This window comes from Homo sapiens, chromosome 6 (assembly GCF_000001405.40).
Source record: "Homo sapiens chromosome 6, GRCh38.p14 Primary Assembly".
Taxonomy (NCBI): domain Eukaryota; kingdom Metazoa; phylum Chordata; class Mammalia; order Primates; family Hominidae; genus Homo; species Homo sapiens.
In genome coordinates this window covers 42,477,926-43,390,292 of record NC_000006.12, presented here as the reverse complement: position 1 = coordinate 43,390,292, position 912,367 = coordinate 42,477,926, and the positions used below count along the sequence as shown (strand labels likewise).

At 46.3% G+C, this 912,367-nt stretch overlaps 27 protein-coding genes, 7 long non-coding RNA genes, 1 other non-coding gene and 9 pseudogenes across 174 annotated transcripts, besides 131 other annotated features; 16 read left to right on the top strand and 28 right to left on the bottom strand.

Moving 5' to 3' along the window:
* Positions 6,615-6,794: an enhancer, noted in NCBI's record as "active region_24599". NCBI's record gives its function as "activates an Ori minimal core promoter by ATAC-STARR-seq in GM12878 lymphoblastoid cells {active_cell/tissue: GM12878}" and the evidence as "EXISTENCE:reporter gene assay evidence [ECO:0000049][PMID:35858748]".
* Positions 13,393-13,612: an enhancer, noted in NCBI's record as "active region_24598". NCBI's record gives its function as "activates an Ori minimal core promoter by ATAC-STARR-seq in GM12878 lymphoblastoid cells {active_cell/tissue: GM12878}" and the evidence as "EXISTENCE:reporter gene assay evidence [ECO:0000049][PMID:35858748]".
* LOC124901227 (atherin-like) lies at positions 18,952-20,929 on the bottom strand. The gene is made up of 2 exons (XM_047419609.1): positions 20,906-20,929; positions 18,952-20,870 (listed from the first exon to the last, which is right to left on the bottom strand). The coding sequence occupies exons 1-2, from the start codon at positions 20,927-20,929 to the stop codon at positions 20,172-20,174; spliced, it is 723 nt and encodes a 240-aa protein (XP_047275565.1). The 3' UTR covers positions 18,952-20,171.
* Positions 20,393-20,492: a silencer, noted in NCBI's record as "silent region_17228". NCBI's record gives its function as "represses an Ori minimal core promoter by ATAC-STARR-seq in GM12878 lymphoblastoid cells {active_cell/tissue: GM12878}" and the evidence as "EXISTENCE:reporter gene assay evidence [ECO:0000049][PMID:35858748]".
* ZNF318 (zinc finger protein 318) lies at positions 20,646-54,223 on the top strand. The gene is made up of 10 exons (NM_014345.3): positions 20,646-21,326; positions 24,853-25,001; positions 32,528-33,167; positions 34,148-35,629; positions 37,817-37,916; positions 41,668-41,969; positions 47,414-47,617; positions 48,082-48,181; positions 49,385-49,503; positions 49,791-54,223. Exons 1-10 carry the CDS (start codon positions 20,928-20,930, stop codon positions 53,133-53,135), a joined length of 6,840 nt encoding a protein of 2,279 aa, NP_055160.2. The 5' UTR covers positions 20,646-20,927; the 3' UTR covers positions 53,136-54,223.
* Positions 20,683-20,882: a silencer, noted in NCBI's record as "silent region_17227". NCBI's record gives its function as "represses an Ori minimal core promoter by ATAC-STARR-seq in GM12878 lymphoblastoid cells {active_cell/tissue: GM12878}" and the evidence as "EXISTENCE:reporter gene assay evidence [ECO:0000049][PMID:35858748]".
* Positions 20,973-21,162: a silencer, noted in NCBI's record as "silent region_17226". NCBI's record gives its function as "represses an Ori minimal core promoter by ATAC-STARR-seq in GM12878 lymphoblastoid cells {active_cell/tissue: GM12878}" and the evidence as "EXISTENCE:reporter gene assay evidence [ECO:0000049][PMID:35858748]".
* Positions 21,173-21,242: a silencer, noted in NCBI's record as "silent region_17225". NCBI's record gives its function as "represses an Ori minimal core promoter by ATAC-STARR-seq in GM12878 lymphoblastoid cells {active_cell/tissue: GM12878}" and the evidence as "EXISTENCE:reporter gene assay evidence [ECO:0000049][PMID:35858748]".
* Positions 26,074-26,878, bottom strand: RPS2P28 (ribosomal protein S2 pseudogene 28; annotated as a pseudogene).
* Positions 40,556-40,756: a silencer, noted in NCBI's record as "peak5813 fragment used in MPRA reporter construct". NCBI's record gives its function as "represses an SCP1 promoter by STARR-seq MPRAs in K562 erythroleukemia cells {active_cell/tissue: K562}" and the evidence as "EXISTENCE:reporter gene assay evidence [ECO:0000049][PMID:32103011]".
* Positions 51,202-51,251: an enhancer, noted in NCBI's record as "active region_24597". NCBI's record gives its function as "activates an Ori minimal core promoter by ATAC-STARR-seq in GM12878 lymphoblastoid cells {active_cell/tissue: GM12878}" and the evidence as "EXISTENCE:reporter gene assay evidence [ECO:0000049][PMID:35858748]".
* Positions 61,488-61,782: a silencer, noted in NCBI's record as "tiled region #12728; K562 Repressive DNase matched - State 7:EnhWF". NCBI's record gives its function as "represses a minimal TATA promoter and a strong SV40 promoter by Sharpr-MPRA in K562 cells {active_cell/tissue: K562}" and the evidence as "EXISTENCE:reporter gene assay evidence [ECO:0000049][PMID:27701403]".
* RPL34P14 (ribosomal protein L34 pseudogene 14) lies at positions 61,784-62,287 on the bottom strand (annotated as a pseudogene).
* On the bottom strand, positions 79,889-80,062 carry RPL12P47 (ribosomal protein L12 pseudogene 47; annotated as a pseudogene).
* CRIP3 (cysteine rich protein 3) lies at positions 81,467-84,821 on the top strand. 2 transcript variants are annotated; one of them, NM_206922.3, is made up of 8 exons: positions 81,467-81,543; positions 81,884-81,978; positions 82,397-82,454; positions 82,550-82,681; positions 83,776-83,847; positions 83,980-84,074; positions 84,169-84,226; positions 84,418-84,821. In NM_206922.3, the coding sequence occupies exons 1-8, from the start codon at positions 81,501-81,503 to the stop codon at positions 84,477-84,479; spliced, it is 615 nt and encodes a 204-aa protein (NP_996805.2). In that variant the 5' UTR covers positions 81,467-81,500; the 3' UTR covers positions 84,480-84,821. The 2 variants fall into 2 exon arrangements, with proteins under 2 accessions (NP_996805.2, NP_001352997.1); NM_001366068.1 differs by lacking the exon at positions 82,550-82,681.
* Positions 81,950-82,807: an enhancer, noted in NCBI's record as "H3K27ac-H3K4me1 hESC enhancer chr6:43275224-43276081 (GRCh37/hg19 assembly coordinates)". NCBI's record gives its function as "activates a minimal SCP1, AML or CMV promoter by ChIP-STARR-seq in primed H9 embryonic stem cells {active_cell/tissue: H9 hESC(primed)}" and the evidence as "EXISTENCE:reporter gene assay evidence [ECO:0000049][PMID:30033119]".
* On the bottom strand, positions 84,755-94,579 carry SLC22A7 (solute carrier family 22 member 7). Of its 12 annotated transcripts, XM_047418104.1 has the most exons (12): positions 94,465-94,579; positions 91,542-91,673; positions 91,019-91,201; positions 90,800-90,903; positions 90,512-90,666; positions 90,227-90,395; positions 89,035-89,158; positions 88,601-88,710; positions 87,879-88,093; positions 87,530-87,638; positions 86,049-86,255; positions 84,755-85,622 (listed from the first exon to the last, which is right to left on the bottom strand). In XM_047418104.1, the coding sequence occupies exons 3-12, from the start codon at positions 91,022-91,024 to the stop codon at positions 85,568-85,570; spliced, it is 1,254 nt and encodes a 417-aa protein (XP_047274060.1). In that variant the 5' UTR covers positions 91,025-91,201; positions 91,542-91,673; positions 94,465-94,579; the 3' UTR covers positions 84,755-85,567. The 12 variants fall into 12 exon arrangements, with proteins under 12 accessions (XP_047274060.1, XP_011512558.1, XP_016865687.1 ...); XM_011514256.4 differs by lacking the exon at positions 94,465-94,579 and having other exon boundaries at positions 90,503-90,666; positions 91,542-92,033; XM_017010198.3 differs by lacking the exon at positions 94,465-94,579 and having other exon boundaries at positions 84,755-85,070; positions 90,503-90,666; positions 91,542-92,033.
* LOC124901319 (uncharacterized) lies at positions 88,707-91,351 on the top strand. The gene is made up of 2 exons (XR_007059582.1): positions 88,707-88,886; positions 90,477-91,351. It is a non-coding gene; the product is annotated as an uncharacterized LOC124901319 (long non-coding RNA).
* Positions 99,088-99,382: an enhancer, noted in NCBI's record as "tiled region #10500; HepG2 Activating DNase matched - State 5:Enh". NCBI's record gives its function as "activates a minimal TATA promoter and a strong SV40 promoter by Sharpr-MPRA in HepG2 cells {active_cell/tissue: HepG2}" and the evidence as "EXISTENCE:reporter gene assay evidence [ECO:0000049][PMID:27701403]".
* Positions 102,035-146,812, bottom strand: TTBK1 (tau tubulin kinase 1). Of its 8 annotated transcripts, none has more exons than XM_011514947.3 (15): positions 146,585-146,812; positions 143,525-143,686; positions 137,407-137,554; positions 136,929-137,002; positions 136,585-136,725; positions 135,642-135,746; positions 135,179-135,244; positions 134,649-134,741; positions 134,437-134,562; positions 132,327-132,481; positions 131,000-131,255; positions 130,587-130,762; positions 126,943-127,504; positions 105,981-107,566; positions 102,035-105,313 (listed from the first exon to the last, which is right to left on the bottom strand). In XM_011514947.3, the coding sequence occupies exons 2-15, from the start codon at positions 143,630-143,632 to the stop codon at positions 104,917-104,919; spliced, it is 3,993 nt and encodes a 1,330-aa protein (XP_011513249.1). In that variant the 5' UTR covers positions 143,633-143,686; positions 146,585-146,812; the 3' UTR covers positions 102,035-104,916. The 8 variants fall into 8 exon arrangements, with proteins under 8 accessions (XP_011513249.1, XP_016866855.1, NP_115927.1 ...); XM_017011366.2 differs by having other exon boundaries at positions 131,024-131,255; NM_032538.3 differs by having other exon boundaries at positions 102,035-105,310; positions 131,024-131,255.
* Positions 102,765-103,617: an enhancer, noted in NCBI's record as "H3K4me1 hESC enhancer chr6:43254414-43255266 (GRCh37/hg19 assembly coordinates)". NCBI's record gives its function as "activates a minimal SCP1, AML or CMV promoter by ChIP-STARR-seq in naive H9 embryonic stem cells {active_cell/tissue: H9 hESC(naive)}" and the evidence as "EXISTENCE:reporter gene assay evidence [ECO:0000049][PMID:30033119]".
* Positions 111,706-112,360: an enhancer, noted in NCBI's record as "H3K4me1 hESC enhancer chr6:43245671-43246325 (GRCh37/hg19 assembly coordinates)". NCBI's record gives its function as "activates a minimal SCP1, AML or CMV promoter by ChIP-STARR-seq in primed H9 embryonic stem cells {active_cell/tissue: H9 hESC(primed)}" and the evidence as "EXISTENCE:reporter gene assay evidence [ECO:0000049][PMID:30033119]".
* Positions 112,361-113,016: an enhancer, noted in NCBI's record as "H3K4me1 hESC enhancer chr6:43245015-43245670 (GRCh37/hg19 assembly coordinates)". NCBI's record gives its function as "activates a minimal SCP1, AML or CMV promoter by ChIP-STARR-seq in primed H9 embryonic stem cells {active_cell/tissue: H9 hESC(primed)}" and the evidence as "EXISTENCE:reporter gene assay evidence [ECO:0000049][PMID:30033119]".
* Positions 114,756-115,055: a silencer, noted in NCBI's record as "silent region_17224". NCBI's record gives its function as "represses an Ori minimal core promoter by ATAC-STARR-seq in GM12878 lymphoblastoid cells {active_cell/tissue: GM12878}" and the evidence as "EXISTENCE:reporter gene assay evidence [ECO:0000049][PMID:35858748]".
* Positions 117,963-118,212: a silencer, noted in NCBI's record as "fragment chr6:43239819-43240068 (GRCh37/hg19 assembly coordinates)". NCBI's record gives its function as "represses an EF-1alpha promoter that drives an FKBP-Casp9 reporter gene in an ReSE screen in phorbol 12-myristate 13-acetate-treated (for megakaryocytic differentiation) K562 erythroleukemia cells {active_cell/tissue: K562(+PMA)}" and the evidence as "EXISTENCE:reporter gene assay evidence [ECO:0000049][PMID:32094911]".
* Positions 160,514-160,953: a silencer, noted in NCBI's record as "silent region_17223". NCBI's record gives its function as "represses an Ori minimal core promoter by ATAC-STARR-seq in GM12878 lymphoblastoid cells {active_cell/tissue: GM12878}" and the evidence as "EXISTENCE:reporter gene assay evidence [ECO:0000049][PMID:35858748]".
* Positions 160,514-161,030: a biological region, named in NCBI's record as "H3K27ac hESC enhancer GRCh37_chr6:43197001-43197500".
* Positions 160,531-161,030: an enhancer, noted in NCBI's record as "H3K27ac hESC enhancer chr6:43197001-43197500 (GRCh37/hg19 assembly coordinates)". NCBI's record gives its function as "activates a minimal SCP1, AML or CMV promoter by ChIP-STARR-seq in naive H9 embryonic stem cells {active_cell/tissue: H9 hESC(naive)}" and the evidence as "EXISTENCE:reporter gene assay evidence [ECO:0000049][PMID:30033119]".
* Positions 160,812-164,664, top strand: DNPH1 (2'-deoxynucleoside 5'-phosphate N-hydrolase 1). 2 transcript variants are annotated; one of them, NM_006443.3, is made up of 4 exons: positions 160,812-161,032; positions 163,898-163,966; positions 164,150-164,260; positions 164,412-164,664. In NM_006443.3, exons 1-4 carry the CDS (start codon positions 160,837-160,839, stop codon positions 164,558-164,560), a joined length of 525 nt encoding a protein of 174 aa, NP_006434.1. In that variant the 5' UTR covers positions 160,812-160,836; the 3' UTR covers positions 164,561-164,664. The 2 variants fall into 2 exon arrangements, with proteins under 2 accessions (NP_006434.1, NP_954653.1); NM_199184.2 differs by having other exon boundaries at positions 164,150-164,664.
* Positions 161,014-161,203: a silencer, noted in NCBI's record as "silent region_17222". NCBI's record gives its function as "represses an Ori minimal core promoter by ATAC-STARR-seq in GM12878 lymphoblastoid cells {active_cell/tissue: GM12878}" and the evidence as "EXISTENCE:reporter gene assay evidence [ECO:0000049][PMID:35858748]".
* Positions 165,519-166,098: an enhancer, noted in NCBI's record as "active region_24596". NCBI's record gives its function as "activates an Ori minimal core promoter by ATAC-STARR-seq in GM12878 lymphoblastoid cells {active_cell/tissue: GM12878}" and the evidence as "EXISTENCE:reporter gene assay evidence [ECO:0000049][PMID:35858748]".
* CUL9 (cullin 9) lies at positions 165,706-208,097 on the bottom strand. 20 transcript variants are annotated; one of them, XM_047418475.1, is made up of 42 exons: positions 208,044-208,097; positions 207,205-207,301; positions 205,388-205,991; positions 204,683-204,837; positions 203,838-204,338; positions 203,198-203,333; positions 202,854-203,047; positions 202,175-202,580; positions 201,578-201,770; positions 197,085-197,292; positions 194,028-194,224; positions 193,431-193,648; positions 191,438-191,684; positions 190,922-191,027; positions 190,137-190,364; positions 189,767-189,857; positions 189,459-189,630; positions 187,472-187,577; positions 187,089-187,184; positions 186,701-186,876; positions 186,306-186,439; positions 185,754-185,933; positions 185,436-185,545; positions 185,178-185,360; positions 184,870-185,030; positions 184,058-184,286; positions 183,783-183,972; positions 176,999-177,144; positions 176,726-176,855; positions 176,381-176,580; positions 174,967-175,214; positions 173,790-174,135; positions 169,694-169,834; positions 169,382-169,546; positions 168,972-169,135; positions 168,515-168,608; positions 167,903-167,977; positions 167,652-167,762; positions 167,397-167,514; positions 166,896-167,029; positions 166,125-166,198; positions 165,706-166,043 (listed from the first exon to the last, which is right to left on the bottom strand). In XM_047418475.1, exons 3-42 carry the CDS (start codon positions 205,980-205,982, stop codon positions 165,848-165,850), a joined length of 7,554 nt encoding a protein of 2,517 aa, XP_047274431.1. In that variant the 5' UTR covers positions 205,983-205,991; positions 207,205-207,301; positions 208,044-208,097; the 3' UTR covers positions 165,706-165,847. The 20 variants fall into 20 exon arrangements, with proteins under 20 accessions (XP_047274431.1, XP_011512725.1, XP_047274434.1 ...); XM_011514423.3 differs by having other exon boundaries at positions 184,870-185,360; XM_047418478.1 differs by having other exon boundaries at positions 184,870-185,360; positions 204,683-204,802.
* Positions 166,934-167,471: an enhancer, noted in NCBI's record as "H3K4me1 hESC enhancer chr6:43190560-43191097 (GRCh37/hg19 assembly coordinates)". NCBI's record gives its function as "activates a minimal SCP1, AML or CMV promoter by ChIP-STARR-seq in naive H9 embryonic stem cells {active_cell/tissue: H9 hESC(naive)}" and the evidence as "EXISTENCE:reporter gene assay evidence [ECO:0000049][PMID:30033119]".
* Positions 189,096-189,296: a silencer, noted in NCBI's record as "peak5812 fragment used in MPRA reporter construct". NCBI's record gives its function as "represses an SCP1 promoter by STARR-seq MPRAs in K562 erythroleukemia cells {active_cell/tissue: K562}" and the evidence as "EXISTENCE:reporter gene assay evidence [ECO:0000049][PMID:32103011]".
* Positions 202,714-203,913: an enhancer, noted in NCBI's record as "MED14-independent group 3 enhancer chr6:43154118-43155317 (GRCh37/hg19 assembly coordinates)". NCBI's record gives its function as "activates an origin of replication core promoter dependent on BRD2, BRD4, P300/CBP and CDK7 cofactors, and independent of MED14, by STARR-seq in HCT116 cells {active_cell/tissue: HCT116}" and the evidence as "EXISTENCE:reporter gene assay evidence [ECO:0000049][PMID:35650434]".
* Positions 207,897-207,946: a silencer, noted in NCBI's record as "silent region_17221". NCBI's record gives its function as "represses an Ori minimal core promoter by ATAC-STARR-seq in GM12878 lymphoblastoid cells {active_cell/tissue: GM12878}" and the evidence as "EXISTENCE:reporter gene assay evidence [ECO:0000049][PMID:35858748]".
* Positions 207,967-208,106: a silencer, noted in NCBI's record as "silent region_17220". NCBI's record gives its function as "represses an Ori minimal core promoter by ATAC-STARR-seq in GM12878 lymphoblastoid cells {active_cell/tissue: GM12878}" and the evidence as "EXISTENCE:reporter gene assay evidence [ECO:0000049][PMID:35858748]".
* Positions 208,357-208,426: an enhancer, noted in NCBI's record as "active region_24595". NCBI's record gives its function as "activates an Ori minimal core promoter by ATAC-STARR-seq in GM12878 lymphoblastoid cells {active_cell/tissue: GM12878}" and the evidence as "EXISTENCE:reporter gene assay evidence [ECO:0000049][PMID:35858748]".
* SRF (serum response factor) lies at positions 208,787-219,024 on the bottom strand. 3 transcript variants are annotated; one of them, NM_003131.4, is made up of 7 exons: positions 218,124-219,024; positions 216,180-216,446; positions 214,326-214,587; positions 213,626-213,745; positions 211,808-211,999; positions 211,411-211,487; positions 208,787-211,198 (listed from the first exon to the last, which is right to left on the bottom strand). In NM_003131.4, exons 1-7 carry the CDS (start codon positions 218,634-218,636, stop codon positions 211,103-211,105), a joined length of 1,527 nt encoding a protein of 508 aa, NP_003122.1. In that variant the 5' UTR covers positions 218,637-219,024; the 3' UTR covers positions 208,787-211,102. The 3 variants fall into 3 exon arrangements, with proteins under 3 accessions (NP_003122.1, XP_047275224.1, NP_001278930.1); XM_047419268.1 differs by lacking the exon at positions 218,124-219,024 and adding an exon at positions 217,715-217,897; NM_001292001.2 differs by lacking the exon at positions 218,124-219,024 and adding an exon at positions 217,842-217,897.
* Positions 211,429-211,928: an enhancer, noted in NCBI's record as "H3K4me1 hESC enhancer chr6:43146103-43146602 (GRCh37/hg19 assembly coordinates)". NCBI's record gives its function as "activates a minimal SCP1, AML or CMV promoter by ChIP-STARR-seq in primed H9 embryonic stem cells {active_cell/tissue: H9 hESC(primed)}" and the evidence as "EXISTENCE:reporter gene assay evidence [ECO:0000049][PMID:30033119]".
* Positions 211,929-212,430: an enhancer, noted in NCBI's record as "H3K4me1 hESC enhancer chr6:43145601-43146102 (GRCh37/hg19 assembly coordinates)". NCBI's record gives its function as "activates a minimal SCP1, AML or CMV promoter by ChIP-STARR-seq in primed H9 embryonic stem cells {active_cell/tissue: H9 hESC(primed)}" and the evidence as "EXISTENCE:reporter gene assay evidence [ECO:0000049][PMID:30033119]".
* Positions 215,218-215,447: an enhancer, noted in NCBI's record as "active region_24594". NCBI's record gives its function as "activates an Ori minimal core promoter by ATAC-STARR-seq in GM12878 lymphoblastoid cells {active_cell/tissue: GM12878}" and the evidence as "EXISTENCE:reporter gene assay evidence [ECO:0000049][PMID:35858748]".
* Positions 217,096-218,064: an enhancer, noted in NCBI's record as "NANOG-H3K27ac-H3K4me1 hESC enhancer chr6:43139967-43140935 (GRCh37/hg19 assembly coordinates)". NCBI's record gives its function as "activates a minimal SCP1, AML or CMV promoter by ChIP-STARR-seq in primed H9 embryonic stem cells {active_cell/tissue: H9 hESC(primed)}" and the evidence as "EXISTENCE:reporter gene assay evidence [ECO:0000049][PMID:30033119]".
* Positions 217,596-217,805: an enhancer, noted in NCBI's record as "active region_24593". NCBI's record gives its function as "activates an Ori minimal core promoter by ATAC-STARR-seq in GM12878 lymphoblastoid cells {active_cell/tissue: GM12878}" and the evidence as "EXISTENCE:reporter gene assay evidence [ECO:0000049][PMID:35858748]".
* Positions 218,536-219,115: a silencer, noted in NCBI's record as "silent region_17219". NCBI's record gives its function as "represses an Ori minimal core promoter by ATAC-STARR-seq in GM12878 lymphoblastoid cells {active_cell/tissue: GM12878}" and the evidence as "EXISTENCE:reporter gene assay evidence [ECO:0000049][PMID:35858748]".
* Positions 219,091-219,820: an enhancer, noted in NCBI's record as "NANOG-H3K27ac-H3K4me1 hESC enhancer chr6:43138211-43138940 (GRCh37/hg19 assembly coordinates)". NCBI's record gives its function as "activates a minimal SCP1, AML or CMV promoter by ChIP-STARR-seq in naive H9 embryonic stem cells {active_cell/tissue: H9 hESC(naive)}" and the evidence as "EXISTENCE:reporter gene assay evidence [ECO:0000049][PMID:30033119]".
* PTK7 (protein tyrosine kinase 7 (inactive)) lies at positions 228,578-313,979 on the bottom strand. 10 transcript variants are annotated; one of them, NM_002821.5, is made up of 20 exons: positions 313,726-313,979; positions 261,029-261,316; positions 260,464-260,566; positions 259,873-260,063; positions 259,632-259,782; positions 258,129-258,277; positions 257,606-257,872; positions 251,311-251,444; positions 251,022-251,157; positions 250,768-250,887; positions 248,476-248,625; positions 248,212-248,362; positions 247,994-248,121; positions 246,673-246,876; positions 245,687-245,842; positions 244,861-245,093; positions 243,595-243,675; positions 231,325-231,476; positions 230,327-230,505; positions 228,578-229,572 (listed from the first exon to the last, which is right to left on the bottom strand). In NM_002821.5, exons 1-20 carry the CDS (start codon positions 313,802-313,804, stop codon positions 229,412-229,414), a joined length of 3,213 nt encoding a protein of 1,070 aa, NP_002812.2. In that variant the 5' UTR covers positions 313,805-313,979; the 3' UTR covers positions 228,578-229,411. The 10 variants fall into 10 exon arrangements, 8 of the variants coding, with proteins under 8 accessions (NP_002812.2, NP_001257327.1, NP_690621.1 ...); NM_001270398.2 differs by lacking the exon at positions 313,726-313,979 and adding an exon at positions 313,307-313,479; NR_072998.2 differs by lacking the exon at positions 244,861-245,093.
* Positions 246,778-246,867: an enhancer, noted in NCBI's record as "active region_24592". NCBI's record gives its function as "activates an Ori minimal core promoter by ATAC-STARR-seq in GM12878 lymphoblastoid cells {active_cell/tissue: GM12878}" and the evidence as "EXISTENCE:reporter gene assay evidence [ECO:0000049][PMID:35858748]".
* Positions 257,227-257,726: an enhancer, noted in NCBI's record as "H3K4me1 hESC enhancer chr6:43100305-43100804 (GRCh37/hg19 assembly coordinates)". NCBI's record gives its function as "activates a minimal SCP1, AML or CMV promoter by ChIP-STARR-seq in primed H9 embryonic stem cells {active_cell/tissue: H9 hESC(primed)}" and the evidence as "EXISTENCE:reporter gene assay evidence [ECO:0000049][PMID:30033119]".
* Positions 257,727-258,228: an enhancer, noted in NCBI's record as "H3K4me1 hESC enhancer chr6:43099803-43100304 (GRCh37/hg19 assembly coordinates)". NCBI's record gives its function as "activates a minimal SCP1, AML or CMV promoter by ChIP-STARR-seq in primed H9 embryonic stem cells {active_cell/tissue: H9 hESC(primed)}" and the evidence as "EXISTENCE:reporter gene assay evidence [ECO:0000049][PMID:30033119]".
* Positions 269,271-270,190: an enhancer, noted in NCBI's record as "H3K27ac-H3K4me1 hESC enhancer chr6:43087841-43088760 (GRCh37/hg19 assembly coordinates)". NCBI's record gives its function as "activates a minimal SCP1, AML or CMV promoter by ChIP-STARR-seq in primed H9 embryonic stem cells {active_cell/tissue: H9 hESC(primed)}" and the evidence as "EXISTENCE:reporter gene assay evidence [ECO:0000049][PMID:30033119]".
* Positions 270,191-271,110: an enhancer, noted in NCBI's record as "H3K27ac-H3K4me1 hESC enhancer chr6:43086921-43087840 (GRCh37/hg19 assembly coordinates)". NCBI's record gives its function as "activates a minimal SCP1, AML or CMV promoter by ChIP-STARR-seq in naive H9 embryonic stem cells {active_cell/tissue: H9 hESC(naive)}" and the evidence as "EXISTENCE:reporter gene assay evidence [ECO:0000049][PMID:30033119]".
* Positions 293,565-293,654: an enhancer, noted in NCBI's record as "active region_24591". NCBI's record gives its function as "activates an Ori minimal core promoter by ATAC-STARR-seq in GM12878 lymphoblastoid cells {active_cell/tissue: GM12878}" and the evidence as "EXISTENCE:reporter gene assay evidence [ECO:0000049][PMID:35858748]".
* Positions 293,695-293,764: an enhancer, noted in NCBI's record as "active region_24590". NCBI's record gives its function as "activates an Ori minimal core promoter by ATAC-STARR-seq in GM12878 lymphoblastoid cells {active_cell/tissue: GM12878}" and the evidence as "EXISTENCE:reporter gene assay evidence [ECO:0000049][PMID:35858748]".
* Positions 294,235-294,334: an enhancer, noted in NCBI's record as "active region_24589". NCBI's record gives its function as "activates an Ori minimal core promoter by ATAC-STARR-seq in GM12878 lymphoblastoid cells {active_cell/tissue: GM12878}" and the evidence as "EXISTENCE:reporter gene assay evidence [ECO:0000049][PMID:35858748]".
* Positions 298,884-299,477: an enhancer, noted in NCBI's record as "NANOG-H3K27ac-H3K4me1 hESC enhancer chr6:43058554-43059147 (GRCh37/hg19 assembly coordinates)". NCBI's record gives its function as "activates a minimal SCP1, AML or CMV promoter by ChIP-STARR-seq in primed H9 embryonic stem cells {active_cell/tissue: H9 hESC(primed)}" and the evidence as "EXISTENCE:reporter gene assay evidence [ECO:0000049][PMID:30033119]".
* Positions 299,478-300,072: an enhancer, noted in NCBI's record as "NANOG-H3K27ac hESC enhancer chr6:43057959-43058553 (GRCh37/hg19 assembly coordinates)". NCBI's record gives its function as "activates a minimal SCP1, AML or CMV promoter by ChIP-STARR-seq in naive H9 embryonic stem cells {active_cell/tissue: H9 hESC(naive)}" and the evidence as "EXISTENCE:reporter gene assay evidence [ECO:0000049][PMID:30033119]".
* Positions 300,073-300,666: an enhancer, noted in NCBI's record as "NANOG-H3K27ac-H3K4me1 hESC enhancer chr6:43057365-43057958 (GRCh37/hg19 assembly coordinates)". NCBI's record gives its function as "activates a minimal SCP1, AML or CMV promoter by ChIP-STARR-seq in naive H9 embryonic stem cells {active_cell/tissue: H9 hESC(naive)}" and the evidence as "EXISTENCE:reporter gene assay evidence [ECO:0000049][PMID:30033119]".
* Positions 306,418-306,983: an enhancer, noted in NCBI's record as "H3K4me1 hESC enhancer chr6:43051048-43051613 (GRCh37/hg19 assembly coordinates)". NCBI's record gives its function as "activates a minimal SCP1, AML or CMV promoter by ChIP-STARR-seq in naive H9 embryonic stem cells {active_cell/tissue: H9 hESC(naive)}" and the evidence as "EXISTENCE:reporter gene assay evidence [ECO:0000049][PMID:30033119]".
* Positions 306,984-307,550: an enhancer, noted in NCBI's record as "H3K4me1 hESC enhancer chr6:43050481-43051047 (GRCh37/hg19 assembly coordinates)". NCBI's record gives its function as "activates a minimal SCP1, AML or CMV promoter by ChIP-STARR-seq in naive H9 embryonic stem cells {active_cell/tissue: H9 hESC(naive)}" and the evidence as "EXISTENCE:reporter gene assay evidence [ECO:0000049][PMID:30033119]".
* Positions 308,585-308,788: a silencer, noted in NCBI's record as "fragment chr6:43049243-43049446 (GRCh37/hg19 assembly coordinates)". NCBI's record gives its function as "represses an EF-1alpha promoter that drives an FKBP-Casp9 reporter gene in an ReSE screen in HepG2 liver carcinoma cells and K562 erythroleukemia cells {active_cell/tissue: HepG2 | K562}" and the evidence as "EXISTENCE:reporter gene assay evidence [ECO:0000049][PMID:32094911]".
* Positions 313,892-313,991: a silencer, noted in NCBI's record as "silent region_17218". NCBI's record gives its function as "represses an Ori minimal core promoter by ATAC-STARR-seq in GM12878 lymphoblastoid cells {active_cell/tissue: GM12878}" and the evidence as "EXISTENCE:reporter gene assay evidence [ECO:0000049][PMID:35858748]".
* KLC4-AS1 (KLC4 antisense RNA 1) lies at positions 314,063-315,960 on the top strand. Its single transcript, XR_002956347.1, has 2 exons — positions 314,063-314,598; positions 315,026-315,960. It is a non-coding gene; the product is annotated as a KLC4 antisense RNA 1 (long non-coding RNA).
* Positions 314,321-314,844: an enhancer, noted in NCBI's record as "H3K4me1 hESC enhancer chr6:43043187-43043710 (GRCh37/hg19 assembly coordinates)". NCBI's record gives its function as "activates a minimal SCP1, AML or CMV promoter by ChIP-STARR-seq in naive H9 embryonic stem cells {active_cell/tissue: H9 hESC(naive)}" and the evidence as "EXISTENCE:reporter gene assay evidence [ECO:0000049][PMID:30033119]".
* On the bottom strand, positions 315,200-330,662 carry KLC4 (kinesin light chain 4). 6 transcript variants are annotated; one of them, NM_201522.3, is made up of 17 exons: positions 330,017-330,380; positions 329,688-329,775; positions 328,700-328,982; positions 327,146-327,376; positions 324,592-324,673; positions 323,768-323,987; positions 323,210-323,297; positions 319,838-319,939; positions 319,428-319,601; positions 318,919-319,018; positions 318,674-318,726; positions 318,371-318,441; positions 318,038-318,146; positions 317,329-317,469; positions 316,955-317,070; positions 316,328-316,391; positions 315,200-315,671 (listed from the first exon to the last, which is right to left on the bottom strand). In NM_201522.3, exons 3-17 carry the CDS (start codon positions 328,955-328,957, stop codon positions 315,621-315,623), a joined length of 1,860 nt encoding a protein of 619 aa, NP_958930.1. In that variant the 5' UTR covers positions 328,958-328,982; positions 329,688-329,775; positions 330,017-330,380; the 3' UTR covers positions 315,200-315,620. The 6 variants fall into 6 exon arrangements, with proteins under 6 accessions (NP_958930.1, NP_958929.1, NP_958931.1 ...); NM_201521.3 differs by lacking the exons at positions 329,688-329,775; positions 330,017-330,380 and adding an exon at positions 330,608-330,662; NM_201523.3 differs by lacking the exon at positions 329,688-329,775 and having other exon boundaries at positions 330,055-330,380.
* Positions 318,611-319,111: an enhancer, noted in NCBI's record as "H3K4me1 hESC enhancer chr6:43038920-43039420 (GRCh37/hg19 assembly coordinates)". NCBI's record gives its function as "activates a minimal SCP1, AML or CMV promoter by ChIP-STARR-seq in naive H9 embryonic stem cells {active_cell/tissue: H9 hESC(naive)}" and the evidence as "EXISTENCE:reporter gene assay evidence [ECO:0000049][PMID:30033119]".
* Positions 319,948-320,242: an enhancer, noted in NCBI's record as "tiled region #10128; HepG2 Activating DNase matched - State 5:Enh". NCBI's record gives its function as "activates a minimal TATA promoter and a strong SV40 promoter by Sharpr-MPRA in HepG2 cells {active_cell/tissue: HepG2}" and the evidence as "EXISTENCE:reporter gene assay evidence [ECO:0000049][PMID:27701403]".
* Positions 319,948-320,242: a silencer, noted in NCBI's record as "tiled region #10128; K562 Repressive DNase unmatched - State 12:CtcfO". NCBI's record gives its function as "represses a minimal TATA promoter and a strong SV40 promoter by Sharpr-MPRA in K562 cells {active_cell/tissue: K562}" and the evidence as "EXISTENCE:reporter gene assay evidence [ECO:0000049][PMID:27701403]".
* Positions 329,695-330,646: an enhancer, noted in NCBI's record as "H3K27ac hESC enhancer chr6:43027385-43028336 (GRCh37/hg19 assembly coordinates)". NCBI's record gives its function as "activates a minimal SCP1, AML or CMV promoter by ChIP-STARR-seq in naive and primed H9 embryonic stem cells {active_cell/tissue: H9 hESC(naive and primed)}" and the evidence as "EXISTENCE:reporter gene assay evidence [ECO:0000049][PMID:30033119]".
* Positions 330,430-336,264, top strand: MRPL2 (mitochondrial ribosomal protein L2). 4 transcript variants are annotated; one of them, XM_005249161.6, is made up of 7 exons: positions 330,430-330,510; positions 332,060-332,228; positions 333,848-333,986; positions 334,097-334,212; positions 334,286-334,396; positions 334,675-334,748; positions 335,807-336,264. In XM_005249161.6, the coding sequence occupies exons 2-7, from the start codon at positions 332,060-332,062 to the stop codon at positions 336,017-336,019; spliced, it is 822 nt and encodes a 273-aa protein (XP_005249218.1). In that variant the 5' UTR covers positions 330,430-330,510; the 3' UTR covers positions 336,020-336,264. The 4 variants fall into 4 exon arrangements, with proteins under 4 accessions (XP_005249218.1, NP_057034.2, XP_047274807.1 ...); NM_015950.5 differs by lacking the exon at positions 330,430-330,510 and adding an exon at positions 330,859-331,007; XM_047418851.1 differs by lacking the exon at positions 330,430-330,510 and adding an exon at positions 330,859-331,113.
* Positions 330,575-330,624: an enhancer, noted in NCBI's record as "active region_24588". NCBI's record gives its function as "activates an Ori minimal core promoter by ATAC-STARR-seq in GM12878 lymphoblastoid cells {active_cell/tissue: GM12878}" and the evidence as "EXISTENCE:reporter gene assay evidence [ECO:0000049][PMID:35858748]".
* Positions 330,735-330,964: an enhancer, noted in NCBI's record as "active region_24587". NCBI's record gives its function as "activates an Ori minimal core promoter by ATAC-STARR-seq in GM12878 lymphoblastoid cells {active_cell/tissue: GM12878}" and the evidence as "EXISTENCE:reporter gene assay evidence [ECO:0000049][PMID:35858748]".
* Positions 336,334-336,703: a silencer, noted in NCBI's record as "silent region_17217". NCBI's record gives its function as "represses an Ori minimal core promoter by ATAC-STARR-seq in GM12878 lymphoblastoid cells {active_cell/tissue: GM12878}" and the evidence as "EXISTENCE:reporter gene assay evidence [ECO:0000049][PMID:35858748]".
* CUL7 (cullin 7) lies at positions 336,442-352,676 on the top strand. 14 transcript variants are annotated; one of them, XM_005249503.4, is made up of 26 exons: positions 336,442-336,582; positions 337,497-338,084; positions 338,530-338,681; positions 338,825-339,325; positions 339,895-340,033; positions 340,134-340,330; positions 340,631-340,886; positions 341,724-341,961; positions 342,040-342,145; positions 343,186-343,413; positions 343,692-343,782; positions 343,886-344,057; positions 344,202-344,307; positions 344,611-344,706; positions 344,891-345,066; positions 345,408-345,541; positions 346,663-346,845; positions 347,113-347,219; positions 347,309-347,491; positions 349,218-349,378; positions 349,547-349,763; positions 349,867-350,137; positions 351,306-351,451; positions 351,601-351,727; positions 351,821-352,026; positions 352,282-352,676. In XM_005249503.4, the coding sequence occupies exons 2-26, from the start codon at positions 337,505-337,507 to the stop codon at positions 352,603-352,605; spliced, it is 5,097 nt and encodes a 1,698-aa protein (XP_005249560.2). In that variant the 5' UTR covers positions 336,442-336,582; positions 337,497-337,504; the 3' UTR covers positions 352,606-352,676. The 14 variants fall into 14 exon arrangements, with proteins under 14 accessions (XP_005249560.2, XP_011513322.2, XP_047275556.1 ...); XM_011515020.3 differs by having other exon boundaries at positions 351,809-352,026; XM_047419600.1 differs by having other exon boundaries at positions 340,134-340,357.
* Positions 337,263-338,098: an enhancer, noted in NCBI's record as "H3K27ac-H3K4me1 hESC enhancer chr6:43019933-43020768 (GRCh37/hg19 assembly coordinates)". NCBI's record gives its function as "activates a minimal SCP1, AML or CMV promoter by ChIP-STARR-seq in primed H9 embryonic stem cells {active_cell/tissue: H9 hESC(primed)}" and the evidence as "EXISTENCE:reporter gene assay evidence [ECO:0000049][PMID:30033119]".
* Positions 338,648-339,148: an enhancer, noted in NCBI's record as "H3K4me1 hESC enhancer chr6:43018883-43019383 (GRCh37/hg19 assembly coordinates)". NCBI's record gives its function as "activates a minimal SCP1, AML or CMV promoter by ChIP-STARR-seq in naive H9 embryonic stem cells {active_cell/tissue: H9 hESC(naive)}" and the evidence as "EXISTENCE:reporter gene assay evidence [ECO:0000049][PMID:30033119]".
* Positions 339,149-339,649: an enhancer, noted in NCBI's record as "H3K4me1 hESC enhancer chr6:43018382-43018882 (GRCh37/hg19 assembly coordinates)". NCBI's record gives its function as "activates a minimal SCP1, AML or CMV promoter by ChIP-STARR-seq in naive H9 embryonic stem cells {active_cell/tissue: H9 hESC(naive)}" and the evidence as "EXISTENCE:reporter gene assay evidence [ECO:0000049][PMID:30033119]".
* Positions 344,281-344,472: a silencer, noted in NCBI's record as "fragment chr6:43013559-43013750 (GRCh37/hg19 assembly coordinates)". NCBI's record gives its function as "represses an EF-1alpha promoter that drives an FKBP-Casp9 reporter gene in an ReSE screen in K562 erythroleukemia cells {active_cell/tissue: K562}" and the evidence as "EXISTENCE:reporter gene assay evidence [ECO:0000049][PMID:32094911]".
* LOC124901318 (uncharacterized) lies at positions 345,147-349,257 on the bottom strand. Its single transcript, XR_007059581.1, has 2 exons — positions 349,169-349,257; positions 345,147-347,235 (listed from the first exon to the last, which is right to left on the bottom strand). It is a non-coding gene; the product is annotated as an uncharacterized LOC124901318 (long non-coding RNA).
* RN7SL403P (RNA, 7SL, cytoplasmic 403, pseudogene) lies at positions 353,793-354,097 on the top strand (annotated as a pseudogene).
* RRP36 (ribosomal RNA processing 36) lies at positions 360,694-368,670 on the bottom strand. 3 transcript variants are annotated; one of them, NR_138081.2, is made up of 7 exons: positions 368,509-368,670; positions 365,161-365,308; positions 364,964-365,030; positions 364,152-364,256; positions 363,041-363,163; positions 362,816-362,933; positions 360,694-361,201 (listed from the first exon to the last, which is right to left on the bottom strand). NR_138081.2 is itself a non-coding variant. In NM_033112.4 (7 exons), the coding sequence occupies exons 1-7, from the start codon at positions 368,636-368,638 to the stop codon at positions 361,065-361,067; spliced, it is 780 nt and encodes a 259-aa protein (NP_149103.1). In that variant the 5' UTR covers positions 368,639-368,670; the 3' UTR covers positions 360,694-361,064. The 3 variants fall into 3 exon arrangements, 2 of the variants coding, with proteins under 2 accessions (NP_149103.1, NP_001316633.1); NM_033112.4 differs by having other exon boundaries at positions 363,041-363,115; NM_001329704.2 differs by having other exon boundaries at positions 363,041-363,100.
* Positions 367,655-368,386: an enhancer, noted in NCBI's record as "H3K27ac-H3K4me1 hESC enhancer chr6:42989645-42990376 (GRCh37/hg19 assembly coordinates)". NCBI's record gives its function as "activates a minimal SCP1, AML or CMV promoter by ChIP-STARR-seq in primed H9 embryonic stem cells {active_cell/tissue: H9 hESC(primed)}" and the evidence as "EXISTENCE:reporter gene assay evidence [ECO:0000049][PMID:30033119]".
* Positions 368,387-369,118: an enhancer, noted in NCBI's record as "H3K27ac-H3K4me1 hESC enhancer chr6:42988913-42989644 (GRCh37/hg19 assembly coordinates)". NCBI's record gives its function as "activates a minimal SCP1, AML or CMV promoter by ChIP-STARR-seq in primed H9 embryonic stem cells {active_cell/tissue: H9 hESC(primed)}" and the evidence as "EXISTENCE:reporter gene assay evidence [ECO:0000049][PMID:30033119]".
* Positions 368,469-368,538: a silencer, noted in NCBI's record as "silent region_17216". NCBI's record gives its function as "represses an Ori minimal core promoter by ATAC-STARR-seq in GM12878 lymphoblastoid cells {active_cell/tissue: GM12878}" and the evidence as "EXISTENCE:reporter gene assay evidence [ECO:0000049][PMID:35858748]".
* Positions 368,549-368,598: a silencer, noted in NCBI's record as "silent region_17215". NCBI's record gives its function as "represses an Ori minimal core promoter by ATAC-STARR-seq in GM12878 lymphoblastoid cells {active_cell/tissue: GM12878}" and the evidence as "EXISTENCE:reporter gene assay evidence [ECO:0000049][PMID:35858748]".
* Positions 368,609-368,678: a silencer, noted in NCBI's record as "silent region_17214". NCBI's record gives its function as "represses an Ori minimal core promoter by ATAC-STARR-seq in GM12878 lymphoblastoid cells {active_cell/tissue: GM12878}" and the evidence as "EXISTENCE:reporter gene assay evidence [ECO:0000049][PMID:35858748]".
* Positions 368,769-368,818: an enhancer, noted in NCBI's record as "active region_24586". NCBI's record gives its function as "activates an Ori minimal core promoter by ATAC-STARR-seq in GM12878 lymphoblastoid cells {active_cell/tissue: GM12878}" and the evidence as "EXISTENCE:reporter gene assay evidence [ECO:0000049][PMID:35858748]".
* Positions 368,879-368,988: an enhancer, noted in NCBI's record as "active region_24585". NCBI's record gives its function as "activates an Ori minimal core promoter by ATAC-STARR-seq in GM12878 lymphoblastoid cells {active_cell/tissue: GM12878}" and the evidence as "EXISTENCE:reporter gene assay evidence [ECO:0000049][PMID:35858748]".
* On the bottom strand, positions 368,999-376,044 carry KLHDC3 (kelch domain containing 3). Of its 4 annotated transcripts, none has more exons than NM_057161.4 (11): positions 375,945-376,044; positions 372,947-373,159; positions 372,598-372,774; positions 372,325-372,440; positions 372,077-372,148; positions 371,737-371,950; positions 371,574-371,660; positions 371,322-371,430; positions 371,128-371,201; positions 370,927-371,005; positions 368,999-369,626 (listed from the first exon to the last, which is right to left on the bottom strand). In NM_057161.4, exons 2-11 carry the CDS (start codon positions 373,098-373,100, stop codon positions 369,560-369,562), a joined length of 1,149 nt encoding a protein of 382 aa, NP_476502.1. In that variant the 5' UTR covers positions 373,101-373,159; positions 375,945-376,044; the 3' UTR covers positions 368,999-369,559. The 4 variants fall into 4 exon arrangements, 3 of the variants coding, with proteins under 3 accessions (NP_476502.1, XP_047274119.1, XP_047274120.1); XM_047418163.1 differs by lacking the exon at positions 375,945-376,044 and adding an exon at positions 375,079-375,795; XM_047418164.1 differs by lacking the exon at positions 375,945-376,044 and adding an exon at positions 373,440-373,528.
* On the top strand, positions 373,407-379,150 carry MEA1 (male-enhanced antigen 1). 6 transcript variants are annotated; one of them, NM_001318943.1, is made up of 4 exons: positions 373,407-373,873; positions 376,904-377,178; positions 377,265-377,367; positions 377,672-378,280. In NM_001318943.1, the coding sequence occupies exons 2-4, from the start codon at positions 376,915-376,917 to the stop codon at positions 377,821-377,823; spliced, it is 519 nt and encodes a 172-aa protein (NP_001305872.1). In that variant the 5' UTR covers positions 373,407-373,873; positions 376,904-376,914; the 3' UTR covers positions 377,824-378,280. The 6 variants fall into 6 exon arrangements, with proteins under 6 accessions (NP_001305872.1, XP_024302213.1, NP_001350507.1 ...); XM_024446445.2 differs by having other exon boundaries at positions 373,425-373,498; positions 377,672-379,150; NM_001363578.1 differs by lacking the exon at positions 373,407-373,873 and adding an exon at positions 376,014-376,231.
* Positions 376,096-376,215: an enhancer, noted in NCBI's record as "active region_24584". NCBI's record gives its function as "activates an Ori minimal core promoter by ATAC-STARR-seq in GM12878 lymphoblastoid cells {active_cell/tissue: GM12878}" and the evidence as "EXISTENCE:reporter gene assay evidence [ECO:0000049][PMID:35858748]".
* Positions 376,426-376,475: a silencer, noted in NCBI's record as "silent region_17213". NCBI's record gives its function as "represses an Ori minimal core promoter by ATAC-STARR-seq in GM12878 lymphoblastoid cells {active_cell/tissue: GM12878}" and the evidence as "EXISTENCE:reporter gene assay evidence [ECO:0000049][PMID:35858748]".
* PPP2R5D (protein phosphatase 2 regulatory subunit B'delta) lies at positions 377,951-405,723 on the bottom strand. 4 transcript variants are annotated; one of them, NM_001270476.2, is made up of 16 exons: positions 405,589-405,723; positions 400,605-400,682; positions 383,614-383,847; positions 383,183-383,382; positions 382,987-383,097; positions 382,787-382,879; positions 382,228-382,358; positions 382,033-382,092; positions 381,818-381,926; positions 381,547-381,600; positions 381,066-381,236; positions 380,844-380,971; positions 379,724-379,825; positions 379,557-379,629; positions 379,296-379,412; positions 377,951-379,144 (listed from the first exon to the last, which is right to left on the bottom strand). In NM_001270476.2, exons 4-16 carry the CDS (start codon positions 383,249-383,251, stop codon positions 379,007-379,009), a joined length of 1,356 nt encoding a protein of 451 aa, NP_001257405.1. In that variant the 5' UTR covers positions 383,252-383,382; positions 383,614-383,847; positions 400,605-400,682; positions 405,589-405,723; the 3' UTR covers positions 377,951-379,006. The 4 variants fall into 4 exon arrangements, with proteins under 4 accessions (NP_001257405.1, NP_006236.1, NP_851307.1 ...); NM_006245.4 differs by having other exon boundaries at positions 383,614-383,830; NM_180976.3 differs by having other exon boundaries at positions 383,183-383,359; positions 383,687-383,830.
* Positions 378,179-378,679: an enhancer, noted in NCBI's record as "H3K4me1 hESC enhancer chr6:42979352-42979852 (GRCh37/hg19 assembly coordinates)". NCBI's record gives its function as "activates a minimal SCP1, AML or CMV promoter by ChIP-STARR-seq in naive H9 embryonic stem cells {active_cell/tissue: H9 hESC(naive)}" and the evidence as "EXISTENCE:reporter gene assay evidence [ECO:0000049][PMID:30033119]".
* Positions 401,428-401,722: a silencer, noted in NCBI's record as "tiled region #14905; HepG2 Repressive non-DNase unmatched - State 15:Elon, and K562 Repressive non-DNase unmatched - State 15:Elon". NCBI's record gives its function as "represses a minimal TATA promoter and a strong SV40 promoter by Sharpr-MPRA in HepG2 and K562 cells {active_cell/tissue: HepG2 | K562}" and the evidence as "EXISTENCE:reporter gene assay evidence [ECO:0000049][PMID:27701403]".
* Positions 405,365-405,514: a silencer, noted in NCBI's record as "silent region_17212". NCBI's record gives its function as "represses an Ori minimal core promoter by ATAC-STARR-seq in GM12878 lymphoblastoid cells {active_cell/tissue: GM12878}" and the evidence as "EXISTENCE:reporter gene assay evidence [ECO:0000049][PMID:35858748]".
* Positions 405,605-405,674: a silencer, noted in NCBI's record as "silent region_17211". NCBI's record gives its function as "represses an Ori minimal core promoter by ATAC-STARR-seq in GM12878 lymphoblastoid cells {active_cell/tissue: GM12878}" and the evidence as "EXISTENCE:reporter gene assay evidence [ECO:0000049][PMID:35858748]".
* Positions 405,825-405,944: an enhancer, noted in NCBI's record as "active region_24583". NCBI's record gives its function as "activates an Ori minimal core promoter by ATAC-STARR-seq in GM12878 lymphoblastoid cells {active_cell/tissue: GM12878}" and the evidence as "EXISTENCE:reporter gene assay evidence [ECO:0000049][PMID:35858748]".
* LOC124900215 (uncharacterized) lies at positions 405,979-409,751 on the top strand. Of its 2 annotated transcripts, none has more exons than XR_007059579.1 (2): positions 405,979-406,139; positions 409,450-409,751. It is a non-coding gene; the product is annotated as an uncharacterized LOC124900215 (long non-coding RNA). The 2 variants fall into 2 exon arrangements; XR_007059580.1 differs by having other exon boundaries at positions 405,979-406,461.
* Positions 408,853-409,071: a silencer, noted in NCBI's record as "fragment chr6:42948960-42949178 (GRCh37/hg19 assembly coordinates)". NCBI's record gives its function as "represses an EF-1alpha promoter that drives an FKBP-Casp9 reporter gene in an ReSE screen in K562 erythroleukemia cells {active_cell/tissue: K562}" and the evidence as "EXISTENCE:reporter gene assay evidence [ECO:0000049][PMID:32094911]".
* Positions 410,310-410,506: a silencer, noted in NCBI's record as "fragment chr6:42947525-42947721 (GRCh37/hg19 assembly coordinates)". NCBI's record gives its function as "represses an EF-1alpha promoter that drives an FKBP-Casp9 reporter gene in an ReSE screen in phorbol 12-myristate 13-acetate-treated (for megakaryocytic differentiation) K562 erythroleukemia cells {active_cell/tissue: K562(+PMA)}" and the evidence as "EXISTENCE:reporter gene assay evidence [ECO:0000049][PMID:32094911]".
* Positions 410,701-410,750: an enhancer, noted in NCBI's record as "active region_24582". NCBI's record gives its function as "activates an Ori minimal core promoter by ATAC-STARR-seq in GM12878 lymphoblastoid cells {active_cell/tissue: GM12878}" and the evidence as "EXISTENCE:reporter gene assay evidence [ECO:0000049][PMID:35858748]".
* Positions 410,911-411,852: an enhancer, noted in NCBI's record as "H3K27ac-H3K4me1 hESC enhancer chr6:42946179-42947120 (GRCh37/hg19 assembly coordinates)". NCBI's record gives its function as "activates a minimal SCP1, AML or CMV promoter by ChIP-STARR-seq in naive H9 embryonic stem cells {active_cell/tissue: H9 hESC(naive)}" and the evidence as "EXISTENCE:reporter gene assay evidence [ECO:0000049][PMID:30033119]".
* PEX6 (peroxisomal biogenesis factor 6) lies at positions 411,112-426,428 on the top strand. 6 transcript variants are annotated; one of them, NM_001316313.2, is made up of 17 exons: positions 411,112-411,760; positions 415,255-415,418; positions 416,207-416,290; positions 420,306-420,408; positions 420,492-420,625; positions 421,308-421,419; positions 421,795-422,003; positions 422,730-422,925; positions 423,435-423,511; positions 423,636-423,768; positions 423,846-424,051; positions 424,188-424,249; positions 424,504-424,612; positions 424,925-425,041; positions 425,141-425,218; positions 425,364-425,503; positions 425,822-426,428. In NM_001316313.2, exons 1-17 carry the CDS (start codon positions 411,143-411,145, stop codon positions 425,956-425,958), a joined length of 2,679 nt encoding a protein of 892 aa, NP_001303242.1. In that variant the 5' UTR covers positions 411,112-411,142; the 3' UTR covers positions 425,959-426,428. The 6 variants fall into 6 exon arrangements, 5 of the variants coding, with proteins under 5 accessions (NP_001303242.1, NP_000278.3, XP_011512963.1 ...); NM_000287.4 differs by having other exon boundaries at positions 411,112-412,024; XM_011514661.3 differs by lacking the exon at positions 416,207-416,290 and having other exon boundaries at positions 411,112-412,024.
* Positions 411,161-411,540: a silencer, noted in NCBI's record as "silent region_17210". NCBI's record gives its function as "represses an Ori minimal core promoter by ATAC-STARR-seq in GM12878 lymphoblastoid cells {active_cell/tissue: GM12878}" and the evidence as "EXISTENCE:reporter gene assay evidence [ECO:0000049][PMID:35858748]".
* Positions 418,032-418,900: an enhancer, noted in NCBI's record as "H3K27ac hESC enhancer chr6:42939131-42939999 (GRCh37/hg19 assembly coordinates)". NCBI's record gives its function as "activates a minimal SCP1, AML or CMV promoter by ChIP-STARR-seq in naive H9 embryonic stem cells {active_cell/tissue: H9 hESC(naive)}" and the evidence as "EXISTENCE:reporter gene assay evidence [ECO:0000049][PMID:30033119]".
* Positions 418,901-419,771: an enhancer, noted in NCBI's record as "H3K27ac hESC enhancer chr6:42938260-42939130 (GRCh37/hg19 assembly coordinates)". NCBI's record gives its function as "activates a minimal SCP1, AML or CMV promoter by ChIP-STARR-seq in primed H9 embryonic stem cells {active_cell/tissue: H9 hESC(primed)}" and the evidence as "EXISTENCE:reporter gene assay evidence [ECO:0000049][PMID:30033119]".
* Positions 422,156-422,352: a silencer, noted in NCBI's record as "fragment chr6:42935679-42935875 (GRCh37/hg19 assembly coordinates)". NCBI's record gives its function as "represses an EF-1alpha promoter that drives an FKBP-Casp9 reporter gene in an ReSE screen in K562 erythroleukemia cells {active_cell/tissue: K562}" and the evidence as "EXISTENCE:reporter gene assay evidence [ECO:0000049][PMID:32094911]".
* GNMT (glycine N-methyltransferase) lies at positions 426,413-429,539 on the bottom strand. Of its 3 annotated transcripts, none has more exons than NM_018960.6 (6): positions 429,320-429,539; positions 427,954-428,081; positions 427,415-427,531; positions 427,079-427,221; positions 426,844-426,965; positions 426,413-426,758 (listed from the first exon to the last, which is right to left on the bottom strand). In NM_018960.6, exons 1-6 carry the CDS (start codon positions 429,523-429,525, stop codon positions 426,587-426,589), a joined length of 888 nt encoding a protein of 295 aa, NP_061833.1. In that variant the 5' UTR covers positions 429,526-429,539; the 3' UTR covers positions 426,413-426,586. The 3 variants fall into 3 exon arrangements, 2 of the variants coding, with proteins under 2 accessions (NP_061833.1, NP_001305794.1); NM_001318865.2 differs by having other exon boundaries at positions 427,079-427,164; NR_134899.2 differs by lacking the exon at positions 427,079-427,221.
* On the bottom strand, positions 426,413-460,813 carry CNPY3-GNMT (CNPY3-GNMT readthrough). 6 transcript variants are annotated; one of them, NM_001318856.2, is made up of 6 exons: positions 460,572-460,813; positions 427,954-428,081; positions 427,415-427,531; positions 427,079-427,221; positions 426,844-426,965; positions 426,413-426,758 (listed from the first exon to the last, which is right to left on the bottom strand). In NM_001318856.2, exons 1-6 carry the CDS (start codon positions 460,577-460,579, stop codon positions 426,587-426,589), a joined length of 690 nt encoding a protein of 229 aa, NP_001305785.1. In that variant the 5' UTR covers positions 460,580-460,813; the 3' UTR covers positions 426,413-426,586. The 6 variants fall into 6 exon arrangements, 3 of the variants coding, with proteins under 3 accessions (NP_001305785.1, NP_001305786.1, NP_001305787.1); NR_134890.2 differs by lacking the exons at positions 427,079-427,221; positions 427,954-428,081 and adding an exon at positions 454,623-454,719; NR_134892.2 differs by lacking the exon at positions 427,079-427,221.
* Positions 429,091-429,140: an enhancer, noted in NCBI's record as "active region_24581". NCBI's record gives its function as "activates an Ori minimal core promoter by ATAC-STARR-seq in GM12878 lymphoblastoid cells {active_cell/tissue: GM12878}" and the evidence as "EXISTENCE:reporter gene assay evidence [ECO:0000049][PMID:35858748]".
* Positions 429,319-429,820: an enhancer, noted in NCBI's record as "H3K4me1 hESC enhancer chr6:42928211-42928712 (GRCh37/hg19 assembly coordinates)". NCBI's record gives its function as "activates a minimal SCP1, AML or CMV promoter by ChIP-STARR-seq in naive H9 embryonic stem cells {active_cell/tissue: H9 hESC(naive)}" and the evidence as "EXISTENCE:reporter gene assay evidence [ECO:0000049][PMID:30033119]".
* Positions 433,527-433,959, top strand: RPL24P4 (RPL24 pseudogene 4; annotated as a pseudogene).
* Positions 441,933-449,800, bottom strand: LINC02976 (long intergenic non-protein coding RNA 2976). Its single transcript, NR_186646.1, has 5 exons — positions 449,687-449,800; positions 449,364-449,520; positions 448,678-448,783; positions 446,323-446,495; positions 441,933-442,685 (listed from the first exon to the last, which is right to left on the bottom strand). It is a non-coding gene; the product is annotated as a long intergenic non-protein coding RNA 2976 (long non-coding RNA).
* On the bottom strand, positions 450,999-462,291 carry CNPY3 (canopy FGF signaling regulator 3). 11 transcript variants are annotated; one of them, NR_134881.1, is made up of 8 exons: positions 460,572-462,291; positions 460,382-460,446; positions 455,695-455,818; positions 454,820-454,881; positions 454,623-454,719; positions 452,454-452,576; positions 452,086-452,203; positions 451,006-451,725 (listed from the first exon to the last, which is right to left on the bottom strand). NR_134881.1 is itself a non-coding variant. In NM_001318842.1 (7 exons), the coding sequence occupies exons 1-7, from the start codon at positions 460,720-460,722 to the stop codon at positions 451,502-451,504; spliced, it is 936 nt and encodes a 311-aa protein (NP_001305771.1). In that variant the 5' UTR covers positions 460,723-461,163; the 3' UTR covers positions 451,006-451,501. The 11 variants fall into 11 exon arrangements, 5 of the variants coding, with proteins under 5 accessions (NP_006577.2, NP_001305771.1, NP_001305774.1 ...); NR_134880.1 differs by lacking the exon at positions 460,382-460,446 and having other exon boundaries at positions 460,572-461,163; NM_001318842.1 differs by lacking the exon at positions 460,382-460,446 and having other exon boundaries at positions 454,623-454,756; positions 460,572-461,163.
* Positions 451,187-451,689: an enhancer, noted in NCBI's record as "H3K4me1 hESC enhancer chr6:42906342-42906844 (GRCh37/hg19 assembly coordinates)". NCBI's record gives its function as "activates a minimal SCP1, AML or CMV promoter by ChIP-STARR-seq in primed H9 embryonic stem cells {active_cell/tissue: H9 hESC(primed)}" and the evidence as "EXISTENCE:reporter gene assay evidence [ECO:0000049][PMID:30033119]".
* Positions 460,095-460,204: an enhancer, noted in NCBI's record as "active region_24580". NCBI's record gives its function as "activates an Ori minimal core promoter by ATAC-STARR-seq in GM12878 lymphoblastoid cells {active_cell/tissue: GM12878}" and the evidence as "EXISTENCE:reporter gene assay evidence [ECO:0000049][PMID:35858748]".
* Positions 460,417-460,918: an enhancer, noted in NCBI's record as "NANOG-H3K27ac hESC enhancer chr6:42897113-42897614 (GRCh37/hg19 assembly coordinates)". NCBI's record gives its function as "activates a minimal SCP1, AML or CMV promoter by ChIP-STARR-seq in naive H9 embryonic stem cells {active_cell/tissue: H9 hESC(naive)}" and the evidence as "EXISTENCE:reporter gene assay evidence [ECO:0000049][PMID:30033119]".
* Positions 460,515-460,774: an enhancer, noted in NCBI's record as "active region_24579". NCBI's record gives its function as "activates an Ori minimal core promoter by ATAC-STARR-seq in GM12878 lymphoblastoid cells {active_cell/tissue: GM12878}" and the evidence as "EXISTENCE:reporter gene assay evidence [ECO:0000049][PMID:35858748]".
* Positions 460,919-461,420: an enhancer, noted in NCBI's record as "NANOG-H3K27ac hESC enhancer chr6:42896611-42897112 (GRCh37/hg19 assembly coordinates)". NCBI's record gives its function as "activates a minimal SCP1, AML or CMV promoter by ChIP-STARR-seq in naive H9 embryonic stem cells {active_cell/tissue: H9 hESC(naive)}" and the evidence as "EXISTENCE:reporter gene assay evidence [ECO:0000049][PMID:30033119]".
* Positions 461,225-461,274: an enhancer, noted in NCBI's record as "active region_24578". NCBI's record gives its function as "activates an Ori minimal core promoter by ATAC-STARR-seq in GM12878 lymphoblastoid cells {active_cell/tissue: GM12878}" and the evidence as "EXISTENCE:reporter gene assay evidence [ECO:0000049][PMID:35858748]".
* Positions 461,285-461,334: an enhancer, noted in NCBI's record as "active region_24577". NCBI's record gives its function as "activates an Ori minimal core promoter by ATAC-STARR-seq in GM12878 lymphoblastoid cells {active_cell/tissue: GM12878}" and the evidence as "EXISTENCE:reporter gene assay evidence [ECO:0000049][PMID:35858748]".
* On the bottom strand, positions 464,455-474,240 carry PTCRA (pre T cell antigen receptor alpha). 8 transcript variants are annotated; one of them, XM_024446344.2, is made up of 5 exons: positions 474,166-474,240; positions 468,033-468,075; positions 466,946-467,266; positions 466,020-466,064; positions 464,455-464,947 (listed from the first exon to the last, which is right to left on the bottom strand). In XM_024446344.2, exons 1-5 carry the CDS (start codon positions 474,210-474,212, stop codon positions 464,792-464,794), a joined length of 612 nt encoding a protein of 203 aa, XP_024302112.1. In that variant the 5' UTR covers positions 474,213-474,240; the 3' UTR covers positions 464,455-464,791. The 8 variants fall into 8 exon arrangements, with proteins under 8 accessions (XP_024302112.1, NP_001230098.1, NP_001230097.1 ...); NM_001243169.2 differs by having other exon boundaries at positions 464,455-465,032; positions 466,946-467,148; NM_001243168.2 differs by lacking the exon at positions 468,033-468,075 and having other exon boundaries at positions 464,455-465,077.
* Positions 488,535-488,764: a silencer, noted in NCBI's record as "silent region_17209". NCBI's record gives its function as "represses an Ori minimal core promoter by ATAC-STARR-seq in GM12878 lymphoblastoid cells {active_cell/tissue: GM12878}" and the evidence as "EXISTENCE:reporter gene assay evidence [ECO:0000049][PMID:35858748]".
* Positions 499,021-499,070: an enhancer, noted in NCBI's record as "active region_24576". NCBI's record gives its function as "activates an Ori minimal core promoter by ATAC-STARR-seq in GM12878 lymphoblastoid cells {active_cell/tissue: GM12878}" and the evidence as "EXISTENCE:reporter gene assay evidence [ECO:0000049][PMID:35858748]".
* Positions 499,131-499,980: an enhancer, noted in NCBI's record as "active region_24575". NCBI's record gives its function as "activates an Ori minimal core promoter by ATAC-STARR-seq in GM12878 lymphoblastoid cells {active_cell/tissue: GM12878}" and the evidence as "EXISTENCE:reporter gene assay evidence [ECO:0000049][PMID:35858748]".
* Positions 499,472-500,028, top strand: PEX39 (peroxisomal biogenesis factor 39). Its single transcript, NM_001008739.2, has one exon. It carries the CDS (start codon positions 499,505-499,507, stop codon positions 499,808-499,810), a length of 306 nt encoding a protein of 101 aa, NP_001008739.1. The 5' UTR covers positions 499,472-499,504; the 3' UTR covers positions 499,811-500,028.
* On the bottom strand, positions 500,393-510,677 carry RPL7L1 (ribosomal protein L7 like 1). Of its 4 annotated transcripts, none has more exons than NR_134562.3 (7): positions 510,342-510,677; positions 509,211-509,432; positions 506,679-506,842; positions 505,543-505,680; positions 504,210-504,319; positions 503,823-504,037; positions 500,393-503,133 (listed from the first exon to the last, which is right to left on the bottom strand). NR_134562.3 is itself a non-coding variant. In NM_198486.5 (7 exons), the coding sequence occupies exons 1-6, from the start codon at positions 510,380-510,382 to the stop codon at positions 503,829-503,831; spliced, it is 768 nt and encodes a 255-aa protein (NP_940888.3). In that variant the 5' UTR covers positions 510,383-510,677; the 3' UTR covers positions 500,393-503,133; positions 503,823-503,828. The 4 variants fall into 4 exon arrangements, 2 of the variants coding, with proteins under 2 accessions (NP_940888.3, NP_001353410.1); NM_198486.5 differs by having other exon boundaries at positions 509,327-509,432; NR_134563.3 differs by lacking the exon at positions 509,211-509,432.
* Positions 509,751-510,707: an enhancer, noted in NCBI's record as "NANOG-H3K27ac-H3K4me1 hESC enhancer chr6:42847324-42848280 (GRCh37/hg19 assembly coordinates)". NCBI's record gives its function as "activates a minimal SCP1, AML or CMV promoter by ChIP-STARR-seq in naive H9 embryonic stem cells {active_cell/tissue: H9 hESC(naive)}" and the evidence as "EXISTENCE:reporter gene assay evidence [ECO:0000049][PMID:30033119]".
* Positions 509,751-511,665: a biological region, named in NCBI's record as "NANOG-H3K27ac-H3K4me1 hESC enhancers GRCh37_chr6:42846366-42847323 and GRCh37_chr6:42847324-42848280".
* Positions 510,416-510,475: an enhancer, noted in NCBI's record as "active region_24574". NCBI's record gives its function as "activates an Ori minimal core promoter by ATAC-STARR-seq in GM12878 lymphoblastoid cells {active_cell/tissue: GM12878}" and the evidence as "EXISTENCE:reporter gene assay evidence [ECO:0000049][PMID:35858748]".
* Positions 510,496-510,965: an enhancer, noted in NCBI's record as "active region_24573". NCBI's record gives its function as "activates an Ori minimal core promoter by ATAC-STARR-seq in GM12878 lymphoblastoid cells {active_cell/tissue: GM12878}" and the evidence as "EXISTENCE:reporter gene assay evidence [ECO:0000049][PMID:35858748]".
* Positions 510,708-511,665: an enhancer, noted in NCBI's record as "NANOG-H3K27ac-H3K4me1 hESC enhancer chr6:42846366-42847323 (GRCh37/hg19 assembly coordinates)". NCBI's record gives its function as "activates a minimal SCP1, AML or CMV promoter by ChIP-STARR-seq in naive H9 embryonic stem cells {active_cell/tissue: H9 hESC(naive)}" and the evidence as "EXISTENCE:reporter gene assay evidence [ECO:0000049][PMID:30033119]".
* BICRAL (BICRA like chromatin remodeling complex associated protein) lies at positions 521,737-643,954 on the bottom strand. Of its 10 annotated transcripts, none has more exons than XM_047418542.1 (15): positions 643,201-643,306; positions 641,371-641,779; positions 630,359-630,452; positions 608,192-608,454; positions 568,230-568,275; positions 567,449-567,497; positions 567,290-567,358; positions 560,121-561,800; positions 538,096-538,201; positions 536,555-536,655; positions 534,376-534,437; positions 533,057-533,202; positions 529,937-530,031; positions 527,681-527,783; positions 521,737-525,634 (listed from the first exon to the last, which is right to left on the bottom strand). In XM_047418542.1, exons 3-15 carry the CDS (start codon positions 630,400-630,402, stop codon positions 524,847-524,849), a joined length of 3,552 nt encoding a protein of 1,183 aa, XP_047274498.1. In that variant the 5' UTR covers positions 630,403-630,452; positions 641,371-641,779; positions 643,201-643,306; the 3' UTR covers positions 521,737-524,846. The 10 variants fall into 10 exon arrangements, 9 of the variants coding, with proteins under 9 accessions (XP_047274498.1, XP_047274499.1, XP_047274500.1 ...); XM_047418543.1 differs by having other exon boundaries at positions 643,270-643,306; XM_047418544.1 differs by lacking the exons at positions 641,371-641,779; positions 643,201-643,306 and adding an exon at positions 643,880-643,954.
* Positions 548,195-548,395: a silencer, noted in NCBI's record as "peak5810 fragment used in MPRA reporter construct". NCBI's record gives its function as "represses an SCP1 promoter by STARR-seq MPRAs in K562 erythroleukemia cells {active_cell/tissue: K562}" and the evidence as "EXISTENCE:reporter gene assay evidence [ECO:0000049][PMID:32103011]".
* On the bottom strand, positions 598,970-606,797 carry LOC401261 (uncharacterized). The gene is made up of 2 exons (NR_134654.1): positions 604,962-606,797; positions 598,970-599,877 (listed from the first exon to the last, which is right to left on the bottom strand). It is a non-coding gene; the product is annotated as an uncharacterized LOC401261 (long non-coding RNA).
* Positions 606,053-606,742: an enhancer, noted in NCBI's record as "NANOG-H3K27ac-H3K4me1 hESC enhancer chr6:42751289-42751978 (GRCh37/hg19 assembly coordinates)". NCBI's record gives its function as "activates a minimal SCP1, AML or CMV promoter by ChIP-STARR-seq in primed H9 embryonic stem cells {active_cell/tissue: H9 hESC(primed)}" and the evidence as "EXISTENCE:reporter gene assay evidence [ECO:0000049][PMID:30033119]".
* Positions 606,607-606,676: an enhancer, noted in NCBI's record as "active region_24572". NCBI's record gives its function as "activates an Ori minimal core promoter by ATAC-STARR-seq in GM12878 lymphoblastoid cells {active_cell/tissue: GM12878}" and the evidence as "EXISTENCE:reporter gene assay evidence [ECO:0000049][PMID:35858748]".
* Positions 606,697-606,886: an enhancer, noted in NCBI's record as "active region_24571". NCBI's record gives its function as "activates an Ori minimal core promoter by ATAC-STARR-seq in GM12878 lymphoblastoid cells {active_cell/tissue: GM12878}" and the evidence as "EXISTENCE:reporter gene assay evidence [ECO:0000049][PMID:35858748]".
* Positions 606,697-607,432: a biological region, named in NCBI's record as "NANOG-H3K27ac-H3K4me1 hESC enhancer GRCh37_chr6:42750599-42751288".
* Positions 606,743-607,432: an enhancer, noted in NCBI's record as "NANOG-H3K27ac-H3K4me1 hESC enhancer chr6:42750599-42751288 (GRCh37/hg19 assembly coordinates)". NCBI's record gives its function as "activates a minimal SCP1, AML or CMV promoter by ChIP-STARR-seq in primed H9 embryonic stem cells {active_cell/tissue: H9 hESC(primed)}" and the evidence as "EXISTENCE:reporter gene assay evidence [ECO:0000049][PMID:30033119]".
* Positions 606,967-607,306: a silencer, noted in NCBI's record as "silent region_17208". NCBI's record gives its function as "represses an Ori minimal core promoter by ATAC-STARR-seq in GM12878 lymphoblastoid cells {active_cell/tissue: GM12878}" and the evidence as "EXISTENCE:reporter gene assay evidence [ECO:0000049][PMID:35858748]".
* Positions 618,795-618,994: an enhancer, noted in NCBI's record as "active region_24570". NCBI's record gives its function as "activates an Ori minimal core promoter by ATAC-STARR-seq in GM12878 lymphoblastoid cells {active_cell/tissue: GM12878}" and the evidence as "EXISTENCE:reporter gene assay evidence [ECO:0000049][PMID:35858748]".
* Positions 619,465-619,514: a silencer, noted in NCBI's record as "silent region_17207". NCBI's record gives its function as "represses an Ori minimal core promoter by ATAC-STARR-seq in GM12878 lymphoblastoid cells {active_cell/tissue: GM12878}" and the evidence as "EXISTENCE:reporter gene assay evidence [ECO:0000049][PMID:35858748]".
* On the bottom strand, positions 633,371-637,338 carry LOC124901226 (putative uncharacterized protein encoded by LINC00269; annotated as a pseudogene).
* Positions 642,698-642,747: an enhancer, noted in NCBI's record as "active region_24569". NCBI's record gives its function as "activates an Ori minimal core promoter by ATAC-STARR-seq in GM12878 lymphoblastoid cells {active_cell/tissue: GM12878}" and the evidence as "EXISTENCE:reporter gene assay evidence [ECO:0000049][PMID:35858748]".
* Positions 643,132-643,191: a silencer, noted in NCBI's record as "silent region_17206". NCBI's record gives its function as "represses an Ori minimal core promoter by ATAC-STARR-seq in GM12878 lymphoblastoid cells {active_cell/tissue: GM12878}" and the evidence as "EXISTENCE:reporter gene assay evidence [ECO:0000049][PMID:35858748]".
* Positions 643,132-644,097: a biological region, named in NCBI's record as "H3K27ac hESC enhancer GRCh37_chr6:42713934-42714897".
* Positions 643,134-644,097: an enhancer, noted in NCBI's record as "H3K27ac hESC enhancer chr6:42713934-42714897 (GRCh37/hg19 assembly coordinates)". NCBI's record gives its function as "activates a minimal SCP1, AML or CMV promoter by ChIP-STARR-seq in primed H9 embryonic stem cells {active_cell/tissue: H9 hESC(primed)}" and the evidence as "EXISTENCE:reporter gene assay evidence [ECO:0000049][PMID:30033119]".
* Positions 644,162-644,371: an enhancer, noted in NCBI's record as "active region_24568". NCBI's record gives its function as "activates an Ori minimal core promoter by ATAC-STARR-seq in GM12878 lymphoblastoid cells {active_cell/tissue: GM12878}" and the evidence as "EXISTENCE:reporter gene assay evidence [ECO:0000049][PMID:35858748]".
* On the top strand, positions 644,190-645,795 carry TBCC (tubulin folding cofactor C). The gene has a single exon (NM_003192.3). The coding sequence runs from the start codon at positions 644,220-644,222 to the stop codon at positions 645,258-645,260; it is 1,041 nt and encodes a 346-aa protein (NP_003183.2). The 5' UTR covers positions 644,190-644,219; the 3' UTR covers positions 645,261-645,795.
* Positions 644,402-644,481: an enhancer, noted in NCBI's record as "active region_24567". NCBI's record gives its function as "activates an Ori minimal core promoter by ATAC-STARR-seq in GM12878 lymphoblastoid cells {active_cell/tissue: GM12878}" and the evidence as "EXISTENCE:reporter gene assay evidence [ECO:0000049][PMID:35858748]".
* Positions 644,542-644,701: an enhancer, noted in NCBI's record as "active region_24566". NCBI's record gives its function as "activates an Ori minimal core promoter by ATAC-STARR-seq in GM12878 lymphoblastoid cells {active_cell/tissue: GM12878}" and the evidence as "EXISTENCE:reporter gene assay evidence [ECO:0000049][PMID:35858748]".
* On the bottom strand, positions 662,099-662,717 carry ATP6V0CP3 (ATPase H+ transporting V0 subunit c pseudogene 3; annotated as a pseudogene). The gene has a single exon (NR_037141.1). The product of NR_037141.1 is annotated as an ATPase H+ transporting V0 subunit c pseudogene 3 (transcript).
* Positions 662,762-662,811: an enhancer, noted in NCBI's record as "active region_24565". NCBI's record gives its function as "activates an Ori minimal core promoter by ATAC-STARR-seq in GM12878 lymphoblastoid cells {active_cell/tissue: GM12878}" and the evidence as "EXISTENCE:reporter gene assay evidence [ECO:0000049][PMID:35858748]".
* Positions 663,312-663,451: an enhancer, noted in NCBI's record as "active region_24564". NCBI's record gives its function as "activates an Ori minimal core promoter by ATAC-STARR-seq in GM12878 lymphoblastoid cells {active_cell/tissue: GM12878}" and the evidence as "EXISTENCE:reporter gene assay evidence [ECO:0000049][PMID:35858748]".
* Positions 663,692-663,761: an enhancer, noted in NCBI's record as "active region_24563". NCBI's record gives its function as "activates an Ori minimal core promoter by ATAC-STARR-seq in GM12878 lymphoblastoid cells {active_cell/tissue: GM12878}" and the evidence as "EXISTENCE:reporter gene assay evidence [ECO:0000049][PMID:35858748]".
* Positions 667,696-693,695, top strand: PRPH2 (peripherin 2). 2 transcript variants are annotated; one of them, XR_007059288.1, is made up of 3 exons: positions 667,696-668,539; positions 678,354-678,535; positions 685,682-685,767. XR_007059288.1 is itself a non-coding variant. In NM_000322.5 (3 exons), exons 1-3 carry the CDS (start codon positions 667,959-667,961, stop codon positions 691,996-691,998), a joined length of 1,041 nt encoding a protein of 346 aa, NP_000313.2. In that variant the 5' UTR covers positions 667,696-667,958; the 3' UTR covers positions 691,999-693,695. The 2 variants fall into 2 exon arrangements, 1 of the variants encoding a protein (NP_000313.2); NM_000322.5 differs by lacking the exon at positions 678,354-678,535 and adding an exon at positions 691,786-693,695 and having other exon boundaries at positions 685,682-685,928.
* Positions 679,513-680,098: an enhancer, noted in NCBI's record as "NANOG-H3K27ac-H3K4me1 hESC enhancer chr6:42677933-42678518 (GRCh37/hg19 assembly coordinates)". NCBI's record gives its function as "activates a minimal SCP1, AML or CMV promoter by ChIP-STARR-seq in naive H9 embryonic stem cells {active_cell/tissue: H9 hESC(naive)}" and the evidence as "EXISTENCE:reporter gene assay evidence [ECO:0000049][PMID:30033119]".
* Positions 686,835-687,035: a silencer, noted in NCBI's record as "peak5809 fragment used in MPRA reporter construct". NCBI's record gives its function as "represses an SCP1 promoter by STARR-seq MPRAs in K562 erythroleukemia cells {active_cell/tissue: K562}" and the evidence as "EXISTENCE:reporter gene assay evidence [ECO:0000049][PMID:32103011]".
* On the bottom strand, positions 696,788-826,264 carry UBR2 (ubiquitin protein ligase E3 component n-recognin 2). Of its 12 annotated transcripts, none has more exons than XM_017010594.2 (47): positions 825,762-826,264; positions 816,300-816,559; positions 798,064-798,142; positions 795,989-796,102; positions 786,575-786,705; positions 784,434-784,572; positions 783,642-783,704; positions 778,002-778,122; positions 775,115-775,222; positions 774,203-774,291; positions 772,955-773,053; positions 757,578-757,741; positions 757,389-757,488; positions 754,747-754,875; positions 753,099-753,282; positions 750,023-750,084; positions 748,601-748,711; positions 747,812-747,877; positions 745,957-746,079; positions 745,757-745,820; positions 744,703-744,827; positions 742,123-742,175; positions 739,907-740,009; positions 738,222-738,270; positions 737,648-737,802; positions 734,570-734,672; positions 732,160-732,269; positions 731,973-732,053; positions 731,469-731,647; positions 730,438-730,637; positions 728,016-728,109; positions 726,874-727,035; positions 724,781-724,884; positions 724,048-724,126; positions 720,053-720,201; positions 719,578-719,633; positions 716,406-716,502; positions 716,100-716,167; positions 714,102-714,237; positions 713,420-713,510; positions 711,624-711,754; positions 710,461-710,569; positions 707,182-707,238; positions 705,422-705,499; positions 701,907-702,077; positions 700,623-700,724; positions 696,788-699,261 (listed from the first exon to the last, which is right to left on the bottom strand). In XM_017010594.2, the coding sequence occupies exons 1-47, from the start codon at positions 825,918-825,920 to the stop codon at positions 699,120-699,122; spliced, it is 5,349 nt and encodes a 1,782-aa protein (XP_016866083.1). In that variant the 5' UTR covers positions 825,921-826,264; the 3' UTR covers positions 696,788-699,119. The 12 variants fall into 12 exon arrangements, with proteins under 12 accessions (XP_016866083.1, XP_011512740.2, NP_056070.1 ...); XM_011514438.3 differs by lacking the exon at positions 772,955-773,053 and adding an exon at positions 772,786-772,884; NM_015255.3 differs by having other exon boundaries at positions 825,896-826,264.
* On the bottom strand, positions 726,026-726,131 carry RNU6-890P (RNA, U6 small nuclear 890, pseudogene; annotated as a pseudogene).
* Positions 760,349-760,438: an enhancer, noted in NCBI's record as "active region_24562". NCBI's record gives its function as "activates an Ori minimal core promoter by ATAC-STARR-seq in GM12878 lymphoblastoid cells {active_cell/tissue: GM12878}" and the evidence as "EXISTENCE:reporter gene assay evidence [ECO:0000049][PMID:35858748]".
* Positions 786,023-786,209: a silencer, noted in NCBI's record as "fragment chr6:42571822-42572008 (GRCh37/hg19 assembly coordinates)". NCBI's record gives its function as "represses an EF-1alpha promoter that drives an FKBP-Casp9 reporter gene in an ReSE screen in K562 erythroleukemia cells {active_cell/tissue: K562}" and the evidence as "EXISTENCE:reporter gene assay evidence [ECO:0000049][PMID:32094911]".
* Positions 817,334-817,383: an enhancer, noted in NCBI's record as "active region_24561". NCBI's record gives its function as "activates an Ori minimal core promoter by ATAC-STARR-seq in GM12878 lymphoblastoid cells {active_cell/tissue: GM12878}" and the evidence as "EXISTENCE:reporter gene assay evidence [ECO:0000049][PMID:35858748]".
* Positions 817,474-817,533: an enhancer, noted in NCBI's record as "active region_24560". NCBI's record gives its function as "activates an Ori minimal core promoter by ATAC-STARR-seq in GM12878 lymphoblastoid cells {active_cell/tissue: GM12878}" and the evidence as "EXISTENCE:reporter gene assay evidence [ECO:0000049][PMID:35858748]".
* Positions 824,871-825,000: a silencer, noted in NCBI's record as "silent region_17205". NCBI's record gives its function as "represses an Ori minimal core promoter by ATAC-STARR-seq in GM12878 lymphoblastoid cells {active_cell/tissue: GM12878}" and the evidence as "EXISTENCE:reporter gene assay evidence [ECO:0000049][PMID:35858748]".
* Positions 826,033-826,552: an enhancer, noted in NCBI's record as "active region_24559". NCBI's record gives its function as "activates an Ori minimal core promoter by ATAC-STARR-seq in GM12878 lymphoblastoid cells {active_cell/tissue: GM12878}" and the evidence as "EXISTENCE:reporter gene assay evidence [ECO:0000049][PMID:35858748]".
* Positions 826,623-826,702: an enhancer, noted in NCBI's record as "active region_24558". NCBI's record gives its function as "activates an Ori minimal core promoter by ATAC-STARR-seq in GM12878 lymphoblastoid cells {active_cell/tissue: GM12878}" and the evidence as "EXISTENCE:reporter gene assay evidence [ECO:0000049][PMID:35858748]".
* On the bottom strand, positions 841,121-843,268 carry LOC124901317 (uncharacterized). Its single transcript, XR_007059578.1, has 2 exons — positions 841,954-843,268; positions 841,121-841,349 (listed from the first exon to the last, which is right to left on the bottom strand). It is a non-coding gene; the product is annotated as an uncharacterized LOC124901317 (long non-coding RNA).
* Positions 842,221-842,400: an enhancer, noted in NCBI's record as "active region_24557". NCBI's record gives its function as "activates an Ori minimal core promoter by ATAC-STARR-seq in GM12878 lymphoblastoid cells {active_cell/tissue: GM12878}" and the evidence as "EXISTENCE:reporter gene assay evidence [ECO:0000049][PMID:35858748]".
* Positions 882,930-883,049: an enhancer, noted in NCBI's record as "active region_24556". NCBI's record gives its function as "activates an Ori minimal core promoter by ATAC-STARR-seq in GM12878 lymphoblastoid cells {active_cell/tissue: GM12878}" and the evidence as "EXISTENCE:reporter gene assay evidence [ECO:0000049][PMID:35858748]".
* On the top strand, positions 884,687-884,793 carry LOC124901534 (small nucleolar RNA U13). Its single transcript, XR_007059965.1, has one exon. It is a non-coding gene; the product is annotated as a small nucleolar RNA U13 (small nucleolar RNA).
* Positions 887,692-887,831: an enhancer, noted in NCBI's record as "active region_24555". NCBI's record gives its function as "activates an Ori minimal core promoter by ATAC-STARR-seq in GM12878 lymphoblastoid cells {active_cell/tissue: GM12878}" and the evidence as "EXISTENCE:reporter gene assay evidence [ECO:0000049][PMID:35858748]".
* Positions 890,214-890,615, bottom strand: RPL36AP5 (ribosomal protein L36a pseudogene 5; annotated as a pseudogene).

The window sequence follows — 912,367 nt, the reverse complement described above, 5'->3', positions numbered from 1 at the left end:
CAGGCGTACCCACGACCCCTGGCCCTTAGGTTTGATAATTCGCTAGAAGACTCACAGAACTCAGGAAAGCACTTTACTTCCTATTGATGGTTTAGTATAAGTGATACTCAGGAACAGCCAAATGGAAGAGATGCATAGAGCAAGATGGTGGGGGAGGGGTGAGTAATGCTTTTATGTCCTCTCTGGGGACATCAGCCTCCCAGAATCTAAATGTGTTCACCAACCCAGAAGCTCATATCAAATGTCATTGTTCAAGATTTTTTATAGAGCTCAATCTCCGGTCCCTCTGCCCACCTCCCCCATGTCAGTGTGTGGGGCTGAAAGTTCCAACTGTCTAATCACATGTTTGGTCTCTCTGGTAGTAACTCTGTATTTAACATTTAACCTGTAACTGCCAAACTATTTACTAAAGTGGCTGCACCATTTTACGCTCCCACCAGCAATGTATGAAGGCTCTCATTTTGCTACATCCTGACCAACACTTGTTTGTGTCTTTTTAATTTTAGCCATCCTAGTGGGGTGAAGAGCTTATGGCTTTTATTTGCATCCCTTAATGACTAACGATGTTGAGCATCTTTCATGTGTTTATTGGCCATTCGTAGGTCTTCTTTGGAGAAAAGACTCTTCAAATCGTTAGGATAGGTTTGTTTCTAATTAACATGTATACAATGGGTGTAGTCCTTTAGGGTCTTAGCTTTATTAGGGGTGTCTTATTTTAGAATCCCTACTTTGGGAAGACCCTGACTTTGATCCAGGGGTCTCAAAATCCAGTGCTCCAGTTCACCTGGTCTGGCAATCCTCTAGAAGTGAAAGCTGCTTCAGTGGTCTGTCTCTCTGGTTTTCTGCCTTTATGCAGCTTCTTGTCTGAACATTCTTCACTTTCTTCCTAACTCATACATGCATTCAAGGAGATATTTTCCTCTATTATATCCAGCATTTTAGTTGTTTTGAGTGGGAAGGTTCAAACCTGAAACCTACTTCACCATGTTACCAGAAATAGAAGTTGAATTTCTTAGAATTTTAAAAATCTCTTCTATTCCTTTTAGTTTTAAATAAATTTATTGAGGTATAATTTACATATAAAAATTCACCAATTAAATATATAGTTCAATGTATAGACCCATGTAACTAACCACCACAAGCAATCTATAAAACTTTTCTATCATCCCCAAAGGTCTCCTTATGCCCCTTTGTAGTCAATCCCCTACTTCACCTCCAGTTCCAGGAAACTATTATCTACTATTATTATATATGACTTCTGCCTTTTCTGAAATGTCTTCCTTTCTTTTGGTCTCACTCTGTCGTCCAGGTTGGAGTGCAGTGGCATGATCTCAGCTCACTGCAACCTCTGCCTCCCAGGCTCAGGTGATCCTCCCACCTCAGCCTCCCAAATAGCTGGGACCACAGGCATGCACCACCACACTCGGCTAATTTTTTTGTCTTTTTTTGTAGAGATGGAGATTCACCACGTTGCCCAGGCTGGTCTTGAACTCCTGGACTCAAGTGATCTGTCCACCTTGGCTTCTCAAAGTGCTGGGATTGCAGGTGTGAGCCACTGCGCCAGGTCTGGAATTTCTTATTTATTTTTATTTTATTATTTATTTATTTATTTGAGACGGAGTTTTGCTCTTGTTGCCCAGGCTGGAGTGCAATGGCATGATCTTGGCTCACCGCAATCTCCACCTCCTGGGTTCAAGTGATTCTCCTGCCTCAGCCTCCCGAGTAGCTGGGATTACAGGCATGCGCCACCACGCCCAGCTAATTTTGTATTTTTAGTAGAGTTTCTCTACTAAAAATACAAAATTTGTATATTTTGGGGTTTCTCCATGTTCGTCAGGCTGGTCTTGAACTCTCGACCTCAGGTGATCTGCCCACCTCAGCCTCCCAAAGTGCTGGGATTACAGGCATGAGCCACTGCGCCTGGCCTATTTTATTTTATTGTAGAGAAGGTATCTCACTATGTTGCCCAGGCTGATCTCAAACTCCTGGCCTCAAGCAGTTCTCCAGGTTGGCCTCCCCAAATGCTGGGATTACAGGCAGGAGCCACTGCACGCAGCCTGGAGTTTCATATAAATGGAATCATACAGGATAGATCTTTGTGCCTAACATCTTTCCCTCAGCACAGTGTTTTAGAAATTCATCTGCACTGTTGCATGTTTCAGTGGTTCATTCCTTTTCGTTGCTGAGCAGTAGTCCATGGCATAGATATATCACACTCAGGTAATTTTTGAGATAAGATTTCTGCATATCTCAAGGAAATCAATAAAAAGATGAAGAAGAGATTTACTAGTGTGGAAGATTAATATGGAAGATTCCTGCTATATGTTCTTTTTTTTTTTTTTGAGACAGGGTATCTCTATGTCACCCAGGTTGGAGTGCCTGGGTGCAATCATAGCTCACTGGCTCACTGCAGCCTCTACCTCCTGGGCTCAAGTGATCCCCACTGCCTCAGCCTCTCAAGTATCTGGGACCATAGGCATGTGCCACCATGCCAGGCTAATTTTTAAATTTTTCTGTAAAGATAGAATCTTGCCATGTTGCCCAGGCTGGTCCTGAACTTTTGGGCTCAAGCAATCCTCCTACCTCAGCCTCCAAAAGTGCTAGAATTACAGGCATGAGCCATCATGCCTGGCCATGTTCTCTATTTAATAAAAGCCTTCCATTTCTTTCTTCATTTCAGCCAGTTAAATTGAGATCTAAAGGCTTGAATTTACTATTTAATGCTACCTAATGACATTTCAGAGACTGGCTATAAAAAAGCAAGTGTCAAAAATTAACAAAAACGTGTCTACAAAGGAAATGAAAATGTTCCCTCTTCCTTGAAGCAACAGAGAGAGAAATATCCTTTCACTTTATAAAATGAATTCCAAGACTCTGATATGATGCAGCGTTAAATTGAAAACATTTAGGAAAATATCAATCTTGTTTTCTCCATTTCCATTTGTGCAAAATGGAGACTTGCTGACGATTCATAATTATCAACTTACTCTGTACTGTTTTCTATTAATGTGAATTCATTGGAAGTATACTTTGAAAAGGAGGTCATGTAAAACTCTTGTCCTGGGAAAATTACTTTCAAAATAAACCTACTGTGTTTTTTTGTTTGTTTGTTTCTTTGTTTGTTTGTTGTGAGACGGGGTCTCACTCTGTCGCCCAGGCTGGAGTGCAGTGGCGCAATCTCAGCTCACTGCAACCTCTGCCTCTCAGGTTCAAGTGATTCTCGGGCCTCAGCCACCTGAGTAGCTGGGATTACAGGCAGGCACCACCATGCACGGCTAATTTTTGTATTTTTAGTAAAGATAAGGTTTCACCATATTGGTCAAGCTGGTCTCGAACTCCTGACCTCAGGTGATCCACCCACCTTGGCCTCCCAAAGTGCTGGGATTACAAGTGTGAGCCACTGCACCTGGCCCAGTATTTCTATGTTTGTGAATACTTATAGTATTCATACTGTCTCTTCAAATGAGAAGAGAGTGATTGGCATGATGGAAAACCTAAAGACCCCTAACTCTGCTAGGTTTATTTTCAAAAAGAGATTGAGTCTGGCCTCATTTAAACTGCTGCCAAAGAACAAGAATAACTGTGAAAGAAGCTCCCTCTAGAGGTGAGAAAGTATGAGAATTATTTACATTTATAATAGTAATGAGGTTACAAAACTATACGATCACATCTGCTAAGAAAACACAGTTTTCTATGTCAGGATTTGTTGGAGGATTTTTGTGTGCTTGTGAAAGCTGGATCCAGGGGACATGTAAACAACTTTGGCTGGCAGTTTGGCCCTATGATTAATGGATACCAAATACACAAATACAGAATTGAATCTAAGAAAACACAGAACAGTACTACATCTACTAGAAAGGCTTACATTAAAAAGAAAACCTGACAATACCAATATTTGGCAAGAATCTGGAGCAGGTATAGTGCTTATACACTGCCAGTGTATGAAGTTCAAGAATCAGAAAAACTGATCAAGGATATTAGAAGTCAGAAGAATGGTTACATCTATTTTGAGAGAGTGTTAGTGAAAAGAAAGGGATGCCACACATGGTGGCTCACAGTCATAATCCCAGCATTTCGGGAGGCTGAGGTGGGAGGATCACTTGAGCCCAGGAGTTTGAGACCAGCCTGGGCAACACAGAATACCCCATCTCTCTCTCTCTCTCTCTCTCTCTTTTTTCTGAGATAGAGTCTTGCTCTGTCACCCAGGCTGGAGTGCAGTGGTTTGATCTCAGTTCACTGCAACCTCCACCTCTTGGGTTCAAGCAATTTTCCTGCCTCAGCCTCCCAAAATGCTGGGATTACAGGTGCCTGCCACCACACCCAGCTAATTTTTGTATTTTCAGTACAGACGGGGTTTCACCATATTGGCCAGGCTGGTCTTGAACTCCTGACCTCAGGTGATCCACCTGCCTCGGCCTCCCAAAGTGCTGGGATTACAGGTATGAGCAACTGCACCCGGCCCCTATCTCTTAAAAAATGAAAAGAAAGAGAAAGAGAGAGAGAGAGAGAAAAGTACGAAATACAAACAAGACATTGATGAAGGCAAGAAGGTAAAATAAATAAATAAACAAATAAATGCAATTGAAAAGGAAGACATTAATCCAGTGAAGTATTTTTCTTTGGCTTAATAGCAGAAAACAACAGATATAACACACATCAATCTACACTGTCTCATGGTTACATGAACTTTCTGACTCTGCTACAAGTTAGCACATAGGGATCCTGACCCATCTTACCATCTCACAAGATATGCTGGCCCACTGAACTCATGACATCAAACTAATAGGGCATATGGAGTAAAAAATAGCAAGTATCTTACACGCTTTAGGAAATATATGTATACCGGAAGGTAGGGAGGTTCAAGTACAAAGGCTTTTCACTTCACTGATATTTCTTGATGTTTAGTGATCTTGCATACAGGTGCTCCCTTCAAAATGAAGGACAAGTTGCTTTACTTGTGCTACCTACCCCTAAACCAAAAGAGTCACATCACTTAGGTGAATTTAGAGACAACATTGATCATATTTGGGTTACTGCTCTGACCTCCTTATCTGGTCACTTGAAATGAAGCCATACTTGAGTGAGATTCAGAGGAAGAAAAGGTTCTCCAGCTGGTCCAGTCTGCAGTGCAACTTAGTCCTTGCGATCCTTATAATGTTCAAAGTGTTTGTGGCAGACTGAGGTACTTTATCATCTATGGCATGTCCTGATAGAATAATCATAGCAGAGGCCCTCTGAGCATGCCTTTTGGCAGGTAAATATTCTCTCTTTGAGAATCAGCTCTCAGCTTGCTGCTGGGCCACGGACACAGCATGATCATGGAACCCAGCATGATCACAGCATAATCATGAACTGGCTATCATCTGGTCTTCCTAGGTATAAAGCTGGTTCATACCTAGGACATGGATCCATTATCAAGTAGAAATGACATACACAAAATGAGGCCACAGCAGATCCTGAAAACACAAATGGCTCCTAGCACCCACACCACTACTTCTGCTGCATTGCTATTTCATCTACCACTATAACCAATGAAATGGGCCTTGTTACCAGACTGCAGTGGAATAAAGTCATGATTAGTTTGTAGCTGTCTTCACCTAATGTGCTGGCATTAGAAAGAAATGGGCTGCTGTGATACTGTGGCCCCCAATCAAGGGTGACCCTGAAGGACACTGAGGATAGTCAGGACTTCAAGAAATACAACTACCTGACCAGTTTTCCCAGAAGGAGAAACAGGTTAAGAGTCTACACTGATTTGGCCGGGCCCGGTGGCTCATGCCTGTAATCCCAGCACTTTGGGAGGCCGAGGCAGGTGGATCACGAGGTCAGGAGATCGAGATCATCCTGCCTAGCATGGTGAAACCCCGTCTCTACTAAAAAATACAAAAAAAACCCCAAAAAAATTAGCCAGGCATGGCGGCACGCACCTGTAGTTCCAGCTGCGTGAACCTGGGAGGCAGAGCTTGCAGGGAGCTGAGATCGCGCCACTGCACTCCGGCCTGGGTGACAGAGCGAGACTCCATCTCAAAAAAAAAAAAAAAAAAAAAGAGTCTGAGGTTAATGGTTTGGCTAGATGATTAGGGAGTTAGAAGTGATATTAAAATGAAGTTGGAGAAGTATAATGTGGAAGAACTTCTTAAAATGGTTCCCAAATGTGACAGTATCTGTCATGATTCAGTTGCAGACCACAGATACCACTCTACTTAATTTAAGGGAGAAGGGCGTTATTACCAGGGATCACGTGTGGCTTACACAATATTTGTAAGGGGTAGGGGAAGAAGCTTTAGGTGGAGCTTGTAAGAGCACTCCCCACACCCAGAATCTCACTGATTCTGCTATGCTTGGGTAAGCTATGGCTTCCACTGCAGGAAACCAGCAAATCAGCACGTCGGTAACCACAGAACCACACTTCCTCTGTCATGATTCACAGCAGCAAAGTGAATACTTCATATCCTGCCTCTTTCTCCACATCACTCAGTTAACTGGGTTTCACATTCAAGTCTCATGGGAATATACCTGATTGGCAAAAATCTCAATTACACCTGAAACCATAACTGTAATAGGATCTGAGAAATACAGCTTTTATCTTTCTAGACTCTCAGTATAGAAAGGTACGAAGGAGTTTAGAATGTATGTTGAGAAAACCAGTCTAAGGAGTTTAGAACGTATGTTGAGAAAACCAATCTACTATAATGAGAACATTTGTGCCTCGTGAGTAGAAGAGGGTTATCAACAATCAGGTAGAGAAGATGAACTGCTCTATGGATGGTATCCACCCTTTCCCCTAGTTACACCAGAGTGTGCTGTATGAGCTTGTGAACAAAGTGACCATGGGACCACTGATGGAGGCAATGCATGTTGAGTGTAAAGGCTCAATCACGTGGACGTTCTCACACTAAGATTGACCTGCTACTGCCAGTTTGGACCTCTTCCTTCATGGACAGGGCAGTAATTTATCTTCATTGTAGAAGAAACTTACTTTAAATTTCTATATATTTTTCCTACTCACTGTATTTTTGCCAGCACCATCCAGAAACTTACTGAATGACTCATAAGGCATTCAACATGACATCCCACACAATGATGCTTTTGGCCAAGGGAGTACTTTTACGGTGGAAGAAGTAAGACAGCTGGGATACACAATTCAACTCTTCTGGGATTCCTTATTTAGTTTTATTGTATATTCCAGCTAGTCTTATAGAATAGGCTTACTGAGGTCTTAGTTTTTATTTTGCCAACTGGAGACAACATCTCATAAGATCATAGCGGTATCAGCCGGGTACGGTGGCTCACGCCTGTAATCCCAGCACTTTGGGAGGCCAAGGCGGGTGGATCACTTGAGGTCAGGAGTTCGAGACCAGCCTGACCAACATGGTGAAACCCCATCTCTACTAAAAACACAAAATTAGCCAAGCGTGTTTGGCACATGCCCGTAATCCCAGCCACTCGGGAGGCTGAGGCAGAAGAATAGCTTGAACCCAGGAGCTGGAGGTTGCAGTGAGCCGCAATCGCACCATTGTACTCCAGCCTGGGTGACAAGAGCAAAACTCTGTCTCAAAGAAAGAAAGAAAAAAAAAGATTAGAGTGGTATCCTACAGAATGTGACATAAGCTCTGAAATAGTGACCAACGATGTGGAGCATTTCTCTCATAACCAAAAATATACAAGGGTGGGGATGAGATATATAGGTGAGGTGGTACCTATTACAGTTACACTTGTGGCTGGGCGTGGTAGCTCACACCTGTAACCCCGGCACTTTGGGAGGCTGAGGCAAGGGAATCTCTTGGGCCCAGGAGTTCAAGACCAGCCTGGGGAACATGGCAAAATCCAGTCCCAACAAAAAGTACAAAAAATTAGCAGGGTGTGGTGGCATATACCTATAGTCTCAGCTACTTGGGAGGCTGAGGGGTGGGAGGATTGCTTGAGCCCAGGAGGTTGAGGCTGCAGTGAGCCATGATCATGCCAGCCCGGCCAACAGAGTGGGACAGTTTCTCAAAAAAAAAAAAAAATACACTTGTATCCTTAACAAATTACTACAAACTTGGAAAGTAAAAAACAACACATATTTATTATCTTACAGCTCTGGAGTGCAGAAATCCAAAATGGGTCTCACTGGGCTAAAATTAAGGTGTGGACAGGGCTGTGTTACTTTTGGAGGCCCTAGGTGACAAATCTTGCCTGTTCCCTTGGCTTTTTTAACTTCTGGAGGTTACCCACATTTCTTGGCTCATGGCCCCCCTTTCAAAGCCAGCAATGGCTGGTCGAATCTTTCCCATGATGGAGTGCTCTAATACTGACTCTCCTGCCTCCCTCTTGCTTTTAGAAGGTAACCACTGGTGATTACATTGGGCCCACTTAGATAATAGAGGATCATTTTCCCATCTTCAGGCCAGCTAATTAGCAACCTTAATTCCATCTGCAACCTTAATTCCCTCTTATCATGTAACATATTCATAGGTTTTGAGGATTAAGATGTGGATATCTTTGGGAACTATTATTCTCCCCACTACATCAACTCTGAGCTCTGCTGGTGAGAAATATTCCACCAGTAGGAACAACAGTTTAGGGTGAGATGGCCACTGGCCACTTTGGGTTCCTCACTGCAGTAGATCAACGGGGAAAAAAGAAGTTATGGTAAGTTATGGTATTGAGTCATTAATCCTGATTTTTGTGAAGAAATAAGATTGTAGTTACACACTGGGGTCAAGAGGCATATTGATGGTACAGAGGGGATCCCCTGGGGTGCATCCTCATGAAACCATGATCAGAACTAAAAGTTAATGAAAGACATCTTTAACCCCTTGAACAGGCAGGACCACCAAAAGCTTGGATCTCTCAGAAATGAGATTTGGGTCATATACTGACCAGCTGAGGTTCTGCCTAAAGGCAAAGAGACCACAGAACTAGTAGAGAGGACAGAAGTCATAAATACCCACAGCCTTCTGATTAGTTGTGGAAATGAGAATGGTAGCCTCTTTCCATATTTCTTTCCTTGATTTTTCCTAAATATATTCATATATCTTAACTGATTTCTCTTTTTTCTCTCTCTCTCTTTTTTTTTTTAGTAAATGATGTGTTGGCCGGGCACGGTGGCTCATGCCTGTAATCCCAGAACTTTGGGAGGCCGAGGCGGGCAGATCACTTGAGGTCAGGCGCTCGAGACCAGCCCAGCCAACATGGTGAAACCCCGTTTCTACTAAAAAAAAAAAATACAAAAATTAGCCAAGCGTGGTGGTGCGTGCCTGTGGTCCCAGCCACTCATGAGGCTGAGGCATAAGAATTGCTTCCACCTGGGAGGTAGAGGTTGCAGTGAGCTGAGATTGAGCCACTACACTCCAGCCTGGGTGACAGAGCAAAATTCCATCTCAAAAAAAAAAAAAAAAATATGTGTTGGTGATTGATAACATTACAAGCTAATCTACAAAGATATCAAGACAAGACTGGGCAGAACTAGGAATAGGCATCAACAAGACTCCCTGGGCTTGGAACTGGATGTAGTGACTGCTAAAATCTGAGGCTATTTTGAGGGAGGCAGTAAGTGATTTTCATTTGTATAAGGGATGTCCAAAGCGTGCTGGACAGGAAAATTTTTTTTTGGAAGAGTTAAGTATGGGAAGAAGGATATATGTGGATAACAGGCAGTAGGAGGGATTTTCTGAGCCTTGTTCTTTATAGATTTCCCATCAATACTGTGAACTGCACAGTTTAATTTCAACCACTTTATTTTCTGCTTTTGTTAGCAAGAATTCATTTTTCTTTCTTGCAGCTGGAAACCCTGACTGATACAGGGTCCCAGCCCGTCTTACCCTTTCCTCTCTCTCTTAGCACCTGTCATTTTCTTCTTCCTAAAACACAGAAAGGGTAGATCACTTTATTCTGTCATCCTATGCAAAAATCTCCAATGACAGGGTAAAATCTGGACACCTTACTCTGAAATCCATGTTTCTTACCAGATTAATGCCAAGTTACCTTTCCAAATGCATCTTTGCCTATTCCCTTCTAAAAACCAGCATTCAAGCCAAATTGGCTCCTTACTGCCTTGAGAATCACCAAGAACATCAAAATGTAACTTTTACACAAAGGAGGGTAGCCTTTTTTGGCCACCCAGTCCTCAAAGAAGTCTCCATATACAGAACTCCTGTCTATGACATTGTACAGAGGGATGCAATGCCTCATGATATGCTTTTGTTTTTATTGGTATCTTGAAAGCTACGTTTAAAAAAACCTGTGAGTTTCTCAAAGATAAGGACCATGTTTTATTCATCTTTATGGACTAGAACCTAACAGAGTGCCTGACAGCTACAATTATTAGGGTTTTAAACAATTCAGATACATTTCAGTGCCTTTTTTTCTTTTGGCGAGTGATAGTACTGATATAGTACTAAACATGAAATCTGTTCTTCCACCAAGGGAGGGAAGGGGCAGTCATCTGCTTCATGGGCTAGATGAAGAGACTGAAGAATCCAACTGCTCCTCGTACCAACTTTCAACCCAATTCTACATTTCAGCACCACACCCAAACCCACCTTCAAAAGTCTCTGGGGTGTCTAAGAGGGTCAGAGTTCTGTGTATGAACCATTTTGGTTCCTTCTGGGTTACCCACCTGCATGCCTAAGTTTCAGCTTTTTCTGCTTTGTTGTTAGTTACCTAACACCATCTGTTTTCTGGCTTCCAAAATGTTGTCATCATCCCATTTACATTCTCTTCTCATCTTTTCTCCCATTCCTTTATTTATTTATTTTTATTTTTTAGAGACAGAGTTTTGCTCTGTTGGCCAAGCTGAAGTGCAGTGGCACAATCATAGCTAACTGCAGCCTCAAATTCCTGGGCTCAAGCAATCCTCCCCAGTAGCTGGGACTGCAGGACTGAGCAACTATGACTGGCTAATTTTTTTTATTTTTACTTTTGTAGACACAGGGTTTCACTATGTTGCCCAGGCCTCTGGCCTCTAGCAATCCTTTTGCCTTGGCCTCTCATAGCCCTAGGATTATAGGTGTGAGTTACCACACCTGGCCCAAACACCTTAATTCTAAGTAAAGTTATACTCTAGGCCTAAGTTTATTTCAAAGCAAGAGAAACTAATCACTCATAATTTTAGAACCTCCCCAAAGTAATTAATTTGATTTACACACATACAAGCCACCACACCTGGCTAATTTTTGCATTTTTTGTAGAGATGGAGTCTTGCTATGTTGCCCAGACTGGTCTCAAACTCCTGGACTCAAGTGATCCTCACATCTTGGCCTCCCAAAGTGCTGGAATTATAGGCGTGACCCACTTTGCCCATTATCTACAAACAATGGACCACAATTCTAGACGAGAACTCTTGAGTGAGTTGAGCATCACATCTGTCTTTCTGGAGGGCTCACTGTCCCTCTTCTGGCCAAATGTTTCCTACATGAAGCTGGAGTTTGTTTGGATAGGTACCAGCAATCACATCATCTGAGCCAGTTACACCTCATTAATCTTGGACTTAAAGGATAACCAGCCTGGGCCAGGCTCGGTGGCCCACACCTGCAATCCTAGCACTTTGTGAAGCTGAAGCAGGCAGATAGCTGGAGCCCAGGAGTTTGACACCAGCCTGGGCAATATAGGGATACCCTGTCTGTACAAAAAAAATTTTAAATTAGCCAGGCATGGTGGCATATGCCTGTAGTCCCAGCTACTTGGGAGTCTGAGGGTGGGAGGATTGCTTGAACCCAGGAGGTAGAGGCTGCAGTGAGCTGAGATCGCACTACTGCACTCCAGCCTGGGCAACAGAGTGAGATCCTGTCTCAAAAATAGATAAATAAAAATTTAAAAATAACCAGCCTGGACCACAAGGCAAAACTCTGTCTCTACAAAAAATAAAAAAATTAGCTGGGTGTGGTGATGCATGCCTGTAGTCCCAGCTACTCAGGAAGCTGAGGTGGGAGGATTGCTTGAGTCCAGGAGTTCAAGGCTGCAGTGAGCTACAACCTATTAAAACAAAAAAAATTCCAACAGGGCTAAACAGTTTGGTCAAGTATAGTGTGCACACAGGCATGCACGCAGATTAATGTTTATAATGTTTAATATGCTGGACGTGGTCAACCTCTGCATACCTCTTCAGCTTCATTTCTCACTATTCTCCTTTCTTTCTGCCCTCTGGTCACACTGGCCTTCTGTCTGGTCAATCAGATCACCAGGGTTTCTCCTGCCACAGGGCTTTGTGTACAGCTCAGCTTTCTAAACCTTACACCAGTAATGTTTACAGGTATGTCAAGAAGTGATTCCTGTCTACCCTGGGATGAGAACAGGTGGGGACTGGGTAAGTGGCTGGTGTAAACAGAGGACAAGGACAGTGAAAAGGGTAACTGTTAGGAAGTACTAGATTAGGTGTCCCTCTGCCTACCAGGCTTTATGCTCTACTACCTCCTACTTATTTTCAGATCTCAGCTCAAATACCGCTTCTCAGGGAAGTCCTGCCTAATCTCTCTGACCATGGCAGATCTTAATACATGTCTCAGATCACCCAGGACCTTTCCTTCAAAACCTTGAACATTTCCATAATATTGCTGTTAGATTTATTTTTATTTCATTTTATTTATTTTTATTTTGTTATTTTTTTTTTTGAGACAGGGTCTCACTCTTGCCCAGGCTGTAGTGTAGTGGTGCTATCATAGCTTGCTGCAGCCTTGAACTCCTGGGCTCAAGTGATCCTCCTGCCTCAGCCTCCCAAGTAGCTATGACTACAGGCATGCACCACCACACCTGGCTATTTTGTTGTTGTTGTTGTTTAGTACAGATGGAGTTTTGTTATATTGCCCAGGCTGGTCTCGAACTCCTGAGCTGAAGCGATCCCCCTACTTCGGCCTCCCAAAGTGTTGGGATTAAAGGCATGAGCCATTGTGCCTGGCCAGTATTTATTTGTTTTTTAATAAGCTGGTAAGATGTACATTCGTGTTTTGTGTGATTACGGTATTATGATTATAATACCATATTATTATAGTAATATAATACTATATATTAGTATATAGTATGTACTAGTTATAAAATAGAAACCATGGTGATCTGGGGGACCAGACAAAAAGCATTTGGATGTGAAACATCCACATATGAATTAACTGCCTGCATTCAGGGTTTCTCCAAATTCAAGGTTAAAAAGGGTTATTAGTGCCTCATAGAATAAAGGTAGGGGCTATACCAAAAGCAATTTTTATTCTCTAGGGTTGTGTATTAGCTATCTGCATAGCAAATTACTCCCAGGTTGGCAGCCTAAAACAAGCACTTTTATCTCACAGTTTCTGAGGATGAGGACTATGGAAGTGATTTGCTAGATGGTCCTGGCTCAGGGTCTCTCAAGAAGATGCACTCAAGATATTGGCTTGGGCCGCAGTCATCTGAAGGCTTGATATACTTGAGTATCTGCTTGTGAGATGACTCACCCACATGGCTGTTGCCTGGAGGCCTCAATTCCTTGCTTCTGTTGTCAGGAGACCTCAGTTTCTCACTACATGGGGTTTTCCATAGGGTTGCTCAACATGGCAGGTGTTTTCCCCCAAAATCATATGATCCCAGAGAGAGAAAGTGTGCTCAAAATGGAAGCCACAATGGCTTTAATAACCTAATCTTGGACATGATACATATCACCTCTGTCATATTCTATTGGTCACACAGACCAACCTTTGTACAATATGGGAGGAGCCCATACCAGGGAGTGAATACCAAGAGACAGGGATCATTAGGGGCCATTTTGGTGGCTGACTAGCATATCTGAGAAACAAATTGCTTGTTAGCACACAGATAGTGCTATTCAAGCTTCACATTTCTTAGGATACAGGTTTGTCTTCTGTCTCTAGCTCTTTTAATTGTGAAAAATTACATGTATACATAAAAGTATATAAAAATAAATGTACAGAATGGGTGTGGTGGCTCACGCCTGCAATCCTAGCACTTTGGGAGGCCGAGGTGGGCGGATGACCTGAGGTCAGGAGTTCAAGACCAGCCTGGCCAACATGGTGAAACCCTGTCTCTACTAAAACTACAAAAATTAGCCAGGTGTGGTGGCACATGCCTGTAATCCCAGCTACTCAGGAGGGTGAGGCAGGAGAAGCACTTGAACCCAGGAGGCAGAGGCTGCAGTGAGCCGAGATCGTACCATTGCACTCCAGCCTGAGCTACAGAGCAAGACTCCATCTCTAAATAAATAAATAAATAAATAAATAAATAAATAAATAAATGTACAGCTAACTGAATTATTAAAAAGCTAGTATCTGTGGAAAAACAACCACCCAGATTAATATATGGAACGAGCTCAATACCCCAGAAGCTCCTCCCATTGTTCTGTCTAATTACAATGCCCTCTCTTCCATCCTCAGGGTGACCACCATGCTGATTTTTATGGTTTTTAGCTTCATTTTCTTTATAGTGGTTTACCACTAAGAATGCACTCCTATCCACTGTAGTTTAGTTTTGACAATTTAGCCGGGTATGGTGGTAATCCCAGCACTTTGGGAGGCTGAGGCAGGAGGACTGCTTGAGGCCAGGAGTTCAACACCAGTCTAGGCAACATAGTTAACCCTGTCTTGAAAAAAAAAAAGAAAAAAGAAAAAAAATTATCCGAGTACGATAACACATGCCTGTAGTCCTACCTACTTGGAGGTTGAGGCAGGAGGATCCCTTGAGTCAAAGAGTTTGGGACTGCAGTGAACCATGATTGGGACACATCACTCTAGACTGGGTGACAGAGAGAGACCCTGTCTCAAAACAAAACCAAAACAAAACAAAAAAGCTATATAAATGGAATTATGCAATGTATTGTTTTGCATCTATTTTCTTTAACTCAACATTATGTTTTTCAGATTCATTTATGTTGTTGAGTGAAGCAGTCTGTTAATTTTCAATGCTGAATAGTATGCCATTGTATAAACATCCCCAAATTTATTCATTTTACTGTTGTAGAATATGTGGACTTTTTTTAGTATTTGGCAATTACAGAGAAAGCTGCTGTGAACGTTCTTGTACGTAACTGCTGGTATACCTTGTATGCATTTCTGTAGGATATATACTTAGGAACAAAATTGTGTAGTCATTTTCAACTTTAGTAGAAATGCCAACCTGTTTTCCAGAGTGGTGGCACTGATTTACACAGTGTAGAAGAATGTCCCTTGTTCTACACCCTCACCAATATCTGCAATGTTAACTATGTTGGTGTGAAGTGCTATTTTGTTATGGTTTTAATTTACATTTTCACGATTGAGGTTTCATATATTTAGTAATCATTTGAATATCCTCTTTTGAGCACTTTTTTTTTTTTTTTTTTTTGAGATGGAATCTTGTTCTGTCACTGAGGCTGGAGTGCAGTGGCACGATCTCGGCTCACTGCAATCTCCACCTCCCGGGTTCAAGTGATTCTCCTGCCTTAGCCTCCTAAGTAGCTGGGATTACAGGCACCCACCACCACCCCTGGCCAATTTTTTGGTATTTTTTAGTAGAGATGGGGTTTCACCATGTTGGTCAGGCTGGTCTCGAACTCCTGACCTCAAGTGATCCACCTGTCTCAGCCTCTCATAGTGCTGGGATTACAGACGTGAGCCACTGCGCCTGGCCAGAGCTTTTTTTTTTTTGTTTTTTGAGACAGAGGTTATGGATGTAATAGTGATACATGCATGATTGAATCCACCATGTTTAACAGAAAATCATATTTTCTCTCTTCTTCCTTTTCCAGAGACAGGGTCTTGCTTTGTTGTCCAGGCTAACCTCGGGCTCCTGGGCTCAGGTGAAAACTCCTGCCTTAGTCTCCTGAGTAGCTGGGATTATAGGTACCTGCCACTGTGTCCAGCAGAAAAATCATATTTTCTTTTCTTTTTTTGAGGTGGAGTCTCACTGTGTCACCCAGGCTGGAATGCAGTGGCAAGATCTCGACTCACTGCAACCTCCGCCTCCCAGATTCAAGCGATTCTCCTGCCTCAGCCTCCTGAGTAGCTGGGACTACAAGCGTGCTAAGGTAGCCAGACTACCATGCCCAGCTAATTTTTGTATTTTTAGTAGAGACAGAGTTTCACTATGTTGGCCAGGCTAGTCTTGAACTCCTGACCTCAAGTGATCCGCCTGCCTCGGCCTCCCACAGTGTTGGGATTACAGGTGTGAACCACTGCGCCTGGCCAGACTCATATTTTCTTTCTTTCCTTTTTTTTTTGAGATAGAGTCTCCTTTGTCACCCAGGCTGGAGTGTAGTGGTGTGATCTCGGCTCACTGAAAACTCTGCCTCCCGGGTTCAAGCTATTCTCCTGCCTTAGCCTCCTGAGTAGCTGGGATTACAGGCACCCGCCACCATGCCTGGCTAATTTTTTTATTTTTAGTAGAGATGGGGTTTCGCCATGTTGACCAGGCTGGTCTCGAACTCCCGACCTCAGGTGATCTGCCTGCCTCAGCCTCCCAGAGTGCTGGCATTAACAGGCATGAGCCACCACAGCTGGCCTCAGAATCGTATTTTCTAATTAGTTATTACTGGTGTATAGGTAATATTGGTAATATTAGGATATTACCATTCCAGTCACTGAGCAGGGAGTGTCTAGGCTCAGTTCTTGTTTAAAGGCTGTCAATATTTTTATCTTCCCACCCACATGGCACATTCCCATGAAACTTAGCCCCAAGCAGAAGGCTGGCAGTAATTTGTTCAGCTCGCATGTAGGGACAGGCATGTCCTTGGCTTTAAGCTAAAAATCTGTCCCAGGTCCTCCACCTCCTGAGGAGCACTTACATTTCCATTATCTCACAGGAGCCAAATCTCTAACTGCTACCCTTGATTCTAGACTCATTTCAAAGCCCATGAGGTCCATGGGGAGGTGGTTATCTCGTTTCAGAGTGTATTAGCTGTTTTGAGCTGCTGTAACAAAATACCGTAAGGCTGGGTGGCTTCAACAACACGTGCTTATTTCTTACAGTTCTAGAGGCTGGAATGTCCAAGACCAAGGTGCTAGCCAATTTAGTTCCTGGTGAGTGCTCTCTTCCTGGTTTGTAGACACTGCCTTCTCACTGTGTGCTTGCATAGCAGAGAGAGGGCATGGGTGTCTCTTCCTCTCTTTATAAAGACACTATCATCATGGGGGCCCTACCCTCATGACCTCATCTGACCCTAATTACCTCCCAAAGGACTCTTCTCCAAATAGCATCACATTGGGGGTTAGGGCTTTAACAAATGAATTTGGAGTAGTGGTGGGGGAAACACAATTCAGTCCATAGCATACATCCTAGTCTCCTTACTTTTCTCTTTTAAGGTTTTATATGTCATTGCGGTATGTCTACTATGGGGTGGTATGTGTGTATGTGTGAAAGCCTTTACACATTTCACCATCTTCATCAGAAGTCTCATAAAAATTTCTTGAATTGATGACAGACAACAGGGACGGTACGTTAACTGGGTTCTTCCTATTGTCTCTGGAGTTTCAGCAAAGGCCTCAAAAATAGAAGGCAATACAACAGATGCCAGGTACTCCCATTCCCCCATCTTAAAGGGTGATGATAGAATATGAACTAGTCTGCCAGCATTACTAATCATCCACCCTCAGTCTATATAAGAGAATGAAGATTGTGTCGGACAGTTACCTGTGGGCTCTGTATTTCCTCTCCTGCCACTCTGGGGCGGGAGAGGGGAGCCAAGTGAGATAAAGCCTTCTACTAGAACCTCTTAGAATGTTTGGCTTGTGTCTCCTGGAGTTTGGAGATCCACAGGGATAGTGTCTTAACCCCTACCTGGGGGAAGTCCAAAAGCAAGATGCTGGCTAACTGTGCTGGGATGGTGAATAAGGTGGGAGCCATGGGGAGTGAGCTGCACTGCCTTCGCCACTGGGGCAAAGATGCATGAGTTATCCTGTGAGCCAAGTGGACACACAAGCTAACGAACTTGGAGTCATTTAAAAGAGATCCTTCCCAGGCCGCGTGCGGTGGCTCATGCCACCTTCCCAGCACTTTGGGAGGCCGAGGCGGGCGGATCACGAGGTCAGCAGATCGCGACCATCCTGGCTTACACGGTGAAACCTCGTCTCCACTAAAAAAAATACAAAAAAATTAGCTGGGCATGGTGGCGGGTGCCTATAGTCCCAGCTACTCGGGAGGCTGAGGCAGGAGAATGGCGTGAGCCCAGGAAGCGAAGCTTGCAGTGAGCGGAGATCGAGCCACTGCACTCCAGCCTGGGCGACTGAGCGAGACTCTGTCTCAAAAAAAAAAAAAAAAAAAAAAAAAAAAACAAAACAAAATAAAAGGGATCCGTCCCATGAGAGATAACCAGAGAGGAAAGGGACTCCTGCCACGGGAGTGAGTTTTACATGGGGTAAACCTCCTCCAGAAGGCCAAAGACTTGGGGGAGGGGAGTCATAGACAGTGAACCAGAGGAGGACCACTGCCAGCAAGAGAGTTCTAAAAAAGCCCACAAAGGTGCATAAGAGAGAAAAGCCAACATTTGTGATTCCTCCTTGTCCATAGGGAACCGATTTTGGAAGGTAACAGCATCCTGCACTAACCAGGAAAGTCTGTGTTCTTTCCCTTCAATCCCTTCTCCTCCTGGGAGGAGGGGGTCAGAAATAGCAGCTAGCCAGTGGGAGAGGAGGAGCAAACTTTGAGGAGCAAAGGCAGGGATGTGGAGAAACCTACCATACCACTTTTAATATAGCAAGCTTCAAGTCTGAAGCAGGTAAAAGCAGGGGTAGGGGAGAACCTTTAGCCTGAATAAAGTTTAAAGTTTTGTTCTGTACTATATATTTTCTACTGCAATATGACTACTGTCATGACTGAAAAATACTTGAAAAGTGAAAGGATCTGCAAGAGATTTCATGCAGGATACAGAACTATGCATAGAGCAAGTGTGAAGGGGAAGCAGAAGAGTTTTCTGATTATACACCGTGTCTCCCCCTGTCTTGAAACACCCCAGCTCCTTTGATAAAAATATTCAGTATTAGAAATGGGTTGAGGAGTAAAAGTTGATACAGAATATAACAAACATGATTTAAAATTTATTGACTCCAAGTATCTATACACACTGATTTACATTTTTTTCACATTTATTAAGTCCCACCAAAAGTATGGGTAACCAAAATCCATATATACTCTAATAAAGACAGGGCATACACCTCTGGCATATTTTTATTATTTTTTTCATTAAAATGTTATTGGTTTCTTATTTTATATAAATTATATAAAATGTGAAGCTGGGTAAAAGTAGTCAACTAGTAAAAATTTTATACATTTTTACTGAGTATATGCCATTATAAGAACGTATGGAAATGGATATATATATATATGGATGTATTTTTTGAGAGAGGGTCTCACTCTGTCACCCAGGCTGGAGTGCAGTGGCATGATCACAGCTCACCGCAGCCTCAACCTCCCGAGTAGCTGGGGTACAGGAACGTGCCACCACACTCGGCAAATTTTTTTTTTTTTTTTTTAGAAATGGAGGTCCTTCTACGTTGCCCAGGCTGGTCTCGAACTCTCAGGCTCAAGCAATCCTCCTGCCCCGGCCTCCCAAAATGGTGGGATTATAGGCGTGACCCTTTGCGCCTGGCCCACTTTTGTATTTAGGATGCAGGGCCCTGAGATTGGCATCTAGGAAAATTCTGGACTTAGGCCAGGGGAGGGGGCATGCCTGGATCTCTTACAAAAACTTGCCACGCCTCCAGTTGGTCATGATGTGGGCCCCTGGTAATGAAGGACCTCCACCATGACCACAAGTACTTTAGTCAGAAAACAGCTCGAAAACGTGTGAAGAGAGTCCACCAAACAGGCTTCGTGTGAGCAACAAGGCTGTTTATCTTACCTGGGTGCAGGCGGGTTGAGTCCGAAAAAGGAGTCAGCAGAGGGTGGTGGAATTATCATTAGTTCTTATAGGTTTGGGATAGGTGTACAAAGTACATTCTTAAGGGCGGGGGAGAATATTACAAAGCACCTACTTAAGGGCAAGGGGGAGAATATATCCTGTCAGTTAGGGTGGGGCAGGAACAAATCACAATGGTGGAATGTCATCAGTTAAGGCTATTTTCACTTCTTTTGTGGCTCTTCAGTTGCCTCAGGCCATCTGGATGTATACGTGCAGGTCATAGGGGATATGATGGCTTAGCTTGGGCTCAGAGGCCTGACAACGTCTATTTTGGGTTTGATTCTGGCCCACCACCTCCACCTCGTACTTTCCTATCCTCAATTTCAACCTCTAGAAATTAGGCAAACTGGAAAGTAAACTGATGCGGGTCGTGTTGCTTCAGCTGGGGACAGGATTTCGGTGGGCGCTCCTGCCGGGGTCCGTAACCTCCCACACAGCTAACGTTTACAGGCCCGTTTATATTATCACGAATGGTTTTCAACCATTTCGTGTCCATCCCTAAATTAAGAGGCTTGAGGGGCGGCACGAAAGAGCGAAGACACCTCCGCACGGTCTCCAAACCCCTAAGTCCAGAGGCCTGGAGCATCCCCGGAAAACCAGATCCCTCTCCAGAGAAGCCCTTCCTTCCGCTCCGCCCACCCCGCGCGGAGGCCACAGGGGTCACGTGGCGGCCGCGGGAGGGGGAAGTGGGCGGCTCTGCGGCCGCCATCTTGAGGATTCGGAGGCGGGGCGTGCAGAGCTCAGGGCGCGCGCTTCGCTTCCCCTCCCCTCGCCCAGCCTCGCGCCGGCGTCTGTGCTCCTCCCCACTTTTCTTGGTTCCTGCGGCCGCTCCCTGAGTGGAGGAGCGGGGAACCCCGGAGGCGGGGGGGGGTGTGTCGGACGCGTGCTCGCGCCCTCCAACCGCCAGCCGCGGGGGCGCGCTCGGCCGGGCCCCCGGGGCGACGCGGGGCCGAGGGGAGGGGGCTGCTCCCGCGGCTGAGGCGGCGCGCAGCGGCCGAGGTGGCGGCGGCTGCAGCTGCGGCGGCGCGCTCCGAGCCTGCGTCTAGGGCGCCCCCGGGTCAGAGCTGTCGCCGTGGCCGCCGCTGCAAGAACCATGTACCGCAGCAGCGCTCGCTCCTCCGTCTCTTCCCACCGGCCTAAAGACGACGGCGGGGGCGGCCCGCGCAGCGGCCGCAGCTCTGGCTCCTCCTCAGGCCCGGCTCGCCGCAGCTCACCGCCGCCTCCGCCCTCCGGCTCCTCGTCGCGGACCCCGGCTCGCCGACCCCGCTCGCCCTCAGGGCACCGCGGCCGCCGGGCCTCGCCGTCCCCGCCACGGGGTCGTCGCGTCTCCCCGTCCCCGCCTCGGGCCCGTCGCGGCTCCCCGTCGCCACCGCGGGGCCGACGACTCTTCCCGCCGGGCCCGGCCGGCTTCAGAGGCAGCAGCCGGGGGGAGTCCCGCGCCGACTATGCCCGGGACGGCCGCGGAGACCATCCAGGCGACAGCGGCAGCCGGGTAATCCCACCCCTCGTCCAGGACTCCCTCCATCCCCCAGTCCCCTCCCCCGGAATTCCCGTTTCCAGAAACGCCCGGGGCCTCCAGACCAGGGTCCTAAGCGCGAAGCCTCCGGCCAACTCCCTCGGGGATGCCGAGCCTGGAGGCTTCTGTCAGACCCGGGAGCGTTGACACAATAACGGACTCGGGAGCGCACGGGCGTCTCGTCGGGAGTGCGCGCTCCGTTCCTTAGGAATAGGCTGTTTCTCTCATGCCGGGTGAGGTGTGGAAAGTTTGCCAAGGCGAGGGGCATTTCGTCCAAACCGTGTGTCTTGGTACTTTTTGTAGAGTTGATGTGTCCTCGGGGTTCCGTACTTTTCATCCCCTTACACCTGAGCTGCCTTCCTGGATCTTAGGGGAAAAAGCCGAAATGTCCGTTTTTGTGGCGAGTTAGGGACGCTTGAACCCTACCAGGCTTTACGTCTAGAGTGTAAACTGTTAGCTTAAATGAATTGGAGCTGCTGCTTCGGAATGAAGTGTGCAGGACCACAGTCACTGCCATAGCCACTACCTCTTATCGAGTTCTATGTCAGGAATTATGCCTAGCCTTTCACTTTGCACATTATTTTAACCCTCACAAGTCTTTGAAGTGAGGCAGTTAATACTATTCCTTGTTGTACAGCCGAGGAACCAACCCAGAGAGGTTCAAGTAACTCGACTGAGGTGACACGGCTAAGTGGTGGAGCTGTGCTTCAACTCAGATCCGCCTGGTTCCCCAAATCCATGATTTGAACCTCTATGTTTCACTGCTAGAGGAACGGAGCATGAGTTTAAGTTTAGTTTTAGAAATAATGTTGACCTTTAACCATAACCACCACCCCAAGAGATCCTCTAGGTAGAGTCTGGTTTTTGGGAATTTGTTTTATTTTTAGTTCATCAATCTTTTTATTATTATTATTATTTGAGAAAGAGTCTCACTCTGTTCCCCAGGCTGGAGTGCAATGGCATGATCTCAGCTCACTGTAACCTCCGCCTCCGGGGTTCAATCAATCCTCCCGCCTCAGCCTCCCAAGTAGCTGGGATTATAGGCGCCTGCCATCATGCCCGGCCTCTTTTTTTAAACTTAGTAACAAAGTTCTGCTTTTTTGAGTGGCTCTCTAACATGTATGTAAGTACTGTGAGTACTTTGGTCATGGTTAAATTGATTTGTCACTATGTTAAGATTTCCAGTTGAGCAGTGCCAGTGTGGGTGGCAGTCACTACAGAGGAAGGAAGAACAGAATGCTTGTTTACACAACCTCCTTTTCTTCTCCAGTGCGCAATGTATTTGCTCCAGTCTTTTCTGTCTGAGTAAATAGCATCATCCGTTGCTTACATCAGAAACAGCCATTATCTCCCTTCTTCCCACATCTAATTTGTCAGATTACCTCATCTGTCTAACCCGTTAGCTTTACCTCTAGAATACATCCCCAAAACTGCCATCCTCCTGCCATCACTCTGGTCTAAGCCCTATTACCTCTTGCATGGATTGTTGCATTTGGCTCCTTTACACTCCGCCCTTGCTACCCTCCAGTTTGTTCTGGAGGTTACACAGAAATCAAATTGATTTTTAAGCCCTCATTTTATACATTTGACATGTATTTATTGAGCATCTACTTTGCATTAGGACTGTTCTGGACTACCCTGGGGATACAACAAAGTACAAACCAGAAAAAAACTCCTATCCTTATAGAGTTAATATTCTAGCAGGGAGAGTTGGATAATAAGTTGAAGTTAGAAATGCGATGGTATGTTAAATGTAATTAAGTACTAAGAAGGACTAAGAAGTACTAAAATAGGGCCGGGCGCGGTGGCTCACGCCTGTAATCCCAGCACTTTGGGAGGCCGAGGCAGGCGGATCACGAGGTCAGGAGATCGAGACCATGTTGGCTAACACGGTGAAACACCGTCTCTACTAAAAATACAATAATTAGTCGGGCTTGGTGGCGGGCACCTGTAGTCCCAGCTACTTGGGAGGCTGAGGCAGGAGAATGGCATGAACCTGGGAGGCGGAGCTTGCAGTGAGCCGAGATCGTGCCACTGCACTCCAGGCTGGGGACGACAGAGCAAGTCTCAAACAAAACAAAAAAAAAAGGACTAAGAGCAGAGAAGGGAGTTACAGTTTGTGTGCGTGTGTGTGTATGTAATATAGTGTTGCTCTGTCACCCGGGCTTGAGTGTAGTGGTGTGATCATAGCTCACTGCAGTCTCAAACTCCCACGCTCAAGCGATCCTCTCACCTCAGCATCCTGAGTAGCTGGGACTACAGGTGCGTACCAACATCCCAGCTGATTTTATTTTAAAAAAATGTTTTGGTGTGGGGAGGGATTTCACTATGTTGCCCAGGCTGGTCTCAAACTCCTGGCCTCAAGTGATTCTCCTGCCTCAGCCTCCCAAAATGCTGGGCTTACAGGCATAAGCTACCATGCCTGGCCCGGGGAGTTAAAATTTTTGAGAGTAGTCAGGGAAGGCCTCCTGGGAAGGTGATTTTTGAATAAAGATCTGAAGGAGGTGAGGGTGTGCTGTGCAAGCATCTGGAGGAAAAATGTAGTCAGATGATGTCACTATCCTGTGTAAAACCCTCCTATAACTGTTAATTGCACTAAGAATAAAATCCAAATTTCCCAACTGTGCTTTCTGCCTATCTTTTCCTCTTCTGTCACTTTGCTGCAGCCACACCGGCCGCTTTTCTGTTACTTAAAGTATACCAAGCTCTATACTGAGGTGGTTCTTTTCTTTGCCTGAAACATCTTTCTACCTGTTCTTTGCAAAGCTGACACCTCATTCTTCAGGCCTCAGGTTATCACCTGAGAAAAACCTTTTCTAACCATCCTATCTGAAGTAACTCCTTTTATGGTACCATGTTTTAATGACTATAGCACTTACCAGAAGAATTTTTTTTTTCTTTAAACTTGTTTTTGGCTTACCTCCTTCACTAGAAGTATGTACACTAGAAGTAGGGTTCTGAGAGCAGGGACTTTATTCACTTCTCTTTTCCCATGCCCAGTAAGAATGAGAGGTCACCGTTTAGGAGAGTTAGAGGTATGGGCTTATATCTCTAAGAAAATGATAATTTTTAAAAAGTGCTTTATTTTTGGTATAGTGTCTTACCATAACCATTTCTCACCTTGTTGAACCCCAACTTTGCAGGGTTGTCTTTTGTTTTTGAGACAAGGTCCTGCTCATTGCCCAGGCTGAAGTGCTGTGGTGCAGTCATGGCTCACTGCAGCCCTGACCTCCCAAGCTTAAGCTATCCTCCCACCTCAGCCACCTGAGTAGTTGGGACCACACCTGGCTAATTTTAAACTTTTTTTTATAGAGATGGAGTCTGTGTTGCCCAGACTGGTCTCACATTCTTGCCTGGGCCTATACACCTCAGCCTCCCAAAGTGTTGGGTATACAGGCATGAGCCACCATGCCTGGCTAACTTTGTAACTAGGGAGGAGAGTTTTTGGATGTAGGGATGTCTTGACCCTATTGACTAACCATATTATCCTTTACTTTTGTAGAGACGCTCTCCTGGTCTGTGTTCTGACTCTTTGGAAAAGAGCTTAAGGATCACTGTTGGCAATGACCACTTCTGTGTTAGCACACCAGAACGGCGACGGCTTAGTGATCGGCTGGGGTCACCAGTGGATAATCTGGAAGACATGGACAGGTAGGCATCACCTAAGGCAGGGCCTACTATACTAGTACTTGAAGGCAGAAATGTTGCTGTTTTCCGAATGATATATTTGAAAGGATGGTGCCAGCTCTAAAGTTATTTCCTATGCCACATGTCCAGTACAAAATAAAACGCTGGGATAGAATTTCTAAGTGGGAGGAGTATAATGATGTGTAGACTCTGTTGTTGAATAAATTGTATAGAAAAAAAGACTTTAAAAAGGTCATCTGAGTCTGACTAGAAAGAAGAGGCTGAGGGGACATAATCAGAGTCCCCCAAATGAAGAACAGTTGAGATGGTATAGATTCTAAAACAGTGAAACTATGAGCAGTCCCTTCTCCAAAGAAAAGTTCTGGACAAAATGGGAAGTCTTTTTAAAATGGTGTTATTTTTTAGTTTATCCAGGCTGAAACAGATTCAGAAAGGGTTAGGTAAGTTCATGTCTAATATATGTGTGTATGTGAAGTAGATAAAGTATTAATAGAAAGCTAGAGACCTTCAAAAATGTTTAAGTTCAGTTATTATTTTACAACTATTGAGTGCTGAGGAAGGGTAGATACACTCAAGAGAGTTGGATATAGACCTCAGGTACTAGGAACTTAACCATATATAGATTGTAAATAATCACATTAGGTGTTTTTCACCTCACAAAAGTCAAAGTATGGATGGGAGTTCAGGAAAGCACTCTTTCTCAGAGCTGAGACCATGACTGTTATGGTCTCTGCCCAGCACATTGGGAGTTTTGACAAATGATTAGCAGTAGCAATAAATCAATGTAATGTAATTTCAAACTGAGACTGTCGCTTGCCGTGTTGCACAGAGCATAGCTAGGCGGGTGGGGGAGAGCTGGGCAGGAAGTCTGAGGACCAGTTTTGCCGTTGGTAATACCTAAAAGTTCCATTGGCTGTGGATGCAGTGAAGCAAGGCAGAACAGTCTTTTTTTTTTTTTTTTTTCAGGCTTAATTCACTTTATATTTCTTGTATAAAAACCCTATGTTGTAGCCACAGCTGGAGCCTACGTCCTCTGCACAGAGACTCTGGTGTGTGTCTTGATGAGGTGGTCAGTGAATTCCTGATAGGGAGACTTGGTGAATCCTGTCTCCTTCCAGAGGTCGGGGGTCAGGTAGCTGTAGGTCTTAGAGATGGCATCAAAGGTGGCCTTGGCGAAGTTGCCCAGGGTGGCAGTGCAGCCCCTGGCTGAGGTGTAGCAGTCATCAATACCAGCCATCATGAGCAGCTTCTTGGGCACGGGCTGAGACGATGCCAGTGCCCTTGGGCGCAGGGATGAGGTGCACCAGCACAGAGCCGCAGTAGCCTGTCACCTTGCAAGGAACGGTGTGGGGCTTGTGGATCTTGTTCCCCCAGTAGCCTCTGTGCACAGGGAGAATGGAGAGCTTGGCCAGGATGATGGCCCCGCAGGTGGCAGTGGCCACCTCCTTGGAGCACTTAACACCCAGACCGACGTGGCCATTGTAGTCCCCGATGGCAACAAACGCCTTGAACCTTTTCAACTGGCCAGTGTGGGTCTGCTTCTGCACTGGCATAATCTTCAACACCTCATCCTTGAGAGAGGCCCCCAGGAAAAAGTCAGTGATCTCAGATTCCTTGATGGGCAGGAAGAAGAGGTAGTTCTCCAGGGACTTGATCTTTATGTCCTTAACCAAGCAGCCCAGCTTGGTGACAGGCATCCACTCCTTATCCTTGGCCTTGCCTCCACGAGCTCCGTGGCCTCAGCCCTGTCCACAGCTGCAACCCCAGCCCCTCCATGGAAGCCACCACGGTTTCCCATCCCAGGGCCCCCGGGGCCTCTGCCCCCGCCCCACCCCCTCCACCGACATCATCTGCCATTTGGTGTTTTCTCAGAGAAGAAGCAAGGCAAAATAGTCTTATGTCATATAACATTGAAGCTTCTAAAGGGCTTCAAGATATGTGACTGTATCACTTAATTGAGGCAATAGCCCTTGCTCTTCTGGCTGCTTCTGTTTGGGGAAATTATTGAGTAGGTAGTCTGGGTAGGTGGTACATAGTGTGATTGTCTTCATTCTTTGCTGAGGTTTTGAGTTAGCTTCAGCAGTTCTTCTTAGGCCTAGGATGTCACTTCCCCTTTGCATAAACTTTGTTATGCACATGTGCTTCAGATAGAACTAATTATATTTTTAAATTACAAAAATTAAAATTTTTCCTCTTAAGGAGTTTGGGGCAGCAGTCTTCTTTGTAGAATCATGTGTTTCAGAGGCACAGGTCTACTTTAGAGAAAGTGAGATTAAGGTTCTAAACAAAGATACAAGGCCATTTAAAAAATACTGTTGCCCCCTACACATTTCTCTTCTTTCCCTTTTGTTCAGTATGGTTTGTGTGGATAATTACTGTCCACTAAAACCAGGCCACAGGACCATTGGCATACTCAGGTTGTCTCCTGACAGTGAGTCTAGTCTTCAACCAATGATACAGGCCATTTATATCCTTTGTATGTAGATGTTTGGGCCTGGCGCAGTGGCTCATACCTGTAATCCCAGCACTTTGGGAGGCTGAGGTGGGCCAATCACTTGAGGTCAGGAGTTCGAGACCATCCTGGCCAACATGATGAGATCCTGTCTCTACCAAAAATACAAAAATTACCCAGTGGTGGCGCATGCCTGTAGTCTTAGCTACTCCAGAGGCTGAGGCAGGAGAAGCTTGAACCTGGGAGGCAGAGTTTGCAGTGAGCCCAGATTGTGCCACTGCACAGAACAAGACTCTGTCTCAAAAAAAAAAAAAAAAAAAAAAAGACGTGTATGTAGATGTTTATTTTTTAAAAATTCATTTATTTTTTTATTTTTATTTATTTATTTTTTGAGACAGAGTCTTGCACTGTTGCCTGGCTGGAGTGCAATGCTGCAATCTCGGCTCACTGCAACCTCCGCCTCCCAGGTTCTAGCAATTCTCCTGCCTCAGCCTCCTGAGTAGCTGGGATTACAGGTGCGGACTACCATGCCAGGCTAATTTTTTGTATTTTTAGTAGAGATGCGGTTTCTTTGGCCAGGCTGGTCTCGAACTGACCTCGTGATCCGTCCACCTTGGCCTCCCAAAGTGCTGGGATTACAGGTGTGAGCCACCGCGCCTGGCCCCTTTTAAATTTATTTTTAAGAGACAGGGTCTCACTCTTGTCACCCAGGCTGGAGTGCAGTGGCACGATCATAGCTTAGTGTAGCCTCTAACTCCTGGGTTCAAGTGATTCTCCTGCCTCAGCCTCCCAAGTAGCTAGGAATACAGGCACACACCACCCGACGCCCAGCTAATTTTTCAAATTTTTGTAGAGATGGGGTTCTCACTGTGTTGCCTAGGCTGGTTTCAAACTCCTGAGCTCAAGTGACCCTCCTGCCTCAGCCTCCCAAAGTGATGGGATTGCAGGCATGAGCCACCATGCCTGGCCAGATGTTTGTTTATTTTTTTTCTGAGACTCTAGTAGTCTTTCTCTTCCTTTATTGAATCTGTTAAGTTTTATATCAGGTTTGGATGATAGCCAAGTTGGGTTTTAGTGTCTTCACCTTAGCAGCCCTGTATGTAGGACTGTAATTCTACTCAAAAGGGAACATGAAAGGTAATGTGAAAAATTCTAAAACACTTGGCTTCTAAAGACTTGTGGATGTTAGGTTGATTTCTCCTGTTCATCAAAGTAATTTGCACATTTAATGTTCCATTCATGGAGCTATTTATTTAAAAAAAATTATTAACTTTTTAAAAGACAATGTCTTGCTCTGTTGCCCAGCCTGGAGTGCAGTGGCGTGATCATAGTTCACTGTAACCTCAAACTCCTGGGCTCAAGTGGTCCTCCCAGCTCAGTCTAAAGAGTAGCTAGGACTATGGGCTGCACTGCCACACCTGGTGAATTAAAAAATAAATTTTTAGAAATTGGGTTTCTATCTATCTGTGTTGTCCAGGCTAGTCTCCTGACCCCAAGCAATCCTTCTGCCCTGGCCTCTCCAAGTGCTAAGATTACAGGTGTGAGCCATTGTGCCCAGCTTATCGCCTAATTTCTTCTCCTTATTCTGACAGATTGAAGGAGTGGGATTTTTTTCCCTCTGATTTTCTTTAGGGAATAGAAGCAAACAGCTTTCTTGGGGCATTTTTGGGACTCATCAACAGAAAAGAATGGAGAGTTTAGGCTCTGAAGGACCTTTTAAAATATGTATACATTTTTAACAGCTTTATCGAGATGTAATTTGTATACTATATAATTCACCCATTTGAAGTGTACAGTTCAGTGATTTTTCGCATATTCAGAGTTGTGCATCCCTCACTACAATCAATTTTAGAACATTTTTATTACACCAGAAAGAAGCTCTGTTCCTTTAGCCATTACTCCCTCCACCCTACCCCCAGCCATAGGCAATCACTAATCTACTTTCTGTCTCTATAGATTTGCCCGTTCTGGACATTTCATATAAATAGAATCATATAATATGTGGTCTTTTGTGACTGGCTTCTTTCACTTAGCATATTTTTTTTTAAGGTTCATCCGTGTTTGTAGCATTCCTTTTTATTGCTGATAATATTTTATTGTATGGATATACCATGTTTTGTTTATCCATTCATCAGTGGTGAATGAATGGATAACATTTTGATTCTTTTCACTTTTTGGCAATTATGATTAATGCTGCTCTGAACATTGGTATAAAAGTTTTTATATGGACATACATACATTTTTTAAAAACTTGTTTAACAGAGATTTGTAAACACAAAAATGTAGAATAGTACAGTGAAACCCCATGTCCTTATTACCTAACTCCAACAATCAGTTTTTTTAAATAGATAGACTTTATTTTAGAAAACAGTTGAACTTAACCAAGGCTTTCCGGGAGTATCCATCGCTGGACTCTTTCAGGGTATAGGAGATTGTACCCTTTTTAGGGTTCTTACTACAGCCAGTTCTCTTCTCATATCCTTTTGGAGTCCTGGGGAAGGAGGACATGAGCTTCTAATAAGCAACCTGATTTCTGCCTATATGTATGTGATAGCTTTTTTAAGAAAACTGTTTTTATGCCTTTTTTCTGTCTCTACTGGAGATTCCAAGTCTGGACTACAGCTTTTTGAGAGCCATCTCATTTGTAGCTTCTTGATAGTTAGTACTGGTTTAGACCTTGGGCTAGTATGCCGTTTCATGGTGACATGTAATAGTTCTGGTGGGGAGCTGAATGTGGGAGTGTGAATGAACTTGCCACTCCTCATGGAGCCTATGTTTTTTCTCCCTATACTAATATGGTCAGAGACTTTTTGTATGGTAGATGGTGTTTTGGCAATGGAGTGACTCAACTCATGAACATTCCTCTCTGGAAATAGGTGTGTTTATGGCTGACAGACCTATAGAGAAAAATTTTTACCTCAGTTTGATTTCAGAAATCATCCTTGGTTTATTCCCATTTATTCCTATTTCATACTGCATTGAAACCTCAAAATTTCCCAAATTCTTAGGAAGAAGGTGGGTAACAGAAACCTGGATTCCCACAGGTGGCATTCTTGTTAGAGAAGGTAAATAAAGTTTGTCCTTGATAACCTTTCATAAATTTATTCCTAGGTCTACAACTTTGATCAAAGGCAGGCTGGTGAATAAGAAAAGGCAATGTTTTGAGATTCTGCTGGCATAGTCTCAGAGATAGGAAAGCAACTACTAAAAAAACTAAGGAAAAGTCATTTCTAGAAACTCACAACAAAAGTAGCTACTAGAAACTGTAGAAGACACTAATAGTTACCATCCTCTAGATGATAATTCACTCTGGAATGTGAGTGACATGTAAGAACTTTTATTTTTTATTCAGAGTACTTAGAAGTTTTCATACATAAAGTGCTAGAGGATCTTTATTTCTATCTGTGATTTAAATCAGAAACTTTAGTTTTGTGTCATAGCCATAGCCCCTGAGAAGGTTAGCATTATTGGGTGTGGTATAGAATTCTCAGCTAAAAGAATAGCTGTCCCATCCTGGATTTTTACCTCATGCCACAAAGGTCTGAGACCTTTGTATTTAATGAAATAAAAATATATGGTGAACCAAACCATCACTTTCTCTTTTCTAAGCCCAAGATTAGCAGAGTGCTTGTAGATATCCAGAGAAGGCAAAGAGGGTGACAAAACAGGCTGTGAGAGAGCTTTATGGGTTTTAATATGTGAACCATCAAGGCAAAGCATTGGAGAACCTTCTAAATCTTATGAGAAAATCATGCTAATTAGATAAATCAGTAGTTTTTTTAAAAGTTACCATATAGTGATACTTTTTTTTCCCAATTGAATTATTAGAACCTTAATATACAGACTTAAAGTTGGAATTAGTGTGATTTAACTGGGATAGAAGGTCAAGAGCCCTGCTGGTTCTGCTTTTCTAGTACCTCCTTTCTTTTGGTAGCTCCTGAGCACTCTTTACAACCTCTGGAACACAGCTTTAAAACCATTTATCTGAGCCACGTGTGGAGGCTCACGCCTGTAATCCCAGCAGTTTGGGAGGCTGAGGCGGGCAGATCACCTGAGATCAGGAGTTCGAGACCAGCCTGGCCAACATGTGAAACCCCATCTCTACTAAAAAAATGCAAAAAGTCAGCCAGCATGGTGGTGCACACCTGTAATCCCAGCTACTTAAGGAGGTTGAGGCACAAGAATCACTTGAACCAGGGAGGTAGAGGTTGCAGTCAGCCGAGATCATGCCACTGCACTCCAGCCTGGGTGACAGAGCAAGACTCTGTCTTAAACAAAACAGGCTGGGCGCGGTGGCTCATGCCTGTAATCCCAGCACTTTGGGAGGCCAAGGCGGGCTGATCACTAGGTCAGGAGATCAAGACCATCCTGGCTAACATGGTGAAACCCTGTCTCTACTAAAAAATCAGAAAAAAAAAAAAAAAAAAATTAGCCGGGTGTGATGGCTGGTGCCTATAGGCCCAGTTACTCGGGAGACTGAGGCAGGAGAATGGCGTGAACCTGAGAGGCGGAGCTTGCAGTGAGCCGAGATTGCATCACTGCATTCCAGCCTGGGTGACAGAGCGAGACTCCATCTCAAAACAAAACAAAAAAATCCCATTGATCTGGACTGGTGTTTCTCAAACTTTAAAGTACAGACAAATCACCTGGAGATCTTGTTAAAATGCAGATTCTAGTTCAGATCTGCTTGGGGTGGAGCTTTGAGAAGCTATATTTCTAAAAAGTTCCCAGGTAATGCTAATGCTGTTTCGTCCGCACTACACTTTCAGTAGCAAAGAGCTAGAATTTAGCTTGTGTGGAGTTGTGTAACTTCCATGATATTCTGCATGCCCTAAGTCTAGTCGGAGAAATTACCCAAGAGATCTATCTAGATATGTTGGTAATATTACCTCTTGGTTAGAGGCTAAAGCTGCTTGTTCCCCTGGGGAAAGGGAGAGGAAATGTTCTTGGACTTCATGATTATAGTCTTTTGCCCTAAGCATTTTATAGCCCCCTTGACAAACACCAGTCTCTTAGCCTTGTCTGCTCTTATTCTTTCCAAGTCCATTTGTTCAATGATGCTTCTCTTTTTCCTCAGGGATGACCTGACTGATGATTCTGTCTTCACTCGAAGCTCCCAGTGCTCTCGGGGTCTTGAGCGATATATTTCCCAGGAGGAAGGGCCTCTCAGTCCCTTCTTGGGACAACTTGATGAGGACTACCGAACAAAAGAAACTTTCCTGCATCGATCTGATTATAGTCCCCATATCAGTTGTCATGATGAGCTGTTGCGGGGAACAGAACGGAATCGAGAAAAACTCAAAGGCTACTCCATACGATCTGAAGAAAGGAGCCGGGAGGCCAAAAGACCCCGTTATGATGACACAGTGAAGATAAACAGCATGGGAGGGGATCACCCAAGTTTTACATCAGGAACTCGCAACTATCGACAGCGTAGAAGAAGCCCAAGTCCTAGGTTTCTCGACCCTGAGTTTCGAGAACTGGATCTTGCCAGACGAAAGCGAGAGGAAGAGGAGGAGCGAAGTAGGAGCTTGAGTCAGGAGCTGGTTGGAGTTGATGGTGGTGGTACTGGCTGTTCCATCCCTGGATTGTCAGGTGTCCTAACAGCATCGGAGCCAGGATATTCTTTGCATCGGCCTGAGGAAGTATCTGTGATGCCCAAGAAATCCATTTTGAAGAAGCGGATTGAGGTGGACATAATGGAGCCCTCCATGCAGGTCTCTGCTGCATTTCTTGTAGGGCCTCTTGCTAGTCTCCCTAATATCTTAAAGCCTGCTTACTTTCCTGTGGGCTATGTTCCTAATGGTATCTTTGTAATATGTGCTGGACCGACATTGTGAGCTACACCTTCTAGGACTCTCCAAACGAAACTGTAGGCCTTTTAATGCATCAGTAGAGGGTTCTATTGCTGTATATTAGGCTTTATATTAATAAATAGATATTTTGGAGAGTACTGTAAGTTTTTTTACTTAAATTGGATTATCCTTTGGCAATCTTTGAGTATGGGTTTGTTGGAAATGAACCTTGAAGGGCAAGGGGAGGAGGTGATCTCAATTTTCTCATCTCTCTTTAGAGAGAAGACAAGATGTATGAGTTGTAGGACACTGGACTAGAAATCAGATGATTCTGATTTTGGACCCACTTCTGCCACCAACTTACTGTGATTTTTAGACAAGTCACCTCACCATTCTGAGCCTTGATATTTTTCCCTGACCTGTGAAAGGATGGTCAGACCACTAGTGGAAAGACCACTAGTTTTTAGCTGTCCTCTTAGGAGATAAAGGCTTCTGAAGAGGTTCCCAAGCAAAGGAATGCTGATGAGTTAGCGTTCCAGAGTTTCCTCTCCCCACTTCAGCCAAAGCAGCTTTTTTTTTCCTTTTCTTTTGGGGATCCATAGAAAAGAAAACAAGCTAGGGGATCTCTAAAATTCTTTTGAATTCAAATTCCTTTTAACAAATAGATAAAGGTGAGGATTCCATCCAGTTTGCCTCACTTCCTGTTTCTCCTCAACAGTAGAAACATCTGGAGATAAGGGGATTCACATTTTGAATCTGGCTAAGGATACTTTTCCTCCCTTTTATCCATACTTGTATCTCACCTGTTAATTCAGGAAGACCAAAGTATTTAAGTATTTATCTCAATTACTAATGTTCTGAGATTCTGCATAAGACTAAATCAGTTGTGTTTGTCTTTGCAGCTTGAGAGTTTTTCCAGCAGTACCAGCTCCAGCCAGGATCACCCTCTCTACTCTGGGCACCCATCCCTTCCACTAAGTGGTGCTATTGCTGCTTTTGCCTCAGAGATTGAAAACAAGGGGACTATGGTAGAGACTGCCTTGAAGGAACCTCAGGGCAACCTCTACCAATGGGGTCCCCTTCCTGGGATTCCCAAAGACAACAGTCCTCTCAGAGAAAAATTTGGAAGTTTTCTATGCCACAAGGATAATTTGGATTTGAAGGCTGAGGGACCTGAGCGACACACAGACTTCCTGCTGCCCCATGAGAGAGCTAGCCAGGATGGCAGTGGTTTTTCCCGCATTCTGAGCATGTTGGCTGATTCTACCAGTACACAGGAAAAAAGGCGACGTAGCTTTCCCGACATTGAAGATGAGGAGAAATTTCTCTATGGGGATGAAGAAGAGGATTTAAAGGCAGAATCCGTACCAAAGCCCCTTGGGAGCTCTGAGAGTGAAGTTATGAGGCAGAAGGCAAGCTCCCTGCCGTCTTCAGCTCCAGCTGTAAAGCTAGAATCACTAGAAGAGACCAATCCAGAATATGCGAAGATCCATGACTTGCTCAAGACAATAGGGCTGGATATTGGAGTAGCAGAGATTAGTCAATTGGCTGCACGCACCCAGGAACGACTTCATGGCAAGAAGCCATCATTACGCTCCTCAGCTGACCGCCGTTCCTCAGTTGACCGATACTTTTCAGCTGACCACTGTTCCTCAGTTGACCACCGCTTCTCAGCTGACCGCTGTTCCTCAGTTGACCACTGCTTCTCAGCTGATCGACGTTCCTCAGATCCCCACAGACTAGAGAGCAGGGAGGCACATCATAGCAATACCCACTCTCCAGAGGTGTCCCATCCACACCCACCTTCTCCTGTGGATCCTTACCTGCTCACAAAAAACAGCCCTCCATTCCTAAAGTCTGACCATCCAGTGGGTCATATTTCAGGACCAGAGGTGGTTGGTAGTGGGTTTCAGTCATCTGTTGCAGTCAGGTGCATGTTGCCATCAGCCCCATCTGCCCCAATTAGACTTCCACACACTGCTGCTTTATCTCAGTTTCACATGCCAAGGGCCTCTCAGTTTGCTGCAGCTCGGATACCTCCGAACTACCAGGGACCTGCCATTCCCCCTGCCTCTTTTGATGCCTATAGGCACTACATGGCATATGCAGCCTCCAGATGGCCCATGTATCCCACCTCTCAACCGTCAAACCACCCTGTACCTGAACCACACAGGATAATGCCAATAACCAAACAAGCTACTCGTAGCCGTCCCAATCTTCGTGTGATCCCCACTGTGACTCCTGATAAGCCTAAGCAGAAAGAGTCTCTGCGAGGCTCAATTCCTGCGGCCCAAGTGCCTGTCCAGGTGTCCATTCCATCACTCATAAGATATAATCCAGAGAAGATCTCTGATGAGAAGAACCGTGCTTCCCAGAAGCAAAAGGTGAATATTAGCTTTGGGTATCCTGTGCCTGAGTTTTCTGTTTTGCCATAAATTTGTATATGTTTTTTAGAAGGGGCTGAAAATTTGTAAGGCTCTTTCACTTGAAGTCGTCTGGAGGCTGCTGTCATCATCCTAAGAAGTGTATATTGTTCCTCTGTTTTTCACACATGTTTTATCATTAGGACTAAACAAAAGTCTGGCCTTGGGTCCTATTGTGATTGTCAGCCTTTTTTAAGTTTAATTCTATCCAAGTTAATGGTCTTCAAACACTGTAGATAGGAACTGGGAGCCTTGAAGTCTTCAATATGATTTCGTAGTGGAGTAGGGAACCAAAATTGGGTGTGGTGAAGGAGAATCAGTAAACCTGTTTGATCCCAGTGAATTCTGTATTCTTACCCTGTAATGATTATGAGTTAAAGTTAATAACTAGTTGTTGCTTGATAATTGAAGCAAACCAAGAAATAAACTTTGCTTGTTCTGGTTTATCTTAGAGTCCAGGAGTAACAGTAACATTTTTGACATGTTATTTATTTAAAAAATTACGTGTGTGTGTGTGTGTATGTGTGTGTATGTATACGTATATTTTATATAGAGATGGAGTCTTCTCACTGTTGCCCAGGCTGATCTTGAACTCTTGGGCTCAAGTGATCCTCCCCTGCCAGCCTCTCCCAGAGTGCTGGGATCACAGGCATGAGCCACTGTGCCTGGCCTCTAAAGTCATTTTTTATATTATCCAGGTTCATTGGGTCCCCAGCCTGTGGGAAGAAAGCAGTGACTGGGGTAAAGATATAATAATTCTAATAATTCTGATAATTTAGAGCAGTAGGTGAAAACTACATCAAGATAGGGAATACATAATAGAAGAATTTTGAGTGGAAGAGTTAATACATACTATTAATTGTAAAGGTGCTTATACCTAGCAACTCACTTTGTTTAGAAACATAAAAATGTAATGTGTCTAATTTGGTTTGCTCATAAAAGTTAAGACCTGGCTGGGCGTGGTGGCTCATGCCTGTAATCCCAGCACTTTGGGAGGCTGAGGCGGGTGGATCACGAGGTCAGAAGATCAAGACCATCCTGGCTAACACGGTGAAACCCTGTCTCTACTAAAAATACAAAAAATTAGCCGGGTGTGGTGGCACGCGCCTGTAGTCCCAGCTACTCAGGAGGCTGTGGCAGGAGAATTGCTTGAACCTAGGAGATGGAGGTTGCAGTGAGCTGAGATCATGCCACTGCACACCAGCCTGGGCAACAGAGCAAGATTCCATCTCAAAAAAAAAAAAAAAAGTTCTGAAGAAAAAAATTAGAGGGCCAGTCTCATTTTTTTCCGGTTAAAAAGTTTTAGCCAATTATTGGGAAGACAAAAAACACTTCTCTTAAGTTTCTATTGGACTTAAATACCCTGAACTTCAATCTTTAGTTTTACTGAAGTCTTTTGGGAAAGGGAATAGGTTCAATGTAGACAAAACTTTAGAGACAGTGTTTGGAGGTCATACACTTCCTCTTTATTTTCCTTTTATAAATCTAGTCCTTAAGTCAGGGCGCTGATAATACATAGGTCTATTATAGACACATACAGGCCTATTATATGCTGGTATAGTATAGACAAGCCATATTTGCTTTTTTTCATTAGGTAGTAGTATAGTTGAAAGATCATGAGCTTTAGGGCAGATATACCTGGATTGTAAATCTACTCTTAATGTGTGACTTTGAGTATTCTACTTAATCTTGTACAACTTCAGTTTTCTGACTATAAAATAGTGAAAATGTGAGGATTAAACAACATGCTACTCTGGGCATACTGCCTATGGGTTATCCCTGGTTTGCAAGGAGCAGTGAAAATAAACAACATGAAATATGTCCCTTACCTATAACACATATGGTTCCTTTATCTATGGTTCCCTTTGGAACTTAGAACCACTATCTAATAGTTGCTATCAGTGCCCTAGATCCTTCCTGCAAAAAACAAACAAACAACCTTTCTGGACAGTATAGTTTTTGAAAAGATGGACAGTTCTATTCTGGAACTTAGAACGAAATATTACTTTGACAGTAAGGTCAGAGCCTGTGTGCAGGCATTTGGATCCTTACATTCAGATAATGTCTAGGAAGAAGGCTTCTGGAAGAGAGAAATAGAAAAGAGAATGTTGGAGGAGATGGACTCTCTTACCACTTTGTATTTTGCAGGTTATTGAAGAGAGGGAAAAACTAAAGAATGACCGGGAAGCCCGCCAGAAGAAGATGTACTATCTTAGGACCGAGTTAGAGCGGCTTCATAAACAACAAGGTATCAGCTGCTTTGCATGACTGCCTTTTTGTAATAACTTGCGTAGGAGACCCAAATTTGGTACTCTCACACAGGTTCAGTAACCTGAAACTTCATTAAAAATTTTTTTTTGACGTAATTAAACTTACAAAAAAGTTGCAATAATAGTGCAAAGAATTCTCAGGTACTCTTCTCCCAGATGATGGTGGTGGTGATGATGATGATGATGATGATGATGATGATGATGATGATTTGAGACGAAGTTTTGCTCTTTCACCCAGGCTGGAGTGAAGTGGTGTGATTTTGGCTCACTACAACCTCTGTCCCCCGGGTTCAAGTGATTCTCCTGCCTCAGCCTCCCAAGTAGCTGAGATTACAGGCACCTGCCACCATGCCCAGCTAATTTTTTTCGTATTTGTAGTAGAGATGGGGTTTCACCATGTTGACCAGTTTGGTCTCGAACTCCTCACCTCAGGTGATCCACCCGCCTTAGCCTCCCAAAGTGCTAGGATTACAGGCGTGAGCTCCCACACCCTGCCAGATTATTAACATTTTAATACGCTTGCTCTATCTTTTTCTCTCTCTCAATTTGTGTGTATGTGTGTGTGTAATTTTTCCTGAACTTTTTTTTTTTTTTGAGATGGAGCCTCGCTCTGTTGCCCAGGCTGGAGTGCAGTGGTGCAGTCTTGGCTCACTGCAACCTCTGCCTTCTGGATTCAAGTGATTCTCAAGCCTCAGCCTCCCAAGTAGCTGGGATTACAGGTGTGTGCCACCACACCTGGCTAATTTTTGTAATTTTAGTAGCAATGGGGTTTCATCATTTTGTCCAGGCTGGTCTCAAACTCCTGGCCTCAAGCAATCCTCCTTCCTCGGCCTCCCAGAGTGCTGAGATTACAGGCATGAGTCACTGCACTGGCCTTTTCTGAACTTTTTAAAGTAACTTGTAGATGTGATGTTCCTTTACTCCTAAATACTTAAGTATTTCCTAACAACAAAGAAGGTACATAACTTTAATACACTTATCAAAATTAGGATATTAGCAGTGATACAGTACTATTATCCAGTCTACCATTCTTACTCATATTTCACATTGTCCCGTTAATGCCCTTTATAGCAAAACAAAGTGCAAGATTATTTATCACATTCAGTTTTCACGTTCCTGTACTCTTCTTTAATCTGAGTGTTTGTATTTCATAACATTAACATTCTGGAAGATAAGAGGTCACATATTTTGTAGAATATCCCTTAATTTTGATTTGTCTGTTTCCTTATGATTAAATTCAGGTTATTCATTTTTGGCGAGACTATCACAGAAATGATGCTGAGTTTGTATCAGGTGTTGATTTGTCCCATTGCTGGTGATGTTAACTTTAATTATTTGGTTAAGGTGGTGTCTGCCAGATTTCTCCACTATAAAGTTACTGTTTTATCCTTTTTAATTAATATGAATCTTATAGAGGAGATACTTTGAGACTATGTAAATATTCAGTTACTCCTCAGACTTTCACCCACTGGTTTTAGCATCCATTGATGAGTCTTGCCTGAGCCAGTTATTATGATAATAGTTATTTAAAAATTTTTTTTGAGACAGGGTCTCGCTGTGTCACCCAGGCTGAAGTGCAGTGGCAGTGGCATGATCTCAGCTCACTGCAGCCTCGCTTCCTGGCTCAGGTGATCCTCCTGAGTAGCTGAGACCATAGGCATGAGCCACCACGCCTGGCTAATTTTTTTTTTTGGCTAGAGACAAGGTTTTGCCATGTTGCCAAGGCTGGTCTCAAAACTCCTGAGCTCTGCAGCCTCCCAAAGTGCTAGGATTACAGGCATGAGCCACTGTGCCTGGCCTGTGATGGTTATCAAATAGTGATTTTTCAAGGTTCCTCATTCCTTCTAGCTTTATTAGTTGGCTTTCCACTGTAAGAGGGAACTTCCTAACCCTCACTCCCATTTGTTTATTCATTTATATGAGTATGAATTCATGGATTCTTCATTTGATAAGTTATAATCTTTTATTATCATTATTTATTTTCATGCTCAAATTGTTCCAAATTTGGCCAATGGGACCCCCTGTGAGTTAGCTCCTGTGTCCTTTCAATATGTCTCCATCGTTTTTGAGTACTTTCTTTTTTTCTTCTTTTTCTTTCTTTCTTTGAGATGGAGCCTCGCTCTGTTGCCCAGGCTAGAGTGCAGTGATGCAATCTCAGCTCACTGCAACCTCCACCTTCCAGGTGCAAGTAATTCTCCTGCCTCAACCTCCCAAGTAGCTGGGATTACAGGCGTGTGCCACCATGCCCAGCTAATTTTTGTATTTTTAGTAGAGACGGGGTTTCACCCTGTTGGCCAGGTTGGTCTCTAACTCCTGACCTCAGGTGATCCGCCTGCCTCGACCTCCCAAAGTGCTGGGATTATAGGTGTGAGCCACCCCACCCGGCCTTTTTTTCTTTTTTTTTAAGAGACAGGGTCTCATTCTGTTGTTCAGGCTGGAGGGCAGTGGTGCTGTCATAGCTCACTGTAGCTTTGAATTTCTGGACTCAAATGATCCTCCCATCTCAGCCTCCCAAAGCACTGGGATTACAGGCATGAACCACAGTGTCTGGTCTTTCCTTAAATTTGGCACACACACACAAAAATGTTCCCTGATGCCTTCCTTTTTATTCCATTTCTTTATGCTTTTAGGAATTCACATACACAGTGAGGAAAAGAACATAACAAGGCTCCTAAATACTGATAGTATGAAAGAACAGAGAGTGGGAGAAGATATAATTGCTTCTGTCTGGGTTTGGACTGTTTAGGGATGAGAAATTGAGTTATTTATCCTGTGAGGATTAACACCAGAGGATCTGCAGTTTGGAACAGGAGATAACATTAAAAAAGCCAGCTGGGTGTGGTGGCTCACACCTGTATCCCAGCACTTTCAGAGGCTGAAGCAGGCAGATCACTTTGAGCTCAGGAGTTCAAGACCAGCCTGGTGACATGGCAAAACCCCATCTCTACCAAAAAAAAAAAAAAAAAAAGATAAACCAGAGGCAAAACCTAAAACTCATTGAAGAAGTTGTTAAAGTGTCCTTAGATCAGATAAAGTCAAATATATTACCCTCTAAATAATTCTTCAGCCCTCTGAAGAGAGGACAACTGCTAAATTCATAGTTACAACACTTATTAATGTTTTTGAGAGACACACACAAAATTATATATACTGTTATGGGAGTTCATGGAGCCCCTGAAGCCTGTCCATAAATCCTTAGCTAATAACCTTTACACAAAAGATAATGTCATAACCCATTCTTTACCTTCATAGAAGCTTCACTTACACCAACCCATGTGGAAGGAGAGTCTCACTTGCTCTTAGAAAAAAAAATTGTTTTTTGAGACGGAGTCTCTCACTATCACCCAGGCTTGAGTGCAATGGCATGATCTTGGCTCACTGCAAGCTCCGCCCCCTGAGTTCAAGCAATTCTCCTGCCTCAGCCTCCCGGGTAAATAGAATTACAGGCGCCCACCCCCATGCCCGGCTAATTTTTTGTATTTTTAGTAGAGACGGGGTTTCACCATGTTAGTGAGGCTGGTCTCGAGCACCTGAACTCAAGTAGTCACCCGCCTTGGTCTCCCAAAGTGCTGGAATTACAGGCATGAGCCACCACGCCTAGCCACTCTTAGAAACGTTTGTGGGCAAAGACTTTGTAACCATAAAGCCCTGACAAATTATTGCTTGTAAATGAGAAATGACTCGTCTTATTTTCCCTGTGCTTCTTTTTGTTGACATTTGATTGCTCAGGAGAAATGCTGCGCAAGAAACGAAGGGAGAAGGATGGCCACAAAGATCCTCTCTTGGTGGAGGTGAGTCGGCTTCAGGATAACATTATGAAGGACATTGCAGAGCTACGGCAAGAGGCAGAAGAGGCAGAAAAGAAGCAATCTGAACTGGACAAAGTGGCTCAGATCTTGGGAATTAACATCTTCGATAAATCCCAGAAGTCTTTAAGTGACAGTAGAGAGCCTACAGAGAAGCCTGGGAAAGCAGAAAAATCTAAGAGCCCAGAAAAAGTGTCATCGTTCTCAAACTCCTCCTCCAACAAGGTAACAACTCAATTTTTCCATTTCTATCATCTTTTTTTTCCCTTAGACTCCTATGGTTTTCTAACCATTTTCTTAACTTAGGTTTTCAAACTGTTCTTACTCTTGTTAATTATTTTCTTACAGTATAGATCAGAGTGTGGTACTCCTCTTCAGAATTTCAGCATAGTTCCTTGTTGCCCACAAAGAATCCTAAATCCTCAGTATTCAGAACCTTCTATGTTCTTGTTCCAGCATTTACTCCCTAACCCACTCCTATCTGGCTTCTGATCTTCTCAGAACTTGTATATACCCTTTTGGGGGGTTCATATTTAGCAACTATGTTCATGTCTAGGTCACTACTGTGTTGCTAAAGTCAGTAAATACATTTTACTTCTCAAATGAGCAGCATTTGAGGCCAAGAATCACTTTCTCCTACAAATACTCTTTTCCCTTGGCTTCTGTCACACTTCTTTTCCTCGTAGTACATTGGATGCTCCTGCTTAGTATCCTTTGCTGTCTCTCTTGCATAATCTTTAAATTTTTGAGTTTCTCGGGGCTCAGTCCTTGCCAGAATTTGCTCTTTCTTCCTAGGCCATTTCATCCAGTCCTATGCTAAAATGCCATGTGACAATTGCCAGTTTTATGTTCTAGTCAAATGAGTCTTCTGAGTGTCTAACAACGTAACTCACCATTTCCACTTCATTATCTCATAGGCACTTGAAATTGAGCATGTCCTAAACTAAATTAATGGTTGTGCTCAACCTCCTTCCAACTTTTTCTTTCTCCATTGTTATGCATTCTCAATGAATGGCATACTGTCCGACAGTTTTCATGCCAACAACTTAAAAGTCACTCTCAGTGCTCTGCTTTCCCTAACTGCTCCATATGCAATCAATTACAAATTCTGTCAGGTCCCTCTCCAAAGTAAATCTCGATTCCATGCACCTTATCATCTCCATTGACATTCAAGTCCAAGCCACATCAGTTTTTGCTTATGTTGCTGTGTTAATTAACTCTTTTTGCACATATAGCCAGTGATCATGATACTTAATCCCTTGCCTACCTCCTCAACCTCATTTCATGCCTCTTTCCTTCTTGCTGACTGTAGTTTCATTACTAACCTTTTCATTCCTCAAATGTATCATCTCCTCTCGTGACCTCACATTTTCTGTTCCCTTTCTTTACCATGCAAATCGAACTCTTTCCTTATCTACTCTTCTAACTCCAATTCATCCTTTAGATTGGATCTTAAATTACTTCCCTGACATCCTTCTCTGATTCCCTAGACTGTTAAATTTGCCTGATATACACTCCCATAATATCTTGTAATTTTCCTTCTTAACATTTATGACAGATCTGATTTTATAATTAAATGTGTTCCCCTAATTTGATTTTAAGGTTCAAAAGTTACAGGGACTTTATATGTGTCATTGTTCAATATGATTCCCAATATATAGCCCAGGGCCCAGCACATAGTAATGAATACTGCTGAAGAAACATTATATTACATCTTACGCTGCGTCACCTCAAAATGCAATTTTCCGGATGTGCAATATCTGGTATTACACCTCTCTGGTTTTGCATAAATAATCCTATTAGCCTGGAATAATCTTTCTCCCAACCCCACTCACCCATTAAAGCCCAATTTGGATACCACCTCTTCCATGAAGAATTTCCAGAATTCCACCCAGATCTAGTCAGCCTTCTTTAGCACTCTGTAATTTGTTTCTTTGTAAAATTTATTTCGTTGTCTTATTTAAAGACTCTTCTTACGTCTGTCTCCACTAAATGAGAGCTGCTTTTTTTTTTTTTTTTTTTTTGGTTAAAGATGGGGTCTTGCTATATTGCCCAGGCTGGTCTTTTGAGACAGAGTTCTTGCTCTGTCACCCAGACTGGAGTGCAGTGGCGCAATCTCGGCTCATTGCAACCTCCGCCTCCCAGGTTCAAGCAATTCTTCTGCCTCAGCCTGCCGAGTAGCTGAGATTACAGGCACGTGCCACCACGCCCGGCTAATTTTTATATTTTTAGTAGAGACATGGTTTCACCATATTGGCCAGGCTGGTCTCAAACTCCTGACCTCGTGATCCGGCCTCCCAAAGGGCTAGGATTACAGGCGTGAACCACCCTGCCCAGCATTTTTTTTTTTTTTTTTTTTTTTTTTTTGAAACAGAGTCTTATTCTGTGGCGTGTGGCGTGATCTTCGCTCACTGCAACCTCTGTCTTCTGGGCAATTCTCCTACCTCAGCCTCCTGAGTAGCTGGAGTTACAGGCGTGTGCCACCACACCCAGCTAATTTTTGTATTTTTAGTAGAGACGGTTTCACCATGTTGGCCAGGCTGGTCTCGAACTCCTGACCTCAGGTAATCCACCTGCCCCCGCCTCCCAAAGTGCTGGGATTACAGGCATGAGCCACTGCGCCCGTCCCCAGGCTGGTGTTGAACTCCTAGGCTCAAGTGATGATCCTCCCGCCTCAGCCTCCCAAAGTGCTAGTATTACAGATGTGAGCCACCCCACCTGGCCCGAGAGGATAAAAGAGGAATCTTTTTTATCTTTGTGTTTCCCATTGCATACAATATGTCTAGCACATAGTACATCCTCAGTTAATATTGAGAGGTAGGAAAGAGAATATATTCTGTGTTATCACCCAAGCTCTATTTTTTTCCATGTCTTCCTAGGAGAGTTTTCTTTCTCAACCAGGTAGGCCTAGTCTTTTATACCTGGGTCTTCAGTCTAGGTAGGGCCTTTGATGGGAGAAGAATTTAAAAGCTCTGGTCCTTTGTAATTGACTTATACATTGGATTTCTATTCATGTACGAACCCAATGATAATCTGTCATCTTGATTTGGGTGCGTCTTCATGGTCTCTGAAACTAACGGATATGTTACAATTCAGTTTTCATCTCAGCAGTAAGGAATATTATGTCCACAGCCTTTCTTTCCTACCTGTCCTTGGTATTTCTTCTTTCTTTACCTCTCTTTAAAATGTATAGTTGGTTTGAGATTTTCTTTCCCTTTCTGTTCATTTCAGAAAAGCACATACAAACTTGTAATTTCATCTACCTAGAGACAACTGTTATTATTACTTTTTTTTTTTTTTTTTGAGACAGGGTCTCACTCTGTCACCTAAGTTGAGTGCAGTGACACAGTCATGGCTCACTGCAGCCTCCAACTCTCAGGTCCAAGCATTCCTCCCACTTCAGGCTCCCCAGTAGCTGGGACTACAGGTGCTCACCACCACCACACTTGGCTAATTTTTGTATTTTTGTAGAGTTGAGGTTTCGCCATGTTTCCAAGGCTGGTCCCGAACTCCTAAGCTCAAGTAATCTGCCCACCTCAGCCTCCCAAAGTGCTGGCATTACAGGCATGAGCCACTGGGCCCAGCCGAGACCACTGTTATTAATACCTTGGTGTATAATATTATTAATACCTTGGTGTATGTTATTCCAAATACATACACCAAGGTATTATTATATATTCCAAATACATTAATTTATTATTAATACCTTGGTGTATGTTATTCCAAATACATACACCAAAGTATTAATTCTGTCCATCAATTCACTTAACAAATATGTATTGGTCACCAATAAAGTGTCAGGAACTGGTCTAGATATGGGAAGTATCACACTGAACAGTATAGACAAGGTTCATATTCTCATTAAATAGCAGAAGATGATAAATAAATAAGTCCATGTTAGGTAATGAGAAGTGCCTAAAAAAAGAAAACAGGATAAGGAGTATAGAGTGGTTAGAGAAAGTATTTTGGATAAAGTGATATTCAACGCTGTATGCCGATTTACATATCTTTGTTGATTATTCAAGTGTATTTTATTAGTTTTCTCAGTATATCATGAACATCTTTCCATGTCAGTAAATACACTTCTATAATACCATTTTTAACAACCTTATTTTTTGTTGTTTTGGTTGCATGGTTAAGCAAAATTTATTTAACCAATCAAATCACCTGTTGTTTGACATGATAATTTCCATAGGATAAATGTCAAGGAGTGAATTGCTGGGTTAAAGGGTATACAGTATTTTGAGGTATGTAATGTATTCCTAGATTATCTTCTAGAAGATGGTGCCAGTTAATACTCCCACCAGGAGTGTATGAACTCTCCCATCCCCTGCCTGTCTGGTGTGATTTCTTTAGTGATTCTTGAATAGGACTCAGGTAGGGAAAGAGTATCTTTGAAGCCCCAATTGTTTCCCTTTCTGTATCCTACCTTTTTCCCTGCGTGAGCCAATATTCCAGGTACCCAGCTCTTCATCTTGTGTACTATAGAACCCCATTCATAGTGAGCCTCTGAGTTGCAAAAATTATCTTTTTTTCCTGTGCCTTACTCCTGAACATTAACCAAAATTCTCATTTCCTGAGTGCCTTGTTCCAGCTTGGTAATAAATTAATTCATATTAAAGTATTTGCTGTTGATAACTTTAATATTAAGAAGTTGATATATTTTTAAAAAGGATACATGTTAACGGTGTTAAAATTTTTTTTTTTTTTTTTTTTTTTTTGAGACAGGGTCTCACTTGTTGCTGAGGCTGGAGTGCAGTGGCACAATCTTATCTTACTGCAACCTCCGCCTCCTGGGTTCAAGTGATTCTCGTGCCTCAACCTCCCGAGTAGCTGGGAATACAGGTGCACACCACCATGCCCGGGTAATTTTTGTATTTTTAGTAGAGATGGGGTTTCACCATGTTGGCCAGGCCTGTCTCGAACTCCTGGCCTCAAGTGATCTGCCCACCTCGACCTCCCAAAGTGATGGGATTACAGGTGTGAGCCACTGCACCTGGCCTCTAAAGTTGTTAAATTCTAAAAGTGATATTTTAGGCAGTTAGGAATGTTTTTCCTAGATTCCTTTAAATCATTCTACATAGATGACTTTATCTATGTGTAGTTGTATAGTCTACTTTATCTATGTACACCAACCCTTCTCTCCAGTTTTTCATACCAGGATGCATGTGATGAGTTCACTATCACCTATTTTCTGCATTTGCTTTGCTTAGCCTGTCAATTACCTTTTCCATATTGGTTTTTCTTCCCTCCCTAGCTGTCATGATTTTCAAATTTAACTGTTTAGTTGCATAGGTAACATATTCAACATTTACTAAAGGGTATACAGTGAAGAGACTCCTACCCATCCTTGTTCTCCACTTCCCTTCCCCAGAGGCAGCCAATGTTTCCACAACCTTGGCTGTTCTTCTAGAGATATTTTAGGATATGTAAGTAAATATATTGCCATTATGATTTACTTTTTATGCTGTGATAGCACTATGAAGTCAAATAGTTCTATGTCTTAGAGACATGTTTCTGTTAGGGTTCCCCCCAACTTGTGCAGCTTTAAACATTGGAAATATGGTCATATGGCCCTATTTCTATTATTATGGCCACTTACTATTTCTAACAGAAGACAAGTCTAGATTGCCTTGAATTCCTTGTAAGTACAGATTTTTCCCCTCTAGGAATCAAAAGTAAACAATGAGAAGTTTCGTACTAAGAGCCCCAAGCCTGCCGAAAGCCCCCAGTCAGCCACTAAGCAGTTGGATCAGCCCACTGCTGCTTATGAGTATTATGATGCTGGCAATCACTGGTGCAAAGACTGCAACACCATCTGTGGGACCATGTTTGATTTCTTCACTCATATGCACAATAAGAAGCACACACAGGTTGGTATCCTACTCTCTGTTATTTTCACTCCCACCCTCACTCTCTTCAAACTTCTATACCCCTATCTGCATTGCAAAGCTGGAAAAGGAAACATTCTCATATGGGCAGGAGCCCCAGTCTGAAGAGCCAAGAGACACCAACAAAGGAGACACCATCCCCAGGGCTCAGTCCAGGGGACTTGGCTGTAACTAAACACCATGACAAGTGTAAGTGAGGTTTCTGCCTCTTTTGATTCCTTGAGTACCTGATTTTTTTGTTTCATTTTACCTTTTTCTGGTACTTGCTCTAACATGTGTTTACCTTTTCCACAGGTGATTTCCATTAAAACAGTTGGCAGAGGGGGTGGGGGTGGGTAGCTGGGGGCTTCTGGTCCCCTGGTCTTATTATGGGGGAAAAAAAAGAGAAAAGTGGGTCATTGAGCTTTTAGTGCTGTTGTGTGAGCACCTCTGCCTCTTACAAATAGACACTGGATCCCTACAACAGACCTTGGGCTTCAAAGACCCAGAGTGAGGCCAAGCAAGATGCCATAAAGCGCACTGACAAGATAACTGTTCCTGCAAAAGGTATGTTTCCTTTTTGCCACCTTTGTGGTTTCCTTACATTCAGTTGAGGAAGAGGTGTCCCTGAACTAACATTGTAGGAAGCAGCATAGCATGAGACAGCCATTCCTTTTAACAAAGCCGTAGGAATGCCTTCTGTGTACAAAACAGTGTACTAGGTCCTGAAGCTATAAAGAGATCTATAAGACCATGATCTCTACCCATATGGCCAAAAATCTATTCACAGATGTTAAACATAGACATGTCACTTAAAACAGAATTGTCTTTGTCATTGGCTTATGGGCCCAAAATCTTACTTGTTTGGAATCCAGGTTAAAAAGGACAGGAGATGCAGTAATTTAACTGCCTTTTCAACTAAGAACTATACAATATTTTGAGTCATTGTTATTAAGGGGTAAGTGGAGAAGCAGAAACTTCCTTTGTCTTTAAACTTCTCAATTTCTTTTTTTTTTTTTTTTTTCCTCTGAGATGGGGTCTCTCTCTGTTGCCCAGGCTGGAGTGCAGTGGTGCTATCTCTGCTCACTGCAAGCCCCGCCTCCCGGGTTCACCCCATTCTCCTGCCTCAGCCTCCCAAGTAGCTGGGACTACAGGCGCCTGCCACCATGCCTTGTATTTTTTGTATTTTTAGTAGAGACGGGGTTTCACTGTGTTAGCCAGGATGGTCTCGATCTCCTGACCTCGTGATCTGCCCACCTCTGCCTCCCAAAGTGCTGGGATTACAGGCATGAGCCACTGTGCTCAGCCCATAAACTTTTCAATTTCTTACCTTCACAAGTAGCTAGTGCTGCTACTATACCCTTGAGATTTACAGAAGATAGTTTCCTCAGTAATTAATACCAACATGAGAGATCATCATAAAATGGTAATGGGCTATTTGGGAGTATAGTTTTTATATTTCCTGAGATGCTTGGTGCTAGTTAGGGTTTGAGGAGACTCAGCAACAGGAATTAATCTGGCACAGGAAACTCCTAAATTAACCAGTATAATGTTCCCAAGAGGTAGAAGAAATAGAGGACTGTAGTTCAAGCCTTAGGTTGGAAAGACTGTGCCATTGGGATTCATCTAAATACTGCTTCTGACTTCAAAGTGGGTAAGGCCCTCTATACTGTAACCATTTTACTGCAAAGGGGTGGTGGGATTTCCATTGGTTGCTGTCATTCTGGGTGGAATCGACTTATTTCCTTGACTTTTTTCTACTTCTTCCAGGCTCTGAGTTTCTGGTTCCCATCAGTGGATTTTATTGCCAGCTCTGTGAGGAATTTTTGGGGGATCCAATTTCTGGGGAGCAACATGTGAAGGGTCACCAACACAATGAGAAATACAAGGTTGGTCTTTGTAGTAGGCTGTGGAGTTTCCAACTTTTCTGAAGTAATTATTTTGACTTTGTCAAATGGCGTCCGAGCCAGAAAAAGCCATTGACACTTCAAATTCCATATAACCTCTAAGTTCTCCTCAATCCTAGTGGGAGATGCTCAGCAGATAGCATCCCGTATGTCCTTGAGGAAGATAATTCTGGGGATTTCTACTAAATGAATTCTAACAGTAGCGGGGCCAAGATTTTTTTCTCTTGTATTTTCACCAGTTTTTGAGTCTTTATCTTTTTTCTTCCCAGAAATATGTGGATGAAAACCCATTATATGAGGAGCGGCGGAATCTGGACCGCCAAGCTGGCTTGGCTGTGGTCCTAGAGACAGAACGGCGACGGCAGAGTGAGCTAAAGCGCAAACTTAGTGAGAAACCAAAGGAGGAGAAGAAAGAAAAAAAGGCAAAGGCTGTGAAAGAAGTAAAGGAGGATGACAAGGTCTCTGAGAAATTAGAAGACCAACTCTCTGAGGGTAGGAACTCCCCTGAAAAAGCTGAAAATAAAAGGAACACTGGCATCAAACTCCAGTTAAAAGAAGAGGTAAAGAAGGAATCACCAACATCATCTTCTTTTGGGAAATTCAGCTGGAAGAAGCCAGAAAAAGAAGAGGAGAAAAGTTCATTGGTGACCCCAAGTATCTCTAAAGAAGAGATTCTAGAAAGTAGTAAGGACAAAGAGGATGGCAAAACTGAAGCTGGGAAGGCAAAGCCTATCAAAATCAAGCTCTCTGGGAAAACTGTTGTTGCACATACCAGCCCTTGGATGCCTGTTGTGACAACTTCCACACAGACTAAGATCCGACCCAACCTGCCTATTCCATCCACAGTACTCCGCAAGTCATGTTCAGCCACAATGAGCAAGCCAGCTCCTCTTAACACCTTTCTGTCTATTAAGTCCTCTGGAACCACTGCTAAACCTCTGCCAGTGGTTAAAGAGTCTTCAGCTGATCTCCTCTTACCTCCAGACATCATCTCCAAAGCATTTGGAGGGGAAGAGGTGATTCTAAAAGGGTCTCCAGAGGAAAAAGTGGTGTTGGCTGAAAAGAGTGAGCCATCTCATTTACCTGAACAAATACTACCACCTCCTCCACCACCCCCACCTCCACCACCTCCACCACCCCCCGTTATACCTCATCCAGCTGCCCCGTCTGCTGCTCAAGCAAATGCTATCTTGGCTCCAGTAAAATCAAACCCAGTTGTATCTCAGACTCTCAGCCCTGGCTTCGTGGGTCCTAACATTTTGAACCCAGTGTTGCCTGTAGCCATCATGGCCTCAGCACAGCCAGCTGCCATTCCTTCTGATGAGACAGCTCCTGGGGTGAGTGAGAGTGACCGAGACCAGACCCTGTTCTCTGTGTTAGTACGTCCTCCACCACCCCTCTCAAGTGTGTTCAGTGAACAAGCCAAAAAATTAGAGAAGCGAAATTCATGCTTAGCCACAGCCAATGCTAAGGACCTGTATGACATATTCTATAGTAGTGGTGGAAAGGGGGCCCCTGAGACTAAGGGGGCCCCTGAGACTAAGCTAAGTGGTGGTCCATTGGCCAATGGGGAAAATAGCAACCTCTCTAGAACCAAAAGTTCAGACACCTCTTCTACTTCTCCTTTGAACAGCAGTGCATCCCAAGAGGAGTTGCATCAAGATGAGGGTTTGGTCGCTGCTCCTATAGTTAGCAACTCTGAAAAGCCCATTGCAAAAACTCTGGTGGCCCTAGGGAAATGGTCAGTTGTAGAACATGTAGGCCCAAAAAGCACAGGCAGCACCTATGGCTTCCTACAGCCTCTGACAAGGTTGTGCCAAAGCAGGCCTTATGAAACAATTACCCCAAAGACAGACACTTTGGCCATATGGACCTCTAGTTCCTTCCAGAGTGACACTAGTAGGGATATATCTCCAGAGAAGAGTGAGCTTGACCTGGGAGAGCCAGGACCACCTGGTGTAGAACCACCTCCTCAACTGTTAGATATACAGTGCAAAGAATCTCAGAAGTTGGTAGAAATCCACCTCAGAGAATCTGTTAACCAGGATAAGGAAAGCCAAGAGCTCCGTAAATCTGAGGATTGTAGAGAAAGTGAGATAGAGACAAACACTGAACTAAAAGAAAGGGTAAAGGAGCTGTCTGAGGGGATAGTTGATGAGGGAGTAAGTACCAGCATTGGACCCCACAGCATAGATGATTCTAATTTGAACCATGGAAACAGATACATGTGGGAGGGAGAAGTAAAACAGCCCAACTTGCTAATGATTGACAAAGAGGCTGAACAGTCCAATAAATTGATGACAGGAAGTGAAACTCCAAGTAAAGTAGTGATCAAATTGAGTCCACAGGCTTGCTCTTTCACAAAGGCAAAATTAGACTCATTTTTATCAGAAGCTAGGTCTTTACTCAACCCACAAGATACACCTGTGAAAATTTCTGCCCCAGAGTTGCTGCTTCATTCCCCAGCCAGATCAGCTATGTGTTTAACAGGTAGTCCACAAGAGCAAGGAGTTTCAGTTGTTAGTGAGGAGGGGCTAGAGAATTCAGCTCCAGAATCAGCTTCTAGAACTTCTAGGTACAGAAGTCTCAAACTCAAGAGAGAAAGATCAAAAGACTTTCAAGTTAAAAAGATCTATGAGTTGGCTGTTTGGGATGAAAACAAGAAGAGGCCAGAGACCTGGGAGAGCCCAGAGAAACCAAAAACAGAAGCACTGGAGCTACAAGATGTCCATCCAGAGTTAACAGTGACAATAGAAAGCAAGGCCCTAGAAGACTTTGAAGCTACAGACTTAAAGGTAGAGGAGCTTACTGCCCTGGGGAATCTGGGGGATATGCCTGTTGATTTCTGCACTACTCGGGTAAGCCCAGCACATAGATCCCCAACTGTCTTGTGTCAGAAAGTGTGTGAAGAAAATTCTGTATCACCTATAGGGTGTAATTCCTCCGATCCCGCTGACTTCGAACCAATCCCATCTTTTTCTGGGTTTCCGTTAGATTCTCCCAAAACCTTGGTGCTTGACTTTGAGACAGAGGGTGAACGAAACTCACCTAATCCCAGGAGTGTTAGGATCCCTTCTCCTAACATTTTGAAAACTGGACTTACAGAAAATGTTGACCGTGGCTTGGGGGGCCTAGAGGGAACACACCAGGCCCTTGACCTGTTAGCAGGAGGAATGATGCCTGAGGAAGTAAAAGAATCTTCCCAATTAGACAAACAAGAGTCACTCGGATTGGAATTAAAAACAATTAATTCTGCAGGCCTTGGGCCATCTCCTTGCCTTCCAGACCTTGTTGACTTTGTCACACGGACCTCTGGAGTTCAAAAAGATAAACTGTGTTCTCCACTCTCTGAGCCAGGTGACCCTTCTAAATGTAGTTCCCTGGAGTTGGGGCCATTACAGCTAGAAATATCGAATGCATCCACCACAGAGGTGGCAATTCTGCAAGTAGATGATGACAGTGGCGACCCTCTGAATTTGGTTAAAGCTCCAGTGTCAAGGTCCCCTCCAAGGGAGCAGGTAATTGAAGACAATATGGTCCCTCAGGGAATGCCTGAACAGGAAACTACAGTTGGTGCCATCCAGGACCACACAGAATCCAGTGTTCACAACTAAGAATAAATACCTAGAGCTACTTGTGAGTGAATCATTGGCTTCTAGAAATCAGATGCCCAGATGATCCAAGACTAGTTTGTTATCTCATCTGGAACCTACACCAAGAGATGCAGTCAGCATCTTAAAGTAAATGTTCATGGAAGCTAAAAAATTTACCTCCTTTCCTTTTCCCTTTCCCCTTAAAACACCAGACAAATCGATAACAACTTATATATATATATATATATCTGTAAAAATGTATTTTGTTAATTTTTTTGGCCAATTTATTTTCTCCCACTTTGTCATTAAAATCACATGTCTAACTGGCTCACCACATAGTGTGCTTTGATTGTATTTTGGCTTTGACTCTGCCATTTCTGAAATGTGGGGGAGGATGGAGGCAGCTGACCTCTCCAGTTGCTGTGTTGTATTCCTACCCAATTTCCTGGGCAGTTGATGCATCTCTGGGAAAAACACCAGAAAGCTTGCTGAAATGGAAAACTTGGAAGAATTGTTCATCTCTTAGGCTTCCATTTGGATGGGCCTGCCTTAACATTGTTTGAAATGCAGCGTGAGTAGCTCTTTTGTTTACTGTTTACACCCCTTATTGGCATGTCAACTCCTGTACTTCCCTTACTCTGTTGCCTTTCTTGAGATGCATTGTCCTGCTAACCCACAAACCTGTTTGGAAATAAACATGGAAGAATATCTGGCAGGCTTACTTTTAGAAGACGACAAATCGGTAAGGCTTATTCATGGTTCATTGCCAGGAGCAGATATGCTTTTGAGATCACTTTTATTTTTGAAATGGCCTTTGTTCATTGTATTGTGATCCAATAACACTTTGTATTAAATTGTTTAGCAGCCATTTGTGTTGTGAAGGGGTAGAAGATCTCTGAAACTTGTCTTGAGATTGAACTCATTCCCTGTTCCACAAACCCATATGTATCCTTTCCTCTACCTCCTCCTTTCCCAATTAATTTCAACCATAGTACGATGTTTGGGGTTGTATATTTTGTTAAAAAGATTAAAGAATTTATGAGTTGGCTTGGACAAGTTTAACTTTATTTTTAATGTGTTAATTACTTGGAATAAATGCATTAATCTCATGTTTCCTTCTGGATTTTTGTTTTGAAATCACACACATTTGAACTCCAAAGGAAAACTAGAACAGTGAATCCCTGCTGCCCTATTGTCTATCCGCACCCGCAACCATGCTTTCCTCACTTGTCAGAACTACTTCATGCCAGAATGTTAGGATATATAGTCTGCCCCAGCGCAGCCTGGGTGGGTAGTGAGTAGGCAACAGTTGTCTGGTATTGGTATCTTCCTGTTGTGAAGCTTTTTATATACCTTTGTGTTGACTCTCCGTAGGATTTTCTGGGAACTGAGCTCCCCTAGGACAATCAGGTTCTTGCTCTTGGGAATTAGGGAGCTCAGTCCTCAGATTTTCTCTGTCCCAGTTTCCTCTTGTATCCCTGTTGTCAGCAGTTTATAACCTGACTCAACAGGGCCTTCGGAGTCTTATTTACCCACCTGTTCCTCAAAGATAATACAAAATTGCTGATCTGGATTAACCTCCCCGCTCCCCCAATTTTTTTTTTCCTGTTTCCTTATGTACAGAGCTATAAAATCCCTAGGTCAACATTGGGAAGGATTTTTAATTTTTTTGACTAATGTCAATTTAGAAGTCATTCTGGCCTCTCTTATGTTATGGAAAGGACACAGATTTGGGAGAGCTAGATCCTTGACTGTGCCTCAGTCATTTACCTTGCTGTGATTTTAGACAAGTTAGTTTACCTTACTGTGTCACAGAGTTGTTTTGTGTTGTTTCCTTTGAGATAAGAATCGTTATCTTTATCCTAGCACCAATATGTACAGGGTCAGGGTATCCTGCCCATGTCACCTTTCTAGCCCTGGTTTTTAGGACAAAGCCTGAGTTCAATGCAGTTTTCTTGCTTGGAAACCATAGACTAACTCAAAAGGTGCCATTTAGAAGAGTTTAAACCCAAGTAAGCTTCAGAGAGATTTGTTTTCCCAGAGAACTACTCCCTCCCTGTTATAGCAGGTTATCTATAGGAATTCAGGGAACATAATTTTTAATGCCAGTTTGTGCTGATTTTCAGTCCTGTTCACTTAGTTCCACTTCCCTTTAGGGGGAGACTGATGGTTTTAGAGAAAGAGTTGGGAGGAGGTAACCATATCAAGATCCCAATCCTAACCTTACTTCCTCAGAGGGCATTGAAATCTTACCCTGTAGGTTAGGAGGGGGCTACTTGAGTGAGAAGAGAAAAAGAGGCAAAATTTATTGTAGGAAGGGCAGAACTAGTTCAGGTAGCTAGGGCTGGAGTACTTTGAGCCTAAGCTTTGGTAGTAACTCCTCTTGTATTCTCTGGATAACTTCAGGATTTACACCAAAGGCATCTACCAATCCGGCTTTTTCAAAAATAATGCTCACTTAAGAGTTACGGGAGTGACATTCTTTATATCTTCCTTGAACCAGCAGAGGGAGAACTTTGAGGATTCTGTATTCTGGGCAGGAAGTGTTGCTGCCTCCTTCCTTTTGGTTAGTGGGATCTAGCTTTGGAACCTATCCAGAGAAGACAGGTGAAAGGAAGGACAGAATTCTAACCCAGTAGCTGGAGATAGAGCATATTTTTTTGTTGTTCTCTACTATCACAGTACTGAATAAACTTTCAACTTAGGAGACTTAGGCACATGGAAGAAATGGGCCCTGAATTTTAAATGCAGCTTATGGTGTAATATAACTATGTTTTAAATTTTACAAACATCAGGAACAACTTTTATCAGATATCCTCAATTGTGAGAAGCAGATGATCAGCAATTATGTTTAAATTTGGGCAAATACCTAATTTTACCTAAGGTGTATAACCCGCTAAAAATTCCCCCTGGCCTTGCAAATGGGGGGCTTCCTGCTTTACAAGCCATATTATATTCACAGGGCACATAATATTCTGCTAATATTGCTGAATAATATAGTTAAGTATTACTTCGCCCATGACACTTCATCTTTCTAAAAAGTCAGAAAGTTAGTATTTTGGTAGCAGAGCATGCCAGCACATAGTCAATTTATCAGTCTGCCAGATTCCAGGACTGAGGAAGAATGGGGTGGGGAGGTGGACATACAGGACACATGCATCCAATAGGAACATAAAGTGTAATTTTAAAAATTGGAGGAGGGTTCAGAGAGGATGTAGCCTGTAACAGAAATAAGTGAGGTAGTTTCTTTTACATATATATATATGTATATATGTATATAGTTTTATATATACTATATATAGTATAGTTTCTTTTATATATATAATATAGATAATATATATATAAACATATATAGGCAAGCTTTGTTGATATATTAATATATATCCCTAAACCTTGGTTCTCACCTTAACAAAGCTTACATACTAAATCTAGGATAAGAACCTAAACAAAGTCTTCATTTATTAACGATTTATGTGAGAACATGGACAAATAGTTTTGTGAGCACATCTCTTTAGAGTTTAAAATTGCAGTAATTTTTATGTAATTTTTAACTAAGTTGTGTATACAATATTCATCGATAAGCCACGAAGTTGAATTTATAATGAAAATCTTCTACTCTTAAAATCACAACTCTCCTGATTTGCCCTCAACCCATATACACTTCCAGAAGAATACATATAAAACATGTATGTTTATGTTGTAGCATTTAATGTGGTTGTAATTTTACATTTATGTTTCTTTGATTAATATATGCTCCCCTTAAGTACATGATAAACTCCCCAAAGCAAGAAGTCTGTCTTTGCTTACTATTTTTTTAATCATTGTATTCACAGTGCACAGTTGTCTGGCATATAGCAGGTACTCAATAAAAATTCATTGAAAGAATCAATGTGGTAATAGTAGCTGTTTTTATTAACAAATTGTGAATACTTAGCAAATTATAAGTCAGTAAAAACTGTAAATTGCCTATTGTATTTTCTGGGTGTTTAGCACTCTAGAAGCCAGCTGTCCTCTTGCTTCTGTCCTGGGTCTTTGTATACAAAGCACTGTATCATTGAGGCATGTCAAGGTTGCCATTGGTTCCCTCACTTCAACAGCATTCTGGAATAATGGCACCAGGCCATGATGGGAACACTGCTTCTGCAGCTCCTAGAAGAGAAACTGAGGATGAGAAGGAGTTAAACTGACCTTACAGTTAGCAAAAACAAAAGGTTTTGGGGATCCAGTTTTCAAATGGCCTCCTTTTTCCTTCCAGCCAGACTTCATAAGCATGCTGAAGTCAGTCAAACCCCAAACCCCTCTGATTTGGTTGAAGAAGTAATTCAACAGTTTATGGTCTCCAGCATCCTCTTGTCATCTCATCAAAACTAAATCGTAACCAAAAAAGGTTGCCTTTGGGAGAGGGAAAAGGAATGCTATCACTTTTTATTTTGTATCTTCTGTTTTGTTTCAACATTGTGACCATGAAAATGCATTTTCTATAAAATATAAATGTTTTATAAACTATACACATGCACACACATACATGTATAAAATGATAACATGTAGTAAGGGTTATCCAGTGCTGTGGAATTATAGGCCAGTTTTTTTTTTACCCCTCTGTATACTTTTCTGTATTAAAATTATTTTTTTTAAGTTGTGTCTCTCCTACTCAGTGCATCCCTGTTTTCCTTCACACCTCTTGTCTGTTTTCCATCATTACAAATAGGTCCTGCTGCTTTTCCCTCAAGACTTCCTAAATTCTTCTATTCCCATCGATGCTGGGCAACATACCTTCTTCAGGAATGTCTTACCATTCTTTCCTTCTTCCTCTCTTCCTCTTCCCATTCTTTCCCCAACCTCTGTTGAACTGGTTGTTCATATTCATTAATGTTGTACAAGCACTTGGACATTAAATGATATAAATCAAGATACCTGTTTCACAAAGTAATACAGGTACACAAAAGATAAAAAAAGTCTGTCGCATGCAAAAGGACAGAAGATAACATCTAGATGTAATGATTTAAAGATTTACAGGCTTTGGTTCCATTTGTGGAGGATTAGGCAAGAAAGAAGTTTTGTAGAAAATAAGGGAAATGAGTATGTTTAAGGGAAGTGAACGAACAGGGTGAAAACAGAGGCAGAGTTACATAACGGGAGAACAAAAGGTAGAGGATGTGGAGAAAGCAGAGATAAAATCAGCCATATTAAGATATTATTTTATTTCGTCTCTCTGACACTCTGTCCCTGCTAAGTTTCCACCCAGCCTTCCTGTAACCACCTTCCTAAGGATGACTATGGTCACATTGTTACAGACTCTCACCCACTTATCTTCCTTTCTTTTCAGGGGCAATTCCAAAAGTCTTCAGATTTCCAAAAGGAAGGACTGCAGCAGACATTTCTGCCCCCAGAAAGGCAGGGATAGAAACCACAGAGGCCACGGAAATGATGGGTGCCCTTGTGGCCAGTAGGCAATCACCTGAAGGATCTGACTTCCAGAAGGTGGGTATGACTGATGGGGGTGGGGATAAGTTGTAGAGAAGATCCTGTCATTTTAGCTGCCAGGAAATGGTGAGTTGGGTGAGTGAATGTGTATATTGTTGTACCTGTAGAGGATGAACAAGATTAGAATGTACATAGAGGGTATGTATTTTAGACTTGCCACTCCTCACCTTATTTAGCATTGAATAAATTATTCCTGAAGTCCCATATCTCATTTTGTGCCATGATACTTACATTAAAGCTGTAGAGTTCAGGTCTTCATATTCTTCCTGGGCCCTAGTCTCCAATGTGCCCCTAAGTAGAACATCTCTTATCTCAGTTCTAGCCTCTTTTATTGGTCCATACAAAGACAAAGTAAAATTGGGTATGTCCTTAGAAGATTGGGGTATGAGTAAGCAAAGGAGACTCAGTGAAGCGGGGACAATCACAAAGGAGATGTTTGATCCTTCAATATCAGACTTCAGGGCAGCTGTCCACCAGTTTTCACTCTGTCTTGTACTTGTCCCACACACATTGAAACCTCTGGTACACAGTAGCAGGCAAGCATCATTTCAAAACACCAAGGAAACCCCTTACTCTCTGCTCATTTAAAATGCCAGTAGAGGACCAGGCATGGTGGCTCATGCCTATAATCCCAGCACTTTCGGAGGCTGAGGTGGGTGGAATGCTTTGAGGCCAGGAGTTTGAGACCAGCCTGGCCAACATGGTGAAACCCCATCTCTACTAAAAATACAAAAATTAGCCAGGTGTGGTGGCGCACACCTGTAATCCCAACTACTCAGGAGGCTGAGGCAGGAGAACTGCTTGAAACTGGGAGGCAGAGGTTGCAGTGAGCCAAGACCATGCCACTGCACTCTAGCCTGGGCAACAGAGCAAGACTCCGTCTTGAAAAAAATAAAATAAAATCCAAGTAAGGGCTGGGCATGGTAGCTCACACCTATAATCCCAGCACTTTGAGAGGCCGAGGTCAGCAGATCAGTTGAGCCCAGGAGTTCAAGACCAGCCAGGCAACATAGTGAGACCCTGTCTCTACAAAAAATAAATTAGTCCGGCATGGTGGTCCATGCCTGTAGTCCCAGCTACTCGGGAGGCTGAGGTGGGAGGATCGCTTTGAACCCTGGAGGTTGAAACTGCACTGAACTCTGATTGCACTATTGCACTCCAGCCTGAGCAACAGAACAAGACCCTGTCTCAAAAATAAATTTAAAAAAAACTAAAAATGGGCCAGGCGCGGTGGCTCATGCCTGTAATCCCAGCACTTTGGGAGGCTAAGGTGGGTGGATCACCTGAGGTCAGGAGTTCGAGACCAGCCTGGCCAACATGGTGAAACCCTGTCTCTACTAAAAATACAAAAATTAGCTGGGCATGGTGGCATATGCCTGTAATCCCAGCTACTTGGGAGGCTGAGGCAGGTGAATTGCTTGAACCCGGGAGGCAGAGGTTGCAGTGAGCCTTGATTGGGCTACTGCGCCTCAGCCTGGAGGACAGAGACACCAACTCAAAAAAAAAAAAAGGGCTGGGTGTGGTGGCTCATGCCTGTAATCTCAGTACTTTGCGGGGCCAAGGCTGGCAGATCACTTGAGGTCAGGAGTTCGAGACCAGCCTGGCCAACATGGTGAAACCCCATCTCTACTAAAAATACAAAAAATTAGCCAGGGGTGTTGGCAGTCATCTATAATCCCAGCTACTTGGGAGGCTGGGAGGCTGAGGCAGGAGAATCGCTTGAACCTGGGAGGCAGAGGTCACAGTGAGCCAAGATTGCGCCATTCCACTCCAGCCTGGGTGACAAGAGCGAAACTCTGTCTCAAAAAAAAAAAAAAAAGAAAGAAAGAAAAAGAAAAAAGGAAAAAATGCTAGTGGGTACCTTTTTTTTTGGAGGGGGGACAGAGTCTTACTCTTTCGGCCAGGCTGGAGTGGAATGGCGCGATCTCAGCTCACTATAACCTCCACCTTCCGGGTACAAACAATTCTCGTGCCTCAGCCTCCCGAGTAGCTGGAATTACAGGCGTGTGCCACCATGCCTGGCTAATTTTTTTATTTTTAGTAGAGATGGGGTTTCACCATGTTAGCCAGGCTGGTCTCAAACTCCTGACTTCAAGTGATCCACCCGCCTTAGCCTCACTAGGTGCTGAGGTTACAGGCGTGAGCCACTGCGCCTGGCCAAAAAATGCTAATAGGTACTTTTATTCCTCTTTGTACTTTGGGGCTATGGGCTCAGAAACACAGTGGGAATGAGAACCAGAACCTAGTAAAATTTAGCTGACCTTTAAATCCTGTAAACTCTGAGATTTATTTAAATCTAAGCTGTGTCAATTCCAGATTTATCCTGAAAACTATTAGGCTGGTTTTGTTTTTTTGTTTTGTTTTGCTTTTGGGTTTTTTTTTGAGACAGAGTTTCACTCTGTTGCCCAGGCTGGAGTGCAGTGGCGCGATCTCAGCTCACTGCAACCTCTGCCTCCTGGGTTCAAACGATTCTCCTGCCTCAGCCTCCCAAGTAGCTGGGATTACAGGCGTGTGCCACCATGCCTGGCTAATTTTTGTATTTTTAGTAGAGACAGGGTTTCACCACGCTGGCCAAGCTGGTCATGAACTCCTGACCTCAAGCGATCCGCCCCCCTCGGCCTCCCAAAGTGCTTGGATTACAGGCGTGAGCACCACGCCAGGCTGGTTTTGTTTTTGATTTGTAAGTCCAGGCATTTTTAGAGTCCTGGAGGTCTAGTTTACTGCCCAAATACATCTATGGTTTTAGTAACTTTCGGGAATATTCATGATATTAAGCAAAGCCATCAGTGGAATAAGAAGTCAATCAAGGGCAAAAAGTACCTCAGGGCCTCATGCTGCTGATATATTAGTTAAGGATTACTTATTCCTGAGGCATGACCTGGTGGATGAAGCAATGGAAAGCAACCTGGTGCCAGGGCTGCCAACACGTTGGTCACCACCACTTTCTCTCCTTTGTTCCAGCCCAAGATCTGTTTCTTATCAACTGTCACATTCCTCTGTTCAGGGACAGTCAAAGATGTTGGTCACAAGCTTTCATACAAACTATGACTCACAGCCCTACCTCCATCACCTGCTTTGCTGCTTAGACCTCAGTTCTCCAATGGTGTCTGAGCTGTACTGATCTGGGGGATAGGTGAGGGAAAGGGAACATTTTTTAGAATACTGTTTTTCCTTTCGGACTTCTTTTTTCTGTTATTATTATTCAAAAAGCTTCATTTTTATTTAGCTTTCTGACTCTTCAATACTTTTACAACAATTTTCTGCTCTTCAATAAGGAAAGCACGCTTGATCTTGTCATGAACACATTTAACACACATGGAACCACCATAGGCCCTGCTGACATGTTTTTTTTGTTTTCCACAATCTCATAAGAACTTTAGGTCTCACAGTACAAACCCCTTGAAGTCTGCCTGGGCACACACCACATGCAGAATTTGGTGCTTTCCCAACCTTCTTGGTATAAAGGTAAACAATTATATTACCAGGGGTTTGGGACAGCCTGGTTTTGTTAGAGGCTATATTGTAGGAAAGCCTATGATGGTATGTCAAATGCTGGACCATTCTGAGTGCCCCTACACAAGCTCAAAGGACTGCTCCTGAGAGCTCTAGGCTTCCTCAACTTTTCGATGGTGGCCGATTGTAAAGGAAATATAGACAGGGGAAAGAGAACGTCTGCCATACCTCTAGACCCCTTTGGACTTCTTTTATTTTATATGAATTCACATGTATTATGAATGATGAAATATGTAAGATCTTTTTTATTGAATTACAGTTAATATGTTGAATTTCACAAAACATAAAATTCACCTTTATTTTTTTGAGACAGGGTTTCACTCTGTCGTCCAGGCTGGAGTAGTACAGTCCTGCAATCATGGCACACAGCAACCTCCACTTCCTGGGCTCAAGTGATCCTTCCACCTTAGCCTCCCAAAGTGATATGATTAGAGGCGTGAGCCACTGTGCCTGGCCAAATTCACCATTTTTAAGTGTATAGTCCTGTGATTTTTCGTATCTTCAGTGTTGTACAACTATCACCACTATCTAATTCCAGAACATTTCCATCATCCTCTAAAAAAAAACATATACCCATTAGCAGATACTCCCAGTCACCCCTACTCCCAAGCCACTGGCAATCACCAGTCTCCTTTCTGTCTCTATGGATTTGCCTATTTTGAGCATTTAATATAAATGGAATCATACAATAAATTTCTTTTGTGTCTGGCTTCTTTCACTTAGCATAATGTTGTCAAAGTTCATCCATGTTATACCATGTATCATTGTATTTTATGGCTAGTTATTCCACTGTATGGATATACCATGTTTTGTCTACTAATTGTTGGACATTTGGGCTATTTTCATATTTTGCCTATTATGAATAATCTGTGAACATTCATGTACAAGTTTTTGTGTAAATATACGTTTTTAGTTCCCTAGGGTGCACAACTAGGAATATATAGTCATATGGTAACCGTTTAACTTTTTTCTTTTTTTTTTTTTTTTGAGATGGAGTCTAGCTGTTGTTGCCCAGGCTGGAGTGCAATGGCACGATCTCAGCTCACTGCAACTTCTGCTTCCTGGGTTCCAGCAATTCTCCTGCCTCAGCCTCCCGAGTAGCTGAGATTTCAGGCGCCCGCCACCATGCCCAGCTAATTTTCGTATTTTTAGTAGTGATGGGGTTTCACCATGTTGGCCAGGCTGGTGTCGAACTCCTGACATCAGGTGATCCATGCGCCTCGGCCTCCCAAAGTGCTGGGATTACAGGGTGAGCTACCATGCCCGGCCCCATTTAACTTTTTTCTTTTTTTTTTCTTTGAGACGGAGTCTCGCTCTGTCCCTCTGTTGCCCAGGCTGGAGTGCAGTGGCGCAATCTCGGCTCACTGCAAGCTCCACCTCCCAGGTTCAGGCCATTCTCCTGCCTCAGCCTCCTGAGTAGCTGGGACCACAGGCGCCCGCCAGCACTCATGGCTAATTTTTTGTATTTTTAGTAGAGATGGGGTTTCACCGTGTTAGCCAGGATGGTCTTGATTTCCTGACCTTGTGATCTGCCCACCTCAGCCTCCCAAAGTGCTGGGATTACAGGCGTGAGCCACCGCACCCGGCCTTAACTTTTTTCTAAGTAAACTTTTATATTAAAGTACAATGTTCATATTTTAAAAACAGGCTGGGCACAGTGGCTCATGCCTGTAATCCTAGCACTTTAGGAGGCCAACATGGATGAATCTCCTATCCATGTTGGATAGGATCAACATGCGGGAGGATCACTTGTGTCCAGGAGTTCAAGACCAGCCTGGGTGAAATAACAAGACCCTGTCTCTACAAAAAATAGAAAAATTAGCTGGGCATGGGAGCGGGTGCTTTTAGTCCCAGCTGCTCAGGAGGCTGAGGTGGGAGGATCGCTTGAGGCCACGAGGTAGAGGCTACAGTGAGCCATGATTGCACCACTGCACTCTGGCCTGGATGATAGTAAAACCCTATCTCAAAAACAAAAAACAAAACACATTACAAGTGTTAAGCTTAACAATTTCACAAAGTGAACAGACCTAGGTAACCAACACCCAAATCAAAAAATAAAATATGACCAACACCCTGGAAGCTCCTCTCATGTTATCTTCCAGTTACCACTTCCCCAAAATGTAACCAGTAATCTGACTGTTATAACAATCTCTGGTACTTTTTAAAAAAAAATCGAGGTGAAATTTACATTATAAAATATGTGAAATTTTCATCACCCAAAATAAAACACTATTTCCCTTAAGCAGTTAGTCCCCATTCCCACCTACCTGCAGCCCCTGGCAATCACCAATCTGTTTTCTTTCTATATTGATTTATCTATTCTGGACATTTCATATAAATAAAATCATACAATGTGTGACCTTTCATCTGTATTTTTGTGTTACTATTTTTTCACTTAGCATAATGTTTTTGAGATTCATCCATGTTGTAGTATGTATCAGTGTTTTATTCCTTTTCATAGCTGAATAATACTCCATTATATGTATATATCACAATCTGTTTATCCATTCATTTGCTGATGGACATTTGAGTTGTTTCCACCTTTGGCTATTTCGAATAATGCTGCTATGAACATTTCCTGCATAAGTATTTGAGTACCTGTTTTTTTATTCTTTCAGGTATTTACTAGAAGTAAAATTGCTGGGTCATACGGCTATTCTATGTTTAATTTTTTGAGGAACTGCCAGTTTTCCATAGCACTTGAATCATTTTACATCCCTACAGCATTGTACAATTTCTCCATAACACTTGTTATTCCCCTTTTTTAAAATATAACCATCCTAGTATCTCATCGTGGTTTCAATTTACATTTTCCTTATGACAGCGATACTGAGCATCTCTTTTGTTGTTGTTTTTGAGACAGGGTCTTGCTTTGTTGCCCTGGCTGGCATGCAGTGGTGGGAACACGGTTCACTGCAGCATCAACCTTCTGGGCTCCAGTGATCCTCCCACCTTAGCCTCCTGCGTAGTTGGGGCCAAAGGCACACACTACCACACTCAGCTAATTTTTTATTTTTTGTAGAGAACGGGGTCTTGCTATGTTGCCTAGGCTGGTCTTAAACTCCTGGGCTCAAGCAATCCTTCTATTTGGCCTCCCAAAGTACTGTGATTACAGGTGTGAGCCACTGCTCCCAGCAGTGAGCATCTTTTCATGTACTTACTGGCCATTTTTTTTTTAATTGAGACAGAATCTCACTCTCTAACCCAGACTGGAGTGCAGTGACACAGTGTCAGCTCACTGCAGCCTTCGCCTCCTGGGTTCAAGTGATTCTCCTGCCTCAGCCTCTGTAGTAGCTGGGATTACAGGCGTGGGCCACCATGCCCAGCTAATACTTGTATTTTTAGTAGAGATGGGGTTTTGCCATTTTGGCCAGACTGGTCTTGAACTCCTGACCTCAAGTGATCCGGCCGCCTTGGCCTCCCAAAGTGCTGGGATTACAGGGGTGAGCCACTGTGCCCGGCCTTATTGGCCGTTTTTATATCTTCTTTGCAGAAATATTTATTCAAGTCCTTTACCTATTTTAAAATTGGAATGTTTGTCTTTCTGTTGTAGAATTGTAAGGATTCTTTATATATTCTGCATACTGGTTTTTATCAGATATATGACTTACAACTATTCTCTAGGTTGTCTTTTCAGTTTCATGATATCCTTTGATTGCCAAATCGAAGGTCTTAAAGATTTACCCTTTTGTATTCTTCTAAGAGTTTTACAGTTTTAGCTCTTATGTTTAGGTTGTTGTTCCATTTTGAGTAATTTTTATGTATGGTGTGAGGGATCCAACTCCATTTGTTGCACGTGAATATCTGGTTGTCCCAGCACCGTTTATGAAAAGACTGTTTATTCGCCCATTAAGAATCATGGCACCCTTAGTGAAAATCAGTTGGCCATAGATGTATGGGTTTATTTCTGAACTCATCATTCTACTCCATTGATTTATATGTGTTTCCTTATGCCAGTCCCACACTGTTTTGCTTACTGTAGCTTTGTAGTATGTTTTGAAATTGAGAAGAAGGAGTCCACCAACCTTGTTCTTTTTCAAGATTGTTTTAGCTCTTTGGGCCCTGTTGCAATTTCATGTGAATTTGAGGATCAGCTTTTCCATTTCTGCAAAAAAATCTTGAAATTGTGATAGGGAATGCATTGAATCTGTAGATTGCTTTGAATATTATCATCTTGATATCAAGTATTCTGATCCCTACACATGGGATACTTTTTCATTTATTTAGGTCGTCTTTAATCACTTTCAGCAGTATTTTGTAGTTTTTGTGTATGTCTTTCACCTCCATGGCTAAATCTAATACTAAGTATTTTATTATTTTATATGCTATTGTAATTGGTTTCTTAATTTCCTCTCAAAGTATTCATTGCAGGTGTATAGAAACCCAACTGATTTTCATGTGTTGATCTTGTACCCTGAAACTTTGCTGAATTCATTTACTTGTTCTAGTAGATTTTGTGTGTGTATAGATTCTTTGGAAATTTTTATTTTTTATTATATTTTACTTATTTATCTATTTACTTATTTGAGACAGAGTCTTGTTCTGTCACCCAGAATGGAGTACAGTGGTGTGATCATGGCTCACTACACCCTCAGCCTAGGCTCAAGCAATCTTCCCACCTCAGTCCCCCAAGCAGCTGGGACCACAGATGTACACCACCATACCTGGCTAATTTTTAAAATTTATACTGCTCAGGCTGGTCTCAAACTCCTGGGCTAGAGCAGTTCTCCTGCCTCAGCCTCCCCAAGTGCTGGGATTACAGGAGTGAGCCACCACACCCACCCTGGGATTTTTATATGCATAAAATCATGTCATCTTACAATAGAGATAGTTTTTCTTTTTCTTGCCTAATTGCTCCAGCTAGAACTTCAATACAATGTTAAGTAGCAGTGGTGAAAGTAGCATCCTTGTCTTACTGCTGATCATAAGGGGAAAACTTTAGTCTGAGTATGAAGTTAGCTGTAGGTTTTTCATAGATGCCCTTTATCATGTTGAAGGAGTTCCCTTCTATTCCTAGTGTCTTGAGAATTTTTATTATGAAAGGGTGTTGGATTTTATCAAATATTTTTTCTGTGTCAATTGAGATGATCATATGTGGAGTTTTTTCTTTTATTAATGTGGTATATTACATTGATTGATTTTCTTTTCCTTTTTTTTTTTTTTTTTTTTTTGAGAGATAGTCTTGCCCTGTTGCCCAGGCTGGAGTGCAGTGGCGTGATCTCAGCTCACGACAACCTCTGCCTCCCAGGTTCAAGCAATTCTCCTGCCTCAGCCTCCTGAATAGCTGGGATTACAGGTGCAGGCCACCACACCTGGCTTCTTTTTTATATTTTAGTAGAGACAGGGTTTCACCATTTTGGCCAGGCTGGTCTTGAACTTCTGACCTCAGGTGATCTGCCCGTCTCAGCCTCCCAAAGTGTTGGGATTACAGGCGTGAGCCACTGCGCCTGGCCTCTATTGTTTTTCTATTCTTTATTTCCTTTATCTCTGCTCTAATTGTTTCTGTGTCCTTCCTCCTGCTAGCTTCTCATTTAATTTACATTTCTCTTTTCAGTTCCTCAAGGTGTAATATTTGGTTGTTGATTGGAGATCTTTTTTTTTTTTTTTTTTTTTTTTTTTTTTGAGACAGAGTCTTACTCTGTCACCCTGGCTGAAGTGCAGAGGCATGATCTCAGTTCACTGCAACTTCCACCTCCTGGGTTCAAGTGATTCTCATGCCTCAGCCTCCCAAGTAGCTGGGATTACAGGCATGTGCCACCACGCCTGGCTAATTTTTGTATTTTTAGTAGAGATGGGGTTTTACCATGTTGACCAGGCTGGTCTCGAACTCCTGCCCTCAGGTGGATCCGCCCGCCTTGGCCTCCCAAAGTGCTGGGATTACAGGCGTGAGTCACTGCACCTGGTCAGATTGGAAATCTTTTAATAAAGTAAGTGTTTACAGCTATAATTTCTCTTGGCACATTTTTAACAGCGTCCCATAAGTTTTGAAGTGTTGTGGTTTTGTTTTTATTCATCTCAAAGTGTTTTATACCTTCTTTTATGAGTTCTTTGACTCATTGATTGTTTTAGGAACGTATTGTTTATCCAGGTGTAGTGGCTCATGCTTGTAATGGTTTACAGTGTAATCCCAGCATTTTGGGAGGCTGCGGTGGGAGGATTGCTTGAGGTCAGGAGTTTGAGATCATTTCAGGCAACAAAGCAAAACTTCACCTCTACCAAAAAATAAAAATAAAAAGTTAGCTGGCTGTGGTGGCTTGAGCCTGTAGTCCTAGCTACTCAGGAGGCTGAGGTGGGAGGATCACTTGATCCCAGGAGTTCAGGGTGCAGTGAGCTATGGTTATGCTACCACACTCCAGCCTGGGTGACAGAGCAAGACACTGTTCAAAAAAAAAAAAAAAAGAACGTGTTGTTTAATTTCTATATGCTTATGAACTTATCAGTTTTCCTTGTTACTGATTTCTAGCTTCATTGCATTGTGGTTGGTGAAGATACTTGTATGATTTAGGTATTTTTCTAATGTATTATTTTGTAGCCACACTTGCTTTATGACCTAACACATGATCTGTCCTGGAGAATGTTTCATACACTTGAAAAGAATGCACATTCTGCTATTGTTGGGTAAAGTGTTTTATATGTCTGTTAGGTCTACTTGGTTTAGTGTTGTTAAAGTCTTCTGTTTTCTTATCAAACTTCTGTCTAGATGTTCTATTTACTATTGAAGTGTCGTACTGGAGTCTCCAACTATTATTGTAGAACTGTCTATGATCAGCTCTCCATAACCATGGATTCCACATCCACAGATTCAACCAATCATGAATCAAAAATATTTGAAAAAGTTAAAATAAAAAATAATAATACAACAATTAAAAAATACAAATAAAAACAATTGTAGTATACCAACTGTTTACATAGCATTTATATTTTATTAGGTATTATAAGTAATCTAGAGATTATTTAAAGTATATAGGAGGATGTACATAGGTTATATGCAAATAGTACACCACTTCATATAAGGGATTTGAGTACTTGCAGAGTTTGTTATCCAACAGGGGTCCTGGAACCAATCCCCTGCATATACAGAAGGACAACCATATTTCTCTCCCTTCAGTTTTGTCAGTACTTGCTACATATATGTTGGGCTTCTGTTGTCTGATGCATGTATGTTTATAGCTGCTATATTTCTTCTTGATCATTTGACCCTTTTATCAATATATAATGACTTTCTTTGTCTCTTGTAACAACTTTTTTTATTTTATTTTATTTATTTATTTATTTTTTTAAGAAACAGGGTCTTGCTCTGTTGCTTGGGTAGGCATGAGTGCAATGGCAGGATCATAGCTCACTGCATCCTTGAGCTCCTGGACTCAAGCAATCCTCCCACTTCAGCCTCCAAGTAACTGGGACTGTAGGCTCATGCCATGGCGCCCAGCTAATTATTTTAAAATTATTTTGTAGAAATGGGGGTCTCACTGTGTTGCCTAGGCTGGTCTTGAACTCCTGGCGTCAAGTGATCCTCCTTCCTCAGCTTCCCAAAGTGCTGGGATTACAGGCATGAGCCACTACATTCAGCCTCTTTTAACAATTTTTTTTACTGAAAGTCTGTTTTATCTGGTGTTAGTATATCTATCTCAGCTCTCTTTTGATTACTATTTCCACGGAATATCTTTTTTCATTCTTTTCAACCTATGTTTATCTTTGGATCTAAAATGAGTCTCCTTCAGGTAAGAAAGGAGCTGTAAACAAAATTTTAAGAAGAATAAAGTAAAATAAAATGAATCTCTTATATACAGCATATAGTTGGATCATGTTTTTTCTTATCCATTCTGCCAATTTCTGTCATTTAATTGATGTTTTAATCCATTCAGCTTACTCTGACAAAATAGCTTAGATTGGGTAATTTAAAAACAACAGAAATTTACTGCTCACAGTTCCAAAGGCTGGGAAGTCCAAGATCAAGGTGCTTACAGATTTGGTGTCTGGTGAGAACCTTCTTCCTCATAGATGAAAGTCTTTTCACAGTAACCTCACATGGCAGAAAGGGCAAACAGGTTCCCTGGCCTCTTTTATAAAGGCACTAATCACATTCATGAGGCCTCTGCCCTCATAGTCTAACCACCTCCTAAAGGCCCTATCTCTAAATATTATTGCATTGGGGATTAAGTTTTAACATAATTATGAACTAGTTCATAATTGAACTTGTTCATAATTATGTTCATAATTGAACTTGCTTTTTCCTCAATTTTCCAGTACATTTTTTTCCAGCCTTTATTTTCCAGCCCTTTTTTTTCCCACCATGTTATCTTTTAAATCATGCATTAAGCAAATACGTATGTAAAACTACCTACAATATCATAACTTTACACAAGATGATATAATTCTTGTTTTGTTTTGAGGCAGGGTCTTGTTCTGTTGCCCAAGCTGGAGTGCAGTGGCATGATCACAGCTCACTGCAGCCTCAATCTCCTGGGCTCAAGCAATCCTCCTACCTCAGCTCCTAAGTAGCTGGGACTACAGGTGTGTGCCACCACACCTGGCTAATTTTTGTTTTTTGTGGAGACAGGGTTTCACCATGTTGCCTAGACTGGTCTTGAACTCCTGGGCTCAAGCAATCCACCCACCTTGGCTTTCCAAAATCTGGGATTATAGGCATGAGCCACAGCACTTGCCAGATATAATTCTTTTTTTTTTTTTTTTTTTTTTTTTTTGTGATGGAGTCTTGCTCTGTCGCCCAGGCTAGAGTGCAATGGTGCGATCTTGGCTCACTGCAACTTCCACCTCCCAGGTTCAAGTGATTCTCCTGCCTCGACCTCCCAAGTAGCTGGGATTACAGGTGCCTGCCATCATGCCCGTTTATTTATTTTTTTTTAGTAGAGACAGGGTTTCGCCATGTTGGCTAGGCTGGTCTCAAACTCCTGACCTCAGGTGATCCACCCGCTTTGGCCTCCCAAAGTGCTGAGATTACAGGTGTGAGCCACCACACCCAGCCTCAATATATTCTTATGTGCAAGAAACATTTATATTGTATAAAGATACGTGTTTTGTTAATTAGGACCCTTGGGGTTGTGTCAGAAACCTAATACTTTCTATATTGTCTAGTGGTTAAGAAGAAGAAAAAAAGAAACCTAATGCAAATAAACTTAAGAAAGACGATCGGAGTGGTGACTTATGGGTTGGTAACCAGGAAACTGAGAGCCACATCCAGAAGGTCAGAGATGTCATCTGGATTCTCTCTTCCCCAGTCCTTCTGCTCTGCTTGGCCTTATTTTCAGAAGTCTCTCTACTCAGAGGCAAGATACCCCCTTCAGTTTCAAGCTGTCTGGTCCTTATAGGCTTCTATCTAGAAATTGAGAGTATATCCTTTCTTATAATACCAGTCTTAGGGAGGATGATGATTAGTCTGATTTGAGCCACATTTCTATACCTGAACAATTACTATGGTCAGATGGGTGAAGTACTCGGACCAGGTCCAGGTTACAAGCTCATCATAAGAAGGCAGGGTCTGCCTTATTAAACCACATAGACAAATTTGAATTAACATGGAATAGGGAGAGATGAGGTTCTTCAAAGGAAATGCTTCAAAGTAGAAAATAAAAATATAAAGCTACAAAGGTTCAGTGCCTTCTTTGTAGACTTTCTCTTTATGGCTTTTATCAAAAGATCAGTGTTCAGTTTCTTGTCTCCACTAAGATGCTGCCTTCTTTTTTGGTAATAGGAGGGTAGAAATTACAAATAAGCGCTTTATAGCTCTGCCTGTTCCAAAAGCCCAGGAGAAGAAGAGGAAAAGCCCAATCATTTTGGATTTGGGAAGAGGGTGGAATTTGACTCCTGATTCTGTGACCTTGAGCTTCATAGAGGAAATGAAAGACTCCTCTATGGAAAGGTAAGCATTTGCATTTGTATGAATCACAAGATTAAACTGTTTTAGCCTCATTAACATAGCATTAACATAGTCTCATGACCTGTAAGGACTATTTTTGTATATTATTTAAAAATTACCCTCCAGACCTTAGCATGAAGATGAGGAAGTTACTAGGACTTTACGCCAACTCCACGGAGCATTGCCACCATCTATCAGATTTATAAGCAAGCTGACTACCAAGTTTCACTTCTTTCTATTCCTCCTCAGTTTCCAGCATATGGATACATTTTTCATGCTGCAAATTATTTGTAGGTAGTTATTTTTATATATTTTCAGATGAAATACACATTTCTAAGTGAATACTTGAAAAGCCAAATCCATCTTTGCATGAAAAACCATCGTTTAAAGATGTTATTGATTTCTTCGCAAACATAGGTTGAAGGCACTCATGGCAAAGGTTTAGGGTGTCCTTTCCTGCAGTCTTGATTCTGAATTAGTCTAGTTGATGCCACTGAATCACAAAATGTAGCCTACTCAATATCCCTAAGCAGCTAACCACTATTAGCTTTATACAGAGTACTCTCAACAGGTTCATGTAATGGCAAGATGATGCTGGAAAATGAGGGGGAAAAAAATTAAACAGACTCTTGCTAGAGCCATAAATGATGTTTATAACTATACAGCAGCAGTTCTCTGTGGGTGGGGTGATTAGTATGTTTTAAGAAAGCAAATTCAGTCTTTTTTTGTTTTGTGTGTGTTTCCCTTTTTAAAAAGTAATATAAACTACAGAAAGTAAAGCTTTGTAGTTGGAGCAGACATGCAGAAGATGCAATGAGAAAGCAAAAGGTTTATGGGTAGTAAGGATTAAGAAACACAACTATAAAGAAATAAGACTGATTTTTCATTAACTTACCAGAACTGAGTGATTTCCCTTTCAAAAGAGTTATCTAAGAACAAAGTTCTGGGTAATGCCTTAAAAGTCACAGGCATGGCCGGGCACAGTGGCTCACGCCTGTAATCCCAGCACTTTGGGAGGTCAAGGTGGGCAGATCACAAGGTCAGGAGTTCAAGACCAGCCTGGCCAACAAAGTGAAACCCCATCTGTACTAAAGATACAAAAAATTAGCCAGGCATGGTGGTGCATGCCTGTAATCCCAGCTACTTGGGAGGCTGAGGCAGGAGAATTGCTTGAACCCGGGAGGCAGAGGTTGCAGCCAGCCAAGATCACGCCATTGCACTCCAGCCTGGGTTACAGGGTGTGTCTCTGTCTCAAAAAAAAAAAAAAGTCACAGGCATATGACCATGTACTTGAACAAGCCTACAAAGACATAAATGGGTGGAGTTTGTTGTTGTAATCAAATTCACTGCAAAGCTAACCTGACACATAATAGCAGCCTTATTTATAAGGTTGCTTTATAGTTTACATAACACTTCCCCACATTCTCTTATTTGCCACATAATTAATGATAGACATAATTGTGCCACATGCTAATTAAGCTTAATTAGTAAGTTCTTATGAATGACTACAATTGGTGGGACTTGTTTGCTACCAAAAGCAAATTTTCAGTTCTCTATTTACTTAATTAGTTACCTACTATTTATAATCAGGATCAGTTAAGTTATATTTTCTGTTTTGTATCATACATGTTGATCCTCATGTATATTGAGAAACAAAACTCCTGGCGGGGCACAGTGACTCACAGCGCTTTGGGAAGCCAAGGCAGGAGGATCTTTTCAGGCCAGGAGTTCAAGACTAGCCTGGGCAACGTAGTGGAACCCCATCTCTACAAAAAATAAAAAATTAGCGAGGTACAGTGGCACATGGCTGTAGTCCTAGCTACTTAGGAGACTGATGGGGGGATTGCTTGAGCCCAGGAGTTCCAGGTTACAGTGAGCTGTGACCTGTACTCCAGCCTGGGTGACAGAGCAAGATCCTGTCTCTTGAAGGAAAAAAGGAAACAAATTCCTGAGACCTTATTCCTAGGCAGCTGAACTTCCTTCACTCCAGGACACTCGTTGTTACCAACTCTCAACCTCTACCAGTCCCCTCTTATTCCCACATCTCTCACTAGCACTCATCTATCACACTCAGGGGGACTTGTATATAACATGTAACATTCATTCACCAGCAAGTATTTGTTGAGCACTATGTGCCAGAGATTTGAGCAAGGCACTGGAAATATATGCAATGGTTGGCAAAGCAGCCTGGTCCCTGCTCTCATGGATCTCACAGACTAAGGGGGCAGACAAAGCCCAGATTGGAGTGGAGGAGGTAGGCAGGAAGTTACCATATTTATTTCACTTTCTAAACTACAACCTGTCCTTTATCAATAATAAAGATGATGGGCTGGGTGGTGGCTCATGTCTGTAATCCCAGCACTTTGAGAGGCCAAGGTGAGTGGATCACTTGAAGTCAAAAGTCCAAGACCAGCCTGGCCAACATGGTGAAACCTTGTCTCTACTAAAAATACAAAAATTAGCCGGGCATGGTGGCACACTCCTGTAATCCCAGCTACTAGGGAGGCTGGGGCAGGAGAATTACTTGAACCTGGGAGGCAGAGATTGCAGTGAGCTGAGATCATGCCACTGCACTCCAGCCTGGGCAACAGAATGAGACTGTCTCAAAATAGTAATAATAATAATAATAAAGGATCTCTGTTTGTCTTTTATTTCTTATTTGGTTCAGCACTCAGGGAAAACACAGCTGTCATAGTTTGGGCCCCCTCTACCCTCCAGGAGAGGATGGTGGTATAGAAACAGTGCTTGGGGTCAATAACCTGGTGTGGAGTAGTTGAGGGGGAGCTGAGGTTAGGTAGGAATTGATGAGGTGAAGATACTGGGGAAGTGAATTCTCAGAAAAGATGGCCTTTGCAAAAGCCCTGAGGCAGAATAGAACTTAACAGATTCAAGAAGCTCATTTGATGTGGATGGAGGGGTCGATGCAACAGGAGAAATGGCTAGAAGACTGGAAAAGTGGAGGGTCCTGTCTTGAGGATACTGAGAAATCATGGAAAGGTTTTAATGACATTTCCCTGCCCCTTGCATCTCAACCCATTATTTTCCTGGATAGGCCCTCTTATCTTCAGGTATGGAGGTGCTGTGCAGACAAGTGTAGTGTCTTTTCAGGTTGAAACACATGGGCAAAAACCATGCTTAGGGGGGTATAGAGTGGAAAGAGTATGGGCTCAAGAGTCAGAATGCTTGGGTCTGTATGATGTTTTACACATTTCTTTTTTTCTTTTTCTTTGAGACTGAGTCTTGCTCTGTCGTCCAGGCTGGACTGCAGTGGTGCGATCTCGGCTCACTGCAACCTCCACCTCCCAGGTTCAAGCAATTCTCATGCCTCAGCCTCCTGAGTAGCTGGGATTACAGGCACCTGCCACCACGCCCAGCTAAGTTTTTTGTATTTTAAGTAGAGACGGGGTTTCACCATGGTGGACAGTCTGGTCTCGAACTCCTAACCTCAGGTGATCCTCCCACTTCGGCCTCCCAAAGTGCTGGGATTACAGGCATGAGCCACCGCACCTGGCCAAATGTTTTACTAATTTCGTAACCTTACCAAGCCACTTTCTTTTTTATACAATTGGGAATGTAACATTTCTACCCTTCATCAGCTCTAGTAATGCCCTCTTTCTAACACAAGTTTCAAGCTCCTTTTTGGGAAAGGAATCACAGAATCATAATTGTTAAATCATGAAGAGGCTTTAAAGTTCTATCTGCATATGATATTTGGATACCTTCTGCAACACTGAGGATCAGTTGGTTTATTGTCCAGTATTGTGTCCAGAAACAGGAAGCTCACCACTGTCTGAAGCAGCCACTCTATATTGGGGCTCTATTAAAAGGGTTTTGGAGGGGACCTAATCCAAATCTGCTTCCCTGTGTTCTCTCTCCAGGGGTCTTGGTAGTACCCCTAATGCCTTTTCCATGTGACAGCCCTCCAGGGACTAGAAGTCACTATCTCTACGGGACCACTTACTCACCTAGAATGGAAAAGCTTGTTTCTTCAGCTTTTCTAACAACACTAATCAAACGGTTAATTCCTCGAGCAAACACAATCCTGAAACATTTATGTACCTAATAATAGAGCTTAAAAACATGAAGTAAAGTTAGTGGGAGAGTTTAATAATAATAGCTATCATTTACTGATTACCTATACTGCACTCACTGTTAAAGATACACAGATAATTCTCCATCAGTTCTGTCAAAGTCAAACAAGTAAACAAGTGTCATACAATGTTACAGATACTGTAACAGAGGTCTGTGCAGGAAAAAGGCAGGGCGGGCACTAAGGGAACAGTGGTCTTTGTGAGAAAGAGGCCTGCCTCTAATGGGAGATGACACAAACTGCACCTTAACAATTGAGTAATACCTTCTTTGAGGTGGACTTACCCATCTGTAGTATTTATTAAAATATCATTTTAGAGACTTTAGTCACACCAACTGTTCTTCAAAACATCCACTGTCAGTAACTCAAATGCATTCCTACAAGAAATGTGTTTTCCCAGTTATTCTTTACATAGCTTCTGTTCGAGTCAATAATGGAAACCAGGCAAAGAAGAAAAGTGGACTACTGTAATTTGCTGTACCTGCAAATGCATAGTGCAAGTGTTTGGAAGGGTGGAGCCTCAACTAGTCTTTCCTAAGCACTGAAATAGAAGAGCCGAAGCATATTGTGAGATTAGGCCATACAATAAAGGCCCTACAAGATGTGGGGAGCAGTAAAGCATTTGCGCCACTGACTGATTGCAAGCTATGTGAAAGCAACATGGGACTCACACCGCAAGGTTTGTTCCTTTGTGTTGGGCCCTGTGCTAGATGCTGGGGTAAAGATGACCTGCCCAGGCAGATGAGGCAAGCACACAAGGTAATCCAAGACAGAAAGTGCTAGAGAACCTTGGAAAAGGATTATTTGATGTGTCCTGGAAGTTCTGAGAACCTGGGAAGATGAAATTAGCCTTCCTTGAGGAGGCAGCATATCTAAGAATAAACATACCAATGCAGTCCTCCCAACCTCCTGAAGTGGGTACTTCTCTCTGAGAGCCATAGGGAGCAAAAGTCAGTAAACCTGTAGCTTCTTCCTCCAAGAAGAAACTAATGACTCGAAGATGTACAAGTGGCAAACAGGTATATGAAAAGATCATCAACATAATTGATCATACAAATACAAATCAAAACAGATAACATCTCACCCAAGTTAAAATGGCTTTTATCCAAAAGAGAGGCAATAAGAAATGCTGGCAAGGATGTAGAGAAAAGGGAACACTCATACACTGTTGATGGGAATGTAAATTAGTACAGCCACTGTGGAGAAGAGTTTAGAGGTTCCTCAAAATCTAAAAATAGAGCATAGCAATATACGATGTAGCAATCTCACTACTAGGTAACCACAAAAACTAAAAATTATTATTTTTTGAGACTGAGTCTCACTCTGTTGCCCAGGCTGGAGTGCAATGGTGTGATCTCAGCTCACTGCAACTTCCGCCCAGGTTCAAGCAATTCTTGTGCCTCAGCCTCCCGAGTAGCTGGGATTACAAGCGTGCACCACCATGCCTGGCTAATTTTTGTATTTTTAGTAGAGACAGGATTTCACCATGTTGGCCAGGCTGGTCTCGAACTCCTGACCTCAAGCGATCCACCCACCTCAGCTTCCCAAAGTGCTGGGATTACAGGCGTGAACCATCGCGTCCGGCTTCATTTCTTTTTTAAATAATTTTTAGGCCAGGCACGGTGGCTCACACATGTAATCTCAGCACTTTGGGAGGCCGAGGCACATGGATCACTTGAGGTCAGGAGGAGTTCGAGACCAGCCTGGCCAACATGGTGAAACCCCGTCTCTACTAAAAATACAAAAATTAGCTGGGCGTGGTGGCGCGCACCTGTAGTCCCAGCTACTCAGGAGGCTGAGACAGGAGAATTACCTGAACCCAGGAGGCAGAGGTTGCAGTGAGTCGAGAACGCACCACTGCACTCCAGCCTGGGCAACAGAGCGAGACTCTGTCTCAAAAAAAAAAAAAAAAAAGAAAAGAAAAAAAAAAAACAAGAAATGAGAGGCAGAAACAAGACAGGAAAATTCAGTGGAAGCTAAAACTAATATTTTTCAAATTTGTTAAAGAAGAAGCCTTTCAAGAAACAGTTATAAAACTAAGCATCTTGAAATATTCCCTGAAACAAGAAACAAATAATGAGAAAGTGTAGAAAAATTACAGTGTGGAAGGCTTCTACCCTTAGAACTTAAGAATGATAAAACAAGTGTTATAAGTAAAAAGGATTGATGGAGACAATTCAGGAACAGGAATATCCAGTGGAAGTTCATAGACCCCAGTCCCTACCCCATTACCCAGATGAAGGAACTGATGTCCCAAGAGGAGACACTTAAGACAGTGCGCCTTTCACCTAGCAGAGCACAGCACTGCAGTCCATTGATGAATTTGGTGCAAGCCCTTCCTCAACGGATTTGATGTAACAAAGGAACTTACTCAAGAAAACTCGGTTTCACTTCCATCCTTCATAGAGGGATTGATTATTGTCTCCTCTGCTGGGACACTGGCACAAGTTTATCAGCTCTTCCCTCCAGCTCTTCATTGGCTACCTTTCCCCCCAGTCCCCCTGCCTTTTTTTTTTTTTTTTTTTGAGACAGTCTCACTCTGTTGCCCAGGCTGGAGTGCAGTGGCGTGATCTCAGCTCACTACAGCCTCAACTTCCCGGGCTCAGGTGATTCTCTCACCTCAGCCTCGCAGGCACATGCCACCAAGCCCAGCTGATTTTTTGTAGAGATGAGGTTCGCCATGTTGCCCAGGCTGGTCTCTAACTCCTAGGCTCAAGTGGTCCACCTGCCTCAGCTTCCCAAAGTGCTGGGACCAGGCGTAAGCCACCACTTCTGGCCGCCTTTTTTCTTTAGTTTTCTTCAGGTTCTATTGTTGTTGTTGTTGTTGTTGTTAAGACATTACGCATATACCATAAAATTCGCCTTTTTAAAGTCTACAGTTCATGCTTTTTAGTATATTTCCAAGGTTGTACAAACATTACTGCTATCTAATTCCAGAACATTTTTATCTTCCCATAGAGAAGCTTCGAACCCATTAGTGGACATTTCCAATTCCATCTCCTTGACTGGCCAACCACTAATCTACTGTCTGTCTCTGTGGATTTACCTATTCTAAATATTTCATATGAATTGATTCATATGATATGTGGCCTCTTGTGTCTTGCTTTTCTTACTTAATGTTTTTATGGTTTACCTGTGTTGTAACATGCATCAGTATTACATTCTTTTTTACAGTTGAGCAATATTCTATCATACAGATATACTACATATTGTTTATCCATTATCAGTTAATGAACTTTTGGGCTGTTTCTACCTTTTGACTATTGTAAATAGTCCTGCTATGAACATTCATGTACAAGTTTTTGTATAGACATATGTTTTCATTTCTCTTATATACCTGGGTATAAACCTGGAAGTGGAATTGCTGAGTCATATGGTAACTCTATGTTTAACTTTTTGAGGAACTGCCAGACTGTTGTCCAATGTGGCCACACCATTTTATGTTGCCACCAACAATGTATGAGGGATCCAATTTTGCCACATTCTTGCCAATATTTGTCTCTTTAATTATAACCATCCTAGTCAGTATAAAATGGTATCTCATTGTGGTCCTAATTTGCATTTCCCTAATGACTATTGATATTCAGCATCTCTTCATGTGCTTATTGGCCATTTGTGTATCTCTAGAAAAACATCTATTCAAATACTTTGCTCACTTTTAATTGGGTTGTCTTTTTGTTATTGCATTATAAGTTATTTATATAATCTGGTTACTAGATCCTTATCAGATTTGCAAATATTTCTTCCATTCTCTGGATTTAAATTTCTTGAAATATCCTTTGAAGCACTATTGAACTACTTTTTTTTTTTTCCACCAGTTGTCAAATGATCCTTTATTGAAATATTTTCCTTTGTGCTTAACTGGCTGGGCATTCCACAGAACCACTGTTGATATCATCTATGATGTCATGAGGGTGGCGGCCATCAACATTACAGCCCACAGACTGGGCAGTCCCCAGGATCTCTTTAATGGTGCCAGAGAGTCTATTGAACTACTTTTAACAAATATTTATCTGGGCATGGGGGCATATACCTGTAATCCCAGCACTTAGGGAGGCCCAGGCAGGTGGATCGCTTGAGCCCAGAAATTCGAGACCAGCCTGGGCAACATGGCAAAACCCCATCTCTACAAAAAATACAAAAATTAGCCAGGTGTGGTGGCATGTGTCTGTAGTCCCAGCTACTCCAGAGGCTAAAGTGAGAGGATCGCTTGAGCCGGGCAGGTGGAGACTGCAGTGAGCTACGATGCACCACTACATTCCAGCCTGGGCAACAGAGACCCTGCCTCAAATAAATACATTCATTAAAAACACAAATATTTAAAAATTTTAAAGCAAACCAGATTAGAAATGTGTAGTTGGTTTTCATTTTTATTTATTTATTTATTTTGAGATGGAGTCTCGCTCTTGTCCCCCAGGCTGGAGTACAGTGGTGCGATCTCGGCTCACTGCAACCTCCACACCTCCCGGTTCATGCGATTCTCCTGCCTCAGCCTCCCGAGTAGCTGAGATTACAGGCATGCGCCACCACGCCCAGCTAATTTTTGTATTTTTAGTAGAGACGCAGTTTCGCCTCGATGGCCAGGCTGGTCTTGGACTCCTGACCTCAGGCGATCCGCCCACCTTGGCCTCCCAAAGTGCTGGGATTACAGGTGTCAGCCACTGTGTCCAGCCACCCTACAGCTTTAGGAGTAAACGATTGTATACAGACCATGTTCTGAGGCTTCCAAACCGAGTCTTGAGTTCATTAAGGGATCCATCATAGTGATAGCTATAGCTGTTACAGCGTTTACATGCCAGGCGCTGTTTGGGCACTCTACATGTATTAACCTATTTAACTCTCATAACAATCCTATGAGGCAGAGACTGTTATCATACTCATTGCACAGATGAGAAAATGGAGGCAGAGAGGGAGGTTCAGTAATTTGCCTGAAGTCAAAGAGTAGGGTACCAGAGACGGGCTCCAGATTTTGTTGCTTTCAACCACTTGCTATACTGCCAAGGTGGAATTTTGCATTTCAAAGAATGCCTACTCCCTCGCTTTGGAGAGAGTAGTGTTTTAATGATGTCTGCACTGTGGACATTTTTCCTGTCCTTACCGCTCCAGAAACTAGTAGAGCTCCCTGTCCAGGTGTCTTCGTTACACATGTGCCTTCCTAGTCTGGAGTCCACGGCTTCAAGATCCTCTCTCCTCCCCGTGGGTCTGACCGAGGCTTTAATGCTCTTTGAAGTAACAGCGAAATAGCCCTTTGTCTCCCAAGTGGAGTGGTTCTAAATTTCTGATAACCAATGAGCGCCGAGGAACCGCGGATTCCGCCCAGGGAGGCTCAAAGCTGAGCCGTGGGTGGAGCCTGCGGAGGGGGCGGAACTGAGCCGCAGCGGCGTACCTACTGTGTGCCGCGTGCGCTGCCTGGAGCGGAGCTATGAGCTGGACCTGTCCGCGTTGCCAGCAACCTGTTTTCTTCGGTGAGGCCCGGGCTGCGGAGGGGGAGAAGATGGGGCGAATGGGAGCCGCTGGATTCCCTGAGGACGCGGAGGGCTAGCCACAGTGTAGTCCCAGACACCCTTTTCACCTGCAGCGGCTGGTAGTCTCCGCACCACCCGCTCCCACTCGGGTCTTCTCCCTTCCTCTGAGAGCTCTGTGGGGAGTGTGAAACCGGAGCGGGATGGAGCTGGCCTCCTGGAGACACTCATCTCCAGGAAGCAGGGCAGGCCAACCTAATTCCCTAGAGGGCCGAAGAGGGAAAGGAGGGGCCCTATGCTTGGACAGGCTCCTCGCAGCTCGGTTCCACTTTGTCCTCCACAGCTGAGAAGGTGAGCTCCCTGGGCAAGAACTGGCACCGCTTCTGCCTGAAATGTGAGCGCTGCCACAGCATCCTGTCCCCTGGCGGGCATGCAGAGGTAAGACCTGGCCAGGGAGCACTGCCCTGTTTACATCACTGCCTCCCACCCCCCAGGCACCAGCCCCCAACTTCAGCACTGGAGGCCTGCCAAAGGGAACCTCAGTAGCCAACCCCAAGGCCGCCCACCTGGTGGACCCCACACCAGCCAGGAATTTGGGAACCTGGGTCGTGACTGTGGATCCCATGGTTTTGGGGATCAGGGTGAGTGGGAAGCAGCGTCACCTTCTGAGCTGCTCTTGCTCTTCCTCCCTTGACCACAGTGGAAATGCTGGCATGCCAGCCCATCCCCCACCCCTCCCAGGCCCACCAGACTCAGCCAGTGGACAGACACACCTGGCAGCCTGTCTGGGGTGAAGGCCTGTGGGGCATGGCTCCCGCTGGCCTTGAGTAACCCACTTCCCTCTGCTTGTGCCCAGCACAATGGGAGGCCATACTGCCACAAGCCATGCTATGGGGCTCTCTTTGGACCCAGGGGTAAGTACCAGCCTTAAGGGGCCATGGGTCAGCAGAACCCTCCTTGTGGCTGGGAGCTGGGGGCTCAAGCCTGACCTCCCCTATTCTCTCTTCAGGGGTGAACATTGGTGGTGTAGGCTCCTACTTGTACAATCCCCCCACTCCCAGCCCTGGCTGCACCACTCCTCTCAGCCCCAGCAGCTTCAGCCCTCCCAGGCCAAGGACTGGCCTCCCCCAAGGCAAGAAAAGTAAGGCTGGGCTCAGCTCCTCCCAGTCCTCCTCCCGACCCTTCCCCAAGCTGGAGCGGAGGTTGGGCCAGGTGGCAGTCTCCTATCCAGCCCTCTGCTTCACATTCTCACAACTTCATTCTTGGCAAAGTCTTCTCTATCTACTCCCCGCTTTTTTTTTCTTTCTTTCTTTCTATTCCCTCATGTGAGCTGCTGAGTTAAGAGGTAAATTGTTGGGAGGCCGAGGCAGGTGGATCATGAGGTCAGGAGTTCGAGACCAGCCTGGCCAGCATGGTGAAATCCCATCTCTACTAAAAATACAAAAATTAGCCAGGTGTGGTGGCTCATGCCTGTAATCCCAGCTACTTGGGAGGCTGAGGCAGGAGAATCATTTGAACCCAGGAGGCGGAGGTTGCAGTGAGTCAAGGTCATGCCATTGCACTCCAGCCTGGGCAACAGAGCGAGACTCCATCTCAAAAAAAAAAAAAAAAAAAAAAAAAGAGGTTAATTGGGCAGATGGCATTATCCCCTCTCCTCGTGTGTTACAGGTGAGGAAAGTGAGATCCAGACAGGGCAAATGACTGTCCATCCACAAAGCTAGTCAGAGGCAAAGCTGGCCAGGAACTTAGGTCTGTCCCAGGCCAGGGCCATGGAAGGAATGATCTAAAGGAGAGGAGTCATTGGGATAAGGCCAGCCTCTCATATTCTTCAACTTTTCTCCTCTGGTCCCTGTTCTTTCCCTCCATTCCCTGAAGTAGGCAATGACACTGTGCTCCCCAACACCTGACACCCGTGCTGTGGCCAGCTCCTATATCAGCTCAAGTTTCCTGAGGATTGAGTTGCTAACAGGGTTGGGATGGTGGGTACGTGAGCCCCTGGGAGGATGAAAAGGAAGCAGGAGAAGGAAGCAGATAGTCCCTAATACACATAGGGATGGGGCAGGAGGTGGAGTCAGAGGGGGCTCAGCTCTGGGCCTGTAGAAGGCAGACTCTTGGGCGCCTGGGTGGGGCACTCTGGAATGAGCATGGCTTTTGAAAGAGGACAGCACCATATGCAGGCAGGTGCTGGTGGGCATCTCCACCTCAGACATAGCCAGGGCCTCTTCCCCTTTAAAGGCCCTCCCCATATGAAGACATTCACTGGGGAGACCTCGCTGTGCCCTGGCTGTGGGGAGCCCGTCTATTTTGGTAAGTAACAGTGGAAAACTTGGGGAGGGGGATACAGGGTGGGCAGCAAGGGGGAGGGAGGTGATCCAAGGCAGGTAGGTCTCCCTACTCTACCCCTAGAATGGAAGCATTACCACTTCTTTCCACCACCAGCTGAGAAGGTGATGTCATTAGGCAGAAATTGGCACCGACCGTGTCTGAGGTGCCAGCGTTGCCACAAGACCCTGACTGCTGGGAGTCATGCTGAGGTGAGCAGGGCAGGAATGAGTGGTTATGTTGGGAGGAGGCTGGAGATGGGAAGAGAACCAGGCTGAGACAGCTCTCTTTCTCTCTGTGTCTCAGCATGATGGAGTCCCCTACTGCCACGTCCCCTGCTACGGCTACCTGTTTGGCCCCAAAGGTGGGCAGCCCCATCCCAGACACTGGGATGGCATGTACATGCCTGAAGTATGGCATGTACATGGTCTGTGGGTATGTGTGGACAACTTCCCCTGTGGTTAAGCATACCCTGGCCCCCCCACCAAGTTCCCTCTAGGCCTGAACCCTGCACCACAGACCCAGGGCCTTTGGTGATAGGGCTCTCTCTCTCAGGTGTGAACATTGGCGATGTGGGCTGCTACATCTATGACCCAGTGAAGATAAAATTCAAATGAGACGCTCACAAAAAAGGTCACCCTAACTCAGGCCTCCCATCATGCCCCTCATGGTCCAATGGAAGCTACAAAAATCTCCAGTCCCATGGGGGTTGGGGAAGGTGGGATCTTGGGGGCCTGGGCCTAGGCTCCATGGTAGGCCAGAGAGTCTAGACTTTCTCTGCCAATTTTTTCCCTTTCCCATTTCTATCTGGTTAGGGAACAGCCCGTTTTGAAGGGTATCCTCCTCCTGGCCATCACAACCCCTTTCCCCAGCACATTCTGGAGCTTCAAGGTACTCATAAAACTTGTGTTTATTGAATTTCAGCCTCTGTGGCTTCTTCAATAAAATGTTGGCTCCCATGCCTTCAACTCTTCTTTGGGCATGAGACCAGTGGGTTGGAGGATGGGGAGTGTGGGGGTTGGGATGACATGCATTGCCCTGCAGGGTGCCTCGGAGGTAGCAGGGCCAGCCATGAGAACAAAAAGCTCTGTTCTTTTTGTCCCTTGGGCCTGGCATTGGCAGTCCTAGCACCACACAGTGGACAGCATGCCCACCAGCCCCATTGGTACCAGAAGTCTCATATGCTAGTCCTTTCTTTAGCACCATCTCTAGAAGAAGCAGAAGCACCTTATTCAGTAACTCATTTGAGCATGGCAACAGATCCTATGGTAGGGCCTCCCAAGAGGCTTCATTATCCATTTGGGAGATGAACAGACTGAGGCCCAGAGAGGGAAAGCCACATGCCCAAGGTCACACAGCAAGTTAATGGTGAAGGTTTTATCAGAGCCCAGGGCAGACTCAGTGGCTTCCTATCCAGGGCTCTTCCCACAGCTCGTCACCACTGCCCCAACCCAAGGGGCACCTTTATTTACAGAATCCTCCCCAACCGTGAGAGGGGTGCCCAGCAGCCCACTGCATTCTGGGAAGTCAACTGTTCCTAGAAGCCAAATAATCAAGGATGGATGAGCAGAGGGAGCGGGTACTGGCAGCAACTCCGGCCCTAGGCAGAGGGTTCGATACTCCCAGCCTGAGTTGCAGGGCCTGCCCTTCTGCTCTCCCAGCCCCTGCTGCAGAGCTTCTGTGGAGGGCCTGCCTCCACTCCCACTTAGTTCTGGACCTGCTTCATGGGCATCTCTTCCTCCTGAAGACTGGTTGGGGCACTAGGGAGGAAGGAGTTGTGAGCAATGGTGGGGTTTAATCCCCGAGCCTACCACCCCAGCCTGCCCCATCAGGGCTGTCCCAGGGCTCACCCCAGTTCCTGGTATACAAACGCCTGTACAAGTGACTCACACACATGCTTGTACACACCCCTGATGTGTAGGCATACTTGAGTGTGCACACATACACATCTTCCTGAACAACCTTATGTATTTGTGTTCATACACTCATGTACACATTTATGCTTGCAGTTTACATGCCCCCAATCATGCACCCTGAAACACTCACCTGTGCACGCACACATACATGCACCAAGTACACATGTGCAGATATAGTTTCCTGTCTGAATCCTAAGGTGTCAGGTATCTGAGCACCTGCATCCATATGCATGTTATCACACGTACACAGACACAGTCCTGTGCACACACCTCTTTCTCTCCACGTCCTGGATGGTCTCTGGCAGCTGTGCCTGCCTCGTCTCTGGCAGCAGGAGGGCGGTGCCGGCAGCCAGCAGGGCGATCCCCCCATAAGTAAGCTTGGGCAGTGACAGCCACACTCCATCCAGCAAGGCCGCCAGTGGGGCCAAAGAGCCCCCCAGCCGGCCCACCAGTGCAGTCAGCCCCATCCCTGTCTGTCTGTTCAGAGAAAGAGGATGAGGGAGGCAGATGGTGTTCACACCTACCTGGAGTCATGCCCCACAGGGCTTCCCTCCAGGGCTGGCAGGCCCTGATACTCCCTTCTCCCCATATAGCTAAGAAAACTAGGACTTCTTTCAGTTGGTCTTCCCACCCACCTTCAGGCCAGGAGACCTCAAGCCAGCACCCACCAGAGGACAGGGCCCCCATTCTGACAGAGTACCAATTAGGTATCACTAAAGGAGAAGACAAGTCACCAGACTGGGAGATAAGGAAAGGGTGATGTGGAAGGAAGAAGGTCAGTAGTTTGTACAGGCCCTGCCATGTTGTTCGAGGAGGCAAACCTCTTTCTAAACATGACCAGATGCCTAGAATTTTCCTCTTCCCACCTCTCAGTAGCTAGCTGAAAGACCCCCCCAACCCCGGGCCTTTCAAGGGGTTGCTCTTGGGACAGTCCTCAAGGGCATCTCTGCCTTCCAGGGGTGAATGGGATGGGGGTGGGCAGGATGGGGCTTCTTGGGGCTGTTTTCTTCTTCTTATTATTATTATTATTTAATTTTTTTCTTTTATTTATGTATTTATTTGAGACAGAGTTTCTCGCCCAGGCTGGAGTGCAATGGCATGATCTCAGCTCACTGCAACCTCCATCTCCCAGGTTCGAGCGATTCTCCTGCCTCAGCCTCCCAAATAGCTAGGATTACAGGCATTCGCCACCACACCCAGCTAATTTTGTATGTTTAGCAGAGACAGGGTTTCACCATGTTGGTCAGGCTGGTCTCGAATTCCTGACCTTCAGTGATCCGCCCGCCTTGGCCTTCCAAAATGCTGGGATTACAGGCGTGAGCCACAGTGCCCGGCCTTGGGGTTGTTTTCTTAAGGAGGCCCAGAGAGGATGTCTGACGTGGCTCAGGGTCACATAGTACAGAAGATAAGATGCTCTGCCTTCTCCAAGACTAGGGCAAACACAGAGGGCCCTGATTAGCTCTGTATTCTGGGTGTAGTGTGGAGAACGAGTGAGAGGCTGGGTGCGGTGGCTCATGCCTGTAATAGTGCCTGTAATACGAGCACTTTTGGAGGCTGAGGCGGGAGGATCGCTTGAGACCAGGAGTTTGAGACCAGTCTGGGTAATATAGCAAGACCCCGTCTCTACCAAAAATTAAAATTAAAAAAAAAATGAGTGAGAGACCAGGTTGTGGTGCGTGTATGTAGAAGTGTTGGTTAAGACACGTGACTAACAAGCCCCATACCCCCAGATCAGTTGCAGGCTTCCTCACCTGAGCACCGTAGGGTACAACTCTGAAGTGAACAGGTAGGCAGTGGTGAAGGCAGCTTCAGAAAAAGCTTTCCCCATCACTGCCAGGACAGTGCTCCAGGACTTCATATCTGGAGGGAAGCGGGTTCAGGTAGTGAGAGGGCCTTGGAGGAGAGCCAGGGGTGTTCTGGATAGGGTGCGGAGTCTCCAGAGTGGGCCAAACTTAAGTGGTGGAGAGTCTGAGCTCACTGGGTAAGAGCAGGGATCTGGGGGAGGAGTGGGTTCTTGGCCAGGAGGTGGGGTCTCCGGGGAGTGGGCAGGGTTCCTGGCCCGGCTTCTGGGGTGGGCAGAACCTATGGGACTGGGCTCACCGGAGGACACTAGCAGTCTAGTGCCGAACGCCAGGGCCGTGCCCAGCAGTGTCCCGGCTTGCGTGAGGCGGCGTCCTGCGTAGCGCACCGACAAGTAGACCAGCAGCTTGGAGGGCAGTTCCACAGCCCCGAACAACAGCTGTGTCTGGTACACGTTCAGCCCCAGCCCCGACACATCCAGACTCAGGCCGTAATAGGAGAAGTTCACTCCGAACCTGAAAGGAGTCTCAGTGCCACTTGGCGGACCCTCCTTCCCATCCCTCTTTGGCCTCTCTTCTCAGGAAGACTTGGCATTTTACAAGGGCAATCTCCTTCTGTCTCTGCAACCCCCGGTCCCCCCGCCAGGACCTTCCCTGACATCCATAATGCCCTCTGTGCAGCATGCGCCAGTAGTCAAAGCGCCTTTACCCTAATTTTCACAGCAACCCTGACATGGAACTGACAACAGTCCGTTTTACAGAAGGGACACTGGGGCTCTGAGTGGCTAAGTCATCTGTCCCTTTCCAAGTAAGGAAGTGGGAGTCTGAGCTTGAACCCATGTGTCTCTGCTACCTGCTTCATTTTCTGACTTCCCCAGGCAGATCGCCCATGGAGGTTTATCCTCCTGCCCTCCACAGTGACACTCTACTTGTCCCTCAGAGCCCTTCTCACACTCAGCACCAGCCTGGAGTTTGCTCCTCCCTCCCACCACACCCATGCCAGACCCAAGCCAGCCTCCTCACCACACCACCACGCAGCACAGTGAGATGTGTCGGAGCCGTGGTGTGCGGAACAGGTCTAGGTATGAAGGTCTTCGGACCACCCGTTCCCCGGCGGCCACTTTGCTCACAGCCTGGTAGGGAAGGAGGTGAGGTTGTAACATCAGAGTTGGCTATGTGATCTCAATGGGACACAGTACTCTCCCCCCACCCCTCTCTATTCCTCCCATCTGCAGTGGTGGGGATGGAGATGCTCATGGCAGCTGAGACGAGTGGGTCTCGAATGATGGATGTGGCCCACTGGAGCCAGGTAGGACATCCTAAAGAGTTCGGAACTCTCTGTGGGGGCCCAGGGGCTTTTCCTGCCATATATGGTGGGCTCTGGGAGGGAGGCACTTGACACAGCCCACTCCCCACCACACACATATATGCATGCTCACACACACGTTCACCCTCACCTCCTGGCTGAAGCTGTCCTCACACACTGGCCGCCCATTGAGCCTGGCACAGTGGAGCAAGTACCTGTGGGCCTCTTTCACATGGCCTTGGGTCAGAAGCCAGCGTGCAGACTCAGGCACCCACCTAGGAATAGGCAGAAGGTCCATCAGCCAGAAAGTCATGACCCTAAGCCACATGTTCCTGGACATACTACAGGCTCTCAACTTCCAGGCTCTTGCTCATGTAGTCCCCTTAGCCTGGAACATCATCTCCTCCCCAAGCCCTCCACACTTGATGAGCTCTTATTCATCTTTTAATGCCCAGTTTAAAAGCCACCTCTGGGCTGGGTGCAATGGCCCATGCCTGTAATCCAAACACTTTTGGAGGTCAAGGCGGGAGGGTGGGTTTGAGCCCAGGAGTTCAAGATCAGCCTGGGCATCATGGCAAGACCCTGTCTCTACAAAAAATCAAAAAATAAATATTAGCTGGGTGTGGTGGCACACGCCTGTAGTCCCAGCTACTCAGGAGGCTAATGCAGGAGAACCACTTGAGCCTGGGAGGTTGAGGCTTCAGTGAGCTGTGATTGTGCCACTGTACTCCAGCGACAGAGCAAGACCTTATCTCAAAAATAATAAAAATAAAAATAAAACACCTCTTCCCACACTTCCTTGCCCAGGCCCAGGTCCTCCATAGCCTGGGAGTCCCTTATTCAACTGAATTGTCCTTACCCTCAAGACCAGCTCCCAGCACCAGCCACTCACTTCTCCCATGGGTGGCAGGAGGGAATGAGATGAAGGAGGGACAGACATGTAGACATATCCAGAAGGGTCATCCAAGGCCAAGTCATCTTTAGGAGGCAATGTAGTGCCCACCCTGCCTGTCCTCCCACTCTCCGGCCTGAGCTCCCCACCCCCATGCTGGCCCTGCCCCTATCCCCAACTCTCCAAGGGGCCAGCCTCAATTTATGTTTGGCTCTGTCTTTATCTCTGACTCTCTGTATCTTGTTCTCTGTTTCTCACTTTTCCTTGCCATCTTCTTTCTGTTGATCTCTGTCTCTCTGTCTCTTTTTCTCTGTGTCTCTTTCTGTCTCTTGGTCACTTCGTTTCTCTTTCCCTTCATCTCTCAATCTCTCTATCCTCAAATCTCAGGCTCTGATTAATCTCATCTTTCACTTCCTGTATCTCCCGCTCCCCAGCTGCCTGCAGTCCTCACCAGAGGCTGAGGATGCCTGGGGCACAAGGCAGGGTGACAGCTAGCAGAAGCCATCGCCAGTCCCGTATCAGGTACCCAACCAGTGCCAGCAGCATCACGCCCCCTGTCCAGAAGGTGCTGCTCAGGACTCCAGCCACGGTGCGGTGCTCCACATCCAGCCACTCCAGCTCTGGGCCAGGACAGGAGACAGGAAGATGGTTAGTGAGGACCAGATGGGCTCAGCCTCACTCTGACAACTGCCTTCTTCCAGCCCTCTAGGTCCTGCCTGTTTCTTGCCTGCCTCACCCAGTGGCATCACGATGATGGTAAAACCAGCCAGGGCTGAGCCAGTAAGGGTGCGGGTGATGGCAAACATTACATAGCTGACGGAGGCTGCAGATGCCAGGCCCAGCACCAGGGTACTCACGTAGGCTACCAGCAGCAGACGCCGCCGCCCAAACCTGCAAAGGGGTCATGCAGGGTCAGTTCCCTGTGGAAGGAGGTTCTAAGGCATAGGTAGACTAGGCTCATACCCCAGCTAGTGGGAGAAAGTTCCCCCAGCCAGTTTCTTATTGGCCCAGTGCCTCACCCCACCTGTCGGACAGATATCCAAAGGCCACAGCCCCCACCAGCACACCGGCGAAGAAGAAAGTGGACGCAGCTCTGTTCAGACCTTTCTGCTCACACACCAGATCCCACTGCAAGGACAGGCAGAAAGGGACCTCCTATGAACATCAGCCCCTCTCCAGCAGGCACCAGCTCCTCCTCTCCAGACCCTGGAGCCTTCTGAGGCGAACTCTGCCATTCTGGTACCTCCATGCCAGATAATAAACCTCCCAACGATTCACGCCAGCTTGGGGAATAGGAAACTTTGTCCCTCCCCAGTCCTGCAGCCTCAGCTTCTTCCCAAGGAAGGCCTCGACCTGCTGCCTCCCAGGGAGACTGCCTCCACCGACATTCCACCTCCAGATGGATTATGTAAATACCGACCTGGGACTGGAAAAGAGGAAGGGAGAAAAGAAGGCCTCTATTGTTTCTCCACCTCTTGCTGCAGAAATTGCCTTCTCAGCTCTTTGTCTCAACTCCCTGAAGCCACTTTAGCCCTTCCCTGCCTTAATCACCTCCCAATTAATGATGATGATAACAGTTCTTGTGTAGGATCCTGTTACTACAAGCCATGAACTAAAAGTGCCTTATATTCATAGCCCCCATCTACAGATTGGTAAACTGAGACTTTAAGAGGTAAAGTAATACATCTAATGCCTACACAGTAACCACCCAAGGCAATGGCAGGCCCATCCCTCTCACATGTCTCTCAACTTCTGGGCTTAAGTACCTCAGTTGCAATGGTAGAGGAGAATTCTGAGTGGTCGTACTCCCAGCCCTGAGAGCAGGGCACTGTGGCAGGTTCATCCTCCAGCTCCCCACGGCTCTGCCTTTCTTCCCCCAACGTGGTGTTGGGGAGAGCCTGGGGATAGGCAAAGCGGAGGCAGGAGCTGAGCGTGCCATCAGGCTCCCGGGGAAGATGGGCCTCCAGCCACACATCCTGATGGCTGAAGTTGGCAGGGGCACCCGGCAGGGCACATCGGTGGGCAGGCACGGCAGCCAGGAAGATGGGCAGGAGGAAGTGCAGTGGTAGCAGCACTCGGGGCAGGGCCAGCAGTGCCACATTCCGCAGTTGGAAGGGCCCAAAGCCGCCCACCTGCTCCAGCAGCTCCTCAAAGCCCATGCTGCTCACCCACCAAATGCTTCAGGTGCAGCCTCCCTCTAGTATCCAGCCAGCTCAAACTGCCCACCACATAGACCCTTGGACTCTGGAGGTGGGAGTGGATGGACTGGAGAGCCTGCAGCCAGAATCCAGCCCTCAGGGGCTGGCCCAGGACTGGGCCCTCCCCAGCCATCAGGTCTCCAGGGACCTCTACCTGTCTTGCCTGGTGCCTGGGGGAAGGGGAAGCCATCCATTCAGAGGTCACTGGCTCGTGGCTCTGGGGCTTACCCATTAGTGTTCAGGGACCAAGGCTACCATGATGAGGTAGCTGGGTGATGGCATAGGAGGTGAGCCCCTAGCCCCTTGGTCAGCAGAGCTCCCAGGATCCCTAAGAAGAGGAGGCCCCTGGGGCCTGGGGCCAGCTCTCCCAGGGTGCCCTTTGTCCTGTGAGACCTTAGGTCAGCCTTGCCTATTTGCAGCTACAGCCATGGCCTGGCCGACAGCCCAGGATTCAGGACTGAAAGCTGGATCCTAACCAGGTTTCTTTCTGCTGAGCCATGAGGCCTCCTCGCATCCCTCTCCCCTGCTGGGAGCTGATGCCCTGGCCTAAGACACACCTGTGATCACACCGGGCAACTTGATGTCTCTGAGGATCCCAGGCTCATCCCATTCCCACTTCACTCAGGGACTCTCCCCATACATATGGTTCCAACTGCCTGTCCCATTCCCCTATTTCCAGCAGCTTCCTAAATTACCTTTTGGAGGGATAGGGAATGGCGGGGGACATGTTGCCAAGGTACCTGCAATGCCTAAGATTACCTTTTGGAGGGGTAGGGAATGGGGGAGGGGGAGTTACCAAGGTCTTGTCAAAGGTACATGCAATACCTAAGACTCAAATGTTCAATCTGACCCTCCCACTCAATTCTCAATCATGGTCCCTGCAGCAAAAGTACAGCAGAAACCAGCAATGTCTGGTTTATTCTCATCTGATTCTCCAAACACTTAGCTGGCAGACCCACTGGTTTAATCCAGCTCCTACTTTGAACAGGTCAGAAAACTAAAGACAGGGAGGGGACCTGCTGGGGTCACACAATGACTCAGCAGCAGAGCTGAAGAAAAGACCAGGTCCCCTGACTCCAGACCAGGAATCTCACTTTTGACCTAAGCTGCTGAGCTGGTGATGTCCCAGTCTGCTCCAGGCTGGGATCCCTGAGAAAGCGCTGGGAAAGGAGCTAAATCGATGGCATGGCGTGTGTTAATGGGGGTGCTGACAGCCATGGAGTGAAGCAAGAGGCAGCTAATGGTGGTGGCAGTGACAGGGGGTGACAATGAGAAGAAATGTTTGAGTCTCTAGTGCATCCTCGCCATTCTAGAGGGTACATAGATGCCTCAGACACGGTCCCTACCCTTAGGGAGCTTACAGGAGGGTTAAAATAAGCTAACCCTCCCTGTCTCCAGTCTCACCCCTTTCAACCCATTCTCCATACACTGGCCACAGTGAACATTTAAACACAAATCTAAGAGGGTCACATCCCTGTTTAAAACCCTTCACCAGCTTCTGCTGCCTGAGGGGGAAAGTCTAGCTCCTTAGCTTGGCCCTTATGACTTCCCTAGGACTAGATCCTCTCCCCCAGTCCACCCCTGACCCCTCTCCAACATGCTCCCTTCCCTCTAGTTCTCTGCACACACCAGCTCATTGGCATGTCACACCCTAGTGTGGTCCCTTGGACAATGTGGCTTCCTCCTCATTCACCAAGTGGATGCCCAAACCTCCCTGAAGACCAGCTCAAGGGGAGACACCTCCACCCTTCTCATCCTCACTCACGTGTGACCTCACACTGTTGGTTCCTCCCTCATTTAATACTATGTAATGATATTATTAATATAAAATGTATAAAATACCATAACACTTTGCAGCTCCTGAGAGGTAAGTTTTGTGGTCACCCCATCTCCATGTCCCATCCAGTGGCTCCACAGGGTAATACTCTGAAGTTTTTTCACAGCCAGAGAAGACAGCTAACGAGGCCAACCTCAGCCATTGGCTGTGACGACTTAGTTTTCACAATGGGAATTTCTCTCCTGCTTTAATATCAGAAATAGCTGATAATCATGCAGTGGTTACCTCTCCCTCCTGACATTGGCTCCTAGGAAACTCAAATCTAAATCTGCAGCCCTGGCCAGGCACAGTGGCTCATGCCTGTAATCCCAGCACTTTGGGAGGCCAAGGCGGGTGGGTCACCTGAGGTCAGGAGTTTGAGACCAGCCTGGCCAACATGGCAAAACTGTCTCTACCAAAAATACAAAAAATTAGCTGGACATGGGGGCAAGCGCCTGTAATCTCAGCTACTCAGGAGGCTGAGGCAGGAGAATTGCTTGAATCTGGGAGGTGGAGGTTGTAGTGAGCCGAGATCGTGCGACTGCACTCCAGCCTGGGCAACAGGAGTGGAACTCTGTCTCAAAAATAAAAAATAAATAAATCTGCAGCCCCTTTCTCCAGAGAGTAATTTGGCATTAATTTTACCTCTGGCTCCATCTTATTCCCTGGCCCTACCTCATAGGGAAGCTCTCTTCTCTGATGTCATTGAAGAATGATGGTGACAGTGACCATGATGGCTGATGATGGAGCTGGACAGGCAGGTATGAAATGCTGAGTCTAACCAGAGGATGGATAGATCAACTCTGAATCACCAGTTAAGAGCTGGTTTTGATTATATTTTAACCATCCTCCCACCCCTCCAACCTGGGAATTCTAACCTGAGCTCAGAGGCCAAGGTAGAGACCTTCATTTATACCAAACTGGATGGAGAGGAGCCTTGTGCAATGGAAAATAACTCCTGGCCAGGCATGGTGGCTCACGCCTGTAATCCCAGCACTTTGTGAGGCAAAGGCGGGTGGATCACTGGAGGTCAAGAGTTCGAGACCAGCCTGGCCAACATGGTGAAACCCCGTCTCTACTAAAAATACAAAAATTAGCTGGGCGTAGTGGTTCGTGCCTATAATCCCAGCTACTCGGGAGGCTGAGGCAGGAGAATTGCTTAAACCCAGGAGGTGGAGGTTGCAGTGAGCTGAGATTGCACCACTGTACTCCAGCCTGAGTACAGTGTAAGAGTAAGACTCTGACTCAAAAAAAAAAAAAAGAAAAAAGAAAAAAACTCCTTAATTGGAATTATTACTAGAATTATTGGAGGGTTCAGGAAAAATACATTCTTGGAATAAACAATTTGAGATTGCTTGCAATAGGGAATTCTTACACTTTAGGCCTTTTACTCTTTTGCCCCCGCCCCACTGAGTGACCTCAGATGACCTACCCATCTTAATTGGGGCTTCAGTGACCATTAACCATTGCTGCAACCCATGTAGTCATTTCCTACACTGTTGATGGTGGCAATGACAAAATCAATTGCAGTGGTAAGTAGGGTGGTGGATGGTATAATAGTAAGGGAGGTGGGATCCTGGTGATGGAAGTGATGGTGACAGGGGTGATTGGAGTAGAGATGAGAGGATGGGGCTAGGGCCGCTGGTAGTAATGATGTGGTCATGAGGGTAGCAGTGGTGATGAGGATTATGTGATAGATGTGGTAATGATGGTGACAGTGATCTGGTGATGGTAGTGATGATGTGATGGTAATGATGGTAGTGGTGATGTGATGGTGGTAATGTTGCTGGTGGTGATGTGATGCTGACGATGGTGATGTGATGGTGGCAATGATGGTGATGTGATGGTGGTAATGGTGGTGGTGGTGATGTGATGGTCGTGGTGATGTGATGGTCATAATGATGGTGGTGGTGATGTGATGGTGGTAATGATGCTGGTAGTGGTGTGGTGATGGTGGTAATGATGGTGGTGGTGATGTGATGGTAGTAATGATGGTGGTGGTGATGTGGTGATGGTAGTAATGATGGTGGTGGTGATGTGGTGATGTTGGTAATGATGATGGTGATGTGATGGTAGTAATGATGGTGGTGGTGATGTGATGGTGGTAATGATGCTGGTGGTGATGTGATGGTAGTAATGGTGGTGGTGATGTGATGGTAGTAATGATGGTGGTGGTGATGTGGTGATGGTAGTAATGATGGTGGTGGTGATGTGGTGATGGTGGTAATGATGCTGGTGGTGATGTGGTGATGGTAATAATGATGGTGGTGGTGATGTGATAGTAGTAATGATGGTGGTGGTGATGTGATGTTGATAATGATGATGGTGGTGATGTGATGGTAGTAGTGATGGTGGTGGTGATGTGGTGATGTGATGGTAGTAATGATGGTGGTGGTGATGTGATGGTAGTAATGATGGTGGTGGTGATGTGATGGTAGTAATGATGGTGGTGGTGATGTGATGTTGGTAATGATCGTGGTGATGTGATGGTAGTGATGGTGGTGGTGATGTGATGGTGGTAATGATGCTGGTGGTGATGTGGTGATGGTGGTAATGTTGGTGATGTGGTGATGGTGGTGATAATGGTAATGATGATGTTGCTGATGTGATGGTGATGGTGAAGGAGGTGATGACAGTGTGTAAGCTCCCTGATGGCAAGGACCTTGTCTTTTGTTAATCATTATGTCTTCAAAGCCTAGTGGAGGTGATGGTGATAGTTTGGGAGAAAAATGTCTGTGATCTGAGTGAAGACGAAGCTAGTAATGGTGGATAATGAAGACAGAGGTGCGGATTGTGGTAAAATTGGTGGTAGTGGTAATGGATGGTGTTACACCACTGCCGGTTTAAAGGTGAGGAGAAATGCAGAAGATGCCACCTGGAGCTGCTGAAAATGGGCTTACGTCATATGACCTCTAACCCATGGCCAGAAAGACTCTCCTTCCATATCACCTCATCACCTTAGGCAATGAGCAGGCTCCTGAAACTCCTGAGAACTTAGAAAGATGGTTCTAAGTCCTTTAGCCTTGCATTGGCCTCATCTATTGTCCTGGCCTTGACTCATCAGTAGGCCATGGGAAAATCTCAGCAGGCCCCAGCGTCTGATGATTAGAGACACAAGACTCTCCACATTCCCACCCCTGTCTCTTTTCTGAGGGGCCCCTCTCTATCAAAAAAAGGCTCATCTAAATGTCCCTGGTCTGTGGCTCCCATCTAGCCCCTGACAGAGCAACCTTGCTCAAGCCATTTATTTCTCTGTGCCCCTGCCCTCACACCTCTCTTTGACCACAGGACAAAGAAATGTCTTTCTGTGAGGGAACAGGGAGAAGGTCTGCCAGGGACCAGAGAGGCCCTCGCATGCAGAGCATCAGATAGTCCTTGACAGCCAAGCTGGGCCTCGGGAAGTGAATGTGCCTGACAAGTCTCAGGCTCCTGGGGGCAGGAGGTAGGCAGAGGGTCTCTGCAATGCCTTAAAGCCCTGTTCCTTGGCACAGCCTGTCCTGGCTCCAAGCCTGGCCCTACTCCCTCCTCACTCTTCTCTTCCACTCCACGATTTATGCCTGTGACTCCCCACACTGAACTCCATGCAGTCTCGCCCCCCACTCTTTGCCCGTGCTGCTCCCCCATCCCCTGGGAATGTCCTCTCCTCTATCTGGCCAGCTCCTGTTTGTCCTTCAAAATTCAGTCCAAGAGGCACATCTCTCTCTAGGGGTTTTCCTTGAAGCTCTCAGTCTGGGCTGGGAGTTCCTCCCTATGCCTTGAGTATCAAGGCACATGCCACATATAAAATGAAAGTTAATTTCCAATCACTTTTTTTTTTTTTTTTAGAGACAGGGTCTTGCTCTGTCGCCCAGGCTAGAGTACAGTGGCATGATCATAGCTCAGTACAGCATCGAACTCCTGGGCTCGGGTGATCCTCCTGCCTCAGCCTCCTAAGTAGCTAGGACTGCAGGCACATACCATCACACCCAGCCCCAGCCACCTCCTTCAGGTCATGCTGTGCTTTGTCTTAGCGCCTGGTCGGTGCCCGACATCTGGCATAGCCTCTAGCACATGTTGGGCTCAGCAATAGTCTGCAGAATTAGTTAAATTAATGGGTTGGATGAATGAAAGATGGATTAAATAAATAATGAATGAATAACCCATGACATTCATTCATTCAATCTCAATAATCGAGAAAATTAAAAAATACAATAAGGTACCATTTTTATCTATTTAATTATTTGGGGGGGTTTTCTCCTAGAATTAGACTGGAAGAAGTAAGATAGGTTGGAGCCAAGAGTTCTAGTGCCAAGTTTAGCACTATTTGAAATAGTGAAAATAGTGAAAAGTCGGAAAGAGTAATGAAAAACCAATATGGAGCTGGTTAAATAGATTATGGAACATTCATGCCATGGAATATGATGTAGCTATTAAAAAGAACACAAGGATTCTCATGATTGCTGGTGGAAGTGTAAAATGATGTAGCAATTTTAGAAAAGTTTGGTAATTATTCAAAATGTTAAACATATCATTACCATATGATCGAGCAGCAATTCCACTCCTAGGTATATACCCAAGAGAAGTGAATGCATACATCCAAACAAAACTTGTACACAAATGTTCATAGCAGCATTACTCATCAAAACCTAAAGCAGAAACAACCCAAAGTCCATCAACTGACAAATGGATAAACAAAATGTGGTGTGTCCATATAATAAAATATTATTTGGCAATAAAAAGGAATGAAGTACTGATAAATGCTACAATATGGCAGTACCTTGAAAACACGCTAAGTGAAAGAAGATAGTTACCAAAACATCATATATATATACACATATATATGATGGGAGGACCACCTGAACCCAGGGCTGGGGAGGGGCGTCGAGGCTGCAGTGAGCCATGATTGTGCTGCTGCACTCCAGCCCGGGTGACAGAGTGAGACCCTGTCTCAAAAAAAAAAACACATTTCAGAATAGTAGGTATAATATGCTCTCCTTTTTATTTATAATAAATATGTATATATAGACAGAGAGAGAGCTATTAATTACAAACAGGAAAAAGAAGGTCTGAAATGGTACACACCAAGCCATTTGTAAGAGTTACCTTTATGTGGTCAGCTTCATGGATAGGGAGGGGGCTTTTATTTTATATGCCTTTAGCATTTGCCTTTTTACCATAAGTATGTCCTGCTTTTGACAGTTTAAACAAGAAGGAAAGCGAAATCACATGGAGATTCCACTGAAGGCTGATGAATCAGGGCCTAGAGCACGCTGGCATCCATGCCAACAGAAAGAGTGTCCCAGGAGCCAGGATGTTTCTGGAATGCCAGAGAGTGGCCTTCTTGGAGGGACAGCAGGACTTTGCGAGCCTGGGCCTTTTTACCTTGGATCTCAGGCAAAGCCAGGAGCCTGGCCTGGAACCAAAGTTGTTTATACATTGACGAGGTGAAAGATTTACACCGAGTGAACCTAGGGTTCAAAATTCACAAGCTCCTACAGTATGTACACTAGAACAAAGCCTCCTTTCTGCCCAGCTCTCCTGCCCCATGGCGGCCAGACACCTCTCACTCATCTCACCTGCCTTTCCAGACACAAAATTGTACATTATATGTATGCTTCTTTTTCTTATTCTTGGTCTTGGAGACTGGTCCATAAGTGTATACTATACAAACAGACAACTCCTTCATTAATTTTTTTAGAGAAAAAGGTCTCACTATGTTCCCCAGGCTGGAGTCAATCTCCTGGGCTTAAGCAATCCTCCTACCTCAGCCTCCCAAGTGGCTAGACTACAGACACACCGCAGCACTCAGCTAGCCTCCTTCATTTTAGAGTCTCACAGTACCCCATGGTTGGGACCCCATTTTATGGGTGGGCCATGCTCTACTGAGCAGCCCCAATTGGGCATTTAGATTTCTTCTGAACTTTTATAGGTCCATAGTCTCTTATCCAAACTGTTGGGATCAGAAGTACATACATGGTTGTACATGTATGGTTGACCTTTGAACAACACGGGTTTGAACTGCACTAGTCTGCTCATAAACTGATTTTTCTCAATAAAAGTCACAAGTTTTGTGCCTGTCTCTCCTGCTCCCCCTCCATCTCCTCCACCCCTGCCGCCTCTGCCACCCCTGAGACAGCAAGACCAACCCCTCATCTTCCTCCTCCTCCTCAGCCTTCTCAATATGAAGACAGTGAGGATGAACACCTTTATGATGATCCACTTCCACTTAATATTTTCTCTTCCTCATGGTTTTTTAAATAACATTTTCTTTTCTGTAGCTTACCTTATTGTAAGAATACAGTATATAATATATATAAAACATATAAAATATGTGTTAATCGACTGTTTATTATTGGTAAGGCTTCTGGTCGACAGTAGGCTATTAATGAAGTCTTGGGGGAATCAAAAATTATAGGCAGATTTTCAACAGCAAGGGGTTTGGTGCCCCTAACCCCTGTGTTGTTCAAGGGTCAGCTATATATGTGTGTGTGTGTATATATATACACACACATATATATGTATATATGTATACATATGTGTGTATATATATATACACACATATATATACTATATATATGTGTGTGTGTATATATATACACACACACACACACACACACACATATTCAGAAAGGTAATTTAGCATATATTCCATATATTGTAAAATACCCTAATGGTGGGCCGGGTGCAGTGGCTCCCATCTGTAATCCCAGCACTTTGGGAGGCCGAGGCAGGCAGATCACCTGAGGTAAGGAGTTCAAGACCAGCCTGGCCAAAATGGTGAAACCCCGTCTCTACTAAAAATACAAAAATTAGCTGGGCGTGGTGGCAGGCACCTATAACCCTAGCTACTGGGGAGGCTGAGGCAGGAGAATCGCTTGAACCTAGGAGGCAAAGGTTGTAGTGAGCTGAGCCCGTGCCACTGCACTCCAGCCTGGGCAACAAGAACAAAACTCCGTCTCAAAAAAATAAAAAATAATAAAATACCCTAATGGGACTTATCCCATCATCAAACATGTTAATGTTTCCACGGCAAATATGGATGATAAGTGGAATTAATAAAGATTATAAATGGTCTTGTCAGGTTTTTTTTTTATAACAAGTGAGTGTGTGCCAATCTAATGCGAGAAATCCCAGTTTTCAGAACTTTCTGGGTCTCAAAAGTGCAGATGAGGCTTTCTGGAGCCATACAAAGAATACTGCACTGAATAATTTTGGACACATGTAATTTTGCAAGTGTACAAATACATCCACAGGATACAGTTCTAAAGTAGAGAAGCAGGGACACAAGCTATGCTCATTTGTGATTTTGATAGATTTTTTCATAATAATAACTTTGCCTGTGAGCTGATACACTGCATGGTTTTCCAGACACTCTCACTTTTGTCTGTTAACTTTGGGGTAATGAAAATTCTTCCTCGAGAGTGGGAAGGAGGAAGAGAAGCAAATTAAAGGGTACAGGCGGGGTGCAGTGACTCACCCCTGTAATCCCAACACTTTGGGAGGTCGAGGCAGGTCAATCACATGAGGTCAGGAGTTCGAGACCAGCCTGGCCAGCATATCAAAACCCTGTCTCTAGTAAAAACACAAAAATTAGCCGGGCATGGTGGCGCACATGTGTAATCCCAGCTACTCGGGAGGCTGAAGCACAAGAATCACTTGAACCTGGGAGGCGGAGGTTACAGTGAGCTGAAATCACACCACTGAACCCCGGCCTGGGCAACAGAGCGAGACTCCCTCTAAAAAAAAAATAAAAATAAAAATAAATAAATGGTATAAACATACAGTGAGATAGAAGGAATAAATTCAATGTTCGAAAGCTGAGTAAGGTGACGATATTTAACCAAAATGTATTGTACTTGGGTAATGGATGCTGTAAACACCCTGGCTTGGTCACTACACATTATATACATGTCACAAAATTTCTCATGTACTCCATCAATTTGTACAAATAATTTAAAAAACTCTTCCTCCTGGCCTGTCTGCACAAAGCCAGACTCAGGGTCTCTGGCCCTCAGGAGAAGCGTCCAGAGGGCTGTGAGAGTGTACGATTTGCAGTCAGAAGGACAGCAGGACAGTCCCCTTCCTCCTCTGTGACCCTGAGCAAGTTACCTGTGTCTGTCCTGAGCTTTCATTTCCTCCCCTGCCTCCAGGACAGTCCCTCTGCACTTGCCCACCAACCTGTGCTCCACTCTCCTGGCCAGCCCCAGCCCCAGGAACTGGGTTTTGCCTGCCCTCCCTCAGGGAAGAAGAGTCCAAGCCAACAGAAAAAGGTCCACAGGCTTTTTAATGGTGTGATGGCTACTTCCCTTCCGAGACCCGATCTAATCATTGACAGTGGCTTCCAGGGTGTTGGGGTGGGGTGGACAGGTGCAGGATGGGCAGAGGCCATGCAGTGACTGGGAAGGGCTTGGGGAGGGGTGTTACATTCTGTTTGGCATGTAAACATTCTTAGGTGGCTTCCCGAGGGAGGGGAAGGGCAACTCCCTGCTCCCCACCCCATGCCCACCAGGGCTGGTCCCTGGAGTTCAGAAGACTGAGCAAACCAGGCCTCTGTGAGGAGCTGGGAAATGGGGAGCCTGGGGCACAGCCCCTCTCCTCTCCTGTGCCCCCTTCGTGCACGGTGTGGCTGGGGAGGGAAGGCATGTGTTGGGGTGAGCAGACCCTGCATCTGAGTCAGTGACATAGGTTGTTGTGATGGGGAAGTGCTGAGGGAGGTGGTGTGACACTTTTACAGAGGAAGGGCTCAGGACCTGGAGGCCTGGTGGAGAGAATGAATGCTCAGGGGGAGGAGGCTGCAGCTGGGGTTGGGGGCACCGGGAGATGTGGCTTCCTCTGCCCTGGATGCTTCCTGGGGAGAGGCACAGAGGCAGTCCCCTAGGTGACCCCCTCCCCACTGGCCCACTTTCCCTCCCCCACCTCTCCTGGTGACATTCAGTGACTCAGAGGCCTGAGGTCAGTTGGGAGCCCTAGGGAGGTTTGGAATCCCAAGGGCAGACTGGGTTTTGCGTCTCTGCCAGCTCCAGTGCTGAGTGAAGCTGGGGGTAGAATGGACCTGGGGCTCTCTCAGGCCCCCTTCTTCCTCCCAGCTCCAAACCAGGGTGTTGTTGGTCCTGGGGCAGAGGTGAGGCTGGGGGCCCTACATTCACGGTTCGGTTGGTGGCAAGGAGCAGGCCCAGGGCCTGGGCACCAGGAGTCATATCCTGGTCCCCACCTGGCACGAGCTGATTGTCATTCGGAGAAGCTCTAGGTGGGAGGCAGTGGCCCTTCCTCCACTCCCTCTGCTGGACCCAGAGGGCAGTAGAGGGCCTTGGGAGGGCCTCAAGTTGACAAGGAGGGCTCTGTCCGGAGAAGTTTCCTGAGTGTTCTGGGAGCTTCTGCATCAGCGTGGGGTGGACGTCAAAGGCTGTCCACCCAGGAGTCCTCCCCTCAGCTGGTCTGCAGAGAAGCCACCACCCTGGCCTGGAAGTGGCTGCCCAAGCTGCTGACTCTCCATGAGGGGGAGGCTGCTTTCAGGGTCAGCTGCCTTGTGGGCATCCTTCCGGGTGATGGTGGCTGGACGCAGCCAGACTGCTGGGGCACACTAAGGCCTTTCTTCCTCTTTCCCTGGATGTCTTGGCTTGCTCTCTGTGACTCAGGGAAGGACAGAGAGGCTAGGCCAGGGGACAGAGGCTGCAGGGGCCTGTCCAGATAGGCAGGGCTGGCTGTCCCATCTGCAGCCGGTGTGCTGCTTGCCCCAGATGTAGGCAGTTGAGGCTCATGATGAGGTGGGGTGAGCTATGCAGGAGCCAGAACCCAGGAAGAGTCCCCACATCCATTCCTGGAGTAGAGCAGCTGCACGGGCTGGGGTCAGGGCAAGAAGGAACAGGCTGAAGGGTGAGCTGAGGGAAGAGTGGGCTTGGGCTGGGGACCCATCACTCAAGCATACAATCTGGAAGTTAGAAGGGCCTTTCTGCCTCCAGGGGCCAGCTGTCTGTTGGTCCACCTGTCTCTGCTCTCTCTGCCCATTGCGGGAGACGATGCCTGAGCCAGCCCTCCCTCCCTCCCACAGGCGGGAGGACAGGGAGGGTGACCCCACCAGAACTGAGTCCCCGAATCTCCGAAGGGCCAGTGCAAAGATGGTAACCAGCCAGTCTCCACCTGCTTTGAACTCAGGAAAGAGCAGGTTGGCTGGAACTGCAGTAGGCAGGACTGAGGTTAGATGACAGGAAGGAATTCCTGATGGTGAAGGGTCCTGAGCACTAGATCAGGGGAACAGGGGAGGGAGTAAAACTTTGTTAAAGCCCCCTCCAACTTCCCACTGGGAAATACTTGCCCAGGAAGGCAGCCCACACACTTCCTATGGTTCCCACAGAGGCTCCACCCAAATCTGGAGGCAAGAGGTTTCTGCACCCCAGAGGTGCAGGGGAGCACATCCCCTGCCCACAGAATCACCTGCCCACCCATCTCCAAGATCACTTGCCCACTGCCTCTCACCGAGTTGTCCAGGATGGAGCCAACTTTGGGGCAGGTCAGACCTGCCCCCTCACACCTGAGTAGACCGATGTTCCCTGGGTCCCCAACCCAGCCTGGCAGTCCAGAGGCCGTCCCTGGCCACAATGGCTCCCAGAAGACTGTGGGGCTGGACCCTCGCGGGGAGGCTGGAGCCTCCACTTCTGGAATTTGAGGCTGCTTCTCTGAAGGGGTGGGGGGACTTTGGCTGGAAAGGGGTCGGAGGAGGGCAAGGCGCCGCAGGAGGTGTAGGCAGAGATTGCTGGGGGAGCATGGAGCGTAGCCTAGGCCTGGTGGGCGAACGAACCAGGCGTCCCCAGAAGTGGAGTCCTCGATGAAAAGTGGCTGAGCCTTCCCCGGGGCGGAGAGACTGATGTGAGGCTGGCCGGCCTGACGGGCGGCGGGAGGATGAGAGGACACAGGGCGAGGAAGGGGAGGCAGACCCTCCCCGCGGCGCGGGGCCGCGTCCCCCACGGGCCCTAAGGCCTGGCGGGGCGCCGCGTGTGCTCGCGCGCGTCCTCGCGGGTGCAGGCGGAAAGCTGGGGCCGCGGGTGGCGCGCGTCGGGCGCGTAAGGCTGTGCTGGGAGCTGCTCCAGTGTGGCCGGCTGCGGGTGGGGGGCCGGGGTGAGGGTGGGGGACCGCGGAGAGCAGCGGGCGTCATTATCTGGCCCCAGCCCGGCCCTCCGCGCCTCCTGCCCGGCCTTTGGTTGTTGCGCGCTGAGCCTGGAGTTTCCCTCTGGGTCCTTTCTTGGAGCCCCCGGGGGAGGGGGTGCCATCAGGCTGGGCCCGGGCCGGCGGGACGCCCCGGGGCGGGGGGACCCCGGGCCGGGCCTGGTGCGAGGGGGAGGGGCTCTCTCTGCGGGACAGGGACTGGCTCCGGGGGGACGCGCTGGCATTGCGCGCGGCGGATGTGGACGCGGGGAGGCGCGGGCTGCGCGGCGCTGGGGGCCTGGCTCCGGCTTGGGCTCGCCCTGGGCCCAGGCCGCGGCCAGGAGGTTGTTTGGGGCGGAGGTCAGCAGCAGTGGCCGACCCTGGGGGCGTCTGCAGCTGGAGCCTGCTTGAGAGCAGAAGGCAGGAGAAAAGAAGAGGGCAAAGAAACAAAACAAGGAGAAATATTTCAGAATCCTCCTGGGCACTGAGCACTGGAGTCCGGCATCCTCAGAGCTGAGACTGAGACCATGGCACAGATGGGTAAACTGAGGCCTGGCTCTCTGTCCTCCAGGGCAGGACCTCGAGGGGCCACACGCTTCCAGGCTGCTGCTGGAAGAGCCTGCTGCTGGCTTTCTTTGGGGTCCTCATTTCATCTTTAAAATTCTCATGGATTTTGCATTCTAACCTAGAATATACCTATGTTTATATTAATATGAAATAATGTTTTCTCCCAAGGAGTCAAAGCACTGGGCTTTATCCTTTGGCTTCCAATGCCCCATGGCATACCAGAGGCTGTGTGTGGACCCACTGGCCCCCATCAGCTTTTCCTAAGCCTGGCCTCTCCGGCACCCCCTCCACACATGCTTACTGAAGCCACTTCACTGAGCCCAGTGACAGGGCTGGAACCCGAATCAGAGTGAGGCAGAGCACAGTTGGGAGGTGCTGGACAGGAGGTGTCACTGAGGGTCCCTCCTGATCTTCCATAGCCCCTGACCTTGGTTCTGGAGAAGCCCCTCCTGGTGGAGGCCTGTGGCCACCCTCTGCCCACCCTGGGGCTGGCAGCGGTTTCTCACCTGCTGGTGATGGCTGTGTCCAATGCTGGGGCCGCGCCATGGGATCTGCTGGCGGGCTGCTGGGCTGCAACAGGCATGGGCATGCGGAGGCCAATGGGGCGGGGAATCCGGCTCCTGGTGGCGGCTGCCCTCCCGCTCTTCCTGGGCAAGGCCGCTGCCGGCTCAGAGGCGGGCGTGTCCTCCTCAGAGCCCGTGCCTGAGAGGGTCTCAGAGGCACGGCGCTGCTCCTCACTGGAGGAGGACGAGGCCCCTGAGGCCAGCCGCAACAGCAGGCGGCCCTGCCTCTTCTCCATCACCAGCCGCGCCAGGTCCTGCTGCGGCCGAGCCCGCTTGCTCCACCGCTCTTTGGCCGACAGTGAGCCTGAGGGCTCCGAGCCCGTGTCCTCCTCAGAGAGCAGGACAGGGATACGGCTCCTGGGGCGAGAGCCTGGCATAGCATGGCGTCTGGGGGAGATGGTGGCCACTTTCTCAGGGCTTGGCTCCAGCGGGGACACCGGGGCTGGCCCGTCTGCAAGGGCCGGGCCATTGGGCAGTGAGTTTGTGGCCATCTCTGAGGGGGTTTCCCGGGGGGCCCCAGACAGGGCAGAGCCCTCTATCTCAGCCCCATTCAGCCCTGACAGGGCGAGGCCGTTCTCCAGGGGCGCTCGGGCCCCCTCCTCCACAGCGCCCCCATCAGAGGCCAGCTCCAGACCCAGCTCGCCCCCAGCGCTGAACTCCTCAGACCGCAAGGCTTGTCCACCGGAAGACATGACGTTGAGGTGGGTTTTCTCCGCAATGTGCACAAAGGTCCTCTCAACTTTGGTGAAGGGTGAGGAGGTGACTGCCACGCCCCCGACCCCTGTGGTCACTGTCCCGGCCCCCAGCCCTGCCCCAGGCCCCGGGGGCTTGGGCTCAGACTTGAGGACAGAGGACAGGGTGCCTGGCTCAGATACGTCCAGCTGGCTGCCCGTGGGCTGGGGCCGCTCATGCTGAGGAGTGAGGGCAGCCAGGGTGCCCAGGTCGGGGTCGGGGGCCAGTTCGGCAGTGACGGGCGACTTCTTCATGTCGCCAGGAGAGACAAGCACCAGCGTTTTGGAGCCCTCCTCAGGCTCCAGGTCCCCATCGGCCATGGAGGCCCGGCCCCTGGACTCCTTCTGATCGTCTGCCAGCAGCGTGGACGGGGCACCCTCCTGGCTCCGGTCAGTGCTCCTCTCACTCCCCTCACTGCTGGAGCCACTACGAGGCCCCAGCACCTCCCCCAAGGCAACTGCCGCTGCAGCCTCCTCCTCCTCTTCCTCCTCCTCCTCTTCTTCCTCCTCCTCTTCCTCTTCCTCCTCTTCTTCTTCCTCATCCTCTTCTTCCTCTTCCTCATCTTCCTCCTCCTCCTCCTCTTCCTCCTTCCCATTAGCCTGAGGCTGAACAGGAGCCAGTGGGACCTGGGGGGTGGTGAGCAGCATGTGCGAGAAGCCCACCCTCCGGACCCTGTTGAGCAACCGCGCCCGTTCTCGGTAATCGGAGAGGTCTCTTTTGAAGTCCTGGTAGGGCAGACTCAGAGGCACAGCTCGTGGGAGGCCATTCACCTCAAATGGGGGCGCCACGGAGAACACCTGCAAGGGGCATACACAGGGACCCTCTGAGGTCACCCACCCTCCTGGGCCCAGGAAGACTTCAGCTGCACCCACAACCTAGGAGACTCACAGGCCCAGGTCGTCTACCAGAGTGTGAGCTCCATAAAGTTAAGCACAGGCACTGGGTCTGTCTTGTTCACTGCTCTGTCCCCAGGGCCTAGAATGGTCTCTGGCGCCTAGTGAGTGCTCAGGAAACCTCTGATGAATGACTGTCCATGCTCTAGGTCCCCTGAAGTCCCAGGCCCTGATCCTGGTGGCCTTTCTGCCTCCCAGCCTCTCTATGTCCCCAGCCCCTCTCATCGCCATGTGCATCCTGCACCCGAGTCAGCAACAATAACAGAAAATGAAAACTGGAAGGAACCACGACCACCACGCAGATCAGCCCTTCCTTTTACAGATGAGAAAGCCAGGTCCAGAGACGGCGGCAAGTATCTGTGCCACTTCCTGGATGGGCTGTGCCGGGCTGGCTCCTAGATGCCCTCAGTACCACCTCAGGGTGTGCAGTTTCTCTGTGGCCAGAGAGCTGGCTGCCCAGGGCCACCAGATCCTGTGCTGGACAAGGGCAAAGGCGGGGCTGTCCTCTACCCTTAAAAGTGCAGGCTGGGCCCCTCGACCTCCAATCCATCCTCTCAGCCAGGAATTTGTCCAGCCCTCGACAGGTATACTTGAGCTCCATTCCATTTTCCTCTTCAAAGTTTTGTGCAGAGCCCTTGGCAATGTGATGGACAAAGCAGTCCTTGGTTTTCTAGACTCTTGCCATGTCCCCCTTAGCCTCCTTCCTTCCAGACTAGAAAGGTCTGACCACCTGGTCAGGACCTTGGCTGCTGTGTCTCCTTCACTCTAGCTCCACCCTGTTCAATACACAGACATCCCCAGGCACCCGCAATGCCCTGGGCGCATCAGGGCTGACACAGCTTTGTTCCATGGTGGGACGGTGCTGACGATGTCCAGCACTTTGCTAGCATTTTCGAACACGCTGGGCTTCTGTCTTCCTAAGCTAGCCGAACACAGCCCATCCAGACCAGAAGCCCCGGGGATATCCTGCCTCCCCACTTTCCTGCCCATCTACGCTGCCAAGGAGTCCTGCCAAGCATCCTTCTTAAACTTCTCTGTGTCTGCTACCCCAGGCCCACGAGCACAGCCTTGCCTTTCCTGGTGGTTCCCCAGCCACCGGCCTGTTCTCTCCATTCTGCACTGCCGTCCATCCTTTTTACATCTGCCTGAGTGATCTTCCTGAAACTTAATCTGATTCCATCTCTCTCTGCTTCAAATCTGCTATGGCTGCCACAGTCCTTAGGAGACAGTTCAGATCTTTTTTTTTTTTTTTTTTGATATGGAGCCCTGCTCTGTCGCCCAGGCTGGAGTGCAGTGGCACGATCTCGGCTCACTGCAACCTCTGCCTCCCGGGTTCAAGTGATTCTCCCATCTCAGCCTCCCTAGTAGCTGGGATTACAGGTGCCCGCCACCACGCCCGGCTAATTTTTTTTTATTCTTAGTAGAGACGGGGTTTCGCCGTGTTGGCCAGGCTGGTCTCAAACTCCTGACCTCAGGTGATCCACCCGCTTCGGCCTCCCAGAGTGCTGGGATTACAGGCGTGAGCCACCACGCCTGGCCTAAGACAGTTCAGATCTTTGACTTGGCCCATGAATCCCCCACCCAGCCCTGTGACCTGGCTACTACTGGCTGCTCTGGTCTCACTTATTGCAACACCCTCCGTCCCCTGCCCCTGCCTACACTCCACGCATTCCGATGCTTCCAGAAGTTCCTAAGTGCATCTTCCAGCTCACACTTAGCCCAGGCAGTTTCCTCCACCTGGGGGCTCCTCTCACCTCCTCTCTGCACATGATAACTTGCTACCCTTCCTTCAAGACCAGCTCAAACAGCTCCTGGTCTTAGCAAAGAGGAGACAAAGCCTTCCTGTCAACTTTCCTGTCCACCCACCAAGCAGATTTACTTATTCTCCCTTTTCTACTTGTTTTCCACATCCTTCTGTGAGAGAATCTCCCACCTATTGTCCTACATGCGTGTATTTATAGGGTTCCCTCTCCTGATACACAGAGATCCCTGAGGGTTTCTTCATTTACTCCCTCAAGAAGTGGTCTTTGAATGTCTCTTGTCCTGGTCACCATGTTATAGTCTAAGAATCTGTGGATCAAGTATGAACAAGATAGAGATGGTCCTTATTTTCTCTATATCAGGAAACTAAGTGGGGATATGCACATTCCACAAAGGTTGTGATCATAAATGAGGTCATATAAGCAAAGGCATATAGCAGTTGCTCAATAAATGTTAGCTCTCTCCCACCCCTACCTCCCACCTCCTGCTCTGCTCACCTTGGTTTGGAGGTCATTGGCCCCCTCCCCAACCCCAGAAAAGCCTGGATGCCACACCTATGGGGAATAGCGTGTGGGGAAAGGAGGGGGCTCTGCCAGCCGAAGCCTCCATGCAAATAGCACAAAGCCTGGTGGAGAGGAAGGCAGAGACCTCCAAGGCTGAGGATCTGTCCAGGGCTGTGGCTGCTCCCCTTCCCAACTGCCATGATCTTCCCTGTAATCAGACCATCAGTGAGGATTTGGTGGGGGTGATGCAAGAAGATAGCTTCAGATTCCAGCAGGACCCCAGCAACCCTGTTTGGGCCAGGTAGGGAACTTTCTTAGAAAACTTTTCTTAGTTAGAAAGTTTTCTTAGAAAGCTTTCTCAGAAAGCTCCCTACCTGGCTCAAACAGGGTTGCTAGGGTCCCCTCAGCCTGGGGAACATGGCAAAACCCTGTTTTCACTAAAAATACAAAAATTAGCTGGGCGTGGTTGTGCACGCCTGTGGTCCCAGCTACTCGAGAGGCTGAGGAGATCAAGGCTGCAGTGAGCTGTGATCGCACCACTGCACTCCAGCCTGGGCAACAGAACGACACTGTCTCAAAAAACACAACAACAACAACAACAACAACAAAAAACTTTGTCCCCTCCACATATAGGCTGGAAGTGTCCAGAAGAATTTACTTTTTCTGCACAATATTCGTTCTTATTAATCCATTCATTCATTTAGCAAACACTAAGCACCAACTGTGTGCCAGGCCTTGTGCTGGGACACTTTGCCAGTCACCAATGTTATGGCTAGAGAAAATGGCTGGATAGAGGTGGAGGGGCTGCTGTAAGCTCCCGGATGAGTGGGGACCATGGGGTGGGTGGGTGCTGGCACTGAGAGTCAGGGACAGGTAGACAGACAGAGAGCTCTGAGCATGTCTCTCTCCCAACCACCTCTGAACTCACCCAACTGGCACCAGCACATCCTGCCCAGTAGGGATGGCCTTTAACTCCACCAGGCCACCCATTCTCCTCAGAACCTTTACCTATTGTCCCTCTCTAATCCCTGGCACCTTGGTTAGAGACACCCTTTCCTTTGCTCTCTGGCCAGGCCCTGGATCTCTCTGAAAAGGCCCCATGTAGAGGATGGGATCCCCCGCAACACACACACACAGTGCTCACATTGGATGGTTGTAGGTGGAACCCTTTCTCCTGCCTCCAAGCCCTCCCCTCCTATTACCTGGGAGAGAGGAGGAATGAGAACTGGAAATCAATGATCAGTCATAAAATCAGACTGGGAAACTGAGGCACAGAGAGGGGCATGGATTTGGGCATTGGTCCAGGTTATGAAGCACATCCACCAGGGTGGCCCAGGACCCAAAACTCTTTCCAGTGTCTCCCACTCAGTCCCACATGGGGACACCTGGAACCCTCTGCCTTTTGGGAGGAAGAGCCCTGAATCTCAGGGTGAGGACAACTTTGCCCTAAGGATCACTGCCACCCCCACACCAACCTAGGCATGCTGGCTTTTCGGTTTCAAAGTCCCTCTGCCCTTCCCCCATCTGGCTCTGTGCTGGGGAGGGGCAGAGGCTGGGCTCAAATTCCTCCCTCCTCAGAGAGTAGCCTAACCGTCTCCCTGCCTCTCCTGAATGCCCAGTGAATTATTCATCCATTTGCCCATTTGATCTTGAGTTCATTCACTCAGCCAGTGATCCACAGACACCGTCAGTGTGCGTGGCTCTTTAGCTGTCTGACAAAATTCACACCTTCTTGCTTCCTTCTCAGGGCAGCAACCTTTATGATTCTAATCTGCTTATTGTGGTTCCCAGGCCTGGCTTGGCACAACATTGTCCAGAGTTGCTTTTTAAAAATACACAATCCTGGATCCTACCCCCAGATTCTGTAGGTCAGAGAAGAGGCCCAGAAATCTGGCTGTTTTAAAGCTCCTTAGTGATTCAGAGTTCAGCCAAAGGCATATATGGTAAGGGTTCGGCTGTGGGGAGAGGAGGAGGACAGGCCAATCAAACTGATACCCTCAGAGAGAATGAAAGCCCCAGCCCCTCCCCTCCATGCACTGTGCCTCATCTAGAGGGCTAGGCCTCACCAGCTCAAGAGCCCAGCCCAAGTCCATGTTTACTCCAGTTAGGAGGAAAAGTGAAGGGAGAGGATGGACCAGACTCTGATCTTCAATTGCCACCAACAAAACTGGGCTCTCATGCCCTTGGGGAAACTTCTCTGACACCGACACTGGAGACGGGGCTCCACATAGCCCCACCCTTAACCCCCACACAGGGTGCATGGAGCCACTCCTGCCTGGACCCCAGCCAGCCCCAGACTTCAGGCACTGCACCCCGGCCCACAGTCCCAAAGTCCAAGATGTGGGGCTGGGAGGCGATGTGTGATGAAAGCAGGAGGGTGAGCCCTGGCTCCCCACTCCTCCTATGCTGAGGTCGGAGGCTTGTGCCTCTCACAGCAGTTCCTCCTCCTCTCTCAGAAACTGCCTCGTGCATGCCTCCCACCTCCTCTCCTCCAGTAGGGAAGAAGCACCCCCAACACCCCTGCTCCACCTGCGAGGAGATGAGATGTGCCTGCATCACCTCTGTCAGCTCCGCACTCAGCACCGCCTCTCCCAGACCCTTCACTTGCATTTGTCTGTCTGTGCCACCACTCTCCAAACGTCTCTGCCAAGCCAAGAGCCCTCCCTCCACTCCACCCCACACCCAGGAATGCCGGGGAAGGGGAAGGTGGCGGAAGGGGTAAGATGACCCGGGAACGTGGCCACCTACCCTGGGTCTATGCAGAACCACACCCACTTGACCCCACATCTCTGTGTCCAAAACCCACCCTTGCCTGCCCCAGGGCGAGGAGCTGACAGCCTGTGGGGGGCGTCTTCTAAATGCCCCGGGGCTTTGGGAATGCAGCTGGAGCTTGCCCCTTTGCCTTTCTGGTTGGCAGTGTGCGGGGATGGGGTGGAGGTATGGGGGGGCCTTCCTCTTTTACATTGTCCTCCTCACCTTTCCCCTCTCTCTCCAGTCTCAGAAGTCTGCCATTATTTCCTTCTTAGTGGCCCACCCCTCCCACTGACTGAGTTCTCCTTCAACCCATGTTCCATCCCTGCACCCCCAACCCCAGGTTCTCACAGTCCATGCTCCAGTGTCCCTCCTTGGCGGGCCACCCCCACCCTGGCACCCCCAAGGCCAGGGCTGCATCTCCCATATCTCTCAGATTGCCCATCGTAGCAGAGGGCCAGTGGGAGGCTCCTCAGTACAGTGTCCTCTCACAGGCCTCTGGCATCCTAGCTTTCTAGTCCCACCAGACACTTGGTCTCAAAAGCCTGATCCCATACAGAACTGATCACTGGGCCTGGTGGGCCCAGCCCCCTACTTCTACACACCCTCCATCCCCACCCGGAAGTTGGCAATTTGGAGCTGAGTCCCAGAGACCAGAGTCCACTCACCCCTTCCCTCCCCACCCGTTCAGTGAAAGGAGACTGCCAGCAGGGCAAGGGTGACTCAAGTCCAACTAGGCCCAAACCTCTGGGGTGCCCTCCTCACCCAGCTGCCTGGCTAAGGTGTGGACGAAGCTCATCCACTGACCCAGAACTTGCCCACCCCTCAGTCCCAGAGTCAGCAACAGACTAACCCCTGCCCTCTGCCCAGCCCGGCGACCTCAGAGCCAGGGTCTACACTGAGAGCTGGGAAAGGAAGGGGGAGGGTGAAAGAAAGCAGGCGGAGGCGCAGGTTCCTGGAAGGCGTCTTTAATCAGGATTTGGTAGTACACAAGCTCTCCGGATTGTCTGCATTAACATACAGGGACTTAAAAAGGCACAAAATCCCTCGCACAGCGACGCGTGACGGCGGGGCGCCCCCTCCCCGCCCGTGCGCGGCCGTGTGCGCGTGGGTGCGTGTCCGTGTCCCACCCCCGTGGCGGCGCCGCGCGTGTGCGTGTCGGTTTCAAGTGTTGGATTTGTACAGTACTCGCAGTCTAGGGGCAGGGGGCTCAGTGCATGCTTTTCTACCCGGGCCTGGGGCCACCCCCCGACGCCGCTATGTACACTAAGGAGGACGCACCCCGGAGAGAGAGAGGAAGAAAAAAAGCGTCCCATCTTCGTGTGCGTGTGTGTGCGTGTGAGCGTGTGTGTGGTTTTGAGTTTTTCGTGCATGCTTCCGCTGGCCAGGGTCGGGAAATAGTGCAAGCGTATAATACAGTATTATTGCAGTACAAAATGGGGGGTCGAGGGAAGGACTTACGATGGGAGGGGAAGGCTCAGGAATAAACCGACTGGGACTCAGGACCTCCGCGAGGGTCCTCTCGCTAATCCCCTTCCTATCCCTCCCCTACTCCGCCCCCACCCCGCAATTAGAAGGCGTCTCCTTACGCAGGAAGGGGCTCAGCTGGGCCCCGGTGCTGAGTTTCTCTCTCCTACCAGTCCCGCTTCTCCGGGGGCAGGGGCCAGCCCCTCTCCTCGCTCGACACTGAGAACTCTGAGGGCCCGGAGCCCCGCCCCCTCCCCCACGGAAGCCCCTCCGAGCGGGGAGCGGGGTCGACGGAGCAAGTGCAAAGGAAGCAGATGTTGGTCCCTGAGTTTTATTTTCGGGGGTGGGGGTGTGGGAAGAGCTGGAAATGGGGGGGCATGTTTGGTGACCCCCAGGGCCCTCAGTGGTGGGGTGGGGCAGGGGACGCGGATTGGGGCGTGGGCAAAAAGGGGGCTGTTGGGTTGCTCTGAGAGACCTGGGCTCAAAGCTCTGCTCCCCCTCAACTCTGGGCTCTTTGGCATCCAATTGCAAGGCCAATTATTGGGGCGGGGTGGGGGGCAGCCCGACGGGCAGTGAGGTAACGGGAGTCAGGGGTGGGGCGACAGGGCCCTCCGAGCCTGGAGGCTTAGCCGAACGCCTCCGCCTGTCCCCATCCGCACCCCAGCCTGGCAGCACTGAGGGGAGCCCCACTCCAGCCCGCCCCCGCCCCGGGGCCAGGGACCCAAAGGCCGCCAGCCAGCAGCAGGGAAAAGCAAACGAAAACGGGCGCGAAGGCGGGGCGACGGGGGCGGCGGGGGACGCGAACCCAGGGGAAGCCTCGGCGGCGGGGTGGGGCGGGAGCGCGGCGGGGCCGAAGTCCGGCGGGGGGTGCAGGGCGCCGCGGGGCGCTGTGTGGGGCGGGCCGTACATTCGTGGCGCTGGCCGCGGGGGCGGGCGGATGGACGGGACCCCTGGCTTGGGGACCTGCGGGGGTCCGGCTGCGCAGTCCTCGTGCCCTCCCGGCCGGGGCCGCTAGTGCAGGGTCCGGAGAGTGGGCGAAGTGCGCGCAGCTACGGAGGGAGAGTGTGTGAGTGTGGGTGTGAGTGTGAGTGCGTGAGGGCCGGTTAGTGAGTGGCCAAGTGGACCCCACTGCCCGCACCCCCACAGCCTGTGCAGGGAGGGAGGGTGAGTGGTGGGACTGACGGCGGAGCCAAGCGGAGGAGAGTCTAGGAAGGTTGTAGGAAGGAGTCCTGTGGGCTCCATTTCCCCCTCCTCTCCACCCCTTCCCCACCCCTCATTTGGAGGAAGCGGGCACTCAGGCTTGGGGCCTCCTGGGCTGGGACGCCCACTGGATGGTGTGTGGGGAACCAGAGGGATATGGGAGGGTTGTGGCCCTCAGACCTGGAGCCCTTCCCTTAGGGAGAAGGATGCTTGACATTTTCAGGGGCTGACTGTATGGAGGGTGGGCTGGTTCCTGCCCCTTGAGTTGAGTGTGTCCCAGGTCTAAGTGGAGTTTGGGGTAGGGTGGGATGGGGTTCAGGCCCTCCGGAGAGATCTACACTTCCATCCCCAAGTACCACATCAACCCAAGGACAGCAGAGGATACAGCATTTTCCAGGCTCCCCACACACAGCTGGAGTTGCCCCCATCCCCGGTCAGAGCCACACCCTCCCCAAGTATGGTTCCCTCCACTGCCCACTCCATATAAATACATTTACACAGCTCCTTCTGCCTACCCAGGGGCCCAAGGCTCCCCCGACCACTGCCTGAGCAAGACAGCACCACCCCTCCCCAGAAAAAGGGATCTAGGCAGGACAGAAGAGAGAGCGAGTCCGGGTGTCCTGGGACCAGCATGGCTCAGAGGTGCCACCATCCCCCACCCACTAGGCAGGGCTGTGTCTGTTTTCCCCAAAACTGGAAATGCAAAGGGATATCGTTGGGTTCAGGATGTTAGCGGTTGGGATGAGTGTTCAGTGGTTATTGCTGTGACCCAAGCTGCCTTGAGTGTGTGGGGGATGTATATTGAGTTATCGAAAATTTACTAGCGCATTTGTCACGGACCCAGGGTCCTCAGAACATACCCTCTCCCATGGAGAAAATACTAGTCCCACCAGGAGGCCCCCACTCACCACAAAAAGGTCCACTGGCCCCCACACTCATTCAGGCACTTATGCACACCACATGTATAAACACAGCACACACCACACATCCCCACTGGCCAGGTTCGAGTTCCTGGGCAAGAACACTGTCGCCTTTGAGTGCTGCAGCCCTGGACAGAGGGTGGTGCAGGAAGTCCTCAGGCTCACAGTGGTTGCAAAATGAGTTTAGGCCACCTCTGCCTGTAAACCATTTTGGTTTGGTTCATACAGTGATTTTTCTTTTTAAAATTAGATGCCAACAATTAAAAATTGGGAGATTTCAAATAAAAATTAGAAGATAGTGGCAACAATTGGTTGAGCTGAGGATGGTATGGGCATGGGAGTTCCCCTGTTTACCACAGTCCCTGAACCTGCCACTTCCCTGACACTGTTTGGATCTTGTTGATGTACGAGTTGGTGACACCCATTCGGTGTTCACAGATGCCAGTGTCTTCCCCGTCTGTGAGTCTGACCCCTAGGACCTCACCAATCCCACTGAGGTCAGGCTTTGGAGCCCCTGCTTTCTCATGCTAACTCCTCCTCTGCCCACCTGATCCCCAGAGCTGCTGTGGGATGCTTGGGGCCATGTGGGATTGAGGGGTTGGAGGTCTCTGGAGAGACAGGGTCCAGCCATTTTAACCAACCCCAGTACTCTGGAGTGACTCCCATCTGGATGCCACCCCATGGCAAGGTGGGAATGGGAAAGGAAGGAAAATATGGCTTGCTGACAACTCCCCTCTTTTCTATAGACTGAGGAGGGGGCCCACCGCAAAGGACAATCAATCAACCAATACATAGACCAAGATGTTTCACAAACTCTGTCAAACAAGACCTCAGATTATTCGGCATGGGTGGGTTTTTTATATGTTCTGGTAAATAAAATGTTCTGATTAATTTGTTGAATGCAGATAATACTGGGATCTACCTCATAAGCTATCATGAGGTTTAAATGAGTTAATTTTGTAAAGTGCTTAGATCGCTGCCTGGCACATAATAAGCACTGTGTGCCAGTGGCTATTAAATAAAATCACAAATAATTGTAAGCCACCACTAAATGCAGAGTGAGACTATGAAGTGCGAAAACACCACTTTCAAAATACAACAAAGACAGCTGTCTCTTTTCAAAGCTGACCCCGAGGAGGCTACACGCTTTCCCCAAGCAGGGTATCAATCTTGAAACATTCTGGCCTTCTCTTGGGAAATGCTTCAGAAAACAAGAGTGACAATATTGCAGGCTCACAGCATCCCCACCTAGCCTGGGAACCGGAGACCAGCAACTCGACCCAAACCATGTGAAGCTCTGCCGAGCTTCACATGAACTTAATCCAACACAAGTGGCTTAGATGACCTTAACAATCTCCAAGAGTCAAAGCCACCCCGAAAAGATAATATTATTAAGATCACCTGTTAGCTCAGAGCTTTATGGCTTACAAAACACTCTCCCCTCCACCATGGAGGATATACAAAAGGATGTCCCCCTAAAGGACAACATGCTTTGAACCATGGCCTTGCTTTAAAGGACACACCCTCTCCCACAGGTGTCAGTTCTGAGGTGGGGGGTGTGTGTTTGAAAACTCAGCCGCCTTCTCAATGCTGGATCTCCCACTTCCAAAGGCGTTGGAAACAGTAATATGTATGTAATGCTGAAATGAGGCTGAAGCCAGTGCCATCATCTTCAATATTTCACAAGGCACTTTGGGATCTTAGAGTACCTCAGGGTTCTGGTCACTGAGATGGAGCTGTGCTCAGGGTTGAGTAGTGGAACCCTCTAGAAGGGAATGCTGGATCACAGAGTGCTTGGTTTCATCCAACCCCAGATTGGGTGGGGGGGCCCTTGCCCACACTGCTGCTGACTTATGGAGCAGATGGTGGGCAGGTTCCCTTCACTTCACCTCCTGCCACTACCTGGGGTGGATGGGAAGAGGGCAAGAGGAGGTGGCTGGGGGAGGCAGTGCCAGCAGGAGGGGAGTGGGGCCACTGTTCAGCCTCACCCCCTCACCTTTGTGCTTTTTGTTTTCTGTCCCTTCTCAAAGGGTCCACCTTGACCCTCTCCTGCCTACTGCCTGAGCAGGGTGCAAAGCCATCCAAAACAGCCCAGAGGGCAACAGAGGCTTGGGTTTGGGGAGATTCAAAAGTGAGCAGCTGAGATGGGGGTGGGGGTGGGGCACAAGTATTAGAACCCAAATCTGGCTTTTGTTGCCAGATGGAGAAGGTGCTCTTGGCCCAGACATCCTCAAAAATAAATAAATAAATAAATAAATAAATAAATAGACTTACAAAGAAAGATTTTGGGGAAAGGAGTGTGTGACTATGGAGTGGCTTATGTGAATGGTGTGGATGAGCCATACCACAATGGTGGCCCTCTGTGTGGACAGTTTGGCTCCAGGGCACTGCCCACCACACTTATGGCACCCCCAGGCAGGGGCCAGGGCCCTGAGGCCTCTACTCTAACCAGAGACATCTGGGGAATTGATGGGCCAAGCAGAGGTTACAGGGAGAGAGGGGTAGAAGAGTGAAGCTGGGATGAGAGTAGCTACATAGGAAACTACCAATGACTGCATAGACATCTTTCTGGCTCCCTAACACACATGTGCATACACACACTCATACAGCACTGTGCAACTTGCGCACGTGCCAGTCACATTGAGGTCTATGTAAATGGCACTTCCTGGAATTACACAGTGCACAGCCTGAGCATTCATCCATGGCAGCCCTTCCACATGCACAAACGCTCATTCGTAAGCACACTCTTATGCACAAGTGTACGCGCATGCACACAAGCAAACATACAGACACAGTCTCACTGAAATAAACATTTTGCAAATCTTTGGGCCTCCTCCCCTCCCCATACAGGCACGGCCCTTTCTAGTACCCACTTCACTACTACCGCATTCCCCAGGGGAACAGAGGTGCTGGCTGACATGGGCAGGATGAATAAAGGGAAACTTGGGCTCCCTGCAGTGAAGGTTGGGGGCTGAGAAATGGGCAGAAGAGGCAGGCGCAAGCTGGCATCCTGACACTTCCCCACTCCCAAGTGTCCAGATCCCTATCCAACCTGCCTCTCTTCTGCTGTGTCTTCACCACCGCCCTTGGGGCTGACCGAGCACCTACAGGAAGGAGTCACCTTCTGAGAAGGGCAGAGGTGGGGCTGCTCCCGCCTGGGATTTGTCCTGAGACACTGGTTTTGCTGACAAGCACATGGTTTCTCACGTCATCCTTAACAACCACCTTAGCTGCCACTGCTTCTAAGCTGGGTCTCCTCGTTGCTCAGTTCCAGCCTGCCTTGGGAGGTGGATCCCAGGCCCCTCTCATCCATCCTCAGTTCCTGAGGAGCCGAGGACAGACACCCAATCCTACCAGGGAGTGATGGCACAGGTGTCTTGGGGGAGGGGCAGCCTACCATGGACTGAGCCTTCCTGGGGTAAGATGTGTGAGGAGAGAACTCTGTCCTCAATGATGATGGCCTGAGAAAGTCTCGCTAGGTCACAGGGCTCCTCCCCCGATCACTGAGCATTGAAACACTCCCCACCACATTCCAAACCTGGCTGTCCTGGCCTCCATCCATACACAGGGACACACACACACACACACACACACACACACACACACACACACACCATGCAAGGAGGGTCTTGGCCTCCCGCCAGCCCCTCGGGGTGGATCAGACCCAGCCATGCCAAGAGATCACAAATTAAACAGAACAAAGCCCATACCAGAGTGCCTCTGGCCCTGCAGGCCTCATCTCCCTGACACCTCTCTTTCCACTGGACTCTGGACCCATCAGTGGCTCCAGCTGAGCGCCCCTGCCCTGTCCTGGAAACTGTACCACCAGCCCCACCCCTCCCTGCACCATTTGGCTGGCACCTACAAAGGGAGCTGATGGGGAGGTGGGACGGAGACTCTGCTTGGGGTGGGAGTATTACAGTACCTTGGGCCAACGTTCTAGGGGGGCTGTATTGCATGATGGGGTGGGATGGGATGTGTGAGTGTGTGATTATTGCGTCCTGGGAAGGAACCATGGTCCTCTGCCTGCTCCCCACCCCCCCCCACCTGCCCCCTCCAGGAGGGGGGGGGCCCAGCCTAGGTCTTGTGGGTGAACCGGGCCCACACCTGCTGCAGCTGGGACCGCGAGATGCGGAGCACCGAGGGCATGAGTCTGTGGTTGCCAGCAGCGAGGGGCGCGTGGCGCCGGTGGGGCGCCCGCACAGGGCTGCTCTCAGCCGAGCGGCTGCGCTGAATGAGGGAACCGGAGGAGCCCGAGGAGCCGCCGCCGCCGGGGTGAGGGTAATGCTCCGTCTCCAGCGTGGAGGAGGAGAACACGGAGGACGCCAGTCGTCGCAGGGGGCTGTACCGCGGGAGGGAGTGCCCCGAGAGTCTGTCCTCCTCCAACTGAAAGAGACCAAGAAAGTGGAGGGAAAAGAGGTGTCAGGCACAGACTCGACAGCTCCGTCTCCGGGGCCACCCACCGCTCACAGCCCCTGCGGCGCCGGCGTCCCGGGCAAGTGGGCGGGGTCAGGCAGGGTGGAGGAGGGTGCAAACCACCCGCCCCAAGGTCCTGCCTCAGAATCTAGGCTCTGGCCTCCAACGCCCTTCCCCCTCCTCCTTCTCTCTGGAACTTCTCACACTATGGTCTCTGCAAGGAGACCATGGTCACTCACCTCCTCCGAGAAGCCTTCCTGGCTTAGTCCTACCTAGCTCAGGGTTGTTCTGGACTGGGGAACCCTTTCTCTCAGGAACGTGGCTGTGTGCTCTGAGAGAGTTCCTTGCCATGTGTTGACAGCTGTGTGTGGCATGTCTCCCCAGCTAGATTCCGTGCTACTCATTAGGGCTCAGAAACTTTCCCTGTACACCCTCCGCCTTGGCACCCCCGCCCCATCACAGGGAGGTGTTGGGATCGGGGTGACCATGCGGCATAAGGTGGTACTCTAGAGCCCAATTACTCGTGTTTGAATCCCAACTCCACCACTTAAAATCTGAGTGACCTTGAGCAAGTTACTGCACCTCTCTGAGCCTCAGCTTCCTCCTCTGTAAAATGGGGGTCATAATGGTGCCCACCTCAAAGGGTGGTCGTGAGGATTCGATGTTATAAGATGTGCAGTACTTGGAACAGCACCCGCCATGGAGTAAATGCTGTGCTCTTCACTGAGCTATTTTAGTATCTAATTTTAAATCACTCTTCCAAATGAGGGAAGGGATGGACTCGTAGGAGGAGGGGCAAACTGAAGTCATTTCTTGAAAGTGGCTTTTTCCCTGCCCCCTCAAAGTCTGAGCCACCAGGCAGCTTGTGTACAGGGCTGGGCAGAACTGCTGCCTCATCGCCTTCTGGAAGAATCCTGCTCTGTGCCCCCATGCCCTCCGAGTGAAGTGGAAGTGTCCCAGATATGTGGGGGTAGAAATGGCGCCCAGGGTGTTACCAGACCTCTCCCAGCCTGACCCTCTCTCTTCCTGAGACAGAGGCCAGTTGAAATAGCTTTTACAGCAGCAGCAAGGACTGCCTGGGCCAGCTCCTCCAGGAAGGAGGGGGCCTGGGACACTCAGCCCCAGCATCCCTTGCTGCTGTCACATGGGGGCACAAGGGACTTGGCATGGAGCCTCCAGCAGAGTAGGGAAGAGGGAGAACATTCTAATAGGACTGGCTTTGCTCCCACCTTGCTTTCCGTTTCAGCTTCTTTTTGGCCAAGTCTAGGATCCTTCTGAGCTAGTCCCATCTGCACCAAGGGTTAGGGGTCTAAGGCCCACCCAGAGAGGCCAAGGGACAGAGGCACCACCATTGCCCAAAGCCCCCTCTCACAGCACATGTGGGTGGCTTGAGTTAACATTCCAGCCAGAGTTTGCTCAGCTGCCAGGCAGAAGGATTTTCATAGGATGGCATTGAATCCCAGAGGGCTCTTGCCCTTCAGATTGGGCACCACTTGTGGCCACCTACTTGTCTTCAACACCAGTTGAAATATCACCTCTGTGAGACCGCTCCAGCTCCCTCCCCTGCAAGCTCCCAGCTTCTAGCAGATAAGAGTGCTCTGTTATCTCCCTGATGGACCTGGATTGTTAACATCTTTCTAGACCTTTGCATCTCCACCCCACTGCTTGTGACCTTGAGCTCCAAAAGGGCAGGACTGGGCAGCTTTATTCATCTTTGTCCCCCAGCCCCTAGCACACTGTCCAGCACGTGGCAGGGAAATGCTTTGGTGGCTGCCGGGCAGTGTCTGTGTACTCAGCGCATGCTGACCTGCTGTGCTATCGGTCAGAGACAACCGGTAAAGGCAGGCAAACAGCCCTCCCCCAGATCACACACTTGCTAGCCTGCTTCACCCTTGCCCTAGCTTTTCCCGCAACTCCTAATTTGCACCTTAAATTTCCTTGAGAACAAAGCCAGGTGTGAAAAAAGAAAAAAAACAAAAACAAAAAAACCCACCATCACCAAAGAACAATAGATACTTTAAAATTGTGCCTGCTTTCACACTGTTTCCCTCCCGGTTCCCCACATGTGCAGGTGACAGAGTTGTAGGTGCTCATAGTTTAAATGATTGGTGTTATGAGGAAGTTCACACATCAGGCACTGAGAAAATTGAGGTAGGTCTAGAGAGGGCGCCTCCAAAAAGGTGGTGGGAAAGAGGGAATTCAGCAGAGACTTCCTGCCTGCCCTGAGCCGCATAATCTCCGCCTGTGGGTGGAGAGTCCCAAAAACTGTGATTCTAGGAAGCAGCCAGATTTGGGAGGTCCTGCCATAGGCCCAGGCTGGGCTCACCACTTCCTTCAGGCCAGCCCAAAGACAGAAGAAAAAAATAGGCCAGTCCATTTCTCCCTGCTCCTCTACCCTTGATGAAGGAAGATCTCTGCTTCACCCCGCTGTCCTGAAGTACTTGGCGAAACATGTTGTACCCCATATGTTCATCCAGAGACACACACAGAGGCTGCCCTGCACACTGACATGGCCACAGGCACACCTGCTGACATGGCCCAGACAGTGGGTATGCACAGAACACACACACACACACACACACACACACACACACACACACACACACACACACACGCATGCTCCAGGCTCTCTCTGATCCTGCACAAACCATCTGCTCTCTCTGGCCTGTATGTTTTCTGTTAAACTCACAGACCTCAGGCTGGGCGCGATGGCTCACGCCTGTAATCCCAGCAATTTGGGAGGCCGAGGCAGGCAGATCACCTGAGGTCAGGAGCTCAAGACCAGCCTCAACATGGAGAAACCCCGTCTCTACTAAAAATACAAAATTAGCCGGGTGTGGTGGTGGTGCATGCCTGTAATCCCAGCTTCTCGGGAGGCTGAGGCAGGAGAATTGCTTGAACCTGGGAGGTGGAGGTTGCAGTGAGCCGAGATCACGCCATTGCACTCCAGCCTGGGGAACAAGAGCAAAACTCCGTCTCAAAAAAAGAAAAAAAAAAAATTCACAGACCTCAGACGGAATGGCTCAGAGCTCAGCTCTCGGAACGAGTTGCCTGGGTTCAAGTCCCGTTGCTAACACTTACCAGCTGGTGGTCACCAGCTGAGCTAAAAACTTTGCTTCTCTGAGTCTTAGTTTTCTTACTTTTAAAATCAGGATTCCCTGTTCACAGTGTTGTTGTGAAGAATATACATGTAAACATGAAAGTGCTTAGGACAGTGCTAACTATTGTTGTCATTATTAGAATTATTACTCCAATTGTTACCATCAATAGAAATGCTTTGACATTCTAGGCATCTGTGGTTCTGTACACACTTGCAGACCTGCTGCATATTCTACACAAATGCAATAATGTGTGCACCCACATGCAGGCACATACATGTGGACACATCCATCCACCAGTGCACAGCTCGAGCTCCGCTGACACAAACGCACATGCACAGGGGCAGAGTGCTAACCAACCTCGATTCTATACACTGTGGGGAACCCGAGGCCCACAAACACCTCACCCCCAAAGACACACACAACTCATCTCTTGCTGACATAGGTAGTGCCAGTCCCTGTCACAAGCAGGACCCGAGCCCGAGACTGATTACAGAATCGGCCTGTGCTTCCCCACCCCACCAAATCTCTCTCTCCCCACCCGCTTGGCCAGAATTCCCCAAAGTGAGGATGAGTCCCAGGACACAGGTAGGAATCTGCAGGTAAGAAAAACTTTAGAGATGAACCTCGGAAGAACCTCAGCTCCCTCACCTGGAGACCCAGAAAGGGACACTGACTGGCCCTCAGTCACTGGGAAGGGAACGGCAGAGCCAGGTCCAGACCTCAGTCTCCTGACTTTAATTCTCGGCTCTCTCTTGACACTGTCTGTCACCCTCCCTAGACTCTGCACTTCCTACGGGTACAACCTATTGTGCAAGTCACCTCTGATGCCTGTGGTACATGGCACACAGTAAATACTCAGTGAGTGTGGATGAATAAACGGGAGCGGAGCAAGGACCCCAAACACATTTTGCTCCCTCTCCTGCTGCCTGGTGCTGGGTGTGGTGGGAGCAATGGCTAGTTACAACGCAATGGTGCCAGCCCACTTGACTGCCAGGTCTGCCAGGGCTGCTCCTCCAACTCAGGCCAGCTAGGGCCTCTCTGGGTGAGGACTCACGGGCCCCACTTTTTGAGCCCCCAGTTTCCAGTGTCCAGGCAAGGCCTGGATGCATACTCCCCAGGATCACAGCTCAGAGGTCCTCTCTTCTAGAAGGGACCTCTAGATAGGGATGGGGTCTGCATACACTCCTGCCCACAGCTGCTTTTCCCAGGGCACCCATGTGATCCCAGGCAAGGCCTCCCAATCTGAGCAAGTGGTAGAACTGGCCCCTGGCCCAACACCTGGGCACCTCCCAGAGCCACCTAGAGTGTACGCCCCCAATGTGGGACCACTATGTGGAACGCGGCACAGCCCCTGAGCCCCTTCCGGCATCCCCTCCATGACTCTCCCCAGCCCCTCTGTGGGTTCATGGACCCCATTTGGAGTTTTCCTCCATTTCCCAGGTCAGAGTTCAGCCTCTGTCCCACACAGCAAAGCCTGGTCAGGCCAGTGGCTCTCTGCCTATTCTGACACCCTGTCCTTGTCAGAATAACCTAAATATCATGAGACATTTTGCAATTTGGCCACCATCTGGCCCCTCCCTGCCCTTCCAGCCTTGTTCCTCAGTCCTCCCACACAAGGAGTTGCCATTGCAGCCAGACTGGGCTCTCCCAGGGCACCCAACACACCTGTCCCTGTGCTCAACTATAGTCTCTCTCGCCTTGGCTCCACTCCTCCCCACGGCCATCCACCTGGCTCTCAGAGCTCACCTCCTCCATGAAGCCCGCCCTGATCATGGGAACCACTTCCCACTCCTCCCTGCTGCCCTCCAGACCTCTCCTGCCCTGATTTCGAGGACCTTCTCCCCTGTGCTCCTCCCATGCTCCGACCTCTCCCTCTCACTCATCATGCAGAGCTCCTTCTCCTCTCATTCCCCCTAGATGTGAGCACCTCTCAGCTTCTGCCCTCACTTTTGGGTTCCACACCCTGCACAGTCCTTTTGGGTAACATCACCCATTCCCATGGTTTCCCAAACCCCGAAATCTGTATTTCCAGGCGAGATCCCTCTCCTGAGCCTCAGGTGCCTACACGTGGACATCCCTTAGATTCCATGAAGTTATTATATTTATTTTATTTTATTTTATTTTATTTTGAGTCAGAGTCTCGCTCTGTCACCCAGGCTGGAGTGCAATGGCACAGTCTTGGCTCACTGCAACCTCTGCCTCTTGGGTTCAATCAATTCTCATGCCTCAGCCTCCCAAGTAGCTGGGATTACAGGCAGGCACCACCACACCCGGCTAATTTTTTGTATTTTTAGTAAAGATGGGGTTTCACCATGTTGGCCAGGCTGGTCTTGAACTCCTGACCTCAGGTGATCTGCCCACCTTGGCCTCCCAAATTGCTGGGATTACAGGCCTGAGCCACCGCACTGGTCAGATCATTGTATTTAAATCTGAATTCTCATTCCCTTCAAAACCACTCAGGGCATCAGCCGAGACACGAGACGCCCTGGCCCCCACTCCATCACAGCCTGCTTGACCTATCCCCAACACCCTTGGCACTATCCACCTTGCCCCACATCCACAGCCCCACCTCAGCCCAAGCCACTGGGACACTCTCTTGCCACTGCCTGCCACGTGGCCTGCTTGCATCTCATTTCAGGCCATTTCAATCCATTTTCCACACAGCAGCCTAAGGATCATTCAACAGTACCAATGTAATCATATTGCACTCCTGTTTAAAAGCCTTCAGTGGCTCACCAAACCTGCAGCATCAAGTCCTGGCCCCTTAGTATAGCCCCAAGTCCCTCCGTGGCAGGGCCCAGGGCTGACCTCACAGCCTTGTCTGCTGCAGTGTGCCATCAGCTCAGTGTTCTCAGATCGCCCCCTCCCGGCCTGTGCAAAACACTGTGCCCGTGGCCTGCGAGGCCCTTCTCCTGCCTTGTCACTTGGCTTCACTGCTCATAGTGCCAGACTCAACTCAGAACTGAGAGGGCACTTCCTCTGGGAAGCCTTGCCTGCCCCTCAAACATGGTTTCAGACCCTTAAGCCTGTCTACCTCCATCACAGCCCTGTGACTGCTGGCTTACTGGTCAGTAGTGCCAGCACACATGGAGCACCCCAGGCCTACACACCAGGACTCTGGGCATCTGGAGATGGGGAGTGGGGTGCAAGCCCAACCTTACCTGTCTCTGTGGGCCTGTGGGGTCCGACTCTCTCCGTCGAGGGCGGGGTCCCGAGTGCAGGGGTGAGTGGGAAGGGCTGCCAGGCGTGGGGGGCTGTGACGTCTCGGAACGGCCATCGCCCTGGCTCAGCTGGGGTGGCAGGGGCTGGGGCGGCAAATGCTGCAGGTCCTCCTCCGCCAGCGCCTGCATGCTGCGTCCCCGGGGCCGGACGGTGGGCTCTGCCCCCAGCCGCCGCCGCTCTTCGCCCTCCTCGGGCAGTGGCCGCAGCTCCTCGGGCTCCTCATCCGTGGTGCCCGATGTGCTGGGCTCAGCCCCTGGAGGGAAGTCCTTGAGCTCCGTCTCCTTGTCGATGATGACCCACTCTTTGCTGTCGAAATCCTCCTCCTCAGCCAGCGGCACCGAGCGGAAGGCGTTGCTCAGGGCCTCCTGCTCCACAGAGGCTGACACGTCCATGCGGCCACTGGCCTGTCGGTCAGCGTGGCCTGTGTCCACTGACAGCATCTGGGCTGGCTGAGAGGAGCAGGCCTGGCGCGAGGGCGAGCCAGGCAGATCCATCCGTGACCTGCAAAGCCACCCCTCACGGGGCTCAATACCTGGCCCCACTGGACCCCCAAGGACCCCACGCCAGCGGCAGGGTGGGGCGTGACTCCCAAAACCTCCTGACCGCAGTACCCCTCCCACCCTGAGCCAGGCCAGTTACCTCTAGGTTGTCACCCTCCAACCTCACTTCCTATCAAGGCTTTGTTAGTTCGTTTGTTAGTTCGTTCGTTCATTCATTCATTCATTCATTCAACAAATGTTTTTGAATGCTTACCGTGCTCCAGGAATACAAACAAGCAGAAAATAAACTCGGGTTTCTGTGCAAGGAACGCTCTCTCCTGGGCCACCCTAGGGAAGCTAATCTTCCTCAGGCAAGCTTTGTTCTTGCCTCTCCAGTGCTCACACCCGCCAGTGGCTGCTTCCTGCTGCTTCCAGGCAAACACACCCAACTGGCCCTTGAGTTTACAGAGGGCTTTCCAGCCTCCTCTGCCATCACCCTCCAGGCCTGCCTGGCTGGTTTCATCACCCCCAAGATGGCCTTGCTAGTCCCAGCTCAACAAACTCCAGTGACTCCCCGGCCCCAACAACAAAGTCCACATTCCTTGGTTTACACTCAAGGCCTCTCACAGCCTGAATACAGCTGTCTCCCCATTTCCCTCACCAGCCCCATCTCAGATTCCACCCTTACGGCCCACCCCCAATGTAGCCTCTCCCCACAGGACCTCTCCCCACACACAGCCTGTCCTTCTACCCTTTGCTGTCTGATACAGGTTGGCTGTCACCTTGGGCAGGTAGCCTGCCTTTCCCATCCTACAAGGATTAGTGCGTTCTATCTCTCTCTCATCACAGGGTGAACCTCATGTCTGTCACATAATCTGTCTCCCCAAGAGACTGTGAGCTCTGCTGCGCAGGGCCTGGGTCCCATCTGACTTTACCCCAAGGGCATTGATCCTGCCTTGGGACATCTCTTCTGTCGTTATCTTTTTTTTTTTTTTTTTTTTTGAGACAGAATCTGTCACCCAGACTGGAATGCAGTAGCATGATCTTGGCTCACTGTAACCTCCACCCCCCAGGTTCAAGCTATTCTCCTGCCTCAGCCTCCTGAGTAGCTGCGCTTACAGGTGCACACCACCACGCCTCCCTAATTTTTGTATTTTTAGTAGAGATGGGGTTTCACCATGTTGGCCAGGCTGGTCTCAAACTCCTGACCTCAGGTGATCCACCCACCTTGGCCTCCCAAAGTGCTGGGATTACAGACGCGAGCCACTGTTCCCAGCCTCATTATATTGAACTGTGCTGTGAATCTCACATTACTTTCAGAGCTTCTCAACTTGGGGTCATGCCAGCCCCAAGAGGAGGATATTTCTGATTGTACAGTAGTGTGTGTGTGGGGAGGTGCTACACAAGAAAGAATCGCCCTCTCTCAAATGCCAGGGTACCCCACTGAGAGCCAGCACGGAGGCCTAACCTATCTGGGGTTTGTGCCACTCCCTCACATTCAGGCTGTGGGCAGGGGGCTGACTTTCATTCTCCCCCAGCATCGAGCCTGTGGTTCAATGGCTCTTCAGCTGCAGAGGCAGGGGTGCAGATCAGAACTGCCTGTGGGGCTTCCTTAAAATACCACCACCCCAGCCTACGTGGGACCTGCCCAGTCTGACTGTGCACAATATTTTCATTGACTTGTTAATAAAGACTTAAATAAAACATCCTTGAGAGAGGCCACCTAGGGTCTTATATTTATGCTCCCATGTCAATGGCTGATATCATTTCCTTTCTGAGGCACAGTTTGTTTTGATGGATGTAAAGGGGAGAAAGGGTGCCAAAGAAGGCTCAGGGCTAGTGGTGCTTGTGCGTGTGTGTGTGTGTGTTTGCATGTGTGTGTGTAATGGGAGCTCAGACGGAGGGTTGGAGACAGGAGACAGTGGGGTGGGAAATCCAAATCTCAACTGCTTTTGTACTGTCTCCTGCTCCCGAGTGCCCCAGAGCCCATCCAGACCCTCTGCTGTCTATGATATCCTGTTCAGCCCTCAACTTTCTCTACCATCCCTGCAACTGGGGTTCACTGTGAGCCAAACCAGTTTGCTTCTTGTTTTCTAAAAGCAGGCAGCCCTTCAGGACTGTCTCATTCAAGGCATTTCCCACCTCTCTTCTCCACTCATATCCCTTCCCAAACTGCCTTTCCTCATTTCTCCGTCTCCAGGGAGAGGGACTCCAGGCTACCACAGACAAAAATGGTGGTCTTCAGTCCTACGTAAGCCAACCTGTGTGAGTGTGTAAGGACTGAGGTTGCTCACAAGGAGACACACAGAGTGGATGCCAGAAAGGATACCCCTCCTATCCCCAGGACTGGGTCTTTGGAAGAGACCCCTTTTCTGGTGCAGAGAAGGCCCCAGTCCTACTGTGGAGTGAAGTCCCACTCAGAGGCCAAGGGAAGATGGAAACATCTCTCAGGGGCCTCCCCACCTGATGTTGTCCCACCCACCACCAGCACAGATGGGGACCGGGCCCTGGCCCTTGTTGTCCACCCACCATCCGAGGTCAACAGACCATTCTCCCACCCTCCCATCTTCACCTCCTAAAGGCTCACCTAGCTTCTCAATGCTCCTTTTCCCCAACTAGGTTCCCGCTGGTCCCCTCCCCTCTGTGACTTCAGATCCTTCAGCCCTAACCCCCAAAACTTGCCCTGCTCTCTCTTCCAGCAATTCCCAGGCCCCCTCCCCCAAAGCTGAAGAGAGCCTACCTCAGCTGCACTTGAAGTGTCTATAATTAGTCTCTAGGAGAAGAGATTCTGGAAGCACACACACCCACCAACCAACTCGCCCCTCACCCTTCCTGGGCCCAGGCGCCCCACCTGTCCCTCCTGCAGCCTGCACTCACCCAATTACGTTTCCTGGCATGAGCCGGGACCTCTCTGGATCCCCCACTGGTTCTCCCAGGCCCTGTCTCTGGCCCCAACTGAGTCTGACCCCAGGCCCAAGTATAACCCTCTCAGCACTTCCCAGGGTCTGCCCACCTCCGCCACACATCTAACTTTTCCTCCAGACCAGCCACGTGAAGGCGGAGAGGGCCTTGGGCCCCAACCATGCCCCTGGCCCCAGACCCACCTCCTCTCAGGTAGCTCCACTCGCCCGTCCGCCGTGGACAGCCTTTCTGACTCAGGGCTGTTCACCCTCCGGTAGCGCAGAGAACGGACTGGGGTTGTGGGGGAGTCTGGGGGGGCACGCACTGGGGAGCTGGGGACCCCCATGCCTCGGCTCTGTTCCTCCTCCACACAGGGGCTCTGCAGGAGAGGGGAGTGCCATGAGCTGGGGCTGATGAGGCGGCTGTGGGCGGATGGTCTCCTCAGGGTGAAGGAGACAGAGGATGATGATGATGGAAGACACAGCGAGGCTAGTGCGGGGAGGGACCGGGAAACAGAGGCAGGGCAAGCAGGCAGATGGCCGGGGACAGGGTGCTTAGGAGGAACAGGGCAGGGGCACAAGGCTGGGAATCGGGGGTGAGAGAAAAGGCCACCCACGCCCTTCGCCCTGGCGGCAGTTACTTTGCCGATGTTGATCCGGAGTTTGTTCCGGTTGACATCTGTCTCCTCCCAGACTTCAGCCTCAGGACCCCCGGGGTGGGGGACAAGGTGGGGACTGGGGCCCAGCCCCTCAGAGGGCCTCCCGGGCAGAATTGGGGGTGCATTCTCCTGGTCACTCAGGTGCTCTCCCTGTAGCACATCCTCGGTGTTCTCCCGGAGCAGGTCCCCAGGCACTGGCGTCACATTGACCACCCTGGAGAGGGCAGGAGGGAGCCATGGGCAAGGCTGGCAGGGGTGCCCTCTCCTTCCATGGCCCTCTCCTACCAGCACAGACCTGGAGACCACCCCCAGGAGCGGGCACAGAGGCAGTCCCGTCAGGGGTGAGAGTGTCCCTAGGCCCATCACCATTGCTGGCCCACAAAGCCTCTGAGACCAGACGACCCTCAAGTTGGCAGGGGCCACAAGGAGATGTAGCCATCTAGCTCTGTTGACTTAGTGGATCCTGCTGTCGTTCAAGGACCTGCCAGATTTCCATTGGCGTTCACTGTCTGGCTTCCTTTAGACCCAGGAATGGGTCTAAAAAGGAGAATCACTTTGGAGATCCTTTTAAATTTAGTTTTCTTTTATTATTATTTTGCAGTCTGGGAGCATAGATTGAAGTTGCCCTGAATATACACTTAAATTTTTTTTTTATTTAATCTTCTTTGATGATTAAACTTTCGAGTTCTTTAAGCAATGTCTGTATGGAACTGGGCACTGTAATGTGCTACCAACTCCTGTTAAGTCTCCTTCCTAAATGTGTCCCCTGAAGCCCCTGCCCACCTCTCTCCTTGGCTTGCTCCTGGGGCTGGGTGGAGAGCCCCTTCTAACTCCAGCTCCTCCCTCGACCACCTCTGTCTTTGTGCCTGTCACATGGTTCTGAAATTGCTGACCCATCGATTTCAAACATCCCAGACTCAGCTGAGAGTGCTTTGGGGGCAGGAGCTGTAACTTTCAGGTGTATGGCCTCAGGACATGGCTGTTAAATTCATGCATATGAATGATAAGAAACAGATAAACTGTGGGGCTCAGGTAATTTCGCTTAGGGTTCCCTGCTCCCCCAGGGACCCACTAAGGTTAAAAACTCCAAATGAGGAAGATGCCCACTCTATGCTCAGATTGAGGGTGGAGATGTGGCAGAGTTTCCCAAAGTCCCAGAACTCCACTAAGGATAGGAAAGATAGCCAAGTGTGTCCAGATAGGAAGAGAGGAGAGGAGAGGACCGCCTGCCCTCTTAGGTAACAGCTCCAGGCAGGGGCTGGTGGCTCGCCTTCCTGAGACTCACCCAAACATGGCTGCCGTCTGCCGGGTGTTCTGCTGGGGCGGGGTAGAGGTGCTCGTGGACAGGAGGGCATCGGTGCCTGCCTTCTCCCAGTCAAAGGCCTCATTCTCGGCAATGCCCCTCTCCTTCATGCTGTTCTCAAACACTGACATGATCAACTGCAGGGGGTGAGGGTGATGGGAGGACAGAGAGGTGATCCGGGGGCTAGCCAGGAGGAAGGGGCAGTTGCTGGGATCATAGGAGGAAGACAGGGACTTTCCAGGACAGGAATGGGCCTGGAGGGGGCATTGGAAGGAGAACGGCACATTGATTTTAAATGAAAACATGCACATGATATGCAAATCAACATGCAAATTATCATCTTGGATTAAGCCCCACTGACTGGACATGAACCCTCTGAGATCTGTCCCCTGGTTACCATCTTCAAACCTCCTCTGCCATTTCCACCATGTCAGCAACCCTAAACCACTGGGAGTTTCCAAACCCATGCATGGGGTGCTGCCTCTGCACAGACTGCCCCTCTGCTGGGGCGCCCCTCCCACTCATCCTCTCCTCTCTGCAGCTTCCCTTCTCTTCACCGTAAATTCTCTCCACCATACAGCTGCCCTACAGGGCACAGTGCATCAGTTTGAATTGTCCACATGCCTATCTGTCAACTCTGCATCCCTAGCAGCCAGCACAGGGCCCCAGCCTGGGGGGTGCTCGCAGCTGTGTGGCTTTGGGGATCCCATGAGGCTAAGCCAAGATCAGGGGGCGTCTCTGCCAGGCCCTGGGTTCAGGAGGTGGCAGACAGCTATAGACCCTCTGAGGTCCCCAGAACACTCCACTTCTGGCTTGGCTGTCTCCAGAGCACAGGGCAGTTTCTCTCTGCTGAGAGGACCGGCTTAATTGAGTGCATCCTGTGTGCCTCAGGCTGTCTCTACTCCTACAGTATGCAGCATCGTGCCTGGCGTGTAGTGGATCCCAGGCAGAACACTGCTGATGTTTCCCCCATTCTCTGATCAGGGTCAGTGGGTCCCATGGGGTGTGGTGATGGACGCTTGGAAAGAGCCCTGGACTCGGAGTCAGAAGATGTGCCTGAGCCCAGCCCTGCTCCTAACCACTATATTGGGCCTCAGTTCCCTCATCTATGAAATGGGCATGATCATCCCACTTGCCTCCCGCAGAGTTTTCATGTAAAGTACTTAAAAGCATTTGGCTTCATTAATTGTTTTTGTTTATTTGTTTGTTTGAGATGGAGTCTTGCTCTGTCACCCAGGCGGGAGTGCTGTGGTTTAATCTTAGCTCACTGCAACCTCCACCTCCCAAGTTCAAGCGATTCTTACACTTTAGCCTACTGAGTAGCTGGGATTACAGGTACCCACCACCACACCCGGCTAATTTTTGTATTTTTAGTAGAAACAGGGTTTCACCATGCTGGCCAGGCTGGTCTTGAACTCCTGACCTCAAGTGATCTGCCCACCTCGGCCTCCCAAAGTGCTGGGATTACAGGTGTGAGCCACCGCACCGGCCAGCTTCATTAATTGTTAAGAGCTGGGGCTGGGCACAGTGGCTCACACCTGTAATCCCGGCACCTTGGGAGGCCGAGGCAGGTGGATCAAAAGGTCAGGAGCTTGAGTTCACCTGGCCAACATGGTGAAACCCCATCTCAAATAAAAATACACAAATTAGCCGGGCATGGTGGCACGTGCCTGTAGTCCCAGCTACTCGGGAGGCTGAGGCAGAAGAATTGCTTGAACCCAGGAGGCAGAGGTTGCAGTGAACAGAGATCACGCCACTGCACTCCAGCCTGGGTGACAGAGCAAGATTATGTCTAAAAAAAAAAAAAGAGCTGGAATAATAATATAAGGAGCATTCATCATCATCAAAGGCTTGCTTGGAAGCTTAAATGAGTGAATGCATGAAAAGCACTGAGAACAGGGTAAGCTCTTGATAAATCTTGGCTGTGACTAGTTTACAAGAGCATACATGCCTTTAGTGCAGTTAGAAGACCAAGGGGAGAGGCTTGGGGACAAGGCAGGGCTGTGGAGCCTCAGCAGGAGCGAGGTCTGCTGGGGGACAGTCACTCACAGAGTGGTGTCGAGGGAGCGGGGGCAGGGTAGCAGGCTCCCACCTGGTAGTCGGGCTTGGTGAAGTAGTCGAGGCTGGCAATGTGGTCCAGGAAGAGGTGGAACTCTGACGGCATGTGCTTCAGCAGCATCCGGTGCTCATACTTCTCCTTGATCATCCCTACCTGTTCCTGGAGGCAAGAGGCCACAGGGAGATGGAGTCCCAGCTGCCCTGACACTCCTTCTGCCACCTCAGACCCAGCTGCCTGGGGCTCACCTTGTCCTTGATCTTCCTCCAGGGCAGCTGGCCCACTGCAAACTCCACCAGCATGTAGAAGAGGGACCACAGGTCGTCGTGGCGGCCCATCTCCTGGAGGTGGGGGGAGGGAGTCACCTGCAGCTCTCAGGTCCTTCCCTGGGAATGGGCGGCTGACCCTTCTCTGAGGGGCATCTGTCAGGGAGGCCTGACACCCAGGCCCCTAAGGACAGAACTGGGGTCTCCCTGAGGCCACAGCTCCATCCCCAACCCTCCAACACCCACAGAGTCCCACAGCCAAAACTACCGTGTGTGCTTCCTCACCGGACAGGGGTCTGTAGTGAGAACAGAGAGGATGGGGTTTCCGAAACAAATGAGGAAGGGGACACTGAGTCTGCCACAGAGGGGCCTTCCTCCAGCCCAGGGTCTCTGGGGTGGCAGATTGCAGCCCCTGCCCCACTCTCCTCTCCCCACCCCTCCCCAGCAGCACACTGCACCCCGACCTTGCCCCTCCCACCTCCACATCCTGCATCCCGGGCTTTGCCACTCACCCGGTTCTTGTGGGCATTGACTGAGGCATAGCGAACCGTTCCTCGAAACCCGGCCACATTCCGAGGCTGCAGAAGGGAGACCACCAAGAACGTCACCCACCATGCCCTCACCTCAGCCACCTCTCAACCCTGCCACCAAGTCTAACTCTTCACCCTGACCACCTCCCCTGGCTGGGGAGGTGGGCCTGCTCTCTGACCTTCCAGTCCTAAACCCGCCTGCTGACCCTGCTCCCTGCCCAGAGTGGGGAGGAAAATCGCAAGGTATGGATGTGGCATCCCCCAAGAGTACAGGCTAACGGCGAGAGGGGACAGGCCGAGTGTGGACACCCAGAGCTGGGTGGCGCTGATACTGAACACAAGGCCAGGCCAGCTTAGGCAGCTGTAAGAAAAGTGGGTGAAGGGTCCCCAGATCTGGGAGTAGGGGGGAGTCCTCCACTGTCCTCCCCGCCCCGACGGTACTCACGGGCCGCACATCCCCCGTGGTGTTGGTGTACTGCCGGGCCAGCCCGAAGTCCAGCATATAGCACTTCCTGTAGGTGGAGGGCAGCCTGCCCATGGCAAAGTTTGACTGGGGGAGACAGCAGCTGTGAGCTCTGGGGGCCCCAACCCCAGCTGGGCCACCTCAAGGGGCACCAAGAAACAGCTCTGCAGCTGGTGAAGGGCTTTCAGCCCCACATTCACTCGCCCGCAAGGAAACGTCAGTATTCACATGTGTGCATCAGGTCACAGCCTCTCATCTGAGGGGTGGGTGTGATCATCCCCATTTTAGAGATGAGGAAACTAAAGGTCAAAGAGCTTAGGAAGCATCTCTGAGATTACACAGCAAGTGGTGACTCAGCCACGTCTGTACAGCTCCACATTTTTGGGACTCCCCAGCAAGGCAATGTGATTTGGTGTAACTGGTGTGGCTGCCTAAGGCAGCAGGCCTGCTGGGTGGCCTTGAACCTTTCAACTAACCTTTCTGGGCCTCAGTTTTCATCTCTTTAAGTTGGAGATTTTTTTCCTAGCACAAATATTCAAGATGCCACAAAATCAGCTACTTGGAACTCCTTGCCAAGCCCCAGCCCCTCAGTCCCCTTCCCTCGATCCCTCCATCCTTTCCCAGCCCCTTCACCTTCCTAGGTTCCAGAACTGTCAGGTCAGGGGCAAGGGATAAGGAACAGAAGGGAAGAACAGAGGAGAGGCCTGGCCATGGCCGAGGGGCAGGCAGGGGTGCATGCTCCTGGGGAGCACGGGAGAGGAAGAGATGGGGCCTGGGAAGGAGAGCAGGAGGGGCTTGGGGAGAAGAGGCTGTCCCATCACAAGTCCCAACCATGGTTGCAGAGGAGAAACCAGGAGACCCAGGGAAAGAATTAGGGGTGTGTTCTGGAGGAGGGAACAGAGAGGCGTGTGGGGGCAGTACTCACAGGCTTGATGTCACGGTGCAGGAAGCCCACAGAGTGGATGGCCTCGATGGACTCCAAGATCTGCTTGCCCAGCCGCAATGTGGTGCTCAGCGTGAAGGTGCCTCGCGGCTGGCTACGGCGCAGGTCGGCCAGGTTCCGGCCCTGCATGGGGGTGGAGGTGGGGGGTAGACTCACCCTCAGCCATCATCCCAGACACCATCATTGTGATACTCTTCCCAGCCTCACCCCAAAGGGTTGTGCCCACTGCCCTTTCCCAGGGCCACAGTCTACCTTCCCTTCCCCTACCCTGGAGTCACAGCCCAAGCTCTTAGAGAGGGGAGCGAGGATGGGCCACGGGGACTCACCTGGAGCTGCATCACTACATAGTTAAACTTCTCGTTCCTGCCACAGCCAATGAACCTGCACACATGGTCCTTCCCTGAGGGGCACAGACATAGGTCTTCCAGCTCTTACTCTTTCTTCCTCATTTCCAACCCTAAGATGGGTTCCTAGTGCACTCTTGATTCCTGGTCCCTCCAGTGCTGGCCCTGTGAGCACCTGTCTTGCCACCTCCCTGGCCCTAGCCTCATCATGTCTCCTAGACTCCAGCTCGATTACTTCCTTGATCACCAACCCGGCCTCCTGCCCCATCACTGTCTTAGACCCCGGTCCCATCTCTCCTAGACTCTGGCTCCGTCACCTCCCCCTTAGCTCCTGGCTCCATCCCCTTTTCCCTCTACCACACGACATCTCCTCCCTCACCCCAGCTTCTGATCTTATCACCTCTCTTAGCCCCTGGCTTCATCATCTCTTCCTTCCCATCCCCCTGCCCGAGGCCCGAACCTTGCAACTTCTTGAGCACGGCCACCTCCATCTTGAGGACCTGCTTGGGCTGCTGGGCTGACTCCACCTTGAGGGCCACATTCTCCCTGGTCAGCAGGTCCATGGCCTCGTAGATCTCACCAAAGCCCCCGCCCCCGATCTTTTTCAGCTATGAAGATGAGGGGATAGGGGGTGCTCAGGGATCAGGCTGAACAGCTCCTCATCCCACCTGCTGCTTGGTTGCATCCTTCATTGGTGGGGAAGGGGGGTATCTTTTTTTTTTTTTGAGATGGAGTCTCACTTTGTCGCCCAGGCTGGAGTGCAGTGGTGCAATCTCGGCTCACTGCAACCTCCGCCTTCCGTGTTCAAACAAACGTCTCACTCTCCTGAGTAGCTGGGACTACAGGTGCACACCACCATGCCCTCCTAATTTTTTGTATTTTTAGTAGAGACAGGGTTTCACCATGTTGGCCAGGCTGGTCTCAAACTCCTGACCTCAGGTGATCCAGCTGCCTCGGCCTCCCAAAGTGCTGGGATTACAGGCATGAGCCACTGTGCCCGGCCAGAAGGGGGTATCTTTGAAGGGGCGAACCTCATGTCTCTCTTCTTTGCCCCACCCCATCAGCACCCCACCTCCTCTCCTAGTGCCCTGGGACAGACAGCTCAGCTCCTGAGCAACCATACACACACACACACACACACACACACACACACACACACACACAGAGCCAGATGTCAGGAAAGGGTAAAAGACCTGTGACCCCGTATAGACATGGAGAAAGCCTAATGTAGGATTCTGAGGAGACACTGGGCCGCCCTTGACCTTTTCTTCTCTAGAAGGACAACAAATATCATGTTCCCCCATCCCCTGTGTAGACTGAGCGACCCCTATCCAGAAGGAAAACCAATTGCCAGACCTCCCAGTCTCAGGGCGGATTGATCCCCTGGGGAAGCCGGCACTTCCTGGGATTGGCAACCACCCAAGAGTCACAAGAAGGAGAGAGTATGTGGGCAAAAGGGGATTCAGCAAAGGATGTTCGCGGCCCATGCTCACTGCCGAAGTTCACGTCACATCACTCCCTAGGTCCCTGTTCAGATGCCCACAACCAGGATGAGCCTCCTCTCCAGGGCAGGGGGCACTGTGAGAGCGTGGTGGGACCGGCGCCTGGAGGGAATGGAGCAGCGGTCTGACCCTCTCGTCTCCCCCCTCCAGCCTCCCAAAGCAGGCGTGAGAAAGGCGGGGAGGAGAACCGCAATAAAGTGAAGGAAGAGCTGGCAGGGAGCCAAGCAAAGCTGAGTTCTGGGGAGGGGCTCAAAATCATTTCAGCTCAGAGGCCCGGGGGTCCTGGAGGGTGAGGGCTTTGCTGGCAGGCATGGGGAGCAGGGAGACGGTGCCGAGTTCCAAGCTGAGACTGGTTTGGTTTTAGAAAGATGTACATGATCTCAGAGGAGGTCCACTGAAAAAAGAAAAAGAAAGAAGGATGGAGAGCTTGATGCTCACCCCCTCGGGGAGCTGCCTCACTGGGGGCCTGTCCGCTCTGTGCACCTTCCCAAACCCTCATTCTGTCCTGCTGGCTTGCGACTCTGATCAACCAGCAGACTCTGGCCGCTCAGCCTCCTGCATCTCTGAACCCGCCCCGAACGTCTGTTCAGTACCCAGATGACTTGTGATTGTTTAGTGGTGATTGACACTGCGGGATGGAGGGAGGAAGACCAGGCGGAGCTGGAGGGCTGGGAGTTCCCAGGTTACCATTGAACTCACTCCAGAAAGAGACAGGAGCAGGAAGGGAAGATATGGAAAAGAAGCAGAATGCTGGGTGGGAACTTCAAGGTGCTTGTGTCTGGGAAGGAGACAGGGAAAGAGGAAGGAGGAAGAACAGTGAGAAACCAGAATTCCTTTCTCTTAGAGATGAAATTTAAAGGCAGGATCTCAGAGCCAGGAGGGGACAGACTCAGACTAACTGGAAACAACGGCATGTCTGCCTCTGGGGTACTTTAAACTCTGGGGAGATGCGAATATCTTCTAGATTCCTTTAAGGTTTGCTTGTGCGAGAACAGAGGAAAGGGCAAAGGGGAGGGGAAAACCGCATCTTGGTCTCACAAATGTCATCTCAGTTAATCCCCAAAGGCTCCTGGCAACACAGGTGAGGAAGGTCATGTGATTCCCCATTTTGCACAGAAGGAGAACTGAGGCATGGGAAATGCAATACCTTGCCCCACATCACACTGCTAGTTAATAGCAAAGCCAGGTCCAGGCGCGGTGGCTCCCGCCTGTAATCTCAGCACTTTGGGAGGCTGAAGTGGGTGGATCACCTGAGGCCAGGAGTTTGAGCCCAGCTTGGCCAACATGGCGAAACCCTGTCTCTATTTAAAACTACAAAACATTAGTGGGGCGTGGTGGCGGGCACCTGTAATCCCAGCTACCTGGGATGCTGAGGCAGGAGAATCACTTGAACCCGGGAGGCGGAGGCTGCAGTGAGCTGAGATCACGCCATTGCACTCCAGCCTGGGCAACAAGAGAGAAACTCCGTCTTAAAAAAAAAAAAAAAAAAAAAAAAAGCAAAGCCAGGCAGTTTTCATTTAAACCCAGGCAATCAAATGCAGAATCCATAATGTTACAGAAACTGTGGACCCATCAACATTAAAAGTGTGAGTGCTGAGATTCAAGCCCAGATCTGCCAGGCTCCGAAATCATTGCTAGAGATAAGTCAGGAAGGCTCGGGACAGCCAAGACATTTATGACACCTACTTCCCAATTTCCCAGGGTGCCCTAGGGTATTTCTCTACCACCTTCATTTCCCAGCAGAACCTATTTCTCCTTCTTTACACCCCTTCTTCCCCACCCACCCCCCACCCATTATGGAACCTCCATAAGACAGGGAACTGGGTATCTTCACCACCCACTCCACCAACAACCCTTCTCCCTTGCACCACAGCTAGGGCTGACTTATCCATGAGACACAGTGACTAGGCCCCGATACCTTTAGGGGGTCCATGAAAATGTTTTAATTTCTTTTAAAATCATAAGGGAGGCCAGGCATGGTGCCTCACGCCTGTAATCCCAGTACTTTGGGAGGCTGAGGTGGGTGGATGACTTGAGGTCGGGAGTTTGAGATCAGCCTGGCCAACATGGTGAAACCCCATCTCTACTAAAAATACAAAAATTAGCCAGGTGTGGTGGCGGGTGCCTGTAATCCCAACTACTCAAGAGGCTGAGGCATAAGAATTGCTTGAATCTGGGAGGCAGAGGTTGCAGTGAGCCGAGATCTCATCACTGCACTCGAGCCTGGGCGACAGAGTGAGACCCTGTCTCAAAAAAATAAAATTAAAAAAAAAATCATCAGGGGAAAAAAATGAACCTTTAGGTCAAAGAGAACAATCTAGTATATAATATTAATATATTCCTCTTTATACCAATGCAGTCATAAAATACAATTTTAAGTACTTTCTTATGGAGGAAGGGGCCCATGAAAGTCACAATGTGGCCCTGCCCATAGTCCAGTAATAGGAATATTCTCTCAGTCTCCCTTTTCTCCACTCCTGCTAAATTTTACATGATCTCAGCCCCTGCTGAAGGACCTCCCTAAACTAGAGGAGAAATATGACACAATAGGATCGGCACTGGTCCTTGGGAGGAAGGAGACCTGGTTTCTTGGCCAGCTCTGGGTGACCTGGGGTGAGTTTCTTAAACTCTCTGAGCCTCCACTCTTCCTCCTCTGTGAAATGAATAGAGTTGGACTAGAATTGGTCACAAAGGTTTCTTCAGCTCAGTGGTCCTGATTCTTGGATGGGCTGATTCTTGTCAGACAGACCTGACAAGAATCAGCCCATGACACCTACTAGTCATGGAAATTTGGCAAATTAGCTAAGCAATTTCCTCAGTTTCCACACCTGTGAAATGGGATTAATAAATGGGAATACAAATCTACTTGGTAAGTTCTTGAGATAATGCACATGAGGCATTTTGCACAATGCCTGGCAACAGTGAATGCTCAAAACAAATACTAAGTCATTATTACTATTATTGTTTGCTATTCTGATTCTGAGAAGCACCCCTCAAGATGAATAAGATGTTATTATTTTATGTTTTTAGAGACAGGTTGACCAAGCTGGATTTGAACTCCTGGGCTCAAGCGATCCTCCTGCCTCAGCCTGCCAAGTATTGAGGATTTATTTATTTATTTAGAGGAGGAGTCTTGCTCTGTCGCCCAGGCTGGGGTGCAATGGCATGATCTCAGTTCACTGCAACCTCTGCCTTCCAGGTTCAAGTGATTCTCCTGCCTCAGCCTCCCAGGTAGCTGGGATTACAGGCGCCCACTGCCACACCCGGCTAATTTTTGTATTTTTAGTAGAGATGAGGTTTCACCGTGTTGGCCAGCCTGGTCTCGAACTCGTGACCCCAAGTGATCCTCCCACCTCAACCTCCCAAAGTGCTGGGATTACAGGTATGGGCCACCATGCCTGGTCCACGTATTTATTTTTAAATGCCACATCTAGTGCCACTGACCCCCTTTTTCTTCTGGCCACCAAGATCTATGGGCAGTTTGCCTTGGTTCTTGAGCTCTGCCTCCCACCTCAGTGCCATCCTCACTTGGAACAGGCTGAAGGGAAGCATGTGGCCCCTCACCCTCTCTAACACTCCAGGGGTGGGGGTCGGAGGTGAGGAGAGGTTGCCATGCTTGCCCTCCCCCCAGCTCCCTGCTCCATTTCGCTCCCCACTCATCTTCTACTCCTTCCCTCAGAAATCACAAAAAAGTTCCAGCCTAAACTCAACATGTGTGTAAAAACTGTCTTTTCCTCACCACTTCAGTGCAAATGTCATTCTGCCTCCAATCCGCCAGAAACTAAGCTCCGGTGCCAGGGGCCCCGAGGTTTCAGAGGAACACTCCTGTCTTCGCCAGACCCTCGTTCCTTTTATTACTGCCCTGGCTCTTCCTCCCCCGATTTCTGTACTCTCCCTCTCAGGAAGTCCCCCTCTGGGACATAAACAGCCCCTTTCCTCATCCCTTGGGGACCCCTAGAAGTCTCCTCCTCTTCATCCCTTCCACTCCCAACCCCCAGTCCCAGAGACATCTCTGAAAACGTCGCCACCGTTGCCTCTTTCTAGGTTTCTAGGGGACTTGCACGGCCGGTGGCTGTTGCCGTGGAGACCCGCCTGCACCCGGGCCTCACCCTCCTCTCCAACCCCGCACTCCCGTGAACTGAGCCTCCCCACTAAAGCACGCGGGTGCGCACACGCGCCAAGCACACACGCACACACACACGACTCAGAGGTCAGGAGTGTACCTGACCTCTGTTGTTCTCCCTCCCCTCCCCCTGGCTCCCCACTCCGGTGCAGTCCCACAGGCTCACACACGGGTTTCCCCACACTGCCGCCCACAGTCTGCCCCACATTATCCTGCCCCCACAATAATAAGAGGACACCAGAGCGCTATTAAGTGACGGAAAAAGGGAGGTGATTTACAGTAGGTCTCGCTCCCCAAATACTATCATTCCCCCAGCCCTCACGCCCCCGCTCCGAGGCAGGCCCGGCTCCCGAGGAGGCTGAGACTACAACTCCCAGCAGGCCGAGCAGCCCGAAGCCCCGGGCTGGAGGAGCAGGGCACGCCGGGAGATGGAGTCTCGCCGTGCTGCACCTGCCGCAGGACCCGGCGAGGGGAGGAGGCTGGATGGAGAAGATGGAGTGCGGGTGCGGCGGGAGCAGCCTGCAGGGCCTCTTTCCCCAAACCCAAGCCTTTCCGTCCTCTGCGGAAGCGGAGGGACACATGCTCGTCCACTGCCCTTCTCCAAGGTCCGTCAGAGAAAAAGCTCCCTCCCCCACCCCTCTTCCTCCTCCGCCACACTGGCCTCTGCAGCTCCTGCCCAGACATCCAACCAGGAGTTGTTCCGGGCTTGGCCTGACCAACGTGACCTAGCGGGAAGAGGGGTGAGAGAGGGCGGGGCTCGAGAGAGGGCACTGGGAGAAAGCTATTGTCCACACGTGTTGGCAAAAATAATGACATGCAAGCAGTATGCAAATGAGCTTAGAGGCACCTCCCTCTTAGGGTAGGGGAGCGGAGGGCACCGGTTTTAACAAGTCTCCAGGTCCTCGCCTCCCTCCCCGCTACCCTCCCTCTGTCCCGCCGGGTCACTCACTCACCACCTTCCAGCGATCCTTGACCACGTAGTTGGCCGGCAGGATGTCGGCCTGCTCCCCTCCCCCACTCATGTTGGTTTCGTCCTTAAGGGCGGCCGCTAGGCACTGCATCCGCCAGCCAGAGGGAGGGGTGTCCGCCGGGCCTGCCCTGAGGGGGCCATCTACCTAGGGGAGTGAGGAGGGCCTGTGAGGGCGGGCTGCGGACCCAGGACCACCTGGCAGATATGGAGGAGAGGAGCTCCACTCCTGCTCTGCATTCTTCCTGGCCCCACTGGACAGATGCTCCAGGAGTTACCAGGGGAAAGATTGTATAAAGGCCAGTGCAAGGGAGATACAGACTACAAACTAGAGATGTTTAAAATCAGCAACAGGACACACATGTTGACCAATGAAGAAGAGGAAAATGACAGTGAACAGGCCGAGGGGAGAGAGACATACTCTAACTGATGCCAGGAAGACTTGCTGACCAAGGGGGCATACCAGACTGGGACCCTTTCCCTTGTAGGGGAGGCCTGGGCTTTGGCTCCCCCTTAGGGGAGTCCCTGTGCCACAAAATGTCCATGGAGCTGTGCAACAGAGGCTTAGTGAAAAGGGAAGACCTGCTACCCAAGGGGTGACCCATGGGACACCCACACCAAAGTGACCTGCTAATCAGCCCTGGGAGATGTGGTAATCAAGAAAATGAGGGGAGGCACTAAAGCCCCTTGAGGGTGGTGTTAACTGAGGGGGATGGATGTGCTGAGAGTCATACACCTTTCTCAGGGTGAGCTGAACCCACTGACACAGCCATGGGGTTGGGAGGTCAGGATATAAGAGATGGGGTGAACACAGGTGATGGACTCAAGACATGGATTTCAGATAGACAGCAACCTTGTGGCCACTCCAGAGGGACAGAAGTGGGCTGAACTGGGGAGGACAGGAAAATGGAAGGGGCCTAGCAGGAGGCAGGAGAAGTGAAAGAGAACAGCAGGTCTGGGTGGGCATGGGGTGAGAAAGCCTCTGACCACACCTTTCTGTGTCTGCTTAGGAATCGACAAGAAAGAACACATCTCTCCTCGAATTAGGACAGGTAGAATTTAGATATCAGGGAGAGTTTCCCAACGGCGGGGGTTGGGAAAGACAGGCACATGTTACCGGAGAAATGCCCATGTGTGCGTGTGTGTATGTCTGTGTGTGTATCTGTGCATGTATCCTTCTGTGTGTGTATGTTTCTTTGTGTGTCTTTCTTTGTCTATCTTTTCTGTGTGTCTGTGTGCTTTTCTACATGTATCTCTGTATCTGTGTGTTCTTGTGTGTGTTTTGTGTCTGTGTGTGATATGCATGTGTGTAGGCAAGGGGCCAGAAGACATGACTTTCTGAGATTTCTGCCAACCCAGGACAGGATTTGGAACCAGGATATTTTCCTCTTCTCTTTCCCTCACACTTTTTAGAAGCACACTACCGTGCCCTCACAACGACCCTGGAGAGTCACAAATAGAGAAAGAGGGAAGTTACTTAGGCTGGGGTTTGGGGGTTGCGGGTCGGGGGAGGAAGGTGGCTAAAGAGATGTATAGATGGGGTAGAAACTACATAAACCCACCTTTCCTTGGGATGAAATAACTTCCCAGGGCTCTTGCATCTAGACATCCTGCCATAGGGGACAGGGTGGGACGTGGAGGTGTGGAAACCACCTTCTAATTCATGATGGGCCATGGTGGACATATGGAGAAGGGATCTTCATGGGGAGGGACGCTGCCACTCCTTTTCTCTTTCTTCAAGTGACTAAGCTGAGCTGTTTCCTCCAATCCTTACAACTTCAGAGCATCAGGACTTCCCTCTTTCTGCCAAAGTGGGATATGGGGCATCAGGAATTTGAAGGGCAGTGAGGGCAGTGGCAGGATGAAGGGAGAGGTAGGGATGGGGGTTCTAGAATAAAGGTGGAGGAGACAGGTTGAGGACAAGACTGAAGAAGCAATTGAACTGGTGGGAGGGGGCCTTCAGAAGCTAAACTGGGTGAACTCTGGTGGGCTTTCCAGTCCTGGGACAGTGGATCTGTTAGGTTGATAAGGAAAATTTGTGTCCTGCTCTCATTTTATAGATGAGCAAACCAAAAAGAAACAGATGAGGCAAGAGAAGGAAGAGTGGAGCCAGGAAGATAAATGAGGGTTACCTGCTTCTCCCTCTCCACCCTCCTTCTCTCTGTGTCTGAGGACTATGCTCAGCTGAGACTGGGTTGGATGATACAAACATGGGACACTTGGCTGCCCCGTTACTGCCGCCTCAGACCCCTATGTGCACATGGGCGCATGGTGAAGGCGAGGGCTTATGCAGGAGTTTGTATGAATATCTGTCAGAGAGTGCAGATAGGAGCATGTGGGGCCAGTGATGGTACACAGGGGTACGTGGAACTGGTGGGAGCTCATCATGGCCTGTGAATACAAGTGTTGATGTGTAACTCTGCAAGGTGTCAGCAGGTGTGTGTGAGAATCTGGGAGCCCAGGTAAGGAGAGGTGATGGAGACTAGCGAGGGGTGATGGGAACAGGTGAAAGAGGTGTGGAGGGAGGCAGAGGGGAATGGCAGGGATGAGGAGCGACAGGATCAGAGGAGAGGGGTGGGTAGGATAGAGACCCGTGAGAGATAATGATGACAGGCAAGGAAGAGATAGGACCATGGGAGGGATCTCTGGGCACAGTTGAGGGGGTGAGGAAGTAGGTAAGAAGGCAGGTGGGAGGCATGGAGGGACTGAGGACAGGGAGGGAGGTTACGGAGACAGCCGAATGATTCGTCAGGGATGACAGGAGAGCCAGGGGTGAAGCCATGGGGACAGGGGACGGAGGTGAGTGGGGAGGAGCAAAGTGCCCGGAGGACGGGTTGGGGAGGGAGGTCTGTGTGCTGGGGACAGGGAGCGGCTCCAGGCCTCGGCGCGGCCCAGGCGGTGTAGGCCAGCGTCCCAGCCCAGCGGGCGGCGACAGCAGCGCGGAGGGGAGCCCAAGAAGGCTGCGCTGGGAGGCGAGCCAGGCGGAGCCCCCTGAGCCCACGAAGGAGCCCCCGCCCCGACCCCGGCCCGCCCCGCCCCGCCTCACCTGCTCTGTGCCCGCTGCGGCTGCGGCTGCGGCGGCGGCGGAGGCAGCAGCTCGGGGCGGCGCATCCCCCGGGGCCGGGGCGGGGCGGGGGCGGCTCAGTGCGGCGTTGGGTGACCCGCTCCCTCCGGCGGCGGCGGCCTTCCGACCCGGATCATCCCGGCCCGGCCCGGCCCCGATCCTCCTTGGGCGACGGCGGCGGCAGCGGCAGAGCGGGGAGCTGCCCACAATGCACCGCGCCGCCAGCATCAGCACCAGCCCTGACATCACCGCCCGCCGCCCGCTCTGACATCACGGCTCCTCCTCTGACATCACGTTCCGACGGCCCCGCTCCGCTCTCCTCCAGCCCTGGGACTCTCTGGCTGTCCCGCTCCAGCTCTCAGGTTCTCCTTACAGCTCTCTGCCACCCGCTTGACTCCATCTCCCAGCACAGCCCCATCACTCCTTACCTGTTCCCATAAAACTCACCTGTCTCCATCACCCTTTATCTTCCCCACTCCTAGCATGTCTAAAATTCCTCATCTGACCCATCAGTCTCGCCTGATTCCCCACTCCATCCTCTACATGTTTATATCGCCTTCCTCTCAACTCATCCCCCTCTCCTGTACCCATCCTCCCATACGTCCCCATCACCCACCACTTCTGGGACCATCCCACACTCGCACCCACCACCCGTCATGTGCAATTCTCACCTCACCACCTATATGCTTTATCTTTTGGCTCAATCTGTGTCTCTCTTTCTTTGGCCCTTTCTTTCATTTGTGGACAAACTCTGCCATTGGTTTTTACTGCTTACCAAATAAGATGGACACTCTTTACTGTAACATCAAAACATCTTCCCAACATGGACCCATTAGGCCATTACTCCCCTTCTGACATGTTGGGTTACTCAACAACTCAACATTCCAACATTCCTTGAACAACACATTCTGCATGCCGCCTGTCTCTTTCAGTTTCTTCCTTCTTTTTTTTTTTTTTTTTTTTTGAAACAGGGTCTCACTCTGCTGCCCAGGCTGGAGTGCAGTGGCACAGTCTCAGTTTATTGCAACCTCTGCTTCCTGGACTTAAGCGAGTCTCCAGCCTCAGCCTCCCAAATATTTGAGACTACAGGCATGAGCCACTATCCCCGGCTAATTTTTGTATTTTTTGTAGAGACGGGGTTTCACCATGTTCCCCACGCTGGTCTTGAATTCCTGAGCTCAAAGCCATCTGCCCACCTTGGCCTCCCAAATTTCTGGGATTACAGGCATGAGCCATTGTGCCCAGCCAGTTCTTTCCTTCCTTAATGCCTTCAACAAATGCATCAGAGCAACTTGAATAATAATAACAACAACAATGGGCCAAGTGCAATGGCTCATGCCTATAATCCCAACACTTTGGGGGACCAAGGCAGCAGGATCGCTTGAGCCCGGGAGTTCAAGACCGGCCTGGGCAACATAGTGAGACCTCATCTGTACAAAAAATTTAAAAATTAGTTGGGTGTGGTGGTGTGCACCTGCAGTCCCAGCTACTCGGGAGGCTGAGGGGGGAGGATTTCTTGAGCCCAGGAGGTCAACACTGCAGTGAGCCGTGATTATGCTACTGCATGCCAGCCTGGATGACAGAGCGAGACTCTGTCTCAATAATAACAACAACAACAACAACAATTGCAGCAGTTATTTACTTCTGCCAGATACTACTCTAACTTTACATATGTTAATTGCTTTAATCCTGATGACAACCCTATGAAGTAAGAGTACTATTGTTATCCCTTGTTTTATAGATGAGGAAACTAAGATACAGACAGGTTAAGTAATATGCATTGGGTTACACAGCTAGAAAGTGGCAGAGCTGGAATTCAGTCCCTGGCTCTGGAGTCCATGGTTCTAATCACCACATTGGGAGGAAGGATCATTGAGCCTGCAAGAGTAGTCAGGGAAGGCTTCTTGGAGGAGGTACATTCAACTGTAATTTGAGGAATTAGTAGAATTAGTAGAAGTTTGCCAACAGACAAGTGGGGCCAGGGCAGAGCATGAAAGAGACTTCCAGGCTGAGAAGACAGCATGAGATGAGGCTGGGGCGGGCGTGTGCAAGATCATGAAGGACCTTGTGTGCAGTGCTAAGAAGATTAGATTTTATCCATTTGGTTTTTGGAACTGTAGTGGATACTGTGGAGAGCCATTCAGATCTCCCTCCAGAATGTAGGTGCTTATTCTCCCAGATATGAGATGTTGAAGGCTGACTGCTTTCAGCTGACCTGTTCTCTGGGAATTGCCCTTGGCCAAGGGAGCTGCCTCATCCAAGATCATACCCCCTTCCTGGGACATCCCACATCCAGTTGATGAGTATAAAGGCCTGACCCCCTTGCTTCAACTGGGGACAGCTCTGAAGGGATATCCTATTTTCAAAATTAATAGGGACAGCTGAGGCTTCTATTGAGACTATATCAGAGCTCAACTTCCCCTTCCATGCAACCTTGCCTTCTTCAGTCCTCCACAGAGGTTGATCACCAGAGCACTTCCCAATAAACTTACTGTGCGATCATCTCTGTCTCAGAGGCAGTGTCCTGGAGAGCCTGATTTTCAGATAGGAAACCACTGAGGAGTTTTGTGCAAAGATGAGACATGGTCTGATGTGAGTGTTGGGTTAGAATTCTAGTTTCTTTTTTGCTTTTGTTTTCAGTACTTTAAAAATGTTGCTCTATTGTCTTCTAACTTGCATTGTTTCTGATCAGAAATTTGCAATTATCCTATCTCTGTTCCTTTGTATGAAATACATGTCTTTTATGCATCTGTTTTTTGCTTTGTTTTGTTTTGTTTTGTCTTTTGAGACAGAGTCTGTCTCTGTCACCCAGACTGCTGGAGTGCAGTGACACTATCTAGGTTCACTGCAACCTCCACCTCCCGGGTTCAAGTGATTCTCCTGTCTCAGCCTCCCGAGTAGCTGAGATTACAGGCATGCACTACCATACCCAGCAATTTTTTGTATTTTTAGTAAAGACAGCGTTTCACCATGTTGGTCAAGCTGGTCTCAAACTCCTGACCTCAAATGATCTGTGCGCCTCAGCCTCCCAAAGTGCTAGGATTATAGGCATGAGCCACCGCGCCCAGCCCAATGCCTCTGGTTTCTTTTAAGATTTTCTCTTTGTCACTGGATTTAGCTATGTAAGCTATTTTATGATGTGTCTTTTTTACATAGTTCATGTTTTGTAGGGAAAAGAGAGATCAGACTGTTACTGTGTCTATATAGAAAGGGAAGACATAAGAGACTCCATTTTGAAAAAGACCTGTACTTTAAACAATTGCTTTGCTGAGATGTTGTTAATTTGTAGCTTTGCCCCAGCCACTTTGCCCCAGCCACTTTGACCCAGCCACTTTGACTCAGCCTGGAGCTTACAAAACATGTGTTGTATAAAATAAAGGTTTAAGGGCTGTGCAGGACATGCCTTGTTAACAAAATGTTTACAAGCAGTATACTTGGTAAAGGTTGTCACCATTCTCTAGTCTCAATAAACCAGGGGCACAATGTACTGCGGAAAGCCACAGGGACCTCTGCCCTTGAAAGCGGGGTATTTTCCAAGGTTTCTCCCCATGTGATAGTCTGAAATATGGCCTCGTGGGATGAGAAAGACCTGACCGTCCCCCAGCCCGACACTCGTAAAGGGTCTGTGCTGAGGTGGATTAGTAAAAGAGGAAAGCCTCTTGCAGTTGAGATAGATAGTGGAAGGCGACTGTCTCCTGCCTGCCCCTGGGAACTGAATGTCTCGATATAAAACCCGATTGTACATTTGTTCAATTCTGAGATAGGAGAAAAACTGCCCTATGGTGGGAGGCGAGATATGTTTACAGTAATGCTGCCTTATTATTCTTTACTCTGCTGAGATGTTTGGGTGGAGAGAAACATAAATCTGGCCTATGTGCACATCCAGGCATAGTACCTTCCCTTGAACTTAATTATGACATAGATTCTTTTGCTCACATGTTTTTTGCTGACCTTCTCCTTATTATCACCCTGGTCTCCTACTACATTCCTTTTTGCTGAAATAATGAAAATAATAATCAATAAAAACTGAGGGAACTCAGAGGCCGGTGCCAGTGCAGGTCCTTGGTGTGCTGAGTGCCAGTCTCCTGGGCCCACTGTTGTTTCTCTATACTTTGTCTCTGTGTCTTATTTCTTTTTTCAGTCTCTCGTCCCACCTGACTAGAAATACCCACAGGTGTGGAGGGGCAGGCCACCCCTTCATGTTTCTTGTGCTTGGGTTTGAGATTCTTGTATCTGTGCATTTATAGTTTTCATCAAGTTGAGAAATTTTTCAGCCATTATTTTCTTAAATATTTTTTCTGCCCTCCCCTTTCCTTCAAGGACTCCAATTACCTTGTGTATTAGGCCACTTGAAGTTGTCCCACAACTCAGTGATGCTTCACTTTTTCCCAGCCGTTTTTCTCACTGTGTTTCATTTTGGATAGTTTCTATTGCTGTGTATTCAAGTTCACTAATCTTTTCTCTTACAGCATCTAATCTAATATTAATTCCATCCAATGTATTATTTTTCATTGTTGTTTACAATTCTGGAAGTTCGATCTGGGTCTTTTAAAATCTTCCATATCTCAGTTTTTTCTTCTAACTTCTTAAACATATGGAATAATTATAATGACTACTTTAATATATTTTCTACTAATTTTATCTAAACAATTTCTGGATTAGTTTCAACAGATTTTTATTCTTACTATGGGTCATATTTTCTGCTTCTTTCCATATCTACTAATTTTTTACTGGATGCCAAATACTGTGAATTTTACCTTGCTGAGCCCTGTATATTTTTATATTTCAGTGAATATTATTCAGCTTTCTTCTGGACTGCAGTTAATTTTTAAGAAGCAAAAACAGGCCGGGCATGGTGGCTTATGCCTGTAAATCTCAACATTTTGGGAGGCAGATGCAAGAGGATTGCTTCAGCCCAGGAGCTCAAGACCAGCATGGGCAACATGGAGAGACCCTGTCTCAAAAAAAAAAAAAAAAAATCAAAAATCACCCAGGCATGGTAGCATGCATCTGTGGTCCCAGCTACTTGGGAGGCTGAGGTGGGAGGATCGCTTGAGTCCAGGATGTCAAGGCTGCAGTGAGCCATCATCATACCACTATACTCCAGCCTGGGTGAAAGAGCAAAATGCTGTCTCAGAAAAAGAAAAGAGAGAGACAGAGACAGACAGACAAAGAGAGAGAGAGAGAGAGAGAGAGAGAGAGAGAGAGAGAGAGAAAAGCCAGTTTGATCCTTTCAAAGTTTACTTTAAAGTTTTATTAGCTTAGACCAGAGCAGCGTCCAGTCTAGGGTTAATATTTCTCTGCCACTAAGGCAAAACCTATTTTTTTTTTTGCCACCAAGGCAAAGCCCTATGAATTTTCCGTATGAGCCAGTAGGAACAGGCACTAGTTCCATCCCTGTATGAGCTCAAAAATTGTTAACTCTGTGGCTTTCAGATGTTTTTCCCTACCACGGATAGTTCCCTCATACACATGTGTTGATCAGTCCTCAGCTATCTATTCATGGAACCCTCTGAACCTCTCCAGAGCTCTCTCTCCTGTCCTGTACGCTCTCCTGCAAACTAGTGGCCTTGGCCTCCCTGGACTCCCAGCTCTATCTCCTCGATCAAAGAGACAGCCAGGCTCAGCCTGGGTTCCTCCATCCTGCAGCCTGGTAACCTTGTAGGCAATAAGCTGGGGCAAATATAAAGCTCGTCTACTTTTTTTCAGTCTTTCAGGGATTACAGTACTGTTCTGTGCTGCCTGATGGCCAGTGTTCAAACATTATTGCTCTATATTCATATATTCTGTCCAGTTTTTTAGTTGTTAAAGATGGGAGGGTAAATCTAGGTCTTCTGCTTCTTGGCCAGAAGAAGACATTTGATCTGGGTGTTACACGGCAGGAGTGTGAGGATAGACTGGAAGAGCTTCCCCAGATGCTTGATTTCTGCCTTCTTTGAGTCACTCAGTCCTTTGCACATTAATGCATGGCGTTAGCCTGATTTCTCCTATTCTTGAGCTAAGGCTGGCTCCTCCCAAAGCCAAATGGAGTCAAAAATCTCAGATGCTCTTCTTTACTCCTTTCTGTAGCTCTGTTAGTGCCCATTGAATGTCTCACACAAAATAAATGCTTTTAAAGTGTGTCGCCAACCTGTACATTAAAAGGGATTTAAGGCCGGGCACAGGGGCTTGTGCCAGTAATCCTAGCATTTTGGGAGGCTGAGGCAGGAGGATTATTTGAGCCCAGGAGATCCAGACAAGCCTGGGCAACCTGGTGAGACCTCGTCTCGTCTCTCTGGAAAATAAAAAATGAATTTAACAAAAATTAGCCAGGTGTGGTGGCGTGCTCCTGTGGCCCCAGCTACTCAGGAAGCTGAGGTGAGAGGATCGCTTGAGCCTAGGAGGTCGAGGCTACAGTGAGCCATGATCATGCCACTGCATGCCAGCGTGACAGAGCAAGATCCTGTCTCAAAAAAATAAATAAAGGGGACTTAAAAGATAAATAAAAATAGGTAAGGTTAAACTATACTGTCTAGAAATGCACATTTGGGTGATAAAACCATAATGAAACTTAAGGGGCCGGGTGCGGTGGCTCACGCCTGTAATCCCAGCACTTTGGGAGGCCGAGGCGGGCGGATCACGAGGTCAGGAGATCGAGACCATCCTGGCTAACACGGTGAAACCCCATCTCTACTAAAAATACAAAAAAATTAGCCGGGCCTGATGGCAGGTGTCTGTAGTCCCAGCTACTCGGGAGGCTGAGGCAGGAGAATGGCGTGAACCTGGGAGGTGGAGCTTGCAGTGAGCCGAGATCGCGCCACTGCACTCCAGCCTGGGCGACAGAGCGAGACCCCGTCTCAAAAAAAAAAAAAAAAAGAAAGAAACTTAAGGACCTTTAATGAGTTTTTGTCCTCACTATAAAAGTAAGGGCAGTGGTTACTTTTGGAGGGAGAAAGGTGGCTGTTTGGGATGGTGCACATGGAAACTTCTGGGTATTTGAAGATCTATTTTGAGATGATATGGGTGCAAGAGTGTTTGTCTTATAATAATTCATTTGTTTAGGTGGTTTTCTGTAGCTGGGTTTGATTTTATAATAAAAGTATAATTTTATTGGTATACCCCCGCATGAATGAATGAATGGTGAATGATTAATACATCTGGGCATTGAGTATCAATGGTTGCTCACATCAAAACAGAGAGACATCCAGATGCTATGTGCCCATGTTGGGATTACACACCACCCCTTGTGAAATAGTGTTGCCCAAATTCAACCTGAATCTGACTAACCCTCTACATCCAACTCCAATGTACAGGAAATAAGGAATATAGAGGAACATGTCCAAAGACATCACAGGGATATAATTGGCAAACTTCAGACTGAAGGAAACTGCAGGATGAGAGAGAGAAAGATAGAATATACGGGGGAAATGTATATATTAAAATAGACTTAAAAGGCATGTCAACCAATCATAATATGCGGATCTTGATTTTAAATAAATTACAAACATTTATAACATTTGTAAGACAAGAAATTTGAACACTAATGGAATATTTGATGACATTAAGAAAATCTTGTTAAATTTTTCATCTATGATATGATAATAATATTTTAGTTCCTTTTTTTAATAAGATGGGGTCTCACTATGTTGGCCAGGTTCGTCTTCAACTCTTGGCCTCAAGCAATCCTCCCACCTCAGCCTCCCAAAGTGCTAGGATTACAGGCATGAGCCACCAAGCCCAGCCTTGGTTACATTTTTAGTAAAAAAGAGTTATCTTTTAGAGACATATATAAAAATATTTATAAATGAAAAATGTAATCTGAAATTTGCATCAAAATAGTACAGTGAGGAAATTTAGTATGAATACAGATGAAACAAGACTGGCCATAAATTGATAATTATTAAATCTGATACTATTTTCTCTACTTCATATTTTGCTTTGTTAAAAAGTTTTACTGTTGCAAATGGCAGGATTTCCTTCTTTTTAAAGACTGTTTAATATTCCGTTATACACACACACACACACACACACACACACACACACACACGTATTGCCACCACATCTGGCTAATCTTTTAAATTTTTTGTAGAGGCGGGGTCTTGCTTGTTGCCCAGGCTGGTCTCAAACTCCTGGATTCCATCAATCCTCCCACCTCAGCCTCCCAAAGTGCTGTGATTATAAGCATGAGCCACAGTGCCTAGCCTACTGTAGCTTCATAATATATTTTGAAATCAGACATGAATGAACATGGAGGGCATTATAGGGAAATAAGCCTGTCACAGAGGGACAAATAATGCCTAAATTCAACTCATATGAAGGATGTATAATGGGCAAACTCATAGAAGCAGGCCAAGCCTGCTAACAAAAATTGGCCAGGTATGGTGGCACCTGCCTGTAGTCCCAGCTACTTCGGAGGCTGAGGTGGGAGGATCACTTGAGGGGTCGAGGCTGTAGTGAGCTGTGATGCCGTGATGGTGCCACTGCACTCTAGCCTGGGTGACAGAGTGAAACCCTGTCTCAAAAAAAAAAAAAAGAACCTTTCTGTCACTCCCAAAATGTTTTCTTGTGCCCTCTGCAGGCAATTCCTGCTCCCACCCCCAGCCTTAGGCAACCCCCAGCATTTGGTCTGCTTTCTGTCTCACCAAATATGCCTTTTCTGGACATGTCAAATAGAATCATATGATATGTAGTCTTTCGTTATTCTCTGTATCAGCATATAAATTTGACATTTTCCATAATAAATATAATTTTTGTTTAATTGAACAATGACTTACATATGTATAGCACTTTATTTTTAAATGGACTTTATTTTTTAGAGCAGTTTTAGGTTCACAGCAATACTGAGCAGAAGGTACAGAGAGTTCCCACACACCTCTGCCCCCACAAATGCACAGCCTCCGCCATTATCAACATCCCTACTGGAGCGGTACGTTTGTTACGATCGATGAACCTACATTGACCATCATTATCACGCAAAGTCCATAGACTACATTAGGGTTCACTCTTCGTGTTGTACACTCTATGGGTTTGGATAAATGTATAATGACATGTATCCACCATTATAGGATCAAACAGGGTAATTTCACCGCCCTAAAAACCTCCTGAGCACTTTGTGTGTGTGTGTGTGTGTGTGTTTTGTTTTGTTTTGTTTTGTTTTTTGAGACGGAGTTTAGCTCTGTCGCCCAGGCTGGAGTGCAGTGGCGCGATCTCGGCTCACTGAAAGCTGCGCCTCCTGGGTTCACGCCATTCTCCTGCCTCAGCCTCCCGAGTAGCTGGGACTACAGGCGCCCGCCACCATGCCCGGCTAATTTTTTGTATTTTTAGCAGAGACGGGGTTTCACCGTGTTAGCCAGGATGGTCTCGATCTCCTGACCTCGTGATCCGCCCACCTTGGCCTCCCAAAGTGCTGGGATTATAGGCGTGAGCCACCACGCCCGGCCTTTTTTTTTTTTTTTTTTTTTTTTTTCAGACGCAGTTTCACTCTTGTCACCCAGGCTGGAGTGCAGTGGCACGATCTCACTCACTCCGCCTGCCTCGGCCTCCCAGAGTGCTGGGATTACAGGTGTGAGCCACTGTGCCTAGCCTATATTTTGTAATGTGCCTTCACATACTTCACTGCACCATGCTCAAACCAGGTGAGTAGGGCAGGATAACATTTCTTACCAATTTTATAGATGAGGGAACAGGCTTGGAGAGTTTAAAGGACCTGACCAAGGTCACAGAGATAGTAATGGAATCAAGATTGGCCTCCTGGGGCCGGGCACAGTGGCTTATGCCTGTAATCCCAGCACTTTGGGTGAAACCACATCTCTACTAAAAATACAAAAATTAGCTGGGCGTGGCGGCGGGCACCTGTAGTCCCAGCCACTTGGGAGGCTGAGACAGGAGAATCGCTTGAACCTGGGAGGTGGAGGTTGCAGTGAGCCGAGATCACACTACTGCATCCAGCTGGGGCGACAGAGCAAGACTCTGTCTCACAAAAAAAAAAAAAAGAAAGAAAGAAAAAGAAGACTGGCCTCCTGTCACCTGGTGAGATATTTTCCCTGTCAAGCTGCCTCGCTAGGCTCCCCACTGCCCTCATTCCTCCATCCCATCACTTAGTACCCTGTTCCTCCAACTCGGGCCTCTCTGCATTGAGCCAGAAGGTCTGAGCTGCAAGTCATGGCTTGCTCTGAGTCCTCACCCAACTGACAGTGGATTAGAACCAGTCTCAATGCCTTGTTTCCCAACTGGAGAAACACAAAATGTCCCTTCTACACTTTTACTCTTCTATTCAAAATATCCCTTCAGCCTGAGGTAGAAAGGAGATCCCAGCCAGAGCAGAGGTGTGGCCCCCAAAGAGATGGGGGCTGGCTGGTTTATGTATTGATTTATTTACTTATAAGATACAGAGGCCACTTTAGGAGGCCGAGGCTGGCAGATCACCGGAGGTCGGGAGTTCAAGACCAGCCTGATCAACATGGTGAAACCCCATCTCTACTAAAAATACAAAATAAGCCGGGCGTGATGACACATGCCCCGTAATCCCAGCTACTCGGGCAGCTGAGGCAGGAGAATTGCTTGAACCCAGGAGGCGGAGGTTGCTGTGAGCCGAGATCTCACCATTGTACTCCAGCCTGGGCAACAAGAGGGAAACCCTCTCTCAAAAAAATAAATAAATAAATAAAAAGATACTGAGGAACAAGATGGTGTGTGTGTGTGTGTCTGTGAATGTGTGTTCCTTGTCTTTGGGGGGGAATGGAGGGAAGGTGTGAGCGAGGATAAGGAGTGTTGGGGAGATTGCCTGTCAAGTCTGCTGGCACATGAGGCCTCCTTCCTAATCTGTGTATGCATGTTTGTGTGTGTGTGAGAGAGGGCACCCGGAGGTGGAGGGACAGGTGTGCAGCTGTGTCTTCATGTTTGCCCCATGGTCCGTGTATACCTAGCTGGGCCCAGCAGAGCAGTGGGCAGAAATACTCTGAAATCTCTATCTCCCTTTTGTATCTTAGCATTAAAAATATACATATTGTTGCATCTTCTCTGCACTCGCATACTTCAGTATTTTATCTTTCAGGAAGAATACGGAAGAAAACACTGATGGAGCTTTCCTCTGGGGAGTGGGGCTGGGGTCTCAGGACTTTCTTTCCACTGCATACTCTCTTGTTCCATTTGAAGGTTTTGTCATATATTTGTGATTGTCATAATAAAATGAGGATGAAATCAGTATTGGTGAACAATGAGTGCTTGCCTGTCTCCCTGAAGATACCGCCTCTATCAGCCTACTTACTACAGGGCTGAGCAGACTGTGAAGTGCTGTGAAATACATCCTCTCATTTAAACCACTCATTCATTCAACAAATATTTAATAAATGTTTCTTATGTGCCAGGCATAGTTCTAGAAACCAGGGATAGGCTAGGCACAGTGGCTCACACCTGTAATCCCAGTACTTTGGGAGGCTGAGGTGGGAGGATTGCTTGAGCCCAGGAGTTTAAGATAAGCCTGGGCAACATAGTGAGACCCCATTTCTATAAAAAATTAGCCAGGCATGGTGGCACTCGCCTGTAGTCCCAGCTATTCAGGAGGATGATGAGGGAGGATTGCTTGATCCTAAGAGTTTGAGGCTGCAGTGAGCTGTGACCATGACACTGCACTCCAGCCTGGGTGACAGAGCAAGACACCATCTCTTAAGAAAGAAAAGAAAGAAAGAGAAAAAAAGAGAAAGAAAGAAAGGGAGGAAGGAAGGGAGGGAGGAAGGGAAAGAAAGAAGAGAGAGAGAGGAAGGAAGGAAGGGGAAAGAAGGAAGAAAGAAGGAGAAAGAAAGAAAAAGAAAGAAAGAAAGAAGAAAGAAGGAGGAAGGAAGGAAGGAAAGGAAGGACGGGAGGGAGGAAGGAAGGAAAGAAAGAAAAAGAAAGAAAGAAGAAAGAAAGAGAAAGAAGGAAAGAAAGAAAAGAAAGAAAGCAGGAATACAGCAGTGAACGACCTTCTACTAGGTATAGAAAAACATGCAACAAAATTAATAAGTTATATGGTGTATGAGAAGGAGAAAAGGCAAGGTAGGGAAGGGTGATAGAGAGTACTGGGGGATGGAGGGCTGCCATATTGAATAGGGTGATCAGGGAAGGTGAAGTGTGAACAAAGACTTGAAGGAAATGAGGAGTGAGCCAGGAAGCTACCTGGGAGAACAGTGTTCCGGGCAGAGGGAACAGCAAATGCAAAGACTCTGAGGCAAGGGCATGGCTGACATGCTTAAGGAACAGCCAGGAAGCCAGTGAGGTGGCAGAGAAGTGAATGAAAGTAATAGAAGCTGGAGTTAGGGAAGTAAGAGGGTGACAGGATCATCTGGAGCCTTGTGAGCTACTGTGAGGTTTTCAGTTTTTACCCCAAGTGAGATGGGAACCACTGGAGGGTTTTGAGCAGAGGAGGGTCATGACCTAGATCACTCAAGCTGCTGAGTGGAGAGCAAACTGTAGCAGGGAAGGGCCAGGGGAGGTGTATAGAGAACCCTTGACATAAGTAATTCCATCTTAGAAAGACTCCATCACTGGGCACATTCGCTTATGCCTGTAATCCCAGCGCTTTGGGAGGCTGAGGTAGGGGGATTGCTTGGGTCTAGGAGTTTTGAGACCAGCCGTGGAAACATAGTGAGACCTCGTCTCTACAATTTTTTTTTTTTTGAGATGGAGTTTCACTCTGTTGCCTAGGCTGGAGTGCAGTGGCGTGATCTTGGCTCACTGCAACCTCTGCCTCCCGGGTTCAAGCGATTCTCCAGCCTCAGCCTCTGGAGTAGCTGGGACTACAGGAGTGTGCCACCACGCCTGGCTAACTTTTTGTATTTTTAGTAGAGACGGGGTTTCACCGCGTTAGCCAGGATGGTCTCGATCTCCTGACCTCGTGATCTGCCCACCTCGGCCTCCCAAAGTGCTGGGATTACAGACATGAGCCACCGAGCCCAGCCAATTTTTTTTTTATTAGCTCAGCATGGTGGCACGTGCCTGTAGTCCTAGCTACTCAGGAAGCTGAGGTGGGAGGATTCCTTGAACCCTCAAACTTGAGGCACGAGTTTGAGGCTGCAGTGAGCAATGATCGTGCCTCTGCACTCCAGTGTGGGCGACAGGGACCTTGTCACCAAAAATAATAAATAAATAAATAAATAAAGTTTTAAAAAACTTCATCTTACATTTCAAAAGGCATCAAGCCAACAGGGTCCAGATGTTCGCCTAACCAATGGAGACAACACCCAACCAGATAAGGGCATCACCCTTTACTATAAGTCCTCATCAGAGGACTCAAGGACCATAAAATGATCAGGACTTCAGCAGCTAGACACGGCCACCTTAACAGACCGAGTCTTGCTATCACTCGTGCCCAGCACCTGGTGTCTGCCTCTGAAGGCTCTGCCCAAATCAAGGACTCTTCCTTGCAAGCTCTTGATGACTATCCCCATCAGGCCGGGACTCTGTCCACAGCACTCTCCTTGGACTGGTTCGTTAACCCCTTTTCTCTTGATGTTAAATGTTCTTGTGTTTGATGTGAAATTTTAACCTGTAACATTTATATCCTTACATATAATACTATGGATGGTTTGCAATACAGTCTGACTTGTGGAGTGGCTCCAGCTTGCATGCCCGCGGCTCTGACTACCGAGTGAACAGGTGGTCCTAAGGAGAACTGACTTCTTGGGAACTCCGTGTGACGCCTAGCTTTTGTGATTGAAATAGCATCAGTAAAAACCTGATCTTGTGGACAGACACAAAGGTGGGTGGACCTGGTTCTGTCTGACCTTGAGCAGCTCACGACATGTGGACACCTGTTAGGAGGCTGTGGAGAGCCCAGAGGAGGCTTAGACCAGGGTGGTGGCCCTGTAGGCGGTCGTGAGATTTCAGATTTGGAAGGACGAATCCACACGAGTTGTCAATGGATGGGACGCAGAGTTTGAGAGAAAGGGAACGATCCAGATGACTCCGAGGGTCTTGGGCCTGAGCAGCTGGGAGGATGCAGCTGGGGAAGACGGCGGGGAGGAGGGGAGCAGAAGCGGGTGAGGTGGGGAAGCCCTCGAGTTCTGCCTGGACAAGGTCAAGTTAAGGTGCGTGTTAGGCATCCGAACGTCAAGTCCAGGAAGGGTGTGTTCCCGAAAGGGTCCCGGCTGGATCCTCCCAGTTCGTCGTCCCCATTCCACAGGTGTGGACTCAGCAGCCGGGCTCTGCGCTGGGCCGGGCGGGGTCACGTGGCCGCGGGCTGGCGCCCCCTGGCGCCGGAGAGCGCGGGCGGCTGGGGAATGGCTGCTGCCATGGTGCCGGGGCGCAGCGAGAGCTGGGAGCGCGGGGAGCCTGGCCGCCCGGCCCTGTACTTCTGCGGGAGCATTCGCGGCGGACGCGAGGACAGGACGCTGTACGAGCGGATCGTGTCTCGGCTGCGGCGATTCGGGACAGTGCTCACCGAGCACGTGGCGGCCGCCGAGCTGGGCGCGCGCGGTGAGGCCCTGGGGCCGCGGGACGCGGGGACGCGGGCGCGGACCTGGCTGGGGTGGCAGGGACCCGGCCTGTCCGCCCCCCCGACCCCCGGCAGCTGCGCTCCCGGCGCCCGGAGCCCGCCCTCCTACCCCGGTGCTCCATCCAGCGCCCCAGCCCGAGAAGGAAACGGGCCGGGGCTCGGGCTGCGTGGGTCCCAGCAAGCCTGCGGGTGTAAGGCAGACTCAGCATTATCTTGACCTTTGGTTCCTTCTTGGAGAACTCTGTCTTCAGCTGCTTTCAGAGCGTTTGTAGGGTGCAACAGAAAGAAGGTAGATTGGGCTGCTTTGCTTGGGCTCAGTTCCCACCTCACCCGCTGGAATCTTTTCCACCACCCAACACGAAAGGTATCCTCCTGCCTCCCCACCAACTTTTTTTGTTTTGTTTTGTTTTGTTTTTGAAACGGAATCTCACTCTGTCGCCCAGGCTGGAGTGCAGTTGCGTGATCTCGGCTCACTGCAACCTCGACCTCCCGGGTTCAAGTGATTCTCTTGCCTCAGCCTCCCGAGTAGCTGGGACTACAGGCACGCGTCACCACACCCGGCTACTTTTTGTATTTTTAGTAGAGACGGTGTTTCACCATATTGGTCAGGCTGGTTTCGAACTCCTGACCTCAGGTGATCTGCCCGCCTCGGCCTCCCAAAGTGCTGGGATTACAGACAGGAGCCACCGCCCAGGGCCTGCCTCCCCTTTTTCTGTGAAGACATCAGCACTCTTTTAGACCTGGCTGACCCCAGTTCTCACTATTACCCTCTCTCACATTTTTGTTTTGTTGATACAAGGGCCTCTCTGTCGCCCAGGCTGGAGTGCAGTGGTGCGATCATAGCTCACTGCAGCCTCGGCTTCCTAAACTCATGATCCTCCAGCCTCAGCCTCCTATTAGCAAGGACTGCAGGGGCACGACACCATGCCTGGCTCAAAATTTTTCTGTAGAGATTGGGAGTCTCACTATGTTGCCCAGTCTGGTCCCGACCTCCTAGCCTCAAGTGATCCTCCCGCCTCAGGCCTCCCGAAGTGCTGGGACTATAGATGTGAGCCCCCATGCTGGCCTCATATTCTCTTTCAGGCCATTATTGTGTTCTGCTCCTGGCTGCTGGGTTTTTCTTTCTCTTTCTATTTATTTAGTTATTTATTTGGAAACAGTCTTGTTCTATTACCCATGCTGGAGTGCAGTGGCAAAATCTCAGCTCACTGCTAACCTCTGCCTCCCGGGCTTGAGCAATCCTCCCACCTCAGCCTCCCAAGTAGCTGGGACTACAGGTGTGTGCCGCCATACCTGGTTAAGTTTTGTATTTTTTATAGGGACGGGATTTTGCCATGTTGGCCAGGCTGGTCTTGAACTCCTGAGCCCAAGTGATCTGCCTGCCTCAGCCTCCCAAAGTGTTGGGATTACAGACATGAGCCGCTGAGTCTGGCTGGATTTCTCTAAAGCATATTTGATGTGCTGGTCTGGAATCTTGCAGATCCTTCCAGTTTGAAAATTGTATCTTGAATGCTTGTGCTTCTGCTCAGAAAACCTTAAGTGGTTTCCACTTATCCTACCCAAGAGCAGACCCACAATTTGTGGGACCTCATGCAATTCTGGGAGACCTCTTTAAAAAGACAAAAATCACAATACAAAGTTGCTGATGGTTTGGAAAGGGCCTGTGCAAGTGGAGGACCCTGAAGCTTACAGCTCATTAGTTCATGGTATATCCAGACTGCCTGGTGGCTCTCCAGGTCTTTAGTGTCATCTGAGGGAGCCTGTTAAAAATGCAGGTTCTGATCATCTGGGATAAAGCCTTCGAATATGTACTTTTTTTTTTCCCCCAAGACAGAGTCTTGCTCTGTCGCCCAGGGTGGAGTGCAGTGGAGTGATCTCCGCTCATTGCAACCTCCTCCTCCCAGGTTCAAGCAATTTTCCTGCCTCAGCCTCCCGAGTAGCTGGGATTACAGGCGCCTGCTACCACGCCTGGCTAATTTTTTAATTTTTAGTGGAGATGGGGTTCCACCATGTTGGCCAGACTGGTCTCAAACTCCTGACCTCGTGATCCTACCGCCTTGGCCTCCCAAAGTGCTGGGATTACAGGCGTGAGCCACCGCGCCTGGCCCGAATCTGTACTTTTTCTTGTTTTTTTTAAGATGGAGTTTTGCTCTGTTGCCCAGGCTGGAGTGCAGTGGTGCGATCTCAGCTCACTGCAACTTCCGCCTCCTGGGTTCAAGTGATTCTCCTGCTTCAGCCTCCCAAGTTGCTGGGATTACAGGTGTGCACCACCACACCCAGCTAATTTTTGTATTTTTAGTAAAGATGGGGTTTCACCATGTTGGCCAGGCTGGTTTTGAACTCCTGACCTCAAGTGATCCACCCGCCCCAGCCTCCCAAAGTGCTGGGATTACAGGCATGAGCCACCGCGCCTGGCCCTGGAATCTGTACTTCTAACAAGCTCCCCAGTGGTCCTACCCTGATGCGGTGGGCTGAGCCTCACTGTCCTGGAAGATAACATTTAATCAAGCTAAGACCCGAGATCCCTACCTTCTGGGCCTAGGATGCCTCTCCTACTTTTGGCTAAGTGCCCATGCACCTTTCCCTAATCAATGTCATCCACAGTTAGTGCTGCTGATGTTCCTCATTCGGCCCTAATCACATGTCCCACCTTGCATAGGGTTGAATTTTTCTTTTTGTGGCTATTCCATTTCCTCGCTGCTTTGATGAGATTGTCATGTTTGGTCAGGTCATCTGGCACAAGGCTCCCACCCTCCCTGAGCAGGGTGGGTATGGACATACAAGGGCATAGGAGTTACTGGGAGCCAGCATGAGGCATGTCCTTGACCAGCTTTCCCTCAACACAGGGGAAGAGGCTGCTGGGGGTGACAGGCTCATCCATGAGCAGGACCTGGAGTGGCTGCAGCAGGCGGACGGTGAGTGGCGCTCCCTCCTTCCAGCACCTAACTCCTCTGGAGTGCTGGGTTCCCCTGGACATCCCAGCCTCCACACCTAGAAGGGACTCCCAGAGTTCCCTCCTCACCACAGCCACACCGTCGTCTTCCTTATGAACCTCAAGTGCCCCCAATGCTGAGGCTTCCTCTCATCTTTCCTCCCAGTGGTCGTGGCAGAAGTGACACAGCCATCCTTGGGTGTAGGCTATGAGCTGGGCCGGGCCGTGGCCTTTAACAAGCGGATCCTGTGCCTGTTCCGCCCGCAGTCTGGCCGCGGTGAGCACCCCAAGCCTCCCTCCTGGCTTTCTATGGACCCAGCCCTCAGCTCCTTCCCTGGTGGGCTCTGAGCACCGCGCCTCTCCCAAGGGGTAAGGGAGCTGTGAGGGTGTGGATGGGAGGCAGCTTCACCTTTCCCTGCCCTTTCCAGTGCTTTCGGCCATGATCCGGGGAGCAGCAGATGGCTCTCGGTTCCAGGTGTGGGACTATGAGGAGGGAGAGGTGGAGGCCCTGCTGGATCGATACTTCGAGGCTGATCCTCCAGGGCAGGTGGCTGCCTCCCCTGACCCAACCACTTGACTTAATCTCACTTTCTTAAATTCTTCTATTCTCAGACACTGCTCTAGTACCATTCCTTCCTCTTAGCCCCAGGAGCAAATTAAAAGGTACAGTTAAAATCCTAACTTTCTGTCTTGTGTGAGTCATGGGGGTGGGGCAGGTCCTCAGTAATACCCTTTCCTGCCACACTTCACTTCAAGATAGATGCTTTAGAAATCTCTAGGCCGAGAGGAGGACAACTCCTAATGCCCTCAAGCCCCCTCCTCCCCAGGAACACTTGGGAGGAGGGCCGGGCGCGGTGGCTCACACCTGTAATCCCAGCACTTTGGGAGGCCGAGATGGGCGGATCACGAGGTCAGGAGATCGAGACAATCCTGGCTAAAACGGTGAAACCCCGTCTCTACTAAAAATGCAAAAAATTAGCCGGGCGAGGTGGTGAGCGCCTGTAGTCCCAGCTACTCAGGAGGCTGAGGCAAGAGAATAGCGTGAACCCGGGAGGTGGAGCTTGCAGTGAGCCCAGATCACGCCACTGCACTCCAGCCTGGGCAACAGAGCGAGACTCCCTCTCAGAAAAAAAAAAAAAAAAAAAGAGTTGGGAGGAAGGGCTGGGCACAGTGGCTCACGCCTGTAATCCCAGCACTTTCAGAGGCTGAGGCGGGCGGATCACCTGAGCTCAGGAGTTCGAGACCAGCCTGGCCAATGTGGGAAACCCTGTCTCTACTAAAAATATAAAAATTAGCTGGGCATGGTGGTGCATGCCTGTAATCCCAGCTACTCAGGAGGCTGAGGCAGGAGAATCGCTTGAACCCATCAGGCAGAGGTTGCAGTGAGCCGAGATCACACCATTGCACTCCAGCCTGGGGGACAAAAGTGAAACTCCATCTCAGAAAAAAAAAAAGAGTTGGGAGGATGGTTGCTCCTGTGGGTGGCCATCCCTCTCTCTGTCTCCTCTGAACTGGGCTGGGGCTGCACGTGGCCCTTTCCATGCCAACCTTCACTTCCCTTTATCAGCTTAAGTCAAATGAATCTGCTCTGAGCCTTCTCGGAGGATAGAAGAGTCCGGAGGTCTAAAGGAAACATAAAGATGAGGGGTGTGGGTAGATATGAGGCCAGGGCAGTGGCAACTTGGCTGGCCCCTGGTGAAGCTGTCAGCCTGCTCCCAGAGATGTGTGTGAGAAAGAGACCTTTATTCAGCAAACAGGAAGCACTACAGACGCTGGGAATCCCCCTCCCTATGACAGGGGCAGCTCCCGCCCCCTCAGCCCCGTGACTCTGGGGCTGCTCTAGGTGTTTCCTGCATCTGCCCCCTCAGTCATAGGCCTCATCTTCATCCTCTTCCTCATCACCAAAGAAGAAAGTCTCTTGGTCCAGGTTCTCAGACTCATCGTAGGAGAAGCTGTCATTGTCCAGCTCCTCATCAAACTCATCCTGCTGCCACTCGGGCACATCATCCTCATCGTCTTCCTCCTCCTCTTCTGCCTCTGGCCCTGAGGAGGCCTGGGGCCTAGGGAGAGCCACCACACTCAGCCCAGAGGAGGCTGCCATGTCCCACTGCCTCCTCCATGGCTCTGCCCACCCCACTTACTGACTGCCAGGCATGTTGGGTCCTTTTGCCTCCCAGGCCTCTACTGATGGACTCTGAAGACCAACCCGGAAATCCTGGTGAGCAGACAGAAGGATTTGAGAAGGAGGTAGAGGGCATGGGGCCTTTGGACCCAGCATTCCTTCCACTGATGCTCTGGGAGGGCCAAGCTCCTGCTAGGACTGCTCCCCTCCCAGCACAGCACTTCATGAAACACTGCCTTTGTGAGTTCACCCACAGATGGTCTCCAGGGATACGGGGTACCAGGTGAGGCACACGACCCTGTGCTTAAAGAGCTTACAGAATCTATGTCTTTTCTGCCCATGTGACTTACCAGTCAGTAAGCAACCTGAGGACAGGACTCACAGTTTAGACTCAGCATCAGTGCATTAGAGCTGGAGAGAGCCTGGGAGAGCCCTTGCTCCAGTGACCCCAATCCCCTGATGCCCACTCTTAGGATTTCAAATCCCTATCTGGGAAGTACAGTCTGGAAAAGTTCCCCAAGTGATTCTGATAGGCACCTGACCAAATACCCTTGATGTGGGCTAGCCAACCCCTTTATTTTGTAGGAATCCCCAGGAGGTGAAGTGATAGGGTCCAGCAGCATCAGGCAGGTTGGCCCAAAAGCCGGGATGTGCGCCCAGGTCTAACATCCATTCACCCGCTTTGCTGCCTTTCCTTCTGGACTCGCCCCAGGGCAGGGGCTGTGCTGGGACAGGAGGACCTCAACTCCCGCAGAATGCAGGAGCAGAAGGGGTCTGGGCCGGGCAGTACCTGGGCAGAATGCTGCAGGATGGCAAGCAGCCTCTCCTGGATCCGCCGGAGCAGCTCCATGCCCGTGCTGAGGCAGTCGGCCCGCAGGAGGCGCAGGGAGGAGGCCAGGTCTCTGCACCGCAGCAGGGTTTCCTCTGCAGAGGGGGCAGGCACAGAGGCTCCCTCCCTTCTCATTCTCATCCATTCCTTCCTCCAACAAACACCTATGGAACGTCTACCAAGCACCAGGTGCAGCTCTAGACATTCTCATGAAGCTCCCTAGGGGAGCAGGGTAAAGACCAGAAACCAAGAAACATCCACGAACATCTGCGCCCTTGGGCACCTTACAATGTAGGCTTTCGACCTGAGCTTTAACAGCCAGGCAGTGAGAAGGCCATGAAGAATGAAGAGGAAGAGGAGAGAGGGAAGGTAAGGGTGCCGCTTGACCTGTCTGGGAGGGGCCGGGCTGTGCAACAGAGGGGAGGAGGCAGGAGGAGGGCCTGGCTGGCAGGGGTGGCTCACCCAGGAGGATCTGCAGGGCATTGGTGTGCAGCTCCAGGTTCTCTGTCTGCTGCTCCACCACATCCATGTACTCTGCGTCCTGGCTGTAGAAGCTGTACACGCAGGCGTAGGCCAGCACCTGCAGGGGCTCCCATCAGCTCTCCCGCCTGCCCTCTCCTCATTCCCTTCACCCAGGCAAGTCCGATGAAAGCAGCCAAGCCCCCCAGACCCATTTGGCACACCCCTCCCCTGCTCTCTTCCCCCACCCGCTACCACCTTCCGAGCCTGCTCCAGTCCCTGGCAGGCATCATTGAGGAAGGTGAAGGATCTGGGCGGGGGCACTTCATGGATGGCAGACACCCGGTTCCGCAAGTTCACAGCAAACTCCTGTGTGGAGGAAGGTGTATCAGTACCAGCACAGGTGGCGCAGCACCACCTGCCCGGTCAGACCTTCAGCCCACCCCCCTCCACCCCACCACCCCAACCTGCTTCTGCAGGCATCTACCCGCTGTTTCCTCCCGACTCACCCGCGCCTGGTGATGGAAAGTGCACCTCTCATTATAGTCCTGAAACCGCTTCTCCTGGCGAGCTGCCTTGCTTACCTAGCAAGGATACGTTGGGAGGGCTATTGGGTGTTTTGTTTGGACAGGAGGGAGTTAATAAGTGGAAAAGCCAACATTCACGGAGGCCTTTCTACACCTCCCCCGATTATCTTCATTCAGTCCTCATGACTGTGTGGAGTAGGTCATATTATTCACCCCTTTTGCAGAGGCTGTTGAGGCTTGGAGAAGTAAATGAACTTGCTCAAAGCCACATGCTAAGCAGCAGAGCCAGGCTCTAAATGCAGGGTCCCTGCTCTTTCCTGCTCTGCCCTGCTGCCTTCTGAGAGTGCCCAGCCCTCCCCAGCCTTTCTGTAGCCACCTCGGTATGAGAAGTCCTGTTCTGGAGCTGAAGGTCCCTGTGAACAGACTTTCCAGCATCTGCAGGCCCAGGTGGCTCTGTCTTCCCCACAGTGAGCCTCTATCCCAACAGCTAGAATGCTGCACTGCACAAGGAGCCCTGTCTGCCCAGGACCTGGTAGCAGCACCCCTCCCCGACGGCTCTGGGCCTCTGCCCTCCCCTAGTGCCCAGCGCCTTACCATGGCAGAGCAGTTGTAATAGTCTTTGTGATTTGGCTTCCAGGACTTGAGGCAGCGCCAGCAGAATCCATGGTTACATTTGGCACAGGTCATGCTATGGAGGAAGCTGGCTGGTCAGGGACTCCTGCCTCTGGGCAGGGGTGTGCCAGGAATGCCAAGGGCCCAGATGTACCGCTGTTGATGCTGTGGCCTCTGCTCCTGCCCTGATAGTCTCCTTAGTCATACCCAGCCCTGCTGAATGCACCTCTGCTTTTGAACTCCCCCAGTCAGTGTGGACTTACGAGTGGGAGAAGGAACATTAAGATCCAGGAAGTCACCGTGGAGGCTGCCACGTGAGGGGCGGCTGAGGAACCACCCTCTTTTGCTGAGCTTTACACTAAGCCCGTTCCCCCCTCCTTCTGCCAGGCCTCCTCCCCCCTCCTTGCCCTCTGGCTCCCCACAGTACCCCCCTTCTTACTGCAGGCACCCCTCGTTCTTCTCGATGGGAGCCTGACAGCTGGGACAGCGCTTGGAGATGAGCTTGGCCAGGTGCTTGCTCTGCGCCTCCACGCTCATGCCGTCATAGTAGCCACCGTCGTCGACCCACTGAGACATATGGCCACAGCTAGCAGGGTAGTGTGCCTAAGGCAAGAGGGCATGGTGGGGACACAGCTGAGCCGTGAGGGCAGCATGGCTGGTGTGCACAGGAGAGAGGGGAGCAGGCACAGATCACATTTGGAGGGCTCCAGGAAGAGGAACAGAGCTCAACTGGGTGGCAGAGGCTGAGGAAGGACAAGTCACAGTCTGTGTGTGTGGCGGGGTGGGGATATTAAGCAGGGAAGGAGTGTGAATCCTTGCTCAGGGTCAGGGCCAGTGTGGGGCTCCCACCTCAGGGAAGCTACAGTTGAAGCAAGAGGCCCAGCCACACTTGGAGCAGGTGGTCCCACAGCCCAGGCCCTGGCGGCACAGGATGCGGTCGCAGCCCTGGGGGTTGGTGCACCAGGTCAGGTTGGAGCAGCTCTCCACATAGCCACGCAGGAGCGCCTTCTCATACTGTGGAGACGCAGGTGCCACGAGGTGAGGGTATGGCTCTCCAGGATGCCACACCTCCAGGCCCCCAGCACCCCATAGCTCAGCCCACTCCCTGGGGCACACTCCTTTGGCTCTGCACTGGAGCCTCTCTCAGACGAGAGGGGATACCTTGGAGATGACCTCTGGCGAGGAGACGATGGCACGAATGAAGGCTCCGGTGGGCTGGGCGGGGCAGTCGGCAATGGGGCAGGTGCAATTCAAAACAAGGTTCTGCTCGATCCGAGTTGTCAGGTACTCATTCCAGCAAGACTGGGAGGGACAAAAGGAGGGGCTGCTCACAGACAGTGTGGGAGCAGCACAGGGGGAGTGTCCTGGTAACTAAGCTAGCGTCCCTCCTTCCCTTCCCCTCCACTACAACGTGGAAGGCCAGAAACAAGCCTGCCTCTAGATCAACCAATGCTGACTCCTCTCTCCAGCTTTGCTGAGACTGGCCCAAATTACAGTTGTCTTTGAGGATGGGGTGGGCTGTGTATTTGCCTAATCATAATTACTGTTGGGATGGACAAGGAGGGAATGGGTAAAAATAATTAAGAAAAAGGAGAACGATTCAAATTCTCAGAAAGATATGCAGAGAGCAGGAAGGTCCGAGAGAAAGGAGGCCTGGGAAATGGGTTGCCTGGGTGGCTGACAACACAGCTCTGGTCTCTCCTCCCAGCTCCAGTGGCTTATCTCCAATGACCGTCCGGATGCTCCTGTCTCTGACTTATGCCTCCAACAGACCCAGCCTCTTCTCTACAAAACTGACTTGCCCATTGCGTCCCCCAAACCCTGATCAACTTGCACCACTGTCCCCCTCGTCACCAGTGTTGGAACTTTCATATCGTTCTCTTGCTCCCATGTCACTCCCCCATCCTAAATCAGGCCATTATCCCCTCATCCCTAAACCACTGTGAGAGCCTGATCCATGGTCTCCTCTCCCGGTCTCTCCCTACACCATCCATTTGGTCTATGCACGAGCAGCCGTTGCAGCCGTCTGAGCCTCCTACAATACTCCATGAGTGACCCCTGCCTCTCACACTGCCTATGGCCATGCCTTCCAAAATGATGGGTCTAAACCCTCAGGAGACCGTGTGTCTGTGATATCAAAGCTGCAGCATAAATTTGAAGCACCTGACTAGGTCATTTTTACTCAAAGTACCAGACCAAAGTAAACAAAACCCTTTCTGCATTGAAACAAACCCAAAGTTGGGAAATTGAATGCAAATTCTTACATTTTTGAGATAGAACAGGGAAAATTTTCTCTGAATTCAGACCCTATTCTTACAGGCACACCAGTGCCTCAGGGTCCCCCTCTGCCCTGGCATCTCAGTCTGGGGACTCCCAGCTGCTCTCATGACTACTGTCCAACCCAAGTGGTGGGGCTCACCCTGGGAGCTGTCCGGCTGCTTCTCTTGCATTGCTGTTGTGCCACTCAGCTGTGACCAATGCTGCACAGGCTCCTCCTTGCAGGGGCTTTTCAATCAGCCTGTTCATCTGCCTGGTTTTCAGGCCCCTTGTCTCTCTCTCTCTCTCTCTCTTTTAAACAAAGTCTCGCTTTGTCACCCACACTGGAGGGTAATGGCACAATCATGGTTCACCGCAGCCTCAATCTCCTGGACTCAAGCAATCCTCCCACCTCAACCTCCTGAGTAGGCAGGACTATAGGTGTGCACCACCATGCCTGGGTAAAGTTTTTTTCTATTTTTTGTAGCTATGGGGTCTTGCTGTGTTGTCTAGGCTGGTCTCAAACTCCTGAGACCCCCCGTCTCTGTATCTTTACAGGCTTGGTTCCCTGGGTCTGCTTCTTTCTCCTTGGGTAAGGCCTGCCAGGCCTCTCTGCTTCATTCCAAATTCAAAAATCCACTGTCTACCTGCCAGTTCCACACAGGTGTCCAACAAGCAGCTCAAACTTCACAGGGCCACAACAGAGTAAAGATGACACATGCCATCCACCCAGGTGCTCAGGTCAAAGCACAGGAACCATCCTTGATTCCCCTGTCTGAAGCCCCTACATTTAACCCACCAACTCCCGTCAGCTCCACTTCCAAATGTGTCCCAATCCACCCTCTCTCATCGCCACTGCCCCAGTCCAAACTACCACCATCTCTTGTCTCTCGTACAACAGTCACCAAATGGGCCTTCCTGCTTCCACTCTTGCTCCCTCCAAGCCTTTTCTCCACACAACGGCAGAAGCGATCTTTTAAAAAATGTAGGGCCGGGCGCAGTGGCTCACGCCTGTAATTCCAGCACTTTGGGAGGCTGAGGTGGGTGGATCACGAGGTCAGGAGATCGAGACCATCCTGGCTAACACAGTGAAACCCCGTCTCTACTAAAAATGCAAAAAATTAGCCGGGCGCGGTGGCGGGCGCCTATAGTCCCAGCTACTCGGGAGGCTGAGGCAGAAGAATCGCTTGAACCCGGGAGATGGAGGTTGCAATGAGCCGAGATCGCGCCACTGCACTGCAGCCTGGGTGACAGAGTGAGACTCCATCTCAAAAAATAATAATAATAAAATAAAAATAAATAAATAATATAATAAAAATAAAAAATGTAAACCAGATAATATCAATATTCTGCTTAAACCCACCATGGCTTCTCATAAAATAAAATCCACTGTCAGGCTGGGTGTGGTGGCTTATGCCTATAATTCCAGCACTTTGGGAGGTCAAGGCGGGAGGATTGCCTGAGACTGCCAAAATTCAAATCCTGACCTTTGGCAAATTACTTCACCTCTGAGTGTCTCCCTCTGTCATGTAAAATGGGAATAACAAAAATACCTACCTCATAGAACTAGTATGAGAATTAAGTAAAATAATGCATGTAAACAGCACAATGCCTGGCTCAGAGTGAGCTCCCATCAATATTATTAGCTCTCTGGTCATTTCTTGCTGGGATTTTTTTCAATACCTCATTTAGCACCCAGTGCTATGCACATAAATCCATGAGAAATATTTGTTGAATGAAAAAATGAAAGTGTAAAGGAAATAATTAAGAACCTGGGGAAAAGGGAGCATAAGCAACTATGTGAGAGGAGAAGCCAGAAGCACAGCCAAAGGGAAAGAGAAAAAGAGAATACACACGCATGCACGTGCACACAAGCACATGCAGACACGTCTATCACCCACTACTGGGGAAACGCTGTTGGCAGAAGCAGCTGGAATTCATGGCAACCAGGAGTGCCCCTCCTGCTAAACTGAAGTGTTTGGGCTTGGCACCAGTTCTAAAGAGCTGTGAGGCAGGAATATCGGACTCAGTGCTCCAGGTTCTCTGTACCTCAGCCCCACATTTTTTATTTTTGAAGATGACTCACTCCCCAAATGCAAGCTTCTGTGTCCACTATATAGAAGCAAGCCTATAGAGCAAGAAGACCCTGAGGCAGGGTCTCACTCTGTCCTTCAGGCTGAAGTGCAGTGGCGAGATACTGGCTCACTGCAGCCTCCGCCTCCCAGGCTCAGGTGATCCTCCCACTTCAGCCTCCCAAGTAGCTGGGACTATAGGTGTGCACCACCATGCCCATCTTATTTTTGTATTTTTTTGTAGAGACGGGGTCTTGCCATGTTGCCCAGGCTGGTCTCGAACTCCTGGGCTCAAGCAATCTGCCTACATCAGCCTCCCAAAGTGCTGGGATTATAGGCATGCACACTACCTCACCAGGCCTATTTTTAAAAATTTTTGTATTAAATGAGAGTATATGATAAAAGCAGTGATAGTGCACTGAGATGTGGGGACTTAAATGGTAATAAGGGCAACCACAAACTAGAGTCATCACCAATCTACTAACACTTTTGCAAACACTTCACAAAGTGTCTTGACATCTATTTTACACGTATATCTCTTAGTTCTAACTTGGCTGATAATGGGAATCCCGTGAGGAGGCTTTAAAACTTCCTGTAGATTTCTCACCTCCAGAGATTCTGGTTTAATTAGTCTGAGGTATCGTCTGGGCATTAACACTTATAAAAGCTTCCAGTGATTATAATATGAAGGTCAGCTGGAGCACCATTGGTATATATCGCTGGATCCCAACCACCACCCTTTAGAGTGTCAAGGCAGGTGGTACCACTTACAGATGACAAAACTAGTTTAAGAAGGACTAAGAGACTAAATCCACTATTGCCCAGGTGATGAAAATGGCAGTGCTGGGCTAGAACCCAAGAATTCCCAAGGAATTTTGTTAGGGTAGGGCAGAAAGCCAGGGGCAGGAGCAATGCTGGTGGGGCCTCACCTTACAGCAATAGTGCATGCAGCAGAGAGAGGGCAGGTCGTCGTCACACCCCAGGGGGCTCACACAGACGGGGCAGTGGTCAGGCCGTACGGGTACAGCCTGAGCCTGGTGTACGCACAGCCCAGCTGCCAGCAGCAGTGGCTCAGGGTCCTCACTGTAGCTCTGCAGCAGCTGTTCAGCGCCCCAGTGGGAATGAGCCAAAAGGTGCTGAGCGACATCTGGCTCTAAGTTCAGCGTCTCCTGCACCTGACGCACCGTCTGCTTCATCAACCCTTCTACTTCCTGGGGGCTCATGGTGCGGCCTGCAGGCAGCTGTAGAGATGCCAGGGTAGCCACAGCTTCTGGGCTTGTGGGGAGGGAAGAGACAGAAGTCAGTATTCCTGCCCTGCTATCCAGCCTACTAACTGAACCCCACCTGGCCCCCAGCTCCCTCTTTGAGCATACTTGCTCGCTTGCCTAAGCAGCCTCAGGATAACCACCCAAACCAACCGTCAGAGCAGATCCTCCACAGAAGCACCTGTAAATGTCAGGGTGGGGCTGGCTGTTGCAATGACTGGGGACAAAATAGGTATCTAGGGGTCAGGGTGCTAAGAGACCAATAGCTGATGGGACAGTCCCACTGTAGGTCTCACCCCAAATGGTGGCAGCACCTGTAGTGAGAACAGGAGTCTCCATCCTTACTGCTCAAGTGTGGTCTGTGGACCAGCAGCACAGGCAGCACAGAGAGCTCTGCTGTTAAATCTGCATTTTAACACTGGCGCCATGTTGAGGTTTGAGAAAGATTACTCGCGATAATTCACTTTACACATGATGCAAACAGCAGGCATGAAAAGCAGGGCCATAACAGCTTCCAATGAACATTAAAAAGCTTTAGGGGTGCTGGTTGATTAGAGAAATCCTATGGCAAATTCCTCTGTAGAACAAACTTCCTGAAAGTTTGTATATTTAACTGAGTAGAGTACATAGTTAGCACTCAATACATATTTGCAGGCCTCTGATTGGAAAGGGGTGGTGGTGCTGGGAGGGTCAATAAAAACTACCAAAGTCAGGGAAATAACAGGGATAGGGAAAAGGGGATCAGACAAAGAAAGAAGGGAAGTGTTTCTCCACAAGGGATCTTGGCTTTGGCATGACCACCTCTCCCGCCTCACTGCAAGGGGTCAGGTGCAGTGGCTACCTGGGCTTGGAGGTTTCGCTCTGGCTGCCACAGAAAGGGACATCTGCCTGACCCCGGCAGGGCCCCATGGGCTCTGGAGCGGCATACATCAGGATCTGGGGCCGGTCATCACGCCGTTTCACGTAGCCCTGGCCTAAGAGGTGCAGGATGCAAGAGAGGACATCTGTACTGGTACAGGCCACACCCCCAGCAACAGTGTGGCCCAGGGTTCCAGGAGGATTTGGACCCTTCTGCCAGGCCTCCAGCACCTGGATAGGAGGAAAGAAACAAGAAGTCCACTTTTATGTAGGGAGCAGGCTGCTGGGCTCAATGCCCAGCTCTGCCACTTATTTTTCCCCCCCTTTTTTTTTAAGAGACAGTCTTGCTCTGTCACCCAGGCCAGAGTGCAGTGGCCTGATCACAGCTCACTGCACCCTCAAACTCCTGGACTCAAGTAATCCTCCTGCATGAGCCATGGTGTCTGGCAGCTCTGCCACTTACTAGCTGTGTGATTGTGGATTAGTTACTAAGTTTCTCTCTTTTTTTTTTTTCCCAACAGTCTCACTCTATTGCCCAGGCTGGAGTGCAGTGGCACCATCTCTCACTGCAATCTCTGCCTCCTGGGTTCAAGTGATTCTACCGCCTCAGCCTCCCAAGTAACTGGGACTACAAGTGTGCACCACCACGCCTGGCTAATTTTTGTATTTTTAGTAGAGATGGGGTTTCATCATATTGGCCAGGCTGGTCACGAATTCCTGACCTCAAGTGATCCACCCACCTCAGCCTCCCAAAGTGCTAGGATTACAGGCATGAGCCACCGCGCCCGGCCACTACTAAGTTTCTCATACTTCACTGTTCTTATCTGTCAAATGAAATAAAATAACATTTCTAGGATTGTTGTGAAGATTAAATGATGACTTTTTTTCTTTTTGAGACAGAGTCTTGCTCTGTTGCCCAGGCTGGGGTACAGTGGCAGTCTTGGCTCACTGTAACCTCCGCCTCCTGGGTCAAGCAATTCTCATGCCTCGGCCTCCCAAGTAGCTGGGATTACAGGCATGTGCCACCATGCCCAGCTAATTTTTATATTTTTGGTAGACACAGGGTTTCGCCATGTTGGCCAGGCTGGTATCAAACTCCTGGCCTCAAGTGATCCGCCTGCCTTGGCCTCCCAAAGTGCTAGGATCACAGATATGAGCCACTGTACCTGGCTGGATTAAATGACTTAATCATGCAAACTCTTAGCATAGGGCCTGGTTCATGGTAAACACTCATGCCTTATCTTTATCTGCTGTCTATCTGCTCTGTCAGGAACAGAAAACCCAGATGGAAATGTCACCCTACAGAAGTCTTATATTGAAAGAGTTCACTGTGTTCATCCCCAATCCCAAGCATGACTCCCTCCCTCCGCCAACTTCATGGTCCCCTCTCTGCCTACCAGACAAACCAGCTGATCAATGTGGAGGCCCTTTTCCCCATGGGCTTTGAGAATACGAACAAGAAGACAGCTCAAGAGATTCCTCTTCTGTTCCAGGGTTCGGCCTTCATCCTTCTCTACGTTCAGGTATGCCTGGGGAGGTATCAGCCACAGGGCCTCCCCACTGCGCTGGGGCCCAGGCTCATGAAGCCGCAGCACACCTGGAACCCGCTCCCGGTCAGGTACCAGAGGAGGCAGAGGGACAGATGAATGGGGACTAAGATGACCCCATTCTCACAGTCCCCCCATCTTGAGGGCGACCCCCCGACCAGCAGCAGAGGCTCAGCCCGGCCCCCAATGACCTACCCCCGTGTGGAAAGTCCTGGCCCTCATGCAGGGTCAAAGGGCCATTCCCTGAGGTGAGGGGCACGAGTGCCTGGAGCAGCAGCTCTGGGGAGAGGTCAGAATCCTTCAGCAAGGTCTCTACTGACACCTCCTGATGAGCAGAAACGCCCAGTCAGGAGTCAAAGGAAAGAAAAGGAAGAGGGGAGTAAGGATGAAGGAGGAACAGGGTTTAGGAGGAGAACAGCGACAGATAAGGTAGCAGAGAAGGCAGAGAGAGGCTAAGGGCTGAAGCACCTCTGTCTGATTGAATTTCAGCAGCAGCCACATCTGCACGGTGGACACATGCAGTATCTGCTTCCCAAACTGCAGCTCAGCCCGGCCCAGCCACGTCCACTGCAGTCGCCGATGTGGTCCCATGTCCAGGACTGGATGGTTCTGACCTAGGCAAGTGTCAAGGAGAAGGGTGGAGACACAGAATGGGCGAAACAAGGGGTTTAGGGGTTGAGGTGTCAAGCTTTGCTCCTACTAGTCCCTATGGGGAGGAGGGCCCCAGCATTTTCAGACAGAGAGATACCTTGTCAAGCTTCCAGATCTCAGCCTTCCCTGCGCCTGCCTCCCTGATGAGCCACGGGTATCTAGGAGCCCATCCCTAGACCCAGCGCCTAGCCCTGAGCCAGGCAGGTTCCATGCAAAAACACCAGAGAGAAAACACTTGCATTTTGCCCTCAAGGAGCTCACAGTTTTAAAGACCCACTGGGCTGGATCTCTTCCTCCTCCTGTTTCACAGCTCAGGCAAGGTGAGCCTGAGACATCTGTTCATACTGGAAAGCAAGGAAGCTGTCAAAGGGAGAGTATTAAAGGGACTAGGAGCCTGCCTGAGAGATGCTGTCTTACCAAAGATGGGACAATTTGAGAATCCAAAAAAAAAAAAATCCACCTGCAATGTGTGATGGAACCACACAAAATATTTTAAAATCTGTGAGTTCATAATGATATATTTTTAAAAGACCTCATTGGTTTTATTTAAAAGTTACTAGAGAACCACCATATTATTTTTAAAATGAGTTAAAAATAATTGGAAGTGGAAACAATCAAGCCTTTCCTGTATAAACCGGACTTCAGGGTAGATAAACAGTTAGTGAAAGGGTTTCTCTTGAAAGCATTCCAGCTAATACATGAAGAAGGAGTGACAGAACTAGATATAACTATTTCAAAACCCCTAATGAAATGATAGACCTAAGCAATGGTAGAAATGCCTGCCTGGTGAAAAGCTGATGGAAAATTACATGTAATGTATAGACAAGACTGACACACTGAAATCCATTGATCCATCTCAACATCACAAAGGGAGACAGGCTGAACCTGCCTCCTGGTGGAAGGACACATACCACCAATGAAGTGTTCTTGCCTGAGAAATCAAACCCAAATCTGAATAAGCCTCTACACCTACAAATCAGTTTTCAGGAAATAAAGGAGACAGAGGAATTATGCTTGAGGACACCACGTGAATGCAATCAGGAAAATCCAGCCTGTGAATGAATAACCCACTTTCCTCCAGAAATAATTGCAAGGAGGATAAAATGGGAGGTGGAAACCTATAGAGTAAGGGAGATGTAAGATAATGCAACCAAATGCAATGCGTGGACCTTGTTTGGATCCTCACTAAACAAAATAACTAACCAAAAAACCCCAAGGCAATCAGGGAAATATGAGCAATGACTGTATACTTCATACAAGGAACTGCAAATTTCTAAATACTTGATAACTGTAGTATCCTTTTTTTTTAAACAAAGAGTACTTATCTTTTAAATTTTGGGGGTGGGGAATAGATGGGGGTACAGATTGAAGCAAGATTGGCCATGAGCTGATATATGTTGGAGTTTAGTCTGTCTACATTTGTATATGCTTGAAATTTACAATAAAAAGACTTTTTAAATGAGGGTGAAAATAACCCTTCTCAGACAAATAAAAAAACTGGTAGGGTTTTCCACCAAACTCCTCAATGAAGACACTTTTTTTTTATTTGTTTTTGAGATGGAGTCTCACTCTGTCCCCCAGGCTGGAGTGCAGTGGCACGATCCCGGCTCACTGCAACCTCCACCTCCCAGGTTCAAGCAATTCTCCTGCCTCAGCCTCCCAAGTGGCTGGGATTACAGGCGTGCACCACCAGGCCTGGCTAATTTTTGTATTTTGAGTAGAGACAGGGTTTCGCCATCTTGGCCAGGCTGCTCTGAAACTCCTGACCTCAGGTGCTCTGTCCGCCTCAGCCTCCCAAAGTGCTGGGATTACAGGCATGAGCCACCGTGGCTGGCCTGAAGATACTTCTAACAGATGTATTTTAAAAAGAAGAAGGACCAAGAGGCAAAGGAAACGGTGACTAAAGCAATTGGCATGGTGGCAAATGTAAATATCCCTGAATAAATAATAATAATGACAATGTTGGAAGTTAAAAAAAGATAATTCTAAAATATGGAACAACAGTAATAACTAATATGGGAGTTAGAGCTGGAGTTAAGATTTTCTAAGGTCCTTTTATTGTTCAGAAAGGTAGGAAGTGATATTAGCCAATCAATGATGCAGGTTAAAAATACAAGGGTATTCAGTTATAGAAATAGAATGCCTAAGTTCTAAAACTGATATAGACAAAAAAGAAATGTTTTAAAAACAATCAATCAATCCAAAAGAAGAAAGAAAAAGATAGCACAAAAACCCAGGGTAGAATCATATGTATATAGGTGTTAAATTTATTCTTCTTTAAATATAAGAAGGGTAAACAAAAACACAAAATAAGAAGTTAGAAACAGTCAATTAATTAATAATAAATTAATTCATTGAGTTTATTATTTATGAATTTATTATGAATTTGTTATTCATAATAAATAGGCTAAAATTGACATCTTAAAAAGAGATTGTCAGGTTGAACAAAAAACAAATTCTAGGTTTTTATAAGACATGTGCCTAAAACATTAAGGGTATGGCAAAGTTAAAAGCAAAACAATCCCAGGGGAAATTCTAACAAAATTAGAATACTGGCATGATTTTAAAGTATCTCCCCCGACAGACTGCTTATTAATTGTAGCAAGGAGAAAAAATATTAACTATATGAGTGGAGAAAGCAAACAATCTCTTGGCTAGGTTGACAAAATTAACAGATAAAGAAGGGGCAGATGAAAACTGTGTGCTCCAGGGTGTAAAGCCTTGGGAAGTACATGCCTGCCACATACTTAGTATTTTGCCTGGGAATGCATAACCTGAATCTAATCACAAGGAAATATCATACAAACTTAAAACAAGGAACCATTTTAAAAATGTCGGCCAGGCATGGTGGCTCACGCCTGTAGTCCCAGACTTTGGCAGGCCAAGGTGGGCAGTTCACAAGGTCAGGAGTTCGAGACCAGACTGGCCAACATGGTGAAACCCCATCTCTACTAAAAATACAAAAATTAGCCAGGCATGGTGGTGGGCACCTGTAATCCCAGCTACTCGGGAGGCTGAGGCAGGAGAATTGGCTTGAGCCTGGGAGGCGGAGGTTGCAGTGAGCTGAGATCGCACCATTGCACACCAGCCTGGGCAACAGAGCAAGCCTCCATCTCAAAAAAATAAATAAAAAATAAAAACAAAATAAAATAAAAAGTACAAAAGGGTCCGGATGCGGTGGCTCATGCCTGTAATCCCAGCACTTTGGGAGGCTGAGGCAGACAGATCACAAGGTCAGGAGTTTGAGAACAGCCTGGCCAATATGGTAAAACCTTGTCTCTACTAAAAATACAAAAAAATTAGCCAGGTGTGGTGGCACACGCCTATGGTCCCAGTTGCTCTGGAGGCTGAGGCAGGAGAATCACTTGAACCCAGGAGGCAGAGGTTGCAGTGAGCTGGGATTGAGCCACTGCACTCCAGTCTGGGCGACAGTGCAAGGCTCTGTCTCAAAAAAAAGAAAGAAAGAAAAGAAAAGGACCGTATTCTCCAGAAATCTCAATGTCATAAAAGACAAAGAAAGAAAGGATGGGGAACTGTTCCAGATTAAAGGAGACTAAAGAGACATGCCAACTAAATGTTAACAGGTGATCCTAGACTGATCCTGTCCTGGACAAAAAAATGAAGTCATAGAAAACATTATGGGTCAGTTGAAAAAATTAGAATGGCCGGGCACGGTGGCTCACGCCTGTAATCCCAGCACTTCAGGAGGCTGAGGCAGGCAAATCACGAGGTCAGGAGATCGAGACCATCCTGGCTAACATGGTGAAACCCTGTCTCTACTAAAAATACAAAAACAAAATTAGCCAGGCGTGGTGGCAGGTACCTGTAGTCCCAGCTACTTGGGAGACTGAGGCGGGAGAATGGTGTGAACCCGGGAGGCAGAGCTTGCAGTGAGCTGAGATCACGCCACTACACTCCAGCCTGGGCGACACAGTGAGACTCCGTTTCCAAAAAAAAAAAAAAAGAAAGAAAGAAAGAAAAAATTAGAATATGGAGGCTGGGCACAGTGGCTCATGTCTGTAATCCCAGCACTTTGGGAGGCTGAGGCAGGAGTTCGAGAACAGCCTGGCCAACATAGTGAAACTCTGTTTCTACAAAAATTAGCTGGGAGTGGTGGTGCACACCTATAGTCCCAGCTACTTGGGAGACTGAGATGGGAGGATCACTTGAGCCTGGGAGGCGGAGGTTGCAGCTAGCCACCTGAGATCGTGACACTGCACTCCAGCCTGGATGACAGAGTGACACCCCCTCTCAAAAAATACAAGTAAAAGGACAAATTGTATACTTTGAATGGTTAAAATGGCAAATGTTACGCTAGATATATTTTACCATAATTTAAAAAAAGGTATGCAAAAGATTAAGAACTTCTCTCCATGCAAAAACAAAAAGCTAAAGATAGAAAAATATAAACTGGAAAGCCAGTAACCAAAGAAAGCTGGTATACTATTAATACCAGAGAAAAACAGACTTCTAGAGAAAAAGCTTTATTAGAAAGAAAGAATGTCACTTCATAATAATGTTTCATTGACTCTGGAATTTCTAAACCTGCATGGTCCATCATAGTAGCCATTAGCCACATGTAACTATTTAAATTTAAACTGATTACAGCCGAGCACAGTGGCTCACGCCTATAATCCCAGCAATTTGAGAGGCCAAGGCAGCTGGACCACCTGAGGCCAGGAGTTTGAGACTAGCCTGGCCAACATGGTGAAACCTCGTCTTTACTAAAAATACAAAAATTAGCCAGGCATAGTGGTGCACACCTGTAATCCCAGCTAATCGGGAGGCTGAGTGAGGCAGGAGAATTGCTTGAACCCAGGAGGCGGAGGTTGCAGTGAGCCAAGATCAAGCCACTGTACTCCAGCCTGGGTGACAGAGTGAGACTCTGTCTCAAAAAAATTAAAATAAAATAATAAACTGATTACAATTAAATTATTTAGTTCCTCAGTTATATTAGCCACATTCCAAGTACTTAATTGCCACCAATGACTATCATACTGAACGGTGCAGAAAAGAATTTTTCAATCATTGCAGAAAGTTCTACTGGATAGCACTGTTAAACTATTTTAACCTTCTAACAAAATAGCCAAAAAATATATATACAGTTAAACCAGTATGATTAGCGGTTTTAAAAAATTCACCATCATAGTGGTAGATTTTAGCACACCTCTCTCAGTAGTAGATCAAGTAGACAAAAACTAGTAACTTTACAGAAGATGTGAACAAAACAATTAACAAGGTCAATTTGGTGAAATATGTAGAATCCAGTTAAGAATACACATTCTTCTTAATCATACATGAAACAGGTAAAATATGACCATCTACCAGGCCATAACGAAGTCTCAATAAACTGCAAAGATTCAGAATCATAGAAACCATGCTCTTTGGCCACAGGGGAATGAGGTTAGAAATATAAAACAAAAAAAAATTAAACAAAGAAAAACTTGTTTGGAAATTAAAATATATATTCTTCTGAAAAACAAAATAAAGAAATAATAATAGAAATTTAACAATTCTTAGAACTAAACAATAATAAAAATAATACGTAATAAAAACTTACAGAACATCCCAAATGCCCATAAACAGCAGAAAGGGTAAATACATCCATACAATGGAATATGACTCAGCAAAATAAATGAATAAACTAATGATACCCTTGACAACCTGAATAACCCTCACAGACAGTATGTTTCGTGAAAGACATCAGACACAGCAGAATACTGTATGATTCCATTTATATGATGTTCAAATACAGGCACAAATCTATGGTGATAAAGGTTAAAAATAATGATTTCTCCTGGAAGAAGACATTGACTGGAAAGGGGGCATGAAGGAGACAGCCTTCTACGATGCTGGAAATGTTCTGTATCTTGATGGGGGTATGAGGGAGGTAGATACATGGGTGTATATGAATATAATAATTCATGAAGCCTTATAATTAAGACGTGTGCACTTTACTGAATACTAGTTATATCCCAATCTAAAAAATCTTTTTGGCCGGGCACAGTGGCTCACTGAGGCGGGTGGATCACCTGAGGTCAGGAGTTTGAGACCAGCCTGGTTAACATGGTGAAACCCCGTCACTACTAAAAATACACAATTAGCCGGGTGTGGTGGCATACGCCTGTAGTCCCAGCTACTTGGGAGGCTGAGACAGGAGAATCGCTTGAACCCGGGAGGTAGAGGCTGCAGTGAGCAGAGATTACACCACTGCACTCTGGTCTGGGTGACAGAGTGAGACTCCATGTCAAAAAAATAAAGAAAAAAAATCTTTTAAAACTTTATAGGATGCCACTAAAGCAGTATTGAGAGGGAAATGAATAGTCTTAAACACTTTTATTTGGAAAAAAGTCTGAAAAGACTAAAAATCAAATAAGCACCTCACTTGAAGTTAGAAAAAGAAAACAGAACAAATTCATAGAAAGTTGAAGAAACTGATGAGAGCAGAAATTAATGAAACTACAACCCATGCTTTCTCATCCCTCGCTAGGAGCTGATATTTTTCTTCACATCTATATCCTGTCCAAAGGTCCTCTCCTCTTCCTCTCTTGCCACCCCGAATCTCACCCCGATCTCCAATTTCCTCTCCCTAGTTCCTCACTCTGGCTGTAGAAACTGGAGAAACGGTCAAGGGCATCACAGAATTCTGTGGGAAGGCACTTTCTGGGATGGTACAGGTAGCAGAGTGGGGAGACGGGCCAGCAGCGTGGTGACAGGACCAGTATAGAAATGGCTGGACTTGGATCTTCGATAAATAATTCTTTCTCAGCTTCCTCTTCCTCCTCTTCCTCCTGAGGGACAGAAGGATTTCAAGGGCCCTTGGGCTCCCTTCCTTGGTCTAGTCTTCTCTCACTCTCCTATTCTCCCTGCTCTTACCTCCTCTTCCTCTAGTCTCTTTTCCTCCTCATCTTCCTGCTCCAAGAACAACTTGTCGAGCCGCTGGAGCTGGAAGAGGTGGAACTGGCGCTGCAGCTCCTCAGAGGTGCTCAGGCTCTGCAGCATCAGCTGTGGGAGGCGGTTGGGAAAACAGAGGCCAATCTGCTCTAGCACAGCCCCCTCCAGCCAGCTCGAACCAAAGCTCAGGAGACGGTCCGCCATATAATGCCTGCAGCACACACAGCCCGGGCCAAGCCTCAGTGTGGGTGCCAGCGTGGCCCAGCCTCCCCCTCGAGAATGTAGGTCCCTCTGTCCCTCTGCCTGAGTCACATACCCTACCTCACCTCTTCTTTCCCACTCCCTTTCCACCAATGCATGACCACCTCCACTTTTTTTTTTTTTTTTTGAGACGGAGTCTTGCTCTTGTCACCCAGGCTGAAGTGCAATGACGTGGTCTTGGCTCACTGCAACCTCTGCCTCCCGGGTTCAAGAGATTCACCTGCCTCACCCTCCCGAATAGCTGGGATTACAGGTGCCTGCCACCACGCCACCACACCTGGCTAATTTTTGTATTTTTAGTAGAGAAAGGGTTTCACCATGTTGGTCAGGCTGGTCTTGAACTCCTGACCTCAGGTGATCTGCCTGCCAGAATGCTGGGATTACATGCGTGAGCCACCGCGCCTGGCCAGCCATCTCCACATCTTAATCTCTCCTCTACACAGCCTCTTTTCTCATCTCCCCTATAAGACTCAAATCTTTCCACTCTCTAGATCTAGGCCTCCCATCCCCTATGCCTCCAGACCTGCACTCACTGATAGAAGTGCTCAAAAGTTGTGGCCAGTTCCAGACCAGAAAGGACCATAATGGGTTCCAGGTGCCGCTGAAGCTGCCCCAGCATTTCCACTCCAGGGGCTCCACCAATCAGGCCACCCTGGATCTGTTGGTCAATGTACCTGGCAAACTGCTCACTCATCTGGGGGCAGGGGAAAGGGCATGAGCAAACCATGAATGAGGGAGTGGAGTAGGAGACTGGGGAGCGAAAGGAGGTGAAAGGGCAGAGCAGAAAGAGATGAACTTGGAACACAAGCTTATAGCCCTGTGGGGAGCTGGTGGGACTCACGTGAGCAGCAGTGAGGAAGGACTGCTGCAGCAAGGCGCCAGAGAAGCCACTGCGCAGAGCCAGCATGAAGGCTGCCCGAGGCCCAAACAGCTCGGAGCCTGCTCTCTGCAAGTGCTCATAGAGTTTACAGTAACGAGGCACAAAGTCTGGGGCCCTCCAAGCTGCAGCCAGGAATCTGCTGACCTGAGGAGAAAGGCAAGAAATGACATAAAAGGAGCAGCCCCTCCCCTCTGCAGACTTCTGCTTGCTTCTGCCCACCTGCTCCTGCACCACGCTCAGCCAGCACTGGGTTATGTTCCTCAGGCTGCTGCTTGGAAGCACTGGCGAAGGCGCCGGGCTCCGGTCCCGACCCTTGCTGTTCTTGCTGACTGTAGAGACAGAGGGAGAAGGAAGGGGTTTCATCTCAGCCTCTGGGTGAGTACACCGGTCTTGGGTAGTGATCTCCTGGAAAGGCCAGTAGGTCTCAGGGGCCTGGAAAGGCCGGTAGCAAAGCAGCAAGAGTAAGACCCAGGGAGGAGGGAGCCAGATACACCACTGTCCGCAGAGTCAGCTCCACTGGCCACAGCTGGGACTTACAGGGCCGAGTGGATGGCTCAGGAGAAGGCCCAGGAGGAGGTTCCACATGCACCAGCAAGTGGCAAAGGCGACGAACTCGAGAAGCAAAGGACGCTGCTCGACTCAAGGGGTTCCGAGAGGTCTCTCTCTGTTCTAAGTACTGATCCAGCAGCCATCCCAGGGCACTCACGCCTTCCGCATCTGAAAGAAGACAGGTCAGGAACAGGTCTCCATGGGAGATGGGAGAACAGACAGCTCAGGGCAGAGGAGGGAGAAAGATCAATTGTACAAAAAGGCTTGAGGGGTAGTGGGGCCCTAGTCCTCCCCTCACCAAGGTTTGTTTCAGCTGGAGTCAGGGGAAATGTTAACAGGGTGGGGATGGGGTAGTGGGAAAGATTCAAATACCAGAGTCTCAGGGAGCAGTGCCTGGGGCAGGAAGGAGAGAGGAACACTGAGGTGACAGGCCTTCAGGGATAAAGACAGGAACCAAAAGAACCAAGAGCATTAACTCAGGTGATCCCTGGGAATAAGGACAAGGAACTGGTTAGTGGGGCCAGGTGTCAGCATGGTTACCGGGAGAGGTGATGTTCTGCACCAGGGGGCTGACCAGGGCCTCCCAGCAGGTCTTGCCCAGTGCCTGGGCGGCCTCATCATCAGGGAGGAAGCGGTCAGCAAAATTCTGCTCGTGGCGCAAAACCCTGTTCAGTCTGGGAACAAACAGTGCATGGCGGAGGATTAATGGCACCGATTTCCCAGAGGCCTCCATTCAAGTGCAGATCAGCTCCCAATCACCCCTGTTCGGTCCCTGACCCAACTTTTCCCAATTAACACAAACTTCTCACCTACGTTCACCTTCCCCCTCATGTCCTGGCTGCAGCTTTCCCTTCCGGACTCCCACAGGAGCATCCCTCCTACTTCTCACAGTGTCCTGTTCCCTTACCCATCTTCCCTCCTCAGGCCCCACCCACCTGGGACAGAGCTGGAGGAGGCGCCGGTGGTCCTCTGCTATGTCCCGGCTCCAGGCTTGTGCCCGAATTGTGTAGAAGAGACATGTTCGGCGACACAGCTGCTCCCGGAACAGTGGCCAGAATGTGGGCTTAGGGCCCAGGACCTCCACACCCCGAACCCGGGTGTCAATGCCGCCCTGGAACATGCACAGACTTATCTGTCACCCAAGCCGCTTGAGCCACTAAGTACTACCAAAGCCAAGCCTCCTGCCCTGAGCTCCCTAGAACTGCTCAGGACATCCCCACATCTCTGGGACTCAACAGGTCCTGGGCCATCTCCCAAGCAGATCAAGGAGAAACTTGTGTGCCACCTCCTCCTCCTCAGCCCTGGCTGACACCCTAACACCACCTGCTGGCAGCGCTTTATGCGGATCTGGATGATGGGCCAGAAGCGGTTCAGGTTCTCCAAGAGGATCACCCGGCTGGCAGAGGGCATCACATTCACCTGGTAGGGCAGGGGAGAAGAGGGAGAGAACTGTCACCTCCAGAAACAAGGTTGGAAAAATTGTTGACAGTAACCAAGTCGGTCATGGTGTGTGCCCTTCACTTCTCCCGCAGAGCCTAGGGATGGACGTGGCTCTGCATCCCTAATCCCACTCTCACTGCTTACAAGGCAACACCTTCCCAAGGGGAAGGGATGTCACCATTCCCCAGGGACTAGGTCCTTCCCACAGGCACTGGGACAAAAAGAAGGATGTGGAGCAAGGTGAAGGTGGGCACAAGGGTCCCCACCGTGTTGAGCTCAGTGCCGATGCAGCTGGTGCTGTCACCCCCAAACACCACCACCCTGGCTGGCATGTAGCTTGAGTCCTCACTGGCCACCAGCAAAGTGAGCTGCCTGGGAAAGAAGAAAGGAAACAGTCAAAGCTGGGCCTCTGGACGTGGTGGCTCACATCTGTAATCCCAACACTTTGGGAGGCTGAGGTGGGAGGATCGCTTGAGGCTAGTTTAAGATCAACCTGGGCAACACTGCAAGACCCCACCTCTACGAAATAAAAATCAAAAGAAGGAAATAAAAAGGCCAGAGCCCTGGTTTCAGTTCAAAACTATTTCAAGCCACCACTTCTTTCTCAGGCTCCTGTTCCTCTGCTGGCTCCTGAGGCAGCTGTCCCCACTAGACCCTCTGCTCTTCCCTCTATATTCACCCAAAGTGACTTAATTTAAACCCACAGTTTCAACTGAAAATTAATACACAGAGGACTCCAAATACACATCTCTATCCCAGACCACTCTCCTGAGCTTTCATGCTGTGTCCCCAACAGGTATTTCCATGTCATGTCCCACAGGCACCTCAGAGTCATCATGCCCAAATGAAATGATCATCTGTCCACATAAACCTGTCCCGCTTCCTGTTTCTCTCCTGGGAAATAAAACTTCCGTGCACTCAGTACTCAACTAGAATACTGTCACTGAGGCCTTCACCTTCTCATGGCTTCCCTCACCCAAAGGCAAGTCTTGTGGACTCCATCTCTGAGGATTTCCCAGTCAGTTCCCACTCCTGCTGTCTAACTGAACACATGGATCCTTTCTCTACTAGAGCACTGCATACACCTTCCACCTCCTTCTTCTACCTCCAGCGCAAACTCCCATAGTTGCCAGAGTGAGCTTTCTCAATAAAAAATCTAGTTTTCTCTCCTCCCTTCTTAAAATCTTCCAATGGCTCTCCCAACTTTTGGAATAAAGTTCAAACTGCTTAGCTCACAAAACATTTTGTGATCTGCCTTTGCCTACTTTTCTGGCCTGTATCTTCCGCCACTTAGACATACACAGCTTTCGGCCGGGCGCAGTGGTTCACGCCTGTAATCCCAGCACTTTGGGAGGCCAAGGCGGGCGGATCACGAGGTCAGGAGATCGAGACCATCCTGACTAACACGGTGAAACCCCGTCTCTACTAAAAATACAAAAAATTAGCCAGGCGTGGTGGCAGGCGCCTGTAGTCCCAGCTACTCGGGAGGCTGAGACAGGAGAATGGGGTGAACCCGGGAGGCAGAAGTTGCAGTGAGCTGAGATCACACCACTGTACTCCAGCCTGGGCGGCAGAGCGAGACTCCATCTCAAAAAATATAAAAAAATAAAAATAAAGATATACACAGCTTTCAATTGTAACCAAATATGATGACTTAAAGTCCCTCCAAATATACTTTCTTACTTCCATTTTGCACATATGCTGTCCTTATGCCTAGAATATTGCCCCCTCTTTATCTACCTAATTTCAATGTCAAAACCCAGCTCAGTCACCCCCTCCTTCCAGAAGGAAGTCTGCTCTCATGCCTGTCAGTCTCAGGTCCACATGTGGACCACAATGCTTTTTCTTACTCTGTGCTCTTACTTGATTTTCTAGTGTAGCTCCCCAGCTGGAATGTAGGTACCATATCTTATTGTCCTTCTATTTCGAGACCCTTGCACAGTGCCTGACACAAATGCCTGGCATTAAGCAAATGCCCAAAGGAGAAATGGATAAGTGAGCTGTTTATCTCCCTCAACACTAAGCACAGGGCAGTGCCATCTGTACCTGTTGGAGTACAGATCACCAGACTCTGGGAGTGAGGGGATGTCTATACTCAGCAAAGGCAGGTCAATGTGTCTATGTGTTCACTGCACAAAATAGGTTTGAGTGTGTCCCTCAGGCATTGGGGTTATAGCTGGGGTTGTGTGTATCTGGGTGCTTTGGGGAAGTATCCTGGGGCACAGCAGAACATTCATATATGTGTGTTCACACCTAACAAGAACACCACGGTGCATGTGCAGGGTGATGTAGTGGGAGCCGGTGCTGCCGTTGGACTCCCAGTAGGTCTTGGGGTTGTGGTCCGTCAGCTTGCTGGCTCGGTGCGGGTTGGAGGACACCTCCACCTTCTCCCAGCACTTGTCCTCCTTCACTTCCACACTGGAGCCTGGGGGCAAGTGGGAAGGGGTGGCAGTCACAGCTAGGTTAGTTGAGAGGAAAAAGGAAAAGGTCTAAGGAGCAGGAAGGGAAGGGGAGAACAGACACTGGATGGGAGCCAGGAGAAAGCAGATGAGGGCACTAACCCTGGCAGAGATGCCTGAGGAACACATCAAAGAAGGGGATATTGATGGGTTGGTGGGTTCGTCTGTGGTCTTCGATCTGGCCCAGCACCATCTGCAGCCGGAACATCAGGGAGAATGAGGAAGAGGAGAGGGAGGAACACAGAGAAATGCCCAGAAACAGGTAGAGAGAAAAAGTCAAGGGTCAACGGTATACTCAACTCCTCTCTCCCCACATTTTGACAGAACCATGTGGAGTCAAGGTTAGGAAACAAGTGCCCCAGATTTGCTACAACCTGTGCCAAACAGGGATACCAAAGAGGAACACAGTGAATCCCCTTCTCCTGCTTCTGACTTGCATTCTCTCAGCTGCATACCCACAGCCGCTCCTCACCTGAATGCAGCCGGCCAGGATGCTGGAGGTGAGGTTGCTATAGAGCTGTGCGTACTTCTCACACTCTGTCACCAGGTCCCGAAGCTCACAGCCCAGCAGCAGCTGAGCTGAGTGCTTGTCCAGGACTTTGGAGAGGATCTCTTTTGCTCCCAGGCAGCAGAGCACCACAGCATAGTCCTTATGCATCGAGGCCAGGCGATGTAGGAAGCAGGTCAGCTCCTGAACAATCTGAGCCCAGAGCCACATAGATTAATTTACAGGAAACAAGAGGTAGGACATGTAAGGATTGAGGAGAGGGTTCAGTAAAGGAAGTGTCGTGGCTGAGATTGTGGAGACATGCCAACGCCCAGGGAAACAAGAGTACCAAATTCAGGGTGGAGTAAAATAGAGGAGTGCTGGGACTCCAGAGTGAGTTGGCAGAACAGAGCTTGGGCACAGCTTTCCAGGCTGCTTCCTGCCCAGGCCAAGCTATGTTAACCCTGGTGCCTGAGCCTTGCTCTCCAATGCACAAACCCGGAAGGGAGGACAGCTGTCTGGATTGGTGAATGTGGGCTTCTCCTTAGTCCAGAATCTAAACTCCAAATCTAAAATCATCTAAAAGGTTTATACTTCAAAGATTCCAGTTCTGGAGATTCTTAGATTACATTACCCTTCCTCCTCCTACACCCATCCCAGTGCCCCAAGATCCATTCAGAAAGGCTCTGCTGTGCCCTCCAGAGCCTCACAAGGAGTTGGTGCCCCAGATGCTGCCCTTCCCTCTCTTCTCCTTGCCAGGGTTCTGGTACCTCGGAGTCACTGCTAGGGCCACTCAGGCAGTTGAGGCAGGGCTCCAAGACCTCGTGCCAGGGGAGGACCATTGCCTCAGGGAAATCCAGCAGTCGGGTTATGACCCTGGTGAGGGGGTAGAAACGAGTGAAGTCAGGCCAGGCACAGTGGCTCATGCCTGTAATCCCAGCACTTTGGGAGGCCGAAGTGGGCGGATCACCTGAGGTCGGGAGTTCGAGACCAGCCTGACCAAAATGGAGAAACCCCATCTCTACTAAAAATACAAAATTAGCTGGGCATGGTGGCACATGCCTGCAATCCCAGCTACTCGGGAGGCTGAGGCAGGAGAACCACTTGAACCTGGGAGGTAGAGGTTGCAGTGAGCTGAGATCGTGCCATTGCACTCCAGCCTGGGCAACAAGAGTGAAACTCCAACTCAAAAAAAAAAAAAAGAAAACAGAAAAGAAACAAGTGAAGTCCCTGAAGTCTGCCAGTTTCCCTCGTCCCAATGCATGGTGCCTCAACAGGCCCCTCACCTCAGCACAGACAGCAGCAGAGTCTTGTTGGGCCCCGGAGCATCCAGAGTCCGCAGCAACAGGAGGAAAGGCTGGGTCTCCTGCTGGAGGCGCTTGAGGAGGGGCCTCACGGCACCTCCGGGGCTGCCCTCACGGCACAGCACACGCTCCAAGTCCAGGAGTAGTTCTGCAGATGGGCCCCCAACCAGGGATCGAATCAGTAGCTCAGGGGACCCATCCTGACCCTGGATGATGGGGGTCTCTAGTGCTGCAGCCAGACACACCAGAGGGAAAAATGTGGATGAAGAGTCTTACCAGTTTGTCAAACTGAGAACTGGGAAGGTCCAGAAAATCACCCCAAAATTTTCCTTCTATATTGAGGATGTCTATAGTTTTTAACCAAACTATGAGGGGTTTTCTTTCCTGACCCCAAATACAAACCTAATCAGATTTGAAAAAAAAACCTAGTATAGCAAACACTGTCGAGTTAAACACAAGACATTTTAAATCTCTTATAGTCCTATTATTAAATGTTAGTTATAGTAAATATTAACTATGATGATTATATCCCTGTACTACCTGCATGGTGGCTTTAGGTACACAGACTAAAAGATACATACATATTTCCTATTTTGTAGGAATACACAGAGCGCTGTCACCCAGGCTGGAGTGCAGTGGCATGATCTTGGCTCACTGTGACCTCCAACTCCTGGGCTCAAGTGATTCTCCTGCCTCAGCCTCCCAAGTAGCTGGGATTACAAGCACCTACCACCGTGCCCGGCTAATTTTTGTATTTTTAGTAAAGATGCGGTTTCACCATGTTGGCCGGGCTGGTCTCAAACTGCTGACCTCAAGTGATCTGCCTGCCTCAGCCTCCCAAAGTGCTGGGATTAAAGGCATGAGCTATTGCACCTGGCCACGTATTTCCTATTTCAATATCCCTCCACACTTCTAGGTTTTCACTTGTTTTTCAATCACAAAGGGTTTCTTCCCCAGTATCAATATCTAATGTTTCCAGGCACAAGTGTTCTGTACCATAAATTATAATTTCTCTTAAGAAGGCCTCCCTATTCTGTGAAGAGAAAGTTAAGCTTAGGCCAGGCACAGTGGCTCACGCCTCTAATCCCAGCACTTTGGGAGGCCAAGGCGGTCAGATCACGAGGTCAGGAGTTCAAAACCGGCCTGACCAACATGGTGAAACCCTGTCTCTACTAAATATACAAAAATTAGCTGGGTGTGGTGGTGCGCACCTGTAATCCCAGCTACTCAGGAGGCTGAGGCAGGAGAATTCCTTGAACCCGGGAGGCGGAGCTTGCAGTGAGCAGAGATCGTGCAACTGCATTCCAGCCTGGGCGACAGAGTGAGACTCCACCTCCAAAAAAAAACCAGTTAAGCTTAAAACAAAAAAAGAGAAAGGCTTCCCTAGATGTCATTTCAATGAGTCTTCTACTGTCCAATAATACTGGGCCAAACCTAGCCCAGATGGATATGAATCCACATATGTTTAAAGCCATTCAAGAAGGCAATTTCCAGCCAGGTGCAGTGGCTCACACCTGCAATCCCAGCACTTTGGGAGGCCGAGGCAGTGGATCTCCTGAGGTCAGGAGTTCCAGATCAGCCTGGCCAACATGGTGAAACCCTGTCTCTACTAAAAATACAAAAATTAGCCCGCTGTGGTGGCAGGTGCCTATAATCCCAGCTACACAGGAGGCTGAGGCATGAGAATTGCTTGAACCCAGGAAGCAGAGGTTACAGTGAGTCGAGATCGTGCCACTGCACTCTAGCCTGGGAAACAAGAGCAAAACTCCATCTCAAAAAAAAAAAAATGCAATTTCCTTGCACATATTCCACAGTCTCCCTCTTCTTGGTCGGGAAGTTCTACTTAAGACCTAACTTGAGCACAATGCTTGCTCATTTCCTGAAGTTTCCTTGTATCTTTCCAGTAAGGAGCTGATATGTAAACCTGGCTGGCACTGTGTGATTCCTCTGCAAAACCACCCCTCCACAATGGTACCTGCACGCTCAGGGCTGCCCGGCGGCTCTGAGTAGCGATTGAGAAGCATCATGAGGATGGTGCGTGTGGTAGGCATAGGTTCTGTTCTTGGTGCTATCCCTGAGTGCCTAAACAACGTGTCTCTCAGCTCTTGGGTTATAATCTGGTCTCCCAGAGTGTGGTGGTTGCACAAAAGTAGGTTGAGCAGGAGTAAGCCATTTCTCGCTGCAGAAGAGCACCTGGGAGGAGGGAGGTGACCAGGAAGAAACTGAGAGACCATGAATGCAATGGAAGCAGCAAAGCAAGCATAGAAGGCCGGGCAGCTAGGGAGCAAAGGGCTCCAGTGGGCCCTCTGAGCCAGGACATCTGATCCCCTGACCTTGGGCCACTCCTCCCAAACCCATAAAGGGAAGTCAGTGTGTCTCTGCCCTCTCTGGGAATCTCCCTATCCCCAATCCACTTGGGTTCTCCTCCAACAACAGTTGGCAGCGCCACCAATGCTTAATCCGGAGGTGACAGCGTGAGGGGAATTTCTGTGGAGTACATGAGCCTGGAGCACAGGAGTAGCAGGGTTTGGGACTAAGCAGGAGCCTGGAGTTGGGAAGGTAATGCCCTGACCCCTCAGTATTCAGCATCAGGATCACGGCTGCAGGGACAGTGAGGAGCAGGCTCTCAGAGCCCGGGCGTGTGGCTGAGTCGATGCTGGCGAAGATCTCTCTGGTCATCTGAGCATCAAACAAAGAGTGGATAGAATCTCGGCCAGTAACAAAAGTGGGGATCTCCGAGGAGCTGGCGACGGCCAGCATCTTCAGTGCCTGTGAGGGGGATGTGAAAGCAGAGTGAGGAGGGGGCAGAGTCACCATGAGGAAAGGTAGGCCTCATTCTAGACCTCAAACTTTGGGGCAGCTGAGCTGTTTGCAGATAGGTAGAGTAGGAGACAGAAATGGAAGAGGTAGTGATGGGACATCAAATACTACAAAGAGAGGGAAGGAGGGAGGGAGGAAGGAAAAGAAAAAAGGAAAGAAACTAAACAACAACAAAAAACTCTGAGACTGGATGGTAAAATCAGCCTTCCACTCCTCTTGGCCTCCAGGCTCGCAGCACCAAGGCTACCAGAGTGGGACAGCCGCCCCTCCTGTATCTTCCCTTCAGGATGGTGCCCCTCGCAGCATCTAGTTGTCTTCAGGGGCTTCTTACAGTTGTCTCCCATCTCACTTGCACTCCTTCCTTTGCAAAATCTCTCTTCCCTTGAGTTCCATGACTTCACATCCTCCTGGCTTTTCTCCTACCTCTCTGGTGTTCCTTTGCCCCAAGGAACTAAGGTTCCTTGTCCCCTTTCTCTGGACTCTGCACTCACCCACACTGAGGCAACCAGGTCCATTCACATTGCTTCAATTACCACCTATACACCAAGTCTCCAAAACCTGTGTCTCCTGGCCTTAGCCAGCATCCAGCCCTTCTAGATAAGACTTCTTGGTTGTCTCACAGGCAGTGGTTGGCATTATAGGAAAAATAATTGTAATGTGCAAACCTGTTTGCTGGGACTATAGAGAAAAATTAAATTAAAATAGACACTATACAATCAGAGTGGAGAATGTCTCTCCTGGTAAAAGGGTTGATTCTCTACAAGAAACCCATGAGAGATGGACTGGGCTAGAAATAATTCTCAGGACAATGCCTCTTGTAAGGCCTGGACCCTCCAAGCAACTTCTACTTCTCAATGAAGCTTTCTCCCTGTAGTTACACCACCCTCCCCTAGTTAGCTGAGTTCTGTAGACTTTAAGTTATTAACAAGATGATGTAATTTTATTTCAGGGCAAGATTTTTTTGAGATGAAGTCTCACTCTGTCGCCCAGGCTGGAGTGCAATGGCGCAATCTCAGCTCACAGCAACCTCCCGCTCCTGGGTTCAAGCGATTCTCCCGCCTCAGCCTCCCAAGTAGCTGGGATTACAAGCATGCACCACCACGCCCGGCTAATTTTGTGTTTTTAGTAGAGACAGGGTTTCACCATGTTGGCCAGGCTGGTCTCAAACTCCTCACCTCAGGTGATCCACCCGCCTTGGTCTCCCAAAGTGCTGGGATTACAGGCGTGAGCCACCACACTCAGCCATTTTTATTTTTATTTTTTTGTCATGATCTATAGTGGATGGCAATTGCTATGTTTTGGTCACGTAATTTGAGAGGATCAGGGAATTCTTTGAGCATGATGATCTGGACTATGAATGCCTGGCTGCTCTTGGTCCCATAAAGAAAAGCACCTCCCAGGCTGGGTGTGATGGCTCACACCTGTAATCCCAGCACTTTGGGAGACTGAGGCGGGCAGATCATGAGGTCAGGAGATTGAGACCATCCTGGCAAACATGGTGAAACCCCGTCTCTACTAAAAATACAAAAAATTAAGCTGGGCATGGTGGCACGTGCCTGTAATCCCAGCTACTCGGGAGGCTGAGGCGGGAGAATCGCTTGAACTCGGGAGGCAGAGGTTCCAGTGAGCCGAGATTGAGCCACTGCACTCCAGCCTGGGCTACAGAGCAAGACTCCGTCAAAGAAAAAGAAAAGAAAAGAAAAAAGAAAAAAGAAAAAAAAAGAGAAAAGAGAAGAGAAAAGAAAAGCGCCTCCTGGCCTCTCCCGGGACAGCCTGCTTTAAGAGGACACATGCTCCCGTTCATGCTGCTGCCATTATACTACTGGAATCCATTCTCAGAACTGCTCTGGCCGAAGCCTGCCTGTCTCCCTCAGGAACCCTCAGGCTACACAGAGCTCCTCTGCCCACACCACCCTACCAGCCAGCACTTCTGTCTGGAGTAACCAGGAAGCCAATTCTTCTGTAAGCTACTCTGGATAAGGGCCTTCCTTCCCGATTCTCTGGGCAATGGCAATGCTGGCTTTGTTTTACCCAAATCTAGTAACAGAGTATTTTCTATGTAAGGGTGCCACTTAGATAAAAGAGGAAAAAAAAATACTTTTGGTTTAATGGTCACATCTAGAAAATTAGCTTTTAACCAGACACCTAATAATAACTAAAAAGGCAGGAACACTCAATATACCTGAAAACTCAACTCCTGACCTTCACCCCATATCTCCTCCTCCTGCAACATTCTCTCTCTCTCAGTAAATGGGCACTTCATGCACCCTGCTCCTTAATTTTACACCCGGGAGTCATTCTTAACCCTGGCCTGGGCTGGGCACGGTGGCTCATGCCTGTAATCCCAGGAGGCTAAGGCAGGAGAATCACTTGAACCCAGGAGGTGGAGGTTGTAGTGACCCGAGATAGCGCCACTGCACTCCAGCCTAGGCAACAAGCGAGACTCCATCACAAACAAACAAACAAACAAACAAAAAACCTCCTGGCCTGGCACAGTGGCTTATGCCTGTAATCTCAGCACTTTGGGAGGCTGAGGTGGGAGGATCACGTGAGCCCAGGAGTTCAAGATCAGTCTGGGCAACATAGCAAGATCCTGTCTCCAACAAAAATAACCCCAAAACTCCCTTTTCCCTTTTTCCAAACACTTAATCCCGAAGAATGTCCAGATCAAACTCTTAAAACCATCTGCATCTTTCCATTCCAAAGTCTACTCACTGATCTGAAGCACCAAAGTACCCCCTCAAGATCAGTAGTCCCCAGTCTGCCTGTCTTGCCCATTGTTCTCTCCCGCCAGGCCCAATGTACTCACCGCCAGCCCAGCCTGCTGCACCAAGACAGAAGTCTTATATTCTTGCATGCAGACCAGCACAGCATAGATGCCACCCTCCCTGGCAAAGAGCGGCCGCCACTCGTGCTTGGTCATGAGCAGGTAAAGGAGGCGCAGGGCCTGCACGACCACCATCTTCTCTCCCACCTGGTTGGTCAGCAGCTCCACCAGCATCTTCACTAGCTTCTCTCTGACAAGAGAAGAGATATTGGGGCTCCCCATCCCAAGGAGTCTTGCCTGACCTCCCAGCCATGGCACCGTCGGACTCCCTGACCAATCCCATCCACCAAGATCTAGTCCATCCTCTCTGCCCCACCCAAACCTGCTCTCCTGGCTTCAGTCTCACCCCAATCCCCTCCCCTCTGCAGCCTAACTGCCTCTGGCTCCTCGGCTAATGAAGGAGGCATTAGAAAAAATGTTTATAAACTCTGGCTCACCTTTTCAAATAAATCTATAAATTCAAAGTGATACTAATCAAAATGCCTAAAAGGTGGTTTTGTTTGTCTTTTCGTTTTTGAGATGGAGTCTTGCTCTGTTGCCAGGCTGGAGTGCAATGGCGCGATCTCAGCTCACTGCAACCTCTGCCTCCTGGGTTTACGTGATTCTCAAGCCTCAGCCTCTTGAGTAGCTGGGACTACAGGTGCGTGCTACCACGCCCAGCTAATTTTTTGTATTGTTTTTCAGTAGAGACGGGGTTTCGCTATGTTTCCCAGACTGGTCTCGAACTCCTGGCCTCAAGCAGTGTACTTGCCTTGGCCTCGCAAAGTGCTGGCCTAAAAGGTTTTTAAAAACACCACAACAGGCAGATCCAAGCCTTGGAAATGTTGAGAAAAAAATAGTGGTAGTCAGGTGCAGCAGCTCATGCCTGTAATCCCAGCACTTTGAGAGGCTGAGGCAGGTAAATTGCTTGAGCCCATGGCTTTTGCCATGGGCAACATGGCAAAACCCCATCTCTACAAAAAATTATCTGGCATAGTGACCTGTGCCTGTAGTCTCAGGTACTTGGGAGGCTGAGGTGGGAGGATCATCTGAGCCTGGGAGGTCGAGGCAGCAGCAAGCTGTGATCATGCCACTGCACTCCAGCCTGGCTGACAGAGTGAGACCCTGTCTCAAAAAAAAAAAAAAAAAAAAGAGAAAAGGGGTAGGCTTGCCTATTATTATCAAAATATAAATATAAACTTGTAATAACTACAACCCTGGAACTGACATAGGGTAGCTAAATAGATCAATAGATGAGAAGAGAGATAAGGGTGGTGTATAAGCCAGCAAAAAAAAAAAAAGGAAGAACCATTTAAAATATAATGTTGTCTGGGCACAGTGACACACACCTGTAATCCCAGCACTTTGGGAGACTGAGGTAGGTGGATCACTTGAGGTCAGGAGTTCGAGACCAATGTGGCCAACATGGTAAAACCCCATCTCTACTAAAAATACAAAAATTAGCCAGGCGTGGTGGTGCAGGCCTGTAATCCCAGCTATTCAGGAGGCTGAGGCAGGAGAATCGCTTGAACCCAGGAGGCGGAGGTTGCAGTGAGCCGAGATTGCACTGCTGCACTCCAGCCTGGGCGACAAAGCAAGACTCTGTCTCAAAATTAATTAATTAATTATTGACTGAGGCCTTGCTTGAGGCCAAGAGTTTGAAACCAGCCTGGGCAACATAGTGAGACCCCATCTCTACAAAAAGTAAAAAAAAAAAAAAAAAAAAAAAATTAGCTGGGTGTGGTGGCTCATTCCTGTAGTCCCAGATACTTGGGAGGATAAGCAAGAAGGGTTGCTAGAGGCTAAGAGTTTGAGGCTGTAGTGAGCTATGTGATCTTGCTATTGCACTCCAGCCCGGTCAACAGACTGAGACCCTGTCTCTGAAAAACAAAAAAACAAACAAAAAAAAAAACAACACGCACACACACACACACACACACACACACACACACACACACAATGCAATTTAGAGACACCTGGCTATCCATATGAAAACACTGAAGCTGGAGCTCTATTTCACAACATTTGCAAAAATAAACTGCAAATGAATTTTTAAATAAATTTAAAAAAAACAAAATCATGGGTATTTTTGGAAAATATAGGAAAATATTTTTATAATTCTGGAACAGAATAGATCCTTTTAAGTAGGACACAAAATCTAGAAGCCATAAAAAAGCTGAAAAATGTAGCAACAAAAAGTCTGAAACTCTAGCATGATGAAAAAAACACTATACACAAAATTACGAGACAAGCGCAGGAGCTAGAGAAAGGGGCCAGTGGAAATGCTGATCTAAAAGAAGAGGAAGAAGTGCCTCTAGAGTCCCTAGATCACGGTGAGGGTCAGGAGAGAAAATAGCAGGTATTGACTCTTGCTTAACAGTGACAGTGAGGCCAACTGAGGAGGTGGCTCGGGAACTACGAGGGGAAAGAACACAGAAGGAGAACTTCTGGGAAAGTTCTGTTTTTAATCTATCTTTTCTAAGAAGTTTAATAATGACAACAGTGTGAATGAAATATGCTTGAAATACATATCCCCTTCCATGGCCATGATTTATTATATACCAGATAATATACATGGGTAATACATATGACTAGAGAAATAAGTAAGGATGTTTACCAACATGTTAATAGTGATTGTCTCTGTCTTAATGGCTTTCAGATTTTTTTTCTGTCAATCTCACTTGAATATGATCAGATAATTTTTATTTTAATAATTTTCTAACTTTTTTACCATATGTATTATTCTATAACCAAAAAATAGAGCTAAGATGATTTTTAAAAAGACAAGCAAAATATCTGGAACATAAATAACAAAGGAATAACCAAAATGCCTATAAATACATTAAAAAAGGCAAAGATCCAATTAAAAAGTGGGCAAAGGATAATAACAGAATATTTATAGAAAAAAAAAAACAGAACAAATGTATGCAAATGTGCCTAACTTTACCAGAACTAGGAAATTAAAACAAAGAGATACCAATCATTTAAAATGCTGCCAATTAGATAGATTAAAAAAGACGACAATATTCAGTGTTGGCAGACGTAAGGAAAAACAGACGCGTTAGAACACTGCACTTGAAACTGGAGATAACCACACTGCAGGGTCCCATGCAGCAGTAAAAATAATGAGGCAGCTCCACCCAGACTGATATGGAAAGCCCTCTAAGACACTGAGCGGGGGCAAAAAAAAAAAAGTTGTAGAAACATGTAGAATGTGATTACATAGACTAAAACAAAGACTCAGAAAATGCTCTATTTCCAAACACACAATTACAAATGCAAATCTGTAGGATATAGTAGACTGATAACAGTGGTGAGAAAGGACTTTGGCCCTCCTATGTCCTTTTACATTCTTCAGATCTTTTAAAATGAGAATGCGGCTGGGCATGGTGGCTCACACCTGTAATCCCAGCACTTTGGGAGACTGGATCATCTGAGGTTAGGAGTTCGAGACCAGCCTGGCCAACAGGGTGAAACCCCGTCTCTACTAAAATACAAAAATTAGCTGGGCCTGGTGGTGGGCACCTGTAATCCCAGCTACTTGGGAGGCTGAGACATAAGAACTGCTTGAACCCAGGAGGCGGAGGTTGCAGTGAGCCAAGATCACACTATTGCACTCTAGCCTGGGTGACAGAGTGAGACTCTGTCTCAAAAACAAGTAAATAAATAAAAATAAATAAATAGAATGAGAATAAGTTGTGTGTTATTTGTATAATTTAAAAGTAGAGGGCTGGACGCGGTGGCTCACGCCTGCAATCCCAGCACTTTGGGAGGCCGAGGCAGGCAGATCACGAGGTCAGAAGATCGAGACCATCCTGGCAAACATGATGAAACCCTGTCTCTACTAAAAGTACAAAAATTAGCTGGGTGTGGTGGTGCCTGTAATCCCAGCTACTTGGGAGGCTGAGGCGGGAGAATCCCTTGAACCCGGGAGGCAGAGGTTGCAGTGAGCCGAGATCGCGCCACTGCACTCCAGCATGACGACATAGCAAGACTGTCTCAAAAATAAATAAATAAAGGTAGAAAAAAATTTAAAATAAAGTAGGTTTTAAGGTCTAATGTGAAAAAAAAAAAGTACGTAGGGACAGAAAAAAAAGAAAAAGAAAGAGAAAAAACTCCAGTTCTAGAGCCAAAAAGACCTAGGTTTGAATCCTGGCTCTGCTATCTGTAAAACTCTAAGCAAGTTACTTAAATTCTCTAAGCTTCAGTTTCCTCACCCATATAGTAGGATAATAATATTACCAACGCTTCCTCAGGTGTTAGGTGGATTTAATGAGAGAATGCATGTAAAATACTAGCACAGTGCCTGGCATAACAGAAGTGCTCCAAGAATACGAGCCATTAAAACATCCAACCCTCCTGCTCGGCTGCTCCTCAGGCTGAGCCTTCCCTCACCCCAAGCTTTTCTAATTCGTGATCTCAAAGCTCCTTCCCCGCTACCACCATCCTTTGCCTACAGCTTCAACCAAAACCTCTTCCCTCCCCAGTATGCTAACCTCAGCGATCTGTCAGGACGGACCAGAGGGTGGTCCCGCTCAGTGACCTCCTCCACAGCCTGAGAGAGGGCAGAGAGCCCTGAAAGCTGCAGGTTTGTGTCCAAGCTGGATATCTGCACAGTGGCCACGACCGCTGCCACATGCTGATCCAGGGAGCTGCGAGGACCGGGACCCCGCAAGGCTCTGGCCATTTCTGAAATTGGTGGGAAAAGGCAATGGCTAAAAGAACTGTGGCACCTTGAAGTTAGAAGTCTTTAAAGTCAAGCCCAGTTATCCTACCAATATTTAAACACATTATCGGCTACTGCAGCTTGCAGAGTTTTCCAATTCTGTGTCAGGGATCTAATGATCAAACAAAGGAGATGAAGACACCCCAGAAAACGGATCCTCCTTTTCCAGAGATACTGAAGGAAGGGAGCGCTGGTTAATTAAATACAATCAAGGTCAAAAGGAAGAAGATGGACGCATGGTTCCAAGGCATTTTCCCCTGCAAAAATCACCTTCCTCCATGGCTTTCCTTCGATCCTGACTATCCATTTCTTCTACTGAGACTACCCAGGACTTGTTCCAATTGCTTCCTCCCAGAACCTGACTCACCACTGGCTGCCTCCTTCATCTCAGTGGGCAGGGTCATCCCCTCAGTCACCAGAAGCTGGTTAAACAGCTGAGAATCACTCTGTGCCATGGGGGTCTCGGTCCTTGTCTTGGTGGGCTCGGCCTCTGTCTTAGGGGCCTCGGCCTTTGCTTTGAGGGACTCAGTCTCTTCCTCTGAGAAGCTGGCCTCCGACTTGGACTCCTCTTCTGGATCTGGGGTACAGGAGTGATTTCGTGAAGTAGACGAGCTGCTTGGTTCATTAGACAGCAGCCCATACTTGGTGTAGATCTGGGAGTTGAGCAGGTCATTGAGAGTGCTGCCCTCAAATCGACTACTGAGAACCTGCAGCAGACTCTCGGCCATTTCCACGGACACAGAGATCTCACCTAGGGCCTTTTCACCCAGGGTCTGTCAACAGAAGGGGTATACGTTTAAGAGACAAGCAGACACAAAGGTCTTGGGGTCAGTAATGGGAAGGGTGATCACTCCCTACCATGCCCCCACACCTTCTACATACTAGACCCTCACAGCACTTGCCTCCAACCCCCAGCAGGACTCCTCCTAACTCTAATCTCTAGCTCCAGCCTCCCCCTAAGCGGTAACCCCTATCTGAAACTCCCTCTAGAGAATCCCACCTCTAACCCTACTAGAAAACCCCCAGGTATCTCAGACCTATAATACCTCATCCAGGTTCTTCCAAAGATTCTGGAAAATTGGCTGCTGCTCACACAAGTCCAACTTTTTGATAAAGAAAAGCAGCTCCCACCATTCAGCCTGGGTCAGATATCCCACTCTCTCATTCTTCTGAGGTTCGGGCTGGAGGTACGGCAAAGGGTACAGCCCATCCATAGGATTCCAGTCCCAGGAGGGAAATGCTGAGGACACAGGCATGGCGGGCATCAGCACCCCTCAGGAATGGGGTCTATTTCTGGACCCCTAGGGCTGCTCCTGGTCAGAAGTGGCTTCATCCCAGTCACTAATCCTCTGTTCAGAGACATGCTATCCATGTCCCCTCTTAGGCTCACCTGTGCCCAACACAGTAGCCCCTGCCCCCTTCTCCACAGCTGCTGAAGCCTTATCCTCAGTGGCTTCCTCAGGGCCCAGGATCTCCAGCATGTGCCAGTGCACCCAGTAAGTGCGGCCTGTCGACTGCCAGAAAACCTGGTATGAGGGAGGAAGAAAGAGAGCAGAATAGAGAAGGCTCAACCCTCTGAGCCTTGGCCTGTGAAGGCTTGAAAGGACATGCCCAAGCATAGATCTGGGGCGCACCCTCAGATACACACCTGGCTAAGCCTGGAAAAACCCCCATATGGCAAAAGGCTTCCTTCCCTTATCAGGAGTGGGCCCTGCCTCTTTTCTTAACCATGATTCTCTGCCTCGACATTCCTTCCTAGCCTCTTCCACTGGTGTTGGTGGGGAGGTATCTCCATTTATCAGTTCTGCTTCCTGGGTGAGTCTCCCATGAACTTACAGCCCACCCACACCCCTGCCAGATTTTCTCAGCCCTCCAAATGCACCCCGCACAAATGCCAACCCCCTTGTATCATTCCAATTCCCCAGGGGGGTTCTTCTTGGGTGGCCTGCAGGAGTCCTCCTTATGAAGTCCCAGCTACACCCCACCCCAAATAAACTCCCAACAGTGTCTCACCACCATGTGCTGCCCACCTGCACAGGGGGAATGCCGTTGTTGCTCTGCCGGAACTCGCCCTCGTCCCCAGCACTGATCTCCTCATAATCATCCAGCATCCGCACTCGCATCCCTGGCTGCAGTGTCTGCTGCACATATTCTCCATAGCCACTACGGCTGGAGAATTCAGAGCGCTGGCGGAAGACCCACCCTTGTCTTCTGGGGGTGGTGACAATGGTGGGGAGTAAAAGGCTGGGGCCTGAAATGTAGGGCTGAAAGATGGACCGGGTTGGCCGGGGAGGTGACATGCCCTGTTCGCTGAGGTTCCGGGCCCAGCCCATGCTCCGCACAAGCTCAGAGATGAGGTTGCCCACAGCCATGCTGAACTCCAGTTCCCGCTGTCCCCGGCTTTTCTCTCTTGTGGCACATGGGGAGCTTTGGTCTCCAGCTCCCAGCTCTGGACTGCTATTCAGCTGATCCAGGAGGGACGTGACACAAAGGTAGCGCTTCACCAAGGAGAAAAGCAGCTTTCCTGGGATCTGTAAGACACAATCCTTGGGACAGGTTCATCTCTTCCTGGCTTTAGCCTCTCCCCTTCCCTGAAGTATCCTCCTCTACAGAAAAATATAAAGGCCTTCTCCCCAGGCCTGTAGTTCTGAAACTTTGATTTGTGTAAGAAAGGCATAGGGAGTGTCTTAAAACACAGATTCCTGGGTTCTCATCTCAGAAATTCTGAATGGAGAGGGGCTGGGAGGGAGGACATGAACCTTCATGTTAACAAGTTCCCAGGTGGCTCTGGTGCTAACATTCAGTCCTGAACCACGTTTTCATAAATAATGTCTTAGCCCTTGTACACAGCATTTCCCTACAGCTGGCAGTGTACCTGAGGCAGATGAATGCCCTCAAAGGCCATGCAGTGTTCTTCAGAGGATGTGGTTTCTGCAAACAGCTCCAGCAATGTATAGCGACTGTCAAAATCCATGTGCTGCTCGATGCCATCTTGCTGGCTCAGTGATAGAAGGACGTGAGCCCGACTCCCTGTAATCCATACCCAATCCATATCTTCTCCTCAATCCCCAGTACTTTCTCCCTGCCTTTCCTAGATTCTATCTCCTACCCCAGACGCTTTCAAACTTTGTTACTAAGGCTCACAGAAAGAAATACATTTTACATGGTAACCTGTTACAAACATACATACATATAACTGAAACATATATTTTATGCTACAAAATTTACCCCTACTAAGTGCTACACACTAATGACTTAAGTTTTTAAAAAAATGTTGGTTGTAACCCACCAAATTGATTTCAAAACCAACTAATAAATCTCAATCCAGTTTCAAAAATACAGATAAGTCCTATTCTCTTCTCTGGTCAATGCACTGAGAATGAACAGATAAGCCAGAGGCTATCATTTTAGCCTCTTTATATACCTGAAATAGCCTATTAATCTATATTTTTTCCTTTGCATCAAATTGATATTCACCAAATACTAGGTGTTCTTACAGAGCTAGGAAATCTCTCCTCTTTCTTATTCCCTGTGGCCCCATTTTCTCCATTCCTTTCCTTCTTCCCTGGCTGTCTCTTACCAGCATCGTGGGCTGCCAGAGCCTGCAGCATTTTGCCTGCACTCCGGCGGATCTGAGGCTCAGGATTGCATAACATGTGCATGAGCAGGTCCAGGGCTCCTGTCTCCCTGAAGACACCAGTGAGGGGCCCGATGCTGGCGTAGGCACTGAGCACGTGGATGGTGTGAAGCACAGCGGCCGTGAGGCTTGGGGTCCCACTTTCTGCCAGCTGCCTGGCCGCCCTGCGTACCAGCGCCTGAACATCAGCCTCCATCTCTCCCATTGCCACTTCATCCAGGCCTCCTGGATCTCGAGGAAAGCTTCCTGAAACCCCAGCTGGTTCGTGCTGAAGTCCCTTAGATAGTGCCCGCTCACCTAACAGCCCAGGGCAGTTGGCGTAGACCTCAGGAGCCGACAGCCACATGAGGATGTGCTCTGCTTTGCCTTCTTCCACACCCACTTTGCCCACTTCCCCACACTTCAGGACACTCCATCGGATCAGGTATTCAGGATGCCCGTCATGCCCAGGCCTCTGTCGAATGAGTTCTTCAGGATATGCCTGCAGCCGAGGCCCTAAGGGCACCATGAGGTCCCCAGCATGCCGTTCCCCCACCATCCTGACCTCCTGGGATACACAAGGAGAAAGATAAGGCAGTATGAGAAAAGAAAAAAAATACATGGAGGGGGTGGAATCTTGAGACACAGAGAAGGTGGGTGGTGATCGGTAGGCTGCATGGTAGAATTTAGGAGGCCAAACAGAAAAGGCAAAAAATAGGATGGAATAAATAGCTGAACATACTTTGGGATTTATAACAGAAGGAGAATGGAGTGAAGACAGAGAGGGGATGAAGAAGGGGTTTAAGAAATGGAAGAGTTGGCTGCGCCCAGTGGCTCACGCCTGTAATCCCAGCACTTTAGGAGGCCAAGGTGGGCAGATCACGAGGTCAGGAATTCAAGTCCAGCCTGGTCAACATAGTGAAACCCCGTCTCTACTAAAAATACAAAAATTAGCCAGGTGTGGTGGCACATGCCCGTAGTCCCAGCTACTCAGGAGGCTGAGGCAGGAGAATCACTTGAACCCAGGAGGCGGAGGTTGCAGTGAGCCAAGACCGCGCCACTGTACTCCAGCCTGGGCAACAGAGTGAGATTCTGTCAAAAAAAAGAAAAAAAGAAAGAAAGAGAGAGAGAGGAAGGAAGGAAGGAAGGAAGGAAGGAAGGAAGAAAGGAAGGAAGGGGAGTTTACAAAAAGAGAATTAAAACAGTAATAGGCAAAGTAACAATAAACAGAGTGACAGTTAAGCAAGACAGTTTAGGCAGGATAGCAGGGTGGCTGAGGGTTACAGATTAGGACTTAGAAGAATGACATGGGTGGACAGGAAGGACAGCAGCATGTGAGGCAGTGGGATCAGAACATGTGAGGAAAAGTAGGATAGCGGAGGGGCAGGACAGGGAGCATAAATGACAGAGTAAAGCTGCAAGGTGGATGTAAAGGGTGGGCCATGGCAGATATAGAGAATGGAGATGACAAAAGGCTGGGATGTTGGGGCAAATGACTGGATAGGAAAAGTATATTCGAGTCTTGTGAAAGGGGGAGGGCCCTAGGGACCAGATAAAATTATGGGAAAGATGACCAGGTCCCACCCTGCCCTTATACTGCATGTATGGTAAGGATTTAAGTAAGTTAAGTAGATAAGATAGAGGTGGTAATCATGGGGTTAAAGGTAGGAAATGAGGTCAGGAGAGAAGCAATATTCAGAGACTTCAGTATCAGATAAATGTGACTCTGAATTCTGGCTTTCTGTCTCACTGTCTGCATAGTTTGGAACAAGTTACTTAACCTCTGAGCTTGTTTCCTCTTCTGCAAGATGGTAGTAATATTCATAGTTACTTCATGAATTTAGTAGGATCATGTATGTAAAGCACTTGGAACAGCATCTAGCACATAAAGAGTGTTCAGTAAACATAATCTGTTATTATTCTTAGATGGAGAAGGTAGGGGAGTCATCAAATAAATGCAAAGTTATTAAGACCGATTATAAATGGGAGTGGAATAATCAGGAAAGATATGCGTGATATGAAGCAGTGCAGGGGCAACAGGGAATAGTGAGAATAAGAATGGAAGAAGGTAAACCCAGATGAAGATATAGTGGTCAGGGCAGGGGTCATGTTGGGGTACAGGGACAGAAGATGAGAGTAGAGGTGAAGAGGAGGGAGAAAGATGGATGTGGACCTCAATGGAGGTAGGGGTCCACTTAGGATGGGGGGCAAGCCTGGATGGTAGCCAGCGATGTGCCAGCGGGCAACTGATTAGCAGCAGGGGGAAGTAAAAGAATCGGATAGGAGGAGGTAGGAGGTGTAACGTCGGCCTAGAAGAGCAACAATAAACTGAGGTGTGGGGGTGAGCTCTGGACGCATGGATGAGACCAGCAGATAGCAAGGTCAAGCCCAAGCTTGCAGAGCCGTGGGGAGGTGGAGGAGGCCAGCACCGCAGAGGGAACGGGTTTGGGGGGAGGGGGAAGGATGGTTGGGGGCGCGGTCCAAAAAAGCTGAAAAGATCCAGTGAATCTCAGAGAGCAAGACCTGGTTCCCTTCGTCAGCCCCATGGACAGTGGCTAAAGGACCGGGGAGGGGACAGGAGAAGGGGAGGGATTGGGTCGGCGCAGAACTCTCCTCTCACCTCCCACCGCCCGGCTCAGCCCTCGCTGGGACCCAGCGGCCGGTCCCGCCGTCCTGGCCCCGCCTCCTCAGAGCTCCCTTCCGGGTCACACGGCGAGTGCACGCACGGCCGGGCACCTACGGGTCCCACCGCGGCCCACGCCGAGCGTGGCGGAACAGCGCGCGAGTGGAGCATGCGTGCTACCGCGGGCGGCTGCACTGGAAGAGGGGCGTGGGGGCGCGCTACCGGAGGAGCCTGGGATCGAGGTCACGTTGCTCCTCTCTCAGCAGCAGGAAGAAGCCGTTTCCATCCAGTCAACTGTGAAGCCCCCTCCTCTTCACTGGGTCGGCCCTCCTAATCCTCCCTCTCCCATCACAGCGATCATGCTGACGAAACATGGTAACCCACATTCCCACCTTAAGGCTGCCCTTTTTGACTTTTCAGTAGGTCAGGTGCCCATGAGTTTCCCAAACCCTTCAGCAATGCTTTGGATTAGTTGTGTCACTTTTCCTGTTAATTAAAATTTGCTCCTCTGCGTTGGCCTTAACACCTAGCGAAGCCACGCACAGGGAGAAGGTCCTCGGCCCCGCAAAACTTTCCTTAAATTAAATCGTATAGAATTAAACAGCCCAAAGCACACCTTAGCATTACCGTTCTCATCAAGCAGCCCGGATCGCTACTCAGAGCAGCAATTTTAGGAGTTTGCCTCGCGTTCATACCCCCATCCCTCCCTAAGTAGAAAAACAGAACCAAAGACCCCACAGTCTGTGCACAAAAATGATACATTTATTGAAAGAGTATTTTTTTTTAATACAAAAGAAAGCTCTGTACATAGGACTGTGACCATGTCCACTATTCCTGGGTCAGCATCCCAGGGGAAGTAGAAACCACTGACATACACACTCACATTCAAGCACACACACTCACTCAGGCGCACACACCCACACACACATACCCCAGAGCCACCGAGGAAGGGAAACACCAAGGGTCGCTGCACATAAAAATATCACCTCAACTCATCCCTGACACACGCATGTCCTCCCAAGGCCACGCTCACACAACACACATTATAAGCACTTTGCCTGATTCACTCACTGGGTCTGTCTTTTGTGGGAAGGAGAGGAAGAATTCATCAAAGGTCTCCTCCCCATGGGTGGGGGAGTGGGGAGTGAGTGAGTGATGGTGGAGTGAAACAAGAGCAGAGAAAAGGGGCTGGGCAGTTACAGACCTGAGTCCCAAGCTCCCCTGCTCTCTGGCCCCTGATTTGCCATGCCCCAGCCTTGAAAGCCACCCATAAGCCCCAGCTATCTCCAGGAGAAAGCCCAGAAAGGTGACTTCCATCTTGGCACCCCAAACTGGGGCAAGACAGCAATGAGGGTTAGAGGTTAGGGGGTTCTCAAACATGTCGGCAAATCATCCCCTTGATAACTAGGCTGTGCATAAAATCTTCCCCCATCCCTTCACCTAATCACAGAAGCCAGCTTGTTCCTACTGAAGGCAGTCTTAGGGGTTAAGAAAATTTCACCCCACTGCTGCCCTGTTTCTGAAAAAGCTCCCCTTCTGGATATAGGTGGTGAAGGTAGGCTCTGACACAGGGTAAAAGACCCTCCCCCCTATGCTGGCCCACCCTCAAGGTCTACCCCAAAGGGGGAGGAGGGGGGTGGGGCATGGCCCCTGTACAAATTACATAAATACTGAGGTTACACTTAGAAAAATAAAGTCATTTTCTTCAAGGCTTTTTGTCTTAATTTAAAAAAGTTACAGTAGCTGCTCACTCCCTGGGAGAACTGCCCATTTCTGGCTCCCCTTTGGCTGCACTCAGCCCAAGAAGCTGCTCCCACTTCTTCTGACCCCCATTCCTGCCTCTCACCCCCTCCCAGACCCCACCCTGCTCACTGCAACTTGGGCCCCAGGCAGCTGCATGCCTGGGACAGCGCAAGGCTGCAATGCCCATGCGTGTGGCACAAATGAAGTCAGTTGCCTCTGCCTGACGCCCTCCCACCCCAACCCCGACATTTGGTCTCCCTCTTCCCTCTCCCTAGCAACAGCCCTAAAGGGCAAAAAGAGGCCCAGAGCTGTGGGTCACCCTCCCCACCCCGTTGGGGAATGGCCTGAGGGCCCCTCCCCCGGCTTTCTCCTGGAAACAACCCAGGACTGGGCAAACCCAGAATCTCCCCCACACACTGGTGGACCCCGAGCTCATGGGGTGGCTCTGTCCCCAGGGGCCCAGCCAGTTCTGGGGAGCCTGAGGGCTCCCCAGGGAAGGGGAGTTTGGGCAGGGAGGGGGACGAGAAAAACGCCATAAAAAAAAGTTAAATATTTTAAAAATATATATTTATAGATTTGTTTTCACTTCGTCTCCTCAAATAAAAAGTTCAAAATCAACTTTAAGTAAAGCAGCTGGGAGGAGAGGGGGGAAGACAAGGGGGAGAAGGGAACGCTGGTGGTTCCCTCCAACCCAGGAGCCCCTGGAGGTCCAAGGGGAGCGGCAAGGCAGGGCAGGCGGCCCCAGGAACCTGCCCAGTGCACAGGCCCAGCTACTCAGGAGCTGAAGGGGGAGAGGACAGCAGTGTGAGGAAGAAGCCCCCATCTCCCCAGCTGGCCCCCTGAGGGGCAGAGCCAGGGCTCTTTTGACCCAGCCTGTGACAGACACAGGGCTGACCTGGGGTCAGCAAGGAGGCTGGCAAGAGGGCCCCAACTGCTTCCTCAGAGGAGGACACGGTGCCCAGCCCCACAGAAGGCCTGTGTGTGGGGAGGTGGGGCACGGTCCCATTGGGTAAGCTAATACTCATGGCAAACATCGAGCCAAGCTGGCGAGGGGGTCCCAGGAAGGAGGACAGCCCCTCCAGCAACAGAAATGGGAGGTGGGGCGGGAAGAAGGGGAGGCTGAGGGAGGACGGGTGGAGGCAGGCAGGCCCATTTCTTTGGCTGGAGTGAGAGGGCTCAGTCCTGTGGCTGCCCGTTCCTCCTCCCCGCCTCCCTCCTGCGGCCCGTCAACGTGTGTGTAAAGAAAACGTGAAAAGGCAACAATAAATAAGTGGTGCCATCCCTTGGGCCATCTGTCCAGGGCGGCGGGCGGATCATTCACTCTTGGTGCTGTGGGCGGTGTCCAGGTTCACCACCTGTAGCTCGGTGAGGTTGCTGCTGCTCCCGGCCTGCTGCCCTATCACAGCCATCTGGAGGGAAGGGGATGTATGAGGAGGGGCAGGGACTGGCCAGCCAGTTCAGGCTCCCCTGGCTTCCCTGCCTGCCAACCACAGGCCTGAGCAGAAAAGCAGATGGGCTTCCAGGCTAGGGATTTTGGCTTTGATGAACTGGTAACAGGATCCCCTAAGGTCAAGACAAAGAAGTGGCTATCTGGGATGGGGTGAAAGATATCCCTACCTACCTGGTGGAGCTGAACTGCTGAAACAGGGATCTGCACTGTCCCAGATGATGCTGTCAGGAACACCTGGGGGACGCCACCTACATTGGAAAACCACAGGAGATACTCAAATTGTTTGTTGAAACTTCCAGATATTGGAGGAGTGGTGTCAAATGCACAAGTGACTGGGGCAGTCTCAGATGTAAGAGCCCAAGGGAAAGGGTGCCAGTGTGTCTGAGGGTGCATGCGGGTGTGAGTGTCCAAGTGGGGTGTCCAAATGTGTGTGTGAGCATCCAAGTCTGTGTTGTATTTGGGTAGAAATATTTGTAGGCATCAGTGCATATGTGTGTGTATGTGTGTGTGTGTGTGTGTATAAAGAAGGAAACGGTCCTCCTTTCCTTAGCCCTGCTCCTCTACTCACCTGGCTCCTGGACCTGGCTGTGTGACACCTGCATGGTGGATGGTGCCTGGGAGAAGGCATTCAGCACGGTGAGGCTGCCATCACCCAGGCCCGAGGTGGGGGCATACATCACCGCATGCGGGCTAGGGTACATCATGTGGCCACCCACAGTTGTGGGCACGGATGACGTCATGATGGTGGCGGGCAGCGTCACTGGCAAACACAGACATGTGTCAGCTCGGCACTGGTCCCCACTGATAACTCCCATTCCGTCCCTAGGAATTCCAGGCCCCCAGAGCCCTCTTGCCATTTCCCAGGTCAGAAGCTAGACACGACTATTCCTCAGCTCCATCATCAACTAAGAAAAGCCTATTTTTTCTTGAACACAACAGCATCAATCTTTAATTGTATCCTATCACATTGTACTATTTATTCAATTGTCTATCTACTGAATTCTCTAAGTCCTAAATCTTGGGAAAAACAAAGATTATGACTGACCTACTCTCAGAAAACTCAGATACTCCCCTTTTAGGAGCTCTAACATCTTATTTTTTATTTGTTCTCATTCTCCCTCCTTTTTTTTTTTTTTTTTGAGATGGAGTCTCACTCTGTCACCCAGGCTGGGGTGCAGTGGCGCGATCTTGGCTCACTGCAAGCTCCGCCTCCTGGGCTCATGCCATTCTCCTGCCTCAGCCTCCCGAGTAGCTGGGACTACAGATGCCTGCCATCAAGCCCGGCTAATTTTTTGAATTTTTAGTAGAGATGGAGTTTCACCGTGTTAGCCAGGATGATCTCAATCTCCTGACCTCGTGATCTGCCCCCCTCGGCCTCCCAAAGCGCTGGGATTACAGACGTGAGCCACCGCACCCGGCCTCTCTCTCCTTCTTAATGCACAGCTAACAAATTCATCTTTCAAACAAGCACTTCTCAAATGTTAACGTGCATTATATGGGAATCTTGTTAAAACACAGACTCTGGGCCGGGTGCGGTGGCTCAGGCCTGTAATCCCAGCACTTTGAGAGGCCGAGGTGGGCGGATCACGAGGTCAGGAGATCGAGACCATCCTGGCTAACAAGGTGAAACCCCGTCTCTACTAAAAATACAAAAAAATTAGCCAGGTGTGGTGGCGGGCACCTGTAGTCCCAGCTACTCGGGAGGCTGAGGCAGGAGAATAGCGTGAACCCGGGAGGCAGAGCTTGCAGTGAGCCGAGATGGTGCCACTGCACTCCAGCCTGGGCGACAGAGAGCGAGACTCCGTCTCAAAAAAAAAAAAAAAAACAGACTCCGATTCACTAGGTTTGGGGTGAGACTCAAGATTCTGTATTTCCAACAAGCTCCCAGGTAATGCTGGTGTTCCCAGTCCATAGGCCACACTTTGAGTAAAAAGGTTATAAATAATAAGAACTTAAAATTAACCTTACTTTGAGAGTATCTCATCATTTCTGAAATGTCTAGAGATACCTGAGGGTAACTGTGGCTACTCAAAACCTGTAAGACCCTCGCACAAAGAGAAAATTGCTCTCTAAGTCCTTCCTGATAATTAAGCAAATGTGTCTTTGAGCAAGTAACTTCTTATTTCTAGGCCTCAGGCTCCTCATCTGAATGAGGAGGTAGGTCAATGGTCCCCAATTTTCTTCTGGAATCCGCAGCCCACTGCAGGGCGGGATTCAAAACCCAGTCATCCTCACCTGACTTCCCCATAATTATTAGGCCCAAAGCCTCAATCTCCACTTTAAGAAATCCCCTGACTTTAGTTACAGGAGGGTTACTGTTGGGCACCTACTGCTAGGCCTCGTGGGGGAAGGCAGGGAGGGAGGGTGACAGGGCTGCGAGCTATACCTGTCCCGCTGGAGGAGGTCTGCGTGAGGTCTGTGCTGCTGTCACGGGAGGGAGACGCTTGCTGTGGGGCCTGGTGCACTTGAATGGCCTGCACTGGGACCTGCTGGGCCACTGCCCCACCTGCAAGACACAGAGTCTTATTTGTGCTCTGTCCCACCCAATTGCCACCTCCACCAAGTACCCATGGACACCCCAGTCCCAGGGTCTGGCACACTGGTCTCCAACTCCCATCACTATCTTTCCTGGAAGCCAAAGAGGCCCTTCAGGCCCAAGTATCCACTCTGGGGGCTTCCACGCTCTACTCTTGCCCATCCCTCCTCCTCCTGCCCTGGGCCTTGTCTCTCTTTTCTTCAGTTGACCCAAGAGCTGGCAATAACCCATCAAAGACATGATCTGCCTTCCAGTCAAGGCAGGAAGTGGTGAAACATCTACTGCCCTGTGGCAATGAGGGCACGGGGCTGGGGTAGCTAGACAGGGCCAGAATATATGGTTGAAACTTACTGACAAGGACAGCAGGGGTCTCAGTGGGCAGAGGTATGCCTGCCAACGGGATATAAGAGGCTTCGCTCAGGCTCTGGCCCCTATTCACCTTCCTTCTGAGCAGGGAAAGAGGTTCTCTTGGTGCCAGCCCTAAACACACTCTTAGCATGCTTGATTTGCCCCAGGAAGGACGAATCTCTCCCTGCCCCTCGTGACTCACCAGGCATGAGGGTGAAGCTGGTAGGCAGCTGCATAAGGCCCCCAGAGGAGACAGGGCCGCTGCCTGTACTCTTCAGCACAGTCCCATTGGCACTGCTGACAGCACTGGGGCTGACACTAGCAGACACTGGTGCCAGGTAGTTGGTGATGGGAAAGGAGGGGCCGCTGCTGACTTGCATGGTGGTAGAGGTGCTAGGTGCTGTTTGGATGGTGGAGGTTGTACCCGGCAGGTTGGTGACTGTGAACGCCGGCTTCAGTGTGTCCTATACCCAGAGTAAAGATGAAGCAATGAGCCCCTACCAGATCCTGCCTTTGCAGAAGCTTTGTGTGGACTGAGAACCCAGACTGAAACCAGTGAGCTTGGGTTCAAATCCCAACGCCACCATTTACCTGATGCCTGACTCTTAGGTAAGTTATTGATCTACTGAGCTACAGTTTTCTATCGGTAAAAGGAGGATAATACCTACCCCCTAGGTTGCTGTAAGGATTAAGTAGGTTAGCATATGTAAATCACTTAGAAAACACTACCTGGCACATAAAAAAACCAAAATAAATATTTGCTGCTCTTATGATAATTATTATCATTGTCATTATTATAATCCCCTGAGTTCTCTGCTCCAGCGGACTGTGGTAATCCCATTGGCTGGGGAGTCAGGACACCAAGGTCTGTTCCTAGCTCTGGTAATGACCATCTAAGTGACCCTGAAATAACCAGTCCCCTTTTCTGAACCTCGGTTTTCCTCTTCTATAAGCATGAGGGGGCTGGGCTACTACGTTTTCTTTCAAAGAGTTCTTCCAGCTCTAATTTGTCAGGCTTCTGAGATAGGAACTGAGTTTCTCAGGGAACTTAAGAGTTTGAGAGAGATCTTGAGAATCTGGCAATGACACACTATATGTCAAACACCCAAGATGTAAACTACCAAAAGAATGTACTCATCCAACAAAATTTCCTGGGAATAAATGAGCCCTACTGTTATAAAAGTTTAAAAATTATTACAGATGATATGCCACTAAGAGAGGAGGTAGCCTACAGCACTGACTCTCCCCTAAGGAAGACTTCGTTCTTAGAAGGGGAAGAAGGAAACTGAGAACCAAGCCACCAAGCCCAGACCCGAAATGAGTCAACCAGAGGCTCAAAGGCTGCGGGGTGGGTCAGCACGAGACGTTTGCAAAGCAGCTGGGCCCAAGACCCTTGATTGGCAGAGGCGTTGCTAAGGCAAACAGTGCCGCTTCCTCCCATTGGCCAGTCAGTTAAGTGCCACCCGGAAGGTGGAGCTCCCCAGACAGCAAGGGAGGAAGCCCCACCCCCTCTCCTTACCGGGAAAAGGAAGGGGGAGGAGTAACAGCGCAGGCATCCCTAGCAGCAGGCAAATGCGCTCCCTAACTGCCCAGGCCCCCAACACCCTGAAAGGGCAGCGGCTGGCTTGTAAGGTAGTCCCCGGCCCAGTCAACCAGCCCGCCTGCCAAGAGTGCTGGATTCCCAGGACCCCGGGACCGGAGTGCTCCCTTTCTACTCCCTGGCGACCCAGCCCGGAGGGCCGGGCTAAACTACACCCCCGCCCCTAGCGGGGAGACAGCTGGCGGGAGGAATGCAAAGGCCCTGCCAGGCAGGCGGGCTGCGGGCGGGAGGCCGGCGTGGAGCCCAAGCCGGCCTTATATGGGCACGGAGGCCGCCCGCTTATCTAGGGGGGCGGTCTTCTATCAGGAAAGTGAGGATGGACACCTGTCCCCTAGGACGAGGGTCGTTAATCCGGCTCCACTCCACATCGGTGGGCACCTATCCACCTGTCCTGGGCCAGAAAGGGAGAGGGACCCCACTCCCTTCCCTCCTCTCACATAGGCAACCCAAACACACCTTGGTCTCCCCACTGCTGTCAGACTCCGACACCTGGTAGGTGAGATCTGTCTCTTCAAAGCCAGTGGCACTCATTCTCTGGTCTGTTGTGGGGTCTGAACGGGGTGGAGAGTCTGGCGAGTTGAGGCAGGTCTGAATCAGTGCCTTGCCGGTCTCACTGGTGATCATGGGCTGCAGTTTTCGGGTGGCAAAGGTATACACATGGCCTGTCTCACTGGCCACCAGCAACAGCACCTGTGTCCCTGTCAGCGTGGACAGCTCATAGGCCTGAGGGGTGAGGAGGGAGATGGGCAGGTCAGCAAACTTTTTATCTCTACCTTCCTTGAGAAGTTGGAAAAAGAATTATACAGTGATGTCATTCCCCCATTCCCATAATGACCTTCGTCTCTAATGACTCTGAGGGCAGGGTGTCCTATCAGGATCTCTGGAAGCAGCAAAACTACCCATGCTCCTCCTTTGAGGAGCAGCCCCATTGACCTGAAGATACCCCAAGCAAACAGTAACAGCCCCCAGTGATGGAACATATAACTTCAGGGGATACGAAGGACCCAGCTAGCTGCTCCCCAACACAGCTTAGTGCCTGGAATGTCCCAGAGCCTCACCCCTTCTCACTGTCACAGGGACCAGGATGGATCCCTACCTATCACACTGGAATTTGTACAAGACATTAGTGATAATGGACCATTTAAGCTCCAACTGTCCCATGTTTCTTTCCAGAAACTGCACAGGCTCCAACTTGTTGCCACAGCCTAGTTTCTCCTTTTGCCCTGTAATACTTTACTGCCCTTACTCCTTTGTCTTGGGAAGAAGGTTATGGAAGGAGAGAAGAGAGTTTTCCTTAATTACCTCCCCCCACAATCTTCTCCACTGATGATCAAGTGACAAGGGACACTGATACAACAGTGTCTGGAGTGATGGGAGACGAGACCTAGATTAGCACTAAACATCCTGCCATGAGCCCAGGAAGGGGACCTTCAAGGATGGCCCCATAGATGCCATACTCTCCCAACAAAGTTCTGCAAACCACCTTGGAAGCAGCTCTGGTTTCTACATGGGACAGAAATAAACACCAGCCAGTGTTCCCAAGGATCCAGCTCCTTGTCTCCCAGTTCCTCTGCTTTCATCTCTTCCCTTATCGTCTACACCCCAAAATGACTCCTTTCCTCAACACTTTTCACTGGCTGGCAGAAGAGGAATTCCTAGGTACCTCTGCAAGCCTCCCTGACTTCCCCCAAACCCCATCCAAGCATAGATTCTCCCTAGGGCTGGAAACCCCACTTGTCCTAACGGCAGGAGATTCTGCAGCGGGTCCTGCCAGGAGCATGTGGTTCCCAGTGGATGCCATGGAAGACTCACGGCCGGCGCAGGACTAGGTTCCTGCTGCTCAGGGCAGCACCAGTTCTCCTGCCCCGCTCCCTTACCTGGTCCCTAACCCTGCCTGTCCTTCCAACCAGCACTACTCTCGTGGTGCCCACTTCCTCCCACACATGTTCGCTCATTGTTGTCATGCAGCTCCAGCCTCCTCACCTCCATACCTTCTCGTTTGCTCCCTGCTTTTCCGGCGCCCTCGTCCGAACACCGGAGTGCACTGGACCTACTGATCCCGGGTTCTCATTATCCACCTCCCCGGCAGCCTCGTAGCCTCCCATCACCGCTCCTCACCCCTTCACTCAGCAAGGGCCCTCTTCCTCTCTGGCGCCGGTCACTCCCACCTCTGCGCCTTTCCCCACGGTTGCGAGCGTTCGCGGGATCTCCCCTCTCCCCACATTTCCCCGGCGGCCCCTCCCCTTCGGCCCTCCCCGGGCAGGAGCCATCCCCTCCCACACACCTCCTGCGGACTCGCAGCCTCTCACCTCCGCCTCGGCTCTGCGGTCCTCCCGGGCTCCCTTTGCACATCCCCACCCCAACCGGGCCCCGGGGCCGGCCAGCCCCCCGGCTTGGTACCTTCTTCATGATGCCCGTCTTCCTCTTGCTGAAGGTCGTGTAGCGCCGCAGCTTGTTGTCGATGAACTCCATCTTGATCTTCACGCGGCCCCGGGTCTTCTTACCCGGCTTGGCCCCGCTCACCGCGCCGCTCACCGGCCCGTAGCCCCCGGTGGCCGCTGCCGACGCCTCGGGCCCACCGACCACCATACCGATCTCCATCTCGCTCAGGCTCCGCTTCAGGCCGCGCCGCTCGGCGCCCAGCTCCTCCTCCTCGCCCGACTCCGAGTCGCCCTCGCTGCCGCTGTAGAGGGCCCCCGCGGTGGGCGCCGGGGTGGTTGCCGCCGCTGCCGCAGCCTCCCGCTCCAGGCGGCCGGGCCCGAGCCCCGCGCCATTCCCGGGGACCCGGCCCCCGTTAGCCCCGCGTGTCCCGCCGCCGCCGCCCGGCCGCCCCGTCGGGGTCCGGTTCAGGCTGCCCCCCAGGGCCGAGCCCCGGCCCAGAGCCGCCGCGGCCCCAGCTTGGGTCGGTAACATGGCGCTCGATGCAGGAGGGCGGACGGGCAGTCAGCGAGGAATCGGAGCCGCCGCAGCCGCCGCCATCGGCTTCCCGGCTCAACCCGGCACTCCCGCTGCTGCTAGTGCCGCTATCGCTGCCGCGGCCGCCGCTGCGAACCCGGGGCCCCTGCACGCCCGGGCCGACCTGGGCCCTCACTTTCCTGCCCCTGTGGCCCGGGTTGCCCCAGGCCGCGCGCAGCGCCCCCTGTCCGTCTGCTAGGGCGGCGCGCCGGGCGGCCGTCAGCGTCCCCCGGGGGGCAGGGGCTGCTGGCCGCGGCCGAGACGGCGGGTGGAGGGGGCCGGGACCACGCGCTGGCGGCGGAGGGATCCCCCGACCCTTCCCCCCATATAAAGAGATACAATGTTTCCTTTTATGGCGAGGCCGCTCCTTATATGGTGAGCCCCAGCGCCCCCGCCCCATTGGTCCGTGGTTCCGGCACCTCCGCTCCCCATTGGCCCACAAGAGGGCGCTTATTTGCATAGACATACCGAACTCGTTGCTGTCATCTCGCGTCAGACCGCGACTCTGAGAGGGGTGGAGCCGACGCCTCTTAAAGGAACCGGAGAGCAGGCACGATTCCGCCTCCCTGAACCCGAGAATGATAGAACGGTTTGGGAGGCACCCGCGGAGAAGGAGGCTGGGACTGGAGCGCAGTCTTGCGGAAGAGAGGGAGCAGCACTAGTAAATGGGCACCGGGACCGCTGGAGGCAAACACTGGGGAAACCCCTGGGTGGATTGTGGGGTTTGCAGTAAATAAAAAAATACAGCCCAAATTCCAAGGGAGGAGTGCAGGGATTGATTGGAGCATTTCCTCACGCCTTCCTAAGGGAGGCACAGTTATTGGCTGAGCGGAGAGAGCTTGGGTCCCCGCCCGGTGTCCAGACTCGTCGCGCCCCAGCCTCTCAGCTCTAACTTTTCCCCTACCCCCAACTTCCCTTCCCTTTCCCTCGCTTTTGTAGGCGACGAAACTTTCCCACCGGGCTGGCTCGAGGATCTTCATTCATCATCCTCTGCACTGGGGGGTCTTTGGCAGACATACATCTGGAAAAGGCTGGTGGAGGGGAGGGCGAGAGAGAGAGATCGGCCTCCCAGTCCTGAGGCGGGCAGGGAGGAGAGACGGAGATCAGGGAGGAGAGATGGAGATCAGTGAAGACTTCCAGCTGCAGGCTGGACTTGGGGAGGAGGACGTCCCGAGGATAAAGCCCACCCTACAGCCAGTGCAAAGACTTGGGAAAGTGTGGCCCGACAGAAAGTTTAAGCCCAAGCAAGCACGCTCGCGCACACACACGCACATACACACACTTCTCTGGAAAGCCCGTTGGAGAAAAAAAAAAAAGTTTCACACAGGGTATCGCTCTGTCGCCCAACCTGGAGTGCAGTGGCGGGATCTGAGCTCATTGCAACCTCTGCCTCCCGGGTTCAAGCGATTCTCCCACCTCCGCCTCTCACGTAGCTGGAACTACAGGTGCGCGCCACCACTCTGGCCTAATTTTTGTATTTTTTGTAGAGATGGGGTTTTGCCATGTTGCCCAGACTGGTTTCGAACTCCTGGCCTCAAGCGATCCTTCCCCCTCGGCTTCCCAAAGTGCTGGGATTATAGGCATGAACCACCGTGCCCAGCAGAAAAAAAAAAAAAAAAAAAAAAAAACTTAAAAGATTAGAACTGGGGTGCTGCAAAGTGAGGTTCAAGCTCTGGGTCTGGGTCTTTTCTCCAAAGCAGTGAAAATAGCTTGGACTTTGCTGTTACAGAATTATTTAAATCTGGAATCTGCCTCTTGGTAAGCCCTGTGCCTGGAAACAAGTGACAAGTGATCTGATCTCTCCAGACGCAATATTCATCAATGCTGCTATCCATTCCCTGAGTTTTTTTTTTTTTTTTTTTTGAGACAGAGTCTCGCTCTGTCGCCCAGGCTGGAGTGCACTGGCACGATCTCGACTCACTGCAACCTCTGCCTCCCCAGTTCAAGCGATTCTCCTGCTGCCTCAGCTTCCCAAATAGCTGGGATTACAGGTGCCCACCACCACACCTGGCTAGTTATTTTGTGTTTTTAGTAGAGATGGGGTTTCGCCATGTTGTCCAGGCTGGTCTCGAACTGCTGACCTCAAGTGATCCTCCCACCTCGGTCTCCCAAGGTGCTGGGATTACAGGCATGAGCCACCATGCCGGGCCTATTCCATGAAATTCTTAATGCAGATTTAATGACATAAAGACTAAAGGGCAGAGTAATTGGTCAGTGGTTAGGCAATAGGAGTTACCTGGAGTAAGTCACCTCATCCTAGGGATAAAGCATCTTGGCATGTTTAAGGGGATGGGAGGCAGTGATTATTCCTGCCCGAAAAATTATGGAGATTAAATAAAGCAGTTGATTGTAACCTAGTCATTACTGGTAGTGGTAGTGATATCAATTCAGTATACTACAATCAACATTTAAAAGAATAAATTAATGGGTATCACAAAAAGCAAGGGCAAATATTGTTGCATAAAATGTTTGTTTGCATTATATATAGGTTGAACCCTACAAAATTGCCATTTTATAGGTCAAGAAGGTGGGATATTGTCAATTTCTCATAATTCAGTGTATGTGTGTAATGGATGACAATATTAACTGCATTTCTTACTGTGAGTCACAATCCAAAAGCTTGAAAAATACTGAAATAAAATATGTGCAAGTGATCAGTAAAATATAGTGTGTATTTTGTGTGTATAGTGAATAAAATATAGTGTGTATTTTTTGTCATATAGAGATAAGGTCTCCCTATGTTGCCCAGGCTGGTCTCAAACTTCTGGGCTCAAGCGATTCTCTCACCTCGGCCTCCCAAAGTGCTGGGATTAAAGGCCTGAGCCACTGCACCCAGCCCCCAATAGTTTTAAAGAGGTCTCCCCTCCCTCCACTAATTTACTCTTTACAACAGGTACTTAAACATATGGAACGTGTTAGCCCAAGAGGAAGAACAGGTCAAACAGATAAATAGGTTCCAGAAGGGTTTTAGGGACCACAAATGATGCCTGGGGTCATGTTTTGTCTGAGCACCATAATATTACAGCCAAAGCTCTGGGATTTCATTCCCACCTGCCCTCTAAAGACCCTTTCATTTGCGCCCCCTAGTTTAGACACATGCAGGGGTGACATCCCTCAGCAGGGACAACTGCTCTCTGTCACATCTATAGGGGAGGGTGTCTGGGAAGAACGCAGTCCTTAGCTTCCCTTCAAATAGGCTGCCCTCTCTTCAACTTCTCCCAACTCCTGGGTCATTGCACACCAGTGTTAGTGTCACAGCTTCTCTGTCTGCTTGGGATGGCCCATCTTCATGTCCTTTGTCACCACAGGGAGTCAGGAGGAGACCTCTACCCACACTATTGGATTACTGCAGGTTCCAGAGCCAAAAGTATTGCTAGGGATAAAGTCAAAATCAAAAACTGTCTCATAGAGGTGTTTTATTTGGACCTTATAACATTTAAAAATCATAAGAGTTTACATAAAAATCTGAATGTCTGGCCGGGCGTGGTGGCTCATGTCTGTAATCCCAGCACTTTGGGAAGCTAAGGTGGATGGATCACTTGAGGTCAGGAGTTCAAGACCAGCCTGGCCAACATGGTGAAACGCCATCTCTACTAAAAAAATAAAAAAGTAGCCGGGCATAGTGGCACACATCTGTAATCCCAGCTACACGAGAGGCTGAGGCAGGAGAATCACTTGAACCTGGGAGGCAGAGGTTGCAGTGAGCCTAAATGGGGCCACTGTACTCCGGCCTGAGCTACGGAGTGAGACTCCTTTTCAAAAAAAAAAAAAAATCTGAATATCTGACCTCTCTCAAAAAAATCAGAATTTTTGGTAACACTGGGCCTAGGTACCCACAAAAGCATTATAACCTGGAGCTGATGGTGGCCATAGAAGAGGCTCTCCACTTTACCATAGACTCCACGCAGCCTACTGAGCCTAGGTAAGCTCCTGCCTGGCTGCTCTGAAATGTGAAGTTGAAATGTTCCTCCGAAAAGGCCTGATCAGAGTAGCACCTTGCAACAGATGGGAGCTCATGTCCACCCCAGACCATGAAGGGCCTCTGTAAGTGCATGGGAATTTCAGCCAGATCCCTCACACCACACAGATTCCACCCTGACCTTTCTTTCTTTCTTCTGATTTTTATCACCTAACTAATAACAAACAAAAATTAAGGATTGCTTTTAAAAATTACTGTCATGGCTGGGTGCAGTGATTCACACCTAAAATCCCAGCACTTTTTGAGGTCAAGGTGGGAGGATAATTTGAGTCCGGGAGTTTTGACACCAGCCTGGACAACACAATGAGACCCCATCTCTTAAAAAAAAAAAACACAGGCAGGCAAGGTGGGTCATGCCTGTAATCCTAGCACTTTGGGAGGCCTAGGAGGGTGGATCACCTGAGGTCAGGAGTTCAAGACCAGCCTGGCCAACATGGCAAAAATCCCACCTCTCCTAAAAATACAAAAATTAGCCGGGCCTGGTGGTGTATGCCTATAATCCCAGCTACTCAGGAGGCTGAGGCAGGAGAATCACTTGAATCTGGAGGGGAGAGATTGCAGTGAGCCAAGATCGTGCCACTTCATTCCAGCCTGGGTGAAAGAGTGAAACTTCATCTCAAAAAAAAAAAAAAATGCTGGGGCACAGTGGCACGCATCTGTAGTCGTAGTCCCAGCTACTAGGGAGGCTGAGGTGGGAAGATTGCTTGAGCCCAGGCTGCAGTGAGCCATGATGGCACCACTGCACTCAATCTAGGTAAGAGGAAAACCCTGTCTCAAAAAAGAAAAAAAAATTACTGTCAAAATACCCTAAATCTGTTTTCATTTGGAATTAACCTTTACTCAGGGATTCATAATTTTGCACAGAGGCAAAGAGGGTATCAATTGTGATGGCAGCATTAGCAGTAATGGAAAAGAATTTATGAGTCATTGTGCCCAGGAAAAGTCTGGAAAGCCACACTCCAAACACTAATAGTGCTTACCTATGGAGAGTGAGGTTTGGGATGAGAGGGGTGTGTTTTTTTGCTTTATATAAGTTTGTACCATGTGACTTCTTTGACAATCAATATGACTTTTATATTTTTCTTTTAAAATTAAGCAAAAATAGGCCGGGTGCGGTGGCTCATGCCTGTAATCCCAGCACTTTGGGAGGTTGAGGCGGATGGATCGCTTAAGGTCAGGAGTTTGAGACCACACTGGCCAATATGGTGAAACCCTGTCTCTACTGAAAATACAAAAAAAATTAGCTGGGTGTGGTGGCGGGCACCTATAATCCCAGCTTCTGGGGAGTCTGAGGCAGGAGAATCGCTTGAACTCAGGAGGTGGAGGTTGCAGTGAGCCGAAATCAAGGCATTGCACTACAGCCTGGGGGACAGAGCGAGACACTCTTTCAAAATAATAATAATAATAATAATAATAATAAAATTAAGCAAAAATAGGCTGGGTGTGGTGGCTCATGCCTGTGAGCACTTTGGGAGGCTGAGGCAAGTGGATCGCTTGAGCTCAGGAATTTGAGACCAGCCTGGGTAACATGGCAAAACCCTATCTCTACGAAAAATACAAAAATTAGCTGGGTTTGGTGGTACGCACCTGTAGTCCCAGCTACTCGGAAGCTGAGGTGGGAGGATCCCTTGAGCCTGGGAGGTTGAGGTTGGAATGAGCCATGATCTACCACTATACTCCAGCCTAGGTGACAGAGTGAGACCCTATCTCCAGAAAAAAAAAAGAAAGAAAGAAAGAAAGAAAGTAGAGAAAGGAAGGGCAATGACAGTCTCAGGAGCATAGCCATGGCAGGAGAAAAAGAAGCCTTAGGCGGGGCGCGGTGGCTAACTCCTGTGATCCCAGCACTTTGGGAGGCTGAGGCGGGCGGATCATGAGGTCAGGAGATCGAGACCACCCTGGTTAACACCATGAAACCCCGTCTCTACTAAAAGTATAAAAAATTAGCTGGGCATGGTGGCGGGTGCCTATAGTCCCAGCTACTCGGGAGGCTGAGGCAGGAGAATGGCGTGAACCTGGGAGGCGGAGCTTGCAGTGAGCCGAGATCGTGCCACTGCACTCCAGCCTGGGCAACAGGGCAAGACTCTGTCTCAAAAAAAAAAAAAAAAAAAAAAAGCCTTAGCCAGGGCTGGAGAAGGACTGGCCAGAGAAACTGTTGACAGTGTAAAAAAGTGAGGGAGGGCGGGGGGGCGCGGTGGCTCACGCCTGTAATCCCAGCACTTTGGGAGGCCAAGGCGGGTGGATCATGAGGTCAGGAGATCGAGACCATCCTGGCTAACATGGTGAAATCCCGTCTCTGCTAAAAATACGAAAAATTAGCCGGGCGTGGTGGCAGGTGCCTGTAGTCCCAGCCACTTGGGAGGCTGAGGCAGGAGAATGGCGTGAACCCGGAGGCGGAGCTTGCAGTGAGCTGAGATCACACCACTGCACTCCAGCCTAAGTGACAGAGCAAGATAGTCTCAAAAAAAAAAAAAAAAGGTGGGGACGGAGGAGAGTCTCTGAAGAGGAAGGTATGGCCAACAATGTTAGCCACTATGGAGTGCTCAAGGAAGAACAAGAGTTAGAAGAGGATTTAGTGATTAATAACTTTCCAGAGCAGTGCCTTTCAAATATTTCTGGGTGCAACCCACAGTCAGAAATCATTTTTACATTGCAACCTGTGGTCAGTTAGATTATTGCTCCCAACTCTTCACACCCTCTGTTGGAATTATATACATCAACATCCTTGCCGTGTGACTTTGCAGTATGTCCTACTGGTGCTGATGTTGGGTTTTACTGTGTGACTTGCTTTGGCCAATAAAATGTTAATAGACGTGTGTGTGTGTGCGTGAGTGTGTGTGTGTGTAAGAGATGGGGTCTATTTTGCCCAGGTTGGAGTGAGTGTAGTGGCTATTCACAGGAACAATCATTGCACACTACAGCCTCAAACTCATGGGCTTAAAGCGAACCTCCTGCCTCAGCCTCCCAAGTAGCTGGGACTACAGGCACATGCCATGGTGCCAGCTCAGACTTGTGGTTTGAAATGTGCTTGCACAGTTTGGCTTGACCTCTTGCACTCTGCCACTGCATAAGAACATGCTCTGGGTGCCAGCAGACTAGACCTAAGCCAGACCTCCAGCCTGGCACCAAGCACAGCCAAAATCAGCCAACCCTCACCAACCTGCAGATACATGAGTCAGAAAAAAATCTTGTCAGCTAGTAAGATTTGGGGATTACTATGCAGTATCACCACCCAACAGTTAACTAACACACTATCCAATATATATATATATATGCAGCAAATATAACAAAATTTTGTAAAACAACAATTACCCTTAAAGGATACAACGTACTCTGATAGTGCCTATTATGTTTCTTTTTTTCCCTTTTTTTCTTTTTTAATGCTGGTTGCAAACCAGAGTTTGAAAAACACTGCTCTAGAAAAATTTTCCCTTCAACACATCTGAAGGATGTAATGCATGGTGTATACCAGTGACTATGGCTCACTTACTAGCTGTGTAACCATGGGCAAACTACCTGACTTCCCTTGAGACTCAGTTTCCTAATCTGTGAAATGGAAATAATCTCATCTGGCTAACAGAGTAGTTGCAGAGATTAAATGAGATAATGCACATTAAGTGACTAGTGCAGATAAAGTCTTCAAAAAACATTAGCTTTTCTTTTTTTTTTTTTTTTTTTTTTTGAGACAGGGTCTTGCTCTGTCACCCAGCCTGGAGTGCAGTGGTGAGAACCTCCTGGGTTCAAGAGATCCTCCCTCCTCAGCCTCCAGAATAGCTGAGACCATGGGCACACCCCCACTACCCCCAGCTAATTTTTTTTTTTTTTTTTGAGACAGAGTCTCGCTCTGTCTCCAGGCTGGAGTACCGTGGCATGATCTCGGCTCATTTTAACTTCTGCCTCCCAGGTTCAAGCGATTCTCCTGCCTCAGCCTCCTGAGTAGCTGGGACTACAGGCACGTGCCTCCATGCCCAGCTAAATTTTGTATTTTTTTTAGTAGAGACCATGTTGACCAGGATGGTCTCTCTTTTTTTTTTTTTTTTTTTTTTTGAGACAGAGTCTCACTCTGTCGCCCAGGCTGGAGTGCAGTGGTGCGATCTCGGCTCACTGCAAGCTCTGCCTCCCAGGTTCACGCCATTCTCCTGCCTCAGCCTCCCGAGTAGCTGGCACTACAGGCACCCACCACCACTCCCGGCTAATTTTTTGTTTTAGTAGAGACAGGGTTTCACCGTGTTAGCCAGGACGGTCTTTATCTTTTGACCTTGTGATCCACCCGCCTTGGCCTCCCAAAGTGCTGGGATTACAGGTGTGAGCCATGGTGCCCGGCCCTACACCCAGCTAAGTTTTAAATTTTTTGTAGAGGTGTAGTCTAGCCATGTTGCCCAGGCATTTCTGTCACCTCAGCCTTTTAAAGTGCTGAGATTATAGGCATGAGCCACTGTTCCTGTGGCCTTTTATTATTATTATTTTTTGAGACAGAGTCTTGCTCTGTTGCCCAGGCTAGAGTGCAGTGGTGCAATCTTGGCTCACTGCAACCTCTGCCTCCCAGGTTCAACCGATTCTGCCGCCTCAGTCTCCCAAGCAGCTGGGACTACAGGTGTGCACCACCACGCCCAGCTAACTTTTGTATTTTTAATAGAGACAGGGTTTCACCATATTGGCCAGGCTGGTCTCAAACTCCTGACCTCGTGGATCCACCCACCTCAGGTCCCAAAGTACTGGGATTACAGGCGTGAACCACCGTGCCCAGCCGGCCTGTTTTTTTTATTTTTTTGAGACAGGGTCTCACTTGATCACCCAGGCTGGAGTGCAGTGTTGTGATCATAGCTCACTGCCACCTCAAACTTCTGGGCTCACATGATCCTCCTGCCTCAGCCTCCTCAGTAGTTAGGACTACAAGTGCATGTCGCCACACCTGGCTAATTTTTAAATTTTTTGTAGAGACAGGGTCTCACTATGTTGGCCAGGCTGGTCTCAAACTCCTGGTCCCAAGTGATCTTCCTGCCTCAGTCTCCCAAAGTATTAGGATTACAGGTGTGAACCACCATGTCCAGCCTGCTGTTATTTTTATTATTCAGAAGTTTGGTGAGGAGTAAAGGAACTAGAGCAGTTTTGGAGTTCAGGACTCGTTTCTTTTGGATGGTGAACCAGGCTGAAGTTACTGGAATGAGGCAGAGGATAGGTGAGGACACAAGATCCAGGCATTAAGCACCGTCTCTCTGCTTGGTTCTACCTACTTCACTTCCCTCCTAGGGTCTTGAAAGGACTCAGAGACCTGAGTCTGTCACTAACTCCTTCTCCAATCCTACTCTAACTTGCTCCCCTTCACGCTTCTACCCTCCCCATCTGAGCACAAGGATTAGGCCCGTCTAGGTGACAGTCAGAGGACAGCACAGGGTTGCACAGACAACAGGTGATCTTGCCTTCTTCATGCCTGCATGCTCACCTGCCCTGCAAACTGGAGAGAAGAACCAATATCCACCGGTTCATCCTGTCCAAGCCCCACCAGACTCCATGAAGGCACATGGCCCTTTCATTTTTCTCTTTTTTTTTTTGTTTTTTTTTAGACAGAGTCTCGCTGTCACCCAGGCTGGAGTGCAGTGGTGTGATCTCGGTTCACTGCAACCTACATCTCCTGGGTTCAAGCGATTCTCCTGCCTCAGCCTCCCAAGTAGCTGGGATTACAGGCGCCTGCCACCATGTCCAGCTAATTTTTATATTTTCAGTAGAGACAGGGGTTTCACCTTTTTGGCCAGGCTGGTCTCGAACTCCTGACCTCAGGTGATCCACTGGCCTCAGCCTCCCAAAGTGCTGGGATTACAGGCATGAGCCACTGCACCCGGCCTGCACACGGCCCCTTCTCATCAGCGGGGGAAAAAGGAACATCTTCCACGAGCAAGAGCAGGGAATGAATCTCAGAAACAGGTTGTAAAAAAGGCTTATTTATTGAGAGCAGCGAGTGTAAAAACAAAAACAAAAACAAAAAAACAAAACAAACAAAAAACGACAACAATAAAAGTGTGGGGTAAGGATGGCCCACCCTCCTCATCTCCAGGGCCCACCCCTACCTCCCATGCCCACCCACCCCACGCTGCAATTACATATAAAAGCCGCCCGTGGTGCATACAAAAAGGGCGGTTTATATAGTGTCAAAAGCTCCTGAAAACTCCTTCATCTGCCAGGCACTTAGGATGAGGAAAGGAGAGAAGGGTGGGGAAGACGTGGGTCTGGGTCAGTGTGCACAAGCCCAGAGTGGGGAGGACTCACTTGCTGTGTCCTCTATAATCCTGGTCTAGACCCCCAAGTGGGACCAGTGGGCCAAGAGACTCATTAACCCTGTGTGCCCAGAACTTGAGAATATTAAGGAACTCCCCACAAACCCAGCTCATCCCAAGCCTAGCCCTCCCCAGGCAAAGTTGGCAGATGAGTGGCAGAGTTGGACCCGGTCAAGGGGAGAAGTTGAAGGCCAGAAATTGGGGTTACCTGTGGCACCCACACTGTCCCTGATAGAGGAAGAGGTGGCAGGGAAAACTGCCCAGCTCAAAGCCCTAGTCGCCCAGTTTGGGTCCAAGTCAGCCTCCCAAAGGATGAGGGTGAGGAAGAGGAGGAAAGGCCAGGCCCTGCTCAGACCTCAGCAATGCCTGTTGCACTAGGGCAGGGGCCTCAGGGCCCAGGAGGACAGGGATCTTGCCCATCATGCTGTGAGCTTCCCTCTAGAGATGTCCTCCCCTGCCCAGGCCATCCTGAGCGGGCTCCCTCCTCACGGCTTGCTGTCCACGGTGCTGTCTCCCAGGGCGCTGGCAATCTCACTGAAGGAGGGCCGGTCCTTGGGGCTGAGGGCCCAGCAGCGCTGCATCAGCCGATAGAGTTTGGAAGGGCAGCCCTCGGGCTGAGGAAGTCTAGCCTTCCCAGCCTGCAAATCTGTAGGGAAGACAGCAGGTGCAGTGTTGGCCAAAACATTCAACAACTTGTTCAACACTTTGTGGACCTTGCAGTTTATACAAGCAGCCACCCAAGGATGCCTCTGGGGCAATGCTGGCCAGCGGCAGGTGGGTACCCGCAACGGAAAAAGATGACTCCCCTGGCCCCACTCACTCTGGCTGGTAGGACGGGGTCCATGCATAGGAGCTGAAGTGGGCTGGCGGACAGGCGTCAGAGTGGCTGGAGTGGGCACTGGGGGCAAAGGCTATTTACCAACCAATATAGAAGTATTGCAGTATTTTCGGCCAGGTGTGGTGGCTCACGCCTGCAATCCCAGCACTTTGGGAGGCCGAGGCGGGTGGATCACAAGGTCAGGAGTTTGAGACCAGCCTGACCAACATGGTGAAGCCCCCCCATCTCTACTAAAAATACAAAAATTAGCCAGGGAGTGGAGGTGCGTGCCTGTAATCCCAGCTACTAGGGAGTCTAAGGCAGGAGAATCGCTTGAACCCAGGAGGCAGAAGTTGCAGTGAACGGAGATCGGGCCACTGCACTCCAGTCTGGGCGACAGGGCGACACTCCGTCTCAAAAGAAAAACAAAGTATTGCAGTATTTTAACAACCAGAGTGGTTGTATCTGTGTGCCTGCTCAGTAGCAGCCCTGAGAGGGAGGTAGGCTGAACCAGCCCTGGGGCCCTGAGTAGGCCCCATCTGGGGCCCATCTGGAATCATCCCCTAGCAGCAAGGCTGCCTACCTGCCAGTACTTCATCATCTGCCTGCCCACCATGGGGCATCTCTCCATGTGTAAACACTTCCCACATCAGCACACCGAAGGCCCAGACATCAGACTTGGTAGAGAAGTCACCCTCCAGGATGGCCTCGGGGGACATCCAGCGCAGCGGCACCCAGGCCTGGCGGAAGTGGTAGTACTCACTGCAGGAGAGAAGCAACCCAGGGGTGAGGTGGGGTGGGAGCGTGGCCTGGCGCTGCACCCTCATCTCCCCATCTGGAACGCATCCCCAAGCCGGGGGCCCAGCCTTTCTACATACAGACATCAAGAAATTGGTCACATGCGTGCTGAGCATGGGAGTACACTAGACAAAATCTGGAGGTAACCACACGAGAGGTTTGATGGTTAAAAAATTTCCATTAAGAATCAAACTTTGCCTAAATGTTAACAGAAAAGTTAATAGTCATACATACTTTCTATATTGGTTGTAAAAATGTAAAAACTAAGAACTGTTAAATGGAAAGAGCTTTATTAGTGATAAACCAATCCTCACTACAGCTATAGTCAGACAAATGGGGGTGACCTGGAACCAGAGGGACTCAGGGTGATGTTCCCGGCAGCGCTGCAGAGCCCTCGTAGGCTGTCTAGAGCAAGCTCTGGCATGGGTGCTGAGGCATAAGTCTCAGACTTCAAAATAATAATGACTGAATTCAGGAAGTTACAGAGAGAGCCATATAAATAGATTATATATAAATCCTTATCAAATTTGCCTATTTTTTAAAAAAGGTTTATTTATTTATTTAATCGCTAGAGACATTTTACAACCACCAAGGGTGTGCACTGGGTGGGAAGCCTGCTGCACCCTTGGAAAAAGGATGAGAAAGCTCTTCCCTATCCCAGGCCCTCCAGCTTTGGACTAAGCAGGCACTAAACCCTTTCCCACACCCCCCAAACTATCTGTCCTCTGCCCCTCACCCTCTGGGAAAAAATGGGGAGCCCCCACCCCACGCATGCCCTTCTACCTGTTGTACACATCCTTGCTGAGGCCCAGGGCAGACACCTTCACTTGTCTCTGGGCACTGACCAGGCAGTTACGCGCAGCCAAGTCCTTATGCACAAAGCGGTTGTTGGACAGGTGCTCCATGCCCAGGGCTACCTGGGTGCATAGGGCCACCTGGAGAGATAAAGGGGCCTGTTAGAGCAGCCCAGGAATAGGCATCAAGATGACCACCCTCAACACAACCCTTGGTAGCGTTTCAACACTATTGGTGTGCTGCGTAGGAAGCCCAGAAGCACAACAGCCTCAGCTTCCTTCTCTGTAAAATGGGGATAATAACAGTACCTGCCTTCCTGGGTTGTTAGAAGACTGAACTAAGCAAACTAAAGTGCCTGACACCATGCTGACACACAGCAAGTGCCAGATTAAGTGAGTGGCACATGGGCCTAAGGGCACATACATAGTAACCACTTGTCCAGTGAAAAATAAGTGGGCAGAAATCATAGCTGATATTTTTTATTTTCAAGTGACAGGGTCTTGCTCTGTCACCCAGGCTAGAGTGCAGTGACATGATCACAGCTCACTGCAGCCTCTAAACTCCTGGGCTCAAGCAATCCTCCCACCTCAGCCTTCCAAGTAGCTAGGACTATAGCTGTGCATCACCATGCCCAGCTTACTTTTTTTTTTTTTCTTTTGAGACGGAGTCTTGCTCTGTTGCCCAGGCTGGAGTGCAGTGGCATGATCTCGGCTCACTTCAAGCTCTGCCTCCCGGGTTCACGCCATTCTCCTGACTCAGCCTCCCGAGTAGCTGGGATTACAGGTGCCTGCCACTACGCCCAGCTAATTTTTTTGTATTTTTAGTAGAGACGAGGTTTCACCATGTTAGCCAGGATGGTCTCGATCTCCTGACCTTGTGATCCGCCCGCCTCGGCCTTCCAAAGTGCTGGGATTACAGGCATGAGCCACTGCGCCCAGCCCCCAGCTTACTTTTTAATTAAAAAAAAAAATTCTTTACCAAGGCAGGTGGATCACCTGAGATTGGGAGTTCGAGACCAGCCTGATCAACGTGGATAAACCCAGCACTACTAAAAATACAAAAATTAGCTGGGTGTGGTGGCACATGCCTATAATCCCAGCTACTGGGGAGGCTGAGGCAGAAGAATCGCTTGAACCCAGCAGGCGGAGGTTGTGGTGAGCCGAGATTGCGCCATTGCACTCCAGCCTGGGCAATAAGAGCAAAACTCCATCTCAAAAAATATATATATATATTTCTTTGGTAGAGACGGTGTCTAGCTACGTTGCCCAGGCTGGTCTCAAATATCTAACCTCAAGCGATCCTCCTGCCTTAGCTTCCCAAAGCACTGGGATTTCAGGTGAGTGGCACCATGCCTGATCTTAGATGATATCTTTATGGGTTGTTTCTTTTTCATTTTACTTCAAAAGTCTATCTTTTCTACTAGTTGTGTTAAAAATATGTGTGTGTATGCTGGGCATGGTGACTCATGCCTGTAATCCCAGCACTTTGGGAGGCTGAGGCAGGAGGACTGCTTAACCTCAGGAGTTTGTGACCAGTCTGGGCAACATAGTGAGACTCTATTAAAAAAAAAAAAAAAAAAAGAAAAAAAAAAATATATATATATATATATATATATATATATATATATATAGCGTGTGTGTCTGTGTGTGTGCACGCACGTGTGTGTATGTGTTAAGGCATATAGACCCATATGACTGGCTGCCTCCAAGGAACGGAACTGGAGGCTAGAAGGTAGAAAGGTAAGAAAACTTCTGGCTTACATTTTTTTGTGGGAAAAAAAAAAAAAAACCACAATCCAACAATGCTAGCACTCAAGAGTTCCTTCCCAACCATATGTTCTCCCTCCCCTCAAGGAGTAACCACTACCCTGACTTTTGTGATAATTTCTTTCTTGTTCTTTGTAGTTTACCACTTACATGTTCCTAGATAATATAATTCCATTTTGCCTGTTTCAGAGCCAGATTAAAACTGGAAGCACACAAAATGTATACTCTTTTGTGCCTGGATTTTTTTTTTTTTTCACAACATTGTAAGATTCTTTTGTTTGTTTGCTTGTTTTGAGACCAAGTCTCGCTCTTGTCACCCACGCTGGAGGGCAGTGGTGCGATCTCGGCTCACTGCAAACTCCACCCCGCTGGGTTCAAGTGATTCTCCTGCCTCAGCCTCCCAAGTAGCTGGGATTACAGGCGCGCACTACCACGCCTAGCTAATTTTTGTATTTTCAGTAGAGATGGGGTTTCATCATGTTGGCCAGGATGGTCTCGATCTCGTCCTCATGATCCACCCTCCTCAGCCTCCCAAGTGCTGGGATTACAGACATGAGCCACTGTGCCCGGCCTTTATTTTTTGAGATAGGGTCTCACTCTGTCACCCAGGCTGGAGTACAGTGATGGTGATCACGGTTCACTGCAGCCTCGCCCTCCTGGACTCAAGTGATCCTCCCAACTCAGCCTCCTGTGTAGCTGGGACAAAAATGTGTACCATCAATCCCAGCCTTTTTTATTTTTGTATTTTTTTGTAGAGACGGGGGTCTCCTTATGTTGCTCAGGCTGGTCTCAAACTCCTGGGATCAAGCAATCCTTCCATCTCTGCCTCCCAAACTGCTGGGATCACAGGTGTGAGCCACTGGGCCAGCCAGGTTAATTTTTTTAAATCACTGGACATGGTCTGTTTTTCATTATAAACATCTCATATTTTAATTCTTTTTTTTTTTTTTTTTTTTTTTTTTGAGACAGGGTATTGCTCTGTCACCCAGGCTGGAGTACAGTGGCATGACCTCAGCTCACTGCAACCTCTGCCTCCCAAGTTCCAGTGACTCTCGTGCCTCAGCCTCCCAAGCAGCTGGGATTACAGGTGCCCACCATGACACCCAGCTAATTTTTGTATTTTTAGTAGAGATGGGGTTTCACCACATTGGTCAGGCTGGTCTTGAATTCCTGACCTCAAGTGATCAGCCTGCCTCAGCCTCCCAAAGTGCTGGGATTACAGGCGTGAGCCACCACGCCTGGCCTCATACTTTAATTCTAATGCCAATGGGTTGTTTCCAGTTTGGGGCTATTAAGAACAGCGTTATTATGAACACTTTTATAAGTGTACACATGTATGAGTTTCTCTAAGATACCTAAGACGAAGTCTAGAATATGAATATCTCTAGCTATACAAAATAATGCCCAACTCTTTTCCAAAGTGAAAGAGTTGGGGAGATTTTTCATTCATTAATACTCTTTTTAGAATTTTGAGCCAATGTGAATATATTATATTATACACTATATATGAAACGTAACTAAATTACATTAACTTTTTTTTTTTTTGATGGAGTCTTGTTCTGTTGCCAGGCTGGAGTGCAGTGGCCTGATCTCGGCTCACTGCAACCTCCACTCCGCCTCCCGGGTTCAAGCGATTCTCCTGCCTCAACCTCCCGAGTAGCTGGGTTTACAGGCACATACCACCACGCCCAGCTAACTTTTGTATTTTTTCTAGTAGAAACGAAGTTTCACCATGTTGGCCAGGCTGGTCTCGAACCCCTAACCTCGTGATCCACCTGCCTCGGCTCCCAAAGCACTGGGATTACAGGCATGAGCCACCACACCCAGCCACATTAACATTTTAAAAGTATGTATTAATGCACTGAACAAATATAAATTGAAGCCAGGCACCTGTAGTCCCAGCTACTCAAGAGGGTGGGGTAGGAGAATTGCTTGAGCCCAGGAGTTCAAAGCCAGCCTGGGCAACATTGTGAGATCCTATCTCTTTAAAAAAAAAAAAATTTGAGTATCTACCACGTGCCATATACAGTGGATGTTGGTGGAATATAACAGGGCTGGCCAAAGCAGGGCTCTTGATGGGGGGCTGCAGCCAGGTTACTTGGTGCAAATAAGAAACCACCCATTCACAGAGAAGGGGAAGGGCCATTTGGTGAGCACCTGCTGTGTGCCACACCCCAAACAAGGCTGGTTGCCTCTCTCCACACATGCACTGTGAGGCAGGGCCCAGCCTTGGCTTCATTGAGGGGCCCATGGTGAGGCTAGTGCCAAAGGCTGGCTCTTCCCTACCACTGCAGCCGCCTCTCTGAATCACATCACTGCTGATGGACTGTCTGCCCACCAGTGGGCACAGAGGTTGGGCTGCTGGCTACTGAGCTGGCCCTTCAGCATCCCTGGCTAGCTCAGAGCAGCTTCCCCGCCTGGCTCCCAGAGGTCACAAGAAGGCCAGCAGAGGTGCCAAGCCCGAGCGCTAGGAGAGGGGACACTCCAAAGACATCTCTTCTCAGTTTTCTTGGGCAGTGGCCAGTGACATCCCTGTGAGCCCCACTGCCTCTACTGGTGCTTTGCTAACTATGGTCACAATCTCTATGTCATGAAACCAATTTAGGGAATCTTAGCCAGCATTAAAGAAAAAAAAAGGGAATAGAAAATAGAGTGCATCACACTTAGTAAGAGCATCATTCATGAAATGTTTTCATTTTAAAAATATATACATATGTGTGTATTGGGTTGTGATGCAAACTGTACTTTTTGCCCAGTCAAAAAGTTTTTTAAAAACAATGGTCTATATCTGTGCTGTCCTATACAGTAGGCACTATCCCCATGTGGCTATTTAAATTTAATTAAAACTTTTTTTTTTTTGAGACAGGGTGCCTGTTGCCCAGGCTGGAGTGCAGTGGTGCAATCACAGTTCACTGTATCTTCAACCTCCCAGGCTCAAGTGATCCTCCCACCTCAGCCTCCCTAGTAGTTGGGACTATTGGCATATACCACCATGCTAATTTTATTTATTTATTTATTTATTTATTTAGAGACTGAGTCTTGCTCTGTCACCCAGGCTGGAGTGCAGTGGCGCTATCTCGGCTCACTGCAACCTCTGCCTCCCGGGTTCCAGTGATCCTCCTGTATCAGCCTTCTATGTAGCTGGAATTACAGGTGCCCACCACCATGCACGGCTAATTTTTTTATTTTTAGTAGAAACGGGGTTTCACCATTTTGGCCAGGCTGGTCTTGAACTGCCATTAAGTGATCCACCTGCCTCGGCCTCCCAAAGTGCTGGATTACAGGCATGAGGCACCACGCCCAGCCTATTTTTATTTTTTAGAGACAGAGTCTCACTTTGTTGCCTAGGCTGGTCTCAAACTCCTGGCCCAAGCAATCCTTCCACCTTGGCCTCCCAAAGTGCTGCGATTACAGGTATGAGGCACTGCACCTGGCTTTAAGTTAATTAAAACTCAGTAACATTTAAAATTCAATTCTGTTTAGCGCAGTAGCTATTGCTGGCCTGTAATTCCAGCGGTTTAAGAAGCTGATGTGGGAGGATTGCTTGAGCCTAGGAGTTTGAGACCAGCCTGGGCAACATAGTGAGACCCCATTCTCTAAAGAACATTTAAAAATTAGCCAGGTGTGGTGGTGGGTGCCTGTAGTCTCAGCTACTTGGGAGGCTGAAGTGAGAGGATCACTTGAGCTCCACAGGTCGAGGCTGCAGTGAGCCATGATTGCACCACTGCATTCCAGCCTGGGTGACAGAATGAGACTCTGTCTCAAAAAATAAAATACAGGCCGGGTGTGGTGGCTCATGCCTGTAATCCCAGCACTTTGGGAGGCCAAGGCAGGCAGATCACAAGGTCAGGAGATCGAGACCATCCTGCCTAACGCACAGTGAAACCCTCTCTCTATTAAAAATACAAAAAAATTAGCCAGGCATGGTGGCGGGCGCCTGTAGTCCCAGCTACTCGGGAGGCTGAGGCAGGATAATGGCATGAACCTGGCAGGCAGAGCTTGCAGTGAGCCGAAATCATGCCACTGCACTCCAGCCTGGGTGACAGAGAGAGACTCCATCTCAAAATAAATAAATAAATAAATAAAATACATTAAATAAAACTCAGTCCGGGCGTGGTGGCTCACACTTGTAATCCCAGCACTTTGGGACGCCGAGGCAGGCGGATCACTTGAGGTCAGGAGTTCGAGACCAGCCTGGCCAATGTGGTGAAACCCCATCTCTACTAAAAATACAAAAATTAGCCAGGTGTGGTGGCACGCACCTGTAATCCCAGCTACTCAGGGGGCCGAGGCAGGAGAATCATTTGAACCTGGGAGGCGGAGGCTACAGTGAGCCGAGGTCCTGCCACTGCACTTCAGCCTGGTCGACAGGGTAAGACTCTGTCTCTAAAGAATACATAACATAACATAACATAACATAACATAACATAACATAACATAACATAACATAACATAAATAAAATAAAATTCAGTTCTTCTGTTGCTCTAGCCAAATTCCAAGTGTACAGTTGCTATATGAAGCTAGTGACAACTATATTGACCAGCACAGAAATGGAACATTCCCATCATCGTCCTGATCAGTGCTGCCTGAGGCTCTAACAGGCAGTGCATTAATGCAGAGGTGCTAAATGAATGATGTAATTAGAGTTGGGAAAAACCTCATCCAGACGGAGTCTCACTCTGTCGCCCAGGCGGGAGTGCAGTGGCAGTCTCAGCTCTCCGCAACCTCCGCCTCCCAAGTTCAAGCAATTCTTGTGCCTCAGCCTCCCAAGTAGCAGGACTACAGGCATGCGCCACCACGCCCGGCTAATTTTTGTATTTTTAGTAGAGACAGGGTTTCACCATGTTGGCCAGGCTGGTCTCAAACTGATGGTGAATGATCTGCCTGCCTCGGCCTCCCAAAGTGCTGGGATTACAGGCGTGAGCCACTGTGCCTGGCTGCTTTGGTACATTTCTTTATCAACAGTGAAGACATAAAATCTCAGGATAGCTTTCAACTAAATGTGTAACCAGTGAGGAAGGTTAAAGAAGAGGGCGGGTGGGCTGGGCGCAGTGGCTCACGTCTTTGAGCGGTGGCTCACTTTGGGAGGCCGAGGCGGGTGGATCACAAGGTCAGGAAATCGAGACCATCCTGGCTAACATGATGAAACCCCGTCTCTACTAAAAAAAATACAAAAAATTAGTCGGGCTTTGTGGTGGGTGCCTGTAGTCCCAGCTACTCGGGAGGTTCAGGCAGGTGAATGGCGTGAACCCGGGAGGCGGAGCTTGCAGTGAGCCGAGATCCCGCCACTGCACTCCAGCCTGGGCGACAGAGCGAGACTGCCTCAAATAAAAAAAAAGGCGGGGGGCGGGGGGGCTGGGCGCGGTGGCTCACGCCTGTAATCCCAGCACTTTGGGAGGCCGAGGCGGGCGGATCACGAGGTCAGGAGATTGTGTCCATCCTGGCCAACTTGGTCAAACCCCGTCTCCACTAAAAATACAAAAAAATTAGCCGGGCATGGTGGCGGGCGCCTGTAGTCCCAGCTACTCTACTCGGGAGGCTGAGGCAGGATAATGGCGTCAACCCGGGAGGCGGAGCTTGCAGTGAGCCGAGATCGCGCCACCACACTCCAGCCTGGCGACGGAGTGAGACTCCGTCTCCGAAAAAAAAAAAAAACAAAAAACAAACAAAAAAACGGGGCTTGGGCGCGGTGCCTCACGCCTGTAATCCCAGCACTTTGGGAGGCTGAGGCGGGCGGATCACGAGGACAGGAGATTGAGACCATCTTGGCTAACACGGTGAAACCCCACCTCTACTAAAAATACAAAAAAATTGGCCGGGCGTGGTAGTGGGCGCCTGTGGTCCCAGCTACTCGGGAGGCTGAGGCAGGAGAATGGCGTGAACCCGGGAGGCGGAGCTTGCAGTGAGCAGAGATCACTGCCACTGCACTCCAGCTTGGGCGACAGAGCGAGACTCGGTCTCAAGAAAAAAAAAAAAAAGAAGGCAGGTGGATGGCATGTCAGGATTACTGGGCCTCTCTTCTCTGGGTACAGGGAAGTACACTGGGGTTTCCATGAAAAAGCAGAGTCTGGCTGGGCACAGTGGCTCACACCTATATTCCCAGCACTCTGGGAGACCAAGGTGGGTGGATCACAAGGTCAGGAGTTCAAGACCAGCCTGGCCAATATGGTGAAACCTCATCCCTGCTAAAAATACAAAAATTAGTTGGGTGTGGTGGCGGGCTCCTGTAATCCCAGCTACTCGGGAGGCTAAGGCAGGAGAATCGCTTGAAGAGCGATCCCAGCTACTTGGGAGGCGGAGGCTGCAGTGAGCCGAGATGGTGCCACTGCAACCCAGCCTGAGTGACAGAGACAGAGCGAGACTCTGTCTCGGGAAAAAAAAAAAAAAAAAAAAAAAAAAAAAGCTGAGTCTACATCCCTAAAATAACCCCTGCAGCACCGTCCTCAGAATGCCTCAGGTGCACTGGTGGTAAAGGGGCCAGGCTGCTTCAGTGGCCATCATAAACAGAGCCAACTCCACTTCAGGCTTCAAAATCCCAGGGCATTGTCCAACCTTGCTTGATTCTCTGTAAGCGGCAGGCAAAGGTTTTGGTAACGTGCCCTCATCAGACTTGTGAGTCCCCTTGGCCTGCTCTCTCTGATCTGGCTCACAAGTTAAACAATCTGCTGCTAGTCAAGGTAAACAGAAGAAGGTGGACTTGGCATGGTAACTGACTTGCTATCTTTCCAGAGAGGTGGTGCTTCCGGAAAGCAAGGGCAGTAAAAGGGAATTCTGTTAGACTCAAGCCAATTCGGTGTTTCCTTTATGCTGGGCAAGATGCCATCAGATAGCCACTGGAGTAATTCTCAAATACTGTTATAAAAGACCCGTTCTTTGGTAAAGATCAGACCCACTCCTTCCTTTCCAATTTTAACACCCCAGGGGTTTGCCCATGTTCTGGCTAACCCACTGTGATGCTATGAGATCTCACAAGAGGCCTTCTGTTTCCTGCCACGGCATCTGACTGCATAAAGCATGGTCCACCAGGTGTGCTAAGCTGATCCTGCTTCTCATCACATCATTAGTTCACAAGTGATCCATGAAGCAATCACAGATTACAGCTCTCTGATATCATCTTATCAGCTACTCTAAAAGGCATTACCTACCATTATGCCAACACCCAGGACCCATGTCTTTGATTTCTGTCACTAACTCACTGCTCTCTTAAAATCCTCCTGAGGCTCCCCTCAGCCCACTCACACCCAATATGGCACTTTGGTGCCAACTCTAGCTGGCCAGGGAACACCCTGCCTACCACTCCACCTCCCTAGAATACTTAAGTTCAAGACCAGCCTGGACAACATGGCGAGACCCCCATTTCTACAAAAAATAAAAATAAATAAAAAGAGGACAGGATAGAAAACATCAAGTGCATCAAACACAACATTGTGAAAGTTTAATTTTAGTTATATGAGCCTGCACACCAGATCATGAGTAAAATGCATTTCTTTTTTGTTGTTGCTAAGTGATGCAGGTCTTGCTATGTCACTCAGGCTGGCCTCACTCCTGGGCCCAAGGGATCCTCTGGCCTCAGCCTTCCAAGTAGCTGGGATTACAGGCACATACTGCTGCACCAGCTTAAAATGCATTTCCTAAAAGGGATTATAATCAAAAAGCATTTCAAAGCTACTAGTCTCCACCAGGGCTCCTTGAACTTTAATGAGCTTAGGAATCAGCTGGAGAGCTTGTTTGAAAAATTCACATCTTTAGACCTCACTCTCAAATACTCTAATTCCCTCATTCTGAGTCATGGTCCAGAAATCTTTTTTTTTTCTTTTGAGACAGGGTTTGACTCCTGTTGCCCAGGCTGGAGTGCAGTGGCAAGATCTCAGCTCACTGCAACCTCTGCCTCCCAGGCTCAAGCGATTCTCCTGCCTCAGCCTCCCGAGTAGCTGGAATTATATGCACGTGACACCATGCCCAGGTACTTTTTGTATTTTTAGTAGAGATGGGGTTTCCCCACGTTGGCCAGGCTGGTCTCAAACTCCTGGCCTCAAGTGATCTTCCCGCCTCAGCCTCCCGAAGTGCTGGGATTTCAGGTATGAGCCACTGTGCCTGGCCTGCATTTCTTTTTTTTTTTTTTTTTTTTTTGAGACAAAGTCTTGCTCTTGTCTCCCAGGCTGGAGTGCAATGGCACGATCTTGGCTCACTGCAACCTCCATCTCCCGGGTTCAAGTGATTCTCCTGCCTCAGCCTCCCGAGTAGCTTGGATTACAGGCACCTACCACCACACCTGGCTAATTTTTGTATTTTTAGTAGAGACGGGGTTTCACCATGTTGGCCAGGCTGGTCTCGTACTCCTGACCTCGTGATCTGCCCGCCTCGGCCTCCCAAAGTGCTGGGATTACAGGTGTGAGCCACTGAGCCCTGCCTGTTTTTTTTAAAAGCATCCTCTCTATGTAACGCAGAGTATGGTCCTTGGAGAGTGTAGAACCCAACTTATTAAAGTTCCCCCATCATATTTAAGACACTATGGCAAAAAAGTGTGAAAAAGATATTTAGCAAAGATGGTGATGACTTGCAGTCAAATAGAGTCCCTTAGGTCACATGAGAAAGGTAACTGACTTCCTGTCAGCCTATGTCTCATCCCAGCCAGAGAATCCCACCTTGACTCCCCTGACTCTTGAAGCCATCCCCTTTCTGCCATTCAACTACATCCTGTCCTTGTGAACTAAACTCAAATGGTTTTCTCTACTAGGAAGACTTCTTTGTTAACCACAACCATCTGTCCACCTACAGGACATGGGTGTCTTCAACATCTCTTAATGCCTCCCACTTGCTTTCTGTTTTACCTCAAGTCTGTAAGGCACAGGTCATACTCATGTACCTAATCTCCTCACTAGATCATAAGTGCCCCAAGGGCAAGATGCCTGTCCTTTCCCCCCCTCCCCTCCCTTTGAGACAGGATCGTGCTCTGTTGCCCAGGCTGGAGTGCAGTGGTGTAATCATGGCTCACCGCAGCCTCGACCTCCTGGGCTCCAATGATTCTTCCTCCTCAGCCTCACAAGTAGCTGGGACTACAGGCATGCCCCCACGCCCGGTTAACTTTTTTTTATTTTTTGTAGAGACAGGGTCTTACTATGTTGCCCAGGCTGGTCTCAAACTCCTGAGCTGAAGCAATCCTCCTGCCTTAGCCTCCCACCGCACCTAGCTGATGCCTGTCTGTTTTAATTTTGCATTCCCAAGGGCCCCTGGGGCCACACCTGGCTCAGTGAGGAGTCACTGGCTCTGTGAGTGTCCTAATTTGTGAGCTCTTTAGTCCTGAAATCTCACTTAGCTGGTGTAGCAAGTCCCATCCTGTGGCTTCTCCTCTACAGCCACTATACACAGTTCCTGCAGTTTCATGGGGAAGGAGGTAGGGGTGTGGTGTCAGGTGGCCAGGTCACTTGTCCTGTCTGGGTCTTAGTAAATTCACATGTAATAAGAGGGGGCCAGCCTGAAGGGCACAGAGCTGCTTCCCCAGAGAGATTGGGGGCAGCCAGGGTCCCATTCACCTGATTCATCTGCCAGCCATGCCTTTCTGCTCTGCCTCCAGAGTCTGTGACCTGGGACAGCCTAGCAGGCAAGGAATGGTCCCCTGGGAGAAAGGGCAGAGCCTTCTGCCTACCCTGCCCTGAGCTCTGATTTGGTTTATGAGGTCACTTCACTGCCAGCTTGGAAGCAGACTCTCCAGTCACATGGAAGGAAGTAGATCCATTTCAGAGGGGAGAGGAGGCAGCTGTGGGCAAGAAGAACCTGAGGGAAGGAAGAAGGGGCCGGGCCACAGCAAGCCCCAGGCACTGGAAAGGTATGGACTGAGGTGGCAGGGGGTAGCAGGCAAGCTTTCCCTTCTTCACTGTTTCAACCAAGGTCTGCTCTACCACAGGGGCCCCAGCCAGGGCTCTGTGCCCAGAACAACCTCTGCGCAAAAGGCAGGAGGAAAACTGGAATGAAAGGCTGGGCAGCTACAGCCCAAGGGAGAGGACAAGATGCAAACCACAGAGGGGGAAACCCAGGCAGCCCATTCACAGAAGAGTCTTCTCCACTCAGAGCTGAAGAAACACGCTCAGGCCCACAGCTAGCCCAGCAGGCCCCTGCACTAGGACTGCTTGCTGCTTCTCCAGCTCAGAGCTCATTGCAGGTGGGCAGGCGTCCTGCTCCAATGCAAGCTCCTGCCCAGAGGCAAGGTCCGAGGGTAGCTCTTCTCCGTGAAGCCAGCATGGCAATGCAAAGCCACTTCCAGGCTACATGACCTGGGACAGGTCAGACAACCTCCTAAGCCTCAATGTCTTCATCCACAAAATGGGGATAGTAGTATATATTTCAGACGACTACCGTGATAATTACAGTAACACATGTGAAGTTCTTACCATAGGGCCTGGCCCATAGAGAGCCCTCAATAAATGGTGCCTCTGTTGCTCCTGGCCCACCCCTGGGCACCCTCTCCCTCCCTCCTTCACTCCCTGTCCTCACCTTCTGCTTGGTGCTGAGGGGCTGTGACTTCAATTTTTCATCCTTGCTCTTGGAAATCCTCAGGAACTGCTTGAGGTCTCCCTAAGGGAAAAGCCAGGCATCTCGCTCAGGTCAGTGCACAGCCATTGGCTGTAAAGCCTCAGACCAAGCAGGTGCTCGCAGAATTCCTGCCTGGGGAGGCAGTGAGAAGGCCTAAGCTAGCCTGGGCCCCTTTCCCAGGGGGAAGTTCACTGGGAGTGCAGAACTTTAAAAATATATAGGAGACGCCTCCTAGAGGCTGTCTCAGTTAGAAAGGAGGAGAATTGGCATTTCTACCCCAAGGGGAACCTCCAGACAGGTGGGGCAACAGAGCCCCCATCTTCAGTGAGCCAAGAGGAAAACAGTCCCCTACCCTCTGCCCTCAAAGATTCCTGAGAGGAAACCCCTGTCCTCCAGAGCTTTACAATCTAATCTAAACAAACAAAGGAGAACGCCAGCAGCAGAAACATACATAAAGCATTCATAAGTACTTGTTTGTTTGTTTTTAATTTTTTTGTAGAGACAGAGTCTTGCTATGTTGCCCAGGCTGGTCTCGGACTCCTGGCCTCAGGCGATCCTCCTGCCTCAGTCTCCCAAAGTGCTGGGATTACAAGTGTGAGCCACTGTGCCCAGCCGCGTAAGTACTTGTTAATGGAAAGACTGATAGGACTCCTGCCCGCTCTTGCCCCAGAACTAGGGATTTGAGAAGCAGCAGTTTGAGGACCATGGGGTGAGGGCAAGGACCAGCTGGGGAATGAAGAGGAAGGCGCAGCTCTGGGAATGACACCCTGAGTGGAGAGGAGAAGGCTGGTGGCTGGGGTAACACTCATGTCACAAGTGGTGCTAGGAAGGAGGGAGGCAAAGTGGGTTCTGATATATTTATTCTCAAGTGGGGACAAGCTTTTGGGGAGGAAAAAATAACAAACCAAAGAAAACAAGAGTCAGAGAAGATGACCTGGAAGGCATCCCTGCAGTGTGACAGTGAGAAGTCCCAGAAAAACTTAGGACCAACGCCCCTGAGATACAGATGGAAAGACTGGGTGCTGATAAAGGGAAAGCAGGCATCCAAGAGCAGGGAAGGCAGAAGCTGAGCATCATAAGGTGGGCAAAGTGTAACAGCAGGCAGGTGAGGTCTCGGCTGAGACTGCACGAGACAAGGTTTTCACGGTGCTCCAACCACTGACTCCCACCTTTGTAGGACACTGCCCTCCCTACCCGAGACCCCCACGTCCCCTGCCAACAGCATACCAGATCCACATATTCCAGCACCATGTAGTGGGGCTCAGCCTCCCGGCACAGCCCCAGGAGCCGCACCACGTTGGCGTGGTTCAGCTTCCCAAACATCTCCAACTCCCTCCGGAAGTCCAGCTGCTGCTGCTCATCCTTGCTCTGCAGGCTCTTCACAAGTACCAGGGTCTCTGCCACTCCCTCCTCCAAGCCCTGAGCCTTTGCCAGGAACACCTCCCCAAACTCACTCTTCCCTGTGGGTACAGTCTGAGTCAGCCAGCCACCTTCACCCAGGCCGAGGCAGCTCCTGACCTGGGGGAGGGGCCTAGCCTCTCCCACAGTGGGGACCCACCCACCTGGGCTGGGCACGAGACCCGGTTCTGCTGTGACCCCCTCCCTCCTTAGGCTTCAGTGTCTGCAGCAACAAAATAAAAGGGTGGGACTAATATTCAGCATTTTCCAAAGGGTGACTCGCATGAGAATTTTTGGTGGCTCATGGTAAACATGTCTTAACGTATGCTAGGAAAAAACGTAACTATGACAAACCCATGATTTCTCATATTTTTTCCTAGAACAATGGTAACTTAGTTTTTTTTTTTAAAGAGTCAATTTAAATAAAACATCAAGTAAATAATACTACAGGTAGTACACAGGAATGACAAAATCTGCACGAAGGGCAGTGAATAACAGGCTCTGGGGCCACACTGGGCTAGATCTCTACCTATGCTTCCCTCCACCTCTAACATTCTAGGTTTCAGGGACTTCAGAACACTAGCCCGTACCCAGCCTCAAGACACAGCGGGTGACTTGTAGTTAGGCAGGGGCAGCTGTAGTCAAGGCAACATACCCAGCGTGGTGATGGGCTGCAGGCTAGACCGTGGGAAGTGCATCTTATCACTTGTGCTGTGGCGTTTGTTGGTGGCCGCGGGGCCGGAGCCCAAGCTGGTCAAGGCCACTTCTTCTTGGATCTCTGCTGAGGGCTGCCCGTTCTGCAAAGGCCCACCTGGGAAGGAGGAGGACAAGAGCGTCACGATGAGACCTGACACTCTGGCCACCATGGGGATTTCTGTTCTGTCCCCTGGTCTTCCACTCTTGCCAACTTGGGTCCAATCACAGTGCTCCACATGAAAGGGCAAGCCCAAATGATGAAATAATGGGGCTGGGGCTGGGTGGGGGATGTATGGCTATCCCCTAGGGTATGACCCCTTAGTGATGCAGCTGATTATGACCTCTGAGATGAAGCCAACTGCAGACATCTAATCTGAATCACTGGTCCTTAATACCATAGCTACACATAAGGATTTTTGCTTTCATGGGGCCTCCTATTGGGCAAAGCCCTAAACAGGCACAAAGGGAAAATCACAATAATGGAGACCCAACCTCTGCTCCTGAACACCTGAGCTGATAGGAGAGACCCAGCAATGACCTCAAGGAGCTCCCAGTCCAGGAAGTGGGGATAGGAGAAGGGAAGTAAACAGAAAGACTGCCCCTGGGGGAGCTCTTAGACTCATAGAGGGAGACAAGACATGCAACAGCAACGTGTGTACATATACTAATGATATCTGTGGTTTTGTGCTGGGAGGAGGAAACAGCAGGGAATCATAGGAAGCTGGTCCAAGGGGCTCCAATGAAGAAGTCTCAAGCCAGGTTGCTCAGAAGACGAGGCCCTGGGAATCCAACTCCAGGCTTCCCGCTAGGGGTGGGGCAGTCCCAGCTCCAGGACCCAGCAACAGCCGCTCGGTTTCCAGAGTGCTGGCGCTCTCCCCTCCGTGGCCGCGGGAGGGCGCTCAGCTCCCGCACACGGGCACCACCTCCCCGTCCAGGGCCCCTCACCGTTGAGGCATTCCATCTCTGGCTCCTCGCCCTCGGGCTGCTTCTGCAGCCGCTTGGCTTTGCAGCGCTTCTTGCAGTAGAACATGAGGCCCAGCACGGCAATGATGTAGGCCACAGCGGCACCCACCGACAACCCAATGGTCTGGATCATCTTGTAGGGGGGAGGGCTGCCAGGGCCCTCCGACTCCTCCGGCACAGGCTTGTCTGAGAGACACACAGATGGGTCTGGGCAGGGGCTGCTAAGCAAAAGAAGCCCTGCTTCTCTACTAACTCCTCCCAACCCCATCAACAGGGCAACTTAACAGATGGCCCGGGAGGGTCACCACCTTCACTGGCTTTAACAAGGGCCAGCAGGTCCTCATGCCCCACCAAGGTCAAACGAAGACTCTGAAGGAGATGAGGCCAGGGGTTCCCAAGCTGGCTTTGCATCGGAAGCCAAGACAGGCGACACGGATAAGCACACCTGTCAAGGAGCTACCACAAACCCACGTTATTTGTTAAGCTTCCCAAGTGACTTGATAATGTGAGCCAGGCCCCGGAGAGCAGCATTTGGGAGCTTCAGGTTTAGAATTCCAGGCACTGCCTGGCACAGAGCAGGTTTTTCAATAAGCAGATCTGTAGAAGGGATCTGCTGGTCTAGGGGCCTTTTAATGGCCCACACTGAGGGGCCTCAAGAGGCATTAGGGGAATGAAGGGAGACCATGCAGGATCCCCCAACTGCCACACACACCCCAGTGGCTCCCACCAAGGGGGCCTCCTCAGTTCATTTTCATCCATTTAAACTTTCACATTATACTTTGTCTAGAAAAATAACTCTGCTGCCAAACCAAGAAAGTTTAAGAGCTTCTCATTTAAACCACTTTCACCTGTGGATGCAGAAACAAGTCCCCAGAGGAGAAATAAGTCTCCCAGGGGCAGAGAGTTAAGTGCAGGGCCTTTTACCTGACCCATCATCCTCTCTGGGCCTCCTGGAGAAAAGAACCTTGTCCTACTGCATTCTGACCTGGTCCTCCTCCCCAGCCACCCAGAGATATGTGTGGCTGCTGCAGGAACCTGGGAGGCAGCATTGTAGGAAGAGAACACCCCCCCACTCCCCCACAACACACACACACACACACCGACCGTTGGATGTTAAATAAACGACAGCCCGGCTCTGAGCAAGGACTCTAAGACTGTGCAGCAGCATGGTGAGACGGCCGAATCCCCACCGCTGCCACAAAAATGGCTTCTGTGCCATGTTCTGTACACAGGGGCTGAGTACAAGGTGACAAACGTCTGGGCCCACCACTTCCTGTGCAGCATAACCCTCCCCAGCCCATACCCACGACATAGAGGGGGGCCTCCGTGTGCTTGATGTTGCAGCTGTTGCCTGCAATGCAGGTGTAGCGGCCTGAGTCCTCAGGGGCCACGTCATGGATCACCAGGGAGCCATTCTGGAAGATGTGCATCCTGTCGGGGGAGAAGCCATAGTGCTGGCCAGCTCGCAGGGAGGGGGGCTGCAGGAGAGGAGGGACGGGTGTGGGAGAGAGGTGGCCCTACCTGGGTCCCAGCTTGGTGGGGTCCAGGATGCGGTCCTTGCCTTTCCACTGAATCAGCGGCTTGGGGTCCCCCTGGGCCTCGCACTGCAGTAGGGCTGTGTGGCCCTGGTACACAGTCGTACGCTCTGGTTCCACTTTGAAGGTGATAAAAACTGGAAGAAAAGAGACCAGCGAGGCGCAGGGAGGGGTAAGCCAAGGGGCTGGCAGGGTACACGGTGCTACCCCAGAGGGCCCTCCCAGCCCCAGGGCCCTGCCACGGTCGCACCTGCCACAGTGAGCTGGACATGGGCACGAATCTGGCCCTGCGGCCCGTTGGAGGCAATGCAAGTGTAGTTGCCAGCGTCATCTCGAGTCACCCGGGCAAAATGCAGGGTCCCAGCGTTGTCTGTCACCCACTCTGGGAGGCTGCTCCCATCTGCAGGGGTAACAAAGGGAAATTATGGGAAGGATCAGGGTTACACAGACAGCTGGCAATGCCTTCAGTCCCTCACCTCTACTCAAAAACACACCATCGCTCCTGACCACCCACAGGCAAAGTCCAAACTCCTGAGCCAAGTGTTAGAAGCCCCTCCGTTATTTACCCCTCTTCCAATTCTTCAGTCTCACCTCTTCCTCCTACTGCCCTGTGTGACATTCCACGTCTGCCAAACCGGACTCTGTTTGGGCCCAGATCGGCCCTGTTCCTACTCCGCTGCCCATCACTTCTCCCTCCTAGAGCCCATTCCCGCTCTTTACCATCCCAGGCTGTAGATCCATTTTAAGCCTCACCTCTCCCAGAAAGTTCCCCCAGACCTGAGCAGAGGGAGCCTACTTCCTCCTCAGAATCTACAACTGTACTCTCTCACTCTAGGTGGAAATGTCAAAATTGGTCCAACCTTTTAAAAAATAATTTGGCAACTCACATCAAGGGCTATAAAAATGTTCATACCCCCTTTCGTGCATAATTATCCCAATTCTGGGAATCTTTCCCAAAGGAAATAAACCTAAATCCAGAAAAAAACTTTGGCTTAAAGATGTTTATTGCAGCAATGAAAAAAAAGGGGGTGGGTGGGTGGCTGGTTAACAACCCAAATCTCCAACATTTAAGGAACAGTTAAGTAAATTACAGTGAATCCAATTGTTGAAATATTATTAGGATCATCAAAACAAATATTCATGAAGAGTGTATAAAGATGTGGGGAAATGCTTGACAATGGTAAGTAAAAAAGGGTATAAAATTACACCGTTACAAAAAAAATAAAAATAAATAATTTTAAAAAATATTTTTAAAAACTACATAGTTATCTGTATTGTCTAATTCTACAATAAGCATGTCTACAGGCATGCACCACCATGCCTGGCTAATTTTTAAATTTTTTGTACAGACAGGGTCTCCCTGTATTGCCCAGGTTGGTCTTGAACTCCTGGGCTCAAGCGATCCTCCCACCTCGGCCTCCCAAAGTGCTGGGATTACAGGCATGAGCTACCACACTCAGCCAATCATGTAAATTTAATAACTGAAACTATATATACAATAAAACTGCTAGGTAAAAAAAGAAAAACATATGCACAGAAAAAGAAGACATACACCCAAAGATGATAAACGGCAGGACTGTACATTTTTTCTCCCAATATTTTTTTTTTTTTTTTTGAGATGGAGTCTCGCTCTGCCACCCAGGCTGAAGTGCAGTGGCACAATCTCGGCTCACTGCCACCTCCGCCTCCTGGGTTCAAACAATTCTCCTACCTCAGCCTCCCGAGTAGCTGGCACTACAGATGCGTGCCGCCACCCCTGGCTAATTTTTTGTATTTTCAGTAGAGACGAGGTTTCACTACTCTATGTTAGCCAGGATGGTCTCTATCTCATGACCTCGTGATCCACCCACCTCAGCTTCCCACAGTGCTGGGATTACAGGCGTGAGCCACCACGCCCGGCCTCTTCCAGTATTTTGTAAAGGAGCCCATGTAACTTTTGTTTCTTTTTTCTTTTGAGTCAGAGTCTCACTCTGTCAGCCAGACTCTGGTGCAATGGCATGATCTCGGCCCACTGCAGCCTCCACCTCCTGGGTTCAAGCGATTCTCCTGCTTCAGCCTCCTAAGCAGCTGGGATTGCAAGCATGTGCCACCACGCCTGGCTAACTTTTGCATTTTTAGTAGAGATGGGGTTTCACCATGTTGGCCAGGCTGGTCTCAAACTCCTGGCCTCAAGTGACCCACCCATCTCGGCTTCCCAAAGTGTTGGGATTACAGGCGTGAGCCACTATGCACGGCCTCCATGTAATTTTTATGTTGGAAAAGATAAACTATTTTGGAAAAGGGGAAGAGAGGACTTTACAGCACTGTCTGAACCAATCCAATCACTTGTTGCCTTGAGTTGTCTTCCATGTTGTCCAAGGCTATAATCTGACCTCTTCTGTGTCTGGCTTTTTCCTTCCTAACTAAACTATACATCAGCCCTGCACTGCTTGTCTAATCTCCACATTTCCTGGCACAGTGCGGGGCACCCAGCAGCCCTCAGGTATGTATCTGATCAGTGAACTGCCTGCCTGCCCCTACCCTATGCCGGCACTGTACCCACCTGCCCGTTCCCACTTAATAGTGGGCTTCTCTCGGCCTGTGGCTGAACAGGGCACCGTGGCCTCCTTGTCAAACTCCATGCACTGCTGTGGCTGGGGTGGTGGTGTGAACTTGAGCTTTTCTGTTTCAGCAGAGGGTGGGTAGAAAGACGAGGAATTGGGGCCGCTGGAGAGGCCGTGGCCAGGCCTGCTGCTCCCTCCCCTTTCCTCTCCTGCCTAGCCAGGAAGGGTGCTCCCCCAAGACATGCTGGCTCACCCAGCACTTGGACACGGGCTTGCGCCTCGATGCTGCCGGCTGGGGTGCTGCTCATACAACGGTACCATGTCCCATCATACACCTCCACGCTGTTGATGCGCAAGGTCCCATTCTTGAAGACCTCGAACCGTGAGTCCTGCAGCACAGGTGAGAGGCCTCAGAGCCTGAACCCACACCCACCTCTCCCTGGAGGCTGCCTCCAGGGTAAGAGTGCTATGGAGGTGAGCACAGAAGAGGGCAAGTGGAGGGAAGGCCCCGCCCATCCACTAGCAACACTCTTCTTTCTCACCTCTGAGATGAGCATCTGGTTTCTGTACCAGACAACTGTAGGTTTTGGTGTGGCCTGGGTCAGGCAATCCAAGTAGCCGGGTTTGCCCTCCTCCAGCTGGCTGTCTTGGGGCTTCTTCAGCCAGGAGGGCACAGCTAGACAGACAGGAAGGAAACAGTGAAGGCTGCTTCACAGGTCTCCAAAACTAAAGGATCCATCTCCAAGAAATCCTACTACCATTCTAGGCCCTGAGTTCAGAAGCCCCATGCTCCTCAGATGGCAGGAGTTTCCCTTTACGGAAGACCCAGGTGCCAGCACCTTTTTTAAAATTTTTTTTCTTTTAAGACAGGTTCTCACTCTGTCACCCAGGCTGGAGTAGAGTGACACAATTATGGCTCACTACAGTCTCGAACTCATAGGCTCAAGTGATTTTTCCCACCTCAGCCTCCCAAATAGCTGGGACCACAGGCATGCACCACAATACTTGGCTAATTTTTTTATTTTCTGTAGTGATGGGGTCTTGCTATGTTGCCCAGGCTGGTCTCAAACTCCTGGCTTCAAGCCTCCCCAAGTGCTAAGATTACAGGCATGAGCCACCACGCCCGGCCACCAGCACCTTTTGAACATTATCTTAGTTAACTGTCACATTAATTAACTTAGTTAACATTATCTTAGTTATAAGCCCCTATGGTAGGCAGGGAGTGGTGGCTCACACCTGTAATCCCAGCACTTTGGGAGGCCGAGGCGGGAGGGCTGCTGTAAGACACTGCACTCTAGCCTAGGCAACAGAGTGAAACCCCCATCTCTAAAAAAACAAAAAAAACAAACCCCCCAAGGTATGTATTCCAACACGCACTTTACAGCTAAGAAAACAGATGTTCAAAGAAGTAATGGTGGCCAGGCACAGTGGCTCACGCCTGTAATCCCAGCACTTTAAGAGGCAAAGGCGGGCAGATCATTTGAGGTCAGGAGTTCAAAACCAGTCTGGCCAACATAGTGAAACCCCGTCTCTACTAAAAATACAAAAACATTGGCCGGGTGTGGTGGCGGGCACCTGTAATCCCAGCTACTGGGGAGGCTGAGGCACAAGAATCGCTTGAACCTGGGAGGTGGAGGTTGCAGTGAGCCGAGATCACGCCACTGCACTCCAGCCTGGGCGAAAGAGTGAGACTCCATCTCAAATAAAAGATAAAAAATAATAATAACAATAATAAAAAAAGAAGAAGTAATGGTGATTTGCTAATACCTAATAGTGACAGAATTTAAAACTCTGGTCTATATGACTCTGAAACCCTTGTTCTTCTTATTACACCATAAAATGCCAAGGCGCAGTCCTCAGAAATCTGTTCTGTTTTAGCAACACTCACTCATCCAGTCCACAACCTTCAATACAACATGAATGGTTGGTTCCCAAAACTACATCCTGATTCCTATAAATCCAATTGCCTACTGGCATTTCCAACTGGATATCCAACAGGCATCTCAAACTTTACGTGTGCTAAAGAGAACACCTGACTTCCCCCAAAACCTGCTCACTCATTTTCCCTATCTCAGTCAATAGAACTATCTAGTCAGTTAAGAAAGCCAAAAAGCTAGCCTTGTCTTCTCTCTATACCCCACCCCCATCACACTCGTTCTACCAAACCCTATCTACTGGGGCTCCTAAATATATCCTGAATTTGACCACCTCTCACCCCCACCGCTACTGCCTCTGTTCAAGCTCCTTCAGTATCTCCCCTAGACTATTATAGTCATCTACTTAGTATGGGTCTCCTTGTTTATACTCTTGGCCCTAACATTCTAGTCTCAAAACAGCCAGAGCGATCTTCTGAAAAATCAGTCTTCCACTCAAAACCCTGCAAGACCTTCCCATCCAATGTGGTGTGGTAGGCTGCTTGCAATGATAGTTATAAACAATCCTCCCATCCCTTTCAACTCTTTTCAATGTGATGTTGACACTTTCCCATCAAGAGGTAGAGTTTATTTCTTTTTGTGTGTGTGAGACAGGGTCTCATCCTGTTACCTAGGCTGGAGTGCAGTCACGCCACTATGGCTTACTGCAGCCTCAGCGTCCCAGGCTCAAGCAACCCTCTCACCTCAGCCTCCAAAGTGGCTAGGACCACAGGCGCGTACCACCAGGCCCAGCTAATTTTTTTTTTATTTTTAGTAGAGACGGGGTCTGGCCATGTGGTCCAGGCTGGTCTCAAACTCCTAGGCTCAAGCAGTCCTCCCACCTTGGCCTCCTAAAATACTGGGATTGCAGCGTGAGCCACTGAACTGGGTCATGGTGTATTTTTCTAGTCCCTGGAATCTGAGTGGCCTGTGACTTCCCTTGTCCAACAGAACACAGTGGTAGTACTGCAGCTTCCACTTTTGCCCTCTCGGAACCCAGCTGCCAGGTGAGGAAGCCTGGCTAGCCTACTGGAGATGCCATGTGGAGGAGAACTAAGGCACCCTGGTCAATAGCCCCAGTCAACTGCCAGACAGGTGAGTGTGGCCGCCAGGGACCAGGCCAGCTCACCCATCAGCTGACTGCAAACGTGTACACCCAGCCGATAGCACACCAGGTAGACGAGCGGGCCCACCTGAACCTGTCCACAGAATCATAAGCATGTCAACGGCTGTTGTTTGTTGTTTCAAGTCACTACGGTTTGGTTTTTTTTTTTTTTGAGTTGGAGTCTTGCTCTGTCACCCAGGCTGGAGTGCAGTGGCGCGATCTCTGTTCACTGCAACCTCCACCTCCCAGGTTCAAGCGATTCTCCTGCCTCAGCCTCCCAAGTAGCTGGGATTACAGGCATGTGCCACCATGCCTGGATAATTTTTTTTTTTGTATTTTTTATTTTATTTTGAGATAGAGTCTCGCTCTGTCGCCCAGGCTGGAGTGCAGTGGCGCAATCTCGGCTCACTGCAACCTCCGCCTCCTGAGTAGCTGGGATTACAGGCACATGCCACCACACCTGGCTAATTTTTGTATTTTTAGTAGAGACGGGGTTTCAGCACGTTGGTCAGGCTGGTCTCGAATTCCTGACCTCGTGATCCACCTGCCTCGGCCTCCCAAAGTGCTGGGATTACAAGGCGTGAGCCACTGCACCCAGCCATTTTTGTATTTTTAGTAGAGATGGGGTTTCACCATGTTGGCCAGGCTGGTCTCAAACTCCTGACCTCAAGTGATCCACCTGCCTCGGCCTCCCAAAGTGCCACCACGTTTTGAAGTGGTTTGCTATGTAGCAATGGATAACTGATGCCGAAGCCAAAGTCCTTACTATGCTTTTACAAGGCCTATGGGATTTAGTTTCCACCTCTCAGGCAACTTCAACCCCTCTCACCATCGTTTATTCAACTCAAGCCACACAGGCGACTACTGTTCCTCCAACATACAAGCCCATTTCCATCTCAGGGCCTATCACATGGCTGGCTCCCTTCTTAATTTAAATACCAACTCCAATGCACCTTTTACAGAAGTCTTCCCTAAACTCTCACTGGCCCTGCCCTTTCTCTATCACTTGCCCTATTTCATTGTTCTCCCTTGTTCTACTGGCACCTAAAATTATATTTGTTCATTTGATAGTTTTTCTTACTGGCTTTGTCCCCGCTGTTAGAATATGAACTCCACAAGGAGAGGGGCTTCTGCCTGCTTTGTTCACAGTTGCATCCAGTACTGGGAAGAGCTAGCACAAGGTGCTCGACAAATCTCTGTTGACTGAATGCATTCCCAGAGCTCTCCGTCTTCTGGGCTCTACCCTCTAACACCCAGCACCTGATCTGGCCCTGTTTGCATCACACACTCTCAAATGCCACAGGCCTCCTTCTCAGAGCACAGCAAGGGACACTGGCATGGCTCAGTGTCAGCCTCAGTCAGCATCTGTGGAATGACTGATCAAAGCCAGAGTTCCCCAACTTGAACACACATGAAGTATCACCCAGAGCACTTGTTAAATACACATCTACCTGGGTCCCACCCCTAGAGCCTGGGTTGGAAGCTGTGGAGTGGGGCCCCGAATTCTGCATTTTTTTTCTTTTTTTCAAGGCTCCAGCAATGTCTTAGACATTTTTTTGGAGACAGGGTCTTGCTGTCATCCAGGCTCCAGTACAGTAGTGTGATCATAGCTCACTGGAACCTCCAGCTCCCGAGCTCAAATGATCCTCCAGCCTCAGCCTCCCAAATAGTTGGGATTATAGGTGTGCATCACCATACCTGGCTAAATTTTTTTTTTTTTTTTTCCTGAGACAAAGTCTCGCTCTGTCACCCAGGCTGGAGTGCAATGGCACGATCTCGACTCACTGCAACCTCTGCCTCCTGGATTCAAGCAATTCTCCTGCCCCAGCCTCCCAAGTAGCTGGGATTACAGGTGAGTGCCAACATGCCCAGCTAATTTTTGTATTTTTAGTAGAGACGGGGTTTCACCATGTTGGTCAGGCTGATCTCGAACTCCTGACCTCGTGATCCACCCACCTCGGCCTCCCAAAGTGCTGGGATTACAAGCGTGAGCCACCGCGCCCAGCTAACTTTTTAAATTTCTGTAGACACAAGGTCTCACTATTTTGTCCAGCCTGGTCTCAAACTCCTGGGCTCAAGAGATCTTCCTATCTCGGCCTCCCAAAGCACTGGGATTATAGGTGTGAACCACCACGCCTGGCCTGTGTTTTAAAAAGTATCCCTAATGAGGCCGGGCATGGCAGCTCACACCCATAATCCCAGCACTTTAGGAGGCCGAGGCAGGTGGATCACTTGAGGTCAAGAGTTTGAGACTAGCCTGGCCAACATGGTAAAACATCGCCTCTACTAAAAATACAAAAATTAGCCAGGTGTGGTGGCACACACCTTTAAACCCAGCTACTTGGGAGGCTGAGGCACGAGAATCACTTGAACCTGGGAGGCGCAGGTTGCAGTGAGCCAAGATCACACCACTACACTCCAGCCTGGGTGACAGAGTGAGACTCCGTCTCAAACAAAAGAAGAAAAAGTATCCCTAATGAAAGCAGGTGATTCTCAGACCTCAACTGGAGGAAGGCTTGACTGTGCATCTTGCCTTTGCACCTGCACTGTGAGTGTCCTGAGCACTCGTTACACATGTGCTGTGATTCCCACCCAAATCACGGCCTGAGTATAGGTGCATGTCTTCTAAGATTTCAGTATCCTAATGGGAATACTAGCATCACAACTTCACATTTACAAAGCCACTTTCATATTCAAATCTTTTTGCAAAGTTACCCACTCGGAAAGATAATAGTAACATAAAGGTAAGTGGAAGAAGCAGATTGCAAAATAGTTTGTATGTATGTGTGTCTCTGTGTGCATATTGTAATTTTTATTGTGTATCCTTTTAAACTACCACAAAAGGTTTGGAACAAGGCATGGTATAAAGAAATAAGTAAACAAATAAATCCCTATGCCTGTAGTGAGGATATAAGGTTTGTTTTGTTTTGTTTTGAGATGGAGTCTCACTCTGTTGCCCGGGCTGAAGAGCAACGGTGCGATCTCAGCTCATTGCAACCTCTGCCTCCTGGGTTCAAGCAATTTTCCTCCCTCAGCCTCCTGAGTAGCTGGGATTACAGGTGTGCCCCACCACGCCCAGCTAATTTTTGTATTTTTAGTAGAGATGGGGTTTCACCATGTTGGTCAGGCTGGTCTCCAACTCCTGACCTTGTGATCCGCCCGGCTCGGCCTCCCAAAGTGCTGGGATTACAGGCATGAGCCACCGCGCCCAGCCTGATATAAAGGGTTTATCATGTGTACTTTCAGTCATATGTCTTGCTTTTCTCCCCCTCTTTTTTTTCATAAGTAATATGTTTAGTAAAGAAATTTGGAAAGCATAACAAACTAAAACAAATTAAAAATCACCTATAATTTTGTCCACTATTACCTCCCAAAAAAGAAAAAAAGAAAAATCATTTTCATCTACTTCATTTGACCTTTCCAACCACCTTGTGGGGTAGGTAGTAGATTACTGGCTCCATTTTATGGATGAGGAGACTGAACCCCAGTAAGGTGGGTGATTTGCTACCATCGTCACTCTGTGCATTGGGAGCATAGTGGGACCCAGGTCTCTAGATTCCTAGTCTATTGCTCTTTCCTCTGTACCCAGAGGACCATTTTTCTGTGAGGGCTGTCACTATTTCCTCTGGAGCACCCACCCTAACCCCTGTGCCTGGCTCTCTACTGTCTACACCGACTCCCAGTAGTGAACTGATTCCCAAGCCTGCAGGGCCCAGAACTGAGAGGACCTCAGGTGAGTACCAGGGAAGCCTCTGTCCATCACACCCAGACCTGTGTTCCCCTCCACCTCTCCTTGACCTTCAGGGCAAAGGTGCTCACTGGCCACAGTGATGTTGACATCCTGTCTCCGCTGACCAGCCAGGTTGGCCGCGTGGCAGGTGTAGACACCAGCATCACTTTCAGCAATATTGGCCAACACCAGCTCGTGGCCCTTCTGGTAGACCCTGCCATGGGTGGGCAGCCGGACTCCCGCGTGCTCCCACCACACGCTGGGCTCTGGCAGACCCTTGGGGGGAAGGCAGGTCACACGCTCCTCGCTGCCAGCTGTAAACACCCGTGGCTCAAATAGCGGCATGTCTTCAATCTCTGCAAGGACATAAGTAGGAGGAATGGCCCAATTATTGTGGGTCTCAGGGTACATGATGTTCTCCCACAGCAAGCCTAGGCCCTTTCCCAGCACAAACCCTCCCCTGCAGCCCTCTGCATATCCTCTTCCTACTCCCAGCATCCTTTTCTTCCCCTGCCCTCCAAGCGGCTGAGTAAAAACAGAAGCCTAAATCTCTATGTGCCAAAAATGTTAAAGGCAGCCTCCCACATCAGCACCCCAGACCCAGAGACTCACCTGCTAGGTGAAGTGTGGCTTCCAGGATGATGGGTGGGCCCCTCTGCCCCTGGCCAATGCAGCGGTAGATCCCTGCATTGCGTGGCCGGACCTGGGTCAGCAGCAGAGACCCGTTGGCAAACACTGTGGCTCTGCGGAGGTGTGGGGGGCTGCAGAGGGGAGAGTGCAATTTGGAGAAAGTGGCCAATAGGCCTAGTTCTGGAAAGGAATGCAAGGGAACCCCTTTCCTGCAAAGTCGGAAATGTAGTAAGGAATCGACCAGGAACAGGGCAGAGAGAAGGAAGCTGACACTCCAGACTGGTGTGTGTGCCTGCATACACTTGCTCAGGTGCACGTGCAGGTGTGTGTTCCAACTACAGGAGATCAGCTCGGGAAGCAATGAGGCAAATGGCAATGCAGGTGCGAGAGAGAGTGATATGGTTTGGCTGTGTCCCCACTCAAATCTCATCTTAAATTGTAGCTCCCATAATTCCCACATGTTGTGGGAGGGACCCAGTGGGAGGTAACTGAATCATGGGGGCAAGTCTTTCCCGTGCTGTTCTCATGATAGTGAACAAGTCTCACGAGATCTGATGGTTTTAAAATGAGGCATTCCCCTGCAGAAGCTCTCTCTCCTTTGCCTGCTGCCATCCATGTAAGACGTGACTTGGTCTTCCTTGCCTTCTGCCATGATTGTGAGGCTTGCCCAGCCATGTGGAACTGTAAGTCCAATTAAACCTCTTTCTTTTGTAAACTGCTCAGTCTCGGGTATGTCTTTATCAGCAGCATTAAAATGGACTAATACACAGAATAACCACCATGTGCAACTGTCAAGACAGGGAAGCCACCTTCCCACAGGGCCACGTTGATAGGGCACCCAGCTCCAGGGTCAGATACCCCTCAGCCATACCAGGCAGGCTACTGATGATGTCCTCAGGGCTGAAGCCAAGTGGCATCCAAGCCCCTAGCCTAGGAAGCCACACCCCCAAGGACCATGGTCGTGCCTGACACTGCAAAGGTGTTCTATGTTCTCCTAGGGTCCAGGCAAGAACAGAAGTCCCTGCAGTAGGGCTGGAACCTTCTAGAGGTGTTTGCTTCCTCTAAAAAGTGTGTGTGTGTGTGTGTGTGTGTGTGTGTGTGTGTGTGTGTGTGTGTGATGTCTTTGCCACACTGGATCACGCTATCTAGACTATGACCACCTGACTACCTAGGTCTCTTGTGTCTCTCTCATCCCTGGGGTCTCTACCCTTCCATCCCAGAAGACCCATGTGGGTGGTGGGGAGAGAGAAGTGGAACCATCACTAGCTCAGAGTGCCTTTGTGCAAACTGGAAAAGGGCTCTTCCCAGAGACTCTTCCCTGTGTCAGACTCATCTTGTAAAAGCAAAACATTCAACTGTGTCTCTTGGAAATTTGAAATAATACATGTACAAATCTGTGATGTCTGTGATACAAATCGCACCCCCTTCTACAGAATGCATGTGTGTGGTACATGGTACTGGAATGCTCCCAGCCAGATGCCTTACCGACTGCGGTTAGTGATGGGAGTCTCATCCTCAAAGAGCCACTGCAGGCTCGGGGGTGGCTGGGCTGAGAACTGGCAATGGAACATGGCCTCCTCATACCTCGCTACTACCACGTCCTGGGGTGCCAGCACCACCCTGGCAAAGCTTTCATCTGGAGAGGGAAAGATGGGGGAGCATGCAGCCTGGGTGGTGAGGCCCTCCTGTGCTCACCTCATCCCTTCCGCCCCCACCCCAGGCTCACCAGCAATGCTCAAGGTGAAGTTCTGGCTGCTGCAAGCCTGGCCAAAAGCACTGTGGGCGCAGCAGGAATACAGCCCACTATGCTCAGGACCAGCTGGCCGGAGCGTCAGGTTCCGCTCCTTGCTGCTGACTGTGTGGTTGCTCTGACCATCAGAAAGGGGGGTCCCATCTCGGAACCATTGGTAGGTGGGCCTGCAGGGCAGACACAGTCAGCAGTGGTGGGGAGGGGTACTCAGTGGCCAGTGGAGAGGATACAGTATCAGAGGGTCAGGGCTAGACCTTTCAGTTTATACATGGAGAAACGGCCTGAGGAAGGGAAGGGACTTGCAAAAGGGCACACAGTAATTCTGATTCAGGGGCAGAATCAAGTTGATATTAGATCTCCCAGCTCTACACACAATGTGGCTCACTCTTCAGGCCACCAGGGGCCGGCATAGGGCAATATCTGGGGGAGGGCAGGGTGAAGAGCACTGTGGTGGTGGAACGAGTGGTCACAGAATGGAGCGAGGTAACATCCGCATAGAGTCCAAGATTTGGGGAGACATCCCTGTCCGGAATAACCCTCTTCATCCCCACCTCCCTGACTCCTTACCGAGGGTGCCCATCAATGTGGCAACGAAGTGTGACCTGGGTCTGTGGCTGGATCTCAGCTTCCGAGGCTGGATGCTTCAGGACCACAGGACCTGCCTCAATCCCTGTAGCAGAGGCCACGGTTGCAGTGAGGGGCAGAGCAGGGCAAAGGCGGGAAGGCAGAGGGCAAGGAGGACAAGCAGGAAGCCGTGGAACCTCGAGGCTCTGTGCCAACAGACACAAGGAAGCCCTGGAGGCTGAGGCTGGGGCTACAGTTACCAGATACTAAGTGCCTGCCTGGTCCCTGGCAGGTCAAGTCTGACACTTGGCCAAGGGCTCGGCCGCCCTTTCCATTTGCACAAGCATGCAGCAGATAAATGGGTCCCAGACTTGAAGGAAAAAATTTTGGAAAAAATATAACTTTTAATTTCCTCTTATCCACATGAGCAAAAAAAGCTGATGATAAATGCATTCTGCCTGGCCCGTTTAACTGGAAATGGGAGAAGCTGAGGTAAGGGAGGGATCCCCCAGGCCTCAGTCATTGAGGGTCTGACAGGGGGACTGGGCACAGCCCCCCTGGCTCTCACATTTGATGTTGAAGGAGGCGTTGGCACTGCGGGCTTCTTCTCCAGTGACATCATCCCGAGCCACACACTGGAAGGTGCCAGAGTCCTGCAGCCGGTCCACAGCTGCAAAGCTCAGGCTGCTGCCCTGGGCGAAACGCCGCTCCGTGTCCTGGACAGGGGCCCCATCGAGCAGCCAGTACACATGTACCGGGCCCGGAGCCTCAACCTCACAGCGAAGCAGCGCCCGGCGCCCCTGCAGTGCATCCTGGGAGGACGGCTGCTTGATGAAGACAATGGCTGTCTGGGTACCTGTAGATGCAAACAGGGGAGAGGCAGGGTCAGGGGGAGCTGCAGCCTCTGTCCTAACACAGGCCACCTTGTGCACAGGAGGAAAGGGGCTGTGTACACAGGAGGCGTCCAGTAAGTGCAGGTGTGAAGGATCATGATGCCACAATTGCAAGAGTCCCCTGAAAAACTTTTCTTTTTCTTTTTGAGATTTCTTTTTCTTTTTTTGCTCTTGTCACCCAGGTTGGAATGTGGTGGTGTGATCTCAGCTCACTGCAACCTCCACCTCCTGGGTTCAAGTGATTCTTCTGCCTCAGCCTCTCGAGTAGCTGGGATTATAGGCATGAGCCACCACACCCAGCTAATTTTTGTATTTTTAGTAGAGACAGGGTTTCGCCATGTTGGCCAGGCTGGTCTCGAACCCCTGACCTCAGGTGATCTGCCCACCTCGGCCTCCCAAAGTGCTAGGATTACAGGCGTGAGCCACCACGCCCAGCCCCCTGAAGAGCTTTTCAACTGTGCTGAGTGCTCTGTAGGATACAAAGACACAGTAGCCTCTCCTCAAGAGGTCTGAAGACTAGAGGGGCACACAGAACACAGTTACAGTCACATAAATGCCAAATGAATGGGGTGGGCAGGCAGTAGTGACTTGAGCACGAAGGAAGAAGGGACCCCTAAGGGCTGGCTGCACAGGGAGGCTTCCTAGCAAAAGAGAGTCTGGGCCTGCAGGGTGAGATCACAGGAGGTTTTGATGCCAGGCTGAGGAGCCGGGGACACTGCAGGCCACCTTCCCCCAATACAGACTCAGGAGGTTTAGTAAAGTTAAATCATGACCCAAACAGCACCCTGGAAAGATGGCTTCACTCATGCCCCTCGACGGTGCCAGCATCAGAGGTGGCCACAGATGGGACGCTTTGAATCTCATCCGCAAATGCTCTGCAGCCCAACGTTTCCCAGACGCTTCTTTGAAAAAACCCAACCCATCACTGGAGAAGCCAAGATTCTCTAGAAACCTGGGCTACTGCCAAAAACAAGCCAAGGTCATTCCCATGTCCTGTTCTTTTTTTTTTTTGAGACGGAGTCTCGATCTGTCACCCAGGCTGGAGTGCAGTAGCGCGATCTTGGCTCACTGCAAGCTCTGCCTCCTGGGTTCACGCCATTCTCCTGCCTCAGCCTCCCGAGTAGCTGGGACTACAGGTGCCCGCCACCACGCCTGGCTAATTTTTTGTATTTTTAGTAGAGATGGGGTTTGACGGTGTTAGCCAGGATGGTCTCGATCTCCTGACCTCGTGATCCGCCCGCCTCGGCCTCCCAAAGTGCTGGGATTACAGGCGTGAGCCACCGCACCCGGCCCCATGTCCTGTTCTTTATCCCTGAAAATCCATCTGTGGCCAAGGTCAGCTTCTCTGTGTTAAGAGGAGAGCCATGTGGTTCCAGAGTTCCACTTGAAGTCATTCCCCTTCCTGCACCATTATAGTTCAGCTCTGGCCACAGGGTCCCCGCAACCAAAGGTGGAACTGCAGTCAGTGGGAACAAAGGAAAGAGGAAGAAGCCTACACTGTATGGCAGATGGGTTTAGGGAGGCGGAGGGCAGAGCCGGGCAGGTGGGTGGCATGGTTACGGCGGCGGCAGGAGCAACACACTGGACTTTGTTCCTAGCCCGCGTGGGCGACTTGCAGAGGCCTGGAGCCACTGGGCCTTGAACACAGAAGAGGACTCCCTGATCCCCCCGCCCCCGGAAGAAGAAATGGGCCACCTGGAACTGCTACACGAAGCAGCAGGCTCTGCCTTGAGCCAAACTGGCTGGGCAAGGGCAGAAAGGTACTAACGGAGTCTTTTCCATCCCTTCCCAAACCACTGGAAACTAATCTTGGCCTACAGAGCCCCTTCCAAGTCCCTGGAGGTGGGGTTCTGTTCTTTATGGCATGAGAATCAGTCTCCTCATAAAGTCAGTGTCAAGACAATTCCAGGATCCCCCAGGCTGGGTCCAGATGAGGGGCTGCCCCTGGTGTTGGTCCGTCTCCCAACATGCTCATAGGTGCCAGCCCACATCTCCTGACACAAAACCCAGTCATGGAGCTGGAAGCAGCTCCAAGCAGCCCATTACTTCTCAGCGTGGCACTGATGGTTCTCTGGGTGAGCTATTCCACCTGCTGTGCAAGTTAACAAATCTGCCCTCCCGGCATTGTGACAATTCAAACACATCCCTACACATTTCCAAATGATCCACAGGAATAGGGCTCTGTTCCTGCTCAGCACCGTGGTACAGATGGGTAAACCCAGGTCCAGGCACAAGAAGGAATCTGCCCACGATCAAATAGCTCATATGTGGCAGAGCCAGGACTATGACCCAAAGAAACCAACTCTGTGCTCTTCCCATCCCCGCCCAGGGACTCAGAAACAACCCTGGAAGCATCTGATCCTACAATGAGGAGTCACATTCCCGACTGCCAGGTAGTGTGTGGACACACCTCTTGCAGACAATGTCAGGCACACAAAGGCACCCAGCAAGCACTGCCTGAACCAAAGTGACCTCTGAGGAAGCGTGGGGCAAGAACTGGTTCACGGGGTACTTCTGGAGCACCTCTCATGACACAGATGGGCAGAATCAGACTGAGTCCCCAGTGGGCCTCTGCAAATGTGACTCACCAAAATCCTAGGACCTTTCTTTTTTTTTGAGACGGAGTCTTACTTACTCTGCCACCCACGCTGGAGTGCAGTGGTGCAATCTTGGCTCACTGCAACCTCCACCTCTCGGATTTAAGCGATTCTCATGCCTTAGCCTCCCGAGTAGCTGGGATTACAGCTACGCACCACCACACCTGGCTAATTTTTGTATTTTTTGTGGAGACAGGGTTTCACCATGTTGGCCAGGCTAGTCTCGAGCTCCTGACCTCAAGTGATCCACCCACCTCGGCCTCCTAAAGTGCTGGGATTACAGATGTGAGCCATGGCGCCCTGCCCAAAATCCTAGGATCTTTGACCCACAACTCCAGGAGGCTTGTCAAAGACCAAAGAGAGATCACCTGCCTTCGAAGTGTGGACAAGCCCCCACTTCCTCGCTCAGCTTCTGCAGACATGGTGGGGAGCCAGGAGTCTCACCCACACAGAGGAGCAGCTAAGGGGCTGGAATGAGACAGGCTGGGCTCAGATCCTGACCTGTTACACTCAGTGTGTCTGACCTTGGGTAAGTAACACAGACTGTGTCTCAGCTTCCTCTGCCTCTCTCACAAGGCTGTCATGAGTTGTAAACCTGGAAACATACATGAAGTGCCTTGCAAATGGTTCATCTTCAGTAAATGGCAGCTACTGTTAATATTCTCATGATCACCCCTCCTGCTCAAGGACTCAACTTCTAAGAAGATTAGAAGGCTCTCCACTTGCCAAGTGCCAGGACCACTCCCAGACCCTGGCCAGGGAAGGAGCTGCCACAGCAGAGAAGTCTGAAGGCAATAAGCAGGTGGTGGGTGGGATAGAGGGGAAGGGGCCCTGAGCTTGCAGGAACCACAGACCACCTGCCACAGAAACCCAAGCTGGGAGAAGAGACAGCGTGACTCAGAGAGACCCCAGCTCAGCCTCGGCCACCCCCAGCTCAGCCTCCAGCACCCACTCCTGGGGCTGGGACTGGACTGCTCCATAGCTGTGGTGAGAGATGCTGCATTCCCAGACTGCCACTCAGAGCCCCCTGTGCCCCAACGACTGGGCCTGGGAAACATCAAAGCTGGCCCCGAGGGGGCCTCTGTCCTGACGTCAGCTCACAGAAGGTCCTGGTTAGTGCTTGGCTGGGACAGACTTTAGATGTTTCTTTTTTCTTTTTTTTGTTTTTTGAGACAGAGTTTTCGTTCTTGTTGCCCAGGCTGGAATGCAATGGCACAATCTCAGCTCACGGCAACCTCCGCTTCCCGGGATCAAGCGATTCTCCTGTCTCAGCCTCCCAACTAGCTGGAATTACTGGCATGAGCTACCACGCCCAGCTAATTTTGTATTTTTAGTAGAGACTGAGTTTCTCCATGTTGGTCAGGCTGGTCTCGAACTCCCAACCTCAGGTGATCCACCCGCCTCGGCCTCCCAAAGTGCTGGGATTACAGGCGTGAGCCACCCCGCCCAGCAGATGTTTCAAAAGGCAGAGAATGCAGCTCCCAGGTCTGCTCCAAGCCCCCAGCCCCTGCTATACGCACCTCAACCATGAGGCTCTTTATTCAGGTTGGCCCAGTGCTGCGGCACCCATGTTTGCTCAGAAGACAGTCTGTGGTGTGCCCAGCCTGGCCATCTGCCCAGCTTGCAGCGGGGGACGTTGGCCTGTTGTTTGTTGTTGGGCTATTTTTGAGATAGGGTCTCACTCTGTTGCCCAGGCTGGAGTACAGTGGTGCCATCACGGCTCACTGCAGCCTTGACCTCCAGGGCTCAAGTGATCCTCCCACCTCGGCCTCCTAGGTAGCTGGGACCTCAAGCATGTGCCACCATGCCCAGCTAGTTTTTTATAGAGACAGGGTTTTGCCATGTTGCCCAGGCTGGTCTTGAAATCCTTAGCTCAAGCGATCCTCCCACCTCGGCTTCCAAACTGCTGGGATTATAGGCATGAGCCACTGTGCCTGGCTTTGGTCCGCTGTTTTGTTTTGGGGAAGCAGACAAAGGAGACCTGGCAGAAAGGTCAGACTCCAAGAAAGGAGCTGGGAAGTAAGGGACTCTACTTTTGCTTTGTCAGAAGCTTTGCTGATAACAAGAAATGGAGGACAGCAATGACAGAGAAGAAGGCAGGCGGTTCGGGATTGAGGTGGTACCTGCCTCAAGGTGATGTAGTCACCAGCACATTCCTGTCCCCGCCCCCTGACTTGAGTATGCCCCCAGGACTGTGGTCTGGGAAAGGTCCTGGGCTTCCCGAGGCTGCCTCCTCTTTTGCCACCGGGCCATGCCATGCAACCCCCTCCACTGCACACAAGCCCCCATGGAGATGCAGGCCACGTGACCCCGGAGGCAGCCAGCTCCATGTGCAGCTTTGCTGCTGCCAAACAGCCCTGCCTCCGCTGCTCCCTAGTGACGCTACCTTAGTGTGGCCTCTGCACCCTTCTTTGCCGTGAAATGGGGACAGCGGCCACCACCCCACCTGAGTAAGGGCTAACGGGTTCACATTCACAAAGCCCACACACGGCACAAAACGCAGAGGGTGCTGCTTCCCCGGTATGAGCCTGCCGTACCGGGCTCAGCAGGCAAGAAGCCCTCAGCAACAACAGGCAGACAGGGCCATCTGCCCACACCAGGCGCCGACCCCAACAAAGCCGGAGCTGCAAACACCCAATAAGGACATTTTCCAAGCCATTTCCTTGGCTCCCTAACAGCCATCTATATGCAGACACTCACTCTGCCTGCGTCTCCCGTGCCTGCCCTCCACCCCCACCCCCGCCAGCATCTGGTCTGGTGCCCACCCTCCGTGTTGCTCTCTGGGCTCAGGCCCAGCCAGCCCATGTGTGCATATGTGTGCGTGTATACACACACATATGTGTAAACACAATTGTTACAGAGAGCAGGGAGCAGCAGGAAGTTTTTCCTAGGCACTCCCACTCTAAGTAATTTTGGCTGCTTCAATCCAAGGATCCATCTGGGCCACTCAACTACCCATCTCTCAGGAGCTAGAACTCCTGGTTTAGGAAAAACACCCCCAGGACCTATATAGGCCTCAGAATCTGCCACACATCACTGTTTGATTCTATCAATCAACTTCTCTCTCTCATTAAAGAAAATTCCATCCGGCCAGGCGCAGTGACTCACGCCTGTAATCCCAGCACTTTGGGAGGCCAAGGCGGGCGGATCACAAGATCAGGAGTTTGAGACCAGCTTGGCCAACATGGTAAAAGAAAACGCCATCCGTCAGATGTCTCAGGACCAGGCTGAGATAGAAAGACCCTGGCTGAGTGGGGAGCTTGATGCTACCGGCCCAGAAGTCCTCCAGGAGTGTGCTCCACAGAGGCATGGGGATTTTGCATGGTGGAGCATGACTGTGTGAATAATTGCAGGATCTCCCACACCCCAAGTCAATCAGCCACACATATGTGTCTGACACTTCCACACCAGCACCACACTAAAGACTCAGTCCTTTGGCCGGGTGCGGTGGCTCATGCCTGTAATCCCAACACTTTGGGAGTCCAAGGCAGGTAGACCACTCAAGGTCAGGAGTTCGAGACCAGCCTGGCCAACATGATGAAACCCCATATCTACTAAAAATACAAAAATTAGCTGGGCATGGTGGCGCGTGCCTATAATCCCAGCTACTTGGGCGGCCGAGACAGGAGAATCGCTTGAACCAGGGAGACAGAGGTTGCAGTGAGCCGAGATCATGCCACTGCACTCCAGCCTGGGTGACAGAGCAAGATCCATCTCAAAAAAAAAAAAAAAAAAAGATTCAGTCCCCGGCTCCACGGCCTGGGTCCCTGTAGGGAATATCCCGAATGCCAGATGGCCCCTAGAGTCCAGGTCAAGGTGGGTGGCTCCTGTAGGGCATACATAGACCCCCAAGGGAGAGGTTTGCCAGCTTCCCAGTGTAGGGAGACAGCGCCAGGCCACAGGCCAGGAGAAGCAGCCCTCAACCTGAGAAGCATAAATGTTCCAGGGGAGGAGCAGCCCCGGGGCTCCCTGACCCACAGAGGACAAACTTCCTCTCAAGTCCCCACCACTTGGAAACTCTGAAGGCCAAGCCAGAGGGCCCAGGGTGCCTCCCCAACCCCTGAATAGCCTACCTAATCCTCCCCCAGGGCCCAGTGCACTGTACTGCAGACCTCATACCTTAAAGATCTGACTGATAACTCTGGACTGCTCTTGAGCCACCCCAAATGTGTGTGGCCCAGAGACATTTTTTTTCTTTTTGAAATAGGGTCTCATTCTGTCGCCCCACACTGAAGTGCAGTGATGCAAGCACGGCTCACTGCAGCCTCAACCTCCGAGGCCCAAGCAATTCTCCCACCTCAGCCTCCTGAGTAGCTGGGGCCACAGGCACGTGCCTGCATGCCCAGCTAATTTTCAAATTGTTTTTGTAGAATTGGGGTCCCCCTAGGTTGCCCAGGCTGGTACTGAACTTCTGGGCTGAAGTGATCCTCCTGCCTCAGCCTCCCAAAGTGCTAGGATTACAGGCATGAGCCACCATGCCTGGCCACATTTGTAACGTTTTGAAGAACAGTCTCAATCACTACAGGAATAACTCATTTGAGTGAACAGTAAGTCCAGTCATCTCCCTTTTACCCAGGTTGGCAGAAACACAAAATGCTGCAGGGCTATTTGTGACTCTGAGGATTTAGAATGTCTCCCCCGACTACCACCAGTACACTGTATGTGGTTTCAGTGCAAGCAACCCAGACTGTCTGATGGTGAGCCCAGAGCATAAGGGTTCAGAAGTCACTGAAGATGGACAAGCTGACTCCAAGACCCAGTGAGCTGCAGAGCACAAAATTCTGCTCCCCTTCTGTCTTCCCAGGGTCTACAAAAGGTCCCAGGTTCACCAACAGGAGCCCTCCAAAATCCATCCCAGACCTTGCCCTAAGCAGAGCAAGAGGGAGCAGAGCCAGGGACCCTGCTGAGTTTTCCTATCCTGGGACTTAATATCAGTATCTGGAGAGGTTCCCACATCCAGATTAGAGAAACAGAACAGGATCACCAAGGACTGGGGCAGAAACAATTTAGCAGGCCAGCTCTTACATCTCCGGTGAAAACCGAAACTCAGACTTGCCTGTCCCACTCCCAGGAGGCCCTGGAGGGGGCAGATTAACCTCTAATGGCAGGAGTAAGGCCTTGGGTCCGGCATCACATGGTATCCAAGCATGGAGAGACAAGAATGCCAGCCAGCTGAGTCAGGCACAGCGCCTGTAATCCCAGCAACTTGGGAGGATGAGGCAAGAGGATCCCTTGAGGCCAGGAGTTCCGCCTGAGCAACATAGTCAAAAAAAAAAAAAAAAAAAACAGAAACATGGCACATGACGTAAGGTGCTCCCCAGCCAGGGGTCACCATCAGAACCTGGACCCCGCCCATCTTCTTCTGGGGCTGGAAGGGCTATACCCAGTACATGCCTCTTGCCCTTAGTGACCCTTTATTGGCTGTGGAGTCTCTTAGGAAGTAGCAATGAATGAAAAATGCAGCTGGAGTGAGGTGGTGTGATGAGATGGAAGGAACATAAGTTAGGGAAACCTGGGTTCTGGTTTGATACAGTCACTAATGAGGGTGACCCTGGTCAATCGCCACCTCCTCCCAGGCAGTCCTATCTGTAAAATTACAGAAATGACAGCATGCAACTGAACAGTCACCAAGACCTAACATTGGACTGGCTGCAATGAATCACAGAGGTAGTTACAGAAACGGGGGCCCATTCCCCAGAATCTCCCCCACTCACCATCCGCACAGCCAATCCTCAGAGCCCACTTAGTAAATGCAGCACCAGGCCTGGGAGGGATTAAGAGTGACCTAACAAACAGCAGGTGTGTGGGGTCTGAGGCAGCTGGGGGCTGCAAACAGGGATCCAGCATCATTCTGATGAGCTGCTCTGTTCCTCGGCGCAGCCCCGTGCAGCCTCCCCGGGAGACCTGCCTCTGCCATCTCCTGCCTTGGCCACACACTTGCACTGAAATCTCATTGCCTGGGATACCCCATCACTCTTGCCTCTGCTGTGACTGAGAGCTTTATCCCCCAAGCTAGTAAGCTGGAGGGAAGGGCAGACATTTGTGCCCAGTGTGAGACATCTGTGCCCCCCTGGTGCCTGGGACACGCAGTAAATACCCTGAGAGCACGCGTGGGGGAATGAAGTCACTCAAGTGTCCATTTGACCTGAAATATTGTCCTACATCTACATTTATCCATCTTGGCCAACTTAATTTTCCTCTCTGAGTCTCAGTTTTCTCACTTGGAAGATGGTAGCCTTGAAACCAATTTTAGTAACGCTTTATCAGCCTACAGTCCCTCCCTATGATATTTAAATGAAATTCACATTAAGTATAGACACACAAAAGTCTGCCTATTTTTCAGGAAAGTTAAAAACCCCAGAAATTCTAAGGAACCGTGGAACCCAGGACTCAAAAGCTCTCGGACTAAGCAGACCCCTTCCAAAGGTGAATGCAGGAAGGAGGACCTGGAACAGAATTGCCAAGGGGAACCACAAGTTCTCAGCACTCTCCATGTCTGGGAACGGATCTGGCCCCAAATCCATTCTTGGCCCCAAGAGGAGAGGGACAGACAGCAGCCAGCTGTCTCCTGAAGACGCCAGTGAGGAGCCTGCAGAAATAATATACATCCCAGGGAAGGCAACAGGGCTGCTGGAACAGGAGACTGGGAAATATGCCACGAGCTCAGCCTCAGGAAGACCTCTGTGGTGCTCAGCCAGTGCTCCCAGTGATCCAAGAGGACAAGAAGTCCAGCCCCTGATCACCCAGGGAAGATGGGAAGAGATTTGCTGTGGGCTCAACAGCCATTCACTGGAGGGGTTCGGACCCAAAGTGCTTCCAGGTCTCTGACTCCCAGGGGTTCCAATGTGCAGGATCCTTCAGAGTCCACCATGGAGAACAGTGCCAGGGTGGAGCCTGGGAGCCAGCTTCCCATGGTCCTTCCCGCAGAAGCAGGGGGTGAACTAGACAGGCCAGGACCACTACCTTGGACTGGTTGTAGCCTTAGTTTAATGATTAATTTTCTAAACAGGCTCAGAAAACTCTGATAAATTCCAATTTACGAGCCTTTTTCACCCATCTCTGTCTCCCGCCTAGGAGACTAATAATCCAGGCTGAGAAGCACAGCCTGCAGACCTGGTCAGAGTGGCCACAGCAGTTCACCCCAAATTCCTGGTGGTGAGGAGGACGCCCTTTACACCCTGCCTGCACCCAACCCTGCCTCACCCACCCTACCCTTGGGGATAGGTGGCCTCAATCCCATACAATAAGGAAAATCTTCTCTGGCTTCTAAGAAGTTAAAATAGCCTGGTTGTGGTGGCTTATACCTGTAATCTCAACACTTTGGGAAGCCGAGGTAGAAGGATCACTTGAGCCCAGGAGTTTGAGACCAGCCTGGGCAACATAATGAAACCCCATCTCTACAAAAAATAAGCCAAATGTGGTGGCGCCCACCTGTCGTCCCAGCTACTTGGGAGGCTGAAGTGAGAGGATGGCTTGAACCCGGGAGGTGGAGGTTGCAGTGAGCCAAGATCACGTCACTGCAGCCTGGGTGACAGAGCAAGACCCTGTCTCAAAAAAAAAAAAATTATACACACACACACACACACACACACATACACACACATATATACATATATGTATATACGTATATATACAGACATATATACATATATACATATATATATATATATATATATATATATAGAGAGAGAGAGAGAGAGAGAGAGAGAGAGAGAGAGAGAGGTTAAAATATTCCTTAAACCTGCTCTGTCCAATATGACAGCCCTAGCGACATGAGGCTATTTAAATTTATTTATTTATTTATTTCAAGACAGAGTCTCACTCTGTCATCCAGGCTGGAGTGCAGTGGTGCAATCTCAGCTCACTGCAACCCCCGCCTCCTGAGTTCAAGCAATTCTGCCGCCTCAGCCCCCAAGTAGCTGGGATTACAGGTGCCCGCCACCACGCCCAGCTAATTTTTGTATTTTTAGTAGAGACGGGGTTTCACCATGTTGGCCAGACTGGTCTCGAACTCCTGACCTCAGGTGATCCACCCACCTCGGCCTCCCAAAGTACTGGGATTACAGGCATGAGCCAACGCGCCCGGCCTAAATTTAATTTAAATGAAGTAAAATTGAAAATTCATTTCCTCGGTCACACTAGCCACACTTCCAGTGCTCAGGGGCCATAGGTGGCTGGTGACCACTGTATTGAATCACAGAGAGAAACAGTTCCACCCTCAAAAAAAAAAAAAAAAAAAAGGCCCATCTGACCACCTGCTTCTGGCTGCCCTAGTTCCTCTGACTGCCCACTTCTTGCTAGATCCTGTGCACAGACACACTGCCTTTTTCTTCTTCTTCTTTTTTTAATCCATAGGATTCTGCCTGATAGAGGACACATTTCTTTTCTTTTCTTTCGTTTTTTTTTTTGGACAGAGTTTTGCTCTTTTGCCCAGGCTGGAGTGCAATGGCATGATCTCGGCTCACTGCAACCTCCACCTCCCAGGTTCAAGCATCTCTCCTGCCTCAGCCTCCTGAGTAGCTAGGATTACAGGCACCCGTCACCATGCCTGGCTAATTTTTTGTATTTTTAGTAGAGACAGGGTTTCACCATGTTGGCTGGTCTCGAACTCCTGATCTCAGGTGATCTGCCCACCTTGGCCTCCCAAAGTGCTCTGCCTCCTGCCTGGCGGACAGACTGGGACTGGCGTGAACCACCGCGCCCGACCTAGAGGACACATTTCTGATCCAGAGAACTCTCAACACCATCAGCCTCATTTTATAGACAAGGAAATCGGAGTCAAGGATGCCCCAGTAAATGGCAGGCTCAGGAGCTGCCCCTGGATCTGTCTGGCTCCCAAGTCTGCCTTCTTTCTGTGATGCCACACTGGCTGCTTCTCATTTCACTCATTAATTCCCTGTTACCCACATTCCCTCCACAACCAATCTATTGTGTTTCACATGAGTCCTTTTGTTTGCATGTGCTCTTGTAAAATGCAATTGGTGTTCCACGGGCAGGTATTTCTTACTCATGTGAACGGTCCTGCAAGATCTCTCACCTGCTTCCTACTCGTTGTTCATACTCAGCACTATGTTTTGAGGATCCTTCTCTGTGGCCTTCTCCTACATCCTGCTCTTCTCCCCAGTAGATTAATGTATTGGGCTTTTCTGGGGGAGAAGCAAATGAATGCTCTTTTAAACAGGTGGCGGAACAGAGCTGTCCATAGTTGAAGTCTACGGTGGGCATGGTGGCTCACGCCTGATTGTAATCCCAGCACTTTGGGAGGCCGAAGTGGGCAGATCACCTCAGTTCAGGAGCTTGAGACCAGCCTGGGCAACATGGTGAAACCCCGTCCCTATTAAAAATACAAAAATTAGCCAGGTGTACTGTCGGGCACCTATAATCCCAGCTACTCGGGAGGCTGAAGCACGAGAATCGCTTGAACCCAGGAGATGGAGGTTGCAGTGAGTCGAGGTCGCACCACTGCACTCCAGCCTGGGCGATACAGCGAAACTGAGTCTCAAAAAATAAATAAACAAATACATAAAAATAAAAACATAGTTGAAGTCTACAGCCTCTCCTCTGCATGCCCCAGCACCCAGCCCTAGCCTCTATCACCTACTCACCCTCGTCTGTTTCCACCACTCCTCTGGGTATCCTCAGAACCTGGTCACATGTACATGTATCCATATGCGTGCGTGCGTGCGCGCGCACACACACACACACACACACACACACACACACACACACACACACACAAACCAGCTTTTCCTGGCCTTCTTCCTCCTCCACTCAAGCCCAAAAATTCACTAGAGGCTGGACCTCGGCTGGTTTCAAAGGGATAAGAGAAAGAATCAGTCTCATACTTTTATATTTAGAAGCGTTCTGCAAACCACTTCCCGGAGCAGACAAGAGTGGGGAATGTGAGGAAATCACTTTGCTATGTTGTGATGTGGAAAGCACGAGCCGCCCAGGGCCTGTGGCAGCAGGCTGCGGGGACACGACGCAATGTTAGCACATGTGCAGGAGGCGAACATGCCCCTGGACAGCCTGGCCATCCCTTCTCACGGCTGGCCAGCTGGCCGGGAGCAAAGCCACAGACCCTTTCTCAAAGGCCCCTCTTGCGACCCTTCCTTTGGGGAACACAGTGTCTCCACCTATCTAGGCAGCAGCTGTTTCTGGAAACCAACCCTTCTTTCTGGGGAGGGGTCTTACAAGGGGGTTGCTCCACTCAGGCCTATAAGACTAGACTTTAGGCCCAACCTGGGATACAAACAAAGAGAAGGCTCCAGACTGAGGGAGGGGGCTGGAGGGTGCTTAGAAGAGCTACGAGCTTGGAGGGGCAAGGGTACACTCCTGGACCCAGGCCCATGGGAGAGGGGCATGGGAGCAGGATTTTGCACAGGGCCCACTGCCTTTTTTTTTTTTTTTTTTTTGAGATGGAGTCTTGTTCTGTCACCCAGTTTGGAGTGCAGTGGCGCGATCTTGGCTCACTGCAACCTCCGCCTCCTGGGCTCAAGCAATTCTCCCATCTCAGCCTCCCGAGTAGCTGACACCCGCCACAGTGCCAGGCTAATTTTTGTATTTTTAGTACAAACAGGGTTTTTCCATGTTGGTCATGGCTGGTCTTGAACTTCTGACCTCAAGCAATCTGCCCATCTCGGCCTCCCAAAGTGCTGGGATTATAGGTGTGAGCCACCCCGCCCAGCCCCCACTGCCCCTTTCTGAAGGCAGATCTCCTCCTGCCATCCAAAGCTCTCCTCGCAGCCATCTCTGCGGCTGGGAAAATGCTGAGTAACAATGCACCGGAGACAAGGGGAACAGATCTTGCAGGAGCCATCAACTGCAGCCATGGTTGTTGCTCAAATATTACTCACAGGTACTGGAGCCAGCCCAGTGTTATTAGGTGAGCCCTGGGGGCACAGGGGGATGAGGACAGGCCACCTGCTCGGCTACAGTCAAACCATCAGATCTTCCCAGATACTTCCTAGTCTCCTTACAAACTCCATTTTACTGCTTAAAATATAAACTTCCTAATAAGTTTATATTTTAAATATTAATGTATATTTTAATGCATTAATTTTATTTAATCTCTTAACTACATTACTAATGATTGTTCCTTTATTTTTAAGGAAAATAACCAAAAAAGAGTCATACTTTAAAAAAAATCAGCTGTTTAGAAAAAGCATTCTGGCTAAAGATAGCAAAATAAGTATTTTAATCTTCTAATCAATAACAATAGATGAAAAAAACAAACTGATGAATAAAGGACAGAAACAACTCCTTGTAAAGTTATTTTTTTGTAAAGTTTTTTTTTTTTTGAGACAAAGTCTAGCTCTTGTTGCCCAGGCTGGAGTGCAATGGCAAGATCTCGGCTCACTGCAACCTCCGCCTCCCAGGTTCAAGTGACTCTCCTGCTTCAGCCTCCTAAGTAGCTGGGATTACAGGCACGTGCCACCATGCCCCGCTAATTTTTTTGTATTTTTAGTAGAGACAGGGTTTCACCATGTTGGCCAGGCTGGTCTCGAACTCCTGACCTCAGGCAATCCGCCTGCCTAGACCTCCCAAAGAAGTTATTTTTAAAAGCACCAAAATCTTGCAACTCATCACCAGATGCCAAAAGCCTAAGGACAGCCCACTTCAGAGGGAAACATAAAGCATAAAGCACACGCGGACGGCTGAGAAAAGGGCTCCTAGGGGTGGCTGATGCAATCGCTGAACTGAATAGCCAAAAAAATGACAAAAAACCTCAAGTTTATTTCATGCCTACTCCCTTGATCTTTCAGTCAGGGTCTGGAAGGCACCGAGATCTGGCTTCACTCAAGTCTGGAACTGGCTGTGCCCCCATTCCAGGGGGTACCTCTTACGGACCTCCAAAGTCACACACAGACAGAGACAGACAGGAGAGAGACAGAGGGAGAAACAGAGGGAGACAGGGAGATAAGATAAGGGAACAGAAGAAATTGAGAGAGACAGAGAAGGGGAGACTGACAGAGAGAGAGAGAGAGAGACAGACAGACAGACAATGTGAGACCCAGGCCCTGGCAGACAGATGGAGGTGGTGAGAGATCAACATGCAGAGACACAGACAGAGAGAAACTGAGAGACAGAGATCAAGTAACATAGAATCATAGAGAGACAGAGACAAAGGGACAAGAAACAGCACGCACACGTGACACACGCACATGCATGCACACATGGAGCTCCCCATGCCTGCAGGGCAGGTCCCAGCCCATTTAACCCAGCTGCCCCTGGCAGGTCTGTCCTGTGTTTCTAGCAGGGGGACCCTGCCCACCCCCTCCCACCACCCGCCCCAGCAGCCCTGGGGCCGCAGGGACTCCAGACTGAGTCCCCGGCCACAGGCCCCGGGGCTGCTCAGGGTAACACTAGATTCTGAAGGTTACAGCTTGTCTGTTGGTGGAAGGCCAGAGGGAGTTAAAGAGAGGGGCGGAGGCTCTATATATACACCAGATTCAGACCATTTATAATGGAGAGCCCTCAAATTAGAGGCTCCTGGTAAATAATTCACCAGGAAGAATACAGTACCTTCCCTGGGCTCATCCATTATTCATCAAGATAAATGCGCCGTACTGTTAAACTTCCTGACATCTAAAATGGTCTGAGCCATTAGGCCAGGAGTGAGACAACAGCAGAGCAATTTCCATCCAGCTTTTCCAGAACCCCTGACCCAGCACTCCTGCTACTTTTGGAGCTTAAGTTGCTGCTCCTTAAGCAAGGGCAAAGCACTTGGCTTCCAGAAAGGGCCAGGCCCGGGCTCTGACTGTGAGATCCCAAAGGCAGGCACATACCCCCAGCTCCCAAGAGCCTAGGGCCAGAAGGAAACAACCGTGCCCAGAAAAGTCTTAGGTAAAACCCTTGTGTTCACCAGACCCCAGAAAGAAAAGGGAAAAGGAAAACACTTTTTTTTTTTGAGATGGAGTACCGCTCTGTCACCCAGGCTGGAGTGCAGTGGTGCGATCTTGGCTCACTGCAACCTCTGCCTCCTGGGCTCAAGTGATTCTCCTGCCTCAGGCTCCCTAGTAGCTAGGACTACAGCTACGTGCCACCATACCTGGCTAATTTTTGTATTTTTAGTAGAGACGGGGTTTCACCATCTTGGCTAGGCTCGAACTCAAACTCCTGGCCTCAAACGATCCACTCGCCTCGACCTCCCCAAGTGCTGGGATTACAGGTGTGAGCCACCACACCTGGCATAGGAAAATACCTTGTTTGTATCTGTCTAAGGGCAATACTGTTCTGAAGAGTATCAAAGAAGAGCACTTTGGGAGGCTGAGATGGGAGGAGCTCAGGAATTCAAGACCAGCCTAAGCAGCACAGCAAAACCCTGACTCTAAAAGAAGAAAAAAATTAGCTGTGTGCAGTGGCACGTGCCTATAGTCCCAGTTACCTGGGAGGCTGAGGCGAGAGGATCACATAGGCCCAGGAATTCAAGATTACAGTGAGCTATGATTGTGCCACTGCACTGCAGCCTGGGTGACAGACCATGACCCCATCTCTTAAAAAGAAAAAAAGGCTCAAAGAATTTGACTTTGATGCCAGCCACCAAAGGCAGAAAGACCTACATCCTAGACTTGGCTCTGAGCAAGTCATCTTGTTGTCTAGGCCTTGGTTTTCCCAAATCTAAAATGGGGCCGGGTGCAGTGGCTCACACCTGTAATCCCAGCACTTTGGGAGGCTGAGGTGGGCAGATCACCTGAGGTCAGGAGTTTGAGACCAGCCTGGCCAACATGGTGAAACCCCATCTCTACTAAAAATACAAAAATTAGCCAGGTGTGGTGGTAAGGGAACAGAAGAAATTGAGAGAGGCAGAGAAGGGGAGACTGAAAGACAGAGAGAGAGAGACAGATAGACAATGTGAGACCCGGGCCCTGGCAGACAGATGGAGGAGGTAAGAAATCAACACGCAGAGACACAGACAGAGAGACACTCCCAAGTAGTCCCAGCTACTTGGGATGCTGAGGCAAGAGAATCACTTGAACCTGGGAGGCGGAGGTTGCAGTGAGCCAAGATCACGCCACTGCACCCCAGCCTGGGTGACAGAGGGAGACTACGTCTCTAAATAAATAAATAAATAAATAAATAAATAAATAAATAAATAAAACTGGCTAGCAGCAACACCTGCTCTCTATCCTGCAGAGCCTCTACAAGGATGAAATGCCTCTGGAAAGTTTACAAAACATGTAACTGTAAGGTGCTGGCATACAGTGTAGATGCAGGGTGGAGATGAGGTTAAAAGTTCAGAGACTGGAGTCAGACTACCTGTATTCAAATACACTCCCTCACTTACCAAGAGTATGACCTTGGACAAGCTGTTTATCCTTTCCATGCCTTCATTTTTGTATCTATAAAATGGTGCTAATAGGCCAGGTGCAGTGGCTCACGCCTGTAATCCCAGCACTTTGGGAGGCCAAGGTGGGAGGACTGCTTGAGCTCAGGGGTTCAAGACCAGCCTGGGCAACACAGTAAGACCTCATCTCTACTAAATATTAAAAAAAAAAAAAAAAAGAATTAGCTGGGCATGGTGGTATGCACCTGTGGTCCCAGCTACTCAGGAGACTGAGGTGGGAGGATCACTTGAGACCAGGAGATCAGGTTGAGGCTGCAGTGAGCAATGATCGTGCCACTGCATCCCAGCCTGTGTGACAGAGTGAGACCTGTCTCAAAATAAATAAAATAAAAGATGCAAGTAACAGTACTGGCCTCATAGGCTTGTTGCAAAAAGAAAATTCACATGGTAACAGAGGTAGCAGTGTGAAACAGTGCCTGGCACATAGGAAGTATTATGTGAGTTTGGACTCTTAGCCATTATTTATTGTCATCATTATATTCAGGATTTTTTCATTTTTTAGAACCTGCACTCCATCACAACCATCCCTAAGCCAGCACTGGCCTTTGTCAGCATTCCTCTACACAGACCATTTGGAGATGCTAAGTGCCTGCTTGATTTCCCTCATCCAATCTCTGCTGTAGTGGTTCTCTCTGAACAGACACCCTGAGGTCTGAAGCTCTGTCCCTCAGCTGCCTGATGCTCCACCTGATCACTAAATACAGGTACGTGGGACTCCACAGTTCAAGAGGTGCCACCCTGTGCTGGTGAAGTTCAGAGGGGTAGCTACTGATTGCTGGCAGCTTTGCATTCTGTCTACCTTGGGCACCTCCAGACAATGCTCTGCTTGCATTCCTAATAGGGGTGCAGATTAGCAGTTGCTTATAGTTTCATTTACTTCCCCCAGAAGCTGTTCAAAACAGAAGTACCTTCAGCATGAACCAAAATCAGAGTGAGCCTATCTGGGTGAAAATGGACCCAGTCATCTTGGTATGAAGCAGGCCTCTGGCCTCAAGGAACACAAACAGTTATTAGGTGAAGAGAACACAGTAATGTTCATGCACCAATGAATGCCTAGAGATCACTATTAGACTTCAGCTTTCCGATCCTAGGAGGCCCCGCCAACAGAGGCCTGGAAAGTCTATGCTATCTAAAGGAGAATGCCTGACTACGTAAGATACAAGGTAGAAATGACCGTCAGCAGCAATGACAAGTCAGACAAATGACTTTAAGTAAATGACAGAAGAGGGGTTGCTGGCCTTGATATATGAAAAGTAACAAATCATTCATAAAAACTGTTAAAATTCGGCCAGGCACAGTGGGTCAAACCTGTAATCCCAGCACTTTGGGAGGCCGAGGCGGGTGGATCACCTGAGGACAGGAGCTCAAAACCAGCCTAACATGGTGAAACCCTGTCTCTAATAAAAATACAAAAAAATTAGCCAGGCAAGGTGGCACATGCCTGTAATCCCAGCTACTTGGGAGGCTGAGGCAAGAGAATCGCTTGAACCCAGAGGCGGAGGTTGCAGTGAGCCAAGATTGCGCCACTGTACTCCAGCCTGGGCACTAAGAGCAAAATTCCATCTCAAAAACAAAAACAAAAACAAAACAGCAACAACAACAACAAAAAAAAAACCTGCTAAAATTCTAATAGAAACATGGTCAAGACAATATGAAGAGTTCTCAAAACAAACATAAATGATTAATAAATATAGGAAAATACTCCAGGCCAGGCATGGTGGCTTACACCTGTAATCCCAGCACTTTGGAAAGCTGAGGCAGGCAGATCACGAGGTCAAGAGTTCGAGACCAGCCTGGCCAGCATGTATTTTGTATTCTAAACATACAAAAAATTAGCTGGGCATGGTGTTGCGCGCCTGTAATCCCAGCTACTCAGGAGACTGAGGCAGGAGAATCACTGGAACCTAGGAGACGGAGGTTGCTGTGAGCCAAAATCACGCCACTGCACTCTAGCCTGGGCGATACAGCGAGACTCTGTCTCAAAAAAAAAAAAAAAAAGGCCGGGCATGGTGGCTCACGCCTGTAATCTCAGCACTTTGGGAGGCCGAGGCAGGTGGATCACGAGGTCAGGAAATCGAGATCATCCTGACTAACACGGTGAAACCCCGTCTCTACTAATAATACAAAAAATTAGCCGGGCGTGGTCGTGGGCACCTGTAGTCCCAGCTACTCGGGAGGCTAAGCCAGGAGAATGGTGTGAACCCGGGAGGCAGAGTTTGCAGTGAGCTGAGATCACGCCACTGCACTCCTGCCTGGGTGACAGAGCAAGACTCTGTCTCAAAAAAAAAAAAAAAGAAAATACTCCAATGCACTAGTAATCTAAGAAATGTAAATTAGAACGAGTTCTACCCATCAAATGAAGGCCAAGATTTTAAAAATAACACTCAACGCTGGTAAGCATATGGAGAAAATAGTCCTTCTACTTTGCTGGAGGGAATATAAATTATAATAAATCCCTTCTGGAAAATGTTTGGTAATATTGTACTAATGTTCTAAAAAATTTATGTCCTTTCTCCTTGCAGAATTGGCTGATTCCAGTTCCAGGATAGGAAATGTACAAGAGAAGCCTAGAACTCCATCTTATCATACAAGGAAACAAGCAAAGACTAGCAGGGTCTCATCAAAAGGTCCAGGGGAAAAAAAAGATTCAAGGCCTGCTGGGTATGATGCCATGCTCCTGTAGTCCCAGCTACTTGAGTGGCTCAGGTGGGAGGATTGCTTGAGCCCCGGAGTTCAAGTTCAGCTTGGACAACATAGCAAGACCCTATCTCTTTAAAAAAATAAGATAAATAAAAAGGTTCAGGCTCAGCTTGAAGAGGCTCCCATCAGCCAATGATAGGACCACTTAAGCATTCGTAAGGGTAAGAACCACATGGACTAAAACACATCAAATAGGTTTAAAATCCGTAAGTGTACAGTGATGCTTAACACAAAACACTGAAAGTCTCTCACTGGCCACCTTTGAAGAATGTTAGAAAACCAACTCATTATTTTGAAAATCAGTAAAGAATCAAGCATTTATTTTTCCCTTTCTTGAACAGCTATATCTGTGGGTAACCAAACAGTTAATGAGGGGAGATTGGTGTTTATAGAAGTTTCCAGCTAATAAACAGAATACCATGATTTTACAACCCCCTAATGAAATAATGGATCTAGCAATGATTAGTGATGGCTTCTCATTCCAAACAGACAACCAGATATTGTACCTACTGAGGTACACATAAAGAAAAAACAAAATCAAATCTGAACTTGATGAAGCCTCTACATCTAACTCATTATTGAAAAGTTTAACAAGTCTGGGCACAGTGGCTCATGCCTGGAATCCCAGCACTTTGGGAGGCCGAGGCGGGTGGATCGCTTGAGGCCAGGAGTTCGAGACCAGCCTGGGCAACACGGTAAAACCCCGTCTCTACAAAAATATTACAGAAATTAGCCAGGCATGGTGGTATGCGCCTGTAGTCCCAGCTACTTGGGAGGCTGAGATGGGAGGATCATTTGAACCCAGGAGGTGGAGGCTGCAGTGAGCTGTGCTCGTGCCACTGCACTCCAGCCTGGGCAACAAACTGAGACCCTGTCTTTAAAGGAAAAAAAAAAAAAGGTTGGCCGGGCGCGGTGGCTCATGCCCATAATCCCAGCACTTTGGGAAGCCAAGGCAGGAGGATCACCTGAGGTCAGAAGTTTGTGACCAGCCTGGACAGCATGGGGAAACCCCGTCTCTACTAAAAATACAAAAATTAGCCAGGCATGGTGGCAGGCGCCTGTAGTCCCAGCTACTCAGGAGGCTGAGGCAGGAGAATCGCTTGAACCTGGGAGGCGGAGGTTGCAGTGAGCCAAGATTGCACCATTGCACTCCAGCCTGGGCAACAAGGGCGAGACTGTCTCAAAAAAAAAAAAAAAAAAAGTTAAAGCAGCTTTCTGGAACAAATTTGGAAAACAAGACAGAAGTTAGATAACAATGTGCCACCAACTGAAATAATAATCGTGAACACACATTCTCTTTATCTTCTATTACTCCCGTAAATAACTGTTAAAACCCTAATACCGCTATTTAACATTTCATGTGCTTACAACTCTGTCTTCGCCACTAGATTCTAAGCTTCCTGAGGACAGATGCAGATCTCGCACTTGGTCTCCTCCATGGCAGATGCCTCGCCCGTGAGAGGTGCTCAGGAAATATCGGCCGATTTGTGGTGGTTTTACTGAGCCAGATAATTTGGTCGCATTATCCCAACATGATGTGGAACCAGCAGGGGTCAAAGCCCAATATGGGATCCTGGTAGGCAATTATATTAATTATCATTCTTAATTCAACAATCATTTACTTAGAGCCTACCATGTGCCAAGTACTTCATAAGACACTGGGGACAGAGAGAGAAACACACAATTACTGTCTTTAAGTGTCTCAGTTTAGTAGGAGAGTCAGGCAAGTAAACATATAATTAAAGTAACAGCTACCACTTACTGACCACTTACTGTTCCAAACATTTAACCATATTAACTTGTTATAATGCTAATGCCCATCTGGTAGGGTAGGTACTATGATCCCCATTATGCAGATAAGGAAACGAGACAAAGAAAGGTAAAGCAGTTTGCTAAACATCACACAGCTGATGAGTAACAGATGCCGGCTTCAAATCTCAGGTCTTCTGGCCTGAGGAAAGTCTATCATAACGTGTAGGCTTTGCTGTATTATCACACAGGATGATGGGTGGGTGCAAAGGGCACACAAGAGAAGCATCTAAGTCAGAGTCAGGGGATTAAAAAGTCAGGGAGTCCAGGCGAGGTGGCTCACACCTGTAATCCCAGCACTTTGGGAGGTCGAGGATGGCAGATCACCTTGAGGTCAGGAGTTCGAGACCAGTCTGGCCCACAAGGTGAAAATCCGCCTCTACTAAAAATACAAAAATTAGCCAGGCATGGTGGTGCACACCTATAGTCCCAGCTACTCAGGAGGCTGAGGCAGGAGAATCGCTTTAACCTGGGAGGTGGAGCTTGCAGTGAGCCGAGATGGCGCCACTGCACTCCAGCCTGGGTGACAGAGCAAGACTCTGTCTCAAAAAAAAAAAAAATTCAGGGAAGAGGCTGGGCATGGTGGCTCACACCTGTAATCCCAGCACTTTGGGAGGCCAAGGTGAGGAGAGCACTTTAGGTCAGGAGTTCAAGACAAGCCTGGCCAACATGGTAAAACCCCGTCTGTACTAAAAATACAAAAAATTAGCCGGGTGTCACGCCTGTAATCCCAGTTACTTGGGAGGCCGAGGTTGCCATGAGTCGAGATCACACCACTGCACTCCAGCCTGGGTGACAGAGCAAGACTCTGTCTCAAAAAAAAAAAAAAAAAAAAAGGCAGGGAGGAATCTTGGAAGGATCTTCAACATAAGGTTTTACGAAGGAAAGGGGCGGGTGTGGTGGCTCATGCCTGCTATAATCTCAGCACTTTGAGCATTCTGGGAGGTCGAGGTGGAGAGATCACTTGAGGCCAGGAGTTCGAGACCAGCCTGGGCAACACAGTAAGACCCCATTATCTAGGCATGGTGGTGCAAGCCTGTAGTCCCAGCCACCTGGGAGGCTGCAACAGGAGGATCCCTTGAGTCCAGGAGGTCAAGGCTGCGGTGAGCTGTGATTGTGCCAGGGCACTCCAGCCTAGGTAATCGAGCAAGACCCTGTCTCAAAAAACAAACAAACAAAAACAAAAAAAGGAACGGGACTTGGCAAATAGAACAAGTCAGAAGCACAAAGACCAGGCATGATCAGAGAACTCTGAGTAATTCAGAATGCTCAGGGTTAAAAGGATGAGGAGAAGGAAGCCCACCAAGAGGCCATTAGAACTCCACTTTGGGGCAAGGAGGCAAAGGAGGTGAAATGCAAACCCACCCTGCTCAGGCTGTCCCCCAACAACAAAAAAAAATCACAACCACAATGAGTCCCTGTTTCCAAGGAGGTGGTTGCTAGGGTAGGAAATGGACTGAAGAAGCTCTTTGTCATGGAGAGAATGGCAGGCGCAGTCACAGAAGGCACGGCTACGGGATAATGCCATACCTGCTCTATCAGTTTCCCAGGGCTGCCATAACAAATTACCACAACTGGGTGGCTTAAAATAACAGAAATTTATCCTCTCGCAGCTCTGGAGGCCAGAGTGCAAAATCAAAGTGTTGGTGAGGTTGGATCCTTCTGGAGGGCACAGAGGGAGAGTCTGTTCCACGCCTCTGTCCTTGCTCCTGGTGGCTGTCAGCAATCCCTGGTGCTCCTTGGCTTGTAGCCACATCACTCCAACCTCAGCCTTCGCTATCACAAGCCGTCTTCCTGTGGTGTACTTCTGTCTCTGGGCCTTTTCTCTTCACATGGGGCGCCACCAGTCATACAGGATTCGTCATTCACCTTAATGAATTGATCTTACCTTGATTATATCTACAGAGACCCTAATTCCAAATAAAGTCATATTCACAGGTACTGAGGCTTAGGACTTCAACATGTATTTTGGGAGGACACAATTCACCCTCTAATATCTGCTATTCTGCAAGTTGCTTTTTTTTTTTTTTTTTTTTGCTATACAGTTAACCACAGATGTCTTTCCATGTCTGTTCATATAATTCGACCTCATTCACTTCAACCACTGTGTATTATTTCACTGTATCAATTACCCATAACCTATTTATCCAATACCCTAATAATGGGCATTCAGATGGTTTTCCTTTTTTTTTTTTCTTTTTGTCATTATGAAGAATATTCTTATTCTCTGTACAGGCATCTATGCACACTGATAATGAGAGGGTTTCTGTAGGATGACTTCCAAAGAGAATGGAAACAAAGAGAATATAATTTCAAGCTTTTGATAAATGACATCCAGCATTATCTCCAGAGAAGTTTTTTTAAAAAAAAAAAAAAGGCTGGGCTTGGTGGCTCATGCCTATAATCCCAGCACTTTGGGAGGCTGTGGCGGGTGGATCACAAGGTCAGGCGATCGAGACCATCCTGGCTAACACGGTGAAACACCGTCTCTACTAAAAATACAAAAATTAGCTGAGCATGGTGGCGGGCACCTGTAATCCCAGCTACTCAAGAGGCTGAGACAGGAGAATGGCATGAACCCAGGAGGCGGAGATTGGAGTGAGCGGAGATCACGCCACTGCACTCCAGCCTGGGCGACAGAGTGAGACTCCGTCTCAAAAAAAAAAAAAAAAAAAAAAGTTGTGCTAATTTACGCTTTCTTAACCAACACTGATGCTTAATATCTTTGTCAACCTGAGAGACATAAAATAATACTTTGTGGCTGGGCATGGAGGCTGACACCTGTAATCCCAGCACTCTGGGAGGCTGAGGTGAGCGGATCACTTCAGGTCAGGAGTTCAAGACCAGCCTGGGCCAACATGGTTTTCACCATGTTGTATTTTGTATTTTCTCTACTAAAAATACAAAAATTAGCTAGGCGTGGTGGCATGTGCCTGTAATCCCAGCTTCTCAGGAGGCTGAGGCAGGAGAATTACTCCCTCCCAGGGGGCAGAGGTTACAATGGGCCTAGCTCACACCATTGTACTCCAGCCTGGGCGACAGAGCAAGAATCCATCTCATAAATAAATAAATAATTTTAAAAAAATACTTTGTTTTAATTAGCATTGTTTCTTCTTAAGAAAATAAAGCAATTTTTCATTTTTAACTGGTTAGCTAAATTTCTCCCCCACCCTCAACCAAGATTTCAATTTAAATTGGTACTTGGGGAACAGAGAATATGAGATATTTTATTGCCCTAAATTTCTTATTGTCCATTTTATGTTCAACTTTGTTGCCTTATTTTCCTTACTGTTACCTTATTATTATTTTGTAATTAATAAGATCAGAAATATAAGATCTGATTTTCTGTATTACATGTGGCACTCACCCTCCCTCCTCCAGAATAGTCATTAAATTACTGAATGACTTATATGTGCCAGGCACTGCTCTAAGTACTAAGAATACAGCAGTGAACAAGACAGTGAAGGTTCCTGTTCCTAATCGTTACTTCACCGAAGAAGAAAAAGTGTTTGCACATGATTTGAGAAAACAGATGGGAGTGAGATTTTCACCCCGGGTGCAGACTTGCCTCAAAATTAATTTAAATACTGTCCTATTTTGATCCATTTGAGAGCCTTCTAGGGAAAATCTACTCTGTTCTCCAGGTGTCCTAGAAGGATTCACCAAAGGAACAGTGTGGTTAGTGAAGGTGGAGCAGGAATAGTTGCCAGACAGCTGTGCCCCTTCCCTGGAGGGAAGAGTCATGCCCCCAGGCACCCAGTGCCTTCAAAGGTTAAGGCTGTGAGTTCAGAGAACAAAGGAAGTTTTAAGGAAGAACAACTCCTCCCCACTCCAGGTAAAGGGGGATGTAACTGAAGCATCACTCCCAGCCTCACTCCACCTCCTTCCATCAGCCCCAAGGTGGGGGGATGTCTGATTGGGCATATTTGACTCCGATCCTTCCTCCTTTCACTTGGGAGTGGGGGGTCTGCTCCACCTGCAGGGAGCACACATTTTTTATAGGTGGCTACACACACACACACACACACACCTGTAATACTCCAGCACTGCTATGACAAGGGAGTAAGTCTGCCTAACTCAAGGATGAATAAGACATTTATCCACTTCAGATTAAAGCCTTGTTGCTTGCTCAACCTAGCCTTTAAAACAAATAAAAGTGATACTCTGATCTCCATCATCCAATCCCTGGTCTGTCTGTTTTTCTCCCTCTCTTTCACCCCCTTCGACTGGTTTTAAACTCAGAAGGGAGAAGGGTATTTACTGGTGCTGTCAATACAGTTTCCATTATAATGGTTTATGCCTGAGCATTTTGTTTTTATTTTTATTGATTCTGTGAATGGATAAATGTTCCTGTTGTATTTTCTAAATGGTTACTTGCTGATAAGCAGCAAACCTTCTGGGTTTTGTGTAGGTTTTGTATTTGCCCAAATGACTCAGTTCTCTCACTGATTGTAGTAGTTTTTCAGTTGATAATTGGGTTTCCCATGTAAAAAAGGTACCTCTGCAAAAAACATGAACTTTATTTAGACTTTCAGTCTTTTTTTTTCCTGTAAGTGACAGGGTCTTGCTTAGTTGTCCAAGCTGCAATCCTCCCACCTCAGCCTCCCAACTAGCTGGGACGATGGGTACACGCCACCTGGCTATATTCTTTCTTATAGCATTATTTCAGCTAAAATAATAATAAATAGTAGTGACTTTATTATTTTAATTTAGTAACTTCATTTTAATGCAAATAGCATTGTATTTCATTTTTAAGTATAATGATGGCTATGTTTGTTTTTTTAATCAGAAATGGATGTTAATTTATATCTAGTGTCATTTTTGCCTCTATTGAGAGAATTGTGTGACACCTTTGCGGTTGGTTTGTTTTTTTTTGGTTTTTTTTTGGTGGGGTAGGGGGAACAAAGTCTTGCTCTGTTGCCCAGGCTGGAATGCAGTGGTAGGATCTCAATGCACCGCAACCTCCACTTCCTGGGTTTAAGCAATTCTCCTGCCCCAGTCTCCCAAGTAGCTGGTATTACAGGGACCCGCCAACACAACCGGCTAATTTTTTTTTTTCTTTGAGACAGAGTCTTGCTCTGTTGCCCAAGCTGGAGTGCAGTGGCACGGCCTTGGCTCACTGCAACCTCCATCTCCCGGGTTCAAGCAATTCTCCTGTCTAAGCCTCCCAAGTAGCTGGGACTACAGGCGCCCGCCACCATGCCCAGCTAATTTTTGGGTTTTTAGTAGAGATGGGGTTTCACTGTATTGGTCGGGCTGGTCTCAAACTCCTGACCTCAGGTGATCCGCCCACCTCGGCCTCCCAAAGTGCTGGGATTACAGGCATGAGCCACCTCACCTGGCCAAGAGATGCTCCCAAGAACGGGCTGGAACCACCCACCTCCAGAGTTGGAGGCAAGCACACCAATCAACTGCAAGACACAGAGGGTCAAGTGGCACTCTGTATTTTTTTTAGTAGAAACGGGGTCTCACCATGTTGGCCAGGCTGGTCTCAAACTCCTGACCTCAGATGATCTGCCCGCCTCGGCCTCCCAAAGTGCTGGGATTACAGGCGTGAACCACCACGCCCAGCCACCTCTGACGTCTTATGTTGATGAGTTATAAAGGGTAAGCCACCCATGCATTTTTGGGAATACATCCTTTACTTGTTTATGGCACATTACCGTTTATCATAGTGTTAGATTTAATTTTCAAGTATTCTATATTAGACTTTTACACCAACGTTTCTAAGTAGTGTGGTTTTCTGCACTGTCAGCATTTGAGAACAAAGCTATATCAACTTTGTGACACACACAGGCTGTTGTCCATCTGTTCCTTGGCTCTGTGACAGTCTCTACAAAGCATTTACAGGCTCTACTTCTTCAACATTTTTCAAAATTTTCCCTCAAAACTATTTGATACAACTATCTTTCTTTTTTTTTTTATTTTTTTTTTTGAGACGGAGTCTTGCTCTGTGACCCAGGCTGGAGTGCAGTGGCGCAATCTCAGCACACTGCCAGCTCTGCCTCCCGGGTTCATGCCATTCTCATGCCTCAGCTTCCCGAGTAGCTAGGACTACAGGTGCCCACCACCACGCCCGGCTAATTTTTTGTATTTTTAGTAGAGACAGAGTTTCACCATGTTAGCCAGGATGGTCTCAATCTCCTGACCTTGTGATCCGCCCGCCTCTGCCTCCTAAAGTGCTGGGATTACAGGCGTGAGCCACCGCGCCCAGCCTCTTTCTTTCCACCGCGCCCAGCCTCTTTCTTTCTTTCTTTCTTTTTTTTTTTTTGAGACAGAGCTTCGCTCTTGTTGCCCAGGCTGGAGTGCAATGGTGCGATCTCAGCTCACAGCAACCTCCGCCTCCCGGGTTCAAGCTTCCGGAGTAGCTGGGATTACAGGCATGCGCCACCATGCCCGGCTAATTTTGTATTTTTAGTAGAGACGGGGTTTCTCCATGTTGATCAGGCTGGTCTCGAACTCTGGACCTCAAGTGATCTGCCCGCCTCGGCCTCCCAAAGTGCTGGGATTACAGGCGTGAGCCACCGCACCCAGTGATACAACTATCTTTCAATCGTTTTTAAGAGTTACTGTCTATCCAGTCATTTTAATTTTTTTTTTCACATCTGCTTAGTTTTTCATTTAGTTAAGTATTAAGGACCAGCTAATCAACTCATTAGATTGGTCAAGGCAAGACACTTGAACTACACAGCAGGATTTAAAAAGCAGTTGGTTTTTGGTAGTTCTCTGGTAACCACACAAACACATACACACAAATTTGTAGAGTACTCTGAATATAGGATTTCCCCCGTGATCTTGTATAATGCCCTGTTCACAATCTGCAGTATTTTGGAAATTATATAAATTGGACACGGCCAAATTAAAGATATCTCATAAACTCCTATAAAGTATTTGGGAACTTCAGCTGTATTCCCAAAAAAATCAGTTTTAAACTATAAAGACAAAAATGCATATAAAATCAAAACAGATTTAACAGACATCTTTGAAAAAAATCAAATTACAGTTCAATTTTCTACTTTTTCAAATATGACTAAAAAAAAAGTTACAAGTAGTAATGTCTATCATTTTTTTTTAAAAAAACCCTAATGATTTTTTTTTTTTTTTGAGATGGAGTCTCGCTCTGTCACCCAGGCTGGAGTGCAGTGGTGTGATCTCAGCTCACTGCAGGCTCCGCCTCCTGGGTTCACACCATTCTCCTGCCTCAGCCTCCTGAGTAGCTGGGACTATAGGCACCCGCCACCACGCCCAGCTAATTTTTCATATTTTTAGTAGAGACGGGGTTTCACTGTGTTAACCAGGATGGTCTCCATCTCTTGACCTCGTGATCCGCCCGTCTCAGCCTCCCAAAGTACTGGGATTACAGGCCTGAGACACTATGCCCAGTCATGATTTTTTTTTAAGAGACAGGGTCTCAGGCCAGGTGCAGTGGTTCACAGCTGTAATCCCTAAATCTCTACTAAAAATACAAAAAACTAGCCAAGCGTGGTGGCACATGCCTGTAATCCCAGACACCTGGGAGGCTGAGGCAGGAGAATCGTGCCATTGCATTCCAGCCTGGGCAACAAGAGTGAAACTCCATTTCAGAAAAAAAAAGAGATGGAGTCTCAAAAGCTGGTCTCGAACTCCTGCACTCAAGTGATCTGCCTGCCTCGGCCTCCAAAAGTGCTGGCATTACAAGTGTAAGCCACCACCCCCAGCCAGATTCTTTAATAAATTTCAGTCATTATATTTCCCTGGCACAGATTTATTAGCATAGCACCAAACATGGTAACCCCGATAAATATTAAAATATTTTCCTATCACAATGATCACAAATCTAATTATTAGTATACATTTCCTTAAATGGTAGCCCTCTGTTAAATGGTAAGCTCTCTGGGGACAGTGAATTTTTTCATCCCATTCCCTGCTCTATCTATATCCCTAGTACCTACTGGGTACCTAGAATGTACTCAAGAAATAGCTGTGGGCCAGGCGCAGTGGCTCATGGCTGTAATCCCATCACTTTGGGCAGACTGCTGGAGTTCAGGAGTTTGAGACCAGCCTGGGCAACATGGTGATACCCTGACTCTATAAAAAAATTTTTTTAATTAGCCAGGCATGGTGGTGCTTGCCTGTAGTCCCAGCTACTCAGGAGGCTGAGGTGGGAGGATTGCTTGAGTCTGGGAAGTCGAGGCTGCAATGAGCCATGATTGTGCCACTGCACTCCAGTCTGGGTGACAGAGTGAGACCCTATCTCAAAAAAAAAAAAAAAGGAAAAATAGTTGGGAAGCTATGAATGAAATTAAAGCCTCTTTTTTTTTCTTTGTTTTACCTATTGTCCTTTTATTTTTCTACATTAGAATTGCCAAAGTCACATTTTTTTTCCTTTTTTTTTTAAGTACTGGATCCTAAATGACTTATCTATTTTATATTTTTAATTTCAAATTTATTAATTTCAAAGTTGTATTCAAAAGAAAATTAATAATCGTAAATTATTTCCTAAAAAATGAGACTGAAATAAATGAAAATAAATTAATCTATTGGCCTAAAGTTAGAAAAAAGAATAAAACAAACTTTGCCATTATTTTAGGTTTGTATTATGTAAAGAACATGAAACTTTCTTATTCAATCTAAACTCCATTTCAGTTGGAGACTTATTCCACTGAAATTTATCATCATGACTGATATATCTGTCTTTGCTTTTATCTGTTTCACATTTTAATATTATAATGCTTCCTTTGTTGTAAATATGATTTTATTTAGTTTCTTCACCTCTTATGATCTGCAAAGCATATTTCTTGCTTTTCAATTCTAGTAGCATACCGTTTACTACTTTTAAAAAATCTTGACTTGGCAGGACGCGGTGGCTCACTCCTGTAATCCTAACACTTTGGGAGGCTGAGGCGGGTGGATCACCTGAGGTCAGGAGTTCGAGACCAGCCTAGACAACACGGCAAAACCCCATCTCTACTAAAAATGCAAAAATTAGCCAGGCATGGTGGCAGGCGCCTGTAATCCCAGCTACTTGGGAGGCTGAGGCAGAAGAATTGCTTGAACCCAGGAGGAAGAGGTTGCAGTGAGCTGAAATTGCACCACTACACTCCAGCCTGGGCGACAGAGCGAGGCTGTCTCAAAAAAAAAAAAAAAGTTTGCTTCTTTTTTCCAGCAGCATTCCAAGAGAGAAATGACAGGACGTGAACTAAGCCCAGGACTAGGCAATTAAAGGAGAGGGAATAGATTTGAGAGCAGTGAAGGGCATACTAACCAATGGAGAAGAAGAATAAACAAAGCTAGGCAGCAAGCAGTGCCTTAAGGGCCCCCAAAGTCCATGTTGAGGAGGAGTTGGGGGCTCATGCTGAATGTCTCTCAAGCTCACTTCCCACAACAGCAACCCTTGCAACACACACCTCACTAGACCCTCACCCCCTCACCGTAACCCATGAGGCGGATATTATCATTTCCATTCTACAGATGAATAAACACAGTTCAGAAAAGTTCAACTGAATTCTGGTCTTTGGAATCCAAAAACGTCTTGAGCTACCACTGGGCAGCTGAGGCAGGGTTAGGCTGTGTGGGAAAACCAAGGACAAGACTTTGACCCACTGGATCAACCTTACCATCGAGTTGTAGGCAACAAAAAGAACATACCTGATAAAATGGAAAACAGAAAGCAGCAGCTAATTCAGCGCTAACTGGTGGTGAACAGAGAACACAGTCTCAGAGATCAGGGATAAGATTTCCAGTGGGCACTGGGCTCCCACACTGCCAGTTACCTGAACAACCCTGGGTTATCTGGCCATCTCGGCATATTTAGTAATCATGGAGGTGGGGATGTTTGGATGACAAATTATCTGGTCAACCCAGCAATGCCCCGCATTTGAACTATGTTTACCAATATTTATAGATTATCCTGTGCAAATTTCACAGGCCCACTGCAGAGCAGTGATTCAGAAACTTTTTTGGTCATAGACCTGTTAAGAATCTGATGAAAGCTATAATCTCCCTCTCCACAAAAATAACAAATACAAAATCGTCTATGTAATTTTGACACGTTCATATCCTTTGACAGAGCAACTCCACTTCCAGGAATTTGTCCTACAGATATACAAGCACAAGGACAAAGACAGGTACAAGGATATTTGTGGTGGCATTGTTTAAAATAGGAAACCCTCTGAAACAAACCTGAAGTCCACCAGTAGGGCACTGGTGAAATAAACCAGGGAAGTGGGGGCAGGATGGGGTGAGGGAGTACAGACAGCACCGGCTTCAGGTTTAGCTTCCCTTTAAAAGATGCAGGGGCCTTCCTGCCCCCCACCCAACCTGGTGCCCCCAACTCAGCAAGGTCCCTGGAGAGGAAGAAATGCAAGCAACCGCGCAGGAGGAGGCTAAATAATGAATTGTAAGTGTGTGTTTTCTTTGGCCAGGGCAGTCTGGCCAAGCTCTGGGGGCTGCTGGGCAAACATTTTTCATATTTTAGTAGCTGGCCTATGCCCAAGGCAGTCAAAAGTTAAGCAAGCTTTGAATGAGCTGCTCCCTTGCTCTCCACGGCCCCAAGAATTCTTAATGAGGTTCTAAGGCAGCGGCCTCCAGGCCCCCAGCAAACTGGTCATGTTGCCTTAAATATCACTCACCCTTCACTACTTTTAATGAATGCAAATGATTCAGCAACAAAACACTTAGCCTGAAGTGAAATCCGTCTTTGTGCAGCCGGTTTCACCAGCTTGCTGACAGCCCAGCTCAGGCAGGGCCCTACCGGACAGGCAGGCAGGCTGGCCCAGCACAGCCGCAGGTGCCCAGGCTAGCCCAGGCAGACCCCTGCACACCCAGGGCAGCAGCAAAAGGCAGGAAGTGCAGAGCACAAGGGAAGCTCTCCATCCCACCTACCACCCCAGCGACCAGGTGCAGACCTTCACATCTCCACCTCTTTATGACTCTGGCTCCAGGGCAGAGGAAAGTGTGAGCAGGAAAAACAAAAGGTATTTATTTGATCTAAGGAATGGGGCTTAGTTCCAGGCACCTCAAAGGCTTGTCCGGTCACCACCCACCCCCACCTCCCCTTCACCTGAGGCCAGGTTCCAGAGGAACTCAGAAAGAGAACCCGCAAAGCTCCCTTGGATCCCGGTCCTCCTTCACCAACTGCAAGGAAGTGACAAAAACGGAGACAGTGTGAAGAACCCAATTTACACCGTTTTCGAAGTTCTGTTTTGGCAGCAAAAACTGAAAGCAGTTTTTCAGGAGTCTGAGAGCAACTTTTAACTAATTTCTCTCCAACCTGAGGCTCAGGGGGATTTCTTGCCCTGTCAGCCTGATCAACACCTCTCCCCGAGGCTGAGATAGCAGGCCTGGCCCAGAACAGGCAGCTGTTAATTCAGCTGCCACATCTTCACCCGAGAGGCCAGCCGCTGGCGGGAGACCCACAGAGGTCCATGCAGGCTCTCTCTAGGCTTTCTTGGTTGTGGATACAAATATGGAATCGGAGGGCATTAGACCCAAACTAGGCAACTGGCTGAACTCAGGACTACTGAGAGCTTACACATATCTGTGTAGCTGCATTAGATATAAAAAGGGCTTTGAAGTATTTGTTGACTTGGTTTAAAAGAAACCATGGTCCCTTTCAACCCTCACAGGACAATGAAGACAAGATCAGTCTCCCCAACAGAAAAAAGTTTCTCATTGTATCTTAGAGGGCCTCCAAAAATAAGTTGTATTGCATCAAAAATGCCCTTAGCTGTACATCCATCTTTTAGAAAAAGAGCACTGCAATTTTCTTAAAACAATCAGGAAGAACATTTCAATGCTGTTCTTCCCCATCATTTAAGGCACACCATCTATTATACAATACCTTATTCTTCAAAACACTCTCATAGGAAGCCAACCGAAGCGGAGAAGAGCATTCCTTAATCGAGGGGCTGAGTCTCCTAGCCCCTGGGACTCTTAAGTTCTTGCCTTCCATAAATTGGCCCCTTTCCTTCCTGGGCCTCAGTGACAACGCAGAAAGAATGCTTTCCGAAACCCATATGTGGTAAAGTGCTTAAGCCTACAGAAGTGAACAGGTAGAAGGCTTGACACACGCATCTACACAGCAATCTACTGTGGGTTTTTTTGTTGTTGTTGTTTTGGTTTGTTTGTTTGTTTAAGACAGAGTTTCATTCTTGTTGCCCAGGCTGGAGTGCAATGGCACAATCTTGGCTCACTGCAACCTCCGCCTCCCAGGTTCAAGCGATTCTCCTGCCTTAGCCTCTCAAGTAGCTGGGATTACAGGCATGCGCCACCACACCTGGCTAACTTTTTTTTTTTTTTTTTTTTTTTTAGTAGAGACTGGGTTTCTCCATGTTGGTCAGGCTGGTCTCGAACTCCCTACCTCAGGTGATCCGCCTGCCTCAGCCTCCCAAAGTGCTGGGACTACAGGCGTGAGCCACTGCGCCCGGCCTTTTTATTTATTTATTTATTATTATTATTATTTTGAGACAGAGTCTCGCTCTGTAGCCCAGGCTGGAGCGCAGTGGCATGATTTCAGCTCACTGCAACCTCCGCCTCCCGGTTCAAGCAATTCTCCTATCTCAGCCTCCCAAGTAGCTGGGACTACAGGTGCCCACAACCACGCCTGGCTAATTTTTGTATTTTCAGTAGAGACAGGGTTTCACCATGTTGGTCAGGCTGGTCTTGAACTCCTGACCTCAGGTGAGCCACCGTGGCCTGGCCAGCAATCTATTTTAAAAAACAATTTTGTGGCCGGGCGCAGTAGCTCATGCCTGTAATCCCAGCACTTTGGGAGACAGAGACGGGCGGATGACGAGGTCAGGAGATCGAGACCATCCTGGCTAACACGCTGAAACCCCGTCTCTACTAAAAATACAGAAAAATAAAAATAAAAAATTAGCCAGGCATGGTGGCAGGCGTCTATAGTCCCAGCTACTCGGGAGGCTGAGGCAGGAGAATGGCGTGAACTCAGGAGGCGGAGCTTGCAGTGAGCCGAGATCGTGCCACTGCACTCCAGCCTGGGCGACGAGACGGACTCCGTCTCAAAAAAAAAAAAAAAATTTGCTTTTGATATTCATACAAAAGGGACACAACTTTGTCTCTTCACCTACCATATAAACCCCATAACCAAACCACCCCACCATCAAATGAACCAGAAAGCAACCAAAAAAAGAATTCCTTAGCCTTTGGGAAGTTACAACGTGACTGAAGGGGGAAAACTGGTGAGGCAGGAGAACAGGGTCTGCAGGCAGGGAATCTAAGGCTGTTTCACACCGACGTCCTCCAACTAAATTGAAATGAAAGCCCTATCTACTTTCCAGGCCTAAGTAACAAAAAGAGCAGAGGCTACTACTCCCTTTGAACTTTTTTGCCAGGCAGATGGGAAATTGGCTGTCTGCAGCCAATCATACTGAGTGCGAATCCTGTCTTCGTTTGCAACTTTGTAACTTTACTCCAGCCTCTGAATGGTTGCTGTCCACAACCAATCAGACTGACTGCTGGCCCAGTCTTCCTTTGCGTAGAAGTATAACTTTAACTTCACCCTAGCCTCTGACTGGTTGCTTTTTCTAACCAATGAGATGTTTGCACAGGAGCATGACATTTGCATGAAGTGGCCAGTGGGAAACTTTTAGGGGGTATTTGGGTCCAGGAAGATTCTGTATCCCAGCCCTTAAGCCGCTGCTTGGGTCTGCTCCCACACTGTGGAGTGTACTTTCATTTTCAATAAATCCCTGCCTTCGTTCTTCTGTTGCTTCATTCTTTCTTTGCTTTGCTGGGGGTTTTGTCCAATTCTTTGTTCAAAACACAAAGAACCTAGACACTCACAGTCATGACCCTTTACCAGTGACAATGGCATTCAGCAATGCTTGGGTAGCACAAAATAGAATGGATGGCAACCAGCTGTCTCCACAAAGTTAGAATCAGCCCCACACAAGTGTGCTGCTGGGGAAGAAAACGCTAGCATCTCCTGTCCGTCTCCTGCCTGCCTGACCCAGGTCTCCATCCTCTGAGCTCCTGACATTTACTGTGTGCCTCTCTTTGGTCTTCTCTGTATCCTTGTCTTGTTAATCACTCTCTCCAGATTCTGTCTTGATTCACCTACCAGCAATCCATTCCTGGAGTGAACCTCCAGTGTCCCCCAGCTCAGCCTTTCAAAATGGAGACTTTGAATTAGCCGGGCGTGGTCGTGGGCGCCTGTAATCCCAGCTACTCTGGAGACTGAGGCAGGAGAATCGCTTGAACCTGGGAGGTGGAGATTGCAGTGAGCTGAGATTGTGCCGTTGCACTCCAGCCTGGGCAACAAGAGTGAAACTCCGTCTCAAAAAAAAAAAAAAAAAAAAAAAGGAGATCCTATCATTAGAGAGTCACTGTATTCTTTCCATAATAGATAGACTGTCTGCCTTGTTAGGGACACCTACCTCCTCTTGTAAACATCTCTTGCCTTATAAAGACTTAAAGTCACCCCGCCCCCCTGCCATCAGCATGCACACATGCATACAATACTTAGCATGATGCTTTATGCCTTAAGCATCATTTGTTATTTACATGCCAGACTAAAAGGAAAACAGGTTTTATTGAAAGTTACTGGTAGATGGGAAGCAAAACTAGGCCTGTAAATTACAGTTATAACCATCACAGATAAGCATCACAGTCATAGCCATCACAGATAACCATCACAGCTATAACCACCACAGATAACCATCACAATTATAACTACCACAGATAACCATCAGTTATAACCTCCACAGATAACCATCACAGTTATAACCTCCACAGATAACCATCACAGTTATAGCCAACTTTTACTGAGCATTCACAGTATCACAGACTAAGTCCTTCACATATACTGAATTTAGAAGATGCTCCATTATTTATGTGCACCAAGAGGACAAAGTGGTACTAGTTGAACTAAGGCACAATGTTATATACAGTAGTCCCCCCAATCCTGGGGGGGATATGTTCTATGACCCCCCAGTGGATGCCTAAAACCTCAGGTAGTAACAACCCCCAAATGTTATGTTTTATGCCTATATATACATACCTACAATAAAGTTTCATTTATACATTAGGCACTTGACATCTGTAATCCCAGCACTTTGGGAGGCTGAGGTAGTAGGAGGATTGCTTGAGTCTAGGAGTTCAAGATCAGCCTGGGCAACAGAGCAAGAGCCTATCCCTACAAAAATTTAGCTGGGCGTGATGGCACACACCTGTAGTGCCAGCTACTTGGGAGGCTGAGGTGGGAGGATCACTTGAGCCCAGGAGGTCGAGGCTGCAGTGAGCCATGATTGCACCACTGCATTCCAGCCTGGGCAACAGAGCAAGACCATATCTCTAAAAAACAAATAAATAAATTAGGCACAGTAGGCCGGGCACAGAGGCTCACGCCTGTAATCCCAGCACTTTGGGAGGCCGAGGTGGGTGGATCACGAGGTCAGGAGTTCAAGACCAGCCTGACCAACATGGTGAAGCCCCATCGCTACTAAAAATACAAAAATTAGCTGGGCGTAGTGACACGTGCCTGTAATCCCAGCTGCTCAGGGGGCTAAGGCAGGAGAATCACTTGAACCCGGGAGGTGGAGGTTGGAGTGAGCTGAGATCGCGCCACTGCACTCCAGCCTAGGCCACAGAGCAGGACTCCATCTCAAAAATAAAATAAATTAAAAAAAGAGTTACTTGAACCCAAGCATCTGATACCCTGACATTCGATAAACTGGACAAAGGGATGATTCATGTCCTGGGCGGGATGGAGTGGGATATCAAGAGATTTTATCATGCTACTCTGAATGGCATAAAACTTAAAACTTGTAAGTTGTTTATTTCTGTAATTTTCCATTTAATATTTTTTGACCATGGGTAGCTGAAACCACAGAAAATGAAACCACAGATAAGGGGTGACTACCGTAATTAATTATAAGTTACATCCCAATTTCAAAGATGTGCAAATGTGAAAAGAAAAAACATCTAAGAGTTAATGAAATGCAGTACCATCTCACTCAACTCTTGCAAGAACTCTAACGAGACTGGTATTATTATTCCTATCTTACAAAAGAGGAAACCGGCCAGGCGCAGTGGCTCACGCCTGTAATCCCAACACTTCGAGAGGCCGAGGTGGGTGGATCACCTGAGGTCAGGAGTTGGAGACCAGACTGGCCAACATGGTGAAACCCCATTTCTACTAAAACAAAAATATACAAAATTAGCCAGCCATGGTGGTGTGGGCCTGTAGTCCCAGCTAGTTGGGAGGCTGAGCCAGGAGGGTCACTTGAACCCAGGAGACAGAGATTGCAGTGAGCCAAGATCACGTCACTGTACTCCAGCTTGGGCGACAGAGTGAGACCCCATCTCCAAAACAAAAAAAAAAAAAAAAAAGAGGAAACCGAAGCTCAGAGAAGTGAAGTAAACTAAGGTCTCTCAGCCAGTAAGCTGTGGAGCCAGAAGTCAGTTCCTGAACAGATTTCTGAATTTCCCTGGGAAGCGGGGAGCAAGGAGGGGGCAGCCAGGCTTCAGACAGATCCTTCTTGGTTAGGCTGACCCATCAGAGGCAAATAACCCTGACTTGGCTGATCCCTAAAATCAGGGTCTTTCTTCAAGTGCACCTTCACAGGTCCTACTTCCAGAAACAACAACAAAAAAAAAGAAAACAGGTTTCCCTAGCTCCTTCCTTACAAAACTGGCTGGAAGTGAGGGGGGAACCTCTCAGCCAACTTGTTATATATAAAGCACATTTAACGAGCCTTTCAGGTCCTGGGAGTAGAAGAAGGAAGGATTCATTGGAAATCTGATACTTTGGCAACCAAGCGGGAGGGACAAGGCCCTGAGCATCAGAGCCTGAGGATAAACACCATCCCAAACCTTTGTCTGCCAGAAGGAGATACTTCCTGGGGGAGCAGGAGGCAGCAATGCTTTGTATGACAAAGCCCACCTAACAACAACCTCCACTGGAGACCTGGCTAGGGTCTTTGTACAACCCACCTAACCATAAACCCTCTATCTTTTCCCAAACCTGCTGGGGTCCCTCTCTCCACAAATACCTGTGACCATCATAAACGCCCTTAAACAGCCCCAGTTTACTGCTCAGCCTGCCTGCTGCTAAATGAGGGCATTTGTTTCAAATTTGCAAATACCGACAGCAGTGGAAACCTAAGTCCACCCCTAAAATGAAATGTTCTGCATTCCTCCAGGCCTGAAGCACCAGCTTCAAAAGCTGCAAGAGGCCCCGGCTGTTTACTCACTGGTGGGGCTATTGGGAGAAGTATTTTCCTGCTCCCTGAGGAGGCTCCTTTGATCCAGGCAGAGTGGGAAGGGGCAGAGAGCGGTGCCACCTGCACCAAGGCTAGGCTGAGCCCACGCTCTCCTACCCCTTTCTGGGTCACCAGCGGCAGCTGTGCAGTGCCTGGAAAAGGGAGTCTCTTGGAAAGGCCCAAGTAGAGACTCGCCTAAAATTGCTGTCTGGAGACAGAGCAAGCTGGCTTGGTGGCTTCCGCAGGATCTCTCAAGCCATGTTCAAAGGCCCTTCAGGCAAAGGTAAAGAGGGTAAGGAAAGACACAGGAGGCTGTACAACCCCTGAGAGCACCCCAGCCTCTTACATAGGCAGTAACAAAGGACAAGGTCCCCACCCTGTTTTTCCCAGTCCATGGCACAGCTCAGGACACTCCATCAAAACAGGGTGCAGGTGTTTATTAAATAACAGCCTTTTGTTCTAAGAAGTTTTGCTAAAGGGGAGGGGGGATAGGAGAGAGAGAGACCTTCCTACAGGTCTCCAGGGCTGTTCCAGGACCCAGCCTAGCCCCCTCCCCTCAGTACTCCTCCGGTAAGAGGCCTGGATCCCTGGGGTAGAGGAGGAGCTCAGATCGTGGGCAGAAAAGCTGCTGCGTAGCTGGGCATTTTTTTAATTGGTCAGTTTAACAACTGGTTTAATCTGCTAAAGGAACTAAACTGATAGAATGCTTTGTTCTTTGTGCTGGAACTATTAAGAGATCGACAGCATTTCCTTTTTTTCTCCCCCCTGAGGCTGTAAGACAATGTTTTCTTTGTGATTTGTTTTGTTTTTCAGGTGGCTGGAAATTAGGTTTGGATCTCAAATGCCATCCTAGCACTCTCTAAGGATCTGTTGGCCTGACAGAGCCTTCTCCCTCTTCTTCTAGGTGGGAAACAGCCCAGCTTTGTAAACAGATGAGCTACAATGGAATCAGATCACTAGAGTTGTCCCTTTGCATCCTTCATTGACAGAACATAGGTTCCCACACTGGAGTCTGAGAACCTCCAAAGCAGAAGAACAAACTCAGTGGAATCACCAAGAGTGGTCAACGGTTCAGCCAAAGAGAGATACACCTGGCACAAGAAAAGTGGCATCACCCGGAATGTCAAGGTCATGATCCAACCTCACCTGAACACTCCTGAGGGTTAAAAGACTTGACTCCAAAGTCAGAAATTAAAGGGAAATCTACATCATTAGGCCCCTACTATGAGGCAGGGCCTGGAGCACCAAGCGTGGGCACATCTACCTACACAAAAGTAGTATGAGGTGGCTAACTCTATTAACCACTATGGGGATGACTCTATTACCTCCTACGTGGTCTCCACCACAGCACTGCTCAGCATACATCTCCCAGCAGGAAGCAATAGTCTGGAATGCACCTACAAGCCAGGGCCTGCAACTGCCTGTGACCTTCCAGCAGCACCAGGAGGAGGAGGCTAAGGACTCATGGGTTCATGAGAAAAGCTCAAGCCATCGGGATTTAGGCACAGTGTTCTAGCCTTTTAGATTACATATAGTTTCACCATAACTCTTTATTTATTTATTTATTTATTTATTTATTTATTTATTTATTTTGAGATGGCGTCTCACTCTCACCCAGGTTGGAATGCAGTAGCATGATCTCAACTCACTGCAACCTCTGCCTCCCAGGCTCAAGCCATTCTCCTGCCTCAGCCTCCCGAGTAGCTGGGATTACAGGCATGCACCACCACAGCTGGCTTATTTTGTGTTTTTAGTGGAGACTGGGTTTCACCATGTTGGTCAGGCTGGTCTTGAACTCCTGACCTCATGATCCACCCGCCTCGGCCTCCCAAAGTGCTGGGATTACAGGTATGAGCCACGGCAATTGGCCACGTGTGCAGCATATCATAGCACAGTAACACCTGGACATACAAGGACTCTAAGTGAAGGCACAGGAGGGACTGGCACTCTGGTCTCAGCTTTCTACCTTTGTTTTTTGAGACAAGGTCTCTCACTGTTGCCCAGGCTGGAGTGCAGTGGTGCAATCTTGGCTCACTGTAGCCTTGACCTCCCAGGTTCAAGTGATCCTCCCACCTCAGCCTCCCAAGTAGCTGGGATCACAGGCACGTGCCACCGCTGCTGTCTAATTTTTCTTTTATTTTCTATTCCGTAGAGATGGGGTCTCGCTATGTTCCCCAGGCTAGTCTCAAATTCCTGGGCTCAAGCAATCCTCACGCCTTGGCCTCCCAAAGTGCTAGGATTACAGGTGTGAACCACCACACTGGCTTCAGCCCTATTCCTCACCAGCTCTGTAGTGCTAGGCAGATCGTACTTTTGTGCCTCAGTTTCTTTCCCTGTCAAATACTCTCCCTCCTAAATCTTTACAGCACCCTTTGCACCCAGAAAATTATACCCTAATACCCACATCACCAGTTGGTCAAGTCTAAACACATCTGTGCCCACGCACTAGAGACTCCAGAATAAAAAGCAGCCCTTAGATTAAAGTGCTCTCCCTAAACCCAGGGTAAGGAGAGCCTGTAAGGTGTGGCAGAAACAAGGCTGGAGATGCCACACTGAGTGAGCCTCAGCAAGGGCCCTCCAAGGTCTTCTGTTCTGAAGTTGAAGCCTGGAGAAGAGGATGGGACCTGCCCATGGTCACACAGGCAGTTTTAGGCAAATGTGGAAGGAGAGTCCATGTCTTCCAACACTGACCCTAGTGCTCCTCCTGGTGCTTCCTCAGGCTCAAGAGGTATGAACATCACCAGGATACCCAGCGCTGGAGCTCAGCAAGACCCAAGACCTGCCTTTGGGACTGAGGTCCTGCCACTTCTCTTGCAGGAATTCCTCTAAATCAGGAATGCCCACACACTTTACCTGGAGACCCTAGTGTCCCCAGGGAGAGAGGAAACAAGAGAAAGGAAAACTGAAAGCTCCTAAATAAAATGTGAAATAAACTCTGCGGCCCACTCTTCCCAAGGATTCTGCCAGCCTTCCACACCAATTATCACATAAGGCTAGGAGCCTGTATCTGCAAGACAGCAAAATCCTCTCACAGGGAAGGGGCCCAGAAATAGGTCAAGACTTCAGCAGCCACAGATATACAATGTGGGGTGGGTACAGTAATGGGGCTCCACCCTCACCGGCTTCTCCTATTGTATGTTACAGGCAGGATTGCCCCATCCCACCACCATAGGAGGCAGAACAGTAGTGAAGAGGGCTCACTTGAAACATGACTTTAGAACAGAGGCATCAAAATCATCTTGGCCCATCAGCTGGGAAACAAAGAGCCACAGCTGCAAGGCCTTCATGCCAATGGAACAGCCACCTTTGACTGTACAGGTTGTGCACTGCTCAAGATGTCTGACCAAAGAGTCAACACTGAAATACTGCCTGAACCCTGGTGCAGGACTGCATCTACCTGGAGGAAGGGTTTTTTTGTTGTTGTTTTTTTGTTTTTTTGAGATAGGGTCTCGCTCAGGTGCCCAGGCTGGAGTGCAGTGGTGCAATCACATCACAGCTCACCCACTTCAGCTCTGACCTCCCAGGCTCAAGCAATCCTCCTGCCTCAGCCTTTGAGTAGCTGAGACTACAGGCGTGCACCACCACACCCAGCTAGTTTTTTTGTATTTTTTGTAAAGACAGGGTTTCATCTTGTTGCCTAGGCTGGTCTCAAACTCCTGAGCTCAAGTGATCCACTTGCCTCTGCCTCCCAAGTGCTGGGATTACAGGCGTAAGCCACTGCGCCCACGACTGGGAGTACTTATTTGTAATGTGCACAAAGGTACCATACGAGCTAGCTGCTGGGACACCTCAGCAGTCCCAAAGCAGACAAGCGTTCCCCTCATTGCCCCGCCACCACCCCAAGGAGGAGACAAAAAAAAAAAAAAGCCAGAGTGTCTCCTGGAGGGGAGGTTGTACATGATAGTGCCCATGCGGGCCCCCATAACCACCCCCAGGGAGAGCCCACTGCCCTTGGCCACACAGAATCTCAGGAACCTCCCCACAGCACAGACAGAAGTTCCCACAAATTAACAGAGTCGCTGACTGGGGAAACCCCCACAGTCATCCAGTGATTATAAAAACCCCTCCCTTGGGTATCATAAAAGTCTGCCTAGGCTGCCTGAAGCACAGTTCACTACCCACTCCCTGAGAACCTCAGCATGCCAGGAGAGACAGTGGCCCTGAACCAGCACCAACCCACCCCTTGGGAGAATCTGCTATTGAGACAAAGAGAGAGGGAGAATTCCCACCAGGAAAATGTGGCTGTGTGTGGCTCCCACATTTCTGGGCTGCTGTTGGAATACTGAGACCCATTTAGAAAACTTGTGCTTTTGAATGAGGAAGCCATGTTTTTTTTTTTTTTTTTTTTTGAGACAGAGTTTCGCTCTTGTTGCCCAGGCTGGAGTGCAGTGGCGCAATCTCAGCTCACCACAACCTCGGCCTCCCGGGTTCAAGCGATTCTCCTGCCTCAGCCTCCTGAGTAGCTGGGATTACGGGCATGCGCCACCACACCCGGCTAATTTTATATTTTTACTAGAGATGGGGTTTCTGCATTTTGGTCAGGCTGGTCTCGAACTCCCGACCTCAGGTGATCCACATGCCTCAGCCTCCCAAAGTGCTGGGATTACAGGCGTGAGCCACCGCACCCAGCCCAAATGAGAAAACCATTTCTAAGGCTGCTAGTCAAGAGGGACTTTGTTGAGCCTTTGGCAAACCATTCTAGGGTCCGAAGGCTGGAAATAAAGGCTGACACCTCTGGCCAGGCACAGTGGCTTATGCCTGTAATCCCAGCACTTTGGGAGGCTGAGGCAGGTGGATCACGAGGTCAGAAGTTCAAGACCAGCCTGACCAATATGGTGAAACTCCGTCTCTACTGAAAATACAAAAATTAGCCGGGCATGGTGGCGGGCACCTATAATCCCAGCTACTCGGGAGGCTGAGGGAGGAGAATGGCGCGAACCCGGGAGGTGGAGATCGCACTACTGCACTCCAGCCTGGGCGACAGAGAGAAACTCCATCTCAAAAAAGAAAGGCTGACCCCTCAAAAGGAAACGGCTGGCCAGGACAGTCTCTGGGAAGAACCATCAGGGCTAGCCAGAGGGGCTGCTTCCCAGGGGTCACCCATTTCCACAGTTGAAGAGCATTATATCACAACTTCACAGGGGCCAGCAAGGCAGGCAACAGCATCACTTGCATTGTGCTCACGAGGAAACTGAGGCTCAGAAAGGTTAACTAACCAGCTCAGGGTCATGTGGGTATGCAGCAATTGAGCCAGGACCAGAATACAGAAAAACTGGTGTCACAGGTCTATAGATGTCTCTTCTATTACTTCATCACTTGTGGCTGCCATGTGATATTAGAACAGTACCACCCAGGTTTTCAGAATCCTGGTCCGATGACTTTACATCATTCTGAGGCCGTCACTGACTACATCTATTCATCATTCTGAGGCCGTCACTGACTACATCTATTCAGCAATGTAGGGTCTTCTCTCCTCTCTGAAGCCCTCCCACCCCCTATTTGCTCCTACATCTCAGACTTACCATCCCACACATTCTAGAATGTTCTTCTATTCTACTTAGCACTTTACCAAATGGTGTCTTTCATACTTCATCTGATTCACGTTTCTCCATCTTGTCTTCTTCCTGCATTCCATGCCTCCTCAGACAGCTTCACCCATAGAAGACACTGAAGCACTTTGAATGAACTCCCTCCTAAGCCCCCCACTATTAATATCACCCTTTTTCTCAACACCACACCTCCGCTTCAGACTGATAAATTCTCCTTATGGCTACCCAGTGGTTCTCACACTTAAGCGTAGGTAAGAATCTCCAGGAAGCTCTTTATAAATGCAGTTTCCAGGCTGGGCGTGATGGCTTACGCCTGTAATCCCAACACTTTGGCAAGCAGAGGCAGAAGGATAGCTTGAGCCCAGGAGTTCAACACCAGCCTGGGCAACACAGCAAGACCTCGCCTCTATTAAAAATAAAAAATAAATTTAAAAAACTAGCCAGGTATGGTGGCATGCACCTGTGGTCCCAGCTACTTGGGAGGCGGAGGCGGGAGAATCACTTGAGCCCAACAGGACAAGGCTGCAGTGAGCTGTGATTGCACCACTGTACTCCAACCTGGGTGACAGAGTGAGACCCTGTCTCAAAAATAAATAAATAAAAATTAAAATGCAGTTTCCTTTTGAAATCTGGCCTATGTAACTGGATCAGCTATTCAAAAACAGCAACATAATCTAACAAATAAATAAAATGCATTTTCTGGCCTCTCCCTCAATAATTCTGATGGGCAGGTCTGCAGTAAGGCCCAGGAAACTAAACTTTTCATCAATACTTTGGTGACCTGCCCTATACTCTCCACTCTAATTTGAGAAACACATATCTACACCTTCCTAATATGTAACTTACAATCCCTACCCTGCGACTCGGGACTTTGTCTTCAGAAATTACATACACACCTAAACCTGTGAGTGCATATCCCGCTTATCAAGGCTTACACTTCTAACAGGGGCTTGGGATCTGCAGGACACCTGGTGGATGACGTTCTAGTCACCTGAGCGTTCACTCAACACATACCCCAGTTAATGCACACAGCAGATGAGAGTTTAGCAATGTAAAACCAAGTTGCGAGAGGGGAAAGGCGCCTGTGTGTGTGTCAGCCCTTCGAACCAAGCTTCCTCCCTGCCCCACTGCTGTCTGTGTAACATTATTGGGAGGGAAACGGCCTAAATGCAGAGAAGAAAAGAGGATGGAAAAAGTGACATACTACAGAGGGCTTCCTCAAACCGCTGATTAGCTGTGGCATCTCTCAGGCCAGCTCCACCAAAGCGCCAGGGGGCTCAGCAGTGAACTCAAGAGAATTCCAACATAGGACTCTAACCAGCTACAATGGCAGGACTTTCACACCCTCAGAAGAAGGACCAGGCAGATGGGGGCCAGAGCAGGAATCAGGAGAAGGGCAGGCGGCAGCTCCAGGGCAAGGTGAGGGCCAGTGCCAGCAACTGTGGCCCCAAGCCTGTAACCCCACCACGTGGCTCTGGCCAGGGGTAGTGCCCAGGCACAGCAGCAGAGAGGCATCTACTGAGGTTAGGGAGAGCAGGAGGTTGAGGGACACAGGCCAAGGACACCCAACCTTGTTTAATGACCCTTTCTTCCATCAGGAAAACACCAAAGACTGAATCCTTGGCCCCAAACTGCTCTTGGCTCCAACACTAGAGTCTGAACCGGCCAACCTCTATCCCAGACGAGTCTCACAGAAGCTGCATTGGCTTAAACACAGACTCACACAAACCCCCTCACTCCAGAATATGAAATGCTCCAAAGACTAACAACACTACAGCTGTCAAAGCCCAGCGGAGACATGCCTCCCTTTATGAGCCAAATGTATTCCTGAAAAGTTGTCTGTCGACCAAATTTCTGCCTAACAAATCCAGTTTCTCCACTGGCTTTCGTTATAAAATCAGCCGTATTCTCCTCTAGGAAAAGCTGAGGTTCTGAGAGGAGCTAAACATCAGGCTGAATATTGCAGACTTCCTAGAGTCACACATTTAATGGAGAAATTTCTTGACAAAATCTAATTCAATTTAAACCCAAAGGAGGTAATATTAAAGCGTACACATCACCCCAAGGAGTGTTCGCATAAAGTGAGTTATTTAAAGCAAATCTTCAAATACTGTGCAGCATCTCAGCTCCCAATTTATACTGTTGCAACAGGAAAGCTCTGTGCCTTGAGATTCTGTATAAAGAAGGATGCCTAGGCCAGGACTTCTGGAACTCTGGGGTACAGAGTCACCTGAGCATCTTGTTAAAATGCAGATTGCAGCAGGGCACGGTGGCTCACGCCTGTAATCCCAGCACTTTGGGAGGCTGAGGTGGGCGGATCATGAAGTCAGGAGTTCGAGACCAGCCTGACCAACATGGTGAAACCCTGTCTCTACTAAAAATACAAAAAAATTAGCCTGGCGTGGTGGTGCGCGCCTGTAATCCCAGCTGCTCAGGAGGCTGAGGCAGGAGAATCGCTTGAACCCAGGAGGTGGAGGTTGCAGTGAGCCAAGATCGTGCCACTGCACTTCAGCCTGGGCGACAGAGTGAGACTCCATCTCAAAAAGAATAAATAAATAAATTGCAGATTGCGATTCTGATTCATGCTCCCAGGAATGCTGATGCCACGTGGCCCTGGGTCTTTCTTCAAGTAGCACAGTTATAGATACTCTAGGCCCCTACCCAGTTCTCTGAGGAAGCAACTTTAGCACCAGTTTTTAAGTTGCAGTCAGCTTCATACGTAGCGGTGCTTACCCACGCACAGAACTTGGAGAAAGCTAGAAGACCCACCACATCAAAACTGAGAAAAACCACCACCAAAACCAGCCAGCCCAGGATCAGGGAAGGAAGGTCTGATCCTTAATTTGGTCACCGTAGAGCAGGCGCAAGGAGGAACAGGCAACCCCAACTCAAAGAAGCTGGGGAGGGTGCAAAAGACTCCCCATGCCTAGGATGCAAGGGGATATTTAACTCCACCCTTGATCATTCTGCCCTGCACCCAAATGGTTCATTCACTTTTTAAATAAACCTATATGAGGACCTGTTATATCGGCTGGGTGCAGTGGCTCACGCCTGTAATCCCAGCACTTTGGGAGGCTGAAGTGGGCAGATCACCTGAGGTCAGGAGTTCGAGACCAGCCTGGCCAACATGGGGAAACCCCGTCTCTATTAAAAATACAAAAATTAGCTGGGTGCAGTGGCACACACCTGTAAACCCAGGTACTCAGGAGGCTGAGGTAGGAGAATCACTTGAACCTGGGAGGTAGAGGTTGCAGTGAACCAAGATCGTGCCAATGCCTCCAGCCTGGGAGACACAGGCAGACTCCATTTCAAAAAAAACAAAAACAAACAAACAACAAACAAAAAAACCACCTACATAAGAACCCATTATAAATAAGTACTGTACTAAACTCTATGGGAGAGCCCCTCAGTAAATTAAAACAAAACCCAATAGGGGCAAAAATATGGATGGTGTCGCAAGAATGACAGTCCAGAAGTTCTACAGTGTCTACCTTCTGGCAGGAGAGATAGGACAGCTTCAGGGAAGAAGAGGCGGTGGGGCTGGGCAACAGAGAGACAGGAGAAGGCAATGTACAACCGGGGACTGGCCCGAAGGAAAGAAAGGTGGGAGAAAACCAGATATGTGTTAGGAGATGGCAAATATTCCAGCTGGACTGGAATGGAGGGTCCCAGTAGGTAAAATGTCTATTGTTGGGAATGACTGTAAAGCTGAAGGAATCTTTGAAGCACACCACAGAGGGAAGACCAAGAAAGGGCTGTGTGTGTGTGTGTGTGTGTGTATTTTTTTTTTTTGAGACGGAGTCTCGTTCCGTCGCCCAGGCTGGAGTGCAGCGGCGCGATCTCGGCTCACTGCAACCTCCACCTCCCGGGTTCAAGTGATTCTCCTGCCTCAGCCTCCTGAGTAGATGGGATTAGAGGTGTGTGCCACCACACCCAGCTAATTTTTGTATTCTTAGTAGAGACGGGGCTTCACCATGTTGTCCAGGCTGGTCTTGAACTCCTGACCTCAGGTGATCCGCCTGCCTTGGCCTCCCAAAGTGCTGGGATTACAGATGTGAGCCACTGCACCCGGCCTACTTCATTATACTTAATCCTCAGCACAACTCTAGGATGTCCCTTTATAGAAGAGGCTGAGAAGCTAAGAGGTTCATCCAGGGCCACAGGGCCTGCCAATGAGTCTGAGTTGCTGCTTTGCCAGATATACTCCTTATCCCTGGGCTCCACATCCCTCAACAGAGGATCAAAAACACTGGGGGAAGATAAAAATTAAAAACAATACAACAATAAAAAAGAATACAAATTAAAGAATACAACAGTTATTTACATAGCATTTCCATTGTAATAGGTATTACAAGTAATTTACAGATTTTTTTGTTTTTTTTGAGACAGAGTCTCGCTCTGACACCCAGGCTGGAGTGCAGTGGTGCAATCTCGGCTCACTGCAAGCTCTGCCTCCCGGGTTCACGCCATTCTCCTGCCTCAGCCTCCCAAGTAGCTGGGACTACAGGCGCCTGCCACCACGCCTGGCTAATTTTTTGTATTTTTAGTAGAGATGGGGTTTCACCATGTTAGCCAGGATGGTCTCGCTCTCCTAACCTCATGATCCGCCCACCTCAGCCTCCCAAAGTGCTGGGATTACAGGCGTGAGCCACTGCATCCTGCCCTTTTTTTTTTTTTTTTTTTTGAACTCTGTCACCCAGACCGAAGTGCAGTGACACAATCATGGCTTACTGTAGCCTCAACCTGCTGGGCTCAGGCAATACTCCCACCTCAGTCTCCTGGGCAGCTGGGACCACAGGCACGTGCCACCATGCCTGGCAATTTTTTTTTTTTTTTTGTACAGGTGGAGGTCTCATTGTGTTGCCAAGGCTGGTCTTGAGCCCCTGGGCTCAAGCGATCCTCCTCCCTCTGCCTCCCAAAGTGGTGGGATAACAGGCGTAAACCTGGCCCTTAGAGATGATTTAAAGTATACAGGAGAAGCTGGGCATAGTGGATCATGCCTGTAATCCTCATACTTTAGAGCACTGAGGCAGGAAGACTGCTTGAGCCCAGGAATTTGAGGCTTCAGTGAGCCAAGATTGTGCCACTGCACTCTAGCCTGGGTGATAGAGGAGACCCTGTCTCATAACAAAACAAAACAAAAGTATACAGGGAAGTTGTGTGTACGTTATATGTAAATACGACACCATTTTATATAAGAGACTTGAGCACCCTTGGATTTTTTTTTTTTTTTGAGACGGAGTCTCGCTCTGTCACCCAAGCTGGAGTGCAGTGGCACGATCTCGGCACGATCTCGCCCAAGCTGGAGTGCAGTGGCACGATCACTGCAAGCTCCACCTCCCGGGTTCAGGCCATTCTCCTGTCTCAGCCTCCCGAGTAGCTGGGACTACGGGCACCCGCCACCACGCCTGGCTAATTTTTTGTATTTTTAGTAGAGACAGGGTTTCACCGTGTTAGCCAGGATGGTCTCAATCTCCTGACCTCATGATCCGCCCGCCTCGGCCTCCCAAAGTGCTGGGATTACAGGCGTGAGCCACCAGGCCTGGCCGCACCCTTGGATTTTGTTATTCTCAGGGAGTCCTATTCCAATTCCCTGCAGATGCCAAGGAAGGACCATACTTTATCTCCATTGCTTGAGCTCTGTCCACCACTCAATGCTGCTCTGAACACCAGGAGTTTGAGTATATCATTTGACAAGTGACAAGAAGAGCACCCTTGCCCTGCCACCATACTTCCCAACAGCTGAGAAAAGCCATCACTAATAAAAGCAACTCCTAGGCCTGAATTACAGGCTGCAGAGCCTTGAGGAATCTGCAGACAGCCTATCCCAGAACATGACGACTCAATTTCCCCAAAGAAACAAGAGCCCGGAGGAAAGAAACCAGGGAGGGGGATGGGAATTGGAATGAGAAGTGACCACAGCTGACTGTACAAGAGGTTGGGGTTAAGAATCCATAGTTTCAAACATCAAGCCTCCTCCTCCTCCACCATATTTATTACAACAGCATCTCAAAGTTTGGAAAGTAACTCTGCCATTTATGGCATAATTACCCAGACTTTAAAATGGTCTAATCCACAAACCTAGCCAGCCTAGGTTCCTTACTCCAGCCTTATTAACAGTGGGATCTCACTACAACTCCAGTTAATTACACAATTAAACAATGAGATGCAAACATCTACTGTGATCTATTAAAAAACCGTTGCCCCTGAAGTCATGCGTCTGGGGGTGGGTTGAGTCCCAGGATTTCACTAGAAGACAGCAGGCGCCTCGGCCTCCACTGAAATTGTTTACAGCACATGGACAGGTTCCACAACAAGGCACATTTGGTGGAATTGATTTAAGGCTCTCATTAAAATGTTCCTTTGTTGAGCACAAGACATCCCCCCACCCCTGAGGAGACTACAGACCTCCTGTCCTAAGCCCTCAGCCTGCCCTAACTTCCCCCAACAGGATCCCCCACACACACGCGCGCACACACACTAAACACCAACCAGTCACCAGATTAAGTCAATTAACATCAGAGTCATCTTCTCATGGAAGGAATTTAGGAATTCAGCATTTGTTGAGCAAGAGCCCCATCTTCACCAGAAACTCCCCTTGACTCTAGTACCCTGAACAGCAGCAGTGAAGGCAGCCTCATTGGGCAGACCCACACACCAAAACCCAACCAGGACAGCCAGGGGGCCTGTGAGCTTGGGCTGCTCGCCCAGATGGCTGGGCCCCCATCCTGGCTGTGCAAAAAAACTTCCATACTTCCTCTGGGAGCAGATGTGGATTCTGCCACGAGCAATAACCACCACACACATCACAAGAAAAACGGGGCAACTCCAGAAACACCTCCTCCAAATCCCTGGAGATTGGTCTCTTTCCTGGGTTACATTTACCTCTCCTTTTACAACTGGGGGCAGGGGAGATGTTGATTCCACCAGCACCAAAACCCCTCCACAGCTGGCAGGCCAGAAAGATATTAGAAAGGCAATTCCTTACCCATGCCCTTCCCATTGCCACCTTCAAAGGAGATGGAAGGTGATCACCTAGGACAGGTCTCCTCGACAGAGCTCCCCAAGAGAAAGCTGCTTCGAGGACCACCAAGGAGTGTTGTGGAGGGTCGGGGGCTTTATTTCCAGTCCGGGCTATTTGGGATGTGCGGGTGGCTTGGTGCTTTCCTGTAAGGCACTTCAACACCTCAGTGATGACTCTTAGGTGTGACCAAGCCAGGAAATAAAAGCTGCGGGAGTTGGGGGGGCGGTGCTGTCTGCCCTGGTGATGAGGGCCACACCCTCGTTAAAATGCTAAGGCCCCCCCCCAAGAAAAGCCAGAATGAGCTCTTTTTGCCTTTCTTCCCTTAGAAATACTTCCTTTCCTCTGTGAGGACAGTCAGGATGGAAATCCAGGAAGGAGCAGAACAAACCCCGTCCGCACCTTTGCAGCCAGGCCATGCCCGATTTTGGCAGCGGCCTTCACACATTAGTCACCGCGACAGCCTGGGACCCTCGGATCCCCGGATTCGGCCCTGGCACGGAGTGGGCGCAGGGTTCCAGACCAGTAGCTAGAGGCCATGGATGGGGGCGGCCCCTAACTCTTCCCTTCTTCCGCCCTCACCCGCAGGGCCATCTGGGGTCTCAGCTTTGCCCAGGAACTCGGAGGAGGGAAGCCGGGAACGTCGGGTCGGCGTAGGTAACAAAGCTCCGCGCTTTGCGCGCCGCAGGTCTGTCCGGCATCGGGCCCCAAACCAGCAACTCTTACCTGGGCCGACCCTGCCGGGTGGGGTGGGGAATTCCTTTTTCTCCATCGCGCTCCCCACGGTGGGTGCGGATGGTCTTTTCTCCCCCGACAAGAAACTCCCCATCTGGGCCCGAGAGCCAGCAACTCTCGGCAGTTCTCGAGCAAACTCTCGGCTCAGACCAGAAAAACTCAGGGAGGCTGGAAATGCGTCCCCGCGGCGCGAGTGGGAGGGGTACCCTGACCGCGTCCCTGGAGGCTTCGCCAGCCTCCCGACACCCGGGCTCCTTGCGCCCTTCCGCCGCAAGCCTGCACCCCCAGCGAGCCTCTCCACTACTCCAGGGCCGTTCCAGCCGCCCAAACCCACCGCCCCGGGCGCAGCCTTTTGCCCACGGGACTCCCGCGCTTCCCAAGCTCTGTGCCCCCAACTCTCGGGTACTCACCGCCCAGCAGCGGCAGCAGCAGGACGCTGAGCAGAGGCAACCGGCGGGGTCTGGCCGGGGATCCCCGCGCAGCTCCCATCGCGGCGGGCTCAGGAAAAGGAGCTGAGGGCGCACGGCGGGCGCGCAGACTGCGCTCCGCGGCGGGCACAGGAGGCGGAGCGCACCGGAGCGCGGGCGCCGCAGCAGCAGCCGCAGCCGGAGCCCGACCCCGAGGCGTCCCGAGGCGTCCCGAGCCGGAGCCGCGCGCGCCCAGTACCTCCGAGTCCCCGCGCGCCGCCGCCGCCGCCGCCAAGCCCCGCCCCACGACGCCCCCTCCCCTCCGGCCCCCGCACGGCGCCCCGCCCCCTCGACGCCCCCTCCTCGCCGAGGCGGGGAGGAGCTCAGTAGGGGGAGGGGTCTGGAGAGGGATGGAGAATAGAGAGAGCAAGGCTCAGGGAAGTGCAGGGGACCTGAGTATTTGCTGTACCCACCACCGACTCTGCAGGGATCCGGGAGAACCTAAGTGACTTGTGCGATTCCGTGGACCCTGGGGAGAATGGTCCATTCTGGGCATACCTGGAGGCTCTGGCCAACAGTTCCCCCAGAATTCTCCAGGTGGGGGCAGGGGAAGAGGCGGGCCCCGCCAACTCTTCAGCAACCCAAAATCTTAACGGCAGACCCAGAACAGCAGGGTGTCCTTAATGTCCCCAAGTAACCTGAAGATGCTGTGTAGCCCGGAGAGGGGCTGAAGTGTGCATGACTGGGGTCTGGTTTGGCTGTAGACCAATCTGAACCCAAAGGTAGAAACACGCTGGGCTCTGAAAGCCAGGCTGAAGTCTGCTAACTGACAAATTCATCCCAAGTCCATCTCCAGGCAGTCTGGGCTGTGTCAGGGTATGGCCAAGTCTCCAGCTGTGGGGAGGCCCAGCACAACCCTTGTTCCAGGCACCCCCACCCCCAGCGCCACCACCCCCACATTCTTTCTTTGTTGTGAAAGCAGCAAGGGGTGTAGGAGGCGGGTCAGGAGGAGTCAAGCTTTAGAAGATGGGCCCCAGCTGCTGCTCAGGCCTCCAAGATATGCTGAGAGGGGATGGATAGTGCCTTGTCTCCCCTCTGGTTCCGGAGGGCCCCCCAGGCCTGTTTAGACCTCCCTTCCCCCAAGCAGCTGGGAGGAGGAATGGCAGCCACAGAGGGCCTCACAGCCAGGAGAAGTGGCGCCAGGACTCCAGGGTCCTGCCACATGGCCACCACATGTCCCTGACAACCCAGTCCACAGCACCTTCTCCTTGGGTTGTGAGCCTCCTTCTTCCCCATCCCCCAGATGCCTTCCTACAGGCCCTGCTGGAGATGATACAAACAACGGGAGGAAGAGAGGAGAGATCCAAGAATCAACACTCCTCCTGCTGCTCCATCCATCACTGCCCCTCACCTTCTGTGAAGGGCCCCAACACAAGCCCTGCTTCATACCCTCTTCAATCAGGACTCAAGTCACAGAAAGGTTACCTGATTCTTTTATTTAAGAAAAGTGAAATACATGGACCTGAAGTGAGACAGCAGAGGGAGGGAGTAAGAGCGGCCAGGGCAAGGCAGCTTGGCTGGCCAGCCCCCAACCCTCTGACTGAAAAGCCAGCAGCAGGCTGCATCTCTGAGGGCCATACCTGCTTTGTACCCACCTTGGGGCCTCAGAGCTAGCTACTCTAGAGGACCACAGGGTGCAGAGAGGGTGTCCTGAGGGTCCTTCCTAAGAGGGATTCCTGAGGAGGGAGCTGAGACCCTAAGGGCAGCAGCAATCTTCTGGTTAAACTGCTCCCCTTCACTGTCCCACCTAGGGGTGGGGAAGAGCCAGGAGCAATGGGGAATGCTGTGAGGGCTGTGGGGGTGGGGGGACCCAGCAGACCTGGGGGCCGGGTTGAATGTCAGCTGCTTGAAGAGAGGTCCATGGTGCTGGCACTGAGGCCCCGGGAGACCTGAAACAGACAACACTACCCCATCAGCTCAGGGACCTCGGCCTCCCAAAGACTGGCTCCTAGAGTCCATCCATCCCATGGTCACAGTGTATCTCTGGACCTAGGATCACATCTGTCTCTGGACCAGTCTATCTCTGGACCTGGGACTTTGTTTAGCCTCTGCTAGGGTTTTCCAGAAGGCCACAATCTGGTGGAGAAGCTACCTGGAAGAACCACATGAATACTGGCATATACTTGTGTGTTGATACAAGAAGTCATTTGCCATTAAAATATCACTAGTGTTTTCTCAGATGGGGATTATTTAATACTTTTCTTTTTCCATTCTCATCTACTACTAAGGCGGCTGCAGGATGAAAAAATAATTCGTATCTCCAAATAATTCTTAAATTATTCATAATTCCAAAGTACCAGTTTACAGAATATTCCTATTTCCCTCCTTATTAACTTATTTGCTACTATGTCTGGCCTGAAACTGTCCCTTGGTGGTCAGCACTCACCACAAGCTATCTGCCTGATTCCTTAATGACTGCAATCCCCTGGCTCATCTTCATCCCAGATGACTCCTCTCCCTTCCCTCTTCCCTTACTCCACTGGGCTTGCTCACTGGCTGTCCTTTTTTCCTCACCCACCAATATGCTCACAAGCACTGCTCTCACCTGGAGGGGTGCTGCACTAGGTTGGTTCAGATAGTTCAAGGAGGCTGCTCGCTTCATGTTGCTGCTACAATGGAAAACGGAAGAATTGAGGCCTCCTCTCTTCCTCCTGAGTGGCCTTAAGGCTGTGGGCCTCTTGAGCACTGCCACACTGGGGCACCCATTCTACCCAAACTCTCTCTCCATGGCTGGCCCGTTGACTTCCTCCCTGTTTCTCTCCGAGATACTTCTCCAGAGATCAGGAGCCAAGAGGAGTTGGAGGCAAGGGCTTACTTTACTTGCCTGCTTTACCATATCTTTTTTTTTTTTCTTTTTTTTTTTGAGACGGAGTCTCGCTGTTGTCGCCTGGGCTGGAGTGCAATGGCATGATCTTGGCTCCCTGCAACCTCTGCCTCCTGGGTTCCAGCAATTCTCCTGCCTCAGCCTCCCAAGTAGCTGAGATTACAGGCACCTGCCACCACACCCGACTAATTTTTGTATTTTTAGGAGAGAGTTTCACCTTGTTGGCCAGGCTGGTCTCAAACTCCTGACCTCAGGTGATCCACCCGCCTCGGCCTCCCAAAGTGCTGGGATTACAGGCGTGAGCCACTGCACCCGGCCACTTTACTGTATCTTGACTTCCATGTATACCTGGAGGGCCGAGGCTCAGTCCCCTGGAGCTTCCTCACCAAGAGTTCACTGCTTCTGCGGAGCACATCCCGGATCTTGCCAAGAGAGCCACTCCTCTGCAGGGTCCCACTGCCATCCTGGCAGAAAGGAGTGAGCAATGAAAGCTACAAGGATCCCACACAGATGGGTTTCTGAGTCTACTCCTAGCATTTATTCTGCACACATCCCCCACCCCCAAGGCCCAGTGACTGGAAATAAAAGTCCTGTCAAAAACTGGCTCCCAGAGATACCCCTGAAGGAATACACTACCTAGACTGGGACAGCATGGCCAAGAGCCTCTCACCACCACCAGCAGGAGTGGGCAGGAGAGATGAAAAGGCAATGATCAGACTTACCCCGGACCACTCCACAGCCACAGAAGCATCTTCACCTCCCTCGAATTTCACACTGTCTCCAGGGCCCTCCTGGGAGGTCCTTCTACCATCACTCTCCCCAAGCAGCTCTGCCACCTTCGTCTGGCTGATAGGGTCAGTGCCCTGGAAGGAAAAGGAAGGACCTGGGACTTCCTACTCCTTAACTCCTCAGGATGGGGCTTTCAAATTTTTTTCACCATCAGCCACTGGAAGGAAAACATTTTTCCTTGTGATGTCTCAGTTTATACCTACTGGAATAATACTTACCTTTTCTATTTGCAATGCATTGCTATATATAGATCTGTATATATTTTTATCCCCATGGCCCATACTGAATTGATTTCACAACCTACTATTGAGACCCACAATCTAAGAAATTCTTGATTTAGGCTCTCCCCAACCTCACTCCTCTCACCCATACCACCCAGGTCCCCTCCTTATGAAAGGGCAGGGTTTCTCCTTCATATCCCCATTTAGTGAATCTTGAAACTAGAGTCCTGACCACAAAATGCAGGTGGGGGGTAAGAACATGCTTAAAAACAACCACAATCACAACACTGCCTCACTTTCCTCTCCCTCCTGGCTTCATCAGCCTTTCCGCTTATTCTTAGGAGACTCCCAAGAAACCTCGGCACTCTCTCATCCCCAGGGCCCTTCCCTCTAGGACCTCCTTCCCCTCTGGGCTTCTGACCTGTCTCCGGGACCGCAGGGCACATTCCTCCAGGGTCTCAGCAGCCTCCAGCTTTCCCTGGCGCCTATACAGAGCTCCCAGGTTTCTCAGAGTAGTGTTCACTGTGGGGCTGTGGTGAGAAAGAGACCAGAGAAGGAAGAGAGAATGAGTTCAGAAAACAAAACATTTGTCTTCCAAGCAAGACAAGAGGAAAAAAAATAAGAAAATAGGAGAGGGAACAGAGCTAAAGCTGAGGGAAAGTCTACGGGAGGAAGGGAAAAGGTCTGGGAGGCTGGGAGCAGGGACTGGATGGAGGGCATCGGAGGCCAAGCTGGCTTTTCACTGTCAGCTCACCTGCTCACTTTGCAGGCCTTGTACCAGCCTCCATACTCAGCATAGGGTGTCCCACCCTCATGGTGCCGGCTCTGCAGGACAGAGAGAGGCCAGAAAGAAGGGCAGGGAGAGCCAAATATAAGAATACAGAGATGCTGAGATGCAAGGTGGCATGGGGCTAGGGTGCAGGCTGGGCTGGGGAGGACACCATGCATCTGGGGCTGGTGCTGGGATGGGAAGTGAGAGTTGGGCTAATGCAAGGAGTAAGACAGAGACCCCGGTAGCCTTGAGCTCCCCAGGCTGGCCCCCCTTCCCCCCACTCACTTTGCTCATTTCCTCCCGCTCCTCTGCATGCATCCAGATGGGCTTGTGGTCATCTAGGGGTGATACATGGGGTGGGGAGGTTAGAGATGGGAGCTAGACAGTGTCGGAGAGCCAGGACCCAGAGGCTGACAGGCTGGACTGAAGGGGTCTGGCTCCCCCTGGGAACCGCTGTGGCCTAACCCCCGACCTTTGGTCTGAATTTCTTTTCTTCCCCACAGCCCCTTCCCCAGGCCCTCACCACTCACCATCCACAGACCCAAACTCCTGTACATGGGCACGGGTCAGGATCTCTTTGTATAGTGTCTCAGCCTCAGCATATTTGCCCTGTTTCAGGTAACAGGAAGCCTGGAGGACAGAAAGGCAAAAATACAGGAACAAAACATGGAGGGAGGCAAGGTCTTTTTTTTTTTTTTTTTTTTAGACAAGGTCTTCACCAGGCTCAGGGAGTTCCACTTCTCAGTGTCTCTCTCACTTTCCCCAGAGATCTTTCTCACACCTCCTTCTCCAGGTGTAGGGTCAAGGGTATTCCCAGCCCACTCCCAAGAAGCTGTGGAACTTCTATAACTGGAATGAAGCAGATCCTTCATCCGCAAAGGCAGCCCCAGACATGAGCACAAAGTTGATGAGAGCAGTGTGCCAGACTGTGATGCTTCCTGACTCTAGGACCCAAGTGGCCTCTCCGCCTGCCCCCCCTCCCCCCACCTCTGTGCCCCCCTCTCCGTTTCTTCCACCTACTTTGTCCCTCCTCCCATACCAGGTTGTTCTTGGTCCGGGCTACATTAGGGTTGTCCGGCCCCAGCTGCCCCTCGTAGATGGCCAGTGCTCGCTGGTAGTAGCGTTCCACGGCCTCATACTTGCCCTGGTTTTGGCACAAGAGGGCCAGGTTGTTCAGCTGTTTTGCCACATCTGGATGATTCGTGCCCAGGACCTGAAAGGGAACAAAGGAGTGGATAAATGGCTATGATAACATGTGTGTGCACAAGCACACGTGTGTTTGCATGTAGGCACACACATGTGGAAAGCAGAGGAAAGGGAATGAAGGAAGAGAGAACAAAGCAGAGATGGGGGTGAGAAAAAAAAAGTGAAGGAGGAGGGTTAGACCAGAGGAGCCATGTAGAGAAGGGTCACAGCGACAAGAGAAGAAGGGAGAGAGGGCATGGGTACCTTTTCTCGAATCTCCAGTGCCCGCTGGCACAGAGGCTCTGCCTCCTTGTACTTGCCCCTTTTGCCATAGAGCACAGCCAAATTGTTGAGTGTGGCAGCCACCTATGAAGACAGGCCTGTCCCCATCAGACATTTGGGTTGCAAAAGACCTATGGGAATCTGAGGTTCCCCACCTCCCAGCAGGGCCCAACACTCACTGCACAACTCTAAGAGACAAAGTCTACTACCCTGGAGCCAGGGGCTGAAGGGAGGGGAAATTGCTGAACAGGATGGCTCTGAGGCTAAGGGACAGTATCGCCCTCTAGGGGATTTTAAGAAATTTCTGGAGGTGTTTTTTTTCTTTCTTTTTTTTTTTTTTTTGTTGTTGTTGTTGTCACCATGAAGATTACCTTTGAGGAGGCAAGAACGCTATAGATGTTCTGCATGTGTGGGACAGCTCTGCCAATTTTTTAATGTCCTGCCAGACATCCAAACGCTAAATGTAAACATTGATATTTGATGGGATATCAAGACAGGAGTATGATTTCTGAGATACATCATCCCTGCCTATCATATGTCATACCATAGGGAATTATTTTCACACAGATCACATTCAAAAATAGCTTTTTGGCTGGACGCAGTGGCTCACGCCTGTAATCCCAGCACTTTGGGAGGCCGAGGTGGGCGGATCACCTGAGGTCAGGAGTTCGAGACCAGCCTGACCAACATGGAGAAACCCCGTCTCTACTAAAAGTACAAAATTAGCCAGGCGTAGTGGCATGTCTGTAATCCCAGCTACTCGGGAGGCTGAGGCAGGAGAATTGCTTGAACCCGGGAGGTGGAGGTTGTAGTGAGCCAAGATCGTGCCATGTTGCACTCTAGCCTGGCAACAAGAGTGAAACTCTATCTCAACAAAAAATAAATAACTTTTCAGCTGGGTGTGGTGGCTCACACCTGTAATCCCAGCAGTTTGGAAGGCTGAGGTAGGTGGATCACTTGAGGTCAGGAGTTCAAGACCAGCCTGACCAACATGGTGAAAACCCATCTCTACTAAAAATACAAAAATTAGCCTGGCGTGGTAGCACGTACCTGTAATCCCAGCTACTTGGGAGGCTGAGGCAGGAGGATCACTTGAGCCTGGGAGGCAGAGATTACAGTGAACCCAGATTGTACCACTGCACTATAGGCTGGGTGACACTGCGAAACTCCATCTCAAAAAACAAAACAAAACAAAACAAAACAAACAAACTTTTCATTTTTCATTTTCTGTACATTGACAACTCTATCATTTGCCTTGGCGTGATATCTCTACTTAAGGTTGTTTCTCTCTTTCCTTTTATTTATATTTATTTATTTATTTATTTATTTTAAGATGAAGTCTCACCCCATCACCCAGGTTGAAGTGCAATGGTGCGATCTTGGCTCACTGCAACCTCAGCCTCCTGGGTTCAAGCAATTCTCCTGTCTCAGCCTCCCGAGTACCTGGGACTACAGGTGCATGCCACCACAACTGGCTAATTTTTGTATTATTAGTAGAGACAGGGTTTCACCTTGTTGGTCAGGCTGGTCTCAAACTCCTGACCTCAGGTGATCCGACCACCTCGGCCTCCCAAAGTGCTGAAATTACAGGAGTGAGCCACAGCGCTGGGCCGCTTCTTATTTTGTTGAGACAGAGTCTTGCTCTGTTGCCCAGGCTGGAGTGCAGTGGTGCGATCTCGGCTCGCTGCAACCACCAACCCCCGGATTCAAATGATTCTCCTGCCTCAGTCTCCAAATAGTTGGGATTACAGGCATATGCCACCATGCCTGGCTAATTTTATATTTTTTTTTTAGTAGAGACGGGGTTTTACCATGTTGGCCAGGATGGTCTCAAACTCCTGACCTCAGGTGATCGACCTGCCTTGGCCTCCCAAAGTGGTGGGATTACAGGCGTGAGCCACCAAGCCCAGTCTCTTCCTCTTATACACAAATAAATCTGGTCTGTCATTTATTTTCTTTTTTTTTGAGACAGAGTTTTGCTCTTGCTGCCCAGGCTGGAGTGTAGAGGCGCGATCTCACCTCACTGCAACCTCCACCTTCTGGTTTCGAGTGATTCTCCTGCCTCAGCCTCCTGAGTAGCTGGGATTACAAGTGCCCCCCACCACGCCCGGCTAATTTTTGTATTTTTAGTAGAGACGGGGTTTCACCATGTTGGCCAGGATGGTCTTGAACTCCTGACCTCGTGATTTGCCCACCTTGGCCTCCCAAAGTGCTGGGATTACAGGCATGAGCCACTGTGCCCGACCCTTGTGATTTCTTATAATACTGTACTTTAATAAAGTGTCCACCTATATTTTCTTTTTTTTTTTTTTTTTTTTTTTTTTTTGAGACGGAGTCTCGCTCTGTCGCCCAGGCTGGAGTGCAGTGGCGGGATCTCGGCTCACTGCAAGCTCCGCCTCCCGGGTTCACGCCATTCTCCTGCCTCAGCCTCCCAAGCAGCTGGGACTACAGGCGCCCGCCACTACGCCCGGCTAATTTTTTGTATTTTTAGTAGAGACGGGGTTTCACCGTTTTAGCCAGGATGGTCTCGATCTCCTGACCTCGTGATCCGCCCGCCTCGGCCTCCCAAAGTGCTGGGATTACAGGCGTGAGCCACCGCGCCCGGCCTGTCCACCTATATTTTCATTTTTTTTTTTTTTTTTTGAGACGGAGTCTCGCTCTGTCACCCTGGCTGGAGTGCAATGGCACGATCTCAGCTCACTGCAAGCTCCGCCTCCCGGGTTCACGCCATTCTCCTGCCTTAGCCTCCCGAGTAGCTAGGACTACAGGCGCCCGCCACCACGCCCGGCATTTTTTGTATTTTTTTTAGTAGAGATGGGGTTTCACCATGTTAGCCAGGATGGTCTCGATCTCCTGACCTCGTGATCCACCCTCCTCAGCCTCCCAAAGTGCTGGGATTAGTGCTGGGATTACACTCGTGAGCCACTGTGCCCAGGCCACTTTGCTATTTCTTTTAACAAAGTTGTACTCAATACAACTACTGTTGTTTTGTATTTTTACCTTATTATATTACATTGTATATATTGTCCTTACAAATTACTTTTCTTGTTTTTCTTTTATATTTATTAGAGTAGCATATTAAGTTTTGTAGAAATCATATGTGGATTTACCTATGACTTATCTATTAATTAAATTCAAGCAAAATATTTGTTATAAAAAGGAGTCACTGAGTCTCAGAGAATTGAGAATCATTAGGATCACTGGACAGTGCCTGGAAGAAAGGACTTCTTATGCCTCCTTCCTCAGCACCCTTAGTGAGTGGACTGAGGGCAGCAGATGGATGAGCTAAGAGAGGCCAAAACAGCAATGGTGGGGGGTGCGGGGCGTGGGGTGGGGAGGGCAAGGAATACTGACAGCAGGATGGTCAGGTCCCAAGGTGCTCTCCCGGATGCTAAGGGCATCATTCAGCAGGTGGGCAGCTTCCTTATACTTATTCTGGTCACTGGAAGAAGACAAAAGTGACAGGAGTTACCCTGAACCCGCAAGCCTTCTCCTTCCCTCCTTCCCTTTGGAAGGACTGAGTACATTTAAGGATTGGAGACCTCCATGAGGAGACAGGAAGCCTGGCGTGGACAGTAAGGGGGCTTCACTGACATACTCATACCAGAATGCAGGGCACTGCCATCCCAAGAGGAGGCCACAAGTTATAAGAAGCAAGGGGGCAGGGGGAAGAGAGGGAGAGAGCACTCCCCAGAAGAGAGATTAGAGGAACAAGGATCCCAAGGGATGAGCAAATGCTTAGGTATGGGAAAAGTGAGAGTTCTGGCACATAAAGAAGCACCCTGTTGGGGTGTATCTGGGAGGCCCAACAGGGAGGAGAGGTACCCTGTAAAGAGGAAAAATGAAAGCCAAAGGAGGACCAAGGTGGGAATGTGGGGGAAGATCTGGGCACTGGAGGAGGGAAGTCCTCACCGATACACCAAAGCAAGGATGTTGAGCATGGTGGCGACATCAGGGTGGCCACGGCCTGATGTGCGCTCCAGGTCCTCTAGTGCCTGCTTACAGAGTGGCACGGCCACCTCATAGCGACCTTGGGCTGCGTACTGGATCACCAGGTTGTGCAACGTCCGCAACCTTGCTGGGATCTCATATCCACCCTGCTGAGCTGCTGTAGCACCTTGACCACGGGACACTAAACCATCACAGAACATAAACAAAGGACTCTTCCTCTCCCCTTTGCTGTCTGCCCTTCCACTCCCCATTGCATGTCTTGTTCCATACTTGTGCCCACCCCAACCTGGACTCTCAATATTAGACCTGCCTCAAGTGCTATTCTTTTATCCACTCCCTTGACCTATGCCCATCACAACCTCAGTTGTTCACCCAGTAATTCATGCATTCAACAAACATTTATTTAATAAGTATGAACCAAGGGATGTTCCAGGAGTACAAAGGTAAGAAAGACCTGGTTCTTTCCCTTGGGGGGCTCATGGTCTCCCTGTCTCAGGTTTATTCTCCCACTAGACTGTGAACTCCTTACTGGTAAGACCTATGCCATTTCCATCTCAGTACTCCTAGTGCCTAGCACAGTACCTGGCACATATTCAGTGCTTAATACATGTTCGTTCAATGGGGAGGCTGAGGAAATCGAAGTACTAGCCCAGCCCCTGCCCTGTCTCCAGAGAAAGTGGAGAACCTATTTCTAGATGGTGACTGTCCTGTGTACAGGGTGGGCCACAGCTAGGGCCAGCCTCCTGCTGCCCCTTTTCACCCTCCCATTCCAGAGGCAGACTCACAGCCATTGCTGGGGTCCTCTTCCTCCTCATTAGGAAAGAGGTCATCCAGGGAATCCTTGGTGGCATCGCCTTCTTTCTCCTCCTGGAAGGGAAGAAGCAACATATAAGGGCCAAGATATCCCTACCTAGTAGCCTTCTCAGTGACCCCTCTAAGCCATGAAATCACAGACAGATGGGACCTAGGAGAAGACTGTTGTTCCTGTCTCTGCCCCTGGAAAGGCTAGCAAGTGGCCCAGCCAAGCTCAGGCCTCTTGTTTGTAACAGCCAGAGATGCTTTGGACAAAATCTCAAGACTTCCCCTCCTTCTCATACAGAAAGTTTCCTTCCTGGCCGGGTGTGGTGGCTAACGCCTGTAATCCCAGCACTTTGGGAGGCCGAGGTGGGCAGATCACCTGAGGTCAGGAGTTCAAGACCATCCTGACCAACGTGGAGAAACCCCATCTCTACTAGAAATACAAAATTAGCCGGGCGTGGTGGCGCATGCCTATAATCCCAGCTACTCATGAGGCTGAGGCAGGAGAATCGCTTGAACCTGGGAGGCAGAGGTTGCGGTGAGCCGAGATCATGCCATTGCACTCCAGCCTGGGCAACAAGAGCGAAACTCTGTCTCAAAACAAAAAAAAAAGAAAAAAAAAAGTTTCCTTTCTAACCACCCTCAATCTTGCCTTAACTCTTGTAATTATGGCCCTATGCTGATCTCTGTGTGTTTACGTTGATTGTATGTCTGTCCTGTCTCTCCTGAGGGAAGGGAGTGTGGCCGATCTTATTGACATGTACCCAGAAAGTGTCTAGCTCAGCCTGGTGCCCATCATCTGCACAGCTCATTCTGGACTTACTACGTAACCCTCCCTCACTGTCTAACCTATTCCGCACTAGGAAAATCTGCTTTTCCCCATCAGGAACTGCAGCCTCATCCAAACACCAACCCTCCTACCCAGCTTCACCAATGTGTCCTATGCAATTCATCTACTCACTTTCCCTGGGACAGACCAGCTTTTCCAGGCTGTAAGCCTTATCAATGACACCCTGCACTCCAGTCTAAAAAGCTGCTCCCTCTTCCTCATCATGAACTTTCAAAATCCATCTCAACTCCTAACCCACTCAAATGGGAAATCCAACCTATATCCTACCCATCCCTGTATCCTGCTTCCTCTATTTTTTTGTTTGTTTTTTGAGACAGAGTCTCTAGTCTGGCAACAGCCCAGGCTAGAATGCAGTGGCATAATCACAGCTCACTGCAGCTTCCACCTCCTGGGCTCAAGCGATCCTCCCACCTCAGCCTCCAGAGTAGCTGAGGCTATAGGTGCACACGACCACATCAGGCTAATTTTTTAATTTTTTGTGGAGACAGGGTCTCACTATGTTGCCCAGGCTCCCTGCTTCCTCTATGAATTCTTCTTAGACCATTCCAGCCCTCAGAGACATTTCTCTGTGAAATTCTTCCCACACTGACTGAACCACTCATCCAGCACTGAGCACTTGCTGCTTTGTATTTTGTCACATATATGTTCTCCTGGATAAGACTTGTTCCCTACAGATACATCTCAAGAAAACACACACTCTCAGCCAGGCGTGGTGGCTCACGCCTGTAATCCCAGCATTTTGGGAGGCCGAGGGCAGGCAGATCACTTGAGGCTAGGAGTTTGAGACCAGCCTGGTCAACATGGCAAAGCTCCATCTCTACTAAAAATACAAACATTAGCCGGGTGTGGTGGCAGACACCTGTAATCCCAGCTACTTGGGTGGCTGAGGCCCAAGAATTGTTTGAAAGCCAGAGGCGGAGGCTGCAGTGAGCTGAGATGGCATCACTGCATTCTGTTGAGCGAGGGTTAAATTTCACACATTTTGGACCGGGCATGGTAGCTCACACCTGTAATCCCAGCACTTTGGGAGGCCCAGGCGGGCAGACCACCTGAGGTCAGGAGTTCAAAACCAGCCTGGCCAACATGGTGAAACCCCGTCTCTAGTAAAAATACAAAAATTAGCCAGGCGTGGTGGCAGGTGCCTGCAATCCTAGCTACTCAAGAGGCTGAGGCAGGAGAATTGCTTGAACCCGGGAGGCGGAGGTTGCTGTGACCTGAGATTGCACCATTGCACTCCAGCCTAGGCAACAAGTGTGAAACTCCGTCTCAAAAAAAAAAAAAAAATTCACACATTTTGAAAGCAAATTTTAGGAGGGTCATGCTCAACTGGGTTATGCTTTCCCTAATTGTACCACGTAGAATTCTGGATTGGAATTGTCCAGGTGCTTATCTATCTCCCTCACAAGCTTGTAATTGTGAGAGCAGGAACTCTGTGTGCCCCATTCACCAGTGCAGTGCACAATGCCTGGTACACAGTAGGCATCTCATTAAATGTTGACTGAATTACCTGAATATTGTTTTTCCCCTTGCTGTCACCTGGAGTTGGTGTCAGGGCTGAAAAAGGAATTCTTTCAGGTGAGAGCAGGTTGGGTAGAGCTGATGGACCCTGAGGATGATGGGGCAATTGCCCCCATGTCTGTGGTAACTCCCGGCTGCCCACCCCTCAGCCAGTCTCGCCTGTGCACACTCACCGAGGTATGTCCATCCTCATCATACTGCCGCAGCTGCCCCAGGAACTCCAGGTGCTTCTTTTCCTCCTCCAGCTGAGCCACAGCCTGTTCACTGCGCTGTAGCCGCTGCTGGGTGCCAGCCAGCTCATCCCGCAGCCACTGGTTCTCCTGGCATAGCCGCCGCACCTGAGCCCGCAGCTTCTGTTTCTCCGACTCCACTGTGCTCAGGTGGCTGGCTAGAGCCAGCATCACCTAGGTGGGCACATCCCCTGAGCTCCAGATTCTGGGTGGGAGTATTCAGGAACAGGTGGAAGGGGAGCCTACTGGGACGTGGCAAGACTGGCAGGGGCACAGAGGAGCCAGAAGGTGGGGGTGTAGCAGTGGTGCTACCTTCAAAACATACCCTGAATCCAATTTCCCACTACCTCCACTGCTGTCACCCTGGACCAAGCCACTATCAATTCCTACCCAAATTATTACAATAACTTCCTCACTGGCCTCGTTTCTGCCCTTGTTCCCCTATTGTCTATTTGTAACCCAACAACCTGATGATGCCAAGTTAGACCACATCACTCCTCTTCTAAAAACATTCCAATAGTTTCCATCTCGCTCAAAGTAAAATCAGGGCCAGGCACAGTGGCTCACGCCTATAATCCCAGCACTTTGGGAGGCCAAGGCGGGTGGATCAAGAGGTCGGGAATTCAAGACCAGCCTGGCCAACATGGTGAAACCCCATCTCTACTAAAAATACAAAAAATTAGCCGGGCGTGGTGGCATGCGCCTGTAGTCCCAGCTACTCGGGAGGCTGAGGCAGGAGAATCGCTTGAACCTGGCAGGCAGAGGTTGCAGAGAGCCAGGATTGTGCCACTACATCCAGCCTGGGCAACACTGCGAGACTCCGTCTCAAAGAAAGGGCAAAATCAAAGTCCTCGGGGTGGCCTACAAGTTCCACTTGATCCATCTCCCTCCCCTCCAACCCCATTACCCCTCAGACTTAATTTTCTACCTTGCTTCTCCTCATTCACTCTACTGCAGCCATACTGGCCCCTTGCTGTTCACTGACCTCACCAGGCAGACTTCCATTCAGAGCCTCTGCACTTGCTGCTCTCTGTGCTTAGGATGCCCTTCCCCTGTTTATGGCATGACTCATTCCCCTCAACTTCACGTCTTTGCCAAAAATGTCACCTTTTCAAAAAAGGGTGGCCTTTTCTGACCACCCTATCTAAAATTATACCCTCTCCCCACAGTCCCTAGTTTCCTTCCCTGCTTTATTTTGATCCTTTTATGCTTAGCAACTATCACTCTGGCATACCGAATCATTATTTATTTATGTATTGTCTGTCTTCCCAAGCTAGAAGGTAACCTCCAAGATGGCAAAGATTTTTACAGTTTTGTTCAATGATGTATCTCTTCAGTGCCCAAAAGCATTCTGGCACACAGTAGGGACTTAATACATATTTAATGAATGAATGCAAACGTCTAGAGTGAGGTGATCCCAAGCAGCCCCAAACCTTTAATCAGATAACTGCTCCTCCATCCACCCTGGACCACTTGGCACCACCTTTGCCCTCTCACCTGGGCCTCACTCAGCCCGAGCTCAATGTTTTCCATAGAACGGCGAAGCTGCCGGGCCTTCTCATGCACCAGCCCTTCCTCATGGCCTCCCTGCTGCAGACACTCAATGGTCTGGGACAGGCTTTGCAGCACGGCCTGGTGTTCACTGCGTAGGGCCTCTAGCCCTTGGCTGACCAGCCGTGTGCTCCCCAGGATCTCCTCTTGGCTGAGCCGGTGGCCTGCAGGCTCATCCCGCTGCCCCAACACCAGGCCTGACATCCTGGCCTGGGGGACCTTGCCCGGTCTAGGGAGAAACAACAGAGTTCAGCTGGTGTAAAGATGAGACAGAGAAGCTGAGCAACTTTCTCAGAGAGTGGTGGGAATCCAAGTGAAGGGACAAAAGTAAGAGTGACCCTGTGGCTTAGCTGGAGAGAGAGAGTGACCAGCAGGCAGGGAGCTTAGATCACTAAACTCAAAGCTAAGGTTGTGGGCAAAGCGAGAGGGAGATGAACTGACTTAAATAAAGGAAGACTATAGTAGGAACAAAGGTGCTTAGAACTAGCAGAAGGATTTAGGACTTAGGAAAAGAACAAAAAAGCAGTTACAGCCTGAGTTAGGAAAAGGAATCAAGGGATGAGAGACAGCACTATGGGGATCACAGAAGGTCTGTGGGAGAGCTGCAAATGGCACAGGGTTAAAGTGGGAGATATGCAGAAAATAATGCAGGGGTCTAGAAAAAACGGAAGGAATCTCTGCAAAGTTAAATCAGGGAAGAAAGGGAAAAGAAGAAAACAAGAGCCTTCCTTGCAGGATCCACATTACAGGGTCCCAGAAAGCTCAAGGTCTTCAGGCTGCATCACCTGCAGAACTAAGCCCAGCATCTCCAAACCTGGTCAGCCCTGCATATTTTCCCACTAACCTTCAACCCATACTTCCCACCCCCCAGGACTCAGACTGTGTTCCCACTTCCTCAGAGGGGTCTTGTTTCTCATCTTTGAAGCCTTCTTACCTGTGTACAGAGCAGAGGCCCTGGCTGTGGCACTCAGGCCAGAGCACGGAAGAAACTGTTCTGCAGCCAGAGAGTCAGAGGATCTGCCCTGCCCAAAGTCCAGAAGTCCAGCGTTCCCACCCCTTCTTTCACCACTTCACAGCTACCCAGAGGACCTGGCCCAGAGCCCCACCCAGGACAAACACCCTCCCTCCCTCCCTCTGCCCACAGGTCTTCAAAGACGCCCAATTCCCGTCTCCTTCCCCAAGCCAGCCTCCCTCATTGCAGGCCTAGGGAGCTACTGTCTCCCAGGAAGGGAATGAGAGAGAGAGACTTAACCAGAGACCTACAGCAAGAGGCGTGTCTGGGAAAGGGGAGGGAGGAACACCTGGTCACTCCAAACCCAGTCACTTCCATGGTTTTGTCTCTGTCACGGTCACCTACAAACAGGCTCTGAGAGGAATCACCGTAGGGTGCCTCCACAATGCCCGATGATGCAGGAAAGAATGGGAGGTCTGCTGAACGGCTGCCGGGTCGCAAGGAACCGCGGCGCTGGAGTGGGTCTCCTGGGCCTGGAAACGCAGTAGAGGAGTGCCTCGGGCTGTCGACCTGCCCTGGTGCCCAGGGTTGGGAGAGTGAGATGGGCGGGGGCGGCAGGGGGGAGGTGTGGATGGACGACTGAGGTCCGCAGCTCCAGCGAGGACGTGGAGGCCTAACGACCCCGAGGTCACTGAGTCAGTCGGTGGCGCAGGGGGCGGGGCAGGTCGTCTGTCTATCTGTCTGGACGCCGAGGGGCGGGGAAGAATCGCGAAGGGCGGAGTTTTGGAGGCTGGAGTTTTGTAAGGTTGGTTGGAGGGGGTTTGTTCATCTTTCTGGTAGTGCGAGAATAAGAGATGGCAGAGACCTTAACCTTCAGCCCCAGGATACCCTCAAAGACTCACCTGCAATCTGCCGGTGTGGCTGCCGCTCTTGCCGGTACTGCCCCTTTAAATCCATGATGGCTGCCGCTCGAGGCAATTGTTTTGACGGGTCTGGGGGGGCGGGGCCTGTTTCCTAGTCACGCGACATTAGAGCTGCCCGCGGATTGGCTCTCACGGCGTTCAGGTAGGAAAGGAGGTGTGTATCCAGCTTGGGCTCCAGTTTTCTGCCCGCCTCCTTTTACGTTATTGCGGAGCGACGGCGCCGGACAGTCAACGTCATCTAGGAGCACCGAGCAGCTTGGCTAAAAGTAAGGGTGTCGTGCTGATGGCCCTGTGCGCACTGACCCGCGCTCTGCGCTCTCTGAACCTGGCGCCCCCGACCGTCGCCGCCCCTGCCCCGAGTCTGTTCCCCGCCGCCCAGGTAATCCATCTTACCCGGGAAGAAGGCTGCTTCCATTCGGGCTGCCGGAGATGGGGTCTGCGGGCATGCGAGGCGGGAGTTGCGAGTCTGGTCAGGAGTCATGCAGGTCCGTGACCTTGGATAAGGCACACTTAGCCTCAGCTTTTTCCTCTACAAGTGTTGCTTTCTCATAGGGCGAAATTCTTCAGACGAGATACTTAAGGTGAAAGTGCTTTGCAGATCACCGGTTGTGCAGGTTTCAGTAATAACGTTTCGAGTGCCTATGATAAGCCAGGTATAGGTAATAGACGTTTCAAATAAATGAACTCCTTTCAAATACTCTATAAGGCAGTTACTATTCCCATTTTATAGATGAGGAAAATAAGGAGTCCAAGGTCACACACCAACTATCAGAGCTAAACAGTCTGTCTTTCAGAGCCTGTGCTCTTAACCATTATGATATGATGCCTGCAAGGATGAGTTACTGCTGATATTAGAGAATGCAGGGCAAGATACCAAGAACAGTGGCCTCAGGGGAAGGTATCCTGAGGTCCTAGTGGGTGACTGGTGAGTCACACAAAAGAGAAGTAAGTCCTGCTCCTCTGGAGCTTTCAGGCTGCTTATGGTACAGTTTGGGAGATGCATGTTTAAAATTCAAATCCAAATCAACCTACTCCGAAATGCTGGGAATACATCAAGGAACAAGAGTGAAATGACCCCTCCCCTCCATTCATATGTGAAGAATTCCCAGAAACAATGCAGAGGGCAAAAGGAATTGGCACTGATGGTGGTACATGGATGTGTGGAAGCTACCAGCTCTGGAGAAGGGAATTGTTTAGGTAAAAACAGATTCCTGGAGATGGAGAGTTCTGAGCCAAATTTGGAAGGAGATCACCAAGGAGAGAACATTACTGTGCAAGCTGTGAAGGGTGGAGTTTTTGGATAGCTGGTTTGGGATACATCCAGGAGGAAGTGGGCTACAAGCTAAAATTGATCTGTGCCCTCTGCCTTGGTTCTCTGATGCTTTGCCTTCAATTAGCTTTCAAATGAAAGAGATGTCTTTTTATCCCTAGATGATGAACAATGGCCTCCTCCAACAGCCCTCTGCCTTGATGTTGCTCCCCTGCCGCCCAGTTCTTACTTCTGTGGCCCTTAATGCCAACTTTGTGTCCTGGAAGAGTCGTACCAAGTACACCATTACACCAGTGAAGATGAGGAAGTCTGGGGGCCGAGACCACACAGGTGGGAACAAGGACAGGGGGATTTAAGCAGTCAAAAGGAAAAACATGTTAAGACCCTAGACTTGTATATTGACACACTTGTACCTTGTAAGGCAGAGGAATGTAATTAAAAAGCACTTATTTGGCTCCTTTTGCATGTAGTATGTGTACAGGAGTCAGAGAGTAGAATACAAAGCAATAGGTAATTGGTCTATGCTTCTAAAGACAATTTGGGTAATTGAAGAAAATGGGCCATACACAGGAAGTGCCATGACATTTTCCTTCATACCCTTCAAAAATTTATAACAGGCTGGGTAAGGTGGCTCACGACTGTAATCCCAGCATTTTGGGAGGCCGAGGCGGGCAGATCACCTGACGTCACAAGTTTAAGACCAGGCTGGCCAACATGGCAAAACCTCATCTCTACTAAAACTTTAAAAATTGGTCAGGCGCAGTGGCTCACGCCTGTAATCCCAACACTTTGAGAGGCCAAGGCAGGCAGATCACTTGAGGCCAGGAATTCAAGACCAGCCTGGCCAACATGGTGAAACCCCATCTCTATAAAAATATAAAAATTAGCCAGGTGTAATGGTGCAGTCCTGTAATCCCGGCTACTTGGGAGGCTGAGGCATGAGAATCACTTGAGCCCGGGAGGTGGAGGGTAGAGGCTGCAGTGGGCCGAGATCGCGCTGCTGCACTCCAGCCTGGGCAACAGAGCAAGACTGTCTCAAAAAAAAAATTAACCAGGTGTGGTGGTGGGCACCTGTAATCCCAGCTACTCAGGAGGCTGAGGCAGGAGAATCGCTTGAACCCAGGAGGTGGAGGTTGCAGTGAGCCGAGATCGCACCATTGTATTCCAGCCCAGGTGACAGAGCGAGACTCATCTCAAAAAGTATATATATTTATAACCGGCCGGGTGTGGTGGCTCCTGCCTATAATCCCAACACTTTGGAAGGCCAAGGCGGGAGGATAACTTTAGGTCAGGATCCAGCCTGGGCAACAGAGTGAGACCCCATCACACACATGCAAAAAATTTATAACAGTTGAAATTATTTAAGTATGATTTACATGGCTCTCAGTAAACTTACTGATTTCAGTAATTTGAAAATATTTTGGCTGGGCGCAGTGGCTCACGCCTGTAATCCCAGCACTTTGGGAGGCCAAGGTGGGCGGATCACAAGGTCAAGAGATTGAAACCATCCTGGCTAACACAGTGAAACCCGTCTCTACTAAAAATACAAAAACTTAGCTGGGCGTGGTGGTGGGCACCTGTAGTCCCAGCTACTCGGGAGACTGAGGCAGGAGAATGGCGTGAACCCGGGAGGCGGAGCTTGCAGTGAGCCGAGATCGCACCACTGCGCTCCAGCCTGGGCAACAGAGTGAGACTCTGTCTCAGAAGAAAAAAAGAAAATATTTTATCTGGAAGTTTTATACAATTTCAATAATCATATAATGTTTTTTTCACCAAGCTTCATGTTGGTGTTGCCCCTCCTTACTCCAGTGTGCTGTGCAAATTTTTATCATTTCTGCTTGTGCCACAATGCTAAGCACTGCTCTCTGGCAGAGAATGGGCCAGTTCCCAGTGCTGGAAACTAAACTACTCTGACCTGAATCATATCCCCCAACTGTCCTAAACCACAGGCCGAATCCGGGTGCATGGTATTGGCGGGGGCCACAAGCAACGTTATCGAATGATTGACTTTCTGCGTTTCCGGCCTGAGGAGACCAAGTCAGGACCCTTTGAGGAGAAGGTTATCCAAGTCCGCTATGATCCCTGTAGGCAAGTTTGGGATGTGGGATGATGATGGAATGGTCTGAATAACTCCATAGCTTCTCAGAAGATGTGGGGCTGCCTAGACGGTCTGCTTACCTGTCCCTCACCCTGATTAGGTCAGCAGACATAGCTCTGGTTGCTGGGGGCAGCCGGAAACGCTGGATCATCGCCACAGAAAACATGCAGGCTGGAGATACAATCTTGAACTCTAACCACATAGGCCGAATGGCAGGTGAGAGATGGCTACCAGATGTGTGGGCTGGAGGCAGCAAAAGTTCTAGAGCTAATGAAATCCTGTCTTTTAGTTGCTGCTCGGGAAGGGGATGCGCATCCTCTTGGGGCTCTGCCTGTGGGGACCCTCATCAACAACGTGGAAAGTGAGCCAGGCCGGGGTGCCCAATATATCCGAGCTGCAGGTATGGGGAAAGGAGTTGCCTGGGTCCTATAGTTTGGAAAGGCAAGGAGAGTCTGAACCCATGGTTCCACATCTGGTACTGGCAGAGAAAATTAAGGAAAAAACAAACATGAGGATGAAGATATGCATGTGTTTTTACCTAAAACATAGCATGCGTCCTTCTTTGTGTATCTGCTCCTAAAGAGCAAAGCAAGGGCAGCATGTGGGGTATGTCCCCTGTGTAAGTCCCTCTGCACCCCCCTGTTTTGTGGAGGGTGGCAAATCAGCTTCTTTCCCCAGGGACGTGTGGTGTGCTACTGCGGAAGGTGAATGGCACAGCCATTATCCAGCTGCCCTCTAAGAGGCAGATGCAGGTGTGTATGGGTATGGATGGGAGGGGTCAGCAAAGGAGGAATTTTTGGAATGTAACTTTCCTGTCTGGGATAGCTCCCAGGTGTTTTATGATGCAAGGAACTGCCTTGAGCTGAGGCTGTCCTTTTCTGCCACATGACTCAGGTGTGCTTTGTCGGATTGGCACCATAATTAATTTTTTTTTTTTCGAGACAGAGTCTTGCTCTGTCGCCCAGGCTGGAGTGCAATGGCACGATCTGGGCTCACTGTGACCTCCACCTCCCAGGTTCTAGCAATTCTGCCTCAGCCTCCCGAGTAGCTGGGATTGCAGGCACGCACCACCACAGCCAGCTAATTTTTGTGTTTTAGTAGAGATGGGGTTTCACCATGTTGGCCAGGCTGGTCTCAAACTCCTTACCTCATAATCCGCCCACCTTGGCCTCCCAAAGTGCTGAGATTACAGGAGTGAGCCACCACACCCGGCCCTACTTAATTTTTTTTGAGACAGGGTTTCACTCTATTGCTTGAGTGCAGTGGCACAATCAGCTCACTGCAGCCTCAAACTCCTGGGTTCAAGCAATTCTGCCTCAGCCCCCCAAGTAGCTGGGACTACAGGCGCACACCACTCCACCAGGCTAATTTTCGTATTTTTTGTAGAGACAGGGTATCACCACGTTGGCCAGGCTGGTCTTGAACTCCTGAGCTCAAGCAATCTGCCTGCCTAGGCTCCCAAAGTGCTGGAATTACAGGTGTCAGCCACTGCACCTGACCCTGGCTAATGTTTTTTATTTTTGTAGAGATGGGATCTCATTATGTTGCCCAGGCTGGTCTTGAACTTCTGAGCTCAAGTGATCCTCCAGCCTTGGCCTCCCAAAGTGCTGGGATTACTGGCGTGAGCTCTTTGTTTTCAACTACTTAGTTCCTACTGTAGGACCTTCACTTAGTGTCAGCCATCTTATGCTTTTCCTTTTCCCTCGCCCTTCTCTCCTTGAGTCTAAGAAGCCCCCCAAGGGTGTGCTCTCAACATTGTCAAGCTCTTTCCCCCCCATTGTACAGAATCTCCATCTGTTTTCTCTGTCAGGTGCTGGAAACGTGCGTAGCAACAGTAGGCCGAGTATCCAACGTTGATCATAACAAACGGGTCATTGGCAAGGCAGGTCGCAACCGCTGGCTGGGCAAGAGGCCTAACAGTGGGCGGTGGCACCGCAAGGGGGGCTGGGCTGGCCGAAAGATTCGGCCACTACCCCCCATGAAGAGTTACGTGAAGCTGCCTTCTGCTTCTGCCCAAAGCTGATATCCCTGTACTCTAATAAAATGCCCCCCCCCCCCGTTTTAATCTGTTACTGTGGTTTTGTTTTGGGTGTTTTTTGTTTTTTTTGTTGTTGTTTTTTTTTTGCGGGGGAGGGGATGGTACAGACTAAACGTGGGGAAAAGAAGTAAAAAGTGTGGAAGAGAAAGTACAGGACACTGGGTCTGTCCCCACCCCAATTCCCTTACAAGTAATGGAGCCGGGGATGGAAATAAATGACGTCCAAGGTCTTTTCCAGTTCTGACTTTGGGAAACGGGGAGGGCACTTCCGCAGGAGGGAGGACTAAAGGAAGAGGAAAGGGCGGCGCAAAGAAGGAGGTGCTGCGTCGCCAAGGTGGCATCCTCGGCTCCGCCCCGGCGCTCTCCCAGGGCCCCTAGCTTTCCGCTGGGTCGGGCGGAAATGAGCCGTGGCTTTTGGCTGGCGGAGCCGCTGGCAGGGACCGGGCCCCACCCTGCCCCAGTGGCTGCCGACTCACGCGGGTGCAGCTCTGTTCCGCGGAGGCACGCCCCCTCCCGTCTCTCCGTCTCGACCCCCTCGCGGGGCCCAGGTGGGGCCCAAGTCGCCGCCAGCGTCTGTGCCGCGTCCCTTGCTCTGTGAAGGACAGGCCTCGCGCCAGGACCCCGGTGGACTTCTGAGGTGGCCAGAGCCCCACCGCGGCCCCTTGCTTCTCCTTCCCTGCCCACTAGCCCATCGAGCCTCGCGCTCACCCAACCTCGGTCCCCATCCTACCGTGCCTCGGGGTTCTAGCTTATGGGGCCTAATCCCCTCTCCCCCACCTTACCGCGCGCCCCTGGCTTCTCCAGTCTCCAACCTCGGTCCCCAAGCCCCTCGCCTACCTGGTCTGTGCACCCTGCCCTGGGTCTCGCGGCGCCCTCACCAGCCCTCTTGTTCCAGTTGCTCCAGTCGGAGGCGCCTCCAACCCACCAGTGCCTCCTCCTAGTCCATCGCGCCTTGCCCTCCCACTCCACCACCAGTTCTCAGGTCTCTTAACTCTGCGATCTCGGGACTCTTAACTTGGGTCTCGCACTCCCATGCTCCAATCCTTAGAGACAGCACCCCTTTTCACACACACTCACGATCTCCCTCCCAAACATACCCCTCTGGGCTTCACATACCCCATAGGTTGCTGCCTGTTCCAAGGCCTTGGGATTCACTTGTAACTCCAAGGCTGCCCTGCCCCCACTAGTCCGCCCACTGTTCCATATCAACCCACTCCAGGCCACAGGGTCTTGGGGACCTTCCTTTTAGCCCCCAAATTTTGTGTTCTTTCACAACAAACACCCCAGTGTTCTCTGCTTAGGCCTGCCCCCACCCAGCGTGCAGCATGCAACTCCTGGGCCTGGCTTTACCCCACCCCGCCTGACAGCTGTTGCCATTTGCTTCCCCACCTCCTGGATATCTTTGATTTTCTGACCTCTCCTTCCTCTAGCTTGTCTGTTCTCTTTTCCTTGTGTGCTCCAGGTGCCAGGATGGTGGGAGAACTCCGCTACAGGGAATTCAGGGTGCCCCTGGGGCCCGGCTTACATGCCTATCCTGATGAGCTGATCCGCCAGCGCGTGGGCCATGATGGGCATCCTGAGTACCAGATCCGTTGGCTCATCCTGCGGCGTGGCGATGAGGGGGACGGGGGCTCTGGCCAAGTGGACTGCAAGGCTGAGCACATCCTGCTGTGGATGTCCAAGGATGAGATCTATGCCAACTGCCACAAGATGCTGGGCGAGGATGGCCAGGTCATCGGGCCCTCCCAGGAGTCTGCAGGGGAGGTTGGGGCCCTGGACAAATCTGTGCTGGAGGAGATGGAAACCGACGTGAAGTCCCTCATTCAGAGAGCCCTTCGGCAGCTGGAGGAGTGTGTGGGCACTATCCCTCCTGCTCCTCTACTTCACACTGTCCACGTGCTCAGCGCCTATGCCAGCATTGAGCCCCTCACTGGAGTATTCAAGGACCCAAGGGTCCTGGACTTGCTCATGCACATGTTGAGTAGTCCTGATTATCAGATTCGCTGGAGTGCAGGCCGGATGATACAAGCCCTGTCCTCCCATGACGCTGGTGAGGGGCAGTGTGGGGAGGAAGGGAAAGCAGGAGAAGGGCTGGGTCGGCTCAGGGACTCACAGGACACTGTGGCAGGAGCCTCTGATCTCATCAGTACGTAAATGATTCTGTTGCCCTTCTCTTAGAGTTGGAAGAAAAGGAGGTGGGCATGGGAGTGAGGGTGGGGGTTATCTGCCAAAAGAGGAAAGACTATCTTCAAGAACCTCATATTAATTAGTTGCTTTTTATGCAAAGGAAGAATTTAGAGTTTAGACTATTGTAGATCGTGTTTATGTGCGTGTGTGTGTGTATGTGTATAAGTTAGCAAATTTTAGCTTTTGAAGCAAATCAGTTCTTTCTCATTGTGTGGTGGCAAAAGGATTGGATTGAAAGAGTAGAGGGTCTAAGATTTCTAGGAAGGGTGAGATTAGGGAGAAGTTACCAACTGGGGTGTGGGTTACAGGGACCCGGACTCAGATCCTTCTGTCACTGAGCCAACAAGAAGCCATTGAGAAACACCTGGATTTTGACAGCCGCTGTGCTCTGCTAGCACTGTTTGCACAGGCCACGCTCTCTGAACACCCCATGTCTTTCGAGGGCATTCAGCTACCACAGGTAACCTTTGGGGGTGTAAGGTGGGGGGAACTTGTGAACAAGATCTAGGGTCCAGGCCTTTGCACCTATCTGCAGAGGATGGTATGGAGAGAGGGGCTTAAACTGGGACAAGGTGGATATAGGCCAAAGGTTGTATCCCACAGGTCCCAGGAAGGGTGCTCTTCTCCCTGGTGAAGCGGTATTTGCATGTCACCTCGCTCCTGGATCAGCTGAACGACAGTGCTGCGGAGCCAGGAGCCCAGAACACCTCTGCTCCTGAGGAGTTGAGTGGGGAGAGGGGTCAACTGGAGCTGGAGTTCAGTATGGCCATGGGCACCCTGATCTCGGAGCTGGTGCAAGCCATGCGCTGGGACCAGGCCTCAGACAGACCAAGGAGCTCAGCACGGTCCCCCGGTTCCATCTTCCAGCCTCAGCTGGCAGATGTGAGCCCAGGGCTCCCCGCTGCCCAGGCTCAGCCCTCCTTCAGGAGGTCAAGACGTTTTCGCCCTCGTTCTGAGTTCGCAAGTGGCAATACCTATGCTTTGTATGTGCGGGACACACTGCAGCCGGGGATGCGAGTGCGGATGCTGGATGATTATGAGGAGATCAGTGCCGGGGATGAGGGCGAGTTTCGGCAGAGCAACAACGGTGTGCCTCCTGTGCAGGTGAGTGGCACATGGTGGTGGGATACTGTTGGGGGTCTATTTGGGGTAGGGCAGAGCTGGGACTTCTATATGGGGGGGCTCCAGCAGGCCACCCAAAGAGAAAGCTTTAGGTAAGATTGGAATGGTGAAAAGAGTCAGTAGTTGAGAGGGGGGCCATTCTGAGAGCTGGGAAAATCTGGGTTTAGGAGGCTGTGAAGTCAAGAAGACTCACACCTGGGAAGAAACTGATATAGCCAGACTCCTCCAAAGGTCAGGGTCAGGGAGATGGAGTGGTGGAGGCCAGAAGGAAGTGTGGGGGCATAAGCCATGAAAGACAGGGTGAGAGGAGAGACAGGCCCATCCCCCAAAGGAGAAGGCATCCTGTGTGTGTGTGTGTGTGTGTGTGTGTGTGTGTGTGTGTGTGTGTGTGTGTGTGTGTATTCTCCATATGCTGCTGTTTTGTTATGTGGAGGTTTTTCTAAAACCTGGCCAGGTGGTCACCCTGAGGGCTATAGTCCTCAGTACTGGGCCACAGCCAGTCATTTGTGAGTCCTCCCTTCCCCTTCCCTCTTTCTTTCCCTATGCTCCAGGTATTTTGGGAGTCAACAGGCCGCACCTATTGGGTGCACTGGCACATGCTGGAGATCTTGGGCTTTGAGGAAGACATTGAGGACATGGTTGAGGCTGATGAGTACCAAGGGGCAGTGGCCAGTAGAGTCCTGGGTAGAGGTGAGCTCAGGGAGGAAGCAAGGGTCAGCTCTGAGCAGAGGAATGGTGGTCCTGCTGAGTTGCTAGTGACATCCTTGTGCCCCTTGGCCCATTTTCACAGCCCTGCCTGCCTGGCGCTGGAGGCCCATGACAGAACTCTATGCTGTGCCTTATGTGCTGCCTGAGGATGAGGACACTGAGGAGTGTGAACACCTGACCCTGGCTGAGTGGTGGGAACTCCTCTTCTTCATCAAGAAGCTGGATGGACCTGACCATCAGGAGGTTCTCCAGATCCTCCAGGAGAACCTAGATGGGGAGGTAGAGCCAGCCTGGAGACACTCAGAGGTTGGAGGGCTCTATTGCAAGGGCTGGACTGTATAGAGCATTTGGAAGGCTCAGGATGAAAAGTGGAGGTCAGAGAGTGGAAGGGGCTGCAGAGGAGGGGTCTGGAATTTTCAGAGGTGGGAGGGTGAGCTGTTTGGGAGGAGCCAGCTGCCAGCTGTGAGAGGATCAGGATGGAGGGTATGTGTGCAGAGAGACCCCCACCCCTACCAAGTGCTCCCTGGGGCCTCTGGGTCGGCAGGGCTGTCTGCAGTGAGAGCTTCTCCTTGATGGCAGATTCTGGATGATGAGATCCTAGCTGAACTGGCCGTGCCCATAGAATTGGCCCAGGACTTGCTGCTGACTCTGCCACAGCGACTCAATGACAGTGCCCTCAGGGACCTGATCAACTGCCATGTCTACAAGAAGTATGGGCCTGAAGCCCTAGCAGGGAACCAAGCCTACCCATCCCTTCTAGAAGCCCAAGAAGATGTCCTCCTGCTAGACGCGCAGGCCCAGGCTAAGGACTCAGAAGATGCAGCCAAAGTGGAAGGTGGGTGCCAGACACAGCAGCTGAGCTGACACACCTTCAGGGCAGTAGCACAGGAGAGATGTCTGTGCTGATTTTTATGCAATCCTTTCTGGAAGTGATGCCACCTTAGAAGCTGCAACTTAGAGAGAAGCAACAAACGGAGAAGCAGGCATTGTGTTCCCTCAAAGAATGAAGGAGGATGTAAAGTTAGAAAATTGCAAGAGAATTTTGAAGACTTAAAAAAGCCCCCACATTTAGCTTTTTCTCTTGTACAGAAACATATTCCATGCTTTGAAATAAAGGGAAGTGCTCTCCTGTTTTCAGATGAAGCTACTTTGCTATTTTAAGAATATAAAGGCCGGGCATGGTGGCTCACGCCTGTAATCCCAGCACTTTGGAAGGCCAAGGCAGGTGGATCATGAGGTCAGGAGATCGAGATCATCCTGCCTAACATGGTGAAACCCCGTCTCTACTAAAACTACAAAAAAAAAAAAATTAGCCGGGCGTGGTGGTGGGCACCTGTAGTCCCAGCTACTGGAGGCTGAGGCAGGAGAATGGCGTGAACCCAGGAGGCGGAGGTTGCAGTGAGCCGAGATCATGCCACTGCACTCCAGCCTGGGTGACAGAGCGAGACTCCGTCTCAAAGAAAAAAAAAAAAAAAGAATATAAAATTTGTCATGAAGCTGTCTTACAATGACATTCAGAGATTAGATCCCCAAACCTAACTTTTAGGGGGATTAAAAAATTTAAAACATTTTTTAGGAGAAATTAGAGAAAAAGATTGAGAGTTATGAATCTATTTCTGAGCCTTCACATTACTAACAATGGCCAACTCCTGTGACTGTCCCCTTCCTGTAGCAAAAGAACCCCCATCTCAGAGTCCCAACACTCCCCTGCAGCGTCTGGTGGAGGGTTATGGTCCAGCTGGGAAAATCCTCCTGGATCTAGAGCAAGCCCTCAGCTCAGAGGGGACCCAGGAGAACAAGGTCAAGCCACTCCTGCTGCAGCTGCAGCGGCAGCCGCAGCCCTTCCTGGCACTGATGCAGAGCCTGGACACTCCGGAGACTAACAGGACCCTGCACCTGACTGTGCTGAGGTGAGAGCATGGTGACAGGTGGGATCTCTGAGGGCAAAGGGGGTCCATGAGGCTGGCTACACATTTCTCTGCCCCCAGAATCCTGAAGCAGCTGGTGGACTTCCCCGAGGCACTGCTGCTCCCCTGGCACGAGGCCGTGGATGCCTGCATGGCCTGCCTGCGGTCCCCAAACACTGATCGAGAGGTACCCCTGCCCTGCTCTGGGGAGAGGCTGGGGGAGAGGATAAAGGCAGCCACTGGCAAGGCACACCTGCTGGGCAAGGCTCTGGAGGGCGTGATAGAGCCTTTGAGCTCTTGGTTTGAGTTTTGCTTTTAAAATTGAATTTTATTTTTTTTAAATAGGTAATACATTCACATGGTTCACAAATCAAAACGCTCTAACAAGGTATACACTGAGAATTCTTGCTCTCACCCAAATCTCTGTTCCCCCAGGGTCCCCCACACACCCCTTACTGGTAACTACTTGTATTAATTTATGTATCTTTCCCGTGTTCCCTTATGCAAATATAAGCAAACCCAAATGTGTGATCTTGCCACTCTCTTTTTTACACAAAAGGATATGGAGATATTATTACATAAAACATTAAGAGCTTCAATAGCTCCATTTTTGGCTGGGCCTGTGGGAGAAAGGGGGATGAAGGAGGCAGAGCGCCCATCACATACCAGAGTCCCCTGCAAGAGCTACAGAGAAGTCCTGGGCACAGAAGGCTTCAGAAGGGCTCAGAGAACTAGGGTCATGGTGACAGTAGGTATTTGCAGTGTGGCTATATTTTTGGCTGTTACCTAGAATTTACTTTCTAAGGCAGGCTCATTGGGTATAATACACACACAAACCCAGTCCCTGTCAGCCCCTTCCCAGCCATCCAGGTGTCTGTGCCTGAACATCTCAAAACACAGCCCTACAACTGGTTTTTGGGACAGTAGGGCCTGGATGAAAGAACCCAGGGATGCTCTCTGCCGTTTTTGCCAACATAATCAGCAGCCTAGAACCCTAGAGTAGCAGGGCATCTTGTGCCCTTTTCCATTTTGGTTTGTCTTTGGTTCTCTAACCACCTGGCTCTTGTGTCTCCCCATCCCTGTCTTTTCACTTCGTCACTCTGCCTTGCTCACTGTAGCACCCCTAGCACCCAGTACACAGAGTACACAGTGGGTACCTGCTACTGCAGGTGCCCTTGTGGCCCTCGCCCTGTCTTCATTCATCTCCTCCCTTATGTCCCCACCCAGGTGCTCCAGGAACTGATTTTCTTCCTGCACCGCCTGACCTCAGTGAGCAGGGACTATGCCGTGGTGCTGAATCAGCTGGGAGCAAGAGACGCTATCTCCAAGGCCCTGGAAAAGCACCTGGGAAAGCTGGAGCTGGCTCAGGAGCTGCGGGACATGGTGTTCAAGTGTGAGAAGCATGCCCACCTCTACCGCAAACTCATCACCAACATCCTGGGAGGCTGCATCCAGGTCAGGAGGAAGGGGAGCTTGTGGGCTTAGAGTGGCATCAGAATATGAAACCCAAGCAGTGGCGGGTAAGGGCTGTGTTCCCATGGCTGGGAACAGCAGGTGACTCTAGTGACCCTGGGGCATTTGTTCCCCTTCCCCTCTGCCCCATCTGGGCCTGCTCTGCTGGTGCTGTAGAGGAAGTCCCACTGCTGCATGGTCTCTCCTTCATCCGTGTTTCCGTGTGTGTCTCCGTGTTCCTTCTGCCCCTGTGCCCCTTCTCTCTGATGTTCTGGCTGCAGATGGTGCTGGGCCAGATCGAAGACCACAGACGAACCCACCAACCCATCAACATCCCTTTCTTTGATGTGTTCCTCAGATACCTGTGCCAGGGTTCGTGCCTGTTGCCGTGTTGCTCCACCTCCCCACACCTATGTCTGTTTCCCCTCTACACCCTACCTGACCGTGACCACCACCCCTTCCCACTTGCCCCCAGGCTCCAGTGTGGAAGTGAAGGAGGACAAGTGCTGGGAGAAGGTGGAGGTGTCCTCCAACCCGCACCGGGCCAGCAAGCTGACGGACCACAACCCCAAGACCTATTGGGAGTCCAACGGCAGCGCCGGCTCCCACTACATCACCCTGCACATGCGCCGGGGCATCCTCATCAGGTAACTCTCCCACACATGTGCTTTGCCACACACGTGTGCTTTCCTGTGACGCCCCTGTGTTTGTTTTGGGGGAAGCACCACCCCCTGGACTTGGCCATGGGCCCTGTCTACAAGTTCCAAATGGTTTTTCCTCCCCACTCCCAGGCAACTGACTCTGCTTGTGGCTAGTGAGGACTCGAGTTACATGCCGGCCCGAGTGGTGGTGTGCGGGGGTGATAGCACTAGCTCTCTTCACACGGAACTCAACTCGGTAGGACCCCAGGGCCATTAGCCATTACTCCACCCCTCACAGGATCTGCCCTCCTGCTTCTATCTGGCCCTATCCTACTTTTTTCTAACTCCCACCTGTCTTGAGCCCCACAGAAAGTAGTGTCCTTTATCCCTGTGCTTGTGCCACCAGGCCCTGAACAATGAGGGTGGCATGAGGACAGCTTTGTCAGGACCCTACACATCCCAGGGCTGGGGAAGGGAGGGAAACAGTGAGGGGACTGGAGCCTAGAGCCAACTTGGCTCTGCATGTGTGGAGGTGACAGCTTTCTCTGCCCCCTGCCAGGTGAATGTGATGCCCTCTGCCAGCCGGGTGATCCTCCTGGAGAACCTGACCCGCTTCTGGCCCATCATCCAGATCCGCATAAAGCGCTGCCAGCAGGTGGGGCCAGGGATGTGGGGTGTGGCCCTGGGTAGGGGGCTCTGAGCCCCATAAACAGGCAGATCTTAAGCCAGAGGACCAGCCTGGGTCTCGAGCAGCTCCAGGGGTGAGGTTCGAGGGCGTAGCTGACCCCAGCCCATCCCAAGGTGTGGAGCGAGTGAAGATAGTCCTGTGTGTGTTTCAGGGTGGCATTGATACGCGCATTCGGGGGTTAGAGATCCTAGGCCCCAAGCCCACGTTCTGGCCAGTGTTCCGGGAGCAGCTCTGTCGTCACACACGCCTCTTCTACATGGTTCGGGCACAGGCCTGGAGCCAGGACATGGCAGAGGACCGCAGGAGCCTCCTGCACCTGAGTTCTAGGTGTGTGAGAGTGTGCGTGTATGCTTGTGTCTGTGGGAAAGGTAAGGCTATTGCAAATAGCTGGCAGGCAGGGGTCCATAGAAGCTGTGAGATGGAGGTTTAATATGCGTGGGGAGGGGGCTGGAGTTTTCTGAGCTGTGGGAGGGGAAGAAAGGATAAAGAGAAAAGATTTCTCCAGTGGGCTGGGAATGGGATATACCAGTTAGCACAGAGCAGTTCTGAAGTACCAGGGGGCCTTCGGTTTGGGTGCTGGGGTTAGCTGGCAGTCTTAGGAAGGGTGGACACTGAGATAACATATGCTTCAAGCCCCTGACACCTTCCTCCTCCATTCTCACCCCCAGACTCAACGGTGCTCTGCGCCAGGAGCAGAATTTTGCTGACCGCTTCCTCCCTGATGACGAGGCTGCCCAAGCTCTGGGCAAGACCTGCTGGGAGGCCCTGGTCAGCCCCGTGGTGCAGAACATCACCTCCCCTGGTAACCATCCTGACATCTGGACCCATTACTATCTCAGGGCTTGGTTCCACTAATTAGTTCCTTCTTGCTCTACCCTAGAACCACCTGGATTATGTCCTGGCCCTTTTGGCACCTGCATTTGTAATCCCAGTGCTGTCTTCTCACAGCCCAGGGGCTGCCCCCTTTCCCATGTCTCTCAAGTGTCAGGGGACACCATAAGTGCTGGAGGTGCCTTGTTACCCACTCCCTTTATCATTCTTCTTTTTTTTTTTTTTGAGACAGATTTTCGCTCGTTACCCACGCTGGAGTGCAATGGCATGATCTTGGCTCACTGCAACCTCTGCCTCCCAGGTTCAGGCAATTCTCCTGCCTCAGCCTCCCAAGTAGCTGGGATTACAGGCATGCACCACCATGCCTGGCTAATTTTATTTTATTTTATTTTATTTTTTTGAGACAGAGTTTCGCTCTTGTTGCCTAGACTGGAGTGCAATGGCGCAGTCTCGGCTCACTGCAACCTCTGCCTCCAGGGTTCAAGTGATTCTTCTGCCTCACCCTCCCAAATAGCTGGGATTACAGGCATGGGCCACCATGCCCAGCTAATTTTGTATTTTTAGTAGAGATGGGGTTTCTCCATGTTGGTCAGGCTGGTCTCGAACTCCCAATCTCAGGTGATCCACCCGCCTCAGTCTCCCAAAGTGCTGGGATTACAGGCATGAGCCACCGCGCCTGACCCACACCTGGCTAATTTTATATTTTTAGTAGAGGTGGGGTTTCTCCGTGTTGGTCAGGCTGATCTCGAACTCCCGACCTCAGGTGATCCACCCACCTCAGCCTCCCAAAGTGCTGGGATTACAGGCATGAGCCACCGCACCTGGCCTTTTCTATTTTTTTATGCTTATTTCTTATTTTTAAAGATGGGGTCCTGCTATGTTGACCAGGCCAGTCTTGAACTCCTGCCTCAAGCGATCCTCTCATCTCAGCCTCCCAAAGTGCTGGGATTACAGGCGTAAACCACCCTACCTGGCCCCCCTTCCTTGTATCATTCCGTCCAGTTGCTCTATCTCCACACTCCTGTTCAGCCCAACCACTCCCACTTCCCTGCAGACATGGCTGTGCCTTGGTTTGTTTATCTCACCCTCTAGATGAGGATGGCATTAGCCCCCTGGGTTGGCTGCTGGACCAGTACCTGGAGTGTCAGGAAGCTGTCTTCAACCCCCAGAGCCGCGGCCCAGCTTTCTTCTCGCGGGTGCGCCGTCTCACTCACCTGCTGGTGCATGTCGAGCCCTGTGAGGCACCCCCTCCTGTGGTGGCCACTCCTCGGCCCAGTGAGTAGTGGAGATTCAGGTGGGGAGCTCTAGTCAGGAGCGTTTTCCTGGGCCCCATGTGTACACCACAGGCTTCTGTCCATCCCCATCCTTCCCCTCCCTATGGGCTCAGCCTGTTCATCTTCCAGGTTTGTGTCACCTCCATCCATGAACATCATTTTGGGTGGCAGCATGTCAGGAAAGGCCTCAGGGAACCCCCTTGGATGGGGACTTGGGAGTGGAGGGGCTGCACCCTCCTTGCCTCTGCCACTTTCTTGGTCTCTACAGAAGGCAGAAACAGAAGCCACGACTGGAGCTCCTTGGCTACCCGGGGCCTTCCAAGCAGCATCATGAGAAACCTGACGCGCTGTTGGCGGGCCGTGGTGGAGAAGCAGGTGGGCAGGAGCAGGCCTGCGGGAGAGAGGGGACACCATAATGGTGGCATGTTGGGTTGTGTCTTCATGCTCCTGCCCCTTCCTTCCAGGTGAACAATTTTCTGACCTCATCCTGGCGGGATGATGACTTTGTGCCACGCTACTGTGAGCACTTTAATATTCTGCAGAACTCAAGCTCTGAACTGTTTGGGCCTCGGGCAGCCTTCTTGCTGGCGCTGCAAAATGGCTGTGCGGGAGCCTTGCTGAAGCTCCCTTTTCTCAAAGCTGCCCACGTAAGCCTCTACCCTTGCCTCATCCTTGGGTCTCTTCCGACAAACTCTCCCTTCCTCACCTCCTCCAAATGACCCACCCTTCCATTCCCATTCTATGATGAACATATGTTAGTATATAGCCATGTTATAAGAAGTTTAAAAAATTGAAAAAAATAAATAGTGGCCAGGTGTGGTGGCTCATGCCTGTAATCCCAGCACTTTGGGAGGCCGAGGCAGGCAGATCATCTGAGGGCAGGAGTTTGAGGCCAGCCTGGCCAACATGGCCAAACCCCATCTCTACTAAAAATACAAAAATTAGCCAGGCATGGTGGCACATGCCTGTATTCCCAGCTACTTGGGAGGCTGAGGCAGGAGAATCGTTTGAACCCAGGAAGTGGAGGTTGCAGTTGCAGTCAGCCGAGATTGCACCACTGCACTCCAGCCTGCGTGACAGAGCTAGACTCATCTCAAAAAAAAGAAAAAAACAAAAAAACCCCCCACAATTGATGAGCTAAAATGCAAGAAGCACCCTGGAAAGCAGGGTACAGAGCAGCAGGAACATGAGGCTCCTTGTGTAGCCTCCAGTCCTAGTTTATCAGTGACACTGCATCAGGACCATCTTTGTGTATGTAACTTACCTCCTTGTGTCCGTCTTTCTTTCTCTCTCTCTTTCTCCCTTCCTGCCTTCCTTCCTTCCTTCCTTCCCTCCTTCCCTCCTTCCCTCCCTCCTTCTCTCCCTCCCTCCCTCCTTCTCTTTCTCTCTTTCTCTTTCTTTCCTTCTCTCTTTCTTTCTTCTTCCTTTTTTTTTTTTTTTTTTTTGAGACGGAGTCTCGCTCTGTTGCCCAGGCTGGAGTGCAGTGGCTCGATCTCAGCTCACCACAACCTCCGCCTCCCAGGTTCAAGCGATTCTCCTGCCTCAACCTCCCAAGTAGCTGGGATTACAGGTGCATGCTACCACGCCCAGCCAATTTTTGTATTTTTAGTAGAGACGGAGTTTCACCACATTGGTCAGGCTGGTCTCGAACTCCTGACCTCGTGATCCGCCCGCCTCACCCTCCCAAAGTGTTGGGATTACAGGCATGAGCCACCTCTCCCTTCCCTTCCCTTTCCCTTCCCTTCCCCTTCCCTTCCCTTCCCCTTCCTTTCCCTTCCCTTCCCTCCCCTCTTTTCCTCTCCTTTCTTTTTCTTTCTCTCCCTTTCTTTCTCTTTCTTTACTTCTTTCTTAACAGGGTCTTACTCCCTCCCACACTGGGATGCAGTGGTGCAGTCACAGCTCACTGCGGCCTCAACCTCTTGGGCTCAGGTGGTCCTCTCAGCCTTCTGGGTAGCTGGGACCATAGGCGTGTGCCACCATGCCCAGCTAATTTTTTCGTATTTTTAGTAGAGATGGGGTTTTGCCATGTTGCCCAGGCTGGTCTCCAACTCCTGGGTTCAAGCCATCTGCCTGTCTCAGCCTCCCAAAGTGCTGGAATTACAGGCGTGAACTGCGCCTGGTCTTATTTTCTCATTTTGAATGATTATTATTAGTTTGATTTTTTAGACACAATGTGAAAAGACACTTTCCATAATTGTTAATATTGCTAATTTGTACAATGGTTAATGATCTTATAAAATAGTTGTATGAAAGCACCAACCACCTTAGAAAGCTGCCAGCATTCATATCTACTTTCCAGACCCTCATCCCTCCTCCCCACTCACCTGCTCTGCTCGCTCATTCATGGCTTTCCTGTGCTCTGCCATTGCTCAGGTGAGTGAGCAGTTCGCCCGGCACATTGACCAGCAGATCCAGGGCAGCCGGATCGGTGGAGCCCAGGAAATGGAGAGGCTGGCACAGCTGCAGCAATGCCTGCAAGCTGTCCTGATTTTCTCCGGCTTGGAGATAGCCACCACTTTTGAGCATTATTACCAGTGAGTGTGGACCTAAGGAGCGGGAGCTGGCGGGAGGCAGGATGATGGTGGCAGAGCCAGCTCATGGGCCTGGAAGTCTGGGATAGAGGCAGGCTGGAGCCTTGGAGTGGGAGGCTGGGCCACACTGGTGCCCACACTGAGGCTTGGCCCGGGCTGCATGCACTGCAGGCACTACATGGCGGACCGTCTCCTGGGCGTGGTCTCGAGCTGGCTGGAGGGGGCCGTGCTGGAGCAGATCGGTCCCTGCTTCCCCAACCGCCTCCCCCAGCAGATGTTGCAGAGCCTGAGCACCTCTAAGGAGCTGCAGCGCCAGTTCCACGTCTACCAGCTCCAGCAGCTGGATCAGGAACTCCTGAAGCTGGAGGATACAGAGAAGAAAATACAGGTGAGTGCCTTGGAAGGGATAAGCAAATAAGAGGGTAGGGGGAAGAGGGGCGTGGAGCAGACTGGAGGAGGCCATGGCATCTGGGAACCCTGTGCTCCTTCAGGTGGGCCTTGGGGCCAGTGGCAAGGAGCACAAGAGCGAGAAGGAAGAGGAAGCTGGGGCAGCAGCAGTGGTGGATGTGGCGGAGGGAGAGGAGGAAGAGGAGGAGAATGAGGACCTCTACTATGAAGGGGCAATGCCAGAAGTGTCTGTGCTTGTCCTGTCCCGACACTCCTGGCCTGTTGCCTCAATCTGCCACACACTGAACCCCAGAACCTGCCTGCCCTCCTACCTGAGGGGCACTTTGAACAGATACTCCAACTTCTACAACAAGAGTGAGCAGCCAGGCAGAGGGACTGGGGACTGGGGAGAGGGTGGGCTGCTAGGAAAGGACCTGGGGTTGGGGGCAGACCCTGATGTTGGGAGGCTTGATGTAAAAAGAGATAGTCTTTGGCTGGGCACAGTGCTCACGCCTGTAATCCCAGCACTTTGGGAGGCCGAGGCAGGCAGATCACTTGAGGTCAGGAGTTCAAGACCAGCCTTGGCCAACATGGTGAAACCTCGTCTCTGCTAAAAATACAGAAATTAGCCGGGTGTGGTGGTGTGTGCCTGTAGTCCCAGCTACTCGGGAGGCTGAGGCAGGAGAATCACTTCAACCCACAGGCAGATGTTGCAGTGAGCCGAGATCGTGCCACTGCACTCTAGCCTGGGCGACAGCGAGACTCCATCTCAAAAAAAAAAAAAAAAAAAAAAAAGAGTTGGTCTTTTAATTTACATTTTTAATTTTTGTTTTTATAGATTCAGGGAGAGATAGTCTTTAGGGATAAGAATTCCCTAGGCCATGGGAAAAACAGTGGTTTTGAGAACAAAGGGCAGGAGCTTGGTGGCTGGGGGTGGCAGGTGCTGTCAGATACCTGATCCCCAGACCATTGCTTTTTCTGTTCTAAAATAAGACCTGGGAATCTCTTTGTGGGTGACGGGGAGGATGGAGGCAGGAGGCACCTGAGGCCACCAGATATGAGTAGGTGTCTGGCTCTTTTCTGGTCAGTCACCTGTCATCCTAAACTCCCCATCGGGGGCTGATCCCTGAGCTGGCAGCAACACAGGAGGGGGAAGAGGCTCAGACCTGTGGTCAGGGCGCCTCCTAATAGGGGAGACATTGTTTCCTGTCATAATATTCCAGCTTGATAAGAGCCCCAGTCCTTCCTCCCTTCATGGTTTTGTCTCCCTAAAAACACATGGGGCAATCCTCGAAGGCACTGATGAGAACCTGCTTGGCACCAGGCTAGGCATAGGATAGCTCCCAGATCCTGAGGCTTGCCATAGAGGCAGGCCCAGAGAAGGCTGAGATCTGGAAGCTCAGACCAGAAGCCCCAGTGTCCATAAATGCTGGGGTCACACGCCTTGCAGAGATAAACAGAGCGTGACCAGCGTGCACCCTCCCTCCAACACCAACTCCCTCCTTTCACCTGCTCTTTGTCTCCCTCCCCCTTCCTGGTCCAGGTCAGAGCCACCCTGCCCTTGAGCGAGGCTCACAGAGGCGACTGCAGTGGACGTGGCTGGGCTGGGCTGAGCTGCAGTTTGGGAACCAGACCCTGCATGTGTCCACCGTGCAGATGTGGCTACTGCTGTATCTCAACGACCTGAAGGTGGCCCAGCCCCGCTGCACCTCTCTCCTGTCTCCCACTTTGTCCCTTGCCTCTCTTCCCAAAACCTTGACTCCCTCTGCTTCTTCCCTCCATCCTCTTCTCTCCACTCCTTGGGGAGGCCCTGAATGTCTCCCATCTGTTCTCTGAAGGCGGTCTCTGTGGAGAGTCTGCTGGCGTTCTCAGGGCTCTCCGCAGACATGCTCAATCAGGCGATTGGGCCCCTCACCTCTTCAAGAGGCCCCCTGGACCTTCACGAGCAAAAGGATATACCAGGAGGTATGCACTTAGGGCCAGAGGGGCCTCTGCTCTGAGGCAGGGCCAGGCTCCTCGTGGGCTCTCCACTGAGTGAGTGATCAGCATTTATTTCAGGGGTCCTCAAGATTCGAGATGGCAGCAAGGAACCCAGGTCGAGATGGGACATTGTGCGGCTCATCCCACCTCAGACGTACCTGCAAGCTGAGGGTGAAGACGGCCAGAACTTGGAGAAGAGACGGAATCTTCTGAACTGCCTCATCGTCCGAATCCTCAAGGCCCATGGAGATGAGGGGCTGCACATTGACCAGCTTGTCTGTCTGGTAGGCAGGGGTGGGCACAATGGGTGACAGATCTTTGCTGGGGTTGGGGGAGCAGTCTACAGGACAAGGTGGGTGCACGTGTGGTGAGGCACCTGGTTCACTGTGTAGCCTGTAGGAGTGTGAGGAGTGAGGTCGGGATGTACCTCGTGTCCTTGGGGCATCCTGTCCTAGCAGCTGGTGGTTGGAGTGGAAGCTCAAGCAAGGAGGGGTCAGCTGCCTCTAAACTACCGCTTCTCCCTTCCTCCCCCACACCAGGTGCTGGAGGCTTGGCAGAAGGGCCCGTGTCCTCCCAGGGGTTTGGTCAGCAGCCTTGGTAAGGGGTCTGCATGCAGCAGCACTGACGTCCTCTCCTGCATCCTACACCTCCTGGGCAAGGGCACGCTGAGACGCCATGACGACCGGCCCCAGGTGCTGTCCTATGCAGTCCCTGTGACTGTCATGGAGCCTCACACTGAGTCCCTGAACCCAGGCTCCTCAGGCCCCAACCCACCCCTCACCTTCCATACCCTACAGATTCGCTCCCGGGGTGTGCCCTATGCCTCCTGCACTGCCACCCAGAGCTTCTCTACCTTCCGGTAGCCCTAGACTTGGGGTCAGGGGAAGGTAGAGCTGGAGCTTTTACAGAAATAAAACCCAAGAGTTTGATTATATGACGTGTGTGTTTGGCGACTGCTAGAGATTTGAGTGGGGAGGTGGGAGGGTTTTCCTTGCTGGTGGAGAAGGAGCCCTTGGCACTGAGGCTGTCGCATGATATGCCAAGGGTCTTGTTAGGGTGAGGATGGTAGACTGGGAGAAAGGCAGAGGGAGTCAGGTGTGACTTAGCACCCCCTCTAGGCAGAGATTGAGAGGACCAGGCAGGATGATGGCACTCAGCCCCTTCTCAGAGGGTGTGTGGTCAGAAGTGCTTTCATCTGGCAGGCTGGAGATCCAAGCCCAACTTGGCCACTCACCAGATGGTTTGTAACTTGGGCAGATTATCGAGCAGGGTTTAATTCTCCTCGTTTGTGGAACTGGCCCAGTCACTGTGGGACTGCGACAAGTAACAGGTATGGAAGCATTTGACGTGGTGAATGAAGGCATTGCCAGTGAGTCTCTATTTTGGCCACCATTGCCAACAGTGAATGTGGTTCCTTGGTGCCTTCCCTAAGTAAGACTGACATGATGAAGGTGAGGTCACTGACCCCTGTGGCCACTGCAGGCACCCAGCAACCTGAATGTGTATTCCATCTGATGGCATAGGCCCAGAAAGAACTGTTCTAGCACAGTTCTTACTCCCACAAGCTCCTCCGTTTTGCCCCTTTCTTCCCCTCCTCTGCCTCCACCCCTTCTCTGTCCTTGCAGAGCTGCACACGCTGTCATCAAACTCCTACCCCTTGATTCTCAAAACGAGGGATTTGGAAGAACAAGAAAAAAAAAAAGAAAGAAAGAAAAACTCCTACCCCTGCGGGCACGGCGCTATATGCACCTTTAGTCCCAGCTACTCGGGAAGCTGAGGTAGGAGGATCGCTTGAGCCCAGGAGTTCTGGGCTGCAGTGTGCTCTGCCATTCGGGTATCTGCACCAAGTTCAGCAACAATATGGTGAACTCCCAGGAGCAGGGGATCCCAGGTTGCCTAAGAAGGGGTGAACTGGCGGCTGGGCGTGGTGGCTCACGTCTGTAATCCCAGCACTTTGGGAGGTTGAGGTGGGCGGATCACGAGGTCAAGAGATTGAGACCATCCTGGCCAACATGGTGAAACCCCATCTCTACTAAAAATACAAAAATTAGCCGGGTGTGGTGGTGCACGCCTGTAGTCCCAGCTACTTGGGAGGCTGAGGCAGGAGAATTGTTTGAACCCGGCAGGCGGAGGTTGCAGTGAGCCGAGATCTCTCCGCTGCACTCCAGCCTGGCAACAGAGCAAGACTCCGTCTCAAAAATAAATAAATAAATAAATAAATAAATAAATAAATGAGTGAACTGGCCCAGGTCAGAAAGAGAGCAGCTCAAAACTCCCATGCTGATTGATCAGTAGTGGGATCGTGCCTGTGAATATCCACTGCACTCCTGCCTAGGTGACATAGACCCTCTCTCTATTTCAGAAAGGCAAAAACTCCTACCCCTAACTACCCCCATAGGTGAGCCTCTGCCCTGCTGCTGTTGGGGAGGTTTGCTTGTGCTACTATAATTGGCTCCATTGGCACCACCCCTGCTGAAGCAGGGCAGCTCAGGTCAGGCCAGGGGATCCTGTGCCAAAGGTGCAGCTCTGTGTCTTGGCAGGGCTACTGGGGAGGAGGAAAGGAGGGATGACCCAGGCATCCCGAGGCTCGTAGCCCAGAGGTGACAGAAAAAGCTATGGAAGGAGGGGGAAGGGGGATGAGGAAGAGTCAGGTGGTAAAGGAGGGCACAGAAGCCAGACAGAGAGAACTGAGTGCCACCAGGACTGAGATTTGGAGTCTAGGGGAAAAAAGGCCATGGCTTGTGGGAGAGTCAGGCTGCTCAGGATGAGGCTATAATACAGAGGGCAGAGGGGCTCCGTAGTGCTTGCTTTGCAGTGTTGGTCCCATGGTGTCGGTAGCTCTCACAGCAGGGGCCAGCCTGCTGAGTGACAGCTGCCCTTTGGGGCAGAGTCCAGACAGGCAGCAGCAGCAGGCTGGGGGCCCAGCACAGTGGGCCCAGGTACACTGGGGTTGCTGCAGCTGGTCACTTAGTGCCTCTTCACCTTGGTACCAGAGATTATAGGCTTTTATTGGCCCAGGCCCAATATTCTTGTGCTCACTCTCAAGTGCCAGAGCTTTCTGCCCTTCTCTGGACTTTCTTGCTTTTTATAAGATTATCCTTCTCCACCAGAAACTCAAAGAAGCTTCCTGCTGTGGGGTCCAGTAGTCAGGCCAGCATGAAGTGCATATAGGGTCAGACGATAGGATTTACTTGCACTACAGCCCCGTTCTGCTACTGTCCCGAGGCCTCCTCCATGGGCTGAGCTGTAGGCTATGCCTTGAACTTACTGCCCTCATCAGCCCCTGGGCATCCTACTCAGTCACCTTGCCAGTCTCCCATGGGGTACCTTCCTGCTCATCTGCGATGGAAAAAGTCTCCAGCAATAATTTTTTTTTGTTTTTTTTTTTAGACAGAGTCTTGCTCTGTCACCCAGGCTGGAGTGCAGTGGCACGACCTCGGCTCACTGCAACCTCCGCCTCCCAGTTTCAAGCGATTCTTCTGCCTCAGCCTCCCGAGTAGCTGGGATTACAGGCTCCCGCCACCACGCCCAGCTAATTTTTGTATTGTTAGTAGAGACAGGGTTTCATCATATTGGTCAGGCTGGTCTCAAACTCCTGACCTCAGGTGATCCAGCCACCTCGGCCTCCCAAAGCACTGGCATTACAGGCATGAACCACTGCACCCGGCCTTTTTTTTTTTTTTAGATGGAGTTTCGCTTTTGTTGCCCAGGCTGCAGTGCAATGGTGTGATCTCGGCTCACTGCAACCTCTACCTCCGGGGTTCAAGCAATTCTCCTGCCTCAGCCTCCCGAGTAGCTGGGATTACAGGCATGCGCCACCACACCCGGCTAATTTTGTATTTTTAGTAGAGACAGGGTTGCTCCATGTTGGTCAGGCTGGTTTCGAACTCCCGACCTCAGGTGATCCGCCCACCTCAGCCTCCCAAAGTGCTGGGATTACAGGTGTGAGCCACCTCACCTAGCCTACAGCAATTCTTAAGGGAAGAACACACCAGCTTTGGCCTTGAAACCCTGCATGTCGCCATCTGCAGTGCAGCTCCTGTGTTGCCCTCTTCAGCACACATCTCACCCCACCCTGAGATTCGGGACTGCTTGATTTGCCCAAATCCAGGTGAGAAGCTTTGATTTCAGGCACAGTCCAGCCTTCTGTCACCAGCCAGGAAGGACATGAACCTTTCTCTCCCTCAGGGCCATCCATTCTAGAGGGCAGAGAGTTGGCCTCATTTCTGAGATAACTTAGGGGACAGAAGTTCACTACCCTGAGCCCATTGTGAGGCCATCCTCACAGCCGTGACTCCTTATATTTCTACTGCTGGGTTGGGACCTTGGCTTGTCAAGACTAAGTAGTCAGCCCCCACCACCCCAAAAACAAAACCAAGCAAAGACCACATACAGATTCCATTTATAGGAAATGTCCCAAATAGGCAAATCTATAAAGACAGAAAGTAGATGAGTGGTTGCCTAGGGCTGAGGAGACTGAGGATGACTGCTAAGGGGCATAGGGGTTTTTTTGGGGGGAGGTGTCAAAAATGTTCCAAAATTGTAATAGTTGCACAATTCTGTAAATTTACTAAAAAACACTGTATACCTTAAATGGGTAAACTGTATAGTTAAGTGAACTGTATCTCAATAAAACAAAAACAAAACCCAAAAACCAACAGCTGAAGCTCAGAGGTTTCCAGTATCTCCCCTTGGTCCCTGTTGAAGGGGAAAAGCAACAATTTGAAGGCTTAGAGTAGCCAACACTGACTGCCTTTTAATGGACATTCACATTTTATAACCACATCATCTGAGCCCATTTCCCATGCTTGGGAAACTCCCCGCCACAAATCTACACAAAAGATAGGGCTCACTTCCTACCCTATAAAAGACCAGATCCTGGTTTTCCCAGTGCTATAAAGCCATGTGACCAAGACTTAGCTAATCAGAGCAAAGCAAGAAAGTAGAGAACACATTTTGGTGGCTATGTGACACTTTCGTATCAACACCATAATTCTGATAGGCTTTATCAGCCAGAATCCATTATTTGACTTTAAAGTAGGATTGACATATGTGACAACAGGGACCCTGCAGCACTGGGTCCCTCACTTCCTCCTGTCCCAGTAGCTACATCCCTAGGGTTAAAATCACCAGAAGAGCAGTTTCTCTTTCATCTCTCATTATGCTGCAGCTTCAACTTCTATCACCAGAACTACGTCTTACCCATCCCAGAAGCATCAAGCAATAGATGTCCTAACTTCTGATTCTACTTCTCTTCCTTTTCATTAGAGCTACCTTTTTCTTTTTTTTTTTTTTTTGAGATGGAGTCTCACTATGTTGCCCAGGCTGGAGTGCAGTGGCGCAATCTCAGCTCACTGCAACCTCCGCCTCCCAGGTTCAAGTGATTCTCCTGCCTCAGCCTCCTGAGTAGCTGGGACTACAGGCACGTGCCACCATGTCCGGCTAATTTTTTGTATTTTTAGTAGAGATGGGGTTTCACCGTGTTAGCCAGGATGGTCTTGATCTCCTGACCTCATGATCCGCCCTCCTCGGCCTCCCAAAGTGCTGGGATTACAGGTGTGAGCCACCGTGCCCGGCCCAAGAGCTGCCTTTTTTTAGATACAGGATCTCACTGTGTTACCTAGGCGGCAGTGCAGTGGCTGTTCACAAGCGCAATCACTGCATACTACAGCTTTGAACTCCTAGTCTCAAGTGATTGTCCCACCTCAGTCTCCTAACTGGGGGCATAGAGCTGCTTTTAAGGTAGGCATTCTTTCTTTAAGAAAGGGTCTTGCTCTGTCACCCAGGTTGGAGTACGGGTGGCACAATCACGGCTCACTGCCTCGACCTCCCAGGCTCAAGTGATCCTCCTGCCTCAGCCGCCTGAGTATTCTTTGTAGAGATGCAGTTTCACCATGTTGCCCAGGCTGGATAGACTTTCAAATGTTCCTGGCTTATGATTTATCTAGCCTTAAAAAAAAAACAAAAAAAACAAAAAAAAAACTAGGCCAGGTGCGGTGGCTCACACCTGTAAACCTATCACTTTGGGAGGCCTAGGTGGGTGGATTACTTGAGGTCAGGAGTTTGAGACCAGCTGGCCAACACGGTGAAACCCCATCCCTACAAAAAAAAAAATTAGCCAGGTGTGGTGGCATACACCTGAAATACCAGCTGCTCAGGGAGCTGAGGCAGAAGAATAGCTTTAACCTGGGAGGAAGAGGTTACAGTGAGCCAAGATCGTGCCACTGCACTCCAGCTTGGGCGACAGAGGGAGACCCCATCTCAAAAAAAATTCTAGAAAATGCCCAGCCTCTTTGAAATATTCTTTCCTGAAATTTTGATTGTCAAGTCTCACATTTATCTTCATTTTGTTGTTTTATAGACAGGATCTTGCTCTGTCACCCAGGCTGGAGTGCAGTGATGCCATCATAGCTCACTGCAACCTCAAGTTCCTGGGGTCAAGCAATCCTCCAGCCTGAGCCTCCAGAGAAGCTGGGACTATAGGCATGTGCCACATGTCTGATTTTTTAATTTTTTTTTAGAGACAAGGTCTCCTTATGTTGCCCAGGCTGGTCCCCAACTGAGGACCTCAAGCAGTCCTCTCTATGCCTCCCAAAAAGTTGGGATTACAGGTGTCAGCAACTACACCCAGCCTCTTCCATGTTTTTTAACCTCTTTTCCTTAGTTTCCACTTCTCTGTATGTCAGTGCTCTCTCTGTGTAACTTCAGATCTATTTCCAGTTCATTCTCCCTTTAGGGAGAAGTCTAATCTGCTGCTTAACCATAAAGTTTCTAACTTCTCGTAGTGTACTTTTTTTTTTCTGAGGTGGAGTATCACTCTTGTTGCCCAGGCTGGAGTGCAGTGGCGCAATCTTGGCTCACCGCAACCTCCGCCTCCTAGGTTCAAGCAATTCTCCTGCCTCAGCCTCCCAAGTAGCTAGGATTACAGGCATGCGCCACCACGCCCGGCTAATTTTTTGTATTTTTAGTAGAGACGGGGTTTCACCATGTTGGCCAGGCTAGTCTCGAACTCCCAACCTCAGGCGATCCACCCACCTCAGCCTCCCAAAGTGCTGGGATTACAGGCACGAGCCACCATGCCTGGCCCTACTTTTCATTTTTAAAAGGTTTTCTTTTTAAGTTTTACTTTTTTTTTTTTTTTTTTTGAGATGGAGTCTCGCTCTGTTCCCCAGGCTGGAGTGCAGTGGCACGATCTCGGCTCACTGCAAGCTCTGCCTCCCAGGTTCATGCCATCCTCCTGCCTCAGCCTCCAGAGTAGCTGGGACTACAGGCACCCGCCACCACGCCTGGCTAATTTTTTGTATTTTTAGTAGAGATAGGGTTTCACTGTACTAGCCAGGATGGTCTCCATCTCCTGACCTCGTGATCCACCCGCTTTGGCCTCCCAAAGTGCTGGGAACACAGGCGTGAGCCACCGTGACCGGCCTTAAGTTTTACTTTTTAATCACACCAGTTTAGTACCTTTTGATATTCATTTGTCACACTTTTTCTTTAAACATAAGACATTTTGTATTTTTTATTTTATACTTCTCACATTTTAATTTTTGCCAGTCTGGACGACAGAGTGAGACTCCATCTCAAAAACAAAAAACAAACAAAAAAAAAACAATCCTCAAGAAAGGATTACATTTGCTTCTGCCAGGACCCTGGAGACACTATCTACTTGAGACTTTTTTTTTTTTTGAGACGGAGTCTCGCTCTGTCGCCCAGGCTGGAGTGCAGTGGCGCGATCTTGGTTCACTGCAACCTCCGCCTCCCGCGTTCAAGCAATTCTCCTGCTTCAGCCTCCTGAGTAGCTGGGATTACAGGCGCCCACCACCACACCCGGCTAATTTTTGTATTTTTAGTAGAGACAGGGTTTCACCATGTTGGTCAGGCTGGTCTCGAACCCCTGACCTCGTGATCCACCTGCCTCTGCCTCCCAAAGTGCTGGGATTACAGGTGTGAGCCACCATGCCTGGCCATTTTTTTTTGGGGGGGGGGGCGCGGTGGTGATTTCACTCTTTTTGCCCAGGCTGGAGTGCAGTGGTGCGATCTTGGCTCACTGCAACCTCTACCTCCCAGGCTCAAGTGATTATCCTACCTCAGCCTCCTGAGTAGCTGGGATTACAGGCACCCACCACCACACCCAGCTAATTTTGTATTTTTAGTAGAGATGGGGTTTCACCATGTTGGCCAGGCTGGTCTTGAACTCCTGACCTCAGGTGATCCGCCTGCCTCGGCCTCCCAAAGTGGTGGGATTACAGGTGTGAGCCACCACGCCCAGCCTACTTGAGACTATTTTAAACTAAGTTATCAGCCTGAGGATTTTCCAGACCACATGGGTTATAAACTCTTGTCCCAAACAGTACTGAAGGCCAGCTGTGCTTGTATATTACCATGGAAGCTTTATATCCCTACCTCTTAACATCCCTTGCATCCAAAACCAAAGCCAAGTAGGGGAGTTGTGGGATTGGTTCACCCACTAAATGATCTTGTCATCCTTGAGGGGCCCAGATTTAAGTGGGAGGGGTTTCTGATCTGACTTCCCAGTTGTAGATGCCTTAGGCTTTATTGCCTATCCCAATATGTGGCCCACTAAAAAGTAGTTCTAGGCTACCCACAAATCCCACATAAAAGCAGAGGCCTTAAGGCCGGAACGGTGGCTCAACGCCTGTAATCCCAGCACTTTGGGAGTCTGAGGCAGGCAGATCACTTGAGGCCAAGAGTTTAAGATCAAACTAGCCAACATGGCAAAACTCTATCTCTACTAAAAATACGAAAGAAATTAGCTGGGCTTGGTGGCGGATGTCAGCTACTCGGGAGGCTGAGGCACAAGAATCACTTGAACCTGGGAGGTGGAGGTTGCAGTGAGGCGAGATTGCACCACTGTACTCTAGCCTGGGTGACAGAGCGAGACTCTGTTTCGGGGGGGAAACACAAAAAGAAGGCCACAAAAAACAGAATAAAAAGATGAGTAAAGAGAATGTTTATGAAGTGGCTCCTACATAATGTCCCAGCCCTGGGAGTCACGAACAGACTCCATGGTTTTCATTGGCCCCTCTTCTTCGGTATCAGAATCCCTGGTTTAAGGCAAGGATGAGAGAAGAACACGAGGACGCAATGAACCAGATTCAAGCTGAGGCTGTGTGGCATGGCAGAAGGCTGAACTATTCTTGTGTAGCCCTAGGGATAGTCCAAGAGCCCTCTAGTCTTCTCTGAGGCAATGAGATTCAAGGGCAGCTGTGATCCTTGCCCTTGAACGGAAACCAGCCGTGGCCAAATCTGTCCTCACAGATCCATGTCTCCCTGGGGCAGTGGCAGAGCAGAGGATAGTTCCTTATTACTCTTTGCTCAAAGGGAGATGTCTCCTGTCCTTGCCTGCATTTCGTCGCCTCTTTCGACTCAAGAAGTTCTCCAATTTCTTGCTGCGTTTCAGCTCCTTGAACTTCTCAGCTAGTGCCAACTGGCGCTGCTCAGCTAAATGACAGGGAGAATGAAAGTTGGTGAACAAAGAAGGAAGCCCCTATTCTTTCCCAAACCAGGTCAGTAACTCCAAGCCATTATGCTGGATACATGAGTTCTTTAAAGCTCACTGGTGCCCCTCTATCTTTTTTCTGAGACGGAGTCCTGCTCTGTTACCCAGGCTGGAGTGCAGTGACGCGATCTCGGCTCACTGCAACCTCCGTCTTCTAGATTCAAGTGATTCTCCTGCCTCAGCCTCCGGAGTAGCTGGGATTACAGGCGCGCACCACCACATATGGCTAATTTTTTTGTATTTTTAGTAGAAACAGGGTTACGCCATGTTGGCCAGGCTGGTCTCGAACTCCTGACCTCAGGTGATCCGCTCTCCTCAGCCTCCCAAAGTGCTGGGATTACAGGCGTGAGCCACTGCGCCTGGCCAACGGGTGACTTTTTTTTTTTGAGATGGAGTCTCACTCTGTCACCCAGGCTGAAGTGCTGTGGCACGATTTCAGCTCACTGCAACCTCCGCCTCCCAGATTCAAGCGATTCTCCTGCCTCAGCCTTCTGAGTAGCTGGGATTACAGATGCACAGCACCACACCCAGCTAATTTTTGTATTTTTAGTAGAGACGGGGTTTCACCATGTTTGCCAGGCTGGTCTTGAACTCCTGACCTCGTGATCTGCCCTCCTTGGCCTCCCAAAGTGCTGGGATTACAGGTGTGAGGCACTGCGCCCGGCCCAACTGGTGACTTTTTTTTGTTTGTTTGTTTTTCCTGTGAGATGGAGTCTCACGCTGTTGCCCAGGCTGGAGTACAACAGTGCAATCTAGGCTTTCTGCAACCTCCACCTCCCGGGCTCAAGTGATCCTCCTGCCTCAGCCTCCTGAGTAGCTGGATTACAGGTGCACGCCACCAGGCCCGGCTAATTTTTTTATATCTTTAGTAGAGACAGGGTTTCACCATGTTGGCCCCCAGGCTGGTCTCGAACTCCTGACCTCGTGACCCCCCCACACTGGCCTCCCATAGTGCTGGGATTATAGGCGTGAGCCACCGTGCCCAGCCCAACTGATGACTTTTTATATGATCTCAGTACTACTCAATTCAACCAACTATGAACACCTATGTGCCTGGCCCAGCGTGTGTGCATGTGTGTGTGTGCAGTGTAGACCAAGAAACAAAACTGATTGTGTGTGTGTGTGTGTAGACCAAGAGATAAAACTCTGTGTGTGTGTGTAGTATAGACCAAGAGATAAAACTGATTGTGTGTGTGTGTGTGTGTAGACCAAGAGATAAAACTGACTCTGTGTTTGTGTGTGTGTGTGTGTGTGTGTGTGTGTGTGTGTGTAGTGTAGACCAAGAGATAAAACTCACTGTGTGTGTGTTGGGGGGGGGGGGTTGGGAAGTGGGGAGTGTAGACCAAGAAATAAAGGTGACAATGCCTGCCATGATCTAATTAGGGATACAAGACTGGTTACAAACAACTCCCTACTATTTCTACTTTCCTCCAAGTTACCATGGGATCCAGCCTTCATGCCTTCCTTAAAGGGGATCAGGGACACCCCAACACAAGACTCTACCACCATGGCCCCTGCACCCCTGTCCCTGTTAGCAACAGTTGTGCCCAACTCACATTTTTTCAGGAAGTATGGCCGATGGCCCTGCTGGGCCTGAGCCCGACGTTCTTGCTTCAGGGCCAGGTGCAGCTCCTGCTGTTGCTTTCGTTCCTGCTGTGCCATTTCTTGCTGCTCCTGAGGAGCAAAGATGAGATGGGTGAACGGGAGGGATCTGTTCAGATCTGTGAATATCTCCCACCTTTAATTGCTTTCATTACCCACCACAATTATTACCCACTCACCATTCGCTGAAGCAGTTGCTGCAGTTTCTCATGCTCCTCTCCTGAAAGGTGCTTCTTCAACTGTTTTTTCACAAGCTCCACATTGGAAAATGAGTATCATGGTTAGCATTCTGCAAATGTTAGCTGAAATTTTATGTAAAGCATTATCCTAAGAAGTTCACACACATACACACACACACATTTTTTTTTGAGATGCAGTCTTGCTCTGTCACAGGCTTGAGTGCAGTGGTGTGATCTTGGCTCACTGCAACCTCCGCCTCCTGGGTTCAAGCAATTCCCCTGCCTCAGCCTCCCAAGTAGCTGGGACTACAGGCACGTGCCACCACGCCCGGCTAATTTTTTTTTTTATTTTAGTAGAGACTAAATTTCACCATGTTGGCCAGGATGATCTTGATCTCCTCCTTTTGTATTTTAGTAGAGACTAATTTCACCATGTTGGCCAGGATGGTCCCAATCTCCTGACCTCGTGATCCACCTGCCTCGGCCTCCCAAAGTGGTGGGATAACAGGCATGAGCCACCGCACCCGGCCAGAAGTTCACATATATTAACTTGATAACACCAAGACAGTAACTGTTTGTTTGGAGACAGTCTTGCCCTGCTGCCCAGGTTGGAGTGCAGTGACACGATCTTGTCTCACTGCAACCTTTGTCTCCAGGGCACCAGCAATTCCCATGCCTCAGCCTCTTGAGTAGCTGGGACTATAGGCATGCAACACCACACTTGGCTAATTTTTCTATTTTTAGTAGAGATGGGGTTTCACCATGTTGGCCAGGCTGGTCTTGGAACTGCTGGCCTCAAATGATGTGCTCACCTCAGTCTCCCCAAGTGCTGGGATTACTTACAGGCGTGAGCCACCACACCCGGCCTCCAAGACAGTAATTATTATTTTATTTTTTTATGATTAGAAAACTAAAGCATAGAGAGATTAAGTAACATGCCAATAATCACACAGCTAGTAAACTGATGAGCCAGGATTTGAATATGAACTGAATTGGAGAGAGTTAAATCTGCCCACCACTATACTTCCCACTCCCCCTGCCCAACTCTCTAACCTGTGCCCTCATTTTCCACCCCACAAAATTCCCCATAAACCAGTCTCAAGCTGTATACCTCTTTCTCTTTCGCTCGGATGTCATTCAAGAATTGGTATGTTTTGTCAAACACCTCAGGATTATATTCCCCTGACAGATCATCAAAGCGAGGGTCCCGGGCTACCTTTGGAGAGAAGAGAGAGAATATAAAACACAACTGTTCAATCTCCTTTCACTGAGAAAAAGTGCTTCCTGTCTCTTCCTCATCTTTCTTTTTTTTTGCTTTTTGAGACACAGTCTCGCTCTGTCGCCCAGGCTGGAGTGCAGTGGTGCAATCTCGGCTCACTGCAAGCTGTGCCTCCCAAGTTCACACCATTCTCCTGCCTCAGCCTCCTGAGTAGCTAGGACTACAGGCACCCGCCACCACGCCCGGCTATTTTTTTTTGTATTTTTAGTAGAGACGGGGTTTCACTGTGTTAGCTAGGATGGTCTCAATCTCCTGACCTCGTGATTCGCCCACCTTGGCCTTCCAAAGTGCTGGGATTACAGACATGAGCCACTGCGCCCGGCCTCTATTTTTTTTTTTTTTTTTTTTTTTGAGACAGAGTCTTACTCTGTCCCACAGGCTGTAGGGCAGTGGCATGATCCTGGCTCACTGCAACCTTCACCTCCCAGGTTCAAGCGATTCTTGTGCCTCAGTTTTCCAAGCAGCTGGGACTACAGGCACACACCACCATGCCCAGCTAATTTTTGTATTTTTAGTAGAGACAGGGTTTCACCATGTTGGCCATGCTGGTCTTGGAACTCCTGATCTCAGGTGATCGCCCACCTCGGGCTCCCAAAGTGCTGGGATTACAGGCGTGAGCCACAGTGCCTGGCCTTCTTCCTTACCTTTTTACTAATGGGAACAACCTGACGTAAAAATGGTACTCGGATCTTGGCTGACATTTCCAGAGGCCTATGGAGAAATTAAAAGCCAAGTCAAGAGGACTCCAGTGTTGGTCAAAGGCTTCCCACCTGTCACCCAAGACAACATACCTATTCAAGGTCCCAGTTATCTTCCAACTTCTAGGGCAAGCCTTGCTTACCTGTGCTTATCTGCAACACATGCATTTTGGATAGGTGGTCTAGAAGCTTGTTTCTTAGGACTATTTCCAGCTACCAATTGTTTGTACGTCTTAGTCCCCACTTGGCTCTGCAATTCCAACAGCTCCTCAAATGACATGTTAGATGTGCCTGTGGAAGTGGGGAGGGACATACAACTCAGCTCAGCATGTCCCACTGCAGAAAAGACATCTTCCCATCCCCATTCCTTAGCTAGCTAATCCTAATACCCCATCAGACCAATCATTATTAGAAGTCCTAGGCAGCAGAGGCTGTGATAGTGTTAAACTCTCCAACTATTTCAGCAACCTGGGGCCTCATCTTGCTAAGGAAGGTGTATATGTAAGGTCAAAGGTGCACCAAACCATAGTCCCTTCTTTTTCTCTTTTACTCATTCTTTTACTCTCTCTTTTACTCATTCACAGGTTTCCCCAGAAGGGCATCTGCCTCCCTTGCTCAGTTACCATTGCCAGTGTCCTGGTCCACATGCTCAGCATCTCTCACCTCAATCAGTGCTCTAGCCTCCTAGTCTCCCAACCACCAGCCTCACTCCTCTCAAAGCTATGCGCCTCAATTCAGCCTGAGAGAGGCATCGAAAATAAAATCAGATCTTATCACTCCCACACATAAACTTCAGATCATGTTACTCCTACAGGCAAAAGTCCCCAATGGCTTCCATCTTGCTCACAGTAAAAGCCATGTACCTTAATAATGGCCTGCAAGCCCCCAAGTGACCTGGCCCCTGTCATATCTCTACTCTACTCATCTCCTTCTCACTCCTCTCAATGTGTCTCCTAGCAGCATATTCCCACCTCAGTTCCTCTGCACATGTTGCCTCTGCTTGGTACACTTCCCCCAGAAACTGTACATAGGTACAGCTCCTCCCTCAGTTCCTTCAAGCCTTTATTCAAAATCACCTTCCCAAAGAGGTCTTCTCTAAGTTATTTAAAATTGCGACCCCTCGTCCAGGTGTGGTGGCTCACGCCTGTAATCCCAGCACTTTGGGAGGCTGAGGCAGATCAATCACCTGAGGTCAGGAGTTTAAGACCAGCCCGGTCAACATGGTGAAACCGTCTCTACAAAAATACAAAAATTAGCTGGGCATGATGGCAGGTGCCTGTAATCCCAGCTACTCGGGAGGCTGAGGCGGGAGAAGAGCTTGAACCTGGGAGGCAGAGGATGCAGTGAGCCGAGATCACGTCACTGCACTCCAGCCTGGGTGACAGAGCGAGACTCCATCTCGGAAAAAAAAAAAAAATGCAACCTCTCCTAAGCTTTATTTTTTCTCCATATCCTCTATCACCTTAAAAAAAATTGAGCTATAATTCATATTCCACAAAATCCAGTTCTCTAGTCTACAATTCAGTGTTTTATTGCCTTTTAATGTAATAATTTACTTGTCTCCCTTAAATTTTACTTATTTATTTTGAGCTGGACTCACTCTGTCACGAGGCTGGAGTGCAGTGGCGCGATCTCGGCTCACTGCAACCTCCGCCTCCCAGGTTCAAGCGATTCTCCTGCCTCAGCCTCCTCAGTAGCTGGGACTAAGGCACGCACCACCAAGTCCAGCTGATTATTGTATTTTTAATAAGGACGAGTTTCACCATGTTGGCCCAGATGGTCTTGATCTCCTGACCTTGTGATCCGCCCACCTCGGCCTCCCAAAGTGCTGGGATTACAGGCATGAGCCACACCTGGACTTAAATTTTATTTATTTTGAAAAAAGGTCTTGCTCTGTTGCCCAGGCTGGAGTGCAGTGGCCTAATCACTGCTCACTGCAGCCTCGACCTCCTGGGCTCAAACTATCCTCATGCCTCAGCCTCCTCAGTGGCTGGGAATACAGACGTGGGCCACCACCCTGGCTAAATTTTTTTATTTTTAGTAGAAAAGCGGGTCTCATTATGTTTACCAGGCTGGTCTTGAACTCCTGGGCTCAAGCGATCCTCCTGCTTCAGTCTCCCCTGGTGCTGGGATTACAGGTGTGATCCACCACACCCGGCCAGGATAGGAGTGTTTGACTACTTTATTCACAACTATCTCCAGCAGCTAGAACTGTGCCTTAACAAAAAGCCTGCAGCATTTGCTGGGCACAGTAATCCTGTAATCCTTGGGAGGCTGAGGCGGGTGGATCACTTGAGCCCAGGAACTGGAGACCAGCCCTGGCACCTGGTAACATGATGAGACCTGGCTGGGCGAGGTGGCTCACGCCTGTAATCCCAGCACTTTGGGAGGCCGAGGCGGGCGGATCACGAGGTCAGGAGATAGAGACCATCCTGGCTAACACGGTGAAACCCCATCTCTACTAAAAATACAAAAAATTAGCCGGGCGTGGTGGCGGGCGCCTGTAGTCCCACTACTCGGGAGGCTGAGGCAGGAGAATGGCGTAAACACGGGAGGCGGAGCTTGCAGTGAGCTGAGATCGCGCTACTGCACTCCAGCATGGGCAACAGAGCGAGACGCCGTCAAAAAAAAAAAAAAAAAAAAGGTGAGACCTTGTTTCTACATTAAATAAATAAATAAATAAATAAACAAACCCATCCGTGCAGGCGTGGTGACGCGCCTGCAGTCCCAGCTACTCGAAAGGCTGAGGTAGGAGGATCTCTTGGGCCCGGGAGTTCGAGGCCGCAGTGAGCCGTCATGGTGCAACTACACTCCAGCCTGGGCTACAGGGCGAGACTTTGTCTCAAAAAAATAAAAAATATAAAAAATTTAAAAAACAGGCTGGGCGCAGTGGCTCACGCCTGGAATCCCAGCACTTTGGGAGGCTGAGGCGGGCGGATCACGAGGTCAGGAGATCGAGACCATCCTGGCTAACAAGGTGAGACCCCGTCTCTACTAAAAATACAAAAAATTAGCCGGGCGTGGTGGCGGGCGCCTGTAGTCCCAGCTGCTCTGGAGGCTGAGGCAGCAGAATGGCGTGAACCCGGGAGGCGGAGCTTGCCGACATCGCGCCACTGCACTCCAGCCTTGGCGACAGAGAGAGACTCCGTCTCAAAAAAAAAAAATTAAAAAAACAAAGTCTACGGAATCTGCTGAATTCTGATCTACTAAGCCTTCAGCAGCCATGCATGCCTTTTCCTGCCTCCATGCTATTGCACATACGTTCCCCATCGCCGAAAACCCTCATCCTGCCGTGAAGAAACTTCTCAGGATGTCCTAATCCCGGAAGCATCTACTCTCACCCCCCACTTTCCACTGCACTGGGGGCACCCCTAGTGTAGCGTCTGCCTCTTAGAGAACTTGGCAGTCTTACCGGCACCGTCTCTGCAGGCTCAGGGCCCCGCCTGGGAATCTCCTTCCCCTCCCCAGCCCGCCCTGCCCCATGCCCTCACCCCTCAATAGGTCGCGGGCCACGGCCGCGGGCTCCAGGCCCCCGCCGTCCTCCTCGCGGTCCCGGGCCCCGCGGGGACGTCGGGCCCCGGCCCCGGCCCCGGCCCCGGCGCGGTAGTTAGCTCCCGGCATCAGCTGGCAGTAGCGCTCGGAAGACGAATGGCGCCGCTTCCGCTCACGGCAGCCCCTGCCCCGCCTCTTCCGGCGTTCCCGGTCTCAACGTGGTGACGAATGGGCAGAAAACTGCGCGGTCGAGGGCCAGGGAGCCGGGCCCAAAGGATAACCCGCTCTGGAGACATTGTCGCAACCTTCTGCCCGAGTCGCAGGGTGCTGGGTTCCACGCCCGAGAAGCTTGGACCAGGCCTTGGTGGCATTTGGTTTCCTAATACCCTTGGCTGAGAAGCCAGAACCTCAGGGTGCTTGTCCTCGGCACCCTGCCCCCACTGCAAACTCCAGCCTTCTCCACCATATTCCACAAAAACACACAACACGTTTGGAGATTTTAATTAATTTTTATAAAATCTGAGCTGGCTGAACTTCAGAGTACAGCGACAGCTCAAGGAAGGGTGGGATTTATCTGCTGGTCCCCACCTCCCCAAGACGGGGAGAAGGAGGTCTCATGCCAACAGCTGCAACTCCTTTCAGCTCCCAGTCAAGGCTCAAGGCTCAAGCAGAGGGGAGGGGATAGGCAAAGGGGGAGGGGGAAGCTCCTGAGGCTCAGACACTGCTTGCTTCTCCCTTCTCCCCATTCCCTTCCCTTCCCAGCAGAACCTGGCTGGCCCTGGGCAGAGCTGAGGCCCAGGAGCAGCTGAAAGGAGGTGGATGGGGACAGAGCACCAAGGGGAAGGGGCCCTCGGCCCAAGGGGGGAGGAACCTAGCCCCCACCCCGCTACAGCTCCCCACTGAATTCACAGCACAGAGAACACCTCTCGCCCAACAACTCCACATGGAGGTATACCAAGTCCAGGGGTCAAAGGAGCAGGTGGGTGACAGATGGGCAGGGGCAGTGAAGATGACAGCAGGCTCAGGAGGGGAGGTGGCAGAAACTTCCTCCTACCCATGGGAGGAGACGATGGGGCGACTGATATTGCTGTTGGTGGTCATGGCATTCAGCTCCCACCTGGAAGGCCAACAATAAGAGACAGAAAGAAGAGGGGGCCCTCAGCCCAAGCTAAGGGATGTTTGAACCAAGCTAAAAACACACCAGTCTCTCCAACTTCCTAAAGGTCAACCACCCACAGCCACCTCTTACTTAAGAGACCTACTAGGTTGAACAATCAGAACCCACCCACCACCAAATCCAACACCACCCACTCCTCTACCTCCAAGCTCATATGGATTTCCGGTTTATGTTTATGTATGTATGTATATTGCAGTGTCCAGGCACCTGAGATCTGTGTATACATGTCAGTCAACATCCCAACCTGCCTTTCCTGCTTTGCTTAGAGCCAACCAGGCAGCCCCTCCACCTTACCCTCACCAGGAATGCCTCACCCCACCAGGAATACCCATTTTTGCTCTTAACTCCCATCCTTTTAAGGCTCTGACTCAGCACTCCTATCCTTCCTGAGGCCTTCCCCACCCACCCAACCATATTAATTTTTTTTTTGAGTCTTGTTCTGTCACCTAGGCTGGAGTACAGTGGTGCAGTGGCACAATCTTGACTCACTGAAACCCCCGCCTCCCGGGTTCAAGCAATTCTCTTGCCTCAACCTCCCAAGTAGCTGGGACTACTGGTGGCTGCCACTATGCCCAGCTAATTTTTGTATTTTTAGTATAGACAGGGCTTCACCATGTGGCCAGGATGGTCTCGAACTCCTGACCTCAACTGATTTGCCCACCTCAACCTCCCGAAGTGATGGGATTACAGGTATGAGCCACCATGCCCAGCCAGCAAGAGTTAAACTGAACTGATACAAAGAGACGAAGTATCTCAGAATGACCCAGACAGGAAAAATTATATACAAAGTAACATCTGGTGGTTAATTTGAACCTGAAAAATTATACATAAAGTAACATCTGGTGGTTAATTGGAACCTAAGAACGAAATTCAAAGGGAAGCAGCCAGATCTTCTGGAACCAATGTGATCCAGAGGCTCCTAAACTTGTCTTTACTTTGCAGCTAGGTTCTAAGATTTAATCAGTTGTTCTCAGCATGGTCACAAAAATAACTGTATAAGCTTAGGTCTCAGAAAGTGATGCTGCCGAGCTGTATTTTTTTTTCATATAATTTATTCTGCTGACAGTTTTATATGATGGCTGTCAATTCACCTCCTTCCATCTCATTTCCCACAAGTACACTACATCTCCAGCAGAACAAAAATGTCTGTCTCCTCCATACTGAAACCAAGCTAATCAGGTCACACCTGTGCTGCTCACTCACCCTCACTCAATCCCTCCCTTCCAACCACTCGCTGTACCTGATATCATGAGGCAAACAGGACTGGTCTAGGTTATACTGAATCACGGCCAGTTTGCACAGAGTCTTCAGACTAGGGCCTTTAAGGGAGAAGTTGTGGAAAGGAGATGGTCAAAGGTGAGGAAAGGATCCAGTCCTGGATATCACCACCCAAAGACAGGGACCTTGATGGCAGGAGCAATTCAGGAATAACTATACTTACTAAAGTCCAAAATGTGTAAGTCAGAATGATCTATAAGGTCAAATTCATCTCCCAGGCCTTCCTCAGGAGATGGACTGTCGGGATCAAAAGAGAGATGAAAGTAGGACAAAAACTACCCACGAAACCCCCTTTTCAAATACCTCCCACTCTCCCATTAGTGACTTCCCTGAGCCCCTTCCCTCTCTCCTTCTAACCTGGTACCCCCAAAGAGGACAATCTTGTCACCAACAATACAGCAGCACTGGCGCCGGCGGGGACATGGCCCCTTCCCCTTCGGTTCAATCTTTTTCCAGGTAAAGGACACTGAAGAGAAATTTATATGGAAGTTCAATACCTGCCTAGTCCAGGTATCTTCCCCACCCCCATCCCTCACCGCCTCAGGATTATTTTCTTTTCCTCCCACCTCAATTGCTCCTTGTTCCTGCCCTAAATGCAGTGCTCTTTACCAGGATTAAACTTCCAGAGGTCATGGAAGTGCCGGTTCAGCCTTGCATTATAACCACCAAAGATGTACAGCTCCCCATTGTAGCCAACTGGAAGGAGAGAGGAAGTGTCAGGAGTGTGAAGAGGGCAGGAAGGGAACTCCACAGGGAAGTAACAAACACTCACAGGCCGAGTGGCTCCGGCGCCCCTCAGGCAGCACTGGAGTCGGGGGACAGTCCAGCCAAGCCTCAGTTCTGGTGTCAAAGACTCGAATGCGGTTGCAGTAAATCTCATTGTTGGAATGGAATGGCCCAAAGCGGTCGGCACGGCCCCCAAAGACATACATGTGACTTCCCAGCATTGTGGCTGAGTGGAAGTCCCTCCAGCGTGCAGGGCTGCCCTGGGCAGAGGCAGAGAGATGGTGGAGGGGTCAGCACAAAGACTGGAAGAGGATCTCCTCTGACTGAGCTTCCTATCATTGCTTCAACAGAGGGTGGGGATTTGGGAAAAAAAAGAAAGAGCAGACCTTTGTACAGATAAGAGTCCATGTCATGGTGCTGGTATCTAGCTTGTGAATGTCATTGGAAAAACAGTCCGCCTGAGTAGGAAGAGAAAAGGAGGAAGAAAAGAGGGAGCCAATGGTCACTCTCTGACCCTCCATCCCTCCCCTCAAAACCTGCAAACAAGCCAAAGCCTCCCATTTCACCATCCTAAATTGCCCTTCCCCTCTTTCTCAGTCCCACCCTAAACCTCTTATTTTATTCCCAGACCTACCTGCTGCTCGTAGCCCCCAAAAATGTACATGATCTTGCCTAGGACACAGGCTGAATGTCCATCCCGGGCCCCAGGAACTGTCCCTGACACTCGGGGTGTGAACCACTTGTGCGTATCTGAAGGAGATGAGAAAATGGCTCAACTAAGCACCCTCTATGACAGTCCCTCCTCAGCTCTGGGGTACTCTACTCCCCAAGACCCCCAACCCAAACCTTTCTTGGGCAACTGAGGCAACATCTGGAAGGACATAGCCTCTCTGAGATCCATACTCACTGACGTCAAAGGCATAGAGCACATTGCAGGCCCCTTCGGTGTCATTCCGCCCGCCCCAAAGGAGGACTGTGTCGTCGATGAGGACGGTTGAGTGTCCATAGCGCATGTAGGGTACCACAGGAGCTTGCCCACGGATGGCAGACTTCACCGGGGGCAGCTTTGTCCAACGCAAGGACACTGTGGGCACAGCTCTGCTCAGCCCTGGGAACCTCCCTCCAGGCTGTCCACTTTTCCCAAACCAGATGTTTGTCCCCAATCCCCTTGGTCCCAGAGACCACAGCCAAACCTCATCAGCAGCCCGTTCCCACCCTGATGTGGGGACCCAGGGACAGCCCCAGCATTGGCTTACCTGCATTGAAAATGTGCACATCTATCTGACGCAGTGTCTCATAGTCTTCACCAGAGCAGTAACCCCCGAAGGAGTATACCCGATGCCCGACAGCCACTGCAGCATGGTTCACCCTGCGGGGCCCGCCCTCCAGGTGCACTGTCCACCGTAACATCCCCTGGGCCACTGGTTACAGCAACATGCCCCCCCGGCACGGCCTGCTGCCTCTGCTATCTGCACACAAATTGGGGCCACGGGATCCTCAGGCGAGGCTTCTGCCCAGCTCACTGTGACTCTGCCCAGAACCAGCCTTTGCCTCCAAGTGTCACCCTGGGGGCCCTCCCACACTACCCCTCCACAGGGGCACTAGTCTCAGCTCAGGTGGCTGGCCCTGCCCCAAGGGAGCTGCCGAGGTCAGGGAGCAGCCTGGGCCCAGTGTTCTCCAACAGTGAAGGGTGGGGCCACCCCCACCTGATTGCCAGCTCAGAATCTGCATATCATGGTCACAACCTACTCGTGGAGGCTCCACTCTGTCCCTGGCTTGGCACAAACTTGAAGCCCCCTTCCCAAACGGTATATTCTCTTGTCTCTGCTCTGCTTACTGCCACCTCTCTAAGAATCTGTGTTCTTTGAGGTGGGGAAAGGGATCTCAAAATACTCACAGCTATTAATAGCCCAGCCAGCCTCAAACAGTCCATTGAAAGCTGGCATGAGTGCCTCAAAGCAGAAAAGCTTTCAGGCTTTTAGAGTGGAACAATCCCCCTACCCAAGATAGGGCGGGACTGATCCAGGACAGGGACCTCCATGTTACCGCGGTTGGTTAGCCCCTCACAGGGAGCTCCTGTCAAGCTGAGTTGTTGTCATTGGGGTCACCCAGGGCCCCCCACAGGCACAAGGAGTTCCTTTGACAGCTGTGCCTGGTATGCTGCCAGGACTTAAGCCAGAAAGGTATGTGTATGCTTAGGCTTGGGGGATGGTGATAGAGGGAGGGGTTTTCTCCTCCTGCCACTTCCCCATCCCTGCTACTGTGGTAGAGAACAAGCCATTTCCAGTAGAAAAGAGAGAACAAGCTCTTCCACAACTTGGGTTCCTGAAAGGCGGATAGAGGTGGGAGTGTGCAATGCAAAGGGGAAGGGGCTGGGCACAGTGGCTCACACCTGTAATCCCAGCACCCTGAGAGGCCGAGGCAGGTGGATCACGAGATCAAGAGACGGAGACCATCCTGGCCAACATGGTGAAACCCGTCTCTACTAAAAATACAAAAATTAGCTGGGCACGGTGGCGCGCACCTGTAGTCCCAGCTACTCAGGAGGCTGAGGCAGGAGAATTGCTTGCACTCGGGTGGCGGAGGTTGGAGTGAGCCGAGATCACACCACTGCACTCCAGTCTGGCGACAGAGCGAGACTCTGTCTCAAAACAAAAAAAAAGGGGAAGGGAGGCAAAAAATGCCCTTGGGCAGGACAAGAGAAAGATCCAGCATGAGAAGTCATGGTCTTTTTTTTTTTTTTTTTTTTTAGATGAAGTCTCGCTCTTGCCCCCAGGCTGGAGCGCAATGGTGCAATCTCAGCTCACTGCAAACTCTGCCTCCCTCCCGGGTTCAAGCGATTCTCCTGCCTCAGCCTCCCAAGTAGCTGGGATTACAGGCGCCTGCCACCATGCCCAGCTAATTTTTGTATTTTTAGTAGAGATGGGGTCTCACTATGTTGGCCAGGCTGGTCTCAAACTCCTGACCTCAGGTGATCCACCGTCCTCGGTCTCCTGAAGTGCTGGGATTACAGGCGTGAGCCACCATGCCCAGCTGGTCATGGTCTCTTAAACACAACCTGTCAACCTAGTGGCACGTACACCTGGGTACATCTGAGGTTTTTTCAGGCAAATCCTTGCAACTGACAATGCTTTTGCTGGCAAGCATCTCCTGAGTTTGGGTGTATCATCATCTGCTCCCTGTTTAAGAAGCCCTGGCAGAGGAAAGGGCCAGGCAAAACCTCAGGCACTAAAACAGCTCAAATAAGGGAGGCCCCTTGCAGGAAAGAGACATGGCTTTCAGCTGGCTTGCTAGTCCCACCCACCCAACCTCCCCCAACTCCACACCCTAAGCTTTAAATAGCCATGGGACCCATCCTGAAATAGCCCCAGCAGGAAGCTACTCTCACTTCATTACTCCCGCTCTCCAAAATATCTTGGGTCTGGGCTTGTGGAGACTGTTAGGAGGTCGATGGGCTTAAGAATGGAAGTCTTCCATCCTCCCTTATATTCTCTATTCTTCCCTTCAGATATGTCAAGGTAAAGTAAAATATGCACAGGAGAGGAGATAAGCAATTCCAGCCAAAGGTGGAGAAAAAAAATTTTAGTTTCTCTGCCATATAAACAACTCAAATTCAAGGAGAACAAGCCCCCAGGCGCTCAGGGGCTCCTCTTATCCCTGGGTCTCCCCAGTCCTCCATCACCACCAAGCATTTTCAAACTTCTTCTATTCCCTTAATGTATCTACCCGCCTGGTCTCTTGCATTTTTTATTCCCCATTTCTCGCCCTTCTTGATCTCGTGAGAGCTTTGCAGTTTTCTCATTTTTCCTTCTCCTACCATTCCAAGCTCCACCCAACAGCCCTCCATTTTCCCACCTCCACTAAGGAAAGAAAAATTAGCATGCACTGACCACGATACCCCTCTCTGCATATGACTCTATCCCTGTCTTCTTCCAGACATTCCGGCCTCCCCTAGCCCACCACGCCAGACACCCCTCCCCTTCCATTATGCTCAGCTTCCCTGTTTTCATGGCCCAGTCTTCCTTCCCATTTCCTTCATTGCTTCCTCCAGACACCAGGTCTCTCCTACCCATCTCCTCGCCATCCTCCCCTAGCCCTGCTTTCCCCATTAACACTCTCCTTTCCCATCATCCCCCTAGCTCCCTCCCCACCCCCACCTCATCACTCTCAGGCCCCTCCCCCGCCACTCCAGCTCCAGACAGCACGTCCTAAGCCCCCTAATTCTCCCTTGCCCTTCTACCCATCCCAGGCTACCTGCCAGGCCGAGCCGGGGCGGGGCCGCGGGTCCTCGAGCTGCCTGCAGCCTAGAACCCGTTGCGCGCCAACCGACGCCTTAGTCCCCAACGAGATAAACACAGCCAAGCTCGGTTCTTCCGGCGGGCAGCTGTGCGCGCACGTGCAGTCGTAGCTAAGTGCCGGAGGCATTTCGGGACTTGTAGTCCATACGTTTCCTGAGGGACGAGAGGGCTGAGGAGTGGGCAGGGGCGTAGGAGAGATTCTGCGCATGTGCAAATATGTGTCGAGACCGAGGAGGCCACTGGGTAATGCAGTCCTTTGTTTTTTGGGCTGGGAATGACGGAGGCGGGGCAAGGGGCGGACTCCTCGTCCTCGCCAGCGTCAATCATGGATATGGGGCGGGGCTGGAGGACTAGGCACCTCTGCACGTCCTGCCCCGCCGGAAGTGGAGGCCGCGGGCTCTGAGCGGGTGAGGCGCGCGGGAACACCGGCGCCGGGATTCGGATGGGGGCGGGTGGGGGACGCTGCAGCTGGGGCCATTTGAGGGGAGCCCATGGGGCCTGAAAGGCATCTGTCAGGCGGTACAGAGGGGGTCCTCTAGGAGAGGGGAGAAGGGGGCGGGTACGCCGACCTGTTTAGGGGAGTCTGATGACCCAGAGTTCCCAAGTCGCGGGGGAGGCGTGGCGCGGGGAGCCGGGGTTCTGGAAGGGGTGTCTTTTAGGAGGTGGCAGGGCCTCCGGTTGGGCGTTTAACTAGGAAGTGGCGGAGCAAGTTGGTGGGGCCTGGTTCAAGATAAGAACCCCGACTTAGGAGGGGGAGGAACGAGAGGCTGGAATTGGGGCGGAGGGGTGGAGGATGCAGGAGCCTCGGGGAGGAGCTGGTTTTTTGCACGCAGGAGACTACAAGGAGATGATGAGAGGATGAAGATGGGCCTGGTTTCATCCGATCCCTGTCCTACCGCCTCCCTGTTCTTGCAGCCCCTGCCCGGATGGCAACAGTAGTTCTAGGAGGAGACACCATGGGCCCTGAGCGTATCTTCCCCAATCAGACTGAGGAACTGGGACATCAGGGCCCTTCAGAAGGCACTGGGGATTGGAGCAGTGAGGAGCCTGAGGAAGAGCAGGAGGAAACGGGGTCGGGCCCAGCTGGCTACTCCTACCAGCCCCTGAACCAAGATCCTGAACAAGAGGAGGTGGAACTGGCACCAGTGGGGGATGGAGATGTAGTTGCTGACATCCAGGATCGAATCCAGGTAGGGTGGAGGAGGGATGGTTCCTGAACAGGTGAAGCTGGGCTCCCTGAAAGCCTAGACCCAAACGGTCTTCTGTGGCTCTGCAGGCCCTGGGGCTTCATTTGCCAGACCCACCATTAGAGAGTGAAGATGAAGATGAGGAGGGAGCTACAGCGTTGAACAACCACAGCTCTATTCCCATGGACCCAGGTAAAAGATCATTCTTTCATTCTGGAATAATTACTAAGGAAATGAACTGGCATGAGTCAGTAGAAGGAAGTTTCAGAGGAAGACCCTATCCTAAAAAGATAGTTTGTAAACTAAGATTTTGTAGACTTCAGAGTCCAAGTGAAATGCTCTTTTGCTAGCTTTGGGGATGGGCAGGCTTGCCTTAAAGTAACAAGGTGGATTTGGTGACCCTAGCAGCCCAAGGGCTCTGGGTTGATTCGGGGATTGGGGAGGGGAGCTGGTCCCATTATTTCTATGCCTGAATGGCCTCTGGCTCTGATTTCAGAACATGTAGAGCTGGTGAAAAGGACAATGGCTGGAGTAAGCCTGCCTGCGCCAGGGGTTCCTGCCTGGGCTCGGGAGATATCGGATGCCCAGTGGGAAGATGTGGTACAGAAAGCCCTCCAAGCCCGGCAGGCATCCCCTGCCTGGAAGTGACCACAGTGAGAGCTGCCTTATATTCCTACATTCCAGGCCAGAACCAGCACAGGACTGAACACATCCCTGGTTGTAATGTCCATTTCCATCTTCCCCGTCTCCCTTTCCACATCAAGGCACATCAGACTTCTCAGAGACCCACTTTATTCAGTTCTGTACATATGGGGACATCGGTCCAAGCCCAACCCACCTTAGCATGTATCACTCTGTGGAGAATAAAGCACCCTATGTACACAGCCAAAAGCCGCACTGCCTGCGCCCCTGGAACCTGGGTCCGGCCTTCCTCAGCCCCTGGCCCCTCCAAGGTACCTATAAGGGACAAGAGAAGGCCTGCCCAGCATAGCACAAACAAGGAAATAAATAGGTGTTGGCAGGAGCCATGCTTGGGGCACCGCTCCCTGCTTCCTTCTTTCTAGTTTTGGGAACCAACAGCACAGAAAAGCAGTCAGCCCCAGGGTGGTCCCTTCCATGTCTGTGACCCCAGGGCTGCTGCTCACCAAAGACAGGGCACGGGGTAGGGTGTTTATTCATCCCTCCCCGGCCCCACTTGGTCCATCTGGGCCCTATATTCATCAGTTATTGTCCACAGCCTATACTTTTCTCCTTTTGACCTCCCTTGGTCAGGCATGGGGTAAGAAGAAATAATACAACCCTATCTGCCAGCACACGGCTGGGACTGGGGGGCCTATTTGTGCTGCAGGGGGGTTGGCTTCCCTTCAGCTACTCTGGGACCAATGGGGCTTGACATAACTTTGGTGAGAATAATCTCCTGCTGTTCCCTACATGCCTCTGCAGGGGAGAGAGAGGAGGGGAGATACCTGGCGTTCAAATGAGGATGAAGGGAAGAATAGAGGAGCGTATGTATTCCTGTGTGTACTTCTCAGAGCAGCCTCAGGTAGCTGTGGGTGAGGAGCAGGTAGGGGACAGGCATCCCCAGGTTGTCTGAGCACTAAGCATCTTAGTGCTCAGCCTGTACTAGCCACAGGGAGGCATGAACACCTTTTGGGGAGAAGAGGGACCATTCTGTGGGTGTCCCTGCTTCAAGTGCCCACATCCCCCTCCCTTGAGTAGCTAGAGAGGCGCTGCCTTCCCCCAAGACAGCCAGTAGGGAGCAGAGTATGGAGGGCCAGGGCAGTGTCCCAGGGCTGTGTGGGCTGTGGCCCTGTGGTAGGAACGTGAGGGGTCAGAGAGCCTCCTGGCTGGCAGTTAGGAACTCTTCCGCCCGCTTGTGCGCCTCCAGTGCCTTGATGGTGTACACGTCCTGGGGCAGCTCCGACTTCCTCCGCAGCAGCACTTTCTCCTTCTTGATGTCTTTTAGCATCTGTGTGTGAATAGGGACAAGGTGAGGAATGGTGACCAATTCCCAGTGAATTCTATTGTTCCGTCCCCTTATTCTTTGGCTCTGCTGTTTCTGTCTCCTCTCCCTTCCAGAGCTATTATTTCTGCTCCATCCCCCTACATTGCCCTCCCACCTGAACAGCCTCAGTCTCCACAGTCCTCTTCAGAAGCTGGATGTCCTCAGCTGTGGGGGTCTCTGTCTCCATCGAGTACACAGGGGGCAGTGGTGGAGGGGCTCGGAACATGGGATACTGAGTGAGGAGACATGGACAAGCGTTAAGAGCCACTTCAGAGGCTTGGGGGCCTGTGTGCCCCATATTCCTCCCCCAACAAACTCTCCCCCAGCTCAAGATGGGCTGGCCCCTCAGTTCACAACAGTGGCAGGAAAACCTCACCTGGGGATTAAGCCGGGCCAGCTCCTCGATTTTTTGCCACATCTCTTCCCTTTCCTTCATTCGGAACCGGCCCCTGAGGAGCAAAAGTAGGATTGGGGTTGGGCTTGAGAGAAACACAGTGAGCTGGTGGTAGAAGATGAAAGTCTCCCGGGGAGAGAGATACTCACTTCTGCTTCTCTGCCTTGTATTGTTGTGTGCAGTCATCAAACAGCTTCTGATTCATTTCCATAAACAACTTCAGGGCATTATAGATCAGTCCATGGATTGTCCTGCCACCAAGAAGAAAGATGAGGTGTAGGAGGCCAGAGCCTGCCCTTAGCGTGAGGAACCCAATTTGTTCTCTCACAGGGGTATCTCTGCTAAGAGCTTTGTCATTTACTACTTCCAGTTCACAAACCTCTGTGCAGTATCAGAAGAGAGCTCTGGCCAAATCACCTGGTTTGAGACTGGCATTTCATGGTTTTCACAAATATCGGTCCACCTGTCCATCCTTCCCTCACCCCATGCTCCAAGGCCTGCCTACCTCCCATCCTTTCCCACTCTAACCCACACTAATGGCCTCCCAGCAGCATGATGGGCATGTAGATGCAGCATGACAGACTGCATCTACACCACAGTGTGCTTGCTTTTAGCAGAAAAGTCTTTTCAAAACCCTGAGTTTTTTTTTTAAGACGGAGTCTCACTCTGTTGCCCAGGCTGGAGTGCAGTGGCACGATCTCGGCTCACTGCAACCGTCACCTCCCAGGTTCAAGTGATTCTCCTGCCTCAGCCTCCCAAGTAGCTGGGACTACAGGCATCCACCACTACACCCAGCTAATTTTTGTATTTTTAGTAGAGATGGGGGTTTCACTATGTTGGGCAGGCTGGTCTCAAACTCCTGACCTCGTGATCCACCCGCCTTGCCAGCCTCCCAAAGTGCTAGGATTACAGGCGTGAGACACCGTGCCCGGCCTAAAACCCTGGGATTCTTTACACATACTCTCAAAGAAGGTCACATCAGCTTCTCACTGCATAGAATTACATCTCCAAAGCTGTGATAGGACCTGTAGAATAGCTGAACCCAAGGAGCGGTGTAACAGGCCGCTGCCCTGCTGTTTGGTATCACAGAGATCTTGCACACAGGCATCTTTTCGCTCCAGTCAGCCCCTCAAGGTCCTATCAACATGCAGGGGACATCAGCCCCACTTGCTGGGTGACTAGGTGAGACCCCTGGCTCTTTAGTTCTTCCATACCCTCAAAGTTTCCCAAACTGGATCCCCACCACCCAGCCCCACCCCAGCGCCTTACTTGTTCCAGTGGCTCTTGGAGTTCCTGTAGAGTGCAGGGAACATGATGGGGAGGACTCGGGCAGCATTGTCACTTATCAGGCTCATGATGTACTCATTGTTCCAGTAATAGAGAGCACGCTCTGCCACCTGGTGGGGAGAGGCAGACTCGGTGGGTGCTGCTCATTTCACTCAAGACCTCAGTTTCTGGCAGGGGCTAGGATATGCTAGGTTGGAGTCTCACCTGGAAATGGGGGCTAGAGACACACTTGGCCAGCTGGCGGAAGAGGGGTTCCATCACTTTGCTGAACTCAGAAGGTTCAATGACGTCCAGAATCTCCTCCAGCTCATTCAAGAACATCACCTCCTTGGGGCTGTGGGTCTTGGGCCAAAACTTGAGAAGTCCCACAATTACCTGGGAGACAAGGAGGGCATGGGGATGAAAATTCTTTGCACCTGCCTAGGTCACCAGGAAGTTTTCCTACCTGCTCTCTCCCCCACCCTGGTGGGCACAGTTTGGGTGATCTCAGCCAGCTACCCGTTTCTTTGCCTTGGATCTGTTTCCTAGGTGTATATAGGTTTTGCTTCCCCTTCAGAGAGGAAACCATGTTACCGGTCAGGTCACAGCCCTCCTGAGTTCCCCCTTATGGCACCCCCAGTAGGTACAGACTGGCAAGTGATGCTGACAGTAAGAGGTGGGCCTTGGGGCCCGGAAGGGGAATTACCGGCTCAGTCAGACTGCTCTCCTTCTCCAGGAATTGTACCACACAGTATGCCAGCTGCAAAGGTGTGAGGTAGAAGGGAGGTGAGGTGTAGGTCCTAGAAGCTCTCAGAGAAGTCAGTGATAGAAACAAGATCCCAGAAGGGAAGGGGAGATGGAGGGAAGGAATTATCCCACCTGCTCCCTATGCTTCCCCTATCCCAGCTGGAACACTTTCCTGCCGGCTCTTTTCTCTGCTGCCTGAGTTGGACATTATAAGGAGGAAGGCAGCTCACCTGAGGGTGGTAGACACTCAGGGACTTGACCTTGTGAAGGGGAAGTAGGACACGGATGAGGAACATCTTGTGCTCTTCTTTAAGGGGCAGGGCAAAGCCATTGATGATGCTAGGAATTAAGGGACATTTGTTAGGACCAGAGGGTCAGATCCAAGTTCAGTACACCAATCCTGCCAACCTTTTTCAGGCATCTGTGCCCCCACCCGGCCTCTCACCTGCCCAGGATCTCCAGGAGCTCAGCAATCCCGTTGTGATGCTCCGTCTCGTAGATGAACCTGAGGGAAGAAAAATGGCTCTCTTGACAACCCCTGATGTCCCTCCAGCATTCTGTACAGTCCCCCCACCTCCCTGCTCCCACCCCACCTCAGTAGCAGAAGGTTTTGCTCCTAAGCCTGGGCTCCTGGCCTCACCTGTAGAAGATGTGGTTGATCTGCCTACGGATATAAGCCCGGAGCCCCAAAAACTTGCCATAGATGCGATGCAAAATGGTCTTGAGGAAGTCCCGCTCTCGAGGATCCTCACTGTCAAATAGGTCTAGGAGCTGGGGGTACAAGGGAGGGAAAGCAGCCAGTGAGGCAGCAGCCAGGGAAGGCAGTGGCCAGGGTGACATAGGTCCCGCCAGGGGAAATGCAGAGGTCCCCTGGAGTGGGGGCCAGCAAGTCTTAGAAAGCAGTGATTCTATTATATTGCTGATTCTATTGTATTTGTACTGAGACTTCCAAAGTGATGCCTCACTATTGACCTGAGAGAGGTACTCTGTTGCTTTTTTGTTTCCTACCATTATGTTGTTAGTTTCTTAAGGCCAGAGTAGGGTTTTGTTTTGTTTTGTTTTTTACCCTTTATAGCCTCCTCGTACCAGACATGGATGAAACCCAATATATTCAGCTTAAGGGGAAAGAGCCACTGGGACACAGATGAAGGGGGCATGGAATGGAAAGAGAGGGCAAGGACAGGAACTCGGGGACTCACAGCAAGTACAAACTTCTGGTCGATGTACTTCTTGGCTATGTTTGGCTGGAAATCAGGAGACTCAAGGAAACGTAAGAAGAACTCATACACGAGCTATAGGGGAAAAGGCACGCCACTGAGGGGATGTTCCCAAGGACTTGCAGGCCTCCAAGTGCCCCACTCCCTGCAGCCACGGCCAATCTGCCCCCTTGCCCTGGTACCTGGAGATGTGGCCAAGCAGCTTCCAGGGTGGGCTCATCTTCCTCTGGGTCAAACTCAGCCCCTGTGGGATTCGATGAAGGTGGCAGCGTCCGGAAGAGGTTCACTGAAAACTGAGGGGTAGGGCCAGTTAGAGCTCCACCTGGGCTTCTCCAGAGCCCCTCACCAGTCCCCCCTGTGTCCTTTCCCTGTGCCCACCATGGTGACAGCCTCAGGGTAAATGGCCTCAGTGACAACATCACGGCTATGGGTGATGTACTCCACCATCTCGTTGAGTCCTGCCCGCTTCACCTCCTTGAATTTGAGGTCACTGAGTGGGTCTGACACGAAGTCAAAGAGGACACAGCACTGGCGTAGCTTCTGGATAAACAGCTCCTCCCGCTCCTGGGTTGGCGAATCTGTGGGGGCCCCAGCAGTCAGGTTCTCCTCTGTAGTCCTTCACTGCGATGCCCTGCTTGCCTTCAAGGGCTTTCCCTTACCCCACCCTGCCACCATCCTGCTCCCTGGCACCCCCTTCCCGCATTCTCTGGAACTCCCTTCCCCGCAAAATACCCCAAAACTTCCATTCCACCAACTCCCGATGCCCACTAGAACTGGTAAAACAGCCCCTGTGACCAATTGCCAAGTACCTTTCAGGGCAGGAAGCTTCTGCAGCTCCCGATTCTTGCTGAGGTTGAAGCGGGAGGAGCTTTGCCGTCGCTCCTTCTTGACAATCTGGGGCCCCCCTGAGTACTTGATTTTGCTGAGCTGCGTGGGGGGCGGCGTGCTATTGCTGGGACGCTTGTTGGATGACGGTGGCTGAGACTGGGCTTGGGGCTGGGGCTGGGGCTGGGGCTGCGGCTGGGCCTGGTCAAACAAGTCACCTGTTGAAATCCACTTCCCAAGATATGCCTCCCACCCTGGGCCTGGCCATCCCCAAGTCTGTTTATGCCTGCACAGGCCTGGGCAGTGAGCAGCTGTCTCCTGCCCCGAAGGAGCTAAGGCCAGGGTTACAGAGATAACTGTGCTGTAGCCCTGGCAGGGAGCAGTCAAGAAGTCACATCACCCAAAGAGATGCCCACTGCTTGTGCATCAAGAGCCTTTAAAACGTTCATTCCAGTTCATGAACAGGTAAAGCTAATTGATAGATTGATGGTGACAGAAGTCAAAAAAGTGATTACGTTGCCAGGGGAAATGGGGTGGGTATTGCTAAGAAGACACATGATGAATAAGAAGACACATGAGGAATAAGAAGAGACATGAGGAGCCTTCTGAGTAATGTAAACATCCTGTATCTTGACTGGACCTGCAAGGTGGTGCATGGCAGATACATACCTAAAATTTATTGAGCAGTACACTTAAGATCCTTTACTGAATGTATGACAGTCTCCAATCAAAAGGTAGAAGAGGCCGGGCGCAGTGGCTCACACTTGTAATCCCAGCACTTTGGGAGGCCGAGGAGGGCAGATCACCTGAGGTCAAGAGTTCAAGACCAGCCAGGCCAACATGGTGAAACCCCATCTCTACTAAAAATACAAACATTAGCCAGGCGTGGTGGCAGGCGCCTGTAATCCCAGCTACTTGGGAGGCTGAGGCAGGAGAATCGCTTGAACCCAGGAGGCGGAGGTTGCAGTGAGCCGAGATCATGCCATTGCACTCCAGCCTGGGGGACAAGAGCGAGACTTTGTCTCAAAAAAAAAAAACAAAACAAAAGGTAAAAGAAAGGCCAGGCACAGTGGCCAAAGCCTGTAATCCCAACACTTTGGGAAGCCAAAGCAGGAGGATTACTTGAAGCCAGAAGTTTGAAACCAGCCTGAACAACGTAGCAAGACCCCATCTCTACAAAAAATTTTTTTTAATTAGCCAGGTGTGGTGGCACATGCCTGCAGTTCCAGCTACTCAGGAAGCTTACTGGAGTTCCAGCTACTCAAGGTTGGAGGATCCCTTGCGCCCAGGAGTTCAAGTCTCCCATGAGCTATGATCACACCAACTGCACTCCAGCCTGAACAACAAAACAACACTGTCTCTAAAGATAAAAATTTTCAAATTTAAAAAGGTAAAAGAAAGAAATTCATTCCCATGTCTTAGGACTTTACTAGAAATTTAGCTTAATAAAAATCCTAAATTAAAAAAAAAAAGCTTTGGAGGAGACAGAGGTAGCCAGGCAAAAAGAAAAAAAAAAAAAAAAGCTTTGTGCACAAATACTTTTAACAACCTCATTTATAACAGAAAATGAATAAATGGAATATCAGGAGTTAATATTATGTTTATAAAAACTATGGGCCAGGTGCAGTGAGTGGCTCATGCCTGTAATCCCAGCACTTTGGCCAAGGTGGGTGTATCACTTGAGGTCAGGAGTTCCAGACCAGCTGGCCAGCAAGGTGAAACCCCATCTCTTACTAAAAATACAAAATTAGCCGGGTGTGGTGGCGGGTGCCTGTAATCCCAGCTACTCGGGAGGCTGAGGCAGGAGAATCACTTGAACCCAGGAGGTTGCAGTGAGCCAAGATTGCGCCATTGCACTCCAGCCTGGATGACAGAGTGAGACTCTGCCTCAAAAAAAAAAAAAAGAAAAGAAAACTATGTAATACATAGTTTAGTTGTAAAAAATATTTTCACGTTCATAGTAATTTGCCCAAAATGGTGGTATTTTTGGAGGAAGGGAAATGTCTGCAGAAAGGCATAAGAATGATGAGGACTTATTTTCCATGGTAGAAAGTCAATTGATAATATCTAAATCTCAAAAAAAAAAAAAAAAAAGTAGGAAAAGAATCCAATGTGAAAATCTAAAGGAATCTAATCTAAAGTAGGAAAAGAATCTAATGTGAAAATCTAAAGGAATCTAATGAGGAAAGAGCTAAGAGTTGCATTCCAACCCCAATAGTAGTAATATCTGAACAATGTATGTGTTATCATACTGATAAAATTTTGAAATAAAACAAAAGGCCTAAAACTACATAATGACAGAAAATTGCTTCCTATGCTAAGTTAAATAATGATAGTACAAGGCCAAGTGCGGTGGCTCACGCCTGTAATCCCAGCACTTTGGGAGGCCAAGGCAGGTGGATTGCCTGACCTCAGGAGTTTGAGACCAGCCTGGACAACACAGTGAAACCCTGTCTCTACTAAAATACAAAAAATTAGCCAGGCCTGGTGGTGGGTGCCTGTAGTCCCAGCTACTTGGGAGGCTGAGGCAAGAGAATTGCTCAAACCCAGGAGGCGGACGTTGCAGTGAGCTGAGCTCATGCCACTGCACTCCAGCTCCAGCCTGGGCGACAGAGCGAGACTCCATCTTCAAAAAGTAAATACACAGGCCGGGCGCGGTGGCTCACGCCTGTAATCCCAACACTTTGGGAGGCCGAGGCGGGCAGATCACGAGGTCAGGAGATCGAGACCATCCACCCCGTCTCTACTAAAAATACAAAAAATTAGTCGGGCGTGGTGGTGGGTGCCTGTAGTCCCAGCTACTCGGGAGGCTGAGGCAGGAGAATGGCGTGAACCCGGGAGGCGGAGCTTGCAGTGAGCCGAGATCACGCCACTGCACTCCAGCCTGGGAGACAGCGAGACGCCGTCTCAAAAAATAAATAAATACATACATACATACATAAAAAAAAAATACAGTACAAAACTAGATACACAAAATGAGCTCGCTCACATTAAAACACATGCACAGAACCAAAAACGAGGTTCAGAAAAGGTAAGAACAAGCCCAAGTCCACCACTGTGTTAATGACTATCTCCTGTAGTAGAATTAGATTACTTCTGCATTTCTAAATTTTCTACAAGCTGACACTGCTTTTTTTCTGCCTTACTTCCATTGTGTAGTATGATACTGCTTTTATAATGGGAGAAATGCAGCTAATTTTTAAAATTATCTCTTTTTATTTTTATTTTATTTATTTATTTTTGAGATGGAGTCTCGCTCTGTCATCCAGGCTGGAGTGCAGTGGCAGAATGTTGGCTCACTGCAACCTGCACCTCCCAGGTTCAAGTGATTCTCCTGCCTCAGCCTCCCGAGTAGCTGGGATTACAGGCACCCGCCACCATGCCAGCTACTTTTTGTATTTTTTGTAGAGATGGGGTTTCTCCACGTTGGCCAGGCTGGTCTTGAACTCCTGACCTAAATTAATCCACCTGCCTCGGCCTCCCAAAGTGTTGGGATTACAGGTGTGAGCCACCGTGCCCAGCCTAAAAGCTATCCCTTTTTAAAGGCATAGCTCCCAGACACAGGTGTTACAGCCCCATGAAGTCCATTTTCAGAAGTCTAAATACAGGTATTTGCAGGGCTGTCTGCCCACAGGTACTCCTGGACTGTCCAGGCAGCCCCCTGTTGGGAGAGGAAAGAAGCTAAACCACAGGACAGCCCTTGCCCCCAAACAGAGTCTAGAATAGGACTAGGCAGAGGCCATGTCCAGCTGGGTACCCTCACCACAGGGAAAGGGAAAGGTGACCTCTTGGCCTCATACCTGCCATCTCCCGCTCCTCTCCAGCTCCCATCCCAAACTCTTACTCCTTACCATAATAATAGAAGAACTTGAAATCCTCTGGGGTGGGGGAGGGAAGGAAGACAGAAATGTTATTAATTGCATCCTCTGAATTTTTTATAAAAACAATGATGTGGACTTGTCACCTATCTAGGGATGAGAGAACAGGAGAGGAGCACCGGGTCCAGCCTGTGGGTCCCGTGTATTAGACATGGCAAGGCATCTGGAGGTCTGAGGTCTCCCTTTCTACATATGGCAGATGAGTTGCACCTTGGGGTGGGGGAAGTGGTAGTAAGAGAAAAGCAGGTTGGGGGCCAGCACTTGGTGTGTATCCAGACACTCCTCTGCCTCAGGCCTCCATTTCCCTGCCTTAAGAACAACTAGGCCAGGCACGGTGGCTCACACCTGTAATCCCAACTCTTTGAGAGGCAGAGGCGGGCGGATCACGAGGTCAGGAGTTTGAGAGCAGCCTGGCCAACATGGTGAAACCCTGCCTCTACTAAAGATACAAAAAATTAGCTGGGCGTGGTGGCACGTGCCTGTAATCTCAGCTACTCGGGAGGCTGGGGCAGGAGAATCTCTTGAACTCGGGAGGCAGAGGTTGCAGTGAGCTGAGATCATGCCATTGCACCCCAGCCTGGGTGATAGGGCGAGACTCCGAATCAAAAAAAAAAAAAAAGAACAACCAAACCCTTATCTGTGGAGCTTGGTGCTCAATAACACCTTGGGCCAGACTGCCTGCCTGGGTTCAATCCTGGCTCGCCACTTATTAGCTGAGTAATATCCAGAAAGTCTGCACCTCAGTTTTCTCATCTACAAAATGGGATGACAACCATACCTACCTTATAGCACTATCGTAAGGATAGAGATGAACAGTTCCTCGCACTAAAGAAGCATTTTTTTTTTTTTTGAGACAGAGTCTGGCTCTGTCACGCACTAAAGAAGCATTTTTTTTTTTTTGAGACAGAGTCTGGCTCTGTCACCCGGCTGGAGTGCAGTGGCGCAATCTCAGCTCACTGCAACCTCTGCCTCCCGGGTTCAAGCAATTCTCCTGCCTCAGCCTCCGGAGTAGCTGAGATTACAGGTGCGTGCCACCACGCCCGGCTAATTTTTTGTCGTATTTTTAGTAGAGACGGAATTTCACCATGTTAGCCAGGCTGATCTCGATCTCCTGACCTCATGATCCGCCCGCCTCAGCCTCCCAAAGTGCTGGGATTACAGGTGTGAGCCACCGTGCCCAGCCCTAAAGAAGCATTTTATAAGAGGTACCTTCTACTACCACCACTACTATTACTATTATTTCCCATATCCAGGTTTTAGGAATGCAGCCTAGAATCTCCTTCCTATGCTAGCACAACTCAAATGTTCCGTTGAGTCCATTATCCTCATTTAAAAATGGGGGATCCTGGCCGGGCACAGTGGCTCATGCCTGCAATCCCAGCACTTTGGGAGGCCGAGGCAGGTGGATCACCTGAGGTTGGGAGTTCAAGACCAGCCTGACCAACATGGAGAAACCCCAACTCAACTAAAAATACAGTTAGCCGGGCGAGGTGGCGCATGCCTATAATCCCAGCTACTCGGGAGGCTGAGGCAGGAGAATTGCTTGATCTTGGCAATGAGCTGAGATCATGTCATTGCACTCCACCCTAGGTAACAAGAGTGAAACTCTGTCTCAAAAAAGAAAAAGAAAAGGAAGAAAATCAGGAACCTAGGAAATCACTGCATCTTCCAAGACTCAGTTTAAGTCCCACCTTCTTCCAAAAAGTCTTCTCAGATCTTTCCAGCCCTTGGGTGTCACCCCCTCTTTTTGATACCACTTGTCTCTTCCCTTGGCGCTGTGACTGCTCACCCCCTAGTGACACCTCTTAGTCTCTTCATGTGTCATTCCCCTAACTAGATGGCAAGTCCTTTGAAAGCCAGGACCCTGTTTGTACCCCTCTGGGTGCCCCCAGCACTAACACCTAATAGGAATTCAATGAAGGTTTGGTTGGTTGGTTGACCAGGAGCCAAAGCTCTCAGGTCCTGCCCAGGCTCCTCCCCACAGACTCTTCCTCTCCTGCCCCAACTCAGGAATCCTCAGAACAGGGGGCTATACAGCATTAGGAGCAGAGTCTGAAGGAGAAACATCAGTGATACTAGGGTGAGGGGCTCAGTGCCAACCTGACAACAAGACTCCATCCTTCCAGGTAAGATGCAGACACCCTGTACTTCCACACACCTCACACTGAGGAGGCAGCCAGAGAGGGGCATTCTTCCCAGAAAGGGAAAAGGAAGGCCTCAATGTTTTCTGCTAACAAGAAGGTAGCCAGGCACGGTGGCTCATGCCTGTAATCCTAGCACTTTTGGAGGCCAAGGCGGGTGGATCACTTGAGGTCAGGAGTTCAAGACCAGCCTGACCAACATGGTGAAACCCTGAGTCTACTAAAAATGCAAAAAAACAATTAGCTGGGTGTGGTGGTGCACGCCTGTAGCCCCAGCTACTCAGGAGGCTGAGATGGGAGAATTGCTTGAACCCAGGAGGCAGAGGATGCAGTGAGCCAAAATCACACTACTGCACTGCAGCTTGGGATTCAGAGCAAGACTCTATCTCAAAAAAAAAAAAAAAAAAAGGTGGCCAGACGTGGTGGCTCACGCCTGTAATCCCAGCACTTTGGCAGGCCAAGGTGGCTAGATCAGGAGGTCAGGAGTTCGAGACCAGCCTGGCCAACATGGTGAAACCCCGTCTCTACTAAAAATACAAAAATTAGCTGGGCGTGGTGGCGGGCGCCTGTAATCCCAGCTATTCCGGAGGCTGAGGCAGGAGAATCGCTTGAACCTGGGAGGCGGAGGTTGCAGTGAGCCGAGCTCACGCCACTGCACTCTAGCATGGGCGACAGAGCAAGACTCCATCTCAAAAAAAAAGAGGTGGCAGGACTAGATCAGTGGTTTCCCAACGATTATTCCGGTAAGGTTTAGAGAGAACAGGGGGTCTTATGCTCCACCAATGGCCAGGCATGGTGGCTTATGCCTGCAATCCCAGCTCTTTGGGAGGCCGAGGCGGGCAGATCACCTGAGGTCAGGAGACCAGCCTGGCCAACATAGCAAAACCCTATCTCTACTAAAAATACAAAAAATTAGCCAGGCGTGATGGTGGGGGCCTGTAATCCGAGCTACTCAGGAGGCTGAGGTGGGAGAATCACTTGAACCTGGGAGACAGAGGTTGCAGTGAGCCGAAATCGTGCCACTGCAATCCAGCCTGGGCAACAGAATAAGACTCCATCTCAGAAAAAAACAAAACAAAACAAATGAAACAAAATAAAAACCACCCAATGAGCTGATATCTAAGGTCTTTTCTACACTAGCATTGTGTTATTGAAGGCTAGAGTGGCTGGAGAGCAGCTGAATGGGCTTAGTCTGCCCTGCCCCCTACCCCACTGAGCTGCCCTGGTTTATAAGGACCATTGGCTCCCAAGATCCAGACACAAGAAGCATCTGAGAGACAGCTGTTTCTGCCAGCGAAGCCCCTGGCTGCCAAGCCCCAATGAGGTATCCGCTGTCTATTCACCCTTCACTAGGAAACATGCATGTCAGAGGGAGGTGGGGGATATGTCAACTACTCATGGGCATTCAACCATTTCTCTTAAAAGCCCCAGCCACTAACTTGTGCATTCACCTGGGTTGGGGGTAGAAGGCAAGTGAGTCCCCTGAGAAGCTTCTGCAGCCATCAAAGCAGGGGTGGACACTGACCAAAGGCAACTTGGCCAATCTGTCCTCTACTCGCTACTTTGTCCTGCCCAGTTTCACTTCGGGACTCTATTTATTTATTTATTTTGAGACAGGGTCTCACTCTGCCACCCAGGCTGAAGTGCAGTGGTGCAATCTCAGCTCACTGCAACCTCTGCCTCCCAGGCTCAAACGATTCGCCTGCCTGAGCCTCCTGAGTAGCTGGGATTACAGGCGTGCACCACTAGGCCTGGCTAATTTTTGTATTTTCAGTAGAGACGGGGTTTCACCATGTTGGCCAGGCTGGTCTCGAACTCCTGACCTCAAGTGATCTGCCTGCCTCAGCCTCCCAAAGTGCTGGGATTACAGGCGTGAGCCACCGTGCCTGGCCTACTTTTCTGTAGTTTTTGTAGAGACAGGGTTTCACCATGTTGCCCAGGCTGGTCTCAAACTCTGGAGCTCAAGCAATCCACCCGCCTCAGCCTCCCAAAGTGCTGGGATTACAGGTGTGAGCCACCATACCTGGCCCTCACTTCTGGGACTCCATAGAGGCCATCTCTTCTGCCTGAAGTACTACTACTTTCACTTCCAAACTCTCAACAGGATCCATACTCCAAGAAGCCTTCCTAGATTCAGGCCTCCAGCAATCAAGTGGCACTGTGAATTTCCACACGACACTCATACTCAGAAAATTCCAACTAAACGTGCCTACTCTGAACCTATCCTGGTCCAGCCTATTCCGAACACGGCCATCATTAATAATTAAACCCACGCTGGGCACAGTGGCTCATGCCTGTAATCCCAGAACTTTGGGAGGCCGAGGCAGGCAGATCACGAGATCAGGAGTTTGAGACCAGCCTGACCAACATGGTGAAACCCTATCTTTACTAAAAATACAAAAATTAGCTGGGCGTGGTGGCACGCACCTGTATTCCCAGCTACTCAAGAGGCTGAGGCAGGAACATTGCTTGAACCCGGGAGGCAGAGGTTGCAGTGAGCCAGCATCACACCACTGCACTCCAGCCCGGGTGACAGAGTGAGACTCCGTCTCAAAAAAAAAAAAAAAAAAAAAAAAAAAAAAAAAAATATATATATATATATATATATATATATATATATATATATATAAATAAAACCCAAATATTCAAATATAAATAAAGAGATAGGGGCCTGGCATGGCGGCTCACGTCTGTAACCCCAGCACTTTGGGAGGCCAAGGCAGCAGATCACTTGAGAACAGTTCGAGACCAGCCTGGACAATATGGCAAAACCCCGTCTCTACTAAAAATACAGAAGTTGGCTGGGCATGGTGGCTCACCCCTATAATCCCAGCAGTTTGGGAGGCTGAGGTGGGCGGATCGCCTGAGGTCAGGAGTTGGAGACCAGCCTAACCAACATGGTGAAACCCTGTCTCTACTAAAAATACAAAATTAGCTTTTAGTACAAAATGTACTTTTAGTACAAAAATTAGCAGGGCATGGTGGCGGGCGCCTGTAATCTCAGCTACTTGGGAGGTTGAGGCAGGAGAATTGCTTGAACCCGGGAGGTAGATATTGCAGTGAGCTGAGATCGCGCCATTGTACTCCAGCCTGGGCAACAAGAGCGAAACTCCATCTCAAAAAATAAAATAAAATAAAAATAAAAATAAAAACGGCCAGGCACAGTGGCCCACGCCTGTAATCCCAGCACTTTGGGAGGCTGAGGTGGGCAGATCACCTGAGGTCAGGAGTTCAAGACAAGCCTGACCAGCATGGAGAAACCCCATCTCTACTAAAAATACAAAATTAGCCAGATGTGGTGGTGCATGCCTGTAATACCAGCTACTCAGGAGGCTGAGGGAGGAAAATCACTTCAGTCCGGGAGGCGGAGGTTGCAGTGAGCTGAGATCACGCCATTGCACTCCAGCCTGGGAAACAACAGCGAAACTCCGTCTCAAAAAATAAATAAATAAAAATAAATAAAATAAATAAAAATACAAAATTTAGCCGGGCGTGGTAGCGGGCGCCTGTAATCCCAGCTACTCAGGAGGCTGAGACACAAAAATCACTTGAACCCGGGAGGCAGAGGTTGCAGTGAGCCAAGACACTCCAGCCTGGGCAACAAAGGAAGAGTCTGTCTCAAAAATAAATACATAAAAAAACAAAGAGATAACAATATAATTTAAGCACTATAGAAAGTATTTAATATAAGAGAAAGATGAAACATACAATTACCAGAAAAAATGCAAAGATTAAATATTATATCTCTTTTGCATAATGAATTAACTGGCCTAATAAATGAAGATCATTTTAGTTTAAAATCCCAAAAATCAGAGGCCTTCTCTCCAGTAGTGACATCCAGAGCTCCATCTAGTGTTGCTTAATTCTTTCCTTCCTTCAATTATTAACTAAACATCATGCTAAGCATTAAAGATTAAAAGTTTATATGCAAATTCTATACCATAAAAAAAGATTAAAAGGTGACTAAGACATGGCCCTTGCCATCAAAGAGCTCACAGTCCACTAGGCAGGACAGACACAAATGCAGCTAACTGAACAAGGAAAATGCAAGAACAGAGAAGGCTGAGCTGTAAACTCTGCTTGGAAGAATTAGGGAAGATATCCCTGAAGAGGTGGCTTTTGATTTGTTTGTTTTTTTTTCTTTTTTGGCCCTTATTTTTTTTTTATTTTTTTTTATTTTTGAGACGGAGTCTCGCTCTGTCACCCAGGCTGGAGTGCAGTGGCGCCATCTCGGCTCACTGCAAGCTCCGCCTCCCAGTTTCAGCCATTCTCCTGCCTCAGCCTCCCGAGTAGCTGGGACTACAGGCGCCCGCCACCACGCCCGGCTAATTTTTTGTATTTTTTAGTAGAGACGGGGTTTCACCATGTTAGCCAGGATGGTCTCAATCTCCTGACCTCGTGATCCGCCCCGCCTCGGCCTCCCAAAGTGCTGGGATTACAGGTGTGAACCACCGCGCCTGGCCCCTTTTTTGGCTCTTAAAAAATAAACATGAGTTTAAATGGCCGGGTGCAGTGGCTCATGCCTATAATCCCAGCCCTTTGGGAGGCCGAGGCGGGCGGATCACGAGGTCAAGTGATCGAGACCATCCTGGCCAACATGGTGAAACCTCGTTTCTACTAAAAAAAAAAAAAAAAAAAATAGAAAGTCCCAGCTACTCGGGAGGCTGAGGCAGGAGAATGGCGTGAACCCCGGGGGGCGGAGCCTGCAGTGAGCCGAGATGGCGCCACTGCACTCCAGCCTGGGCGACAGTGAGACTGTCTCACTGTCTCACTCTCACAGGCTCGTGCCTGCAGCCCCAGCTACTCGGGGCTGAGGGGAAAAGATCCCTTGAGCCCAGGAGGTTGAGGCTGCAGTGAGCCATGATTGTACCACTGTACTCCAGCCTGGGGAACACAGTGAGACCCAAAAAAAAAAAGGAGAAAAATTAGTTGGGCGTGGTGGTGAGTGCCTGTAGTCCCAGCTACTTGGGAGACTGAGGCAGGAGAATCGCTTGAACCTGGGAGGCAGGGGTTGCAGTGAGCTGAGATCACACCACTGCACTCCAGCCTGGGCGACAGAGCGAGACTCCGTCTCAAAAAAAAAAAAAGAATAAACATGAGTTTAATAGGCAAAAAAAGACACAGGAGAAATAAAGCAGTCCGGGCCAGTGGAACTGCATCTGTGAGCACCCTGAGTCATAAAGGGGTTGTCATATCAGAAGATAGGAAGTTGGGCAGGGCACAGTGGCTCACACCTGTAATCCCAGCACTTTCAGAGGCCAAGGCAGGAGGATTGCTTCGGTCCAAGAGTTCGAGACCAGCCTTAGCAACATAATAAGAAACCTATCTCTACAAAAAATACAAAACTTAGCTGAGCACAGTGGCTCGTGCCTGCAGCCCCAGCTACTCAGGGGGCTGAGGGGAAAAGATCCCTTGAGCCCCAGGAGGTTGAGGCTGCAGTGAGCCATGATTGTACCACTGTACTCCAGCCTGGGGAACACAGTGAGACCCTATCTCCAAAAAAAAAAAAAAAAAAAAAGAAAGAAAAAGTTCGGTGGGACACAAAGGCAGGACTGGTGCTAGAAGAAGAGTGGGGCCAGCTCAGAGGGGTTGAGGGTGCCATGCTAGTGAGTTTGGATTTTAACTTGTAAGCAGTGAGATGCCAAAAATGGTTTTTAAGTAGAGGACTGATAAGACCAAGAAGGTTTTTAGAGTAACAACTCTGGCCTCAGAGAGGACAAGCTGAAGTGTGGGAAAATTTATTCCTCCCTCTGTCCCTACTCCCAGACTCAGGACAGGGCTCAGCACGTAGAGGAGTCTATGACATTAATTTTTTTTTTTTTTTTTGAGATGGAGTTTTGCTCTTGTTGCCCAGGCTGGAGTGCAATGGCGTGATCTTGGCTCACTGCAACCTCTGTCTCCCAGGTTCAAACGATTCTCATGCCTCAGCCTCCCGAGTAGCTGGGATAACAGGCTGGGATTACAGGCATGCCCCACCATGCCCAGCTAATTTTTGTATTATTAGTAGAGATGGGGTTTCACCATGTCGGCCAGGCTGGTCTCTAACTCCCAATCTCAGGTGATCCGCCCGCCTCGGCCTCCCAAAATGCTGGGATTACAGGCGTGAGGACATTGAATTTTTTTTTCCAAGGACAGATCAAGAAAGACCCTTACCTGCAGAGGCAGGTCAGTGGGGTCTCACCTGATCTCCCAAGGCTCCTTTCCATTCTAGGATTCACTTCTAGAATCTTAGAGCCAGCAGTATCACTTCATTCAAGACCACAAGAGACTCCAGAGTCACACAGACCTGGGTTGAATTCCAGCTCTGCCTTACTGCCTTACTGGCTGAATAAAAGCTACTTAACATTTCCTTTTGAGACAAGAGTCTTGCTCTCTCCCCCAAGCTGGAGTGCAGTGGCACAATCTCAGCTCACTGCAACCTCCACCTCCCAGGTTCAAGCAATTCTCCTGCCTCAGTCTCCCAAGTAGCTGGACCATGCCAGGCTAATTTTTGTATTTTTAGTAGAGACAGCGTTTCACCATGTTGGCCAGGCTAGTCTCGAACTCCTGACCTCAGGTGGTCTGCCCTCCTCGGCCTCCCAAAGTGCTGGGATTACAGGCGTGAGCCACTGTGCCCAGTTAACATTTCTAAGCCTCAGTTTCATCTGTGAAATGGGAATAATAATAATAAAGGAATCTCAGGGGAGTATTGTGAAGGTTAAATGAGACAATGTATGCAAAGTACTTAGCACAGTGCCTGGTACATAGTGTTGCACAGTATCCAGTCCCCTACCCCCTCCCCTCACCAAATTCATGTCCACCTAGAATCTGTGAATGTGACCTTACTTGGAAACAGGGTCTTTGCAGATGTAATCAAGTTAAAATGAGATCATACTGGATTGGGGTGAAACCTAAGTCCAATATGACTGGTGTCCTTAGAAGAGGAAAATTTGGACAGAGACAGAGACACATGGAGGAGAATGCTGTGTGAAGACAGAGGCAGAGATTAAAGTGATGCATCTACAAGGAATGCCAAAGATTGTCAAAAGCCACCAGAATCTAGGAGAGAGATGTGGAACAGATTCTTCCTTAGAACCTCAGAAGGACATGGCCCTGCCGACACTAATTTTACAACTTTTGGCCTCCAGAGCTGAGAGAGAATGTATTTCTTTTTTTGTTTGTTTTTTGTTTTTTGAGACAGAGTTTCCCTCTTGTCACCGAGGCTGGAGTGCAATGGCACGATCTCCTCTCACTGCAACCTCCGCCTCCTGGGTTCAAGCAATTCTCCAGCCTCAGCCTCCCCAGTAGCTGGGATTACAGGTGCGCCACCACTACGCCCGGCTAATTTTTGTATTTTTTTTTTTTTTTGAGACGGAGTTTCGCTCTTGTTGCCTAGTCTGGGTTGCAATGGTGCAATATCGGCTCACTGCATCCTCCGGCTCTTGGGTTCAAGCGATTCTCCTGCCTCAGCCTCCCTAGTAGCTGGGATTACAGGCATGTGCCACCACGCCTGGCTAATTTTTGTATTTTTAGTAGAGACAGGGTTTCACTATGTTGGTCAGGCTGGTCTTGAACTCCTGACCTCAGGTGATCCACCCGCCTCGGCCTCCCAAAGTGCTGGGATTACAGGTGTGAGCCACCATGCCCAGCCCAATTTTTGTATTTTTAGTAGAGACAGTGTTTTACCATGTTGGCCACGCTGCTCTCAAACTCCTGACCTCAGGTGATCCACCTGCCTCAGCCTCCCAAAGTGCTGGGATTACAGGTGTGAGCCACCGCACCCAGCCTATTTCTATTGTTTTAAGCCACCCAATTTGTAATAATTTGTTTTGTTTTGTTTTCTTGAGACAAGGTCTCGTTCTGTCACCCAGGCTGGAGTGCAGTGGTACGATCATGGCCCACTGCAGCCTTGAACTCCTGGACTCAAGCGATCCTCCGCCTCAGCCTCCCGTGTGGCTGGAAGTACAGGGGCACATGCCCCCACATCCAGCTAATTTTTTATTTTTTATTTTTTTGTAGAGACAGGGTCTCTGTATGTTGCCCAGGCTGGTGTCAAACTCCTGCCCTCAAGCAATTCTCCCACCTCAGCTTCCCAAAGCATTAGGATTACAGGTGTGAGCCAGCATGCCGGGCTTATTTGTAGTAGTTTATTATGGCTGCCCTAGGAAACTAACACAAAGTAACTGCTCTATAAAATAAATGTCAGCTGCTATAACTATTAGATCAATTAGAAAGGCTCTGGCAAATGCCTGACAGAGCAAAGCTGGCTAGAAGAGCCCAAAATTCCGGACAAGAAAAGGGCAAGGGGGCCGGGCGCGGTGGCTCACATCTGTAATCCCAGCACTTTGGGAGGCCGAGGCGGGTGGATCACGAGGTCAGGAGATCGAGACCATCCTGGCTAACATGGTGAAACCCCATCTCTACTAAAAATACAAAAAATTAGCCAGGCGTGGTGGCGGGAGCCTGTAGTCCCAGCTACTCGGGAGGCTGAGGCAGGAGAATGGCGTGAATCCAGGAGATGGAACTTGCAGTGAGCCAAGATCGCGCCACTGCACTCCAGCCTGGGCGACAGAGCAAGATTCCATCTCAAAAGAAAAAGGGCAAGGGAAGGACTGTGCCAAACAGCTTTTGAAGACCACAGCCTCACATCCTAGCTCCAACTTTTCCCCATACCCCTGCCATACCAGACGTGGGTACATTTCTACAAAATCATGGATAATTCCTGCTGCCATCTCATACCTGTGAACCCTGAGCAGCGTTTCACCAAACAGCCCAAGGTGAACTCAACACCCTCCTTTCCCAGATTGCTTGTAATAGACCCATTGTCTTAGGCATATTTGTTTGAAAGGCAGTGGATAAATCATAGCAGTTGGTCTCAGCATACTCCTTAACCTGTTCAGGCTTCATTTTCCCATCTATGAACTGATAACGTTAGACCCTAAGGTCCTTTTCAGCTCTAATGTGAAATTGGTGCATTTGTTCATTCACTCGTTCACTCATTCACTCACTAATACATTCAAATGCTGGGTGCTTCTGCTGTGTCAGGCCCTTCAGGAGTGAATGAGAGCCTCATGGAGCTCTCGTGCTAACACAAGAGACAGCCGATAAAACAATGAATTCACAAGGAATTATTTCATGACAGTTGTGGTTAGGTGCTACCAGCGCTACCAGGTACTGAGTGCCAAAACAGCAACTAACAGAAGCCCTCGCGAGGTCCTGGGGATAGGGGTGGGTGGTCAAAGAAGGCTGCTTTAAGGAAACGACATCCCATCTAAGAACTAAAGAAGTAGGAGTTAGGCAAAAGGTGGGAACTCCCCATTAAATTTTCCTTCCTCTCCCAGGATTTTCAGGACTTAGAAAATCCTGTTTCTTGCTGCTCTAAATGTCAAGTTACCAGCTTCCAACCACCTTCCCTGTGGGTCCCACAATTATAATCATTCCTGAAAGGGAGACTGAGCCCATAGTGTGTCTTCCCAGAAGCATTTACTATGAACCAACTGCACAAGTACACAGAGGTAGGAAAGAAGCAATGCAGAATAACATAGCTCCTTCCCTTGGAGTTCACAGTCTGAGAGGAGAGACACAGATGGGGACAAATCGTCACAGAGCTGAGTGATAAGGATTATTAAGGAGATATTTAGAATACCGCATAAGGGCCGGGTGCAGTGGCTCACGCCTGTAATCCCAGCACTTTGGGAGGCTGAGGCGGGTGGATCACCTGAGGTCAGGAGTTCAAGTCCAGCCTGGCCAACATGGTGAAACACCGTCTCTACTAAAAATACAAAAAAATTAGCCAAGCATGGTGGCATGCGCCTGTAATCCCAGCTACTCAGGAGGCTGAGGCAGGAGAATTGCTTGAACCCGGGAGGTGGAGGTTGCAGTGAGCCGAGATCGTACCATTGCACTCCAGCCTGGGCAACAAGAGAGAGACTCCATCTCAAAAAAAAAAAAAAAAAAAAAAAAAAAGTAGAATACTGCATAAGTGCAGAGGAAAGAATAATTCCTCTTCTGTGGTCCTCAACTTCCATGCCTATAAAATGGGGAAAACCTACTCAGCTTCTCATTACTTAAATGAGGCCTAAAATGAGGTGTGAAAAGTGCTTGTATCTCTTTAGAGGTGACCTATCACCAGAAGTACTGAGAAACATCTAAACGCATAGTTAACCCCAAACATTTGCTCATCAATCTCTTCTCCCAAAAAACCATAAGACCTGTCCATAACTAGAGAGCTGTGTTTCCAGTTCTCTTTCATCCCTCTGAACAGTTTAGAGCAGAGGGAGAAAGCAGAGAAAGCACCAAACACCAGTTTCCAGGTAGGATGTGGTGGATGCTCGCTGTGTATGTTCACAGGATCTTTCACCATCCAGAGCATCCCACTGTGCACACTCCCAAACTTTCATGGACATACTGTGTACTTCCTTAAGTCTCTCCCTCTTCTGGTGTTCTCTCGGCTTGCTGTTTATTGCTTTATAACCCGAGATTGCTAAGCTGCGCTGAACTCTGCTCAGGACTGTCTTTTAGTCATGCTGCCATTCAATCAGGACCAAGGGCAGTGGGCCCAGCTGGGCCCAACTCAGGGACACCAGCCCCTCCCAATCCCCTGCCCCACCCGAGCCATGCTGAAGTCACTTGTTACCCCATCAAGTGTCTGTGGACTTTTCCCCTTTTGCCCAGGATCCCAGAACCTCCCGCTTTTTGCCCTAAGAAAAAGGAATTCTCAACATTCCAAGTTGGTAAGCAGAGAAACAACTTTCATAGGAATCTCTGGGGAGTCTGAAGAACTAGAGAATGTATTTGGTCTATACCAACCAAAGGTAAATCCTGCCTGAGGGCAGTCTGGATGGGCTGTCCAGGTCCCTCCCAGGATATGGAAGCCTTCCCTTCTGCCTCACCCCCTGGGATCCCCTACCCAACTAGCCATCATGGAGTTGCGGGTGGCACCTGCACCACATCTAAGGCTACGCCTACATTCATTACCTCCTCAGTGTTCTCGCCTCCACCATCCTTGCCCGAGCTGCTAGGCTTGGCTGTGCATTTGGCAACCTTGGGGGGCTCCTGAAAGGAAAAGATGAAAGTAAAGTTAGCAGATGCCAGGAGAAGGGAGAGGTCTTATCTGGCTCCCTTAGATCTTTGTTGCAAATATCCTCTGTCCAGTTGAATCAATCAATTAGAATCTACCTTGTGCGGAGCTGGGGTGGGTGGAGGGATCTACGCAGAAGGAGATTCAGCCCCTCCAAAGAGTTTAGAATCTGGTTAGGAAGTCACCCCAAACACACACTAATTCAGCGTGAGAATGCTCCATCTTTCACCTCATCAGGCTGGTGCAGAGGTTGGGCCTGGGAGGGCCTTTGCTCAGGTCAGAACCAGGGTGAGGAGGCTTAAAGAAAAAGCATCAGGGAACAGCTGCTCACTGGTTTCTGGCTAAAGTGGTCAAAGGTGTGCCGGAGGCTTTCATGCTGGAGTGCAGGGAGTCACCACTCTCCCCTCACAGCCACCTGGAAAGACTGGGAGGCAATTTTTGGATGTCACAAATAGCGCACAGACAAGAGGGTGCTACTCAGCATTTAATCAGTAAGGCCCAGGAATGCTAACAGGTACAGAACTGTCCCACTCAAAATGCCAAGAGCACCTCAGTTGACAAGCACTAAGACAGGGATGGGGGTAAAACCCTGAACTGTTACAAAGAGTGAGCACTAGTCTGAAGTCTCCTTTGGGAACCTGGCAGCTGGCTCAGAGCCCTGGCCTGCCCAGCATCTCTTCCTATGCTTCGAGCCAAAAAAAGCAACTGCACAGGGACAGGATAGGGAAAATGTGAAAAAGACTTGGGGATTTAGGTCTGACTGCAAGCTCAACACAAATCATCCATGTGCAGCTCATGTGACCTTCCATCTTGTTAAAAGACCTGTGCAGACTGCTTGGCACTGACAGGGCTATCCTGGAGGATCTGGTTCAGTCATGAGCATCAGGCTTGGGAGGGGCCATGACAAATCCTAGTGTTTCTTAGAGGGAAATGCAACCCATACTGGGAGTGGATTCAAAGGCATGTCCCAAGACCAACAGCTGCAGGAACTGGGATAGTTAACAATGGAAGGGAGGAGTCATGAGGGATGGAGAAGCAAGATGGATCTTAAACAAATGAAGATGCAACTTGGATGCCTTGGATGCAACTTGTCCATATGGACCAGAGGCACGAGAGCAATGGGCTGAAGTTGCAAGCCACCTGAAGCTCCAAACAAGGAAGAATTTTATCATGGAGCAATTGCACTAAAACTGGCCACCTAGTGAAGCCGAAAGCTCCCCAACCCCTGAGAACATTCAAGCAGGGGCTTGGTGACCTCCTGTAAGGCATGTTGCAAAAGAAATTCAAGCCTTTAATGAGGACTGGAGGATCTTGGAAATCACTTCCAGCTCTGAGATTGTGCAATTCAATAGCAGCCAAGCCCCTTCAGTGAGAAGTGTTAAATCGAGTTATTGTGACTATGGGGGCAAAAGGATTTCAGGGAGAAGAGAGCTCTGTGTGGGCTGGAGTAGGGGGAAGGCTTCTTGGAGGTGGGGAGGAAGAAAGGTGTGGTGTAGAGCAGCTCCATGCAGTAGGGGGAAGGAGTTCCTTCTTTGGCCTGAGCACGCTCCTGCTGTATACTAACCCAGCTGGCCACACTGACCCTTATCAGTGGCTGAGAGCATGGGGTGGAGAGAAATAGGCCGGGGGCAGGGTGCAGGCAGGACACAACATTGAGGTGTCTGCACACACCCCAGACATGAACCCCTTGAACAAAGCTGACCCATCTTCATACATCTCCAATCTATTAGACCATAAGCTGCTTATTCTTTTTTGTACCCCTCCACCCACCCTACAGCACTCAGCATGATGCCTCAGACGTATCTTTCAAAGAATGAGCCTAAGAGAGATCCAGCTGCCTTAGTGTGTGGGTGTGAGTGGGCATGGAGGAACCAGGCCTACCACCCTTGCTCCCTGGCTCCTGCAGAACAGGTGAAGCACACACATTTCAGCCCAGCTCAGTAGTCAAATGCTGTGTAGCACAGAGGTTAAAAGAACATGTTTGGACTCAGCCCTGTGTTTTGGGCCCAACTCTTACTGGCTGTGTAATCACAGGCAAGTTAACTAGCCTCTCTGAGCCTCAGTTTCCTCATCTATTAGATGATGACAATCATAATACCCTCTTCCCTCAGCACAGTGTTAAGGCACATGAAAACCGTAGTGCTGGTCAATGTTATTACTATTATTATGAACAAGAAAAAAATCGGAGGGGGCAGGGGCACCCTACTCAGGAAAATAAAAGAGGTAAGTCCCAGAGGAGAACATGAAGGAAGAGGAGAGATGCGAATCCCTCCAAGAGATTATCTTAGCACCTATCCACTAAGCACGTACTTACCGTGTGAAAAGGAGTTGTCAAACCAAAATGAAACTTAGTTATTATCTCAAAGGGGAAGAAAAGTCTTGTCCACAATTAATTCCCATCCAAGGCCAAACACAAAAGGACCATAAGTGGCCTACTAAGTGTTCTGCAAATCCAGAAAAGAAAGGAGAGTTCACTCCTGACTGAGGGCTCAGAAAGGCTTTAGAGAGGAAGCTGTGAAAGATGGCCAGGAGAGAGGGGACAGGTCATAGATGAGCAATAAAGATCCTCCACCCACAGCCATCCAGACAAACCTCAGTCACACTGGCAACCCCCCTGCCCCTTAGAGCCTGCCAACCATTGAAGAAGGCCAAATGCAACTGAAAATCAAGAGCAGAAAAACCTTATAGGGAGGTGAGAGTTATGCCTGGCTCCATGCACCCCGTTACTTCCAACACCCTTTCCCAACCAAACGTTTACACCCATGGTCCTAGCAAATCTCACTGGCAATTTGTCTTCTTCACAATCTAGTAGGCTATTGCTTTCTGTGGATGGGACAGTATCTAGTCCAACAGACTAAAAATTACAAATGGGTGGGGACCTCACCAGCTTTCCCCGAATTCCATTTCCCTTAGCCCCTGTTGTGGCTGATTTCTGTGTGCATTGTCTACGACTGAGCTACCCAAACCACCTCCGCATGCCCACTCCCCAAGGACAGGGCCTGGGTGGGGCACAAAACCCTGTCCAGCTCACTACTCCCAGGAGGCTCACTATCTAGTACACCATCACCAACCCTGTACTTAGAACCTCAGGCCCTGAAAGGTTAAGGGGACAACTCAGAATCAGAGCTGCCTGGCAAATACAGAACAGCCCCAGGAGAAAAAGTTTGATTGAAAAGGTCAGAGATGGCAGCCCAGTAACCCAGCCAATCAGAGGGCAAATGAAAGCAATATACCTCTGGGGTCATCGAGCAGGTGGCCAGAACACCAGGCCAGAGCCAACCCCCACCAAAAAGGGCCAGCCCCAGGAGAGGAGAAGCTGGGGGAGGCTGGAACTGGTATCCTAGCATCCTATGTGTGAGTCTGTACCTCAAAGGAACCACACCTCTGAGTCAGACCTCAGCAACAGCAGGAAACAGAGGGTAGAAAAAGGCACGGATGAGGAGCAGGGGAAGGCAGCACCGAGGTAGATGAGGAAGGTGAAAGAAGGCAACATTAAGAACTGGCCTGTGGGCCAGGCACGGTGGCTCACACCTGTAATCCCAGCACTTTGGGAGGCCGAGGGGGTCAGATCACCTGAGGTCAGGAGTTCAAGACCAGCCTGATCAACATGGAGAAACCCCGTCTCTACTAAAAATACAAAATTAGCCGGATGTGGTGGCGCATGCCTGTAATTCCAGCTACTTGGGAGGCTGAGGCAGGAGAATCGCTTGAAGCTAGAAGGCAGAGGTTGTGGTGAGCCGAGATCGCGCCATTGCACTCCAGCCTGGGCAACAAGAGCAAAATTCCATCTCAAAAAAAAAAAAAAAAAAAGAAATGGCCTGTGTCAGGACATCATGATAAAGACATGGGTGTTCAGGGGTGGCTGGCCTGCAGGCTAAGAAGGAACAATAATCTGACAGTGAGGACAAATTCCCAATTTGAAGATGGTGTAGCTTAGGAAAGGCAGAAATCCAGCACTGGTGCGAAAAGAAAAAAAAAAAGGAAAAATGCAAAGGTTATCCTAGGATTAAGAATAAGGGTGAGGAGCCTACTCAGATTAGGAAAGGTGACTGGTCTAGGATGCACTTGGGTGACAGTTAGGAGGGCTTTGATACAAAAGAGGCCTTTAAGTCAGGAGACCTGATATTGCAGCTGGGCCTCCAGCAGGCTGTGTGACCTTGGACAAGTCCCTTGCCCTGTCGGGGCCTCAGTCTCCTCATCTGTACCATTAGGGATTGCACTGCATGCGCTCAGAGGTCCCTTCCAGCACCAACGTTGTGAGGTTCCATCAACAGAAGGGCTCAGTCCTGCTTACAAGTTTGTGTGTGAAGGAAGAACTAGAGGGAGGGGCCTAGGCCAGATTTGGGTGGAGGAGAGAGAAAGCAGCGCTGTTCTAGGTCAGGGGCTTGGCATGGAAAGAGAAGGGGCCGTAGGGGACTGCGGGGCGGCTGTCCCAGGCGGGTAGGAAGAGGAGACAAGGGGCTGCTCAGGGCGGGGCGAGGGGGCAATTCTGGAGGAAGGTGCAGTTTCAGATGAGGGGCTGCCCAAACCGAAGGGGGATCGGGGCCAGGGGTGATGGGGGGGACAGAAAAAGCAGGACAGTGACCTGGGAATGGGGCAGATCTGGAAGAAGGAGGTTACCCTGGGCCGGGGGTAAGAGAAGGGAAGAAGGGAGGGAGGTGTATGTGGGGGGAGTCTCTCCGGGGCAAGGTGGGGGAGCTGTCCTAGCTGCGGCACAAGCTGGGGGTGCTGCCAGCCGCGGGGGCGGAGGGCTGGCCCCAGGAGTCCTGCGGGGGCTGGACGGGAGGGTCAGTCTGGGGCTGTCCCGGGCCTGGCTCCGGCCCCTCCCAGAGCTCCGCGCAGGCTCCAAGGCGGCGGTGGGGGAAAAAGGGCCACGCTCACCTTCTCCTTTTTCAGTTTATAGGGCATCTCGGCCCGTCCGGACCCGGCCCGTCTCCTGCGGCCCCGCTCCGGCTCCGGCTTTGCTCGGCCGCACTCGGCCCGCTCGGCGTCTCTTCGCCACCGCCTGCGCGCTGCGCCCGGGTCGAGCGGTGCCTGCGCCTCCAATTGGCCCGAACTCCTACAAAACTGCCTGACAACCAGGCGCCGCCTCCTCGGATTGGTCATTGGAGCCAAGCTGCTTCCTTTTTTTCTTATTGGAAAGAAATAGTACAAACCGCCAGGGTTCGGCTTCCAGAATTGGCTGAAGTGGGTGGTCCCGCCCTAAAGTGGGTCGAGCTTAGAGAAGGAGGCGGGGATAAGGGGAAACCCAAGCTTGGCTAGGAGGGCTGCACTCCAGCGTCTGCTGTGCGTCGGCCTCGGCCATTCTTCGCGGCGCTTGGAGCCCTGCTCTTTCCTTCTAAAGGCTCTCACACTTTGCCCGCTCTGCTACCCTGTCCAGTCGGAATTGGAGGAAGGAAGCCCTAATACGGAGGGCACCTTTCTTCACTGGGGTAAAGTAGCCCTAATTGCAGATGCAAAATTGATGGAGGGAGCTCCCAAGGACCTTCCAAGACACCCGCCTCCCTAGACAGGGGTTGCAGAGGAGCAAAGGGGAAGCCTGGCAGGGCTAGGACCTGGGCGAAATGAGTGGAGAATCCCTGGCTTGGTGCAACTTTAGGAAGAGGGTCCCCGTTGCTACTGCAAGTGTACTGGGATTGGGGAACCAGCTAGATTTGAGCAGTTGGGAACGCAGTGGAAAAGCAACTTCATTGTTGACTGTCTCAGGAAATCCATCCCTTACTTGCCACCCTGCTCAAGTCCGTGTTCTAATGGGTAAGACTCAGTTTATGCCCACAAAGAGTTCGCAGTCTGGTGAATCACAGATGTGTATAAACAAAGGATTAAGAGAGAATGTAAACCAGGCAGGCACGGTGTCTCACGCCTGTAATCCCAACACTTTGGGAGGCTGAGGCAGGAGGATCACCTGAGGTCAGAGGTTCGAGACCAGCCTGGCCAACATGGCGAAACCCCGTCTCTATTAAAAATACAAAAATTAGCTGGGTGTGGTGGTGCACGCCTGTAATCCCAGCTACTCGGGAGGCTGAGGCAGGAGAATCACTTGAACCCGGGAGACGGAGGTTGCAGTGAGCCGAGATCACACCACTGCACTCCAGCCTGGGCGACAGAGCAAGACTCTGTCTCAAAACAGCAACAATGACGACAAAAAGAATAAACCTGTGGCCAGGCTCGGTGGCTCACGCCTGTAGTCCCAACACTTTGGGAGACCAAAGTGGGCAGATCACGAGGTCAGGAGTTTGAGACCAGCCTGACCATAGTGGTGAAACCCCATTTCTACTAAAAATACAAAAATTAGACAGGGTGCGGTGGCTCACGCCTGTAATCCCAGCACTTTGGGAGGCCGAGGTGGGCGGATCACGAGTCAAGAGATCGAGGCCATCCCGGCCAACATGGTGAAACCATGCCTCTATGAAAAATACAAAAATTAGCGGGGCGTGGTGGCGCGCGCCTGTAGTCCCAGCTACTCGGGAGACTGAAGCAGGAGAATCACTTGAACCCGGTAGGAGGCTGAGGCAGGAGAATTACTTGACCCCGGTAGGTGGAGGTTGCAGTGAGCCGAGATCATGCCACTGCGCTCCAGCCTGGGCGACAGAGCAAGACTCCGTCTACAAAAAAAAAAGAAGAAACCTGTGATGCAAAGGCATGAGAATGATACAATGGAGGCCGGGCGCGGTGGCTCACGCCCGTAATCCCAGCACTTTAGGAGGCCGAGGCGGGCGGATCACGAGGTCAGGAGATCGAGACCATCCTGGATAACACGATGAAACCCCGTCTCTACTAAAATAATACAAAAAAATAGCCGGGCGTGGTGGCAGGCGCCTGTAGTCCCAGCTACCCGGGAGGCTGAGGCAGGAGAATGGCGTGAACCCGGGAGGCAGAGGTTGCAGTGAGCCTAGATCATGCCACTGCACTCCAGCCTGGGCGACAGAGCAAGACTCCGTCTCAAAAAAAAAAAAAAATACTACACATTGGGTACAGTATACACTGCTTGGGTGATGGCTGCATCAAAATCTCATAAATCACCACTAAAGAACTTATTCATGTACAAAAAATAAATTTTTAAAATTCTATATAAAATAAAATATTTAGTCTTAAAAAAAAAAAAGGTCAGGCGCAGTGGCTCACGCCTGTAATCCCAGCACTTTGGGAGACTGAGGAGGGCGGATCACCTGAGGTCAGGAGTTCAGGACCAGCCTGGCCAACATGGCAAAACCCCGTCTCTACAAAAATACAAAAATTAGCCAGGCATGACGGTGGGTGCCTGTAATCCCAGCTACTCAGGAGGCTGAGGCAGGATAATCCATTGAACCCGGGAGGTGGAGTTTGCAGTGAGCCGAGATCGCACCATTGCATTCCAGCCTGGGCGACAGGGCAAGACTCCATCTGAAAAAAAAAAAAAAAAACACAAAACCTGTGTCCCTTACCCAGGTACCCAGGAGAGCAATGTTACAAGACAGTGGCCGTGGGGATGGAGAAGAGAGGATGGAGCATGAAAATGTGTAGAATCAACAGGATATGGTGATTCATTGTATTGTGGGGGGGACGGTAACGGAAAGGGAAGAGTTGAGGATGATTTCTGGAAGTGATCAGAGTTGTAGGAGGACAACTGGTGTCATAATGGCAAAGGAAATAAAAGACAATTGGTCAGTAGTGTCAGAGAAAGAACAGCATCATCTTGATTCTGCAATTAGAAGATTATGGGTGATTTTTTCAGAGAGTGGAAGACCGTTTTTAGTGAGTGGAAGAGTGAGCATCAAGAGGTGAGGAAGTGAAGATGGCAAATGTAGGGTCCTGGCGATCTTACAGAAGTAGTATTTGGCTTTCGGTGACTAATGACGATTTCAGGGTAACACAAAGTGGACTACATGCCCGCTGTTACCTGCTGGGAGAAAAGCTTGGGAGAAAAGGACATTTATTTGTGGGTGGGTATTTGTGTCTGTATGAGTGCTGATCCAGGCAAGATAACTGATGTTTTTACCCATCTCCAAGGCCTCAAGGAGCACTATAGTCCTGAGGCCTAGAGCTTGCCTGCTACTGAGGAAAGCAGGCATATCCTCTTTAGGCCCATGTACCATCTATCTAGCCCTTGGTTCCTCTGGGACATAGGGGACCAAGAAACATATAGTAGCACTACCAAATGGGAACTTTCATCCATGTGAATCTAGGTACCTAGAACATTCTTTATTTAGTTTTTTTTTCTTTTAATTTTATATATTTTAAGAGACAAGGTCTTGCTCTGTCACCCACTTGGAGTGCAGTGGCACAATCATAGCCTCAAATTCCTGGGTTCAAGTGATCCTTCTGCCTCAGCCTCCCCATAGCTGGGATTATAGACACAAGCCATGGTTCCTGGTTAGTACATTCTTGCATGCTATTTTATTTATTTTTTTCTATTATTTATTTTTTTGAGACGGAATCTCACTCTGTCACCCAGGCTGGAGTGCAGTGGCGCAGTCTCGGCTCACTGCAAGCTCTGTCTCCCGGCTTCACGCCATTCTCCTGCCTCAGCCTCCCGAGTAGCTGGGACTACAGGCACACACCACCATACCCAGCTAATTTTTGTATTTTTAGTAGAGACGGGGTTTCACCATGTTGGCCAGGCTGGTCTCAAACTCCTGGCCTCAAGCAGTCCACCCACTTGGCCTCCCAAAGTGCTGGGATTACAGCCATGAGCCACTGCGCCCAGCCCCTTATAATATGCAAATCTAATAGTTTTCATATATTTGTCTTTCAAATTTTCAGGAATGTATAATGTACAAAATAGAAGACTGCCTCAAGAAGAAAGGAGAGATGGAGAAAGCTGAGCAGTAGCTGAAAGAGAATGTAAGGTCTAGAAAATGGAGATTGGCACCATCCAATTCATTTATTGTAAGTGAAAATAATTGTTAATAATTGGAAATGCAGTGGGACATGATGGCTTATGCCTGTAGTCCCAGCACTTTGGGAGGCTGAGGCCTGAGGATCTCTTCAGACCAGGAGTTTGAGACCAGCCTAGGCAACACAGAGAAACTCTGTCTCTACAAAAAATAAAAAATTAGTCCAGGCGCAGTGGCTCATGCCTGTAATCCCAGCACTTTGGGAGGCGTAAGCAGGTGGCTCACTTGAAGCCAGGAGTTCGAGACCAGCCTGACCAACAGGGTGAAACCCCGTCTCTACTGAAAATACAACATTAGCTGGGTGTGGTGGCACACACCTGTAATCTCAGCTACTTGGGAGGCTGGGGCAGGAGATTCTTTGAACCTGGGAAGCGGAGATTGCAGTGAGCTGAGATCGTGCCATTGCACTCTGGCCTGGGCAACAAGACCGAAACTCCGTCTCAAAAAAAAAATTGGCTGGGTATGGTGGCGTGTGCCTGTGGTCCCGGCTACAGTTACTCGGGAGGCTGAGGTGGGAGATCACTTGAGCCTGGGACGGTAGAAGCTGCAATGAATGGGGATCGTGCCACTGTACTCCAACCTGGGTGACAGAGTAGGACCCTGTTGCCATAAAAAAGGAAATGTGGCCTACCACTAGCTGAGTGTCTTGTACAGAACAGTGGAGGTGAAGAGAAGGATGGAATCTAAATAACAGCACACGCAGGAAGTCGACTGTTGGTGTTATGCTGACAGAAGCCTTGAACTCCTTTCCTTCTGCCTGCTCTGCTGCCTGCCCCGCTCTAGGATAGAAAGTGAATGGGTTTCCGATCTGCAAGGATTTGGGGGGGGGGGGTGAAAGAAAAGCTGTTTTGTCTTCAACTTAAGTTTGGTGGGAGTAAAACAAACAGAACAATGAACAGGGCAAGAAGTCCTGGAACATGGGTTTTGTGCCAGATGTGCTGGAACATGTGTGGTGGCACCAAGCACTCCAGGGCTGTATGAATCACATCTAGTAATTCACTCAGCAGCCACTATATACCTATAAGCAAGTGTGAGACAGTTTTCTAATCCTGCTACTCCCTCCTGCAACCTTTCCTGCAACCCTCAAACCTCAGTGCTCACAGTTCCACAGGGGAAGCTGCAGGAGCTCCGCAGAGGAGCGGACTCCTTCCGAAACATTTCACCTAGAGCTCCCAGTACTGGGCCCAGTCATCCCGAGCATGCTGACTGTTCATTTATCAGTCAATAAACTGTTACGTTCATGCCACGGGGAAAAATAGTTAAGAGAACATTACTTCCGTAGAAGGCAAAGATAAATCCCTTAAGCACAAGTTCAAATGGCGCATGGGTAAACGCTACGCAACCGCAGCGATGAAGGTTACTGCCTATCGAGGCACGACGCAGATCAATCCGAGGCGCAGCTAACCCCCTCAGAGCAAGTTCGCGGCACCCGACCCCCCTCCCCTTTTCCTCTGGCCTCCCCTGACGGAAGCGGAAGCGGCCCTCGCGCACACTAGTCGTCTGGCTCTCTGGCTCCGGAAGCTGCGCTCCTTCACCCTCCTCGTTGGTGTCCTGTCACCATGGCGCTGGCTGTCTTGCGGGTCCTGGAGCCCTTTCCGACCGAGACACCCCCGTTGGCAGTGCTGCTGCCACCCGGGGGCCCGTGGCCGGCGGCGGAGCTGGGCCTGGTGCTGGCCCTGAGGCCTGCAGGGGAGAGCCCGGCAGGGCCGGCGCTGCTGGTGGCAGCCCTGGAGGGGCCGGACGCGGGCACCGAAGAGCAGGGTCCCGGGCCGCCGCAGCTACTGGTTAGCCGCGCGCTGCTGCGGCTCCTGGCACTGGGCTCCGGGGCCTGGGTGCGGGCGCGGGCGGTGCGGCGGCCCCCGGCGCTAGGTTGGGCACTGCTTGGCACCTCGCTGGGGCCTGGGCTCGGACCGCGAGTCGGGCCGCTGCTGGTGAGGCGCGGAGAGACCCTCCCAGTGCCCGGACCGCGGGTGCTGGAGACGCGGCCGGCGTTGCAAGGGCTGCTGGGCCCAGGGACTCGGCTGGCTGTGACTGAGCTCCGCGGGCGGGCCAGACTGTGTCCAGAGTCTGGGGACAGCAGTCGGCCCCCACCCCCGCCCGTGGTGTCCTCCTTTGCGGTTTCTGGCACAGTGCGGCGACTCCAGGGAGTTCTGGGAGGGACTGGAGATTCACTAGGGGTGAGCCGGAGCTGTCTCCGTGGCCTTGGCCTCTTCCAGGGCGAATGGGTGTGGGTGGCCCAGGCCAGAGAGTCATCGAACACTTCACAGCCGCACTTGGCTAGGGTGCAGGTCCTAGAACCTCGCTGGGACCTCTCTGATAGACTGGGACCCGGCTCTGGACCGCTGGGAGAGCCCCTCGCTGACGGACTGGCGCTTGTCCCTGCCACTTTGGCTTTTAATCTTGGCTGTGACCCCCTGGAAATGGGAGAGCTCAGAATTCAGGTAGGATAAAGGACTGGGGTCAGGAGTGCTTCCTCTTTCTTATACCCTCTTCTCTGTCTTAGGTAAATTGGAAGATTTAGGACTCGTGCCCCATATCATCCCGGACTTTGAACATAATGTTTCTAGCCGGGCGCGGTGACTCACGCCTGTAATCCCAGCACTTTGGGAGGCCGAGGCGAGCGGATCACTTGGGGTCGGGAGTTCGAGACCAGCCTGACCAACATGGAGAAACCCCGTCTCTACTAAAAAAATGTAAAATTAGCCGGGCGTGGTGGTGCATGCCTCTAATCCCAGCTACTTGGGAGGCTGAAGCAGGAGAATCGCTTGAACCTGGGAGGCGGAGGTTGCGGTGAGCCAAGATCGCGCCATTGGACTCCAGCCTGGGCGATAAGAGTGAAACTCTGTCTCAAAAAAAAAAAAAAAAAAGCATAATGTTTCTTAGCCTCATTTATCTATTTTCTTTTTCTTTCTTTCCTTTTTTTTTTTTTTTTTTTTTTTTTGAGATGGGGTCTTGCTCTGTCACCCAGGCTGGAATGTGGTGATGCGATCTCGGCTTACTGCAACCTCCGCCTCCCAGGTTCAAGCGATTCTCCTGTCTCAGCCTCCTACTACTGGCTCGCGCCACGACGCCCGGCTAATTTTTGTAATTTTTAGTAGAGACGGGGTTTCACCGTATTGGTCAGGCTGGTCTCGAACTCCTGACCTCAGGTGATCCACCCAAAGTGTTGGGATTACAGGCGTGAGCCACCTCACCCGGCCTATTGATCCATATTCTGTAATCAAAATATCATAAGCCTCCATAATGTAGTGGGGCATACAAAAGGCTTTCATCCATTCAGGTGAAAGGTGAAGTTTGGGTGTGGTGGTGCATGCCTGTAATCCCAGCTACTTGGGAGGCTGAGGCAGGAGAATTGTTTGAACCTGGGAGGTGGAGGTTGCAGTGAGCCCAGATCACACCACTGCACTCCAGCCTGGACGACAGAGCGAAATTCTGTGTAAAAAAAAAAAAAAAAAAAAGTGAGGTTTCAGATGTGTATGTTAATCTACTCAATCTAATTAGTTTATTGAATTGCTACAATGTATTCAGTATTGTGCTTTATAATATGGAGGATGATGTCTCTGTGCTTTTGCTCATTCTTATCCTTGACTTCAAATTGTTTCCTATTATTCTAGCCTCATCTGTTAAAATCCTACCCTCCTTTCCCTCAAGAGCCATCTAAAGATGACACCTTTATCACAAAGCCTTTCATGATCTCACAGCCACGAATTTAGAACTTCCTCCTATAGCATTTTCTATCTTTTTTATGGCATTTATTTTATTCTATCTTGTTATGATTACATAATCTGTTTAATCCCCAATTATATATTGTAAATACCTTGAAGGAAAGGAGTCTTTATTATCTTTGGTGCCTGGTGTTTAGTTTTAATATTTTATTAAATACATCCAAGGAAAGTTTTTGGTTTCTGCCTTTACTTCAAGAAGAAAGTTGTAGAACAGATAATAGTTGTTCCATTTCCATGGGTTACTGAGTAAAGACTCACCAGTTCGCCATAACAGACATAAGAGTGACAAAAAAATAAACCTTCATTGTGTAAAAAAAAAAAAGGCCAGGCGCAGTGGCTCATGCCTGTAATCCCAGCACTTTGGGAGGCTGAGCCAGGCAGATCACTTGAGGTCAGGAGTTCGAGACCAGCCTGGCCTACATGGTGAAACCTCATCTCTACTAAAAATACAAAAATCAGCCCAGTATGGTGGTGCACACCAGTAAACCCAACAACTGGGGAGGCTGAAGCAGGAGAATCGCTTGAACCTGGGAGGTGGCAGTTGCAGTGAACCCAGATCACACCACTGCACTCCAACCTGGGTGACAGAGCAAGATTCTGTCTCAAAAAAAGAAAAAAATGAAAGTTGTGTTTAGGGGGACAAATACAGTATAGTGTTTAATTAAGGACCTAGATATATGGTTTAGATGGTGCTGTCCAATATGGAAGCCACCAGCCACTTTGTGGCTTTTTAAATTTTTAAATTTAGTTAAAACTAAATAAAGTAAGCCTGGCTAACATGGCGAAACCCCATCTCTATTTTAAAAAATACAAAAATTAAATCCCAGCACTTTGGGAGGCCAAGGCAGGCAGATCACAAGGTCAGGAGATTGAGACCATCCTGGCTAACACGGTGAAACCCCGTCTCTACTAAAAATACAAAAAAAAAAAAAATTAGGTGTGGTGGCACATGCCTGTCGTCCCAGCTACTCTGGAGGCTGAGGCAGGAGAATCCCTTGAACCCAGGAGGCGGAGCTTGCAGTGAGCCGAGATGGTGCCACTGCACTCCAGCCTGGGTGACAAGCGAGACTCCATCTCAAGAAAAAAATAAAACCCACAAAAATTAGCCAGGCATGGTGGTGCACATGCCTATAGTCCCAGCTACTCAGGAGGCTGAGGCACAAAGAGAATCATTTGAACCCAGGAGGAAGAGGTTGCAATGAGCCGAGACTGTGCCACTGCACTTCATCATGGGCGACAAAGTGAGACTAAGTCTCAAAAAAAAAAAAAAAACTAAATCATGTTTTTTAGTTGCTTTAGCTACATTTCTTTGTTTTTGTTTTGTTTTTAGCCACATTTCAAGTGCTCAATAGCACATGCAGATATAGACTATTCCATTGTAGAGAGTTCTACTGGGCAGTACTAGAGTAACCAGTTAATACTTTGGGATGTCAGGTAGAGATACATGTGAAATACATGTGAAAGGGAGTGGATGTAGGTTTCCTCCTGAATGGAGGAAAAACTACTGGGGTACTCAAGAGTAGAGCTCATTGAACCAACCAATGACTGAACCAACCCGTTCAGCTTTTCCCACAGCCTGAATTCAGTTTCCCCACTAATGACCACTTAATGTTAATCCCTGTGGATGCCTGGTGTCACTAATAGGTCTTGTGGGAATAAATGTCTTTACCATTTCACTGGCTCTGGGCCAAGTTGAAAGTGTCACAGAAAGGTTATCTTTACTGAGAAAATTTTTTGGAGCCAGAGTCGGGATAGGAGGTGATATTCTCTTCCTGGTACCCATTAGAGGGAGAGGTTTTCAGGTCTGCTACCTCAGGCCCCACCTTCCACAAGCCTTGTGGTTATGGGAAAGACAGGATGGAAATAGACATGTTGGCTGCTGAGAGACAGGTTAGAGCCTGCCCCCTTAGGAGAAGGTTATAACGTGGTGGTTATTTCTCTAATAGAGGTACTTGGAAGGCTCCATCGCCCCTGAAGACAAAGGAAGCTGCTCATTGCTGCCTGGGCCTCCATTTGCCAGAGAGTTACACATCGAAATTGTGTCTTCTCCCCACTACAGCACTAATGGAAATTATGACGGTGTTCTTTACCGGCACTTTCAGATACCCAGGTTAGCTACCTAACCTTTTAAGGAGGATAGCTTCTCACCCTCATTACATTCCTCCTATCCCATGCCTTAGAACCAAGTACCCCAGAGGCCCTGGTTAAAAGAAGCCACATTTGCGGCTAGGTGCTGTGGCTCACGTCTGTAATCCCAGCACTTTGGGAGGCCGAGGTGGGCGGATCATGAGGTCAGGAGATTGAGAGCATCCTGGCTAACATGGTGAAACCCCGTCTCTACTAAAAATACAAAAAAAAAATTAGCCGAGTGTGGTGGTGGGCGCCTGTAGTCCCAGCTACTTGGGAGGCTGAGGCAGGAGAATGGCGTGAACCCGGGAGGTGGAGCTTGCAGTGAGCCGAGATCGCACCACTGCACTCTAGCCTGGGCGACAGAGCGAGACTCCGTCTCAAAAAAAAAAAAAAAAAAAAAAAACAAAAAAAACATTTCAGACAGATTGTGGTAGGCGCCTCTTGGTATATCAGGGAGACCACAGAAGAGAAATCTGAACCATGAGGTTAATTTGGACATTCCAAACAGAGACACCTGTGATTAAAGAGGGCTCCAAAAGAGCCAGGATCCTGCTCTGCCACTCATCTGTCTCTGATCCCCCTTTCTAGTCTCTCCACCATTTCCCCTAGCTCATCCTAAGACTGACTTGTTCCTTGGAGAACTGCGTGGGATCTCTGGGCGGGCAGTAGACTCAAGAAGTAGTCTGCATGTCGGGGGTGGACATGTGGTAATGAACACATGCTCATTACTCCCATTGTGACCTGACCAGGGCCACTGCTGTGTTGCAGGGTAGTCCAGGAAGGGGATGTTCTATGTGTGCCAACAATTGGGCAAGTAGAGATCCTGGAAGGAAGTCCAGAGAAACTGCCCAGGTATGCAGCTGCCTTCTGTCCTACAGCTGGGATTTGTAACCTGGGTGCATGAGTTCTACAATCCCCTCCCTGCAAATCATGTGTAATTTGTGCCCAAGAGGATTTCGTTGTCATGTATTTTGTGTGTGCGTGTGTGTGTGTAACAGGTTCTTGCTCTGTTACCCAGGCTGGAGTTTAGTGGTGCAAACACAGCTCACTGCAGCCTCTACCTCCATGGCTCAAGTGATCCTCCCACCTCAGCACTGCCTCTGCCCCAGTAGCTGGGACTACAGGTTCGCATCACCACGCCCAGCTATTGGTTTTTGTATTTTTAGTAGAGATAGGGTTTCGCCATGTTGACCAGGCTGGGCTCGAACTCTTGAGCTCAAGTGATCTGCCTGCCTTGGCCTCCCAAAGTGCTGAGATTACAGGTGTGCACCACTCACCCCCAGCCTGTGTACATTTTTTTGGAGAGAAAATTCACCTGTCCTTCAGTTCCCAAACAAGTGTATGACTGAAGAAAGGTTAAGAACCAGTCAGGCATGGTAGTGCATACTTATAATCCCAGCTACTCAGGAGGCTGGGCAATATAGCTAGACACTGTCTCAAAAAACAAGCAAACTAAAAGAACCACTCCCTGCTGGCTTTGGGAGGTGTTTATCCTCAAACTGACTGGTGGCCCTATGTAAAGCAAAGCACTAAGAAGAGTTTAGGCCAGGTGTGGTGGCTCACGACTGTAATCCCAGCACTTTGGGAGGCTGAGGCAGGCAGATCACTTGAGGTCAGGAATTCAAGACCAGCCTGGCCAATATGGTGAAACCCTGTCTCTACTAAAAATACAAAAATTAGCCGGGTGTGATGGTGGGCATCTGTAATCCCAGCTACTCAGGAGGCTGAGGCGGGAGAATCACTTGGACCTGGGAGGCAGAGGTTGCAGTGAGCCCAGATCGCATCACTGCTCTCCAGCCTGGGTGACACAGCAAGACTCCATCTCAAAAAATAAATAAATAGGTAAAATTTAAATTCTTTTCTTTTTAAAGAAGAGTTTAATGGCCTAGACCAAGACGGGATTCCTTCCTTTCCGTTCTTAGCCTTCGTGTTATTTGGACCAAGACTTGGGCCATACCATCCATATCTCAACGTAAGGATATACAGGCTCTGATTTCTGCCTTAACTACGGAGTGTGCACAAACTACTTCTCAATCCTATCTCTGAAAACAGGAGAGGGATTTCTCTTTTTTTTTTTTTTTTTTTGAGACAGAGTCTTGCTTTGTTGCCCAGGCTGGAGTGCAGTGGCGCAATCTTGGCTCACTGCAAGCTCCGCCTCCCGGGTTCATGCCATTCTCCTGCCTCAGCCTCCCAAGTAGCTGGGACTACAGGTGCCCACCACCACGCCCGGCTAATTTTTTGTATTTTTAGTAGAGATTGGGTTTCACCGTGTTAACCAGGATGGTCTCGATCTCCTGACCTTGTGATCCGCCCGCCTCGGCCTCCCAAAGTGCTGGGATTACAGGCGTGAGCCACCGCACCCAGCCAGGGATTTCTATTGTTTTTGAGAGGGCTACCCTGTCCTATCAACAGAGAATGAGAAATAGAGCATAACCGAGCCAAGAACCCAAAATAAGGAATCCAGCTTTTCTCCTCTTGTTGACTCTGACCACAGAGGTTCCATGTAAAATGGTGAGGCAAAGAATTGAGACACTGCTTTAGCCTTATGTGTAGGGAGGAAAATGTATAGCTCTGTATCCCAGCATTCCCTGTATTCTGGACTCATTTCCTGCAGCAGTTTACTAGAAGGAGAGCACAGCTGATAGATGCACTAACTCATACATAAGAGCCTTCATGTCCAAGGTCTGTGGCATAGCCAGCCTGGGTCCTCTGCCAGGAGAGACAGTCCTTGTTTGGAGTGCCTGATGTTCATCCCTGGTCAATATCCAGTGCTTGGTTCTGGCCAGTGCTCAGTACCCCCAGTCTCAGGGTGGTGGTGCTCTGTGGAACCCCATTTAGGCTCCATGTCACCTCTTCGAGGTTTTCCAGATTAAGTCCACGAGTCTGGTGGAAAATGCCAGGCTGGCACTTAGCAGTCACTTCCCACCTCTCTCTCCTATCATAAATTTAGCAAACGTCTTTGAGCTAGCTTTCAGTAGGAAAACTACAGAATGCCCACTCTTTGTACTTTCAAAGGAAAATAGGCACTAGAACCTCATGAGACAGGCTGGCAAGCCAGTTCTGTTCCTGAACTTCTATTGTCTCAACTCTGTAGAACCCTGCTTTCCTCCTGAGTGCCGAGCACATAGTTCTTTTCCCCGCAAGGAAAGCAGGGTTGGAGTAAGTGGCCCAATGGGTCCAAGGACAGATACAGATGAGCGTTTTAAGCTGCACTGGGCTTGAGAAGGGAAGCCCTGCAGAAGTTCCTGTGAGCCCTGGAAAGGAATTCCACTGTTGGTGTAGCCTCTTCATCCTGTCCCTGGTGCTCCACTTCCCCAAACCAGGCTGCATGGGAGCCAGCTCCACTATCACCTATCTGGCTGGCTGGAGCACAGCTCAGTGTTCCTTAGCAGTGTCCACATAGGTTCCAGAGCTCTGGCCTTTCTATTCACTGAGGTGGTCCAACCACCCTCCACTGAAGAAGGTGGTCTCTCCCTATGCCACAGTGCTGTCCCCCATCTCATTCCTATGCAGGGCTTCCATGGTGAGTCATACACACCATGACTCAGCTGTTGAGCTTGATCGAGATCCTAGGTTAGAGGCCCACTGTCACCTATTTATAATTAATTATAGGCAGATTCAGGCTTCCTGATGTTCCAGGTTTACTGTAGTACTTAGAAGAGTTTCATAATACTAACCTGGTATGCTTCCCCTCCACCTTGCTGCACTCTCACACCCCTTTGCTGCTAGAGAGAGCAGCTTTGAGACTGTGGGGCAGTGTGAGCAGAGGAATTTGCAGCCTGATTGGACCTTAAAGAGGACTAGGTTATAGCCTGACTCTGTCATTGCCTTGCTGCCTGAGGATTAAAGAGGGAAGTAGTTCATGATTTCTTTATCTGGAAAATTGGGTTAGTAGCTGTTCCTGCTACCCATCCTATTCCCCGTTAGTAGGTTGAATAACCCTAACTCACTATGACACTCGCCAACTACTGCGCAGCCCTGGTTATGCATCAGAATTGCTGGGGAAGCTTTCAAAAAATACAGGTGCCTAAGCCCCACCCCAGATCTATTGGGGCAGAATCAGGGTGAGACTGGAGCCTGTGCTTTTTTTCCTTCACAAAGGAAGGAGAAAGGTTAATTTTAAAAACATAAAATTCACACACCATAAAACCATACTTTTAAAGTATACAATTCAATTTTTTTATTCATAAGGTTGTACAGCCAACATCACTGTTTCATTCCAGAACATTTTCAACATCTCAAAAAGAAACTCTGCACCCATTAGCAGTCATTCCCTGTAGCTTCCCTCATAGGCAATGGCAACTGCTGATCTGCTGAATAGAATCATATAATATGTGAGAAATGTTTAGTTTTTAAAGTTACACAGATAATTCCAATGTGCAGCCAGAATACAGAACCATTATTCATCAGATGGCATTATTAAGGACTCCGCCTGCAATGAGATTTTGTGGATTATTGAGTAAGAGCCAAGGGACCCTTCCCCCTAGGGTTTTTGGGGCCTGGATGGCTGTGTATTTGAGGGGGAGACCGAAGCCAGTAGAAGTAATCAGATGATCCACTGCTTAGTGCAGCAGCAGCTTCTCCCATTGGTGTGGGTGGGTAGGCCACATGCCTGGAGAAACACACCCCCTCAGAGCTCTCATGGCTGTCATGGGGGATGCAGAGGGACAGGCATAGCTCTTGCCCTCAAGGTGTGTATGGTCTGTCAGGAAGATGAGAAAGTCCATCTGCATTCCTTTTCCCCACCATGACTCGGGACACGCTCTTGTGGTGCTTTTGTTTGTCCTCTGTGATTGAGAAACCTTGTCCTTGAGGAGGGGGGTTTTTGGACTCTGGATCTGGGGTTCATTGGGCCTTTTTCCTGCAGGTGGCGGGAAATGTTTTTTAAAGTGAAGAAAACAGTTGGGGAAGCTCCAGATGGACCAGCCAGTGCCTACTTGGCCGACACCACCCATACCTCCTTGTACATGGTGAGGCCCCAAGGATGGGTGTAGACCAGCGCAGGGGGTAGAAACGATTTTTAGAAACGAAAGCTTTTTATTACCTTTCACAGGTGGGTTCTACCCTGAGCCCTGTTCCATGGCTCCCTTCAGAGGAATCCACTCTCTGGAGCAGTTTGTCTCCTCCAGGCCTGGAGGCCTTGGTGTCTGAACTCTGTGCTGTCCTGAAGCCTCGCCTCCAGCCAGGGTGAGTGAGGTCATCACCCCAGGGTGTGAGAAAAGCCTGCTTAGAACATCCCTGGAGGAGCAGCAGCCAGATGGGTAGTTCCTAATGAACTGGCCAGAGTGGGATTGGGAGGACCTTCCTCAAACCAGTATGTCCTACACAAGGCCACCAGGCCACTCCTTTCTGTAAGCCAATTCCCAGGCTCCTTTCCTGGGATAACCTCTGTCCTCCAGGGCTGGCTCTGGAGGAAGAATCTCCAGCAGGGGCATCTGTTTCTGAGACTGCCCTTCCCCTTGGGGAGCTCACTGGCCATCCTGCACTTTACTGCCCTGGCCCTGAAGGACACAACTCCTCATACCAGTGGCCCAGGTGTGGACGCAGATCCCCACCTCAGTGCCACCACAATGTCTCTCAATACCATTCAGACCAGTCATAACGTTGAGGTTTTATTGGCAGCACAGCAATGCCAAAGGGAATTAATTAGTCTTTGGCTGTTGGATATGCTGGATGCCCCGGCCAGAGCACCGCAGGTGGTGTGGGAGACACAGCCTCACTACATGGGGACAGCCCTGTCCTGGGGTCAGGGAGGCTCAAGGAGAGAAAAACAGGGTATCTGCTTTCTAGATCTAAGGGATCTTGTGTTACTGGGGACTCTAATGTTTGGGCAAAATGAAGGAGACGAATGTCTGTTCTCTGGTTGCAGGGGTGCCCTGCTGACAGGAACTAGCAGTGTCCTTCTACGGGGCCCCCCAGGCTGTGGGAAGACCACAGTAGTTGCTGCTGCCTGTAGTCACCTTGGGCTCCACTTACTGAAGGTGAGGGTCTCTGGAGAGTAGAACCCCAGCTACTTCCCCTCCCCAGCTCATGTTCTCCCTCTCTGCTGCTTCCTCTCCCCTCCCTCCTCTGTCTACTCACAGGCCCTAGCACTTCAGCCCAGTGGGTCAGGCATATTCCCATGATGCTGAGCTATGGAGAGGTACTTTCAAGGAGGAGGGAGTTGCAAGATATTGGTGGACAGTCCAGGGAATGGGATAGGGTAAAAAAGAGGTAGGACTTGGCCAGGGTACCTTCCCTGTCCCTGCCCTCCAGAGAAAAAGATGGCCCACATCTTCCACCTCCTCCTCCCCTGATTCTCCTGCCCTTGTCATGCTTTCCCCTTGCTCACAGACCCATTGGGATCCCCTCCCCAGGTGCCCTGCTCCAGCCTCTGTGCAGAAAGTAGTGGGGCTGTGGAGACAAAACTGCAGGCCATCTTCTCCCGGGCCCGCCGTTGCCGGCCTGCAGTCCTGTTGCTCACAGCTGTGGACCTTCTGGGCCGGGACCGTGATGGGCTGGGTGAGGATGCCCGTGTGATGGCTGTGCTGCGTCACCTCCTCCTCAATGAGGACCCCCTCAACAGGTACTTATACAGAGCTGGGCCTCTCAAAGCTGGGGGGGCCGGCTGGGCGCGGTGGCTCACACTTATAATCCCAGCACATTGGGAGGCCGAGGCAGGTGGATCACCTGCCTTGATCAGGAGTTCAAGACCAGCCTGGCCAACATGGTGAAACCCTGTCTCTACTAAAAATACAAAAATTAGCTGGGTGTGGTGGCGGGTGCCTGTAATCCAGGCTACTTGGGAGGCTGAGGCAGGAGAATCACTTGAGCCCAGGAGGCGGAGGTTGCAGTGAGCCAAAATCATACCATTGCACTCCAGCCTGGGCGACAAGAGCAAGACTCAGTCTTAAAAAAAAAAAAAAAAGGGGGAGCGGGGGGGCCAGCCCTCCTACTTTTCAGCCTTTCAGTCCTCCCTTCTCTCACCCCTCAGTGGCTTCTCAGTCATCTCCCATCCATTTGGCTGCCCTCTAGACAGCCCTGAGCTCCGTGTCTTTAGAGGGATCCAGAGGGAGGAGTCTGTGGTCTAGCATTTCTTGGGGAACACTCGGTTAAAGAAAAAGCCTCTGCCCTCAATGTGATGGGGGAAACACAGTTCCCCCATCTAGGAACTGGGGTAGATGCTCATCTCCCTACCCCATCCTAGCACCCACCTCACTTCCCTGCCCTTCTGTGCCGACTTTGGGACAAGGCAGTCCACAGGAGCTGCCAGCCATGTTCTCACCCTCAGTGCCCACTCCTCTGTCTGCAGCTGCCCTCCCCTCATGGTTGTGGCCACCACAAGCCGGGCCCAGGACCTGCCTGCTGATGTGCAGACAGCATTTCCTCATGAGCTCGAGGTGCCTGCTCTGTCAGAGGGGCAGCGGCTCAGCATCCTGCGGGCCCTCACTGCCCACCTTCCCCTGGGCCAGGAGGTGAACTTGGCACAGCTAGCACGGCGGTGTGCAGTGAGTATCAAGGGAGAGTACTGGCCCTCCCTAGGAGGTCCCTGGCTTTTGTTACAAGAACTCAGTCCTGTTGCCTTGTGAGTGAGAGTAGAAAACCCAGCGCGGGCGCCGTGGCTCACGCCTGTAATCCTAGCACTTTGGGAGGCCGAGGTGGGCGGATCACCTGAGGTTGGGAGTTTGAGACCAGCCTGGCCAACATGGAGAAACCCCGTCTCTACTAAAAATACAAAGTTAGCCAGGTGTGGTGGCACATGCCTGTAATCCCAGCTACTTGGGAGGCTGAGGTGAGATAATCGCTTGAACCCGGGTGGAAGTTGCGGTGAGCCGAGATCGCGCCATTGCACTCCAGCCTGAGCAACAAGAGCAAAACTCCGTCTCAAAAAAAAAAAAAAAAAAAAAACAACAAACCTAAGGCATCAACAGAGGGCCTCTGCTCTAGCTGGGGGACGGTCCCTGAAGGTTCCTGCCTACTGTGCCCTGCTCATGTGTCCTTTCCTGTGGTTCCCTAGGGCTTTGTGGTAGGGGATCTCTATGCCCTTCTGACCCACAGCAGCCGGGCAGCCTGCACCAGGATCAAGAACTCAGGGTAAGAGGACGTGGGCACCGGAAAGGCGGAAAGAGGAAATGGATGTAGATGGGTGGGTGGTGAGGAAGGGAGAAGGGAATGGGACGCTGATGGTGAGGAGGCTTCCCTGTGTTCCTCTTTGCAGTTTGGCAGGTGGCTTGACTGAGGAGGATGAGGGGGAGCTGTGTGCTGCCGGCTTTCCTCTCCTGGCTGAGGACTTTGGGCAGGCACTGGAGCAACTGCAGACAGCTCACTCCCAGGCCGTTGGAGCCCCCAAGGTGGAGACCAAGTCCTTGGAGGTGGGACAGGAGCCCCTCCAAGAGCATATCCCAACCACGCACTTTCCATCTCCTAGATCCCCTCAGTGTCCTGGCATGATGTGGGTGGGCTGCAGGAGGTGAAGAAGGAGATCCTGGAGACCATTCAGCTCCCCCTGGAGCACCCTGAGCTACTGAGCCTGGGCCTGAGACGCTCAGGCCTTCTGCTCCATGGGCCCCCTGGCACCGGCAAGACCCTTCTGGCCAAGGCAGTAGCCACTGAGTGCAGCCTTACCTTCCTCAGGTGGCCAGGGGGCCTGGAAGGGATGGTGGGTGGATCAGGGGCTGCAGCAGGCTGGGGAGCAGGAGGGGCTGCCCAAGAGGTCAATTGTGTGTATGTGCATCTGACGGCTCTCACCTTCTCACATCCTCTCACTCAGCGTGAAGGGGCCAGAGCTCATTAACATGTATGTGGGCCAAAGTGAGGAGAATGTGCGGGAAGGTGAGTGAGCAGGGAGGGGCAGGGCGTCCCATGCTTCCCAAACCCCGATGGCCCCCAAGCCACCCCCTACTCCCAGGCTACTCATGATCATTCCTAATCCTCCTTTCTACAAGTCAGGTTCCTGCCCAGCTGGGTCTAGTACCTGGGATGCCAGTGCTGTATTGTCAGGCCCCAGTTTCCCTCCCTGCTCTCACCTAACTTCAACCCCCCACAAGCCGAGCTTTGCCCTCCTGTGGGCCCCTCTCTCTCTTCAGTGTTTGCCAGGGCCAGGGCTGCAGCTCCATGCATTATCTTCTTTGATGAACTGGACTCTTTGGCCCCAAGCCGGGGGCGAAGTGGAGATTCTGGAGGAGTGATGGACAGGTAGGGGTCTGAGTGGGAATGAAAGCTGAGGGGTCCAGGGTGGGAAGGATATGAGAAAGCTCACAGCAGTCTTCAGAGTCCAGAGATAGAAGTTCCTGCTGTTTCAGTTCTGAGATAATATAATGGAAGCTGAAAGGGGCCATGAAATTGGGCAGGGTCCACTGAGGAGAATGGGGGCCTACCTGGTGGGGCACATTGGGCACAGCTGAGTGGAGGGCCCTGTTGAGACTGCCTGTAAAGAGAGGTACCACAGGCAGGGGCAGAGTCTAAGGGGGACACCAAGGACTCTTGCCCTTGCTCCCTTCTCTCCAGGGTGGTGTCTCAGCTCCTTGCCGAGCTAGATGGGCTGCACAGCACTCAGGATGTGTTTGTGATTGGAGCCACCAACAGACCAGATCTCCTGGACCCTGCCCTTCTGCGGCCTGGCAGGTGGGCCCCTTGTACTGCTCATCTCCACCCTCATTTTGTGCCTCCTTCACCCCTCATGGCTGGGCTCCCTGAAACTTATACCTGCCTATCTCCCTAAAGATTTGACAAGCTGGTGTTTGTGGGGGCAAATGAGGACCGGGCCTCCCAGCTACGCGTTCTAAGTGCCATCACACGCAAGTATGCTCTGTTAGAGGAAGACTGCGAAGGGCTTGGGCCTTGGGATGCTTAGGGGATGCATGCAACATGCAGGATGAGCTGGTCAGCACTGGCTTTCGAGGGAGGAGGTGATGCCAACTCTGTTTCTTCCTGTATCCCACAACAGATTCAAGCTAGAGCCATCTGTGAGCCTGGTAAACGTGCTAGATTGCTGCCCTCCCCAGCTGACGGGCGCGGACCTCTACTCTCTCTGCTCTGATGCTATGACAGCTGCCCTCAAACGCAGGGTTCATGACCTGGAGGAAGGTGAGCCACTTGCCGGTCTGAGAGGTCAACCAAAAAGCTAGTGGGGAGCTGGGTGCACCTGAGTCCCAGCTACTTGAGAGGCTGAGGTGGGAGGATCGCTTGAGCCCAGGAGTTTGAGGCCAGCCTGGGCAACACAGAGAGACCCCAACTCTAAAAAAAATGTTTAAGGGAAAAAAAAAACTAGTGGGAGACAAACCTAGTCCTGGATTCCAGAGGGAAGATCATTGACATCTAGGAGACCCTGAGCAGGAAGCCACCTTCGCAGGGCTCTCCCCTGCCTGGGCATAGACCACAGCCTCCCCACCTTGTCATCTCCAGGGCTGGAGCCAGGTAGCTCAGCACTGATGCTCACCATGGAGGACTTGCTGCAGGCTGCCGCCCGGCTGCAACCCTCAGTCAGTGAGCAGGAGCTGCTCCGGTACAAGCGCATCCAGCGCAAGTTTGCTGCCTGCTAGGAGCCCCCCAGGGTCTGGGACCCCGCTCAGCATGGCTGCAGGTACCTTGATAGCCCACAGAGAGATCTGGGAAGGAAGGGCTCCTCCTCAGGCTGCTGCCAACCCACCTGGAGGCCACCTCCCTCCAGGAGATCCCAGGGTGCAAAGTGGCATTGAGACAGCAGCAACAGCTCAAGAGATATCTCCTGCCTACTTGCCCCTCCTTCCAGGCCGGCTCTAAGAGAAAGGCCCATCTACTCAGGAAGAGGGCCAGGGCCTTGGGTTCTGGGGATTGGGCCCTGAGAGGGCTAGTTCTGTGGCTGAAAATAAAGCATGTCCCGCCCCCTACTGGTGTTGTGGCATGAAAGGTTGGAGTGAGAAAGAGCAGGGTTGTGGGAGGAGTAAGCCCTGGGAGAGGGTGGGGGGGTGGGCAGCATGGGAGCCTGATCCTTCTGACATAAATAAACACAATGCATGCAGGAACTGAAAAAGACTATATTGTTTACCCTTCCGTCTGTGGAACCCACATCCCTGCACCCCAGCTGTAGTCTGCTCTAGAGGCTGGCCCTGGTGTGGGGCTGCTGGTCCCCATCTTCCAGACAGAGCCTAGCAGTGCCTGGGCAGAGGCTTGTGGGAGCTGAGGCCACACTCAGTCTGTCCTCTTGAGCACGTGGATGAAGTAGCAGGGAATGTAGGTTTGGCCTGGCTTGTAAGGCTTGAAGTCGCCCAGGACGCTGTGCTGGCACTTACCTCCGAAGGCTGCTTGGAGCAGCTCCGTGAAGGATGCCAGACAGTGTGGGTAGTAGGAGAGCCGGAACTTACTGTAACAGAGGCCCCAGCAACCATGAGGACTGGTGACCTCAGCTCCCCCAACTACCGCCTCACCCCCACTAAGCCAAGTGGTACCTCAAGCCAGGAGAGCCATCCTGGCCAGCCCCCGGCACCTGCACCGTATAGTCCAGGGTCACCATGTGGGCCTTGTTGTTCACTATCAGCACTGATGTTGTGACGTCCTTGGTCAAGTCACTCTGTAGGTGGTGGGGCAGCCGGCATTAGCCTCTGTAACCCACCTTGGGGCCACTGGACCCTCCCTCCACCCCACCCCCACCCCCACCCCCACCCCCACCCCAGAGGGCCCCACCTTATAGTAGATGTTCTTCCCTGGGGGTGCACAGCCTGTACTGAGGATGTGGTCGTAGTTGCGATGATCAATGACCAGTAGGCCCCCTGCCCGCACCATGCTCGCAATGTTTTTCAGCGCCAGCCGGTGCTCACTCTGGTCCCCTGAGCTCCAGGCACGGGCAGAAAGACTCCATCTGCTCAGGGCCCCCAGCACCAGTCTCCCTCCCATCTCTCCCCTCCCCAGGGGTGCCAGAGCCAAGGCAGAGAGTCTGCTTTGGCAGGAGAGCAGGTGCCAGATGTCTGTGGAAGGGGGCCTCAAGGCGGGGGCCATGCCCAAGGCCACACCCTCTCTTACCTTTGCAGTCTGGCAAGTGAGCGAAACTGTTTCCAAGGCAGATGACAGCATCAAAGCCACCCTCTGCTGACTGGGGCACATCTTTGTCCAGAGTCATCCAGTTGGCTTCTTCGATGACTAGGGGTCAGGAAGAGAAAGAGGAATCAGGGAGGCACGATGGTACCAGTAGCAGCCACCTCCACCAAGTGCAGTCCTGCCTGGGTTTCTTCTTAAGACACACAAGCTCCCCGTTCAGTTAGGGGGAGGAGAAAAGAGGGATCAAGGGAGAAGGAACCCTGGTTGGGAAGGAGGGCTCTGTGCTTATGGGTTTTTCTTTGAGGGGAGGGACAAGATGCCACAAACACAGTTAAAACCAGCTCTTCACACCCGGTGTCTCATTCTGGAGCTTAAGACTTGCTTTTCAGAGAAATGACAGTAATTTTTCTGTCTCCCCGAGGAAAACACAACACTCCACCCCCGCCCCCACTTAAAGGAGCCCCAGGCAGAATGAACAGTGTTCCTGGTGACTGGGCTGGGGGAGCCTGGCTAGACCTGCATACCCCACTTGTCGAAGGCGGGCTCGTGCCGCCGGTTCCAGCGCTCCTTAAGTGCATACTTCAGCATCTTGTCACTGGCATCCACACTCGTCACACTGAAGCCCTCTTCCACCAGCATAATGGAGTCCACCCTGAGTACGGCCAGCGAGGAGAGGCAGAGAGAGGCAGTTAGGGGAGCCTGGGAGGGCCAGGAGGAGACCCTGCACTGGACACTTTTGTCTCTACTTCTCAGAGTCCGTTCCTCTGCCTCCTCTCCCCAGGCCCTCTCCACTGACCTCACAAATCTGTTTCCTGTCACCACAAGGCAACTTTTTTTTAAAAGCACCTCTTCAGAGCCAGGCACTCTACAAATATGCATTAATTCTCATGGCAATCCTGAGAGGTAAATAGTGTCATTCCCATTTGAGAGACAGACAAGCTGAGGCTCCTTGAAGTTAAAATACGTGTGCACAAAAGGCAGTAGAACATGGTGGTTTAGAGCACAGGACAAAGCCGGGCGCGGTGGCTCATGCCTGTAATCCCAGCACTTTGGGAGGCCGAGGTGGGCAGATCACAAGGTCAGGAGATCGAGACCATCCTGGCTAACACGGCGAAACCCCGTCTCTACTAAAAATACAAAATATTAGCTGGGCGTGGTGGCAGGCGCCTGTAGTCCCAGCTACTCGGGAGGCTGAGGCAGGAGAATGGCATGAACTCAGGAGGCGGAGCTTGCAGTGAGCCGAGATGGAGCCACTGCACTCCAGCCTGGGCGACAGAGCACGACTTCATCTCAAAAAAAAAAAAAAAAAAAAAGAGAAAAATAGAGCACAGGACAGATCTTAACCAACCCGGGCCTGTTAGCTCCTTTTCACTGGATGATGTATGAGGGAATTTTACTTTGCTGAGGCCTTACTTCCCCAGTAGTAAATGAGAGAATATCACTGCTTAACTTCATGGGGCTTTGTGAGGGTTTGAAAAAGTGATGTATCAAAAGCTCCTGGCACTGGGCTTGGCAGGTGCAAATGTTGAGCAATGTTAACTGTTAACACTGCCCAAGGCCATCACAGGAGGAATATTTGCAATCTGTCCGTGGCTCTGGCTCCAAAGCCTCAGGGACGCTCACTTTTTCTGCCCACACCCTCACTCACACTCAGTCTCCCTTCTCCGGGGCCTCTCCCTGCGAACCGCTACCTGGACCCCTAGCCTCACGGGGCACTCGCAGTGCCTGTTCTGCCGGGCAGGTACCTGCTCCTGGCCCTGGTGTCCCACCCGTTCCAGGATTGGCAAAGGCCGCCCTGACGTGCCCGGCCCTGTGGTTCTGCGGCCGCGCAGTACAGGCTGAGACAGACCCCGATCTCATGCAACGCCCCCGGCCCCGGCCTGGGCTCACCCAGTGCCACAGGCTACGTCGAGCACCCGCTGGCAGCCGTGCTGGCGCAGCAGCCCAAGCAGCCATGCCTTGTACTCGGCGGTGCGGCTGCGGGTGTCTCCGATATACAGCTGCCACACGCGCGCCGCCTCCCCGTCCGCGTACTGGTCCGGGAGCCCTTCGGCCGCCACCCCCAGGGAGCGGGTCCGGTACACGCTGTCCACCATCCTGCGCCGCGCCTGGCTCCGCAGCCACCCGCTCCGCACTTAAAGCATAAGCACTGCTGGCAGCCGACAGCCCCACCTGGCCAATAGCAGGTGAGCGCGCGGACACGCCCCTGCCGGGCTTTGGGCCGGGCGCCCGAGTCTGTCCAGCTGCAGGGAGGGCGCTGCCTCGCAATCCTGGGCTAGGTCCTTTTAGCCAGCCTGCGGACCCAGCCCTCTGTGCAATCCCACGGCGGGAGAGGACCCTCGGAGCCCTCTGCCCACTTAACCCGGGTCTCGAGGAGAAGGCGAGAGGGGTCAGGAGAGGCGGGAGCAATGAGATTGCCACTCCATCCCCTGAGATCCGCAGAGCTGAGCGCCAGGCGGGCAGGACTGGACCGTTCCCAGCGAAGGAAGGCATCAGCATATCTAAACAAAGATTGTGCCACCGAAGTGTGTAGGTATAGTCAGCCGGTGCAGGGAAGACAGGGGGAGTCTCTGGAGGTAAAGCTGGTCTGTCCACCGAATCCAGGGGCGGAGCCCGGCTGGAATACGGTAACACGGTAACACGGTGAAACCTGGCTAACACGTCTCTACTAAAAATAAAGAAAGATTAGCTGGGACATGGTGACACGCGCCTGTAGTCCTAGCTACTCCGGAGGCTGAGCCAGGAGAATCGCTTGAACCCGGGAAGGCGGAAGTTGCAGTGAGCCGAGTGCACCACTGCACTCCAGCCTGGGCAACAGAGCAAGACTCCGTCTCAAAAAACAAAAAGCAAAAAACAAACAAAACCCTCTGCTTTCACAGGAAGCAGGAGAATAGGGTCTAGAGACAGGGAACATAAGGCCAATTCACACTTCAGTTATAACGGGAAATATCCTCTCCATAGGGCGTATGCCCGCCATTAATAACTTTGTAACTGTAACTTTACTTCATCCTCTTCATTTACATAGGGTGTACCCCAAGTAGAGGGTATTTAAACTCACAAAATGTAACAGGGCCTTTGAGCCCCTATGCTCATGCTCGCTCCCACACTGTGGAGTGTACTTTCATTTTCAATAAAATCCTTCATTCCTTTCTTGCTTTGTTTGTGCATTTTGTCCAATTGTTTGTTCAAGATGCCAAGAACCTGGACATCCTCTACCGTTAACATATTTTGGCGAGCCAGCCAGCAGAAAGAGGTAAGCCCAAAGTTTGGGATTCATTTTTCTCCCTTTCCTTTCTGCTCAATTACAGGGCCGCTCTCGCGCTTCTCTCTCTCTCTCTCTCTCTCTCTCTCTCTCTGCCTCTCTCCTCCTTCCTTTCCAACTTGGGACCCTTGGTGGGCAGCGCCTAAACATGGAAGCAACTGCAGGGTTTTTTTTTGTTTTTGTTTTTGTTTTGAGACACAGTCTCGCTCTGTCGCCAGGCTGGAGTGCCGTGGTGCAATCTCAGCTCACTGCAATCTCCGCCTCCCAGATTCAAGCAATTCTCCTGCCTCAGCCTCCTGAGTAGCTGGTATTACAGGCGCTCACCACCACGCCCGGCTAATTTTTGTATTTTTAGAAGAGGCAGGGTTTCACCATGTTGGTCAGGCTGGTCTCAAACTCCTGACCTCGTGATCCACTGGCGTCGGCCTCCCAAAGTGCTGGGATTATAGGTGTGAGCCACAGCGCCCGGTCTGTGCTACTCTTCTAAGCAGGGGGCCTGGTTAACGGGTGATGCTCTCCTTTGGTACTGTTTGGCCCCAGTGCTCCTTGGAGCCTGGGGAGGTTTAGCCTTTAAAAATCAAACTGTCCAGCACTTTAGGAAGCCAAGACAGGTGGATCACGTGGTCAGGAGTTCAAGATCAGCCTGGCCAAGATGCTAAAACCCTGTCTCTACTAAAAATACAAAAATTAGCCAGGCATGGTGGCACGTGCCTGTAATCCCAGCTACTTGGGAGGCTAAGCCAGGAGAATCGCTTGAACCCGGGTGGCAGAGGTTGCAGTGAGCCAAGATTGCGCCACTGCACTCCAGCCTGGGCGACAGAGCAAGACTCCGTCTCAAAACAAAAATCAATCAATCAATCAAACTACTTTGGCCGGGCACGGTGGCTCACACCTATAATCCCAACACTTTGGGAGGCTGAGGCAGGCAGATCAACTGAGGTTGAGAGTTCAAGACTAGCCTGACCAACATGGAGAAGCCCCGTCTCTACTAAAAATACAAAATTAGCCGGGCATGGTGGTGCATGCCTGTAATCCCAGCTACTTGGGAGGCTGAGGCAGGAGAATCGCTTGAATCTGGGAGGCGGAGGTTGCGATGAGCCAAGATTGCGCTATTGCACTCCAGCCTGGGCAACAAGAGAGAAACTCTGTCTCAAAAAATAAATAAATATAAATAAAAATAAAACTGCCATGGAGACTGCTTTACCCAAAATTTTGGTTCACAGCCTTCCCTGCATTATCCATTAGGGCAAAGTAAAACCTTCAAGCTTGTACTGCCATCTCATGGCTAACGTTCCAGGTCATCGTTTATGTGTGCATATACATGTCTAGATGTATTTACTTATATGTACACTTACTGCTATATGTTGTGTCTACCAAATTGACTTATAAGTAAAAGAGGGCTCCGCCAGGCGCAGTGGCTCACGCCTGTAATCCCAATACTTGGGGAGGCTGAGGTGGATCATGAGCTCAGGAATTCGAGACCAGCCTGACCAACATGGCGAAACCCTGTCTCTACTAAAAATACAAAAATTAGCCAGGCGTGGTGGTGGGCACCTGTAATCCCAACTACTTGGGAGACTGAGGCAGGAGAATTGCTTGAACTCAGGAGGTGGAGGTTGCAGTGAGCTGAGGTCGTGCCATTGCACTCCAGCCTGGGCAACAGAGCGAGACTCCTGTCTCAAAAAAAAAAAAAAAAAAAAAAGAGGGCTTAAGTAATTAAGTAAATACGTCTAAGCAATTTTCAAGTCCACTTAAGTATAACTTTACTAAACTAGCCAGCTTTAAAATTATTGGGGGAATAAAAATAAAAAGGCCTTCAGATTTGTCAGCATAGGTTTTGTCTAAATTTTATGTTTGTCTTTGCTAGATATTTTAAAATGTCAGTGTTAATTCAAGCTGAGAGCTTGGGGAGAGCCTGCCTCCATTGAGATAAATGCATATCTGATTGCTTCCTTTGGAGAGACTAATCAGAAACTCAAAAGAACGCAACCCTTTGTCTCCCACCTGTGATCTGAAAGCCCCCAAGCCTCCTCACCTCCAGTTGTCCCATCTTTCTGGACCAAAACAATGTTTGTTTTACATATGGTTTAGTTTTTGTTTTTTCAGATGGAGTCTCCCTCTGTCGCCCAGGCTGGAATGAGTGGTGCCATCTCGGCTCACTGCAACCTCCGCCTCCTGGGTTCAAGTTGCCAGAAATGCTTGTTCCCTGGAGGCTGGGTGCGGTGGCTCATGCCTGTAATCCCAGCACTTTGGGAGGTCGAGGTAGGCAGAACACCTGAGGTAGGGAGTTCAAGACCAGCCTGACCAACATGGAGAAACCCCGTCTCTACTAAAAATGCAAAAAATTAGCTGGGCGTGGTGGCGCCTGCCTGTAATCCTAGCAAATCAGGAGGCTGAGGCAGGAGAATCGCTTGAACCTGCGAGGGGGAGGTTGCGGTGAACCGAGATCACACCATTGCACTCCAGCCTGGGCAACAAGAATGAAACTCCGTTTCAAAAAAAAAATTGGCCGGGCACAGTGGCTCACGCCTGTAATCCCAACACTTTGGGAGGCCGAAGCGGGCAGATCACGAGGTCAGGAGATTGAGACCATTCTGGCTAACGCGGTGAAACCCCGTCTCTAATAAGAATACAAAAAAAAAAATTTATCTGGGTGTGGTGGCACGCGCCTGATATCCCAGCTACTCAGGAGGCTGAGGCAGGAGAATGGTGTGAACTCGGGAGGCAGAGCTTGCACTGAGCCGAGATCGCGCCACTGCACTCCAGCCTGGGTGACAGAGCGAGACTCCATCTCAAAAAAATAAATAAATAAATTTTTTAAAAAATTAAAAAAGACTTTTCGCCATCTTTTGTCTTTCTGTGGAGCTGTCGCCATGAAGGTCGAGCTGTGCAGTTTTAGCGGGTACAAGATCTACCCCGGACACGGGAGGCGCTACGCCAGGACCGACGGGAAGGTTTTCCAGTTTCTTAATGCGAAATGCGAGTTGGCGTTCCTTTCCAAGAGGAATCCTCGGCAGATAAACTGGACTGTCCTCTACAGAAGGAAGCACAAAAAGGGGCAGTCGGAAGAAATTCAAAAGAAAAGAACCCGCCGAGCAGTCAAATTCCAGAGGGCCATTACTGGTGCATCTCTTGCTGATATAACGGCCAAGAGGAATCAGAAACCTGAAGTTAGAAAGACTCGACGAGAACAAGCTATCAGGGCTGCTAAGGAAGCAAAAAAGGCTAAGCAAGCATCTAAAAAGACTGCAATGGCTGCTGCTAAGGCTGGAGTGCAATGGCACGATCTCGGCTCACCGCAACCTCTGCCTCCTGGGTTCAAGCGGTTCTCCTGCCTCAGCCTCCCAAGTGGCTGGGATTACAGGCATGTGCCACCATGCCTGGCTGGTTTTGTATTTTTAGTAGAGGTGTGGTTTCTTCATGGGCAGGCTGGTCTCAAACTCCCGACCTCAGGTGATCTGCCTGCCTCGGCCTCCCAAAGTGCTGGGATTGCAGGCGTGCACCACCACGCCCAGCCTGAGATTTATATATTTAAGATGTGATAAAATAGTAGTAATCAAAACTTACATGTGAAGAATAGGCTTCTACTTCTACAGAAAGGTCATTTTTACCTGCCAACCTGTGCCAAGTTGCAAGGATGCAACTGGACAAATCAGAGTCCTCTTTAGGGAAACATGATTTTACACAGAATACTAGGTGAGGGTATATAGTCAATGTCAACATTCTCCTCCATCACTATCCTATCCAAGGTGATAGAATTTTTTTTTTCAAGTGCATGTTACATTCAGACGTCCAAGTGTTACAGGTAAAATGAGTAAGTCCTTTTGAGAACCTGAAAATGTAAAAATCAATATAAGAAATACGTAGGCCGGGCGCGGTGGCTCACGCCTGTAATCCCAGCACTTTGGGAGGCCGAGGTGGGCGGATCACGAGGTCGGGAGATCGAGACCATCCTGGCTAACACGGTGAAACCCCGTCTTTACTGAGAATACAAAAAATTAGCCGGGCGTGGTGGCGGGCGCCTGTGGTCCCAGCTGCTTGGGAGGCTGAGGCAGGAGAATGGTGTGAACCCTGGGGGACGGAGCCTGCGGTGAGCCGAGATCGCGCCGCTGCACCCCAACCTGGGCGACAGCGAGACTCCGTCTCAAAAAAAAAATATGTAAAATACAGGCTTTTGCTCATAAAAGCAAAATGTTAAGATTTTGCACTGGGAAGAGTCATTTTTTGTAATAATGTTTTATTTAGGGAATTACTGGGAAAATAAAGTCATTATACCCAACTTGAATGTAAAGCTATGCTTGCTAATTTTTGGAGAATAAAATGTCTGGGCTAAATGTTGGCTTTTAATAAAGTGGAGCTGCCCATTGTCATTACCCTTGGGTCTTAGGTAACCTGGAACCCAGAAGAAGCTAGAAATAAACACTACCTGTTCTCACTACAACAAGTTTAGCTTTACTCAGGAAGACAATTTGACCACTGGGAAAGCATTTTATTAAAACGTTTGTTTCTATTGGCCCAAAGGATAATGCGTGCATCAGTAGGCTTCTCAGTGCTTACAGGTGGTGTTTTGGCAAAAACTGAGTGGAGGGATTTTTTTAACTCTTCTACAACCTAGATGTATTGTTTGCAGATTTGAATGTATTCACTTAATATATTAAATGTTTAATATTAAATATAAAAAAAATTAAAAAAGAAATGCTTGTTCCCCAGTGCCGTAAAGAAATAGCACTTGAACATAAATTCAATTTCCTCAGGAAGGCCATTTTTACTTTCTGCAGAAAGGGTACCCTCGTCAGCAGTTTTGCCATGAGAGTACACTGAACAAAGGAGACAGGGTCATTTATAACCTGACGCGTCCACCCTACTGCTGTGTCCGGTTTCCATTGGCTGGAATGGGACTTCACATTTTGTATTTGTCCCGATTGGCTAGCAACTTAGAACTTTTAAAAGAGGCAAAGGCAGAGGAGAACAAAGGAAGGGGAAGTAACTTGTGGAATGCTGAGAAAGGTAAAAACACCTTCAAATAAGGATGAGGAACAGGCTATGACCTAATGTTTGTTTGGACCAGTATAAGCATGCCAGGGCAAATATTTAGGCTACATTGTGGGAGCTAAGAACATAAAGGACATTGATTTCTTTATTATGACTTGCAGATATTTAAGAATGTCACCACAGATCTTTGAATAAATTTTGCTTCTAAGAGAAGTTACTATTTATCCCTAATTAGATGGGGAGGAAAGTCTTTGAAGAGGAACCTCTACTTTTTATAATAGCGATTCTCCTACCTCAGCCTCCCAAGTATACAGGTGCTCGCCACCACATCAGGCTAATTTTTATATTTTTAGTAGAGACGGGGTTTCACCATGTTGGACAAGCTGCTTTCTAACTCCTGATCTCAGGTGATCCGCCCGCCTCAGCCTCCCAAAGTGCTGGGATCACAGGCGTGAGCCACTGCGCCTGACCGAGGATGGCATCTTTGATGTAAATAAGCTTTTCCCAAATTCACAGATTAAGACTTCTACTGTCATAAAACTCTTATCTTTCAATATTTGTTCTTGCTTATGCCTCTATGAACAATAAAAGTGGAAAAGGCATCTGTTATGTGCACTAATGGGATGTACTTTTATTTGTGAAGGAGTTTGCAGCCAACCTTATATATGGATAACTTTATACTTTAATAGATAAAAAATGAAGGCCCAGTGCAGGTAAAAAACTTTAATGGGGCCAGGCACGGTGGCTTATGCCTGTAATCCCAGCACTTTGGGAGGCCGAGGCAGGTGGATCACCTGAAGTCAGGAGGTTGAGACCAGTCTAGCCAATGTGGTGAAACCCCATCTCTACTAAAAAAATATATATATATATATACATAAAAATTAGCTGGGCATGGTGGTGCACCTGTAATCCCAGCTACTCGGGAGGCTGAGGCATGAGAATCGCTTGAACCCGGGAGGCAGAGGTTGCAGTGAGCCAAGATGGTGCCATTGCACTCTAGCCTGGGCAACAAAAGCGAAACTTCGTCTCAAAAAAAAAAAAGTATCCCTCATGATGGGTTCTATAGCAAATTCTACTGTAAAGGCTACAGTTATACAATAGACTTTAAATTCTCTTGTGAAAGTTAAGATAGAATTGGCTAAACAGAGAAGTATCTGTGCAGCTGCTGGCACTTGTGGCCTACGGAGAAATACATCACATGAAGATTATAGAAATATAGTGGTAGGGGATTAACAAAGAGACTGCTTAGTCAAATGAGTAAACTTTTTTTTTTTTTTGAGACGGAGTTTTGCTCTTGTTGCCCAGGCTGGAGTGCAATGGCACGATCTCGGCTCACCGCAACCTCTGCCTCCCGGGTTCAAGCGATTCTCCTGCCTCAGCCTCCCGAGTAGCTGGGACTACAGGCATGCACCACCATGCCTGGCTAATTTTGTGTTTTTAGTAGAGACGGGGTTTCACCATGTTGGTCAGGCTGGTCTTGAACTCCCGACCTCAGGTGATCTGCCCATCTCGGCCTCCCAAAGTGCTGGGATTACAGACATGAGCCACCACGCCCGGCCATGAGTAAACTCTTTATCTAGTTCATTCTTTGATCTATGTGATTTTAGGTGGTTTGGTTTATGGGGAACCTGGGTAAGGAGCATACTCCAAACTCTTGGTATCATCCTCCCGATAGTCATAATAATAGTCTCCCTGGTGCGCTCTATTCTCTCAAAGGTTTTAAATGCTTGCGTGCAGCCATCTCTAGAATGTCAAATGGTCTCTCTTCAACTGGAATAACAGGAGCTAAAAAAATGTGCAACCATAAGGACACTATAAGCTATAAATGATGTGCTGAGATAGGAAACCCAAAATGATGGTAACTGAGAGTGGCGCTAAGTCCCTAAGGTTTGGTCACACTCTCACTTAAATGACAGCCTAACCAAAAAGGGTAATTTTTTAAACAAAATTATGGAAGGCCATTGTTTTGGACTAGGCTCATGCACTAGGCCTCAACAAACCAAACCAAAATGGAGTCGCTCATGCTAGGACTTTAAGGAAACACATAGATTCTAAAACAGACCAAGTTTTTTTTCTCCTGCAAATCTCTATGACAAACCTTTCTTTTTTTTTTTTTCTGAGACGGAGTCTCACTCCCTCGCCCCCAGACTGGAGTGCAGTGGCTCAATCTCAGCTTATTGCAACCTCCACCTCCCAGGTTCAAGCAACATTCCTGCCTCAGCCTCCTGAGTAGCTAGGATTACAGGCATGCACCACCCCGCCCGGCTAATTTTTTTGTATTTAGTAGAGACAGGGTTTCACTATGTTGGCCAGGCTGATCCTGAACTCCTGACCTCGTGATCTGCCTGCCTCGGCCTCCCAAAGTGCTGGGATTACAGACGTAAGCCACTGCGCCTGGTCAATATAACAAACATTTCTAACAGCATAGGTATCCACCCCCTGCAGTTCCCATTAAATGTTTTAACCAAATTCATTTCCTCTTGCCTAGAGACCATCAAGCTTCAGCTGATCATGCAACAAAGCTTCCAGCCAGTTCCAGGTGAAGACATCACCCCTGGCCATCAAAAAGCTACCCTGCCTCCACTAGACAGAGCAGGGTGAGAGTTCCATGATCCCTAATAGGTGGGGACCATCCCCCAAGCCAGCATGAAGCAGTTACAGAAAAAAGACCATCTGTCCCTCTGCCTCCCATAAAGATTTATGGGGATCACATCTCAGGGGGCAGATGAGGCAGGAAAATAGGGTCTGGAGGCAGGTAACATAAGGCCAATTCACACTTCATCTATAACAGGAAATATCCTCTCCTTAGGGCATACATCATTAATAACTTTGCAATTGTAACTTTACTTCATCTTCTTCATTTACATAGGGCATTCCCCAAGTAGAGGGTATTTAAACTCACAAACATTTTTAACAGGGCCTTTGAGCCCCTATGCTCATTCTCGCTCCCACACTGTGGAGTGTACTTTCATTGTCTTTTTTTTTTTTTTTTTTTTTGGGATGGAGTCTCGCTCTGTCGCCCAGGCTGGAGTGCAGTGGCGCAATCTTGGCTCACTGCAACCTCCACCTCCTGGGTTCACACCATTCTGCCTCAGTCTCCCAAGTAGCTGGGACTACAGGTGCCCACCACCACGCCTGGCTAATTTTTTTGTATTTTTAGTAGAGATGGGGTTTCACCGTGTTAGCCAGGATGGTCTCAATCTCCTGATCTTGTGATCGGCCCGCCTCAGCCTCCCAAAGTGCTGGGATTACAGGCGTGAGCCACCGCGCCCGGCTCATTTTCAATAAAACCCTTCATTCCTTCCTTGTTTGTGCATTTTGTCCAATTGTTCGTTCAAGATGCCAAGAACCTGGACACCCTCCACCATTAACACATGGACAAAGTCCAGGGCCGGGAATGGGGGTGCTTGGTGTCCTTGCTATTCTTTATTTTTTTTTGAGATGGAGTTTCGCTCTTGTTGCCCAGGCTGGAGTGCAATGGCACGATCTTGGCTCACTGCAAACTCCACCTCCTGGGTTCAGGCGATTCTCCTGCCTCAGCCTCCCAAGTAGCTGGGATTACAGGCATGCACCACCACACCCAGCTAATTTTTTTGTATCTGATCCTACAGATGCATCTTTGGCAACAGGTTTAGAAAGCCTGGATTGGGGCCGGGCATGGTGGCTTATGCCTGTAATCCCAGCATTTTGGGAGGCTGAGGCGGACGGATCACCTGAGGTCAGGAGTTTGAGACCAGCCTGGCCAACATGGTGAAACATCATCTCTACTAAAAAATACAAAAATTAGCTGGGCGTGGTAGCAGGCACCTGTAATCCTAGCTACTCAGAAGGCTAAGGCAGGGAGATTTGCTTGAACCTGGGAAGCAGAGGTTGCAGTGAGCTGAGATTGTGCCACCGCACTCCAGCCTAGGTGACAGAGTGAGACTTTGTCTAAAAAAAAAAAAAAAAAGCCTGAATTGGAGAATTATAAGTAAATCCACTCTTTATTTTACAGAATATTCTGGGGAAAATTTACTCCACTACCCTTAGATTTTTTTTTTTTTTAATCTCATGTTAATTATCTTGTCTGGGCATGGTGGCTCATACCTGTAATCCCAGCACTTTGGGAGGCCGAGGGGGGCAGATCACTTGAGGTCAAGAGTTCCAGACCACCCTGGCCAACATGGCAAAGCCCTATCTCTACTAAAAATACAAAAAAATTAGCCGGGCGTGGTGGCACGCGGCTGTAGTCCCAGCTACTTGGGAGGGTGTGGCACAAGAATCACTTGAACCGAGGCGGCAGAGGTTGCAGTGAGCTGAGATCAAGCCACTGCACTGCAGCCTGGGTGACAGAGTAAGATTCCGTCAAGTGATTCTCCTGCCTCAGCCTCCTAAGTAGCTGGGATTACAGGCATGCGCCAACACACCCAGCTAATTTTTTTGTATTTTCAGTAGAGATGGCGTTTCACCATGTTGGCCAGGCTGGTCTCGAACTCCTGACCTCGTGATCCGCCTGCCTCGCTTCCCAAAGTGCTAGGATTACAGGCTTGAGCCACCTTGCCCGGCCTTAAAAATGCATGCTTGGTCAGGAGCGGTGGCTGAGACCTGTAATCCCAGCACTTTTGGGGGCCGAGGTGGGCAGATCACTTGAGGTCAGGAGTTGGAGACCAGCCTGGCCAACATGGTGAAACCCTGTCTCTATTGAAAAGACAAAAATTAGCTGGGCGTGGTGGCAGGCGCCTGTAATCCCAACTACTTGGGAGGCTGAGGCAGGAGAATCGCTTGAACCCAGGAGGCAGAGGCTGCAGTGAGCCGAGATTGTGCCACTGTACTCCAGCCTGGATGACTGAGGGAGACTCTGCCTCAAATAAAAAAAAAAAAAGAAAAAGAAAAAGAAAAAGAAAAAAAGTCTGGAGAATGAAGAGTGATTGGAATAATAACCAAGATGATACGGGAATAATTTCTTTGTCACTGTCTACAAATAGATTGGCTATATATACAATATTTGAAATGTTAAGTGGCTTATGGCAGTTTATTATTTTTCCCTTTATTATTACTTTCTTTTCCATTTGCTTTGTGTGGGAAAGGAATGCTGAAGGAGGTAGTAGGGTCACTCCTTTTTAAAATTTAATTTTTTTTTTTTTAAAACAGGGTCTTGCTTTGTCGCCTAGGCTGGAACACAGTGGTGTGATCATAGCTCACTGCAGCCTCGAACTTGCAGGCTCAAGCGATCTTCCCACCTCAGCCTCTTGAGTAGTTGCCATTATGGGGGTGCGCCACCATGCCTGGCTAATTTTTTTTTTTTGGTATGTCTGTGTCACTCAAGCTTGTCTCCAACTCCTGGGCTCAAGTGATCCTCTTGCCTCAGCCTCCCAAAGTGCTGGGATTACAGGCATAAACCACCTCACCCGGCGTGTTTGAACTCTTCTTTACATATTATTCGTTGATATTTCATTAGGTAGAATATTGTATCTAATTATATCTATTATATCTTCTTTAATTATTGCCAAAATATACCAAATAATTGCAATCCTTCATCTACAAATTGTCCATGTCCTGCCCACTAAAATATATTAAAACTGCTTTTTATTTTACTTAATTCGTCTCTATAAATTTTATTTTATTTTTGTAGAGACAGTCTCACTTTGTTATCCAGGCTGGTCTCAAACTCCTGGGCTCAAGCAATCCACCTGCCTCGGTTTCCCAAAGTACTGGGATTACAGGCATGACCACCATGCCTGGCCATCTCTCTGTAAATTTTAGATGCCCTGGGCCATGGAAAAGATCACAGAATATAAATCAATTTACTGTTTGACTTCACTGAAAATAAGAATAGGTCCAGCCTGGCCAACATGGTGAAATCCTGTCTCTACTGAAAATACAAAAATTAGCCGGGTGTGGTGGCACACACCTGTAATCAGCTACTCAGGAAGCTGAGGCAGGAGAATCACTTGAACCTGGAAGGTGGAGGTTGCAGTGAGCCAAGATCGCGCCACTGCACTTCCCTGGGCAACAGAGTGAGACTCCATCTCAAAAAAAGAAAAAAGAAAAGAAAAGAAGAACAGGTGATATTTTAAATGTGGGACACATTATTTGGAATTGGCTGAAAAGACTAAATTCTTCATTCCTAAATGTGTGACATGTTTGCAAAAAGACTTCATCTTGGGAATGTGGCTGTAACTGGACAAACTCCAAGTCCTATTTGAGGACACATTAAAATCCTGCAATTGTGAATTATGTAGATACAATAACTGCGAATGGGAGACATCCTGGTTGTTTTGGTGTTTTTTATTTTTATTTGCTTTTTAGAGATGAGGGTCTCACTGTGTTGCTCAGGCTGGACTGGAACTCCTGGGCTCAAGTGATCCTCTCAAGTCACTTCCCAAGTAGCTGGGACTACAGGTGTGTACTGCACATGGCTTGTTTTGTTTTGATTCAGAACAGGCAGAAATTCATTTTTCCAGTGATGACTGCCAAATTCCAAACTCTAGTCCAAGCCATTGCATAAAAATTCTTCTCTGCTAATTGGATCTACCCCAGACTGAACATTGAAACACTTGAGGAGTGGTGCTAGCAGATCCACCCACCCACTTGGATCTCCTAGCAGAATTATCAAAGCAGATCCTTTTTTGGACTTTTAAGAAAGTCCTGTTAGTTGTCAAATAGGTCTCTATATCAGTGGGTCGTAACACTAATAATGGCAACATTACTATTAAGCGTAGTGTTATCAGTGAGTACTCCACTGATGTGTAAGAAGAGAGGTTCTCCCGAAAAGCCCTGAATTCACCACTACACACTCTATGCATGTAACAAAACGATACTTTTGCCCTATACATTTATACAAATAGAAAACTTAAAAAAAAAGAGAGGTTATTTTTACCATTTCACACTTTATTAAAAGCAGGGTTTTGGCCGGGCGCGGTGGCTCACGTCTGTAATCCCAGCACTTTGGGAGGCCAAGGCGGACGGATCACGAGGTCAGGAGATCGAGACCATCCTGGCTAACATGGTGAAACTCCGTCTCTACTAAAAATACAAAAAATTAGCTGGGCGTGGTGGCAGGTGCCTGTAGTCCCAGCTACTCAGGAGGCTGTGGCAGGAGAATGGCGTGAACCCAGGAGGCGGAGCTTGCAGTGAGCCAAGATCGCACCACTGCACTCCAGCCTGGGCGATGGAGCGAGACTCTGTCTCATAAAAAAAAAAAGCAGGGTTTTCTTTCTTTTTTTTTTGAGACAGGGTCTCAAAAAACAGGCTGGAGTGCAGTGGTGTGATCACAGATGCTCACTGCAGCCTCGACCTCCCAGGCTCAAGTGATCCTCCCACCTCAGCCTCCTGAGTAGCTGGGATCACACATAGCTATTTTTTTTTTTTTTAGTAGAGATGAGGTCTCACTATGCTGCCCAGGCTGGTCCCAAACTGCTGGGAATACAGGTGTGAGCTACTGTTCCTGGCTGTTAAAAGCAGTTTTAGCCAGGCACAGTGGCTCACGCCTGTAATCCCAGCACTTTGGGAGGCTGAGGCGGGTGGATCACGAAGTCAGGAGTTCGAGACCAGCCTGGCCAATATGGTGAAACCCCATCTCTACTAAAAAATACAAAAATTAGCCAGGCATGGTGGTGCGTGCCTGTAGGTCTCAGCTACTTGGGAGGCGGAGGTTGCAGAGAGCCTAGATCGTACTACTACACTCCAGCCTAAGTGACAGAGTGAGACTCCATCTCAAAAGAAAAAAAAAAAAAGGCGGTTTTAAGGAGTGCTAACCTCCAGTAAGATCTCTTCAGTACACACAGATCTGTTCACTGAGCTATTATTATTCAACATAAATATGATATGCTATTTCAGGCCCTGATAACAGGCTAAACATTGCTTATTGAAACAGGTGACGTAGCACACGCCATTACATCTAAAACACCAAGACTGGGTTGGTGAGTCCAGGTTACCCTTGAACAACTTGGGGGTTAGAGGCCCTGACTCCCCACACAGTTGAAAATCCATGTGTAACTTTTTGTTTTTTGTTTTTTTTTTTTTTTTGAGACAGGGTCTTGTTCTGTTAACCAGGCTAGGGTGCAATGGCATGATCTCAGCTCACGGAAACCTCCGCCTCCTGTGCTCAAGTGATCCTCCCATCTCAGCCTCTCAAGTAGCTGAGACCACAGGAATGCACCACCGTGCCTGGCTAATTTTTCTATTTTTTTGTAGAGATGGGGTTTCGCCATGTTGCCCAGGCTGGTCTCAAACTCCTGAGTTCAAGCGATCTGCCTGCCTCAGCCTTTCAAAATGCTGGGACTACAGGCGTGACCCACTGTGTCTGGCCCCCATGTATAACTTCTGACTCCCCAAAAACTCGATTACTAATAACTTACTATGGACCAGAACCCTTACCTATAACATAAAGTCGATAATACATATCTTTTTTTTGAGAGACAGACCAAGTCTCACTCTGTTGCCCAGGCTGAAGTGCAGTGGTGTGATCTCGCCTTACTGCAGCCTCTGCCTCTCGGGTTCAAGCGATTCTTCTGCCTCAGCCTCCTGAGTAGCTGGGATTACAGGCGTGCACCAGCACATAGGCTAATTTTTGTATTTTTAGTAGAGACGGGGTTTCACCATGTTGGCCAGGCTAGTCTTGAACTCCTGACCTCAGGTGATCTGTCCGCCTCGGCTTCCCAAAGTGCTGGGATTACAGGGGTGAGCTACCATGCCAGGCCAATAACACATAGCTTGTATGCGTATTATATAGTGTAATCTTACATTAAAGCTATAGAGGCCAGGCGCAGTGGCTCACGCCTGTAATCCCAGCACTTTGGGAAGCTGAGGTGGGCGGATCACGAGGTCAGGAGATCGAGACCATCCTGGCTAACATGGTGAAACCCTGTCTCTACTAAAAATACAAAAAATTAGCGGGCGTGGTGGCAGGCGCCTGTAGTCCCAGCTACTCGGGAGGCTGAGGCAGGAGAATGGTGTGAACCCAAGGAGGCGGAGCTTGCAGTAAGCCGAGAACGTGCCACTGCACTCCAGCCTGGGAGACAGAGCAAGACTCCGTCTCAAAAAAAAAAAAAAAAAAGCCAGATTGCCATTGACCCTCAAACACACAACATGGAGCTGAACTATGTGGGCCCACATATATGTGGATTTTCTCCTGTCTCTGCCACCCCGAGACTTCAAAATCAGCTTCTCCCAAGATGAGAAGGATGAAGACCTTAAGATGATCCACTTCCACTTAACGAACAGTAAATATATTTTTCTTATGACCTTCTTAGTAACATTTTTTCTGTAGCTTTTTTTTTTTTTGAGACGGAGTCTCGCTCTGTCGCCCAGGCTGGAGTCAGTAGTGCGATCTCGGCTCACCGCAAGGTCCGCCTCCCGGGTTCACGCCTTTCTCCTGCCTCAGCCTCCGGAGCAGCTGGGACTACAGGCGCCCGCCACCACGCCCGGCTAATTTTTTTTTTTTTTGTATTTTTAGTAGAGACGGAGTTTCACCGTGTTAGCCAGGATGATCTGGATCTCCCGACCTCGTGATCCACCCACCTCAGCCTCCCAAAGTGCTGGGATTACAGGCGTGAGCCACCATGCCCAGCCAATATGGCTTTTTAATGTCTTTTTTGGGCAATCTTTTCCACTTAGGGGCAGTTGGTGCTAATACATATTGCTATTACCAGAGCTGGCAGTAGGGTCCATCTCATTGAAACAAGTGACTTAGCATGGACCCATATATATCTGTCATAAAAAATAGGCTTTTCTTTCAAGATCAAAAAATAAGGGGAATTTTGTTCATATTTGGGAACTATAGTGATGCAGGGCTGCGGTCAACATCTGGACAGCATAAGTCTCCACACTAGAGGGGAGTGTGGGGCTCCCATTCACAGGACAAACCCCATGGGTTTGTAGATTTAAGATGATAATTTTCTGGCAGGCATTCAGTGAAGTGTCTTTTCCTAACAAATGTAATTAAAACAATTTTCTTTTTTTTTTTTTTTGGAGACGGAGTCTCATTCTGTCACCCAGGCTGGAGTGCAGTGGCAGGAGGTTCAAGCAATTCTCCTGCCTCAGCCTCCCAAGTAGCTGGGATTACAGGCGCATGCCACCACACCAGGCTAATTTTTGTATTTTAGTAGAGACGGGGTTTCACCAAGTTGGCCAGGCTGGTCTCAAACTCCTGACCTCAGGTGATCCACCCGCCTCAGCCTCCCAAAGAGATGGGATTACAGGTGTGAGACCCCACACCCGGCAAAACAATTTTCTGACAGATGGAAGTTAAAGGTGTGAAGAGCACCTTTTCCTAACTTGCATAAAGATCTATGGAAATGCCACCCAGCAGTCTCAAAGTAAGGAGAGGAGCCTGCCTCCTAGGACCTGCCCTTTCAAATGAATATGGAAGCCCTGATGTAGCACTCGTGAGATTTTACTGTCTGAGCATGTTTTGTTGTTGTTTGGTTTCAGACAGAGTCTTGCCTGTTGCCCAGGCTGGAGTGCAATGGCATGATCTCGGCTCACTGCAACCTCTGCCTCCTGGGTTCGAGTCATTCTTCTGCCTCAGCCTCCTGAATAGCTGGGATTACAGGCGTGAGCCACCACGCCTGGCTAATTTTTTGTATCTTTAGTAGAGACGGGGTTTCACCATATTGGCCAGGCTGGTCTCAAACTCCTGATCTCGTGATCCACCCACCTCGGGCTCCCAAAGTGCTGGGATTACAGGCGTGAGCCACCGTGCCTGGTCATCTGTGGTTCTTTTAATCATTGAACTGGAACAAACTGGCCTTGTGGTCTGTCCATCAGCCCTCGTGGTTCTAGTTGATGGAAGTCTTCAACAGAGATGGAGCCATTCTGCTGTTTGTGTTTCTGAGGACAAGACATTGACCCACTGTAAATTCACTGAAGTCCTGCCCCATCTTAGGACAACACCCTGGGTTTATCTTGGTGAAGTGAGTTCTAGCTGCCTCCTCTTAAGGACCGTGAGAGATGTTTGCTAAGCATGCAGACTCCCAGGTCTCAACCCAGCAAGTCTGAGGCAAACCCAGACATCTGTATGTTTAACAAGTATTCTAGGTGACTCTCATGTCCAGGTGAGTTAAGTTTAGAATCTTGTTCTAATGAGGCTTCTGACAGGAAGACGGAAATCAGGTTAACTTGAGTGCAGGCAGTACCCTTACCTGATTATACTTGTGCCCTATAAATTTATATAAATAGAAAACTTTTAAAAACAGAGGTTCTTTTTATAATTTCACACTTTATTACGAGCAGGTTTTTTGTCTCATTTTGTTTTTTGAGACAGGGTCTCAGTCTGTTACTCAGGCTGGAGTGCAGTGATGTGATCAGCCTAAGTCTCCACACTTAAGTGGAGTGCAAATGGGAGACATCCTGGTTGTTTTGGTGTTTTTTTTGTTTTTATTCGCTTTTTAGAGATGAGGGTCTCACTGTGTTGCTCAGGCTGGACTGGAACTCCTGGGCTCAAGTGATCCTCTCAAGCCACCTCCCAAGTAGCTGGGACTACAGGCATGCACTGCACATGGCTTGTGTTTTGATTCAGAACAGGTAGAAATTCATCTATATGAATTTCTGTATATCAGGTAGATTAATTTCTGCCTGTTCTGAATCAAAACAAAAACAAGCCATGGATGGGAAGGGGTATAGGAAAGTGGGAGGCAACGCCCAAGTTCGGAAAGGCTTGTGTGGTGGGGAGAAGAAAAGAAAAACCTGGGCTGGGCGCTAAGCCACACACCTGTAATTCCAAAACTTTGGGAGGCCGAGGTGGGGGGATTGCTGGAGCCCAGAAGTGTGAGACCAGCCTGGGCAACACAGCAAAACCCCGTCTCTACCAAAAAAAAAAAAAAAGGGAAAGAAAAAAACCCGGAAAGCCAGGTTTCCTGCATTCTGCCTTTCTAGGCAGGGCCAGAGTAAGCTGCTGCTGGGTGGGCTGCGTGAAAGCTAGTGAGTATGCAACAAGCCTGGCCCTTGGGAAGCAGTAACCACAGGTCAAAGAGCAAAGCAGTGACAACACTGCCTGCCCTCAAGACTGGGCCAGGGCCTGGGATTGGGCCACTGGGCCAACACCTCAGTAAGGAGTTTTTTTTATTTTTTTTTGAGATGGAGTCTCCCTCTGTCGCCCAGGCTGACCTCAGGTGAACCGCCCATCTCAGCCTCCCAAAGTGCCGGGATTACAGCCGTGAGCCACCACACCTGGCTTGGGGGTTAGATCTTTACCTTGTCCTACTTTAAAAATCAATGAGGCCAGGCATGGTGGCTCACACGTGTAATCCCAGCACTTTGGGAGGCCGAGATGGGAGGATTGCTTGAGTCCAGGAGTTTGAGACCAGCCTGGCCAACATGTGGAGACCCTGTTGCTACAAATTTTTTTTTTTTTTTGGTTGCGGGGGATGGAGTCTCACTCTGTCACCCAGGCTGGAGTGCAGTGGTGCAATCTCGGCTCACTGCAACCTCCGCCTCTTGGTTTCAAGCAATTGTCCTGCCTCAGCCTCCCAAATAAGAGGCTGAAACCACCCCAGGCCCAAAAAATAAATTAAAAATTAAAAAAATTATTGGCCGGGTACAGTGGCTCATACCTATAATCCTAGCACTCTGAGAGGCCGAGGTGGGTGAATCATCTGAGGTGAGGAGTTCGAGACCAGCCTGGCCATCATGGTGAAACCCCGTCTCTATTAAAAATACAAAAATTAGCCAGACGTGGTTGTGTGTGGCTGTAATCCCAGCTACTCGGGAGGCTGAAGCAGGATAATCACTTGAACCCAGGAGGAAGAGGTTGCAGTGAGACAAGATTGTGCCAGTGCACTCCAGCCTGGGTGACAGAGTGAGACTCTTGCAAACAAATAAAAAAGTATTTAAATAATTTTTTCTTTTTTTAGACACATGGTCTCACTATGTTGCCTAGGCTAGTCTCGAACTCCTGGGTTCAAGCGATCCTCCAGCCTTGGTCTCCCAAAGTGCTAGGATTACAGGTGTGAGCCTCCACACCTGGTATACAAAAAATAAGATGTTTAAATTAGCCAGGTACAGTGGTGCATACCTATGGTCCCAACTATTCAGGAGGATCACTTGAGCCTGAGAGGTTGAGGCCTGCAGTGAGTCATGATCACGCCACTGCACTCCAGCCTGGGTGACAAAGGGAGATCCTGTTCCAAAAAAGAAAGGTAGGGGAAAGGGTTAGGCATGGTAGTTCCTGCCTGTAATCCCAGCACTTTGGGAGGCCAAGGCAGGTGGATCACTTGAGGTCAGGAGTTCGAGAACAGCCTGGCCAACATGGGGAAACCCCGTCTCTACTGAAAATACAAAAATTAGCTGGGTGTGGTGGCGGTTGCCTGTAATCCCAGCTACTTGGGAGGCTGAAGCAGAGAATCACTTGAACCCAGGAGGCGGAGGTTGCAGTGAGCTGAGATTGTGACACTGCACTCCAGCCTGGGCAACAGAGTGAGACTCTGTCTCAAAAAAAAAAAAAAAAAGACTCAAAACAAAACAAAAAACAAAAAAAAAATCAATGAAGCTGTGGGGACAGAAGTAAGCCAGGCCTTGAAGTGCTGTTAGTGATAGAATGGGGGAATCAGAGGGTGGCCACCAAATCCTAGACAGTTCAGGGGGCAGGAAACACATCCCTGCCCTGGGTACCAGCCCCTCCACCTCACCCCCAGCCATTTTCTATGCTCAGAACAAAGTCCAGGACAAGACCTGCATCTAGACTGTAATCTCACTGCTCACCAGCTCCTTTAACAGGGGGAACATCAGTCCTGGAGATGCAGAGGTGGAGGCTGGACCAAGACAGTATCATTTTCCCAGGACCTGGCGTCATCCTCAACAGCTTAAGGAGAGACAGATTCCATTCTGTTCCACTCTCTATGGCCTTGGCTGCCCTAACCTGGTAGAGGGGGAGAGGCTGGGACCAGGCTATGAGGGGGCCCCTCACTCCCAGTTCAGCCCCCAGAGCCGCTGCAATGGACGCAGGGAGGCTTCAGCAGTGTATCCCTCCTACCCACTGGGCCTAGCCTGGAAGTGTGAGGTAGAGTTGCAGTGTGGGTGCTCACGGGAGATCTGGTGCGGGCACAGCTCCCCCAGGACTTGCTGCCATTCTTTCCTTCCAATAAGCCACAGCTGCTTCCTATTCGCCTTTTAGGAATCTTGGTGGTGGTTAGGCCAGGCGCAGTGGCTCCCACCTGTAATCCCAACACTTTGGGAAGCCGAGGCAGATGGATCATGAGGTCAGGAGTTCAAAACTATCCTGGCCAAGATGGTGAAACCCCGTCTCTACTACAAATACAAAAAAATTAGCTGGGCGTGGTGGCAGGTGCCTGTAATCCCAGCTACTCGGGAGGCTAAGGCAGAGAATTGCTTGAACCCGGGAGGCAGACGATGCAGTGAGCCAAGATCACACCACTGCACTCCAGCCTGGGCAACAGAGTGAGATTCCGCCTCAAAAAAACAAAACAAAACAAAACAAAACAAAAAGAATCTTGGTGGTGGTGACAGGTTAAGGCCAAGAAACTAAACCAGTTCGATACAACTCACACTGTCAGTGCCAGGGGTTGGGGGAAGAGGCCCTGGCAGCTGTGGAGAGTGGAAGTACCATGGATTTGTAATCTGAACGCCAGTGTCTGCGTCCCAGCTATACCACTCCTTAACAGCAGGACCTTGACTCCAAGGTCACCTGACTCCAAGCATATCACTTGACTCTAGCCTGTTTTCTCCTCTACACAATGAGGTTAACAGCACACCTCACAAGAGTGTGGTAATAGTAAAAGTTAAAGCATACAATTTGAATACATACAATTGTCATCACTACTGTACCAATTGCCCCGATCCCTGCCTTCAGGACAAACTGGGAGGTGCCTGAGCTTCCCCACCCCTTCTCCCTAGAGGCCAGCCTCTCTGCTCCTCCCTTGGCCCTGAGGAACATGGTGTGACCAGATGGTGTTGGGAACCGGGTGTCCTCCCAACTGCACTCCAGGTACAACAGCTAGGAACCTCAGAGTGATCAAGTGTGGTCATCAGAAAACAAGGTTCAGGACCAACAGTCAAGGCCAGGTGGAAGTAGGAACAGGGGCGGGAGCTGGCCAGGTAAACACTGCATTTTACACAACAAATGGGAGGCCTTGGGAAGAGGAGCAGCAGGAGAGAGGGAGGGAGGGAACGGCAGCCAGGTGTCCAGGACACGAGGGAGCAGCGTAAGGTCAGTGCACTGCCCTGGGCCTCATCCTATGCCCATGCCTCCCCTCACCCCAAGACAACCCTGGGCCTTCCCAGCACTTGCTGCTCCCGAGAGTGGGTGGGTTTTAGCCTTCCCCTCCTCAGCCCCACGGGCTGGAAGGCGAGGGGCAGGAAAGAACAAGAGGCTCCAGGGCACCTCTGAGGGCTGCAGAGGACTCAGAAATCAGAACCAGAACATTTTTACTCTTTGGGCTCTGGGAAGGGCCAGGCAGAGTGCAAGGTGTCCACAGGAGGGGTAAGCAGAGAGGAGCTACAGGGGGCTGCAGTCCTAGTACCCTGTTGGGGAGGACTGAGGGATGGTGAGTTTGGTCTCCGGAGGGGGCTCCAGTCCTGGTGCCCAGTTCTGACACCTGCCCCTCCTGAGTTCACACTGGAGTCCTTGCAGTCCTGAAACCACAAGGCCTGCCTGAACCCTGGGTCAGGAGAGAAACACTTGGGGAGGGGAAAGGACGGCGTGGGCTACCCATGACGGCTCTGAGTTCTTCCTGGGGCTTGTGTCTTTCCTTGGCAGAAGAGGGCACAGCCAAGGCAAGGAGGGGCTGAAGGCTGCGGGGCCATCCCGGCCTGCCAGAGCCATGCCCCTGACTCCTCAGCTTCAAAATCAGGGGTCTCAGGACAGAGGATGCTGGGTGGGCTCAGAGCTCATCAGGGGGGCTGTGTGTGAGAGGGGATGCCTTCTGGATGCCCTCATCCTCCTCGGGGCTGGGGTCTCCCTCAAGGCCACCCAGCTCCTTCCTTTGTTTGCTGCTGCTACTCCTGCCGCCTGCTGCCTTGGCCCTGCTGCTCTTCTTCTTGGACTTCTTCCCTCCCAGGGCAGCTGTGTCTCCCTTCTTGCCGGACCACTGCTCTGCCAGGCAACCTAGGGTGTGGAGGAGAGAGACCCTCAACAGAAGTGCCTCAGGGCTGGGGTGCTGGGCAAGGAGCACTGAGCAGGGAGCCGTGGGAGTAGCAACTGGGACTGTGCTTGACATCAGCCTCCCTGCCTCCTGCCTCTCGCTGTGGCCACCAGGCCCCTCTGGGGGCATCTGACTTGTCTGCCCATCATTCTGCACCTGGTTTCAGTGACTCTTACTTCACCATGTCTTGCCAATCAAGCCTTTCAAGGGCAGAGATCCTACAATGCCCTCTGGTGCCCTCTGTTTCTCCTCCTACCCACCTCCCCCAAGGGAGAGCAAACAAATCATCCAGAGCCAGCCTGCCCTTGCTTCCCCAAACTCACTGGTGTCTTTTCCCTTCAGCACGTGGTTGGCGCAGAGGAATTCAGTCAGGTCTTCCTCCTGGTGGTTCCTGTACCAGTCCTCGATCACCTCCTCAAACTCTTCCACCAGCACATCACACTGTTAATCATAATACCTCATATTGGCAAAGCCCCAGCACCTGACTCGCTCCTAGAGGAGCTCAGCTAAGCCTCGCAACCCACTGCAAGGTAGGCAGTGGCAGCGGTTCACCTAAGGAAACTGAGGCCAGAGAGGTGAAATGACCTGACCAAAGCCACCCCGGCCTGGGTGGACTTCCTCAGAGCAGACCCAATCCCCACCAGCCCCTCACTGGGCACAGCAACCCTTCCAAGGGCTGAAGGGCCTGTACCTGCTTCTTGAGGTCAGCCACCTCTGCAGAAGTCTCGTTCCACAGCTCATAGGGGATGTCCATCACCACCTTGACCCCTTTGTGTACCAGGTTGTGTAATGTCTCAAAGGTCTCTGACATGCCCTGGAAGAAGCGACCAGATATGGCAGGCGGAGCTCCCTTCTCTCCCTCCCACCCTCGTCTCCCAGTGGTGGCTAAGAACCCAGCTATAAGACCAATGCTCAACGCCCTCTAAGGATCCTCATCCTTTTTTTTTTGAGAAGGAGTCTCACTCTGTCGCCCAGGTTGGAGCGTCTCAGCTCACTGCAACCTCTGCCTCCCAGGTTCAAGCGATTTTCCTGCTTCAGCCTCCCAAGCAGCTGGGACTACAAAGGCGTGCCACCATACCCGGCTAATTTTTGTAGAGTTGGGGTTTTGTCATGTTGGTCAGGCTGGTCTCGAACTCCTAGCATCAAGTTTTCCACTCACCTCAGCCTCCCAAAGTGCTGAGATTACAGGCGTGAGCCACCGCACCTGGCCTCATCCTTGACCTGACCTTCCTCTTCCCTCTTTTAGGCCTGCTTCCCACAACCCCTGCACATATACCCCCTGATCTGCCTCTGCACACCTCATCGCTTCAAAAAGACCTGCGGCTGCCCTCAGGCCCTTTGGCTTTATGCTTCTTTTCCAGGAAATAGGTTTGTCTTAGCTCTTTCCCCTCACTATGGCTGGAAACACTCCCATATCATCCAGACCTGCTGTTCCGTTCTTCCTGGGTTGTGTCTTTCCTCAGTGGGAAAAAGGCATAGCTGAGGCAGGTAGACCCTTTATTCTGTAAAAACTATCTCTGCTAGCTGCCTAGGTCTTATCCCCAGAGAAAACATACTATCCATTTCCTCTATTTTCCCAGAGATAACTCATACAAATACCAATATCTAAATATATCCTCCCCCCGCCTTTTTACACAAGCAGTGGTATAGCATACACACTATTTTGCACTTGCCCTTTTTACTTATACCTTGAAGGGCTGGGTGCAGTGGCTCATGCCTGTAATCCCAGCACTTTGAGAGGCCAAGGTGGGCTGATCACCTGAGGTCAGGAGTTCGAGACCCCCTGGCCAGCATGGTGAAACCCCGTTTCTACTAAAAAACACAAAAATTAGTCGGGCGTGGTGGTCGGTGCCTGTAATCCCAGCTACTCAGGAGGCTGAGGTGGGAGAATAGCTTCAATCTGGAAGGTGGAGGTTGCAATGAACTGAGATCGCACCACTGCGCTCCAGCTTGGGCAACAGAGTGTGAGACTCTGTCTCCAAAACAAACAAACACACAAAAACCTTGAAAATCAATTGAATTCAGTTCCTAAAGAGCCTCCCCATGCTTCGTTTCCAGCCGCATACTAGTCCACCAAACGGCTGGATCAACGTATTTAATCCCCTATTGGTAGAGTTAGATTGTTTCTCATTTTTTTCCTGCTATGAAAAATAATTCTTAAACACTTTTTATTAAAGCAAACACAGATTTATTACTGAGTGCAAAATTCATACAAATTTCTGCTGCTTGAGACTATTCCCTTAGGTATCCCAGGAGTTTATGAATGGTATCCTTTGCTAGAAGGAAACTTAGGTAGAAAAATGTGGGTGGCAACTATCTTACCCTGTGCCAGGCACTGAAGATGTAGAGAGTAAGAACTATGGGCCTTGTTGTAAGCAGCTCATTCTCCAGAGAGAAAAGCACTCGTACACATACTGAGTACATGGGCCATCACAAGGGCATCCCAGCGGGGTTGTGGGAGGTGCTGTGTGGACCCAGAGATGGGACTGGGCAGTCACTCCCACCGAGGTGTCCTCTGACACCTCGCCTAAACCCCCACCTTTCTGCACATCGTGGATCTTGCTGAGTTCTCCCCGTTCTAGTGTCTTTAGGTTCCCACGGGGGCAGCAACTGTGGAGCATTTCTGCCTGTGTCTGAGATTGAAGCAGGACCCTCATGAACAGGCCCAGACCCTCATGCATGTGCCTGAAAAATGAGGCCACTCAAGAGGGGAGGAGCACAAACGGCAATCAAAGAATGGGAAGAGGCAATGAAGGAAGATCCCAGGTGGTCATCTTCAAATCACACTCACACCAGCAGACACACTAAGATACATGCAGGCCTGACCCCAGAGCGGATGAAGGACAATCCCGAATCCAACCTTGGCAAATCGATTGCTGCCGGTCCTCTCCTTGTGCAGGCTATAATCCAGGAGCCTCTTGCAAATGGTCTCAGTGACTTCGATTAACCGCAAGTCCCTGCCAAGACAGGAGGATGAGGAACTGAGTTCCCCTCCTAGCCGCAGTGGGTTAGTGGTCTGTCCCTCCAGCCCTGTGCCCCAACACCTGCACATCTCACCAATGGGAAGTGACTCAGAGCTGGAAGGAAGATAGGTCATCTGGTCTGGGGGATCTGAAATGCTGGAACACAGACCAGAGAGACAAAATTTTAACAGCTCTAAGGGAAGGAATTTTTTATAAAGCTAAATGATTCAGTATTTAGATTTTTTGATAAAGCAAAATTATTAAATTTTGATAGTAAAATATCATTCTCTTTGAAAGGATGATCACAGCTGACAGAATTGGGTTTTTAAAAACTATATTTGTACCTAGCAAAATAAAAAGCTGGTAATCCTGTTACTAATGTTTTAAAAAATTGCACTGTGGCCGGGTGTGGTGGCTCACACCTGTAATCCCAGCACTTTGGGAGGCCGAGGCAGGCGGATCATCTCAGGTCAGGAGTTCGAGACCAGCCTAACCAACATGGTGAAACTCCATCTCTACTAAAAAAATACAGAAAATTAGCTGGGCGTGATGGCACATGCCTGTAATCCCAGCTACTTGGGAGGCTGAGGCAGGAAAATCTCTTGAACCCGGGAGGCAGAGGTTGCAGTGAGCAAAGATCATGCCATTGCACTCCAGCCTGGGCAACAAGAGTGAAACTCCGTCGCAAAAAAAAACTTGCATTGCTCTGTGAAATCCAAGCGTCTGAGAATCAATGATATAGTCCAACAGTCTTGCTTTTAGAGATGAGAAATCTGCTGAAGCATAAAGAAGTTAAGAGATTTATGCACGTCACCCAATTAGCTGGGGACAGAATCAGTGGGCAAACTCAGGTCTTGGTTACAAATGATGCCCTTGTAGGGGGTTTGCCTAGCTAGGAGAAGGGAACTCCAAACCCCTGAAGCCTCCAGCAGCAACGCAGGCCAGGCCAGTGAGTCCCCATTCACTTACGACTTGGTGTATTTGACTCCAGAGGCCTTCTGGTCCAGGATGCCATAGCCCGTGCCAATCACCTCCTTGGTCTTGCCGGTTTCCTCAAAGGCTGACTTCAGCTCCACAGCAACATATTTACACACTGGGGGAGGGAGGTAGCACAGCCCACTGAGTGCACATGAGTCTAATGGGAGGCCAGCTCCCAGCAAAACAGATCCAGGTGGGCATCCTTTCCTAGACTGGAGGACCAAAATCAGCACTCAAGGCAGGGAAGGAGTTAGAACCTGTGGAGGCTAAAGCAACTCCATCTTGGATGCTAATGTGCCATGTTGACTTCTGATTAACCCCAGTTTCAGGAATGCCTCTAGGATTTCTATTTTATCTACTGTTTCTTGTGTAAGAGCATGTACTTACTGTAAATCCTGCCCTTAAGCAATTGTTCTTCGTATTCCTTTTTTTTTTTTGAGATGGAGTTTCGCTCTTGTTGCCCAGGCTAGAGTACAATGATGAGATCTCAGCTCCTGGGTTCAAGCGATTCTCCTGCCTCAGCCTCCCAAGTAGCTGGGATTACAGGCATGCACCACCATGCACGGCTAATTCTGTATTTTTAGTAGAGACAGGTTTCATCTTGTTGGGTAGGCTGGTCTTGAACTCCTGACCTCAAGCGATCCGCCCACCTCGGCCTCACAAAGTGCTGGGATTACAGGCGTGAGCCACCACGCCAGGGTCTATCATTTTACTTTCTAAAATTGCATACATACAGAAAAGCTGAAAGAACACAATGAATACCTTCCACTTGTATTCAACAGTTGTTAATAGTTTGCCACATTCTCTCTTCAATATATAATTATAATATCTCAACAATATATACATTTCTTTTGCTACACCATCTTGAAAGTAAGTGGCAAACATGACCTTTTGAGATAAATATATCATCATGTATCTCCTGAGAAAAAAGACCTCCTCCTACATAACCATAGAACAATTATGATACTTGGAAAATTAACAATTCCAACATCACCCAGTAGTCCATATTCAAATTTCCTTAATTGTCCCCAAAACATCTTTTATGGTTGTTAGATTACTTGATTTCATATGTGTTCCAACATCAGCTCTATTTCTACCAAGTTAATTTGCTCCATGCCCTCCAGAGAGCTCTTGTTCCTACTGTCTCCGCACATTTATTTCCTCATTTCCTCTTACCCTTCCTCAAATAGGTATTAGGCAACTCCTACGTGTCAGCCTGGGGATACAGAGATGAAAACAAGGTCCCCTCCCTTCCAGATACTCAGTCTAATGCAGCAGATAAAGGTGTAGACAAATAACTACCACTGTATAGAGTGCTACAGTGCTACCACCGAGGGTGTGAAGTGCCTGAGGCCCTAGGAAAATACTTAATGCCTTCTAAGGGCTTCTCTGCCCATCCTGCCCACCTCGCATTATAAGCCTCTCCCCCAGGAAGCCATTCTGCACTAATGCCAATTGCTCTAGATTTCACTCTGGGCCTCTGCAGGATCCATGCTCTCCCTAAGGACCCTCAGTCATTTGATGTGTCTCTCCACATAGACCACAAGGGTCCCCAAAATGTGCATTATGTATTAGATTTTTTCGTATTTCCTTAGCCTGGGACTTGATATATGCTGGACGCTCGATAAATCTTGTTGATAGAGACCGTCTTCTGATGCCTCTGAATGGAATACCAGTCTGAAGGCTAAATGCCATCAGCAGTTTTAACACTGACAGCACAGTCTGCTAGAATACCAATTTACCACAAAAATAAATACATCCCCTGGAGGCCTGCTTGGTGAAATTAATCAATGGCTTGGAGAATTTGAAACACATACAAATTCCAAGTAATAAGCTGGTGATCTTCAAGTCTGCAATGAACTGGGGATGTCTCACCTCCCCAGCTCTCCATCCAGGACCATCTGGGCTCCCTCCCCTCTTCTGTCCTGTACTCTGTGCAGGCACATCATTTTTCTAGCACCACTTGCCCCTCCTCCCACGCCCTCCCCAGGAGTGGGGAAAGGGGAGGTTTGGAACATCCTTTCTCTCTCATACCCATCAACCACAGCCTTGCTTTCCAGCTCTTCCAAACATTACCTCTTCAAGACCTCCTCTGCGGATCCCACCCAGAACCAGACTCACAGGAGATTCACGGCACAGACACCAGACCCTCACTGACATCCACCCACTCTTTTTTTCCGGGCAGGTTCTCCTTCCTCTGTGCCGAGGCCTGTTCCACTCAGGCTACTGAGCCAGGAGGCAGGCTTGGTGGGCTAGACACAGTCAGCATTTAATAACAAAGGTGTAATAATAATACAAACAAATATACTATTAAGATGAACCTAACGGTTGGAGTTTGCCAAGCCATCCTGTGACTGCAAATCCCTTTTCAATTAATCTTCATCAGTTACCAAATGAGGGTAGACTAGAATGATCTCTAGATATAGAGATATAGAGATCCTGGGCATCTCTATGCTTCCGTGAGTCTGTGAATGTTGCCTAAGGAGAATAAATGTGAGCTCCTTAGGCTATGAGAATAATAAGAGGGAGAGTATGGGCTCTTTGATATCAGAATAAGACAGAATACAGGCTGGGCACGGAGGCTCATGCCTGTAATCCCAGCAATTTGGAAGGCTGAGGTGGGAGGATCACCTGAGGTCAGGAGTTCAAGACCAACCTGGCCAACATGGTGAAACCCAGTCTCTACAAAAATACAAAAATTACCCGGGCATGATGGCAGGTGCCTGTAATCCCAGCTATTCAGGAGGTTGAGGCAGGAGAATCACTTGAACCCTGGAGGCAGAGGTTGCAGTGAGCCGAGGTTGTGCCATTGCACTCCAGCCTGGGCAACAGAGCAAGACTCCGTCTCAAAAAAAAATAATAATAATAATAATAAGACAGAAAAGAAAGAGAAGAGGAAGCGAAACGCTGAAAGGCTATCAGTTAGCTGGGCTGGGTGCAGTGGCTCACGCCTGTAATCCCAGCACTTTGGGAGGCTAAGGTGGGTGGATCACCCGAGTTCAGGAGTTCAAGACCAGCCTGGCCAACATGGTGAAAACCCGTCTCTACTAAAAATAGCCGGGAGTGGTGGCACACACCTGTAGTCCCACCTACTCGGGAGGCTGAGGTAGAAGAATCCTTGAACCTGGGGGACGGAGGTTGCAGCGAGTCAAGGTCGCACCACTGCACTCCAGACTGGGCAGAGCAAGACTCCGTCTCAAAAAAAAAAAAAAGGCCAGGCACGGTGGCTCATGCCTGTAATCCCAATACTTTGTAAGGCCGAGGAGGGTGGGTCACTGGAGGTTGCGGTGAGCCAAGATCGCGCCACTGCATTCCAGCCTGGGCAATAAGAGCGAAACTCCATCTCAAAAAAAAAAAAAAAAGCTATCAGGACTAGAGGAAGAGCGAAAAGTGAAAGGGCGGCCAGGAGCAGAGGCTCACGCCTATAAGCCCAGCACTGTGGGAGCCCAAGGCAGGTGGATCACTTGAGGTCAGGAGTTCAAGACCAGCCTGACCAATATGATGAAATCCCATCTCTACTAAAAACACAAAAATTAGCTGGGCATGGTGGCATGCGCCTGTAATCCCAGCTACTCAGGAGGCTGAGACAGGAAAATCGTTTGAACCTAGGAGGCAGAGGTTGCAATAAGCCGAGATCTCGCCACTGCACTCCAGCCTGGGCAACAGAGCCAGACAGTCTCATAAAAAAAAAAAAGGAAAAAAAGAAAAGAATGTACGGGGGAAGGCACAGGCTTGAACTCATACTGGGTGCCCTACCAGTGAAGTCGGCTTATCTCTAAAGCATCCTTTTAATCTCTCTAATGGAAGGATTATGTGTCCGAAACTTACCCCAAACCCACTTTCCAGTGTTTAGGGAACATCTGGCCTGATGTAGGCTTTCAATTCAGATGAGAGATTCACAGCCAACTTTCTGGGGGCCCTGGGGTTACGGGGCTAGGAAGGCAGGCATGACTGTAAGGTCTGAGGAGAAAACTAAGGGACGGAGTTGAGGAAAAAGAAATAGGTCCTTTATAGTCCTGGCTCGCTGGTAGCTCCCTCTCTCTCTCTCTCTGTAGTTCCTCAACGCCTATGTCTTTGGGACTCACCTTTTCTCCAAAGTCCTAAAATCTTCTTTCAAGTTCCCCATAGGCTCTATTGTTCCCCCAAAGGGCTCCTCAGATCCAGATCCTCCTCCTCACACACACCCACAGTCTCCCATTTAATCATCTGTATTCTCAAAACATTTATTGAGTGCCTACCAGACACTGTGTGAATACGTATCTAAGACAAAAATTCCTGCCTTCGAGGAGTTGTTAGTGGGTGCAACAGACAACTACACAGATTGGGTTGCAGTGAGGGCAAAAGGGGAAAGTCTTAGGTTTTTTTCCCCCAAGATGAGTCATCTGGAGCTTTTCAGTTCCTCAAACTCGTTCTTAGCTTCTCAGCCGGCAGGCCTCTGCCTCTGTAGTTTCCTGAGTGGGCCCCTCTCTTTCCACTTCTCTTCATCCGGCTAACTCCTAATGCCTCTTCGTGCTTCCTGTATGAAGCCCTCTTTGACTCCCCTCTGCACACAGCCTTCGCCCACCCCCTCCCCCACTCCAGGCTAGACCAGATGCTCCTCGTCCGGCCCCCAAAAGGAAGCTCTGTACCTCCCCTATCATGGCATCTACTACTCTGAATTATCATTGCTTGTTTCTACCAATGTGTGAACTCCAGGGGTACCGGGACCAGATCTCTCGTCCGCCGCAGCGTCCCGGCGCAAGCCTGTTCAAGGAAGGAAGACACCCTGCAGAGCTCGGAACCTTGCAACCCCCGACGCTGCTCCGCAAGCACCACCGCTGGAGCCAGCCCCTCCGGCAGGATACGCCCCACGGGCCCCGCCTCCTCACCTTCGCATTTGCTGGGCAGGCGAACCCAGTCGTTCTCCTCAGCTCCGGCCTGGCTCGGGCCCAGCTCCGGGGCCGGCAGCAGCAGCAGCAGCAGCAGCAGCAAGGGAAGAAGCAGAAGACAGCGGGACGCGGGCTCAGGCATTGAATCCATGGCCCGGCCGGGCCCGGACCCTAAAGGACCGGGCGGTTCCTCCTCCCGCGGCGCGCGCGGAGCAGTTTCCCCTCGCCGCTTCCGGGACTGCACACGTGCCTCCGAGCAACCACGACAACAGCTAGCCTCCCGCCCGCCCTCCTCTCGCAGCCGCAGCCCGCCTTCAAAGCGGACCAAGGCCCGCGGACGGCGCAGCCAATAGGCTTTCTGGGGTTTGCTCTCTAGCTAATGGGAAGACTATCTTTTTACGCCCTTGGCCAGTAAGAGAGCAGATGGTGGCCTCAGCGACCTATGGCAAAGTCCTTTCCCACCCCCTAACGGAGGCTCTGGGAGAGAGAGGATGCAGGACCAAGACCCGAGAAGAAGCCTGCGTCTGGGCCTGGGTGGGACGGATTCAGGCGCGCAGGTGCTGGAAGATGTGGGGAAGGCCGTCTTCGCGGCTTTCTCCGCCTCCTCGAACGTCACTTCCCTCCTGGGGTCCTAATGCCGCAAGTCCTTACTGAACATCTGTTTTTAAATTTTATTATTGGTATTGTGGTTGTTATAGCCGGGCACTCTTGTAGGCGCTTAAGGTGCAAGCAGGACGACTCAAACTGTCCCCAGCCTTCACACTTTTTTAGTAGCCAGTAGATTTGTCCTAGTGAGAACTAGAACAAATGACTTCCTCTCTGAGCCTGTTTCTATTTGTATGACGACAAAGTGATCCTCCTAGCTGCTGTGGGAGCTTGCCTGTTGTTGGGAAGCTCAAATAGGTTAATAGAATTAAAGCTTATCGAGCAGATTGTAAAAAGTTCAGGCATTAATTTTCTTTTTGTATGTAATCCCAGCCCCTTTTACTGCCCTATTATTTATTTCTTGATTCTGAGCTCTCAGAAGGCAGAAATTTAGCCGATTAACGATTGTCTCTCCCTTCCGCTTCCCCAGCAACAACAGGGTGCCTGGCACAAGGAGATACTCAGTAAAACTCTCATCTGCTGTGTCATTAAGGGGAACACTTAATGGCTCACGCCTGTAATCCCAGCACTTTGGGAGGCCGAGGCGGAAGGATCACCTGAGCCCAGGAGTTGGAGACCAGCCTGGGCAACAGATTGAGACCCTGTCTCAACAAAGAAGAAGAAGAAGAAAAAGGCCAGGCGCCGTGGCTAATGTCTGTAATCCCAGCACTTTGGGAGGCCAAGAAGGGAGAACTGCTTGAGGCCAGGAGTTCGAGACCAGCCTGGTCAACATAGCGAGACACCCCCCCCATCTCAAAAATAAATAAATCAAAATAAAAAATAAAGAGGAGGCCGGGCTTGGTGGCTCACGCCTATAATTCCAGCACTTTGGAAGGCCGAGGTAGGTGGATCACGAGGTCAGGAGTTCAAGACCAGCCTGGCCAAGATGCTGAAACCCCATCTCTACTAAAGATACAAAAAGTTAGCCGGGCGTGGTGGCACACGCCTGTAATCCCAGCTACTCGGGAGGTGGAGGCAGGAGAATTGCTTGAACCTGGGAGATGGAGGTTGCAGTGAGCCGAGATCACGCCATTGCACTCCAGCCTGGGCGACAGGGCAAGACTCCATCTCAAAAATAATAAATGCCGGGCGCGATGGTTCATGCCTGTATTTCCAGCACTTTGGGAGGCCAAGGCGGGCAGATCACAAGGTCAGGAATTCGAGACCAGCCTGGCCAATATGGTGAAACCCTGTCTCTACTAAAAATACAAAAAAAAATAGCCGTGGTGGTGGGTGCCTGTAGTCCCAGCTACTTGGGAGGCTGAGGCGGGAGAATTGCTTGAACCCTGGAGGTGGAGGTTGCAGTGAGCCGAGATCGCGCCACTGCACTCCAGCCTGGCGACAGAGCGAGACTCCGTCTCAAAAAATAAAAATAAACAAATAAAAATAAAGAGGAGCACTCTTGGTCTTCTTTAGGCTGCCCCTGAACTCAGTGTCCTACAGACGCACACAGACCAAAGTTGCTTCTCTGGGAAGTTGTCTGCAAATTGGCCATAAAACCCTGTTCCCTGATACCTTCTTGTTTCCTTCCTAGAGGTTGGATATTTATGCTATTTTATGAAGACTTCAGAGCACTGAGGCCCAGGCCTTGCCACTTTCTGACTTTAGTTTCTTGTCCAAAACTGTGTTGGTAACAAAGCACTTTGGATAGGCAGGGGCTGTGGCATGTGGAATTCCACAGTGTACAAGATCAGGACACCCTCCTAAGGTCCTCCATGTTTTCTAGGCTTGATAAGACTTAGGTTGGCTCAAGCTGGGCACAGTGGCTCACACTTATAATTCCAGCACTTCGGGAGGCCAAGGCAGGCGGATCACTTGAGGTCAGAAGTTCAAGACCAGCCTGGCCAATGTGGTGAAACCCTGTCTCTACCAAAAAATACAAAAATGAGCCAGGCATGGTGGCGTGTGCCTGTAGTCCCAGCTACTTGAGAGGCTGAGGTGGGAGAATTGCTGGAACCTGGGAGACAGAGATTGCAGAGAGTTGAGATCGCACCACTGCACTCCACCCTGGGGGACAGAGTGAGACCCTATCTCAAAAAATAAAATAATAAAATAAAATATAAAATAAAATAAAATAAAATACTTGGGTAGGCTCAGAGCTTGGCCATGGCCCTTGATTCACCTCGGCTCAGAAGCCCTCCTGGGAAATAAGATTAAGCCAGCCTGACAGTGGAGATTGAGAAGCCTGGGCTCAGCATCTGGCCGGACAGCTAGGAAGGGATAGTGGCCAGAGAAAGTCTGAGGCTATAGTTGGGCCCCTGCCCACACCCTCCCTCAGTCTGTGTGTCAGAGAAGGAACATGCCTTGTGGGGATGGTGGACAGATTCATCCGTAGAAGCTATGGGACCCTCCCACCCCAGCCACCAGCACCCAAGAATCCCCAAAACAAGTGGGAGAATCTCCTTTCAGGCTGGTGAGAGATGAGCAGTGGAGGAGGCAGTGAGAGTTTTTATGGAACAGTAGCTGAGAGAGCACAGAGGCTCAGGGGAGCTGAGGGTGTCCTTGAAACCATGTGTTGGGGTGCTGGGGCATAGTTCCCCATCCCCTCCCTGGGGGAAGGAAGACTAAAGTTGATCCAGCAGACTATCCTATGGGGCCCAAGGGACAGGTGGATTTACATGACAGCACCCAGAGTCTCTTGGAGTGATTACTAGCAGAGAACCCTTGGGAAAGTCTGGATTTCCTGCCAGCGCTGGGCAAGCAGGGGACGCACACGTTATGCTCTACTGTGGAAGCCTCATACTTGATCAATACAAGAATCTTCTTTATGTAACAACCAGACCAAAAAAGCCAAACCTCTTTAGTACCTGGCTCAGGGTTGATACTTAAAGAATATTTGTCAAATGAATAATGACTCTTAATTGATTAATAAACTGTAAGTTTGGAATTAATATCTCATACTCTTGTTATTGAAAACGATCCTGTTCCCCAGAAACCCTGGCCCTGTTCACCTCTGTACGAGAGTTCACATCAGACCCACCACCCACCTTCCTGGGTTCCTGGGCTCTCTGCCCTGACCTCTCACAGAGGTTGGGCCAGGGTGAGGAGAAGAGGGGGCCTCCCCGCTTGCTGTTGGGGGAGGAGACAGCCGCCTTCCCAGCCACCAGTCCCACTCTGCAGTTCCCAAGTTCTGTCTCAGGAAGCCCTCTTCCTCAAGGGAGCTTTCCTGGATTTTTCCTACTTCTAACTCTGCCAAATTCCTTCCTCCCAGGATAGACATGAATTCAAATATTTTTCATTTGCTGTGTCATTTAAGTTCTTTTTTAATGTTCTCAGTCATCTGCTCCCTAAATGCCCCTGTAACTGGGTGGATCACCATTCTCAAGGGGCCCCCTTTTGGATGGCAGAGACACAGCCTCACACAGTGTGACGCAGGGGAGGTAGAGCCCTGCCCTCAGGCAGCTCCAGCCTGCAGAGGAGGAGGCAGGTCACCTGCAAAAAATGCTCCAAGACTGGAGGAAGGAGCCCTGAGGGCAGATCTTGAGCACCAGGCCTGTGCTGGGCAAGTGGGGTAACTGCTGAGGTAAGACCCTTCCCCCCATACTGGGCTCCCGGGCTTCCGACCCGGAGGGGTGTCACCCCAGCGGCGGTCCCGAGGCTGGGGTCTGGGTGAGCTGGTGGCCTCTCGTCCCCCAGTCTCCGTGGCCGGGTGCAGTCGATGGGAGCCGAGGGCTCGCAGGCGGGTGGTGGTTGCGGGGGAAGGCAGCGGGCCCGCGGGGTCGCACAGGCAGCTGCAGGTCAGGAGCAGGTCAAACAGCAGCAGCTTGAAGAGCAGCAGCCGCAGGACCCCCAGCCACAGCGCCCCACCCGGTGTCCCTGCGAGGAGGAACCGCTCAGGAGCCCGCAGGAGCCCGCAGCCCCCTACCCCAGGAGAGAACGGCGGAGAGGGCCTTGTCCTCTGCCCTTGCCCGTCCCCTTCACCCCCTCCTCCAGGGAAAGTCCTTCCCGGTGTCTAGCCTCCGTTCTTACTGGTAATAATACATACCTTCCTGGCCTTCATTTTATTTTATTCCCCAACAATCATGGGGGTAGGGGTGGGGGCCACGCAGGAATTAATTAGCATCTGATGCAGAGAGTAACTAGCTCAAAATTCTTTTTTTTTTTTTTAGATGGAGTCTCACTCTGTCACCCAGGCTGGAGGGCAGTGGCACGATCTCATCTCACTGCAACCTCCACCTCCCGGGTTCAAGTGATTCTTCTACCTCAGCCTCCTGAGTAGCTGGGACTACAGGCGTGTGCCATCACGCTCGGCTAATTTTTGTATTTTTAGTAGAGACGGGGTTTCACCATGTTGGCCAGGCTGGTCTCGAACTCCTGACCTCGTGATCCACCCACCTCGGCCTCCCAAAGTGCTGGGATTACAGGTGTGAGCCACCGCACCCGGCCTCAAAATTCTCTATTTGGTCGGGAAGCAGAGTTGGACCACAGCCCAACTTCATGACTGTCCGTCCAGGCTCTTTCCATCACCCCAGACAGCCTCCCATTTACACGGCCTCTAATGCTGAGACCCCCCTGCCTGGGCTGCCCAAGGAGGACTCCAAAGACCCCTCTGTTAGCTGTCACCTGTGCTTCTCAACTAATGTCCAGGAATTAGGCTGGGGTCAAAGGATTCACCCCCATCTTATGCTAGGTAGACTGAGGCCCATGCTAGCCAGTGCCCCAACCTAGCATGACAGCCTCTACATGGGACACCTACTGACCTCCAGTGTAAGACCCATTAGGCCAGAGCTGAAGGCCCCACCCCCCGGGCCCAAGGTCCTGGTCCCAGCCTCTTATTCCCCACCCCTTGCCCGGAGTACTCACCCCTGAGAGGCTCCTGGGGGCAGGTCCTGGCTGTAGAAGCCTCTCCTGTTGTCCAGGGAGAAGCGAATGAGTCTTTGGGGATGGGCCATGCACTCTGGAGGGCATCCCCAGTGCTATGCCCAGGCCCTGGCACAGGGTGGGTGTCGAGGCATTTGGGGTAAATGGACAAGTGAGCCAGCAGCAGAAACCCTGAGCCCATTTGCTGCAAGTCCTCTGAAGACCCAAACATCCCTCACTTTGCAGTGTCCCCTGTTCTGTGCCCTGGGGAGGCTGGGGAGCCCGGAACTCTCAGATAAGGAACTGACTGTCTTCGCAGCATTCTTTGGAAGTCAGGGCACTTAGTTAACAAACATTCCCATTTGAAAGATGACAAAATTGAGATAATCCCTAGAGAGGAAGTAAGTCATCTGGTCAGTGATAATAATAGCTGACTGTTTCAAAATACAATGGAGGGGGAAACAAAAATAGCTGGCTTTAGACATGTTGCTTAACCTCCCTGTGCCTGTAAAATTGAGGGAATTATATGACCTGTCTCATAAATGTGAAGTCTGTAGAACACTGCCTGGAACAGAGTAAACACTCAATAACTGGTAGTGATTTGTTAATTAGTTTGGTCCTTATAGGGTGTCATGTACACAGGGTGATTATCTATGTGTGTATAATGAATCCTAGGTGGAAGGAGGCATTTTTATCCTTGGAAGCCATGCTGCAAAGCCTGGATTTCAAACAGATATTGCAGTGGCAAATCCCAAAATTCATGGCCCTGAGGCCACTCTCCCCTGAGCCCAGGTGTCACCTCACCCAGAGGCTCTGCGCTTGGACACCCTTCATGCCTTTGTGGCCTGGAGCCTGCCCTCCCTCCAACCATATCCTGGTGTGTGGAAGGGGACAGGGAGCATCCGCAAGGGCCCAGGCTCCATCCCCACCTGACAGATGCATGGGCTGTGTACTCCTGCTGTGACCCTCAGCCCCAGGCCCAGTGTGGCAGACCAAAGGCTCCCAGGATGCCAGCTCCTCAGAAGGCAGGGAGAGATGGGCCAAGTTGGTCCAGGTGCCATCCGTTGCTGGGGAAGGGCCATAGGTGAAGGCATCCAGTGCACTGCCATTGCCGGCTGAGAACCAGATGGGGCTGTCAAGGCCAGGGGGTGCAACATCAAGGACCAGGCAGACCACCACCATCTGCTGCTTTCCATCCACCAGCAGCATGATTGGTGGGGCCAGAGAAGGAAAGGGTGTGCCGCCCACACCTGCAAGAGAGCATGTACCTGTGGGTGCTAGACCAGCTTTTGGCCTCCCAGGCCAGCATTGTGTTGTAGGCTAGGGTTCTACATTTCTGTCTTTCCATCCATCCATCCTTCCACCATCCATCTACATGTCCTTCTAGCCACTCATCCATTCCTCCTTGCATTTTCCCATCTAGCCACCCTTCCTTCCCTCCATCTGCCCATCCTTTCATTCACTCACCTGTTTATCCATCCTTTCTTCTATCAGCCATCTATCCTCCATGTATTCTTTCTTTCTTTTTTTTTTTTTTGAGATGGAATTTTGCTCTGTTGCCCAGGCTAGAGTGCAGTGGCGCGATCTCAGCTCACTGCAAGTTCCACCTCCTGGGTTCATGCCATTCTCCTGCCTCAGCCTCCTGAGTAGCTGGGACTACAGGTGCCCGCCACAGCGCCCGGCTAATTTTTATTTTTATTTTTAGTAGAGACGTGTTAGCCAGGATGGTCTCGATCTCCTGACCTCGTGATCCACCCGCCTCGTCCTCCCAAAGTGCTGGGATTACAGGTGTGAGCCACCATGCCCGGCCACCTCCATCTATTCTTTCTACCTTTCATCTATGTGTCTATCTATCCATCTACCCACCTCTCCTTCCATCCACTTGTCTATGATATCCGAGCCCCTTTCTGTTCCAGGAACTAGAGATACAACATTGGGTAAGTCATTGTCCCTGCTCTCAAGGAACTCAGTTCCATGGGAAAGACAGTAGATGTGTAAAAAAAATACTTGTAATACCCTGTTGTGGCAGCCTCTGGTGAGGAAGGGAAGGAAACAGGACCTGGAATGAGATTAGAAGGGGCTTCAAATATATCTGTAACTTTTTGTTTCTTTTTTTAAAAGTCTGATTTAAATATGGCAAAATGTTAAACGTTTGTTAATCTAGGTGGAGTGTGCTTGGGTATTTTTTCTTTTATTCTCAGCCTTTTTCTGTAGCCTGTAGTTTTGTTTGTTTGTTTTTTTGCTTGCTTTTTGAGACGGAGTCTTGCTACGTCTCCCAGACTGGAGTGCAGTGGCACCATGTCGGCTCACTGCAACCTCTGCCTTCTGGGTTCAAGCCATTCTTCTGCCTCAGCCTCCCAAGTTCCCACGCCACCAAGCCAGTTCATTTTTATTTTTATGTTTTTACTAGAGACTGGGTTTCTCCATGTTGGTCAGGCTGGTCTCTGACTCCTGACCTCAGGTGATCTGCCCGCCCTGGCCTCCCAAAGTGCTAGGATTACAGGCGTGAGGCACCACACCCAGCCTTTTTTTTTTTTTTTTTTGAAAAAAAAAGCTTTGTTGGCCGGGCACGGTGGCTCATGCCTGTAATCCCAGCACTTCGGGAGGCCAAGGTGGGCAGATCACGAGGTCAGGAGATCGAGACTATCCTGGCCAACATGGTGAAACCCCATCTCTACTAAAAATACAAAAATTAGGTGGGCTTAGTGGTGTGTGCCTGTAATCCCAGCTACTTGGGAGGCTGCGGCAGGAGAATCACTTGAACCAGGGAAGCGGAAGTTGCAGTGAGCCTAGATCACGCCACTGCACTCCAGCCTGGCGACAGAGCAAGACTCTCTCTCAAAAAAAAAAAAAAAAAAAAAAAAGAAGCTTTGTTGGCTGGGTGCGGTGGCTCACGCATGTAATCCTAGCACTTTGGGAGGCTGAGGCAGGGCGATCACCTGAGGTCAGGAGTTTGAGACCAGCCTGGCCAACATGGTGGAACCCCATCTCTACTAAAAATACAAAAATTAGTCGGGCGTGGTGGTGCATACCCGTAGTCCCAGCTACTCAGGAGGCTTGAAGCAGGAGAATCGCTTAAACCCAGAGGCGGAGGTTGCAGTGAGCCAAGATCATGCCACTACACTCCAGCCTGGGCAACAGCACAAGATTCTGTCTCAAAACAACAACAACAACAAAAAAGGCTGGGTGTGGTGGTTCATGCTTGTAATCCCAGCACTTTGGGGGGCCAAGGCAGGCAGATCACCTGAGGTCAGGAGTTCGAGAACACCCTGGCCAACATGGCGAAACCCCATCTCTACTAAAAATACAAAAAAATTAGCTGCGTGTGGTGGCACGTGCCTGTAGTCCCAGCTACTCTGGAGACTGAGGCACAAGAATCGCTTGAACCCGGGCAAAGGTTGCAGTGAGCTGAGATCGCGTCACTGCACTCCAGCCTGGGTGACAGAGTGAAAAAAAAAAAAAAAAGCTTTGTTTAGATATAGTCCACATACCAGACAATTCACCCATTTGAAGTATAGGTGTATTATTTAATAATCTTAAGAACTAAGTCATGGCTGGGCGCTGTGGCTCAAGCCTGTAATCCCAGCACTTTGGGAGGCCAAGGTGGGTGGATCACGAGGTCAGGAGATAGAGACCATCCTGGCTAACACGGTGAAACCCCGTCTCTACTAAAAATACAAAATAATTAGCCGGGCGTGGTGGCAGCCGCCTGTAGTCCCATTTACTCGGGAGGCTGAGGCAGGAGAATGGCGTGAACCCGGGAGGCGGAGCTCGCAGTGAGCCAAGATCGCGCCACTGCACTCCAGCCTGGGCGACAGAGCAAGACTCCGTCTCAAAAAAAATAAAAATAAAAGAAAGAACTAAGTCATATGGGTACTACAAACATTTTTCCTATATTTTCCAAAATAATCCCTATTTCCCACAATCTTTTATTATTTTTTATTATTTTATTTTTTTGAGACGGAGTCTCTCTCTGTCGCCCAGGCTCAAGTGCAGTGGCGCGATCTCGGCTCACTGCAAGCTCCGCCTCCCGGGTTCACGCCATTCTCCTGCCTCAGCCTCACGAGTAGCTGGGACTACAGGCGCCCGCCAACACGCCTGGCTAATTGTTTATATTTTTAGTAGAGAAGGGGTTTCACTGTGTTAGCCAGGATGGTCTCCATCTCCTTGCCTCGTGATCCGCCTGCCTCGACCTCCCAAAGTGCTGGGATTACAGGCGTGAGCCACCTCACCCGGCCTATTATTATTATTTTTTGAGACAGGGTCTAGCTCTGTCATCCAGGCTGGACTGCAATGGTGTGATCACAGTTCACTGGAGCCTTGACCTCCTGGCCTGCCAAGTAGCTGTGACCACAGGCACGTGTCACAACACCCGGCTACATTTTTAAAATACCTGTAGAGACATGGGTCTCCCTATGTTGCCTGGGGTGGTCTCAAACTCCTAGGCTCAAGCTATTCTTCCACCTCAGCCTCCCAAAGTGCTGGGATTACAGACGTGAGCCACCGCACCTGGCCCAGAATGTTATTTTTGAACATTGTAATTTTTTTTCTTTTTTTTTTGAGACAGAGTCTCTCTCTCTTGCCCAGGCCGGAGTGCAATGGCATGATCATGGCTTACTGAGGCTTTGACCACCCGGGTTCAGGCAGTCCTCCCACCTCAGCCTTCCCAGTAGCAGGGACTACAGGCACGTGCCACCATACCTGGCTAATTTATTTTTTATTTTTTGTAGAAATAGGGTTTCACTATGTTGTCCTAGCTGGTCTTGAACTTCAGCGCTCAAGAGATCCTCATGCCTGGGCCTCCCAAAGTGCTGGGATTATAGGCATGAGCCACTTTGTCCAGCCTGCAGTTTTTTGTGAATTAGGTATAGCCAAACGAAAGAAATGTCCCAGAGTGCAGGGAAGGAGGCCAGAGAATCTTGTGAGGATGTAGGGGTAAAGGGTACTTAGGAAAGATTTCTTACAAGCCAAATAATTAGCCTAGGCCAGGCGTGGTGGCTCACGCTTTTATTCCCAGCACTTTGGGAGGCTGAGGTGGGCAGATCACAAGGTCAGGAGATCGAGACCATCCTGGCTAACATGGTGAAACCCCGTCTCTACTAAAATACAAAAAATTAGCCGGGCGTGGTGGCACGCGCCTGTAATCCCAGCTACTCTGGAGGCTGAGGCAGGAGAATTGCACTCCAGCCTGGCGACAGAGCGGGACTCTGTCTCAAAAAATTAAAAAAAAAAAAAATAGGTGGACGGATCATGAGGTCAGGAGATCGAGACCATCCTGGCTAACATGGTGAAACCCTGTCTCTACTAAAAATACAAAAAATTAGCCAGGCATGGTGGCAGGCACCTGTAGTCCCAGCTACTCGGGAGGCTGAGGCAGGAGAATGGCGTGAACCCGGGAGGCGGAGCTTACAGTGAGCCAAGATTGCACCACTGCACTCCAGCCTGGGCGACAGTGCGAGACTCTGTCTCAAAAAAAAAAAAAAAAAAATTATCCTACTAACACATAAATGGTAAGTTGTCCATTCAGGATTTGAACTCTCAGATCTCTGTGACTCCAAATCCCCTAAACCATCTCACTTTGAAGGATGACTAAGATTTTGCCATGTGACACAGTGGACCGTCTAGGACATAGCTTCAGACAGAGCTAAGCGTGACTCCTGACTCATTCACTTAATTTTCTGAGTCTTTATTTTATTTCATTATTATTATTATTATTATTTTTGAGATGGAGTCTCACTCTGTTGCCCAGGCTGGAGTGCAGTGGCAGGATCTCTGTTCACTGCAACCTCCACCCACCGGGGTTCAAGCGATTCTCCTGCCTCAGCCTCCTGAGTAGCTGGGATTACAGGCACCTACCACCACGCGTGGCTAATTTTTGTATTTTTAGTAGAGATGGGGTTTCACCATCTTGGCCAGGCTGGTCTTGAACTCCTGACCTCGTGATCCACCTGCCTCAGCCTCCCAAAGTGCAAAGTGCTAGGATTACAGGCATGAGCCCCATGCCTGGCTTTTTTTTTTTTTGAGACTGATTCTGGTTCTGTCGCCTAGCCTGGAGTGCAGTGGTGGGATCTTGGCTCAGTGCAACCTCCTCCTCCCGGGTTCAAGCAATTCTCCTGCCTCAGCATCCTAAGTAGCTGGATTACAGGCACCTGCCACCATGTCCAGCTAATTTTTGTATTTTTTAGTAGAGATGGGGTTTCGTCATGTTGGCCAGGCTGGTCTCAAACTCCTGACTTCAAGTGATCTGCCCGCCTTGGCCTTCCAAAGTGCTGGAATTACAGGCGTAAGCCACCGCGCCCAGCCAATTTTCTGACTCTTTTTGTTTGTTTTGTTTTGTTTTCATTATGTATGTATTTATTTATTTATTTAGGTTGAAGGAACAATATTTTTTGTGAGTCCCAATGGTCTCATCAATATAATGGTGTTAGGCCGGGCTCAGTGGCTTATGCCTGTAATCCCAGCACTTTGGGAGGCTGAGTCAGGTGAATCACTTGAAGTCAGGAGTTCGGGACCAGCCTGGCCAACGTGGTGAACCCCTGTTTCCACTAAAAATACAAAAATTAGCCGGGCATGATGGTGGGCGGCTGTAATCCCAGCTACTTGGGAAGCTGAGGCAGGAGAACCGCTTGAACCTGGGAGGCAGAGGATGCAGTGAGTTGAGATTGTGCCATTGCACTCCAATCTGGGCAACAGAGCAAACTCTGTCTAATAATAATAATAATAATAATAATAATAATAATAATAATAATATAACGGGCTGGGTGAGGTGGCTCACGTCTGTAATCCCAGCACTTTGGGAGGCTGAGGCGGGCGGATCATGAGGTCAGGAGTTCAAGACCAGCCTGGCCAACACAGTGAAACTCCGTCTGTACTAAAAATACAAAAAATTAGCTGGGCGTGGTGGCAGGTGCCTGTAATCCCAGCTACTTGGGAGGCTGAGGCAGGAGAATCAAGTGAACCCGGGAGGTGGAGGTTGTAGTGAGCCAAGATCACACCATTGTACTCCAGCCCGGGCGACAGTGCGAGACTCTGTCTCAAAAATAAATAATAATAATAATAATAATAATAATAATAATAATAATAATATAATGCTGTTAATAATACCAGCCCAGCAAAATTGTTGTGAAGAGTAAAGGCCATAAGTGTAAAATGCCCTGGCAGATAAGTATTAGTGCAATTGTTGATATTAATATTAATAAGGCATTGCAAACAAAGGTAGTAGAGAAGGCTGGGCACGAGCTCCAGGACTCAACCTCCAGAGCCTTTTCAGTTATATAGATAGAGACATTCCCCAAGTTGAGTTCAGCTTCCACTTCTTCCATGAAGCATCCCAGGATTGTCCCTGCTTACCCTGGTTACTTCCTTCCCGAGCTCAGGCCTCCTGCCATGGGCTCCCTGTGTTCCACATAGGTGTGGTTTATCTCCCTAATGAAGGAGTGCCTGTGAGATACTTGGGGCCAGCTCTAGATCAAGGAGACCCCCCTGACTCAAAAGTCATGGACCTTCCCCCACCACGTACATGCACACATGCACATGCTTCTAGATGAAGCTGGAATTTTCCCCTCAAAACATGAGTCCTTTGGCTCCAGCCTTGATCATGGGAGGGCTGGGGGTAAATACCCTGGGAAGAGGCCTTGGGTCCTATCCTGAGCCCACTGATAAGCGTGAGCTGTGAGTGAACTTGAGACACCCTGAGTCCTATTGAACTAGGGCAGGCATCCTGAGGGCAAGAAGGACAGGACAGGACCTCACACTGTTACCCATATGACATCATTGCATATCACATCACACACACTGGCTACCCTAACCCCACCTTCTATGGATGTCCATCCAGTTTGTTCTCATTTCTCTATACCTCTAAGAGGGGCAGCCTCCCTATCAACACTGTGGGCTCCAGGGCAGGAGGACATAGGAGCCCCAGAGCAAGGTGGCTGGGAGGAAGAGTACAATGGGAAGAGTATAGTGGGGACCCTCTATATAGGGTCCCCTCCCCAGAGGTCCCCTCCCCAGAGGGACCCTCCCCAGAGGTCCCTAAATATCTCTTGTCCTGCCTCCCTGCAGCCCATCAGTACCCAGGGAGGTCCAGAGTGAGGGGATGGGCTTCGGCAGACTGAGGAGGGACAGAGAGGAAGGCAAAGAGGGGGCTCACCTGTGGGTAGGGCTGGACACCCAAGGGCCAGGAGAAGTAGCAGCCATGTACCGGCCATGGCCCACTCGGAAGGAGGCAGGACCCAGCTGCAGACCTGAGTTGCGGCTGGGGGAGGAGGCACCCACAAGACTGCCTTCTAGGCCACAGGCCCAGCTGCACCTCAGCTGCTCTACCACGAGCCGTTTCCCCTGGTGACGGGCCCCTACTCCTGCCCTGGCCCCCAAACCCAATCTTGTCTCACGGGCCAGGGAGCACAGGGTGCCTCTCCCACACCAGGAGCCGGACACCTGCACTCCCTCTGAAGAGACAGCACTTCAGTCTGCAAAGTCCCGCTTCAGGGCAGCTACCATCCACAGGACACGGAGCACCAGGTGGCTTGACAGGGGCTTGACATACAGCCCTTCACTTGATCCACTCAACCACTGAGTTACATTTCACAGGTGAGGCAACTGAGGCTCACAGAGAGTGAGGGACCCGCCCAGGGCCACACAGCTGACAGGTACCAGAGCCAGGGCTTGAACTGTTTTTAGATGGCTGGCTTTATTATAGGCAAAAAGATACCCAGGGCCAGGCGCAGTGGCTCACGCCTGTAATCCCAGCACTTTGGGAGGCTGAGACGAGCGGATCACAAGGTCAGGAGATCAAGACCATCCTGGCTAACACGGTGAAACCCCGTCTCTACTAAAAATACAAAAAAATTAGCTGGGTGTGGTGACGGGCACCTGTAGTCCCAGCTATTCAGGAGGCTGAGGCAGGAGAATGGTGTGAACCCGGGAGGTGGAGCTTGCAGTGAGCCAAGATTGTGCCACTGCACTCCAACCTGGGCGACAGAGCGAGACGCCATCTCAAAAAAAAAAAATAAAAAAAGATGCCCAGTAAACTTTTTGCCATGTTGTTACAGCCCTCCTTTTATTTATTTAATTTTTTTTTTTAGAGATGGGGTTCTTTCTTTGTTGCCCAGGCTAGAATGCGGCAGTACAATCATAGCTCACTGCAGTCTTGAACTCCTGGGCTCAAGTGATCCTCCTTCGTCAGCCTCCTGAGTAGCTAAGACCACAGGCATGCGCTACCACACCCAGCTAATTTATTTTTATTTTGATTTTTTGTAGAGATGGAGTCTTGCTTTGTTGCCTATGTTGGTTTCGTACTCCTGGGCTCAAGCGATCCTCCTGCTCTGGCTTCCCGAAGTGCTGGGAGTACTGGTGTGAGCCACATGCCTGGCATTTATTATACCATTTTAACTTTTTTTTTTTTTTTAAGAGACAGGCTTTTACTCTGTCACCCAGGCTGGAGTGCAGTGATGCGATCACAGCTCACTACACTCTTGAAATCCTGGGCTCAAGCAATCCTCCCACCTCAGCCTTTTGGATTTTTTGGAGACAGTCTGGCTTTATCACTCAGGCTGGAGTGCAGTGGCATGATCTCACCTCAATGCAACATCTGCCTCCCAGTCCCAAGCGATCCTCCTGCCTCACCTTCCCAAGCAGCTGGGACCACAGGCACATGCCACCACACCCAGCTAAATTTTTGTGTTTTTTGCAGAGACTGGGTTTCATCATATTGCCAGTCTGGTCTCGAACTCTTGAGCTCAAGTGATCCACCCTTCAAAGTTCTGGCATTACAGGCATGAGCCACTGTGCCTGGCGTCCTTTTGTTTTTAATCAGACATTCTGTTACAGCAGCCATTCCTTTATTGTTAGACATTTGGGTTTCCAGTTTGGGACAATGGCCATCTTTGTTCATAAAAGCTTTTCCAAATTTGCTTTTTTTTTTTTTTTTGGAGATGGAATCTCTCTCCGTCACCAAGCTGTAGTGCAGTGGTGTGATCTCGGCTCACTGAGACTTCTGCCTCCCGGGTTCAAGCGATTCTCCTGCCTCAGCCTCCAGAGTAGCTGGGACTACAGGCGTGCGCTACCATGCCCAGCTGATTTTTGTATTTTTAGTAGAGATGGGGTTTCACCATGTTGGCCAGGATGGTCTCGATCTCTTGACCTCTCAATCCGCCCACCTTGGCCTCCTAAAGTGCTGGGATTACAAGGGTGAGCCACCGCGCCCGGCTACTTTTTTTGTTTTTGAGACAGGGTCTTGCTCTGTCACCCAGACTGGAGTGCAGTGGTACAGTCAAGGCTCACTGCAACCTCCACCTCCCTGGCTCAAGCGATCCTCCTGCCTCACCCCCAAATTAACCTCTCCAGTAGCTAAGACCACAGGCGTGCGCCACCACCTGGCTAATTTTTTGTATTTTTGTAGAGATGGGATTTTACCATGTTGCCCAGGTTGGTCTAGAACTCCTGAGCTCAAATGATCTGCCTGCCTTGACCTCCCAATGTGCTGGGATCAGACTTGAGCCACCACACCCAGTCCCCCAAATTTACATTTATTTCCTTAAAATTATTGTCTAAAGGCCTCTGTAATTTTTTTGTGGTTTGTTGTTCAACTATTAAAAAATTATTTTTTTCTAGCTGGGCGCGGTGGTTCACGCCTGTAATCCCAGCACTTTGGGAGGCCGAGGGGCGGGGGGTGGATCACGAGGTCAGGGGTTCAAGATCAGCCTGACTAACATGGTGAAACCCCGTCTGTACTAAAAAATACAAAAATTAGCCAGGCATGGTGGTGCGTGCCTGTAATCCCAGCTACTCAGGAGGCTGAGGCAGGAGAATCACTTGAACCCGTGAGGCAGAGGTTGCAGTGAGCCGAGATGGTGCCATTGCACTCCAGCCGGGGTGAAAGAGCGAGACTCTGGCTCAAAAAGAAAAAAAAAAAAGAGACAAGATCCTGTTATTTTACCTGGACTGGAGTGCAGTGTCTATTCACAGATGTGATTGTCAAACTCATGGCCTCAGACTACAGAGTAGCTGGGACTACAGGGGCATGCTTCCATACCTGGCCATCCTAACCATTTGTAAGCATACATTTCAGTGGCCATTCATACTGCTGTGCAACCATCACCATCATCCATCTCTAGAATTTATCTTGCAAAAATGAAACTCTGTACCGTGGCAACCACCATTCCCATTCTACTCTTTCTTTCTTTCTTTTTTTTTTTTTTTTTGAGATGGAGTCTCACTCTGTCGCCCAGGCTGGAGTGCAGTGGTGTGATCTCGGCTCACTGCAACCTCCACCTCCCAGGTTCAAGTGATTCTTGTGCCTCAGCCTCCCAAGTAGCAGGGATTATAGGCAACTGCCACCATGCCCGGCTAATTTTTGTATTTTTAGTAGAGACAGGGTTTCACCATGTTGGCCAGGCTGGTCTCAAACTCTGACCTCAAGTGATCTGCCCACCTCGGTCTCCCAAAGTGCTGGGATTACAGGCGTGAGCCACCGTGCCTGGCCACCAACATTCTACTTTCTATAAATGAATTTGACTACCTCATTCAAGTAGAATCATACAGTATTTGTTTTTTGTGACCGGTTCATTTCATTTAGCACATGTCAAGTTTCATCCATGTTGAACCACGTGTCAGAATTTTCTTCCTTTTTAAAGCTGAATAATATCTCATTGTATGTATAGAGCACATTCTGCTTATCCATTAATCTGTGGGTGGACACTGGGCTGCTTCCACATTTTAGCTATCACGAACATGACTTAATGATAGCTAAAGTGGTATTGACCTCAAAGGAAGAGGCTGAAGCACCAAATATCATTTAAAGAGTTTACTTGATGATGCCTGTAATCCCAGCACTTTGGGAGGCCGAGGAGGGAGGACTGCTTGAGGCCAGGAGTTCATAATGATATCCATTATGAACACAGATATCTCTTTGAGACTTTCCTTCTTTCTTTCTTTTTTTTTTTTTTTTTTTTTTGAGACGGAGTTTCGCTCTTGTTGCCCAGGCTAGAGTGCAATGGCACGATCTTGGCTCACCACAACCTCCGCCTCCCGGGTTCAAGAGATTCTCCTGCCTCAGCCTCCCAAGTAGCTGGGATTACAGTCACCGCCACCATGCCCAGCTAATTTCGTATTTTTAGTAGAGATGGGGTTTCTCCATGTTGGTCAGGCTGGTCTTGAACCCCCGACCTCAGGTGATCCGCCCGCCTCGGCCTCCCAAAGTGCTGGGATTACAGGCGTGAGGCACCGCGCCTGGCCTTGAAACTTCTTTAGTCTGGTGCCAGCCTCACTCGATTTCCGTCTGGATGGCTATTTTAATAATCCTGTGGATGGCGCTCTCCTGACGGTCCTGAGGGAACACTCTGCCTCCAGGGCTGCGCTCCCGGCCCTTGCTTTCCCAGGGCTGCCTGGAGGCCGCGGTCCCCGCGCGTTCCCAGGCACAGCCCGCGCCCAGGTGCGCGCCGTCGCGGTGGGTTCCCCCCCGGGAGGGGGAGGGAGCGGGGCAGGTGTCCCTAACGACTCTCCCACCCTCCAGCCCAGGGAGGAGCTGGCTCGGGCTCGGTTACCACATTACAGATGGGGAAAGAGCTCTCCTGCCTCTTTCAGATTGCAGGATCTTCCCAAGAACCGGAAGGAGGAAGACCCCCTCCACCCCCGCCCCCGAGCCAGCCGCCTCTATCTGCAGTAGCTGACCCTTCCGCCTGTCCGCTCCGGCTCCCGCGGGGCTCAGGCGTCCCTGGCCACCGCAGCCTGGAAGCGTTCCTTGCCTGCTCCTCACATTGGTCTCCTCTTGCTGAGATCCCCGAGTCTCCCTCGGACCCCATAGTCTTGCTGGCCCTGAAGACGCCTTGCCCTGGGCGGACGGCCTTTTAACTGGACTTGGGCGAACCTATCATTCGCTGGCCAGGACTCGTTCCCAGATATCTAATTTAATCCTCACAACCATCCCACCAGGTGTTACCGGCTAAGGAAACGGGCCCAGAAAAACTAAGTTGAAACGGCGAAGATACCCTAGCAGGCCAGTGGTGGAGCCAGCTGGAGGCGGCAGTTCAGCAGAGGGATGTGTTTACAGGGCTGTCTCTTCCAAAGCTCATTCACAAGGCTGCCGGGGCAGAGAAATGAAATAGGGGCGCCCATCTGCGTGCCTGGGGCATGGCAGGTGCTCACGCTAATTGATACCTCCCCTCCATTTTTTCTTATGTACCGGTGGAAAACCGAGGGCCCATGGAAAGCTGAGACGAGCCACGTAGGATGTGAAAAATAAAATTAAGAAAAAGTAGGCCGGGCGTGGTGGCTTACGCCTGTAATCCCAGCACTTTGGGAGGCCAAGGCGGGCGGATCACCTGAGGTTAGGAGTTCGAGACCAGCCTGGCCAACATGGAGAAACCCCGTCTCTACTAAAAATACAAAATTAGCCGAGTGTGGTGGCACGCGCCAGTAGTCCCAGCTACTTGGGAGGCTGAGGCAGGAGAATCGCTTGAACCCAGGAGGTGGAGGTTGCAGTGAGCCGAGATCACGCATTGCACTCCAGCCTGGGCAACAAGAGCGAAACTCTGTCTCAAAAAAAAAAAAAAAAAAAAAAAAAGTCCCCTTCAGGAATGCTGACAGGGGCACACCTATTTAATTTATCAAATGAAAAGCTACAGTGTTATTTATAACAAAAAAAATCACCTAAATGTTCAATGATAAGGAAATAGCTAAATAAAATATGGTGGATATGCACGATGAAATAGTATACAAGCCTAAAATGTTCATTCATTCTTTCATTCAGAACCATTTATTGGTCTCTGCCTTTTTTTTTTTTTTTTTTTTTTTTTTGAGACAGAGTCTCGGTCTGTCACCCAGGCTGGAGTGCAGTGGCACAATCTCGGCTCACTGCAACCTCCACCTCCCGGGTTCAAGCGATTCTCCTGCCTCAGGCTCCTGAGTAGCTGGGATTACAGGCGCCCACCACCACACCCGGCTAATTTTTGTATTTTTAGTAGAGACAGGGTTTCACCATGTTGGTCAGGCTGGTCTCGAACTCCTGACCACGTGATCCGCCCACCTCGACCTCCCAAAGTGCTGGGATTACAGGTGTTAGGCACCAGGCCCGACCTATTGGTCTCTGCTTTATGCCAGGAATTGGGGCTGGGGATAATCAGACAAAAAGAGATGCTCTCAGCAGTCAAGAGGGAAGAGACAGGTAGGGGACCTGGAGTGTTAACAGATACTGTGCCTAAGCAACACACTACACGCACGCACACACACACACACACACACACGCCCACACACCCAAGCATAAGTGCAGAGTTAGAGGGCGGGGTCCTGGGGGAGGGGCTCTTTCTTGTAGAGTGGGTGGGAATCAGAACAAGTGCTTTAGAAGTTTATACTTGGGGGCCGGGCGCGGTGGCTTACGTCTGTAATCCTAGCACTTTGGGAGGTGGGCTGATCACAAGGTCAGGAGATCGAGACCATCCTGGCTAAAACGGTGAAACGCCATTTCTACTAAAAATATAAAAAATTAGCCGGGCGTGGTGGCACACACCTACCCAGCTACTCAGGAGGCTGAGGCAGGAGAATCGCTTGACCCCACGAGGCGGAGGTTGCAGTAAGCCGAGCTCACACCACTGCACTCCAGCCTGGGCGACAGAACGAGACTCTGTCCCCCCCCAAAAAATTTATACTTGAGGCTTGACGCAGTGGCTAATGCCTGTAATCCCAGCACTTTGGACTTTGGGAGGTTAAGGTGGGAGGTGAGGCGGGTGCGGTGGCTCACACCTGTAATCCCAGCACTTTGGGAGGCCGAGGCGGGCGGATCACAAGGTCAGGAGATCGGGACCATGGTGAAACCCTGTCTCTACTAAAAATCCAAAAAAAATTAGCTGGGCACGGTGGCGGGCGCCTGTAGTCCCAGCTACTCAGGAGGCTGAGGCAGGAGAATGGCGTGAACCCGGGAGGCGAAGCTTGCAGTGAGCCGAGATCGCGCCACTGCACTCCAGCCTGGGCGACAGAGAGAGACTCCGTCTCAAAAAAAAAAAAAAAAAGGTGGGAGGTGAAGGATTGGTTGAACTCAAGACTTCCAGACCAGCTTGGGCAACATAGCAAGACCTCTCTCTACAAAAAAATTCTTCTAGTGGTTATAGACGTTAGATGTAATAGTGAGGAGGCCTCTGCCACCCCTCCCTCTTGGTGGTATATATGACTGTGGTTTTGATTTAAAAAATATACTGCATCGGCCGGTCATGGTGGCTCACACCTGTAATCCCAGCACTTTGGGAGGCCGAGGTGGGCAGATCACAAAGTCAGGAGTTCGAGACCAGCCTGGCCAATATGGTGAAACCCTGTCTCTACTAAAAATACAAAAAAAATATATAAATAATTAGCTGGGCGTGGTGGCGGGGTGCCTGTAGTCCCAGCTACTCGGGAGGCTGAGGCAGGAGAATCGCTTGAATCCGGGAGGCGGAGGTCACATTGAGCTGAGATAGCGCCACTGCACTCCAGCCTGGGCGACAGAGCAAGACTCCATCTCAAAAACAAAAAACAAAACACCCTGCATCCTGTAGGGTAGCACCCTACCCTGCCAGAGGTAGTGTCCCAGCTGTGCTCTAATAGAGGCCAATCTACCATTCTATCCAGCCAGCTGCTTCTGGTCCATGGGGTACATGGTAAGGCCAGTGAATTCATTGAGTGTGAGCTCATTTGTACATTTCCTTGGCTGTAACATGTATTGCCCTGGTTGGAGGCTATATTATGTTGAATGCCATGCTGATGGATATGGCATTCAGTAAGTCCATGAGTGGTGGTGCTGATGGAAGCACTGTAGGTAGAGACAGCAAATTCATACATGAAATATGTGCCTATCCTCATGAAGATAAAATACAGCCCCTTCGTGATGGGAGGACCCAGTCAAACCAATCTACAATGAGGTGAGAATGATGCCCAATCAGGGACTCAGCACTAGGCTGTGAGGAGGTCGACGCTCAGCACTGGCCACAGCCAGATCAGCCTCAGAGAGGAGAAGACTCTGTTACTGAGCCCAGACATAGCTTCCATCCCTGTCACCATGGCCACTTTATATCTTTGCACAAGCCCTGGGGGCAGCTGGGAAAGCAGCTGACCATCGTCCACAGGACTGTCATCTTGTCCACCTGGTGATGATTTAGTCCCTTTGCCTTGTTGTGGGCTATTATATCCACCTTGCCTTTGTTAAGTAAGCATCACCATTTGGCCTTTGTACCACCAAGATGCTATTATTCTCATTGAGATCAGGGAATCCAGTTCCACTGATCCATCCAGCACACCCCACTAGCTCTCTAGTCAAGACAGGACAGTCATCAGAGCAAGTCAAGGATGCTGGTGGCCCTCACGAACGCATTTCTTAATGCTTTCATAAAGGGAGTGTTTTCCAGACCCTCCTAAAATATGTGGCAGCAGTGGCTAAGAAGGTGCGCATCATAGATCCAGTCCAGCATTCCCGTCTCCCGGGGACTTCTGATTCCTTCTTCTACAGAATGCCAGGGAAGTTCTGGCATTTCATGCTTATTAACTGTAGGCTACTACTTAATCCAGACTTTAATTAGCCAATCTAGCCAACTATTAATTCTCCTCCCAGGTGCTCAGGCCAACACAGTAAATCCCAAATCCTGGATAAGGATCCACGGCAACGAGTTTGGACAAACCAAGGCTTCCATCCCCCCACCTTGGTCTAGCTCCCTCAGCACACACTCCCACACATGCTCCTGCAGCTTCTGCCAAGACAAGCTGGCCAGGCCTGTAACTCAGCCCGGCGTCCCCCTCTCAGCGTGACCTTGTGCTTCTCCATGGGCTGTGCTGGGACCTAACTCATGAAGGGCCTGGGGCCCAAGAGGGATGGGGGCAGGGAGGGTTCTGAGGCTGATGTTTTGGGAGGAGGGAGCAGTATTAGAGGAGCTTATCTCTACAGACATGAGAATTTCAAGGGAATTTGGGGTTTCAAAGTTCTCAGTCTTATTCATGTCTGCCTAAATGTCTCCATCTCATCTCAGGCTCCCAGACCTTTCCCAGCAATGCCCTTACTTTAGCATAAGAGACTTGGAGGGCTAAGCATTTACTTAGCACTGAATCTCGGCAACCTTTACAATGACATCCCGGTCCTGTCCTTAGTCACATGTGCCTGTGCCTGGAGGAGATGAGGGGCTCCTTCAAGTTGCCATCAAGGGATTCTTTTTTTGTTTTGTTTTTGAGAGGGATTCTCGCTTTGTCACCCAGGCTGGAGTGCAGTGGCGCCATCTCGGCTCACCTCAAACTCTGCCTACCAGGTTCAAGTGATTCTCCTGCCTCAGCCTCCCGAGTAGCTAGGATTAGAGGTGCCCGCCACCACGCCTGGATAATTTTGTGTTTTTAGTAGAGACAGAGTTTCACCATGCTGGCCAGGATGGTCTCGAACTCCTGACATCAGATGATCCACCTGCCTCAGCCTCCCAAAGTGCTGGGATTACAGGCGTGAGCCACCATGCCACCTAATTTCTGTATTTTTAGTTGAGATGGGGTTTTACCATGTTGGCCAGCCTGGTCTCGAACTCCTGACTTCATGTTATCCGCTTGCCTTGGCCTCCCAAAGTGCTAGGATTACAGGCATGAGTCACCACACCTGGCCGTGTCTGTCTATCTATCTATTTATCTCTATCTATCTATCATCTTTCTAGCTATATCTGTTGAGACAGGGTCTCACTCCCATTGCTCAGTCTGGAGTGCAGTGGCACGATCTCGGCACACTGCAGCCTTGACCTTCCAGGCTAAATTGATCCTCCCACCTCAGCCTCTCACGTAGCTGAGACTACAGGTGTGCACCACCTTGCCTAGCTAATTTTTTGTATTTTTAGTAGAGATGGGGTTTTGCTATGTTGCCCAGGCTGGTCTCAAACTCCTGGTTGCAAGTGATCTGCCTGCCTTGACCTTCCAAAGTTCTGGGATTATAGGCATGAGCCACTGCGCCTGGCCGAGAAATATCTTAAATAACCGATGAAAGATGTCTGACGAATTATAAATGAGCTTAGGGATGTTTGGAACCTATCTCTAGACCTAGAGGTTGATACCTGGCCTTGCTACCCCCTGCTGAAATAACCTCTTGGCCTCTGGTGCCCTGGCTGACTCAAGGAGAGGCTCTAGATTTACCTGGATGGGAAATACCATTGCCTCTGTCTGTTTATTCAATTTTCCTTATTTTCTCTCCCTGCCTTCTGCATGCATATCTGTGGCAGTGCATGAGCTTAGATGGCTGCCCACAGGGCAGGGGCCTCTGAGCCCCATCAAGGGGAGGCAGCCTGGTTTAATGGAAGAGCATTGGGTCAGGAGTCAGGAGGCCTCGGTTCCAAACCCAGCTGTTACTTCCTTTCATGGACTTGGTTAGCTATCTAAGAGGGTTTGGACTCAGTGATGTTTGAGGTCCTTCTTGTCAATCCCTAATTCCTAACTTGTCCTGATCATTTTATGGGGTTGTGCTGTGGACAAAATGAAAGAATGTGAGAGAAGATTTAAGAATGACACTGAGATGATCCCCCACTTCCCAACCACATGCACATCACTCTCCCTAATTCCGAGGACATTTGACTTTTACTGTGGCTGGGAGAACACCCAAGTCCGTTTTGACATCATAGGCATGCTTTCATCTTGCACTTGGCTGGCAGGAAAGGAGGCAATGGTATAGCAAGAAACCAGAGCCTCCCAGCAAGGATCTTGGGAGTAGAACCAGGGCCAAGGACATCTGGGAAAGAAAGTGAACCTGGTGAGTTAGGAAGAAATCCTTAGGGGAAGAACTGAAGGAGTCTGCCCGGGGAATTGACCCAGGCCACAGACGTGATAAGTTCTTCCATCGCGTAGTATTCTGTTAACTACCAACTGGCGTACTGCGGTTCAATTCTGGCACTCACCATCCAGAGCTAGTGCAGACCCCGCAAGTTAAAATGCACAATCCCCAAGAAAACTGCCTTTACTTCAGAGGTCAGCTGCAAGGTCAGGGGGATTCTCAGGTCACCCACACTTCTGACTGACTGGCTACAAATTTGGGGGTTTCTCATGATCCCCCTCAGATTCAATAAGTCACTACAACAACTCACAGAACTCAGGAAAGTGCTATTCTTATGATTACAGTTTTATTATGGAGGATAGAAATCAGCACAACCAGCCAGGGAGACATGCAGGGCAAGTGTGAGAGGGTTCTGAATGCAGAGATACCATGCCCTCTCCCTGCGGAATCAGGCAGGTTATGTCGCCCTCTGCCCTCTGACACTCCATATGTTCATCAACCAGGGCACTCCAGAGTTCTGTATCCAGAAGTTTTTTTGTTGTTGCTTGTATTTTTTTTTTTTTTTGAGACAGAGTCTCTATCTGTCACCCAGGCTGGAGTGGCACGATCTTGGCTCACTGCAACCTCCACCTCCCAGGTTCAAGCGATTATCCTGCCTCAGCCTCCCAAGTAGCTGGGATTACAGGTGTGTGCCACCGCAACCAGCTAATTTTTGTATTTTTAATAGAGACGGGGTTTCACATTGGCCAGGATGGTCTTGATCTCTTGACCTCATGATCCGCCTGCTTCGGCCTCCCGAAGTGTTGAGATGACAGGCGTGAGCCACCATGCCCAGCCTGTTTGTTTGTTTTTGAGACAGGGTCTGGCTGTGTTGTCCAGGCTGGAGCACAGTGGCATGATACGGCTCACTGTAGCTTTTATCTCTCAGGCTCAAGTGATCCTCCCACCTCAGCCTCCCATGTAGCTGGGACTGCGGGTGCATGTCACCACACCCGGCTAATTTTATTCTTTTTTGTAGAAACGGGATTTTGCTCTCTGGTTCAGGTTGGAGACTCAAGCTCCTGGGCTCAAGCAATCCTCCTGCCTTGGCCTCCCCAAAGTGCTGGCAGTACAGGCCTGAGGTACCACTCCCAGCCTGCATTCAGAGTTTTTTCTTTCTTTTTTTTTTTTTTATCAGAGTTCCATTACATAGGCATAGTTGATTAAATCACTGGCTGGAGATTCAGTTCCATTTCCCCTCCCTGAACCTCAAGTGGATTGAATCCCCAATCTCTAATCACAGAGTTGGTCTTTCTGATATGGTCAGCTCCTATCCTGAAACTGCTTATGGCCCACCATGAGTCACCGAATTAGCATAAACTATCTGGGCCATAAATATCACTCTTAGTACTTGAGAAATTCTAAGGATTGAGTCTCCCTCCCAAGCACCAGGGACAAAGGCCAAATTCTATTTTTTTTTTTTTTTTTTTTTTTTTTGAGATGGAGTCTCACTCTATCGCCCAGGCTGGAGTGCAGTGGTGCAATCTCCACTCACTGCAAGCTCCACTCCCAGGTTCACGCCATTCTCCTGCCTCAGCCTGTCGAGTAGCTGGGACTACAGGCGCCCGCCACCACGCCTGGCTAATTTTTTTGTATTTTTAGTAGAGACAGGGTTTCACCGTGTTAGCTAGGATGGTCTCGATCTCCTGATCTCAGGTGATCCACCCGCCTCGGCCTCCCAAAGTGCTGGGATTACAGGCGTGAGCCACCGTGCCCGGCCAATTTTTGTATTTTTAGTGGAAATGGAGTTTCTCCATGTTGGTCAGCCTGGTCTCGAACTCCTGATCTCAGGTGATCTGCCCGCCTCAGCCTCCCAAAGTGCTAGGATTACAGGCGTGAGCCACCATACCCAGCCTACGCCAAACTTGTAGGGAAAAGAGAGAGAGATCAGACTGTTACTGGGTCTACATAGAAAAGGAAGACATAAGAAAGTCCATTTTGATCTGTACCCTGAACAATTGTTTTGCCTGGAGATGCTGTTAATCTGTAACTTTAGCCCCAACCTTGTGCTCACAGAAATATGTGTTGTATGGAATCAAGGTTTAAGGGATCTAGGGCTGTGCAGGATGTGCCTTGTTAACAAAACGTTTACAGGCAGTATGCTTGATAAAAGTCATCGCCATTCTCCATTCTCGATTAACCAGGGGCACAATGCACTGCAGAAAGCCACAGGGACCCCTGCCCAGGAAAGCCAGTATTGTCCAAGGTTTCTCCCCACTGAGACAGCCTGAGGTATGGCCTCGTGGGACGGGAAAGACCTGACCATCCCCCAGCCCAACACCCGTGAAGGGTCTGTGCTGAGGAGGATTAGTAAAAGAGGAAGGCCTCTTGCAGTTGAAATAAGAGGAAGGCCTCTGTCTCCTGCATGCCCCTGGGAACGGAATGTCTCAGTATAAAACCCGATTGTACATTCGTTCTATTCTGAGATAGGAGAAAACCGCCCTGTGGCTGGAGGTGAGATATGCTGGTGGCAATACTGCTCTGTTATTCTTTACTACACTGAGATGTTTGGGTGGAGAGAAGCATGAGTCTGGCCTATGTGCACATCCAGGCATAGTACCTTCCCTTGAACTTATTTGTGACACAGATTCCTTTGCTCACATGTTTTCTTGCCAACCTTCTCCCCGCTATCACCCTGTTCTGCCACATTCCCCTTGCTGAGATAGTGAAAATAATAATCAGTAAATACTGAGGGAACTCAGAGACGGGGGCCGGTGCAGGTCCTCTGTATGCTGAGCGCCAGTCTCCTGGGCCCCACTGTTCTTTCTCTATACTTTGTCTCTGTGTCTTATTTCTTTTTTTAGTCTCTCGTCCCACCTGACGAGAGATACCCACAGGTGTGGAGGGGCAGGCCACCCCTTCATCTGCCGCCAATGTGGGTGCCTTTCTCTAAGGTGAAGGTACATTAAGAACGTGAGCATTGAGGACAGTCGACGAGAGATTCCCGAGTACGTCCACCGTCAGCCTTGCGGTAAGCTTGTGTGCTCGGAGGAACCCAGGGTAACAATGGGACAAACTGAAAGTAAATATGCCTCTTATCTCAGCTTCATTAAAATTCTTTTAAGAAGAGGGGGAGTTAGGGCTTCTACAGAAAATCTAATTACGCTATTTCAAACAATAGAACAATTTTGCCCCTGGTTTCCAGAACAGAGAACTTTAGATCTAAAAGATTGGGAAAAAAATTGGCAAAGAATTAAAACAAGCAAATAGGGAAGGTAAAATCATCCTACTTACAGTATGGAATGATTGGGCCATTATTAAAGCAACTTTAGAACCGTTTCAAACAGAAGAAGATAGCATTTCTGCTGCCCCTGAAAGCTGTGTAATAGATTGTGAAGAAGAGGCAGAGACAGAGTTTAGGAAAGGAATGGAAAGTTCACATTGTAAATATGTAGCAGAGTCTGTAATGGCTTGGTCAACGCAAAATGTTGACTACAATCAATTAAAGGAGGTAATATATCATGAATAATCAAAATTGGGGGAAGGAGGTCCAGAATTATTGGGGCCATCAGAGCCTAAACCACGATGGCCATCAACTCCTCCCGTGGTTCAGATACCTGTAACATTACAACCTCAAAGGGAGGTTAGACAAGTACAAACCCCAAGAGAATATCAAGTAGAAAAGGATAGAGTCTCTATCCCGGCAATGCCAATTCAGATGCAGTATCCACAATATAAGCTGGTAGAAAATAAGACCCAACCACCAGTAATTTATCAGTACTGGCCGCCAGCCGACCTTCAGTATCGGCCACCTCCAGAGGTTAAATACAGACCTCAAGTGGTGTGTCCTGTGCCAAATAGCACGGCACCATACCAGCAACCCACGGCAGTGGTGTTTAATCCTACCGCACCACCTAGTGGACAAGGTAGTACACTGCATGAAATTATTGATAAAGCCAGTAAACAGGGAGATCTTGAGGCATGGGAGTTCCCGGTAATTTTACAACCGATACCGGCCGGGAAAGGGACTCTAGCAGGAGCGTCTGTCCAAACTGAAGCTAGATATGAATCTTTCACCATGAAAATGTTAAAAGATATGAAGGAAGGAGTTAATATGGACCCAACTCCCCTTATGTGAGAACATTATTAGATTCCATTGTTCATGGAAATAGACTTATTCCTTATGACTGGGAAATTTTGGCTAAATCTTCCCTTTCACCCTCTCAGTTTCTACAGTTTAAACCGTGGTGGATCGATGGAGTACAAGAACAGGTACGAAAAAATCAGGTTACTAACCCCACTGTTAATATAGATGCAGACCAATTGCTAGGAACAGGTCCAAATTGGAGCACCATTAACCAACAATCAGTAATGCAGAACACCTGTTGAACACCTAAGGGCTATTGAACACCTAAGGGCTATTTGCCTCAGGGCCTGGGAAAAAATTCAGGACCTGGGAACCACCTGCCCTTCTTTTAATTCAATTAGACAAGTCTCTAAAGAGCCATATCCAGACTTTGTGGCAAGGTTGCAAGATGCTGCTCAAAAATCTGTTACAGATGATAACGCCCGAAAAGATATTGTAGAATTAATGGCCTATCAAAATGCAAATCCAGAATGTCAATCGGCCATAAAGCCATTAAAAAGAAAAGTTCCAGCAGGAGTTGATGTAATTACAGAATAAGTGAAGGCTTATGATGGGATTGGAGGAGCTATGTATAAAGGCAATGCTAATGGCTGAAGCAATAGCGGGAGTCGCTTTAGGAGGACAAGTTAGAACATTTGGGAAAAAATGTTATAATTGTGGTCAAATCGGTCATCCGAAAAGGAGTTGCCCAGTCTTAAGTAAACAGAATATAATAAATCAAGCTGGCCGGGCACGGTGGCTCACACCCGTAATCCCAGCACTTTGGGAGGCCGAGGCTGGTAGATCACAAGGTCAGGAGGTCGAGACTATCCTGGCTAACATGGTGAAACCCCATCTCTACTAAAAATACAAAAAATTAGCCAGGCGTGGTGGCGGGTGCCTATAGTCCCAGCTACTCGGGAGGCTGAGGCAGGAGAATGGCATGAACCCAGGAGGCAGAGCTTGCAGTGAGCCGAGATCGCACCACTGCACTCCAGCCTGGGCAACAGAGCCAGACTCCGTCTCAAAAAAAAGAAAAATATAAATATAAATAAATCAAGCTATAACGGCAAAAAATAAAGAGCCACCTGGCCTGTGTCCAAAATGTGGAAAAGGAAAACATTGGGCTAATCAATGTCATTCTAAATTTGATAAAGATGGGCAACCATTGTTGGGGAAATGGGAAGAGGGGCCAGCCTCAGGCCCCGCAACAAATTGGGGCATTCCGATTCAGCCGTTTGTTCCTCAGGGTTTTCAGGGACAAAAACTCCCGCAGGAAATACCACCACTTCAGGGAGTCAGCCAATTACAACAATACAACAGCTGTCCCCTGCCACAGCAGGCAGCGCAGCAGTAGATTTGTGTTCTACTCAAATGGTTTCTTTACTCCCTGGAGAGCCCCCGCAAAAGATTCCTACAGGGGTATATGGCCCGCTGCCAGAAGGGACGGTAGGCCTTATTTTAGGGAGATCAAGTCTAAATTTGAAGGGAGTCCAAATTCATACTGGTGTAATTGATTCAGATTATAAAGGGGAAATTCAGTTAGTGATCAGCTCCACTGTTCCCTGGAGTGCCAATCCAGGTGATAGAATTGCACAATTACTGCTTTTGCCTTGTATTAAAATTGGGAAAAACAAAACGGAAAGAACAGGAGGGTTTGGAAGTACCAACCCTGCCGGAAAAGCCGCTTATTGGGCTAGTCAGGTCTCAGAGGATAGACCCGTGTGTGCAGTCACTATTCAGGGAAAGCAGTTTGAAGGATTAGTGGATACTGGGTGATGGTGCTATCATTGCCTTAAATCAATGGCCCCAAAATTGGCCTAAACAAAAGCCTGTTACAGGACTTGTCGGCGTAGGCACTGCCTCAGAAGTGTATCAAAGTGCCATGAGTTTACATTGTCTAGGACCTGATGATCAAGAAAGTACAGTTCAGCCTATGATCACTTCTATTCCAATTAATTTATGGGGCCGAGACTTGTTACAACAATGGCATGCAGCGATTACTATCCCAGCCCCCAATACAGCCCCACGAGTCAAAAAATCATAACTAAAATGGGATATCTCCCTGAAAAGGGACTAGGAAAGAATGAAGACAGCATTAAAGTCCCAATTGAGGCTGAAAAAACTCAAAAAAGAAAAGGAATAGGGTATCCTTTTTAAGAGCGGCCACTGTAGAGCCTCCAAAACCCATTCCATTAACTTGGAAAACAAAAAAACCTGTATGGGTGAATCAGTGGCTGCTACCAAAACAAAAGCTGGAGGCTTTACACTTATTAGCAAAGGAACAATTAGAAAAGGGACATATTGAGCCTTCATTTTCGCCTTGGAATTCTCCTGTGTTTGTAATTCAGAAAAAATCCGGCAGATGGCGCGTGCTGACCGACTTAAGAGCCGTTAATGCTGTAATTCAACCCATGGGGGCTCTCCAACCTGGGTTGCTCTCTCCGGTCATGATCCCCAAAGATCGGCCTTTAGTTATAATTGATCTGAAGGATTGCTTTTTTACCGTTCCTCTGGCAAAACAGGATTTTGAAAAATTTGCTTTTACTATACCAGCCATAAATAATAAAGAACCAGCCACCAGGTTTCAGTGGAAAGTGTTGCCTCAGGGAATGCTTAATGGTCCAACTATTTGCCAGACTTTTGTAGCTCAAGCTCTTCAACCAATTAGAGACAGTTTTCAGACTCTTATATCATTCATTATGTTGATGATATTTTGTGTGCTACAGAAAGGAGAGACAAATTAATTGACTGTTACACATTTCTGCAGACAGAGGTTGCAAACGCAGGACTGACGACAGCATCTGATAAGATTCAAACCTCTACTCCTTTCCATTACTTGGAAATGCAGGTGGAGGAAACGAAAATTAAACCATAAAAAATAGAAATAAGAAAAGACACATTAAAAACATTAAATGACTTTCAAAAATTGCTAGGAGATATTAATTGGATTCAGCCAACTCTAGGCATCTCTACTTATGCCATGTCAAATTTGTTCTCTATCTTAAGAGGGGATCCAGAATTGAATAGTAAAAGAACATTAACTCCAGAAGCAACTAAAGAAATTGAATTAGTTGAAGAAAAAATTCGGTCAGCACAAGTAAATAGAATAGATCACTTAGCCCCACTCCAACTTTTGATTTTTGCTACTGCACATTCTCCAACAGGCATTATTGCTCAAAATACAGATCTTGTGGAGTGGTTCTTCCTTCCTCATAGTACAATTAAGACTTTTACATTGTACTTGGATCAAATGGCTACATTAATTGGTCAGGCAAGATTACGAATAATAAAATTGTGTGAAAGTGACTCAGATAAAATCATTGTTCCTTTAAACAAGGAACAGGTTAGACAAGCCTTTATCAATTCTGGTGCATGGCAGATTGGTCTTGCTGATTTTGTGGGAATTATTGACAATCATTACCCAAAAACAAAAATCTTCCAGTTTTTAAAATTGACTACTTGGATTTTACCTAAAATTACTAGACATAAACCTTTAGAAAATGCTCTGACAGTGTTTACTGATGGTTCCAGCAATGGAAAAGCGGCTTACACCAGGCCAAAAGAACGACTCATTGAAACTCAATATCACTGGGCTCAAAGAGCAGAGTTGGTTGCTGTCATTACAGTGTTACAAGATTTTAATCAGCCTATTAACATTGTATCAGATTCTGCATATGTAGTACAGGCTACAAAGGATGTTGAGACAGCCCTAATCAAATATAGTATAGATGATCAGTTAAACCAGCTGTTTAATATGTTACAACAAACTGTAAGAAAAAGAAATTTCCCATTTTATGTTACTCATATTCGAGCACATACTAATTTACCAGAGCCTTTAACTAAAGCAAATGAACAAGTTGACTTGCTAGTATCATCTGCATTCCTGGAAGCACAAGAACTTCATGCCTTGACTCATGTAAATGCAACAGGACTAAAAAATAAATTTGACATCACATGGAAACAGGCAAAAAATATTGTACAACATTACACCCAGTGTCAGATTCCACACCTGCCCACTCAGGAGGCAGGAGTTAATCCCAGAGGTCTGTGTCCTAATGCGTTATGGCAAATGGATGTCACACATGTACCTTCAGTTGGAAAATTGTCATTTCTCCATGTGACAGTTGATGCTTATTCACATTTTGTAAGGGCAAACTGCCAGACAGGAGAAAATACTTCCCATGTTAAAAGACATTTATTATCTTGTTTTGCTGTCATGGGAGTTCCAGAAAAAATTAAAACGGATAATGGGCCAGGATACTGTAGTAAAACATTTCAAAAATTCTTAAATCAGTGGAAAATTACACATACAACAGGAATCCCTTATAATTCCCAAGGACAGGCCATAATTGAAAAAACTGATAGAACACTCAAAGCTCAATTGGTTAAACAAAAAAAGGAAAAAAGACAGTAAGGAGTATAACACTCCCCAGATGCAACTTAATCTAGCACTCTATACTTTAAATTTTTTAAACATTTATAGAAATCAAACCACTACTTCTGCAGAACAACATTTTACTGGTAAAAAGAATAGCCCACATGAAGGAAAACTGATTTGGTGGAAAGACAAGAAAAATAAGACATGGGAAATAGGGAAGGTGATAACATGGGAGAGAGGCTTTGCTTGTGTTTCACAAGGAGAAAATCAGCTTCCTGGTTGGATACCCACTAGAAATTTAAAGTTCTACAATGAACCCCTTGGAGATGCGAAGAAAAGCGCCTCTGCGGAGACAAAAAACCCTCAATTGAGCATCATCGACTCGCCAGGTAAATAAAATGGTGATATCAGAAGAACAGATGAAGTTGCCATCCACCAAGGAAGCGGAGCCACCGACTTGGGCCCAATTAAAGAAGCTGACACAGTTAGCTAAAAAAAGCCTAAAGAACACAAGGGTAATGTGAACTCCAGAGAATATACTGCTTACAGCTTTGATTATTATATCAACGGTAGTAAGTCTCCCCATGTCTGCAGGAGCAGCTGCAACTAATTATACTTACTGTGCCTATGTGCCTTTCCCACCCTTAATTTGGGCAGTCACATGGATGGATAATCCTGTTGAAGTATATGTTAATAATAGGGCATGGGTACCAGGCCCCACAGACGATTGTTGCCCTGCCCAACCTAAAGAAGAAGGAATGATGATAAATGTTTCCACTGGGTATCATTATCCTCCTATTTGCCTAGGGAAGGCACCAGGATGTTTAATGCCTACAACCCAAAACTGGTTGGTAGAAGTACCTACCGTCAGTGCCACCAGTAAATTTACTTATCACATGGTAAGTGGAATGTCACTCGGGCCACAGATAAATAATTTAGAGGACGCTTCTTATCAAAGATCATTAAAATCTGGGCCTAAGGGGAAGCCTTGCCCCAAGGAAATTCCCAAAGAATCAAAAAGCCCAGAAGCCTTAGTTTGGGAAGAATGTGTGGCTAATACTGCGGTGGTATTACAAAACAATGAATTTGGAACTACTATAATATTATATAATAGTTATATATTATATTATATTATATACAATTATATTATATATAATTGTATGGGCCAGACTCACTCATGTTTACAGGCCCCATCCATCTGGCCCATTAATCCGGCCTATGATAGTGATTTAATTGAAAGGCTGGACCAGGTTTATAGAAGGCTAGAATCACCCTATCCCTGGAAATGGGGTGAAAAGGGAATTTCATCACCTCGACCAAAGTTAGTTAGTCCTGTTACTGGTCCTAAACATCCAAAATTATGGAAGCTTACTGTGGCCTCGCACTACATTAGAATTTGGTCTGGAAATCAAGCTACAGAAACAAGAAATCGTAAGCCATATTATACTATCAACCTAAATTCCAATCTGACAATTCCTTTACAAAGTTGTGTAAAACCCCCTTATATGCTAGTTATAGAAAACATAGTTATTAAACCAGATTCCCAAACTATAACCTGTGAAAACTGTAGATTGTTTACTTGCATTGATTTGACTTTTAATTGGCAGCGCCATATTCTGCTAGTGAGGGCAAGAGAAGGTGTGCGGATCCCTGTGTCCATGGACCGACAGTGGGAGGCTTCGCCATCTTCCATATTTTAACGGAAGTATTAAAAGGAATTCTAACTAGATCCAAAAGATTTTTACTTTGATTGCAGTGATTATGGGCCTTATTGCAGTCACAGCTACTGCTGCAGCTGCTGGAATTGCTTTACACTCCTCTGTTCAAACTGCAGAATATGTAAATGATTGGCGAAAGAATTCCTCAAAATTGTGGAATTCTCAGACCCAAATAAATCAAAAATTGGCAAACGAAATTAATGATCTTAGACAAACTGTCATTTGGCTGGGAAATAGGCTCATGAGCTTGGAATATCTTTTTCAGTTACAGTGTGACTGGAATATGTCAGATTTTTGTATTACACCCCAAGCCTATAATGAGTCTGAGCATCACTGGGACATGGTTAGATGCCATCTACAGGGAAGAGAAGATAATCTTACTTTAGATATTTCAAAATTAAAATAACAAAATTTTGAGGCATCGAAAGCCCATTTAAATTTGGGAACTGAGGCAATCGTGAAAGCTACTGATGGCCTCACAAATCTTAACACTGTCACTTGGTTAAAAACCATCAGAAGTTCCACTATTGTAAATTTCATATTAATCCTTGTATGCCTGTTCTGTCTGTTGTTAGTCCACAGGTGTATCCACCAGCTCCGAAGAGACAGCGACCAGCAAGAACGGGCCATAACGACGATGGCAGTTTTGTCAAAAAGGGGGATATGTAGGGAAAAGAGAGATCCGACTGTTACTGTGTCTACATAGAAAAGGAAGACATAAGAAACTCCATTTTGATCTGTACCCTGAACAATTGTTTTGCCTTGAGATGCTGTTAATATGTAACTTTAGCCCCAACCTTGTGCTCACGGAAATATGTGTTGTATGGAATCAAGGTTTAAGGGATCTAGGGCTGTGCAGGATGTGCCTTGTTAACAAAATGTTTACAGGCAGTATGCTTGGTAAAAGTCATCGCCATTCTCCATTCTCGATTAACCAGGGGCACAATGCACTGCAGAAAGCCACAGGGACCTCTGCCCAGGAAAGCCAGGTATTGTCCAAGGTTTCTCCCCACTGAGACAGCCTGAGGTATGGCCTCGTGGGACGGGAAAGACCTGACCATCCCCCAGCCCGACACCCGTGAAGGGTCTGTGCTGAGGAGGATTAGTAAAAGAGGAAGGCCTCTTGCGGTTGAGATAAGAGGAAGGCCTCTGTCTCCTGCATGCCCCTGAGAACGGAATGTCTCAGTATAATACCCGATTGTACATTCGTTCTATTCTGAGATAGGAGAAAACCGCCCTGTGGCTGGAGGCGAGATATGCTGGTGGCAATACTGCTGTGTTATTCTTTACTACACTGAGATGTTTGGGTGGAGAGAAGCATATATCTGGCCTATGTGCACATCCAGGCATAGTACCTTCCCTTGAACTTATTTGTGACACAGATTCCTTTGCTCACATGTTTTCTTGCTGACCTTCTCCCCGCTATCACCCTGTTCTCCTGCTGCATTCCCCTTGCTGAGACAGTGAAAATAATAATCAGTAAATGCTGAGGGAACTCAGAGACTGGGGCCAGTGCAGGTCCTCCGTACGCTGAGCGCTGGTCTCCTGGGCCCAGTGTTCTTTCTCTATACTTTGTCTCTGTGTCTTATTTCTTTTTTTAGTCCCTCGTCCCACCTGACGAGAAATACCCGCAGGTGTGGAGGGGCAGGCCACCCCTTCAAAATTCTTTATTATACAACATTCAATATGGTCAGTTTCCTCCAGACTGGCTTCTCAAGCTCTTACCAAGTGCCCCCTACCCCAATTTTTTTTTTTTTAACAGAGTCTCTGTTGCTCAGGCTAGAGTGCAGTGGAACAATCTTGGCTCACTGCAGCCTCAACCTCCTGAGCTCAAGTGATACTCCAGCCTCAGCCTTCCAAGTAGCTGGAACTACTGGTGTGTGCCACCACATCCAGCCAATTTTTGTTTTTGGAGGGGGTCTCACTATGTTGCCCAGGTTAGTCTTGAACTCCTGGGTTCAAGTGATCCTCCTGCCTTGACCACTCCCAAAGTGCTGGGATTATAGGCGTGAGCCACTGCACCGGGCCTACCCCAACTTTTTATTTTGACAAGTTTCAAACCCTCACGTGGATTCACTAATTCTTAGCAATTTTGCCACATTTGCTTTCTTTCTGTCATCATGACACTTCACCTCTACATACTTCAGAATGTATTTGCTATGAACAAGGTAATTCCCACACATAACCACAATTATCACACTTGATAAATTTAACATTGATATATCGTTGTCATCTAATATATGGATCATATTCAAATTTCCCCAAGGGTAAAATGTCCTTTAGAGCTGATCTCCCCTACACAATCTTGCATCTAATCCAGGATCACTCATTGAATTTATTTATTTATTTATATTTTATTTTATTTTTGGAGACAGAGTTTCACTCTGTCTCCCAGTCGGAAGTTGCTGGCAATCACAGCTCAGTGCAACCTCCACCTACCCGGGTTCAAGCGATTCTTCGACCACTGCCTCCAGAATAGCTGGGACTACAGGTGTCCACCACCATGTTCAGCAATTTTTTTTTTTTGTATTTTTTAGTAGAGATGGGGTTTTGCTATATTGCCCAGGCTGGTCTTGAATTCCTGAGTTCAAGCAATCCACCGACCTCAGCCTCCCAAAGTGCTGGGATTAAAGGCATGAGCCACTGTGTCTGGCCTGTATTTATTTTTTATGTCTCCTTTAATCTGGGGTAGTTCTTAGCTTTTTCTTAATGTTTTATAACAACGACATCTGTAAAGTGTCCAGACCAATCATTTTGCAGAATCTCTCTCACTTTGATCTCTATTTCCTCAAGACTAGGTGGTGAGTGAACATTTTTTGGGCATTTTGGGGAGGACTACTACAGAAATGTACTCCCCGTGTGTGTGTCCTTCCCAGTGCATCACATCAGAAGGCACACAAGGCCAGTTTGTCCTATTAAGCTTTTTTTTTTTTTTTTTTTTTGAGACTGAGTCTCACTCTGTTGCCCAGGCTGGAGTGCAGTGGTGTGATCTCATCTCACTGCAACCTCCCTGCCTCCTAGGTTCAAGCAATTCTTCTGCCTCAGCCTCCCAAGTAGGTGGGATTACAGGTGCGCACCACTATGCCTGGCTAATTTTTTTGTATTTTTAGTAGAGATGGGGTTTCGCCATGTTGGCCAGGCTGGTCTCAAACTCCTGATCTCAGGTGACCTGCCCACCTCAGCCTCCCAAAGTGCTGGGATTACAGGTGTGAGCCACCACGCCTGGCCATTAAGCTTTGATTCTTTGATTAAGGTGATGTTCACCAGATCAGTCTAGCTTTTGATACTTTTTTTTTTTTTTTTTGAGACAGAGTTTTGCTGTGTCACCGAGGGTAGAGTGCAGTGCTGCAATCTCAGCTCACTGCAACTTCTGCCTCCCAGGTTCAAGCGATTCTCCTGCCTCAGCCTCCTGAGTAGCTGGGATTACAGGTGCATGCCACCACACCCAGCTAATTTTTGTATTTTTAGTAGAGACGGGGGTTGCCCCATGTTGGTCAGGCTGGTCTCAAACTCCTGACCTTGAGATCCACCTGCCTCCACCTCCCAAAGTGCTGGGATTACAAGTGTGAGCCACCGTGCCCGGCCACTTTTGATAATTTAAAAACCTGACTTTCCGAGCAGTCAGAGCAGCTGTAGCACATCTGACCTGCTTTCACCTTCGATCTTCTCTGGGACCACCAAGAATTGAAGGATGGCAGGAAGTGTGAAGAAAGTGGTGAGGCTCTGGCTGGGTGCGGTGGCTCACACCTGTAATCCCCGCACTTTGGAAAGCTGAGGCGGGTGCATCACTTAAGGTCAGGAGTTCGAGACTAGCCTAGCCAACATGGTGAAACCCTGTTTCTACTAAAAATACAAAAATTAGCTGGGCTTGGTGGCATACACCAGCTACTAGGGAGGCTGAGGCACTAGGGACCCTGTGGATCGCTTGAACCAGGAGGCGGAGGTTGCAGTGCGCTGAGATCGCATCGCTGCACTCCGGCCTGGGCAACAGAGTGAGACTCCGTCTAAAACAACACAAAACAATAATAACAACTAAGAGAGTAGCGTGGCTTGGTGGCGGTGTCACTCCTGAGGCCTCTGGGAACAACTCTACAGTTATGCTTTGTCCCGTGCTGCGGAGCCTAGTATGGGGATTATCCCCCGCCATGCGTTGTATCTGAATCCTTGTACGCGCGCCCGGGGGTGTGCATGAAAATGGGCATGTGCGCGGTGCTTATGTATGTATGGGTCTTTTTGCCCGCAGCGGCGCGTCCGCAGGCTTGTTCTGTCCTGTGCTAGCCTTCAAGTTTTGGCACGTCCGTCCGTTTTTCTTCTTTGGCGCGTCCGTTGGGCACTCTGGGTTTGGCTAAATCGTGGACGCTTCTAAAGCGTTTCTGCAGGGAGCTGGTCAGAGTTGTCAAGTGCTCCCCCAGTTCTGGGCCGGCTTGGTACGGTCTACAGCCTCCCTTTCCTTTCCCCACCTCCCCCATGGTGGTTGCACCCATTCGGCCCGGAAGTGCTCGCTTCTCTGCATTACACGCCGGTCAGGATTCGCGACCCGACATGGAGCGTCCCCGCAGTCCCCAATGCTCGGCCCCGGCCTCTGCCTCAGCTTCGGTTACCCTGGCGCAGCTCCTGCAGCTGGTCCAGCAGGGCCAGGAACTCCCGGGCCTGGAGAAACGCCACATCGCGGCGATCCACGGCGAACCCACAGCGTCCCGGCTGCCGCGGAGGCCCAAGCCCTGGGAGGCCGCGGCTTTGGCTGAGTCCCTTCCCCCTCCGACCCTCAGGATAGGAACGGCCCCGGCGGAGCCTGGCTTGGTTGAGGCAGCGACTGCGCCTTCTTCATGGCATACAGTGGGCCCCTGAGGTTCCAGGTCCTTTGCGGCGGCGATCTGGAGGGCGTGGCTACAGGACCCGGGATGCCATTCAGTTACTCATCTTTTATGCTTTCGTCCTGACCTGTCTCAACTAGACTTGCTCCTGCAACCACCATGGGGGTTTTGCATTTACATTTGTGGACCATGTTACAGTTAAGAAAAATCCTGTTTCAGTCCTTATATGTAATAAAATGTTTTATGATGTAACTTGGCCCCAGAATGATTTTGAAGATACATTAAAGGAAAGCCCAAAGCATTTAAAAAAGCCAACCAAGAAAGACTAAAATCTTGGCTCTTGGAATCAGCTGGATCAGGCAAGGGGCTAGAGAATTAGAGCATTAGAAAGGCTCCCACAGCCACCCTGAAATCAGTCCTTTTATGTTAAGCAGGCCACCTGGCTCAGTGCCTACATACTCAACACTAGATTTTACTTTCTCTACAAAAGCTAGAATGTACCTGGTACGTGCTGACATGACCCTAACCCACAGACGATGTAACAGGTCTACCTTTTCTCAGAAAGGATTGTCTCACAACTTGTTCAACGAATTAGTTATGTCATGGTACATACATATAAGTGCGCAATTTTTGTAACATCTTTTATTTGTATACAATTATAAATTACAAACTTGTTTTATTAGGTTTTTTAAAATTTATTTTTCGTCAACTTAGTCCCTTTTATTTACCAGCAGTTTGCTCTGACAGAATAAATTACAAACTATTGTTTTGTTTAATCCCTTTAACCATCATGTCAGGCACACAGGTTGGAGAATATTAGCTCCCATTTTATGGACAGAGTGGAAACACTGTACCCATATTTAGTGTAAGACAGAGCTGGGATATAAGCCTTGGGCTTCCATAGTCACAACTGCTTTTTTGCATAACTTTGTAATACATCATTTTAAAGTAATCTGATTTCACAATGTTTTACAGTATAGGAGTAACATCTATAGCATCTCTTCTTGGCAGGTTACCTCTGGAGAGAACCAATCTAATTACCTCATACGCTGGCACTTTTTTTTTTTTTTTTTTTGAGACAGAGTTTTGCTTTTGTTGCCCAAGGTGGAGTGCAATGGTGTGATCTCGGCTCACTGCAACCTCTGCCTCCCTGGGTTCAAGCAATTCTCTTGCCTCAGCCTCCCAAGTAGCTGGGATTACAGGCATGCACCACCACATCCGGCTAATTTTGTATTTTCAGTAGGGACAGAATTTCTCCATGTTGGTCAGGCTGGTCTCGAACTCCTGACCTCAAGTGATCTGCCTGCCTCAGCCTCCTGAAGTGTTGAGATTACAGGTGTGAGCCACCGTGCCCAGCCTAAGCTGGCATGTTTTAAGGCAGTTACATCTCTAACTTGATTTACCAGCTATGCTTGAGGGTCCAAGGAGCCAAAATTGCAGCCAAACTGATCTTAAAGGACCAGGGAATAGAATGGTCAAGCATGTTTCCAAGTTTAACCTAGGCCTGGCACATCCTTGCCAATTGCTCAGATGGCAAGTGAGGGGCAACTAAGTGAAGAGAATAGCAGGAAGACCCACTTGGGGTGGACACTGATGAAAAACACAAGCAGTATCAGACTCACTGTTTTCAGGATTAAAATCCCCAGATGCCCTGTTATTGGTCTATGTCACTACCAGTAGGACAAAAGGCAATGCTTCTGAAGACTAGAATATGCAAGGAAAAAATTAAGGTGCCTGCCTGCCTGGGGCCTAACGAGCCAAACAGTGCTAATTTCATCCATGCCAAACAAAATTGTTCATTCCTTGCTGATTTGGGTTTTAAGGAACCATGCTGATCATCAGAGAAACCAGGCAATTCTATTCTGAAGCCCAGGGGAAGAAATGGTGGGGATTTCTGAGTTACAGATGGTGCAGGGGTTAACACTATCTGCCACTATGAAGGGAAAAATCTATCTTGGTAAACTTTGGTCTTCCATAGGACATGGAACCAGAGTAGCAAGATCAGGGCCTGCGTGACCGATCCTGATTGAGCAGGACTTCCTCACATAAGGTACACAAGAGCTGGGCGCAGTTGCTCATGCCTGTAATCCCAGCACTTTGGGAGGCCCAGGCTTGTGGATCACTTGAGGTCAGGAGTTTGAGACTAGCCTGGCCTACATGGTGAAACTCTGTCTCCATCTCTACTAAAAATACAAGAATTAGCTGGGTGTGGTGGTACATGCATGTAATCCCAGCTGATCAAGGGGCTGAGGCAGAATCACTTGAACCCAGGAGGTGGAGGCTGCAATGAGCTGAGATCATGCCACTGCGCTCCAGCCTGGGCAACAGGGTGAGACTGTCTCAAAGAGAAAAACAAAACCCATAAGATGCACAGGTATCTGAGAAGGGTCTAAACACCCTAGAACTGCAAGCAAAATTTTGAGTGTATACATGTTTTCCTGGCGAAGGGGTCCTCATTCTCAAATCCTGAGCTTTTAGGAAAAAGTACTAAGCCAGTTTCAGGTTACGATACAAAAGCCACCAGATACACTTAGAGCCAGTCAAGTTTGAGAATTCTCAAAGCCATCACTGAAAAGTTGGAACACATACTCACAGCAGAGACAAGTGAACATTTATTTTTATGCCTTTCTTCCTATGTGTATTTCAAGTCTTTTTCAAAACAAGGCCCCAGGACTCTCCAGATTCAATTATGTCCTTGGGCTTGGTCGACTGCTGCAGGAGTCTCAGGGAGCCTTCTACAAATGCTAGAGTGACTCATTTACCAACATTAAACCCTAGGATACATGCAACAAAGCAGGACTCCTTCCTCCATGGAATGTGCCGATTTCAGATGACACAGCACCCAATGCAGAAAACACTGGAATTTTTCCTTGGAACTCGACTGTGATGAGAGGTGCTTGACATGAACATATGCTACTGTCTTTTCTTTTTTTTTGAGACAGAGTTTCGCTTGTTGCCCAGGCTGGAGTGCAATGGCGTGATCTCAGCTCACTGCAACTTCCACCTCCCAGGTTCAAGCGATTCTCCTGCCTCAGCCTCCTGAGTAGCTGGGATTACAGGCACGTGCCACCATGCCCGGCTAATTTTTGTATTTTTAGTAGAGATGGCATTTCTCCATGTTGGTCAGGCTGGTCTCGAACTCCCAACCTCAGGTGATCTGCCCACCTCAGCCTCCCTAAGTGTTGGGATTACAGGCATGAGCCACCACGACCGGCCAGCTACTGTCTTTTCTTTGACCCTTTCCAGTTTCTGAAGATAAAGCAGGAAATAATCTTCTCTGAAGATACTTGATAAAAATTTCCAAAACAAAACACATGCTTCCACTTCACTGATAAAAAATTTACCGCAGTTTGGCACCTAAGAGTATGACAACAGCAATAAAAAGTAATTTCAAAGAGTTAAGATTTCTTCAGCAAAATAGATGATTCACATCTTCAAGTCCTTTTTGAAATCAGTTATTAATATTATTCTTTCCTCATTTCCATCTGAATGACTGCAGCAATAGTTTTTTTTTTTTTTTTTCCGAGATGGAGTCTCGCTCTGTCGCCCAGCTGGAGTGCACTGGTGCAATCTTGGCTCACTGCAATCTCTGCCTCCTGGGTTCAAGCGATTTTCCTGCCTTAGCCTCTCGAGTAGCTGGGACTACAGGCACGCGCCACCACACCCAGCTCATTTTTGTATTTTTAGTAGAGACAGGGTTTCACCATGTTGGCCAGGATGGTCTCAATCTCCTGACCTCATGGTCTGCCCGCCTTGGCCTCCCAAAGTGCTGGGATTACAGGCGTGAGCCACCGCGCCCGGCCAGCAATACAGTTTTTAGTTACTCGACATCTTTAAGCCTATAACTCTTAGGCTATGCATAGCCCCATGTCCTAATCAGGCATTCACTGATCCCAGCAGGTCTCCATCTATTTGTACCAGCCTCCTCTATTCCTCCCAATCTCAAGGTTACTCTTAAATACTAGTAAATGCAAAAAGAACTTGTAAAGTGGCAAGGCATGGCCTATCAAAAGTCAGCCCAAGGGCAGTTTTCAGCCCTGCCTCACCTGGGTCTAGTTCAGCTGACGGATGAGCTGATTGATGCGTTCACCCCGATAGCCAGGTGTGCCCATCTCCTTGAGGAAGCCCACTCTATTTTTGGTAGCATGACGGGCCACTGAGAGGTGGAAAGGGCACAAGAACCATGAGATCTCCTGGAAATGCTTCCCTGGGAAGGCAATTTCATGAATGAGGTCTTCCAAGCAAATGACGCCAAACTTCCCTAAGAAACACAAAAGCACAGATTCCTTTATTTAACATGTATCCAGCATATACTAAGCTGGCCACTCTGGCAGACTCTTGGGGCCCCAAGAAGAATACAACCTGAATCTCACATCAAAGCTTCAAAGACCCTGGCTTTCTGCCCCAGCTGATCCCTAAGCTGTAGCACTCACCCAGGTGCTCCTCAATCACTGTATTGTCTGTCAGAGGGATGGTCTTATTCTTGACCTTGGCTTGTCCACGTTTCAAAATGAGTTCTCGGACAGACTTCAGATTTGGAAATCTATGTAGGAAAATAAAGCACGGTTTTCACCAGCACCTGGCACACTACATACCAGTCCTGCAGCCTGGCTGAGAGGTTGGAGAGGTTCTCCCACACACTCACTTCTCCCAACGAGCAAGTGTTCTGCAATCACATTCCAGCTGAAATGCTTGGAAATACTCCTGATAAAGAACTGAAGTGACCCCACTTACATAATTAGAAATTTAAATTTATGGATGTAAATGTTCACCAGGGAAAATATTGCCAACAAAAACAAAACAGAAACCATGTCCTAGCTTACCTTAGGGGCTACGACTCTGGCCTTAGGTGACCCTCTACTCAAGATGGTGCAAGAGTTGGAAATAAAATCCAAGTTTTTGTTGGGTTTCAATGTTTGAGGAATACTACTCTTTTTTTTTTTTTGAGACGGAGTCTTGCTCAGTCTCCCAGGCTGGAGTGCAGTGGCACGATCTCGACTCACTGCAAGCTCCGCCTCCCAGGTTCATGCCATTCTCCTGCCTCAGCCTCCCAAGTAGCTGGGACTACAGGTGCCAGGCTAATTTTTTTTGTATTTTTAGTAGAGACGGGGTTTCACCATGTTAGCCAGGATGGTCTCGATCTCCCGACCTCGTGATCCACCGTGTCTGGCCTTTTTTTTTTTTTTTGAGACAGAGTGGATTGCAGTGGCACAATCTCAGCTCACTGCAACCTCTGCCTCATGGATTCAAGCGATTCTCCTGCCTCAGCCTCCCAAGTAGCTGGGAATACAGGCACACATCACCATGCCTGGCTAATTTTTTTTGTATTTTAGTAGAGACAGGGGTTTCACCATGTTGGCCAGGATGGTCTCAATCTCCTGACCCTGTGATCCACTCCTGACCGTGTGATCCACCCGCCTCGGCCTCCCAAAGTGTTGGGATTACAGGCATGAGCCAGTGTGTCCGGCCAGGAATACTACTCTTACACATGCACTGCCTTTAGCTCTGCTTTAAGACTTTCAAGAACCAAGCTTTCCTTGACCCAGCCTTAGCCTATGACTGAACCAGCCCTACTATGGTATTGTTCAGACCCCTCCCTACCCTGTGTCCCATGGTTATTACAGCTACCCACTGATTTCAGGTTGACTGTGGTCACAGCAAAATGTCCCTTCTACAGCAACATGAGCCCTGGAAAGCAATACCCGGTGCACCCTGACACACTCAAATAGAAATCTAATGTGAATTCACATGGAAAACCTTACTTACCCCCAGGTCACATAAGGTTCCACTATACGCAGCATTTTTAGATTCTGGGGGGTGACTTTTACAAAGACACCACTAAAAATTTTCTTTAGGCGAAGTCTTGCAATGGTTCTCTGCACCAGTAAACTCACGCCGTCAATCCTGAAATGAACAGCAACAGAAGTCAGACAGACTCCCTCCAGTTTATGTCAGTCCAGCAAGCACAACATGCGAGGTCACTACACTGGGTAATCTGGAATAAGACACAGAGACTATGCCTTAAAGAGCTCAGTTTAGTGGGAGGCGGTTATGAAAACAGATCCTTTTCATAATGTGGAGCAGTGCCTGGAATGCTATGGAAATTGAACTTGTGTGTGTTTCAGGGGTAGGCGGAGTGGTGGTATGTAGGTCTACACATGTCCAGCTAAGGAAGCTGGATGTGCTTCTATGGGCAGTAAAAGCTACTGAAGATTTTAAGCAGAAGAGACCAGACCAGATTTCTTTCTGACAATCACCAAGGGCAGTGTATGGGACAGATCACAGTATGACACTAGAGGCAAGGAAATCCAGGAGGAAGGTTAATACAATAGTTCAGGAAAAATATGAGCAGTGGTAGAGGGCTACAAAGGACAGAGCTCATAAACATGCAAAATCCACAGGTTTCTGGTTTGGGTGATTGGGTAGGGGAAACAGCAAGAAGTAGAGTTGTACATGGGGTGGGCAGGGGGTTGGGAAAGTTCCACTAAATGAGGAAAAATGTCTCCCCTTCACTGAATATGCTTCATCCACTCAGCCTTGTTTCAGTTCCTAGAATGATGCCTTGCTTTCCCTACCTCAGGACTTCAGCACGTATGCCTGAAAAATCTCCCAACACTGGTGAACGCCTTTCACATCTTTCAGGTCTCAGGTTGAAGTTCCTGCTTTAGAGAGGGTGTCCTCAACCCCTCTCCCTAGTGAGCACTTTACCCTCATAGCACTTATTTTCAAGCCTATCTGTCTAAGGTCTTCCAAATATTGCAGACTAAATTGTGCTCAACCCTGACATCCTAGCACAATTTGCCTGAGTGGCTTGGGGCATATTATCTCCCTAGAAAGGGGTCTAAAGCTTAAGCAACACTTTGCCCCAGCCTCATGCAATTAGAAAGACACCAGTTCCTTACCTTTCGATGCGTACAACAAAGGCCAAGGAATGTTTATCTGGCAATTCCAAGGCATGAGGTTTCACTTCTAGTCGTCTGAGACGCACCTTGTCACGTTTCTGCCGCCAGGAATCATGTAGGAATGATTCCAGTCGCTTAAACCTGAGCCCTTTTCCTTTCTTCTGCTACAGAGAAGACAGACCATCATCATCATCTTGTGCCTCCATACATTTTTACTTTTAGAACAGTAATTCATAAGTGACAACTGATATAGCTTATTTCCCCGTGTTCCACAATGCGAAGCAAAGCAACATTCTCTATTTTCATATAAAGGAAAAATGAGAAACCAAAGTAAAGGTGGAGTTGAGGAAACTTGGGAATTATTGGGAAAAATAACGAACAAAAAATTAGTTTACATATTAATCAGTGTTTACTAACAAGTTTCCTTAAACTCCACGCCAGCATTTGCCTGCAGGTGTTAAATATTTGCTAAATGAAGACATAAACCATATACACTTGGTGCTCTGCATCTGTGATTCAACCAACCCCAGATGGAAAATACTTTGGAGGAGCACATACAGTAGCTCACCCTGTAGTCCCAGCTACTTAGGAGGCTGAGGCGGGAGGTTCTCTTGAACCCAGGAATTCAAGGCTGCAATGAGCTATGATCCTGCCACTGCACTCTAGCCTGGGTAACACAAGACCTCACTCCTTGTTCTTTTTTTTTTCTGAGATGGGGTCTCGCTCTGTCGCCCAGGCTGGAGTGCAGTGATATGATCTCGGCTCACTGCAACCTCTGCCACCTGAGTTCAAGCCATTTTCCTGCCTCAGCCTCCCAAGTAGCTGGGATTACAGGCATGCGCCACCACACCCGGCTAATTTTTGTATTTTTAGTAGAGACAGGGTCACCTTGTTGGCCAGCTTGGTCTCAAACTCCTGACTTCAGGAGATCCACCTGCCTCAGCCTCCCAAAGTGCTGGGATAACAGGCATGAGCTACCACACCTGGCCAAAGACCCCACTTATTTTTTTTTTTTTTTTTTTGAGACAGGGTTTTGCTCTGTCACTCAGGCTGGAGTGCAGTGGCACAATCTCAGCTCACTGCAACCTCCGCCTCTCGGGTTCAAGCAATTCTCCTGCCTCAGCCCCCTGATTAGCTAGGATTACAGGCGCATGCCACAGTGCCCGTCTAATTTTTTGTATTTTTAGTAGAGATGGGGTTTCACCATGTTGGCCAGGCTGGTCTTGAACTCCTGACCTCAAGTAATCTGCCCGCCTCAGCCTCCCAAAGTGTTGGGATTACAGATGTGAGCCCAGCTGACCTCACTCTTAAAAAAAAAAAAAAAAAAAAATTCAGGGGAAAAAATGAAAAATAACCGTAAAAAGTAATACAAATTTTTAAAATACATTATGTACACTGTATTAGCTATCAGTAATCCAGGCCAGGCAGGGTGGCTCAGGCCTGTAATCCCAGCACTTTGGAAGGCCGGTGGGTGATCACTTGAGGCCGGGAGTTTGAGACCAGCATGGCCAACATGTCAAAACATCTCTACTAAAAATACAAAAATCAGCCGGTGGCCGGGTGGGGTGGCTGACATCAGTAATCGCAGCACTTTGGGAGGCCGAGGTGGGCAGATCACTTGAGTCCATGAGTTGGACACCAGCCTGGCCAACATGGTGAAACCCGGTCTCTACTAAAAATACAAAAATTAGCAGGGCATGGTGGCACATCCTTGTAATCCCAGCTACTTGGGAGGCTGAGGCAGGAGAATCGCTTGAACCCGGGAGGCGGCGGAGGTTGTGGTAAGCCAAGATCGCATCACTGCACTCCAGCCTGGGTGACAGAGTGAGTCTCTGTCTCAAAAAACAAAACAAAATTAAATTAAGTTAAAAAAAAAATTAGCCAGGTGTGGTGGCGCATGCTTGTAATCCTAGCTACTTGGTTGGCTGAGGCACGAGAATTGCTTGAGCCCAGTAGGCAGAGGTTGCAGTGAGTCGAGATTGTGCCACTGCACTCCACTCTAGGCAAGAGTGAGACTCTTGCCTCAAAATAAATAAATAAATAAATAAAGCTATTAAGCAATCCAGAGAGGATTTAAACTACATAGGCGGAAGGAGTATAGATTATATGCAAATACTACAACCAGTTATTTATTTATTTATTTATTTTTTGAGAGAGTGTCTCGCTCTGTCGCCCAGGCTGGAGTACAGTGGCACGAACTTGGCTCACTGCAACCTCCACCTCCCGAGTTCACGCCATTCTCCTGCCTCGGCCTCCCGAGTAGCTGGGACTACAGGAGCCTGCCACCATGCCCGGCTAATTTTTTATATTTTTAGTAGAGACGGGGTTTCACCGTGTTAGCCAGGATGGTCTCGATCTCCTGACCTCGTGATACGCCCGCCTCGGCCTCCCAAAGTGCAGGGATTACAGGCGTGAGCCACCGCGCCCGGCCTACTACAACCATTTTATATAAGGGACTTCAGCAGTCTGAGATTTAGGCATCTGTGGGAGTCCTGGAACCAACCCCTTAAGGACACTGAGAGACAACTATACCTGGTCTGTCAAACCGTTGGGGGGAGCTCGTCAATACCAAATGTAGTCCAACACATGCGGGATAAAACTCACCAAATAAAAATTCTAATTACTTTCTCTTGGTTCCCCACCATTACCTCCTTCTTTGCCAAAAGTGCCTGCTTTGCCTGGGTGGCTTTGAGGGCTTGATAAGCCTTCCTCTTTTTCAGGAGATTTTCTGGAACCAAAGGGATTTTTCTTTGCCTGATGCAGAAAATTGAGATCAGAGATAACATTTAGAAAAGAACACTTGGCCGGGCTCGGTGGCTCAAGCCTGTAATCCCAGCACTCTGGGAGGCCGAGGTGGGTGGATTACCTGAGGTCAGGAGTTCGAGACCAGCCTGACCAACATGGTGAAACCCCCGTTTCTACTAAAAATAAAAAATCAGCTGGGCGTGGTGGCGCACGCCTGTAATCCCAGCTACTCGGGAGACTGAGGCAGGAGAATCGCTTGAACCCGGGAGGCGGAGGTTGCACCGAGCCGAGATCCCGACACTGCGCTCCAGCCTGGGGGACAGAGCAAGACTCCGTCTCAAAACAAAAACAACAACAAAAAAGAAAACGAACATTCAATGGATTTCCAAACCAATTCAATATCCTGGGCTTTAGGGAACATTACTGTTTTCAAGTATCTGAAGAAAGATTCCCCTGAAACCTGCGGTTTCTGACTCCAGGCCTCATAAATCCATCCCTAATAGTCACTCATCCCCAAAGCCTCGGAAAATAATGAATCCTTTAGCCTCTGGGTTCGTATAAGTTAACAGGGTTTTCACGGCCACAGTTCTTCATAGGCACTAGCAGCGACGAATCTATGGGGTTGGGGCGGGGGCAGGCCTATCTGCAGAGTTAACACTTGTCGGGCTGGGTGAATTCAACTGTGGCACTCCAGCCCGCTGCCTGAAGTCAATCCTCGCCTCTCCAGATAACCCGAACTTGACCGCGGTCCCCTCCCTCCTCCGCCACAGCGCTACTCCTCCTCACCCCCACCCTTTGTAAACTGTGGCCTTTTCTATTCCTAGAGCCCACAGGAATCCGCCACCAAGGCATAAACACCGTGGATGGCACCGGATACTCAAGACCCCACTCCAGATATTCAAAGCCCCAAACACTCACTCTTGCTCCGCCATCTTTCTAGTGGTGCAGCTACTGATCATGCGCAACCCCACCACATGGGGAAGACAGCACACGCTCTGTTTACTTGACCATAGAGACGTCTGTTCTAGCTCACGCTGGAGGACCAGTCAGCGTTCACTTAGCCGCAGTGAGCCCTTGAGGTCCCGCTAACCCCGATTCCTGCCAAAAGTTGCACCGCTTCTTAGGGTTTTTAGAGCCTGTGTTATTTTCAAAACCCAGCCCTTTTCTTGTAAGTTACAGTTTCATCACAAGCGGCCTGGCTGTGGACAGCAAAGTGCTTCCCACAATGCACCTATGGCGTCCGCTCCTAGCTACGGCGCCGCACTTCCGGCGCGGCTGTGCTGCGTCTCTGGGGAGGAAGACAGGCAAACTCCGCGAAACATTTTCGCTCTGTGGAAAAACTTGGAGGCTATGGCTTTGGCTCTCACGTGTAGGTGGAAGTGTTTGTTGAGGACTTAGAGTGGTAAAGCAGGTAGCTGCAATTCCGTCTGCTTGGCCCCGTCGATGCGTCCTTGAACACGTTATTTAACCCCTCTATACTGCGGCTTCATTACCCATAAAATGGGTGTACAGTAATAATAGGTCTACCTAATGGCGTTACGAGGATTACAGGAGATTAGATAAAGCGTTTAGCAGTGTCTGTCAGCACTATGTTTGTTACTATTACTGCTGGACCGAAAACTACAACATGCTTCCTTCCCGTCTAAAACCGTTACACAGGCCGGGCGCGGTGGCTCACGCCTGTAATCCCAGCACTTTGGGAGGGAGGCCGAGACGGGAGGATCACCTGAGGTCAGGAGTTCGAGATCAGCCTGGCCAACACGGCGAAACCCCGTCTTGGGCGGAGGTTACAGTGAGCCGAGATCGCGCCACTGCCCACCAGCCTGGGCGACAGAGCAAGACTCCGTCTCAAAAAAACAAAAAGAAAAGAAAAGAAAAAAAAAGAATAAAAATAAAACCCTTATGCAGCTCTCATCGCCCGGAATTTGCGTTCTTCCCTCCCAGTCTATATAGAATCCTGAAAAACAGTAGGTCGGGCCGGTGGCTTTCACCTGTAATCCCAGCACTTTGGGAGGCCAAGGCAGGTGGATCACTTGAGGTCAGGAGTTGGAGACCAGCATGGCTAAGATGGTGAAACCCCGTCTCTACTAAAAATACAAAAAATTAGCTGGGCGTGGTGGCTCGCGCCTGAAGTCCCAGAAGGCGGAGGCTGCGTGAGCCGAGTTTGTGCCACTTGCACTCCAGCCTGGGCGACAGAGCGAGACAGTCTCAAAAAAAACAAGAAATAAATTTTTTTTAAAATTAAAAATCCTGAAAAACAACACAAGTCTTATCATCTCTGGAAACCTCCAGAGCAGCGCTTCTCAAGCATTAATAGTGAATAGGAGTCACCTGAAGATTTTACTAAAATACAGATTTTTATTCAGGAGGCCGGGTGGGGAGCTGATATTCTGCTTTTTTTTTTTTTTTTTTTTTGAGATGGCGTCTCGCTCTGTCGCCCAGGCTGGAGTGCAGTGGCGCGATCTTGGCTCACTGCAAGCTCCGCCTCCCGGGTTCACGCCATTCTCCTGCCTCAGCCTCCCGAGTAGCTGGGACTACAGGCGCCCGCCACCACGCCTGGCTAATTTTTTGAATTTTTAGTAGAGATTTCACCTTGTTAGCCAGGATGGTCTCGATCTCCTGACCTCGTGATCCGCCCGCCTCGGCCTCCCAAAGTGCTGGGATTACAGGCGTGAGCCACCGCACCTGGCCAATATTCTGCATTTTTAACAGGCTTCAGAGTGACGCTGGTGCTACTGGTCTATGGGCTGACTAGTAAGACTCTAGAGTAGTGTCTGATTTCCCTCAGGACATTATTATATTTTTAATATTTCTTCCACATGATACTAGGGGGGGCAGGAACCATGACTGCTTACTCATCACTGATCCTAAGGATCTAGCACCAATTTCTCGATTTTGGCACTATTGATACTGATACTGGTGGCAGCTAAAGGCCTCGTGTTGCCATGTAACTAGTCCAACCGGAAAGAGTGCCATGGGCACAGGTCACTTTCTGATGAGTAAGTGTCAGGACAACCCAGCATTCAAGGTCACACACTGAAAGAGGGAGGCTCATTCTCTTTCAGCACCTCACCATGTGTCTTTGTAAAGAGGCTAAACACAAGGGTCACCAAAGTGTAAGACATTCACTAAATAGTAAACAAAAAAGCAAAAAGTTAAATGTTTTGTGATTTTTCCTGTCTATGGATAAAAGGTAGAGTCTGTGGTACCAATAATATTAAAAGGAGGAGGAATTTTAGGGTTAACAATACTTCAGCCAGGCGGCGATGGCTCACGCCTGTAATCCCAGCACTTTGGGAGGCCGAGGCAGGCAGATCACTTGAGCTCAGGAGTTCAAGACCATCCTCAGCAACATGGCAAAACCCTGTCTCTACCAAAAATACAAAAATTAGCCGGGCATGGTGGCACATGTCTGTAGTCAGCTACTTGGGAGGCTGAGGCACGAGAATTGCTTGAACCTGGGAGGCGGAGGTTGCAGTGAGCCGAGATTATGCCACTGCACTCCAGCCTGGGCAACAGAGCAAGAATCTGTGTCAAAACAACCCCCAAAAAACCAGTACTCCAAGACTGAATGGGATTGAGGCCAGGATTCAGGAATGGCTTTCTACTGCCAGCAGATGGTGCTAGGAGAATACTTATTCTCAGTGCCAATCCCCTTACTCCACCAGACTGACAAAGGGAAAAAGAAAGGAGCCCCACCTCTTAAACAATTATTCACTAACTGAATATGTGTTTATTGAGCATTGAGCATGTGTCCTAGATTTTTTTTCAAAGTGAGGTTACTGAGGTCAGGTGTGGTGGCTCATGCCTGTAATCCCAGCACTTTGGGAGGCTGAGGCAGGCAGATCGCCCGAGGCCAGAAGTTCAAAACCAGCCTGGCCATCATGGTGAAACCCCATCTCTACTAAAAATACAAAAATTAGCTGGGTGTGGTGGCGCATACCTGTAATCCTAGCTACTTGGGAGGTTGAGGCACGAGAATCGGTGCACTCCAGCCTGGGCGACAGAGTGAGACCTTGTCTCCCCCCACCAAAAAAAAAAAAAAAATTCCAGTCCTCTTGTGAACTTATTTCCTCTTCATCATGTACATTTGGGCAGCTGTTGGGAGGATATCAAATCCAAACGCTTGCCCTCCAATACTTAAACTGAAGGAGTCTTTGGAAGATCTTTTCAATTCTTTTCATCACCCCATTGGGAGTGGGTATGAGATGCTAAATTTCTCTGTGATTTTGAATTTTAAGCAGAGTGATGATGGAACAAAGCACCAGATTTGAGACAAGACTTTTTTTTTTTTCGTTTTTATTTTTATTTTTTTTTTGAGACAAAGTCTTGCTCTGTCGTCCAGGCTGGAGTGCAGTGGTGCAATCTTGGCTCACTGCAACCTCTGCTTCCCAGGTTCAAGCAATTCTCGCGCCTCAGCCTCCCGAGTAGCTAGGATTACAGGCGTGTGCCACCACGCCCGGCTAATTTTTGTATTTTTAGTAGAGATGGGTTTCACCATGTTGGCCAGGCTGCTCTCGAACTCTTGACCTCAAGTGATCTGCCCACCTCGACCTCCCAAAGTGCTGGGATTACAGGTATGAGCCACCGCACCCAGTCAGGGGCAAAACTTTTAACGATTTCCACCTAAGAAAACCTCCTAGAGTTTCTTTGTCTCTGTCCTTCTCAAGCCTCATGGGTTCTTCAATTTTTTAATTCTTATCTTCCTTACAAAATCCCTTTATGTTGGTTAACTAGAATAATTTTCTGTTGTTTACAACCAAATAATCCTGACTGTAACAGTCCCAAACATATGGAATACAGACTAGGGTGTAAAAAAATGGTCCCAGATTGTTTTGGTTTTTTGTGTTTTTTTTTTGAGATGGAGTCTCGCTTTGTCGCCAGGCTGTAGTGCAGTAGCACTATCTCGGCCTACTGCAACCTCTGCCTCCCAGGTTCAAGCAATTCTCCTGACTCAGCCCCCCAAGTAGCTGGGACTACAGGCGCACACCACCATGCCTGCCTAATTTTTGTATTTTTAGTAGAGATGGGGTTTCACCATATTGGCCAGGATGGTCTCAATCTTTTGACCTCGTGATCTGCCTGCCTTGGCCTCCCAAAGTGCTGGGATTACAGGCATGAGCCACCGTGCCCAGTCCCCAGATTGTTTTTCTTTTCTTTTTTCTTTTTTTTTTAGACAGAGTCTCGCTCTGTCGCCCAGGCTGGAGTGCAGTGGCACGATCTCGGCTCACTGCAACCTCCACCTCCTGGGTTCAAGCAATTCTCCTGCCTTAGCCTCCTGAGTAGCTGGGATTACAGGTGCCCGCCACCACGCCTGGGTAATTTTTGTATTTTTAGTAGAGATGGGGTTTCACCATGTTGGCCAGGCTGGTCTCGAAGTCCTGACCTCAGGTGTTCACCTGCCTCGGCCTCCCAAAGTGCTGGGATTACAGGCATGAGCCACCGCGCCCGGCCAGTTATAGGTATATTTGTATGTAACAATTTTGGAAGCATATATGAAAAAGTGCTGACGGTGGTCTTTTTGGGAAATAGTAGTAGAGTCTGGAATCGGAGGAAAACTTCCATTTTATGATACGCCCTTTGTTTACCACATACGTATTAGTTTAAGAAAAAGCTCTGAGCCAGGTTGGTGGCTCACGTCTGTAATCCCAGCACTTTGGGAGGCCCAGTTGGGCGGATCACTTGAGCTCACAAGTTTGAGACCTGCCTGGGCAACATGGTGAAACCACATCTCTTCAAAAAATATAAAAATTAGGCTGGGTGCGGTGGCTCACACCTGTAATCACAGCACTTTGGGAGGCCAAGGCAGGCGGATCACTTGAGACCGGGAATTTGAGACCAGCCTGGGCAACATGACGAAACCCTGTTTCTACTAAAAATACAAAAAATTAGCCGGGCATGGTGGTGCACACCTGTAGTCTCAACTACTTGAGAGACTGAGGTGGAAGGATCATTTTAGCCTGGAGGGTCAAGGCTGTAGTGAGCCCAGATCTTGCCACTGCACTCCAGCCTGGGCAACTGGAGTGAAACCCTGTCTCAATAGATAGATAGGTAGATAAATAGACAGATAGACAGACAGACAGACATGGCTGGGCAAGGTGGCTCACACCTGTAATGCCAGCACTTTGGGAGGCCAAGGCAGGTGGATGACTCGAGGTCAGGAATTCGAGATGAGCCTGGCCAACATGGTGAAACCTCATTATCTGCTAAAAAAAAATACAAAAATTATTTGGGTGTGGTGGTGGGTGCCTGTAATCCCAGCTACTCAGGAGGCTGAGGCAGGAGAATTGCTTGAACCTGGGAGATGGAGGTTGCGGTGAGCCCAGATTGCGCCACTGTGCTTCAGCCTGGGTGACAGAGCGAGACTCCATCTCAGAAAAAAAAAAAAAAAATCTTGGCAGGGCATGGTGGCTCACGCCTATAATCCCAGCACTTTGGGAGGCCGAGGAGGGTGGATCATGAGGTCAGGAGATCGAGACCATCCTGGCTAACACAGTGAAACCCAATCTCTACTAAAAATACAAAAAAATTAGCCAGGCATGGTGGCATGCACCTGTAGTCCCAGCTACTTGGGAGGCTGAGGCAGGAGAATCGCTTGAATCTGGGAGGTGGAGGTTGCAGTCAGCCAAGATTGCACCACTGCACTCCAGCCTGGGCGACAGAGTGAGACTTTGTCTCAAGAAAGAAAAAAAAGGCCGGGTACAGTGGCTCATGCCTGTAATCCCAGCACTTTGGAAGGCCGAGGTGGGCAGATCACAAGGTCAGGAGTTCGAGACCAGCCTGGCCAACATGGTGAAACCGTTTCTACTAAAAATACAAAAGTTAGCTGGGCATGGTGGCACGTGCCTGTAATCCCAGCTACTTGGGAGGCTGAGGCAGGAGAATCGCTTGAACCTGGGGAGGTGGAGGTTGCAGTGAGCTGAGATCACGCCATTGCACTCCAGCCTGGGCAACAGAGTCAAACTCCGTCTCAGAAAAAAAAAAAAGAAAGAAAAAGGAAAAACATCTATATCTATATATAAATTAGATGGGCATGGTGGTGTGTGCCTGTAGTCGTGCTACTTGGGAGGCTGTGATGGGAGGATGGGTTGAGGCTGGGAGGTGGAGGTTACAGTGAACAGAGATCACGCCACTGCACTCCAGCCTGGGTGACAGAGCCAGACCTTGTTTCAGAAAAAAAATAAAAAAAGAAATAAAAAGGAAAAAAAAAAAAAGAAAGCTCTGTAAGTAATTGGATTTTTGTGGTTCTCTCTGAATTGGTTCCAGAATCCCTTTCCTAACACGTCCGTGCATAATTTATTTCAGTATTCTCTGCACTTCTGGATTATTTGGAATCCTACTCTTACTTAAGGCAAAGCTGCCACACCTAACACACCCTAAGAGGAACTCTATCTGCAATTTCCCATCTGCTCCATCCTCTTTCTTGGATTAAGACACTTTTTGCAGTCAGCTTCATTTTGCTTCAAGCTTTGCTTGTAAGTGACAAGGGGTTATCAGGAAGCAAGTAGGAAAGAGATTAGTCTGAGAGCAGTGGATGAACCTGGAGTTGAGGCAGACAATGTGAACAACAGCTTTTGATCCTAATGAAAAACAAACATAAGGTAGCAAAAGTGGGAAGGAAAGGGAGAGAACAGGTGAGGGGCAGCAGCCTTTTGAGGCTTGAGGATAGACAAGAAAGCTGGGGTAGGAAGGTGAAAGTATGTAGCAGGTAAGACTAAAAGCAAAACAGAAAAACCCAAACTTCTGAATTATTTAGGGATAATGGAACATGGCTCGTTTTACTTTTTTTTTTTTTTTTTTTGAGATGGAGTTTTGCTCTTGTTGCCCAGGTTGGAGTGCAATGGTGTGATATTGGCTTACCACAACCTCCGCCTCTGCAGTTCAAGCGATTCTCTTGCCTCAGCCTCCCAAGTAGCTGGGATTACAGGCATGCACCACCACGCCTGGCTAATTTTGTATTTTTAGTAGAGATGGGGTTTCTCCATGTTGGTCAGGCTGGTCTTGAACTCCCAACCTTAGGTGATCCACCTGCCTCGGCCTCCCAAAGTGCTGGGATTACATGTGTGAGCCACTGCGCCTGGTCTCTTTTTTCTTTTTCTTTTTTCATGTTTGAGATGGAGTCTCGCTCTGTCAGCCAGGCTGGAGTGCAGTGGCACAATTTTGGCTCACTACAACCTCCACCTCCCAGGTTCAAGTGGTTCTCCTGCCTTAGCCTCCTGAGTAGCTGGGACTACAGGCATGTGCCATCATGCCTAGATAATTTTTTGTATTTTTAGTAAGATGGGGTTTCGCCATGTTGGCCAGGCTGGTCTTGAACTCCTGACCTCAGGTGGTCTGCCCGCCTCGGCCTCCCAAACTGCTGGGATTACACGCGTGAGCCACTGTGACTGTGCCCGGCCCTGCTCTTTTTACTGTCTACATGTCTTCAGTAACACCCTTTTTTTTTTTTTTTTTTTTGGAGACAGAGTCTTGCTCTGTCACTCAGGCTGGAGTGCAGTGGCACGATCTTGGCTCACTGCAATCTCCACCTCCTGGGTTCAACCAATACTCCAGCCTCAGCCTTCTGATTAGCTGGGATTACAGGTACCCGCCAACATGCCTGGATAATTTTTGTATTTTTTTTTTTTTTAGCAGAGACAAGGTTTCACCTTGTTTGCCAGGCTTGTCTCTAACTCCTGATCTCAGGTGATCAGCCCTCCTCTCAGCCTCCCTAAGTACTGGGATTACAGGTGTGAGCCACTGCACCCGGCCTTAGTAACACATTTTACACCCTAAGAAGTAGAGGGCCAAGACCAGTCTTCTTAGTTTATGGGCAAGGACACGGTGACTGAGAGTTAAGTTGTATGAAGATACATGATTATGTGATAGATGAGATACCAGAACCAATTTCCACATTCTGCTGCCAAAGGCACTTTCTGCCCACCCAGTTGCACTGCTTTCCTTGACCTTCATAGAAGTAATTTTTTTCCCAAGGATCTTCTTGCCTTTGCAATTGGTTTCAAAGGTCAGACTCCAGCACATACCCAAGAGTAATACAGATGAGGGTTTCTTTTTTTTTTTTTTTTGAGACTGAGTCTCACTTTGTTGCCCAGGCTGGAGGCTGGAGTGCAGTTGTGTGGTCTCGGCTCACTGACTGCAACCCCGCCTCCTGGGTTCAAGCAATTCTCTTGTCTCAGCCTCCCGAGTAGCTGGGCCTACAGGTGTACCACGCCTGGCTAATTTTTGTATTTTTAGTAGAGACAGGGTTTCACCATATTGGTCAGGCTGGTCTCAAACTCCGGACCTCAGGTAATCCACCTGCCTCAGCCTTCCAAAGTGCTGGGATTACAGGCGTGAGCCATCACACGCGGCCTGGGTTTCTTATAAAGGTCTTTTACCTGCAGCAGCGTAGACAGGCAATTCATATTACAGAATCCACTTTATACTACATATGTGCTCCTGCTATTTGTGAATACACTGAAACAGATTTCTCCACATAATTAACAATTTAATTACAAAGGTCTTGGTGTGGTAGCTGACGCCTGTAATCTCAGCACTTTGGGAAGTCGAGGCAGGCCGTTCACCTGAGGTCGGGAGTTCGAGACCAACCTGTCCAACATGGAGAAACCCCATCTCTACTACAAATACAAAATTAGCCAGCATGGTGGCAGGCGCCTGTAATTCCAGCTACTCGGGAGGTTGAAGTAGGAGAATCGCTTGAACCTGGGGGTAGAGGTTGCGATGAGTCGAGATTGCGCCATTGCACTGCAGCCTGGGCAACAAGAGGGAAATTTCCCTCCGTCTCAGAAAATAAATAAATAAATAAATAAAGTCTTTTATCTTTGTTACTGCAGAAGGTATATTTTTTTCTCAAGTTTAACTCAGGAAAATACTAAGAACCAGGGCATGGAAATGTAATTTACAGCTCTCTGTGCAATTTATTGTGGCAGTCCAGAAGAATTTTATTTTTTGAGACAAGGTCTTGTTCTGTGACCCAGGCTTGAGTCCAGTGGCATGATCATGGCTCACTGCAGCCTTGAACTGGGCTTAAGCAATCCTCTGGCCTCAGCCTCCTGAGTAGGTGGGCCTACAGGCATATGCCACCATGCCTGGCTAATTTTTAATTTTTTTTGTAGAGATAGGTCTCACTGTGTGTTGCCCAGGCTTGTCTTGAACTCCTGGCCTCAAGCAGTCCTCCTGCCTCAGACTCCCAAAGCGTTGGGCTTACAGGCATGAGCCACATGCCCAGCCCAGAAAAATTATAGCATCCTATTTTCTTCTCTCCTGAACTCCAGTCAGTTCCCAAATGTAATGTATATCTGTGTGTTGCTCCCCCTGTATACTGTGAGCCCTTTGAAAGCAGAAAGCATGCCTGAATTATCTGTATATCCCAATGTCTGGCACAGTGTCTGCCAACAGTCAACTGCTCAAGTAATATTGTTGGTTAATGATCATCATTTTCAGCTGGATACCCAACGGGTCCTCCTCTGTCTTGGAGAGCACACACAAGGCTGCAAGTAGGGCATGACCCTGAACCCCAGGGCCTAGCCCTTTCAGTACAGCACAGCTAGAGCCCTGCCTGAGCAATGCTGTTGCAGTGCCCCCACACTGTAAAGGTTTATTTTCCCTTACCTTTCCCCCAATAATTAACTTGGAACTTTCTCTGCCTCAGGAAGTGCTTAGGGCCCCTTTCCTGGAATGTGTCCTCCCATACACACAGCTGAGGGTTTTAACCATCCTAAGAGAAGATGCCTGTCTTTCCTCCAGGCATGCCCCCAGGGAACAGAGACAGATCCTAACCTAGCAACCAGATGATCCTTCCTTTTTTATTTGAGATGGAGTTTCGCTCTTGTTGCCCAGGATGGAGTGCAATGGCGCGATCTCGGCTCACCACAACCCCCACCTCTCCCTGGGTTCAAGTGATTCTCCTGCCTCAGCCTCCCAAGTAGCTGGGATTACAGGCATGCGCCACCACACCCAGCTAATTTTGTATTTTTAGTAGAGATGGGATTTCTCCATGTTGGTCAGGCTGGTCTCAAACTCCCGACCTCAGGTGATCTGCCTGCCTCGGCCTCCCAAAGTGATGGGATTAGAGGTGTGAGCCAACACACCCGGCTGATCCTTCCTTCTAACTCTTCATTCCTGGGGCACTCCCATTGTAAATGGCCTGAAGAGGGACAAAAATGTCATTCTGGACACACATTTATCCTTAGCAAGAAGAGAAACTTGACATTAGGGTAACACTATACATGACATCAGTGGATAGATCCCTTCATATCATTCTGTTAGTTATTTGAAAATGACTTTCTTTGTTGCCTTTTAATCTTTTTAGAAAATGACTTTCTATTTATGTACTGATTACTGCTGAATCTTGATTTTCTACTGCTCTTAGGGCACAGGGGAGAATCTAATTAAACCATAAATGAGTACAAGTGTAAATTCTAGGCCCTAAAGAACAATTTGTTCCCAGAAATACATTTCACCTCTAGAAGCTTCCCTAACAATTTGGGTGGAAAAACACTTGTGAGGGCAGGAATTCAAAAGGGCCTCATGGGGCTGATTTTACACATAAGGTTATAGAGTTATTTTTTAATACAAAATTTGGTCCAATATGTTGAATCCAAAGAGAAACGTTAATTCTGGAATATCTCTTATGTAAAATCATTTATCACTTAGCTTTTTCCTTGTCCTTGCAGAAACAAAATAAACATAACTGAAGAAAATCTCCTAGGCCGGGCACAGTGGCTCACGCCTGTAATCCCAGCACTTTGGGAGGCCGAGGCAGGTGGATCACAAGGTCAGGAGATCGAGACCATCGTCTCTACTAAAAATACAAAAAATTAGCTAGGCGCAGTGGCGGGCGCCTGTGGTCCCAGCTGCTAGGGAGGCTGAGGCAGGAGAATGGCGTGAACCTGGGAGGTGGAGCTTGCAGTCAGCGGAGATTGTGTGCCACTGCACTCTAGCCTGGGGGACAGAGCAAGACTCCACCTCAAAATAAAATAAAATAAAATAAAATCTCCTGCAGAGTGAGGCTCACTTACCTGACTTTTCACATGACCCCCACTTTTCCTTCCATAGCTAAGGACCTATGTGGCAGGAGTAGGGATGGAGGCCAAAGGTGTACAGGACCAAACCTCCTCACTGACCAGCTTCATTAATTTGTAACTGTTTGGAAAGGCCAATCAATTAAAATCCTATCCCTTCCCTGACTGGGGTAAATTGATTTTGGTATTGGTAAATCTATTAAAATAGAATTCCCATTGAACACTTACCCTTTTCTTCTGGGAAAAGTAGCCATTCCTATTTGCAAAATCAAGACAATCACAGTTGCACATTTTCCCAAATCTTTGGCTGTATTGCAATGGTTGTTTCAATTTGTAATCTCCAACTAAACATTTCCTAACCATGGATTAACAATATAGTTACTGACTGGTTTCTTTTAACAGTATTTATCCAACATAACAAAATAAACTGCAATTTGTTATAGTTTTTTTTTTTTTACAAAACATTTTATAAATATTTTTACAAAATGTATACAAAGCAATTTCAAGTGAGACGTACTATACAAATGAAGGTATTTAAGCAAATAAAGCCCACACCACACTGACAGCGAGTGACGCGTCCTCTTTAAGTAAAGTCAGTCTGTAAGGCCTCCCTAATCTAACAGAATCTACTAAATCCTTCAGAGCTAAAATATTTCTTTTTCATAATTGCCAGATTAAAATTTTGCTTCATCTTCAGGAAGTACTTAAGGACACAGAAAATCAAATGCTTAATAACAAATTCACGCTTTTCCACAACAGAAAAAAAAAAAAAAAAAGAAAATGATTTTTGTTACTGAGTACAAATAGTTCTAAAACTTAACTTTGACGAATGAACCTGAACAACTGAATGTTGGCCATCCGAGGCTGAGCTCTCCTACCCTTCACTAGAGGGGGCTCGACATGCGAGTTATGACCCATGTGCGTAGAACCTAATCACAGGAGTGAAATACATGTCATAATCTTCATTTGTCATTATCTAGAATCCTTCCTCCATAAAAAGTAAACTTACATACAATGACACAAAAATTTACAAGTTTCATTTTGGTAAATTAGGCTCTCCATTTGCTAGACAAGTGTTAGGGCTTAAAAACCCTTTAGGATGGTATATAGAAAAGCTAGGATTGGGACAGCAGGGCAGGATAGGGAAGAAAGAGAGGTGACAAATGTACATGAAGCTTATCTTGTCTCTTGAGAATTCCACTGATTTGCAGTAATTAATGTAACTCACTAGCAGCCCACATGAAGGCTTCCAGGGATAAAGTTCTGCAATGAGAAGAATTTGATTAGGAAGGATCATCTTGCTAGGAATTAGGGGAGCATGAGCCCCAAGGGAAGAAAAGCCTATGAAATCATGGAGTTTAGGGCAGGGTGTTACCCTAGGACTACCCAAACAGAAAGTACCAACTGGCGACACCAACTTATCTAATATGTTACAATACAGGAAAAAGGGGAAATCTGCAACTTGGACATTGGCACAAATAAGGAAAAAATGGTAACCCTAAAATGGGCCAGATTTTCCAATTTGTATTGGCTGGGGCATGTGGCTGGGGTGAAGGTACGTTGCTATTATGAAGACTGGCCATCTCACAGGGTTTTCTGTGTGTAGTGGGACACAGGGGCACCGGGGTATAGGTCTTCTGTTGCTGTGTTTTCTAATTAGAAGCCTTCCTTTCCATCACAGGCCAATCTGGAAAAGAAATGCCCAACATGATGACAATGGGGGTCATCCCCATGTTGGCGACAGCCAGAAGCAGATTCTGGCAACACATTAAAGTGAAGACCAGTGGCTGCACCTCCAGAGCCAGGGAGATAAACAGAATAAATGAGAGAGTATGCACACTAAGAAGGAGAGTGAGTGTGCACACACTGTAACAAAAATGACCTCTGGATCCGAGCAGCTCAGATACATGCACGTGTGTGTATGTGTGGGAGAAGAGTGCATAAAAATACTATCATGTAGCTTTCCCAATGAGAGGAGATAAGTGATGGTTACAATGACATTAAGAATAAAGGTAACAACAGAAATGGGATAACCTGGGGCAGGTATACGAGAAAGGAAAACGGAGAATACTCCCTGACAAGAAATAAAAATAAATAAAGCAGTAAGCCATGCTCACTAATATGAACACAGGCCAAACAGAAACCATGACAGGGCATATCCTTTGGCTCTCAAATGGGAATCCCATGTCTCAGATCTTTCCTTTCAGTGGTGGGCTAGCTGGTTACCTTTGGTTTGTCTGTGTTTTGGTAATGAATTGCTGCCAGGGGTCACTACTGTTCTCAGACAAGAAGCATAAACAAGGCCAGAGTCTCCTTAAAGTTTAAACTGAAAAATTACAACATAATAATTTTCAAATGAAAGTGCTTTTGATGCTTGGTATTTGTTGTGGGAGAGGGTGCAAAGAGAGGTTAAATGAAACAAAATCCAGCAACAAACAAAAACATACATTATATGTTGACTATATCCAATTATAAAATGCAAAACTTGTTTTTTCTCAATAGTTAACATATATATGCTTTTACATATATACATATTAATATTATAACCCTCATGGCTCTATCCCGGCCTCCTCTGTACACTGTGCCTCTTAACTGGTTTCCATTTTCCTTTATTTAGCCTGGTGAAATTATTTCAAATTTTGCTGCTGTAACTAAGAACAGAACATTCCCTAGGTGAAATTCAACATAGATATGCCTAAAAGCATGAGGTTTTGCTCCGGAAGCATCAGAAAAGCACTTGAACCATCAATAGGGAAGCCCTGCAATGCCCTGCGTATGTGCTACTGGCTTTTCCACCAGGGCTGCGGGTCCCTGGCAGCACAGCCAGCAATTTACTGCTCAAAGATGGCTGAGGGGGAAGAACCATGTGGTCTTCCCCTCAACAATAACAACAAAACACACACAAAAAAACTCAAAATAATAATAATAAAAAAACCCAAAACTAAATTTGCAGATGCAGTGGGATATTCTTTAAAAAGTAGCTTCTATCCGTCTCGTTTGATTTTAGTAAGTCTGTTCTTTTCAAATGACTTATGATTGTCAAAATTTTACCAAGGGCCAAGTATACTGTGGTCTCATTGAGTTACAGTGTTTTTAAAAAACAAAACAAATAAACAAAATGCCTATAAGCACTTTCATAACACTTGAAATGAGTGGGGCCTATCAGACTGCTTTCTGCCAAGGATTAATTTTACTAAAGGATCTCCCTGTAATCACGACAAGTATTGCTCTTAAACAAAGAACAGGATTGAGATTAGAAAGAATAACCTGTGATGAAAGATCAAGCAGGCTGGAGACAGGAGACCATTTCCATTTGCTTTTGCCAGGAACGAATGTAACTGGTCCGGGGTGGGGTCTCGGGGTGGGGTCTCGGGGCGGGGTAGGGGGAGGACTGCTGCTATTAACACTCTAGGATACTATTTACAGCTGCTTCTAAAATGGAGTCAGTTTCTACAACACCTTCACTGTGGTCCGGGATGAACTTTTCCAGGCAGTTTTCCTGTGAAGCCATAGGAGAAAAGTTGGGGAAATCTAACTCAACAGAGCCGCTAACCGTGGGGTCACTCTGGGGCTGCCGTCCCGCCTTTTTGAGTTCCAAGATGTTCTTAAATGTGGTTTCCAAGCTCTTTGTCAGCTGGAGATCTGGCTGGGGTTCGCCTGACCCTTTCATGATGTCTGTGTGTAAAACTTCATTCTTTGGAGAATTCCTCAGACTTTTGTCCTGGAAGGAATTGTTACACGTCATCTCCAAGTGCGAATCTGCTAGGATGCTTGACAGTTTGCTCTCAGTACCATGATCCGATCTGGATGAGGTTTTCCGGTGCCCCTCAGGGCCGGGAGAGCACTGACTGGCCTTCAGAGGCTCTCTCCGGCTGGCCTTCTCTTCAGACGTGCTCTGGTACTGCACTAAGCCCACTTTGTCAAATTTCAGTGCTCTGCCAAGGCATTCTGTTTTTTTAGAAATGTTTCCTTCTGCAGAGACCACGATGTGATTAGGCACTAGATGAAACTGGTCATGATTCATGGGTTCCGTCACACCGGTTTTGGCTCGGTCTCTGCCTTGGGCCTTGGCTGGCGGTTGCAGAGAGCTGCTTGCTTTACTGCCATGCTGGTCACTCCGGCCAAACTGTGTCTCATGAGCAGCTTTATCAAGTTTGAAGGAACAACAGAAATCAGCCTGAAAACCCTCTGGAAATGGGAACAAAAAGAACATTAGTGAGTGATTGGGAGAGGACAGACTATACAGCAGAACTTCAGTGGGTCAGGTGCTGAGGGCAAAGCCAGCCCCACTCACAGAATCCATCTGCTTCACATACAGGAACATGCAGAAGCAGGACCCTGATCCTGAGAGGGCATCCTGTAAAGGCAGCCAAGGCTGTGGAGCCCCAGCTTCAAGATGGGGAGCTTAAACCTTTTGAAAAGGTAGATGCTTGATGACAAATGGGAAAATGTGATGGGCAAAAAGCATCACTCAGTCCTGATCTCTAAGTATCATTTTATTTTTTTTGAGATGGAGTCTTGCTCTGTTGCCCAGACTGGAGTGCAGTGGTACGATCTTGGCTCACCGCAAACTTTGCCTCCCGGGTTCAAGCAATTCTCCTGCCTCAGCCTCTCGAGTAGCTGGGATTACAGGCGCCCGCCACCATGCCCATTTAATTGTGGTATTTTTTTTTTTTTTTGAGACGGAGTTTTGCTCTTGTTGCCCAGGCTGGAGTGTAGTGGCGTGATCTCGGCTCACTGCAACCTCTGCCTCCTCGGTTCAAGCGATTCTCCTGCCTTAGCTTCCCGAGTAGCTGGGATTACAGGCATCTGCCACCACAACGGACTAATTTTTTTTGTATTTTTAGTAGAGGCAGGGTTTCGCCATGTTGGTCAGGATGGTCTCGAACTCCTGACCTCAGATGATCCGCCCACCTCGGCCTCCGAAAGTGCTGAGATTACAGGCGTGACCCACCACGCCTGGCCTAATTTTGGTACTTTTAGTAAAGACGGGGTTTCACCATGTTGGTCAGGCTGGTCTTGAACTCCTGACCTCAGGTGATCCACCCGCCTTGGCCTCCCAAAGTGCTGGGGTTACAGGTGTGAGCACCTCACCCAGCCTCTAAGTATTATTTTAAATTAGTTTTCAGCTAATGACCTCCTTGAAACAGTCTGAAAACAGAAATTAGTTCCTGGTGTCAGCCTGGTTTCTTCCTTAGAGCAGAAGGGCCTGGAATGGGGCTTTGCAGGGAAGGGTGATAGACACCAGGAAACAGAAAACCTATCTGTCTTACATACTTTCCGGGTGAAGATAGCTACTTGTCTTTGGGTGAAAGCACTTCAATCCCTTTAGACACACAGGAGAAACCTGGCATCACTTTCCCAAGACCACAAAATGAATAGCCAACACTCATCCAAAATGATATGGAAGGACAATGGGTATGTAGGAGCTGCGTCTGTGAGTGAGCACTGAACTGCACCAGGCTTGAGGAGGCAGAGGATGGCAAAAGAAATGTCCGTGGCTGGGCACGGTGGCTCACGCCTGTAATCCCAGCACTTTGGGAGGCCAAGGCAGGCGGATCATGAGGTCAGGAGATGGAGACCATCCTGGCTAACACGGTGAAACCCCGTCTCTACTAAAAATACAAAAAATTAACCAGGTGTGGTTGCAGGCGCCTGTAGTCCCAGCTACTTGGGAGGCTGAGGCAGGAGAATGGCGTGAACTCGGGAGGTAGAGCTTGCAGTGAGCCAAGATCCGCCACTGAACTCCAGCCTGGGCGACAGAGCGATACTCCGTCTCAAAAAAAAAAAAAAAAAAGAAATGTCCATGAGGATTTAGAACATTGAGGGTACAGATGGAGGCAGGCAGACTGCTGTTACACAAGAGTGGAAAAAGTGTTAATGCTGGAAATAATCGAAGTGAAATAGAGCTTTGATGACATCTACAAAACAACGAAGAGTATGTATGTATAGTGTGAACATGAATTTGTTCACCAAATTCTAAAATGTGAGTTCTAGGGAATATAGCCTTGAAATCTAAAAAGATGATTCCATCCAACAAACATTGGCTGTGCAGGCCAAAGAGGAGAAGGAAGTAGATGGGATTACAGGTGTGAGCCACCGTGCCCAGCTCTCCCCAGAATTCACGTTCTACCTTCAAGTTTCTTACCCAAAGTTCAGACAGACTGCCAAAGGCCCCATGGTCCCTGAACCATGGCAGGAGCTATCCACTACTTTCACTGCGATGTTTCTTACCAGGGTCTACAAGTGCCAAACGCTTGTCTCGGGACAGGGAAGCTCTTTCCTCCTGGTTGAACATCCTATCGATCATCACCATCTCAGCAGAGGGATTGATTCGCTGAAAAAGAGAGAGGCCAGTCATTTCATAGACAATTTTTAAAAAATGGTTGCTTTTGGAAAAAATAATTTACACATTGGTACAAAATTCAAAAGATACTACAGGGCATGTGAAAAGTGAGCCTCCTTTCTTTGCCTCTCCCTGGTGTGCACCCACTATCACCCAGTGCCTCTCCCTGGAGGCATCTGCCTGCCTAGTAGTTTTCAGTACTCTTCTGGAGATATTTCTGACACACATAAGAATATATATGTACTATAAATATATTTATATATAAAGAAATATACTTCTTTATTTTGTACCCAAATAGTAGCAACTATATATACTGTTCTGTATTTTTTTCTCCTCTACTTAATAATGTATCTTAGAAATCTTTTTGAACTCTTGACCTCAGGTGATCCATCCGCCTTGGCCTCCTCAAGTGCTGGGATTACAGGCATGAGCCTCCGCACCTGCCTGAGAACAATTATTACAGACTTTGGTGGCATTATTTTTTATTGTATTTATTTATTTTTAGACAGAGTCTCGCTCTGTCGCCCAGCCTGGAGTGCAGTGGCACAATCTTGGCTCTCTGCAACCTTCACCTCCCAGATTCAAGCAATTCTCCTGTCTCAGCCTCTGGAGTAGATGGCATTACAGGCACGCACCACCACACCCAGACAATTTTTTTATTTTTACAAGAGACAGGGTTTTGCCATGTTGGCCAGGCTGGTCTCAAACTCCTGACCTCAGGTGATCCACCCACCTCGGCCTCCCAAAGTGCTGGGATTACAGGCGTGAGCCACTGTGCCTGGCCTGGTGGCATAATTTTAAGTAAATATAGATATATTTAAGTAAATACAGACACACGGATACACATTTACTCTATGTTGTATATGTGTATAATATAGCTCAACCAATCTCCCAAGGTACATTTTCAAAGTTGATATCAAATTGAAAATGAGTTATAAGAGACCAATTGATAGGTTAAAGCCTATATGATTTTAGAACTGCTTCTCAAATCTCAGGTTCGGTCTTTCTATCATTTTCTGAGGTATCTTATTCTCACTCCTTTCTCTATTTAACTGGCACTTCAAATGAATTGCAGTTTCTATCTGGGATGATCAAAATGTTCTGCAATTAGACAGTGGTGATGACAATATGACCTTGTAAATGTATTAAAAACCATCAAGTTGTACACTTCATTTATTTATTTATTTTTGAGACGGAGTCTCACTCTGTCACCCAGGCTGGAGTACAGTGGTGCGATCTCGGCTCACTGCAACTCTGAACACTGAAATGTTTGTATTTTAGTAGAGACGAGTTTCACCATGTTGGCCAGGCTGGTCTCAAACTCCTGACCTCAGGTGATCCATTATTTTTCATTATTATTATTATTATTTTATTGAGACAGAGTTTCGCTCTTGTTGCCCAGACTGGAGTGCAATGGCATGATCTTGGCTAACTGCAACCTCTGCCTTCCAGCTTCAAGTGATTCTTCCGCCTCAGCCTCCCGAGTAGCTGGGATTACAGGCATGCGCCACCACGCCTAGCTCTTTTTGTATTTTTAGTAGAGAAGGGGTTTCTCCATGTTGGTCAGGCTGGTCTTGAACTCCCGACCTCAGGTGATCCACCCGCCTTGGCCTCCCAAAGTGCTGGGATTACAGGCATAAGCCACCATGCCTGGCCTCAGTTGTACACTTTAAATGTAAATTTTATGGAATGTCAATGATCTCTCAAAAACAAAACTAATTTTGACATTTGTCACCAGCTTATCTGTTCAGATGTGCCTCCAGTCCTTCTCCCACATCTCTGGGTTGGTGAAAGGCGGTAGATGGCATCAGAGTGTGGACCAGGGGTCAGATGATCCTGGCTCGTATCCGAGCTCTGCTAATTACTCTGCAAACTTCTTAGCCATCTGTTCTCGAGCAAGTTACTTAACCAAAGCCCTGGTTTCCTTATCCGTTAAACAAGAGAATAGTACTGACCCACCAAGTAAAGTACAGCAAATGTTCACTGCTGTTTTTGTAGTAGCAGCTAAGCGTAAGTTTTTCTACAGTGTGAAATATCTGTTACTTTTACATTATATTCTATAATTCCTTGACCTTTCTGTCTCTGATTTAGTGGCTGTGACCTGTAAAGTTTTAAAGAACAAATATCAGTAGCATGACTTTTACCATGGCATCTTCTAGGAGCAGGCATCTGTATTTGTTAAGCATAGCTTGGGTCCTTTTTAGGAGCTGAGTGGCAACTGTCTCAAATTCATTGTCCACTTTAAAAAGAGAGAGACAAAGAAATAGTGAGAGACTGTAAATCACTGACTAGGTCTTCTGTTTCTTAAGACTGAAATACATTACTCTTCTGTTATTCAAACATGGCTTATCTGGGGCAATTTTCTCTTCTTAGATGAGCTTTTCCCCGGCTAAGCATCATCCTTCTACACTGCATTCCCTCACTGTCCACTGGTCATGGAAACTCATTTTATTACTAACTCTTTTAACTTTAACTAGGAAACCAAAAACATAATTACTTTGATATCACCTATAAAATAAAACCATATAACAGACTCGCAATAAATATCAATGAGTAGGCCGGGCACGGTGGCTCATGCCTGTAATCCCAGCACTTTGGGAGGCCGAGGTGGGCGGATCACGAGGTCAGGAGATGGAGACCATCCTGGCTAACATGGTGAAACCCCATCTCTACTAAAAATACAAAAAAAAAATTAGCTGGGCGTGGTGGCGGGCACCTCTAGTCCCAGCTACTCGAGAGGCTGAGGCAGGAGAATGGCGTGAACCCAGAAGGCGGAGCTTGCAGTGAGCCAAGATCGTGCCACTGCACTCCAGCCTGGGCAACAGAATGAGACTCTGTCTCAAAAAAAAATATATATATATCAATGAGTAGAGAATGATCTGCTAGTTTAGATGACCTAAGCCTAATGGTATGAAAAACTAAAATAGCTGAAACAATGAAGTCCAACTGTCTGGACTAGGTAAACCAGTTTAATGTAAAGACACAGCTTTACATTAAACTGTCATGGTCATGTGGCTCTGTCCTCTGTCTGTTGGTCTCCAAGGATTTGAACACCTTCTAATTCATTCTTCTTCTCAGTCTTCACACCCACTGTGGGTTTTTTTTTTTTGAGACAGAGTCTTGCTCTGTCGCTCAGGCTGGAGTGCAGTGGCGCAATCTCAGCTCACTGCAACCTTCTCCTCCCGGGTTCAAGTGAGTCTCCTGCCTCAGCCTCCCGAGTAGCTGGGACTACAGGTGTGCACCACCATGCCCTTGCTAATTTTTTTGTATTTTTAGTAGAGATGGGGTTTCACCATGTTGGCCAGGATGGTCTCGAACTCCTGACCTCATGATCTGCCCACCTCGGCCTTCCAAAATGCTGGGCTTATAGGCGTGAAGAACCATGCCCAGCCCTTTCACACCCCCTGTTTAACGCTGGATCTTGACCCTATTCCTTGGTGTCCTAGGGAAGCCCACAGTGGACTCACAGAAACCACTGTGCCCTGAGATTAGAGGTCCCTGCCAGGAGGAGTAAGACTTGTAGCAGCTGAGGAAGGGATTAGAAAAGAGGAGGGCACTGATACAGCCAGGCCTTAGCGGTGGTGGTGGGAAAGAGCATGGCCAGGCATCAGGACAGAAGGAGTTCTAGGTTTGGGGAAGGGGCTCTTATCTCTAAATTATTATTTATTTATTTATTTATTTTTTAGATGGAGTTTCGCTCTTGTTGCCCAGGCTGGAGTGCAATGGCACGATCTCGGCTCATGGGAACCTCTGCCTCCCGGGTTCAAGTGATTCTCCTGCCTCAGCCTCCCGAGTAGCTGGAATTACAGGCATGTGCCACCACGCCTGGCTAATTTTGTATTTTTAGTAGACACAGGGTTTCTCCATGTTGGTCAGGCTGGTCTCGAACTCCTGACCTCAGGTGACCCACCCACCTCAGCTTCCCAAAGTGCTGGGATTACAGGTGTGAGACACTGCGCCCAGCCTTTTTTTTTTTTTTTTTTTTAAAACAGAGTCTTGCTCTGTTATCCAGGCTGGAGTGCAGTGGTGCGATGTCCGCTCACTGCAACCTCTGCCTTCCAGGTTCAAACGATTCTCCTGCCTCAGCCTCCCAAGTAGCTGGGACTGAAGGCGTGTGCCACCACGCCCAGCTAATTTTTGTATTTTTAGTAGAGACGGGGTTTCACCATGTTGGCCAGGCTGGTCTTGAACTCCTGACCTCAGGTGATCGGCCTGCCTCAGCCTCCCAAAGTGCTGGGATTACAGACGTGAGCCACTGTGCTCAGCCTTTATCTCTCACATTTTTGTCAGTTTCTTGATGTGTGGCCAATGCTCTGGACTCATTTTGGAATCTTAGGGAATGCTTTTGGGAGCTCAAGTGCCTAATTCATAAAACTATTAGAAACAGTTTGGCCAGGAGTGGTGGCTCATGCCTATAATCCCAGCACTTCCGGAGGCTGAGGCGGGCCAATCACCTGAGGTCAGGAGTTCAAGACCAGCCTGGCCAACATGGTGAAACCCCATCTCTACTAAAAAAATACAAAAATTAGCCAGCCGTGGTGGTGGGCGCCTATAATCTCAGCCACTGGGGAGGCTGAGGCAGGGAGAGTCACTTGAACCTGGGAGGCAGAGGTTGCAGTGAGTTGATCGTGCCACTGCACTCCAACCTGGGTGACAGAGCGAGACTCCATCTCAAAAAAAAAAAAAAAAAAAAAAAAATTCAGGGTATGCATATGGCCTAAAGGCAAGGACTATGCAAAACCACTGTGTAGAGTGTCTAGTGCAAAGCCATCCCATCTGGAGCCGGCAGTCCATACAAAGCTTTGGATTTACTGTCCCTAATTTGTCAATAAAATACTCTGACATTAGGGTACCCTCCTAAAAAATATATATATATATATATATATTTTTTTTTTTTTTTAAGAGACAGTGTCTCCCTATGTTGCCCAGGCAGGAGTGCAATGGCTATTTACAGGCGTGATCATAGCACACTATAGTCTCAAACTCCTGGGCTCACATGATCTTCTTGCTTTAGCCTTCTGAGTAGCTGGGACTACAGGTGTGTGCCCCTACTCTTGACTTCCCTTCAAAAAATACTGAGAAGTGTAAGTCACAACCTTAAACATGGACTGGGAAATTGAGTAAACAGGGAACAAGTTTGGTCTGTGATTAAAAACAATAACCTGCCTACCATCTGGGGGTGATGTGGCTCTTGCTTTTCTGGGGGGTGTCCATGGAGGGTTTCCTGGTATCAGAGTGGTGCCTTAGGGTCCCAGCCTGCTTACCTTTTCTCAAGTCTTCTTCAGTGGGCATGGAGCCCTGGCACACGTGGTAGGAGAGCAGTCTCTGTACCGCATCACTTAGTGATCGGAAGTGACTTTTGTCTGGTGTCACAGTGTGGGCTTGGTCCCTCTGCAACTGCTGGAGAATGCTTTACAAGGGAAATGGTCAATGTCAATGTAAAGTCATGTTAGGAAATTAAATCTAGTCATATTTATTTGCATGCAAATAAAATAAGATATATAGGAATAATACGGCAGTTTTTTAGTTTTATATTTTTTATACCATAGTGGGTTTATAACTTAGTTTAACTAGCCCCACAGAGGACTCAAACTATGACCCTGACCTCAAAAGCACAGGTTCCCACCAATCATTTATGTGTTGGCACCCCTATAAACCTTGGCAGTGCCTGACCATTGGCCAACTAAGTTCATGCTAACATTTCTGTTCTAAACATGGGAGTTTACCAAACCACGCTTTTCCTCAGAGATTCTTTGTCTCTGAAAAGACAAAGAACTATTCTCCTTAAGAAGAAAAGAGCAAACAGTAGGCTGAAACTACATTCAATATATTTGAAATGTATACACTACCTGTAATCCTAGCACTTTGGGAGGCTGAGGTGGGTGGATCACCTGAGGTCAGGAGTTCAAGACCAGCCTGGCCAACATGGTGAAACTCTGTCTCTACAAAAATACAAAAATTAGCCAGGCGTGATGGCGGGTGCCTATAATCCCAGCTATTCCAGAGGCTGAGGTGGGAGAATCACTTGAGCCCAGAAGGCGGAGGCTGTAGTGAGCCGAGATCGTCCCACTGCACTCCAGCCTGGACGACAGAGCAAGACTCTGTCTCAAAAAAAAAAAAAAAAAAAAAAAAAAGGAAAAGAAAGTATAGAAAAAGATTTTCAAAGTATATATGTATATATTTTGAGACAGGGTCTTGCTCTGTCACCCAGGCTGGAGTGCAGTGGCGCAATCTCCAATTCACTGCAAGCTCCACCTCAGAACTCAAGCTATCCTCCCACCTCAGCCTCCCAAGTAGCTGGGACTACAGGCCCGTACCACCACGCCTGGCTAATTTTTGTATTTTTTGCAGAGCCATGTTGCCCAGGCTGGTCTCAAACTCCTGGGCTCAAGTGATCCTCCTGCCTTAAGACTCCCAAAGTGCTGAGATTACAGGAGTGAGTCACCATGCCTTGCCTCAAAGTACATTTTTAAAAAGGCTAATATACTCATTATTATAACCTGTTTTCTGTGGTATATTTATTGAAGGCTAGGGACCCAAAGAAGTGTTCAGAATTGATTTGTCATTTCCGAGAGTAACTCACAAAGCTCCTTTCGTTAGCTGTTTCGCAGCAGGCCTTTTTTGTCCTCCCGAATGACTCTCCACCTAAAGACAAAACAAACCTCTTATTATTCCCTTTTATAGAAAAAAGAATACAGTTATACATAAAGGTCACTATAGTTCACATATTTTCAACTACCTATCAAGAACATATTCTAAGACTACAGAATGTGCCCTGCTGAAAAATAAAAAAAAAAAAACCAGTACACAGAGTCCATGAAACAAAGTTGTACTGTGTTAAGATTACAGAAAGGTGTATAATCGGTTCCTGAGAGGGACTCAGTTTGCACTTTAAAGCCTGAATGCCTACCTCCTCTCTAAATGCACCATCATCATCATCATCATCATCATCATGTTTTTTGACAGGGTCGTGCTCTGTCGTCCAGGCTGGAGTGTGGTGGTACAATCTCGGCTCACTGCAACCTCTGCTTCCCAGGCTCAAGTGATCCTCCCACCTCAGCCTCCCAGGTAGCTGGGACTACAGGTATGCACCACCACGCCTGTTAATTTTTTGGTATTTTTTGTAGAGACGGAGTTTTGCCATATTTTCCAGGCTTGTCTCGAACTCCTGGACTCAAGCCATCCGCCTGCCTTGGCCTCCCAAAGTGTTGGGATTACAGGTGTGAGCCACAGCACTGACCCATCGTTATATTTTTGAAATTCCACAGACATCTGAAAAGTCAGTAGATACTATCTAATCCATCTTCTCAGTGTAAGTATGGGATACACACTTTTAAGCTCCTGTTATATATAGTCCAGGTGTGTGATCTAACGAGGCATTTTTTACATCATGTTAAGGAAACAAATAGGCCTTATCTCAGAACCTTAGAACTGAACAGATCCTTCACTGTGTATTCCAGGCAGTCCCACACTGCAGCAAGTTTCATTCAACCACTAATTGGTAGGTCTGATGGAAACGAAACTGTCTTAGTAAGCTGAAAACAAGAAATGTTTCCTTCCATTTTAGACTAGTAGTTTGAAATCTTTTAGGTTTAAAAGCCAAACTTGAAGTTATCAAATGTGCCCTGAAAATATGTACATCTATCATGTATCAAAAAAACAAACAAACAAAAAAAACTAGGCCAGGAGTGGTTGCTTAAGCCTGTAATTCTAGCACTTTGGTAGGCTGAGGTGGGAGAATTGCTTGAGCCCAGGAGTTTCAGACCAGCCTGGCCAACATGGCAAAACGTTTTCTCTTAAAAAAAATATAAAAATATTAGCCAGGCGTGGTGGTGCGTGCCTGTAGTCCCAGCTACTCAGGAAGCTGAGGTGGGAGGATCGCATGAGCCCAGGTGATCGAGGCTTCAGTGAGCTGTGATCACACCACTGCAGCACAGTCTGAGTGACAGGGTGAGACCCCAACTCAAAACAAAACAAAAACAAAAACAAAAACAAAACAAAAAACCCAGCTGGACTAGACAGGGCACAGTGGCTCACACCTGTAATCCAGGTACTTTGGGAGGCTGAGGTGGGTGGATGGCTTGGGCCCAGGAGTTTGAGACAGGTGTGAGCAACATGGCAAAATCCTATCTCTACAAAAAATACAAAAAAACAGCTGGGCATTGTCCTAGCTACCCAGAAGGCTGAGGCAGGAGGGTCACCTGAGCCTGGGAGGTCAAGGCTGCAGTAAGCTGTGATTGCACTACTGCATGCCAGCCTGGGTGACAGAGTGAGACCCTGTCTCAAACAAAAACCAAAAAGTTGGACTTTAAAAAGTGTCAAAGTTGGGTCAAAAGACCGTAGGGATGGCCTACTTCCTATACGCCTGGTTACTACTACAGAAAAACAAAAATCCCTCAGTATAACTAAGAAGAAGAGATTCGCTTTGATATAATAGTGAACGATATCACCTAGTAGTAAATGACATTTTTTGAGTGCCTAGTATGTACTAGCTGCTGGTATATTACTAATTCATGAGGAAATGATGGATTAATGAAGCACTGTAAACATGTCAGAAATAGAATAGACATTCATCTCAGAAACATAAACATAACAAGGCCCAGCCCACCAGGAAGGTCTTCAATGACCACCCTGTTGTGGGCACACAGGGGACTGGGTGGACTGTGCACACAAAGCTAGCCAGCAACCACAAAGATAGCACGACTACATTTTCATTCAATTATGCCGAACATTAGGAAGAGGCTATGCCAATAGTTTTCTACCTGCACAGCTGGATGGCCAGGAGATGATCCAACTACTTTTTCCTGCTGTGGTTGTGCGGTTCCTAAGGATGCGGATATAACTTTGCTTCCAGAATCCTGCCCTATTAGAATTAATACATGAGACAGTGTTCAAAAGAAACAGTAAATTGGGTCCATCATATAACCCTAGAACCCAATGGGTACAGACTGTTGAGCATTCTGAAACGGGTTTCTTTATCATGGCTGCTTGCTGTGAAGAAGGAGGGCAGGGTAGTGCATTTACTTACAAGCTCTAAAGGAAGAGGTTATTAAAGCCTATTTAAGTAATAAATAAGTAAATAGTAATAAATAGAAGCTCCAAATGCTATAGTTTCAAATTATTTATAGTCTGAAAAACAGGCCTCAAGCCAGTAATCTGTCAGCACTACAGAATCCCAAAATACAATTTAAGGAAAGGGAGGCCCAAAGAGGCAATTGACTGGGAATATTCAAGCTTTTTCTCTTTCTTGCCTTTTTTTTTTTAAGTACTAATTGGGTACTGCAGATGTTCAAAGCCTTAGAAAAAACGGAAGACATAGTCCATAATATTTTCAGTCTGGGTGGAGAATTCCAAACATGCATGTAGAGAGCAACATGGGGATAATTTCAAAGTCACAAGTACTGTAAAATACCTTTTCTTTTTTTTTTTTTTTTTTGAGACAAGGTCTTGTTCTGTCGCCCAGGCTGGAGTGCAGTGGCGCAATCATAGCTCACTGCAGCCTCGACCTCCCAGGCTCAGGTGATCCTCCTGCCTCAGCCTCCTGGGTAGCTAGGACAATGCCCAGCTAGTACAGACAGGGTTTCACCATGTTGGCCAGGCTGGTCTTGATCTCCTGACCTCATGATCTGCCCGCCTCGGCCTCCCAAAGTGCTGGGATTACAGGTGTGAGCCACCGTGCCCGGCCTCAATTTATTGTTTCTAAGAAGTATTTTTTTTCCACATAATTTAATGTGTCATAATTTAGATAGAAGTGCTTGTTTTTCTTTTTGGTAGTATAAAAAATGATAGTACATCTTACAATTGATGCTATCTTAGTGGGGTTTTTTTTTTTTTTTTTTGAGACAGAGTCTCGCCCTGTCACCCAGACTGGAATGCAGTGGTGTGATCTCAGCTCACTGCAAGCTCTGCCTCCCGGGTTCAAGCGATTCTCCTGCCTCAGCCTCCTGAGTAGCTGGGATTACGGGCGTGTGCCACCATGCCTGGCTAATTTTTGTATTTTTAGTAGAGATGGGGTTTCATCATGTTGGTCGGGCTGGTCTTGAACTCCTGATCTCAGGTGATCCACTCTCCTTGGCCTCCCAAAGTGCTGGCATTACAGGCGTGAGCCACCGTGCCCGGCCCAATGCTATCTTAGAGTTGATGCAACACAGTATATTATTTGCGGAAAGGATACAGAAAGAAAGGAATAATCGGAGTGGAGACGAGATTAAGCCAGAAAGCTTTCGTGCAGAATGAGGGAGAAAAGTGAGAAGAGCATCCCGTGGTGTTGGGAGGACAGGGACAAACTGAGGAAGCTCCTGACCTGGCAGTGTGGTGCTCAAGAGCCCAGGGATCTGTGCTTGCCTCAGGCCGTCTGTGGTCTTGGGAGCAGAAATGGGGGAAGTCTGATTCAGACATTTTTTCTGAGCCTGTGAAACATGACAAAGATGAAAACATTAATTTCATTTCTAAAGCTTTAACAGATTATTTTAAATACCAACCAAGCCTCTTCATGCCTCCCTGGTACCTTCAGGTTAGATTATAAACAAACCAAAAATTTAATAATTGTATTTTCTTATCACTTCAGGGGAACTGCAAAGTACATCCTTTAACAATCTGCAGGCACACTGAATTTTCCTGATGCCATTCAGCGGGGATGCTGAGTTGATACCAGGCTATTTTCTTGCTCCCGGGGCTGCTGTGTTTGTGGTGCTCAGATGAAAAAGCTGCAGCTGGGAATTTCTACCCCCAGTAACCTTATATCCTGCCTGCTAGGATTATGATCCTGACTATCAGCTCCTATGTGGGGTCTGCACAGACTCCAAGCACCTGGTCAGGGACCAAGGGCCAACCCCAAATTTTTTGTCACCACTCATTGTTTTGCTGTGTAGATGATATAAAGTATATTTCATCACTACCATCTGGTATATCTCTAGTTTGTGTTGTGTCAACATCAGGTGGCATGCAATTGAGAAATGAAAATCAATTTAATATTAGCCTGAGCAAAATATAATTAGAAAAATTAATCCAATGTTTAAATTGTTGTGTGTTTCTTTTCTATAAATGGGGAAGATGAAATGGATAATGTTTAAGAACTAAGTTCCTTTTAGTTCTTAAAAAAAACTTATGTTATCTCATAACGTATTTTATTATTATTATTTTTTTGCCATAGGGTCTCATTATGTTACCAAGGCTGGTCTCAAACTCCTGGGCTCAAGTGATCCTTCCACCCAAGTCTCCCAAGTAGCTGGGATTGTATGCATGCACCACCATGCCCAGCCTCTATAATACATTTTAAGTAAAAAGATAAAGGGCTTTTATTTATTTATTTTTTTTGAGACGGAGTCTCTCTCTGTCGCCCAGGCTGGAGTGCAGTGGCACGATCTCGACTCACTGCAACCTCCGTCTCCCAAGTTCAATGGATTCTCCTGCCTCAGCCTCCTGAGTAGCTGGGATTACAGGTGCATGCCACCACGTCCGGCTAATTTTTCTATTTTTAGTAGAGACAGGGTTTCACCATATTGGCTGGGCTGGTCTCCTGACCTCAAGTGATCCATCCACCCTGGCTTCCCAAAGTGCTGGGATTACAGGCATGAGCCACCACACCCAGCCAATAAAGGGCTTTTAAATTACCCTCAGTTTTTTTTCCTTTTGAGATGGAATCTCACTCCGTCACCAGGCTGGAGTGCAGTGGTGCAATCTCGGCTCACTGCAACCTCCGCCTCCCGAGTTCAAGTGATTCTCCTGCCTCAGCCACCCAAATAGTGTGCCACCATGCCTGGCTATCTTTTGTATTTTTAGTAGAAATGGAGTTTCACCATGTTGGTCAGGATGGTCTCGAACTCCTGACCTTGTTATCCGCCCGCCTCAGCCTCCCAAAATGCTGGGATTACAAACGTGAGCCACCGTGCCCTACCTACCCTCAGTTTTTAATCCTCTGTGCCATTACTACTTCATAGTGCAGTAACTTTTCAGAGTTTTTTTCTTGTTTTTTTTTTTGAAAGATGAAGTCGTGCTCCGTTGCCCAGGCTGGCCTGCAGTGGCGTGATCTTAGCTCACTGCAACCTCCACCACCCAGGTTCAAGTGATTCTCCTGCCTCAGCCTCTCGAGTAGCTGGGATTACAGGCGCCCACCACCACACCTGGCTAATTTTTGTATTTTTAGTAGAGACGGGGTTTCACTGTGTTGGCCAAGCTGGTCTCCAACTCCTGACCTCAGGTGATCTGCCCACCTCAGTCTCCCAAAGTGTTGGGATTACAGGCGTGAGCCACTACACCCAGCCTCTTCGGTTTTATATTATTTATACTATCTATGGATTTAGAGTTTAGTCTAACCATCTGCACAGTGGACTTAACTATGACCTTGGCCTCAGCAAAATGTTCCCACCAACCATTCACATGTAAGTGCTCACATAGACCCTGGCAATGCCTGACCATTGACAAACTAAGCTTATTTATTTATTTATTTATTTTATTTATTTATTGAGACAGGGTCTCACTCTGTCACCCAAGCTGGAGTGCACTGGTGTGATCTTGGCTCACTGCAACCTCTGCCTCCCAGGTTCAAGCGATTCTCTTGCTTCAGCCTCCCAAGTAGGTCTGACCATGCCTGGCTAATTTTTGTATTTTTTGGTAGAGATGAGATTTAACCATGTTGCCCAGGCTGGTCTTGAACTCCTGACCTCAAGTGATCCACCTGCCTTGGCCTCCCAAAGTGCTGGGATTATAGGCGTGAGCCACTGCATCCGACCAAACTAAACTTATGTTAACATTTCTGTTCTAGGCCGGGCGCAGTGGCTCATGCCTGTAATCCCAGCACTTTGGGAGGCCGAGGTGGGCGGATCACGAGGTCAGGAGACAGAGACAATCCTGGCTAACTCGGTGAAACCCTGTCTCTACTAAAAATACAAAAAATTAGCTGGGCGTGGTGGTGGGCACCTATAGCCCCAGCTACTTGAGAAGCTGAGGCAGGAGAATGGCGTGAACCTGGGAGGCGGAACTTGCAGTGAGCCAAGATGGTGCCACTGCACTCCAGCCTGGCCGACAGAGTGAGACTGTCTCAAAAAAAAAAAAAAAAAATCTGTTCTAAACAATTAATTATTTGGTTCTCTTTTGTAATATAAAAATGAAAAGGAGGCCAGATGTGGTGACTCATGCCTGTAATCCTGACACTTTGGGAGGCTGAGGTGGGAGGATCACTTGAGCCCAGGAAATTGAGATCAGTCTGGGCAACACAGGGAGACCTCATCTCTACAAAATTAAAAAATTAGCTGGATGTGGTGGCACATGCCTGTGGTCTCAGCTACTTGGCGGTGCTGATGTGGGACAACTGCTTGAGCCCAGGAGGTTGAGGCTGAAGTGCAGTGATGAAGCCACTGTACTCCAGCCCAGGTGACAGAAGGTTATTAAAGAGGTGGACATGGTCACCTTTTTCATTCTTCCACTAACAGGGAAGGGTGAACCTAAACTATTCCAGGCAATGAATTATTAGGAAGAAACCCACAAGGGGAAGGGTCAACGTGAAAATCTTCCAGTTTTACAGCATGTCCCCTACAAGGTGACCCCATGATGTCCTACTGTAGTATGGGAAGTTCCCCATATGGTGGACACCTGGACAGGTGTCCTGGCCAGGCTTGAGCCACCAAGCCCAGCCGTGAGTACCTGCTTTATAATTAATTGTTTTGTCATTGTTTGTTTGTTTTGAGACAGGGTCTCACTCTGTGGCAATCCTGGGTCACTGCAACCTCTGCATCCTGGGCTCAAGGGATCCTCCCACCTCAGCCCGAGTAGCCGGGACTACAGGTGTGTGCCACCAAGCCTGGCTAGTTTTTGTATTTTTTGTAGAGATGGGCTTTTACCATGTTGCCCAGGCTGATCTCAAACTCCTGAGCTCAAGCAATCCACCTGCCTCGGCCACCTAAAGTGCGGGGTTATAGGCGTGAGCCACTGCTCCCGGCCATAATTAATTGTCAATGATACATTTATGTTTTATACATTTCCTGAATGTGTTCTATTTTACAATATAAAAGATTGAAAGAAAACAAAAATAATAATCTAATGTCAGAGCATGAAAATTTGCAATCGCTTGAGGATTTTATTTTTTTTGGAGATAGGGTCTTGCTCTGTCACTGAGGCTGGAGTGCAGTGGTGCAATCACAGCTCACCGTAGCCTTGACCTCCCAGGCTCAAGCCATCATCCCACCTCAGCCTCCAGGAGTAGCTTGGACTACAGGTATGCACCATCATGCCTGGCTAATTTTTTTTTTTTTGAGATGGAGTCTCACTCTGTCGCCCAGGCTGGAGTGCAGTGGTGTGATCTTGGCTCACTGCAACCTCTGCCTCCCGGGTTCAAGCGATTTTCTTTTTCTGTTTTCTGTTTTTTTTTTCTTTTTGAGACAGAGTCTCACTCTGTCGCCCAGGCTGGAGTGCAGTGGCGCAATCTTGGCTCACTGCAAGCTCCGCCTCCTGGGTTCACGCCGTTCTCCTGCCTCAGCCTCCCGAGTAGCTGGGACTACAGGCGCCCGCCACCATACCGGGCTAATTTTTTGTATTTTTAGTAGAGATGAGGTTTCACTGTGTGAGCGAGGATGGTCTCGATTTCCTGACCTCATGATCCGCCCGCCTCGGCCTTCCAAAGTGCTGGGATTACAGGCGTGAGCCACCGCGCCCAGAAAAGATTCAAGCAATTTTCTGCCGCAGCCTCCCAAGTAGCTAGGATTACAGGTGCCCAGCACCACACCCGGCTAATTTTTGTATTTTTAGTAGAGACAGGGTTTCACCATGTTGGTCAGGATGGTCTCGAACTCCTGACTTCATGATCCACCTGCCTCGGCCTCCCAAAGTGCTGGGATTACAGGTGTGAGTCACCGTGCCTGGCCAATGCCTGGCTAATTTTTTAATTTTTTTGTAGAGACGAGGTCTTCCTATGTTGCCCAGGCTGGTCTCGAACTCCTGGGCTCAAGAGATCCTCCTACCTCAGCCTCCCAAAGTGCTGGGATTATAGGCGTGAGCCACCGTGCCTGGCCAAAAATCAATACTTTTAATGTATCACATCAATATCGATAAGCTAAAGAAGAAAAATCCCATGATTGTATCAACAGATGCAGAAAAAGTATTTGACAAAAAGCAACACCCATTCATGAAAAAAACTCTCAGCAAACTAGGAATAGAGGGGATCTTTCTCAATTTGATAAACATCTATAAAAAATCTACAGCTAATTTATGCTTTTTAAAAAGGTTTTGAGAGGTTTATTCATTGTTGTTTTTGTTTTCCCTAAGACAGGGTATCTGTTGCCCTGGCTGTAGTGTAGTGGCACGATCTTAGCTCACTGCAACCTCTGCCTCCCAGGCTCAAGTGATTCTCCCACCTCAGCCTCCTGAGTAGCTGGGACTATAGGCATGCGCCACTGTACCTGGCTAATGTTTCTATTTTCAGTAGGGATGGATTTTCACCATGTTGGCCAGTCTGGTCTGAAGTGATCTGCTCACCTCAGCCCCTCTAAGTGCGGAGATTAAAGGCATAAGCCACCAAGCCTAACTCATATTTAATGGCAAAAAACTTGAAGTTTTCCTGCTAAGATCAATAATAAGGCAAGGATGACCCTCTTATCACTGCTTTTCAACATGTTTTTGAAAGATGTAGCTAATGCAGTAAGACAGAAAAGAAAATACACAACATGGTATTACTTGCCAGAGGGCAGATAAGAGCTAAAGTCCAGGGAAGAAGCAACCGCTACACACCCTCTAAAAGTGCCAAGCCTACCAGTAAAGCAGGTTGTCTACCCAGAGGGGTGCCTTTTTATACTTTGGCCCTGAGGGGCACTTTTTCCTAATTTGTACAAAGGCTCCAGATTGAGCAGCAGAGGCCCTGGAAAACTACTTCCTTGTGCCGCCCAGAAGACTACCCCTCCAGTCATGGTTTACTCAACCACAAGTGGCCTAATCAGACTCTCTGGAGAATTTGAAGCTGGGGTAAGGGATGGATATCAAGAGGCAGTGGTTCTCAAATTCAGGTTGCGTCAAGATCACCTGGAGAATTTCTGGGTTCCATCCACAAAGATCAATTCAGAAATCTAATGTGGGGTTTAGGAATCTATAACTCTTTATTTATTTATTTATTTATTTATTTAACTTATTGTTTATTTTATTTTTTTGAGCCGGAGTCTTGCTCTGTCGCCGAGGCTGGAGTGCAATGGCGCGATCTCAGCTTACTGCTACCTCCGCCTCCCGGGTTCAAGCGATTCTCTTGCCTCAGCCTCCTGAGTAGTTGGGATTACAGCCACCACGCCCGGCTAATTTTTGTATTTTTAGTAGAGATGGGGTTTCACCATGTTGGTCAGGCTCGTCTCGACCTCCTGACCTCGTGATGCGCCTGCCTCGGCCTCTGAAAGTGCTGGGATTACAGGTGTGAGCCATGACGCCTGGCCTAGGAATCTATAACTTTTTTTTTTTTTTTTTTTGAGATGGAGTCTCACTCTATTGCCCAGGCTTGAGTGTATCTCGGCTCACTGCAAGCTCCGCCTCCTGGGTTCCCGCCATTCTCCTGCCTCAGCCTCCCGATTAGCTGGGACTACAGGCACCCGCCACCACGCCAAGCTAATTTTTTTTTTTTTTGTATTTTTAGTAGAGACGGGGTTTCACCGTGTTAGCCAGGATGGTCTCTATCTCCTGACCTCGTGATCCACCCACCTCGGCCTCCCAAAGTGCTGGGATTATAAGCGTGAGCCACCGCGCCCGGCCAGGAATCTATAACTTTTTAAAGCTTTCCAGTTGATTCTGATGTATTGTTAAGTATTGGAAACCGGCGCACCTGCCAGTGGCTGTTAAATGCTTGGTTTGGAATAATGTAAAGATAGCCTGGGGCAATCATTTTAGTCCAGGAGAACAAGGAGGGAGAACAATGAAGGAGAGCTAAAAGGCCATGCTGTCGTGAAGAGGCCCAGAGAGCAGCAGAGAACCTGAATTCTTGCCCTCATAAGGTGCTACACTATACTTCCTGGACTTGGGCTCATTCACAAAACACATCTCCCAAACATGTTACGGGGAGTTTCTGATAGCTGCAATCCAAAGTCCCTTGATGAGCCATTTGAGTAACCACTGTGTACACAGCACTGTGGTAATCACAGAGAAGGCAGGCTGGGCGCTGTGGCTCACGCTTGTAATCCCTCCGGAGGCTGAGACAGGAGAATCGCTTGAACCCGGGAGTCGGAGGTTACAGTGAGCCGAGATCGCACCATTGCACTCCAGCCTGGGTGACGACTGAAACTCTGTCTAAAAAAAAAAAAAAAAAAAAAAAAAAAAAAAAAAAAAAAAAAAAAAAAAAAAACACCCAAAAAACAAAAAACAGAGAAGGCAGCCGAAGGATACCAAACAGTCTTTATCTCAAATTTACCATCCAAGAAACACACAGGCTCACAGAAACATGATAGATCAGTGTGTTATAATTATGGTGCCCAGCCTCAACTGGAATCCAACCCCACAGCTGTCCAGTAATCCTTTTTTTCCCTTTAGTCAGCTCTTTTGAATGCTATTTTATTATAAGCAAACCTATAAGCTAGATAACTTTCTACCACGAAAGCTACAATCTTACCCTTTCCCACCTTCTCTTGCTACAATAGGTGTCCCTCCTCTGTCTACAAAGAATCCTAGCAATGCTCTAGAATGAATGTCTTTCTCCTTCTCATCAGCTGTGAAAAAAGCTCTTCTTTCACTACAAAAATAATTCCCTTAATCCCACACATCCTCATAGCTATTGCTCTTCAGTTACTTTCATTTATCTGACAGCTGTCTATGCTCATGAGCACACCTCCTGCTCTCTCCTCAGTCTGTTGCCATCTGGCTTCTGCACCTACCATTCCACAGAAACAAGTCATACCAACCAGCAGCCTCCCAGTTGTTAAATCTATCAGAACGCCCACTCCTTACCTTCCTTCTCAGTGTGCATCACTCTGTGGATCTTCTTTCTGCAACACCCTCTTTTTTTTTTTTTTTTTTTTTTTTTTTTTTTTTTTTTGAGATGGAGTCTTGCTCTGTAGCCCACGCTGGAGTGCAGTGGCGCGATCTCGGCTCACTGCAAGCTCCGCCTCCCGGGTTCACGCCATTCTCCTGCCTCAGCCTCCCGAGTAGCTGGGACTACAGGTGCCCGCCACCACTCCTGGCTAATTTTTTGTATGTTTAGTAGAGATGGGGTTTCACCGGGTTAGCCAGAATGGTCTTCATCTCCTGACCTCGTGATCCGCCTGCCTCGGCCTCCCAGTGCTGGGATTACAGGCGTGAGCCACCGTGCCAAGCCCATCCTCTTTTCTTAGCCTAAATGTTGAGGTGCTGTGGGGTTCTCCTCTGGCTGTTTTCTACTCTATCTATATGCTCTCCTTGGTCCATTTCCTCCACTCCCATTGCTTCAGTTGAAATTTATATGCTGGCCAGGCGCGGTGGCTCACGTCTGTAATCCCAGCACTTTAGGAGGCCGAGGCGGGCGGATCACAAGGTCAGGAGTTCGAGACCAGCCTGACCAACACGATGAAACCCCGTCTCTACTAAAAAAAAAAAAAAAAAAATTAGCCGGCATGGTGACGCGCACCTGTAATCCCAGCTACTCAGGAGGCTGAGGCAGGAGAATCACTTCAACCAGGGAGAAGGAGGTTGCAGTGAGCCGAGATCGTGCTATTGCACTCGCCTGGGTGACAGAGTGAGACTCCGTCTCAAAAAAAAAAAAAAAAAAGAAGAAATTTATATGCTGATCAATCCCATTTCAGCTCATATTTCAGTGTTCAGCTTCAGCATATATAGCCGTGTATCATATAATTTGGCTGTCCTACAGGTACCTCAAACTTGACGAACATACCCTAAACTCAGTAACTTCCCTTCAAATCCAAATCTCTCCCCATTTTTCTAACTCAGTGAACCTGTGTGTCACTGTCAGAAACCTGTAAGTCATCCTTATCCTTCCACTATGCCCAATCAATCACAAGTTCTATCTAACCTAGTTGTCTCAAATCCATTCATGTCTCGTCATCTTTCCTATACTGCTAGTGTAGGTCTACTTCATGCTTAGATTACAACACTGGCTCTTATCATGGCATCCAAGACCTACATGGTTTGTGCTCGCCTTTCCCACCTAACACCCTACTCGCCTCACCTAAACGTGTTTTCCTTTCCCCACAGCACCATGGTCTCTTTTCTCTCCAGGCTCTGCACTTGCTGTTTCTATTTCATGGAACATTCTTCACCCAGATCCTCTCTGCCTGGGTAACTCTCAGAGACCACCACCTCAGGAAACCTTCCCTGACCATCCCAACTGGGTTAGAGGCTCCTTTTCGGAGCCCGCACTCTGGACTACTCCTAGCACATGCTTAAAATACTGTGTTGCCTGGGCGCAGTGGCTCACGTCTGTAATCCCAGCACTTTGGGAGGCCGAGGCAGGCAGATCACGAGGTCAGGAGTTCGAGACCAGCCTGGCTAACATGGTAAAACCCCGTCTCTACTAAAAAAATACAAAAAATTAAATGGGTGTGATGGTGGGCGCCTGTAGTCCCAGCTACTCGGGAGGCTGAGGCAGGAGAATGGCATGAACCTGGGAGGCGGAGCTTGCAGTGAGCCAAGACTGTGCCACTGCACTCCAGCCTGGGTGACAGAGCAAGACTCCATCTAAAAAAAAAAAAAAAATACTGTGTTCTGACTGTTGGCTTATCTGTCTGTCTGGGATACATTGTTATATGTCTGGGGCTGGCATGTGGTAGGTACTCAAATACTGTTTGATGAATGAATCAATGTAGAAAACATTTAACAAAGTAAGTGGTTATGTACCTAGTGGGGTGTACAAATAAAAAGTATAATAGGCAGGAAGAGATCAGTGAAGGGACTGAAAAACCTTCATTTTTTCTAGGGGCTTTGGGTGGGACCTTGAAGGAGGGGAAGAATTTAAACAGGGAAGGAAAGGACATTCAATGTATACCCATCAACAAAGGCCTGAACACACAATGAGTCTGGCCTATTTGTGGGAAAAACAGGGGATCAGCCTGGTGGAAGTGGAGGGTTTCTGACTAGAGAACCCTGACTGCCAGGTCGGAGATTTGTGCTTTCTCCCGTGGGAATGAGAAGCTCCCTGATGATTTGGTTCAAATATTTTAGGAGGATTAATGTGGAAATCTGCCTTCTTTAGGAAGAGGACGAAAGCAGATTAATCACCTAGATAATTGTTGCAGCTGTCTAATTCGGAGGCGTTAGGGTTGCAATGGGCTTTGGAAATCAGGTAGCACAGTACTTCTGTATCCTGGCTGCACTTTAAAATCACTTGGGGAGCTTTTGAAAAATGCTGATGCCTAAAGCCCTTTCTCCAGACTATTTAAGTCAGAATTTATGTGGGTGAGGCTCAGGCATCCACAGTTTTAAAAAGCTCCCCAGGTAATTCTATTGCACAGCTAGAGTTCCTCATTTTAGAAAAGACAAAACTAGGGCTCAGAGAGTTTAAGATACAAGCTTAGCTCAGAAACCACTCGCTGGCAGAGTGGTACCTATGACTGAACTGGAACTGCTGATTCACCTCCTGTTTTTCTGTTATATTCTAGTCTCTCTTAAAGCCTACCTTGGGGTATGGATGTAGAAAAGGAGAAAAATGGGAAGCAGTGTGGTATAGATAACTAACAGGTAAAGTTAGCCTTTATGAGTAATTTGTCCAAGCTCTGAACCCCCATATTCTCTGCTGTGACGTGGGAACAATAATGCTACATGTAGCTCCAACGTAATTAGAAATAGTGTGTGGAGCCCCAGCACTGTCCTCGTTAGTAATATGATTAGTATTTTCATTGTTATTGGAGAGAATGGATAGGAGACATTTTCAAATCATTTATTGGATTTGGTAATTCATTAAAGGCATAGAAGGAGAAGAAGAAAACAAGAACATCTAGATTTTTAAGTCCAGACGTCTGAAAATACAACGGTTCCACATAAGGAAGGCAGGCTGAGCTACAAGGGGGATAGGGAAGTAGGGAGGGGCAGAGCGGGACTAGAAACTTCAGCAAAAATTCAGAGCGATTGGCAGGGCAGCGTGGCTCACGCCTGTAATCCCAGCACTTTGGGAGGGTGAGACGGGAGGATCACAAGGTCAGGAGTTCGAGACCAGCCTGGCCAATATGGTGAAACCCCATCTCTACTAAAAAATACAAAATTAGCCAGGTGTGGTGGTGCACGCCTGTAGTCCCAGCTACTCAGGAGGCTGAGGCAGGAGAATCGCTTGAACCCGGGAGGTGGAGGTTGCAGTGAGCCAAGATCGTGCCACTGCACTCCAGCCTGGCGACAAAGTGAGACCCCATCTCAAAAAAAAAAAAAAAAAAAAAAAATATTCAAGAGTGATCATTCAGGCACTCTCACATCCAAAGCATGATAGGTACTATATAGGTGATATGGGCTCAGCCGCTTTCAATTTTTTTTTTTTTTTTTTTTTTTTTAAAGATTGAGTCTTGCTCTGTCGCCTAGGCTGGAGTGCAGTGGTATGATCTCGGCCCACTGCAACTTCTGCCTCCTGGGTTAAAGCTATCTTGTGCCTCAGCCTCCTGAGTAGGTGGTATTATACAGGCATGCCCCACCACACCTGGTTAATTTTTGTATTTTTAGTAGAGACGAGGTTTCACCATGTTAGCCACGCTAGTCTTGAACTCCTGACCTCAAGTGATCCACCCGCTTCGGCCTCCCAAAGTGCTGGGATTACAGGTGTGAGCCACTGCGCCCTGCCTGCTCTCAATAAAATTTGAATCTACGAAATCCTTTAGTGATCCAAAGAGATTTGGGGCCAGGTGCGGTCTCTACTAAAAATACAAAACTTAGCCAGGCATGGTGGCAGGCGCCTGTAATCCCAGCTACTAGGGGGTGCTGAGGCAGGAGAATTGCTTGAACTGGGAGGTGGAGGTTGGAGTGAACTGAGATTGCACCACTGCACTCCAGCCTGGGTGACAAAGCAAGACTCCATCTCAAAAAACAAAAACAGGCAGGGTGCGGTGGCTCATGCCTGTAATCTCAGCACTTTGGGAGGCCGAGGCAGGCGGATCACGAGGTCAGGAGATCGAGACCATCCTGGCTAACACGGTGAAACCCTGTCTCTACTAAAAATACAAAAAATTAGCGGGTGTGGTGGCACATGCCTGTACTCTCAGCTACTTGGGAGGCTGAGGCAGGAGAATAGCTTGAACCCGGGAGGCAGAGGTTGCAGTGGGCCAAGATTGCACCACTGCACTCCAGCCTGGGTGATAGAGCGAGACTCTGTCTCAAAAACAAACAAACAAACAAACAAACAAACAAACAAACAAAAAAGAACAAAAATAAAGAGATTTGTCTGAGTGTTATGGCTAGTGCCTGTAATCCTATTTGGAAGGCTGAGGTGGGAGAATCACTTGAACCCAGGAGTTCAGCTTGGACAACATAGCGAGACCCCATCTCTAATAAATAAATAATAGAGAAATTTGGACCTATACTAATTTCTTTACTTTTGTTTGATAGATTATTTTAAATTGTCTCCTTAGCAACTGACTTTTGAATTTTAATCCACTTACAAGAAAGTGTAAATCCTGTAAATCACTCTCTGCACAAAAAGACTTAGTTCACAGGCTCCTTCGGGAATGGCTGATTCCAGGTTTGAGGCAAGGTAATCTAAGGCAGTCCTACAGTGTCTTGTGACACAAAGCAAGGAAGTGTTCAGAGGAGGTGAAGACATGTCAAAAGTATAGGAGCCAGCTCAAACAGGCTTCCATTGATCAAATTTGGGACAATTTAAGCATCAAAAAGAATGAGGAACACAATAAATTACAATATATTAAATACAGAAATAATACATTAAATACAGAAAGAATACATGATCTCTTAGAGATATGTGTTAAAATATGACAGATAAACTGATATGATGGGTGAGCTTCAAAATCATACCAGGCAGGGGCAAAGGGGGTGGGGATGTGGATGAAACAAGAGCAGCTATGAGTGGTAAATACTCAAGCTGAGGGAGTATGAGGGCTCATGACAGTGCTTTGTCTACTTTGTGTTTAAAATTCCTCATAATAAAAAGTTCTAAAAAACAAACATAAAAAATCCTGGGCCGGGCCTGGTAGGTCACATCTGTAATCCTAGCACTTTGGGAGGCTGAGGTGGGAAGATCGCTTGACCCCAGGAGTTAGAGCCAGCCTGGGTAACATAGCAAGACCCCAGCTCTATTTTTTAAAATAATAATAATAATTTTAAAAATCCTAACAACAACAATAATGATCCCTATGAGTTCACAGTGCTACTCAAAAAAAATGGGAAGGAGAGGAAGAAAAAGCTCTTTTTTTTGGAGACAGAGTCTCACTCTGTTGCCCAGGCTGGAGTGCTGCAGTGTAATGGCACAATCTCAGCTCACTGTAACCTCCGCCTCCCAAGTTCAAGTGATTCTCCTGCCTCAGCGTCCCAAGTAGCTGGGACTATAGGCACACGCCACCACACCTGGCTAATTTTTGTATTTTTAGTAGAGACAGGGTTTCGCCATGTTGACCAGGCTGGTCTTGAACTCCTGACCTAGGTAATCCGTTATTTATTTTTTTGAGACAGAGTCTCGCTCTGTCACCCAGGCTGGAGTGCAGTGGCGCAATCTCAGCTCACTGCAACCTCTGCCTCCCAGGTTCAAGTGATTCTCCTGCCTCAGCCTCCCAAGTAGCTGGGATTACAGGCATGCACCACCACACCCGGCTAATTTTTGTATTTTTAGTAGAGATGGGGTTTTGCCATGTTGGCCTGGCTGGTCTCAAACTCCTGACCTCAAGTGATCTGCCCGCCTCTGCCTCCCAAAGTGCAGGGATTACAGGTGTGAGCCACTGTGCCTGGCCAAAAAAGCTCTTCTTTCTGGAAAAATCCCAGGCAATAAATATAGATAGGATACTACAATTATAAAATCATTATTTTGTGACTATCAATATAATATTCAGGTGAGAGGCATCAAAGGGTGAGAGGCTGAGAAACAGAATAGTCACATGGTCTATCCTGGAGATCATTTCTTCTTTACAAAGGGAACAAGACACCTTTGAGACCCTTGCGGAGAAATCTGGGAGAGGCCACTTAACCAAGTGCCCACACTCAGCATCACCACGAATGGGACAAACCAACATGTGTCTTGCCCAAACCATTTAGCCTGATGAAGCCGAGTCATGAGGAAACATACTTCCAGTCAGACAAGTCCAGTCAGACAAGGCCACTCTAGAAGACAACTGATCAGTGCTGTTACAGACTAAAGAGATGTGACAACTAAATGAAATCAGTGCTCTCTGGATTCTAAAGTGAAAAACTGTTTTTGTAAAGGGCGTTATTAGGCCAAATGGAAGAAATTTGATATAATTATATTAAAAGGTCCTTGTTCCTAGGAGACACCTGCTGAAGTATTTAGGGATAAAAAGTTGTGATGTTTGCAGAGTACTTTCAAATGGTTAAGAGAAAAAAGTATATAAATAAAGTATAAATGTGTGTGTGTACATACACATAGAGACTATAGACATTTAGCACCAATAAAGCAAATACTGCAAAACAGAAATGACTGGTGATACCACGTCAATGTATTCACTGTACTCTTCCAATTTGTCCATGGGTTTGAAAGTTTTCCCAATACAAAAGTGAGGAAGGAACTTAAGCTCACACCATAAAAGCTGGTTTCACTGGTTGCCTGATGGCAACTGGGTGGGTGGGCAACGAGACGAGGAGGGAAACTCTTCATTGTAGTACACATCTTTCTGTACCATTTGATTTTTCTTTTTTTTTTTTTTGAGATGGAGTCTTGCTCTGTCACCCAGGCTGGATTGCAGTGGCGCAATCTCAGCTCACTGCAACCTCCACCTCCCAGGTTCAAGCAATTCTCCTGTCTCAGCCTCCCGAGTAGTTGGGACTACAGGCGCCTGCCACCACATCCGGCTAATTTTTGGATATTTAGTAGAGATGGGGTTTCACCTTGTTGGTCAGGCTGGTCTTGAACTCCTGACCTCAGGTGATCCACCTGCCTCGGCCTCCCAAAGTGCTGCGATTACAGGCGTGAGTCAACATGCCCGGCCCCATTTGATTTTTTGAACCAAGTTAATGTATTATCTATATTAAAAACAATATTATATTTATATTTAAAAACATAGTTATCTCTAACATTAACCATTTATAGTATCAAAACCTGCTGAATTACATTTCTACAAATATACAAACGCCAAAAGCCTTCGGTAATTATATTTTTGTGTTTGTTACAACATTCTATAAAGTAATTTATATAGAAATATTACACAGAAAAACTGAGTGCAGTGGCTTACACCTGTAACCCCAGCACTTTGGGAGGCCGAGGCAGGCAGATCACCTGAGGTCAGGAGTTCGAGACCAGCCTGGCCAAAATGGCAAAACTCTGTCTCTACTAAAAATACAAAAAAATTAGCCAGGCATGGTGGCACACGCCTGTAGTCCCAGCTACTCGGGAGGCTGAGGCAGGAGAATCGCTTGAACCTGGGAGGCGGAGCTTGCAGTGAGCCGAGATAGTGCCATTGCACTCCAGCCTGGGCGGTAGAGTGAGACTCCATCTCAAAAAAAAAAAGAAAAGAAATATTACATAGAAACTACACAGAGGACCAGGCACAGTGTCTCACACCTGTAATCCCAGCACTCTGGGAGGCCGAGGCAGGTGGAGCACTAGGTCAGGAGTTTGAGACCAGCCTGACCAACATGGTGAAATCCCATCTCTACTAAAAATACAAAAATTAGCTGGGTGTGGTGGCAGGCGCCTGTAATCTCAGCTACTCAGGAGCCTGAGGCAAGATAATTGCTTGAACCCAGGAGGCGGAGGTTGCAGTGAGCTGAGATTGTGCCACTGCACTCCAGCCTGGGCAACAGAGCAAGACTCCATCTCAAAAAAAAAAAAAAAAAAAAGAAACTACACAGAAAGCAAATAATTTCTGTGTTTCTGGGTGTCCCGGGAATTTAAATGGTAGCTGACCTAAATACTACTATTTCAACTAATTGTGTACCCAAGGGTATGTTCCTTAATTTTAATAAACCTGGGGTTTCACTTGTTCCTGAAAACTTATAGCGGAAACACACTTGAACACCTGAAATAATGCAACTGACCTAGTTCCCAATGCTTTTTGGCATAAAAAGTCAGCTGCTTTGAAGCTGCTAGTGTAGGCTTCTTTTTACCTTTGAATAACTGAAACTTTTGGGAGTCAGAGAGAAAAAGGTATTTTTCTCCCCCCTCCCTTTGAAGCATTATTTATTATATAGCAAAGAAGAAAAGGAAATGACCATGCTATGGATGATTGCTTAATTAATTATAATAAACATAAAGCTGATCAATACATACATATATAAAATGATCCTCAAGTTCTATCATTAAGTGAAAACGTCTATGGCGTGTTGCAGGTAAGTATGTGTATGCACTGTGCGTGCTTGTCTATGCAGAGGATAGCTCTGGGGGAATACAAAGAACTTACAGTGAGGCTTCTGGAAGGAAACTGGAGGTTGGGGAAAGACTTGTTTTTCACTCTAGACTACTTTGGAACTGTTTTACATTCTTACTAATTAACTGCACATTTTTTGTTTCTTTATGTTTCTTTGTTTTCTGAGACAGGGTCTCGCTCTGTCACCCAGGCTATAGCGCAGTGGTGCCATCACCCTCAGTGCAGCCTTGACGTTCCCGGACTCAGATGGTCCATCTCAGCCTCCCAAGTAGCTGGGACTACAGGTGCACACTACCACACTCACCTAATTTTTGTATTTTTTGTAGAGACAGTGTTTCACCATGTTACCTAGGCTGGTCTGGAGCTCCTGAGCTCAAGCAATCTGCCCCCTTCGCTTGCTGGGAAGTACTGGGATTACAGGCATGAGACACCGCAACCAGCCCCAAGTAACTTTTGAACACAGTATGTTGACTGTAAACACTTAGGCTAAACACAGAACTGTAAACCAATAGTAAAGTCTAATTAATAGTTTTTTTTTTTTTTACAATGGTTTAAAACATGGATTAGCCATTCTAAGACTATTTTCTGTATATTCTAGGATTGAACAAGTAAGTAAATAAACATGGTGGAGCTGGCTTTCTCACTGTTAGAAAAGGGAGTTACAGGCCAGGCATGGTGGCTCATGCCTGAAATCCCAGCACTTTGGGAGGCTGAGGTGGGTGGATCACCAGAGGTCAGGAGTTTGAGACCAGCCTTGCCAACATGGTAAAACCCTGTCTCTACTAAAAATATAAAAATTAGCCAGTTGTGGTGGCGCACGCCTGTAATCCCAGCTACTTGGGAGGCTGAGGCAGGCGAATAGCTTGAACCCGGGAGGCAGAGGTTGCAGTGAGCAGATATCGTGCCATTGCACTCCAGCCTGGGCAGTAGAGTGAGACTCTGACTCAAAAAAAAAAGAAAAAAGGGTAGAGGGGAAGGAAAGGGAGTTACAAATATACAAATATGGAAAAGAGAGAGACTTGGATGAATTCTGTAGTCATGGATTAGAATTGGAACTATCAATATGAACTCACAGCTTTTAATATAGATTCACAGAAATGTAAATACCTATAGGCGTTGGGTGTATAAATATACATATTTTCCAACTGAAATGACCTTAGTAGCAATGAACACACATAATGCTTAGATCTTGGTTTCTAAATATTGTTCTCCACTAGAAGGAACAAGCCTTCTTAAAAAAATAGTTGATGGTAGGGCAGGAGCAGGGAAATTAAAAGATAAACACAGAACATTTGTTTTGCCAGAAATTGAAGGAAGTGCTCAAAGCATGATGGAAACATGTCAGAAGGATGAGCAGCCAATTTGGAGGGGCACCCACTTGCCAAATGTGGGTAGACTTGAGCATTAAAATAAATTATTGTATAATTATTTTATACAATATATTTTATACAATTATAGTCAGTTTATAACCCACTGACTACAAATAATCTAAGAATTCACACATAAAGAAAAAGGTAAAGGGAAGAAAAGGAAAAGCTGTTCCTTAAATTAGAATGCTACTAGTAAGTACAGGACAAATGAAGGAATTAGAAAGTCTCTATTTCGAGGCCATGATAGTAATAGCTCTGTAATAACTGATTCAATCAGGAATCATCAATGGAAACTTAAATTATCATGTGCAAGTTTGATGAGAAACTGGATGCCTACAGAGTTTCAAATTATCTTCTGGAAGATTCTAATTAATGACAAAAGGAAAAACAGTGGAGAAACCTGAAGGACAACATCTTATGCAAGTGTTCAAGGTGAGATCACCAGCAATGGGACAAATTCACATCCTGAGCACTGAGGACACCTCACTTCTGTGGCAATCCTGTTAAAAATGTACTGAATCTAATCATGAGGAAACATCAGAGAAACCCAAATTATAGAAAATAATTGGTTTTGCTGGGCGCCATGGCTCATGCCTATACCAGCACTCCGGGAGGCCGAATCAGGCAGATCACCTGAGGTCGGGAGTTCGAGACCAGCCTGGCCAACATGGAGAAACCACGTCTCTACCAAAAATACAAAATTAGCTGGGCGTGGTGGTACATGCCTGTAATCCCAGCTACTTGGGAGGCTGAGGCAGGAGAATGGCTTGAACCTGCGAGGCAGAGGTTGCAGTGAGCTGAGATTGCACCATTGCACTCCAGCCTGGGCAACAAAGAGCGAAACTCCGTCTCATAATAATAACAATAATAATAATAATTGGTTTGCACTCTTCAAAAATATTAATAGCATGAAAGACAAAGAACGACTGAGGAACTGTTGCAGATTTTAAAATCTGACAATGAAATGAGATAGTGATCCTGGGTGGATCCTGGACCATAAAAACCAAAACAAATTGGGAGGCTGAGGCGGGCAGATCACCTGAGTTCAGGAGTTTGAGACCAGCCTGGCCAACACGGAGAAACCCTGTCTGTACTAAAAATACAAAAATTAGCAGGGTATGGTGGCAGGCAGCTATAATCCTAGCTACTCGGGAGGCTGAGGCAGGAGAATTGCTTGAACCCAGGAGGTGGAGGTTGCAGTGAGCCGAGATCGTACCACTGCACTCTAGCCTGGACAATAGAGTGAGACTCTGTCTCAAAAACAAACAAACAAAAACAAAACAAAACAAAGCTGCATGCCGGGGCATGAGCCTGTAGTTCCAGCTACTCAGGAGGCTGAGGTGGGAGGATTGCTTGAGCTCAAGAGTCTAGCCTGGGCCGGGCGCGGTGGCTCACGCCTGTAATCCCAGCACTTTGGGAGGCTGAAGCAGGTGGATCACGAGGTCAGGAGGTCACCTGGCTAACATGGTGAAACCCCGTCTCTACTAAAAATACAAAAAACTAGCCAGGCATGGTGGCGGGTGCCTGTAGTCCCAGCTACTCGGGAGGCTGAGGCAGGAGAATGGCGTGAACCCGGGAGGCGGAGCTTGCAGTGAGCTGAGATCGGGCTACTGCACTCCAGCCTGGGCAACAGAGCGAGACTCCATCTCAAAAAAAAAAAAAAAGACAGTCTACCCTGGGTAACATAGCAAGATCCCATCTCTAAAGAAAAAACACCAAAACACCAAAACCAAAACCAAATAATTTGTTTTCTCTTGTGCTTTCAGTGACATTTCTGGGAGAACTGACTAAATCTGAGTAAGGTCTGCAGATTAGTTATAGTATTGTAATAATGCTGATTTCTTAATGTTCATTACTGTACTGTGGTTATGTAGGAGAATGCCCCTGCTGTTACAAATACACATTGAGGTAATTAGGAGTCAAGAGGCATAAGCATCAGGTCTGTAATTTACTCTGAAAAGTGTGTGTGTGTATGTTTGTGTGTGTGTGTTTGTATATGAGAGAGAGAGACAAAGGGAGAGAAAAGATTTCGGGAATCTTGGTGAAGGGTATATGACAATTCTTTGTAGTAATCTTGTAACTTTAACTTTTCTGTAAGTCTGATGTTATTTCAAACACACACACACACACACACACACACACACGCCCCTTTGATATCTTTGAAACCAAAACAAATAAACTGAACATCCTTAATCATAAGCAATCTTTGTTTCCCTAGGATTCTTAGTGAAATTAGTAAGTCAAAGGTATATGGTTTAAAAAATTGATATATACATTAATATATATATAAATACATAATATATTATATATATACATATATATGTATATATATATACATACATACATATATATATAATATATATACTTTTTTGAGATGGAGTCTCACTCTGTCTGTTGCCCAGGCAGGAGTGCAGTGGCATGATCTTGGCTCACTGCAACCTCTGCCTCCCAGGTCCAAGTGATTCTCCTGCCTCAGCCTCCTAAGTAGCTGGGACTACAGGCGTGTGTCACCACACCCAGCTAATTTTTGTATTTTTAGTAGAGACAGGGTTTCACCATGTCAGCCAGGCTGGTCTTGAACTCCTGGCCTCAAGCAATCTGCCCACCTTGGCCTCCCAAAGTGCTGGGATTACAGGCATGAACCACAGCTCCTGGCCGATATATATATTTAAAAGATTGATATTGGCTGAGCACAGTGGCGAATGCCTACAATCCCAACACTTTGGGAGGTCGAGGCGGGCAGATCACTGGAGCCCAGGAGTTCGAGACCAGCCTGGGCGACATGGTGAAACCCTGCCTATCAAAAAAATACAAAAATTAGTTGGGCATGGTGGCTTGCACCTGTGTTCCCGGCTACTTGGGAGGCTGAGGTGGAAGGATCACTTGAGGCTGGGAGGCGGAGGCTGCAGTGAGCTGAGATTTCGCCACTGCATGCTAGCCTGGGCAACAGAGTGAGACTGTCTCAAAAAAAAAAAAAGATTTTGAAATATGTTGACGTATATAAACAGAAGTTTTTGAATCCTTCTGAATGTGGAGGAGGAGAAAGGCAGGGGAAACGCAGGACTGAGGGGTCGAAAGTAGGGTATGGCATGGGTCCTCCCAGATGAGAAGAGGAGGAGCTGGAACTATGGAGCATGCTCAGAATGAGTGGGAACCAAATGATGGAGCCGTCGAAGGATCAGCAGATGACAGTGAAGGACTAAAGCTCATGACCATTTGAGATTCTTTTCAGAAACATAATCCTTATGTGGTTTACCAAGTGCCCACAGTAATTAATCTGCATAACAGTATAGTAAGAGCAAGCTCAGGTCAGGTACTTGGTCAAATGAGAGTGCCTCGATCTCTCCCTTTATGTGCTTCCCTCTGGGGCAGGCCAGTTACCCACTACTGAGTCACACTGAGTCCCTGAGCCTTTCCTGTTGGCAACCAAGAAGCAGCTACCACATCTTCAACAAGTCCACAGTCACATGTCCTAATAGCCTGCTATACAATGTAAATACATAACCTAAAATAAGCTTTCATTTTAAATGCCCATAATGAATTTAATTAAGTATAAATACAAGCTCCTATGGAGTATTTGCTATTTGCCAGGGTCTATGTCTAAGTGCTTTGTATAGATTATCTCATTTCACCCTCCTGATAACTCCATGGGATGGCAGTATCATTATCCCCATTTCACTAATGAAGACAATTAAGTCTAGAATGGTAAGTTAACTTTTTCCATGTCATAAAGCTTAGATTCAAACTCAAGAGTCTAACTCCAGAGTCTCCACTCTACAATGCTACACTGGATAAAAAATTTTAAGAAAAAAGGTCGGGTGTGGTGGCCTGTAATCCCAGTACTTTGGGAGGCCAAGGCCAGGGGATTTCTTGAGCCCAGGAGTTCAAGACCAGCCTGGGCAACACGGCGAAACCCCAAATCTACAAAAAATACAAAAAACTAGTTAGGTGTGCTGGTATGTGCTTGTAGTCACAGCTACCTGGGAGGCTGAGGTGGGAAGATCATCTGAGCCCAGTAGGTTGAGGTTGCAGTGAGCTATGATTGCGCCACTGCCCTCCAGCCTAGGCGACAAAGTGAGACCCCCTACCCCTGCCCCCTGGCAAAAAAGAAAATCAAGAAAAAAGATAACCAGTCATAAGTGTAAAAAAAAATTTTTTTTTTTTGAGACAGGGTCTCACTCTATCACCCAGTGCAGTGGTACAATCATGGCTCACTGCAGCCTCAACCTCCCATGCTCAAGCTATTCTCCTGCCTCAGCCTCCAGAGTAGCTGGGACTACAGGTGTGCACCACCACACTCAGCTAATTTTTTAATTTTTGGTAGAGTCAGGGTCTCACTATGTTGCCCAGGCTGGCCTCGAACTCCTGGGTTCAAGTGATCCTCCAGCCTTGGCCTCCCAAAGTGTTGGGATTACAGGCATGAGCCACTACACCTGGCCTAAAATTTTTAAGAAATTGGATGCCTAGGATGAAAATTATATTCTAGTAAATACACATCTCATTTTTCCATTCTATAATCAGCCAAATATTTATTTGGGAAAGGGCATTACCTGGCAGAAGAATTGTTGCTGGGTTCCTGTTCCAGGTGTGTTACTGAAGGTGCTGGTAGACTTGGAAGAAGAAACTGGAAGACGATGAGACACACTGACTGGTACTGGAGTCCTGTTTGGCTGGGTCAGCTGATCTCCTGTAAAGTTTGATCCTGATGAACCAGACTGAACTGCAGACCCAAGACTAGGATGGGCAGTGCTGGCTGAGCTGACAGCAGGGAACCGACTAGGTCCTGACATGCTTGTCACCGATGGCATGGTGGCGAAGCCAGGTCTTCCTTGGGAAACGCTGCTCTGCCCAGGTGACAGGTGTAATACAGTTGGGGATGCCTGCTGCAAGGGCATCTGTCCACCCACAAGCTGAGGAGAGGCATGATTGGCTATCACTGGACTTCCAGAGGCAGCAAATGTCTGCCCAGACACTAAGTGGACAGCAGTATTCTGGTTGTTAAGCATCGGTCCAGTATATGGTTGGTTGGTCCTGAGCATGTTGGAAGAGTTTCTGTTCAACATGACATGCTCTGAGGCCACTTGGCCAGAAATGAGCTGAGAGGGTTGAGTTTGAAGAAGTTGCCCATTTATAGTCTGGACGTGGTGTACCGAGTTGGAACTGACAGAAAGGCTTGTAGGTATAAGGAACTGACTTTGGGGTGCGTGAGGTTGGCCCATGGGGGAATGAATAACAATACTGCCCCCAGTGCTGCTCACTGCCTGTGAGGTGACTGGCTTTCTTGTGTTCTGTTGGTTTACAATGTTCACAGACATGTGTGGACCAACTACTGAGCCCTGGGGTGAGCTTGCAGAAGCAAAAGAGATCCCTTGTTGTACGTGGTGCTGCTGAATTCCCAAATTGTTCACATTGTATGTATTTTGCTGACCCATCTGGATAGGCTTTGGCTGTATATTAATTGGGACTTTATTTGAATTTGGTGCAAGACCCCTTTGTATGATGATGTTATGCACAGGTAAAGATGTTTGAAAATTTGTGCTGTTAAATGGAACGGTAACAGGCTGTGCTACTGGACTGGAACTAGAGTTCCCAAACAAGGAGTTGCCATTAGGAGTCTGTCTATGAACCAGGAGCCCTCCACTCACATTTGATGGGGCTTGCTGCCCGCTGCCCTTTAATATGATTTGAGATCCATCTAGGTTATTAATAGTCATCATGGAAGGATGATTACCAAATGACCCAATTAACTGTATTTGACCAGAACCACTAATCTGACTGCTATTAGACAAATGCTGGCTGGGAACACTGATCCCCACATGTTGCATAAAGCCATGTTGTACACCCACTGTATTGCTTGCAAACGATGCTCCAACAGGCACATGCGTCACCCCTATAGGCTGCAGCGTCTGACCTGAGTAATTAGAAACATTAGAAGCCTGAGTAAAGGATGCTGATGAAGAAGGATGAAGCTGAGCTTGTGCAAACTGTTGGCTTGAACCTATACTGGCATCCAAATATGCCTCTTCTGCCAATGTCTGTTCAGTGATATTGGCCTCTTGCAAGGATTTCTGAAGAATGTCGAAAGGTTGGTCCTCAGTGAGATCAGGAAGAGGAGAAGACTCGAGTTCATCTTCAAGAAACTGGAGGCTACTTGAAAGTGGCAGTCCATCACTGGGCCCTTCTCCAAGCTGGTTGCTTACACCTTTGAGGGATGACTTAGGATCAGCATTCTAAAAAAATAAACAGTATGTTACATGGCATATGTAACCTTTGAAAAGGATGCATAAAAATTAATCTTACTTTTACTTTTTTTTTTTTTTTTGAGATGGAGTCTCGCTCTGTCACCCAGGCTGGAGTGCAGTGGCGTGATCTCGGCTCACTGCAAGCTCCGCCTCCCGGGTTCACGCCATTCTCCTGCCTCAGCCTCCCCAGTAGCTGGGACTACAGGCGCCTGCCACCGCGCCCAGCTAATTTTTTGTATTTTTAGTAGAGATGGGGTTTCACCATGGTCTCAATCTCCTGACCTCATGATCTGCCCGCCTCGGCCTCCCAAAGTGCTGGGATTACAGGAGTGAGCCACCGCGCCTGGCCAATCTTACTTTTGAATATGAATAAAGCATGACAGTCTGCTTCTCAGGCATAACTCTCTAAACTGCTCACCTTATTCTGATATTTTATTTCCATCATAATGATGCTTGACATTATAAGTATATGCATCCATCATGCTGATAAATTATTTTATAGAGAACAGATAATGCGAACATACTGAGGACTACTTGGAGCTTAGCTTCATTTTTTTGAGATACTGCCACAGACTTTATTTACTTTTTAATTTTTTGATCTGGGGTCTCGATCTTTTGCCCAGGCTGGAGTGCAGTGGCCCAATAATAACTCACTGCTGCTGTGAACTCCTGGGTTCATGAGATCCTCCCATCTCGGCCTCCTGAGTAGGTGGGACTACAGGTGTGCCCCACCACACCGAGTTAAATTTTTTTGTTTTTGGTTTTTAGAGATGGGGTTTCACCATCTTGCCCAGGCTGGTCTTGAACTCCTGCACGCAAGTAATCCTCCTGCTTTGGCCTCCCAAAGTGCTAGGATTACAGGCGTGAGGCACCGTCCCCAGCCTCAGAGTATTTTCGAGATTGCTACTACACCGACATGATGCAAAAATAGTTGCCAATAAATACATATTGAATGAAGCAATTTGAAAAGATAGAATTAATACTCACATGGAAATAGGACAGTTGCTAAATAAAAATCATTAATGTTGAGGGATAGGCCAAGTATCTACTTTCTGGGTTTAATGGCATCATATGTAGTGATTATTTGTTCAAAATGAATGTCAGAAATGCTACTGATTCACAAGCCTTACCAGAGATCAGTGTTGTGGCAGAGATATCCTGCATGATATGATCTTACGTGCCTTACACACACGTGACTATTAAAAAGAACTGTCCATCCCAAGGACTTTCTGAACACCATTCCATTTTATAGGTGAAGAAAATATAGGTCCTGATGATAGTAAGTTAATATTTACTGAGCACCATACCAAGTGAGTTCAACAGTATAGTCAACTAATGTTAACCACCCTCTGAGGTAATTCCATTGTTATTCTGGTTTCATAAATGAGGAAATTGGCCAGGCGCGGTGGCTCACACCTATTAATCCCAGCACTTTGGGAGGCTGAGGCGGGCGGATCACCTGAGGTTGGGAGTTTGAGACCAGCCTGACCAACATGGAGAAACCCTGTCTCTACTAAAAATACAAAATTAGCTGGGGGTGGTGGCGCATGCCTGTAATCCCAGCTACTAAGGAGGCTGAGGGAGGAGAATCACTTGAATCTGGGAGGCAGAGGTTGCGGTGAGCCAAGATTGTGCCATTGCACTCCAGCCTGGGCAACAAGAGCGAAACTTTGTCTCAAAAAAAAAACAAACAAACAAGAGGAAATTGACCCTCACAGAGATTTAGTGATATATCTAAGGTTACATGGCTAATAAGTGGTAGGGCAAGGAGTCAACCTTGGGCAGTACAACTTCTGACTACCATCCACAGCACAACAAAGCAACTGAAAAGAGTAAGGGAACCTAAGGCTCAAACACAGTAATCTCGATATAGTCTCCAGGCAGGACACTCCAATCCCCCAGGTCAGGTTTGTTGCCTAGATGCCCCTGGAGGTTAAGAACATGGAGGCTGGGCACAGTTGCTCACTCCTGTAATCCAAGCACTTTGGGAGGCCGAGGCGGGTGGATCACCTGAGGTCCGGAGTTCAAGACCAGCCTGGCCAACTGGGTGAAACCTCGTTTCTACTAAAAATACAAAAATTAGCCGGGCACGGTGACACACGCCTGTAATACCAGCTACTCAGGAGACTGAGGCAGGAGAATTGCTGGAACCCAGGAGGTGGAGGTTGCAGTGAGCCGAGATTGCACCACTGCACTTCAGCCTGGGCAACAGAGCGAGACTCTTGTCTCAAAAAAAAAAAAAAAAAAAAGAACATGAGTTTCCAGAGCCTGGTGGCCTGGGTTAGAATCCTAGCTCTGCAACTCATGGCTGTGTACTATTTGGCCAAGTAACTTAACCTTTCTGTGCTTTAGTTTCCTCATCTCTAAAATATGTATCTTTTTTTCTTTTTTCCCCTGAGACAAGAGTCTCACTGTGTCACCCATGCTGGAGTGCAGTGGCCCGATCTCGACTCACTGCAACTTCCGCCTTCCTGGTTCAAGCAATTCTCCCTGCCTCAGCCACCCAAGTAGCTGGGATTACAGGTGCCCACCACCACGCCCAGCTAATTTTTATATTTTTTAGTAGAGATAGGGTTTTGCCATGTTGGCCAGGCTGGTCTTGAACTCCTCACCTCAGGTGATCCACCTACTTCGGCCTCTCACAAGTGTTGGTGTGAGCCACCGTGCCTGGCCAAAATATGTATCTTAATAGAACCACTTCATGGAATCATTGTGAAGATTAAATGAGGTTAATACATGTCTTGGGTTTCTTTTTTTTGAGATAGGGTCTCACTCTGTCACCTAGGCTGGAGTGCAGTGGCACAATCTTGGCTCACTGCAGCCTCCAACTCCTGGGCTCAAGGGATCCTGCCTCAGCAGGACTGGGACTATAGGCACGCACCACCATGCTCATCTATTTTTTCTTTTTTTTTTTTTGAGACCGAGTCTTGCTCTGTCGCCCGGGCTGAAGTGCAGTGGCGCAATCTCAGCTCACTGCAAGCTCCACCTCCCGGGTTCAAGCCATTCTCCTGCCTCAGCCTCCCAAGTAGCTGGGACTACAGGCAGCCGCCACAACGCCCGGCTAATTTTTTTGTATTTTTAGTAGAGACAGGGTTTCACCGTGTTAGCCAGGATGGTTTTGATCTCCTGACCTCATGATCCGCCCACCTCGGCCTCCCAAAGTGCTGGGATTACAGGCGTGAGCCACCGCGCCCAGCCAATTTTTTTTTTTTTTTTTTTTTGAGACAGAGTCTTGCACTGTCGCCCAGGCTGGAGTGCAGTGGCGTGATCTTGGCTCACTGTAACCTCCACCTCCCAGGTTCAAGCAATTCTCCTGCCTCAGTCTCCTGAGTAGCTGGGATTACAGGCACACGCCACTACGCCCGGCTAATTTTTTGCATTTTTAGTAGAGATGGGGTTTCACTATGTTGGCCAGGCTGGTCTCGAACTCCTGACCTCGTGGTCTGCCTGCCTCGGCCTCCCAAAGTGTTGGGATTAGAGGCGTAAGCCACTGCGCCCAGCTGCTGGTCTAATTTTTAAATTTTTTGTAGAGATGGGGTCTCACTATGCTGGTTGGTCTCAAACTCCTGAGCTCAAGTAATCCTCCTGCCTTGGCCTCCTAAAATGGTGGGATTATAGGCATGGGCCACCATGTCTGGCTGAGGTTAATATATGTTAAGCTCTTAATGCCAAGCACATACTAAATGCTCAAGTGTTACTCATTATCTTTGTTTTTCTCATTTAAGATGAAAACAACTTATAAGTAACTATGAATTAAGAATAATTTCTTTAAAGATTATTATGTAACAAGGTTCAAAACATTCTAATATGAGTTTCTCAGGTTGTAACATTTCTGAGTCATTTTAGAAAGAATGTTGAGGCCAGGTGCAGTGGCTCACGCCTGTAATGGGGCGGGGATCACTTGAGATCAGGAGTTCAAGATCATCCAGGCCAACATGGAGAAACGCAGTCTCTACTAAAAATACAAAAATTAGCTGGTGTGGTGGTGGGTACCTGTAATCCCAGCTACTAGGGAAGCTGAGGCAGGAGAATTGCTTGAACCCAGGAGGCAGAGGCTGCAGTGAGACGAGATCGTGCCACTGCACTCCAGCCTGGGCAACAGAGCAAGATTCCGTCTCAAAAAAAGAAAGTTGAAAGCTTAGAAAAATGGCAAAGTGGATATATAACTTGTCTTTTTATTATTTAAAAGACAACCTCATATAGTTTGTCTTTTTATTATTTATTATTTATTTTTATTTTTTTTATTTTTTTGAGACAGAGTCTCCCTATGTGGCCAGGCTGGAGTGTAATGGTGCGATCTTGGCTCACTGCAACCTCCAACTCCCTGGTTCAAGCGATTCTCCTGCCTCAGCCTCCTGAGTAGCTGGGATTACAGGCACGCGCCACCACACCAATTTCTGTGTTTTTAGTAGAGACGGGGTTTCACCGTGTTGGCCCGGATGGTCTCGATCTCCTGACTTCATGATCTGCCTGCCTCGGCCTCCCAAAGTGCTGGGATTACAGGTGTGAGCCACCATGCCTGGTGTATTATTTTATTTATTTATTTATTTATTGTTTGAGATGGAGTTTCGCTCTGTCGCCCAGGCTGGAATGCAGTGGCGGGATCTCGGCTCACTGCATCCTTTGCCTCCTGGGTTTATGCAATTCTCTGCCACAGGCTCCCGAGTAGCTGGGATTACAGGCGCCTACCACCATGCCTGGCAATTTTTTTTTGTATTTTTAGTAGAGATGGGGTTTTACCATCTTGGCCAGGCTGATCTTTAACTCCTGACCTCGTGATCCACCTGCCTCGGCCTCCCAAAGTGTTGGGATTACAGGCATGAGCCACCACATCTGGTCTATTTTATTTTTTAAAAATAGAGACAGGGTCTTGCTATGTTGCCCAGGCTGGTCTTGAACTCCTGAGCTCAAATGATTCTCCCACTTTGGCCTCCCAAAGTGCTGAGATTACAGGTGTGAGCTACTGTACCTGGCCACATAGCTTGTCTTAATTGACTAAGTTAAAAGTAGAAAATGTCTACATAATTCAATAGATTTTCTTCCTATATAAATTACAACAGGCTGGGCACAGTGGCTCATACCTGTAATTCCAACATTTTGGGAGGCCAAGGTAGGTGTATTGCTTGAGCCTGAGAGTTCAAGACCAGCCGGGCTAACATGGCGAAACTCTGTCTCTATTAAAAATACAAAAATTAGCCCGTGTGGCATGCGCCTGTAGTCCCAGCTATTCGGGAGGCTGAGGTGGGAGGATCGCTTCAGCCTGGGAGGTCAAGGCTGCAGTGAGCTGTGATCGCACCACTGCACTCCAGTCTGGGCGACAGAGTGAGGCCCCATCTCAAAATAAATAAATAAAATTAAATTAATTACAACAGACAAGGTAAGGATTCTCATGATACAAAGGCAGTTAAAGGCTCAGTTCACAAGGCATCAATCAGACAGAAACCATTCAATCATTGCATTTAGTTTCCAATACTCACACTAGAGTTGGCGAAAATTGAATTTGAATTGGCTGCAGAATATCCTGCATTAGTCAAGTCATCATTGCTCTGCAAAGATACAAATTCAATAGGTGGTTACTACTTTAACTGTAAAGCAGAAACAAAATAGATGTCTGTGGTATTCTATGCATTACTTACAGATTTATTACTAGGTCCATGTAGAAAATAGTTCAATGCTTGTGGGTCTCTAGAAAAGAGAGGAAAAAAAGAGATAAAACAACAAACAAATATACTATCTATATTTAGAACTAATTTTTACTAGAGTAGAAAGAAAATGATTTATTACCTGAGTAAAATCCTCTCCCTATTTTAAAACTATTAGTAGGTTTTTTTTTTTTTAATCTTGTTTTTGTTTTGATGTTGTGCCATTTCCTATTATTATTCACTTCTGCCTCCTGGGATTTATTAGGAAATAAATTTAATAAATAATTACTTGCTGAGCACAGTGGCTCATGCCTGTAATCCCAGCACTTTGGGAGGCTGAGGCAGGAGGATCACTTCAGTCTAGGAGTTGGAGACCAGCTTGTACAACATGGCAAAACCCTGTCTCTACAAAAAAAAAAAAACACAAAAAATTAGCCAGGCATGGTGGTGTGTGACTGTAGTCCCCGCTACTTGGGAGGCTGAGGTGGGAGGATCGTGTGGGCCTGGGAGGTGGAGGCTACAGTGAGCTGAGATTGTGCTGCTGCACTTTAGCCTGGGTGACAGAGTGAGACCCTGTCTCAAAAGGAAAAAAAAAAAAAGAATTACTGAATTACAACCCCTATGTTAATCATGTCTCTGTTTCTCTACTAAACCTATGATTATTATTTAATTTTTATTTAAAATACCTATCAGGTGTTATATGCTATTAGGTTGTCTTAGTGTTCAGCAAACCTCACACATTTGATTTACCCAGGTTTTGGAATAAGCATCTTACCCAATAAGATCAAGGAGACACGAGTCATCATCATCATCCATGACAACTATAAAGAAAAGGGAGAGGAAAACAGGTTTCAGTAAAGCAGATTAAAGACAGTAGTATCAATGCAATACAAAAGTATGCCTTACACTTTTCTGGATAAATAACTGTAATTCACGTGAGTTTTCCTCTGCTTAATATTAATGTAATTTTAAAAATTTTGAGGTCATTTGAGAGATAAAGTATTCAATTTAAACTTTTTATTGAAAACAAACCTTTAACTTATAAGTCAAAAAAGAATCTAGACAAATCAAAGATAGTTGGCAGCAACCTCCCTCACATGCAGATTCCCCCAAGGGGCTATAAACCATGAACAGTAACTTCCTCAAAATGTACAATAAACAAGGGGAGAAATAATATTTATGTTTTAGAAAAGATCTCATAGACATAGAGGTCTTTTAATTTTGTGACTCAATGTTCCTAAACATGGTGAGCAACCTACATTTTTTGCCATATTCTGGCTATCTTTAGGAAGATAGGAAAATGGTTCTTCCTGCATTTAGAGAGAGAAGAGGGGGCACCCTAGCCGCAGGCAGTCTCTGCAGGCTCTGGCCGGCCGGTCCCACATTCTCCTTTTGCAGCAGCACCACCCCTGTTCAACTCCAAACAATCTACATCCTAACACTAGAATCCTTAAAGTAGAGAATCTCAACCAAAAAAGTTCACCCTAGCTCCAGGCCCCGAGATCCCTCTCTCCCCCACCAGCGACAGTGTCAAGCTTAGCCAGTGAAATGACTATGCTTGGGCTGAAACAACAACAACTGCACAGATTCCAAGAGCAGCTCTCCCCACAGACTGGGAAACTTACACTAGTGATCCGACACCTGGCACACAGCTTCACACCCTTTTGAGCCATGTGTGGAATAATTTACATCACGGAATGCCAGGGCCAAGAGTTCTGGAGCAGTTGGAAAGGGCAGTTGTGAACGGCAGTTGGACGTAGGAATGAAATCCTGAAAAGATGCCCAGAAGAGGGACACGCCCGAAGGCAGAAGGGACAGTCTCTACTAAATGTTTTTCCTCTGTTAAAACTGCATCTCTTCTCCAGTTCCCTCAGACTTCCCACTCTAACAGTCACAAGGCCAAACTAGTATAAAATGTACTCCTGCTACATGGAAGGTAACTTGCTTTCCTCAGGAAGAGTCTGGAAGGGGTAAGTACCCCCACTGGGATCTGCCAGTGATCTTCCCCTTGGCGGCTGAATTCATTCAGATGCTGAATGATCTGGGAGATTACAAACCCTGTGAGTAGAATCCAGTGGAGAGGAGAAATGATGGTTGAGAAAGGAGGAAGAAGCAGTGGGAAAAGATACCAAAAGGTGACTCCCAAGGCTGAAACTGACAAGGGCAGCTGGCTAAGTGAAATCTGCTTTTTAGAACTCAACTTGGAGTCACTCATGGGCACACTCACATGACTATACTAGTGTAACATGACTGTGGAGGAGTGAAGATGGGACAGAAAGGAAAAGCAGGAAAATGATCATCACGTAGATACAGAAAAATCTGTGTGAAGGTCTTCCCTTAAATCCTGACGACATTTAGTGAGATAAAATTGTATTAACCATGGCTCATCAGCATACCATAGGCTTGTCTCTCAGGCATCATAATCATATGGAAAAAATTAGCCAATTATGACATACATTAAGCCTATAAAGGAGATATTACTTTTTTAACATGACCGCTTAAATTGAATTCCCCTGTATCCTTTGTGAATTCATTTTTTTTAAGTGTCCGTCTCTGGAACAAACTAATTAATAAAAATGTAAGTGAAAAATAGCCTATACCAAAGAAAAACACTTCCACAACTCTCCCAGCTTCCCTCCTTACTTGACACACTTGCCTAGTTCCTCTACTTGATGAGGTGCCCTAAGGGTTAAACAAGCCCTGAGGCAGGAAGTCAACACCAGTCACTCCATTGAGGTGTTACTACCACTAGCACTTTCAAGCACAGAGAACAGCTGCTACCCCTAAGTTTAGAGTGACAAACTACTTGAGTAGTGCAAACAGAACACTTTTATAATATTGAATGAGATTAAAAGCCATTGTGCAACCTTCTCTACCAAACAAAACAGGGAGTCAAACACTTGGCTTGAAAGAAGGCTCCCTGGGAATATCTACCCCCTATCAGCAGCATCAGGAACTGCCAGACAGGCCTTCTCCTCTGGTCCCAGTAGGTACAACTCTAGGAGCCTTTACAGTCAGGGGCACCCTGAGAATTCTGCTTTTTAAAGGGTCACACTCTTTTCTCACCTTAAACAGTTTCAAATTAAAAGAGATGACCCTTAGCCCTGTATTCTCTAGCTTCAAATAATGCCAAAATGTAGTCATAATATAGCCTAATCCAGGGGTTCCTTTCACCAGATGACCTATGGTCCATCAAAGTAAATTTACCAGAGCAAAATTGTAAAATTGTCTATGATTTTAAAATGAGAAGATAGGCCGGGCATGGTGGCACATGCCTGTAATCCCAGCACTTTGGGAGGCCGAGGTGGGTGGATCACCTGAGGTCAGGAGTTCGAGATCAGCCTGGCCAACACGGTGAAACCCGTCTCTACTAAAAATACAAAAAATTAGCCAGGCATGGTGGCACTTGCCTGTAGTCCCAGCTACTCGGGAGGCTAAGGCAGGAGAATTGCTTGAACCTGGGAGGCAGAGGTTGCAGTGAGCCGAGATCATGCCACTGCACTCCAGCCTGGGTGACAGAGAGAGATTCTGTCTCAAAAAATAAAATTAAAAATAAAAATAAAAATAAATAAAACGAGAAGATAATCTGAAGATCAGTCACTAATGACCTAAAAGTGAAGAATTCTGTTTTCTCTGGAAAGATTCTCCATTTACTTCTGGACTCCTGTTGAGGCTCTTTTCACATTCAAGTAACAACCCTGGAATCCCTAGATGGGTGGCTGACCCCAGGTGGATTTTATGAGGCTAAGGGGAAATCCCTGGATGAGTGATTGGAAACTATTTCTTGGCCCAACAGACATGAGCAAGACGTCTTCCCCTCTGTAAATAGCACTAGACAGTGGGATTTGTCGTGGAGGGAAGGGGGCTGTAGGCACCCCAAGAGTTCAGAAATCACTGTCCTGAACACCTGACTACCTCTCTTAAAAAATTAAAGCTAATATTTAAAACTGTTCTGAATTGCACCAACAAACATCTTAAATAATAGCTTTTAATCAAGAGGACACAGTGTAAAAATGACGTTTCAAAGCGGTGGGGAAAAGTTGTTAACCATATGGGGAAAATAAGGTAGATTCACACCTCATATCTTACACAAAAATAAATTCTAGATGGATCTAGGAGTTAAATGGTGGATGGAGAAAGAACCTTAAAGTAATAGAATAACTCATGGGAGAATTTTTTTTTTTTTAACAATCTTGGAGTGAGGAAAGTCTAAGGATGTCATAAGACACACAAGTCATAAAAGACTGACAAAGTCAACGACATAAAGTGCAAAGCTTCTGCATGATAAAAGAAAAACACATCATAAGCAAAGTCAAAGACTAAAACAAATAAACAAAAATAACTAAGAAAAATACCTCCACTTCATACCCCAGAAGGCTTTTCTCCCTAATACACAAAGAGCTCCTATAAATAAGGAAAATTTTTTATCAGGGCTTTTCTCCCTAATACATAAAGAGCTCTTATAAATAAGGAAAATTTTTTTATCAGGATCCATCCAGAATATCAAAGATTTAATCAGTTTATGAGCAATCAATTCACAGAAAAGGAAATACAACTAGCTCCTAAGCATATAAAATAATCAACCTTACTTACAATAAGGGAAATAAAAATTAATATTGTAGTGAGATACTACATGTCCTGTCAGATTGGCAAAGACAGAAAAGTTGGATGAAGGATTCTGCTAGCAGGGAGTGGGGAAATAGGAACTTTTATACACTGACAGGATACAGACTCATATAACCTCTAGTGAGGGCAATTTAGCAATGTCTTTCAAAATCTTAAGTGCACAGATCAGCTTACCAAGCAAATCCATTTCCAGGTATTTGTACTGCAGATATTCTTTTTTACTCACTTTTTTTTTTTTTTTTTTTAGAGATAGGGTCTCTCTATGTTGCCCAGGCTGGACTTGAATTTCTGGGCTCAAGAGATCCTTAACCCCCTAAGTAGCTGGGCCTACAGGTATGTGCCACCATAACCAGCTGTCACGTGGGTATTCTTTCACATGTGCCAAATGATATGTGTATAAGAATATCCAGGGCAGTATTATTATTATTTTAGTATTAATTGGTTTTAACAAAGGACGGCAAAACCCTAGATGTCATGGGTATGGGGTTTCTTTCTGGGGCAATAAAAATGTTCTTGAACCTGCTTGGCAATGTAGTGAGACCCAATCTCTACAAAACATTTAAAAATTAGTTGAGTGTGCTGATGCACACCTGTAGTTCCAGCTACTTGGGAGGCTGAGATGGGAGGATTGTTTGCTTGAGCGTAGGAGGTCAAGGCTGCAGTGAGCTATGATTACACCACTGCACTCCAGCCAAAGCGACAGAGCCAGACTCTGCCTCTTAAAAAAAAAAAAAAGAGTTCTTGTATTAAACTACTGAATTATATACTTTAAAAGGGTGAGTTTTATGGTATGTAAATTATATCTTAATTTAAAAAACTCTCTTAAAAACCCTAAATGTCCATGATTAAATGTCCTGGTTAAATCAATTATGGTTTACCTACATAGTGGAGTACTCTGCAGTCATTAAAACTAATGAGGCAGTTTTAATCATACTAACTTGGTAGGATATATGGTCAATTAAAAAAGAAAGGTGCAGAATATTATGTACATTATGTTCCCAAATGTGTGTGTGGGGGAAATACACACACACACATATATACACACACACACACACACACACACATATAAATGATGTGTGTGTGTAAATGTATAGAACCTAAAATGAAGCACAGGTAACCAGTAACACTAGTTGCTTCTGGGAAGAAAACAGGGTGACTGGGGAACAGAGGAAGATACACAATTTTTTTTTTTTTTTTTTGAGATGGAGTCTCGCTCTGTCGCCCAGGCTGGAGTGCAGTGGTGCAATCTCGGCTCACTGCAAGCTCAGCCTCCCAGGTTCACACCATTCTCCTGCCTCAGCCTCCCGAGTAGCTGGGACTACAGGCGCCCACCACCACGCCCAGCTAATTTTTTGTATTTTTAGTAGAGACTGGGTTTCACCATGTTAGCCAGGATGGTCTTGATCTCCTGACCTCGTGATCCGCCCGCCTCGGCCTCCCAAAGTGCTGGGATTACAGGCGTGAGCCACCACGCCCGGCTGATACTCTTTATTTATATGTCCTTTTGTACATTTTGAAATTTGTGCCACATGCATGTAAGATCTAATCAAAAAAGAAAAACAATTAATAAAACAAGGAGAAGAAGGACACAAAATGAAGTACAAGAACCTCAAGTCAGTTTAGCTGGGTGTGGTGGTGCTTGCCTTTAGTCCCAGCTACTTGGTAGGCTGAGGTCGGAGGATGACTTGAGCCCAGGACATGAAGGTTGCAGTGAGCCGTGATCGTGCCACTGCACTCCAGCCCGGGCAAAAGTACCAAACCCTATCTCAAAAATAAAATAAAATTTAAAAAGAACCTCAAGTAAGGCTCGCTTTCCTTAAGTATACTAAATATACCAAATACTCAGAACTTTTTTTTTTTTTGAAGAGACAGGGTTTCATTATGTTGCCCAGCCTGGCCTTGAACTCTTGGGCCCAAGCGATCCTCCCCTTTCAGTCTTCTGAGTAGCTAGGATTACAGGTGTATGCTACAGTGCCCAGCTAAATACTTAGAACTTTTTTTTTTTTCATTTTTTTTTGGTAGAGACGAGGTCTCACTATGTTGCCCATGCTGGTCTCGAACTGCTGCACTTAAGTGATCCTCCACCTTGGTCTCCTAAAGTGCTGGGATTACAATTACCATGCCCAGCCCTTAGAATATTTTAAAGCAGCCTACTGGCCTGGAGAATAAGCCACATCAGCTGTCTTAAAAGAAATACTGTATCTTTTTTTTTTTTTTTTTTTTTTTTTGAGACAGAGTTTCTCTCTTGTTGCCCAGGCTAGAGAGCAATGGCGCAATCTTGGCTTACCACAACCTCCGCTTACCGGGTTCAAGTGACTGTCCTGCCTCAGCCTCCCGAGATAGGATTACAGGGCCACACCACCATGCCTGGCTAATTTCGTATTTTTAGTAGAGACAGGGTTTCTCCACGTTGGTCAGGCTAGTCTCGAACTCCTGACCTCAGGTGATCCGCCCACCTCAGGCTCCCAAAGTGCTGGGATTACAGTCAGGAGCCACCACGCCCGGCCAAGAAATACTGTATCTTAAAAACAGTCTGAATTTAATTAAGTTCACAGCAAAACTTCAAAGACCTCCAAGGCAGAGATATAACAGTGTATTAATTTTTTTTCCACACAGAGGGAGAAAATCTAAGCTCTCATGAAGAAACATAATTGGTTGCAAGAACAGATATTTCAGGAAACCCAGTTCAGCAAATCAGTTTTGCCTATTTAAGATATTCTGGGCTGGGCACGGTGGCTCACGCCTGTAATCCCAACAATTTGGGAGGCCGAGATGGGCGGATCACCTGAGGTCAGGAGTTTGAGACCAACCTGGCCAACATGGTGAAACCCTGTCTTTACTGAAAATACAAAAAATTTAGCTGTATGTGGTGGTGGATGCCTGTAATCCTATCTACTCGGGAGGCTTAGGCAGGAGAATTGCCTGATCCCAGGAGATGGGGGTTGCAGTGAGCCAAGATTGCCCCACTGCACTCTAGCCTGGGCAACAGAGCGAGACTCCATCTCAAAAAAAAAAAAAAAAAAAAAAGATATTCTGACCAGTAGCAATGGAAGAAAACCAAACTTCACCCTTAGGAGTCATAAAACAGCCTGGCCAACATGGTGAAACTCTGTCTCTGCTAAAAATACAAAAAAAATGAGCCAGGCGTGGTGGTGCGTGCCTGTAATCCCAGCTACTATGGGGGCTGAGGCATGAGAATCTCTTGAACCAGGAGGTGGAAGTTGCAATGAGCTGAGATTGCACCACTGCACTCCAGCCTGGGTGATAGAGTGAGACCCTGTCTCAAAAAAAAAGAAAAAAAAAAGTAATAGAACAGGATTTCAAAGACTGCGCAAACTGAAATTTGGTATGTGGCCACTATTACAAATGTTTTTGTTTCCTCCTTTATCTGCTTATCTGTTCTTTTGCTTCTTTCAAAAATAATAGCCTAGTGGCTGAGGCAGGCGGATCACCTGAGGTCAGGAGTTCGAGACCAGCCTGGCCAACATGGTGAAACCCTGTTCTACTAAAAATACAAGAATTAGCCGACCATGGTGGCGCATGCCTGTAATCCCAGCTACTTGGGAGGCTAAGGCAGGAAGGAGAATCGCTTGAACCTGGGAGGCAGAGGCTGCAGTGAGCCAAGATCGTGCCACTGAACTCCAACCTGGGTAACAGACCAAGACTTCATCTAAAAAAAAAAAAAAAAAAAAATATATATATATATATATATACACACACACACACACACACATGCATGTATATGTATGTATACGTATATATACATATACATACATGTATGTGTATATATATGTATGTATACATGTGTGTTGTGTATATATATAATTTATATATATACATATACATATGTGTATGTATATAGCCTAGTGAAGATGGCTTGAACTCAGGGGGTTGAGACTACAGTCAGCTGAGATCACGCCACTGCACTCCAGCCTGGGTGACAAAGTGAGACCGTGTCTCAAAAAAAAAAAAAAAAACCCACCAAGAGCCAATACGAGATACCTTACCAAAAACTACTGACATTTGCTTTACTTGTAGTAAGTTGCTATAACATGAGTCATAACTTCCTAATAATTTACAAACAAATTTACCTCTAAAAGGTGCTGAGGTTAGCAAATTATTGAGAGACTTTAAGCAGACATGAACTACGGAATAGTTGCAGTCTTCAAAATCACATTTTTACCCCCGGACCTATTGAAGGTAAAATGAACTGCAGTCACTTTATTTTTACTGACATATTTACTACTTCTAGTGTTCTTCATTCTCTTAAGTAAATCCAGATTTCCATCTGGTATCATTTTCCTTCTCCTGAAAGGAATCCTTTAATATTTTTTGTAGTGCAGGTCTTTGCTGATTAATTCTTTCAGTTTTGATATATCTTTAAAGAGTGTGAGATGGGCACGGTGGCTCACGCCTGTAATCCTAGCACTTTGGGAGGCTGAAGTGGGTGGATTGCTTGAATCCAGGAGTTTGAGACCCTCCTGCGCAACATGGAAAAACCCCACCTCTACAAAAAATAAAAAAATTAGCTGGGCATGGTGGTGCGCACCTGTAATCCCAGCTGCTCAGGAGGCTGAGGTGGGAGGACCACCTGAGCCTGGGGAGGTTGAGGCTGCAGTGAGCCGTGATTGTGTGACTGCATTCCAGCCTGGGAGACAGACAGAGATTCTATCCCCACCCCCACAAAAAGTGTTTATCTTGCCTTCGTTTTTGAAATATATTTTCACTGGGCATATTGTTCAAGATTGATGAGTTTTTTTCCTTTCAGTTCTTTAAAGATACTGATGTACTATTTCTCATTTGCATTATTTCCAAAGAAAAGTCTGCCATCATTCTTACCTTTCTTTTTTTCATAATGTGTCATTTTTTCCTCTGGACACTTTAAATATTTTTCTCTTTACCACTGGTTTTAAGCAATCTGATTATGAAAAGCCTTGGTGTAGTTCTCTTCATGCTTCCAGTGGTTAGGGTTCACTAAGCTTCTAGAATCTGCAGGTTTATAGTTTCCCTCCAATTTAGAAAAATTTCAGTCATTAATTTTTTCAAATATTTTATGCCCCTCCCTCTTCTTTGGGGACTACAATTACATCATTAGACTATTTGAAGTGTCCCACAGCTCAATGATGCTGTATTTTCTTTCAGTCTTTTATTTTTTTAATTTAATTTACTAATTTTCTTGAGACAGGGTTTTGCTCTGCTGCCCAAGCAGCAGTGCAGTGGCAGGATCACAGCGGATTGCAGCCTCGACCTCCTGGGCTCAGGTGATCCTCCCACCTCAGCCTCTTGAGTAGCTGGGACCACAGGCACTTGCCATCATGCCCAGCTAATTTCTGTATTTTCTGTAGAGACAGGGTTTTACTATGTTGTCCAGGAGGCTGGTCCTGAACTCCTGGGCTCAAGCGATCCTCTTGCCTTGGCCTCCTAAAGTGCTGGGATTACAGGTGTGAGCCACCATGCCTGGCCTTTTTTAGTATTTTAATCTCTCCGGCTTTCATTTAGGATAGCTTCTATTCATATATCTTCAGATTCATAAATCTTTTCTTCTGCAGTCTCTAATCTTCTGTTAATCCCATCCAGTGCGCTTTTATTTTAAAACACTGTAGTTTTCATCTCCAGAAGTTCAATTTGGGTCTTTTTAAAATACTCCATGTCATTATTATTTAAAATTTTTTTTTGCTTTGTTGTCTTGGCCCAAGATGAGATTCCATGCCATTATTTGTTTAATCTTTCCACTATTTTCTTGAACTTATATAAGATAGTAACAACTTAAACAAATTTTTTTTGAAGAGGCAGGGTCTCACTGTGTTGCCCAGGGTGGTCTTGAACCCCTGGTCTCAAGTGATCCTCCTGCCTCAGCCTCCCAAAGTAATGGGATTACAGGCATGAGCTCCATGGCTAGCTAATTTTTGTATTTTTTGTAGATACAGGGTTTCACCATGTTGCCCAGGCTGGTCTCATACTCCTGGCCTCAAGCAATCCGCCACCTCCGCCACACAAAGTGTTAGGATTACAGGCATAAGCCACCTCATCTGGCCAACAAAAAAAATGATTAATTCTATCATTTGTATAATTTCTGCATCTCTTTCTATTGATTGATTTTGTTGTTGTGGTTGGTCCCAAATTTGCGTGCCTGGTCATTTTTTTATTGGATGTCAGACATTGTTAATTTTACATTATCAGGTGTTGGATATTTTTGAGCTTTGTCTAGGACACAGTTAAGTTACTTTACAAAGTTTCTTTACAAAATGTCTGATCCTTTTAAGGATTGCTTTTAAGCTTTGTCAATCTTTAGGATTCATTTTGCCCTATAGTGAGGCAATAAATACCCTTCTGAGTACTTCATCTGATATCCCATGAATTACAAGGGTTTTTGCACTCTTGCAGATGGGAACACAAACTATTCTCTGCCCTATGTGAGCTCCAAGTAGTGTTTCTTCCCAGAACTTAGGAAGTTTTCTTAAACACATCAGTTATCAGCTGAAAACTTGAGAAAGACTCTGTAGATCTCCAGATAGTAGAGTGGAGTGCAGTGCTCTCTCTCTCTGGTACTCTGGGTACCCTGGGAACGTAGGCTTTTTTTTTTTTTTTTCTTTGAGATGGAGTCTCGCTCTGTCAGCAGGCTGGAGTGCAGTGGCGCAATCTCAGCTCACTGCAACCTCCGCCTCCCAGGTTCAAGTGATTCTCCTGCCTCAGCCTCCCGAGTAGCTGGGATTACAGGCGTGCGCCACCACGCCCAGCTAATTTTTGTATTTTTAGTAGGGACGGGGTTTCACCATGTTGGCTAGGATGGTCTCGATCTCTCGACCTCGTGATCTGCCCGCCTTGGCCTCCCAAAGTGCTGGGATTACAGGCGTGAGCCACCGTGCCCGGCCAAACTTAGGCCATTTTAACCTCTCAGAGACATCAGCTCAACTCAGGAAGATTATCAGCCTTCCTGTGGATTCCTCCTCCCCTGAGCTATGGTAAGGAAACACTCTTGACAGTAAGCTGGGTTGGTTACAGGGCTCATCTCATTTGTTTTGTCCTCTCAGGAGTCACTGTCCTGTGCTGCCTGATATCTAATATCTAAAATACCATTATTTCATATATTGTGTCTGATTTTCACCATTTCTACACAGGAAGTTAAATCCAGACCCGGTTACTCGATTTTGGCCCCATAGTCATTTATAAGGTCTTGAACCAAATCTCTTGAAGGGGTTATATGAGTTCATCGGCAGAGATTATAGGATCAGAGTATTCAGAAAGAGGGAGAATAGGAGAAAGGGAGAAGGAAGGAGGACAGATATTTAAATTGTTTATACAGTTTTCTCCTGTGCCTCCTTTTGTTTTCTACCCTTGAAAAACAGCTTAGGAAATTAGAAAGGCTCCTTCTTTAATTCCTGTCTCTAATAAAGCTATTCAATGGGCATAAAGAATATTCATTATTCATTTAACAAACACTAGTGCCAGGTACTATGCTAGGGGGTGGGAATATAAAATAGTATGACATAAATGTAATAACAAATTTAAAAATCCTTCACATTTTGTAGAACAGAAGAAGCAAGGCTGAAAAGTGAACTATTGTGTTTGAGCAAACAGTTTTCCAATGGGTGTCATCATCAAAAAGTTATGCCATGAATAGCCACTTATGCAGGGCAAATAACGATTCATGTCGATAAGGATGTAAAGTATTCTCATCTTATTCTTTTTACTATATTGTAATTGTTCTGTGCTGTTACATTTTGAAATTGCAAGACTTCACCTTCTGGCATGGTTCCCGTTTTGAAGGAACTCACTTTCTTTTGGAAGACAGACATGCAACAATTCATTACCATTGCAATGTGAGAAGTGCTACAATTTTTGGCAGGAGTTCCCAAGCTTCTTCAGGTGAAATCGCTGGGCTTTTTGTGAAATAATATGACGTTTTGCTAGAAGAAAACATGACAATATTTTCACAATTATATCCATTTGGGGAGAAAAGAAGCTGTCAAACTCAGCATGATTGGCTTTAAGTTTTTTAGTTATTATTCAACCAAGGATTTCTTCATTTATTTTGTCATCAGCTAGGGCCTCCTAAAAGCAAGGAGGAGTGGGTGGAAAAGAGTAAGGCAAATTATTACAAGAAAGACTTAGAAATTTAAAAATTTGGCCGGGCATAGTGGCTCACGCCTGTAATCCCACCACTTTGGGAGGCTGAGGTGGGTGGATCACCTAAGGTCAGGAGTTCGAGACAAGTCTGGCCAACATGGTGAAACCCCGTCTCTACTAAAAATACAGAACTCAACCAGGTGTGGTGGCACACGCCTATAATCTCAGCTACTCAGGAGGCTAAGGCAGGAGAATTGGTTGAACCTGGGAGGCAGAGGTTGCAGTGAGGTAGGATCATGCCACTGCACTCCAGCCTGGGTGACAGAGGGAGATTCCGTCTCAAAAAATAAAGAAAAATAAATAAATAAAAATTCCCAGCTGGGCACGGTGGCTTATAATTCCAGCACTTTGGGAGGCTGAGGCAGGTGGATCGGTTGAGCTCGGGAGTTGGAGACCAGCCTGGGCAACATGGCAAAACCCCATCTCTACAAAAAATACAAAAAATTAGCTGGGCATGGTGGCTTGGGCCTGTGGTCCCAGCTACTTGGGAGGCTGAGGCAGGAGAATTGCTTGAATCTGGGAGGTGAGGAGGCTTGAATCTGAATCGCTTGAACCTGGGAGGCAGAGGTTGCCGTGAGCCAAGATTGTGCCACTGCACTCTAGTCCGGGCAACAAGAGCGAAACTCTGTCTCAAAAAAAAAAAAAAAAAAAAAAATTCTCATAGTTGGAAAAGACGACAATTAACATAGGCAATAAACGACCCTCGTTCATCTCATGAAATGAAGAATTTGAAGGTCTTTAAACTGCTTTAATTCCTACTTGAGGTAGGAATGAGGTGGGGCAGAAATAAGCCTAACAGCAGCCATAAAAAAGAATGAGTTCATATCCTTTGCAGGGACATGGATGAAGCTGGAAACCATCATTCTCGGCAAACTAACACAGGAACAGAAAACCAAATACTGCATGTTCTCACTTATAAGTGGTAGTTGAACAATGAGAACAGGGAGGGGAACATCACACACCGGGGCCTGTTGGGGGGGGTGCCGGGGGCTAGGGGAGGCCAGAACTTAAAGTATTAAAAAAACAACAAAAAAAGAAATAAGCCTAACATACTAAGCAATCCAGCTGGCAAAAAAATGTGCTATAACATGGGGGAAAGAGTGACCAACCATGAAGGGGGCTGGGGAGAATTTCTGGCAAGGCTTTACAGAGGCTGGAGACACAGGGCAAGGACACTGAATTTGGAAGTCACAGGGCTTGTTTTGGATACTGACATTGACTAATCATGTGACGACAAAGAAGCTCCAACCTCTGGGTCCTGTTTCCCATTTCTTAATGAACTTAACAGACCACATCGGTGAGTGTTTAACTTTGGGACCCAGTATTCTTTAAGGTATCCAGGAGCTGTCTTGGAGGCCTAAAACAGCTGGTGGTGGAGGCACTCTTCACACTCCCATCTCTCCCCCACACACACCCTTCAGCTGAGTAGCTCAATTCTTACTCAACTGCAAGAAAAAAGTTTGAAAATCATTTCACTTAACCAGCTCCCAAACTCCCAGAAGTCCATGACTTGTCATCTATTATAAAGGAATGATCATCAACAATGGTGAATCTGGCAATGGAAACAGAAATCCGTGAAAATCAAGACATCCATGATTATTTTAGCAAGCAAGAGAATAGGTATACATATAGGGCCCACATTTCATTAAGATAAACAGCTGGGCACAGTGGCTCTTGCCTGTAATCCCAGCACTTTGGGAGGCTGAGGCAGGCGATCACCTGAGGTCGGGAGTTCGAGACCAGCCTGACCAACATGGAGAAACCCCATCTCTACTAAAAATACAAAGTTAGCCAGGCACAGTGGTGCATGCCCATAGTCCCAGCTACTCGGGAGGCTGAGGCAGGAGAATCGCTTAAACCTGGAAGGTGAAGGTTGCAGTGAGCCAAGATCGCACCATTGCACTCCAGCCTGGGCAACAAGAGCAAAACTCCGTATTAAAAAAAAAAAAAAAAGATATTATAGTACTACCCTCAAAAACAGGAATCTCATCATATTTGTCTTCATATCCCCAGCAAATAGCACATAAGTGGGTATAATAAATATTGAAAAAATACCCAGGTTTTAAATATAAGGCAGCTGTGTTTTGTATGGAGACTGTGCTCCCAAAGACCTTGCCTAATTAAAAGCTCATATAATTCCATAATCCTAGGTTAATCCTACAAATTTACAATTTCCCAGAGTCCATCAGCATTGAAATTCTGTAATTCCTGATGAATTATAAATATATCATTCTGTTAAATTTTTTCAGTTGTACAGGCGTGCACTATTTTTTTTTTTTTTCAGACGGAGTCTCGCTCTGTTGCCAGGCTAGAGTGCAGTGGTGTGATCTCGGCTCACTGCAACCTCCGCCTCCCAGGTTCAAGCGATTCTCCTGCCTCAGCCTACCGAGTAGCTGGGACTACAAGCACGCGCCACCACGCCCAGCTAATATTTGTATTTTTAGAGATGGGGGTTTCACCATGTTGGCCAGGATGGTCTCAATCACTTGACCTCAGGGATCACATTTTTTAAAAAAAGAATCTGTATCTTTTAGAAATCCATACTGAAATAGGTATGAATGAAAAAAAAATGACATCTGAGATTTGCTTCAAAATAATATGAAGGCCGGGTGTGGTAGCTCATGCCTGTAATCCCAACACTTTGGGAGGCTGAGACGGACGGATCACAAGGTCAGGAGATCGAGACCATCCTGGCTAACATGGTGAAACCCCATCTCTACTAAAAATACAAAAAATTATCTGGGCATGGTGGCGGGCGCCTGTAGTCGCAGCTACTCGGGAGGCTGAGGCAGGAGAATGGCATGAACCCGGAAGGCGGAGCTTGCAGTGAGCCTAGATCAAGCTACTGCACCCCAGCCTCGGTGACAGTGAGACTCTGTCTCAAAATAAATAACTAAATACATAAATAAATAATAATAATAATATGAACTGGAGTTGGTTATTAAAAACATGAATGGCTGGGCATGGTGGCTCACGCCTGTAAGCCCAGCACTTTGGGAGGCCGAGGCGGGTGGATCACTTGAGGTCAGGAGTTCAAGACCAGCCTGGCCAACATGGCAAAACCGTGTCTCTACTAAAAATACAAAAATTAGCCAGGACTGTTGACGGGTACCTGTAATCCCAGCTACTTGGGAGGCTGAGGCAGGAGAATTGCTTGAACCTAGGAGGCAGAGGTTGCAGTGAGCCAAGATCGTGCCATTGCACTCCAGCCTGGATGACAAGAGCAAAACTCTGTCTCAAAAAACAAACAAACAAACAAACATGAAATACCAGCTGAGCACAGTGGCTCATGCTTGTAATCCTAGCACTTTGGGAGGTCAAGGTGAGCAGATCGCTTGAGTTCAGGAGTTTGAGACCAGCCTGGGCAACATGGCAAAACCCTGTCTCTACTAAAAAAATATAAAAATTAGCTGGGCATGGTGGCACATGCCTGTAGTCCCAGCTACATGGGAGGCTAAGGCGGGAGGATCAATGGAGCCTGGGAGGTGGAGGTTGCAGTGAACCAAGATGGCGCCATTGCACTCCAGCCTGGCCAGAAGAGTAAGACCCCGTCTCAAAAAAAAAAAAAAAAATTAGCTGGGTGTGGTGGCACATGCCTGTGGTCCCAGCTACTGGGGAGGCTGAGGTGAGAGGATTGCTTGAGCCGGAAGGTCAAGGCTGCAGTGAGCTATCGCTGCACCACTGCCCTCGACAACAGAGTAAGACTCTGTTTCAAGAAAACAAAAACCATGGAGTCCTGTCCTCCCCTGCCCCAACCCTGGAGATTCTGATTCATCTGGAATCTGGGTTACTAGTTGCCCCTGGGAAAATTTCAGGCAAATTGGGGAACCTGTTCCAGGTCTGAGTGGAGTCAGGTGGGACCTGCAAACAAGGGCCTCTGGTTGACTCAGAAACACAAACTGAGGCTCCAACTCTCCAAACTTAAGGGGAGAATCCCGTTATCTTGGCAACCTGACTGAAGGAAAGATGCTGTGGGCAAAATCTTATTTGGGAATGCATCACCCTAAGCCACCTTCAGTATCAATCTTTTTTTACTCTTTCCCACCAAATAATTGCTCTACTTCTTCCTTCGTTTTTTTTTTTTGAGATGGAGTCTCACTCTGTCACCCAGACTGGAGTGCAGTGGCATGATCTCGACTCACTGCACACTCTGCCTCCTGGGTTCACGCCATTCTCCTGCCTCAGCCTCCCAAGTAGCTGGGACTACAGGTGCCCGCCAGCACACCTGGCTAATTTTTTCCTATTTTTAGTAGAGACGGGGTTTCATCGTGTTAGCCAGGACGGTCTCAATCTCCTGACCTTGTGATCCACCCGTCTCGGCCTTCCAAAGTGCTGGGATTACAGGTGTGAGCCACCGCACCTGGCCCGTTCCTTGTCCTCTTTAGCACACTGACTCATATTTACATTAGAAAGTCAGCTCCATCAGGGCAGAGGTTTGTGTCTGTTCACCAATGAACCTTAGCACCCAGAATAGCCCCTGGCACATAATAGGAACTCAGGAAATATTTTAAAAATGAACTTAGCACCCTTTCTAATGTGTTGGTCACAGGATGGCAAACCTGCAACAGAAGCAGGCACACAGGGAGAGTGTGTTTATTCACTTTTCCTTGAAAACCTCAGTTTTCCAAGAAAGCATATTTTTCTTACTTTGGAGACCAGGTTATTCCTATAGGATAACAATCTAAAGTGGAAAACAAAGACTTTTATTTAAGCTGACAACATACAATAGGGCTAAAGTTATTTTCCACTATTTCCCCTGCCCTCTATTCTAGCCCACTGCCACTCTCCTAGCCTCCAAACACAATGATGCACTTTCCCAGCATCTGTCTTTGTCCAGGTGACAAATTTCCTTACTTGAAATGCTCTTCTTCCTCTCCCATGTCTACTGAAAATACAACCATTATTCAAAAATTAATTTGGATCTGATCTCTGTGAATCCTTCTCTGACAACCTCAGCCTGTCTTCAGAATTCTCTGCCCAGAATTCTGAAAGCAGCAACTACATCTTTGGACACTGATCAGACACTGCTCTGTGCGATTATCTTCATTATGCTTATCTTATGTTCCCAATTAAAGCAGGGTGCAGGCTGGACATAGTGGCTCCCGCCTGTAATCCCAGCACTCTGGGAGGCCAAGGCAGGAGGATCGCTTGAAGACAGGAGTTCAAGACCAGACTAGGCTACATAGCGAGGCCCAATTTTTTTAAAAAAGCAGAGCCCAAATATAAATGAATACACACACCATAAAGTGCTATGAGAGTGCTGATGAGACAGCACTTAATTCTGCCATCCCGAAGGCAGGCAACTTTTAGATTGTATGGTTTTTTGGCATCAGAGAACTGAATATACTGGCTCATTACAATAGGCACTAGCTAGCCTCATTTGTGTCTCTACCCACCCCACTTGTCCCTGTAAGAAGCCCTTAGTTCTTTGCCACCTTGACCACTTGATGTCCCCAAAACTTATCAGTTTTTCAATTATTTGACTTTGCATGTTCCTTTTACTTAGAAGACATTCCCACCCACCTCCAAGCGGTCAACTGACAATGCCTACTTATCCTAAAGGTCTTGAGTAAAATGACACTGCCTTTCTTTAGTTTTATTTAAATCCCGAAGCAAAATTCATTATTCACTTATTCATATCCCTAGAGGACATCTGACATCTTACCAGCACCATGTATGACAATACAGCCATGCATCCCCATAACAACCTTTCATACACAGTGGACCACATATATGATTATGGTCCCTTAAGAGTATAATACTGGCCGGGCACAGTGGCTCACGCCTGTAATCCCAGAACTTTTGGGAGGCTGAGGTGGGCGGTTCACCTGAGGTCAGGAGTTTGAGACCAGCCTGACCAACATGGAGAAACCTTGTCTCTACTAAAAATACAAAATTAGCTGGGCATGGCGGCACATGCCTGTAATCCCAGCTACTCAGGAGGCTGAGGCAGGAGAATCGCTTGAACCCGGGAGGCAGAGTTTGCAGTGAGCAGAGATCATGCCATTGCACTCCAGCCTGGGCAACAAGAGCGAAACTCCGTCTCAAAAAAACAAACAAACAAACAAACACAACAACAATAACAAAAAACTATATTGTTAGTGTTTCTTTTCTGTGTGTGAATAGGTTTAGACACACAAATGCTTACCATTGTGTTATGGTTGCCTACAGTATTCAGTATAGTAACATGCTGCACAGCCTTGTGCCTGGGAACAATAGGCTATACCATATAGCTTGGGTCTGCAGTAGGCTAGATCATCTAGGTTTGTGTAAGTGTACTCTGATATTCACAAGATAATGAAATTGTCTAGCGACGCATTTCTCAGAACGTATCCTCCTTCTTAAGCAACATATGAGTATACTTGGTTTTTCTGACTTCCCCACTGGCTTACAAGTTCCATGAAAACTGGATGAGTTTCCTTTCATTTCTGTGTTAGCAGAGTTTAGTGCAATGCCTGATACATACATGCCTAATAACTGTTTACCCAATGCAATTACTTTCCTAAGATTCTGGTTTCCAAAGGACATTTTTAGGGTTAATGTCAGTTACTAATTTACTTTCCAAGAATATGCACCAAGGCTACATGTGAGCACTTTTTGACGATGGTACAGCACAGGATTTGGGATGCAGGCCTGGTCCTCCATGGTCCAGGATCCACTGACTAATGCTGGACCCTTATTATCCAGCCAGGCATCTATCAAGCCAGTGTAAAAAAAGTGAGGAATCAACTGATTCCCCACATCTGCTCCAAATCAGACAATTCACTTCTCTCAGGCGTAAGGAAATACAAGTTTTAAAGATCCACAGAATAAAAGATTGTGTGTCCTTCCAAGATAATCCACTTAATATTTAACAAACCTCCTTATAAAGGGATTTATGTGCTGAACATAAATATAAAATAATTAGTTGAAGTCTCCAAACATTTAGCACAGTAATTTATTATATTAATAATAGTTGTGGTTCATTAAAAGACTCGGAAGTAAATGTCTAAGTTGAAGAATTTCTGGCACAGCCAGGTATGGGTTTAAGGTCTAGTGAGTATACCAACACTAGACCTTAAAGAAAAGACAACTCTACAATATATTAAAAACCAGATGCCCTGACAAAAATGTTTTTATACTTCTTTACTGTGTTTTCTAAGAGAGTGTGAGGGCATTTTGATAACTATGGAAAACCATACACAGGAAATGATTGAGAAATGAGGAGCCGGGTGTGGTGGCTCACACCTGTAATCTCAGCACTTTGGGAGGCTGAGGACGGAGGACTGTTTATGTGCATGAGTTCAAGACCAGTCTGGGCAACATAGTGAGACCTCATCTCTATTAAAAACAAAAAAAAGGCCAGGCACGGTGGCTCCTGCCTGTAATCCCAGCACTCTGGAAGGCTGAGGTGGGCAGATCACCTGAGGTCAGAAGTTCAAGACCAGCCTGGCCATGGTGAAACCCTGTCTCTACTAAAAATACAAAAAATTAGCTGGGCATGCTGGTGTGTGCCTGTAATCCCAGCTACTCAGGAGGCTGAGGCAGGAGAATCGCTTGAACCCAGGAGGCGGAGGTTGCAGTGAGCCGAGATCGTGCCACTGCACTCCAGCCTGGGCAACAAGGGCGAAACTCCATCTCAAAACAACAACAACAACAACAACAACAACAACAACAAAAAAAAACACGAAAAGCTGAAAGAGCCAAAAGTAAGTCTTACTTATATATTCTCAATAAAGACAAACTATCTGAATATTAAATAGAAACTGCTCTGATACTTATCTGATTTCTAGTTTTATTCAGGAAAATATTTATGCATATGCATGTATTTTTTTTCTTTTTCTTTTTCTTTTTTTCCTGAGATAAGGTCTTGCTCTGTTGCCCAGGCTGGAGTACGATGGCATGAACATGGCTCAAAGTGATTCTCCTACCTCAGCCTCCCAAGTAGCTGAAAACAAAGGTGCATGCCACTGTACTAATTTTTAAAAAATTCATACAGAAGGGATTGCTCACCATGTTGCCCAGGCTGGTCTCAAACTCCTGGCCTCAAGGAATCCTCCTGCCTTGGCCTCCCAAAGTGCTGAGATTATAGGTATGAGTCACCATGCCCAGCATTATGATATATTTTATTAAACAAAATGGAGATTTATCTAAGTCATTTATGTTTTTCCTAATGCAAAGGGAATTTATTTTAGGGAACATTTTATTTTTATTTATTTTTTTTGAGATGGAGTCTCACTCTGTCACCCAGGCTGGAGTACAGTGGCGTGATCTCGGCTCACTGCAATCTTGGCCTCCTGGGTTCAAGCAGATTCTCCTGCCTCAGCCTCCTGAGTAGCTGGGATTATAGGTGTGCGCCACCACAGCTGGATAATTTTTGTATGTTTAGTAGAGACAGGGTTTTACCATGTTGGCCAGGCTGGTATCGAACTCCTGACCTCAAGTAATCCGCCTGCCTCTGCTTCCCAAAGTGCTGGGATTAAGGTATGAGCCACCACATCTGACCTATTTTAGAGAACATTTTAAATGAAATAAAAGCAATACTACTACCAATATGATTTTTTCCACTTTTACAGACTATGGACATTTTTGTACAATGCCAGTCATAAATAGTAAAAAAGATGGGACACTGCCGTTTGCATTCCTAGCCCACAGTCAAAACATTCACTAAAATACAGTATGGTAAAAATTGAGCTATTAAAGTCAAAACTGCTTAATAGTAGGACACCATTTCTTAGTGTCGTTTAAATATATTCTGGTCCCTATGTATGTAACTGCTTTAAAAAATTCAAAATGTCAGTAATTATAAACAAAATGTAGATTTCTCTCTCTCGCTCTCTTTTTTTTTTTTTTTTTTAAACAGAGTCTCGCTCTGCCAGCCAGGCTGGAGTGCAGTGGCTTGATCTCGGCTCACCACAGACTCTGCCTCCAGGTTCTAGCAATTCCCCTGTTTTAGCCTCCTGAGTAGCTGGGATTACAGGCACCTGCCACAACGCCTGGCTAATTTTGTATTTTTAGTAGAGACAGGGTTTCACCATGTTGGCCAGGCTGGTCTCAAACTCCTGACCTCAGGTGATCTGCCCACCTGGGCCTCCCAAAGTGCTGGGATTACAGGCATGAGTCACTGTGCCTGGCCGTATATTTCTTTTATTAAGCATCAGTATTAGCAATCTGATTAAAAGTTATTATGAAAACTCTTGACTCTTTGCTCTCTGTCAATGAGTAACATTCAAAATATTTTGGTTTTATAGCATGTTCCAAGAAAAATAAACCCTATGAAAATAACAATGTTAACAAACAAAATTCCATTTTACAAAGTCAATGTTACCAAGGAAGATACACTGAGGATTCCCTTTTATAAAGACAGACTCAAATAGAAAATGTGTGGACATAGCCGGATGTGCTGGTGGGTGCCTGTAGTCCCAGCTACTCAGGAGGCTGAGGCACAAGAATCTCTTGAACCCAGGAGGCGGAGGTTGCAGTGAGCTGAGATCACAGCACTGCACTCTAGCCTGGGCGATGAAGCGGGACCCTGTCTCAAAAAAAAAAGAAAAGAAAAAAGAAAAAAAAATGTGTGGACAAAATCAGTTTCTTAGCAAGGAGAAAACAAGAGTGCTTTTGTTTAAGCTTAAAAATGATTTAAGGCCGGGCGTGGTGGCTGAGCCCTGTAATCCCAGCACTTTGGGGGGCCGAAGTGGACGGATCACTTGAGGTCAGGAGTTGGAGACCAGCCTGGCCAACATGGCAAAACCCCATCTCTACTAAAAATTAAAAAAATCACTTTGGGAGGCCGAGGCAGATGGATCACAAGGTAAGGAGTTGGAGACCAGCCTGGCCAACATAGTGAAACCCTATCTCTACTAAAAATACAAAAATTAGCTGGGCATGGTGGCAGGCACCGGTAATCCCAGCTACTCGGAAGGATGAGGCAGGAGAATCACTTGAAGCTGGAAGACAGAGGTTGCAGTCAGCTGAGATTGTGCCATTGCATTCCAGCCTGGGTGACAGAGTGAGACTGCATTTTAAAAAAACAAAACAAAACAAAACAAAAACCCAAAAATTACCCGAATGTGGTAGTGCATGCCTGTAATTCCAGCTACTCGGGAAGCTGAGGCAGGAGAATTGCTCGAACCTGGGGGCGGAGGTTGCAGTCGGCCAAGATTGGGCCACTGCACTCCAGCTTGGGAGACAGAGCAAGATTCTGTCTCAAATAAATAAATAAATAAATAAATAAATATTTAAGAAAGAATATGGACAAATATATTTGTAGCATATTACTCCAAGCAAGGTTTCACAATGAGTTTCTACAAAGAGTTTAAAGATATTGATTTAATGTCATCTTTCTAAACTCTCTTTAAGAGACATAAACTTCTATCTACTGAAATCTTTAATAAATCCTAAGAAATGCCATGTGAACTGGAATTTGTATTGTAATTATTTGTATCAAGAGATCATGAGATACATAGTTTCAGTTGGAGAAGATGAACACTTCTGGAAAAGAATGGTGGTGATGGGCTGGGTGCAGTGGCTCACGCCTGTAATCCCAGCACTTTGGGAGGCTGAGGCTCATGGATCACAAGGTCAAGAGATCAAGACCATCCTGGCTAACACGGTGAAACCCCATCTCTACTAAAAATACAAAAAACTAGCCGGGCGTGGTGGCACGTGCCTGTAGTCCCAGCCAGGAGACTGAGGCAGGAGACTCCCTTGAACCCAGGAGGCTGAGGCTACAGTGAGCTGAGATCGCGCCACTGCACTCCAACCTGGGTGACAGAGCAAGACTCCATCTCAGAAAAAAAAAAAAAAAAAAGATTTAGTGGTGAATCTAATAACTACCCTCATTTGGAAGACAGTAATATTTCAAGATATCTGCTAGTATAATGTGATATAAAAATATTTCAGCCAGGTATGGTGGCTCCTGCCTGTAATCCCAGCACTTTGAGAGGCCAAGGCAGGAGGTTCATTTGAGCTCAGGAGTTCAAGTCCAGCCTGGGCAATATAGTGAGACCTTGTGTCTAATACATATTTCTACTGGGTAAAAAATTTCCAGGCACTGTTAATATAGTCAGCCCTCCATATTCATGGGTTCTGCACCCCCAGATTTAAATGACCACAGATTGAAAATATTTAGGAAAAGTAAAACAAAAAATGACAATATAACAATAAAAAATAATACAAATTTTAAAACAATATAGTCTAACAACTATTACATAGCATTTACATTGTATTAGATATTGTAAATATTCTAGAAATGACTGGCTACTCTGGGCATGCTGCCTATGGGGTAGCCACGCTCCGCAAGGAGCAGTAATAAAAAATAAAAATTAAAACAAATCTAGAGATGATTTAAAGTATATGGGAGGATCTGTGTAGGTTATATGCAAACACTACACAATTTTTTTTCTGATTTTATGTATTTATTTAGAGACAGTACCCAGGCTGGAATGTAGTGACTTGATCTCAACTCACTACAACCTCCCCCTCCTGGGTTTAAGCAATTCTCCTATCTCAGCCTCCCGAGTAGCTGGGACTACTGGTGCCTGCCACCACGCCTGGCTAATTTTGTACTTTTAGTAGAGACGGGGTTTCACCACGTTGGCCAGGCTGGTCTCAAACTCCTTGCCTCAAGTGATCTGCCTGCCTTGGGCTACCAAAGTACTGGGATTACAGGTATGAGCCACCATGCCCGGCCCACCTTTTTTTTTCTAATTAAAAAAATTTTTTTTCTTTTTCTAGTTTATGTGACTCTTTTTTAGATTTATTTTAATTTTAGATTCAGAGAGTACATGTGCATATTTGTTACATGGGTATATTGCATACTGGTGGGGATTGGGCTTTCAGTGTACCCATTACCCAAATAGTGAACACTGTACCCAATAGGTAATTTTCAACCCTCACTTCCCTCCCTCCCTACCCCCTTTTAAAGTCTCTAGTGTCTATTATTTCCATCTTTATGTCCATGCGTACCATTGTTTAGCTCCTACTTATTAGTGAGAACATGTGGTATTTGATTTTCTGTTTCTGAGTTAGTTCACTTAGGATAATGACCTCTGCCTCCATCCATGTTTCTGCGAAGGGCATGATATCATTCTTTTCCATATCTGGGTCCACCATTTTATTTATTTATTTTTGAGACATTGTCTCACTTTGTCACCAAGGCTGGAGTGCAGTGATGCAATAGTGGCTCACTGAAACCTCTGCCTCCCAGGCTCAAGTGATTCTCCTGCCTCAGCCTCTGGAGCAGCTGGGATTACAGGCATGTGCCACCATGCCCGGCTAATTTTTGCAATTTTTGTAGAGATGGGGTTTCACCATGTTGGCCAGGCTGGTCTCTCAAACTCCTGACCTCAGGTGATCCACCTGCTTTGGCGTCCCAAAGTACTGGGATTACAGGTATGAGTCACTGCACCAGGCCTATAACAATTTAATAATTTAAAAAAACAGTGATAGCTGAGACCCAAATGGGTTGGCATTATGTTAATGCTTTATATGCATGATCTCACTTAATCCTTTCAAACTCCCTCTGAAACGTAAGTCCTCTATCCAGAGGAAGAAACTGAGGCACACTCCCTCAGGGAAGTTACTCACTCAAGGCATTACCTACAGCAAGATGCTAGAACTCAGATCGGTCTGATTCCAAAGCTGTTATTGACTATAACTTTTTTTTTTCCTTTTTAAGTCAAATCACTCCTTGCTTGAAAACCTTTAGGATTTTAACGTATAAAAGAAAATTCAAATACTTTGGCCTTACATTTACTGCATTTCACAAACTGATCGCAAGGTCCCTTCCCAGCCTTCCACTTCTCACTTCATCCAAAGAAGTCTCCTTACTGTCCGCCTCTCTTATAAAATCCCAACCTAAATTGGTTCTTTTCCACCTAAGTTCCTCTTATAAGTTATACATAAGTTCTGCTTATGTATCTTTTCCTTATGTATCTTATACATAAGTTCTGCTTATGTATCTTTTCCTGGTCAACAAAATCTTCCTTTTCCTTTAGGCTCCAGTTCAAATTCCATTTCCTACATGTAACCCTTAACAGCTTTTTTTTTTTTTTTTTTTTTGAGACAGAGTTTCGCTCTTGTTGCCCAGGCTGGAGTGCAATGGCACGATTTCAGCTCACGCAACCTCTGCCTCCCGGGTTCAAGTGATTCTCCTGCCTCAGTCTTCCAAGTAGCTGGGATTACAGGCATGCGCCACCATACCTGGCTAATTTTGTGCTTTTAGTAGGGATGGGGTTCTCCATGTTGGTCAGGCTGGTCTCGAACTCCTGACCTCAGGTGATCCACCCGCCTTGGCCTCCCAAAGTGCTGGGATTACAGGTGTGAGCACTGCACCCGGCCGACAGCTCATTATCCTATACCCACATCGCATATGTCAGGAAATCCCACTGGCTATACCTTCAAAAAAACATCCAGAATCCAACATGTACCACCTCCACTACCATCTCTCTGGTCCAAGCCATCATCATCTCCCACTGGCTGTCTCTGCTTTTGCTCTTTTATAGTCTAGAATCTATTCTCAACCCAAATTCCAGAAGTGACCCTTTTAAAACAGAAATCAAAACTCTCCAATGAACCTTCATTTCCTCCCATGTAAAAACCAAAATTCTTTTATGTGCTCGACTGTGAACACCCGTAATGTTCTACACAACTGCTCTGCTCCCCAGCCTCTCTGATCCCTTTTGATTCTAGCCCTTGCTACCTTGCCACGCCCAGAACTCAAAATGCATGCTCATATCTTAGGCCCTTTGCACTGGCTGCTGTCTGCCTGGAATGCCCTTCCTCCAGATATCCTCAGGCTTAAGGCTTATTCAAGACTCTGCTCAAAGACAATCATGACCTACCAGACAATCTTCCCACACCCCAGCACTCCCCGTCTTCCTATCTTTCTATATGTTTACCCCATAACATACTACAAAGTCTACTTAGGTTTATTGTCTGTCTTTCCCAAGAGAACAGGGCTTTGGTCTTTTGCTCACTGCAGCATCCTGGGAGCCTAGAATGGCACCTGGCACACATTATGTGCTCAATAATATTTGCTGAATGGATAAATGAATAGATGCTCTCACACCACCTCAGTCAAAGGTTCTCTCTCCTTTGCTCTTGCTTGTACTAATCATTTGGCACTTACCATACACTGTTGTGTAGTTTTATGTGTGTACATATGATCCAACTGCCTAGATTATGTGTTCCTGTGCCCTCCAAATGCTTTACACCAATTTAGCATTTAATAAATATTTGATGATGAAATATCACTGCAGTGCCTTTTTATTTCAGAGTAGATAGTTATGGTAATAATTTTCAAAACAAGACATTCCGCTTAGAAAAGAAACATTCTAGAAAGCAATATGATGTAAGAAAAATATTAGAACATTTAATTTTAAAAGTTAATCTTAAAAGAATGGAACATATTTTAAAGGTGCATATACATTATACAAAATCCACATCATGCTCTGAAAATATTTATTCTGTGACTTTCACAGCCTCTTATGTCCTAAAGATATGCTTGAGAGTCAAGCTCAAGGTAATTTTTGATAGTAAGGTAATTTGAAACATAGAACATCTATTAAATAATAATTATATCTTGGGAATTTAGGTAATATATGACAGAAATAAAACAATGTGAAATAGGTTTTATGTCACATTTTATTTATAGATATTTATTTATTTATTTGAGACAGAGTCTTGCTCTCTGTTGCCCAGGCTGGAGTGCAGTGGCACGATCTCGGCACACTGCAACCTCCACCTCCCAGGTTCAAGCAATTCTTGTGCCTCAGCCTCCTGAGTAGCTGGGATTGCAGGCGTGCACCATTATGCCCAGCTAATTTTTATATTTTTAGTAGAGACGGGGTCTCGCCATGTTGGCCAGGCTGGTCTTGAACTCCTAACCCAGGTGATCCACCAGTCTTGGCCTCCCAAAGTGCTGGGATTACAGGTGTGAGCCACCGCACCCGACTTTTTGTCACGTTTTTAAATCTAATAGCAGAAAGTTTTGGAAAACAAGTTAGACAACTTTCTAACAATAGATGTAGATCTTTTCAGTTACCTTGACTGTCGTTCATGCGTAATTCTCTTTGTGAGTATTGGTGGAGAGATCAGTAAATAGACTCTTGCATGACTTATGGTAAGTTTCTTTTTTTTTTTTGAGATGGCGTTTTGCTCTTGTTGCCCAGGCTGGATTGCAATGGCGTGATCTTGGCTCACTGTAACCTCCGCCTCCCGGGTTCAAGCAATCCTCCTGTCTCAGCCTCCCGAATAGCTGCGATTACAGGTGCCCGCCACCACGCCCGGCTATTTTTTTTTTTTTTTTTTGTATTTTTAGTAGAGAGGGGGTTTCACCATGTTGGCCAGGCTGGTCTCGAACTCCTGGCCTCAAGTGATCCGCCCGCCTCAGCCTCGCAAACTGCTAGGAGTACAGGCGTGAGCCACTGTGCCCAGCCACTTACAGTAAGTTCTTAATTGATATGTCTAGCTTAGCCTTAAAACTTGACAATTCAAATGAAAAAAGAACAGAGAATAATATATTAGTACTTATAAAATATATAAAATAGAGCCAGGCATGGTGGAGTACACCTGTAGTCTCAACTACTTGGCAGGGGAAGCAGGAGGATTACTTGACTCCAGGAGTTCAAGGTCATGGGTACATAGCCAAACACACACACACACACACACACACACACACACACACACACACAGAGTAAGTGAATTTTGTCCGGCATTAAGTATTTTATGTAACAGAATATGTTCTGCATTTCTAAGTTAAAGCACTTGAGCCTTTTTTTTAAACAACATGGTTACCCAAATGTCATTTTTCTTTGTATTATTCTCTTTTGAAATTAACTGTCAGATTGCTTTATCTCTATCACACATGCTGTAAAAAAATAAATTCTAGGTACATCATGTGACATATAAAGTCAGATTTATAGTAGCTAGGAGCGGTGGCTCATGCCTGTAATCCGTGCTATCTGGGAGGCTGAGGCAGGAAGATGACTGTAGCTCAGGAGTTCAAGACCAGCTTGGGCAACACAGCGAGCCCCTGTCTCAAATTTTTTCTTTTAATCTGATTTATAAACAAGTAACATAGTTTTACATTTTAAAAATAAAAATAAAAATAAAAATAAAAATAAAAATAAAAATGTCATCTTGTCCAGGAGTTCGAGACAAGCCTGGACAACATGGGGAAACCCTGTCTCTACAAAAATACAAAAATTATCCAGGCATGATGGTGTGCACCTGTAGTCCCAGCTACTAGTGAAGCTTCAGTGAGCTGAGATGGGGCCACTGTACTCCAGCCCGGGCAACAGAGCAAGACCCTGTCTCAAAAAAAAAAAAAAAAAAAAAAAAGTCATCTTGAGGCCTACGCATAGAAGTAGCGCCAAAAACATCCCAGTTGTAAACCTTCATGTTGTGTGATTACACCTAGAGAAAAGGGGTTGACTTTCACAGATTTCTCCATCCTAAAACTCTCACAGATTTGGAGAATCACAATACAAATGGAAAATAAGAATAAACCAACCTGGTCAGGCGCGGTGGCTCACGCCTGTAATCCCAGCACTTTGGGAGGCCAAGGCTGGTGGATCACTTGAAGTTAGGAGTTGGAGACCAGACTAGCCAACTGGTGAAACCCCATCTCTACTAAAAATACAAAAATTAGCAGCCAGGCATGGTGGCTCACACCTGTAATCCCAGCACTTTGGGAGGCCGAGGCGGGTGGATCATGAGGTCAGGAGATTGAGACCATCCTGGCTAACACAGTGAAACCCCGTCTCTACTAAAAATACAAAAAAAAAAAAAAAAAAAAAAAAAAAAATTAGCTGGGTCTGTAATCCCAGCTACTCGGGAGGCTGAGGCAGGAGAATGGCATGGACCTGGGAGGCAGAGCTTGCAGTGAGCTGAGATCACGCCAATGCACTCCAGTCTGGGTAACAGAGCGAGACTCTGTCTCAAAAAAAAAAAAAAAAAAAAAAAAAAAAAAAAAAAAAAATTAGCTGGGCATGGTGGCATGCGCTTGTAAATCCTAGCTACTGGGGAGGCTGAGGCACAAGAATCACTTAAACCCGGGAGGTGGAGTTTGCAGTGAGCTGAGATTGTGCCACTGCACTCCAGCCTGGGCAACAGAGTGAGATTCCATCTCAAAAAATAAATAAAATAAACCAGCCAGCCAATTTCTTTCTCCTTTTTTTCTTTTTCTTTGTGACAGAGTTTCACTCTCGTCGCCCAGTCTGGAGTGCAGTGGCACGATTTTGGCTCACTGCAACCTCCGCCTCCCAGATTCAAACAATTCTTGTGCCTCAGCCTCCAGAATAGCTGGGATTACAGGTACCTGCCACCACACCTGGCTAATTTTTGTATTTTTAGTAGAGATGGGGTTTCTTCATGTTGGCCAGGCTGGTCTCAAATTCCTGACCTCAAGTGATTCACCTACTTCGGCCTCCCAAAGTGCGGGATTACAAGCATAAGCCACCACACTCAGCATCAATTTCTAAATATACTTATTTGCACTTCTAAAAAGTCTCAGGGTTAAATGAAATCTAGGCCAAGCGGAGTGGCTTACACCTGTAATCCCAACACTGTGGGAGGCTGAGGCAGGAGGACTGCTTGAGGCCAGGAGTTTGAGACCAGCTTGGGCAACATAGCAAGAACTCATCTCTACATTTAAAAAAAAAAAAAAATTAGCTGGGCATGGTGGTACATGCATGTAATCCCAGCTACTCAGTAGAGGCTGAGGTGAGAGGGCTGCTTGAACCCACGAGATGGAGGCTGCAGCTATGATCACGCCACTGGACTTCAACCCTGGGTGACCAAGATACTGTCTCAGAAAAAAACCAAAAATGTTCATAAGAAAAAAAGTTACAGTAAGCTAAGCTTATTATTGAGGAAGGAAAAATATTTTATAAGCTTAATGTAGCCTAAGTGTATGGTGTTTATTAAGTTCACAGTAGTGCACAGTGTCCTAGGCCTTCACATTCTTTCACCACTCACTGACTCACCCAGACCAACTTCCAGTCCTCCAAGCTTCATTCATGGTAACTGCCCTATACAGGTGCACCATTTTTTTCTTTTGTATCATATTTTTACTGTACCATGTTTAGATATGTTGATACACAAATACAGTTACAGTTACCTACAGTATCCAGGTACAGTCACATGCTGTACAGGTTTACAATACAGGAGGAATAGGCTATATCATATAGCCTAGGTGTGTGGTAGGTTATACCATATTGGTTTGCGTAAGAGCACTCTATGGTGTTTGTACACAATGAAATCACCTAACGATGCATTCATCAGAACCTATCCCTGTGATTAAATGACACATGACTGTATTTACTAAAAACCCATCAGAGGCCAGGTGCAGTGGTTCACACCTATAGTCCTAGCACTTTGGGAGGCCGAGGTGAGAAGACCGCTTGAGCCCAGGAGTTTGAGACACGCCTGTGCAACATAGTGAGTTCTCATCTCAAAAAACAAAAACAAAAACCAAACCCATTAGAACCCATCAGGGTCTCAAACAAGGTGAAGGTTTAACAAATATTATTTCTTTTCCCCCTCATTTTCTTCCCTGTGAAAATGTTTCCATTTCAGGCCAGGACACAAAGTTCAACTCCTAATGAAAAAAAGTGTCCTGGATTTGGGTTCAACTGAAATAAACCATTTCTAGAAAGGCAATATCTTTCATATCTTATTCTCTCACATTCTCAGACTCAGGGCTTTAATTTTAAGTAATGTTAAGTGTTTAATGTGTTTGCAAGATAAGAGAGCCAAATAACCCACAAAAACAGAACATGTTCGGTTTCACAACTTTATTAAAAATAAATTTATAAGTAAACAAATCGTAACTTTATAGATTAAAGTTGATTGGGATTAAGGAGAACCTGGGTATAAGAGGATCTGGTACAGAGAGGTCTCAGGATCTTTTCCTGAGTGGGAGTACATACGAGGTAGGGAAGAGAAAACAACAAACCAGAACAAAGTTGCTGCTCCCAGGTCCTCTTTCATCCTCCACCTTCCCACACAGCATTCTGACAGCCCCTGAGCTCTCCTCAACTGCACTACAAAAGGGCAGGCCACCCCCAGCACAGTCAAGTCCTGAGCTCCCTCTGCTTGTAGCCAGGCACCATGTTAGTGATTTCCACCTCAGGGCTTTCCTTTTAAAATCCACACCCCACATGCCTTTGCAGTCAGCTCTCTCACCTCTCCATACTCATTTCACTCTTCCCCAACTCCCCCAGCCCACCTTCTGCCAGCTCCTTCACTCACTGTATTTTCCTCTTCTACTATACAGAACATTATTCATCAAGCAAGAGCCATGCCATGCAGAAACGCATCTGGTATGCTACTTAAATCATGCCGTTTCACCCGTTTTTCCCCAGATTTGCTCCTCTCACCTTTAACTCAAAGCTATCTTTCTCAGTGAAGAATGTAGACAGCTATTTTGAATTCCATCATCTACTCCATTCTTATTTTCTCTAATCTCACTTTACGGTTATTGTTTAGCCTATTTGGGGAGCAGAGAAAACTCATGAAAAAGGGAATGACAGCAGACTCAAAGAGGAAAGAAAGGGGAAAAGAAGGTGGGGGGGGGGTGCTACATACTTCCATTTGACATTATTTAAATAAAAAATGATTTTCTCGGCAGGATGCAGTGGCTCACGCCTGTAATCCCAGCACTTTGGGAGGGAAAGGTGGGAAGACTGCTTGAGCCCAGGAGTTTGAGGCCAGCCTGGGTGACAAAGAGAAACCCCTGTCTCTACAAAAAAAAAAAAAAAAAAAAAAAAATTAAATTATCTGGGCATGGTGTTGCATTTCTATAGTCCCAGCTACTTGGGAGGCTGAGGTTGGGGGAATCCCTTGATCCCAGGAGGTCCAGGCTGCAGTGAGCTACAATTGTACCACTGCACTCCAGGCTGGGTAACAGTGAGAACCTGTCTCAAAAACAAACAAAAAATGAAACTCAATGCTTATTTCTCTCCTTCCCTGTTCTGTAATCAGACTTTTTTTCTCATCACGTGCACAGATCAGAATGTCAAATGCTATAAGCCGCCACACATTCAATGGTCTTGATTCTTTTTCTCACAGATCCCTCTACTAGTGTAAGATATTGCTGATCTCTAACAGAATACTGTTTTCCTTTTGATTCCCATCATTCTACTCTACCTAGGTTCTCCAAGTACTGAGTCAGCAAATGTTTACTGAGTGCTCAACTTGTTTTGAATGCTGTGCTAAAGGCTTAGAACAAAACAGTAAACATGGGAGCAAATAATGTAATATTCCCAGGTCCTATACTACAATCTCTACGTCTATAGGTGACTTATGCACCCTCAAGCTTGGTACCATGATAAGAAGAGATACTTTCTCTTTAGTTTCAGTAATCTGAAATTTCATTTCTAAAGCAATTTTCTTCCATATGCAAATAACACCTCTATCTGCCACAAATATTTAAGTGTTCATTCTTTTTTTTTTTTTTTTTGAGACAGTCTAGCTATGTCACCCAGGCTGGAGTGCAGTGGGAAGATCTCAGCTCACTCCAATGTCTGCCTTCCAGGTTCAAGCAATTCTCATGCCTCAGCCTCCTGAGTAGCTGGGATTACAGGTGTGTGCCACCATGCCTGGCTATTTTCTTTGTATTTTTAGTAGAGATGAGTTTTGCCATGTTGGCCAGGCTGGTTTTGAACTCCTGGCCTCAAACGATTTGCCTGCCTCAGCCTCCCAAAGTGCTGGGATTGTAGGTGTGAGCCATGGGCCCAGCCTAATTCATTTTTTACTATGGTAAAATATATGTAAGATTTACAATTTTAACCATTTTTTTCCAGGATTGGGAAAACCCTTTATTTCTCTATAGAGTTACTGAATTTTAAATATTTAAAAGTGTTTGGTTGAGTGGCATTACATACATTCACATTGCTGTGAAACCAAGAGCCCTATCCAGCTTTAGAAATTTTTCATCTTCCCAAACTGAAACTCTGCGCCCATTAACTCACTTTAAGCCAGTAATGATTTTCATGGCCCCCACTCTGATTCTTCTCTTGCTTTCCTACTCAGCTAACATTTCAAGGTTCATCATCAAAATCACCCCCTTGCAACTACTCTCAAGCCTCTGGCACTGCTTCTCCTCTGTCAAACCTGCAGGGCAAAACACGAATTTTGGGTGAACTGATCACCTGCCTGCTCTTCGCTGCCCTCATAACAGCTGAATGTTGCTAGGAGAAAAAAAAAAATCACACAACTAACTCAGCTGACTGGTTTCACCTTAAATTCATGGCCCCAAGCCACGGCAAGGGATTCAACAATGCCCAGCATTGAAACTACCTTGTTTCCCAGTTACTCAGTTCCTTGTCCTGTTGCTCAAGGTGAAGTGTCCATCTTTCCTGAAATTATCCACTACCCCTTCTTTGTTTAAGTCACCGGCCTTGCCTCAGACTTCACTGAGAAAACAGAAGCCGTCAGAAAGTTAAGTCCTATATTCTACCTCCAATTCACCTTGCACTTGTGCCCCCATTCTTTGTCTTCTGCCACACTGCGTTGTCTTGCTCCCACTAAAGGCAAGTGTTCTTCCTGTGTCTTGAATTCCTTAAGAATGCTGCTCCCGGCCAGGCATGGTGGCTCACACCTATAATCCCAACATTTTGGGAGGCCTAGGTGCGTGGATCACCTGAGGTCAGGAGTTCGAGACCAGCCTGGCTAACATGGTGGACCCGTCTCTACTAAAAATACAAAATTAGCTGGGTGTGGTGGTGCATACCTGTAATTCTAGCTACTTGGGAGGCTGAGGCAGGAGAATTGCTTGAACCCAAGAGGTGGAGGTTGCAGTGAGCTGAGATTGCGCCACTGCACTCCAGCCTGGGCAACAAGAGCAAAACTGTCTCCAAAAAAAAAAAAAAAAAAAAGAATGCTGCTCCCTTGGTAGTCTTGGTCTCTCTTCTGGATTAGTCTCACCTTCTCTATTAAATATTCTCATTAGCCTATCTAGTTCCCATTGTTTAAAAGAAAAGCCTTCTTCTTTACATAGGGAGACCCTGTCTCTATAAAAAAAATTTTTTTTTAATTAGTTGGGTTACAGTGGTGCACACCTGTGGTCCCAGCTACTCAGGAGAGGCTGAGGTAGGAGGATCACTTGAGCCCAGTAGGTTGAGTCTGTGGTAAGCCGTAATTTGCACCATTGCACTCCAACCTGGATGACTGAGTGACATCTTGTCTTAAAAAAAAATTAAAAAAAAAAAAAAGCCCTCTTCTTTGACCCCATCTCCCTCTGAAGCCACTAAGCTGCTTCTCTCCACTTTACAGCAGCAAAATTTCCCTAACGAGCTGTCGATATTCACCTCACTTCCTATTCTCTCTTCGAAGCATCCCAATGTGGCTTGGACCACTTGTCAAAACAGTCACCATCATGTTGTCAAATCCAAATAGACATTTCTCTATTCTCATTGTGTAACTTCTCAGCAGCATTTGACAGAGGTGACCATTCCCTCTTTCTTGAAAATAATAAAATACTCTCCCACTTTAATGGCTGAACCTTTTCAGTCTCCTTTGCCCAAGCTTTAGCCGTTGTTAGTGTTTTAGGGCTTTTTTTTTTCCCCACACAGAGCTGGCTGTGTGGGAGACCAGAGTTTTATTACTCCAGTCTCGCAGGGCTTGATCTTAAGGCCACAAACAATCTCAATCAGTTCCATGACATGCCATCTGTATACTAGTGACTCCCAAAATTTATGTCCAGTCTAGATCACTCCCCTCAGCTCAACTTAAATATTCAGTGCCTACTTAACTCTCCGCTTGGATGCCTCCCAAGTATTTACACAGAACTCTTGCTACCCACTCCTCTCCACCTGTTCCTCCTCCAGTCTTCTCCAACCAGCAAATGGTACCATCAGCAGCCCAAGGCTGGAGCCTGCAACCTGAAGGCACCCTTGATTCCTCCCTCTCCCTCCACAGCCAACCCATTAAGCAAATCCTTCTGATTCCACCTCCAAAATACATATGTAAAAGTTGCTGTCTACTCTGCTGTATCTCATTGCCACTTTACTTGCCTGAGATACTATCGATCTTGGGCTGACTACAATAGCCTCCTAACTTCCCTGTTTCCTCTCTTCCTCTAAATAGCCAGTTATTTTTAAAAACATTATCACTGCCCAAATTAAAACCCCTCTCATTGCCATTAGAATTAAATCCAAAAATCCCCCTATGGAGTAATACAAGACGACCTATAGGATCTCTCCAACTCCATCTCATTCCTACCCTATTCATAATTTCTCCCCTTGCTCAGAGGAGCCTTCTCTCCAGTCTAACAACCAGCCTTCCAGGTCTTTGAACTTGTTCCCAGGTCTGAAATGTCTCCCCAGCTTTTCACATGGCTAGCACAAGTTCATGTTTCACGTCTCAGCTCAAATATCACCTCTATGAAAAGACTTTCTTTGACCCTTACTAGCCAAAATGGTCATTCCCAACATACTCTTTTAGATCCACCAGCCACTTAATATTTTTTCTTAATCTGTCATTATCTTGATTTTTTAACTATTTTCTGTCCTTCCCCACTATACTGTAAATTTCATGAGTGCAGAGATCTTGCCGGTCTTAAAATTCCAACAAGGTTAAAGAAGCTACTGTTTCCCTCTAAGCAGTTTTAGATTTCCCCCTCCTTTCAAGCTTTATTGGATTTTAGTCTAGTCAAAGATTATAATTACTTTGGCATTTACCATAAAAAACAAGGGGAGAAAAACCAGAAGTGACTTCCCTTCAAAAACTGGAAGTCACTCCACCCACCTAGTGGTCTAGACTGGACACAGACTGCACAGAGGTATCCAACAAATGCTCCTTACAAAAACTTTCCAATGTGGACATATGCAAAGATGGTATAATTCTGACATCTGCATCAAAAATCTAAGTTTTAAACTACTCTCCCTAGCAATTACTAAACACAACGATTTGAGAAGAATCAACAAGAGAAAGCACAAAATAAAATCCATGATCCTTAATCCAGAGAAATTAATGATTTCATCACTGACTTGGTTCTTTCTCATTTTAGTAAGGTCATCTATTCATCACCTGCTCTAGATGCTTCTTCCTGACCTGTGTTTTTTGTCTCCAGGCTGGAGTGCAGTGGCGCGATCTCAGCTCACTACAACCTCCGTCTCCCAGGTTCAAACCATTCTCCTGTCTCAGCCTCCTGAGTAGCTGAGATTACAGGCATGTGCCCACCAAGCCCGGCTAATTTTTGTATTTTTAGTAGAAACGGGGTTTCACCACGTTGGTCAGGCTGGTCTCGAACTCCTGACCTCGTGATCCGCCCACCTCGGCCTCCCGAAGTGCTGGGATTACAGGTGTGAGCCACTGTGCCTGGCCCTGACCTGTGTTTTTATCCATATTCTGCTATTAGGTTCCACATAACTTGACTATCCTACTTCCCAAAACCCAGAAGATATGTCCACAATTCAAAATTCAGGAAACAACCTTTTCTTTTAAGGATTTATCTTCAGGTCTTTATATCAGGGTCTTTTCTACCCTATTCTCAATTTCTGGATCAATCCTGGATTCAATTCTTTTTTTTTTTTTTGAGATGGGAGTTTCGTTCTTGTTTCCCGGACTGGAGTGCAATGGTGGGGTCTCGGGCCACTGCAACCTCTGCCTCCCCAGTTCAAGTGATTCTCTCGCCTCAGCCTCCCAAGTAGCTGGGATTACAGGCACCTGCCACCACACTCGGCTAGCTTTTTTGTATTTTTAGTACAGACGGGGTTTCACCACGTTGGACAGGCTGGTCTCTAACTCCTGACTTCAGGTAATCCGCCCGCCTCAGCCTCAAAAGTGCTGGGATTACAGGCATGAGCCACCGTGCCAGGCCTCAAGGCTACGTTTGTTACACAGCTGTCTTGACTAAACTAGATGGCCTGGCTAGACCTAGAAGCCTGTATGTTGTATAACTTCTCAATAGAATGAGACAACATACTTTAAAAAAAAACGTACTGAGATTTTAAAGTCTTAGGATACCTAAACCTTTTTCTCTGAGGAAATAATTTCGATTTGATAAATGGCAGCTACAAGAGGAAAAACAAAAATGAGACTAATGTGAGCAAAAAACTACTGAAACTCAAAATTACATGGACCTCAATTCTCATGTTCCAATTCAAAAAAGAGCAGAACAGTGCATAGCATAGTACAAGACAGTCCAAACGTGTGTCTGTGTCACTGGAATCACCTGGAGAGCTTTGGAATACTAGATCTTTGGATATAGCGGGTGCAGGGTGGGCCAGAATGTCAATATTGAACATCAAGAAGTTGGAGTGCCTGACACATTATTAAAAGACCCAGTTGGCCCTAGCAAATGATGGTGGAAGAGGTGATGTTACAAATCTCTATTTAAAAACATCTCCCAAATTAATTCTGATGCTCACATTTGGAAACCATAGGTGTAGGGGGAAGAATACAGCTTTTGTGATCCAATGGCAACTTTACTACTTAAAACTGCAAGACCTCGAACAATTACTATACTTCTATGAACGTTAGTTCATTCCCCGGTAGACAGATCATAAAATCACTATTTCTGGGCTGATATAATAGAAATTATACAAAGCATCAGGCACAGTTCCTGGCATACAGCAGGTATTCAATATATAATAGGTCTCATTAAATGGTCTAAAACATCCACTATGTATATTTATAAACACAAGGACACACCTACTGGCACCACGGTGTTATTTTTCTACACTAGAAATTAACTATTTACTTTCCATGTATGTGGACTTCTAGAGAGATCAGAGCTTTATAGACCTTTCCCCTCCTCTTTTCAATAATAATGTAAAAGTTAAACCCCTCCCCCATCTCTAATAGATACTACCAACAGATACTTACATGGATGCTTTTAATAATGCAGTTTTGCTTTTTAGAAGAGTTTCAGACTGTTTTAAAGCGTATTTAACTTTTCAGATTAGAGTTCTAAGAAACTGTTTTAATTCACTGCCATTTGAAGTAATATGAAAGCCAACAAAAAAAGTTTCAAAAAACTGGAACCCATCACCTTCCCGTAATCTGACAACTAGTAAATGTCTCCTCAGGGTTGTTTTAGAGTAAAACTAAGAAACGAAGCGTAGGGTACCCACAGAGAACCATGCTACCGGAAGGCAGACAGACAATGTCCTGGACTCTTTTTTTTAGTTTTGTAACCTGGTTGGACTCTACTTTCAATAACTGAAGAATTAAGGAAAAGGCTCAATGCCCTGCCCCCACGCCGGGCCAGAGAAGACAAAGACGTCCACTCTCAGACCGCAGGAGAGAAAATGGCAGGAGCGCCTCACCTCCAATTTCGACTGGGAGGAGTGGGGGTGCGGGGTCAGGGAGGGAACCCATCAGCCGCGAGGCTCGACCCCCAGCCCCCTTCTTCCATCACAAACAAGTGGTTAGGAGGAAGAAGCTGGCCCCAGCCCTTCCCGCTCCGAGCCGGCGGCCTCGTCTTTTGGGTCTGGGGGCGTGGGGAAGGAGAAGGCCGCGCGACCCCAGTCCCATCTCCAGAATTCAGCACCCTGCTCTCGGCTCCCGCTAGCCCCGGGCCTCGCGGCGCCCTGGTCATCGAGATGTCCTCGGAGGGCGCCGCCCGCGCCGCGAGAAAGATGGCGCCCGCCGAGCAACTGCGCCACCAGCCCTGGCGACAGGCCAGGCCCAGCGCCATCTTAGCGCCTTCCAACCGCACCCCCCCACCCAATATCCCGCATTTGGGGCGACTCGGGGGGGCGCGAACAGCATAACGCCCGCGCGCACTCGGCCAAAAATGCGCCGTCCCAGCCGCACATCTCTTCTGGCCGGCGCGGCGAACAGCGCGGGCCTCGCAGGAGACGCCCGGCTGGGCCGCCGGTCCTCCGCGCGGCTGGGGGCTCGGCCGGACGCGGCCGCGGATCCTCGGCGGTGCTTCGAAAAGGCAGCGAGGCGGCTGGGAAGGGGCAGTCCCGCGGCAGGTGCGCGCCGCCGCCGCGGGCTCGGAGCGGGAGCGGGAACGGGGCCGGGGCGACTCGCCTGCCCCGAGCTCTCCCCGCCGCACCCCGGACCTGCTCTCCTCGCCGCGGCCGCCCGCAGATGCGGCGGGAATGGGGAAGCCAGGATGAAAAATAAACCCCGTCTCCGCCGCCTCCCTCCCCACCCTCTCCCCTCCCCCTCCCCAGACGCGGGGTCCATTTTGCCGAGAAGAAAGAAAATGTGATTCACACCCTAGAGCTTCCGAGAGAGAAAAGAAACGAGGGGGGGAAAACAGAGGGGAGGAGATTGGAAAAGCTTATTTTTCTTCCTCGCCCGCCGTCACTCCAGGCCCTCCCTGCCCCCTGCTCGCGGCCCCGCCGCGCCGTCTTCCCCTCGCCGAGCCCTGCTCCCTCCTTCCCGGCTCCCGGCGGCTCCGGGGGGCGGAAAACACACTCACACTCGCGCACACAACTAATTTTAAACCGGCTCAATCAATGAGTCATTAAAAGGCTTCCCTCCCCTCCCCTCCCCACCACCAACCGCCACGCCACCCCCTTCCCGGGCTCTCCCTCTCCCCGCTCCAGAAATTTGCATCCGCGGAAAAGAAAAAAAAGGAAAAAGAAAGGCGCCGGGCCCCCACCCCGCCGAGGCGCCCCCGGCCCGGCCTCGCCGCCCCCTGCCCGCCTGCGCCCCCGCCCGAGACACTGAACTTGGTCTTCCCGGGGCCCCGGCAGCGCTGGGAAAGGCATAAACACTCGATTCCCCTTTTCTCCGTGTCCATTAAACATCCACCCACCACCACCATCACCCACCCACAAACCCACCCCCCCCCAAAAAAAAAAAAAAAACACAGCCTTAGCCAATAGCTCTCTGGGCTGAAACCTAATATCCTGGTTTTGGCAACTCGGTGTTTAATTTGCTCCTTTCTTTTCAGTCTGGAGACAGATCTCCAGCCCCCCCTCCCTCGCTTTTCCCCTCCCCGAAGGAAAGAGGCAGAGGAAGGAGGTTGTGTGTTTTTTTTTTCTCCTTGAAATTTTTATCACAAAATTATAATACACTCAAAGGGAAACTCACCGTCATGAAAAAGCAGTGCCTTGTCAACGGGGTTTCTGCGCCATCGCAACAGGGGCGGCGGCGGCGGCGGCGGCGGGCGCGGGGCCGGGGGCCGGAGCGCGGGAGCTCCCGGCCGAGCGGCGCCGGCCACACGCGCTCCGCTCTCTCTCTCGCTCACCCCCGCGCCGGGCCGGGGCGCCGCTCCCCGCGCCCGCCCGGCCTTCATGCTCTGCGCCCGGGCAAACCGCTCGCCTGCTCGTCTACCTCCAAACTTCGGTTCTCGCCTGGCAAAAAATGTGGAGATTAGGATTTTTTTAATTTAAAAAATTTTTTTTTTTTTTTTTGGAAAATCAAGCTGCAAGGATGTTCATTCGTTTCCTTTGGGATTCTTTTCAACTTCAGAAATGTATTGGTTTATTCAAGAAACAGTTTTATTTGGCTTTAAAACAATTACTAAGATCCACGAGGTGCGTGCTAATTCTCTTGCAGGCTCTCTCTCCACACACACACACACACACACACACACCCACCCACCCACCCAGTTTAACTTGACACGGGAAGGGGGGAGATTAAAGACAAAAAAAAAAAACCCTACAAGATTTGTTTAGAACTCTAATTAGAGCAAGCCTCAGTGAATACGTTTTGCATATGCTTTTTAAAAACCAAAACGACTTTTAACTTAGTTATTAGGCAAATAACTGGTTCATCCTAACTTTCAAATGTACTAAGCTTTCCTTTGCAACACTCTTTGTCCATTCCAAAATTCTTGAAACCTTACCTGTGAAGCCCGTATGTGAACATTAAAAAGGAAAACAAAACTTCAGTGACTAAAAGGAAGGTGAGGCAGAGTAAATCACTCTCAAAACATTCATTTTCTACTGCCTTCTCTTTATGTAGATATCTTTTATCTCTATATTTGCGGAATTTTCATTACATAACCCCCTCATTCTTAAAAGAGAGCTAGTCAATCTTTTAACATTCTTTGGTCCAAGTATAACTACCACCTATTTTTAATCTCAAATCTCAAATTGTTGAAACTTCTCTGTAAACTATCTAGTATCCAAAGTATTTAGATTATGTGGCCCAGGCCGGGCGCGGTGGCTCACGCCTGTAATTCCAACACTTTGGGAGGCCGAGGCGAGTGGATCACCTGAGGTCAGCAGTTCGAGACCAGTCTGGACAACATGGTGAAACCCTGTCTCTACTAAAAATACAAAAATTAGCTGGGCGTGGTGGTGGGCTCCTGTAATCCCAGCTACTCGGGAGGCTGAGGCAGGAGAATCGCTTGAACCCGGGAGACAAAGGTTGCAGTGAGCGGAGATCGCGCATTGCACTCTAGCCTGGGCGACACAGCAAGACTCAAACAAAAACAAAACAAAACAACAACAACAACAACATTACGTGGCCTGGAGTGGGAGCAGGTGCCTTTGTAGTCTAGGTTAACTACAAATGCCCACAAAATATACTAGGGGTTTTGTTGTCTTTTATTTTAAATAAACATCAAGGATAGGTAAAAGGTGAATTGTACAGAATGTAATTCAGGTTTTAAAAAATACATATTAAGCCTAAGAAATGTTATAAATTATTTTAAAATTCATTTGTAATGCATATAGCAATAGGATCCTGCTGATAAACAGAATGCTCAGCTGCTCTGCCTATGGAGTAGCTATTCTCAAATGGCTCAAGCCCATCTCTCCCAGATATTTGGTGAGTTCTCAATAAAACTCTCTCTAGATTAAAATTATTTAAGTGAAATTATTGTATGGCTTCTATATCCCCTTAAGCATTAAAAAAAAATGTAATGGTAGTACACCTTTCTTGCATATATAAGGATACTGTAACTGGACTATGTTGCATAAATTAAATCTGTTGGGGCCGGCATACAATGTTGTCATATTCAACACAGAAGATCTTTTTAGTCAGGGTACAGTGGTTCAAGCCTGTAATCCTAGCCCTTTGGGAGGCTGAGGGAGGAGGATCATTTGAGGTTAGAAGTTTGAGACCAGCCTGGGCAACATGGTGCGAGATCCCATCTCTAAAAAAAAAATTAAAAATTAGCCAGGTATGTGTGGCACATGCCTGTAGTTCCAGCTACTGGGGAGGCTGAGGCAGGACGACTGCTTGAGCCCATAAGTTGGAGGTTGCAGTGAGCTATGGGCAGGCTGACAGAGTGAGACCCTGTCTCTAAAAAATAATAAAAAAGATCTGGCTGGGTGCCGTGGCTCACGCTTGCAATCCCTTTGGGAGGCCAAGATGGGAGGATAGCTTGAGGCCAGGAGTTCAAGAGCAGCTTGGTCAACATGGTGAAACCCCGTCTCTACCAAAAATACAAAAATTAGCCGGGCATGGTGGCATGCACCTGTAGTCCCAGCTACTACAGAGAGGCTGAGGCACGAGAATCGCTTGAGATTGAGCAACAGAGCAAGACTCTGTCTCAAAAAACAAACAAAGAAAAACACTATATCTTGTTCTGGTACTGCCATTCTATCATTCATAATGTATGCTTTATATTTAAATGTGCCTTAAAAATACATTCAGTGATTTAGTATTACACAGTATCATTGAGGTGTTTTCTCAGATATTTTGCTTCAAATGCAGCCAAGGGCTCCTTGGAACAGTAATCTTTGCATAAATTAGCATATTTTTCTACACCTGATGGTTGGACCAACCAGTTTTCTAATTGGCTTGGAAAATTTTTTAAACATGTTTTAAGTTGCCTTTGGATTGGCTGGGATGTAATTATAATACCCATTTCTAAGAATTACATTTCAAGAGTCCATATATTATGCATTGCAATTAGGACCAACCAAGCAAGTTTTACAGCTGTTGCTCCACAGCTCCAATGATATGTGTGTGTGTGTGTGTGTGTGTGTGTGTGTGTGTGTGTGTGTGTGTGTGTTTTTCTTGAGACAGGATCTCCCTCTGTGACTCAGGCTGGAGTGCAGAGGCATGATCATATCTCACTATAGCCTGGAACTCCTGGGCCCCAGGAATCCTCTAGCCTCAGCCTTCCTAGTAGCTGGGAATATAAGTGCACACCAGCACACTCAGCCAATTTTTTTAGTTTTTTAGAGACGGGTCCAGCCTGACCAACATGGCGAAACCCCATCTCTACCAAAAACACAGAAAAAAAAAAAATTAGCCAGGCGTGGTGGCAGGCGCCTGTAATCCCAACTACTCAGGAGGCTGAGGCAGGAGAATTGCTTGAACTCAGGAGGTGGAGGTTGCAGTGAGCCAAGATTGCGCCATTGCACTCCAGCCTGGGCGACAGAGCAAGACTCCGTCCCTCCCCCACCCCGCAAAAAATAAGAGACAGGGTCTTGCTTTGTTGCCCCCTGGGTTTTGAACTCCTGGGATCAAGTGATCCTTCCGCCTCAGCCTCTCAAACTGCTGGTATTACAGGTGTAAGCCACAGTGCTGGGCCCTCCAATAAAACAGTAATGGATTTCGGAAAGCTATCCTCTCAAGTCAGCCAGAATTGCAAGGAAACTGAAATCTGACTTTGAAAAATGACCTAACAAACCTGAATTTATATACTCATAAAGAGCTTAGGGCATTGCAGGCTTTTTAAAGAGAATGTCCAAATACAAGAACATTGACATTTATTGAAGGTCTTCTAAGTGCCACCAGGCACTATGCTAGATACTTATACACATTATCATATGAACTTTCACTCAAACCCGAAGAATAAGGTTTAATTATCTTGATTTTGTAAATGAGGTTCCCAATAGGATAGTTTCAGCAATTTGCCTGGGAACATCAGTCTAATAAGGGCAGACAGGAGAACCAAGTCTGGCTGACCCCAAAACTCACGCTCTGTCAGGCCTGAAAAGGATCTTTGGAACAAGCAGTCTTTGCTGTTTCAATGTTAACATTAGAGTCCAGTGGTGTGGTACAGAGGGGACAACTGTCTAATTAGTAAAGACCTACTTTGAGAATGCCAGTTGTCCAACCTAATTTTAAGTCTGGAGGAGTTTACAAAATACTGGGACACAGTAGGAGAATTTCAGATTCTCCAGGTACAACCAAAATTGTAATTATTTAATAATATGGCAAAACAAAAACAACTTTTTCCCCAGATTATTACAAAACTTCATTTAAATGAGGGATATGCTTTGTATATTAAAATTTAAAATTATAGTTTATATAGACAGGATTTTGGTAGTGAATGTAAGATTAGAAAACTTTTTAAGAGGAAAGTTCTTAAAATGGCTTTACTATATGCAAATAGCTTTAATTGTATTCTCTACAATTTAATTATGTACAATAAAATGGCCACTCCTATGATTCCCATCTGTGTATGTGACTTAGAAAGAAAGGCAACTGGACAGTAAAAAAAAAGAGGATGGAAATATAATTGAAATGTTCTAACACATGCTTGGACCTCCAAATAAACAGGCCCAGTGTCCACATAACAATGAAAAGTGAAAGTGTTTTTCTTTTTTTCCCTCCAAATGTTCCCCTTGGTTGGTTAAACATTCTCAGAAGTGGAGAATGAAAATGCTGGAGATTGAGTAGTGATATGCATGACCAGATGTATCCAGATCACAGAAATACCAACACATACCAGAAGAGTTAGTAAGTGTTCTATAGAGTGTTTGTGAAGCAAATTTTTTTAAATTATCGGTGTGCATAAATAAGGTATATACTTTTATTTGTACATATAGATGTACTTATATTCTGAGGTTTAAGTGTACTGGCTCTGTATTCAGACTGACCTGGGTTCAAATTCTAATTTTGTCACTTACCAGGTGTGTGGCTTTGGGCAAGTCATTTCACCACTCAAGGCTTCAACTTCCTCATCTATAAAATGGGGATGATTATAGTACCCACCTCTGAGAGTTATTTTAAGCGTTCAGGAACTAGTGTAAAATGTTTAGCATGGTGTCTGAAACATAATGAGAGTTCAATACATTCAACTGTACTGCCTTATTTTAGTTATGTGTCAGGTTAAGCCCTGTGAGATCTTCCCATGTGAATATTCAATGGCAGTCTCCTATGATTCAACCTAATATGTTTCTCTTATGTTCCCTCCTGGATAGGGAGCTCCTCAAGGATGCCAGACCATCATCTGCAAACTTAAATTCTCTAAGAGCCTAGCAGAGTTATTTTGTATATAGTTTGCTCACAATCAATGCTTTTGCAATAAAAGCAACATAGCCCAGTCCACAAGATCTACAAGAAATTAGCATATCTCTGTCTAGAGACCCATATATTAAGGGGGTAAAGTAGATCTCCTTAAACCATGTAAAACCATTGCCCAGTTGATTACAGGCAGTACTATACAGCCTAATGGTTTAGAGTTCTCTCTCTCCAGTTTTATTACTGCCATTTTTTAGCCACGTGATTTTGGCCTAGTTTAAAAATTTCTCTCACCTAAGTTTCCTCATCTGTAAAATGGAGATAGTAATAACCTATATCTCAGGTTGGTTGGAGGAGAGTTCAGTAATATTAAGTATATAAAACCTTTGCTTTGGCCAGGTACGGTGGCTCATGCCTGTAATCCTAACACTTTGGGAGGCTGAGGCAGGAGGGTCGCTTGAGCCCAGGAGTTTGAGACCAGCCTGGGCAACATGGTCAGATCCCATTTCTACAAAAAATACAAAAATTAGCTGGGCATGGTGGCATGTGCCTGTGGTCCCAGCTACTTGGGAGGCTGGGGTGGGAGGATCACTTGAGTCTGGGAGGTTGAGTCTGTAGTGAGCCATGATCAAGCCACTGCACTCCAGCCTGGGCGACAGAGCAAGACCCTGTCTCAAAAATAAAAAAATAATAATAAAAATAAGGGCCGGGCTCAGTGGCTCATGCCTGTAATCCCAGCACTTTGGGAGGCCAAGATAGAAGGATCACAATGTCAGGAGTTCAAGACCAGCCTGGCCAAGAGACCAGCCTGGTCAATATGGTGAAACCCCATCTCTACTAAAAATACAAGAATTAGCCAGGTGTGGTGGCGGGTGCCTGTAATCCCAGCTACTCGGGAGGCTGAGGCAGGAGAATTGCTTGAATCCAGGAAGCAGAGGTTGCAGTGAGCTGAGATTGCACCATTGCACTCCAGCCTGGGTGACAGAGAAAGACTCTGACTCAAAATAAATAAATAAATAAAATAAAAAACCTTTGCTTCAGTGTCCCATATATAGTATTGAATAACAGTTGCCATTATTGTTGTGGTTGTTGTTGTTATTAAAAGTACCGTGGAATTATTTTCAAAGCAATGATAAGCAATTTATTGGAGTGATTACAAATGTTTTCAATACCTTGCCTACATTATTTTATTCAATATATGAATTTAAACACTTCACATCATCCTTGTAGAGGACTAAAGCTATTTGTCTCTATATTAAATGACATGTTTCAAGCTGGTTATTTTCCTTGACAGACTTAAAAAAAATCTGAACTCCTACAAGCTTTCAGTACAAGGATAAGGAATTAATACAATACAGCAGAGCTGTTAATAATAAAAAAAAAGCATTCAGCACTCCCACTGGCCTTCCTGTCTTACCCATGTAGACTGTTTCCCCATAGAATATGTTGAGGGGAGGACAGCCATCAGGTTAGGGGGGCACCACATGCTGTTGGAAGGCATGCCCAGGATGTGCCATTCACTGGCTCCCAGGTCCCCCTGGTATTCTATCAGAACTCTTTAACTCTCCTAAATAGAGCATTCCTTCTATTCCACCTGCTCAGGAGGATGGGGGAGTGGAGAGGAAGTGGAATGGAGGTCACATAATCAGGCTTTAAGGTGCTACCACAAAGCACACTTGGAGCTTAGTGAGAAAGTCAGTCTCTAAGATAGAACACCCATGTAAAGGGACTTGCCCAATAAATGTCAGTGTGCTTTCTGAAAATGAAACTACTAAGAGGTAAAACATCTGAAGAAGGAACTACTCTGGCCGGGCGCAGTGGCTCACGCCTGTGATCCCAGCACTTTGGGAAGCTGAAGCGGGCGGATCACCTGAGGTCAGGATTGTTCAAGACCAGCCTGGCCAACATGGTGAAACCCTGTCTCTACCAAAAATACAAAATTTAGCTGGGTGTGGTGGCATGCACCTGTAATCCCAACTACTTGAGAGGCTGAGACAGGAGAATCGCTTGAACCTGGGAGGCGGAGGTTGCAGTTAGTTGAGATGGCGCCACTGCACTCCAGCCTGGGCAACAAGAGCGAAACTCTGTCTCAAAAAAAAAAAGGAACCACTCTGAAAAAGATGACTCATAAATATGAGTGGAAGACAAGGAAATAAGTATGTACTAAGCAGGCACAAAGAAATATCCTTGACAATAAAGAAAAAAAAAAACTACGGGAGTGGAGACACTGTGTGACCCTCACAAGTATTCTGATCACTAAAGAGCCACATTCTTACTTGAGCACTTTTTAGAGCCTGATTAAATACCCTTAGACCATATAATTCTTTCTTTCCTAAATCTTCCAATTACTAGTTCCATTTCCCAGGGACCCTAATACTGTAAAAGTGACACCCTGTGCAAAGGTACTCTTATACTCCAAATGTTTATATATCTCTCTCACTATAAATCATACAATCAACTACTAGTTAGGTGTATTTATCAATCCTGAGTCAGGTCTAAGACAATCAGGAGGATGTTCAGAGATTGGCAGTCAGAGCAAAGGGCACACTGATGCTCTGAAAGGATATTTCGCACGCGGCCTGGTGAAAATGCGATGAGTTACTCCTGCCCCACCACATGCAAGCACCAAAACTCAAGTAATCATCTTCCCTTCTGAATTTGCTCTTCCTCTCTAGTCTCTATGCATGTTTGTAACACCCACCTTTCCCCTAGACCAACCCCTGGATACTTTTCATTTGTCTATGATTCCTCCTCATTCTCCCTCAAACCATGGAGCTGTTGGAGCTCAGAAAAATGATAGCTTGAAAGATGGCACCCTGATATGCTGAACTAAAGAATGGGCCTCAAGGTCTCTCTGACCTCTCCTCCTCCAAACCCCTATCTTTTCAGTCCTCCGTCTCTCTCAAAAGCACAGGATGTTCTCTGAAGTTTCCTTAACTACTGGACCCCAAAAGAGAAACAGAATTGCCTTAGTTCTCCTCTCTGAAATCTCATTATTTGTCACAGAAAAGACTGAGAAATGCAATCACATCTGGACGGGTTTTTTCACAAGATAATGTCTGCCTCTCACTCAAATTCCAAAACAATCATTTACAAAATAATTTCTGTCCCCTGAACCATTTATTCTTCTTAAAAATCATTTGCTACCCTTCAAAATTGCTCTGATCGCTTAAGCCCAGGAGGTCAAAGCTGCAATGGGCCATCATCCCCAAAAACAGGCTGGCCAGCTGGGCGTGGTGGCTCACGCCTGTAATCCCAGCACTTTTGGGAAGCCGAGGCGGATGGGTCACCTGAGGTCAGGAGTTTGAGACCAGCCTGGCCAACATGAAGAAACCCTGTCTCTACTAAAAATACAAAAATTAGCTGGGCGTGGCGGTGGGCGCCTGTAATCCCAGCTACTCGGGATGCTGAGGCATGAGAATCGCTTGAACCCAGGAGGCAGAGGTTGCAGTGAGCTGAGATTGTGCCATTGCACCCTAGCCTGGGTGACAGAGCGAGACTCCGTCTCACACACACAAAAAAAGGCTGGCCAAGGTGGCTCTTGCCTATAATCCCAGTACTTTAGGAGGCCTAGGCTAGAGAACTGCTTGAGCCCAGAAGTTCGAGACCAGCCTGGGCAACATGGCGATGCTTTGTATTTTTTTAATTTTTTTTTTTAATTGCAGCCAGGTGCAGTGGCTCACGACTGTAATCCCAGCACTTTGGGAGGCTGAGGTGGGTGGATCACCTGAGGTCAGGAGTTCAAGACCACCCTGGCCAAAATGGCGAAACCTTGTCTCTACAAAAATACAAAAATTAGCTGGGCATGATGGCGGGTGCCTGTAATCCCAGCTACTCAGGAGGCTGAGGCGGAAGAATCCCTTGAACCCAGGAGGCAGAAGTTGCAGTGAGCCGAGATCGTGCCATTGCACTCCAGCCCGGGCGACAGAGCAAGACTCCGTCTCAAAAAAAAAAAAAAATTGCTCCACTCCCCATCTCCCCTTCTTCTGTGAAGAAGGGTACTTAGGCACCTGGACCTCATTGGGTTATTGGGTAATCATTCTCCTGCTATTCCCCCATGCTATACATGTTAAATATTAAATAAATTGTTATGTCTTTTCTCCTCTTAATCTGTCTACTGCCAGTTCATTTTCAGCAAACTTTCACAGGGCGGAGGTGAAGCTTTCCCTTGGTCCCTACAAAACTCACTTCCAAAATCTCCCTCGAATACCATCCTCCCTCAATGGTAATTCTTTGCCAATTACCATCACCTGAATTCAGGTCCGCCTATTGCTTGGCCTCCCATTGATCTCCTATCCAAATTGCTACAAAGATCATCTTTCTAGATTCTAGAGCTGGTTGTGTCACACCTTCATCAGCACCTCACTGCCTCACTGCCCAGGGATGTTTATTGCAAGTACAGATTCCCAAACCCAAATCCATAACCAGAGAATGGGAATTTCTAGGGCAAGCTGAGAAGTGGTATATGTACTTTCAAGTGGCTCGGTAATTGGCTCCACCTGCCTCCCCAGGCACATCTCGAGCCAGTCCTCTCCTAGTACCCTGTGGTCCCTTTACAGAGAATACCCTGCCCCTGAACAAACAGATCCAGATTTGGACATATCCTTTCCCATCTGCCTGGAATTCCCTTTTCCTGTGGCACAAGTCCACCATTCTTCAAGGCCCAGCTCCAATGCCACCTCCTCTGGGAAGCCTTCTCCCGTCGCCTAACTCAGTGGCTTTCAAACATCTTTGCTTGAGACTCAATCCCAAGAAACACATTTCACATTGTAATTCAGTAGATATATAATTGAAACAAAGGTTTTTGAAAAAAAAATATCTAAACCTACTATGGAGGATGCATCTTGATGTATTTCATTCTATATTGTCTTTATTTTTTCAAATGCTGTTAGGCACTTGGTAAAGGACTTCATGATTCACTAATGGAGGTGACCCCATTTGAAAAACATTGCTTAAAATGAGTGAGTCCCTTCTCTATGCACTCTATACACGCCTCTATTACCCACTGATCACTTTACAATAATGATTTGTTTACAGTCTGCCTTCATCCTCCTCCTCCCCTCCCCAGACAGGCACATACCACAACCAAATCAGCATATCTTGTGACAGTTCCACAGCTGCTGACAAATGCAGAAATGCGAATATTGGAGAATAAATACTTTAATTGCTTTTGCTCGTGTCTAATTTTTTTTTCTTTTCTGATTACAATTCACAGCATAGTCTATTGAAGACTATGCTATTGGAGACTCAGCCTCCCAAGAGGCTGAGCCTGGGAATTATACTAGCTTCAACCCTTCAGTTAACAGCAATTTTTAAAAACAGCCATTGTATCTCAGTACAATTTAACCAAGGTGTTAATTATTCTCTCCCTCAAAAACAAAAACCACATACACGAAAAACCATCAGAAAATATTTTGTCGGGTTGCTAGCCAAGAGAGTGCAAATGTGGGCAAACAAATCTCTTACTTAGATACTTGCAAGCAAATAGTCAAAAACCTCAAAACCCTCCTTCCCTACCACTTCAGACAGGACCCCCCCACCACCCCCCGCCACCCCCACAGGGGTGGGGATGCAGATATAGAGGCCTTTCTATCTGCGCAGCCTGAAGCTCAATTTCTCACTAGGCGGTCCCTAACAACACAAACAAATGAGAAAAGTAGAAAAAACAAAAAGAAACCAGAGCAGCTAAAAAGCATCACGTAATGAAGCCGGGCCGCAAGTTCCGGTGCGAATTGTACCTGTGACGGATGCACGGGCGCAGCGGCGGCCCGCAGGGGGAGGGGTCCTCTTTCTGCAGCACGTGGCGCCAACGACAGGAAACCTGCCTGCAACACCCGCCAACCCTGTACACCGCTCATTTGCAGCATCGTCATTTGTGTGATGCTAATTTGCTCCATGTCCTTGTAAACGTTCTTACAGAGATAAATGAAAATCTACTGCAGGCTTGGGGTGGCCCTGGGCAGGCTAGGAGAGAAGGAGGGACCCAGCAGTCCCCAGGTGTCAGTGAAAAGCTCTGGGAGTCGGAGGACAGAGTAGGCAATCCTGTTCAGAGAGGGGAGGGCCGGGTGCGGTGGCTCACGCCTGTAATCCCAGCACTTTGTAAGGCCGAGGCAGGCGGATCACTTGAGGTCAGGAGTTCGTGGCCAACGTGGTGAAACCCCGTCTCTACTAAAAATACAAAAATTAGCGGGGCGTGGTGGCGGGCACCTGGAATCCCAGCTACACGGTAGGCTGAGGCAGGAGAATCACTTGAACTCGGGAGGTGGAGGCTACAGTGAGTGGAAATTGCGCCACTGCACTCCAGACCGAAAAAAACAAAAACACTGACCGGGTGGGGTGGCTCATGCCTGTAAACCCAGCACTTTGGGAGGCCGAGGCGGGTGGATCACCTGAGGTCAGGAGTTCGAGACCAGCCTGGCCAACATGGTGAAACCCCGTCTGTACTAAAAATACAAAAAATTAGCTGGGTATGGTGGCAGGTGCCTGTAATCCCAGCTACTCTGGAGGCTGAGGGAGAAGAATCGCTTGAACCTGGGAGGTGGAGGTTGCAGTGAGCTGAGATTGCGCCACTGCACTCCAGTCTGGGCAATATGAGCAAGGCTCCGTCTCAAAAAAAAAAAAAAAAAAATAATAATAATAATAAAATTAGCCGGGCATGGTGGCACGTGCCTGTAATCCCAGCTACTCGGGAAGCTGAGGCATGAGGATCGCTTGAACCCGAGAGGCGAAGGTTGCAGTGAGCCGAGATCACGCCTCTGCACTCCAGCCTGGGTGACAGAGCAAGACCCTGTCTTAAAAAACAAAAGAAAACAAAAAACTAAGAGAGGGAAGAACAGGAGATACTTTAAAGCTGGGTTTTAAAGAATGACTAAGAGTTCTCCAAATCACATGGGGAAAGGCAGAAGAGAGCTCCTGGTAGAGGAACCTAAGAGAGTGTATTTGGCAAAGTCCTTAAATATAAATGAGGGGGACAGGCAGATGATGAGGGGCTTTGCAGATCATGGAAGGGTGTGGATGATCCGTAGGCCGCTGCTTTCCACACTGCAGGTCACAATGCAGTAGGCTGTGCAAGTCATGAGACTGTGACCAGCTTTTATAAAAAATGAAAGAACCTAGATCAGAAGATACCAGAATACATACAAGCAGTAAGGGTGTAAACTTGGGAAATCTGTTTCAGTTATAAATGTGTCTGTGTATGTATGTACTTGTTTGTAATATAAGTGTATTTCTTACTGTGGTGGTGATCTTTAAGTTTTTGAACAAAAAAAATTCTAGACAAACAGGACACAATAAGAGAATGCTATGAACAGATTTGAATTCCATGAGGATAAATGTGGTAGCAGTATGGAAGGTCGGTGGGCAGAGGTGAGGGCTCCGAGCACACATGGTATTGTGTTTGTGTGAGGCTTCTCCAGCCCAGACAGTGAGCTTGATGCTCTAGGACAGACTCTGTGTCATGTAGCTCCCAGTCCCGGCACTTGGCACACAGTAGGCACTAAAGGAATGTTTCTTGACCAGATATGGTAACTAACTTCCAAGATGGCCCCTAGCAAGCCTCACCTCCTGGTATTCTCACCTTTGTGCATCCTCCCTCCTACTGTGTACCAGGGTTGGTTTGGGTGACCAATAGGATAGGGCAGAAGCTTCCCATCTTGGGTGCTCTCTGGATCGCTCACTCTGGGAGAAGCTGGCTGCCATGTCATGAGGACACTCAGAGAGTCTATGGACAGACCCATGTGGTGAGGAACTGAAGTCTCCAGCCAATAGCTAATAGCTTAGGCATCCTGCTGGTAGCCAGACCGCCTCACGGGTGAGCTTGGAAACAGATCATCCCCAGCCTACCCTTCACAGTACTGCAGCCCCAGGGGCCAGCTTAACTATAAACTCATGAGAGACCCTGAGACAAAAACACTCAACTAAGCTCTTCTTGCATTCCTGACCCACAGAACTGTGACGTAATAAATGCTTGCTGTTTTAAGCTGCTACATTTTAGGGTGCCTTGTTATATAGTCATAGACAACCAATACACTGGGTTAACATGAAGTCCAGAAACGTTTAAAATATATTAGAGTTACCCATTCTTTACTACTATTTTGTTTTTTCTCAAAGCATCTGTCACATCACATCTTTAGCCTGCTTAGAGAACGACATCTGACCCAACCTGGGCCATTAGGATCCTCTCTTCTGGGTATTAGCACTTGGGACACAGAGACTGGGTCAGCTGTGAGGAGCAGACTACAAGGCTAGAAAGCCTAGGGGGCAATGCCACCATTTTGGAGAAGTGGTAATGGGGCCCATGTAAGTGCACGGCCTCAGAAGGACCAGTGATTGGGGTAGAGGGGAAGAAAGCAGATTCTCACTGGGCATGGAGGGGAGAAGGGAGGAGAAAGTGCCTGATTGATATCTGAGTCCCCTGAGGCCTGGCTGGCTTTCTAGCTTTGGAGTTGGAATATTTCCTTTCCTTACGATTATTCCTCATTCTACCTGCTAATCTGAGCAAGCTCACTTTCTTGCAAACCAAAGATCCTGGAATATGCTGGCCAGCTTCTGTCCAGTGCTGGCCAGAGAAGCAGCTCCTCCTTTTGTGGCAGGCCAAGTATCTCTCCAGAGAGAACAACAACCCACCAAAGATTAAGCTTTAGTATTACTGCTATGTAAAAACTACTATCGATGGGGTAAAAGGTCCTCTCAGACCATCCAACTCCTTTTGCCTTCACTTCACTTTCAGCCAGTAATCTTTTGATTATTAATGGACTTCACTTTTAAAAGTAGTGTTCCGGCCAGCTGACCTAATCATTCCAGTGGTTGGTAAGTTCATGCCCATTATAAATTCACAGATTGGCTTTCGAAGACAAATCATTCTTGAGTAACCTCAATTTCATTTCCACTGCTCTCAGTCAAGCCCTGTCATTTATCCAGTGAAACATTACAATAGCCTCCCAATGGCACTTCCCCTACTCCAATCCATTCTCTTCACCTTCTTCTAAAACACAAATCTGATGCCTCACTCCCTGCTCTAAACCATCTGACAGGTCCCCAAGCACCCTCAGAATGACTGGCATCTCCAGCCCCATCTTCCACCACGCCTCCTCCATGCTGCTCCAGACCACTCTCCACTCTTGCCATGCGGTGTTATTCCCAAGTTTCTCAATTGGTGTCCACCCAGCTCTGCCTGTGTTCTTCCTGTTGCCTGGTGTTCCTTTCCTATGGACACCTCCCCTGCCTTCCCACTTTTCCCACCCTCCTGTTTCCTCTGTACTTCCATAGAACTTCCTTCCTCCTTGATAACACACAGTATGGTCAGCTTGACTAATAATTACTTGTCCTGTCTGTCCCTGGATTGTAAGCCTCAAGGAGATGAAGACTACACTTTGTTCATTTTTATACTTCCCTTCTCCCCAGGGCCAACTACAGTAGCTTGCATCAATATGTTAAGCTAACATTTCTTGCGTCTTTACCATATCAAGCCACCTGGCTGGTGTTGCAGGTAGCAGACACTCAACAAACACCCACTGGATTAAAGTCAGTCAGGGTGGCATGGACAAGTGTTCCCTGGACCTAATGATGTTCAGATGAGATGCCCATCTATCATCTGTGTTTGCAGAGCTGAGACAGCAGAGTTAGACTCATGGTGGCATCCATGGTGAGGCAATGAATGAATCTCAGCCTAGCCTTTTACAAAAAAACTTTTACATGAGGCATAATTTCTCATTTAAAATTAAATGACATTAATTAATAATTAAATGACATAAATAGAAAACAAAAAAAAGCACTGGAATTAATAAGCAAACAGACAAATCCACACACATACAACACAGTTTTTCCTCTTTTTAAACAATTAATTAAGTTGACATTCCTCTCTCCTCTTTTCTTTCTCTTTCTTTCTTTGAGACAGAGGCTTAACTCTGTCGCCCAGGCTGGAGTGCAGTGGCACAATCTTGGCTCACTACAACCTCTGCCTCCCAGGTTCAATCTATTCTTCTTCTTTTTTTTTTTTTTTTGAGATGGAGTCTCACTCTGTTGCCCAGGCTGGAGTACAGTGGCGCCATCTCAGCTCACTGCAAGCTCCGCCTTCCGGGTTCACGCCATTCTCCTGCCTCAGCCTCGCGAGTAGCTGGGACTACAGACGCCTGCCACCACGCCCGGCTAATTTTTTGTATTTTTAGTAGAGACGAGGTTTCACTGTGTTAGCCAGGATGGTCTCGATCTCCTGACCTCATGATCCGCCCGCCTTGGCCTCCCAAAGTGCTGGGATTACAGGTGTGAGCCACGGCACCCGGCACAATCAATTCTTCTGTTTCAGACTCCCGAGTAGCTCGGATTACTGGTGCTCACCACCACACCCAGCTAATTTTTGTATTTTTAGCAGAGATGGGGTTTCACCATGTTGGCCAGGCTGGTCTCAAACTGCTAACCTCAAGTGATCCACCCGCTCGGCCTCCCAAAGTGCTATTACAGGCGTGACCCACTGTGCCAGGCCTCTTTCTCTTTCTACAATTGCAATTATGACTCACAAGCACATTACAGGATGCTAAGTTTAGATGAACAAATATTAGAGAATGGCATGGGAGTGGATTCCCCAGTTAGCCAGTTTGCGTGTTTCAGAGCTAAGGCATGTGGGTCAATCCACAGGTGACTTTATTGTAGTTCTTTCAAAAGAGTCAGCATCTACACATGAAGGTAGAAGCAGAATCTGGTCCTGATTTTCCCACTGACGATCCTTGTCCTGGCTCCAACTCTTCATCTCTCTCTCTTACCCCCAAGATTTGTGGAAAAGCCCCAGCTCTGGGCAAACTTGAGACTGATGACACAATCCTAAAGAACTTGACTACTCAGATAATATCAGAGAACTTTACAAAGTCACTCCTAAAGCAATTGATGAAAAAGTACCGGAAGGCTGGGCATGGTGGCTCACATCTGCATTCCCAGCACTTTGGGAAGCTAAGGTGGATGGATAGCTTGAGCCCAGGAGTTCGAGACCAGCCTGGGCAAAATCCTGTCTCTACCAGAAATACAAAAATTAGCCAGTCTTATAACCTGGTCTCAAAAGAAATAAATAGAAAACAAAAACAAAAAGCACTGGAATTAGTAGCAAACAAACAAATCCCCACATATACAATATAGTTTTTCCTCTTTTTAAACGATTTCTACACACTAAGTTTCTATCTTCCACAGGCTATATAATCAATCATTATATATTGCCTCAAATCAATGCTCACCCCTACAGGTTCTTAAAAAAAAAGCAGCAAATAATATTGCCTTGATCCCTGACAGCCTGTAGAGCTACCAACAAGAGAGCACCAGGAATCGCCCACTTGTACGATACATGAAGTCCTACAGTGGCTCTGGCTTTCTGGGGAACTCACACCTTTATCAAGAGCCTATATTTTCCTTGGCTTATGTTTGCAACACACATTTCACTCAAGCTTCACCTTTCACTTCATCATCATTCTTCAGATGAAAAGAGTTTCTATTACCTGAAGGGAATTACTCTGTGAAGACAAAGAACAGAAAAAAATAGCATGCATGCCATGTTTAAACACATACATGGAGCAGGGGGCGTGGCTTGCTCACTAGCTCAATGACTGTCTCCCTCCCCACAAGCCTCCTAGGATGTACTTGAATTTGCGCCTCAGCAAATTTCAAATTACTACATGTCATGGACCACTGGGATCTCTCCCAGAGAGAACTCCCAATTGTCAGAGCTACAAATCCCTGGCAACATAGCCCTGTTACGCATTCACATTCCTAAATGTTTCCTGCCATTATTCCGTCCTCCAAATCAGCCTCTTTCACTGTTTAGCAATAATAATGCAACTTTGTAATAGTTACTTTGTAAAAGCAAACTTTCATTATTATTACCAACTACAGAAGGGAAAAGTCTCTGCAGCACAAATAGGTTCTCACTTGACAAGACATTTCACAGGAGTTGGCTCAGCATGCATAGTTCCTTATTGCTACAGCGTTGTAATGACACAAAGACAGCTCTTTATCCAATTCAACAAACACTTCTGAGCCCCATAAAGTGCAAGGCATCATTTATTCACAAAACGTTTTTCTAACATTTTTAAAACATAACCTAGGCCGGGCGTGGTCGCTCATGCCTGTAATCCCAGCACTTTGGGAGGTTGAGGCGGGTGGATCACAAGGTCAGGAGATCAAGACCATCCTGGCTAATACGGTAAAATCCCGTCTCTACTAAAAATACAAAAACTTAGCCAGGCGTGGTGGCACACGCCTGTAGTACCAGTTACTCGGGAGGCTGAGGCAGGAGAATGGCATGAACCCGGGAGGCAGAGCTTGCAAGTGAGCTGAGATCGCACCACTGCATTCCAGCCTGGGTGACAAAGCAAGACTCCGTCTCAAAAAAACAAACAAACAAAAGACCCCATAACCTATAAAAAGAATACAACCTATCTCTCAAGTCGTGTATGTGTATATATAGAATACAGTTACATAATATAAATCTATATATGCAACACAAAACTCTTTTTTTTTTTTTTAAGACAGAGTCTTACTCTGCTGCCCAGGTGCAATCATGGCTCACTGCAGCCTCAACTTCCCAGGCTCAGGTGATCCTCCAACCTCAGCCTCTGGAGTAGCTGGGACTACAGGCACGTGCCACCACACCTGGCTAATTTTTTTTATTTTTGTGGAGACGAGGTTACGCCATGTTGCCTAGGCTGGTCTTGAACTCCTAGGCTCAAGCAATCCTCCCACCCACCTCCGCCTCCCAAAGTGCTGGGATTACAGGTGTGGGCCACTGTGCCCGACAGACATTTTTGTTTTTTTTTTTTCGGAAACAAAGTCTTGCTCTGTCGCCCAGGCTGGAGTACAGTGGCATGATCTTGGCTCACTGCAACCTCTGCCTCCCAGGTTCAAGTGATTCTCCTGCCTCAGCCTCCCGAGTAGCTGGGACTACAGGCGCGTGCCACCACACCCGGCTAATTTTTGTATTTTTAGTAGAGACAGGGTTTCACCATGTTGGCCAGGCTGGTCTTGAACTCCTGACCTCAGGTGATCTGCCCGCCTCGGCCTCCCAAAGTGCTGGGATTACAGGTGTGAGCCACTGTGCCCAGCCTTGGCAGACATTTAATATGCTATTTTCTTTTGTCTTTTTTTTTTTTTTTTAATGCACTAAATGCATTTCATGACCTCACTGGCTTGGTACCTGCATTTTGAAAACGCTCGTTTTTTTTGTTTGTTTTTTGTTTTTTTCTGAGACAGAGTCTCACTCTGTTGCTCAGGCTGGAGTGCAGTGGTGTAATCTTGGCTCACTGCAACCTCCACCTCCCGGGTTGAAGTGATTCTCTTGCCTTAGCCTCCCAAGTACCTGGGATTACAGGCACATGCCACCATGCCCAGCTAATTTTTACATTTTTAGTAGAGATGGGGTTTCACCATGTCAGCCAGGCTGGTCTTGAACTCCTGACCTCAAGTGATCCGCTTGCCTTAGCCTCCCAAAGTGCTGAAATTACAGGTGTGAGCCACCGCACCCAGCTGAAAACACTGGTTTGTAGTATTTCAAGAAAAGCGGCACATCATAGCAAACAATAAAATCCTACCTAAAGAAGATAACCTTAAAAATTCTAGGCAGAAGAATAATTTTTTGCTTCTTATTTAACTTTCAACTGCCAGGACATTTTAAAAGTATTTGAACTCAGTGAATGAGCATTTATATAAAAGCTTTTAAACGATCTCCAAATCTTTATCCTTTATCCTGAAGAACCTGAGACAGAAAAAGTAATCCTCTTCCCAATCTGTATTAAAGACTTACATCTGTGTCTTTTAAGAAATCTTAAACCTGTTCTTGCTTCAAATGATTACCCTCCTGGCAAGATTACCATGAAGATTAAATGAGATAATATAAGTGAAGTACCTCGTGGTTCCTGCTATGATTCAGGTTATTGGGTTATCTTTTCTTGAAAATGCTTGATCTGTTTGACCTTTGGGCTCATTCACCCAGAGAATCTGTTCTACTGGACAATAAGGGGCAGAGGCTCCCTCGAGGAGTTTACTAGCTCTATCAGTAAGAATAAATATCATTACAATCTAAGGTTCAAGAGTGCCAGGCTATTTCATTTATTCATTCAATAGATTTTTTTTTTTTTTTGAGACAGAGTCTCACTCTGTTACCCAAGCTGGAGTGCAGTGGGTATGATCACGGCTCACAGCAGCCTCGACCTCCCAGGCTCAAGCAATCCTCTGCCTCAGTCACCTGGGTAGCTGGGACTACAGGCGTGTACCACCACACCAGGCTTAAGTTATTTTACTGTTAGTAGAGACGAAGTATCATTGTTGCCCAGGCTGGTCTTGAACTCCTAGGCTCAAGGAATAAGTGCTGGGATTATAGGTGTGTCTACCACACCCAGCTAGATAATTATTGGGTGCCTCACATGCCAGGCATGATGCCATAAACTGGGATTATGGGGTGTAAAAAATAGGAGACACAACCACATCCCTCCAGGAACTTACAATTAAATACTTAGACTTTGTGAAGACACCTCATATACCACTAATATTACATAACACACAAGTGTTTTACATGCCCTTATCTGTAAAGTGAGATAAGATTAGATTAGTGGTTCCCAAAAGTGAAGATTTCACAGATAGCGAAGCTTTCATAAAAAAAATGCTTTAAAAAAAGTTTTTAAAACTGTCATTGAAATCACTATATATCTTTATCTTTTCCTTTCATTACAAGCCAGTTAAATTTTGTCCTGGCATTAAAGGAACCCTCAGAGTTTGCCCAGCTCTGTCTTTCTAGGATTCTTTGGGGCCTTTTTGTTTTGTTTTTTCCTGGCATTATTTACATGTAAATTCTGCCCAACTATTCCCCAGCATTGCAGAAAGGCCAGAGACCTATTCATAAGGGAATCAATAAAGGGCCCTTTCCAAGAAAGTCATAGAGTACAAAGCAAATTCGGCTCCACCACTGACCTTAAGGACTGGGAACTGCAAAAGAACAAAAGTATAAAAGGTCGTGGTGACTGGAAGGCAGAAGGACCTGGCATTTTTGAGGAGCTACTGTAGGCCTGGCCCAATACTTGGTACTTTTCCATACTGTAAGCACTTTATTTAACATCACGATAATCCTGAAAGAAGTACGTATTTCTTTTTCTTTCTTTTTTTTTTTTGAGACAAGGTCACCCAGGATAGAGTGCAGTGATGCAATCATGGCTCGCTGAAGCCTCGACCTCCTGGGCTCAAGTCATCCTCCGATCTCAGCCTTCTGTGTAGCTAGGACTACAGGCCTGTGCCACCATGTCTCGCTATTTTTTTTGGTATTTTTTATAGAGATGGCAGGGTCTCACCATGTTGTCCAGGCTGGTCTTGAACTCCTGGGCTCAAGTGATCCTCCTGCCTCAGCCTCCCAAAGTTCTGGGACTACAAGTATGAGCCACTGTGCCCAGCCAAGAAGTAAATATTTCTTTCTTTTTTAAAATTATCTCATGCAACAGATGAAAGAAGTATATATTTCTTTATCTGCACTTTGTAGTTGAAAGAAACCAAGCTCAGAGAGGTTAAATATCATTTCCAATGTCACAGAGCTAGTATTGCACAACTAATCAGAATTAATTAATTAATTTATTTATTGCACTCCAGCTCTGCTGCCCAGGCTGGATTGCAGTGGTGCAACCTCAGCTCACTGCAACCTCCACCTCCCAAGTTCAAGAGATCCTCCACCTCCCAAGTAGCTGGGATTACAGGTGCGTGCCACCATGCCCAGCTAATTTTTCTACTTTTAGTAGAGATGGGGGTTTCACCACGTTGGCCAGGCTGGTCTTGAACTCCTGGCCTCAGGTGATCCGCCAGCCTCAGCCTCCCAAACTGCTGGGATTACAGGCGTGAGCCACCGGTGCCCTATCAACTAATCAGAATTTAAACTCAGATCTGTTCACTTATTAGCACCACTACATCTCACTGATAGGAAGAGACGTGAGAGAACAGGTGCAGAAAAGTTTTAAGAGATTTAAGTACCTTTTTTTTTATTTGAGACAGAGTCTCACTCTATCACCCAGGCTGAAATGCAGTGGCGTGATCAGGCTGAAATGCAGTGGCGTGATCTCGGCTGACTGCAACCTCCACCTCCCAGGTTCAAGCAATTCTCGTGCCTCAGCCTCCCAAGTAGCTGGGATTACAGGCGCCAGCCAGCATGCCCAGCTAATTTTAGTACTTTTGGTAGAGATCGGGTTTCGCCATGTTGGCTAGGCTGGTCTCCAACTCCTGGCGTCAAGTGATCCACCTGCCTCTACCTCCCAAATTGCTGGGATTATAGATGGGAGCCCCAAGCCTGGTCTTATGTACCTTTTGACAAGAAAGTAATTTAAAAGCAGTCGGACACAGTGGCTCATGCCTGTAATCCCAGCTCTCTGGGAGGCTGAGATGAGCAGATTGCTTGAGCCCAGGAGTTCGAGACCAGCCTGGGCAACATAGCAAGACCTTGCCTCTAATAATAATAATAATAGTAATAATAATAATAATGTTGAAACCACATTCAAAAGGCAATTTATACAGCTGACAATATATTACTCTCTCTTAGAGTCAACAGCTAAGGCACCTACCTCTTTAACTAGGACTCTTTCCTGATCAGCTAAGCAAATATCCCTTGCCCCTGGACTCCTTTCCCTTACTCTAGAAATGAGAACAAGTCCCCTGACCCACTTTTTTTTTTTTTTTTAGTAGTAGAGATGGGGTTTCTTCATGTTGGTCAGGCTGGTCTCGAACTCCTGACCTCAGGTGATCCGCGTGCCTCGGCCTCCCAATTTTTTTTTGTTTTGAGATGGAGTTTTGCTCTTGTTGCCCAGGCTGGAGTGCAATGGTGCAATCTCAGCTCACCGCAACCTCAGCTCACCGCAACCTCCGCCTCCCAGGTTCAGTGATTCTCCTGCCTCAGCCTCCTGAGTAGCTGGGATTACAGGTGTGCACCATCATGCCTGGCTAATTTTTGCATTTTTAGTACAGACGGGCTTTCACCATGTTAGTCAGGCCGGTCTCGAACTCCTGACCTCAGGTGATCCACCCGCCCCGGCCTCCCAAAGTGCTGGGATTACAGGGTTAAGCCACCACACCTGGCCATAAATCATCTCTTTAACAAGCACTTACTGTGTACCTCCTGTGTCCCAGGTGCTGTGTGAGGGACACAGCATGGAATAAAACACATCCTTGCTTGGAGAAGCTCAAGCTGCAGAAGAGATACCTGTAAACAGATACTGACTTCACACACTCATAATCATCTAACCAGAACCAACAGAGGGCGAAACCCAGATAGGCTTCCCAGAAGAGGAGGAATTTATAAAACAGATCTTGTAGGAGGCAAGTGCCTTGTTATGCAGAGAAGATGAGGCATAGGATCACAGAGGAACCCAGGAGCAAGCAGCATGTGTAAAGGGACCTACCAGCTTGCTCCAAACCTTCTCCTCCAGGTTCACTCTGTCAGGTACCAAGATCACCACAGACCCAGTTCCACAAACTGGAACTTCTACAACTCTTGCTTCCAGTTAATCACTGAGTCCTGTCTAGTCTCCTTCCAAATCTCTCAGACACTCCCCCTTCTTTCCTCTATCTTTACTCCCATCATCGCAGCCCAATGCCATTTCTCTCTGGCTCCTGCAATGGCCTCCAAACTAACATCTGTTTATTTTTGTCCATGTAAATCCACTTCACACAGAGCATCCAGACTGATCCTTTGTTAAAGGGGGAAAAAAGGAAAAATAATGTGATGCTCTCATCATCCTGCTTAAGCCCTTTGGCAGCTCCAGTGCCTTCAAGATTAAGCTGAAACTTCCTAACAGGATTTACAAAGCCCTTGGTGGGCTGGCCCCTGCTCACCTCTCTAACTTCATCTCTGATCTCCACTTCCAGCTTTGAAGTGCTTCAGTTCCTGACACAGTGACTTATAACCCTGGTTGCCCATGAGAACCACCTGGGGAGCTTTAAGAAATACTGATGCCAAGGCCCCACTCCCAGAGATTCAGATTTATTCAAGGGGCATTAGGATGCTGTAAAGCCTCCACGAGATATCAATGAGCAGCTAGGGTTGAGAACATTGCTTTAGCCTGACACGTCTCTGTCTCATGTCCAGGTTTGTTGCACATGACCTGTCTGTTGCTGGAAGCACTGGAGCTCTCCTAGCCTCCTGGCCAGAAGGCAGAGACTTTTTGGTCTCTCTCGTTCACTGCTGTAGTCCCAACACCTAGAAAAGTGCCTAGAACATAGTGGGTACTCCATAAATACCTGCAGAAAGAAAGAATGAATATGTGACTCTGCTTTCACCCTTCACCTGGATAGATGCCACTCAATTCTTTTTTCTTTTTTTTTTTTTTTTGGACCCCCCGACTCCATCATAAGGACCCAGCTTATATTTCCCAAAAGATAGTCCTGATTCTCCTGGTCTGAGATAGGTTACTCTGTATAATTTCAGCACTCCAGATTTCCATTGTAGTGTAAATCGTACCACACTGTAATTATCTGTATCTCTTACTTAGCTTCTGAGCTCTGAGGGAGCCCAGTCTGTGTGTTCACCAATACACCTGCACCATCTGGCAAAGTGCCTTAAAAAGTGCAGCACGAATACATGGAAGTGAACAGACACAGTGTGCTGGGTGACAGCAGACCTTGGTGTGGCTGGAGTAGGGCGCTGGTGGGACATGAGGCTGGTGAGGTACACCGCGGGCCAGATGCAAGAGGCCCAGCATTCACACTAAGGAGTCTGAACTGTATGAGACAATAGAGAGCCAGCAGAGGTTTTAAGTGACACAATCGGCTTGCATTTTAGGGCAATAACTGGCTACGGTATAGAGAACTGGGGGATTCAGGGAAGCCCAAGGGTAACGAGACCAGATGGGAAACTGTAACAATAGCCCAGGGAGAAGAAGATGAGGAAGGAGCCAAACCTGAAGAGAGGGAGCCAGGCCAGAGAGACAGAGAGAGAGATCAGAGAGCATTAACAGTATTTGTCAACTGGGTGGACCAGTGAGAGAGAAGGAGGTGCTGTGGTTGGCTCTGATCCCCCGTTTGGAAGACTATGGATTTGGTGTCATGAGCATGGTCAGATGTAGTCTCATGATTACACAGGCAGTGTCAGAAGCCTGAACTCAGGAGCCAGACTGCCTCCATTCAAATCTTAGCTCTAGTTGCTTCTTGGCCTTTTGGCTAAGACCACGTACAAATCTTAACTCTACGACTTAGCTAGCTCTCAGGCCTGGGGAAGTCAGCTTCACTTCAGTTCTTCATCTGTTAAATGAGAATAATAGTAGTATGTACATCACAGGGATGTTGTGAAGATTCAATGAGGTAAAACATGTAAATAGCCATTTCCTGGCACATAGCAAATGCCACATAAGAGTTAACAGGCTGGGCGCGGTGGCTCATGCCTGTAATCCCAGCAATTTGGGAGGCCGAGGCAGACAGATCACTTGAGGCCAGGAGTTCGAGATCTTTCTGGCCAACATGGCAAAACCCCATCTCTACTAAAAATACAAAAATTAGCCGGGCATGGTGGCCAGAGCCTGTAATCCCAGCACTATGGGAGGCCGAGGCAGGTGGATCACGAAGTCAGGAGATCGAGACCATCCTGGCTAACAGGGTGAAACCCCGTCTCTAGTAAAAATACAAAAAATTAGCTGGGGCGTTGTGGCAGGCGCCTATAGTCTCAGCTACTCAGGAGGCTGAGGCAGGAGAATGGGGTGAACCTGGGAGGCGGAGCTTGCAGTGAGCTGAGATTGCTCCATTGCACTCCAGCCTGGGTGACAGAGGGAGACTCCATCTCAAAAAAAAAAAGAGTTAAAAAAAAACTATTTATATAGAGCATGGTAGATTATCTGCACAAAGATGGCTGCCAACAGTTCTTTCCATCCCTCTAAGTGACTCTTGCTCCATCCATCAAAAAAAGCAGTCCATTTCTCCTTCCCTTGAATCTGGGCTGGCTTTGTGATATACTCTGACCATATGAATGCAATAGAAGTGTCACTGTACCAATTCCAGCCAAAGCCACAGGAGGCCTGGTGGCATCTGCTTTTGCCCCCTTGGAAGCCAGCCACTGTGAAAAGAAGCTTGAACTCCACTACTGAATAACAAGAGCTCAAAGAGAGAGGGAGAGAGGGAGGGTGGGGGGGGGGGAGAGGGAGAGAGAGAGAGAGAGAGAGAGAGAGAGCGCGCGCGCGAGAGCCAAGCGAGAGACAGCGCAAGCATGTGCACATGGGGAGAAAAAGCCAGGTGCCCCAGCCCACAGCCAGCACCAAGGCCCCAGATGTGTGAGTGAAGCCATCTTGGAGGCTCCAGTACCAGTTGAACCCACAGAATTGTGAGAAATTATTGCTGTGTAAGCCAGTAAGCAGTAAGTTTTGGGGTGAGTTGTTACCCAACAATCAGTAACTCAGACTTACGTATAGAAAAAAAAAAAGATCTCTGGGGCAATAAAAACCTCATTTTGGGCCATCCTAAACATGAGGTGTTTGGGATAGTAGATAGTTACATGGAAACATCTAGAAAGCAGTTGGAAGATCAGGTCTGGGCTCAAGAGAGAGGCAGAGGGAGGAGCTGGGGATCTGAGAGTCAATCAGCACATGAACAGGACTTGGCACCCTGGGAGAAGGTAAGCTTGCCAAAGGAGGTGAGAGGAACAAGAAAAGAAATAGAATTCTGGCCTCACTTATATTTAAGGGATGGACACAGAGAAGTTTATCAGGGATGAATAAAGAACCAAGAAAGAACCAGGGAGATAAATTCCTGCTGTGAGAAGAAGGGGTAATCAAATACTTAGGGCTACAAAGAGCGATGCATTTGAAAATTAGGAAGGAATGGGAATAGGGCAATTTCCGTTTCAAATACAATGGCAGGGGCAGAAGTCGGATAAGTGGCTAAGGAGGGAATGACGATTGAGAAACTGGACACAGCAAATGTAGACTATTGTTTTAAAAGTCTATTGTTAGGGGAAGAAAGTTAGAACATCACTTGGGTGGATGATAGGACAAAAGGTAAATTGTTTTAAGTTGAGGAAACTTGCTTGCTGAGAGGAGATGCCAAAGAAAAGAGAGATTAAAAATCCTGAAGAAAGAGGTGACTGGGCCGGGCGCGGTGGCTCACGCCTGTAATCCTAACACTTTGGGAGGCCGAGATGGGTGGATTTCCTGAGCTCAGGAGTTCAAGACCAACCTGGGCAACACGGTGAAACCCCATCTCTACTAAAATACAAAAAAAAAATTAGCCGGGCGTGGCGGCGTGCGCCTGTAATCCCAGCTACTTGGGATGCTGAAGCAGGAGAATCGCTTGAACCCAGGAGGCGGAGGTTGCAGTGAGCTGAGATCACGCCATTGCACTCCAGCCTGGGCAACAGAGCAAGACTCCATCTCAAAAAAAAAAAAAAAAGAAAGAGGTGACTGGTGGCTCGAGGTCCCAGGCAATGGAAGGAAGAGGACAGAGAACCCTGGTGGGAGCTTTGCCCTGAGTGAGAAGGAGAGAGACAAAGAGGTGGGTCTTCACAGATAAGTTAGAAGTGAGAGGGGAGGCATGTGGAGGTCCTATCTGGCCACCTCTTTTCTGTGAAGAGTAGGTAAGGTCATCTGCTGACAGGCAGTGAGGGTCTTGGGGAGAATGGTGTTCACTTCTAAAGAGTTTTATAGGAAATGCATGAGGGGCTGCAGGAGTCAAGCCCAGACTCTTCAGAGACACCACCTTCCAGGGATACCCCAGCTCCTGAGGAGTAGGCTCTTCACATGAGCTTTTCCCCTCTGACCTGCCCCAAATCCCATTGTCTTCTCTTGAGCTGGTCTCCTGCTTAGATTGCCCCACCTGGGAAGCTCTCATTCATTCCCAACTTCATTCTCCAAGTATTTGCTCAACATCCACACCATACCCAGCCCCATTTCTCTGGACAACACTCTCCCTATTCCCCCAGGGTTTTCAAACCTTCTGCACACTTTCCAGACCCCCTACCTCCACCCTTTTCTCCTCATACTCAGCATGAGACCTCACTGTCTGCTTTATAGAGGACGCAGAAACTATCAGAGTCATCTACCAACTACCATACATTTTCCTGCACCTGTACTCCCCTTTTCCTTTTCTATAAAGAAATGCTGATGCGGCATTTTAAAATTGCAGTTTAACTTAGGGAGGTCTTGATCAGCTGTTTTTGCTTTTGTTTAGAGACAGGGTCTCGTTTTGTTGCCCAGGCTGAAGTGCAGTGGCACGATCATGGCTCACTGCAGCCCCAACTCCTGGGATCAAGCGAGCTTCCTACCTCAGCCTCCTGAATAGCTGCAACTATAGGTGCATGCCACCATGCCCAGACAATTTTTTAAAACATTTTTTTGTAGAGACAGGGTCTCACTATGTTGCCCAGGCTGGTCTCAAACTCTTAGCCTCAAGCAATCCTTTTGCCCCAGCCTTCCAAAGTGCTGGCATTACAGGCATGAACTGCCATGCCCAGCCTTGATCAGCACATTTTAAATGCAATAAATAGAATAGAAAATAGGGTCCACTGCACATAGTAAGAGTATTTATTGTTTCTTAAAACATCTGTTTCAATTATGACACATCTGTTACTATGAGTTGACGTCAAAAAGTCTATGTATGGCACGGTGGCTCACACCTGTAATCCCAGCACTTTGGGAGGCCGAGATGGGCGGATCACAAGGTCAGGAGATCCAGACCATCCTGACTAACACAGTGAAACCCCGTCTCTACTAAAAATACAAAAAAATTAGCCAGGCGTGGTGGCGGGCGCCTGTAGTCCCAGCTACTCGGGAGGCTGAGACAGGAGAATGGCATGAACTCGGGAGGTGGAGCTTGCAGTGAGCCCAGATTGTGCCACTACACTCCAGCCTGGGCAACAGAGCAAGACTCCGTCTCAAAAAAAAAAAAAAAGTTTCTGTATGTTAGCAAATTCTCATTAAAAACTTCAAACACGGCCTGTAATCCCAGCACTTTGGGAAGTGCTCATGCCTTCCCATGAAGTGTAGTGGCTCATGCCTGTAATCCCAGCACTTTGGGAAGTGCTCATGCCTTCCCATGAAGTGTAGTGGCTCATGCCTGTAATCCCAGCACTTTGGGAAGTGCTCATGCCTTCCCATGAAGTGTAGTGGCTCATGCCTGTAATCCCAGCACTTTGGGAAGTGCTCATGCCTTCTCATGAAGTGTAGGGGCTCGTGCCTGTAATCCCAGCACTTTGGGAAGCTGAGGCGGGCAGATCACCTAAGGTCAGGAGTTCAAGACCAGCCTGGCCAACATGGTGAAACCCCATCTCTACTAAAAATACAAAAATTAGCTGGGTGTGGTGGCGCACACCTGTAATCCCAGCTACTCAGGAGGCTGAGGAAGGAGAATCACTTGAACCCAGGAGGCGGGGGTTGCACTGAGCCAAGGTCGTGCCACCGCACTCCAGCCTTGGTGACAGAGTGAGACCCTGTCTGAAAAAAAACAAACAAGTTCAAACAACAGTGCAATAGAGAGGATGTCCCTCCTCCTATCTATAACTACTCCTTGCACCTGTGTTTTAAGTACCATTTCCTCCAGCTTTTCCAGGACCCTTACGTGCTTTATGTCTTCTCTCTTGTTAATTCCTACTCATGCTTTCCCGTTCAGCTCAACCCCCTCTGAAGCTTTCCATGACCATCCCAACAAGGCAACCCCCACCACTAGTGGGCTCCTTGTAACTCTTTCTTTTATAGCAATGATTGGCCAAGTGTAGTAGCTCATGCCTGTAATCCCAGCACTTTGGAAGGCCGAGGCAGGAGGATCCCTTGAAGCCAAGAGTTCAAGACCAGACTGGGCAACACAGCAAGACCCTGTCTCTACAAAAACATTTAAAAATCAGGCCAGGCATGGTGGCTCATGCCTGTAATCCTAGCACCTTGGGAGGGTGAGGTGGATGGATCACCTGAGGTCAGGAGTTCGAGACCAGCCTGGCCAACATGGTGAAACCAGTCTCTACTAAAAATACAAAAAATTAGCCAGGCATGGTGGCAAGTGCCTGTCGTCCCAGCTACTCGGCAGGCTGAGGCAGCAGAATCACTTGAACTTGGGAGGCGGAGGTTGCAGTGAGCCGAGATTGCACCACTGCACTCTAGCCTGGGTGACAGAGCAAAACTCCGTACCCCCCCAACCAAAAAAAAAAAAAAAAAAAAAAAGTCAGCTGGGGGCAGGGCACTGTGGCTCACACCTGTAATCCCAGCCCTTTGGGAAGCAGAGGCAGGTGGATCACCTAAGGTCAGGAGTTGGAGACTAGCTGGCCAACATGGCAAAACTCTGTTTCTACTAAAAATACAAAAATTAGCCACACATGGTGGTGTGTGCCTGTAATCCCAGCTACTAAGGAGGCTGGGGCAGGATAATTGCTTGAACCTGGGAGGTGGAGGCTGCAGTGAGTCAACATGGCGCCACTGCACTCCAGCCTGGGAAACAGTGAGACTCAATCTAAAAAAAAAAATTAGCTGGGCACGGTGGCATGCATCTGTAGTCCCAGCTACTCAGGAGGCTGAAATGGGAGAATTGCTTGAGCCCAGGAGTTTGAGGCTGCAGTGAGCTATAATTATGCCACTGCACTCCAGCTTGGGTGAGAGAGAGACCCAGTCTCAGCAAGCAAAGAACACATTTTACATGTTTTTGTGACTATTTGCCCAAATTAGGCCTTCTTAAGGAGGACAGGGACGATGTCTGTTTTTATCCACCTTGGCAGTCTTAGGGCCTCCCTGGCTCAGTGCTGGGCACAGTTAGTGCTTAATAAACAGATGTTTAGATAAATAAACACGTGCCAGCCTATGTGCTAGACGTTAAGTGTACAATGATGAAAAAAGTTTCAGAAGGTCAAGGGCGTTGAGGCAGAGGAGAGCGCCAGGGGCAAAGGCAGAAGGAAAAGGCTGCTCCTGTCCTGCTTCCCAACAACAGGACCTGCCTGCACAACTGTCACCTTTCACTGTCTTCCTGCCAGAAAGTAGCCAAGGTAGGAAGATTTGCCTAACATTTGATAATTTTGATGTGCACAGCTCTTTAATGAATGCTTTACATCCCATATATAGTCAAGACTTGCTGAAAGATGAATAGGTGATGCTTCTTTCTGGCATCAAACTACTAGAAAAAGGGGCTTGGCCGGGCGCGGTGACTCATGCCTGTAATCCCAGCACTTTGGGAAGCTGAGGCGGGCGGATCATCTGAGGTCAGGAGTTCAAGACCAGCCTGACCAACATGGAGAAACCCCGTCTCTACTAAAAATACAAAATTAGCCCGGCATGGTGGCGCATGCCTATAATCCCAGCCTCTTGGGAGGCTGAGGCAGGAAAATCGCTTGAACCCAGGAGGCGGGGGTTGCGGTGAGCCAAGATCATGCCACTGCACTCCAGCCTGGGCAACAAGGGCAAAACTCCGTCTCAAAAAAAAAAAAAAAAAAAAGAAAAGAAAGAAAAAGGGTCCTTTTATTTGCCTGGGTGTGGCTGGTATCTTCCACCAGTGCAGGGTCCCTGACAAACTCCAGAGAACACCGAAGGGCCTATTCCTTTATTGTTTACCATACCTAAAGACTGTTTTCCTTTGCTTAAATGCTTTCACTACTTACTTCTTGAGGCATGTAACTACAATCATGAGATTCCCTTTGTAACATTAAAAGATCAAATAAATACAACAGACGTTTAAAATTTAACAAATACTGTATAGAGATGCAACCAGCAAAATGCAGACTGTGGGAAACTCTACTGAACAAATGACCAAGCTGCTTCAACAAAACAATTTAGAGAAAAAGGAACCCACACAGTGAAAGTGATTTAAGGCTCTCCACCCAGGACACGGGTCCTCCCACGCCTGAGGCCAATGCTGCCAGGACCTTGGGGTTGGAGGGGGACTTGGCTGACCACATCTTTCAAATAAAGCTGTTTGTCTAACTAAAAAAAAAAAAAAGTGATTTAAGGGACACAATAACTAAATGCAGTGTATGGAACTTGTTTGGATCCTTATTCAAATAAAATAACTTTAAAAAAAGGAAACTGGGCAAGGGGAGGGGGAGCATTAGGACAAATACCTAATGCATACGGGGCTTAAAACCTAGATAACAGGTTGATAGGTGCAGCAAACCACCATGGCACATGTATACCGATGTAACAAAACTGCACATTCTGCACATGCATCCCAGAACTTAAAGTATTAAAAAAAAAAAAAAAAAAAAAAAAAAAAAAAGGCCGGGCGCGGTGGCTCACGCCTGTAATCCCAGCACTTTGGGAGGCTGAGGCAGGCGGATCATCTCAGGTCAGGAGTTCAAGACCAGCCTGGCCCAACATGGTGAAACCCCATCTGTACTAAAAATACAAAAAATTAGCCAGGCATGGTGGTGGGCACCTGTAATCCCAGCTACTCAGGAGGCTGAGGCATGAGAATCACTTGAACCCAGGAGGTGGAGGTTGCAGTAAGCCGAGATCGCGCCATTGCACTCCAGCCTGGGCGACAGAGCAAGACGTCGTCTTGAGAAAAAAGCAAACGTATATTATGGGATAATCAGATGTGAATATAGACTGGCAATCTGCTATTGAGAAAATATTTTCTATGCTTTTTTGGAGTGTGGTGACGGCAATGTGGCTGTCTTAAAAGGGAAGTGGCCAGGCGTGGGGGCTCACACCTGTAGTCCCAGCACTTCCAGGGGCCGAGGTGGGCAGATCACTTGAGCCCAAGAGTTTAAGACCAGCCTGGACAACACAGCAAAACCCTGTCTTTGCAAAAAAAAATACCAAATTTAGCTGGGAGTGGTGGTGCACACCTGTAGTGCCAGCTACTCAGGAGGCTAAGGTGGAAGGATCACTTCAGCCTGGGAGGTCAAGACTACAGTAAGCTGTGATTGCACCACTGCACTTTAGCCTAGGTGACAGAGTGAGACCCTGTCTCAATTTAAAAAAAAAGGGCCCAGGCACGGTGGCTCACACCTGTAATCCCAGAACCTTGGGAGGCAGAGGTGGGCAGAACATGAGGTCAGGAGTTCGAGACCAGCCTGGTCAACATAGTGAAACCCCGCCTCTACTAAAACTATATATATTAAAAAAAATTAGCCGGGCGTGGTGGTGGGCACCTGTAATCCTAGCTACTTGGGAGCCTGAGGCAGGAGAATCACTTGAACCTGGGAGGCAGAGGTTGCACAGAGCTGAGATCGTGCCACTGCACTCTGGCCTGGGCAACAGAGCGAGACTCTATCTCAAAAAAAAAAAAAAGGAACTCCCAATCTTTTAGAGGTATATAGTGAAATATTTATAGACAATAAAATATGAAATAATATAATATAAGGGATGGGCCAAAAAATAATCAGGGTGAGAGGTGGGGAAGTGACTAGGGCTTTACAGGAAACAAGATTCTCAGTTGGTAACTGTTTTTTAAAAAGTTATTATTATTTTTATTGATATATAATAATTGTACATATTTATGAGGTACATGTGATATTTTGATACATGCATATAATATGTAGTGGTCAAATTAGAATAATTGGGATATCTATTACTTCAAACATTTATCACTTCTTTGTGTTGGGAACATTTCAAATCCTTTCTTCTAGCTATTTTGAAATGTACAATACATTATTGTTAACTCGAATTAGGCTACTGTGCTATCTGACACTAGAACTTATTCCCTCTATCTAACTTGTGCCTTTGTGCCCTTTAACCAATCTCACTTCATCTCCCTCCACTTCCCAGCCTCTGGTAACTATCATTCTACACTCCAACTCCATATGATCAACTTTTTCAGTTCCCACATACGAGTGAGAACATGTGATATTTTTCTTTCTGTTCCTGGCTTATTTACTTAACATCAGTTGGCAGTTGTTGAAGCTGGGTGATGGGTATGTGAGTCCTTGGAACACTATTCTAATACCCTCTCCATGTTATATATGTTGGAAATTTTCAAAAAGTTAAAAGGGGGATCTAACAAATAGAACCATAAAGTATCTAAACTGTTGTTAAATAAACGGTAAAGTCCATAATACGTTAGAATTCTTTCATTTTTCAAGATGTCTACAAGAGAGCAGTACCTTGATTCACAAGCCCTTTGAGATATCATTGAAAGTAGGATGCAGAACTCAGAGCTGCTTGCCTTTTGCTACATTTCCCCCGTAATGCATTCCCCACTCTCCTTCCATCAAAACAGGCACTTACCTCTGACAAGCTGGGATATATTTCAAAGATGCATGCTGAATCCACTGCCCTCAAATGGCAGAGAGAGGATGCAAACACAGCCGGGCAATGCCAGCCATTTCGCAGCCTTCCTACTGTGTTTGAACTCAGAAACAGCTTTATCTCCATTTCTTGACCACATACCTCACAGCCTGCAGCTGTGCAGGGGGGCTGTAAAGAACTGTCCAGCCAATGCTTCACAATGACCGTATCACTCACTGACCCCTTTCCACTACTCCTCACATCAGTCTTTGAAACTGCCCCTAACACACCGGGTCACCTGGGTGACCTGTCAAGCTCTGTTTTTAACTGTTTCCTTTTCTTGAAAGTTCGAACTAACCAACTTCAAGTATTTAGAAACTTCCCAAGTCTACTGGATTGTAGCAAAAACCTGTTGGTAGACAGAAATGAAGTTCTTGAAAGGGTTTAATAACATTCAATTCCACTTGGGATACAGCCAACACTTACAACACCCATAGATTCACTATGCCTAATACCGAAATGTTATCTCACTCCAGCTGCAACCTCCAAGTCCAATAAACCTTCTTTAGCTACAAACGTTCTTAATTTGAGTGAGACAGGTTCAACCTGAAAAACTTAAAAGGTCAGGTTGTTTTTTTCTAGAAAAATAAATCTTCTCTAAAGCTTCTTTGCTTAAATCAACATTTCATAAAATAAAGCAGCTATTGCAATTCCTCCACGACTTGGACAATATAACTAGCTTTCTTGTCCACCAGCTTTCAGACCCACAGTTTTGTGAAATAAACCTGCTTTTCTGGAAAAAAAAAAAAAAAAAAAAAGGGCCAGGCACAGTGGCTCATGCCTGTAATCCCGGCACTATGGGAGGCCGAGGCGGGCGCATCACCTGAGGTCGGGAGTTCGAGACGAGCCTGACCAACATGGAGAAACCCCGTCTCTACTAAAAATACAAAATTAGCCGGACATGGTGGCGCATGCCTGTAGTCCCAGCTACTCGGGAGGCTGAGGCAGGAGAATCACTTGAACTCGGGAGGCGGATAGCGGTGAGCCGAGATCGCGCCATTGCACTCCAGCCTGGGCAACAACAGCATAACTCCGTCTCAAAAAAAAAAAAAAAAAACAAAATAAAACAAAAAAGCAAAAACAGAAGCCTCACCTAATCTGCCCATAAAACAAGACTAGTGAAAACGATGACTATGCACAAGAGTAAGCACCATTGTTTTTCGGCACCCCCTTTTCCATCGGGTGCACGCAGGCACGCGGACACACAAGCCTCTCCCCTGCCCCCGCGCCCCGCCTGCGCGGGGAATCTGCCACACGGTATGAACTGTGCTCTCAGCGGAGAAATACTCTGGCCCAGCAATTTATGTGTGTTTTGTTTGTTTTAAGTGGGAAGGAAAGGAAGAGAGTGGGGCGTGAAAATGGGAGATCAGTTTTAACTCAGATTTAATTCAATGGTTCGCGTTTCCTCCCATCTTTCTCTGCATCAAAATGCAGGTAGATCGGTGAAATTTCAAGTTTCTTGGGTCGTTAAATACCCCAATTTAAACGATGGAGGCTGGGAACTGGGGATATAAGGAGGAAACCTAGGGTTGGAAGGGCGGGCAGGGTTAAAGAGGTTCGGGAGCTCCGCAGATCTGAGCGAAGCATGCGAGGCTGCCGCGCCCGGGCAGCGGCTGCGTCTCGGGTTCTCGCCCTGCCCGCTGCCTCGGGTTTTTGCCAGTGACTGCGCCGTCTTGGCTGCCCACCCACACCTCGGGTTGGTCCCGACTTTAGGCTAGGCCATTCACTTCCGGTGACAAATCCCTCCCACCACCCCTAGAAATAATGTACCGCTTCTCCCACCGCTTTCCTAAGACCGACCGCCCCAGAGAGCCACGGAGCCCGGGGCTAGGGTCTCACCCCAGCGCGGCCGGCGACGCCCAGCTGCGGAGGGAGTGGCCGGGACCGAGCTCGGGGAGGGCAGGGAAGAAAGAGGAAGGGGGTGTGGATCTCACCTTCCCCCGCCCCCACCCCTCCGACTGCAGCAATTGGCCAAAAAAATAGTAATCCTTTTATGGACTCCCCCAGGGCCCCTCGAACCAGGTTGCAGTGAGGAACCCAGTCTCTCCCATCGCAGTGCCCCTTGCCTTCTCCTGCCCTAGTAACTGCCTGCGGGGATCCAGGAGCCCCCAGGCCGCGCCGAACTGCAGTGGATAGGGGGGAGGGGGGCGGTAAGGATGAGGGCTACGGGGAGGCAGAAATGGGTTGGGGGAAGGGGTGGTGGAAGGGAAAAGAAAAAACCGGAGGCATGCAAGCGGCTCCCCAGCCAGCTGTTCCAGCTGCTGCTTCCTCCGGCGCGGGCCAGGCGGTGCAATATTCCCCCCCGCTCCATCTTTCTCACCACTACCTGTCCCCCCAACCCACCACACGCACTCATCCCTCCCACCCACACCCCTAGTAGCGGATCTCCGGCCTGTAAGGGGGTAGTAGGGAGGAGCTGGGGGGAGGGGGAGGCCTGCGAGTTTCTAACCTTGTTCTTATAAACAAACCCACATGTGCAGCTGCCGCTGCTGCAACTCACCCCACAATCCCGGATATAAGTCCTGCCCCTTTAAGAGGAAAAAAAAGATTCCCCCGCCTGCCTCCCACCCCACCCATCCACAAGAACCTTTGTCTTCCCACCCCCATAGTCAGTCGGCCCCGCCCCATCTCCCCGCCCCCTCCGACGCAGAGGAACCAATAGGCGAAGAAAATAAGGCCGGGGATCTGACATCATCATGTTAGGCCAATCACCGGACGCGTTGGTGGGAGGCCTCACGGACAGCGCGCCCGGAGGAAGGAAGACAAGAGAGAGGAAGCTTGAAGCCAATATGGAGTCCGTCAGTTGCTCCGCTGCTGCTGTCAGGACCGGAGACATGGAGTCCCAGCGGGACCTGAGCCTGGTGCCTGAGCGGCTTCAGAGACGCGAACAAGAACGGCAGCTGGAAGTTGAAAGGCGGAAACAAAAGCGGCAGAACCAGGAGGTAGAGAAGGAGAACAGCCACTTTTTCGTCGCCACCTTTGTTCGGGAGCGAGCGGCCGTGGAAGAGCTTCTGGAGCGCGCGGAGTCGGTCGAGCGGCTGGAGGAGGCGGCCTCTCGGCTCCAGGGGCTGCAGAAACTAATCAACGACTCAGTTTTTTTCCTAGCCGCTTACGACCTGCGGCAGGGACAAGAGGCGCTGGCGCGGCTGCAGGCGGCCTTGGCCGAGCGGCGCCGGGGGCTGCAGCCCAAGAAGCGTTTCGCTTTCAAGACCCGGGGAAAGGATGCTGCTTCGTCTACCAAAGTAGACGCGGCTCCTGGCATCCCCCCGGCAGTTGAAAGCATACAGGACTCCCCGCTGCCCAAGAAGGCGGAAGGAGACCTCGGCCCCAGCTGGGTCTGCGGTTTCTCCAACCTGGAGTCCCAAGTCTTGGAGAAGAGAGCCAGCGAGTTGCACCAGCGCGACGTTCTTTTGACCGAACTGAGCAACTGCACGGTCAGACTGTATGGAAATCCCAACACCCTGCGGCTAACCAAGGCCCACAGCTGCAAGCTGCTCTGCGGTCCGGTGTCTACCTCTGTTTTCCTGGAGGACTGCAGTGACTGCGTGCTGGCAGTGGCCTGCCAACAGCTCCGCATACACAGTACGAAAGACACCCGCATCTTCCTGCAGGTGACCAGCAGGGCCATCGTGGAGGACTGCAGTGGGATCCAGTTCGCCCCTTACACCTGGAGCTACCCGGAGATCGACAAGGACTTCGAGAGCTCTGGTTTAGATAGGAGCAAAAATAACTGGAACGATGTTGACGATTTTAACTGGCTGGCCCGGGATATGGCCTCCCCAAACTGGAGTATTCTTCCTGAAGAGGAGCGAAATATCCAGTGGGACTAAGCAGTTGTCACTCTGTTCTTCACTCCTACCAAATACTTTCCACGTTGGACTTTCCCCCTTATTGGGTCTCGAAGTTTACTTATTGTCACACTGTGTATGTTTTCAGCATTTTAAGGCTAGAGATTGTAATGGGCTCCTACTTGTAATTTCCATTAAATTCGTAACAGGTATAACACTAAAGCATTTTTGCTATTTTCGTCATGCCTTTGAGACTGAGTCTTACTCCGTCCCCCAGCGTGGTGGCGCGCTGGGATTACAGGCGCGCGCCACCACGCGAACTTGTATTTTTAGTAGAGACGGGGTTTCGCCATGTTGTCCGGGCTGCTCTCGAACTCCTGACCTCAGGTGATCCACCCGCTTCAGCTTCCCAAAGTGCTGGCATTACAGGCGTGAGCCACCACGCCAGGGCTTTATTTATTTATTTTTACCACAATAGTTTGAAGCAGTAAGGGGGAAGGAGGGTGATTATATTGCTTTGTAATGGTTTGTGATACTTGAAACATCACGGTGCATAATAAAGTAGGTCTGCAGTAAATACATGGGTTTGTTTGGTGTGTGTGTGTGTGTGTGTGTTTTGTTTTTAAAGAGATGGGCTCTCCTTATGTTGCCCAGGCTGGTTTCGAACTCCTGACCTCAAGCAATTCTCCTGCCTCAGCCTCCCAAAACACTCGGATTATAGACAGTAACCAGCAGTGTCAGGGTATAGATACATATTTAATAAATTCCAGAGCTGAGCCCGGGGGCTCACGCCTGCAATCCCAGCACTTTGGGAGGCTGAGGTGGGCAGATCACTTGAGGTCAAGAGTTGGAGACCCGGTGCCAGGTGAAACCCCGTCTCTACTAAAAACACAAAAATTAGCCGGGCATGATAGTTCACACCTGTAGTCCCAGCTACTCAGGAGAACTGCTTGAACCTGGGAGACAGGTTGTCGTGAGCTGACATCACGCCACTGCACTCCAGCCTGTGTGGCAGAGTGAGACACTGTCTCAAAAACAAAAAACCATAGGTAATTCCTTTGTCCCTAGACATTCAGTTCCTTCGGAGAGCCATCACTCTTTACGTGTTTCTTTTTTTTTTTTTTTTTTGAGACAGAGTTTCGCTCTTGTTGCCCAGGCTGGAGTGCAGTGGCGTGATCTCAGCTCAGTGCAACCTCAGCGTCCCTGGTTCAAGTGACTCTCTTGCCTCAACCTCCCGAGCAGCTGGGATTACAGGAGCCCGCCACCATGCTCGGCTAATTTTTTGTATTTTTAATAGAGAATTTCACCATGTTGGCAAGACTGGTCTTGAACTCCTGACCTCGGCTGATCCACCTGCCTCAGCCTCCCAAAGTCCTGGGATTATAGGCGTGAGCCACTGTGCCCGGTCCTTTTTTTTTTTTTTTTCCTTTGTTTCTTTGAGACAGGGTCTGGGTGAAGGACCTTCTGGGCTCAAGATATCCTCCAACCTCAGCCTCCCAAGTAGCTGGGACTACAGGTGCACCCCATCACCCCCGGCTAATTTGTGTATTTTTTGTAGAGAGGGCTTCATCATGTTGCCCAGGCTGGTCTCGAACTCCTGAGCTCAAGCAATCTGTCCCCCGTGGTCTTCCAAGTGCTGGGTGGTGGTGCGTGTTTGTAATCCCAGCTACTCGGGATGCTGAGGCATGAGAATCCTTTGAACCTGGCAAGAAGAGGTAGCAGTGAGCCATTACTGTGCCATTGCATTTCCAGAGCAAGACTCTGTATAAAAAAAAAAAAAAGAAAAAAAAGAAAGGGGGTGGTGCCAGGCGCGGTGGCTCATCCCTGTAATCCCAGCACTTTGGGGGGCCAAGGCAGGTGGATCACCTGAGGTCAGGAGTTCGAGACCAGCCTGGCCAACAGGGTGAAACCTCGTCACTACTAAAAATACAAAAATTAGCCGGGCATGGTGGCACACACATGGAATCTCAGCTACTTGGGAGACTGAGGCAGGAGAATATCTTGAGCCCAAGAGGCAGAGGTTACAGTGTGCTGAGATTGTGGCGCTGCACTCCAGCCTGGGCGACAAGAGCAAAACTCCATCTCAAAAAAAAAAAGAAATTTTTGGGTCTTTGCCAGTTTGATGGTTACAAAATATTACCTTCCTCTACTAGTAATGGTAATCATCTCCTAACTCATCTCCCCATCTCCAATTTCTGAACTATTCTGCATACAGCTACTAAATTAGTTTTCTTAAAGTATGTCACTCCTGATCTAAAACCTTCTGAGATTCTTATTATCTGATAGACTTCCTGGCCTGGAAGACAAGCCCCTCCACCATCTGTTTCAGCCTACTGTTCTTACATGATGTTTTACTGTTTCATCACACACATTTCATGCACCAGCTAGTCTGAACTAATACCCATTAATCAAACACAATGTCAGGGCTCTGGCAGGAAACAGATGGCTTGCTCAAAATGGATACTTTGAGAAGAGCTTAATACAGGAGCTATTTACAAAGCTGTGGGCAGAGTATAAGAAAAGCAATTAGAGATGGTACAATATCTGTTACCATCCTTAGGGCTGAAGGGACAAAAATGTTACCTGAATGCAGAGAGAGATAGACAGTTATTGAGCTACCTGACAGGAGTTTCAGTCCTCAGTGGAGGGATGCTGCCAATCCATGGTGACCTGGCAGGGAGAGAGCCATGGGACTTAAACAATGTCATTCTCTTTTATTGGTGCCTCCCGTTGGTAGAGCCCAACTGGAAATTTCAGGGCAAAGAAGTCTGCTGCCGCAGTCCATATGAGTCAGCTCCCAGGATGTAGAACAGCGTGGAGAAAAATGAAGAATGGATCTGGAGGAGGAAATGGAAGACACTAAGGGCAGGCCAGCGCTGTGGCTCATGCCTGTAATCTCAGCACTTCGGGATTGCCTTGGGATTTGCCTTGGGAGGCCAAGGCAGGTGGATCACCTGAAGTCAGGAGTTTGAGACCAGCCTGGCCAACATGGTGAAATCCCGTTTCTACTAAAAATACAAAAATTAGCCGGGCATGGTGGCAGGCGCCTGTAATCCCAGCTACTCAGGAGGCTGAGGCAAGATAATCGCTTGAACCTGGGAGGAGGAGGGTACGGTGAGTCGAGACTGTACCACTGTACTCCAGCCTGAATGCCAGAGCGAAACTCCATCTCAAAAAATAAATATTCAGTGCAAATAGTTTTTGCCGTATTTCCTGGCCTTTTCTCGAGCAGTGCCCACACAGATTGGGTCCCCATGCACTTGCCAAAATTTCATACAAGACAAATGTCACTTCCTCTGGGAAATCTGGGATTTTCCTTAGTCTCTTTTGAAAATGAGGCATGGGCCAGGCTTGGTAGTTCATGCCTGTAATCTCAGCATTTTGGGAGGCCTTGGTGGGAAGATCACTTGAGCTTAGGGGTTCAAGACCAGCCTGGGTAACATAGGAAGACTCTGTCTCTACAAAAAATACAAAAATTAGCTAGGCATGGTGGCACACGCCTGTGGTCCCAGCTACTCAGGAGGCTGAGGCGGGATGATTGCTTGAACCTAGAGGTCAAGGCTACAGTGAACTGTGATTGTGCCACTGCACTCCAGCTTGGGCGACAGAGTGAGACCTTGTCTCAATAAAAAAAAAAAAATGAGGAGGCCAGGAGCGGTGGCTCACGCCTGTAATCTCAACACTTTGGGCGGCTGAGGTGGGCAGATCACTTGAGGTCAGGAGTTCGAGACCAGCCTGGCCAACTTGGTGAAACCCCGTGTCTAGTAAAAATAGAAAAATTAGCTGGGCATGGTGGTGTGCACCTATTATCCCAGCTACTCGGGAGGCTGAGGCCTGAGAATCACTTGAACCCAGGAGGCAGAGATTGCAGTAAGCCTAGATCACGCCACTGCACTCCAGCCTGGGTGGCAAAGCAAGACACTATCTCACAAAAAAAAAAAAAAAAAAAGGAAAAAGCTTAAAGAGAAACCAAGGAACGACCACTATGGGAAAGAACAGGGGAAACTTCTGGCCAATCAAAAAGTACTAAAGATTTACATAAAAGTTAGCTGTAATCTTTGAGGAGGGGAAATGAAGGAGGGAGGAGTAACTGCTTTTTCCCCAGCTTTGGTTACTGAAATTCTCCGGGGAGGGCCATTCACGCACATCTCATCAGAGATGGTAATTTCCAAGAAAGATGATTAAAAAGTTGGATGACTTTTAAGGTCCTTGAGCAGAGGAATGCTTATGGACATTACCAAGAACATTCCATAGAAGTTGCAGTTTAATAAACATTAGCAAATCCAGTTCATGCACAAATTTCTCCCAAGGAGCATTGACAGTTTAGCTTTTTTGTTGTTGTTGTTTTTTACAACAGGGTCTCACTCTGTTGTCTAGGCTGGAGTGCAGTGGTGCAATTATGGCTCACTGCAGCCTTGACCTCCCAGGCTCAAGCAATTATCCTACCTCAGCATCCTAAGTAGCCACCACACTTGGCTAATTTTTTTACTTTTTTTTGGAGAGCTGGGATGTCACCATGTTGCCCAGGCTGGTCTTGAACTCCTAGGCTCAAGGGATCCTCCCACCTTGGCCTCCCAAAGTGTTGAGGTTACAAGTGAGAACAAGCCAATTTAACTTTTTGACTGGGTACATGTTTAGTTTATGTTTGTTATTTATTTGTATTTTATTTTATTTTAATTTCTCTTTTTTTTTTTTTTTTTTGAGACGGAGTCTCGCTCTGTCGCCCAGACTGGAGTGCAGTGGCGCGATCTCGGCTCGCTGCAAGCTCCGCCTCCCGGGTTCACGCCATTCTCCTGCCTCACCCTCCCGAGTAGCTGGGACTACAGGCGCCCGCCACCACACCCAGCTAATTTTTTGTATTTTTAGTAGAGACGGGGTTTCACTACGTTAGCCAGGATGGTCTCGATCTCCTGACCTCATGATCCGCCCGCCTCGGCCTCCCAAAGTGCTGGGATTACAGGCGTGAGCCACCGTGGCTGGCCCACGCCCAGCTAATTTTTGTATTTTTAGTAGAGATGGGGTTTCACCATGTTGTCCGGGCTGGTCTCGAACTCCTGACCTCAGGTGATCCACCCACCTCTGTCTCCCAAAGTGCTGGGATTACAGGCATGAGCCACTGCGCCTGGCTGATTTTAGTTTCTCTTAATCTTCAATTTTGGTATGGTCATGGCATGAAATGTGTTTCCTGCCATGGAAACCCAAACTATAACATTACATCTCTGGAAACTATGGGCTAGACTTGACTTGGGTTCAATTGTGACTGACGTTAAAGAACCAACTGACTTCTTCAGTCCAATAACAGCTGTAAGACTGGGATACTGGGGCCGGGCGCAGTGGCTCACGCCTGTAATCTCAGCATTTTGGGAGGCTGAGGTGGGAGGATCACCTGAGGTCAGGAGTTCGAGACCAGCCTGGCCAACATGGCGAAACCCCATCTCTACTAAAAATACAAAAATTAGCCGGGCGTGGTGCATGCCTGTAATCCTGGCTACTCAGGAGGCTGAGGCAGCAGAATCATGTGAACCTGGGAGGCAGATGTTGTAGTGAGCTGAGATCGTGACACTGCACTGCAGCATGGGTGACAGAGCAAAACTCTGTCTCAAGGGAAAAAAGAAAAAAGAAGAAAAAACTGGGATATGTCCCCAGGGGCCTTAATAAAAAGTACTGGATGGGGCAGTAGCTCACCCCTGTAATGCCAGCACTTTGGGAGACTGAGGTAGGAGGATCACTTGAGCCCAGGAGTTAGAGACCAGCCTGGGCAACATGAGACCCTATCTCTAACACAAAATTAAAAAATTAGCCAGGCATGGTGGTGCATATCTGTGGTCCCAGCTACTCAGGGGGCTGAAGTAGGAGGATTTTTAAATTTTTAAATTTTTAATTTTTGTGGATAAGTAGTAGGTGTATAAATTTATGGGTTATTTGATACAATGAGTAATAGTAATGCAATGAGTAATAGTCACATCAGAGTAAATGGGGTGTCCATCCCCTCAAACATTTATCCTTTGTTACAAACAATCCAATGATACTCTTTTAGTTATTTTAAAATGTACAATTAAATTATTTTTGACTATAGTCACCTAGTTGTGCTAACAAATACTAGGTCTGATTCATTTTATTTTTATTTTTTCAGACAGGGTCTCGCTTTGTCACCCAGGCTGATGTGCAGTGGTGTGATCCTGGCTCACTGGAGGCTTGATCTCCCAGGTGTAAATGATCCTTTCACCTCAGCCTCCCCAGTAGCTGGGACTATAGACCTGCACCACCATGCCTGGCTAATTTTTAAATTTTTTTAGAGACAGTGTCTCCCTACGTTGCCCAGGCTGGTCTTAAACTCCTGGGCTCAAGTGATCCTTCCACTCCAGCCTCCAAAGGTGCTGGAGTTACAGAAGTTAGTTAGCCACTGTGCTCAACTCTGATTCATTTTTTCTAAGTAATTATTTTTTTTTTGAGACGGAGTTTCACTCTTATTACCCAGGCTGGAGTGGAATGGCACAATCTCAGCTTCCTGCAACCTTTGCCTCCCGGGTTCAAGCGATTCTCCTGCCTCAGCCTCCCAAGTAGCTGGGATTACAGGCAGGTGCCACCACCCCCAGTTAATTTTGTATTTTTAGTATGGATGGGGTTTCACTATGTTGGTCAGGCTGGTCTCAAACTCCTGACCTCAGGTGATCCACCCACCTCGACCTCCCAAAGTGCTGGGATTACAGGCGTGAGCCACCGCGCCCAGTCTTTAACTAATTTTTTGTACCCATTAACCATCCCCACTTGCCCCAGCCCCCACTACCCTTCCCAGCCTATGGTAATCATCCTTCTACTCTCTATTTCCATGGATTCAACTGTTTTAATTTTTAACTCCCACAAATAAATGAGAACGTTTGAAGTTTGTCTTTCTGTTCCTGGCTCATTTCACTTAACATAAAGACCTCCAGTTCCATCCATTTGTTGCAAATGACAGGATCCTGTTCTTTTTATGGCTGAATAGTAAGTACTCCATTGTATATATGTACCACATTTTCTTTATCCATTCATCTGTCGATGGACACTTACGTTGCTTCCAAATCTTGGCTATTGTGAACAGTGCTGCAACAAACATGAAAATGCAGATATCTCTTTGATGTACTGATTTCCTTTCTTTTGGGTCTCTACCTAGGAGTGGGATTGCTGGATCATATGGTAGCTCTAGTTTTAGTTTTTTGAGGAACCTCCTAACTGTTTTCCATAGTGGTTGTACTAATTTACATTCCCACCAACAGTGTACGAGGGTTCTCTTTTCTCCGCATCCTCACCAGCGTTTGCTATTGCCAGTCTTTTGGATAAAAGCCATTTTGACTGGGGGAAGATGATATCCCATTGTAGTTTTGATTTGCCTTTCTCTGATGATCCATGATGTTAAGCACCTTTTCATATGCCTGTTTGCCATTTGTATGTCTTCTTTTGAGAAATGTCTATTTAGACTTTTTGCCCATTTTTAAACTAGATTATTATATTTTTTCCTATAGAGTTGTTTGAGTTCCTTATATATTCCGGTTATTAATCCCTTGTCAGATGGGTAGTTTGCAAATATTTTTTCCCATTCTGTGGGTTGTCTCTTCACTTTGTTGATTGTTTCCTTTACTGTGCAGAAGGTTGTTCACTTGACATGATCCCATTTGTCCTTTTTATTTTTTAATTTTTTTTTTTTTTTGGAGACAGAGTCTTGCTCTGTCACCCAGGCTGGAGTGCAGTGGTGCTATCTTGGTTCACTGCAGCCTCCGCCTCTTGGGCTCAAGTGATTCTTGTGCCTCACCCTCCTGAGTAGCTGGGACTAAAGGCATGTGCCACGATGCCTAGCTAATTTTTTTTTTTTGAGACAGAGTCTCGCTTGGTTGTCCAGGCTGGAGTGCAGTGGTGCAATCTCGGCTCTCTGCAACCTCTGCCTCCCTGGTTCAAGTGATTCTCCTGCCTCAGCCTCCCGAGTAGCTGGGATTACAGGCACTCACCACCGTGCCCAGCTAATTTTTGTATTTTTAGTAAAGACAGGGTTTTGCCATGTTGGCCAGGCTGGTCTTGAACTCCTGACGTCAGCCGATCTCCTCGCCTCGGCCTCCCAAAGTGCTGGGATTACAGGCAAGAGCGACGGCACCCAGCTACCATTTGTTCATTTTTGCTGTGGTTGCCTGTGCTTGTGGGGTAGTACTCAAGATATCTTTGCTGAAGTGGGAGGATTGCTTGAGCCTAAGAGTTCAAGGGCTGCAGTGAGCCCTGATCATGCCACTGCACTCCAGCTTGGGCAACAGAGTGAGACCCTGTCTTAAAAAATAGATAAATAAATGAAAATGAAAATAAATTTAAAAAGCGCTGCTTTTGTGATTTCTTGATCGGAAAGTTTCTCCTAATAGCACTTTCTTTTTTTTTTTTTGAGATAGGATCTTGCTCTGTTGCCTAGGCTGGTGTGCAGTGGCAGGATCAGGGCTCACTGCAGCCTCAACTTCCTAGGCTCAAGCCATCCTCCCACCTCAGCCTCTGGAGTAGCTGGGACTACAGGTGTGAGCCACCTCACCTGGCTAATTTTTCGTATTTTTTGTTGTAACAGGGTTTTGCCATGTTGCCCAGGTTGGTCTAAAACTCCTGGGCTCAAGGGATCCCCCCACCTCGGCCTCCCAAACTGCTGGGATTACAGGCATGAGCCACTGTGCCTGGTGCACTTTCTAGGTTTTAATAAATAGTAGTGTAATAGAGGGTGCCGCTTGACCATCCACATGGCTTGAACTTTTCGCTGTGCCCAGCACAATAGTATTAAGTGTCTGACAGTTCTGATTCCTCTTGTGGTAAGCCTTGCTGCTGGGGACTTATCCTGGGAACAGCCCTCAGATGAATGACTCTCCAGAGTTAGTGAATAAATAGCTCAGCTCCCTCACCCAAGACAGGATAATTCTGAGATGTGTTTCCCCCAGGGATTTCCTTCTCCAGGGTGGAAGCTGGTGTAATAGCACAGTCTTGTGGGCCGCCTTTCCTTCCTGTACCACTTTGCCACCCCTCCATGGGTGTTATCTGAATCTCTCCAATTAACTACTTTCACTCCCAGTTTAGGGCAGTGTTTTTAGTGTCTCTCAACCTTTTTTTTTTCATTATCACCCCCCTAAAGAGCCTATTTTAGACATTTATTTGTTTATTTATTTATTTTTGAGACAGGGTCTCACTCTGTCGCTCAGGCCGCAGTGCAGTGGCGCGATCACGCCTCACTGCAACCTCTGCCTCCCAGGTTCAAGGGATCTTCCTACCTTAGCCTCCCAAGTAGCTGGGACTATAGGCATGTGCTACCATCCCCGGCTAATTTTTTTTGTATTTTTGATAAAGATGAGATTTCACCATATTGTCCAGGCTGGTCTGGAACTCCTGGCCTGAAGTGATCCGCCTGCTCTGGCCCCCCAAAGTGCTGGGATTATAGGCGTGAGTCATGGTGCCTGGCCAGATCTTTTTGTTTTGAAAAGATAGGGGCCACACAGATTTCACATTGGGACTTCTTTTTCCTAGTTATGCCCCTGGGAAGAGGAATAGAAAATGAAGAAAGTTATGGAACATTGAAAGTAGATGGTGGCAGAGGCCGGGCATGATGACTCACACCTGTAATCCCAGCACTTTGGGAGGCTGAGGTGGGCAGATCACCTGAGGTCAGGAGTTCGAGACCAGCCTGGCAAACATGGTGAAACCTCATCTCTACTAAAACTACAAAAAATTAGTCAGGCATGGTGGTGCACACCTGTAGTCCCAGATGCTAGGGAGGCTGAGGTACAGGAATTGCTTGAACCCAGGAGGCAAAGGCTGCAGTGAGCCAAGATTGTATCGCTTCACTCCAGCCTGGGCAACAGAGCGAGACTTGGTCTCAAAAAATAAAAATAAATAAAGTCAATAAGGGCCAGGTGTGGTGGCTCATGCCTGTAATCCCAGCACTTTGGGAGGCCGAGGTGGGTGGATCACCTGAAGTCAGGAGTTTGAGATCAGCCTGGCCAATGCGGTGAAATCCCGTCTCTACTAAAAATACAAAAATTAGCCAGGTGTGGTGGCAGGTGCCTGTTGTCTGTGAGTCCCAGTTACTTGGGAGGCTGAAGCAGGAGAATCACTTGAACCTGGGAGGCGGAGGTTGCAGCGAGCCAAGATCACACCACTACACTCTAGCCTGGGTGACAAGAGCAAAACTCCATCTCAAAAAAAAAAAGTAGATGTCAGTAAAGAGTACTGGCTTCCTTAAAGAGCTATCTCACTGAAAACAACTATAAATGCTAGATAAAATATATCAAAATACTTGTAAAAAGACATCATGGAGCTGCAAAGAGAGTAAAGAATATGTGGATGTGGGCGGAGAATTACTCAAGTGCCAAGGCAAGAGGCTGAAGGCACAAATTGTTTCAGTATAATAAAAAAAGTTAAAATAAAAATGGTTATGATACAAATTAGATATAGAGATGATCATGGACATTATCAATCATTAGTACAAAGATTATTAATCGTTAGCTTTTAATATTACTCTTTGTTGTATTACTAATATAACCAAAAAATAACCAGCAGGTATAGAGTCAGGTGCTGAAGGGACATTGTAAGAAGTAACCAAGAAAGCAAGAGGTGAGCCCTCTGTTACGCCCACATAAGGGCCGCTTGAGGGCTCCTTGGTCAAGCGGTAATGCTAGTGCCTGGGAAGGCACCCGTTACTTAGTAGACCGTGAAAGGGAGTCTCCTTTCCTTGGAGGAGTCAGGAAACACTCTGCTCCACCAGCTTCTTGTGGGAGGTTGGATATTATCCAGGCCTGCCCACAGTCATCCAGAGGCTTAAACCCCTCCCTGTGGTGCTGTGCTTCAGTGGTCACGCTCCTTGTCCACTTTCATGCTCCTCCCATACTCCTGGTTCCTCTTTAAAGTTCTTAGAAGGTAGCGGTAGAAAAAATAGTGAAAGTCTTAAGTGCATAGAAGAAAACACTGACGTATGCTGCCTTCCCTCTCTGCTTCAGCTACCTATAAGGGAAGGGTCCCCTGTCCTATAACCACGTGACTTACTTGACCTTATCAATCACTTGGACGACTCACCCTCCTTACCCTGCCCCCTTGTCTTGTATACAATAAATATCAGTGCACCCAGCCATTCAAGGCCACTACGTCTCCACGTCTTGGTGGTAGTGGTCCCCCAGGCCCAGCTGCTTTCTCTTTATCTCTTTGTCTTGTGTCTTTCTTACGATCTCTCGTCTCTGCACATGGGGAAAATACCCGCTAAGCCCCGTAGGGCTAGACCCTACATGTGGAGATCAAAAAAAAAAAAATTTTTTTTTTTGAGACGGAGTCTTGCTCTGTTACCCAGGCTGGAGTGTAGTGGCACAATCTCAGCTTGCTGCAACCTCCACCTCCCGGGTTCAAGCGATTCTCCTATCTCAGCCTCTGGAGTAACTGGGACTACAGGCATGCGCCATCATGCTCGGCTAATTTTGTATTTTTAGTAGAAACGGGGTTTCACCATGTTGGTCAGGCTGGTCTCGAACTCCTGACCTCAGGTGATCCACCTGCCTTGACTTCCCAAAGGGCTGGGATTACAGGTGTGAGCCACCACACCCGGTGGAGATCAAAATTAATCCAGAGATGTGAGCTAATTCTTTTTTTTTTTTTTTTTTTTGAGGCAGAGTTTTGCTCTTGTTGCCCAGGCTGGAGTGCAATGCCACGATCTTGGCTCACCGCAACCTCTGCCTCCCAGGTTCAAGCGATTCTTCTGCCTCAGCCTCCTGAGTAGCTGGGATTACAGGCACGCGCCACTGTGCCTGGCTAATTTTGTAGTTTTAGTAGAGACGGGGTTTCTCCATGTTGGTCAGGCTGGTCTCAAGCTCCTGACCTCAGGTGATCCATCCGCCTCAGCCTCCCAAAGCACTGGGATTACAGGCGTGAGCCACTGCGCCCGGCCAATGTGAACTAATTCTAAAACTGACTTTGTTGTGGGGCTGGGAGGTCTCTTGAACTCTTGTAACCTTGAGTTTCATTTTAACGGCACTGGAGAGAGGAGACAAGAAGGCAGACAGAAGCCAAAATCTGAGGCTTCCAAAGGGTGGAGTCTACTGAGCCCATCTTCAGTGTAAAAGTATGCTGTGGTCTGAATGTCTGTGTTCCTCGCTGTGGTGTTACGATATTTGTTGGTTTTCATCCGCGTTCCTGGCTCATAACTCCCACAGCCCTTGTTCTGGTCTTTCGTTATAATGTTGGGTGTGTTGGGCCTCAGGGGCAAGCCTCCGACCTTCTCCTGCCCACCTTCCACTCGAATGTCTCCCTACCTTTCTGATTGTGGGTCTTAAGACCTTCCAAAGAGAGGGTCCTGCACTGTACCGTGGGGGAAGGAATACTGTTGTCATGAAGCTTCCAAAAAAACCCCAAAAAGGCCCAGCAGCCCTGGAGTCAAAGCTGGTTCCCGGCCCAGTCCCATCCTGAAGCAGCCTGCCTCCCCTTTCCTTTCAACATGACAGATGCTGCCGTGTCCTTTGCCAAGGACTTCCTGGCAGGTGGAGTGACCACAGCCATCTCCAAGATGGCGGTAGTGCCCATCAAGCTTTTAAAATTTATTTTTGTTATTTTATTTTATTTATTTATTTATTTTTGCTCACTGTAACCTCTGCCTCCCAGGTTCAAGCCATTCTCCTGCCTCAGCCTCCCAAGTAGCTGGCATTACAGATGTGCACCACCATGCCAGCTAATTTTTGTATTTTTAGTAGAGACAGGGTTTCACCATGTTGGCCAGGCTGGTCTCAAACTCCTGATCTCAGGTGATCCACCTCCCTGGACCTCCCAATGTGCTGGGATTACAGGCGTGAGTCACTGCTTACCACCTGACTTCTTAATGATGACAATGAGAGCTGGAAAACAATGGAATAATAGTCTCAGCTGGGCGTGGTGGCTCATACTGTAATTTCAGCACCTTGGCAGGCTGAGGTATCGGATCACTTTAGGTCAGGAGTTCCAGACCAGCCTGGCGAACACTGTGAAACCCTGTCTCTACTAAAAATACAAAAATTAGGCCAGGCACGGTGGCTCACACCTGTAATCCCAGCACTTTGGGAGGCCGAGGCGGGTGGATCATGAGGTCAGGAGATCGAGGCTATCCTGGCTAACACGGTGAAACCTTGTTTCTACTAAAAATACAAAAAATCAGCCAGTCGTGGTGGCGGGTGCCTGTAGTCCCAGCTACTTGGGAGGCTGAGGCAGGAGAATGGCGTGAACCCAGGAGGTGGAGCTTGCAGTGAGCCAAGATCAGGCCACTGCATTCCAGCCTTGGTGACAGAGTGAGACTCTGTCTCAAAACAAAACAAAACAAAAATTAGCCGGGCATGGTGGCACACATCTGTAATACCAGCTACTCGGGAGGCTGAGGCAGGATAATCGCTTGAATCCTGGAGGTGGAGGTTGCAGTGAGCCAAGATCGTGCCACTGTACTCCAGCCTGGGGAACAAGAGGGAAACTCTGTCTCAAAAAAAAAAAAAAGAAAAAAAGAAACATTTGAAGAACACAGTGATATATTTTAAAAAGAGCATTGGCCTGGCGCAATGGCTTATGCCTGTAATCTTAGTGCTTTGGGAGGCCGAGGTGGGCAGATCACCTGAGGTCAGGAGTTCGAGACCAGCCTGCCGAAGATGATGAAACCGCATGTCTAATAAAAATACAAAAATTAGTTGGGCACCTGTAATCCCAGCTACTCGGGAGACTGGGCAGGATAATTGCTTGAACCTAGGTAGTAGAGGTTGTAGTGAGCCAAGCATGCTACTGAATTCTAGCCTGGGTGACAGAGTGAGACTGTCTACAAAAAAAAAAAAAAAAAAAAAGATCATTGCACCCAATTATTACATAAGACACACTTTTATCCCCCGCAAACACATGTGGAATATTGACCACAGGACAACTGGCCACAAACTAGGTCACAGAGCAAATCTCAAAGATTTTTTTTCTAGATTTGATATTGTACATGTTATGTTCTCTTACTACAATGTAACTTTTTTAGATTTATATTTTTTATTTCTGTATTTTTGTTTTGTTTTTATAGAAACAGGGTCTCACTGTGTTGCTCAGGCTGGTCTCGAACTTCTTAGGGTTATACCCTAGAGAAACTTCTGCATAATGAAAGATACACACAAATGTGTTTTTTGTTGTTGTTGTTTTGAGATGAGGTCTTACTCTGTCATCCAGGCTTGAGTGCAGTGGCTCAATCACTGCTCACAGCAGCCTCAATCTCCCAGGCTCAAACGATCCTCATGCCTCAGTCATGAGTAGCTGGGACCACAGGTGCACACCACCACGCGAGGCTAATTTTTGTATTTTTTGTAGAGGCAAAGTTTCACCATGTTGCCTAGGCTGGTCTTGAACTCCTGGGCTCAAGTGATCCTGCCTTGGCCTCCTAAATTGCTGCGATTACAGTTGTGAGCCACTGCATCCAGCCACAAATGTTGAAAGAGCTCTATGCATGAAAGTTTAACTCTAGAAATCACCCATATATCTCCTGGCAGAAGAATGTATACTATGTATATTCTATACATGACAATGAACTATAGCTACATGTAACATGTGTGTCTCTTAAAACATGTTGACTGAAAAAGAAGCAGATCCCTGGAGACCATCTACACAGTAACATACAATTGTTGTAAATCTCAAAAACATCAAAAATTTGTTTGTAGGAAAGCACTTAATGATTTTTATATGAAAAAGAAAAAGCTGGCTGGGCACAGTGGCTCACGCCTGTAATCCCAGCACTTTGGGAGGCTGAGGTGGGCGGATCACTTGAGGTCAGGAGTTCAAGACCATCCTGGCCAACATGGTGAAACCCTGTCTCTACTAAAAAATTAGCTGGGTATGGTGGCAGACACCTGTAATCCCAGCTACTCAGGAGGCTGAGGCAGGAGAATCGCTTGAACCTGGGAGGTGGAGGTTTCAGTGAGCCGAGATCGCGCCATTGCACTCCAGCCTGGGCAACAAGAGCCAAACTCGGTCTCAAAAAAAAAAAAAAAAAAAAAAGGAAAAGAAAAAAAAAGAAAACGCTAAGGTGTTCAGATTACTGGTGACCTCTTGAGTGGGAGGGAGAGTGCATTAGTCAGCTCTGGCTGCTATGACAGAATTCCATAGACTGGGCAGCTCGAGCAACAGGCATTTACTTTCTCACAGTTCTGGAGACTAAAGTCCAAGATGAAGGTGCCAGCAGGGTTGGTTTCTGGTAAGGCCTCTCTCCCTGGCTTGCAGATGGGTCTTCTCACTGTGTCCTCACATGGCCTTTCCTCAGTACTGGCTTGGGGAGAGCTCTAGTCTCTTCCTTTCCTTTTATTTTTATTTTTATTTTGAGACAGGGTCTTGCTCTGTCACTCAGGCTGGAGTGCAGTGGCAAAGTCTCAGCTAACTGCAACCTCCATCTCCCAGGCTCAAGCAATCCTCCCATATCAGCTTCCCAAGTAGCTGGGACTACAGGCATTCGCCACCATGCCTGTCTAATTTTGTATTTTTTGTAGAGAGAGGGTTTTGCCATGTTGCCCAGGAAGGTCTCAAACTCCTGAGCTCAAGTAATCCCCCCGACCTCGGCCTCCCAAAGTGCTGGGATTACAGGTGTGAGCCACTGCACCTGGCCCCTTTTCTCTTTTTCTTTTCTCTTCTTTCTTTTCTTTTCTTTCTTTCTTTTATTTTTCTTTCTTTCTTTCCTTTTTCTTTCTTTCTTTCTCTCTCGCTCTCTCTTTCTTTCTCCTTCCTTCCCTCCCTCTTTCCCTTTCTTTCTTTCTCTCTTTCTCTTTCTTTTCTTTCTGTTTTTTTTTTTTTTGAGATGGAGTCTTGCTTTGTCGCCCCAGGCTGGAGTTCTGTGGTGCAATCTCAGCTCACTGCAACTTCCACCTCCCAGGTTCAAGCAATTCTCCTGTCTCAGGCTCCTGAGTAGCCGAGACTACAGGTGTGCACCACCATGCCCAGCTAGTTTTTTTGTATCTTTGGTAGAGACAGGGTTTCACCATGTTGGCCAGGCTGGTCTCGAACTCCTGACCTCAGGTGATCTATCCGCCTTGGTCTCCCAAAGTGCTAGGATTACAGGCGTGAGCCATCGTGCCCAGCCCCTCTCTTTCCTTCCTTCCTTCCTTCCTTCCTTCCTTCCTTCCTTCCTTCCTTCCTTCCTTCCTTCCTTCTTTCCCTCCCTCCCTCCCTCTCTCTCTTGCTTTCTTGCTTTTCTTTCTTTCTTTTTTTGTTTTGAGACAGTGTCTTGCTCTGTCACCCCAGGCTAGAGTGCAGTGGCGTAATCTCGGCTGATTGCAACCTCCGCCTCCCGGGTTCAAGCAATTCTCCCATCTCAGCCTCCTGAGTAGCTGGGACTACGGGCATGCGCCACCATGCCCAGCTAATTTTTTTGTATTTTTAGTATAGACAGGGTTTCACCATATTGGTCAGGCTGGCCTCGAACTCCTGACCTCAGGTGATCTGCCCGCCTCCGCCTCCCAAAGTGCTGGGATTACAGGTGTGAGCCATCCCGCCCAGCCTCTCTCTCTCTCTCTCTTTCCCTCCCTCCCTCCCTCCCTTCCTTCTCTCTCTCTCTCTTTCTTTCTTTCCAGGTTGGGGTGCAGTGGCATGATCTTGGCTCACTGCAACCTCCACCGCCTGGATTCAAGCAATTCTTGTGCTTCAGCCTCCCGAGTAGCTGGGATTACAGGCGCCTGCCACCACACTGGCTGATTTTTGTAATTTTTGTAGAGACGAGGTTTCACCATGTTGGCCAGGCTGATCTCGAACTCCTGACCTCATGCGATCCTCCCACCTTGGCCTCCCAAAGTGCTGGGATTACAGGAGTGGGCCACCACACCTGGCCAAGAAAAACGGTATAATTTCGTTATTATAATAGCATTAATGGTCATTTCTTTTTTTTCCCCCCAAATCCGAGAACTTTATTGGACAGAGCTCCGTGCAGGGCCAAGGGCCCGGTGGCGAGGGCAGCTCCATCCAGGAGGTCTCAGCAACAGGAGCCCACAAGGCCACACTCTAGCTAAGGTTATAGACAGCTGGGAGACCAGGGCCTCTCCGCAGACGCGGGAACAGGCCAGATCTTTATAAATAAACATCCAGTGAAGAGAAATGACAACTCTAAGTCATCCGAATACACAGAGCACTCTAGGGGGTGGGGCACCGGGGGCCTGGAGGGGCGATGAGTGGACCCAGATGTCCATGGCACGGGGCGGCGTGGGGGGTGGGGTGGGGGCAAGGCCAGGGCAACAGACAACCGGCACTAGGACGCTGCGCTGCGCATGTACAAGATCAACTACTGGGGGCCGCGGTCCCGTGCGTGTGTGTCAGGCTCTTCGTTCTGGAATGAGGAGGGGTGGTTTTTACATCATATTCGGTGGCTGGTGGGCTCGGAGAGGGGCTACTCTGTGGAGAGGATGAGGGCAACGACGAGACCGTACAGGCCGAGCACCTCGGGGAAGATGAGGATCAGGATCATGCCCATGAATAGTCGGGGCTGCTGGGCCGTGGCTCGCACACCGGCGTCCCCCAAGATGTCTATGGCAAAGCCGGCTGCCAGGCCGCTCAGGCCCACGCTCAGGCCGGCGCTAGCTGGAGGCAGCTCCTGTAGAGGCTGATGTCGTCATTCGGGGAGCTGGCGATGAGGACTGTCACCACCAGGCCATAGATGGCGATGATGCCAGCCGTGACCACCGGGATGATGGACTTCATGATCAGCTCCGGCCGCATGACAGACATGGCCGCGATGCCGGCACCGGTCTTGACCGTGCCATAGGCAGCGCGCGGGGCGCTGAAGACCATGGCGGCCGAGGCTGCCATGACGGCGAAAAACGAAGCATACTCGGGGCCGTTCTTGGACTCGGACATTGTCTGCGGGTGGGGAGGGGGCAAGCTCTGCGGCCGAGGCGGAGGCGAAGACCGGGGCGAGGCCGGGCCGGGCGCGAAGGCGAGCACGCAGGCGGCGGCGAAGACGATCAGCATTAATGGTATTTCTAAAGAAGAAAAGTGAACCATCCTTGGTTCCGCTAACCTCTTCTATTATCTCTATAATAGATGTCTCGCATCTAGACTCACATCCAACATGGTCCGGAAGCAGGAAGGAGCCCTCCCTTCTCTGACAGATTAATTACTGCTTCCTTTGCAGTCCACTTTTCTCTGCTTGTTCATCGCCATATCTTGCCTTGATTCGTACTTGAAAGGTTTGGCCAGAGACATTTCTGATGTGTCTGTTCTTTTTCTCTTACTTTTCTGGGTAATTTAACGTGCTGGGGATGCGAGCACGTTAAATTTCCATCCATTGAAGCCATTCTATTTAGGGCCACCAGGGGGCATCCACAGACTTGCTATGGGCTCAGCACCGCCCTCCTCGTCGTATTTACAACCTCAAGGTCATTTGAGGAGAAAGAGGTGCCTGACTAATCGGGTTACCCTTGTAGAGCTATTTTTAAATTTTTGTTTCTGGTTTCTACATTAAATCTTTCTTCCTCTTCTTCCCTCTGATTTTCTCTTGTCTGCACGTGTGCTTCTAAGAGGCTCTCTGTGATAGCGTCACAGTCATCTACATCCTATTTCCTGCAGGACAATTGTCTTCCAATTTTTATTTTACTTTTTGTAGGAGGTATGAGTCCTCTGGTTGTCTGAACATCCTCTTTTGGAAAAAGCAAAACAAAAGGAAACAACTTCAAAAGTGGCAGCAATTCTTTTCAATGTCCTTGATGATAAAGAGTTGAAATCCTTTCATAATCCAAAGCTATTATAAGCCAACACTGGCTGTTAGAAGAGTGATCACTTTGGGTAATATTGTTTTTGACCCAAAATGCTGTGTGACTATAGTATAACAAGAATGTTTCCCCATATGGCTCAGGACCTGGCTTTTGAAATCACTCCCATTTGGAGTCCAGACTTGAGCTGAGCAATGGAATAAGTGCTTTGTTTTCCAAGGTGATTGTTGGATGGGAAAACTCATGTCTTGTTGCTTAGTTCTTACACCTCCTCTGCCTGTGGAGACTATTCCTCTGATTTACATAATGATTTGGAGACCTTGAAGAGGAGTGTGTGGGTAGTGAGTCTAGTGTAGGGGAATCAATGCACATAAGGGAAGAAAGGAGATTCTGGATTAGAGTTTTGACCCACTTGCCACCAAGAGCTCACAGGCTTCATATTCTAATCATGAAACCCTTTTTGGTATTAGGTGGACAGGAATTTGATGACAAGATTGGTTTGTTCTTTTTTTTTTTTTTTGAGATGGAGTCTTGCTCTGTCGCCCAGGCTGGAGTACAGTGGTGTGATCTCAGCTCACTGCAACCTCTGCTTCCTGGGTTCAAGTGGTTCTTATGCCTCAGCCAGCCTCTGGGAGTATAGCTGGGGTTACAGGTGCCTGCCACCATGCCCAGCTATTTTTTTTTTTTTTGTATTTTTAGTAGAGATGGGGCTTCACCATGTTGGCCAGGCTTGTCTTGAACTCCTGACTTCAAGTGGTCCACTTGCCTTGGCCTCCCAAAGTGCTGGAATTACAGGCATGAACCACCACACATGGCCTTGGTTTGTTCTTAAAAGCCCTTGTACTTATGCACAGGCTGTTCTGAGAAGTAAGATTATTGGATCTTTGGGAATTTTAATGCATTTTAAATTTTAGGGTGGGTGAGGTGGCTCACACCTGTAATCTCAGCAATTTGGGAGGTTGAGGCAGAAGGATTGCTTGAGCCCAAGGAGTTTGAGACTAACCTAGGCAACACAGCAAGACTCCGTCGCTAAAATTTTTTTTTGAAAATTGTAATAGGTATAGCTAAATTGCCCTTCCAAAGGGCTGTAAAACTTTACACTCTAAAGAAAACAAACAACATTATTAAAAAGTGAGCATGCTGGGCATTGTGGCAGGTACCTGTAATCCCAGCTTCTCAGGAGGCTGAGGTGGGAGGATTGCTTGAGAATAGTAGTTGGAGACCAGCCTGGACAACATAGATAGATCCTGACTCAAAAAGAAATAAAAGCAGGCAAAAGTGCTGAACAGACACTTCACCAAAGAAGATATGCAGATGGCAAATAAGCACATGACACATGAAAAGATCAAATGTCATTAGGGCACTGCAAATTCAAACAAGATGCAGCTACACACCTATTACAGTGGTTAAAATCTGAAACACTGACAATATCAAATGTTGGCAAGGACATGAAGTAAAAATTGCTGGTAGGAATGCAAAATTGTACAGTCACTTTGCAAGACAGATTGGCAGTTTCTTACAAAGTTAAACATAGTCTTACTATGTAATCTAGCCATTGTGCTCCTAGATATTTACCCAGATGAATGGAAAATTTTTCAGCAAAAACCTGCACGTGGATGTTTATAGCAGTTTTATTCATAATTGTCAAAAACTGGAATCAACCAGGATATTCTCTGATAGGTGAAGGAATAAACCGTGGTACATCCATGTGATGAAACGTTATTCAGTGATAAGAAGAAATGAGCTATTAAGCCGTGAAAAGATACAGAGAATCATTAATCACATATATTGCTAAGGGAAAGAAGCCAGTCTGAAAAGGCTACATGTTGTATGATTCCAACTGTAAGATATTCTAGATAAGGCAAAACTATAGATCTAGACGGTGGTTGCCCAGGGCTGAGGAGTGAGGGAAGGAGGAATGAATAGGCAGAACATGGCAGGTTATTAGAGTAGTGGAAGTATTCTGTATGATACAATAATGATGAATACATGACATTATGCATTTGGCAAAAGTGACAGAATTATATGCACAAAGACTGAACCTTAATGTAAACTATAGACTTTAGTTAATAATAGTGCATCAATATTGGTTCATTAATTGTAACAAATGTACCACATTAATGCAAGATATTAATTAGAGGAGAAACTGGTTGGGGAGATGGAGAATAATGGGAACTCCCTGTATTTTCTGTTCAATTTTTTTGTAAACCTAAAACTACTGTAAGAAATAATCCATTAATTAATAATAATAATAAATGTACAGATTCACCAAGAGTGTACACTTCTACTTCCACTCTCTTTGTTGATGTATGGTGACAGAATTTTGACATACATTCAATTTGATGGATCGAGTTTGGTCTTTTTCTTTTTTTGAGACGTCATTTCACTCTTGTCACCCAGGCTGGAGTGCAATGGCGCAATCTTGGCTCACTGCAACCTCCACTTCCCGGGTTCAATTGATGCTCCTTCCTCAGCCTCACAAGTAACTGGGATTACAGGTGCCTGTCACCATACCCAGACAATTTTTGTATTTTTAGTAGAGACAGGGTTTCACCATGTTGGCCAGGCTGGTCTTGAATGCCTGACCTCAAGTGATCCACCCACCTTGGCCTTCCAAACTGCTGGGATTACAGGTGTGAACCACTGTGCCCGGCCAAGTTTGGTATTTTATTGTTGTTTGGATTTGCATTTTCCTGCTTATTACCCAAGTTGAGATCTTTTCCAGATTATTGGACTTTTCAAGTTTCCTAATTATGAATTGTCTGTTCCTGGTTTTTGCCTATTTTTCCAGTTGATTATTGGTCTTTTGATTGTGAATTTTTGTTTATTGTGAATTTGTGAGACTTAAAACATTTTTGCATATTAATTCTTTTTTTTTTTTTTCCAGACAGAGTCTCACTGTCACCCAGGCTGGAGTGCAATGTGGGGATCTCAGTTCAGTGCAACCTCCACCTCCTGGGCTCAAGCGATCCACCTGCCTTGGCCTCCCAAAGTACTGGGATTACAGGCATAAGCCACCATGCCTGGCCACTGTATATTACTTTTTAATTTTACAAGTTGCAAATGTTTTCTCACGATCTGTCACTTTCTTTCTTTCCTTCCTTCTTCTCTTCTTTTCTTTGTCTTTTTAAAATTTGAGACAGGGCCTCACTCTGTCACCCAGGCTGGAGTGCAGTGGCACGATCATGGCTCAGTGCAGCCTTGAACTCCCCAGGCTCAGGTGATCTTGCCACCTCAGCCTCCAGAGTAGCTGGGAGAACTACAGGTGCATGCCACCATACCCAGCTAATTTTTTTTTTTTTTTTTTTGTGTGTGTGTGTGTGTGTGTGGAGATGGGGTCTTCCTATGTAGCCCAGGCTGGTCTTGAACTCCTGGGCTCAAGTGATCCACCCAACTTGGTCTCCCAAAGTGCTGGGATTATAGGCGTGATCCACTGTGCCTGGCCCTGTCATTTCTTTTCTCAGAGAGGATAACAATTTATTTGTCCTACAGAAAGTTTTAAATGTTGAAGGAGATTGGCCTGGAAATATGCTTTTGGGGAGCAACACGGTCTGAGCCAGACATCCAGATACAGCCCATTCTTCTGGCCAGTCTTGCCCTTTGCTCCTGATTCTCCAAGCTGTACCCAGAGCTTTCTGGTTCAGCATGTACCTGGAGGCTGCTTTTGACCATGTTTTGAGAGTGGCATGGCTTTATCTAATGGGATGAACCTGGCTAAAGAGATTAGCAAAATGTCTTGTGGATCCCACTTTTAATCTGCAGCGTTCAGGCTGCCCCTTCTTGGCTGGGAAGGGCGCTGAAGAAACAACGCCCAGGACCAGGACTATCCCCTGCTCAAGCTGTGATTCCGAGACCCCTGCCACCACTACTGCATTCACGGGGATCCCAGGCTAGTGGGACTCGACATGGGTAGCCCCCAGGGCAGCTCCCTACAGCTTGGGCCATCTGCACTTTTCCCAAGGCCCTAAGTCTCCGCCTCTGGGCTCGTTAAGGTTTGGGGTGGGAGCTGTGCTGTGGGAAGCAACCCGGACTACACTTGGCAAGCATGGCGCTACTGAAAGTCAAGTTTGACCAGAAGAAGCGGGTCAAGTTGGCCCAAGGGCTCTGGCTCATGAACTGGTTCTCCGTGTTGGCTGGCATCATCATCTTCAGCCTAGGACTGTTCCTGAAGATTGAACTCCGAAAGAGGAGCGATGTGATGAATAATTCTGAGAGCCATTTTGTGCCCAACTCATTGATAGGGATGGGGGTGCTATCCTGTGTCTTCAACTCGCTGGCTGGGAAGATCTGCTACGACGCCCTGGACCCAGCCAAGTATGCCAGATGGAAGCCCTGGCTGAAGCCGTACCTGGCTATCTGTGTTCTCTTCAACATCATCCTCTTCCTTGTGGCTCTCTGCTGCTTTCTGCTTCGGGGCTCGCTGGAGAACACCCTGGGCCAAGGGCTCAAGAACGGCATGAAGTACTACCGGGACACAGACACCCCTGGCAGGTGTTTCATGAAGAAGACCATCGACATGCTGCAGATCGAGTTCAAATGCTGCGGCAACAACGGTTTTCGGGACTGGTTTGAGATTCAGTGGATCAGCAATCGCTACCTGGACTTTTCCTCCAAAGAAGTCAAAGAGTGAGTGGCTTCCAGTCCTGGGGTCAGAGCTATGAATATATTGGGGACACTGAGGCTCAGGCCTCTGACCAGCCCCTCTCCCCGCACCCAGTGCCTTTTCCTCTCCATCGGGTGCACAACTTATTGCTGCGTATGTGAGGGTGTATCAGGTGGAACCATATGAAATTGCTAATATTCTACCTCTTTGACCCATAAAAAATGACAACTTCATAGGGTTCAACCTAACATTGGCTAAGGTGGTAGGAAGGTATCAATTTATATAAGCTGTTTGGATAGGAGCCCCTTGGGATGAAGAGCCAGGCAGCAATGTGTGTCCACTTTATACAGAGGGATGGAAGTCATTCATAGATCACAAACACTGAGGTACTATTTGGCTATTTGTCCCATTCATTCAAAGTAGATGGATTCAGTCCCAGAAGTTTAAATTTCCTAGTTAGTTCCCTTGTTTTCCAACCTTTCAACCCTGAGCATCCATTCCCAAGATGTTTGTCTGGATATGTTGGAAAGAGCATAGGAAGGGGAAGTCATGAGATCTAGGGTGAAGTTTTGGTTCTGTTGTTCAAGGTCTTGTGACCTTGGGCAGGTCACTAGTCACTCTGCGCTTTGGCTTGCCCATCTTTTAAATGAGCACTGGAATAGAATAGGTAATTTTGGAAGTCACCTCCTAGCCCTGCCTGGTAGCTGGCATGCAGCAGGTACTCATTAAATGCTTGCTGGTGTTTACTTAGCGAGTCATGATAGTGCAATGTGATAAAGCATTTCTAAAGTATTCTTGGCATATGTAAAAGTAAAATGCTGCGATGGGCTGTGGGAGGTGCTGGTGAGAGAGAGACTCTCGACCACTGTGTCGGAGGGAACAGCCTGTGCACTGGCTCCAGCGGGCTGCTCTTCCCAACACACCCACCAACCTGGGGCTCGAGTGACTTTTCAGGGAAAGGGCAGCCTGCCTTGAGGCAGCCGCTTTCCCTCACCTCTTCTTTCTGTCTGACTCGACCCTACCTGGCTGAGGTTAGGGGTTCAGTTATTCCTAAGGGTGGTTTTTTTTTCTTCCCAGTGAGGCTGGCAAGTCCAAAGGGAACTTGAACTCAGGGCATTGGCACCAGCAGCAGGACATGTTTGAAGCCCAAAACAACATTAATGACGCCCAAATAGCTAGCTTATATCTGCCCTGCAGATGGAAGGGACGTCCAAGTGAAGGTCACTTCTTGGGATTTTATTTTCTTGTGGATGGAGATTACTGCTGCAAATCCCCAGTCAGGAGAGGATTGTAAAGGGCTGTGCCCTTCCCAGGTGACAGGTCTGCAGGGGCAGCACAAGATGCCACGATTTACATAAATCTCCCGAGGAGGGCATGAAGCCAGGGGGACAAGCAGAATTCTGGGGAGTGGGAGAGGCCGATGGTAGAACCAGCCTCTGTGAGCAGAGGCTCACAGAGAAGGGGCTTTTCATCTTTTCCTCTATCATTTCCCTTGATTGTCTCCTGCATAGAGTCAGTTCTTGGACAGATGTATTCAAATCTCTCGGTAACTCCAAATCCCCTTTTGTATCAGAGTGAAGGAATTATCTAGGTCACTCCACTCTCAATGGTCAATGGATCCAAAATTTCAGGCAAATATTTAGCTGAATCAAAACTCCTTCAATGTCCCATACCAACTTGTTGGTGGGAAATTTTCCTAACTCCACTGACTTGGAAAAATTCTTCTATTACACGCACAAAAAATACAGCAGTAATATTAAAAGAAGCCAAAATAGGAAAACAAATTCAAGCTAGCTTCTCACCCATAACTTGATTAATGCCTTTAGTTTTTCTACATTTCAGTTTCAGTCTAGTCTTGTTAACATTTACATAATCATACAGTGTAATGATAGTATAAAGACAATTTAGGGCCGGGTGCGGTAGCTCACACCTGTAATCCCAGCACTTTGGGAGGCCGAGGCGGGCGGATCACCTGAGTTCAGGAGTTCGAGACCAGCCTGACCAACACGGAGAAACCCCGTCTCTACTAAAAATACAAAATTAGCCGGGCATGGTGATGCATGCCTGTAATCCCAGCTACTCAGGAGGCTGAGGCGGGAGAACGCTTGAACCAGGGAGGCAGAGATTGTGGTGAGCTGAGATCTCGCCATTGCACTCCAGCCTGGGCAACAAGAGCAAAACTCTGTCTCAAAAAAAAAAAAAAAAAAAAGACAATTTAGTGTTCCATTTTGTAATCTGATAGTATAACATTTGCATAATATCCACAATGATCATGTTTAATGGTTGCATAAGAAGTCCACTGAAGCCAGGTGCAGTGGCTCACGCCTGTAATCCCAACACTTTGGGAGGCCAAGGTAGGTGGATCACGAGGTCAGGAGTTCGAAACCAGCCTGACCAAAATAGTGAAACCTCATCTCTACTAAAAATACAGAAAATTAGCTGGGTGTGGTGGCATGCCTGTAATCTCAGCTACTCGGGAGGCTGAGGCAGGAGAATTGCTTGAACCAGAGAAGCAGGGAGGCGGGGGTTGCAGTGAGCCGAGATCTTGCCACTGTACTCCAGCCCGGGAGACAGTGTGAGACTCGATCTCAAAGAAAAAAAAAAAAAAAGGAAGTCCACTGAATGAAAGTACATGCTTAGGCAAGCATTCAGATTTTTATTTACCTCTATTATAAGTAACACTGGAATGGGCATCTTTGAGCATTTTGCTTCTCTCTGTCTCTGTCTTTTATTTCCCTTAGGCTAAATTTCCCTGAGAAAAATGGACCTTTGGCTTTAACTTTCCACAAAGTTTGTCTAAAGACACAATTAGGGCTGGGATCAGTGGCGCACGCCTATAATCCCAGCTCTTTGGGAGGCTGAGGTGGGAGGATCACTTGAGCTCAGGAGTTCAAGACCAGCCTGGGCAACATGATGAAACCCTGACTCTTAAAAAAAAAGCCCAAAACATAAAAACATTAGCCAGGAGTGGTGGCTTGCACCTGTGGTCCTAGCTACTCAGGAGGCTGAGGCAGGAGGATAATTTATTTGAGCCCAGGAGGCAGAGGTTGTAGTGAGCTAAGATCATGCCACTGCACTTCAGCCTAGGTGACAGAGTAAGACCCTATCTCAGAAAAAAAAAAAATATATGAATTAGCACACAAATTTCTTAGAACTGAAATGCTTTTATCCTTTTCAAAACCTCCAGTGACCTCATACTGCAGTGGGCTACGTGTTCTTCCAAGGGTGCAGTCTGATAGGGCCACCTTTGCAGAGAGACTTTCCCACAGACTTTTATTTTTATTTAATTAATTAATTAATAATTATTTTGAGGCAGGGTCTCACTCTATTGCCCAGGCTGGAGTGCAGTGGCACAATCTTGGCTCACTGCAACCATCACCTCCAGGGTTCAAGCTATTCTTATGCCTCAGCCTCCCAAGCAGCTGAGATTATATAGGTGTGTGGCACCATGCTGGGCTAATTTTTTTTTTTTTTTTTGAGACAGGGTCTCACTCTCTTGAGATGGTCTCACTCTCCAGGCTCACTGCAACTCCCACCTCCCAGGCTCAAGTGATTCTCCCACCTCAGCCTCCCGAGTACCTGGGACTACAGACGTGAGCCACCACATCTGGCTAATTTTCTGTATTTTTGGTAGAGACAGGGTTTCGCCATGTTGCCCTCAGGCTGGTCTCAAACTCCTGAGCTCAGATGATCCACCTGCCTTGACCTCCCAAAGTGCTGGGATTACAGGCATGAGCCACCGTGCCTGGCCTCTGGCTAATTTTTCTATTTTTAGTAGAGACGGGGTTTCACCACGTTGGCCAAGCTGGTCTTTAACTTCTGGGCTCAAGTGATGCTCCCGCCTCAACCTCCCAAAGTGCTGGGATTCCAAACATGAGCCACCGCGCCCAGTCCCACAGACTTTTACATGATCACTGAACAAGGCCTGCGAGGGAAGTGAGGCTCCTGGGATTATGTTCAGAAAGCTGCTCAGAGCTGGGTTGCCTGAGGACCAGTGCCTGAGACCAGAGCACAGCCCTTATCTGTTGGTAGAAGGAATGAAAGAAGGAATGAATGAGAGACTGTGGAATGGCATTTACTCCCACCTCCAAGGAAAACTAAAAAATTTTTTCTGTTCATGTTTTCATGGCTTCATTTTGGAGGGTTTAGTGAGTTTACATGACAAAGCTGGCTCTCCAAAACCCTTCCCTGAAAAATGTAAGTTATATTTATTTATTTTTTGAGATCACAAGCACTGAGAAATGGTAAGCATTTACCTTCTGGATTATCTCGGCAGCACCCCCCGGGCTAGGATTCTGATGGCAAAGAGGTGAGGCCGGCAAAAGGGCAGGGAGAGGGAGGTTATCATCCACCAAGATCCTTTTCTTTTTGTATTTGTTGCCCAGGCTGGAGTGCCATGGTGCGATCTCAGCTCACTGCATCCTCGCCCCCCTGGTTCAATTGATTCTCCTGTCTCAGCCTCCCAAGTAGCTGGTATTACATGTGCCCGCCACCATGTCCACCTATTTATTTTTTTTTGTATTTTTAGTAGAGACTGAGTTTCACCATGTTGGCCAGGCTGGTCTTGAACTCCTAACCTCAAGTGATCCACCTTCCTTGGCCTCCCAAAGTGCTGGGATTACAGGCATGAGCCACCGCTCCTGGCCACAAAATCTTTTTAAAAGAAATTCTTGGCCAGGTGCGGGCTCATGCTTGTAATCCTAGCACTTTGGGAGGCTGAGACAGGAGGATCCCTTGAGGCCAGGAGTTCAAGACCAGCCTGGGCAACACAATGAGACTTCACCTCTACCAAAAAAAAAAAAAAAAAAAAAAAAGAAAAGAAAGAAAGAAAAGAAAAGAAAAAAAGAAAAGAAAAAAGGCCCGGTGAGGTGGCTCATGCCTGTAATCCTAGCACTTTGGGAGGCTGAGGCGGGTGGATCACTTGAGGTCAGGAGTTTGAGAACAGCCTGACCAACTTGGTGAAACTCTGTCTCTACTGAAAATACAAAATTAACCAGGTGTAGTGGCACACACCTATAATCCCAGCTACTTGGGAGGCTGAGGCAGGAGAATTGCTTCAATCTGGGAGGCGGAGATTGCAGTGAGCTGAGATGGCACCATTCTACTACAGCCTGGGCAACAAGAGCGAAACTTCATCTCAAAAAAAAAAAAAAAAAAAAAAAAACCAACCAAACCAAACCAAACAAAAAAAATTAGCTAGGGCACAGTGGCATGCACCTGTGGTCCCTGCTACTTGGGAAGCTGAGGTGGGAGAATCCGTTGAGCCTGGGAGGTCAAGGCTGCAGTGAGCCAAGATTGTGCCACTGCACTCCAGCCTGGGTGACAGAGTGAGACCCTGCCTTAAAAAAAAGAAAAAAAATTCTTTTCTTAAAAAAAAAAAATAGAGATAGGGTCTTACTCTGTTGCTTAGGCTGGTCTTGAACTCCTGGTTTCAAGCAACCATCCCACCTCAGCCTCCAGAGTACCTGGGATTATAGGCACCCACCACCATGCCAGGCAGAATTCTCCTTTTTTTTGTTTCCCCTCTCCCCATCAAATTTGGATGAGCCAACAAAGAGGTTCGGGTGAGCCTCTTTCTCCTACTTGACCTGAGGACTGTGGGGAAGCGATCCCAGGAGAATGAGCTGGTCTGAGCATGGGTAGCCTGGAGAAAATCCACAGGGATCCTCCTCTGACACAGACTGGGCATGGGCGGTGTCTGGTGACAGTGATTTCCAGGCATTTCTGCAGGCTCTGTTCCTGGAATAACTTTCCATTCTGTGCAGTGGGCACTTCACCGGACTGGGCTAGAGAAAGTTGAGGTCCTCACTTTCTGGCATCTTCAGTCCAGTTCCTGAGAGGAGGAGCTGGGTGCTTGCATTCTGGCCTCCCTAGGACCTCCCCACTTGTGCCCCTCCTTGGGGCCCCCCAGAAACCTGAGGATAGAGTGCATTGCCTCAGTAAGCATGGAGGGGCGGGCAGGTTTTGGAGATTTCTCAGGGGAATCTTTAAGATCCAGGACTGGCTCCTGAAGATTCCTGATCTAATGAATAAGATCAGGCAGAAACAATTCCATATTTTTATGGGAATTTACAAGAGTTTTTTGTTTTGTTTTGTTTTGTTTTTTGAAATGGAGTCTCACTCTGTCACCCAGGCTGAAGTGCAGTGGCACGATCTCAGCTTGCTGCAACCTCCACCTCCTGGGTTCAAGAGATTCTCCTGCCTCAGCCACCCAAGTAGCTGGGATTACAGGCGTGCACCTCCACACCTGGCTAATTTTTGTATTTTTAGTAGAGACGGGGTTTCACCATGTTGGTCAGGCTGGCCTCGAACTTCTGACCTCAAGTGATCCGCCTGCCTCGGCCTCCCAAATTGCTGGGATTACAGGTGTGAGCCACTGCACCTGAGTTTTGGCTGCTCTGTCTTAGGGGAGTAGCCCAGTGACTGCACCCCATCCCCAACCTGCCTATGACCGTGTTGCCAAGTCATTTGGGAGGGGGAAATGACCCACATTTATCCTGCACAAAACTCCTCCTGGGAAGTTTTTGTCTTAATCTTTTTTAGTTTTTGTTTGTTTGTTTGTTTTTTTGAGACAGAGTCTTGCCCCGTCACCCAGGCTGGAGTGCAGTGGCACGATCTCGACTCACTGCAACCTCCGCCTCCCGGGTTCAAGCGATTCTCCTGCCTCAACTTCCTGAGTAGCTGGGATTACAGACATGTGCCAGCACGCCTGGCTAATTTTTGTATTTTTAGTGAAGATGGGGTTTCACCATTTGGTCAGGCTGCTCTCGAACTCCTGACCTCAAGTGATCCACCCACCTCAGCCCCAAAGTGCTGGGATTATAGGCGTGAGCCACTGCACCCAGCTGGTATTATTAGCTCCATTTTATATATGAGAAATCTGAGGCCCAAGAGGTTAAGGGACATGTCTAAGATCACACAATAGGAAGTGGGGGAGACAAAAAAAGAAAATCAGCTTCGGCCACATGTGGTGGCTCACACCTGTAATCCCAGCACTTTGGGAGGTTGAAGTGGATGGATCACTTGAGCCCAGGGGTTCGATACCAGCATGGGCAACATAGTGAAACCCCATCTCTACAAAAAAATACAAAAATTAGCTAGGTGTGGTGGTGTGTGCCTATAGTCTCAGCTACTTGGGAGGCTAAGGTGGGAGGATCACCTGAGCCCAAGAAATTGAGGCAGCAGTGAGCTGAGATTGCACCACTGCACTCCAGCCTGGGCAGCAGAGTGAGACCCTGTCTCAAACAAAAAGAAAAAACAGCTTTATTGAGATATAATTCACTCACTATACAATGTACCCATTAAAAGTATGCAATTCAATGGTTTTTAGTATATTCACAGTCGGACAACCAGCATTACAATCAATTTTAGAACATTTTCATCACTTCTAAGGGAAACCTTACACCATTTAGCTTTCACTCCCTAGCCTTCCCTCCCCCTAGCCCTAAGTAACCACTCGTTTACTTTCTGTATCTATAGATTTCCCTGTTCTGGACATTTCATATGAATGAGTCATATAACATTTGTCCTTTTGTGTCTGCCTTCTTTCACTTAGCATAGTGTTTTCAAAATTAATCCATGTTGTAGCGTATATCAGAACTTAATTCCTTTATATGGTGAAATAATATTCCATTATATGGCATGTCAGATTTTAATTCTGCTCTTTTCACCTTACTCTCCTGTTTCCCAGCGATGTTAAAGTACCTCTTGCATACATTCGGCATTAAATGAATGTTTGCTCACTGAGTGACAGAAACCTCAAATTATCCAGGCTGCTTGGGGTACGGGAAGTCTTGCTTTTCTCCCTCTTCTCCCTGTCTTTCCCTGTCTTTTTTTTTTTTTTTTTTTTTTTTTTTTGAGATGGAGTCTTGCTCAGTCACCCAGGCTGGAGTGTAGTGGTGTGATCTTGGCTCACTGCAACCTTCGCCTCCCGGGTTCAAGCGATTCTCCTGCCTCAGCCTCCTGAGTAGCTGGGATTACAGACACCCACCATCACGCCCAGCTAATTTTTGTAATTTTCTAGAGACGGGGTTTCTCCATGTTGGCCAGGCTGGTCTCAAATTCCTGACCTCAGGTGATCTTCCTGCCTCGGCCTCCCAGAGTGCTGAGATTACAGGTGTGAGCCACCGCTCCCGGCCTTTCCCTGTCTTCTTCTTCTCCATTTCCTCTCCAAGAAGGACAGGGAAAGGGGTGGGCAGAGATGATGCAGGGTTGGAAAACATGGATGGATTAGGTTCGGATTCCAGTGCTTCTGTGCCAACGTCTCAGATAATAACGAGGTGGCCCCACAGAAACTAGAAACACCATTCCGGGCTCTGCGGCGCCTGTGGTAAATGGGGCTGTCACTGGGCTTCAACCTCCCACATCTCCCTCCCCTGGCCTGGTGGTCCTGGGTGGGCCAGGAAGAGGGGGACACACTTCCTGCTACACTTGGAGGAGGCTCTCAGAGGGAGGAGCCAAGTCCAGGAATGCTGTCTCCCTCACTGACTCTGTCTTTTCAGAGCAAGGTATCAGTGAAAGAGATTTGTAGTTCTTTCTCTTTTTTTTTTTTTGAGATGGAGTTTCACTCTGTCGTCCAGGCTGGAGTGCAGTGGCACCATGTCGGCTCACTGCAACCTCTGTCTCCAGGGTTCAAGCAATTCTCCTGCCTCAGCCTCCCAAGTAGCTGGGATTACAGGTGCCCACCATCATACCTGGCTAATTTTTATATTTTTAGTAGAGACAGGGTTTCACCATGTTGGCCAGGCTGGTCTCGAACTCCTGACCTCAGGTGATCCACCCACCTTGGCCTCCCAAAGTGCTGGGATTACAGGCATGAGCCACTGTGCCAGGCCTGTAGTTCTCAACTGATGCTCTTTTATCTTATTTTATTGCATTTCCGACTTCTATTATAGAAAAAACTCAAGCTTTCACAAAATTAGAGAGTTCATTATAATTAATTCTCATGTAGCCATCACCTAGCCAGGTGTGGTGGCAACACACCTGTAACTCCAGCTACTTGGAGGCTGAGGTGGGAGGATCACTTGAGCACAAGGTCTCTAAAAAAAAAAGGAAAAAACAGGCTGGGCACAGTGGCTCATGCCTGTAATCCCAGCACTTTGGGAAGCTGAGGCGGGTGGATCACCTGAGGTCAGGAGTTCAAGACCAGCCTGGCCAACATGGTGAAACCCCGTCCCTATCACCTAGCCATCACCTAGGAACAAATATCAATATTTTGCCTGTTTCATCTATACTACCCTCCCCCAAACACATTTTCCCCTTCTGAATATCCTAAAGCAAATCCTGGACATACTTTCCTTTTACCTGTAAATACTTTAATAGGCATCTCCAACAGATAAAGAGGCTTTAGTTGTTTTTTGCCCTTTTGTTTCTGCTGAACATAAGCACAAGACCAGTCATAGTCAACAGATTTAATGGCAATATCAATCAATACCCAGTCTATGTTCAGTTTTCCCTGATAGTCTCGGAATGCTTTTTACAGTTGGTCAATTCAGGATCCAAACCAAGTCCATGCTTTGCATTTGGTTGTTTGGTTTCCTGTCTGTTTTACTAGAAAACTGTCCCCTTTTTCATACCATATGTGTGAGAGAAACTGGGCCACGTGTCCTGCAGAATCCCCCATAGTTTGGAGTTGGGCAATTGCAGCCAAATGGTGTTGTCTAACTTGTTCTTCTGTCCCCTGTATTTCCTCATAAACCAGTAGTCTGGGTCGAGGTATGGTTGGATCAGGCTCAGTTGTGGCAAGAACATTTCCTACAGTGCCGCTCTGTGTATCTTACCGTAGCACATGAGGAAGGACATGAGGTCTTCAGTCAGTTTACAACACTTCTTTTAAAGGTTGCAGGATGAGCAGAGCTGCAGTGTCTTGGGGTGAGAGGTAGAACATGCGGGAGCTCAGACATTTTGGAACCAGGAACTACCAGCCAGGAAGGCCCAGCCTGGGGTCCCCAGTCTGAGGGAGAAGCTGGCACCAAGCTCTTGCTCTTCACCATTCTTCCCAGGGAACCCACAGACTACAGGTACCTGCTTGCTCTTCTTAAACAATTCGTAGACATCTCAAGGAGAAGATTAGAACTTGACTCTATGGGGTTTCTCCCCTCTCAGACGGGAACTCTTTGAAGAGAGCTGTGTCTCCCCTTCAAATTGGGGCTTCCTGAGGGCTGGGCTATGTCTCCCCTCAGACCAGGGCTCCCTGAGGATGGGGCTGTGTCCCCCTCAGACCGGGGCTCCCTGAGGATGGGGCTGTGTTTCCCTCAAACTAGGGTCCCCTGAAGACAGGGCTGCATCTCCCCTCAGACTGGGGCTCCCTGAGGACAGGGCTGCATTCCCCCCTCAGACTGGGGCTGCCTGAGGACGGGGCTGTGTCTCCTCCTCATGTCACCCCTCACCGTCTAGTACCTCACACTCAGTGACTTATTTTCTTACTTCACTGTGAGCTGCTATAACAGAATACCTGAGTCTGGATAATTGATAAAGAGTAGAGATTTATTTCTTACTGTTCTGGAGGCTGGGAAGTCCAAGGTGGAGGGGCCCGCATCTGCTGAGGGGCCCGATTTCATCCTTTTCCTCAGGAACCCACTCCCATGATAATGGCATTAATCTACTCATGAGGGCAGAGCGCTTGTAATCCAGTCACCTCTCAAAGGTCCCATCTCTCACCACTGTCATGCTGGGCCTCACGTTTCCAACACAGGAACTTTGGGGGACACATTCAAACCACAGCACTACACAAAAAAGCAATCATCAAAGCATACTAAGCACATAGTGTGTACCAAATGCTCCACGTGTATGATCCCATTTAATTTCCACCATCCCCTGTCGAGTGTTTAAAATGTCATTTCTTAGATGAGAAAACTCAGGCTCAGAGAGGTTAGGCCAGTTCTCAAGGTCTCACAGGTGTCCCTCAGCCAGCGTTCTGCTTGGCATGACCCACTGTCAGGTATACCCCTGCTCATTGCCCTATGGCTGGCTTTACTAATTTGATTCACTTACTAAATTATGTTGGTTTTTCTGGAAAAACTCAGACGTGATCATTTTCCCAGGCTCTTTGTGCCTTGCTTATGGGAGAGTGGCCTAGAACATAGTTCTTATCTTAATCAAGACCCTTTCAAACCCTAGTGACTCCTCCTCCACCGCCCCCGGCCCCTTCCGCGCAGAGTGAAATTCGTAGCCTGGGAAACACGCTGTGATATAAATAGCCGGCTCACCACTAAGGCGCTCTCCTCTGCCTGGCTTTGTCTTAAGAGGGTGAGAGGAGCCTTAATCTGTGGTTGGAATGAGGGCAAGCACTGAGTAAACAAGATGATGTTTGGAGTGGGGGAGGGATAGCTCCAGAAGTGAGAGACCCCAGGAGTTCCCAGGCTGGTGACCCAGGCAGGTCCCAACGTTCACCAAGCTTGGCCTTTTCCCCCAGGCTGACCTGGATGTTGCCCCTGGGAATACACTGGGAAGTTCCCAGTATGAGGGAGACGCAGCCCTGTCTTTAGGAAGCCCCAGTTTGAGGGGAGACAGCCCCATCTTCAGGGGGCCCCAGTCTGAGGGGAGACACAGCCCCGTCCTCAGGGAACCCCAGTCTGATGGGGAGACACAGCCCCGTCTTCAGGGAGCCCCAGTCTGAGGGGGAGACACAGCCCTGACTCAGGGAGCCCCAGTGTGAGGGGAGACAGCCTGGTGGAGACCATTAGGGTGACTTGTCTGGGGGCTCAGGGAGGCGAGGTGGGGAGACGGGGAATGTCCGCAAGCCCAGCCTGCAGACTGAGGGTGGCTCAGAGCCTCTGCTGGCCTCAGCCCACACAGTTTTAGGCCTGACCCTCACATCACAGACACCTTAGTGTGCATGAGGCGGGTGTGCAAGGTTTGCTCCACCTTAGGGCCACCTGGTAGGTACCTGAGGGTAGGTGGTGGTGGCTAGGAAAGGACTCCTGGGACAGGGAAGAGGGGAGAAAACACACAGTTTTCCAGGAAATTTAACTTCCAGGCCTGGAAACACCTGGCTGGAAAGGGCCTTGGCCACCAGTGACCTGTAAGGGGGAGATGAGGTTGGTGAGGGAGCTGGGGTGTCACCAATGGCAGCCAGATGCTCGTCCATCAACGGCTCCCATCCTGCTGCTCCTCCTACCCTCCAGGCATGACCCCAAGGAAGGGCCTGGCCCCACAGAGTGGTTGGGTGAATTTCTATATTCCCTATTGACTTGGTCTTGGATTACCATCTACCTCAACCCTCTAGGCCATAAGATCGAGGAAGGCAGGGGCATTTATTCACTGCTCTGTCTTCAGCGCCTAGAATAGCAGCTGGCAGGTAGCAGGTGCACAGCAAATATTTATCAAGTGAGTGAATGAATGAAAGGTCAAGTCAGGAGGGACAAGGGAGGTGGGGAACTCCAATGGGACCAGTGGGCAACTGCTGTGGGCTGGACCCAAGTTTTTTTTTTTTTTTTTTTTTAATTTGAGACAGAGTCTCACTCTGTTGCCCAGGCTGGAGTGCAATGGCATGATCTCAGCTCACTGCAATCTCCACCTCCCTGGTTCAAGTGATTCTTCTGCCTCAGCCTCCCCAGTAGCTAGGATTACAGGCGCCCGCCACCACGCCCGGCTAATTTTTTGTATTTTTAGTAGAGACGGGGTTTCACCACGTTGGCCAGGATGGTCTCGAACTCCTGACCTCATGATCTGCCCACCTCAGCCTCCCAAAGTGCTAGGATTACAGGCGTGAGCCACCGCGCCCGGCTGGACCCCGACTTCTTGTGTGGCTTTGGGCGAGGCCTTGCCCTCCTCTGGGCCCCACTTGCTCCTCTGTAGGACAATCCGATGGTTTTCCAGGTCTTATCCAATGGCTCTAAGCGGAAGGAGGGACAACATTTTCTGAGGCCTCCAGCATGTCCAGCCTGTGTCAAATGCGTGACTCGAATTGTCTCATTTATATCCCCCATAACCCCTGAGAGGCAGCTGCTATCACTCCCAGCTCACGCAGGTCCACAGAGTTTAAGCTCCATGGCTCCCAAATACATATTTAGGACTCAGTGGTGTGCTTTCAATCACCCCCACCCTGTCCACAGGACACTGGCAATGGCTCAGCTGGGACACTGTACTGAGGGGAAGGCTCCAGGGACAGCCTGTAGGTCAGGAGGTGGGACAGACAGCATTTGGGTTGGGAGGCCCCTAGCCTTGAGGAGGACACTTTGGGGAAGGTCTTGGGGGAAGAAGGGAGAGACCACTGCAGAGATGCCATCTGCTCAGTGTGTCCAGGGCTACTGGCCCCTCCAGAGGGCCAGTAGAGGGGAGCGGGAGGCCCGAGCTGAAGGCCCCCCTCACACTGCTCCAGCTTGTCTTCCCACCCCTGCCCCACTTCCGTCACCAACAGCCCGGTGCCCAGAGAGGGGCTGCAGAAGGACAGCTGAGCAAGACACAGTTTCTGCCTTCCCCACGCACATGGCTGGAGTGGGGCTTTGAGTGGTGGGCAGGCAGTGCCAGCGGGCAGGTGCTCCGTGTCAGGCCCACCATGGAGGGTGGCCCGCACGATCCTGCCCTCAAGGAGCTGACAGCTTCTTTGCCACAGCTGGTAGAACCTGCACGGCCAACTCCCCAGGGAGGGCTCTCCCATGATATGATATGGCGTGGTGGGCTCTGTTCTTACAACCTGATGTCAGCTCCCAGGTGCTCAGAGTACCACCCCTGATGGCTCTTGCTCGGCCACCTGCCCAGTGAGGTGGCTTTTGCTCACAGCGCATGGCTACTATGTATTAATACCAGCACTCTTCAAGCACTCTTACATGTATCACTTCATGTAATCCTTTGTTTCAAATATAAGGAAGCAGAGGCAGGGAGAGGTTAAGGAACTTGTCCAGAGGGATGGAGCTGGCATGTGGGCGAGCCAGGAGTAAACCCAGGCTGTCCGGCTCTTGTCACCGATCTGTGCTGCCCATGCCACCCAGGGCCATGTGGTCTCTGGGCAGTGTGTTCTGCCCACGAAGTAGAGGGCAGGGATTACAGGGCGTGTGGAAACATGGTTGCCATGACCCAGGCCACCTCATGCAGCCCTTCTAGAAAGTCTTAATCATAATAGGCGGAAGTCAACATGGTTCATGGAAATGGAACCACCAGTGGCCCTTGAGCACACCAAAAGACGCTCAACTTCACTCATAATGAGAAAAATGGAAATGAAAACAACTCTGAGATACTGTTTTTCAAAGATTAGGTTGGCAAAGATCAAAAGTCTGACCTGTGTGGATGTGGCTGTGGAGGACAGGTTCTCCTGAGCATGGCTGGTTGGGCTTTGTGAACCGCGCCCCCACCTCAGCCCCCAGCAGGAGAGACCAGAGGAGAAAAATGGCAGGTATCTGGCAAGATCACCCTTTGATGCAAGGATCCATCTTCAAGGAATTTACCTGCTCCATATAGTCACAATATGCAAAATGACTGATGTCCATGTTTGTATTAACGAGAGACTGGGAAAAACCCAAACTTCCATCAGTCTGGAACTGGCTAGGACCCATGTGCCATCCACGCAATGGGAATACCATGCAGCTCATTAACAAACAAAAATCCAGGACACTCCACAGACAGATACGAAAATATCTCAGCCGAGCGCAGTGGCTCATACCTGTAATCCCAGCACTTTGGGAGGCTGAGGCAGGTGGATCACTCGAGATCAGGAGTTCCAGAGCAGCCTGGCCAATATGACAAAACCCCATCTCTACTGAAAATACAAAAGTTAGCTGGGCATGGTGGCACACCACTGCACTCCAGCCTGGGTGACAGAGCAAGACTCCATCCCCCATCCATGCCAAAAAAAAAAAAAAAAAGATCTCCAAGATATTGCTAAGGGAAAAAAGAAAGGTTCAAGACAGTATGTATATAATGTTCTAATTTGCAGTAATAAAAAAAGAACAGGAAAAATGAAAACATGTTTGCTTGTCCATGCATGAAGCCTCTCTCTGGTGGAACTGGCCATAGCGGTCAGGACCTGGAGGCTGAGAGATGAGGAGTGAGAGGCATTTTATATTAAAGAGATTTTATTTAGAAGCAAAAGATGGACATCTTTTAAGAGATTCGTGACCAATTCAATGAACATTGTTTAAAATAATCTCTATTGGAAACAGTTATGCTTTCTATTATGTTCTAAAAGTCTATTATGTAACGCATTCTTCGCGTGCAATTTTTTTTTCTTTTTCCTTTCTTTCTTTTTTTTTTGTTTTTTGAGACAGAGTCTCACTGGCGTGATCTCGGCTCACTGCAACCTCTGCGTCTCGGGCTCAAGTGATTCTCGTGCCTCAGCCTCCCGAATAGCTGGGACTACAGGCATGCACCACAACGCCTGGCTAATTTTTTTGTATTTTTATTTTTATTTTTTTATTTTTTATTTTTATTTTTTTTGAGACAGAGTCTCACTGTGTCGCCCAGGCTGGAGTACAATGGCGTGATCTCGGCTCACTGCAAGCTCCGCCCCCTGGGTTCACGCCATTCTCCTGCCTCAGCCTCCCGAGTATCTGGGACTACAAGAGCCCGCCACAACGCCCAGCTAATTTTTTGTATATTTAGTAGAGACGGGGTTTCACCGTGTTAGCCAGGATGGTCTCGATCTCCTGACCTCGTGATCCACCCGCCTCAGCCTCCCAAAGTGCTGGGATTACAGGCTTGAGCCACCGTGCCCGGCCTGTATTTTTATTAATTGTAGAGATGAGGTTTCACCATGTTGCCCAGGCTGGTCTTGAACTCCTGACCTCAGGTCGTCTGCCCACCTGGGCCTCCCAAAGTGCTGAGATTACAGGTGTGAGCCACTGCACTTGGCCTACATGCAACTTTTTCTTTTTTTTTTTTTTGAGACGGGGTCTCACTGTATCGTACGGGCTGGAGTGCAGTGGTGTGATCTTGGCTCACTGCAACCTCTTCCTCCCGGGTTCAAGTGATTCTCGTGCCTCAGCCTCCCGAGTAGCTGGGACTACAGGCGCGTGCCACCACGCCCAGATAATTTTTGTATTTTTAGTAGAGACGGGGTTTCACCATATTGGCCAGGATGGTCTCGATCTCTTGACCTTGATGAAGATCTGCCCATCTTCGTCTCCCAAAGTGCTGGGATTACAGGCGTGAGCCACCGCGCCTGGCTGCAACTTTTTATTTAGATGACAAGCACCCAGTCAAGTGCACAAATATATATATATATATATATATATATATATATTTTTTTTTTTTTTTTTTTTTTTTTTAGAGAAAGTCTTGTTCTGTTGCCCAGGCTGAGAGCAGTGGTGTGATCATAGCTCACTGCTGCCTTGAACTCCTGGGCTCCCGCCTCGGCCTTACAAAGTGCTGGGATTACAGACATGAGCCACCATGCCCAGCCAAATGCACGGATCTTAAGTGTGCAGCTCAGGGAGTTTTGACCATAAAACACCTGGGTAATCACCCCCAGGCCAGGTAGAACATACCCAGCCTGCCTGAGGGGAAGGGGAGACTTTTCACTGTAAAGATCCCTTTTGAATTCTGAACCTGTGTGAATGTATGGTAAGCGCTAAACAAATACACACAAAAATATAGAAGTGCAGAAGATATGCTGGGAGCCCCGCCCATCAGCCTGGAGAACCTGCTTGCAGCTGTGTCCCTTAGGTGAGTCAGGAGCTCCCACCTGGCTGGGGGTGGAGTCCTCCGAGGGCAAGGACTGTGCCTGCCTCGGGTCTCCATCCCCTGCCTCTGCACAGGCCCTGGGACTGAGCAGGCCTTCTGGAAACACCTGGCTGGAAAGGGCCTTGGCCACCAGTGACCTGTAAGGGGGAGATGAGGTTGGTGAGGGAGCTGTGGGCATCACCAGTGGCAGCCAGATGCTTGTCCATCAACAGCTCCCATCCTGCTGCTCCTCCTACCCACCTATGCACCAGGCATGGCCCCAAGAAAGCGCCTGGCAGCACAGAGTGGTTGGGTGAATTTCTATACTCCCTATTGACTTGGGTCTTGGATTACCGTCTACCTCAAGGTCGAGGAAGGCAGGGGCATTTATTCATTTTTTTGTCTTCAGCGCCTAGAACAGTGACTGGCACGTAGCGGGCGCACAGCAAATATATACCAAGTGTGCGAGTGAATGACTATTCTAGGTTTCCAGAGGCAGGGGTTGGGAGGAAGTGGCCCCTGTTGAGAAGCCCGGGAAGCCCATCTCCAGCTGTCTGTTTCCCTTTAAGTCGAATCAAGAGCAACGTGGATGGGCGGTACCTGGTGGACGGCGTCCCTTTCAGCTGCTGCAATCCTAGCTCGCCACGGCCCTGCATCCAGTATCAGATCACCAACAACTCAGCACACTACAGTTACGACCACCAGACGGAGGAGCTCAACCTGTGGGTGCGTGGCTGCAGGGCTGCCCTGCTGAGCTACTACAGCAGCCTCATGAACTCCATGGGTGTCGTCACGCTCCTCATTTGGCTCTTCGAGGTAGGCCCTGGGCCAGCTGGGGGTAGAGGGTAAGGAGAGCCTCCGGTCCCATTTGGGTCTAATGGGGGCGGAGCCAGGCTTGGAGAGCATGCCTCCCTCTTTGGAAACAGCCTTCAGTGGAGCTGTGGGTCAGATCAGTCTGGGCTTGAACCCCACCCAGGGCCTCCACCTTTTGTATTTATTTATTTATTTATTTATTCATTTATTTCTTTTTTGGTTTCTTTCCCACCACTTAAATTTATTTTTTTTATTTTTTTTTTATTTTGAGGCTGAGTCTCTCTGTGTTGCCCAGGCTGGAGTGCAGTGGCATGATCTCAGCTCACTGCAACCTCCCTCTCCTGGGTTCAAGGGATCCTTCTGCCTCAGCCTCCCGATAGCTGGGACTACAGGCATGTGCCACCATGCCCGGCTAATTTTTTATATTTGTAGTAGAGACAGGTTTTCACTGCATTAGCCAGGATGGTCTCGATCTCCTGACCTCGTGATCTGCCTGCCTCGGCCTCCCGAAGTCTGGGTTTACAGGTGTGAGCACTGCACCCGACCGACAATTGTTTTTTTAATTGAGGTGAGATTTATAAAAGGTAAACAATTTGGTGTCATCTAGTTGATTTACAATGTTGTGCAAGCACCTCTACCTAGTTCCAAAAGACTTCCATCAGCCCCCAAGAAAATCTCACACCCATGAAGCAGTCACCACCTCCCAACCTGCCCTCCAGCCCCTGGCAACTGTTCTCTGGATTTATGTATTTTGGACATTTCATATAAATGGACCCATATTACGTTTGGCTTCTTTTAGTTAGCATGTTTTGGAGGTTCATCCTGTGTCCCCACTTTTTGGTACCGAGGTCTTAGTCATTTAACCTCTCTGTTATATGGGGTGACAGCACTTAGCTTTGGGGACTATTGGGAGGCAACATGAACAGCATGTGCAGGTGTTCAGGAAATGGGTACTGTTTGGATTTGTGCTTCTTGGGATGCTGGTCCTCATTTACCTGTTAGTCTAGTTATGTGTGGGTTCATCTTATCTGCAACGCTCAGTTTCTCTGTAGCTATAGGGCTTGCAATGTAAGCAAATCCTCGGTGAGTGTGCTGAATTCGCTCTTTGGTTAAAGAGATATTCATTTTTTATTTTTATTATTTTAAATTGTTTATTATTATTTTTTTTAGAGACAAGAAGAAAAATTCACCTGTCACCCAGGCTGGAGTGCAGGGGCATGATCGTAGCTCACTGCAGCCTTGAACTCCTGGGCTCAGGGCTCTTCCCACCTCAGCCTTCTGAGTAGCTAGGACTATAGGCACATGCAGAGTAGCTGAAAACAGGTGCCCTGAGTCATACTCCGTAGAGTCTTCTGTAGAAATGGGGTCTTGCTATGTTGCCCAGGCTGCTCTCTAACTCCTGGCTTCAAGCAATCCTCTTACCTTGGTCCCCCAAAGTGCTGGGATTACAGGTGTGTGCCACTGCATCTGGCCAAGAGATATTTCTTTCTTTTTTTTTGAGATGAAGTCTTGCTCTGTCACCCAGGCTGGAGTGCAATGGCACGATCTCAGCTCACTGCAAGCTCCACCTCCCAGGTTCAAGCAATTCTCCTGTCTCAGCCTCCCAAGTAGCTGTGATTACAGGCGTGCACCACCACGCCTAGCCAGTTTTTGTATTTTTAGTAGAGATGGGGTTTTACCATGTTGGCCAAGCTGGTCTTGAACTCCTGACCTCAAATAATCCACCAGCCTCGGCCTCGGCCTCCCAAAGTGCTGGGATTACAGGCGTGAGCCACCACACGTGGTCAGAGATATTTCTTAAACATGTACCCATATGCCAGGCACAGCTCAGGTGTTGAATGAGAGCCTGTTAGTAAATGAGGTGGCATGGTGACTCAGGGTAGCTGCTTTGAGCTACCTTGAGAGCAGAAAATCCAAACTTCAAAATCCCAATGTACAAAGCCAGGAAGATTTGGTGAGGAAGCTTTTTCCATTGAGGAGATTCCCAAAGATTCCTTTAAATGAGTCACTGTCCTAATGCTATCAGCCAGTGCATCCTGCCTGTGGCTGATAAACACCTCCTCTAACTCACCACATGAAACTAAAGGGTGACTGTATGTCCAGGAAGCCGCCTTTTTTTTTTTTTAAGACAGAGTTTCACTCTTGTTGCCCAGGCTGGAGTGCAGTGGCGCGATCTCAGCTCACGGCAACCTCAGACTCCTGGGTTCAAGTGATTCTTCTGCCTCAGCCCCTTCCAAATAGCTGGGATTACAGGCGCCCACCACCACGCCTGGCTGATTTTGTATTTTTAGTAGAGACGAGGTTTGACCATGTTGGCTGGGCTGGTCTTGAATTCCTGACCACAGGTGATCCCCCAACCTCGGCCTCCTAAAGTGCTGGGATTACAGGCGTGAGCCACTGCGCCCAGCCGAAGCCTTCTTTTAATGCTGAGGCAAACACAGCATATTCATGACTATTTATTGGTCGCTGACTCCTTGACACAGAGTCTTGGGTGGGTAGAATGAGGAGAGGAACATACTGCTGGAAATTTAGATGGCCACATTCCCTGAAAACACACAAAAAGAAGACTGAATATAAAAGAAGTCATAAAAGTTCACTAGCATTGAGCTCAGGAGTTCAAGACCAGCCTGGGCAACATAGTGAGCCCTCATCTCTACTAAAAAAAAAAAAAAAAAAAAAAAAAAATTGCTGGACGTGGTGGCGCATGCCTATAGTCTCAGCTACTCAGGTACTCGGATGGCCAAGATGGGAGGATCTCATGAGCCCCAGAGATGGAGGCATAAAAGAAGTCAGCGGAGCCAGGAGCGGTGGCTCACACCTGTAATCCTAGCAGGCATTAGCTAGGATTTGGGAGGCTAAGGCAGGAGGATCAATTGAGCCCAGGAGTTTAGACCAGCCCAGGCAACATAGCAAGATCTCATCTCTACAAAAAACACAAAAATGACGGCCAGGCGCGGTGGCTTATGCCTGTAATCTCAGCACTTTGGGAGGCCGAGGCGGGGGATCACCTGAGGTTGGGAGTTTGCAACCAGCCTGACCAACATGGAGAAACCCTGTCTCTACCTAAAAATACAAGATTAGCCGGGCCTAATGGTGCATGCCTGTAATCCCAGCTACTTGGGGGCTGAGGCAGGAGAATTGCTTGAACCTGGGAGGTGGAGGTTGTGGTGAGCCGAGATCACGCCATTGCACTCCAGCTTGAGCAACAAAAACAAAAACATAAAAATTAGCTTTGTGTGGTGGTGCACACATGTAGTCCTGGATCCTCCTGGCTCAGGCAGGAGGATCACCTGAGCCCTGGAGGTCAAGGCTGCTGTAAGCCATGATCTCAACACTGCACTCTAACAGAGCCAGACTCTATCTCCAAAAAAAAAAAAAAAGAAAGAAAAGTCAGTGGGAAAATGAATGGGGTTCCATTGGCAGCCTCTTAGTGGCCCCACCTTTACAGGAATCTAGTGGACTGCATTAGACAAGAATCAGCTTATTGGGAAGAGGGCATTCAAATGCCCCTTTTACTTGGGGCCTTTAATGGACAGAGGTCTGATGGGCCAAGGGTGGCTGAGCATAATGTTAGGAGTCTGATCTTGGCTGTGCCTGCCTAGGCTTCACAATCCAGTCAGGAGATGATGTCTAATTTATGAGCCAAAGGGAGGATCACTACCAAGTGCAAAACTCACAGTGCAGAGAGCCTCCTTCAGGAAAGCAGGAGGGGATCAGAGTGGACGCGTTCACATCAAGAGGACTTCATGGAGGAGGTGACTTTTTCTGCTGTAAAAATATTTATTCAACTTCCAGTTGACAATAGCAGTAACATAAATCTAAAACTCTATCAGTTATTATTATCTACTGCCATAATTATAAAATGTCCCAGAGCATTCATTCAAAAGAGATTTACTGAGGCCCTCCCCCTACCTGGTACTGTTCTAGGTGCTGGGATTCTGAGTGAGCCAGATGAGTCAGGGCCATCCCTGCCCTCAGGGAGCAGCTTCATCCTCTTGTAGAGTTTGCTATGCCATACAAAGAAGTGGAGGAGAGCAAGCCGGGAATTTGTACAGAAACAAGTGGCTAACGGAATATACGGAATATATTATAGAAAAATGAAAACAGGGTGTGGTGGCTCACGCCTGTAATCCCAGCACTTTGGGAGGCTGAGGCGGGCAGATCACCTGAGGTCAGGAGTTTGAGACCAGCCTGGCCAACATGGCGAAACCTTGTCTCTACAAAAAATATAAAAATTAGCCAGGCGTGGTGCCAAGTTTTTGACGCCTGTAATCCCAGCTACTCGGGAGGCTGAGGTAGGAGACTTGCTTGAACCCGGGAGGCGGAGATTGCAGTGAGCCAAGATCGTGCCACTGCACTCCAGCCTGGGTGACAGAGCGAGACTCCATCTCAAAAAAAAAAAAAAGTGAAAACAATAAGCTAATTATCAGCTACAGCTGACTCTTCTGCTCTTCTGTTGGTCCTTACTGTGCACTAGGTACAGTGGTGGTGTTTGCTGGAGTGCAGTGGTGGAGTCATGGCTCACTGCAGCCTCCATCTCTGGGGCTCATGAGATCCTCCCATCTTGGCTACCCAAGTACCCGGGTAGCTGGGACTACAGGCACGCGCCACCACACCCGGCAATTATTTTTATTTTTATTTTTAGTAGAGATGAGGTCTCGCTATGTTGCCCAGGCTGGTCTCGAACTCCTGAGCTCAAGCAATCCTCCCTCCACCTTGGCCTCCCAAAGTGCCGGGATTACAGGCATGCACCATTGCACTTGGCCTGTGTGTTTTACACATATTAAAGTGGCACAGTATCCACACGGGGTGGGCACCACTTCATCTGAAAATCTGCAAACCGGATGAATAAAGTGAGGTTTCCTGGTCACACGGCTGGCTAAGTGCCCGGGTTTGAACCCAGGCATTTTGGCACCAAGTCTGCCACACAGTGAATGCTAGTGAACAAATCCAAATTATTTTTTACCAGCATCCATTCATCACTGTGCTCATCAAAATAATGGAAGGGCTGGGCATGGTGGCTCGCACCTGTAATCCCAGCACTTTGGGAGGTCGAGGCGGGTGGATCTTGAGGCCAGGAGTTCGAGGCCAGCTGGCAACATGGGGAAACCACATATCTACAACAATAACAACAAAAAAATACAAAAATTAGTCAGGTATGGTGGCAGGCACCTGCAACGTTAGCTATTCAAGAGGCTGATGCATGAGAATTCCTTGAACACAGGAGATAGAGTTTGTAGTGAGCTGAGACCACGCCACTGCACTCCAGCATGGGTGACAGAGTAAGACTTGTCTCAAAAAAAAAAAAAAAAAAAAAAAAGAAGTACCACACATCAGATGCAGAAAAGGAGGTGACCTCTTAATTCCACCCAAGGCAGTTACTGAACTACCCAATATGTGCCAAGCAATGGGGTGTAGAGGTGAAGGCACCCAGGAATAATGCACCTGGGATGGGGGCGACCCGAGGGGATGGGGAGGGAGGATGAGCTGCCGGGGAGCTCACCAAGGGCTGAAGATGAATTAACAGATGAACGTGGAGAGGAGCAAGGTTCTAGGCAGAGAGCATAGCAGATGGTAAAGACCTAGAGGGGAGAAAGTAGGGGGCATGGGCGAATCCGAAGCAGCCCAGGATGGCTGGAAAGGGAGGAGGAGAGGGGTCTGACATGAGGCTGGAGAAGAGTCAGGTGTGTTGAGCACTGAGGACAGGGCAGCGTGGGGCAGGCTGTCACCAACCCACACTCCACAGTGCTCAGGTTGAGTCCTCTCTGGGACCCTCAATTTGAGGCTCCTGTGGTTTCCTAATGGTCCAGCTCCCAGCGATTCTCCCAGATTGCCTCTAAATCTCCTCTCCCACCACCAGGTGACCATTACAATTGGGCTGCGCTACCTACAGACGTCGCTGGATGGTGTGTCCAACCCCGAGGAATCTGAGAGCGAGAGCCAGGGCTGGCTGCTGGAGAGGAGCGTGCCGGAGACCTGGAAGGCCTTTCTGGAGAGTGTGAAGAAGCTGGGCAAGGGCAACCAGGTGGAAGCCGAGGGCGCAGACGCAGGCCAGGCCCCAGAGGCTGGCTGAGGGCCCTGGGGCCCCTCCCCTCCCGAACACTGAGAAATAGTGCACTCCAAGAAACGTGGATCTCCCCCTCATCCAACTCCGAAAGTCTGAATCTCCCAAGGAGGGCACCATCTTACAGAGACTCTCCCTGACGGTGGAATTTAAGTTTAGGGTCCCTAAAAGCATTTGACACACAGTTGTTGAATGACTGACCCAAAATGTGAATGAAGCTAATGTGAATGTGAGTGAAGCTCCCTTCAGGCCCGCTGCCCTAGGATATGCCCTCCTGGTGACTCGGGGGCTGTCTCAGACGACTAGCCCAGGACCCATCTTTCTCACACGGATTTAGTCCCACCCTATGGCCACTGGCCGTATCTGAGGGCTGCTCCCCTTTTAGAATTTACCTCTTATGAGCTCCATGTTGCTTCACTCTATCCAAAGTGTCACTTGGTGCATAAGCACAGAAATCTGAAAAATGGCCATGTTGTCTTTTTTTTTTTTTTTTAATGCCAAGATTGACAGGTTGGCCGTTTGCTTAATGCCAGAAGTTGGGGGAAAGTTACGCTTTTCTAAGAATAATGGACTCTTAAGGCATTGAGGGCTCTAAACAGGATTCTTTAATCATGGAGCAAGAGAATTTCAAGGCAGGGGATTTTATCCCCCACCAAAAACACAGTGAAAGGCCTGCTTTTGTGTCCCATTCACATGCCCTCGGTCACTGAGTCTGGAGTGAACCACGGGTTGAGGAAGTCAGGCTGTTGGCGTGTCCCAGCACCACACCACCCCTAAAGTGCCAGGTGATCTCCTGTGGCTCATCGGTGGAAGCAGTGGGGTAGGCTGCTGCCCTGCTGTGGAAGAGGAGCAACAATCAGACATGAGTCCACCCTTTGGAGACCAGGCCTCAGCTCTTGGTGGGCCCAGGGACACCCACACAGGTGGCCATCACAGCCCCATGGACAACACTAATTGTCCACAGCAAAGGGCAAGGAATCCTCTGGGAGCTTCTTCCGTTTCTTCCCCCCAGATACCCATCTTGAAAAACACTATTTCTGGAATGCTTCTGCATCAAAGGAGATTCTTTGAGATAGCCCATCTTCCTGAGCTAGCAAATACAGGAGTTTTCACTTTCTTTAGGAAAGAGAAGCTTTCAGGGGAAGGAGAGAATGATTTTGCTGACTTCCCAAGCCCTGGTGACCAGACCAAGGCAGGGCCCAGCATAATTCCTCCAGTTGGATGAACATTCAAGAGAGCTCGTTCCTACCTGGCTGGAGACCGAGGCCAGAAGGCAAAAACCAGAAAGGGAACAGTCCATAACTTACCTCTGCTTCTGACCGATGGTGTTTGGGAATAGGTTACTTTGGACTGAGTTTGGGTTCTCTGCTGTCCTAAGAACTTCAGTGTAGAGAAAATAAGACTTCTGGTGCTGCTGGGGTATGTTCTGGGCTTAATTCCCCCAAGCAGAAGACCAGATCCAAGATGTTTGGACACCCTGTCAGACGTTGGTCCCAAGTTTAATTAGATTTCTGAATCTCGTTGAGGCCAAGGAATGATCCATACTGAAAAAATGCTGAGCCAGCCATCTTTGGCAAAGGTCCCTGAGCTCTTGCTATCTCTCAAGAGTGCTGAGAACCACGGTGAAAGTGCTGCTCTAGGCCCACAAGTGTAACTATGCTGTTAACAGCTGTCAATAGATAATTAAAATTCATACTGTATGAAAATCACTTTTGTTAAATGACTGTTTAAGCCCATTCAACAACATATATCAGAATCCCCTACTACCGCTAGTATTTGCCAAAAAAGAAAAGAAACCCACCCTAAGGGAAGCATTGGTAACAATCGTTGTTATAAACATGGCTTGGGTATCACATCTCTCCATCTTGCCATCTCTTACCTGTAAGAACGGTGACTATTACAACAGTGACTATTATTATATCCAAATAATCTCAGCATTTGCTGGAGTTTGAACCAGAGCTGAATACATGGAATTTTAATGTAGAAATTTAGGCAAAACTCCAAGCCATTTTTTCTTCTCCTCTGGCCAAAACGTTATTTCCTCAAACAGGGAAATATGAGTCTCTATGGGGCCAGGTTATAGGAGCAAATGTGAACAACCTGAGAATCTGAAGGTTGTTGAGAGGACCAAGAGTGCATTGACTCTACAATAAATCTCACTCATTGGTTCGGAGCAGGCTTAGGGTTAACTGCATTTTAACAGGTCTTCTCAGGTAGCCGGTAGTTGCGAGAGAAACCTGGACCATCCCTTTTGGTCACCTACCAGTGCCCAGGAAGTCTCTGCTATCAGGTTTTTGCTTGTGTGTAACTTCAGTCTTTCCTTGGGCTGGTGTAAATCCTTTTCTCCTGAGGGACCCAGCCTACTTTTTTTTTTTTTTTTTCAAATATGGAGTTTTGCTCTTGTTGCCCAGGCTGGAGTGCAATGGCATGATCTCAGCTCACTGCAACCTCCGCCTCCTGGGTTCAAGTGATTCTCCTGCCTCAGCCTCCCTACTAGCTGGGATTACAGGCGTTTGCCACCACGCCCGGCTAATTTTTGTATTTTTATTAGAGATGAGATTTCACCATGTTGGCCAGGCTGGTCTCGAACTCCTGTCCTTAGGTGATCTGCCCGCCTTGGCCTCCCAAAGTGCTGGGATTATAGGAGTGAGCCACCTGGCCCAGCTAGCTTTTAAAGTTCTGCCAGCATAGCCCCGGGATGGGGTGGGGGTAGACAGGGCCTTAGGACTTTCATTTTTAAAATGCTCACTCCACGGTGAAGAAACAGGTGATGACTATCCTGAATATTTGGGAAGCTGTGTCCTAGAATTTTTGGCCTCAGTTCCAGAACCCACAGCTTCTTTACAACATGCTTCAAGCCTGGGACTGAGCTGCCAGTAAATAAACCCCTAGTAACCTTAATATGGGTTAATAAGATTAGGTGCCCGCTCTGCACGCTCCCCTGCCCCTCCTCGTCCGGGCACCTGTTACACTAGGCCAGCATGTTTGCAGCTTAGCCAGGGAAAATCGTGGACCAAGACAGGGCTTTTCATCCACGACTGGCTAAAAAGATGGCTCTCAATGACAGCGCAGGCAGGCAGCACCACTGTGTTAGGAAGAGAAAAGTGTCTGTCCAATACTATGAAAGTCCAGGGAAGAGACAAGTGCCTTCCCAGGTCACAATGGATAGATTGGCTGGAAGGGGAAAAACATGTCAGTTCTTAACTCCTGACAGCATTTTATCCTGTCCATCACAGAGGACTGTAAACAGCAAAGTTACAGATTAGAGAATGCTGAGCTCTCAGGATGGCATCAAATGGAGGATTAAGATGTAAGGGACAACTTCTAGCTATTTACCTGAGGGAAGTGAAAATTCAGGTTTGTACAAAAACCCATCCATGAATGTTTGTAGCAGTAATCACCAAAACAATCACCCAAACTCACCCAAATGCCCTTCATCTGGCAACTGCCCAGAAGTCTGTACAACGGAATGCTACTCAGCAATCCAAAGGAACAGGGAGGACCCGAATGCATTCTTCTTTAGTGAGAAGCCAGACTCAAAATGCTACATATGATACAATTCCATTTATATAACATTCGGGAAGAGACAAAACAAAGGGAGAGAAAAACACTGGTAGCTGAAAGCCAGGATGAGGCAAGAAGCTGACTACAAAGGGGACTTTTGGGGAAGATGGAATTGTTCTATTTCTCGATTGTGGTTGTTTAACTGTATGCATTTGTTAAAATGTATAAAACTGTACACTAAAAAGAGTTAATCTGTTTGTAAAATATACCTCAATAAATGTGACTTAAAAAACAAGAGTAGGAACAGGCCAGGCACAGTGGTTCACACCTATAATCCTAGCATTTGGGAGGCTGAGGCGGGAGAATCATTTGAGCCCAAGGGTTCAAGACCAGCCTGGGCAACATAGCGCGGCTGTATCTACAAAAAAAATACAAAAATTAGCCAGGTGTGGTGGCATGTGCCTCTATAGTACCAGCTACTGGGAGGCTGAGGTGGGAGGATTGCTCGAGCCCAGAAGGTTGAGGCTGCAGTGAACCAAGGCTGTGCCACTGCACTCCAGCCTGTGGGACAAAGCAAGACCCTGTCTCTTTAAAAAAACCAAACCAAACCACCACCACACCAAAATCAAGAGTAGGAAGACAGGGAGGAGCATGTCAGAAGGGGCTTCATGAGTTCCTGGAACTAAAGACAAGAGTGGTGAAGGCAGTAGGCTGGGAGCAGTGTTACTGACCAGGAGGCAGGGTGAGTGCAATGGAAACCTTGCTGTTTTAGTTTGATGCTCTCAAGAGGATTTCAAAAAAAACAGAATTCTCATGGGCAATGACTCCCCTAGGAAGACAGTGTAGCTGCCTTTCTATGTCTCTCTCTCAAAAGCAGGAAGTGGTCATAAAAAAAAGAAAAAAAAAACCTCCAACAGCCCTGAAAAACCAGCCAGCACACTAGGGGAGTGTGTAAGGACAAGGACCTTGAGATCACCAGGTAAGGATGAACAAGAGTTTAAACCCAGACACAGGTCTTGGAGTGCCCTGTTTCCCAGTGATTTGAGTTCCAAAATGGTCCACAAAGGTCACACGCTGTCATGGCTAATGAATATGAAACTTAATCAGCTGAAATGATGATCACACTTTCTCTGAGAAGGTCAAGATAGTTTGGCTAGTGGCCATAATAATATAACCCTCTTAAATTTAAAGCTAATACAGATATCCCACTATATTTGTAGCAAGGTGACACGGGCACCTTGCTGTGGCAGGTAAATGTGTAAAATGAAACAGAAAGATATATGCTAACCAAAAGTAATGCCAACACCTAAAGCATTTATTTGGATATCTTTAAACTTTTTACATATGATACATTCCAAATTTTACAAGTTGTCCACAGATATTAAAGTTATAGCCAATTTATTAAACAGATATGATTTTCCCTGATATGGAAAGCGTATGTTATATAAACATTTCTACAATAAACATAAAACATGCGGAACAAATCATAAAACTAACATGATTTGTAAGGTAGGAAAGACAACTAGCTTAACACCAGAAAATAAAAAGGTGTGTATGTTGCAATTTCATGTAAATTCATCTTCTCCCAGGCTCTGTGATATTCTCAGAGAATGAAATCCAGAGACAACCTTTGCTAACTCCAGGCTCCTAGGAAGTCGGACCGGAAAGCTGGAGTATTGTTATGATTTGGTGAAAATGTTTATAATCCACTTGTACAGAGAGAAACCTGGTCTTATTATTTTAAATTTTAGCTTGGTGAACATATGAAAAAAAGCCAAAAGAAGCTTACCTTAAAAGCTAAAGAAACTGGATGTGACAGAGGCCAAAATAAACATGAATTATGCCACCTACAGCCCAAACAACCAGATCTTATGAATGAAGGCCAGAAAAAGGGGGAGAGAGGTGGACTCAAATGTGAATTTTCTTTCTATTGGTCCTCCTCTCAGCTGGGTGAGTCAGTCCCACGCAAGAATGGCGACGGTCATCCTCCTGTCAAGAGGGGGCGGTTCTTTCACACACTACCTTGGAGAGGAATGTGGCTTCTACATCCTCACTTCTTTTAGCTTCAGTTCCAGATTTCTGACCTTCTTCCTGTGATACTGTGGAGCATGCCTAGTTGACTGGTAGCTGAGTGGAACAAAACTTGTAGATGTAATTCAAAGAAAACTGATTGAAAGGGTCAGTTGCATTGGTTAAAAAAATCCAAGAGCCTCTTATTACTCATCTGTTCCTTAGCCCCACCTTAGACAGGCTCAGAATTTATTCCTCTACTAAGTCTTCAGTCACTCTCTGCATGTATTCAAGCTCTCAGCAGTCATACATCAAACAATAGTAGTTGTGTGGTACATAATAATTATAAGCTATTTTGTAAGTGGCTCTTGTTCTAGGAAGGCACCTCAGTAAGAACAATGATCAAAAAGAATAAAAAGCCTGGGTGCCAGACCATCCCAGGAATGCACTAAGTGAGCCAGCAAGGAAGCAGCAGCTTGTCTGTTCCAGGAAATGCTGGCTGGGTGGGAGTGGGTTCTCACCTTCTTCAGTGTTTGGCTTTAGATGATATACTCTGCCAATTTAGCCTTAGAAATAACAAGAGAATATCACTGTCTGAAACATTAGGGTATTCTAAAAGAATACAGATAAGAAAATTAGGATACTCTTTTAGAATACCTATTATTTTAAACTTAAGCTTGGTGAACATCTGAAAAAAAGCCAAAAGAAGCTTACCTTAAAAGCTCAAGAAACTGGATGTGACAGAGGCCAAAATAAATATCACTTATGCCAACCACAGCCCAAACAACCAGATCTTATGAAGGAAGGCCTCTCATCTAGATATTAGGATATCTAAAAGAATATCCTAAATTTTTAATCCATATTCTTTTAGAATATCCTAATTTTTCTTCCTAATTCTAAAAGAATATCCTAATTTTTTAGACCATCCTAAGTTTTTGGAAAGCCCTCTAAGTGAGTTTTCTCAAAGCCAAAAGTCTTGCCATAAAAAAAAAAAGAAAAAAAAAAAACCTCTAACAGCCCTGAAAAACCAGCCAGCACACCAGGAATCCACCTTCTCCCCACGGGCTTCTTCTGCATGTGTGTCCCCCAACTCTCTCATAGTCAATGGAGAGAAGGGAACACTGCCTTCAAAATCAACCACTTTGCTCCTAGGAGTAGGGTCCTGTCAGCAGAGGGGACACCAACCCAGTCCCAGTGTTGGGCCACTCAGTGGAACCAGGAAGTATGACCCAACAGACCACAGAGACTTTGTTCCCTGCCTCCGTTGAGTCAGCTTCGGACCCACGGTTCACTATCATCAATAACGTGAAATATCACATAATGGCTGGGACTATGCAGTCAGACCCCCACAAAGGGGCTGGGATCCAATCTAGGAAGAGAAGCTCCTTGCTCGATCTTAAAACCCAAGACATTATATTTGAGGGGCACAGCAAACAGTGCAAGAAAATCTGCTGATGGAAGATGATTTTCATCAGTCCTCAGAACCAGAAACTATAAAACTGGGAAGGAAAGTTTAAATAAAGAATTTATTTCCAAATTCAGCAGAACTTCTTTCTTTCTTAAAAAGCCAACTGGGTTAAAAAAATCCAAGTTTGTGTTTTTTGGTGGTGCAATAATTATAAATGTTGCCAGTCAATGCCAACCAGTGTCTGATTGGCTTCCTGTGCATGTCCAATTTCCTCTGTGACACTGTGTTGGTGCCAGAGCTTCTGAATCTTCTTGAATCGCTCTTTGCATAAATGTAAAGGATTTCCCCGTCTAGAAAGAGAAGACACATGTCACTCAGAATGTGTTCTGTTTATTCCTCTATTATAACCCAACCCTTCCTGATTTAGGCAAGGTTACAAGTTATTGGTTTTAGACTCCCTGCAACATTTCTGTCTGGCAGGTGACTGTGGCTATTAACAAAAACATCAGCTCTGACCCTTTGCCAAGAGCAGGTAAAAGGGAATAAGTGCTGAAATGAGGAAGGAAAGGTACACAAACCAGACTTACCCAGAGTGAGGTGAGGGAATAGAGGTTGCGGGGGATAAGGAGGGTCTGGGTTGAGAGGCTAAAACTACCAATTCATTGCCCATTTTGTTGGTAACGTGTAAAAAGGGAAGAGGGCAGAGGAGAACACAAAAGAAGAATTATAGGAGTAAAAATATTCCTCACAGATTTTACTAAGAGTGCAAAGAAAAAAGAAAAGAAAAGAAAAGAAAAACATTCCTCAGATGCAATCTTTCAGCCACAGTCTCAGTGAAGCAATCAAATGTGAGTAACTTCCAGGTCTAATTTAAACACAAGTGCAAGCTTTGGTGGGTTCCTGCCTGGGACCAGTGCCCTGAGCCAGGCACCTCTGCTCCTGTTTCTGAGCACAGCCATCCTCTCACTCACTAATCAGACTCTCCTCCTCCTAACAGCCCACGCTGAGAACAGTGGGAAGCACCAGCACTGGGTGGCATATGGGCATAGCCTCGCAGTCCAGCGCCTGGGGCAGCTCATCTACTTACCTTGCTTGGGTTTCTAGGCCTTTAACATCTGCTACTTAAGGCTGGACAGGCATATCTATGGCGGTTAAAACTTATACCTCCTTTAGACAAAAGAGATGGTCTGAAAGAAGTTCTTTAATAGTGCTTGGGGGAATTGTTAGCTTACAATATACTAAAGCTACCAGAGTAGAAGTAACTTAGCCTCAAATATTGTTATATTGTTCTTTATGTTTTAAATCTTTGTCCCCCAGATTTTAATGTAATAAGCACATTTGTTAGCAATTAAGATTTTCTCAAACACTGGGCTTCCTCTATACAAGGCCATACAAGTCAGAGTGGGCCATCCCTGGAGTGCTCTGAGCTGGGATGCTATATGGCAATTCAAACAGTTCTTTGGAGTGATAAATGGAATAAAGTTGCACTCTGTCCTATTCTCTTCCCTTACCTATCCTGATGTTCCTCATGGCATTCTGAAGGCTGGGAAAAGAACACCAAACCAGGCTGACAGGGCACCCTCCTTGGAAGACTCCACAGATAACACAGCCACCTCTTCCAGAACCACCTCAGCCCTCCACCCTCAGGACGTCACCACATACGGAAGGGCGCTGCAGGCCCTGAGTTAGCTAACTCAGGATGGGTTCTTACCTGAGTCCCTGGTCGGTCTCCCCATAGTCATCAAGGTAAGGAGGAGAATAAAAACAGCCTTTGGTTTTGCCAGCTAAAAATAGCACCTGACATTCCCGTACTCTGTAGAGAGATCAGTCATACGTTACACATTTACACATTAGTAACCAACATTTGTATTCAGTTCCAAATAGAATGAAGTCTTATAGTACTGATATTTAAACCACTATTAGGAGGAAGTTATCCATTAAAAAATTGTGCACAAACTAGGAAATAGGTTGAATCGAGTCAAATTTGTGTCCCCTGATCCCTTTGAGACATTTGCCTTTTTCTGGCATTAATAGTACAGCACAATTAAACAGACATTTATTGAGGACCTAATACGTATAAGAAATTATCAAGGTACTGGGGGGATGACTAAGCTATGGATACAACCTATGCTCCAGAGGAGCCCACACTCATGTCATGCCTCTGCTTCAAACCCTGAAATGGCTTACACCTTGCCCAGAGATGTCACCAGCACACAGCAGGCCCCTGGATTCTCTCACCTGTGCACAACACTCCAGTGACACGCGCCTCCTTGCCTTGAGCAGACAGGCACATTTCTACCCCAGGAACTGTGCAGAATGTTCTGAGTAGAATGTTCTCCCACTTCTTTAGGTCTTTACTCAGAAGTCATGTTCTTAGGAAGCCTTCCCTGATCTACTAAAATTAAATCTCAAATTTAGCTCCATAGCTGCCATTTCATATTCCCCTTCCCTGCTTTATTTTTTCTCCTTAGCCTATATCACTATCTAAATTCTTGTCAGTCTTGCTTGTCCTCTCTCTCATACAAAACAAGCTCCATCCATAAGGGCAGAGATCTTTGCACTGTGGACTACTGCATCCTCAATGCCTGGTACATAGTAGTCACTAATCACAAGCTGGCATGTAGAGTTGTGATAATATGTATAAGTGGAGGTAAAATCCAAAAGCCATGAGGACATAACAGAAAGAGTAATTCTGACTGGATTTGTTCAGAAAATCAGAGAAGTTTCACATTAGTGGGAGACATGGAGAAAGTAGAACAGAACTGTCACCTATGGTTGAGGGAAGAGGAGTGGGAATGGTAACAATAAAAGAACCAACACAGAGTTGGCATGGACCAGATGTGAGATGTGAGGCGACAAGGAGCTCCACGTTTCTGGAATGAATCACACGGAACAGTAGTCTCAAAATTCCTGGCAATATAGTAGTTTCCTGTGACACCCTAACAGTCAGATACTGAGGCAGATCCAAAGCTAAAAAGCCCCTGCAGGTCCTTACCTCAGGAAGATGCCCACTCCAGAGCCACAGGAGTAGGTGTGAGCTGTGCAGGCTCCTACATCCTCCCCTTCCAGTTCAGTCTGGCAGCAGTAACTCTGGGAGCACAGCAGAGATCCGCACACAAGGCACAGAGTTGGGGCTCTGCTCTTATCACCACCTGATTTCGGGCACCTCCAAGGGATAAAAAACCCACAAGTCATTGATCTAAAGAGTGGCTAAAGAGCTAGTGATGAAAAAACCAGCCCAGAAAAGAATTCTGCAATATCAAGTAAAGCCAAAGAAGTGTATATCCTACAGTCTATGCAAGTTTATTCCTAGAATCTGGAATAGGAAACATCTTGCACATATATACAAAGACCATGTACTGGAAACACTCAAAAGAATCAGTAACTGGAGAAAAAAAAATAAATAAAATCATCAATAGGAGAAAAAGATAAACGGTACCACTGCCATATAATAAAATACTATGGAGCAATGAAAAATCAATAAAGTTATAAACGTCAATACAGATAAATCTTAGAAACAATGCTGAATGAATGCAAAATTGGCTGGGTGCAGTGGCTCACGCCTGTAATCCCAGCACTTTGGGAGGCAAAGGTGGGTGGATCAACTGAGGTCAGGAGTTTGAGACCAGCCTGACCAATATGGTGAAACCCCGTCTCTACTAAAAATACAAAAATTAGCCAGGCATGGTGGTGTGCACCTGTAGTCCCAGCTACTTTGGAGGCTGAGACTGGAGAATCACTTGAACCTGGGAGGCGGAGGTTGCTGTGAGCCAAGATCACACCACTGCACTCCAGCCTGGGCAACAGAGTGAGACCCTGTCTCAATAAATAAATAAATAAATAAATAAATAAAATAAAATACAACATACAGCTCTCCCTCTCCCTCTCTTCTCTCCCTCTCCCCTTTGCACAGTCTCCCTCTGATGCCGAGCCGAGGCTGGACTGTACTGCCGCCATCTTGGCTCACTGCAACCTCCCTGCCTGATTCTCCTGTCTCAGCCTGCCCAGTGCCTGGGATTGCAGGCGCGCGCCGCCACGCCTGACTGGTTTTTGTATTTTTTGGTGGAGACGGGGTTTCGCCGTGTTGGCCGGGCTGGTCTCCAGCTCCTGACGGCGAGTGATCTGCCAGCCTCGGCCTCCCGAGGTGCCAGGATTGCAGAGGGAGTCTTGCTCACTCAGTGCTCAATGTTGCCCAGGCTGGAGTGCAGTGGCGCGATCTCGGCTCGCTACAACCTCCACCTCCCAGCCGCCTGCCTTGGCCTCCCAAAGTGCGGAGATTGCAGCCTCTGCCCGGCCGCCACCCCGTCTAGGAAGTGACGAGCGTCTCTGCCCGGCCGCCCAGTCTGAGAAGTGAGGAGCCCCTCTTCCTGGCCGTCATCCCGTCTAGGAAGTGAGGAGCGTCTCTGCCCGGCCGCCCATCGTCTGGGATGTGGGGAGCGCCTCTGCCCCGCCGCCCCGTCTGGGATGTGAGGAGCGCCTCTGCCCGGCCGCGACCCTGTCTGGGAGGTGAGGAGTGTCTCCGACCGGCTGCCCCGTCTGAGAAGTGAGGAGCCCCTCCGCCCGGCAGCCGCCCCGTCTGGGAAGTGAGGAGCGTCTCCGCCCAGCAGCCGCCCAGTCCGGGAGGTGGGGGGCAGCCCCTACCCGGCCAGCTGCCCCGTCCGGGAGGTGGGGGGCAGCTCCCACCCGGCCAGCCGCCCCGTCCGGGAGGTGGGGGGCGCCTCTGCCCGGCTGCCCCGTCTGGGAAGTGAGGAGCCTCTCTACCTGGCCGCCACCCCATCTGGGAGGTGCAACCAACAGCTCATTGACAACAGGCCGTGATGACGATGGCGGTTTTGTCGAATAGAAAAGGGGGAAATGTGGGGAAAAGAAAGAGAGATCAGATTGTTACTGTGTCTGTGTAGAAAGAAGTAGACATAGGAGACTCCATTTTGTTCTGTACTAAGAAAAATTCTTCTGCCTTGGGATGCTGTTAATCTATAACCTTACCCCCAACCCCGTGCTCTCTGAAACATGTGCTGTGTCCACTAAGGGTTAAATGGATTAAGGGCGGTGCAAGATGTGCTTTGTTAAACAGATGCTTGAAGGCAGCATGCTCGTTAAGAGTCATCACCACTCCCTAATCTCAAGTACCCAGGGACACAAACACTGCGGAAGGCCGCAGGGACCTCTGCCTAGGAAAACCAGAGACCTTTGTTCACATCTTTATCTGCTGACCTTCCCTCCACTATTGTCCTATGACCCTGCCAAATCCCCCCCTCCGAGAAACACCCAAGAATGATCAATAAATACTAATTAAAAAAAAAACATACAAAATAACAATACATGCTGCTCAAGAATAGAAACTTATATAGTTAATGTATAGGAATGGAATGCTTAATATTCCATTTAGAATAGTAGGTATCTTCAGAGGGAGGAGAAAGAGGCAACAGAGAAGAGACAGCTGGGGAGCTTCAACTGTCTAGGTAATGTTTAAGCTCTTACATTATTATATTCTTCTTTTTTTTTTTGAGACAAGGTCTCGCTGTCACCCAGGCTAGAGTGCAGTGGCACGATCATGACTAACTGCAGCCTCCATCTCCTGGGCTCGAGTGATACTCCCACCTCAGCCTCCCCTATTATATTATTCTTTATGCTGCTTGTATGTTAAATATTTGATACTATATTAAAAATTACTGCCGGGTGTAGTGGCTCATGCCTGTAATCCCAGCACTTTGGGAGGCTGAGGTGATACTAAAAATACAAAAAAAAAATTAGCTGGGCGTTGTGGTGCATGCCTGTAATCCCAGCTACTCAGGAGGCTGAGGTACAAGAATCACTAGCATCTGGGAGGCGGAGGTTGCAGCGAGCCAAGGTTGCACCACTGCACTCCATCCTGGGCAACAGAGCGAGACTCGTCTCAAAAAAAAAAAAAAATTACTAAGGGCTGTTATTACTTTAAGTGCAATTATTAAACATTCATGAATCAAATTTGCTTCTCCTACTCCCATTCCATGTCTTATTCTGAAACATAGTGAAATGATGCTTTTATAAGTTATGTAGTATAGAGTACTACAGATGTTATTCATTTTTTGAGACAGAGTTTTGCTTTTGTCACCCAGGCTGGAGTGTAATTGCTCAATCTTGGCTCACTACAACCTCTGCCTCTCAGGTTCAAGTGATTCTCCTGCCTCAGCCTCCCGAGTAGCTGCGATTACAGGCGCCTGCCACCATGCCCCGCTAATTCTGTATTTTTAGTAGAGACAGGGTTTCACCAAGGGTTTGGCCAGGCTGGAACTCCTGACCTCAGGTGATCCACCCACCTCGGCCTCCCAAAGTGCTGGGATTACAGGCGTGAGCCACCGTGCCTCGCCAAGTTTCTTCTTTTTTTCCTTTTTTCTCCCTCTCCTCTCATAAAGGACTACAGATATGATTTCTCTACCCAAACAAAGAACAACAACAAAATCCTTCAAATTCTTTGTAGAGAGGTGTTTCCAGTGGCAGGGAATGTTCAATGCTAACAGCAAAACTTACGAGAAATTGGATGCTTGATTAATGAGGCTGCTGTAATCCTCTGGAAGGTTTATTAATTTGTTAGATTCTCTTGGATATCTGAAAAAAAGAGAAAAATTAAAGAACACTCCATTAATTTAGGTCATATTATACTATGAGGCACTTCCATGTGCACATACCTGCCTAGCCCGGGTAACATGGTATGGCCTTTCACTACTTTACCTATTGCCAAGACAAGAAATGGAGTTAAACTGAAGGGGGGATTATTTTAGACAGTTTTTTTTTTGTTTTTGTTTTTTGTTTTTTTTTTGAGACGGAGTCTAGCTCTGTGCCCAGGCTGGAGTGCAGTGGCGCAATCTTGGCTCACTGCAACCTCCGCCTCCCGGGTTCATGCTATTCTCCTGCCTCAGCCTCCCGAGTAGCTGGGACTACAGGCACCCGCCACCATGCCCAGCTAATTTTTTGTATTTTTTTTTTTTTAGTAGAGACAGGGTTTCACCGTATTAGCCAGGATGGTCTTGATCTCCTGACCTCGTGATCTGCCCGCCTCGGCCTCCCAAAATGCTGGGATTACAGGCGTGAGCCAATGTGCTCGGCTAGACAGTAGTTCTTAATCATATCAAAATCACTTGGGGGAATTTTGAGGGGACAGACATGCTAGGGCTTTAACTTTAGAGAAATTAGATTCAGTAGGTAGTGGCCTGAGTATTTTTTCAAAAGTTCCCAAGGTTATTCTGATGTATACTTCTAGTTGAGGATTACTGTTCCATTTATTAAGAGTTTTCTGACGTCAGGGTGGAATCACATGAAATTGTGATATTCAACCATTTTTGACTGATAAAAATTGACATTTCATGTGGTCCAAACTAATAAAATTGGGGTGTTATTTCTGGATGTGTAAAAGCAAACAAATAGGACAGATAATCTCTAGTCTTCTGACTTTTATGGACGATGTATTTACCAGAACTAAGAGATATGGGTTGAGTATCCCTTATCTGAGATGCTTGGGACCAGAAGTGCTTTGGGTTTTGAATTCTTTTAGAGTTTGGAATGTTTGCATTACTTCTGTTTGGATTCTGTAGTAAAGCATACTCTACCAGATAACAACAAATGCATTTCAATTGTTAATCCAGGTTGAGTATCTCTACTGTTAAAACCTGAAATCTGAAATGCTCCATAATTTGAAACTTTTTGAGTGCCAACATGATGCTTAAAGGAATGCTCATGGGGACATTCCAAATTTCAGATTTTTGGATTAGAGATGCGCAACTTGTATAGTAACAATTGAGACACATCTTGTTAGGATCTGGTAGAGCACACTTTACTATAGAATCAGAATAGAATGTAAAAAGAAATGAAGAAAAAATAATTATAAGAAATGACTGGCCATGATTTGACTGATAGTTATTGAAGGTGAATGACAAGTATGTGGAGCCTCATTATTTTACTCTTCACACTTCTGGAGAGTTTTCCCATAATGAAAGATAGAAAAAAATAGAGCTAAGAAAAACCTAGGAGACGTGTTATATTTTTTAAAGCAAATATCCTAAAATATAACTTTGTTATTTGCTTTCTCTGCCAAGAATGTAGTATATTTATGTTCATAATTCTGACTTTGATAGACTCTCATTAGATTAAGAAGAAAATATGAAGGCAACATATCTTAACCTTTTGGAATCACTAAAGGCTTGAGAAGTCAGTTTCTGAAGGAATATAGCACTTATATCCTGATTCCACCCTTTCTCCCACCTCAATAAAGTTTTTGAGGCTCTTTAACTTACCTTATAGCATCTCTTTCACCTTCTAGATATCTTTTAACTTCACTGTTACGGCACCAACTTTAATGTAAACAGAGGGGGAAAAACACAAAACACTTTTAAAGGGTTAGAACTAGAATTTTTTCCCCTCCATAGCCAATAAGAGGAAAATAATATTCTTGACCTAACATATTTACTTCATCAAAAGAAACCTGTAGAAATACTATTTTGCCTACAACTTTTAAAATCAGGAGAATATTTTCTAAAAGCAAGAATGCTTAAATATATACAATTTGTGACTATAAACATCATTATCTTACTAATTTGGATACTCTAGAAAAACTAGTCTATATTAATTTGTATTAATGCCAAGCTAACATTATCTGGAGCTAGAACATTCATATTAAAAATAAAACTTTTTTGGCCAGGTGCTCATGCCTGTAATCCCTGCACTTTCGGAGGCTGAGGCGGGAAGATTACTTGATCCCAGGAGTTTGAGACCAGCCTGGGCAATATGGCAAAAGCCCTTCTCTACTAAAAATACAAAAATTAGCTGGGTGTGGTGGCATGTGCCTGTAGTCGCAGCTACTTGGGAAGCTGAGGCAGGAGGAGTGCTTGAACCCAGGAGGATGAGCTGTGACTGTGCCAGTGCACTCAAGCCTGGGTGACAGAGTGAGACTTAAAAAAAAAAAAATTTTTTTTTTTAGTGTGGTAAAATATATATAACATAAAAATGACCATGTTAACCACTTCAAAGTCTAATGTTCTGTAGCATTAAGTACCTTCATATTGTTGTGCAACCAGCACCACCATCCATCTCCAGAACATTTTCATCTTTCCCAACTGAAACTCTGTACTCATTAAATGCAAAATTCCTTCTCCCAGCCCCTGGGAACCACCATTCTACTTTCTGTTTCTATAAATTTGACTACTCTAGGTACCTCAGTGAAGTGGAATCATACAGTATTTATCCTTTTGTGACTGGCTTATTTCACTTAGCACACGTCCTCAAGGTTCATCCACGTTGTAGCATGTGTGAGAATTTTCTTTACTTTTCTTTTTGAGACAGAGTCTTGCTCTGTCACTCAGGCTGGAGTGCAGTGGCGTAATCTTGGCTCACTGCAACCTCCGCCTCCCAGGTTCAAGTGATTCTCCTGCCTCAGCCTCCCGAGTAGCTGGGACTACAGGCGTGCACCACCACACCTGGCCTACTTTTAAGACTGAATAATAGTCCATTGTGTGTGTGTACACACCACATTTTGTGCATCCATTCATCTGTTGAACATCTGAGTTGGTTCCATTTTTTGGCTATCATGAATAATGCTGCTATAAATGTGGGTGTATAATATTGATCTGAGTTCCTGCTTTCAGTTATTTTGTAATCTGTACCTAGAAGTGGAATTGCTGAATCATAAGGTAACTTTATGTTTATCTTTTTGAGGAACTGTCATGCTGTCTTCCGTAGTGGCTCTATCATTTTCTATATCCCATGCACAAGGATACCAGTATACCAGTTTTTCCACATCCTTGTAAACATTTGTAATTTTCTTTTTTTAAAAAAGTAATAGCTCACCTAATGGGTGTGAAGTGGTATGTCAGTGTGATTTCCCCAGTGACTAGTGATGTTGAGCATCTTTTCGTATGCTTTTTTGGCTATTTATCTTCTTTGGAGAAATGCCTATTTAAGCCCTTTACCTATTTTTTAATTGGGTTTTATTTTTGTTGTTGTTGTAGGAATTCTGGATATATATAGTCTGGATTTTTTCTTTTGATACAGGGTCTTGATCTGTCATCCAGGCTGGAGTGGAATGGCATGCAGCTCACTGTAGCCTCGACCTCCAGGGCTCAAGTGATCCTCCCACTTCAGCCTCCTGACAGGTACATGTCAGCATGCCTAATGTTTAAATTTTTTGTAGAGATGGGGTTTCGCCATGTTACCCAGGCTGGTCTTTCTTTTTTTTTTTTTTTTTTTTGAGACGGAGTCTCGCTTTGTCCCCCAGGCTGGAGTGCAGTGGCATGATCTCGGCTCACTGCAAGCTCCGCCTCCCGGGTTCACGCCATTCTCCTGCCTCAGCCTCCCGAGTAGCTGGGATTACAGGCACCTACCAACACACCTGGCTAATTTTTTGTATTTTTAGTAGAGACGGGGTTTCATCGTGTTAGCCAGGATGGTCTCGATCTCCTGACCTCGTGATCCGCCCGTCTGGGCCTCCCAAAGTGCTGCGGATTACAGGCGTGAGCCACCGCGCCCCCGCCCCAGGCTGGTCTTGAACTTCTGGGCTCAAGTGATCCTCCCACTTCTGCCTCCCAAAGTGCTGGGATTACAGGGGTGAGCCACTGTGCCCGGCCTATTCTGGATGTTAATCCCTTATCAGATATGTAGTTTGCAAATATTTTCCCCCGTTTTGTGGACAGAACAGCCATATATTTAACTCAGTCACTAACTTGACATGATTGACAGGCCAATTTCTCTAGACTTCACTTTTCTCAAATATAAAGTTGAGGGTATTGGACTAGATAGCCTTAAGGGTTCTTTCAGCTTTAAAAATCTATGAAAAGCTGAGTGTGATGGCATGTGCCTGCAGTCCCAGCTACTCAGGAGGCTGAGGTGGGAGGAATGTCTCAGCCCAGGAGTTCAAAGGCAGTCTGGAAAAAATGGCAAAACCCCATCTCTTAAAAACAAAAACAAGAAAAAACCTATGGAAGAGAGTCCTTAACAAGTAAGTTCATGTAAAGAAATCAACATTTCTACCACTATTCCCCTTCCATGCAAATTTGTTTATGCTATTCACTAGCTTGGCAAAAAGTTTACTGAAAAGCCAGATCCTTAGCTAAAAAGGCCTACTCATAGGCCAGGTGCGGTGGCTCACACCTGTAATCCCAGCACTTTGGAAGGCCGAGGTGGGTGAATCATTTGAGGTCAGGAGTTCGAGACCAGCCTGACCAACATGGTGGTCAAAGAACTAGCCAGGCATGGTGGTGTATGCCTGTAACCCCAGCTACTTGGGAGGCCGAGGCAGGAGAATCCCCTGAACCCAGGAGGTGGAGGTTGCAGTGAGCCAAGATCATGCCACTGCACTCCAGCCTGGGTGACAGAGCAAGACTCAGTCTCAAAACAAAAACAAAAACAAAAACAAAACAAAACAAAACAAACAACAACAAAAGGCCCACCCATTATAGTTTGAATTATTTGTGTTGAATTCTACCAGGGTCATTACTTGAGAATTTTGCTACATATGTGATAACTAAAGTTTGGTTCCATAGAGCTATTTAATACAACAAAGAAAAGTATATAATCATTACCTTTCAATCAGTGAATTCATTATCTCACTATTTTCTTGAAAAAGGCAAATGAGGTTGTTTGGTAGGGAAAGATAGCTACATAAATGTTCAAAATGGCTTGTTCCAGGAACTGCAAATGAAGAACAAGAAAAGAGTGCATATAACAACTAAGGGCATATTCTGCATGAGAGTTAAGCAATAGCAGAGTTTAAAAAAAAAGGATGAAAGACTTCCAATTTGCCAGGTACGTAACTTGTAGGAAGTTAACAGAATGGCACATGGAAGGAATCCATGGAAAATGACGCAATGCGTCAAGTGCAGTCAGGCGACTCCTACATCAAACTGGTCCCAATGTCCTGGTGTCTCGGCTTTATCATTTGCAAAATGGTGTGCCTGCACAATCTACTGCACAGGGTTATTGTGAACATTAAATGATAAAAATGTATGGGTGCTCTGGAAAAGGATCAACCAATACAGAAATACAAGATGGTTTTACCACGAGACACAGATTTAAATACCAACTCTAATCATCACTGCAAATAATCTGGAAGACTAAACTCTTTTATATGGTTCCTAGGCAACTAGCTAAATGGAAATGCCAGTGGACAAACTTTCAGAGAGTAGCACTGCATGCAGGTACTCTACGGCCAGTGCCAGGCACTGTGGGATACAGAGATACAGTCAAGTCCACATTCATACTACTTTTATGAAATGAATCAAAACAGAACATGGAAAACAACTATGAAAGAGCAAATCAATTCCCAGATTAAAATCAGATTTATGTGCAATTATGGGTATTCTAAATTTTAATGCTATGCATGTTTCAAGTTAAAAATCACTTGAAATTGTCAGTTTTCACCTTTTCAAATCTGAGGAACCTTGTTTATGAATAATACATAACTGAACATTTTAACATCTGAAAGCAAAACTATGATCTTTACGGGAGAAGGGCTTTGCAGGTGTAAAAACATTTACACAGAAGTTTAACAGTCATTTACTGAGATCCAAATAAATGGAGACATATGCATAAACATACATTTTATGCTATAAATGTGTACATCACCATAGTCAATAAGCTATTCTTTGAACTTTTAGTCAATTTTCATTTTTGCAAGTGATCTTTATATTTGCTGGAGTAAAGGATTACTAACTCTCCCTACGTTTTGAAAGAAAGTATAAATTACCTTGAATGTCGGGTGGGGAAGGAACTCCATTTAAGTAATGAAAAAATAAAGCAGAACACTTCAGGAAAGGCATGATTCCAGCTCTGACACTCCTCCACAGATGCCAGCCGGATGGTATTTCTTTCAAGGCACTAAAAAAGAAAAAAAAGATTATTGGGAAATCTACTAAGAAAAGGTCACTGTACTTATAGTGTGAAAACAGACTTGACTGTCATTTGGAACTGATGGCATGTATGCTTAAAAGTTGTGAGTTAACAGGCAAGTGGGTGTGTGTTATTATAGGATGCCAGGTGTAAGTGGTGACACAGCCTCCAATGCTGTTATTAAATTTTTTGAGACGGAGTCTCGCTCTGTCGCCCAGGCTGGAGTGCAGTGGCACAATCTCGGCTCACTGCAAGCTCTGCCTCCTGGGTTCACGCCATTCTCCTGCCTCAGCCTCCTGAGTAGCTGGGACTACAGGTGCCTGCCACCACGCCCGGCTAATTTTTTGTATTTTTAGTAGAGACGGGGTTTCGCTGTGTTAGCCAGGATGGTCTCGATCTCCTGATCTTGTGATCTGCCCGCCTTGGCCTCCCAAAGTGCTGGGATTACAGGTGTGATGTTATTAAAATTTATAAAAGTAACATAGTGACATAAAGAGAAAATGTGGAAAATGAAAAGTTGTCCAGGCTGGACTCAAACTACTGGGCTCCAGCAATCCTCCCACCTCAGCCTCCTGAGCAGCTGGGACTACAGGCACATGCCACTGCACCCAGCTCCTAGGAGCCATATTTTAAATAGATTTATAATATTTTGGAACACATTCATCACTATATCAAACTATTCCCCTGCAAACACTTAGATTGCTTTCAATTATTTGCTAATATAAATAATATCAGAGTGTACATCTTTTTCTTTTTGAGACAGGGTCTCACTCTTTTGTCCAGTCTGGAGTGCAGTGGTGTGATGGCTCACTGCAGCCTTCACCTGCCTGGGTGATCTGACTACCTCAACCTCCTGAGAAGATAGAACCACAGGCACATGCTACCATGCCTGGCTAATTTTTGTATTTTTTGGTAGAGACAGGGTTTCACCATGTTGGCCAGGCTGGTCTCAAATGCCTGGGCTCAAGCAATCTGCCAGCCTCATTCTCCCAAAGTGCTGGGATTATAGGGGTGAGACACCGTGCCTGGCTGGAGTGTCCATCTTTATATGCCTATATGTTTTTTTTCTATATGTTGAATTATTTTGTTAATGTAGGTTCTCAGAAATGGGATAGTCAAAAAACAGACATTTTTATAGGTTCCTGACTACAGATTCTTGACATATATACTGTTGAAAGCTAAGCAAACTACTGAATTGCTATTTGTAGCAAATCATGACTCTAACCATACATGGAATTCTAATAATTTCATTTTATTCCTGCTACTACTGAATATTACCTTAAAAATAAATTATGCCAATTTAACTTGCAGTTTTAAATTCCCATTCTGAATGAGACAACATAAGTTTTAGAGTATCAACTTTCCAAAGTACATTTGATCTATCCTCTAGTCTCTGCCAGATCCCTGAGCAAATGAAGGGTTCCACAGCCAAATAAATGTGGGAAGCTCTGCATATTATCACCTTTCTCCCAGATTTCCAATTATGTTAGTATATGAATAGTTCAGAAAGGCTCTGCAGATCACTCCACGTCTTATTTTAAAAACATGTCAACAGACAACAAATTCCCCTAATTAACAAACGAATTCCTTTCTCATGCTATCATCATCTAGCAATATTTAGGGAAATGCGTTATGTAAAGATAACTAACTCACCTTCCCGTATACTGGTGAAGTGTTTTATACAAAGCAAGAACTGCTGATTCTTCTTCACAAGGGGGATTTTCTTGATCCATGCCATTCTCTTCTGAAAGATAAGGAAATACTAGTACTCTGTATTTTCCAATTAAGTGTTATCAAAAGGACTGAAGACATTAAGCATGCAAATATATTCATAAACTCACATATAACATGAAGTATTCCTAGAAAACATGCAAAATTGTAATCCCTCAAGTGGGAGCACAGTATTGATCTCAATCAAACCAAACAGCCAGCTGGCATGTTTTAAGTAAAATCAAATAAATATAGTCTTAAAGTGTATGAAAAACAAGAATTTTGAATGCAAAACGTAATTTAATGATGAATTCATGTGGGCATTAACAAACATGTAAGTTAAAACAAAATTGGCATTCTAAAACATAAGATTCTAAAAGATTTAATTACTATTCTACACAAATATTACTGAATGTATGAAATTAAAACTAGAAACATTCACATTACTAGGAAATTTTAAGAGGAGAAAGAAATGTTTCAAAACTTTTCATATGAAGATACACAGAAAAAAACAGCCTTATTCATGTGTTATTCTCATCCAAATACCTTTTCCTCTAATACTTTTTTTAAAACTCAGAAAACTCAAGTATTTCCTTCAAGAAACTGACAAAAAGGCAAGAGTTACCTGTACATGAGGTAAGTAAGATCTGTATGATGTGTGCCATAGTAACCAGATGGAAAATGTGAAGGTCTCCAGTGCCAAGGCTGATCCCTGAAAAATCCTGACACTGCAACGCAGGAAATGCAAGCACCAAGCCCACCTAGGCACCAAACACAGGACATCAGACAGATCGCCTTTCCTTTCACAGCTAAGCAAATTTCCATCTTCTTACTTTTACTTTTATTTTGATTTTTTTTTTGAGACAGAGTCTTACTCTGTTGCCCAGGCTGGAGTGCAATGGCGCAACCTCGGTTCACTGCAACATCCACCTCCTGGGTTCAAGCGATTCTCCTGCCTCAGCCTCCTGAGTAGCTGGGATTACAGGCGTGCAACATCATGCCCGACTTTTTGTATTTTTAGTAGAGATGAGGTTTTGCCACGTTGGCCAGGCTGGTCTCGAACTCCTGACCTCAGGTAATCCGCCCACCTCGGCCTCCCAAAGTGCTGGGATTACAGGCGTGAGCCACCGCGCCTGGTCACATTTCCATTTTCTTACTGTGATCCCTCCTGAGTTCAGCTCCTCCCTTTAAGAAATCTTTGTTCTTAAAGAAAGGGCATCCATGTTGGAAAATCCAATAGGACTGGCTACATGAAATGACTTGAGTTACAGGACTCTTGATGGGCACTATGATTTCATTAATCCAGTGGGTCCTCTATACATAGCTTATTGTTAACAAAAACAGTATCTGAACTCTCTCCAGGACTGTAGGCAGTTGAAAAAACATGGGTTTTGGACCCATAAATATCTAGATATGAATCCTACCTCCTCCTCTTATGAGCTGTTTTACACAAATTAATATCTCTGATCAGGCCTCAGTTTCCCTATTGGTAAACTAAAGACAATATGTTACATGTAAATTGTAGAGATGTAAGTGTGAACGTATGTAAAAGCTGGCAGGTACACAAATGCTAGCTCTGTTGGCCTCCTGCTGTCTGCATGGCAGTATAAGTGGTGGTGGTTTTAGTTGCAGCAATGAGAACAGTAATAGCCGCATTTATTAGGAATATATTGCTCTAAGTGTGTTACATGGATTAACTCACTGAGTTCTGACATAGTCATATAAAGTAGGTACTAACCAACTTAAAGGGGCAGAATCTGAGGTCCAGAGAATAAAGGCACAGCACTCGGGGCTGCTGGGTGTGGCAGTACACTCTGTACCCTGTGCAAGGGAACCCAGTTGAGGTAGGGCTGAAATTTGGCTACCCACTATTTGGACAGCTGTGTGTCTTAGCACTAGGATGTCCTGGCTCAGAGGACATACCTTTCCCTGAATTATAAGGGGCTCTCTGCTGCTAAGTAGTGTGACCACAGGGCTGTATCTGCCAGATTTTCGAAAATGTACAAAAGCACTGTATGGGCCAGCAGCAGTGCTTCTGTTGCTGTTTTTTTTTTTTTGGATGGGGTCTTGCTCTGTCATCCAGGCTGGAGTGCAGTCATGCAATCTTGGTCACTGCAACCTCCGCCTCCTGGGTTCAAGTGATTCTCCTGTCTCACTTTCCTGAGTAGCTGAGATTACAGGCATGTGCCACCACGCCCAGCTAATTTTTTGTATTTTTAGTAGAGATAGGGTTTCACCATGTTGGCAAGGCTGCTCTCAAACTCCTGACCTCAAGTGATCTGGGGTGAGCCTCGCAAAGTGCTGGGATTACAGGCATGAGTCACCACACCTGACCCGTTGCTGGTGTTTTTATCTCTTTACAGGTTAAAAGCACAGAGAGGTTAAAATACTAACCTCAGCCATAAAGCAAAATAAGAGTCAGAGGACGTCTCGATAACCAGGTCAAGTCTCTCAACTAGGTTCCTAAATATTTTCTTTTTGAGGTTTCTCATAAAAGAATTATACTCAGAAGGGGTAAGGAAATCACATAACTCCTTCCTGTCTGCCACTACACTGCTCACCAAACCTAAGGTAAAGTTACATAGTATGACGTAGAAGTCCAAACAAACTGCACAATACCCACCAATAAATGAAACATGTCAATATCTAATATGCATGGAAGTTCCTCATGGCTGTCATTAGGCACCAGTGCTACAGATTTAAAGAGAAATACATTAGCATATTTCATATGCCAACATGTTAAAATGCATATAATCTGCTTTAAATTTATCTTCTTGCAAGACACATGAGAATTTATAAGCTAGAGCTTATATATAAGAAAACCAGTACTACTAAATATTTAATTCATTACTGAGAGAAGCTGTACCATTAAAAACAAAATTTCAGAGGATGAAAAATTACAACATGTTATAAATGTATTAATACTCACATGCAAAAAGTTTACAAAAATGTCCTTGCACCACTGAAACTGATGCCACTGTCCAGTGTGCTGCGGCAAATCTCGTCAATGACCTAAGACAGTCATCCTAAAATAAACCAACGCAATTAACAAAAAACAAAAATGCAAAGCAGTTCTCTTTCAGGAATGCTAGTTCAGAGCACAGCTGGATGCACAATGAAACTGCTCTAGATGGTATGGAACTAGATCTATGACATCTCAATGACATGCCTCTAACACAGGATAAATGGAATGGGAAATGTCTAAGTGTGTGCTGAATAAATGAAATCTATCTCTTTGCCACCATGTTGCTGGTTTTCTCTGGAAAAGAAAAGAATATAGAATATACGCATCTGACAGAAAGCAAGGGACACTCCCAAGATGCCAGTGCAGGCCGGGTGTGGTGGCTCACACCTGTAATCCCAGCTACTCGAGAGGCTGAGGAAGGAGAATCACTTGAACCCTGGAGGCAGAGGTTGCAGTGAGCTGAGATCACACCACTGCACTCCAGCCTGGAAAACAGAGCGAGACTCTATCTCAAAAAACAAATAAACAAGCCAAGATGCGGATGCAGTATTTCTCTATGTTTATCCTAAACAGATACCCTAAAACACATATCTCTTATGTTTATCCTAAAGAGATCCTCTAAAATGTGGATACTCTTCCGTAAAATGTAGAGTATCCTAAAGAGATACTCCAAATATTGGGGAAACTGTCTAAGAAGATGGTGGTACAAATGAGGGTGCCTGCAGCTATTAAAAATTGTTATGAGGACTAAGTAGCAGTAATAAGAAAACTCTTGATTTAAAGAATACAGCAGAAACAAAGCTACATGTGAGTACCAATTGTAATCAAGCATAAATATGCTAATGGAAAAAGATGGGTATGTGATAAGTTGATGACTTTTTTCTTCCTGCTTGTTTTTTCATTTTCCAAATTTTCTGTAATGTTTGGTTCAATAAATATTGAGGTCCTACTATATACACTAGGTCTTGGTTCTGAAGATCTTCAAATAAAACCCATTCTCCCCCTCCTGCTCTCAAAGAGCTTAAAGTCCTGGGGTGGGAAAGGAAGAAAGTGGGGAAGGAGGCAGGCATCACAGATGAGAGGTCTCTAACTCACAGTACATGGTTCAGAGGGCTTTCTAAGGGAAGGGAAAGCTTGAACAGCATCTGAAAGAGTAGCAGTCTGCTTAGGGTACTCTAGGCAGAGGAAATGGAATGTGCAAAGGCATGGGAACTAGCATTGAGGAACTGGCAGTGATTCTACAAGTCTGGACCACAGGGGTGGGAACTGGCAGGAGGTGATAATGGAGAAATAGGTTAAGAAGTTTGTAAAAGTATGAAGAATATGAACAGGATTGCTTTTGAGGAGCCCCTCTAATAACGTATTAGAGAAGAGTGAGATTCTGGGTAAAAACTGCTATGATAATCTAGGCAAGAAATAATATGGGGCTGAACCAAACAAGTAGAAGAAGGAATGGTGAGAATTTGTCAGACTCTGCTGACCAACTGAATGTGAATGCCCAGGCTAAAAAATGTATCTAGGCCGGGAATGGTGGCTCATGCCTGCAATCTCAGCATTTTGGGAGGCCGAGATGGGCAGATCACCTGAGGTCAGGAGTTTGAGACCAGCCTGGCCAACATGGTGAAACCCCATCTCTACTAAAAACGCAAAAATTAGCTGGGCACGGTGGCATGCACCTGTAATCCCAGCTACTCGGGAGGCTGAGACAGGAGAGTCGCTTGAACCCAGGATGCAGAGGCTGCAGTGGGCCGAGATTGTGCCATTGCACTCCAGTCTGAGCAACAGAGTGAGACTCCATCTCAAAAAAAAAAGACTTCAATTTTCTGGTTTCTCCTGGATGAATAGTGGTGAAATTAACTAAAACAGGGACTATAGGAAGAAAAATTAATTTGGATTGAATTTTAGGTATGTGTAGGAGATCCAGGTTAAAAAAATAGGCAGAGATAACCTACACCTAAGATAAAGATCTGGGTTGGAGATACACAGGTGGGGATCATTTGGATATAACTGAAATCAGAGGCATAGATGGGGCTGACCAGGGAAGAGTATTAGATGGCAGAACTCTGGAGGTTTAAAAATGACAACTGCAGGATGGAGGAGGGAGAGTGGGCTGAGAGGCAGGAGCCACAGAGGCAGAAAGAAAGCCAAGAGTGTCACAGAAATTAAGGGAAAATTGAGTTTCAGAATGAAGAAGGAATGGAGAGAAATAAAAGTTTCAGAATGAGCAATTAAGTAGAGGTTTCAAAGACAAGGGCTAAAAAATGCCCACGCAAAATGATAATCAGGAGATCATTTGGTGAACTTGGAAAGAGATATTTCATAGAAGTCAGAAAGTGTTAGAAGTGGAGCCAAACTGCAGGAGTTGAAATATGAATGGTTAGCAAGAAAGTGGAGCTAGAATATACATTCTTCTGCTTCTTCTTCTTCTTTTTTTTTTTTTTAAAGATAGGATCTTGTGCTGTTGCACAGCCTAGAGTACAGGGGCACAATCATGGCTCACTGCAGCCTCAACCTCCCCAGCTCCAGTGATCTTCCCAACTCAGCCTCTTAAGTAGTTGGGACCACAGGTACATGCCACGCCACCACTCCTAGCCAATTTTAAAATTTGTGTAGAGATGAGGTCTCACTATACTGCCAGGCTGCAATTTTTTTTTTTTTTTTTTTTTGAGATGGAGTTTCACTCTTGTTGCCCAGGCTGGAGTGCAATGGCACAATCTCAGCTCACCGCAACCTCTGCCTCCCGGGTTCAAGCGATTGTCTTGCCTCTGCCTCCTGAGTAGCTGGGACTATAGGCATGCGCCACCACGCCTGGCTAATTTTGTGTTTTTAGTAGAGACGAGGTTTCTCCATGTTGGTCAGGCTGGTCTTAAACTCCCGACCTCAGGTGATCCTCCTGCCTCGGCCTCCCAAAGTGCTGGGATTACAGGCGTGGGCCACTGCGCCCGGCCTCCTGAAGTTTATTTAAAAGAAAGATTAAACCACAAACATTACTTTTTAATATCCTTACAGAAAATGGGTTTTTACTACGAAAGAAGTGAAGGTGTAAGTAACTACTGCAGGTCCATAAGATTAAAAGCAGCAGAACCACCTAATTTCCATGCCCCACTATCATGAACTGAATAAACTGAGAACTTACCAGTCTGCAAGGTAAAGGACCAAACAATGGTTTATCTTCATCACTCAAAATTCTTTCTACAGATTAAAGATGGTTAAAATGGTAAATGTTATGTTATGTATATTTTAATATAATTTTCTTAAAAAGGTTAAAAAAACCCCAATCCTACAGAAAGTACAATATTGTCAAGTTTCAGAATCTTCAAAGTCATTTCACAAGAATTAAATTTGGTTACAAAGTAAAAACGAACAGTACATTCCTTCAACTGACAAGAAGCTATAACCACCACCACCAAGAGTTCTCTGTTGCTGTGGTTAATTTATGAACTATCAATCTAGTATTTTGTCAGTACATTACATTTCTTGCTTCTAAGTCTTTTTATTATTTCTTCACGTTGTTACCCACTTCAAACATTTCATTTAAAAACAAGATTCTATGCCTAATTCATATCAATGAATGCTTGTGACTTATAGAGAAACAGCTGTAAATCTCTTACCTATGCTTTGGATGGTGTACGCGCAGCTACCCCAACACATTATGGGAACACGAGGATCCTCTTCATTGGGATGAACCTTTAGTCCCACCTTGTAGGTAGCAGTTCCAAATGTCGTTAGCATTTCTTTTATGCTCTCAGAATAAGGGATCCTGAAGTAAACATGTATAAAATTAGCTCAGAACAATGTGCACATATCAATCAAATGGTTCGGTTTCTTAACAGCTCTTTGCTATATTGAAATTGAACCACTTAACATATATCCAGAGATAATTGTATGCAGTGATCAGAGATAATGCAAACTGCCCCTGCCCAAGAGGAGTTAGACTCTTTGACTTAGCAGGGGTGAGGCACAGGGCTGAAAACAGGGTGCTGGGCACAAGCCTACACACTACACAATGAGATCCTTGACCCTGTTTCCCATCCTGAGAACATCAGCAATGTATACCCACTTCCACAGAGATTAGTTTTTCCAGTGAACAATCCTCAGGGGAAAGTTGTTTTTACACAGACATTCGGGGGTCACCAAGCAAAAGACTGGAGGTGTCCTGATCACCTTATTGTGAGGCTTACAAGTCAGCAAGCTCCAACCTGTCCACCAGGTATCCTTATGCTCATTGCCTTATGCTTAAATAGTTATCCAAGGACTAATAAACATTTAAGGAAAGCATCAAAGAGATAAACCAAAACAAAGGAGCAGAGAAACAGAACTCAGGGAAAACAGAGACAATGTAGAAAGCAAAAAAAATCATAAGAAAATTAGGTTATCAGTTCAAGAGGGGCAACAGTGAGCTAACAGAACTACCTCAAAGAAGAAAATCCAAGAGAAAATTATTTAAGAAACAACATAAAAAATTCTCAGAAATGAAGGACATGAATGTTCAGATTCAATAGGTTTACTGAACGCCTAGCAAAATGAATAAAAAAAGATTCATATACCAAGAAATATCATAGAAAATTTCGGAACACTGAAGAGATAAAGAGAGTATCTTACAGTTTTCAGAAGTAACAGAGTTACAAGCCTGGGTGCGGTGGCTCAGCATGTAATCCTAGCACTTTGGGAGGCCAGGGTGGGTGAATCACTTGAGGTCAGGAGTTCGAGACCAGCCTGGCCAACATGGTAAAACCCTGTCTCCACTAAAAATACAAAAAATGAGTGGGACATGGTGGTGCATGCCTGTAGTCCCAGCTACTTGGAAGGCTGAGGCATGAGAATCCCTTGAACCTGGGTGGCAGAGGTTGCAGTGAGCTGAGATCGTGCCACTGCACTCCATCCTGGGTGACAAGAACAACACTCTGTCTCAAAAAAGAAAAAAAAAAAGTAGTAATAGAAAATAGAAGTAATAGTATAGTAATAGAGTTATAAAGGAACCAGGCATGGTGGCTCACACTTGTAATCCCAACTACTCAGGAGGCTGAGGCGGGAGGATCGCTTGAGCCCAGGAGTTCAAGGCCAACCTGGACAACATAGAACCTGTCTCTAAAAAAGTTAAAAAAAATGAGGCTGAGTGCAGTGGCTGATGACTGTAATTGCAGCACTTTGGGAGGCCGAGGTGGGTGGATCATCTGAGGTCAGGAGTTTGAGACCAGTCTGGCCAAGATGGGGTGAAACCCTGTCTCTACTAAAAATACAAAAATTAGCCAGGTGTGGCAGCTCATGTCTGTAATCCCAGCTACTTGGGAGGCTGAGACAGGAGAATCGCTTGAATCCGGGATGCAGAGGTTGCAGTGAACTGAGATTGTGCCACTGCACTCTAGCCTGGATGACAGAGTGAGAACCTGTCTCAAAAAAACAAAAATTTACAAAGGAACAAGAATTAGAATGGGAATAATTTCTCAATGGATTAGAATTTAGTAAAATAATGCCTTCAAAATCTAGATAAAAAGTTACTTCTACCCTAGAATTCTACACCCAAACTATCAATTGAGCATATGAATAAAATAAACATATTTTCGAACATGAAAATATACCATCCAGGTATCCTTTCTTAGGAATCTGCAAAAAGAGTCAAGTACTTAAGAAAGAGGAAGATACTCAATCCAGAAAATAAGAGGAGCAGGGCCAAGAGAAGTGACAGCTGTGCCCCCTCCTGACTGTAGGAGAACAGAGGCTGTGTAGGGGAAGGAGGGACCTAGCAACAGAAGATCATCGGACAGATCTGAGCACTTAGAAAAGTTGTTAGGAGGCCAGGTGTGGTGGCTCATGCCTGTAATCCCAGCACTTTGGGAGGCTGAGGCGGGTGGATCACCTGAGGTCAGGAGTTTGAGACCAGCCTGGGCAACATGGAGAAACCCCACCTCTACTAAAAATGCAAAAATCAGTCGGGCATGGTAGTGCATGCCTGTAATCCCAGCTACTTGGGAGGCTGAGGCAGGAGAATTGTTTGAACCCGGGAGGGGAGGCTGCAGGGAGCTGAGATCACGCCACTGCACTCCAGCCTGGGTGACAGAGTGAGACTCTGTCTCAAAAAAAAAAAAAAAGAAAAAGTTGTTAGACATTGGATAGATCTACTGCACCATTCAGAAAAAAAAAAAAAAATACATAGAAAACAAGTACATGAAAAAGACAAGGTAATTATTAACTATAAGAAAGACAAAACTGAGCCTGGGCGACAGCACGAGATTCCATCTCAAAAAAAAAAAAAAAAAAAAAAAAGACAAAACTGTACAAGAAAGGAAATATAATTCTAATACGCAACTTGTATCAGCAGAAACACAGTTATTATAATGTAAAAACTGACAACTAGATTTAACCAAAAATTGTGGAATAATTTACCAGTCAACAGTGAAGATACTGTCTAATTAGAAATATGGAAGTAAACACTAGAAGTGACAAATAAAATGACAGGACTGGGGGAGTGTGGCAGACAGAAGATTGAAGTTTTTTCTTTTTCTTTTTTTTTTTTTTGAGATAGGGTCTTGGTCTGTCGCCCAGGCTGGAGAGCAGTGGCATGATCTTGGCTCATTGCAACCTCTGCCTCCCAAGTTCAAGCGATTCTCCTGCCTCAGCCCCCCAAGTAGCTGGGATTACAAGCGTGCACCACCACGCCTGGCTAATTTTTGTATTTTTAGTAGAGACAGGGTTTCATCATGTTGGCTAGACTGGTCTTGAATTCCTGACCTCAAGTGATCTGCCCGCCATGGCCTCCCAAAGTCCTGGGATTATAGGCATGATGTTTTTTTCTATTCAAGTCTTTAGGTCTGTATTTATTGAGTTACTTGGTACATGCCAGGCACAGCTTTCAGGTAGCTCTACGTACATTATGTCACTTTATCCTAATAACACCTATGAATTATCCTCACTTGACAGATGAGGGAATTGAGGTACACAGAGGTCAAGCAATTTGCCCAAAGTTGCACAGCTAATAAGTGGTGGTGCTGGGAACTGAATCAACCAGTCTAGCTCCAGAATCTATGCTATACCTTGTAACTAACTGGCTATGGGGTAAAATAGGGTGGAAAATATTCTGGTTTTAATCCTGGGTTACTAAGAGCTTGGTTAGGTCATTAATAGAAATTTTGAAGTCAGACGGAAGTGCGGGATTCATTGGGGAGGCTGAGCAGTTTGTATTTAGAATTACTGATTAGATGTTGTCAAGGAGAGCCAGGTAAAGAAAGGGGTGTGGCAGGGGTCAGCAATGCTGACTAGGAGAGGGTGGTGAGAGTTAAACATGCCACATGGTTCTTAGATTTTTTTAATGTACTGCAATAAATACCATCAAGTAATGCTTAAACTTTTTTTGTTGTTGTTGTTGAGACAGGGTCTCACTCTGTCACCCAGACTGGAATGTAGTGGTGCAATGAAGGCTCACTGCAGCCTCCACCTCTGGGGCTCACACTATCCTCCTGTCTCAGCCTCTGCTTAAACCTTACAACTAAAGATCAGTATCCTATAACATTTTGCTCCCTCACTTGCCAAATCATATTCCTCCTAACTGCTGACTTAATCATTCATTTCAAATGGGTCAAATATTAAAGGAGTAAAATAATATACTCACTTAGGACGAAAATCAGGCCTGAACCCTTCAGGGAGCTGTAATTCATCCACATTTTCTGAATTCTTTGTAGAGGCATTATCTATAGAAACAGGCATTTTATACTATTATTCAATAGATGACAATATTCCTAAAAGTACAGCCATATAGGTCAAAGAAATCAAAAACAAAAGGAAAAAAATTCCCTAATAAAAACTGGCATAACAACCATATGAAGCATGAAAACGTTATTGCTCTAGTTGACCAAGGCCCTTTCTTAACTATGCTTTTCCTTATAGTACAGCCACTAAAACAAAAACAAGAGTAGCTATTCTGTTTCTATGAAAACCAATGATATAAATCCTGTTCATACTACGTTCCCACAAGGTCATAAGTGCAGTGCATGGTCTATGAAACTTGGGAAGCCTTTGGTAATGCCAACAGTAAGGTGAGTTAGCCCACCGAGAACTAAAGCTAGCTCTGCAACACTCAGTTACATCTCCCCCACCTCCAGAAGCTCTTCAATAAAATGGGGGAATAAGTGAGAAGTGTTTATTAGAAACTTCACATGAGCTTGTGTGTTTAAGGAATAAGGAGTAATGCAGTAAAGTCAAATTTAGTTTATTAAGACAAGGAAAATTAGAATGAGTCAAAATTTTAAATGGGAGGTTTCACTTTTAAACAACTTCTTCTGGAAATACATTTTCTGATGACCTCGGACTTTAGGGAAAAATGAAAACAGGTTACCAGAACTTACTAGGAGTACTTTCTTCTTTCCTAAGAAACTGTAATGCTTTTATTTGCTGAGATATTGTTCTAATCCACTGAGTCAGATTTGGTTGGTCTGAAAAATTTAACCTGCTAGAAAAGATTATAGAGAGTATTTAGTGTTTTATTATTGTTCCTTAAGATACAAAAGACTCCTTAAATGATCACAGGCATATTTTAGACACACTCCAAATATTAAAAACAAAAAGGATAAGGGAAAATTTGTTGCATTAAAAAAAATCAGGATATTGGCCAATGGAAAGGAATATATTATTTGTCAATATGATGGTAATAACACTGTGTATTAAAAATCTCACTCTTCAGTATTGGAATTTGCTAGAATTTCTTAAGTATCATAATCACCATCACTATTAATATCTACCAAGTGCTTATTATGTTACAAGCACTTAGTAAGGAATTTTACTGTAAATATCTTATGGTATTAGACTTAATCCTCAAAATATCCCTACATTTTGTTTCAGGTTGTATTATTATTTGCATAGGTTGTATTCCTATATTTTGTAATAGGTTTTATTATTGTCCCCATTTTACAGATGAGGAAACTGAGGTTTAGAGCTATGTAACTTGACTAAGGCCGAATAAGGGACAAAGCTAGCATTCAAACTTGGCTCTGTCAGATTCCAAAGCCTGTGTTCTTTTTATGATTGTATTCGAATATGACTAAACCATAATTGAATCTCATGGGCAAAACCCAAAAATTGGACCAATAAAGTGACAGATGAAATCCAACAAGGGTGATTTCTTCTTATACACAGTTAATCCTCCATCTAACAATAATTAATTTCTTCATCAGTTCAAATGCAGATAAGTCAGTACCACGATATTCTTTTATAATTAAAAAGCATGAGCTTACACTCAAATCTACTAATATTTTAAGAACATTTTGTGGTAGCATAGACTAAGAACACCAAAGTTTGAACTCCTAAAACTGACAAGAAAAAACTGACTTTGCTTTGAACTGAATCCAAATAACACAGAAATGGATCGTTTATACTCACATAACTTAGTATTTGTGCATGCAACGTAGATAGCATAATTCTACATTGAGAAATGAAGTTCAGATTCGAAAAGCAGACATTATCAAATTCATACTCGAAATGAGTATGTCCAATACTCGTAACTAAAAGCATCCAAAAAACTGTGAAGTTACAGAAATTTTCCATTTTCTTTTCTTATTTTTTTTTAGTCTGCTAGACAAATTCTAAAAGAGCTAAAAATATGGAACACTTCATGAATTTGTGTGTCATCCTTGTGAAAGAGCCATGCTTATCTTCTCTTTATCGTTCCAATTTTAGTATATGTGCTGCTGAAGCAAGCACTTATTTTATTTTTGAGACAGGGTCTTGCTCTGTCACTCAGGCTGAAGTGCAATGGCATGATCAAAGCTCACTGCAGCCTTGACCCAAGCGAGCCTCCCACCTGAGTCTCTGAAGTAGCTGGGACTATAGGAATATGCCGCTACATCCAGCTAACTTTTTATTTTTTGTACAGACAGGGTCTCACTATGTTGCCCAGGCTGGTCTTGAACTCCTGGGCTCAAATGATCCTTTCATCTTGGCCTCTCAAAGTGCTAGGATTATAGATGTGAGCCACAACGCCCAGCTGAGATTTTTCCATTTAAAATATACCAACAGATTTTCACTTTTTTGCCTGGTTCTTAAAACTATGAATGGCCAGTACAGCAAAAAGTTTTATTCGATTTTTAGACTGTCCTATAAAGTCAGTTTGAGTTGTTCCATCTCCCTCTACCAGTTTACTGAGCATCTCTTGAAAAGTGTATGGAAGATATTAAAAGTAGGGTCCCTAGAAATAAACCAGATACTTGGTTTTCATAAATACATAGGAATTTAATAGCTTAGAAACTGTTAAATTTTCACCTGTTCCTCTCTAAAAACTAAAATCACATTCCACAGGTCTGCTAGAAGAAAATGATTAGAGTTTGGAAAGTATCTGGAAAACACTATGCAATTGCCTAGACTAAGTTTTCCTCCTTGATTTATTATTTCATTATCTTCAAAGCAAACTATTGCTTTGTAATAGTTGTCATGAGCCAAAACTTACTTGTTAAAAATATTTCTTGGAGGAAGCAGCAGAGGAATAACAGTATTACTCAAGCATTCACAAAGGGGGCAAAGGAATTCTCCGTTTTCTACATCATAGCTCGTATGTAAGCGTAATCTCTGTTGCCTTCGCTGTTCTTTAGCTTGAACGGAATCAAAATACCTTTACAATTAGAGAACATGAGGTATCAAAACAATGGTAATTTACATAAATGACAGCCATAAGCTTCAACATTTAAAATAATTTGTTTCCACAAATAGTTCAAAAATGAAAATCTTAAACTAAATTATTTTTAACATGATTTTTGAGTGATTTTAAAAATCCAAATGGATTAAAAGTTCTAAAAGAGTAAAATAAAAAAAAAGACTGCCATGTAAAAAAGCATTCACAAAGCAGCAACAAAAATTTCTTGGTGTCATTGTTCTCTTGCCACTTCCCCAAGGCTGGTGGCTATTTGTTTTTTTTTTGTTGTTGTTGTTGTTTTTGAGATGGAGTCTTGCTCTGTCGCCCAGGCTGGAGTGCAGTTGCACAATCTTGGTTCACTGCAACCTCCACCTCCCACATTCAAGCAATTCTCCTGTCTCAGCCTCCCAAGTAGCTGGGACTACAATGTGGTGGCTAGTTGTTAGGGGTAGTTCATGATAACTGGGTGAGCATAGTTCTAGAATAATAGTATTATTGATTTGTTGGTTTTGTAGAAGCATAGGAAACACCAAGGTAGAACAAATTCAGGACATCTCATCACAGGGAGCCATTACAATTTTGGGAAGTAACAAAGCAAGTACTAACATCTATGGAATCAAAAGTTGTCCACCCTGGACCCAAAGAAAGACAACATTACCCTTCTAGAGTTTATCCTACTGTAAAAACCCTTTTCTTCATCCACAGACTGATACAGATCCACTTCCTTCTTTGGAAGATATAGAAGAGACTTGGATATAAAGCTAAATTAAAAAACATATCTGACATACACTTTACATCTATGACAAGGCAAATAACTTTTGTTATTTATTAGGCAATGATACGGATTTTTTCAACATTTTTAGTTCTTTTCCTTTTTTCTAGAATGAAATTTCCTCTATTTAAAAAATATTGAGCCCTTAGATAAACTTCTCTTGACAAATATTAAGAATATACATTACCTTTGCCAACAATGGGCATGCATAATGTGCCCACAGCTACTAGTGTGTGTTCCACAAGACAGATCAGGGTGCATGAATAATGGATCATATTTTTCTGCATTACAAAACAAAACAAAACAAAACAAAAGTGAAGCATTTAATTTTCCTATAACAAATGTGTAACTTTAAATTGTAAAATCCTTGATAAAGACTTGAAATTTGAAATGAAATGCTAGTTTATTCCTCTGAGATACCAATTTATGCAACACCTTGGATTATTTAGAAAGTAGGACTCTCTAATTTTCACCACCCACAGCAAATTAATTAAACATTCTCAAATTGTTAAACTGAAATTAGAACTATGAATTTAAATATATCCAATCTTTTGAACATTTCACACTTTCAGGGTGCTGAGATATTCCAATTCCTCCCATTGTACCCTGAGCTCCAGGTAAAAGAGCTACTCTCTTCATGGGGCTGCCTTATGTGCGTTCAGGGCAGCTGGGTTAAAATGATCGCTAATAAAAAATGTTTTGGCAGTAACGGGGCGCCCCCTAGAGGACAGACTGCCTAACAACACTCATACAGCGAATAATCACATCAGAGCCAAAGTGACAACAAAAAATCTAAGCACAGACCAGATCAGATGGGGGGAAAAAAGGTAATTCAGAGTCTTCTGTCCTGGTGCTAATTTTTATATTCAAAGGGGATGAAAAATCATGAAAAACAAGATGGATGTCTGGCTTCTTTTGGAATTTTTGAATTCTTTATATAAATTAGTATAATCTTCGAAATTTCCTAACACTCTAGAAAGAACTACTTTTAATTTGCTTTAATAGTTTTAATTTGCTTTAACACTAGAACAGTGCAAATGTCAAAGCATTAAGAAAATCCACTTATAGCCAGCTAATGCTTTTTCTTCAGAAGTAATAAGTTAAATAAAATTAGCAACTTTGTCTTTGGCCTGGAATGAAATTTATAAAGCACCTAGTTTAAATATCTTTTTTTTTTTTAAGACAGTCTCGCTTTGTCGCCCAGATTGGAGTGCAGTGGCGCGATCTCGACTCACTGCAAGCTCTGCTTCCTGGGTTCACGCCATTCTCCTGCCTCAGCCTCCCGAGTAGCAGGTAACTGCCACCACGCCTGGCTAATTTTTTTTTGTATTTTTTAGTAGAGATGGGGTTTCACTGTGTTAGCCAGGATGGTCTTGATCTCCTGACCTTGTGATCTGCCTGCCTTGGCCTCCCAGAGTGCTGGGATTACAGACATGAGCCACTGCGCCTGGCCTTTTTTTTTTTTTTTAAAAACAAACAAACAAACAAACAAAAAAACCACACAGGGTCTCGCTCCGTTGCCCAGGCTGGAGGGCAGTGGTGCAATCTCGGCTCACTGCAACCTCTGCCTCCCAGGTTCAAGCAATTCTCATGCCTCAGCCTCTTGAGTAGCTGGGACTACAGGCGCGTGCCACCAAATTTGGCTAGTTTTTTTTTTGTACTATTAGTAGAGATGGGGTTTCGCCATGTTGGCCAGGCTGGTCTTGAACTCCTGACCTCAGGTGATCCACCTGCCTCGGCCTCCCAAAGTGCTGGGATTACAGGCATGAGCCACCATACCCAGCCTAAATGACCATTTTTAAAGATGAAGCAGACCAACCTTTCATAAGTAGGATGCAAAGACTTTCTTTACAGAGAGAAGGCAACTCTAAAAGTGGGCTCTCAAACCTCCTTTCACGCTGCAGTGTGAAAGGCACTGGTTAAAGCAGTGCTCTGGGAATTCCCAAGACACAGTTCCTACTCTCAAGAAGTTTACTGGGTATCGCTGAAGCACACGCACACAGAGCACAACCTACAAGCAGAGAAATAAATGTGTCTGTGGTGGACAAAATCATGTGCGGACTGGATCTCCCTGCTTTACTCCCTCAGTTGCTGAAAGAGGGCCCTCAACTGTCCTGCACGGTAATCTGTATCCCAAGAATCTGCTTTCTGGGGAACCCGATCTGTGGTGGTATTACTATTCTAAAACAATTTGGCTCAAGGATTGCCTCTTACATAGGTAACTCTCCATCACTGTTCTCAGGAGATTCCACTCAGGCTCTATCAATAAGACAAAACAATTATTATTTCAGTGTGTCAACAAATGACCAGGACTTTGCAAGTGTACTGAAGGATGGAAAAGACTGTGAAATGCCAAAGTATGTAATGTTACATCACAAAGAAAAGCTTTTCTTTGAATCCCTGCTATTTATCAGCTATGTGATTCAGGTGCAACTTTCTGGAGTGGTTCCACATCTGCCAAGTGGGGAATTCCTGCCTAAGTTACCTGCCAAAGATACCATCCAAGTCCATGGAGTTATTTTTAGGTTTAAAAAATCTCAACGTATCACCAACCACATTAACTGGCAGTTGTTATTAAAAGGGAAGATGAGGATCTAGCTATGACTTACCTGGATCTTGAATAAATTTACTTCTGTTTTTTGATAATACAGTTGATCTCTGAACAAATGCTGCCAAGACCATTGCCCTGCTTTCCACTTTAACTTCTTGCTCCTCTTGACACAATATACATGTAACGAATTGTCTTTGTTCAGGAACCTGAGTTTGTGCGGGGCCCAGTGCTGTAAGTGTCATATCTGAAGCCACAGGGCTGCAATACAAAGGTTATGAATATAATTAATGATCCCAAAACTTTCTATATAATCACAAAATAGCAGACTACAGGTATGTGTGTGTGTGTGTAGTGTGTGTGTGTGTGTGTGTGTGTGTGTGTGTGTGTGTGTGTATATATATTTATTTATTTTTTGAGACAGAGTCTTGCTCTGTCACCCAGGCTGGGGTGAGTGGCACAATCTTGGCTCACTGCAACCTCCGCCTCGCAGGTTCAAGCAATTCTCCTGACTCAGCCTCCTGAGTAGCTGGGATTATAGGCATGCACCACCACACCCGGCTAATTTTTTTTTTTTGTATTTTTAGTAGAGATGGGGTTTCACCATGTTGGTCAGGCTGGTCTCGAACTCCTCACCTTGTGATCCGCCCGCCTTGGCCTCCCGAAGTGCTGGGATTACAGGCGTGAGCCACCACGCACAGCCAGGAATGTATATATTTAACACATGGTTTTGATAACTTGGATTGTCAAGTCTTTGGTATGTATCAAAACCATCTCCTTTAATCCTCACAGTAATCTAATCTTCAACACAGATGTCATACGCTCTAGGTAACTGAGTGTAGTGTACTCATTCTTTCATGAATGTCCAAGGTCTTCTGCAGAAAATACCCTACCAGGTGTACACAGGACTTACCATACCTACATTCAGAGACTTCTAAGATTAAATCTTCTAAATGGAGGTCACAAAATTTACCTATGAATTCTACTAAATTACTTTAGGATTAAAAGTATACTTACAAGGAGAAAACGCAACACTGCCCCTAGTTGGGAAAAACTCGTCAAGACATTAATTTTTTTTTTTTTTTTTTTTACCTATGATCAAGAACAGCAGAGGTTGAGGCATCCAGTTCTAATGTCTGCTGAAAGAGTTCTTTGTTTTCATCAATAAAATGCCGCTGCATTTCAGACATCTGAGCCATGATCTTTTCTCTGCGCAGTCTGGCAATCTCTGCTTTTCTCTTCCTCTCAGCTTTGTCTTTGTCCCTTGAACTCTGAAATTATGCTCCATTCAATTAGACAATTAGATGCTAAAACGCACATTTTTTTCCAAAGCAGAAATATCTTCACTGTAAATACCAATTAAAAAACTATTCTATAATCTCACTTATTTAAATAAGAGAAAAGACTCTTAAACTGACTTGTTTTAAAGAAAAAAAGCAGACAAAAAATTGCTACAACAAATAGAGATAAATAGTGGCATATTTCTTGGAATTTAAATGTTGTGAGTAACTGGCAACTTAATGTAGATAAATTTATTTTGTTCATACTGAACTTGCTGTAATTTTTTAGTATTATCACACTTTTTACTGTTTATACCTCTTCCATTATGGTTCCTTCTGTCTCTGCCACGGGACTGGTAGGTGAACTCTCCCTCATCTTTTTAACAGCATTAAAAGTCTACAAAAAAAAAAGTATCAGTATCCTGTATGAAATATGATCACAATGTACACATAACAAATATTCAATATTTCTCACAAAAAGCAGAGGAATGTGGAAATTTTACCTTCAATATCCACCGAATCATGTCTTTGTGGACTTCTAGGTAGGGAGCATTTTGTAGTGTTTCCAGCATAGCTAGTATGCTAGGAGAATTTTTTGGCGCTTCACCAGGTTCTACGGCAGAAAAATAAAAGGCACAATAACAATAGCTAATACTTCATAGTACTTATTCCTACGCACAGGAACATAAATGCAGTTGCTTATAACACCTATTGCCCATAATTTGATTATGGCTCTACCAAAATAGAGATTTTCAATACTTCTTGAGAATGTGACATATTTGTCTTTTACAAACAAGTTGCCAACAACTAGAATTCTTTAAGGATTCAAAAGTGACTTTTTATAGCAAATGATTATTTTAACATCCCTTTAGCAAAATTACATACAAATTCAGCTAAAAATAAGTGGTGTCTCAGATTTTACAGGTCTAAAAATAAATTAGCATTAAGAGGTGCATATATGCACAAATATGTTTATTTGCTCTGACCATTGACTTTAATAAAAACTAGATTCAGAATAAAATGAATTTCTTCTCCTAGGAATTCATAGTTTGTTTATTTGAATATAAGAGTCAAGTCCATATTTTCTATTAGTCTGTAGCCAGAAAGTTCAACTATTGATTTTCTTGATTTTGGTGCTGCCATTCTGGAAAAATGTCCCTTTTTCCTAAGAGGGGAAGAGATTGACCTGTGTGATCTTTAATATTCTATCACATCTAAAACTGTGGCATGCATTAGAGATGTGACTCTAGATAAGGGAGAGGTTTCTTTGGAAATAAATCGTGTGTCTTAATTATGTAGAATGTCTAAAGACAAGTTAAGAGTAATGTTGAGGGAAAATGATGATTGTTTAATAAGGAAAGAGAAAGTAAGAGAGAACCTAATTTTTTTTTTTTTTTTTTTTGAGACAGAGTCTCACTCTGTCGCCCAGGCTGGAGTGCAGTGGTGTAATCTCGGATCACTGCAACCTCCACCTCCTGGGTTCAAGCGATTTTCCTGCCTCAGCCTCCCGAGCAGCTGGGATTATAGGCGCCCGCCACCATGCCCGGTTAATTTTTGTATTTTTGGTAGAGACAGGGTTTCGTCATGTTGGCCAGGTTGGTCTCGAACTCTTGACCTCAGGTGATTCATCCACCTTGATCTCCCAAAGTGGTGGGATTACAGGAGTGAGCCACCATGCCTGGCCAAGAACCTAATATTTTATAGTGATGAGTGAATGAAATTAGGGAGTATTCTGTGTGGTTATTCTAAAATAAACACACCAGAAACAAAGAAAGCAAAAACAACAGTATTAATCCAAAGAAAATATGGCAGAGAAAAAGAATAGGTAAAAACTGGCATCCAAGAATAAAGTCTTCAGTGGGAAAAGGTGGTTTCTCCTCTTTCTCTCATTTACTTGGATGAGGGCAAAAAGGAAAACTAGAGATCTAGCAGCAAACAAAATTACTTCCTCCTTGTCCCCTGGTAGTATAATTCTCACAGTTATCGTTTAGGAAGAAATGGCACTGAACACAGTTACAGAAATAATCCTTTTCAATCAAAGCATTTATAAACTCCTATCATAGCACCATCAATTCATTTAAAAACACTTCAGCAAATGGCTGACTACAGGTCTGTGGCAGGGAAAGTACAAGATGAGCTTGGGCATCTTTTGGGCTGGAAAGCGAGGTGGTACTCAAATACAAATGGGGCTGGGTGAAAAGGACACAGAAGCTGACTAAATAAACTCCCACTGACCAAAATGGGCATAATTTGAGCATCAAAAGGAATACCCATTATAAGTGACTATAAAACACTGAATAAAAATCCATGAATAATATTTAAAAAAACTCTAAACAAAAAACATTCAAAATTGCCACAATTGCAGGTAACTATCAGACCAATGGCTGGTTCTGAAAATTAGTAAATGAGAAGCTTTTCTTTGAGACATGAAATATTATGTCTACAACAAATGGTTCAAGAAAGTATGTAAATATAAAAGCAAATATAGCAAACTACTGAATCTAGGGAGCAGGTATATGAATGTTTACTGGACAATTCTTTCAACTTGTCTATATGTATGAAATTTTTAAAATAAAAAGCTAGAAAAACTCCCTGGCCTTCTTTTAAAAAGTCACATTTCTTTATATGAAATGACAATCTAATCCCCTATAATTTTTTTTTATTTTCAATACTGTAGAATCTTACGTCAACCACAGCTGACTGTAACTTTGAACTTAGCCCTAGATATTTTTATAAAAATGTATCAGGGTTTAATACAGTACCTTTACTACACAGATGAGTACATATAGCCTCAAATGTTTGGATTAAATATTACCCTTTTAGAATCTATATGATCAAATAAAAGAGGTTATTAAGTGATTTCTTAAAATCATTTATATCTTGAGTTAGTTTAGTAAAAAGATATATACATACTTGATATCTTCTGAGTGAAGGTAAATGTTACTACATGCTCTTCCGTGACATTCTCTAAATGTTGTTTTTCTTCTTGTAGTGCCATGCCAATTAAATGTAACACCTTGAATAAATGTTTTGTAACTTTTAGTAAAAATTTAAAAAATCAAGTACATATTTTAATAAGAAATAGGAAAAAAGAATTATTGAAAAAGATAAATCAAACTATGAAATACTAAATGCAATTAAAAACAATTTGAAGTACTAATTTTTTTTTCTTTTTTTTTTTTTTGAGATGGAGTTTTGCCCTGTCACCCAGGCTCACTGCAACCTCTGCCTCCCAGGTTCAAGTGATTCTCCTGCCTCAGCCTCCCGAGTAGCTGGGACTACAGGCGCGTGCCACCACACCCGGCTAATTTTTGTACTTTTAGTAGAGATGGGGTTTCACCATGTTGGCCAGGCTGGTCTTGAACTCCTGACCTCAAGTGATCCGCCCACCTTGGCCTCCCAAAGTGCTGGGATTAAAGGCGTGAGCCACCATGCCCGGCCTTGAAGTACTAATTTTTATTAAATGAAAAGACTGAGGTTTATTTTCTAACAAACAATTATTGTCAAGAAAAACAAAATTTTCTACTTCAATGAGGAAGAAATTTCAATTGCAAATCCTCAGGGTAAGCTAAAATTACACCAGCTGTGACCAGCAATTCACATAATATGTAAGTTTTATTCTATACCTATACTACAGACTTAAAAAAACCTTCCAAGAATTAGTGGTCAAGTAATTATAAAGCTAAACGTATCCCCCATGTAATTATCCAGTCTATGACACTACCTAATTTCTCTAAGGACTAAATCTTCATCATCTGAGAAAGACAAACTTTTATCTCTAATGCCTTATCATTTATAAACTTTATAGTTCTTCAGTGTATCTCACAAAATATTCCTGACCAGACTTCTAGAGACTGTATCAACCTATTTGTTTTTTTACTGCTCTTATCCCATGCCCAAGTTTTTTTGTTTTTTGAGACGGAGTCTCCCTCTGTTGCCCAGGCTAGAGTGCAGTGGCACAATATTGGCTCACTGCAACCTCTGCCTCCCAGTTTCCAGTGATTCTCCTGAGCCCTCCTGAGTAGCTGGGATTATAAGCATGTGCCATGACGATTGGCTAATTTTTTTATTTTTAGTAGAGATGGGGTTTTACCATGTTGTACAGGCTGGTCTTGAACTCCCGACCCCAAGTGATCTACCCGCCTTGGCCTCCCAAAGTGTTAGGATTACAGGGGTGAGCCACTGTGCCGGGCCCACACCCCAGATTTTGAAGGAGATATGTGTGTGATGTCTCTGTATCTTTCCCTTCACATGGGATGACTGTGGTTGTCAGAGACTTGGAAGAACTAGGTGACATAAAGCAAGTGTACATGTAAGGTAAATATTGTTCACACCTCTTCTCTCCATTATTTCCCACAAATCTTTTGTTCATGTAATGCTGACAGTACACGACAGCTAGTACAGCTGTACTAGTAGTGAGCTAGTACACCACAGCTCCATGCTTTTACACTTTAAATATGCTTATAGATAAATAGGAGGGCATTATAAGAATACACACATCTTAGCCAGTGAGACAAAAAGAAAGAATGATAGCTACTCAGCCTCCCGAGGAGGGCTCCAAAATTTGAATCTGAATCCTGGTTTTACTGCTTTCAAGCTATTAATATATACCCTAAGGGAACGCCTCTGAGCCCAAGTCATCATCTTTAGCCTTGGAAAAACAAAGCTTCCCTCTAGAGTTCTGAGGATTACAAATACTGTATGCAGAGTGCTTAGCATGGCCAGGCACGGTGGCTCACGCCTTGTAATCCTAGCACTTTGGGAGGCCAAGGTGAGTGGATCACCTGACGCTGGGAGTTCGAGACTAGCCTGGCCAACGTGGTGAAACCCTGTCTCTACTAAAAATACAAAAAATTAGCTGGGCTTCGTGACAGGCACCTGTACTCCCAACTACTTGGGAGGCTGAGGCAGGAGAATTGCTTGAACCCGGGAGGCAGAAGTTGCAGTGAGCCAAGATCACACCATTGTACTCCAGCCTGGGTGACAAGAGCAAAACTGTCTCAAAAAAAAAAAAAAAAAAAAAAAAAAAAGGGCTTAGCATGGAATAAGGCATAAAGTAGGCATTCTATTTAATGAATAATTGTTATATCACTTAGTAGATTAATATGGGAAGTTAATGGAACCTCATTGAAACTTGGCTTCCTCATCTAACAATGAGAAAAAAGTTGTATCTATTCATGGGGTGTTGTGTGAATTCAATGAGATAGTGTACGAACGGCTTACATTAAAACTATAAAGTAAAATACAAACAAGGGGCTGGGCATAGTGGCTCACGCATGTAATCCCAATACTTGGGGAGGCCGAGGGGGGAGGATTGCTTGAGTCTGGGAGTTTGAGACCAGCCTGGGGAACATGGCAAAACTGTTTCTACCAAAAATACAGAAATTACGCAGATGTTGTGATGCATGCCTGTAATCCCAGGTACTTGGGATACTGAGGTGGCGGGATCACTTGAACCCAGGAGGCAGAGGTTGCAGTGAGCCAAGATTGCACCACTGCACTCCAGCTTCCTGGGTGACAAAGCTAGATCCTGTCTCAAAAACACAAAAACAAAAATAACACAAACAAGGTTCCAGACTTGCCACTTAACTAGCTATAGGACCGTAAGTCTATGAGTGTCAGTTTCTTCAACTACAAAATAAGGATATGGATGATTCAAAAAAAATTTTTGTTTTGGAAAATAATTAGATTAGAAACATATATAAAAGATAACACATTATATCAATATCAGAATACTACATATATAAAGACAAGGACCAATCTAGGAGAGAACAACTGCCCAGTGGGACTGAGGTAATAACAACCATGTGGTATAAAAAAATCTGTCTGGCACTTGTTTTTACTGTCAGACACAAAAGCAGTAACAATATATTCAAGTTAGGAAAACACAATACATTTCGGCCTAGTTTTCCTGTGTATAGATACAGACAAGAATATTTTGCTTGTACTATAAAATACTAAAATATAAATAATAAATGTCTTCAAACCTACCCTTTGCAGCATGGACTCTGACCAGGCATATCCATTATGTTCCACAGCCCATTGCAGAATTGTTCCCATGATGCACAACATGACATCTGACTGCAAAATGTTAACCAGGCTTGCAAACAGAGGGCAGAATGGAGGCAACACCGGAGGTGGGAGTGCTGAAAATACAGTTGTTATTATTGGTTTCTTTTACAGAACATGCTTTAGAAACTATCTCTTTGTTACTTTTGATAGTTTTAACTCAAAGAATATTCATTAACACACACCTTAAAGCTATTATTTTACATTCTCAAGGTCAAATGCATAAAAAGAGCCACGAAAGTAGCAGCAGTACAGAAGAAAGTCTATCTTTTCCCCTAGAAAGGTCTTAAGATCTGAGATAACATCAACCCAGAGGACTTAGCACAAACTATTTCTGTGTTAACATATTTATTATTCCTCTGAATAGGAGGTTATTCACTAGGAAAGCTTACATTTAAATATTCATTCCACCAAGGACAATCATCATAGTTAACAGAAAACAATGTTTAACAAGCAAAAAAGATGGGCAAGACATTTTCAGAAAGATTAAAAATACCTGTATCTTCTCTATTTTGTCTTTTCAATTTCCGTTGCGCTTCTTCTGCCTAATAAAAAATAAAGTTATTTGGACCGGGAATTAGTAATGCCCACCACCACACCTGGTTAATTTTTATATTTTTAGTAGAGGTGGGGTTTCACTATGTTGGCCAGGCTGGTCTTGAACTCCTGACCTTGTGATCTGCCCACCTCAACCTCCCAAAGTGCTGGGATTACAGGCATGAGCCAATGTGTCTGGCCAAGGATGAACATCTAAAATCAGAAAATAACACAACAGAGGCCGGGGCGTGGCAGCTCACACCTGTAATCCCAGCACTTTGGGAGGCCAAGACAGGTGGATCACCTGAGGTCAGGAGTTCGAGAGCAGCCTGGCCAACGCGGAGAATCCCCATCTCTACTAAAAATACAAAAATTGGCTGGGCGTGGTGGCACACACCTGTAATCCTAGCTACTCAGAAGGCTGGGGCAGGATAATTGCTTGAACCTGGGAGGCAGGGGCTCTAGTGAGCCGAGGTCTGCACTCCAGCCTGGGTAACAGAGTGAGACCCTATCTCAAAAAAAATAAAAAATAAAAAAGATATCTATCTTTAAGTTCTAGTCCTCCCCCAAACGGATACATCAAGGTTAATTTTTTTTTTTAACTAAAAGAATCTCCAAACGAGTTCTCTATTACTTTAAATTAGAAGGGAAACATGTACTTAAATAAGTACAAACTTATTTAAGTTTGAACTCTATGACTTCATCAAAAACTAAATAAAAGCTTTATGTTTAAGTTTTATTTAATGCTGTTTATTGAAAAACCATTTTAAGAGGAGACTGCTAAAAGGCAGATTTTTTTTTTTTTTTTGAGATACGGTCTCACTCCCATCATCCAAGCTGGAATGCAGTGGTGCAATCATAGCTCACTGCAGTCTTGACCTCCTGGGCTCAAGTGATCCTCCTATCTCAGCCTCCTGAGTAGCTGGGACGAGAAGTGCATGACACCATGCCTGGCTAATTTTTGTATTTTTAGTAGACATGGGATTTCAACATGTTGGCCAGGCTGATCTCGAACTCCTGAGCTCAAGCGATCTGCCCGCCTCAGCCTCCCAAAGTGCTGGGATTACATGCCCCACCAAAAAGGCAAAATTTAATTACCTAGGAATGATTAGAAAAGCTCCATGAATCTCTATGAAAAAGTGTTAAATAATACCAATTCTGAAATGTGCATAAAATGGATTAACTGATTATAATACAGGTTGAAAATTTGTTTTAAAAAACTATACCCATATACGTAAAGGTATGTATTATATAGATCGTATATACATATGTACAAAACGCTAGGGGGTAACTCCAAAATGTTAGGTGAGGGTATTTTAAGTAATTTCTACTTTCTTCTTTATATTTTATATTTTCCAAATCCCCTACAATAAAAATGTATCATTTTTCAATCTGCAAAAGCAGTAAAAAAGTTGTTTAGGAAAAAAAAATTCAAGCCAGATACAGTGGTGCATGCCTGTAATCTCATCTACTCAAGAGGCTGAGGTGGGAGAATTGCTTGAGCCCAGGAGTTTGAGGTTGCAATGCTCTATAATGGCATTGTGAATAGCCACCAAACTCTAGCCTGGGCAACATGGTGAAACCTCATCTCTTAAGAAAAACAATGCAATCCTTCCCTGCTACATTTTTAATTTTCCCAATTACCTTGGACTGTTCTGCCCTTGAAAAGTGATAGAAATACAAGTTGAACTCTTTGGCACATTCTGGTTTCAGTTCATACATGCCTCGTCCTGTTAATCCAGGTTTCCTGTGAAAGAAAGGACCTTAGAATATTATTACCAAAGCCATACACTAATTTATGAGAGATAGTCTTGGATATTAGAACAAGAAAGCAGAGCTCTCATATACTGCTGGTGGGTGTTAAGCTACAACTATTTTCAGTGGGTTGATTTGGCAGTCTAAATCCGAGTTCTACATGCATCTGTTTTATTTAGCATGCCCACTTGGAATTTATCCTAACTAGACAAGTGAACGTGATGGACACTGCAGTGGCAACAATTAAAAAGTCTAATAACGTGAAATAACAAATTACAACATCTCCAAACAACTGAACACCATTAACAGTGATAATTTCTCTATTTTCACATGTAAAGACTTCCGTGTTGTTCTATTAAGCAGAAAAAAGCAGGTACACTATTGGGGTTTAGAGAACTTTCCTAAGCAAGTTATAAAACCCAGAAGCCAATTGAGACAGAGTTTTAAAAACAGAAAGTTAAAAAACAAGGGAGACTGGAAGAAAGTACTGTGATGTATTAAATAAGAATTGACATTTCTAATATATAATACTTTCGGAACAATAAGATAGGGACAAACAACCATAAAGAAAAATGCATTAAAGTATGAAAAAATAAACGGCCAATAAACACATGAAAAGAAGCTCAACTTCACTTAGAGTAACGCAAATTAAAATAAGGTACTAAAAGACTGCTCATATTAAAGTGTTGACAAAGTTGCAGGGCACTCTTTATACACTTCTAGTCAGAGTGTAAATCGAGGACTTTTTTGGGAAGGCAATTAGGAGGTATGTACCAAAATGTAATACAAGCTTTCATTTTGATCTAGCTAATCCTCAAAGAAACACTTTCACAGTCAAAGATACATTTGTTAATGCTGTATGTACAAGGATTTTCAATATTTGTTTATAAGAGAAAATCTGGAAGCTATGTATTATAGGGAAGAGGTTAGATACATTACAGTACATGACTACAAGGAAGTGAAAAAGGGCCTGGCACCATAGCTCATGCCAGTAATCTCAGCACTTTGAGAGGCCGAGGCGGGCTGGATCATCTGAAGTTAGGAGTTTGAGACCAGCCTGGTCAACATGGTGAAACCCCATGTCTACTAAAAATACAAAAATTAGCCAGGTGTGGTGGCGGGCGCCTGTAATCCCAGCTACTTGGGAGGCTGAGGCAGGAGAATTGCTTGGACCTAGGAGGCGGAGGTTGCAGTGAGCCAAGACCGTGCCACTGCACTTGAGTCTCGCTTTGTTACCCAGGCTGAAGTGAAAAAGGATGAAGTATGCCTATATGTACTGACAAAGTATATTATGTAAAAACTAAAAAAACCCAATAAAACCAACAACCCGCCCCCCCAAAGACACAAATACATGGAAACATTCCATTATTTAATTTTTAAAAAGGTTATAGAATAGTAAATACGAAATGAACCCATTTTTTGTTATAAATATGTGTTCCAAGTATAGAAAAAAAATTTAGAAAGATATACATCTAAACATAATAGAAATCATCTGAGTGGTTGGATTACAGGTAATATTTTTTCTTTGTATTTTTCCTAAAAGCAAGTATTGTCTTTATAACCAACAAAAAATAAAGACACTATCTTCAAAAATTTATAGTGGGTTAAAAAAAATGAATACATTGTCATTGGGGTAGGAAGCAAAGAAAAAACAGGCTTAAGAAACTGCTTTAATATCTTTAAGGGTATAAACCAGTTTATTGACTGGGGGAAGACTGTGGACACTGGAGAAGGTGGCATTGAGAGGCTATCCCACAATTTAGGCAGCACATTCAAATGGAAACAAAACAGTTTTAAGAAATTACAATGCATTTACTTAGATCACTGCTGAGGTTAATTTTTACTATTTGAAACCATCAGCTATGAACACCTATTCTGAATGTGACGAAAACCCTCACAATGTCACTTTACGTTGCTGAGTACAGGGTGAGATCAGAAAAGTGAAATGTCAGTGAGAAATCTAATTCAGAGCTATAATTTGAAAATGTCTGTCAATCTCTGAAAGCTGCAACTTCATTCTCAGTTGCATCAAAGAAAACACTCTAAGAAAAATGAATGTACTGGAAAAGTAAAAAAGAATGTGAAATAATAGGAAGTAAACTCACTTGAAATGGGCAACTGCTTCGATTACACTCTCCATGCCAGTCTCCTTGTTCTCCTAAAGGTACAGGACACAAGTGTGTTTCATGTTAATAATAACTACTAGCACTCTTAGCATTGTGTTTTATCTCATTGACCCTCATAACAACCTAAGGTAGATACACCTTATCTCCATTTTTACAGATGAGGATTCCATAGCAAATACAATGATTAATACAAAACTAGACATACTTACTCGGCAAGCTGATGTTTATTCAAATTGATGTATTATTTTTAAATACATAAAATAGATAAAACTTTATGATTTTTAAAAAGTCACTGCCATATAGAATCAAGGTAAGAGCTTTCTAAAGGAATTAAATGAAAACACAAAGTATATAAAACATTTAAAAAAGTTTATGTAAAATACGTCTGGTATTTTATAAAATAGTTGCACTAATTTCTTGTCTATTTTCAGTACAACAGCACTTCCCCAATCATATCTCATTCACGATAAGATATTAATAGGAATTCTGTGAATAAATAATTCTTTAAAATGTTTGGGAAATACAGTTACAATCACTTTATTTTTTATTTTTTTGAGACAGAGTCTCACATTGTTACCCAGGCTGGAGTGCAATGGCATGATCTTGGCTCACTGCAACCTCCACCTTCCAGGTCCAAGCAATTCTCCTGCCTCAGCCTACCAAGTAGCTGGGATTACAGGCGCCTGCCACCACACCTGGCTAATTTTTTTTTTTTTTTTTTTTTTTTTTTTTAGTAGCGATGGGGTTTAACTGTGTTGGCCAGGCTGGTCTTAAACTCCTGACTTCCTGATCCGCCCACCTTGGTCTCCCAAAGTGTTGGGATTACAGGCGTGAGCCACTGTGCCCGGCCGACAATCTTAAACCACTTAAAAAATGCTTTTTGAAATTTTATTGTTCCTTAAAGCTTAGGCTAAATTATAACTGCTTCCTAATTGAACAACTTGGGATTCACTTCCTGCATTAAAGCAGTACAAGTAATTTTTATCTTGACTAGATATTTAGTGACATTAAGGAATTATTCATCATTCGGCCAGGTGTGGTGGCTTATGCCTGTAATCCCAGCACTTTGGGAGGCTGAGGTGGGCAGATCACTTGAGGCCAGGAGTTCGAGACCAGCCTGGACAACATAGAGAACCCCCATCTCTACTAAAAACACAAAAATTAGCCGGGCATGGTGGCGTGCGCCTGTAATCCCAGCTACTTGGGAGGCTGAGGCATGAGAATTGCTTGAACTCGGGAGGCAGAGGTTATAGTAAGCCAAGACCATGCCATTGTACTCCAGCCTGGGTGACCAAGCCAGACTCTATCTCTCTCTCTCTCTCTCTCTCTATATATATATATAAACATATATATATAAATTATTGTTTTTAAAAGTGTGATAACATAAAGATAGGGTTTTTAAGAGTCCTCATTTTCTAGATCAGAGTTTTTCAACCTCAGCACTACTGACATTCAGATCAGATATGTTGTAGGGGGTTGTCCTGGGTATTGTAGGATGTTTAGCAGTATCCCTGGCCTCTACCCACTAGATACCAGTAGCATTCCACATCCTGCCCTGAGTAGTAACATTCACAGATGTCCCCTGGGGGGCAAAATTGTCCTCAGTTGAGAATCACTGTTTTAGATACATATAGTCCTATTTATAGATGAAATGGTAAATATAGTATTCTCTAGGAAATAATACAGTGGGGCACAGAGGTTAGTGGTTGGGTATAGATGAAACCAGACTGGCCTCTGTTGAAGCTGGTGATGGGTTTGTTATACTACATTTTTTAATCTCTATAGATGTTTGAAATATTTATAATACAAAGTTTAAAAGTATTACTATGCAACAAAGATAAGATAGGTTGAAATCTCAGAAAAATAAATGTTAATTAAGGTTGAAGGTTTTGATCTATGTTTCAAATTAGGGCAAACATTTTGAAAAGCCTCAATGAAAATAAAGTCTCTTCTCAATTATAAGGGTTGAGTTTCTGAAAAACCCCATGGCTGAAATATAGGTTGCTGGGGAACTTATCACCCCTGGAAGGAAAAACAGTTGCAATTTAACCTATGAATGTCCTTTTCACTATTATTTTGCATTCACTAAAATGAAACAAGGGCTCGTCATTAAGAAGACTCTCTGGAGGCCAAGAAGGAAAAAGCTTAGGAAAACATTATTTATTCTACTCAGTATAGGTGAGTAGGCACTTCTGACTCCCTTCCTCAATATACTAGGTTACAAAGCATTATCCACACCCATAGCAACTTTGTACTAAAGACCCTATAATGACCTCTTTCTGTGGGGTACAAACCTTAGTTCTGAGGTTTGGGCTACTTTTTGTTTAGTGTCCTTATCTTCCTCAAGGCTTTATTGTAAAAGATTCTATTACTATTCTGTTTTCTACTCCTATTCTCTTTTTCTAATTATTCATAATAAGAGTGACCGGAATTATACACATCCCATGACAATAGATTTTACAATTGTGAGAAAGGTATACAGAAGTAAATCTATAGATACTAGACTGATAGGCAGGGAAAAGTTTCTATGGTTTTCTTTTTAGAAATGTAGGTACTTACATCTTCAGGTAAAGACTTTACCAATTCACTATGAGCCATAGGCTTGATACTCAACTGATGGATAATCTCTCGCTTGATTTCATCTGTAGCATTTACCTGTCCAACTCCAGGACTAAATCTCTCTCCTGTCAAAAATGGAAAAGTACATATACATACATTTAACATAATCACAATACTTTCGTGATATATACTTATAATTCATGCAGCATGTTATATTTCTCTAAGTCTGTCTGAGCAATGGGAAAGTAATGACTGTTCTGCAATAAGCCAGGGAGAGAGCAGCTCCTGACCATGCTTCTGTGTCTCAGACCCAAAACGTGAGGGCAGGCTTTAGGTAGTGGAGAGAGCTCTTTCTGCTGTTTTGAAAGAATGGGATCAGAAATGTGGGAAGGGATTAAATGTGGTCAAGGAAACTGCATTTACCCCATTCTCCTTGTGGCAGCAAGGAGAGAGAGCCTTCCTTTCCCCTACTATCTAGTGGCAAATAAAATATCAACTTCGGAGACTTTCTTCATTGGTATCATCTCCTGACAGTAGCCAGGATTCTCTGCTCTATGGACTGCAGGGGGTCTAAAACAGTAGTAAAGGACTGAAAATATAGGTAATAAGGGAAGAAATCCACATCTATTAGCCACAGGTCTCCTTTAGCTTGGAATTATTGTATCTGAAGTCAAGAAGATACTTTTGTACCACAAACCCATGGAGAGAAACATAGTTAAGATATAAATCAAGAGTAAATAGATCTTAAATATCCTATTCCTTGATTGCTAAATTCTCCTGTCCCCCGCTCCCCCTACCACCACCTCGCAAAATACAGTCTTCCAGTTTATTCTGCTTCAGTAGTTGTATTTTCTCCTTCTTCCAAAGCACCACGGTGCTATTACTCTCAATATTACAGTAACCAGAGGGGAGAAAAAGAGAAATATTCCAATTCTCTTCCCCTAAGACTGAGCATCCTCTCAAAACAAAGGAAACACAGGCCAGAAATTCCAAACTATTTGCTACTATAAACGTCAGTGTAATTTATTAAATGCCTCAAACAATTTAAACTTACCAACAAGCATTATAATGAGGTATAGCATTTCTTCTATTAGAGTATTGTTCTGCTGAACAACATCCTATAACAAGTGAGGGAAGATAAAGTTCAGAGATAAGAATATGCATATTGCATAATCTCAGAGGATTAACATATCCAAAAAGAAGGAAAGATGCTTCTTTAGCAATGTGTTGTGGTTTCATAAAACACGTTCTTACCTTATGGGTAATCTCAGAACTAAATCTTTTTCCATAGTCTGGAGTACTGAAAATCTGATAAAGTTCAAAGCGGCTGAGCATGATCATCAGGAAATGATTTGGATCCATCATGGAGACACCTGTCTTTTTTTTTTTTTTAATGTTTGAGATAAAGGAAAAGAGGAAGGTCAAAGGGGCCACTATTGAAACAATTAGTGAGAGATAGTTTGGCTTGCCCAAGAGAAAGCAGTTTACCAATCCTAAAAGGTTCACCAATCCCAATAAAAGATGAAAACCCATTTAACCTCAATCCTTACTTGTGGTAGCAGGCAAGTGTGGAAAGGAATCTAAATTGGTAAAACAAAATACAAACAAGCCCCAAACCTAAGCCCACCCAGCACAGTAACACAGACTATGAGTTCTCTTTCCTTCTAATGCTTTAAAATAATTGTATTCCTATGAATTCAGTGCCAAAATTTTATTTTGGGGTTCTCTGATCACCGTTTGGACTTGGAAATGTGGTATATTAAGTAACCTTCTAGTATTTTAAAAATACAGATCATATTAAACTATTATCAAGATCTCCTAACCTATTTTTTTCTGGCAAGCATTATACTGACTGAAGTGACAGCTTTTAAATATTAGTTTCAATTCTCTTTTAATTCCATTTGTATAAATTATAAATAAACCTAGATTTTATTCTGAACTAATATTTTTTTGAAATATACATTTCTTGACTTTATTTTTATTTATTTATTTTTTGAGACGGAGTCTCACTCTGTCGCCCAGGTTGGAGTCCAGTGGAGTGATCTCAGCTCATTGCAACCTCCGCCTCCCAAGTTTAAGTGATTCTCCTGTCTTGGCCTCCCAAGTAGCTGGGACTACAGGCGCATGACACCATGCCAGGCTAATTTTTGTAACTTTAGTAGAGACAGGGTTTCACCATGTTGGCCAGGCTGGACTCAAACTCCTGACGTCAGGTGATCCACACGCCTCAGCCTCCCAAAAGGCTGGGATTACAGGTGTGAGCCTCTGTGCCTAGCCAGCTTTATTTTTCTATAATGACTAAATCCATTCAGCAGTATCAGAGAACAACTACTATGTGACAAGCACTATGCAAGGCAAAAGGGACAAAAAAAGAAACAAGATATAACTGCCATGGTTTGGTGGGGTGGGGGTAGGGTGCTGAAGAGTAAACAGTAATCACAGTCCAGGGTTGTGAGTGCTACGGCAGGGTTAAATACCATGCTAGGGTCCTCACAAAAGGGACACGTAGCCAAGTTTTAGTGTGTCAGGGAAGGCTTCCTGGAGGAAGTAATGCTAAAGTAAACACAAAGACAAGCAGGAAAATAAGTTAGCTACGTAAATGGAAAAAGAAGGGGTGGGTAACTTAGGGAGCAAAAGAAATAAATACGCAGAGTTTAAGATGTATGAGAATATGGCAAATTCAGGGAACTTCAATGCAGTTAAGTATCGCAGTCCTGAAAATTAGTTTAAGGGGTTTAAACTAAGAGGTTTAACATTAGTACATTAGTTAAAGAACCAGAGGACAATGAAGAAAGGATGGCTTTCAGGTATATGACTTTAGCAACTAGGTAGACTGTGGAACAATTCACCAAGGTAGGGAAGTGAAGACAGGAAGAAGGTATGGAGGAAACATGAGGAGTTATTCTGAATACGTTTAATATGAAGTGTGTCTAGGAAATATAGATGGAAATGATCTAAAGGCTGTTAGCCATATGAGTTTGGAGCTGAGGAGACAGGGCTAGGCTGGAGTTGTAGATTTGGGAGTGATCACAAGTGACTGAATTCTATGGAAATAACAAGAAGCAAAGATTCCCCACAACCTTTAAGTTCAATGCTTTTAATTCATTACCTGAAGCATTACTACATCCTTGTCAAACATCTCACGTCTGCATTTCACATTATGGTAGTAATAAATCTAAAAAAAAAAGTAATTATATTGAGTAAATAGTTTTTATTGGCTCAGGCTCTCTCTAATCCTTCCCCAAAAGCACAAGTTTGTACAAGAATGTGTGCATGTGTGTGATGTGGTTTCTCTAACAATTAACATTATCTTAGTAAAGATTAATTAATTACAGATTTTCACATTACAGTGGTCATGATATGGTTCACATTTTGCAGCTAACTTGCTGGGTTTCTGAATAAAGTAAAAGGTTGTGGTCTCAGGAAGGTTAGGAGCTACCAAACACAGGAGAAAAACAAAATCTGTTTATGGCTATACCACCCCAAATGTGCCAGATCTTGTCTGATCTTGGAAAAAAAAAAATTCATTCCAAGCCTATGTGAGGTCTATAAAAAGTAAAACCTCAATTTTACAGCTATATTAAAAGGCCTTTTATCTTTTAATTCAATTTGATTTAAATAGATAAAATCTGGGTTTTTATTTTTTAATATCCAACTTTGTCCCAAAAAATTATTTCAAGTAAAAGTCATGACCACTGTTGTTCATTTCTACTTTTTCCATTATTTCTTGACAAACTATGAATAAAAGTTTTAAGAAACTTTTTGTTTTATCATTAATCTTTTCAAACAATTTTAATATAGATACTCAGCTTTCACTGACTAAGTCCACTGAAAATTACAACCTTCACAGAAGCCAAGAATGGAATGAAAACTCTTCATAGAATTAGAAAACACTTACCTGGTTTACTAGAGAGAACCCATTTCTTCTCCACATTCCGGCATGTACTTGGGCACACAGAACAAGACATCTAAGAGGGTGTTCTATCAACATGGGTGGGCTAAGTTCACTCTATATATACAAAAAATAAAAAAACAGAAAACAAAAAAAACACACACATAAAATCAGTTCTAAAAAGAAGTTTGGTCGATAGAGATAAATGCTTTTATAAAACACAATATAAATTATTATTATTATTATTTTTTGAGACAGAGTCTCACTCTGTCACCCAGGCTTTAGTGCAGTGGTGCGATCTCGGCCTCCCAGGTTCAAGCCATTCTCCTGCCTCAGCCTCCCGAGTAGCTGGGAGTACAGGCATAAGCCAACACGCTTGGCCAATTTTTGTATTTTTAGTAGAGATGGGGACTCGCCATGTTGGCTAGGTTGGTCTTGAACTCCTGACCTCAGGTGATCCACCCACCTCAGCTTCCCAAAGTGCTGCGATTACAGGTGTGGGCCACTGTGCCTGGCCTTATTTATTTTAATTATTTTAAGATATGTTTGTGTGATGGTTAGTTTTATATATCAACTTAGCAAGGCTATGATATCCCATTTATGGTCAACACCAATCTAATGTTGCTATGAAGGTATTTTTTACACATGATTAACATTTAAATCATAGACTGGCTGAGCATGGTAGCTCGCACCTGTAATCTCAGCACTTTGGGAGGCTGAGGCAGGTGGATCACCTGAGATCACGAGTTCCAGACCAGCCTGGGCAACATGGTGAAACCCTGTCTCTACTAAAAATACAAAAATTAGCTGGGAGTGGTGGCAGGCACCTGTATTCCAGCTTCTTGGGAGGCTGAGGCAGGAGAATTCCTTAAACCATGGAGGTAGAGGTTGCAGTGAGCCAAGATTGCGCCACTGCATTCCAGCCTGGGTGACAGAGTGAGACTCTGTCTCAAAAAAATAAAAATAAAAAAAAATCATAGACTCTGAGTAAAGCAGATTACCCTCCAAACATGGGTGGGCTTCATCAGTTCAGTTGAAGGCCTTGAGAAAAGACTGACGTCCCCCATGGAAGAAGGAATTCTGCCTTTATGACAGCCACTGTACTCAAGACTGCAGCATCAACTCTTCCCTGGGTCTCTCCAGTCTGCCAGTCTGCTAGGCTCCCCTGCATATTTCAGACTTGCCAGATTTCAGCCCCCACAATTTCATGAGCCAGTTCCTTACAACAAATCTCTGTCTCTCTCTCTCTATATATGTATCTATACACACACACACACACACACACACACACACACACACACACACACACACACACCTTACTGGTTCTGTTCCTCTGGAGAACCCAAACTAAAAATGTGTTTCAAAGTGATTCCAAATACAAAGAACATAATAAATAAGTATTCACTTTTAAATGTAAGCACCACTTACTAGAGGTAGGAGCTCTGGAAATTTATATGCCACTTCACTTTTGCTTAATAATACATGTAAACCTGCATGAAAGAACAAACAAAAAACAGTATTTCTATCAGTAAAAATCATTTAGGAAAAATACCCTAAATATTCACTCAACTTTATATCTAACTTCTTTTCTCTTTGGGAACCTATCAAATTACCAATTAAGATAGAAAATGATCTATATTCATAAGAGGCTTATTATTATTATTAATTTTTTGAGACGGAGTCTCGCTCTGTCACCCGGCTGGAGTGCAGTGGCGCGATCTTGGATCACTGCAAGCTCCGCCTCCCGGGTTCACGCCATTCTCCTGCCTCAGCCTCCCGAGTAGCTGGGACCACAGGCACCCGCCACCACACCCGGCTAATAAAAGAGGCTTTTTAATGCTTCTCATGAATCTGTTATCAAAGGCACACTTAGAACTAGTCTTAGTTGTATGTACTAATACACACCAATGACATTTTAAAAGCTATCAAAACAATTTATATACATGTTATGCCAGCTTTAAGAGTTGTATTTCACTGGGCCATGGAATTTGTTCCCATTTAAAGTATAGCAGTGAGAGATCCTTCTGGCCACTGATCGGAAAAACTGGCCCTGGAATTCACGGTCCTTACTGATACTGACCTTTGAATTAAGTTCCCCAGAACTTTTGGTTTAGGATCAAAGCCTCATTAGTTTCTAACCTCAAGGGATCTTGGCTGACTGCAACCTCTGCCTCCCAGGTTCAAGCGATTCTCCTGCCTCAGCCTCCTGAGCAGAGCAGCTGGGACTACAGGTGCACTCCACCATGCCCAGCTAATTTTTTTATTTTTAGTAGAGACGGGGTTTTGCCATGTTGGCCAGGCTGGTCTCGAACTCCTGACCTCAGGTGATCTGCTGGCCTCGGCCTCCCAAAGTGCTGGGATTACAGGCATGAGCCACCACGCCCAGCCTTCAGTTCATTCTGAATGTGTTGTTTATGCTATTGCTTAAACAGAGGACACCCTTTAAAGTCTTATCAATATATAATGGCCATTTACTCAAGCCTGGTTTGAGGCTTTCTTCATCTAGGAAAACTTGCACTACTAATGCCATTCTAATAGCTTATTCTCAACATTTACTGCTCCATTTGTAAATGTTGTAAATGCTCAACATTTACAAACTCCATTAGCACTTGCTTCAAACTGTCCATGAACTGTTTTGTGTTGGTTTACTTAGATTTCCAATTAGATTATAAGCAGTTAGGCTAAGGTTTATGAAATACCATGAAATGAATACTCAAAAATATTCACACGACAGCTTTGAGGGAGGTAAAAACCTAGGCAGAAATTAGTACATTTTTAGAGCACTGACTTTTTTCACTGTAGATAACTATCAGCATCAGCTTCCTCCCATAAAATTAGACTTTTTTTTTTTGAGACAGAGTCTCACTCTGATTTTTAAAGGCAGAAGAGATCAGTGGCTCAGTTGGAGACAGGACTCATTACTCAATTTCTTGCCTTTTTTTTTTTTAAGGGCACGTGCAGGGCATGCCACGCTGCGCCTGCGTGCTACTTCCACACGCATGCCTCACTTTCTTGCCTTCTGTCCAATACTTTTCCACAACACCATGCCATCAATTGCCTGTGTTGAGGATTGACAGTTCAGTTGCTCAAAACACTTATAAAAACAAAACTGGGCCTGAACAAGTTATAGAAATAAGAGAGATTTCTTCTTACGATCATGATTTCATTCTAGGTAATGGTCTATTGTACCATTTGATATTCATATGTCTAGGAATAACAACTTTATAAGCCTCAGAGTAAGTAATTATCTTAAATTACCATGACTTCAATAATATACCCATGGCAAGGGTCTATCAGTGGGATAATGTGATAGGTCTCAGAACAATGAAAAAAAATGCCTTCAGAATGAAAGAGGAATCATTACTACTGACCCCATGTACATTAAAAGGATAATGAAGGAATATTAACAACTCTAGGCCCACAAATCTGATAACTTAGATGAAATGGATCAATTCCCTGAAAGACACAGACTACCAAAACTCACACAAGGAGAAAAAGATAACCTAAACAGGCCCGTATCTATTAAAGAAATTGAGTCAATTATTAATAACCTTCCAAAACCTAAAGCATCAGATGAGATGACTTCACTGGTGAATTCTGTCAAACATTTAAGGAAGAAATGAAACAAACTCTCTACAATCTCCTCCAGAAAAAAACAAAACAAAACAAAAAACATACCCTCACATCACATTAAGCTACTGAGCCACAAACTTAACATAAACTACATATTTTACAATGAGTAAAAATACCTTCAAAATTTCTTTCTGTTCTCTGAGTTAAAACGGAACTAAAGAAAACAACAGTGTGCGAGCAAGAAAAGAATACCTAGAATCAAGAAATATGAAAGCTGTACTGAAATGAGTCTGCAGAGATGGATAAGTGCATATTCAAAGTCTTTGGCCACATAAGATGGCAGCTTCAGACATTCTACCAATTAATTACAAGTGGCTTGTAAATCAACTACTTGAAATTAAAAGATTATCACCCCATTATGTCCTTGTTCTTGACCTGTTGCGTAAAAAGCTATCAATAAATATATGAAACAGCTCAGAGGGAGAGGAAAAAAAGGAGAATAGAAAACCTAGGGTGGCTTCAAATGATTAGCAATTGCTTAAGTGACAGATTAATTTGAATGGTAACAACATAGACTTTGAAGCTGGATTCGATGAAATGATAAAACGTGGTATCTGTAGTTGTCTAAAGAAGCACTATGGTATAACGGCTATAAACATGGCCTCTGGTGCCAAACTTCCTCATAATGCCAACTGATTCTTTCTTGTTGTGTGACTTACTAAGCAAGTCACTCTCTATGCCTCTGTCTTCCCATCTATGAAGCAAGCTTAATAATAATACCTACTTCACAGGACGATGTGATGATTGGATAAGTTAATGATGTAGAAATCACAGAATAACATCTGGCACAAAGTAAGTATTCACAGATATTAACCACAAACAACAATTTAAAAGATAATTTTAGGGTTTTATTTTAGGGGAAATGCTTTACCTGCAAGTAAGCGAGAAACTGGGAGGTGAATGCTAACTTTTTCTTGGGAAACACAGTATCTGATAGTTTCCACTGAATGTCCACAAATGCTTAGTGTGATTGGCTGTTCACCATCAGTATAACCACCATGACACTGCATCAGTACAGCGAGACATTTCTTGTAAGCTTCGATTAACACTTTTTCCTAAAAAAGAGGGTTTTTCTGTAAGTTACTCAAAAGGTTGAGTTTTTACAACATTGAATAAGCACCTTAAATTCAGTGAGTAAGTACCTCAAATAACAATATAGGCAAAACCAAACTCAATCCTCCCTCCCAAATTTGGTCCCTCTTCCAGTGTCCCTCATCTCAGTGAATGATACATTTACTCATATAGTGCAGAAATCTAGAAGTTATTCCAATACCCTCCTTTCCCCCATTCCCCATTGTCCAATCTATTACCAAGCTGGCAACTTCATCTTCTAAGTTTCTCTCAAAACTTGCTACTTTTCTCTATCTCTAGTAACTCCAAGGCATTGCCAAGCGTCTCTCTATTAAATTCCTGCTTTGACTCTTGCCCCCTTCATCCATTCTCCATACAGAGCAATTTTAAAAAACATGTAAATTGAATCATGTCACTGTATGGAAAATGGATAAAGGGGGCAAGAGTTGAAGCAGGGAATTTAATAGAGAGATGGTAATCTCTAAAGGCTTCCCACTTCAATTCAAATAAAATGCAGGCTGAGTGTGGTGGCTCACGCTGGTAATTCCAAGACTTTGGGAGGCCGAGGCAAGCAGATCGCTTGAGCCCAGGAATTCAAGACCAGCCTGGGTAACACGGCGAAGCCCTGTCTCTACAAAAAATAGAAAAATTAGCCAGGTGTGGTGGTGTGTGCCTGTTGTCCCAGCTACTTGGGAGGCTGAGGTGGGAGGATCACCTAAGCCCAGGGAGGTTGAGGCTGCAGTGAGCCGGGATTGCACCACTGCACTCTGGCCTGGGCAACAGAGTAAGCTGTGTCTCAAAAAAAAAAAAAACAAAAAAAAAAACAACCATGGCCAAGGCCCCGAAAAATCACTCCTGTGCCCAAATCTCTGTTCTCTACTTCTGTGCTCCAACCACAGACCTTTCTATAGCTCCTAGGACTACCCTAGTCCCTGTCATCACAGACTATAATGCAGCTGTCTTCTCAGTCAGGAATATCATTTACTCATTGTTCCATTAACTTTTACAGATTGTTCAGACCTTACAGAAACCTCCCTAACCTCATAATGTATACAGGCTCTCATCTAGACTTTATCGCCAAAGGAAGGCCAAAATAATTTTAAGACACAGGACAAATGTACCAATAATAAAACTTTATTTTTGAATAAATTTAGAAACTACCATTTTTATATCCTCAAAGTCTAGAAGGGATTATGGAAAAAAAACAAAGATAGTTACATTAGGGAAGAGACAATCTGGATTATTTCTTTCTCTATTTTTCAAGTTTTTCCTCAGGCTGTAGAATTTTAAAATTTTACTGAGTTTATAGGTGGAGAAGGAAAATACGCTGTTTAATGAACTAAGTATCACCACTATTTTCTCCAGATCTCCTTGAAATTTACTTAGGATTCTGCTTATTCCTCCCTCTTCCACTTTCCTCCTATTCCCCGCACCCAGAAGAAACTCACATCTGAAGCACACCAGTCCTGCATCATTGAAATGACATGTGTTAATTTCATTTGTAGTGTGAAGGCTGCTTCCCACTCTGGTTCCATTTCAATATGTTGTCCTACTTGACGTGTAATTGGATCCATTCCCTTAACGGAAGTGAAAAAATTATATATGAATGAAAATAATAGTTGTTCTTTTATATGGAAACCTAAGAAGTAATGTAGGAGAAATATATATTGATTATAAAAACATAGAAGGTATAAGTTTTAACAGGAAACTTCAAGTACTATGAGAAATAATAGCTTTTAAAATTATGTGTTTATATAACATTCTCTAAAATATAAATTTAGAAATCCCAATAAACACATTATTTCAGAGGTATCATCTAAGATCTGTTTTAGGCAATAAAATACTTCAATATTTCACTGCAATAATCCTTCCTTTTTAGCTCTATGGTCTATAGAAAAAATTGTTAAAAGAAATGTGACAAGCTTTTAAAATGTTATTGAATTTATAACTGTATTTTATAATAAAGTTTTAATATTATGTCCTAATATGCAATTAGAAGTTTTCACAGAGCCTGAAAGAAGGCAAAACAATAAATAGCTTTTAATTAAAATTACTGTTCAGAAACTAGCCTAACTATTCTAGTATGTCAGAACTTATTAAACAATAGAGAATACAGAATACTTCAAGTATCAAAAATGACCAAAGTAGCTATTGTTTTCACAGATACATGAAAAACATAGTAGTATTATAATAAACACCCATGAACTACCACCCAACCTAGGAACTAGAATGGTAAGTCAGGCCAGACATGGTGGCCCACGCCTGTAATCCCAGCACTTTGGGAGGCCGAGGCGGGTGGATCACTTGAGGTCAGGAATTCAAGACCAGCCTGGCCAACATGGCGAAACCCTGTCTCTACTAACAATACAAAAATGAGCTAGGTGTGGTGGCGTGCACCTGTAATCCCAGCTACTCGGGAGGCTGAGGCAGAAGAATTGCTTGAACCTGGGAGGCAGAGGTTGCAGTGAGCCAAGATCGCGCCACTGCACTCCCGCCTGGGCGATAGAGCAAACCTCCACCTCCAAAATAAATAAATAAATAAAAATAAATTCAAACAAATAAAAATAAAAATGGTAAGTCAACTTTGGTCATTCCTTTTCTTAAGAAAGCCAGGTGGCTACTAAAGAAATCATAATAGTACTTGCTCAGATTTTTAGAGACGTCACCTATCTTCTTACAGTTATAACTGGTTAAATATACCTGTTCGTTTCTACTTCTAGATTCTGTTTTGTATATAGGGATGTTTCCTAAAAAGAGAATTAAACAGGGGAAAAAGGTCTACACTGTATTATATAAATACCACATGAAGGAGAGAAAAAGAAACATGGAAACATTAAAAAGCAAAATCAAAAACCACTACAGTTTCTCAAATAACTTGACTATACTTCCAAGAAAGCATATTAAAAAAATAAACTTGTAACCTCTAAAGAAAGAACATTAGTGGAAACCAAAGAAATATAAAAGTGGCTGGCGCAGTGGCTCATGCCTGTAATCCCAGCACATTGGGAGGCCGAGGTGGGCGGATCACTTGAGGTCAGCAGTTTGAAATCAGCCTGGACAACTTGGTGAAACCTCGTCTCTACTAAAAATACAAAAAATAGCCAGGCATGGTGGCAGGTGCCTGTAATCCCAGCTACTCAAAAAGCTGAGGTCAGAGAATCACTTGAACCCAGGAGGCGGAGGTTGCAGTGAGCCAGGATTGTGCCATTGTACTCCAGCCTGGGCAACAGAGTGAAAAACTATGTCTCAAACAAAACAAAACAAAACAAAACAAAAAACAAACAAAAAAACAACCCCAAAAACTGGCCAGGTGCGGTGGCTCATGCCGGTAATCCCAGCACTCTGGGAGGTTGAGGTGGGTGGATCACTTGAGGTCAGGAGTTCGAGACCAGCCTGGACAACTTGGTGAAACCCTATCTCTATTAAAAATACAAAAAATTAGCTGGTGTGGTGGTGTATACCTGTAATTCCAGCTGTTTGAGAGGCTGAGGCAGGATATTCACTTGAACTCTGGAGGTGGAGATTGCAGTGAGCTGAGATTGCGCCACTGCACTCCAGCCTGGGCGACAGAGTGAGACTCCATCTCATAAACAAAACAAAACAAAAAAAACCAACACAGAAAAAACCCAAGAGCAGTAGATGCCGGAATGTTTGCTGGGATCTCCTTTGCTCCATACCTTTCTAAGAATTTCCAATTAAAGAGGAGCTTCCTGGTCAGAATTGCAGCCATCCAAATTGATCTTTTGGAAATGTGCACGAAATGAAAAGATGCGCAGACAGAAAGCTGTTCATTTCAATGAACAACAACAACAACAACAACAACAACAACAAAGAAGCTGGGCCTGGGCCCGTGCCTGCGCCTCTAGTCCCAGGCAACTTTGGAGGCTGAGGCAGGAGAACTGCCAGAGACCAGGAGTTCAAAGGTATAGTACACTATGGTTGTGTCTATGACTAGCCACTACACTCCACCCTGGGCAACACAGTGAGACCCCCATCTCTTAAAAAGAAAAAGAAAAATTAAAAAAAAAAAAAAAAAGAGAAAAGAGAAAAAAAAAAAAGGAAAAAGAAAAGTGTAACAGTTTTTACATACCTGCATACATTTTAGTAATTCCAAAAAGGCATCAAACCCTTCTAGGAACTTCTGCCTCAGCTCATCTGACCATTCAGTTGGTTTGCTAATTAACACATACCTGAACAAGATAAAAGTGACAGTGGCAATTAACATAAACATTGACTTTCTATAAATTGCAACTGGTTTAATAATTAAATGAAAACTTACTTGAGATCTAAAATAAGGCTCTGTACTCTCCTAAATTTGAAGGCTTGTAAAGCAGTGTATCGTTCAAACTGAAATCTGCCCTGGGCATCTCGATGTCTCAAATGATCCATAAAAGTCTTAATGATAATGCTCATTAAGTTTTCTTCTGTGATGAGCATTCGAGCCTAAAAACAAAGTTTATCAGAGTGCATGGTAATCAAAAACTATGTACTAGGAAGACTAAAAAAAAAGTCACCAACATTGTTTAGCTCCTTCAGTTTAAACCTTTTTCAACACAACTATATATCATAAATGCATTACTGTGTATTTCTAAATAACAATTACTTACTCCAATTGCCATGTGTATGAAGCAACAATTATACCAGATGCCAGAAAGATGCCAGAATGTTAGAAGACAGTTCCAAGGCTCATTACTCAAAGATAAATTCAGGGTGGGGGCTCTGAATCAGGCTGCAAATTTTCCTTAACTGAGACATTTAGACACCTATAATGGTATGGTATAGTTATTCTAGGATCCAGAGGTTTACGACACAGATTCTCTAGAACTCAGTATGAAACAATATTTTCTCTTTATTTCCTTAGTTGAGATTTATTTTTTGTTTGTGTGTGTGTGCATGTGTGTACATATATATATATATATATATATTTTTTTTTTTTTTAAATAAGCAAATACATGTAAATCATACTAAATGCAACAGGGAGTCTCCTAGCTCCTGAGGTCTTCTTTCTAAAGGCAAATCTTGTTAATCGTAGTTCCTTGCATATTCTTGCAGAGATGGTATATGTATGTGTATTTTATATATATATAATTACAGAACCTGTATTTATATATATATATATATATATATATATATAAAATCAGAGTATATACTACATAATACACACACATATATAAAATGTATAAATACATAAAGTGTGTATTAAGTATACACAAGTATGTATATCTATCTTTTTCCTACAAAAGATAGCATATTATATTGTTTTGTACATTTTTTTACTTGATATGGGACAATGTCCCATATCAGTTCATACAAATGCTCGTCATTCTTTTTAACCAGGTCTACTTTTGTATCAGATTTTATTTAGCCAAGCTTTTACTGGTCAGACATTTGGGTTGTTTCCAGTTTTATGCTATTAAAAAAGATGTTGCAACAAATATCCACTGTGTATAGTTGTAGGAATATTTATAGAGTAATTTCCTAAAAGTGGAAGTAATCGGTTAAAGAGTATGCACATAATAAATTTTAATGATATCACCAAATTGTTTCCACAAAGAGGCTCAACAATTTCTCTTTCTACCTACAATGTGGGCCATGCCCTCTCATGCCCTCCATAACACAATATAACTTCAAACATTTTGCTCTTTGCCATTTTGATGGTGTTAATCTCTGCCCTAATAGAGTCAGAAAGTCTAATGTTACTTTGAATACTTCATTTTGCACTCTGATACAAAAGATCATGGATCCTCACCCTGACATTTTCCAGCCTCAACAGCTAATCTCTCCTAGGATTCTAGAGTGTTATTGATGCTGGGTGACAACTTAAACAGGCCTCGCATAAGTCAAGATTAGGTAATTAGCAACAGAAAAAGTTTCATCAAAACGTAGAACAAGGCCAGGTGCAGTAGCTCACGTCTGTAACGCCAGCACTTTGGGAGGCTGAGGCAGGCGGATTATTTGAGCCCAGTTCGAGACCAGCCTGGGCAACACAGTGAAACCCTGTCTCTATAAAAAATAAAACAATTAGCTGGGTGTGGTGGCATGTACCTGTATTCCCAGCTACCTGGGAGGCTGAGGTGGGAAAATCACCTGAGCCTGGGAGGTCAAGGCTGCAGTGAGCCATGATCACGCCACTCCAGCCTGGGCGACAGAGTGAGACCCTGTCTTAAAAACAAAAAACAAAAAAACCCCAAATAAGCAGAAACAAAAATGCAGAAGACAGAAGTCTAAGAATATATTAAAACTGTATTCTAATATAGATGTTAAATTCTAAAGTCAGCAGATAAGTAGAAAATCTGTAAATATAAAACTGAGTTTGAAAACTTCAGGACTTAAAGCAGGCAGTAAGAGGAAGTTTGGTGGAGAGACGATATTGTTAGAATGTAAACCCCCACCAAACCAAGGCACTTACTAGCATTTTTAGTTTCAGGTGAATGTTAACAGAGATGGTTCACATACTGCACAATTTTGGATTAGATTCTAATTGTCTTTAGGGGTATCAAAAAAAAAAAATAGGCTGGGTGCAGTGGCTTATGCCTGTTATCCCAGCAAGGGAGGCCGAGGTGGGTGGATCACCTAAGGTCAGGAGTTCGAGACTAGCTTGGCCAACATGGTGAAACCATATCTCTACTAAAAAACACAAAAATTAGCTGGGCGTGGTGGTGGGCTCCTGTAATCCCAGCTACTCGGGAGGCTGAGACAGGAGAACCGCTTGAACTCAGGAGGCAGAGGTTGCAGTGAACCGAGATCATGCCATTGCACTCCAGCCTAGGCGACAGAGCAAGACTCTCTCAATTAAAAAAAAAAAAAAAGTAAATAATAATAGAGTGGTTCATTACTACTACTACTACTACTACTACTACTGCTACTGCTACTACTACTACTGCTACTACTACTACGATGGTTCATTACTAATGTCCCATTAAAACAGGAAGTAGCTGGCCACAGTGGCTCCTGTCTATAGTTCCAGCTACTTGTGAGGCTGAGGTTGAGGACTGCTTGAGCTCAGGATTTCGAGGCCAGCCTGGGCAACACAGCAAGGCCTTGACTCGTAAAAACAAACGAAAACCCCAAAAACCAAAACCAAAACAAAAACCAGGGGAGTTATTCAGGCATTTCTACTTCTAAAAGATAACAAAAGAAGCACATATTTCAAAGTTACAAACAGAAAAGAAAAATAAAAGACCTTAGGTTCTCAGCTTTATCACCTTATGCTAAGAAATTGTTGCTAACCTTTCAAAGTAATTTTCAACATTAAATACCAGACATTATTTGGTATTTAGTCTTGGTATATATTTCTTGTACTTAACACTTACCCTAAAAAATTATATATATTTTTTTGAGACAGAGTTTTGCTTTGTCACCCAGGCTGGAGTGCAGTGGCATAATCTTGGCTCACTGCAATCTCCTCCTCCAGGGTTCAAGTAATCCTCCCACCTCAGCCTCCTAAGTAGCTAGGATTACAGGTGTGTGCCACCACGCTTGGCTAATTTTTTACCTATATTTAGTAGAGACAGGGTTTCACCAAGTTGTCTAGGCTGATCTTGAAGTCTTGACCTCAAGTGATCTGCCTGCCTCGGCCTCCCAAAGTGCTGGGATTACAGGTGTGCGCCACTGTGCCTGGCCTTTCTTAATTTTTATGCCTACAATTCACTTTGCTTTAAAAAGCATTACCACTATCAGCCGGGCACAGTGGCTCACGCCTGTAATCTGAGCACTTTGGGAGGCTGAGGTGGGCGGATCACTTGAGGTCAGGAGTTCCAGACCTGTCTGGCCAACATGGCGAAACCCCCTCTCTACTAAAAATTAAAAAATTACCCGGGCATGGTGGCGGGCACCTATAATCCCAGCTACTAGGGAAGCTGAGGCTGGAGAACTGCTTGAACCCAGGAGGCGGAGGTTGCAGTGAGCCCAGATCATGCCACTGCACTCCAGCGTGGATGACAAGAGCGAAACTCTATCTCAAAACAAAAACAAAAACAAAAAAACCCCTGATTATATTACAGTTTTTATTCATTTTATATGATTCATATTCAATTTTGCATTGCAAGGCTCATTACCTATTTAACAGCATATTCAAAATGGGCCAAATTCTCCCGTAAGACTCTGAAAAATACAACTGAATAATAATAATCATCTATGCTTATACTTTTAAACTAAACATGCCATAGCATACAGGGATAATGCTGACTGAACACATATTTAATAAATTAGAACAACTATCATACTCTAATCACTTGAATTATAAGCACTATTTTTTTTTTTTTTTTTTTTTGAGTCAGAGCCTCACTCTGTCGCTCAGGCTAGAGTGCAGTGGCATGATCTTGGCTCACTGCAACCTCCACCTCACAGGTTCAAGCAATTCTCCTCTCTCAGCCACCTGAGTAGCTAGGATTACCAGCACCTGCCACCATGCCCAGCTAATTTTTTGTATTTTTAGAAGAGACGGGGTTTCACCATGTTGGCCAGGCTGGTCTCGAACTCCTGACCTCAAGTGATCCTCCCACCTTTGCCTCCCAAAGTGCTGGGATTACAGGCATGAGCCACTGTGCCTGGCCAGTACTGGGTCTTGACCAAACTAAAAATGAAGACTGTGTTAATTGTAAGGTAATTGTGATTCAAAAGGTACCACTGCTGTAAAACATTCCACTAATATCTAGGGCAAGTTATTTTTAACCAGGGATGTGCATAATAATTATTAACAGAGTTTTGTTTTTTTTTTAAAGAACTATAAAAGTATTCTTTCAGTCATGATGAAGTAGCTTGAGGATGACCAACATTTCCAACAAGAACAACTAGAAACGCTTAATAAAAGTAAAAAAAAGTTTGAAATCACTAGAGAGCTGCTGAGACAAGGACTCCAGGAGATAAAACCAGGGAGAAAGGGAACTGCACAAGGAGGTGAGCCAGCATTCTGCAGCTGCTTTTCCCTCAGCATTTGTCTATTCTGGGAGTGGGGTAAGAGGGGATTTAAGATCCCAAGAAAAAAACAAAGCTACCTTTGCAAAAACTGTTAACAGTGAGAAAATTATGACAACGAAAGAGATCTGACCTAATTGACTTCATCTTGCCTTTAATCTCCAAAACTGCCCTTATTCATTCCTGGGTGCAGGCCAAACTAACTTTGGGAGGAATGTGGTTTACAGTTTAACTTTAAAACAAAGACTTTAAAGACTTTAAAACAAAGGCTGGGTGTGGTGGCTCATGCCTGTAATGCTAGTACTTTGGGAGGCTGGGGTGGGAGGATCATTTGAGCCCAGGAGTTCAAGACCAGCCCAGGCAACATAGCAAGACATTGTCTCTACTAAAAATAAGAGATAAAAAAAAAAACTTAGCCAGGTGTGTAGTGGCGCACACTTGTAGTCCCAGCTACTCAGGAAACTGAGGCAGGAGGTTGGCTTGAATTTGGGTGGTCGAGGCTGCAGTGGGCCACGATTGCACCACTGCACTCTAGCCTGGGCAACAGAGCGAGACCCTGACTCAAAAAACAAAACAAACCAAAAAAACAAACAAAGACGGTAATAGACTCTCCCTGAAACAAACTCCCTCCTTGCTTGGGAACCAGACTGCGTTTGTAAAACCAACAAATTAGCCACTAGATTAGAAATTATGGCTCAGAAGTCATGTAGCCAGAGGCCACAATATCACTAACCTCCCCCACTTGCTCCTACAGATAACATTACTATTGTAAAACCTAAGATTGGTGTTTGAGGTATTTTTCAGACCCTGCATACTGAAGGACCTGCTGGAGACACCCAGACTGGTAAACTGGCTTATCTGGTCTTATGGCCCCCACCTAGGAACTGACTCAGCACAAGTGGACAGTTTCAACTCCCTGTGATTCCACCCTGGACCCAACCAATCAGCATCCCCTATTTCCTAGCCCCCTGCCCTCCAAACCTAGGCTCTAAATTGTTGGGGTGGCTGATTTGAGTAATAATAAAGCTTTGGTCTCCCACTTGGCCAGCTCTCTGTGTACTAAACTCTTTCTCTATTGCAATTCCCTCGTCTTCATAAATCGGCTCTATCTGGGCAGCGAGCAAGGTAACCCATTGTGTGGTTACAAAATATGTACAGAACTGCTATTATTAGGGAGAAAAACTTGCTGAGACTATAGCAGTCCCAGGGTGTTGGAGAGGCCAGAATCCCAGTAAGAAAAAGAGCAGGGGGAACTGAGTTCAACGTTCTTCCAGTTTTTCCTTAAAGACATTTACAAAATTCTAAAGTTATATAAGGAAGCAAGATTAGTGTACAAGTTCCTATAGAGTGAACAAACTCGAATTCTAGGGAAGAACTCCAGGCTCTCGATTGAGAACCCCTAGGGAGTTATGTGTCAGGGGTGGGGATGAAGCAGAAGTAAGACTGAGTCTTGTCAAAACAACATGGAGACACTTAAATCCTTGACTGGACTAAAGTGATCCACCTCACTCTATCAGCTGAAGAGAACTCGAATATGCCACCCCAAAATATGCCACTTTGGCATAAGGATTATTTTGAGCGAAGGCAACTGAGGACAGCAGACACAAGAGAAGCCGTAAAAAGAGAGCATACATTTCCCTTCTGTAAAGTGTCCTCTCACTTTCCAGGAAGGCAAGGGGCATCCTTTATTACCTAAGTTCATTTGAACTTGCAAAACAAACCTTTCTAAACAACCCTCATTTGCCACAAACAAGACTGTGACATGCAGTTAAAATTATGCTTAGATGGAAACCTAAGCCTTAAATCATCAGAAAAGAAGGCTGAAAGTAAATGATCTAATAATCTATAAAGAAATTACATTGGTGGTCACGAAAGAAAAGAAACTACGCAAGAATGGCAAAATCTAAAGAAAACACAAAAAAGGAAAGAATAAAACAAAGCAAATGTATAAAAGGGGAAAAATAAGGCAGCTCACGGTGGCTCACGCCTGTAATCCCAGCACTTTGGGAGGCTGAGGCAGGCAGATCACGAGGTCAGGAGATCGAGACCATCCTGGCTAACATGGTGAAACCCCGGCTCTACTAAAAATACAAAAAAAATAGCCAGGCATGGTGGCGGGTGCCTGTAGTCCCAGCTACTTGGGAGGCTGAGGCAGGAGAATGGCGTGAACCCGGGAGGCGGAGCATGCAGTGAGCCGAGATCGCACCACTGCACTCCAACCTGGGCGACAGAGCGAGACTCCGCCTCAAAAAAAAAAAAAGGGGGGAAAAATAAATCAACGCAACTAAAGGTTGGTTCTTTGAAAAAACTAATAAACACATACATCTCTAGGCTGGGCATGGTGGCTCATGTCTGTAATCCAGCACTTTGGGAGGTTGAGGTAGGCAGATCACATGAGGCCAGGAGCTTGAGACCAGCCTGGCCAAGATGGCAAAACTCCATCTCTACTGAAAATACAAAAATTAGCCGAGTGTGGTGGTGCATGCCTGTAGTCCCAGCTACTTGGGAGACTGAGACACCAGAATTGCTTGAACCTGGGAGGTAGAGATTGCAGTGAGCTGAAATCATGCCACTGCACTCCAGCTTGGGTGACAAAGTGAGACCCTGTCCTAAAAAAAGAGTATACATCCTTAGAAAGACTGGTAAGAAAAACAGAAAAATTTAAATTTAAAAAAGGATTACAAAAAATACTACAAAACCTATAGATCTGAAATGTATTAAATAGAAAATAAGACAAATATTAGGTGTCATTTAAATCAATGTAATTGGAAATTTAAATGAAATTAGCAAAGTCCCAAGAAAAAACATGTTATTAGAAGGGAAACAAGAAACAGGAAATCTGAATAGTCCTATTAAAAATTTTAACTGGCTATAAAATCATTTCCAGAAAGAAATCTTGAGGCCCAAATGGTTACACTGGAGAATTCTTCCAAATATTTAAGTGAGTAAAGTGCCTTTGCAAAATTATGACAATAAGAGAAATCTGATATAATTGACTCCATCTTGCTTCTAACCTCCAAGCTGTCCTTGGTCATTCTGGGGTGTAGGCCAAACTAACTTTGGGAGAAATTTAATTTGTAGTTTAACCTTAAAGCAAGGAAGATAATAGCCCTTTCCAAAAGGAAACTGCCTTTATAAAACTAATGAAAGTCCACAAGGTTAAGATGATGAAAGGGGCCTGAATTATGCTAAGATGTAAGTTAAATGATAACCAGCAATCACAAGATTTGTAACTTCCACAATTACTCCTATAGATAACAACACTATTGTAGAACCTAAGAGTGGCCTTTTTGAGATGCCTTTTCAGACTTTGCATTACTTGTGATCCATAATTCAACCAGTCCTTTGACCCTCAGCCACAAGTGGACTCAGCACACACCCTAATGATGCTCTCCTCAACCAATCAGCATCACCTACTCCCTAGTTTTCTGCTCACCAAATTATACTTGAAAACCCCTAACCTCCAAGCCTTCAGGGGGAGATTTTGAGTAAAAACTCTGTCTCCCATGTTGTGTGGCCAGCCTCCTGTCAATTTAACTCTTTCTGTACTGCAATGCCGTGGTCTCAGTGAATTGATTTTATCTGTACAGTGGGCAGAAAGAATCTGTTGGGCAATTACAAAAGCAATAAGGAGTAAGTGGTTCACACCTGTAATCCCAACACTTTGGTAGGCCGAGGTGGAAGGATCACTTGAGGTCAGGAGTTCAAGACTAGCCTGGGCAACAAAGCAACACCCCCCCCACCAACTCAACAAACACTAAAAAAAAAAAAAAAATTAGCCAAGTGTGGTAGTGCATGCCTGTACTCCCAGCTACTTGGGAGGCTGAGGTGGATCACTTGCACACAGGAGGTTGAGGCTGCAGTGAGCTGAGATCGCACCACTGCACTCTGGCCTGGGTGCTAGAGTGAGAATTGGTCTCAAAAAACAAACAAAACAAAACAAAACAAACAAACAAAAAAAGAGCAATACCTATCTTACATAAAATTTTCCAGAAAACAGAATATACTTGCCAATGTAATTAATGAGTCCTCTTTAATCTTAATACCAAAACCCCAAAAGGCTATAACAAGGAAAGAAAATTATCACTTAATCTCTCTCACAAATAAGGGTGCACAAATAGAATCAAGCAATATAGAAAAAGGATAATATACCACAACCAAGTTTGGTTTATTTCCTTAAAGCAAAAGTAATAAAACATTTGAAAAAAAATTAAATAACCTTATTAACAGACAAAGGGAGAAAAAAACCACTTGATCATACCATCCAATGCCTCTCCTGAAATTCATGAAAATTAAACACATATTCATGATTTAACATAAACAAAAACCAGCCGGGTGCAGTGGCTCACGCCTGTAATCCCAGCACTTGGGGAGGCTGAGGAGGGTGGATCACGAGGTCAGGAGTTCAAGACCAGCCTGACCAACGTGGTGAAACCCCGTCTCTACTAAAAATATAAAAATTAGCTGGGCGTGGTGGTGTGCACCTGTAATCCCAGCTACTCAGGAGGCTGAGGCAGAAGAATCGCTTGAACCCGGAAGGCGGAGGTTGTAGTGAGCTGAGATCACACCACTGCACTCCAGCCTGCGCGACAGAGTGAGGCTCCGTCTCAAAAAAAACCCAAAACCAAACAAACAAAAACCAAGTTGGGCTCAGTGGTGCATGCCTATAGTCCCAGGTACTCGGGAGACTGAGATGGGAGGATTGCTTGAGCCCAGGAATTTGAGGGCAGGCTGGGCAACATCACAAGGCTCCCTCTCTTAAACAACACTACCATCTTAGAGCAAACTAGGAATAGAGAAAATTTCTCTAATCTGATAAAAGAGTATCTATAAACAATCAAACAAAAACCAAGCAAACAAAACTCCAAAGCAAAACATCATACTTTACGGTAAAATATTAAAAGTTTTCCCCCTGAGATCAGATATGAGACAAAGATTTCTGCTTTTATCTACCACTTGTATTTAACACTGTAGTTGAGGTCCCAGCCAGTATAATAAAGAAAATGAAATAAAATATATAAATATTCAAAATAAGAACTAAAACTGCTGTTATTCATGAATGACAAGTGATATGATTATGTACACAGAAAAATCCAAAAGAATCTGCAAACTGGCTGGGCACAGTGGCTCATGCCTGTAATCCCAGTACTTTGGGAGGCTGAGGCAGGATGATAGCTTGAGCCCAGGAGTTTGAGACTGGCCTGAGCATCACAGACCCCATCTTAAAAAAAAAAAAAATCTATAAACCATTAGAATAAATGAATGTGGAAAAAGTGGCTGGATACATGGCTGATATACACAAATGAATGTATTTCTATAAGCAAATACAAAGTAAAGTTAAAAAAAATTTCCCATAGAATCAAAAGCCAAAAACAGGCCAGGTGCGGTGGCTCAGGCTTGTAATCCCAGCACTTTGGGAGGCCGAGGTGGGCAGATAACCTGAGGTCAGGAGTTTGAGACCAGTCTGGCTAACATGGTGAAACACCATCTCTATGAAAAGTACAAAAAAACTAGCCAGGTGTGGTGGCACGCACCTGTAATCCCAGCTACTTGGGAGGCTGAGGCAGAAGAATCACTTTAACCTAGGAGGCGGAGGCTGCAGTGAACTGAGATTGCACCACTGCACTCCAGCGTGGGGAACAGAGTGAGGTTCTGTCTCAAAAAAAAAAAAAACCCACCAAAAAACCCAAAAACAATGTCTCCCCTCCCCCCAAAACCAAACCAAACACCTAGAAATAAATCTAACAAAAGAAGAATGGGGGCCAGGCGCAGTGGCTCACGCCTGTAATCCCAGCACTTTGGGACGCTGAGATGGGTGGATCACCTGAGGTCAGGAGTTCGACACCAGCCTGACCAATATGGTGAAACCCTGTCTCTACTAAAAATACAAAAATTAGCCAGGCGTGGTGGCAGCAGGTGTCTGTAATCCCAGCTACTCGGGAGGCTAAGACAGGAGAATTGCTTGAACCTGGGAGGCAGAGGTTGCAGTGAGCCAAGATTGTGCCACTGTGCTCTAGCCTGGGTGACAGAGCAAGACTCCATCTCAAAAAGAAAAAAAAGAAGAGTGGGAAGCCCTCTATAATGACAACTATAAAGTATTGAAAGAAATTTTTTTAAAAAACTAAATGAATGAAGGAATACATCAAGTTCACAGGGCAGAAGACTCAATATTGTAAAGATACCAATTCTTCCTAAACTGAAGGAGAGATTAATTTCAATCTCAATCAAAATATATGAAGGCTTCTTCGTGTGTATGGAAGCTGATATGCTGAATCTAAATTCATACAGAAATACAAAGGATTAAGAATGGCCAAGGCTGGCCTGGCGCGGTGGCTCACGCCTGTAATCTCAGCACTTTGGGAGCTGAGGGGGATGGATCACCTGAGGTCAGGAGTTCAAGACCAGCCTGACCAACATGGCAAAACCCCATCTCTACTAAAAATACAAAATTAGCCAGGTGTGGTGGCGCATGCCTATAATCCCAGCTACTTGGGAGGCTGAGGCAGGAGAATTGCTTGAACCCGGGAGGCGGAGGTTGCAGTGAGCCGAGATCACACCATTGCACTCCAGCCTGGGCAACAACAATGAAACTCCATCTCAAAAAAACAAACAAACAAAAAAAGAATGGCCAAGGCACTCTGAGGAATAAAGCTGGAAGATTTAACTATCAGATACTGAGACTCACAAAACTACTATAATTAAGGCAGTGTAGCTGGGGCACAAAGATAGACAAGACAGACACACACATATAAAGGTCTTGATTTATGACAAAGGTGCCCCTGAAATGCAACAGGTGAAAAAGTATCTTCAATAAACACTTCTGGGTTAATTGAATAACTATGTAGGGGGAAAAATCAAGACCTTACTTCTTAGATACACAAAAATGAATTATAGATGGATTGGGAATTTAAATGGGAAAGGCAGCTTTTAGAAAACGTGGGAGAATATCTTTGTGACCTTGGGATACACAAAGATTGTTTAAACAATATACAAAAAGTACGGCCGGGTGCGGTGGATCACCTGAGGTCAGAAGTTTGAGACCAGTCTGTCCAACATAGTGAAACCCCGTCTCTACTAAAAATACAAACAAACAAACAAACAAACAAAATAGCCAGGTATGGTCACACACGCCTGTAGCCCCAGCTACTCAGGAGGCCGAGGAAGGAGAATCGCTTGAACCCGGGAGGCAGAGGTTGCAGTGAGTGGAGATCACGCCACTGCACTACAGCCTGGGTGACAGAGCGAGACTCCGTCTAAAAAACAAACAAACAAACAAAATTAGTACATGTTATAATTATGAATTCTGGCTCATTAAGAGACACCTGGCTGGGTGCAGTGGCTCATGCCCGTAATCCCAGCACTTTGAGAGGCTGAGGCAGGCGGATCACTTGAGGCTAGGAGTTTGAGACCAGCCTGGCCAACATAGTGAAACCCCATCTCTATTATAAATACAAAAACTTAGCTGGGCACGCATGTAGTCCCAGCTACTCAGGAGGCTGAGGTTGCACTGACCCGAGATCATGCCACTGCACTCCAGCCTGGGGGACAGTGAGACTCTGTCTTAAAAAAAAACAAAAACAAAAACAAAAAAAAAAAACAACACTTAATATTCAGGAAGTAAACAAGAGTGGAAAAAATATTTGTAGTATATATACCCAACAAAGAATATGTATGCAGAATCTATGAAAAACTCTGACAAATCAGTAAGAAAAAGGCAGACAACTCAATAGATAATCAAAGGACAACTTTAACAGGGATTCACAAAGGAGTATATCCAAATGCCAATAAACATATAAAAAGGAATTCAGCTTCATCATCATCAGAAGAATGCAAATTAAAACCATAATGAGAAACCACTATGTCCCACTAGAATAGATAAAATCTTAAAAGACTGGTAAAACCAAGTGTTGGTGAGGATGTGGAGCAACTATCACTTTCATACGTTATTAACAGAAGCATGAATTGGTTTAACCATTATGGAAAAGAGTCTGGTAGAACCTATTTAATCTGAATACATACATATCCAGATAGACCAGACAGATATAAGATGGACATATAAAAATCAGTAGTTTTCCTAAATACTACCATAGCCTGTTTAAAAATATAAAAAGTTTACTACAGCATCAAAAATATAAAAAGTTTACTACAGCATCAAAAATATAAACCATATAAGCTTAATTTAAAAATGTTAAGACTAGCTGGGTGTGGTGGCATGCATCTGTGGTCCCAGCTACTTGGGAGGCTGAGACAGGAGGATTGCCTAAGCCCAGGTGGTCAAAGCTGCAGTGAGCTGTGATCGTGCCACCTCACTCCAGCCTGAGTGACAGAGCAAGAACTTTTTTTTTTTGGATACCGAATCTCGCTCTGTCGCCCAGGCTGGAGTGCAATGGCTTGATCTCAGCTCACTGCAACCTCCGCCTCTTGGGTTCAAGTGATTCTTCTGCCTCAGCCTCAGGCGTGCGCCACCACGCCTGGCTAATTTTTCTATTTTTAGTAGAGATGGGGTTTCACCATGTTGGCCAGGCTGGTCTCAGACTCCTAAGCTCAGGTGATCCACCTGCCTTGGCTAGGATTACAGAGGTGAGCCACTGCGCCCAGCAGAGATAGAGAACTAAAAAAAAAAAATATATATATATATATATATATATATATATATATATATATATGTTCATAACGAGAGAACTATGAAGTTTTTACTAAGAACATAAAATAACATTTGAATAAACAAGGACAAATTATATTCCTAGTTGGGATATTCAATATTGCAAAGATGTTAGTGCTTCCTAAATTAATCTACAAATATAAGGTCTTTTCAGTCAAAATTCTAATGTGGTTTTTGGTAACTGACAATCTGATTTTACTTCATCTTTTTGAAAAAGGCCTAAGAATAAGCGAAAACATTTTGGAAAATAATAATGAAAGGAGATTTAAGCTATCAAATGAAATGGGATTTAAGATGTCAAAATGGGATATTAAGCTATAAATAATTATTACAACTGTGGTACTGGCATGGAAATGGTTCAATGAAGGAGGGAAGCACAGATATGAATACACACAGGATCATCTCAGAGGCTTCTGGAACTCAACCCTGACTAAACTAAAAGCATCACTTTCCCTCTTTACAAATGCTAATCATTCAGCAAGTGGCACAGCATCTACTCAGCTGCAAGCCAGATGCTTGCGAATCATCCTTATGCTTCTTCAAACCCGACATCCAGTTCGTCAGCAAGTCCAACAACCCTCAAACCCACTTGGCCGGTTCTGTAGATTTCACCACCTAAAAATATCCCCCATGATTCATATCCACTTTCAGCATCCCAGTTCGAGTTACCATCAATTTTTCCCTGGGTCATTGCTTTAGCATCTGATTAGGTTTCCCACACTCACTTTTATCCTCGTCCAATTTGTTCTCCAAATTACAGACAGCATGATCTTTTAAAATCACAAATGTAATTATGTAAATACCACTTAAAATTCTTTAATGCCTTCTCATGTTTTTAAGACAAAATGCAAAAATCCTTAATTTGGCCTATCATACTAGCTCATTAATGGGTAAACAGACTCCAGTCAGCTTCCACTGTATTAGAATATATCCTTTAACATAAAAGTAATATGGTGAAAAATTCAGTTATTTTTAATATGCCTTATTAATAAAGTAACTATAAAATGCTCTTAAACCTATACAATTTCACTCCAGGTTCAAGGATCTTCAAGTGTCCTGGTTTTCCTCTATTTGCCAAGAGGTAATGCTCCACCCTACTCCTCCAGGTTTTCTCAACTGCTCATTCCTTTGTATGGACCTTCCCTCATGCCCTTGCATAAAGGCACCTTTCTTAGAAAAGCCCTGAAGTGTGGGAAAAGGACAGGTCTCTTGTTATTTTCTCTCAAACCAACGGAATTTTCATTGTGATTCTGATTATTTATGTGAGTCTTTCCCACTATGGTAAGTTTGATGAGGGAAGGGTCACATTTGTTATTGTTTACTGTTACATTCTCAAAGTCTAGAACTGTGCCCAATAAATAGGTGTTTCTTAAATTTGCTGAACAAATTAAATATGAATTTTAATTATGTATATAGCGTTAAAACATAACGATGCCTTTATGGGCAACTCGTGAAGCTCAGTAAAAGACCATCCAATCATCAGGATTCAATTGCCTTAGCTACATCTCCCCTTTTGGGAGGGAGGTGGGAGGAGGACTTCTCAAATTGTGAGACGGTGTACAATATGCTGTCTAATTCTAACGTGAAGGATAATTTGTGAAATCAATCGGCTTAATGTGAACTAATCAGTTCAAAATCTCAGGGAAGTACTATGAAAAATTGTAGATTGTTTCCCTCTCCTTTACTCTGAAGAGAAAGTATAAATTAAGTTTAAATGACTTCCCCCCTACCAGATGACTTTGATATTCAAGGTTATATTCTAGTAAAAGAATAGTGAAGGTGTTTGAAGTCTGATTACCCATTAATAAAATACTATTCTTTTCAGGAATATACAGACTTTAGTTCTCTATTATTTTAAGGCCTCTGTTAATGGAAAACAAGAAAGTTCTTCTAGTCTTTCAGTACTTACAAGTGAAGGAACCGTGAATATCTGAACCGAGAGGTCTGCGACTGAAAACTCTCTGTCGTGGTCATCTGTCACATAATCACTCTGCAAACGCTCATAGTTCTATTAAGAAGGCAAAAAAAGGCAAGGAGTGCCAGCTATCAGTTACAAAGAAAAGGCAAGCACTACTCACCAGAGTAGGTGCGGTGAAGAACTGGACAGATAGAGCAGTCACCGACACTGCTCGCTCGTGATCATCCTCCATAAAATCTCTCTGCAACTGCTGGTAATTCTAAACAACAAGGGGGAGATTCACCTCTAATCCACAATGACCAAATGTTTAAGGATTATAATGAAAAGTCAGTGCTGGAGGAAGTCAAGAAGATAACACTGCTATGAGAACAATAACTGGAATGATTTCTACCAATAGAATCCTGTATAGATATTGATTCACTATGGAAACTGTGGAATCCTGTATAAATATCGATTCTTTCTTCTGGAGCACAATGGCAGTTTACCAGCCCAAATAGGCAGTAACAGCTACTAAGCTCCCAAGATGTCATTGTATGCTGGTGGAGCTAAACCACAGCAGCATTACACTGTTTCTGATGAAATCAGACTTTCATTACTTCTGCATCATATCAGAATCATCTGATGACTCTTCCAAAGCATACATGCTTGGGCCGCCATTCTTGGTGAATCTGTTTCAGTAGATTTGAGAATGGAACACAACACATGTATTTTGAAAGAGCTCTCCAAGTGATTCTCATATACTTCGTAATTCAGGTGAATGCAAAAAAATAAGTGGTTAGCTTATGCACATGCTGCTAAAAGGGAGAACTTAACTATATTAATAACCTAGAGTTCTGAAGAGACCTTGTTTCTTAAAAAAAAAAAAAGCAAAATACATGTTTTCCTTAGCATGAAATATTTGCAATCTATTTATAAAATCAAAGTTTTCTAAATATAATTTTCTAACAAAATATACAGGCTATTTAATTTGGATCATGCCCCCCCTCCAAAAAAAAATCTATTTTTTTTTAAAGACTAAGACTGCAATGCTAATTTTAAAATGCACAAATATATTTATTAAATCATATTCATATATATGTCATTTAAACTGAGATTAGTTTCCTTATATGAATTTTAATAGAAAAAAATACCATAATTCACAATGGCATAGGTTTAAACTCTTCATTTATTATTTCATAAACATTGTATAATAGATACTCATGTTATAGGAGGTGATGAACAAGGAGTCTCACGGCTAAAATTTTATTCTATTGATAAAGAATGAAAAGATTATTTATGAAGTTTCTTAGAATTTAATATCAACACATTGACATATTACTATTAGATGTTAATTTTTTGAAGCCTAGATATAATTATGGGCATAGTTACTCTATATATAACCTATTTTCAAAATTGAAAAGCCACTTACTTTTGCAAATCGAACAGCAAATAGTTTCTTGTATTTCAAATCCATAAGCAGACTGCTCATGAACAACTGATGATATACACTCCTAGCACCTTGTAGAAAAAGATCACGGTATAAGATAAGGACACGCCCAACAATTACATTTCTCAAGTGTTATGTGATCCACAGTGGGTTTTTTTTGTTTTGTTTTGTTTTTACTTTTGAGACAGTGTCTTGCTGTGTTGCCCAGGCTGGTCTTAACTCCTGGGCTCACGCGATCCTCCTGCCTTGGCCTCCCACAGTGCTGGCATTACAAATGTGAACCACCATGCCCAGCCAACACAGCATTTTTTTTTTTTTTTAGGGTCTTGCTTTGTTGCCCAGGCTGAACTCAAACTCCTAGCTCAAGTGATCCTCTTGCCTCAGCCTCCTGTGTAGCTGAGACTACAGGCACACACCACTGAGACTGGCTTGTATTTTAAGTCTCAAAAACAAAGAAAGCCATACATGGTGGTATGTACATGTAGTCCCAGCTACTAGGGAGGCTGAGAAGGGAGGATTGCTTGAGTCCAAGAGTTGGAGGCTGCAGTGATCAATGATCATGCCACTGCACTCCTGTTGCCTGGGCAACAGAGTGAGATCCTGTCCCTTCAAAAAAGGAGCAAAATACATATTTTCCTTAGCACAAAATATTTGCAATTTGTTTATAAAACCAAGTTTTCTAAACATAATTCTGTAACAAAATATAAAGTCCATTTAAGTTGGATCATGGACCCCACCCCACCAAATCTATATTTTTCAAAGACTAAGACTGCAATGCTAATTTTAAGAAGCACAAATATATGTATTAAATATCTTCCCAAATGATAAAAACCTTTCACATCCCAATTACTTATATAGGTTCCTCTACACCTTAAAAGTAGTTAAGAGATTCACCTTTCCATAATTTGGAATCACTAAGCATCAGTCTGTCCACTAGAGAAGAGTTTTCACCATCTGGCCCTTCTTGTAAACCAACTTGACATAAAATCCGGCGAAGGCCATCTTTAAATAGAAGGAAAGGTAGAATGAGATAGCAACTTCAAATATTAAAATAGTGACATTTTAGTAGATGTTCAAATGGATCTGTAGAGTTTTAAATGTTTTCTTAAAGTTCAAATTTATTCAGAAAAGGCAAACATATTAACTGTTTTATTAATATTTTAACAAAAAGGAAATAAATTTCAAATCTCACATCACACACCATTACTCCTGAAAGTCAAAATATATGCCTATCATAAAGGCAATAACCTCTTGTGCTTTAATGAATTTAATTAAAGAGAAAAACATCCAAAAAACCACTTAATATTGTTCTTCAAGCACTTATGCTAATTAAACCAGATTACAGTGAAAGTGTTATACATTCCATAATTGAAATATAAAATGTGCTACCATTTAAAAGGAGGAATGCATGACTTCTGCATTATAATATATAGCAATGCATTTTATTAATGCTACAGAAAAAATTCTTCATTCATTAAACAAAAACTTATTGTGGACTTGGCATGTGAGACCCTGGAAAACATATTACTACAACCTTTTAAATGTAAACTTCAGAAACGTTCTTCAAATATTAATATAAGCATTAAAATAACCAAAGCTTTAACACTTATTTGTTCCATACATATATATGTACGTACATACATATATATGTACGTACGTACATACATACGTATGTATGTACGTACATACATATATACACACATACACACATATATACACACATACATACACACATACACATATACACATATATACATACCCATATACGCACATATATGTACATGCATACATATATATGTACGTGTGTGTGTATATATATGTGCGCGCGTGTGTGTGTGTGTGTGTGTGTGTGTGTATATATATATAGTTTTTTTTTTTTTTTTTTTTTTTTTTTTGGAGACAGAGTCTTACTCTGTCACCCAGGCTGCAGTGCGGTGATGTGATCTTGGCTCACTGCAACCTCTGCCTCCTGGGTTCACGCAATTCCTGTGCCTCAGCCTCCCAAGTACCTGGGATTACAGGCATGCACCACCACGCCTGGCTAATTTTTGTATTTTTAGTACAGACGGGGTTTCACACCATGTTGGCCAGGCTGGTCTTGAACTCTTGGGCTCAAGTGACCCACTTGCCTTAGCCTCTCAAAGTGCTGGGATTACCAGCATGAGCCACTGCACCTGGCCCCATACTTCATAATTTAAATCACTGTTTTCATCTTTTTCAAGCATGCAAAATTAAAAAAAAAATGGAATAACTTTCAATTATAAAAGCTGTCAAACAGAAATCCTTTAAAAGGCTAAAGACCTATGTAAGTATTAAATAGCAATATATAAATTATTAATGATTAATATCTCAAAGAAAATTTTCAGCAGGACATTACTTCCATTATACTCTTCAGTAATACTGTAGCACAACACTTGGCATGCAGGTATCCAATGGAAAACACCAAAATAAAGAACATAGGACTAAGAAAAATAACTGTAAAGATATTTATTTTCTTTTAAAAAAAATTTTAGATAGAGATGGGGTCTCCCTATATTACCCAGGCTGGTCTATGAACTCCTGGGCTCGAGGGATCGTCCCACCACAGCCTCCCAGAGTGTTATGACTAGAGGAGTGGGCCACCGTGTCAGCCTGGAAAGATAACTTTTAAATTATCTTTTAAAGTAAACGCGTTCTCTTAATCTTCCACACCTTCATATTTTCAACTCTCAGTTCTGTGTAGTAATGCTCTTTTCTAAAAGCCCTTCAATACAAATGTATTCAAATTTTTCTTTACAGTAAACATCTGAATGTCACTTATCCACAGTGTTGCCTGAAGAATAGCATAACAGCTTATATCTATCCCTGTTTTACCCTTTAGTGTTACACACCAGGCTTGTATTTTTGGTTGCAGATGTGAGGATTCTTAATTCTTACCATTACATAAAGAGAAAAATGACCGAATTTCTAGACTCTGGAATTTTTTTTTTTTTGAAACAGAGTTTCACTCTTTTGCCCAGGCTGGAGCAAAGTGGCGTGATGTTGGCTCACTGCAACCTCTGCTTCCTGGGTTCAAGTGATTCTCCTGCCTCAGCCTCCTGAGTAGCTGGGATTACAGGAACATGCCACCACGCCTGGCTAATTTTTGTATTTTTAGTAGAGATGAGGTTTTGCCATGTTGGTCAGGCTGGTCTTGAACTCCTGACCTCAGGTTATCCACCCACCTTGGCCTCCCAAAGTGCTAGGATTACAGGCATGAGCCATGGCACCTGGCCAAAAATTTTTTAAAAACGCAAATTGGTAACTTCCAATTTACAAATTTTCAGTGTTGCAAATTATTGGTAACCAAAGTTGTTGGAGTCAAATCACATAAATCAACATTAGTGTTTTATCGTTTAAACAGCTAATCACTTAGGTTTTTATTTACAGCAGCATTTTTCCAGCTTACTCAGTAGAAGAGTTCTGCAAAATGCTCCACTAAAAAAAGTTTAAAAAAAAATTGTTTGTGAAATGTACATTGCATTGCATTAGCATATTAATGTCCTTTACAATTGTTTAAACCAATGTTTCCTGAATTTATTTGAATAGAGAATCCTTTGTGTGCATATAAAAAATATCCAGTATGACCAAATTTGTTAAACATAGGTTTTCTTCTATGCATAAAGATATTTTGAAATGGTATTTTAAAATGTAAAATTAAAGCAGGAAATTATTCCAGTTGATAGTTTTCCCAAAACAGTTTTGCAACAGCATATTGAGCTCATTTTTAATAGACAATTGGCATGAACTTTTATGAACCTACCTGAATATCCAATAATACTTCCCAGCCAAGACAAAAGTTTCAAACCAAAATTCTGATGTGCGACAATAGACGAATGCATAACTTGAACTTTGAGTGGCTTTGTCTGTCTACTGGTATTTCTCTTAAAAAGAAATGGCAAGATTTAAAAATTAACTTAAAAAGCTATTCTATTGGCAGAACAAAGTTATTATTTTTACTTAATATAACCACACTATCATCATCATAGGAGACTTTTTCATGGATGTAAGAAAAACACCATTCTCCTTGCCTTACTTGATTCAGATCCTAATTTTCTAGAGGAAATCTTAGGATTCATACAAAAAAATACGAAGGTTCAGCTAGTTTATGAGTAATCTGAATCTTTTTTTTTTTTTTTTCTTTTTTTGAGGTGGAGTCTCGCTCTGTCACCCAGGCTGGAGTGCAGTGGAGCAATCTCGGCTCACCGCAACCTCCACCTCTTGGGTCCAAGTGATTCTTCTGCCCTCAGCCTCCCAAGGAGCTGGGACTACAGACATGCGCCACGACGCCTGGCTAACTGTTGTATTTTTAGTAGAGACAGGGTTTCACTATGTTAGCCAGGCTGGTCTTGAACTCCTGACCTCAAGTGATCCACCTGCCTCAGTCTCCCAAAGCACTGGGATTACAGGTGTGAGCCACTGCGCCTGACCAGTAATCTGAATCTTTAGTCCTATATTTGAAAATCTGCTGTACCAATAATAAATGATTTAAATGTTTTAGCTTGCTTTATGTCTTTAATTTCTCAATATAATTATGTACTTATTTAAATAATTTATTGCATAGATGTGATGTTATCAACTTTTTTTTTTTTTTTGAGATGGAGTCTAGCTCTGTCACCAGGCTGGAGTGCAGTAGCACAATCTCTGCTCACTGTAACCTCTGCCTCCCAGTTTCAAGCAATTCTCCTGCCTCAGCTTCCCGAGTAGCTGGGACTACAGGCATGCGCCACCACGTTTGGCTAATTTTTGTATTTTTAGTAGAAACAGGGTTTCACCATGTTGGCCAGGATGGTCTCGATCTCTTGATCTCGTGATCCCCCCACCTCGGCCTCCCAAAGTGCTGGGATTACAGGCGTGAGCCACCGCGCCCAGCCCATGTTATCAACTTTTTTTTTTTTTTTTAAATCATGGCTGGGCACGGTAGCTCACACCTGTAATCCCAGCACTTTGGAAGGCTGAGGCAGGCGGATCACCTGAGGTCAGGAGTTCGAGACCAGCCTCACCAACATGGTGAAACCCCGTCTCTACTAAAAATACAAAAATTAGCCGAGCGTGGTGGAGCATGCCTGTAATCCCAGCTACTTAGGAGGCTGAGGCAGGAGAATCGCTTCAACCTGGGAGGTGAAGGTTGCGGTGAGCTGAGATCGCGCCATTGCACTCCAACCTGAGCAACAAGAGCAAAACTCCGTCTCAAAAAAAAAAAAAAGGTAAAATACATATAAAACTTTCATCTTAGCCATTTTTACGTGTACAGTTCAGTATTGTTAAGTACATTCATACTGTTGTGAAACTAGTCCCCAGAATTCTGTATCTTGCAAAAGTGAAACTCGCCATAATACCTAATAAAGAGCAAGTCCCTGCTACTTTCTTCCCCTAGCACCTAGCAACCACCATCTGTCTCTTTCTGTTTCTATGGATATGACAATGCTAGGTAGGTCATATAAGTAGAATCATATGCTATTTATCTTTTTGTTACCGGCTTATTTCACTTAGCATAATGTTCTCAAGATCCATTCATGTTGTAGCATGTATCAGAACTTCCTTCCTTTTTAAGACTGAGTAATGTACCATTGCATGTATATACCACATTTTGTTTCTCCATTCCTTCATTAGCAGACACTTGGGTTGCTGCTACCTTTTGGCTATTGTGAATTATGATGCTTGAACGGGGGTGTAAAATATCTCTTTGAAACCTGTTTTCAATTATTTTGCATATATACCTAGAAGCAAAATTGCTGGATCACATGGTAATTCTATTTTTAATGTTTTGAGGAATTGCTGGACTGTTTCCCACAGTGGCTATACCATTTTACCTTCCTACCAGTAGTGCACAAAGGTTTTAATTTCTCCATATCCTTGCCAACACTTTTTTTCCCTTAGAGACGGAGTCTTGCTATGTTGCCCAGAGGCTATTCACAGGTACCATGATCACATACTACAGCCTTGAACTCCTGGGCTCAAGCAATCCTCCTGCCTCAGCCTCCAGAGTAGCTGAGACTATAGGTGCATGCCTATCCATTTTTATTTATATATTTATTTATTTTTTTGACAGAAGCCATCCTAATAGGTGTGAGGTGGTATCTTAACTGCTTGTGTATCTGCTCCAGAGAAATGTCTATTCAAATCTATCAACATCTTTTTTTTTCTTTTTTTTTTTTTGTAACAGGGTTTCACTCTGTTGCCCAGGCTGGAATGCAATGGTGTTGATAACAGCTCACTGCAGCCTCAACCTCCCGGGCTCAAGCAATCCTCTTACCTTAGCTTCCCAAATAGTTGGGACTGCAGGTGTGTGCCACCACGCCTGGCTAATTTTTGTTATTATTTTTTTTTTTTGTAGGAATGGGATTTTGCCATGTTGCTTAGGCTGGTCTCAAACTCTTGGGTTTAAGCAATCTGCCTGCCTTGGCCTCCCAAAATGCTGGGATTACAGGAGTGAGCCGATGTGCTTGGCCAACACTTTTTAAGAATGTATTTACTCCTTTTTATTTTTTTTTGGATCCTCCTTTTACTCTCTGCTCCATCCTTTCTCTATAACATATATTAACATAGTAAGTTTTTGTATATGGTCTCCATTTACACATATTTACACACACATTTCTAAAGATCTGTTAGTTTGACTTATGAAAATCAAATACTACACATGCTTTTGTGCATCTTAGCTTTCATTGATTTTTTTTCTGTTAATGACTGCATAATATTCTGTGGTGTGGACTTATTAAAACATCCTTCAGAGAAGGGCATTCATCGTCTCTGTCTCCAGTCCTCTGTGACTACAAAAAAAGCAGTACTGTACTGAACACACTGTATACACACTTACTGGTACTTGTATTTCTATGAGATAAATTCCTAGGTGAGGTAAAGCTTTAACACGTTACTAGACTGTTTTCCCTAAATGCTGTAGCAATTTATTGTTAAGCATGTATTCCCAGTCTTTGCATCTCTTCAAGATATTTTATCACTCTAACTTCATGTATATTGACCAGCTAGATTTTCTGTTATGATCTGTCTTTTCATATCCTTTGTCCATTTTCTATTTTATTGTTTGTTCCCTACTTGATAATCTGTAAGTACAGTTTCTGATACATTATTAAATTGAATATGTTGAGACATTAAGGAAGAATTTCTTAAACAAGTCATAAAACATACAAATTATAAAGAAAAATATATCTTTTGCTACATTAAAATTTAAAGTTTTTGCTCAATGAAAGGCACCACAACAAACTTAAATGAATAAGAAAAAGACAATCCAACAGAAAAAATAAGAATATGCATAGGAAATTTGCCAAAAAGAAAACTTAAATGACCAATAGAACAAATATAAAATAAGATACTTAAAAATCAAGGAAAATGCAAATTTAACTGATGAACTACCATTTCACACACATCAGATTGGCAAGTTTTTTTTGTTTTTTGTTTTTTCTTCTTAACACAAGATCTTGTTCTGTCACCCAGGCTAGAGTGTACTCGTGTAATCAAAGCTCACTATACCCTTGGACTCCTGGGCTCAGGCAATCCTTCTACCTCAGCCTCCTGAGTAGCTAGGACTACATGTGTGCACCATCATTCCTGGCTAATTTTTTAAATTTTTTTTTGTAGAGTCGGGGTCTTGCTCTGTTGCCCAGGCTGGTCCCAAACTCTTGGCCTCAAGCGATCCTCTTGCCTCTGCTTTCCAAAATGCTAGGATTACAGGATTACAGATGTGAGCCCCAGTGTCTGGCCCAGATTGGCAAAATTTAAAAATTTGACAATATATAGTTTTAACAAAGATGTGGAGAAACAGGCCCTCTTATATACTGCTGGTGGGAAAGTATATTAGTACCACAGTTTTGGAGATGAACTAGGCAAAATCTAGTAAAGCTGAGAATGTCCATACCCTAAAAACTCAGAAATTCCATTTCTTGGTATATACCGTAGGGAAACTTTTGTATCTATGTAAAAAGGAGACAAAATAATGCCCATAACGGGAGTATTTGTCACAGCAAAAAACTGAAAACATCCTAATTGTCTATCAACAGGAGAATAAATAAATTGTGGTTTAATCATCATGAAATACTATACAATGTTTAAAACATGAATGAACTACAGCAACACTTATCAACACAGATAAACCTAAAAACAACACTGAAATGAAAAGGCAAGCTGCAGTGTAATACATTCAATATGTATCTTGTTACATAATGTTTAAAGACCCCTATATAATGTTGATGGATATTTAATATATGAAATATAAAGGAACGCACAAGAATGAAAAAAGTAAATTAAGCAAAGTAATTATTGCTAGGGAAGGAGAAAGGATAATGGGGGAAACCCCTTCTCTACTAAAAAAAAAAAAAAAAAAAAAACAGCTGGGAGTGGTGGGACATGCCTGTCCTCCCAGCTGGGAGTGGTGGGACATGCCTGTCCTCCCAGCTACTCAAGAGGCTGAGGCACAAGAACTGCTTGAACCCAGGAGGCAGAGGTTGCAGTGAGTGGAGATCATGCCACTAAACCCCAGCCTGGGTGACAGAGTAAGACTCTGTCTCAAACAACAACAACAAAATGATAATAATACAGGGGCCTCCATATTATTTTATATATTTAAAAGAAATTTGAGGTGTGGTGGCTCACACCTGTAATCCCAACACTTTGGGAGTCTGAGGTGGGTGGATCACTTGAGCCCAGGAGTTTGAGACCAGCCTGGATAACATGGTGAAACCCCATCTCTACTAGAAATACAAAAATTAGCTGGGCGTGGCTGTGTGCACTTGTAATCCCAGTTACTTGGAAGGCTGAGGCTGAATCACTTGAACCCAGGAGGCAGAGGAAGTTGCAGTGAGCCGAGATTGCACCACTGCACTCCAGCCTGGGCAACAGAGACTATTCGGAAAAAAAAAAAAAAGATAAAATTATTTTTTAAAAAGAATATTTACATAAAATTCAGTTACATGGAATGGTGAAAAATAAATTCTAATTTCTAAAAATAAATCCAAATGTGGAGAATAGTTTGTGCTTTTAGAAAGATGATACACTACTTGCTATGAGGATATGGAATATATTTTGCCATAAGGTACCAAGAAACAACTTTGCTTGCATTATAATCATGGTGCTTAAGGCCATTTAAATTTCTAAGAAGTAACACAAAATTCTACTAATTAAAAACAAAACAGAAAGCGAAAAACATTCTAAGACTGCTTTGATGGAGAAATGGGAATATATCTTATCTAAATACTCATTTTCTATATCAATCCTACACAGCTTTAAAAAACTAGATAAAACAATAATGCAATATTTAAGAAACATTATCTTTAAACATAATTTTTGGTTTTCATTTGAGAAAGCAGAAAGACATGTTCATAAATGCTGAAATATGAAGCTAGTTTTAAACTAATAAAAAATAATATAAGCATGTTTTTAAATTACTTACCACAATTACTGATTTTGCTTGCTCACAATACTGAAAATCTCCATATCGAACAGACCTACGCCCCTGTAAAGATATTTAAAATTAAGCTGTAAAAGTATTGTATTCAATATTAATAACTTTTAAACCAGTAAACAAACATGTTTAAGCATATAACAATTCTGATCAATTTTCAATATTTACAATGCTCATCCTACTCATTGATAAGTTAGTTAAAATTTTCCTTCAAAGCTATGCTAACTTTTCCAAGCCATTAATAAATATTTCCTTGAACAAAACATTTATTATTTTAGGCATCTATAATTTCCATTTTAATAACTATATGTTCTCTTAAACTTTCTATTGGCAATAGCTTATAGTTATACCCAATATACATTTGGGCCAATATTCAAATGAAATTTTTTTTTTTTTTGAGATGGAGTCTCGCTTTGTCGCCCAGGCTCGAGTGCAATGGCGCAATCTCGGCTCACTGCAACCTCTGCCTCCCAGGTTCAAGCAATTCTCCTGCCTCAGCCTCCTGAGTAGCTGGGATTACCGGCTCATGCCACTACACCTGGCTAATTTTTGTATTTTTAGTAAAGATGGGGTTTCACCATGTTAGTCAGGCTGGTCTCGAACTCCTGACCTCGTGATCTGCCTGCCTTGGCCTCCCAAAGTGCTGAGATTACAGGCATGACAAATGAAATTTTAAGAAAAGCCTAGATATATATATCTTTAACTCAATTCTCCAGTTACCTATAGTAACTTACCTATAGTAAAAATTCAATTTATTATCAACATGGTAAAATTACTTACATCTCGATCTACTGTAGTTGCAAAACCAATAGCTTCTTTTTGTGTACAGTTAACAGCTTTCTGAAGAGTATAAATAACTTGTTCATAGGTGTGAACCTCATCATTAAACAGCATGCAATAGTAGGTGTCACTCTTCTCTCTGTGTGATAAAATATTCATGATATATTATCTATTTGTTTATTATCTTGCTCCAGGCTGACTTATTAAGAGACTACTTTGTCCTATGCAATGTGCTAGGTACTGGACACATATCTGTAAAGAATTCATCTGTGGTCCTATGCTCTGTGATACTACAGTCTGGTGGGGAAAATATATATTGCATATATGACTCTGTGTAAACAGGTTTTTATCAAGAAAAGAAGGTAGAGCAGGGTATAACAGGCCTGGGAGCTCAGAGAACTCTTGGAGAAGTAATCTGAGACCTGAAGTCAGAATTGGCTATCAGTAGCTCTCAACTGGGGGCAATTCCCCTCCACCTCTCATAGTTGACCATTTGGCAACATCTGGAGACATTTCTGGTTGTCAAGACTGGGGCTTTGGGTGCTGCTGGCATCTAGTGGGTAGAAGCCAGGGATGCTGCTAAATATCTTGCAATTCACCAGACAGCCCCCATAACAAAAAATTAATCTGGCCCCTAATTCCAACACTGCCAAGGTTGAGAAACCATGGGCTAGAGGCAGGTGAAAGCAAAGGTGCTAAGGTGGCAAAGGTAAATACTGGGAGATGGAGCACAAGGAAGAAGGGGGAGATTAGTATGACACTAGTCTGGTCTGGAGAGAGACAGAAATCTTGCACAGTTTATAATGGTTTTTTTTGTTTTTTGTTTTTTTTTTGAGATAGGGTCTCACTCTGTCGCCCAGGCTGGAGTGCAGTGGCACAATCTTGGCTCACTGCAGCCTCAACCACCCAGGTTCAATTGATCCTCCTGCCTCAGCCTCATGAATAGCTAGGACTACAGGCATGCACTACCCTGCCCAGCTAATTTTTTAATTTTTTGTAGAGGCGGGGTCTTACTATGCTGCCCAGGCTGGTCTCCAACTCCTGGGCTCAAGTGATCTACCTGCCTTGGCCTCCCAAAGTGCTAGGATCACAGGCATGAGCCACTGTGCCAAGCCAGCTTATATTTTGATTTTTGCCATCCTAAGGACAATAAAAAATTTGATAGGAGATATAATCAGAATTTGCCTTAAAGTTCACTTTGATGCAGTGTAGAGAATGAATTGTACGGGGCAAGAGTGTACACGGCAGTCCAGTTAGGGGGCCATGCTGTCCCAAAATGAAATTAATTTGGACTAGGATGTTATAGTATAGTACAGTATACTATATGACAACAATACTATAGTAAAAATCATGAGGTACTAAGTCATTTTCATCATTTCCAAAAAGGTATAGTCACCTCATTTTATTAGAAAACCTACAACTTTATCTGAAACACAATTGAGAAAGCAAAAAAGAAACAGCACCAATGTCCCTCAGATCCTCATTCCAGCTTGTATTCATTCTAAACTATGACTAATTCCAACAAGCTTGGTCTTACTTCTAAGTAAGAAAGAAGGTTGTTTGAGACAAGCACACTAACAAGGAAAATAAAGCCCTCATCTTAATATATCTGTGGCAGAATCCAGCTCTCTGGCCACAAGTTTGTAATTTCAATAATTTAAGTAAAAATGGTAGATGTACACTAGAAAAGCACAGTGTGGAATACATTTTATTAAAAGTTCGAATCAAAATGATTAAAATTGAATTTGAGCATGTATTCAAACCAGAAACCTCATTTATATCAAAGAGTTTATTTCCTATAATGATATTAACATATAATAAACAAAACAAAAAGTGAAGTTGTAAAGTTAATCTATCATTTTATCATACAATCAAAGAAGAGAAAACTGGTTATGCCTGAAACCAGTCCTAGAGCTATGACAAAGTTTAAATATGGCTACAAACCAACTAATCAACCAACCAGCCAACCAAACAGGAAGAAATCTCCACCAATTAAATGGATCACGTTTTAAAACTATAAAATTGAGGTTATTGTTCTGCTAAAAACTCATTATTAAAAAATGATTATGCCCTATACTAGCTGTGTTAAAGTTAAAATTTAGCAGTTCTTCATACATGAAGAATAAACAGGTTATACTTACACCATCTCTAAATCTGCTGGCAATTCACTTTCTTTTTCCCAGGTTAATATTTCTACTGCATACCGAAACGTAATAGCAAAAATGTTATAAGTTCTTGCTATCACATCTTCTGATAAATGAACAAGAGGATCCTGAAAGAAACAACAGAAAAAAAAGAAAAAGAAAAAAAGGGCAATCATGTACATTAATTTTCATTCTGCTTCCATCCCTCAAAATAGTATAGTAAAAAGTTGACTGGTCTTCCAGCTTCAGCTTCTCTTCAATGAATTTGATCCTATACATTACCACCCTACCAAATAAAGCTTCTTAAAATTTTTAGTTCAGAACAATCCCAGTTATTGAATCAATTCAATCAAAATATTCAATGGCACTCAAATGCCTAATGAACAAATCTAAACATTTTAGAATGGTATTCCACGATCTCAAAAACTTAACATCAAACCAATTTTATAGCTTTGTATCTTACTAACCCCCAATTTCTAGAATACACAAAGGACTATTACCTAGGAAGGGCAAGCAATATTGAGTTTTATAGGTATAAAAGAGAGCTTGATTTTGACAGTTTTAAAGGTAAGAACTCATGACTTTCAGAAAACTGCCCACTGATGTTGTAAGAAGCACTCTCTTGTCTACTTTCTCTCAGCAGGGTGAGACGTGCATGCATGTTAATAGGGAACTTCATACACTAGACGTAAGAGTGAGAGTCACTGAATTTCTAGGGTAATGTAAAAAAGTATTACTTTATGCTATGTTTAATCAAGGTAATTTTCAGTCAAGGCTAGCAAAATGTTTTGCACTATCTTTCATCTTAATGCTTTATCTTAAATCTAAACTCTTTAGTTTAATGGCTAAGTAGCATTATTTTCATTTCTCAAATTAAAATAGCAGTATGTTCCAACATCATGGGATGGGAATCAGCAGATCCCTGAAAATAAATACACACACACACACACACACGCACACACAGCATAAAAATAAAACATAGTGCAAAATATAAAATATGTATTTAATATTCTTATAATATATAATTACATTTTATAAAGTATATATTTTATAAAATATATTTGTATATATTAATGTAAATGTATATATACACACACACACACACACAAAAACACATATATATGGAGACAGAACATTTTTGCATACCCACACCAAAGATGAGCCTAATGGAACTGATATAAAACAAATGGAGAAGGTGGAATAAAAGAATGGGCGGCCGGGTGCAGTGGCTCATGCCTGTAATCCCAGCACTTTGTGAGGCTGATGCAGGCGGATCGCGAGGTCAGGAGATTGAAACCATCCTGGCTGACACAGTGAAACCCCGTCTCTACTAAAAATACAAAAAATTAGCCGGGCGTGGTGGAGGGCGCCTGTAGTCCCTGCTACTTGGGAGGCTGAGGCAGGAGAATGGCATGAACCCAGGAGGCGGAGCTTGCAGTGAGTGGAGATTGTGCACCACTGCACTCCAGCCTGAGTGACAGAGCGAGACTCTGTCTCAAAAAGAAAAGAAAAGAAGAAAAAAAAAAAAGGGCCAGGCATGGTGGCTTGGCCGGGCACGGTGGCTCACGCCTGTAATCCCAACACTTTGGGAGGCCGAGGTGGATGGATCATCTGAGGTCAGGAGTTCAAGACCAGCCTGGCCAATGTGGTGAAACCTCATCTCTACTAAAAATATAAAAGTTAGTTGAGTGTGGTGGTGGTGCCTGTAATCCCAGCTACTTAGGAGGCTGAGGCAGGAGAATCGCTTGAACCCAGGAGACGGAGGTTGCAGGGAACCGAGATTGTGCCACTGTACTCCAGCCTGGGCAACAGAGCAAAACTCCATCAAAAAAAAAAAAAAGAAAAAAAAAAGAATGGAGAAAAAAGGACAAAGATGCCTAAAACAGATGGGTCTAGAGCTTGAAGAAGGTAAATTTCCTTTTCTCAGTAAGAAGCAGATTTTTCAAATGTTTATAGCACCTTTTACCTATAACTCTTCTCATACAGGCTGCTTTATATGTCCCATTGAGGTTTTTTTTTTTTTTTTTGAGCTAGAGTTTCGCTCTTGTCGCCCAGGCTGGAGTGCAATGGCACAATCTCGGCTCACTGTAACGTCCGCCTCCCGGGTTCAAGCGATTCTCCTGCCTCAGCCTCCTGAGTAGCTGGGATTCCAGGCATGTGCCACCATGCCTGGCTAATTTTGTATTTTTAGTAGAGACAGGGTTTCTCCATATTGGTCAGGCTGGTCTCAAACCCCTGACTTCAGGTGATCCACCTGCCTTGGCCTCCCAAAATGCTGGGATTACAGGTGTGAGCAGCCGCGCCCAGCGAAGTTTTTTATTTATTGTTTCTGCTAGCAAGGTTTATTACTATTTGTTATGGAGGCTTTAGAAATAACTGACATGGTGAAATCACTTGTATACAGAAAGAATCAGAGCTGGTCCCTCCTGGGGATTCAAACAAGAGTAGGTATTAATAATAATATGAACCTCATACTACACCAAAATAGAAAGTGGAATCAAAATTCAGCTTTCCTGGTACTATTATCTCACCAAACAGTCATTCCATTTCTTACAGTTATAGCCCATAAGACAAAAACATTTAAGGATTGAAGAGTTTGATAAACAGGGTTTATAAAACTTTAATGGTCCTGGAACAGAGACAACCACCAATTCTTGAGAATCCTAACCAACAGTTTCCAAACTCTATTTTACAAAAATCCCAGGGCATGGTAGAGATGTCCTATTTGAATTAAAATGTCAGTTCCAAAATATATTCTAGGCCGAACATGGTGGCTCATGCCTATAATCCCAGCACTTTGCAAGGCCGAGGTGGGAGGACTGCTTGAGCCCAGGAGTTTGAGACCAGCCTGGGCAATACAGTGAGACCTCATCTCTACAAGAAAAATTTAAAAATTAGCAGAGAGTAGTGGTGCATGCTTGGGAAGCTGAGGTGGGAGGACTGCTTGAGCCTGACAGGTGGAGGCTAAAGTGAGCCATGATCTTGCCACTACACTTCTCCAAGCCTGGGCAACAGAAAAAATACACTCTAAAATGTGTTACATTCCATATTGGAACACCAACTGATAATTTTTTTTTTTTTTTTTTTTTTGCTACAGTAACCCAGTTTGAGGCAGGCCTAGACAGATTCTTCTGCCATCTCCGTACACAAATTTTAACTTCTAAGAAATGTGTCACTCATCATAAAGAATTATTTCTGCATTGAAAAGATGCTACAGCTGTACAAGTCTACGAATGTTATGATGGTAAATTAAATGTCAGGAAAGACTAAGACATTCCTGCTCAGATTGCCCTTTTCATAGCATAAATCAGTTGGAACAATAAATGACATCCTATTGTATTATCTATTATTACTAATAATTTTAGCTCTTTGATTATATTTATGCTACAGAATGTTCATCTGTTGGTGAGTCTGCTTTGATTTACTATTCTTTCAAGCTAGAAGAATGCAAGGCATGTTGTTAAAAAGGTTGTTAGTGGTTATTTTAGAGGGCAGTAGGAATTATGGAGAACTTTATCTTTTATGCAGTATACTCCTGTAATATTTGAATTTGTAAAATGCAAGCATGTATTACAATAAAGATTTTAACTGTTATCATATGCAATGTAGGTATGAATGAGGATTTTCTCCATACTGCCCAACTAAAAATATAGAAATAAACTAGAGGCTGCAGTCATCAAAACAACCTCAATTATCTCATAAACTGACTTTCTAACAATAACACACGTTTCAATTTACAAAAAATAAATCTATTATTAATACCACTTTAATGTGCTCTATTATTTTTTAAAATTAGATTTTCATTTAAAAAAACAATTCTAGCTAGGCGTGGTGGCTCACACTTGTAATCCCAGCACTTTCAGAGGCAGAGGCAGAATTGCTTGACCCCAGGAGTTTGAGATCAGCCTAGCAGGGTATGTGCCTGTGGTCGCAGCTACTGGGGAGGCTGAAGGGGGAGAAATCGCTTGAGTCCATGTGGTCAAGGCTGCAGTGAGCCATGATTGCACCACTCTACTTCAGCCTGGGAAACAGAGCAAGACCTCATCTCAACAAAACAAAACAAAACAAAAACAAAAGCATAACAACAACAACAACAAAAAAAACCCCCAAACAAAACCCCAAACCATGCAATAATTCTGCTAAAAATGCTTTTTAAAACCAGTATAAGGTACTGTGTTAAGAGCATCATTACTGGAGTCTATACTACATAGGTTTAAATCCCAGTCCCATAATTTCCTATGTGGGACACTTTGGGCAAGTTTTTTTTATCTTTCTAAAACTCAAGTTTCTCTCTTTTTTCTTTTCTTTAAGAGGGTCTCTCTCATCCAGGCTCATACCTCACTGTAACCTCAAACTCCTGGGCTCAAAGTGATCCTCCACCTCAGCCTAAAACTCAATTATTTATAAAATATTGGTAACAGCATTATCTATCTTATGAGGCTGTTTTGGGAATTAAATGAGATAGACCAAATAGTCAGCATTAACATCTAGTTATTAATAATTACTGATCTGAATTCAAACAGATGGGAGCAGCATTTGTGAGTGAAATTTCAGATTACAAAAATCTTCACTTAGGTTGTTGTTCAGTTAATATTTCTTATTTAATTAAATCTAATTCCAAATAGGATTTACAGCAACTTAAGAATACATCTACATCCCAGCTACTTGGGAGGCTGAGACAGGATGACTCTGCTTGAGTTCAGGAGCTGAAGACCAGCCTGGGCAGCACAGTAATAAAAACCATGTCTCTAAAAATAAAATAAAATAATTTTTTTAAAGAATGCACCTAATAGAGTGGTATATTAAAAAAGATGTAAAAAGCAGGTAAATGAAAATAAAGATAGGAAAATAAACCATAGTCAAGGTAACATCTATATATAGATAGAGATCACATAAATTTTCACACAGCTACTACAGGCAGGCTGTTTCCAACCATCTGGCTCTTTTTCCAAAAGTCTCAACAAAAGGAAACACAATCAGTTATGAGATTCACACCAGGAGAAACATAACATTTCTTAATATAGAGACCTAAGAGAAATTCCTTATGGACTCCTATAAAGACTAACAAAGGAGATACCACATATTATGTGTTGGTTCTCAAATGGGAGAGGTACATCTCACCACCCTCCCTACTCACTCCCACACCCCAAGGGGCCATTTGCAAACCTAGCTGGGCATTTTTTTCTGTCACTGTAGTGGAAGATGCTAGTGACATCTAGGGAGTGGGAACTGAGTAGGCGAAACACAATGCTTTCAGTAGCCTACACCTAGGGTCAACAAACTTTTTCTGTAAAGGAGATAGTACTTTAGTCTTAGCAGGCTATAGGGTCTCTGCTGCAACTACTCAATTTTGTTTGTAATGGGAAAACAACTACAAATACTACGTTAAAATTTAAGCATGACTGTGCTTCAATAACATTTTATTTATGGACACTAAAATTTGGATTTCATATAATTTTCTCATGTCACAAAATACAATTCTGTTGATTTTTTTCAACTATTTAAAAACAGACACAAGAACAGGTTGTGGACAAGATTTGGCTTGTAGGAGTCAGAGCTTGCTGAACCCTGTCCTATACAATGAAGAAATATCTCACCCCCAAATGCAAAGAGATGAGAAGACCTGTGGAACTCCTGCATAGCATTTCTATATCACCAGGTTTCCCCCAGCTTTTTCGGAAGATGTAGGCTAAATGTATGACAAAAAAATTATGTTCAACAGTTACTGGGAACAGGTATGTTAAACAAAATGCTATCTTAATACCCTTGAAGACTTCATTTCTCTTTTTTTTTTTGGTTTTTGAGATGGAGTTTCGTTCTTGTCCAGGCTGGAGTGCAATGGCGCAATCTTGGCTCACCACAACTTCTGCCTCTCGGGTTCAAGCGATTCTCTTGCCTCAGCCTCCCAAGTAGCTGGGATTACAGGCATGTGCCACCACGCCCGGCTAATTTTGTATTTTTAGTAGAGACGGGGTTTCTCCATGTTCGAGACCAAGCTGGTCTCGAACTCCTGACCTCAGGTGATCTGCCTGCCTCAGCCTCCCAAAGTGCTGGGATTACAGGTGTCAGCCACCACGCCTGGCTGACTTCATTTCTCTTAAACTTTTTTTTTTTTTTGGAGACAGAGTCTCACTCTGTCGCCCAAGGCTGGAGGGCAGTGGTACAATCATGGCTCACTGCATCCTCAATCTCCCCTGGCTTTGGTGATCCCCTTACCTCAGCCTCCTGAATAGCCGGGACTACAGGTGCACGCCACCATACCTGGCTAATTTTTGTAATTTTTGTATAGACGGGGATTTGCCATGTTGCCCAGGCTTGTCTTGAACTCCTGGGGTCAAGTGATCTGCCCACCTCGACCTCCCATAGGGCTGGGATTACAGCATGAGTCACCGCGCCTGGCCTTAATTAAACTCTTAAATATAAATTAAATGGTAGAGTTTGGAAGGCTTTATTCTTTGTCTAGTTCCAGGAGTATACATTCTCCAGGCAGGATTGTATGACTTTTGGCTAGGCAGGGGAGCTTGCTGGTGTCTTCTTAAAATTCAGGAAATTAAGTAGAGCTTGGACTGTTGGATAGCCATCCCACTAATGTATGAGGATAAAGCCAACAGAGCAAATGTAGGCAGATTCAAAACTTTTCATTAGAAAATTATTTTAAGTCTACTCTAACACAGGGATAAAAAAGGTAACAGAAGTCCTAAAGTATCTTTTCCAAATAAATGACATGACATTTACAGAACATAAAATTAACCATTTTAAAGTGAACAACTCAGTGGTACTTGGTACATTTATTATAACGTGCAACTACTACAATCTAGTTCCAAAACATTTCCATCACTCCAAAGTAAAACCCCTTACCTACTAAGCCATTTCTCTCCATTTTCCTCTTCCCCAGCCCCTGGCAACTACCAATCTGTTTTTTCTCTCTACAGATTTACCTATTCTGAATATTTCATATAAAAGGAATCATACAATATGTGACCTTTTGAGTCTAGCGTCTTTCACTTAATATGTTTTAGAGGTTCATGCATGTTGTAGCATGTATCAGTTCTTCATTCCTTTTTATGGACGAAAAATATTCCATTGTATGTATATTATCACAATTTGTTTATCCATTCATTCACTGATGGACATTTGGGCTGTTTCTACCTTTTGACTATTGTGAACAACATTGCTACAACATGTGTGTGCATGTACTTGCTCAACTTCGGTTTTCAGTTCTTTTGGGTATATATCTAGGTGTGAAATATACGGTAATGTTTAATATTTTGAGGAACAGCCAAACTGTTTTCCACAGCACTGAATCATTTTATATTTCCACTAGCAATATACAAGGGTTCTAATTTCTCTATATCCTTGTCAATACTTGTTATTACTTTAATAGTCATCTTACTGAGGGTGAAGCAGTATCTCACTGTGGTTTTGATTTTGCATTTCCCTAATGACTAATGATGTTCAGCATCTTTTCATGTGTTTGTTGATTATTCATATATCTTCTCTGTAAAAATGTCTATTCAAGTCTTTTGCCCATTTTTAAATTGGGTTATCTTTTTACTTGCTGAGTTGTAAGATATAAACTCTGCATACTAGATCCTTTTTGGATACATGGCTTGGATATACACACATATACTTTCTCCTGCAGTCCTAAAGTTTTATACCAGTGGTTTTTAACCTTTTTCTAAAGCACAATTCTTTTTTTTCAAATATATCTTTATTTGTCCTGTATTTCTACATACAGAACCCCAATCAACTATATAAAAATGGAGCTTCTCCAATAGAAGTGGAAAAATCTGGAACCTTGACCACTTGGCATCTTACTGTAGCAAATTACAGAACCCTTTCACAAAGCAAATGAAAAACAAAACATGTTTTCCATAGCACTGAATCATTTTGTATAAATTTTGATTTGTACATCAAAAGCTTTGGTCATTCTGATAAAATATATTTGAGACCTGTAGGATATGGGTACCAGGAAGAACTTTTTTTTTTTTTTTTTTAAAGACAGGGTCATGATCTTGGCTTGCTGCAACCTCTGCCTCCTATGGCTCAAGCGGATCCCACTTCAGCACCCCCAACCCAAGTGGCTGGGACCACAGGCACGTGCCACAACACCCAACTAATTTTTGTATTTTTTGTAGGGATGGGGTTTTGCCATTTGCCCAGGCTGGTCTCAAACTCCTGGGTTAAAGTGATCCACCCGCCTTGGCTTCCCAAAGTATTGGTATTATAGGTATGAGCCACCTTGCCTGGCTGAGGAAGGACTATTGATGTCCACTTGCCCCAAATCTATATCAGGCCTACTAACAATGTAGACGTACTTGAGTGTACCTATTCCCCTGCCATTTAAAAATAAAATCTGAAAGAAGGATCTTGAACTATACAACAAATTGTCATAAAATGTAGCAGAAGAGGGACTGCCACAGGTTGGCTAACGGATACAAGAACAAAGCTAGATAGAAAGAATGAGTTCTAATGTTCTACAGCACTATAGCATGACTATAATTAACAATTTACTGTATATTTTCAAATAGCTAGAAGAGCGGATGGTGAAGGTTTCCAAAACCAAATAATGTTAAATGCTTGAGGTGATGGATATGTTAATTACCCTGATTTGCTCATTACACATTGTATATATGTATCAAAATATCACACTGTGCCCCATAAATATCACGCTGTACCCCATAAATATGTACAATTATTGTCAATTAAAAATAATAAAACATAATCTATTGTAGCATACCATTGAAAGATTTAATCATTGTATAATTACAGTTAAGTGAGTTATTAGAAATATATGGAAAGTTTTTGAAGTTTTAAAAAAAGCAGCAGAGATTTAAGCATTTATTTTGTGGGACTCTACTATTCCATTACAAATCCATTTAAGAAAAATAATGCAGGATCAACAATTTGAAAAACACAGTAAGCAGTGGGAATTATTTGTACTGAGCTATCATCACTACACATGGTCCCATCACATAACCAATGATAATGGAAACCAGGAGATGATGATTGGGATTGGCTGTCATGTATGGTAACAGAAAAGAAAGCTATCTGGCCCCAAAAGTCTTTGTTATAATAAAGATATACAAAACTCAACTTGGTTAACTGGTCTACACATATGGGAAAAATAATCCTCTCAACCATAGGTTAGTACTCAAATAAACTTCAAGTATGCTTAAAACAAAACCCCAACCAAATAAAAAATCAGAATTAAATGAAATTTCCCAAATTTCAACTGTGTACTATTAGCAACCGTACAGCATCCACAAAATGCAAAGAACTTTCAAAGTAAACTAGTCACTGTCAATAGTGGAAGTACTATTTGCTTATCCATTTCTCACATCATCTAATGACTATTTCTCAAAATATTTCAAACTTGGGTTAAAAACAACTTTGTGAAAATGTTTTTACCTCTTCTTCCTCAATTTCAGAGGTGTTAAGTTCATGTTTTTGACAGTAAGGACCCTCTTTCCAGGCTTCAGTATCACCACAGTCACAGAAACCTCCACCTCCTGATGTTGTCATCTTGGAAAAAAATTGTAAAGTATCTTGTCAATAAATATTTACTGAGGGCTATCAGATAATAAATAAGAATATCAAGTGCTAAGGAAATACCATTGCTTAAGTGTTTAATTTCTTTGGAGGCATAAAATTAGATAAAATGCCAAACCTCTCAATGTTTTAAAGTTTATTTTAAATAAGCCTATAAGCTAATCTAAGTGATTTCAAAATAAAATAAGCTACTTTGTAATGTTTGCCTACATGACTTCCTTAATTAGGAAAATCATGAGGATCACAAGGGTTTTCTTGCTGGGTTTTGGTTAAATTGGTATAATGCTGATATCTACGCTACAGGTTGTGATGCTATAAACACAATAGACTCAGGGGTTATACAGATTCCTCTAGTTGCTGTCTCCTAGAGTCTAAGGGTGCTGCATTTGCTTTGGAGAAATTAACCAACAAAGACTATAGAAATAGTTAATTTTTCTTCTCTAATACACCTTAAATAGCCACTCTTTGAAAGGACAAGTAATAGGGGCTCAGGAAATGCAAAAGTAGACTGCCTAATAAAAGCTTTTCACCACCTGCAATGTTCAGGAATTATTCATAATTCCTTAAGACAGGGCAATGATTTAAGAAATCTGGCATCACAGAACCAGAATTAATAATTGGTAGACTAGAAATTCTGCTTTTCTTAAAATAGTATGAGGAAGAGCTTACTAACAGGTATTAGATACAGCAAATTTTAGAATAAGCCCTATTATATTCTGCCCAAAGTAAGTATTTGTGTTATATATCACAATATAATTAATGTAACCCTATAAATGACAACTATTCCCAGGGAATGCAAAGATATATGCCAAGAAATGTGGGTAGGAGTCATTTGGAAAATGACACGTGCTTGTTTCAGTTACCAAACACAGGCAGAACAGCTTAAAGGAAACTGGGCCTCTTTTACTGATTTATGAGACTAATGAACAGACAAGAATATAAGTAGCCCAATTTTGTAGCTGGGTTTTTATTATTTTTATTTTTTATTTTGGGATGGAGTCTCGCTCTGTCGCCCAGGCTGGAGTGCAGTGGTGTGATCTCAGCTCACTGCAACCTCCGCCTCCCAGGTTTAAGTGATTCTCCTGCCTCAGCCTCCCGAGCAGCTGGGATTACAGACATGCGCCACCATGTCTGGCTAATTTTTGCATTTTTAGTAGAGATGGGGTTTCACCATTGTTAGCCAGGATGGTGTTGATCTCCTGACCTCGTGATCCGCCTGCCTTGGCCTCCCAAAGTGCTGGAATTACAGGCATTAGCCACTGCGCCCGGCCCCGTAGCTGTTTTAGTTCATTATTATGAACTCCTGGGTAGAGTAAATAAAAACAAACAGGAGGAAAAGTTCTGACCCAGATGGGCTCCTGAATTAAGAATAATATTAAAATATTCCTCTCTACCATTCTGTTTTATGATTAGGGTGAAAAGTTCCATCTAACAACCCTACCCTTTGAATCTCCATGGTCTGTCTTCAATTTCCAATAGAGGAACCAGGACAGGATTTGGAATAATCTGTATTTATCTGTGTCCCTGACTTAAAAGCAAACAAACATACCTGAATTTTGAAAAGTACTGACAGCATTACAGCAGTGAAAAAATACTAAACTGGTGGGTCGTAGGTGCTGGAGTTGGGTCCTCTCCTACATTGTAGTAGATGCCTCTTTAATAAACATTAAAAAATAGCAAAAACAAACTAGTTGAAAACCAATACAGAAGAGCTGATATCTCTATTATCTTTTTTAAATCATATGCTCCAAGAAGTGTGGATTCATAATTTGTTTCTACACTGGCACCCTATATCCAATGGTATTTAAATAAACACACTGTTTAAACCACCCTCCCCCCATTTTAGTGTTAAATCTTTGCATTTTGAAAAGAAAGAAAAGATATTTATTATAAAATGCAATACTGCGCATGGTTATTATTTGGACATTACTAACCCTATATCGATGATCTCTGTGAATACTTCCCAAAAAGCACTCCATGCACAAAACACAAGTTGGATCAACTGCACAGTCTCTGTAAAGTTAAAAAAAAAAAATCAAAGTGTCAGAAAATAACTATATATTTCACAACAGAATTATTTCAAATTGGAATCCATCCTAAAAGAATGAAAACGTGAAGTTTTTTGGTGTTTTAAAAAAGGAAGTATCATTCCCAAAGATCTGTCAGATCTTTGATCAATGAAAGCAGTTTAAGGACCTGCGTCTCCATAATGGATGTGTGCTAGGGAGTCTTTCAAGGCACATATTATTAGAACAGTAAATTTTAATGTAATGGTGTGTTTTCCCATAGATTTGTGGAAATCACATTACACATTAAAACACATAGATGTATATGAAATATACTCAAAATATTTATGAATTCTTAAGATTCATATATTGGAATTTCAAATAACTTCTTCCAAACAGGTATTTGAGACCAAGGGTCTTCAAAGTGATATGTATACATCCCTAGAAAGGCAGAAGTATCAACTGAAATGCAAGAAGACAATATTTGAACTTACATTTCTACTTAAATTTTAACTAAAAAGGGAAATTAAACCTTCTATAGGTTCACTGCACTGAATGATACAGGTCTCCTCACATGGCCCCTATTTCTGGTATTCACACAACACATATGGCCCATAAGATATCCTGACTGAAGAGTTTCAAAAGGTTGGTTGGGGTGCCCTGAGTTGTTTCATTTGCTTTCTTCATACTGCCAGTTAGATACATTTATAGATCATATCTTAAGAGAATCTAGACAATTCCATGAAATGAAATGGGGAGTGTAAAATAAGAAATCTATATTGGTTCCTGCCCCTGGTTCCTGACACCAGGCTCCTAAAACTCTTGTAGATAAGGGTGCTAGTAGATGGGCTAAAATTTAGTCTTTAACCCTAGTTACAGACACAGAAATCCCCTGGGTGACAGAAGAGTCTTTTGTTCTTTTTATTGAGCCAGGCTGGAGTGCAGTGGCATGCTCATGGCTCACTGCAGCCTCAACCTCTTGGACTCAAGCAATCCTCCCATCTCAGCCTCCCTGGTAGCTGGGAGTACAGGTGTGTGCCACCATGCCCAGCTAATTTTTGTATTTTTACTAGAGACGAGGTTTTGCCATGTTGGCCAGGCTGGTCTCAAACTCCTGGCCTCAAGTGATCTGCCTGCCTTGGCCTCCCAAAGTGCTGGGATTACAGGCATGGGCCACCGCACCTGGCCTAATTCTCTTTTCTATTCCACTCATCTATGTCTATCCTTAGGCCAGTACTATACAGATTAATTTGTAATTGTTCTGTGTGTACTTGAAAGAATATATATTCTGTTGGGACAGAGTTCTCTAGATATTTGATAGCAAGTTTATTAATTTTATTGTTCAAATCTTAGATCACTCTGCTTTTTATCTTCTTTATCACTTCCTGTGAGGAAGGTGTTAAAAGTCTTTAACTAGAATTGTTGATTTTTCCATTTCTCCCTGCAGTCCTACTAGTTATCACTTGATATATGCCAAGGCTGTAAACAGTGTACAGTTAGGTGCATAAATGTTCATTATGGATATTTTTTCTTTACCTACTGCTCTCTTTACCAGCATACAATGTCTATTTGTGTCTTTTATATGAAAACTGCTACTTTAATTTTCTTTTGTAACATATTATTTGCCTGGTATTTTTTTCTTAACTGTTTCTCTTCCCACTTTCAATGACTTTCTATTTTAGTTTGCCTCTTATAGACAATACTTGTGGATGTTTAAATATCAATCTGAGAGCCAGTCTTTTTGCTTTCATATAAAGAAAAGTAAAGCTAGAGTCTTGTCCTCATTTAGCTATCATTTAACAGAAAAGACAAATGTGTACAGTTATAGTATTGATTGTTGACTACCGTATTAAAAGTATGTAGGGCCAAAGCCAGTGCATCTGGAGCACTCAAGGATCCCTGAGATCTTAGTGATTTGTCTAAAGCCATCATCTCCAAGCTTTTACAATCATATACCCTTGTATTAAAATGTTTTGTGTATGCAGTATCTATCTCTATGTAAATATATTCATATTACACATATATTATTTTAACATAATATTAATACATGTACTAATTAGTTACTCAATTATACTACTGTGTAACTGGAGTCTTCGGAATGGAACAAAGGCAGAAAAAATATTTGAAGAAATAATAACCTAAACTTAGCAATTTGGTGGAAGACATTGGCTAAAAACAAACCTCAAGAGAATAAATACAAAAAAGATATTTAGGCCTATCATAGTCAAACTGCTAACATTCAAAAATAACAAGAAAATCTTCAAGGCAGCTAGAAAAATCCAACACATTTCACACAAGGTACATAGATATGCCAGTAACAGCTAACATCAACAAAACAACAGGGTTCAGAACACATTGGATCATGATCTTTAAAACGTTGAAAAGGAAGAAAACCAGAAACAGTCTATCCAGACTTCAATATTCAGGAAAAATATCCTTCAAAAATGAGTACAAACAATCTGAACAGGCCTATATCTATTAAAGAAATTGAGTCAAGAACTAATAACCTTCAAAATCAAAAGCACTGGGCTCACATGGGTTCACTGGTGAATTCTATCAAATGTTTAAGGAAGAAATTATACTAGCTCTATGCAATCTCTTCTAGAAGACAGAAGCAGAGGGAATACTTCCTAACTCATTCTATTAGGCCAGCGTCGCTCTAATGTCAAAATCAGATATAGACAATTCAAGAAAAATACAGACCAATCTCTTTCATGAAAATAACAAAGTATTAGCAAATTGAATCCAACAACGTATAAAAAGAATTCTACACTATAACCAAGTAGAATTTATCCCATGTATGCTAGGCTGGCTCAACATCTGAAAATCATGTAAATCTATCACATTAACAGGCTAAAGAAGAAAAATTACACACAGAAAAGCATCTGATAGTTGGTGCAGTGGCTCACACCTGTAATCCCAGCACTTTGGGAGGCTGAGGTGAGAGGATCGCTTGAAGCCAGGAGTTAGACCAGTTGGGGCAACAAACTAAGACTCCATCTCTGCAAAAATTTTTTATAAAAATTAGCTAGGCACAGTGGTGTGCCTGTAGTACCAGCTATGAGGCTGGAGGATCCCAAGTCCAGGTGTTTAAGACTGCTGTGAGCTATGATCTCGCTACTGCACTCCAGCCTGGATAACTCTATCTTTGGAAGAAAAAAAAGGATTTGACAAAATACAATGCCCATTCATAATAAAAACTCTCAGCAGAAGAGGAATATTGAGGAATATTTCTCAACTTGACAAGGAATAACTACAAAAAAACCTACAGCTAACATCACTTAATGGCGAGAAATCTGAGTTTATGCTTGTGAGGTGACTTAGTGTAGAGCCCCTAGACAGCCTCAGTACAGGGCCAGTTACCAGAAAGACCACGACCAAGAGGGCTGGAGCTTTCAGACTCACCCACCAAAATCTCGGAAGAGGGGAGGGGTGGGGTTGGAGATTAAGCTCTTTATTATAAAAACTTTTTGTTGTTGTTGTTGTTTCTTGGGATAGGGTCTAGCTCTGTCACCCAGGCTGGAGTGCAGTGTGGCCTGATCACAGCTCACTGCAACCTTAAACTCCTGGGTTTGAGCAATCCTCCCACTTCAGCCTCCCGAGTAGATGGAACTACTGGCTCAAGCCACTATGCCTGGCTATTTTTCCTTTGCAGAGACAGCATCTTGGTATGTTGTCCAGGCTAGTCTTAAACTTCTAGCTTCAAGTGATTCTCCTACCTCGGTCTTCCAAAGTGCTGGGATTACAGGTATGAGCCACCATGCCTGGCCCCTATAAAAATTCGACAAAGTTTAATGAACTTCCAAGTTGCTGGAACTTCACCCTGGGACTGAGGTGTTAGGAGGGTGGCATGCCCAGAGAGGGCATGGAAGCTCCTCACCCTTTCTCCCACACCTTGCCCTATTAAGTCTCTTCCATCTGGCTGTTCTTCTGTATCCTTTATAATATCTGTAAGCTGTCCTAGCAACTTAATCCAACCCAAAGAGGAGCTAATGGAGACCCCAATATATAGCCAGTCAATCAGAAGTATAGATGACCATTAATTGCAACTGGTGTCTAAAGTAGGGGGCAGACTTGTGAAACTGAGCTCTTAGCCTTTGGATTCTGACAATAACACCTGGTAGACAGGGTCAGAGTTGAATTGAATTAAATTGTAAGATACCCAGCCAATATTCAGAGTTGGAGAAATCCTTAGGGTAAAAAAACCCACATACCTGGTGTCAGAAGCGTTGCATGAGAATGTAGAGAAAGAGTGTGTTTTTCCCAGAATAAAAAAAGGGAGAAAAAAATAAGTGCAAAATAAAAACATTTTCAGATGAGATCGGGCACATTCAGGGTGGTATGGCCATAGACAATAAAAACATGTTCAGATAAACATAAACTGAGATAACTAATAATTAGAATCCACAGTAAAAGTCAACAACAATGGTCCACAGCCTCTGGTTCAACCTGCAACTAAGAATGATTTTTACATGTTTAAACAGCTATTTAAAAAAAGAAGTCTGGGCTTGGTGGTTCATGCCTGTAATCCCAGAACTTTGGGAGGCTGAGGCGGGAGGATCACTTGAGCCCAGGAGTTTGAGACCAGCCCTGGCAACACGGTGAGACCCCATCTCTACAAAAAATTTAAAAATTAGCCAGACATGGCAGCATGCACCTGTAGTCTCAGCTACTTGGGAGGCTGAGGTGAGAGGATTGCTTGAACCTGGGAGGTCAAGGCTGCAGTAAGCTGTGGTTATGCCACTATACTCCAGCCTGGGAAATGGACAGAGCAAGACTCCATCTCAAAAAAAGAAAGAAAAAAAATTAAAAGAAGAATATGCAACAAAGACTGCAAATATATTTTCTACTTGGATCTTTACAGAAAAAGCTTCCCAACCTCTAGTCCAGGAAAGAATGAAGATCCCTGGGAGCAAGATATATGTGGGTTAATATTAATGCTTATACATATTTTTTCCTGTCTTTTCTTAATATCTTTAAAAGACTAATGTGTTAAAGCAAAAATTGTAACATTGCATTGTAAGGTTTATAACATTTTGGCCGGGCATGGTGGCTCATGCCTGTAATTCCAGCACTTTGGGAGGCTCAGGCAGGTGGATTACCTGAGGTCAGGAGTTCAAGACCAGCCTGGCCAACATGGTGAAACCCCGTCTCTACTAAAAATACAAAAATTAGCCAGGCGTGGTGGCGGTGCCTGTAATCCCAGCTACTCGGGAGGCTGAGGCAGGAGAATCACTTGAGTCTGGGAGGCGAGGTTGCAGTGAGCCGAGATTGCGCCACTGCACTCCAGCCTCAGCGACAGAGTGAGACTCTGTCTCAAAAAAAAAAAAAAAAAGTTTATAGGTGCAATATATATGACAAGAAGCAGAAAAGATGAGAGGAATAAATGTAACTATAAATGCAAGGTTCGTTTATTTTACACGAAGTAGTAAAAACAGACTTTGATAAATTAAAGATGCATATTATAATCCCTAGAGTTACCATTTTAAAAAATGTGAGAGAACAGCTAAAGAGCCAAAAAAATAATCAAAACGAAATGCTACAATTCTAATTAACCCAAAAGGCAGCACACAGTTAGGAAAATTAGGAACAGAGGAACAAAAAAAAAAAAAAAAAAAAGAGAGACAAACTGAAAACAAATAGCAAATGGTAGACCTAAATCAACAAATACATTAATAATTATAAGCATATCAATAATTACATCCAACAACTGCAAAATATACCTTCTTTTCAAATGCACATGGAATAAGACTGACCATGTTGCCGAACCATAAAACAAGTTTCAAGTTTTGTTTGTTGAGACAAGGTCTGGCTGTGTTGCCCAGGCTAGAGCACCATGGTACAATCTCAACTCGCTGCAACCTCCCACTCCTGGGCTCAACTCAACCTCCCACATAGCTGGGACTACAGGTGTGCTCCACTATGTCCAGCTAATTTTTGTATTTTTTTTTTTTTGGTAGAGATGGGGTTTCGACATGTTGCCCAGGCTGGTCTTGAACTCCTGGGCTCAAGCTATCCACCCAGTTTAGCCCTCCAAAGTGCCAGGATTACAAGCGTGAGCCACCTTGCTGGGTCCATAAAACAAGTTTCAATAAATTTCAAAACTGAAACCATACAGAATGTGTAATTTTGTTAGAAATAAGTTACAATATGTTATCTAAGAAAGCCTCAAATACATGGAAGTTTAGCAATGCACTTCTAAATAACCTGTGGGTCAAAAAATATAAGACCATAAATCCAAACTAAGCAGAAGGAAGAATAATAAGAGTAGAAATCAATAAAACAAAATAGATAAAAGACAAAAATAACAAAGCTAAAAACTTATTATTTGACAAAATTAAATTGATTTGAAAGACAAAATACAAATTACTATTACCAGGAATGAAAGAGACATCATTATAGACACCACAGACATCAAAAGCAAAAGGAAATAGGCACAATTTTATGTCAATTTGACATTATATGATGAAATATATTCCTTGAAAAATATATAGTGCCAAAACTGACAGAAGATGAAATAAAATTATAAAAAACCCTAATAAACATCAAAGAAATTGAATCGTTACCAAATACTTCCTTGCAAAAAAACCCTAGGCCTTGATGATTTATTTTACTGGCACATTCTATCAAACATTTAAGAAAAAGTCATACCAATTTTACATAAATACTTCCAGAAATAAGGAAGAAGGAATATATCCCAATTCGTTTTACAAGGCCAGTATAACCCTAACAACCAAGACCGGACAAACACATTACAAGAGAATGCCAGATGGGTATATTCTATGGAACACAGAGACAAAAATCCTTCACACAACATTAACGAGTTGAATCCAGCAATATACAAAAGTTATAATTCATGATAATAGAGCCGGATTCATCCAGTAATAAAAAAATGTGAAAAATCAAACAATGCAATCAACCAAACTAATGGAATAAAAAAGAAAAACTATGATCATCTCAATAGATGCAGTAAAGGTACTTGACAACATGAAATAGTCATTTATGATTTTTTTAAAAACCTAGGTAAACTAGGAATAGAAGGGAACTTCCTCAATGAGATAAAAGTTGTATGAGACAATTATACTTAACATCATATTTAATAGTGAAAGACTGAATTTCTCCCTAAGATTGGGAACAAGGAAAGAATATCCACTTTCACCAGAGCAATGGAGCACAAGAAAGGCAAAAAGATTAGAAAAGAAAAAGTAAAACTGTCTCCATTCATAGAAGACATAATTATAGGAAAATCCTAAGAAACAAAAAACAAAACAAAAACACCAGAACTAGCAAGTGAATTTAGCAAGGTCACAGGGTAAAAGTTAATATCAGAAACCAGCTGTATTTCTTCATAATGGCAGAAAATAAACGGACACTAAAATTCAGAAAAAATATCATAAATTATTTAGGAACAAATATAACAGAAGGCATGTACAACTTCTATATAAAAACTATAAGACTTTGCTAAAAGGAATTAAAGAAGGCCTTAATAAATGAAGAGAGATAAAATGTTTATGGACTTGGGAAACTCAGTATTGTTAAAATGTCAATTAACCCCAAACTAATCTATAGATTCAATGCAATCCTAATCTTAATCTTGGTAGTCTTTCTTAAAAACAGAAATTTACAAACTAATTTTAAAATTTATAAAATGCAAAAGACATGAAATAGACAAAACAAACTTTAAAGGAACAAAAATGGAAGACTTACACTAATCAGTTCAAGACTTATTATAAAGCTGCAATAATCAAAGTAATGTCTTTGACATAAGAATAGACATAGCAATGAATGAACTAGATTACTGTTCAGAAATGGACCCACACTTTATGGTTAAGTGATTTTTTATAAGATATCAAAGCAACTCAACCAGGTGCAGGTGGCTCACGCCTGTAATCTCAGTACTTTGGGAGGCCAAGGTGGGCAGATCACCTGAGGTCGGGAGTTTGAGACCAGCCTGACCAACATGGAGAAATCCCGTCTCTACAAAAAATACAAAATTAGCTGGGCATGGTGGTGCATGCCCATAACCCAGCTACTCGGGAGGCTGAGGCGGGAGAATTGCTCGAACCCAGTAGGCGGAGATTGCGGTGAGCTGAGATAGCGCCATTACACTCCAGCCTGGGCAACAAGAGCAAAACTCTGTATCAAAAAAAAAAAAAAAAAAAAAATTCAATGGGGAGAGGAAGAAATGATGCTGGAACAACTAAATATCTGTATGTCAAGAAATGAAACTTAACCTCTACCTCAAGCCATATAAAAAATTTAGTTTGAGACAGATCATAGGCCCAGACATAAAGTCTAAAATCACAAAGTTTACATGAAAAAATTAGAGAGAGAGGCCGGGCGCGGTGGCTCATGCCTGCAATCCCAGCACTTTGGGAGGTGGAGGTGGGCAGATCATTTGAGGTCAGGAGTTCAAGACCAGCCTGACCAACATGGTGAAAACCTGTCTCTACTAAAAATACAAAAAAATTAGCTGGGACTGGTGGTGCGTGCCTGTAGTCCTAGCTACTCAGGAGACTGAGGCAGGAGAATGGCTTGAACCTGGTAGGCAGAGGTTGCAGTGAGCTGAGATCGTGCCACTGCACTCCAGCCTGGGAAACAGAGCAAGTCTCAGAGAAAAAAAAAAAAAAGCCCTGTAATCCCAGCACTTTGGAAGGCCTAGGCGGGTGGATCACATGAGGTTGGGAGTTCAAGACTAGCCTGACCAACATGGGGAAACCCCACCTCTACTAAAAATAGAAAATTAGTTGGGCTTGGTGGTGCATGCCTGGAATCCCAGCTACTTGGGAGGCTGAGGGAAGAGAATCGCTTGAATCCGGGAGGCAGAGGTTGCAGTGAGCCGAGACTGCGCTATTGCACTCCAGCCTGGGCAACAGGAGCAAAACTGTCTCAAAAAATAAATAAATAAAAGTAAATAAATAAATCACAGAAACTATTTTTGCCATTTGAGAGAAGGCAGAGATTTACTGGACACAAGAACAATAATCATGAAAAAAAGTGGTAAATTGAACATTAAAATTAAAAACTTCTGTCATCAAAAGCCACCATAGAAACAAGCCACAGCCTAGGAGAAAATAGTCACAAAATGAGTCTGACGAAGGACTTGTATTCAGAATAAAGAACTCCAAAAGTGAATAAAGATAATGAAAAGATAAACAACCCAAAAATGGACAAAAGACCTTAACAATAACTTCACAAGAGAAGCTGGATGAATGGGCAATAAGCACATGGAAAATCGTCATTAAGGAAAATTTAAACTATAATGATACCCAAAACGCACTGACTTTTTTTTTAATTTTAAAAAGAAAAAAAGAACTATAATGAGATATCATTAAATAGAATGGCAAATTAAACAGTCTATGTAGTATATGCTGGCAGATATTTAAATAGTATGATGCATTAAACTTAAATTTAAATGAGGTTATTATTTTAAGGACTTGTGTTTTTTTCTGTAAGGAATAATACAATAATTGCAATTAAGAAATATTTCATACTGTATTAAACACAGTCTTCCTGTTTTGTTAAAAAAAAAGTCTGACAACATCACCTATTGGTAAGGATATGAAACAACAGGAACTTTCGTACATTACTAGAGGAGAAGATAAAATCCTTTTGGAAAAAAGGTTTAGCAGTTTTTATTAAGTTCAACATATACCTGCCCTTTTACCCAGAAATTCCACTCTTAGGAATTTATCCAAGAAAAATTAAAACATATGTCCACAAAAACACTTGAATAAAAATGGTAATATCCTGAAACCAATGTATCAAGTAAGAGTATTCACTGTATTATTACAGTCTAGAAGGCCTATCTTATGGTGTCTTAATATAAATAATTTTCTTACATTCCTAAAATGTTTTTTTTTTTTTTTTTTTTTGAGACGGAGTCTCGCCCTGTTGCCCAGGCTGGAGTGCAGTGGTGCGATCTCGGCTCACTGCAAGCTCCACCTCCCGGGTTCACGTCATTCTCCTGCCTCAGCCTCCCGAGTAACTGGGACTACAGGTGCCCGCCACCACGCCCGGCTAATTTTTTGTATTTTTAGTAGAGACGGGGTTTCACCATGTTAGCCAGGATGGTCTCGATCTCCGGACCTCGTGATCCACCCACCTCGGCCTCCCAAAGTGCTGGGATTACAGGTGTGAGCCACCGCACCCAGCCCTTAAAATGTATCATTAAAAGCTGCAGATTTTTAACAGTGCAAAATTTATGTTATTTGGTATATAAAACACATTAAAATGTGGTTAAGTATAGAATAACAATGCCTAATATTTTAATGTGTTGCACATTTAAAAAAGAGAAGGTCATAGAAGTTTTATTCATAATAGCCAAAACTTAGAAACAACTCGAATGTTCATCAACAGAACAACAGATTGTAGGCAACTGTGGCACATTTATACAATGAAATACACTCAGCAATAAAATGGAACCAACTTCTAATAATCATTACATCATGGATAAATCTGACAGACATTATGCTGAGAAGAAGCCAGGCACAAAAGGACTACAATTTCATTTTTATAAGATCTAGAACCAGGGTGGGCGCAGTAGCTCATAACTGTAATCACAACACTTTGGTAGGCTTAGGGGAGAGCATCACTTGACCCCAGGAGTTCAAGATGAGCCTGGGCAGCAAAGTGAGACCTTGTCTCTTCAAAAAATTAGCCAGGTTGGCTGGGCACAGTGGCTCATGCCTGTAATCCCAACACTCTGGGAGGCCGAGGGGGCCAGATCATTTGAGTCCTGGAGTTTGAAACCAGCTTGGCCAACATGGCGAAACCCGGTCTCTACTAAAAAATACAAAAATTAGCTGAGCATGGTGGTGCGTGCCTGTAATCCCAGCTACTCAGGAGGCTGAGGTGGGAGAATTGCTTGAAACCAGAAGGCAGAGGTTGCAGTGAGCTGAGATCATGCCACTGCACTTCAGCCTGGGCGACAGAGCGAGACTCCGTCTCGGAGAAAAAAAAAAAAGGAAAAAGAAAATTAGTCAACATAGTGACAGACACATGTGATCCTAGCTATTTGGGAGGCTGAGGCAGGAGGAAAGGTTGAACCTGGGAAGTTGAGGCTGCAGTGAGCCATGATCATGCCATTGCACTCCAGCCTGGTCAATAGAGCAAAACCCTGTCTCAAAAAAAAAAAAAAAAAAAAAAAAAAAATTCTAGAACCACCCAAGGTAATCTAAGGTGACAATATCAACACAGTGGTTACCTAGGCGGCTGGAGCCAATGACAGGGAAATTTCTAGTGAGACAGGAAAGTTCTCTATCTTCACAATACATAAATCATATAAGGTTAACTACTGTCAAAAATGTACAATTAAGGCCGGGCGCGGTGGCTCACGCCTGTAATCCCAACACTTTGAGAGGCCGAGGTGGGCAGATCACGAGGTCAGGAGATCGAGACCATCCTGGCCAACATGGTGAAACCCTGTCTCTACTACAAATACAAAACAAATTAGCAGGGCGTGGTGGCGGGCACCTGTAGTCCCAGCTACTCAGGAGGCTGAAGCAGGAGAATCGCTTGAACCCAGGAGGCGGAGGCTGCAGTGAGCCAAGATCGTGCCCCTGCACTCCAGCCTGGGCAACAGCATGAGACTGTCTCAAAAAAAAAAAATGTACAATTAAGATTTGTCTTTTGACATATGTAAATATTCCCTTAAGAAAAAACACTCAAAACTCACAGAGGGGCCAAGAGATAAAATTTTAGTAATATAAATTTGCGTTTCCTACCTGAATGGATTACCCCAAAGCCTTTATGGTTCTATTATTTCTTACCATCTAGGCAAAGGCAGCTAGCTACATGCCAAGTTGATGATACCACCATGTACTTCTACGTTTCATTCTGCACCAAACTGAATAATCACAAATCTCCAAAATAAGAACATAAGACTCATTTTAGACAACTACAGAAATCTAAATTATCTAGAAGATATTTACTGCATTTTCCCAGGTCAGAGAGAGCAGTGTAGACAAGGGAAATTCCATTATACTGAAGGCCCCATGATAACGTACAGAATTAAAATTCTACCTCTGGGTATTTATTGAAACATGTACAAAGAGATGTACACAAACATGTGCAGGGTATTCCTTGCAGCATTGTTTGCTACAGAAAAAAAAACCTAGAAATCTCCATTTCTAATTTCATTATTAGGTCAATCAAATAAACTATGGCCTGTCCTTACTATGAAAACAGTTATAAAGAATGAGGTAGATTTATATATATTGACATGAAAAGATCTCCAAAACAAACTGTTAAGTGAAAAAATGTAAGCCACAATTATAATACACATAGTATAATTTCATTCATATGTGTGTAATATACACAGTATAATTTCAGCATGTATCACACATGCCAGCCAGGTGCAGTGGTTCACACCTGTAATCCCAGCACTTTGGGAGGCCAAGGTGGGAGGATCTCTTGATCCAGGAGTTTGAGACCAGCCTGGGCAATATAGGGAAACTCTGTTTCTACAAAAATACAAAAGTTAGCTGAGCATGGTGGCACACGCCTATGGTTCTAGCTACTTGGAAGGAACACTTGGGCCCAGGAGTTGGAGGCTGCAGTGAGTTATGATCATGCCACTGTACTCTAGACTAAGCGACAGAATGGGACTCTGTCTCAAAAAAAGAAATAACCAATGGTTTTAAAACTAACACAACATTGATTCCAATCTCTGGACTATTCACATTATAAAGAAATAGCTTGATATAGTTTGGATATGTGTCCCCTCTAAATCTCATGTTGAATTGTAATCCCCAATGTTGGAGGTGGGGCCTGGTGGGAGGTGACTGAATCATGGGAGGGATTTCTCATGAACAGTTTAGCACCATCCTCTTGGTGCTGTTCTCCCAATAGAGAGTTTTTGTGAGCTCTGGTTGTTTAAAAGCGTGGCACCTCCTCCTCACCTCTTGTTCCTGCTCTCACCATGTGATGTGCCTGCTTCCCTTTCCCCTTCAGCCATGACTGTAAGCTTCCTGAGGTCCCCACCTGAAGCTGAGCAAATGTTTATGCCATGCTTGTACAGTCTTGCAGAACTGTGAGCCAATTAAACCTCTTTTCTTTATAAATTATCCAGCCTCAGGTATTTCTTTATAGCAATGCAAGAACAGCCTAACACTCAGTTTTAAAATAGAATCCTGCAAGAGATCAAGACTTCAAGTTTGTGTGTGTGTGTGTGTGTGTGTGTGTTTGTGTGTGTGTGTTTTTGAGATGGAGTTTCGCCCAGGCTGGAGTGCAATGGCATGATCTCGGCTCACCGCAACCTCCCTCTCCTGGGTTCAAGCAATTCCCCTGCCTCAGCCTCCTGAGTAGCTGGGATTACAGGCATGAACCACCATGCCCAGCTAATTTTTGTATTTTAAGTAGAGAAAAGACTTCAAGTTTTTTCAAAAGCAAGAAACTGAAAGAACAACCCCTCTTCATGGAAATACGTAGGTCTTCCATATGAGAGCTTTATTACTTCCAGACAGAAAAGGAACTAGAACTATCTGCACCCCTCTGCTTGAGATGCTACTCATGGCTCAGTAATTTATATGAAGAAGAGTATTCAATTAAAAAAAACCTCACACATATCTATAATTACCTATGTGCTTTCATACACGTTACTTCATTTTATCCTAATGACTCAGGGAGGAAAAATCACCCTAAAAAACGTAAAAAAATCATTGCTAAAGACACTTCCAATGCTCATCCACATCCTAGTTTCATCTATCCCTGAGACTTAGGAGAATTACACTTTCCCGACCTATTCTGTTGCTGGATAGAGGCATTAGGCCTAGTTTTGCCTAATGGGATTTGGGTAAGATCATAATTTCTGAGACAAAGCATTTATTTGCTGAGAATGATCCACCAGCTCTATTCTGTTCTTGCTGTGGTGAACCTTGAAAGCATTACAGTAAGCTTGTGGAAACATAAGATGGTGTCAAAAAAACTACCTGGAGCAGAACCCTCTACTTATCACCCCACTCATCTGAATTGGTCACACAGTCTGAGTAATAAATATATCTTGGTACATAAAGTCTTTGGGATTGTAGAGTTGTTTATCATTTTTAGCATAATCTCAACTGTCATGACCAACAGAATCAGGGTTAAAACATCCCAACAGAAAGAAATGATAAATGTTCAAAGTGATGGATATCCTAGTTACCTTGATTTGATCATTACACCTTATGTGTGTGTATCAAAATTACATATACCCCATAAATATGTACAATTATTATATACCAATACAAACCACTATTAAAGTAAAAAAAAAAGCCTATACAAAATTATTTAATAGTTAATAAAGCATCATAAAATACTATCTAGAAACAAAAATACTCCTGATGGCAGCATAAGCCACCCCCGCCCCCAATGCCAATTTCTGGTTAAGTATAACATTCATGTAATACGTTTTTAAATGTTAAAAAAGAATGTTCTCAATTTAACTACACTAAAAAAACAGGGGGATGAAACCTTACTTCTCCGTATCTTAAAAGAAGTATTAAGCTAAAAACTTAACTCATGAAAGTATGATTTCATATTCTACTCGTTTTATTTTTCTTAATGGTTATAAAAAATGTCAAAATATACAATTATCAAAATCAACACTAAGATTTTTGCCCACTAAGATTTTTTACACTGTAAAACCATTTCTATTTAATAACGAATAACAAGTGCTAAGTTTGACCACTCTTTTCCTAATAGAGTACACAAAAAGTAGCTTACTGCCTACGAACACCCAGATGGCTTTTTTCTGACATCATGGAGACTTCAGAAAAATAATTTGTGACCAACACAATTTTAGAAACTATGAACAAATAACTCCCCATAGCAAAACTAATCTATGCCCTTCACAAATCCTTTTCCTAAGTACTATATATAAAAGATCCTTTAATATCATTCTTTCTCATTAAAGAAACCTTCTGCATTATGGATATCAGTCACCTTTATCCTGAAGGGTCTAGTTTAGAAACCTCCCCAGAATTCCAATAACCATATTTAATCTTTCCAAATAACAGACTCCGTGTCATTTTACCAGGGCGCTGGGTTTCATGGAAACACCTACTTTTAAAATGAGATATTCATCCCCAGCACCCAGCATGGCCATTTACTATGAGTTTACTGTGTGCCAAGTATTGTGTAAAGTACTACACACAAAGGATCTCACTAACCCTCTCAACAATCTAATAAAGAACCTGGCTGGTCTTTGATCTGGTTTCCAGGGAGGTAACCTTTAAATCCCTGGCATTACTTATGTGATCAGAGTGTCTCTGTTATTTGTGGGACCCCCACAAATAAGAAAAACTATACATCCTAGAACAAGGCTTACTTTGGATCTGCCCTAACAAAACAGGAGGGAGGCCGGGCACGGTGGCTCAGGCCTTTAATCCCAGCACTTTGAGAGGCTGAGGCAGGTGGATCACTTGAGGTCAGGAATTTGAGACAAGCCTGGCCAATGTGGTGAAACCCCATCCCTACTAAAAATACACAGATTAGCCAGTGTGCGCCTGTAGTCCCATCTACTCGGGAGGCAGAGGCAGGAGAATCACTTGAATCCGGGAGGCAGAAGTTGCAGTGAGCCGAGATTATGCCACTACAATCCAGCCTGGGCTACGGGGTGAGACTCCATCTCAAAAAAAAAAAAAAAAAAAAAAAAAGAGGGAAAGGCCACTGTGACCCAGTACTGAACACAAAATCCAAATGGGGTAAAGGGGGGCAATTATGCAGAGAGTTGGGCAGCAGCAGCAGCAGAATGGCTGCATACAGGGGAATAATTAAATAAGCAAATATTTTGAGGAAAATGAGAATCAGGTTTTCTCTTGTCAGAGAAGGAAATTAAAAATATGCAAAGGAAGAAAACTAGAAAGAACCTTAGATGGGAACAGAAGAGATCACTACAGATGCATGGTTTCCAATATCTATTTCAATACATTTATACAGATAGGTATAAAATAAAGCTCCATTGAGACAGCCTGAGAGTTATAACACCAACAGCAACATGCACACATACCATCTTATTTGTAAACACCATTTTCCACTAAAAAGAACCAGGATCCTTGGCAAAATGGTTGATTTCAGGGTTGGGGCAGGAGAAAGCTCAAGATTGCCTGGGACATCTTGTTGTACCAGGAAGAAAAGAAAAAACAGAAGGGAAAAGGAAAGGAAAAGAAAAAGAGCTCAAAGGATGATAGAGATATGAAAAAGAACAAAGATAGCTTGAAGGGGCTCCTATTGACCAAATCTAGGACAATTTGAGCATAATAATGAGACCCCACAAATACTGATATAAATAAATAAATTGAAAGTTTGATAATGAAGAGGATACTTAATAGTCTCAAAGTACTTCCCAACAACACACTTATTGATCACATAGGGGAAAAGAGTAACATTACAGTGGAGAAGTCTTGCAGACATCCCTTTAATCAAGTGATCAATATCACCAGTTGTAGAACTAATCAAAATCATACATACCACCTGACAGGGTTAAAACACATGATTTCTGTGGCACTCCTGTCACAGATGCAACTTGAATCTAATTACGAAAACCAGACAAACCCAAATTGAGGGGACATTGACAAAATAACTGGTCTGTAATCTTCAAAAGTGTCAAGATCATGAAAGTCACAGAAAAATTGAGGAAACATTCCAGATTGAAGATTAAAAGACAAGATATACAAATAATTTGGAACTAGATCCTATTAATACAAAGAACATTACTGAACAATGGGGTCTCAATTTCCTATCCATAAATTATGAGGTTCAACTAGGTCTACTGCTCCAAACATCAACAGAATATTCAAAGTAGTTTCTGTAATAGCAAACAAAAAACTAGGTCTAATAGTTTTTCAATATATATACTGTTCTCTATTGATATTCTAAATAAGCTAATAAAGAAAACTACCATAGATAACCAGAGGCTTTCACCAAAATTAGCTTATTAAATTTCAGTTTTACAGGAAAAAGTTTAAAGGAAAAAGTTAAATAATGTCTCTGACAACACATCTACACAAAAGAATATTATCTAGCTACATAAGCTGATACGGAAAGATGTTAAGCTATGGTTAAATACAGAAAAGAAAATTTAGCTCAGTATATGTAACATATTCCCATCTGTATTTATGTATGTAGGTTTAAAATTGCCATATATCTTGGCCTATATACACAAAGAAAATTTCTGAAAGAGGCCGGGTACAGTGGCTCATGCCTGTAATCCAGCACTTTGGGAGGCCAAGGCAGGTGGATCATCTGAGGTCAGGAGTTTGAGACCAGCCTGGCCAACATGGTGAAACCCCGTCTCTATTAAAAATACAAAAATTAACTGGGCATGGTCATGGGCTAAGCCTGTAATCCCAGCCAGTTGGGAGGCTGAGGCAGAAGGATCACTTGAACCTGGCAGGTGGAGGTTGCAGTGAGCCGAGATCGCGCCACTGCACTCCAGCCTGGGTGACAGGGCAAGACTCCATCTCAGAAAAAAAAAAAAAAAGGAAAATTTCTGAAATGATATATGGGAAAATGTTAACAATGATTAATTCTGGAAAATTGGACAGTCAAAAAGGGGACAAGGCACTTTATTCTCCATCTTCTACCCTTGTATACTCAATTTTCACCAAGAAATTTAAAAAAGAAAAGTCTTCCTAACAGCAGTAAATGCATACAGCACCCAGATCTTGGTTTCTAACTACCATTCCCAAATGAAAGAAAAATCTTTAAAGAAATAGCTGATTGTACATACGGGTCAGAGCAAGTACAAAGTGAGCTGGGGCATCTTGTGCCAGAAAGGAAAGAAGCACCCACAAACTAATGAAGGCATGTGAAAAAGACAAGATGGTGTGACGGGGCTCTCACTAGCCAAATCTATGGCAATTTGAACATCAGAATTACTGTAACTAAAAAATATCAAGAAAAGCAAGAAAGTGATTATTGCAAGAGTCAAGATGTCAGTTAATTATGGGGGAAGGAAGAAAGCACACAGTGGGCTTCAAGAATGCTGGTGACAATTTTTTTTGATCAAGAATAATTACAAAAATGTTTGCTTTAATTATTTATTAAATAGCATGTATTTGTAATACAGATTTTTAAGCAGATATGGTATTTCATAATTTTTAAACAAAAACTCAAAAGTTCCAGGGAAAAAAAGAGGTCAAATAAAACAAGAGCCTCCTAGAAAGAAAATTAAAATATTTTACCTGCAAGAATATGTAGGCTCTCCTACTTTAAAAACACGACCACAAAGATGAGAAGGTTTGTTTGCTTGCTCAAGTTTTGGAAATCCAAATGCAGGATCTTCACCACAAAGGTACCATTCCATTGGTCCCAACAAAACATGCTGTGCCAGCATGTCTTCTTTCTGTGGAAAAGGGTTGGGACCCCTGCAGTAGATTTTGGGTACATAGTGGGCTAAATGCTGGTACACTTCTCTAGTGAGGTCAGTTGCTTGCAGCCATTTCTTTAAAAGAAGAAAAGAGAAGAAATGGTTTTAAACACCAACAAACTAATTTGAACAAATTCACCCTACTTTCTTTTAGGTACAAAAATAATGACAAAAGCATATTAAAATATTTTGTTTACAACACTCACCACCGTACGTTAGAAATTTAATCTATTAAAATGCCAAGTATGTTTAAATCCTACTTTTAAGTGTAAGTAAAATTAAAATGAAACAAGCCTCCCTCCTTCCCTGCAAAATGACTCTTGAAGCAATCTTCTCTAGGCAGTACCAGAAAATAATTACAAGAAATCATTATATAAGATATGAACCATTGAGCTCACCTAATGTCCTTCCTAATGCTTTGCTCAAATGTTATTCTCATTGTGATATCAATTCTCACGTCAGTTTGTCCATAGGAAGAGTGTACGGTGAATATGAACAGCCAATATGTACGGTGAACATGAACAGCCAATACACATTTCTTAATGATTGATAAGCAAGTTTATATACCAGTCTCTTATTGAATAAGTCAGTCCACAAGAGACTGTTGTACCAATTATGCCTTCTTTCTCTGATCAACTTCTCTCTCTCTATAAGGCCTTTTCCGTTTGCTCTCCCCACTAAAAACAAATTTTAAAGCATGATTCTACTTAGATCTCATAGGTACCAACTCAATAACTGAATGCATGATCTCCCCTCCATGCTCCACCAAAATCTGTTATTTTCTCCATTTCCAGCTCAACCTGGGTATCCACACCGAAAAATCTGAAAAGCTTCCCAGCACTTTGGGAGGCCAGGCCAAGCAGATCACCTGAGGTCAGGAGTTCAAGACCAGCCTGGCCAACATGGTGAAGTCTCTTCTCTACTAAAAATATAAAAATTAGCTGGATGTGGTGGCGCATGCCTGTAATCACAGTTACTCAAGAGGCTGAGGCAGGAGAAATCGCTTAAACCCAGGAGGCAGAGGTTGTAGTGAGCCAAGATCCAGCCTGGGCGACAGAGCAAGAGTCTGTCTCAAAGGACAAAAAAAAAAAAAGACTCACTTCTGCTAGAATGCAGTTAACTGAACCGTGAACAAAACCCACAGATGGAGGGAAAGAGGAAGGGGAAGTGAGTTGAAAAACTACCTATTGGGTACTATGCTCACTACCCAGGTGCAATATACTCATGTAACAAACCTGCACATGTATTCCTTAAATCTAAAGTAAAAGCTGAAATTAAAAAAAACCTCCAATGTTTACCTATGGATTACTACCTAATTCCAGTTACATTTTTATTTAAAAAAAAAAAAAAAGTATGTTCAAGTGATATGTAACATCATAAGAAGTCAACATAAGGTCTTCATTTTAGCTATTACTTGTATATTCTTCAGACCACTCCTTCTAAAAACAACATACAGAGAGATTTTAAATATGCATGAGGTGATGTATATTAACTTTCTAGTCAATTTCTGTTTTCAGAGAACTTTTACTAAAAATGTAAAAATTTTGTTCATAAGTTAAGGGACTGGATAGAAGCTTATAACCAAAAACGGTGAAAGAGTTTTCATGCTTAAAGTGAAACTAAACTATTTTCCAAATATTACTAACATTGTTGTGTTTACATTATGCAAGTAGGAAAGAGACTAAATTACTTTCAAAACAACAGCATTTCTTCCCTGGTGGCCAAGTGGTTAGGGAAAAAAAAATAAAAATAAAAATAAAACAGCAGCAGCAGCATCATTTCTTAGGAGACAATCCTACAGGCTTTAAGTATTCTCTCCCTTCAGAGTGACTCAATCAAAATTTTATATATACATACACATCCTTTAAGCTCAGTAATTATAAAGAGGACAAGTTTTAAAAAAAGAAAAAGAGTCCTCAACAAGCATACTAGAATCTTATTCTTTGAGCTAAAAGACCTCGTTTTGGCCTCATTCAAAGGTAAATGTCTCATTTTTCACCCATTGTCAGCAAACCAAAACAAGAATGAAGGTAGTCAAATGATCCTAAGCGCTTTTTTTTTTTTTTTTTTTTGAGTCTCGTGCTGTCGCCCAGGCTGGAGTGCAGTGGTACGATCTCGGCTCACTGCAACCTCTGCCTCCCAGGTTCAAGTGATTCTCCTGCCTCAGCCTCCTGAGTAGCTGGGGTTACAGGTGTGCACCACCACACGCGGCTAATTTTTGTATTTTTAGTAGAGACAAGGTTTCACTATGTTGACCAGGCTTGTCTCAAACTCCTGACATCAGGTGATCTGCCCACCTCGGCCTCCCAAAGGTGCTAGGATTCAATTTACTCTTTATGAAAGAAAAATTAAGCAATAAGACCAAAATAATTCACCTCCATGATCCTAGAAAGTTAAGTGCTTCGGACTTTTTTTTACAACATATTGAAAGATTTTATTTAAAAACCAGTTTTTTTCCTTATATTTTATGTTCCCATTCCTGTAAAACTTCACTGTTGCAAAATTTTAATACAAGAATGAAAGGTTACTTTAGAAGGGATGCTTTTTTTTTTTTTTTTTTTTTTTTGAGACGGAGTCTTGCTCTGTCACCCAGGCTGGAGTGCAGTGGCGCGATCTCGGCTCACTGAAAGCTCCGCCTCCCAGGTTCACGCCATTCTCCTGCCTCAGCCTCCCAAGTAGCTGGGACTACAGGCTAGCATGGATGCTTTCTAAAAAAAAATTATGCAGTCTAGTAACTGTAACGAGAGCAAATTTGTTCATAGATTTCTTCAACAAAAATTCAGACGCTAGTATCAGCTTCTGGTTAAGAAAAAAAAAAAAAATCGGCCAGGCTCTTTGGCTCATGCCTGTAATCCCAGCACTTGGGAGGCCAAGGCGGGTGGCTCATTTGAGTTCAGAGGTTCGAGTCTAGCTTGGGCAATATGGCAAAACCCTGTCTCTTCTAAAAATAAAAGAAGATTAGCTGGGCATGGTGGTGCATGCCTGTAGTCCCAGCTACTCAGGAGGCTGAGGTGGGAGGATCACCTGAGCCCCGGAGGTTGAGGCTTCAGTGAGGCATGATCACGCCACTGCACTTCAGCCTGGGTGACAGAGTGAGATCCTGTCTCAAAAAACAAACAAACAACAAAAAAAAAACTAGCCACTTTACATAAAAATATTATTAGTAAAACAAGCAAGTATTTCACTCTTTATTACATATTATTATAAATAACAAGACTTAAAAGTCTGGTCCAAGAAAGGCATGCATATGCTCCCCATTTTTCAAATCTTTACTACTCCTGGGCACAGTGGCTCACGCCTATAATCCCAGCACTTTGGGAGGCCAAGGTGGGCAGATCACTTGAGGCCAGGAGTTCGAGACCACCATGGCCAACATGGTGAAACCCCATCTCTACTAAAAATACAAAAATTAGCCAGGAGTGGTGGTGCACGCCTGTAATCCCAGCTACTTGGGAGGCTGAGGCAAAAGAATCGCTTGACCTCAGGAGGTGGAGGTTGCAGTGAGCCTAGATCACGCCACTGTACTCCAGCCTGGAGGACAGAGTGAGACTCCGTCTCAAAACCAAAAACTTTACTACCATTATATGAAAAAATCACAATCACCTAAAAGATTTGGGCTCTATTACAGGCACTTTAAGCTGATTAAACATACATACTTAATATAAAAAGCAAGAAAAATTTATGACTGTCTTTCAGAAGTAGCTCACACATTTCCCCAAAGAATAAAATCTATAGCTTTTCATATTAGTTCTAACATATGCTAACTGCAACTGTTTCTTCAACATGAAAAATTAAGATTTCCAGTTTGGTTGGCCTTTTGTCTTTATTTCAGACACTTGTAGCTGTCACACCCATGTGGCATAAGAGAGTAATAAGCATTCACTATCTTACTACAAGTCCCTCTTAAGGGAAGTAAAGAAACTGTCAACTCATTCCTCTAAAGTAAACATGTTATGACAATGTTTCCAGGAGCTTTCCCTCTATTAAATACTAAATTTAAGCCTTGGGATAGAAAGCAAGTACAATAAAATAAAAATGAAATGAAAAATGAAAGAATCCCTAGAGGTTAGTTAGCCTTTTATTACAGTCTCTATTATTCTATACCCAATTAAAATTGTATCCTTTAACTACTTTTGGTTTTGCTTTCAAACAAGGATAAGCAACATGTAAGTTAATCATAAAACAACTAGTGCTCATAACCATAAAAACAATAGTGTTTAAGTGGGAGTTTTAGGGAATATATTGAGAAAAATTTTAAACAAATTATATTAAGAGCTCTACAAATTAAGGAGAATATTTACAAATAAAATATAGAAATTTAATAGGTCAAAAGACTAATTGAAAATAGGCAAAGAAGACATAAAAATGGCCAATAAGCTCATAAAAAGATGTTCCAACATGACTCATGAGGGAAATGCAAATCAAAACCACAATGAGAAGGCATAACACCCAAAAGAATGGCTGTAATCAAAACACAGGCAAAAACAAGTGTTGGCAAGGATCTGGAGAAATTGGAACTCTCATGCACTACTGGTGGGAATGTAAAACAATGCAACTGCTTTGGAAAAATCTGGCAGTTCTTCAAAATAGTTAACATATGACCCACCAATTTCACTTCTAGGTATGTATATACCCAAGAGAAACAAAAGCATATGTCCCCACAAAAATTTGTAAAAAATGTTCACAGCAACATGATTCATAATACCCAAAAAGTAGAAACAACCCAAATATTCACCAACTGATGAACAGATAAATAATATATGGTTTATCTATACAAAGGAATGTCATTTGGCAATAAAAAAGAAAGAATTACTGACACAGGTTGAGCATCCCTAATTTGAAAACGTGAAATCCAAAATGATCCAAAATCTGAAACTTTGCATGCCCACACGATGCTCAAAGAAGTGCTCATTGGAACATTTGGATTTTGGATTAAGGATGCTCAACTGGTATAACTGCAAATATTTTAAAATCCAAAAAAATCCAAAATCCAAAACACTTCTGGTGGCAAGCGTAACAATACTCAACCTGTACATGGTACAACATGGATAAATATTTTATTTTTATTATTTTTTTTTTGAGACAGAGTCTCGCTCTGTTGCCCAGGCTGGAGTGCAGTGGCGCGATCTTGACTCACTGCAAGCTCCGCCTCCCGGGTTCATGCCATTCTCCTGCCTCAGCCTCCCAAGTAGCTGGGACCACAGGCGCCTGCCACCACGCCCGGCTAATTTTTTGTATTTTTTAGTAGAGACGGAGTTTCACCGTGTTAGCCAGGATGGTCTCGATCTCCTGACCTTGTGATCTACCTGCCTTGGCCTCCCAAAGTGCTGGAATTACAGGTGTGAGCCACCGCGCCTGGCCCAACATGGATAAATATTTAAAACATTATCTAAGAGAAAGAAGTCAGCCACAAATGACAATATGTTGAATTCCATTTATACGAAATATCCAGAATAGGCAAATCTACACAGACAAAAATTAGTAGTTGATTAGACCTCAGGAGTTTAGGTGTGAAAGGGAAGTGACTGCCAATAGGTACAGGATTTCTTTTTTGGGGTGATAAAAATGTCCCAAAATTGATCATAGTGATGATTGCATGAATCTGAATATACTAAAAACCACTGAATTTAACTGTACAGTATGTGAGTTATATCTCAATAAAACGGTTTAAAAAATGTACAGCAAAAAGATAACCAATACAGACCTAAAACTCTACATAAAACTTAACAAATTCATTATTTATTAAAACAAAATTTTTTTTGAAGACAGGGTCTCACTGTATCACCCAAGATGGAGTACAGTGGCATGATCATAGCTCACTGTAACTTCTAACACCTGGGCTCAAGCGATCCTCCCTGCTTAGCCTTCTGAGTAGCTAGGACTGCAAGTTCATGCCACCACACCCAGCTTATTTATTTTATTTTATTTTTTTTTAGTAGAGACAGGGTATAGCTAATGTTGCCCAGGCTGGTCTCAAACTCTTAGACTTAAGCAGTCCTCCCACCTCAGCCTCCCAAATAGCTGGGATTACTGGCATGAGCCAGTGCTCCCAACCTGTATTTCTTTTATATTCAGGGAAAAAGATGGGGTCCCGCTCTGTCACCCAGGCTGGAGTGCAGTGGCGCGATCTCGGCTCACTGCAACCCCAGCCTCCTGGGTTCAAGCAACTCTCCTGCCTCAGCCTCCCGAATAGCTGGGATTACAGGGGTGCACCACCATGCCCGGTTAATTTTTGTATTTTTAGTAGAGACAGGGTTTCACCATGTTGGCCAGGATGGTCTCTATCTCTTGACCTTGTGATCTGCCCTCCTTGGCCTCCCAAAGTGCTGGGATTACAGGCAAGAGCCACCACACCCGGCATGTTTACTTTTAAAACCGTAATCACTCACTGGAACATACTATAACCATATGTAGTATAGAAAGTAAACAGAGCCAAGAAGTGTTGGGAAAGTCATACTTATGGAGTCAATTCTAACAAGAAAAGAGAAGAATGAGAAGAGAGGGCCACTGTAATATCCTAAACTTACAAATATTAAAGAGTCAGCTTAGATACTTTTCTTTGTGAGGCATACTAGCTGGAATGGATGGGATCACAAAAAGTTCTTCCTCCTTATAACAGGAATAAGAAAAGCGGTGTGTAAATGAAATGTGGAAAGGTTGACACTAGTGCTCATTAGGTGATTTTTAAATGGAAGTGATCCTAACAAATTACCAATGACAGAGGTCTAAAGCCTACAATCACTGTTTTCTCTACTTGTTTCTCTTCCCTAAAATGTGCTTTCAACCTAAGAAAAAACTTTATTAATTTAAATGTGTGATAAAAAAGCTGAAGCCTAAGCTGAAAAAAACAGTTTTAAATGTTAGGTGTTTTAACTTAATACAGACAGTAAAGTCCTCACAAAGTAAGGCAAGATTAAGGTTATATAGTTGAAGGAATTTTATATTTTAATATTGGTTTTTGAGGTAGGAGGATCTCTTGAGCCTAGGAGGTCAAGGCTGCAGTGAGCTATGATAATGTCACTATACTCTAGTCTGGGCAACAGTGCAAGACCCCATCTCTTACCAAAAAAAGAAAAAAAAAAACTTATTGTTCAGAAAGGCATTTAAAAGTAAACAGGGTAGGCTGTGTGCGGTGGCTCACGCCTGTAATCCCAGGACTTTGGGAGGCCAAGGCGGACGGATAACCTGAGGTCAGGAGTTCGAGACCATCCTGGCCAATGTGGTGAAACCCTGTGTCTACTAAAAATACAAAAATTAGTCAGGCGTGGTGGCGTACGCCTGTAATCCCAGCTGTAATTCGGGAGGCTGAGGCAGGAGAATCACTTGAACCCCGGAGGCGGAGGTTGCAGTAAGCCAAGATTGCGCCATTGCACTCCAGCCTGGCGACAGAGCAAGACTGTCTCAAAAAAACAAACAAAAAAAGTAAACAGGGTAAAATGTAGCTCAGATTATGATCTTCACAAACTCAAATGAAGTCCAAATTAATAATTTTTTGTTGCATTTTCCTTGATTTTTCCTTACTGCATCTGCTTGAGAATTTCACTGAACAAGAACTAGGAGCACTGGCCTCCCGCACTACTTTTATAACCAGTTTCCTCAGGAGCCTCTACAAATTGGAGAACCTCTAATCACTTGATAGTTTGCACTTTTAGAATGGGATAACGGAATTTGTACCCTGTATCACTGGACCAAGACACAAAATTCAGTGAGAGAAAAAAAATCAAAACAGTACTTTGAGGTAAGCAACAGATATCAATTAGAAGAGGCATGGAGAGCAAACAGCTGTCATTATTATTTAACAGTTTACTTGTAACACTACTTTCATTTTCTTTTTTCAAATCTCCGATAAACGAAAGGCAGAAATTCCTTGAGTTGTACAACATTAAGTAGAAAGTAAATGAAAACAGACCTAGGCTAAACAAGTAAGTAGGTTTAAAAAAACACACCAAGGCAGGGCGCAGTGGCTCACGCCTGTAATCCCAGCACTTTGGGAGGCCCAAACAGGTGGATCACCTGAGGTCGGGAGTTTGAGACCACCCTGACCAACATGGAGAAACCCCAACTCTACTAAAAATACAAAATTAGCCGGGCGTGGTGGTGCATGCCTGTAATCCCAGCTACTCGAGGGGCTGAGGCAGCAGAATCGCTTGAACCCGGGAGACTGAGGTTGCGGTGAGCTGAGATCGCGCCACTGCACTCCAGCCTGGGCATCGAAAGCGAAACTCCGTCTCAAAAACAAAAACAAACAACAACAAAACACACCCAAACAAGCAAAGATTCAGCATTTAACAACGTATTTCTTTAAAGTCTTCACCTCTACTCCTGACATTTCTTTCTACCCGGACTTAATGTCCTCACCAATTCACGCAAAATAACTACTCACTGACCAACAGCTCCACAGTGCCCCCAATCCCAAATTTTGTTCGTAGCATTCAGATTGCTGACTTTTATTCACGGGTCACTCCCTTCCTAGCAGCCTTTTTAATTGGAGGTCTTAGAGGTGGGGCCCAAGCTGTCTTGGTCCATTCATAATCATTCTCGGCAATCTCTTCTAATGGGTGTTCCTACAACTCTGCTATTTACACTAGCATATTCATATTACAGTTTTAATGCAATAGTGCGTTTGAACGGTTTTACGTTTGGAATATAACTGCTCCTACTACACTGTGACCAGTTCTCACGTTTAGCTTATACAGTATTTGTTGAAAGCTGCTCTATCAACGTTATATAACATTTGTTCTCCATCCAATTACCCCTAACTCCTAGAAAAAATATTTTTAAAATTTCCCAGACTCCACGACTACTTTCTCATACTCAGTAAACTTTCCACACATGCATCAACGTTGTCAACTAATCAAACCGGTGCAAAAAAAAAAGATAGCACTGAAACGGATAACGAAGGGTAGTGTCGTTTGCCTTCTTGGTGCCTGGGGCAGTCCCAAAAACAAAAGAGGGGCTCGGTTAGGGTGGCATGTTTAGTCGGAGGAGCACACGGCTTCGCTTGTCTCAGGAAAAGCAATTAACTAGATAAACTAGGGCGATTATACCAAAAACACAAGAAGCGTCTCTTCTCCTCTTCCAAGAGCTGATATAAAGGGCAAAGGCCCATGTGTTGGGAGACTTAATGGGAGGCTGGGGGAAAGGAGGTATGATGGAAGAGCCGTGGGTTCTCCTGGGCAGAAAGGGAAAGTAAACGTAGTTAGTGCACAGCGCAGCTCTGGCAGCTGTTGAAAATGGAAAGAGAGGGGCAGGATCGGTGGCCTCCCCGGGCTATTACCCCACAAGGCGAGGGCCGGCACAGCTGTTTCCCCAAGTCTGGGTCGGGCTGCTCCAGGACGTCCAGGAGTCGGTTCCTCCCCACAGGCGCGGCCTGCGAGGGGCAGACGCACCCGCCCGGGTTCCGGCACTCACCCCCGCAATCTCCTCGGCCGAACATTCCAGCAAGCTCCGGTCGATGGCCTGCACCTCTGGCTCTAGCTCCGACGCCATCTTCTCTCCTCCTCCTCCCCAGCGCTACCGCCGCCCGGAGAGCTGCAGCCTCACCTCGGCCCCGGCGGCCTCGACTGCCACCCCTGCCCCAGGCAATCAGTCCCGGAGCCGTCCAAGTGGCTGCAGGTGGAGCAACAGAGGGAGAGAAGGGTGACGTGAACCGGAAAGGAAGGACAGCGGCCTCCTGCGCTCCCTCCCAAGCTTAGCGCCCAAGAGTCAAGTCACTGGCTCGTCCCTGACCCAGGGAAGGACACAGAAAACCCCAGGCCTGACACTCTCGCTGGCCACTACCGCGTCCTGCACCAGGAAAGGGGCAATAACACCCAGGAGGGGAAGCGGAGCTTTCTGGGTACTGTAGTTCTGGGTGCTGTAGGTACAGCACAGCCGGGAAAAAGGTGGCGCCCTAACACGGTGCCCCTCGAATGCATTGTGGGAGTTGTAGTCCATTCTCAAGGGGCGCTGGCTTAAATGGCAGATAAGCGGGCGGGGCTTTTCTGCCCAACGAGAATCATGGGAAGACAGTCGCGGAAAGCAGCGCCCCCTGGAAAAAAGCCAAAGAGAAAGATACTGTGGGAACTGTAGTTTTATTCTCCGAATCTCGTTTGTTCATTTTTGTATCCCCAGCTTCAAGAACACTGCCTGGCACATGGTAGACCCTCAAGGACTTGCCAGTCTGGCATAGGGTAGGCACTCAAATACTTGTCAAAGGAATGAATGAATTACATTCTATTCCTGTGGTTCTATGTCCTGTCATCCATCGAACCCATATCTTTTATACGAGTAATGGAGGTGAACATTACCCACTTTTTTGAAGGTTTAAAACATGTTTTAAAAAATTTTTCAAAAACTTTAGTGATGACCACTTATAAACTTTATCACAAATCTTGCTGCAAAGGAAAAAGAGTCTATTAGGCCAATTAAAAGATTTCCTCTTGATAGAGACATTTAATTTCTACAGATAATCAGACCAAGCTTGGTGGCTCATGCCTGTAATTCCAGCACTTTGGGAGGCCGAGGGGGGCAGACTACTTGAGCCCAGGAGTTTGAGACCAGTTTGGACAACATAGCGAGACCCTCTTGATAAAAATCAAAAAATTAGCCAGGTGTGGTGGCACGCCTGTAGTCCCAGCTACTCGGGAAGCTGAGGCAGGAGGATTGCTTGAGCCCAGGCAGTTGAGGCCATCGTGAGCTGTGATCAGCCCACTGCACTCCAGCCTGCGTGACACAGCTGAGACCCTGTATCAAAAAAGAAGGAAAAAAAAAAAAAAGAAATAGGTAAACATTGTTAGACTAGCTATCAAAGAAAACTATGTTTAGTTAAAGGTAATTAGACTCTTGACTGACAGCTGGGTGACTGGGCTTCTTAGAAGTCTTCAGTCTCTAGAGTTTGTCAGAAAATTGTTTATACCTTTTGTCAAGTGTGTTAATTTATTCCCAGAAGTAGGTTGTAAATTACATATAGGGGGGAAAAGTTCTGAGCCAGACCAGGTTTAGGACATGTTTATGTTTATGTTGTTTTGGGATTTTTTTTAAACCAATACTATGATATTAACCAGTTTTTTAAAAAAGGAAATAAGAAACTGCCTGTATCCCTGTAACCTCACAATACAAGTAAGCCTTCTTATCACTTTTTAAAAGTTATATATATATATACATATAAAACATCAGAAATTCAAACTCGAAAGGAATGTTTTAAAAAAGGAAAATTGAAAACTTCCTATTCCTCTTACCCCAAGTCCCTCTCCCCAAAGAAAATCATTTTTGACACTGTCTTATGAGTCTGTCCAGAAAAAAGTATGCACATATCTGTACAGATATTTATAATGAGATATCTTGAAATATTCTTCTATGTATTTTTCTTTTTTTGCCCAACTTCCTTACACTGATCCACTCAGGACAGAGTCAACTTGGAAGAAAACTGGGATTGTCCCAGCCTAGAAGCAAAAACAACATCTCTTGAGCTGTCCTAACATAGAATTTAAGTCGTTAATAGACTGTAAAGGCAATTTCTGTTCTTAACATTATTTGCTTCCTAACATTATTTGTTTCAGGCCGAGCATTGTGGCTCACACCTGTAATACCAAAACTTTGGGAGGCCAAGATTGGAGGATAACTTGAGGCCAGGAGTTTGAGACCAGCCTGGGCAACATAGCAAGACCCCATCTCTACAAAAAAATTTAAAAATTAGCCGAACATGGTGGCCCATGTCTGTAGTCCTAGCTACTTTGGGAGGCTGAGACAGGAAAGATCACTTGAGCCTAGGAGTTCAAGCCTGTAGTGAGCTATGACTGTATCACTGAACTCTAACCTGGGTGAAAGAATGAGAGCCTGACTCAAAAAAAAATTGTTTCCCTTGTGTGTCATAATTATGAATTTGGAGATCATCTTCACTTAGCATTAGTAGCATTAGCAGTGGGACTCTCCATGTATTAATACTTTCAAAATACTTTTTCATTTGCTTCTGCAAGGCCAGACAACCTAGAAAACATCGTATACTCAGGACCAGGCACTCTAGGAGTATCCTGTATCTAGGACCAATTGTACGTCAGTTTCTAGGCTTGAAGATTCCCTAATAGTATTAATTCAGTTGTGTGCCATTTCTCTGTCTATAATTTTTGTTTTTTTGAGACAGAGTCTCACTTTGTTGTCCAGGCTGGAGTGCAATGGTGCAATCTTGACTCACTGCAACCTCTGCCTCCCGGATTCAAGCGATTCTCCTACCTCAGCCTCCTAGGTAGCTGGGATTAGATGCGTTGGTGGTATAGTGGTGAGCATAGTTACCTTCTAAGTAGCTGGGATTATAGGCACGTACCATCATGCCTGACTAATTTTTGTATTTTTAGTAGAGACAGGGTTTCACCATGTTGGTCAGGCTGGTCTCAAACTCCTGACCTCAGGTGTTCCACCCACCTCAGCCTCCCAAAGTGCTGGGATTACAGGTGTGAACCACAGTGCCCGGCCTGTCTATGAATTTTTAAGGAGAGTTCTTTTTCCTACTCAGAGTCAAGGTAAAGAGCTTCTTTGTCATTTTTGTATGCCAGTTGGTGGGTTTTTTGTCTAGTCTACCCTTTCACTGATACGACATTCCTTTGAAAGCCCTGGCTTTATGTAGAGGATCTCAGTTGCAATTCCAATGTTTCTTTGACCCAGGGTCTTGTTTTCTGTTCCCATGGGGGCATTAAGAGCTAAGCCCCAACTTCCAGTTAAATGTGGCAGATTGAATACCTCATGACAGTAAAGGGAGAAAAAAAGAAAAGAAGAGAGGATGACAGCACCAAAATTTGGTGGAAAGCAAGTGGTTGAGAAGTAACTAAGAGAATGCTGAAACCTCCGCTAGCAGTAGAGACACTGAGTCAAGCTAATTAATATGCAGTACCCTGAAAGACTTAAAAATTTGAGGCACCATGTAACTCTGAAAGTGGGTGAAGACAATGCTAAAAGCAAGCTTATTGTTTGAAAGTCTGTATAGCAAGAAGTTAGATCTCACTTCCTACTCTGGAAGAAGACTAGAGCTTTATCCTCTAGAGTGACTACACTTGAGGGCCTTTTGACTGGGAGACACCAGACACAGCTGAGGACAGGGATACCGCACTGCATTCAAGAGAGATGAATCAAAGTCTACATAGTGAACAGGGATAACCTAGCTTATTTCCCCATTTGGCTCTGAGAACCTTAGTGGCCAGGCTTATACCTCCCAGGCAAGAGTTTGGGAGGGTCTTCTCCAGAGGGGTAGATTATCTCACCACCAAAAAAATCTGTAGAGGTCATGCCTGTAATCCCAGCACTTTGGGAGGCCGAGGCGGGTGGATCACCTGAGGTCAAGAGTTCAAGACCAGCCTGGCCAACATGATGAAACCCTGTCTCTACTAAAAATACAAAAAAAGCTGGGCATGGTGGTGGGCACCTGTAATCCCAGCTACTCGGGAGATTGAAGCATGAGAGTCGCTTGAATCCAGGAGGTGGAGGTTGCAGTGAGCCGAGATTGTGCCACTACACTCCAGCCTGGGTAACAAGAGTGAAACTCCATCTCAAAAAAAAAAAAAAAATTCTGTAGAGGATAAGACCCCAACAAAATGGTATAGTCAGTTCACCCCACCCATGCATAAAACTTCTAATCATATTTTTAGTAAGTCATTCTTAAATATGAAGACAGGCGGTTGTGTACAGATACTTGAGCAAAGCCTATGGAAGAGAGACTAAAACAAAAATGACGAAGGAAGAAACAGACACAAGTCAGAAAGTTGGAAAGAACTTTTACAAATGTTATTAAAAACACTGGAGGAGATAAGCAAAGATTTTATATCCAAGAAAGAAGTACAGGAGGCTAGGGAAAAGGAGTTTTTGTTTGTTTATTTGTTTGTTTTTGAGACAAAGTTTCACTCTGTCACCAAGGAATTTCACTCAATTTTTTTTCTTTCTTTTTTTTTTTTTTTTTTTAAATAGAGAGTCTCATTCTGTCATACAGGCTGGAGTGGGGTGGCATGATCTCAGCTCACTCCAACCTCCACTTCCCAGGTTCAAGTGATTCTTCTGTCTCAGCCTCCTGAGTAGCTGGGATTACAGCCACCTGCCACCACACCCAACTAATTAACTAATTTTTGTTTTTTTTTTTTCAGTAGAGACAGGGCTTCACCATGTTGGCCAAGCTGGTCTGGAACTCCTGACCTCAAGTCATCCGCCCTCATTGGCCTCCCAAAGTGCTGGGATCACAGGTGTGAGCCACGGCTCTTGGCCATAATTCAGTATTATTTAAATCACCTGAAGCATTGGAAAGAGACACTGAGTTCATCAATAAGGTTAAATACATTATGATGCAGGCCAGGCACGGTAGCTCATGCCTGTAATCTCAGCACTTTGGGAGGCTGAGGCGGGCAGATAGCCTGAGGTCAGGAGTTTAAGAGCAGTCTGTCCAACATGGTGAAAACCTGCTCTACTAAAAATACAAAAATTAGCTGGGCGTGGTGGCAGGCACCTGAATCCCAGCTACTTGGGAAGCTGAGGCAGCAGAATTGCTTGAACCTGGGAGGTGGAGGTTGCCGTGAGTCAAGATCACGCCATTACACTCCAGCCTGGGTGACAAGAGCGAAACTCTGTCTCAAAAAAAAAAAAAAGAAAGAAAGAAAAGAATCATTATTGGGTAAAACATCAATATGAGTTTCTGTTTTATGTATTCATTTAACAACTATTTATGGAGTACTCAATACATTTCAGACATTGTTCTAGGAACATGGATACATGTGTGAAAAAAGGGGATCCCTGCCTTCATGGAACTCACATTTTAGCTATTCAGGAAATATGGCACCACCATTCTCAACACAAATACCTAGAAATATTGGGTGAAAATATAATAAACATAATCTTATATGAACATTTTAAAGGATAAGGCATCCAGTGCCATTCTGATTCTGGAGTCTTTGCGTTTTCTCCTGGAAGTAAAGGATTCTTTCTTTGTTCCTGTTGCTCTAAAATTTCCCAATGACTTGCCATAACGTTATTTCTACTTAAAACCATTGTGCTGGCTATGGAAGGGCTCTTTCCGTCTGGACACTCATGTCCAGTTCTTGGAAATTTTTTTGAAATTATTCCTTGATAACTTCTTCCCATTTATTTTATTTGTTCTCTCTGGGACTCCTCTTATTCAGAGTTTTCACAATTTAAATTTCTAAGAGAACTTTTTTGTTCTTAAATGTTCCTTTTGGCCAGGTGCAGTGGCTCACACCTGTAATCCCAACACTTCAGGAGCCCAAGATGGGACAATCACTTGAGCCTAACAGTTCGAGACGAGCCTGGGCAACGAAGTGAGACCCTGTCTCTACAAAATATAAAAAAATTAGTCAGTTGTGGTGATTCACATGTGTGGTCCCAGCTGCATGGGAGGCTGAGGCAGGAGGATCACTTGAGTCCAGGAGGTCAAGGCTACAGTGAGCCAAGATCCCACTACACTCCAGCCTGGATGACAGAGTGAGACTCTGTCTCAAAAAAACAAACAAACAAACAAAAAAATCGAATGAAATCCCTTGTTCATATAGCTTGCCAAAATCCTTTTAAGTATAGCCAATGGATAAATTCCTACAAGGAATGTGCTAAGTCAAAAGGAATAATGTAAATGATAAAAGGGCAAAAGGTGCAGAGTGAGGCTCAGAGTCTACAGGACTATGAAAAAGGCCTATTTGGGTACCCCTTGTCACTCACAGGCATTCAGAGTCCCCTCTCTGTGTAAGGCTCTCTACTGTGGCCTCTCACTGGACCTAGTTATGTTCTCAAACTTCAAATCTTTACTCAACCTCCTATTTCTCCCCCTACAAAAGTAACCAATCTATATGCCATTTCCTCAGAGCCCAACCTAGTGCCATATTTATTCTTCCATCAATTAGCTAAGAAATTCATTGAACAAATATTTTTGCACTCCTGCTAAGTACCAATTACACTTTTGTTTCTGGGATATACATCAATAAACGTAACAGGCAAGGCTACTGCTTTCACAGAGCTTGCATTTTAGTGGGAGAGACAAGCAATAAAAAAATAAGCTGGGCTGGGTGTGGTGGCTCATGCCTGAATAATCCCAGCATTTTGGAAGGCCAAAGTAAGAGGATTGCTTGAACTCAGGAGTTCAAGACCAGCCTGGGCAACATAGTGAAACCCTGTCTCTACAAAAAATGCAAACATTAGCCAGGCATGGTGGCACACACTTGTAGCCCCAGCTACTCAGGAGGCTGAGGTGGGGGGATTGCTTGAGCCCAGGAGGCGGAGGTTGCAGTGAGTCAGGATCATGCCACTGCACTATAGCCTGGGCAACAAAGCAAGACCCTGTCTCAAAAATAAAAAAGTAAGCTAAAGAATATACTATATAATTTTTAGATATTGACAAGTGTTAAAAGGCAATAAATATTATACAGAAGGTGAAGGTGAAAACGGAGGTAAGGGCATTAGATAGGTTGGTCAGCGAGATGTGCATGAGAAGTGGGGAGTTGAGCTGAGTACTGAGTGAGAAGAACCCATCATGTGAAAATCTGAAATGAGAGCATTCCAGGCAAAAAGAAACAGCAATTGCAAAGGCCCTGAGGGTGAAATGAACTTGACTTGAATCAAGAACAGTAAGATAGCTGCAACTTTTAGCCAACAAGTTTCAGATAAACTAATAAATGCTATGCTCACTAGTAATAGGCATAGGTATATTATTCCTATTCCTTAGTAAAATTGTTTCAGATATGTGTTATTATTTTCAGTTAAGACTTCATGAAATAGACTGGGCGTGGTGGCTCAGGCCTGTAATCCCAGCACTTTGGGAGGCCAAGGCAGGTGCATCACTTGAGGTCAGGAGTTCAAGACCAGCCTGATCAACATGGTGAAACCCTGTCTCTACTAAAAATACAGAAATGGTGGCAGGTGTCTGTAATTCCACTACTTGGGAGGCTGAGGCAGGAGAATCACTTGAACTCAGGAGGCGGAGGTTGCAGTGAGCCCAAGATCGTGCCACTGCACTCCAGCCTGGGTGACAGAGTGAGGCTCTGTCTCAAAAAAAAAAAAAAAAAAAAGAAACTGAGACTCATAAAGGCAAAGTAACTTGGCCACAGTCACCGTGGTAGATTGCAGTTTTATGGCCCTAATTAACGACATTCCTGCCTCCACTCCCTTTGTAATGTGACTCAGCCACTCTTTCTATCAAGAAGTGGGAACTGTTTTACCACCCCTTGAATCTGGGCTGGCCTTATGATTGCTTTAGTGAATACAATGTGGCAGAAATGACAGTATACAGTTCTAAACCTAGATCCCTAAATATGGCCTTGGACGCTTCAACCCTCTCTAGGACTCCCCTGCTTTCTCCATGTGAACAAGTCCAGGATAGCCCACTTGGGGATGAGAGATCATATGGAAGAGAACAGAGGCATCTAGCTGACAGCCAGCCAGCTCCCAAAAGCAAAATCATTTAGCTGACCTGTGGATAGCTTAAGGTGTTACCGGTAGAGAGTGTCTGGGTTCTTGGTGCTTTGAACAAAGAATTGGACAAAATACACAAAGCAAGAATGAAGCAACAAAAACAGATTTATTGAAACAAAAAATCACACTCCATAGGGTGGGAGCAGCTAGAGCAAGCAGCTGAAGGGCTTGGTTACAGAATTTTCTGGGGTTTAAATACCCTCTGGAGGTTTCCCATTGGTTACTTGGTATACACCCTAGGTAAATGCAACCAGAGACTGAAGTTGCCAAGTTACACCCTATGCAAATGTCTGATTGGTTGCGAAAAGTGACCAATCAGAGGCTGAAGTTACAAAGTTATACTTCTATGCAAATGAAGACTTGGCCCTTGACCAGCCTGATTGGTTCCAGGAGGGGACCAATCAGAGGTACTTTCAGTTTTTCATCTGCCAGGCAGAAAACAGGGTGGGGTAGCAGGGAGGAGAGGCTTGCAAAGGGAGTAGCCTCTGATCATTTGTTACTTGGGTGTGGAAAGTTGGGGTTCACCCAGGCTGGAGTACAGTGGTACCATCTCAGCTCACTGCAACTGCGGTTTTCCTTTTGATTTAGTTCTAGGAAGTCAGTGTGAATCTGCCTTAGGTTCTCTACCTCCAAACCCTATTCTCCTGCCTCAGAGGCAGGTGAGAGAGGCCAGGGAGACCAGGAGCACTGGCCTAAATTGCTGACCTGCAGAATTGTAATCTAAATAAATGCTTGTTGTTTTAAGCCACTAAACTTTGAGGTGATTTTGTATGTACCAGTAGCTAATCAATTCAGTTGCATTGTTAGATCAGCAGCTCAACTGGCATTTGAAATCTGGTCTCACCAACTCCAAGGCTCATGTTCGTCCCAAGACAGGCTGTTCCCCCTACAGGCCTACTTCTAGGCAAATTATTTATTTCCTAATTAAAATAACCAAGCTTGTGTATGTTAGGCCAAAACCCAGTCTCCCTTCTTCTGGACTGGTCCTAAACTAATTAGTTGGGTTTCTCTTCTCCTGTCCTTCCTTCCTTCTCTCTCTCTCTCTCTCTCTTCCAGCTTGCTCTGTTGCCCAGGCTAGAGTGCTGTGGTGCAATCTTGGCTCACTGCAACCTCTACCTCCTGGGTTCAAGCAATTCTTTGGCCCCAAGCCACCCAAGTATCTGAGATTACAGGCGTCCACGACCATGCATGCTAAATTTTTGTATTTTTAGTAGAGACAGGGTTTCATGATGTTGGCCAGGATGGTCTTGATCTCCTGACCTCCAGCAATCCACTGCCTTGGCCTCCCAAAGTGTTGGGACTAGAGGCATGAGCCACCCTGTCTAGCCGGGTTTATCTTAAAGGCCATGGGTAAAAGATTGAGAACTTTCATGTCCTGGAATTCTTTCAAAACATTGGACATAGATCTATCTCAGGAGTGTCACACTGTGTCCAGAATTGGTGGGTTCTCGGTCTCACTGACTTCAAGAATGAAGCCTCAAACCCTTGCAGTGAGTGTTACAGTTCTTAAAGGTGGTGTGTCCAGAGTTTGTTCCTTCAGATGTGTCTGAAGTTTCTTCCTTCTGGCAGGTTCGTGATCTCGCTAGCTTCATGAGCGAAGCTGCAGACCTTCACAGTGAGTGTTACAGCTCTCAAAAGCAGCACAGACCCAAAGACGGAGCAGCACCAACATTTATTGCAAAGAGCAAAAGAACAAAGCACCCCCGCCACACAGAAGAGTACCTGATCAGGTTGCTGCTGCTGGCATTGGTGGCCTGCGTTTATTCCCTTATCTGGCCCCACCCACATCCTGCTGATTGGTCCATTTTGCAGAGAGCTGATTGGTCCATTTTACAGAGAGCTGATTGGTCCGTTTTGACAGAGTGCTGATTGGTGCGTTTACAAACCTTTAGCTAGACAGAGAGTGCTGATTGGTGCGTTTACAATCCTTTAGCTAGACAGAAAAGTTCTCCCAGTCCCCAATATCCCAGAAGCCTAGCCGGCTTCACTTGTCACTGGCACTGGCTGCGGGATTTTGGGGCACCTAGCCGGGCACTCCGGCAGCCCAGAGGGAGCTCGTCCCCCAGTCAAGCCCAGCAGGCGCCGGCCCGCCGCGCAGAGTGCGGGACTTGCGGAGCCCGCGCGCAGCCCCAGCTCCCGCCGGCGCCTCTCTTTTCACACTTCCCAGTGAGCAGAGGGAGCCGGCTCCGGCCTCGGCCAGCCCCAGAGAGGGGCCCTCACAGCGCAGCGGCGGGCTGAAGGGCTCCTCGAGCGCGGCCAGAGCGGACGCAGAGGCCGAGGAGGCGCCGAGAGCCAGCGAGGGCTGCTAGCAGGTTGTCACCTCTCAACACCAAGATAGTTGTATCCGTGGTTAAACTCTGTAGGCATACACTCTGCTTTTCTTGGGGACAAGGTTACCCGCCTCCCACTTTTACAGGGACATTGGCTTTGGTGACAGCCAATTGCAACTTTTTTCTTCTCATTGGGAAGTACTGAGAGTGGGTTTCCTTTAGTCTCTAGTGGGAATATTATAAAGCGCTGGTATACAAAGAGCCCTCAGACAATAAAAAAGTTAACAAAATACATTATATAAATAAATATAAACTAAAAAGATTCTGAAGAACATTTTATGTTTTCTGTACCTGTTGTTGCTGATATAAATTATCTCCTGGGACTGAACTTCGAATTGTCAATTGTCTAAATCTCCCATTGTACTGAGACACATCCAGTGGTCTATAAATTTTATCTTGGGCTGGGCGTGGTGGCTCATGCCTGTAATCCCAGCACTCTGGGAGGCCAAGGCCGGAGGATTTCTTGAGGCCAGGAGTTCGAGACCAGCCTGGGCAATATAGTGACACCTTGTCTCTACAGAAACCTTAAAAAATTAGCGGAGCATGGTGGTGTACACCTGTGGTCCCAGCTACTCGGGAGACTTAGGTGGGAGGATCACTTGAGCCTGGGAGGCAGAGGTTGCAAGAGCTGAGATTGCTCCACTGCACTCCAGTCTGAGTGATGGAGCGAGACCTTGTCTCAAAAAAAAAATTTTTTTAAATCTTTTCTTTCCTTCCTTCCTTCCTTCCTTCCTTCCTTCCTTCCTTCCTTCCTTCCTTCGTTTTTTCTTTTTTTTAAACAGTCTTGCTCTGTCACCCAGGCTGTAGTGCAATGGTGCCATCTCGACTCACTGCAACCTCCGCCTCCCGAGTTCAAGCAGTTCTTGTGCCTCAGCCTCCCCAGTAGCTGGGATTACAGGCATGAGCCACCGTGCCCGGCCATTTTTTCCCCCCAGTCTTGTAGAGATCTCTCCTGGAGTTTTCTATCTACTCCAAAACGGATTGGTTACCCTGTTGGCCTAGTTCCAGAGGTAGATTTCCCATGAAACTAGTAAAGCTTAAGCTTCAGGGGCCCTCACTGGCTTCAGCAATGAATTCATATGGTCATAAGTTACATAAAATTTGCAAAATAAGATATTTTAACTGTGATTGGCTAAACTGCTGTCTCTTTCCTGTCTAGCTTTTCCTCAGTCGCATTTCCTCTCACATTGCTGTTTCGGGATCAGACCAATGGGAAATAAATAGGAGATCTTAGCATGGGTTTAGTTAGATTATTTATGTAGTTCACAGTCACAGCTATGTAAAGTTGGGTTATTGTCAGCCATTCCAGTAGGAATTGCTTCCAGAAATATTCACACCTCTTACTGTCGTAATTCACCCTGGGTGCAAGGGTGAATATGCACCACAGAGGTGCGCCTGTAGTCCCAGCTACTATGGAGGCTAAGGTGGGAAGATGGCTTGAGCCCAGTTGAGATCGTGCCACTGCACTTGAGCCTGGGCAGTATAGCCAGACCCTGTCTCAACAACAACAACAACAAAACATTTTGCTATACTTTTTTTTTTTTTGAGACAGGGTCTGGCTCTGTTGCCCAGGTGGGAGTGCAGTGGCACCATCTCGGCTCACTGCAACCTCCACCTCCTGGGCTCAAGCCATCCTCCCACGTCAGCCTCCCAAGTAGCTGGGACTACTGGTGCATGCCAGCACATCCGGCTAATGTTTGTATTTTTAGTAGAGATGGAGTCTCACCATGCTGCCCAGGCTGGTCTCAAACTCCTGAGCTCGAGCAGTCCATCTGCCTCGGCCTTACAGGTGTGAGCCACCATGCCCCGCCAGCAAAATGTTAAGTGTAGAATTTAGATGACAGGTATATGGTGTTCACTGTAAAGTTCTTTTAACTTTTGTATAGGTTTGAACATTTTCATGAAACACTGTTGGAGGACAAGTATATAGCTGAAAAATAAAGGAAAAAAGTATTATAGACAGGGATCAAGCAGTTAATTCATTTAAAAATTCTATCTTTTGGCCAGGCGCGGTGGCTCACGCCTGTAATCCCAGCACTTTGGGAGGCCAAAGTGGGCGGATCACCTGAGGTCAGGAGTTCAAGACCAGCCTGGCCAACATGGAGAAACCCCGTCTCTACTAAAAATACAAAAAATTAGCTGGGCGTGTAATCCCAGCTACTCGGGAGGCTGAGCTAGGAGAATTGCTTGAACCCAGGAGGCAGAGGTTGCAGTGAGCTGAGATCACGCCATTGTACTCTAGCCTGGGCAACAAGAGCAAAACTCTGTCTCGAAAAAAAAAAAATTATTTTTCTAGATTTTGTGATGTCTGTGGTATTTTTGTTAGCTTTTAAAATTTTTGTTGTGATTTCTCATTGTAAATAAATATTCATTTTTATACCTAATTTTGTATTTACAATTTTGTATTTTACTTTTAAGAAGAGGACCCTCAAATTGCATAAGCTTCAGGCCCCACAAGACCTGGATCCACTCCTGCCTGGTACACAGCTGACATTCTCAAAGCTATTTTCACTTTGACTTCGGAATTTCCAGTCTCCATATCCTTAAGATTCCTTTCATCCCTCCTGTGTTGAAGCTTTCATTTACTGGATCCTATGTCTCCTTAGTGTCTTCATTCTTGAATTCATCCTCCTTTTGATGAGTCATATACTCCAATAGCTTCCCAAGAAAGGTTGCATAAGAAATTCATTTTTGAATTTATTGTAATCATGCAATGATTTTTATTCTGTTCTCCCACTTGATTGATAGTTTGCCTGAGTATAGAATTCTAGGTTGAAAATAATTTTCCTCCAGAATTTTGAAGGCATTTCCCAATTGTCTTCTAGCTTCCAGTATTGCTACTGAGAAATCTAAAGACGTTCTGATTTCTGATCTTTTATTTCTGATCTATTTTTCTATCTCTGGAAACGTAAAGGATCTTTTTATCCATAGAGTTCTGAAATTTCATGATAATGTGGCTTGACGTGAGTTAATTTCCATCTATTGGTTATGGGTACTAAGTGGGCCCTTTAAATCTGAAAACCTGTGTTTCTAAGTTTAGGGAAATTTTAGAGAATTAATTTTAAAAATAATGTTATCTGTTTCTCTCTTTTCTCTCTTCCTGGAACTCCCAGGCTAGTCTTCTCTTTTTCTTATCTTTTGTCTTCTATTTCCACCTCTTGGTCTCTTTTTTTTTCTGGGAGATATCCTGGACTCTATCGTCAATCCTTTTAATGAGTTTTTCTTTCCATTCTTAATTTCCAAGGACTCGGTTTTTTTCTTGACTATTTTCTGAAACAACATATTTTTCTTATTTTGAGGTTTCAATATCTTATCTGAGGATTTCAAATATAGGCGTGGAGATTTTTTTGTGTTGTTGTTGTTGTTGTATTGTTAAAATTTTCCTCCCTCCTGTAAAGTTTCTGTTTTATCCAGGTTTCTTTTTTTCTCTGTTAGTTTTGGTCTCTATCTTTCACATCAGAGACTGCAATCTGTTGTTGTTGGTTCATTTTTAAGAATGAGAGACTAAGAACCTGATGAAATGCTCTGAAATCATGGGTAGAGCTTATCAATTATGGAATGTTTTGTGGGGTGATCTGTCTGGGATGTTTCACCAGGAAATCTATAGTGCCAGTATCTTTTGATCTTTCCTCTTAGTCTAGTCAGATTTCTCAGAGAAGATACTTGGTCTTTTGCCTGGATGGTAAAATTGTCCTATCTTTTCTCACTGTTAGAAAAGTAATCCAGTACGGCACCCACTGTCAGAATCTGCAGGAACAGAATTCCCAGGCTCCCAAGCTGAGTCAGTTAAACAAACTTACCGTAGACAAGTGATAAATGTGTTCATTTTTTAAAACTATTGAAAGGGCAGTAGTGTACTTAAAAATTGATACCCAGTCATTTTTTTTTTTTTTTTTTTTTTTTTTTGAGACAGAGTCTCGCTCTGTCGCCCAGGCTGGAGTGCAGTGGCACAATCTTGGCTCACTGCAAGCTCTGCTTCCCAGGTTCACGCCATTCTCCTGCCTCAGCCTCCCGAGTAGCTGGGACTACAGGCGCCCGCCACCACACCTGGCTAATTTTTTGTATATTTTTTTAGTAGAGATGGGGTTTCACCGTGTTAGCCAGGTTTGTCTCGATCTCCTGACCTTGTGATCCACCTGCCTCAGCCTCCCAAAGTGCTGGGATTACAGGCGCGAGCCACCGCACCTGGCCCAGTCATTTAGGATTTTTACTCACCAATTTTTGTTGGCATTTGTTTCCATCAATTGCTTTTGCCAATGGCTAATAGTTGTACTCTTCCATAGTTGAGTTTACACACCTATATGGTCTGCAAATAACTGAGTGTTAATTAGCATTAATTGAGTGTGGCTATTCTCTACACACATTCCAGTCTGCTCCTTTTGGGTTCAGTCTGTCCACAAGTGCTACATGAGGAGTCTCTTAGAGTTGTAGCTTGTGCTGCTCCCTATTGGAGGGAATAACCCCATGCTTATTGAGGGCTGATCCTTGACTAGGAGGCGCCATTACAAAAAGAAACAGGATCAGGCTGGGCACAATGGCTCATGCCTGTAATCCTAGCACTTTGGGAAGCTGAGGCAGGTGGATCACTTGAGGTCAGGAGTTCAAGACCAGCCTGGCCAACATGGTGAAACCACGTCTCTATGGAAAATACACACACGCACAAAAATTAGATGTGTGGGGTGGTGCGTACCTGTAATCCCAGCTACTCGGGAGGCTGAGGCAGGAGAATAGCTTGAGCCCAGGAGATGGAGATTGCAGTGAGCTGAGATCATGCCACTGCACTCCAGCCTGGGTGACAGAGCAAGACTTCGTCTCAAAACAAACAAACAAAAAACTGCTCTGATCTGGAAAAAATAAATTCAATCAAAGATCTCTTAACTGATGTAGTAAATTTGTGTTTATGGTCATATTCAGTACTTCCCCGGCCTCCCTCCTCTTCCCCTTTATGATTTGATTCCCGGATAGTTTGTTCATAATTTATCTACCATTTAGTTAAAAAGAGTTTTCATTTTTACTTTCATCTTTCTGGTGAATTGTGAAATTATAAGTTCCTGTCCCAGTTTACTTAGTGGATTTTCATCAGATTGGTCACCATCATCATGTAGAACCTAAAAGGTAGAGGGAAATTTCATTTTAGACTCATATGTTTACTTGTTAGTTTAGACTCATTTGTTTACTTGTTAGTTTTCCCTTGTTTTCCCACTCTTTGTCCCAATCCTTCACTTGTATTTATCAAAGCAAAGTTCAAAATTCCTTATTTGTATTTATCAGATCCCTTCATAGGTAGCATCACCAGATGTACTTGGGGTTTTGGCAATTTATTGATGGGACTCTTACCTGTCCCCATTATTGTTACTCACTCTTTGGTCTGTCACCATGGAGTTATATGTTGGAAGCAATTAGGAGAGTAAATGGCTTGTGATAGAACAGTAGGCTTCCTCATGCATGTTCCTGAGTCAGTGAAAATCCTCAGCTATAAAGTGAGGAGTCAATGCCTCCACCCTCCTTTACTTGCTGCTTAGGAGATGGGCAAGTAGGAAGGGCCATTTTATATTCAGATTATAAACCCATTCTTGACAAATCAGATGCTAAGAAATCAGGAATGCTGTTTTTCTGTACATCTCCTTAGTGGTGGCTTTTACCGAATTCAGCATTAATTGTGACAACATAGTTTTGGCTCTGATGAGAGGGCAGCAGTGAAATATAACCTACCTTTAGGCCGGTGCCTCCAGGCACAGAAAAGGGTAGGGAAAGGATAAGCTCACAGGGCTGCTGTGAGTAGCACGTGCGTGGACTGCTAAATACGTTGGGTCCTCCCCCAGGCCAAGGCAGCATCCACTCCTCCACGGTCTCTCTGGTCATGTGACCACTTGTCTGCCTCTCTCATCTTATCAGAACATCTACAGCTTTGTTCCACGGGATTCTTCACTAGGGATCTGATGGCATCCACGTGAGGAACCAGGAGCTTAATTTTGTCCGCCAGTCAATGGAATCCACAGCCGGCAGCCAAGCCAGTGGCCTAAACATAAATCACTGCCTGCGAATTTGAATACAGGAAAGTCTTGTTTGCTCTCTAGAGCCCAGCTTCAAGTCATCGGTACTGCCTTTGGTTCTGCCCACTGGGAAGAAGCCCCTCATTCTCCTCTCCAAGTATCCCCCCCAGGCAGGGTATAAGGGGACCGCCACCGCTGGAGGTTTTAGAAGTGAGGGAGGCAAAGCCACCCACAAAACCGGCGGCAGCTCAGAGTCCACCGTGCTTCTCCGGCACCGATGCCGGGAGCCTGCAGGGGGCGCCCTTGCCCAGGCTGGCCTCCGCAGTGCCGGAGGAGGGACCAACCTCCGTGGGGCTGAGCTTTTCGATCTCTGGAGTTCCTCTTCAGCACTGGAGCTAGCTTTTGTTTGAACGTGACCGATTCCTGTTATACAGCTTGGGACCCCGAAGTACTTGATGTCCCTTGTCTTAGCTTCCATAAGCAGCTGGTAACTGACATTCAAAGGGAGCATCCTCAGGACTAGAAGCCACAGGCTAAGTCCTTCCCCTCCCTCAGGAATTCCCAGAAGGCTCCGGTCATCAGCAGTTAAGGAGACACACTTCATATTCTGATTGGTGATATGGACCCAGAGGAAGGGCAGCAGGCACTGTGGTCTGCAAGGCTTCGGAGGCAGTGGCTGGTTCGGACCGCATGCAAATTCTGATGCCCTTCTAATAATCTAATACCCAGATGTGGATCCAAGATGCCCATTAATATCTATGCCTGCTTTTTAGTGGTAGGGGGCTTGAAAAACAAAAGCCTCTATCTGGTCCAGGGTGAATTCCTCTAGCGGGCAGAGGCAGAGCCAAACTGCATCTTGGAGGGCGCCTGAATTTTCTCATGATTGATGGCACATCCCTTTCAGTCAAAAAAATCAAGGGAAGACAGAGCTTCAAGCACAGTTGTTTCTGAATTACCCCTAATTAATTTGTCATCGTTGTACAGAATAACTTCAGTATCTGAATTAGGCCACCTATTAAAATCCTGCTTTATCAGATTATGGCACATTGCCGGAGAATGGATATTTCACTTTGAAGGGAATTGCTGGCCTCGCCAAATGAAGGCTAGCTAAAAGTAGGGTTGTCAGATTTAGAAAATACGAATAGAGGGCACCCAGTGAAATTTGGGTTTAAGAGACATAACAAATAATTTTTTATTTAAGTGTGTTCCAAGTATTGCATGGGATGTACTTATACTAAAAATCAATTTGTTCTTTTTCTGAAATTCAAATTTAAGTGGGCATCCTGTATTTTATCTGGCAACCCTAACTGTAAAAAGAGAATTCAAACAATTTAAAAGACCTTAGACCTTCGGTACCATTGTAGAGAGATAATCACCATTAAGAGTTTGGGGTGTGTCTTTCCTTTTTTTGTTTTGTTTTTGAGATGGAGTTTCACTCTTGTTGCCCATGCTGAAGTGCAATGGTGCGATCTCGGCTCACTGCAACCTCTGCCTCCTGGGTTCAAGCGATTCTCCTACCTCAGCCTCCCGAGTAGCTGGGATTACAGGCATGCGCAACCATGCCCAGCTAATTTTATATTTTTAGTAGAGACAGGGTTTCACCATGTTGGCCAGGCTGGTCTCGAACTCCTGACCTCAGGTGATCCACCTGCCTCGGCCTCCCAAAGTTCTGGGATTACAGGCGTGAGCCACTATGCCCGGCTTGGGTATGTCTTTCCATAAACTATTCATGAATATACACAAATATTTATGTATGTTCAAATCCTGGTTCCTCCAATTGCTAGCTGAGTGACCTTGGAAGAGTTAACTAATCTCTCTGGATCTTAGTTTCTTCATCTGTAAAATGGGCATAATAATAGTATCTGTCTCATAGAGTGTTAATGGGGGTTAAATGAGTCTGGCATTTAGAAGGCACTGAATGATTGTCTGTTATCAATAATTATTATCAATAATGATAACTAGGCCGAGCGCGGTGGCTCAAGCCTGTAATCCCAGCACTTTGGGAGGCCAAGGCAGACGGATCACTTGAGGTCAGGAGTTCAAGACTAGCTTGGCCAACATGGCGAGATCCCGTCTTGGAAGCTGCAGCATGAGAACCTCTTGAACCCAAGAAGCGGAGGTTGCAGTGAGCCAAGATCACACCACTACACTCCAGCCTGGGTAACAGAGTGAGACTCTGCCTCAAAACAACAACAAAACACAAACACACACACACACAACATACACACACAAATAATATCACTAATATATATCATGTCTTAAAAATTTGCAAATGGAGGCCTACTCTATGAATTGTTCTATACCTTGCTTTTTTCAACTTTTATCTTGTTTATTCTTTTTCACAGATACATATGATTTTTTTAAAAAATTTAGTTCCTATTGATGATCATTTAGGTTATTTTCAACACTTTTTTGCATGTACTGCTGTGTAAGTACCACGTGCGCTAACCGATTGCACCACTGGAGCTCCGATTTTCAACACATTTCTATCTGAATATTGCTGCAGTAAACACGCTTGTGGTGAAATGATTGTATGAAAGTGCTTCCTCTGTGTAGTCTGGACAATGAGCCAGCCAGGACTCAGAGCTCCCCCTCCCTCACTTTTTTCTAGTACCCAGGGCTGCAGTTTATCACTGTCAGCAGAGCCAGCACCTCCCTTACCCAGGTGCTGTCAGCTGGCATCTCCAGACAACAAGGCAAACAATGGCAAAGGGCTGAGACTAGGATGTTTAGATGCAAAATTTTAGAGGACACCAAAATCTCAGTAATTAAGATAAGTAATATTTTAACGCGCTATTTAAAAAAAATTGATATAAATACAAAATTAATGATGGACAAATAGCAAGCTTTTAAATAAAGACAGGATTAACAACTGTGCCATACAGAGTCCTGTTGGATTTTACATTAATTTGTATTTTAAAAAAATACTTCATTGAGTTGGGCATGGTGGCTCACACCTGTAATACCAGCACTTTGGGAGGCTGAGGTAGGAGGATCGCTTGAGGCCAGGAGTTTGAGACAAGCCTGGGCAACAAAGCAAGACACAGTTTCTACAAAAAATTAAAAATTAGCCAGGTGTAATGGCATGCATCCGTAGTCCCAGCTACTTGAGAGGCTAAGGCAGAAGGATCCCTTGAGTCCAAGAGTTTGAGGTTACAGTGAGCTGATTGTGCCACTGCACTCCAACCTGGGTGACAGAGCAAGACCTTATCTCAAAAACAAACACTCCCCCCCGCAAATCTTATTTCATTGAAATATAATATCTTGGTTACTGAGTTTTTTAGTGCCACTTTAAATTTTGCACCAGGGGCAAGTGCCTCATTTGCCTCTTTATAAGTCCTGGCTCTGGCTGGTACCGTATCTGGATGGCAAGCACAATGTCCAAGTTTGAGCACCATTGTTAAAGTGGTTCTAGCTGGGCATGGTGGCTCATGCCTATAATCCCAGCACTTTGGGAGGGCGAGGCAGGCAGATTGCCTGAGGCGAGGAGTTCCAGACCAGCCTGGCCAACATGGTAAAACCCCATCCTACTAAAAATACAAAAATTAGCACATTGTGGTGGCTCACACCTGTAATCCCAGCTACTCGGGAGGCTGAGGCACGAGAATTGGTTGAACCCAGGAGGCAGAGGTTGCAGTGAGCCAAGATCACACCATTGCACTCCAGCCTGGGCCACAGAGCGAGACTCTGTCTCAAAAATAAAATAAAATAAAATAAAATAAAGTGGTTCTTGTGCTTGCCTTGAAAGAAGGGAGCCCTTCAAAGAATGGGGTTCCTCCCATGAAACACAGCCCCATATTGCATATACAGTAAACTACTTGATTCCAGCATACCTGTCCAGTGGTTAATGGGCTGAAGGGAGTCATAGGCCTTCTCCTGTTGACCCTGATCTCGTAAAGCCTATTCTTCAATCCACACCACGTGTGTAACAGTGTTCAGGAATTTATTCCTGGGAGTCAATCCTGAAGGGATCTCTCTAACACGACAAACCTTGTATATATGCTTTCGTGAACATACAAATATATATCTGTAGCATAAGTTTCGATAAGCGAAATTCTGGTCCAAATGATATGTGCATTACAAGTTCGGATAAATATAGCCAATTTCCTCTCCTAAGATAATATATCCATTTACACTCCCACTAAAAGTATGTGAGTATGACTGTTTCTCCATATTCTTGACAATATTGAAAATTGTGGCACTTTTTAATCTTTGCTCATCTTACAGATGAAATAGTATTTCATTTTTGTTTTAATTATTATTTCTTAATTCTGAGCAAGGTTAAGCAACTTTTATCTTCCTATGTATTTATAAAGCAATAAATAGCATGCTCTTCTATGAGTAAATTCCCTAGTCTCATTTTTCAAAGTCAACTGTTGGTCTTTTTCTTACCGATTTGCTAATGCTCTTTAGATAAGTTTTTTTTTAATAACTCTCTGGCTATTATATATGTGGTGGATATTATCCCTGATTTGTTTATCTTTTGACTTTTTAATGATTTTTTCCCCTGAAGAAATGCTTTACATTTTTACATTGTCAAAGTTATCAATATTTTCCTTTTTGATACTAAATGTTATATTTCATATAGAGAGATCTTTCTTACAAGTTTATATGCTGTTTACCTTCTAGTACCTTTATGGATTTATTTCCTCTATTTAAATTCATCTGGGATTTTTGTGTGTGTGTGAATAAAGAGTAAGAAATACTTTTTTCCCCCTGAAATGACTAGCCAACATGATTTGTTGATAACCTCTGGGCCGGGCACGGTGGCTCACGCCTGTAATCCCAGCACTTTGGGAGGCCGAGGCGGGCGGATCACGAGGTCAGCAGATCGAGACCATCCTGGCTAACACGGTGAAACCCCGTCTCTACTAAAAATACAAAAAATTAGCCGGGCGTGGTGGCGGGCGCCTGTAGTCCCAGCTACTCGGGAGGCTGAGGCAGGAGAATGGCGTGAACCCGGGAGGCAGAGCTTGCAGTGAGCCGAGATTGCGCCACTGCACTCCAGCCTGGGCGACAGAGCAAGACTCCGTCTCAAAAAAAAAAAAAAAAAAGACAAAAAGAAAACCTCTGCTTTTTCCCACTGATTTGAAGTGCCGCTCATATCACACTTTAAATCCTCATTTGTATATGGGACTTTTCCTGAATTCTTTAATCTGTTACAATTGTCTATATTTCTGAACCAGCACCAAATTGTTACAAATAAGGTAGATTTTTAATGCATTTTAGTATTTAGTATTTGTTTTCCCTGGAGTTAATAATTGTCACTTTTTTCCTCCATTTCCTCAGTTGTTTTTTCTTAATGTCATTATCATTCATTCAACCTCAAACTCTTTTTTTTTTTTTTGAGACGGAGTCTTGCTCTGTCGCCCAGGCTGGAGTGCAGTGGCACAATCTCGGCTCGGCTCACTGCAAGCTCCGCCTCTCAGGTTCACGCCATTCTCCTGCCTCAGCCTCCCGAGTAGCTGGGACTACAGGCGCCTGCCACCACGCCCGGCTATTTTTTTGTATTATTTTAGTAGAGACGGGGTTTCATCGTGTTATCGAGGATGGTCTCGATCTCCTGACCTCGTGATCCGCCTGCCTCGGCCTCCCAAAGTGCTGGGATTACAGGCGTGAGCCACTGCACCCGGCCTCAACCTCAAACTCTTACCTAGCTTATATATCTCTTTGCGAGATTGATTATTTTCTCAACGTTATCTCCCTGAAAAAAAAAATCTGGGCTTGCCGCTCTCCATGATGGGTGCACATTTTGTATCCCTTTGTCTTCTGTCATGGTCTCCTGGGATTCCCTTAGCCTGTGATAGAGCTCCAGTTTCCTGGACATTCTGTCTTCCTTGTTTTGTTTTCTTTACTGTCATGTTTGGATAAAACATACCCTTCAATAGCTTCATAAGGAAGGGTGCATGGGGGGTAAATTTTCTCACATCTAAAATATTTTTATTTTGCTCTCATACTTGAAAAATGGCTGGACATGGTTTCTCTAGATTGAAAATCATTTTACTCTAGAATTTTGAAGGCATTGCTTTTTTGCTTTCCAGCTTCCTGTTGAGAAGTCAGAAGCCATTTTTGTCCCTGATCTTTTATATGGGTCCTTTGGCTTTCTCTCCAGAAATGTGGAAGATATTTTTCTTCGTCCCCATTGTGAAATCTGCATGATGTACCTTAGTATAGGTCTATTTTAATTCTTTGTGCTGGACACTTTTAATTTGGAAACTCATACTATACATTTCTGGGCAATTCCCTTGAACTATTTCTTTAACGGTTTCCTTTCTTTCATGTTCACTGTTTATTCTTTCTGGGACTCCTACTATTTGGGTCATGTTCCACCTGAACTAGCCTTCTAATTTTCTTATCTTTTCATTCCTATTTTCTACCTCTTTGTGTTTGAACTCTACATACTTAGAGATTTCCTCAACATCATCTTCCAAACTTTCTGTATATTAAAAATAATCTCTGCTATCATGTCATTAATTTGCAACGGCCCTCTCTCATTCTTTTCCCTGTGAATATTTTTTTCTTTGTAGCACTCTATACTTAGTTTATGGATATGATATTACAATTGCTTTTAACTTTTCTAAGGATATTGTGATAGTTAATTTGATGTGTCAACTTGACTGGGCCCATAGGGTACCCAGATATTTGGTTAAACATTATTCTGGGTTATCTGCAGGCAGGGTGACAAGGGGGTTTCTGGATGAGATTAACATTTGAATCAGTAGACTGAGTAAAACAAATTGCCTTCACCAACGTGAGCAAGCCTGATTCAATCTGTGGTATTCAATTTGAATAGAACAAAAAGGCTGAGCAAGAGGGAATTTGCTTTCTCTACCTTATGGTGTTTGACCTGGGACATTGGGCTTCTGTCTTTGGACATGGACTGGAACTTACATCATCAGCCTACTGGTTCTCAGGCTTTTAGACTGCAGATTTGTGGACTTCTTAGCCTCCATATTCGTGTGAGCCAATTCCTTATAATAATCTCCCCTTTATATATCTACATCTATTATTTATTTATTTATTTATTGCTACTAGCAGGATCAACCAGATAAATATCTATCTGTCTATCTATCTATCCATCCATCCATCCATTTACCTTATTGTTCCTGTTTCTCTGGAGAATCCTAATATTCATATTAATGATAAGATTTGTTTTGTTTTAGTTTTCTTCTCCTTGTGTAATTGCATAATTCATTTTCTCCAAGTTTCTTTTTTCTATTTGTACATTTTAGTTTCTAGTGATCCATGTTAGAAGTTTTCCTCAGATGCCTCAGGTGATCCTTGGTAGTTTGCTCCTATTTAAGCTGATTGGAAACTTTGACAATGCAAGGAAGGATTTATAGGGTGTTCTGGCTGGATGGTTTCATTGGAGGAATGCTTGAGGTCTATACGTTTATGTCTTTACTTGTCAGCTGATCAGATTCCCCAGATGTGTCCTTTCCCATCTCTGTCTGGAAGGGTGCAAGCCAGGCTGCCAATGTTATAGGAGCAGAGGCGGAAGAAGGCAAGAGTTTCTGCCTCTAGTGCTTACACCTAATCCTGTTTTCTCTCCCTTTCTTTCTTTCTTTCTTTCTTTCTTTCTTTCTTTCTTTCTTTCTTTCTTTCTTTCTTTCTTTCTTTCTTCTTTCTTTCCTTCTTTCTTTCTCTTTCTTTCCTTCCTTCCTTCCTTTCTTTCTTTCTTTCTTTCCTTCCTTCCTTCCTTCCTTCCTTCCTTCCTTCCTTCCTTCCTTTCTCTCTCTTTCTCTCTTTCTCCTTCCTTCCTTCCTTCCCTCCTTCCTTTTTTGAAATGGAGTCTCGCTTTATCGCCCAGGCTGGAGTGCAGTGGTGCGATCTCAGCTCACTGCAACCTCTGCCTCCCGGGTTCAAGTGATTCTCCTGCCTCAGCCTCCTAAGTAGCTGGGATTATAGGTGTGCACCACCACGCCCGGCTAGTTTTTTGTATTTTTAGTAGACATGGAGTTTCACCATGTTGGTCAGGCTGGTCTTGAACTCCTGACCTTGTGATCTGCCTGCCCTGGCCTCCCAAAGTGCTGGGATTACAGGCATGAGCCACTGCACCCGGCATCCTGTTTTCTGTGTAGTGTCAAGTGTGCCTAGTGTCCTCCAGACCAGACATCTACCTCACCCTCACCCCCAGTTTACCCTTTTTAGGCAATAAACCACCAATCTGTTGCTGTGGGGAGACAGGGAGTTGGGGGGGCATCTAAGGCTCTAATTGCTTTTATTTATTTATTTATTAACTAGAGAGAGAGAGTTGTGCTCTATCGCCCAGGCTGGAGTGCAGTGTCACAATCATAACCCACTGTAACCTTGAACTCCTGGGCTCAAGCAATTCTTCTACCTCCACCTCCTGAGTAGCTAGGACTACAGGTGTGCGCTATTTTTATTTATTTATTTATTTTTGGTAGAGACAAGTTCCCACTATGTTGCCCAGGCTGGTCTTGAATTACTGGCCTCAAGTGATCCTTCCACCTCAGCCTCCCAGAGTGCTGCGATTACAGGTGTGAGCCACTATGCCAGGCCTCTAATTGCTTCTTAAGTGGTATTTCCATCAGTTCTCTGTTTTATCTCTCTTTCATTTCCAAAGATAAATGGTTCCATCCATTCCTGAGCCTTTTGGGAGATTCTGTCGTGTAAATTGATTTGATTTCTATCTTTCTCCACTGCCACCTTAGGATTCTGTTTTCTTAGGTCTGAGTCATTTACTTATAGCATAGCTATTCATTTGTATATTTATTTTGCAATTAGATACTGAAGTGCATTTGCTTACTCTTAAGTTTTCAAAGTACACAGTACTATAACAACTGCAAATAATGAAAATTTTCCTTCCCTTACTAACTTTTATACCTTAATATTTATTTTAATATTTATTTTCCTTCTAAAATACTATTGGCTTATACCTTCACTACAATGTGAAATAGTAGTAGTGATACGGGCATCCTTGTCTTTTTCCTGGATTTGCTGGGATTCTTTTAGTATTTCACCATTAAGCATGCTGCTGGTTTGGATCTGATTGCATACATTTATTTATTGTGTTAAGGAAATATCTCTCTTTTTTATTAAAAGGTTTGTGTCAGAAATGAATGTATAATTTTTCCAAATACCTTTTGGTCCCCTACAGATTTTTTTTTTTTTTGAGATGGAGTCTTGATCTGTTGTCCAGGCTGGAGTGCAGTGGCACGATCTCGGCTCACTGCAACCTCTACCTCCCAGGTTCAAACAATTCTCCTGCCTCAGCCTCCCGAGTAGCTGGGGTTACAGGTGCCTGCCACCACGCCCAGCTAATTTTTGTATTTTTAGTAGAGGCGGGGTTTCACCATATTGGCCAGGAGGAACTCCCGACCTCAGGTGGTCCACCCACCTTGGCCTCCCAAAGTGCTGGGATTACAGGTGTGAGCCACTGCGCCTGGCCTCCCCTACAGATTTTTAAAATCCATATTCATGAGAGAAATTTGCCTGCATTTTTTCTATTCAATGCTGTATTTTTTAGGTTTTAGTATCAGTGTCATATTGCTTTTGTAAAAAAATAATCTAAAAGCTTGCTTTCTCTCTTATACTTTGGAACAGTTTAACAGCATTGGAACTATCTGGTGAGTAATTTAAAAAATTAGTGTCCAGTACCTGAACAGACTGACCCTCTACCCTCCTTCAAATCAAATAATAGTTTATAGGGTGATGCCTACTTGTAAGTCAGCTCCGCAAGCTGTGGTCTCAGCAACTACAGAGGTAATATTAAATGAAAGACACAAAATTTACTTTCTCGAAGCTTCAGGCAGCCGGAAAAGGAGGAGAAGGGAAAGGAAAAGGAAGAGGAGGAAGTTAATTGTGTTGTTTGGACAAGAATGTAGTTCAACAGACTGTTTTTCTTCAGCCAACAACAAGACAAGCCTGATAAAAAAAGGACGAAGTAAAAGGAATTTCTGCTACTCCTTTCTCCAAAGCTCTCAGACTTGGCCTCACGATTCTGTAGTCTCCTCAAGAGTCCTGTAGAAGATTTCCCAGAGGAGATAGGTAAGGCTGTCTCTGGGCCACTGGAACAAGGTCTGGGGTTGCTGCTTGCTGACAAACAGCAAAGTGCTGTGTTGGTTTAGTGATTTGCTGATCCCTTTTCTTTGATGAAGATGGTGTTTGATTCATTGCATCAGCTTGATTTGGCTAACTCAAGACCTGGCTTTTCACAGTTTATCTACTACCTGGGGAAACACTGAGGTGGAAGGTTCTAGAAAAAGTTCAGTGTATTATAAATGAGAGACTTCTGATTATGTCTGCAAGTGGAAGTTGCTGCTGCCCAAGGCTTGATTTCACCATCAGACAGTGGCCAAATGGGATGACTCTTACAATTCTCCAAGTGTACAGTGAAATGGGGAGGTTTCGAAGATGCCTTCATATTTTAGATGGGCTTGGAGCTTAGACCACTTCCATATTCCCTTTTAACTGTCATAATTGATGAGGGAGTCAGTATAGCTCAAGTGACCAAGAGCATAGACTCTGGATTAGACAGATCTAGTGTGGATCCCATTTCTGCTCTAATTAGCTCCATCAAATTAATGAACCTCCCTGAGCCTCAGCTTATCTGGAAAATGAGGACAGTCATCGAACTTACCTCACTCAGAAGGCTGATGTGAAGATGAAGTGAGATATTGGGTAAAAGGCTCCTGACAGGATGTCAGGCCCATAAGTGAGGACCTATAAGTGATTGTTATTGTTGGTGTTACTATTATTCTATATGTCTTCTGGGACTGATGCTTCTGTCACTAAATAAGTGAATAAAGCTCCTGCTCATGGAGAGAGGCTGTTAAGGGTCAGGCCTGTCTGGGAGTTCGATAGCAGCTGGGGACTTGCCTAAACCGATCCACCCCATGGTTAGCAGGAAGATGCTGATCCCTTAGTCTCCTGTTCTCACTTCCACATCTTTTGTCTTAGGGGAAGTGGTAGGAACTTCTTGGATGTGCAAGCTCTGTCCTCTGAAAGTAGACCAGGGTCTTTATTCTGGTTGTGAGTGGAGAGTGAACTCCAAGTCAGAAAATCTTGTTACTTCTGATTAGTCATCAACAGAGCAAGGCCCCCTCGGGGGACTCACCTGCTCCCTGCACCATCGAACGTGCTCTGAGTATCACACCACCTCTCAACATCTTCTCCTGGACAACCCTGTGCTGCTCAGCTGCTCCTGCCCTCTGACACTAGCCTCCAGTTGGGTTCTCTCTCTGACTGGAATAGCCTGGACTGGTTGTGGATAAAGAAGTTTGCCCCCTCCTTCTCCCTCATTTTGCCCTCTTTGCAATGTCTTTCCTCTCTCTTCCTACCCCAGGGACCCCCTAGTCTTCACTTCCTTCAGTTACCCTGTGTTTTCCCATCCTCTTCCACACTTCTTCCCATTGCAATCACATTTTAAATCCTTTATTCAAAAGTTTAATAAATGAATCTAATTACTTAAAGTATGTGCTAAGCTCTCTTGCTTGTAGTAAATGGCTTTCTTTGGTTTATCTCAAATAATTCTCTTCCTCCAGTGGGAGGGTAGGTTACATAATTATTGTGAAGAACCCACATGGTAATTGGGGGAATCAGGGCACTGCCGGCACCAGAGTGGCTGCCCAGCTGGGCCTCATTGCAGCTACAGCATGGCTGGGGAACCAGAAGTGGGGCCCAGGATACAGAGCTCTGGGGACAGTAACGTGTCCCCCTCTCAGCAGGAGATTGTCTACCTTTTGACATGACTGTGACACAGCCTCCTTCTGCCTCTGATTCTCACACTTTTGCCACTACCAGCTCACCTCTAACCCTTCTTTTCTTTGCCTCATGGCTTCTGTTCTCTACAAGCTTCTACTTATCAAGAGTTCTGGTTCTCAATGGCTTCTATGACCTCATGGCACTGCCTCTTCTTTGGTGGACAGGAGTTTTTACAGTGGAGCCCCTCACGGGCTGCTGCTGGCTGGGCCACTCATTGGCTGACCCTGCATTGGTTTTCCACCCCTGATCCATTCGCCAGTGGACACAGAAGACCCATGGCTCTGGGCTGGGTGTGGTGGCTCACACCTGTAATCCCAGCACTTTGGGAGGCCAAGGTGGGCAGATCACCTGAGGTCGGGAGTTCAAGACCAGCCTGGCCAACATGGTGAAACCCTGTCTCTACTAAAAATAAGAAAAATTTGCCAGGCCTGGTGGCTTGTGCTCCCAGTTACTGTAGTCCCAGCTACTTGGGAGGCTGAGGCAGAAGAATCGCATGAACCCAGGAGGCGGAGGTTGCAGTGAGCCAAGATTGCACCACTGCATTCCAACCTGGGCGACAAGAGTGAAACACTGTTTCAAAAAAAAAAAGAAAGAAAGAAAGAAGAAGACACGTGGCTCTGAACTTGCTCCTCAGCACAGGGACTGTTTGTGTACCCAGCACTCTGAGCTTGGCTTTATCCAGGAAACACCATGATCTTCCTATAAGAATTTCAGTGATTCCCTATCTAGATGATTGGCAGAACCTCATGGGTAAATTTTTAAAAATACAGATTTCTAGGAGACACTTATCTGTAAAATGATTACAGTGATAACACCTACCTCACAGGATTGGTGTGGCTGATTTTTTTTTCTCTTTTTTTTTTCCAAAAAAATAATTCTTTTTGCTATGTTTGTAATGCCAAATGTTTGGAAATCTAAGTTCCCCCAAATGGGAACTTAATAGATCAGTGGTTCTCAAGGTCTGAGAAGAGGAAAGAAGGATAGTGTATCAGAATTACTCGGGGACCCCCATACTTGACCTCTGCAACCAGAATGGAGGGGGGTGCTGAAATTCCCAGACTCTATACCAGCTGCAAACCCCATCTCCACATCACTGCACTAAGTAACTTACAGTATGTCTTTAAAATAGAATCTCGTGTAGCCAATCAAATTGGTTTTGCAGAAGTCCATTTTGTTTAACATGCAAAGAAGGTCATGATGGATCATTGAATTAAAAAAGCACGTTGTAAAACAGGACTATGATTGGATCTAATTTTTAGGGGAAAAAAGTATGTACATCTATGTATACCTAAGGGCCTGGAATAGTAAAAGTATGGTTGGCAGACCTGCTACCCCAGCATTACCAGGGAGCTTGATAGAAATGTAGCATCTGGAGCCCCACTCCAGACCACTGACTGAGAATCTGCATTTTGACAAGATCTCCACGTGATTGGTGTGCACATTAAAGTGTGAGGCTCACTGCTCTAGAACACTGGTTCTTGTCTTGGGTGCTCATTAGAATTCACCTGGGGAGCATGGAAAAAATAATCCTCATGCCCAGGTGGTACCCAGATCAATTTAATCCTAGTGTCTGTGGGTAAAGACTGGCACCATATAGCTTTAAACTCCCAGAGATCTTGATGAGCAGCCAGGATGAAAACAGCTGCTGTGAGGATATATCCTAGGTGTTAGACTGATTGTCCTGCAGATGGTGAGAATCTGGTGGTTCTTCTTTCTGCTTTTCTATATTTTCTGATTTTTGTCTAAGAAGCACATGTAGTTTTTGTAATGAGAAAGAAATTATTTTTAATTTAAAACCCTTAATTAATGCAAGGCTCATCCAAGGTTTAGACAGAAGCCTCAAAATGAGGAAGACGTTTTAGAGGAGGATTTGTAACAGAAAGAGAAAGGAAGGCCAGACATGGTGGCTCAAGCCTGTAATCCCAGCACTTTGGGAGGCCAAGGTGGGCTGATTTCTTGAGGCCAGGAGTTCGAGACCAGCCTGGGCAACATGGCGAAACCTCATCTCTACAAAAATTAGCCGGGTGTGGTGGCACATGCCTGTAGTCCCAGCTACTCGTGGAGCTGAGGTGGGAGGATCACTTGAGCCTGGGAGGCAGAGGCTGCAGTGAGCTGAGATCGTGCCACTCCAGGTTGGGCGACAGAGCCAGACCTTACCTCAGGAAAAAAAAAAAAAAAAGGAAGGGAACAAAAGGCAACACGGGCTAAAATGGTTGAAAGACACCATTTCAGAGGAAAATTAGGAGTCACTCCTCACTCCACCTAACACCTGATCTGGTATATCCCTGACCTGGTACATCTCCTCCACTTGAGAAAGAAGGAACTGAGCATTGCTGAGAGTGTACTAATTACCCAGCAGTGTAATAGGTGTTTCTTCCTTTTTTTTTTTTTTTGAGACAGAGTCTCTGTCGTCCAGGCTGGAGTGCATTGACTCAATCTTGGCTCATTGCAACCTCTGCCTCTGTCGGGTTCAAGTGATTCTCCTGCCTCCCCCTCCTGAGTAACTGGGACTACAAGCGCTCACCACCATGCCCAACTAATTTTTGTATTTTTAGTAGAGATGGGGTTTCACCATGTTGGCTAGGCTGGTCTCGATCTCCTAACCTCAAATTATCTGCCCGCCTTGGCCTCCCAAAGTGCTGGGATTATAAGTGTGAGCCACTGCACCTGGCCTATAATAGGTGTTTCATGGATCCTTATGAACTGTGAGTGTAAAATACACACCAGATATCAAAAAGACTTACTATAAAAAAGAAACATAAAATAGTTCATAATGCTTCATATTAAATACACATTGAAACATATTGTTTTGGATATATTTGGGTTAAATTAAATATATTGTTAAAATGTATTTCACTCGTCTCTTTATCTTTTTAAATTTGACTACTAGAAAATTTAAAATTTCATCTGTAGCTCACATTTGTGGTTCATACTTTATTTCTAGATGGTCAGTGGCAACTAGAGTAGCAGACACATGGGGATTACTTACGCTGGTTGTTCATTTTTTTTTGGACCCCTCCTAAGAGCAGAGAAAGAGGTGAGAGAGGAAGTAACTTCTCCCAAGCCTGTCTGATTGAGGATTGGATGGAAAACAGGTTAAAATGAATTTGAGGACATATCCCTGCCCATTTTCTTTCCTTTAACTTTTATTTTACTTTTTTTTTTTTGAGACGGAGTCTCGCTCTGTTGCCCAGGCTGGAGTGCAGTGGCGCGATCTCGGCTCACTGCAAGCTCCACCTCCCGGGTTCACGCCATTCTCCTGCCTCAGCCTCCCGAGTAGCTGGGACTACAGACGCCCGCCCCCACGCCTGGCTAATTTTTTAAAAATATATATTTTTAGTAGAGACGGGGTTTCACCGTGTTAGCCAGGATGGTCTCAATCTCCTGACCTCGTGATCCGCCCTCCTCGGCCTCTCAAAGTGTTGGGATTACAGGCGTGAGCCACCACGCCCGGCCTAAATTTTATTTAACTTTTTAACTTTTTTTTTTTTGAGGCGGGTTAATGAGACTGCCTAATTTTTGCATTTTTTGTAGAGACGGTTTTGCCATGTTGCCCAGGCTGGTCTCAGGCGATCCACCTGCCTCGATCCCCCAAAGTGCTGGGATTACAGGTGTGAGCCACTGAGCCCAGCTGATGACCATTTTCTTTAGCCTAGTGGTTCTCAGCCTCAGCTGACCACTAGCATCTCCTGGGGAGCTTTTAAAAATCTGATCCTCAGGCACACTACTGTCCAGTTAAATCAGAATCTCTGGAGAATCTCTGTTTTTCAGGTTACTGAGGCTCAGGCAAGATTGAGTCTCAGTATCCTGAAAAAGAGTGAATCACTGCTTTAGCCAGATTTGTAATCCTTCCCTGGGAGCAAACTGTAGGTATCTGGAAAACAAAGCTAGCAACATTTAGAAAGCAGTAGTCTGTGAAGATTTTGAAGGATATTACTTGGGTCATTATAAATGTTCTTTCAAAAAAAAAATTGAGGTTACTTTATTTCCCTTTTGTGAATTAACCCTGAAAGAACAATGTTAGTTTTCTAACAGGGTTAGAGAACTAATCTTGGAAGTTCATCCTGTTGGCCACTAGGGGGACTGGATAAAACATTTGTGGAAGGACAAGCCTGTGTCCTTGGAGAAATTGCCTCCAGTGGAGGTAAGTTGGCACTGTCATCTTAGTGGACAAAAGACCAGCATGTATTACTACTTTTTAATTTTTATGTGAGTTAAATCCTATAAGCTCCCCCAAAGGACCTGACTTTGCCCCTAGGAATGAAAATTGATATAATCCTTCTGGAGAAAGCAACGTAATTACAGAAAATATTTATTGAGCGCTCACTCTAGGTTGGATACTGTGCTAAGTGCTTCACGAACATTATCTTATTTAATTCCTCACAAAAATCCTATGCAGCAGGCACAATTGCCTGTATTTTCAGATGAAAAACAAGGACAGCAGCCAGGCGTGGTAGCTCATGACTGTAATCCCAGCACTTTGCGAGGCCAAGGTGAGAGGACTGCTTGAGGCCAGGAGTTTGAGACCAGCCTGGCCAACATAGAGAGACCCCTGTCTCTACAAAGAATACAAAAATTTAGCTGGCATGGTTGTGCATGCCTGTAGTCCCAGCTACTCAGGAGGCTGAGGTAGGAGGATCGCTTGAGCCCAGGAGGTCAGCCCAGGAGGTCAAGGCTGCAGTGAGCCATGATCGTGCCAGTGCACTCCAGCCTTGGTGACGGATCCACACCCTGTCTCAACAAAACAAAACAACACAACAACAACAACAAAACCAAACAAGGGCTGGAAGGATAAAAGAAGATACCCATGGCTACAGAGCTGGAAAATAAAGCATTTGAGCCTAGGCAATCGGTCCCCTAGAACCTCACTCTTAACCTCTAAATAGACTTTCACCTAAGGCTTATAGTTCTTGGACTTTACTCAAGGAAATGATCAGACAACTGCACAATTCAGAACAAAACTGGACCTAGAAAAACCCCTATTCTTATAGGAGACTAGTCAAATAAATTATTATGCAGCCATGAAATGAAATAATATGCAACAGCTAAGAGTGCTGATATAGAAGATTTTATTGAAATGGAAAAATCTTCATGAAGTATTAAGTTAAAAAAGCAAGTTAGAAAACATATTCAGTATGATATCCAGAAAGCAAAAGTTGGCAGATACGTGTATGTGGGAAGGAACACTAAAATATTTAACAGTGGTTATATTTAAGTGGAATCTCAGAAATTTTAACTTTCATCTTTACATTTGCCTTTATTTGCTAATTTTTCCATAATGTATCTTTTGGGCAGTAATTTTTTTAAAAGCAATGCAAACTAAGATATTTCAGGATATGAAAGAACAATGCCTGATTAAAGGAAGTGGAAGGAGTAAATGGGAACTAGTTCTTGAGATTGTCCTGGGCACTAAATTTAGCTCTAAAACTCTGGCAACCAAGAGAAAAAGATAAACATATTGGCTGTACAACTTTCACGTTATTTTATTTAGTGTTTTAGGAGAGGGTCTCTTAGATGGTTTTCCCCATTTCTAATTGTTCACTCTTGTGAATTTCAGAATGTGGGACCCTAGACAGTTGTTCCACACGTGTCCCAATTCTGTGTTACCAACTGCATTTCACTCGATTGAACCTATGTTCAACACTAGAGATAGTGCCAGGTGAGAGACTGAGTGCTAAACCATCTCTTCCTTGCAACAGCACTCTGATTCCTACCTCCCGCTCATCCCCCATCTTGAATTCCATCTCATACAAATCCTTCTGTTGCTTGAGTCTAGTTCAGGCACCTCCATTAAGGTCATTGGTTCAAACCAACCTTCCCCTTTGGTGAGCCTATTGCAACATGAGTCCTCATAGAACAATTCAGTGTGGACACATTCCCTCATTTCATAAGCAATGTTTCTACTATTAGACTGGAAACACCTCATAAACACAAACCTCTCCTATGTATAGGGTTCTCTCCTATGTATAGAACCCTAGAATCAGCATTTTAGAGTTTAAAAGGGAGACCTGACCACTAGGGTGATCAATGCATCCTGGTTTGCCCAGGACTTTCCCACTTTTAGCACTAAAGTTTCGGCATCCAGAAAAGCCTCTTAATCCTGGCAAGATGGCAGGACACTTTATGGGTACTCACTAGATGTTTCTCGATTGGTGGGACTGTTTTATCTGGTAAAATCCCTACTGGGCACGTTCCTATTTTTAGCTATGTGTTAACAAAATAATAACCCTGTGCATTAACATGACTCTCTCCAGTGCAGTGGTATTTTTTTTTTTTTGAGATGAGTTTCGCTTTTGTTGCCCACCCTGGAGTGCAATGGCGCGATCTCGGCTCACTGCAACCTCCGCCTTCCAGGTTCAAGCGATTCTCCTGCCTCAGCCTCCCGAGTAGTTGGGATTACAGGCGCCTGCCACCACACCCGGCTAATTTTTGTATTTTTAGTAGAGACAGGGTTTCACCATGTTAGCCAGGATGGTCACGAACTCCTGACCTCAGGTGGTCCCCCCATCTTGACCTCCCAAAGTGCTGGGATTACAGGTGTGAGCCACTGCGCCTGGCCTCACTGCAGTGGTTTTTGTGATCCTCAGACAAACTCTGAAAGTAGGAAAAGACAGGGAGTATTAGTCTGGTTGAGAACCTAAATTCCAAGAAGATTTTTCTTGGGATGTGACAAAATGATTCTAAAGTTTATCTGCTAGACCACCCACTCAAGAAAAGTGTAAGCAATTTTTGAAAAAGAACAATTATGAAGGAGGAAAACTCTACTACCAGGGGTTAAAAGTTATTAAACCACAGTAATTAAGCAGTGAGATGTTGGCACAGAATGGATCAATCAATAGAACAAAATGAAAAATCCACAAAGGGAACCCGAAGTATATAGGAAATTTGATGTAGTATGAATGTGGTTCAGGTCAATTAGGGAAATGTTTATTAAGTAAATGATATTGGGTGAACTGGCTGATCATTAGAATACACATAAAGTTTCAAATGGCTTACAACTTTTAGTGTAAAACATGAAGCTACAAAAGAACAAGTACCAGTGAATGTTTATGTGATCTTCTGGTGAAGAAAATGTTTCTAAATATAACACAAAAGGCAAATAAACATTAAATTTGACTACATGAAAAATACATTTGTAAAAAGTACAATAGATATGTCAATGTGGGAAAGACCTTTGCTGAATATATGAAGACAATTTTAAAAACTTCTTATCGGCTGGCCGGGCATGGTCGCTCACGCCTGTAATCCCAGCACTTTGGGAGGCCAAGGTGGGCGGATCACTTGAGGTCAAGAGTTCGAGATCAGCCTGGCCAACATGGTGAAACCCTGTCTCTACTAAAAACAGAAATACTAGCCAGGCGTGGTGGTGGGCGCCTCTAATCCCAGCTACTTGGGAGGCTGAGGCAGAGAATTGCTTGAACCCGGGAGGCAGAGGTTGCAGTGAGCCAAGATCACACCACCACACTCCAGCCTGAGTGACAGAACAAGACTCTATCTCAAAAAATAAATAAATAAATACATAAATAATAAAAATAAATAAATGATAGTTTGGTCATGTGCTGCATACCAACATTTAGGTCAATGACAGCCCACATATATAATAACACTGATCTCATAAGAGTATAATGCCATGTTTTTACTGTACCTTTTCTATGTTTAGATGTTTTAGGTACACAAATAGCATTGTGTTACAATTGGCTGCAGTATTCAGTAGAGTAACATGCTGTACAGGTTTGTAGTCTGGGAGCAAGAGGCTATGCCATATCATATAGCCTAGGTGTGAGGTAGGCTATACTGTCTAAGTTCACAGAAGAACACTCTGTGATGTTCACACAATGACAAAATCTCCTAACGACACATTTCTCAGAACGTATCCATGTCGCTAAGTGACACATGACTGTATATTGCTTCCATTGAATAGGAGGCAGTTATAGAAGAATACTATGCAGTTGATGTTGTAGAAGAATATTTAACGACATGAAAAATATTCCTGACAATGTATACTGCTAAGTTAAAAAGCATATTACTAAGCAGTTTTCACAGTATGATCCTATGTTTGTTTACATACCCACACGTACGGCATGAATTGTGCATTACAAATTATCATTTTCTTTTTTATTTTTCTTATGCATTTCTACTGTGCACATTTACTCATTTTTTAATAATGAAAATTAACAACTACTCCAGCCTGGGCAACGTGTCAAAACCCTGTCTCTACAACAAATACAAAAATTAGCAGGGCATGGTGGTGGGGGCCTGTTGTTCCAGCTACTTGGAAAGCTGAGGTGGGAGGATCACTTGAACCGAGAGGTAGAAGCTGCAGGGAGCTGCAATTGCACCACTGCACTCCAGCCTGGGTGACAGAGTGAGATCCTGTCTCAAAACACACAAAAAGAAATAACAATTACTATTAATTGCTACTAAGGAGAACTTTCCAAATCTTGGTCAATGGTTTTTTTGAGGCTATAGAATTACAGGGATGTTTGTGTCCTATGATATTTACTTCTGTAATGCTTGAATTTTTTAATTGTACCTGATCAATTTTATAGTCAGAAGGAAATAATTTTTAAAAGAAAGATAAAATGGGTTAGGGAACAGAGACATTCATATTCTTTAATCCAACTATTTCATTTTTAGAAAATTTCCTAACCCTGAATATGAGCAAATATTTATACAGAGATTTCTCATCACAGAAGCATTTATAATAGAAAAACAAGCAAACAGAGCAATGTTTTGTAACATTGTTTTATTTATTATATATAAAAGGCTTATATATACCACCTAAATGTCTAGCCATAGGGAGCTGGTAAAGGGAATTATAACAGGATGGATCCACAGAGGCATAGTGAAGTGAGCATGATTCCAGCCTGCCTGGGTTCAAATCTCAATTCTGCCACTTACTAGCTGCGTGACCTTGTACAAGTTACTTAACCTCTCTGATTTTCAATTTTGTTGTTAGTAAAATGGGATAATAGTACCTATATAACAAGATGATTATGAGGATTTTTTTTTTTGTCATTCAGAGTTTAGGCAGGAAACAGAAGACACTCTCAAACTGGGTAATTCAAGTATAATCTAATAAAGAGATTCTATTGAGGCAACAGCAGGGTGTCCTAGGGAGCACTTGAGTAGTCTTGGAACCTGGAGAGAGAGAGGTGTGGAGAGACGTGGAGAGGAGAAGCTGTGGCTTTGAAGAAAGGACCCAGCAGCCCTGTGACCCTTCATACATACCTTGACATTACCATCCAGTCTCCTGTCTCCTGAGATACCTGTAATTACACTCCCTGATTGCAATAATGGTATATGCAAACAACCCACAAACCTCAGTGGCTACAAACTACAAACATTTGTTTTTCTTCCTTCTGAGTTGACTGGGCCTGCTCTGCTTCAGGCTTTGGGTCAGATTCAGGTCTGCTTCATGGGCCTCTCATTTTGGAGAGAGTGGCCAAGAGGCCAACCCAAGGAAACTCCATTCCAGTCCTCTGCTCAGGGTGTCTACAAACATCCCATTGGCCAAAGTGTGTCATGTGACTGATCCTAAAATAAATGGAATAGATATTTATATTCCATATACTTTCATGGAAAATCCTAACACAGGGAGAGATTACAGAGTTGGGAATGATAATCCAAACTACCACAGCTCTCACTGGGCAAACCCGAAGAAGGAGACGTCACAGAGCCTGTTGTTGCCGTCTATTCAGATCAGCCTTCCAGGGCACAGAGCAGGGTGAGAGGGGATAGAGGCATCTGGAGGGGCAAACAAAGATATCTCTGCAGGATCGCATGAGTTAATTATTATTATTATTTTAGAGATGAGGTCTCACTCTGTAGCCTAGGCTGGACTGCAGTGGCATGAGCATGGCTCACTGCAGCCTCAATTTCCTGGGCTCAAACGATCCTCTCACCTCAGCCTCTCAAGTAGCTGGGCTACAGGCATATGCCGCCATGCCTGGCCAATCTTGGTATTTTTTGTAGAGGTGGGGTTTCACCATGTTGCCCTGGCTGGTCTCGAACTCCTGGGCTCAAGCAATCCATTCATCTCAGCCTCCCGAAGTGCTGGGATTATAGGGGTGAGCCACTGTGTCTGGCCAAGTTAATATTTTAATGAGCTTAAAATATTGGCTCACATAAAAATACCATACAAGTGTTTGTTGGATGAAAAAATAGGCCAGGCCCAGTGGCTCATGCCTGTAATCTCAGCACTTCAGGAGGCCGAGGTGGGTGGATCATTTGAGACCAGGAATCTGAGACCAGCCTGGCCAACAGGGCGAAATCCTGTCTCTACAAAAAAATACAAAAACTAGCCAGGCGTGGTGGCATGCACCTGTAGTCCCAGCTACTCAGGAGGCTGAGGCATGAGAATCGCTTGAACCAGGGAGGCAGAGGTTGCAGTGAGTTGAGATGGCACCACTGCACTGCAGCCTGGGTAACAGAGTGAGACTCTGTTCTCAAACAAACAAAACAAAACAATAAAACATGGTGCCATTGAGAATGATATTTTTAAGAATATTTAAGTATTTAAAATTTTTATAATGAATTATAAGTGAAAGAGGTTATAAAGCAGTTATACATTATAACATCATTTAAACATACTATATACCTAGAAGAAGGGCTGAATTTAGCAAAATGTTAATATTGTTGTTGGGAGGTAGAGTCATGGGGCATTTTTATTTCTGTGCTCTGTGTTCAGAATAAGGTTGTCACATATGGCCTCATAGGTTGCGCACTGCACAACTCCAGGAGGCCCCCTTTGTCCTTCTTCCTACTTCCAACTTGCATAACCTCCTTTATTGCCCACACCTTCTAGAACACAGACGTATTACTCTCATGTAATCAAACAAATAAATACAGTTTAAAAAATTGCAACCTTGCCTTTTCTTCCTAACATACTTCAAAGACAAATGAAGTTGACCTAGTTTGTCATTTTTATTAGAGCTGGAGAGAAATTACCTCTGGACTCTAAAACGGTTGTTATAAAGGTAAACTCAGCAACTCTTGGGACAATCAAGGAATGTACAGTCATGACTGCAGAACTGAAAGGTACTGCGTCACATGCGTAGGATAAGTAAACATATTTGGCCTGAGTAAGTTAATCACATTTTTAAAACCCTGAAATGTATTTTATCTACTGAAAAAATTCAGAACTGCTGAATCAGAAATGATGAATATGAGCATGAAATGCTCATATTAAATTCACAATGAAGAAGATTTAAAATAAAATGATTTAAATAAAGAGATTTAAAGTAAAATGATTCTCCCGTCATGCACAGGACAAAAGGAGCCTGGTTCTTAATGGCATTCTACACTAACCCTGGACTTCTCAGCTCCATACTTCTTATATGTAAGATAGCAAATATCTTTACTACTTAGGCCACTGTAATTGGGCACTGTTCTTTGCAGCCAAAGCATTATATAAGAAGCTTTGAACCCCTCCCTTCCCTAGATGGAGTCAAACAATTCCTCTTCTATGTGCTCACGACCCATTGCACCTCTATTCTAGAATTCAGCATATAGTGTGATATGGTTTGGCTCTGTGTCCCCCAACCAGATCACATCTCGAATTGTAATCCCCACGTGTTGAGGGAGGAAGGTGATTGGATCATGGGGGTGGTTTCCCCCATGAAGTTCTTGTGATAGTGAGTTCTCATGAGATCCAATGGTATAATGAGGCAGTTTTTCCTGCTCTTGCTTGCTCTCTGTCCTGCTACCTTGTGAAGAAAGTGCCTTGCTTCCCCTTCCGCCGTGATTGTAGGTTTCCTGAGGCTTCCCTAGCCATGCAGAACTGTGAGTCAATTAAACCTCTTTCCTTTATAAGTTACCCAGTCTCAGGTAGTATCTTTACAGCAGCGTGAATACACTGCTGTATATTATATAGAATAATATATAGAATTATTCTATATAGGATATGGAATAATATATAGAATTATTCTATATAGGATATGGAATAATATATAGAATTATTCTATATAGGATATGGAATAATATATAGAATTATTCTATATAGGATATGGAATAATATATAGAATTATTCTATATAGGATATGGAATAATATATAGAATTATTCTATATAGGATATGGAATAATATATAGAATTATTCTATATAGAATTATTCTATATAGAATATGGAATAATATATAGAATTATTCTATATAGAATATGGAATAATATATAGAATTATTCTATATAGAATATGGAATAATATATAGAATTATTCTATATAGAATATGGAATAATATATAGAATTATTCTATATAGAATATGGAATAATATATAGAATTATTCTATATAGAATATGGAATAATATATAGAATTATTCTATATAGAATATGGAATAATATATAGAATTATTCTATATAGAATATGGAATAATATATAGAATTATTCTATATAGAATATAGAGTAATATATAGAATTATTCTATATAGAATATAGAGTAATATGTAGAATTATTCTATATAGAATATAGAGTAATATGTAGAATAATTCTATATAGAATATAGAATAATATATAGAATAATTCTATATAAAATATAGAATAATTCTATATAGAATATAGAATAATTTAATTTTTTATAAATAATTATAAATATTATACTGCATTTAAAAAAATTATAAATAATAATAAATTAAATTAAATAATTTAAATATTATTTAAATTCTATATATAGAATATTCTATAGAATAATACACTATTATACATGGTGTAATAGTCATTTACATGACTTGTTTGTGAGATCATCCAAAAAATTCATGGATTGTCTTTTATTTCTGTAACCTCAGTACCCTTCCTGGTGTCTGACACAGAAACACTTGTTCAATTGGTGTCAAGAATTTATATATTCACTGTTGTGGGAGATATGGAGGGTGCTCTTTTTTGAGAGTGTAAAGGAGTGGGGATGCAGCTCATATGCATGCACAGATGAATAGTTCCATAGCCTGAGCAAGGCTGTCGGTAAAGGCTGAGTCAGAAACACCCTAGGAAGCCTGGCGTGGTGGTGCGTGCCTCTAGTCCCAGCTACTCAGCAGGCTGAAGTGGGATGATTCCTTGAGTCCGGGAGTTTGAGAACACTGGGCAACATAGTGAGATCACAATTCTTTAAAAAATAAAAAGGAAAAGGAATACCCTAAGGATCTCTCCCCATAAGCCCTGAGCCTCTGGCAGGGAACTCCAGAAAACTGGTAGATGGAACCGAAAGCAACTCTAGATGCAGGGGAGGGGCAGTATAGAGGAGTATGTCTCCTCCCCCATTTGGATTCTTAGGATTCTTTTTAGAAATTATTGTTATTTTATATTTTTACATTTTTGGAGATTAAAATGTTGGCTTCGTTACAAAGCTAGATTGAAGTATGTGGTATGGTTGTCGAGTGGGCTTGCCGTTACTCTTCTGTTTTGAACTTACCCTCCAAAGTGCCATCTTCCACCCCTGCTGGGGCAGAGCCTGTCCTGCTTGGCTTAACACATGGCTGGAGGTCAGACTAGGATGCACCTGCACTCCATAGATCAGGCTGCCAATCGCAATGGCTGGCTGGAGTGAAAGTGAATTCGGAAAGCCAGGCCTGCCTAGGACACAGGAGTTGGGGGATGAGAGGTGGAAAAAAAGGAGGAGTGGGAACAGGGAGGTGGGCACATGTACAAAGACATGAACTTACACCATATAATCTGCTTTTTTTTTTTTTTGAAATGGGGTCTCACTCTGCCATCCAGGCTGTAATGCAGTGGCACAATCTTGACTCACTGCAACCTTTGCCTCCCAGGTTCAAGTGATCCTCTGATCTCAGCCTCCCAGGTAGCTGGAACTATAGATGTGCACCACCATGCTCAGCTAATTTTTTTGTATTTTTGGTAGAGATGGGATTTCACCATGTTGCCCGGGCTGGTCTCAAACTCCTGAGCTCAAGTAATCTGCCTGCCTTGGCCTCCCAAAGTGCTGGTATTACAGGTGTGAGCCACCGCACTTGGCCTACCCTGAAGTCTTTATGATCCTTCTCACTTTTCTGTCCTGGTTTAGCTCACTGAGAGGTCACAGTTTTTAAATATGCACCCTCCCCCCACCCCCCACCAATTTTGGTTTGGCTTTTGCTTTCTTACAGTAAAAAGAATGCAGCTTCTGAACCAGCCAAGGAATGTGGGCTGTAAAGAATGGACTGTTTCATTTTGATATCATCGTATTTTGATACTTTCTACACAAAGTTCCAGTACAACAGTTGTAATTATCATTGGCAGAAATATGCAGAATTCTCAAGGTTGAAATCTGGGACCTGAGGTTGCAGTAAAAGTATACAGTCTAGAGTGCTTTTTCCAGAGTTCAGATGTTTCACTGGGCAAGTCTGATAAACCGAATTGATAAAGTGTTAATGACAGAGAATAGGTGTATATGTAAGATCACCCAAACCTCATTTGCTTTTTTTTCTTTTTTTTTAGAGATGGCGTCTCACTATGTTGCCTAGGCTAGAGAGTAGTGGTTACTGACAGGTGCAATCATAGAGCACTACAGCTTTGAACTCCTGGACTCAAGTGATCCTCCCACCTCAACCTCCTGAGTAGCTGGGACTACAGGCATGTGCCATTGTACCCCACTTCATTTGGTTTTTTGCAGCTGCTTTCAATGCCTGGCCTCAAAGGAGGTTGTCCTGGAGGTATCTTGAGCCATATGGCAGGTTTTTTCAGAGAGGGGGGCTTTATTTAGCACCCCTTAATCATGGCATAAGGGATGCTCCTATTTTATTTCCCCAACCCTCCCCACAAGGCTGGTGATTGGAAGGAACATAGTGTAAAAGTGGGGGAACTTTCCAGATCTTATTAAGAAGAAGCAAAACACAGGTGGCCCCAGAGCAGGGACCCTTCCAGCCCCACCCCATCACAATGCACTTCACCAGCCCAGGCAGAATCAGGAAGTGAGTGAGTGAGAACACAGAGCTCCATCAATATCACCATGTCTGGGTTCCGTATAGTAAATTGACCTGATTGGGCTCCATTCAACCAGTCTGAGTTCAGCCTCTTCCTTCAGTCTCCTCAGCCTAATACAGCCCTGGGCCCAAAGAGCACACGGTCCACCAGCCCAAGGTCCCACTCTACAGCCACCATCCCTACATTGCTAATCCTGCCCAGCCATCAAGCAAATGAATCTCCTGAGGGTTCTCAGGGGACTGAGTGAGAGTGTAGATGACTCAGTGTGACCTCTCCCTACTGTTAGAGAAAGCTCAAAGCAAATAGTTTGTGACGGTGAGTTAGTAATGTCAGCCGCAATATGGAATATTTTGTGGCAAGTACAGCAGTGAGTAGCATTTGCAAACCTTTAAGACTAATTTTTGTGCCATGAAAGAAAGGGGAAGTTGGAGTCAATAGACTGAGCCTCTGATGATTTATATCTGAGTTTCGACTTGTGTATTTCATTCACTTCTGCCACATTTCTTCTAGTCTATCTGCCTTTGGGGATCTCGTTGAAAGAAGAGTGAGTCATTGTTTGGCCATATCTTCTTTTTAATGTGTTTAATCCCATAATGTAAAAGAGAATTAGGCAAGAGGTTTAAGAGATTAAATAAGATTCATCACTGAATTATTAAAAATTAAGCTCTGGCTTAAAACAAGCTAATAGGAGATGTGTACAACAGTCTTCAGCATTGCAAAGGACACAAAAACTCCTTATTCAGGCATAATAGATGCTATCCATTAGTTTCTTGGTAAAATCAATAACTAACAATAATAATGTGCTCAAAAGTTATCCTTAATGTTTTTCTCAGACAGTGTGTCACTGTCACTTAGGCTGGAATGCAGTGGCATGATCGTGGCTCACTGCAGCCTCAATCTTCCAGGCTTGAGAGATCCTCCCACCTCAGTCTCCTGAGTAGCTGGGACTACAGGCATGAACCAATGTGCCTGGCTATTTTTTGTTGTTGTTGTTTTCTTTTGTTGTTGTTGATAGTGTTGTTTCTGGTAGCTAGTCTCCAAAGGTGGCCCCCAAGGATCCATGCCTCCTATGACTCCTGCCATTCTGTAGTCCCCTCCCACATGGAATCTAGACTGGCCCAGATTCACTTTAACCAATAAAACATGGTAGAAGTGATACTTACATCAGTTCCAGGCCAAAGCCTTAGAAAAGTCTCAAAGTCTCCCTTTTTGCACTTTTGGGAGCTCTGTGCTGCCAGGTATGAAGTCCACCTCCTCTGCTGGGAAGGCCATGTGGAAAGACAGAGGCCTTGAGACTATGTAGAAATAGAAAAAATCCTAGCGGCTCAAGTACCCCATCTGAGTCCAGCCTTCCAGCCATCACTGCCAAGGTACCAGACACGTAAGAGAGATAGCTTGGATTTTCCTGTACAGTAGTACTCCCAGGTGACTGCAGCCCCAGCCAACATCACATAGAGCAGAAGAACCATCCAGCAGAGCCCAGTCAACCTACAGAATAGCAAGAGAATAAAATGGTTGTTGTTTTAAACCCCTACATTATGGGATAGTTTGTTATACAGTAGTAGAAAACCAAACACTTTTTATATAACAAATCTGATTATTTTTGTGAGTAAACAAAGTTAATAAAGTACATATTATATAAAGTAATTAAAAACATTCAATTATTTTGCAGAACACTCAATCAGAAAGAAGCCCCATTGGCTTGGCACAGTGTCTTATGCGTGCAATTCCAGCACTTTGGGAGGCTTGATGCAGGAGGATTGCTTGAGCCTAGGAGTTCAAGACCAGTTTAAGCAATATAGCAAGACCCAGTCTCTACAAAAAATTTAAAAATTAGCTAGGAGGGCTGGTGCAGTGGCTCACACTTGTAATCCCAGCACTTTGGGAGGCCAAGGTGGGTAGATCACGAGGTCAAGAGATCAAGACCATCCTGGCCAACATGGTGAAACACCGTCTCTACTAAAAAAAAAAAAAAAATTAGTTGGGCATGGTGGCGTGTGCCTATGGTCTTAGCTACTCGGAGGCTGAGGCAGGAGAACCACTCGAACCTAGGAGGCGGAGGGAGGTGGAGGTTGCAGTGAGGCGAGATTGCACCACTGCACTCCAGCCTGGCAACACAGTGAGACTCCTTCTCAAAAAAAAAAAAAAACAAAGTCAGCCATGTGTGGTGGTGCATGCCTGCAATCCCAGTTATTTGGGAGGCTGAGGTGGGAAGATCACTTGAATCCTGCAGGTCAAGGCTGCAGTGAGCCGTGATTACACCACTGTATTTCAGCCTGGGTGACAGAGCAAAATCCTGTCTCAAAAAAAAAAAAAAAAAAAAAAAAAAAGGAAACAGAAAAAGAATAAGAAGCTCCCATTAAAGCAATATTTAGACCACAATGAAATAGGATAGCTATAATTTAAAAAGACATAATAACAAATATTGACAAGGATGTGGGGAAATTGGAACTCTGCACTGCTGATGAGAATGTCAAATGGTGCAGCTGCTTTGGAAAACAATCTGGCATTTCCTCAAAGTGTGAAACATAGGTTTATCATATGACCCAGCAATTTCACTACTAGCTATACAACCCAAAGAAATGAAAACCTATGTCTCCACAAGAACTTATACAGGAATTCCTTGTAGCAACACTATTCATAATAGCTGAAAAGTAGGAACAACTCAAATGTCTATCAATTGATTAATGGATAAATAACATGCGGTATTATCTATACAACAGGCTATTATTTGATAAAAAGGAATGAAGTACTGATACCTGCTGCAACATGGATGAACCTTGAAAATGTTCAGTGAAAGAAGCCAATCACAAAGACCACATAGTATATTATTCTATTTATATGAAATATGCAGAATAGGCAAATCTATAGAGACGCAAAGTAGATTAGTGTTTGCCTAGGGTTGTGGGCAATGAAGAATGATGGCTAATGGGACAAATGGGTACAAAATTTCTTTCAGGGGTAATGAAAATATTCTAAAATTGATTGTGTTGATGATTTAAAACTCTGTGAATATACTAAAAACATCATATCGTACATTTTAAATGGATGAACTGTATGGCGTATGAATTACATTTCAATAAAACTGTTATAAAAAAAGAAGAAATCTTCCATGAGACTGATGTCTATTTCATTTCATCTCCTTGGGCATGAGAGTCCTGCCTATCATCAGATAGGGCTCAATCAACCCAGATATCTAACTATAGCAGTATGTACTTGAATGCACTTTTTGACAGGGGAGTTTATAGAAACAACATATGAGCTGAAAACTGAATGTCCGTTTATTATACAATCAGTATAGTATAATTTTACAGTTCATATCTCGTCTTCTCAATAAGGTGATGATCAATACAGAGATTTGGGCTGAATTCTAACATTCTCTGATTGTGAGATTTTGTTAAGTCACTTCTTGGACCTGCTGTATTGAGTTCCACATCGCTTCTTGCTGTTCTGTCAGGTCCTTGTATCAAGATTTTTGTTTTTATTGTCTGATTATGAAGTGATATTAGCTTGTCAGCATGAAGAATGGGAGGAAGGAAGTGTTGCCCCCTCCTCAACTTCCCAGAAAATAAAATAACTATACTTGCAAGAACCATTAAAAGTATCTGAATTCACTGCTTATATAGCAAGAAAACATCAGTTACAGTTAGAGTCGCCTGCAACTGGATGACAGCAAAATTTTCATTGTCTAATGGTTACTGTATGGTTGACTATTTTAGTTGTTCTCATGTTTTTGAAATAAATATGTATGCTCTATTTGCTATTGGGTACAGTTGTATACATCTCCATTAATTCAAACTGTTTAACTGCCCATTTAATTCTTCTGTAGACTTACTAATGCTTTAGCTACTTATTTAGAATTCACTTATTATTTAGAATGTATAAGTATTTACTTATTGATAATCTAAAAAGTGTCAGGCCCCATGCTGGGCCCTGGAGATTCAATCCTAAACAGGACACAGTTCCTGCCCTAAAGTAGCTCATGGTAGATGACAAATGTCTCAGTACATGAGGTTGTAGACCTTCAATGCCAATTTGTGCTTACTTTGGATTTTTATTTAAAATGTTTAAAAGTATATATTTTATTTAAAATCTCACTTTTTTACTATCAAATATTGATAAAGCAATACTAAAATCTTCCACTATGATTGTGAAGTTATCAAATTCTCCTTTGGATCTGTTAATTTCTGCTTAATACACTTTGACTTTAAGGCTTTACTCTTAGGTACATGGTGGTTCTGATTGTTAAATCTTTCTGATGAGTTCTATTAACTCCTGTAGTGTCTAATCTGCTGTTCAGGCCACACAGTGACATTTTATCTCAGACATTATGGTTTTCATCTCTAGGGGTTCAATTTGGGCCTTTTTTATGTCTTCCATGTCTCTACTTAACATGCTCAGTCTTTCCTCTAGCTTCTCAATCATGTGAAATATACTTACAATAACTTTCAATGTTCTTATTTACTAATTCTGTCATCTGTGCTGTTTCTCAATATGGTTCTATTAATTGATTTTTCTCACTGTTATGGATTATAATTTCCTACTTCTTTGCATACCTAGTAAGTTTTGATTGGATGTCAGACATTGTGTATTTTACCTTGTTAGATGCTGGATGTTTTCATATTCTTATAAATGTCTCAAGCTTTGCTCTGGGACAGAGTTAAATTACTAAAACACAGTTTGATCCTTTCAAGTCTTCTTCTTGTTTTTAATTTCAATAGGTTTTGGGGGGGAACCAGGGATATTTGGTTACATAGATAAGCTCTTTAGTGGTGATTTCTGAGATTTTGGTGCATCCATCACCTGAGCAGTGTACACTGTACCCAATGTGTAGTCTTTTATCCCTCACGCCCTCCCTTCCTTCCCCCGGTCCCCAAAGTCCATTGTATTGTTCTTATGCTTTTGCATCCTCATAGTTTAGCTCCCATTTACAAATGAGAACATACAATGTCCATTCCTGAGTTACTTCACTTAGAATAATGGTCTGCAACTCCATCCAAGTTGCTGCAAATGCCATTATTTTGTTCCTTTTTATGGCTGAGTAGTAGTCCATGGTGCGTGTATACATACATACATTATATATATATATTTAACATTTTCTTTATTTGCTTGTTGATAGGTGGGCATTTGGGCTGGTTCCATATTTTTGCAATTGCAAATTGTGCTGCTATAAACGTTTGTACAAGTGTCTTTTTCATATAATGATGTATTTTCCTCCGGGTAGATACCCAGTAGTGAGATTTCTGGATCAAAAGGTAGATCTACTTTTAGTCCTTTAAGGAAACTCCATACTGTTTTCCATAGTGGTTGAACTAGTTTACTTTCCCACCAGCAGTGTAAAAGCGTTCCCTTTTCACCACATCCATGCCAACATCTATTATTTTTTAATTTTTTAAATTATAGCCATTCTTGTAGGAGTAAGGTGGTATCACACTGTGGCTTTGATTTGCATTTCCCTGATAATTAGTGATGTTCAGTATTTTTTCATATGTTTTTTGGCCATTTGTACATCTTCTTTTGAGAACTGTCAAAAGAAAGACTCATTATGGCAGATGTAATCCTGCACTACCCAAATCTCTCTTCCAGACCAAAGGACCTAATCCTCCAGATGCTGGGTACTGGGAGCTGGGGCTGCTTCTAGAAGACAATGCTCAAATGTCAGAAATGTCAGTCCTCTACAGGAATTGCTCTCGGCTGAATAGTGCTGCTTTACTCACAGGGTCACACTACTTCCTGGAGACAGGCTGCATCCAGTGATTGGTTGATGCAGGACTACAAAGAACCAGTCTTCTCATCCCCATGGTGGACAATTCTAAAGTTCCATGTTCGTCTCAGAGTTCCCCGTGGTAGGATGATCAACTCATCCTAGTTTGCCAGAGACTATCCTGGCTTTAGCATTGAAATTTCCACATCCTAGGAAACTTCCAAGTCCTGGGCAAACCAGGTCATTCTTTTCATGAGGTGGCTGAAGTCTTAGTTGAGACTCCATCATAACTCACCCTCTCCCTCTGCCCAGTCCTGCTTCCACCCCCGACACTGGTGCTGATCCCAAGAGCACTCCCTGATAAGCCTCCTGTGTGCTAATCTGTGTCCCAGTCTACTTCCCAGGGAAACCAACCCACCAGCCGACAACACTCACATCTTTTTAAATTTTATTATAGAAAATTCTTAGATATTCTCCTCTTTAAAGATTGCTTTTTTCATATTCCCTCTTCTTTTCTGCAGGGATGCTCACTAAATGCATGTTGAATCTCTTTTTCCTCCATTTCTCTTAATCACTCTTTTTAAATTTTCCGTTGTCTTCTAACTTTGAATTTACTAATTTTGTCTTCATCTGGGCCTAATTTTCTGTTTAACCCATCTATTGGCTTTTACACCTTAATAACTTCCTTCATCTGGCTTTGAAGACACCATTGTCACCTGGTTTTCTTCCTGTATTTCTGGGTGTTCTGTTTCAGTCTCATTTGCTGGTTCCTCTTCATCTTCCTTACTTCCTAATGATGAAATCCCCAGGGCTCAGTCCTTGGACCTCTTCTCTTTTTTACAATCTCAACCACTTTCCAGATGAAGTCATGAGTCTTATGACTTCAAATACCACAGACATGCTGATAATTTTCAAATTTATGTCTTTAGTTCAGATTTCCCCCCTAAACTCCAGACCCCTATACCTAGCTGGCTAGGAGATATCTCCACTTGGAAGTATGGAGCTCCTGATCTTCATTCCCAAACCCTGCCATTTTTCCTATCTCAGTTAATGAGATTACAGGTGGTACTCAGATATTACAGATGCTCAGTTTAAAAACCTTTAACTCCTCTTTGTCTAACACTGCAAATACTGGAAATCTTATGGGTTTTACCTAAAAATAGATCTGGTCCAAGTCACCATCATTTCTTGCCTGGATTATTGCAGTAGTCTCCTGGCTGGTCTACCTACACTTTATTCTCAATATGGCTGCCAGAGTGATGCTGTGAAATTTAGTCAGATCCTTATGTCCCTCTGCTCAGAACCCACCAGTGGCTCCCTTGTCATTGGAGTAAAACCAAAGTCTTCAGTGTGGCCTGCAAGCCCCTGCATGATTTGGCCCCCTGTTATGTCATGAACTCATCTCCCATTACTTTCTCTCTCGCTCTCTCACACACACACACACACACACACACACACACACTCTACTTCTATCCACACAGCAAGCAAGGCTCCTTGCTGTGACTTAAAAACACCAGGCAGGTTCCCCACTCAGGCCCTTTGTTCTGGCTGCTTCCTCTGCCTGAAAAGTTCTTCCCCATATACCAATTTGGCTTGCTCTCTCACTTTTTCAGGAGTGGAATAAAAATCACTTTCTCAGTGAGGCTTTCTCAGACGCCCTATCTAAAATTTCAACCGCCCCGTCTCCTCTGTTTTCTTTTTTCTTTTTTTTTTTTTGAGACAGGGTCTCACTCTGTCACCCGGGCTGGAGTGCTGGAGTGCAGTGGCACCTGCAGCCTCGACCTCCCAGGCTCAAGTGATCCTCCCACCTCAGCCTCCCCAGTAGCTGAGACTACAGGTGCGCATCGCCACACATGGCCTTAACCCCCTTTTTGATGTTTCATATCCCCCTTCCCTACTTTATTTTTTCTGTGTAGCACTTAGCCCTACCTAACATGCTACGCATTATATTTATTGTGTCTTCTTCATTAAAATGTAAACTCTGCCAGGCATGGTGGCTCATGCCTGTAATCCCAGCACTTTGGGAGGCCGAGGCAGGCAGATTACCTGAGGTCAGGAGTTTGAGGCTAGCCTGGCCAAAATGGCAAAACCCCGTCTCTACTAAAAATACAAAAATTAGCCGGGTGTGGTGGCACACGTCTGTAATCCCAGCTACTCAGGAAGCTGAGGCAGGAGAATCGCTTGAACCTGGGAGGCGGAGGTTGCAGTGAGCCGAGATTGTGCCATTGCACTCCAGCCTGGGTGACAGAGCGAGACACCATCCCCAAAAAAAAAGAAGTAAACTCTACTAGGACAAGGATTTTTGTCTGGTTTGTTCACTGCAATATCCTCAGAGCCTCTGTGTGTCTGGCACATTATATGAGCTCAATAAATATTTGACGAATGAATGAATGAGTGACTCTATTTTTCATTTCTGGAAGTTTGATTTGGTTCTTCCTTCAAATTGGCCTACTTTTATTTAATAGTGTCCTGTTGCTTTTTAATTTATAGTGATTAGTTGCATATGCTCTGGAACTAAACTGCGTGGGTTCAAATCTCAGCTCTGCCACTCTAATAGCTTGTGGTAACCATGAGCAAATTTCCTAATATCTCATCTGTAAAAGAGAGAAAGCAATAGTACCTACTTCACAGGAACTTTGTGAGGATTGAATGAGTTAATATTTTGTGAAGCCCTTAGAACAGCATTATATGTTTGCTATCATTATCATTATCACCATCATTTCTTTAATCATTTAAAGTCAACTTATTATTTATAGCATCCTCTAGATTCTCTATTGACTTTTGGTTAAGTGCCAATTTTTCTGTTTGTTGCATATGCTAACTCTCTACTGATAAAAATCTAATCACCACGGAGCATCAGGAGCCAGTCTGTAGTCTGACCAAATTAGTTATTAACTCAGTCCAGCAAGGGAGGCCACTCCGGGGGAAATGTGGAGTGTCGCTCCAAAGAGGGAAGACAGGAAGCTGCTGAAGGATTCTGAAGATTCTAAGGGAAGTAGGCATCAGTTCTGGATTGGTTGCTCCTACTCTGGTTGGGGGTGGGGTCAGTTAAGAGAAGTGGGGATTAAGTAGGTATTGGGTGCTGCCATGAGGCAGCAGTAGCTCAGCAATGGGCTAACCAGCAATAGGTGGGTATGGCAAAGCTGTCTGGGAGTTTGGTAGGAAAGCAGTCAACGTTCAAAGAGGGGGTCTTTATGGCATTTTACAGCTGCCGACTGACTTTGGGGGAAGCAATGTTCCTGTGAACTTTGCAGCTGGCTTTCTTTATGTCTGTCTTCTTTCTGGCTTGAATTGACAGTTGCTTTTTCTTTTCTTTCTTTTTCCAGTCCAACCTATTTTTCACTCTTTAAATCTTAGACAGGATTTGACTCTCACCAGCATAGTAGGGTGTTTGTAATTTTTTATTGTGAACTTGTCTTCAGCAGGTTGTTTCTCCCAATGGGAATCCTTGAAACTCTTGAGTAGTAACATTTTCTCCGCGGAGATGATTCACACATTTGCTTCTGCCAGAATGCTGAGTGTGTCAATGGCCCTCACTCCTATGCACATGGCATAGGCCCAGGGTTTAGGTTTCTCTGGATGACATTTTCCCCCTCATGTTCCAGACCTTAAACAAATGGTGAGCTTCCTGGCTGATTCCCAGGGCCCATGTCCAGTTTTTCTATCTCCATTTAAGGGGGGAAGAGTGCCACAAGGCCTTATTTATTTATTTATTTATTTATTTATTTATTTTAAGATACGGAGTCTCACTATGTTGCCCAGACTGGCCTCAAACCCCTGGGCTCAAGCGGTCCTCCTGCTTCAGCCTCCCAAGTGGCTAGGACTACAGGCATGTGCCACCATGCCAGCTCAAGGCCTTCAATTTTATGCAGGGCTCGCTGCCTTCCTCCTGTCCTCTCACAGGTATTAGCCCCCGGCCCTAACTCCAGATCCATATTCTTCTGGGCTACTATGACATCAGCTCAGCTAGCTGCTCTGCCTTTGATGGTTCTCTTCATTCCTAGCACCTGGAGATTTATTTGGATTATACTTTATTCCACATCTTCTCTGCATTTGTGCTAGAACTGGGCCTACTTCCACAGTAGTTTCGTTGACTCGGTCCTGATGCTAGGACCTCAATGGTGGTTAAAAGCTCAGGCTCTGGGGACAGACCTGGGTTTAAATCCTGGAGTCCATGGTTATTTTTTCTATGGCTTTGGTAAACTCTTTAAGTGTCCTTCTCTTGTCTGTAAAATGAGAACAATGACATGCCTATTAAATGAGGTAGTAAATACCAAACACATATATAAGAACTCAGTAGCCAGGAGCGGTGGCTCACGCCTATAAGCCCAGCACTTTAGGAGGCAGAGGCAGGTGGATCACCCGAGGTCAGGAGTTCAAGACCAGCATGGCCAAAATGGCGAAACCCTGTCTCTACTAAAAATACAAAAATTAGCTGGGTGTGGTGGCATGTGCCTGTAATCCCAGCTACTCAGGAGGCTGAGGCAGGAGAATTGCTTAAATCCAGCAGGCAGAGGTTGCAGGGAGCTGAGATCACACCACTGCTCTCCAGCCTGGGTGACAGAGCAAGACTCTGTCTCAAACAAAAACAAAAACAAAAACAAAACTCAATAGATACCATTATTATTATTACTATCAATATAGAAAATTAAAGAAATAAAAAAGAACAAGAAAGACAATAGTGTGTGCCACCTGGTGGCAAGACTTACCTCCCAAATCAGGAGGTCTTCCTCCATCCATCTTGGACACATTCTACCTATAAATACAGAATCCTTACCCATTCAGTTGCCCCCCAAAAGCCTTTGATTTCCTCAGGATGGTTCCGAAAAACACCTTCCTCTTGTTACTTTACCCGGAACATGGCTTAAGTCTTTGGCTGCTGGAGATGGAAGATCTGCCTTTGAATATGAGAGTTCTGACCAGCTACTTCTGTGTTCTGTGTTTTGTGATGTGTTGTGTCAGTGGGTTAGTGTTTTACTGCTTCCTCTTAAGTAGAAGAATAACTTTCTTTTTGGTGACTTCTGAAACAGAACGTCCCCCTCCCCAAGACACACAAGTGTGCATATACAGGCACACATCAACCAGGCAGTATGCCGAGGTCATAACACTTCATTCATAACACCATTAAATTATAATCTAACCTTTAAATTATAGTTAAGATGATCATCAGCAGTGCAATGCCATGTGAGCTACACATATTTATTCCCCACATGTCTGATTTTGGAAATCCGACATCTTCTCTAAATGAGTGCACCTTCCTCTCAATGCTCACTTTCTCAATAAAGATAAATGCATCATCTACACACATACTCAGTTTCTATCCCTAAATTTTCCAGCCAGGGAAATCTAATAACTGTTTTATATATCCAAGGATATCTATGTGTCTAGCTATCTCATGCTTCTGGAATTCTACATTCACATATTATGAAGACTAAATGGAAAAGCCCGCATGGATGTATCTAGCCCTCAGTTGGTACTCAGTCAGCCCTCAATAAATGTTGGAATTGAACATGTCCCTAGCCTCTACATACTGATGCTATCTAAGGTAGATTTTTTAAATATGCAAATAATAAATTCCCTAGTGCATTTTTTTCAAAAGTTTCATATATATGTGTGTGCATATATGTATATTATATGCATGTGTATGTATATGTTGGCCTGCCAGTCACTTTTTCTGTTTCTCAAATGAGTCAGCGTAAGCTCTGGGAAGCCAAGAGTGATTTATATTCTGTACTCAGAGTCCTCCCCCACCAGAAGGTCTTACACTTTGCATAGATTCTTCTTATACACATGATGATGTTCAGGGCTGGCTTTGGTGTATCATAGTGAACCTTAAGGGGCCTAGGGGGAATTGTGTTTTTCCCCACTCCATGACAAATATTACAGATAGGCCCACTCAGCTCCATTCCGACTCCCAGCAAAACTTTGAAATGCATTGTTCTGAGCTATAAGTGGTTGAGAATACCCTACAATGGGTTATATGTTCCCAAGGTTGATCAACTTTTATAGGATTCCAGGGCAGAAACAAGTGGGGGTAATTTTTCCGCTAATATGCCTTGCTAAATGCTTCAGATAAAAAGAGAAAGACTATTAATTTCCTAGACTCCTTTAGAGCTGAGTTCTGAGTCCATCAAGGAAACTCACTTGGGAGTTTGGAAGACAGATATAAGGTGGGGGCCACAGTTCTGCTATTCTCTGTCATTCTCCTGGCATGCACATGTGTGGAGATAAATGGAGTTCTGTGACAGAAGTGGGAAGAGTCCCAGTGTCTGGTTCTTAGCTTTGTGGGTGTCAGGAACGATGTGATCCTAGTATTTCTGGTATTTCCTGATTCTCCAACTTATTGTAGTGACAGAAGAAGCAGCTCCCTTATGGGCCACTTCTGCCATCTTGTTCTGGGGAGTCATTCTTGGAAGGTCACCGTAGGGCTCTTCCTACAGCCCCTCAAACAATTTTTTAAGTACCTATTTCTCTTGTCAAGGAATCATTTGTTTAAGTTAGCCCTAGTGGTTTCTGCAACTGAACCCTGATGGATAGACCCTAGAAACACCCCTTCCTCTCACATCCCCATGCTATCTCAACCCAGGCTGGTGACTGTAACTGTAGCTGGAAAATTCTGCCTTTGAATCCTGTAGAAGCTTATCAACATAGGGAACATATAACGCCATGTAGGACATGCTCGATCACTTATAGATCTGAACAATACACTTAGAAGTTTTGTCCTGGGAAAAAGCTTTGACTGTGTGGAAAAAAAGAAAGAAACAAAAAGGATTATGGGTGTAGTGGGCACCTTTTTTTTTTTTTTTTTTTTTTGAGACAGAGTCTTGCTCTGTTGCCTAGGCTGGAGTGCAGTGGCACGATCTCGGCTCACTGCAAGCCCACCTCCCGGGTTCACAATATTCTCCTGCCTCAGCCCCCCAAGTAGCTGGGACTACAGGCGCCTGCCACCACGCCCGGCTAATTTTTTGTATTTTTTTTTTTAGTAGAGACGAGGTTTCACCATGTTGGCCAGGATGGTCTTGATCTCCTGACTTCATGATCCGCCTGCCTCGGCCTCCCAAAGTGCTGGGATTACAGGCGTGAGCCACTGCGCCTGGCCTTAGTGGGCACCTTTTTAGAGGAGTTGCCACTGCAGGAGACAACCAGGTACTGAGCCGGAAGATAAACGTTGCCACCTCCATGCTTTTACCCCACACCTTCCCCTGATGATTGTGGCATTTGGTTTTACAGCAGAGTGTCACCATCAGGGAAACCAAGTAACTGGGAAAGTGGCTGGAAAAGTCACCCATCCCAACCACCCTCCTTGCCTGAATCTGCAGCCATGATGCAAATTTTCCAAAATGCTCTGTTTAGCAAGAGTTGGCTGTGAGTTCTAAAGAAAAAAAACCCTAATAGTATTTTTGTTCTCATCCTAAGTGTTCTTGCAGGGGAAGTATTTTTTTTTTTAATTTAAAAATAAAATGTAGTTATTTTTATTTAAGACAATTCCCCATCTTGAACACATTTACATTTTTTTCTTCCCCCATTTACAGCCTATTTCCTGAAAAATGTTGAGAAGATTTAAGTGTCTAATATTTTCCAAGGCCATCTCATGATTCATCAGTTTATTGTTTGTTAAGTATCAGCCTCAAGAAACTGGCTTAAATGGGAATGTTGATCTGGATTTTCTCCTCTGATTTACTTCACAGATGACGGGAGAATGAATTAAAAGATTAAAAAGTCAACATTTTGCTGAGTCCTTTGAATAACAAAGAGGTCCTGTAAGAACCAAGTGAGGCTAAATAGGCAATCCTTGTCCTGTGATATAGCATCACATATTAATAGAATTTGTGACAGGAGGGAGGGGGGCGGGCGCAGTAGCTCATGCCTATAATCCCAGCACTTTGGGAGGCCAAGGTGGACAGATCACCTGATGTCGGGAGTTCACGACCAGCCTGATCAACATGGAAAAACCCCGCCTCTACTAAAAATACAAAATTAGCCGGGCGTGGTGGCACATGCCTGTAATCGCAGCTACTCGGGAGGCTGAGACAGGAGAATCGCTTGAACCTAGGAGGTGGAGGCTGTGGTGAACTGAGATCGCGCCATTGCACTCCAGCCTGGGCAATAAGAGTGAAACTCCATCTCAAAAAAAAAAAAATATATATATATATAGAATTTGTGACCGGAGGGGCCTTAGGACCTGTCACCTAATTTCACAGAAGAAGAAACTGAGCCCTAAAGAAGGGAAATGACTAACTCAGGATTGCCAGTGACCAGTGGCAGAGCTGGGAGTAGAATTCAGGTCTCCTGAGGTTCACCCTCCGGTGCTTTCTCTCCTGTCTTGCTTATTTTCATGTGAACCCTTTTTGATCACACTTCCCTTTCCTGCTTTCCAGCCTTTTGATCACACTTCTACTTTCCTGCTTTTCAGCCTGAGTATGTCTACTTATGAGAAATACAGAGATCATTTAAGGAGCTGAGAATTTCCTTCTCACTTAGAGCTCCATAGAAGTCAGGACTCCCATTCACATGGAACAGATGAGAAAGAAAAAAGTTCAGAAGGGAGTTTCACTTGCCAGAGTCCACACAGCTACGGTTAGACCTCAGACCTCCTGAACAACCAAGCCGATGTCCTTCCCAACACATTAAAACAGGTGGGCTAAATAGGTGGCCTGGTACATTACATGAATGTACTGTTCTTTTGTTTAAAGAAGTGTGTGGGAAACAGAATTTGGTCTAATTAAAGGCCGTTGGGGGTGGATTAATGAAGTACAAAAAGGGCCTCATTAAAAGAAGCTGTCTTCTAAAAGGCAAGCCAATGGCAGTTATCTTTCCAAAGTGAACATTAGAAAGTGGTTCCTGTGTAATTTTCCAATCATTTAACTTAAAGATTCCTATCTATTGATACATGAGGGTCTGCATGTACTTTTGTGATGGCTTGAACCAAGGTTGACTTGAGCAAAAAGCTGCTCAAGGCCAGTGATCATTGTTTAAATTATGAAAGTAATATAAGCACATTACAGATCTTTGGAAAGTTCAGGAGGGAAAAAAATGTACCCATGGTTCTACCATCCAGCATGGTATTGTTATTATTTTGTACATTCCCTTTCTGTCTTCTCATCAGAAGTGTCTTTACGCAGTTTTAAATGGTCTTCCTCTAATTTTCATAGCATACTATGACCTTGTATTACACTTTCCCCTGTGACATTAGATCATAAACATTTTTCTCGTAGATTTTGTCTTCATGAGCATCACATCTAATGGCTGCAAAAAGGTCCACCTCATGGGGGTCCCATAAGGTGCTCGTGATTCTCTAGAGGATTCATGAACATCTTTCCAGGGGGGGGTCACATTGTCAAAGACAGCAATGGCATTTGTTTTAATTTCAAAAAATAAAAAGTAGCTCAGTTTTTAATTTGAAACATTGCCCCTTTAAAGCTGAGCAGCATGAGAGCCTCTGGATGTGTGTCACGTGGATACACACAGGGTTAGTGGAGATGATAAGCCAGTGCCTCAGTCCATACCCCGCTCAGCACAACACACTGGGGACTAACACCTAAGAAGTCTATTGGACTGTTATAAATTCCACACGGACTCATGCTATAACATGGATGAACCTTAAAAACATTATGCTGGCCAGGTGCGGTGGCTCACGCCTGTAATCCCAGCACTTTGGGAGGTCGAGATGGGTGGATCACCTGAGGTCAGGAGTTTGAGACCAGCCTGGCCAACATGGTGAAACCCCATCTCTACTAAAAATACAAAAATTAGCCGGGCATAGTGGTGGGTGCCTGTAATCCCAGCTACTCAGGAGTCTGAGGCAGGAGAATTGCTTGAACTCGGGAGGGTGGAGGTTGCAGTGAGCTGAGATTGCACCACTGCACTCCAGCCTGGATGGCAGAGTGAGACGTGTCTCAAAAAAAAAAAAAAAAAAAAAAAAGAAAGAAATTTAGGGGACACATTCAAACTATAGCAAGGAACAATTCATTTACTGGGAATAATGATTATCCATACCCCAATTCCATTTCCAAATGTACTTGTAGAAAATTGTTTGCAAATGACAGCCTGAAATCTCTCATCTCTTTGTTTTGAAACAAAACATAAAATGTCCAAAAATAAAACAGTTGAGATCCGTTTGTGATTCATAAGGGTGATGATTGGGTTTTCATGCTAATATGTGAGATGTGACTCCTTCAAACTTCCTTGTTATGACATCAGCACATTACTCATCTGATGTGAAAAGAAATTTTTAATTTAAAAAAGTTGATATTTTAAGCTAAAATGCAAAAATTCTAAACACTAGGCAATCACAATAGCTTTTGTCCATTTGACTGCCATAGCATGTAGTTACTTTTATTTTATTTTAGAGACAGAGTCTTACTTTGTTGCCCAGGCTGTAGTGCAGTGGTTTGATCTTGGCTCACTGCAACCTCTGCCTCCTGAGTTCAAGTGATTCTTATGCCTCAGCCTCGAGAGAAGCTGGGGTTACAGGCGTGTGCTACCACGCCCAGCTAATTTTTTTTTTTTTTTTTTTTTTTTAGACGGAGTCTCGCTCTGTCGCCCAGGCTGGAGTGCAGTGGCGCGATCTCGGCTCACTGCAAGCTCCACCTCCCGGGTTCACGCCATTCTCCTGCCTCAGCCTCCGGAATAGCTGGGACTACAGGCGCCCGCCACCACTCCCGGCTAATTTTTATGTTTTTTTTTTTTTTTTAGTGGAGGTGGGGTTTCACCATGTTGGCCGGGATGGTCTCCATCTCCTGACCTCGTGATCCACCCACCTCGGCCTCCCAAAGAGCTGGGATTACAGGGGTGAGCCACAGCGCCCGGCCATTTTTGTATTTTTAGTAGAAACGAGATTTCACCATGTTAGCCAGGCTGGTCTTGAACTCCTGACCTCAGGTGATCCACCCACCTTAGCCTCCCAAAGTGTTGGGATTACAGGCATGAGCCACCTCGCCCAGCTGCATGTAGTTACTTTTAATCTATACTGAATATAGGCTTGGTCCCTAAACTAACCATAATAAACAATTCCATTTCGAAATGTAAATCACAAATTATATTTTGTCTTACATAATTGATTTAAAGTATGTGTCATGTTAAACAGAAAGTTGAATTTTGTCTTAATAACATGAATATTATTGGATTATATTAAATTAATATTTTTTGTAGAATTGTAATACTTTTTTAAACATAAACAATTTTACAAAAAATTGTAAAACATATATCAATGAGCTAATATTTATAAGTGTAATATTCTAAATATTTTTGAAGTGCCTGTAACAATGCCTAGAACAGTGCCTGGTACATAATAAGCATTATATGTGTCTGTTAAATAAAAAGAAAACGAAATTATAAAATATTTTAAAATACTACAAGTTTTATAAGTATATTTATATATATGAATTGATAAAGAACATTTGCATAGTAAAAAATATATATACATTGGAAAATGCAGATTTATGTAATCACTCCCCCATTGTTGGCTATTCAGGTTACTGCCAGTGTCTTTTTTAAAGGATTACTATGGTGAACATTTTTCAAGCGTAAAGTTTCAGTAGTTTATGTTATTTTCTTAAGGTATCTTCACAGAATTGGATAACCGGTGCAAAAGTTGTGATGACATGTATTACTTTCTATATGTGTCATAGTTGCTAATATTATCTTAGTGGCACTTAGCATAAGGAAAATATAATGCCCCAACTCTGCGTCAGGCTCTGTTGCAAGAGGCTTTACCAAACTTATTGCTATGGTTGGAATATTTATTTCCTCCAAAACTTTGTTGGAATTTAATCCACAACATGGCAATATTGAGGAGGGGGTCTTTAAGAGGTGACTGGGTTATGAGGTCTCTGCTCTCATGAAGGGATTAGTTGATCGGTGGGTTAATGGATTAACGGGCTATCCTGGGAGTAGGACTGGTGGCTTTATTAGAAGAGGAAGAGAGACCTGAACTAGCATGCTCAGCCCCCTCGCCATGTGATGCCCTATGCCACCTTGGGGCTCTGCAGAGTCCTCACCAGCAAGAAGGCCCTCACCAGATGTGGCCCCTTGACCTTGGACTTCTCAGCCTCCATAACTATAAGAAATATTTTTTTTTCTTTATAAATTACCCAGATTCAGGTATTCTGTTATAACCAACAGAAAATGGGCTGGGCACGGTAGCTCACGCCTATAATTCCAGCCCTTTGGGAGGTCAAGGTGAGTGGATCACTTGTGGCCAGGAGTTTGAGACCAGCCTGGCAAACAACCTCCTTACTAAAAATACAAAAATTAGCTGGGCATGGTGGCACATGCCTGTAATCCCAGATACTCAGGTGACTGAGCCACGAGAATTGCTTGAACCCAGAAGGGGGAAGTTGCAGTGAGCTGAGATGGCATTACTGCACTCTAGCCTGGCTGACAGAGCGAGACAAAAAAAAAAAAAGGGCAATAGAAAATGGACGAAGACACTCATCTTTATGGATCTTCATGATAATTCTGTTGGGTAGGAGGTAGTATTATCATTCTTATTTTCTAGATGAATCAACTGAGACTCAAAGAGTTGAATCACAATGACCTGATGTCTAGGAGGGAACACTGAGTTTCAACTGCAAGTACACCAAGTAGGAAAGACTGTCTTGTGGTAAATTTCTTTCTCTTGGCTAAAAGTAGGGGGTGATATCGGGTCAATTTGTTATTGTCACCTACAAGAGAGATGGAAAAGGCTTCTACATTATCATGAACTTGAGAATCTTACAGTTAAAAATTGGAAAGATGAAAAATGGGGTGGAGAGTGGGGCAAGAGTGATTGGTAGGATTACTTGGTGTATCAGTTTCCTTGGGCATCCATCACAAAGTACCACAAACTGGGACGCTTAAACAATAGATATTTATTCTCTTATAGTTTTGAAGGCTGGAAGTCCAAAATCAAGGTGTCAGCAGGCACCTGCTCTCTCTGAAGGCTCTAGTTTCAGGTGGTTACTGTCAGTCTCTGGCATGGCTTGGCTTGTGCATGCATCACTCTAATCTCTGTCTTCACATGGTCTTCTCCCCACTGGGAAGACAGAGATAGTGATTTGGACACAGACACCAAGTCTCTGTGTAAAGACACTATTTCCAAATAAGATTCTGGGTGAACATGAATTGTGCAGGGTTACTATTTTTAACCCAGTACTGTACACTTGGGTAGGAGAAGCCTGATACTTCTGCCCCTTCCCACTTTCTACTTTGTGCATGCAGTGGCTAGCAGAGGTATCTCTGCTCTCAGAAGTGAGGGGAAATCCTTATGTCCCTAGGCAATGTCTTAGTAGGCTGCTGACACCCAGAAGAAACAGTCTCTTCAGACTCAGAAGGCTACATATAGGCCCATCCCCATCATCTTCCTCTACAGTTGCTGGAAGAAGGCTGCAATAAATAGCTCCCATAGTTGGGGCAACAGAGAATCTCAAAGGAAAAGATGTGCACAGAGCCAAGAATTACTAACACATCGTAAAAGAGAAGAACAAAATGAAACAAATGACTAGTACCTGAGAAACAGATCATAGAACTCACAGAAGGGGATTTTAAGAGAAGTATAATGAACCTTTCATCACAGGGATAAAAGACAATTGAATCCATAAGACAAGGAGGAAATTATGAAAAAGTATCAAATAGAGATCTTGGAAGTGAAAAGTATTCAGAAGAGAGGGAAATGGTAAAATGAATACAAATGAAGAGCTGTTTATTGAGCTGGAAACAATAGCTGAGGGATTCTCCCAGAATGTAGTATAACAGGACAGAGAAAAATTATGAAAGAAATGTTTAGAAACATGGAGGGTAGAACCAGAAGCTCCCAAATCTATCAATTCACATTCCAGAAGAAAATAAAAGCAGAAAATATGAGAGAGAGGAAAAATTAAAAACATATTAAAAGAAAAATTTCCAGAGTTGAATAAAAGCACAAATCTTCAGGTTGAAAACTGAGTAGGATGAATAGAAATGACTACACTTAGATACACACAGTGAAATTTTAGAACAAGTGTAAGGAGAAATTCTAAAAGCATCCAAAGATTTTTAAAATTTTTTCTGCAAAGACTAATATCAGAATTCTCAGTAAAAATGCATTGCATACAAGAAGGCAATATAAAATACATCTTCAACATTTTGAGAGAACATGGTTACAAACCTAGAATTCTATTTTTTTTTTTTTTTTTTTTTGAGACGGAGTCTCTCTCTGTCGCCCAGGCTGGAGTGCAGTGGTGTGATCTCGGCTCACTGAAAGCTCCACCTCCTGGGTTCACACCATTCTTCTGCCTCAGCCTCCCAAGTAGCTGGGACTCCAGGCGCCCACCACCACGCCCACCTAATTTTTTGTATTTTTAGTAGAGACGGGGTTTCACCGTGTTAGCCAGGATGGTCTTGATCTCCTGACCTCGTGATCCACCCACCTCGACCTCCCAAAGTGCTGGGATTACGGGCGTGAGCCACTGTGCCCAGCCACAAATCTAGAATTCTATACCCATCTAAACTATTATTTAAGTGTAAATGCAAAAAAAAAATACATTTATAAATATTCAAGGATCTGGAAAATTTACCATCCACAATGAATTAAGAGAGAATGAACTTAACCAGAAAACAAAAACAAAACAAAACAAACAAGAAGAAGAGAAATACACGAAACAGTATCTTATTGAAGAAATCAGTAAAATTTATTGTAAAACTCATATAAGTTAGGATAACCACTAGAAGTAGTAACAGGTGCAAGTTTTAAATTTTGAGAAGGACAAAATAAGATGAAGAAAACTCACCAATTTTGCAAAAGACAAAAGGAAATTAAAAAAATCCAGGACAAGTAGAAAAGACAAATAAAATGAGAGGAATAGTTCAGATGTCTCAATATCACATTAAATATGATTGGGTTAAGCCCATGGATAAAAGGAGAATTTTAGATTGGATGTTTGAAAACTTAAACATTATAAGAGACACATCTAAAACAAAATCATCTGAGAAGTTTGAAAATAAAGTGATGGAAAAGGATATTTCAATGAAAAAATGTGTGATTATATTTAAATCAGATAAAATGGAATTCAAGGAAGGTTTAGAAAGTGGATCTACCCAGTAGTAGTCAGCACCCCTGGTAGCTAGATAATAGTTTCTAAACATCGTTTCACACATACACATGAAATCAATGTTCACTTGAAAAAAGGCTGATTCCAGGTCTGGGACAAGAAATATACAAGAGGAGCCTGGACCAACATGTCATATCTGAGGCAAGAAAGCTGAAGACTACAGAGAGTGTCAAAACTACTTAGGAAACAACTTGAAGAGGCTCCTACTGGCTAAAGATGCAGCAATCATGCATTAATAAAAATGATAATTGCAATGATTAAAACACTTCAAATATACTCAAGTTTATGAATATGGAAATGAAATAATTTTTTTAAAAAACCCTTATTGGCCACTTTCTATTAAAAAAAAAACAGGGAACTGAGGAACATGTTAAACACTATCACAGAAAGATAATCAGCAAAATCCAGTCTGCAGGAAATTCTACAGAACAAATGACCCAAAATATATATTCCAAGCAAAAAAGAAAGTGTGTATTTGTGTGTGTGGTCAGGGAGGATTACAGACTAAGAGTTACCTAAAAAACATCACTCGATTGCATGTATGAATCTTAACTGAATCTTTTTTTTTTTAACATAAACTCAAGATTTGATTGTCTTCATAATAAAACAAAAGATGATACTCAGAACTATATCACTTGGCCCCCCTTTTCTTCTTATCTCCTCCCAGTTCAAAATGCTCGCATATCTTAATAGCCAGCATTCTCTTAGATATGCAGTTGGGCTCAACGCGCTCAAGCCTTAGCACTGTCTTCTTTGTAGTTTTAGCCTTTTTTTGGAAAATCCGCTTAGTCTGTCCATCATAGCCACTATGCTTCCCATCATAAGGCTGTTTTCCCTGGGCATATAGACAATTCTTGCCCTTCTTGTACTGTGTCACTTTGTGGGGTTGGTGCTTGCCACACTTCTTACAGAAAATCCACTGAGTTTTAGGAACACTCACAATGTTTGCAGGAGCATTATTGGCACAGAAAGCTGAATGTTGATATAAACAAATACATTGGGCCCTCAAGGTGGCTCATGCCTGTAATCCCAACACTATGGGAGGCCGAGGATTGCTTGAGCCCAGGAGTTCAAGACTAGTCTGGGCAAAATAGTGAGACCCAGTCTCTAAAAAAAAAATAATAATAGTAATAAGCAAAAAGAAAGTTTACATAATTCGCTACATGCACAAATTAAAGCATCTGATTATATCAATAAATACTAAAAAAAATTGACAAAATTTAACCCCTGTTAAGATTTTTAAAAGACTTGCAGTAGCTTGCTATAGAAGGGAAATTTCCTATCTTAATTAAGGGGCCTACCAAAAACCTATGGCTGTCACCATACTTTGTGGTGAATTTAGAGGTAATCCTATTACCTCAGGAATGGGACAAGGATGCTTGCTTTCATGCTGCTAGACAACACCAAACTGGATGATCTAGTCAATGCAATAAAATAAGAAAAATAAATAAGAAACCTATAAATGATATTTTCATCTACAAATAACAGAAAAACCAATTTGAAATAGTTTATACAATAAATACATTTTATTATCTCACATAATAATTTCTGGCTCTCTTCTTTCTTCTCTGGCCCTGTGAAGATGTGCCTTGCTTCCCTTTTACCTTCCACCATGATTTGAGTTTGGTTTACCCGAACAGTAACGTGCACTTGCTGTAAGTGGTAGAGCCCACCTACATTAGGCTGATGATTTATTGTTGAAGTCAAAAAAATTGGTGAGGGAAGATGGCGGATAGGAGATAGGGCTGACGTGCAGCTCCCATTTGTATGGACAGAACAGTGTATGGAAACTCCTGTCATGGACTTTTGCTCCAGGAACCACCGCAGGAGTGTACTAGGAAAACTGAAAGAAATCACAGATCCTTTGAAAGCAGCAGCAGGCTGCTGCAAATTCCATGAGACAGGCCAAAAGCTCTAGTGCTCTCTCAAAAGTGCCACCTCCTGGCTGGAGGCCAACCAGCTCAGGACGTTACAGCAATTCATGACAGAACAACCCTGCTGAAGTGGTGGACTTCAGTACTCCACTGACAGCAAAGACAGGTCATCAAGACAGGAAGTCAACAAAAGACCAATGGACTTAAATTATACCTCAGAACAAGTGAACTTAACAGATATTTACGGAACATTCTACCCAACAACTGCACATGGAAAATTCTCCAAGATAGACAATATCATAAGCCACAAAACAAGTCTCAATAAAATTAAGAAGATTGAAATTATATCAAGTACCCTCTCAGAACACAGTAGAATAAAGTTGGAAAGTAACTCCAAAAGGAACCCTCAAAACTATACAAATACACGGAAATTAAATAATCTGCTCCTGAATGATCTTTGGGTCAATAATGAAATCAAGATGGAAATTAAACAATTCTTTGAACTGAAAGATAATAGTGACACAACTTATCAAAACCTCTGGGACACAGCAAAAGTGGTGCTAAGAGGAAAGTTCATAGCATTAAATGCTTATATCAAAAAGTCTAAAAGAGCACAAATAGACAATCTAAGGTCAGACCTCAAGGAACTAGAGAAACAATAACAAACCAAACCCAAACCCAGCAGAATAAAATAAATAACAAAGATCAGAGCAGAACTAAATGAAATTGAAACAAAAAATACAAAAGATAGAAGAAATAAAAAGCTGGTTCTTTGAAAAGATAAAAAAATTGATAGACCATTGGTGAGATTAACCAAGAAAAGGAGAGAAGATCCAAATAAGCTCAGTTAGAAACAAAACAAGAGATATTACAACCAATACCACAGAAATAAAAAAAGATCATTCAAGGCTACTATGAACACCTTTATGCACACAAACTGGAAAATTTAGAGAAGATGGATAAATTTCTGTAAATATACAACCCTCCTGGATTAAATAGAAATAGGAAGAAGTAGAAACTGAACAGAACAATAACAAGTAGAGAGATTGAAACAGTAATTTAAAAATTTCCAACAGTAACAAAAAAAGGCCAGGTCCTGATGGATTCACAGATGAATTCTATCAGGCATTCAAGGAAGAATTGGTACCAATCTTACTGAAACTATTCCAAAAGACAGAGAAACAGGGACTCCTCCCTAAATCATTCTATGAAACCAGTATCACCTTAATACCAAAACTGGGAAAGGACATAACAAAAAAAGAAAACCACAGGCCAATATCCCTAATGAACATAGATGCAAACATCCTAAAAAAAAATACTAGCTAACCAAATCCAATGGCATATCAAAAAGATAACACACCGTGATTGAGTGGGTTTCATACTAGGGATGCAGGGATGATTTAACATATGCAAGTTAATAAATGTGATGCATCACATAAACAGAATTAAAAGCAAAAGCCCTATGATCATCTCAAGAGATGCAGAAAAAGCAGTTGACAAAATCCAGCACCTTTATGATTAAAACCCTCAGCAAAATTGGCATAGAAGGAACATACCTCAAAGTAATAAAAGCTGTCTATGACAAACCCACAGCCAACATTATACTGAATGGGGAAAAGTTGAAAGCATTCCCCCTGAGAACTGGAATGAGACAAGGATGCCCACTTTCACCACTTCTGTTCAACAGAGTACTAGAAGTCCTAGCCAGAGCAATCAGACAAGAGAAAGAAATAAAGGGCATCCAAACCAGTAAAGGGGAAGTCAAACTATCACTGTTTGCCAATGATATGATTGTATACCTAGAAAACCCTAAAGATTAATCCAAAAAGCTCCTAGAGCTGATAAATGAATTCAGCAAAATTTTAGGATACAAAATAAATGTACACAAATCAGTAACACTGTTATACACCAATATACAACAATGACCAAGCTGAGAAGCAAATCAATAACTCAACCCCTTTTACAACAACTGCAAAATAAAATAAAATATTTAGCAATATACCTAACCAAGGAGGTGAAAGATCTCTACAAGGAAAACTATAAAACGCTGCTGAAAAATCATAGATGACACAAACAAATGAAAACACATCCCATGCTCATGGATGGGTAGAATCAATATTGTGAAAATGACTATACTGCCAAAAACAATCTACAAATTCGATGCAATTCCCATCAAAATACCATCAATATTTTTCACAGAACTAGAAAAAACAATCCTAAAATTATATGGAAGCAAAAAAGAGACCTCATAGCTAAAGCAAGACTAAGCAAAAAGAACAAATCTGGAGGCATCACATTACCAGACTTCAAACTACACTACAAGACTATAGCCACCAAAACAGCATGGTACTGGTGTGAAAATAGGCACATAGGCCAATGGAACAGAATAGAGAACCCAGAAATAAAGCCAAATACTTACAGCCAACTGACCTTTGACAAAGCAAACAAAAACATAAAGTGGGAAGAAGACATCCTATTCAACAATGGTGCTGGGATAATTGGTTAGCCACATGCAGAAGAATGAAGTTGGATCCTCATCTCTCACGTTATACAAAAATCAACTCAAGATGGATAAAAGACTTAAATCTAAGACCTGAAACCATAAAAATTCTAGAAGATAACATCAGAAAAACTCTTCTAGACATTGGCTTAGGCAAAGAGTTCATGACCCAGAACCCAAAACCAAATGCAACAAAAACAAAGATAAATAGATGGGACCTAATAAAACTGAAAAGTTTCTGCACAGCAAAAGAAATAATCAGTAGAGTAAAACAGAGAACCCACAGAGTGGGGGAAAATATTTGCAAACTATGCATCCAACAAAGGACTTATATCCAGGATCTACAAGGACCTCAAACAAATCAGCAAGAAAAAAACAAATAATCCCATCGAAAAGTGGGCAAAAGATGTGAATAGACAATTCCCCAAAGAATATATTCAAATGGCCAAGAAACATGAAAAAAATGTTCAACATCACTAATTATCAATGGTCAAATTTGACCTGGAAATTTGACCAACCAAGTCAAAGGGTAAATGCATTGTAAATTACAGAAATATTAAATTCCCTTCTATTATGGTTATACCATCTTTCAGGCCCACTGGCAATGTATGAGATTACCTTATTCCCCATATATTATTCCCCATTATTATTAATATTCCCCATTATTATTCCCCATATATTCTGTTAGCTCTTCTAAAGCTGTTCAACTTTTGGATTTTTTTCTGATCTAATAAATAAAAATCACAATGTAACACCACCTTACTCTTGCAAGAATGGCCATATTTTAAAAAATCAAAAAATAACAGATGTTGGCATGGATGTGGTGAAAAGGGAACACTTTTACACTGCTGGTTTAAAGGGTAGTTCAACCACTTTGGAAAACAGTATGGAGATTCCTTAAAGAACTAAAAGTAGAACCATCCTTCGATCCAGCAATCCCACTCCTGGGTATCTGCCCAGAGGAAAGCAAGTCATTATATGAGAAAGACACTTGCACATGCATGTTTACAGCAGCACAATTCACAGCTGCAAAAATATGGAACCAGCCTAAATGCCCATCAACCAATGAGTGAATAAAGAAAACGTGGTATATATATATACCATAGAATACTACTCAGCCATAGAAAGGAATGAAATAATGGCATTCACAGCAACCTGTGTGGAGTTGGAGACCATTATTTTAAGTGAGGTAACTCAGGAATGAAAAACCAAACATCATATGTTCTCACTTATAAGTGGGGGCTAAGCTATGAGGAACGCAAAGGCATGAGAATGATATAATGGACTTTGGGGACTCAGGGGGAAGGGTGGAAGGGGGATGAGGGGTAAAAGACTACATATGGGGTACAGTATACACTGCTCAGGTGATGGGTGCACCAAAATCTCAGTAATTACTACTGCAGAACTTTTCCATGCAACCAAACCCCACCTGTTCCCTCAAAACTATTGAAATAAAATAAAAACACAAAGAAATCCTGAGGTAGGGAGTGTCCAGAGTTGGTTAATTCAGAGGTTTACTGACATCATTAAAGACCCAAGGCTGGGCGCGGTGGCTCACGCTTGTAATCCCAGCACTTTGAGTGGCCGAGGTGGGTGTATCAGGTCAGGAGTTCGAGACCAGCCTGGCCAACATGGTGAAACTCCATCTCTACTAAAAATACAAAAATAGGCTAGGCGTGGTGGCGCGCTAGTCCCAGGGCTCAGGAGGCTGAGGCAGGAGAATTGCTTGAACCCGAGAAGCGGAGCTTGCAGTGAGCCGAGATCACTGTCGCCTGGGTGACGAGAGCGACACTCTGTCTAAAAAAAAAAAAAAAAAAAAAAAAAAAAAAAACCCAGGTTCTTTCTATTTTTACCTGTACTATTCTATTCCAGGAATGTGAGGTTTGTGGCTCTCCAGCTTGCCCCTCCCAAGGAAACAAGATGGCTCCCACAGTTCCAGGCATCCTATGTAAGCATGTTAAGCGGAAGTGATGTCAACTTCTGTTTGTCTCTTTTCAAGAGTAAGGAAATCTTTCCCAGAAGTCCCCGGGATATTTTGTCACATCTCATTAGTCAGAACTAGGTCACACACGCATTCTAGAACTATGGAATGGAGTTCCCAGTGGGCCCAGGATGGACATTTTGTGGGGGAAAGAAAAAAAATCTAGGCGGTTAGACCGCTGAGATTTTGGTGTGTTTGTTACTGCAACATAACGTAGCCCATCCTGATTTAACAAAACCTAAAGTAAGGCCATAGCTGGGTGTGGTGGCACACGACTGTAATTCCAGCTACTCGGGAGGCTGAGGGAGGAGAATCGCTTGAATCTGGGAGGTAGCAGAGTTTGCAGTGAGCCAAGATCTTATCACTGCACTCCAGCCTGAGCAACAAAAGCAAAGCTCCATCTCAAAAATAAATAAATAAAATAAATAAAATTAGGCCAGATGCAGTGGCTCACTCCTGTAATCCCAGCACATTGGGAGTCTGAGGCCTGAGGATCACTTGAGCCCAGGAGTTGGAGACCAGCCTGGGCAAAATAGCCGAGACCCTGTCTCTTAAAAAAATGTTTTTTAATTAGTACACCTGTAGTCCCAGCTACTTGGGGGGCTGAGGTGGGAGGATCGATTGAGCTGGGGAAGTTGAGGCTGCAGTGAGCTATGGTCGTGCCATTGCACTCCAGTTTGGGCGACAGAGTGAGAGTCTGCCAGAAAAAAAGAAGAAGAAGAAGAAGAAGAAAAATAAAAAGGATATATCTTATTTTACCCTCTTGCTTACATAAAAGGTAGAAGATTATGTTACTATTCTGTACCTTCCTTTTGTTTCTTAAAATAGATCATTTAGCTCTTCATATCAGTACAAAAAAGCTTCCTAATTCTTTCTCTTCATCCCACTCAGTGGCCAAGGCATCTTAATTTTTTTTGCTTTGTTTTACAGCTGTATTGTGTTCCATTATATGAATACAGCACAGTTTATTTAACCATTTCCTTATTGATGGGCACTTTGGTTGTTTCCAGTCTTTTTCTATTACAATGATGCAATGATGAATTACCCTGTACATACATCGTTTTGTCAGTGTGCAGGGGAATATATAAAATCTCCAGAAGTGAAAATGCCAGGGGCATTAACAACAATGATATACTATTTCTTAATTGTGATGTAGACAAGAATTTTATATTGATTATATCAAATGCAGGCAAATGTGCAGAAAGTTGATATCCCATGTTTAATTGCTGGAAATTTAAATTGATACAATCTTTTAAAAAAATAATTTAGTGATATCGAAATTTTTAAATGTGCATAGCTTTTATGTAAGAATGCTACTTGCATAGTATATATCAGAAGAATGTATATGCTCACATGATAGAGATCTGTAATAGTAAAAATTTAAGAACAAACTGCCCATCAATCATGAAATGGCTAAATGATCTATGGGTTGTACATGTACACAAAGAGACATGTACAATACTTTTCATTGCATCACTGTTTGTAATGACAAATAGTAAAAGGCAACCTAAATAACCATCATGAAGGAATGAATAGATAAAATGTGATCTAGTCATTTGATTGATTACTACACAGAAATTAAAAGGAATAAACTAGACATAGTTATCAACATAGATGAATCTCAAACATAATTTGCATGATAAAATCAAGTTGTAGATACATATGGTATGACACCATTTTTGTAAAATGTTTAAGCTCACAAAATAATGCTGTATGTTATGTAAGAAAAATGTGGCAGGTGGGTTGAAAAAATACAAATTAAACATATGGGAGAAAAGTGGGGGTAATGGAACAAAAACCCAAACTGGCTATAACTGAGGAGTATGAATAATTAAATCATTTCAATCCATTCATACCACTGAGGTCTAACACAACTAGAAAAACAAAAACAAACAAATGGACAAAACTGTATTGTAACCATATCAAGTACTTAGGAAAGAGTTAAAAGATGTGGAAAGAACGCCAAGACATATTGTTAAGTGAAAAAGCAAGTCAAAGAACCATATGTACAATGTGTAACATTTTTGTAAAACAAAACCACAAAATAAAACTATATATTTACACACATGCATACAACCAAATGCATAGAAAAAGTTTTAGAAAAGATAACGACGTAACAAATACAAATAGTGACATAGAAAAATTTCTTACATTGTTTATAAACATTTATAAATAGTGTGGAATAAAAATAAAGGCAGATAGAAATTCCAGGAAAGGCTGGTGCGGTGGCTCACGCCTGTAATCCCAGCACTTTGGGAAGCCTAGGAGGGCGGATCACGAGGTCAGGAGTTCGAGACCAGCCTGACCAACATGATGAAACCCCTTCTCTACTAAAAATACAAAAATTTGCTGGGCGTGGTGGTGCGTGCCTGTAATCCCAGCTACTTGGGAGGCTGAGGCAGGAGAATCGCTTGAACCCAGGAGTCAGAGGTTGCAGTGAGCTGAGATCACGCCACTGCACTCCAGCCTGGGTGACAGAGAGAGACTCTGTCTCAAAAACAAACAAACAAACAAACAAACAAAAAGAAATCCCAGGAAAACAGAAAGAAATAAGAAATGAAATGTGACCGTTATGATCATTGCTTCTGCAATAAACAGTATTTACATAGTGTTATGAAGTGAATGTTTGTGACTACCCCAACCACCTGCCAAGTTCACCTGTTGAAGTCCTAAATCCCAATGTAATGGCCTTAGGAGGTGGAGTCTTTGGGAGGTAATTAGGTTTGGGTGAGGTCATGAGAGTGGAGCACCCGTGATGGCTTATAAGAAGAGAAAGAGACACCAGAGCTTGCTTTCTTTGCCATGTGAGGATACAGCAAGAAGACAGCCATCTGTAAGCCAGGAAGATGACTCTCAGTGAGAACCAAATCTGCTGCCACCTCAGTCTTGGACTTCTCAAATTCCCGTTGTTTAAACCACCTCATCTATAGTATTTTGTTATAGGAGGCTGAGGTGACCAAGACACATAGTCACAATAATATCTGTACATTAATTTTTAGTTGTTTATAACCAACCTACAGACAAAGCTTAGAAAATGTAGTTAATAGACAAAGCTTAGAAAATGTAGTTATATTATAAAAATTATCAACCTTGACAATGCAAAAGACAAAAGGTGCAAAGTGAGGTGTAGAATTGCTGAGTGGACTGGTTGGGGAGCTATTATCTTCATTTTATAAAAAGCATTAAAAGATAGTTGATGGAACAAAAAATAAAGGTATTAGGATGCCATTTGTAGTATAAAGGCAACCAACAGAGAAGCTAAAAGGCGCAGTACAGGAAGTATTGAAAAATGAGCTGAAAACATCTATCATATGACAGATTAAATAGATAATGTCTAAAACTGTAAGGAAATGTATTGGCTCTTATCACTAAATTTCCAGAGGTAGGGCAGGTTTAAGATTGATCCAATCCAGTGTCTTCAGCTCTGTTTCACTAAACTTCTCTTGGCCCTGGATTTATTTATGGGTTGGCCTCATTCTCAGGTTGACATCAAGATGGCTTAAATTCTAGGTTTTTCTATATTTCCAAATCCTGGAAAAACTGATTTCCAGTCCAGAAGGAAAATAAAATTTCCTCTTTCCCTCTCCCACTGAAGACCCTTCTTATATTTTTATATCCTGACTGAAAATTAACCTATTGTCAGGATCATTGGTGGCAGGAACATCTATTCTTTATAGGAAGGAAAGACCTGGACTACTTTTATGTGGGCAGGCCATCACAATGGGCTTAGGAAGTAGCTATAAGTTCCTCTGGGAGTGGCCCACCCTGCCCATTGCTCCCAACCTCCAGTAAGTGTTATTGTTATTAAAGTTACAGCTCAGTTTCAATGCTGCTGGGAGAAAACAGGAAAGAACTGGGGGCCTAGGCAGGGGGCAAAGAGTTAGAAGGAAAAGTGTCTTAAACCTGAGCGGAGGTGGTTAGCAATAGCCATCAGCAGAAGAGAGTCATGTCTAGGAGAATGGTGAGCAATGAGGAGTTTCTCAAACACTTTCCCTGAACGTGGAGCAGAGTATTATGTGGTCATTTATAGGAAGTATTGTGCTAGGGGCTTGAGCCATAATTATTTGGGTATAATTATTTGGGTACAAAAAAGAAGAATGACCTTATTTTACATATGGGTTTTATATAGATTGGATCTCAACCCAATAGCTCATCAATCTTTTGCTCCTTTTGGGAATATTTTCTTAGGAAATATGTTCCTTTATTATGTAAAAAAGTCACTTCCCTCTATACATGAATTTCCAGGAGAGAATCCATGACCTGATGAGTGAAGAGAAGACATCCTATCTAAGACATACACACCTTCTTTTTCACTTAGCATTGATCGCATTTTTAAAAACTCTCTCATTTGTATGTCCTGTATGTCAGTGGGCCTATTTGTGTTCAATAAAAAAATTATAGCAAGTTAAGGCCAGGCACATTGGCTCAAGCCTATAATCCTAGCATTTTGGGAGGCCGAGGCTGGTGAATCCTTTGAGTCCAGAAGTTTGAGAACAGCCTGAACAAGATGGCGAGACCTCGTCTCTGCATAAAATACAAAAACTAGTTGGGCATGGTGGCACATGTCTATAGTCTCAGCTACTGGGGTGGCTGAGGTGGGAGGATTACTTGAGCCAGGAAGATTGAGGCTACAGTGATCTATGATTGCACCACTGCACTGTCCATAAAAGATGCCGTCTGTTGGTGATGCCCTTCCAGGAGAACTATCTCTTTTTTTTTTGAGATGGAGTGTTGCTCTTGTCGCCCAGACTGGAGTGCAATGGTGTGATCTCGGCTCACTGCAATCTCTGCCTCCCAGGTTTAAGAGATTCTCCTGCCCCAGCCTCCCATGTAGCTGGGATTATAGGTGCCCGCCACCACACTGGGCTAATTTTTTGTATTTTTAGTAGAGATGGGGTTTCACCATGTTGGTCAGGCTTGTCTCAAACTCCTGACCTCAGGTGATCCACCCGCCTCAGCCTCCCAAAGTGCTGGGATTACAGCCATGAGCCACCACACCCAGCCAGAGAACTATCTTAATAGGGTAGCTGTGGGGCTAGAGATATTTTGACTAAATATGCAAGAGAACTTTAAAATGTTGGACAAGACTATCTGGGAAAGCAATGGATTTCCCGATTCCTAGAAACCTTTATGAATGGAATGGACTGAAACTTGTCCTTAATAGTTTAGCTGTTCATCTGTCTGAAAAAAAGAGCACACAATCAGGTACCCTTTCTTGGTCCTTTTCTAGTTCTGGGTTATTGCACTTTTATTTTTAAATTTTATTTATTTATTTTTTTGAGACGGAGTTTCCCTCTTGTCACCCAGGCTGGAGTGCAGTGGCGCGATCTTGGCTCACCGCAACCTCCGCCTCCCAGGTTCAAGCAATTCTCCTGCCTCAGTCTCCTGAGTAGCTGGGATTTCAGGCGCCCACCACCACGCCCGGCTAATTTTTTGTATTTTTGGTAGAGATGGGGTTTTGTCATGTTGGGCAGACTGATCTGGAACTCCTGGCCTCAGGTGATCTGACTGCCTGGGCCTCCCAAAATGCTGGGATTACAGGTGTGAGCCACTGCACCTGGCCTGCACTTTTCAAATTTAAGAGCGCAGGTACATTTTGAGCTTCCCAGGGTAGCTTAAAATGGGTACATAAGTATGTGATATTGAGCATGGAGATGATAAATGGAGAGCAAAAATTAAATTTAAACTTGTTTTTCCTTACGATGACAAAGTTTATGATTTGCTGCATATTCTACACAGCTTTGGAATAGAAGTGTTCCTCCATTTATTCTTATAGAATTGTTATATTCAGAAGAAAGGCAAAGGAAATAATATGCTTTTTAAAATAAGGTTTCATTCAAGGCTGGCAGCCGTCAATGTTCCAGGAAATAATAATAGGGCAATAGTCATTTATTCTGTCTGCAAAGTGCTTTTCCATGGGAGGACCTTGAAGAATATGTACAAATGATGATTTCATCAATCCCAGCCACATATATGTGGGAGAAACAGCACACATGTGTGACAATGTTACAGTCAAAGGGCTGCTAGGCAAAGTTAAGTGATTTGCCAAAGGTCAATTTACAGATCCCCGGGAACAGTCTGAGGAATATTTTCCTTCTCAATATTCTTATATAATATGTTAATCACTGACAATGGTTTAATACATTTCTTTTTCAAGAGTATGGGAACAATGTCTTAAGTCTCTGGAATAATCTTTTTCTTTAAAATATAATTTATTTTACTTTCTCAGATTATGAAAGTAGTACATGTTCATTGTGGAAAATTTGGAAATCATAAAACAATGAGAAGGTGGGAAAAAGTCACTATAACTCCACACTCTCAAAAAACAGTATCAAGGCTGGGTGCAGTGACTCATACCTGTAATCTCAGCACTTTGGGAGGCCGAGGTGGGTGGATCACTTGAGGTCAGGAGTTCGAGACTGGCTAGCCTGGCCAATATGGTGAAACCCCGTCTCTACTAAAAATGCAAAAATTAGCTGGGTGTGGTGGCGTGTGCCTGTAATCCCAGCTACTCAGGAGGCTGAGGCAGGAAAATTGCTTGAACCTGGGAGGCGGAGGTTGCAGTGAGCCAAGACTGTGCTACTGCACTCCAGCCTGGGTGCAGTAGACTGAGTGAGACTCCATCTTTAAAAAAAAAAAAAAAACACAGTATCAATACAGGGGTTCTTAATTTGGGGTCCATAGTCTCACGGTGGTCACGAGGTTCCATGAAGCCCTGAAAATTGGTGCAAATCTGTGTAGATATGTGCATTTTTCTAAGGAAAGAATCTATAGCTGTACCAATTAAGGTACAACCAAGAGGTTGTAAAACACAGAGACCAATGCTGGTTAACTTAGACCAAAAATGTCTTTTGAAAAGCCATCAAAAGTGTTAGGGAGGCTGAAAAACCAGGCTAGAAAAAGCAGCAGATGATTGGTGGACCGGCAGTCCTAGGGAGAGTCTGGTGGGGAGGACGCCCCTGCCATCACAGGACACTTAGTGCTGCCATCACTGAACTCTCAACCCGACGCTGCCACCATGGACAATCTCTAATTGTCCTTTCCCGAAGATTTAGATCCCTGAGCAGGAGGGTCTGACTGGCGGGGCATTGGTCTGGGACTGCTCCTAGCTGTCTGGAGTTGGAGAGGTACACATAGGATTCCTCACCTCCTTTGCTATAGAAGACAGGATCCAGCTCCCACCAACATTCACCTAGTGAAGGATTCCCCTAAAATAGGAAGAGGGGTTGGATGCTAGACAACCAAAAGGAAGCAAAAAGCAAAAGTCACTTCGAGTGTTCTCATTAGATTCTCAAAGGGACCTGTAGCCAAAGAGCTAAAGTTAAGAACTACTGATAAAATTGATGCTATGTTTCATGGTAACTATAGTTAATAATAATGGATGTATCCTTAAAAATTGCTAAGAGAGTAGATTTTCAATGTTCTCACCACAAAAAAGCATGTGAGGTGAGAGATATGTTAATTAGCTGGATTTAATACTTTCAAAATGCTCACATATATCAAAATATCACAGTGCACACTGTAAATACATATGATTTTTATTTGTCAGTTATACCTTAATAAAGCTGGGAAAAAATTATGCAATATTTGCTTTTAGACTTTTAGTATACATTTTGATATGTGTAATATGCACATTAAAATAAATATATATTTAAAAATAAAAATATTGTACTGAATAGAATATTTCATATTAAATAATAAAATAAAAATATGGCCGGTGTGGTGGCTTACGCCTGTAATCCCAGCACTTTGGGAGGCTGAGGCGGGCAGATCATGAGGTCAAGAGGTCGAGACCATCCTGGGCAACATGGTGAAACCCTGTCTCTACTAAAAATACAAAAATTAGCTAGACGTGGTGGTATGTGTCTGTGATCTCAGCTACTCAGAGGCTGAGGCAAGAGAATTGCTTGAACCCAGGAAGCGGAGGTTGCAGTGAGCCGAGATCGTCCCACGGCACTCAAACATGGCAACAGAGTGAGACTCAGTCTCAAAAAAAAAAAATTATATATATATATATATACACACATATATATATACATATATATATACACATATATATACACATATATATATACACATATATATACACATATATATATACACATATATATACACATATATATATACACATATATATACACATATACATATATATACATATATACACATATATATACATATATACACATATATATACATATATATATACATATATATGTAAAATGTAGGTTTGTATCATTTTTTTCACATAATGTTATAACATAACTATTTTGCTATATTAGAGCTCTTTTGGCTGGGTGCGGTGGCTCACTCCTGTAATCCCAGCACTTTGGGAGGCCGAGGCGGGTGGATCACCTGAGGTCAGGAGTTCGAGACCAGCCTGGACTACATGGCTAAACCCTGTCTTTACTAAAAATACAAAAAATTAGCTGGGTGTGGTGGTGGGTGCCTGTAATCCCAGCTACTGGGGAGGCTGAGGCAGGAGAATCGCTTGAACCCAGGAGGCAGAATCGTACCACTATACTCCAACCTGGGCAACAAGAGTCAGACCCCATCTCAAAAAAAAAAAAAAAAAAAAAGAACTCTTTCATAAATATAATTTAAAATAAACACATAAAGATTCCATTTTGTCAGTGTGCCATAGGGAACATAGGGAATGAATTGTTCTAAAAGTCTGCAATCCTTTATCTGAAACTTTTAGGACCCAGTGTGTTTTGAAACTCAGAATTTTGGGGCCTTGTGTGGTGACTCATGCCTGTAATCCAACACTTTGAGAGGCCTAGGTGGGAGGATTGTTTGAGCCTAGGAATCAGAGACCAGTCCTGGCAACATAGCGAGACCCCATCTTTACAAAAAATCAAACAATTAGCCTGGCATGGTGGCACATGCCTACAGTCCCAGCTACTCAAAAGGTTGAGGTGGGAGGATTGCCTGAGCCGGGGAGGTTGAGGCTACAGTAAGCCATGATTGTGCCACTGCACTCCAGCCTCAGTGACAGAGTGAGAACCTGACACACACACACACACACACACACACACACACACACAGAATGTTTGGATATTAGATAAATAATATTGTAATTTTACCATATATTACTCAATGCCCTCTTTGGGGTGTAGGGCAATACCTTGTAATCCAACTTGATTATTCTGTAAAGAAAACATGTAGATATTCACGCTAAATGGAATAAATACCTGAACTGAACTGAGTAGTCTTATATCAGGTCAGTTTGTGCTGCCAATTGTGTTTGTACCAAACTTAAGAAAAAAATCTTTTGGTGTTCAGAGTGTTTTGGATTTCTGGATTTAGGGATGAGTGATTGTGGACATGTAATAGAATTTGATGCTTGATAAGGAAGAGTGGGAGAAACAGATGGGCTGGATTGTCTGTTAGCAACCATTCTGGGGACCGAACATCAGCTTTTCCAGGGGTTGGAAATGTGGGAAGACCTAGAATGCTAGCTAACCTAACACCAACCTGAGGATGAAGACAGTGCACAAATAAGTTCAGGCCAACTGAAGTGCAGGGAAACAGAGCTAGAGATACTGGATCAGTCTTAAACTTGACTACCTCTGGAATTGTAGTGATGACAACCAAAATATTTCATTATAATTTAAACTAAATTGAGTTAGAGTTATTTTTATTGGGGAAAAAAAGGCATCCTGATAGCTGAGCTGGAAGCTTGGGAAAGATATTTCTCCAAATCCCTTGCCAGTAGATCCCAGGAAAGATTCTGCCAATGAGAAACATTTACAGAAGATCTGGAAGGCACAGCATCAGAAACCATAATTTTTCCTCCAGCTGTGAGGAGCAGATATGTGACATTTGACAGACAGGACATTCAGCAGCAGCCTCTGAAAATTACCCCTGTGGGTGCTGTAGGCATCAGTGGTGATTCCCTTCAGTTCCTCATCTAGATGACAGGAGAAACTTTTACATTCTTTGAAGTCAACCATGGCATGATTATGAGAGCTCGTGGCACTTTTTCTAGATTTCCAAAAGTTGAAAAATGTGAACTTTTGAAATTGGAATATCAGATCAATGGACATAATTTTAAAGAGAGCAATTCTATTATTAATCAGGATGAGAGCTGTTTTAGGTCAGAAGGAAAACATTTTCAAGCTTTAACAAATAGCTGTTTAGAATTTATCATGTACTATATCTGACACTGCTGGAGACACCATGATTTAACAAGCTGGTCTGCCCTTAAGGAGATGGACGAGAGAAGAAGTGGGTTTGACTATATTAAACAACAATGGCTTAAACATAAAAGGCTTATTCATTTACAGAAAAGAAGTCTAGAGGAGATAGTCCGGGAATGTAAGAGTGGCTCTACAAAGCCATTGGATACTGGGCTCGTTCCATCTTTCTCCTCCATTGTTCTTAGTCAGTGGCTTCCATCCTGAAGTTTACCCGATGGTCCAAGACAGCTTTCTTAGCTCCTTTCTTCATCCCTCTTCACCTCAGGCAGCAGGAGTGTGAAAGCAGGAGAGGACAAAATGTCCGGCCTTCCTGAAGAATCTGCTCCCCTTAAGCAATCTTCCTGTAAGTTCTAATGTTTTTTAGAACTTATATCTTTTTTTTTTTTTCAGATGGAGTCTTGCTCTGCCACCCAGGCTGGAGTGCAGTGGCACAATCTTGGCTCACTGCATCCTCCTCCTCCCGGGTTCTAGCAATTCTTCTGCCTCAGCCTCCCACGTAGCTGGGATTACAGGCGGGCACCACCACACCCGGCTAATTTTTGCATTTTTAGTAGAGATGGGGTTTCACCATGTTGGACAGGCTGGTCTTGAGCTCCTGACCTCAAGTGATCTGCCCACCTCAGCCTCCCAAAGTGCTGGAATTACAGGCATGAGCCACTGTGCCCTGCCAAGAACTTAACATCTTATTGATCAGAATGTATTGACGTTACTGTACTTGGCAAGGGAGATTAGAAAATGCAATTTTTATGTGGTTGTTTGCCACCCTGAATAATTGGGATTCTGTTACTAAAAAGCAGGGAAGAATGAATTTTTGGATGGCAACTTATAATTTCTGCCTAAAGAAGTTAGAATTTACCTGGAGAAATAAGAACCTGTAGGCTTGAAAAGACAATTAATAATGTATTTAAAGGGCCAGGCAGTGAGCGGCAGAGAAGTTTGGTGGAGGAGGAGAAGGTGTCCAGGCCTCCCAAGAAATACTTCTTAGGACAACCAGGATTTGATCTCCCTTTTGAGGATGTGTAGAATTCATAGTTACAAAAAACTAGGAGGCCATCTCAGCAGGAGTTGCTGACCTGAGCAGAAGCCCCAAGGCTGGGCAGAGCAGATCTGCTCTGGGCAGGACCATCAGCGACCAACTGGACCAGACATTGGGCTGGGGCATAATGGAGTCTTAGGCTAGATGGGAAGGAGTATTGACTGCTTTTTAAAAATCACCCAAAGCAAAAGTTCCAAGACCTCTTTTCTAGGATAAAATATGAGCACTGAATTTGTTTCCCTGTTCCTGGAATTGACACTCTTGTATTCTCTATACAACTCATACCAGCAGAAATGATCGAAATATTTACTCCAATGAATTCCCCTAATTTTGGACTGTCCAAAATAGTACAAAGAGTGTAACCAGTGAATATATGACAACAGCAATAAAAATAAATGCATGAGAAGCCCAAGACCACAGTCCAAGGCTATTATTCATTAAATGAGAGGAGAAAAAGTCTACAAATAAAGCGTTCTGGGTCTTTTTCCTAAATATTAATTGTTTATTTCATGATTCTTTTCCAATCTAAACAGACCTTAAGCTGCCCCTTCTTAATATGCTCCCATAAAGGATTATAAACCAGAGAGGAGCTTGGTTTAAACAAAGTAATCAGAAAGTAAGCAATCTTCTCTTTCTCTCTGGCTCGCAGCTTGTTTTGTCTGTTAGGAAACTTTTCTCTTTAGTGTGCAGATCTCAAGGTCAAACAGAGGTCACCCTTCTGCTTTTTGAGGTATGGGTGCTTTCACATTATTTGCTCATTTTTATTGCTGAGAATAACCATCCATTTGCCTAAATAACTGGGGCCTCCCCAACACAAAGACTTGAGGGTGGACACTGGCAGGGGGTTTAATCTCATTCAGTGCAAAGCAAACAAGTTCAAATCTCATTAAATGGTGGACAAATGCAGCAAGAATACAAACATTTCCAATTTAGAAAAGGAAGATAGAAATATGACACAGAAGTATTCTAATCATTTAGTAGAATAAATCGTACCAACATGATACTAAAACTGTCAACTTGGTGGAAAAAAGGATAAAACTCCATTAATAATACAACAGCAATGCTTACTTTTTCACATGAGGAAAATTCCATTAAAACAAACAGCCTGGGGCTTTCAAATTGCTTTTGTTCAAGATCAGTGGAATATTGTTATAAAGACCATATTGCTAGCAATGACATTTTGGATCTGAAGATGAAACTTAGCTGATTTTTTAGGGTGAACCAGGAGAGATGGGGTAGTTGCACAAAGGGCTATATGTGAATAACCCCCTTTATGCAAATTTTAAAAATGTAGACCCAACGAGATTCTGTGACTCATGCATGTAATCTTAGCATTTTGGGAGGCTGAGGTGGGAGGATCACTTAAGCCCAGGAGGCTGCAGTGAGTTGTGATCGTGCCACTGTATTCCAGCGGGGGCGACACAGTGAGACCCCATCTTAAGGAAAAAAAAAAAAAGAAGAAATAGACCCTTCACGTGGGTTCACAGCTTGGTTAGAATAGGGCAGGCTGGAATTCAATCCCACTTGTCCCTGCAGCGAGGGGATAAATTGTACAGCCTTTGCAGAGGCCTTGGTTGCACACGATTGTCCTTTGAAGGCCTGTTTATAAATTAGCTTTCTGGGCAAGGTGCAGTGGCTCACGCCTGTAATCCCAGCACTTTGGGAGGCCAAGGCGGGCGGATCATGAGGTCAGGAGATCGAGACTAGCATGGCCAACATGGCGAAACCCTGTCTCTACTAAAAATAGAAAAAATTAGCCGGGCGTGGTGGCTGATGCCTGTAATCCCTCCCAGCTACTCGGGAGGCTGAGACAGGAGAATCACTTGAACCCGGGAGGCGGAGGTTGCAATTGCCACTGCACTCCAGCCTGGGCTACAGAGAAAGACTCTGCCTCAGAAAAAAATAAAAAATAAAAATAAAATAAATTGGCTTTCTGGAATTTGTTTCTTGAGCCATTATGGCATAGGCCTCACTGTATGAAACCTTTTAAATTACACATAAAATTTCCCATTTCAGGATTTGGACTAATGCTTTCCCCCGACCCCCCTGCCCCCAGTTTTTAAAGTACTTTAGATTCATCCTACAAAGGTTTGAGCTCTCGACCCCTCCCCACCTACCCAACTATGACATAATTATGGTGCATCTGGCCAGATATTGTACAAAGTCTGCCATAGGCCTTGTCTATACGGTCAGAATTCTCAACTGACATATGCTCTCCGAAGGTGCTGTCTTAACTTAGGTTCCCTTAAAAGCAGACCTAAAGAAAAGGGTTTTGATATAAGTAGTTTATTTCAGAGGTGGTCCCAGGAAGCACAGTGAGAGGCTGGGGAATTGAGACAAGAAAATAGGAAATGTCGATAAAGGATGCATCAGTGAGCAGGCTACTGCTGTGGGCAACTGAGGCCCAATCCCGCTAGGGACTCTCTGAAAGACAGTGCAAAACACAGCTCAGAATTGTCCAGCTAGGGCTGTGCATGGTGGCTCACACCTGTAATCCCAGTACTTTGGGAGGCTGGGGCGGGCAAATCACTTGAGGTCAGGAGTTCGAGACCAACCTGGCCAACATGGTGAAATCTGGTTTCTGCCAAAAAATACAAAAATTAGCCGGGCGGGGTGGCACGTGCTTGCAGTCCCAGCTACTCGGGAGGCTGAGGCAGGATAACTGCTTGAATCCAGGAGGCAGAGGTTGCAGTGAGCTGATATTGCACCACTGCACTCCAGCCTGGGCCCCAGGGCGAGACCCTGTCTCAAAAAAGAATTGTCCAGCCAGGACAAGGAAGCTGAGGTATTTATTCCCCAACTCCCACCCTTGTTGATTTATTATTGCTCCTGGGAGCAAGGATTGACATAGTATTGAGCCAGAGAAGGCTAAGAGGTGGAAGAAGCAGGTACTTGGGATATGAAACCATTGGTGTGCACAAGAACTTCCACCAAAGCTGGTGGTTTCCCAGGTGGTCTGAGGGGCTATGGATGGCACATTGACAACAGCTCCCTCCCAAGTTGCCCCCTGCATATCTGATGCTAATGTGGCTCCTGGTGGTCTCTGCCCTCTTTACCTCACTAGATGTGTGGGGGCAGAAAAAGCTTGAGAGCCGTTTGTGTACTGAGTGGCTCTTCAGACCTCACTCATGTTCTTAGGATATGTTCTTTCTCCCCATTTTCTTCCTACATCAGTGCCTTCTACTCATTCACATATAATTAAACACACAGAAATGAATCCTATTTGCACAGCATATCGATTTTCTCAGGGTTTGCTTTTGAGCAAACCAAAATGAAGAGGCTGCTCCTAGATGGAGATGCCAATAAGAATAAAGAAGCTCCAGCAGCCTTGAGAACAAAGGGAATTTCTATCCCAGCACTCAGCCAGTTCCCATACTCCTGCATTGGGTTGGGAAGTTCTGGGCCTAGATCTTCTTGGTCACCAAGTCCTGCTGATATGCTTTTGTACCAGTGGTTCTAACTTTTCTGTGGTTGGGAACCCCTTTGAGAATCCAATGAGAACCATGGATTTGCGCCCTAGAATCATGTGCAAATACACACACACATAGATACATTATTTTCCTACAGTTTTAGGGGATCCATATAACCCCAGAAGCTCCTCTGGGATGTTCTGACACTTAAGCAATGGTTTCGTGTGTCCATTTTTCTTCATCGGATGTGTCGATTTCTCCTCATTTCTATAGCCCAAATGCCTTAGTTGGGTTTGCCTGGCGTCCTGATTCTGTCTTTGACATGATACAATGAATTGATGAAGAGCCAGACAGTTAGGGATCAATCATCCCAACTGTGCTACACATTAGCTGCTTGCCTTTGGGCAAGTCTCTTAGCTCCTTGGTGTGTTGGTTTCCTCATCTGTACAATGAAGATAGCAAGAGTCCTCACCGTGTTATGAGGGTCAAAGTGTTAGTAAATGTAAAACTCATGACTGTCTTAGTCTATTTTGTGCTGCTATAGCAAAATATCTGAGACTGGATAATTTATAACCACTCAAAATTTATTTTCTGACAATTCTGGAAGCTGAGAAGTCAAAGATTAAGGCACCTGCAGATTCATGGTCTGGTGAGAGTCTAGTCTCTGCTTCCAAGATGTTGCCTTGAATGCTCCATCCTCTGGAGGGGAGGAATGCTCTGTGCTCACATGGACAAAGGCAGAAGGCAAGAGAGCTGAACATGGGTGAAGCCTCTCCTTACTCAATCTCATTCACAAGGAGCCCTCATGGCCTAATTACCTCTTAAATGCCTCACCTCTCAGTACTATTACATTGGCAACCTCTACACTTTGGAGGGGACACATTCAAACCATAGCAAAGAGTGCCTGGCACATATCAACTGTCACGTACATGTGAGCTATTGTAGTTGTTATTTAGATGGAGGCCATTGCTTTGGAAAGTAGGGTGACATAATGGAAAGAGTCAATCAACAATGGGTACAAATCTTTCCTCTCTCAATTACCAACTGTGTGATTTTGAGAAAAATAAGTTTTATTAAAAATTCTTTTGGCCTAAATTTCTTTATCAAGGTCACTGGCTATCTATAAATATTTCGTACTGTCCCTTTTTCTATGCCAAAATGAAATTCATGGGTAATATGATCATTCTACACATAAAATTTTAGAAGTAAGTGTAGTATAATAAACAAATATAAAAAAGAAATGATGACAGGAGAACAGTTGATCATTAAAATGCTCAGGCCTCACTATAATAGAAGTCATAATGCAGTTGTCAGATGCTTGCACCTATATGTAGAATCACTGTGAAGATGATAATTCAATAGTAGATTGGTATCGGTGTGTGGCTTGTATTGGTGATTTAAATACCATGATCAGTATTGTTGGGTGGTAGATTTTTTTTTTTTTTAAATCTGTCAAAGAGTTAACCACACTTGGTAAAGTTCTCAACAACAACAACAACAACAACAACAACAACAACACACCATAGTTAGAAATGTCCCTCAATTTAAATAGCAGTTTACATTCCTGGAAAAATCAGTGCAAACCTGTGACAAAACACTTTGTGGTTACACAGAAAACAGAGTTAGATTTTAGGTTTAATTATTATAAGAAGGCTTTTCACTCATATAAATATCCAGCAGGACTTTTGAAAGTCGTTTGCAGTGGACAAGAGAAATTCTTT

Bases quoted from the DNA above. Each gene is read 5' to 3' on its own strand.
- ZNF318 (NM_014345.3), top strand. From the start codon at position 20,928: ATGTACCGCAGCAGCGCTCGCTCCTCCGTCTCTTCCCACCGGCCTAAA. The intron at 37,917-41,667 runs GTATCAGCTGCT...TTGATTGCTCAG, and splicing joins GCGGCTTCATAAACAACAAG to GAGAAATGCTGCGCAAGAAA. The intron at 47,618-48,081 runs GTTGGTATCCTA...TCTTACAAATAG, and splicing joins ACAATAAGAAGCACACACAG to ACACTGGATCCCTACAACAG.
- LOC124901227 (XM_047419609.1), bottom strand. From the start codon at position 20,929: ATGGTTCTTGCAGCGGCGGCCACG. The intron at 20,871-20,905 runs GCGACAGCTCTG...CCCTAGACGCAG, and splicing joins TTCTTGCAGCGGCGGCCACG to GCTCGGAGCGCGCCGCCGCA.
- CRIP3 (NM_206922.3), top strand. From the start codon at position 81,501: ATGAGCTGGACCTGTCCGCGTTGCCAGCAACCTGTTTTCTTCG. The intron at 82,455-82,549 runs GTAAGTACCAGC...TTCTCTCTTCAG, and splicing joins GGCTCTCTTTGGACCCAGGG to GGGTGAACATTGGTGGTGTA. The intron at 84,227-84,417 runs GTGGGCAGCCCC...TCTCTCTCTCAG, and splicing joins CTACCTGTTTGGCCCCAAAG to GTGTGAACATTGGCGATGTG.
- SLC22A7 (XM_011514256.4), bottom strand. From the start codon at position 91,934: ATGGGCTTTGAGGAGCTGCTGGAGCAGGTGGGCGGCTTTGGGCCCTTC. The intron at 90,667-90,799 runs GTGGGGTGAGGC...ACCCCTTTGCAG, and splicing joins TTTGGATATCTGTCCGACAG to GTTTGGGCGGCGGCGTCTGC. The intron at 85,623-86,048 runs GTGTGTGCACAG...CTTCCTCCCTAG, and splicing joins CAGGACGTGGAGAGAAAGAG to TGCCCCAACCAGTCTTCAGG.
- TTBK1 (XM_017011364.2), bottom strand. From the start codon at position 143,632: ATGCAGTGCCTAGCGGCCGCCCTTAAGGACGAAACCAACATGAGTGGG. The intron at 137,003-137,406 runs GTTCGGGCCTCG...TGTGCCCCTCAG, and splicing joins CGTGCTCAAGAAGTTGCAAG to GGAAGGACCATGTGTGCAGG. The intron at 134,563-134,648 runs GTGAGCCCCAGG...TCTTGCCTCCAG, and splicing joins GGAGGAAGATCAAGGACAAG to GAACAGGTAGGGATGATCAA.
- DNPH1 (NM_006443.3), top strand. From the start codon at position 160,837: ATGGCTGCTGCCATGGTGCCGGGGCGCAGCGAGAGCTGGGAGCGCGGG. The intron at 161,033-163,897 runs GTGAGGCCCTGG...CCCTCAACACAG, and splicing joins CGCCGAGCTGGGCGCGCGCG to GGGAAGAGGCTGCTGGGGGT. The intron at 163,967-164,149 runs GTGAGTGGCGCT...CTTTCCTCCCAG, and splicing joins GTGGCTGCAGCAGGCGGACG to TGGTCGTGGCAGAAGTGACA.
- CUL9 (XM_017010589.2), bottom strand. From the start codon at position 205,982: ATGGTGGGGGAACGGCATGCTGGGGACCTCATGGTGCCCTTAGGGCCT. The intron at 193,649-194,027 runs GTCAGGGCATTA...CCCTCCTCCCAG, and splicing joins CTGATGCTGAATACTGAGGG to GTGCTCTTCTGCAGCGAGAA. The intron at 190,365-190,921 runs GTACCAGAACCC...CTCTGGGCTCAG, and splicing joins GCCCTAGCAGTGACTCCGAG to ATTGTTCAGGAGCTGACCTG.
- SRF (NM_003131.4), bottom strand. From the start codon at position 218,636: ATGTTACCGACCCAAGCTGGGGCCGCGGCGGCTCTGGGCCGGGGCTCG. The intron at 214,588-216,179 runs GTGTGTTTGGGT...CTCTGGGTATAG, and splicing joins ACAGCAGTGGGGAGACCAAG to GACACACTGAAGCCGGCGTT. The intron at 212,000-213,625 runs GTATAGCTCGCA...TGTGTTTGCCAG, and splicing joins GACCTCCTCCAGCGGGACAG to TGACGCTGCCCGCCACCATC.
- PTK7 (NM_001270398.2), bottom strand. From the start codon at position 313,409: ATGGGGAGTTTCTTGTCGGGGGAGAAAAGACCATCCGCACCCACCGTG. The intron at 258,278-259,631 runs GTAAGGCATCTG...TCCCCTCTGCAG, and splicing joins CCCATCACTAACCGCAGTCG to CCCCCCACACCTCCGCAGAG. The intron at 248,122-248,211 runs GTAGGGCCACCT...CTCCCCCGACAG, and splicing joins CCCACCAAGCTGGGACCCAG to GATGCACATCTTCCAGAATG.
- KLC4 (NM_201523.3), bottom strand. From the start codon at position 330,083: ATGGAAGTGACTGGGTTTGGAGTGACCAG. The intron at 318,727-318,918 runs GTGAGTGGTGAG...TATCACCCCTAG, and splicing joins GGAGTTTGGGTCTGTGGATG to ATGACCACAAGCCCATCTGG. The intron at 316,392-316,954 runs GTATACATGGAA...TTTCCATTGTAG, and splicing joins ACTGAGCCTCGGCCCTCCAG to CAGCAACATGAAGCGAGCAG.
- MRPL2 (NM_015950.5), top strand. From the start codon at position 330,912: ATGGCCCTGTGCGCACTGACCCGCGCTCTGCGCTCTCTGAACCTGGCG. The intron at 334,213-334,285 runs GTGAGAGATGGC...CCTGTCTTTTAG, and splicing joins CCACATAGGCCGAATGGCAG to TTGCTGCTCGGGAAGGGGAT. The intron at 334,397-334,674 runs GTATGGGGAAAG...TTCTTTCCCCAG, and splicing joins CCAATATATCCGAGCTGCAG to GGACGTGTGGTGTGCTACTG.
- CUL7 (XM_017011533.2), top strand. From the start codon at position 337,505: ATGGTGGGAGAACTCCGCTACAGGGAATTCAGGGTGCCCCTGGGGCCC. The intron at 344,308-344,610 runs GTAGGACCCCAG...GCCCCCTGCCAG, and splicing joins TTCACACGGAACTCAACTCG to GTGAATGTGATGCCCTCTGC. The intron at 347,492-349,217 runs GTAAGCCTCTAC...GCCATTGCTCAG, and splicing joins CTTTTCTCAAAGCTGCCCAC to GTGAGTGAGCAGTTCGCCCG.
- RRP36 (NM_033112.4), bottom strand. From the start codon at position 368,638: ATGCCGGGAGCTAACTACCGCGCCGGGGCCGGGGCCGGGGCCGGGGCC. The intron at 363,116-364,151 runs GTATACAGCTTG...TCCAATGTGGAG, and splicing joins TCCGAGCGAAAGAGAAAGAG to CTTGTGAAAAAACAGTTGAA. The intron at 362,934-363,040 runs GTGAGTGGGTAA...TTTGCTCCTCAG, and splicing joins AGCAACTGCTTCAGCGAATG to GAGCAGCAAGAAATGGCACA.
- KLHDC3 (NM_057161.4), bottom strand. From the start codon at position 373,100: ATGTTACGGTGGACAGTGCACCTGGAGGGCGGGCCCCGCAGGGTGAAC. The intron at 372,441-372,597 runs GTGAGTATGGAT...CATCTCCTTCAG, and splicing joins GCTCTATGCCTTTGACGTCA to ATACGCACAAGTGGTTCACA. The intron at 371,951-372,076 runs GTCTGCTCTTTC...GCCTCTGCCCAG, and splicing joins GGACTCTTATCTGTACAAAG to GGCAGCCCTGCACGCTGGAG.
- MEA1 (NM_001363578.1), top strand. From the start codon at position 376,195: ATGTGCAAATATGTGTCGAGACCGAGGAGGCCACTGG. The intron at 377,179-377,264 runs GTAGGGTGGAGG...GTGGCTCTGCAG, and splicing joins ACATCCAGGATCGAATCCAG to GCCCTGGGGCTTCATTTGCC. The intron at 377,368-377,671 runs GTAAAAGATCAT...CTCTGATTTCAG, and splicing joins CTCTATTCCCATGGACCCAG to AACATGTAGAGCTGGTGAAA.
- PPP2R5D (NM_006245.4), bottom strand. From the start codon at position 405,615: ATGCCCTATAAACTGAAAAAGGAGAAG. The intron at 400,683-405,588 runs GTGAGCGTGGCC...TTTTCCTTTCAG, and splicing joins ATAAACTGAAAAAGGAGAAG to GAGCCCCCCAAGGTTGCCAA. The intron at 381,927-382,032 runs GTGAGAGGCCGG...CTTAATTCCTAG, and splicing joins CTCCTGGAGATCCTGGGCAG to CATCATCAATGGCTTTGCCC.
- PEX6 (NM_000287.4), top strand. From the start codon at position 411,143: ATGGCGCTGGCTGTCTTGCGGGTCCTGGAGCCCTTTCCGACCGAGACA. The intron at 420,409-420,491 runs GTGAGGCCCCAA...TACCTTTCACAG, and splicing joins CCCATACCTCCTTGTACATG to GTGGGTTCTACCCTGAGCCC. The intron at 425,042-425,140 runs GTGGGCCCCTTG...ATCTCCCTAAAG, and splicing joins GCCCTTCTGCGGCCTGGCAG to ATTTGACAAGCTGGTGTTTG.
- GNMT (NM_018960.6), bottom strand. From the start codon at position 429,525: ATGGTGGACAGCGTGTACCGGACCCGCTCCCTGGGGGTGGCGGCCGAA. The intron at 427,532-427,953 runs GTATGCAGGTCT...CCTGACCCCTAG, and splicing joins GCCCGCCTTCGACAAGTGGG to TCATCGAAGAAGCCAACTGG. The intron at 427,222-427,414 runs GTAAGAGAGGGT...CCTGGAGCTCAG, and splicing joins TCACTTGCCAGACTGCAAAG to GGGACCAGAGTGAGCACCGG.
- CNPY3 (NM_001318842.1), bottom strand. From the start codon at position 460,722: ATGGATTCAATGCCTGAGCCCGCGTCCCGCTGTCTTCTGCTTCTTCCC. The intron at 454,882-455,694 runs GTAAGTGAATGG...TCTGTGTTCCAG, and splicing joins GGAGTCAAATACACCAAGTC to CATTTCAGATCCCCCAGACC. The intron at 454,757-454,819 runs GTGAGATGTGCA...CACTGCGGCTAG, and splicing joins CTCTGAGTCACTTCCCATTG to GAGGGGAACTCAGTTCCTCA.
- CNPY3-GNMT (NM_001318857.2), bottom strand. From the start codon at position 460,722: ATGGATTCAATGCCTGAGCCCGCGTCCCGCTGTCTTCTGCTTCTTCCC. The intron at 426,966-427,078 runs GTGGGGCCCTCT...CACCACCTACAG, and splicing joins GGAAGAACATCTACTATAAG to AGTGACTTGACCAAGGACGT. The intron at 426,759-426,843 runs GTACCACTTGGC...CCTCTGTTACAG, and splicing joins GATGGCTCTCCTGGCTTGAG to TAAGTTCCGGCTCTCCTACT.
- PTCRA (NM_001243168.2), bottom strand. From the start codon at position 474,223: ATGGCCGGTACATGGCTGCTACTTCTCCTGGCCCTTGGGTGTCCAGCC. The intron at 467,267-474,165 runs GTGAGCCCCCTC...GCTCTCTTGCAG, and splicing joins GTGTCCAGCCCTACCCACAG to GTGTGGGCGGCACACCCTTT. The intron at 466,065-466,945 runs GTGGGGATGGAG...CCTGGACAACAG, and splicing joins ACAGCCCATGCATCTGTCAG to GAGAGGCTTCTACAGCCAGG.
- PEX39 (NM_001008739.2), top strand. From the start codon at position 499,505: ATGGAGCGTCCCCGCAGTCCCCAATGCTCGGCCCCGGCCTCTGCCTCA.
- RPL7L1 (NM_001366481.3), bottom strand. From the start codon at position 510,382: ATGATCAGTAGCTGCACCACTAGAAAGATGGCGGAGCAAGA. The intron at 506,843-509,326 runs GTAATGGTGGGG...TCTTCTCTGTAG, and splicing joins CACTTTTGGCAAAGAAGGAG to CAGAAGAAAGGAAAAGGGCT. The intron at 505,681-506,678 runs GTAAGGAACTGG...TGTTCATTTCAG, and splicing joins TTTGTTGTACGCATCGAAAG to GATTGACGGCGTGAGTTTAC.
- BICRAL (XM_047418544.1), bottom strand. From the start codon at position 630,402: ATGCTGTGTCCCTCACACAGCACCTGGGACACAGGAGGTACACA. The intron at 530,032-533,056 runs GTAAGCAGGCTG...CTCTTTTTAAAG, and splicing joins TGAAGAAGACTTGAGAAAAG to TGGACAATGAATTTGAGACA. The intron at 527,784-529,936 runs GTAAAAGTCATG...TCTCTTTTTCAG, and splicing joins TGCTCCTAGAAGATGCCATG to CGAATCAATCCCTCTGCTGA.
- TBCC (NM_003192.3), top strand. From the start codon at position 644,220: ATGGAGTCCGTCAGTTGCTCCGCTGCTGCTGTCAGGACCGGAGACATG.
- PRPH2 (NM_000322.5), top strand. From the start codon at position 667,959: ATGGCGCTACTGAAAGTCAAGTTTGACCAGAAGAAGCGGGTCAAGTTG. The intron at 668,540-685,681 runs GTGAGTGGCTTC...TTTCCCTTTAAG, and splicing joins TCCTCCAAAGAAGTCAAAGA to TCGAATCAAGAGCAACGTGG. The intron at 685,929-691,785 runs GTAGGCCCTGGG...TCCCACCACCAG, and splicing joins TCCTCATTTGGCTCTTCGAG to GTGACCATTACAATTGGGCT.
- UBR2 (XM_017010594.2), bottom strand. From the start codon at position 825,920: ATGTTCGGCCGAGGAGATTGCGGGGGTGAGTGCCGGAACCCGGGCGGG. The intron at 757,742-772,954 runs GTGAGTAGTGCT...CTTTGTTTTTAG, and splicing joins TCTTCACCGCACCTACTCTG to GCTCGAATGCTCATCACAGA. The intron at 702,078-705,421 runs GTAAGTTTTGCT...TATCCCTTGGAG, and splicing joins AATCAAGCATCCAATTTCTC to GTGCCCGAAATCAGGTGGTG.